General features: G+C 44.6%; 13 protein-coding genes and 1 long non-coding RNA gene across 47 annotated transcripts; 7 read left to right on the forward strand and 7 right to left on the reverse strand.

The window, feature by feature from the left end:
• Positions 1-4,818: 4,818 nt before the first annotated feature.
• Positions 4,819-39,794, reverse strand: LOC101936019 (uncharacterized). The gene is made up of 4 exons (XR_256090.4): positions 39,198-39,794; positions 24,497-24,662; positions 5,710-5,795; positions 4,819-5,220 (listed from the first exon to the last, which is right to left on the reverse strand). It is a non-coding gene; the product is annotated as an uncharacterized LOC101936019 (long non-coding RNA).
• Positions 39,795-364,554: 324,760 nt separating this feature from the next.
• On the forward strand, positions 364,555-371,402 carry C21H1orf174 (chromosome 21 C1orf174 homolog). The gene is made up of 4 exons (XM_065575110.1): positions 364,555-364,837; positions 365,732-365,845; positions 368,115-368,624; positions 369,608-371,402. The coding sequence occupies exons 1-4, from the start codon at positions 364,601-364,603 to the stop codon at positions 369,710-369,712; spliced, it is 966 nt and encodes a 321-aa protein (XP_065431182.1). The 5' UTR covers positions 364,555-364,600; the 3' UTR covers positions 369,713-371,402.
• A 489-nt stretch (positions 371,403-371,891) lies between these two features.
• DFFB (DNA fragmentation factor subunit beta) lies at positions 371,892-378,611 on the reverse strand. Of its 3 annotated transcripts, none has more exons than XM_065575108.1 (7): positions 378,478-378,611; positions 377,854-377,923; positions 376,777-376,965; positions 375,929-376,008; positions 375,558-375,728; positions 374,041-374,141; positions 371,892-373,465 (listed from the first exon to the last, which is right to left on the reverse strand). In XM_065575108.1, exons 1-7 carry the CDS (start codon positions 378,589-378,591, stop codon positions 373,246-373,248), a joined length of 945 nt encoding a protein of 314 aa, XP_065431180.1. In that variant the 5' UTR covers positions 378,592-378,611; the 3' UTR covers positions 371,892-373,245. The 3 variants fall into 3 exon arrangements, with proteins under 3 accessions (XP_065431180.1, XP_005298488.1, XP_065431181.1); XM_005298431.5 differs by having other exon boundaries at positions 377,797-377,923; XM_065575109.1 differs by having other exon boundaries at positions 377,755-377,923.
• A 105-nt stretch (positions 378,612-378,716) lies between these two features.
• CEP104 (centrosomal protein 104) lies at positions 378,717-413,842 on the forward strand. 6 transcript variants are annotated; one of them, XM_005298434.4, is made up of 22 exons: positions 378,717-378,864; positions 384,737-384,863; positions 386,025-386,198; positions 387,395-387,533; positions 388,523-388,585; positions 389,511-389,587; positions 391,955-392,123; positions 392,354-392,512; positions 393,306-393,536; positions 394,832-395,035; positions 395,704-395,871; positions 396,934-397,107; positions 400,802-400,978; positions 401,411-401,617; positions 402,211-402,327; positions 403,460-403,496; positions 404,135-404,216; positions 404,893-405,001; positions 407,131-407,269; positions 407,738-407,805; positions 408,722-408,812; positions 409,646-413,842. In XM_005298434.4, the coding sequence occupies exons 2-22, from the start codon at positions 384,751-384,753 to the stop codon at positions 409,780-409,782; spliced, it is 2,835 nt and encodes a 944-aa protein (XP_005298491.1). In that variant the 5' UTR covers positions 378,717-378,864; positions 384,737-384,750; the 3' UTR covers positions 409,783-413,842. The 6 variants fall into 6 exon arrangements, with proteins under 6 accessions (XP_005298491.1, XP_023960035.1, XP_042709985.1 ...); XM_024104267.3 differs by having other exon boundaries at positions 378,717-378,860; XM_042854051.2 differs by having other exon boundaries at positions 378,728-378,864; positions 384,737-384,868.
• Positions 413,843-422,009: 8,167 nt separating this feature from the next.
• Positions 422,010-438,126, forward strand: LRRC47 (leucine rich repeat containing 47). The gene is made up of 7 exons (XM_024104268.3): positions 422,010-422,724; positions 423,538-423,999; positions 427,195-427,311; positions 431,972-432,087; positions 433,257-433,359; positions 434,832-434,921; positions 437,063-438,126. Exons 1-7 carry the CDS (start codon positions 422,068-422,070, stop codon positions 437,303-437,305), a joined length of 1,788 nt encoding a protein of 595 aa, XP_023960036.2. The 5' UTR covers positions 422,010-422,067; the 3' UTR covers positions 437,306-438,126.
• Positions 438,127-444,801: 6,675 nt separating this feature from the next.
• Positions 444,802-450,971, reverse strand: SMIM1 (small integral membrane protein 1 (Vel blood group)). Of its 3 annotated transcripts, XM_024104270.3 has the most exons (5): positions 450,832-450,971; positions 450,666-450,743; positions 447,758-447,831; positions 447,387-447,522; positions 444,802-446,121 (listed from the first exon to the last, which is right to left on the reverse strand). In XM_024104270.3, the coding sequence occupies exons 4-5, from the start codon at positions 447,488-447,490 to the stop codon at positions 445,995-445,997; spliced, it is 231 nt and encodes a 76-aa protein (XP_023960038.1). In that variant the 5' UTR covers positions 447,491-447,522; positions 447,758-447,831; positions 450,666-450,743; positions 450,832-450,971; the 3' UTR covers positions 444,802-445,994. The 3 variants fall into 3 exon arrangements, with proteins under 3 accessions (XP_023960038.1, XP_005298497.1, XP_005298498.1); XM_005298440.5 differs by lacking the exon at positions 447,758-447,831; XM_005298441.5 differs by lacking the exons at positions 447,758-447,831; positions 450,666-450,743.
• A 2,718-nt stretch (positions 450,972-453,689) lies between these two features.
• On the reverse strand, positions 453,690-483,628 carry CCDC27 (coiled-coil domain containing 27). Of its 10 annotated transcripts, none has more exons than XM_065574936.1 (13): positions 483,347-483,628; positions 464,458-464,627; positions 463,560-463,689; positions 462,130-462,258; positions 461,406-461,548; positions 460,814-460,975; positions 459,954-460,187; positions 456,958-457,174; positions 456,107-456,237; positions 455,854-455,931; positions 455,071-455,283; positions 454,120-454,224; positions 453,690-453,973 (listed from the first exon to the last, which is right to left on the reverse strand). In XM_065574936.1, exons 2-13 carry the CDS (start codon positions 464,596-464,598, stop codon positions 453,836-453,838), a joined length of 1,821 nt encoding a protein of 606 aa, XP_065431008.1. In that variant the 5' UTR covers positions 464,599-464,627; positions 483,347-483,628; the 3' UTR covers positions 453,690-453,835. The 10 variants fall into 10 exon arrangements, with proteins under 10 accessions (XP_065431008.1, XP_065431009.1, XP_008165378.1 ...); XM_065574937.1 differs by having other exon boundaries at positions 461,406-461,545; positions 483,347-483,613; XM_008167156.4 differs by lacking the exon at positions 483,347-483,628 and adding an exon at positions 465,621-465,751 and having other exon boundaries at positions 461,406-461,545.
• On the forward strand, positions 465,881-480,940 carry LOC101938923 (uncharacterized). The gene is made up of 13 exons (XM_065574941.1): positions 465,881-466,784; positions 467,552-467,689; positions 468,346-468,529; positions 470,992-471,239; positions 472,281-472,455; positions 473,510-473,610; positions 474,561-474,647; positions 476,036-476,164; positions 476,563-476,685; positions 476,793-476,957; positions 478,869-479,036; positions 479,682-479,842; positions 480,627-480,940. The coding sequence occupies exons 1-13, from the start codon at positions 466,721-466,723 to the stop codon at positions 480,690-480,692; spliced, it is 1,809 nt and encodes a 602-aa protein (XP_065431013.1). The 5' UTR covers positions 465,881-466,720; the 3' UTR covers positions 480,693-480,940.
• Positions 482,880-500,071, forward strand: LOC101939375 (inositol 2-dehydrogenase-like). 3 transcript variants are annotated; one of them, XM_005298445.4, is made up of 9 exons: positions 482,880-483,522; positions 484,662-485,255; positions 486,492-486,562; positions 488,123-488,231; positions 490,462-490,592; positions 490,921-491,028; positions 491,986-492,104; positions 492,844-493,000; positions 498,685-500,071. In XM_005298445.4, the coding sequence occupies exons 1-9, from the start codon at positions 483,182-483,184 to the stop codon at positions 498,831-498,833; spliced, it is 1,779 nt and encodes a 592-aa protein (XP_005298502.2). In that variant the 5' UTR covers positions 482,880-483,181; the 3' UTR covers positions 498,834-500,071. The 3 variants fall into 3 exon arrangements, with proteins under 3 accessions (XP_005298502.2, XP_065431014.1, XP_008165382.2); XM_065574942.1 differs by lacking the exon at positions 498,685-500,071 and adding an exon at positions 498,105-498,259 and having other exon boundaries at positions 483,050-483,522; XM_008167160.4 differs by lacking the exons at positions 488,123-488,231; positions 490,462-490,592 and having other exon boundaries at positions 483,050-483,522.
• An 819-nt stretch (positions 500,072-500,890) lies between these two features.
• TP73 (tumor protein p73) lies at positions 500,891-590,769 on the reverse strand. Of its 9 annotated transcripts, none has more exons than XM_024104272.3 (14): positions 590,605-590,769; positions 562,050-562,145; positions 560,092-560,215; positions 539,787-540,032; positions 514,383-514,569; positions 512,085-512,200; positions 511,106-511,215; positions 510,081-510,223; positions 508,865-508,953; positions 507,967-508,091; positions 507,331-507,485; positions 506,623-506,755; positions 505,501-505,594; positions 502,071-503,537 (listed from the first exon to the last, which is right to left on the reverse strand). In XM_024104272.3, the coding sequence occupies exons 1-14, from the start codon at positions 590,634-590,636 to the stop codon at positions 503,217-503,219; spliced, it is 1,971 nt and encodes a 656-aa protein (XP_023960040.2). In that variant the 5' UTR covers positions 590,637-590,769; the 3' UTR covers positions 502,071-503,216. The 9 variants fall into 9 exon arrangements, with proteins under 9 accessions (XP_065431007.1, XP_023960040.2, XP_005298507.1 ...); XM_005298450.5 differs by lacking the exon at positions 590,605-590,769 and adding an exon at positions 582,015-582,146; XM_005298448.4 differs by lacking the exon at positions 590,605-590,769 and adding an exon at positions 574,382-574,520.
• Positions 585,913-612,458, forward strand: WRAP73 (WD repeat containing, antisense to TP73). The gene is made up of 12 exons (XM_005298454.5): positions 585,913-586,119; positions 590,038-590,190; positions 590,778-590,894; positions 603,592-603,664; positions 605,148-605,251; positions 606,194-606,280; positions 606,779-606,913; positions 606,998-607,075; positions 608,672-608,777; positions 609,803-609,928; positions 610,878-611,069; positions 611,915-612,458. Exons 1-12 carry the CDS (start codon positions 586,051-586,053, stop codon positions 612,022-612,024), a joined length of 1,350 nt encoding a protein of 449 aa, XP_005298511.1. The 5' UTR covers positions 585,913-586,050; the 3' UTR covers positions 612,025-612,458.
• A 904-nt stretch (positions 612,459-613,362) lies between these two features.
• TPRG1L (tumor protein p63 regulated 1 like) lies at positions 613,363-620,795 on the reverse strand. The gene is made up of 5 exons (XM_005298453.5): positions 620,522-620,795; positions 619,154-619,245; positions 616,908-617,084; positions 616,050-616,203; positions 613,363-614,988 (listed from the first exon to the last, which is right to left on the reverse strand). Exons 1-5 carry the CDS (start codon positions 620,717-620,719, stop codon positions 614,794-614,796), a joined length of 816 nt encoding a protein of 271 aa, XP_005298510.2. The 5' UTR covers positions 620,720-620,795; the 3' UTR covers positions 613,363-614,793.
• Positions 620,796-629,610: 8,815 nt separating this feature from the next.
• On the forward strand, positions 629,611-884,789 carry MEGF6 (multiple EGF like domains 6). 6 transcript variants are annotated; one of them, XM_065574928.1, is made up of 38 exons: positions 629,611-630,456; positions 638,597-638,731; positions 659,373-659,482; positions 685,731-685,835; positions 773,531-773,653; positions 810,639-810,761; positions 828,568-828,693; positions 829,612-829,734; positions 830,555-830,677; positions 833,341-833,475; positions 836,818-836,940; positions 837,462-837,584; positions 839,005-839,172; positions 839,967-840,098; positions 842,464-842,592; positions 845,682-845,810; positions 846,821-846,955; positions 847,345-847,479; positions 852,927-853,052; positions 855,628-855,759; positions 856,813-856,941; positions 857,477-857,608; positions 858,444-858,572; positions 861,026-861,154; positions 863,356-863,484; positions 865,338-865,466; positions 866,365-866,493; positions 870,431-870,559; positions 871,365-871,493; positions 872,148-872,279; positions 873,934-874,062; positions 875,664-875,792; positions 875,963-876,091; positions 876,320-876,448; positions 878,311-878,439; positions 879,258-879,386; positions 880,054-880,185; positions 883,176-884,789. In XM_065574928.1, the coding sequence occupies exons 1-38, from the start codon at positions 630,371-630,373 to the stop codon at positions 883,229-883,231; spliced, it is 4,779 nt and encodes a 1,592-aa protein (XP_065431000.1). In that variant the 5' UTR covers positions 629,611-630,370; the 3' UTR covers positions 883,232-884,789. The 6 variants fall into 6 exon arrangements, with proteins under 6 accessions (XP_065431000.1, XP_065430999.1, XP_065431001.1 ...); XM_065574927.1 differs by lacking the exon at positions 883,176-884,789 and adding an exon at positions 880,721-881,934; XM_065574929.1 differs by lacking the exons at positions 852,927-853,052; positions 883,176-884,789 and adding an exon at positions 880,721-881,934.
• Positions 884,790-893,364: 8,575 nt separating this feature from the next.
• Positions 893,365-931,596, reverse strand: ARHGEF16 (Rho guanine nucleotide exchange factor 16). Its single transcript, XM_065575158.1, has 15 exons — positions 931,362-931,596; positions 919,787-920,361; positions 916,679-916,730; positions 915,231-915,400; positions 913,543-913,599; positions 913,035-913,195; positions 908,166-908,318; positions 907,267-907,396; positions 906,265-906,339; positions 904,005-904,097; positions 903,068-903,225; positions 898,876-899,085; positions 897,699-897,772; positions 894,945-895,046; positions 893,365-894,213 (listed from the first exon to the last, which is right to left on the reverse strand). The coding sequence occupies exons 2-15, from the start codon at positions 920,333-920,335 to the stop codon at positions 894,074-894,076; spliced, it is 2,124 nt and encodes a 707-aa protein (XP_065431230.1). The 5' UTR covers positions 920,336-920,361; positions 931,362-931,596; the 3' UTR covers positions 893,365-894,073.
• Positions 931,597-941,816: the final 10,220 nt, after the last annotated feature.

The following is a 941,816-nucleotide window of genomic DNA, read 5'->3' on the forward strand; positions in this document are numbered from 1 at the left end:
CTGAAGGACAACAGCTGGCATGGAATGAAAGGTGCGAGTCACCAGAGTGTTACAGGAAAGGAGCGCTGAAGGGACTTAGGTGAACTGGCAAGTGGGTGTTGCTAGCGTCCAGGGAGAAAAGACAGAGGTCAGGAGTCTCCTGAATTCGCCTCTCTCCTGAGGCCTTTCAGTACCCTCCGACTGGGTCACGTGCACTTCGCCCGAGCGTCATTATCTGAAGTGTGGAGTAGTTGTCACTGAGACACAGACATCTGGAAGGAAACTGACTCTGGAGTTACTCCTGCTGCCCCAGCCACACTCCAGCTTTTAACTGGCGAGTGCCTCTGATTGGCTACATGACCCAGGGAATCCGCTTGTGTCCACACACTGTCTCTCTGCCACCACCACTGGGGGCGCATGACGAGCCAGCTCAGGGGACAGGGTGCAGGTGTGGTGTCCAGCTGCTGGTATGCTCCTGTGAGCCCACGGGTCTGTTCCAGCAGCCAGGGATGGCCAGCGATTCGGGACACCCAGCCATGTCCCCTCCCTGTGCCTGGGGCTGGGAGACACTACGACAGCTCTACACCAACTGGGGATTCCTTTATGCAAGCCAAGCAGGCTGTAGGGTAGCTTTCCGCCCCCCCCCCCTCCCCAGGGGCTGCACACTGGGACCCTCAGGCCTTTCCATCATGGGAGCAGGGCTTGGTGACCTCTCGAGGTCCCTTCCAGCCTGACATTTCTCTAATTCAATGCACGTTCTAGTCCTATTCCATGCCAGATAGATCGCTATTTGTGGTATGGAGTGGCTCCAAAGGGCTGGGGCTGTCCACAGGCATCGTAATAATCTGCCCCTGCCCCAGTGGACATGACACAGGGTGGGGTGAGAAACAGAAGTGCAGAGAGGAGAAGTGACTGCTGTGGACCGTGGTAGAGCTGGGAAAAGAGCCCAGATCTCTGCCCCCCATTCCTGTGTCTGACCCATGGCATTCTCTTGGGGGCAGCATGCGGTTTAGCTCACAGCAAGGCAGGAATTGAATGCGAATGCCTTTCCCCATTTCCCATGCCACGTGATCCCTGCTGATGCCCAAGATGTTTTGATCAAGCTCTTGTTGTCTCGGCACACAGTACAAAATTCTTTCCCCTGCGCTGAGCGGACAAGATGTTGAAATGCCATTTCCTGTGATAACCGAAAGCGGAGGAAATTCCGCCTGTAATTCTTGTCAAGCAGAGGGATCTCTTTGTAGTTCAGTGAATAATTGTATAGCCGATGTTAATTTAAAAACAAACAAACAAACAGAGATGAATACATTTAACGCTGGAATTATTTCCAGTACATTTCAGCCTCTTTTTTTTCAAAGTGCTGCTTTAACCATCTCAGCTTCAGGAGGACCCGGGTTGGAAAAACCTTCCTGGGCTGGGTTCTAGGCTGCAGCTCTGTCTCTCAGCCCCCTGCCGAGGGCTTTGCTGTATGAGGCTTTATCTACTCGCCAGTTACAGTCCAGGGGCCAGTTCCTTGTGGTCCATTGATTTCAGTAGAGCTCTGCTGATTTATACCAGCTGAGGATCTGACCCAAGTCCCGCCATCACTGCTGATCTGAAGGCCTGGGATGCTCCTGGGGCTGGTAATGGGATCTGCAGCCTTTTGTCCACGTGAACTCGGCTCTAGGCGACAGTAACCGAGGCTCATGGCTGAGGCTGGATCAGGACCCTGAGTGTGAAATGTCCCAGTGCAGGCCCATTGCTGCAGACACCCCCATCCCGGGGCTGATTGGCACCCTCGGGGGCTGTGTCGGGGGCTGCGTTGAACGGCATCCCGAGAAGTGAGCCCTGTAGCAGACTGGGCAGCCCAGGGGAGAGGCTGCCCTGACCTGTGCCGCACCTGGGGCGGGGCTGGAGCGAGAGGCTGGCTCCAGGGCTGTCAGTCTAGCACTTCACAGCTGCGGCCTATTCGATTAAAGAGAATAAGCCAGAGCTACCCTGAGATTTCTGGGCGAATCGTCATCGCTCTCCTTTCTATCCCAGCAGGAGCAATCTTAAACACTGCTACGAGGCCTTTACACATCTCATAAAACAACCGCTGAGCCCTGTCCAGTCCCTGTGGGGCACTGGCGAACCAGAGCGCCGCAGAGAAACAAGAGCGCTCTGTCTCCCTCCCCTCCCCTTACGCAAAGCCCAAGTGTCTGTCAATCCAAGTGCAGGGCTGTCCTCACCGATCTGCACCTGGGCCACATAGAATGGCAGCAAGAGAGGGAAATGCAGGCATTTGGGAGGGGGCCCATGAGGCTTTCAGAACCCAGGATGCTCCCAAATTCCAGAAGCTTTAAGAAAGAATCACAGTCACTGCTCTGTCTCATGCCCCACTGAGTTCTGGCAGCGGGGTGCAGGTGTCCCCTGCACCCCAGAGAAGGGTCCTGGGCTGGCAGCATGTTATTTAAGCTGCAGATTAAGCCTGCTGGCTAGCACGCCCAATGGAACAGCATTTCCAGCCTTACCCCTGGGTTTGGATGGCAGGGTAGAGTTTCCCTTCCCCACTTCTTGGAGATTTCCGAGCGGAGTGGGTTTCCAGGAGGGCTGCACATGAGACAGGGCAAGTGGCCTGGTGAACAGGTGTGTGGTGGGTGCCCCAGGCAGAGGGCAGCACGGGGATTGTGAGGGGGTTGCAGCAGAGTGAAATGGCGTGGGGCAAGGGGAGTGGGCTGTGACAGCAAGGACAAGGAGTCTGAATGAGGTATGATGTGGGGGGGATCTGGCAGTAGCCAAAGACTGAGGCAAGGTGGGGATAGGGGTTTGGGGGATCCCTGGGGAGGGGAGACCCAGATACTGTGGGGTACTGCAGGGGGAAGAACCCTGAGAGAAGGGGCGGTCCGGGAGGGACACCGGGGCCAGCGGCAAGCGAGACACCGGCTACTGAGTGGACAGAGCTAATTCCCAGGACGACCAGCAGGAGGCGCCGTGCCAGTGAGTCACCGCATTGCTACAGACCCCCACAATTCACTACTTGGATTGTGATTAATGAATCAGACAACAGGAATTGGCTGACAACACTAGAATTTTTCCTTGAAGAAAAATGTCTTGGTAATTGCCAATGGTGGTAATGGATACATTGGGGAAAGATGGGTGGTTTAGTTAGTGCAGGGCAAATCTCCAAAGGTTTGATTTTCAGTTGAGATAAAAGTTCAGGTCCCCCTAACGGAATTGCACACATAAGGTAGCATATAGTTATAGGTGCACATCTGTACGTCTGATTTTGTTTGTATGTGCGTTACTGCGACAGTGTGCGCAGTCATGATAAGTGTGCACATAACTGACTAATAAAAGATTTAACCAACCCTCTGCACAGGTACCCGTGATAACTATACATGCAAATTAGTGCATTCAAGTCTGAAAATGCTCACACATTTTTGCATGTGCAGATGCACATGTGTATTTCTGAAAATCTGGGCACAGATATTTATCCAAACATTGAGTCTGCAAAATTGGTCTGGAAAGCTCAAGGAAACCAGTGGTCCCCCCATGAATTTCAGTTCCAGAAATACAACAGCATGACAGCATTTTGGGTTCCAATAATACCTGGAAACCAGAAGTGAAGAAATGAACAATCATGATAAATAATAGGAGGGAAAGTCATTGAAACTTTTTGTGAAATCCCAACAAGATTTCATTTGGGATCTGATCTGAGTTTGAGTGAAGGTTCAGGTCAGTTCTCCTGTTATATGAACCAGCTCACCAATCCCTAGTTTCCACCAGACGTCCTCTGTAAGGTGTGCCTGCGTGTGGCAGGGTCTCCGGGAACGATACAAAGAAGCTCATTTCGGAGCATGTTTGTAAGTGTAAAAGAGCATCAAGGCAGCTCTTCTCTCATGGTTCCCCATGCCCTTTGTGTAGCGCTGATAAGAAAATAGAAAATACACAGCAGATTAAGATATGTGCTTTGCATTCTGATAACCATTATCTGATCTAAATTAGATGCAGTGGTTCCAGCCGTAATGAACTGCCTCCTGCCTCCTCTGTTCTGTTCACTTTTATCTTACAGTGGTTGGCCTACTGTATCTCTAATCCTCCCATCTTTTCATTTTACACTTCCTCTTTCCATTAAAAGCTTTACCTCCTCAAAGCCCTGGATGGCAGGAATTCAGAATTAACTCAGGATGTTTCCTGGTATAAGCCACTGTTGCTTAAACCTGACCCCCACTGCTGACAGGCCTGCAAAGCCTGATAATGCAGTGATAGGAGGTGCAAACGTAGAGACCTGCCTCGGGAACGGGTGGGGGCGGAGGCGCAGGGAGAGCTATTTGTGGGAGGGCAGGAAAATTCTTTGATAACCATATGGCAATGCAAGAGAATGTCACACTGGGGTTAGCCAGAGTGACCGCCTGTTATGGTCCTACATGTACTGAGCCCGACTGTGCTTCATTTCACACCCACGTCCAACCGGCATGAGAGGAGAATCACGACCATTGGAGGTTTCAGGACCTCACCTTCTGAACAGAGGTGCTCCAGTGGGTAATTCTCACCTAAAGATCCTCCTCCAAGCAAAACGGAATGACTGCTTGTGCTGTGGATTGTTGTGCCTCTCCAGACACTTAGAGCAAAGACACACTCCCTGCCTGATTTCAAATTAGGGGCCAGGATTTTCAAGGTACCCAGGTGCCTAAAGATGTGGCTAGGCCCCTGTCCTGCTTGATATTACCTTGGTTTCAATGGCAGATGCTTAACCTGCTTAGGTACTTTTGCAAATCCCACAAAGTGCCTACCCTCATTTTTGGGTGCCTAAATATCTTTGAAAAGCAGGTCCCAAGAACCAGAAAGAATGAAAGCAAAGACTGCATGAGACGGCAGACAGTGTTTATGGCTCCTCTGACAACTTAAAGTCATTTGAACACAAAATGGCTGCCCGTCTCTGCAGACGGCTGAGTCCTTGCAGATTTAAGGGTGCAGAATACAGAAACCAAAGGCATCACAGTTGCACGACTAAATACACCACAGGGGAGAGCTCAGATGGTTAGATATTTAGTTCGCACAAGCATGTGAGAGTTTGGATGTTTCTCCAAGCCTTTTCCCAACTACCTGGGCTTGCAAATTCAGATTGGAAGCCTGATATCCATATGCTTTCTTGTGAGACATCTGGAATGCCCAGCTTCCCGTCAGGTGGGAGGAAATTACCCCGAGTATGGGCTTTCTTATGTTGTCACAGTACCGCCTGCTTCCAGTTCCAGCCATGACGAGGAAGTACAGGGACAGCTGGGGAAAATGACAAAGGACAAAGAAAATGCTAATTAGACTTGTATTGGGTGGAAAAGATTCAGGTTCACATTGGACTTGGCTGTCAGGGAAAGGGTGGGGGAATCTAACTTTGTACCATGAGCCCGGTGGCCAGATGCTAAGATTGCAGCAAGCACTCTCTGTGGAGTACTAAAATGTCCTTGCATCTTTAGGTTCTTCCCCCAACTCCCTTCCTGCCCCTCCGTGACTTGGACATTCCATCAACACCCCTCCCCTATCTCCTCAGCATAAATAAAGGAATATAAGATCTTCTCTCTGTTTCTTCCCACCCCACGAAGTAAACACATGCCAGGACAGCCCCTTTGCCCTCCCAGCGTGATTCCTGAGAAGAAAGCCCAGTGCGTTTTGCCTCTAGGCACAGTGAGGAAATCTACGGTCAAGCCACTGAGCCAGCGGCAGCCCCCACAGCCCCCTATGTATTAGAGTTTCCCCCGCTCTCTCATTTACCAAGGTGGCTGAAATGTGGCTGTGTGCAGAAAGAGTTAAACCTTCCTCTTGAGAAACAGGATCTGCAAACATTAACATTGTTCCACCTGAAAAGCATAAGAATAAATCAGAAAGGAGCGACATGCATGCAAAGAATGAATAGTAATAAAAATGATGTGCAAATGTGCCACAAAAAGGTAATTACTTTTCCCTTCATGGCTTACGCTTTACAATCTCTTCTTGGGAATTTGGGAAATGGAATTAGAATGAGGAATTTGTTTTATCTGGAGTGTAAACTTGAGCTGGGAGGTAACTGCCCTCCGTTTGTATTCGTCTGCGTTGGCTCCTCAGCCGATGAAAGCCATTAACCTTCCTGCTACACCTGCGAAATGAGCATGCAGGAAGCTGTGGGGAAAGTGATATATAGCACACACGTCACCCAGCACATTTGCTGTCACCAGGGCCGTGTGGATGCAATTTGCAGACCTCCCTGCACAGAAGGAAAGGATCAGGACTGCCAGGGGCTGCCTTTGCTGATGGATTATTTTGTCACATCAATCACATTGTTGGTGGAATCACCTGCATGAAAACCAACCAGCTCGCTGCCATCCCATCCCATGTGGGTCTCGCTGAGGCTGAGGGCGAGCAATGCTAATGACATTGCAAAATAATGCTCTTTCTTTTAGAGAGGAGAACTCCTTGGATCCTTGTATCACCTCTCCCCCGACCACCCATCCCTTCAGAGGGCCCTGTATCAGAGCCACTACAGCTATGGTTCAGAGTGTACTTGGAGACAGGATACTACAGTGGTCTGATTCAATATGGCAAGTCTTATGTGTCAACATAAGCACGCAGTAGAAGAGAAGCATTACGTGTTATGTCTTAGTGTTTGCATACATCTGTGAGATATGTTGCATTGAACTAAAACACTAACTTACATTCAGTCCCATCAAGTAGAATTTGTAAGAAGGAAAAATAAACATTATAAAAGAAAACTATCTGAAGCAAATGAGTTTTTAAACTGCTGATGAATCTAACTGAAGTGACTTCAAAATTATTTTTCACTGTGAGAGGAAGCAGATCTTTGTGAAATGACTAGGAAAAGAAAATTTCAACTTAAAACTTTCGGAATGATAGCAAAACAATATATCTATTATGTCCTTACATCTGTATACAAACAAATAGATGCATAGTATTACTGACAACCTCTTGCTGACAAGCTAAATGAATGTTGCTTCAGATGACAAAATCAATTCTGCTCTCTATTTAAAAGCCTTTAAACACAAGAAAGGTGATCTGTCTTCTTTATAGTAGCTGCAGGTTGAAAGGAATGGTGCCATATTAAAAAATCTGCTGGTGGAAATCTAAGGGTCATTTTCATAGCATCAACATAACTTTTTGTGTATGTAGGAAAAGAGTGAGGAGAGGAGCATGGCTTTGACTGACCTTTGAAGTTACATTAATCTTCTGGAAAGTAAAAGGTTTTGATTAACCCTCACAGCGAACTTAAAACAATTGGTTAAGTCGCATCTTTATCCCTGGCAACAAAAGTCCTCTACTCATGCACAGCGGGAGCAGAAATGGTGCAGGATTAGCTCCCACCAGTCTGCTCCCGTCTTGGCTGGGAGCAGACACCTGTAGCAATGAATATTGCAGCTCGGTCTCTGTGGCCCATCTAGTCTTCAGTATCTTTGCTGAGATAGCCAAAGGGGGAAGGAGGGAAGTCTGTGAACTCCTGTGTCATTTTCAAATGCACTTAACAGAGTTGGAATTTTCTGAATCTTTTTTAAATGATGTTTAATATTTCAGCATGGTAATTTTGGCTAATATCTGCTGAGAGTTTTTAGTAGCACTGTATGTGAACACACTGACTCGTTATGACTTGTATGGAATGCTTCTGTGTCCCCCATTGTGGTAAGAATTGTCATTGCAACTAGAGCTGAGCAAATAATGGAAAAAAGTCAGACTGTTCTTTAGAACTGAAAAGTGAATTAGAGATTGGACATATTTGCAACCCTTTTGTGAGCACTTTCCAAGGATATTTAAGTGTTGGAGCTTTATTAGCCAGAATGCTTGCAAAAAACAAATTTTAAGCTTGAATGCCTGAATATTTCTTGACAGTGAATGTTGCTTTGTACATTCAGCTGTAAAATACATGATTTGTGTGGTTACATAAGCCATTCCATCAGGAAACAGAAAGAACAGTGTGTGACTTATGGAACCAACCAACACAGTATGAAGTATAAATATTACAAAGCATTACATCTTTGAAATTCACTTGCTGTTGGTTAGTCACATGGTTGGATGACACATGTAACTACTAACCAGCACAGCCTTTATATACAATGATGTTGGTAGGTAAATAGAAGATCATCCAATAAGGGAACAGAAACATGGAATTACCAAAGAGTACAAATTGTAATGTTCCCTGAAGAAATTAGGAAACAGTTATGAATCCATTTGAGAATTTCACTGTCTGTTCACAGGCCTTTCACAAACAAAGACAACATGAACTGTATAAATGTTTCCCTATAATTATTTGCTCAGGTCTAACCAAAACCATCCAAGTACTGTGTACTAGACACTATCACATCCTAGGCTCTATACCAGCATCTCATAGCTCAAGGAATATTTTTGTCCTTGCTGAACTTTCCAGGTAGAAGACCCAAAGTTAGTTTGGTGTGAACAGCAGGAGAATCAGAATCTGTTGTCTCGTACACGTAGTATAAATCTCCCACTGATATCAGTGGGAAATATGCGGGTAGCTGGAAGGCAGTACAAAGGCTTCTTATTCTGCATAGCTGATCATTTGCTTTGGAGGGCCAGACCTTGCCGTCAAAGTGCCTCAGTCGGCATATCGGTATTTCTGGGTTCTGTAAATTTACCAAGTTTATAGCAATTCATCCTTGAGTTTTCTGCTTCAGCATGTTGCCAAGAGAGACACTGACCGATAAGAGAGAACAATTGCACATAACCTCAATTACCCAAGGATAACAAGGCCCAGTACACCTTTAAGATATTGGTAATATTTGTATCTATTCAGCTTTTTCAGTGCTAAAGGCAACAATTTATATCCATTAGGAGCAGACAGTTGGATGTCAAGTTGAGTCCTGGCATGCACCTCAGCCCCAGCTTCTCCTTGATGGGTGCCATATATCAAGCCATAGATACTCAAGGATTTTGTCTGCTGCTCATATGGACATTTAGTCTCAGAAATGTCATTACACTCTAACGAGCGGCTTTGAAGCACCAGCTCTTCAACCTGCCCAGCTGCTTCTAGGGCCTTTATTACTTCACTGGAAAAACATAAACACGCCGAAATTCCTGAATTGAACTGAAACTCTGGCCTGCAGATGAGGCCGCCTGGTATTCTGTGGATGACTGATTAAACGGGGAAGGTCACTTTAACAATATAACATCTCGCGCTGACAAGCTGATCACTGAGTCATCTCCTTAAATCTCTTCAGTTAATTTCTTTGCAGCACTCTTCAAGATTTGAAAATCAAAACCAAACTGAACCCTGATGGATTTATCCCCTGGAGTGTACAGCATTTTCTGGATTTCCCTCCCACTGTGCTAAGATGTCACACACCATGGCCACCACTTGACAAAGCATCCCTTTTTAGGACAGTAATTAAGTGCTGTCCTGAATAGGAATGGATTTAAGCACATGCTTAAGTGCTTTCCTGGATTGGGGCCCATGCAAGTATTGTAGCAATTAAGCACATGCATGGATGTTCCTGAGTAGGATGCATTGTCGCTCTGTGTCTGAGTGCTTTCCTTGGAGTATGAGGTTAAAGCGACACAGTCAAGGCCCCAGATTGAATACTGAGTACAGATGTGGTCTCCTCATCTCAAAAAAGATATAGCGGCATTAGAAAAGGTTCAGAGAAGGGAAACTAAAATGATTAGGGGGTTGGAACGGGTCCCATATGAGGAGAGATTAAAGAGGCTAGGACTTTTCAGCTTGGAAAAGAGGAGACTAATGGGGGATATGATAGAGGTATATAAAATCATGAGTGGTGTGGAAAAAGTGAATAAGGAAAAGTTATTTACTTGTTCCCATAATATAAGAACTCGGGGCCACTAAATGAAATTAATGGGCAGCAGGTTTAAAACAAATAAAAGGAAGTCCTTCTTCACACAGCGCACAGTCAACCTGTGGAACTCCTTGCCTGAGGAGGTTGTGAAGGCTAGGACTATAACAGGGTATAAAAGCGAACTGGATAAATTCATGGAGTTTAAGTCCATTAATGGCTATTAGCCAGGATGGGTAAGGAATGGTGTCCCTAGCCTCTGTTTTTCAGAGGGTGGTGATAGATGGCAGGAGAGAGATCACTTGATCATTACCTGTTAGGTTCACTCCCTCTGGGGTACCTGGCATTGGCTACTATCGGTAGACTGGATACTGGGCTGGATGGACCTTTAGTCTGACCCAGTACAGCCGTTCTTATGTTCTAAGATTGAGGTTTTGTAAAAAATAAAGTCAAGGGTTTAATGACAGTTAATTTGAAACATAATATTTTCACAACTGCTTTTAACATCTGTGAAAATGGCTTGATATACCGGTAATTTAACCATTGCTGTGCAGTGCCTTTCAAGGGATGGCGGGGACCTAATCTATTTAGGTGTTTTTGTCAATCTCACCAGGTGCCTATTTGCATCTCTTAGACATCAAAATTCCTTTGGGAACCTGACCTTCTGTCACAACACATTTTTGTTTAGTATAGTTCCAGTTTGAATAAAGAAGGCAATAGGTATTGGGTAGCCCACAAGAACCAAGAAATGAAACAGACCAATTTGGTTTCCTCATCTCAGATGAGTGAAATGTAAGAAGTAAGGCATAATTAAGTAGATTACATTTGTCGGATTATCTCATTAATAATTCAGAGATTTACTAACAGAATGGATAAGGTAAATCCTTTGAATTTGTTCATCTTAATTTTGTCTCTTTAATTCATACCTTCTTATAAATTTTCTTCTGGCTCTTGCTAGTTTCCCAAATGCCACTAGATTTCTGATCAGAAGTTGTAACGCTTCCTTTGAGACATTATATATACCTTGTCTTTTGGGTGAATATTTGGCAGGTATATGGGATTATCATCAGTCTCTTATCTATCACACTGCAGATAGATAAAGCATCTGTTGATAGCTTTAATATTATTATTTATTATTCTTATAGCAGTATAAGTGTCTGTCAAAGACAGCTCTCTATCCCAAAGTGTTTTCAGACTAATAATAAATATAATTATTAATAATTAGCTCTTCCATCTCTAGAATTCAAACAACCTTGCTAAGATAAGTAAGTATCATAGTGAATAATAATACCTACATACCTGGTTCTTCATCTGTAGATCTCAAAGCACTTTGCCAAGGTGATCAATATCATTATCCCCACTTACAGATGGGGAAACTGAGGCACGGGGTGGTGACGTGACTTGCTCAAGATCACACAGCAGGTCAATGGCAGAGCCAGGAGTGACGCCTAGGTCTCCTGACTCACAGTTCACTGGCCAATCCACTAGGCCATGCTGCCTTCCCTTGCAGCTGATCCGCTGTGATAATGCTACAGTTTTGCTCTCACGGATTACCTGAATTTGTTCACCTCACACCTGGGCAAGTGTGAGGCTAATCCCTTTTGATGTTGTTCTTAGGGGAGCCAATAGGAGGCAGCATAGAACTGATTTGAAATATGAGACTCTTTTAACATTACCTTTAGTTAGCAAATTATTGTTATTAGAATTAGAGAAGCATCTACAGATTTCAGCACCATAGTGCTAAGGAAAGGTACACACACATAACTCAGTGGCAGTCCCTGCACGGAAGAGCTTACAATCTAAATATCAAATGAGACACAACAAACAGGCAGGAAGAGCACAACACAAGAGGGCAATGACAAAGCATGAGAAGCAGCCGTCAGGGCGCTGTTGTCAAGTGTTGTGTAGGGACCAAGGCAGGGTTAGTTTTAAGGAGGGATTTGAAGGGAGACAATGAGGTGGCCTTGTAGATGTTTCTGTGGAGCTCCTCCTTTGATAAGGAGCAGCAAGGGAGAAAGCACAAACGAGCTTGTTAGGAAATCTTACAAATGAGCAATCAAGACTGGCATCGTCTGTGGCACAGAGACAGGCGTCGACATGGCAATAGCAATGAATGCAGGGCACTTCCTTCAATACTGCACACTGCCTGCAGAGCAAACCTCTTGATGGACAGTCCTAGAAATGCAAATATAATCAGGAGCTGTGCGCATATGTCAGAAAGAGAATAGACCCCATGGATCTCAAATCAGCATGAAACCTAAAAACTCACATGTTTTGCTAAATATGTAAATTATTCTTCACTAAAAGGGATCTTGAAGAATGACTGGAGTGTGTACAGCACTGGATGGCCTTCCACCCTCGGAGTTTAGCCGCCCAGCCTCTGCTGACTCTAAATCCTATGCAGTCGACTGGAAATGTAGCGGTGATTAACTCTCCCACACATGGACGCAGAAGGAATGTTATTTTTTACCGAAGTTCTGTGTCTCTGGAGCCAGGGATTGAGATGAGGCAGCAAAGTAGGCTTTTCAAGAAGGGGTAGAATCCCTGCTCCATTGAAATCTGTGGGAGTTTTGCATTGCCTTCGCTGTGCCTGAGATTTCACCCCTGGCCCAGGTGATGCGATCTCCTGTCCAGTCAGGACATGATGGAAAAACAAACTAAGCCATTCATTAGTTTTATGTAAGTTTTCTGTTGTTCTCAAAGAGCATCTCAGACAAATGTAAATCTATTATGCAACCTTCATTTGAGTGAGTTAATCCCACCACAATAATTAGGGAGTGAGACAGTCTGTGCTATCGGCACATCTGTATCCCTGCTCAGAGAAATCACTAATGCTTTTATATTCTCCACGAGGACAGGGGCCAGATGGCTTTGGGAATGAGGTCTCCGCATATAGCCAGGAATTTTGCCTCCTTCCCCTTTGGAATAAAACAGATTCTTGCCTGAAGCCTCCTCATCCTGGCATCTGATTTTTCATTCTCTGAATGTTGTCAGTCTCAGGTTTGTTCCAGGGCGCATCACACCCACTGCAACGCTGGATGAAACCGTGGCTAAGGCATCGGCCCTCCGTTTAGCTCACCTCATCAGACCTGATTAGACATGCTGGGAGCTCCCAGAGGAAAGACTATCAGCCCTGTATACTGTTGAGATCTCACGCAAGCAGCACATAGCCCACTCATTGTCTCCCTGGGTGCCACAGGCAAGTCTGACCACTTAAAGTGGAATTATTTCTGGGTGGCAAACCATAAAGTTAATTTGGTGCTAAACCCTTTAAACGGAACCAATTATTTAAGAGTTAATGTCTCTTCTGGAGGTCTCTGCCAGACAGTGGCTGACTAGAGCAGTTAAGGGTCTGAAGCCAGAAAAAGGCTATTGTACAGTGGCCGTGGTAGGAGCCTGAAGCGCTATTGTTGAGAAGGGGCTATATTAGGTCTCTAGTATTCCAGGGGTTAGAAAACATTGCCTATTAGGGACTCGTCCCCTGGGTTTCTCACATTCGGCTAGGCCCTCGTTGACCGGCAATGCTCACATAAATGCTCTGAAATGGAAACGGACATTTTCAAAGCAGAGCACCACCAAATGTGCTTGCACTTGAGGAGCCAGGAGAACCGTACATTCGGAGCTGCAAGCAGGCATTAAATCAGCAGTAATAACCCACCGAATAGCACTAACTCAGACAGAACCATCGGGATATTTAAGTAGATGCACTGCCCATGTTGTTAGTGTTCAGTTGCCTTTTGCTTTTGCTCTTTCTGATGCTATTCCTTAGCCTTCCCATGTGTCAAGGGGCATTTCTATTTGCAGTCAATTATTGTCACCACAACTCTCCTCATTAATTTCTTAAAACAAAATTCATAACACAATAAAGCAGTAAAGGAATCAAGTGTTTGTGCAAGCACATGCTCCTCAGAATTCAGTCACGCTCCCAAATGCATTTTGTTTATTTTTTAAATTGTTAGTATACAGTGTTAGGTTTCAATACACAGGTGAGGAAGCCTGGGGTGATGGAACAATTTGTATAGTGGGGGAGCTGACAGCCATTTAACCGGACTGCAAACCCTGTAAATAATGGAAACCACTTCAAGAAGGGGGTGCGGCTCCAGTTCCAGCTCCTCTGGAAGAAGTAGAACAAAGGGCTACCTTTGCCTTCTCAGAAATATCATAGAGCAAAACTATCAGTCCCTCAATGCCAGGAAATGGAGACTTGACCGCTTAAAACAACTCAAGATTTTCACAAGCAACTAATAATTTTGAAGGTCTCCACTTTTGGGGTGTCCTGATTTTCAGACAGTGCTGAGCACCTGCCCTTTTAAAACCAGGCCCTCTGTGCTTACCTCAGGGCACCCAGAATCACTAGTCACTTTGGAAAATCTTGGCCTTCAGGACTGGCCAGGGCCACAAGAGTTACAAATCTAAGTTTTGAAAAATAGATACAAGTAGTGACTGCTGGCAAAGTCATTGGAATGCTGCAAAACCTCTAAAGCTACTGCAAATGCTAGATTAATAAAGTCCACTTATGGTTAAGCTTCACAAATGACCCTATGGAATGTTTGCAGCTAAAGATTTTCCTTCAGGTTAACATTTTTTGCTAGCAGAGTCATATATTATTTAATGAATGGAAAAATTATTATGTTCCCATGAATTACATTTAAAAAGAGAGCTTTAAGTGTCCGTGCTCAGGTGTTTGTTTTGTTTTGTTTTGTTTTGTTTTGCTAAGGCTAGTTCTGTTTCATGTTCCCAGCCATGTTAAAACACTTGTTATGTTTTTTCTCTCTCTTTTTCTCTCTGTTTTACAAAACAGTAAACACTCTTTAAACTGAAATAAATCAATGAAGTGCAGAGGTAGTGGGCTTATGACTTAATTGAAAGCATGTGGGGAGCGCACGGGCTGGGAGTCAGGAGACCTGGGTTCTTTTCACAGCTCTGTCACTGACTTACTGTGTGACATTGAGCAAGTTACTTCAGGGGAGACCTTTGAAGATACAAAGTGCATTGCAATACCTACTTACAAACATAGGGCCGGAAGGGTCCTCCTGGGTCATCGAGTCCAGGGCCCTGTTATTGCAGGCAATGCTGTCATGTAATCCTGTTCTGAAACTTATCAAGCTCTATATTAAAACCATTTAGATTTGTTGCCCCCAACCACACCTGTGGGAAGTCTGTTCTTAAAGCTCACTCCCCAAAGTCAATGGGAGCTGGGTGTCTAATTCCCCTTTGAGCCTTTGAAAATATCCCCTTCTCCTGGCCAGGTTTCCCCATCCATAGAACAGGAATAAGGATACCTGGTCTCCTTTGTAAAGTGATTTGAGATCCATGGATGAAAGGTTCTGTGCAGGAGTGAAAACAATTTTATTATTGTTGTTTTTGTTGTTTATTTTGCCCATCTCTCCCCAATACCCAGACTAGTAGTTAAATTCTTACAAGGTCTCGGTAGGTTTCATAAGTTCACAGAGAAGCCATTGAGAAAGCTCCTATGTTTTACAGAAGATTTGTCCTTCCTTTGCTTGCTCTAACAGTGTTGTTCCTTCATTTTGCTCAGGCTTGGCACTGATTTTGCTAATAAGCAGCAAAAAGAACTTTGCAGACTCCCCGACCTGGAACTGAGGGTCATTTCTGCAAACGCTGCACCTGACTGTCTCACTGAGTAGTTTTCACAAATTCTGGGTGACTCCCCTGGCCCAGGGGAGTTCCGATTGACCCAGAAACGTGACCAGTCGGACGATGGAATGGAATGGAATCAGACAATGAATCCCAGAAAGAGGAGGGGGTGAAGCAAAGCAGCCCCCTTTGGATGCTCTGGCCTGCAGATGCAGTGCTTTTGAGAGGAAGAACCGACTCCAAATTTTCCTGAACTAAGCTGGCAGGAACATTGTAAATTTCATTGGTTTCTTGTTTCCTGAAAGCTCATAGCAGAGTCCTTCATGCCATAATTAATCAAAGGCATTCATCGCATCAAAGACAGTAGCCAGACTACTTTGAACCCTCTGATACAGCTACAGGCAGCCTGGGGGTGGTGCCAATTTTTAGCTGCTTTGCAAGGCACTCCGGTATTTTCAATTAGTCAACAGCACCCAAAAAAACCCCTGTCTGCCAATATCCACAAGGGTCTCTCTCTGCACTTACTGTCAGTGCCCCTCCGCGCATTTACCCAGCACAAGGACCTGTCTAGCCTCAGACACTTGTCGTGTGACATGACATAGGAGAACTAAACCAAAGAATTCTACTGGCAGCCAGTGCCACAGAGATTATGGCTCTGGCTATTGTGTGGAGATAGCACCAGTGCTCGGCACCAGCACAGACAGGGACGGCTGTCCGTGTACAACGGCACGGGTCAATTCACGGGTCAATTGTGTTGTTTCAAATCAATAAGCTCTTTCCTTTGACAGGAACCTATTGGCTTCCTTAACACATGTCCCTGTGTCATTGCTGCTCTGTGATAGACTGCCCCTTCCTGCCATTATGGAACAAGCTACTTTCCTTGCTGATGATGAATGAAGGGCACATGGGTCAGAAAAGTGCCCAGAAGTCTAGCTCTTTATCCAAAGCCACCGTCCAGCTGTCCTGATTCCTGCAAGCTCAGGCTGCAAAGCGCATGAAAACGTTCCTGAGAGCATGGAGCTAACTCAGCCCGGCTCCACATCAGCCGCTCGAGGGATAAACCCAGGCATAGGGCCCCTAGCAACAGCAAGTGCGCCCCGGGGTTGTGCCTGTGGCAGTGTATGCCCCCCACTTCCATTATACCAGTGAGCCCTGGGGACAGCACAGCCCTGAGAAGTGAGAGGTGCTGGCGGAGGAGGGGAGGAGCCAGCACAGACAGTGGATGTATTTGATTTAGGGACCTTAGCAGACTCCGGCAGCAAGTCTCCTATGGAGCCTGTTTGGGATTAAACCTGCTCTCCCCCGGGTGAAAACCTCCCCAGCTGCAGGCTGGCCTCCTGGGTAGAGTCTGCATGACTCTGTGCCAGCCAGGTTGAATCTGGCTCTGTGTCTGTGGTTCTCCTTCAGTTTCTGGCCAGAAACTCGGGGATGCACATGTGCTCAGTAACAATAATGGGATAGCATCTGCCTTGGGCTCTGAGGACCAGATTCTGGAGCCCTGACAAAGCCTGGGTAAAAGCACCATGTGCGGCTATCTCTGCCGAAGTGAGGGGGGACAGAGCCCACCCTCACCAAAGAGATGAGCACCAGCACAGCTACTTCTCTAACCTTCGCACTTCCCTGTGACAGGGGCCCTCTCATCCCCCTGATGCCAGGTTTAGCCTGTGGAGAGGCATAGTTGCAGCTGTAATGAACATGAACCTGTCCTTTACCTGCCCCCATAACGCTCCTCTGCACTGCCAGGGAGAGGGCTGCTGGTGGCCCTGGTCTTCAGCAAGCAGTGGGGCAGAGGAATTCTCACAGCCTCTAACCCCATCCTCTGGACTGCAGCTGCATTGTGTGTAAGGCTCTCTGCACCCCTGGACTAGCAGGATCTGGCCCTAACAGATAGCCCGGGTTGATGAGATAATCGTCTGTGTCAGTAACCCCCCATTTCAGTGTTCCAGATATCAAATGTTAAAAGGAGTTTGATGCAGATGCCAAATATCCAATAAAGAAGGAAATTCTGCTTCCCCCTCCCTCCCGCCCCCTGAATCCGAAGCAAGAGCATCATTAATCCTCTAGTACAGAACTCCATGTCCCCTGCGTGTTCCCAAACACCCATTATTTTTATTTTTTAGAAAAGGTATGGGAGAACAAACGGGTTTAATCAAAACCATCCCCACCTCCCATTGTTAATAATAATAATGTCATTGCAATATTAAGCCAGTTAATTTTCACTCTCACTTTATTTGCTTTTGTTTTTGCACTCTCACGCTGTATTTTCCAATTTAATTAGTTTCAGTATTTTTGATGGCAACAGGTCTCGGTTTATCTTAGCAGCTAATACTCCTAATTGTTTATCCTTCCTTCAGTACTATCTCATTAACTTTATAGGCTACCATTTCCACTGCATCTACAGAATTAATTTCTTCTGTGTTGGTGAAGTTCAGCCTTAAAGTACATTTCTGAAACCTTTCCCCTCTGTCCTTTCTCATCCTCATGTGCCTGAAGGTAGTAAATAGGATCTTAAAATGACCATTCCCCTGATGAACCTTGGCAATTCATCATTTTCATAGCAATCTGTGCCCTTTCCAGGGTCAGATGTAGAATAAAAGCAGAGCTGGCTGCAGATGTGGGGACTGCTCATTAGCTGTGTGTAGATTTATTTATTTTACTCTCTCTGTTAACTGACATAACATGTAAGTCATGGACAGCACACACCCTGCTATGGCAGGATGCCTCAAACCTGCCTGGGAGGGGCCAATTATGGAGAAGTCCACTCCATTCAGTCCTTGGCATGTTTGTTCTGATTGCCAGTGGCAATCAGGAACCCTGCAACCCTGCAATCTCATGCTGTGATAGTCTCCGAAGCTAAGCAGGTTTGGAGCTGACCTGCAATTAAATGGATGATCCACGTACTGGTATCGGTCATTTCCTCAGAGTCAGTCCTAATCCAAAGTTCAGGCACTGTGCTAGTAGCTCTGGGTTGCTGGTGGGGTCTTTCTGGGATGAGACATAAAGTTCTGGTCTGAAGCTATTGCTCTTTTCACAGATATCCTGGCAAGATTCCACCCCAGGCAATCGTATTCAGCCCACTTGAAATCCCCCTGGGTACGGTCCCAGGCCGGAAGTATTCATTTCCCTATGGAATGTGGAGCTCAAAAACAGTCTATAGGAACTAACCACCACAGCCCTGGACCGTGCTCCGAAGTCTCTGCTGAAGTTAGACACGCCAAGTGCGGGCTCTTGCCAGCAGGCCTCTCTCTTGGACCAGACAAACTGATGGCTGACCACCTGCCCATACTACCTAGCACTCCTCCACATTATTTTGGGGCATTGTGACATTATTCAGAGCTCCAGCTTGCCTAGTCATTATTTTCTTGCCAGTTCAGAGAAAGACGGTTCTACCTGAACAGCAGAGAAACTAGGAAGTGAAGCCTTAAGCCCTGCCTGTGGCTTGACAGCTGCACCTGAGTTTAGAGGCATCCAAATTTATGTCTCAGGTTGTTAAGCGCTTCCCTTACTTTTGAATCCCATTCCCTTAACTCCTAACTAGAAAGAAAAGGGTACATGATGAATTAGCAATAGCTCCCCATGCTTTAATAGAGTGATAGCACTTTCCATTTTCGCAGGAGGATTTTCACCATTTAATTTCAGATGACAGATGAAAATGGAAAAGAAGCAGCTTGCTGACAGGAATGGAAAAAGGTGTCCAGATATTGCCAGCTGTGGAAGCCTCTATTAGATAACAGCAGTGAAAATATACGGTAATGTGGCTAAGTAGCGCGACATGCATTCTCATCATGGGCACATCATTCTTCCATTGTTTGCAAATGACACACAGGCGGTGAGGGATGGGATGCAGCCCAGCCTCCAATGGCAAATGAGGTTTCTTACTAATGAACTGGATAGATTCACAGGCAGGTGGCTATACAATGATCAGTGTTTAACAAGGAAATTGAAAGGTCCTGTCAGGCATTTTTTTACACTAATGATAGGTCGTATCAATAAAAGGAGCTTGGTTTTTCAAGGTACACTTTTGATCTATCTAATCAAGGAGGCAATTTAGAGGAGAAAACGCATGAGATCCTTCATGAATACAAATATTCTACCAACTTCTTTCTGGTCGGCAGTCCTTATTTAAAATATAATAATAATAGTAACGATTTCATCGGGTAGGTGTTGCTCTCTGATGGTAAAATTTATTGCAGTTCAGGAGCCCAGCCTCACATCATGCAGCCCTCATGTCACAGACAGAATTCTAGGTCCCAGTTCACCGCCTTTGCCCCACGGATCGTTGCAAGGGCTGTGGAAGGAAAATAATTCTCCTCCCTAGATACAGTTGAGGATCTAAGTCAGTGACCCCTTGTGTGGGTCTCCAAACCCTGCCCTGTTTCCTCACCTCATGCTGCTGTGGAACCTGGGGCCAGATTTGAACTACAACTGGTCATATGAACTAGAACTGGTCAATTGTTCTATAGGAACATAGCAACTGCCGAGACCAGAGATGCATGTAGTCCTATATCTTATCTCTGACAAGCCAGTGACACTTACTCCTGAGGCAGGTACAAGAAACCCCAGAATGAACATTTATAGAATAACCATCTCATAAAAGAAGTGATCCTCTGCCTTCAGATAGTCGATTTCTTTCTTTCTTTCTTTTGTAACCAGTGATGTTCTCATTATTTAGTTATTGACTGCAAACACCTTTTTTTGTATCTTGTCTTGAACTGATCCAGATTTCTGTATATTCATCTTTGAAAGCATTTGATGTAAAATTGGCCCGCACAGTTTTCAGGCTATGTGTGGTTTGTTATCCATTCTCTAAGGCTATTCACCATATGTAATTCATGGCATGCAGTCGTGACCTAATTCACATGATCCTGTGAATTCTGCACAACTCTTTGCACTCTATTTTAGAGCAATTATTTTTAGTTATTGTTAGTGTCACTAATAAACATCGTCAACTTCTCCCTCCAGTAAAAGGACCTATTAGCACCCATTGACTTAAACGAGTGCGGAATCAGATCCCCAAAAGAAAAGACTGGGGGAAAATGGGGCACTAAATTGCTCCAGGGAGAGAGACGTTCTTTCACCTCCAGAAAAAAGAAGAACAGGAGGACTTGTGGCACCTTAGAGACTAACAAATTTATTAGAGCATAAGCTTTCGTGGACTACAGCCCACTTCTTCGGATGCATGTAGAATGGAACATATATTGAGGAGATATATATACACACATACAGAGAGCATAAACAGGTGGGAGTTGTCTTACCAACTCTGAGAGGCCAATTAATTAAGAGAAAAAAAAAACTTTTGAAGTGATAATCAAGATAGCCCAGTACAGACAGTTTGATAAGAAGTGTGAGCATACTTACAAGGGGAGATAGATTCAATGTTTGTAATGGCTCAGCCATTCCCAGTCCTTATTCAAACCGGAGTTGATTGTGTCTAGTTTGCATATCAATTCCAGCTCAGCAGTCTCTCGTTGGAGTCTGTTTTTGAAGTTTTTCTGTTGTAATATGTTCACCTGCACATCTACCAATGTGATATATGCCATCATGTGCCAGGAATGCCCCTCTGCCATGTACATTGGCCAAACCGGACAGTCTCTACGCAAAAGAATGAATGGACACAAATCTGACATCAGGAATCATAATACTCAAAAACCAGTGGGAGAACACTTTAACCTGTCTGGTCATTCAGTGACAGACCTGCGGGTGGCTATCTTACAACAGAAAAACTTCAAAAACAGACTCCAACGAGAGACTGCTGAGCTGGAATTGATATGCAAACTAGACACAATCAACTCCGGTTTGAATAAGGACTGGGAATGGCTGAGCCATTACAAACATTGAATCTATCTCCCCTTGTAAGTATGCTCACACTTCTTATCAAACTGTCTGTACTGGGCTATCTTGATTATCACTTCAAAAGTTTTTTTTTTCTCTTAATTAATTGGCCTCTCAGAGTTGGTAAGACAACTCCCACCTGTTTATGCTCTCTGTATGTGTGTATATATAGTTCCTCAATATATGTTCCATTCTATATGCATCCGAAAAAGTGGGCTGTAGTCCACGAAAGCTTATGCTCTAATAAATTTGTTAGTCTCTAAGGTGCCACAAGTACTCCTGTTCTTCTTTTTGCGGATACAGACTAACACGGCTGCTACTCTGAAACCTTTCACCTCCAGGTTACTTGATTCAGATGCAACTCAGTGGGGTGGGATGGTTAAGTAGTAGAGCGAAGGATTCTGCAACACCCCGGGAGCTCCTTTTAGGGAGTGCTGGAGTGGGTAAGAATATCTGTTTTGTAGAAATGAGAGAAATAGAAATTAAACAAAAGTGAAATTGATTCTTTACTCCTTTAGTTTCTCTTTATACAAAACAGCAAATTTCAAAAAAGCTTCTCATATTCCCACTTCAAATGGGCATCATGTTAGGACTGAAAAGCACCTTCACCATACACGTTTGAAGGCACTCTTGAATGTCCGGGCTGTGGCAGAGTCTGAAGCTGAAACAAGGCTAAGGTTTGGTACCATATATATTGGATGTGTTCAGTAGAGACAAGAATTTAAAGCTAGTTTTAACACCGTCTGACTTCCACATTTCAAACCCTTTTAGTGACACCACTAATGAGTTTGTGCTCACAGATGAGATGTTCTGGCTGGAAAGAAGAATCACAGTTTATACCTTCCATTGATTGTTTCATCCCCTACATACGATTTGCACCAGGAAACGGCTCTGAAATCAATACTCATACAGTAGACTCAGCACATGGAAATATTATTGCAGTTTTAAAGGTTATAGCAACTTCACATTTTTCACCAAGTTCTCATTTCTACATTAATTTTCACTTCCAAGTTTGCTCCTTTTGACTCTCTTTAGCTTCCCAATAAGATTCATAGCAAAAAACAGGAGGAGGTGGCATTTGAAATTAACTTTGCTCAGCCACATGCATTTTCAATGGTTGGTTTCCCCTTTCAGAGTAGAGGATGCCAGGAAAATGGTGGATATTGATTGGAGGTTTTCTTATTTCATATCTTGCAAAAGCACACAGAGGAAGAGATCCCAGCACCCCTCCTGGCACATCCAAAGCTGTTGAGCTCAGCTCTGACACTAGCTCTGCTATCAAATAGCTGTGATCTGGAGAATCATTGTGAAGACTGATATGTAGACTAGCACATCAAGCCATTCCTCTTTGCTTCAGAATTCCAGGATTCGGTACAGCCAGCACAATTACCGTTTTTTTCTTTGCTGTTCTGGATATAGGAGTTCAGAAGCAAAGTGGATGCATTAAAGTCTAAATTAAATTATGCTTAGAAAAAGTAGACACTTCCATTTAAGTCATAGTGTCTAATGATTATTAATTAGTTACATCATTTGCTGATTTTCTCTTGTGCACTGACCTCTAAGGGACAAATTCCACTCACATCTGTAAAGGTGCAACTCCCATTGATTTCATTTGTAGAGCTAAGAGAAGGATATGTCCCTAAAATAGATTTTTTTTTCACCGTAAGGGTACCTGCTCACAATGTAGGTTCTATACAGACAGACAGTATAGAACCTACACAGAAGGCAGAGGAGTGGAAGAACATTGTAATGCATCTTTAATATTTATTTTTGCCTATTCAAATTTTCATGGCCTCCAAATGTTGAGTTCAGAAAGGAAGAGTCAGAAATTCTCCAGTACTTGTCTGAGTGAACCGAGATGCATAAGTGAGCTCTGCTGCAGGCCTTGGTGGGTCTGAGCCAATGTTTACTGAATTATGTTCCGTTCTTAGGCAGCTGTTAAATATTCCAAAGGACAAACAGTTTCATATTTGGGGGCAGGGGAAGGAGAAAGGGTGTGATGTTGTACAAAGCCCATGCAATGCCCCTGTGAAATCAAGACAAATCGATGGGTCTGATCACTGCACAGAATCTCTCTCTATTTCAGCTGAAGTGCCAAGCATCGCCCTCCTAGTAACTGTTGAATTAACTGATCAATTAGGCCAATCACAAACGAGACAGTAACTTCTCCTACCCAACGCACACACTTCGGTGTGCATTTCATTACAGTGAAAAGTGCACGGAGGTCCAGTATTGTTACAAATGTGGAGAAGCTGCCCATCACCGTAGCATCTGAGGTCACTCTAGATGACTTATATTAAAACCAAAATCCATTTACCAAGTATGAGGAGTAATATATCATGTTCCATCACAGCACTGCAACACTAAAAGACTGACATACTTACAGTTAATGCACGGGGCAAGCACTCGGGAGATCAGGCTTCAATTCCCAGCTCTGCCACAGACTCCCTATCTGACCCTGGGCAAAGCCTTTAATCTCTTTGGGACTCTGTTTCCCAGTCACTAAATTGCAGGTAATAACCCTGCCCTATCTGACTCATAATGTTCACGAATGTGTGTGAGGTGTTCAGCTACTGAGGTGAGGGACCCATAGAATTGCCTAGCTAGAGAGACCAGGCCTGTCGGCAGAGTTCTGAGCACTCTAGACCTGGCCATTACCAAGAAGCCTGGACAAAGTGCTCTGACAATGTTTCCTGAACCTGCCCAGACTCATGCTCAGATGCATTTCTCACTGAAGTGAATTCTGGAGGTGGGGACCTCCTGCCGAGAGTGCTCTGCTCTCTCAAGCTTCATTTTGGGGGATAGTTATCTTGGGCATTGCAGACAAATGCAGTTGGCCTGGCAGGTCAGAGAGGCAGAGACACAGTCTCGAAAGAAATCACCTGTCATAAGCCATCACTTTACAGCATCCCCAAGGTTTTCCGTACAATTTTGTTTGACCTTTAGTTAGAGATACACTTCTATTAGGCAACCAATTTTTGTCAGCCCTTTGGAGAAACTTCCTTAAGACACGTTTGAGTCTATAGCATTTAGCTTGAGAGAGGCCTCAAGTTAGCCAGTCAAGCTGAGAAATATCAGGTTGTTTAAAAGCAAACGCAAAGATGTACCGTGTATAACAGGGGAACTCCCTGCGGGGTACTGACTCATGGCCTGCAGTTATCCCAGATCCGTTCTCCTAGATATGTGCTAGATGCCCAGTTTTAAAGTTAGTCTTCTGTTAGTCTTAAAGGTGCCACAGGACCCTCTGTTGCTTTTTACAGTTTTAAAGTGAAGTTTATAATATCAAAACAACTAGGTTCAGTCTCCTTCCTGGGATTTAAATTTATGACCTTTCCACCTACCTTTTTATTGCACTTGCTGTCCTCCTGTGTTTACTTGGAATGATCCATGCTGAGGAAGATCGATGGAGAGCGTGATAGCCCACTGATTCTAAACAGAGACACAGACACTTGTACTGGCTTCACCATCACCTCACAATTTACAGTGGGTTTTCTAAGCACTCTCAGCCTGAAGAACAGAAATGTTTGTTTGTTAGAAGAAAGATATGCCATGAAGACACCTTCCATTGCATTAGATACAGTCTAGAGTCATATTTGTTTCTATTTGGACAACTACATGGATAGGTCAAAATATGGAGTATTGTATGTGCCATATTTTATAAGATAGATAATGATCTTTTTGGTGGTAGCTTTAAAAAGACTCCTTTATTGATAGACATCGGACACTAGCAGGGTCAGGGGAAGTGGGGACAATGCTTCCCTTCTAAGCAAATATGCCACTGCTGGGTCTGAGCTGTCTCCTTATTTTATCTCCTGCTGTCCCTCTGTAATGCAAACAATAAACAGATGAAATTTTAATGCACCCTGACAAGCCATAATGCTTCAGAACTACTTAGGAACTTCAGAGCATGTAAAAGCCGTGTCTGAAAGGAAAGAGTGAAGACTTTGGTTGACGTTTTCAAAGCAGTCTTTGTGATTCAGACACATGACCCATGAGAATTACTGGAATTAATGGAAGACCTGTCTCTAAATCCCCTAGATTGTTTAAAAAAATCTCAACCTCTGAGATAATTCCTGTCCAACATATACTATATGCAAGCTGTGTAGAGACCAATGCATATGTGCATGACGTATAGACACACATGCATAATATGACCTACACACAGGAGCACCGCCAGCTTTTTTGCTGCCCTAGGCGGCGGAAGGTCTCACCCCTGAAATGGCGACGATGACCGGGGCAGCCGAAGATCCGGCCGCCGCCCCCGAAATATTAGCGCCCTAGGCGACTGCCTAGGTCGCCTAATGGGTTGCGCCGGCCCTGCCTACACACATAGGCCTAGATAAAAACTTTTCTACCAAAGTTACTTTAAACCTTTCACCCGTGCTTTGTTTCTTATCAGCAGTAACTGTATGTCCTCCACCAGCTCATTTCTCTTGGTCCTCACTGTATCCTTCAGTTTGCTAGGAACTGAACCCAAGAACATCATGAGTGCCTGGGGTTGAATGAACCAAGCTCATTGTGTGCTCAGTACTCAGGAGTGAGTTCCCCATAGCCCTGCTTGCTCACCATGGCTTTGGTTCGGTTTGTACAGTCTGAAATAATAGTGCCGCAAGTTGGTTGCACCTTCCACGGAATCATACCTTGTCTGGCTACTGATCCCACCAGAGAAAATGGCTCTTTCTGAATTCCATTACCCAAATAGTGGCCACCTGCTCTATTTTGTACCATGCCAGGTCTAAAGTGGCAAACACTGGCACTCTTAACTCCCTAGTTGTCCTCTGCTTTCCCAGTAAATTGGAATAAGTATGAACACAGTGGGGGGTCTAACTAGCTAGGGGGAATACCTTGAACCTTACGCAGCAGGAACTAATAATTATAGGGGAGTCTGCCCTGCTTGGGAGGCATGGAATGGTATCACAATATCAGAGCAAACATGATGACAGGCTCTGCGTCAGGAGGTTCTCTATGTAAATGCTGTGGTGTTTCTCTAACCTCTTATTGACTTTGGCTTCCAGAATCAATTTTCTTTATTAGCTGATGAATCTCTTCAAAAGACTTTCTGTACTGAATCTAGATAAATTATTTAAGCAGTAAATTGTTTCTACTCCAACTGTGTTACAATGTGGTGATTTAATAGGCTATAGCAGTAGGTTGAGGTTTAGGAACAAGGTCACCCTGAATGGAACATCTGAACATTAATAGGAACACTAATAAATGATACCTAAGGCCAAAAACTGGTGTACATCAGAGGCAATTAATAGGAAACGGGTTTGCAGCAGAATACTCAGATCTGGCAGCACGTCTAAGAGGAAGAAGTCATAGGAGACCATGGCATTAATTATTTATGCAAGTGAGTAACTGTGTTTGAAAGAAGAGTGCAACATTTTAATTGGACAAGACGTGGTATTGTGGTGAATGATTGTACTCTGTCTATTTCATACCTGGTGAAAGCTGAGCTGCCATCCATGTCTTTGGAATGTACCTAATGTATCTGTGTGATCTTGTGCTCTTACCCTGAGACTCCCAGAGAAACAGAATCTAAAGCTTTCCAGTGAAGGGAAGAGGAACATTAGAGCATGGTCAGCAATTCAAGCAACAATAACAATGGTCCTCAAAGACATTAACCACTAACAGTGTCACCCTGCTGTATATCCACATACTCAGGAGAACAGCATACAGGTCTGTCGCATCTTAGGCGCATTTAACATGCGCGATTTCAGCTTTACGCGGTTGGCAAAGAAAAAAAAGAGAAAAATAACAATTTAAATACTGTTTCTGTAGTGCGGGCGATTCCACCCACTATTACACTCAATGTAATTTTGTCTCCGTGTAAGATGAGACAGACCTGTAGCTTCAAAATGAAGGGGTAGCTACTGGACACAGACACACACGGGATCTCTCATCAGCAGTGATAGTGATATCCATCTATGGGCCTTGTTCTCATTTCATTTATGCCCCGTGATTTATATCCATTGATTTCAGTAGAATTACTCTTCATTTACACGGGTTCCACTTGTCATGGGCTGAGAAGCTTCAGGGCCAAAATTCTAATGTGAGAGAATTCTGCTTCTGAGAGTAATGTTGGCCCAACAGGTCAAAGCATTTGAATCCACCTTGATAGCTCGCAATGGGAAATAATTGCACTAAATGGCAGCTGAAGTGCATGAAGACATAGAAAGGACTGCTAGCTACAGAAACACAGCTATTCGTACCAAGAACATTGTTTTCAGGATTTTAGCACAGAGGTGTGTAATAAAGGACCACCTTCTTTCTCAATAGCCCATTTCGGAGATCAAAAGGCTAATAGATGTTTTCAGCAAAACAAAATACCATGGGGAATTCGATTTTTCCTAACTTGGCATTTGATTCTTTGTAAACTCAAGTTAAACCTCAGATTTAAAGAGGTGTTTTGACTCTATGGAAGGAACGCAATAATCCCTCCACACGAGGGTAGAAGTCACTTGAATAAGAGAACTTGATGTCTTGCTTGAGCTTGTCCTTTCCCAAACATGCTGGTCTGTATACATGTGAGACAGGAGCTAACTAAGGGCCTGTTGAATGCATTCTCAAGAGCTGTTCCTGCTCTTGGAAGGCCAATATTTTAACACGAGTCAAACTGGACTGATTGTAAATGCGCTGGATCTGATTCCGTAGTGTGTAACAATTGCTCCGAGCTGCTTTGGTAGTGCAAGGCAGGCTGAAATGCTGTGCCCACTGCTTTTCAAGATGACCGTTGTTATTTCAATTTTTCTTTGCGCTCCACCTGGCTGTTTGCTGTACCCATCGGTTTTCTTACATCTTCTACTCACAAGGTAAACTCCTCTGTGTTTTTTTTCTGTGATTGTACGGTGCCTAGCACAACGGGCTCCTGGTCTATGAGTGAGAACCCTAGGCACTCCCACAATACAAATATAGCAAGGGCATTCCCAGGTGCCATGTCGGGGCAAAAGGCCTGATTCTCATTTGCGCTAAGGACCTTTTACACCACTCAGGCAGTTTAAAGGGACCTTAAAGTGGATGTAACTGGACAGGTCTTTTGTACTGCTAGAGACTAAGTGTAAATGAAAATCAGGCCCCAAGTTTTTTGAGCTGACTAGTTAGTGGCACAGTAAATTGTTGTATAGATGGAGCCTAATTATGTAGGGGAAATAGTGAAACCAACTCTATGTGAATTGGTGTCAAAAGGACAAAGAAATCAAACTGCAAAAAACCTATTCCCCTGTTTTTTAGTTAACTTCTTTGAGTTCTAGTAACTGAAACCTCTGGATTAAAGCTGAAGGTAGCAGCAATATGCTCCACATAATACAAATGAAGAATGGCCTTTTGGGCTCTTGGGAAATCATTTTTGCGTCCTTAAGCTGGGAGACGTTTGGGCACCTCAGTTTACACAGCCCCTGGGCTCCCTAAGTCTGGAGAGTCTGTGACTGTCTAATTGAGGGAAATGGCAAGTGTGCTCTATGCTCTTCCTAAATGAGTGCTATGCACTTGGCTGAATTTATGATGGCACTTTTGTTTTGCATTTGGGGATTAATGTAAATATATTGACTTGTATATGCAACAGGCCTGCTTCAGAGAACTCCGCTTGCCCTTGGCAGAGGGGATAAGCTGCAGGCAGCAATGTTGATTCATTAATTCATTTTTGGCACACTTGTTTTCTCTATCTAGTGAATTACTGTGTTTTTCTCAGACTGAATGACTAATACCTTATTGATTAAAGCATTTAAATATTTACACTTACCTTTCCTGGGTGCCTGTGCCCTTCCTTTTCAATTAACCGTTTCAGATCTCAAATGACATTTTTATTCCTTTCTCTACACAATACAATTATAGACAATCATCTACCTTTTTACATGTAGCTATCATGTCACTACTTAAGGCAATAGTGTGGGCTAGTGGTTAAGAGTGGGAAGCTGGAAGTCAGGAAATCTGTTTTTTATTCACCTCTGTCACTGACTTTTTTCCCCCCTTGGACAAGCCACTTAATATTTCTCTGTCTCCATTTATTAAATGGGGACTGTGATACTTAGGTTGCTCTGCACTTATCAGTTGTGCCAATATAACATTTCACGTAGGGGGTGTTAGTTTATTACCGTTGTAGTTATACCTGTAGAAGCAGTTATTACCAGTGTAAAGGTGACCTACAGTGATGTAATTATTCCCCTTCCCATATGGGAATAGCTATAGCTGGGTAAAGTAACTTTATGCCATTATAATTATATCCATACTAAGATACTAGAACTATACTAGATTAGTTAAAGCAGTTCTACATGCTAGTGTAGATAAGTCCTTATCTACCCTTTCTAAAGCACCTTGAGATTCCTAGCTGGAAGGTGGTTTATAAGGCTATTATTATTACCACCAGAGATTATTAATGAATTATTGTGGGTATTATGATACTAGCATAATAATGATTCTGTAATCTGGGGCTGAGAGCTCCTGAGAGTGAATTTGGACCATGTGATGGACTGAAACTAAAAGCCCGGGTGACGTTTTAGTGCTCGTTCTAGATCTGTGTGTTACTTTCTCAAGTAAAGAAGAAAGTTTATGGGCTGGATAATAGAAACCCTGGCAGTTTCACTTCATAACTCTTTATGTAAATTGGATGTAAATGAGCTCAACCTGGTTCCAGTAATCAGCTATGAATAGAAAATTCAAAGAACACAACCAAACAAAACAGAATACAGATCTTTGGGAGGGAGAGAGAGGGGGTGAAGCCAATGTTTTAAGTAACCCCTCAGCTCCTGGGAGCATCTGCACCCATTTATTTTATTGGTCATTCTCTGTAAGTCTTTTAATATTACCCAAGCATCCAGTGTACGTGGAGGGGAGTAGGGGTCCGGTGTGTGTATGTGGGAGGATTATTTTGGGTACTAGTAAGAGGAAGAGGTATGCGTTATGAAGTGTTTGTGTTGGTGGTTTGGAGCAAAGGCACATGTGCTGTGGCAGTGTCTGTGTGGGTAGGCAGAAAAGTGAATGAAAATTTAGCCCTAAGTGCTTTGCTTTGTGTTAGTGGATCTGTGTCTGTGCAGAGTGTGTGTGTGTGTGTGTGTGTGTGTGTGTGTGTGTGTTATGCAGGGTGGCTGCAGTGGGGTGTATGGGATGGGCTGGGGGGGAAGCCATGTGCCACGTAGGGTGGGTGCAATGGATTGTATGATGTGGCCTGTGGATGTGCCATGTGTTATGTAGGGTGGGTGTGTTGTGTGTGTGTGTGCTGGGCAAACCACACTTTCCTTGTAACTTTGCTTGCCGCTGCTAGAGCAATAAAGGGGGCAGGGACAGGGAGGGGCGAAGAGAGAAGGATGAAGGGTCTGGGAGCAAGAGCAGCGTAGCTCATTTCCGAGTGCCTTTCCTATCAGCTGCTGCTAAGGGCAACCAGCTCCTTCTGCTCTTCCTGCCAGAAGGAATGTACCAAGGGGAGAGGAAATCCCCCAGGAATGCGAATGACAGGGCACAACAGCCACATGCTGTTGTATGTGCCTGTCCCAGGGCAGCCGGTCCCTGTGGACAGAGGAAGCCCAGTTAGGGTGACCAGATGTCTCGATTTTATAGGGACAGTCCCGATTTTTGGGTCTTTTTCTTATATAGGCTCCTATTACCCCCCCACCCCCGTCCTGATTTTTCACACTTGCTGTCTGGTCACCCTAAGCCCAGCACCCTGGACCGGAGCAGGGGAGCCCAATCCAGGTGTGCTGGGCTACCCCTGGCCTATAAGGGGCTGCTCGTGGGCAGGTGGAGGAGGGAGACAGGCTGCGCCCTAGGGAGGGAAAGCCACCCCAGAGCAGAGCTAGCGCCTGTGCTGGGTCCCAGAGCAAGGGGCGACTCGGCCCCAGGAGGGGAGCAGAGCTGACTGAAACTAGGAAGCTGCCGGGAGCAGAAGTGCAAAGGCCCCTGGGAGGGGTGGCCCTGATGCCTGAGGCTAAGGATCGAGTTAGTGAGGCAGCACATGCTTTGGAGCTGGGGCAGAAGCCTGGCCTAATGACAGTGCCCTACAGAAACAGCTCCTTCCTCATTGTCTTAAAGCCTCATCAATGTAATACAACAACCTCCTCAGCCCGTCATGCACTTACCCATGGCCTGGCGGAGAGGGGGAGCCCCGCTAGGAGCATTCCTCCATACAGGAGCTCTAGCTTAATGAGACCTTCTGGCTGCAGACTGCAGGGCAGATATGGCATCTCTGGCAGGGGGCACGGTGGGCCTGCTTTACCCCCTTCTCAGGGGTGTGGAAATGCCTGACTCCCTTTTTGCACAGAGAAGGTCCCAGCCTCTGTGTGGACAGCGTTGGGGATGTAACCAAGCTGAACATAAGAACATACAAATGGCCATACGGGGTCACACGCTCCATCTAGCCCAGTGTCCTGTCTCTGACAGAGGCTGCTGCCAGAGGCTTCAGGGGGAATGAACAGAACAGGGCATCTCCCGTGATCCATTCCCTATCGTCCAGCCTCAGCTTCCGGCAGTTGGAGGTTTAGGGATGGCTCATTTGTTACTAGCTTTTGTGCTGTACTCACTGGGGCTCTCTCCATGTGACCTTTGGGGTGCTTTCCCCCCCCTCCTATGTTCTCACTTCCTAGCCAGGTGGACTATCAGGCTCCAATACGGACTCCCAGCATTGTTCCCCAGGCAGCATCACAAGCTGGCACTGCACTTTCCGGCAGGAACGCTTCGTTTGGCAGGCAGCCCATTCCTCGCACCCCGCACGGGCCAGACACTCATCCAGGCTCAGATTCTGCTCATCCCTCGGGTACTGGAGCCTGATACACACAATGACCCCTTGCACGCCTATTACACACACACACACACTCTACTTGGAGCTTGTTATCCCTAAGTAGAAGGCTGGCCCTGGGTTCAAGTCCCTACTTTGCTACAAGTCTCTTATTTTCTCTGGGCCTCAGTTCCCCATCTGTACAATGGGACTAGCGCTTCCCTGCCTCCCCAGGATGTTGTGAGGGTAAAGATGGTGAGGTGCTCAGATGCTGTGGTAGTGGGAGGCATGTAGATGCCCTAGGCTGTCTTGTGGTCCTTACCCCCCAAATGTGACACTTTCTAACCTATTGGTCCTTTCCTCCTGATGAAATGTTTCAGGGTAAATATTCCTAGTCCTGCCCTGAGACCCATAGGGCACCGACACTCCCTCCCTCTGTGGTGACCACCTGTGAACAGTCACAGTACAAAACATCCCTCCAAATGTTACCCATGTTAGAGGGAAGGGGGAACAGTGGACTGTCCTGAGGATAGACAGGGTCTGAGTCACATACATTTTGATCCTCACCCGCTACTTTGAACTGGCTCAGCATACACCTCTGTGAGTCAGTTTTGCCTCCTCACTTTCACATGTCATCCGCCCCCACTGAGGACGTACAACACCTGTAGTTTAAAAATATGGAAAGGTGCTGGCTCAAGAGTTCTTTTAAAGGGCTTGTTTGATACCAGCTGTAAGGACGCTAGGTGCGTGGGCTCTGTTGCTTAGCAGTGCGTGTGGCTTTGTTTGTGCGTGCACACCCAGAAGAGTTAAAAGAGGAAACAGATTGCAAAGATTCCAGAAAAGGTAATATTATGAGAATAAATAGAAACTACATACTGTCAAGATCAGGAGGGGGAAGCTTAAGTGATGGAGACACACAATTAAGAGATGTAACAAGCAGTGAATGACAAACATATCCCACGTAAATAGGACTCCCGCATCTTTATACTTCTCCTCCTCTCTATCCATTCCCTTCCACAGCTTCAGCACCAGCTTGCCTCCTGCACTTCACTTGATTTCACTGCAGGCACTATGTTAAAGACAATCATCTGAGGGTGAAGTCCACCCCAATGACTTAGGTGAATTTTAAACAGTTCTTTCCTGCAGGGCCGGCGCAACCCATTAGGTGGTCGCCTAGGGCACTACAATTTGGGGGGCCGAAATACAGAGGCGGCGGTATTTCGGTGGCGGGACCTTCCGCCGCCTCTGTGGGGGGCGGCATTTCGGGGCAGGACCTTCCGCCGCCTAGAGCGGCAGAAAAGCTGGCGGTGCTCCTGTTTTCCGAGTGGACGACCTAAGCCACAGAGAACTGGGGGTGCCTTCAGAGCCAGTGTAGAAGCTGTAAGCCCCACCCACCCCACATACATTTTTTTTTATTATATCAAGCTCAGGCCTGTAAGGCCTAGAGAGTCTTTCAGGCCTGGGCCTTGTGCAGCTCCTTGGCTTGACTAAAATGTAGTTTTCTGAGCAAAACCCACCTTTCCTTCAGATTCAGCTGTTACGTGCTGTGGATTCATAGTCATGACCAAATAGGATTTGGCACACTATACTCATTTTTCATAAGTATTTAGCAAACAAAACATTTAAAAAACCCAGCCAAGCGAGGCCAACATGATTTCTCTGTAAATCTGATGCACGGCCCTAATTATCACTTTAGGGGAAAGCAGTGCAAGCTACCTGACTCATCAGACAGGCACACACGTAACAACCCCAACATATCGTGGGTTTCAAATCAAACTGGTTCAGAGGTTATCCGTCTGGATAGCTGGCAAGTAAGATTAGCCAATGGAGGGAAGCTGCATATTTGCAGTACTAACGCTTTGGATTTCCATGTTATGGGAAATAACAAAAGTCTATTTTCTATTAGACCTTTTCCTAAAAGCAAGTGCATTCCACATGACCTTCAACTGCTTATTCAATTAACCTTGAAATAGACAATATAGCTGTTGCCAGGTTATTTTGTAGAGATCTTGATCAAGAAAGCAGTGAGGATACAGGCAACTTATAAACAGAAGATATATCCTGATCTCATCAAGGGGTTTGTATGCCTTAATCCCTTATCACAAATAGCAGGGGTATAAATTCATCAGTACGGGCGATACATATAATCTTGCACGTTTCAGCCATTGGTTAATTAACAATAGGCCTCCATGAGCAGTCGGCAGCTGGGTTCCTGCTCTCATTGCTTTAAATTCTTCCTTCCTGATTTTTTGTTTAATGTTTGCACATGCGCTGAAGGAATCTTTCACTGCTTAGTCCCCCAGAGGGTTTCAGATGTATCTATTTTCAACTAGCAGCTTCTCAGAGCTGTTTCACTCACTGCGGTTTAGAGAAACATGCCAAGGCAATACATTATGAAGTGAATAAAGGACACTACCTGCCCAGGAAGCAGCAGAGGTTAGCAATTAACTTGAATTGAAGGACTAAATGTAAAAGTATGTCTAGATATCTAGTTGTATACTTCAAAACCAATTTATCTGATAACAACCGCTCAGACATGCCAGCAGCGGCTTTGTGTGCATCAAAGTTCATCAGCTAGGCTGTTTGGGAGATCACGGTCAGTGATTGCCCTGTCACTGTCACTTCTGGGCCCACTAGGAAACCAGAGTGGCAGAGATTGAATGATCAGAAATAAATGTCAAGCAATGGTGAGTTGCCGTGGGGGTTTTCAACAGAAAGGGCCAGGTGTGCGATAGTTTCCCAGGGGGAAATAATACTCAGCCCTGGACTATTTTTTTTAAGAAGCCAGGTATTTAAAGCTCTTGAATTTGGAAACGCAGTGGAGTAATGAAGTGCTCCCTCAGAGTACATGTCTCTGTGCTCACTGGAGAGACAGTGAAAGCCTTTATCAGTATTGTTATTTATTAGGTATGGCTTTTTAGAGCACCACCCATAAGCAGGGCATTGCTATAAAAACTAAAGGAAACTAAAACAAAGCGGAGGCTCCATAAAAACAAAAGGCTTCTGATTGGAGAGGGTGCAGAAAAGAGCCATAAAATGATCTGAGGGCTGGAGAAAGTGCCTCACAGTGAAAGACTTAAAGAGCTCAATCTGTTTACCTTATCAAAAAGAAGATAAGAGAGGGGCTGTTCCGATATACAAGTACCAATAGGGGGTGAAAATACTGTATAGAAAAGGGCTCCTTAATCTGGTAGAAAAAGGCATAACAAGAAGCAGTGCCTGGAAGTCGTAGCCATGTTCAAATTAGAAATGAGACCCAAAATGTTACCCAGGACGGTGATTGACCATTGGAACCAATTCCCAAAGGAAGTGGTGGATTCCCTACCTCATCACGTGTTCAGATCCAGACTGGTTACCTGTCTAGAAGATAGGATTTAGTCATACACAAGTTACTGGGCTCAATACAGGGGTAACTTTGTAAACCCGTAAACTTTGTACTGCCCTTGTCCCAAAAGTGGGCAGAAAAGTGCATCCACTGGGCAGTCTCTGCCAGCAGGGGCTCCGGATGTAACTCCAAGCTGCCCCACCCTGGCAGGTCCCGCAGGGAGAGGGACAATGCAAAGGCAGGATGACCCACCCCTTTGGGCCCCGCTGCTACTGCTGGAAGTCTGCTAAGGATGGAAAGTGGGCCTGCAAGGAGGCAGATCATGGATATAAAGGGATCAATTCACACAGCACTGAAATGCAGCTACCGCTGGGGTACAGCTGAGTGTTCACACCGTACAGCTATTTCATCTCTCAGCTTAGGGCAAGGAGTGAAGAAACGAACTGTAGCCAATAAGGGTACGTCTGCACAGCCCACAGCAGCGAACCGCCCAGCCATGTCGACAGACTTGGATAGCAAGGCTTGTGCTACCAGTCTAAAAATAACTGTGTAGACATACTCTAAGGGTCCAACTTTCAGAGTTGCTATGTACCTGCAGTCACTATTAATCAGCAGCAGCAGCCTTAGCTCTTATCTAACACAGAGCAGATCTCCAAGCACTTTACAAAGGAGGTCAGGATCATTATCCCCATTTTACAGATGGCAAAACTAAAGTTAGTGATTTACGGCCTGATTGTGTAAAGGGCTGAGCACTGACAATTCCAGCTGAGACTGCAGTGGGATTTTAGAGAGGCAGAATAAAATAACCTGCACTGGGATTTTTCCAGGGCAATGGAGCTAGCACCACAGCTCATGAAAAATGCTGGAGATTATTCAACGCCTATAAACCATCAGATTTTGTGCATTGGCATCTTCATCTCATCCAGAAAGACAGCACCACGCGCAGCACCACTCTGCACCCCAACAGAGACACTGGGCCAGTATCAGTAGCAAGGGTCCAGTGCTATCACTACCACTTTCCTGAAGTGCATCTGATGAAGTGAGCTCTAGCCCACGAAAGCTTATGCCCAAATACATTTGTTTGTCTCTAAGGTGCCACAAGGACTCCTAGTTGTTTTTACTTTCCTGAAGGTCTCTCATCCAAGGACTGATTCAATTCAGCTTGGTGTATATGTTTGGGGTTTTGTGCAATTCCTAAAGCCTGAATTCTCACCTCTGCTCTGCCTGAATTTAAGGAGGATTTTTCATCACCACCGAGACAGTATGAAAAATATTTCAGACTGAAGATGAAAGCAAAGAATGTTGCTCATATGAGGACTTGGATAATAGAAAGTATTTTTCCATTCTGACTGGAATTTGACTGCTATTTCAGCTCTCTGGACTCACAGCACTGGGAAGGCAAACCATTCAAAACAAATTAACTCATTAAAAGAAAGAGAGAGATACACAATAATTAACTGAAATTCTCAAGAATAAAATTATCGCAAAAATAATTTGGGTTTTGCAATCTCAGTTGCATTTTTTGCTGATCCTGTGTTCAAGCACTCCTGTATCATTTACTCACTGTACAAACCTTAATTGTAATGGTTGGATGTGATCCAAAATCCATGATGTAGAAATGATAAGTAACTGGGTGCACAAATTAGAACAATTATATCTAAATCAAATTCAATTCATCATGTAATCACAAAGATCAACATACCAAAGGGCACGTGCAGTAAATTAAAAGCCCGGGAGATAACAATTGAACAAGGTTCCTGAGAAGTGTGACTGGAGATGAAAAAAGTGATTGATTGATTTATTGCAGAGTTTGGCAGAGCTCTGGGAACTCTGAAAAAATGTGAACTTTCATTTTACCTGTAGAAAAGCTTTTCACAGCCTAAAATTCCTTTCCTCACATATGATATGAGTCTACAATCATTCTGTTGAGGCTGCCGTCCCATCATTTTGGCAGCTGGCAGATAGAACCCTACTACAACCTACTCCTACCCCCTACCAGAAAGCTTGTTGAGAAGTGCAATACTTTGGGCTGCCTGTCATCTTTCCTAATGAAGAAGCAGCCTGCTGCATGAAGGGGACTATATCTATATGCATATCCAGAGGTGGGAAATGATCAGCTGCTCCATCGAGATGGCATAACATTGCAATTCCATGCAAGGAAAAGTGACTCAGAAAACGATGAGTGATGAGTATGAACACAAAAGTCGAATGGGTGAGAAACTTCATATACTCAGGCTGAGCTGACGCGCTTCATGTCTGTCAGCTTTGCACTTCATTTGGTAGCTGCATTCAAGTTTCTCGCCATTATCCCCAGAGACTCACCTGCACTCACTTGCTTTTTGGATTTTTTTTCAAATGTTTTTTATCGTATTTTTATTTTAAAAAGGAAAGAAATGGAAATAAGTGGTGTCCAGGCGTCCATGAAGTGAATTCTTTTTGCCTTGGCTTCTGTGATACCTAACAAAACCCCTTTCCCTGCCCCACTGCATTTAAAGAGTTGGTTTTAATTCCAACTCTCAGCCATAGCCCCTAATTCAAAATCTGGTCCCTCCTTTAATTGCAAGAAAAGCAATGATTCAACCAAGTGAACAGCAACATGTGAGGAGGGTTCATGCCACTGGGCACTGTCACATGGGGTGGCAATTCTGGGGTCAAGGGGACACCTCCCCACTCTTCCACAGGCAAACAATGGTCAAACCTGATTTTTATTTTTATTTAAATGTGTTGGTGCTTGTAGAAGTGCAAGGGGCTCATTGTGCTGTCAAGAGCCAGGAACAGTGCGCCAGAGACACTGAGCTTTGGCACCGTGGAAATGAGCTGTTGTCACAACGCTGAAGCTTTGCACATGAGACTACTGATTTCAGATGCCACAATATTTAGAGGCCCAATTTCAGATGTCGGACAGGGAGCTGATTGTCAGAGGGCAAGTGCTCACCACTTTCTGAAAATCAGACCCCTTCCTCAGACTCCTTCATGGGGTTTCAAACTGGGCACTGCAAAATCATTAGAAGCTTTTGAAAATCTTCGCCTACGTGCATGAGGCACCCTGTGTTATTATTTCTCAAACCGCCCTGAGTGAATTCCCAGTGTCTACTGTGTCTCCACCCATTTTGATAGGGAGGGTGTCACCCAAAAGCTAGAGACCTCCACCTGTGCAAACAGGGCTTGGGGGGTTGCCTATGCAAATCAGGGTTCTATTAACCTTCAAAATGTGTGTCCAGTTCCCACTCACATGCCCCACTGACTCAGTGCATTTGACCCAATAGGATTACTCCATACAAATGAATGAAACACAAAGAATTGAGGCCTCTTCCAATATCACATCCAGTTGGCTTCCCTATTTACATGGGATTGGCTGGGTTGTTGACAGGTAATATCACCACTCAGCCATGAGCTGCTCATACTGCAGGGGCTAGGACAGTGGCTCTCAGACTTTTTTACTGGTGACCCCTTTGACATAGCAAGTCTCTGAGTGTGATCCCCTTATAAATTAAAAACACTTTTTATATATTTAACACCACTATAAATGCTGGAGGCAAAGGGAGTTTGGGGTGGAGGTTGACAGCTCGCGACCCCCCATGTAATAACCTCGCGACCCCGTGAGGGGTCCCGACCCCCAGTTTTAGAACCCCTGGGCTAGGGGAAGATGAGACAACACTCACCTTTTGGTTCAGAAATAAAAGATCTTCCTTTATGTTAATACACAGCCAGGATCAAAGTTCCATCACATTGTGAAGAATCAAATTAGAGCATTTCTAGAGACATATCAGAAGGTAAACAAGTAATGTGCTGTAGGGCTTACTCAGTATGCAATAGCTCTTTTATTTCCCCTTAACCACTAACCACATTCTGTTTGATCAATGCGCAAGAAAGCATCTTTGCTGTGGGGCCCAAACAAGTGGCATATAGTAAAGGCGAGGCAGTATTTATCACAGTTAAAGATAAGCAAAACTGTCTTCTGCAGTTTAAGCCGTTAATAAGAGCTACATCCAGTGTTTTGCTATAGGGCACTTACCTGGATGTTGTTGATTTGCTGTTTTGTATGTGCTTTTTTTCTTTTCTTTTCTTTTTCCAATCTCCTTGCTGCCATTAGAAGTGTATTGGATTCTTGTGTTTAAAATTGCAAGCAGGTACTTTGAACTAGTGTTAGTTCTTTAAATATATGCTGTATCTTCATGTGTCATGCAGCCAAGCACATCAGAAGCTGCAAAGTAATAGGCAATTACTGCTCTTAAACAGACAAGGCACTCACTGAAAGAATGTGCTGCATCTTAAATTATCCATAAACTCTCTAATAGTGCTTCTATTAATACCTGATTTCTGGCACGTTCCTAATTATCATGTTCCTTATCAAGCTGCCACCTTCCTCTGACAAGTAAGCGCCTGTGCAGAGGAGAAGAGGACAGGCGAAACTGTTCAACTGAAATCTGTTAAGCAAACGTGCAGCTAGACTGCTTGAAGGCCTGCGTGATTGTTTAGCAATACGCCCAGCATTATGTTACTGTGCCACAATGTGTCGGGGACGACAGTCTTAGCACAGGAACTTTTGTCTCCACAGAACTAGAAAAGCATTTTTACATCAGCAGTGCTGAGCTGAGCCTCGGGGGACCAGACAGCAAATGTGAAAAATCGGGACGGGGTGGGGGGTAATAGGAGCCTATACAAGAAAAAGACCCCAAAATCGGGACTGTCCGTATAAAATCGGGACATCTGGTCACCGTAGGTGAGCCCGTGCTTTCCTCATGGCCACCTCCAGCAATCTCTCATTTGGCCTCCAGTGTCTCACCATTATCACATAGCATGTCATTTCGCATTCCCCTCTAAGTGCTTATTTCAGGGGGGAAATATTTGGAAGCATCACAAAGACAGTAATGGGAATCTACACCGTGCTGTTTTGTCAAATTCTCCATGGCTTTTCCTTGCGCTCTTCGGCAGGAACCAGCCCCTCTCTCTCTTCTGAAAACAATAAGGTGCTACCACTGGCTCCCCCGGAGGTGCCTTCTGTTCTGTGCATTTTACAAACATGAGCCTGGTTTGGAAAATGCAACATGAAAAGGAATAAAGTCACTAAAGTTTGGTTCCATGCAGTCCACGGTGCAGAGCTGCCAGCAGGAGGAACATGCACACACTGTATTTAAGACCTGGTTAGAAATGCCAGGCTCCCTTCCTCTTGAACCATTACACACTCCAGCAGAATGAGAATGTGCAATTCATGTCTCATTAAATTTTTTTTGAAATATTATCCTTTTGCCTTCTCTGCATTTCCTCCCTATTAAACAAAACTAGAGCTTCCTTTGGAGAATACAAGCAATTTGTTACCATAACAACACCTTTTCTCTCCCACTCAGCGAAGTTTAAATACCAGCTTCCCTTTGACTGTATTTTTTTCCCCCTGGAGACTAACTGCCACCGTCTCGCTTGCAGAAGTAGCTGTGGTGATAGGCAAAGAATTCCTCTCCAAATGCTGCTGGTTCAGGTGCCTGCCAGTGTTAATTCAAAGTGACAGAATCTCAGGCTGGATCCATCTGTACATGCAATTATTTTCCATGTTTTCTCAGTTTCACAAACTGGCTCTTAGCTCTCCTTAGCTGCCCAGCCACTTTGATAATTTGCGCATCAGGGAACAGAGCCGTCGAATGGTGTTCTGCCAATGTGTTACTTGGCCACTATCACCACCAGTCTCCATTGTGTGGTTTACATGCTGAATGCTTTCTTCTGCTATTTGACCAGCTTTAGTGACAAGGGTATTAATTAGTCTGCACTTTCCATTTAGCTCATCCACATTACTGTGAGAATCATAGAATCATAGAATGTCAGGGTTGGAAGGGACCTCAGGAGGTCATCTAGTCCAACCCCCTGCTCAAAGCAGGACCAATCCCCAACTAAATCATCCCAGCCAGGGCTTTGTCAAGCCTGACCTTAAAAACCTCTAAGGAAGGAGATCCCACCACCTCCCTAGGTAACCCATTACAGTGCTTCACCACCCTCCTAGTGAAAAAGTTTTTCCTAATATCCAACCTACACCTCCCCCACTGCAACTTGAGACCATTACTCCTTGTTCTGTCATCTGGTACCACTGAGAACAGCCTAGCTCCATCCTCTTTGGAACCCCCTTTCAGGTAGTTGAAGGCTGCTATCAAATCCCCCCTCATTCTTCTCTTCTGCAGACTAAACAATCCCAGTTCAATCAGCCTCTCCGCATAAGTCATGTGCTCCAGACCCCTAATCATTTTTGTTGCTTCCGCTGGACTCTTTCCAATTTTTCCACATCTTTCTTGTAGTGTGGGGCCCAAAACTGGACACAGTACTCCAGATGAGGCCTCACCAATGTCGAATAGAGGGGAATGATCACGTCCCTCGATCTGCTGGCAATGCCCCTACTTATACAGTCCAAAATGCCATTAGCCTTCTTGGCAACAAGGGCACACTGTCGACTCATATCCAGCTTCTCGACCACTGTAACCCCTAGGTCCTTTTCTGCAGAACTGCTGCCTAGCCATTTGGTCCCTAGTCTATAGCAGTGCATGGGATTCTTCCGTCCTAAGTGCAGGACACTGCACTTGTCCTTGTTGAACCTCATCAGATTTCTTTTGGCCCAATCCTCTAATTTGTCTAGGTCCCTCTGTATCCTATCCCTACCCTCCAGCGTATCTACAACTCGTCCCAGTTTAGTGTCATCTGCAAACTTGCTGAGGATGCAGTCCACGCCATCCTCCAGATCATTAATGAAGATATTGAACAAAACTGGCCCCAGGACTGACCCTTGGGGCACTCCACTTGATACCGGCTGCCAACTAGACATGGAGCCATTGATCACTACCCATTGAGCCCGACGATCTAGCCATCTTTCTATCCACTTTACAGTCCATTCATCCAGCCCATACTTCTTTAACTTGCTGGCAAGAATACTGTGGGAGACTGTATCAAAAGCTTTGCTAAAGTCAAGGAATAACAGGGCCTGTCACAGATTGGAAAGCTCACATCTATGCTTTCTGGAACCTCTTCGGGGTGGGAATCAGGATGGAAAACCATTTTTTTAGAAGATTTCAACTATTTCCTGGATTCTGTTTGGTCAGAAATGCTCTGAGAACAACTTCCTATGACATTTCTGATCCCATCTGAAAGCAGGAAGTGCAGAAGAATATGGGATGTTTTAAAAAGGGAAGTGATTTATCAGATATTTTCGAACTTCAGAGGAGTTCAGCATTTAGTCTGAGTTAGGGAGGAGGTTTGCACTATATTTTTACACTACCTGAACAAGGGATAGGTCTGGTTCAAATAGCCCCCAAATAATTATGTATGGTTATCCTCTTTCAGTTGTTATTATTAGTAGTAGTGGTTGGATAGGGCCAGCATTCTGCCAGGGGCTTTTACAAACCCAAGGTTAGTTGTAATAAAGGAATTTAGCAGTAGTTTGATCAAAGGGCCTTCATTTCAGTAACTTACTTGGGAACATATAATTCCTCTGAGAAACTGACTTCCTTGGTAGCCTCTATTTTTCTCTGTGTCAAGCAATCATCTTGTCTCCACTACTTCCTCCTTTCAAATTACCTAGTCAATATATTTATCTAGTGAGGTGCCAGTTTCTTATTTGTAATTTAATCCTGACAATACAGTGGTTCTTAAATGCCAGCAGCTTTGATTTTTTTTTTTTCAAATCAAGTTGAAAGCTCCCCGGACCTCTGAGATAAAATAAAGCTTAAGAACTTTGTTTTTAATGTACTTCACATAAGAATTTTTAATACTGCTGTCTGTTATAATTCTAGATCCTGCCTCTGGACTCTTGCTGTGCAATTATATAACCTTGTTATGTAAACATCAAAATTAAATGCACAGGATGAATCAACTAAACTAGGTTCACTTACAGAGATCAAAAACATCATAACACAGCCAATGGGACCAAGGCCAAAACAGCACAGTGAGAGAATTCAGTTCAGTCTCTAGAAATCAGAATCTGAAAAAAAATGTATATAGATATCATTTTAAATATTAAGAGCCACTGAAGAATGTTCATGAGACGGCTGATTTCACAAGGGACTGGATAGTAGCTCAGAGGGTTGGAAATGGCCAATGGACTCTTTCAACTCTATCTTCCCAGTTCAATCCAGCCTAGGACAGAAGTGACTGACAATTGTTAACTATCTGATAGTTCTTCAGCTGGTAGTCTCCGTGCAGCTCTTGGTGGACTGGTGTCCTGGCACATCACAAATCGTTCTAGCTGACTCTCTTCCTGATAACCTGAGACTGAGGACCAGTTGGCATGGAAGGTAAGCCACCCTTTGCCAAGTCACTCCAGCTCAGAGAGAAGTCTGTGTGTGCACAGGTCATGTACAGCTAGTCTGTGCAAAAGTATCTTGTTAGCCTGCTCTCCGCTCTCCATCATCTACTGCTTGTCTCATCCACCTGTTACACCCGCATCTTTCTGACGGCAAGCTCTTTGGCATATGGGCTATCACTTACTATGTGGCTCTTCCATATCGAACGTGGTGGGGCTCCAATGAAAGTAAGGCTTCTTGGCACTAGAACAGTCTAAGTGAGTGAATGAATGAATGAATGGTGAACTTGTGCAGTTATTGACCATACTATCTATGAAGAGAGAGAGGAGGCTTCCTTCACCCAGGCTGTCACTTTTCACCTCCACAATATTAAATTAATTTTATTTCATGATGGCCCATGCATTAACAGCCATGTAAACTGTAGTATGGTGTTATATTGCATTATAGCACAATTTATTTGGTATAAAATATTACAAAATCCTGAAGTTTGTGGATAGATCACCATTTAGAGTGACATTTTCCCCTCTTCAGAAGGCCGGAAAAAAGACCAATGCCCTAGTTATTTTATCTCCGAATCACCTTAGCTTTGGTGGATTTAAATCAAACTCTGAAAGTTTTCACACTGTACAGAACTTCTAGGACCTTGCTACACTGGCCAGGAATGGGATCCATAATTCCTAACCAGTGGTCACTGTGTTGGAAGCTGTAGTGTAGACAGGATGTAGACTTTAGGACCAGGGTTAGAAGACACTGCGGTAAAACGCTGGTGCCCTATCCACACTCCCAGTCAATGGGAAGCTTACCAGACAATGAGATTTGCACATATGTAATTATGGGAGAATTGGACAAAGGGGTGTGAGACTCACAGAGTCAAAACCACGAGGGTTTATGTGAACCCCTGCAAACTGAAACCTCTGGGTTAAATGCAGCTCTAGTTTGAGATTGTCCAAGCTGTCTAGGGATCTAGACACATAGCTCCCATTATGGGGGTCATGTGTCTAAATCCCCTCATCAGTTTTGACAATCTCAATGCTAGTCTGTATCAGCTACACGTGTGGATTAAGGGCAGTATACAACTCTCATAGCCAAAACATGTAAGATGTCCTGGTCAGAGCCACCCTCTTTTGCGAACAGGGAGTTTCACAAGGGAGTTCTCCAGGTGAAGGAGGAGCAATACAGCATCCTTTTGGGGTAAGTGACTGTCTGTAGTGTGTGTTTGTTTGTGTTTGAGGGTTACTTGCTGTGTGCTGAGCTTGTGTTTGTCAGTCTGTTTGTTTGTTTTGGTTGTTTGAAGGACCGTGTGCTGTAGCTGGCAGTTGGAAGGTTTGAAAGCTAGAAGCCTCTGGTAAGTGGCTGAGCCTTCAGCAGTGGGCGGGGCATTCATACAGGCCAGGGCTTTATAAAGCAGCGCACAAGCGACCAGGGAGCTTTGCGACCAGGGGCTGCTAACAGGGAGTTTCACAAGGGAGTTTGGAAGGGGAGCAGGAAGGGGGCGAGGGTCCCTTGCTGGTTCCATCTGTTTTTCTCTTGATTCCCCTTAATACCTATAAAGCAACTACATTCATAACTTTTTGCTTAAACAACCCTTTCAGCTGACAGGGGGCTGCAGATGGGAGTTTGACAGAGGGAGGCTTACGATGGTTAGGAAGACCCGCAACACCTGTGCCAGCACTGCTACTGTCTCCTCCACCTGTGCCTGTAGCCAGACAGAGTGCCTAAGCATGGATGCCTCTACCCAGATCCTGGTGTGGTTTTGCAAAGACTGTAACTTGCAATTTCCATTTACTGATATCCAGGCTGGGGGGACCATCCAATGTGAGAGGTGCCTGCTGGTGGAATCTCTCAGGCAGCAGGTGGGAGAGCTACAGGAGGAGGTGGCTAGGTTGAGGAGCATCCGTATCCACGAGCAATTCCTCGACAGTGTCCATGTGGAGACAGCTGAGGTAGCTGTCCCAGTACACAGGACTGCTGATACACCACTGGTGGAGGAGGAGATGGCTCAGGGTGGACACTGGCAGCTGGTTACTTCTGGCAGCAGGCAGCGCTCCACCCTTGCTCCGAACCCTCCTGCCGTGGTTATAGGTAACCGTTATGCTCTTCTTGATACAGGAAAGAAGGAATCACTCCCTACAGTAAAGGAGGAGAAGCCTCGTACCCCTAAGGCTGGAAAGTCTGCTGCCACCACTGCGAATAGGAAACGTAGGGTAGTGGTGGTCGGAGACTCTCTGCTGAGGGGGACGGAGGCACCCATCTGTCGCCCTGACATTTCATCTCGGGAGGTATGCTGCCTGCCGGGGGCCCGTATCAGAGACGTTACGGAGGCATTGTCGAGGATTATCCAGCCCTCTGACTACTACCCCATGCTACTCATCCATGTGGGCACAAATGATACTGCGCGGTGTGACACTGAGCGGATCAAGAGTGACTACAGGGCTCTGGGAGTACGGGTGAAGGAGTTTGGAGCGCAGGTGGTATTCTCTTCCATTCTTCCTGTCAAAGGTAGGGGCCCGGGCAGAGACAGATGCATCATGGAGGTGAATGCCTGGCTGCGAAGATGGTGTCGCCAGGAGGGCTTTGGCTTCCTAGACCACGGGATGCTATTTGAGGAAGGACTGCTAGGCAGAGATGGCATTCACCTTTCGAGGAGAGGAAAGACCCTATTCGGCCACAGACTGGCTAACCTAGTGAGGAGGGCTTTAAACTAGGTTTGACGGGGACAGGTGAGCAAAGCCCACAGGTAAGTGGGGAATATGGAGACCGGGGAGATGGGTCGGAAACAAGAGGGAGTGTGGGCTATATTGGCAGAGAGAAAGGAGAGTCAGGACAAAACTGGGAGGAAAGATCAAACCAGTATCTTAGATGCCTATATACAAATGCGAGAAGTATGGGGAATAAGCAGGAAGAACTGGAAGTGCTAATAAATAAATACAACTATGACATTGTTGGCATCACTGAAACTTGGTGGGATAATACACATGATTGGAATGTTGGTGTGGATGGGTACAGCTTGCTCAGGAAGGATAGACAGGGGAAAAAGGGAGGAGGTGTTGCCTTATATATTAAAAATGTACACACTTGGACTGAGGTAGAGATGGACATAGGAGACGGAAGTGTTGAGAGTCTCTGGGTTAGGCTTAAAGGGGCAAAAAACAAGGGAGATGTCATGCTAGGAGTCTACTACAGGCCACCTAACCAGGGGGAAGAGGTGGATGAGGCTTTTTTCAAGCAACTAACAAAATCATCCAAAGCCCAAGATTTGGTGGTGATGGGGGACTTCAACTATCCGGATATATGTTGGGAAAATAACACAGCGGGGCACAGACTATCCAACAAATTCTTGGACTGCATTGGAGACAACTTTTTATTTCAGAAGGTTGAAAAAGCTACTAGGGGGGAAGCTGTTCTAGACTTGATTTTAACAAATAGGGAGGAACTCGTTGAGAATGTGAAAGTAGAAGGCAGCCTGGGTGAAAGTGATCATGAAATCATAGAGTTTGCAATTCTAACGAAGGGTAGAAGGGAGAACAGCAAAATAGAGACAATGGATTTCAGGAAGGCAGATTTTGGGAAGCTCAGAGAGCTGATAGGTAAGGTCCCATGGGAATCAAGACTGAGGGGAAAAACAACTGAGGAGAGTTGGCAGTTTTTCAAAGGGACACTATTAAGGGCCCAAAAGCAAGCTATTCCGCTGGTTAGGAAAGATAGAAAATGTGGCAAAAGACCACCTTGGCTTAACCATGAGATCTTGCACGATCTAAAAAATAAAAAGGAGTCATATAAAAAATGGAAACTAGGACAGATTACAAAGGAGGAATATAGGCAAACAACACAGGAATGCAGGGGCAAGATTAGAAAGGCAAAGGCCCAAAATGAGCTCAAACTAGCTACGGGAATAAAAGGAAACAAGAAGACTTTTTATCAATACATTAGAAGCAAGAGGAAGACCAAAGACAGGGTAGGCCCACTGCTTAGTGAAGAGGGAGAAACAGTAACAGGAAACTTGGAAATGGCAGAGATGCTTAATGACTTCTTTGTTTCGGTCTTCACCGAGAAGTCTGAAGCAATGCCTAACATAGTGAATGCTAATGGGAAGGGGGTAGGTTTAGCGGATAAAATAAAAAAAGAACAAGTTAAAAATCACTTAGAAAAGTTAGATGCCTGCAAGTCACCCGGGCCTGATGAAATGCATCCTAGAATACTCAAGGAGCTAATAGAGGAGGTATCTGAGCCTCTAGCTATTATCTTTGGAAAGTCATGGGAGACGGGAGAGATTCCAGAAGACTGGAAAAGGGCAAATATAGTGCCCATCTATAAAAAGGGAAATAAAAACAACCCAGGTAACTACAGACCAGTTAGTTTAACTTCTGTGCCAGGGAAGATAATGGAGCAAGTAATTAAGGAAATCATCTGCAAACACTTGGAAGGTGGTAAGGTGATAGGGAACAGCCAGCATGGATTTGTGAAGAACAAATCATGTCAAACCAATCTGATAGCTTTCTTTGATAGAATAACGAGCCTTGTGGATAAGGGTGAAGCGGTGGATGTGGTATACCTAGACTTTAGTAAGGCATTTGATACGGTCTCGCATGATATTCTTATCGATAAACTAGGCAAATACAAATTAGATGGGGCTACTATAAGGTGGGTGCATAACTGGCTGGATAACCGTACTCAGAGAGTTATTAATGGTTCCCAATCCTGCTGGAAAGGCGTAACGAGTGGGGTTCCGCAGGGGTCTGTTTTGGGACCGGCTCTGTTCAATATCTTCATCAACGACTTAGATATTGGCATAGAAAGTACGCTTATTAAGTTTGCGGATGATACCAAACTGGGAGGGATTGCAACTACTTTGGAGGACAGGGTCATAATTCAAAATGATCTGGACAAATTGGAGAAATGGTCTGAGTTAAACAGGATGAAGTTTAACAAAGACAAATGCAAAGTGCTCCACTTAGGAAGGAAAAATCAATTTCACACATACAGAATGGGAAAAGACTGTCTAGGAAGGAGTACGGCAGAAAGGGATCTAGGGGTTATAGTGGACCACAAGCTAAATATGAGTCAACAGTGTGATGCTGTTGCAAAAAAAGCAAACATGATTCTGGGATGCATTAACAGGTGTGTTGTGAGCAAGACACGAGAAGTCATTCTTCCGCTCTACTCTGCTCTGGTTAGGCCTCAGCTGGAGTATTGTGTCCAGTTCTGGGCGCCGCATTTTAAAAAAGATGTGGAGAAATTGGAAAGGGTCCAAAGAAGAGCAACAAGAATGATTAAAGGTCTTGAGAACATGACCTATGAAGGAAGGCTGAAAGAACTGGGTTTGTTTAGTTTGGAGAAGAGAAGACTGAGAGGGGACATGATAGCAGTTTACAGGTATCTAAAAGGGTGTCATGAGGAGGAGGGAGAGAACTTGTTCACCTTAGCCTCTAAGGATAGAACCAGAAACAATGGGTTTAAACTGCAGCAAGGGAGGTCTAGGTTGGACATTAGGAAAAAGTTCCTGTCAGGGTGGTTAAACACTGGAATAAATTGCCTAGGGAGGTTGTGGAATCTCCGTCTCTGGAGATATTTAAGAGTAGGTTAGATAAATGTCTATCAGGGATGGTCTAGACAGTATTTGGTCCTGCCATGCGGGCAGGGGACTGGACTCGATGACCTCTCGAGGTCCCTTCCAGTCCTATAATCTATGATTCTATGATTCTATGATACCATTTACCCAAATGAAATCAAAGAGTATTGCAGAGTATGGGCATCAGTGTGTGACTGATTCAAAAAGACATAAAAGGGATTGTCAGGAAGAAATATTCAAAATGTCAAAAGACTTGACATAGAATTTACATGGGCAGGAAAACTGATACAGAATATCAGATGCTTAAGAATCTCTAATGTAAAAGAAAAAACTTTTCTGAAAATACAGGAGGCAGGCAAACTGAGTAGAAAGAAAGAAAGAAAGAAAGAAAGAAAGAAAGAAAGAAAGAAAGAAAGAAAGAAAGAAAGAAAGAAAAGTCTTCCTAAAGCCTGATACTAAAAACCATAAGAAATAAGAAAATGGAATGAGGTGTTTTCAACATCTCTTTTTATAGTATCAGATTATATTGATTTGCTGCAATCAATTATCAGCTTTTCACTTTCAGCAGCCAAAGAGCCTGTGTATAATATACAGAAGTGGGGAAATACTGCCAAACAGCTTCCATGCATATTCATTCAAATTATTAAATATATTAGCTTCAGCTGTGTTCACACCCCTTTTGTGTTTGCTTTCTGAAAATATCCTAGAAATCCATCTTTGCTAGTGTGAAAATACATAAATAGCTCAAATGCTTGAATATTTACTAGAAGCACATTTGGAATTGCAGAATTAACCAACAACTGTGCAAATTTTGAATGTCAAATAGAAAATGTTATGCCTGAAAATACAATTTGAAATTGAAACTTTTGTTGATGTATTCATAAATCATCCACTCAGGGAATGGAGATAACGTTATGTGACTTGTGCAGCGAGGCAGCACCACATAGATTTTGAATATTCTCAGCGAGCTGCTTGCAAAGGATCTGGACACCAAGAACTATTCTCTGAAAATGTTCATGAATAATTTTGAATAATGAATGAATTCAGGAATTTAGCAACATGTCCAAAGACAATTTCCAAACAGAAACCGGTGTGGAATTCTGTGTATAAATTGCTCATTCTCTGTTGGGGGCCCCATTTTCAAGTTATCTAAATTAGGGTAGCCCATTCTTCATTTGGGTACCCAAATGCCCATTTTAGGCACCTAAGCTCCAGTCTTTCAAGTGATTCCATGCAGAAAATCTTACAAGATTGAGGTCTTTCATGCTGATTTGAGCACCCAAATTGGGAATTTTTACCTAGGGCTTCATCCAACTCCCATTGAATCCAATTGGAATGTTGACTCAAAGAAAAGTTGGATCAGGCTCTAGGGGTCAAATTTGAAAAATAGGCTCACAAGGATTTTCAAAATCTTCCAAGTGATTTAGGAGCATAAATCCTCTTGAAAGTCAAAGGGACCTGTGCTCCTAAATTATTAAGGCACCCTTGATAGTCCCTTTGCCATTGTATAAACCATCAGAATTCAAGCCACCATCACCTCATGGAAGAAAGTATTTGTTCAAAAATCAAAATCATTTACGACGTTAGTAGCTTTCCATACCTATGAGACACAACTTCTGACAGAAGTTTCTTTAAGAAAGAAAGAAAGAAAGAAAGAATTTGGTCTTCCCTAAGCCTGATGATAGGTCCATAAATGAAATTAAAATGGAGGTTTTTTTTATGAACTCATAAAAGTTTTTGATGGAAAAACACTTTATTCTTATAACTTTTTTATGACATCTATTCACATTTTTCCTTTCACCATGAATTTTTAATGACTTGTAATTTTTTTTTTTTACTAATTCATTTTTAATCCTCCACAAGAAAAATTCACATTCCAAGGAAACTCCCCTTTCAAAGCCAACTATTGATGGCACCATTAAGAAAGAGGGTCTACAAAGATGTACCTCACCCACACTACCAGATAGTCCATGCCAGTTATCATGGTGGTTTTTGAGATGTGAACATTCATCCATTAGGAATCGGACTGAGACCCTCCAACTCATTTCATGCACCATACTACACCAGAAGACCAGCAGATAGAAACAGTTCTCCATAGTGCTAATCTGGACTGAATTTACACTGGTAATACCTTTGCCCTGTGCAGTCATCTGAGCTGTCCAGTCCTCCATTCCCACATGCCTCTACTTTTTATTAACAGGCCTGTTTAATGTTATGTAGTTTAAGAATTCCTTAATAACTGGCTACATTTAGTATATATCTGTGGATCAGGCTCTAAAAATGCTATATATTACTATTATTGAATTTGCCAAATGCCTTCCATGGGCTTCACCTAGAGCATCATTCCTTAAATGACACTTATTTTGTGCCTGTGCATTGGAAAGATTGGCAGCGCAGTGAGGAAAGCGTCAGGTCCCAGGACTTCAGCACCGCTGCCAACTCACAGCTGAAGTACACACAAGAAGATGAAACCCACCAGCCTGGCACCACAGCAGTGAGGTAAAAATGATTAAGGAGATCGTCCATTTTTTTTATCCCTCACTAAATGTCATGCTTCGGGGGACTATAGCCAAGAAAAGTTCAAAGTAATAATATCAGAAATCTGCTTCTCTTTTCCGTGTGACATTTTATTGTGATATGAAATAGCAGAGGATAAAAGCACTAATGGGGATATTTGGTTCCTTCTTTCAGTGAGCATTTTAAATACAGACTGGCTGTGACTCACATTTATTATGATATATGCAAATCTTTAAGGGCCTCATTCACAAAGCCAAGCCAGGTACACGCATATTCTTTTGTGGAATTTGCTCTGTGTGAGGAAAAGCCTAAAAGATTATTACTGCCATCCAAAGTTTCTGCTTTCCACCGCTCTTTGAATCATTATACCATTAGGCTCACATACAGTGGAAGACCTACTCCCCGGCATGGAACAAAAACCATATTCCCAGCTGAGACTGATAGTATATGGTTTCCAGAAATGTCCATAAAGCTAGAAAGGGAGGATGGTTTTCTGGTTAACATAATGGCCTTCTGTTCTCAGCTCTGCCATAGACACCCTGTGTGACCTTGGGTGACTCATTATATCTCTGAGCCTCAGTTCCCCATCTGTAAAATGGACATAACAATCTTTCCTTTCTCCCATCTTTTGTCTGTCTTGACTATTTAGATTGTAAGCTCTTTAGGGCAGGAACTACCTCTCTCCTACAATGGGACCCTGATTTCAAGGGATCTCTGACTGCTACTGTAACACAAATAATAAAAGACAGTGATACCAGAGGGTCATTAGTTATCAGTGTGTCTGCCCTGAGGTCCTAGAGATACAGATCTGCTTCCACTGTGAATGCTATTTGAAGAACATCCTGCATGCATATATTCCAAAAAGAAGAAACATATTCTAGTCTTATATCCCCAACTATTACAAAAGGGCACCAAGAAAAGGTGCTTTAATTATTGCACGAGTTCTTCTCTATCATCTCAGCCTCTATTAAAATGTTTCCTGGAGAGTGTGAGTCCCTGTAATAATTGGATGCATATTTTCTCTTTAGTGTCTGAAGTGATTAGCTTTTCTGCTCTTATATCTCTGTATCCACGTAGTTAGTGGTTGAGATGGGGATACTTTTTGGATCAACCTTTCCAGTCAGCACTCTTCCCTGGTGACTGAGCAAGGCTGAGCAAGCCCTTAGGGAAGTAATTAGTCCATGTCACAAATCCAAAGCCACGTCAGAAGCATTGGACCAAAACGCTCAGGGAAAAAGCACTCCCCTCCATACTGAGGGCAACAATCCCACACTGGCATGTGGAGAAGATGAAATGCATGTGACTTTAGACTATATAAAGGTCTTTCAATGCCTAATTTCTATAGAATCAAATCCTGTCACCCTCACGCATCCTCACTTAGGCAAAACTCCAACTTGGCCACATATTTCTTTGATTACATGTATGTGCTTATTTTAAATCAAAAAGAGCAAGCGGATACACAATAGAAAGGAGGCAAATAATTGAGCTATAAAATATAACTTTAATGAGATTTGGCTCCCTTTAATGTTTATGGGGTGAGTTGATTTGTGGGGTTTTTTTAACTTTCATTTCAGGTTGATTCCTATCCTAATTAGATGCTATTATTGCACTCCTACAAATAATCTTTCAAACCAAAGTCCATTCCGCAGAGAGTGATCAAAGGATGGTTTAATTAAATTTTCATGTTTAATTCTCTACTTTCATTTCTGCTGTCTCTTTTTGTCTAATAAATGCTATCAGAGGAGGAGGAGGAGAACTAGCTGAATGGTGCAGACCTGTGCTGACTGCAATGTGTTTTAGGGTCTGTTCCAGAGCCCAATGGGAGTCTTTCCCTTGACTTCATTACATTTAGTATCAGGCCCTTGAACCGAAATGCCTTGTGCTGTAAGTTATAATCTTTTCCTTCCAGGGGCTGGGCCAATGATGACCTAAAAGGATTTCCTCCAGTTTTGTCTGTGATTCTGAGCTTCAGTGCTCCCATCCTCTGCCAGCTTAAATGTTATACTTAATTTAGGGCAATAACGTTTAAATTATTAATTGTCTGCTACACCAATAAATTATACATTTTGTAAATGAATATTCAAGTCCTAATTCAAAGCAGCAGATGTGAAAAGAAAATGTTCACACACAAATACAATTCTAAATCATGGCATGTTTTTATTTTTATGGGAAAGGTCTATTTGCGAGGAGGCAAAACAAGATGAAAATAATCACCAAAAAGATGGCATGGGATGGGAGAGGCAGGAGACCACGTTTTAAGGGGCTTCTCAGCTCAGGCTCCAATTTTATGTCAGCAGTTTGATGAACATGAACCCCCCAGATGTTTGTGTGCAAGTGGCACCTGAAGGCATTGTTGGTGCAATTTTGGAGGAAGTCATTAAAAACTTCAGATTTTACTCACCATCTCTCCTCTATTCCCCAGGCCACGTCCCACGCGGGATGAGATGGGTGTTCATACAAAGTATCAGGGTGAGCTGAGGGTTTTATAAAAGGAACCTAGGTTAAGTAATCAAAACGACAGACACTGTGTCTGACTGCTAGGAAGGTCTCGATAACTCTGTGATGATCACTTACATGTGGACATTAACAACATGGGGCCATAATCATCCCTGCCAGATCTCCACTGGCTTTGTGGCAGTTATCCCAGGGGTGCATTTTGACCCATCGCTAGAGGGGTAACCAAACCTTAGACTTCAGTACTTCTGTCTGTCCCCCCAGACAACTAAGAGGAGATTGTGCCTCTCCTGATCAGCGCTGCACAGAGCGGCTGGATTCATTGTGATGGCTTTTATGGGGCTGGGCTGCAGGAGAATGCAGGCAATCTCCCCTCCCCTTGCACAATCCGTGTGAAGGTCTCCCAAAATATCGAGTCCTGTGCAATGGGGCATGTAGTACTGGAGCACAGGGTCTGCTCACTCCTTTGCTCCCTCTTCTTGGTGGTGCAGATCTGCACAGCCCCCTCTCTCAGGTGTTATGAATGTCACAATCTAACCCCAAGGAGCTAGGGACAATGGAAGGTTGAACTTTTGATGCCCCTGTGTTCAGGTCACTGCTGGAGATGGGATGCAGGATTAGATGGACCTACAGTCTGAGCTGTTATGGCAACTAAACTAAGCTTGTGCTTACAATGATGCTATGCAAATATTTCCATCCTTGGAAATTGGATTGGAGAAGTCATGCTGCTGTCCTGCATGGGGCTTTTCATTTGATTCGAGCTGAAATTGTGTGTGATGCATGTACCTTGATAAGGAGGCAAACTGGTTCCAATCTGTACAGTGTCACACGCAACTATTTAGTTTTGTGTCTCCTAAACATCCAAGAAATGTCCCATTCTGTTACATCTGGAAATTATCTGGACTTTATAAGAAGTTAAACCCCGACCCCAGGAGATGGAAGGTTTTGCAGTCTGCATACTATTGTTAATGAAAAATAAATTACAGCCCCGTACTGTGCAGTATGCACGCAAGCTCTTTTATGAGCATCTCTGACTTATGTTGCTTTGTGGTTGGCTTGCTGGGTAATTTTTGTCATTTGCATGTTCTGTATGTTGATCATTTCGGCCTTTCCACATGGATTAGTGACACTGTAGACGCCGGAGAAGGGGAAGAGCTAGTCAAATCAAATTAACTGACTTTGACAAGCTCAAGACAGTGCAATTTACTATCATAATTCACTGAATATATGAGGGCATTCCAATCACTCTAGGAAAAGGCTGGGAAATATTTGTTAGAGTTTGGGGAATACCTTAGAAAAAAAATGTTTGCAAATATTTGCTGTGCTGAGTTAATGTCCCCTTTATGTTTGTTTTTCTGCAGATGCAAGTGATCGTATTTTTCTTCTTCAAAATTAGTTTTTTGCAAGCTTTTTTTTTTTTTTTAAGTTGCACCCACAAGGTCTCCAGGAAACCACATATTATATTTGCACATAAGAAATCAAAGGTTAGAAAGAGTATTGCATGCCTGTCCTGAACAAACACAATTAGCCAGTGCATTGCAGCCCTGCATTGCTCACACAGACCTATTCACTCAAATGACAGTTAAAAAAGCTTAACAAAAAATAAATGAATAATTTAAAAGAAGAAGTCTGACAAAATTATGACCTGTTTGGGGATATTCCAGGAGAGGAATAAGAGGCTACTTTCAGCTCTTAAATGAGTCATTGCAAATTTTTTCACTCAGCTCTACATTTCACCTGTCTTCACACACAAAAATAAGTAAAGACCCACAAAAAGGCTGCTTATTTAAGTCACCTTCCCGTCTGCTTCCTGAATCATGAATGAGATCACAGCAGCAGACCATAGAGTTTCCCCATTGCTTTGACAATTCCATGAGCTACCCAGGTATCCACAAAACCTTGCTATTGGTGGAGGAATAGAATGTGATAACAAAATCAATATGCATTGCTCTCATCAGCTATCTCCAAGGGAAAATGCAGTAATCGAAGCTGAAATATCTTTAAAACCTTCAGTGCAAAAGGCACCTCACATGCCTGGCTGGAATTGTATGATTTGGGGGGACAATAATAAGAGAAATTCCAGGGAGCACAAGAATTACTAGGCTTTCAGATAATCTTTTCTTCAGAGAATAGAACGTAAGGCACATGTGCAGAGAATCTCCTTTCTGAATGCAGCCATTAACTAAAGAAAATCTGTTTTTGACATTCAGAGAATATTGTTTTAAGCCCTATTTCCTGATGTTCTGTAAACCACTGAGGAGCCCCCTTGGAGTGATGCATGTTCGACTGTAATAAGAGATTGATTTTGTGAATAACATGCATGGTTAATTAGAAAATAAATCCTGCTCAGTATTGATTCACTCACTCACTCACCCCACACTTCACAGCCTTTGGGTTCTTTAAACAAAAATAGTTCGTGTTGCTTTCCATCTTGAGTGAGACTAGACTGAACTCAGAGTCATCTTTGCCAGCTAGATTCCTTTGCAATAGACCAAAAAGCACAGATCAAGGAAAAAAACACTTCACTGTCAAGGAATGAATTAAATTTTAACAAATTTTCCATTTGCATTTTTTTTTACAAGAGAAAAAATATATTGCTGATTAGCAGAAAACACATATGCGCATTTCTGAAATTAGGCCTTCTGATTCCAACCTGAGTTATTGTTCCATCTGGCATTTAACTGACAGAAATGTAGAATAAAACAAGAGTATCCTTGCTTTAAAGTCTGATGTTACTAAAGAATTCATCAAAGTGACAAGACTACAAAAGTCATGCATTACCACTTTACTATTCCCTTACCATTCACTAGAGAATAATGCCTGCTTGGAGTTGCATATGATCTGTTTCAAATATTTTTTAATTTACATTGTGGTAAAACTTTGACAGTAAGGGAAAAAAATCATGCAAAATACTTTCTATAGCTCTTGTTATATTAAAAAGCTTCCCTGCTATGAATACTCGGTGTTTTCTGTATCAACTGATTAGTTAACATGCATTAAAAAAAACACATTTGCATATAAGTATCATTTCAGCTTTCAATATGTATTTTCTTTCTCAGTCACCAGTTGAATCTTGCCAGTATCGATATGGAACAGGAGATAAAAACATACAAGTATTAATACATCACTTCTAGGACCATATGTAAATAACCTGGAATCACTCTACTGCAGTGGTTTTCAACCTTTTTATTTTGCGGACCCCTAAAATATTTCAAATGGAGGTGCAGGTCCCTTTGGAAATCTTAGTCATAGACTGCAGACACCCAGGGTCCATGGACCACAGGTTGAATACCACTGCTCTATTATTTGACACCCTTGTTGTGGTTCTTTACTCACATAGCTCCCATCACTCGAAACGGGACGAAAAATAAAGAAAAGAAGATGTCCAATCAGTAGAGGAAAAGGAAGAGCAAGTCATTCTGCCAAGGAGACTTTGGATGAAGTTTTGGAGAAGCAGGGTCTCAGAACTGTCTTGCCACAGAAGGAATAACATATGCAGTGGGAAATTATGCAGGCTTTATATGCTAATCATTTGCTGCTCATCATTAGTTCACAGGAACTATTCACGGGAAGAAACACAGTTACCTCAGCAACTGTGTGTCAGTGCATAGTGCTTGGTCTGTGTGAAATATGCAAAGAGCAACTTCAGGCCTAGACCAGCTCAAATGAAATTCCTACTGGCTCAGCCAGTGGAAAGTTGCCTTTTGCTTTACCTTGTAAAATTGCTGCCAGTGGACTCCCAGGTTCCCAGATTGAATCTCAGTTGAGGTAAAAAGCAGAGGCCTCCCAGGCGGCAGAGCATACTAGGGGGTTAAACCCTCCCCCCACCTGCAGAGTCTGAGCATAGGCTTCCTAATATGACTGGAGCTGGCTGGACATTTTTTGATTAATCTTTGTTGTTGAAAAGTGCTGATTTGTCCAAAGAAAACTGGGCATGAAACAGAGTCATTTCTGACAAACTCCCCGACTCACACCATGTTGAGGAAAAAGGTTTAAAATGTTGCAGCACTTTCCAAATGAAAAATTCCAGGTTTCCAGTTTGAAATTACATTTTGTTTCCAAATTTAAGCTAATTAGACTGAAAAAATGTTTAAAAAGGAAAAAACATTGAAGCTGAATCAAATGATGATGAAACTTTTTGATTGGCTGAAATAAAAACAAATCAGTTTTTGGTGCCTAAATAGTTTTGAGAGTTTGATATTTCATCCTGATTTGAGATGGGGAAAGATGTTGAACTAAAAAAAAATATTCAGGGGATAGGAATGCCATGTCCCGTCCATCTTTAAATATGACGATCTGCAGATAGACAGCTATCTTCCTTGAGAAATCAGATGCTCCTACCTGATGTATACAGCAGCACTTCATCTCTGAGGCTGATAGAAAATGTCCTTTTTTGCAAGGAGTCACGCTGGCAAAGCTCTGAAATGTGCACAGAAAGCGAACGCAAATCCATAATCACTTCCCAATATCAGTGAATGTTCATGGAGTTTGCTTTCCACCACATACTCCCCTCTAGGGTGGTGGCATCATGTCCCATGGCACTTACTCTGCACTGTTGTTCCTTTGTCATCTCTCTCAGTGTTAGTGGGTGTCACAGGATAAAACTGGCCCTTTAAGATGAAAGAAGCTGGTCAGCTGGTCTTCAAAGAAGGTACCTGTGCCCTAGAGGGTAAAGATTGGCAGGTGAGAGCTGCTAGAGGTCCAGAGGCTGCAGAAGGTCCTTGAAGGAAGCTGTAGGTGGTTCCTAGGGAAGGCTAAAGGCAGGAGAGCCGCAGAGGAGTTTGCTGGCTGGGGTCCCGAAGCCAGAGAGCCAGGGCCAGAGGGCTGGAGAAGGCTGAAGATCAGACTGGAGCAGATGGAGTTGCCTACTGACTTCTAAGCCAGAGAGCCGAAAGCGAGCGCTGGAGACAGGGGAATGGCAAAGGGGTTACCCACTGCCATCTCCACGCTGGAGAGCTGGAACCAGAGGGCTGGAGTGGGCAGAGGCCCAGGACAGTGTGGGATGGTCTCCCAGTATAGGGGGTTCCTGCTGGAAAGAGAGGAGTTGCTTTTCAGCTGAAAGTGGAGTGGCTGTCCTGGTAAAAGGAGAGGACCAAAGGTGTGGTGGAAGATGCTGGTTTGTGTTATGCTGATGGATTAAAGAATGTGAGGTTTTAAGGAGTGTGTGTGAGAAATGTAGTATGTGTGGGACTTTTGTGGTGGATTATTTGAATTATGCGTAGTTAATAAACCAGCTCCAGGAGTGTATTGCTGAATCAAGAAAGCTTGCATGGAGTTACTGGGCATTGGAAGGAGGGGAAACGGAGGTAGGCGCCCTTTTCATGCAGTGGCCTGCTGCAGGAGTGCACCCCAGCGAGGGGGCGGGGGGACAGCACTCTGTTACAGTGGGATTGTCCCAGTCTGGTGAGGAGAGGAGAATGCTCCTTGTTAAAGATGGGCACTTTCCAGCCTTTGTGAAGTCAGGTCCAGTCTCCCCGTCCCACACACGCCTGAACCAATTGCTTGGAACAACTTGCATGCATGTCTCAGGAGGAGCTCTGTGGCGTGTAGGGTTCCCTGGAGGACAGGATTATCTGCTCAGAAATACCCCAGAAGACCTCAGCAGAGTCCCTGTACATATTTGCAGGAGGCTACCCCTATACGAAGTTATGGACTTGAGGAAAGAAGGAATGGGGAGGAAGGTGTTAAATCTGTCCCAGTGTTCACTAGGAAATAAAGTATAACAAGAGGCATCCAAGACACTATCTGCTTTAGCAACCATAATGCTTGTGTACTGAGCTGGACACATTTATCCTTCCCAATTGTACAGCATGTTCCATGGCGATCTAAGGCATGCAGCCAAAGCCAGAAGCACGGGGCCTATTCCATAGTATCTGGGAGTTTTGTGTCCTGTATCAAGATTAAGATCCTGTATGCAGGTGCCGAGCTGTGGAATTCCATGAATACTCTCTGGTCACCGCCCATGGAAATGGCACTTCTGCTGAGTTAAGTCCGCATTGATTTTCGCTATTAACCTTTCCCCTGGATTTCCTGTCCCTTGCATCATATTCCTCTGCACTCTGGTTCACTAATATTGATTTTGAACAGATGAATTGTCACATTCCGTTTGAGCTAAAGATAATTCCATCTACTCAGTCATCTTTAAAATTGTTATTTAACTGTCCCTCTCCCCAATTTCATTTTTCTTTAAGCTTGCTATTAAATTAAGCCGCTAGCACACTCATTTTAATTTTTCCGAGTTAAAGCGATATCTCACTAGGCTTTGACATCTCATGAGATGCTGGGCTGTCCCCTAACTTCTTGTTTGTTTGCTTTCCTTCCTTCCTTCCTAACTAACTAACTAAATGTTGGAGAATTTGAAATCTTCTGTTGGCAGTTCTGGTCTGCACACTGGCAAGAGACCGAGAGCCCTGTCAATCAATGTCAGAGCTGTGCAAGGAATGATACATCTACAGGGAGAAATTATCCTTTCCCAGTTGTTTGGTGCTGTGTTTTCCAGGTCAAATTATATTATATTATCATTATGCTAATGCTAATAATACTTTAGATCTATAGCGTTCCTTTCACCCAAGCATCTTAAAGTGATTTAACCTGCACAATGTCCCTGGGATGTACTTACTAGCCCCATTTTGTGGAAATACTAATGTGTTGTGGGGAACATTGATCCCGGTGCAGAGGGCCAGCCTCAGACTGGGGTATCATTCAAATTACATGTAGGGTTTGCCTCGGATTTAATTGATGTATAGGCTTTGTGCTGGCCCTCTATGCAGGGGTGAGTTTTGCTCAGGGCGGTTAAGTGATATGCCCAAGGTCACAAAGCTAGTCAGTGGGAGAGCCGGGGGGAGCAGAACCAGAGAACCTTGGCCTCTAGGCATGCGCTCCAAGCCTCAGACAAGCTGGGCTCAGTCCTCCGCTGTGCTGAATATACAGTTGGCACAGCTGAGAAGAGGCTGGGGGTAAGTGACTCTAAGGGCACCTCTACACTGCATTTTAAAACCCACAGCAGTGAATCTCAGAGCTCAGGCCTACAGACTCGACCTCACAGGGCACTACAAGGACCTGTGTAGACATTTGGGCTTGGCTCTGAAGCCCAGGGTGGGGCTTAGCTCTCCTTGGCCGCTTTTCTATTCCCTTGATCCTGGACTGGCCAGAGGCCAAAATGGCCTCCGTGTAACTTATATCAACCCTTAGGCATCTCCAAATTACCCCACTTGTGGCCAATTGCTGCACCTGCTGGGATCTAGCACACCAGACACCTCTGCTTCTTCCTGCCCCGGAGTGCCCCTCTCCTTACCCAGTGTCTCCCTTAGACCAGGGGCAGTGGGAAATGGGCAGCACAGAACCTACTTTGTTTTGGAAACTCTGGTTCTAAGCACCAAGAGTTGAGTCCACGACTGAGCCTGGTGTTTCATCATTGTCAATGCTATCCTGTCTGAGGTGGCAGAGAGCTGTTAAGAGAACCGTACGTTGCAGAAAAGTTCCAGGATCCTAATTTAACAGAGATCAGGGTGAAATCCTATCTCCATTGAAGTCAATAGTGAGCTCACCATTGACTTCAGTGGGGCCTGGAATTTAGCCTAATGCTCAGTAATTTATCAATTTGCTAATATTCTGCATTTTAAATTTTAAAATGTTTCTCTGACGCTTCAAAGCATTTGCACTTCTACAAAAATCCTTCTCTGGTAAAAGCAACTTTTATTTTTAGTCTTGCTTTTTACTTAAAAATCAAGAATTCCCTTTGGATCAGTCTGTAAGCAATGAATTGCAGAGAAACTTTCTCTCCAACCTCATCTGAATGATGCACATCCCAGGGGGTGGAAAATTACTGAAAACTATAATAGTAAGTAACAAAGAAGTCTTAAATCCAAGCTCTATGGCCATTTATAATCACATCAAGTGTGATTCATTTCACTCGCAAATCCTGCCTCATTCTCTCAGTGCTGCTAAAATGTACAACTTCTACTGCAGCGGTTTTGTCTTGCAATGGTTTTGAAGACAGAAATTCAGATCTCGACCAACGATAACCTTGGTTATGGTTTAATTTTTGCTTTGAGATTGGGATCCATTTTGGGGAGAGGGGAAATTAGGCATATTTGACAGTGTCCTAAAATGGGGCTTGTGGCTCCTCTCTCTCCATGACTGTAGGATCAGGACAAGTCGGATCAACTACAGGCTTTTATTGTCATAGCACTAATAGTAATGGTAATCCTTAGCACTTCCATATAGTTCTTTATGTTCCAAAGTGGTAGGCAGACATTAGCTAATCTCAGTTGTTGGCAAACTCACCCAGCAAGTTGCTTCCATTCATCTCTCAAGCAAAATACAAACAAATGGGTCAGTCATAATATTTGCTGATGTGGGCCCCAAAACCTGCACATGTTTTTGACTATGTTTACACAGATGAGTAGTGTCATTGAGATCAATGGGCCTACTTACATGAGTCACATTAAAGTTAAATGAGTGGATAAGTGTTTGCAGGATCAGAAGTTAGACTGTAATCTCTCTGGGGAGGGAATCTGCCTTTGTATTGCAGCTTGTATAAATAGTTGGGGCTTGTATGCTATACCGTAATGCTAATACTCATCATGTTTGCCTGTATTGGTACTAGCACAACTTATGTAAAACTTTACCCCTGCCCTTTCTCCACTTTCCTACACGTTCCTCCGGCGTTTTTGCACTTTACCACTACGGGCAGCAGGTGCCCCTTTTATAAAGGAATGCTAATTCTAATTCAGGCCTGATACTAACACCTTTGCCACTCTTATTTCAGCTGTGCAGAGTTAATGGAGCCTTTGTTTAAATTTTCTATTTTTAGCAGGTAAGATAATCACGCTGGCCTCATTCTGCTCCATATATCACCGCCAGATAGCAGACGGCAAGGTCAGACCCCGAGGAGTGACTGTGGAAGGCAGCTGTGAACAATGACACATGAAGGCAATAGCTTGGCCAGAAGGCCCCCACAGTGAGCTAATAATGTGAGAGCAAACGAAGGCAGGACTCACTGCAGGATGGAGATGTGGCCTGCATGCCTCAGAGGGCTGTAGCATCATGCTGGAAAAGTAATGTGTCTCACTGGAGACACATCGGTGATATAGTGATCGCTCAGGAGATTCAGCGATGGAGGGCTCTGGTATTTTGCCCTTTTTTAAAGATATAGTAGAATACTCTTGGTTTTGTGTATACCAGGGGGTAGTTAGCACCGATGTTGATGGGCAGCCCCCTGCCTAATAGCCCACCCCATTCAGTATTGGAAATAGGCTGTTTTTCTTTTGCAGTTTGTATGTAATGTAAATATTGGATGAGACCAGCACACTGCCTTGTCGTGGACAAACACACATGCACCAGGGGAATGGGAACAAATGGCTGTAAACAGTGCTGTCAGGAAGGATTTTGCTCAGTGTTATTTTCTGATTACCCATTTTTAAACAGTCATTTAGAAGGTGACACCTTAGAGACTAACAAATTTATTTGAGCATAAGCTTTCGTGGGCTACAGCCCACTTCTTCGGATGCATAGAATGGAACATATATTGAGGAGATATATATACACACATACAGAGAGCATGAACAGGTGGGGGGTTGTCAGACAAAGACAAGCACCTACAAGATCTCTATCAAGCATTCTTAAAACTACACTACCCACCTGCTGAAGTGAAAAAACAGATTGACAGAGCCAGACGAGTACCCAGAAGTCACCTCCTACAAGACAGGCCCAACAAAGAAAATAACAGAATACCACTAGCTGTCACCTTCAGCCCCCAACTAAAACCTCTCCAGCGCATCATCAAAGATCTACAATCTATCCTGAAAGATGATCCCTCACTCTCACAGATCTTGGGAGACAGACCTGTCCTCGCTTACAGACAACCCCAACCTGAAGCAAATACTCACCAGCAACCACACATCACTGAACAAAAACACTGACCCAGGAACCTATCCTTGTAACAAAGCCTGATGCCAACTCTGTCCACATATCTATTCAAGTGACATCATCATAGGATCTAATCACATCAGCCATGCCATCAGGGGCTCATTCACCTGCACATCTACCAATGTGATCTATGCCATCATGTGCCAGCAATGCCCCTCTTCCATGTACATTGGCCAAACTGGACAGTCTCTACGCAAAAGAATTAATGGACACAAATCTGACATCAGGAATCATAATACTCAAAAACCAGTGGGAGAACACTTTAACCTGTCTGGTCATTCAATGACAGACCTGCGAGTGGCTATTTTACAACAGAAAAGCTTCAAAACCAGACTCCAATGAGAAACTGCTGAACTCGAATTGATTTGCAAATTAGACACAATCAATTTAGGTTTGAATGAAGACTGGGAATGGCTGAGCCATTACAAACATTGACTCTATCTCCCCATGTAAGTATTCTCACACTTCTTATCAATCTGTCTGTACTGGGCTATCTTGATTATCACGTCAAACTTTTTTTTTCTCTTACTTACTTGGCCTCTCAGAGTTGGTAAGACAACTCCCACCTGTTCATGCTCTCTGTATGTGTATATATATATCTCCTCAATATATGTTCCATTCTATGCATCTGAAGAAGTGGGCTGTAGCCCACGAAAGCTTATGCTCAAATAAATTTGTTAGTCTCTAAGGTGCCACAAGTACTCCTGTTCTTTTTGTGGATACAGACTAACACGGCTGCTACTCTGAAACCTGTCATTTAGAAGGTTGTATTTTATTCCCTTCTTCCAACCTTCAGTAGAGGAGGAAGATGCCTTTGGAAACGAGCCCCAGTTTGAGCCCCAGATTTAAATAGTCCTGCTAAATCTGGGGGCCTATCGGAACCTTTGGAAGCTGATTCAAACTCTGGACCATTTGAGGCTGGCCCATCAATGGCTAATATGTGTCCAGTACTGATCTTCAGTCAGTCTATAAATTGTAGCAGATTAACTGAAAATGTGCTGAACCATTGAAGTGATGCTGCAATGTTTGACAACTCTTCTGTGGGTGTTTGCAAAGTGCAGACCTGATTCTCCATCGTCCTCCACCTTGCTCATTCATTTACACCAATGCCGTTGGGTGTAAAACTCTGCCATTCTGAGCTGATGTAGCCTTTCACACCCCGTGTGCACTAGTGTAAATAACCACACGCGGTGCAGGACAGGAGAGAATCCATCTCTATTTCTCTTTACCTTTATCCCTTTGACACAATTGGTCATGGGGTCCAAGTTTAGTTCATTCTCTTGGTTTCATTTTGAACTCACAGGAAGGATGGATTGAAAGCTGAATGTGAATGTTCCTTTCTGCACAATACTTTCCCCACATCCTTCCTCTGCTGGTTGTTTAAATAAAAGCAAAGGTTGTTAACAAGGCGGTAGTGATCTAATGAACTTCACATTCTCCAGCGATAAGTGAGCAACTTAATGTGACTCTGGAACCTCAGACTTAAATGGAGCAACCACAGGGTCTGTAATACAAGGATAATTGCCTCTGACTCAGAGTCTCAGTTGTGAGTGATTCAGTGAGTGAGCCAAAAGAAAGTGTTTGCCTGCAAACAGGTGTAAATCTCTGATAAATGTTCGGGATTCTGTGTATCGGGGCCATGCACTACAGCTTAGTCATGCTCCTGAAAAGTTTTTCTCAGTAAATGCATGACTTTCCTTTACAGTCAAGTTAGAAGATGGTTACCTTACATTTCAGATGCACAGTCTCTGTTTAAGGAAAAATCTGTTAGGTTAAACTTGAGAAGAAAATCAGACTGATCATTGACCTAGGTCTTCAAAAAAGACTCAGTCCTGCCCCTATTGAACTTACTGCAAAAAACTCCATTAATTACACTTGGATCAGGATTAGAAAAAATTATTATATTTTCTGTGATTTTTTTTTTGAACCAAACAAATAAGTTTTGTTAAAAAATTCATAAAATGTTCCGAATCCTCAGTGAAACAAAAACTTCTTAAAAGTTCAATCTTTGTTATTTTATCTCCCCCACCCACCCCTACACATTTGTCACCCTTTTCCCCTCTTTCTTTTCCACTGGTAAAGGGGAGAAGGAAAAGGAGAGACATGCAGAGAAGAGGAACGGGGGATAGAAAACTCAATTTTTGTTTTGATGTTCAGATCTTCATTGAAAAACCAGAACATTTCAACTAAAATAAAATGTTTCTGTGAAATGCTTCATTGTTAGTCAGAAAGCCATTTTCACTAAAAAAAATGTTTTGATGAGAAAATGTTCAACTGGCTTTGCAGATCTGCAAATGGTCTCAGAGTAGAGATGTGCTGGCAATGAATTGCAGGGCCCATCTTGCCATTCCCGAGCACATTCTAGGATGCACTGGAGATAACAGCTGGTTTTCCCATCCCTCAAATATTTTTCTAGAGTTCAAAATTTTTCCCCATCCCAAATCAGCACAAAAAGTCAAAATCTTGACAATATTTGCATACCAAAACCCCAACATTTTTTTCAGTTTGGGTGAACTAAAATGTTCTGTTTAGATACATTTGAAATGTTTCATTTCAGTCTGTCTAATTAGTTTACATTTCAAAAAGAAAAGTAATTTTGCCACAGAAAAACATAATGTTTTGTTTAGAAAATGTCAAAGCATTCTGACAATTTCAAAACTTTCATTTCAACTTCTTTGCAAGTTGGGAGATTTGTCAAATCCAAACTCGTTTCACAAACAGTTTCAGTTTTAAAAAATTGGCATTTTTGACACAAGTTTTGTTGATAAATTTCCAACCAACTCTAGTTGGAGAGTCTTCAGCCCAGCAGCTCCTGGAGGGTGCTCAACATCTCATAGGATTGAACCATAGTATCTAAAGGCCCAAACTGTAGCCCACTGAAGTAATTGGAAAGACACTCATTGATTACAGTGAACTGTGAAGCAGACTCTAAAAGCGCAAGGACCAAGCAGTTAGGTGTGCGCTCTTTCTCTCTACCACGTGTTATCCTAATTTCCAGTGAGACCCACTGATATCAGTGGGCTACTGGTAGTGTAAGGTACTATTCAACTTGAGTAAGAATATCTCTCTCTGGCTCAAAGTGCTATCTGCTTTCCTCACAGAGCTATGAAAAAATATATTTGAATATTTTCCGCTTTGAAATATATTTTTAAATGTTTTAAGTGAACACATCCTGAAGAAACAAACAGAGGAATATTTTATTACTGAATGTTGGATATATTGGTTTAATATTTTGTATAAGGTGTTGCACCGAAACAAATATAACGACCAAATCCTGCTTTCAGAAGCACTCATGCAGTGCTCAGTGGAAGATGTACACATGTCCTGAGGGCAGAATCTGGTCTCAGATCAACTGCTTAGTGATCAGTCTAAGGGCTTGTCTACACTTACACCGTTGCAGCAGTGCAGCTGCACCACTGTAGTGCTTAGTGAAGACACTGCCTATGCCGACAGGAGAGCGTCTCCCATTGGTTTAGGTACTCTACCTCCCCCAGAGGCAGTAGCTATGTTGACAGGAGAAGTCCTGTCATCAACATAACACTATCTAGATGGGAAGTGCTGTCGGTATAAATGCATTGCTGCATTCCACACCCCTGAGCGATGTAGTTCTACTAACAATAGTTTGCATTGTAGACCAGGGCTCTGTATAAAATTATCGCTCAGACAACTACTCTTGTTTTGTAGTTGACACAGACACCAGAGCAGTGGGAAAGCTATACAATCCTATCTCTTTAGTCTTGAACTTCTTTTCCTCCTGAACCAATTGGTATTTGGTATGATGTATTTCCTGAATAGCAGGACCCACATGTGTGAATAAGGATGAGATGATGAAGAAAGCAAGTTAACATAATCAGGCACCTGTCTGCAAATGTAATCAGGTGATGTGGTTAATATCTGTATCCTTCTCAGTTCTGCTTGTAGCAAGCTGCTTAAAGGGGTAAGGCAGCATAAAGTATTTATAAATGAATACATGAATGAAAGAGTGATTCAGTTAAATATATTTGGGATGGATATAAGGAAATGTCTATGCATTTCACATGACTTTGGTTAGTTTAGAAATTAACTGCATTCTAAATCCTGTATAGTGGAGCACTGTTTGCTGGTATCTCCTGTGGTATTGCTATTTATATATTTTCATAATATTCAGAAAAAAACATTCTTTATTGAGAAATCCTGCTTTTTTTATGCCACTATAATACTAGGGGTTATTTTACTGCTATATTAGAAGTGAATGTTTTAAAAAATGGAGTGTTTCCTTTTGAAGAACATATTATCGAGCTACTGTTTCCCTTAGAACTTTAATATATTCATCAGTTCCAGGAATGAGTGGAACAATATGAAAAACCAATGAGAAAATCTGTCAAAGGGTAAAATTTAAAGTAGAATTTTAGTGGTGTGTGTGTCTGCTCCAGAGGGCCTGGGTGTGTTCAAAGTAATTAAAGTGGTGTCAAACTTTAGGAGAAAAACATTTCAAATATTATTTTGAAAGCTGAGTTGTAGTGTGAGTTCTCCACCAAGATTTCCCCTCTGGGGAGAGGAGCTGAGATGCTGACTTAGTAGATCTGGACTAGAAATAAGTTTGTTGCTCTCATTCTAGTCCCTGTGGGGCTTTCCCTGCCTCACAAAACTAGTTTGGTATAATTCAATGCAACTCTCATTTGCAGTGTAAGGAAGTTCAACTCTGGGATACTAAGATAGTGAGGAGCTTTGGCAGGTGAATATGAAGGCCCCAGTAATGAAGTAACAAAGGGTGTCACAGGTACCAAAATGCATTAGCAAAGATTGCATGTCTCCTGATGCTCACCAATAATTTCTTGTCCAAAATTTCAGACCTATGCATGCATGTGGGGATCAGAGTGTTGGCACACCTAAGTCAGACGTGTAAAAGTTCATGTGCCCTTTGCATATATTGTTTTGAATATTAACTTTTGCCCTTACACTAGCCTGCTCTTAGGGGCTGGGTTGGGCACTGGTGGTTTGACCATTATTGGAATGTAAAGTAATTATGCTTGTAGTATTTGCACTTTTGAGTTTCTGGAAGCCTTTGTAAAGCAACTGTGTGTTACTTAGTGTGGGTGAGTACTTATGGAAATCCACCAAGGGCTAGATCCTGCAGGGCTCAGTGTTTGGACACAGAGTACAATACTGTTGCAGGAGAGCTAAGCTGAGGAGAAACCATGCAAGAGGATTGTACATGCACACACTCTCATGTGCTGCAGGGCAGAGCTCAGGTGCAGGACAAATTCAGGACCTGAATGCAGATGTGGAAATAAAATTTCATTTGAATTATGCATGCTGGACTGGAGGTGAAGAGTTCATTTCCATGCGCTCTCTGCCTTCCACAGAGGAACATTCTTCTCAGTAGTTTGCTTCTGCGTAAAGATTATTGTTCTCTTGGGGTTTAGAGTCAGGTCACTCTCAGAGAAGGGCTCTCAACTCTACAATTTGCTTCTCCCCTTTAGTTAAGCAGGTACAATGATCTTCCAGGCTTCCGTATTCAAACGAGGTGAAGTTCACCCATGTGCAGGGAACCAGTAGAAGGCCTCGGCACTAAAGTTCTGCTTGAGGCAATCTTCATTTGGCTTTTGTTGCACAGGGTAGACTGCATAGGGAAGTTATTGAGGGTTAAGGGGATCTCTGATTGATTTGATTATTTGATAATTTGATGATTAGTTAGTATTATTATGGTTGTTTTTAAATAATCACTTTATTATTTGTGGACCTAGAGACATTTAATTAGACATGCACTGTATACCCTATTAGAGTAAATTAATAAAGGCATCCAATTTCTGTAATTTGTTTGACTTCAGTGCTGCAAGAGGAAAATATTTTTGCATTTCTTAATAACAGAAGCTACAACAAGCATCTCTAGCCCTGTCCTCACACCAACCCATGTATTGTTTTTGGGCAAATACAACAGAGATAAGTATTTGTCTCTTCTATTGCTAGTTTGGCCCTAGGCATCCAAGCTTGTGATACAAACTAACTCTGTTTGGTTATGTTGCATTTTTTACAATGGTGTTGGCTCCTAATTGGATGCAATTTCCCACAAGGAGATAAAATATTTAAAAACAAGAATATAAAAGAGAAAGTCAGCCTTTATTAAAATGACTCCATCATTTTGAATTGATGCCTTCAAGTACTCTTTTGTAATTCATCCTTATAGGTATAAAATTATCATCTGAAGGAAGATTGTTAATAAAACTGACATTTCCCCATCAGTCAACTTAATTCACAATATAACACTTTCCAAATCCAATTATGTCTGTCTGATGACTGACATTCAGTTCAACATTATTGTTCACATGGAAAAGTGGATAAAAATGCAACTTCAAGTAATTTATTATACAAGAAGTCATTTTTATTGGGACAAATATATAAATGTTTCTGAGAATTGGAAAGGACAAAAATGGAAGCAACTTCTCTTCAAAGTGCAGACATTTCTTAATTTTACAAGACTATGGATATGTAGAAAAGATGCTAGAACTATACTATATACAATGGGAATCTTCTGATTGCTTATGAGATGTAATAATATTAAAATATTATCATGTGAACAGACATCAGGGAGTGTATTTGCTGCTACTTCAGAGCATGATATTGTTACCAAATGTTCCATTTGCTTCCATTGGAATGCACTCTGAATTTCAGCACCATGGACAGGTCCATCTCTCTACAGTCTCTCACTCAGCAAACTATCCCTGTTCAGCAAAGTAGTCAATCACACATTTAACCTTAAATTCCTACTGGATACAATGGGACTTAAGCATATATGTAGGTGCTTTGCCAAATCAGGACCCTTTATTGCTGAGTGACTATTAAGAAAATGTACTTTTTGGAGACTGTATCCAAATTTGACTTGATCATGTACTGTCCCCAGAGAAGTCCCCTAGTTGTTTAAGTGAATGGCAAAGTTGCAATATTGTTATGAATTTTTAAACTAAAAATATTTACCAACTGTCAAAAGAGAAAAGTTCTTGATAACTTTGACATGTAGCTTTGTGGCTGTTCATCCTTTCCAACCTTATTCACTTTTTGCAAACATTAACATGAGGAAAGATTTTTGTGTATGTGCATATAACACAAGAAACAAAGTTGCAACTCAGAGCTAGGATTTATTGAAAAAAAATAATTTTGTGATGCAATTGTGTTTTTTTTATAGAGGATGGTTTACAAATGCTACATTATCCAATCAAGGAAGAGAAACAAGATCATGTGACTTCAGTGAGGAATAACACGGCTTGATTGTCAAATCACTGATATTGAATAGTCACAGAAAACAGCTTGCAAGCAGCTAACAGCCTCAAGTGTGTTTACAAAAAAATATTAATTCAGCAATTGTGAATAGTGAATAATTATGCAATGGAAAAAAACAGGCTGTTTAAGTACAATTTATGTACAGAAAAATGGGTGACATTCAATGAATAAATTGCTAATTGTGAATTGTTCACCCTGTTGTAATCTCTATTTATTATTCTCCATTCTAATCTTGGAGGATGAAATGCACCTTTGGGATTAAATGGAACTTCAGTGGTCCATAGACCGTCTGCATGGGAGTGAATTTCATCCTTAGCATAAACAGTTAAATGCCTGAATCCAGCCTGCTAAGCATGTGTTGAGATTTAAAAAAATAAAAATAAAAGAGGAAGGTTTGCAGAATTAGGATGGCTGCAGACCACATACATTCTGTTCCTACCAGGGTCTCTACCTTTCTTCTGTGGAAGAAACCACAGCACAAATTGATGCACACTTCCCCAGCTGAAAATGAGCTTAGCAGGGTAATATGCAGGAGCCAGTATTAGTCATCCTGTAGTCATTATATTGTAGGGCTTGTCATTTTGTGTATCTCCCTGGGAATGTTAAGACAAATAAATTCTGTTAAGAAAAATACCTATTTGAATGATATCAGGAGAGCATACTACCACGAAGGCTACTGTCTGAGACTCATTGGAAAAGGAACTAAATTCTCCACTGCAGCCATTGGTTTTACTGTGGGTATCACAGCAAGAGAAGTTCATTTAAACCATGCTTGTCCTAAATTACTTATGCCTGCCTGCCTTTTTCTCTCTACCCCCCAATACTGTATAAAAGGGCTCTTCCTGAGATTTCGAGTGACAAACTCAAATTCCACTGAGAAGTACATGTGCTTATTTTATCCTCATCTCCACAGCATCAGACAGCTGATAGTGTCCCTTCAGTGGTCATGAATGCAAGGGATACAATCCAAAGATCTCAGCTGCAGGTGACATCAAGAGCTTCTGCCATCCATTGACATGCATGTCTTTGAACTAGGTCACCAGTCAATTTTCATGTCATCCATCTGAGGGGAAGCAATCAAGCTCAGGATGTTGGATCCCATTTGTGGTGATGTTGAGTTTGCTGGTATTGTGCTAAGTTGAGCCTCTTCAGTCCACGGTACATGTGGGCAGGGTAGAAGAATTGCACAATATGCTAAAACATTTGGCATCTATTACACCTGCTGCAAATATGTTACTGTTTGCATAATAACATCAGTACATTTTGCAAAAGCAAATGCAGTCTGGGATAAACAGGAACTATTCTCATCACATTTCCTCCAGAACTCAACCACACAGAAGACATAAATGAACCAAACATTGCTAGCAACATGTGAACAGTTAGATCCAAGCACCTGTTCTTCCTCCACAACAACAAACTCAAGTAATCTCACTGTTCTGATATTCAAGTCCAAAAAGTTTGCCTGATTCACTAAACTGAGCACATGGAGACATCCACACAGGCTGGGTAATCAATTAAACAATCAATAGGAAGCACATCAGACTGGCTTTGTTACTTAACAGTCCCTTTGTTTTAGTCCCCTCAGTTAAAAGGAGTCTTTGAGGGAGAACAATAAAGGAAATGAGTCTGAGGGAATTCGCAAGCTGAGGCATTCATTTCTAGACCTCACAAAGGCACAAGTGTTACATTAATTTGATAATGCTGTCTGTCTGAAAAGAGTTAAAAGTAGGTCTGGCAAGCAAAGCAGATGGGAGTTATGTTCTGCCTCTACTTATCAAACTGGCATTCATGTTCTACTTTCTTTTAGAAGAGGATCATGTTAAACAACTGCCAGAGAAGGCTACAGACATTAGTTTGTCTGCAAATATCAAACCACATAGAAAATGTTACAGTCGTGGTTCCAAAGCAAACGAATAATACACATTTGGTTTTTTTGAAGATTTACAAGCATCAGCAGTGAATTGTGCTGGAACTGGCTGTACATATTGGGTCTGATTCTCCTTGAGCTTACAGTAATGTACATCAGGAATCAAAGTAGTTATGGCATGGTAAAACTAGTGCAAGTTAGTGCAGGTACATAACTTCTGTCACCAGGCCTCAGTGGGTAACAGCTGAGAATACAGATTCAGGACAAACTTCTGAGAAATAGGGCAAACTCACCCCAAACTGGTGGTCGTTCTATCATTAGATTATATCAGGCCAGAAACAATATTAAACTTGTGTCTCACCACACTGGTTAACAAGGAGTCAGAGATGCAGTCTCCTTAGGCATTCCAGTCCTTGTCTTACTGCCCAGACACTGGACTCCATGATGAGTTGTTACTGAAAACCAATTCAATCAAACATAGGCTTGTAAAGTCTCTCTGGTAACTTCCAGACTGGAAGGTCTGCAGTCCATAGTTCAAAATGCCCCTTTTTGTTGTACGTTGATAATTCAGACAATTGGGACAGGAAAGAGGCAAAATGGAGATCTCTTCGGGTCTTTAATATCTTTTGCCACATGCCTGGAAATTTACTGTCTCAAACAAAGCTCACAGCCCAGTTTGTGGAAAGTTACTGGCACAAGATGGAGTCCAGGGTCACATGAGCATATCACATGTCCTTAAATGTCTTGATGACTCACAAGGGGTAGCCACTGGCCCTTGGAGCCTGAAGTGCCTGCAGGAAGCGATATTTGGACAGAATGAGTTTCTTCTATGGCCCATTGTGAGAGCTAAGTGTCTTTGATGGGCCATCAACACATTGCCATCTGGCCTCAATGTAAATTTTACCTGGGGGGGTGTTACCCAGGAACACAATCACGTGTCTAAGATACAAATCCCTGGCCAATATTCATAACTTCATAGCCAAAAATGATCAATGCATATAAACAGGATAAGCATCCTTAGCAAACCATCACTTTTCTATTTACATCTTCCATAACATACTGTACTTTGTACAAGATTTGTTGCAATTGTATAACAGTGGCAATATCAATGATATAAATGGTCATACAGCAGCACACCTTCTCCTGTAGAAGTCATTGGAAGCAAGTTCAAAAGTATACTGGAACTGGAGTAAAAGGTTTATGGCTGGATCTCAGCTGCTGTAAATTGGCATCATTATACTGGCTTCCGTATTGGTTTCCCTATTAAAAACAGCTAAGGATCTGGCCCTTTAAGGTATAAATGAAAAGATTTCTGTTAATGAATAGGAAGATACTGGAGTGTGGGATGCATGAATAATGCAGAATGGCTGATGGGCCTCTTGCAAGACCTCCAGCATGTTTGATCATCTTCATATTAACAGGCATCTATGGGCAAAGCTGGTAGGAAGTAAACCCAGCACAGTAACTGTATCCTCTAGGTTGGGTCCTGTTTCTTTTTTTCTGTTGAACTCTGAGCTCTGTGCGGAGGCCACTGAAAAATAGGGCAGGCACAACCCAGCCCGCCTGCTCTGGCTTTGACACTTCTGGACCTCTGGGCCAAAGCCACACAGTGGTCTGGTGCACTGGGAGCGCTTCCCTGTTAACTGGATTTCCTCAAAGACTTTTAATTTAAGACATACAACCAATGGGATTGCACAAGCTGTAAACCATTGCAGCACTCAGCCATGATTGGCTAGATTATAGTGCCTGTCTCCTGAAACATCAATGCCTACTCGCTGATAGTGTGATCCCACCTCTTCCGCTATCACATCCTTAGAGCAAACTCTCAGTATCAGCAGATGATGTTTGAAGGGGCTTTGGGTAAATCAGACATGAAATTCTGTGGGGAAACAAAATTATAGCTGTCAGATATTGTCTGAACATTCAGCCTTGCCTGCTGCGATTTGTATTATGTAGAGCAACTTCAAGACGTGTATAGTTAGTGGTAGCTCAGTGTTGTATGTCACTCTCGGACGACAACATTGATGTGCATTGATTTTCTTTTCTTTCTTTATATTATGTTACAAGAAGAGCTGACGGAGCTGACACGTCTCATTTCTGGGAGAGATGGCAGCACGGGCCCCAGGGAGCAACAGCAGGACGCCTGCTATTAGAACCCTCAGCAATGTCGGCATCTAACAGGTGCCTGGAGCAGGTTATTTTTTAAAATAAATTTTCATCCCATAAACACAATAGACAATAGACAAGATGGCAACATCTCATGGTGGGACATGTGCTCTGTCACCATTATGAGCCTTCACTGTATTTCCTGCTCTTTCTTGGATGGTCCTGGCGGGATCCCTTTGGATCAGGCCCTACATGAGCAGTGAGGTAATTGCAGAAGGGGATTGGAGGTCAGGATACCTAATTCTCGTGCCCCTGGGAACTCCCTGGTTGTGCTGGGTGTTGTACAGTCTGAGACAGCCCTTTAAAAGGTTCAGCGTACTTCTCCTGCAGCCAGTTCCACTGTCTAACACATGAGGAGGGGCACGGGTGAACTCCCCTCTCCCTTTCAAGTGAGTTATTCCCAAGAGAGCATCTTGGTAACTGTCTCCGTGCTTTCCCTAGGGCAGGGGCTGCAGTTTTCCTCAGGCCTTATGTAGGCCATACAAAGGGTCGACCTCTCCTAAGATGATCTCTCCTTTGCCCCTGTACAGCTCCACGAAGACCAGCCACAGCCTAGCTCTGAACTCTTTCCCATTTCTGTTCCTCTTTTCAGGCAGAGGTCCTGGACCACACCCTTAGCTGGAGTAAATGTAGCTGAGAGTCATCTGGCTTTTTCTATGTAACCAGAGTGCATCAACATCCCCCTTGGTGTATCTCGCCCCTTCCCTAGGGTTACCATACGTCCGGATTTCCCCGGACATGTCCGGCTTTGTGGTACTCAAATCCCCGTCCGGGGGGAATTGCCAAAAAGCCGGACATGTCCGGGGAAATAGGGAGGCAGCATAAGCCAGGGTCCGCCTGGCCCCAGCACGACCCGCCGGGTCCGCAGGGCAGCCCAGCCGCCTGGCTACATTGTAGCGAGCTCGGGTGGGGGAGGAGGGGGGCACAGCCACAGAAGGCGGCGGAGGGGCCGCCGCTGCCCCCGGAGGCCGGGCGGACAGCGCGCCCCAGCCGAGCCCGCAGGACCACGGGGAGGCCGGGTCCAGCCAGCGGCTCAGGCTTCCCTCACAGGCGGGAACCTTTCCTGCGGCCCCATTACCCCGCGCGGCAGAAAGGAGGCTGCAGCGTGGGGCAGGGAGTGCAGCGTGTGCCGGGGCTGCAGGGACCTGCGCTGCCCCGATCGCCGCTGAGCATCCAAAGCCCCTGCCAGGCAGAGGCTGCCGGGGGAGCAGGGGAGCAGGGCAGGCGGGGGGTGCAGGGGCTGCAGGGCGAGGAGGAGCAGGGGCAGGCAGGGGCATAGAGGCTGCAGGGGCAGGGGGGGCGCAGGGGCAGGGCAGGTGGGGGGCGCAGAGGCTGCAGGGGTGGTGGGGTGCAGGGGCTACAGGGCCAGTGGGGAGCAGGGGGCACAGAGGCTGCAGGAGCGGGGGGGGGTGCAGGGGCTGCAGGGCGAGTGGGGAGCAAGGAAGCACTTAGCAACCCCCAACCAAGATCAGAGCAGGAGGGGGGAGGAGGGGGAATGTGGGGTGCTCAGAGGAGGGGGCAGAGTTGGGGCAGGGACTTTGGGGAAGGGGTTGAAATGGGGGCAGGGAAGGGGCGGAGTTGGGGCAGGGCAGGGGGCGGGGGCAGGGCCCCATGGAGTGTCCTCTTTTTTAAATGTTTGAATATGGTAACCCTACCCTTCCCCATAAGTGGAGGCCACGTTATCACTCCCATCATTACAAACTATTTAATTATCTGACTCCACATTATATTTTTCTCTTGCATCCTGGGCTATGGCCTGAGATTTCCATTGTGTATCCCCAGTCAGCTCCTCTCTTTCCCTGCCCCTCAGCTGTGTGAGTAGGAGCAGCAACTATATTATATTGCTCTGCTGGTAGACGCTTTCGTCTCTGCAGCGTGGGACCTTCCTTTGCTAACTGCTTGCCTGTCCTTAATTGTTTTGAGATTTTGGAGGTGTCTTTATCTCGCCTCCTCTAATTTCCCCTCAGTCCAACTGTCAGAAGCAGAGGGGTCTCTCTGACTGGCTCGGATGTGATGACTGGGAGGTGTTTTGACATGGCTGTAAAATCCATCTGTCTGTAAATGCCCACTGCGTCGCTCTGAGCAGCAGCGCCAGCCCTGCCAAGCTAAGCTCCACGGCTGCTGACGTCGCAGGTGTCTGCCCCAGAGGGCTGCCTGGCGTTCGAGGAGTCCCGGCTGAAGCAGGTCGCAGTAATTGGTGTTGATGATTCCATTCTCGGCAGCAGCCCTGAGGTAAATCCTGTGGCCAGATTGGAGCATCAGTGCACTTCAACGGGGCCTGCCAGCATTTGTAAAAGCTGTAAATAGCTGTTTAGGGAGGAAGAGGGGAAAAAAGAGCCAGACTCACAGTTTATCTCACTTGCAGCCCACTTGCCTAACAGAGCATTTGGGAGGGGCCGCAGGGGAAAGTGGTAACCACAGCGCTGATAAACAATGGCTCAAAGTGCAGTTTGGCTCTGCCCGTGTGCAGCTGGCACCTTCTCACTCAGGAAATCTCCTATTAGTGCCCTAGCTGCATAATTTAGTGAGGACAATAAGCGTTCATTATTTGTCACTCCTGTTAGCCCTGCAGTGCACACAGCTAAGCAGGAAACAGCTGCATTTTATCCCTTCCTTTGCACCATCAGCACAATTATCCACAATGTTCCTATTGGCTACACCTGTGCAAACCCACTGACGACAAGGAGCTGCACAGATGTCACTGAGGGCCTAATCTAGCCTCCAAAAGCTTTATTGCAGGTGAGCATGCACCAGAAGGGAAGGCCTTGGCTGGCTCAGATCCTAGGTTACTCTGCAGTGAGGGAAGCAGCCAAAGCTTCTTTATCTGTGATAAGGAATCATTGAGGGACAATAAATATGATCCTATTTTCACAGGGTTACTTTTCAGAGCAGACCCCGCCCTTTAGCAAGGAAATAGCATTAGTGTACTGTAGCTATAACTATCTGTTCTTGTTCTTATCATTGGCCTGGTTGAGAAATATCTTGTCCTTTGGTTGGTAATAGCAGAATTTTAGGAAGATGAGGCTCTTAAAGAAAACAAGGTAGTCTGTTCCCAGCTCTGCTACTGAGTCCTGGAGCAGAAGGGGCAAGTCATTTAAACTCTATGTCCCCACTCTACCCACCTGTAAAATGGGTTGATAATATTTAGCTGTCTCACAGGAGTGTCTTACTGATTAATATTTATAAAGCAGTTTGAGATCCTTGGTTTCAGTACAAAAGGAAAATGTTTTATTGTTATTGCTAGCCTTCCTGGGAGTACTGCCTCTTGATCTTTGCTTCCTGGTCTCAGAGCCTGTTCGATTGTTACAATGCCAAACTTCTGTGCTTGTTGTTGGTCTGCACTATAATGTAGAGAACTTGGATTAATATTTTGGGAGGTGTGCAAGTGTATGCGTGCATGTTAGAGAGGTAGGACAGCACAGTAGGGAGTGCCTTGTAGAATGCAATTGAACCAAACAGCTATAGGAATCATTGTGTTATTGCAACAAAACCTCCTTCCTATTTACACTTTCCCTGACACACATTTTTGGGGAAGGGCTTCATTATATTACCTCGCTCCTCCCAGAAACTTCTCTTTCCATAAACACCTTCCCCCCCCCCCCCCCCCCCCCCAGCAATAGATAAGGAATACAGGCAGCCTCGCAACATCTAACAGCAAGGTGTTCTGAATGGAGAAATGTATCCGTTTGAAATGCCTTACTTAGAGTGAAATCAAGCAGGGAAATGCTGAACAAGGCAGATAAATGAGTCAGGTAAGAGAGGGGCTCTCAGAGAATGAAGTTTTTCCTCAAGCTTTTTCTTAATGCTGAACAGACTGTGATGCAAAGGGGAATTCTGGACAGTACCTTTTCTTCTTCCTAGTGGTGGAGAAGCTGGCACCCAGAACAGAGCCAACACTGACCCATTTTAACGTCAGAGACAGTATCTGTATTATTTGCTAATAGGGGGTGCCAAAGGAGGGTTAAGCTAAGGAGCAGGGCTTCAAAGGGGGATGAGGAGGGTGTTTGATTCCACTGGGGAATGGCTGACAAGAGGGGAAGGAAGGAGGTGCTCCTGCTGGGGCTACAGGGGTGGGCTAGTTCTCCCAGCTGGCTCTGGAGGTCGTTTGTGATCAGAAGGACACAGCTGAACCTGAATAAAGCTTCACAGTCATGATACTAAGACAAGCTATAAGTCTTGCAGTCACTTATGCATCCAGTTAACTGCACCAGCAGTCTGGCATTAGCAGTGCCTTGCGCTAGGAGGAGTCTGTACCTTTGAGTGCTCTCTCTCCTCCTTTGAGTCGCTGGATGGGTCAAGCTAAGAGTGGAGCCTTTCTCCCTTACCATGAGCTACTGTGCTGGGCTCTGGAGGGTATGGTATACTCACGCAGTGTGGAGAGGAGGAAATATACTGTCAAGATTGTTGATCCCTCTCCATGCCCCTTCTCCCCCCTCAATAAAACACAATTCCTGAGTTAGTGAGAATAGAATTTTATTAATAACTTTTTGTCCTTTTTTTTTTTTTGCCTCCCTCAGTAAAACTGATAGTGTCCCACACCTGCGTGGAGTGTCAAGGATACTCTTCTCCAGTGGGGATATCTGAACAGAAGGAAGAAGATTATGGGGATTTATGAGTCGTTCCTGAGGCTTTGCGCTTTGCATTATTTAGTTGGTAAATGATCAGGGCCACTGTGGCAGAAGTACTTCAAATCACTCAGCAATGACCTGTCCAGAAAGCCCTGGGCATGGTACTTCTCCACCGATTAACCCTAACCCCAGCTCTGAATGAGACCCCACTTTATAGGGAAAAGGGCATTTCCAAAGGGGGGTTCTAACTTTGAGGCGGGGGTTGGGTTTTTTGGTATGTATGATTAGTTGTGCACACAGAGAAAAGTTTTTCATGTACAACTGGTAACTGCAGGGGGCTAATGTGTGGGGAGGGCTGTGCAGAGCCCTCCCCACACACATTAGTGCATGCACCCTGGGGAGCTGTTGGATGCATGCCTACATAGTCTGCATGTGCCTGTGCAGATTTCTGTGTATCCCAGCAGATAAAGACAGGAGAGGTTTCTCCACATTGGCCTTTTTGTTATGCCTCAGATGGTGTTAATATCCGCCCCAAGACCCCCTAGCAAACTCAGCCCCGCTACCGAGTGTTGCAGTTCACAGCACAAGTGGCACAGTTGACTCAATACAGCTCGATACGGAGGCAGCACGGCTGATCCACATGGAGTCTGAATTACTGCTCAGCCTCCCCTGGGAAGCTGGCTGCCCCAGTGCAGAGCAGAGGCCACTGGCAAGGCAGCTACTGGCACATATCCTGGCAGGAATGACCCTCCTCACGGGATTGTGATCTCCAACCTTTGCTGCTATTGATATTCAGTTTCATTCAGTACCTTTGACAGCTTCCATGCTTCCCTTTGATTTATATTAAAGCTACCAGATCAATCAATACCCCGTCTGATCCCAAGGCCCAGCCCCTATTGACAGTCCCACCATGCACACCTTGCATTCACAAAGCCAGCAGGGAGCCCTTCTCCGAGCTCCTGATGACTTGTTGCCTGGTATAGGCTTGTCATTACTGCCAGTGCCTGATTTGCAGAGGTCACCATGCTACGTGGGAGCCAGCTTTGCTTTGAAACAGAGAGGACAAAAATCTTTTCAATTCTCCTTAAAGGCTATCATCAGTGCTACTTCAATTACTGGGGAGACTTAACAGCACCGGGCGCTTGGATGGGGCTGCACTGAAATGAAGTCCAGGCTGGAAGAAGCAAGCAAAATAAAAATGATGTGCAGTGAGCGGGCCCAATCCTTAAAGCAGGAGAACTCCTGTTGTAGTTAATGGGAGTTTGGCCTACATAGGAACTGCTGGATTAGGCCCGTTCTTGGTGATAAGTAGTGTTAAGGCGGAGGTGGAAATGCTTTGCAACACCCAGACCTTTGGCGAGGTGGTGGGCAGGGTTTTCTGGGCCCCACTCATCAGTACAACCTGAGATGAAGGAGGTTGGCTTCTGAAGCAGAACTTGGAGGCCAGAGATATATTCCTGTCAGAGGGGCCATCTGAGCACCTGACTTTTGCTGCCACTGGCCAGTGATATTTTCAATGATTGACTTTTTTCAATTGCAGGTCACTGGTGCTGGACACAGAGCCCTGCGGATACACAGCAGAGCCACACCAGTTGTGCAGTGGGGCTGGGGCCGGGGATTAGCGCCTTTGGCTTCTACGTTCACAGCCTGTTTGGGCTGGGTTAGAGGCAGTGACCTAATGGTGAAAGGCCCCAGTTACCACTTCCAACTCTCCTTGGAGAATGAAGGTTTGAAAGAGCTTTAGCATCAGGAACAGCCACTGTCACTTTCGTGCAGTGTGTTTGTATCCTCTGGGCTTCAGCATTGTCCCTTTGGACTGCTGCCTGCTTTTCGGCAGTATGTGATGACTCCCCTAATGCAGCAAGAGAGGTATGTTTCAAGATGGCGGCTTAGCATTTGACCAGTGTTTTGGCTAACGTCCAGCCCAGCCCAGGAATGCACAGTTTCTGAGTGACTGATCTTCTCTCTGTTTGTACTTAAGAGACTGACCACATCACTCCTCTATACAGGCTGCGCAGCCATTGAGTTTGAAGTCATGTCACAGAACCAGGGGATTGTGTGAGTTTATATCTGTGCTTAAACCTACAGAGCCCTCCTCAATAATACAATGCTGTAATTATTCACCTTGAAGTAGTGTACTGGTGCCATAATTTCAGATAGCAGTAACCACCTTTGCTTTCCCCTACCTTGAATAGTAGAATATTTAGTAAGCTGCAAAGCCGGGTTCCTCTAACATCCAAAAGTATATTGAAAACAGGCACCGAAAATGTCTTTCCAATTCCAGGATCATAAATATTAGAGATGATCCGAAAATAATTTTTGAAGGAATTTTTTTGCTCTTTCTCAACAAGCCCTAATGAATATTCTCCAATGAGTTATTCTACATTAGGGCTAGATCCTTGTCTGTTGTAAATTGGCATAGTTCCATTGATCTGAATTGGACTGGAAGTCAGAGGAACTGTGCCGGTTTCCACCAGATTCTATAGTTCCTTTCTAATATAGCATCAGCCTCTTGTAGTTTAATTTTAAAAAGATTCCCAAATGGTTTCAATGTATCACAAATTCAGTCCTGCTCCCATCAGCTGAATTTTTAAGAATTTATGGACACAGTTTGGATGCCAAGTGTAGGAGGTAGAGTGTAAACTCTCCAATATTTGAAATCAAGGCTTAGAGAACAGCTATTCTAGCAACAAGGAAGGAAAATTTAGGCCAATGGTAAAATGGAAATCGTGTCACTTAACAAAGCTTTTCTGCGCTTTTCTCTCCAAATGAATATCTTAAATGAGTGCCCCAGTAGAGACAAGTGTCTCGCTCTTTGTGGGCCAGATTCTCAGCCTTGACGTCCAATACGCTGATTTGCACCAGCTGGAGGCCTGGCCCATGGGGGGTGTGTGTGTGTGCTCATGCTTCAGAGGAGGGAGGATTTAAAATCTTCCTTGTGACCCAAGCTATTGCTCTGCTCACTGAAACCCTGACACTCGCCTTTCTCACAGGGTATAATATCGCCTCAAACAATACAACTTTAAGTGCAGGTTGTTAGCATCCACTGTGAGGCAAACTAGCCAATTGTAACTTATTTACAGTGTCTATTAGCTGAAATAAAGGGAGCTTGCTTGTTTTCACACAAAGCTTGAACAGAAATTAAAGCTATTTTCTCCCTCCCCAGCAGCTCTAGTGTGGAAACACTTTCAAACCCTGCTCTCTCTAGATGGGGTTACTCTGCACTTACATTGGTGTTACTGAGCATAGAATATAGCCCATTCGCTATAAACAAGCTCCCAGCTCTCCTCAAATACGTGGCTACACAATTTGAATATTCTTCTTTGTTAACTAGAGTTATTTGTTTAAAGACAAAAATCTCATCTGATTATCGCATGGAGCAGTAGCTTAGCACTTTACCGTTCTTTGGGGACACAATTTGCGTGTCATTTCACATTTTATTGCCTTTTATTGGCTGCAGGATTGTTAAAAAGGGAATGAGGTATATTTATCATGTGCACAGGAAGTCTACCAAGATAATTGTGACTAGTTATAGCTAGAAGGGGAAGGTGGCAAGGGAGTGGAGTCCTGCTGGAAATAAGTAATTCTTTTAAAAACGAGAGAAAAACAGAGGAAGATGATGAGAAAATAAAACCCATCAATCGGGGTTAGAATGCCAACAAAGACACTCGGCACTCTCAATTAATCCAACAATTCCATCTGCCTTAGCAAAATACTCATACAAGTAGCATAAATGTTTATTAAAGGTATAAGTTACTGACTTCTCCAGTATGTTACCCCCCAGGCAGATGGATAGTTACTTCATAATTTCTACCTTGTGAGATTCAGGGACCAACTACCAGGGTGCTGTCTGAAACCAGGCCAGTGGAGAGGTAGTGAGTGCAGGAGTTATACAGTGGAGATATCTGGTTTGGTATGTGGTGTCTAGCAGAGAGGGTTGGGATACATATCAAACAATCACAGAAATGAAAGATGGAAAAATCCTTGCACGGGGGATGAAGGATTGTTCGTTTTCTTAGATTTTCTAGTGTTTTGTCCAGTTTTATTGACTCAATCAGTGGGGTTTCCATCATTTCCTTTGGCAGACTATTTCACTGTCTAATGCATTTTGCAGTTAGGAAGTTTTCCCCCCAATACCAGGGCCGGCTCCAGGGGTTTTGCCGCCCTAAGCAGCGCAAAAAAAAAAAAAAGCCACGATGGCGATCTGTGGTGGCAATTTGGCGGGAGGTCCTTCGCTCTGAATGGGAGTGAGGGACTGTCCGCCGAATTGCCGCCAAATAGCTGGACGAGCCGCCCCCCTCCGGAGTTGCCGCCCCAAGCACCTGCTTAGCAAGCTGGTGCCTGGAGCCGGCCCTGCCCAATACATATTTTTAAATTTCATCCTATTACTCTTACTTATCTGGCCTTGACCCACCCTCAGCAATTGCTCTTGGAGCTGAATCCCCTGAAATATTGGTAGACATTTATCAAGTACCCTCACACTTTTTGCACGTGGCCAAGCTAAACCATTTCAGTTCTTATCTGTCTTTCTTTCCCGCCCCTTAAATACGTTTTCTTTTCAGATTCCCTTCACTGAATTCCCTCCAATTTCTCACTATCATCATGGTGACCGTAAGGTACCCAAAACACATCACTACTGTACAGAGTCAAATGCATCCTGTTGACCTTATCACAGCGTTTGAGATTGTTCTTTGTCCTGTAACAGCCGCATGATCTCTTGCTTCTCATAACCCATGCTCTAGTTACTTCTCCAGAGGTAGATTCTGACCCCCTTCCTCACACTGAGTATTATCTTACTCTTTGCTTAGTTGCATTGAAATCCATGGGATTGTGCAAAGAATAAAGTATTATTCAATATGGGCCAGGATGGCAGAATCTTTAGTGTGATGTGTTAAAATTGTGATCTATTACTTTAAATTCTTTAGGGGAAAAGAAGTCTGTTCCTGCTTGCAGGCAGGTGGTTTTGTAAGGAAGTGGGCTTAGCAGCAGTCAGTCTGCAAAGAGCCAACCTCCAGTAAAGCGGGGTGAGTTGTGCCTTGCTGCCTTAGGGAGCAGCCTGCTTTGTCCCCCTCTGTTTTTAGGATTTTGTGTGCTAGGGTTTGTAATTCTAAGAAGTAATGAAGGGTTACATTGCATCCTTCCCACTAGGGTCTTTTCTGTTTTTATCTACTTTGTCCATTTGTATGCTGTGAACTTAATACTTAAAAAGAACATAAGAAATGACTATACTGGGTCAGACCAATGGTCCATCTAGCCCAGTATCCTGTCGTCTCACAAAGGCCAATGCCAGGTGCTTCAGAGGGAATGAACAGAACAGGGAATCTTCAAGTGATCCATCCCCTGTTAACCATTCCCTTCTTCTGGCAAACAGAGGCTAGGGACACCATCCCTGCCCATACTTACCCATACAGTGAAATATTTAAGTGGTTCATATACTTTGTGCTAGTTCTTTGCACAGGGCGCATTTCACCCTCACTGATATTGTCATTTCCCTTTGAATGGATGCCACAGAATACATTACATTCTCTCAGATATTTTCATGTGCCTGGTAAATTTTGGAGAGGACTTTAAGGCTTGATCCTTCATAGAAAATGACAAAACTATGAACAATGAATTCACTGATAAATCAGCTACTTCCCTATGTCCACCAAGATTTGAGTGATCAAGAAACCCATTGAGATTAAACATTATCTTTCTGAATGATATTTTCCCCTTTTTAAGCTGCCTATAAGCTTTCCATTACCGATGTCCCGCCAGTCATTTCTCTTCAATTTCCATTTAAAACCTCACAGTTATAATGGGGCTTAAAAGCAACTCCCAATTTAATCTGACGAATCCTTGCTCACCAGAAAACATTTAATCAGAATCATGTAAGTAACTTTATTCTTAGTAGCTATTCTATTTAATATTTAATGTGAAGCTGAATATGATTTTAAAGCTAGCTGGCTCAGTGGTAGTTGAAGTGGCCTCAGAAATATCTTCCATCTATCTGAGAAAGAGAAGCATTCCCCAAGCAGCCATTTCCCTCCTCAAGAAAGCTCTGGAACTTCTTTGAACAAAAAAGATCTTACCCAGCACAATCAATAACATCCAATACCCTCAGCAGCTGCTCATGATAATATACTGCAGACTTAATTGTAGGAGGAAGCTACCGTACAGAACATAGGGTTGAGAGGGATACAGTTTTGTACTTCTACTGCATATTTTACCCTGTGATCTCATTAACTCATTAAACATTACCTGTTCTTCCCAACACCTATGTGTAGTAGGTAGCTACGGTTCTTATTAAAGTATTTGCATTAGCTCATTAAAGTAAGTGATCCCCATATTACATGCATAAAGCTAAGGAGAAATAGAAATGCAAATGCTTGGTAGCATTGCTGTTCACCAGCACGTAAGAGACGGGTTTTGCTTTCATGGGGCTGCAAAATAGCCCTAGGGTGTGGGCATTCTGCAGACCTTTTTGTCACTCTGTCAGGGGAGATGAATGTGACTGTGGAAATAGCCATTCGTAGTTTTTTTAAAAGAATCCATTCGTGAGGGTGCTGTTCAGACACAATGCTGAAGAAGGGAACAACTGTTTTACATAAGTGAAGAGACAAAGATTTCTATTTAAAATTCCTCAGCAGCATATGAGCACCATGTAGCTATTTAGTTCTATTCTCAATGGTTGCCAATAACAACCCAGTTTTGCAAATTATAAAAGAAGGTTGGTGGGTTGTTTTTTTTAAGGCTTCCCAAGTCCAATTCTCATTCTGCAGTCACATGTAGAACAGCCACCCTCACAGATTTATATTTTTTTAACAAAGTCTGAAGTGAGCAAGCTCAGGAGCTGATGGAGAGCAGAGAAGGAGAAGGGGTGGGACTTTCATTACAGCCAGCAGAGGAATGAAAATGCGTTCAAATATGTCCAAATGAAATCAGAAGGAAAGTCAAACAACAGTGAGCATGGGGCCGAGAAAGGCGTACTTCTTTCTGACATGTCCTGTAATCATTCTTCCCCTGCCCTACCTGTCTAGGTTGATCAGAAATGGTATGCGTATAGTGATGCACGTCGGTCACTTATGGGGGTGTGCTGGGGAAGTAGCCAGAAGTTTGGTGGTGTGGTCCCAGTTGTTAGGAACAGAATGAGCATCACACGTACCAGTTCCCTTTTGTGACCAGCAAGGAGCTTGAGGCCCAAGATTTCTTTGGCGTGTGTGATCTGGTCAAGCCAAGCCACAGGGTTCTGATCAGCAATGGTCAAGGCATGAAGACCTCCAGGAAGCTGAGTCATTTTGCAGTCCTCAACAATGTGTGTTATTGTTTGTGGCTGCCCAGACTGACATAGTGGATTGTCTCATTCACAACGCATCCCCCATGAGCACCCAGCTGCAGCTTCTCTGTGGTCTGGAGAAACAGACAATCCAACTAGCAGTTCACATTCAAGGATTAAGAATCTCGGTCGCTATGCCACTGGCGACACTGTTTGCTTTAGCTCTCCGTTCATTTTTCTCAATTTTGGGGAAGAGGAAAAATTTTGTACTCCTCTCCAAAAATATACACAGCTGATCATTGCTCTCAGTTTAGCTGTCATGTTAAAGCACAGACCTGCAGTTTTATTCACAATTGTCTGTCATCAGATCTCAGCAAATCAGGACAGTCTTAATTGACAACTAGTCACGTTTAATTGGGATCTGTTGCAATGTTTCCACTGCCCTGAAACAAATATCTCTGAGTTCCCATTGGGAATGGAGGGATGGGCTTGTGGCTACTGTGTTCTAGTTGGGTTCTCATACTGCACCCATCACCATGGTGTCTGACTAAAACAGAGGACTTAGTGTCAGGACATTTGGGTTTCTGATAATGATTTTGCTGTTGACTTTCTACATGACATTTGCTAGGTCATTTAACATCATTGACCCAGATCCTCAAAGGTACTTAAGTGCCTAATTCCCATTGATTTCATTGGGAGTTAGGTGCCTAAATACCTTTGGGCATAAAGATCCAGATCCCCAATCTATGAAGTGGGAATAATTATGTCTATCTTCTATATGAAGGCTTTCAGAGTTTCATGATTGTAAAGAGCACTGTGAACGTCAAGTGAAAGGCATGATATATGTGCAAAATATTATTACTGGGCATAATCCTGAAGCCTTATTGAGGACTGACTCAACGCTTAATTCTATACAAACCTCCAGCTCGTACCAGTGACATTTTTGCTTGCATATGAAGAAGGACCTCAGATTCTGGCACATTATTTCAATGAAATGAGGATGAGGTCACAATCATTTTAAAATTAACTAACACAATCTCATGTCTTTGGGATGTGGAAACAAATTGTTGATATGAGCGGTTGTGCCTTCATTCTCCATCAAGTTTCAAAGGCTTTTCTATGTGCTTAGAATAGTCCACCAGCTTGTTGGATGGAAGAACTAGGGATGTGTTTGGAAGTTCCATTAGCTAAACATCTAGAAATTCAGATATTTCTCCAAAGCTCTAGAAACTGAACATGGGAATTTGACCTAGCAATTGGAATGGACAGGGGTGCTGAACAGACCACCTCATGAGATTTCCACTGTCTATAAATAAATGAATGGAGATATCCTATCTCCTACAACTGGAAGGGACCTCAAATAAATGGTCATTGAGTCCAGCCCCATGCCTTCACTAGCAGGACCAAGTTCTGATTTTGCCCCAGATCCCTAAGTGGCCCCCTCAAGGATTGAACTCACAACCCTGGGTTTAGCAGGCCAATGCTCAAACCACTGAGCTATCCCTCCCCTCATTGTTTATGGTCATTTTAATAGCCCGTCCCATAGAATATCGTCTTCTGTCCTGGCCAGAATCAGAAACAGCAGCTGCCAGCAAATGATTACAACTCTTTTTGGAGAAAAAAGTCCAATTAATCCTTTTTAAGCCTCAAGTCAAGTTCCTAGGATTGGTTTGAAACCTGGGTATAAACTTCAGGTTGTTTTCTTATTTTATCCAAACTGGTTCACCCAACCCTATTGTAGACAATGAACATACTAATGTCACAACTGGGTAAAGAAATTGTATAGGTTCCACGACACTCATGACAACAGAAATGTAAATGAAGACATCAGGCCACAGTCAACCATCACAGCTCCTATGGATGGAGAATAGGTGTATTCCCCTCCCTCCCCCTTTGGTGCCAAACACTAACAATTTAAATCTGTGCATCTTTATATTGACTATGAGAGGGGAGTCTATGTACACTTAGCCAGTAGTGCCATTTTTTTGTTCATGGAAACAGCCTTCTTTTCTTTTTCCCAAGTGTCAGAGTGAATGATTTTACGGCAATAGAGACTTCCATAAATCATTACTCTGATCTTAAAATAAAACCAGGTTTTTATTTTATCGGTATATTTTCCATCCCCTGCTCATTCTGCCTGCAATTTATAAATAAAAATATGGAGTTGGCCTGATAGGAGGGATTGATGGGGTATTGCAGCAGGATGCTTCTGCAGTGGATTACAGAAGGTGCCATGTATAATCAGAATAATTGTAAAACATTGTAAAGTTAAGGAAACATTTAAGCTAAAGTTTGTTTGATTAAGGGTGAAAGCAAAATCATAATATGTCACTCACAGTAAAGGAAGCTACCTACTACAAGTGAAGCAAACTCCAGTCATGATGTACACATGCTTTCAAGCAGAAGGAAATTCATAAGTCAGATAGTTTGAAAAAAAAACGCGACGAAACCTGTCCTTCCCAGCCTCTGGATACCACATTGCAATATGCAGATCAAGCACTGTCCCCAAGAGTGATGTCATAGCATCAGTCATTGCTAACTGGCTGATGTCACCACTGTCTGGAGGGGTTATTTCCTCTGGTGACATAATATTGCGGTGGCTTGGTGGGGTTCTATGCATGTGGGGTTATCAGAGGTCACCTGATGTTATTAAAAGACGTGGATCATCTGCCACTGGGACGAATACGATTGACCCAAATACTGACTTTTCCCAGGCTGCACAGGTATTTGGTTTGTTAATCGCCATGTTTTATTAGGGATAATGGTCATGGCTCAGCAAACATACTGTACTATATATACTGATTATAATTGAACTAAGTCAGACTTGGATTTTATATTAACCAGGGGACTGAGTAGCACGTCCGAGGGAAAGATTCTCAAGCAAGATGTGGAAATAAGGATGAAATTTCACCCTTGATTTTATGAGAGGTCTCCATGAGACATCTTCAGTACTCCGAACTGTCCTGCGAGGATATTGCTTACAAAGTGAGGGAGCAGCAGATGGCAACAGAGATGACATCGGCTCTGAAGAATCTAAATTAGGAGAATGGTTAAAGGAGCTGGGCTGGTTCCCCTGGAATATGAGGAGATGTTGAGGTGACCAGCAGAGATGTTTGGAATTCTGATGATAGACAGAGGTCGCTTTCTCTCCTAATACAGATGAGATGTGTTGCTCTCTCTCTAGAGTGAAATTCATTCTCTTTACAATCAGCAGTCTCTAAATTGCCCCAGAATTGTCCTCCTGTTCCCATATGCACTCTCCCAGCTCTATTGCCAGCACCTCCAAGTCAGGAGGGGGGCATAGCAGCAGGGTATTGAGAAGCTTGCATTGCTACCCTGTGCCTTGTATCAGTTCTGTAGACACAGAAAGAGATAATCGCTATAGAAATCATAAATGCATCGAGCTTTGCAAACCTAATAGTGAACACCACGTGGGGGAATCCTATCTGTGTGCAGTTCCCAGTGGGGTTAATGGGAATTACACATGCAATTCTACTGCCACATTGAGAGGAAAATGGACCCCTGAGTCCTCCATTCAAATAAATGTAAGCTAAATAAATAAATGAGGATGTGTCTAAATCAAGCTGAGTGAGTTTTCTTCTCCTGACTTAAGAAACATAGACAGATGCCAGAACATCACCCTTGATCTTCCCTTTTTGTGTGGCTTGAACAAGTTTCAATGGACGATGTAGTATGAACTTAAATGGTGTTCAGAGGCAGCATTTAGAGCCATAAGAAAGATAGACCTTGAAATTACTAGCTGAAGTTGAGGAAGGAAGAGATCAATAGTCTCTCTGCCAAGTGTCAGCAGGAGATGAGCTAATAAGGCAGAAGACTCACCAGACATTTTCTTAGTCACTGAGTTACCAATTTTGCCATCTCAGTTGGAGAAGAGTCTATGGGAAGAAGCACCCATTAAATGACTTTGCAAGAACTAAGAGCTAATTCTGAGTTCAACTTTCTCAACATTTGGGTACAATGTTTCTCGTGAGAATGAGAAATTAACATTTTACTGCCTACTACAGTATATAAAGAGAGTAATATGGTGTCCTAAGATAACCGTTCTTAATAGGCAGCACTTTTATTGCTCAGTCTTTCCATTGCCTCCCACTGGTTGCTGTAGTTATAAAATGTTGAGATATGAAATAGGCATAATCCAATTGCCAAGTTTGGAAAATATTAAAGGAATATAGCACCAGATCCTCAGGTGGTATAAGCCTCCATTGACTTTGAGCTGGGGATCTGGCCCAGGAAGTTTAATCATCATTTTCAGCTTTAAAAAAGCAATGGAATTCTGGTGACATGGACTGTAATTAAACCAGAAGAATATCTAGCAAAGATGTTTTCTCCTGGCAATGGCTGTAATGGAACTGATTGTACCTAATATTCACTCCCCAACACACAAGAAATTATAACCTGAGATTGTGTTCCCCTTGCATCTAGGAGACATTCATCAGCCAGGATATTCCCATTAGAGATAAGGCCAGGAGAATTCTAGACCACAGTGCTGAAGTTTGGAAATTGCACCGTATGCACAGCACAGACCAGGAAAGCTTGCTTGTTTTTTTGTGGAAAAGATTTTTTTATGGCATTGCTCTGTTCTCTCCATCCTCAGCCCAGGCATCCCATCATGGGCTTAATCCCATGATGAATCTGGCATCAATTGAAGGACAATCCATAATAGCTCCTAGAGAACTTTTTCCCACTTCCCTTTTCCATCTTGGGAACTATCTTCTTCCATAAAGACAGTGACTACAACTTTTGCTATATTCTACCCAGAATGGCAAGGATCTTTGGTGCTCAAAATAAGACATAAATGAGACTCCAGTGATATTTATAGGCCTTGCATTGACCCTCTTCGCTGGATCCAATTTCACCTACAGTGCCCAAGGGAATTACTCTTCCAACAAATTTGAGATGTTGGGTGTCATGGTATTCAGCATTTCATTTAACTACAGTCTGCCCTACTGCAGCTCCCCAGTAGCCACTGTAAATTAGAAGCTTTGGGGAGATGTTGGGATGGGGGTGGTGGGGAACTGTATAGCTCAGAGGATGGCTAATGGAATGTGAAGCAATTCGCTTCTAGCTGTAGGTCACTGATGCAAATTCAACCCTGGTGTAAAGTGTTGCCATCTGAAAGATATTTGTTGGTCTTTGTAAAACTAATTAGTGTCCTTGGTTTTTAGAAGACCGTTGTGATGTTGGGTTTTGTGTGACAAAGACACCTAACAACTTGTCTGAAGAGCTCGTAGTGGGGTAATGGCTTGAATGGAAATAGAAAACATACCGTGCTCTCAGTCCTAGATGAGGTCACTCCAGATCAGACTGGAAGCTCATTGGTAGGGCAGCTTATGGAAGTTTACTCTGCTGTTGTATCTCTCCTTCACTCTCTGTGCTTTCGGACCTCCCTCTCCAGCAGTGTAAAAATCCTGAACCTTATAATAGCACAAAATGCATCTAAAACACCTGGTGGTCTCTGAACACATTAACAAAAAATAATTAAAAATGAACATCCAAACTGTGGCTGTACACCAATGTAACTCAGAAGAGAATTTGATCCCTAATTATTACACATAGAAAAACTTGTTTAAATGAATCTAAGCATTGGAGCAAAGAGATATTTTTTTAAGTATTTTTTTTATCTGCATTTTCCCATTACTTCCTTTTTATGTTCCCTTGTGTACAAACTCATTTAGTTTTCTTTTGAAAACATGTTGCTCCAGGTTTTATCGGCTCCTGGCGCTGCCCTATTAAATATATCTTGTACTTGCTTATGGAACCGTTTTGCTTAAACTCCCCATTTGCTTTTAGTATATCAATTTTCAGATTCTGTTGTCCTCTTGTTTTCATGTTTTTCATCACTTTGGGGAGATTATTTTGATCCATTTGACCAATCCTCTTTGTAATTACAAGAAAAAAGCTCAATTATGTCTTCTACAATGTTTTGTACTTCTTACAAGAACCTTCGAACAAATGACTGAGGAAAAGTGGCAAGCTCTGCATTTGATTATAAGCTAGATAGAAAGCATTATAAATATTTGGCTGCAGTTAGTATTGATGGAACCATCAGACACTGGTTCATTTCATTTTTCGTTTGAAATGCATTGTGTGTTTGCACTCCCATGCTGTGATACTGCTGAAAAACTCTCACGAGGTCTCCCAGCTGACTGGAGCTGCGTTGATGTTTGTTTTCAGGTGGCTAGAATTTCCTTTTTAGGTACATCATGAAACTGTGGAATACATTCCACTCAGCAGAGGATTAGAAGTCTGGATTCCTGGGTTCTATCCCTAATGCTGCCACAGAGTTGCTGCAGGTGGAGCAAACCAGCTAATTTCTCTGTACGTCATCCAAGTATAATGAGAATTCTTACAAACACTGACCCTCACATACTCTTTGAGAGGTAGGAATGTACTACTTTACCATATTACAATTTGGTAAATTGAGGCATGAAAGGTTATGGGCTTGATTCTGCCCTTCTTACATACAGTAAGCTATACACAACGCAAGTAAGGGTGGCAAAATCCGCTCCTAAGCGATTTGCCCCAGGTTAATGGGTGAATTGGTGGCAAAACTTGGACTATAACTCTGAAGTCAAACAGCACAATGGAAATTACACTTCAGCTCCTGTATGCCTCAGTTCAACAGGACATTTAAGCACATGCCTAACTGTAAGCACATGAGTACACCAAAAAGTCATGTGGTTATAGTGAGGCACATATTTAAGCGCCTTGCTGCATCAAGGCCATAAGAAGCACTACACTGTAGCTGTTGATGAAATCCCATAGGATTTACTGAGACTGTTTGCATTAGATAGCATTTTGTAATGATGCTTTTCTTGGAATGTTTACCTTTTTTAGTGGAAATTTTTCTACATAGAATCATAGGACTGGAAGCGACCTCGAGAGGTCATCTAATCCAGTCCCCTGCACTCATGGCAGGACTAAGTATTATTCTAGACCATCCCTGACAGGTGTTTGTCCAACCTGCTCTTAAAAATCCCCAATGATGGAGATTCCACCACCTCCCTAGGCAATTTATTCCAGTGCTTACCCACTCTGACAGGTAGGAAGTTTTTCCTAATGTCCAACCTAAACCACCTTTGCTGCAATTTAAGCCCATTGCTGCTTGTCCTGTCCTCAGAATTAAGAAAAAAACAATTTCTCCCTCTTCCTTGTAATAACCTTTTATGTACCTGAAAACTGTTATCTTGTCCCCCTCAGTCTTCTCTTTTCCAGACTAAACAAACCCATTTTTTTCAATCTTCCCTCATAGGTCATGTTTTCTAGACCTTTCATCATTTTTGTTGTTCTTCCCTGAACTTTCTCCAATTTGTCCACATCTTTCCTGAAATGTGGCACCCAGCACTGGGCACAATACACCAGCTGAAGCCTAATCAGAGTGGAAGAATTACTTCTTGTGTCTTGCTTACAACACTCCTGCTAATACATCCCAGAATGATGTTCGCTTTTTTTGCAACAGTGTAGCATTGTTGACTCATATTTAACTTATGGTCCACTATGACCCCCAGATCCCTTTCCACAGTACTCCTTCCTAGGCAGTCATTTCCCATTTTGTATGTGTGCAACTGATTGTTCCTTCCAAAATGGAGTACTTTGCATTTGTCCTTATTAAATTTCATCCTATTTACTTCAGACCATTTCTCCAGTTTGTCCAGATCATTTTGAATTTTAATCCTATCCTCCAAAGCACTTGCAACCCCTCCCAGCTTGGTATCATCTGCAAACTTTATACGTGTACTCTCTATGCCATTATCTAAATAATTGATGAAGATACTGAACAGAACCGGACCCAGAACTGATCCCTGCAGAACCCCACCTGTTATGCCCTTCCAGCATGACTGTGAACCACTGATAACTACTCTTTTGGAATGGTTTTCCAACCAGTTAAGCACCCATCTTATAGTAGTTCCATCTAGATTGCATTTCCCTAGAAGAACGTTGCAAAAAAGATTCTGTATCCAAAACCTCCTTGTTCCTATTTGAGAGCCCAATTTTTCAGGCACACTTTGCTCCTGCAACAGGGGTTGGGTGACCAGATGTCCCGATTTTATAGGGACAGTCCCGATATTTGGGGCTTTTTCTTATATAGGCACCTATTACCTCCCACCCCCATCCCGATTTTTCACACTTGCTATCTGGTCACCCTAAAGAGAGTTTCATCCATACTAGGCTATATATTTCTGTTTATATACCCTGCCCAATGTCATGTTCTATATGTAATATAAGCCAATTTCCATATGAGAATACCACCCCCAATAACATAAAATACGTTTTTTAACTGCTGGGAACCACAGTGTAGACAAGACTACGGTGACTTGAACTGTTTTTATAACGAGTTTAGTTAAACTTCCTTCAGGAGGTTTCACTGGAGTGGTGGTAATACCCAGGGTGCTGGTGTTTGTAGCGATATCGTCTACCTAGCACTCACTCCCCCGAGAATGGACAAGGACGCTTCGGCCTTTTAAGAATCTGGCTGAACATGAATCCAGCCAACAACTCTTCCAGCTGAGTCCACTGAACTTGGACAGACACAATTGATGCCCTTCGGACAGAATGACGAAAGGCCACACATACATCCCATTTCTGATGGGGGACAGCTTGGAGGTGGGCAGGCTTTACTGTTTTGGCAGAGACTCCCTTTTCATAAAACATTAATGAAATAGCAAAAAACCTAAATTTATGTTCATAATGGTTTTATAGTTCTGACCTTTCCAAAATATGTCTCTGTGGGCCCCCCTCCGTAATTTTAATGAAGAAGGTACAGCCTATCAACATTATAAAGCTCTGTGAGCTTCAGTCGTCTCTGCTTCGCCTGAGCTTGACAGCTGCTGTGCTAATCCAGCTAAGCTCTCCTGGAATATAGACTTCAGAGCAGTGATGTATGGATGACATTTTATCCACTATAAATTCGCTGGTCTGGTAGGGCAGAGAAATTACTGTAAAAGAAAGTTCCTGAAAGTTAATTCTTTGATTGTGACAAGAGGAGAAGCTGGCGTGAGAAAACTGTTGTGGGTGAGAAAAAGAAAATACATCTGATCTGATCTGAATACCATTGAAGTCAGTGCAGTTCCCTCTCTTTGGTCAAGCCTGCAAAGACCGACTGAGCCAAGTTCACCCCGGGAGGAACTCAGTATTATAGCAGGGATGTATTTGGCTGACCATGTCATCCCAAGAAGCGCTAACCATAGTTAACCTATTCAAAGAAAAGAGTATCTGGGGAACATTTGGTGAAACCCAATGCACTGGGCTGGCTAAACACACTAATCAAGATCCCCAGCTGGTTTAAACTGGCCCAGCCCCACTGAAATCAGCAGAGTTATACAAGGTGAATTTGGGGGGCCAGATCCCAGCTGATGCAAACCAGCACAGGTCCGGTGAATTCAGCGGGGATATGCCAGTTTGCACCAGCTGAGGATCTGCCCGATAGTGTTTAACTAGCTCTCGCATGGCTAAAATCAGCATTTGATTGGCATTTCTTCACACGTGACTTTTCTACATGGCCCCTCTTTGCAGAAGCCACTTGCAATGTTTGTTAGCTGCCTTCAGAAACAGTCTTTTATCTTGCAATGACAAAAGGAGAAGAACCCACATTATTGTTCGCATTTTTACAAAATAATGGGAATGGGAACTTACCACCCAATTTTGCCAGCCGCGAAAGGGTAACCCCTTTTCAGTGCCTGACATTGGAAACCAGCCATGGATAAAGCCTGCAGCAAGAACATGACAAACAAGAGAAGGCAAGATATCTATCAAAGCCCTTCCTAAACCCCCCACAGTCAAACCAAGTGCCAGATGGAATTATAAACCATTGCCCATGTTTTCTGATCCAGTTGTGAAGCTGCAGCATCAATAATGTCTCTAAGAACACTCAGGTATTTATCCGTGGTGGTGAGGCTTGTTCAGGAAAGCCCAGGAGTTCATGGGCCTGATTCTGATCATGCTTAGGCTGGTGCAAATCAGCATGAGGTGAGCAGCAGCAGGAGAGGCATCCACTGCACTTTGCTCTATACAAACGTGGTGCCTCATCCCTACTCAGGAGGTGCCTTCTCTGGGAGACAGAGAGCACAGTTCAGTCTCCAGGGCAAACCAATATTGGGCCCGTTTGCTGAGGTTTGCCACTTAGGGTTGTAGTTAGTGCTAATTGGCAACCTGAGCGCTGATTAGACTGTTATACCTTGCATGAATAGTGTGTTCACCGCTGTCTTCTGAGCATCTCAGCTCATTTCATATAAACTACCAAGGATTCTCTGAAACATTACTTCTGAATAACTGCTGATTCACTGTTAGACACCCTCTATATTGATTGCATAGGCTCCACCAACACACCTTGTGATTCAGCCCAGACATGTATTAATGAGGTATCTATCAATCTCACTGGGATTCTGTGCAGGCTTGGTGCTCTACAAACGGGCTTTAGAGAATCCGAGAGATGGGAGTTCACTAATCAGTTTAACTATCTGCTGCTAGTCTAGTCCATTTTTCCACATTAATATAATATTTTAGCATCCACAATATAAACCCAGTAATAGCAACCTGGTTTCACAATCCATGTATTTCCATTGGATAGCAGCTATCTGTTGGTTTCTATGGATTATCTATAACAAAATTTCATCTGTTGCAGGAAGTAATCGTTAAGTCCAATGGGGACCAGTTCATCTCTTGAGAACCAGTGAATCACCCCACAGTATTTTTTAAATTAACCTGCGGTAGCTTATTTTGATATAGAAGCTAAATACATGACTCTGTTAGTATCATAAGCTCCCAGCTATATTGTAAGTAGCTAGGACTAATTCAGACTGTAAGCCCGTCTTTGGGCCATCTGTTAACAGGATCACATATGACGCTATGTCACTATAGTCTGAAATTTGAAGAAATGCTTGGAGAGAATTCTATCCAGTGCTATTCAGATGAATGAGGCTGGAACGAATTTTCTCACGTTGCGGGGTGGGGCAGAGTCTGAACGCGCTGGAAATAATGGGAATTAGAACAAACTTGTCCGGGTGGTGATTGCCATTGGCTGTAACACACACAGCCCACACATGCCACTCCCATTTCTTAGTCTTGGTGTGACAGGACACAGACGACCTGGATTATCTTCCTGGCACTGCCTCTGTGTGACTCTGAGCAAGTCACTTCCTCTCTCCTTGCTGGTGTTTCTCTTCCTGCCCTTTGTCTGTCTAGTCTATTTAACTATAAACTCTTTGGGGCAGAGATGGTCTCTTACTATGTGTTTATACAACACCTAGGACACTGGCACCCTAGTGTTGAAGCTGCTGATTGCTAGTGTAATATCCCAATATAATAATGTAGGGGCAGATCGGTTGCTAGGGTATAATTTTTTGGGAAGTGTCATCTTGGTTTCCTTCTGATTTTCCTTCAGATTGCAAAAGGACATTAAAGAGACTTGAGGTACCCACAAGGCAAAGCCATTCGCCTTTGCCCCACTCCTTCTTAGAGCTGGGTGCAAAATGGTTTTCCTGTCCCACACGGATTTTCAGGATTTCAAACATTTTTCCATCTTGAATTGGGACAAAAAGTCAAAACCTAGAAAATTTTCATGACTCAATGATCTGAAAAAATATTCGAATTGGATCAATTGTGAAATGTTTCATTTTGATTTCAACCTTTTTATGTTTTTAAATCTTTTTTTAACCATAACTTAATTAAAATTTCATGATGAAAAGTCATTTTAACCAAAAAACAAAATTTTTGGTTTTGAAAACAGGACGTTACAACAATTTAAAATTTTTTTTTGTTCAATTGTTGTTTTTAAATCAGGAGTTTCATTGAAACTGGCCCTTTCCAGTGAACAGTTTGGGTTTAAACAAATCAGCATTTTCCAACAAAAAGGGTTTTGACAGAAAATTCCCAACCAGCTCTTCTCCTAATCCTACCAAACCTTGGACAAATTCAGGATTTGATGCACAATGTGATTTGCAAAACCAAATTTACCATGAAGAACATAGTGCACAGTGGTTCCAGAATCCAGGCCCTTCATCTTGTTTGGGAAATAACTCTCAGGGGTATGACAACAAAAGCTTAAATAACCATGTAAATAATACATCAGGCTGCAGAAAGCTTGGAGAAAGGAAGTTATGTTTCCTGCAGCCTAGTTCCCCCCTCTCCTCTTTATTGGTCACTGGAAAATAGCTGTCACCTGGAGATAATGGACATTTAAGTCTCACAATAGATGGTGAATCTTCCTCTGATGGAATGGTGCTGAGGGAAAATTCTGACTAGATACGACCCAACATTCATCTGGTGTCATGTTTCCAATTCACTGTACCAACAACCAAAATCGACAGCTCACTTAAAAAGAAGAACAGGAGTACTTGTGGCACCTTAGAGACTAACAAATTTATTAGAGCATAAGCTTTCGTGGACTACAGCCCACTTCTTCGGATGCATAGAAGTGGGCTGTAGTCCACGAAAGCTTATGCTCTAATAAATTTGTTAGTCTCTAAGGTGCCACAAGTACTCCTGTTCTTCTTTTTTGCAGATACAGACTAACATGGCTGCTACTCTGAAGCTCACTTAAAGGCAGGCATTGCTTTTGTCTTGTCCCCCAGCTGAGATCTGTTAAAGAAACTGCTTGATTGCTTTGGAGTTTCACAGAGGGCAGGAGATGGACATAATGCCCTAGAAAAGATCCTGCTCATTAGTTCAGCACGAGAACTGTGCCACATTAAACATGCACAGGGGCTTGGTTTGTACACAACAGCTAATATGACATGGACCCTCTCAGGTGAGTCATCTCCTTGCTGCTTATGTTGTCTCACTAGGCTCCACTTTGGAGTCTTGGTTTCTTATTACAAGCCCCATGCTGAGGAGAGAGGGTCAGTTTCCAACACACGGTAATATTCCCATACTTTCAATTTTTATAAATGCCTGTCACCTTGTTTGACCTCAAAGTGCCTTGCAATGCCTTGGCTCGTTCAGGCCTTGGTATAATTGGGAACATATCCATTGCCAGGGGAAGTGAAAAGCATTTTTACCTGCCAAGAATGGAATTCACTGTTCTATGTTTCCTCTGCAAAGAATAGCTGATGCCACATGCCAGCTAGCACAGGCAGGGAGTACATTCCATACAGTGCTAGAGGTATTGGCGATGCTCAGTTCTTACAGGAGACGCAGGTGGTTTTGCACACTGGGTTTAAGTAAATGAGGAACTGCATTTCCAGGAAAGCTGCCCATCCACTTTTAGACTAAATGATTTTCCATTAAAAAATGTAATTTCGTTCAAACCAAAATTTTCACAAAATGGATTTATTTTCTACCCAGTCCTAATTTCAAGGGCGTGATCCTCCGCACGCTTACACCATCGTAAATTGGAGTAGCTTTACAGAAGTCAATGGTGTGAGTGAAAGAAGAACACTGCCTTCTCCAGATGAAAGTAGTGGTTCATGTAAGGTCAACACAATTATTCCAATCATGATTCGGGATTTGAAATAGGTTAATTTATTTCTTTAAAGAGACCTTCACAGTTTGCCTTCAAATACTTTACAACTTTGTAACAGTTTGAACACTGTGCAAATAATGAAAATGAGCAACAGATACTTAGACTTTGATTAACAGATATGAATATCACACTTTGGAAAAGCTCACAGATCTTGTGTAATCATTGCTAAAACACAATAGTCTTTTAATGATAATTGCAGGCCTTCGTATGATAAGCAACAGCTTTGTTTTTTTGTTTTGTTTTTTTTTCTTTTTGGACCAATAGATACTGTTTAAAGGCTTAAAAGAATGGCACTTCAGCAGATGCTTTGTAGGTAATGTTAGGGTAAATTTTCACCAAGAACAACTGCAAAATAAACCCTAATTTACATTTACTTGTTTTGATTTCCATGGCTAATTCTATTTAAAGCAAACATCCAAAGTACTGAAGCTCAGCAACAATCATCTCCTTCCTTTCTTACCCTGTGTGACAACTTCAGAGACGAAACCAATCAGGGCCATAGATCCAACAAACATATATATGCTTTGGGAGCAGAGGTTTATGAACATATCCCCTCCAAAAAGGCATCTGATATACCTGCATTGTTCTACCTGTCAATGGTACCATCGGAGAGCAAACACAACTGCCCTGCTGACCAGAAAAATGAATGTCCTTCAACTATGTTCAATGCTTCATTATTCTGTGTGTGCTGCTGAACTTCCAACAGGAGCCGTTCCAGTGACTGCTTCCACATTTAAAAAGCAGTCATATTTTCCCCCCTTCTTCATGATGAGTGATAGATGGGATCAGCTTCAGAGATTATGCAGTGTCATGGCCACATTTTTAAAAATGTCATGCCTGGGGGATCTGGTAAAGTGTGGAAGATAATGGTGCTACAATAAAAGCTGTGGGAAATTACAGAATAAGCCCCCAAAAAACTAGTCTCTAGCTTTGGGGTTTGGTACACATCTAAAATGCAGGTGAGGTTAGCTGGAAGGTCTGTGGAGGCTCATGCAACTTTGTGGAGAACCCAGGCCAAGTCATGAACAAGATTGGCCCAGTGCATGGCTGTTGGCGGGTATAAGGCAAAACTCAATGACTCCAGCTGATGTTTCACTGTATTCCATCCATGCAAATTCTGTTAGGTGGTAGGGCTCCAAAACCTGTTCATTCATGTGTTTTCAGCCCTAACTGGAGGCTTGATGAAGACTGCTTTGAAAGTTGGACCCTTCCCCTTTCCCTTCCTCAGTTTAGCCATCTGTTAAATGAGTACATTAATACTTCTTTACCTTACACTAACTGAAGAAGCAACAGGCAAATGGCAACCAGTTACAATGCTTCCAGGACTAATAACATTTGACATAGCAAAAATAAAAAGGAGTCATATAAAAAATGGAAACTAGGACAGATTACAAAGGATGAATATAGGCAAACAACACAGGAATGCAGGGGCAAGATTAGAAAGGCAAAGGCACAAAATGAGCTCAAACTAGCTACGGGAATAAAAGGAAACAAGAAGACTTTTTATCAATACATTAGAAGCAAGAGGAAGACCAAAGACAGGGTAGGCTTAGTGAAGAGGGAGAAACAGTAACAGGAAATTTGGAAATGGCAGAGATGCTTAATGACTTCTTTGTTTCGGTCTTCACCGAGAAGTCTGAAGGAATGCCTAACATAGTGAATGCTAATGGGAAGAGGGTAGGTTTAGCGGATAAAATAAAAAAAGAACAAGTTAAAAATCACTTAGAAAAGTTAGATGCCTGCAAGTCACCCGGGCCTGATGAAATGCATCCTAGAATACTCAAGGAGCTAATAGAGGAGGTATCTGAGCCTCTAGCTATTATCTTTGGAAAGTCATGGGAGACGGGAGAGATTCCAGAAGACTGGAAAAGGGCAAATATAGTGCCCATCTATAAAAAGGGAAATAAAAACAACCCAGGAAACTACAGACCAGTTAGTTTAACTTCTGTGCCAGGGAAGATAATGGAGCAAGTAATTAAGGAAATCATCTGCAAACACTTGGAAGGTGGTAAGGTGATAGGGAACAGCCAGCATGGATTTGTGAAGAACAAATCGTGTCAAACCAATCTGATAGCTTTCTTTGATAGGATAACGAGCCTTGTGGATAAGGGTGAAGCGGTGGATGTGGTATACCTAGACTTTAGTAAGGCATTTGATACGGTCTCACATGATATTCTTATCGATAAACTAGGCAAATACAATTTAGATGGGGCTACTATAAGGTGGGTGCATAACTGGCTGGATAACCGTACTCAGAGAGTTGTTATTAATGGTTCCCAATCCTGCTGGAAAGGCGTAACGAGTGGGGTACCGCAGGGGTCTGTTTTGGGACCAGCTCTGTTCAATATCTTCATCAACGACTTAGATATTGGCATAGAAAGTACGCTTATTAAGTTTGCGGATGATACCAAACTGGGAGGGATTGCAACTACTTTGGAGGACAGGGTCATAATTCAAAATGATCTGGACAAATTGGAGAAATGGTCTGAGTTAAACAGGATGAAGTTTAACAAAGACAAATGCAAAGTGCTCCACTTAGGAAGGAAAAATCAATTTCACACATACAGAATGGGAAAAGACTGTCTAGGTAGGAGTACGGCAGAAAGGGATCTAGGGGTTATAGTGGACCACAAGCTAAATATGAGTCAACAGTGTGATGCTGTTGCAAAAAAAGCAAACATGATTCTGGGATGTATTAACAGGTGTGTTGTGAGCAAGACACGAGAAGTCATTCTTCCGCTCTACTCTGCTCTGGTTAGGCCTCAGCTGGAGTATTGTGTCCAGTTCTGGGCGCCGCATTTTAAAAAAGATGTGGAGAAATTGGAAAGGGTCCAAAGAAGAGCAACAAGAATGATTAAAGGTCTTGAGAACATGACCTATGAAGGAAGGCTGAAAGAATTGGGTTTGTTTAGTTTGGAAAAGAGAAGACTGAGAGGGGACATGATAGCAGTTTACAGGTATCTAAAAGGGTGTCATAAGGAGGAGGGAGAGAACTTGTTCACCGTAGCCTCTAAGGATAGAACCAGAAACAATGGGTTTAAACTGCAGCAAGGGAGGTCTAGGTTGGACATTAGGAAAAAGTTCCTAACTGTCAGGGTGGTTAAACACTGGAACAAATTGCCTAGGGAGGTTGTGGAATCTCCGTCTCTGGAGATATTTAAGAGTAGATTAGATAAATGTCTATCAGGGATGGTCTAGACAGTATTTGGTCCTGCCATGCGGGCAGGGGACTGGACTCGATGACCTCTCGAGGTCCCTTCCAGTCCTATAATCTATGAATCTATGAATCACCCAGCGTTTCAAGAGTGGGTCAGGTTTACAAAATAGCCAGATTACCTCCCAGCAAGCAATCAGGCCTGCTTCAGATCTGCAGCAATCTGAGCTGGCTAGGCTCTCTTCTAATCTACACTGTACAAAAGATCCATGGAGACTATTGACAGGTCATTACCTAGTGAAATCCACTGACAACTCAACTTGGAAAAGAAGAGTAGCTATGAAAAGTTTTTCTGCAAGCTTCAGAATTAGGGGAGATTTTATAACTCTAGGAGATTGATATTAAGGGTACCATTAATAGGAAGGAGTTTAGAATGTGCTCTTTCTCTCCCTGTTTTGTCTATAATTGAATATAGTGTGTAACCGTACACATGGAACTAAAGTATCTTTAATTTGTTCCTAATTAAGGTTCCTGTATATTTACAGTACCAGAGTGTGGTTTTACAGCCACTTGGATTTTACTCTCAGTATTTCACGTTACCTCAACTTTTTCCTCCTGTTTGACAGATAGACACCAAAAGGTTGGAATGCACTGACTTATTTGCTTTCTAGCAATCAATATTAGTTATTAGTCGATTAATGGTGACTCTTCATCCTGGTCTGAAGTCTTGCATATAGTTTTCTGGGGGAATGAAAAGACATAAACCCCCTTAGGGCTAATGAGGTCAATGTAAAATAATATGTATGGCCTGTACGTCATATGCTTTTATACATCGAGAATCTGGAAGATGAAAAAAAATCTAGAAATTCTTTTGCTTTAACCAAAGGTATATTAAAATAGTGAAGGACTAGACATTTCTAAATGACATCCTAAAGAATAGTCACACTACAAGACATTGTACTTTTCCATTCGTAGTCCAAAGGGAAAGGGTCTGTGTGGAATTCATGAATTGATTTCATAACAGCTAAATACTCTGTAAGTTTAAATGTTCACAAGTAACAACAATATTCAGAAGTATCATGGAAGTCCAAGAACACATGCTATTGAGGGAAGGTATCCCAGGGAATGAATACTATAGTTTCCTCTGAATTTTCAACTTTAAAAGTATTTAAGAGCTTTTAGCTATTTAGGAAAATATTCAGTAACCCAGAAATTCTCCCCAAAGAAAGGATCCTGCACATCAGTGCTAGGGGCAGGTGAAGTAGTTTGGATTAGAAGTTTTGGGACTTCTCAAACTATTACTGGGTTTGTAGGATTTGCTAAAATACATCTGACATTGTTTTCTTGACATTAAAACCCATCTTCCAAACCATCATGAATACTTATTGCAATATGGCTTGTCACAAGTGGCTGATTGACCAATCAAGGAGCAGAAACAGTCCTATGTCCTCACCCAGTGTGAATTGCGAATGACAGCCAGTGAACACTCAAAGCAATAACCGTGGTGAATAGTTCAGAAGCAACCCAGGGGCTGAAATTTGTCAAATAATGAACAAATTTGTAAAACTCAACATCTGTTCATGAATCATTTCTGAAAAGGAAAAGGGGATAAATTCACGCAAAACATTTCGCACAGCTCTAATAACTACACAGTAACACCAGTCTCCTGAAAATTGCTTAGGGACCAATACATGGCAAAGCCAAAGATAATCCCTGCTGTGACTTGCACTGGCAGAATTTAGAAGGCTGAAATAACAAGTTTTTGACCCAATAACACTATGATACTGACTCTTTAGGGCAGTGATGAAAGGCCTGACACTGTGAGGTGCTGTGTGACTCCTGCAAGGTGATGGGCACTGACTGGCTCCCATCAGGGAATGAGGGTGCTTCATAAAGCCCTTTGAGATTTTTCTGATGAAAAGCTCTACATAAGAGCTAGATATTACTGTTGTTCTAAAAAGTTGATCCAAAGCCCACTTTAACGAGCACAAAGAATCCCACTGATTTTCAGTGAACTTTGGGTCAGGTCCTAAATAAACAGCAATTAGGTGATGGCAGGATTTGTGGTTTGCAATTTAAAGGTGCTACCAAATGTGCCACTTTTCTGACCTGAGGAATAGAAGGTTTTCTAGCCATTGCCCATGAGTGTTTTATAGGGCCCCTCTACCTAATCCAATCCTTTATTCTAATGCACAAATGAAGGTGGCTTATTGCAAGTACCTCAAAAATACTGTGTGCTAGAAGTATAAATAATAGCCATTCATCTTTTAGGGGTTATTGAAAACTGCCTTGTTGATATTAACGTGGAGTTTAGGAAATAGCCTGATTAAATCGGAAAGGCACGGTAAATTGCAGGAGTAGGAGCTTTCTGGGATGGAAGGGAAGCAATTTTGTAGCCTGTCAGCAGAATGCAAATGAAAGCTGAATGAATTAGTGTGTGATAAACTTTTAAAAATCTAAGTTATAGTTTAAAACACTATTAAGAGGTTTGGAACTGCTTAAAAAAAAATAGCACCACTCCAATGCCATTTCAATTACGGCCTGCAAGACTGTCCATAAATATATTTGATCACACTCTGGGACACATCATCTTTGTTATACAGAGTGTTAAAAGGGTTAGACTTCTGGTGCATTTCAGGTAATTAGCATTAACATTACACTGTAAGGATAAAGTATTATTGTTTGTAATGTAGTCTCAAAAGGACAAATCCTGTAGCCATTGCTTAGTGCTTCCTCAGGCAAAACTCCCAGTAAAGTCGATGTATGTTCAAGGTACTTAAGGCCTTTTATTGAGACATTCAACAGCTAGAAAAACGGGCTGCTGTATGGCTGCTGAGTTTGACCCATAATATTTTCCCTGCAAGTCCACAATGATATTTCTAGGGCCATCTTCTGCACTGCCTTATATCCAGGGAACCTCACTGTCTTGCCTTGCTGCTGCAGTTGCCCAGGGTGTAAGATACTGCAGAATATGGCCCAGAGCATATAGCACTGGAAATATTTTAAAGCACATTATGAGATCTAGGTGTTTGGTTATTAATTATATTATTCTGTATTACAAATACTGGTTACAATTTGAAGGGCTGTTGGAAGGATTCAATAGATATTGGGTCACATCACTGAAGTTGTTGGAGGTACTGCAGGGCTGACGGTGGTATGGATTATTATCCCTATTTTGCAGCTGTGGAAACTGAGACAGGTGATGTGGCACTTGTCCAATGTCACATAATGGTGTGATAGAGCCATGAGATCTGCTTTCTAGCCCCTCCCACCCCCTTAGGATCCTGCCACCCTCTCCCTCTCATCTATTGAATAGCAAACACAGCTACTCTGCCTTGGGCAATATGGAACCTTTTTATGAGTGTTGTGGGCAGCAGTGTAGGTGCTGGCTCCTTCATCCCGTTCCCCACATGGGGGATGATGTGTGCCCCTGGAAATGGGTGAGAAATACCACAAGGGCAGGCTCAGCCCTTCAGCTTCCTTCCTGGCTGGAACCCAGAGAGGCAGTGGAGTACCAGGGGGGAAATGAACCATAGTTTTTCTTGGAACCTTGGAGAAAACTCCCCAGCTTTCTGGACCTATCGTAGTATCCAGGTGGGTTCTCCATGCATATTCATGTCATCCCCAATCCCTTCAGGCTCCCCTGCCTTCTACTGGCCTGTCTTTTTGTGATGTTAACAACATTTCCCCATCTTACACAAATTATTTAAGGTTTAAAGAGAGGGAGAAAAGGAAGCCTACTTCCCAGGTCGCTTCCCTGCTCACTCATGGAGCTCTGCAATGGAAAGAAATGGGGAATGTTTCTTTAAATCTTCAAAACAAAGAACAAAGCAACATAATGTAGAGAAGCCAGAAGCAAACACACCTGTCATGTTAGAGAATTAAAGAAACAGAGGTCCCTTCCCTCTTGGCTCAAAGTGGATTGGATACCAACACAAATCAGGTAATACAAAGCTACCCCAGGGCTGTTTGAGATGCCAGATAATATCTTTATACCCACACACATCTCTAATCCCCATGTAATTCCTCTCTTTTGAATAATTGCTTTTGCTAGAATCAAGCTGTACTGGCATCATCTTCTTAATTCCTTTGTCTTCCATAAACAGCTAATTTATCCTGTTTAATAAACTCCAGAGATTGTTCAATACAATACATGTGAAACTAGTTTGCTTAAGTCAGAAGAATTTTAGAGGTCCATGTGGAATAATAATAATAATAATAAATAATTGTTGTTTGCACCCTTCACTGAGGTGCATACACCTGGTACAACACAATAAAACCAAATTAAAATGTGACAGAACAGAATGAAACTTAACATTCAAACCAGTAATGACACTAATGAATGGATCTAAAGAGAGAGAGAGAGAGAGAGAGAGAGAGAAAAGGTAGGGCCCAAATTTTCAAAAGTGACTAATGATTGGGGGGGCACATTTGACACACTTTCAAAGCCACCTCTGAAAAGCAGGTATCTTAAATAGGACACCCCCACAATTGAGGCTAGTCACTTTTGAAAATTCGGGCCCTACGTTTTTCCCCTTTCCTTTTGTTGTGTTAGAACCACTAGTGTTGTTACGGGTGTGACTACGCTTGTAAGGTATGGAAGTGCTAATCTATCCATTGTACAGATGGGAAACTGAGGCACAGAGTAATTCAGTGGCTCGCTCACATTCACACAAGACGTCTGTGGCAGAGCTGGAAGTGAACCTAGGACCCCGGTTCATTCTCTAACCATTACACCATCCTTCCTCTTAACAGTAAGCTCCTTTCCGTAGATTCCAAGGGGCTGAGATCACCTAGTCTGACCTCCTGGATAGCTCAGGCCAGAGAACATCCCCAACGTAATTCCTGTTTGAACTAAAGCATATCTTTAAAAAAAACAAAACATCCATTCTTGTTTTCCAGTGATTGGAAAAATGAATAACCTAAAATCTGAGGTGTTTATATTTTCTAAGTGTGCGGAGAGACATATTAAGATGGAGTAGAGAAGTAAGTTCAACAGTCTAGGCAGGGTTTAGCCCTGTAAAGGTCTGGTCATGCTGACCTAAAGTACCATTTGGGGATCCTAAAAGGCCAGGCGATTTCAGGGCAGAAATACCCATCAAGATGAGACTCAAGATGAGGAGTCAAATATATCCACATGGACTTTAACCCCCAAGTATCTATTTATAGTCGCCTGTTCTGCATGTGAGTCCAGGCAGGCAGATGCTTATGTCAATGGTGCTCTGCTTGGAGTAGGGCCCCATCCACCCAGATCCAACTCCAGGATGAGGATCACAGGCCGTAAATGCAGCACAAATGACAGCAGCTGATTCTCTGCTGTCTGAACATGCTCTTGGAGACAGCAAGAGCCGCAGCTACCTGAAAGGCAGAAACTTTGGAGAAGAGGTAGTTTGAGCCTGATGTATCTTTCTAAAGGCATGTTTTCCACCCAGACTTCCCAGCGCAGCCGCTGCGTGTTTGACCCAGTTGTGAGACAGCCACTGAACCGCCCCCGTGACTCATCTGACAAAGGGCTGGTACCTGAGCCATACAGAAATTTCATTCTAATTGCTTTGTGCATCTACAGAACATTTTATTGTCACCCTGAGCTTTCCTTGGTGCTGCGCGGCTCCGTGTGTAATGAGATTATGCACAGGCACCTGTCAAGTTTAGAATAATAATTAGTTTGTTTTGTATGGGGAAACCACGATGAGCCGCGGACTGGAATTGTTAACTCCTGTCATTGCCTGGGGGCAGGATTGGTACCTTTACAACCCAGCTCCTCTATTTCTTTCGCCAGGCTGGTGCCCGGCTTCTCGAGTGATGCAGTTTGGGGCCCCACTCTGTACAGCAGAGATGATATGATTGTGCCTGGTTTTTCAAAGGAATCTGCAGGTGTTGGAGTCGGATTGTCCTTCCCATCCAGCATTCACACTAATGAGACTGCTCCAGTGTTCAGTGCAAGAGCAAGGCCTCTGCTGAGACTAATTCAGGGGTTTTAATAAGATGTTCTTCTCAGAACGCTTGCAGCCAATGTGGTAGAATTAGCCTGTTGGTCCCACTGGCGATCCATTCTACCCACTGCGCTGTGGTTGCTTTGCACGTGCACATGCCCCTCCGAGGCTTTCAGCAGCACCCGTTATTTAACTAAAGCAGGTCAAAAGGACAGCATGGAGAAATGCATGCCAGGAACACATGGAGCAAAACTGTAGAGTCAGCAAGCAGGAGCTCCCAGCAGACATGGTCTCCTACCGTTCACAGAAGCTTCAGGGGAAAGTAGGGGCTTGCAAGAGATCCTGGATGCAAAGCGTGCTTTATTTTATTTATTTGTTTTCAGATTCTGTCATCCATTTCCCTGTTTCTGAGACCATCTACAGAAATTAACACAACAGGGGTAAATCTACAACCCAGTGCGCGGCCCAGATGACAGAGCTTGCTGCTGGGGAGAGGAGTGGGAATTTTTTTTTAAATGCTATTTTGATCCCGGTTTCATTTTTGCGTCTTTCCTCTAGAGAAATGCTCCAGTTTTCACTATGTCATTAAAGATGTGTGATTGATAGCATTCATCTGTGGTTCAGATTAGCAAAAACTGCAGCAGAAAAAAGTGTGGGTGGAGTAGATGGGTTTGTTGGCTTGTTTGTTTAGCTAAAGCGTACCAGTGTCGTTCGTGTGTGTGTGTTTGTGTGTGTGTGTGTGTGTGTGTGTGTGTGTGTGTGTGTGTGCGGATACATGCTGGGGCATGCGTATATCTGTGTGGGTGCATGTGCACAGACTGTGTCACGTTTCATTGTATATTTCCAGATCTAAAATAGATATTGCTCAAAAGAGCATCGGGAAAACACAGGCACATTTTAAGCAGCACCACCCACACACAGTGACACCAGCTCACTGCTCTGTGGAGAGAAGGTCTCTGGCTGCCTGGAGGAGTCCAGTAACTGTCATCATTTGCAGAACTCCCCCCTCCCCGGGCACTTTGCCTGCACACTATTCAGCTCAGCAACTTCGCCGCATCCTCCACAAAGTGTGTTCAGCCGATAAGTGAAACAGAAACATGCCAAGCACAGAAGAAACCTTTAACACTAAGAGACAGAATTACTTGCAGCAGGAGATAATAATAACAGTGATGAAACACAGCCGTAATAATTTGATAATCTCTTTCTCTCTCCCTCTCTGTCTCATTCCTTATTTTCTCCTCCCACTCCTGCATTTTGATTTCCAGCTAAAGAAGCAAGGTGCATGATTCCTTCAGGAATTAGTGCTTGGCACATCACCTCATTGGTCTGAGGCTTGGAGAGGCCAGCTACCAGGAAGTGGCACTTCCACTGAGCATCCGAAGGGTGTGAACACCAAGAAGGGAGAGGAATTGTTTAAGGTGGTCCGTGAAGTTAAAAAACAGGAGTGAAGAGACCAAATTAAGACAGGGAAAATGTAGGCTGAACATCAGGAAACCTTTCAGATGGCGAGAAGCATGGAACAGGTGCCAAGACATATGCGGGAGACACCATCACTTGAGACCCTGAAATCTAGACTTGGAAAAGCACGTGCGCATATGGTTTGGGGGCCGATCCTGCCCCAGCAGGGAGATGGACTAGAGGATATAATAAATCTTTTCGTTTCCCAGTTCTAACCTCACACCCTTGCTGCAGCTCAAACTAAACATTGTGACCCGAAGAAATTTAGAATCAACGCCCCGTATCAACTTAGCCAACTCAATGGGAGCAGAGGGTGCTCAGCACCTCCGGGGGTTGTGCAGTTCCTTGCAGGATCAAGCCCTAGATCAGCAAGCGCCGATCTCATTTCACTGCTCCTCTGGTGTCGTTTTGGTCTCAGCTGGTGTTGTTTTGGGGGGTTATTTGTTGGCACCAGATAAATGGGATGTCAGCAGCTGGGTGACTGCATTATGTTTCGTCTCGTCTAAGCAAACATTTGGTACAACAGATTAAAGACTGTGAGCCCAGTTCGCAAATTTGGGTGCCCAGGTAGCTACCCAAATATCCAGTTTAAATGCTGATCTGGGTACCTAACTGCCCATCTGAGTCCCCCTATGCAGAATATGGGCACAGATTTGACAACCTACAATCTGTTATTAAATGGTGATAAGGATTCCTGCCTGTCTGAGACAGTGGGGCTACGCTAGTTTAACCTCGTGAATTTCATTGGGATTACTACTGATTTACACCAGGGTAAATAAAACCAGAACCACCAGTAGTTTGGAGAATATGACAAAAACATGTCACCCGGTTGCTCTGCACCCCGAACGCGATGGTGGGCACACAGACATCTGGTCTGGATGTTACAGTTGCACGTTTGCTAGACCCTGACAACAGACAGGATCTCGCCTTCAATTTCAGCCCATCCCTGATTCTCCTGGAGCTAATACTCCAATAACTCTCGCTCCTGAAACACACACAATGTGCTCAGAGAAGGGATTTTTTCCATAACAGTAACTACAGTACCAATGATCTTTTAAGTCAGTAATTGCAGGATTCATATTTTTAGCTAGTGCTATAAATGTGCCTATGAACATCAGTTCATATCTTCTCGGGGTGATTTACCCTGTTTCTTTTTATCCAGTGAATTAAACACAAAAATATCCAAGGTCCATACAGATTCTATTATCGATCTGTCTAAAATGTACAGCATCAGTCACTTCTCTCCCTTTGCAGCCTGCCTGGCTCTTTGACACACAAGATTATTCTCTGAAGAATAAAGGTGCCTGGCTTAGGAGAAATGTTTGCAGGTCATTCTCTGCTAATAGGATATTCAATTTGTTGGGTGATATTCTATCAGTAGCACATCAGTGAGTCAGATTTTGAGTAATTACTTGAAGAATGAGACATTTTATAGTTGGATACATGTCATATCTTATAGCATGCCTCAAACATTAATGTTCTTCTAACTCATTCCCAACTATAATATTTTGCCATTGATACCGTGCATAATCTTCACATTATATATTCCCCAGTTATCTAACAAGACCCTGTAAAATTACAGTGGCACTAACATTTCCTACCCTTAGTAAACGAAAAGATCAAATTATGGATGAAGTAACATTGATTTTGTTATGAGTCCCAAGGTAACGGAGAATCAATTGACCTCTGCTGAAAGAAAATAAAAAAAAAGGAGAGAGACACTTGTTTTGGCTGACTCTCTCTGGTGCTTAATCCAAATTCTTTTCGGGTTTATTTCATGCTTAACTTTAAAGTGGTTTATTTTTTATTGCTGGTGAAAAGCATTTTACAGGCAAAAACTCACAGGCAATGACAGTGCAAGTTCGCCACATGCTGCCCTGCTTTGACTACACTACCTAATACATTCCCCTCATCACTTGGAAGTCCCACCTCCAGGGAGTGAGAAGATGGCTAAATCTCTATTCTCATTGAGGCTATGGCTTCCCTGCTGGAAACAGGACTGGCTCCAGGGTTTTTGCCGCCCCAAGCGGCGAAAAAAAAAAAAAGCCGCGATCGCGATCGGCAGCAGCTCCACTGCACCGCTTTCTTCTTCGGTGGCAATTTGGCGGCAGGTCCTTCCCTCCGAGAGGGACAGAGACCCTCCTCCGAATTGCCGCCAAAGAGCCCAACGTGCCGCCCCTTCCCCTTGGCTGCCCCAAGCACCTGCTTGCTCAGCTGGTGCCTGGAGCCGGCCCTGGCCGGAAAGGAAGTGTACTTCGTATAGGGAAGACACACCTATTGACTTCAATGGACTCTTCATCTGTTCTACATTGGTTCTTATACTGTACTCATCACCATAACATCTGATACCTTCCAGTCATGCATTAACCAACGGATTACACATCTGTCACATATTGTTTGTTGTTTCATTGTTTTAATTTGTCTTGTTTTAATTTTTTTTAACACGTTGCTCTGTGTTTATGTTGGAGAAGGCAAGGTCAAAGAAACACACCTGGCACTTGGAATGGAATGGGGGAGGTTTGTGCTTGTCCTAATTCCTGGGGCAGTTCATTCCACAGTCTTGGACCAGTCCCCAGGAAAGTTCTGTCTCCCACACAGACAGGCTTTGCACTTACTGTAGAGAATTCCACTGTGCCAGAAGAGCAGAATTGTCAACCATGATCATCTTCCTGGAGCTATAGTTGATCTTTAAGATATTCTAGGTCCAGGACATGGAACGCTTTGAAGATAAGGATGGAGACCTTGAACTTGATTCAATATTCTGTGGGGGGCCAGCAGGGAGCGAAGGATAGATTGGATGTGCTTGCGATAGCCTGGGTTGTTGAGGAGACACGCTGCAGCATTCTGTAGTCGCAGACCTTTTCTAAGTGATGATGAAAGAATCCACCCTTTATTATTTCTAAATCTCATGATTTTAAAGCCAGTCTTCTTCTTTTGGGGCCTGGCTCATGATTTTTGAATGTTTGGGGTTGGTAATACTGAAGCAGCCTTCAGTCTTTGGGATAAGTTCACCCTGCAAAAAGGGGAAAAGGAGAAAGCTCTGGAAAAAGTAACTGTACACTTGAAAATGAACTTAACTTCCTGGGGAGTTAATCTACATGAGAGAAGGAGGCTGCACTTTCTCCTTTTCAAATGTGGATGAAGGCAGCTGGTAGTAATTAGAACCTCAATTAGATGCCCACACACCCACCAAAAATAGGCCTAGTTGAAAACACAAGCAGAGGGAAGAAAAGAACAGAGCAGAAGAAAGTGTCTACATTAGAAGCAGTTATCAGAGTGACTGGACATCTAAAAGCAGCATCTGCTGTAAAATAACAGCAATTCCAGTGGAAAGGGAAAATTGTGCCTTGAGAGCTAGCAATTTGAGGTGGGGAGTCAGTTATTCATCCATCCCTGTCACTTGAAAAACAACAAGAAGATCCATGTGCCAGAATCAGTCATGTCTAAGCTGAACCTCATCCTGAGTGGAGGGAAAAGCATATGAGTCCCTTCTCCCACCACCAGCAGCAGCTTTCCCTCTGGAAAATACAGCAGGGGAAAGTTCTGTTAAAGCTTATACAAGCTGTTGTAGGAACTAGTCCACTCTCTATTGGTAAAAACACACAACATAAGGGACTGCAGTTATGTGAGTACAACAGCTGTGGGAAAGAAACCATTTTCCTCGGTTAAAAGTGACCCTGCACCTGTTATTTAACCAGGGTCAGTGCCCCACTGCACTGCAGTCATCACTCAGTGTAATGAGCTGCCTTGGTCCAAGAAACTCAGAGGAGCCATATTCTCTGCCTTATTTCCTGGGCAGTCAGAGGTCTATTTGCAGCACTCAATGACACCCAGAAAATCGCAGGCTGAGATGAGGCCTGATTCTTCCTTGCTCTGCACCTTGTGCCATCACTTACATCTAGGCAAAGAGGAGGTGGAATGCTGCCAGTTGTGAAGGGTCAGTGTAACCCACTGTGGAGAGTGTGTTGTAGGTCCCCCTGTGAGCCTGATCCATGTAGGACAGAAGTCTGCAACAGCTTCAGCTAGGGAAAATTAACTCAAGTGGTAACAGCTCATGCTCAGAACTGTCAGCAGTTCTACTATCAGTCTCCCAGGTGCTATTTACAAAGGTAAAATCACCTCCCACACCTACGAACTACTCCCTTCTTTATCCATCCTTAGGAGCACGTTGCCACAGCATTGCACTGGGAGCTCATGTTGACTTACCTGTCTACTATAACCCGTAAATCCTTTCCACTGTCACTCCCCATTCTGTAGAGCTCACCTGCATTCCTTGTTCCTAGATGTGTAACTTTCCAATTGGCTGTATTAAAGCACATTTTAGTTGAGTGGTCTCAGCTTAGCAAGCAATCCAGAGCACTCTATCTGACTTCCCTCATCTCATCATTCTTTACCTTTCCACCAATCTTTGTGCCATCCGCAAATTTTATCAGCAGTGATTCTATATTTACTTCCAGATCATTGATAAAACTGTGAATAGCATCAGGCCCAGTACCTGCAGAATCACACTAGAAACACTCCCATTCAATGATTTGTCCCATTGAGGGCTGCTTTTGGAGGCCAGTTCTTAATGCATTTAATGTGTCTGCTGTTGATATTGTATGTCGCTATGATTTTAATTCAAATGCTATGGGTCAAATGCCTTACAAAAGTCTGAGCATCTTATATCAATGCAATTACTTTTATCAACCCACCTTGTAATCTCATCAAAGAATGAAATCAGGTGTGTTTGACAAGACTTATTATCCTGAGCTCTGCTAGCTATGGATTTTTCCCTGATTGCTCTAGCTTCTCTTATCAATTTTATACTTCATAATTTCTGTATTGATTGCTATCTATTTGCCCTTTTTTCCATGTATTATATTTTACTTTTTAATTTCTAATTGCTGCCTTCACTTTGCCACTCAACCAGGATGGGCTTTTATCCAAAGCTGTTCCCTTTCCTAATTCCTCATCATGGCTTTTTGGACTTCTAATAAAGTTTCTTAAAAATTCCCTATTTTCATTAACATTTTTTCTGTGTGTGTATATACAAAAAAAACTGGTTGGGCCAGTCCTCTCTTTGCCCACACTGAATGTAATCAGGTTATGACTACTGGTCTGTAAGGAACCACCAATTTGATTAATTAAACTTTATCCATACGATAATGAGGTCCAAAATAGCATTACCTTGTGCTGTGTGTAATGTCTTTTTTGTGTTGGAAAATTATCATCTATAATTTTTTAGAAACTCAAGTGGTGTTTTACTAGTGGCTGCATGGGACCTCAAGCCTATGTCTCCCAAACTGAAGTCTCCCAAAAAAACATAACTTTTCTTTACACCCATGACAGGCAGGTGCTTAAGAAGTAACTCCTCCTGGTCTCTTGTTTGATTCGATGGTCTGTAACAGACACTCACCATTACCTCCTCCTGGGCTTTGTTAGTTAGCACATTGATCCATGTGCATTCAAGATCCTGCAGTTCTGAGTTATCAATAACTGTAAAACAAGTCATGATGTCTTTTATATATAGCGCCACCCCGACACACACCTTTTTATGCATTCTGTCCTTTCTAAGCAGGATATAACCAGACATTTTAACATTCCAGGCATGTGAATCATCCCACTAGGTTTCTATAATGCCAGTTAGATCAAATTTCTTCTCCTCAATGAGAATATCCAGTTCCTCTAGCTTGTTACCCAGACTCCTAGGACTGGTATATAAGCACTTGAACATTTTCTTCTGTTCACACTCCTCTCATCACAGCATCTCTCCTGTCTCTAGGAAATAACCACATGCCCAAGAAACTAAGAAGATGCACTGGCACAGGAATATCATTCCCAGCCGTTTTTCATTCAGGAGGTTTGACGTTTGAAAGAGATGTAAAACTGTAGAGGACATTGTTTTCATTTCAGCACGATTTCAAAGGTGCAGCACATTGACCAAGAATCATTTCTTTTTCATGAATAAGTTGTGGAAAATAGATGTTTAATGGGAGGCAATACATAGATCAAGCAAGGACAGATACTGATCTCTAAAGAAGAGAGAAAATATTGAAAGTTTACGTGGAAGACATCAACGTGACGGATACATTCAAACGCACGGATATTAACAGGAAATGTGTGGGAAGAGAAAATCCTGCTGAGTGGGGAAAGCAATCCTTTGGTCAGCAGGATGTGGGACAAATGAATCCAAGAACTAATGAATCCATAGCCTGAAGTCTCCTTTTCTCACCATCACACTAGATTTCAAAGCTGTATTAACCTCTAATAGGAAGTCTTCTGATGACAGACTCAGGGAGTGTCTCCACTTTGAGCTGATTCCCAGCTTGACTAGACATACTTGCATTATCTCTGATCAAGCTAGTACAGCACAAATAGTGAACGCATGGCAGCATGGCCGTGGGAGGAGCTAGCACTTTGAGTACTTGCCCTTCTGAGACCCTAGGCAAATACTCCCTGTGGCGAGCCTGTCACATCTGCCATGGGCTGCACTCTGTTTTTAATGTGCTTACTTCATCGGAGCTAGTGTAAGTCTCCCTGAGCTAGGGAATACACCCCAAGCTCAAAGAGTAGACATACCCTGAATGCCATGCAGTTAGACAATCATGTCACATCTCACAAGCAAAGAAGACCCCGGCCTGGCTTGAATCACGAAGGGAAGTCTCACAAGTTTTGGTGATTCATAGAATCCAAGTCCAGGAGAACATAAGAACGGCCATACTGGGTCCATCTAGCCCAGTATCCTGTCTTCTGACAGTGGCCAATGCCAGGTGTCCCAAAGGGAATGAACAGAACAGGTAATCATCCCCTGTCGCCCATTCCCAGGGGGGACCATTGTGGTCATCTAGTCTGACTTCCTGCATAACACAGGCCACAGAACTGCCCCCAAAACAATTCCTAGAGCAGAGCTTTTAGAAAAACAGCCTATCTTGATTTAAAAATGATAGGTAATGGAAAATCCACCACAACCCTTGGTAAATTGTTCCAATAGTTAAGTATTCTCACTGTTAAAAATTTACACCTTATTTCTAGTCTGAATTTGTCTAAATTCTTCTTCCAGCCATTGGATTGTGTTAGACCTTTCTCTGGTAGATTGAAGAGCCCATTATTAAATATTCCCCGTGTAGGTATTTATAGATAGTAATCAAGTCACCCCTTAACATTCTCTTTGTCAAGCTAAATAGATTGCGCTCCTTCACTTTGCCACTATAAGGCAGGTTTTCTAAACCTTTAATCATTCTCATGGCTCTTCTCTGAACCTTCTCCAATTTATCAACATCCTCCTTGAACTGTGGACACTAGACCTGGACTCAGTGTTCCAGGTGCAGTTGCATCAGTGCCAAATACAAAGGTAAAATAACCCCTCTACTCCTACTTGAGATTCCCCTGCATATGCATCCCAGGATCACATTAGGTCTTTTAGTCACAGTGATGCACTGGGAGCTCTTGTTCAGCTGATTATCCACCATGACCCCCAAATATTTTCAGAGTCGCTGCTTCCCAGGGTAGAGTCCCCCATTGTGTAAGTATGGCTGCATTCTTTGTTCCTAGATGCAGGGCCGGCTCCAGGCACCAGCTTACCAAGCAGGTGCTTGGGGCGGCCACTTCGGAGAGGGGCGGCACGTCCAGCTGTTCGGCGGCAATTCGTTGGTTGGTCCCGCACTCATGCTCGGAGCGAAGGACCTCCCGTCGAATTGCCACTGGAGATCGATCACGGCTTTTTGTTTTTGTTTTTGTTTTGTTTGGCTGCTTGGGGTGGCCAAAATCCTGGAGCCGGCCCTGTCTAGATGTACACATTTGAATGTAGCCATATTAAAACACATATTGATTGCTTGCACCAAGTGATCCAGATTGCTCTGTAGCAATGATCTGTCCTCTTCATTATTTACCACTCCCACTACAGGGAAACCCCGCTATAACGTGCCCCGCAATAACGCGAATTCGGATATAACACGATCTTAAAGTGGCTCCAGCCGCCCCAAGCGAAAAAAAAAGCGGCTGGAGTGCCGCGGAAGCGCAAAAAAGAAAAAACTTTGTCAAAAGCGATATATCTCTTTGAAACATTTTTTCAGAAATGTACCATCTAGCTTCAGCAGCCATAATGTAATGTTTTTTTTTCTTTCGAAGGTCCCGATCAATTGTAGTCAGTAAAAGACCCCCAGGGCACTTTCTTGAAAAGCAGTAGTGTTCACCCTAGTCCTCCAGACAGATTCCAGTTTGAGTAATTACAGCCCACCACCTGAAAGATCCCCTTTGATTTCTGTTGGATATAGTATTCTTCACTTTCTGTCCTAATCTGCTGGCCAGATCCCATGGGAATACACTCGTTTGTCAACCAGAGAATAGTAACAGACAAGATTTATATCTTTAATCTTGAGTTAGAACCTTTCACCTTTATTTCTCTTCTCTTCACCCCGTTTTCTTTCTTTCATAGCTCACAATCTAGTCTTCCATTTGTCAGAATTAGACACATATCAGCCAAAATTTCATCTGAGCAGGCCTCTGCTTTTCGATGTTTAAGGCTTATGTTATTTATAAATAAAGACCCTGCTTCTTTTAGGTTTAGACAAGAGAAATCTGTGCTTTAGCTAGGTCCTGGTAGGATATTACATAAGCATTGTTTTTCCCAGTCCATTTATTTTATATGTCCATCCACTCATTGGTCCATCTCTCTCCCTCTCTCTCTGCACTCGGCAGAAAATACATATTATTACTGAAACAGGGCTTTGAAGAGTAAAAACCACATTTCTTCCACACAGATTCTGAGAATGGCACACACCACTTGTCAGAGAGCTTGGGATGCCTTTGATTGAACTCACTCTTGTTCATTCAGCAAAATCACCTTTCCGAATGATTGTTACTGATTTGTGGTTTTGTTATTACGGTGTGTTTGTTTTACAGTACTACCAAAGGGAGCAATGTGCTCAGTGCTGTGCATACACACCACGAGAGGCAGTCCCTGCCCTGAAGAACTTGCAGTATAATAAGGCAGACATGTGGGAGAAAGGAAACGTTATTATCCCTGTTTTACAGAGGGGGCCTTGAAGTGCAGGGAGATTGACTTTCCCAGTGTTACACAGGGAGTTTGTGAAAGAGCTGGGAACTGAACGCCTGACTCCCAAACCAGTGTTTTAATCCCACAACTCTTCTTCCTGTACTTGAACTCACTGTTGAGCGATGCCGACTGCCCACCCCCGAGGACCATCATGTTCTCTGAACTGTCTTGCTCTTGCCATAGGCTGGGGGAAGGGAGTGCACCTTTAAGAATTACAGCGCCATTTATTCCACACCAGTCACAATGTGGTGGAAATGCAGCAGTGGGAACAGCTCATGTGCCGGGAGTGTAATATAGGCAAAAGTTTTTTAAAAGGTGTATGTGAAAGGTTTTCAACACTCCCAAGTCTCCCTTATCCTAGAACTGACCTTCTGGAGGTGAAGACCCCCAGTGTGCATGCAGGTTTTTTCCCCTCTCCCCTGAGAACATCAAATCCTGATCCTGCTGACACTACAACTCAGTATAGAATTGTGAAACACTGGGAACAGCAAGAGTAGGTTAGCAGAAAGGACTGGACAATGCTAGATAGGGAATCCTGGTTAAACAGTCTATTTTCTGATTCAGTGGCTGTTCATAAAGAATCTATAGTGTAATTGATATATCAGAAAGCAAAAATGTGAAATAAAATAAAAACAAGTGTAATAGAATGGACAGGGGATTGCAGTGGGTTCCATCCCTGCTCCTGGCGTGACTGGGGAAAACGTCCTACATATGCAAAGGTAAATATTCAGAAGGGTTTCTGCCTTTTTCAGACAGACACTGCACCCATAAGATCTGTGCCTGTTTTGTGTGTGTTCTGGGTTTTTTTTTGCTTCTAACTGGGGCATTAATGTCTAATTGTGAGTGCAAATGAGTTCATGAGATTTGTAAGTATACAGATCTGTTCCTTGAAAATCAGTTTGAGAGGCTGGCCTGATATTAGCTAGAAATACATAAATCTGAACCATCCTACTAACCTTTGTATTATTTCCAATAAACTCATTTCCCTTTTCTATTAAAATACTGTCTAGTCCAAGGTCTTAAACAAAAATGCTGCTTCTTCGCCCTCTCTTCTGTACACTCTGATTTAGAAACTTGGAAACGTGTTTATTCATTGCTATCCCTTGAAAGCAGAAGTCCCTGCTGTTGTTTATCAGCCTCCTTATGTGGCTTAGAAATTTTTCTATGTGCATCATTGCTCTGTTAAGACAATTCTTCAGAAATTCATAAAAATTGCAGCCAGAGTGGATGACTTAATTATCCATTTTACTCCACTTGACAGACAAGTCCTTATTACAGATTGAAAGCTTCCCCTCTCACCCCCCATGAAAAGCCTGAGGTGCTACAAATTTGATTAAAGATGGAGCAAATGATGGAAGGATTCATGCTTATCAAAAGAGAGAGCCGTCTAATTAAACAATAAGCTACATCTGTGTGTGCATTCCTTGATCATAGTTACTGGCCTTTGGTGCACTGAGGTATGAAAACAAAGGCAAGGAAAATGCATCATTGCTCCAGGAATGTGCCCCCTGGTTGGTACCATAATGAAACTTTGATTCTAAAGCTAAAGGAGGGTCTTGTGGTTAAGGCGTTGGGACTCAGGAGATCTGGGTCCAGTACTTGGTGCTTCCACAGACTCCCTGTATCACCCTGGGCAAATGACTTTAGCTCTGCCTCTGATTTCCACTGTGAAATAATCTCATAATGCGAAATAACCCTTCCTTTCCCCCACCCTTCTTCTGTCTTATCTAGATCGTACGCTCCTCAGGGCCGGGACATTCTCCTAGGACGGGTATATGCAGTGCAATGGAGTCCTGATCTCAGGGGATGCCCCTAAGCACTTCTATAATATAAATAATCCTCACAGCCTGTCACAATGTATGAATACCTCCGCGGCTAGATGCATGTGGTTCCCTGCCACAATCAGACTTGGACTCCGGACTCATTAAATTAATCCAATAGCACCCGCTGGAATCAAGCAGCTGGACGGGTGGAAGTTGTTTTATTTTAACAAAGGTCTGGTTCATGCGGTATCGATTAAATTAGACGACTAAATTAACCAGTGACTGAATGAAATGGCAGGGCTGTGAAATGATTTACCTGCTGTACATTGGCTGGGTAAACACAGGCTCCAGGGCTTGGCTCACTTGCGTGGAGAGTTACACGGAGGTGTTTCCTCACCCAAAGAAGAGGAGAGAAGGGAAAAGGGGAAAGTTAATGTAGCCAACAGGCAGAAGCACCCCTCTTGCACCCTACCGCCTTCTAACAGGAACCTCCCGTTGATAGGCAGCATGTAAACTTCCAAACCCCCAGTAGAAACAGCAAATGGACCCTAACTCCTAAGCCACCCAGGGAAGAGAAACCATGCAGCCATGCTAGCTATTCTGGCTGTAGGAGAGGAAAACAGGCCACTAACTTAACCAGAAATGTGCAAGAATCACAGGGACTTTTATTTTCTTTCCAAACAATCTGCTGAAGGACGGGCAGAGAGAACGGCCCAGTCGACTTTCCCTCTGAACAGGGATTAAAGAGGAAGAAGCCCAATGCCCGGGCAGTCATTGCTGCTGCACCTGCTGTCACCCAGGGCAGACCCGGCCCCCGTGTGCCTGCCATGAGATCCCATTCCCATTGCATGCTGCCTATGTTTATTGTCTGTAAATGGAATGCTGTGTCTAGTATATATTCCTCCTTAGAAACAAGCTTCAGGGCATAAACCTGCCTCTAACTTAGGGGAATAGGAAGAAAATGCACCTATGAGCATAGGCATGGGAACTAGAGGTGTGGAGGGTGCTGAAGCACCCACAGGTTTTGCACAGGGTCCTGGCCTCCGGCCCCAACCCCAGGGGCTCCTCTACTGGCCTGGTCCCAGCTGCTGGCTCGTGCCCAGGGTCCCGGCCGCCGGCCCCACGCTCAGGAGCTCCGGTGCCAGCCCCGGTCCCGGTTGCTGGCCTGGGGTGCCAGCTGCTGACCCTGCACCCAGGGGCTCCGCACCCTCCCCCAGCTGTGGCACCAACCTTGGCTGCCTTATCCCTGTCCATGTCTCCCCCTCCCGGAGCCACGGCCCTGCTCCCGGCCCCAGCTCTAGGGGGTGGTGAGGGGCATGGACAGGGCTAAGGGGCACAGCTCAGCACCCCCACTCTAAAACTGTTCCAGCACCACTGCCTATGAGCAAGTTATCACATAACTGTCCTCTTTGGATGTTTCTTACACCTTCCTCTGAAGAATCTGGTGCTGGCCATTGTCAGAGACAGAATATTGGATTAGATAAAGCATTGGTGTGATCCATGCTCTCAGCCTGTGTTTCCTTTTATTCCACATGGCAAGACAGAAGAGTTCATGCAAGGAGCTGTAGACTTTTACCCTGCACAGGTCTTCAAATATTTGTATCTATTTTCAATAGCTCTTTTAATCCGTTTTGCCCTTATATATACAGGGGAGAAAAATATTTCCCATCCCTCTGGCTCTCTGTTGATTTTCATCTGCACTTACTAAGCATGTGTTATCAATAATGACAGAGGAAATGCTTCTATGTAACATCTCCCAAAGCTATGTATCCCTGATTTCTACCACATGATGATACTCAGACAAGGTGTCAGCTTCCTAAGTATGAAAACCTGCAAATGATATTTATGAAAGTAAAGCAATTTGCTCCTCTCTGCTCACTTAGAAACTGCAGCGTCCCCAGGGAATAGGCAACAGAGGTACTTCATGGTGAGTTCTCGGGAAGCAAGTGTTTCAAGGTAAACGCAGACGCTATGTATGTACTTGTTGGAAATGCAATGGTAAGCACAGAGGGTAGGCAACAGGGGAAACTGAATATGTCATCTGCATATAGAGCCTAAATGATTTGGCCCTGGAGATTCAAGGCAAGATCTGGTGTCAATGGGTGTAGAATGATTGGAACTACATGGATTTACACCCGCTGAGGTTCAGACCCTCCATCGTGAGCCAGCCCATGCAAGCTCATAAACCTCAAATCGCAAGCCCAATTATCCTCCCTGAGACAGGCCTGAAATGTAAAGAGGGTCTCAAACATTCAGCTGATCGTGGGAGCCAGCGATGCTCACAGTGTACACCTTAGGCACGTTGCAGCTCTGTGCCACGGGTGGAGTCTGCCTCCTGCAGAAGGTGTGGTTCAGGACTGAAGAAGCCCCATGCGGAGTACACTGGTGGTCCCTGATGAGACTTGCCAGGTAGGTTTCATCATAAACTGCCGCCAGAATCTTCATCTGGACTAGATCCTCCCAGCACCTCATTCCATCTAACTACACTGCTCATTGGAGTCTGTCAGATTTAGAAGACTGTTTGTTGATCTTTAAAGACCTGCTCAGGCTTGGATTTTTCCTCTGCCACCATCTATCACTGGTTCAACTGTGTGTCTGCCCATGCCTTATATCTTCTACTGCTAGTGTTGAAGCCTTGAAGTTCACAGAATTGTAGAAGGCAACATACATTTGCAGAACGGATGACATACACAGCATGTGCTAATCCATCGCTTTGCATGCAGAGGAGAATTTAGATTCCAAAATGGTCCAGTCCAGGCATGCAACTTAGGTACTTTCTTTTGAAAAGCAGGCTGATATATTTATGGAATCCTTTTTCTATACAGTCTTTTTTTGACTATACATGGGGACTCAAGGTCTGTCCACAAGCTGGGATTCCACTTGTCAGAATGGCCTGACCCAAAGCCTATTGAACTCAATGGAAAGACTCCCCTTAGCTTTTTACCTTCCCCGCTCTTTTTGTAGATAATATTTATCCGTTTTGACCATTTTTATTTAATTTATTGGGACAGATTCTGCTCTGATTTATATTGTAATCCACACTGAAATCAAAGGGAGAACATGCAGCCAAGAACAGAACTGGTTCTTTGTGGAATGTCAGGAGCCGATACTAAACCACACTAATTAGCAGCTGTAGCCATTCTGTCTCGTGCAATGAGATGGCTTCTGGAAGAGCCGCTAACACATTTCCTTCTAGCATCCATGTGCAATCTCTCACTTTGCACTTTCACCAATAAACCACTGTTTTAAAAGAATCAAAGAACCTAGAAGTATTTTCAAAATGTTTTAAAATATGTTTCCTCCATATTGACCTGTCTTCCCTTTATATTTAATTTATACCAACTTTAATTAAATTCTCTCTGCATGCATAAATTCCATCCCCTAAGCAGGTTTTCCTTCAGGCTCTACTTAGCCAGGTATCAAACACTCCTTCCTGTGGACTGACTGAACAAGTGTACTACCTGGACTGAAGGCTTTAAATTGCTTTACCATTAGAATGCATACCGCACAATGCCGCGCCTGCAGCTTTGAAATACACGAATCTGAATGATGTGGGGATTCATCTGAGCTTTTCCTAATGTGTCATTATCATTATTAGCTGTTAGAGTGATTTCTCATGGTGATCCTAAAAAATTGTCACTTGTGTTTTCCTGCCACCTAGAGAGAATTCTGATCCCTCATTTTAGAGAGAAGTGGCACCATTTGGCTATACAGTAAACTCCTCATTCCAGCTAGCTTTTGATACAGTCTCCCACAGTATTCTTACCAGCAAGTTAAAGTATGGACTGGATGAATGGATTATAAGGTGGGTAGAAATCTGGCTAGATCGTCTGGCTCAATACGCAGCGATCAATGGCTCAATGTCTAGTTGGCAGCCAGTATCAAGCAGAATGCCCCAGGGGTAGGTTCTGGGGCTGGTTTTGTTCAACATCTTCATTAATGATCTGGATGATGGGATGGATTGCACCCTCAACCAGTTCTCAGATGACACTAAACTGGGGGGAGACGTAGATATGCTGGAGGGTGGAGATAGGGTCCAGAGTGACCTAGACAAATTGGAGGATTGGGCTAAAAGAAATCTGATGAGGTTCAAGAAGGACAAGTGCAGAGTAGGTCGGACTTAGGACATAAGAATCCCATGCACTGCCAAAGGCTGGGGACCGACTGGCTAAGCGGCAGTTCTGCAGAAAAGGACCTGGGGATTACGTTGGACGAGAAGCTGGATATGAGTCAACAGTGTGCCCTTGTTGCCAAGAAGGCTAACGACATATTGAGCTGCATTAGTGGGAGCATTGCCAGCAGATCGAGGAAAGTGATTATTCCCCTCTATTTGGTACTGGTGAGGCCACATCTGGGGTATTGCGTCCAGTTTTGGGGCCCCCATTACAGAAAGGATGTGGACACATTGGAGAGAGTCAAGCGGAGGGCAAAGAAAATGATTAGGGGGCTGGAGCACATGACTTATGAGGAGAAGCTGAGGGAACTGGGCTTATTTAGTCTGCAGAAGAGAAGAGTGAGGGGGGATTTGATAGCAGCCTTCAACTACCTGAAGGGGAGGTTCCAAAGAGGATGGAGCTCAGCTGTTCTCAGTGGTAGCAGATCACAGTACAAGGAGTAATGGTCTCAAGTTGCAGTGGGGGAGGTCCAGGTTGGATATTAGGAAAAACTTTTTCACTAGGAGGGTGGTGAAGCACTGGAATGGGTTACCTAGGGAGGTGGTGGAATCTCCTTCCTTAGAGGTTTTTAAGTCAGGCTTGACAAAGCCCTGGCTGGGATGATTTAGTTGGGGATTGGCCCTGCTTTGAGCAGGGGATTGGACTAGATGACCTCCTGAGGTCTCGTCCAACCCTAATCGTCTATGATTCTATCAGTTGCTCTTGTTTCTTCCATACTTGGTCACGTGTCAGTTTTTCTTAAATAAAGAAACTACCAGACTAAAGATTAAGAGGCAGCTTCTCAACTGATGTAAATCTTCAAAGCTCAGTTGAGGTCAATGATGTTACTCCAGTTTACACATCTGAGGATAAGATTCAAATCTGTAAAATCAAAGGGGTGGAGGGAACTTCCCAGAATGTATGATTTCAAATAATTCTGCTTATAAGTAACAATATTTGTATATTTTAATGAGATTAATGTTCCAACCTCCATCTTATATAGAAATGTGCAATTAATGAGTCAGTGGAAGAAATATAAGAACTGTTTCTCCCCCCATGTCCAAAGTCCAGTCACACATCATAGATGATGCTTTCCATGGAGAAGCAGGATTTGGAAATTCCTGGGGCCTTTCAGTATAGTTTCTCCTCAGACTCAGGGGCCCAGGGAAAATCAGTGGTGTAAGAAAACATAAACACTTGATATTTGATTAAATTAACAACTTCACTCATGAGAACTTCACTCCAACCTCAAACCCAAATAACTGTATGTAAATGATCCCCATTGAGGCTTGAACTACAGACCTTCACCATTAAAACCAGAAATCATGATCATTCAATCTAACGGACTAAGTCCTCTGGTTAGCACATTTAGCAGATTTATCAGCATTAACCTCTTAGGTAGCCCAGCGTCTATAGTGGGACAAAGACCCATTCTCTAAGTGTAGGCTACACATGGATCCTTTATGGCATTAGAAGCATTTTAGCTCCAACATTTTTCCTTTGTGATGTTGTCTCTGCATTTCCAGACTGCAGCTTGATCAGAAACAGGAAATAGCCAGAATCTGTTAAGAGAGGCTGCATCCTCTTGAAAACTCCAGCTCAGCTTTGGAGATTCTGGCTATAGTTTAGAGAGGCATATACACATTTTGGTCTGTTCGTGTGAACTGAACTAAGCTTCCAAACCTTTGAGGTTTGCCCATCACTATTGTGACAGACCCAGACCAGTGGGGTACAGGAGTCTGGTAGAAGGCAAATATACTGGTCACTGGTTGAGTAGTTTTCTGTTCCCTGAGTGACCAGAGCAGGGGCTGCACTAGAGTAATCAGAAACCTGCTAGAACCAGTTAAGGCAGGCAGGCTAATTAGGACAACTGGAGCCAATTAAGAAGAAGCTGCTAGAATCAATTAAGGCAGGCTAATCAGGGCACCTGGGTTTTAAAAGGAGCTCACTTCAGTTTGTGGTGGGAGTGTGAGGAGCTGGGAGCAAGAGGTGCAAGGAGCTGAGAGTGTGCTCTGCTGGAGGACTGAGGAGCACAAGCATTATCAGACACCAGCAGGAAGGTCCTGTGGTGAGAATAAGGAAGGTGTTTGGAGGAGGCCATGGGGAAGTAGCCCAGGGAGTTGTAGCTGTCATGCAGCTGTTACAGGAGGCACTATAGACAGCTGCAGTCCACAGGGCCCTGGACTGGAACCCGGAGTAGAGGGCGGGCCTGGGTTCCTCCCAAACCTCCCAATTGACCTGGACTGTGGGTTCTTCCAGAGGGGAAGGTCTCTGGGCTGTTCCCCAACCCACATGGTGAATCTCTGAGGCAAGAAAATCCACCAATAAGCGCAGGACCCACCAAGATAGAGAAGGAACTTTGTCACACTATGTACAAGTAGGACTGGGGAAACCTAGGGGAAATTGCGTTCCAGAGACACCCCAAAGTGCCCTAAACTGAAACTCAGCCCCTTGATACAATCCGCTCTGTTCCCTTTGCACACTGAACCCACCCACCCTGACAGGTTCACAGCAAGGTGTGGCTACACACTCATCTGTCCTACACAGTAGGTGAAACATTTACATTTTCCATCAATTATGTGGCACTATTCCTCATGTTCTTCAAACAAGAGACAAGCAACAAAACTAGTGGGTTGACAAACAACAGAGGCTTGATGTTCAGAGGTACAGGGCACTCTCAGCAGTTTTGACAATCTCTCCTCAAACTGATTTCAGGTGCAAAGTTGTACCAAAGAGCACTGTTCTTTGTGGGCCCGTGACGAGATCACTGTAAATCTCTTGGCTTTGAACATATGAGTGTTTTCAGAGTTGATCATCTCCCTAGCCTGGCAATCATGTAAGGTATGCAGCAAGGTGAAAGGTGGTGTTTTGTTCCAAAGGGTATTCATTAGCCTCTCTGTTCCTCCTGTCTGCCAGGTGTTGCATGTTCAACACCAGCTACAGAAAAGGGAATATAAATAAATATAGCCGGTTCAATGACCGGAAAGAAATGCTTGCTTCTAAGAGAGTGGAGGGAAATGACAAACTACACAAGAGCTACAGCTACCCAATATGGGAAAATGCAAGTGGTAAACTCAAAATTCTGTTGTCAGGAGAAAAACAACTGATACCTAGTGATGTGAACCAGAGCACTGGAGCAAATGGAATTCCCTATCAAACAAATTAAAATTAGTAATGGGCTGTATTTGGCCCTAGGCAATGGGCAGGTTATTAGCCTCTAGCCTAACTCCTGACAAGGATGAGCTGATGACAACTGAAACCTCATGCTCATGTTCCATTTAGTAGGTGAGCGATCGGCTGAGCAGCAAAATGTTTCTGTAGCTGCTAGCCCTCAGAATCTCCTCTGCTCCCCTTGGTGCCAAACTCACAGTGTCACGATCCTTCAAGGGGCAGTTGACTAAGGCCCTGTTGCTTTGGTGTATGTAGCACAATACATTACAGATCCCATGCCCCCTGCAAACACTGCTGCCACATGTAGTAGGAGGAATGGGAGGCATTGCTCTAACTTCCCCAGCCAGTGACTCCAGACAGATTTGCCGCTCCTCCACCTACCGATCCTTGCTCTTGTTGACCTCTCATCTTGTTTCCACTGGGCCCCGGAACCCTTTCAAAGGCTATCCTGGCTGGCTGTTGTCTGAAGCTGGAATCAGGCTGAATATGCCGCAGATTTGTTCTCCAGCTGCTGTATAAGTGGGCATGTTTACTATTACAATTTAAAATTGGGCCTTTCAGAATTAAAACCGCAAATCTGCCCTTCCATGCTCAGTCATAAAAGGGTATTACTTTGACCTTGGAGTGGTTGCTCCATCTTACATCATGCTCTCTCTCTCCATTAATGGGGTCGCCCTTGTTCTCTCCTTGTGGGTGGATTTCTTTAAAAAAAACAACTGGCAAGAGAAAAGGAGAGTGATGAGAAACATAGAAGCCAATATCCTCCTTTCAGACCATTGCCTTAGGCTAGTGGGGCACAGGCTGGGGTGAAGCCAACAGTGTAACTGTCTTGTTTTTGGAACTGAACTGTTCCAGGCATTGTAGCATTGTTCTTAAAAAGTATGTGGAATGTCCCTTTGATACGAGGTAACATTAAGACATTATGTTAGAGTCTCATTTCAAATGACTGAACCCCAGGTCCATAATTGGGAAGTAGGGGGAAGAACTGACAAAAGGTAAGAAAGTATTTAAAAGGTACATTGATTTTAATGGGATAACTGATCAGATATACTTAATCACATTTTCATTAAAAGCCACCATTCCAATCACAGTCATGAATTCAGCCATGGAAATTACCAGCTGTTGGCTGTTCTGTTGTCGCCACACTGTGAAATGAACTGCAGGGGTCTCAGTGCATTTCCCAGCAGGCAGCTGGGCCACATGTGCCTCTACAATTGCCATCTTCATTTGTAATGTCAGCGAGAAGCACAAAAAGCATCCTGCAGCGCTGATCCTGAGACCAGAACGTGTGGGCACCGGGAGGTAACTTTGTGCTGCCACTGTTGAACCTGGTTCTGCTGATTACTACAGGGCTTCTGTCAGTCTGTCACCTTTTACCAACATTCACATCGCATTTTAATACAGATGCCAGTTAATAGTCTTGATTATTGGCCTGGAGCCACATACTTTTTTATTATTATATAAAAGGGAATAATGTTCTACACCAACTTCCCATTTTATTTTGAGGGTATTAAGAAATGAAACATTAATGGAATGTGGAAAATGAACTGCATATTCAGCTGCTATTTACCAAATTGTTCCTGTTCATCTCTGGAGTGGGGAGGGGGGGGGGAGAACAGTCTATAACTATGCCCAGAAACATCCCATTTCTACAAATGCATGCATGGCTGACAGCCACTAAGCACAAATGAATAAATATTTTATGTACTTTAATTTTCTCATCTATGAGCTTGATGTTCTGAGTCTCTTTGCTTTATTTTCTGACTTCATAAATGTTAAAAACATTTATCCTCTTATTCTTTCCAACAAAAATAAGACTTTTGCCAGTCTCTGCTCCCATTCAATTTGCTTTCATCTCTTTATTAGCATAGCAAAATAGCATATTGCCTGCAGTTTACTCCCTTCAGTAATTTCTGCATTCAAATTTTACTTCAATTTCTTATCACCTGTGCTCTGATCTTTGTATTATCCAGGAAGCAAGATGTTTTACCTTTTTTTGTGTCACATCAGCTCACTGGACCCTGCAGTCTATTGGAATGCAGCCTGGCTTTTTCCTTGTATTTACTTCATTTTCTTTTTACATTTTTATTATTATCATCTTTTCTCCACTTGCCCCACCTAATTTTTTTTTCTTGTCTCCCTTTGGCCTTTTGTGTCTTCTAAGTACTGTAATGGTTGCCAGTGGCTGGAGGGAGAGGCTGGCATTCCTATTTACTCAGCTTTTTCTCCCCTGCTTTGCATTTGTTCTCCTTTTGTGAACACTCTTTTGCACAGTTTCTAATTGTGAGCCTGAGTCCAGGGCGCACCACTCACAGGGACCTGGAGGTGGCTGAAGACCCTTTCTTTTGCGGGGAATGTTGGACTATATACATTTTGCTGGACTTGGTTACCCCGTAAGGGAACAAACACTATTGGTGACCTGGCCAGAGGGCTGAGTCTGTAGCTACTGGAAGGAGGACTGCCACCGTTTTGGAGTGGTTGCCGGCAAGGGATACCGGAGAGCTGGGGCCCAGTGACCTAACTAGGCAACACCACTGGTACGCCCAGTCCCATCACAGGCACATTGGCAGGACACTTGGGGGGAGCTTGCACTGCCACTGGTCGTGCTGCACCCAATCTGAAGATAGGCAGGATAGGTTGTTCTCCAGCTCTGTATCTGCATGGAAGTGTATTTAACGAAAGGCAAAAGAATGTTTCAATGGGTCGAATCCAAACTCAGTTGCTTTCAGAGGAGGGATTTCCCCCCAAATAAGCTGAACCCTGTGTCTCCCTTTTCCCAGGCAGGGCCACTTCAAATGCCATTCTCCTAGGGCAAAACTTTGCCAAAGAAAGAGAAGTGAGCCTTTTAATAACCTGATAATCAACAAATTTGCCAGAGCTAATGAGCTGATACTCAACTGTCCGTACACTGTGCTGGCATCTCCCTGCTAACTTTTCCTTGCAAAGAGCAATAATTAATTTCCCGGTCTTATGACAATTCCTTAGTAATTTACAAATCTGCTGCTCGCCACTTACTGCAGAGCTCGATGAGCTCATGCCACAATGGAATGGAAGCCGAACTCTTACAGACCCCTCAAAATACGTGCAAGTCGCATCATTCCTTACAACTTCCACCCAATCGGACAGGACGAAAGATTTCCTCCATCAAGGAATGCAGAAAAAGAATCTGAGAAATGCATGTGTTTCTTCTACAACTTCTAAGGTGCTCACATGATGCATGGTGGAGTCCAGTGTAAATATTATGACTGTGAAAGTACCTATGCCCGATGTGCTAGGCACTGTACAAAGACATAGCAAGAGACTGTTCCTGTCATGAAAGACTTACAGTCAATAGAGTGGGAGACCGAAAGTTGTAATAACTCTGTTTTACATATGGCAAACTGAGGCCCAGAAAGATTGTTTTCTCTAAGGTCACAGAGTTTGTAGCAGAACCGCACACTCCATTGAACCCCTCACGCTCCTAGGTCCCAGTCCAGCACGGTAGCCACAAAACAATCCTTGTGCTGTGTACCCAGATAGACCAGTGTTATTCATAGGCAGAGTAGCAGAGAAACCCAGGCACATGGGAATTGCCATGGTAGTAAGTAGCACATGGCCCATGTGGGGGTAGGGTCACCTCTGTGGAGTGGCCATTGCTTTGTAAGTGACTGATTTTTAGTTAAAAGCAACAGAGGGTCCTGTGGCACCTTTAAGACTAACAGAAGTATTGGGAGCATAAGCTTTCGTGGGTAAGAACCTCACTTCTTCAGATGCAAGTAATGGAAATCTCCAGAGGCAGGTATAAATCAGTATTTATGATACTTGATTTTTAGTTAACTCATGTTCACTGCAAAAGTGAAAAGTTTCTGTTTTCTTTATTCTCACTTACTTTTATGAGATATTCCAGCCCATTAGCCAGACACTACTTTAAAAAGAACTATATCTTGAACAAATATTTTCCTGTTATTTTTTCCTCAGTTGCCCATTGCAGATGATCACTTGGAAAATGAAAGATATCTGCTTCCCCGTGAAACCTATGAAATTTCAACCTTACTCAAAGGAGAGGAATACGTTACTTTCAAAAAGTCCTTCTCATTCCTTCCAGGCAATTAATGCTCTCCCCAAGAGGAATGGCAGAGTCCAGAATGTTGCAGTGTTTGTGTTAACCTTATGTACCAGAACTTTGCACACCCTCTTCCCCTGAAACCTGACTAATTCATACACCTGAAAGGATATCTCCATATATTATTGCCAGCAGCATCCTGGCCTTAATCCCTGACCCTAGAGCAGATATCAATTCTCCCTGAGCCCTATTCACAACCATTCATTTGTTTAACATTATTTAAATCTAGCTGACATCCTCCTGCCTGTTGGTTTATCGAGGGGGTCTTTATCACCATCAGCTATTGATTGCTAAAGGGAAACCTCACTTCACAGAATTAGTCCTGCACCAGACTCTGTGTGTGAGAGGGTTTAGGTGGAGAGATATTAAAGTCGATGAGTTTCCTCATGGGGGTAGTGGGTTTCCTACATGGTGTTCATTGCAGAATTGGGGCCTTACCATGTTTTCCCAGAAAAGCTGCAGAACTGACTGTTTTGTCCTATTAATCTAAAAAGCGACGAATAGGGTATTTAGTAGAAAACAGGGTAACCATGATAATATGATGATTTCCAGTCATTCCACACTCCTCATTTCACTAGCCAGGCGCAATGTAAGAGAGACTCATTTAAAGGGTACTGGAACTAGAGGAGCAGTTGATAGGAAGGCGTTTGAGGCACTTTGCAGGATCTAAAGATGTACCAGCTCCTCTCATTGTGAGTCATTTAAGGCACTCGGGAGATAAGCTGTTGTTTCCGATGAGGCAGCTAAGGAGAAATATTTAATTAGATGGCAGAGGACAGCTCCGAGAGAAGGTTTGGTCCTTGCAAAAGGCAGTATTAATCTGAAGAGTTAAATAAAGCCCAGGACAATCTACACTGACCACAGCCTGTCAGATAAAATGACTGTGTCCTGGGCTAGCTATATTCCGGCTTTCAGGGAAAGGGAATCAAGCTGGCAGGTCTCTAGCTTGGTTAACTGAGGGGTCACCACAACCACCTTGTATTTCGAAGTGCCGTGTAGTTGTAGCCACATTAGTCCCAGAATGTTAGAGAGACAAAGTGGGGGAGGTAATATCTTTTATTGGACCCACTTCTTCTGGTGAGAGAGACAAGCTTTTTTGCTACATAGCTCCTCTTCAGGGCTGTGTAGGTGACATTCTGAGAACCTTCCCCAGACCGGAAGAAGAGCTTTGTGGAGCTGGTAAGCTTCCCTGTCTCACCAACAGAAGTGGGTTCAACAAAAAGTATTACCTCGCCCACCTTCTCTCCCTTGTATTTTTAAAGTGAGCTTAGTGCTGAATTTACAGCCCTGGGAACTTTCCATATAACAGTGCAGAGAGCGAGCGAGCTGGAGAGAGACACCCTCCATGTAACCAGCAGTACCAGGTAAGGGCACAGCTCAGCCTGCCACGCCCCTGCAGAGACAGCAATGGGCTCTCCGTGCCTCTCTGGTCACTTCCTGGCCTTCCTGCTGGGCCTGCCAGCCCGGGTACCAATTTGTGCCAAAGGGGAGGGTTTTTTTGTGGTGTGGGAACCCCTCCCTGAGAGCCCAGTGTGGCTGAAGCCTGCTCACTCACTTCACACAGGCCAGGGAACAGCTGCCAAATAGCAACGACATCGATTCCCTGCCAGCTTACTTCAAACCCATGAGCTGGCAATGAAAGGCTCCAAGCCTCCTTATCAATTCCTGAGCCCTGTTCCCCCAGTCGCTACCTTGGAGATTTCTCCGTCAACAAGCTGTGAGACGCGTCTTTAAACTTAGCAAGCACATTAGGGGGAAAAGAAGTGGAGAGTTTTTCAGACCACTTGAGCCCATTTTGATCAATGCATTTTTCTAAAAGTCTGTCAGCGCTGAGACACTTCTTCGCATGTGATACCAGTAAACAGAATCCTAGACACCGAAGGGGCAGCAAAGACATATGCCTGAGGTTTTCAAAGCTGCCTCTAGGCATTTGGACACCTGTCCCCATTAATTTTAATGGGATTTGGAAGTTCAAAGTCTTGGTGACTTTGGAAATTTCAGCCTAAGTCTCTAGCCCTGAAATATGCAGGATTGTCAACATACTGTACGTTCACAAATGTTTAGTAGCCACCCAAGAGATAGATGATGATGATTATCTATCTACACATACAAAGTACACACATAAAAACCAAATCATGGGCCTAGATGTACTGTTTGTGCTTGGTGTGTGTATGTGTGCACATATATACATCTATAAATATATACTGTGAAAGTGTAGGGTGTGGGTGGAAAGTTGTTACATTGTGTATTTGAATGAGATCAACGGTTCCTGGGTGGTTTTGATTACCCTGGACAAGTCCTGACATGCAGAACTATTTTTAATTCAAAGGGTCGTCTCTGTCTATGCAGCCCTCTGTAAACTCGGCTGTCTCCTTTATGCTCTATCAATTTGCAAGGAAACAGTCAAATCTGATTACTTTGGAAAATATGCAGGGAGATTAACATGGTGTGAAGTGACATAATGCAGGTTGGTTTAGGTGCTATCCCGTGGGCGTGACTGTTTTCTGGATGTTACAAATCCCAAAGCTGTTAAGAAAAAACAAAAACCCCAAGGGTTGTTGCCATAAATCCTTGAGCTTGATGGTACATTTGCCTTGAGAGCCATAAACATGGAACTTTCCCATAAATGAATAAGCCTCTTTAAAGCGGGTTTTGTATGCTCAATATCGCATGAAGATGAGATAAAACACAAGGGCTTTATTGAGGATCACACATCAAGTCCCCCCTACACAATAACATCAATAATAATAACAACTCATATGTATACACCAGCACTCCCCTTTTAGGGATCCCAAGCTACTGTTGTGGTTGTTTGTTTCTGTAGTATCTATAGACCTCAGTTGGGGATCTGAGCTCAGTTGTGCTAAATACACACTGTGTACCTGTGACTAACTGGTGTAAAAAGCTGTTCAGAGGAAGCCATTTGCAGGGCACCACAACAAACCAAAACAACTTTTATTGGGCCCATCAGACTTAGGAACTATGGCACATCCTCTTCAGCGCCACCTACTGGCACTTTAACTCTTTACATACCTACAGATACAGAGGCCTCACCTCACATTCCCTGACCCAAAGAACTTACAAGAAAAATAAACCATTTTATAAGCCATCTGTACCGGTAGCACATTGGGGTGTTGGGTACCTAATCACTCCCAGGGCACAGCAGTCCAACCCACCAGTGCCATTTCCTGCAGCCCTCTGGGTTTTCTCTTCAGGTCTCCTGTCCAAGTACTGAACAGGTTCACCACCACTCTGCTAGTGAGGCCTGAGGAGATCACAGCTCAAAACAGCAGGGCTGAAGGCTGTAATAACACAAATCATGGATCAGCTCTTACTCCCCAATGAAGACCATATGAATTTTGCTATTACTTCAATGGGAGCAAGAGCAGGCCTTTGATAAAATGCAAGACATACAGAGCTTCATGAGGGCTAGAGAAGGTTTGATCATTTCATTTTTGTGCAAACACAAGTTTCTCTCGGCAGCCTTGTGTGGTCTCGGTCAGGGAATGGGACAAGGCTGGGGAATGATTTCACATCACCAACATCACAATCTGCTAACGCAGCACATTCGTTTTATGGCCCTTTTCTAGTTTGCTCCTCTAGCCTAAAGCAGCGTCATGGGACCCACTACATAACTGTGGGCGATAGCCTGGAAATATGGTATGAGATCCTTGCCCATGCTCGCTGTGTGAAGGAGACAGGAAGGCCAAGTGGAATGAACAAGAAGTGGATGAGATTCACCCCTCTGCAAACAGCCAGCACCGCTTCAGGCCTTGTGCTCTTCCTAAACTCAAAGGGTGAGATTCACCTATGGGCCTAAGTCTGCTGACTTTACTCCAGGAAAAGGCCCATGAGGTACCTCGCAGTCTTTGGAGGGGTGGCAGCATGAGGCCCTAGGTGAATCGGGACCAGTCACTTGACCTATCCGTATCTTAGTTTCCCCATCTATAAAGCAGGGGTAACAATAGTTGCCTCACAAGAGGATGCCGAGGGTCTGTTAAATAATGCACTGAAAGAGCTTTGAGATTCTCCTTTAAGCCTCCCTGTATGAGTGACACATACTATTCGCACTTGATAACTGCAGAAATGGAGAGTCGGTGGCAATGGGGGCAGGATATTCATTCGGTCCCAGAAATGACCTCTGCGTTTATCCAAACCTCGTCAGGTGGGGTGCACGTGAACAACCTGCCTGAAGTCGAACTCCTCTGCTCCAGTTATTAATTACACCGTTCAAATTCCTCTCCAAATTAACATTTCAAATGTGTACAAACACAGCCCAATGTCCTTGACAAGGATTTTTCTCCTCAGCTCCAGCCTGAGCGCACAGATGTTTATCCTGGTTAAAGCTTTATCACTGAAGCAGAGTGTCTACAGCAAAGCACCTCCTGGGAAGAAGCTGCATTACATTTGGCATTTGATTTAACATCCTTTAGAAAATAACTGTTCCCCCTTCATCCCACACATGCTAGAACTCCAGTGGGCCAGAAGGGAGAGCTCCACCTCCAATCTGCTCCAGTTACCCAAATACAGCTTCTCTGGAGCATAACAACCTGATCTGCAATATTAGCAGATATATCATATCATCTTTCAGATTACTGAACTATTCATAACCTCCAGAGCCAGCGCTGCCATTTATGTTCAAGGGGCTTGTTATACTGCCACAGGTGGGTGAAATTCAGAGGGTGAGAACTAGGTCCAATGCACTGCTCACATTCCACTTAAAACCTTAATATAAGCTTAAGTGGGATTGCAGTGATTGATATCATGCCACCATATCCCTTTCTGGGAAAGGAACAGGAATTTGTCACAGGTCTCATTTCCAAGGGTATGAACATATAATTTATTTGGCTAGGGATTTACCTCCCCAGGTGGTGGGGCTCCTGGTATACAGAGGGGAAAGTGTCTGCTATGGAATGTGTTCTGTGGATTAATGCAGGAGACTGGCAATCAGGACTTGTGAGCTGTATTCCCAGACCTCCCTCTGCACTGAGTCCCTGAGGGCAGTTGTGTATCTATGCCTGCTTCTCCATCGGCAAAAGATGGTTAATAACACTTAGCTCCCTCCACAGGAAGTGGTGAGGATTAATGAACAGCACTTTGAGATTCTCAGGCCAAATTATGTTCTTGGAGTGCAGAATATTGGGGTCAGCACATCTTCCGAATAGTCTTGAGTTCTGAAACAGCAAACGCAATAGGAATGAGGAAAATGTTGCCAGATAAGTTACTCAGGAGATGAGCGATGGGCCAATGCTCCTTCTGCGCCATGGAAATGGTCAGGACTTTGTGTCTCGATTCAGCCAGGATTCTATGGACGTGAGTCGTCCCTATGACATTACACACATGCTTCAAGTTAGGCACATGCTTAAGTAGCTTGCTGAACGGAGGCCTTGTTCTGGGAAAGGAAGTGGGCGCTGATCATTTTCTTATTTCCCAGCTTCGCCCATTGTTTTCACCTAGTCAAATCTGCTCTCTGGCTCCAGTTCTGAACGGAACACGGTTACAAGGCCAAAGAGAAATGCTAAGGGGCAAAAAATGGACATGACAAGAGTCCTGACAGGTGCTGAATCAAAGACTCCAGCTGGGATTGAGTGCCACCCTGACCCGAGGAGGAACTGTGAGATCACAGTGCAGCAGAGGCTGGAAGGAGAGAGATTAATTGTACCATTTGCCAGCCTTGTTAAAATCTTTGTCATTCACATGGCCTGGCTCTGTGACCCTTTCTTATCTCATTCCCACGCTTCTCAGAAGAATAAAGCCAAACTCAACAGAACTCAGAATTCAAATGTCTCCTCCAGGCTCTGAGTCATAGAAGGAGGCTCCGGCTGGCTTGACCTTTCCTGCATTGTGCATTTAGATGATGGGCCCATTGGTCCGCTTGGCCTTCCCCCATACATTACTGGGTGGTACCTTGCCTCACCTCATTACCCTGCTAGAAAGAGAGGGCAGGGCCCACCAATACAAATGCAGGATATTAAAATGTTGGCCATGTAGGGACACACACAGCATTTTACTGGCTGTGTTAAAATTCAGGCAGCTTCTGGAGACCAGCAGAAAATGACAGCACTTTAATGCTTTGAGTAAAAGTGTTGTGAGGAACGGGGTAGGGGTGGAGGGGGTGGGAAGAGACAGAAAAGGGATCCAATCAAGGTGCAATCTGCAGGCTGTAAAATGCCACTGCAAGCCTAGTTGAACAAGGGAGAAGACATGCATTTAAATACAAAGGGCAAATTCTCACCCAGTCACAACCTGGGTAATGCCATCTGAATGCAAAGCAAATGAGAGCAACCCAATAGGAGGAAAGGTCCTAGGGCACTCAAGGAGCAAGGAGACCGGCGGAGTTCTCTCCCTGGCTTTGCTGGTGGCCTAGGACAAGTCAGTGCACCTCTGTTTCCCTCTTCAGGGCAGGAACTGTGTCTTATTACCAGTCTGCAGAGCCCAGTCCAACGGGGCCCTGATCTCAGCTGGCCTCTAGCTGCTACCATCATAGAAATAATAATGAAGAGGATTCAGCACTACTCGGTACCACGCTAACCAGAGCTTAACTCCAGCTCAGTTTACCCCTCCCCACTCCCAGTGGCTCAGGGGAGGCAGGGTGGGCCTAATTGAAACATAAGAACATAAAAAGGGCCATACTGGGTCAGACCAAAGGTCCATCAAGCCCAGTATCCTGTCCCCTGACAGTAGCCAATGGCAGGTGCACCAAAGAGAATGAACAGACAGGTTATCATCGAGTGATCTATCCCCTGTCACCCAATCCCAGCTTCCGGCACACAGAGACTAGGGACACCATCCCTGCCCATCCTGGCTAATAGCCATTGATGGACCTGTCCTCCATGAATCTATCTATCTCGATTTTGAACCCCATTATAGTATTAGCCTTCACAACACCCTCTGGCAAGGAGTTCCAGAAGTTGACAGTACCTTGCGTGAAAAAATACTTTCTTGTGTTTGCTTTAAACCTGCTACCTATTAATTTCATTTGGTGGCCCCTTGTTCTTGTATTATGAGAAGGAGTAAATAACAGTTCCTTATTTACTTTCTCTATACCACTCACGATTTTATAGATCTCTCTATTATCCCCCCTTAACCCACTGAAGCACCCCCATTCCACTCAATGGGGGCGCTCTGGGAGAGACCCCATAAGACTGGCTGGTTCACACAGCAGGGGCAGGTTAGGATCCTCCCCCAGGCTCAGAGGCCTGGGCTGAGCTCCAATCCCAGGGAATTTTCTCTTGACTCTTTCCCTCCCCTCCCCGCCTCCTGTTGGCTTGATGTTGAACGAGTGCTATAAGTGTTGTTCCTGGCCAGCTGCGACCGGCTGTGTTTGTCCTGCTGAGCCGTGCCACCAGCTCTCTCATGTCATAGGTCACTTATGTCGGAGAATAACAGAGTTCTCACTTTTTGTTTGGGTACAGCAAGTCAGATACTTTATTTTCTCTCTGTCAATTGCAATTACAGATTCTTGGGGTTCACTGGTAGAGAAATGGCCTTTGGGATGGTGACATATTGTCTCAGTACAATAGAAACAAAGCTTCAGTTTCTATTGTCCTGAGACATGACATAACATCAAACAATGAGAGCAAGTCAATAGGATCCGGTGACAATAGAGAGTCCAGTGACTCCTTCCTTCAGATGCTCCCTTTTCTGGTGTGTTCTTCAAGGACCCAGCCCTGCAAGGTTCTGAATGCCCCCAGCTCCCATTGGCTGTAGTCATGGCTGAGGGTGTTCAGGGTCAGGCCCAGAAGTACAGTAATGCAGCGCTATGCAGGGACTCTGGCCTCACGCTGCTGCCACTGATGGTAATGAGTGACAGTCCCGCTCTTGAGAGCCCCATCACAACTAATTGCCAAGTACACGTGTCTGTCTGTCTGTCATAGGTAGTTATAGGGCCCCATTACCAGAGTATCTGAGCAGCTCACACCCTTTAATTTATTTTTCTTCACAACCCCCCATGCGACAGGGCTGTGCTGTTATTCCTGTTTAACAGATGGGGACTCTGTGGCACAGAGCAACTAAGCGACTGGCCCACGTTCACACACAATGCCTGTGGCAGAGCAAGAATCAAACCTGGGTTTCCTGTGGTGCCAGCTAGCGCTCTAACCACTAGGCCACGCTTCCTACACGGAGTCCAGGGAGAGTGTTGCAGGTTCTCACATAGCAAGTCTGACTGCAAGACATAATCCCAAAGAGAGATTTTGCCAAACTCTGCATGGACAGCTCCTAATGAGCTCCAGAAAGAGCTGACACTGGGCACTCATTGTTTTTACCTTTGGGGGCACCAAACTGAGAGATTCCAGCTCTCTGCTAGGCCTGACCCATTCCTTTCACAGTGGGAAGGACGGGGTTAACAGAGGCCAATTTGGTAATCACTGACCTGACACGTGAGCCTAGGAAGGGTCTGCCAGGACTGGAGGGGGGTGGGGTGTTAAGTAGTGAAGTGATTCCTCTCTGTACAGAGGGTCAAATCCTGCTGTCAATTGACTTTAATGGGAGCTTTGCTTGACCATGCAACCAATCAATAGGAATGAGGCATCTAAATGCCATCATTTAGCAAGCCCTTTGAGAACCTCCAGGGTAAAGGACATTATATAAATAGATGATAATTGTGGATTCCTAGCGTATTGTTCTGTGCAGCTTGACGGGGCAACAAGCAAAATCTCCTCCATAAACTGGAGTGGAAAATTGGGTCCTTACAGGCTGCATATCTGTCCTGATAACTAGAGGAGGTGGGGAAGACTAAGCTCTTCAGTATAGGAGCCGTGTCTTCCTGTGTGTTGGGCACAGTCTGGCAGGGTGAGTCTGTGGGTGTTACTGTAATAATAATAATAACAGCATAATTTTTCTCCCTCTGAACAACTGGAACCTGCTTTGTGTCCAATTAATTACCTTCCTGATTCTTGTAATCGGCAGCAAATGACCTGCTTATCTGAGATGGCAATGAGTCCCTCCTCTCCTTTCACACACAGCTTGCTACTGTGTTCATTGAGTATGTCAACACATGACAGCTGCCCGCCTTGGAGGTTATTTAGATGTCATTAGTTTGTCACCAGTCTGCAAATACAGACCCTTTAGAAAAGAATTCTGTTTCTAATAAGACAAACCCCTCTTTCCCTGGGGCACTGTGGCCAGCTACTATCACCCCTGACATCATAGAATCATAGAATATCAGGGTTGGAAGGGACCTCAGGAGGTCATCTAGTCCAACCCCCTGCTCAAAGCAGGACCAATCCCCAACCAAATCATCCCAGCCAGGGCTTTGTCAAGCCTGACCTTAAAAACCTCTAAGGAACGAGATTCTACCTCCTCCCTAGGTAACCCATTACAGTGTTTCACCACCATGCTAGTGAAAATGTTTTTCCTAATATCTAACCTAAACCTCCCCCACTGCAACTTGAGACCATTACTCCTTGTTCTGTCATCTGCCACCACTGAGAAAAGTCTAGATCCCTCCTCTTTGGAACCCCCTTTCAGGTAACTGAAAGCAGCTATCAAATCCCCCCTCATTCTTCTCTTCTGCAGACTAAACAATCCCAGTTCCCTCAGCCTCTCCTCATAGGTCAGGTGCTCCAGACCCCTAATCATTTTTGTTGCCCTCCACTGGACTCTTTCTAATTTTTCCACATCCGTCTTGTAGTGTGGGGCCCAAAACTGGACACAGTACTCCAGATGAAGCTTCACCAATGTTGAATAGAGGGGAATGATCATGTCCCTCGATCTGCTGGCAATGCCCTTACTTATACAGCCCAAAATGCCATTAGCCTTCTTGGCAACAAGGGCACACTGTTGACTCATATCCAGCTTCTCGTCCACTGTAACCCCTAGGTCCTTTTCTGCAGAACTGCTGCCTAGCCATTTGGTCCCTAGTCTATAGCAGTGCATGGGATTCTTCCGTCCTAAGTGCAGGACACTGCACTTGTCCTTGTTGAACCTCATCAGATTTCTTTTGGCCCAATCCTCTAATTTGTCTAGGTACCTCTGTATCCTATCCCTACCCTCTGGCGTATCTACCACTCCTCCCAGTTTAGTGTCATCTGCAAACTTGCTGAGGGTGCAGTCCACGCCATCCTCCAGATCATTAATGAAGATATTGAACAAAACCGGCCCCAGGACCGACCCTTGGGACACTCCGCTTGATACCAGCTGCCAACTAGACATGGAGCCATTGATCACTACCCGTTGAGCCCGACGATCTAGCCAGCTTTCTATCCACTTTATAGTCCATTCATCCAGCCCATACTTCTTTAATTTGCCGGCAAGAATATTGTGGCTTTGCTAAAGTCAAGGAATAACACGTCCACTGCTTTCCCCTCATCCACAGAGCCAGTTATCTCATCATAGAAGGCAACTAGGTTAGTCAGGCACTTGCCCTTGGTGAATCCATGCTGACTGTTCCTCTCACTTTCCTCTCATCTAAGTGCTTTAGAATTGATTCCTTGAGGACCTGCTCCATGATTTTTCCAGGGACTGAGGTGACGCTGACTGGCCTGTAGTTCCCCGGATCCTCCTCCTTGCCTTTTTAAAAGATGGGCACTACATTAGCCTTTTTCCAGTCATCCGGGACTGTCACTCATGACAGCGCTCAGGTCTGTCTTCAGGTTCTGAGAATCAGAGCCAGGACATGAAGGGAATGTTTCTGTATCTCCCAATCCAGAGCTCCTATTGATGTCACTGGGAGTTGTGTGGGTAGAATAGCTGCAAGAATGGGGTCTGAATTGGTACGGTAGAAAAATCTGCCCTCTCACTATGTACCTCTAACATACCAGTGAAAACCCAGTGAAATATTAACAATAGAGTCACGGTCTAATAAAACAAAAAGCAATTGTGTAAATACCATAAACTTGATAGACAAATGGCACTTACTACCCACAGTTTCTATTTGGGAGATTCATTTTAAAGTTGAAATCAAATAAATCTTCCAGGCTGAAATATCTCTTAAAAAAAAAAAACCACCAAAAACTTGAGAACAAAGGGTGGAAAAAAATCCATCTCTACAAAGAAGTGAAAAAGTAAAGAAGCTTCCACATCTGAAAAGGAAAGGAAATGCCAGCTAAAGAACTCCATTGTTTAGGCAGGGGACAAGAACAGCTGTCTTGAAAGCCCTTTTCAGCGGCTGTGCATAAGGGTATTTTTCTCCACTGAACCTTTGCTCCACTTTGAAAATTTAAAATCTTTGTAACTCAGAGAGAAAAAAGGCCCTTCTTGGAGAAGGCTTTTATTAACACAACCCATGTGAGGAGCATGTTTTAGTGCCAGTTCCAGAAACCATTTTAACGTCATGGTCAGCTTCTCCACAGTCTTCCTTCTGTTTAGCATCGGATATATTGTTTCATTATGTATAGGTTTTTCATGCATGTACAAAGGCATGTTCTGCATTCAAGCAGTACATTTATTCCAGAGGCTCATTCCAATTTTGTGTTCATTCTCTTTGCATTACTCAGTGGGTGAACAACTAGGTCTCAAAGAAGTAGCATAGTCACTTTCATCTTCAATAGACTTACTCAGGTGAATTTAGAATGGAAGTAAATTTGCAGATTAGATTACACTGCAACTTGGTTTTATGCAGTGCAGACGTTAATGCACAGTGTGAAAGTATGGCAGTGAACATTGGCTATTGGCTGTGTAGGCAAATGGAGCGGCCCTGATAGCATAAGTGCAGTCAAATTTGTTTTTATAAAGAGTGCAAATATTGGGTAGAATATTAGGGTTATCACCTGCTCTTACAAAAAAGTGCTCTGGGGTCATTTTTCCCAGGACAGTATGAACCAAACTAGTACTGTTCATCTGTGCTGGGTGGACTAGATGACATACTAAGTGGTTTCCATCCTTAGTTGTTTTTGTATAATTTTATATACTGATGTATTTTTAAAAAAACTGAGAAAACCTATTGTATGTTAATGAATGCAGGCTGTTTTCTCTCAATTCTTGCCAGACAAACCATTGCTACCTAATTCCCATTGAAAGAGATATGGAAACAATGGACAGTCTACCTTGATTACATGCTGCTTTGTTTGGTATTGCAGTTAAAAGGGAGGTAAATAGATAACACATAGCAGTGAAAGAGTTAAATGAGGAGAGGATTTTGTTCCCCTGGAAAGGTTGAGGACAGGGAGAGACATCTTCAAAGTCTCACCATAAGCCACTGAAGCAGAATTTTAATAGAAAGTAAAACCGAAATATGAAAGTGAATAGAATAAACAAGAATAAATTATCTAAAAGGATGAAAGTGAAAAAGAAAAGTTAACTGAAACAAAGAGAACCAACGCATTTCCCACAGCTGAGGTATAATGATCAAAGAGCACACAAAACCAAAGCAAATTATGGAGAAGGGTATCTTCAAATCCACCTTGGTAATCAACACAAATGCTTTAATACAACCTTGCAAACCAAGTGGGCTGATCCAGGTTAGTCCTTCCCCCAAGTGGCTTACCCTGGAGTACTATGCTATCTGTATAAGACCTTGTGAAAGTTGCAACTTCTTCCAGAAACTGGGATAATGAAGTTGCAAGGCATTTACATCTACGTAACACCTTCCATCCCCAAACGCTTCACCAGCTATCTAGAGGAATCTTTTGATCCACCACTGAAATGGAGCCATAGCTAGGGTGGAACATGGCTGCTTATAACCCATGCACAGCAATGGTATACCACAGTTTGGGACTCCTGCTACTGATAGAGTAGTGGAAAGTTTAATAGAAGTGTTTTTGTTTTTTGTTTCAGAAGCAAATACTCACAACCCACATTGTTTAATTAATGTGATATCAGTTTAACATCTCATCTGCTCGGGGAATACATCCAGACCTTAGTTTAATAGATTTTAAGGCCAGAAGAAACACCTTGATCATGTGGACCAGACAGGACATCAAATTTTAGAGGGCATGCTTCTTCCATCCTATGTGAGTGAAGATGTAGAAGTGGGGAACTTCTGTGATCCAAGCCTTGGTTCCAGCTATTCTAATAAAACTAGAAGGGGTCAGTACATACATCAGGCTGAGAGCTGTCCAGTGCTGATACAGCATCAAGCAGAGCATACTAGGGCTGGTAAAGCAGAACTTAACCTGAGCTCTACCTTGTAATAAATACAAGCCCCCATAAATTCTTCATCCTGCACCCCACACAGCACTCCCTCGGGGCTCCAGCACCGAATGCTTTTGTATGACAAAGGAACCCTGCAACCTCCTTTTACAAAAGAGTCTATGGGCTCAGCATTGAAATGGGGATGCTGTGTCCTCCATTTGAGTGCTCAGGTTAGCTCCTTAATGCTCAGATGCTGGTCATGACTGCCAATGTGTTGTGTGAGCACCCAAAGGCAGAAATAGGTGCCCTAACCCCAGTTTCAATAGTGAGACCCCCATTTCCATTGATTTCACAGTTCCTGGATGGGATAAGTCTCAATTGCTGTCAAGGCTTCTTTTGCTAAGGGATAACAGTAAAATAAATGACCAGGATTTCAATGCCCATGGGCGAATCCACAGCAGTTCCTCACTTACAGTAACCTCTCTTTATGTCTTTTATCTAATCAGTTCCAAGAAGTGTCTAATTTCTGCTACATTAGAGATAAATTCAGAAGAAATGATCAAAGACCTTATGCACTCTGAGAACCCAGGAAAATTCCTGGTCATGGCTCCCGCCACCAGCAGAGACAGTCAGCAGTAATTGTGCTGAACAACGTAAATATATTTTTAAGTTTGATTTTTGGTAAATGACTGCGCAGTGAGTCCCTTTTGAAGCAGTTTTTTTTTAATGGCACTTTCTTCATAAAATAACTGTTATGGGAAGGAGCTGGCGTAGGTGAGTATGAATGAGTTACAGGCCTTTTCATTGGTTGGAATGTAGCCCCTGTTGTTAATAGCTGCAAGCCACTGGCATTTGAGAGGGGAATTGTTGGAGTTGGAATTTTAGTCCTGTTCCCGCACCTCAAAGTCACCACTATAAATGGCCCGTGGAGAAAGGTGAAGGACTAAATGAGCCGTGTTGACTGAGCACACCTCAGAATGGCCCCGTTAGAGCAAAATCAACTAAGGAGTCCTTTGGGGAAAATGTACAATGCCACAGCTTGTGTTGTGTCTGTTAGTTGGATGACTAGAGGACTTCAGTCTGCATCTTTCACCTCTCTATTCCCGCTAAATAAAACAAATAAAGCCACACAGTTCTGGTGGCAACCCAGAAATACATTGCAACACTAACCGATTGAAACAGAAAACATCAAATGACACAGGAGGAGATTTCTCAGTTTGGTTCTTAGTAGAAAAAGAAAGGGCTACAGCACAGAGCTAGAAATAACAAAAAGCCCAGCATAGAAACACTGTGCCAAAAACCATCATGTCAATGTGTACGGCTGTGATATTTGTATCAAGACAAGGGATCAACTCCAAAGAGGCAGCAGAACTGTGTGCACAACATGGTGAATCTTGATGCTAAATTTGTTCATGGAAAACCAGCAAAAACAAAAAAATCAGATATGAATTAACCAAGTACCAAAGGCTTAACTGCCTCTGTGCTTGAAAAAGAATACGTCTTAGTCGCAGTCCTCAGATTAAATACAGACGCAGCCAAATGGCTCAGCAGAAAAAAATAAACATAGGCACGTAAGGAGAATAAAGCTTCCCATTCCCACATAGTGGTAAGAAAATCCACTGCACAAAGTGACTTAGATGGACATCGTCCAACAAACAGTGTTCACTGAGCTCAGTCACAGCCTGGAGGAAAGGCAACAAGGGGTAGAAACAATGATAGGGAATGTCGAAAGAGACATTCACGAGAACCACTGTTGTGCTGCCAGTGTTATGAAAAGGGAGGAAGGCCGGTGCTCTGGTTAAGGGGTCAGAGAGGGGCTCAGAAGTTTGGGTCCAGTTCCCAGCTCTGCCGATCTAAGTAACAGTGGCTGCCTCATGAACCACAGCACTGCCCAGAATCACCATGCTGCTGCCGTGCTTCTCTTGGCATGCCCCCAATGCCAGAGCTCGCAAGGGCATCCTCAGAGGGCAGGATTATTGGCTGTCCTCCGCAGCGACTGCCTGAGGGAATCCTCCTCCTCTGGCTGGATATGGCTTGTTTATGCCCCTGTACTCTGCTCTGGCCCTTTTCCCTGGTGTGGTGGGGCTGGAGTTGGGGTGACCTGGTCTCTGGGCACTCCCAGAGTGTAAAGTCCACCTGCCCTGCAAAGGCCAAGCACTCACCCATGAACCTCTTAAGACCTCAAGGCTTAAGAGGGACTTATGTTGTGCATGTGCCTTACACTGGCCCTCTGCTAGTAGAGCAATGGTTAATCTTCAGCACAGGCATGTGTTTGTCAGTACTACCAGACTAGTTCTTCCGCTGTCTAAAGAGTTGTTCGCCTTGAGGGCACCCAAGGAAGAACCTTTCAATTTTTGTTCATCGAGTGGATGCCACATGCTGTCTTTCTAATGAACAAATCATTTGTATAAATCACACTTGTAGTAGCATGCCTCTCTGAAGGGCTTAAACATCGTCACATACCCCAATCATTTAGCTTCACTGATGATTTCTCTCTATTGGAAAAATGAAAAAATATAACAAGCACAGCCAAACATCTTTTCTTTAAATATTTTACAACCATTAACCTCTCCCTGTGTTCTTTGTCATTTTCCAGGTAATTGAAATAGCTATGCAGAAGCTGAATTTTTCTAAAATCAATTATTTACTCACAGCAGAAAACCATGGCTTCAAGCTTCTTTATGATATGTTGTGGCTACCTTAACCTGCCTCAGTCTTGTTTATTCTTAAAAAGATAAAAGCTAGCTGATTAAAGAGAAAGTTCTTGATTTTTCCAAAGTGTTCGACTGATCTTATTGGCTGCACTTTGAAATTCTTATGCAATACTTTCATTATAAGTTACACTGCAGTGGTTTACATAATATTTGTAAAATGAGCTGTTACAATTATATTGATGAATCACATGTCGCAATTCAGACCCAAAACTGGCAGCTTATTGAGGGAGCACCTGAATATCAGCACAAGTTTGGCAGGCACAGAATTTAGGTGTGGCTGAGAACTATATCACTTCTTAATAATAAGGAAAATTGGATATATGATCATTGTCCCCCGCCTCCCCTCATGGAGTAGTGATTTGCTACCATTTGTAGGAATTGATTCAAAAAGTGAAGTAGACTCATTTTAGCCCTCTGGGGAAATGAGTTAGAACATAAGAAACGGCTATACTGGGTCAGACCAAAGGTTCATCTCGCCCACTATCCTGTCTTCCGACAGTGGCCAATGCCAGGTGCCCCAGAGGGAATGAACAGAACAGGGAAACATCAAGTGATCCATCCCCTGTCGCCCATTCCCAGCTTCTGGCAAACAGAGGCTAGGGACACCATCCCTGCCCATTCTGGCTAATAGCCATTGATGGACCTATCCTCCGTGAACTTATCTAGTTCTTTTTTGAACCCTGTTATAGTCTTGGCCTTCACAACATCCTCTAGCAAAGAGTTCCACAGGTTGACTGTGCATTATGGGAAGAAATACTTCCTTTTATTTGTTTTAAATCTGCTGCCACCTATTAATTTCATTTGGTGACCTCTAGTTTGTGTGTTATGAGGAGTAAATAACACTTCCTTATTTACTTTCTCCACACCAGTCATGATTTTATAGACCTCTATCATAACCCCCATTAGTCCTCTTTTCCAGCTGCAAAGTCCCAGTTTTATTAATCTCTCCTCGTATTGCAGCCGTTCCATACCCCTAATCATTTGTGTTGCCTTTTTCTGAACCTTTTCCAATTCCAATATATCTTGTTTGAGATGGGGCAACCACATCCGCCCACAGTATTCAAGAGGTGGGCGTATCATGGATGTATATAGAGGCAATATGATATTTTCTGTCTTATTATCTATCCCTTTCTTAATGATTCCCAACATTCGGTTTGCTTTTTTGACAGTCACTGCACATTGAGTGGATGTTTTCAGAGAACTATCCACAGTGACTCCAAGATCTTTCTTGAGTGGTAACAGCTAATTTAGACCCCATCATTTTATACGTATAGTTGGAATTATGTTTCCCAATGTGCATTACTTTGCATTTATCAACATTGAATTTCATCTGCCATTTTGTTGCCCAGTCACCCAGTTTTGTGAGCTCCTTTTGTAGCTCTTCGCAGTCTGCCTGGGACTTAACTATCTTGAGTAGTTTTGTATCATCTGCAAATTTTGCCACTTCACTGTTTACCCCTTTTTCCAGATCATTTATGAATATGCTGAATAGGACTGGGCCCAGTACAGACCCCTGGGGGACACCACTATTTACCTCTCTCCATTCTGAAAACTGACCATTTATTCCTACCCTTTGTTTCCTATCTTTTAACCAGTTACCAATCCATGAGAGGACCTTCCCTCTTATCCCATGACTGCTTATCTTTTTTTAAAGCATGTAGAAATGTACAAATACCAGTCCACTGACAGAGTGACAAACTGGGAGATCATACATGAAAAGCAAAACAAGTATTTAATTCAGAGTTACCATGAATTTACATTGGTATGAATGAGATCAGATTCTATTTCTATTTGTCAATAAAATAAAATCATAAATAATAATAATTAATGAATCACAGTATCATAGAAATGTCAGGCTGGAAGGGACTTCAAGAGGTCATCTAGCCATCCTCCTGCACTGAAGCAGGGCCAAGTAAATCTAGACCATCCCTGACAGGTGTTTGTCGAACCTGTTCTTAAAAACCCCAGTGATGGAGATTCCACAACCTGTCTTGGTAACCTACAGGGCCGGCTTTAGGCCAATTCCCCCCATTCCCCGGAATTGGGCCCCATGCCTAAGAGGGCCCCGTGCCTTAGGTGCCCTTTTAATTTTTTTTACTCACCCAGCGGCGGTTCACTCCGGGTCTTCGGCGGCAATTTGGCAGCTGGGGGTCTGCTCCAGGTCTTCGGCGGCATTTTGGCGGCGGCGGGGTCCTTCAGTGCCGCGGAAGACCCAGAGCCGAGTGAAGGACCCCCCCCGCCGCTGAAGTGCCACCGAAGAACCAGACCTCCGCCGGGTATTTGAATCGGGCCCCGCAGGCCCTAAAGCCAGCCCTGGTAACCTCTTCCAGTCCTGAACTATCATTAGATTTGGAAAGCTTTTCATAATATCTAGCTGAAATAATAATAGCAATAATATGACTCTTCCATAGCTCTTACAAAGTTATAGACAGTAAAGGAGGAAAAACAGAAGGCATGTCATTTTGTTTTGTGCCACTTTTTTAAAGTCTCTCAAGTGGGGGAGATGCTAGGCATAAAGGTGCTAAAAAGGGAGTCACATATGTTTAAAGGGGGAGGGTGCCTTTCAGATCTTGCAGGGTTGCCAATGCTCACAATTTTATTATGCGTCTCACAGAGTTTGGTGTGTTGTTTAGCACCTCAGTTCCTGGAGTTATGTGGGATTATGTGAAAAATCTCAGTTTTCTTTTAATAACATGTTTCTACCCCTCATGGTCATGGAGGAAACCTTGAAAACAGGAACCCTAAAGGCTCCAAAAACAACCAACAAATAAAGAGAAGCCTAAATGCATTAATTTTTAAAATCTGCTGATGGCAATACTGTCCTAATTACAGTAGTTATTATTTTTTATTATTACATAATCTTTGAAAGACAGATGGGATCTCTCTTCTGGATTGCACACAAAAACTCCTGGCCATAAAGAGTTTACAGTTTAAGATTTAAACGTGATGCAACGTGTATTGGGAACAAACAACAGGGTGGAGATTGCAACTTTCATCCTCTCCCCCATTCAATGTAAGGTAATGCGGTTCCACAAGGACTGTCTTGTGAACAGCTCCATAGTTCAGTTCAATATGGCCCCGATCCTGCATCAAGCTCTGCAAGCATACAACCCCTGCACATGTGCAAAGTCTCACTGATTCCACACCAGCAAAGGGTCCAGGCTAGCAGATCCCGGTGTGCGTGAGCAAATGTAGGCAACATGCATTTCAATCACTTTACATTTTAAAAACTCATGATTTATTAAGTTGAAAGTAATTTTTGGCGGGATGGGGGGTGATGGAAAACTGAAAGATCCTTTCACCTGGTATCCTCAAGAACTGAAGAACCCAGCCATTTGTTACCAGTTACAGTGAAAAGGCCATGTAACTTTCCAGTGGTCTCCTATATGCAAGTGGTGGGTAATTTCAAACTTGCACATCTCTTATTTTTCAAGAACAAAACATTCCCAAAGTGTACTTCTCTCTCATCACTTGAACAATTAGATCTTGATTTTCATGCTTTGCTGGTACAGCAGAGAAATAAGGGGATCAGATTTTTCAGACTATTTCAAACAATTGCTGCAATTTTGCCTGGCTGGAAACTTGTCCAAACACGTTTTATTTTCTCTTCTGTAAAAAAAACCTCACCTGAATAACTCAACAACCCAAAACCCCGGAGATTTATTTGTCACCTTTAGATAAATTAGAGTCATAAAAAATTCAGGTGTAAGATTAGCAAAATGAGTAGCATTTAAAATTCAGTGGATTTGGGTTACACTTTTCAAGCTGGAGTTATTAAAGTAAGGCACCTAAAGCTGTATCTATACTGTATAGGCACCTGAATAAGTAGATAGATTTCAGGGATGCTAAAAAATGATTGAGCTGAAATGTATAATTTAAGATTGTTTTACAAAGTTGAGCTAGATGTTAAAAGCCTTGCTGAGCCAAAGGGAGTGAAAAGAGCCTTTGTGACCTATATATATTTTCAGCAGGACGGTTGATAGAAACAAGCAGAAAACAGAGTCAAATGCATTGCAAACTGAGTTAGTTTTAGTCTGGAAAATGACAGTGAAATGACCTCTGAAGACTCTCATTAAGTCACAAGTCGATGTAACGTTAGACTAAAAAATCCTTGAAATGGGAAGGAAAGTCTGTGTTTGAAGCATCATAAATGGTCTTGACTAGACAAGTTGACAGCAGGGTATCTTATCTCATCCGATGGGACAAGACCTTGGCCTGTGTATTCCAGGGGAATTATCCAGTACCTCCAGTGAGCATACCAAGCCATGAGAGCATCAGCAACTCCAAATATTTTGCCATTAATTAGCTGTCTAACTGAAATAATGCAAATTTAAGGCACTTCTTGTGAAATCTTGCACCAGTACTAAATTTACTTTAAAAACATTGACATTTTATTTTCAAATCTCAGTTGCTCATTATAAAAATGTTTTTAGACTGCAGTCAAAGCAAAGGAAGGCAGACTCCCCTTTGGCTGTGTACTCTGCCCTGCTGAATTCATTCCCCCTCCCCCCTTCTTTCCCCTACTTTTAAATGTTCTGGATATAAATGCAGAAGCAGTGCACTGGTCCAGAAGCAGCAAGCAAGCACAAATACATCTTACAAAGAATAGACAAGAAAAATATATACCTCACCCTTTAATGAATAATAAAATTATAACACTGTGCTTAAAGGAAACAGGGGGGAAACAAATCTAAATTAAAAAAAATATATAAAGGTAAAACAGTGCTTGACAAAAGCCAGCCTTCTCAAAGGAAACAATAGCTACTTTGCTCAGCAAGTCTACAATACAAAAACCTGCACCCATTTGGCAATACAAACGGCCTTATTCAGAGCTGGGAATTAAGGTAATAACAGTGCTCTAGAAAGGAATAGGAATTTAATTTCAAAGCCCAACTAAACAAAGCTTCCAAGTAGGACATATAACATTTTCATTAAGTACGCCACCTTTTTCCCCTCTCCATGTGAATGTGATTTTTCTATTCTGTTTCATTTTGTTACTCATATTTCGGGTAGTTCAAGGTGGCCAATTTCTTATAAATTGGTAGATATGACTGGGAATTTTAGACTCAAAATAGAGTTTTGAATTATTCTTTTATTATTCCTACACTGATTAGCTCTTTGCTATGTTCAGAAAACATAGAGCAGCCCTGCTTTCTACCAGTGCCACACAACCAGCAGATCCTCATATAGGCCTTTGACCCTGGTGAGCACCCTCTCACCCGAACAGTCCTATTGATTGCCCATGAGAGTAAGTTCTCATGAACCTGAGTTAAGGGCTCCACAGTCTGGTCCATAGCACTCAATAAAGACTGGCCACCTAGCAGGGCCTGCTTTTCAACACGAGCGTTATCAGCAAGTATATCTGTTTGCGCGCATAAAGCCCAAATAGACACGAGTAAATAGATACCAAGGCAGGCAATCTGGATAAATGTGGCTGCACAAAAACAAAATGGGAAATGACTGCTTAGGAAGGAGTACTGCAGAATACGATCTGGGGGTTGTAGTAGAACATAAACTAAATATGAGTCAACCACGTAATAATGTTTCAACAAAAGCGAACATCATTCTGGGATGTATTAGCAGGAGTGTTGTAAGCAAGGGCTGATCTACACTACAGCTGTAAGTCAATCTTAGTTACGCTACGTCAGTTATGTAAGTTACGTAATTGAAGTTTACATAACCTAGATAGACTTATAGCAGTGTCTACACCTCACTGTGTCAAGGGGAGACGCTCTCTCGCTGACTTACCTTATGCTTCTTGGCGAGCTGCTAAATCAACACTGCTGCCTCAGTCACAGCGTTCCCCATCTAGCCATAAGTATAGACCTGGCCCAAGGCACAAGACCTAATTCTTCCACTCTATTCAGCACTGATAAGGCCTCCGCTTGAGTACTGTGTCCAGTTCTGGACACCACGCTTTGGGAAAGACGTGAACAAACTGGAGAAAGTCCAGAGGAGAGCAACAAAAATTATTAAAAGTCTAGAAACGATGACCTATGAGGAAAGATTGAAAACACCGTGTTTGTGTAGTCTGGAGAAGAGAAGACTGAGTGGGGATATGATAGCAGTCTTCGAGTATTCAAGTATGTAAAGGGTTATTATAAAGAGGAGGGCAATAAATTGTTCTCCTTAACCACTGAGGACAGGACAAGAAGTAATAGGTTTAAATTGCAGGTTAGACATTAGGAAAACATTTCTAAGAGTTAAGGATAGTTAAGCACTGTCTATGCAAATTCAGGGCTCTGAAAAGTCTGGCTGCATCCTCTGTGATGGATGATTTCTGTTGCTGAGAAAAGTCTTGGTTTTCTGCTGGGAAGTCACCTTTCAGCTGCTAACTAATGAAAGCCTATTTACCTTCCAAAATGTATCAGTGTCGCTAATGGTTTCTTAGTATTGCCTTTACAAGGATCACAGTTCTCCTCTGCTTTTTAGTATGTTTACTTTTGTAAATGGTGTCTTGTCACTGTCTTTCTTCAGGTCTAATGGGAAGGGATTCTTACCTAGCTAATATTTGTCAACGTCACAGGCTCCTTGAGAAGCTTAGCTAGGATCTTAGTAGTTAAGAATGGAAAAGACCAGCTGATGGGCCCTGATCCTGCACCACTAAACTCAAAGAGACTTCAATGGGCATAGGATCAAGCCATATCTACTGAACTCCCATTGACAGCCACACCCAGACAGCCTGCAAGACTGGGGTCCAGTGTTTCTAACATTAAAGATGTATCCAGAGCAGCTTCAGTGTTCTGAGCAGAAAGGCTCCATCCTGAACAGACACTGAATGATCTCAGAGCCCATCTTTTCCCAGTGAGATGATTAGTCGGGTTAATTCCACTGCATGCTGAGGCACTACTGCCTCAATTCTACCGGTCACCCCCAGAGGGTGACATGAAGAGCACTAACCCTCTACAGAGGAAGGTGCCTCCATCACTCCCTGGAGGGTCGCTCCCCTTGACGTGGGCCCTTTGAAGGTGGGTTTGCGGGAGAAAATAAAATGAAACACAAGGGGATGTAGCTTTGGTCAGCAGTGACTCTTCAGACTGAATCAGTTTTTTCCTCTTCAGTACAAGGAAGAACCACCATTGATCCTGAAGACACTCACAAGAGAAATGAAAGTAGAAACACATGCCCCTCAACAAAACTAGAGCGATATAATCCAGGGATTTTAAACTGGTTCTGTAACTGTTTCTTCTCAAGGACAGGGGAGCTGTCCCATCCCTGCTCAGATGGCAGCCTTTGGTCCTTTCCATGTTTTCTCTTCTGCGCCTTTTATTTTCCTTATTTTACATCTCTTTTTATTTATTTTTCTGGAACTTTCTGAATTTAAAAAAAAAAGCATGTTGGTTCAGTTGGAAAGCCCCATTCCACCTCATCTGCTGGTTCCTGACTAGGACATCTTAGGTACCCTCATTGATTACACTCTGGGTTACACAATACAGACGCCAGTCACCAGTAAAGGGTGCATTTCCAGAGAGCTGATGTGTACCCCTGTGACACAGATACAGCTTCTGGTGCCTGCAGAGTTTCAGGAGGAGCATGGCATCATAACAGAAGGGAAGAAAGAGTCTTGATTGCTTTAGTATTGGGTTTTTTAAAACCACAAATTGTCATATCTTACATGGACATGACAGCAGAAAGTGCCCAGGAGCTGCACTTAATCTGTATCAAGGCACAATACACATATAATTCAGTTTATACAATAGGAATCACCAAAGACATCTGGCTGACAAACAGGAGCTATTTTTCCCTGTGATAGGCTATGATGCTGATAGACGGACTGCGTGGGCTTGATAATAAGGTGCATTGTCACAGCACTGTTCATATAGGAAATCCGCAGCACGTTATAAATCTGTGGTAGACAGGTGGTATGGAGAGATGGCAGGATTGCAGCGCAAAGCCTAATGGTTAGAGGTGCCCAACTTGGGACTCCTGTTGTGTCTTTGCAAAATCATTACAAGCTGTTGCTGTTTCTTAGTGCCATGGGGGAAGGGACATTAACCTGGCTCTGTTTCTCTTTTACCATGTGTACCAGCTTAACATCAACCAAGGTAATCACTGGATCTCATGCTTTCCATCTTAAACTGAACTGTACCAGGAGAAAAGTACAACAATATGAGCACAGTGTACAAACCCCATCGGTTTGCACCATTGCTATATTATTGTGCTCCGGTTTGCAATGGCTTCTATAGCAATACTTCACCTTATACATTAACATTACTTTGATTTGCTGAGGACTTGTGCTTTGATCATTCAATCCCCTCTAAGCTTCTTGCTGGTGTGCACAATTACCCTCTGTCTCAGGATGTACAGTAACAGAACAGAACAGTTTCTTATGAACAGCTAAAGGACACTCAGTATACGAGAGCCTGTCCCTCTTCGGTAATTCATTTCCCCTCGGATGGCATCTAATCATTTCCTGAATGACCCCACTGCGTACGCCAACTATCTTGTTTATGTAGCTACCCTTTATGTACATTTATTATCTTCTTTGGAAAGAACAAAAAAAAATACCTTATGAATCCTGCCCCCAGTTTAATCTTCTTTAGTTTCCTTTCGTGTCCCTTCGCCTTAGCATTTATCCATGTCAGCTTGCTATTCACATACAGAATTCCGATACCATTATTTATGTATTTATTTATTCTGATTTTAAAATTCCACACAGGAGAAGGCTCATCCAGTGCATAGTGTGTCCTTGGCATGAGACACAATATTAAAGCTAAATAACAATGCCTCGCTCTTATATAGCTCCTTTTGCTTGGTAGATTTCAAAATGTTTTACAAAGGAGGTCAGGATCGGGATCCCCATTTTACAGATGGGGAAACAGAGGCATGAAGCAGTGACGTGAACTGCCTTTTAGTGAGAGAAGCAGTCAAAGCAGCAGCAGCACTGATTTCAAACCCCACACCACACCACACCACACACTACTCAGCAGCTCCCAAAAGACCTCTGTGACTTTACGGCACTTCGGTTCGGCGCCGATGATGCCCTGACAGCATCACCACAACCCCTGTCTTGCCGAGGTAACACGTCCGCCATGAATGGCTTCACAGATCGTGTCTCTTGGCACCTGTGGATCTTGGTGTAATCTAACACCCACATGTCTCACCCTTTTTCCCCTATGGAGGGCTATATCATGGTGCTGAGCTGACATGCTTTTTATTCCTGCAGTTCTTCTGCTGTCCCAACATATCTCTGTAACGTTGTCATGTGGTAACAACAACCCTGTAGCTGCAATGCTTCTTGATCCCGGGAAGCTGGCTGTCTCCGTAGGACTGTGGGAAGCTGGCTCTCTTTGGAAACTCTCTAGCTGACTTTATAGCAATATCCAACACTTCTATGACAGTCAGCTCTCTTAATAAGAATCAGATGAGGCAGGATTAAAAAGCTAATGAGCACCACAGTACAAAGAGGACCTGTAACTGTGCTGATGGCCATTGAGTTTTTATGGATGGCTAGACACACAGATCATTTGACATGGAGAAACCCAATCGGCCTACGCTTTCACTCCATGCCATTGCACAAAAGGAAGTGATAGACACCGTAGCGGGTATCTGATGCAGCAATAAGGAGAGCTGACAACTTGTCATGGTGCAACGCACACCTGAGTCACCCCACGACTGCGATAGCTGTGGTATTAACACGAGCTGTCAGCTGATCGGCTCTGTGTATGTAGCGCCATCATCTCTGAAAAATGGTCAGACTGGAGATGATCTTTGCTGGGAGAGGAAGCACTGGAGCCCCAGGTGCTAAGATCTCAATATTTCACGCTGTCTCTTTTCTGCTCGTCACCTAGACAAGTAAAGTGAAAAAATGAGGGGGAAAGCTCAAACGCTTCTGAAAGGGTGGGGATGTGTCTGTCTGATTCATACCACCTGCCAATGCCCCCAGGAAGCCACTGAAACCGTCAGAGGTTACCCGGGCGCAGACACACCATGGATGGGGCAAGCAGCAGAAGGGGTAACCAGCTCTATGCCAACTGAGGATAACCTGAGACTCCCTGCTTCTTCAGGAAACCGGCAGGGGCAAGCTAAGCCAGCATTAGGCCCCTGTACACCAGCAGACAGCAGTCCCGGTGCAGCAGAGGACAGGCAGTACTATGTTCAATATGAAATACTTCACTCGCATTTGTCACTTCCTGTGCATCACCCCCGTGAGCAGCACTGTGGGGACAAGGCATTTGGAACACCCTGGCTGCTTATCCTGCATCTCTTTCCTCTTCCCGCATTTGTATTGTGGCCACAGCATTTAGAGCACTCACAATTATTTGTCCCTCTAAATAATTGACGGAGATTAGAAAGCAGCTCAATTTGGTCTCTGAGGATCCAGCCTGGAAAGCTGCTCAGATCTGACATTGCTTCTTGTTCCTTATTTTTTCGCTGTACTTCGCCCACTCCCCTGCCCCCTCTCTGCCTTTCTGACTGATGCAAAAGCTGCCAAGTGGAAATCTATCAAAAGCTTGGAGGAAATGGGAAGAACGTTCTGTATTATGCCTTTTATCAACCCAGGCATGACCTCCTGCAGAACGGAAAAGTCCACCAGTTAAGTTAGTTTTAAGGGCTTGTTCCTTTTCACATTTTTTTTAATCTCCAAAATATAATGAGAATTAAATTTCCATAGTAAAGCATGGCACAGCATTCATAAACAGGCTATGCATTACAAGGTTATAATACCAAGGAGGTATTTGTCAAAAATGTCCAAGGAAGATGACCACAGATCTTTGTGTTTATAAGCACCTATCACAATGTAACTCCATATTTCTCTCATGGAGGCCTCTTCGTGCTACAAAGAACTGATAATAATGTGCAGTATGTGGCCATGTAACCTACATAACCTACCAACAAACATAAAGTAAAAGACCATCTCTGTCCAAAAAGCTTTTCATCTAATTCAGACAAGACACAACAAGTGGGTGCAAGTGTGGGGGATGGGAGAAAGAGGGACACAGTAAAAAGAACCTGCATTTATATAGGCCAGATAAATATCGTCAGAAGGCTCGCCTAGCCTTCTACATAGCTGTCATACCCAAACAAGTCAAATGGAGCTAATTGGCTCTAATTTGCTAAATGATTTGAGGGTTCACATGAAACAGCTGGCAGCACAGTACATGTTCTCTGCATCATCGAAGGCCACACTAAGAAATCGGAACAAGAAGAATAAAATGTGAGTTTAAGCTTAATGGGACAAATTTTGCTATGACAAACTGGCCCAAAGCAGGAGTACCTACATTATTGTCAATGCTGCATCCGGGCTGAATCTCGCCCCCCTAACAAAGATTAACAAACATAAGGAGAGATAGGAATGGAGGTAGCTAGCTGAGGAGTGATTTCCATTATCCATTCCTTTGACACCCGGAGGCAGTTAGCCTATGGAACTCACTGGCCCAGGATTTTACAAAGGGTTTCATTGTTACCATTAATATTTGTACATGCTAAAACAGTGGCAATCCAAGCTGCAGGGGCCAGCGAGCCATTTTTCTTCTACAGACAGAACCACAGTGTCGGCCAGCTGCATTTTGTGGGCGTGGGCCTCTCTGAAATATCAGGTAATGGTCACTAGATGATCTAGAATGGCAAATCTTATGCGTTAAAGACTTTTGTAGCCAAAGAGAAGGGGTATTTGAATGACACTGCTGACAACAATAGAAAGGCTCAAATCTCTCTACGAAAACTGGTATTTGGTCACTCATTAAGCATCTTTCAGTGCATACCTAAGTGTAGTACACAGTGAAGACTATAAAGAAGATGATCCACTCTGTAGTCCCTGGGGAGCATTAATCTGCTACATAAATGACCAGGAGATTCATCAATGTTAATATTATTATTATTTAACATTTATATCAGGGTAGCATCTCTCATGGTTGGGCCCCAATATGCTAGGTGCTGAAACAAACATGACAGACCCTTTTCAAAGGAACTTGAAGTCAAATTATTCTTCTTCCACATTGCTCCCATTAAACTGAATAAGAAGTGTGCAGGCTGAGAGTTAAGAAAGCAGTGCAGAGATCACACGGTACATGCATGTCCGGAGTCAGCACTGTCTCCCATGTTTAGAGATTTCCATACTGATTTGCTCCATTTCTAGGAGACTTTTTAGAAACCAAGAAAAACTAGCTATGTCTATGCAACCTGCTGGTTGCACATAATAAAAATCTCCTTCCCTTCCAAGCAGCATATAACCCACTAATAACCCTGGAGGAACAGGAGAAGCATTTTCTCTTTCAATGGCTGATTGAACATGGTGCACTTGGGTTTATATTGAAGTATCAACTACCTACAGATAGAGAAATATCAGTCCCCGTTACCTGCCAGCAGGTTCTCAATACAAGTTTAAATGGGGTCATCTGACTGCCTTTCTAATACTTAGTATTCTACCTTATAAAATCCTTTTATCTTGGTTTGATTCATTTCCCATTTTGTAAGCCAATTTAATTCCCGCTACATTAATCTCTTGCTTGTGTAGCTACTAAGTTGTTTGAGTTGGCTATTGCATCTTTGATGAATCTGGGCCTAATTCAGCTGAGGGTGGGCCATGTATTTATGTAATATCATGATATCTCAGTATTCCAATTGCATGCTTTATACAGCCTAACACTTCGTCTGCTTTCTTGGTTATCGCTGAATGTTGGGCAGAGACTTCCACTGAACTATCCACAATGAAGCCCAAGTATTTCTCCTCAGTGGTTACTGTTCACTTAGAACTCACCAGTATATATAGTTCAGTTTATTCCAGCCAATGTGCATTACCTTGAACTTGACAACACAAACTTTCACCTGCCTTTGTGCTGCTCTTTCATTTAGCTTTGCTAGGTTGCTCAGAAGTCCTTCATAGTCTTCTTTGGACTTGACGATCCTAAAAACTCTGAGTCATATGCAAATTTTGCCCCTTCATTGCTCACCACATTTCCCAGATCATTAATAAATACATTAAACTGCATAATTTCTCGTAGAGAACCCTGGCATGCCCCATTTTTAATCTTTAGACATGGTGAATGATGACCATTTTCTCCTACTCTTTGTTTTTGTGTTTTAGCCAAATTCCAGTTACATTCTTCCTGCCCAAATCTCTTGTACAGTTTTCACTGGATTTAGCTACGTTGCTGTTTGGCAGCTGCCACAAGGTTGCTTTGGGATGCAAGATGATGGTACATAATGCTCTGTGTTACTATTGAAAATGTCTGATCTTTTCAGCACATGTTTGAGATGGTGAAAATTAGTTGTGCTCTGTGCCGGGACCCCAGCAAAGACTTTCACCATATTGCATTCTGCATGGTTTCTCAGCTTGAAGAACTACACTGAGAAAAAACATTAAAACAGCTCCTGTTGATAATCCAGGAGTAGAAGAAGCGGAGGTGTGCTGCAGCTTGGCTCCTGTGGGTGGACTAGAGATAAGCTTGGTATGAGATAAACAGAGTTATTTTGTTGCAAAGCTTTTCAGATAGGCTAGATAATTTGGATATTGAGTAGCTAGTGTGACGGGATGTCTTTTCTTCTTACTCAGTGGTACAAGCTCTCTTTGGCAGTAATCAGTTGGGACGGTACTTTGAGGAGACAGAAGTTTGCAGATTCCTCCCACCTGTTTGTGCTCTGAGATTTTCTCTAGCATCATCTACTCATGAAGGCATTAACCAACGCTCACCGGGCTTGAAGCAAGTGAGTGAGAAAGTGGGGGAGTCTTGGGTCTCTCTAAACTAGATCTACAGATAAATTATAGGCAGAGATAAGAGTAATAGACAGAAAAGCTACTGGAGACAGTTGATCACATGAGTAGAAATAACAGAAGCCAAGGGCTCCATCTTTGTTTCACTTAGTCCCCTAGAGCGTCTTGTAACCCCCAAAACACTGCACCTTTGGTAACACGTACACCTGGAGGAAAGGACACAATTAATATTCAGCCTACGGGACTGTGAAGGGGGTGTAACCTACCCCGCACCAGCCCCAAAAGGGCTAACAGCAAATCCCCTTTTTTCCTACCTCAATTCATTGCTGTTCTTCATTACCTTAAAGTGCCTATTAAACTCATTAGGCAAGTATACAAAACTGAGGCAGTCTTGCCTACGAAACGATTTACATTTCCATTATTCCCCAGTCTCTCTAGACTAACTGCCATACAAATGATTTCATTCAGAAACAGGAACCACTAATCCATTTATGAACAAGCCACAGACACTGTGTACATATGTATCTCCCATGTGCAAAACACACCAGCACTTCACCTTCGCTAGGGATCTTGTAGTTCACAGCTGAATGCTTAAGGGAAATACAGCAGCTCTAGAGGAAGCAAACAATTTGCAGCTGAGCTGTTCTGAAATGCTCACTAAAAGCTAGACCACACAGCAGCTTTGCTGGTGACATCCCACAAATGAAGCAAGCTCTGAAGGAGAAAGGCTGAGGAATGGGGTGCTGGAAGTACAACAGAGATTTCCCACTCAGCTTCCAAACAACAAAAGGAAATATCCCACACCTAGCAGCACCCCTGAGTTTAGTCTCTGGGATTGGACTAAAAGAGCTTGCACCAGACAATGCCCAGCGTAGGAGCGTTTGCTGTCCAGATGCTATATGGGGACCTGGTGGCCCCATGGTATGACAGTAATCTGAGGAGCACTTCATTTTTCTCAGTACCACAGAAGCCTCAGGCAAAGGCAGGTAGCAGCTGAAGACACACATCTTGGATGTGATGCTTTTGAACTAGAAGGCACTAGGAAAGGGCAACATATTGCAGGATTGTCTCTCAGTGCAACTTTACAAATATTCCTTGCAATGCAGCCCAGCCCTTTTAATGCCTTGCACTTGCTATATGTGAGATAATAAACCTTAAACTCTTCATTCTCCTAATAAGACAATGCCTTTAGGTATCCACTTGAGGGACTCCCCTTCCCCCCCCCCCCCCCCCCCCCCCCCCCCCGCAAATCAAGGAGATGGGTTGGAGATTGTTAGCAGCCACTAACTAGCAATAGCACTAACCCTGAGCCAGGTTCTATCAGCATCACAGACTCACTCCCCTTTGCTGTGCAGACTGAGCAGGCAGGAATGTTGTCACCAGGAACAATTAAAACTACATTTTGTTTGCAGAGCAGGGTGAGGCCAGGGCCCACATGGAGCTGCAGGGTTCACGTGTTGCTGCTCTCTCAAGCAGCCCCACAATCACACAGGCGGAAATGGTTGAGGGCCATCAAGCCCTTTGTGCCATCGAGATTTCTGACTCTAAAACTGTGCAACTTCCCTTTGTGTTGCCTGTTGTTTTCCGTTGAAGTTGCTCTGCAATAATACAATTCGCTACTGTTCCATTAATGACTGATGCACCAGTGCGACAGTGGAGCACCCGCACAATTCACCCCTGTACAGCACACCGGCATCAGAAGCAAAGCCCTGGCTAAGAATTAACATGATGATAATTGTGATTTGTGCTACAAATAAGCTTTGTGCTTTCCTCTCTTCCCCCACAAATTCCCTTTGAGTTTCCTCTCCTGGCTTTTCTTCCCATATCATCTCCCAGATTCCCCTAGGACAGTGATTTCCAAACTGGGGTTCGTGAAATGTTCCGGGGGTTCTCAGGAAAAAAATCCCTAATAGCGGACAGAGCTGTCTCTAGAGACCCCAGACAGCACAGGGCAATCAGCCCAGAGCCCCAGGACTTCCAAGAGCTGAGCAGATCAAAGCAAGCCTATCTATCACACTGAGGAGATTTCAACTTCAAGACTCCTTATAAGAAATGGAAAGGGAGGTGGATATTTTTTGCTGTTTTTAAAATGAAATAGGCAGCTAGTGTTGTTTTTAAAATTATGATGAAGAACAAGTTTAAGCTTTGTTGTAACGTGAGTTGTTCGCCTGGACTGCTCAAGACCTCAATGCTTGTGTAGGAGGAACTCTTTGAGTTGACTTCTTAAATACCTTCCTGCTGTTTCACATCTGATAGTCCTTGATGAAACATAGAAACCTTGTCTTATAACAGGCTTATTCAAAGTGATACAAGCTACGAAAGTGAGATCTTGGAAGAGTGTTGCCGTTTTCATAATGTAATAAAAATACTGTAATGATAAATAATAATTAATAATAAACAGTGTGTAATAAGTATCAGAGGGGTAGCTGTGTGAGTCTGAATCTGTAAAAAGCAACAGAGGGTCCTGTGGCACCTTTAAGACTAACAGAAGTACTGGGAGCATAAGCTTTTGTGGGTAAGAACCTCAATTCTTCAGATGCATCTTCTTACCCATGAAAGCTTATGCTCCCAGTACTTCTGTTAGTCTTAAAGGTGCCACAGGACCCTCTGTTGCTTTTTAGTGTGTAATAAGCATGTCCTAAAACAAACTGTGTATTTCCAAGATCATTGCTTTTATAATTTATACTCAGGTAAAGGAGAAAATCACTGGAAATATTCATTTTTAGGAGGGGGTTCACGAGACTTGACATTTTCATGAAAGGGGTTCACAGGTTGTTAATGTTTGGGAAGCATTGCCCTAGGAGCAATGGTTCTCTCCTCTCTGCTTGAGCAAATCTTTCTGATAGGCTACATTAGCTCCCTTGTACATGTCTCCTAGGTCACAGGCCTTTTTCATGCTATTTCTGCTGTGCAAAGGTACCAGACTTCAGCTGACGTGGGCAGAACTCTCTATTTAGAGATTTAGGAGTGGACAGCTTGAACGAAACAAAATGAAACATTTCACATCCTGAAAACCCAGGACTTATAAAAGTGTGCCCCCGGGAGAGCAGAGCTCCAGTGGGACACCCTCGGAAACAAGTGTAGGACTATTTCTGTAACAATTGGATGTATCTAGCATAATAATTTAGCAGAGCTCTGAGACCCCATCTTGGACCAACCTGTGACAACCTAAGCACAATGGAAAGATGGATGTTCCTAAGTCTGGGGACTGTCTCTTGCCCAGATTTCCCCCCCCCCCCTCCTGTATTTAGACATGGAAATGATAGAAAGGGGCCTGCTCTGCACAGGATTCTCCACTTATCCCCGATGTTAAAATGGGACTTTTCTGAGTTGTCTGTTATGCACCAAATGCAACAAGGTTTCACTCCTCTAGGTTGTGCCTACAACTGCTAAATCCTACACATAACTGAACTGTTCATCAAAAACAACGAGGAGTCCTTGTGGCACCTTAGAGACTAACAAACTTATTTGTTAGTCTCTAAGGTGCCACAAGGACTCCTCGTTGTTTTTGCTGATACAGACTAACACGGCTGCTACTCTGAAACCTGAATTGTTCATGTGTCAGAGCTGGTCTCATTTGTGGCTTTTGTGTTTAGATCTGCCCCTCATTTGAGAGCACTTCAGATAAATGCATTATTTTAGCTTAGAATCATTTGCATAAACTATTATCAAATTAATACTGTTCTCCTTCTTTTGTCTCTTCTGGAAATCGTGACTTTGAGACTGCACCCATGGCCTGGAGCTGTGAGAACTATTCCCCGAATACCTCTGATCTGTTCCCACATCACATTCGTTGGGCTTGCAGCTGGCATGACTTACAGCCTGGGTTCCCAGTGTGTGGGAGGCTGTGACCCACTCTGCCCTTCCCATATTGCTAAATGTGGGGGTGTACTGGTGAGCAAAAGGGGTCCTGCTATTGATAAGCACTGAGTTCGAGTGGAGCTGTGTTTAGCTAGAAATTCTCAGCCGAGCTCATTTTTCCCTGCTACTTTTGGTTTATCCATCAGAGGCATTCGAGGCAAGATTCAATAAGCAGATGGAAAGTACAGTGAAGCAGGGGGTTAGAATAGATGATCCAGATAGCACCTTGCAAAGCTGTCATCTGGGATTCTGGGATTAAACAGGAGACTAGACTGCAGGATGTGTGATTTTCTGGGGGGCAAGCGCAGCCCTTACTTCTGCTGTCTGTAGTTGTGCATGGCTGTTGAATGGCTAGACTAATTTACCCTGTGATTCAACAGTTATGGGCATTGGTATGGTAATCTCATTGCATGCAGACACTGCTGGAGGGGCCAGGGAACAGAAGCATCCCCACCCCCCTTTTCAGCTTTAGACATGGAAGCAGGAGTGAAAAGGGTGTGTTGGGGGCACTGGGGCTGGAGAGAGCCATGTGGAGGGAGCCCCAGAAAGCCCATGGTTTCCCCTGGCTGCTCAAAGCCAGCCAGGAGAGATAACACACAGCTCTTCTTTCCCGAACTGCTCCTCCCCTCTTCTCCTTCAAACTCCTTCCAGCGCTCAGTCCCTCTTCACAGCCATGTTGCTTTCCACACTCCGTTGCTGCTAGCAGCTCTCAACAACATGGCAACTTGACAGCCTGATTCAGGGTGCCTTCATCTCCGTTCAGGCATCATCATGGGGTCTGAATGCAACTTGTCTCCAAGTGAAAGCTCCTGCGTCAGTAGGAAGGGCTGCCTGTGTCCCCTGGGACTGCAGAGAGAGTGAGAAGGTCGATGTTGGGCCAGTTTCATCCCTGGTGTAACTGACTTCCCTTCATTATTTTTGCTACCCTCCCTTCTCCCTAAGAACCCAGAGGAAGCAGAGAGCCAGCCTGGGAGTCACAAACTAGTGCTTCCAGCGCTCATCAGAGTGACCAAAGTGGTGCACCTCTGTCAACTATGCACCAGGAAAACAGAGGCAGAGATTCTGTCAGCACGAACATAGTCCCTGGTGAGGATGCTGTCAATGAGAGAGTCAAAAATAGTAATCATGAGACTTGCTGGTTTTCTTGCTATTTTCAGCCTGGAGTTGGGATTTATTGATCCTAAGTCAAAAGCAAATGAAGATACCAAAATTGTTGATGGTGTTTCTTTTTCCTTTGGCTTCTCTTCAACACACACTTGCTTGGAGACAGTGTGAGTCTCCTGAATAACATGTATATTTGAGTATCAGAGGGGTAGCCGTGTTAGTCTGAATCTGTAAAAAGCATCTGAAGAAGTGAGGTTCTTACCCACGAAAGCTTATGCTCTCAGTACTTCTGTTAGTGTCAAAGGTGCCACAGGACCCACTGTTGCTTTTTACATGTATATTTGACTACATCTTTCTAAATAAATCAAACCAGAGCATTTTAAGTGTATTTTACAGTCTCGTTCACCAACATAAGACACAGAAAGAGAAGTGTAAGTGGCAGAACTGGGAATGAAACCCAAGAATCCTGGCTCCCAACCCCCAGCTTTAACCACCAGACACACTTCCTCCCTGCACACGCAGGCTTTATGTGCATTGCAAACTTCTTCTGAAGCACCACGGGAAGACCTATTTTGTCTGAAAAGCACCTACCCCATGAGACAGTTTTACTGTAGTGTGCACAAATGGTGCTTTCCTTGGCATAGAGAGCTGGATAGATGCTCTCAGAAGCTGCTTTCCCACAGAAGCTGCTTGTTTCATCTTGGCTATTGGCATGTCATCTCACATGGAAACTAAAACACCTGGTGGGTGGGAGCTAACGCTAGCAAAAAGGAAGAAGAAATCATTTAATTGTCCGCATCTCTTATAAGCAGGGGAAACTGTCCAAGGATGTTCCCATGTTCATTTCCATCTGTCTGATTTGTTTCTGTTTTCAGCTCTTTATTTTAAACACCCTACATTTCTCACTTCCAAGTCCATACTCTTCATTGATTAATTACGTTAAAGAATTCCATTTTAAACCTTCGTGGTTTGACAGTTTGTCCTAGATGAAATCTTCCAGTGGTATACAAATAATTCATATTAAAATATCACTGCCACAGATTCAGGGCTCAGCTGTTAAAAGAGGGCTGGGTGGATGCCAGAAATACTCATTTTCGACTGTATTGTAAGTTAATGATTTGATGAGAATAAACTATTTTGATTTGTATTAAACCACGAATACCTTGTTTGCTTTTCCCATCAGACAATGATTTGTGTAATTGGCATTTCATACAGCATGATTTCAGCTGAGTTTTATGCCTGAAATAAAGCCCAGGGATTCACTCCTGGACCTGCTCTCGTTGTCTCTCTTTCCCCTCCACTCCAGTGTTTGAGAAGACTTATCAACCCAGTCTCCAGACAAAGATTAGTGCTGTAGTTCAGCAAGGCCAGCAGAACCCAGTGTTGAGTGGTTGAGACTAACAAGGCTAATGGCTGGGAGGACAAAGAATCCCATCCAAATTCTGCTAATTTGGCCAGTAAAAGTTAATGACTGCATTCCAGCTCAGACATATGACACACATTTCAGACTTTGATGGGGGATCAGACTGGTTCCTGTGCTGGACAGATTTCCAGTCTCGTTTATAGCTTCATACGCCCTTCATTCTACATCGACAGCATGCACAATAATTCATCTTTTCAAAAGAACATCACTAAAGCTCCTAGGCTCAGCAATATTTGTTGTGTCAGTGGCAGATGATCTGGCCTATTCCTGCAATTCAGATTGGTGGATAATGTTAGAGGGCTTTCCCTTCACCTTCTCCCCTGGTTCTTGTCACGCAGACAGAGAGCAGAAGTGCGAAGTGCAGGCAACGCCATGTTGATTGGGGTTAGTTCCAAGCAAACACATCCATAGCTCTACACGCCGGCAGAGTCTGTTTCCCAATGCTCCGTTCCCAGCTCTGACCCCACAGAGACCCCGCGTCCCCCTTCCCAGCTCTGATGCCACAGAGACTTTACCCTGTGTCCCCCTTCCCTATTCCCATTCTCTATTCCCCATTCCCTATTCCCACCTCCTCCTTCTTAGCAGGTGCAAATATACCTGCAATGCACGCCCACAGTCCTACCCCTTACAACTTAGGATCAAGTTCCATTTTGAGTCTGGGGTCTTCGTCCCACTTCTTTTGTATCCCATGGGAGGAGTGAGGTTGTGCTATGGTCAAGGAGGGGCATTTCTTTGGTCTTTTAGTGTTTTCTACCTCCCCCTCCCCAAGCCCCTTTGCCCCTCCCGACTGGTTGCTTGACTTTGCCTTGAGATAGGGGTTGAGGCAATCTTAAAGTGTGCTCTCGAGTAACACTTTAACTGCTCTTATCTGTTCCCATTGTACTAACAAATCCATCTGACTAGGCAAAAGCAACATCCCCAGTGTCTTTGTATATAAGAGTATCAAAAAGTCAAACCCAAAATTCTGTCCCAGGCTAACAAACAGACCTCCATACTAACCGATAATGGGAGGGGGAGCAGCCAGGGCCGGCTCCAGGCACCAGCGCAGGAAGCAGGTGCTTGTGGTGGCCGATGGAAAGGGGTGGCACGTCCGGGTCTTCGGAGGCAATTCGGCAGCGAGTCCCTCAGTCCCTCTTGGAGCGAAGGACCCGCCGCCGAATTGCTGCCGAAGAAAGAAGCGGCATGGCAGAGCTGCTGCCGAACTACCACCGATCGCGACTTTATCTTTTTTTTTTTTCTTTCGCTTCGCCGCTTGGGGTGGCAAAGAAGCTGGAGCCGGCCCTGAGAGCAGCCCAGAGTTCGAAGGGAGTCAGGAGGGCTAGATTCCTGCATCTGCTGTGAGCAAATCACTTTCCTTCTCGGTGTCAATCTTTTATAAGGCGGCGGTTATGATATTTCCCAGCCCATACATTCAGAGAACGAATCTGGGGGCGAAATCTTGGCCTCACCTAAGTCAATGGCAAAACTCCCATTGGATTCTAATTAGGGAATACTAAGGATCTCCTCACCTCGTCTCCTCTGCTTCCTGTATGTAATTGTTAGAACACTGGATACTCGTTGTGCCCCAAAGTTATGAAGCAGAAGGAAAACTAAGTTCATGCCCTGCACAGGTTTTGAAGACTGGCTGGGAGCACCTGTTATAAAAGGAGCACTGAAAGAACAAACCATTTCCTTTACTGGTATTTATTATTATTAAAGTGTTGGGCCTTATTGCAATAGAAGTAATGATTTATTAATAGTTATTAATGTAGCACCTAGGAAACCTAGTAATGGACAGGACCCCGTCATGTTAGGTGCTGTTCAAAAACAGAAGAACGTGATATGCCAGGCTCTGTACAAACACATACAAAAACACAGTCAAACAGAGGAGTCAAAAATGATTTGCAAGCTATGGGCTTGGTGACAGTGGGAATGAAAGTGTGTTCCCAAGTGACAGTGCAAGTGAGAGTGGAGAAGGTCAGGTAGGGAAGCGCAGGAGTTCAGTTTTGGTGATGTCAAGTTGTGTCAGAGAAATTGGCTGAGATAAGGCTTTGGACGGAGAGAGACAGGTTGGGAAGGGCAGATTTGCTTTTAAAGAAACACATTCTTTCTCCCCTAACCTCAGTTGTTTTCAAGTTTCTAAACAGTATGGCCCAGATTTCTTTAAAACATTTCTTAAACCCAAGCCAAAAAACGTAGCCTGACCATTCTAGGAATCATCAGTCATGCATCCTGTTCCGAAGCAAGGTGTGGAAAGACTAGTTTGAACTAGACTGAGATAAAGATCAGTGGTTTATTCATGAACCACTCAGCTTTGCAATGAGCTAAATTTTGATGAGAAAAATCATCGGTTTTTATTCCCATGGACTTTCAAGAATGATATTACAATTCTGCCAACTCTTGGTAATACTCAAGGAGTGCAGAGTAATATATTACTTCCATGGTAAATTTCTGCAATAATACACTTGAATCTTAATACTTCAGAGGCTCATAGGAAAGTTCTGCAATTACAGGCATGACACAATTGCTTCAATTTCTACAGGGAGAGGTGCTGTCATGCACAAAAGACAATTTCATAAACTCTCTCAGACTTTTACAACACCCCAGGTTTATTTTGAAATCTGCATTTGTTTTCAATGAGAGCTTAGAGAAAAAATACCAGACAAAGTAATCTGGTTTGGAAAACTAATCAGTAACATGCTAGTGCGTCTCCAAAGCCTTTGAGCAAAATCAATGGAGAATTGAGTAATTAGCACAACAAGAAATAACATAATAATAATAATAGAGTCCCAGGGAAGCCCCAAAATTTTTTAATGACAATCAGCATTGACTCAGGGAATGATCCAGAGGTAAGGAATGCCATGTAGGCACTTCCCATTTTGAAATTCCTATCTTCATATCATATGGGTAGATGTGGAGGACATCTGGTCACTTCCTATTTGGTACTGCAGACAAGAGTGGTACAACCATTGCCACCCATGTTTAATTCCCCACCTCTACAGACTACCAGGAAGGAAGTGTTAATTAATAGGTGAAGAAGGACATTGGGAGTCAGAACTCCTGGGTTCTTCTATTCCTGGTTCTGTCCCTGACTTAACTGTGTGATCTTGGGCAGCTCACATAACTTCTCGGTAGCTTGGTTAACCCCTCTGTAATGTAGCTACAAATAATATTTAACTCACTCCGCTGAGTAATGTGGGTGTTGTGCCTAGAAGCTCATCTGGTGTCAATCAGCAAAGCTCCCCTGATTGCCATGCCTGTTACCCGCTGAGGACATGGCTGTGAATAGAAGCAAAGCACTCTGAGATCCAAAGATGGAGGGTGCTTGTTGAGGTGCTAGTGAAGGGAGCCAGTATTAAGTTTCACAATGAAAAGTGACGCTCATGAGCAGCGGAGTGACTGTGACGAGTCTGACAGCAATGGCCAGAACGTTGCCAAACACGCCCGGCCACAGCTCTGCTTTTTGACATCCTGGCTGGGCAGCTACTTTTGTTGTTGCTGTTCAGTTTACTCTGTGTGAGCCCCCAGAGCCAATTATTAATGTCTGACCTCATCATCGATCAGCACAGGTTGTTCTTGTTCTCATATTCTGATCGTTTGCCCTTTTGTGGGGTCAGCGGCTGGTTAGAATTACCACCGTGAACATTGTACACACTGTCCAGAAATGGACATCAGATTTTCAGAAAGTATTCACTGAAGGATTTTGCTTCCCAGCAATTGCAAAGCTAATTACTGAAGCTGAGGGTTCTGTTCTTTTGAGACCTTTCAAGACTAGTTATTAATGGTGTAATTAATTCAAATTACCTCTCATTTCAATTCAACCTTTGGCTCCGTGAAACCTAGATCTAATGTAGCACTTGATCATGTCTGTTCTGAAGAGCTTACTCCAAGCTGTAGTCTTTCAAGTACAGTTGCAGTCACCCCAGCCTGGGCACATACATAACCAGCAATCTACTAAGAAAGAATCTACTAAAATGTTTGCTCGTCCATAATTATTACTCCTGAAATAAAGCAAGTAAACATTTGTTAAAAAAGAAATAAATATGATGGGTATTTGCTGGGGTTAGTTCACTAGCAGGAAAGCTCTGAAAGTTGCATTTAAATTGCATCTTTTTAACTTGGGACACCTCTTTCAGTCTCCAACCTTAAATTGCTGACTTGGAGATTCTTAATGGTACCATGTTAGCTGTTAATGCTGCCATCCCTTGGTGGAAAAGGCACTGCCCTTCCTATTTCTAAAAGATAACAATTAGTGCTTCTGGTGAATGCAGATATCTGTGGAGTTTATTAGCCAAGAAACACAAGCTACTACGATGGACTGGCTAGTCTGTATGTGTACTACTGCCCTCTCCTGAGGGGAATCAGAACTCTGCTCGACCCTGTTGTTGGGTCAAATAATGGAAAAAACAATTCTTGGTGAATGAATTATTCAATGCTTGGTAGAAGTTTGAATAAATTATTTGTGGACTAATATTCAACAATCTATAGAGCTGGCGGGAAAACAGAAAAATGTACTTGCATATCATTTATTTGATGAAAAACTCCAAAATTCCTTGGATAAATGATTTGCAACAAACAATTCAAGCAGCACTCATCTATAACCCTTAAACTGCTAAGGGAAAGATCCCCCTTAAACTCAAGGTGCTTTTGGAAAAGATCTGAGGTTCAGCCCCACAAGTTTGGAATAACCATGCTATGTAACATAACAACAGCAAGACCTGGGAGGCCGCAGAATTGCTCTAGTTCTTTAGTTCATCTCACTCGCTATATCCTTTAGCTATTTCCACTCCAGCTCTAGATGACAATAATGATTTGAGATACCTAACATGTTGCCAAGTGCCAGAGGAACTCCACGCACATATGGGAACTCTAATCTTGCCACAGTTATACACAAGATGCGCACTGACTTATATGCAGGCCAAAGGGAAATTTCACTCATTTTCAGCTGAGTGGCAGGAAGCCAGGCTACTGATGGCTTGACCACCTGGTTTTCTGTGACAATTGCGCCTTTTCTTGCCAGCTCTTTTGCAGTAGCCACACTGGCATCAATTCTTTCAAAAGTGAGTTCCAAACAAGCTTGTAATAGGAAACAATGTATAAACAGCTGCAGCACGTTTATTCTGAAAACCCTCTCTCCTAGGCCTCCCAACGGCAGACCTCAGAAAGCCAGTCTGATCCAGCGTATGATCATACTGCTCTGTGCATATGTTTCTTTTCACCTGCACCTACCAGGAGGGAGAGTGAAGAAAACATGCTGGAAGAGGCAAAAGCAATCTGTGGAAGCAGCTGCCATTTTCTCGGGGACAGAGAACCTATATTCTCCATATATCTGGAGATTTCCTAAAGCTTTTTGCATCTTGATTTTGAAAATCAGACAGCATATATCTAAAAAAAGAACAGGAGTACTTGTGGCACCTTAGAGACTAACACATTTATTAGAGCATTATATGCATAAACTAATAAATTTGTTAGTCTCTAAGGTGCCACAAGTACTCCTGTTCTTTTTGCGGATACAGACTAACACGGCTGCTACTCTGAAACCTGTCATATATCTAAAGTATCATTCAATAAGACAAACTGCCCTCAGATGCAGCCAGGCCAAAGGAGTTTATGTATGTGCATCCAGTGGTGGAATGTTTTTTGCCCAATGGCTTTGTATGCATTGCTACCAAAAGAGGTTTCAGTAATGACTGGCTTTAAGAGAATTTTAATCTGTCCTTCAAGGAAGCCTTGAAAATGTAAAGACTGGAATTCTGACTGCTTAGCGTTGCTTTCTTATGTTCTGTAGCTCAGTGGTTTGAACATTGGCCTGCTAAACTCAGCGTTGTGAGTTCAAACCTTGAGGGGGTCACTTAGAGATCTGGAGCAAAATCAGTACTTGGTCCTGCTAGTGAAGGCAGGGGGCTGGACTTGCTGACCTTTTGGGGTCCCTGCCATTTCTATGAGAAAAATATATGGAGATATACTTATATTTATTTATATTACAACAGTCCCATTCTGCTAAGTGCAGTGTAAACAGGCAAATCAAGACTGTCTCTGGCCTATGTGACAGATCACACAAATCAACAAACAGGAGGAGGGGACTGTTAATCAACCATATTTTAGCACAGTGAGCATTAGTCTCAACTGACCGTCAATCCAGCCCGACTGCACTGCACTGAAGTCTACTGGAGTCAAATTGTATGGTGGGCATCTCCTGAGACCATAACATGCCTCTCAGAATTCTATCCCAGGAGGCAGCGTTCTAAGTGAATAGATACACACCATTCATCAAGCCCTTTGGAACGGATAACCCTCTTAATGGGTGCGACTAATAGAAAAATACCCAGTCGCTATAACAGTGAGAAGATGTAACTTCCTGGCAGATTTAAGGTAATGCTGAACTACAGCTTCCCTAAAGGAGCAAATTCTTATTCCCCTACAGTGGGAGCAGAAGATGTTTTGCACTGAAGGCGGCTCTGAGTGGACCCACTGGTGAGTGTGGATTGGTGGGTGTGGTAGGCTGTGCCTTAAAAGGCTGAGCTTCCCAGAGAGTCTGGGCAGAGCTCTATGGCGCTCAGCCTTTCAAGACACAGACTCTAATACTGCAGTGGGCGCATATGCGGTCATGAGGAGGTGAGCGGAAATGCATGGCCAGATTCTCAACAGGTGTAAATGAGCATATTTCCATTGACTTCAGCGAAGCTACACCGCTTTATAACAAATGAGGGATCTGGGCCAAAGTATATTCTCAAAACAGACGTTCTCCAGCTGTTGTAAGCAGTGTTGACTGTAATATAAAACCATCCTTGGTAACTATGAATTTCTCCCTTGTTCATCCCTTAGAAATCAAGTGCAGTCTATTTGCAAATTTTAGAGCCCTGCAGAATGACAGGAGCCTTAAGTGAACCTTAAACAGTGTTCGTCACCGGCTCCATTTCCAGAATTACGTTCTCATCTCAGGGATTATGCAGAGCAGTTATATTTTCATTGTTGAATTTGCCTATTACACTCAGTTAACCCCAGCAGTCGTTTTAGGAAATTCTCCCTTATACAATTTTTCTGCCAACAAAAGTGATTTGTAATTAGTTCAACGTCGGGTTTATCTCTGCTATGCACACAATATTTTGTACAGGGCTTTTGAAGTAAATATTGAGACAAAATAACCAGAAGCTGGTGTAATAGGTTCATTTACTACATATTTTACCCACTCTGCTGTGGGGGGAAATGCATGAAGTACATTTATATTCCTCCTGATCCTAACCTCCTCTCAGACTGGTTGCTAAGCCCTCAGTGGGCCAGATCCTCAGCCTGTGTCTATCAGCATTGCACCATTCAAGTCACTACAGCTATGCCACTCTACACCAGATGAGATCCAGCCCTCCATATTTAAAGCACATGGGGAAGGAGGCCTGAATTAAACCCAGTCTGGTTCAAAAAATGAAGGAAAGCTGTCCTGTTACAAAATATGCTGACCTTAATGATCTGCACTGGAAATGCTAGAAACCTATAGGAGACTATGACGATAGATTTTGGGGAGTCTAAAGTGATTCTGGAATGATATCCGTTGAAACCAATAAGTGTGTCCTATGAAAAGGCTAAACAGGTTACTTTAGTCTGATGGTAGCAAAACAGATTACAGCCAAGCACTGAAAAGATATCTGGCACATCAGAGCTGGAGGGCGATATAAATATTCCAGTTTAAGAAAAGGTGATTTATGGGCTTGAAAGCAAAATAGAGGAAATTGATGATATATGGAGACTGTTTCTAAATTATATTAGAAAAAAATTTAGATCCCAGATATGAAAGATTATAGATAACTCCAGACATGCAGCATAGGGCATGGAAATCAATGAATGAAGGTAAATGCAACTCTTTTATCTTAGGTGCTTGTAGGTTTTTATTTTATATTGGTTGGTGGAGGAAAGTAAGAAATACATTTGATTGTGTTAATAAAAAGGAGGGAGTTGAACTGTGTGTAAGTCATAAAACACTTCAATAAGAAAGCAATATTAAAAAGTTTGTTAAGCTGCAGCTGTGAACTTTTTGTGCCTAAGTTTTGGAAAGTATCATCTTTTCACTGTCAGTACTTGCAATACTCCTCAGTGAATTTTATGTTAGAAATTGTCCCAAAATACATGTTCTGTTTTGTTTCATTTGCTTTTAGATAAAGGTAACATGGATGTGCAGGAGACATAAAGTAACAGCTAACACAAGTCACTTTCCAGTCCAAGCGCAAGGCATACTTCTTTGACCTGCCTTCACAAATGAAAACTCACTGTGTAGTATAAAATTATAAATCCATGTACATTTTTCCCTCTGTAATTTGCAAAGAAATCACACATGACAGATGTTATTCACAGTGCTTACTGCATTTTGGAAGGAGCGAAGGCCCAGATTCAATAAAATGTTTAAACACATGCTTAATGCTTTGCTGAATCAGGACTTACCCTGATGATTCCAGTATAGGAACCTGACTAGAATAGACTAAAGCAGAAAATGCTTGTAGCTATATCTGCATGGTCCAAACAAATCCATTGTGTTTTGGTGTCTACTCAGGTATAGCCCTGATGGAGAGGTGGAAAAAGGAACATGCAACCAAAATGAAAGAGAAGCAAAGAGAGAAGGATAAATCTCCATACTGTGTTAAAACCAGGTTTGATTGTGCTAGGCACATGCATGCTAGCGGTAAACTCAGTCCACCTTGTGTAGATGCAGGAGCTATTAGAGAAGGTGTGAAGGTGCCTTTGTGCACCTGTGCACCAGCTACCATAACCCTGGGTTTTGTGGTCCCTACGGGCAAGGATAATGGGAGTGTCAGAGCCTTTAGTGGGGTTAGCAGTTCCAGAGGGGATAGCATCATAAATTCATCTGGGAGTACTGCTGACCTCTTGGTATCATCTGAAACATCTCAAAGGAACTGGTAGCATTTCAATGCAACAACAAACTCACTTCTGTGCACAGAGCTGGCACAAATCCCCCGCAGCGCAATGGCTGGGTTCTTCAGAGGCACCTAAAGGAGTTAGGTGCCTGAATCTCATTGATTCAATGGGATTTGGGGGCCTAACACCCTTTGACTCCATTGGAAACCCCAGCAACAAATCCCACTTAATCCCTCAAAAATGGGCTTCATGATGGCTGCTTGCACAGGGGCAGAATTTAACTCTGCTTGTTATATATAGGAAGAACGTTAGGTTGGAGGCATTTTTCATCTTCCTATGAAGCCGCTAATTAGCAGGAATGTTTCACAGGACGTGAAAGAAAGGGGTAGAGAGAAAGTTAATAGTATCACATTGGCTCTACCATGTATGGAATCTATCATGTGCAAGAAAATATATACTGTACATTCCATCCACCAGGTCAAGGTGCTTAGTTAGTTTTGTTGGGATTTTGTGGTTCCCAATGAGTCAGATGCAGGGCAGAATCAAGGGTCTTCGATTCGATTCAATTTGATTCAATTCAACAAGGCTTTATTCAATGTGCACAAAGGGAGAGCCCCGGGTACAAAAATCAGGCAGAATCCCTCCAACAAGGAACCCCTCCCATTGCTATTTTATAGCACATGGCACTTACATAACAAGTTACATAACACAAACCTCTAACCAATCATATTTAACCTTTCCACATATGGATTTGTTCATCACATGCTTATACTTCTCCACTCCACATGTTGAGCTCACCCGCCTCCCCTGGCCTTCTCTAGAATGTTCCTAGGGTGGTGAGCCACGGCATGCTTCTTTATGCATAAATACCTTGTAAATCACATTTTGTTTAAAATGAACACAAGCATCCCCTTCAGTTTTAAAGCGCAGACAGCTTGTTATCATCTATCAACAGTAATTTCCTTGTAATTAAGCCATCTTTCATAAATCCAGAGGTTGCTCTTTGAAACACCAGTGGCATTATATATTTATTATTAGCAAATATATTAAGTTTGAGAACTGGGATAAAACTGCTAAGATGTAACACAGAATTTATAATTTTGGTCCTGAGGATGCTGATGGATTATAAATATACATTCCATTTCAAATGGCGAATGACACATGGCATTTTGGGAAGCCTAACGCAGGGCCTATCATGAATAAAACAATTTTTTGAACGGCATCTTAGAACTGAATGCACTCTGAAGACTCAGAAAAAAACCTTCAGTAGATTATCAAAGCTTGACGGGCTAAAGAAAGTTGTTGGGGTTTTTTTACTGGCTATGATGAATTTGTGACATTTTAAAGCTTAATTAGGAAGAAGGTAAGAGTAGGAACAATTTATCTTGGTTGTCCCTTTAATATGCTGATGGGCTGGTAGGTGCTGAGTTTTAATTACTTATTCATAATTTGCAGAGCCCTCTTCTCAAAACAGCTGATAGTTACAGAGGAGACAGTGATGCGAGAGATGTTGCTGAGGATGTTGGAGATAAACAAGATTTAATCAAATGCAAGAGAAACACTCTCCTTTCATAGTTTTTCTACTTAAAAAAATTACAATAAAATATATTTTTTTGATATCCAGACAAATTGAAAGCCGACTACTGAGCTGTCAGCCGTTAATTAGTCCCATCTAACTTAGTTTGCATCTGGCCTTCAGCTTGTTCAAAGAACAAGCTCGTCTGTCAGTTTTTGCCTCCAGCACTTCTAGGTTTTTCAATTCATAGTATTCGGCTTAATGAGTGTCATTTGAATTCAGTATGCTGGCAGGGAAATAATACAGATATTGTTCATACAGTGTGTGACAATACTTATTTCCAAAGCTTGTTCTGTTGTGGTGTCACATTTTGTCTGTATGCGGTTCACAAACAACAGAGGCTCACGAGTTTCATTTGAAAATTCATATAGTCCTCAGCTACAATCAGAAGTTAAGAGCTAAACTCCTTTCCTATAGTCCAGAGTGAAATCTCCATCTCCGATCATCAGAGGTACAGTGTGTATGGCGGATCATCACATGACGATCACACAACCCAGGAGTGGTGTTCAGTTTGTCACATGCTTTCTCAACCATTATGGTGCTGTGTAACACAAACCAAACCGTGCGTGGTTAGAATGCATTCTAGTTGGCATGTGTCACAGATCAGAGATCTGGCAAACCTAAGCCTTAATGGAAACCCAGGCTTAGTTAAAAAAATAAACTAGAATGCTGACTGGGCAGTGTCCTGGCCTCAGGCTAAACAGTGAGTTGCCCCAAGAATACACCAGGAGAGTCAATTACAGGTGGCAGTAGTCCCAGGGAGGCTTGGCACTGCAAAAAGCTGTCACTTTCCATAGACTCAGGCAGTATCTGTGTGAGATCTATGCCAAGAAAGTCATCATGCTCTCCCCAGAGACAGCCAGCTGGCACTGGGCATTCACAAGAGAGTACACTCGCTTCCTCTCCGCTGTGACTCAAGCCATAACTGCAGCCCAACAGCGGTGGCTCATCCCATCTTTAAGAGATGCTTCAGTCAATTAAGGGCTGGCTTCCGGGCTGAAATCCAGGAGTTACTGTGGCAGATATTGGTGCCAGAGCAAAGTGATGTTCCAGTGTGTTCGGGCCTGAAGGAAATACTGCCACTGACCAGCGGTCCATACTCCCTGCCAATCGCTCGGTGAGAATTTGAGTGTTGAGTTCAGCTGCTGCCACGAGGAGGACTCGAAGTTCTCATTAACATGGGACCCCTGTTGCTGAGCTAGTGAGCTGGGTGAGCCAGTTCTGACAGCAATAAGGACCTTCTGTCCTCACGTCTCCCTTGCACTTCTGGAACCACGTCCAAACCAAACCTTCTAAGGTTCTGAAATATTCAAAGGAGATTCTCTCCCCCTCTGGTTCAGAAACTGGAAACCGAATGCAAAAACACAGCAAGAAAAGCCTGTTCTGAGGTCACCGCCTCTGTGACCACACATGGATATGCCTGAATGCAAGCAAGTAATAAAAGCAGTGCTTTCTTTGCACTGCAATAGCACCTTGCAGACAGGGATCTCAAAGCTCTTCCCAGACATGAATGAACACTCCAACAAGGTAGGTCAGGGACCATTAATCCCCTTTTTGCAAGTGAGGAAACTGAGGCACAGAGGGTTTAAATGGCCTGCCAAGCACACACAAGCAGTCTGGGGCTCAGCTGGGAATACAGCCCAGATATTATGACTCCCAGTCCTGAGTTTTAGCCACAGGACTATCCTTCCTGCCCCGTCCATAGGAGCTCAGACACACAGTGATGAACACCACCCCCAACAGACTCCCCTGAAGACTCCAAAGGGTCTGAAAAGTTACAGAGAAGTTTCTTGGTGCCAGAGGTTGGCCCCTCCCTAATCACTTCTCAATTTTACTAGCTAACCCTAAACAGTGTGAATTAAGGAAGCAGGATCTGAAACATCAGAAGTCTGAGATGGAGGCGTGAAGAGGGCTGATTTCTCAGCTAACCAGCAAGATGGATTAACATTTTCCTCTAACATTTCAATTGCTGGGGCGGGGGGGAAATCAAAGTGATTTTTCTATCATCCAAATTCACATCAAAAAGACTTTTATCAGCAGCATCTGCCTACACCCCATGTTTTTAGTTAATTTATATTCTGCGAGTGAGTATCACGCAGGGTGTATGGTAGAAGAATTATAGCAGTAAGTTGACTCACTTCTGAGTAGTGTAGAATTGATTGTACTTTCAGTTTGTCAGCAAGATAAATTCTTTGATGGGGATGGTTTGCTCCCTCTAGCAAGACCACACTCAATTTCATAGAGGCATCTTTTATTGATCTCCCTTTCTTCTGCTCTTCTCTTCTAGGATAGGACAACTTAAGCTAATATCTCATCCACGGAGATAACAGCATTCCAAGGGCCCCTAAATCTCTATGGCTCTGGTATAAGGCAAGATCTCACTGGACTGAAAGGGGAAAAATGCCTTTCTTATAGTTGTCAATAGCACTGCAGTCCCTCAGTAGGTGATATATTTAAAAGCATTACTTGTTAATCTTCCTCCTCCTCCTGAGAATTAAAGCATCTATTGAATATCTGTGTCCTGTCACACAGTGATGGGGACTAAAGCTGATGAACTTAAAATGGACTCAGAGTGACAAATATTATTTATAGATCAAGGCAATGGGAGCAGTGCATGATTATGAAGAAATACAGTAATCCCACTCCTCGGGTTAGGAATGAGGCTTGACAAAAAGAGCCTCTATATTTGTCTTGTTACTACTGTAAGTCACCCTGTACGTGAGGGAGACGAGGGAGTCTTTTTGCTGAAAAAGGCAAGAATTGGTGTTTGAAAGCCATCATTTGCTGAGCAACATGCCTAGCAAGATGGCTTTTTAGGTCACTCTCCTAAAATCAAGCAGCGTCCTTAGTGATGCTAAAATATATCGATATTAAATAATGGACATTTACGTTACTCAGGGAGCCGTCCCTAGTGTGATGCACTGAAAAGTTGAGAGGAGTCTTTTTCAGATGAAGTGATTTGCTGGCACTGAGCTGTAGTCCCTGCGCGATGTTATCTCACCGAAAGCTGGTTAACTGTGTCATGTAGCAGTGATTTCAAAGTATCACATTTAGCCCAAGCTTAGACCCCCACTGGCTTTGCGAACAGCAGTTCAGGCATCTGACGGAGCTGCCGCCTGGCTGAAGAAGTGCAAAGCCTGTGAGTGTCTAAAATACTCCCAGACTGTCAAACAGCCAGGCCCTGTTTCTATTCAGAGACGTTAAGGTGGCCCCAGAGATCCTGAGAGCCCTGACAATCCTATCCAATGGCACTAACAGATTAGGCAGATAATTCTCGAGACCTGGCAGGCAGAATTTGAGCCAGTGACCTGGAAGTGAACAGCTCTGTGCAATCCCCTGAACTGTCCTGTCAGCCAGTGTAAACAACACAACATTGGAGCCACCCCACTAAGCTTTCTCAGTGTGTATTGAGGTGAGTCATTTGGAAAATTTGCTTGGCCAGATTCATCTTAGTACCCCTGGTACAACCCTGTTGAAACCAGTGACCGACAGGTGAGTTTGGCTCACACACTGCAGCTACTGATCAAACTTTTTTTCTTCTCAAAGAAAAACTAGCAACTTTCTTCCTAACCTCTGCATGATCTACAAAGAGAGATCCCAGCTGAGCAGGGCTCCTAGGAAGCCAGGTGTCAAGGAAGTCTACATTTGATTCTGCATACGCCAAACTATGACCATCCTAGTCTCAGATGTGGTTAAATCTGCCCTCGTCTTTTAAGCTACCAGTTAGCAAACAAAACAAGCCACCCCCATGTAGAATTTTATTCACTAGCAATGGGATCCAATTATTAACAGTTTGATATGTACCTAGAATACAAACGAAGTCAACCCGCTGTGTTTTTTGTAAATGTAATAGCAGTCGACCTTTGTATGATTAAAATGAAAGGCTACAAAATGATCTAGATTACATTCTGTAGCACTTTTGGTTTCTTGGGTAAGGTTCAAAAGAAAAAAGTCCCATTTGGCAGCTAATGCTATACTGCATCTCTGGCACTCTGCCACCTCACCTTGTGAGTTCTTCCAGCAAACACATTCTCCATAGTTCTGGCCAGTGTTAGAGCTCCAACTGCTGCCTCCTTACAAAACAGCCAGGAGGAAAAATGAGCAGAATTACCAGTGGAAAATCTAATTAACTCCTATTTGACATAATCATCCAGATCCTGCAAAGTGCCCTGAAATCAGTGGGAGCTGTGGAGTGCTGAGCATTTTACAGGATTGCAGCTATCATGAAACAAGGTTTCCAACTCAGAAACAAGTCTTTCTGCTTTTCCAGGCAGTTTATTCAAATGATGGAGGCAAAGACTTGTCAGGCTCCCAGTGTGACTAATGGCCTGGTTTATGACCTACAGAAGTCAATGAAACCTTTGCTCCAGAGCGTCGCTGGGAGAAAGACTAGCCCCTAACTAAATTATTCGCTGGCTGACAAGTTTGAAAAAGAAAAGGTCTCACTTTTGAGTAATTAAATCCTGTTGGTTAAATAAGTCAACAGTCATATGGGATATGACGGCTAATGGTCTACAGCAAAGGGAAAGGATTATAATTGTTCAGGAATATTGAAAAAATTACAGAATAAACTCAGGCTCTATTTACAGAAAGTCTAGGGAAATCTTTCTGCAGCTATACGCCACCTTAATTGCAAATCTGCACAGATGTTTCCTTGGAATTTGAAAAGTGATTAACAAATAAATTAAAGTAATGCTTGTTTTGCTTGAAGTATAATAATAAATATTTTTATAATGCCTAGCTACCAAAGTATCTGGGCACTTTATGACTAATCAAATACAGATTAAATGACTAAAATATACAAGATTGAAACAATTAAAGTCAGAACGAAGCCATAAATAATATCAATATGCCAGGCAAACTATTCAGAAAGCAAACACACAGTATTGCCCAATACAATATATCAGTTCAGATATGGCACACGAACTGATGAGCTGGAGTAACTGATTTATTTTGTGCACTAACTGACCTTTAACATTGCCTAAGCCATGGAGCAAAGATGGTGTATTTGCCTATTTTTGGAGTCAATACAGGGAAAAGATGCTATTTAAAAATGATTAATAATGAGAATAAAAGCTTGTAGTGAAATAAGTGCTCAGCTGAATCCTCCGATTTACCCCACTGTAAATGTTTTGACATCACTGGAGTTACACCAGACTTATGCAACTGAGATCAGAATATGGCCCTCTGTCCAGGAGCAGCAGTATTGTCTACACCTACCTTCAGGTCACAGGACTTGTTTTAACTCAGCAGAGCTGTTTGAAAGGAGCCACATCCCTTTGGCTGAGCACCCTGCCAGGCAGGTGCAGGAATGGTAACAAAGATTTAAAGAGTTGCTTTCCTTGTATGTAGGATACATACCTCCCCACCCAGGAACCTGGGGAAACTAAACACCTCCCCTCAGCACCCTTCACAGGGCGAGTCTATGTATAAAACCTCTCGCGAGCATGAGTCTCTGTATAAAACACATTACCAACTCCAGCACATCACGGAGCTAGTGAGATAGGAAAGCTCCTTTTCAAGTGTCAACCCTGTGCCCGGTTAACGTGGAGTAGGGTTACCATACGTCCTCTTTTTCCCGGACATGTCCGGCTTTTCGGCACTCAACCCCCTGTCCGGGGGGAATTGCCAAAAAGCCGAACATGTCCGGGAAAATGGCGGCTCTGCTCCTCCCCTGACTCTTCGGCTCTGTTTAAGAGCCGAGCTGCCCGAGCGCTATGGGCTTCAGGCAGCCTCCTTGCCTCCGGACCCCAGCCGCCGGCCGGGCACTTCCCCTCCCGGGCTCCGGCGGCGCAGGGTCCGGAGGCATGGGGGCTGCCCGAAGCCGGTAGCGCTCGGGCAGCTCGGCTCTTAAACAGAGCCGAAGAGTCAGGGTCAGGGGAGGAGCAGAGCCTCCGGCCGCGGCCGCTCTGCTCCTCCCCGACTCTTCGGCTCTGTTTAAGAGGCGGGCTGCCCGAGCGCTACCGGCTTCGGGCAGCCCCCATGCCTCCGGACCCTGCGCCGCCGGAGCCCGGGAGGGGAAGTGCCCGGCTGGTGGCGCAGGGTCCGGAGGCAAGGGGGCTGCCCGAAGCCCAAGTGCTACCGGCTTCATGGTTTGCCGGGCAGCCGCCAGACCCTGCGCCCCCGGCTGGGTGCTTCCCCTCCCGGGCTCCAGCTGCGCTGGGGAAGCGCCGGCTGGGGGCGCAGGGTCTGGGGGCTGCCCGGCAAACCGTGAAGCCAGTAGCGCTCAGGCAGCCCTTTCCGCGTGGCTGGGAGTGGGAGGGAGGAGGGGGCGGAGTTGGGGCGGGGCTGGGGTGGGGAAATGGGCAGAGTCAGGGCCCGTGGAGGGTCCTCTTTTTTTATTTGTTAGATATGGTAACCCTAACGTGGAGCCATCCACCCTGTAGGTGCAAAAGGCTGCAAGCTGGAAGGAATGGAGCGGCCGTGAAATAGCCTGACATGGCCTTATATAGCATTTTCATTTGTGGAAAATCTGATTCTTTTACGTGCTTCAGTGCAGTTCACAGCTCTAGTCTGGCTATGACTATACATTATTTCATGTTGTTTGGGTTGCTCTGCTAAAAAGCAAGAACTTTCTCCTGCACATCCCCTCACTACAAAGTTCACCAGGCAATTCTCAAGGCCGATTGTAATCTGGTGTCAGTTCTGATTTCCATTTGCAGTATTTTCTTTTGCAGCAATTATGCTGAAAGTCAGGAAGCTTGTCCTGTACTTTAACTCTTGTGGAACAATCCAGCTGGCTAGATTGCCACCATTAAAATAACTGGCAAACATGAAATGTTTATTATGTATCTATTGTAGACTTTTTTAAATTCATGCATAATCCAAGCTACATATATAATTTCCTGAGTAAATACAGACATAACTTTTCTGTTGACTATTCCTTGACCTAGTTACTCTACACATATGCCATGGAATTTAGCAGAGATAAAAAGATGAGACCTTCAGATATTTCAAGGGCTCACAGATAGCTTATGCACATCTTGAAGCAGAAATTTACCAGAAGGCATCTAAAGTAAACTCTATAGTAAGTGTCATCAGCAACTTTCATGTATCTTAAAAGGTTATTGCCTGTGGTATCACATGGGGTTGAAGTGACATAAAATTGCATTTCACTACAAAGGGAAACGGCAAAGTCATTTTGCCAGGGACATACACCACAAAAGACTGGAAAGTTCAGATTTTTTCTTTTTCTTCAAAGATCTGAATCAAGAAGTGAAAAGACTGAAGTTAGATGGGTGTTTCCTAATGAAATGGTGATATTTTAAGTTAGAGATAGGCACAGCCCAAAGTCTCAGCCCCAAACTTTGGAGAAGCTTATATCTGAATTTGGACATGGACCTAAATGTTGTCTCTGCCTTTATGGATTAGGTTAGATTAGATTAGATCCAAAACTCCACTCCAGACCACCAGTAAATGTGGGGAAAAGTTAGATTAGTTGAGGATCTTAATTAAAGATGGTCAAATGATTTTTTGCAAACTATTTTTTTCAGTTAATTCAACACCTTTTCCTGTGTGCTAATTATTTGCCAAAAAAACCCACAGTGTTTACTAATTTGGACCCCCAAACTAATAAAGCATTTAAACACACATTTAATTGAGGCAGAGGAGTCGACTCATGGACGGCCCTTTGATGTTAAGCACAAGCTTAAATGCTTTGCTGGATCAGGGACTTGTGGAGGTGGAAGGGAAATTTCAGACAAAATGAAATTTCAATGAAAAGCTGAAAAGCATATAGAAAATTTGTTTTGATTGTTTTCTGATCATCTGCACTAATTTTTCATTTGAAATTATTTGTCAAACATTTTTTTATGAATATGCTGGAGCCTGTGGATCATTCACAAGGCTTATTCAGCTAATTAATTCATATTGGAAATTCACTATTCAGGCTTTATGACTGGTCCACTGAGATGCATGGAATTACCTCTGGGCTAATCTTTATACAGTACTGCCATTTCTGCTCAAAATTAAGCTTACTATACCACAAAACACATTTTGTTGCTTGAATAAATGACTCTCAGCATCAGACCTGAAATTCTCTTTTCACAAATATCATAGAAACAAAATTTTGATCCTATGAATGATGAACAGAAAATAATATAGCATTGAACAAGCCAAGTTAAACCCTGATGTCTAATTAGGGGAAATGTTTTGATTAAGTGAGTAGGTCTTAAACCCATATATGTAGGTAAGTAGCATTATCCCCATTTAATAGGGGAGTAAACTGAGCCATACAGAAGTGAAGTAACTTGCCTAGAGTAATGCAGCAAATGAAAAATGGGAAAAAGGAATCCAGGTTTGACAACCAGTCTAACACCCCCCTACTCTAACCACTAGACTATGCTCTCCAGTGAAGAGATCATACTAATTATACTTAAAACAAATCCTTTGTAATAAGTACTTAATGCAGCTATGTCTCTGTACTTGAAGACTAGAGGCAGCCATTTATGTTCAGTACTTGCTATTCCCTTTGATGTTTCAGGATGATAGGTTAATATGATCCTGCTCACTTTATCTCTGACTATTGGCAACTCTTTGTACTAAATGATTTTTTGAGCAGTGTTTATTTCACATATAATATCCCAAAAGCCAAAACAAAGAACACAAAATATTCAGTCAAAGAGACTTTGGCTGCTGGTTGATGGAGTGCCAGCAAATGTATCGTGCCTTCAGTAATGCTTTTTGTCTTGCAGTTGCAAAAGGAGGAATAACAAATTCTTAATAACATCCTTTGAGAACATTTCACAATCGGCCTACACAGATAATCTTGGATAAAATAAAAGGGGAAAAACCGAAGTCATTAGCAGATAAGATTAGTATAAATTCTGCAAAGCCTTAAAGAGGTCACTCGTATAACCAAAAAGAAAAGAAACTCAAAGCTATGGGCCACTACAAGGTCCTGACCAATGTTAACCAATGGTAACATAAGAAAAATGGCTGGGGAAACAAATCTGCCCTCAAATGTTATACAGCTATAAAGCAACTGTATTACAGGAATAATCCACTGAGGGAAGCCAGGAGGAAATACTGGCTGAGTGACAGTTATTTTGGATAACGCATGTGTATGGGTGATTGAGAGATGGCCTGGTGTCTAATCCCAGTCTTAGCTTCCCTCACCTTTGCCCTCACACTGCTCATAATATCAGATGGGAGAGCTTTGTGACTATTTCTCAAGTGATTATATAGACAGCTGGCTTCTGTACAACAGGAAAGTCCTAAACAGGATACAGAACCAGCAGTGGGCACATTGGGAAGACGTCATTACACATGATGAGCACCACTGAAAAACAGCCCCTGAGCAACGGAGAGCAGCAGCTAAGCAGCGCATGGCACACCCCATACAACAGTGGCATGGTGGAGAGCAGGAACACCAGGGCAAAGGCCCTTGCTTACAAAGAGCACTTAGGGGTCTTTACTGTCGTTAGAGAACAAACAGAACCTGTCTCATCCAGCAACTCAGAATAAAGCTACACCAGCGTCCTTGAGAACCTGGAGCCCAATCCTGCAGGCGCTGAACGCAGCTCCGTTGCCATTGAACTCTGCAGGTACTTGTGTGTTCTGCAGCGTCTCAGCCTGACGCCCCTGATCAGCTGACGACTTGGGTCACTGCCTGCAATTGGAGTTTACTCACAGATGTACTGAGCACTCCAAGAATTCCTCAAATGCAACTACCAAGGAAGGGGCGGCCTGACCTGATAACAGGAACCACGTACTGACCCGGACAGGTGACAAAGAGATATTAGCCTCTGGCAACTCTGAGCCATGTCCAGTTCTTGCAGCCAGAAGACAAAGCCCAATCTGTGACCAACTCCTGTGTGTCACACTTTTATTTCAACACCCTCCCAGGAACGTGCCCAGCACCAGTGAGTTAAGACTGATGATAATAGAGACAATGGGCATGGGAGTCTGTCTGGGGAATAACCCTGTTACTCCATTCTGATCATTAAAAACAATGCCAAACTCTAGCAAGGGTTCTGAATTGGGAGATTATGATCAAGTTCCATGTGGTTTTCACGCAGGGGTAAATAGTCACCTCCCTGGACATTTTTTATTTTAAATTGATGCATGACTGGCTGCTGGCTGGCATATTCCATCAGACTTCTTGGCACTGCCTTCCAGTCCATTAACCACCCTGCATCCCATGTGCAGCTGCATCTGCCACAACACACTGATTTTCCAAAATGAGGAATCTGAGCTGGGACGTTCATTCATTGACCCAGCAGGGGCTGGACACCCGGGGCTAGACTATATGCAGAGTTGCACTGGTTTAACTGAACTGTGTAGACGCTCTTATTTCAGTTTAAGAGGGGCTTATTTTGATTCAGTTTAAGTCGACTGGGAATCCGTTTAAGCTAAACTGGAAGAAGCCCTTCTTAGACCAAAATAAATGTGTTCCCACAGGGGCTGCACCAGTTTAAGTAAACTGGTGCCAGATGGAGTGTAAACAACGCCTCAGGAGAACATAATGCTTTATCTTGGAAAGAGGGAGCAGGTAGTGTACGTTTCTAATGGCCCCCTCTGGCCACCAGTCACAGATGTGTCAGTGAAGGTCCCCGCATGTTGATCAGACCCTGTTTAGTTTAGCAGTACAGTGTCAATGCGAACTTGAATTCCCAGGTCCAAGCTGGCATTTCCTGACCTTCCTGGGCTTAAATGAGACCATATGTACATAGCACATGCTTGCTTTAATATGCTTTATTTTGTTTTTGTGGCTCCACAGAACTCTATTTTCCCGCGGTTGTGTTAAAATATGTATTTGTGAAAGGCAAACAAATTGCATTTTCTTGATTATGCCTCATGGTTTCCTAGAAGGAGAAACTGTCTAATTGGTTTACATTAAGCAGATGCACTGTTTGAAGAAGGAAATTAAATAGAATCCCACTAGATGTGTTGGTAGACAGACGTGGTTAAACACAAACATTAGCAGGCATTCAGCAATGCTCTGAAACACATTTGGAGAAAGTGCAGCTTGCGTGGTGAGGAGCTGTTTGCACTGGCTCTCTGGTAATGAGGACTGCAACGGAACACCAGTGAGTCAGCTTCCAAATTGCTGCCCATATTTTTCTGTGTCTCTCTGCTCAGGTCTAGGTACCTCGTTAACGGGAAACATGGAACAGGTGGGGAGTGACTGCGACTTCGCCTGCCACACGCTTGTGATCCTGCAGCGCGGTCTCACCGCCCTCATGAGCTTGAGGCCCAGAGGCTGCAAAGCATCCAAATACCCACTGAATTCAATGGCCACTGAGGTGTGCTCAGCACCTTGCAGGATTGGACCCCCAAATCAGCTCTTCCACCCCCCAACCAAGGGGAGCAATGCAGGAAAAAAATGAATTTGCCTCCTCAACAGCTCCAGGGAGAAAAAATGAGCAGTGTAATAAGCCCAACCACCAAAAAAGGCGGGGGAGACCAAAGACAATCTGTACCGAAACAACCCAACAAAAGTCCGTTGCCTAGTGGAGGAGGTTCTTTAACCGCAGGTCAAGCCAAATTGTACTGAAAGCCCGGGGTCCTTGAAAGCAGGTGGTTGCCTGTTAGAGGTAGGAATTCTGATCCCCTTTGGCTTATATATTTTACATCTGTGTCATTCTGTGTGTTTCATTTGGGCTGCTGCTGGTTTAAACACTGGTGCCAGCAAGAGGAAAACAAAGCCCCAGGATCCTTGCTGCAGGTTTCACTGTACTAACATAGGGTGGATTTACCCTGTGGGAGAGCATGTAGGAGCCCTATGTATCACTGGGGTCCTAAGTGGGCTGAGGTGGTGGCTAGGCCTTGTGCTGAGTGCCCCTGTACAGCAGTGAGTTTTTATTTATCAAGAGAAAAATCTACAAGGCAAGCGTTGTCCCTGGGAGCCTGCCACAGGACGCCCAAGAAGAGGTCACACAAAAGGATTGAGAAGGGATAATTCTGGTCCCCTGTGCTCAAGGAAGATGAATTTAAAGTGGAACAGGTGCCGAGAAGAGCGACAAGGATGATCAGGGGAATGGAGGGCCTGTCTTTGGGGAAGACCCCAGAAGAGCTTGTCTTGTTTAATCTAGCATAAATAAATAAATAAATAAAAGACAAAGGCTGAGAGAGGATATGATTGCTCTGTATAAATACATCAAGCAGATAAACACCAGGGAGGGTGAAGAGCTATTTAAGCTAAAGGACAAAGTTGGCACAAGAACAAATGGAAATAAACTGGCCAAAAATGAATCCAGGCTGGAAATTAGAAAAAGTTTCTAAGAGGGGTGAGGTTTTGGAACAGCCTCCCAAAAGGAGTTGTGGGGACAAACAACTTAGTTTTAAGAAAGAGATGGACAAATGTATGAGTGCGACTGTGTGATAGGGTTGCTTCTGATGGTGAGGGGCAGGGCTCAACAGCCTGGGGGCTCACTTCTGGTTTATGTGTTATGTTCCCAAAGCTCATGCTTCAGGGTTTCAGCTGGCCACCGGTCAGGGTCAGGAAGGGATTTTTGCCCCCAATGTATTTTTTATCTCCTTCCTCTGAAGCATCGGGGATGGCCACAGCTAGAGATGGTATATTGGATGGGAAGGGCCAGGGCTCTCTCTCAGGTGCTGGGCTGGCTCAGGGTCTAACTGATAGTCATATGTGGTGTTGGGAAGGAATTCTCCCCAGGTCAGATTGGCAGTGACCTTGGGAGTAGGGGATTCACCTCCCTCTGCACCGTGTGGGTGCAGGTCACTTGCTAGGATTATCTGACTATAACTCACTTAATACTTTCCCTGCCATTGCAGGGGGCTCAAGCATTGGTGCACCTCAGTCCCTCCTATTCTCCACTGGTGACACAGAACACCCAGTGGGCTCTAATTCTTTGGTCACCTTTCCATTGTCAGGTTTAGTTTGTGGGCGCTGGGTGATGTTGGTGGCCTGTGACATACAGGAGGACAGACGAGATGATCTGGTCCCATCTGGCCTGAACTCTAGGACAATTCTGATTAGAGCAGGCTGGAAAAAAAAATCAAGAAAGAAACAAACTAAAAGTGTGTGAAAATGTTTGCAAGCAGTTTCTTGGGCTTTTTGACCCGCTCTAAGTCCGAGTCCAAAAGCCTGACTCTGCAGAAGGAAAAATGCAACAGGGGCCCTGGTAATTTATCTCAGAGACATCAAAGTAACAGGCAGGATTCCATGTGATTCTTGCTCCGTCAGCTTGACGCTCTCTGATAAGCCCCTAGCACGCAGGAGGGAGCAAAACACAAACCATGCTGGTGAAGGGTGAAGCTAATTAGCACACACCCTATAAACTGAGGAGAGGGATTTGAATCCACCCTCAAAAAACAGGTTTACACTTCAGAGTCACATGCACCATACACCTTCCAGTTCCAATGATGCAGGAGGCAATAAGTCAGTGCAATAGAGGGAAGAGGAGGGCAGCTTTTGGATAAAATGCTTTTATGAGCTGCAAAATTATTGGCAAACCTATTTGGGCTTCCATTGAAATAGGAGGTTTTATTTTAATTTATGTTGTAATGGAAGCTTATAACAGTGCAGTACCATAAACACAAACAGCACAATCTTATAAAAATTTCATCTTTATCTATTTTGGGAAAAAATAGCCCTGTCTGCCTAATTGAAGCATCTGTCATTCTGACATTAAATAGTGCATCTATGGCCCTGTTATTATATTTCCTTGCATTTCTCAGACACTGTTAAATTGAAATAACACTGTTGGCTTGGAGATAAAGGGAGATAATAAGTATTTTATAATGAGCAGAAAAAGGATACATCTTCCGTCAGAGCTGAGAATTGCTTTATCTTTTTAGTTGTTGTTTTGTTCCCCTAAAGGGGGGTTTTTCTGCTGCTCAAATTTCTCAGCTCTCCAATAAAAGTAAGATCAAGTGAGGACCATTTATACAAACATTAAGAGACATGACTGTAAGACAGCTACTCATCAGCATGTGAAGTGATAGCCTTTATAAGCTGTTCCAACAAATGATTTTGGACATGCATAAAGAAGTTACACAGTGAAGCTGCATTTAAATTATGTTAAAAAGGGCACTTCAGAGATTATTTTTCATCATTTTAAAAAATCATCTCCCCTCCTCCTCCCCCACCCCCCCCGGATTGTCATTTAGAATTGCTCCTTGGAAGCGTGACACTGAAACTCAATTCCCTCGTTAATTTTCTCCCTTCGGATGTGAGTGTCCAAGCTGGCTGCTTTTCGTAGTGATGCTCGTGTGTTGCGGGGCTGCTGAAGATGCTGACTTAAGAACATAAGAACGGCCAGACTGGGTCACACCAAAGGTCCATCCAGACCAGTATCTTGTCTACCAACAGTGGCCAATGCCAGGTGCCCCAGAGGGAGTGAACCTAACAGGTAATGATCAAGTGATCTCTCTCCTGCCGATCATCACTACCCTCCGACACACAGAGGCCAGGGACACCATTCCTTACCCATCCTGGCTAATAGCCATTAATGGACTTAACCTCCATGAATCTCTCTCATTCTCTTGTTTTCGTACGGTTGCCCATCAGTGGTGAGGCTCTGCACATGCTGGTTTGTTGTGGCCTGGTTGCATACAAGCAGCAGGGGTGTGCAGCTGTTGGCCTATTGCTGTGCGACTGCACAGGTGTGCTGTGGGTTCTTCCCAGGCTGGCTTCTTGTCCCACGGTTGCACACAAGCAGTGGGGACCTGCCCACACTGGCTGGTTTATGGAGAGTAGCCCAGACAATACCATATAGACTTAGCTGAGGCTATCCTTGCCTCGCCCCTAACCAGGCCATCCATGTCAGTTAGCCAAATGGGCAGCGGTTTTAGCCCCAGCCATAAGAACAAACTGACCCCCTGAAAATTACCTCTCCTGCTAAAACAGACTTGTTAAAGGGACTTGGGGGAGTCGTGTGAAATAGGAGGAGAAGGAACTCCACCGAGAGGGTGCTGCCCTGAGGTGGGAATAAGCGGGCCTTGAAAGTCTGGGAAATGAAGGCCTTTAGCATAAGGCTTGCCGGGCACTTGACACTCAGAGGCTTGTCTTCTAGTTCTGATGATGGGATGTTCATGGCCAGGTGTTTGGAAATCTGGCCCATAGTTAGCATATAAAAATATCCATCATTCTTCTGTGTCTGTACAGCTCCTAGCACAATGGGGTCCTGGTCCATGCCTGCAGCTCCTAGGTACTATGATAATACAAATAAATAATAATAGTAATTCCTACAGAGATTGACAAATCCAGTCAACTTGAGTCAGTAAGCACAAAACAAGTGGTAGGAGGGAGAAGCCTGGGATTCCAGAATGCTAAAAGAGACAGTAAACTTGCCATGGGTATGTGGTGTGATGGCAGCAGAAATGGTCAATGCTATGCACAGCTATAGGATCGCATCATACATCAGGACCCCTCTATGGAGCTCTGGTGCACCCGCACAGGGAATAGTGTGTTCAGTTCTGAACATCCTGGCACCAGAAAGATAGTGACAGATCAAAGGCAATTCAGAGAAAAGCTACAACATTAAGAGGAGATGAGGGGGAAGACCCGAATTATGAGGAAAGACTAAAAGAGGGGAATATGCTCATGTTGGCCAGGGTAAGTGGTGAGTCTGCACAAACCCCATGAATGGAAAGTGTTCTTCAGGGCAACCTCGAACGATTCTATTTGGTTGTTCACTCCAAAGGCATAAAAGATCCGCACGTCTGAATAAAATATTGCTAATGTTTTAATTACCAATCATCAGGGCAAAGGGCAGGGAGTAGATATTATGCCTGGGCTGGTAAATGTGCATCACAACTATGTAAGGGTGATTTAGGGGGGCACAAAGGGGTGTATCAAGAAGGGATGAAATTAAATTAAGAAAGGGAAAGTTCTGCTTACATGAAAAGCAAACTCCTCAAAAATATGTGTACTATTCATCTGATCCTGGAGGCTGCTGAAGGCAGGGAGCCCTGTAGAATACCCATCCCATTTATTTATCAGCCAGTTCTTCGGCAGACTGGCTCAAGGGTCATTTAATAGTTCATCAATCAACTGATCTGCAGAATATTTTATTTCTCTAATAACCTGGATGACGAAAAAGAAAAGAGAGAGGTTTTTTTTACCTTTCCTAACCAAACAAAGTAGAAGATAAGAGGTTATTAGGAATAAAGGTGCATTATCAACAGTTTACAAGCTTTCCCCTTATTAAAAGCTGCTTTTTGAATAAAACAAAGTGGGCTCAATTGTGGCATCAACTAGATAGATTGGAATCAGTCTCTCCTCTTGCAGGCCAATATGTCCTTTGGAGACTACAAATCCCAGCAGGCATTGTGCCATCCTGAGCCCAGCAGTCATTGCTCAGAGAAGGATGTAGCAAGCAGCAATGGAGGCTGAGAGCCGTAGTACTATCTGTAGGCCACGGTGCCTTATGAAAGAGCAGGGGAGCAGCAGTCTGCTCCATTTTATAAAGAATAACTCAGCCTCAGTTGATAAGGTGACTTTGGATAGAGCCGAGTTTGAGTATCTCCTGCTGTAAAGTCAAACAAAAACAAGCCATGCAGAAACAAACCCCAGGCTGGTTTGCATTGCAAATACCATTAATATCTGTTAGTCTCCAGTGGGGTCCTCTCTACCCCATGCAGGGCTGGCACCAGGTAGAAATGTCAAGCTTTAAATCAAAAGCAGCTACCCAAATTAACACCCTTGTGGTATGAAACCACAAATGATTTTAGGAGGAACATGGATGGATGGTTATGAATCAGGTTGCATAATACATTTCCTCCGCTGCGTGGTGAGACCCCTGTTGTTTCCAATTGAGAAGCAATGCAGGAGGCACAGAAAGACATTTTGTTACATTAATGGAGAAAAATGCAGCATGAGATTTACTGTTTTCCCTACAGTTCCCTCTAAACACAATAGGGTTCGTGCCCTACCAGCAGCTTCTACTTTCTGAGCAAGTTCATGGTCCAATTAGTGGGCACCAATCAGTCCCAAGTACTGCTGCAGCTTTATTCCTCAGGGAAGCAGTTTCCTAAAATGATTTCACTCCAAGCTAAGCAGAAGTGGAGTCAGATTGTTCCAGTTTATGCCCCTGGAGAAGCCTCTAGTTTTGGAGGGATAGGCTGAAGGTCCAGAACCTCAAGCTAGACGTCAGTTTTACATTTTCAATTCTCTGTGTTCTTCTCAGGGCTGAAATCTCTCCAAAGTGATGGTCGGCGCAGCAGAGAGTCCGGGAGAGGAAAGGTAAAATGTGAAACCTATAAATAATTAAATGGTAACGTTTAGAAAGTGACAGATGTTGGCAAACTGGTTATCTCAGAGGTGCAGGCAACTGGCCCTGGGCATGTGTGAGCCTTCTCTCCAGGCTTTGTGGGGCTGTCTGTATAATGTTCTGTACTGGTTTATTTTTTTAGTTTGACCACATACATTTCACAGCATCAGGGTGTTTTTTTATCTCTTTGAGACTCCTGATAGCTGATATATTTTTCAAGCATGGTTGTAATAAATGTAATTTTTCAGAAGAAATAGATTTACCCTTTAGCTCCGAGAGGTGAAACTCCATCCACTTTAGCGGTAATGAATCCAGATTTGATTCTCCGACTCTGAAGTCCTTAACGAAATGCACGCTCTCACTCCCACCTCGCCCCCCTCCTCTTGACACAGCAAGAAGAAATTATAGCAAATCAGCCACTGCAGATAAATGAAGTGAGAATGTTGCTGTTTGCAGTCAGTAATTCAGAGATACCGTAGAGGGTCTGAGTGCCTTGAAAAGGTCGCCAAGGCAAGACTGTTCTGGTGTTTAAAGCTGAATAAATAGCCTCGTTCGTGGGCTTCCGGTCTCCACCCAGACTCCCCGGACAACTGAGGGTTGCTCTCAGGGCAGGTGTTACCATTTAATCACCCATGCTCTATCTCCATTCCCAGCGGCTGCCTTTTGATACTCCGTTTCAGGCCCCTGTCGTGAGAGGCCAGCTTCATATGTTCTGACCAAGCCAGCCCTGGGGCTTTGCCTACCCACCTGCAGCTGGACTTCCTTGTATACTGCACCTTAGGGATGGAGTCTGCAAGGTCAGCTCTTCAACGCAGCTCCCAGTGAAACGCCTGGAGAACATTATAAACTGGGCGGTTCAGGGCTGGAGAATATCTGGCTGGCCAAACCCATTCCACTGCACGGGCTCTGCTATGCTGCCATTCCCAGGAGCACCATCTTCATGGTGCTATGCATGGCCTGCTTATTTAGGTCACATTAGTGGCTAGATACCCTAGCTAAGATCCGGGCCTTACTGTACTGGGTGCTGTACAAACATGCTGTAAGAGGCAGCCCCTGCCCCCAAAGAGTGTGCAGTCTAAATAGATGAGACAGACAAAAGGTGGGAGGGAAATCAAGGCCCAGAGAGAGGAAAGGACTTACAATAGATCAGAGGCAGAGCCAGGAACAGAACACGGATAGCTGTGGCACTCTCTGTCTAATGCCAGCAGGTGCTGTTTGCAGACACAATAAAAATATAGCAACATTCACACTGGTAAAACAAAGAATATAGCAACATTCCCCCATGGTCATCTAAACATCCATATTCAGAGTCTTCTCCGCCCCATTCCTCACACGTGATATTAAAAGGTGTCATAGCCTGGAAAGATCCATTCCACGCTCCAGAGCATGACAGCAGAACAGCCAATGTAGAGACTGCAGCCAAGGTGTGGCAAGCTGGTAGATTGCTCCTTGGGGTAGGGCTGTCACTTTCTCTGTCTATGGACATGCTGAGTGTATCCAGTAAGCTGATTGTCCTTTCCTTTAGTAGTCAACTCTTCAATGGTCTGTTAATGAAGGGTTCCCAGTAACCTGGGACCCAAATTTACTGGGAGTGATTTCAACGGAGCCATTCCAGTTTACTCTAGCTAAAGAGCTGGTCCAATGAGGTGTTTACTTTCTGACAACAGGAGACCTTTGGCCCAGAATTAGAAAACTTTTGTCTAGAAGGTGAAATTGGCAAAGGAAAAAGGGTGCAGTGCCCTGCATTTCTAAGCTTTTAAATGATGTCATGCATAAGGTAGGACTCGAGTGTATGCCACTCCTGATACTTTAACTGCAATTCTGGCAAATACTGTCTCATTGAAAGTATGATGATGTGAAGGCACTCCAGTGGATGCAGGTAATCTAATTGTCTCGGGTAATTGATGGGGTTGCTTAAAGCTCTCAAACAAACAAACAAAAACATCACAGGAGTTTGGACTTTGCTAGTAAACAAATAGATAGTAAACTTCCCAGGTACGCTGAGTGTAAGTTATTGATATCATTGAGATGGTTATTGAAAGGAAATTCTGCCCGGCAGGGTAAATGAAACTAAACTGCAGCAGCCTCTCCCGAGTGCTATCTCTGTTATAGCTAGTTGTATGCAGTGTTGTTGTGGTCATGTTTGTCATGGAAAAAGTCACCCACACATCAGCTTAGACTAATAGGGCTAGTTTAATTTTCCCCCACATGTTGGTCCCAGGAGATTAGAGAGACAAGGTGGGAGAGGTAATGTCTTCTATTGGGCCAGCTTCTGTTCGTGAGAGAGACAACCGTTCGAGCCACACAGAGCTGAAGAAGCTCCAACGCTTGTCTCTCTCACCAACAGAAGTTGGTCCAATAAAAGACATCACGTCCCCCACCTTGTTAGAAGTTGTCTCAGCAGTAGTGACACGAGGCAACAACAGGGGGGGAAAGAAGCTAGGAACTTATTTTGAGGATCACCGTGACAAGTTTTTCAGAAGCCAGGGGAAGAAAAGGTAAATTACTTCTTGAGTGGTAGCGCAGTAACACAGCTCCTAGGCTGAGCTCTAATGAGGCTGCTTAACTTTGGGAAAGACAACAAAGCCGTGCATTTACAATAGGCAAGAAAGTGACAACACTCTGAAAATGCAGCCATGAGATTTCTGAATGCGTTTGATGGCAAGCAGGCGTGCGCGCGCACACACACACACACACACACACACTGATCAGCAACAATTTTAGTCACCCAAATTATTTTCGCAAGGTAGTAATGGAAAACACACTACAAGTATATTTTGATGAGGACTTCTTTTTAAGAAAATGGTCATTTGATGGCTATCTTAGCAACTCTACATGGCTTCTCCCTCATTCAGTTTCATGTGTAGAAGCAATCCATGGCAAATGCAAGACTAATACAGCCCGACGGCTTTACACCATTCTATTAGTGCAGAGCAGCCATAAACCCAACTTCAACCCGTTAGTTAAGATGGTTTGATGGTTCCTTTGCATCACTGGAACAGTGCAAAACCACCTGAGCATATCAGTGAATCTGGCCCATAATAGGTGCTTTTGTGTTTATACAGATGCCCTCAAATTTCAAAACTGACTGGTGATTTTAGGTGCCAAACTTGAGTCAGCTGAGAAGGACCTGGTTTTCAGAGAGTAGGTGTCTTATGTTGGACACCCAAAGACTGAGTATCCACCATGACTTTGCTAGACACTTTTGAAAATGTAGGCTCGATAGACGGGTTGCAGTAATGAATACCTTCAGCATATGCTATGGACTTCCCCTCCCCATTGCGTAGTGTGTCGATATATAGAAATGTCTGGTAATTCATTAATACTAATGGGGAGGTACAATCTGATACAGAGAGGGTCAGCCACAGAAGATGCCATTTCCTGTTTCTCTAAGAGATTTCTATAAAGCCTCCAGAATGTTCAATATCATCTTCAGAAAAATTATTTACCAAATTTCTTCAACTGTTTTCTAAGCTCAATGCGTAAGAAATCACCCCAGAAGAAATCCCAGGTCCCACCAAACATGCTACAAATCAATCCATCATTCAACATAAAAGCCCTAGGAGATGGCAATGGCATTAATAATGGAAAAGATACCCAGGTGACTTTAGTAATCACACATATAAATCATAGTTGTGGTCTCAGTTAAAAAGCAGAAGCCAGTAATCAAAGACCAGTGTGCGTAGCACAATGACGTCACCTGGGACTATTCAAATCTCACAGCTTTCCCAGGTCTTCAGTCTTCTGCCTTTTCTGCATAGGTTGGGTGGGTTTTTATTCAAATCCAGCCAAAGCTGAAATAAAAAAACCAAATAGCTATGACTGTGACAGTGTTAGGAAAGTGCACAGGAAAGCCAGGAACTGAGCCCCACTCCCATTTTCCTGTTGTTGCAAAAGTTTTTCTGTTTCTGAAAAGACTCAAAAGACGCTCAATTAACAAATCTGCCTTTCACTTCCAGACATGAGGTTCAAATCTGCCAGGCCCATGGAGCCTGGGGATCTACCACCAATTGCAAAAGCCTCCCAATTTGGCATGTTGGGAATTCTCTGCGTAGGTGATGTGCAGTACTCCAAGTGCAGAAGTCATGTAGGTCAAAAGTGAGGAACATGGGCAGAGCTGGTGCGACAAAACCACATGATTCAGACTGGACACAAGACATTAATATAGGTGACATGAATGTCCAGAGGTATCATAGTACTTCCTGGAAAAAAAATAAATAAACAAACTTTTGGAAGGGATAATACTCTCCTGCTTCAGTGTAGAAGCTGTCTCCTCCCCCCCCCCCCCCCAAACCATTCTGCCTATCTCCGGTGATTTCCTATCAGGTGCTATTCCGGCACAGACCCCCACTGCGCCCCCCACAGCAGAGTCTGTGCATAGCGGTATCACTACATCCACCAGCAAAATGCAGCCGCCTCTGGAGCGTGCGGTCCCCACTAATAGAACACACTGAGAACAAGAATAGAATTTGCTATAATAGGACAAAGCACTTAGATATCTAGCCCAGAGTCCTTGTTTCCACAGTGGTCAGTAGTGGGTGCCTGGAAAGTGACAGAAAACCATAGAATACCTGACCAAATGTGTAATGTTATACGGGGGAGGGAAAACATTTCTCCTGACCCCTGAGTTTAGGCCATAAAGCATGAAATTTTATTACCCTGCCAAAAAATTGCCCTGTGTCTTTCAGGTGAGTTTCATTGACTTTAGTGGCATTCCATTGTTTTCACTGCAGTTAACTGACTGAATCCAAATATTTCTTGCTAGCGCATTGTGCTGCCCACTGACTCCAAGTATATATTAGCCAAAATGAGTCAGTGAAAACTTCCAGAAGTAAATGGCATTTAGGGAAAGCAATGAAGAGCTATTGCTGATACTGGAAGCATAAGATATCTAATTGAGATTTCATTGAAACCCTTCGGCAATAATTAAAATTGACTTTTAATACTTTACAAACTAATTAAGAGTAGTGGACTGGATAACTACAATGGAGTATAAGTGGCATTTAATTGGACTACGATGAATCATAATTGGGAATAAGTGTAGCACAGAACAATAAACAACATACTGGAAAAGGCTATGGCCAGTTATCAGAAATGACAACTGAAAAATTTCATGCATCTTTACTGAGCATGAACATGTCAGTTTGCTTTGCCCTTTCTCCTAATGCAGAAACAAAGGGACAACAGTGAAACTGGAAGGCAGCAAATTCATGACTGCTCAAAGTTAATTCTGTTTAACACAGCCCACTGCTAGCCCATGAAACTCACTGCCACAAGATATCCCCGAGGCTGAGATCTCAGCAGCATTTTTAAAAGGATTAGACATTTATATGGATACTGAAGACAGCCATGGCTTCAAAGGAACCCAAACCCTCCTTCTTCGGGGTATAAATTGCCCTCTAACTTTGTTAGGGAGAGACTTCCCCTATAGGCAGGTAATTCCAGAATTGCCCACTTCAGGGCACCTTCCTCTGTAGCATCCGGCACTGGTCATTGTGAGAGACAGGATACTGCCCTAGACGGATGTATGGCCTGACCCAGTATTGCATAGGGTTACCATACGTCCGGATTTTCCCGGACATGTCCGGCTTTTGGGGGCTCAAATCCCCGTCCGGGGGGAAATCCCCAAAAGCCGGGCATGTCCGGAAAATCGGGAGGTCAGCCGGGCCAGGCGGGCCGGCGGGGACCCCGGCGGGCGGGGAGCCGGGTCGGCCGGGCCGGCGGGGAGCCGGGTCGGCCGGGCCCGCGGGGACCCCGGCCGGTGGGGAGCAAAGTCGGCCGGGCCCGCGGGGACCCCGGCCGGCGGGGAGCCGGGTCGGCCGGGCCCGCGGGGACCCCGGCCGGCGGGGAGCAAAGTCGGCCGGGCCCGCGGGGACCCCGGCCGGCGGGGAGCCGGGTCGGCCGGGCCGGCGGGGACCCCGGCCGGCGGGGAGCCGGGTCGGCCGGGCCGGCGGGGACCCCGGCCGGCGGGGAGCCGGGTCGGCCGGGCCCGCGGGGACCCCGGCGGGCGGGGAGCAAAGTCGGCCGGGCCCGCGGGGACCCCGGCCGGCGGGGAGCCGGGTCGGCCGGGCCCGCGGGGACCCCGGCCGGCGGGGAGCCGGGTCGGCCGGGCCCGCGGGGACCCCGGCCGGCGGGGAGCCGGGGGTTTGCCGGGCCGCCGGGGGCCGGCAGTGCTGGGCGGGCCGGGGGTGGTCTGCCGGGGCCGGCACCCCAGGGCCCGAGCTGACCCAGGCTGGAAACGCCGGGGGGCCAGCCTGGGCTGCGCCTCCTCCCCCCACACCCCCCTTACCTGCTTTAGGCTTCCCGCGAATCAAATATTCGCGGGAAGCAGGGGAGGGGGCGGAGACTTTGGGGAGGGGGCGGGGTTGAGCAGGGGTATAGGCGGGGCTGGGGGCGGGGCCGTGGGCCTTGGAGTGTCCTCCATTTGGAGGCACAAAATATGGTAACCCTAGTATTGCAGTCCCTATGTGTGACAGGGATAGCGATTTCCTGCAATATCCTGGACAAACTTTGCCTCTAGTAAAGCAAATGGTGACTTTCTGCTGGCCAGACTTGTGCTCTCTTTGTGCTCCAGTAGCAGGAGACACGTGTCTGATTGCCCCGTAGAGAGGGTGCCCAAGGAGTCAGTGCTATGACTAAGACTGGAGGAAAGCATGAGAGCTGGCAAAGTGGAGTAACAGCTCCTGGAGGCACAAGGATTTCTATCACTTCCCTTCAGCACTATGCTAGCTGGCAGCAGATTTGCTTTCGGAATTGGTTTCCAGCACCAGCGCTTGTTAATTAATAATTCTTGCTGCCTTAAAGTTCCCCCCTCCTTCCCCCCTCCCGCTTTTACATTCTCTGTTGCATTTCCAGGGATTTATTTCCTTTCCACCCCTCCCAGCCTTGGTGAGATTTTCAGGCTCCTTCCTTAGAAGTAAACCAGGTCCCCAGACGGGCTTGCCTAAGTGGCCCCAGTTCTCATTTGACCTCTGCTGAACAAGGTAAATGACATCTCCCTGCGCTGTTAGAGTTGTCTGAGGTGTAACAGGAAAAGATGTTGCATTTCTATTCAATGCTGGGGTCCCACCAAAGCCAGGTCTGTTTGACATTCACTCTTAGGCTGCTGCCAGTACCTCTCTCCGCGAGGAGGGCTTCTGAGACCATCATCCCGCATTGAGCCACTTCTACTGCTCCTCTTCAGATGCACCCCACAAATTCATCATGCAGCTAGTGGTGAGGGAGCAGCCTGTGGCAAGTGATGGAGCACTTTAATGGAAAGCTAAAAATAGGGGTGAGAGCCCCGTTTGCCCCTCTGCAATCCCAGTGAACCACTTGCAACATATGACTAGAATGGTACAAAACCCCTGGTTCCTATCGAGCTTTTCTCTCTCCACTTTTGGCCCATGCAGATCCCCACTCCTCTGAGCCTAGCTTTGAGTCTCAGCTACAAACCAAGGCACAATCTCCAAGGGAAACTCATCCAACATTGTCAAGTTTTCTTCAAAATAAATATGCAAACCCAACATGTTTTGCCTGATTTAAACCCAGAATTACCAGGTGTTCCAGCTTCACTTGAAACTAGATCACTCAGATCCCGAGGAGTTTCACAAACCTTGATTGACTCTGTCCCATGTAGCAGGTTTGTAACAATTTCCACAGAGCTTTCACCATGACTTGAGAACTGCTGGCAAAATGGAAAACTGACATCAGCCCAGGTATTATGTCTGGGGGTCTGTCTGACCTATCATGCAATTACCTTCAAGGAATTTCTCTTTAGTTTCTCTCCAGTCAGATACTTGTCTGATTTCTATGGCACTCTCTCTAATTGATATCTACCTTCTCCATTGCTCAAAAGTCATAATCCTATCATGAAAGGTGCATCTCTACAAAGGATGCCCTTTAGTGCCATGGTTTCTCCAAAATTTATTGATCTGTCATCTGCAGTTCAACTAATCTTGATCATAATAGCTTGAAGCACCAAACCATGAAATATGAAGTTGGGAGTGGGGAAGGGAGAGGTAGAAGCCCACACATCTTGGAGAAAGATCAATTACTAATTCTCAAATGTATTTCAAAATGTAACTTTAAATTGAATGACTCAAAATCATTTTCATCAAGTGAGCAACTAAGCTGAAGTTAAGTGAGATCAGTATTCTTTCAGGTCAGCCGCTATTTGTGTGTGCTGCAAACTGCAGACTGCACTGTCTGTACCCACATTGTTAGCATGCCTGAAAAAAACTCAGCACTGGATGGAAGGGAAAGAGGAAAACATCTTATCAGAGCAACATGAAAATTCTGCTCCTGGAGGCTTTGCTTGCCTATAACTCAAGAGGCTGAACCTGTTAGTCCAAATGCTCCTTGCTGGATGTAATATCCTCTTCCACAGCCCAATCCACTTGGGACAGAGACAGTGAGAATAGATATAATCACCTGTTACCTGGCTCTTCCTAGAAACCCATCAGTAATTCGAGTGCACCCATCATCAGTGAACTGTGGCCCCGCTTGTACTGCCCCAGAAGGCAGTGCACACAGAAAAGCTAACGGAATGCTAGGAACCATTAGCATTAGGAAAGGGATAGATAAGAAGACAGAAAATCTCATAATGCCAGCATATAAATCCATGGTACGCCCACCCCTTGAATGCTGCGTGCAGTTCTGGTTGACACATCTCAAAAAAGATACATTAGAATTGGAAAAGGTACAGAGAAGGGCAACAAAAATTATTAAGGGCCTGAAACAGCTTCCATATGAGGAGAGACTGAGAGCTTTTAGTTTGGAAAAGAGGTGACTAAGTGGGGCTATGATAGAGGTCTATAAAATAGTGAATGGTGTGAAGAAAGTGAATAAGGAAGTGTTATTTACTCCTTCACATAACACAAGAACCAGGGGACACCCAATGAAATGAATAGGCAGCAGGTTTAAAACCAACAATAGGAAGTACTTCTTCACACAATGCACAACCAACCAGTGGAACTTGTTGCCAGGGGATGTTGTGAAGGCCAAAAGTATAACGGGGTTCAGAAAAGAATGAGATAAGTTCATAGAGGACAGGTCCATCAATGGCTATTAGCCAAGATGGTCAGGCATGCAACCCCATGCTCTGACTGCCGGAAGCTAGGACTGGATGTTGGGCTGGTTCACTTGATAATGGCCCTGTTCTATTCATTCCTTCTGAAGCATTTGGCATTGGCTACTGTCAGAAGACAGGATACTGGGCTAGATGGACCATTGGTCTGACCCAGTCTGGCCATTCTTATATTCTTATGTATTATATTGTTACCCAAAAGTCTACATATCCAGAACAGCAAGCAGTATCCCTTCTAGCAACTACTTTCCCATACATAAACAATGTCAACTTAAAAAAGGATTAGCTCATTGCCTTTCCCCCATGTTTGGAATAGTTCAAACCCTAGCAAGGGTGTCCAATGATAGTCCCACAGCCATACTTTCTATACTATCAAGCTCTCTTCTCTTCTGTAAATACAGGGGACAAATTAATCCCTGGTGATATTCTATTGGCTTCACTTGAGTTACCTCAGGGATTAGTTTAGCCCAGTATCTGCAGTTATCCAATGCGGAGACAGACTAACACGGCTACTACTCTGAAACCAATGCTAGAAGACAAATTTTTAAAAATTCACCCAAACTCTCTGACAGGCAAAGTCGTTAGTCAAAATATTCCTGCAAGACAGACGTGAACGTGGAGGTCTCCCTCCATACACAAGCAGCCAACACTGCTATTCCTGTAGGTGTCAAAGCCTTCCCTACTCTGAGCATCTTAGCCCCTGCTGACAAGCTACTGACCATGATTTCTGCAAGGGTGCAGAGCGCCCTTTGTGCTTGCCTACACTTCCACTTAAATCCTCCTCAGTTGCACCTAATGGGGACACCCCTTGTCAGCAACCGGTGCTTTTCCTAGTATAGACAAGGGGCCAGGCAGTGAAAACCTCATCCTGAACACTGACACTGGGCAGACAACAGAGCTGTGACAATACAGGCATGAGGCTGGCTGCTGCGGGATTTCACAGCTTGACTTGGAGGACTGATCTGGTCTGATGATGACACCATCCTATGCTGTCAGTCATGTCAAGGGGACAAGAGTTAGTTAAACAATATGCCTGCCAGGCCAGCCATGACCGCTCCTCCTCCCTCCCGCCCTCCCCCCTGCAAGCACTCTCCTTTCTGTTGTTCCATAATCAATACATAAGACCTTGAAACACACCAGCGTATGGCAGGGTCACCTAACAGACTTCAGCGCGAGGTTACTTAGCCTGTCTACTGCAGATCTATTATACACCCTGTCATCTCTCCTGACTTAACTGTGTTGCTCCTTGTCATGGTTTGACCTGCAAAGCAAATATAACCTAGTTTAGTGGCTAACACCTACAGAAACAGCTTCTGTGCTGGACAATTTTTTTTTTTTTTTTTTTTTTGGTTCAACACTCTTAATTCAGTCACTTACGTCTGTAGGAGACACTAAAGTAAGGTAATAAATCCCAGTCGGCCTGTCTGGATCTATTACTGCCCACCTGGCAGACCTTGAGTAGTATTAGCTCTCAAGAGTCTCTTTCTATGCTCAAGGATTCACCTACATACTAGGAAGGAAAGGCAGTCTGGTAGTTTAATTATAAGACGCTTTCTGCATCAAATAGCTCAGGGAAGTGATTTTAATAACGCTAAAATATCAGAATGATAACGTACAAGGTCGTTCTAAAGGAGGGATCCTAACAAAGCAGATGAAATGCTCAGCGTTCTTGATAAACAGGAAGGACGTAAACATAAACCAAAGCCAGAAGGTCAACTCAAAGCCAGTGCACTAGGAAAGTCTCACTTAAGCTCTAATAAACCCTCTACGTAGAGGTGAATTTCACCCTCTGTTAACATTCTGCAATTTAATTATGTTCCCATCAGGGCAAAGCTCTTCAGGTGGTTAGCTGAAGAGCAGAAAGAGAAGACAATGTCAAAGCCAGGAACTCAGGAGTTCTTAGCTCCCGTTCCTGAGTTCAGACCAAATGCTCATGTCTCTGCCCATCCATTCCTCTTTAAGGGCATACAATTTCACTCTACTCACCTCCCTCTAGAGTAAGATTAGAGCTGACGATGAAATGTACTGTGGGGAGAGGGGCAGTCTGAAACTTATGAACCACTGACAAAAGTGTGTGTAAATGGAGCTTCAATGGTGGATAGGCCTTGAGCAAGCCCAGTGCCCAGGCTCACCCAGAAGGCCTAACACTTGCTCATTGTAACTATCCCCATTGATATAAGCACATATATAATTGTAAACTTCTGATCAGCATTTTCAAGGCCATCTGGACATTAGCACACATTTAAACTCAAGTCAGACTTTGAAATAAATCACCCCGACTCCCTTAATCAATTAACGCCACACTTCCCAAAGTCAGAGGATTTTTTGCTGAATGTTAGGTAACAACACTACCATTCTGTTGGGTTAGTATGTTTTTTTTTTAAACTCTTGTCTTTTCATGGTCCAATTAATTTAATTTTTAGACATAAAATCACAACCAGGTGTTAGAGTCCTGTGCAGCTCAATTCATGAGGGCAAATACACTTCGCAGCTTTTCAGCTCTCCTATGTGCTTCTTTTTTAAAATCAGTGTCTTTGCTAGAGATTTCCAACCTCTCTAGTGTTTAGTCCATATATTCCACTCAACAGAAAAGGCCATGGTAATTCCATCAGTGTCTCGAATGGCTCGGAGAGCACTTATGTTTCATCAGAGCTGCTTTACTCAGCCGGTATTCCCTGGTAAGGGGAAGGTGGCTGTAGTACAGAGATATACGAGCACTGTGTTTAGCAGGACTCTTTTTTCTCCCATTTGGGGCCAGGTTTTCAAAAGTGCCCAGCACCTGCGACTGGGATTAGGTTCCCAAACGTTCAGCATGTTGGGTGCAAATAGGGTGCTGAACTCTTGAAAACCTGGCCAGAGGTGGAATGATGGGAGTGGCTGGGGGCTGGGCACTTTTTGAAATTCTGTCCCCAACTATGCACGCTGAATTCTTGCAAATCTAGCCCTAAGCTCATTTGAAACTGTGACTGCTTGTTCCTAAGGTCACATTGGTTCCACTGTGCAGTCCCCTTTAGGAACCTAGTTTTACAAGCAATTACTTGCAAACAGATTCTATTGACGACATGCTGAGTGGGAGGCCATATAAAATGCTTCTAGCAAATCCATTAGATGTGTGTTGAGAGTTGGCTCAGTGGAGCACGCAGAGGTATGAGCAAGCAGGATAAGTAACTTCTCTTTAATAATTAGCTCTGTAGTCTACCATGAAGAACAACAACAGTGACTCCTGCATGGATTTCAAACTGATGCTGCACTGCCTTGGGTTAGAGAACATTTGATAAAAGTTCACTCACATATGTGCCTGATTAGATCTCACAACTACCATGCCCTAAAAATACATTTAGTCTTTATTCTTCCCAACCACAGTGTCCCTCAATCACATTTATTGTTTCCTGGCGTTTGGGAAAATGTGAAACACCTGCATGATGATACCTTATAAGCCCTAGTCTACAGAGCCTTGTGAAAGGGAGACTGAGATAGAGCAGCATTTGTTTCTTTTGCTTGACCACTGGAGAAGTAGTCGAGAGTGAGCGATAGACACCAGGCCCAGCAGTTTGAGGGTAATTAGCAGAGATGTGATCAAGATATTTAATGTACCAAAATGAATTGGCTACAAAGCCAAGAAGAACCAAAGGGCAGAACCTAAGAGGAGGATGGCATTTAAGTTTATTTCTCAGTGTTTTCCCAACCATTTTTGTTTTCTCATCCTCTTATTAAGAGGAAACAAGAGTTTGTTAGAGTTTTCTCTTTACAGGGGTCATCCCGTCTGAGGAGCAATTACAAAGTTTATTTTTGTGCCAGGAACATCCCATGGGAGAAACTTGTTAAACAGAGATAGCAACAAGGAAGCATTGGGGGGAATCCTTCCCCCACCCCAAAATAAATCTCCTCTCTAACTAGGAACAGGGGAACAAATATTTCAACCCAGTGAGGAGAAAGATCATGGATCCAATCTGTTGCCACAGCAGCTCAAGAAGCTGCCCCAGGATCTTTTAACAAGGTGACCATACAATCCCTTTAGCTATCCTTTCCATCAAGGGAGTACTGAGGGCATCCCCCATCCCGGCATGTTCATTTTCACCAAGGACAAGTATACAAGTGTCTTGGCCTTCTTGTAAAGGAATCCAGGACACCTTAGAGCCATACTGGCCAGTTCTTTGCCACTTCTGGTCCCTTTGTTTTCCCCGCTGCAGAATTGAGCTGCCTGCCAAGCATTACAGCTGTGTTTTTTATCAGCTGAGCCACCAGGGGACTCATCTTCTGTTTAAAGCTCTTCAGTGATCCTCTTCCTTTGCATCTTTCCCCTCCAGTTGCAGCTTAGAGCAAAACCCTGGTGGAGATGTGCCTGGGAAGCCATCTGTGTGCACTCACTTTTTCTTTAAATGGCTTTAATTTTTTAAAAAGTATTTTATTGCTTATAACGGTTCAATAAAGTTTTGATTTCTGGAAATCAAAGATTTGTTTATTTTGACTTGCAAAACCAGCCACACTTTCCAGTCGGGGTCACCGTTCTGCTTTGTTTGGCCAGTGGGAGGTGCTGTTTAAATAAGGTGCAAAGAAATTCATAAGTTGGGCTCAAAAGGCAAAGATAAAAGCAAGCTTGTGTCTTCTGCGCTGACATCAGAGCACTAAATCACAGAGACATTTCTAAACCAGAGACGGACGTGGGGGCAGGTTGGTGCGTGGATGGAGTGATTGACTCAGTTGTGGAAGGGCTTGTGATTACACAGGAATGGTAGCCCCTGGTGCATTAGTGATGTCTATTTTTTTGATGCACACCTGATATTAACACGGGGGAAAGGCTCTTTCGAGCAGAGTAGCTTGAGAAAGAGAGCATCTCACATAACCTCATCTGTAGGGCATGCTGGCACATGTCTGCCTGCGCAGAGATCCCAAGCACACGTACAAGCCCTGGATCATGAAAGCCTCAAAGGGCAAAGGACTTGTTATGAGAATGAGTTCCTGCCTGAATTCCTCTAACACACCTTTGCTTTGGTTTGGGTCTGTTTGTTTCCACTCGGAATGTGCCCAAACCAAAGCTGGGCTGGAAATAATTTGTGGATCAGATCCAGAATGCAATGGCACTTGCCGTGTGTCTGTGCCCATATTTATACCATTTGAGATGTGGTGGGGAAGAAAGCACTGGAGTAAGATGCAGGCTAGGACTTGAAGGTCTTAGGGAGTTTATCAGCCACTCTGCCAGGAAGATTTAGGGATGAATCCCTGGTGCACGGAGCAGCTGTTAACTCTCCTCTTCATCTTGTTGCTCCAGAGGGAACAGCACCATTCACCTTTGCTGGTGCCCTTCACATTTGTGCTGTTTCAACACTATTCCTGCCCAATGCACAACTTCTCTGCAGTGCTCGGGCACATGCACTGGGATTTGTTGGTTGTTCTTTTTTACTCCCAGGTCTCTCCGGTGTATCGGGGAACAGCCTGGCTTCCCCCACCTATGCAGCACTTCAGCAATGCACAGGCAGGCTTGAAAGGAGGTGACACAAGTGCTCCCTGGGGAATTCCACAGGCCGCGGCTGCAATACAAAGAGCCGAAGGGGACTGACGACGCTCAGGCTGCCCATGCAGGGTTTGCTTTCATGGCTCATCGTGCACTAGATATGATGGTCAGGGAGAAAGGGTCCACGTGTTGTTTGGAGGGAGACTGGGGGTGGCGGGAGAAGAAAGGAGGTGCCTCTGAGCTCCCAAAAATGGAGCTTTCCCCAGGTCCATTCATCTTACTTCTCATTCTTTAAAGCCCTGAATGTGCCAAAGCTGGGTTGGAAATAATTTGTGGATCAGACCCAGAATGGAATGTCACCTGCAGGGTGTCTGTGCCCACATGTATACCACTGTGCCCACATTTTGAATTCTGATCTTGTCCTCCAAAGTGCTAGCAACCCCGCCCAGCTTAGATAATGGAGTGGAGAGTATGCTTATAAAGTTTGCAGATGACACTAAGTCATTAATGGAAATATTAAATAGTTCCAGACATTAAACACCTCAACCTTCTTGATGTCGTCCGTTCTTAGCTCTCCTTTCCTGCTAAGTAGAGGACCTAAAATTTTCTTCATTTTTCTCTCGCTCGTAATGCACTTATAGAACCTCTTCTCAATGCTTTTTATGTCCCTTGCTAGGTGTAACTTATTTTGTGCCTTAGCCTTTCCGATTTACATGTTTGTGCTTTTCTCCTGTACTCATCCTTAGCAGTTCATCCACGTTTCCACTTTCTGTAGGATTCCTTGTTGATTTTCAGGTCGTTAAAGAGCCCCTGATAGAGCCATATTGGCCTCTTCTTATCTTTCCTTTGCATTGGGTTAGTTTGCTGTTTTGCCTTTAATATTGTCTCTCTGAGAAACTGTCAGCTCTCCTGAGCTCCTTTTTCCCTTAGATTTTCTTCCTGTAGCCAGGTGGTGGTCCTTCCTCCCACTCTGGGTCGGAGGGAGGCCACACCACCTCACTACGTCATCGGGATCTCGGCCTAGTATTGGGGGAATTAGCAGTTAGGCGTTAGTATCCCGACTGGCTTAATGGGGATGAACTCCCAGATGAGCAATGAGCTCCAGGCCGTAGGCAGAAACAGGAGTCTGTATGCCCTCGCCCAGAGTTTCTAATCTCCTGAATAACAGGGAGCAGCTTGTTGCAGCTCTAAGTGAAGCTTTGCAATTCTTCATGTTTTATGCAATCATAGCTCCTCTGAGGGTTTTGCTCATTACGTGCACGCATGGCAGTGTCTGGATCGCTTGCACCAAATGTCTCTATCACCTCATATCATTTCAGTGAATGAATCATTGTGACATTTCTCTTTGAGATATTAATTGTTTCCTCTGAGCTACTACAAGAATGCCTGTAATGTGATGGCAGCCCAGAGCTAGGCAGATCATCAGTACACACACCAGGATACCAGTAGCCGGCCCACTTAGGGTGACCAGATGTCCCAATTTTATAGGGACAGTCCCAATATTTGGGGCATTGTCTTATATAGACGCCTATTACCTCCCACCCCCGTCCCAGTTTTTCACACTTGCTGTCTGCTCACCCTAAGCCCACCACTTTACCTTCTGATGACAATCATTCTGTTCTAGCACTGACACAAAGATGCTAAAACTAAGGGTGCTGGGGGTGCTGCTGCTCCCCTGGCTTGAAGTGGTTTCCATCATATACAGGGTTTATAGTCTGGTTCAATGGCTCTCAGCACCCCCACTATACACATTGTACCAGCACCCCTGCACTAACAATGGCAGCACAGAAGCCCCCCTAAAAAAGCTAGCAGTCCCACATAGCTAGATGCTGCAATGTCTACAGCCTGGCTACAGACGTTTATCAAGGAGACCGGAAGAGCGAGCATATTAACTTTGGGGGATTTGCTTACCAAAATGACCCTTCCAATTTAGGAAGCTGCATTTCAGGTGTAGTGGATGCTGAAAGACGTGATTCGCTGTTACAGAACTTCACTGAAACTCATCAAAAATCCCTCCTGATAGCTTGCATTTTCGATTCAATACACATAAGTCTCAGAGTCTAAAGTATTTTATAAAATGTTTACACTTTATGGGCCCAATTTTTAAAACCCTGGTATTTTTGCAACTGTAATTTGTGGATGCATTTTAGTCTCTCTAATCTGTCTTCTTATAATGGTGCCCTTCACTGTAATAGCCAACACTAAGTAGCTGTTTTTCACAGTTTCCCATTCTCTGTGTGGGAAAGATGCAAATCAACTGGTTACCCAAACTGTCAGTCCTTTATTCTCTCTCTCATCTACCCTACTATCATTAGCTTTAGGACACCTGCTCTCTTTCCCTTAACTTCTACTAGCTCTGAATATATGTAAAGAATCCTTTTATTGGGCCACGGAAATATTTTCTATAGATCTTTAAATTCTCCACCTTAACAGCTGGTGTTTCTGTTGTCTACAAACTTCTCCTGCTGATTGCTTATATTCATTTTTTTTCTTGTAATAGCTGCTTGACTGTGTTGTCTTTTGTCTCATTTATGTTTCACTGATATGAATTTTAAATACCAGCCTCTTTTCTTGTTTCTTAGTTGTAACATATTTCCATGATCTTTCTAATCTATCTATGATATTTATTTCATCTGGTCAGAATTTTCCAGATTTCAATATTTCAGTGAAATTTTTCATCAAAATGTTAAATTTTCCCTCCCAAAATGGCATACATTTTTCACAAAAATGTCAAGATAAATTAATCTCGTGTTATTTTACCAGCTCTAGTTTTTATAAAGCACCTTTAAACTTTGTATATAAGTGTCATTCCCTATATCGACCCATCCAACAAAGGAGTTGTCAACATAGCACTGGGCATCATACCACTGGCAGTGAGGTTCTTGAGTGTCTAAAGAGGAGGAAATTGAATTAGGTAGTGTAATCATGTCAGGGACGCCTACTTTCTTCAGTGTTAACATGGCTTTTGAGAAAGCAAGGATGATCCATCCATTTGATTGGATTCACCTTGACTGTTAACACATATGGCTCTATGAATGTGCAAGTGCCTTTTAGTTTTGTCGAATGATCTGGAGTGAATGTCAGGATCGTAGATACACTGTTGGCATGGACTGCGTTGAGCCTGCCAGCAAGGACTTCTCCAGTGCCAGGATGCAACAGTTTGAGAATGTAGGACTTAAAGGGTCATGGTGTGGTTATTTTGGAGCATGCTGGGGAAGGCTCAGACAATTAGTCTCCTTAAGGCTGATGAATACAGATGAAGAGATGTGATTTTTTTTTCCTTCTCCTTCTCAGAGTCCAAATCCAAAGAGACCTAAAATGAAAATCTGATTAGCCCCAAACCAAATTTCCCAGAGTACTTTAGATGATGTTACTTTGGGCTGTTTACATGAAAACAATTTCTTTGGAATAAAGCACAAAAATTAATATCCAAAGTAAATGGATTTTTTCTCTTTAATTTATTTCAAAAGCTTCTTTGAGGATTGCTCTGCGTTATTGCTGATTTCCTTGCCAGTCTGTTTGAAGGGAACTTTTGTCTCTCTCTTAATTGGTTTTTTACCATCCACTATTCAGCACTCCCTGTAAAAACTTCTTTTCTCTGTTCTAAACCCAAGGACAACAGAGAAGCCAGTTGTGGAGGAAGGGAAACTTTTTGCATCTCTTATTTCTACATCGGTATTTAGTCAGCAAATCCCCATCTTTTCACTTACAGTTTCAGCTTTCCAGCTGGCGTTCAAGGCTTAAGTTTTTCAGCTGGACACTTGAGCCATTTATCAAACTGCTCTTCAGCTGGAGTGCTCCAAAATAACACCAATCAGCGTAGTAAATTTCCTGTGCACTTATTCCTTCACCATCTCTCACTCCACAGCAGTAGACGTCTCCTCGTCTAATGGGAGAGATCACTCTGGTTCCTCCCTAGCAATGGGGTATTTTTAACTGCTTTAGTTAACCATCCATGCAGCATGAATGTCCAGCATGCTGGGAGGGCTTCAGGGGCAAATCTAAACAGAAATCACTAGCTTGGATAAAAGAAGAAGCAATGTTGGGCCTGATCCCAGGTAATTCTGTGGATCCACAAGGTGTCCTTGTCCATAAGTGCTAAGGGTACTCATGCCATGCAGCACTTGACGAAAAAAATCTATGGAATTTAATAGGGCTGAAATCAAAAGGGTTCCATAGAAATGTAATAGGGTTCTAAATTTCTCCAAACTCCTGGAGAACTTAATAGAAGAGGCGATTCTTCTAAGGCTTTTTAAAAAGCATCCTGCATAATTCTACAGCAGGAATGTAAGTCTCTGTTCCTACTGTAGGATGGCTCAAAAGACCTATAGCAAAGTCATTGTTTTCTGTTAAACTCTGGGGAACTTTGCCATAAGAAGGGAGGCACTCTGCACATTGCAGAACTACATGTCTCTGAACAAACCTCCAGCTCGGGGTTCTCAATCTATTTACTATTGTGGGCCGCACATGCAGCTCTCTATGTGCTATGTGGGCTGCATCCACACGATATATATACTGCCTGGATGGCCCTGTGTAGCTGTGTGCTGACTGGGCCGCAAGCGGGCCACAGGTTGAGAACCACTGCTCTAGCTGATCAAGACACCTGAATCCTCTTTGCAGGCTTGGAGTCGAATGGATAGAATGTGCCTGGGTTTGGTTTTTTATTCTCCCTTGGAGGGAGGGAACCCTTGGAGCTTCCAGCTGGGCCAGAGCCAACTTGCCTGACATTCACACAAGCTGCTTTTCTGTGTGAGATTTGCTGCCCAATTTTGCAGACTCCAGAAGTTTGGAAATGGCTGGGAATGGAGGTGTTTATCCAAATGGAAATGAACTGGCCAAAACCCTTAAGGCTCCCTCACTTCAGTGCAAATAACCCAGAGAGAGCCTTTGATGTCACGAGGTGACATGTCTGTCCCTCAGATATTTCTAATGCACCCAGCGCTACAGTTTGAAGGCCCTAGGTGTGTTGGCTATTTTAGGAAACCAGAGCGCTGTCATGAAAGTAAACGCTGAGTAAAACAGCAGATCTTTCAGTAGGCTATTGTATTCTAACCAAGTTTTCTTCCACATAAACCATACAAGGATATACTATATCATAAAGAACAGCAGATGGGCCTGAGTGTGTAACAGTATTTTACATCTCCTGGTCTGGATAGCTCTTAAACAGCTCAAGCTTTGCTCTCACAGTCTGTCATATCACCCCGTCTCTTCAACTGAACATAATTTAATTGTTAACTACAGACCATCTGTTACCCTCCACTTTTCTAAAAGAGTCCGTGCTCTTTATGGTTTATTAATATTTATTTAGCCTGTTTAAAGCGCAATCATGTTATAAGAGACTTGCAATACATCTATGAAGAGTTTAATTCCCTGTACAGCCCCACACTGCACCCAGTAATTCTTAGTGAGTCAAATGGGATCTTTTAAAAGGCTTTTCTCTTGCAGCTGGTAGATGGCAGATGCGTTAAACTGTGAGGCATGAATAATACATAAAAGGCTTGCTCATACTGAAGACACTATTTCCACATCTGTTTTGACAGTTTGGACATTTTCTCGCACAGTGTGAGGTCAATGTCTTTGATTGTTTAGATTATACTTAAATGAGAAATCTCTGGTTTGGCTACCAGCTTGCATAAATGTGCTGGTTTTACCTTTACATTAACTTTCTTCTGTGCCCACGCCGTTTGCATAGCAGCTTTGAATTACCAAGTCTGCCCTTTCCCTAGATATTTAAGATGAGGAGGGATACATAAGTCACACGATCTCATTTCCTCTCTGGAAATCCTAATGCAACAAATCCACATGTAAAAAGAAATCATTTAATCACAAAATCCGGTTATTGTTTTTGGCTTCATGCATCTTGGGAAAAGTGCCTGAAAAAACGTTTTGCTCAAACAATTGTGCATGGAAAGTGAAAACCCAGTAGGTGTGAACTTAGCTAAAGCGAGATTCGACTCAGGATCTTGATTTGATATCTCCTCTATTAGGTGGCACCTCAGTCAGGAACTCAGCTCTTCACACTTTCCATAGGCATCAGTTCTTTACTGGCTCATAGGGACTGGTGCCACCTACTGAATTACCAACACCCCTTTCTGCTGAGCTCTGGGTTTCCCATCTAAGAACTGACCTGTCTTAATCCTTAGCCCTGAGAGCTATGCTCAGACAGTCATCTGCTGTTTACAAATGTTAATTGTAATTGACAGATGTAAAGCTTTTTGCAAGTGAAAAGTACTGTATAAGTGCTCAGCATAAATGTGTGGCTGGCTGTCTTTTATAGTTTTCAGTCTTTTATAGTACTCAGCAGCTCTCACTAAACTGCTTGGGTAGCTTCCTGCCATTTTCGGGTGATGGAAAGCTGGGGGCACTTAAACAGAACTTGTATGTAATCCAGTCTTCTTCACATCGAATCTGACTGTGCTCCATCTCCAGTTACAAATGAGTGTCCTCATTTTCAAAGGTGCTGCGTATCAGCAGCTCCCAGCGAGTCTGGTATGATTGACACGTCTGAAAATCTGGCCAGAAGAATTCAGCAGCTGAGAGACTGGTATAAACTATTATTTCATCTTATTTTTTTTTAAGAAGACAGATAATATAATCACAATAGTGGCTTTTGTTATTGCCAGCAAAATTGGTCCAAAGTTTACATGGTCCCTTGGGAGCCTTTAAATTGTATTCAGTCTAATTTCAGTCTCAGGGCACTCCTTCTGCTCAGCGCCTCCGTCTGAACTGCGAGTGTGGCGTGGGCAGAATGTATTTTGGTTTTTGTGTATTGATGGGAGGCTGATTTACTAGAAGAGGCTTTCCAGGCCATTGCTGACTCGGTTATGAACAGCAGCCCTTTGTGTTTTGGTTGGTGTCAATGTCCTCCCAAGCACTCAGTGAAAAACAAGTTCAGTGTTTATTTGACTCCACACCAGCTCAACCATGGCAGCCTTCCTACAAATTTGAACGGTTTTATCTGGGACTTGAATCTGCAGAACATAAGAAAAATCCGAGGGTTCGTTGCATTAATGGGCACCGAAAGGAATGTATTAGCACACAGAACACTGAGACTGTACAACAGTTAATGCAATCAAAGTTAGCCAAGCACTGCAAGTGAAACTGAAATCACCAGTCATATCAGACAAAGAGCCTCTCAATTGTACTTAAAGTCTGTTTCAAGCTCCAAATTTCTTATGCCTTGATTTTGAGATGTGCTCAGTGCCTTCATTTGCACTGACCTTAATGGAACTTGAGAGCAATCAGCGCTTCCCAAGGGGTTCTCTGTATCCAACAGGATCGGGCCCAGCTACAGTCCAGTAGTTGCCTGGCTGAAGATGTGCTTCAGCATCTTGATTTTATTTTACTACGTTTCCTTGAAAAAGATTTCTGTGTTTTGCAACTAATTTAAAGAGAACATTTAGAGGGAGACTTAAAGTAAGTTCTTGCCTATGGCATTTTGAAGCTTTGAATGATATTTTACCGGAATTCTACCGTCTGTTTCAAGACATCAAGTGATGACGGCTTCTGTTGTCTGTTTAACTCTCTCCTATGACTCTCTGATTGTCCTACTTCAGGTGTGTAGCTATTTCAAGTCTAGATAGCTATAAACCCAAATGTGGAAGACATCAATGCTGAGCTCAGAGAGACAGCTGCATAAAACACATCATAATTGCCTAATAATTCTGGAGCGGATTCCTGAGGATTCGTTTAGCACTGTATGTACAGTCATTTTGCTGTGATGATGCTGGGGGGGGAAATCACCAAGATATAATTCAATATGATTTCAATAGAAATTTGCTTTTTCACAATCTATTCTCTTCAATGTTTAGGGAATCTCCCCTGCATAAAAGTTGTTGCGATGTATTATTGATTATAATTATTATGTTTTATTAAGAGAGTATACAGCTGATTGTGCAACACTGCCCAATGAATGGGGTAAGGCTGGTTTGTACACTGGGAATGGTGAAGTTTTGTTAATTTGCCACTGCAAAATGAGCATTTTCTAAAACCTACAGTTTAGGGCATTCATCAGTAAAGAAATAATATGTTAATTTTAAAAAAATGAGAGAGAAAATGGACTTTCTGCCGCTTCCACAGCTGTGTTGAAAGGCAAGATTTGTTTTTTTTTTTATTGGATTATGCCCACAGCAAACCAAAATATTCTGGATTTAAATCTCAACACACACAATCTCCCTCCTCCCTGCAATTCAGCTCAGTCTATGATACCTATCTTTGCACCCTCTTAAAGCCAGGAGAAGGCAAGTGCTTCTGTGGCAGCAATGATAAGAAACCCTCACCTAGGCTGTGCTGGGGAGACTGGTTGAGATGATCTCAGCTGGAAGTTGCTCACTGGACAGTTTTTTACACAAACCAGTCTTAGGCAAGCTCTTTTGAGTTATTTAACACTAGGCCGCTGAGCTAGAAAATGGCAGCTCCCTCAGTGACAGAGAGGGAACAGGCTAGATGGCCCAGTAGGGCTTTCCCAGTTCTAATTGTTGTATATTTCCAGGGAAGCCTCTACAGCAGATATTGCTGCTATCCAATGCATCATTCATGGGACTGTCCTCTGCATTCACCGTTGAGTACAGGATCGGGGTGAGGAGAAGTCCATCTGAACTACCAGGGGACCTTAACCGAAAGCCGGTACCCAGCCACCCCTGAACTTTGAACCAGACCCAGATCTGAAGCCAGATCTACCACTGGTCTCTGTATCTACATTGAAACCCCACACCCCTCTCAACACCGCACGCACATGTGCACACGTTTGTGTTATGATGAAGCACCTCCTTCATCATAACACAAACCGTAGCACCAGCTTCCTCCTGAGCTGGCCGTTTCTAGAGTTCTGTCGCTACATAATTTTTCCTTGAAAATTATCCAGTGTTTATCTCCCTGTGTTGCAGCTAATAAGACTCACCTGATATGGCTGTCAAGGTGAGCCAGCAAAATCACTCTACATCTTCCATTCGGACACCCACAACCAGATAGCCAGGCACAGAGTTCATGGCAGTCTGAGACTGTCGTGACTATTTACAGCATTCATGATACAAGTGAAGGATAAGGGCCCAATCCGACGCCCACTGAAGTCAATGCAAAGCTTCTCTTGGGAGCTGTTAGCTAACAAACACAAAGAGACAGTCCCTCCAATCTCTGCATAAAGACTAACAAATTTATTAGAGCATAAGCTTTTGTGGACTACAGCCCACTTCTTCGGATGCACTTCACTCGGATGTAGTCCACGAAAGCTTATGCTCTAATAAATTTGTTAGTCTCTAAGGTGCCACAAGTACTCCTGTTCTTCTTTTTGCGGATACAGACTAACACGGCTGCTACTCTGAAACCTGCATAAAGACTGGCACTTCCACCAAAACCATTTTTTTACGTATTTTACCTGTAAACACATATGAGATCATGTAATTGGGAAGGGTTCAGAGCTAAGTGTATTGTCACTGTTCTGTGTTTAAAAGCTGGGGGAAGGACTAAAGCCTCTTGAAGCAATGAAAGATGGAAAATCTGCTATTGTCCATGGCTAGTTGGGTTCCAGAAATGTACCAACCCACCTTGTGTTTGTCAGCTGGGAATAAGTAATGTGCACTCTGTATTTCTTCCTCTGTGTCCCATGAATTTTTATGTCAGTGAGGGTGGGAAGGTTAAAGCCTTAACATTCCCACAATGAACACAGAGCAGTTCAAACAGTTCTCGCCTCCCAAACAGGGCAGATTACTAATTCCTTACATTGATGTCCCTTGTTCTGTAAAGCTGAAATGCTGGCTGGCCTTGTTCTCTTTCATTCCCACTTCTGACCCTTGCTACTTCCTCAGTCCTTTCCTACGCTGTCAAATGTTCCAGAATCAAATTTTCAATTGCATGTTAGATACATGGAAGCTGATATTTGTATCTGGAAATGTATAAAGGGCCAGATTCTGTCATCCTTGTTCACACTGAGTAGCACCTGACTCTGTGAGTAGTCCCGTTGGTGGAAAACAACCTTCCCATTGCAGGGGTCTATTTCTCAGCATGAGTAAAAGGGAGTAGAATCCAGCCCTGCCTGGTTCATTACCGGGCATAATGTGTGCACTCCCATTAGAACGCTGAAGTGAAAGAACTGACCTCATTCCTACCGGCTCATGTGTGATTATAACACTGAGGTCTGCACCTCCATTTCCTGAAGAAATAATGCTTGTCCTTGGTGTTCAGCTTGTGAGTGCCTCCAGCGAGCTGTGTAATACCTCCAGGCTGTAACTACAAATGGGTTATTTTTCTAATATTTTATTTATCATCAGCTGAGCGTGAGGACTTTGATAAGCTCAGTATGTAAAGCCTACAGTTCTTGCTAAACTGCACAGAGATGGGGCTGTGATAAGCCCAGGTTCACTCTCAAATTGGCCACTCAAAAGGCTTAATAAATAAAGTTTAACATAAATGTTTAACTTTCACTTGTGCATTATTTAGCAAGTGGCTTGAAAAACATTCTGCCTTAGGACACCCCACCCACCCCTGTTGTTTTTAAAAAAAGAAAACTACATATTCTTATACAAACATCTCCGTTGCACTGTGAAGAAGCTGCATCTTTATGACATCAGCAACCGGGAGTCTACTGTCCCACCCTGCTGTGTTACTGAAATAGAGCGATCTTGGCGGTATGCTTCTTAAAAGAAGAAGAGGTAAAGGTTAGAGCCAGAGCCCAGTTTCCCTTGGTCCTAATCAGAGTGAAATATCATTTTGTTCCCTATTCTTTTTTCCCCCCTTAATTCTGGAAGGGTGAAATATCTTGTAATCTTGTCAGGGGATGGGCCAAGTACCAGGTATCTGAAGGTGAGAAAAACATGCAGACAAATCAAAAAGTCTCCTGGTGACTGGTCAACCCTGATGGCTCAGCAGACAAGCTGGGGACCTTGGTTTGCCAGGATCAAGAGCGTAATGGAAGACAAATGAGAGAGAAGCTTAGGCCATGTAGTTAGTCTGACTGATGATATGTATCCCCCAAGGCCAAGGGTGTGCCCAGTGAGGTTTCTTGTTCACACTCAATAGAGACAGGACCCCTAGCTATAACATTTTGTTCTAGATCCAGACATCTTCGCCCACTCAAGTCCAGGTCTTTTTGAATCCAGGGTTCAAGTGCATATCCATCTCTAGTCCTCCTTGCTGGGATCACTGGCTGCTGGATTGCCCCTTCTGTGATCCTGGAAGGGAATAAGCCAGGAGTACAGCAAAAGACAGAAAGCCCAACATGGAGCACAGTTTAGTCTAGGCTAATATCTGTGATCACTGGACTGCTGGAAATGAGCGTTCCCTGGAGTTACAGCTTTGTACTGGATAACAGAGCATGCTATTGCTTAGGTGTTTACTGTCCCCAAGGCCAGGTGCAAGTAGCCAACTCCATGATTACAGCTCTGACCACAGCACATTGCCATGTGGGAGATGTAGTTTGGGTTTTACGGAGCTAATAGGACATCATTTGTTCCACCCTCATGAAGATAGTGTGGGAAGGTGCTGGGATGGGGAAAAACCCATTTGGGATGGACGAAAGAAATAGTGCTCCGCCTCAAATCCCTGGGTGTCAGGGCTTTGTGAACAATAAAGAAATCTATAATAGCTGTAAACAATGGCAGCTAGAATCAAGCATTTCCCAGGCACTCATCTTTACAAACGGAAACTTTTCTCTTGCTATTTCTGCTTCCTTCTACCGTTTATTACAGGCCCTCTGCCCTCCATGGGCTTCCTGTGAAGGACTAACAACCTGTAGAATTTTAGCAAGTTTAAAATATTCCTCCTCTGCCCAAGTCTAGTTGCTCCACAGACTACAGGACATAGGTTTGGCACTCCACCAGGGAGGGATCTCCATACTTCACTAACCCAGCAGGGCCAGTGCCATCTGCCTGAGAAGAATTTAGCCGGTGTGTCATATATTCTGTAGTGCCCCATCTCATGGCTAATCTATAAACCTTTCTGAACTGGTGGGGGCTTCAAGAAGATGGGTCTTCTGGGGAATTACTAACATTGCCACTTCTTGATGAATAGCCAATTGCAGTCGGCTCAAAACGCCAAAGGAAATGATTTTCCTTCCTAACACCTTCTTTTATGCTGCTGTGCCTCTCCTTTATGCTTTAAATCAAATAGCCCCACACCTGCCGTAAAATGAGAGAGCACATTCAAGGGGCTGATAGTTATTCTTGACTCAATGGCCATAAATGTTCTGAAAAATATTATTATTTAAACTTCAAGGCCTCCTAGTACACCCAGCCCATCTTCCCTGCCTAAATCCCACAAGCAACACTAGCCAGGCAACCTAGTAATAGCAGCAGGATACAATTATACAGTAAAATAAACCCCTATTCTTTTTCTGGCTTTCTCTAAATCAGGATTCAAGTGATGCTCCTTTCAGTCAATGGACTGAATTATCTCAGCCGTGTAGGACAAGGTACCTCTGACTTGTCCAGAGACAAGGCCATGGGAAGAGAGCATCAATTTCCCCTGTCATGTAGTGGATAACAATATTTTGACCTATTTTCTGAACTGTAAACTTCAGCAAGCAGCATTTTCTGTGCTCAGCTCAGCCTCACCCCTTGTGCATAATTAATATCATTCTCCAAGTTCCAAGCCAGCACTGGTGAGTACCATTGGGGGGAAGTTCAGTTACAATTCATCCTAAAAATAGACTAGCCCAAATTCTAGGAGAAAATTCTGAAGCACAAAAGCGCTAGACCATCAGTTTTTCATCAGCTGTAGCCAAAACTACTCATCGGTAATACTCTAGCTGCTGGTTGTGAATAATGTGATTATACAGGCTACATTTTCAGACCTGATTGCCTAAAGTGAGGTGTCGAAGTCCATATTTAAGCATGTAAATAGAAAGCAGCCTGACTTCCAGAGGTGCTGAGCTCTGAAGATAATGGAACTGCAGGTGCCCTGCACCTCTGAAAATCAGACCACTTTTTAATGTAGATGCCTAAATAGGGTAGAGGAGCCTGATGTCTACACAGAAAAAAAAAAAAAACAGGGCAGCGAGTCTCAGAGCCTGGGTCCAGTGATTCAGGTGTGCAGGGCTCATGCTGCAAAGCTGAAAACAGGCCAGTGCCCCTTGCCAGGTTTCAGAGCCCAAAATTGTACTGATGGCAGATGGAAATATAACCTGCTTTCCCAGGTAATCTGGCAATACTTTATCTTTTCTTTTGTCTCTGCTCTCCAGATTCCGAGAAGGAAAAGCACAGTTTGCAAATGCCTGAACTCTGAGCATCTGAACAAGTTGACTCTCTGAGCGAGTCCCTCCCCGGGTATCTCAGCACTAGGACCTGTGTGGGAAGAGCAGGCTAATGTCAGGAATAGGATATCCCCAGAGGTTTCACTTTCCTCTCAAGGCTAGTCTACTTCTTCCAGTCTGGCTCTTAGGACTTCTTATCCAGCCCCAGCCCCAACCTTCTGCATAGACATGCAGTCCTAATCATCAGAAAAGAATATTGGAGGCAGAGAGGGGGGGTGAAAGGAGAAACAGGGTTGGATTAGATTTGATGCTTGCTTGCTTCATGGAAGCATCTCTGAGTCTACTAGCCAGACAGCTAGTACTGTGCGAGCAGGCATGGGCGAGCCGGATTCTCTCCTATTTTCCATGCACGTTTATTTCTCTCCCTTAGACAATGGCAGCCAAATACAACACAGCTGTGTGCCTGGATAGCTATTGCGCATAGGTAAGCATCTCATTAAGAGATCATGAGCCTCACACAGCAACCACAGAGTAGCAGTGGGATCTGTGACGGCGCTTTCTGTGCACTGTTCGAACGCATCTTCCATGTTGTTCTCTCCCTCCTCCTCCTTTTTGTGGTACTCCAGCTGCAGTCTCAGGCTCATGGGGGGAATTATGCTGTCTACATTTGCTGCCTTACTGTGCTGTTCATTCTCAGTGCCACCTTACACCATCCACAGCACGTGAGTTTGAGCCCCATGAACAAAAAAGGACCTCAGGCTTTCATTTCTGGGTGCACTGGTTTAGAACCCCATGCTTCGGCAATGAATGGAGAATTGTATCATTTGTGTGTGTGTGTGCATGTGTGTGTGTGTGATTGTATATCTCACACAGAGGGATACTCACGATCACAGAATAGAGTGAATGGAGAACAGTATCACACGCACTCTATCCCCAATGCATGGCTCTGTGTGTCTGTGTGTATATGTAACAGAGCAGATGCCCCTAATTCTCTCAGAGTAAAATCATTAAGTGAGAAAGGCAGCGAATGTAAAGCAAAATTGCCTGCCAAACAACATCTAGACAAGATCACCTTGAAAATAAACTCTTCTACAAGGAAATCTAAGTGTCAATACATTAGCAGCTTTTCTGTAGCAGCTTGCTGAACCCTGCGAGTGACAGCTAACTAGGGACACCTCTCAGACAGAGGGACTGCAGCATATAACTCAACTAGTAGGATTTCTCCTGAGAAACTAGTCCAGGCTCCAGCCCTTCCCAAACGGTAGGAAAATGTCTTGATCCAGCCATAAGGCACAGTGATGGCCCACTTCAGGCCTTCTAGGCTTCCCTACACTTCCTACTAGCAGAGCCTAGATTGGTTCCCTATTCAAAGATATGAAGGCTGACAAGATCTTCTTGGGTCCAGGCTCCCTGCACAATGGCAAGAGAATCAGCACTGGCTTTTACAACATCCCAGAGTTCAATGTCAAAACAGTTCGCAATGAGCCAGGACAATTTATCCCATGTGACTTCAGGAATGAAGGGAATCTATGACGAAAGCCATACTATGATGTCGAAAACATCCCATAATGGAGGAGATTGAAATATATATTCTCCTTACTACTGAAAATCAGCTAGATTGCAAGCTCACTGGGGCAGGGAGGATCACGTATTATGTGTCTGTACAGCCGGCACAACAGGGCCCAATCTGGTTTTGAGACCTTTAGTGCAATATAAATCTTTAAAGTTCCTTATTCGATAATTAATTGAGGGAAGATTCCATTCACAGATCTCAAGGACTTGACAGGCCTGGGTTTATCCTCACCATGCCCCTGTGAAGTAGGCAAGTATTAATATCCCCGTTTAACAAAGCAGGAATAGATGCAAAGTGACTTGCTCACGGTCACACAGGAAGTCAGGAGCAGAACCCTGATCTCCTGAATCCCACTCAGGTGCCTTAGCCATGAGCCTGGGAAGCAGCCTGGAAGAAGAGCACTTGGACCAGGAGGCAAGGAAGGACTTAGAAAGGGTGTTCAGGGTTCAAGGAATATTTCAGATACACCAGATTCCATGGAGTCTCTCTCTAATGTGTCTGCTTTCTCAGATCTGCATAGTGTAATATCTGTGGTGCTGATTTTGGCAGGACGCTCCTGCAATACGATTGTCCCAGGGGGCATGTTTAGAAGGCCCTTGGCTGAACGCTTATGGCCCACTGCCATAAAAACTAGCACACGCCAACTTGCCTGTGAAGTAATGTCTGTGATGCAAGGCTGCCAAGTAACAGGAAGAACTGAAATGATTCTGGTGCTGCAGTGACAGTCCTGGGGCGTTTGACATTCTTTTTCTAAAGACTAAATAAAAGGATGTACTAGTTAGTACAGTGGAAGATAACATAATAGCGAGAACATAATTAAGGTATTCAAGCCACAGTACAAGAACGATGTTATTTACGAATATAAAAAAATAAATGAAGCTTGTAATGCAGATTTTTCCAAGGGAACTATCTGAAGTGTATTGAACTGGCATTTCTAGATGCTTTAGATTTCAGAGGGGAGTCTTCTTGAAGAAACAGTACAAAGTGTTCTCAACTGTCATTTATACAAGATTAAGATATTTGGGGCTGGGGGGGCTAAAAAAGCCTGCGGCAAGATATTTTACCACATTTAATGCGATTGAACAAAGAGGGGGAAAGCAAAAACTAACCTGCACTGATGTTTAAAATAAAAATTAAAAAACCACACTCAATTACACATTTGTATTGGACTTGAAGAATGGGAAAGATGGTTCCCATTCAGTCAAAGCAGCTTCTTCATTGGTCCCCAGGCCTTTAGCAAGCCCTCTGCACATGGATGACTCTCTCCCCAGGCAAAGAACCACTCTCACTGCTTTGCTTAGATTAATCAGTGTAAATACAATAACCGGACCCTGGACATGATAATCCCAAGAATCTTACATTAAGATCTAGCCTAGTGCAGTTCACATTCAGTTTGTAACAGAAATGGCTGTTGAGACGAGTTTCCTCGAATACCTTAATAAACCGCGGACAATGTCAATGCCAATGCACCCAGAAAACCTGGGTTAATGTTCACTAGCAGTGTAACTGCCACCCAGGTGTATGGGCTTACAATCCAAGCCATTAGATTTTCAAGCCAATCTATTCTCGCGAATCTATTCTTTGAGAAGGGCTCGCCTGAGGAGGATGTAAGTGGGCTCTCGGGTAGCCCTGATGTACTAGGAGGGGTGAAGAACAGTTTGCTTCTGATCCCTGGTTTAGGACCAAATTAGGATCTTGTAACTCTCACTGAGCAGCATCTTCCTCCATGAGGATTCCCACGGATGTCACTGAGACCACTGGTGCAGTGAGGGCAGTAAAAAACACATTGGAATCTGGTCCTTTGTAACCTGTGCATGTGGCTTTAATATTGTCTGAGTATCTGGTTTTTGGATTGGTGCTTTGGTTATGGAGAAAATATCCCTATTTACATAAACTTGTAAAGAATAGTTCTGCTCCTCTAGACACTCTCTGAACCCCCAGATATTCTTGTTTTGGGGTGGATTATTCACATGCCGTTCTGTACCCCAGCCTGCTGACAACACATCCTTGTCCCCTCCTCTCCTCTTCCTGCAGCCAGCTGAGAGGAAACCACGCAGGCCTCTCTCCACCTGCCCAACACACACATGCTCTGGGTGGTGCCTCGTCTCCCTGCTGTGCTTGCCTCTGCTTGCTATGGGCTCTAGTCTGGGATAGCAGGCTCTCTTTCGAATTTAGCAGCGGGGAACGTGTAATCGCTGAGCCACGTCTTTTCATCTCCAGCAGGAGGCGGGGACTCAGAGACTCCACCCACACCCTTCGGCTCCAACTGCTCATTAGTGCTGTATAAGTGCAAGCCGATTGTTACCAGCTGAACAAATGGTCTTTTTAACTCTAGAAATAGGGTTCCTTTAGATCCAGGAGGGGCATTGTCATTGCTTGATTTGAAATACGTCCCACTGTATTGTGCTGTTCTCTCTGTTTTCTTTTACATTTCAAACCATCCTGCCTATTTAATACACAGGAGGTAATGCTGTGCTGTGACTAATGTAAAAAACTATTAATGTAAATTGGGACTAATTATACAACCTCATTAATATCCGTCTACCATGCCATTATAATGTAATAAAAAAAAATACTATGAAACAATTTCATAATAACTCATCAGGGTTTTTAAATCATTTTAAAATGTTTTTCTTCTGTGTCTTATGGTTCTCTTTTAAAAGATTGTCAGCTCTTCTTTGTCGTGCTCCATGGTGTCTTATTGTGGTGGACGTGGCAGGGCTGCTCTAAAGGAAAATGTTCTCTTCTGTTTCTCTGTTACTTTCATTTACCCAGATCTCCAGTTCCTAATAAAACCCCACAAATGACTTTGCTGATCTATCCTGTATTATTAGTAGTTTGATCATAGCACCTAGGGGTCCTCGTCATAGACCCACAGCCCCACTGTGCGAGGTCTGTATAGCCACAGAACAAACAGCCCAACGTCTACGTCACTTCCTTAAGAAAATGTAGGTATCTAAAAACTCCATGGTTGATATGGCCAGATTGTCGGCGGATGTAAATCCGTGTTGTTCTATTGAAATCAGTGGGAGTAATGCTGATTTACACCACCTTTGTATCTGACCCATATAGTTAGAATCTTTCCCTCGGCTACAACAGGCTAGATCAGAGAGAATACGCTTCAACCAAAATAAAAAGGCCACTATTAAACTCTTCACGTTCAAGCACCCTGGAAGCTGTAAAGAGTTTTAACAAACAAAACAAAAGAAACAAACAGGGGACTCATTTTAATTGCGTTTTTCAAGCTAAATGTATCCACTTAAACAAGCGGTTCTCATCCTAGTGCAGGAGCGGTGCTATGTGGTTCCCCTAGGCATGGGAAGAAGGCCGAAAGGCAGGAGAAATGGTACCAGGCAGGATCAAGAGTGGGAGGTTCAATGGTTATGATGCCAGCCTGGAGACCAGGTTTTAATTCCTTGCTCCATCACAGACCCTGAGCAAGTCCTTCAGTCTTTCTGGGACCAGGACCCCCAGCCATAAAAAGGGTCTAATACTTCCCTCCCAGTCCCACAGCTGTTGTGAAGATAAATACATTAAAGACTGTGAGAAGCTCAGCTTTTGGGGTGACGGGGGCCGCTGATGCATCGGAGATAGCTAGATTGCAAGTGAGGGAGCTGCAGGGCTTGTCATTCCCAGGATGGATGAGAGAGGAGCGCTGACTGATTCCCCAGCTCTAGGTCCTGGATCATGCTCCCCTCATGGAGGCTTTGAGCAACTGAGCTCCAAGAAGCACAATTCCTCTTGGGGCTCCGTGGTTGTAGAGGAAGAATCATCTGCAGCATGTAGCTCAGTGGTTTGCGCATTAGCCTGCTAAACCCCAGGTTGCGAGTTCAATCCTTGAGGGGGCCACTTAGGGATCTGGGGCAAAAATCAGTACTTGGTCCTGCTAGTGAAGGCAGGGGGCTGGACTCAATGACCTTTCAAGGTCCCTTCCAGTTCTAGGAGATGGGATATCTCCCCTTTCTGAGAAATACAACCCTCCTGCCCCGTTTGCTGGGGTGAGCCAACAGACCTACTCCCTGCCCCTGCTCCCCGAGTAGTTCCCAGGAAAAAGCATGCGGAGGGCTGCAGTCGTGACTAGATCTTAGCTAGCCATGTTTGGGGAAATTCTTAACCCTTCCTACATCTCTGCACAGCTACATAAGAGTTAGTCACAGGCTCAAGTTGGGAAAAGAACCCAAGAGTCTTGACTAGAGCTGATGTGCTCCAAGAACCTTTGCCATAAATGTACGGAACATGCACTTTTTACATTTCCAAGTGTTTCCCGGCTTTAGAAAAGCATGGCTTTTTCCCCAGTCACAATTCTTAGATTGAGTCATATTCCCATGCTTGATAAGAATGAAGCATCAAGCTGTTCATGTTCTCTGCACTACACTTAAATACCTTCTTCAGGAGAAGCTTTATTGGCTCTTTCAGTGGACTTTCCGATTAAAATGATAGGTGTTTCGCTCTGTGCAGTATCAATAAAAACGTAAATACAAACTGCTGGAAAGGCAGCAGAACCAATGGATTGTTTAGCTCTTGCTCAGTGGATTGAACTTGTATATCTCTTATTATATCCTGAATGGAATAATAATCAATCGTCTAAATGAAGCTGCCCAGTTTTTTGATTAAGGCTTATTGCTATTGTTTCATAAAAGACATTTCGGAATCCAGGCCTCCCCTCACTGAACCGTGGTTTGCCCTCATTGTTATTCTGAAGTTGAAAGTTAGGTACTTGGCTTATTATTTCATTACATTATCACTTCCTCTTACACCTATAGCCACGTGCAGGGTTTCAGGATCTGCATTACTCATCATATCCAGGGTAATATATAATAACAATTATCCTCTACAGTCCTCCCATGGGCAAGGAGAATAGAGTTTGGCTTTAAATGTGCACAATACTTGTGTCCATAGAATTGATATAATACTTTCACTTTGGTGGGAAAAAAATCCCATAAAAAATGAGCATGCTGAATCTTTCTCGCTCAGATAAATATCCCCATCAATGACAGTGTTTGGGTGGGAAAATGAAATCTTAGGTAGATTATAATCCATTCCAAAATACACTGCACAACCACCCTAGGCCATAATCTCATTTAGATCAGTGTAAATCAGAATGATCTCCAATGACAGGAGTTACTCCAGCCACTGAGAGCAGGGTGTGTATGCTGAGAGCTGGTTGAACCATTTGCAATGAATAATATTTGTTATCACTGTACCCTCCTCCTTGCTTATCGAACTGTGGACGAACCAAACCTGATTTCCACAGCAAGCGTTCAGCATTCCAAAGCAAGTGCTGGATAATTCTCAGATTAGGGGTTGTCAATCAACTGTTCGGGTTGACTGCTCACTATTGGTCACCTAGGTCAAGAGGCATTGTTCCTGCTTCCTGACTGAATGATGCACCTGGAATGAATAACATAGGGTGAAATTCATCCCTGCTCACAGGAACAGCACAGAACCTAGATACACTTCAGACCCGCTTGATCCTAGTCTGAGGGTTTTAGTGATGCTTTGGCCATGTGCACAATGGTGAATGTCACTCAGGATGACGATGAGCACACTTCCATTCTGAATTTCTGACTGTATAACCACAGCTGCTATAATTCGTGTAACTTTCCGGATCTGCAAACTTTTCGTGAATACTTGGCGGTTGTCCTAATACTCACAGATGGTGACCTCATGAACCACAGTGAAGTGAACTTGGTGCTTTTATTGGTGAAAATAGTCCCCCCCCCTTTTTTTTTTTCATCTCTGGTTACGAGCTACCAAACAAGTCTTGCACATTCAGCACTGGGATGTGATATTTTATTTGGGTTTTTTGGCTCTTATGATTAATTAGAAAGTCACTTTGAAGTTTGTCCTTTCCTAAGGCTAAACATAACTAATGAAATTTACAATCCCTCGCCTGTTCCCTGAAAATAAAAGTTGAAAAAAACATTAGGAAAGCAAAGGACTGGTACTGTGTCTGCATTCCAGATGCAATCTGACTTGAAGCCCACAGTGAAATGAAGGAATTGGACTGGCACTCAGGAGTTCTGGGTTCTGTTCCCAGCTCTAACACAGAATCAATGTGTGCCCTTGGGCAAGTCATTTCATCTCTCTGGGGCTCAGTTCCCCATCTGTACAATGGGGATAGTAATCCTTCCTTTCCCTATCCTTTGTCTGCCTTGTCTAGTTAGATTGCAAGCGCTTTGAGACAATGCTTCTCTCTTACTACATCTGCACAGTTCTTAGCATAATCAGGCCTTGATCTTGGTTGGGACCTGTAGATGCTGCTGCTAATAATAAAAAAATAATAATAATCAGGAAATTTCATTCCCATGCGCTTGAATATGTGAACTAATGGATGCAAAAATAAACTAACTGACGCCGAATACACAGCACCAAAGCTCCTGTCAGTTGTTTTCTCCAAGAACTATGCAACGAGAGAAATTAGAATTTGAAGCCAAAATTGCCAACTTGACTTAGGGCTATCTCTTCCTTCTAAAAATCAGATGAAGAGAGGGGAAAAAACTCTCAAAACCCTTTTACCAATTTAATGTTAAGAAGAAAAATTCTGTGGCTTTAAGGAAAGAGTACAGGATGAAAAACTCAGCATACTTCAGCTCCGGTTTTCAAAAAATGTGTGTGTGCAATTGCACGTGCAACTGCTTTATACACGCAACTTGAGTGTCTAGTTTTTAGTAGCATCAGTAATCAGCACACCTGGAGAGGTATGAAGCTCCGTGGCCCCATCTGAAGTCATTTTGTGCTGCGGGAGCAGGAGGAGCTAGAGTGGGAGGAGCCAAAGGGGCCATAGCTCTGCTGATCCCCACTTGTGAACAGTCGCTGGACTGGGATAGGAACCATTGTAACCTGCACAAATTAGAGCAGCCATGTGGCGCTTCTGCCTTGCACCAGTGACTAATTTGCTCCTTGGCCAACGCAGGGTCTGAGGAGCCATGAAGCTGGCTTTGAGCCACTTTTGCCTTTTCCACACCCCAGCCAGGCGTGCACTGTTAGGTTCAGCTATATTTTTAACCCCTGTGATCTGGAAATTGGGCTGGAAATCTTTAAAAAAAAAAGGGGGGGGGGGTAGGATATTCCTGGACCGTCTGGTATTGATTGAAATCTTGGTGATCTGCCAGGATTCGGGCTGAAACCAGCATGTGCCTGAATGTGAAAATTAAAAACTGAACTGAACTTTTGGAAATCTTGGAAAATAAGGTTCTATTCTGACTTTGGTCTTCAGTGAAAGTTCAGGGCTCTGCTCATTTAATCCAAATTGGTTCAGCCATCCACAACAGCACTCTCTTTAATTATGCACATAATCAACACTAATTATGAAAGTGCAATTCCAGGTTAAGACATCGCAGGAAAGTAATCCTGCTTATTAGTGTACATTTCCCTAACAGGATAAATAAATGCTCAGTAGTGGTGTATCTTAGTCCTAGTGGCAGGAGTTGAAGCAGAAATTGTATGGCAATCCATACCTCACCCCTCCATTTAGATTGATTAATTGACCTTTAAAAATGTACCCAGAAAATAAATTACCTAATAAAATAAATTATCCCATACTCCACCGTGCTTGAAATCCACAGTAACTTGAGAAAGGACTAATGAAGCATTGAAAGCATTGAAGAAATGACTAATGAAGCAAATAAACCTAATAAAGAATAATTGATTAGTCATTTGGAAGAACTACAGAATGTATGAGAGAGACCACTCAAGCTATATCAGTGGAGTAACTCAGAAGAACAAAGACAAAACTCAGCTATGGCAAAGGAGAAATGTACAATGGTAATTCAACAGAGCAAAGGCAGCATGCTGTGACTCACACTCCGAACTCTCCCTGGGCGTGGGCAAAGAAATCCCTCCTGCAGGAATCTGCTCTTTAAAACTCAGGAAAGCAGCAATTCTCACCCATTCCTCGCTGGAGGAAAGGGCCCGGCCAAAACTGTGAGAGGGATTTAGAAAGAGAGGTCAGTTTTATGGTTAATGCATTGAATTGGCATTTGGGAGAGCTGCGTTCAGCTCTGCCACAGACTGCCAGCATTGACCTTGGGCAAGTTACTTAATGTCTTTGAGCCTTAGCGTCCCACTGGAAAAACGGCAATATTGATCAGAGCGAGGTGGAGAAAGGTAATTCTGTGCCACAGAGGATTTTTGATATTTCAACATTTGATTTTGTTCCAATTCAGAATGAAAACTAAAATTTTTGAAATTTTCTGTGACAGGGACTGAAGACCCAGTCCTGGGACAGTCTGCCTGGTAGGCTGCCCTGGAACCTGGAAGCCTGAGGGACTAGCAGATTGTCCTGGAGCTGTCGACGTGGGAATCTGGGCTCCCGAGCAGCAGCCTGCCAGATGGGCTGCTGAGGAACTGGGTGTGCAAGCTGACAAGAAGCCAGGCTTCAAAACCTGCCTGGTTTGCAGAGGAACTTTGTTGAAATCAAAAAGTTCCAAGGTGAGTTTGATTTCAACGAGCCAGCAAATTCCAACAGAAAAATATCTCATTGGAATTTTTTCTGACCAGCTCCAATATTCATATTTTCTTAGCCTTGTCTGTTTAGATTGCAAGTTCGTCGCGGCAGGGACTGTCTCTCTCTATATTTATGTACAGCACCTGGCACAATGGGACCCTGAGCTTGGCTGGGGCCTGGAAACACTACCATAATAAGAACATAAGAATGGCCTTACTGGGTCAGACCAAAGGTCCATCTATCCCAGTATCCTGTCTTCTGACAGTGGCCAATGCCAGGTGCCCCAGAGGGAATGAACAGAACAGGTAATCATCCAGTGATTCATCCTCTGTTGCCCATTCCCAGACTCTGGCAAATAGAGGCTAGGGACACCATCCCTGCCCATCCTGGCTAATAGCCACTGATGAACCGATCCTCCATGAACTTATCTAGTTCTTTTTTGAACCCTGTTATAGTTTTGTAATAGTCGAATATAAATAATACTAATACATGCGATACAGTCAGACCTGAAATCAGTGGAACCACTCATAGCTTAAAGCAAGATGTGGGCTGGAGAGCCTTGCTGGATGGGGTATCCGCAGTCCCTCTTGCTCTACAAGCTCTTCATATTTATTCCAGTTTTTTTGGCTAAGTATCTAAGATCCTTAAATATAACAGGAGAAGTAGCATTGGCAAGCACCTCATAAATTCCTGCAGTCTAGAACCTCAGGTCTTCCTCGTTGCTTGGAGCTGCCGGAGTCATTGTTCTATTGCTGTTCGGGCCACTTGGCCCCTGCTGCCCTTCCTGTCACTGAATGTTAAACGTGCATTAAATGCCTGTGGTCTGCATGCCTTGCTCAAGGGCTCAGATCTTCCTTCTAGAGATGGAAAACATCAGTGCCTTCCATTTTAGCAATCTCTCACAGCGAATATCCCTGGGAGACAAAGCGGAAGCACACCCTTTGAGGGCTCGGCTATTTGGGAATTTGAACCTGACTCTACATGGAAAATAAAAGGCTCGGCGCTTCCCTGAGAACAAGAGTCTTGTGGCACGAACATGGAGTATTTTCAGTCCCGTGTAAGCTGAACCAATCTTTGAGGTTATTACCCAGTATCGAAGTGGGACCTGGATGTCAGTAGGTGTGTGCCCTCCGCTTCCAAAGAGATATTGAAAAGAGGAGTGGAGGGGACTCTTCTCTGTGTCCTTCACCAATCCCCAGAGTGTGTGGACAGGAACACGCACATGCCTCCAATCTTCTACACAGCGCTGCTCTTCTTTATTCCTCCTGCTGTAACTGTGATGCTTTATGGGCACAGCTTGAACCAAAGGAACGTGAGGTCGGAGGCATTTTCTCTTGCATCCTTTCAAAGGCAGTAATGAGAAATCCACGAGTCCTGTACACAGGTCAGATGAGGCAGGTCTTTAAAACAAATGGGGCCAGAGTTTAATCACATGCATGGTAAAAGGAATGGAAGCACAAGCAATTGAAATCATCGAGTCCTCTTGCAGCAAGGTTTCTCTAGAACCTCGCACACTGAGGTAGCTATTGTTTCCACCAGGGTTCACGTCAAGGTGGCAATGAACACTTTGGCTTCAGCAGCTGTATTTATCTTGCCAATTTAATCTTTTATTTGTTTATTTCTGTTTTGTAAGGGACAACAGCTTTTCTTTGGAAGGCAGTCTCTCTCTCGCTCCCATAGCACCGTGCACTCCCTTCCATCACTTAGGACCTGATCCAGAAACCAATGGGAATTTTTCCATTGCCATCATGGGCTTTGACTCAGGCCCCAAAGGAACTAAATGCACATTGATGGGTTGAAAAACAAGGCTTCAGAATGCAATTGTGAGTGACGGTGGGTGACACATAGTCTCCTCTCGGGATGTCTTTGGCCATCTCCAGAATGCTGTCATGTTACACTTCCTACGCAGATTCAAAGCACTTAAATTTTGCTAATGTGAGCACTTGTGAAAAGCAAATTTTAAACCTGAATGATCACAAAAAATCATCTTTCACTTGATATTCAAGTGTAACATTCACAATTCTTGTTATGTAACCAGGGAACAGGAATCATGCCTTGTCCCTTATGTCAGGCAACACAGGGTAAGATCAGATATTTGCACTGACCTTGTTTGTTTGCTATTCTAGTAGGGAGTGATGCTATGAAGAAATTCATGTTAAATCTGCAGTATGCAGCTGGATGAGCCAGCAAAAAAATGCATTTGATATGTGCTAATCCAACTCTAGAACTGCGCGTTTTTTTCCATACCTGAATTTGTTGGCCAAAATTTGGCTTGGCTCTAACTCTGTGAGACCATCTTCTCATGAGCTGCACTGCCCCGTTTTGTATTTCCCTGAGTGTGAATAACATCTGGAGAAGCATTTGGGTTGTGATTTTTTAAAGCTGATGAGGGTATTCAGCCACACAACTCCCACTCCTCTTCTGAGGTTCACCCATTCCTAGGTAAAATGGTGCCACACCCTCTACTCAGTCATGCGGGGGTAAAGTTTCAAAAGCATATGTGGCACTTAGTGAAGATGCACCCAATGACAGTTAGGTGTCTAAGGAAACAAGTGTGTTCTGAACTCGTGTTCGCCAACACGAGGGAACAGCCTAGAGAAGACTACAAGGCCATGTCGTTTTCACAGCAGCACATCGTATTAAAGACTATGGAAGGGCCTAGGATTTACTTTGACCTGTTGACTCATGTAAAAGCTACAAACTCCCTGATTTTCAGTAAGATTTTACCTTGTTTTAATTAATTCAAGGGTGCTAGCTTGACAAGCTGCTTCTTAGACAAGTTTTCCCTAGTAACGGGATCCTCTGCCATCTGGTGAGGCAAGTCATGTGGTTGATAGAAAGAATAATAAGAATTTTGATTATTATTATTATTATATACATAATTATCCAGCAGTGTACATGTTCAAAGCATGTACAACCAGGAGCTAGTTAAAACTAAGTGGACAATGCAGCCTATCTCAGTCAGTGCTGACCTGACTTTCTGCACCTAACCTGATAGTGAATCTCAAGGATTCTCCAAGTTCACATTTTCAGAGGCAGTACACGCCGACCTTCGCTGGATAGCAAACATTCTACATCATCAGGTGCAGTCAGTCATGAACTGGAAACTGAAAAGAGATTGAATTCTCCACAAGCTGATGGCCGTGTGAGAGGCTAACAAGTGGAACAAGTACACTAGGGTCAGAGTTTTTCAGCTCCAGTGACTTCCTGCAAGTTTTGCTGCTGTTGTAATTTATTTACTTAGGGAAGCTCAGCTTCTCGTGCAGCATCCATTTTCTTAGTGACGTTCCTGCTTTTCACCCAATTTTCCACTTGGGGAGACGAAGGCGTGAGTGGGTCTTATCACTTTCTCAGAGTCACCTGCTGAGTCAATGGCTCTTCTGCTAGATTTTTCAAAGAGCATCAGGAAACCAAAATGTGTGAGAGGGACAGCTAGGGCCCGCTTTGCCTGAACAGACACAAAGCAGCAGCACTTTTACTTTTTGTTTGAGTGCCCGAAGTGATATTCTCGTCTTTTTCAAGGCAGCTCCTCTATTCACTATGGCAATGTGAAATGTGCGAACCCGACTACATGATGCTCTTCCTAGTCCTGGATATTTCTCCCGTATGAATTCACCTGAGCCCACACAAGGTGCTTTTGTAAGTGCACATTCAGAGTAATTTTGTTTCAACTGTTTCGGGGGCAAATCCATTCTGACTGATACATTTAACCATCCACTTCAACTCCGTAAGTGCCTCTTAACTCTGCATGCCCTCTCCTCTCCATACACATGTACACTGCTCTTTATCCATCTGTGATAGCTAATGCAATTGTCTTTAAATGAAGAGACTCTGAATCAAAGATTTGAGCTACAAAACAATCAATTTTTAAAGAGCAAAATATCCATGTTTAGGGACTCACCCTGCCAGGTCCTTAAAATACCCAAGAGAAGCTGAGCGCTCTCAAATACCATTGACATCAGTAATGAGTAGTCCCAGAAATCAGTGGGACAACTCAAATGATTACAGGCTCCAGGTTTACATCTGGTAAGGGCAGAGCAGGAGGAATCCTTACACAGAGCACTACAGAATCCAGCAAGCATGTGGATCTCATCGGGATTATAGGGAGTGCGTTTAATTCACATGGAGCCAGGGTACAACTCAGTCAGGTCCACTGGTAAAATACAACTATTAAACATTAAATCATGTTCTTTAAATGCACTTTGGGGCCAGTGCAACGCTGCACTCTAAGTTGCGTGCTGGCAGCTGGAATTGTGGTTTTATCCATCCAATCCGCAATGAATATTGCATTTTTCCTTCCTGGTAATTTCTAGCAATGCTTCTGTTGTGCCTACTGACCTTATTCTTGTTTCTCCTTTTGGTTCAGAGCTCGAGTTCATCTTGGCGTCTGAAGGGAAACGAGTGAGTTTCTCTGGAAGTGCTACCCCAGGTGTAACATTTGCCTCACCAAAACCACCACAAATAATTCAGCTCATTTCACCAAGCTGTCATGCCACGCACAGGCCTAAGGCTAAAAGAGCAAAGAGGTGCCTCTCCCTTGCAGGGAAGCTGGGAGCGGCACAGAAAGCCCAGATCGCCCTACATCAATAGGTACTTTCTAGGCCTTCCATTTTTGGAAATGGAAGCTTTCACACTTGGGTGGTTTGTTGGCGGGCAGCATATAATCAGTGCATAGATTGTGTCCCATTCATTCAATCATCAAGGCTTCCTTTGAATAGCGAAGCTCAGGTAGAAATGGTTTGACTTCAGTTTATAAGAGTACTTTACTCCTTGTGAAAAGTGCCAGCCGAGTATGACTGGGATTGGTGGGCGGAGCCACTAGTGCAACAAAAAGCCCGCCCCTCAGGCATGGGAGGGGCCACAGGCACGCAGTGCAGGGGACAAAAAAACAAGCAGGGACAGGAGCTCAGGTCATAGAGTCCAAACAAAGGGACAGTGAGATTGAGAGCCTTGGAGACCCAGGCCTCTGTTTATTCACTGCACAGGCACAGCATGGGGAGTGACAGAGCAAGCTTCCTCCACACGCTGTCCCAGAGTCCTGCCAACCCTCGCTCTCCCCGGGAAGGGTCAGCCCTAGAGCTGAAGGGTTGACTCCCCCACGCCATATCCTTCCTGTTTGGACTGTGCGCAAAGATGCCAGTCAGTGCTAGTTCTGAGGCAGTCTATTGTACTGTGGAAACCCCTGGCTTAAGAACTGGTCGGGCACAATTCAATAGCTGCCAGATGTCAACCCCCTTCAGTTGTTGTTCTTACTATTCATATTACAGTAGAGCCTTGAGGCTCCATATGAAATCAAAGCCCCACTCTGCTGCGTGCTTTGCCTACAAATAGCACGAGACAATCTCTACCCCTGAGAGCTTACTGTCTAAATGGGCAAGACAGAAGGTGGGAGACAGAAAGTGTTATTATCCCCGTTTTATAGATAGGAAACTGAGGCACAGGGAGATTAAGTGAGTTGCCCAAGGGAGTCTGTAGCAAAGTCAGGAAATGAGTCCAGCTCTCCTGAGTCTTGGCTCTGTGCACCGACAAGGCCACCCTCCCTCTCTGATCACTGCTAGGCTAGTCCAACCGTTAACAAGAAACCACACCGTGAATGGTTTTGTGTCACATTGCCAGCTACCTGCGACCCCCAGCCCCTCTTTCCATCCTTTTGCAAGGAAAATGCTTGGAAGTTTTTAAGCAGCAACCAGGTTGGGCTATTTTAAAATCGTATGGGCCAAAATTTCAACCAGCCTTAACTGGCGCTCCATTTTCACAGCCACAAAAATATGCACAATTTTGCAGCTGCAGTTTAGGTCACCTGGACTACTAGGTCCTTGAATGCATCTTCAGATGAAAGGCTTAAACATCTAAGGGTCTAATCTGCAATGGTTTGTCATGTATCTGAAGCTGTGGGGGCCCAGAATCTCCCAAGATCAGGCCTTTGGTGACCTAAATTGTGCCACTACTAGCCTTGATTGTTATTACTGTTATTTATACAGCGGCCAAAACACACTAGGTGCTTTGGACAATGTCTGAAAATCTAGCCCCGTATCTGCAAGGACTGCATAAAAGTGAACTACTGCAGCATTCTAGAGAGAATTGTATTTTTATAGACATCTCTTTTGCTCAGTGAATTTTATGATTATCGATGCCCACAACATCATGGCATACAATGCATTTCAATGCTGCATTAGACATTAGACAACACAGCTGGTTTCACTATGAAAGTGGCACTTCCTGTTACATGAAATCATATGCTTACACTTAAATGAGAACAGAGCAACTGGAAAAAATGCAGTAGCCAAAATCCATTGCTGAAGATTTGTGTGGGAACTGCATGCCGTTAGCACATAGCTCATGTTCACTAAGCAAATTATTATTCTTTTGGAACAATTAAGGGCTAAATAAAGGTTAAATGAATCCAGCCATTTGGAATTGCTATTGCTACTTTAATTTGTAGTTTACAAGAGTTTCGTAAATTAAAAATGGGAAAAGAAATCCCTTCCCATCCTGCACTCATCTTCTCAGGGGAAGAGTAATTTCGTACGTGAGTTTTAGCATTCATAACGCCCTTATCTCTCTGAAAAATTATTCCTCTATTTTTATGAGTTTCTTGGTAAGACTGGCGGGACTGTATTCTCCTCTCTCCTCTGAGTTCAGTGTGAGCAGATATTGTTCCCTAGGTGGAAAATAAAGGTAGAAGTGTCCACATTTAATTTACTGCTTGCAATAACCAGGGTTTTATCAACATTCCATCAACAAATTATTTTTATTGTCAGCCTCTTATTGCCTAGAGCTGTGACCATGAAAAAGCTGGCTCAAAGAAAATGTTATCATGTCACCTATTGACTGAACCTGATGATGCCCCAATTGTTGGTAAGGCTGCAGGTGTGAGATCTTATTGTGAATGAAGTGTTGGTAATTTAATTGCTGTTGCCAGAGCCTGGCACCAAGTGGGGCACTGTTATTTTTCACTCTACTACAGCTGGACCAGATGTCCCTATGTTTGTTTTTCATATGCAATTCAGCTTCACAACCCAAAACACAAGTCAAGGCTCTCACATCATTTAGAGAAGAGCGTGCGGAGTTGCTCAAGGTTGCAGACTAATGCAGCCAGGTGTATTTACCGTAATTTAAAATTCTGGGAGCCAGCTCCTAGGGACTCCCTGAACTGTGCATAGCATAGGATGTGGGGAGGAGGAGAGCAAGTCTCCTCTAAGCCCCTTTCCACTCCCACAATCCTGGGGATGGCTGGGGGTCCCTGTAGCAGCAGTTCATGAAAATGAAGGAACCAGTTTGCAGCAGGCATTCCATGCTGACAAAGTCAGAAGCAAAATCCCCATTGCAGTAGGATGAGGCGGTCACCAAGGCTTCTCCCCTGTCCCCGCCCTTCACATCCACAATCACCCTGCTGGCGGGAGTGGGAAATGAGCTGCTTTTTGGGAAATGGAGAGTTTTGAATTGGAAGCCATAAGTGCAGCAGGGAAGGAAAGAGTGTTTTTCTCTTCCAAGAATGTTTGTCAGCTGAGCACTTTCAGAGCAGGGCCACGGGTCCCCTTCCTAATTATATCCAGACTTCTCATCTCTGATGCCTCATTTAAAACCTGCCCAAGCACCACCCAGGAGTAGAACTTGCCAAGCGGTCAGGGTGGAGGGCTGTGAGGGCCACGCACGCCACAGTGCAGCCTGGGGACAGCCTTGAATGAGCAGGAGTGGGCATTTGGAATGTGAGGTTCCCTGTGGATAAATAGGTATTTGAAGAAATCATGGTGATTTCCATCTGCCCAGGGTAGCTGAGAGTATGGCACTTCCCAAGGGGTATTAGTCAGCTCTCGGTACTCTCATCTCAGCTCATAGACTCATAGACTATAAGGTCAGAAGGGACCATTATGATCATCTAGTCTGACCTCCTGCATAATGCAGGCCACAGAATCTCACCCATCCACTCCTGTATCAAACCCCTAACCTATGTCTGAGCTATTGAAGTCCTCAACTTGTGGTTTAAAGACTTCAAGGTGCAGAGAATCCACCAGCAAGTGACCTGTGCCCCACACTGCAGAGGAAGGTGAAAAACCCCCAGGGCCTCTGCCAATCTGCCTGGAGGAAAATTCCTTCCCGATCCCAAATATGGCGATCAGCTAAACCCTGAGCATGTGGGCAAGGCTCACCAGCCAGACACCCAGGAAAGAATTCTCTGTAGTAACTCAGATCCCACCCTGTCTAGTGTCTCATCACAGGCCATTGGGCATATTTACCGCTAATAGTCAGCTATTAGCATCCAAGAGTGTTCGCTTGTTGTAGGAGCTGGGGTAGACCAACCATCAGCATTCTCAGCACTGTGCCTTCAGCAGGTTTCCTGGTGCACAGTAGGCCTGATGCTGTGTAGTAGAGACAAGGCCAGTGAGTGTTACAGACATGGCATCACTGCGGAGCTGCCAGCTTGAGGTGGGATATGAGGCAGTGAGTCCTGGAGAGGGGAGAGTGAAAGAGGAGATATGATCCCAGGAGAAGGGGGAACCATGATCCCACAGCCAATGTGGCGGGCTACCCCCTTGCTGAAGGACACTAGTGACTTGTGATCACTCTGTTTAGCCCCAGAACTTTTGTGTGGCAGCTTAGCTGTGGGGCTCTGCAGTCAGCCATTATTATAGACAGCCGTACACCTGGAAACCCTGCAGGGCGCCCAGGTGGGCGAGACGGGGATTACTCAGCAACTTTGGGACAGAGCCCGGCCAGTGTGTAGGGTAGTTAAAAGTGGAGTTGAGCTCAGTCTCACCTGTGACTGATCAGCCATTTCCCAGCTGAGACAGACCAAGGGATTATAAAAGCAAATGGCTCAGCTGGGAGTGGGAAGTGGGAGTGGTTCTGGTGCAAGCTGTGGAGCAGAGGGAAGCGGGGCAAGGGAAAGATCACTAGGCAGCTTGCTTTGCTCAGGGACTAGCTTGTTTTGTCTTTGAAACTGAGCCCTGAGGAAAGGGGCGTGATCCAGAGTTTGGGTGTGGCAGTAGCCCTTCCAGGGCTGTAGAAAGGGGCTATCAGCCTATCAAGGGAATGGAATCACTCAGAGGCTTGGGATGTAAAATTGATCCTCTGAGTAACTTAAACCTTTCCAAGTCCTTGCCTTTGTTTCCCACTTTGATTTGCTGTTGGCTGAGCAGCTGGAGTTTGACGCCAGGAAAAGTAAATAGTATTACTCTGCCCACAGAGCGGTTCTGCAGCTTTCTGTAGGATTTTTATCCTCACAGCACCCCTATGAGATAGGAAAGTGCCAGTATTCCCATTTTACAGGTGAGAAACCGAGACACAGAGAGACAAAGTGACTTTTCCAAGGTTACACGGAAAGTCTGTGTCAGAGCCAAAAATTGAACCTAGATGTCCTAGTTTAGGCCCTTGCCCATCCTTCTCTAAGGCTGAAAGTGGACAGTCAAATAATCAAGAGTGCATAGCAAGACATGGCAGCAGGAAAGACCACAGCAATGTCAGACTCCACATCAGAAGTTTCATGCCATAAGAAAGGGAGACAATCGTCTCTGCCTATGGCTCTTGTGTGACCATCCCTAGAATACTGTATTCCCTGTACAGTGCATTGTTACCAGAAAGACAGTGGCATACTGAAACTAGCTCAGAGAAGAACCCCAGAAAGGATTAGAGTTCTGAGGAGAGGGTCATGGCGCTTGGTTAATTCTCATCATGACTACACAGCTGGGCCAAACAGTGGCACAAGCCCTGATTTTCAAGAAGTGCTGAGCTCTTGCAGCTCTTGTTGAATTTAGCTGGCACGGTGAGTGCTCAGTACCTTTGAAGACCAGGCCCTTTTGCATCTACAAAACTATATGATAAGTCTTTGAGGGGTGCAAACACCAAGAAGGGGAGAAAATTCTTTATGATGGCACAAAAGGATGTACCTAAGAGCCATTTGGAGTAATTTAAAATAGGAGGAAACTGGACTGGATACCAGGAGAAATTTACTTTCTATGGGATCTGCTACGGTGTGGAATAGTCTCTCAGGAGGAAGTGACGGAATCCCCATTGCATTTTAAATTAGCCTGGGCAGTACACTAGTATGGTTTACCTCAGCAAGGGAGGAATAGATTCATAGATTCTAGGACTGGAAGGGACCTCGAGAGGTCATCGAGTCCAGTCCCCTGCCCGCATGGCAGGACCAAATACTGTCTAGACCATCCCTGATAGACATTTATCTAACCTACTCTTAAATATCTCCAGAGATGGAGATTCCACAACCTCCTTAGGCAATTTATTCCAGTGTTTAACCACCCTGACAGTTAGGAACTTTTTCCAACCTAAACCTCCTTTGCTGCAGTTTAAGCCCATTGCTTCTTGTTCTATCCTTAGAGACTAAGGTGAACAAGTTTTCTCCCTCCTCCTTATGACACCCTTTTAGATACCTGAAAACTGCTACCATGTCCCCTCTCAGTCTTCTCTTTTCCAAACTAAACAAACCCAATTCTGTCAGAATTAGACAGCCTAGTGGGTATTTTCCATCTAGAATCTCTGTATGTCTATGAAGCTAACTAAGCCTAGTAAAGCTTGAAAAGTACTTTGCCACTAGAGGGGGAGTGAGCTGCTCCATTACAAGCAGTACAGCTGTATTTTGCATCACATCTTTCATGCAAATAGTGTCCCAAAATAACAGACAAGGGTGGTGAAGCCTGTGAAGACTGAGTGGTGTAGGGAAGAATGAATTCTTAAATCTTAAACAAAAGAGTTTTGGTGATGCCTATACCCTGATAGCCAACAGAAATAAAGACATTCACTGATGAAGCAAGAGCAAAATGTATCTCATGCATTCGGCACGTCCCTGAGAGTTCTATCTGCATTGGAAAGGAGAATTACACCCCTTAATGATCATCTGTATCTTAGCATCACTATCCTTCCACAGAACACCCGGGTATCACAATCAAAAGGCATCAGCCAATTGTTCTGCCACAGGCAGTGCTGTCTTGATCATTCACTAGCAACCACAATCACTCAACAGCTGCAGATCACCTGTAATGCTCTGTGTGTGTGTGTGTGTAGATATAGATATAGATATAGATATAGATATAGATATATATGGGATTTTGTCAGGTCATTGCCAATACTGAAAGTGTAACACATTGATGTTAGAATGGCCCATGGCAGAGATATTGAATTGTATCCAAATAACCAATCTGTTTCTCTTTGCAATCAAGTGGACTGAGCAGCGGGGTAGCTGCCATACACTAATATAATGGATGAATCTCTATTCACATCTTTATTAAATGGTTATTAGTGTCCTGCAAAATAAAGTGGTATCAAAGTATTCATTTATAATCCCGACTAGACTGCTGGATTTCAGAAACTGAAATGCAATTGTGTAAACATTGCAGATATGCTTTGCAATGGAAATAGGATGCACTCATATAATTAGTTCATCCATAATTGTATATTTTAAAAATCATATGAAGTTTGCACTCATTTGTCAAAATCACATCTTCCATTTGTTTATTTGTTTTTTTCAACTTAAAACAATAGAAACTCCACAGCTATTTTAAGCAAATTAAGTTCTGCTCAAAGCTTAATTTCCATTTAAAAATATGTCCCTTCAGAAGCTGCTGTAGATATGGGCATTTTCAGTAAAATCAGTGTATGCTGGTTGAACTATTTTAATGGCATTATTAATGTTCATAACTGCTGTGACATTTATAAGAATATGTAGTGTTTGGCTAATACAACATGATGATGAAAAACTATGTTCATGCACAACTTTTGTCTCTCAAATGTCAAAAAGTACCCTTCATGCTCAATGAATTTGAAATGGATTTGATTTTTTTTCCATGTCAGTTAAGGTCATTGCACAATTTTCCTTTTTATCATGTTAAAGACCATACTAAGCAAACAGCTTCGCTTACCTTCCCCTGATCAGTTCAAACTGGGGGTGGTGTCAGCCAGGCAAAGCAGTGACGGTGCTTGTCATTCACACCTGAACAGAACTGCATGAGATGAACTAAAAGCCAATAAACTGTTGTGCGTTATTGAGTCACCAATGCCTTGAAGAATGCAGGAATAGGATGTTGCTGTAACGCCCCCGTAGGACATTTGACTGCATCATGGCATTGTCGCAAGAGGCTGCCAAAGTCCGATCACATAGTCTTTGTTCTCCTATTTCAAGCTACTCTGATCTTCAAAATACGAGTTGGCTAGCCCATGAGATGTGCGGGATGTGTTTGTGCAATTGTTGGGGGCAATGAGCTCATGGTCGCTCAGAATCTGGAAGCCTGCCTATTGTTGGAGCGCTCTCTTCCCATATACATAAGAGAGCGGCATTCGTGGGATCCAGAGCAGGTAGCCTCTAGTAATGGAACGTGCATGACCCATTGGCAATGAGAAACACGCTTCTGGAGAAATCCGAATTCTTGGCTGAAATCCAACATACAAAATGCACAACAATGCCAGAAACAGTTCCCTACACTAAACAGATGGTGATGCTGAACCATGGAAGAAAAGCCTGTCTATACACAGCAATTACGGTACTTAAAGATTTAGTCCCAGTTCAGCCGTAGTTAGCCTCAGAGTTTCATTTGGCGGAAGAAAACCCCCATCCCTCACTATGAGCGCTGGCTGGAAAACAATAATTCCAAGTCGCAAAAAAAAAAAAAAAAAAAACCCTGAAGGTTTTGAAATTTGTTTTTGTAACGATGCAGAACATAAACGAAACCTTTTGATGAAAACGAGAGAGAGAGACCACAAGAGACTGACCCATCCCACAATAGCCCAGTGGCTACGGCATTCAACTGGGATATGGGCAACCCTGTTTCTAGTCATTGCTCCAGATCAAACACTTGACCTGGTCTCCCACATCATTCTGGGGTCTCTTTCTGGTGAAATGGCATTTTTGACCAGGTCTGCTTAATACCTGTATATTTCTACTGAACAGATCGTTCATCTAAACACAAAATATTCCCAATTCTCAGTGTAGAACAAGTCAGTGCCATAGAAACTGTGATTTCCAGCTAGCTGCTGCGTGGAAAGAGTGATTTTGTCATTAGCAAATTTCCTTTCTCAAATGTAGGAAAGGGAATTTCTAAAATCCCTGAGGGGGGAGAAGTTGTGGCCCTGTGATCGGAGACTGACTGTGCATGTACGTAACTTTCTTATGGTGGAGGAGCACGCTGCTGTCAAGAGAAAGGACGGAGGTATGATGTGGAGGTTCTGCTTCAAAGAAATATTAAGACCTCAAATCGTGCAAATCTGAATGCTGAAAGGTTTTGGATCTATGATCACGTAGCATAATAAACCGAAAATAACTACAAAAGAAAGTAACAATTCTTGCAAGTTGTCTGTAGTTAGGGAATTTCAACAATTTCATAAGGTCGTCTTAGGAAAGAGGGAATAAAAAGCCAAATATCACTATGTATTGTTACTTTCCAGTTCACACTGAACATACGGACCAAGGTGCACCGTGTATTTACAGCCCCTTCATCAGTCAGCTACATTGGGTGTCACTCCTAGGGATGTCACTGCTTGCGTTACACAGTGGGTTGCAGGCACAAAGCTCGCTTTTTTACAGCCCTTACCAGTCCAGCTCTGAGATGAAGTAGCTGAGCAGTTCGCTGAACAATAACTATGTTCTTTTTTTGCAGTGATTTTTGAAGTGTCCACAACAGAGAGAAATGGGTAACATCAGCCAGAGTCTCTGGGCAGGTTAGCAAGTGTTGGTGGACAAGCTTCCACAGCATAGTTTGTAATAAATTGTCAATTGCATATGTGCACATCTGCCCCCCTGCTGGGTGAAATATTCATGCTGCTCAGTATTCAGTGCTTCCCTCTTCTAAAACCAGAGCAACAGCGTCACTGATCTGCTTTAGTCTGGGCCCGTGAGGTGGAACCAGAGGTCCTGCATTTCCTTTTAGCTCTTTTTGTCACCAGTAATGATCTGTTCCTTTGGGCCAGTGTGGATGTGACATGCACCTCCACCGAAACCCCCTTTGGTGCAGCAGCAATTATTGGGCAGTTGAAAAGTGTTACCCTTTTCTTTTGTTCAGTGCCAGTAAGAAATTCCCTGTCAGGTAGCATACACAAGTGGGTGTAGTTTAAACCCCAGATTATCCCTCTGGTGGCAGCTTGTTATAGAAGCAGAGAATCTGTGTCTCCTGGGCAGGAGAATTATGCAGTCTACATGTTCATTCGCCTAGAATGTCTTTAAGAAAAGGCTTCTAATTGTGTGAAACGAGACCCTGAGTTAAGTGAGCTACTCAATCGTCAGCAAACAATCCCAGAGCGAGGGCAAGATAAGAATAGACACACTCTATTTTATACAGGTTTGCCCAGCGTTGTAGTACTTTCCATCTCATGTTTCTGCCTGCCTAACTGTTCCCAATTCCAGCAAGGAAATGTCATTTTTATGATTAATTGGCTATCTTCCTCAGTGAAGGCTGTCAGGAGTGGTTTCCTGGGATGTCATCATTACTTGTACATGACAGTGAATAGTATTCCTGAGAAACTGATGGTCAAATATCTCCTAAGCAACCTGGGGTCTAATCAACGTCACAAGACTTCACCGGAAATTCCATTCCCTCCCTTCAACAGCAGAGTCTGTAAGTTCCTTGAGCTGCAGCTATTCAGTGTGATGCCTCTTGAAAGCAGCTATCCTTGACTGAGGCCTCATTAACTAAGCCATCCTCTACCCATACCCCCATAGATGTCAAGGCCAGAAGGGACCATTGTGATCATCTAGTCTGGTCTCCTGTAAAACATGAGCCAGAGAACTTCCCCAAAACAATTCCTAGAGCAAATCTTCTAGAAAAACATTCCATCTTGATTTTAAAAATGTCAGTGATGGAGAATCCACCATGACCCTCGGGAAATTATTCCAATGGTTATTTACTCTCACCAGTAAAAATGTATATCTTATTTCCAGTCTGAATTTGTCTAGTTTCAACTGCCAGCCAGTGGATTGTGTTAGACCTTTCTCTGCTACACTGAAGAACCCATTATTAAATATTTGTTCCCCAGGGTAGGTACTTATAGATTGTAATCAAGTCACCGTTTAGCCTTCTGTTGGTTAAGCTAAATAGATTGAGCTCTTTGACTCTGTCACTATAAGGCAGGTTTTCCAATCCTTTAATCATTCTTGTGGCTCTTCTCTGAACCTTCTTGAATTGTATATACCAGAACTGGACATAATATTCCAGCAGCGGTGGCACCTGTGCCAAATATAGAAGTAAAATAACTTTTCTACTCCTACTCGAGATTCCCTTGTTTATGTGTCATAGGATCATATTAGCTCTTTTGACCACAGCGTCACATTGGGAGCTCATGTTCAACTCTTTATCCACCCTGACCCCCAAATCCTTTTTAGAGTCACTGCTTCCCAGGATAGAGTCCCCCATCCAGTAAATCTGGCCAGCATTCTTTGGTCCACGGTCCCATTGAACCAGCTGTCCTTGAGCCCGGATGTTCAGGAGAAAATCTCTATGATTAAGTCTCAACCAACTCCACAAAGGTTTGAAGAAAATTGTTGCAATAGGTGTAAAGGTATGATGGGCTGATGTCAGTATTCTTAAGGTCGGACTTCTTAAAATGAGTGAGAGCAAATGCTGCCCAACTTTGGAATTCCTGAATGACTCTTCTTGGATTGATGTTAAGTCTCTCTGAGATCAGCAAAGTGAGACACGTTTGATGTTTCTACTTTAAGTGGTCAGAGCACTGCACTTCTGTTTGGAACATATGAGAAGTGTGTTCTTCCCCTCGCTTCAGGAACACAAAGATGGCTGAGCTAATTCTGCTGAAGCTTTCCATCGCTATTTACCCTTTTGAGCTGAGAAAAAATATGGAAAATTTCAACACAACATTAACGTGTTTGAGAACATCATGAGCGACTGAAAGGGGATTAGAATTGAAGATAGAATTCATTTTGATTGTAGGAAGTGTTCCAAGAGGTTGCTTGTATAGCGTCTTCCTTGGAATCCAGATTAATGGAGCAAAGGAACAAATAAGTGCATCCGCCTAGCCCACCCAGTCCTCCTGAAATGGGATGAATTTGACTTATGTCTGATTCTCTAAATATTCCTGTTTTCTTTCTGAAAACTTAACCTGAGAGCCAATACTTCTATGACATTACTGGACAGGAGTAAACTTTATTTCAGTGAGTCATGGAATACATTTATTCTCAAACTTTACTCTCCATCTCATTCTGTTCCTCCCCCCACCCCACCAAACATTCTAGATTTTTGCATTTGGAGGACAGAATCTTCATAAGGGTTAAACCCAGTATTTTACAGTTTATGATTTTTCACATGGACAGTCACTAACATTCCTTCTCAGTTTCCCTCTTCTGTTGCTCTAATGTTGGTAGAGATGACATGACCTGAATAGGACAAGCTGTTGGCTCTGAAGTGACTACAGATATAAAAATTTTCATTTGAAGAAGTTTCAGGCCTAGTGCTGATGATCTTGTCAATTTAATTTCCCCCACCTCCTAGTCATAATGACTGGAAGATTAGTTAGAGATGAAGAGAATATTAAAACTTTAATAAAGCCATCAAAATCTGACACAAGCCATGCCTGGGCTCTAATCTCTTCCTTACATTACATTTGATGATCATTTTATAGTTTGATCAAAACCTTCTAGATCTGCAGAGCACCAGGAGCTATACAATCCAGATGTGATATCGGCCTCAGCCGCTCCAGAACAGGGACGCCGTGCTGTGAGTGAACGGAACCCTCGCCAAAGGGAAATTTCCATTTAGATGGCAAAGACAGAAGTCAAGTGGACACTGGTTTTAAAGAAATAAAGTTCCAGGGGTGCAATTTTATGCTGCATCTGTAAAAGGCACAACAGAAAACTTGCAGCTCAGGGGAGACTGGGTAAGGTGGGTTAATGGCACTTTTATGTCCTCTCAGTTCAGGGCAGGTTTGGGAGCTCAAGGGCCCCCAGCACAAGTTAGCCAAATTACAGCTGTTTGTCCACAGCTGCCTGTGGATGGCTGCACTGCCCGAATCCCCATGGGGCTGTGTGCTGCAGTCTTGCCCCCTCCCACCATTGAATACCCCTCATACCCCCAAACCTACCCTCAGCATGTCCTTATGCCAGGGACCTGTCACTTAAAGCAACCTCCTGCAGTGCTTGTGCCAGGAGAATTCTTCCCCAGCCAGCTAGGGACCGTTTCTGGTCCATTTAAGCTACGACCATACAGGGCTGGGCCAGTAGGAACAACCCCTCCCTGGTCTGTTCTTTTTCTATTGTTCCTCAATCCAAAAGAAGGAGGGAAAGGGCCCGTCCATTACTGGAGTCTTTTTTAAAACTAGGCTGGACAAAGCACTCAAAGATCGCCTATACAGAGAACCGGAGAAGGTGCCCTAATAGAGCTTTTCCATCTCCATAATCCATATGATCCCAACAAACCCCTTAATGGATTTCCAGACCACTTGGAAGGCTTCACTGCTCATTCCTTTCTTGCAGCCAACTATAATATCAACTCTTTGCAGCTTGGACATGGTCACACACACAGAGTGGGATCTCTCTGCAGAGGATCTTCTTTCAACCTAGAAAGTCATAGAGTTTAAGCCCAGAAGGGATCACCAAATCATCAACTCTGACCTCCTGTCTCGCACAGGCCACACATCACCACACACCAAGCCCAACAACCAGAATTAGACCAAAGTTCTCTCTTGATCCCTGTGATGCAATTAGATGGAGCTTTTGTTCTTTTTAGGGTTGCTCCTGCCAGCGAAAATGTCTCACTGGAAGGTGCCCAAATCAAGAACTTGTCCACAAAACCCTGTCAACTGGATTATCTCTAAAATCAACCCATTGTACTAATCACCAAAGGGAAAAAACAAAAACAAAGAAACGGGGGGGGGGACCGAGAAGAGGGCCCTGCTGAAAGGATCCCCATTCTGTCTAGCTAGGGCTCCTTAAATATTTGGGCTTTTTAAAAAGTTAGTAATAGACACAACTTAAATTTCCTGATTTTTCCCCATAACCTCAGAGTCCTCATTATCGATTTGTTGTTGTTGGTTGCGTTTTTTTTTTGCCATCGTCCCAGTTGCTGTCACATGATATACGTGGTTAATAAAAGCGAAAGGGGAGTTACCATTCATTGTCTGAGGCAGTGCTGTTGTTAACTCACAACATCATTGTCTTCACCCATCAATATTTTCAAGGGCACAGAGAGATTTCAAAGGCCAGATAGCATGTTCTTCTGAGCGTTTTTAAAGGAAACGGTTGACTTAACACTTGTCCACTTGCCGCAGTTTGCAGCTATTCTCCCAGTACCAGCAGCATTTAGCTAGGTCAGGAGTTCATTTAACAAGTCATGTTCCATTTCCCCCACACAGCATTTATTCAAGTGTCTATTTAAAGCAGCAAAGTATAAAAATAAAATTATAAACACTTCATGCTTCAGAGCAATATTTTGATCACCTGGGGGGTCAAAGAGAAATTCCCCTCCACCCACCTGCAGCATTTCAGAACTAGCTAGTTGCATGTAAGTGTAAAGGCTGGTCTTCTGATAGTGGGCAATGTCAGAGGCAGAGTACCAGACTGGAAGGGTCAGTTACCAGCCCGGGGGCAAATCCAGTATTCTCAGCATCCCCCAGCAAGAAGGGAAAAAGCTACGTCAGGAACAGGGAAATGGTATGAAATAACCAAACACACTAGTCCTAAATCAAAAGCCAGGAGGGGCTGTTGGAGCACAAACAAGATTCTTCTGCTTGGCACACTCAACCTGAAATGGAAATGCAACTGTCACTAGCTTTGATATTCCCATGCACACATCCTCCTCTTAAATAAGACAGCTGTGGGCACATGCAGCCACTCATGAGCACATTGCTTTAGACTTATTGTTAACCTCCTGTTTTAGTCCTGCCGGTCCATGTAAAAAAAAAAAAACATTGTCATTAGCACACTTCAGTCAACACGTGGCACAGTGAATGAGCAAAAAGAATGGGCACATCATTTAGTTACAGAGAGTATGAGGTCCCGGCCATGATCAGGGCCCCATAGTGCTAAAAGTTGTACATACCCACAGTCAAAGGCAGTCCCTGCCCTGGAGAGCTCACAGGCCCTGCCCTGGAGAGCTCAAAACAGATAAAGAGTGGAAGAAAGGAAGTACCATCCTCATCTTACAGATGGGAAACTGAGGCATAGAGATTAAGTGAGCTGCCTGAGGTTACACACACAGTCTGTGACAAAGATCAGAATTAAAGTCAGATCTCCTGAGTGCCAGTCCCATGCCTTGCCACGAGATCAGACCATCCTTACTAAATTACATGAAGGTAGTCAAGATAGAGTGGTGGTTCTAGGAGCCATCAGTATGAAGAAGATGACTCATCTCATGGAATTTTCCTGCCTCCTTTCTCCACCCCTGTTTTCCCTATGAGAGGGGCTAATCTGGCCAAAAGTACCTTTTTCTGTACCTTTTGCTATTGATATATATTTACAGATATATGTTTTGCCTAATTTAACCCATGTGATTATCACAGAAGTAAAAGATACCTGACATTTGTGTACACTGCAAAATAGTGCCCCCCAAGACTCATCATAGGCCCAGACAACTTGCTCTTTGTTTTCTCTTAGTTAACAAGTGAATGATTTTTTTCCATCCATCCAAAATCCCCAACTGCTTTTCTGTTTAAGAGCAAGAAGTAGGTAAATCCAGTAGATCACGTTGGACTTTCTCTTAGAAGAAATTAACTAACCAGAGGAGTGATATTTAGGTTATAATATAAAATGATAATATGCAAAGCTGCAGTTCAAACAATGAAGATTAATTTATGGCCACAAGGAGAAATCTGAAGCAAAAAAAAACTTTCAGGTTTGGGTCTAACTGGTAAATATATTAAAATAGCTTTTTTTAAAAAAAATCAGGGCCCCTCCGATTCAATGCTTGAGTTAATTGCTTTGAGAACACAGCTCCATGAAAGCGCCGACAGTTACATTATGGCACTGATTTACTAAGAGTGCTACACAAATAATTCAACAGATCTTTTGTTTTTCCAACAAAGAATGGCAAATTTAGATTTGGAACTGAACATACAAGGGAATTGCAATCAACGCCCTAAGTGACACATGTTATGGTCTTTAGCCAGCATTGTTACAGCAAGGCTCTTGCGCTGACGGCCACATGCAAACCTTGGGAAAACACAACAAAGGGTTTTACCCGTAAATGTTTTCAAATTTTTACATGCAATAGGTTTTGTATGTTACTGTAACATCCATTAATAAAGAGGAAGGAGCTTATGCCACAGTGGAATCTCTGGGTTGTGAGTTACAGGGTATTGTGATATCTTGAAAGCTTTCTGAAAAATTAATGGACTAACATCCTATTTACACTGCAGGGGATCACATCATCCCCTTCCTTCAGTTAGAGAGATGGCACAAATGGGATGGATTATTATTATTTATTGGGGAAAGCCATCTGGAATCTCAGAGTCACCCCCTCTTCCGTAACCTAGAAGGAGAACAAAGGACTTGTCCCCGTGTTACTGGTACTGTGCGCTTCTTCCAGCTGAAGAGGACCAGACTTATTTGCCAGCAGAACCCATCAAAGCAGCTCCAAGCACTGATCAGAGGGGGCAGCTGTCTTCCCGCATGGGAGATATTCTCAAACCTTTGCAGGTCTGGGGGGGCGGAATTCCTAATCCTAACTCAGATCCCCACCAGCCAGGGTCAATGCTGAGTTGAAATTGAAACTAAGCTGTTCTGATTGATGCTGCTATCAAACAACCAAAATGTCCTGGGATGGACAATTAATTCATCAAGAATAAAACGGGTACTTAAAGATCCATATCCGCTTATAGCACTGCAACCAGGACAAAAGAACCAGGTAGTTACCCAATGCGGGGCAAACCTCAGAAAGGTGCACCAGATAAAGCATCCAAAGAACTATCCTCCGACTTTCTCTTTGCCTCTTGAACCTTCAAAATCCAGCTGGAGCTTTCTCAAGAACAGAAATGTCTCTTGCAAAATTCCTCTTGTGAGTAGGCCAGAAATCACAATAGTTTCTCTCCTGGTGTTTAGACACACCTTTCCAATCCTCATTATTAAACCCCCAAAGGACGTCGCTTCTATGCAGACTGAGCGCCATCCAGTTCAATCTTTAGCTAGGTCCTTAAGACATCTGGCTGGATGTTCATTCACTGTCTGTCATTGGCAGTCTTATCATGCTCCCAAAACTTATGGCACTCCCATGATCACTGCCCGTATAAGGGCATAGCTTAGGGAAATGCTCTCCATCATTAGCTGATCGTCCGTCTCGTACCAGGAAAGACACTGAAACCAAACCAGTGCTGATGAAGGCAGTTGGTCAGTTCGTCTATGAATATCCTCATTGCTGATTTTGCCCTCCACTTGATGTGGAGCCGCTGATTAAAAGAATGAGAATCAAAAATGTCAACACATGGCTTTCCTGGCACCTACGATTCACAGCCGTACAACGCAACTGGTTCTGTAGATCTACAGCTAGCTTGATGTCATCCGGTCTCACCAGAGGCCACTGAATGGTCTGGAATATGGTGGCAACCGTTGCTACATGAGCATCTACATCTTTTGCGCAGCCTCTGCACTTTATATCATTATTTATACTAAGTGAACCAGCGTCAGCAGGAGCTTTGCCTGACTTGGAACTGGGACTTGAACCAGGTCTAGCCACAGGCCAGGTGACTGCCCTAATCACCAAACTATAGGCTATTCTGACGGCTCACTTGCTCGCTCTCGGGATTGGGGAGGCGGCTGAGCGTGAGGGGAGGCTGTGTTTGCCGTGTGCTCTGGGAACTAGCTGGGTGTCTGTTAGCCTGTGGCTTTTGTTTTGTTACTTGTGGTTTCTTTGTTTTAGGGGCGCTGTTGGTCACCCCGCTTTCCTTTGGGGGAGGTTGTTCTCCATGGGGTCCACTTCCGTGGGCGTAGCAGTTTGACTGTAAGCATGGGGGTCGGTGCGTGCCTGCTGTCTCCAGCACTGGGGAGGGTGTGTTGTGGAGTGAAAGTAAAATTATTGGCTGTGCTAATGTAAAATCGGCCTCCTGAATGAATAAATCTATCGTGCTTTTCTTGGCCCAGGAGCAGTTTGTGAATCGTTTGGTAGAGAAAGGGCTCTGTGTCGAGGAGTCATTTGTTCAAGTTTTCCGCAGGTTTACTCCTGCTACTAACGTAGTTTTTTTTCCCTGTGTCGCTGCCTCCCTCCCCCGCCCCCCTCTTCAAAATGAGAGACGAGTGTCTGAGCTCTCGCATTATGGGAAGGCGGTGTCTGCTGTTCGTGCGAGGCCGTTGGGCTGCACGAACCCAAATGGGAGGTATGTTACGTGATTCCAGCACCAGGTTCACATGGTTCTAAATAACTCTGAACAGCCCTGGAACCTGGTATTACACACCACGTAGCTGGGGCGGATTATACAGTGTTTGTTACCTCTGAAAACATGCAGTGTTTCCTGTGTGGTGACCCTGGTCATTTGAGGGGTTCCTGCTCACACACTGCTGGCTCCGGGGTCCCTGGTAGGAATGTGGGACCCCAGGATAATGGGAAGCGGCCGTGGGACAGCAAGGGACAAGCAGGAGACAGAATCTGGCAGTGCGGATGCAGGTTCTGTCTGTGTTTTGGGAGCATTGACAGCAGCACAAGCCCCTGTATGAGTCCCTGAGACAGTGGTGGGATATCAGAGAGGTCCAGATCCAACTGTCCCTACTAGCAGTATGCCAGCTGCCACACAGTCCTTGCATCAGGTCATGAATGTCCTGGAATGTGACATCTTGGGCTTTCATGGCAACCTGGGTATGGGAAACCCAGTGCGGATTTACCAAATCTTAACTGAGAAATACCAGCTCCTGTGGTGCTTGCTGGAAGAGAAGATGCAAGGAGTCCTGGGTTGGCCCATTTTACTCATCTGCATCAAATTGACTTTCCCGCAAGGTTCTTTTTCGGGCTGGAGAAAAAGCTTAAGCACCATGGCAGACTGTTTGCCTACAGCTGCTGGATGGTCATCTGACAGCTGACCCTGCTGGGATCCGTACTCTGTACTCGCCTGAAGCCTGGGATGTGCTAGCACTAGAGAAGCTGCCCCAGGGATTACCCTGCCTGACTGGTGAGGAACAGTGGGGCCTGGATTCCCCGCTATCACTGCAGGAGCTCTCGGCTGCACTCCAGCAGCTCTCCAGAGGCAAGGCCCTGGGCATCGATGGGCTGCCATCTGAATTCTATAAGCATTTGTGGCATCTTATCAGCCCTGACTTTTTTCTAGTGGTGCTGGAGTGTCCCCTGGAGAAAGAGCTGCCCTCAGTTGCAGCCGGGCAGAGACCACCCTGCTGCACATGAAAGGGGATCTCTGACTTACAGAACTGGAGACCTAGTTCCCTTCTCTGCTCTGATTATAAACTTTTATCCAGGCCCTTAGCTAGCCAACTGAAGGACTGTCTGGACTCCTTGACACACTCTGATCAAACCTACTGTATTCCTTTCCGCTCTATTTTTCATCATTGGTTTTTAATTCATGATGTTTTTCCATTAGCAAACTTTCTAATCTGGATGTGGGGCTTGTTGCAATGGATCAGGAGAAGGCCTTTGATAGAGATAAGCAGAGTTATCTTTTAAAAGCATTGGAAGCTTTGGGGATTGGGCCAGTGTTCTCCTCATATATTTCTTTATCGTACCATCACGTTTTCAGTGCTCTAAAGATTAATGGGGGGGTCTTAGCTGCTGCTTCCCAGTTTGCAGAGGCATTTGTCTGGGGTGTGCTCTATCTAGGACGTGGTATGCTCATAGTTTGGAGCCAATTCCTCATCTCTTCAGACGCCGTGTGACTGGCCTTTCTGTGCCGGGGGTGCCGGATGCTTTCCCGGTTTGTCTGTCGGCCTATGCTGATGGTATCTCGGATTTTATCACATCTGACAGTGACATGCAGGCACTTTGCACTTGTTTACAAGTGTGTGAACAGGCATCTTCCGTCTATATTACCTGGGTTAGGAGCAATTCAATCTTACTGGGCTCTTGGCAGTGTAATGGACCCCCTTGGTGCCCCCAACAATTGCAGTGGGGCATCTCTGGGGTTAAGGTGTTGGGGGGTCTCTTTCGGATCCGAACAATACGTGTCAAGGCACTGGGAGGTGGCTGAAGAGAAAGTGCAAGGCCCTCTGCAGAAATGAGGCTGGTCCCTTCCTGGCCTCAATGTCGTGGCATCGGCTACTGTGTCTGGACCATCTCCCTCACCCTCCCGGGCCTTTTGGACTGAAGATGAGATCCTTGTGCAGATTCCAGGCAGATTGCTGTCCTGGAAGGGTTTGGTGAATGTTCCTTTTGCAGCCATGACCAAGAAGCAGCTCTGTGGTTTGTGTGTCAAACTGCAGCATTATGCCACCTTCTCTGGTCTCCCTGATACAGCCTCTGTCCCTGGGTGACTCTGTGTCCCTGGCTTGGAGGATGTTGTGCAAACCTCCTTGTGCTAAGTGCTCCGGTGACTTGCAGTGGAGGGTCCTCCACTTAATCGTAGCAACCAATCATTTTGTGCACCATGTTACCGCTGTGGTGTCTGCGCAGCGCCCCTCCTGTTTGGCTTCAGGCCCAGCGCTCCATTTTTTCCTACGCTGCTCCTGACTGATTCCTCTTCTTATTCTTTCACAGCAGCTTTTCAGCAGTTCGGGACGTTTTTTCTCTAAACCCCTGTTTGTTCCTGGAGCGAGATACAGTGTTCACATTCGGCTGGTTTCCCGCCTGGCTAACTTTTTGCTGGGTCAAACATAACTGTTTTGAAACCTCACCCGAACAGAATGGCCAGGTAACGTGGAGTAACGTGCTAGAGCTGTTCCACCCAGATGGTGGCCCGGCTGCAGATTGATTACACTTTTATCAATTGACTTGTAACTGGGACACTTTTCAGTTGACTTGATGAGTTAACAATATTTTGAGTCAACTTGGTGATGATGCTTTAGTGATCCATGTTTAATGTTCATTGGAGACCTATTTTGCTTTATTTTATTCATATCTCTTTGTGTGAGTGTTGAAATGTTATAACACTTTACGTTTTTAATGTGATTTTATGTGAATAAAAGTGTTTTTCATGTCATTTCTCTCTCCCGCCCTCTCTCTGTCCTCACCTCCCTCAGGTCTCAGGTTTATCCCAAAGCAGGGAAAAAATTCCAAAATCTCCAAAAATGTTGTGGGGTTGGAAAACCCTTCCCCACCCAGCTCTACATAGCAGCCCATCATAGCCCTGTGCTACTGAGCCAGGCGGCAGCAGGCAGCAGTGTATGTTGCATATACTTTCCCACCATCTCCTCTCCAGCCATCCTTTTAGCAGAACAATGTGAGAAACCAAACAATTCACTGGCAGGGCAGAGACATGTTCACTGAATTCAAGATGCAACATCTCTAAGTACTTGAAATTCTGAACTGTACCTTCAAATCTCCTTTCCGAATTAATCTCCATATCCCCGGTTCTGCAGCGCTGCGTTGTTCCAGGCCGTTGATTAATCATTGTTGCGAATTTTAAATTGAAACGCGTGCAAATTAAACAATAGTTCAAAACCAACACTGGGGTCATCGACTTGAAGTATTGAAGAAATGTCTGCGCAGCACAATAAATCCTAATTCCAACCCATTACAGCTTTATTAGTGGAGAAGCCTGCTGGTTAAGCCGGCCGCAGCCCCTTCTGTCTGCTGTAAACTGCCCTCAGGACAGCCGGTGGCGTGCAGGGAGGGGGCCGGGATCTGGATTATAGGCGTGGCAGAGGACAGGACTCAACAGAATCAATGATAATACGCTGCAAAGAGAGTCACTGCTCGCCCCTTTTTCTCTTGCAGCCTGGTACGTCACAATGGAGAGAGAACTGCACGTAAGACACTCCTTTCCTCCATCTGAAGAGGAAGGGCACGTGCCAATCTGGGGCCAGTGAATGCCGGTCCTTAAGCCAGAGAGTGGTGCTGGGCTGTGAGATGCTCCCTGCACTGCAGGAGATAAGCATGCTGCCTCTGGAACATTCTCAGGACCAGTGTCACAGAGAGCGCAAGAACCAGCCCCTTATTCCCCACATGGGGCAATGTGCCATAGAGCTGTTAGACAGAGCATCACACTGTCTCCTGCTTTATTTTCACTGCACCGGTTCCTTGTTCTTCAGTGAGACTTGCATCCCCTGCACAATTATCTGCATGGCTCCACTGAAGGATGCTGAATAGGGAGGTGCTTTCTGGGCTGAAATCAGCAAACTCAGAAGGGGGAAGAAATCCAACTCAATAAGCCAGATATCTCTCTGCGTCACAGTGATGTAAAATCAGATCCCATGGAGCTACTCTAGATTTATGGCAGAATTACTGAGACCAGACTTTGGTCCAATATCTCAAAATAATGTCTAATAGTTTCACCTCATCCCAAAGGTCAAGGGAGTGTAGAGTACAGATAGCCCAACCAGGCTTATTTCAGCCCGCTGAGCAGAGATGGGCAGCTCTTCTTTTAGGTCCAACACTGGACAAGTGCCCCCTCAGAACCTCAGTTTACCCATCAGTAAAATGGACAATATGATGCCTCAGAAAGGCTAGGGAGAGACTGAACTGGTATTTGTGAAAGGCTTTGGATGGGAGGCACTATATATGGGCAAAGATTGTTTTTGCTGATAAAAACACACACGATTTTTTTGGCTGAAAGCCTGAGGTTGTAAAGTAATAAATATTAAATGTAAAGGAAGCTAGCTGAGTCTCCTGGCCAATAGGAACAGAGATAATTGCTACTTTGTGTGTCCCTGACACTACAAAATGGTTACCTTAACCTAGAGAGTGTTGGCCAAATTAAAAAGGTGGTTTATACAAACTGAGGAATTATACTGGGGACAAAAGAATCCATATGGCTTCTCTGTTTTCCTTCTTGCACCTGCAAGTTCTCTTCCTTGAGCACTGCAGATCTTCTTGCCCAGAAAATGTCACTTACATGTTATGCACAAACCAACGCAAAACATATCTGAATTTAATTTGTGGTTTGGGAAATCAGTTTTTCTGTATGTGCCTACAAATACCTCCTGTCTGTTCTACCCATGTTCCTGCTAAGCAGACGGCTCTGTTTTTTGTAAGTGCATTCCATCTGAAAGGTTAATTATTTATTAAGCATAATGGAGTTTAATCTAAACAATTACTTAAGATAGTATTAATCTTAAAACCATTTAACTCTGTGTCAGCACAGAAGGAGCTTGTTAATTTAGGCTTTGTTCCAAATCCCCAGAGATCTTGGTTTCTTCATCTCTAAAGATGGATGGAGCACACGGGGAAAAAAAAGGAGAGAAAATATTTCTACAAAAATTAGCAAAATTGCTCAGACTTGTCAATGCTCTTCTAAAAGCAGGGCTAGCTGCAAAGCTGTGACAGTACATACCTGCCCAAGACATCTGTACAGTCCCCATTACCGTTATAGCTGAATGCCTCACAGTCTGTAATGGGTACATCCTTACAATATCCCTGTGAGGTAGGGAAGTATTATCCCCATGGGGCAAATGGGAAACTGAGGCATAGAGAGACTATGTGACTTGCCCAAGGTCACAGAAGGTATCTGTGGCTGAGCAGGGAGCCGAACTCAAGCTAGTACCCACCCCACTGGACCATCCATCCTCTCTCGGGGTAAATTCGACCCCGGAGCTGAAGGCCCCAAAGCCTATGAGCCACTCCAGGTCTCAGAATGGGGCTTGAGTGGTGCCCTGTACTGGCTTCCTGTGCATGGGGTGCATGTCACCCACAAGAAGAGGCTGAGAGTAGGTTCTCGAAATTCACCCTGCCTGGACCTGAAGTCAATCCAGCGGCCTGTGTAAAATGAGCTTGTGGCCTCAGTCCTAATCACCTCCCTCAAGCGCCCCACGCTTTGCATGGTGTCCTCCTGACATCCCACTTCCCAGATATTTCCCTGGATATTTCAGGGGCCCATGGTGTGTAGCTGCTTTGCTCAGGGAGCTTCCATTCCACTGAGGCTGCTTGACTCCTTCTGGTCAACAGAGAGGGCACAGAGGGAGGATGAGTTACCCTGTTAGATTGACAGCCCTTTGTGGCCAGGGCTGGCTTTTTGTTATATGTGTGTACTGCACCGAGCGCAGTGGGCTACTGATCCCTGGTGAGGGTTTCTAGGCATTATCACAAAAGAGATCATGTACCTAACTAGTTAAGCTTTAGTGCCTGGTGTTATCTATATTATCAAGGCATTTATAAGTCCTGGGGGGGTTGCACAATTGACTCTAACAAGAAAAAACACCTCAGTTCAGTGGCTGGGCAGATGCAATAAGGAGGAATGCCCAGGGCATTCTCCCTTGGAGAATTCCAGGTGCATTTTAACAACCAACCATCCTGATCCTCTATTGGAAGTTGCTAGCACAGCCCCCATGATCTATGTCAGGGATCTGTGGTCGGAGATATCAGTGCAGGTATGAAGCTGTTGTCTGGGAGCAGGATTTAAATTAAAGGTCTTAAATAAAGACTTCTATACAGCAACTTATTTTGAAATAAAACCTTTACTAAATAGAACTATATTTCACAATGCTGGGCTGGAGAACATTCTTGTGTCGATGGTAATGAGTGCCTTAAATAGTATGCCATTCTATTAGTTTCAGAAAAGGCCACAATTTCCATAATGCTCTTATTTTTATGTATTTATTAAATTTAAATTCCTAACTCTGCCTTCCTAATTACATCTTCTTTGGGTTACTGCAATGGAATTGATATTTAAAATATGTTACTTTGTATGCTGTGTATCTTTTTTGCATTTCTATCAAGAGGGAAAATAAAAATTAGCCAAGTATCAGAGTGGTAGCCGTGTTAGTCTGTATCCACAAAAACAACTAGGAGTCCGGTGGCACCTTAAAGACTAACAGATTTATTTGGGCATAAGCTTTTGTGGGTAAAAAACCCACTTCTTCAGATGCATGGAGAGAGAATTACAGATACAGGCATAAATATATATTGGCACATGAAAAGAAGTGGAGAACCAATGTTGAAGGCCAGTTTAGTCAGAGTGGATGTAATCCACTCCCAATGATTAAATAATTTAAAAATTAGCCAGTCAATTTCACCCTCTTTGGTGGAGTCAGTTGTATGTTCTAATCTCAGGGTCCGGTTTCTCAATGCTGCAATGTTTATGTTGCAAAAGAATAGGGAAGGGGGGCTGTTTTGTATTTGGCAGGGAAGTTGTCAGAACTGTATTGGAATTTTTTTAATCATAAAAACATTTCTATAGGTTTTCGGTTTTGTAAGAAATTCATTTTTTCCAGTACCTTTAAGTTGGAGCCAAATTTGCCATGACAGCATTTTTGTTAAACCTATAACTGAACATGTCAAATAATCACATAAGATCACTAAGGATGGGCAAAGCATCCAGCCTCCTAGCTCTTCCTCTTAACTGTTTTGATCTAGAAGATGAGCTGGTTAGCTTAGCTTTTCCATAAAATTTCCAGTACTCCCTGACCCCAGGTCAATCAGCACTAGAAACACCATGGTATTCCAGTCCCTCCTTTTCTGAGCAGTTGAACATTAAAAGAAATACAATGCTTTTTTTAAAAAGCAAAAGGGATGTTCCAATCTGGGTTGAGGTTTGGAAGAAGTTTTCCGTTGACTCTTACTTTAACCAAATTGATTCTATACAGTTATTAATCACAGCAGCCTAAATTTTCAAAAGCATCTAGCAACGCTGGGCATTTAGGATTTTTCAGAAGTGCTGAACACCCACAATTCCAGCGGAAGTCAATAGATGCAATAGATGCTTGCTAAGATGCAATCGAGCTCAACTGCTCAGATAATCAGTCCCAAACTGAGTAACCAGCATTTTGGAAAAAATGAGGCAAATGTGGTAATTTCAGGAAATTGTTCCTTGTGGTGATTATTGCAAGAACTAAATGGAGACCACCTGTAAATGTCCTGAGATGTAATCCTGAAATACGAGTTTGACCTTTTCTTTGTTCTCTAATTTGACTCTGCCCATTTCTCATCTCTTTTGTACAGTCTCTGGGCGCTAGAGAGAAAGAGACCAAATGGCCAGCAAGAAAAGTACAGACAGCTTAAAAAGATGACAGTGGCTGTGCATACTAACATGGCTCATGGACTGCACCGCGCATTACAATTCAACCAGCTTGTTCATGCGACTAACACTGCAACGTGGACAGAAAAGCCAAGCACTGGGATTTTTGCTACAAGAATTGCAAGGCAAAGGGGAAATGCTATCGTTGTGTAAGCTTCCTCCCTTTCCAGGCCAGTGAGAGCCAAGGGCCACCTATGCTGGCTAGGGAATAGCCACTCATCTTTCCAAGTTAGAATGTTGTGGTCTTTAAAGAAACAGGTGTGGTGTGGCTGTAATGAGGAAGGATCCATCCGGCCTGATTGACAAGGGGCTGGACAGAAAGGGGGCGTGGCTTCCCCTGACTTCCTGCTGCCAACCAGACTTTCCATGGGAGGAGAGGAATGTCACTCCAGAGCAGGGATTGCGTATTGGCTCCAGGCCAATCAGCTGGTACCAGGGCAGGGCTAAAAGGAGAACACATGCTGAGGCCTGAGCACATGTTGCTGCGGTGGTTGGAAGGATCAGGCCCAGGCAGGGCCCACACCCAGGGCGAGGTGATCAGCCCAGAGAGCAATCTAGACTCAGCAGAGGAGCCTGACCAGCACACTGACCATGAGGAGAGATGCCAGGCAATACAGCAAAGACCAGAGGCTTGGGCCCTGTCCGAGACACACAGTTTGGGATCCATTTAATCAACGCCAGGGTGCTCCACTGCACATGAGGCTAAGATTTTGCCATATCAGATTGAACCAGCGGCCCATCACATCCATTGTTCCATCCTCAGGCGTAAGCGATACTTGATATAAGAGTAAATAATAATAATATGCTGCACAGTGATACTTCCTGAGCCCTGCCGTCTTCATCACCCTTCTGCTGTGTCCCACAAACCTCATATCAGAAGTCAAGGCATTTTTAAAATGTCTCCCTCTGTAGCTGGAATGGGATCATTTGTACATTCCCGAGATCCAGAAGAGTCACACAGTCTGGACTCTTGGGCAGTGTTTAGAAGAACACATTTGAAAAGGTCAGGAGAGCACTTTGCAGTGTGTGAAAGATGCTACGTCCCAATAAATGGTTTTGGTCAGATTAAAAGCCTATAATTTTATTCTCCTAACTTTGTTTTCTATTTCTTGCAGGTTGATACAAAAATCAATCACTCGTCTGTTTGCTCCAGAGTATGAGAAATGCTCTCTGTCCTGCTTTTCTTTTACTGCCAATCCAAAGTTTCTTCTCCTATAAAATGATGATGTTTGCTTAAAAACATAAGGCTGAGAAATAAGATATAAACTGAATGTATCCAATGGCTAGAAAATATTGTTAACTTCTTGACCCTGAAGAAGAATTATGGCCGCTTTGGGAACCATTAAGGAGAGAAGAAATGTTGGGAACTGCAGCTGAGGCAAATGGTAATGAAGATTTATGGAGGATCACTGATGACATGAGTTTATTTAGGATCCTATGAACAGCTCCTGAGAGAGAGAGACAGACACACACAGGTATCAAAGTGCTGCTAGATGGCATGTCAGCACAAACCCTCTGGAAATTTGAATGCCTGAGCAAAGTGATGACCTGAACATTTCCAAAATGGCAGCCTGACGTCCGAACTCCGAACACGAAAAGTCCAATAAAAATCATTGTAACACTTTGTACTTGCACATCCCAAAGCGCTTTACAAGGGAGCATCTGAGCTAACTTGCAATGGGCCTACTTGGGTGAACAGAGAAGTTCAGGCTCTGCCCAGAGTCAGACGTTATCTCCCCAGTCTTGTGCGTCTGCATGACGGTGGCATGGGAGATTTCGCAGATAGCTGCTCTGTGCATTCAGCCTGCTCTGATTTGCTTTGGAAGAAAGGAAGCTGGTTCTGGGAGAAACTTTCTGTTTATTTCATTTAAAAATAAACCACGCTGTTGAAAAACATTATTGCAAAATAATAATAGAGTGAAGGTGAGCGAGAACATGGGGGAAATACAAGTCAACGAGCATCATTCCCTTGCATTTCATTGTGCTAAAGTGATGCAACATGGTCCTGGAGTTTGGAGAGCAGGGCCCAGGTCCTGCAAACTGCTCTGTGTGGGCAGCACCCACACGGCGCCCCAGTGACTGCCAATAAACAGCTGTTGACCTGGTATCTGGGTGAAATTCCAGCTCGGATAATTACATTCAATCCTTTTAAAATGCCATGCTGCTTTCCACTCTCTCTCTCTCAAATCCTCTGCAGCAGCAATACGTTTATATAGTCACCAATTTTAAAGTGGGTATATTAACTACACTAAGTTCTTAGACAATTATCATATTGAAGGTCAGACAGGCATTAGGATTCTTAACAATCATAATGTAAATGACATTAGACTGTCTGATTTAAAATAATCCTTATTGGATTCTGAGACATTAATAAAGGGTAACCAGATAGCAAAACATTACCTGAAAAATATTGTGCCTTTATGTCGCACCTTTCATCCAGAAGGATCCCAAAGCACAATGCCTAATAAAAAGCCCATTGAAGCCAATGGAACAACACTCATTGACTTCAAGGGGCTTTGGATCAGGCCTCTTTGGTCAGATTTTCAAAAGGGTTGAGGGACAAATTTATAAGGGCACAGTAGCCACATAGGAACCAAAACATAGACCAGATTTTTAGAAGCGCTCAGAATGCATCTGCTCTCATTATGACCCTTATGGCTCTTTTGAAAATCTGACCGTAGTTGTTAGATCTCTTTTCCCACCACCACCTCTCAGCGACAGACAGACTACATCCAATTGAAACCAACAGTACATTTTAAGTGAAACACATGTAATGCTCTAAGCGGAATTTGATCAGGATGCCAGGTTAAACACCAGTCTTTACCCATGTAAGGACCCCAGTTTTCTCTCTGATATCCTGTTGTCCCATTTGTAAAGCAGTGCATGAAATATCATGTCCCAATCCCTCCTTGAAAACAATGCTGCCACTCTGAGCCTCAGAACAAAGAGGTGAAGGAAGATGCAACATTTGCATCAGAGTTAGGGGTTTGCTGATGGGGGCCCAAAAGGAAGTTGAGTAGGAGAGGCCCAAGAACTCTGGATAGTCTTGCTCGAGCCGTGCCAGCAGCACAGCGTAGCTTCCCATATCACTTATCTAAGCAGGTCGGGAGCATGATAAGTGGTGGCAAAGGCCCTGGTGTGTTTGGGAAAGGAAGTGGAGAGGAGTTTCTCATTTCACATCAAGCAGCGAATTAGGAAAGCTACTGTAGCATGTGCCTCTCTCCTTCGCAAAGAGAACCAGGTACAGACAACAATTTGGCTTTTTTTGGCAAACCCACAATGACGTGCCCTCCCTCTGCCTGGCTCTAGGGGCAGTCAGGCCGCCAGGAATCTATCAGTGCAGACACTCTGCTCTGTCTCCTGTGTCACTGCAATGCTCAACCAGAGAGGCCTCCGAGCACCTAGCAAAACCAAATCAGACTAACCATTTTCAGGTAGGAAACACAACTTACTAATGCAAAAAAAAACCCCACATGCGAAGAACCCTGTGCTGCGCACACTATGATATGCGCTGAGATGCCACATAGAGGGCCTCCAACTGCAGAAATAAACAGGTTGGCTTTTCCTAGCCTGACATTTCTATTTATCGTTAGCTGCACAAAACCCCTTTCCTATCTGCCAGACATATTTACGGCGGGACCTTTACTGAAGGATTTATAACTTGGGGAGATCTGAGCTGGACACATTCTCCCTGCTGCCTACAGCATCAGAAGCAGCAGGTCTTGCTCAGAGCCCTGCGTCCCTGGGTAATGCCGACCCCGGGCACAGACTCCTCCCGTGGAGAATGGGCTGCTTCTCCCCTGTGAAGCAGAGTGAGTTTCCTCGGGAATGTTGCTGGCCTCTCCGTTTATTGGGATCCCACCTCCCACCCTGAGGAGCTGCCGAGATTAAAAGCTGTGCAGATAAACAATTTCCCGAAGTCAAGTGTCAACCCCCCATTGCTGAGTGTGCTGCCAGGAGAATGTCTGTCGGAAATGTTGGTAAATTGCTCCTGCATTATTAAGGGCTCCTCGCCAGGCCAGCTGGGTTCAGCTGTGGTTTGAACTTCACCTTTCCCCAGCTGTTCATCTGGGGGCGATTTGTGTGTGTTGTTTTAAACCTGCCTGGAATATCAAACCAGGAGAAATCCCAGCACCAGCATTTTTCTGAAGGTTTTGCTCCCATATCCTAACCGCTAATGAGGCTTAAACGGATGAGCGCTGCTCTCCTTAGAGCTGCCTCGGATACATTCGTTTATTCTGCTTGTGCTACACATTTTTTGTTTTCCTGCAGAGGCAGGCACTGGGGAGTTTATTCTTGCAGCACATCATAATGGCAGCGCGGCTGGTCCCCTCTACGGCCAGTTTCCTTTGCGATGTTAAAAATCATTTACATAGTCCTCAGGAGTAGTCGTCTTATTGTTTCCTTCCTTTCCCCCCTTCCACCTCATTTCTCCCAGTTGTCAGTTACACACACTTGTTGTACCTGGTCTCAGATGGACTGTGAGCTCTTCAGAGCAGGGGCTGCCTTTCACTCTGTTTCGACAGCACTTGGCACAGTGAGGAATCATAATGCAAATGATAAATAGTAATGATAATCATCAAGAATACTGCAAGGCTGGCTCAGGCCTGGCCACTGAGGGCCAAATCCCAGGGGCCTTACCCGCATGAGTAGTTCCATGGCTTCAGGAGGTCCTCTCATGTTAGTAAGGCCTATAGGATTGGCCTGACTATACAACCAGCCATAGCATGTTCCTCTCGGATTTCTCTTAAAGAATTGTAGAGAATTAGGGCAAAGTGCCTTCTATGCCAGGCGGACAGCCCCAGAAACAGGCCAGGTACAGTGTGGGCCGTGTCAGCACAGGTTTGTACTGGGGCAATGTGGCGGGGCGAGTGCCCCACCCCCATGTGAGAGGGGGCCTACTCTAGCAGACACCGGGCTGGAGTTTCCTTCTGCTCCCCCGGGCCTGCCCAGCACTGCGCTGTCCCAGGTGCTAGTATCCCACCCTGGAGACAGACCTTCCCCTGTCAAAGGCCTGGGACAGACTTTCCAGAGCAGCCTTCTTATAGGGCTGAGCCTGGCCCTGATTGGCTCCCTCCAATCTGGGCCCTGATTGGCTCTCAGTAAGCCCTTTCCTGATTGGCTGCCAGCCTGCGCAGCCTCTCTGGCCTACTCTAGCCCCCTCTCACATGGGGATGGGACACTCGCCCCGCCACAGGCAACCACTAACATGCCTGCATCCTGACCTGGTCCCTCTGGAGATGAAGGAGTAGTTCACAGTCTTGGCTTACAGCCAGTTATGTGGGTGATTTTTGTTGTGTGGACACGTGGAACTAAGAACTGAAGTGAATCCCACCCACTCATTTCACACAGAGGGTAAAGCTCTCAGCCACCATTGACCCGGGCAGGAGTCGAACCAGTAACCTGCAGGCAGAAGGGCGTGTACTCCATTAGCAAACCCTGGAGCCATCCCACCTCCTTCTTCTCCGACCTTTCTTTTCATTATCCAAATGCTCCCTCTGGCCTTGCACGGTCTGTTAGCCTTGGTCAGTAGGCATGATTCATAACTCCACGGCTTGGAAAGGACATCTTGTGCCCTGCAGTCCAGCGCCCTGCGTGACTGCAGGATGATGCTATTGAGAGATTTCAGCCTGTCCACTAGCCTCGCCTTGCCCTAAGTATTTCCACTGTTGTGCATTCCAGGGCCTCCCTTGACAATTTACTCCATTATCTAACCCACCACTCTGCTTTTAGAAAGTGCTTCCCAAGAGCCCATGTGTTTACATGATTTCTGGCCCTTGAGCCCAGGAATTTGTTTGTCAGACTTGGTTTTGAGACTTGTTCCTTTGCCCTTGCTGGCTCCTGCCCTCTCCCTACCCCCTCGGAGAGAAGGGAGAAGCAAGAGGGCAGGGACCTGGGAGACAAACACAATGATCTCAGACCACAGCCCTGGAGGGACACAGAGGGAGAAAAGGGGAGGAGTATGCAGCATTAGATGCAGTGATGTCTATCAGACCCACCCCCACTCCCAAAACAAAGCTACGTTTCATTGTCTCCTAGTTCTCCCTCAGCTAAGGAGGTGGCCACGTGAAATTGGATTATGTTTTGTAATTGCTTTCCTCCCTACATTTAGGATTTAGGACATTGGAGGATTCATTCTAAAAAGCTGCAGCTCCTTCATTCTCTTGGCATGATTTGCTAAGATTGGGTGCGGGGCGAGGCACTCAATTTCATCGGGTACCTAAATCTATTTATGGGACTTGGAACTGTTGGACTAGCTCCCATCTCTTCCAAGACCTAAAATGGATGTCATTTTAAAATTCCCATGTTATAATAGGATAAAGAGAGAGACGGACAGTTAGCGAGCTGATTCTAAAGAAAATCCTTGACATTTTCTCCTCTGCAGCGCTTATGAAAATGAATAACCACCTTAACAGGAAAGAAAATGAAAAAGGGGGCGAAGAACCTGCAGTGCCATTCATTCTGCATGTTGCACCTTCAAATTTCCAGAGAACTCTGCTGGTGTGCATAGATGGCAGTCAGCTCATTCTCAGAGTCGCGGCAAACTGTTACCAAGGAGACACACACACTGTACTCTCTCCAGGTGACTTTACTTTTAACCTCAATATAAATACATTTTTTTTTAGACAGAAGTATGTCTTTTACTCACTGTGCGTGAATAGAAGCCAGAACTGTTGTGTTTATAAATGGAATCAAAACCTGTAAAGGATCTAAGATGCTTCTATTGCTGAGGTGGAACATCCATCTCAAAATGCAAAAAAATACCTTCACGAATCTCTAAAATGAGGGACACTTGCACCAGGTGGGTGTGGGGCTTCCACTTGGACTTTAAAAGGGACAAGCCAAGTAATTTAAACCCGCAATATCAACTATTGCATCTAACTGTGGTTAACAACTGGTGAAGAGTGCCTTGAAGAGTCTGGAGATAAAAATCCACCACTGCCACAGGGAAGTTCTCATAAGCAGTTGTTTTGCCATTCATACCATGTCCAGGTTTGTTCTCACTGGCTAAGCAGCCAGGCGTGATAGTTCTGTCCTTAGATAGGAGACATCCAAGGAAAACTTAGGGTGCTGCAAAAAGTGCTGTTGCTCGTTCAGCAGGTGGGTCTCTCTGCTGCTAGAAATGTAATCTGTGAGATGAAGCCAATACCCCAGTACACTTGGAAGTCCTAGAGGTCTAGCTGCAAAAAAGGAATGTTAATCCCAGTGTCCTTGCCAAATTCCACTCTGGGTAATTACATTCTGCCATCCTAGGTTTCCCACTGCAGTTTGTACTGGACATAATATTTTACTTCACTTCCAGTCCTAAAAAAAAATGCTGTTCAGTGTTGCTGAGCCACAGCAATGGCTGCATTTCAAAGTGATTCCTGAATGTATTGCTTTTAAAATGCTTTGGGATCCTCCAGTAAAAAAGGTGCCATGGAATATCTAAAAGCCACATCCGGCCAACTTTATGCTGGACTTTTTAATCAGTTCATCAGCTTTGGTGGGTATTTTGCCCGTTAGGACTGTAGGATCTGGCTCTAAACAAGCAGCAGTAATAATACATGAGAGATGTTCTCGGGGTTTAAATCACATTTTAAAAATCTTTGTAGTATTTAGTTTTGTTGCCCCCTGGAAGCTTTGAATGATATTTTCCAGTCCCCATTTAGGCAACATGTTATTTCTTTATGTAGATTTGCAGAAGCAGAGGCAGCTTGCTGACATCCTGAGGTTCTACAGTGCTTCACAGCCCACATGCGAGGGAAAGCTACAATCCTCATGCCTCCGTAGCATTTCCTTCCACCCCTTAAAGGAACAGCAACTGAAATAGCTGAACGGCTGGAACGCTGCCTGCCCAGATGTGACTGTTAAAAAGAAAAAAAGCACAATTATGCAAAAGTTCTGGGACTGATGTAGGAAAACATTCTGCTCTAAATGGTTATGTTTTGGGGGGTGGTAAGGGGATAGATTTTGCATATAAAGAGAGTTTACACTGTATATAAAATTGAATGGCAGGAGCTTAATTTATCATGGATGGGAGCCATTCCATCATTCCAGGCTATTAAAAATTTTAATCAAAGATTTTGGTTATTAAACTGCCTAAGGTTGGCAAAGGTTTGCTGTTATCTTATGTTAAAATCCATCATGGTCCAAACAAAAATGAAATTAATTTCAGATGCCAAAGGAAACTCAAGAGTCAATATAGCATTAATATTTCAAACAGGTTGGTGATGTGCAACTAACAGTGAGCCTGGTGCATTTTGTATCTGCATAGAAGGTATGCCTTGGGGGAGAATAAATGCAGAATTCATCAATACTATTTGCCTTATGCTGTGTATTTCACAACCCACTTGGGAAGCAGCAGCCGGTACAGGAAGTTTGCTTAGGAACAGGCCTGGTTAGAACATGAACTTCAGAGGGAGCTGAGCTGGGGGCAGGCTACATGTGGATAACAATGTTCTGGTTGATTCCTAAGGCCATTAAACAGACTGGGAGGGCTCGAAGCAATGTCAGACTCCTACACAATCTGCAAATGTGCTACCATCATTCCCTGCCCAAAGGGCATTACTTTCCCCTGTGTGTCTGATGGAGCCTTTTAGTTTCTCTCATATTTGCCCCATGTCCACATAGGCCTTTCCTCCCTACCTTAAGGAGTCTTTTTCTTCTTCATATGCACTCATTTGTTTTTATTATTCAGTGTATCTATGGACCTGAGTGTATCCATGTGGCACTTATCACCATGGTATCTGCCCATCTCGCAACATCAATTAATTTAACCTCACGACACCATGGGAGATTGAAAAACATTACTCACCCCATTTTACTGGTGACTGGTGTGGGGCAGAGCTCAGAAATGAACCCCAAGCTGCTGAATCCTACTTCCGGGCCTTCACCATAAAGCCAAGATTCTTCTCTTCATTGATGTTAATGGAAGCACCATGTGCATGTGACGAGCACAGTTAAATCCTACGTTTCTTTGCGAGAAAACACGAAAGCTAAAAATTAATGAAAAGGTTTTTTTAAAGTAAAATTATGGAGCCCAGCAATGGATGGGCAAATGTGACATTTCAGCCCAAATGGTTAAAATCTGGCAAAGTTATAAGCAACTGAAAACAGGGTCTTGTAATGAAAAGTGCCAGGAAATTTTAACTAGAGGTGGAGCTACCAGCTGAAGATCTAGTTCAATCACCTTGACCGATGTGGTGCAGGGCTCTAACCTGCAGCATGTGTGTTATACATCATGATGTTCGGCTGATCCAAACAGACATGTTTTCTTGAAGGCTCAGCCCGGGGGGGGAGGTGAAACGGTGAAATGCTAAACAGTTTCATTCCAAGTTACAGACGCCCCACTGCTACAAAGCAACTTGGACCCAGGCAATCAATCACACAAATTCTGTGTCCAGCCAGAGGTCCTTTGGAAGCAGTCTCATATATCACTGCCGAGGTATCTGCAAACAGAGAAAGCGACAAGCTGTGATGGAAAGAATCAACATAGGAGATGTGGTGAGAGGAAAGTATCTGCAGCGCTGCGGTTCAAAGCTCTTTTTAAGGGTACAGAGAAAATTAGTGATGGATGAGAAATGCAAATATTGTGGAGGCTCATTTTTGATTGAGTGTCCTAAAATACAGGTGCTTATTTCACCTGTGTGGTCTGGCTGAACACTATGCAAGGTTAGGATTTCTCATGAGACTGCCAGCATTTCCTGGACTGGAAAGGAATAGGGTAACATATTCCCCCCACCCCCTTCAAATCAGCTTGTGGAGCGTCTCTTATAGGATAGTAACCAGTACCAGATGTTTCAGGGAAAGGTATCAGTAACAGCAAAGTGGACAATTATGGAGCAGTTTCCACACTGGAGAAGTTTCTTCCTGTTCCCTGCCCTATACCCTGAAGCAGGAGGACTGATATCTCGTCTTTAAAAAAAAAACAAACAAAAAACTATCACTTTGGATTTTCTCCTTAACCATGTAAATGTATAATCCTCTCATGAATCCTGCTAAGGTCTTGCCATCAGTGCTAACTTGTGATGATGAGTTCCACAGGTTACTTATGCCTTGTTTGATATGTTGGGTTTTTTTATCATTTTTAAATGTCTTGCCTTTCATTTGTCACCCTTTTGGCTTCTAAGCCCAGGAAGCACCATTCTCCTTTTGAAGCTCACTGAATTCAAGCAGCATTTCATCAAAGACTCTTTTGCAGGTTTCACACATACAGCACAGCTCTTTGCCTCCCAGACAAGCCCAAATACATTTGCCAGGGTGGAATATTATGAGCCCTTGCTAGTTATCACTGGTTCTATAATGCATTTGTCCTTTCCTTGTCCCCTGCAGTGCTGCTCCCACTGGATCTTTCTGGACATCTGTGCAATGAGTTCTAAGCTTCCCACAAGAACATAAGAAAACATGCATGATAGAGCACCGGTACCTCATGAGCACCAGAATACACTTGCTTTGAGTTCCAAATAAAGGGTGAAGTCACTGCCAGTTCAGCTTGCATCGGACTTCCATCACTTCCACGTTCATTGGAGAACAGGCAGCTTAAGGGTCTCTGACAGAGCCACATCCTAGCCTTGGTTGCAGACATGTAGCTCGGCAGCAGTCAGCTCTATTGGCACTAAAGAACTTCACTCAATTCACATAATTTCTTCTCGAATATTCCAGTCAGGAGTTATAGACTCATAGACTTTAAGGCCAGAAGGGACCATCATATCTGACCTCCTGCACATTGCAGGCCACAGAACTCACTCACCCACTCCTGTAATAACGCCTAACCTCTGGCTGAGTTACTGACGTCCTTAAATCATAAATTCAAGACTTCAAGTTACAGAGAATCCCCCATTTATACTAGTTTAAACCTGCCGGTGACCCATGCCCCATGCTGCAAAAGAAAATGAAAACCTCCCGGAGTCTCTGCCAATCTGACCTGAGGGAAAATTCCTTCCCAACCCCAAATATGGTGATCAGTTAGACCTTGAGCATGTGGGCAAGACCCACCAGCTAGAACTCTCGGAAAGAATTCTCTGTAGTCACTCAGAGCCCTCCCCATCTAATGTCCCATCTCCTGCAGTTGGAAATTTTTGTGGCTAGCAGTCACAAATCAGCTACATCCCATTGTAGACAGTCTCATCATGCCATCCCCTCCATAAACTTATCAAGCTCAGTCTTGAAGCCAGTTAGGTTCTTTGCCCCCACTGCTCCCCTTGAAGGCTATTCTAGAACTTCATTCCTCTGATGGTTAGAAACTTTTGTCTAATTTTGAGCCAAAACTTACTGATGGCCAGTTTATAGCCATTTGTTCTTGTATCCATGTTGGCACTTAACTTAAATAACTCCTCCCCCTCCCTGATATTTATCCCTCTGATGTTCTTATAGAGAGCAATCATATCTCCCTCAGCCTTCTTTTGGTTTGGCTAAACAAGCTGAGCTCTTTGAGTCTCCTCTCATAAGACAGGTTTTCCATTCCTCAGATCATCCTAGTAGCCCTTCTCTGCACCGGTTCCAGTTTGAATTCATCTTTCTTAAATATGAGAGATGAGCCACTCTCTTCCACTTCACTTTAGCTTCTGCCTTTCTCTGTCTGCAGTCCCTGGAATCCAGCTTGCCTCATGCACTTTCAGAAAGAAATATTGTCCCCCGGTCTTGCAGAGTTACATGCAGAAGGATTCATGCCCTGAAGTTTTCTTTGTGCACTCAGTAGCTAATCTTATTAGTCATGATCATGCTAGCAGTAAAGCTCCTCTAGGTGCTGTAACTCTACCAGCAAAGTTCAAATGACCCAATGGCCACTGTACCATCAGCATCCTGGAAGCTATTTATCCTCAATGAGAACATAACACACCACCACGCAGTCACATCAACAGAAAACCTAGCTTGGTTCCCCGGAGATGCCAGTTTACTAGCTAGTCCTTCCAGCTTAGCCTTAGTGGTAATGAAACCAGTACCCCGAAGAGACTTCTGCTGCAAACGTACATCATTAAATCAGGCAAGAGGATGTCAGGCACCCACACTTTAAAGGAGCATTCAGCTCACATATGTTAACAGAACTTTTGAAGACTGTTGTTTACACCCACAGATGTCAGAAAATTCTGATTTAAAGCTAGCTCATTCTCAGAGGAACATAGCAGTAGCCCTGCTAAAATAGAACAACCGTGCCTCTAGTTTCTGGCAGTGACCCCTACCTTATTGACTGTGCTTCAGAAAAGTTAAACCTCTCGCCAGCCCTTGCACCTGAAATTCACAGATATGCCTATGCTAGGGGCACTACAGAAGGGGTTTGTCCATCGATGTAGGTAATCCACCTCCCGGAGCAGCAGTAGCTAGGTTGACCGAAGAATTCTTCTATCGACCCAGCTGTATCTACACCCGGGGTTAACTCAGCTTAACTGTGGCACTCAGGGATGTGTGTGAATTTTTCACACCCCTGAGCAACATGGTTATGTCAATTTACATGTCAAGTGTAGACCAGGGCTTAGTCTCAGTCCTTTTCTGTATGTGGTCTCGATCCATCTTCTCCCTTATTTCTGCCCTTTTGAACACATAATGTGCCCTGACTGGCTAACCCAAAATGGAGCCTCTCATTTGTCAATGCACTATGCCTGCCTGTTCTGCTCATTTACTACAGTTAGTGGAGAAAATATTTCTAACGTTGCACATAGTTATCCCCTAACTGTAAGATAAAGCTATGCTCATGACTAGCCTACGAACGCCTAGGATCATGTGATGATATGAAAAGTCCTGTGTCCAATCATAATTAAAACTCTGTACTCTCCCAATTTACTGACGATCTCATGTTGGACTAAGTGAACTCCTGCAAACAAAAACAGTCCAGGATAGAAGAAGAAAATCAAGGGGTTGTCATTTTTAAGAATCACTGTTCACTTCAGTGGTTGGCTTGCTGGTCTGTCAGCTAGCCCAGGAAAGTAAATGCAACCACATGTCCCAACAAGAAAAAGGGAGCCACTTGTTATGTCTTCGAGGCAACAGCAATAAGAATTAAACACATACAGAAGTAACTGAGAAAGACAGCAGCCTGGGTGTGTTAGGATGACTTGCCCTTTACATTGGGCATACCAATTTCCAATTATTTTTAGTATCATAAAAACTAAAGGCCAAATTCAACATCAGATATTTCTGGCTCCCACTAGTCAAGTGCCAGTTGCCTTGAAAAACTGCCTTTGAATGCCTGGCAGAACTGGGCTGCTACAGCGGCGCGAAATTTGAAAAGTAATCCTCTCACAACAGCCAGGAGTGCACACTGTCCAAAGAAACCCTCATTGTCACCATCACTGTACCCAGCAGTAGCATCTGGCATAAATGGGGTGGGAGAAAATGGTCCAATGCAATAATCTATGAACTGTCAGTTGCTAGCACTGGTTCCAGGTGTCACTGATCAAGTGAGAGAGTGAGGAGATTGTTACACTGACCCTCCTGGAATCTGATTTAACTGAGAGGATCAGAAAGATCCTACATGCACATCCACGGTTTTTTGCATCTCTGTGGGCTCACTGGCCCTTCTGCAACGCTAAGGCCTGAGTCTTTGATGGTTTTATTATATTTCTTCAAGCTTAATTTTGTAAAATGTAATGTTATCAAATTAGAATAATAGCCAAGCAAAGGCATATGTACTTAACTGGGAGAATGGAGCTATGTATATTACAGGAATGAGGAGCAAAGACGAGCCCTCCAGGAAATTGAATTTAGTTTCAATCAGCATAATGACACCTTGTCCAATCATGCAATGAAAGAACAAGACGAAGGAGTTGAGTATTCAGCAAACAGAGACCAGCTTTGAAAGCCTGAATTCCATTACAGGCAGCCTGACGGCTAATGCGCAGGATGTAATATGCAAGGTGGTTATTGGAACCCAGGCTCCCTGAAAGTTAGGGACCTTCCCACTCCCATCCGCTCGCCCCCGAATGTGCACAGACTGTTGCCAATGCCATTTGTTCCTTCTGGGCAGAAGGTCGGGTGGGCTCCCCTTTTAAAGCTTTTCTTTAACTGAAAAATAGCCACACTCCCAGATCTGCACTAGGCTCTGAAGGCACACATGTGTCGTAGCCAGGGGAGCAATTTAAGATTGGATTGGGAGGTGGACAGACAGACCGAAGGAATTAAATTCAGGTGTACTAGCCCCTTGAGTGGATTTGCGGTGTGGCACTCCCTTCCTCTCAGTATCGTGCCTTCTATTCTCCTCCCACCCAACTCCTCAGCCCAGCCGGTCCACCACCTACAAGTTCTCCTCCTGCAATAGGAGGCCGGATGCTTGGCTTCTATAAATCGGCATCTCCACTGACTTCATAACTCTGCAGATAAAGGATCTGGCCCAAGGGTTCTCTGCTCCTGCTCAGTTGTGTGCACTGATGAGGGGAGAGCAGGTGGGCAGGAATCTTGCTGGGAGAGAAGAGTGGGTCAGGACTGGCCTACCATTGTGTGTCCATGATGCTGCCAGAGCTTAGCTGTGGAGCCCAAGACCCCTCCCTACTCAGTCTGTGCCTAAGACTGTCCAGGCAGGATATATGTGTAGATTGACCTTGAGAAATCATAACAAAACACATGTTAGAAAGCCAGTCCCTGCCCTCTTGGATGCTCCAGTGTGGGGCCTGGAAGGAGCTAAATTGGTTAGGCTTCTGGTTTCAAGCTGAGATATTTCCCCACTACCCGAGCTCAAGTGTGTTCTCTCGGAGAACATTAGCCTTGCTTCAGTACTCCCCTGGGTAGGTTTCTGCTCTTGGCTTTATACAGATGAAATCCTGCCAGAATTTGGACAGGAGCAGCGCACAACTGCAGGGGCTGGAAAAACATTTTAAAAAATGAAAACCACACAAAGCATGACAGGGGTTTTGATAAGGTTGGTGCGAGTTTATAAAAAAAAAAAAGTTTAAAAGCTCTTGCCTGTCGTTTATATTTCCATGCAGCGGGTTTAAAAAGAACTTTGAAGGAATCTCTTGAAATATTTCTCTTTCCTTTTTATTGTTTATTTTTCTTTCATTTAATCCTCCTAATAACAGGGACAGTAGCCCAGCCACTATCAATCATCTCCAGGGATAGAACGTGGGACAGCTCTCTACCACTGCTCAGCTAAACTAGACACTCTGCTAGCTAGCGGCAGTAGTACCCAGGAGTCATGCACTATACACGCATCCCATCATGCCGAGGGGCCCTAGCTCCACGTATCCCCAGGCGAAATAGAGACCATAGCTGCAGTAGCACGAGCTGCCAGAGTGCTACAATTTTAAGTTACTCTGTGTGTATCTCTCTCTTTTGCTCATTTTTGTGTCTTGGAGCAGCTGCTGCAGCAAAACTAGAAAATAATCCTAGCTCTGATTATTGTTATATTTTTTCTCCAGGTAGTTAAAACCTTCAAGCTTCAAAATGACTAAAGCCAGGTTAATGTTACGCCTAAAACAAATCTGTATACCTTTCTCTGCCTTAACGCAGTGCTGAGATCTGTAAGTGGGGTTTCATAGACTACAGTGAAGGTTATTATGCATGAAGACTATCTCAATAGCAAGCGATCGCTCATACACAATTGAAAAAAAAATCTTTGGTTTATTTTTCCTCTCAGCATCATAAGACTGTCAGGCAGATCAGGGGCCTCTCCAACTCTTCTGGCTTCTCAGAAACTTCCCAGCCAATTGTGTCTCTGTTTTCATCCTTAGAGCTAGAGCACACACTCTCCACAGAACTCACGAGCTTTCTGCTGTTCAGCAGGGTAAATCCAAGCTGTATCATGAGCCCAAACACTGTTCAGAACCAGAGTTCTGGGGATGCAGAATAGACCTCCTTCATTTTCAGGCTCACGGCGTATGACAGCAAGTTAGAAAGATTTTTATGAAGAGCTAAATTTCACAAAGCTAAATTCAAATGTCAGAGGCAAACTGGAGTGGTGGCATATTCTCCAAACCAGAACAATGCAGATGAGTTTTCATAGAATTCAACCCATGCAGCTCCCACAGCAGAATAACGAATGACACTCAGCCAGTGAAACGCAAGAGAGACACATTATACGATCAGGATACTTTCACTGGCTGATCATTGATTTGAAGGGAAGGCCAGGTACGTTGCAATTTCAGATTGATCGTGGACCCCCTCCGAGTGTCACTCCACAATCTCCTTCCAACGGCCAGCGTACTTCGACAGCGCAGGTAAAGAAACAGAGACAGAGCAGCAACCGCTAGCGCGGCACTGGGGTTGTTCTGTTGTCCCTGCACAGAAAGACTAGAGCTATCATGTAGCAATGGCCGTTCTCCAGGAGTGGCAGTGATGAAAGGCGCTAGAGCTCTGTGACACGGGCTTAGGTGACAGATTCTCCTCTCGATGAGTGTTTCCTATGCAAATGAATGTTTGTCCAAAAGAAAAATTTTAATGTGAACTTTTGAAAATCATTTAATGTGCGTATTTGCCCACAATTAAGCAGCAAGGCTCAAATGCAAATATTCATGCTCAATCCACCGAGTAAAAAACTGCAAAAAGATATATGATTGCAAGATCAAGGGACCATGTTTTATTTGCTACCATGTAGAGCACCGGGCACACCTATGGTGCAATATACACATGTTAATTAATCATATCCATCCCGCTGAGATAATAAACAAATCTGAAGAAGATCATAATCTGTGGATATTCTACAAGCAGAAAAGAGAAGCTAATTTTGTCAGATAAATTATTCATAACAGATCATTTGCTCAGCTCTGCCTAAGGGTTAGCGGTAGTGACTATGACAGGGAAAACACAGACCCCGAAAGGTCAGGACTTGGCATTTCAGACCATTTATTTTTAAGAGAGAACTTCACAAAAGCAGCAAATGAGCTGTGTTTTGGTAAACCAGGAAGTAGTGACTAATTTGTGATCTCGTTAACCAGCCCATCTATTCCCCTGGTGTATGGAGAGAGTTAGGAGAATGAGGATGTTGGTTTTGGTTTCACAAATGTGCGTGGCATCTGTTTCTATGGCAAGAAAAAAGACCGGCCGTGTGCCTTGTGATGGGCCTGCTAGCTGCACAGAGAGTCAGTACGCTTTGTGAACTGTCACAGCATTTGTTTAAATTAGTCACATGCCTGATCGTATGCTTCCGAGTGTGGAGGTCATTGAGAAATGTACAAAACGCTTTGTGTGTCATTAGGATGGACGTCGAGTTTTTCTTTGATTTCACTTATGCAAGGTTAATAAAAGCGCTGCACCAGATCCCGGCTCCCTGCAGTGCTCAGGCAGTGCAAAGCAACTGAAAATTGCCCTAAAAGCTTAGCTGGGGACCCGTTGCATCATGGAATGCCAGAGTGGCAGTATTACCTCTACTCCACGCATTCTCTCTTCCTAGCAGAGGGGTCCTGTCAGGGACCTGCCATAATCCTCACTGTCATAAAGGCCATTAGGATGCCATTACAAGTCAAGCCTTTGGCTGCTCTGTCATCCTTTGGGACTGGTCCAGCCCCCAGCAAACCACAGGGCTGGGCGAGGCAGAAAGCTGATTTAAAAGATCTAGCCTAGCGTCTGAATATTTCTTCACAAGCTTAGAGCCCTTCATCCCTATCTTATGCGTCACAAAAATTCCCCCAGCCTGCATGGATGCAGTGAATTCAGTCATTCCATTTGCCCGAAGAAGAGCCCTTTACATATAAATGATTGAATTATATCAACGGTAGCCATGACTGGTGTGGCTTTGAGCTTTTCACAGTACTCAAAAGAATCAATACTACAGCATCTGGAAGCCTAAGAAGCAACATGCAACCCCACCCCCACAGATTTTCCAGCCCAATTTCGGCCTTCTCTGGCCAATCTCTGTTTCTACAGCAAATAAATCAAAGCAGCGGGCTTAGTGGTGCATTAATGGGCTTATGTTTACCCAGGAATAGTTTGTCTAGACCCTTTAAACCATACTCAGGTGTGAGGAGCGCTAACATCATGCTGTGGAGTTGGCTCGCAACCGTTTGTGTGACTTTTTCCTTCCGTTTAACCTCACTTGCATTCACATCCTCTGACTTGAACTTGGAATTCAAATCAGCCTACAAACTTCAGCTGAAATTGCCGAGGGCTGCCTGGTTTGGGACAGATTAGAAAATATCCCACCTTCACCAAGTATCTTGTGGTTTTCACATGCAACTTTATACAGAACCACCCCAGGTTCCTCCAGAAGCTCAGACCCGGATTCTTACTCTCCTTTATGATGTATTACTTGTAGTAGCATCCACAGTACAGGGCACTTCCTGACGTTCGCAGAAGCCCCAAGAAGCTCACATCCAAGGACAGATAAGTAGACAGAGGGTAGGAGAAAGGAAGCAAGATGCAGGGATTCTTAGATACAAGTCACCTGGGTTCACTGCAGGGCTCATGGGTGAATGAGCCTGGAAGACAGATTTAAACGTGGACGGAGTATGGGCCTTTGGGATGAGTTAAGGGAGCCTGAGTCATAGGAGAGCAAGTGGGAGGGAAAACCTGGCCACCAAGCTGCTCTCAAAAGGTCTGCCGGGAAATCGCCAACCAGGTAGCTAGGTTTTGTGGGGAGGGTTTTTCCGCCTCCCCCACCCCCTCCACTTTCCAAATGGCTCTGCCCTGTGGGATAAAAGCTGGTACCTTCTGGCTCCTGTTGAGCAAAGCTGAGGAACGGGCTTTCCTCCTTGATGTGGGAAGCAGCCTAGGGGGGTTGGGCCACTTTTCCTCCTACCTGAGTGTCCTTTAGAACAGCTCACATTCCTCAGGAGTGGCCAGGGGACAGGTGCGAAGGGGAATGACTGACTAATGAGATTGCTCTCCTGATCCCCCTGGCAGTGTGGGCTGCTTTGGTCCAATCTAGCACAGCATGAGCCCCTCGTGGAGGAGGGGCCGGCATCTTAATGCGTCTCACCTCCCTGCAAGGATAGACAGGCCATTTTCCAGAGACAGATGCTGCCCACCAACTGTTAACCCGCATGAAGTTCAGCCACTGTCCTCATCCAATCCCCAGCAGGCCCCACTGCCTGCTGATCTGACACCGATTGGAAATGTGGCATCTGGACACCTTTGTCTTTTGCTTTTAGGCTGAGGAATTGCATCCATTCCTCTGCAACTGCCCACGGGACACTGGGAAAGCGTGGACTGGGGCCAGCGGTTCAGAAGGTGCAATCAGGACTGGGGAGCACTGTGCTTCAGAAAGCGGTATGGGACTTTCCTCTTCCCTCTTGAATGCAGGAAGCATTCCCAGCCCCATTTCCAGGCCATTCGAAGTTGAAGACCAACAGGGAACTGTCTGAGAAGGTGCTCCATCGTTCCAAGGACTGTGAGGAAATGTACCTTTAAGAGGCTCTCATTATGCAAGGCAGAGGCAGCTGGAACTGAGACACTGAATGAAGCAGGTCTCTGTCCAGGGCCTTGGCTCTGTGATTACTGAACATCACAAAGCCAAACTATGCTGCACCCTGTAGACGAGGACCAATAAGCCATCTTGTAATTCACAGTTCAGGCAAACAGGGCGGTTGTTTAATTCGTGTGTGTAAAGAGAGCAATGTGAGTTCTGTTGATCAGAACTCTTTAGCTGGAAGTAAAATGATATACATGGCTTTAAGGACAGTGGGAGGTTTCTTTTTTTCTTTTAAATAACAACACTTACCTTTTTAATTTAGGTAGCACAATAACGGTAAACCTTGCAAAGCAATTCTTCATTTTAATAATTCATCTCCTCGAGTTTTACTGTGATTGATCAGAGATATTCAATTTAATACAGGAATGTATTAAGGTTATCGGATGTCAAGATGAAGAAGCGGCTGCCTGAGTCTGGTTGGTTTGGTTTGTATAAATCGAGCTAGGGAATTGTGTGTGCTGTACTGTGTATGTGTGTCCCTTAGCCAAGGGCTGCAGGAGAACGTAGAGCAGTGCTCTCGCTGAATGAGACTGGAGCTTGTAAATCAGGAGCCTGGCTTCTATTTCCAGCTTTGCCTCAAACTTCTTGGGTGAACTTGGACAAGTCACTTCCCCTCAGTTGCCTTATCAGTCTCCTGCTAGTTTAGAACTCTGCCAATCCTAGGGCTAGAGCCAACTTTAATTTGATGGCGATCTCCCAGTGCCACTTTCCCTTTTCAAATACACTCACTAATGAAACATCAGCCCCAGAAACTGATGATGATGATGTAGGCCATGAATTCCATTCAATCAGCTTCTACAGACAGGAAAGTAGCGGGCTCGCCCATTTACATTTCCCTGCCTGGGCCCTGCTCTCTGAGGCACAACAGTAATGACCTGGAGGATTCCAAAGTGCCTTGCAAATGATACATACAATACAAGGAGACGACTGCATCCACCCATGAAATTTAGCATCTGTTTAATGGAGCGCAGCAGGAACCATGTGGGACAGGAAGTGAAGAGGCATACTATACCCAATTGAAACTGCAGATCAATCATAAATAAAAAGACAGAGTGAACTGGAATTTGGCCAAGGATAATACCTTTGCAAAAAATGCCATGGGGGCTTTATTGACCATACACAATCAGAGCTTTGCTTTTAGATCTCAGCTGAAAGGCGGCACTTCCAAATGCACAGTGCCTCCTGTGACCCGAGGTACCTAGGGGAGCCCACATTGAAAATGTCAAGGTCAGGGCAGGCTGCAAAAAGAAGAGCAGATTCTCCCCAAGGTGGTGGTTAACACTGCAGTTAGATTGACCAACCAGTCGCAAACTGTGCTCCTGATCCCCCACCCTGGTTATCGAGAAGCTAAAACAAAAAAAAAGAGAGAGATCACAGAGCCCCCTTTATTGCATTCCAGTTCTCTGGCTTCCAATCAGAAAATAGGTCCAGTAAGGTGAGGAGTTATTTAAAATTCTGTTCACTATATAAAATATTCTTCTGATCCCCAAAGGGCCAGCCGCATTACCAGATCAATACTAGTTTGGATCTTACCCAAAACACCACGCTGCCAGCCAATCCTTTAGTATCTAAAACTAAAGGTTTTATTAGAAAAGTAAAGAAAAGAACAAGAAGAGAGTTGTTAAAAGGTCAAAGCAATCAGATACATACCTATGACTTCAGAGTCTATTGGTGAGTTTGCTGGCTTGTAAAGTCCCTCTGGAACAAATCCAAAGCTTGGATGGATCTATTAGTCCTTTGTTCAAAGCTTCAGTTTGTAGAGAAGTTACTCCAGAGGAGCAGCAGGATGGGTCACACCGCCTCATGCCACTTTGGGCAATTGCATTAACAGGCTCAGAGGGAAGAGTGCTACATAGATCAGTGGTTCTCAACCAGGGGTACGTGTACTCCTGGGGGGGGTGCAGAGGTTTTCCAGGGGGTACGTCAGCTCATCTAGATATCTGACTAGTTTTACAACAGGCTACAGAAGAAGCACTAGCAAAGTCAGTACAAACAAAAATTTCATACAGACAGTGACATGTTTATACTGCTCTATAGACTAGACACTGAAATGTGCGTACAATATTTATATTCCAACTGATTTATTTTATAATATGGTAAAAATGAGAATGTAAACAATTTTTCAGTAACAGTGTGCTGTGACACTTCTGTATTTTTATGTCTGATTTTGTAAGCAAGTAGTTTTTAAGTGAGGTGAAACTTGGGGGTACACAAGACAAATCAGACTCCTGAAAAGGGGACAGTCATCTGGAAAGGTTGAGAGCCACTGACATAGACCAGTGCCTGTACTGGCCTGATCGAAAGCTGTTTAGCTGGAGGGATCAAATGCAAAAGGTTCATTGCACCACCGATGAACCTTTTCATCGCCACCGCTCAGCATGGAAAGTGATACCTATAATTCCCTACAGGTCAAACCAGCTGAAAGAAAAGAGAGAGAAAAGGACAATTCCGAGAAAGCTGTGATTTTTCGATCCTGAACGAAGAACTCAAAATACACTGGAGGCGGCTGTCAGAAGTAATGGTAATTAGAATAAATCTCCCAAGCAGTGAGGGCAGGCAGGGAACATTAACGTCCAAAGGGTGTTGTGTGAGAGCACCCAGAGCTGGGAAGGGCAATGTGGTGTGTTACCTGCCATGCAGAGCTCTCTCCCAATGTGTGGTACCCACAGGAACTAAAAATAAGGTAGCAGAGAGCAGCTTTCTCTATTTGGTGCTTCTAAGCACTAACAGTGACCCCAGAAATTCAGCATACATCTCCTAACACTGGCGGTGACTGAAGTTGTTTTGACTTCAGTGATGGAGGTGTCACTCAATTATAAAAGGAAAAGCCCACTACTTAAGAGCTGGTATCAATCTGAATTAAATTGAGCATTTTTAATAATGTGGCTCATTCTAGGAAGATTTCCATGCCAGCTTCATTGTCTTTATCATCTCACTACTTTAAAAAAAAGCCAAGAGAAAAAATAGTAATCAAAGCTCAGGTACTTTCACTTTACAATATGGCAGGATCATAGAATTATAGACTCATAGGATTGGAAGGGACCTCAAGAGGTCATCTGGTCCAGTTCCTTGCACTCAAGGCAGGACTAAGCATTATCTGACCATCTCTGACAGGTATTTGTCTAACCTGCTCTTAAAAATCTCCAATGACGAAGATTCCACAACCTTCCGAGGCAATTTATTCCAGTGCTTAACCACCCTGACTGTTAGGAAGTTCTTCCTAATGGCCACCCTAAACCTCTCTTGCTGCAATTTAAGCCTCTATCCTCAGAGGTTAAGAAGAATAATTCTTCTCCCTCCTCCTTGTAACAACCTTTTATGTATTTGGAAACTGTTATCATGTCCTTCCTCAGTCTTCTCTTTTCCAGACTAAACAAACCCAGGTTTTTCAATCTTCCCTCCTAGGTCATGTTTTCTAGACCTTTCATCATTTTTGTTACTCTTCTCTGGACTTTCTCCAATTTGTCCACATCCTTCCTGAAATGTGGCACCCAGAACTGGACACAATACTCCAGTTGAGGCCTAATCAACGCGGAGTAGAGCGGAAGAATTACTTCTCGTGTCTTGCTTACAACACTCCTGCTAATACAGCCCAGAATGACGTTTGCTTTTTTTGCAATACTGTTACACTATTGACTCATATTTAGCTTGTGATCCACTATGACCCCCATATCCCTTTACGCAGTACTCCTTCCTAGGCAGTCATTTCCGATTTTGTATGTGAATAACTGAATGTTGCTTCCTAAGTGGAGTACTTTGTATTTGTTCTTATTGAATTTCATCCTATTTACTTCACACCATTTCTCCAGTTTGTCTAGATGATTTTGAATTTTAATCCTATCCTCCAAAGCACTTGCAACCCCTCCCAGCTTGGTATCATCCGCAAACTTTATAAGTGTACTCTCTATGCCAGTATTGGGCAACCTGGCGGGCCGCAAGACAGTTTGTTTACATTGACCATCCACAGGCACGGCCGCCTGCAGCTCCCAGTGGCTGCAGTTCGCTGTTCCCGGCCAATGGGAGCTGCGGGAAGCAGTGTGGGCTACGGGGAAACATTTCGTTTTCACAATCATTGTGACAAATATATAATGGGAACAGTTTGACTTTTATATTATATTGTAAATTATACACTATAAAAGGACTATCTAGACCAATGTAAATGTATTAAATAATATAGTATCAAAGTTGGATGTTTTGATAAGGTGAAAACTAAACATTTTCAGAATATTTTGTTTCATGAAAAACTCCAAGATTTCCACTTTTCATCACAATTTGGTAAGAAACCAAATTTCAAAATCTCACAATTTTCCATGGGACAGAAATTCCACTTTTCAAACAGTTCAATTCATTACACTTTTCAAACAGTTCAATTCATTACCTCCCCGTATACTCAGAATAACATTCAGGACTTTATTTTCCAATAACACCACGTACGGTTGCAGAGCCGATCTAACACAGAGGGCAGGGAAAGTGGCCAAGAGCAGCAAACATCTGGGTGCAGGATCCACTCGCAGCATGGTGGTGCCAGAAGGATTTCCCACAATTCCTTGTGCTGTTTCATGGACTCTGGGCAAGGTGTCTCCCCATCGCGCTCCCTGCAGGGAGTTCTATACTTTTTGACTGTCTCTGCTCTAACTAGGAATTATTCCACTCATGAAAATCCCAAATTGCATTTTATATTTCTTGTTAATGTTTAATTTTCTCCTCAGCCCTAGGATAAGCCGCATTTATAAAAGAGGTTGAATATCCATCAAGAATTTGCTCAGACAGGTCAAGTGGAAACTGATGCATTCAAGTAATGAGTGTAAAAAATGTCCATTATCTATAAATTAAAGCCTGTCAGGAACAGATGACTGCAGCACATTAAGCCCTTGCCTTTAATGACAGCAGTTTGAGGTCCTTAATTTGTATGTACACCCTGCAACTCTACCACCTGAAGGGTGCTGAGAGGTGGATTCATTTGCTAATGGTGCCTCTAGAAGAATGCACTTAGAGCAAAATTCTAAACTCGTTCTGATTAGAACGCCAGTGCTTTCCTACGAAACGTTTATTCCCCTTTCTGGGGACTCAGGTCATGACAGAGGAGGGGGATGGGTCACCAGCCTTGGGGCCACTTCAGAGTAAATGGCCTGAAAAAGAGTTTCCTAATTCTAAAGAAGGGTAAATCATGTTGTATCCTTTCCCCATGAGGGTCGTTTGTTGTAACTCTGTTAAATGATGACCGCCTTTAAAATATCGCTAGGTCTCTGGGATCCGTCACTGATTTTTGATTCTGGGACCACTTGCTCCAGTGCCACTCTCCCTGAGCAGCAGTCAGACCCTACAAACGTCTGACTCCTGCACTTTTTTAAAGGTGGAAAGTGAGCGAACATAATTGTCCCCATCTCCTTTAGGGGAAACTGATATCCTACTAACCAGGTCTTTGGCTGTGGCTCGGGAAACCCGTTCATTACATGCTGGATGCTTCAGGAGTAGGCAAGGCAGGCAGAAATCTGCAAGCTCTTTAAATTCACAACTTAGAAGTGTCTGAATCGTGAATCTGAACCGGCTGTAACTCGCACTGTTGACAATTACAGAGCACGGCAGATAGCCCATAAATACACTGACTTTAGCAGCTTAATGGGGACAATCTTTACCTTAGGACAAATCTTCTTGGCTGTGCACTAACAAGATGAAAGAAATTAGGTACCAATAGCAAACAATTGCTATTCCTTTCCCTCCCCCCCCCCCCCCCCCCCCCCCCCCATTTCTCCCATAGACAAGAGATTTCACTGGAGGAGGACATTGCAACAAGGCTGCTGGGACCACTTTAGTTCAAGGCGTCTCTGTGACGCATATGGTCCAGGATGGAAAGCTACCTGCATTCACATCTGCAGAACCCAGCCCCTGCATGGTGACATGGGGTAGCCACCACTTAGCTGGTCACGTCCCGAGGTGCTTTTGCGCCATAGCTAGTCCAGAAGAGCCCTGGCTGCTGGGCGGCCATCCACAAGGTGTGGGCAAAGAGAAATTCTAGTTCAAGTTCACTGGTGGTTGTAGACAGCAATCTGCCTCTTCGGGTTTGTCCCACCTCCGCCTTCCTTTCTACACAGAGCACTGGGGGACTCCCCCATTTCGCTCTGCAGAGGACTTGGCTGATTTCCGTCCTCAGGGATTCACACTTCCTGATTGTTGGTTTGAGTCTCAGGCTAAAACAAGGCCAGAGACTCTTGGTGAAACTCAACCAAAGCCATTGAGCTCGGTTTGGTTTGGATTCAGCCATAGGAAATCTTCAGGTTTCCCTGTGGCCTAAATGGAACCATAAATGCTTAGTGAAGACACCAAATGAAACCACCCCATACAAAAGAAGGAAATTCTCACCAGGTACAACCCAGAGAAAGTGAGTTTGAGGTGTCTGGCTCTTTTTGACTGGCTTCAGGTTCTGTTGCAAAAGCTTTTTCATACTTCTACTCTGCTATTAGTGGTTTCTCACTGCAGAGTGATGAGTTTCCAGGGTAGGCTAAAATCCAAACTCTCTCTCTATTAATGTTGCCCATCACCACAATTTTTAAAAGAATCCTCCCAGCAGTGTTTTGTTCTACAAGTTTGTTTTATTACTTTCTTTCCAGAATAAATATTAGACATTTAATCTGGTGATGGTGCCATAGAAATTGACAAAGGAAAAAAGGAGAAAAGTTTCATAGTACAAAGTTACAAATCCCTCTGTCTGGAAGATTGCATGAAACTGCTGCATTCCCCTCTTTCCCCCATCTCACCTGCATGACTTGAGAACTGCACACTGGGACATCCTCGGCCCTCTGAAGTCCGATCTGCAAGCCATGAGGAGAGTGATATGCAGAAGGAGAAGCATTTGAGTGACAGAACTATTCTCATTTTCTAGTGCAGGAACAGTTATTTCTGCTGTTGAAAATCATGTGTTCATTTAATTCAGTCGCAGAAGCAATCACAGAAAAAATAACCTCATTTATTCTGCAGGGTATCAGTAACTCAATATTACAGTGATGTAAATTAAATATATAGTTTCTGTAAATTCCCATTGATCAACAATCTACATGAAATGTCTTATTACAGTTGATGTGGTACACGGTCATGCAGCTATAAACATAAAATCCCATCAATAGTAAGACAACTTGCAGTGAATATATTGTAAGATGTACACCAAAAAAAAATTGTGTTGGTTTCCTACACGGGTACAGCGTTGTGCACATGGGCTGAATTCAGATGATAAGGAGAGGAGTTTGCACCTCAGGGCATTTAAGGTATCATTTAATAGGTCATCTAGTCCATCCCCCTGCATCATGGCTTGTTTAGTAATTTAAAAGACTAATACTTAATATTCTTTACTGAGCTGTACAGGCGTTAGTTAATTAGCTCACAGGAGACACCAGGCAAGCATTACTATTATGCGCATTTGACAGGTAGGGAGGCTAAGGTACAAAATGTAAGTGACTTTCCTAATGTCACACAAGACAGGCATGGGAACTAAACCCAGGAGTCCTGATTTCCAGTACACTGCTCTAGCCACTAGACAGTGCTGCCTCTCCAATTTTTTTATATTTCCTTGTGCGACATGAAAAAGGAAAAACCTCGCTTGTGCACCTGCAAGAACAAAGAAACCCAGACTGCACATAGTTCTGTTTCCCCCTCCAGACCCATGGTAGGTTACAACCACGATGCATCAGTCCTCCCCAAGAATCTAGGGACATAATAGCCGATTTCAAGCTTCATGGGGTGGAATGTGGGTGAGTGTCCGGAAAAACTGCTACCACCTTTCCCTTAGGACAGCAGTAAACAACAGGCTATTCTGTACCAGGCGTGGTCCTGAAACACACAGTTCACACCTGGATCCAGATCAGAATGTCTCCACTCTTCAGGGTTGTTCTGGCCTCAGTCCTGCAAGCTGCTCTGCACAGTCAGACCTTTGTACCCACATGGATGGCCGCAAAAGTCAATAGGGCTCCGCCTGGGACAGGTGCCCCGCCTGTACAGATCAGCCAGCACTCGTTAACCTCATGGCTAGTGGAATGCTTTCCGTCTTCACGTTCCAGCCCTTGATGTTCTAAGGCCAGTCAGTCTGATTGAGTGAGGGACCTAGGAAGGCAGTGGGAGGAACCATCCACATGAGGGAAGTCCCCACACAATTCAGGGCTGAGATCCTTCCCCTACTGGAGTCAATGGGAGTTTTGCCATTGACTTCAGTGGGATCAGGATTTCATAATAGATGGCCATTGGCTGGCGTCATGGATCTACAGGACTTGTGCTACACCCCAGCTTTTAAACAATCCTTTGGAGGACCCCTGGCAGTGTGTCAAACCCCCAATGCCACCCCACACTTCCTTAAGGGTAGGGCGCACACGGCCTCATGCCTCCAGGACTGAGCCTCTGGGCTCCAGCACTCCCGCTTCACACCAGGAGCCTGTCCCGGCAAGTCCCACTGGGATAGACTCCTGGCCCGAGACTTCCACACTTTCTCTTGTCCAACCCCCGCAGACCCGTGCTGAGTTCTCGTGTTCTGCCTGCCAGGGATTCCCAGAGATGTGTTAATTGTTCAGTCTTTGGGGGTCCCATTATCTTTAATGACCCTGCTTATTCCACCCCCACACAGTTACATGATACAATAGCTCATGTTTCCTGCTCTGTCCCAAGAGCAGCTTTTTAATCCTTCTGCAACCACTGGGTAGCAATGCAAAGTATGGAGGGAAACTGAGGCACACATAGGCATCATAAAAATCTTACAGAAAATTCCCACTTTGTCATAGTTAAGTTTCACCCAGGAGAGAGCAGGCAGATTCTGAGATCCCATTTGCAGAAGCAGTTCCCTGATTGGTGTATTTCCGTTGTCTGCTAGGACCTGCTGGGCTCAGTTCCAGCTCCGGGGAAAAATTTAACATAGCAACAATAGGTCCATTTTGTCAAAATTGAATTTATATCTCCATTGGCTTTTTTCCTTTACTACAAGTGAGGATTTTTTTAATCTGTTGAGTCCCTAGCATTATTAGAAGTCAAGATAATTCTGAAATCCAGGACATTCTCCAAGACAACAGCACCTCAGACTGGAGGGGAAGAGCATCATTAATTTTGAAGACTTCAGTACATTTTGCTAATCAGCATTACAAAAAGCAAAAAAACAAAAAAAAACCTGTCCTCTAAATGCTAAATTTGCCCTTGGATATAGAGGACAAATTGACAATTACTGTTCTAAATTCTTTTCCCTGAAGGTCTTGCTAGATAATTAAACATGTAGGCTTTCTAAAGATTGAATACCTTGATTTATAATTTGTTGCATCCTAAAGTATGCTGTACCATTGCTTACTCACAGCTCTATTCACAATGCCATCAATATTATGAACTTAATAATATATATAGGTACAAGCCTTTTTGTTTCTACTTCAGGGGTATTAATTAGCCCTTTGTAATTAGTTCTCTGTTATAACAGTGATCCAAAAGCAAACAAACCCTTCAGCAGTTAATCTGAAGTATATGGAGACAAATGCATGAATACAAAATCCATCCGCACATTACGATGCTGCCATGTGATTGTATTTAGGAAAGGCAACCGCAATATGCCTCGAACCATGCAAAATTACAGCCCAGCCCTGCAGGCACCTACTCCCTCTAGTAACCCTTATCCATGTGAATGCGGATCGGTCACATGATGAAGGATTTTGCAAAATTGGGCCTTCAATCAGACACAGATAAAACAGGTGAAACAAAGGGTTACATCAGTTAAGGGTCAATGTTCAGGTAGTCCAGTTCCTTTAAAATACGAATCCTACGTGTGACCTGTTCCCATTATCAAGTGAAAGATCCTTTTTGATTTGATTTGATTTGATTTGATTTTCTAACTTACTTAACCAAGTCACACAGGGCCAGATTGTGATTCCTTTACTCTCAGTTACTAGCACCTTACTCCAGGAGAAGCCTCATTGACTTCAGTGGATCTTTTAATGGTGTAAAATGCTACTCCCCACAGGGAAGGCTACTATGATCTGGGCCTGTTCCTATTGCTATTGCTGTCAATGACAAAAATCCCATCGATTACAATGGAACAAGATCAGGCCTCCCATGCCTCCATTTGCTCTGCTGTACAATGGGAGAGTGATACTTACCAGCTTCCCAAAATGAATAATAATAATACATATTAATGCACATTACTATTTGCAGACTATTACTTCCCAAAGTGAACTGACTGTACGCAAACATCTGTCTTTAACACATAAAAAGTTTTAAGCCAAAAAAAAATGCCTCTAACACTATGTAATAACAGGTCAAGAAAGGAGGTGCCATCCTTGAACTAAAACAGCATTTGGCATTAAAACATTCAACCCTTTAAAAAATAATTGCTTCCTGGATGATAACTTGTAAATCAGATTCCAGATCCATCTAAGGTATTGGGTCCTGAGAACAGAGTTTTGAGCTGTAGTGGAAACGAGACCGGAAAACTAGCTCTGTGATAGTGCCGTGGCTTTAATCTCTCATCGCTATTTCATAATATCATTGAGAAATAATAAGTTCTGCTATGATTCTTTCCCTGAAAAGATTGCATTGCATTGCCATCTCCCCAGGGCATAGTGCATGTAATTACTGTTTTATTAACATAATTTCATACCTGCATATTCATAGTTGGCTGGCAACAGTCATGTGATGTGTCAGCAAGTTTCTATTCTTATGCTGACCTTCTCAAAAGTCATTAATACTGAGAACTGGAATAATATTAAATAACGAGCTGGGTTATTCAAATGCTTCATCTCTTAGTGGGACAAACAACCTAACTAGTTTTAAGATGGAGCCTGATAAATTTACAAATGGGATTATAGGATGGGATGGCCTGCATTGGCAAGGGACGGGACTCTAGGCCGGGGGAGATTCCTTCCCGACCTGTGTCCCTATCTGGACTGGCTCCTCAGGTAGGTATCAATTTTCTAAAGTTCTCCCCACTTTTGAGCATTTAACAAAGCCGAGATCCATAACAATAATGGAAATTTTCTCTGTGTTTCTAATGAAAACATTCATAATACATCCTGACATCATCTTTCAATGAACTTCAAGACTTATTTTCCTTCAAGGAAAATCATAAAATCTTAGACTCATAGGATTGGAAGGGACCTCAAGAGGTCATCTAGTCCAGTTCCCCGCACTCATGGCAGGACTAAGTATTATCTAGGCCAGTGGTTCTCAAAGCCGGTCTGCCGCTTGTTCAGGGAAAACCCTTGGCAGGCCGGGCCGGTTTGTTTACCTGCCACGTCCGCAGGTTCAGCCGATCGCGGCTTCCACTGGCTGTGGTTCGCCGCTCCAGGCCAATGGGGGCTGCTGGAAGGGTGGCCAGCACATCCCTCGGCCTGCGCCGCTTCCCGCAGCCCCCATTGGCCTGGGACGGCAAACCACGGCCAGTGGGAGCCACGATCGGCCGAACCTGCGGACGTGGCAGGTAAACAAACCGGCCCAGACCACCAGAGGCTTTCCCTGAACAAGCGGCAGACCGGCTTTGAGAAGCACTGCACTAGACCATCCCTGACAGGTGTTTGTCTAACCTGCTGTTAAAAATCGCCAATGATGGAGATTCCACAACTTCCCTAGGGAATTTATTCCAGTGCTTACCCACCCTGACAGTTAGGAAGTTTTTCCTAATGGCCACCCTAAACCTCCCTTGCTGCAATTTAAGCCCATTGCTTCTTGTCCTATCCTCAGAGATTAAAGAGAACCATTTTTCTCCCTCCTCTTTGTAACAACCTTTTATGTACTTGGAAACTGTTATCACGTCCCCTCTCAGTCTTCTCTTCTCCAGACTAAAAAAACCCAGTTTTTTCAATCTTCCCTCATAGGTCATGTTTTCTAGACCTTTCATCATTTTTGTTGCTCTTCTCTGGATTTTCTCCAATTTGTCCACATCCTTCCTGAAATGTGGCGCCCAGAACTGTACACAATACTCCAGCTGAGGCCTAATCAGCACAGAGTAGAGCAGAAGAATTACTTCTTATATATACCGACCTAAAGGTCAATACATCTCGATGTTAACTTCAGCGGAAGCCAACATCTTCTCAGTATTGTGTGGATGGTTAGACACAATGTTTATTTTATCATTTAATTCTTCACGTTCGCCTTCCAGGATCACATCTCTTCCTGTGCCCACTAGTTACGGTGTTGGTATGGACAAGGAGGCAGCGGTTCACCAGCCACTGAAGCTGTACGTGTGCACAAGTCGCAGGACAGGGACCTACGACTTTAATTTTCCTGGTAAACGTTGTCAGAAAGAAATGGGGAAATGGTTGTTAGAGGAGGGTAGAGAGAGATCATCAGCACGGACAATCCCGCCGCTTGGGAGTTGGGGCCAGATTTGCTAAAGTATTTAGGGTCCTGATGTTGCAGATAGGCACCTAAGGGGATTTACTAAAGCACCGAAGCAGGTTAGACACCTAACTCCCATTGGAAGTCTTTCCAATTATTACCTTATTGTATTACTACTACTATTATTCTTTGGCTGGGCAGCTGGGCAGGAAGGTGCCGGACTAATGGCCCTTTCTCCACAGAGCAGGCGCAGCTCAGACAGCAACACCAGGGCAGACTTCATCCCTCCCCTTTCCTGTCCAAATGCCTTTAGCCTGCTAGACTGGAGCCACCTCTACCACCAGCTCAGTGTTCATCCTCTCCACGGAGACGACGAACACAGGGGCCCAGTCAGTGACAGCTCTGGGGTTGGTTCAGCTGTGTGCATTACAATGCCATCCCCCTTAGATAATTAAGTAACGTCTTCCCTGCATTTGCAGCATTCCTTCTCGCCAGCATTGGCGGGAAGGGTGGTCTTGTGGGTGAGGTGCTGGAGTGAGACTCAGGAGATCTGGGCTCTATTCCCAGCTCTGTCATGGACTCCCGGAGCCAGTCTCCTAGTTTCTCTGGGCCTCCCTATCCTGTCTATAAAAATGCAGAGCATAATTAGAGCAGGCTGCAAAACTTCTGAATACAGAATCTGTGGGTAGGGGCGGGAAATAGCAAAAAATGAATCTCGTTTTCTGCCCAGCTCTAATTATAATAGCCCCTCGTACCTCCAACCTTTGTCCATCTCCTCTGGGTAGATAGTTAGTCCTTCGCAGCAAGGACAGTCTCTCGCCACGTGGCTGTGCAGTGCCCCTCACAAGGGGGCTCTGATCTGAGCTGGAGGCCCAAAGCACCGTCTAAAGACAGGTGCTACCATCACTAATGGGAGGTAGAGGGAACACAACGATAAGTGGGGTAGCGTGATTTATCTAACGCAAACCTGGCTTGGCTCTAAGGGTGCCCCATGCAGGGCTTAGATTTTATTTTTAATTCGGGTCTCTGCTTTCAGTACTGACTGGAATCCTCCTTGTCAGAACGTACGTGTCCCTCATCAGTGCCTTTCACCCTGGGGAGTCAGCCATCTCGGGGGAGCAATGGGTGGCTCGTCTTCCTTCTCAGATGAGACCCTTCCTGGAGCAGAGAATCACAGCTCCCCCAAATTATATGTGCTGGTTTGGGGTGTCTCATCAGCTGTGTGAAGCCAACCAAATGCTTTGACATGTACTGGTCTCAGTCCGACAGGTGAAAGGGGGGTGACCTGTATCCATGAAGCCTGAGTTCAGGGCAGGCCCATAACACCGACCCTTGGCCCTTTTGCACCCGGCCACTCTGTGCAATGTATTTATTGCCTGCTAATTGAAGGTTAACTGCAATATGGAATCCTTGGTGCTTTATTATAAACCCTTGATGGCTTTCTTTATGGAGCAAGGCAGCTTTTAGTGCCTTTTCATTTCTTAGCCTAGCAACCATGAAAGACACAAAAGGAACCTTTAGTAACAGGATGTCTATGGATATGGATTGTTTTACAGCCAGCAGCTCTCAATACATCTTCAGTAGTGAATTATACGCAGTTATGCTGCTGTCTAATAAAATTTACCGAATGCCGATTAAACTGTTTAACAGCAAGACGATGCTGGAGCCATGTCTCTGTCATGGAACACTCAGACCCACTGTTACAGGAAAGGGGAAATATCAGAGGCCAGGTCAGACGGTGTGACAGGGCAGCCGAGTGCCGTTCCACAGGTGCAAAGCTGCACTAGGGGCTGTTTTGCTGGCCGCTGGAGAATTCCCACCTACACCTGAGGCCAGGGCAGGGGGCATGGCCATGGGAAGCGGCATGGGACTGGGACTCCCTGATGCCCAGGGCCGGCTCCAGGCACCAGCGCAGGAAGCAGGTGCTTGGGGCGGCCCAGGGGAAGGGGCGGCACGTCCGGGTCTTCGGCGGTAATTCAGCGGCAGGTCCCTCGGCCCCTCTCAGAGGGAAGGACCGGCCGCCAAAACGCCGCCGAAGTGCTGCCGATCGTGGCTTTATTTATTTATTTTTTTCCTTTTTCTTCGCCGCTTGGGGCGGCAAAAACGCTGGAGCCGGCCCTGCTGATGTCACAGCAATCTCAAGCTCCTGGAGGCTGTGGGAGGAGCAGAGGTTAGAGCAGCCTGCCTCACACCTGGGGAGTGGCACTAAGTGCATGAAGGAATGTGAAGAGGGCTTAAAGCACCAAATCTCTCCACATTGCTGGAAAATATGAATCATACTGACATAGAGAAGGGGGACGCCCTGATGACTAACGTGTGTAAGCCACTTGGAAGACGAAAAGGGACATCTCTTTGTGAGGGCCTGTTTGTATATAACGCTGATCTAAGACTCTATAGCCTCACGCTAGAGCAATTCAAATCCTGCCTTTTCAATAAATAATTGGAAATTTCGATTGTTTTTACTTTATTTTTTATGTAGCTAAAATTGCATTACTTAGTAATAATATCACTTCTTTGCATGACACTTCCCTTAGACACAGTATGCTTCAGCCCAGTGGAAAACATTGCTGAATAGTTATTCCTTTAACTTAGTTTTAAAATTAAACCCAATTCCAATTCCCTACAGTGTGAAGGAAGAAACGCTTCAAAAAACTAGAGCATAAATGCTAAAAACAAAAGCCACAAATGACTCTAAATTATATTCAGGGCAGCCCTTTAAATCTCCAGACTTAGATCTAAAAAACTGATCAGGGATATTAAAGGAAAGTAGATTTGAAAGATATGAGGGTTCCAATATTATTTAAAGCCTCATAAGTCAGTAATAACAGTTTAAAATCAATCCTAAATCTCACCACAAGTCAGGGAAGGTTTGTTTTATACTGGGATAATATGATCTGATGAGCTGCGTCTTAGATGTTGTGAGTGAAATACTTAAAAACAGAAAAAGAACAAAATCTTTTTCCCCACCAAACTTTGGTAGAAGGGAGGTAGGGTTCTGAATAAACCCAAACAGGCCCCCAATCCTACATGTGGAAAGCGCCAGGGTCAATCTGGTGTGACTTCAATTCAACATAGCAGCGATTTGAGATCCATGTTGGGAGGTCAGTTTGCTAAAGCCAGCTTAAAACAATAGTGTTGGAAAGTATGTCAGATCTAAAACCATCTGATATCTGTGGGAGCTACAATCTCCTCTGTGCCCCTGGAATGCATAAAATATCTCTCGTCTGTGGAATGGTGCTGCTGAGATCATTAGACTGGGCCCAAAGGTATGATTCTTCTCTGAAAGATGAGTGCGGGTCAGAAAGAAATGCTGAGAGCTGAAATGGTTTATTGAATGAGAGTGTGTTTTTAATAGGGAACTCAGCCCTGGTTTATTGCATTGCTGCCTGCTCCGGATTTGACAACGTTGTTTGCAGCCCCTCCAGCTTGTGCAGTGAATGCATCAGATGTCATAATCCTACATGGGCTTGGACTGGGATGGCAAAACTCCAATGCTGCGGGAACTACTGCTGGTGATTCACCAGTCTCTCCTCCTTAGCGTTGCAGCGATAGACCTGAGCCCTCAAAAGACCTGAGCTCCTGAGCAGCTCAGACAATTTCAGCTGCTTCTCTGAACTGCTCAGATTCTCAAGTCTGCAAACTCAGGCTGGAGAGTTCACGAGCATGGGCTTTTTATGAAGACTGCTGGCTCCTCCTGAAAACAGCACCACAGTGGATGAAGAGCGGGAGCACTTGGTGTTTCCACTCCTGGTCCTGGTCAGAGCCCAGAGGCTTGAAGGCATCATGAAAATGAAAAATTATGGTGACAAAAACAGAGCGCGTCAGCAACTCCTGGATCAGGGCTGGGAATGGCCCCGCTGTTATCATTTCCAAGCTGGTTCACCCTTTGCTACTTCTGAGCCGGCCTATTAAAGTAAGGCCAAGATTCTGGAATGCCTTTGCCTCCAGCCCTCCCAGGCAGGAGTCAGATGTTTGCAGTCACTAGCACACCCTGGACTGAAGTGTTGGGGCTGGGGATGCCCAGTGACGCCAGCGGTGGAGCCAGGCATCGTCTCCCGTGCTCTCTGAAGCATGCAGCCCAGGTAGAATTAGTGAAGGAGACACTGCCAGGGCACACGCTCTCCACAGCTACTTCTGCCTCTAGCAGAATCCAATCCTCAACATAGAGATTGGATTCCTTGGTCAATGAGGCCTAGTTGTGCCAAGTCAAAGGGCCAACGCCTCTGCTGGTATAAATCAGTGACTCCACCGGCACTAAGCTCCTTTACACCCGCTGAGGATTTAGGCGAAAGCTAAGTCAACCCCTGTCCCTGAAACACCTCCACACTTACAAATGCGCAGAACCTTCTTCTGTCCTACGGGGAGATGAAACACCAGGATTATATCCTGCCGTTCATTTCTATTTTAACGCTTTTCTTCTAGCTAAACCGCTTCAGACAATATGATTCTGGGGTGAGTCAAAGGCCAATACATCAGAAAAATACCCAGGTCTTGCCACTGCATTAATTTCAGCCCATTTGTTGCTACTTACAAGACTATTTCATTATTTGTGCTACAAATCCCAGGAAGGGTTCCAAACGGCAGACCTGGGGAGAGGTGTTATGTTGCTGATAAAAATATCTGGAGGCCTGATTGGCCCATCTAGCCTCATGTTTGCTGTCTCTCGGTGCCGTTCACAGACGGATTTGCACTCTGCTGGTCTGAGCCTCACCTCAGGTCAGACCCAATCTATCTCAGGGTAATCTTCAGCAATAAACTGATTACATACTGTGAGCCTTCCCGGTTTGTATCTGGGAGAAATTGTCTGCACTCCTGTGTTTCCCATTAAACCAACAGCGCTGGAAACCAGCGAGCGATCATAATATGAACCAAATTAGCAGCACCACCATACTCTTTAGGCTCAGCATTAATTATTACTTAGTATCTAGAGAAATAAATGGTCTCAGACATCGTGCCCCCAATGCAACCGCAATCAGCGCTTTCCTGCTTACTGTGCTATTTTCCATATTCATTTTGGGCCTATCCACAGCTGATGCTCACGGGGTCCATTAAAAGTAAATTAGCGGTGGTTTTAATTTCCCCTCCCCACTGCTGCTTGCCTGGCTAACAAATAAGTTGTTTGTGCAGCACTCAGGGAGCCTCAGATGTGCCGCTTCTCCAGGTTTCAGCTAAATGCTGTTCCACAGCAAGGCCACTGGGCTTCACGCCCCTCTCTCTGCGGGCAGCAACTGGTCATCAGTAGCCCTTACTAGCAAAACACAGAAAAGTCATGCTTGCGGGCTTATGCTGTCACGTTCATCTCCATGGCAACATGTTGTGATGTCAGATGATCACATTGAGCAAAAAGGAGTGATTGGTAATTAAAGGGCAAGTATTTGTTGTTAAAATTCACTCCCCCCACAGATGAGACGCCTTTTGATTACAGAAAACCCGTCCACGTGAGCATGGGCTGAGCCGGTGAGGGGGCTGAGTTTGGCACATGATTTTGGCATTGTTTGCCCTGGTGGCCAAAGAAACTTTTAACAAGGCCTTGGTCTCATTTGAAACTCAAATGCTTCAGGGGCCCAGGAAACCCCCCCGAGTCCTTAAACTGCTCTAAAAACACATCCCTTTTGCCAGGGCCATTTACTTCAGCTGTAATAGGATTTTCCAGAGAATTCACCGCAGCCCTGGAGGAGATGGAAGTCATTTATTTATCCACAGAACAGGGCCAGTGACGGCAGCAGCGGGGCAAATTCCCCTCCTGCCCCCATTCAGCCCACACCCTACCAGTGTGCCTGCTCCAGCCCTGACCTGGAAAGAACTCCTCCCAATGAGAAGGGGCGTTTAAGCCCCACGGCTGCCAGCTGCATCTTTGCAGGCCCAGCGCTCCACCCGTTGGCAAGAAATTGCAGGATCAGAGCCCTAGCCCAGTGGCTTAGTTCAGCTTTGTGCATACAAAAAACAACCGCCACCCCCTCCAATAACACCTGGCGGGCAGCCTCAGCCCAGACTAGACAGAGCAAGAGATGAGCTCCACAATAACTACTGCTGACCCTGCAGGGAAAAGCTCTCAACCCAGCAGCACTTGTAAACTGGCTTCCTCTTCTCATCAAACTTTTTACAGGCTCTGAATAATGCAGCAAATGAACATGCAACCAGGCTGATCGGACAGGACTCTGTTTCCCTGCTTAGCGATTCCTTTGTCCTCATACTCTGTGTGTGCTAATAGGCAGGGGATCTTTTTGTCGAGGTTTGAGGAGGCGACACTGATTTTCAGGGAGAGTAATTGGAGGGTGTTCATTACTGCAGGTACGATGGGCAATCTATTGCATTGGATTGGATGGATAACGGGATTGGCGATTGTGAGGCTTTTATTAGTGTGAAAGCATCCAGCACAATGGTCTTAAACATGTAAATAAATCAATGAGACTTACTTCCCCCATCTCACTTATTTGCAATGTATGTTGAAGGGAGCTCCTAACGATGAGAAAAAGCACAGGGAAATGCCTCCTTTCAGGTCAGCATATCTCCCCTTTCCCAAGCAGTCTCTTCAGAGCCTGAAGGATTTGATCTGGAATTGAAATCAGAGTCAGCTCCCCCAATCAGCAGAGAAGATGTGTGTGGTGGGGAGGGAGGGGTATTTTTGTTTTTTTTTTTTTTGGCTTAAAGGAAATGGTTTTGTCTGCCAGTAAAAAGGTTTAGTGCTGTAATTGCACGGATGGCTCATGAGTAGCAGAAACAGCAAATCCCTAGTGATTCTGGGTTTGTGATTTAGTTTGTCTGAAGCGGGGAAACAACAGAGCTATTTAGTGCTTGTCCCCTGAGTTTTGCGCATTGAAATAAATGTAGTGTTCCCGTTATTAACGTCACAGCAAACAAATCAGGGAAGCAATATATTAATATCCTTCTATTGACAAGTTTCGGCTCCCTTAGTAAAAAATACCAGATCTATAAGAGGCAGCTAACGTGCTATTTACATGGACTTTCTGCTGCTTTTTATCTGCAACAGAAGAGCCCCTTCAGCCATGTGATGATGACCATATTGTTACACCTCTGTAATCTTTCGTGGGCATTACAGCTGGGGAAATTGAGTCACTGAGAGTGGCTTGCCCAAGGTCAAAAACCAAGGCAAAAACCGAACCCAGAAATCCCATCTCTCAGTGCATGGGCAAAACTGTCCTCTTAGTAACACCAGAGGAATGCCAAGAATTTACCTGCAGGCAAAGTCATTGGAAGTTACTCTTTTCCACCAGTGTCAATGTCAGCTGAATTTGATCCCATGGGTCTCACCATTAGACTACACTCTGAGTTCTTATGTTCTTAAACAAATATTGCCACAGAAAAAGCAAACTATATATCCACCCACGTTCACCTGAGGTGATGAGTGTTAAGTTTTTATTGATGCCCCTTGCAACTGTTTTCAGGACTGTCTCCACACTTAATGAAACGCTGTACTTGCTAATCACACTTTGAGCAATGCTGCTTGGAGTATGTTCCTCCTCCGGGGTCTGAAGGGTCTGAAGAATCATCAAGAAAATAACCACTCAATTAAAACATATTTCATGTACATAGATAGAGCTGGCTCAAATCATATTTCCCTATACACATGGAATGCAGTGCAAGTGACAGCTGTATCTATGCCCAGTGTTTAAAAAAAAAAACAAGATACAGATCATTTCATTTTGGATTTATTTGTTTTTAAAGGTTCAGTGGAAAATGTGTTAGTCCGCAGATTTTACAATCTGATACCAATCATATAACAAAAACATATATTGTGATAAAATCTTGAGAGTTGGCAAAACTGGAAAGAAATGGAATCACTGAATCAGTTTCAAGAGAAGGCTTCTTCAGATTTGCACAAGTCTCATGACACTTGATTTTTTAAAAAACACCAGCTCCTGGAGTCAGGTGATTAAACAAAATTAAAACTGAGATTCCTGCATAAACAACATGCTTAATGGTTGCAGAGAAAAGCTTGAAAAATTGTCCTGAGTGTACCCTGAGGGTCCAGAAACCAGAGGGGAAATAAAAAGAACCCAACATGTATTACCTTTTTAAATCTCATTATTTGGGAGGAGGGTAATGGCTGATGCATGATTAGTGAATGCCTGGCGTTGACAATCCTGGCTCCCGTTTTCTTTTTAATTCATTCTCCACTCTCTCGTAGGCAGAACCAGGATTCCATCCCAGTTTTATTTTAATAAAACCACTTATTCTAAGCCAACTTTCTAACCAGTGCCCAGAACAGACTGAATGGAGTCCTTGACCTTACCGCAGCAATGCAATTTGTATAGTGGTCTCCTGTTGGTACAGGGAGAAAAGAATTAACCTCAGGCATTAAAAATTGTATGGTAGCCCCTGTAATTGTGTCATTAGCAGTTTCAGGGGGTTCACTGCTGCCCTATTAATCTGTTTAAATTCATGTGTTTTGAACCCAGGAGTTTCACTTTGAATTTCAACACTTCAAAGCAAATCCTGGTTACAAATGTGAATTTCACAGGGCTGCATCACTGAACCATAAATCAACCTTGGGTTTACTGGAAACTGAGCTCCCACTGAATCTGCACAGGGCTTCAGTTTCTAATGGCACACAAGCCCACATAAGCATTTTTAGCAGTTTTCACAGCTGTCATTAGTTCCAGACTAAAGGCCAAATTTTCAAACAGCAGAGCCTAGCACGAACCTGCAGAACATGCACAAGCACTTCCAACAAGGTTATTGGACTGGCAAAACCAGCCCTTTACCTGAGGAAATAAATAACCACTGCCCTTCAGAGGTGTGACTTCCAATGTCATGTCATTTAGGTAGCAGATAGAATTTTCTCTTCCTGTTTGCCTACTTAGGCCATGTCTGCAAATTCAGAGAAGAGTTTCTCTGCTTTTTCTCAGGTGTCCATCAATGACTACAAATGCTTCCTGAGCAATGCTGCGAATCTCTCAAATTACCAACAACTCTGGTAGTCTCGAAAAGATCTACAGCAAATTGTCATCTACGAAGTGAAACCATAGAACTTTGGACTGTAATCTTGTCCAACCTCAGAAACGAAACAAAATGTGGTTAGGATAGATCAGTACTCAGATGAGCTACCTCCAAAGAATGCCCAGGTGTGTCAGGAAGTGATTTGGAGGGTGCAATCGGAGGCATTCTTCCCTCTTAGTATTCACCCAATGCAACAGCATAATGTTGGGGAAACTGCACTGTTTCAAATGAGACATAAAACCAAAGAGTTGGCCTTATATTAGCTTTGAATCCCATGGCACTTTTCACAATAGAAATGTTTAACCCAGATGTCCTGGGCAAATTCCAGGTTATCTAATTACATTCTGCTTCCCTAAAATTCTCACTGCAGTTTCAGATAAATAGTCTTTTTCATCATTTCCTCTCCTAACTACTATATAGAGGTTCTGTGCACTGATTAAACAGCTGCCACATTACAACCCAGAGGTGACTGCATTTCAGTAGTGGATGAACTGACCCATTTGTATATAGTTTGCAAAGTGTACTGAGATCCTTTGGGGTGGAGGGGTGAAAGGTATTTTTAACAGAGGTTAAAAACAAAAAAGGGCTAATATCTGGCTTCTTTGACAATTCATTTCATTCTGGCACTTTATCCTGCATGTGCAGTGGCTAGAAATGTTTGTAGCTTAGACCGAGTGGTGACATGTGAGGAATCAGAACATTAGCTGCAAGTGCCTGTTCATACAGTTCTGCCCTGAGAGGATCTGATTTAGCAAGCAGGGTGAGATGTCTGAGCAAACTTTATGATTTTCAAGATTATTGCAATTATGTTTCAGTGTGGGCTGGAAAAGGGAGGTCTATTTTCTTAGTTAATAAGGTTTATTTTTACTGCAATTGAATAATACATGATTAATGTCAAAATAAATTACAACCCTTCCATTTTGAACCACTTTGCTGTCCTATATCTTCTCTCTCTGGCTTCCTGCTTCTTTTAACCATCTTCCATTTTTTCCCCCTTTATCTCCACTCTCCCTTTAATGTTCCCTTCCCTCTCTTGTCACTGTTATGCCATTCGCTTTCACAGCAGCAAAACTGGAGTGGAGGGGTGGCAGTGGGGAGCCAAAATATCTAGTATTTCAGAGTCCTATAAGTCGCGAGTGTCTCAATAAGTTATGTGATCTGAAAGGCATATCTGGGAAAGAAGAGGTTGAGGGCCCACATGATATTCATTCCCGATCCTTCATATTATCTATTTAACCTTTATTTTAAAAGTTATAATAAAAAAAAATTCCCCTTGACACCAGAGGATTTTTTTATGGAGGCCTTGCAAACTGAACTTCTCAGCTTTTCAAAATCAATGCACTTTTTCCATCACTTTAGACGTGTGCTGGGTTTTTATTTTGTTTTATTTGCAAGTGAGCCATATTATACACCAAAAGTTCAAACTGTTTGAAGCCTGCTAGTATCTATCTCTATTAAAACCTCTCCGGGAGACTGGATTTGATTGTCTGGCAGACTGGGACCCATCCATCTAAATCAAGAAGATCCCAGAAGATGTTAGAGACTCAGCCTGCATCCATTAACTGCAGGCAGTTTTCACCCTAAAACTATTTAAAATACATAAAGCATGGATCACATTCAGCTGAGTTAACATAAGAATGCATCTCAGACGTGAATTCCATTGAGCTGTATGGACTTCTTGATACTGACATGCTCAGAAAGAGGGACAATAAGTTTCTGTCTGCAAAGCAAGGTGTGCAAAGAACCTTGTTTTGCAGCAATGCAGAGCTCAACCCCTCTCCAGCTTGTTACAGGTTGCACAGGCTGGAACTCAGATTTCCAAACTTTTTCACAGTCTGGACCACCTCTTCATAGAAAGATTGTGTCACAGAGCATCTTCCTACCCATTCCCAATGGCTTAGGCCTCCTCCCCACACATTCACATTTGTGTAGAAACTATAGCAGTGACTGGCTTACATGGAAAAGTGACGTTAGAGGGGTACGTAGTTGTCATTTCATGTGACATAGCAACTGAAAACAAGGAGAAGCCAACATCACATGGCTGACAAGCTCTCTATGGACCACCAATAAGCTCTCTAAGGAACACAGCTTGGGAACTGCTGGGCTATAGAATCCGTCCTTGTTAAGCCACTGTGGAGTGTTGCTGATCAGTTATTAAACAGCTGTCGAGTTCCACCCCAGAGATGGTTGCACTTCAAAGGTGAACGAAGCAATTCCTATTTGCAAAGCACTTTGTACATTTCTTTCAGCTTAACAGGCTCATTATGCTGAAAATGCAAGATGTTGGTCAACCTTTCCCTGCCCCCCCCCCCTTCCAGAGAGGGAATGAATCCTCCCTTCCAGGACTCCCTGCAACAAGACTAGAGCTAGTAAATTAGCCTCCATAGTGGCCTTAGAGAAAAACCTGATATGAGAGACAAGCCACCCTAACAGAACTCTCTTGTTTGTAGGCTAATGACAAGAAGAAAACAGGAGGATGGAGACAAATAAAGTAATAGCAAAGGAGCAGTTGGGAAAGGGATGCATTATTAAGCCCAGAGTTAGTAAATATGTTTCTCCTTCCAAAGCTGCTTGCATAATGATATCATCCTCATTTGAAGAGCGCATTACTGGTATTTCCTTACAATACCATGGCATTAAGCAATGAAAATGGTAATTTCTGTCTCCTTGCAGTGCAAAATTTTCTGAAAATAAAGTTAGAGAAAGATCCCATTACAGCGTCTGAGTGAGTACACCAGCCAATAAGGCAAAAAAAATTGCTGCCGTATAACTTGGTTAATTAAGTTTAAACATCCTGCATTCAAAGATCTAGAAAGGCATGTGTGCCTTCACTCATCCAGAAACACACACACACATGCACAGAATTCATCCCTACAGACACATGAACATGCACACTTGCATCTTTCACCCAGAACCATGTATATTCTCTCTCTCACACACACGCAGTTCATCCTTACGCACATAAACATGCATACACACTTGCATCTTTCACCCAGACCCAAATATATTCTCACAGGCACATACAGACACACACACAATATGGGACACACACATGTCCCGGCACACTCTTAGACACACGCACAATCTGCAGAGGAAACACATGGAGTAACTACAACTATTTCCTCCACACCCATTGCAGCAATCTCCACTGGGCAGAAACTTTGACTGCCAAGTGACCCACCCTCAAAACCAGCAATGTGCGTGTAACTTAGCAAGTGGCAGGTTGAATAACATTCACTGAAATGTACAGAGCAAAAAATGCCAGATTTGACAGGTACAATGATGAAGACTAATGCAAATCCAGACTACAGATAAGTAATAATGAGGACCAGGGACATATTCCCAGATGGTACCCTGTGATGTCTACAGTGACTGCTGACCTGTGTTTGACATAGCCAAGCAATGAGCACTATGATTTCTTCATACATAGCTACATCACCAAGAAAACACCTTTCTCTCTAACACAATAATATTCCATTAAAAACACCTCCATTTCCCTTTAGCCATATGTTAGCCACCCTTCCCGCCCCATCTCACCCCTCCAAGCATCCAAGTAGTTATACTGTCCTGCCTTTTAGGGGGGAGGGATAGCTCAGTGGTTTGAGCATTGGCTTGCTAAACCCAGGGTTGTGAGTTCAATCCTTGAGGGGGGCCACTTAGGGATCTAGAGCAAAATCAGTACTTGGTCCTGCTAGTGAAGGCAGGGGGCTGGACTCAATGACCTTTCAAGCACCCTTCCAGTTCTAGGAGATGGGATATCTCTATTTATTTATCCCCTGTGGTGTTATTTTCTCATGTCTGTCTCTGTCTTAATTTATGTCCTGATCCTGCAAACACCGATATGTTTAATTTTGTTCATGGCATGCACATTTTCAGAATCAGAGCCTTAAATTCTGACTTCCTTGTTGCAGAGCACCTATGTTTCACCTAGTGTTTTTAAAACAAGCATCCTGCACATCTACGGTGCTACATCAAAAATAAGTAAGAATAATTCAGTGAAGGGTGCAGGTGATCTGCTACAGAGAGATAGAGCTCAAAGCCTAGAGATCATTGCAGAGTGCACTCTATTGGCCTCCAGGACAGGAACTGGCTTTTTGTTCTGTGTTTTCACAGCATCTAGCACAATGGGGTCCAGGCCCGGAGATCCTAGGTGCTACCGCAGGCCAAGCAGGCATCATAAATAATGTTGGTGATACTAAGTCCGGCTGTTCCTTTTTAACTTTTCATAGCACAGACTAACAGGCCTCTTTGCACTTTCGAAGCCGCTCTGACTGCGTAGTTTGAAGGAGAACCAGCACATGTTTATGAACTGTAGAATTATTGCTGCATAACATATGGGGAAATGGAAGGGTGACAACATCCAGAAGTAAACCTTGGAGTTTCTATAATGAGACCGAAAGCACAGTTAATAGGCAATATGTTCCCATTCATGTTTGCATATTAAGTGACACAATGCCCCGGCCCAGTTGAAGCTGGCGCCATCTGTGTTGTGCCAATACAGGGCTGGATTCCGGGCTTGTTTGGGGTTTGAATTAAATGTTTGACTGTGGGGACATCTGCAGTTTTGATCATTTGTTTGTGTTTGTTTTCCTCTGAGGGAATCTGTATCATTTGAAGAGAAAAGCAGATTCCAGGGCTGGGACACAGGATTTCAGAGTCTGGACTAAGCTAAGAGCAATTGAGCTTCATCTCAACTGCTGGAAAGTGCTCATCTGTCTCTCTTTCTGGTCTTCTTGTTTCCTTGGCTCTGTCATGAAGGCACATCTCCACTAGCTACAAGCTCAGATGGACAACTTCCTTCGCGCCGCAGGGGCCAGCTGTTAAAGTAAGAGCTGTCAGGTGCCCTCATCTTCCCCGACCAGGACCTGATATGCCAACAAAAGAATTCAGACAACTCCATCTCTAAACACCACGCAATAATGCCCTGCCTTGGTTTTCATGTGCAGCCAAAGAGACCGAACTATTCATGGAAGAGCTCTGTCCCCCTTTGCAGTTAAAAATACCGCTTACCGCAAAGAGACACAAAGGTTCTAAGAATACAAGCAGGTTTTCAATAAATTCCCAGTTCATTCAATAGTCAGCGTATCTTAGACACATTATACCTCAATGAAATGGCTGCTACTTCTGCTCCAGGCACTCCTGGGTAACCAAGTTCTTGATAATCTTCCAGTAGTACTGGGGCCGTGGGAACTAGTTTGGCTCAAAATCAGAACTGATCCAAACTTTGGGCCACATCATAAACAGAACCCAACATTGCGTGAGGTTTGAAAAGGATGGGCTTAGTTTCCCGCCCGTGCATCTGTGCTCGGTGGGTTCGGCTGATAAAGGAAACTGAAAGAGTCTGACCCGGCTATTCTCCCAGCATTTCCCATGCAGGCAGAACCAGGAAATCTGAGAGGTTTCACCCAAGAGCCTGGCCTGGTTTTACTGGGATCCCAGCTAATGCTTGACTCCAAAGGGTTTGGATTAACATCCAGATTCACTTTGTGTTTACCAGGGTTGGAAAGTTATGATGCTATGAGTTATCAAACTTGCTATACTAGCAAAAATAATAATAATACAGAGGCAGATTTTCCCATGCAGCACAACTGGTACAATGTGCACCTAATGCCTGGCTCCTACCCCAAATCCCCAAGAGGTTCAATAGTCTCTTCCATGGGGCTCCATGTTCCTTTAAACTCCTGTAAGTCCCGTGGCTGATGCTGAAATGAAAGCCTATACCACAGCATTGAGAATGAAATAACCAGTGAAGATGGGGGTTCAGGGAGCCTGTGGCTTTGTGTGTCTCTCTTCCTTACAGGGCCAGCCAAGCCATACGGGAATGCTATGACTTCCATTTGTTTTTACCTCTGACAGGCAACGCGGGGGGGGGAATTAATTTGAGGTTAAATCTGTGAAGAAAATAATGAAATTGCCTGAGGTGGACTAGAATAAAGAGAAGTAGCTGCATGTCTGGTTAGAACAATGTTATTAGGAGCTCTTTGGGTAGCTTAGCCTGCAGCTTTCTTTAAAAGTCCAGTGAGATGACGCAAAGTGGCGAATTGTTTGGGGTGGGGTGGGAGGTTGGGTCTTCTTATTGTTCCATAATCATAACCTTTAAAACACAACATCCAAGGATAAAACTTCAGGGAAAAAGAAAACTCTTCCTACCTAGTTTGAAAGTTCTTTAATGTTCCCTAGCTCTGAGCCATGATTTATATATGACCTAGGAGATGATGGCAGTTAGAATCTCTTGCAAAAAAAACCCTAAATATGTTAGATTAAGATGAAGAATGCTGGAGCTGGTTCCACAATTCCCAGCCACTGAAAGCCAGAGGATAGAGACCTTGATTAGGCCATGCTTAGTGCTCTAGGCCTATATCTATAAGGACCAGGGGTTTAAGGCCAATTTAGGTCACAAGCAAGAATACATTCATAAGGTCTTATTTTACCCACACCCCCACATGTACAAGGCAGGGGTCTGTGTTCAAGAAGGTCCAGGATCTGAGTAGCATGAAGTGCTGGCAGGTCAGACCTGAGTGGTATGACCCAGAGCTGGGCAAGGCTTGTGTCTACACGGGGATAACACATTGTGATAGGAAATGTGTGAACTCACACAATGTAAGACATGGTTTAACACTCACTGTAGATGAGGACTGCCACATTGACAATTGCGTTAGCTGCTTGGGACTAACCCCACGGTAATAACATCAGCCATGAGCAGCTAACATGAGAGCCTTTGTCCACATGGAGGTTATGTCTACACTGCGAGGAAAAAACCTGCGGCACCAAGTCTCAGAGTCCAGGTCAGCTGACTCGGGCTGCAGGGCTAAAACTAGCAGTGTAGACGTTCGGGCTCAGGCCTGGGCTCTGAGACCCTCCCACCTCACCAGGTCTCAGAGCCAGGGCTTCAGCCTGAGGCCAACCATCTACACTGCAATTTTCAGCCCTGTGATCCCAAGTCAGCTGGCCCAGGCCAGCCGCGGCCAGGCCGCAGGTCTTTCATCGCAGTGTAGACGTGCCTGGAGTTTTTAACATGGTGTTAGCCAACATATGTCACAACAGGATGCATTTTCCCAATGCAGGCAAGCCCTAAGTGACAGCACTAAAGTCCTGATCCTGCAAAGCTCTTAAGCACCTGCTGAGCCTTGGGACTCCAATGGGACAACTCACGTACTTAAAGGTAAGCGTATGCTCAAGTGCTTCGCTGGATCAGGGCCTAAGAGCTGATCCTGCGAGGTGCTCAGCCCTTCCACTCCCATTGAATTCAGTGGGAGCCAGTCGCCTCAGTGTAGCGATTTGCCGGATTGGCTTCCTCTCTGATGAGCATTAAATTCACTTGTGTAGGGAAGTGTCTGTGGCAGCGTTTACGTCCCCAAATCATTCTCTCCTAGTCAGCACAGTTGTTCCTGGATACCAGCGGATCTGGGTATAGAACCATATATAATTAAAAAAATTCATTCGGGGCAATGAATTTATGCTGTGCATTTTAATAGGCTGCCCACCCTGCACATGCATAAATTACTGGCGATGCCTTCATCAACTGCAGTTAAATTGTCTTATTGATAACACTCTGGGGGGAAAACGATAACTCATTATATTAAATTAAATACAATATCATTCAAGCTCTGGAAATCTGGTAATAGGCTGTTTTACATGCAGCTCTAACTGGGAGTTTGTCATTCCAAGGTCTGTGATGATGCCAGCAGTAACACACAATTATCTCCACTCAGCATTGGGTAAGAGAAACACCAAACACCAGTTGTCCTATTGCACCCTGCAATCCCTCCAGGAGGCACGTTGGACAGGGGCTTAGAGCATACTCTGGGGCTATGCAGCATTCAACTGCTTTGGTCACTCGCTCTCTAGTGGGGGCTCTTTGGCTACCCTGGAGCATAAGGGCCGTAACACTGCACTGTTGCTGGGCCTCCCGCTTCCCGATGGCATAAGAGCAAATCGGTTCTGGGCTTGGTCCCTGACCCTGTTCCTCTTACCACCTTAAAGACCCTGCCCTTCCGCCGGCAAAGCTCCCACTGAATTTTGGCCATCAGGACACCAACACTCCACTTTTGCAGGGGACCTTGATGTTTCTGGTGTCTGTCCCTTTTCTCTCTGAGGTCTGTGTTGATAACAGTCCTGGAGCAGAGTACTCCTGCCATTATGCCAGGGCCCGACTCTACTCCCACACATGTCCTGGAGAGCTAGCCGTGCCACTGATTTCAATGGAAGTAGGATGGGAGCCAAGGGGAAGCATATTCCGGGTAAATCCAGTTGGCTGCAGCTGAACCAGCAGCGGGTTAGACTCCTCATCCTGCTCAACAACTAACTTCTTGTTGCCTAGCAACATTAACATGTGTATGTATGGTGCTGTTTTGCTGTATTTCTCTGTTCTGGTGTTGGCAGGGGTGCAAACCCAGCACAGCCACGCACAGACACATACGCATGTCCCAGGTGTGCAAACGCTATTGCCACATGCATGCAAACACACAACTGGCGCATATAGATGTAGGCACAAGCTCAGGTTATCTTCATCCTCCGGAGAAGGCTCAATACATGAAAGAAACAAAGGCAGCAATAATAGGTAAACCCAGACAAGTTCAGCAACCCCACTCTGATCTGCCTTTCAAGGCTAACAGGAAGTTTAAACTCACCGTCAACCTGCTTGTGGGATAAGGCTAAGAACTAAATGAACTATTCCACACAGCTGCACCAGAGTCCTTCCTCAGAGGGCAGCAGAGAGACCACGGCCTATGTCCATTGGGGCTGATTATAGTAATAATGGCCTAGTGCTACAGACCTAGAGCTTCTGTCCAGGCTACGATTCTCTTGGCATCTCTCACTCTTTTTCTGTATTGTTCTTTCAGACGATTGGATGGTGGCACCACTAGAGGCGTGGGAGATCCCAGACTGGCTTCTTTGTCTCTTCTTGTTACGGCTCCTTCTAAAAGAAACCACCCTCTGGTGGTAGATGAGAGGTAATGGAGACACAAAGAGGCTATGTCTCAGGTGTTTTTCCCTTTCTCCCATAACCCCGACAGTTTTTCCAAATATCTTCCTAGATGTGCTGGACAGACTACCCTGCGTAAGGTAATATCGTGTCATTCATTTCCTAAGCGTGAGCGCTAACCCTCCCTGGTACCTGCTCCTAGCTGCACACAAGCAGATAGCCAGTTAACAATAACTAGGGCCACGGACAGAGATCAGTTGTTGGGGATATTTAATTCCAACTGGGGAGGGAAGGGTGGGTGAGGCTGAACTGACAGTCCCTATTCAAACCACCAGAGAGCACTGTAATGCAGCTTAATTCCATCACCTGCCTGAGATGGGGGAAAAACCTACACCTGTGGGGCGATTGAGTGCCCCTTGGCCACAGGGGAGAAGAGCTAGGCGTTGAACTGTGGGTCACTTGGGCCATATAAGCAGACTGAGAGAGCGCAGTAAGGGAGATGAAAGAATTTATCAACTTCTATGGGTTTGTTAGGGCTCGGATAAAGAAAGAGAAAAGGTTTTTACACAGCTTAAGGTAACAAAAGTTACATTCCACTATTTAGTAAAAATGTTGGGGAAATGGAGCAGTATTAGAACGCCGCTGTTAGGGTACCGCAAAGACACAGGGCAGATGACAGAATATAGACCACCAGGTATTTAGGAATTAGAATTGGTGGTGTCTAGAAACAATCCAGTCAAGTCTGCTTTGCCATGGGTGGGAGGGAAGGGGGAAAGGCTACAGAGAAGGCAGTTCTCTCCTGGAGGAAGAGTTCCGCAGGAGCAGCATAGGGACCTGTGGCAGGGGAAGCTCTGAGCCAGGGCCTGCAAGGAGCAGGGAGATCCCTTAAGGAAGCTGTCAGAGTCCCTAGGAAGAGGAGGAAACCTAATCCATCAGAAGCACCAGAGAAGGAACTCTGCAGGAACATGTTAGCATCCTGGAAGCCCCCAGGAAGGGGCAGTAAGAGAACTGAGAGGGGTTTTGAACTCTTACGTGACTTTGCTGGAGGGTCAGGCCCCAGAAGACCCTAGAGGCAAGTGGCACAGACAGGTAGCTTGCAGGGGGTGCCGGAGATGAAACCCCTGCAACATCACACCCTGACACAAGGGGGCACATTTGTTGTGAGTATGCTACATTACAAGCACATACAGAAAACAATGAGAATTAAAATGTCCTCCTGGCTTAGAATAAGGAAGCTATAGGTGGTCCTATTTGCTGCAGATCCTTTAGTTTGCTCTATAGATTGCCTGTGTCTTAGCACTAACCTCCCATAAGCTAAACTGTTTCTCCTACAGTTCTTCTAAACCGACATTGCAGTCACAAGCCCACGTCGTTCCCCTTGTTCTTCTGTGTACCATTAAGCAGGGCATATCTTGTCCTTTCTTGAAAGAGAGAGACTATTATTCCAGGGAACAAAGCATATCTTATCCAGTTTTATTACCCATCTCATAAGGTCACAGAAACACTGTTTCACATTATTGTACATGACCTGCTGCTAACCCCAGTGTTAAATTAGCAGCCCATTTTTCATAATTTACTCAAGTGTAGGCTCAATAAGAGTTTAGGCAACCGCTTCTGCTGACTACCCAGGACATTCTAAATTATAGCCTGCATCTCATGTATTCTCTGAGTTCCCGCCAGTCATTATGGAAAGAGATGCTGGCAGTGTTCTAAGAATCTTAAAGGTCCAACTGACACCTAGCCTCATAGACTTTAAGGCCAGAAGGGACTATCGTGATTGTCTAGTCTGACCTCCTGCACAACACAGGCCACAGAACCTCACCCGCCCACTCCCGTAATAGACCCCTCACCTCTGGCTGAGTTACTGAAGTCCTCAAATCATGATTTCAAGACTTCAAGGTACAGCGAATCCACCATTTACTCTCATTTAAACCTGCAAGTGACCCATGCCCCATGCTGCAGAGGAAGGCACACCCACACACAAAAACCCAGGGTCTCGGTCAATCTGACCTGGGGGGAAATTCCTTCCTGACCCCAAATATGGCAGTCAGATGGACCCTGAGAATGTCAGCTAGACCCATCAGTCAGACACCTGAGAGAGAATTCTTTGTAGTCACTCAGAGCCCTCCCCATCTAGTGGCCAATCTCTGGCTGTCTGGGATATTTGCTAGTCGCAGTGATGGATGGGCCTTATACCATTGTAGGCAGTCTCATCACACCATCCCCTCCATAAACGTATCAAGCTCAGTCTTGAAGCCAGTTAGTTTTTTTTGCCCCCATTGTTCTCCGAGGAAGACTGGTCCAGAACTTGACTCCTCTGATGGTTAGAAATCTTCATCTAATTTCAAACCTAAACATGTTGATGGCCAGTTTATAGCCATTTGTCATTGGCTCGTAACTTAATTAGCTCCTCTCCCTCCCTGGTATTTATCCCACTGATGTATTTATAGAGGGCAATCATCTTGCCCCCGCTCCCCCCCCCCGCCGCCTTTGGCTAGGATAAACAAGCCAAGCTCTTTGAACCTTCTCTCAGAAGGCAGGTTTTCCATTTCTCGGGTCATCCTAGTAGCCCTTCTCTGCACCTGCACCAGTTTGAATTCATAAACCTGGGAGACCAGAATTACACACACTATTCCAGATGAGGTCTCACCAGTGCCTTGTAAAATGGAACTAACACTTCCTTGTCTCTACTGGGAATACCTCACCTGATGCATCCTAGGATTGCATTCGCCTTTTTCACATCCACATCACACTAATGGCTCATAGACAGCCTGTGATCAACTAATACACCCCAATATTTCTCTTCCTCTGTCACTCCCAACTGATAAGTCCCCAGTTTATAGCAAAAATTCTTGTTGTTAACCCCTAAATCCATGACCTTGCACTTTACACATTTCTATGTGCAAAACTCCAGTTTTCAAAGTCATCCAGATCTTCTTCATATTGGCAATACCTTCCAACTCTGTATCATCCACAAATTTTATTAGCACACTCCCACTTTTTGTGTCAAGGCGTAGTGTCTACAAGAGTCTTGGGGGGGAAATAGTACAAGGTCTTTATCAAAGTCATGGCCCTCTTGCTTGGGATTTTTATCAGCACAGCTTGTTTTAAGATGGTGCTTTCAAATGTAGCAAGAAACATAATCTAGTAGTGGCTGAGGCAGGAGAATAGGTAGATGTCTGGGGTAAAATTGCAAAGATGTATAAACTGATCAGTAGCTGGAAGATTTTCTCCATGGTATTGTACAGATATATGAGTTTCTCGGAAGAATCTGGTATTAATGTCTTTCACAATACAAACTGAGCAAGTGCTTAGGTCTGGAATGTCAGGAAGTAGACTACTGGACTAAATGGACCATTGGCCATTGCTGGTCTGGCAATTACATTCCCAACACTCCTAAATAGCGCAACAACAAAAAACTACCAAGTCCTAAAATCAAGAACTCTGGCTCCATTGAAATGCAGGCTGGTCACAGTTGTGTCGCTGCTAGTGCCCTTAAGGGATTGAGAGGTGTGAGATTCCATTAGTGAAGTTAGTGGTGAACTGGAGGCACAGGGGCCAGGTGGCTGCTCATCAGAGAAATGGAAACCGGGAGAAATGGCCAGTCCTCAGACAGATCATTGGTGGTGTAATTTGTCCTGGGGGGAGGGGAATAACTTTGCTAAATGCATCAAACAGGAGGATAATGGCTGCCTATGGTACATTAACGCTCTGGAATATCAGAGACAAGCACAGCAATGCATGGCCTCAGAGTCATTTCTTCAAAGGGCCGTATAATCAGCTTGCGGGAGTTCTTTACCTTTCTCGCCGGTTTTTCTCTTTGGGGATGAACGTGTTGGCTATAGAGTCCAAAGGCAGCTCTAGCATAATGTGAAGTGGAAACAGGCCGACACTAATGGCTTCCCCCATAGCGAAATAGAGGGATTGAATAGACTATTGCAGCATCTATTATAAAAATCCCCATGTAGATCATTTGCTTTTGTGCTGTGGCTTGTGGGAGGAGGGGACTATGGAATTTTTGTACGTGCCGTTCGGCAAAGTAACCTGGTTCTCTTACAACCCAGAACAGTCTCACCCTGTTTTGAACCCAGCACACAGAACTCTCATTTCCCTTTTAATCATACTTCAAAACTCCGGAGCCAGTGCAAGGTAATGACCTAAACGTAAGCAAAGGAAGCAACCTACAAAGAGAGAGGGCCCTGTTTGATCTTTATTTGAAGGGAGATTAGGAACCAATTCAGAATAGAAAAGCCTAAAGTAACAATGCTGGAAGGAAAAGTCAGAAAACAGCAGTGATCAAAGAGGCCATGTCTGATTTCGTGACACCGGAGTGCCTGCCTGTAATCTCCTTTCCGAAAGCCAGTGGATCAGCATGAATTCAGAGCTTTTTCATCCTTCCAAAAACTGCTGAGGTTTCCAAGAGCAATAGGAAAATTGGCAATAGTATGGATCTGAATAGGAAGCACAGCTTTTTCTGTAGAGGTACAAATATATATGAAAAATCACTGTGCTCCAAGAGGCCAGCAGCAAGACCAAAGACTCTTGACTTCCATGCAAGTTCTCTGTGTTACATGAGGCAGATATAGCTCCACTGGCTTTCAGTAAAGGGCTTTCAGATGAATCATGTATTTAAAGTTTGCTTTTCACCTCACAGTCGTTGGGGGTCCCTCCTCTTTTTCCCTTTCCTGGCTACTTAACGTCATTCTTTCTACGTAACGTTGCTCTAAGTGGACTGAAGCCTGGTCTACATTTTTTCATAGCCCCGAGCATTTCACACCCTGAGTGCCATAGTTAGGTTGACCTAGCCCCAGGTAGGTTGATGGAAGAATTGACCTAGCTGCTGCCTCTCAGAGCGGTTGGTTAATTGTAATGATAGTGGGAACTTCAGAGTAGGAACCAAAGTTACCCATAGTGTTGTATGGGGGGAGGGGGAATCATGGTGAAATGACCCTTAGCGGAAGCATGTTGCTATGGCACTTGGGAGCCAGGTAGGGGTGCTGAACAATGTGTATAGTGGGGCTGCTGAGAGCCACTGAACCAAACTCTAAACCCTGTGTATGACGGAAACCACTTCAAGCCAGTGGGCATGGCAGCCCCCCCAGCATCCCTAGTTCCAGCACCTATGGAGCCAGGCAGGAAAGCCAGAAACTCTCAGCAACACGGTCAGCGAAGTCTCCACTATCTTATGTTATAATAACAAGTTGGCAACAGCTATTATACTAATTACGTCAATGGAAAACCCCTTCCATGATGTTGGAAGCATCTACATAGACTATGGCTCTGTGGTTGTACCACTGCAGTGTAGCTAAACCCTCAGTTATTTCCATGAGGCGTTCAGTGTCTTCAAACCAGAGTAATGTCTGCTCTGCAGATAGGACGGTTAAGGATGCAGAACATCCATAAAACAGCCTCACACTTTGGCAGCTGATCTTGGGTACCTCACTCGTGAAGGATGAACATTATGTTTCTTTTATGGCTAGGCGAGACCTATAACTCAAGGGTGCTGAAGGCATGAGAGAAAGCTCTTTTATAGTCTTTTTTCCCCCCACAAGTGAAAGAAATGGTAATCACCCTTCATAGGTGAGATGTTTAGGTCATCGCACAGGGATTCAGATTTTAGTCATTGGAACTTTTTAACTGTAACATCACACGTGAAGTTTGAGAGAACCAGTGAGTGCTAATATCAATTCTCCATCTCTTAGAAAAATTGCAGAGAGACATTTCCCCAGTAACCAATGTGAGCAGCTTGTTAACAAGCTATAGGTGGTGCAGCAGATCAGGGCTTTTTCCGATGTAGGGGTTTTTTAAATGGGTAAAGTGTTCCATTTAAATTCAAGTTGCCAGCAAGGACATCCTTAAACAGTGAGAAAATGGGCCCATTCCCATAAACCTGAGCAGCATAACATGGGCCAGTGAGCTCCGTTGTCCTCTCACTTCAGTTTTACATAGTGCAACTCCATTGATTCAGTGAAGTGACTCCTGATTCAGACCGCGCTTAAGGGGAGAAGCAGGCCCTGTAACAAGATTTGTATCAGCACAAGTTCTGACACTTGTGAATGCAATAACTGAAATCATGAATGCTCAACCAGAGCACAAATTGCTAACTGTGGTCCCTGTCTGTTACCTGAAATTTGGCTCAGTTCTGTGAACCAGAGATCCAGAATAAACTGGAGTCTCCTGTTCCTCCTTAGACTCTAAAGTACATAGATGAGTGGACTCTATATGTTGTGTTGTTAAATAACAGGGGAGTAGAACAGGCTCCCATCCCGTAGTGTAAGGGACACTTGAGAACAGGAAGTGTGAAGTCATAACTAACATTCAAAGAGCAAGTGCTTCTCAACCTGATATTTTATTGCATTTGCAGGCACAAAAGGTATTAGTCTCTCTGTAAGAGGTCATTTGTCAACATGATCTTATGGGCTTGACTAGGAGTGTGAGAGCTGGTTCCATTCCTCCCTCTGCTCTATGATCTTATGCAAGTTACTTCCCCTCTCTAGGGCTTCATTTCCCCATCTGTAGGGGGGTATCAATGGGTATCATGATGGTACCTGCCTTTGGAAAGCAGTTTGAGATCTGTGGGTGAAATATGCTGTTATTCATTATTAACAGCAGGCAGGCAACTGTTTTCCGCATTGGTTTTGTTTAAGAAATGGAAATATTTTCCCATCCCAAAGTGGGATGAAAAGTCAAAATCTCAAAAATGTTTGTGAACTGAAAGTCTGAGTGGAAAGCATTCAGTCTGAGACTATCAGAGTTTTATTTTGATAATTTCAAAATGTTTCATTTTGACTGACCTTTTTATTTAATTTATTTATTTTTATTATAATTAGTTTAAATTTCCAAATAAAAAGTAATTTTGAAGTGGAATTTTGTTTTGAAAATGTCCAACCATTTTGTATCAACAAGTTCAAAACTTTTTTTCCCCAAAGATGTTTCCTGTCAAACTTCCCATTAAAGGTGTTGGTTTCAATGAACTGGCATTTTCTGATTAAAAAAAAAAATTTAAATTTAGTCAACCAATTTTCGATCCGCTCTATTTATCATGATTATTCATCGTTTACCTTCCTGCCTCATATTGGACTGTATAAGTAAAAAAAAAAAAACAACCCAACCATACACACACCAAACTGGCATTGCAATGTGTGTGTGTGTGCATGTGTTGAAATGAATGTCTTAGCTACAACCCAGCTTTCACTTTGAATGGAGGAAGCAGATCCACGCGCAGAGAGGATAGAAAGGCAATATCCATATCACTTTGATTCCAACTGGTGCCTAGTGAGCTGGGCACACAGCTCGTAGTAAAGTGGTATAATTACCCACAGTTAACTTCTCAAGGGGAGCTTCCATCAGGGTATCGCAGGCTTTCCTGTTTTGACTAAGAGCTAGCCTCAAGTGCTGCCTGAGGTAATACTTTTTAGCACAAGGATTCAAAGGGGAAAGCTGAAAGCTGCTATGAAGTACAGAGTCAGGTTTCTCCCTGCAATCACAATAGCATATAGAAGCTGGATTTAACGTGGCCCCCTCCTGCACAAGCGATTACTTGGTTTTGTCAATATGTATCTGAGCAGCATATAAGCACTTACAAACATGTACTAGCATCCAGGGGTGGCTCTATGTTTTTTGCCGCCCCAAGCATGGCAGTCAGGCGGTCCGCTGGTCACGCGGATTCGGCGGTGTTTCAGCGGGTGATCTGCCAGTCCCACGCGGCGTACCCGCCGCCGAATTGCCACCAAAGCCACGGGACCGGTGGACCTCCCGCAGGCATGCCGCTGAAGGCTGCCTGACTGCCGCCCTCACGGCGACCGGCACGCCACCCCCCACGGCTTGCCGCCCCAGGCACGCGCTTGCTGCGCTCGCGCCTGGAGCCACCCCTGCTAGCATCTCTGCTTCAACAGACTGGAACTGAGCATGGTCAGGTTTTTCCCAAGCTGTTGACTCAATTCCATCCCCACAACACATTGCGAAAATTTCCCAAATGGCTTTGTGCTGAATGGCAGTGTGGAGCACACTGGGATACCTACTCACCATACACTGCACTTTGCATTGACACAAGCACTCCTGGTGTGTTCGCGCAGCATCAACGCAAGCAGCCAAGTATGCATGCACTTAAGTGGTATACAAACTTCAGCAGCTGTACAATGATGTAACTTGCCTCCACTAAAGTTGGCGTGCAGACACAGCTTAAGTGTGTGTTTTTTTCCCCCCTCTCTCCATTTGTTGCTGCTTTATTCAACTACATAACAATAAGTTCCCACTCTGAAGTACTGTAAGTGAAATGTTTCTCAAGCACGGAGTGGTCCCTTTACAAAATCACTTTGCAGAACAAATGAACCCAGTCCGTGCTATGGAAACCTTAACGAGATAACAGATGGGGCAAGACAATGGGGCCGGGGGATATGAGAATAGGTTACAGCAATGAGCATGGAGGGTGGTATCACTGGCCTTGCATGTTTATTACTTCATTTATTTATTTCATTCTGTAACTTGGCCATTAGCGTTTAATAGACTGAAGCATTAATGCAGTGGAATTTTTTTTTTTTCAAATTAGAATCTAGAAGGTCAGTGAATAGAAAGACCAATGATCACAAACTAGGTTACTAGTCTTGTAGTAGCAGATTTGTCCTCTGCTCTGAGGCCAAATCAGCTGTGACTTGAACTGTCCACCAGGCTATAAATTATTCAAGTCCTCTAATGACCGTTGTCAAGAAATCATAAACCCTTCTCTGCTGTGCGAGAGCTCGTGGAGGGAGATAATGATCTACTTATATTCATGTGTTCATTGTAGAAATTAATTAAAATGTTTTGGTTTTTTTTAACCATCTGTATTCATTTCGGGGAGGATTTTAGCAATGTAATTGCATTATCTGCAAATAAACTAGAACTAAGGGATTAACATTTTTTTTCCTGATTGGGATATTAAAAAAAATCTCTTGAAAACTGTCTGCTATGGAGGGGGAAATCCATTAATATTCCTATTACACCATATTAGCCAAATGAAATGTTTTGCTTGTAGAGGAATTAAATGGCCTGGCGCAATCGCAGCCGAAGAGCTGGTGAGAGGGAAATAACTGCTTTTTTAAATGTAAACGTTCACTCATTAGTTGGGTCTGTACTGCTGCCGGTAGTGACTCAAGAGCACGAGTACCAACCTCAGGGCAGACTGCTAAGAAGCAGGGCGCAAACCCCAAATTGAATGTGAGTTCTAGACTTAGCTTTGGGGGGAGGGATAGCTCAGTGGTTTGAGCATTGGCCTGCTAAACCCAGGGTTGTGAGTTCAATCCTTGAGGGGGCCACTTGGGGATCTGGGGCAAAATCAGTACTTGGTCCTGCTAGTGAAGGCAGGGGCTGGACTTGATGACCTTTCAAGGTCCCTTCCAGTTCTAGGAGATGGGATATCTCCATTAATTTCTATTTCACCAACCAATTATCAAGTATAAACTCCTTGAGGCACTATAACAGACTAACCATGAGTCACAGACAGTCCCCTTGGGTACGTTGATCTACCTTGCCACCCAGGTGAGCTTACCTTTGTGAGAGATGGTCCCTTACACCAAGAATCACAGCAATATTCAGGTAACTCCCAGTCCCAATGGACCAGTCACTTACCCCAGGTAAATTGCACCTTAGATCTCACACCAAAGACAACCGTTGTAGCCAATTCTATCATAAACTACATGAAGAGTTATTAAAAAGGGAAATGAGAGTTGTTTATAAGGTTAAAGCAGGTAAACAGGTACACAAATGAGTTACAATCATAGGTTGCAAAAGGTAATAGAAGCTTCTATAATAAGCAAGTTCTATATGTCCTTTAGGGCTAACCTAGGCTGAGCAGCTGGGGATTTCTTGCTTATGCCTAGAAACCTTGCCTTGAAGACTCCAAGCAGCGCAGAGATACAGTTCCTTCCTGTTAGTCATTTTTACCCCCCTGTGAATTAGAGAGACTCACAATACAACCGCTCAAATATTACCTTACAGTATGGGATACAGATGTTAAAAGTGAGATTAATGCATCTAGAAACTCATAAGTATTCAGTAAAGCCTAAACACCGTCTTATAATTCTAATACCTATTTTAACACTACTACCACACAGGTGAGCCAGACTGGCTCCAGCCGTGTATCTGTCAGTGTTCCATTGAGACATGGGGACTTTGGCATGAGCTGGCACCTGTTCTGCTAGTGTCACAGGTCCTAGACTATGGGGAGGCTGGACATCACTTCGGTGTCGGGAGGCAGAAAAGCCTCTGGGTGCTGGAGGGAGGAAGGCAGAACCAAGAGGGCCATAATCACTCATGGGCTAGAGCCCTAGACAAAAAAAATGCGAGCTTCCTGCAGGTTTTTGCCTATAGTTTATCTACCTAGTTGCTTTTCTGGCCTAACCAGCCATCTGCCCCTGTGACGGTGGATAGCTCAGTCAGCAGAGAATTAGAGTCTTAATCCGAGGGATCAAGTTCCTGTTCAGGTGGTAGGTTTTTAATCTGCTGTGTACCTGAGCAGCTAAATGAATCACTGCAATAGCCTCATTAACTTAAGGCTTCTCATAAGCCATAGAAATGTCCTAGCAAGGGCCTGTTTCTCCAGATGCCTATTGGCCTGCCCGACTTCCATCGGAGTATGTCGAGAAAACTGACTGGGGAAGTGAATCCTCCTGGCTTGCTAGACATAGATGCTGCAGGGCCACGGGAAAGCCCGTCTATGATCCCTTCCCACCGTTCCCTTCCCCTCCTGACTCATGACTGGGAGGGAGGGAAGCTGGGATTTGAAGTCATGACAGGAGGGGGTGAACGCAGAGGAAGACTTGCTAAATTCTAAATAATGCCACATGAAATCTAGTCAGTCTCTGCAAGCCAGGCTCCCGTGCAGCCAAGGGCGAGGCTCGCTCGGAAGGGAATGTATGTGCTGTCTGAGCTTTACCCAAGGACTCTCCCTTCACACCTGCTTGCGTCACACCACAGACATGCTGAGCACCATATATTTCAATGACCCTCTACCTTTGCCCCTGTGGTGATGTCCCAGCTGCCGTCTCCGTGAGCACAATTCATGCTCGGTGCAAAACCAGAGGCCAGTTTTTAAAATGTGGCTTTAAAGCAACATGTGTACTTGGAATGTGCGCAGACCCTGCAGGCCATGCATGCCTAGCTAAGTGCAGAGCTGGACCCGGGGCCGCCAGCTCCTCCTCCAGATGCACAACCTGAATGCACTGGCCATGCTCAGCGGAGATTTCCTGGAGCTGCCTGGGGCAGAGGGAGAACTCCCCCAGACCACACTCCATGGCCAAGACTGCATCACCGTGGCTGTTTTCGTTCCCTACTTGTGCGCTGAGTGGGGTGGCAAAGCAGTGGTACCGTGTAGCTGCGGATCCCCCAGCTCCTTCTGACTCTCGGTCCGTTCTACCCCACAAACTCCTGTAGGTCAGGACGTAGGGGGCTCTCCCATCGTGTCCCCACACACGCACACCCCACCAGGGGAAGTGGGACTGTGTCGTTTCTGCTGAGAAGGCAGGAGGGAGACCCGACCCAGACAGAACAAAATCCGCCAAACTGATGCAAAGCTCAGATGCTGTAGCAGGATCCACTTGGTTGGTCCCTGGCCCCCAAGCAAAGCCCCGCTGAAGTCTGGGGGGCTGATGGGGGCTTGCACCTGCGGATCCCATTGCAGCAGCAGGGCCCAGGGCTGTCTGTTGAGACAGGAGTGTGGGCTGGTGGTAAACACAGGATTAGGAGCTGCACATTTCTAACCCCAGCACAGATACTGACTCACTTCTCTGTGCCTCACTCCCCTCACCCTCAGCCCTGTGCACGACATGTTTGCGTGGGCTGGTCCTGGACCCCAGATCCACTTGTCTGGGCAGGGGACAGGGATTAAGTTACCTCTTTTATTCCCTCTCCTCTCTCCTGTTAACCAAAATCAGTTTGCTTTCACCAGCTGGATCTCCGTATTTTGTTCACTGATGCCACCAGAGCCACTCCTGACTTATTCTGGGGTAAGCAGCAGCTAACTCATGCCACAGTATGTTCTCTTAAAGTTTGGCCTATTCGAAGAACTACTTACCTGAGTTTTGCAAGAGCTGCTGTGTATGGCCCAAGCAATGCATGAGAGTGCTTTCTAATGCTCGGGAGAGACAGGCAGTAGAGGAACCCTTCGACATATGTGCCAGCATACGCCACAGCTCTTAAATAGAAACTTTGTGTTGAGAAACTGACATCACTGTCTTTCTCAAGGTCCTCAGTCACTTGATCATCTCTCAAACAAAACAAAGACATTCTGAAGACATATTGTGCTGCAGGCTAGTAAATAAAATTCATGCTAAAAAAGTCACAATCTGTAATTACATCATCTCTCATCACAAAAGAGAATGGCAGCATTTGGCTCTTGATGCATAACGTGCTTTTTCTGTCATTGTTTTAAAGTATATTTTATTATAAATATTTATATAGCAGAAAAAATCCTTGCTGAGATGCCAGGCTTCATTTCCAGGGCGGTGGAGTTAGCAGCTTCAGAAAGTTACACATAACAACAGAGCAGGTTTTAATGAGCCTGTGCTGTCATGCTGTCTGGAGTGGCTCACAAGCGTGAGTGCCTACCTCAGGGCAAACTGTCAAAACCAGGGCAGACACCCCAACGTGTGGTGTGTTCCATAAGTAGCTTTCACCAAGCCAGTAACAAATGTGACTTCTTGGATTGCTATCACAGTCTTTCCATGGAGTCACAGACAGTCCCCCTTGGACTCTCCAGTCTATCCCGCCACCCGGACAAACTGGACTTGGTGATAAATGGTCAGTTACACCAAAATTCACACAATATTCAGGTTGCTTCCAGTGCCCAGACACCAGTCATTTACCCCCAGATCAATTGGTACCTAGAGCTTACACCAAAGACAATGCCTGTAGCCAGTCCATAATAAACTATCTAAAGGTGTATTAACTAGGAAAAAGAAATAAGAGAGTTATTTAACGGTTAAAGCAGCAAACATACACACAAATGAGTTATCATCTAAATACTAAGAGTGACAGAGTTGTAGTGATCTGTCAATTCCAAGTGTCTCTCAGGGCAGACTCAGAAGGTAACCTCTGAGGATCTCTGGCTTCCATTTGGTGTCTCTAGCCCTGTGAGAGTTCACACAGTGAAGAGATGGAAAATTTTCCTGTGACTTTGTCTATTTTCATTCAGCTTCCAAGTCCACAGGATGCACTTCCTTGTACATAGCATTTCCAAGGTGCCATAGGGCCATTAATCAATCCTTTGTATTGCAGTTTTCCTTGATGGCCCATCTGAGTTGATTGTCCTTCTGGATAGGCCGCGGAGACGATTCTCATGCCTGGGTTCACAAATTCAGAGCAAACATTTTCAAAGTTATAAAGCAAAACTTACATATTTTCTTACAGCCTGGAATATTCACTGTGCAATTGAGATTAACGCAGGCAGCAACTTACAAGCATTTCATAGAGTCTAAACACTAAATACATTCTTATAAGATTAATATCTATTTTGAGCAAAACTAACATACAGGTTAATTGGTCCGGTCTGCAGCTACGAGTTTGTCCTTTCCAGCTAATGCCTGCAGCCTGGACAAGAGCTGGCATCTGGCCTGGCACCATCATACATGCAACCTTGGGGCTTTTGATGTCTCTATTTCTTGAGTGTTACAGCACTGAGGATTGTGGAGCTGATCTTCCAACTTCACATGCAGACTTTAGGAGGCATGGGAATCATGTTGGTGGCTCTGCCTTCCTCTGCAGAACCAAGCAGCTAAATGTTGGTAGTTCACCTAGTGTAGGGAGCAATCCTGTCTCAAGAGGGGGGATGTGCTGCAAAAGGTATCTGCTGTGCCTATGTGATCTGGCATCAGCAAGCAAACTCATTTGCCTTCACAGTCCAAACACAGGGCCAAAAGAGGAATTAGTTGCCTACCTGCTTCCCCATTCAGTCGCAATAGGACCAAGAAATGCTCCTTCAGTTGTGCCTAGCTCTACTAACCCTAAGGATACAAGGCGTCTCAGACTGCACCATAATTGGGGGAAGGGGAGTTTTCCATGTCACTCCATATCCACTTTGCCATCTTCAGTATCTGTGATTTGTAAACAAAATGTTAGCAAATCTTTTCTCACTGTAACAGTGATTCCAGCTTTAATTTTTAATGCAATTGATTTCTTAAGATCTTGCACATTTGCTTGCCGAAATTTGCTGGGAATGTGTTTAATTGTAAGTCCCTGACAGACAGCTTGCAACGAGTGAGCTAAACAGAAACCCTGGAAGCCTTATCAGTGTGAGATGGAGCCTCCTGAAGCCATGTTTTGTGAAAACAAACTAAGGGATGGGAGATATCTGTAAAAATAAAAAGTGGTTAATCATATGGCACTTGTGATAATTGCTCTGCCTGGAATCCTCATGCACTGATAATTATTACTCTCTGAATTTCATTATTCAGTATGGCGATAGATAGGTAGATATTGTGTGTTCATCTCTTATACAAAGCTCTTATTAACATTCTCTATAGTGAAATTATTTCCCATCCTACCAGTGAAACAAGCTGAACACAGGTTGGAGCGTAAGATCATAACGTTATAATTACCGTTCTCCTGCTGTTATCTTTCACACATTATGTTAACGAAGAGCGGTGTCACCAGGGGCAGTGCATGGGGGCACGGTGCAGCTTTTCAGTGAATGGCAAAAAACTCACACTTTGCTTCCAGGAGTTCTCGGGAGAGGAGTGTGATTCTGTAGGAATAGAAGCAGATGCTTAGAGCCAGATTCTGCTCTCCGAGGTGCTTACATTGCCCTCTGGGAGCGCTATATGCACACTGGAGGGCAGACTTTTGCCCTAAGAGTAAATGCTGTCATAGAAAACTGCTGTTGTTTTAAATCCCTAATTGTTATGTATATTAGAGATGATAGGTCGTATTGCTCAGAACTGGATACAGTTTTATTTCTGTTAAACGTGGATTCCCCGGAGATTCTCACTGCACTAAGCAGAACTTACCGAAATCGCTGTCTGCCGCCTTTTTCTTAGGCATCTAACATGGATGAAGGATCCAGAGGATGTGGTAGGGCTGTCACTCCTGTTTGCAACATCTGTCTGTCTAAGGGCTTGTCTATGTGAGAAGGCTGCACCAATTTAACTTAAGGTGGGATGTTAAACCAGCACAAAAGCCTGTGGGAGGCCTTTAGTTCAGTTTAGCTTTCAAGAGGGAAGAATCAGTTTAAGCTAAATAAACCACTTTTAAACAGAAATAATGGGGTCTGCAGAGGGGATTGCCCCAAGTTAGCTACATTGGTTTATAAACCAATTTAAGTTAAATCGGGGCAACTTTCTCATGTAGACAAGGCCCAAATGCTCTGAAAAGGGGGCTAACTTGGGGCATTCCTCATCCCTGAGGAAAAATACCTTTTGCTGCTATTGTCTCGTGTCAGCAGGATCCGTGTGACAGCAAACTTTCTGAAGTCTTGGTAGCCTGTTGAAATGCTGATGCTCATTGAGATTGTCCTTATTATGCACAGAGGGACCTCCAGGATGGTTTGTGTGCTGCTCAGGACACATTCTCAGTGCTGAAGTTACCACACAGATATAAACTACTGTAAGCAAAGTGAGCAAAAAATAGACTCCCAAAGAAGGCCTAGCAACATAATCACGCCCACAAAGAGACACGCACGCACTGTGCTGAGACTGCTGCCTGCCACGAGAACGCAGAGCTACAAGAAACAAATCAAGGCTTGTCAAAGCAATCTCCACAGACAAATGTACCCCGTGGAGGGGATGGCCTGTGGCTTTCTTGTCCTTTAACACCGAAGTGCCACCCAGGATGGATCATTGCAAGCTGAGTTCTCCATGTGAGCCACACCTCATTAGGAAAGACAAAGGAGAGGTGTTACGCTCCCAGACCACGGATACCTTGTGAGTACTACCAAGGCAACCAGAATCTGCTTGATTTATTGCCAGCTAAGATGACCTGTGGCTTCCAGCAAGTTCCCATTGTGTCCTCAGGGTAAGCCATCCTATCAATCAATTCTGCACTGCCACAAAGGTGTGGCTAAACCTATTGCCAGTGCTACATGTCAGCATTTCCTTCCAGCATAATGCTTCATTGAAATATAACTTCTGGCCATTCCTCCTCCTGATAACCCCCGTACCATAATGGAGAAGGACAGAAAATATTTCATGGGTTCCTTAGCTGGTTCCTTTAATGCAATATGGAAACATCTGAGTGGGATGGAAATTTGCCTAATGTTGAGCCTCATTCTTAACATTTTCTATTCCACCTGCTTGACTTTTGCACTTGTCAGGTACAAATGGCACCCAGTGGGTGTGTGATGTGGATAAGAGCCCCCCAGAGCTTTGGCTGAGACCCAGTAAATGCATTTCTACTTGTGCCCGTCACATACACTGTAAAGAGAAGCGGAGCCTCTGTCCCTGGAGTGAACAGAAGTGATCCCTATTCCCCATCAAAGGGCGCACAGGGAAAGCTACCACAAAGCTTGCTCAGCTGGTTCCACACACAGTATGTGAGCCTCACACTGAACCCGACTGCTCCACTCTGCCTCTGCCGTATCCCACTTCTTTTTATTTAAAGTGACAGTTGCCTTAGGGAAACAACATAGTCCTCAGAAGAACTGGAGTCTAGGTGTAGCGGGATCACTTTAGCAAAGGTAGATAAGTGACTAGCTGACACGTGAGCCTGTTGTGCCACCAAGCCGTGGTCTATGCTTTGTCCTTAGCTGCCCCTGTCAGGAGGCAGCAAACATTGGGACGTCCTTTGTACCAGCCAAGGTAAGCTAAGCTAGAGGCCTGTCGTGTAACAACCAGCCAGGGATCCATTCTGCTCCCAGGAAGCCAAGGATCACAGGGTAACCTCGGGATCACCAGCCCCTGTCACCTCCACACCCAGACCCCACCGTACAGCCATACCCAGAAGGTGTGTTTCTTATTCCTCCTCCTTCTGGTCTCTTCTCCCGTCAGCCCCCCTAGGACCTATCCTCTCCCGTTGCAGTGTCTGTTGTTCCATTCCTGCATGGGTTGTGTCAGGCCTGTGTCTCTAGCACAGCTCCCACCCTGGCCAGCCTCACGCTCCCCTCTCCCAGCACAAGCAGCTCCCCATGCTTCTCTGCTTCAGAGTGTTTGTTTGCTACTGAACTACTGATCTGTGTTTCCTTCCTAATGTGCTGAATGCCCTCCCTCTCCGCCAAAGGGCACTGTCCTTACCTCTCCTCTCTGCTGCCTGGTCTCCTCTGGCACCTTTCCCAATCCCGCCTGACTCTAGCAGAATGGAGTGGCACCTCCTTTCCCTTCTCTGCCTTGATTGGCTTCTTAACACTTTACAATTTCCCTTCTGAATGAGTCTCTCTGATTCCTGCCCCCTGGCCTCCATACCCCTTTCCAGAATCTGTCCTTTCAGAGGTCAATATCCCGGGGCCCTTTACCTCTGCCACGCACTGGAGAGCAGCACCCTCGGTGCCTGTGGCACACACACACTGAGCGACTGCACTCACTCTGTGTCTGTAGTGAGAGTGACGTGTCCAGCTGGGTTGTCCCTCACTGGGTGTAGGTCACAGCATGAGTGCCACCAGGTCAAGACGTGGCAAAGTCCCTGGGCCTTTCCTCGTGTGTTTACCCTCTGTTTGCCTTTCCCCTTCAGTGGGGGAGATGGGGGAACTCGTTCAGGCTAGTTTATGGGAGGGTGACCTGAGGTGGCTGCTGTTGTTTACAGAGAAAGCTTGCTGTTCCTTTTGGTGGGACACAGACATCCTATTACCTGATGACAGAACAAGGAGCAATGGTCTCAAGTTGCAGTGGGGAAGGTTTAGGTTGGATATTAGGAAAAACTTTTTCACTAGGAGGGTATTGAAGCACTGGAATGAGTTACCTCGGGAGGTGGTGGAATCTCCTTCCTTAGAGGTTTTTAAGGTCAGGCTTGACAAAGCCCTGGCTGGGATGATTTAGTTGGGAATGGGTCCTGCTTTGAGCAGGGGGTTGGACTAGGTGACCTCCTGAGGTCCCTTCCAACCCTGATATTCTGTGATTCTATGAAAGTATCATATTCTCTGATACTTTTCCCAGGAGAAGCCAGAAGTAGGGAAGTGAACGGCTCCCAGCTGAACGCAGCCTGGTGGACATAACAAGCGGGGTTAGTTCATTGTTTTACTTTTAAATAATGTTTCAAATGGGCAAAGCCACAGAGTTCTGCCTTGTTCCAACAGCATCTCCAGCCCCAGCTCACTTCGTGCAAAAGCAGGACAAGCTGCAACAGCTTCTCACCTAAACCTCCCCCAGGATAAGTTGCTGCAATTCCATTTCTGCCATTGAGAGCTCAGCTGTTTAAGTCTCAATATGCATGAAGACAGGTGCCCACATCACAAAAACTACCACCCCAGCTGGCACTAACAGGCGTCGCTGTGAGCAGTGCCAGCAGACAGCTGGAGGAACCAGAACGCTCCTCTCAGCTTTTGAGGTTGTCCCTCCAGAGAAAGGCCAAAGCCCCCAGCCAGAGCAGCACATGGATGCTTGTCCTGCCCTCTACCTGTTTAGGGGTACACAGAGGACTGCGATCTATAGGCCCACCTGCCTGGCAGATTTCCAGAGCACTAATCATGCACATGAACCCACATGTTCACATACACTCACGATGCACAGAGCTCACTCATTTCAGGGAATACTTTTGTACTGTCAAAAAGCTGGAAGATTTAGCTCCTGGCACATGCCCGTGGCTACAGATTCCAAATCCTCTGAGTTCTTGCTTGGGGCCCCAGCCCCAGGAGGTTAGCCCTGTCTCCCACAAAGCAGGGGGCTGGCGGTGGGGTAAGGAGGAAGCAGAGAGGTGCAGGAGAAGCCGCTGAACTGCTTTCAACTCACCACTGCTCTCTCCTTCCCAGGTGGCCTGCACACCGCCCTCTGCTCCACAGAACAATATGCCGGTAGTGGCGTTTGATGTGCTTCCAAAAGAAAGGGAAAGTTCCATTTAGCTTTTCTGATGATCCATAAAAGGTTGCCAGAGGCAGAGACAGCTGCTGATATAAAAAAGTTACAGTTATGGGTCTATGGGCTATGTACGACTGCAAGTGCTACACTGTTAACAAGCTGATAAAGTGCAGTTCCTAGCAATTTGTTACTTTCCCATCTGTATTTATGCAGGTGCCACGTGTCCATTTAGGGGTCCGTCTATAGGGCTCGGTCCTCCCTGGGTGTGCAACTCCCTTCTGTCATCATTTCACAGGATCAGATCCCTCTAAGGAATCTCCTGCCCCCAGAAACACTGCAGGAAATGGTGTCAGTCCCCTACCCTCTGAGTCCGTACTGAACCAATGGCCCTGAGAGGTTGCTGGGGGGGGAGGGGTGTGCCACTCGAGATGCTGTCTTTGAGATGAGAAGTAAAGCCAAGGACCGTGGCCTTGTCTATACCAGAACAGGCCCATGACACTCAGACCCTCAGCTCATTTATACCTGTGTACATCCAAGGCAATACAACTGACTTCCGTATAGAGATACTCTGCATTGACCCCACGATAACTAACATCAGAATCTGGCCAAGGAAGGAGTGCTCGGTCCCTTGCCGACGGTTTGGTCATTTATACCAGTGCAAGACTCATGTAAAATGCTTCCACTCTGATCTGGTAGAGTTTTACTCCGGGTTTGTACAGAAATAAACTATGGCCCCAAATGCAAAACAGTGGAGAATCCAGCCACGATTCTTTTTTACTCCCTGTCCTAACCCATATACAGTATCACTGTATAGTTGTTAACAGCTGTAGAAGTGGCTGCATTTCAGATGTAGGTGCAGTTTTACAAGATTGTTTCTTTCCTAAAGCTCTTTAACAAATTAAAGTCATTATTAGATGTTGTTATCACCATACCATCCAGAGCAATGGGGACTTAGTTGCTATGCTAGTTTAACTGAATTTTAGCGTGTTAACATTCTAGCTAGAGGCCCCAGTGTAATGCTACAAATATAAATGCCTGTTGGGAAGTAGGTCAGGCTGCAAACAGGCAAGTCTCACAGCATGCACTGTCCTTAAGGTTTCCCTAAAGAAAGGGAGCTTACTTTATAAACATGGAAGCTAAATAACACAAACAAATCCCACACCTGGATGCTCAGATCAGCATTTTAAAATGCCTCTTTTGCATGCCTAACTGTCCATTTGTGTGTACAAATGCAGGAGCTGTTAACTTCAACTTGTTTTGTTTAAATTTAGGGGTATCTGTGGCACAGTCCTTGTAAACCAGTAAAGAAACAAAAGCCTCCCTGTTTGGGGTCTGATCCACCTGCCTCCATGAGGGCAGCCCAAACTATCCTCAAGAAACATATACTGAAGCTAAACAGGAAGAGTCACAAATGGAAAAAAATAATAATATATGTGGAGAAAACCCACAAAATAACTAATTGCAAGTGCAGCTACGCTGTGGGAGTGTTAGCGTTGTTGCATTCAAAGTGAAAAAAGTAATCTTCTGTTGCAAGCATTCCATTTGTTATCCCAGAACTACGGCAGCATGTTATAACACATCATCAACAAACAACATTGACCAGAGAGGGGAGTAGATAGCAAGGTGGTGAGAATAACATGAGCTCCTGCAAAGACAGGACCCACCGTAGTTACCAGGGCCCCCTGGATTTTGGAAGGGCCCAACTTACATTTCACCCAATCACATCCACCATGGGATTATCACCAACATACAGGCTGGAACTTTCAAAGGAGGCTAAAGCACCCAAATCCCACTGAAAGTCAATAGGCATTGGGCAAGCCATTCCCTGGAAGCTCCAGGCTCTATGGGTTTTAAGTGCTGTTTTCTTCTTTGGTTTTGCCATGTTGTTGTTAATATTTTCGAGCCCTAATGATGCCCCTGGGGAAATGCTATTCACACTTGTGGAACTCAGCCTCCTCACAGCCTCCTGGGCTTCCTGCCAACCTGCCTTTGGTTCTGCACTCCCTGGGCATGATAATGATACTTCTACTTCACCATCAACACTTCTAATCAAAGTCTGATTAACCCTGGGCACCAATGACAAGTAAATGGTAACTGTCCCATGGTCTTTAGTACCATGGCATTTCCCATGTTTCTGGGGCACTGTGTACTGGGTGCTGTGAGGATTAGCTACCATGCCTTGGGGCTGACTCCTGTTGGAAGGGTCCCACGTGGAGGTATCCATGGCTCTCCAGCATGGCAAATGTTTACATGGGTTTTAGCCCACGAAAGCTTATGTCCAAATAAATTTGTTAGTCTCTAAGGTGCCACGAGGACTCCTCATTGCTCACTGTGCCTTTCACCTAGGGGAAGGACAGGCAGCCTTCAATGAGAAGAAAATTAGAAAGGGATTATATTGGAGAGATCGAATGATTAGATTGCTGGGTAATGTTTCTCTAAACAAAAGCTCCCTGTTGTAATGGTGGTGGTTCTGTCTCTGGTATTAACGGCCAGAATTTGGAAACTTGTAAAATTTCCTACGTAAATAAATAATTTTAAAAAAAAACAAACAACCCTGTAGCAGCTGTAATAAATGGAGAAAGGTTTCCTTTATAGGCACTGCACAGAAAGGGGAGGCGGGAATTGTACAATGGGTTTGCCTGTTATAGCAGGAGCCTGGACTTGATGCCCCAGGACGGCCCCTCCACTCCTGTGTTCTTATGGCTTAGGGCCTGATTCTCGTTGGACCTCTTTACACTGCTGTGGGGGCTTAAGAGTGAATGGGAGTGAACACCTGGCCCTCGGGAGCAGAAGGGAACAAGAATCCACTCAGGAGTGTGGAGAGGAAAAGGGCTAAGAGAAGGTATCCGTTGGGGGCATAGTGGAGGGGTGAATAAACCCCACTCTGCCACAGCCACTAAGGGGTTAAGGGACACACTCACTATCTCCCCAACTGCAGCTAATTGGCTGCCCAGCAATGCTTGGGATAAGGGGCTGCAAGAGGAGAGGGGGGCCGCTAGAGAGGCTGAAGAATACCCTGCCTGAGCAGCCAAGTAGCGGGAGGCTGCCTTGGGAGCAGAACCTGAAGTTCCCTGGGGACTGGGGTGAAACAGCTGGGGAAATCCCACCAGCCTAAGTGGGTCTCCCTTCTCCTAGGCCTTGTGACCAAGCCCAGGAGGGATACCGCATAAGGATTTGAAGATAGCAGGCGCTGAGCCAAAGGGCTAAGAGAGCAAGCTCTCAAAGGGCTGGTGGATTCTCAAGAGGCCCAAGGACAGGTCAGGGGATTGAGCCTCCTCACAGAAACAGATCTGAAGCAAGACAGGGGCTCCTGGAGTGAAAAGAGAAAAGCCAGAGCCCAGGGCGCTGCAGCAACACTTACTGGGGAGTTTACGTGACTATTTAACAATGGAGTGTTCAAAAAGGGAGTTGCCATGGCAACTGCCACACTGTGGTCCTTCAGACAACCATAAAGGGAAACACTTCTGCTGCGTGTGTGTAGCCATAACACAGATGGTTACGCTCCTCCTTGAAAGGCAGAATCTTATTTCCAAACAAACTGGCAGTTGTCTCCTTCGGAAGCTCTTTTGCTCCTAGTCATCAGTTCCTTATATAACTGCTTTACTCTCCAGCATCCCTTAATCTCCCAGGATGCATTGCGCTCTTGTGACAATCACCCTCGTGAGGCACTGGAGACAGCAACCAGGACAGCGGAGGACAGCTGGTCAGCAGTGTTTTAAGCAATGTGGTGACTGTCAGAGCAGGTCTCAGTGGCACAGGAATTACGCCAGGAGCTGGTCTACACTAGGACTTCCTCTGCTGCTGCCAGAAATGGTAGTGCTAGAAATGGGGGCAGAAAGCCTGATTGAAGACACAGTCTCTATTACAATTTAAAGGGGGAACCTTGAGAATGGAGGCTTAGAAGCTTGCCAAGGAGTTTTTAAACGGACATGCTGAGATTCAAAACATAATTGATTATTTCTGCAATGCTGCCTCTGCCTCCAAGGAACTTGCAAGCTAGAAGAAATTGTTTAAGAAAGCCAAGAGGCCTTCCTAGAGGATTGGTATCCACCCAGGGCACAGCACAAAGGGCGATGGAAAGCCAGCCTCGGATTAGCAGCTCTGTAGCCATTCTCACAAGGTCTGCACAGGGCATTAACTTTCCTCTGTTCAGTGTGTAGAACACGGGACTTTGTGTGTGACGGAGTCACAGCAACACTGCAATGCTGCCAGCAGGTCTGCCTAACCCCTCCCCCAGGACTGTGCTGGCTTCTTGCATCCGATCAACGTTCATTGCAGCGGAAGGAATTAAGAGAAGATGAGAAGTGCCCACTAGGCCAGTGAAATCACTAAATGGAACTGTTTGCCAGCTGGCACCATCTTCTAGCGAAGCCCAGCCTGTGGACTCTCACCCTGAGCAGGTTTTGGAAGGCAGCAGGCTCGATCCATTATTTATCAGCACTGTTTGTGTGTGTTGTATTACACTCTGAAGTCTTGCCTAGTTGATGTAGGACTGGCTGCTCTGCCTTCAAAGCTGTTCACTAATGTGCTGGCATCTAAGGCAGCTCTCAGGGCAGCTGTGCCCGGCTCCCCGTACCTTTGCTAAAGATACATCCCTTGGCCAGTTCTAACATCCTTCTTGGTGGGGCCTCCGTTTTTGGGATGGAAACCACAGGAGTTTACTCTCCACAAACTCAGCCAAACCTCCTCTGCTACCTCCCAAGCCTTCGTATCATCTAGGCCTTGCATCCCCTGGTTTAGGGAGTGATGTGATTTGAGGTGCTCCCCCAGAAGAGTCATCGTGAGGGCGTCTCCTGTCGACACAGCACGGTCTACACAACGCAGCAAGTCCACCTGAGCTACGTCGACTTCAATTGCATCTGACGAAGTGGGCATTCACCCACGAAAGCTCATGCTCCAATACGGCTGTTAGTCTATAAGGTGCCACGGGACTCTTGGTCGCTTTTTACAGATTCAGACTAACATGGCTACCCCTCTGATACTTGACTTCAATTATCAGAGGGGTAGCCGTGTTAGTCTGAATCTGTAAAAAGCAACAGAGGGTCCTGTGGCACCTTTGAGACTAACAGAAGTACTGGGAGCATAAGGTTTCGTGGGTAAGAACCTCACTTCTTCAGATGGCATCTGAAGAAGTGAGGTTCTTACCCACGAAACCTTATGCTCCCAGTACTTCTGTTAGTCTCAAAGGTGCCACAGGACCCTCTGTTGCTTTTGACTTCAATTATGTTATTCACGTAACTGAAGTAGCATAACTTAGGTCAACTTACCACAGGAGAGTAGACCAACCTAAGTCATGTTTGTTCCCAGAACAGATACAGTAAGATCAACAGCAGGGCAGTGTGCTAGACCCCTGTAGTTCCCTCTATGCAATATATTTACTTGTCCCTTTCCAGACGCCAGAAGGAGAAGCAGAGTAGGTAGATGCCGATATTCTTTGATAAACAGAAACTTTGTGTTTTAGTTGAGAAAAACCTTATCTGTGGATGTCCAGCATATTTGAAGGATAATTGTATGATCAGTGATGCAATGATATAACTGTTCATTTTCCCCTCCTAATTACCTTGCATGCCAATTTAATAGCTTAGTTGCTAACTAAGACTAGATTTTCGTAGTAATAAACAAAACAGTCTCTTGATGGGAGGGATTTTTGGCATTTCATCTGAATTCCATAATGAATAATTTATAGAAAAGCTTTATTGAAGCCCAGAGTTACACAATAAATGTTCCATGAGAACATGCTCAAATATTTCAGTGTTAATATCTCTCCAGTGGATTCCACTGACAGCCTGAACCAGATTGGAGTTGCTACATTGCTTATTTACGTAAAATATCATAATCTCACTTTTATTTGCATTTCCATGGGGTTGTTAGAGTGATGGATTTGGAACATACATGCCCAGTTAGCAGAATGCAGCTGTGGCTGTTGATTTGGGGTGGGAAATGAGTTCAGGATTTCAAAGCAATGGGCAGCCAAGAGGAGGACTGGCTATTGACAATGAATTGCCCTTGCAACACAAAGCAGTGCTTGGGTAAATGTCAATGGAATGGGAATTAGGTATTTGTGTCTAGGGGGGAGTGCACCTATGGGTGTTTGATTGCGTGTGTATGCTGTCATTCCCCTTTAGTTAGGGCCTGATCCTTTCGTCCTTACTCTGTAAGCAGCACCATAAAAACCTAAGGAAAGAAGGAGGGAAATGGACTTAGTGACAAAAGGATACTTGATAAATCTAAATCAATATCTGCCATTTCAAAATTGTCTGCAAAGATTCAAACACCGTCCTTCCACCACAAATTCCATCCACTGTGCATTTATCCCCCATCCACGCCCCATTTAACCTGTCCTGTCAGGAACAGCCAGGGAGAGTGCATAGACCAGGGGTTCTCAAACTGGGGGCCGAGACCCCTCCGGGGGTCATGAGGTTATTAGATGGGGGGGTCACGAGCTGCCAACCTCCATCCCAAACCCCACTTTGCCTCCAGCATTCATAATGGTGTTAAATATATTAAAAAGTGTTTTTATTTTATAAGGGGGTTGCACTCAGAGGCTTGCTATGTGAAAGGGGTTACCAGTACAAAGGTTTGAGAACCACTGGCATAGACCTTGCCGCATGCCTTGAAAATTGATGCATCCAAGCTCTGATAGACTGAGGCAGGGGAGTAAGTTGCAATATCGATGGCCCCTCACTGAACAGATGCCAGCACCAGCGCCTCCTCCCATTTAAACCTGGGAGCTGCTAGCTCATATGTACAAAGAACAGGAGTACTTGTGGCACCTTAGAGACTAACAAATTGATTAGAGTATAAGCTTTTGTGGGCTACTGCCCACTTCTTCGGTGTGTGCCCCTTGCAGGTTGTAATGTTCGGCAGAGCATGCTGCAAAACTGTAGTTCCAGAGGAGAGAAATATGTCTGGCACATTAGTGTCATGGGTGATGGATAGCTCAGTGGTTTGAGCATTGCCCTGTTAAACCCAGGGTTGTGAGTTCAATCCTTGAGGGGGCCATTTAGGGATCTAGGACCAAAAAAAAAACAATCAGGGACAATACTTGGTCCTGCTAGTGAAGGCAGTGGACTAGACTCAATGCCCTTTGAGCTCTATGAGATAGATAGATATTAGCTTACAAGAGCTAGCAGCTCCCAGGTTTGAACGGGAAGAGGGGCCAGTGGCAGCATTTGAAGCATCAGCTGATGCTGACCCTTTTTTTCAGTGGCACTGAGAACCTCCCTCGCCGCTAGGTGTTGCTGGACCATTGCACATCCCTTGCTGTGGTTGTTTCTGAGACACAGAACATTGTGTGGACGTGCAAAAGGCAGAGCTAGATCCAGAGGCCTGTGATGTGCCAGCTCACCAAAGGGGTGAGTGCGATTTCTCTCTTCACGGTGACTGTAGCTCAGGCTGGACAGCACTCACCATATGCACCCTCCCTTGGCTCCCTTCTAAGCCACTTCTCGAGAAGTTGTTTTGCCTGTTAGTGACGGGGAGTTCTACTTCCAAGACCACATAATCTCTTAAACTGATTTGAATGTAAAGGCACAAGGCAGGATGCCAATACAGGGGGAAGGTAATTAATCTCAGGAGGCTAGAATTGGGATTTAAGCAACGAGATCGCATTAGGCGGATGCATTTTGCCTAATTAAGAAGAGAAGAAATCCCTAGAGAGTCTGCTGCTTTTTAAAAAAAATCTATCCTGCACTTGGATGTAGCATTGCTGAAAGGGGCCAGATTATCCCCCCGGAGAATGAGATCCTACATTTATCCACAGACCAGGGACAGCAGTGAAAACACACCCAAGTGGACCCCTGCTTAATGCGTCTCACCACTGCCCTGGGGTTCCCAACAGTGAGAGTGGAGGTTGGTACATTTATTCCTTAACCTCCCTGCTGAGTGGAGAGCTAGCGGTTCCAGGGTGTTTGGGGTGATGTGGGCACCTGATCTCAGGGAACCTGATTGAGACCAGCCACCCATCACATCTGTCACTGTCCAGCATTCAGAGCAGCCCTAGAGACAGCAGGGAGAATAGAAGGACAATTTCACCAGCCATTCTAGGCAAAAAATTGCCCCAAGTTGTCTTTCTCTGCTCCCTGTTGTGTCAAGCTGACCTTCCTTGTGGCTGGGATGGGTGGCTGGATGCATCTCCCAACAGCGTTTGTCAAATGCTGCCCTCAAGTCATTCAGAGAAGAGCCTGCAGAACAGTGCAGTCCTTGGGTCTCAAGGAGCGGAGCTTCGGAAGAGGGGAGGTTTCAGTCTTTCCAGAATCCGCATGTCAGTTAACGTGCGTTTCTGCTTGGAAACGTGACTGCAAAATGGCTTTGCAGGGGTTTCATTGTCTCTCAGGGACTCCTAGTCAAATCCACTCAGTTTATTAATAAAACAATGGCTTTTCTCTCTAACTTTCATCCCTACAAACTCAGCCTGGGATCGGAGAGCCAAGCTGGGCTCTTTCCCTTGCTCATTGCCACCAGTAAAGTCTCCACAGGTCAAATGAGGCCCTTGCTGACACCCATGCAGCCCCATTGTTGCCAGCAAGTTTGCCAGGTGCAAGTGATAGAAATGTAGCAAGCAATTCTGTTAATGACACACAAGTAGGGTAGAATCCAGCACACTCGCTCTCTTAGTGGTGTTAGCCCTGCAGGGCTAATGGATTTGAGAGCTCGTAGATATGGGAATGATGGATGCTGCAGAAGAATCTAAGATAAGTAAAGAACAATACAACTTGTTCTAGACAATGAAGTGAGCTAGCTGGACTAAAGACTCAATAGACCTATAGAGTGACATCATTTTTACATAGTCACTTTTGCAAATAAAACCATACTTTAAAAACAAGACCTTCCTTTAAGTCAGGTGCCATTTTGAGGCTGCACACATTAGCTCTGATCCTTTATCAAGTTTCCCACTTGAAGCTGATGGGAGAAGAGCTGAAACAATGGAAAAAGGGAGTTCATCTGATCCAACAGCAAACTCAGCAGCATTACTATTTCCCCAGGGTATTTTGGGCCCAGCTTCACATCCCTGTCATTCTGCTGCCTGGGCAAAGAACTTGTGACCAATGAGTGCTTGTGATTCCAGACAAACCATAAATTCAAGCCCTCCTGTAATTGCAGTAACACTTCTCAGCACTGTTACCATCACAAAGAAAATGGAGTTGGAGTTATCTCTCCAATCCTTCTGGGATTTGGTGAAGATACCAGCACAAACAGCATAATGAACATTACAGCTGTCTCCTGTGTTTCACATGGACAATCTTTAATATTTAAGGAGCAACATCCCTTTCACAGTTAGAGAAACTCAAAATCCATCCTAAATGAATGAGGCATATTTTCCTCTCTGTTCGGGGAGAAAGGAGATTTGTACAGGAAACATCCCTTAGTATTAACAGTGGGATTTGCAAACATATCAAAGATGATCCCATGCACTGACAGGATATTACAGTCCTCGGTGTCTCTCTTATGAATATGCTCAGATTGAATTTTTCACTTTGAAATCACAAACTCATGACCTGGAATAGACATCCCTGGGCTGGACAATATCAGCTTTCAGACCTGCCAATCAGGACGTCTGATTACTAAGGATAAAACCTATTCCAGACCTGGTTTTTATCCCTAATACACGCACAGTGTACGGCGAGTGCTGCATCTTATACCAGTAATAATGCCTTGCGATTCTATAGTCCTTTTCATCAGAGTATCTCTGTAGTGAGTGAAAAACAGATCCAAGAATAGAAATGTGAACTCCTGATTCCCACTCCAACCACTAGACCACATTTCCCAACCCCACACAGAGCTGGAAACAGAACTCAAGAGCACCAGTTCTCAGTTACTTGCCCTAAACACTCCTCTCTCTGCCAGCAAGAGAACCCAGGAATCCTCAGTCTCTGCCCTCTGCTCCAGTTACTAGGCACAGTATCTAATAGCTCACCACCAGGTTTTACTTTCTTCTCAAAACTATAGATTTTTATTTTCTATAAAGGGTAGGTCCTGCGCAGCACCCTGGGAGGCAGGGTGGCCTACAGGACAGAGCACTGCATGGAGTCTTAGGAGACCTGGGGTTTATTCTTGGCTCTGACACAGGCCTGCTGGGTGACCTTGGGCAAGTCACTCTGTGCCTCAGTTTCCCCATCTGTGAAATGGGGATAATGACACTAACCTCCTTTGTAAAGCATGTTTAGATCTACTGATGAAGATCTAGGTATTGTTATTATTATAATCAGGCTCACAGTTTAATTGCAGCAGAATTAATGAAGCCCATGTATTCCAAACATCTTCCCAAGGGTCCACCAAACAGCAAAACATATCTTCTTGCCTTATTTTAATTTCAGAGGAGAGGAACAAACAACCATTAGAAGTAAACGTCCCTGCTGGCTGTGCAGGCCCCATTCACCCTTTCAGGCCAGGTATCTTTACTCTGAAGATAGTGAGCACAGCAGGAAACTTTGGGATTGTTTTTAAAAAATACCCCACTAGAGGGAAGCAGTCTGCTTCCCTCCAAAGGTGCCTCAGACATATTTAATGCAGCAATCATCATTTTAGTAGTTTAATAAACTCCATCATGAAATATTTAATAAACTCCATCATGGAGCTCCATTTCTTTACATTTTACCGAAGATGCAACACGAATGAGTCTTGGGGGTTTTCTTCCCTTCCCTGATTATATACTGGTGAAACAAAACAGGGGAAAGCACACAACTGCAGCAAGAGCTTGGGACCCAAAGCACAAAGCAAAGTGGAACATGCATTCTAATGTAGGATATATTGCATTTAAACTGCTATAGGTAAGCAGCTGGGGGCCCTATACTCTGTATGCTTGACCACAGCACAATCCTGTGGACAATTCATACGACAGTAAACAACACAATGCACTCCCTGAAGAATAACATAGGTCCCCGCTGACATAGGTGTGAGATGGCAAAGAACCAAATCAACACCCCAATGTAAATCTATGTAGCAACCTTAGTTTAAACACCAGATGAGATACACAGGCCCCTAAAAATTCAGGGCCTAGGGGAAACATAGAGGACTAGAGCCCTTCAGAGGACAGCAATTGTGTTTCATGGTAACTTTCAAAGTTTAAATAATTGTTTTCATTCTGTTGTTGATTCAGCAGGACTAGGGATAACAAACTCTGCTCTGAATCCAGCAAAGTGTAGGGATTTAAACCTGGGTTTTCTATGATCCAGGCCAATGTCCTAGCTACCAAGTTATCAAGTCAGTCTCAGTAGCATTTGCTCTCTCTCTCCCCCATTACTTTTGACCCAAATAGCCTTCCCGATGAAAACTCTGTCAAAACTTAAACGTTTTGACTTTGACAAAACAGCATATTTCATCAAGAATACTCCTCTCATCTCATACACAATCTATGACTCACAAAGGGGAAGGCAGCCCCGCTAAATGTGTGGAAAATCATGGAGATGTGTAGCTGCAATGTACCAACAGCTTATTAACTGCATCTCTGAACAACTTAGATAGAAATTTACCTGTTTCCTCTGTCATTCAGCAGAGCCCCAGAATGATAGACCCCACACCTAGAATGACTGCTGTCTAGACATTCTGTATTTGACCCATTTGTACCTTTATATTGTTAGCTCTGTGTGGCAAATACCGTTATTTGGGCCATCAATATTACTCATTTGTAGCATAATAGAGATGACAACACTGACTTAATTTTACTTTAACCCTACTAATACCTGGGCTTATTTATCATGCAAACTAATCACGGTTAGATCCTTCCTATGTTAACCTGGCTAAAACCATTTTCCATTCTCCACCCAGGCATAGGATTAAAAGATTCATTCAAGTGCTTCCTTCTGATCTCACTGGCCACAGGAGGCCAGTCTGTGCCTTGCAGTCCATTACTTTGTTATCTTATGCTTGCTCCCTTGGGAAATTGTCCTTCATCCCCAAGCTCCAATTCCCCAACTGTTCCAAGAGATGCTTGCTTTGTTTTCTATTTAAAATCACAACAGGAGGACGGGAAGCAGGAAATAGTTTATTCTTTTATGAAGTCTCTCATGTTGGCTGACATCCTGTCACAAAATGTCAAAATGCCACAGCACACAACCGCCGGTCCTTTAAGATGACATTTGAAGGACTGATTCTTTGGTTGAAAAGAAATCACCAACAGGGATTGGCTATGAAAATCTGGTAAGGAAGATCCTGTATGTATGCTAGCAAGTATAACTGTCATTGTTATCTCACAGGTATGTATAGCACCTTTTGTCCTGAAGGATCCCAAGCTCTTTACAAACTCTGGGTCACGTATCAAGCCCGGCTAAGGCCCAGTTTCCCTTTTGGGGGGAACAAGTCCCATCTGCAATGCTAGCATCTGCAAATGAACGGTGTGCATAGCTCTGAGTGCTTGCACCTCTAATGACCTGATCTGCATCCCTGATTTGTGGGCAGAAAAGGAGAGTGCAAATTTTACAGACTCAAATTGCACTCAGAAAAGAGGGAAGGTGTCCTTTCAAAAAAAAAATCACAAAAATCTCTATATCTGGATAATGGAGCCAGTGGAGTTCTCCCAAAAGTGAATTTGGCCAGGGTGGATGATTCCTATGTGGTGTTGTAAGTGCCCTGACTTTATAACCAATTAGGCTTTAGTGCTTTAGCTACTTTAAGACAGCAGTAAGCTCTTGACATCTTTTACAGCCATGAAAGCCATGGCAAAAGAGCAGCATGTTAGTATTTCCAAAGAGCAGAAATCAGTGTGCCCACAGAATAAGTAGAAAACTGCCCCTTTTCAACAGACCCAGGGTTGTATTACACAAACCTCCACCAGAGTCAGTGTGCAAATGGACTGAAAACACAGCTGCCTCGGAACTGTAAAGCCTGTTATTTACCTTGCTGCATCTCAGCCATTCGGACAGACGAAGATGGGAAGTGACAATCTGTGTTTATGTCCTCCAAGCAAAGCCACGCCAGACTCTGCAAACACATGCTTACAGTGCACTCCTTTCAGTGACAGTCCATTACTCAGCACAAATGACCTGGCATGACCAGGGCTGGTGCAAACATTTAGGCGACCTAGGCAGTCGCCAAGGGCGCCAGGATTTGGGGGGCACCATTTTCTTTGGCAACGACCGCGGCAGCCGGATCTTCGGCCGCCCCGGTCGCCGCTGGCATTTAGGCGGAGGGAGCTGGGACAGTGGAGTGCGGGGAGGGCCGCCTGCAGCAAGGGGGGGGCGGCACGCAGGGGAACTCCCCGCCCCAGCTCACCCCTGCCCCGCCTCCTCCCCGAGCACACACCCCCGCGGCAGCTCCCCCCCTCCGCCCTGAGGCGCCCTCCCTGAGGCACCCCCCCCCCGCGGCAGCTCCCCACCCCCCACCCTGAGGCACCCCCCCGCACCCCAGCTCACCACTGCCCCGCCTCCTCCCTGAGCACGCTGTGGCTGCTTCACTTCTCCCGCCTCCCAGGCTTGCGGCGCCAGTGAGCTGGGGCGGGGGGGGTACCTCAGGGTGGGGGGTGGGGAGCTGCCGCAGGGGGGGTGCCTCAGGGCGGAGGGGGGGAGCTGCCACGGAGGGGGGTGCGCCTCAGGGCAGGGGCTCGGGGACGGGGGCGCACAAGGTGGAAGTTTCGCCTAGGGCGCGAAACAGCCTTCCACCGGCCCTGGGCATGACAGTCTCAAGCCCAGACGTGTCACTCAAATCGAAAACTCTCCAAGTATAAAAAGCTGTTTTCATTCCCAGCAGTCCCAGAGGATTGGTTTCAAAGAGATATAGTATGTTGAGGGCAGGCAGGAGACACCAGGTAGATTTCCAGGCAGGAGTGTGCGTTTTGATAGCACTTTTCACCCAAAGGTTTTATTATTTAATTCTGTTTCTGAGTGATTCCGCATCATGCACTGAGCACTCTTAGTGTGCACAGAAGAAACCTGGAAGAGCTTACCACCTGTCATGGAACAACTGATTGCAGAGACTCTATATGGTTACACACAACAAGGGAAGCTGTGGTGTGAATTACATCATACCCAGCTGAAACTGCAGAAGATCCGAATCTGGCCAGGACACCCAAGCAATCATTCCTGCGCTTGCAAAAAGTGCTGTTAATGAATCAGTGATGTAATAGTCCCTTTGGTGGTTGGTAGGAGGACGTGGGGGGGGATATTTGCACACACTAGTAGATGAAAACCCATGCTGTCGCAAGGGTGTAATTCATAAAGCCATATGCGTAAAAAAGCCCAAAATGCCTGAGAACTTAAAACTGACTGTAACAGTCCATGAATCCCTGTGATGATTTCATCTGGTGATGCTCGCAACTGTTTCCATCACTTCACGCTGACTCAACAGACGTTCTAGGCTTCTGAGTGATGTTTGGAGTAATTGTGTGTTCTGAATGTGTTATTCTTGTGAGTGGTTGGGTAGGTTTGTGGGTGAGTTGTGTTGTGCTGGGAAAGTTGTGTGGATTTGTGCAGGTGGTAACTGCGGGGAGGGGGAGTCCTGTGGGGAGGGACTATGCGTAGGAGGTTGTACATGCTGGTTGTGTTGAGATGTAGGTGGTTGTGTTGTTTTGTGTAGGGGCATTGTGCTGGGAGATTTATATTGATTTGTGCAGGTGGTGAATGAGGGATGTATGCTGCAGTGAGGGGCTATATGTGTTTGGGGTTACTCTGTGCGATGGTTGTGTATTTGTGCTGGCAAAGTTGTGTAGTTTTGTGTGAGTGGCCAATGGGGGGTGCAGTGGTGAGGGACTGTGTGTTTGGGGTTAGATAGGCTGGTTGTGTTGTTGTGTGGGTTGTGCTGAGTGATTTGTGCTCATGGCAGTTGGGTGCATGGGTGTGGCCATTTGTCCAAGTAAACAACCAGTCTCCCGTAGACCACCAATGAAATTGTTGAGTGCAAACTAGCCGTAGCGTCAGGGTGGTAATGGTTGAGTCAGCTCTGATATCACTGGGGCCTCTTGGCATGGCATAGACACCTGCCCTGCTGTCGCTGCTCACCATTCAAAACGGCTGAGAACTTAAAAATGGGACAGTAAGAGCACAAAATCCATCAGGATTCCACCTGGTGATATTCTGACCCAAAAGAGCCCTCAGCCATGCTTGTAGCTCCTCCCATCGGGTGTAGGCTTCAAAGTGACACGCAGACAGAGTGACATTCCTGGGATCTGATCCTATCCATGGAATGTCAGGGAGGGGGCGGGAGGCGTCTGTGACAAAGCCCTGGCTCCCTGAATCAGAGCGGATGCAAAGCTGATCATTGACGTGCTGCTGCTGCATTGGAGACCCGTAAAGGACTGAGTCCGATACAGTCTGGGACATTGGAGCAGTTGCCCTAGCATGGACCTTTCCAGCGGAAGAGCTGCTCTGTTAATTTAGCAGCTCTTAAAGAGAATTGGAAGGAAAGTCAGAATATTTTCCTGATTCTCTTTTCCCATTTTACCAATATAAATCTTACCCCCAGGGCCCACCGGTGCAACCACCACTACTTAGACATCTCCTCACACTCTCGGCTAAAGAGATGGGTGCAGCTCTTTAAGGGAAACGCCTGGCCATGCTCTTTTTCTCTAGAGTGTGTTCATTTGTAATTAGCCTTTTATTGTGGGGGAAGCACTAACACAGTGAACCAGAATGATATTTCTGCAGTGGCTGAAAACCCCACCCTGTAAGACACTGGAGAAAGCTACACCTGCCACAGAAAATATTTGTGGGGGGGTTTCCTTGCGATGGTGAGATGCTACTTGGCCTAGCTAACTTCATCTCAGCTCGGTGACCAGCAGAGAGTTTTATTTCTTATGCTTCTCCGTTTTGGCTGACTCAAGTCCACAGGGATATGACTCATCTGCTGAAGACCTGGCATTTCTTAGGAGGCAAGAACTGAACCGCTGGTGTTTCCTAAACTTTATTTTTATTGACTTTTCACAGGATAAGAAATAGAAAAACAACAACTGTGAATTTAGAGTGACAAGGAGGGAGAGAGGCCACTTGGTAATCACTTCACAAGGCAACACAAATATTGATGGTTCCCGTGCGCCAAACAATTGCTCCTCAGCCCATTGCTCACTAGCACAAGTCCCATTAAGTCACAGCAGTAAATCAAGACTGGGCTGTGGTTTTGGAGCCATTTAAGCCTTGATCTTGCAACAACTTACGCATGTGCTTAGCTTTAAATTGCGCTCAATGGGACTACTCAGAAGCTTAAAGTTAAGCATGTGTGTAAGTCTTTGTAGGATCAGGGTTTAAAACATTCCGACTGTCCTTGGAGAGACACTGTCAGGATAAAATTAATATTACTTAAAATGAAAATTGATATGTTTAACAATTGTTGTCCTTCCCTGTGCTATTAATATCACCAGAAGTTGGTGAACCTGAGAAAACTTTAAAATCTCTGTCATAGTTGCTGGGCTCGCTGCACTTCCGTCTCTCTGTGGTCTTTGAGTGCACACCCTCTGGTGTCAGGGGCTGCCTTCACTCCTCTCAGGTGGACTCACACGATTTCCTACCAGGCCCTTGGCTGCAGTACTCTATGCATCAACCCTGCAGTTCCAATGAGGTTTAGGATCCTTGTTCCCCTTCAGGAGCCTGTGACCAATGGTATTCAGAGACCCCATACAGCCCTCTGAAACCAATATATGGTTTATTTTGTAGGAACAAAGCACTGAAAGAAAATGGATTTTAAAAACAGCAAAGGATCTACAAGTATGCCTATCTTACCTAGAGTCCTTCCATCAAAATGGCGACCTAGCAGACTAAGGCTAAAACACCCCTAAAGTCTGTGCTGGGTGTTAACTGTCTCTCCTCCTGCTTGATGAACCGTGTCTCTCTTTAAAATCTCTTGGACCATTTGATCTTCCTTCCCCACACAGGTACTGATTCATTCAGGAGACGGGGCTGGCAAGCCCAGCAGAGCATCTAAGCAAATGGCTCTTGCACTTTGCTTCAAGTTTTTGTGAAAAGTGAATACCAGGATCCACCTCGCCACAGCCCTTACTGAAAATGCTGTTACTGAAATTAACTCAGTACATGTATATAGTAAACATCACATAACCAGGTCAACACGTGATCTTCATAAATTATTACAGGCAGCTCCAAATCCATCACAATCTCATTGATGTTTTCCACATTTTTGCACTCTGCTTACTTCTTTGCATTTCACTCCACTTGAAATAGAGAAGCCAGACTGGTCAGTTTCACTTTCTGATTCTCCTGCACCAGCAAAGGTTGTTGTGTTTGGGTTGCAGACACTGAAGAGGAAGGTCTAGATTTCAATTAAATTAAATCAAAGTGGAAACACTTTATCTTCATGGTAGATTTTGTTAAGGATTTTTTTTCCCAATGAAACAAAATGGTGCGGCCAAACTATCTGACCACAGAAAATCTTGCGGTTCCTCCTCAGTTGGCCCCAATGACAATTAATTGAAAGACCCCTCAACTCGGATCAGCACAGAATCTAGTCATGCAACCTTCTAGTTTCTATCCATCTTGATAAGTTTCCACATGACTACTGCTCACTGCCAGTGACTACCAATAACATTGCTACGATATACTTGTTATCAATACAAATACAAATTAAGGGTCGAATCCTGCAGCTCTTGCTCAGACTAGCCAGTCTACATAAGGTGTTTTAGATGGAATCCAGGTACTATTAAAGTGGCGTTGCCAACTCTCACAATTCTAGAGTCTCGCAACATTTTAGTGGGTTTTTTTGAAAGTCCCAGTTCCTGGATTCATGTTATTATAAAACCATATGTTTCTATCCCTCATGGTTATGAAGAAAAAGTGGAGAACATGAACACCAGCAGACAAATAAAAAGAACACCACATGCATTATTTAAAGTCTCATGATTTTTCAGCCACACTCGTGTTTTTTGGACACTTGGGGTCGGTAATAATGCTGGAGTCTATGAGACGACTCCTCTTAGTAAGGGCTGTAGAACTAGGCCTTTCAGTGTCTGCCCCAGTTCCCTCATCAGTGTTATACAATGGTTTTTCTGAAGAGATTCATGGTGTTACTCAGTCTATTCTGACAAAGGCAGGATAAGTCCTATCTTTATTCGCAGCCAAATAGTGTCATTGATGGGTCAGAATTCGGTGCACCCTGAGGAAAAGGTCTCTTTAAGGGTCTGTTTGGATTTTTATTTTTTAATATATGTAGCTGTAGCTAAATATTCACCTCAGACTCCAGTGATGCCACCTCCATTTTGCCTCCGATCCTTCAGGCTGGTCCTATTCACCTGCTCTTAACCACGGTTCCACTCAGAGAGCTAATGCGCCATGTACCCTGTCAGATGGCCGGACAGACGCCGATTAATTTGAAATCACGTTGACCTTTTAAGCACTGTTCTTACCTGAATAAGCAAAACACAAATACCTCAGTCCCTAGGCACAAGCAGGAGCAACTGGACACCCAAGTTCATTTTAAGGAAACTCATAATAAAGGGGAAAGATGTGGTTTGCGGTAATTTTTAGGAGGTTGGGACCATTATGTCAGTCAGCTTCCAGGCAGAGGAGACTGAAGGTTAGAAGTTAGAGATGAATCAAAGCCAGACCCCTTTTCCTAACTCCCTCTCTGCACTTCGAGGATTAGGAGAAGATGTCACCTGCATCGCAACCACCCTTTACTGCTTTTCCAGAGCTAAAAGGAGTGAAGAACCTACCTCCATCCCCCATTCTGCAGAGCCCAGCAGCTTTGGGAAGCAGCAATTCTCAGCTTAAATAATTGGGGCAGTGGCCTGGAAAACACAAGCCTTTATTACACACGGCCCCAAGGTGTCTGCCTCAGCCCTTTGGAGTGCACTGGACTTTATAGCACTACTGACTCAGGCAAAAGTCCCATTAGCTTCTGAGGGAGCTTTGCCTGAGCAAGGAGTGCGGAATGGAGCCCAAATCACTCGGGGAACTAACACACCGAAAACAACCTCTTTATTATGGCTTAGCAATAAAAAACACCTGGATCTGTGGGAGCGGGGAGATCATCTGGGATTTCCCATTTGACCTAACACTCTGCTCCTCAAAAAGGATCCTCTTTGTGATTGATAAGGTATGGTAAGACTCCCTCCAGGGCCTGTCCGCACCACTTCCTGTATCTGTCACATCACAAGAAGCCTCTTGAGAGATACTCCCTTCCCAATCCCACCTCCCCAGGAGAGGAGGTTGCTGGCTTAGCAGTTTCTCAGGCTCCTTGTCTGACTTCATCTCTACAGTAACCTTCTGTGAATGCCACTTTTTGCCTGCTTAGGAGCTGGACTTCAGGAACATGCATCATTTATGTCAGATGCTTCCTTGTTTTTTTTCTCTTTAATGCAGCATGTCCTGCCCTCAGCTCTGCCTCTCCTCCCTATCAGCTTCTCACTTCAATCCATTTCCTGTGGCCAAATGCACAGCAGTGGGGTGGGAAAGTCCAAGAAGGTGACAATAAAAGATACTATGCAAACAGAGAGTTTAGAAAGAAGAACATCCCTAAACACACACTCCCACAACTCAGCCTTCCACTGCAGCACGACAGAATGTGCCTCCACTTTTCAATGGGATGCCTAGAAATTACCCACTGCTTAAAGACAGGGCTAGAGTGGGTTAGATCTCAGCTGATGTAAATCATCAATGATTTCAATGGGGTTAAGCCAATTTACCCCAGCTGAGGATCTGACCCAGGATATTTTGTGGTCTGATGGCACCAGAAATTATTTGCTATTACCTGCAGATGATAACAGGAAGAATGTAGTTCATTACCAGCCCAAAAGCAATCAGCGGGGAGCTTTGAGATGGGTTTTAAATAATCTCCCTGCCTAGACCACCAAGCCGCTTTTAAAGAGCCCTCCACATGTTTAGCAACAACATATTATTGATGGAAAATTAATAAAACTTCAGCATCAAATATTTATCCCATTACACCGGCTTAAGTAATTTAAGCTGCTGAAATCAACATAACGTTTATATTTTTAATGAGCCTTCTGTAAAGCAGGCTCCTCTGTCATTGTCAGGTGTGTGTGGCAGAGAGCTACATTTACACAAAGCAATTTTAATCTCCCCAAAGAAACAATGCTAAATAATGCAGAACGTTTACTAAAACGTTTCCTGTTACTGAAGGAAAATCTGGATGCAGTTACGGCTGATATTCATTAGCGTGTAGGATGGATGCATCTTGCATTCTCTTGCTATTTCCTCTGAAATATGCTCCATGGGAAGCTTTGACACAGGGTGACCTGAGCAGTTAAAGCCTAGAGCTGCACCTAATGTTTGAATTTGTTCCCAGGCTGAGCTTTACAGAAGTTGGAGACAGCATCTAGTGTATAGAAAATTCTCCTTTGCTTTATCCAGGCGAGTGCTCAAAGCTTCAGGCAATGAGGTGTCCAGCGCTTCCCTTGGAAGAGAGATCCGGAGGCATATGGGGTGTAGCTTCCTACAATACAGGCTTGCAAACTACAGAGACAGGATCTCACTATGCCTTTCAATGTGTTGTCGGAGATCAGGCACGGAGTCTGCTACGAAATACCTGGAGATGGGAGGGAGGTGGGACAAATGAGCACACCAGGTTGTCCAACTTCGCTTCAGACCTCCTACATCCAGTCTCAACAAGAAGCTTTAGAACTGAGTGAGGCAAGGCAGTACCACCTTTCTGTTCCCCAGTTCATACCACAAAGGTCTGCTTGTATGTGTCATGTGTCCCTATGCATCCGAAGAAGTGGGCTGTAGTCCACGAAAGCTTATGCTCTAATAAATTTGTTAGTCTCTAAGGTGCCACAAGTACTCCTGTTCTTTTTCCTGACTTTCAAGGATGTTTAAGAACTAGAGATGGGCTTCAGCCACCAAGTATAAACCTGGAATCAAACCCAAACGGGATTTCCCCAAAGCCTAGGGAGCAAGGGAGTAGCTCACATCCAGCAATCTAGCTGGAGACCCTCTCCACTAAAACCCTCCCCACATAACGGGCAATCTTCTGAGCAACAGAACCTTGAGCCTTCAGTGTTGTGTGGAACTTCGAAACCAGAGTTACTAAATGAGGCGTTTGGTGCTCACAGCTTGGGTCAGAGGGCAGCAGCCCAAACCACAGAGAATTATTAGCCTATATTAGTAGAAACAGAGAATAATTATCGGGAGCTGGTCCCGTGAGCTAATGGCAGAATTGCAGTGCCAGTGACCTCAGGCTCACACTCCTCCAAAGGGACATGCTCTGTCTCTGGAGAGGAAGTGCTTTATGTCACTCTCTAATAAGGACAGACACCCAAGGGTGAGAGCGTGTGATGGGCAGAGAGGAATCAGCAGGGAACGAGGAAGCCACAAGACAGGAAGGAGAAGGGAAGACCTTCCCTAGAAGAAAACCTCTGAAAAACTGATGGACAAATGGAGGCATGACTGAGCACAGCTCATTAGCCAGAGTCAACACTAGCTAGTTCCAGTGGCTGTGAGGAGGATAATGCCTGAAATCTCTCAAAACAAAAAGCCATCCTGCAGCGAATTTTCTCAGGCCGTAGGCCAATATTGTCAGAGTCCTGATGAGCTGGCAAAGCACTCATAGGCTTTTTGAAAGAGGCAGATAATGGGAGCAAGCATTAAGGTGGAACAAAGGGAGATTCCAAACTGTTAGGTGTATCACACAGGATGACAGAGCTGTAAGAATGCTTTGCAGGAATCTGGTCAGTACAGAAAGCCATTATAATTAAGGGGAAATCTAAGAAGGAAGGGGGTAAGGAGCCTTCTCGCCAGGTGGAACCACAGCTGCTTGGCAATCAGATTACTCTGAGGACCAGTGGGTTGAAGGAAGTCCAGCAATGACAGATCAAACGCAGACCAAATCTGGGAGCCAGCAGAGTCAGAGGGGAAATGGCCCAGCACAGACATGAAAGAGAAAGAGACAGCAGGCCTCTCCCAAGGGAGAGTAGCAGAGAGGGACAGGTTAGTCCAAAACTGGGAGGGCCTTAGACACAAATGATGCTTGTTTCTATCTCCCACTGCAGCCCCTTTACACTGTTCTGGAGGCATAAAAGGAGGTGAAATGACCCTCCTGAGAAATCTCTCTCGCATAGTCTAGTGGTTCGACGATGACATTTCCATGCTCTCTCTTATTGTGGATTCTGGAATGACTTTGAAGTCCAAAGCATGACGTGCATGCTTGTGAGCAGATCGGGCAGACAAAGTCAAGGGTGAGCGTCTTGGTAGCTATAGCAGTGGTCTGATGCTTTCCCTTTGCAGCTAACAGTTGATTATTTCTGTCCTCTTGAAAGGCTTGGAAAACTCAGGGTGCTGAGTGTCACCAGGCTGATCTATTTGACACAGCCTTCTTGAGATCATCTGGTTTTACTGCACCTAAGTTTATGCTGTTCTTGATGCTGTCCTTATGGCACTTCCTGGGGTGGCCTGGATTCCAGTGTTCTTGTGCCAATGCTCCATAGAGAATTTTTCTGGGGAGTCAACGTCCAGGCATCTTAATGATATGTCCAACCCAGTGTAGTTGGGCTTTTATCAGCATGGCCTCGATGCTTGTGGCATTTGACTTTTGGAGAACCTCCAGGTTGGTAATTTTGTCCTGCCAGCCAGGGCCGGCTCCAGCAAAGGAAGCAGGTGCTTGGGGCGTCACGTCCAGGTCTTCAGCGGCAGGTCCCTCAGTCCCTCTCGGAGGGAAGGACCCGCCACCGAATTGCCGCCGAAGTGCCGCCAATCACTGCTTTGCCTTTTTTTTTTTTTTTTTTTTGTGGCTTCGCCGCTTGGGGCGGCAAAAAAGCTGAAGCCGGCCCTGCTGCCAGCAGATCCCCATAATGGCGGGCAGAGACTGCATATGGAAGGCCTCTAGCTGTTTGATATGCCATTTGTATGGTGTCCAGGTCTCACAGCCGCAGAGGACAGATGTGAGCACAAAAGCATTGTAAAGGAATCTCATTTTATATACAGGGGTTCCCTCACTAGTATCAAGCTCCTGCACAATCCAGCATAGGGGGTGGTTCAGAGCAAGGCGGGAACGATTCTGAGCCACACATGTAAAGCCCCACCCTGGAATTGCTCTCAGGTGAGAGAGATGTCAGGCAAAGCCAGAATTTGCCCTTCCTCTACCTGGACTTCATTTTGCAACCTCAAGTATCCAAAAAAAAATGATTTTAATCAATTCCATAGCCTGCTTTCTGGAATCCTGGCTAAGAGAGTTCATGGAGGATGGAACCCAGCTTGATGTGCCAAGCACCTGTGTGTGAGGGAGTGGATGTGTGTGAGTTGCCTGATTGGAGCTGCGGGTGGGCGGAAAGTAGTCACTCTATGTGGGAATAAGTCACCTGCTGTGTTGTGTGAAATCTTGCTCATGTGCCCAGAGGTGTTGTACCAGGTGCATTTTACACCCTTTTCTAAATTAATGGAGAGTAAATAAAAATAAATAAACAATAGGAAAAAAATTTCCGCCTTAAACTTTGGACTTTTAAGCATTCCCCAAGTTTAGTCTTGCAGGAGACAGGAAGTAAAGCTATCAAAATCTGGATTGCTCAGCTGAAATTTGGGAGTGGTGGGGACCCCAGGCCCAGACGGCTTACCTGCACCCAGTCAGCAAATGGAAACAGCGAAGGGAGACTGATGGAAACAAGAGTGAAACTGTTTGATGCTAAGTGCCACACTGGCTGGGACTAGCAGATTGTCAGGGCTATTAAATAAAATAACAGCTCTGGCTCTGTGAATCCCCATCGGCTCGGCAGCAAGGGAATCGTGCTTGGAACTGAGCGTTCTGGCCACCCACAAGAGAGCTAAATGGCTTGACACAGTAGGTAAGTTCCTTTCATGATAATCAGCTCTGCGCCAGAGAACAGCTGCTCCTCACCCATTAATACATTTTTAATATTACATGTTCATTCCCTGTTTGTCTCAAGGGTGCTGAGAGGGAGTCTGCAAATGGAGAAATGGAAAATCAACATTTTCCCCAGCCCTGCTGTGGCGTCAGGCTGCACTACCCCTGGACTCTGACAACCCTGGGAGCCAAGAGATGTGCTGCTTGCTCCCTCTAGTTTGTCAATCCCATTCCCTGCCCCATACCTGGAACTTTCCTCCCCTCCCCCACATAAGGATAGCCAGGGTCTAGAACCACTATGACCACATGGCAGCGAGCTGCCCTTGCTGCCTGCTTCCTTGTCTGTGTAGTTAATTTCCTATCTAATACTGACCCCAAGTGTTTGGGAGCTGGGAGGTTTAAACAAAATGAGCTTCCAACCCAGCGCTTACTATATGACCTGTTTAGCCTTTACAACACCCAGGGGAGAGGCACCAAGAAAGACAGACAGACAAACAGCTGACAAGTAATTTGCACCGAAGGACTGAAAACAAGTAGCTAGCTGCTGCTGCCGCAAATTAATCCTGGTTCACCCCCCACCCTTGTGAGGCTTGCACTGGCTGCAGCGTCAAGAGATTTGGCTTCATTTCTCACCTCTTCCACCTGTTTTCTATGTAAACTAGACCAGGTCATTTAATCTGTCTGCGCCTTGGTTCCCCTTTCTCTATACACAAAAGGAGAGTGTGGGGGTTGTGAGAGAGATTCACTAATGATCGTGAGGATACTCGGATACTCAAGTGGGGGGACCATATAAGTAACTAGGAGGGTAGAAGCATTCAGAGCTTGGTGCAATTTCACCCATAAACCCGTAGAACGAAGATTTGGGAATGAAATGGAAAATGGTTAAACAGTGGGTGTTGGAGTAACCCACATACCCCCCGGGTGTGGTGTTCTGTCCCATCTAGTAGCCCTGAGACCACTTAGGGAGAGATTAATGAGTCTGCTCTACAGCCTTAACTCAGAGCCATACGGCTTTTAGCTCATGCAGTAGAGGCTCATCCATTTAGCTCCCGAGGCAGGGCCGGCTCCAGGCACCAGCTTCTCAAGCAGGTACTTGGGGCGGCCTCTCCGGAGAGGGGCGGCAGGTCCAGGTATTCGGCGGCAATTCGGCGGAGGGTCCCTCACTCCGCCTGGGAGTGAAGGACCTCCCGCCGAATTGCCGCTGCAGATCGCGATCGCGGCTTTTTTTTTTTTTTTGGTTTTGGCTGTTTGTGGTGGCCAAAACCCTGGAGCCGGCCCTGTCCTGAGGTCCGATCCCACCCGCCGCTGAGCGCGCTCTGTCGGTGTTACATTGGTGTGGTTAACTCACCCATAGTTAAACCAACTGTTGAATTAACTCGGAACAAACGTTCTGTAAGTCCCGGGGATCTGTGGCTTCCTCAGGACAAGGCTCATTCCTTCATCACTGCTCTAAAGGATCAGCCAGGCTCCTGAAGCAATGGTGGCGATTCTAAGGGTATGTCTACACTGCAATTAGACACCGGCGACCGGTCTGTGCCAGCTGACTCAGAGTACAGGGTTCGGGCTAAGGGGCTGTTCCAGCTTGGGCTAGAGCTTGGGCGCTAGGACCCTGTGAGGGGCAGGATTCCAGAGCTTGGGTTGCAGCCTGAGCCGGAACGCTACCCTGCAATTAAACAGCCCCTTCGCCCGAGTCTTACAAGCCCAAGTCAGCTGGCCTGGGCCAGCCGCGGGTGTCTAATTGCAGTGTAGACATACTCTTCGGTAGGGTGACCAGACAGCAAATGTGAAAAGTTGGGACAGGGGGTGGGAGGTAATAGGAGCCTATATAAGAAAAAGACCCAAAAATCGGGACTGTCCCCATAAAATCGGGACATCTGGTCACCCTACTCTTCAGTGCTCAGTGGGATATTTGTGCGGGGAGAGATTTACTTATATTTGGTTAAATTCTTTGAAAATAAGCATTGTACAAAGCAATGAAGCATTGCAAGGGGTATAGAACTGAGGCAGACTCATTTCAAAGCCATTCACTCATGAGTTAAGGTTTGTAAAGTGCTTTGACAATGAGTAGCACACATCGGGGCTAAGGACAGTTACTATCACTGAGTAATTGTGCTGATTACTGGGACCTGTTAGATGGATTCTACTGCCAACAACAGGGAACACAGGCCAAGGGGCAGTATCTTGTGTAATATCAGAAACATTCAGAGGCCTGCAAGAGATAACTGTATATTCTGGCAAATAACATTCCCATCTGACCATGAGATTTCTGATTCCCTGTTTCCTTCCCTTAAGGTTTTTGGCTAAGGTCAGGCATGTCATAAATCCTCTCTTAGCTGTTCCTTACTGCGGAACTTGCTTAATTCTAACCCTTCTGACCCCACCTCTCACCCTGCCAAGGCTCTAATGTAGGATGCAGTGTGTGAGAAAGATCCAAAGAGCAGGACACAAAAAATCTCTTCATGCAGGAAACCTAAAATGCCGTACGATTACTTCCTTTAATGTAAATAACTTTGTCTATAATCTCTGCTTTGGGAGTCTTTATTTCGAATGTGAATAATTTTCAGCGATATAAAGGCACACTAGATTTGTACGGTGTGACTTTGGGACATTTGAGAGTTAGGTTATGGAGCGGTACTCTCTGCTGTTCATGCTGGACTGGGCACCTTAGAATGTTTCGGGAGCCCACATAAGATCTATTTTATTTGAACTGAGATGAAATGATATGAGGACACACCACACCTGGGAGTAGAGGGTCTAATGTATTAACTGAGCTTGCGTGGCAATCGCCATCTTGGTTGAGACTATGGATTGAACCAGAGAACTCCAGAGCAAAAGCAAGTCTCGACAGCTTGTGCTAAAGATTAACTCATGCAGCTGGGACTGTTACCAATTGACATCTTTTCTCACTCAGACACAGAAAGGGATGTGTAGCCCACTCTGGGCAGAAGCATCATGCTGATTAGTAGACAGTTCCCTAGCCTTCATGCTCTCTCACTCTCAATACCCCCACGTTTTCTTAGCAAAGAGGAATTTGGACACTTTAGCTCAAGATGGTTACTTTCTGATTCAGGAAAGCATCACCAAGTGTCTCTGTTCGATAATTACTTGGCTTGGGGGGTGCGGGGAACCATCCAACAGTTAATAGCCATTACACTTACAGGCAAAATTCATTCCTTTGACCGCTGTCCCTATCATGTCCCTAATGTTCAGCCAAATGAGCCCAGAAGGTTATAAAAAAAAATGGAGACACTGATGAGTGTGGCAGGCAAAGAGAAATGTGCTGCAACAGACTAATTTACACATTCCATTTCACAGCTTGTACCCCGCCGCATGTTTAATAAGATGATAGGCTGGTTCCCCCACCCCAGATCCCCCTTGCTTAAAGGCAAAAGAGCTCTCGATACAGCACTTTTCATCTCTTTTTTTCTCCTGCCTGTCAGCCCAAAGGTTAAAAAAGACACTTTTTAATCTAATTGAAAATACATCCTCTTTTATGCAATCTGATCCCCTTGTAGGGCTCCTTGGTGGTTACTAGTCACATTGCAATTTCTCAAGTCACTTGTCCCCTGAAGAAGTCTGGACTGGTCTCAAAGGAGATCTCCATAACAGCTCCCATTTCATGGTGCACTTTCTGTGTTGCACTATGGATGTTTACTCTGCATGGTATCAGGGCTACACCTCTACCCCAATATAACGCGACCCGATATAACACGAATTCAGATATAACGCGGTAAAGCAGCGCTCCGGGAGGGGGGGGGCTGCGCACTCCGGTGGATCAAAGCAAGTTCGATATAACATGGTTTCACATATAATGTGGTAAGATTTTTTTGGCTCCCGAGGACAGCGTTATATCGAGGTAGAGGTGTACTTCAGGAAAGCTCCCAGATCTTCAACTTCAAGAATTCAGAACTTCCATGAATTCTTTGCATTGGTCTTCACTGCAGACGATGTTGGGGAGATATCCACATTAGAGCTATTCTTTTTGGGCAATAAATCCAAAGTACTGTCCCAAACTGATGTGTCAGTAGAAGAGGTTTTAGAACAAATTGATAAACTAAAAAGTAATAAGTCCACAGGACCAGAAAGTATTCACCAAGAGTTCTGAAGAAGCTCAAATATTAAAATGCAGAACTAACCGCACTATAGAACCGATCTCTTAAATCAGCCTCTGTACCGGATGACTGGAAAGTAGCCAATGTAGTGCCAATTTTTAAAAAGGGCTCCAGAGTTGATCCTAGCAATTACAGGCCGGTATCAAGCAAACTGGTAAAAACTACAGTAAAGAACAGAATTATCATATCGTATTGCCATGGAATGTTGGTCTGAGTCAGCGTGGCAAGTTCTACATTCTTATATAACATCCATGGCCACTGAGTGCAACGTGTTTAGGAAGGAGAGGGAAAGAACCTCATTTAGAAAGGATATCAAGCCACTTGGTTTCTGGTGTACTTTATCTTGTCAGCAGTTACAGGATGGAGTATTTGAAAGGAACAGTATTAGGAGCTGGAAGCAGGACATCTAGGTTATCTTCCCACACCAGCCTCCGACTCACTCTATGACCATAAGCAAGTACCTTTGCCACTGAGCACCTCATTTTCCCCATAATGACAATACCCAACTCCCAACTTTAATGAATTATGTGAGGCATAATTGTTCAGAACCAGAGGTAAAAGTAAGCCGGTACAGTCTGGTATGGCATACCAGCAGGAGCTGGTACTCAGCCGACCGTACCAGCAGGGGGCAGTTTCCCCGGGTGGCAATTTAAAAGGGCCGGAGCCCCAGGCCCTTTAAATCATGATATAAAGGATCCAGGGATTTAAAGTCCCTGCCCCTTCCAGTTGAGGCCCCACCCCTTCCAGTTGAGGCCTCACCCCCTGCTCAGGACCCCAGCCCTGCATACGGGTAAGTCCCTTAAATTACTTTCACCCCTGTTCAGAACATGTTTTTAAGATCTTCAGAGGAGAGAAGCTCAGGCAGTGTAATGTGTTAGATTAGATTATTCTGAAAAGGAAGAGTTGCTAATTTCAAGTATTGGCCAAGACTGGCCAAGCTAAAGCAAAGCTGAATATTGGTCCTGGTGTGTTTACAAAGCAGGGTATACATTTTCACTATATAATAAAAACAATCGTCTGTATTGCTTGGCTGCAAGCGACAATTCTGTAAGGGAATAGAGAACATTAGGATGCTTTTGGAGGAGGATATGAATTACACTTCAGCTACAGAACAAAAGCACAGAAGGACCCTTGAGCAGTGCATGAAATTGCAGAACAACGTAACAGGCATGTCTCTCAACCTCAGTTTAACTGTGAGAACTTTATGCTGCTGAGAAAAATGTCTCATTTGAATTTTCTCATAGGTAAAACATTAAACTGTTGCCATTTGTTTCTAAAACATAAGTTGTTGTTCATTTTTTTAAGGCTGAGAGGTGTGGACAAGAGTTGTTCCCTGAGCAATAGGGACTTGGAGAAGAAAGGTGGGTAACAACATCAAACCACTGATGAATGTTTGTATGGTTTTGAAATCTACAAATGTGTGAAAAGTTCCCTGTGAAGAATTCAGCTCTCAGGCCTTTAATCTGGTCAGTTGTCACTTCAGAGTCACAATTATGGTATTGTACTGCACTGTTACTCTACTGGTGACATAGCAATAAAAGTTTCCATGTAATTCTTGATCCATTAAACCAACAAAAAGCAGATGTGCAATTTAGTGTGACACTCACAGATGTGCATGCACCAAGGCCTGAATCCAGAACCCACTGAAGTCAATAGCTTCCATTGGATAGGGCTCCAACTCTTTCCCAGAACATGTGCTCTGGGTATTGTTACACGATCAGTTACAGACCACAGATACCAATAATTACTTGAAATGATAAAATACTAAATAATCCTTATTAAAAAAATAACTACATATTTAAATGCAGATGTCTCATTCCTTGCTTCACATAAATTCATCTACTGTATTATCATTGGTGTCACTGGAGTCCTTGAAGTTAAACAGAGATTTGAGTTACTAACATACTTTGTTCCCTGTGGGTGGCAAAAATGAACTGAGAGGCAAATCTGAATAAGTCCCTAACTGAACATATTATAAACCAAACTACAGTTACAGAAAGGAGATGCAGTGGGAAGGGAAAGGATCTGTAATGTTTATAACTGAGAGAGAGAGAGAAGGCAAAATTTGGGTTTTTCCAAACCTCAGCCCATTGGGGAGCAACTTGAAGCAAGATTCTTCATTTTTATAAAAAGGGGATTTTAACATAGTCCTGTCTGTGGGCAAAATTCTCTTCTCCCAGCTGCACTGCCAGCCTCCAGTGAATGTTCTACCCATAATTAGCATCAATTGCTATTCCACATTCAAAATGTGCACTAGAGACCCAGCATGCAGAGGAGAATTTTGCCCCTTTACTATTATATCCACTTTAAAACTCTTTTTATGCCCTGAATTATCTCCCAAAATATAACCTTTTAGTTTGTTTGCAAACTTTTGGCAAGGAGAATGGCTCTTCTTTGTTCTCCCTCCTTTCAGAAAGGGGATTCTGTGTGATTCCCACAATGTTTTTTGATGAAAACAACCATTATAGAAAGGAGAGAACAGTGAAGGAAGAAATTCAAGATGCATGTGTTCCTTCCTCCGTCTCCTCCAAACTCTCCATGCCAAGGCCCAAATGTGACACAGACCCAAAATGCGGAACATACCAAAATTATTAATTCAGGCAATTTCAAACGCTGCAGGATTCCATCATGTTGTAATCAGTCTTTTGATAGCACAAGTTTCCAGATTCTTTATTTCTGATGTAAAATAATTGTCCATAATAAAAGTTTCTGTCACAATAAGGGAGAAGGGTATAAGTAACTTTAACACTAAAATGAGTGATGTTCCCTTGTGAGGAGGGACATTTGAGATCAATGGCTCTGCAGGTGTGCCACATTTCTGAGAAAGCAAAGGTCAGAGCAAGACGAAGCTGAAAGGATCTCATAGTAAATGAAGTGACTTTCCCTCACATACGCCCCTGTTGCCCTCATCCCAGAAATGTGAAACATTAGCCATAATATTGCAACATCAGGCATTCAAACAGCATGAGTGCAGCCCCAGAAATCATGAGATTAGTTTAAAATCATGACTTTTTCTAAAACAATAAATGTGGGGTTCTTTTTGCTTTCTGGGCTTTGAGTTTTTTTAAGGGTCCTATTTTCAATCTTTTCTTCACAACCGCAAGGAACTAGAAATTTACTGTATTTTAAATTAAAGCTGAGATTCCCACATACTCCCATGAGTCCAAGAACTAGAGCTTCATGAAAAATACTAGTCATTGCAAGACTCCCACCAGATGGCAACACAAGGCAGCAAAAGCATGGTATCAAATATCATGTCAAACTGCAAAATCATTATCTTTGAAATCTCATGATTTTTAAGCCAACCTTGTGACTATTTTGGAGTAGGCAAGGCTGCCTCGTGATTTCTTAAAGCTTGTGATTGGCAATAGTGACTTAATCTCTCTGTGGCACATGATTGCCCAGCCTAGCCATGGGAACTTCTGTGGAGAAGAATACCCCCATCAAATTGCACGTAATTAGGGTTGGAAAAATAGATTTTTATGGATAAACAATGTTTTCACCATCCACACAGAAACTGGTGAAAAATATTCCCATCAATAATCATGGAAATGTACAGAGAGGCAAAGTAAGAAAAATGCTGCTTGAGAATGTAAGGGAGTTTGATTTAAGGCCATTCCCTTTGCATATTTTGACATGTGTGTTGACAATTTCTGTTTAAGGCTATAAAGCGTCAACTTCTTGAATCTCAGCCTGGACTGTATTGACTATTCTCTGGCCCCTGCCCCCGATTTCCCACAACTGACAAATCTATAGGAATTGGAAAAACCCCAATTTTATGCAACTGTGAAAACTTAAATTGATATAAAAGAAGAAAATGCTTTAAACTGAACAGCAACACGACTCCCCCCCCCCCCTTTACACAAAACATTGCATTCTGCCCAGCCTGCTTATTATACAGAGCTCCCACGCGCTCAGGAGGGCTGTGCCCTTCACAAAGATGGCGGTTGTGTTCGCCCCGCCCCTATTAGTGCCCCTCAGAAAGATGGCGTCTGAACTCTTCCCCCTCCCCGTGCGCTAAGCGCCCCTCACAAAGATGGCGCCTGCTCTTTGTCTTTCTCCCCCGCCCTTCGCCGCCCGCCATTTTTCAGAATGCCCATCACAAAGATGGCGGCCGCTCCGTGCGTGGCGTAGTGTCGTGTGCGCGAGGGTGGGCGACGTCCGAGCTCGTCCCGGAAGCGGCGGGGCGCCGGCCGGTGTGGGGAAGGCGGCTGGAGCTGGGGGCGCCCGGACAGAGCCGTCCCCTCCTGGGCGTCTTATGAGGACCCGAAAGGTGAGGAGCGCCCAAGCCCGGCCCGCACCGCACCTGCTCTGGCCGGGCCAGTCACGCTCCCCTGGGGTGGGGGCTACACGGTCAAAGCCTCCCCCGAGCGCCCCACCATTCCCCACAGTGCGCCCTCCCTCCCACTGCCCCCTAACCAGTGCCCCCCCAGTGCGCTCTTTATCCCCACAGACTGCCCCCAACCAGCGCCTCCCCCCACAGACTGCCCCCCAACCATCGCCCCCCCCCCGGGCACCCTTTATCCCCACAGACTGCCCCAACCAGTGCCACCAGCGCCCCCACAGACTGCCCCCCAACCAGCGCCTCCCCCCACAAACTGCCCCCCAACCAGCGCCCCCCCCCGGCACCCTTTATCCCCACAGACTGCCCCCCAACCAGCGCTCCCCCAGACTGCCCCCCCAACCAGCAACCCCCCACAGAGTACCCCCACAGACTGTCCTCCAACCAGCATCCCCCCACAGTGGCCCCTAGACTGCTCCCCAGAGCATCCCCACATCCTCCCCTGATGGGAGCGGCTGCTGGGGATGCTGGGCAGAGGTTAAAGCTGGTCTGTGGCGCTGCGGTTTTGTGGCCCCCCTGCCTCCCTCACCGCAGAAGCCGCCTTGTTCCTGTCCCGATCTCTCATGCTAATCCTAACCACTTTCGAGTTTGGGTGCGAACTTCTCCCAGGTGCTAAGGAGTCGAACCTCCTGCCTAACGTAATGGAGAGCGGATTCTGCCTAAGCGGTCTGCCCTGCATTCCTGTGGGATCTGTGTCACGATCGTTTGGGTGCACACCGTGATACTTTAGGAGAGTCCTTGTTGCTCGGATGGATGCTTCTACCGCTAAAGATTTAACAAGACCCCCCACATCCTTTCTGCATTGTAAAATTGCATCTGGTTTAGCTTGCAGATGGAGTGCCATCTTCAGCACGCCAGAAGGCTGGAAACAACGCAGCAACCCAGTCTTCATCTCATCAAGAGGTTGATCTTTGCAAATCTACTAAAACAGTGTGTCTGGTAGGAAAAACCTGTGACTTTCACTCTTTCTGAAATGTTTTTAAAATGTTACGTAAATTCATTTTGCAATGAGCTGTTTTGGAATATGATATAGGGGATGTTTTGACTTTTATTAAGGCCATGAAAATAATATGTTGTGCAAAATATGTTTTTAGTTCCTTCACTCCCTTTGTCTCTGTAATAATATCTTTTATTGGACCAACTTCTGTTAGTGAGAGGGACTAGCTTTTGAGCCACACACAGCTCTTCTTCAGGTCTGGGAAAGGTACTCTAGAGCAGGGATCAGCAACCTTTGGCCCACGGCCCGCCAGGGTAAGCCCCTGGCAGGCCGAGCCGGTTTGTTTACCTGCCACATTCGCAGGTTCGGCCGATCGCAGCTCCCACTGACTGCCGTTCACTGTCCCAGGCCAATGGGGGCTGCAGGAAGCGGCATGGGCCAAGGGATGTGCTGGCCGCCCTTCCCGCAGCCTCCATTGGCCTTGGACAGCGAACCGCGGCCAGTGGGAGCTGCGATCAGCAAAAGCTGTGGACATGGCAGGTAAACAAACTGGCCCGGCCTGTCAGTGGTTTTCCCTGGCAGGCCGCGTGCCAAAAGTTGCCGATTCCTGCTCTAGAGTGTCACAGCTAAATGGTAAGGGACCATTTAACAGAAATTGGTCCCATAAAAGATATTACCTTACCCACCTTGTCTCTTCAACATCCTGGGACTGACATGGCTACAGCTAAACTTTAGTTAATGTACATGATTATCCCGAGAGCAAGGGAGATGGAAATAAACATGCATAACGTACATGCCTTTATTAGCTATATAAATAAATATAGTGATGAACATTTAATATATTGACATATGGAACATTCATTTCTGCTTGTTATTGTGGATGTATCAGTAATTTGAGGTACTCCAGATCAGAAATAAGTAATTCTGATTCCTCAGGTTGTTATTTCAGGATATCAGGGTGGCCGTGGTGTATGTTTTTTCTAAACATGCAACCAGCAGTGCATACATGCAAATAAATGCACTGGCATCTTTTTCTTTTCACTCTAAAAACAAGTTTTTTGCATATTATGTCTATACTAAGGTTGAATTGTCCAAGTTTTGTATCATAAAACCTTGGAAATGGTTCTAAGGAACAACAGCATACTATAGTGGAACACACTGGAAGTGAAATTCTGCCTTCCTGTTGGCTACTGTACTGGCATTTAACCTGTTCTGTATATTTAAAAAAAAAAAAAACTATAATAATATGCAGTTTTATCTTGTAGTTTATAAAGTGGTAACTTATTTTTCCTTAAACTTATAGTTTCATGGTTAATAATGGCAATAATGAATAGTTAAGGCATTTTCTGATCGATTAATGACTGGTGAGGTTAATAGCAACAGAGGGTCCTGTGGCACCTTTGAGACTAACAGAAGTATAGGGAGCATAAGCTTGGTGAGGTTAATGACTCCATTCCTTCAGCAAGTCACTAATTACTAGGAAATGTGTCCTCCCCAGCAATCATTATCACTTACTTTCTGTATAGGGTCTGTATAGGGTTTTAATGTTAATATATGTGCAATGTGGCCTACTTATGGCTGCTGTGGGAACCACAATTCTTCTGAGGTTTAAAATCTGTTTAAACACTGCAAGGAAGGGTTTTTTTTTTTTTTGCATCTAATTATAAACAGCTACAAAATGAGCTACCAGTGTGATAGATTTAGCTTGAGAATTTGTTAAAGAATTTTTTTTTTTCAAATTCACTATATTTACATTATTTGATTATATGGCCATGCAAAAAACACAGTCAAGGGAACAAGTTTATATACTGTGGAGTCAGTTTTCCAGATTTGTTGTTCACAGCATAAAGTGCACTGTGGTAAACCATGTGTGTATGTATGTCTTGTGAATTCCTATATAATAGCGATCTCATAATTTAAAGTGTATAAAGTTAATTTTGTTATGGTAACTATCAAGAAGAATATTGTGAAAAATATGATGGGTGATTATCTACATGCTACATTAGTTCTGTGCTTTCCATGGGAAGAGGATTCCAAATGGTAATTGTTTGTTTGTAATTTTGTGAAATGTAATTGAGTCAAATTTTAAACCCACTGTTTATCATAAAATCAACTTTCCTTAGGCATGTAGCTTTGGGTCAAACTGCAGCCCCCTAAAAAACACCCAGTGCTCACTTCATTAAGCCGTTCAGCTTCATATCCAGCCTGTCACCAATGTTGTCTAGTGAAGTTTGTTTGAAGTAGACCTTACATCTTCTTTCTTTGTGATAGGCTTCTTCACACAAAGCAACTGACAGACGCCCTTCAAAGAGGCTAAAATGTGAAAAAACCAGTCTAGTGAAACTGGAGTTACAAGAACTTGTATCTGGAAATGGAAGTGTTCCTCTTCTGAAAGAACCAACGGAAACGTCTGATGAGGATCAACATTTGGGAGATTCAGTTGACCCCAATATGAAGCCTTTACAGAGTAAAAGCAGAAGTGCTCCAAAGATTAATGAAGAGATACAGGGGAATGATGATGATGTTTCCATAAAACCATCTGCACTGAAGGGAAATAGCTGCCCACCAAAGAAAGAGGAAGATGAAACTTTCCTGCAAAACCATATCCCAAATGTGGAAGAGGAGAGCAGCTGTGGAACTGCGTTTTCAGATGAGTCTGGGCTGGAGACTGTGGATCTCCAGAAGAAACCAATACAATTGGATAATAGTGCTTTCTTAGATGAGGACAGTAACCAGCCAATGCCAGTGGACCGATTCTTTGGAAATATGGAGTTCATGCAGGTTAGAAGAATAAAACTTTGAAGTGTGTTTTTGTTGTTGTTTTAATTTTGCTCTTATGAACTCCTTTCTAGCTTTTAGTCTATATGTCCAAAGAATGTTAGAGTGGTGCCAAAACTTGAAGCAAATTTGACCAGTATTGACAATCTATTAGAGAAACATCCTGAGCTATTGGATACATCTGGCTGAAAATCTTTCAACTGAACAGTTTGCTGTTTTAAAAAAAAAAAAAAAAAAAAGCAGTTTCATCTAAATTGAAACATTTCGCAGGAACTTTGATTTTGAAAGGAAAATGTCTAAATGTTTTTTCAGCTTTATCATTTTGTTTTGATAAGGTAAAATGTTTCATTTCAATAATGTCAATTTTTTGACTTATTATATTTTAATAATATAATAAATAAGATCATCTTTCATATTCTAATGTAACAACCAAAACTAAACATTTTTCCCTTGCAAAATAATGTTTCTGAATCAGGATTTTTGAGAATTTTCCCACAGAACAGAAATTTCCCACCAGCTCTACTAATGGATTGAGTATGGGACAGGATTCTGAGATCTTTTCCCAGATCCACCACTGACGCATTGTAATTTTGGACAAGACATAATCTTTTTTTCCCCAGCTGTTTAATGAGGAATAATACTTAACCATCATACGGGGTAATGTGTGGATTTGTTTGTAGAGCACTTAGCCCAATAATTCTCCCCCCCCCCCCAAGTATTAAAAAAGAAAGCAAGCACCACACGCTAAGGCAGATTTTTTTTGCTCTTAGCATGAGCTCACATGAGTAGTTTGAGAAGGCTCACCTCAGACTGCTTCTGCTTATACTTAAGATCTATGTGAACACAGTCAGCTGTAGTAGGGATATGTTAATGTCTAGCATATACCAGTTGTGGAACCTGTATATAGTAATGTGAACTGTCTGTATGGAAGGGCTGTTTGGTTGCTACAGCAGCTGGCTTTTGTTAATAAATTCTCTTTCTTAAAGGACCTCCCAGCAGCTGCAGTCGCGTGCACCACAATGAGCAGGCGGGAACTTAGAAAGCTGCACTTCATTGCAAAGGAAGATGATGACGACGATGATGCACTTTAAGCACAGAATGCAAAAAAGATAACTTTTTTAAGTTGTTAAATTGTCTATTTTTCTATAAGTCTGTTAAAATAATTAGTGATCCTATTATAATTAGCTATCCTACCCATCACATGTCACTGGCATGACATCTTTCTACAAGTGCCTTTCTTAGAGAGAAACTGTCTATTTCTATAGGAATCCTAGACAAAACCCAAAGCTGAGTGTGGAAGAGAGTGAAGTGCCTTTACTAGTGAATGTGGAAGTGTGAAGTCAGCAGGATTTAGAAGCCACAGCTACTGATTTAACAGAATTAAACAATTTAATAGAATTAAAGGACTGGTTGCTTTAATAAACGAAGCAATTTTACTTTATCTCTTTGTCGTGAAGAGGAACAGCTAACGAGCATTATGTAAATTTGAGTGCATACAACACAAGTCACCGTGGGGCTAACAGTTATTTTCTTAAAAAGCAGAAAAATCTTAAAAGCAAAATGTGACTAACACACTTGTGTTATTATTGTATGGTGTTCTTCATAGGTGCCTAGTAAGTAAGCTGCTAGTACCCAATACCTAAGAGGGAGTCCATCATGTATTTCTTATGTTTAGTGTTACACCATTTGTTCACTTCTGAAACTAATCAATTCTACTTACAAACCTTTAAATTGCGGTTCTGTTGGGAAAACTGGCCCTGTACAAATGTCAGTGTGGGTTCTATGTTTTGTCTCTAGATGACCAGATGTGCTTATTTTACGAACAAGTATGGGAGCTTTACTCTCTGCCTGTTCAACAACCTCCACCTGCCATCTGAGATATAAGCTCGGTTTTCTTTCTTTCTCATATATTACCAGCAGTAAAGCTACTGTAGGATAAATATTGCCCTCACTTATACCCATGTAACCTTACTGTTTTCTTCAGTTGGTTTACACTGATGGGAGCTCAGTAAATAATTCTGTTGATGCTCAAGGAGTAAAAACTAATCTCTGAGCTTTCTTCAGCAATTTATTACTAGATGAATGGTGTTGGAAGTATGGAATAAGGTCGGTCTGCCTGATTTTCCCAGGTGGTAGCTTCAAATGACTTTATGAAAATTATTAGTTAATCTAACGTTGGTAACACTTCATTGGAAGTGGTTATTAGGCAATAAGCTTCCAGATCTATATTTTTGAAACTTTAAGTACTTGCTCTCCGAATTTCTAGAAAAGTAGGAAACCTATCGGCAGATGGCTTATATAAATATTCATTTCTACAGCTATTGCCTATTAAGCAGCCACATAAAAGCTGAATGAATTGTATAGGGTATGTTCATTCTCTTATTTTCACTTCATCTGATATGCTATTGCTACCAGCAATGTCTTACTGCTTTTCCTCTTTTCTAATGCAGTAATATAAAGGCATTCAACTTTTTTAAATAGTGTGATTATGATTTTTAACAACTAAATCTTGCTGTAATCCCTATACCTTTATCCTTCAGGCTTTTGGGGATTTATTTGTGAACCAATGTCCCTCATAAGTGTCTATTCGGGTGGAATAACATGTATTTTTAATAGCATCTTGAAGGGTGATGTTAAATTATTTAGGGAACATGCTTTATAGACCACATTACAGTTGTCAGCAGGGCAAGAACAGGATCTTCATTTGTTATGACATCTCCAAAAATGTCATCCTGGAGTGTGTGTAGATTTATTTACAGGTATTAAAACAGTTACAGATTACTGTTCAATTGTTTTGATTGTATAAAGTAGTATATGTTTAAAAATTAACGGGGACAGGTAACTATTCGGACTGCCATAGCCCTGCTTTAAAAATGCACCTGCTCAGTGTATAGCAGCAATGCTGAATGCTTATTTTCTGAGTTTTACTCACTTTTTTTTGTATATAGTAAAACTTCCCCACTTTGAACAATAAGATGGTATTTTTGTACTAATAACCTAATGCTACTTGGAGCAGTGGTTGTGGTGGAAGAGAGAGAGAAGCAAGTACATGGGGAAAAAAGAGACCTCTCCAGAGAGAAGAGGAGATACGCATGTTGTGACCAGTGTTTCACCAAATGTAAAAACACAACTCTGTGCCACAAAGACACTATTCTAGCCTGATCAATTTATACTTCACTCTATCAGAAGTGGGTATTAGTTCATTTGATTTTGCACTAGTTGCTTGTACACACCTTATCTCTCCTTTATACTTATGTACGAGGAAAAGGATGCCTGAAAGATCTTTATTAAACAAATATATAAAAATATATTGAAGTTTTACATTTACATAGTTCCTGAGAATTCAGTTGATTTTAGATGGCCTTTAAAAAAAAAAAATCATTCACATTTTACTACATAATTAAGAGGTAGAGGGGAACATAGGTGAACAGACAATTATCAAAGATATTGAACATACAATACCTTTTCCTATAATATCCTTCATAGGTAGAACTGTACAACACTGCAAGGAAAGTCAAGCAGCCAAGGAAGTTGAAAGATGGTATTTAAAAAAATAAAAGGGGAACATCAATAAAAAAAAAAAGACAGAATCTAGCACCACTGATAACGTTTCTTTAGAAAATATGTACGTAAAATAATAGTAAAGGTTAAAAATGGGAGTCATTAGTAGATTAGAGCAGAGATCCCTGGGACACAGGACTGGGAGTAGCTCTGCCACTGAGTGTGTGGTGGCCTTTGGTAAATCTAAGGCACAGGGATTGTTTGCCCAGCTGTAAGCTCTGTAAAACAACTTAACTACCTTACAGACTTAATGTTGAAAGCAATAGCTAAGTGCATTGTTGTTCCAGAGCGCTTGGAAATTAATGATTTGCAGAAATAGCTCAACGTTGCTGGAGCTTGCTTCTTGGACCTGCATTTCTAATGTAAGAAAGAGATCAAAGTCTGGATTGGTAATGGGATACTAAGCCTTTCATCTCTCAATCAGATCTAGTTCTGAACATGTTAAGTCTTTACCCATCTGGCAGTCTGTGGTCAGTTGAGGGGGAAATTTTCTAAAATGTCTAAATGTTTAAGTACAGACCTCAATGAATTTTAAGGGGATCTCTGCTGCTAACTTCCTTAGGCACCCTTTGAAAATCTCCCTCAAAGTCATTTAGTGGTGTCCACGTTAGTACAACTTTTCCCATTTTTGGCACGCCTACAAAACTGGCCAGGATTAACTCAGTTATAGAGACTGAACTTTATTTCCAGGCAGCACCCTTGTCTGGCTTCATGTGAGACAAAAAAGCCAATATGATTGGGTTTGGGAGAGACTTCAACTGCCTAGGTTGTACCTATGGCTAAAGGGCCAGGACACTTGGTATAAAAGGTCTGTTATATAAACTACATTTCACATTCTATAAACTATGCAGGTTGCTTGGATAATGAGCTGGGGCCTCACAAACCAAGTGAAAGGTGGAATGACAAATGTTTGAACTAGGTTTGATTGCAGACACATCTATATTAGGGAATTTAGCAAGAAGAGATCAATCTATGATCTTTCACTAAGAATTTCAGAAATATTAAAAATGGTGTCCTTTCAAATAGTTTAGAAAACTACTGCAAAGAGCCACCTTCAGGGAAGTCACTTTGAGACCTTCCGCATACGCTTTCTTTTTCTGTATATTTTAGTTTTGTCACAGGTAAGATTATGGCTGGTTTTCTTATGGCAAGCAATATGCACTAGTTTTAAATTTTCCAGAGTAAACAGCAACTGATAGAAGTATTCCCAGGCCACTTCCCTTCCATCTTGTTCTTTGACAGCTTCTGCCAGTGTCGGGACAATAGTACGTTTCTTCTCTATGCTGCAATATAAAATGAAGGAAGCATTTCCCATTATTGACAGTAACAAACTTTCTTTTTTATGAACCATGTATGTATTCCCTAAAGGAGTGATGGGAGTTAACCTTTCAGTCATGTGTAAGATTTTTCTGCATTGATATTAGGACGTGTGTGATGGTGGTTTTTAAATTCTAAAGAAAGGAGCTTAGCATGAATAACGTGGACCCTAGAATCCTATGTAATTTCTAAGTGCATAACACCTGAAACAGCTTTGGGCAGGGGCAGAAATGAAAGAGAACGGTCACCTGAGGAGCCTAGTGCGGGATGTTTGTAATACAAAGAGAAGTTAGGGGTAAGGGAAGAGCAGCTAATGATGAATGTACTAGAATGTAGTATCTATTGTAGAGCTCTATCCTGCCACCCATCGCTGCAATATCTGAGTATCTTCCATCTCAGTGGACTTAGGATAAAATGAGCAGACCAACAGACTAACTATCAGACTTTCCTGTAAGATGAAAACTAGCTGGGTGGTAACTTGTTTGACACTGAAGGTAGACAGTGTGTAACAGGTATGTTTGGTTTAATGTTTTATACGTACATATGATCGAGATTCCATGTACTGAAGAGGATTCTGCTCTCTCTGTTACTGTAGGGATTGATGGAATGTTTACACAGGCAGTAATCCCTGTCAAAAGGACCCTGTAAAAAGATAAAGGCAGTGGGATGGTATCCACACAGCAAAATGTATTCAACTTGTTGCATAGGAAAAGATATGGGAAGAATCAAGGCCATCCACTGACAAAGCCTCCCTTTGGAAATACAGGATCAAATTTTAATAGTTCTTCCCTGCACAGATAAGCAGTCAATATCAGTAAGCTAACTTGTGCTTGTATTTAATTGGGTATCTAAGTAGTTATCTCTTTCCTCAAATTCCATCACTGTAGAGCAGAGGTGGGGAACCTGCAGCCCATCAGGGTAATCTGCAGGGTAAACTGCGAGACAGTGTTTACGTTGACCATCCTTAGGCACGGCCGCCCGCCCGCAGCTCCCAGTAGCTACAGTTTGCCGTTCCCGGCCCATAAGAGCTGTAGGAAGCGGCAGCCAGCATGTCCCTACGGCCCGCGCCACTTCCCACAGCTCCCATTGGCTGGGAACAGTGACCCGCGACCACTGGGAGCTGCAGGCGCCCATGCCTAAGGATGGTCAATGTAAAGGCGGTCTTGCAGCCTGCCAGTAGATTACCCTGATGGGCCACAGGTTGTCCACCACTGCTGTAGAGCATGCCAGCACTTGCTGCAGCCGAGAACTCTGGCTAAGAAATGACTGTGAAATGTGTGCCTATGTAAGAGGTGAATAGGGGGCAGCTCTTAGCATGGTGGAACTTTTAACAATGATTGGAAAGCCAGTGCTGAGGTCCCTGATACCGCTGCTGTTTTACAACAATTTGTAGAGCAGTAGTTCAGGGCAGTAGATGTGAAATCCAATTTTTAGCTTATGAAGGGCAAGAAACAAGTCCTCTTTTAAAGCTGCGTGATTGTTTACACAACAGTTGACACCATGTCCTGCTGAAAGCCTAACTGAAATGTCAGCCTAAATCAGACATTTTACTTAAATAAAATACAGAATCTTGGAAAGCCTTGCCTCCCCTAGTAAGGCTTGAATTTGTTCAGCAGTATGACAATCAGCAAAGGGACACTGTCAACTTAAAAATGTTGTAAATAAGTTAGTTGTTACCCACACCCTTGATTATTAAAAGAGGTAATTTGCCACAATTTATGCTTCTCAAAAGTTGGATGCTCAAAGTAATTAGTCAGTTTCACTCTCAGTGCTACAATGTTTAAAATATCAGACCAAAACCAAAAACACAGTTGTTGGTTTTAAGTCTTGTTTAAATTAGTAAAAACACCGAAGTATTTTATCTGAGAACAAATTATGCTGGCAGCGTCCTTCAGTCACTGTCGGTAGGTAAGTTGTTTCTCTTCAGTTTAATAGTTTGTAGTGCCCAGAGGCTTATTCTTCCTTTAAATGCATAACTCCCATTACAATTTATTTTCATGAGCATAGCACATAAAATATACGTACACACACTTCTTGATCTTAGAAATAGTTTCTTACTTGACAGGAGAACCATCCCTCAGTAGTGCAGAGGCAGACCGCCTCCTCCTCTCTTCTGTCAAAGTAACAGCCATTATATTTAACAGACTTCAGTTTATCCAACATAAAGTCAGTTATTCTTTTATATTCTGCTTGTGCTGCTGGATGAACAGCTGAAGTATAACTGCTAACCTTTAAGAAAATAGAAAGCACTATGTCAGCTCAGACAGTGCCTATTGCACCCTGAATCTATTTAATAAATCCAATAGATTTAAATTTAAAACTTCCATGGCTGTTTATGGGGGGAAAAAATCAGCTGTTCAGGCCTAATGTAAAGATTTATTTTTAATAACAGCTTGAGACCAAGCTACATTCAAAACAGCAATTTTTACCTCTTTCATATAACTTCGTATTCTGCTTTCACAACTGTATCTCATATAACTTGATTTATTCTTAAAGCGAGACTCTATACCTAAAAGAAATAAAAAATATTTTATGACTTGCTGCTTGTACAAAAACTCTCAAGCTGTTATTTTACTTGGCTGGACCTCTGGCTCCTTTTCTTTACGAAATGAAGTGAGTATGGCTGTTTATTTGCTTTGCTTCCCTGTTCGGAGTGTAAGCACTCTGGACACCAAGAATGCCTTACTATTTTGGCTTTACATAGGGCTCAGCATGTTGTTTGCACTTAATAAATCTCATACCAATCATTGCTCTTAATGGTACTCCTTGATGGCCCATACTTGGAATACTGTGTTTAGTTCCAGGCACTCCTGTATCAGAAAGATGACAAACTGAAGGGTGTTCAGAAAGGAACACCACAATGATTAGGGTACCAGATGGATGGGCTTAAAAGGAGATAGTTAAGCTATAGCTATTTGGCTCTTTTAATAAGTGACATCTAAAGGGAATAGATATCTAAACCGAAAGAGGAATATAAATCAAAAATATCTAGACACTAAAGAGTTGCCCAGAGACTGTACGTGTAGAAGAAATGGGAGGAAAGTAAGAGGAATCTCTGACAGATCTACTTAACTGTGCAATAGTGTTCCCAGGAAAATGTCAGGATTCTCTTCACTTGGGTCATTTTAGAATTAAGAGTTGATAAAGCATAGAGGAGTTGAGGACATAGACCATGTGTTGTGATCAGATCACAGAAATTAAAGATGGAAACGATTTTAAACTATCTCATCTATCACACTGCTGAGAGGTTTAACTGTTATACTGATACAGAACTTACCTTCAAACCACTTTCTGTCTTCCTCTCTGCTTTCCGCCAAAATGTTTTCACTTAGGTTTTGAATGAGATCCACTAGAAGCTTCTGTCTCTTGGGAGCCTGCTCATCTGATAGCAGCTTTTGTGCAGCCTCAACAATGTCATCTTTTTGTGTGTAAAATGTATTTAGGAAGTGATCTATGTCACTGACAACTGTAGTTTTAAATGAAGAAAAAAATTAAACTAGTGCTAGGCAAACTTATGTAGTCTGAACTGTGCTTTCAGCTAAGATTTTGATGTGTTCCACAAAAAGTTTGTCTGGGACTGTATAAAGAACATTTTAACAGTATTATGCTATTTTTCAACATTTATATCTTAATGAAAGGTAAATCCCAAATTGCAGTATTGACTTTCTAGTGTTTCATAGGAAATCTGGGAGCAAAGGGTTTCCTTCAGGCCAAATTCCCTGCACCTTATTCATGTTGAATAGCACCTTCCTCTGAGTAGCCCCACTGACTTCAACATGACTACTTGGGGAGTAAGATTCCACTCTGAGTGAGTAAAGGCATCTTTACTTTTATTCTGCATCTGTTCAAAAACCCACCAAACTTTTCTCCACCCAATTCATCAACTCTGAAAAATGAGGGAAATTTCTTCCAATTTACTTTTTACAGTACTACCTTAGTAATATAGTAACATCACTAGTAAGTGGGTGGCCCATTGCACACATTTTTAAAATAAGGGTGTGAACAAAAACCCAGTGATAAGGCATCCACGTGTATTTAAAGATGAAAGCTGTAGATTAGCTTTAGTAGTTCAGACTAGTAAAGGCACAGTAGAATGCTGTAATGAAGTTTTAGTATGGTATCATACTCCTTTTACAGATTGGTAAACTGCGGCACAAGGAGGCCTTTACAAGGTCATATTGAGCCACAGTTGCAAAGATGGAGATAAAATCCCAAATTCTGACTCCTTCCCATGTGGGGTTTTGAAATGTGAAACTGTTTAAGTTGCAAGATAAACTGATACATTTTTCCCACTTACAACCCTGCCAGGTCTCCCCTGGGGCTAGTAGTACAAGGTCCGTATTATCTGGAATACTGTGGAAGTAACCTTCAGTCAGTTCGGTCCCATCCTCATACAAACAGAGCCGGCAGTCAGGAACAGAAAGCTGTTCACAAAAAGAAAAAACACACACAGGCACAATCTGCACTTTAATAAAGTTAGTTTGAAAATGGACACAAAGACAACTTGAAAAGTGAAATCGGTTAAAAGAAATAAAGTAACTGAAAATGGTAAAATACAGATTCTACTAGCGCCTCCAGGTGCCTTTGTGGTTACAGAACTAGAGTCTCTGGACCCCGAGACGGGGGGAAGGCGCATTGGCACCATGATCTTCCGCTCCCCCAAAGCGGAGTGTGTGGGACTCTCCGGGGAGCTCGTCTCAGTGCTGCTGGACAGCCCCTGCTCCGAGCGGCTACGCGCCCCTTGCCCCCCACGCTACTGCCTGTCGGGGGCGCCCACAAACACCCCGAGATACACCAAGCGGCCGCCCCCCCGCCAATGTACTGCGGGGGGGGGAGCTCTCGGGGGGAGGCCCCGCCCCAGGGCGTGTGCCGCAGGGAAGGGGCTGTGCCAGGCCGAGGTCACCCCATCTCCCCCGTCAGGCTCCGGGGGGGGCGGCCTGCAGCCGGGCTCGCCGCTGTCCCCGGGCTCAGGCAGCACCTGCAGCAGCTTGCCCCCCTTGCGCAGCAGCTCCGGCAGGCTCCTCCCCGCGACCCCGTACTTCTGGGGGCCGCGCAGGCTGCGGATCTTGAAGGCCTTAGGCCGCGGGGCCATGGCCCAGCCGAGACCGGGGCCCGAGCCGCTGGCATCAGCAACTTCCGGGCCCTAGCGCAGCTCTTTCAGTTTGCGCATGCTCAAAGACACAGCCGGCTCCAGACGCCATGAGAGTTACCGAGGCGGAAGCAGTCCCCCGCCATAAGCAGCAGGTCTGGCGCATGCGCAGATGTGGCCCGGCCGCGCGGTAGGATGCCGCGCATGCGCAGGGGCGTGTCCTAGGCCGGTTGCCATGAGAGCGGTGGCCCTGGCGATGGAGCCGGAGTGAAGTAGGTGAGGACGAGGGCTGCAGCGGGGGGGATCGTTGCCCCGCTCGGGGTCCTGTCATGCCCGAGGTGAGCGGTAACGTGTGTCCCTGCCCGACCCCGCCCTATGGGGACCCCCAGACCCGGCCGGCCTGGGCAGGGCCATCCCCGTCCCCCCTCCCCCAACTGCGCTGCCCTCCCGTCCCTCCGCCCCCACAGCACCCCCGTGCTCGGGCCTGGGGCCTCTGTCCGAGCCCCGCTACCTCAGCCGGCCCCTGGCAGCGGGCGCCGCCCTGCCGCCCTCGCGTTGCTGGGCGGGGCGGGGGGGCACCGCAGCGGATTGCATTTGTCTGTGACGCCCCCGCCGGAATCTTTGTCAAGTTCTTGGTTTACAAACGCACCCAGCCCCCGCGTTTCGGGCCTGCGCCCCGACCCTTCCCCTTTGACCGTCCTGGAGCGAGAGAGCCTGATTCTCACCGGGGATGAGCCCCGCCGTGGTCAGCCCCTCTGTGCAGGCGACTCAGCAAGCTCTCCTCCCCTGACAAGGGCGCCAGTTGGGGGGGGGGGGCGCCGAGTTTCATACAGCAGGTGCAAGCTCCCAGGTGGCGCCCTTAACTGCAGCCCGGCATTAGGGTGAAGTTGTGCAGAGGAGAGGTGCCCCAGGGCAGGGAGTCTGTATTTTGTTTACAAGCAGAGGCGGGGTGATTAAGATCAGAAAGGGGTGGCGATTAAATTAAGGGTATAGAAGTTTAGCCTGTGAGGGAGGAGGGTTTGATTTAGAGAGAACAGGGGATTCAGAATGAAATACAGCAAAGCACTGAGCCTAGGTTACATTCAGAAAAGGGGAAGATTTGGGAATGTAGGCAAAAAGAAGGGGTCAAACGCAGGGAAGAACTAGCAGTGTATAGAGAAGTGCCCACTCTACCTATGTTATTTATGTGGTTTCATCACCATAGTATCTGAGGCTGCGCCTCACAACGTCTAACCTATTTCTCCTCCCAGCCCCTTGGCAAGGTAGAACAATGCTGTTATCCCCATTGTACAGGTGGAGCACAGAGGCACACACAGACTAAAGGCCAGATTTTTCAAAGGTATTTAGGCACCTCATGAGATTTTCAAATGCACTTAGAAGATTTGGTGCTTTGTAAACCCCACTAGAGATCTAACTGCATCGTTGGGTGCCTAAAAACATTTGAAATTCTGTCCTTAAAGCACAGGCCTGGGGTGGGGTCAGATAGGAAGTCCATGGCGGAGGGGAGTAGAACCCAGGTCTTTCAGGGCTAGTTCCCTATCCAGCAGACCAGCCTCTCTCTCTGCTGAATGCTTCAAAAAAAAGAAGACTCTGATAGATGAGAGCAAAACCAAGGCAGCCAATTCTCTGAGACTCCAGCAAACGGTCCCAGGATGGATGTCCTGGTTGACAGCATGAAAAGCAGCACTGAGGTTAGGAAGGATGGAGAATGAGAGTCAGAGGAGAGGAGATCGCTTAACTCCAAAGAGGTGGCAGGTTCTGCCCCATGCTGGGTCGTAGAGCAATGGCTGCTGTGCAATTTTACATTTTAACTGAAAACCATTTTGTTCAGTTATTTTTTTTGTTCTGAGCTTGAGAAAAGGAAGGAATGAGAAAGTGTCATAAGTTTCAGATGTGTTTATGCCTCAAATTCTTAGGGTTTCAGCTGTATTCAGGCCAATTCCAGAACAAAGAACAGAAACTGCATCCACAGAGTCCATAAAGTCCCTGAGCCAATGCATATAAAATGTGTAAATCTGGATAAGATGGCTCAGATATTTAAGTTTGAAGTGTGTAGTTATTGACCACTCATTATCATATGTTCACTGTGATGTTTATAGCTATGAGTGGAGGCACTGATGGCAATAGAAGTTTTACTTGATTAAGGACTAGAAGATTTGACCCTCCAACTTTCTTTCTAAAGGAAGAGCTGCCCAGAGCTCCTGTGCCTGTTTATTTTTCTTTCCTGCCTGCAGTTGCCGTGATATACTTCGGAAGTCTGTTTTTTTTTTCTCAGCTTTAAAATATAGAATTTTCTTGGTGTTTGGTTTTAAATATTCTCCCGTGAGAAACGCAACTCAGCCGCTGTAGTGTTGTGTTTAAGAGCCTTCTGAAAAGTAACTAGCTTTTAAACAGAAGTAAAAACACTGTTGCCAACTCTCATGATTTTTGTCATGTGTCTCATGATAATTGTTTTCCTTAAAGCCCCAGCTCTTGGAGTCAAGTGGATATGTGATGATTTCAGCTTTCATTCTTAAAGAAAAATTAAGTAGAGAAAGCTTCAAAATGTGACCCCAGTGCACCCTAAAGGCTCAAAAAGCAGAAGGCAAATAAAAAGAACCCCAAATCTGTTATTTTTACATAAGCTCATGATTTTAAAGCCAATCCCATGATTTTTGGTGATTCATAATTTTTGAACATTTGGGATTGGCAATACACCTCTACCCCGATATAACACTGTCCTCGGGAGCCAAAAAACCTTACCGCGTTATAGGTGAAACCGCGTTATATCGACCGTGCTTTGATCTGCCGGAGTGCACAGTCCCACCCCCTGGGAGCGCTACTTTACTGCGTTATATCCGAATTCGTGTTATATCGGGTCGCGTTATAGCGGGGTAGAGGTGTACTGTGAAAGTGACTTGAAAGTGTCAGTTTCACTCCTGTTTAAGGTTAGTTTCTAGTCTATTATTTGAAGTGAGGTAACACCTCTAGGGCCCCAGGAAGGTGTAGTATAAACTCACAGTGGGCGGTTGCCCTAGTAGGATATTTCCCAAGTTAAATGATCTACTCAAAGCTTGATGAACTGCAAAAAGTGATAGAAAATATTCTAGATATTTCTACAATTGTTTCAGTGTTGTATTCAAGAGTTAGTAACAAAGAATATACATTAAAATTTTAAACCTAACCAGCGTTCCTTAAGTGACTTGACACAAGATGTGAGAACATGTTAGTATTAGAGCTGAGTGAGTCTAATGTTTATTAAATCCTCTTTTTATATATATACATATAGGAATTAGATACAGTGCTCCTATCAGCTAATTTCGAAGTTATCTGCAAAACAAACACACACAAAAAATCCCTAGAGTTTTCAGGTGCCTAAATAGCCCTTGGAATCATGGGTAAAGTTGCCCCCCCACTTAACAAAATCTGAAATGGTGCCCCTGTTCACTGAGAGTTGGGACGGGGCGGGGCTGGAGGAGTGCAGGCTCAGAGAATGTGAGAAGTGGGAAAGTGCATGTGCTGTGTTAATGCTGGCCCCTGTTTGCTGTGCATAAAGCATGATGAGGTGGCCTAGAAATTTAGCAAAACTGAATTTCCCCCCAGGAGAACTATCTTATCACGTGAAAGTGGACCACAGTAACAAAGGGCACAGGGCAGCCCACAAGAGAACGTGTTCTGTGTTGTTAAAGTCTGCTCCAGTCACCAGTGCAAGTGGTCAGGTTGAACTCTGTTTAATATTTTTTGTGGTAGGTTCACAGACTCCCAGGATTCTGCATGTATCTCATTTTAATCTAATCATGATACATTTTATTTACTTTGTCAGATGTTACAGACCATTTATGTTAGTTTTCAAAACAGAGTGCAACTCATGACAAACCAGCTTGTGAGAGTTTAAAACAGGTGATGAAGTTTGAGGCAGATGGTGATGAGAACTGAAGGTGTTCTACTTTAGACCTTTTTGTAAGCAACACAAGAGTACTCTAGGAGGGAGCATTTCTTTTACAGAGTTCATGAACTTTACAGGAGAAGGGATCTCGCCATCCCTTCCTGACGCCTACTTTTTGTGTGAAACTACAATGTGCTCAGTTTTCAAAGATAACTTAATACATTACTAATAAGTTATTTTGTTGCCAAGTAACCTGTTTGCAGACCACTCTAAGTGGTGAAATGATGGATATGTTTTACAGACATTATAGGAAAGCACGTGTTACATGTTAGCTTTATATCCTTTTCACTGTGAAATGAGTTCAGTTTTATAAGATCACTGATCAGGAGGCTGTTCTTTGATCAGAGGGATCCATGCACTTTTTTCTGCTTTTGCCTCATGAACAACTGACTACTGAATTACATGGAGTGTCTGTGATATCAGAGGTATTTCGGTAAATCTTTACTTTTCTCACTTACCAGTTCCATTCATTACATAAGAACAGCCGTACTGAGTCAGACCAATGGTTCATCAAGTCCAGTGTCCTGTCTTCCGACAGTAGCCAGTGCCAGATGCTTTAGAGGGAGTGATCAGAATAGGGCAATTTATTGAGTGATTCATCCCTTGTTGTCCAGTCCCAGCTTTTAGCAGTCAGAGTTTAGGGACATCCAAAGCATGGGGTTGCATTCCTAACCATCTTGGCTAATAGCCATTGATAGACCTATCCTCCATGAACTTATCTAATTCTTTTTTTGAGCCCTCTTATACTTTTGGCTTCAGAACATCCCCTGGCAATGAGTTCCTCAGTTGACTGTGCATTGCGTGAAGAAGTACTTCCTTTTGTTTGTTTGAAACGTACTGCCTATTAATTTAATTGGGTGTCCCCTGCCTGGTCACTGATTTGTTTTATGTGAAAGAGTAAATAACATTTCCTTATTCACTTTCTCAACACAATTCATGATTTTATAGATCTCTATCATATGCCCCCCCTTAATTATCTCTTTTCCAAGTGGAACAGTCCCAAGTCTTTTTAATCTCTCTCCATATGGGAGCCGTTCAATACCCCTATTCATTTTTGTTGCACTGCTCTGTACTTTTTCCAATTCTAATATATCTTTTTGAGATGAGGTGACCAGAACTGCACGCAGTATTCAAGGTGTGGGTGTACCATGGATTTATATAGTGGCATTATGATATTTTCAGTTTTATTATTTATCCTTTTCCTTATGGTTGGTAATATTCTTTGTTTACTGTCTGCACACTGAGCAGATGTTTTCAGAGAACTACCCACAATGATTCCAAGATCTCTTCTTGACTGGTGGTAATTAATTTAGACCCCATCATTTTGTGTGTGTAGTTGGAGATTATGTTTGCCAATGTGCATTACTTTGCATTTATCAACATTGAGTTTCATCTGCCACTTTCTTGCCCCGTCACCCAGTTTTGTGAGATCCCTTTGTAACTCTTCACAGTCAGCTTTGGACTTAACTATCTTGACTAATTTTGTATCATCTGCAAACTTTGTCACCTTATTGTTTCCATTTTTCCCAGATCATTTCTGAAGATGCTAAACAGCACTGGTCCCAGTACAGATCCTTGGGGGACCCTGCTGTTTCCTGTTGTTCACTGTGAAAACTGACCATTTATTTCTACCCTTTGTTTTCTATCTTTTAACCAGATACTGATCCATGAGAGAACCTTCCCTCTTATATCATGACTCTTCATGTTACTTTAAGAGCCTTTGGTGAGGGACCTTGCCAAAGGCTTTCTGAATGCCTGGTTCTCATTTCCTTTACATTTAAGCCTGTTGGTTAAAATGCTTTGAATTCTTAAAATCGTGTTTTCACTAAATTGGTCCTGACACTTTTTGGGCTCTCACAGACAGGTGGATATGGAAACTTGGTCACTGAAATCAAGTTGGAACGGCACAGAAAACAGTGTTACTAAAGTGGAAATTCTGAAATTGTGCAAATCGTACAAAGTTCCCTCTGAGTTTGGAAGTTTTTATTGACTTTATTAAACAATGCTTGTAAAGTTAGCTAAAACTAATCCCTTTAATATTAATGAGGTTTGATAGGATTTAGATTAAGAATCTGATGTGCTAGTATTTATTCAAGAAAATTCCCATGAAAGTAAACAGTCATTTTGTCTAAGTAGAGACTGCAGGAGTGGGTTGTACTTATTTAGTTGTAGCTTTTATAAAATGGATTAACTTGATTTTTAAAAAGTCATTGTTTTGATCAGCTCAACTGTGCAGAATGCCACACAAAATTGGATTCGTAGTTATCAGTTCATCAGGACATGAAGATGGCTTCAGTGCAAAAGAACTGATGGTTCATGCACCAACCGTCAATGGATGGAGATCACCAAGGTACTGTAAGTGAAAGAGTTATTTATATTAAGGAAGCATTGAAGTGTCTCTAAAATATGAGATACAAGTAATTCACAGGGAAATAATTCTACCCTGGGTATCTGATTACACCAAAAAATAAGAAATCTAAGAGAGAAAATCAGGATTTTGCATAGTTGCCTCTCATTCAAGATCACAAAGAGTTTGACAAAATCCAGCCCCAGTCCTGTGAACTGCTCCAGGCAGACTCCTGTGTCCACATGAGATCCCATCAAAGTCAGCTGCCTGGTTCTGTCTGCCCAAAGCAGATTGCAGGGTGAGGGACCTCACTGGCTGTGAGAACTATGGACCAAGTTCTGTAGTTGCCTTTCATCCCACGCAGCCCTTGTCTCCCAAAACTCCAGAGCGTTCTTAAAAGGGATCCCATTAACTTGAAACAAGTCAATTTAAAAAAAAAAAGTGATTTTGGGCACTACATCTGCCTCGGAATCCCCCTGCCAATTTTTGTGGTTTTACAATCACTTGCCTTCTCTAGTTTTTGTAATGCTTTTCTCTCCACTTCTATTGTGTGACAGGCCCACGCAGCCAGCAGGGGGACCCGTCTATACACACTGCTGTTAAATATACAAAGTAAATTGAAAAAAGAGCCCCTTTGCCCCCCCCCCCCCCCCAAAGAAAACCAACTTGCTATATAGTGATGTTAGCAGGGCTGCATGTTTTGGGGTGCCCGGGGCAAAATCTGAAACTGAGGGCCCCCACCCTGCTAAAAAAGTTACCACTGAGGGAAGGGGGGGAGGGAATTGGAGAGCGATCCCACACTACACTCCGCCTGCAATAGGAGCTTGGCTCCTGTCTCACAGGGCTGGGGCTGGTTCCCTGGTCTGGGCTTTCCAACCTATAACGTGGAGTTGCAGAGCCATTGAGGTTTCGTCTGGCTGACCCTCTATTGTGAGTGGCACTATGACCCTGCATGCCAGGTGGCAATGTCACTTGGTTTTAGGAACCCTCTCAAACAAGGGACCTGGGCAAGCTGTCCCTCCTCCCCACATCCTTCCCAGCATGGCTCTGAATGTTAGGAGTCACTTGTAGAAATGAGAGAGAAACAATTTTTAGACCAAACGTGATTCAAGTTGGCAATAACTCTTTAAGAAGATGATTATTGAAAATTTTCTTTACTTTCAGACTCTGCCAGTATCCACAAGAAATCGTCCTTCAGATGGTGGAGAGATGTCGAGTTCGAAAGCTGCAATTACTCGCTCATCAGTATATGATTTCAAGCAAAATTGAGTTCTACATTACTGAAAATCTGCCTGAGTACTTTGCACCGTATCAGTCAGAGCGGTTTCGCAGACTGGGGTAAGTCAAAAGGTGCTAAATGATGGTGTCACTTTAATCAGAAAGGTAAGATTTGGGAAGGGAGTGGTATGTTAGTCATGGGTAAAATGCTGATGTGATGTTATGCAAATAGGGAAGGGAAATTCTGTCCCCCAGCTGCGTCTGTGGAATGCCACAGTAATAAAGTTGGAAGTCACTAGAATTGTATGGGTGCAACTGAGGACAGAATTTTTCCCTGGGTTTTCAGAACACATGTGACAGCTGCATTCTTTTCTGTGTTTTTATTAAATATGGATATAGACCTCTTACTAGACTTATTGACCAGTATCTCTCAGTACAGAAGCTGACATGTCATCTTTTTAAATATGCATGTGGAAGAGCACAGTTGTTGAAAGGAGAAAAATCTATCAAAACCCACTATGTATTAAGTGCTGTGTCATTATTATTTATTTGTATTGTAGTAGCACTTAGAAGCCCCAGTTATGAACCTCACCGTGCTAGGTGCCACTAACACATAACAAAAATATGATCCATATCCCAAAGAGCTTATAATCTAAATACATTATTTCAATGTTAATATCTTCAGATAGAAAAGTCCTTTTTATTGCAGTTTTAAAGGGATGGTGGTTGCCATAACTTCAGGTGGTTTTATGCATCTCAGTTCTCTGGTATTCTATTAATAGTTGAGCATATTTAACACATCAACTCTTTTAATACATAGGCCCCAGTGCTGCAATTGTGTCCATATGTGTGGCTGCCAGAGTAGAACCCCAAGGGTTCCCTCTAGGGTGACCAGATGTCCCGATTTTATAGGGACTGTCCTGATATTTGGGGTTTTTTCTTATATAGGCTCCTATTACCCCCCACCCCTGTCCCGATTTTTCACACTTGCTGTCTGGTCACCCTAGTTCCCTCACACGTTTTCTCAATGCGGGCTTAAGGCTATGGGGCTTATTCTACTGAAGTGATATAGGGACTGATCCAAAGCCCTTGGAAGTCAGTGTCAAAACTCCTGTTGATTTCTGTGCACTTTGGATCAAGTCTGTAGAGTGCTTTTTTAAAAAGAGAAATGGCATTCTTTATTTCAGTTCTCAATACCATTTTAAAATTTATCGAGATACTAATTTGAATGGATGTTGTATATTAACAAAATATATCTTTCTTATTTGCGCATGTTTTTACACATTTCATCTGCTTAATCAATTTTCTTTCTACAGTTATGTCTCTCTCTCAGACAATGAGAAGACCGGGTACAAAGCACGGGAGCTGAAGTCAGTCTACGTGGATGCAGTAGGACAGTATCTAAAACTCACTTTCCATAAAAATTACATCAATAGATACAACTTATACAGTCAGGTAAGATGAATTAAAATGGTGACTTGATGCTCTAAACAATATTGCAGTTGTCCAAGACTTCCAAAGCAAAAAGCTGCTTTGATTTATAAAACTAAAATTGCCAGTGGGAAGTTGTTGTGAATGAGTAATTCTCAGAAAAAATGTCAATTAAAAGTCTGGTGTCTCTTTTCTTTAATGTGCAAATTATTAGCTTCAAATTATAGGGGTCTAAAGATTTCTATTCTACACTTAAGACATTTGGATATAATATCAAGAGAGCGTTCGTCTGGCACACTTTCATCCAAGCACTGCATTGTATATTGAGAGTCTAGATAATATCTAAAGGTAAAAGTTCTCTTGCTGGCTGCTCTTATATCAGATTGGCCAGAAGTGGTATTCAGTGTATCCAGAACAGATTAATCAAGTGTGCAGTTCTGTGCCTCTTTTCATGTTGAGCTCTGAGTGCTTAATGTGTAATACAGCCAAGACAAACAGCTTTCTCTGCGATGGAATGCTGCTGATGTCTTGCACACCACAATACAGCGCTTTGGGATCGGATTTTTTTTGTGTAAGTGAATTAAGTAGTTACACTGCACATCTATCCAAAATGAGAGAAGCTGAGAATCAGGCTCTCTAACTTTGCATAGTTATGCTGTGTATGAATCAGACTTATGGCCCTAAAAGGGGAGTAGCAGACCACTACACCATGTTGTTTCTAGCCAAGTTACCTTTAACTCATTTAGTAACAAATTGTTAAACATATGCATCTGACCCTTACAATGAGCTCTTGCCTACCTATGTTTGGGTGCATAGGGCCCATAGAATGTATGAATTTAAGTAATTCGCTACTAGATAATTTTCGGAAAGTGATAAAAATATTTTAGAGGTGCCAGCACAAGCTGTGTAGTGGCTCAGTGCATGTTCTATAATGACGTTGTTCCAGTCTTCATAAATACAAGTAAAGTAATAATGGTCTTGTGTATCCGTATTTCTTTTTAATTCTATCTTAGGTTGCTCTGGTAGCAATAAATATAATTGGGGAACCTGCAGACTACAGCAATGACAGCAATAACGTAAGTATATAAAGATGAAAGTTTCCCTCTCAAACATACTGTCCTTTGGATGTTGCTACAGGTACTTAATAATGATGTGCTTCACCTAATGTAGGGTGCCTTTTGATTTTTGTTGTTGTTACATTAGTGTTGTTTAAACAGAGCTGTCATGCACTTATTTTCTGTTTTTTGTTTGGTTGTTTCTTTTTAATGTAATTTTGAAAAGAAATTCCCTTTGGAAGGAGTAAACCAAAATAGCATCATGGAACTGAGTATGTTTGTATTTTCAGCCTTTTAAAATGCACAGATTATTTTACATGTATGTGTACATGCAGTTCACTATGTAAAATGTCCCCCTTCCTGGCTTTGGAGTTAACAAAGCAACAACAAGGTAGCAAATTTCAGGTCCAGCCTTTTCATCAGGCTGGGTAGTATTCCTCACATTGGACTGTTCAACCCGCACCCTCGTTTCTTTATCCTAAGAGTCACTTCCATCTCCCGATCCACAGAAGTGATGGTCCAGTAGAACCTACTTAACATTAACCCTACTAGATTCTCACCTGATAATGAAGTGTGGTGTTTCAGGCAACTACTGTTGTTCTCTTATAGTACAGTAAATATAAATTATAGAGTTTTATTTTCAAACTTCCTCTGTAATTTGCATATAAGAGAATAGTTCTGCCATGTTTAACTTTTACTGTTGTGCTAAACAAAACTAGTATTTTGTCAGAGATGTAGTAAAAACTCTACTAACATTGTGAGACCTTTTTATATATGTGAGTTTGTTTGAAGATACTGTTAATTCAACTTAGTTATTTAAGTCTAAATATAGAGGCATATAGGAAAAGGTGTGACATGATGTCTCACATTTAATTGTTTGAATCTACAGTTTCTATCCTCTTCACAAAAAAATTGGTGACATTACATTAACCTTTTTCTTCCAAAGCCTTCAAGAGAGAAGCTGATTGACCATTACCTTGGGAACAATCCAGATGACCTAACCTTAGATGGAACATACCTCGGGTAAGATTTCTCTGCTGAGATTTGGATCAGAGGAGTTAATAAAGCTAGTGACATCATGAGCTATAACTAAAAACAATTTAGGTGCCAGAACTTTGTCATTTCCAAGCTGTGAATTGTGCTGATTATTGTTGGACTTCAGCACTTAATTATGTCTTACATGCTTGGTGAATGAACAGTGTGCAGTCACATTCTGTTGGGTCTTATTTCTTCATCAGCCACCCTTGTGTCTTATTTCTCAGAAACATTGTTGTTCCTTAAATGCCAAATTTGAACCCAAGCGGTTGTTACCAAATTGATAGCACTAGCTATTCTTGGCATCTTGTTAACCAGCACAACTTTAACTATCATTCATCCTATTTTCCTCTTTAACATTTACAGTGTGGTTGCCATCACAACATGTATGCCGGCAGTCAGGGATTCAGCCAATGTGGTGGCACTGCAAATTTGGCCAGTGGTGGTAGTTCTATCAGCTAACAGACGAGGAGAGTAGTTTGGCTAACAGACTAGCCTATACTTTCCAGAAGCTAGCTAGATCTCTGAGTTACTCTCCTACTGATATTATTGTCATAGCAAACAGCCATGTAACTGTCAGAGACCACCAACAGCCAACCCTGTATTTCTCAGTTAGGCTTTTTTGGCTGCATAATTATATGGCCCACATTTTCAAACCTCTACAAAAGCCATACACATTGTGCCTACAGAAGCCCTCTTTTGGGCATGCAGATCAAGTAACTGACTCAGTTAGTATGCCAGTAAGTGTGCAGTTACTTGATTTACACACACGTTGGTTTTTGCATGTGTTGTTAGACAATCTGTGTCCATTGCATGGGATTTTGATATTTTGGCCTATAATACTTCCTGCTTGTTCTGATCAAATTGATCCAATTCTAGCATTATTTGATCAGAATAATCAGCAGATGATTGAATTATCTGTGTGACAACTGGAGGAAATATCATAGCATGCCTGGTACACAAAAACACTCTATCAGAATAACACAATCTTTTAGTTTTCAGGAACCTTATTTTTCTGGATCTTTTTTTCTTTGTTCATTTTAAAAATGTTAGCATCTCACTTAGAAGAAGAGACTGTTATTCTCAGTGATACATTCATATATTTTTAAGGTCAGAAGGAACCATTATGATCATCTAGGATTCTAGTCTCAACTGTATAACACAGACCTTATAGAAATTACTGAGTGAAATGCTATCAAACCCCTATCTTGTGGTTGGGTTAGAGAATATATTTTTAGAAAGACATCCAATTGTCATTTAAAGACTTAAATGATGAAGAATCTACCATGTTCCTTGGTAAGCTATTCTAATGGTTAATTTCCCTTGTAAGTAGGAGTTATTTTCTTTTGAATAAAAGACAATTTTCTCTGGACATTGAAAAATTGTTTACTTACTAAAATCACTGCAGTCATAGCAACATTGACTAGTGCTAGAGGCAGTATTTTCCAGTTTATCTGGCCAGGTCTACACTACCCCCCTAATTCGAACTAAGGTATGCAACTTCAGCTACGTGAATAACGTAGCTGAAGTTCGAAGTACCTTAGTTCGAACTTACCTTGGTCCACACTCGGCAGGCAGGCTCCCCCGTCGACTCCGCGGTACTCCTCTCGCCGAGCTGGAGTACCGCAGTCGACGGCGAGCACTTCCGGGTTCGACTTATCGCGTCCAGACTAGACGCGATAAGTCGAACCCAGAAGTTCGATTGCCAGCCGCCGAACTAGCGGGTAAGTGTAGCCAAGGCCTCTCATTTGGAGGAAGAAGCACCTCAAAGTGGATCTGGGAGGAAGAGGATTTGGTGAATGATGGAAATAACAGGAGTATAATAATTAGCTATTACCTAGTACTTTAAATCTTCAAAGCCGTGTATAAACATAATAACATCTGCTCTTCTTCCTTAGAAAAATCTCAATGACCATAGTCTTGAGGAGCTCTTTCATTTACATAGAAATGTGATAATTTAATCATATAGATGTCACTGAAAACAACAGATCACATCAAAGTCTCGGTGGTGGTAGGTCTAGAACATTGAGTTAGGCGATAGCATATCCACTAAACTTCAGTGTAGAGTAAAATGGAAAATATACATTTGTTTAAATATTCTTTTGGTTTCAATAATAACTTTACAAGAGCTAAACTTGTATTTCAAAGTAAAACAGGAAAAATGTGACTTTGATGAGCCATTTAAAATAAGTGAGATCCACAGTATTCTGAAGAATGAGAAAAAATAATTGTCATCTTAATATATATATATATTAATCTTCTCACAGCAAAAAGAGAAGGACTATATTGTAAGTGGTGCTTCAGATTTAACCTCAAAAATATCTTTTTTTTTTTTTTTTTTTTTTCATTTTCCAGAAAACCTGACTCTATTTCACCACTGGATGATTTGGCTTTTGATATGTACCAGGATCCAGAAGTTGCTCAGATAATTCGTAAACTGGATGAGAAAAAGCATGAAGCTGTCCATCATGAATGTTATGACTATGCCAAGAAACTCAAACAAGCTATTGCTGACTTGCAAAAGGTACTGTTTAATGACTGTTATGTCACAAATCCATGAGTTTTTCATTTGTCCATAAGGTGGTCCTCAATCTTTGCAGTAAAATACATTTGTGGTGGCTGCAGGTCACCCTTTTGGTGTGTTTAAAAATAACAAATGAAGAGTCAGACAATTGAGTCTAGCTGGAATTCTATATACATTTAAAAGAATGTGATTTCCAGCAACCTTAATGACATGAAAGCACCATTTTTCAGGTTGGGGAACGACTCGGGCGGTATGAGGTAGAAAAGCGCTGTGCTGTAGAGAAGGAAGATTATGATCTTGCTAAACAGAAGAAACAGCAGATGGAAGAATACCGCCTGAAGGTGTATCAGCAACTGGAGCTGCACAACCTTCTGGATCCAGAGCTGATGGTAGGGATCACTAGTCATAATATAAAAATAAACACATGGTGACTTGACTCATAAGGCTTTATCAAGTTGTATTATAAATAGAGATGTGCCTGAGAAGCTAAAATAAACTCATGGGATAGGACTCATAAGATAATTGTCATAGAGTATTTTTGTTAAATCTTTATATTTTTTTACTTGGATTGTTAGTTGCTCATATAGCATCAGAGGTTGGCTTTCTCTGCCGTTGATCTGTACTCATCTAGTTTTTCCATCTATATACACTTAATGGTCTATAAATAATAATGAAAAGGCACTAACCTATCACAGTTACACTAGATATACTCACGTGTTTTGTCACAGATATTCAAGGATAAAAGAAACCATTAGATCACTTAGTGTGACGTAAACGTAACCAAGACACGAGGCTTTCTCATATTTCTAAGCACCTCTTGTTGTTACTGCCATACATGCATAAAGGGCTTCTGGTGGCATCACTGCAAACCACAGGAGTTCAAAATGAGTGACATACCACAACCCTAAGGTGTATTTATAGCTTAGAAAGCTATTGGAAAGCATTATTTGCCAATTAGGTGAGGCTGCTTATAACCTGTTGTCTTCTCCCTTGTGTTGCTTTGCTGTTATGCCAGACATCTGCATTTAGAGCCATGATTTCCACTCATTTTTATAAGTGGAGTTGTAGTGTTTATTCAAAAGCAGCTGATATAGTAGTGGTGCCTGAGCTTCACTTTTAGAATTTTATTTTGAAGCAGTGTACTGAAACCTTCTTGTACAAAACTGCCCTTTCTTTTCTCAGATCCGAAGACCTCCTGAATTGCCACTTGAGCCTATGGTTTATTCACTTAGCCCTCGGCAAAAGAAACCCATGCAGTCACCCCAGCATGAGAAAACAGAAGCACAGAAGACTGAGCCTTTGCCACAAGAAAAGCCACCCAAGACAACTTCCCCTGAGCCCATTGTTCCTGAACACTCCGCTTCTCCTGTTGCCCAGCCACCAGTCTCTGTAGAGGGTTTTCCAAAGACAAATGTAAGTGATCTTGTTTATCTGAGTCTTCTCTGCTTCTCTGATTTGAGGCCTCCCACATTTGCAAGAGATCATCATATAATCATGTCCAGCCAAAAGTCACCTTTCTTGGCCATTTCTATAGGAATCTACCAAAGAAAAGATTTTTTTTATTACATTCAGCTTCCTATAAAAATCTGATCATCTTTTGGTTATGCTGATGTCTCATATGGCATCAGAGGTTGGCTTTCTCTGCTGTTAATCTGTGTTCATCTAGTAGTAATAAAGTTTAGCATCTCTTGTGAGAGACTCTTGAAAGCCTTTACAAACATTCATGCAGACTGAGTTAAGTAAGATTATACCCAATTTACAAATAGGGAAACTGACGTAAAGAGAGGTTAAGTGACTAGTCCAAGGTCACACTACTGATTGACTTCAGAGCTGGGCTACAAATCAGCCTGTTCCTCTAATGATCTGATAACACTCCTCTTTTATAAATTATCATGTGTGAGTCAAGGCTTAGGGCCAAAACAGCCTCAAAGAATGTGGTGGAATGAGATTGAAGAACATAGTAATGGCTTGGTGGCACATGCACCACGAGGAAAAGTAATCCAGGCAGTAATCGTAATAAGTCTTGGAACCAGAAACACTAAGCGTACGTCTACACTGCAATTAAAATCCCATGGCTGGCCCGTGCCGGCTGCCTCGGGCTCACAAGGCTGGGGCTGCAGGGCTGTTTCATTGCAGTATAGACATCCAGGCTCAGGCTGGAGCCAGGCTCTAGGATCCTGTGCAGTGAACATCTGGAACATCTGCACTGCAGTTAAACAGCCTCTGATCCTGAGCCCAAGTCAGATGCACCCTCCAGCTCTAGGTGTCTAATTGCAGTGTAGACATAACCAATAAGGCCAGCCCAACTTCCGCTGAAGCCAGTGGAGACTCCCATTGACTTCAGTAGGAATTGGATTGGACCCTAAGAGCAGCAATAATCTCTTTACAGCACACTGGAGTAAAATAATGTAACTGTTTACATTGTCTTCATATCTGGAGAGTGGCTATAAATGGAATTCCATAATATTTTTATCTTGTCTGCTTAATGTCATATAAAATATATCCTTTGTACTGACTTCCATTCTGAAAACACTGTTGCCACGGTAACAGGATAAAAAAGGAAAACTTACAAATCAGCATTTAAAATGCAGGAGATACAACTCTGGAGAAAAGTCTGGCTGGATTGTGTTGAAATGAATCAAAGTAGTGATGGAACAACATCAGATCTGAGTCACAATTAGAATTACTTTGCTTGTCTTCTCCATTAGGTTGAATTTTTGCCATATGATGAGAGACCTCTTCCAGCTATTCGTAAGCAGCATGAGGATGGATTTGCCTACCTTGAGCCAGAGATGAATGAAGAAGATATCAGTGATACTCCAAGAAGTGGCATCACTGGGGAACCAGAACCATTAACTGAGAAAGCGCTGAGGGAGGCTAGCCCTGCCATTGAAGTTTTCGGAGAGGCCTTGGTAAAGACCAGAAAAATAAACAACTTCATATTTATAATCCAGATCTTGAGTCATTTTAGAATTCACTTTGTGAACAAAAGCATGATGAGATAATGGCTTCATATATGTGATGATTAAATAGAACTTCAAATCTAAAGTTTGGTATTGCTATAATTAGTATTACAATCAGGTGCCTATTTTCAGCATTTACATGGCTACCTAACTTTCTGTTGCTAATGAGTTGATTACATATTATCAGAGGAATCTATTATATCTAGATAAGTTTATGTAGTTCATCCATTTAGTTCATCCATTTTTGGGAGCGAAATAAGATGTTTACAGATTATCTGCTTTCGAATTTGTCCTCTGATGGAAATTTCACTGCTAGTGCCAGTGATTGGTGCTTTGTCGGTAGATAGGTAATTGCCAAAATCTGGGATAGTTTGTTGAGGTTAAGGTATTAATCCCTTTTCTTTTGGTATAAAGTCTCATTTTTCCTTTAAGCAATCTTATGGAAGAGATTTTCAAGGCTGCAAAAAGAAGTAAAATGCCTCAGTCCCATTGAAAGTAAATGGGATTTGGGCGCTTAATTCCCAGTTTGCCTTTGCAAATCTCTTTCTGTGTCACACTAAATTATGCATTGAGTTGCCAGTATTAGCCATTTTAACAGTAATATTGCTCTGTATCAGGTTGCAGGAGCATATTCCAAGACTTGGTCGTATCGAGAAGATGCATTGCTTGCTACATATAAAAAGCTGATGGAAATGTCTGCCAGCACATCTAAGGATGATTTAAAGAATATGCTTAGAGCTGCTGTCTTTCTTATAAGAAGAGCCATAAAAGACATAGTGTCTTCAGTGAGTAATACTGTTTCATAATAAAAATATCCTCATTGAAGCTCCAGTCCTGCACAGCCTTGTGCAGGGCTATACTCACATGGAACAAGTTGCAGGATCAGGGCCTAGTAAATGAAGGCTTTTAGTTGAGAAAATAATTGTAATTTAATATTAAATATTTGAATAGCCTACACTCTAAAAGGGAATGCTGTTATATTAATTTTGGCTATGAATAATAGGTGCAATTTTACAAAAATGTGAGTTCATGCAGGTTTTTAATTGCTGTAGAATGTAGGGAACTGCATAATATAGAGGTAAATATTTTAATAGTTTATAAAATGTGAGCATCTTGGGTTGTCTGTATATTGCATACCACCAAGAATAGTGACAGTGCTCAATAAATAAGTTTTATGAAACTTTTATACAGAACGTAAATGCTATAGTAGAAAGAGAAACTTAGATTATTTAGCAAATAGTATATTTTATGGGTCAGGCTCCGTGTTTGTCATGGAAGTCACGGATTCTGTGACTCCTGCAGCGGCCAGTGCGCCTGGCCCAGGGGCCTCCTGAGCAGCTCAGGCAGCTCCCGGGCCAGGTGCACCGGACTCTGCTGGAGCAGCAGGAGTTTGGGTGTCGGGGGGGGCTCCAGGCTGGAGGTTGGGGTGTGGGACGGTGCTTACCTGCGGGGGGGCTCCCCGGAAGGGTGACAGGAACTCTCCTCCCTCAGCTCCTAGCTACACAGTGCTGCTTCCGCCCGCAGGCACCGCCCCCGCAGCTCCCATTGGCCGTGGTTTCCAGCCAATGGCAGCTGCAGAACCAGGGCTTGGGACAGAGCAGAGGCAGCATGTGGAGGTAGGGGCTGGGATCGCCGTTTCCCAGGAGCTGGGTAGGAAGCCTGTCCCAGCCCCACCATCCCCCGAGCACCCGCAGTGCCCCAGGGCCACCCTCCCGAGCTGACCCCTCCCCAAGTTTTAGTCAGGGGTATACAGTAAAAGTGTATTTTTGTTTACTGCCCGTGACCTGTATTACATGGAAATAGGAAATTTTAAAATATTTTTTGTTTTAATAATCTTTTTAACTCAGGTTTTCCAAGCTTCCCTGAAACTTTTGAAAATGATCATCACTCAGTATATACCAAAGCATAAACTAGGTAAACTGGAAACAGCTCATTGTGTGGAAAGAACGCTTCCAAATCTGCTTTCTAGAACAGGAGACTCCTCAACCCGTCTTCGTATTGTGGCTGCCAACTTTATTCAGGTAGGAATGTCATCTGGAAATGCATATTAGACTGACTTTTAACACAACATTTAGCTGTTTTACCCACACATACGACAGACTGAAAATGCCACCAAGACACAGACTGCATGACAGCTGTCCAAAATCAAATGTAAAGTTAATATATGAAAATGTAATAAGATATATTGGTGCTATAGTAATCAGTTTACTGCTGCTGGATTAACCTAAATAAACTCCAGCATGGTTGGTTGTTTTGACACTAAAGGTTAATTATCCTTTTTGGTTTGAATGTGATATTTCTGATCAATACTTCATTACAGATTACACTTCTAGCCTCCTGGGCTGGCTCCCTCCAGTGCTGCTCAGCTCCCAGGCAGGCAGCCATAGAAGCCAGCTTGCCCTCAGGTCTGGAAGCCCTCCATCGCCAGCCCCAAGAAGGTCCACCCCAAAAGTTGCAAAACTTGGAAGCTCCAGCTGAACTGCTGACTGAAATGGACATTCTTGTCCATTTCACTGCGGTATCCTGCCAAGAAAGTCAATTTTAGTCAACAGCTGCCCTCTGGAAAGCGTGTTTCTTTTTTGGAAATGTAATGTGTTGGTATATGAGAAGCAAAATATTTTTCAGGATTGTGCTGAATTGGAATTAAACCATATTTCAAAATGTTGAAATATCTCGTGAACTGGAACTCCTGAGATTCATCTTGTACTGCTTGTGAATGCAGGAGATAGACCTCTCAGAGGATTTGGACCTAAATTGTGGAACTCACTCACAGAAGAGATAATGCCCATGAACCTCACAGTAGATGGAACTAACTCCATTTGTTTGACTTAGCTTCCTCACAATTACTTTTTCAGCAGCTTGCTCGAATCTACTGGTTGTGGAGTAATCTGCTAGCTTTCAGTCTACTCCTGCAAGAGTAGAATGGACACAAAGTTTAGTTTGCCATTCTTTTTTTATTATGATTAATTTGAGGGGTACTGCAGTGATGAGAGCTATGAAAGTACCTAGATAGTCCTTGTCTCCTATTTGTAATATGGTAGAATTTTTGATTAAAAGAAAATATATTTACACTCAAACTAATTGTAAAATTATAAGTAAACTTACCTGTGCTGTGACTGAATTTTAGTCATTTTATAGTCTTTTAACCTAATTGCAATAAAAACTAAGGGAAATTTTTAATTAGAAGTAAACAAATGATATAAATATCCGATTTAGCAAAAGGAAAAAAAGATGCCAATTTAAAAATTGACAAACCATTCCTCATGTGGTGGCAGTGAGCATTTGTGAACTGCTGTTGAAGTACAGACTCTGTTTTCCAGTAAAACTTTGACGCAGGAAAAGTAATTCTCTGTGTGTGTATATGTGTTAATATAGTGCCAGGAGGGTACTAGGTGAGTCACTGACTCTGGGTTATTTTATCATTGTATTCATCCAGATGGGGAGAAAAGCTTTTTCTTTCATTGCCGACTTGACTCAGGTTTTAATAGGGATGGTGTGAGCACTGCTCTGGTTTGTCACTCTAAAGCCAAAGGTGGCTTATTTATTTAATGAATACCTCTTGGCTCATGTACAATAGATTTTGTAATTGTATACTTGAAAGGAAATGAGGAAGCCATTAGTGGTGTAGTTTTGTAGCCAGGACATAGAGTACTGTTACTTGGAAAAGGAGGAAGATGTACTTACTATATTATTGCTAGCAGAAAATAAAAAAAATCTTAATAGAACCTAAACAATAAAACTTAAGAAATATTTAGAGTGACAGTGTAATATGACGGTAGGTATTTTGTATGACCTTTCCCTACAGGAGGTATAAAAGATGGTCAAGCAGCCCTTTTCCTATATACACTTAGTACCTTTTCCTGTAGGTTTGCCTCTTACTTGAAAAGTGAATGCAGATCATTCATGTGTCCTTTAAAAAATATGAACTAAGTTTAAATGAAACATTGCTCCATAATCACTTAAAATCAAACCAATTTATGAAAGAAGCTGTTTCTCTAATGCCACTTACTCCTTTGGCACAGGGGTCCCACACAGACCGTGCAAATGAAAGGTTAATAAATTATCCTGTGCAATGGGTGCCGGCAGATCAGTGTTCTTCCTCCATGTGCATCCACTACATATTCTTTTGATCCTGGTGCAAGCTGCTTCACATGTCTCACTTTTCTCCTGTAAGCTGTTACTCTCTCTTTCCTAGCCACTGGCAACCAATATTCAGTCAGTTGTGCTGGCAAGACCAATAGTGGCTTATGGTCTGAGCTAAGTTGCAGTAAACCTGTTAAAACAGACTCTTCTTTCTGCACAACCTACCTGAACTAATGTCTGGCTCCTTCTCTATTGTTCCCTTTTTTGTCAGGTTTGCTTACAAGAGGACAGAGTGCAGTGATTTCAAGGGAATACTACCTGGCTTCATAGCCTCATGATCTGGTGCCTGTGCTTCCATACTTCTATTGTCACAACTGACTTGGGTGTTTCTTTTAATTTACTTGTTGTTGGTAGCTCCTTAGACAAGTGAGGAAACCTTAGCTTAAATATACTTTTCTCCTTTTTCATGTGATGTTAGCAAATTTAAAACTCAACTATTAAACTAAATGTTATGACTTTTTTTTGGTGTTGAAGACAATAATGATGCTTGGCACCACACTGAAAGTAAAAATAAACTAATGAACCAAATTACAAACATTACTTGAAATGTTAAAAAATACAAACCAAAACCTTATCTTTGCGATGTGGCATTGAAAAAATTAAATGGGCACAAAAATTAGTGTAATTTGAACACAAGTGAGACCTCCAATTGCATTAATCATGTTTTAGGATTTAGCACTTATGTAGGAATGGAGAACTGTCCTAGAAATATGCATTTCTTTACCCTTCATAAAAGCATAGAACATATGAAAATGCTAGTCTTCACTGTTCATTAGTGGAAGGAACAATTATTGATTCATGCATATTAATATTTATTCACAGGGAAAAATAACTGGATTTATTTGTTAAATTTACTCAATGGGTCAGATTCTGATCTGTTATGCTACATACTAGATCAGGAGCTAGTGGATTTAATCCAGGTTTCTTATTGAAATCAGAATCTAGCCTAATAAAACTAAAATGTTAAGTGAAAGTTACTTTATTTTTTTCTACAAACATGTTAAAATTATCAGTTTTGTGCACACAGCTACAATAGGTACTGTCTAGCATTGAAATGGCTGAACAGCAAGCATCTTATGTTAACAGAATTCAGCTATGAGGCTGTTTCCTTAGTAGATCAATAAAATGTGAGGTGGTAGATTTCCTCTGCTGAAGCACTTGCCTGAGATCAGTCTTGAGGCATTATCATCAGACTTCTTCTAGGAAATTTTCTCTCTACTTCAGTTATTTAAAAACAAAAAACCTTAGTATCCAATTCTGCAGGTCTTGTTCAGATGAAAGGTCCCAGTGAAATACATATTTCTCAGCAGATGCAATATGTGCATGTTCTTTGTCAATAAAGCTGTTGTCAATAGCAAGACTGACACTTTTTTTTTCCTTCTCTTTATGCTGTGTACAGCAGACTGTGTTGAAATAGTGAATGACCATCTGCCTCTCCTGAAAGGCTTACCTCATTGTAACTAACATGGGACAGTCTTGGTTATGAGGTCCTGAATAACATTGGCTTTGCAAACCATTTCATCCTGTGTTTCAGCATTTTCCTGTGCGAGTTAACTCTGTATTTCCCTACAGGAAATGGCACTATGTAATGAAGTTAAACCTCTTCAAATCATTCCGGTTCATCTGGTCCAGCCATTGAAGCCGAATTCCCCTACTCATCTGGCAATGAGTCAGGTGGACTTGGTGGAACGGCTGTTGAAAGACCTGGGAACAGAAAACTCTGGGTTTACCATTGACAACGTCATGAGGGTAAGAGTCTGAAACTACAGTATTTTAAGTCTCTTTTTCTTGGATGAATGTTAGTTTATTTGTGTTAGAATGCCTGGCGCATGCACCAGTTAATGAGGCCCAGTGAGCTTCTCTAGGTGGCATTAGTCAACATTGTGAAGATCCATAATGCAAAAGAAAAGCTATAAAGGATACTTGGTTGGAGAAACATGTCCGTCGGTCGGTCTGTCTAACTAATAGACAATAACAATGCTCCCATTGCAGTGGGCAATCATTCCAGATTAAGGGACAGATCCTTTGGCCTGACCGAGCTGTGCTCAGCACACAGTGGAAATGGGGCTGGTGACGGTGGTTTAAAGCTACCTTTGTTTTTCCCCCAATGTGGTGAGAATAGTCCAGCCCAGTTTAACTCCGGAAGAAAATTAGAATAACCTTTTTCACCAATATTTTCAGTTTGCGACAGGGGCATTGGAGCACAGAGTATATGAGGTACGCGATACAGCATTACGGATTATCTTCGACATGTACAGGCAGCACCAGGCCATTATACTGGACTATCTTCCTCCAGATGATGCCAACACACGCAAGAATGTTCTCTATAAAACACTCTTCGATGGATTTACAAAAATAGATGGTAAACTTACTGAGGCTGAGCTTAGGGTAAGTAATAAGACTGGAAAGTGTGCAGCGTATTAAGATACTGTATTTTCAGCAGTGTCTTGGTGGAACTGTATATTGAATTTGTAGCTGCACTGATCATATAGAAAAATTGTTATAACACTTATGGCAGAATTTCATAATTGTAAATATCACGGTTGTATAGTAAAAAACAGACTCGCCCTCACTTTACTATATAAATCCATTTATATTCACTGTTATAATAGGGATCAAGCATGGAAAAAAGCACAGATTATATTTCTGAAACAATAACAATATTTTCACATCAGTAAGGTAAAAATCTAGGTTTCAATGGCAGTATGGTCATTCTGTGACTGGGACGAATGGAAGATATGTTAATTTATTCATTATCTATCAATGGGATATTTATAGGATAAACATGTCTAAATCATAATGCATTTATTTAAAATTAGCATAGAAGAGCTTTTTTTGTTTATATTGTGATGGACCAGTTGTTAGTTTTACACATGGTAAGAAAACAATTTTATGTTCTAGATTAAATGGTGTTTTTGCATCCCTCCCTGTATATGAGAGTATTACAAAACCACTGTAACTGAAAGAGTATTTCTTAACAGGCACAGAAAAAGGCGGCCACAGAAGAAGCAGAAAAACAGAAGAAAGAGGAGATTAAGGTCCTGCAAGGGCAGCTAGCAGCACTGAAGGAGATCCAGGCAGAAGTTCAGGCTGGAAAGGTCAATATCATTTTTGATCAGATGTCCTGGGTTGAAATTATTTTGTAATGGTCGAGTAATTACAGGTACTGGTCCTATTGTTTCCTGATGGATGCTGGAAACAGATTAAGCTGCTGTGTTCTGTGAGATGAAAGCTGCTTTGTGATAACTCTGGTACTATATTAAACCACAAGAAGTTTAACTGAAATACATGAAGGGACTGGTCTTTACTCACAGCAGAAAAAGAAGTCAAAATTAAAATTCTATGCTTTGTTTTTGGTACAGTGGTACAAAAATTCCATCCATGTAGAATTGTTTAATCCATCATGTGGTATTCGGAGGCTGCTTCTACAGGCTTTAAAATGTCCAAGTACTTGTTAGAGAAGTGCAAGGATACTATACATCAGGGGTCGGCAACCTTTCAGAAGTGGTGTGCCGAGTCTTCATTTATTCACTCTAATTTAAGGTTTCGTGTGCCAGTAATACATTTTAATGTTTTTTGTTTTGTTTTGTTTTTGTTTGTTTGTTTTTTAGAAGGTCTCTTTCTATAAGTCTATAATATATAACTAAACTATTGTTGTATGTAAAGTAAATAAGGTTTTTTAAAATGTTTAAGAAGCTTCATTTAAAATTAAATTAAAATGCAGAGCCCCCCGGACCGGTGGCCAGGACCCAGGCAGTGTGAGTGCTACTGAAAATCAGCTCGCATGCCGCCTTTGACACGCGTGCCATAGGTTGCCTACCCCTGCTATCCATAATAACTCATGTAGGTCACTTTAGAATGATGCTATACTATATAATTGTCAGCAATTGGATTTGAATATACTTGACTTTAAAAGGTTAATAACTGCACCCTGCCATGGTAGAGGGGCTGTTGCCCACTCTGCTGCAATATACTTGCCTGTACCAAGGCAGGGAAAGGAATATGTCTACCGGAGGAACACTGTTGTGACCCAGCACACAGGAGACATCCTCTTTGGGAAGGTTGCCTGTCTGCACCACAACCTATGCTGCCTTGACCGTGCATCTCGTTTGTTCACTGACTGGACTTTCTCTGGATTTCTTCTTTTTTGAAATACCAAGAAATCATTCTTTCTTGGCTAGTGCCTTAGTCACCAAGGCAGTTACTGACATCAACTTCTCTGTTTGGCAGGAGAAAGAAAATGATTTTCAAAAGCCAAAGACTCAAGGTAGGTAAAGCTTAAAACTATTCAAAGAAACACAGAAACCAAATTAGCCTTGAAATGTTTTGGATGGGGAAGTAGTTAGGACACATGGCAACCAGTAGATGACTGGCTATGACATAATGCACACTGACTCCTCAGAGTTCAGAAACACACCAATCCTAGAGCTTTGGATTGGTTGACTCAATCTGACAGAATCATTCAGTCTTCAGGGGAGAACTGACCATTTAGTGTGCCAACATTGGTTGCCATCAGCTAGATGGGTGGATTCTTGCACCAGATCAGATTGGCTTGATTCTATTAGATTGGCTTGGATTGAAGCCAGTTTGGATTTCTCCTCACACTGAGGTAAAATCATCTGCCGCTTTATTTTCAAAATGTTCACCAACATTTTAAGTGGTGACTGTGTGTGCAAACGGTCCGTTGTTGCTGTTTTGTATATGGCAGTGCACCCAAAAGGCCAGCAATTGTCCTGCTGTATCCAGGAACTGTTTTCTCTTGGCACTGCGTACGCTTTAGTTACTTTTCGATGTTTAGGAGTGTACTACTCCAAATAGTCAGTTACCATTAAGACCTTGAGAAACAATATTTATCCAAAAAGAACTAAGAATCATCTATTGAGTTTAATAGATTCCTTGTTACAGGTGAGCAGGTAAAGAAAGTCACCCTACCTGCGGCAACAGAGATTCCAGATGATCATTCCTCGGTTGCAAATTATTTAGATAAGTAAGTAAAAGCAGCAGCTTCTAACCACTTTAAAAGAGTAATTGCTAAAGAGCAGTTAGTGATCATCCAAATGCAAATATCTATACTGACATTTGTGGACAGTTCATTAAATAAGATTTAAATTAAGTGTTAATAGGGGCCATTTTGAATATTTTAATTTCTTCCTCCATATTCTTTATCTTCCAAAATAAATATAATTAATAATGGACAAATCAGGATTACATATCCTTCACCACTTGTACAGTGTGAGGTTTGTACATGTGTTTGAGAAGTTGTGTCCATGGATTAGAAAACCGTCACAATATAACAGCCTATCACTGCTACAGGAACAGAGGCAAAGCTAAGACTAAGATTGTCACACTTAGGGGCTTGATGAAGATACAGAATGCTTTGTGGGATCAGGTAAACTGTCCAAGTGAGCTCTCCCCAGTATTTATTTGTAATAACGTCTCTCTCTTTGAGTGAACGTTTTTAGTTATAGCTACATTACAACTTTACAAAAGTCTCTGCCTGAGCCCAATCAGAGGCGGGAATTATGTAGGGAAGATGTTTTGTACAAAAAAACTGTAGATATGACAGAATTATTTTAAACTGGAAGGATATTTCCCCTCGACTTGGACTACCCGTTTCTTTTAGTAATCTATAGCATTTGTTATTCTTCCTCTGTCTTCTTCAGCCTATGCATTTTTTGTGGTGAAAGGGACGAATCCTTCACAGAGGAAGGCTTGGATCTCCATTACTGGAAACATTGCCCTATGTTGACAAGATGTGAGCACTGCAAACAGGTCAGGCATTGGACTCAAAAGCCTGTATCACTATACAACCTAACATACACATTCCAGAACTAACACAAGCAGTGAATTATTCTGTTGTCAATTGATAAGCTGCAAAAGATGAAAATTGCTGTTTAACAAAAAGTTCTGTTTACAGCAAAATCATTGTCGTGGACAATAACACGAGGAGAGGAGCAGTATAAGGAACCAGATTAACAACCAAAGTAAATCTGCTCAACATACTTGTCCATTTAAAATGTAACAGCACCATTAGAATGAGGAAACTGGAAATGAAGGGGATCTCTCTTCTGGGTTAGGACAAATATCTTTTAAATAGTGTTGTTTGGAAGGAAAGGCGGTGTCACATCTATAGGGGAATCACTGCTACGCAGTATAAGTTGCAGATGCATGTGTGAAAATCAGAGCTCTTGCTGTATGTCAAATTCTAAATCATTTCAGACCAGATGTCATACTGGGGGAGGAGAAGTTAATGATACTCTTCCAAACTCCACCCACAAAATCAGGTCTGCCCACAGAAGAGACCTAGTCAGAGTTGATTACGCAGATGTTCAAAATATGATCACACATGCTCTCTGGGCTCGGCTTTCCCCCCACTTGGGTCCTAATACACCCCTGGCTCTGCTGGGCTCCTTGCGCTTGGCTTCCCCTCAATCGGATTCTGCTGGGCTCAACTCTTTCTTCATTGAGGGAGGAACGTAGCAGTGTCTCCCAAACACATTTGCTGCAGGTGCCAAAGGGAGCTGTCATTCACAGTAGATTGTGAATGTGCAGATTTTCATAATCTAACCCTCCGTCTCCTTTTTTTACACAGTCTGACAATCAGTTGTATTGTTAACATTTTAGGCATCTCAGTAAGCTCCCATTGAGATGAATCGGGCAGCTGATAACACTCGGTGCCATTGGTTCAGGCTCTGCAAATGTGGGCAGGCATCACTGTATCAGTTTCGCTCCATACATGTTTTTGAGGCTGTCTCGACAATTATCACATCTAGAGACTAGATTTTGTCTTTTAAAAAGCGCTGAGATCCTGGAGAACAAGGCAGCATGCCATATGACTACTAACCAGCTCAGTGTGGGCCCTGTTTCAGATATGTATTTATTTGTGGGGGCACTTTAACATTCCGGTGTTACTTGTCGAGTAACTTGTTCCAATTTGTCATACATTTGTTTTGCACTTTCAATTTAAGATACACCTTGGGTGGGGAGAAGAGGGATGTAGCAGGAGAAGCAATTCAAACAAGCACTAAAAAGTGAGAGAGGCCGGGGGTAGCTTATTTCAATTGCTTTTCCTCTTCCTCCTCCCACCTCTACCTTTCTGTTCGTTAGTGTGTAAGCTCCGTTATTTTGTACACCCACTGATTTTTAGATCAGTCCAAATTTACTTCAATATTTACATCTGCTTTGTGACCAACTTCTACCTGAAGTTCAGCTTACAACACTTGTTGGCCCCGAGACCTCCAAGGGAATTGCATCCATTTATTTCAGGATGAACTTGGCCTAGGAGCCCTTACTGAGGTGTTTAATGTGAATCTTTCATTTCTTTACTCAACCACTGGCAGTCAAGGTGGCTTTGAAGCATCTATCTAGACGCTGCTAGCTATGTTGTGCAAAGATTGTCCCAGAAAGAAGCATGTGTTCCTGTTTTGTCTCAGTGCCTCCCTGTACATACATGCAGTGTTAGCAACTTCTATGTTCATACAGAGTACAGTACATGGAATCATTTCTAACAACTGTATTTAAAGGTAAGAATAGAGTTAAACACAGGAACAAGTTTTAAGTTATCTTTCCTTGTTTTATTTTTAAGACTATAATGTTACAGTTTCACTTTAAATGTGCAGGTTACATGTGTAAGAAACACAAGCAGAGTTTTATCAGATTTAGGCATTTTTGAAATTTTACCCTGAGCCCCATTTTCAAAGGTGAATTAGGAGCCCAAGTTTCATTGATTTTTTTCAATGACATTTAGGCTTGTAAGTGCCTACGTCACTTTTAAAAATGAGATTTGAGCTCTAAAGTCACTTGAGATCTTTGGAAAATATTATTCTTAATTTCATAGCACAATACAAGTCTATTCCTGTATCTCTTGTATTCTCAGCCACCTGTCTGGTTTCCTGTTGCAGGTGGTGGAAATAGCAAGCCTGACCGAGCACTTGCTGACTGAGTGTGATAAAAAAGATGGCTTTGGGAAATGTCAGCGCTGTAGCGAGGCCATTCCAAAAGAGGAACTGCCCAAACATGTGAAGGGAAAGACTTGCAATCGTGAGTAGTTTCAAATGGAATAAGTGACGCCAGGGGGAGCTGCAAGGACTCAATTCCTTTGGAAAATCAGGCCACTTCTATGTAGGTGCTGAACTATGGATTTGGAATCCTAACTTGAGGCTAAGGATTGAATATTTTTGGCCTAAATGTTTTTGCTTTCCAGTGCTCCCTGCACTTAGCTCCTATTAACGCATGTGGGAGTGTCTACGGAGCAAGAACAGAAAACCCCTTAAGATTGCTCCACAGTTTTAGTTTGCTCCTCATCACTGTAGAACAAGCTGAAGGCACTTCCGTGTTAGCTGTTCTCCCTTGATCATGAGATCGGTTTCTTGACTAGGCAGGGGAAGGTAGAATAGCAGCTAGTTCCATCTCTTGCTCACAGAAACAGGCAGAGATCGATCTGTTCCTCTCGCATTTGGCAAAGCACGTGGCAATAGCGTAACTCTTTTTTCTTTCTAATCATTTCAGCTGCAAAACCAGAAAAGGTGGCAAACCATTGTCCATTGTGCCATGAAAACTTCGCCCCAGGAGAGGAGGTAAGAGAAAATGAGTGTGGTGTCAAATTGGTCTTGCCAGTCTTGTTACTAAGACTTCAATAATTTGTCCTTTAACACTGAAATTACCTACATTGCCTGAACATAACCATATCAAAAAGTGCCTGGAGTCTCTGCCTGTGGCTTCAGATTCTAGAACAATGATAGGTATCGGGTATCAGAGGGGTAGCCATGTTAGTCTGGATCTGTAAAAAGCAACAGAGAATCCTGTGGCACCTTTAAGACTAACAGATGTATTGGAGCATAAGCTTTCGTGGGTGATTGCCCACTTCGTCGCATGCGTCCGACAAAGTGGGCATTCACCCATGAAAGCTTATGCTCCAATACATCTGTTATTCTTAAAGGTGCCACAGGACTCTGTTGCTTAGAACAATGATAGTAAATGCAAACTGGTAGCAAACTACTTTCAAAGGCTGTTCTAAAAGATTTTAATGGCCGCCTTGCTTCTTTTGAAATCAGCCTTGGAGCAGAAAGTGGTGCCTCTAATTCTCCCCACACCTTAATTTCCTTTGCTAAGTGATTTGATGGAGTTACATTTAGGCTTGTTCAGGTTACAGCAGGAATTGATTATCCATGTTTGGTTTTCATTCAGAGGTCTTTTCTAAATCTGATCAAGACAGTAGTTAATAGGCAAAAGAATGAGACAGCGTGTCATCTTAAACCCAAGCTGTCTGTGAGATGTTCCTGATTTTGTCCTCCGTGCAGGCCAAAACTATTGAAATCTGCTTGCTTTTCTCAGTAAAATAACACCTAGCATTTCATTTTTCCTTTGATGCTGTAAGAAGTGTGTGTGCGTGCGCATGCCTGCGCATATGTGTAGATACAGAAATAGCGTTCGTATGAAAGACCTGCTATTTCTCTGCTTTTGTAACACCACTTGTTTCTTAATTTATCATAGGCCTGGAAATCTCACCTAATGGGCAAAGATGGCTGTAGAATGAATCTGCGGCGGGCGCATACACTAAATAAAACCCTGCTGATGCAGCCTGGTATGGATTTCCTTGTGATTACTATGCTTTTCACTTTGTTCACTTATTTAAGCAGAAGGCTCTATTCTAGAAAGCAGGTTGATCCTTAGTCAATAACCATTCAATGCATTATTCAAGTATTTGTATATGGTGACTCTGTATTTCTAAATATGTTGGTATAAAATAGCACACACAGAGGGCAAATTACCCTCTGATACTCCAGTCAATCTCAATGACTTCAGCACAGATGCGCTGTTGTAATGGAATGGAGAAGTTTTTAATTTTGTCTTATCGTTTGTCTCATTTTATGGAGCAGCATGCCCCAAAGACTCTTCTTACTGTAGTTGTCCTCTTGTATCCTACGGTATGCTATGAACCGAACAGATCCAGTAGTGCACAGGCAGCCGCTTAAATCCTATACTGTCAATGTGCCTCAGGCTTGAGAGGGGCCAATTAGAGATGCTAATCTAATCCTAACTATGGAATGGAGTGAAGTGAATAGGTAGTCTTTATCTGTCCTGTAGAGAACTAGAAATTAGGACACTGGGGTTGATAAGCATCATACAACTGCCTGAGGCAGGTAAGTAGATGGGAACTGAACTCTGACCATGGACTCGTGTCACATATGGTGGGTCTCTGAACAAACTGATGGTATGTTGATGTCAGATGTTAATGTTTACTCTCTGGCCTGGATTCAAACTTACGATCCATCTCCTATTACCATGCCTGTGAATAATCCTGTCACTTCAAAGTCAATCTTATTTCTGTCAATGTTGTAGCTCAGGCATGTACTTGAAATGCAAGAGATGTGCAGTATTTGTTTGTGATTGATAATCTGTATGTTCTTTTTCCAGGGAAAGCAGCAGGATTAACCGTAACCAAATCGGGTCCTACAGCAACAAAGTTTCGACCCCCCTCTGTAGGAAGCAAGATCCCTACCCCAAAAGGGGGCCTGAATAAAAGCACTGGCAGAACATATGCAAAGCGATGACATGAGAAGTACTTGTTTCCTTTGTCTCCATAACTGAGCAAGTTTTATGTGATGCACAACATTTCCAAGATTTGTTTACAAGTGATAGGAGTCCCACATCATCCATTTCACCTGAACTACACACTGCCGTTTATCAACCACAAATAGTGTTTGACTGCTTCATTTACCCAATAGTTAAAGCTTAGATATTGGTTGTCTCTGTGCAGTGTTGTGTATAATTATCCCAAGAACCTGCATCTCACTTTTAGTGATGTGCAGTCTTTTGGGTACAGCGCCTCTGGCCTGCTGCACTCCTTTTGCACTTCCCCAATAGCATGGAGGGAGCAGAAAGCAGCCGAACCTTCCCTGATGAGGATTCTCTCAGCCTGGGGGAGTCCGTAGTAGTATAGATCCAGCATAGCCAGATCCTGAACTATCCACTGCAGCAGCAACCAATGTAGAGATCCTGGCCAAAATAGAGCATGCTTCGGCTATCCCTGGTCAGTGTATTGTCCCATGGGACTAGGGTGGTAGCTAGTGTAACGAGCATCCTGGATGCTAGGACAAGTAAGGAACTGGCCCCAGGATCAGGAAGCCACAACTGGCTCTTTTGGCCCTTCCGCGGAGCACAGCTGAGACTCTAGCCCTTCTGATTCAAACTAAATCAGGTTTTCAGAACAAAGCTTTGACGTATCTGTTCCTTTGAACCAAAGCTAATGTTCGCTTACAAATACTCCCCAAACATCTAGGGAATGCAATCATTGTATCATGTGACTTTATCAGTTTAATGAAGTCACTATACAATTTGTTGGTAATTGTTCTTTGCCAAAACTTGCTTGGTTGTGTGACACAGTAAAAGTCATAGTGTCATTACCTGATTGAGGGGAAATAAGTACTAGTTGTATAGAAATAGAACTACAATAAGACTATAGTCTCACTTACCTACAGTATAGGTCTACTATGTGTATTTTTGCACCATTCCAGCAAATCAAAACCAATCTACAGAGAAATTATCATATTTAGGCTTTGAAACACATCACTGAATATTAGAAACACAATAGCTGTATTGCAATCACAGTAGCCTTGCTGAAGTTAAGTTTGTGTCATAGAAGTGTCACAACCCAACTGTTCTAATGTATAGCTAACAAAAATTAAAGTAGAAAGTAAGTCTTGAGCAGCTAAAAGTATTCCTTTACTAGACACCTTGAAATTCTCTAGCTGGCCAATGTTACGTAGCCACAGAATGATGTGGTTAAACAATATGCTCTTTCTAGAAAAACTTTAACTGCTCTTACATTCCTTTGGGTTGGCTGTCTTATCTCCAGATCCAAGTCTGATATGATCAGTATAATGAATATTTCAGGTAGCAGCTTTTATATTCTATTATAACTACATATACATAGAAAAATATACCTGTTTATACAGAGTACCTGTTAGACATTTATAGCAAGGGCTTAAGCATAAATTATTCTGTCAGTTAGTCATGTTTAAAAAAGCAGATTGTACTTCCAAAACAATTTATTTTATAAATATGATTAGACAGACTCATGTGAACAGATACACACCTGGAGCAGTGAACTTGTGAAATAGCAATTTCCCTAAATTAAAACTCTACCAGAGCTGTTTAATTCAGAAATAACATTGGAGAGTCACCAGTGCAGGCCAGGAACATATTTTGAATCCTGCAAGATCCAGCCTGTAGTTTCTCTCTACCCATAAGGTGCCCAGTTTATAAGCAGAACAAGAATCTGAAAAGTTTTTGTCAATTGCCTTGTTCTCTGTTATCCACCCTAACATCTTGTAAAGCAAAAAATCATCCCACTCTCTGAAGACTGTAATTATCCATTATGCCACATACTAACATGATTTGATAGTAATTCAGCAACACCCACTGACTGAACCTTAATTATAGAACCATCAATGTGTCTACAGCAATCCCATCTGTTCAGGGGGTTCTAATCATTCTGGGAGGCAGGTTATTGGTTGAGGGGGCAAATTTTGTTTTAGCAAAAGTGGACAAAATTAATGTTGGTCATTTAACTTACAGAACTGTAAAAAGCTAGTCATTTCTCTTGGATGCTTCAGCTCAAAACTGCTATGTTTCTAAACTGAGATTATGCAAATGATTTTTCTGTAACAATAATGTATACTTCATTTAGGACCTAATTCGACTCCCAGTGAAGTTTAATAGAAAGATTCTGATTGACTTCAGTAGGTTTTGGATCAGCCCTTATAACAATACATGTCTGTGAGTAAAAGCTACCAGGAAGTGTAGCTTTGAAAAACAGTTTCTCTAGAGGGAGAGAAGTTACTGTTCAAAGGCTTTTACTACACTTTTCAATGGGTTTTACAACCTGCATTTGCTGTGCACAGTTAGTGCAGTACATATACCAAAATGTGTTTCTCCAATAGACAATAAAAGTTCCCAATAAATTTTAATTTTTTTTAAGTCACCAAAGTGCCAAAAGAGTTGCTGTTTAAATAGCCTCTTTGACAGCCACGTAGTCTCCATCAATGATTTCTCCATCCTATTTGCTCGGACAACGTAACACTTTCTGAACTGCAAATAAGAGACAAACCTATTCATAAAAACGCATTGTGAAATCCTGGCCCTGTTGAATTCAATAGAAGTCTTACTATTGACTTCAGTGGGGCTGGAATTTCACCCGCAGTCTAGCTTATTCTACAGCTATGTGTTCGTGAGCAGCTGTTTGAAGTGTTAACCCAATCTATTTATTATTTAACTTTTAACATAACATGCTGCACTTCTACGTCACTTTCCTCCCAAAGAGCTGAATAAGATTGTTGCTCCACTGCCCAGTAGTCTGTGGGGATGGCAAAAGCTTCCTTTAGATAGAATTGTTTGATATTGTAAGAGTGGGCTAAGAGAAACCTGCTACCAGTAAAGGATATATAGTGGGAGAAGGAAGTGTCTGTTGCAGGAGAAAATACTTCTTGATTAGAAGGGAACAGATTGTATAACCACAGAAATATGAAACTCGTTAAATTGTTACTAACAACAGTAGTGTAAATGCATAGTAAAATGTTTAACTGTATGCCCTTCCTTGTGTGTGTGGACAAGCAGCTTCCTTAGATATTAGCAGGAGCACTGACTGCAAGAGAAGGAAAATATGGTATACCTCATAGGTTGTCTCTCTCTAGGAAATTTGTGGCCCATTGTTTGTCACCAGTGTAGCTCCAATGCTGGTAGCATTAGGGGAGGAGTATAGTCTTGAGACTGATTTCCCCTCTGTAGCTCAGCCCACCAAAGTGATGCTTGGAGACACTAACAAAAGCCGTGTATACTGAGAGGAGAGAGCCGGTACCCTTGGTGAAATTTGACCTTCCCTTCTGTTTACTCATAAGTCTAGCCTTTTCAAGGAGGAGTGCTGCCCAAATCTTCGTTAATGCCAAGACTCAGCTCTAAATAGAATCCCAGAGGTTGGTTGAATATTGCCTTAAAAATGGGAAAGGGTTTTAAGAACTATAATTACTAAAAAATAAAAATCCCTTTTTAAAAAAAAAAAAAATATTTTAAAGCTTTAGCTCTAGTGACCTTCTCCCCTGGCTATTTTCAGGGCCCTAATTTCATAATAACACTTTCTCTCATTAGCTTTTTAGTAAAATAAACATTCATAAATCAACATTCCACTGTGCAGTTTTGCTTTAAACAGAACACTGAGTTCTGAGGTGTAGTGTGTTAAAACACAGTACGTGCACATCCTGGAACAGACCTTAAAACACCTTTTATTCATTGTAAATTTCAAGATATTTCCTTCTGAGATAAAATTAATTGTTCTGCACCATTGTCCACTGCAGGATTCAGAAATACGGGATTATAGTAATCTGAAAGCAATATTTTTTTCTTTTGCCACATTGATACGAATTTGCTGTATTTATTGTATTTTGTATATACTATACTATATTTGTAGTGTACAGTTTTTATAGAGCTTATGTGCTGTGTACATGTCTATGAATTTTATAAGCACCTTGCAGCACTTGCATTTGAAATGCTGTTGTATGTAACCTTTAAACACTCCTTCACATATTTGTTAGAAATTAAATTGTCTCCATTTTAAAACCTGATCTTGGAGTCCCTTATGCAGGCAAAAGTCCTGTTGACTTTGCTCAGAGTTTAGCTTGTGTAGTGACTGTAGGGTCAGTTGATAAGATGCCAGAGTACAGCTTACCTTTGAACGGCCCAAACCTGTCATCTTTTATACACGGAATTCAATGGACCTACTCCTGTCTGAAAAGGTTCTTGTGCATGTAAATATTTGCTGGATTGGGCCCTCCTGGGGTGCACTGCACTGGTAAATGTGACTCTTCTTACAGTGTGGTGTCTTTTGAATCCGGCGATTAATAGTTAAAACAAAGGCATTTAGTTAAATCCTTCGCATAACTGCAGCGGCAAAGATGCTCGCTGTCTCTTATTTTGACTAGGTGGAAGTCCAGAAAAAGGCCAGGGGATAGACTTTTATAACTACATCATTTATAGGTTAAGCCCAGGAATTGGAATAAAGGCCATATTTTCTGTTGTTGTTCATCATTTTGAATAGCTGATAAATTTGGGGATGAACTTGGCATTGTTTTCAGGAATTCAGTATTGCTTCTTTCTGGCATCTCCAATTGTATTATTATTTCACTAGGAGGGTGGTGAAGCACTGGAATGGGTTACCTAGGGAGGTGGTGGAATCTCCTTCCTTGGAGGTTTTTAAGGCCCGGCTTGACAAAGCCCTGGCTGGGATGATTTAGTTGGGAATTGGTCCTGCTTTGAGCAGGGGGTTGGACTAGATACCTCCTGAGGTCCCTTCCAACCCTGATATTCTATGATTCTTCCCTTGGCTAGGACTTGCTCATCTCTAAGGTGTTTGAAAGTTGTGATGCTTAGGTCACCTGTCTAAAATGTGCATCTCCCTATTTCATGTGTCAGCGCTTCACAGCAGGTGTGTGAACTGCTTTCCTACCATCTTGGGCAACCTTCTAGAGTTTAACTAGGCTCCTTGTCTGCAATAACTGCACAGCTTCCTTACATTCTACTAGTCAGTGCTAAATCCTTTTGTGTTTATACTTGCTAATACAAAGACCCAAGGCAAACTTCAGCACTTTTGAACATTATCAGGACTGGGGCCATTGCTTACTGGATTTTGATTCCATAAATAAAATACAAAAAGGTTCAGAGAAAGGCAACAAAGATGATCCAGGGTATGAAACGGCTTTCCCACACAGGGACTTTAGTGCTGTTCAGCTTAGAAAAGAGGTGACTAAGGGGGGGCGGGATATGATAGAGGTCTACAAAATCATGAGTGGTGTGGGAAAAGTGAATAGAGAAGTGTTATTTACACTTTCACACAATACAAAAATCAGGGGTCACCTGGTGAAATGAACAGGCAGCAGGTTTAATACAAATAAAAGGAAGTACTTCTTCACACAACGCACAACTAGCCTGTGACGCTCATTGCCATGGAATATTGTGATGGCCAAAACTAAACTCTGTTAAAAAAAAAAAGGACTAGATAAGTTCATGGAGAATAGATCGACCAATGGCTATTAGCCAAGATAGTCAGGAATGCAACCACATGCTTGGGCAATCCTAAATCTCTGACTGCCAGAAGCCAGGAGGGGAAGACCAGTGGATAACCCCCTGAAGCTCTGGTACTGGCCACTCTCAGAGACAGGATTCTGGGCTAGATGGACCATTAGTCTGACCTAGTAAGGCCGTTCTCACATTATTTTGATAGCTTTTTTTTTTTTTTTTTTTTGAATGTTGCACATATGTTTCACGTTGTGTAAAGGAGAACAGTACTCCTTTTTCTCCAGGCTAGCGCTATGAAATTCTAAAATGCAAGCAGCTCCTCTCTCCATGAATAAACTCAGGATTACATATTGTAAATAACTTTATTTCTCTTCTAACATTCCAGGCTTCTGGGATGAGCAAAATGGTTCCAAATTTCTGTTGTCTGCATCATCTCTGTAACTCACTCCTGGTGCAGCACTAGTTCTGTTCTCTGCAGATCTATGCACCTCAGGGCTTAAAGCACTGGCAGGTTATCACTGTTCCACGCACACCATTGCTAGCACTAGAGGAGCTGCACCTCGCTGATGTCATTCAGCTATTGAGCAAAGTTAGATGAGACAGTAGCAAAAATAGCTGAGCCCTACACTACAGCTTCAACATCTGCTGCCTTCAGCAGTTCCACTGCGGTTGAGTTATGGCTATAAGATTTGCTAGTATAGATCGTCCCCAAAGGAATGCTGTTACACAAAAAACATTTAAAAGCTTTAAAAAGTATTTGTGTGTGTTTTAATTTTCAGTGGAAACTTTGTTTAAATGTAAACTTTCCCCTTCAGGGTTGTGATCCAAACACAACTTTGTGAAAGTGACAAGACAGACCAGTTCTGTTTTCATTGTCCCCAGTGACTGACGTGCAAAAAGTAAACACAATGTAAATGGTGAAAAGGAAATGTAGGTTTAAAATTCTGTTTGTCGAAGTAAATATAGTAGGGTAACACCTAAGGCTTTTAGTAACATAGGAACAGAGTTTTGCTGATGGCCTTTTTTCCACATTGTCTCAACTATTTTACAAAACCATACTATGGATTGGAAAGCATGTATTCACAGGAGGAAATGAGGATGCAGCCTGTTGTCTCACGGCATTTAAAATAACAATAAAAATATGTACCCCAGGGCAACTCCTCTGAAGTCATCTTTTAAGTCCTTAATGCCTTCAGTTAAGTCCAGGGTAGCTTACGTTTTTTGCAACATCTTTTAGGAAGTGCACATTTTAATAAGGATTTTAGAGTGTGATAGTCTATATATAATCTGAGCATGTACTACGAAGTCAAAATTGCAATCCCAAAATAGAGGTTTGATCTTATTCAATTATCTAGAATTAGAAACAATTTAGAGGTGGATAAGTGGAAATTTTCAGAGACCTCAGAACAAATTTATTAATAATCACAATAACACCATTATAGATAATTTTAAAAAATGTATGATTTAACAGGGCTGCTTCCTTTTTAATAAGCAGTCTGTTTTCCATCCTTTGGTAAAATAAACTCTTGAATGAAAAACACAATGAGACATTCCCATGCTATGAAAGAAGAAACATGTTTCCAGTGGCTTTGGTGGGTTCTGGAGTGAAATATTCTGGAGCTAAAACTATTTTGCAAGGTCTTATCTTGCAGGGTAAAGGAATTCCCTCCCCCCAAAAAACAACCTGATTATCATGTGCACGCCTAGCTCAGCAATATTGCAGCATCACTTCTAAAGACAGAACAGACTTTGGCTCCTATGCTGTGGCTTTTCCATTTCAAAGTACTGGGCTCTGTGAGTATCTGCCAATTTTTTCATCGATCTAAATGGCAGAGACTATTCAAGAGCATAGAGCATGCACTCTCTCCAGGAGAGTCTCCCCGGCCTCTGCTTGGAATTCCACTACAACAAATGATTTGATTGTTCAGTACTTGGCAGTTGTGATGATTTTCCTTGGTTGATCAGAATAATCTCTCTCTGGAGAGCAGGCCTGACCCTAGAGGTCTTCAGCTATCAGGTGCAGTGGGCTAACACCTGGATGAAATATATAAATTAAATTTTATTGCTATGTTTTAATAAAATTCCATCTATTTTAGCAAGTACTGATGGTGTCTCTGCTTTTGACAAACATGCTCGGTCCTGTGTGTGCTATTGTCTGCTGAGCTCACTAACCTTCCAGTGGTTTGATTTCTGATTTACTCAATTCCCACATGAAACCTTCGCAGGCACAGCTCACTGCACCTCACCTTTCAGGAACATTAAAAGGGAACCCAGGAAAGGCAGATTTTTAGCTGCTCTTCTCAAACAAGGCACCCAAATCACTGATTTCCCCCCCTGAAAATATGCCCTGAGAAAATCTGGAACAAGAAGTTAGAGGTTAATCAACATGTGTAAACCTGAATAAAAATATGTTATGTACTCTCCAAGGAGAGAACCATGCTTTATCTTGCATCATAGTAAACGTATTCTCTGTTGGTTGTTTCTCCTTCTCTCTCTCTCTCTCTCTCCCTGCCTTAGGGTACACTGATGTCCATGTAACTTGCATGATCTCTGAATTTGTCCTTGTAGCTTGTCACCAGGTTAAAAAAAAACTAGTTAATTGGTGACTCAAGTCTCATTCATTCATAAAAACAAGCCTCTCTCAGCACCTAGTTTAAACTGATCACTGTTGTCTGAGGCAAGAGGGGGCTGTGGTGTTAGGTCACAAATTTGCCATCTAGCCTTTGGTTTTGTTCTTTGGGAAAGCTGCAGCAGCATAAATGTAGAAGTGGGCAGGAAATGTAAATCTGGTGAGGCAATGCCCAGTCACACTGCAAAGCAAAGGATTTCACAGTGCAGAGCAGCTCATCGCAAGGCCCCGGAGCATTAATGCTCCTGGGCCATTCTGGCCAGAGCTTTTTGAGTGAAGTGAAATGAACTGTCCTAGCACAGCTGACTCTCTTGTCATGTACAAGCTCCCCCATCCTTAGTAATGCCTCTGGCATCATCTTGTGCACCAACAGCAAGCCCTTGTAGAAGCAAGAGACCCTGTTCATAACACTGCTTCTGCACCTGACAGTCCCAAAAGTCCTGAAGCCTGGGTGGGTCTCAGGCATATGCCCAGGAACACATGGTCAATGGGGAAGAGCTGGATCGTCTCGGAAGCCAAGAACAATCTTCTGGCCAAGGCGGTGGCTATGAGGAAGCCTCCCCCACTGGCACAGAAGGTAGGGCTCGTCATAGAGCCCCTTGGGGATATAGTACCTAGTATGCCTGTTCCGCCTGGGGAAAGCCCCACGGCTGATGTCCCCAACAAAGGGCCAGGGCAGGTTGGGGTCTCCGCACCGGGATCCAGGAAATCCAGCATGTTACCTGTGTGCACGAAGACGTCGCTGCCTTGGAAGAGGAACTCGACCTGTGGGCAGTGCCGGTGGAACCAGCGCAGGAAGTTGACCTCCTGCAGGGTGCGCACAAGGAAGAGGGTCCGGCCCCGGCCACCTCCAGCTTGCGGCCCTGCATGCCCTGCACGGCCACCTGCCACTCGAAGTGCTCCAGCCCTGACTTGACAGCGAAGAGCAGGGCCGTGCGGTCGCCCTGGCATTTCTCGGGTGGCTGAGTCATGGCAGTGGCGGTACAGTAGGAAGGGGTGGAATCGCCCATCCACCTGCCCAAGCCAGCCCGGGGCACCCGGCACCATACAGCTTAGCGCCTTGCCCCAAGAGGAGCCCTGGCTCAGGGTACTATGGACCAGCTGGAGCCAGCCCTGGGGGGGGGGCCAGTGCCCCCTGGACCCTGGCTCCAGTTGATGCAGCTGGTGCAGGGTGAGCAGCATGGCCAGGAGACAGGAGAGGCTCAGGCCAGTCCTCAGCACCATGTGCAGCCTGCAGCTGCCTTCCATGCTGGGCAGCGGACCCTTGCCAGCAGTTAGGCATCCATGCGCCCTGCCTGGGCCCCTGCACTCGCTGCCTGTCGGGGGCACCGTCAGCAGGTCTGGCTCCAGGTTACCACTTCTCCAGCCTGGAGCTAGCCCACCCCAAGAGATGTGCAGAGTGCTTCTGGTGTCCTGGCCATGGGCTGACTGCAGGGTCACTCCCCAGGGCGAGCCTGCCAGGATAGGACAGGCTCCCTTGGCCACCACTTGAGCCCAGAACTGCTTGGCTTGATGCCTGAGTTGCAGGTACCAGCATGGCCCTCTGTGTGGAGAAGCTGGGGGGAAGGGAGTGCAGTTCTTGGCCTCCCTGACTTAATGCATTGTTCAGCCTTTCTCATGTCGATCATATCCAACAATAACAGGGAGAGGCAGGGGGAGCAGCCTTAGCAGAACTTTGCTGGCGAGTCTGGGGCTGTGAGATCTGGCTGGGTGTTGGAATAAGAGTGCAGAATGAGCACAGATCAAAGCAGGCTTTTGGAGATAGTGCCAGGGTTTTAAAGCACTACAAACTTGCCAAGTAACTCAGATGGCTGGGATGTTAATATGACCCCAGTGACTCCATTTCTTGCTGTGCAGGCATAGTCAGTGCAGCTTGTCCAAAATGACCCCCTGCCCACACACACACATACCCTTGAAGAAGAGCTCGGTGTAAGCTCCAAGCTTGTCTCTCTCACCAACAGGAGCTGGTCCAATGACAGACAGTACCTCACTCACCTTGACAAAGAAGTTGCTGTGTGAGTCTTTTAAGAGAGACAATGAGCACTGAGAGTTAGCCCTGACTGTTAGAAAATCAGAAGTGTGAAAATTGGGAATATATTTTTTCAAATAAACAGATTATTTTACATCTACTATAATCACAACACACACATTATTGCTCAACTCTCAGGGAAGTAGAACAGGAAAACCGAAAAGCTAGTTGGCTGTCAGTAAATGACCAGCAATCAGATCACTAACTTAAATTTAAGCAAGTGCAAAACTATTGGCAAGCCGAGAGTATTAATATTCCTCGCTATAACACCCCTTTATAATATTTTCTTGCTCTAATTGAGCAACACATGGCACTAGTCATCTTGCTTTCTGGTAATATACATACGTGGACAAGATACCCCCTCTGTTGGCAGAGCAATAGATTCACTCCTAGTGTTTTAGCTAGAAGTTAGAGACATACTCTGAAGACACACGTAGCATCTGATTTTGCTGGTATCTGTGTTTCTGTACCATAGTGTATATTTTTTGAAGTTTCTTTCAGAATGACAGGAGAATGTGAACTGATTCTTTAGGATACCAGAATAGAGTATATTTAATTATCCTACTTGGTTTGGCTTTTTGAAGTGTTTGGCTTTTATATTGTGTCTCTTAAGAAGTTTGCATAGCTCTAGGTTATAATTATTACATTTTCACTGTTTGAAAATGTCCCTTCATAGGGGATTCTTGTAAATGAGGTTGATTAATGATTGTCTCTTCTTAATAATAATAAAGGAATTAAATGGTCATATTTTAAATATATCATCAGGCCTCCAAATACACATATTTTTAGGAAGTCCACAAGTCCAAAAAACATTTTCTAAATTATTTGGGATATTAAACAGTTCCTATTTTATTTTTAACACATTTTATTTCACATTTAAAGGTTACATGTTGTATAATTAAGGTCAAATGTGTGTGGTATTAAAGGGACAAATTCCTTTGTAAACAAAAATTGTATGTGCTTATGTGAAGACTGTATCATAATCCATATGCAGAAGGGAGATGAATTAAGGCTGCCTAGGCATTTCTGTCATTTCCTAACATTTGAGTGATTGACTTTGCACCTTAATGGTCTTTTACCATAACTTTTTTTTTTTTTGGCTATAGTTTTGGGAGAATAGAGGTGGGGAAAAGGAGAATGATTCCCCCCTAAATCCCCCTGCCTAGGCTGAGATAGTGAGCCCTCCCCTCTCCTTTCAATGTCCTTTAACCACACTCATTTCATGTACAGTTAGTCCCATTTATGTCAGTGAAAGAAAGTACTTCCCATCCTTTGAGGTGAAAAAATGGGCCCTTATAGGCACTGCCACCTTGTGACAAAATGGTGCAGCCAGGCATCAGCCACAGGCTAAAATCTGCCCTCAGCTTTGCACACACATTTAGGCCAGGTCTACACTTAAAAATTAGATTGACCTAGCTACACTGTGAACAATTCCATGCCCTGCATGACGTAGGTAGATCAACCTAACCCTCAGTTGACCTAGCTGCCGCCTGTATTGCCTCTGGGAGAGGTGGGTTAGCGACTGTGAGTTACCTACATCAATGGAACACCGTGGATGTAGGGTCTGTGCTACGGTGCTACTACATAGGGTTGCCAACCTGCCAGGATTGTCCTGGAGTCTCCAGGAATTAAAGATTAATCTTTAATTAAATGTGATGAAACGTCCAGGAATTCGTCCCATCAGACTTGGCGACCCCAGGGCTACAAGGGCACAGCTGCTGTGGCTGTAGTGTAGACACACCCTCAGTTACAGGCACAGGCACCAGCTGTCCCAGAGCTGGGCGGAGACCCCCCCACCCTACAGGGTGACTCCAGGCAGGTTGGCCATAAGGGGGAGGCTAGTGGGAGGCTAGTGGGACACTCTAGCCTCCCTTTGTGCTGCTCTCCATGGCAGCCACACCCACTCTCCTCCCTCGGAAATGGAACGCGGCCCTCTGGCCTCCCTGGCGGCCCCTCACTCTATGGCAGTGTCGGGCGTGGCGCTGTACAAGCGATGATGGGACACTCTAGCCCGCCTTCCGCGCCGCTCTCTATGGTCAGGCGACCAACCCCAGGCCAGCACCGCCCCCGGAAGCAGTGCCGTGACCCGGAAGTGCGGGGTCGGCAGGCAGCATGGCGGACCCGGCCTCTTGGCCGGAGCTGGAGGCGGCGGAGCGGGAGCGGCGCCGGGAGCTGGTTCTCCCCGGCGCGGCGGTGGAGGCCCGTATCCGGGCGGGGGGCGGCCGCCTGCCCCCGCGGCTCCTGGCCTTGCCGCTGCTGCAGGCGCTGGAGCTGAGCGGCTGCGGGGCGCTGCGGGAGCTGGGCCCGGGGCTGGCGGCGGCGCTGCCGGCTCTGCACACGCTGGTGCTGCGCGGGAACGGGCTGGGCCCGGCGGGGCTGGGCGCTCCGGAGGGCCCGGGGCTCGGAGGCCCCTTGCCGGCCCTGCGGGTGCTGGACCTGTCCGGGAACGGGCTGGAGACGCTGCCCGCGGCGCTGGGGGGAGCCCGGGACCCGGCCGGGCCCTGCGCTCCTGGGGGGGCCCCCGCCTTCCCCCAGCTGCGGAGCTTGAACCTCACCGGGAACCGGCTCCGGGAGCTAGGGCCAGGCTTGGCCCGGGCCGCCCCCCAGCTGCAGACCCTGCTGCTCTCCGGGAACTGCCTGAGTGCCCTGCCCGGCGGCCTCCTGCCCCCGGGCGCCTCCGGCCTCCTCCCACTGCTCAGCCAACTGGAGGCAGCCGACAACGGGCTGCAGGAGCTGGACTCTGCCATCGCCAACCTGCCGGCCCTCAAGGTCAGGGGGAGAGGGTGAGGAGAAGGGGCTGGGCAAAGAGACTGGCTACCCCTGGGGGAGGTGAGGTTGTACCCCTCATATGGTGGGTGGAGAAGGGGTTGAGGGGCTGAGACCCCACAGGAGATTGCAGATGGTTTCCTGTAGGTTGGAATGGGGTGATGCTGGAGCCCAGTGGGAAGGGAGAGAGACCGTTTTGCCAACCCCCGTGTACAAATAGCACAAGTTAGGCACTTAGTTAAAATCAGTTTTTTTTTTAACACCACATATGGGCTTCATTTTATTTGCTTTCTAGTTTCTGAGCCTTTAGATTGCACTTGGTTCAAGTTATCAAGCTTTTCTCCGCAACCAAGAGGGCTAAACACTTTTTTTAATGGAAGATGAGCTTCTCGCTTCATTGATCCTGGATACTGGGGCTTTAAGAAAGTCACAAATGTTGCATGACTTGTGAGAGTTGTCAGCGTGGGTGACAATTAGACCTTTATGAGAAAAGACTGATGCATTGGAGTCTGCTAAATTACAAGTTCTAGAAGTGGTGGATGTTCTATAGAGGAACTGGCAGAATTCATGAACTATGTAATGGTGCATTGACAGAATGACATATCTTGGCTCTAGGGTTAGGTATAACAAATGATCTTTTTTTGTGTGTGTGTGTGGTTGGGGGGGAGATGTCTACATAAAATGTAGACATTTTATGCCATGGCTTACCATGTGGCATCTAGCTGCCTTCTGAGCAAACAGCGTGCCAAGGCAGAGCTAGGCCCAAGTCTTTTAGAAGCAGCCAGTCTAACTTTGTAAATGCTTTTCCTCTCTCAGATCCTGGATGTTTCCAATAACGAGTTATCAGAAATCCCCGTTGAGCTTGCTGACTGCCCTAAATTAAAGGAGGTCAACTTCAGAGGGAACAAACTGAAAGACAAGCGGCTGGAGAAAATGGTCAATAGCTGCCAGACAAAATCCATTCTGGAGTACTTGCGGGTTGGAGGCCGAGGAGGTGGCAAAGGAAAAGGGAAACCAGACAACTTTGATAAAGAAGAGAGTAAGAGAAAAAAGAGGGATAAACGCCAGAAAAAGGATAGCGGAGATGGGGAACAGGACAAGCTGGAAGAGGTGAATAAACTGATGATCAAGATTCTGCACATTGCAGAAAATCCAGCTCCAATGGTAGTTAAAGTTAGTCCAAATATCAAAGAAGTTCGGCCATACATTGTTTGCTGTGTGGTGAAGGGAATGAATTTGAAGCAAGGAAATGCCTTGAAGAGATTTCTTTCTGCACAGGTAATTATGGAAGGATTAGGTTAGAACTTTTGTGAATCCGTTTTCAATGTGATCATTTTACTCCCATTCCAAATGAACAGAATTGCGAACAGTCTATTCCTTGGTATAGACTCCATTAAAGAGAAAATAGTGACTAAAGAAGCTATTGCACACAAGCATAAACCTCGAGGACTGCTTCTCTGTAAGTACATGGGTTTAGTTTTTTAGAGAGGGAGCTTTTCCCAACCAAGGAAGTAACTGATCAGTTGTTATGATGAACATTAATGTTTTTAAATTCTGGGGACTCTTAAATTGACTGCAGTATAACAGTACAAAACAATTTGCATCTATTCCTTTATGTGCAATTTGCTTTAGTTTCAGATTTCTGCCCCAATTTGTAATAAACTGAAATTTGCAGTAGATCACTCAAAGCTTTCTTTATGAAAAAGGTGTTAGGAGCTCAAGATACTATTGTGGAGGATGCCACATAAGCACACCGATTTCTGCTACCAGTTTAAAAGCTCCTTGTAGCTTTGCCATATACATTATGTACTGGGTACGAAGGATAAATGTGAATCCATGTTAAAATCAGAGACCGCAAAGACTGTTTCAATCAGTGATACTCAGACCTCAGTGGTTCAGGAGCCAAATTAGGGATCAACGTTACCCAAAAGAGCCACAGTAGTGTGAATTCATTGTTTCATTCACAATAGTACTATATAGCCATATTTCAACAGTATGGCAGGAAATATTTAGTTTATCTATTGCTGTGAGAATATCTATATAATATATAGATTATATTATTATTTTATCAACTACAGTTGGTTAATAACATAATATAAGCATCTTGATTGGTTAAGAACTTAGACTGGTTAATAATTAAATCTCACAGTGTTTTAATATGTTCTGCAAATAACCGCGGGACACACACTAAAGAGCCACTTACAGCTTACGAGGCTCGGTCTGAGTATCACTGATTTCGATCACAGTGTGTTTTTTCTCTGGTGCTGGACTGGTAGTGCCCTACATCTGTTCTTCAATGCTTTGTCCAGTCTAGTTTTAAACACCATATGTGGCTTTAAAACTATATTAAGCCATCTAATAGCACATGTTTGTACTCTAGTTTTCAGACTTGAAGGAGGTATGTTTGAAAAAATTTCCTACCTAGTACATTAGTCACCTTGTCCACTAGCAACAGAGGGTCCTGTGGCACCTTTAAGACTAACAGATGTATTGGAGCATAAGCTTTCGTGGGTGAATGCCCACTTTGTCGGATGCATCCAAGACTAACAGATGCATTGGAGCATAAGCTTTTGGATTGGATGCATCCGACAAAGTGGGCATTCACCCACGAAAGCTTATGTTCCAATACATCTGTTAGTCTTAAAGGTGCCACAGGACTTCTCTGTTGCTTTTTACAGATCCAGACTAACATGGCTACCCCTCTGATACTTGTCCACTAGATGGCAGATGCTAGTTTTTCTCAAATGTACAGGTCCTTGTGCATCTATAGTTTTTCTACCTTGGTCGACTTGTGCTCTGCTACACATTTCCTAATGGAAAATGATGAATTAGAGGGATAGATCACCCAAAGTGTTTTTTGTTCATTCAAGTAAGTGCCCAACTTTGGTCCCATACAGTAATTGATGCTTACAAATGCACAATCTTTCAAAATATTATGCATAACAATTGCATTTAAAGTTGCAGGCTGCAATGGAGTGTTTTCCCCAAACACCTTGTTGAGATTGGATCAGTTTCTTTTCATGGGTTTGCTAGCTTTGCCATATGTGGTAATAAGCATCTTCAGATACTCAGTTTCCTTATTTGTATAGTTAATAAGTATGGGATTTAGGGCTGGGGAGGAGAGAGTGGAGGATGGGGAAGATTATTTTGAAAGAAAAACAAGTAGAGCCGGGCAAAATTTGACCTATCATAGAGTTGTAAGCTGGAGGGAAGTTTCCTCTTGTTATTGATATATTAAATGTCTAAATAGAAGCATTTTATCTGCTCCCTAATTATTATCTTTTGTCTCCATTTTTATGGAACCAGCAAAACAATCTGAACTCCTCTCTTCTGTCTCTGCATTATAATTAGGCTTGTCAGAAATTGATTTTTTTTCTCTAATTTCAACAGCTTTAGGGTTAAAAAAAAATGGAAAAAACCCCACCCATGACAGCATGTCTGAGTTCACCCAGGCTCGCATATGGGGATAAAAATATTAGTGTAAATGTTCTTCCTCGGGCTGGAGCCCTGTCTCTTAGATATACCCCCCTCGCCAGGTTTCAAAGCCCAGGCTCCAGCCAAACGGGAATGTCTGCTCTGCTATTTATAGTCCTATTGCATGAGCCCAAGTCATTGACATGGGCTTTCAGACTTGCTGCTGTCAGGCTTTTTTGCTGTATAGATATATCCTTAATTTTTACAGTTACTGGAAATTAAGCAGGGGTTAGGTTTGGGGTTACGGCAGCACTGACACTAGGAGAATACAGGGGACTCCCTGCATGGCTGATGGGACCCGGGGTGCAGGGAAGACTGTGGTTCTGGCAGAGCCCCTGGCCCCAGGTTGCTGCTGAACAGTTCCTGCACAGGGATGGCTTCCACATTCCTGGCTGGTGAGTGGGTGGGGCTGTGACAGCAGAGCTGCAGAGGGCTCTCTGGGCTGGTGACATTGGATCCCTGCAGGCCAAAGGGGGGTGAGGAATGCTGTTGTCCTGGTATTGCAGAGCAGGGACCCCCCAGCACTCCCAGTTAGTGAGAGCAGGGGCTGCAGAGGGCTCCCTGCACTGCTACAGGTGCAAGGCAGGGAGGCTGCGCTCCCGCTGACTTTTTACTAATCAGTTTTTTTTTCCCTGTCGATTTCAGTTTGTCAGTTGAAATAGTTTACCAACATCTATCCATTTAAATGGAAGGCTACAGAGCGTAATTATCAGGAAATTAACAAGCATTCTTTCCAGTGCCATGTGGACAATGGTGAATTACTCTGTTTTGTAAACAAGTAAAGAGAACTATTGCTTTCAGCCCCATCCAACAGAGGGGGAAGCAAAGGCTTGTCAAATGGAAAAAGACTAAGTTGATGGAGGGGGTGAAAATGTTTGGCTACTACGGGGCTAGTTTAATAAGACAACTTAGAGTAAGGTTGAAGCTGGTAATGGTACAGGAATGCTGAAGGACATTGGCTGGTAACTTCATATTTCTGTGTCCTGCACATTTTGTTAGATCAAACTTCATGATGACATCTGTGAGAAACGAACAGCAGCAACCATTGCCACACATGACTTGCAGCAGATCAAAGCGCCCCTGCTGTATGATGCGCAGCCGCCTAACGAATTAAAGGTAGGATAAATAACCTTTTTCCTGTTGCTTTATCAAACTTTGGAGTGATACAGAAATGGGAAGATGTAATTTTGCACGCTAAAGAAATGAGAAAATTTAACTGGAACCAGGAGGTAAAATTCAGAAAGTGTGCCAACATTGTACCAATCCCTATCTAAATCAGACTCAGAAAACTCCTCACTGTTCAAATATCCTTCAGAATGTGCACGTTTATCAAATTATCTGATTTACTAGTAGTCACAGAACCCCTAGCACTAGCTGAATACCTTAAACATTCAAACAGGTAAAGCAGTCCAACGTGTTTCTCCATAAAGAGCATTTTGATCTTGCATTTTATGCACCTTTGCTTAGGGTGACAGAGGTCTTGGTGTTTCCCTGTTAACAGTTTCACTGCTGGTCCTCTCATCTGTGTTGAGCTGTTGCCAAGTTAATGTTCAGTGGAAGTCCATAAAATGTTAGGATATACCTGGAGTGTTGTGCAGCATAGCAGGTGTTCATTCACATGAATGTACCAGGAGTGATCGGCAGCAGTCTATAAGGTAATCAGCTGAATCAAATTCAGGCTCTGTTCACCAATTCTTTCTCTCTGGCAGTTTCTATTGCCACACCCCCAGATAATGTAATCATTTACAACTCATTAGTATACCGCGCTCTTAAACTAAACTCGATACAAGACTTAAACCTATGCTACAAAATGTTACTTTAACATGCTGCTCAGGAAACCCCTTTGTGAATTGCCACTGTAAGAGGAAGTCAGTGAACTCATTAACTTCATTGTTGATCTAATTAAACAGGGAAGTCTGAATAGTGTGGATTTTGAGAGCAGCTCAGCATTGTTCATTTCTTCTCTCTGCACAGTCTAATCAGCGGGACCATGTACTTCATTTCCAGGGATTGCCCAAGTATGGCTTCTGCTGGGATACCGTAGTTATCCTCATTCAGTGTGTGATGATAGCAAGATGGTTGTGCCAGTCATTTCAAAGGCAGCTTTTACCACAGAGGGTAGTACTTCATGTTAGAAAGAAATTGAGTTTCAGGACTGAATATGTCTGGCAAAATTGATTTTTCTACAATAACAAGTAGCAGAAAACCCTTCTACGTTCGAGGTCCTACACTTGAAAAGCTGTCTCAGAATTTACATGGGCTAAAAGTAATGTTTCTTCTCCAAGGTGCTCTAGTGTCCAGTTAGTGAATCTGCAGGGTCTCACCAGGGTTTGGATGTAAAACTAAGCTCTGGGTGCTCCTGCAGTAACTCCTCTGTAATGAGCCATTTCAAACAGGAACACTGCCTGCTTAGAGTAGAAGTCAATCTGCTCCACATCCATTTGTGTTCCAACAGAGATGCGCACTCTAGTGGTCAGGTTCATTTGCAGTACTAAAAACTAGATTCTCTCTCTCCAGGTCTTGGTTCCTTCTTACTAATCATGGGTAAGCTAGCCTCCTGACAGGAAACTCGGATAAAATGTAAAATATAACTCAGTATTACACTTGGATATTCTATCAGAAATAGCTGCACTCTGAACACACACAATTCTGTCAGTGTTTGTGCATCTCTTCTTATTGCTAGAAGGTAATGTGTTGTCATGAAGAGACCTGCTCTTCTCTTCAATCATCACATCTGCACAGGGGGAGCCAGAAGAAATTTTCAATGGCAGTAAAGCTCGTTTAATTCTAGAAGCTGTGATTGCAAACCAGGTCGGGGGTGTGTGTGTGTGTGTTAGTTAAGGTTCGGGAGCTATAGAGTCCTGAAATATGGTCCATGACCTCACTTTGGCTGGCTAGAACTCTTAGATGCAGACTGCCTTGTTTCCATCGCTAATAATGCAATCATCAAGGCATTTCTGTTCATTTCCATAGGAGTGCAGGCAAATGTTAGTAGTTAATGCATTTTGTCTAAAGTGTTTAATCATATACAGATGAGGTTCAGGCCTCCAACAGTTGCCCTCTTATGGACTGAGGCCATTTGAAGCTAGAAATTATTTGGAACAAGTCCAGTACTTGTCTCTTGCTACAAAGGAACTGACAGGCTCTAGTAAACTTACCTACCTGTTGCCCAAGGCAAAAACACTTTTAACTGTACTTCCTGATGAAATGTTGCTAATCTTTGGTTCTTTGTTTACTTTTAATAGTCAAGATGGCAAAGCATCTCTGATTTAAACCATGCAGACCACAAAGTAATCCCTGATCAAACAAGGCTTTCTGAGAGCTCACGCCACAGAATATATTTAACTCATAGCAAACAATACCAGCCAGCAGTAGAATCCAGGAACCAGTCTCTCATATATAATTGAAATTAGAAAAAAATGTTTCAAGTGTGGACTTTGTCCAAGAGATCACAAATAAATCCTGAACTTCATTGCCTCTCTTATGGCCTTAATTGCAGGTGCAAATACTAGAATGTGGACATCTAACTGCCTGACTCTGCTTGCCAATTGGGCAAACCTGTTTAATACAAGTTATTTTGTGTGAATAGTCACAGAATACAGCAGGCTAATGAACACTTCTTCCACTTCTGGAGACTTTGGTCCAATTATTTCCTTGGGTCACAAGTGAAAGATTTTGTTGGATCTTCAAATTCAATTGTCCACAACATCATGATTCTAAAGGGACCAGAATCCAAATTGTGGGATGGTTCTTCATAGTATGAGCCAGTGCGATATTTTTTTCTGCCCGTTATCATTAATTGCTGACCAAACCGTGGGAATAGCCTCTGAGATGCACCTAAAAAAGTGTTTTTCTCATTCCATTAATACAACAGGAGAGCAATTGACTAACCTTTTTTTTTTAAGGTGGTGGGAGGAGGCAAAGTGGTGAAGCAGGGGTTATTTGCTTATTAGAAATAAACCATAGTGTGTTTTCCCCAGTTGGACACAGCTCCCCCCCGTACCATCTCCTCTCAGCTGTGCAGGAGTATTTCCAGCATGGAGTGATTAAAATAAAGGCATCTAAATCATTGTCATAATTTAAATTACTTGATCTAAAACAAATAGCTGTTTTAAATCACATTGAGGCTTTGTAAAATGAATTTTAGATTTTGTCCATTGCAACTTTAGATGAAGAAAATCTGTGCTGGATTATAAATGAGGATGGTTCTGTTTTAATTGCACTATTGTTGGGGTATTTTATTTCAGTTTTATGTAACTGCTATAGGCAAAATAAAACATTGAGAACTAAGGTCTAGATCCTGCAAACACTTAAGTGGGTACATAACTTCACTCACTAATAGTCCCATTGATTTCAATGTGCTTAAAATCAAGTGTTTGCAGCATCTGGGGCTAAAATTGTATTGTTAAATATTTTTCTCTGAGTAGAATAATCATCTTTGTCATTTTAAATGGCTTGCTTCGGTGTTAACCACAAGAAGTTTAGATTTTCAATATGATAACAAAATGATTGTGGCCTTTATATGTACAGACTAAAATATAGGAGCCTAAAGTTAGGCTCCAAAGCCCCTGTGTAAGTACCTCTGGGTGGAGTTTTCAAAATCAGCAGAGTGACGTGGGAATGCAAGTCCCATTGACTTCAAACTGAACCGTGATTTAGGAGTATAGCCTGTTTGAAGCATTTCAGCTTTCTTGACTTGTGAAAGTACAATCTATCAGAAGGTGTTGGTTGTAAATATAGCATGGGCTATTTGCGTAGCCATTTTGTGTTTGAGTTTGTGGGTGTTCTCGTAGTAAGGATGATAGGAGGCTCTGGACTCGTTTTTCCACACAGATGAACATTTGAAGTGTGATGGTTCTTGGAAAGAAATCTCTATGTAGAATCTGAAGTTCTACAAGTAATTAATAAACTAAAGAGAAGTACAAAACAAAGTCTAAAGAAGGCAAAGAACTAGCAACATGTAAAGTTAAATAAAAAGTTTGCTTTTTTAAATTATTTTTCTACCCGTTTTCCATCCTGCTGCTCCCTCTGAGTCTTGCTTTGCTCCAGTCTGTTTGCAGCACCAATGAGAAGGCGGATTGCAGAGCGGATCAAATAGTGAGGGACCATAATCACTGCTTGAGCATGTAACAGCAGCCACCCTTGATAAAACCTAGGACAACTAGAAGAGACTTCAGCAGCACTAATCGGTGTGGGGGAGTTTTCTAAACTCTGCAGACTCGATTAAACTCTACAGAGCTTTATAGTAAAGTAAAATCTGAGATATACACATCACAAATTAGGCCTGTAGGGCATAAGAGTTAATACTAAAACTATTCAGTTTTTTCTTCTAAAATAGTCCAAAGCACTGGAAAGTCCTTGGGCAAACCATGGTTCTAAGATATGTATCTCAAGTCAAGCTCTTTATTCTTGGATGTCTCCTATTCACTCAACTCAAAAATAAACATGATGTTCAAAACTCAAGAACATACCATAATTAATAGGAATGTCCCTTTGGTGTGGTAACACAAACAAGAGTCCTGGCAGGGAGTTTAAACATGCCTGAGTATCTAGGATGTTTTTAAAGAATGAAATGTCACACGTGTTTCATAAAATCCCCCCTTGTCTATGTTCCAAGCAGTATATTGAAATAGAAGAATTAGTTATGGGAACTTTCAGTTAAATATTATAATCTCCCCATTTTTTTATCCCTTTAGCTCTTATGAACTAGCTCAGATAGTCCTGACATCAATGAATGGCTCTTAACTTTTAAGTATTTGCTTTTTCTCTGATACAGGTAATGCCACTGGGTCGGAAGGAGATCAAGGCAAAGGATCTTGTCCGTCAGTTGCAGTTAGAGGCTGAGGAACAAAGGAAACAGAAGAAGCGTCAGAATGTTTCTGGACTGCACAAGTCAGTGTATTAATGCACATCTGCTTTCAAATGGATCAGACACATTTTGGCCAATTTAAGATCACGTGAAAAGCAGCAATATTGTAACTGCAAAGAACATCAGATTTGCCCTCTGTGCTTAGTTATGAAAGGCAACATGTAATGGTGCAGATGCACTCAACATGAGCTCCTGAAAATCTAGAGAGGAAAAAAGAGTTGGGGGGGTGGGGGATTTACAAATAACAATACTGAGTAAAATGTGGTTGTTGTGACATGTTGTTGTGCCTCCTATTATACCAAGAGTTAATTTGGAAGTTGTCACCATTACTACAATATAAACTGTGCTTAAAGACGGTGGATGTTTGAGAGGCGGGAAAGTGGAGGGGAGCTACATATAAATGTCACATAAGTAAACTTATTGTGCTTAAATGTCCAAAATTCTGTCAATGGAACAGCTTGTAAGGAGCTGAAACCTTGAAGTGACTAGTATCAGAGGGGTAGCCGTGTTAGTCTGAATCTGTAAAAAGCAACAGAGGGTCCTGTGGCACCTTTAAGACTAACAGAAGTATTGGGAGCATAAGCTTTCGTGGGTAAGAACCTCACTTCTTCAGATGCAAGCCTTCACTTGCATCTGAAGAAGTGAGGTTCTTACCCACGAAAGCTTATGCTCCCAATACTTCTGTTAGTCTCAAAGGTGCCACAGGACCCTCTGTTGCTTTAAGTGACTATACATCTAATTTGAAGGAAAGCGACACATCACCCTTCCCATCCCATTCCTATTGGGATCATCTCACATGTCCATCATCATGCATGTTTGGGGGAAACTGACCAGGTAAACAAAGTGGGGATTGCATATTTCTGTAAGTGGTGGAGAAAGGTAATGAGACTTAAATTTAAGCATATGAACTCATAGCGTCAGTAAAACAAGCTCTAAAATGTTGCTATATTTTGAGCACTGGGCACAATAAAAGCAGTAAGAACATGTTTGCTCACTTTGGCAATCGGAATATTACTTTAAAGTGCTTCATGATATTACTGCATTACTCACCTTCAGTGCAGGCCATGCAGTTATGTTTTTCTGTGTGTTGGATCAGAAACACACAACCTCCATTTTCCCACTCTTCCAACTGTCTTATTTATTGTTGCCTGATTGTTCTTTTTCCATTATCTTCAGCTTTTTTCCTTGACAGGTACCTTCAATTACTGGATGGGAAAGAGAACTATCCTTGTCTAGTAGATGCTGAGGGCGTTGTGATTTCTTTCCCACCAATCACTAACAGTGAGAGAACAAAGGTACAAAAGTTTCAATCCACTTATATCTGAGTCTCAATGATAGTGGAAATGGGCCAGGCTTCAAAACTAAATCACTCCAATCCTCTCCTTGTCAGGAGATACTCAGAGGTGTTGTGGAATAAATACTCCTGATATTACCATATGTTCAAGTCTCCATTGAAATTCATGACCGAGTTTAGAAGAACTTTAAGGTCTAAAGTTTATATACTAAAAGCACTAGATTTTAAAAAATGAATTTAAAGTCAAACTATGCATTTTTAATGCTGAATGTCAAAATTATGTTAAGCTATTTAGCAGTGCTGCTTAACCTTGATGGCCTGTAGCAACCCAGTGAATAGCTTTACTGGAGCGAGAAAAAAATCTGTCTTACTAAGTATTTTTTATCTAGATTACATAATGCATGCTGCTGTAATAATTACTAAAAAAGAACACTGTGCATATCATAGCAGTGGCTCCTGTCCGGTGGGGCTGGCTGGGCTTGGCTCCCCACTCTGGGTGTTATAACCTCTGGGGTCGTAGGGTTACCCACTCACATTTGGCCCGGCCGGCAGCCTGTCGTCATGATGGAGGAGTGGTGCTGTGACCTCACGCAGTAGGCAGTACATACGAGCCCAGCCAGCCCTGTAGGAGTCACTGCTGTGGGATGAGTGTGGGAGCCTGCCCCATCCCAGGGCCTCCCATCTCCCCAAGGGCAGGACCTGACCAGGCCTCCCACTCAACTGTTTGGCTACATCTACACCATGAGCTAGGGATGTGATTTCCCTTGATCGTGTACAGATACTTGTACTACCTGTCATCGAACTAGCGGGAGTATAAATAACCGTGTAGCCATCATAGTACAGGTAATGGCAGCAGAGACACAACTAAGCCATGCTGAGTATGTACTCCCCTGAAACCAGTAGGTCTGTACTCAGCATGGCTGTAGTGGGTGGACTGCTGTTGATACAGCTAGCATGAGTATGTGTTCGCAAACAAGGGCATCATGCCCTAAGCTCATAGTGCAGGCACAGCCTTTGACGAATCCTGGTCACCCGATCTTTGGATGGCAACCCACAGGCTGAGAAACCATGCTCTGTAGTAAGCCGTTCCAAAGGTACGATGTTTTGGCCTGAGACAGCTGGTTATTGAGCTGCCCAGATAGGTGCAAACATACAGTTCTTCCTTCATGAAGTTAGCAAGATTCACGTGTAGCTACTTGTGCACTTGGATGTTTTTCAAATAAAGCTGAAATATTCTTTGAAAAACAAATGCACCAATAAAAAGCAACAGAGGGTCCTGTGGCACCTTTAAGACTAACAGAAGTACTGGGAGCATAAGCTTTCGTGGGTAAGAACCTCACTTCTTCAGATGCAAGTAATGGAAATCTCCCACCAATGCACCAATGTGATTATGGAGCTGTGTGCATTAGTTTCTATTTCATTGTATTACAATTCAGCCTTCTCTTTTCTGAGTCCATCTGGAATACTTTTCAGATTAGAAAAACCACTTGTGAGCTATTTCTGGAAGTGACGAGCGGCACCAGCCTTCAGATATGCAAAGATGTCATGGACACCCTTATTCTAGTAAGTATTCCAGTAAGCTGACTCTCTAGCTTGTTCTTTGTGTGTGCCCCTGAATAAGAGAACCAAGTTGGATTAGGGAGGTACATGGACCTTAATTTCTCCCTTTATTGTTTATAATTTTGTCTTTATTGCATGTTACTATGAACATTTACTATTGGTAACTTTATTGCATGTGACTATGCCACTTCTTAATCAGGAAGTGTCAATGGACTTCAGATGCATTACTGCCTATTGGACATGCACACCTCTATCTAGATTCATAGGCTCCAAGGCTAGAAGGAGCCATTGTGATCATCTAGTCTGACCTCCTCCACGGGCCAGAGAACCTCCTCCAAAATAATCCATACAGCAGGGCTTTTTAGAAAAATATCCAATCTTGATTTTTAAATTGTCAGTGATGGAGAATCTACCACAACCCTTGGCAAGCTGTTCCAGTGGTTAATTACTCACTGTAAAAAATGTACACCTTATTTCCAGTCTGAATGTGTCTAGCTTCAATTTCCCACCATTGGATCATATTACATCTTTTTCTGCTGGGTTGAAGAGCCCATTATTAAATATTTGTTCCCATTTAGGTACTTAGACTGTAATTAGCTCACCCCTTAACTATCTCTTTGTTAAGCTAAATAGATTGAGCTCTGTGAGTCTGTCACTAGAAGGCATGTTTTCTGATCCTTTAATCATTCTTGTGTCCCTTCTTTGAACCCTCACGAGAGCTGGACACAGTATTCCTGCAGTGGTCGCACCACTGCCAGGTAGAGAGGTAAAATCATCTCTTTACTCCTACTCAAGATTCTCTTTGGCCACAGAGTTAGACTGGGAGCTCATGTTCAGTTGATTATCCACAGTGATCCCCAAATCTTTTTCAGAGTCACTGCTTTCCAGAATACAGTTTTGCATTCTACAAGTTTGGCCTACATTGATTTTCTAGATGAATACATTTACAGTTAGCTCTGTCAAAATGCATCATGCTTTCTTGTGCCCCATTTACCAAGCAATCCAGATCACTTTGACTCAGTGACGTGTCCTCTTCATTGTTTACCACTCCCCCAAATTTTGTGTCCTCTGCGAATGTTATCAGTGATGATTTTACAGTTTCTTCCAGGTCATTGATAAAAATGTTAAATAGCTTAAGGCCAAGAACTGAACGCTGCGATACCCTCCTGGAAACAGACCTGCTCGATGACTATTCCCCGTTTACAGTTACATTTTGAGACTTGTTTTTAATCCATTTAATGTGTGCCATGGTAATTTTATATCATTCTAATTTTTTAATTAAAATGTCATGCAGTACCAAGTCAGACGCCTTACAGAAGTCTAATTATATTACATCAACACATTACCTTTAGCAGCCAAACTTGTAAACTCATCCAAAAAAATGTGAAGTTAGGCTGACAAGATCTATCTTCCAATTCACTTCAAAGCCTCCCACCATCCAGGTCTCCAGAATAGTCTGGCAGATTGAGCAGATCTTTCACCAGTCATCACAAATGGTCTCTCGGGCCAGATATAGTCTGCCTCATTTTTCAAGACTGGGGGATTCCACACTTAAACTTCTTTGCAACTCGTCACAACAAAGTATCATCAGTTTTGTTCATGTGAAGGTCCCGCAGTCCAGGGTGTCTGATGGATGCTTTCCTCCTGCACTGGAAAGACAAACTCATGTATGCTTTACCCTCCTGGTTCCACTCCTCCTACACTTCATTAATTAACTATCATTACCATGTTCTGAGGTCCAAGCTCAACGACACATGTGTAGTTGATATAGGGCAGGAATGAGGACAACTTAAAATATGTTGAAAGCAGAGTCCTTAATAATGACACTGGAGCAGGCCCTTTTCATTTAGAATCAAAGGGCTGGGATGCAACGCCTGATTTGTAAACCTGCTTGTGTGGAATGTGGGGACAAGGCTAGAAGGAGGATTTCCCATAGAATTCACTAACCTATATGGAGAGCTGTATTTTTCTTTTTTAAAAAAATGCTTAAATGATTACTGAAGGTTTCCATTTATGGTATCAGTCCCTCAGGAGTATGTAAAGCTCAGGCCTGCTTATTGGAAACTCTTTAAGCAATTCACAGCCCATCCACTGCGTTCACCCTGTACATTGAAATCTTTGATTCCTTTTTGTTTCCTAATCAGAAAATGGCAGAACTCAACAAATTCACTTTAGAGAATGCGGAGGAAGAATCCGTGTCTGATGGTGAATCGGACATGACTTCTGAACCAGTGAATTCAAATCCCAGCCAAAATGCAGAGCAAGAGAATTCTCCATTAACAGTGGAGCAGGTTCGCGTTGTGGACATGGATGGGAACTTAAAAGTACTGTATCCATCTAAAACTGACCTAACTCTGGTCTCGTCTCTTTTAACCATAATTCGTTAACAGCCATCAAGGTTCTTGTAAAATGCTTTGATTTTGATTTCAAATTTTTTTGCGTATTTTACAAATACAGAGTTTGTATATGGTAAAATTAAATTATTTAGACCCCTCTGTCTTTACGAAAACATGTAAAGTGACCTCCTTTTGGATGCATAACTCAGATGATTTGATCCTACTATGGCAAGGAGCACTACATTCTTTCCTGTCTCAGTAATAAAGTCCCAATGTTATAACTGGTTAGAGATGTGAATCAGTTTTAAATGCTAAACTTGGGATCTAAGTATTTCACATATTTTGTGCTCAGGATCATTCTTATCCCATCTAGTTGTAATATATAGATATGGTGACCTTGGAAGTTGAAATAATCTTGACCTGTTCTAAGAAGCTTTGAAGCAAAATACCAGTTTATGAAATTGCCCACTCCCCAGACTTCAGTCTTTTTATAAGCCTGTTTTTTGGTTTGTTTGTGTGAATTAATGTGGAAACCTATTTGTGACTTAATGAGTAAATTAATAAATAACATAAAAACTGACCAACAAGGATATATCCCATCTACTGGTACTAAAGACATTATGCAAAAACTGCATCAGCTGTCTAATATACCATAAAAAGATGAGAAGAGTTAAAGCTAATGCTGATTATCATCATTTGAGTCTTTTTTCTTGATGCAACTTTACTTTGTAATCTGTTTATATGGGACTAAACCTGAATCACTGCAAACCCTGTAAGCTCTTGTGGTTTTTTTAAACTCTTCAGTCTAACTGCAGCCAAATCTTTTTTTTTTTTAATTTCAGCAATAAAACTTTCATGTGATAGTTACTCCAGTATATTGCTATAGATATGATGCTGCTTCTCTTGCTCACCAAAGCACTAGCAAGCCACATCAGGAGGTGTTTATCATGCTGCATTTTGAAGCTATACTCCATTCACATTGAAATATCAGCCACTGTCGAACCTTCCCATAACCATTACATTAGCTGCCTGTTGAGTTTGCTCAGAATTTATCCTACACTCCTGTGTTTGAGGTCTATTGTTTGCAAAAGCATTGATGTTCCCCCCTTGTGCTGTGCACCACTCAAACTCTCCCTTAACCCGGCAGCACAGAGAGAGCTGCTCCTGAAGGGTGACTCACCAGCTGGAATGTCTCATTAGCACACTCGGTATCGATGGAATGCACTGGGTGAAATAACGAAAAGCTTTTTGGAACAGGCAGGTAACGTTAATGGAGAAACTAACAAATTCCTTGCAGTCTGTGTGTGGGATGGTCTTAATTCCAGCTACTAACTCAGTAACTGCCTACATGCTAATGGTTCCAGGCTGTTGGGTGACATGTTAACTGTTTTTCTCATGGAGACAGGCTGTGTCTACGTCGTTGAACCGCTCACTGTTGTATAAAACACATTGAATTTTGCTGAGATCTTCATAATAGATGGAAAAACTAAAGTAGGGAACTAAAGCCTGTAATCAAATGTCAGTGTTGTCTTTAGCATTGTTGTGTTCAAGTCATGTAACCTGCCCGAGGTACAGCTGTGTAGTAAACAGCTGTGTGGAGGAGATGCTTCCAGTAAGCCAGCCTCTAGTTAAATAAGGGTTTCTTTGCGTTTTTTAGAGCAGTTTGAACTTGCCTTCAGTTTACTTAGTTTTTTCTTTACATGTATACGCCCCATGAAAATACAATAGAGGCTTTGCAAAGAATTGGTCTACGTCATCTGAAATAGCTTCGAGTGTTCCTGCTAGAGAATGAAGGAACTCTTACATTGTACTATTAAATACTTCCTAGACTAGGGCGGTACTTTACAAAACTCTGCTTATTCTCAGTAGAGTTTTCTCCATTACTACTTCTTGAACATGTAGTTCAGGGACCTCAGTACTCGCTTTTCACAGTCCAACACACGAACAGCTGCACTACTCAAACCACTTTCTCTCCATTAAGGCTAGTGATATACTGTCTATCTGTATGTGAGGAGCTATTGTCATGTTCAAGCCCTACTATAAACTACCCTGTTCTTAAGGAAACACTTTCTGCAATTCAGAAATGCTCACTTCCACAGCTGCAGGGATTGCTGTGGGGGTGGAGAAGAGATGTGAATACAGGCAAGTTCTGGTGCCTTTTCCTTACTGTAGAAGTACCTCCCCTAGAGCCCTGCAAGTCTGTGGATATCCTCAGACCATTTTGGGGGGTCACAGATGGATGTGGATCCAAATTGTATAGCTAAAGCCCTGCAAATCCGTGGATGTGGATAGCCGTGGATCATTTTTGCAGATTGTGGATTGGATGCAGATATAAATTTTGTATCCATGTAGAGCTCTAACCTCCACCCTCCACAAACTGTTGCTTTGACTGGGCAAGTGCCTAGTTTAATATAGGTTTCAGAGTGGCAGCCGTGTTTGTCTGTATCCGCAAAAAGAACAGGAGTACTTGTGGCACCTTAGAGACTAACAAATTTATTAGAGCATAAGCTTATTAGTTTAATATAGGGAATGTGGTATGTAGTGTTTTTCTATAGAAGATAGTTTGGTGTTCCATCTGCCCCCCTCACAAAATACCATCTTCTAAACCAGTAAATGCAGGGCATGGAAAATTCCATAACTTGCTCATGCACTTTACTGCTGCTGGAAGCCCTTTTCATTCCTGAACCGAAGTAGTAATGACAGAGCGGGTGAAGTTTGACTACCCCCCTTTCCTCTCTCCCTCACTTGCAATCCGAGTCAGGCTGAGCCTGGCAGCCGCGCTCAATGCCTGCGGCGGGGGAGGTTGCAGACCCCGGAGGGCAGTGCTTAACAGGTAATGAAAGAGGTGCCAGGGTTCAAACAGTGTTTTTACTTTCATAACTGATGGCAATATGTATGGCCAAGCCTCAAGGAGTATGGGCACACCCCAGCACAAATTAAGCACTGCTGCAGGGCTCTGTTACTGCTTGGAAAATAAACTTGTGCAGGTCACTTGTAAAGTGAACCAGGATTCCTGATGTTTGCTTTCTGTGCCCTGAGGGCTGACGCTTGTGGCCTCTCACCGCCTAGGCTAACTGCCGCTGGGTGCGTGGTTTCTTTTAAGACCGTGGCAGATATTCCCTCATGCCTGGGGCTGAGTGAAGGAGCAGAGCACATGGGCGCGGGACCTAGGGGCATGGCAGGTGCGGCAGCACCCCAGGTTGCTCTGTAAAAAGTTTGCTGGTGCTGTCAGAATGAACCTAGCAGCATTTTGCAATTGTTCAGAAGCCCAAAGCTGTGGTGTGAGCGGGAATTGCGCTTTTTCACATTGCTTTTGAACCCACGTGGGTTACGGTTTCATTCGCTGGCTTTCAGCACCCCCACTATAAACTCTGGCCCTCACCCCATCCCCTTGCAGCTGGGATCGGCTCCGCCATGGGAGCAGCCGGTAAGTGAAAGCACAACTGTCCTGGCAGGCTGACCCCAGGAGCAGAGGAGGAAGGTCCCTGCTAAGCAACGGGGCCTCCCAGAGCCAGCTGGGCTGGTGCCCCATGGCAGAGCCTCGCCTGCAGGGCTCAGCGGGGAGTGGGGGTGGCTGGCCGGGGGCGGTGCCCCAGGCACATGGGGACCGAGCCAGTGGAACCTGGCCAGAAAGGAGCATGGGCACTGCCTGCACCTGCCGGCCAGGGAAGGGGCCAGGCAGTGGTGAGCAGGGCTGTCGCAGGGGAGCCGGATCTGCCCAGCCCCCAGCTGGACCCTGACAGCATGCGGTACATATGGGACTGACTCCTGCGGGTCAACCAGAGCCGCTTTGCCCTGGGGAGCCCCACATGGGAGCAGGACACCACCATCCCAATCGTGCACTGGTGTGGGAGCTTTGCTGGGAATCAGCTATAGTCTCACTGCAAAAATATTCCAGCCCAGTGCACTGGATGCTTAGATCCTCCCCAGACCCATGCGCTGAACAGAGAAAGTGACCAGCCTGCAGATTTTCCACTGGTGAATTTTCCACTCCAAGATGCTAGTTAAATGAATTATCCAATCAGGGAACAGAATCAACACCATGTGACTACCCCAGCCCAGTGAAAGTTGGCAAACAGCTATTAGCACCTGTTCAATAATGTACAATCCCAAGAGTTTACAAGCAATTTCAAATACCAAAAGTACCACATTTCACCATTTCTTTGCAGACAATTCACAAAGAGAAGCCGAGGCAGACTCAGTTATCAGTTATTTTATTACAAATAATTCCCCTCAGCTCTACCTGGAGGATTTGGGAGGGATAAAAAATGATCTGTGTGGTATAAATCAGCATTGCTTTGTTCAGGTCAGTAACGTTATTCTGATCTGTACCAGATGAGGAGCTGGCTTAGTGTATCCAAGGGGGAGGGATAGCTCAGTGGATTGAGCATTGGCCTGCTAAACCCAGGGTTGTGAGTTCAGTCCTTGAGGGGGCCATTTAAGGATCGGGGGCAAAAATCTGTCTGGGGATTGGTCCTGCTTTGAGCAGGGGGTTGGACTAGATGACCTCCTGAGGTCCCTTCCAACCCTGATATTCTATGATCCACAGTGAAACACATAACATAATATCGTCGTGGGCTCAGGAAATGGGACCAACATACCATAGTGATTGGTGCACTAGAACTATGCATCTAGATGGAAATGTCTTGCTGTATGTGGAAATCAAGGTTGAAGATGATCTTCCTGGAGGACCATGTAGCATTACCAAGAATGGGCCTGTCACACAACAGTAGCCATCATTATTAGCAACACTCGCTTACTGGCGCACAGATGGGATTTTTGCTTATTTTTTCTTTTTGTTTAACATGTAGGAGACATGTTTCCTAAAAGGTTACAGCAAGTTTCTGGACCAGGGAACTAGGTTGACAAACAAGAACTACAAGCCTTAGCCTTCAGAAGCTGGGGGGGAAGTGGGATGAGGGTATCAGAGTCCCGTTTGGCCAAACTGCTCACTCATTATACTTTTAAGCAATAAAGCTTCTGAGCAGTATGTCGTGTTCCTTGGGAACGTGCCACTTTAGTAGTTGGGGAACGGACTAAACATGCAATAGACGGGTTATCAGGCTACAGCTGCAAATGCTGTACCAAGAGGTAGGTGTTAAGGTTGCATCAGAACCTTGGTCTGTGATATTCCTTCCTCTGCAAAACTGCTTCAGCCCCTAGCACCGTGCCAGAAACTGGCACAAGTTACATCAGTGAGACCAGTGTGTGCTAAGTGATAACTGTATTTCACAATTGCTTCCACACATCATTACGGTCAGGCATGAGATACAGCAGGGGTCAGCACATAAATACCGTAGCTACATACTGGAGTGGAATTGCTCTGGGTTTATGTAGATGTCAGATAAGAAACTGGCTCAATTTGCCACACATCAATTCTCCTAACAATGATCTCCAACACCAAAGAGGTGGTGTGCTCTCATACACTGTTTTAAAATGCAATCACTCCTCTACTGATAACTTTTTTCCCCTAGATTGCTCGGTTCAAATCTCAGCCAGGTCAACAGCAACCACAGTTACCACCACATGGTAGCCTGTGTGTGAAATCAATTGGGTGGGTCTGAGCCCAGTTCCAGGAGGGACAGGTGATCCCATCACAAAACTACCATTGCATCCAGCACCAATGAGCATCCTTGTTTGTGGTCTGTTGGAGAGAGCACAGGATTGATGTGGAGGCTGAACTCTGCTCAGACCTAGAAGTACCCCTGACTGATGGGCGTCAGCTGCACAGTGTGGGAAGTTGACACTGCCGCTCCAGCCCCTTCGGGATAGCGCTTTGGACAAGCACCGACTCAGGGCCCCAGTAACTGCGTCAGACTGGGTTTGGAAAGAGACAGCTCCCATCTAGCAGCACCACATTTGAAGACAAACAAGGAAACCAGCATTCATTCAGGTTAGTAAAGGCTATTGCCAGAGGAGAAATGTCAGCTTTTGTATATGCTTTCTGCTGGCTGGCAGGTTTAATTGTGCTTGCTGCTTTCATTCTGCTCAGATGATCTCATGGTGATTAGGTCAGGAATGTATTTTGCTCATGAGATAGCTGGTGAAAAGTTATTTTAACAGCCAAGATGAAAAGTTAAGCAATACCATTGTAAACAGGAGAAGAGGCAACACTGCCAGGTTCGACTCACCCCAGAGGTGTTTACCCTCCCTGAAGTGATTGCCAGACAGCCCAGGTGGGATGACTCGCTCTCCTCTGATAAGCAGTCCCGGGAATGAGCTGCTTGGAGATCCGAGAGCTTAATACGTCTATTAAACAGCCTTTACCCTCCACAACTCCCGGAGAGCCCCACAGTAATCAGGATTCTGAGCCCTACATAAGAGTGGCCTAGGGATGCAGAAGCTATTTCAGGGAAATACATGGAATTGTGGGTAGTAGCAGCAGGGGACGTTGAGAAATGAGTACAATGAATATCAAACCCAAAATCCTCCCTTGCCTCAAAATCCTCCCTTTTGTTACCCTGGAGTCTCCCAAGCTCCTGCCCCCAACGCTGCTGACCAGCTTTCATTCTTTACCAGTGACTTAAAAACAAACCCAGACCCCTTGGTAAATAAAAATCTCTGTGCTGCTTTAGTTTGCAGTTTGTGCTATCAAATGTGGCTTCTCTGACGGTTAGATTTGGGGGCTGGCCTGTCTCTCCCACAGATGCATCCTGGGCCAGTCCATCCAGAGCAATCAATACTGCTGCAAACCTACTGCTGACAGGGTTGCTCAAATGCTTTTCCTCTCCCTTGTGTGACCTTCCCCAGCACAGATCTGGGTTGTCTCAGCATCCTGTCGAAAGGCTCCATTGCCTGGGCTGTGGTCCAGTGAGGAATAAGGGAAGAAGAGAGGGATCGAAGCAGAAGTTAGGAAAGGCAGCATGTACCTGAGGAAACCCTGCCTCCTGGGGAAGAAGAGAGGGATATGCTGATGAAAAATGACATGAAGAGAACAAAGGCCTACTGCCATTTTGTTTGCAAACAGCCCTGAGCAAGGAGGAAGGGGGGCGGGGGCGGGGGCGGGCAGGTGGGAAGAGAACAGAATCTGCATAACTCTGGCTAATGCTCGTGTACTAAATCCCTGAAATAACTGCATCAATCTCTCCCTTTTGCTTGGTTGTGTCAGGACAGGCTGCACGTGTGTGCATGGCAACAGTCCCACATGTGGCTGGGAAAGCATCAATGCACATCTTAGATGAGATCTAAGGGCCTGCCTGCAGGATCGGAACTGGGGTTGTGCTCGGATGGGGTGAATTATTCTTGTCAGGATTGTTTAGAAGAGGTATGAGCTCAAATCTTTCTGCCTTGGGTGGGGTGGAGTTGGAATCTGGCTCCCACCCAGACTTTTTTGGGGGGGAGCCCTTGACCTTCAATTAGTTGATCCCCAAATACATAATGTACAGTCCCAGGCCGCTGCAAGAGTAGATTTCCCTGACACTTCCTATTCAAGCTGCAGTCACAGGAAATGAGTCCAAGAGAGCAAGATACACTTCAGTGGTCTCCCCTGTATATGCCTTTCCATTGAGACGCATATTCCAGCACTGATCAGAGACATGGGCAGCCTGTTGGCTTTAAATCTGCTTTTTATTGCTTAAAATAATTTGACTCTGTTGCAGAAATATACAGAGCTTTACATGCCTGCTGCACAGTTTGAAAATCCTATAAAACAGGTTGTGTGAGAGCCCTGGCCTTGAAGAGAGCTGTCTAAAGGAAACATTAACATGATTACAGGGAGCAACAGGTTCCTTTGCAGGGGGAAGCCAGTGAGGTGCTGATTAAACTAAAGATTCCCATCAAACTGGTTTATAATGAACCCAACTACACTGGGAGCTGGCATGCAGCCTTCCTGAGGAGTTAGTAGAGGAGTTGTGTGCAAAAGCCTTTAATCTTCCTGGCTGACGTGACTGATGGAGCATAAAGAAGTTTCAAAGGTTGGGTCAGCAAGTCCTGTGAATCCAGGCACTGCACTCGCAGCCTCTAGTAAAGTGCGGGGTAGAAAGAAGGGCTTGAAAAGAGAAAGATCCCAAATGTAAGGGAGCAGCACCTTGCCCCTGGAAAAGTCATAGTCAAATAGAAGCGTGTGTGTGTCGACCCAGTGATCAACAAAGGGCTCCAGTGACTGCGAAGGAATTGTGATTAAAATCCCCTGCATGTGCAGTCAGGTGCACAAACAGAGGTTGGGTGCCCAGTGACAGGTTTGCTCACACAACTACCCATTATGTGCTCACAAAACAGGTGTTTTCACATGCATGCAGATGTGCCAGGAGATATGCAGATGCCATTAAGAAGCTCATAGAAAACATGCCCATGCAAAACCGGTACCCAGATCCCCTGCTGATGGGTGTGTCAGAAGGGGTAGGGATGGAAACCGCAGGACCAAGAAGCTGTTCTCATTGCAATACAGGGCATTTTGGCAGCAGTGACAGATTTTGGAAACAGCACATTTTGCTGATTCATGAGGGAGAGCACATCCATTTCTAGTTCCTCCTTTGCCTTTGTTGAGCCGTCAGCTGAGATTGTACAATCCGTTCTCTCGTAGGCAGCAAGAAGTGCTGCATCTAGCACTGGTTCTGTGCACCTCCCTAATCCTGATGGTTCCCTTTGTGTGCTCATACGACACATAGTGAAGATTCCTGCATCTTGCATGCATGCTTGCTGACCTGCCTGATTGGGGGTGGGAACTGGACAGGGAGGGTTGGGATTACCTCACCAGAGAAATCCAGGCCTGGGATCCTGCCGGTGAATTTCACTGTTACTTCTACTTGCACTTGTGCACATAGTAACCTGTCACGTAGCCAATGACAAAAACCGTCCAAAAAAGGATGTTTCCTCCAATCACTTTAACTGCAATGCCGATTTTCCCAGTGCACAGCTTAGTGTAGATTCTGGGGAGATAAACATGGATAAAGAACAGCTGTAGTCAGTGGACATCCTGGCTACATTAACAGGCTAAGCAGAGCTGACTCAGTTTGCTATTTGACTGGGAGACCTGCTGTTGAACTCCAGGTTGGTACCGGAGTGGTGCTGGTGATTCAGTAGGTGGCACCCAGTCACTAGTGATCAGCTGCCCTCAGAAAGGAGGGGCTGTGAGGGCTGTGCCATCTCTTGGATGAAATATAAAACCCAGGGTCTGGCCGCTTGTGGAGATTCTAGATTGAAGATTCTACAGCATCTCTCCTCAGAGTCGAAATCTTAGCCCTAATGCAGGGCATATTCCACCTGGAGTAATTAAACTTTGTCCCCCTCAACCTTCCCTGAAGCTTCAGTTCAACACAACATTCTTCACAACAGTTCAGGGGGTGCAGTGTAGCGTTGCTGTGTCGGCCAGAGGCAGCTGGTTTTAGTGGCAAGTGAAGTGATTCTAGTTTATTGTAAAACACGTTTGGGTGAATGGTGTTAGAGAAATAAATGTTACTATTGTTGTTACAGTGTCTACAGGGGGGGAGAGAGAGAGAGAGACCATATTTCTCTTCCTTTCCATGAGTGAGGGTCAGTGGGGGAAAGAATCACGATGCTCTAAGCCACTCAGTCACTGTTTGCAATTTGCTAGAAAAAAGGAATTCTTTAGAATTGTGTACAGACAGCTTGGCTTTTCAAATAGTAACATGGCAGCCAGTTGTATCTGTAACTTCAGCTAGATTATGAATAGAGCCCAATTTCTCTGCTTTAAAAATTCCAAATTTGGTTCCCATTCCTGAAATCAATACTGAGGCACTATCTCCCCGACATCCGTGGCACTGTACAACTGGAACCTTTGTGTGTTCCTGCGCTGCTCGGTAAACTGAGACAGAGACAATCCTGGAAGATCTGACTCAGTTATCTTCCAGAAGGTGATCTGTGTTGGCCTTGCAGAAATGCTCTTGGTAGATCCTAGGGAACCGTGTGTCTGGTTCTAGGACCATGTATGGTGGATGAAGGGCTACTCTGCTGACTGACCATTGGCAGTCAAACCGTGTGGGTTTCTTTAATTCCAGCACAGAAGGATAAAAGGTTGACAGACTCGCTAAGGAGAAGGGCAGGAGGGCCTGCAGGGAGCCTCCATAGCTCAGGAGGAACACCTTGCGAAGAGGAATAGGTTCTGGACAGCTGTTCCTCTTGTGTGTGTTATTGAGTCTACACCTGTCAGACAGCTGAGCCACAGGGGTCTCACCTTTTACTTCCCGACACCTCGGCAGTGGATGTGTTCACACTGACTTCATCACGACCACTGTCGTTCCACCTGCTGTACTGAACACCTGCGTCTTGAGGCTGCATCCTTCCAAGGAAAAGGTTGAAGGAAAAAGACTCTAGGAAGGAGGCAAAGGCAGATACAAGTTAAGCTGATGCCTTGACAAGAGGAAAAAATGCAGTTTCCTAACTTGTTTGTTCTCCTTTATTCCTTATGAAAGTGACAATTACAGTCAATGATGTGACACCGGGCATGACCATGTGGGGTTACACTCTCTCTTACTGACCCCAGATCAATAGCTGTCAAGAATAATGAGAAGTACAGGCATGAAGTAGTGAGACAGCTCTACGTACCAATTACTATCCGGGTTAAAACGGAATCCCCTTGGAGAGTCTGACAGGACTTTGAACGGGAACTTTGATCAAGCCTAAAAAAAAGGGGATGGGTGACTCTGAAACCACTCCTGAGATTCCATTTATAGATCCAAATATATCAATCAATTGGGCTGATGATAATTTTTGACGTGTAAACACCTGTTCACAGGGAATTAGACTGAGACTATCAAACCAATTCACCCAGGCAAATAAACCTACAATCTGGGGTGAAAGGCTCCATCGAGTCATCCAATCTTTTATATGCATCTGACTCGGGTCCTGTCATAAACATACAGTTTAGGGTAACATAAAATCCCTCCTTTACCTGTAAAGGGTTAAGAAGCTCAAATAACCTCGTTGGTACCTGACCAGAAGGACCAATGGGGAAAGAAGATACTTTCAAATGGGGGGGAAGGCTTTGTTTTGTGCTCTGTGGGTGTTCTCTCAGCAGACAAAGGGAGAAACCAAGCAAGTAATCCAGCTCCTACTGAAATAATACATCTAATATTACAGAAATAGTAAGTAAGAACAAGGAAATGTGTTAGAGTATCTCTTGTTTTAGCTTGTGAATTTTCCCTGTGCTAAGAGGGAGGTTTATCCCTATTTTTGTAACTTTAAAAAGTTTTGCCTAGAGGGGAAATCCTCTGTGTTTTGAATCTGATTACCCTGTAAATTACCTTCCATCCTGATTTTACGGAGGTGCTTCTTTTACTTTTTCTTTATAATAATGTTCTGTTTTTTTAAGAATCTGATTGGGTTTTTAGTGTCCTAAAAACCCAAGGGTCTGGTCTGTGCTCACCTTGGTCACGCTCAAGCCTTCCCAGGAAAGGGGGTGAAGGAGTTTGGGGGGATATTTTGGGGAAACAGGAACTCCAAGTGGTTCTTTTCCTGAATCTTTGTCTAACTCACTTGGTGGTGGTGGCAGCATACTGTCCAAGGACAGGGAAGAATTTGTGCCTTGGGGAAGTTTTTAACCTAAGCTGGTAGAAATAAGCTTAGGGGGTCTTTCATGCGGGTCCCCACATCTATACCCTCAATCAATTGGGCTAATGATAATTTTTGATGTATAAACACCTGTTCACTGGGAATTAGACTGAGACTATCAAACCAATTCTTTCAAGCAAATAAACCTACAATCTGGGGTGAAAGGCTCCATCGAGTCATCCAATCTTTTATATGCATCTGACTCAGGTCCAGATTCCAAACACCCACAAATCTTTGGAAGACTTAAGAGCCCTCTCCCTGTAGAGTAAGGACTGCCTAGCGGCTATCTTCCACACCCCAATGGTCTCTGCACTTCAGTAAGGAGATGTATGTATGTCCCATAGCTTTTGAAGCGTATTCGTGAAAGGTCCCCCTACAGAAATGTAAAATTTTATTTTATGAAGCCTACCTAAAATTCTCGCCAAGGCTGAGTTATCTAAAGTTACTCCTTACTCTAGGTCCTGCAATGCAGCTTGTCTATCTGTTTCTCATGTCATAAGCTCTTCCAGACTGGGAGTACCACATATTTGTGTCTTGTAGAGAACACGCCGTCGGCACTTAACAGATCATGCTTTACAACTGCTAATTTGCAGTAATTTTAAAATTCTCCCCTTGTTGCCACCTCCTTTTTGACCCAGCCCTCCCGCTCCTGAGACACGGCTTGAGGCACCCGGTGCTGTCAGATAGCTGTGCCTGGCAGAGGGGGCGAGAAGAAAGGATGGTCCTATGGGCAGCAGCACAAAGAAAACTAGAAATGCAGCTAGTTGATGTGTGTCTAGTAAAGAAAGGGGACCTGGAACAGAGATGGAGCAGGACTGGGAGGGATTATGCTGCCTGGAGGGTATTTTCAATTTGCCTTTTTAACTGTGATTATTTCCACTTGGATCCTAGCCTATGTTTCGTAAATAGGGGACTTTACGTTCTTGGCTCGCTGACATAGCAATGTTCCTGATTAAGGTCTAAATTCTAAGCCTGCTAGTGCCAGCAATCGCACTGGTGTTTGCTAACGTACCATGTTAGAGATTAGACCCAGCAGCTCCCTTCAGAGTTTTGGCTCTGCAATCTAAATGCCTCTTCGTGCATCTCTCTGTAGCATATCGCAGGTCTTTAGAAACATTTTCTATTATCTGCAACTTGGCATGAGCCTGGCATATTGTGAGGGATCTTTTAAAATATTTTGACATTTTTAAAGCTGCCCCTTTTTGATCAGTGTGGTGCCAGATCAGATTGGGGCAAAGGTGTCTTTAATCCACTTTAGCATTTGTCCAAGCTTGGGGCCGCTGGGAAGTGGGTTAGAGCAGCCTGTAGGCTGATCTAACTTATACCCCTCTCCAGAGGCCACGCAGGCCTATCCCAGACTGTCAGCCAGACACAGCAGTGTCCCGGCCAAGCCTCCTCTTTGCTAGGCTGCACCTCCTGTGCTGGGGAAGGGGGAGTTGTGCAGGGCAGGAGGCACCCTGTACCACAAGAGGATTCCTCCACGTCAGGGGACATTCCACTGCCGGACTTTGCTGGGTTATATGGCTGCTTTGTGCTGGTGGAGCAGCACTCTACAGCTGCAGCCCAGCTGGGAATCTGGCCCCCAGTTTTCCAATGGGACAGTGACAGGGGTGGCACAAGGAGCCTACTCTCCTCTAGAGTCCCAGGGACGGACCTAGCACAACGGGAATCCTTGCACTTCGGGATGTTGAGCAGCTGCTCCTTGCCGGTGCCTCCCTAGCTGCCTTCTGTATGATTTCCCGATCCAAAGGTCTCCTATCCTCTCCAGCAATCAGTGTATTCACATAACATAGTGACCAGTTGGCTAGAGCAGACACATTACTTCTGGCTGAGAGATTTTTAAAATGAAGCCATATTGCCTCTCTTCACTTCCCCCCAAACCAACCAGTAAAAAGTAGTTTACCACTGGAATGGGCTTGGATTTTATACTCCTCCTCTCCTCCTAACGTCTGCGCAGAGCTGGGCTTCAGCAATTCTACCCCTGAAAATAGGGTGGAAAAGTGGGGGGGAAAGTCAGAAAAGAAAAGCGAGTTTGCCAAAGACTGTTTAAAGCTGCAGCGTGGTCTCACCTGAGGATCAAAGTCCTTCTCTGACTCCGCTCCGAGCTGCTTCTTGGTGAAAAATAACCCTTTGCCTTTAGCTCTTTCCTTTCTGGGTTGATTGTGAGCTTTTAACAGCTGTGTGTGCTGTTGTGTTAAACCAAGATTAGAGGCGGAGCGGGGAAGGAGGCGGGGTCCATCAGTTCAGTGCCTTTCAGCACAAAAACACAGGTGCCAGCTATAACTGGCTGACTCCATATGTTCTGACCTAACCAGCGAAAGTGCTGGGGCAAAACTTCCACAGTTCCCACATGCAAATTCTTTAACCTCACTCTGTCTGACGGCAAATGAGATGCATGCAATGGCGAATGCATGCCAAAGACTTGATTTGAAGAAGGAGTATAAGGGTTACCACCAGAAACATTGGCCGTTGGACCTGGCCCGTCCTTTATTTCAGCATTCTGACCTCAGTGCCATGACAGCATTGAGATTCCAGTGAAAGGAGTGCACGGCCCTGGGGGGAGCTGGACAGCAAGCAGGGGAGACTCTTGAATATTCTGAAATCCTGCCCGCAGCCCTGACTCGCACAGCCCTTACTCCTCCTGGGCTAGATCCAGAGCTTCTCATTCTGTCCTCCATTGATGTGATGTAGTTACTCCAGATTTACTCGGTGTTGTGAGATCAGAATAGATACAGTGAACCAGAGATCTAGTCAGCACTATCAGTCTGAAGCAAAATCCTTCACTTCTACTTCTGTCTTTAATGGTGCAGATTAGGGAACTGGACAGCTTGGGGGAAGGCTGCTGATGGGATACAGAGCCTTTCACATGGCCAGATTGCTGGCTGCAGTGCAGCTCTGGTCTGTTGTTTCCAACTGAAGGCTGTCCGGTGCCCTGTCTGAAATGAGGCAGTAGCCCCAGTTCAGAACTGAGTGGGCAGGTGTCAGCATCCCAAAATCACCTTTACAACTGGCAGCTAGATCATCCATCTCAGCAGAGAGGGCACAGCTTCAAGGGGCCTAAGGAATTAACTCCTGTCTTGCTCCCAGAGATGGTCCACTCCAGGCCAGAGTGGAGGCCCAATGTCAGGGTTCTATGGAGCTTGCTTATGTAGGACCCTTAGTCCAGCATCTCTCATCAGTAGTCAGTTCACAGGGAAATGCAAAAAGGAAGTTGATTTTGTGTTTGGTTGCATTAGAAATATTAAAACTGAAGAGAAAAGCAATGGCACATCCCTCACTAATCATCTGCAATGGTAGACATTCAGTTGTGTGAAGACGCCACCTAGAGAAATGCAAAGATCAGACCGAAGAGGGCAATGGCAGATGTTAGTCATGGACATTCAGCCTTGTGCTAAGCTGAAGAGGAAAATGTACTTTAGCCTGGTTGACTTTTGCAATAGACCTCTGGATGCAAGCATTGTAGAACTCCAGGCAAAGGGCTGGGACTGCCACATGGGGATGGATTTCATTTCTAAATAACCATGAGGCAACCATCTGAGTTGCGAACCTATCGTTCTGTTCGGTAGCAGAGAGGTTGCATCCTTAGCCTTCCTAAGGGCTTTGGGTTTGAATCTCTTGTCACCCTGTGCCCTTTTGCAAAGTAGGAGTGAAATGGTACAAGTAAGTGGAGAATCCTGATTTGACAGTATTTCATCACCATTTTACACTGGTGTAGATGAGGTCACAAGGTCCAGGCCCTGGAGAACCAGACCTTTTATTTACTGTGACATAATTCAGCCAGAAATCTCTTACAGATGAAGAGGCTGATTTATGCATTCGGAATAACTTTGTCCAATGGGAAATTCATAAGTGTGGCTCTTGGTTAGGGGTAAAACACGAACATGCAATTTCGATTTGTAACTGGCTTTGGGGCTACCTGCTGACAGCACAGAATTGGCATGTGGGGAAGTCTGCTGGGAAGTAGATATTAGGGTATTTGATCTGTTCTGTTAGAAGGAATAACTGTGTGCATGTCAAGGAGGTGATCATCATTGATTATGGAACTGGTTACAAATTTTGGTCACAAAGGCAGGTTTCTAGCTTGCTGTTATTAATGGCAATAAGGTACAGTTGAAAAGTGACTCTGTAAAAATGACAGAGTGGGGTTCCATGTTTGTTGCTCAGTTATGCTCACTTTGCAATCCAAAAGATTTTTTTTTTCTAATTGCCAGCCCTGCAAACTTGATCTTGGTACCTGAAAATGAAGCTGGTTTTCTATGGCTCGCGCATCACCAACAAAAAAGATTTTGCAGTGGGAACTCAGTGAATAATTCGGATAAGGGTGCATGAGCCAGAATAGAATCCAGGTCCAAACTCTATGGTGGGTTCGAGGGGGCGCAGCTGAATGGGAGGTTGGCAGTGACATTGTATGAGAGCCTGGCCCAGTGGTTTATCATTAAGATTGGGAAGGGGAAGACTGATTACTAAAGCTTAGATTGCCAGCACTAGTGATATCTAGCAGTGGTTGGGTACCGTCAGGTTGTAGGATATGCTCAGAGATGACCTGGATGGGATGGCTAGAATCTGGCAAGTTTGGAAGGCCTGCTCGTTTCAGGTCAGAAAAGCTTGGTGATCCAATGATTATGCCTGCACCCTGCGTTTAAAAGGAGCATGATGAGCAGCAATGGGATAATCTGGCCAAAGCAGGTGGTGTGCAACACAGAGGGAATCATTTTCATTTTCTAGCTCCTCTTATCCAAGAACCCCCAAAGCACTTTGCAAACTCACATTAACTCTCATAACTCCCATGAGAGGCGGAGATTATTCTACAGATGGAAAACCTGAGAGAATAAGAGATTTATGGCAAATTGAGCCCTGATTCCAGTCCCCAATTCCAATTATGAGGCAACAGTGTAGACTAATTAGAGATCAGCTGGCTTAACAGAACGCAGTTGAAGTCAAATTTAATTATTTACTTTGTCAATAAAAAAACAAAACATCAGAACAAACCAAAATACAACCAGGAAAGAGCCTCAGGAAAAAGCGCCTTCCTGACTTTGTGACTCAGCTGTAGGAATCAGCTCTCGGCATACCCTATTTCACAGGACTCTTTTTGGTGGTCTTAGAATTAGGAGAGGACAAATTTGCTGGCTCACTACTGAAGAGAGACGGGACCTTCACACCCTTCTGTTTCAGCATCTGATGATAATCCAGCCGCTCGCTAATTATTCTCTGGAAATCAGACACATTCACAGGAGAATCCAGCATTAGCCACGGAGGTGATAGAATCATAAAGCTTTTCCTTCTCCCCTCACCTCTCCGCTGGGCCCCAGCTCAGGGGTCCAAGCAGAAGCATCATTCCACACTGAATCACATACCTGCATAGCCTCCAGTGCCTCCTCATCGCTAATTTCAGCTTGGGGGGATTTGGCGCCTGCAGCGCTGTATGTGGCCTGAATTATTTTGCTTCGAAATCTTTCAAACTTTGATTTTAAAAAGGAGAAAAAAAATGACCTTAGTTTAATTAACCAGGAATTAACCAGGTTTCCTCCAATTAAAGAGGGACGCTGTCTGACACAAGCAAAGACCTTTTCTCACTAAAGGGAGAATTTAAAGCAACGCTTGCTTTTAAGCTATGCCAACAAGAGGGTTGGAATGACAGCTGGCATTTCTGACCGGTTCTCCTGTCTCTGAATGTCCCCAGGCCAACAGTGAGGTGCAGGACTGAAATTCTGCCCTGGGCTGAGTATGTGCAATTCTAGATGGCTTCACCAGAAGCCCCACACAGACACCTAGTGGCAACATGTGTCTCTGAATTAGTAACCTAAGCAAATCTGACCTGACATTGGATGGAGTCGCACCTGCTTACAGCAGGTCTGAATATGTCCCTTTAAGAATAAATATGGAGAAATATCTTCCCATGATGGCTGTTTAGCCTGTGGCTGTATTTGAGAGAGGGGGGTCCCCAGAAGGGCTGGGAGGCTGTGGGATAAAATTCAGAAAGAAGTTTGGCATTGTAACTATTCTGCTCTGAAACCTCGGGGTCTTTTTTTCTTGGTATCCCATAAGACCCATAACTTAAACAAAGGCCCCTGGCAAGCACAGGAGCCCAAGCCACCAGGGAAAGGTTGGGGAACAAGTGGACTGTTAACTGCCAGCCCTTCCATTCCTGCTGCTGGAGCTGAGGTGCCAAAGGGAGCCCCATGCAGTCCACCCAATGATTGTGTCTAAAGATGGCCCTGACTAAACTGGGGCCTTTGTTCTCGTTAGCTGGGGTCCCTCCCTCAGGGGAGAGGCCCGCAGTGAAGGAGGAAGGAGGCCACCTTTACCCTGGCACTGATGCACTCCAGTGCAACTTTGGCCTGCTGCTCAGCGTGCTTCAAGGCCTCGACTTGGCTCTGCGTCTCACTTTGGTCACACAGCTGCTTCTGCATGTGGTGCTGGGCTACCATAACCTCTGCCTGGAGCTGGTTGATCTTGCTCTGCAAATCATCAATCAGTTTGTTTTTCTCGGCCAGTCTGGATTCTTGTTCCACAATGTCCTGAGGAGAAACACAGTTCAGGAGGAGTGGAGGAGAAAGCTGCCTAATTCAAACATGTCTCGCTAGAGATTTTGCCCTGCTATTCCAAACCCTTCCTAAACTTCTCAGAAGGCAGCGGGAGCAGAATATGTCAGTGCCCAGTAATGTTACTGGTTTGGGACTTTGTCCCTGCCAGGTTTACCTATAGTATTTAATAATAATTCGAATTAAGAGCCATTAAAACAGGTTTGTTCCCTTCTCCATCAATTCAGGCTCGTTAGAAAAATTAAACTGAGCAATAAAGTGTATTGAGAAACAAAATAGGCCAGGGCTATCCCATCTCTGATTTTCATGGGACAGACTCCCCTGCAAAACTAGGGAGAACACGGATGGGTTTAGTGTTGAGAGTAACTAGAGTGAAAGACACCTGACATCAGTGCAGGCTTTGGAGAGAGAGCAGGAAAGAACCTAAAGGAGCACAAGGTGCTCCCCAAATGGGATTGCTTTGTTTAATTTATACGGGGGCCCAGCAGGGAGAATTAGGGTGTTGGCTACTGTAACTGAGCACAGGAGTTTGCACTGATGAGTCACCTGTCGGAGTTTGTAATTCTCTCTCTCTATTATTCCCATCATTTCTTCACGCTTCCGTTCTTCTCGAAGGCTGGAAAACTGAGAGAAAAGGCTCCAGTTAACACCTCAGCCCCATTACTACAGGTCACAGACTCATGAGTTCCTGACTTGTTGAAAAAGAATAAAAACAAGTCTCCCAAAGAATAAATTCCCAGTTCCCCCCACACTACACACTGGTGGCCAATGGTCTGTGTTGTGCTCTGAGTGACTGTACCTTGGCAGACATGGCTTGCAGTTGACTTCCCCGCTCTCGAAGCTCCTTTTGTAGCATTTCCTTTTCAGACTCTGCTCTCCGTAGCTGTGACTCCTGGAAAGCCAGCTGCCTTTGCAAGGAAGTGATGGCACCTGCACAATCAGAGTAGAGTCCTGAACCAACTGAACGCTGTTCAAGTCCTTGGGAAACCCCCCCTAGGTGATGAAAAAGGGGCCAGTCATTTTATTCCATCATCCAAAAATTATCTGGCTGTGGACATAAGTTATCTTAGAACTACAGTCACTACAGAAGTACACTTCAGCTGAATGATACTTTATCGCATCACTGAATTGAAGTGTCCATTTCTTAATACCAGCCAAATTCATTTTGTGCAAGAGTCAAAAGACTTAGAAATGGTTTGATATGCAGAAGCTCCCTCCAGGCTAACGTCAGAAGCTGGACACGTCACAGAGGTGCTCTAGCTATACAGAGCTGATCCTCTGCTCTTGATTAGCACCGCATTGTTTAGCAGTCCAAACCTCACCAAGCACTTTTAAGTAGAATCTGCCCTGGTTGGTAATGGGCATCTTTACCAGGCAAGCTGTAAGGGAAAAGAATTCAAAAGCAGCTGTTGTTGGGAAGCTACCTTTAAAACTGCAGAGGGACTAGAAGCTGCAGCCTCTCAGTGAAGACCTAATGTAGATCCTTCCTAGACAGAGAACTGAGCCTCAATAATGACTTCCTCTTGCTCCCCATAACCAGCATACGAATTGTTCACAGAATAGGAGAAGAGTTTAGGATCTAGCCACTCAAATTTCAGATACTCTCTGGTCTTTAGCCCTTTTGTGTTCCCCGTATGCCAGTCCTGGTACCTGTGGCCATGTCATAGTCCGTCTTTGCTTTCTCCAGTTCTTTACAGAGTTCTTGGTTCATTTGCTGGAATTCTCTGAGCTTGATCAGGGATGCTTTCTCTTCCGCCTCTGCCTCATTCTCCTCCTCCTCTTCAGAAGCCACTTCAATTTCTGTACCACTGAGAAGCTCTTTTTCCATGTCCTCTTGTCTCAAGCCCTTTTGCTGCATTTCTGAATACTGTAAGGACAAAAGGACGGGAAGAATTTTGAAAGTTGAAGCAAAATGCAGCCTGAGGTAGAGACTGGCTTTAGTCATATAAGGCTCCATTTCTGGAGCTGAACGTTTGGAGGGACGGGAGTCTAGTTCTGGAGTTGCATTTAGGGCACCTCTCTAACCCTGAGCCAGAGACCTTGCAAATGGAATAATATAATGTATGGTGAAACATTGACACAGGCTTAAGAAAATGACTCAGTAACTGCTGTAGCTTAATTACTGGTTCCTTTTTAAACTCTTGAGTTCTAGTCCAAATGCAGGAAAACTGTGCTTCCTGTTCTTCTTTATCTATTGTGTCCAGCACTGGAGCATCTGGAGACCTCACAATGTCTAGATCGGGGTGGGCAAACTTTTTCGACCAAGGGCCACATCTGGGTGGGGAAATTTGTATGCGGGGCTGGGGCAGGGGGTTGGGATGCGGGAGGGAGTGTGGGGTGTGGGAGGAGTGCGGTGTGCAGGAACGGGCTCAGGGCAAGGGATTGGGGCAGAGGAGGGGTGCAAGGTGTAAGAGGGGGCTCAGGGAAGGGGGTTGGGGTGCAGGAGGGGGTTCAGGGCAGGGGTGCAGAAGTGGTGCGGGGTGCAGCAGGGGGCTCCGGGCAAGGGGTAGGGGTGCGGGGTGTACGAGGGGGCTCAGGGTAGGGAGTTGGGGTGCAAGAGGGGTGTGAGGTGCAGGCAGGTGGCTTAGGGCAGGGAGTTGGGGGGCAGGGTGCAGGCGGGGTTCAAGCTCTGGCCTGGCGCCGCTTACCTAAAGTGGCTCCGGGTTGGCAGCGGTGCACACCGGGGCCAGGGCAGGCTCCCTGCATGCCTGCCCTGGCCCCACGCCGCGCCGCTCCAGGAAGCGCTGTGGTCCCTGGAGGAGGGGGCGGGGCGGAGGGCTCCACGTGCGCTGCCCCTGCCGCGCCTCCAGGTAACTCCCACGAAGTTCCCATTGGCCGCGGTTCCCCGTTCCCAGCCAATGGAAGCTGCGGGGAGTGGTGCCTGGAGGCAAGGGCAACGCACAAAGCCCTCTGCCCCCCAACCCGGGGGCCGCAGGGAAGTGGTGCCAGCCACTTGAGAGCAGTGCGGGGCCTGCGGCTCCATGGGGGCAATCCCATGGGCTGGATCCAAAGCCCTGAGGGGCCAGATGCGGCCCGCAGGCCATAGTTTGCCCACCCCTGGTCTAGATATTAAAAAAAACATACAATCATGGGTCTCGTGCTCCTGGAGGCACAACCCATAATCCCATGCAGACCTGGAGCAAGATTTCTGGAAGTTCATTATTTGGTCCAAATGTAAACAGACACCAAATGCACTGACCGTGAACTTGACCCAAAGCCAGGTAATATCTCCAAGATACTACAAGGGAAGAAGATTCTGAATATTTGGTACTTTTACCCATGAGCATTTGAAATATGCTATATTGGAGCACCTTTTTGGATCTGTGTGATTTGTTTGTTTATAGGCCCCCTCGATGCAATTAGGAAGATAAATTTATTTTAGGATCTGTTCACACTGATCTCTTTAGCTTCTGTGGCTAGATAATTTCCCTGGTATCTTCACAGCAGTGGACCTGGGAAGGGGGATTAAATTATATGAATCTTGTTGTAGATGTACCTTCATTTACACTGATATAACTGAAAGCAGAATTTGGCCCAGAGATGTTAACCTAAGTTATTCCTTATAATGATGTTTCTAAATGCTTTAGTTTTCTGTTTACAATTTCCTATGTCTGCAAATCAGAGATCCAAAGGGGATGGGCGAGAGAGGGAAATCTAGAGCAGGGTTTCTTGCAACAAATTTCTTGGAGGCCTCAGAGTGTGGCCACCAAGTCTCTTGGTGGTGGCTGCTTTGACAATTTTTCCTAAAATACTTAATTAACTTTAGGAAAAACAAACACATATGCACATATACAAGTCCAATCAGTGTAATTTATTTTTGTAGGGGTGTTTTTGCAGACTCAGTAATAATAATAACATACAGTTGTGTCTATTCTTTACTGGACCTAAACAGAATAAAAACACAAATAAGGTGCTTTGCATGTTCCTGTCTTTGTTGTTGTTTATTTTGCTTTTTTAGTTGCAGGTATGTTTGTTTTTAGGCTTGCTAGCTAGTAAGTCCCCTTCTGTGAAAAGTGATATTTGTATGTTTGTTAATATCACTTTTTCACAACAGAGACTTGTTAGCTAGCTGGGAGGCAGTGAAAAGTGATATTAACAAACATGCACTATCACCTTTCACAGCAGACTTACTCAGCCTTGGCAAGCTGGGGGGACAAATTAAGCCTTGGATGGGGAGGTGAGTATGGAGGCAGTGGGGGCCGGGGGTGATAAGGGTGGGGTGTGAGTCTGAAGCCCAGCTGCCGGAGTCCGCCGCTGTGCAGCGAGAGCCCAATGCCCCACAGTCAGAGCCTGTGGCCAGAGCCTGCCGCCCGCCACACCAGGGCTGAAGCTGGAAGCCTAAGCCCCACCGCCCCCGGGAAGGTGGGGAACTCACACCGGCTGTCTGTTCCTCCGATGTTTGTGGTTCAAGAGGGGGGCAGGACCCAACCCTTCCTTGCTGCCGCCTCCCCCCGAATCACTGCCCAAGAGGTTGTGGCTGCAAGAAAAGCCCCTGGTGGTTGCATTTGAGAAATGCTGATCTAGAGGATGCAGTCACTAAAGGACACCTTTAGCAGCAGTGTGAAAAGCACACAATAGCAGAGACTCCTCTCAGTCTACTGTCAGTTTCTTTTGCCATATCTGAACTAGTGCAGATCCTCTTTCACCTCCTTTTCCAGTTGCCATAGTTCCTCCTGGTCTTTCATCAGGGACTCAGACAGGCTAGCAATCTTAGAGTCCAGAATTTTATCAGAGTAGCTTAGTTTTAATTTTAAGCATGCCACCTCCTCTCTCAAATCTTCTTTAGTGCCACTTTGTCCTAAGCCCTCCTGCACTGAGCTGCTTAGCCCAGGCATCTTTGTCTTGCTGTCGTCAGCTACAGGTTCGGAGGCTGCATCTTTCTGCAAGGGAAAATTTAGTATGAGGAAAACTACCTAGGAAGCTGCTTTCCACACTCCTAGCTTGCAGCACATAAAGGAAAGAGCTTGGTGCAGTAACCGCAAATACACCTCACCTGGTCAGTGAATTCTTAGTGCTAGGCCTCCACAATGGTTTTGGGGAAGCTGATAACGTGTTTAGAACATGATGCACAAATGAGCACTCTCAGCATTCCATTCTGCTTCACATTGCCTCCGACTGGCGCAGTCACATTCAGTAGCTTTATTATATCCCTTATGAGGATCATAAAGTGGGACTGCTGGAGGGGTCTCATTTGCATATAATTACCCAGAATGCTTTTCCCTCTCACTGTGCTACTTGTGAATTCAGGGCACAGGAGGGCCTTAAATTGCTTTTATTTTGAACCTCACTTCCTGAGTTTGGTTGTGTTTTTTGTGTGTGCCCCTGTTTGGGGAAATCCCCTATCTGCTTACATCATAGAATCATAGGTTCAGAAGGGACCACAAGGCTCATCATCATCAGCTTTTCCACTAGCGATGGCCACTGCTGATAGCCATTTTGTCTCTCACTATGAAGTCTATCTTAAATGCGTGCTTCATTTCATGCAGAGAAAACGAGTGCAAGTCACCTCCTCTGTGATGACACTTTCCCTCCTGAGCAGCTCCAGATGCTTCTTCAGATTCTCTATCTCCTCCCTAAGGATAGAGATTACATCATCCTTCCTTGCACATTCCGCTTCACATCTTGAAAGACGATTAATCTTTTCTCCCATCATCAACAAGCATCGTTCCTGGGAACAGAAACAGGCATAGTGTTCACTCAAACAATGCATCTGAGGTTTGATGGGATATTGGTGGGCAGGAAAAATACGGATGAGTGGATGATGTACTGTATTTCAATACCTGCCCATCTGTAGGGAATTTAATGGCATCTAGTCTAAGGGACTAGGACCCAGGACTCCTAGGTTCTCTTTCTTACTTTGACGTGGACTTACTGACATTCTCCTCTCTATGTGCTTTCCCTTCTTTCCTGCACTTCACGTTGTTTTGAAAAAGAACTTTGAGATCCTTTGATTAATCCATTTATCCAAATACAATTCTATTATTAACTTAATTTACATCACACCCTTAGAAAGTTAATTTTCTAGCTGGATCACTTTGCAATTAACTATGTGCATGGTCTATTCTTCTTTTTGAAGTATTATAGCAACATTTTCTTACCTTCTCACGGATTACATCAATGTACCATGGGATTTTACTCTCTATAGGTCCTCTTTGTTGTTCAGCAGGAACGATTCCTTCTGTGAAACTCTTCCATTTAGAGAGACCACTGAAACTTTTACTGAGTAGGAGCTGGCCAGCTGCTGGGGGGGTGAGGGGGATGTGAAATAGTGGAAAGAACATTTATCTAAATATCACCCAGAGACTGGAAAAACATATTTGTTCTGTCAAACTTATTTTTTCTGGCAACAAATCTCTATTACTAGCCTTAACTTTTTGGGTTCCACTTACTGTACCATTTAAAAAACTCCTCAGAAAAGATTATTTACCATATTGAATTAAAAACAGTGACCCAGCCTGCAATGGGTAGGCTTCAAAAGGGAGTTGTGTCTGTTTAAACTGCCTGCCGGCTTCAACAAAATCCTCCAACTTGTGGCTGGACTTGTATGTGCCCTGTGTCCTGCATATAACCTCACCTAGACTGGAACAGGGACCGTGAAGGACTATAGGCAGCACTTCTACCACACGGTGCAGGTTGCTCTATGGAATATATAGCTTGGAGACCATGTCATGCCACCAACGGGTTAAAAAGAGCAACCAAGGCATGCCCAGTGGTTTTTCCTATAGCAACATAATGCGCTGCCTTGCAAAAGCACCGATTTCACAGCGGATTTTCACCCTTCTGGGAAAACACACACGCATACAGTCATCCCCTTACCCTTACCTTTGGTGGCCGATTCTAATGGATATGTGTTCTGAAAGGCAGCATTCCACTCTTCAAAGTTGAGTTGGGAGGACAGACTGATGGTACTCAGATTAAAGGACAAATCAGGGCTGTGTGATAAAGTACTTTCTGTGTTGGAAAAAAAATCCTAGTTACTTCTAAGTGGTTTTTATTTTTTGTTTTTGGCAAGAAAAATATCTATTTGACGTATTCCAGATTCTCAGCACTCTGGCTTATACCTTCTGTCACAATAAAGGGTTAAAACTCTTACCAGTTTCAGAGAAGTGAAGAGAATGTGGGTTTTATGCAAAATAAGATGGACTGATTTAAATATTATACATTTATACTGAATTCCTAGTTCAGGTATGTGAGGAACCTATCACTTTTAATATCCAGGTAGATTTACCTGGTCATGGTAACACAAACTTATGATAGAATGAAAGGGGCTGAGATCTGAGTCACCTCGCCCTTCTGAATAAGGAAAAATCTGTCTTCAGTCACAGAGCAGTCTAAAAGGGACCACCAGAGCATCCAGAAACTAGTTCTGAAACTCCGTTCAGCATGAAACTGTCACAGCCCAGCATAAGCCCAAAGGTTCCTTACCCTGAAAAATGGGGCTGGTGTTCAGGACATAGGGAAAAACTCCTCTCGGTAGGACTACCCTACTCTGCGACTACCCCTTCAAGAGACATGTGGAGTTTACAGCCTAAACAGCCTGGGTGCAATCAAGAAGCACCCTGCCCCGCCTTGGGGCTATATATAAACAGGGAAAGGCAGCTGAGTGAGAGAGAAAGGAACCAGAAGTGGTATTGACCCACTCTTCCCATCGGTCACCAGCCTGACCTAGGCTAAGAGACTTTGTTTTCTGATTATATGCTTGGTTACGCTGACTCAAGCCTCGGAGGTAAGAGCCTTATAAACTTGGTTAAATTGTTCCTTCCCTGACCTGCTGTCTAAGGGAAAGGGAGACAGCTTGCCTGCCTCCTAGAACAATAGGAGAAGCTGGAACTCTGGATGGCTGGAGGTGGTCTGGAGGCCCTCAGAAGGCAGGATTTTTTTTTTGTTTGGGTGGTCTTGGCCTCCTCTTTCTTGGATCATGTACACTTGCCTTTGGGTTTTTCACTTGCTACCAGCTAGGCTTTTCTTTTTTAACTTTGTGGTAGCATTGAGGAAATGCTAAATAAATGATACTGTCGAAAGCCCCTACTAGCAAATACATACTAGTCAAGTGCAAGATCCGTGTTACATGTTAAAGTTGTGCTGAGGGAATCATCAGTACTCTGGCTTCCAGCAATTTGATGAATGGGGAAACAATTTGTAGGACTTAAACGGGAGTTCTGGGGAAATAAGGGCTATCGTGTGGGAGAAATAGCTTAATATATCACAGGAAAGAGTACTGGGGGTTTGCTGATCTCTCATGTGAGCCTTACCAAGATAGGATGTTGAAGTTGCTCTGTTACTAAATCTAGGACATCCAGGGCGCATTAGAAAAGATCTCTGTAATTCCTCCACCTGGGGCTCATACTCTGACGCAGAGACGCCAGCAGGTTTGATATCAGCCTGGCAAAGAGGAGAAAATTAGACCATTAACTGGATGTATCTTATTCAAAAAGTGCTTTTGAACTGTAGGTTGGCAGGAAGGTCGGTGTAAATCCATTCTGTGATGTGACAGCCAGCAATGATAGGTCAGGGCCTGATCTGCAAAGTGCTGAGTAGCCTCAGCGCCATTCTGTAGTTGGAGGGAATAGAGGGGGCTCAGCGTGTCACAGGAGGCACTGAGTTCACTGCAGGATCAGGCCCTCATGAAGAAAGCCTTCATCAAATGCTAAAATTCCTTTCTCCCACTTTCTTTCAGCTAAGATTTTTCAAGGGAGTTAAATGCCCAAATCCCATTGCAACTGTGTGCCTAACCCCTTTTGGAACTGCCAGCATTAATCCTGGGGGTGGGATTATGATTTTGCTGATAAACAAAGCATTGCAATTGCATAGGAGAGATGTAAATCCACTTCTTGCCATTATCTGCATATTACAGTTGGCCTTTGCTGCACTTGCCTTGAGAGGTCCCAGTCTTTTGTGGGTAAGCAAATGGCATATGATCGGCTCCTGTGGTGTGCAGAATCCATTCTACTTAATGGGATTTTCCTTTCTTTGGAGCTCAAACCTGAAAGAAGCTGCTACCCAAAATGCCAACCCGCAAGGTGCTAAGTACTTCTCAGAAGGTGTAAAGTGTTAGCAAGGCAGCCCCTTGTAACCCTTTGCTTCCCAAATCAAATCAAATCCCATTTTATCATGTCTAAAACGTGATTAAAATAGCAGCATATTAAATACTTGGTTCTCATAGTAGCGTCTGACTGCTTGAGCCGATTTACTCAGCGTGGATCTACCGCTGGGAAGTTTCCATACAGGTGTCTGTTGCCTTCGGCTGCTTAGTTCCTGGAGCTCACTGAAACCCTTTGTCATCAAGTTCATCTCTCTAATGGTGTTTCACCAATCTCAGCCTTTCATAAAATGGAGAGGGGGAGAATTAATGGAGCCTGCTGGGTTAAAAAGCCTCTAATTTTACAAATCACATTTCCTTATTTGTGTTCCTGATAAGTCTCAATCAGAGGTTTGCAAACTGTGGGGCCTGCCCCCCGTAGGGGAGGGGGGGCAGAAAGGAACTATCAGGGGGACACCAGCCCCATGTGGTTGAGGATCTGGGCTGTGGGGAGCAGGAGAGAGGAGGGCGGGCTGAGGGATTGGGGGGGAGCAGGGGGCTGGCCGGGGGGCAAGGATTGGGAGGGGCAGGGAGTGGAGGGGGCTGGGGCAGATGGCTAGGGGAACAGGAGGGAGGAGGGCTGGCTCAGGGTTTGGGGGAGCAGGGGGCAGGGATTGGGGGCGGGGCTGTGGGGGGGGTCTGTCTGGGGGCAGGGAGGAGCAGGGGGACTGGGGGGCAGGGAGTGGAGGGGGCTGGGGCAGATGGCTAGGGGAACAGGAGGGAGGAGGGCTGGCTCAGGGTTTGGGGGGAGCAGGGGGCAGGGATTGTGGGGGGGGGTCTGTCTGGGGGCGGGGAGAGCAGGGGGACTGGGGGGCAGGGAGTGGAGGGGGCTGGGGCAGATGGCTAGGGGAACAGGAGGGAGGAGGGCTGGCTCAGGGATTGGGGGAGCAGGGGGCAGGGATTGGGGGGCGGGGCTGGCGGGGGGGTCTGTCTGGGGGCGGGGAGGAGCAGGGGGACTGGGGGGCAGGGAGTGGAGGGGGCTGGGGCAGATGGCTAGGGGAGCAGGAGGGAGGAGGGCTGGCTCAGGGGTTTGGGGGAGCAGGGGGCAGGGATTGTGGGGGGGTCTGTCTGGGGGCGGGGAGGAGCAGGGGTACTGGGGGCAGGGAGTGGAGGGAGCAGGTGGCTAGGATTGGGGGGCGGGGCTTGCGGGGGGGGTCTGTCTAGGGGCGGGGCTTGCGGGGGAGGGCTGGGATTGGAGGCGGCTGGGAGGGGAGGAGCAGGGGGGGCTCCTCACCTGCCGCGGCCCCGGCCCCCCACGGTGGACTCTCCACCAGCCTCAGCCGAGGCGCTCGGCCTGCGGGAGCCTGACAAGCCCCGAGGCGGGACGGACAGGCGAGGTGGCCAATGAGCTGAGGGAACGGCGAGCAGCGGGCGGGGGAGGCGCCCGGCTTGTGGACGGCTGTTGCTAAGCAACCGGCTGAGAGCGTCGGGGGCGAAACCGGCCGCTGAGAGCGCCCGCGGCGGCAGCGCCCCTGGCGGCCAGCGCGGCAATGCAGGCGCCCTGCTCTGGCCCACCCCAGGCAGCCCCTGGGCTGCACCCGCGCGGGCTGGGGAGATGGAGGCGCGCCCCCCCCCCAGACCGGCCCGGAGCCCGGTTCCCCCCCCCCCCCTCGGGCAGAGAGAGGCGGGAACTGACCCTGGGTCTCCCACTGCAAGCGCCCCATCTCCCCCTCTTTCCGCTCAGCGCTGAGCCGCAGGGTTAGCCACCGCCCCGCAGGACACTGTACCCCCCGAGGCTAGGGGCGCCCCAGCCCTAACACCAGCGCAGGCGGAGGCCGGTCCCACGCCCGGGAGCAGCACCCGGGAACGCAGGGTGCCCAGAACCAGCGGCGCCTTCCTGCTCCGGAGCGGGACCCTTTGCTTTTAAAAAGCCAGACGCAAACAGGGGCGGCACGGGGGAGCTCGCCGGGGACAGCGCATGCGGAGGGCAGTAGATCGGTGCGTTTCGGATGCATCTCCTTTGACACCCCCATGCCCTTGCAAGCCACAAGGGCCGAGTCAGCTGGCCGCCCGCTGCAGACGGAGCCGATTCAGCACCCCAGCATGGGGACAGCTCTTTGCAGGGCTCTCCAGTCGGCCCGGCCTGGCTTTGAATGGGCAGCAGGACACAGCTCCTTGCTGCTTCGAATCAGAACCCTCGGGACAGTTTGAACGGAAACAGACCCTCCCTCCGCCAGCGCTCCAGGGCAGCCGCTGGCTCTGGGAGCTGCACTTTTCAGACCCCAGCAAGGGATGCTCTCTCCCACGGACTTAGAGGCTTGCTCCTGGCGATCTTCTAATTCCACCCGAAGCAGCGAGATGTGAGATTTAGACCAAGCAGAGATTTAACTGAAAATGCTGGACAAGTGGATCCTCCTCCTGTCATTATTAACAACCCACATTCGGAGCAAAACCCAGGGTGAGTTATTAATTAGCAGTAGACATTAAACATAAATTCTGAGCTACCACCCTGGATAACGTTCAGGGTCTGTAGTACTCGGAGTTAAATCCTAATCCGGGGTGAATCTAGAAGCCTAGAGTCAAAGGTATACTTGAAACATTCCTTAAAAATCTGTTCTATTTCAGCAATGATTGATGTTCGTGAATGCTAAATTAGATTTGGATGGTGGCATTTTACTACTAAGCTGTGGGAAAACTCCTGCTGAACTGCTAGATTTCCAGAATGCAAAAATCTTTGTCGAAAGACTGTTAAAATGTGTCCTCTGATAACACAGCCTTATATGAAGACTTCACACACACATGGGAAGTGCTGATCCATATGAAACACATGCAATTTGTTTTTCATCGGGAATCTAGATTTTGTTCAGTTTCAAATTACATTAATTTTTGCAAAGAAACAAAAAATATATTTTCTGGATTAACTCTATTTAAAAGAAAATTAAATTACCAATTTGTGCTGGAGATTCTGTTTCCAGACTTGGATCCGTGGGTCTCCCAAGCATTCTTGATTGGCCTCATCCAAAGCCCATGCAAGGCACTTGGAGTTTCTCCATTAATGTCAATGGATCAGGCCTTCTGGGACTTTTTGATTCTATCCGCTTTGCATACTATTGATGAGCAGGGGTGGGTTGGGGGAGGAGAAAGGTGGACTAAATGACCTCTTGAGGTCCCATCCAGCCCTGCATTTCTATGATTCTACGTGTTGTAAACAGTCTTTCTTTCCAGATCCATACAGGCAGGAATGCAATACAAGGGGAATCCAGTGTCACCCAAAGGCAATTTGTCAGCTGGATGAAGTGACAACCTATTTCTATTGCCAATGTCTGCCAGGATATGAGGGTGATGGCACTAATTACTGTCAAGGCAAGTGCCATCTTAAGCTAATTCTGACAGCATGTTTAGGGGACCTCCTTTCAGCAGGAAGAAGTGTGGATCAGGAGTCTGGACTCCGGGATTCTTTTCTCTGCTTTGCCAGTGACTCACCTTGAGCAAGTTACATGACCTCCATGTGCCTCAGTTGACTTCTCTATATACCGGTATAATAATGCCTATTTATCTCACAAGGGTCATATAGCAATTAACTAGAGCTTATTAGATGCATTGAGATCCTTCCATGGAAAGGACTAAAGATGCACTAAGTATTATCGTATTATTGCAGGTAAGCAAAGGGCTGTACTGTAAAACATAGACTAGGACAAGCCTTAGCAGCAAGGACAGACCAGTCCATGCCCAACCAAATATGAACAACTGCCCCCTATGGGCTACTTGTGCCTGGAGGGAGCTGCTTATGCTGCTATTGTAAAAGTGAAATTGGTCAGACCTTTGTGGAGCTTCCTGTGTGTATCATTTTCTGTGTCCAGAGAGCAGCAGCGGAACTACACAGGCAATATGGCTGAAATGGAGATTGACATCTTCTACCAGTACTGATTCACTTAGATAACCGTAATAAACAAGAGCAGGTGAATGCTTCTTGCCATGATTCTAAAGACAGACAAAGATCTTTGTTTATCCTTTTCTAGAGCCTGCTGTGAGCATCACTGTTTTCAATAACTCTGATTGTGATGGCTTTGGAGAGCAGGTTTGTCTTATCAAAGTAATGACTGGAAGAACAGTCACTTTCAGAGTCTCTATCGCTGGGAACCACCAGCCGTCTATGATAAAATGGTACAAATTCTACTCTGCCCAAGGACCCCAGTTCCACAGGTATGTTTAGAATAGTTCAGATTCCACACCATTAATGGATGTTACAAGCCTATAATATGTGTAATAGAATGCATCAGATAGTGCTTATTACAGGAAATTATCTATTTTTACAGGTGATGATGTCATTGTTAGGTATGCTGGGGACCAGTTTGGATAAAATTAAGAAACAATCACAGCAGTGTAGGGCTGGAAGGGACCTTGAGAGATGATTTAATCCAGCCCCTTGTACTGTGGCAGGACCAAGTAAACCTAGACCATCCCTGGCATAGGCGCTGACTCTGTGGGTGCTCTGGGGCTGGATTACCCATGGGGGGGGGGGGGGAAATGGTGGGTGCCAGTCCCCCATTAGCTCCCCCCAAACTCCCAGTGCCTCCTGCCCGCTGGCAAGCCCTGCAGATCAGCCCCTCCCACCTGCTGTGAACAGGTGTTTTGCAGAATGCAGGAGGTGAGGAGGGAGGACGCAGCACGCTTGGGGGAGTGGGCGGGAAGAGGTGGGGTGGAGGTGGACCAGGGGCGGGAAGAGGCAGGGCAGGGGTAGGGTCTTGGGGGAAGGGGTAGAGTGGGGGCGGAGCCTGGGACAGAGCCAGGGGTTGAGCATGCATGCGCGCAAACACACACACACCGGGCGCTTGGTAAAGTCGGCACCTGTGATCCCTGGCCAGGGTTTGTCTAACCTGTTATTAAAAATGATAGGGATTCCACAACCTCCCTTGGCAACCTATTTCAGATCTTAACTTATAGTTAATTCCATGCTCCAGACCATGGCTGAAGTAGCTGAGCAGGACTTCCAAAATCTTGGGTTGCAAATGACCCAAGGAATATAGTTTTCCTCGTTGAGCACTAGATAAAGACTTTTTTTTTTTTTTAAAGTGGGAAGGAAAACTGAATTGGTGAGTCCACTTGCACCTGGTTCATTTCAGAATTAGTGAGCTTCTGCTCTCCAACACCTTGAGTTCTTCTCCTCGTGGTCCACAGGTCAGAACAGAATTAGCAGCTTCCCTAAGAGGAAGGTTTCCACACACAAGCCTGGAAGCATTGCATGTATGTGGCAAATGGCATAATAATTAGGGGAACCCTCTGGAACGTATTTTTTGAGGGGAATGGCCTTATAAAATTTTGTTTCTTCCTCAGTCCCCGTTAGCTCTATCCCTGCTGTCACCCTGTTAGCTGGAGGCTGCAGTACTGCACTGTGGATTGCTTAACAAGCAGATTCAGGACACTAAGTTTAGCAATTTTTGTAACCACTTGCCTGAACCTTGGCAAAGCTTGAACTGGACTGCCTCTTGATAACACGGGGAAATTAACGCCTGCATAGAAGACCACCACAAAATCTACCAGCCCCTTAAATCCCCTATAAATTCTCCAAACGGGGCTTACGTGGGATTTAGATGGTGCCTAGGCCTTGGGTTGGCCCTCTGCATAGGAGAGAATTTCACCTGGAATTCTGATTGATTTTTAATCCCATTGCAATACCACTTTAGACACTAAAGGGCACTTGAGTGTTACTTAAATTGGTGCATGAAGTATTGTAGCCCTGTGGGTCCCAGGATATTAGAGACAGGCTGGATGAGGTAATAATAAAAGGTCCAATAAAAGATATTACCTCACCCACCTTGTCTCACTTAAATTGCTATCAGTCATTGGTGTGAGTAATTTATGTAGTGAGTGAGGCCAAGAACAGCTAGTACATAACAATCCTGTATTTGAAGTTCCTGCGTATAAGTTTAGAGATTTTTAAAGAGTGTTTATCTGCAGTCAATTTTTGAGTCTCAGTTATCATTTAGGGTGGCCAGCCATTTGTTCAGAGCACCATTACTGATCACTGTAGAAATGTGTTTGTGGGAGGACTTATTAACTAGTACACTTTTATATATACATGGCCAAGTCCCCAGCCATGGTGGAATAGGACTTTTTTGCATGTGGTGGTGAGGGAGAAACACACAGATAGCTTCATACCATCTTTACCCTCCAGTGACATTGGGAGAGGGGCAATTGGCCTCCAGCACAAGTTAGATAGTTAAGTTACATCAGTGAAGAACGTCCCCAAGAAGCCACGCTGCTGGCAAGGTTCACCAGAGCATGTTACACTTCTTCATTCCCCCATGTTCCTGATGTGGCCATAGCCTACCCCCCAGTTACACCTGGTCTGCCCTCTGGGTGGGGCAGGAGTAACTGTTGTCACATTGGCAAACAGAGTATTTCTCTACTATATAGTACAGAGGATTTAGCCCACTTGCATTCTATGTGAGTGGCTTCCATTGGTGTCAATGAGATGTGACAAACACTGAGGGTAGTATATGGCTTGGCAAAGATCTGGAAAAGACCAGTCACCATTTCTATTCCCCTCAGCCTGGGTAGAAGATAGTTGCCCTCAAATATAGAGTGTATCCAGTATTACACTGATCCTACAATTGACCTTAGCCAAAAAATCCCATTTGGTTACAAGGACTCTTTCTTTGCAGTTATCGAAGGAGATTGACACCAGCTGCTAACATGTCCCCAAAGATGACTCTGGCCAACAGCAGTCTGGCTCTGAAGCTGTTTTCCATTGATGAGGATGATTTTTACCCAAACATGTTCTGGGCTGAAATCCAAGCAAAAGCCTTACCTGATAAACAGGCGAAGATTGAAGCCTATGATTTCACAGACTTTCAGATGTTAAACCCTTCTCACTTGAGATACTTTTTCGTCCTAGAAAGAATGCCAATAGGTAAGAAATGGAAACTGCTCCCACTATTCACATTTAGACAATGTTGCCATGCTGTAAGGGTCAGTGTGGAAATTTTTGTCAAATAAGACAAAGCTGGTTGTAATCATTTTTGTAAAACCAGAATGGTGCTTTGCAGTAACCATTATATCTGTAAACATCCCCTTAAATGAGAATGGACTGGCCCATGGGCGTTCATCCATATCAGGACCCATTTTATCGGAAACAGCTGACCTGTACTAACACCAGCTGATAAATCATAAAGGGTGGCGGGCTCCTGAGCTAAGCCTTTTGTGTTTGGGATCACCAGCTGTCCTACATTTCATGAGACTTTCTTTTTTTAGTAAATGAACAGACTCTCTTTTCTTCTGTAATCACCTACAGAGGATGTCTGCAGGACTGTTTCTCACCTATAAAGAAATAGTAAACTGTACCTCTTTCTGTGAAGGTAGCACCCGATCTATAGGTATCCCCATTTATTCTGTTATATTCTTCATTCAATTTTGATTTTAGACTTTCATATCCAGCGAGACCTGATATTGGAGGGAGGAGTTGAAGTTTGATTTACATTTACAGCATGTGGCTTTGCTTTTATATTGCATTATATGATGTTAATTTCATGCTGCTTATTAATATGATTATATTCTAATTCTCTTTACAGCCCCCCTGAGTGTTGGTGCAAGGACACATTATAAAAAAAGTCGGCTTCCTCCATAACTCTCTGTTTAGATGCTTGTATGTTACTGATCATTAAAGATCAAAGTACAGCGGGCACACAAGGAATCTGCCAATGAACACTGACATAATACTGTCTCCAGGATCTTTGCATATCTTTATCTCCAACCTCATGGAGACATATATCACACTTTGACTGGAGCATAAATCCAAGACATTTCATTCAATGGACTGTTACTTTCCTTGAGGCATACTTGGCATGATGTATATGTTCGATTGCTTTTAGAACCAATGAAAGTTTGGGGTTTTTTAGGAGCCATCATTAATGTTTATTGATCTTGTTCTCTGGTTTTGTATTTGTCTTTTTAGAGCTTGGACAGTTTTTAGAAGGAGACACTATTACCATCCAGCTGCCCCAGTATCTTCAGGTGTCTCCCTCCAGCTTTGTAAAGTGGACCAAGGAGCCTTCGCTCATGACGCTGTTTGACACCAATGCTGTTGTGCTGGCCAACGGGACTGAGGGGATTGAGATCAAAGGAGTAAAGTATGATTGTAATCTGCTGTATTTTCAGCCTGTAAACTCCTGTTTCCTTCTCAGTGTCCAGGAGTAATGCATCTTCATAAGAATGACCATTCTGGGTCAGACCAATGGTCCATCTAGGCCCAGTATCCTGTTTTCCAACAGTGGCCCAGGCCAGATGCTTCAGAGGGAATGAACAGAACAGGGCAATCGGAGTGATCCATTCCAGTCCCAGCTTCTGGCAATCAGATGTTCAGGCACATCCAGAGCATGGGATTTCATCCCCGATCATCTTGGCGCATAGCCATTGATGGACCTATCCTCCCTGAACTTCTTTAATTCTCTTTTGAACCACCTATATTTTGGCCTTCAAAACATCCCCTGGCAAGGAGTTCCACAGGTTGACTGTGCATTGTGTGAAGAAGTACTTCCTTATGTTTGTTTTAATTTCATTGCATGACCCCTCGTTTGTGTGTTTATATGAAAGGATAAATAACACTACCTTATTCACTTTCTCCACACCATTCCTGATTTTATAACCTCTATCATATTCCCCCTGCCCCATATGCACACCAATAGGGGATTAGCATCCACAAGGAGCAGAGAATAAGGCAAATAGACTGATGGGATTATCATCACATAGTTGTGCTCTTAATACTTTGCTGTAAAAATATTATTTCTTCAGTGATTAGGAATAGAAACAGATCTAGAGAAGGAGAAGAAATAATAAGCAACTGTGAACTGAGTCTATAAGAAAAATAGCCATCAAGGGGTTCTGCAGCTGTCATAAAACAGAGTGGATCTCTGCATTTTAATCCCCTCATCTCCTATCACCTCTACTTCCCCTTTCCTTCTATTTCTTCCCTCTTGAGTACTCTCCCCCTTCTCTTCCTAAGCTACCCTCCAGTTGCCTGTGGGGAGACAAAATCAACAAAATGTCTGAGTTCTAATCTCCTTCCCTGCTCATCTAGAAACCTGTCCCCAGAGTGAAGTCTGAGTACTATAAAGCAACCTTCAGTAGAAAACCTGAGTGGGAAATCGAGGATTCTCATTTCCTTTCTGTTTTACCTTCTCTCAGGAATAGTGAATTTGGTTACATCCGAGCTCTTGTCTATGATTTCACCCCTGATGTTCCTGGAAGGGTTATGGTAGCCCAGAGGCTCTTCTTCATAAAGAAGGGTACTGAGTGTTTTTAAATTTATGGTGCATTATCCTTAGTATGCTTTCATCAGGATTTGACTTCCATGTCATCTCTACCTTTTTACTTTGATATTCAATGCCACCAAATCAGCCAATGCAATATTTAAAAAAATCATTAAAACATTCTATTAATATTAGCTTTGGTAAGACCGCTTTTTTATTTAAATTATTATTTTTATGCAAATATATATAGGCTACTTCTGCTTGACAGTGCCCTTTTAACATATGAGTGAAATTAACTGTTCACCAAAGCTTTTAGTGAATCAGGTTTTCCACATTTTTAAAAGGATGCTGAAACATTGGAGAGGGTGCAGAAAAAGAGTCACAAAAATAATTTAAAGGCTGGAGTAGATTCCTTACAATTAGAGATTTAAAAACATGATTTGTTTAGTTTTTCATCAAGAGGATTGAGAGGTGACTTCACTGCAGTATACCCATACCTTTACAAGAAAGAAATACTAGCTCTTTAACCTAGCAGAGAAAAGCATAAGAAAAGTCAATGGCTGGAAGTTAAGAGCATGATAAATTGACATTAGAAACAAGGGACAAATTTTTAACAGTGAGGGTGATTAACCATTGGCACAAACTACCAACAAAAGTGGTGAACTCTCTTAATGACTTTACCTCAAGACCGGATGCCTTTCTGGGAGATTTGCTTTAGACTTTTGTCAAGCACACGTTATTGGGCTCAATGCAAGTGTAACTGGGTAACATTCTATGGCCTGTGCTATAAAGAAATCAGTCTAGATGATCTAATCATCCCTTCCAGCCTTAAAATCTGAGTCTGTGAATGAACCAACACCCATCGCGTTTACTATAAAGGGCAACTATGTTTTTTTGACTTGAATAAAATGCAATGATTAAATGGATCAATTACTTTATTTTGGCCAGGCACCTGTTTGTATCACATGTGCATTTTTCCCTCCTAGATATTAGCAAAATGTGCAATGGAACTCGGAATGAAAAGAATTGCCACTGTAACCCGGGATTTGAGGGAAATGGCGTACACTGTATTGGTAAATATTCATGCACTTTGCTTCCTGGAGCATTTTCTCATAATGTAAGCATAACATAACATAGAAGATACTGAAGCGTTCGTGATCCTGCTGCAGCCATTCAATGCCTTATGATCAACATATATGCATGAAAAGGATTCCCATGTGAAACCAAAATGCTGCTTGCCTCATTGAAAAGAATAAAAGACGGGGGAGGAGGGCATCCATTTCAGAATGTTATAAAAATAACAGAATTCTTCAGTAATGACACTAAAATTGCACATTTTAATGATTTTGCTAGTGTTTTAAGCTGCTATTGTAAAAATAGTGTAGTCTTTCTAAAGGGATGCCTCAAGGTGAAGATCAGAATAAGATTAATCACTCATTAGATATAACAATGAGTTTTGTTAAAAACATCTTTATGCTGTGCCATGCAGCTTGTGAAGGAAATCCAAAGTTAATTCCAGAAAGGTTGGGTTTAATCAACATTCCCTTTCATGGCTGGCTTGAATTCAGTTTTATTGTGATTTTTAAGTGTCTGATATCCTTTTTTGCACCTGCAATGTTTGCATGACAGTGTAATAGCGAGATGCACTATGAGAAAGCACCTCTCTGTCATGCTGTTAATGGTAGTGGCTGAAGTTTTTAAAAGGACAAGACACATTTTGGTCCAATAATATCATTTTCAATCATATAACCTAAGATAGAAGAGTAATCAGGCCATGCTTCTGGGCATCTTCTGACTATTTGTGGAGGCGAAGCAAGATTTTTCCCTAATGTGCAGGTTTGCACTTTACAATAATGGCAAAAGAAAATGCCCAAGCATTGGTCACAGCATGCTAGACTTGGTAAACCAATGGCAGGGAGATGGGACGCTGGACAAGTAATCTGATGTGATGACTCTTCTGTGTTTGGTTGAGAGCAATTTGCAGGAATTCCATACAAGGACAGTTGGATATCTCTTTAGTGCCCACAAGAGAGCTGGTCACACGAGCAACAGACAGAATGGTCAGGGACCATTATTCAAGTTAATGAATAGTCGACTGCTGAGGCAGCATTAAAACGATGACAATCAAGTGAACACCCCCCCCCCCCCAATGTCTCCTGAACAGACACCAAGCCATGCGCTGCATTCTTTGATTGCTCAACAGACTGTTCCAGTGTCCTGCTGGGCCAGCGAAGACCCACCTTTGTGCACAGGATCAGCATTTGAGTGCACCATTCACATAACAGTGCAGCTGCAAATGTCAATTTGTGCACACAAATGTGGGTTTGTGTGGGCCTAGTGGGTTCACACACACTGTTGCAGGTGTGTATCCATTGTGCCCACAGTCGAAAACCGTGACTCGGTTATAATTAGTTAAATCTGCTGTTAAAACTTAGGCACATTCACTTCTTTCTGCTTGAAGATATAGATGAGTGTGTGGAAGGAATGCCCATGAAGTGCCTGCCCGAGGCTGAATGCATCAATAGATATGGATCGTACTTTTGTCGTTGCCCACACGGATTCGAAGGAGATGGCCTGTACAGCTGTGTAGGTAAAGGAAATGTGAGCTCTGAGACTTGAGGTGTTTTTTTTTTTTAACTGAGTTAGCTTGTCCCTAATACATTCTGAAGTCCATTTTTCAAAGGCTGTGGTTGTGATTTACAGGGACCAAAGCAAGGTGCAGAAATAGCTTCTTGATAGGCCAGAAAAGGACCAGGCAGTGAGCCCTATCAAGATGGCTTGGAATGATGGAGGCCTAGGGAAATCAAGTCCCATTCCTACCAGGGAGCCTTGGTCAAGATAGACTCAAAACAGTATCTGTGGTTGTTTCCCCATGTCGATGGTCCTGAGTAAAGATACTGTTGTGCTGCAGAAACCTGTAATTTACATGAATCCTGTATAACTAAATTTAAATGGAAAAAATAGTGTAGGTTTTTATCTCCATTCTAGATATAGATGAGTGTGCAGGAGGTATCCATAACTGTAATCCGGATGCTACTTGTCTGAATACTCTTGGCTCCTATTTCTGTGTGTGTCAGAGTGGGTTTATTGGTGACGGCATTCACTGTAAAGGTGAGGAAACGAGATTACCTGTTGGTTACTTACACGTGACTGGGAAGAAGTGAGGAGTGGATTTGTTTCTCATTCTGATGTTTTCATCTTTGTCCTCCTTATGGCAGCAAAAAGCATATGGTCCCCATGGTCACCGTGGTCTGTCTGTACTGTCACTTGTGGATACCAAAACCAGATGCGGATCCGTTTGTGCACCCATCCAGAGAGTGGGATGCGTTGTGAGGGACCTTCTGCTGATCTCAAGCTTTGTCCGAATCTAGAACCATGCCCAAGTGAGTCCAAACTCATTAATTTATCTTAGAGTATGTATATATCCACAGCTACATTCGTACAGATGCTGTATGATTTCTATTCCCTATGCAACGCTTGTCAGCTAAACTGTGCCAGTTTGGCGTGGGAAACAGAAATTGGGATGTCCTGCTCCAAAACAGGCTAAATAAGACTCTCATTTGCTCTCAGCAGCTCTGCTTCTTTTTAGCTCTCTATCCCCTAGAGCATGAGTCATCACAAAATGATGATCAGTTGTGTTGGTGTAACAGGATGGCCGATCCCAAGACCTTGTACAGGAATGTAGGACTCCTTGAGTTCCCCTAGGTGCAGCTCATAAAACCCTGTCTTAAGATTCAAGGTAATTACTATTAAGTCATACTGGCAGGTGGGTGTAGTAAACTCCAACCAGTGTATAAAGGGGTTCACGGGGTGTCTCTGGGCATCGGGGACTAGTACAGAGGAAGGAAGCCCGAAGAACATCTAAGCTTGGAAAGTTTAGATTGAGATTGTTATTGCTTTTGAATTTCCACTAAAGCCAAGCCCAGGAAGCAGGTGCTTGGATACTAACTCAGGAACTGCGTGCTATGTTGAGGATGGGGGTAGGGACTCAACCTGTTCAAAGCTGGTTTGCCATTCTCTCCAGCCGTGGAGCCATAAGAAGACAGGTTGTAACAGAAGCTATCTCACTGACAATCCCTTGTATTATATGCTTCTTTAGTTGACCACAAGTTAAAGAAATTCTTAGGGCTTGATCTGCTGATGACCTGCTCTTGTGTAAAGTGGGCATAAAATATTACCAAACGAGAATGGTAGCAGCAGTTTGCATTGGTGAATACAGCTACCTGAGGTTCAGGGAAACTGTGAACTGGGCCCTTAGTTGGCACCTGTAATGGGGTAAACTTATCATTGATGGCGCCCCCTGGTGCCTCAGGTCCAACTGAAATCTATAAACTAGTAACTCTTCCATCCCTCTAGGGCTCTACGGAAGTTCTCTTATAGGCCCTCTCTGGGGGCCTCCCCAACAGGATCCCAACTTGCTCCTGCACAGTTCCTCTTTTGCTGCTGCTTTGTCACAGAATCCCCCCACTGCCTCCTTTCCCCGGGGACGCTGGTAGCTTCCCTTAGGGATCTCTCTGCCCCGTGTGGGCCCTAGCTCAGGGCTTCCCCCACAGGAGCCTACCCTGCTTTGTGTGGGCCTTCCAGCCTGACTTCTTTGCTCCTCTCTCCCAGGCCTTCCCCCATAACCTTTTCACAGCAGGGGTCAGTAATTATCATTATTTATTTTCACATCACCATCAGGTGGGGGGGGGGGGGGCTAGTTGCTAGGTCACAGGCTGAAACTTAAAGGACCAGCCAGCCTGTGACAGCACCTATCAAATAACATTTCATCTCCTGCATTTGAAGGAAGAGCTCATGTTAATGGGGTAGAAGGTGGTCACAGGATAGCATGGGATTGTCACAATTTGTACTGTCACTTGGAGGAGCTTGCCCAAATGAGCTGTGCTGAGCCATGACACGTATCAACATGTGATCATCACGGTGATATTTTGGTATGTTTTAACAGTCTATCTCAGAGCACACCCAGTGGCCCCATTGCTTCTAGAACAATGGTCTCTCTACACCCCATTGCAGTATGTAAAGGTAAAAGCTGAGTTCAGCGCTACACTAAAAATATATCCATAAGGTAAAGCAGAGACATTTCTGCTGAGAGAGAGAGTGCTATTTATTCTGTGACCACATCCTTGTTCTAATGATTATTTTCCATTATCCTCAATGATGTGAAACCCTTTCAATGAATCTTGTCACATTCCATGAGGATACACTTCAACACAAATAGCTGCTAATAGTCTGAATCAATGTGGATCTGCCACCTTGCTCAGAGAGGTGAGAATGCTTCTGTTTCATTTCTCTAGTGAATGGCCAGTGGTCAGAATGGTCACCCTGGTCAATGTGTTCTGACACCTGTTCAGGAATCAAGAAAAGAATCCGGATTTGCAATAGCCCTGCTCCTTCCAGAGGAGGTTTGCCATGTGCTGGGTTAAAGGAGGAAGTCACGGTGTGCAACAACAACAAATGCCCAGGTACAGTAGTTATTTTGAATTCTGTAATATTTCACCAAAATATCAGACGCAGGTGAAACCTGAGGAAGAAATTTTTGTTGCATAAGTAATGTCAAAGGTGCTTCAGTACCAGATTGGAGTGTCCCCACATCTCTGCTCCCATTTCACCCTACCCTTCCTCCCACGCCTAACTGCTCCCTTTGTCTCCTCCTCCCATCAGTAGGTGTACATCTTCCTTATGCCTTGATGCTTAGAACAGCCATCTTTTCCTGCATATCAAATCTCCATTTCCTCCTTCAAGTCCCTCATTAAAACCCCTTCTCTGTGAAGACTTTAGTTCGTGTTCCCCTCACTGTTAAAGTTTCTGTAGCTTCTTGCATGTGAACTGCTGATCCATGTTTTTGTTCAAATTGGACTGTAAGTTCTTCAGGGCATGGTTACTGCGTTTTTCATGTTTTGTAAACTGTGATGTACCCTCCCAGTACTTTATGAATAACAATGATGCTGCCAGATGAAAAAGTGGCCAGTGGTTTGCATGAAAAGACCAGATTTGCAACAGCCCATCTGAAGTTATCTTTCCTGAACATAAATGCCTGAAATGTGTCGAAATTAAAAAGAAATGAAGTACATAAGCACTGGTCATGCTTGGTTTTTCCTTTGTCTTAGTTGATGGGATGTGGTCTCTGTGGGCATCCTGGACTCCCTGCCCCATCTCTTGCGGCCTAGGCGTGGTGAGCCGATCTCGACGATGCAATAATCCTGCCCCGGAGCATGGGGGAAAGAATTGCACTGGACATGGATATGAGGAAGGTTCTTGTGGATTTCCAGTAAGTCATAGATCTGTATGATAATTGATTTTAGAATATTCCTATCTGAAAGAAAATGGGGATCTATTATCACTGATGGTAGAACTTTAAGTAGGTTCAGAGGAGCATCCAGAGTTCAGATGCTTATTAAAATGGACAAAATGGGCTTGAATTGGAAAAATGGGAGAGTACCTCCAATGATCAATAGGAATGACGGGAGAAGTCCCCCCAAAAGGCTAAAGTCGTTCTGACAGTATCCTAGCAGCTCACTATCAACCTGATCCTGAGATACTCTTCTGTTGAAGCCAAAGGGAATTGTTGCTGTTCAGGATCGTTCAGAAAAAGGCCTTTTATAAGGGTGGGGGTTTTTTTTTTTTTTTTTTTTGGAACAGTCAAGTCTTAATATAAGCAAACAAGATAATGAAATTTCTAGAATTCTGCGTTATAACACATTTCAGGAGAACTCTATGCATGTTATATATTTTTTCTGTTTATTTAACCTCACGTTTTTAAAAAATGACTGGTTAACATCTAATTTTTACTTCAGTCACTCATAAAGGGCAGAATTACTCACACTACGGATCTTGGTTGCCTACACTATGCTTGTTTTGCTAGTGGAAATTGCATTGATGTCAATTAAAGTTTCAGATGTAGACATTTCAAGATGACCAACTGCACATATTAAAGGAGAATGTGATCTGATAATGTTTTCCTTCTAAATGTTTCTTTCACAGCATGCTAAGAATACTGCATTAGAAATTCAATCCTCGCCACACAGTCGGTCTTTTATCTGTTTTATTTGCAGGAGGACTTTTGCAAATACCTGAAGCGACCATCGGAATCCATTATACCAGGGAAACTGATCCAGTAATCAGTCTAAGGAAGTTAATGTGCTGAAAAACTGTTGAAATTCACTGGCCTCTAACTCACTTACATGCCTTTGAAAAGCCCAGCTATACTGAAAAGTTCCAAAAGAAACCTGCCTCAATAGAAAACGTATAGTCCTGATACTTACTGGAAAACACACATTATTGGTGTTGGAACCAGTGCAGTGTACTGAATGCTAAGGCCTATGTTGTTCATGACTTTCGTAGAGAAGAATAAAAGCCAGGCACAAAATGAAGACTTAGATCTTTTTTTGCTGCAAGATAGAGGGGGACTTGTACTGTGCCTTTGAGTAAGAAAGTGAGCCTCAGTAAGCAAAAACTGAAGACAAGGATGGGGAAAGGATGCCAGGGTTCAAGACAGACACAGAAACCAAAAGCATCCTTTTGAGGAGTGGGACATAGAGCACTGTACTGTGTGAATTTACAGATATGATAAAACGCCCGTGTCACTAACACTGTGTTTATGGCACTGCTTCATGGGCAGGGATGGTTTCCCTAGCCCCTGTTTGCTAGAAGCTGGGAATGGGCAGCAGGGGATGGATCACGTGATGATCACCCGTTCTGTTCATTCCCTCTAGGGCACCTGGCATTGGCCACTGTCGGAAGACAGGATACTGGGCTAGATGGACTTTTGGTCTGACGTAGTATGGCTGTTCTGATGTTCATTTACTTTTTGTGGGTGATTCATCTGGCACTATCCCTCCCTCGCATCAGCCAGGGCACCAGGTAGCAGTGACACCCTTCTACCCTGGATCCCCTCAGTTTCTCTTGGACCATGTGGCAGGAGCTGTAGCTTAGATCCTTTCATGTTCTTAGCTCAGGTTTTGGGGTTTGTACAATTTCTGTATGGATTTAATGAAAGTGGTGCAGTTAAACGGATACCATCCCCTAGGGTGAATGTAGTCACACTGGTACCAAAGGGGTTTATATTCGTTCATTCAGGCAAATGCATCGCAGTAAGCTCCCTGACAGGCACCTTCATACCAGCAAGAGTGTGGCCACGCTAGGGGGCTGCACCAGTATCAATATAACACCCTCGGCTACCCACCCTCTCTCACGGAGCCATCAGTACAAAAACTGGCTGTAGACCAGCCCTGGTTATAAATCACATGGAGGAGGAGGAGTCGGTGTGTATCCGTCCATCCAGGGAGAGCAGTGCCTGAGGGGTTGTGGGGGGGACAATACCTGAGGGAGGTCAGGAAAGTAGTGTGTGGGGGGGGGGGGGAGTGCAGGAGAGCAGTGCCTAGGAGTGTGTGTGGCTGGGAGATGGGGCAATACCTGAGGGAGGTCAGGGGCATAGTGTCGGGAGCTGTGCGGGGGTGTCTAGGGGACTGGGGAGCAGGGTCGGGGGGGGGCAGCAGCACACGGGAGGGGTGTCGGGGGAGCTGTGCGGGGATGTCTAGGGGACCGGCGGAGCAGTGTCGGGGGAGCAGCAGCACACGGGAGGGGGGTGTCGGGGGAGCTGTGCGGGGGGTGTCTAGGGGACTGGGGGAGCAGTGTCGGGGGGGCAGCAGCACACGGGAGGGGTGTCGGGGGAGCAGCAGTAGCGGGGGGATCGGGGGAGCTGTGCGGGGGGTGTTTAGGGGACTGGGGGAGCAGGGTCGGGGGGGCAGCAGTAGCACACGGGAGGGGTGTCGGGGGAGCTGTGCGGGGGGGTGTCTATGGGACTGGGGGAGCAGTGTCGGGGGGGCAGTAGCACACGGGAGCGGTGTCGGGGGGGCAGCAGTAGCGGGGGGGATCGGGGGAGCTGTGCGGGGGGGTGTCTAGGGGACGGGGGGAGCAGGGTCGGGGGGGGCAGTAGCACACGGGAGGGGGTGTCGGGGGAGCTGTGCGGGGGGGTGTCTATGGGACTGGGGGAGCAGTTTCGGGGGGGGCAGTAGCACACGGGAGGAGTGTCGGGGGGGCAGCAGTAGCGGGGGGTCGGGGAGCTGTGCGGGGGGTGTCTAGGGGACTGGGGGAGCAGGGTCGGGGGGGGCAGCAGTAGCACACGGGAGGGGTGTCGGGGGGGCAGCAGTAGCGGGGGGGATCCCCGGATCTCAATGAGGTGTCTCGTCCCCCCACCGCGGAAGGGGGCCTCGCTCTCTGCCTCGCCCCCACGGCGGAAGGTCTCTCGGGGGCGGGCAGGTCCCTCCCCCCCGCGTGGCCGCCGCGGCCTCCCGCCTCCGAGGGCAGGTCGGGACTTCCGGTTCCGGGGTGGCGGGTCCGAGGGGGCCGGGCGCTGCGGCGGAGGCAGAGCGGGGACGGGGCCCCGGGGAATGGGAAGCGGAGCGGCCCGGAGGCGCCTCCTCCTGCCGCGGCCGGGCGGGCCCCCCGCCAGCCCCGCGCCCCGGGACAGCCCCGCGCGGGGCCGGCCTCGCGCCCGTTAGGGGAGCGACCCCCCCCCCCCTCCCCGGGGCCCGGGCAGCGGCTTCCCGCCGCGGGGCCCGCGAGCCCCGTCGCTGCTGGGGGCCGCCCGGCCGGCCGCCCGCCTGGGATGAGAGGCCGCCCCCTCTGCCGGCCGCGGAAGGGGGAGCGCCCGGCGGCCGCAGGCGCCCGAGGCCGGAGGGCAGCGCGGGCCCCCGGCCCGGCCATGGGGCGCAAGAAGAAGACGCTGCACGACTACGCGGCCGAGTTCAGCGACCTGGGCGTCAAGCGGCACCTGATCGAGCACGGCGGCGCCGGGGAGAGCTCGGTGGTGGAGACCCTCTACTGCAAGTCCTGCGAGCTGCCCATGCGGGTGCGGCGGGACCGCATCCTGGAGCACCTCTCCTCCGGCCGCCACTACCGCAACCGCCGGCTGGTCAAGCAGCACGGCCTCCGCACGCCCATCCTCATGTGAGTCCGCCCGGAGCCCGTCTGCCCGCCCCCGGCCCTGCCGCACGGCGGGATCCATTTCTTCCTTCTCTCCTTCAACCCCCCGAGCGATTACACGGGGCTGGTCACGCGACACTTATTTCAGCTTCGTGTTTTCTTCACCTAACAGCAGGGAGCGGTTATTCTTCATCCTAAAAAGCTGGCATGCTTTTATTTTTTCTTTCTAGTGGTGCTAAAACTTCCTGAGTCCTTCCTGCTAATTACCCAACACTCCTGCAGAGAAACAGATGGCAAACTGTATCCGATTTCTAGGCAGTCAGGGCTAGTGGTATCCTTGTATTTGTCAATTTCAATGTGGCATAATTTGTTTAAAAGAAAAACAAAACAAAAACCCCGGGTTTTATAAAACCTAAGATCTATAGAAATATGTTTACCACTAAGAAGGTAATTGTTTATTAAACATTCCCTTGCAGCCTTTGAAACCCAAATATTTCAGTACTAAGAACTTAGAAGTGAAAATGACTTAATTGCTTTTCATTATCGGAGCAGAATAGTACAAAAATACGCTCAAAAGTAAACTGTTTAAAAAAAACACCACACTGTTGTTAATTCAAAGTAGTGTGGTTAGAGATGAAGACTTTTTCAGAGTTGGTAATGTGCATTTTAAGATGTGTATGTTGCCTGTGTCATTTAAAGTACACTGACTGGGAAACGTATTGCAAATTGCTTGAATTTTATGGATTAAGAGGAAAGTAAAACAAAAGCAAGTGTAAGTCATCAGAATGAACTTCATCCATTTATTTTGATAACTGTTGTTTAAATATAATGATTTAGGTTAGTTCAGAGAATACTAGTACCTGCACTTTGTGTATTTTGTGAAAGTGTAGCTAATAGCTCACCATGAAGAACCTGCTATTAAATCTTTGTTAAGAAGATGGGAGATACTATTTTCTTTGTGTATAGCTAACTAAATTTAATTGCCAGATAACATGTCAGTCAAATGATGGAATAAAACTTTAATAAATTTATGATCACACACCTAGAGACACCTGAAGCGCAGTAAAATTTCCTTAGTTTTCTCTTGTTGGAACAAAATCTTTGTATTTTAATAATCCTGAATTACAGCGGCTTCCTTAAGACTTTTGTCCCCTTTTATCTAGATCTGCAGGTTCAGACCTTGGTACCAGCCTTTCCATGCAACTTGACACTCCTTCCCTGCTTTCTCAGCCTTCATTTATTCTCTCAACCAACCCCTGCATCACCAGCACTGGCACCAGCTATACCATGGTACCATCTCCACCTTCCTACCACAAGTCCTTGATCCCTGTTCACCCCAGCGCCATCACCTCCACAACCAGTGTCATGTCTGCCAGAGAAGACCAAACACCCTCTACCTCTACCAGTCACCCTTCGGCATTCGCTGCTCTCCATATGAGAAATGCGCCTGTTCCCTCAAAACAGAGCACCCAAAGACTTGTTATTTCTGAGGCATCCAACAGCGTGGCTTCTGGAGGGTCAGTGGGACGGTACAGCAGTAGTGGGACTTCAGGAAGCAATATTGGTCTTGCCCTCTTCGGCGTGGGGCTTGGTAACAAAGCATTGTTTCAAAGTTTGATGGAAGAAAATGGCTGCTGTTTGCTTTACATTGTGGAGGATCAGCTGCCAGATGTGGAACGTGCCTTCAATACAGAATTCCTGGCCAACACTAGGGTGCTACGGCAGCAGGATGCCGACATAGTGCTCAATGATCAACGGTACAGTCCGCCAATAACTTCCATGCATGTTTCCTTATTAAGTAATTAAGGCTTTAAAGGATAAGTAGCACAATCAATCAGCGTTCTTACTCTGTCTTTGGAAAATTTTACTGAAGTTAGGACACACTTGGGGAATCCTGCTTGTCTGACCTCAGTACCCTCAATATTACATTATAAGATTGGAACGCGGTATTCCTTTCAACAGCAGGTGGCAGCTATAGGTCTAGTTGAATTACTTTACTAGAAATCCTGAGGATAGCACACATTCTAGGATCTTGCCGGGAAGCTTAGTTTAACTTCCGTATATAGGGCTTCTGGATGTAGCCGTACAAACAAACGATCAGTCTCGTCTCCGCAGATAGTTTTGTAAGGGATGATGCCTTTGGCCAAATTCCCTTCCTCATGCTGTCATGTAGCATGTTGTCTGTCAGTTTCCCTGCTGGCTGCCACCCTTCCACCGCAGAGTGCCTGGCTTATTTCAGTGGAGGTGAATGTGTAAAATTCATAAAGCACTCCAGGATCCTTCAAGATGAAGGGTACAGTGGAAATGTGCAATATTATGTTGTGTTTATATCGCTTTACTGAACATCCTGGAATGCTGATCTAGATTAATACAATAAAAACACGTTGGCTAAATAGAGTTCCTGTCAACTTTCAAATGAAGGCAATATTTCAGATTTCACACAAATCTTAAAAGGGAACAGTGACTCTGAAAGATGTTACTTTACAGTAGAAATTCAAAGGTTAAAAATGCGTTGAATTGTACTCACTGTACATTTTCCTGCAATTTGCTTTGTAAATTTGTTTTTTAAGCCTTTCCCCATATGTTTTGATAACCTAGAGGGTTCAAACAGGTTTTGAAAGAAACCATTTTAAAGGTTTTTCTATTAAGCTGTGAACACATGCTCTTTATAACTACACCGTTTAAAAAAATATCTAGTGAGGCTACGGACCATGAATTAAGTCAGCGTTTCATTTAAAAACTCTACTAAATGTAGTAACCCAATCTGTTCCTGATACTGTTGCCCCAGAGATTATGTCTTGCTGTTCTTAAAGAAATAACTTTCCCAGCTCGTAATATTATTGTCTCCTGGGAGTTGCTGGTTTCTTTCCCCACCATCTTCCTGATGTGAGGCGCTTTTGTAATGAAGACTTTTTCTCCCCTTAATTTTGACCCCCGTTTGTTTCAGCAGAAGTTTTGTCTCCATCTAAGTATTTTTCTCTTAATTTCTGCAGTGTCTCTGGAGCCATTGTCTGTTCACCACCTGAAGCAGCCTCTGAAATTGTGATAGATGCTTTACGAGCAGGTAAGGGGAACTGAAGTAGATCTGCAGCAAATTCTGCTTTCATATATAACCTGTTGTCCCACTGAATTGGGCCCACTATGTTTATAAAGCTACCGTTTGGGTAGAGACACAGTGAACCCAAAAACTGACAGTGTACTAAAAAATGATTGGCTTTTGAAATCTCCTGGATCTCCTTATTGGAGAATTGATCTGAGACATGCTATTAGGGACCAATCTTGTGCTCCTGAAGTCAGTGACAAAACTGCTATTGACTTCATGGAAGCAGGATCAGGCCCAGTTTAAGTACTAAATTGGCTATTTTAAAAATAATTGTAACATTAAAAACATCCCAAACTGCGAATTTTCCGGTTTTTGTATATTTCTCCAGCTAAAGATCAGCCATATATTTGTTCTGAATGCTTGTTCAAATGAAAATTGTTCCAAGAATGAAAGCCTTTTGTGTCTTTTACATATGATGATTAAAGAACGTCTGCCCCAGCAAAACTTTGCACTTATGATCACTTTGTCAGGGAAGTCCGTGTCAGAGCTGGAATTGAGGAGTTTCTGGATCCCCATTCTCAATTTCAGCCCTACCCTCAGTCCACTAGAGCAGGGATCCACAAATTCTTTTATAGTATCAATCCATCTTAGTGGGGTGATTATCTTGTGGACATCTCTGTTCCCAGTTGCTGTCTCATGGCATAGTTGTGGCAAATACAGCATGGGCATACATGGTAAAGTAACATTAGGAAAGTATTAATGCATTTAATCAACTGTAAATGGAGAAGAAAGCCAGCACCATGTAACAGGCCGGCTCTCCATGGACTGCCACCAATTGCTCAGTTGGTCAGTGGTGGTCCATAGTGGCCTAGTGCAGTGGTGCTCAAAACAAGTTGCCTCTCTTATCTTTCTGCTAAAATGTCTCAATACTTTTATCTGTGGAAATCATTTTCCTCTGGTGGCCTAGAAACTGTACATCTCTAGACACAAATTGAGCTTCCTGGTTAGTGATGATGTATCTATATTAATGCCCCATGAACAGGACTGACTTCAGTTTTATTTGTAAATTCCTTGCCTTAATTCAATAAGGTCCTCCCATCAGCATTTATATCAGGGATTATTATTCCTCTCCAGTGATTAAAATCACTTGCAGTCTGCCTCTTTGTACCTTGCAGCTTCCCTTGAGGCATACATGGAGTGTCTAATTGCATAATTAGGGAGAATTTAGTCCACTGAAGACACTGACCCTAATGATTTGTAATGTCAACGGAGCTTGTACTGTGTTGTTGTTCTGACTACAGGTAACTGAAATGTCTGTTCAGAGAAACTCAGCTAGGAATAAAAGAAAAGCCAAGAAGATCAGAGTTTCATTCTCTCTAAAAACAATCACTTCTTGAGATTTGTAAATAGTAAACGGTAGCTGCTGTAGGTATAGAAAATCATTCAGCTAAAACAGGTTTTTCAGTTTTCTGAAACCTTGCCTCTGGAATGCGTTGACATGTATAGAACATTGCAGAATATATAATGTTCAGTGTGGATTATGTCCTGCCTTCAATTTTGTATTCTATGACATTTACATAGGGAAAGGCGTGTTTTGCGAGAAGCTACCCAGTTTAGATAGGCAGACAGCAGAGGCTTGTTTTGATGAAGCTGACAGATGTGGAAGACCATTGGTCTGTGGATTCTACAAGTAAGACCAGCATTTTTTTGTTTTCAACAAGAAGCATAAATGTAAAATAATGTTTATATCTGATGAAACCTTCCTAAATTTTTCTAGCTACTTAATTCTTGTTTTAGAGAAATTTTGCTTAGAAAGTAGCTAAACAGAGAGCTTGGTTGACTTGCTGCTTCAAAATTCATTGTTCACGCTTCATAGAGATAACAATCGAATCTTTTCATAATTGGCATAGGATTAAAATTAATTTATTCATCTACACTGGATTGGGTGCTAACAGAACTTGCATTACAGGTACCTAGGGTAAGATTTTCAAAAGCATCTAAGCATGTTCAGGAGTGACTGAAGGGGGAGCCTAAGTCATTTATGTCACTTGTGCTCTTGAAAATTTTATGCCAGATCTTTTTTGGAGGTGAGGAAAATGTACTGGTAACTAGAATTACTGAGCCATACTATGGATCAGCTTTGTTGGCCTGTGGTTTCAGAAAAAAAACAAAGTGGGAAGATTTTTTGTATGTGTATACAGTCATCTAATTCAGCAGACATGGGTTTTGGTAAAAGTTAGCCTACTTGAGATCTGCATTTGGCTGTTCTCAGTTGCAAAATAACGTTCTTTTTAAAGAATGTATGCAACAAAAAACTCTTTCTGAGCTACTACTGATGTAATTAAGCCACTGTAATTTGGTGAAATTCATCTCTATGCATATAGCCAGTATAGTACATATGTATTATTTAAATGTAACGTAAGCCCTATTTTGAATACCTTAGGCTGACCTTCTGTATACAGGTGAATTTAGCTCGTTATTCCTTATAACACCTTTTGGGAAGAAGTAGTTTTTGTACATTCTAAGGTTGCATAATGGACATCAAAATGAAAGTCCTGCTTGTTTTCAGAATGGTTGGTCCATTTAATAGGAGTACATGTAGTAAATATTAAAAAATGTTCTTTCTCCTTGTGGTTGTATATATAGATCTTAGGGCTTGTCTACACTATAGATTATGTCGGCATAATTTGTCTCTCCGGAGTGTCAGTAAGCCACCCCCCTTGGTGACATAAGTTACACTGACCTAAGTGCTGGTATGGACAGCACTGTGTTGGCGGGAGAGCTTCTCCCGCTGACATAGCTACTGCCTCTCGCAGAGGTGATTTTATTATGCCGACGATAGAGCTGCCTTTCACTGGCACAGAGCGTCTTCACCAGACACACAGTGTTAAAGCGCTGCTGTAGCGCTTCTAGTGTAGACTAGCCCGAAATCATAAATCACTGTAAATATGGGGAAAGACGGTTAATTCTAATGTACTTCTGCTTTGTTACAGTTCTGTAAACTCAGTAACTCCACTGAAGTCAAGGAAAGTGGCTCTGAGTTTACACCCAGAATTTGACCCAATATGTTTAGTAACTGGATTATTACCCTCCCTGCCTTCCCCCCAGCCTTGACAACTTATGTTTTTGTTGTTGATGAAAACTGTTCATTTCATTTTAAGCAAAAATTATCTGTATGCAAATTTTATATATATATATATATATATATATGGAAATATATTCAAACACAATATATACTGTGATATTGCATTTTGGTTTGAGTGCTACAGAGAAAGTTGAGCCCAAGCCACAAGGTTGGATCTGAACTTCTCTAGAGTGGAGGGTTTTTTTTGTTAAGATCTAATTGAATATAAAACCGTAAAGGTGTCTCTTTAGCTATACAGGCAAGTCTCATCTTAGGCGCATTTAACATGCGCGAATTCAGCTTTGCGCGGTCGGCAAAAACGGGGGGAAAAAAGAAAAAACAATATAAAAACTGCATCTGTGGTGCGGGCAATTCTGCCTGCCATTGAACTCAATGAGTGTTTCACTATACGCGGTTTTCACTTTATGCACTAACTGCGGAATGGAACCCCCGTGTAAGATGAGACTTGCCTGTATATAACTTCCTGGACATTGCTCATCACTTTATTCATAGTGGCTTAATATCTTAGTTTATATTGTTAGTAAAGAGCTTTAAGGGCAAATACTCATTCTGCTTATTGCCTATGAGAACTTATTTTGAGTTTTTGAAAGTCTCATAATTTGCTGAGCAATTGATCTCATCAGAAAAATTGGACTTTGACCCTTGTCTAAGTTGGAAGTTGTCTGAAGTCCAGACTCTTTTCTGCTACCCTCAAACATCTGACTGTATGTCAGTGGTGTAGACGACCTGTTCTGTACTCAACACTCACTGTTCCACATTGGCTGTCTCTCTGTAGGCGTTTTGATCCAGCCCTGCAGTTCTTGTATAAAAAAGTCCATGATGGCCAGGCACTGGGGAGGATTCATCGGATTTCGACAGTTAGCAGCATATATCCAGCAGCATCTCTTAGCTTCCTAAAAAAGTCAGGTACTGAGTAGCTTTCTTATAGAAGAGGAAGTTGGTTCTGTGAAGGGATAGCAATTTTTCTTGCCGTGTGTGTGTGTGTGCGCGCGCGCATGTGCGTGTTCGTCCATCCCCCTAAAATGCATTATTCTGTTCCTTACGGCAGGGAATATTCCCTTTGACCCTAATGTTGATTTCTGATGAGTGAGTATATCTGTATGTTCTTGGAAATAATATTTCTGGTGCTCTTGCATTGGTTTCCATGCAGTATAGATATCTAGGTTTGCTCATAGGTTTTACAGGAATTAAATGCTAAATCTTGCAGTGCCCATTTTTTCCTTCTTACTTCCAGGTGGGATTTTCTATAATGCTGCTGTACATGATATTGATATTATCAGTTTGTTGCTGGGAGAAAGTGCACCAGATACAATATTTTCACTGGGACATGCATTCTGTGCAGGTAAAACTACATGGATTGGTGACATTGGATTGGATGTGTTGTTAGTTTCCTAGTCATTGCATATTTCAGTGCTAGACATTTGAAAATATGTGAAAGGGCAACTAATGTAGCTGTTCTCTGATGGATCTGTTTGAAAATTGAAATACAGAACAATTTCTAGAATGTTGGGATAGATTTGCAAACACTTAAAAAACTTCACTGAATTCTGTGAATTTCTCAGTGCTTCAAAACTATTATTGTAGGAATATCAGTAATGCCAATTGCTGTGAACGTTGGGTGATCTGTAAAGGGTTTATAATATTACCATTTCCAGGGGGTTTCAAACAAAGCTTTGTGCTTAAAAATACCATTTTTTCAGTTCTTTGGTTAATCAACTTTATCTAGGTCAGGTTTATTTCCCTTTTAATACTTCAGACCACTTTATGGACCTGGTTTACATCAGCCTGTTAAACTATTAATCAGAGCCTAACTATTTTAAATGTAAGATTGGTTGCTGCCAGCAATGGGCTGCCATTGCTACAAGCTGCAATATAGATCATCTTAATGTATGGTAGGGCATTGAATTGCCAGGAATAAAACCAATAAGTTACCATATAATGGAATCTGAAGGCTGTCTGATGTTGCTGTATTGTAACGACAAAGGCAAGTATGTTTCAAAGGCAAAAGGTTCTCTCTAAGGTAGGCCATGCTGCTTGTCCTGGAGAGTTCAACTTCCAGTAAGTACAGTAGAAGCATCTCCAGAGTTTAGCAGTGCTGAAGAGTGGTGGGGTGGACTGTACTCTGATTAGTGTAGGCGGCCATAAACATGTTCGATATTTACTGTGCTTCTTATTTTACTGTTTAAAGATGTTCTTTTCACCATAACACCTCTTACGAAATCAGAGCAGTTTTGTGTACAAGAGACTTGCTGGTTTGCTTAATTTCCTAGTCTGAGTTAGTGCCTCTCTTGTCGCTCAGATATGGCCTACTTGAAGGATGCAGACACTGTAGCAGTCAGCATGAAATTTCCTAGTGGAGCAATTGTTACTTTGGACGTCAGTCACCACTGTACTAAAAGCTGTGATCAGAGACTAGAGGTGGGTTTTTTCAGATGAGTCTGTCGTGATACTATGGGTGTACGCACACTACACACAACACTACTACTGCAGTAGAAGTAACAATTAACTGATTGTCATGCTCTCAATTTAAAATAAACCTTCTGTTTTGTTAGTCAAATTCTGCCAGTGGATGTGCACATGGTCATTTTTTGGAGTTACTGTGAGCTTCATATGGTCACGCAAGAGCAGAATTTGGCCCTGATACTTTCTCAGCTGTTTCAGGTCCCTTGAGGCTTAAACTTTGTAGACAACCTATCCCTTTTTTTTCCGTAATGTTTTTATTGTGGACACAGCAAGCCAAGAGGTAAATCAAAGTCTCACAGATATAAAAGGTACCAAGGGGGGGGAAAAGGTACAGATCTCTCATTATTGGAGCAAATCTTTTCTGCCTAAATTCATATTGGTTTATATTAGAGTTCTCTAAGCTGGATTTGGCAGGGGGAAATGTTTAAGCCTTAAAATAAAAGCGGCTTGTTTCATAACAAAGGGAGAGTGGATATACTTTGCAACTGTAACCCAGGCTAGTACCAACGTGTGCTTGTGTCCTCTGTAGTGACTGAGCAAGTAATTCTACCTGCTGGAGGAGTTACTCCTTGTGTGGTACAAGCCAATGGTTTATAGATGGTTTTAAGGCCAAAAGCATGTTAATTTAGGGATCTTTAACATGTTCATGTGTATTTTTGTTTTCTCCCCCCCTCCCCCCCCCTCTTTCTCCTAGGTTCATGGTTCTCAAGGAACATTACGGGTAGATAATCAGAATCCCTTGGGAATTACAGAACATGGAACATCTGTGTCCATATATTCACAAACCCAGGCTGATCGGTACAAAGAAGCATACAGAGAACTCTTTAGACACTTTCTCAGAACCCTCAAAGGTTAGAAAAAATTGCAAACATATGCAATGTCCATTTATTTGTAAGAGTAATCTTAATTTCACTTTTGGATTTGCTTTTAAAAAACAAAGTCTTGAAAATTGTTCCAAAAGCAATGTCAATTAGGGGTTCATTTATTCTTGGAATCTCGGTCTCCACAAGGAGAGAAAATGAAGAAACGAGTGTTCCTATGAACTCTAAATACCAGCCAATCTGAACAGTTTGAAAAGTAAAACCCTTAAATAACTCTGAAATCTAGATGGTTGTTTTTAATATTAGAATTGACATTTCTGATGGCAGCCAAATAAAATGCTAATTGATGACACTGGCAGTCTGGGAACCCAATGAATGGGTCTAGTTCTGCCTTTGGCTGTCCCACTGTGTCACATGTATATCTGAATACAGAAGTTTGCCCTAAAGCTGTCAGATGTAGAAGAGGAGAGTAGATTTTCAATCTTTAATGCCTAGTGTTTAACTTGTTTAAGGTTTGCTGGTGGTTTAAAGCAGCATCCCTAAGCTGGAAATTTGCTGACAGTCCAGTTTTCTTAGATTCAGAGGCCAGAAGGGATCATTGTGATCATCTAGTCTGACCTCCTGGATAACATGGGCCAGAGAATTCCCAAAATAATTCCTAGAGCAGAGCTTTTTTAAAAAAAAAAAAAAAAATTATTATTATAATAATAATAATCCTGTCTTGATTTTAAAATTGTCAGCGATGGAGAATCCACCACAACCCTGCGTAAGCAGTTCCAGTGGCTAATTACTCTCACTGTTAAACATTTATGCTTTATTTTCAGTCTGAATTTGTGTAGCTTCAGCTTCCAGCCATTGGATCATGATATACCTTTCTCTGCTAGATTGAAAAGTCCCTTATTAACTATTAGTTCCCATGATAGGTACTCCTACACTGTCATCAAGTCACCCCTGAACTGTCTCTTTGTTATGCTAAACAGATGGAGCTCTTTGAGTCTGTGACTACAAGGCATTTTCCTAACTCTTTAATCATTCTCATGGCTCTTTTCTGAACTCTCTCATTTATCAACATCCTTCTTGAATTGTGGGCAGCAGAATTGGACATAATATTCCAGCAGTGGTCATACCAGTGCCAAGTAGAGAGGAAAAATAACTTCTCTACTTCTACTTGTGATTCACTTGTTTATGCATCCAGAGATCGCATTAGTCTTTTCATTGGGAGCTCATGTTCAGCTGATTATCCACCGCAACCTGCAAATCTTTTTTTCAAATTCACTGCTTCCCAGCATAGAGTTCCCCATTGTGCAAGTATGGCCTACATTCTTTGTTCCTAGATGGGTACAATCACATTTTGCCATGTTAAAATGCATATTATTTGCTTGCATCCTGCTTACCGAGGGGTTTGGAGCACTCTGTATCCGTGACCTGTCCTCTTCGTTATTTGCCACTTCCCCAGCTTTTATGTCATCTGAAAACTTTGTCAGTGATTTTCTTTCAGGTCATTAATAAAAATAGGGCCAAGAACTGATCCTTGTGGCACTCCATTAAAATTATTGGTGATAATTCCCTGGTTACATTACGTTTATGAAACCTATTGGTAGCTTTTATCTATTTAATGCATGCCATATTAACTTTATATCATTCTAGGTTTTTTAATCAAAATGTCATGTGGTACCAAGTCAAACACCTTACACATATCTAAGTATATTACTTCAACAGCCTTACCTTTATCAACCAAACTTGTAGTCGCATCAAAATAAGATATCAAGTTGGTTTGACAGGCTCTATTTTCTGTAAACCCATGTTGAATAGCATTAATTATATTGCCCTCCTTTAATTCTTTATTAATGGAGTCCTGTATCAGCTGCTCCATTATCTTGCCTGGGATCATTGTCAGGCTGACAGGCATATAATTACCTGGGTCATCCTGTTTACCCTTTTGAAAATTTGGCACATTAGCTTTCTTCCAGTCTTCTGGAACTTCCCCAGTTCTCCAAGATTTACTGAAGATCAACATTATGGTCTGGATTAGTGGTTCTCAAGCTTTTGTACTGGTGACCCCTCACATAGCAAGCCTCTGAGTGTGAACCCCTTTATAAATTAAAAACACATTTTTATATATTTAACACCATTATAAATGCTGGAGGAAAAGCGGGGTTTGGGGTGGCGGCTGACAGCTCGTGACCCCCCCCCCATGTAATAACCTCACGACCCCCTGAGGGGTCCCGGCCCCCAGTTTGAGAACCCGTGGTCTAGATAATACTTAGTCCTGCCATGAGTGCAGGGGACTGGGCTAGATGACCTCTGAAGGTTCCTTCCAGTTCTATGATTCTATGATTAACAGTCCAGTGAGCTCCTCAGACAGCTCTTTGAAAACTTTTGGATGCAAGTTTGTTACCTGGCTCCTAGCATTGGTATAGAGGAAACTAAAGAATTTCTTGCCTTCGTGTCCTTCAGTTCCTTGATTAATTTTGTTCTCAAAATCTCCATTTTGAGCTGAGTATGCCTATCTTCCCTCTTTTTATCTTCCCTGTTTGTTATTAGTTTAACGCCCTTGACTACTCTAGCCAACCTGTCCCTGAGAAGATTAGTCCCCCTTCTACTGAAGGCTATCCAAACTATACAGCCCCTTCACCCCACAGAAGCAAAACCCACCACCCTACACCACTTACTTAGCCAGCAGTTCACTTCGAGAATCTTCTATCTTCCTTTGCTTGTGGGGCAAGAAGGAACTCAGAGAAGATAGCTTGGACATTCTATATTTTACAGCATGCTTCGAGTTCCCTGAAGTCATCTACTGTTTGCAGTATGTCCTGCGACACTGTCATTAGTGCCTCTATAGGATCCTTTCCCATCGACTTCAAAAGCCTATCCAACTTTAGAGTGACATCTCAAGTCTTGGCTCAGGGAAGGTAGCACACCAGGGTGTTGTCTGTCTGTCCCTTGTAGAATGTTCTTTCAATTCTTCTGAGTTCTGGATTGTCTGTCTTCCTTGGATGGTTGTAGAACTTTGTGGGCAAGCTTGATTTTCTTACAGGTTGGGCCAACCTGCCATCCACAGGTGTGTCCCATACATCTCTCCGGTCCCTTGGACCCGCTGGATTTTGAGAGGTCTCTTCCACAGTTTCCACTCTGAGGAATTGGTATTGATTGGAAATGTCTAGTGTGGGATTCCTCCAGGTCCTTTTCTCTGTGGTAGCCACAGTCTGCCTGCTCTTGGCTATCACTAGGCACATAGAATGCCAACATAACGTCTTACCTCTTATGGTTACGAACTGCCAAGCCTCCACTCTGACTTCCTCTCTCTCCTACTCTTTGGCGGCTGTCTCCTTTCTTCCTTGAAGCTGGAGTACTGATGTTTCCTGAACCTGGCTGTCTAGGGAACGCCTCAGCTTCTCTTATTCTCAATAATGTGTCTATTTCCCCATCTTGTCCAAGAATTTTCTCCTTCAGCACAGTCACTGGCCTGCACTTCATGCACAGGAAATTGCTTCTAGATTTAGGCAGGAAAGAAAACATGGCACATCTGTTGCAGTTCACCACCATGCTTCTATCACTGGCCATTTTGAAATCACTTGTAGAACTGAATCTGGAAGATTCTCACACTCCCTTCTCTAAACTCCCTCTGAAATTCTCCTGATAGCTGCCTCTGTTCATGGCTCCCATGTACAGAGTTCATGTAATGAGTAGAGTATAAAATGCCACATTTTAAACGAGCTGCTATTCATACCAGGATCCAAAACAATAGCTAAATTGAAGAAATCTTTAAAATATATCTAATATCTCCCCCCCCCCCCCGAGAGAAGTGCTTCTTTCCTTTCAAAATTTTCATACTGTGTTGAGCAAAATGGGTGCAATATCCTCCTACAATGCAAAACTTTAGAGCCTACAAGTTCACTCAGGCCTCGTCCTTGTTCAGCCAATTGCTAAGACAAATACGTTTGTTTACATTTATGGGAGATAATGCTGCCCACTTCTTTACAATGTCACCAGAAAGTGAGAACAGGCGTTTGTATGGGACTTTTGTAGCCGGCATTGCGAGGTATTTACGTGCCAGATATGCTAAACATTCATATGCCCCTTCATGCTACAGCCACCATTCCAGAGGACATGCATCCATGCTGCTGATGCTCCTTAAAAAAATAATGCGTTAATTAAATTTGTGACTGAACTCCTTGGGGGAGAATTGTATGTCTCCGGCTCTGTTTTACCCGCATTCTGCCATATATTTCATGTTCTAGCAGTCTCAGATGATGGCTGCGCATGTTGTTCGTTTTAAGAACATTTTTGCTGCAAATTTGACAAAACACAAAGAAGGTACCAATGTGAGATTTCTAAAGATAGCTAGAGCACTCAACCCAAGGTTTAAGAATCTGAAGTGCCTTCCAAAATCTGAGAGGGACAAGGTGTGGAGCATGCTTTCAGAAGTCTTAAAAAAGCAACACTCCAATGTGGAAACTACAGAACCCGAACACCAAAAAAGAAAATCAACCTTCTGCTGGTGGCATCTGACTCGGGATGAAAATGAACATGCATTGTTCCACCCTACTTTGGATTGTTATCTAGCAGAAACTGGCATCAGCATGGACGCATGTCTTCTGGAATGGTGGTTGAAGAAGAAAGGGACATATGAATTGTTAGCGCATCTGGCATGTAAATACCTTGCGATGCCAGCTACAACAGTGCCATGAGAACACCTGTTGTCACTTTCAGGTGACATGAACAAAAAGTGAGCAGAATTATCTCCTGCAGATGTAAACAAACTTGTTTGTCTGAGCGATTGGCTGAACAATAAATAGGACTGAGTGGACTTGTAGGCTCTAAAATTCTATAGTTTTATTTTTGAATACAGTTATTTTTTGTACATAATTCTACATTTGTAAGTTCAACTTTCATGATAAAGAGATTGCACTACAGTACTTGTATTAGGTGAATTGAAAAATACTATCTTTTGTTTTTCACAGTGCAAATGTTTGTAATCAGAAATAAATATAAAGTGAGCACTGTACATTTTGTATTCTGTGTTGTAATTGAAATCAATATATTTGAAATTATAGAAAACATCCCAAAATATTTAAATAATGGTATTCTTTATTGTTTAACAATGCGATTAATTTTTTTAATTGTGTGACAGCCCTACTTCTAGCATGTAAAGGACCAATCGCTTTGCAGATTGCATAAGGCAAGTTTCAGGGTGTTCTTGCCTACTTTGCTTACTATAAAAGTGCCCACAGTAATTGGTTTAGTTATTTTCTTTCTCCCTTATTTACCATAAACATGTTCAAAATAGTTAGTTGTTTCAGCAATTACTTGTTCAGGCTTGTCTTCTCTTAACTTGGGCCTGCTTATGTGAGCTAAGTTAGCTCTACAAACACTTGGTTATTACCAGATAATGAGATACACTGATGAACCGTATTTTTATACAGATCATTATTATTTGTATTACAGTAGCTCTTTCAGGATTCAAGTGAGATTAGGGCCCCATTGTGCGTAGGCACTGTACATGCAGATAGGAAGAGATAGTCCCTGCCCTGGAGAATTTATAGTCTAAACAGACAAAGGGTGGAAAGGGAAACCTAGGTGAAGTGACTTGCTCATGATCACACATACGTCAGTGGCAGAGCTAAGAATAGACCCCAGGACTCCTGATTCAGAGTCCAAAGCCTTATCCACTATCCTTCATTGCCGGTAGTAACATATTTTTACTTTTACAGGCAAAGAACCCCCTATTATCACCAAAGAGCAGTTTCTCTGGACGATTCAGGTAGCTGCAGCTGCCGAGCAGTCTTGGAGGAATGGATCTGCTGTTGACTTACGCAACGAAGCAATAGACGTGTCTCTAATCAAGACTGAAATCATGTGACACACACTGCTGTTTGAAGTGAAGGCTGTTCCCTGAGCTCTGCTAAAGGGAGTGAAGTCTCTTCATCTAGTGAGGTTTCCACTGTTGTCTTAATACAAAACTAAACAACCTTGTTTATTTTTTTTATTATTTTTTTTTACATTTTCACTGGAAACACCTATAACTCGGATACCTTTTAGAACTACATAAGTGTTCAGTACTGGTGTTACCGATGATTCTTAAGACATCATTCAGGACTCTGAGAAGAAATTATGGGAGGCTTTGTCTACAGTGGCATTTCCTTTTCGAAGGAGTTAGTTTCAGGTTCTGGAATACTGTTTTCCTGATAGTGGATTTCCCAGACACTAATCATGATAAGATAATGACGTACTGAAAACCAGCTGTTGTAGTGAAGACTGTGCAATGAACATCTTTAATGGCAGCTTGAAAATGAGGTGCAATCATGGTGTTCAAAATGAGAGCATCCATTTGGTCCATACTGTACATCTCATTAGTATATGCAGGAATGTGATTTGTCTACTAAATACCCCTCTTCTGAGTCCCCCATCTATAGAACTGTCCATATTGTTCTTCATTCATTGCTGTGGATTTGAAATAACATAGCTGAGAAGTTGTGAGCATCTAACTTTTTGAAAATGAGCAGGCAGGGAGACTTCTTACCAACCTGGCTCTAGAGTGTAATGAAAGAAACTTGGAAGGCATGCTATAAATTGGACTGTTTCACAGAGCAAACCATGCACTTGGGCATTTCTATATGAACACTGCATCACTGTTAAAAAAAAATAAAGGTTTCTTTGTGAACAAAATCGTGAATCTCTATACAGTAGCACTGTACAACATCTGTTACGAAGAAACATGTCACCTGGATGCAACAAAGAGAGTGCGATCTATCGGCAGTTTTGTTTTCTTTGCTTGAATCCAAATTCATGTTTCAGTGTTTCTTCAATAGGGAAATTAAATAATACCTGTTTTCCCTGCGTGAGGGAAAGGAATATGATATACATGCTTTTTACAGTCCGCCAGATTTGGATTACACATCACAGAAAAAGATAGTGCCTTCCATAACAGGCAAGTCTGTTTTAAACCAGGTTATTTGTAACTTTTTATTCTTATGTTGAGCATATTGAAATTTATATATTTGACTTTTTTATTCTTGTTTGTATTTCTCATACCCTGGTTTTCAAGATTTAAAAAAAGGTTTTTTTTAATTGTATTAAAATAACATTCTGTATGTGTCACATTTTCTCTTCCTAAAAAAAAATTAACTCTGTCAATTTCCAATTCTTATATATATATATATATACACAGTATATATTACTAAAACTAGAAATAGCTGTGATATTTATAACTAAACACAGTTCTCTTGTGGAAATGGTTTTTTAACAGTGTCATTTTTTTTGAAACCCAAAGAAAGCTGTGTATTAATGATAAACGTTACTGTCAGATTTGTGGTATATTTTCTGGCCATTTATTGAAAGATAGTTTATATATAACCCTCTCCCCCAAATTCCATTAAACCAAGATAGCCACTTATTAAATGAAAGCGAATGTTTTTCTTTTGTTGGGGTTTTTTCTTTTTGACGTGAATGTTTGATTCAGCCGTAGTTCTTCTAAAACTTATACTTTCCTAAGTGTAACTTCCTTAAGTATGATCTCAGATTGTCTCTGCTTATATGTTGCAGAAAGTAGCACCAGTGTGCTAAAAGCTTTTAGAAATGAGGTAGACTTTTTGTAGGCACTGACCAAGATTCATCCACAGCTGTTCCCGAGTCACAGATGAAGGCCATGTCTTTTTTTGAATGATGGGATCCTGCAAGCAATTTGCTCAGTGCACTCAAAGCCTATCTTAATTTTACTTCAGCTTGGGGAAGTACTTTTGTCCTTTGCTCGTTTTTATCTTCATACTACTCACTGAGCTTCAAATTTCCTGCTCAAACTTCAGGCCAATTCTGAAAGGCAGAAGGTAATTCTCCAAGTTGTAGATCAGGACATTAGTACTATCAGATCACCTCCAGGGCCATCTAGTCAGGAGTTGCTTTTCTATCAGAGCCACTGTCTTTCAGATGTCTGTTTTATTGTGTTACAAAAAAAAAAAAAAACAAAACAAACCACAGCTATAAAAATAACACATTTTCCAAAAGATAACATTACAAAAAATACAGTTAATAGAGTTGGAATATATCCAGTAATACTGCTGGAAAAAGCATTAGTTAACATTGAAAACATGAATGATTATTTAAAAAATCTTAAAGCATTAAAGTGCTTTAATTCACTACTACTTAGAAAGCGCATGTTCACAGCTCAGCAACACCCTGAAGTGCTAATCCCTAAAGAGTACAGTGTGCACAAGTGTACAGCTTTCAGATATGGTGGGCTGGCTGCTTCCGCCCACTTAGGTTGGTGGACTGGGGTAAAAGCCAGTGGAAACTGAGCTGGTAATCACAAGGAGCAGAGCAGTGGTTTCCTGCCTTCCCAAGCTCCTGAGCTGCCAGTGGAGAAGGGCGAATCTGCGTAGAAATGGGGAAGGGACAAGTACACTTGTGCTACTGTGCTGGCACTTGCAGAGGTACAGCTCAGTTTCTCTGTGGCGCTCCCTCTGCTAAGACTGAGGACAGTGACCATCCTGCTTGAGAGGAGAAGGTAGATCTTATGAGGTGAACACTGTACTTGCTCATAGGTGAAATCCTACCTCTGGCCCCTGTATGCCCGGTAAAAGGCCCTGAGCAGCATAAAGGAACTCTAAAAACCTCAGGCCAGGGGAGGAATCCCCCAGTGCAAGCACAGTGGAATGTAACCATAAGGCTCTCTTTCAAGGAACTCCTTGCAAGCCCCAGTGTAGGGAGTATGCCAAAGGCAGGACTGCAGTGTTGTGGAGATTCCAGACAGTGTGAAAGCCCCAAGCTGCCATAATTTAGGTCTCCAGGGCTGTCTAAACTATGGGGCATATAGTAGCCCAGGACTGGGAGGGGACAAAGTTGGCTTAAAGCCACCATAGCCCCTCCTCTGCCTGAGCTGTGAATTCTGTGCTGTGCCTCTTAGAGGGGTCTCACAGAATCTCACCCAGAGAGTTTCCAGCTGACTTGCACAAGACAAGGAGATGAATACATCTGCATGCTTGACTGTTTCCAGCTGAGTTTTTAAGTTCAACCAGCAGACAAACAAAAGGCTTGAGGAAAATTAACAAAACACCTATCCACAGGGACTGTAGGGAAGGAAGAAACCATTTCCACTCACTGATGTGGAAAATATCACTATTTTACCAGATGGGGATGATTATCAGCAGTCTGGGAAATCCAATTTTTTTTTTGTTTTTTTTTTTTTACACATACAGGTTAATGGTTAAGGCAAAATTAATGGTGTGCTACAAAAACTGATTTCTAGCAATATCAGTAACTTTGAGCAAGATTTGGGTGAATAATTGTAATTAATTATACAGAATCCTCTAATTCCTAAGAGTGGGGCCCATGGATTTGTCTCTCCAGAATTGTATTAAAAATCCACATGGGGAAAAATGGATTTTTTACAAGTAAGGCTTGAAACATATCAGGTTTTTGTATGTTTACATGCTAGAGCATGAAGTTAATTTAATTATGACACAGTAGTGTCTTAGGGGAAATTATCAATATTTTTATAGCATACAGGTACATGAAAATAAATCTCTCTATCCTTACAGCACGGTGAATATATTGTACATACAGCATGTGTCTATATACACAAATATCATTTAGATACATGCACACAGTCTGGAATCAGCAAATGCTCTACAAAAAAACAAAAGAAACAAATACTTTTTGGCAGTCCATCAGAAAAGCAAGTCCTTTTGTTCTTGGGTATCAGTCAATGGCAGATATCCCTAAAGAAAGTGGAACAGTTGAGAGTTAAACCACTTTTTCACAAGACACAGGTCTTTATTATTCAGCCATCCCTTAGCAGACAGAGCAAGGATAGGGTGGAACGTGGGGCAGGCTAGAGTTAATCAAAGACAAATGTGTGTGTTTTGCTTTTACATTGCAATAGAGTTTGATGCAAAAATGGTCCAGCAAATTGTAAAGTTGCACTGTACATTGGCAAGTGAATATTCCCCTGCCACACCAGGCTAAAAAAACGCTATATCCCATTGAGAGATTTGTGTCAGCTGCCCTTTTTCCTCCCCTTTACCACTCTCATAAAACCATTGGAATTTTCCTCCTGGGGAATGTCCCAGACCCATGTCCTCACACAGCTCTGAGTTCCCATCTCTTGAGTAAAGCCATGTTAAAAAATATTTCTCCAGACACTCAAAGTTGGAAGTGTTTTGCCATTTTTCATGCTGGGATTCTAGATTTTTCCCTATTCCTTTAAATCTCTGTGTCTGGTCTCTTGCTGCCACACTGCTGGAGACCTTCAGTTGATCTCTCCCTCTGTGAACTCTTCTTTTATGGACTGTTTGCGGGATTTGCAGTCCGGCAGGTCAAAGCCAAAGTCCGCCCACTCATCAGCCCCGCTGCGGTTAGGGATAGTGATGGTGTGACGCACACGGAAATGCACCGCCTCCATGACGCGCTGCCGTTGCAGCTCCCCAGAACTGCCAATGGAAATGGTGGAGGCATTACTGCTGGAGCGGATAAGCTGCTGGGCTCCATAGTCATGGCTCTGTTTGAGTTCCTGAAGGCCTCTCCAGATAATCATCCTGTACTGCTCTGGGATCTTCAGTGCTCCGAGATCCTAGAACAACAACATCACTAAGGTTGGTCTCTTCAATAATAGCCATTTGCTAAATAGCACAGTCAAGACAGGGGCAAACCCCCGGACCATTAAATGTGTCGATCAGTGTGTGGGTATAGCCACATAGTCAAACCATGAGACGATCCCGGCTTTGGGTCGTACACCATATCATTTTGTAAGGAAAAGAGAATTCCTTTGCTTTAAATTAATCTAATTAACAAAACGGACAGTGTGAGGTTGACCCCTCTTCATTGTGCAGGTTGCAGAGCACCATGTGAGGTGTCGGGTCATTTGATTTACTGAAATAAAGAGGAAACCATCATCCCAGTTTGCCTGCAATCATTTCTCTCTCCCCTGATAACCCGGATTAAGCCTTGAACTAAAACGCCAGGTCACAAATGCTGACGGGATGGGCAAAGGTTGCCTTGGGGAGCATGATCGGCTCTGGATGGCTGCTGTTTCTCTGCTCTACCGACAGGAAGTGTCACGGGATTCTTGTGCATTAACCTGTGGCATCATGTGCACTAACTGACGTTATTCATCACAGACATTAAGTGCTATGGTCCTAATGTTAACCAGAAGCATAAAAACTTCAGGATTGTATCATACGTGCCAGAGGCTGCATCAGAAAAAATACAAGTGGTTTGTATTTCAGATGTATTGAATTGCTGCTAGAGGTCCACATTAACTCCAAACACACAGACTCACTCGTGAGCATTAATTCCATAGGAAGTAAGTATGTAATTAGGGGTTAAAAATGTCAACTCAGACACACAACCCAGCAATCGGTTTTGACCATGCCATACATGTGCTTTTTGGCAGATTAAAAAAAAATCACTTACAGGGTTAGTTATTAAAATGTTTCAAAACTAATCTAAGACTATGCAACTGGCCCCAGCTACCAATGAAAAATCATTGTGTCTTCAATAATTATACCATCTGTGTTCTTGATTGGTTCCTAGCTGCCAGACTAGGAGGGCATACAGCAAATATCTTAAGAATGAGATGGGATCAGGATAAGAGTTTTGTCCTGGTCAAAATACTAGGTTTGGGATTTATTTGGGTCTGTCATAGATGAAGTGTTAATTATGTGTATGCTGGTTACATTACTGGGCTCAGGGAGCCCCTTGCCTCATTGATGTCGAGACTGCTGGATGACCTTACAATTTTCATCAGCACCAAAGGCAGGTGAATTTCATGCAAAGTTGGCTCCTCCTCTCCCAAGAGATTGTCCTTCAACCAAGAAATAGCTACAATAAAACTCCCCACACCCAGAGGCAAGGGGTTTAGACACAAGTTAGAGCATTTCCCATGTAATATATCAATTTAAAAAAAAATTACAGCTCTTGACCAGCCCACAATATCAGGTTCTGGGGTTGAAACAAAAAATCACTAAATACAAAAAGCCTGATTCTGACCTTGTTTGTTCTGTTTTTTTGCTAATGTGACTCTATTTGGCCAGTGCAGTTACTCCTGATTTGCAAGGGAAGAAGTTGGGGCCTGCGGATCTGAGCTAAAGCTCATCGAAGTGATATGGGAATCACTCAATGGGCTTAGGGTCAGTTGCTGAGGGATGAGACATATTTAGTGAAAATCAATTCCAAATCTGATTTCTGTATCTTTGGCTTTATTTTAGATGTGCACATGAGGAGAATGATTGAACCTGAATTCTTTTTCATTTTTGTTTTTGTCTGCATTTCTTTCTTAATTCAGATCTCTGCTAGGCCTTGCATTCTACAGCCTGGAAAAATCAACAGTAGAGAATATTAGTTTCTTTTAAGGATTGCACTATTGTTCTAAACCTATAGGACTAGAAAGAATGCATAATTGGGAAACATAAAACATGGGGACTATATGTATGATAGGTAGGTGCACATTTATTTCTTTTATTTGGTTGTCCTTGTTTTAAGAGCAACAACGGGTAGAAACAAGTGATAAGAAGAGATCTTCCCAAAGCATTTACCTCTATGGTTAGATTCTGCAGGTGGTAAATATTCTGTAACCCTTGTGAGGTGAAATAGTCGATGCAGTTTGGACACCCCAAGCCTGTTAAAAAACTGCAGAAAGAATTTGAAAATAAAGTGACATTAACTTGTCAGGTATATATGCTGTGTTCTCAAGTGTCACCACTGTGGCAAAGCACTTTTGAATTCATGTGAGGGTACGGGGACATTTCGTCTGAAGGCTTGGCAACTCTTCTCATGCTACTATGGTATTATGGGATGAAAGAAATTGGAAGCCTAGCAACAACCCATTTCAGGGATCCTCAAAACTCCTGGTCAGAGTTTTCTTGGGGCTGAAAAGCGTGAACTAATTTGGCATTAATGTTGGAGAGGTAAAGCTCATGGGATCAGATTCATCCTAACAATTCCACTGGCTTCAGCAGTCTTCAATGGTCTCAGTTAAATGACTTATATGGAATTACTCCAGGGATTAATTTTTCCCTTTGAGCAATTTGACTGAGGAAGGGTTGTGGAATTTGGCCCTAAGTGATTTGGTCAGCAACAATTAATCTTTGCAATATAACATTTGGTGCTGGAATATTTTATGTAGAGTGCTTGGCTGCAGCTACAAAATGCTAGCACTGATTGTGCTACTCCGTGATTCTGGTAGACCATCTGGGAAAACATCTGATGTATCAATTCTTTGAGAAGGACATCAAATCACGGACTACAGACCTGATAACGTATGGATATAAATCCTCTACTGCAATTTCCAGTCACCATTGGTCCAAAAGGGGGAAGAAGGAAGAGCTGCAAAGTTATATGCCAGTGTTTGACATGCAGGGCAAGGTGCCTTTTTGTATCAGTCTGCTAAAGGGATCAAGTTTTGAATGAACTTAGTGAAAGTGAATAAGCCAAAAATCTTTGCAGGTGATTTGTGTTTCTAACCAGCAATTGGCTGGCGAGGACAATTTCTGAAGTGAAGAGTGGTGAGAACACACTCTGGTTTCATGAGCAGTGATTTCTCAGTTGGAACTAGTGACCAGTTGACCAGTTGCTAAACATATTTTTGAAGGTTAGAGTAAAGGAAAAGAGCATGAAACAACAACTACAACACACCACAGGTCCGGTGCCGTCCCTACCTGACGAGGCTGGGGTCAGGGTTGTAGGGTGGAGGAGGAGTGCAGTGTGAACCTGAGACCATGGCCTGGGAGGAGTGGCCTCCGTTCATGTCTCCGTTGGATTGCATGGGGTGGCTGTTCAACATTCCAGGTCCTAAGCACAAGAAAAAGTAAAAGAGTTTCCATCTCATGGGCTGTGCCCAGAGCATCCAGGGGAGAACCACTGAAAAGTTTTTGATTTAACTTAACTCAAAGAAGCTACAACTGTCCTCTCCCAAGCACAGAGCCCTATTCTCCACTCTGCAGGAATAACCCACCTCAGGGACCAGAGCCCCTGAGTGTTAACTGGCAGGATTCCCTGCGAATTCACCCGTCGGGTGGAGGAGAGGTGAAGAAGCTGGAGGTTCCACCCCCACAATCCACAGATTCAGGGGCAACCTTTGCAGACAGCGGCTACAACGTGGATCCGGGCAGCCTGGCTTGGGCAGGGCTCTCCCAGCTACTGGCATGGTGAGTTGTTCCAAGCAATGTAGCTGCATAAGCGACTAATGACCAAGACCATGGTAACCTACTCTGCTTGGCATGGGAGAGGGGGAGGAGGAGGAATTTGGAGCTCGGCGTAGGGAGCTTTGCACTGCTTTATGTATTGTTTAGCTGAGTGAGGCTGCTGTCTGGCTGGCTTCTTAGCCCTTGGTGATTGCAGAGCCCGTGGCAGTGCGGGTGCCTTACCCATTGGGCCCAGGTTGGGCCCGGAGCTGGAGTTGTGCTGCGGTGGCTGCCCCACCAGCTGGTTGACAGATGGCAGTTTGTTGATCCCTCCTCCGTGTACTTTGTTCATTGGCGAAAGGACGGGCCCGTAGGAGGAAGGGGACTGCAGGTGACTCCTGCTCGGGAAGAGTGGCACAGTCAGTTAGACCCTAGTGGAGACTGAGCAAATCAAACCTCTCTAGGGACTCCCTCCTGGGTGTCGCCAGACTCCCACCTCGGCCGTGTCCGTACTGAGGTTTTAGCCAGCACATAGCTGCACCAGTGCAAAACCCTGCTCCAGACGCGACTGACGCTGGTTTAAGGTTGGGCACATTGCACTAGTGCAGATCGTGCCGCACCCCTATTGGGGAAACCGACTCTGTACCTGTCTGTCTGGAATGTGCATGGGATGCAGAACAGCTGGCTTCACCTTAGTAGCAGGGCCCTTAAGGGCATCCTAATACATAGCATTTACACAGCTTCCATCTCCACCGCCCTGTGCGAACCCTAAGGGTGGTCAGGCCAGCTTCCTGGATCCCTGTTATGTCTTACGGTTAATTTGACGTATCTCTGGAGACCCCTTGTGGGGACAGTGGACAATACGGTCATGGTACTTACTGCCTCTGCAGGAGTTGCTGCTGCTGTTGCCGATAGGAGTCAACTAGCTGCTGCGGGACTAACTCCACCAGCTCCAGACTTTCCTTTATCTTCATGAGGATCTCAAAATTCTCCCGGCCACGAACCTGAATCAGGGACCAAGGCAAGCCTGTACTTCGGTCTGACTTGCCTTGTCAGGTTTGCTGAGGACCCTCTCACAAAGCCAGTCCCACCTTCCCCCTCCTTTACCCAGCCCACTCAAGAGACAATGTGAGGATAGCCTTAAGCACAAGCAAGGCAAGCAGCTGCCTGGGGTTCCATGCTTCTAGGAGAGCCATCCTCAAGAAATTCAGTTGCAACTCATGGTCTCCTCTAGTCCCCTTCCTGCAGGAGCAGCGTGGGGTCTGATAACATGTCCCCTCCCCTAGCAGCAGGAAGATGGGATAGCCAAGTCCCTGGCTGTGGGAGCGGTGCTGAAGGCACACCAGGCCAAATTCCCTCTTGCCACAGTGGGAACAGGAAGGTGACTTGCAGCCTTGTTTTGGAGCAGGCAATTCCAGTGCATGATTCTGGATCTCCGCTCCTGCTGCTTGGTGCTTAGCGTTTGTTGCAGACTTGCTCCCACCCTGTTCTTCACTGTGCCCAGTCTTAGCCCCATCGGTCTTGCTCCTTGCACCCTGCCTGCCCTCTGTAAGGACTCATCAGGCCTGTAAGCGCCAGCCACGCAAAGCAATTCAGTGCTGTGTACTGCTGGGAATTCCAGTCTGGGGAGGGCTCATCCTTTCAGCTAGGTAACATATCACTTCATTGCCCTTTGAATTCTGGGAGCTGCTCCCCCACATCCTATCCAGGGGCCAGCGGCACTGCATTCCCAGAGCAAGGCGCAGACACTACATGCAGCAGAAGATTTGATACTTACTGGGACATAATACATTTCCTCTTCCCCGTGCCGCCTTTTCTTAACGCCAGCCCCTAGTGCTGGAATCCCCGGGGGGCTCTGTTTGAAAGCTGAGGAAGGAGATGGGAAACAGTATTACGGGAAAATCAAGTTAAATGTGATCATCTAAGCGGCCACTCTCTAGTTCTTCCATGACGTTAGAACGGGACCCATGTTAGATAAATGCAATAGCTCCTAGCAGGGCAGGCAGCTGCTAACGGGCCCTGCTGAACGAAAGCCAGAACCCAGGAGCAGGGAAAAACAGGGCTTCCCTGACTACCAAGCCCATTCCTGGGCAATGCAAACCTTACTGCACAAACCTAACTATGACTCAGCTCCCAAGGGAGAAAGAGGGCATCGCTGCATGGCCCTAGGCCCTTTGGAGTAATTTGCTTTGTTAAAGTTGAGGAAGATCAATATAGATCATTAAATTCACCCACTTGACAGGTGACTAAAAGATGAGTTATCACCATTGTGATAGAGGGCGAGTGAGAAGCTCTTGTGCATGAGCAGATAAATCACCAGGATCCTTCTGTAAGGTTTTACTGCAAACCGTTAAATAACTTCCCTGAGAAGGCTTAGCTGAGCATGTGCCCAATTATTGGAGGGGGGGGGGCTAGTGATGAAATATAATATGCTTACACAGAAAATTCTTTTCCTCTGCCTCCCACTTCAGCCCCCTGCCCTACACTCAACAGAGGTTTTGCCTGCTGCTAACCTATCTCTGGGAGGAGCAAGGCTTCAAAGTACAGCAAAAACTCCCCACTGACCAATGCTGGATGGGAAGAGAGGGGGCAAAGAATTCCTTTCTGATGCCTGCAGAAGATAAGCTTATGGACCATGTTAGTTTTTTAACTATCTTAGCACTAACAAACATTTGCCTAATGACGACGACGATGATGATGATGAACAAATAGATCTGGCCAGTGAAGCACCTGCACAATAATGCCACTCTGTTTTTCTGACTGCAAGGCTTATATCTGACGACAGCTGGATTTGAGCAACGAAGTTTGGATCAGAGTATTGCTCTTCATCTAAACTTCACCACCCAAGTTCCGTAGTTCAGAGTGTCTGTTGCTGCTGCCCCCGGGAGCATGGGCCATGCCCTGGACAGCACCAGCTCAGCAGTGCTAGGCAGTGCAGAGCTGGGGGTCTCACTCGGAGTTGAGGGTCCCCCTTTCCCGAGAGGAGGACTCACTGCGCTTGTTGATGTTGCCATTTTTAGCTGCATTTTCGTTCAGGGCTTGCTGCTCTCGGTAATGATCTTCGTCGGCTTTCCGATCTCGGCCGGGACAGGCGCAGATCCGCCCTTCAAACGATCTTCTCCCCAGTACTTGGCCACTGGGGAGCAGAGTAAAAACCCCAAAGTATTTATTTTTTTAGGGAACTAATCAGACTAAACCTCATTCTCTATGGGGCTGGGTTTCTGTCCCTTGATCAATTATTCAAAAAGCTTTTAAACACTCCAGAAAATACTAAAAAGACGACCCCCCCCAAGAGTTCAGGATAAGGAATTCCCCTCCGGTGAGCACCTAACAAGGGCTCTCTGCAGGAATTTGCTGAGCTCAGACGCCCAAGGCTGCTGTATGTAGACACCAGGCCTGACGCAGCACACAAGGTGCTGTGTTCCACGTAAGGTCTCACGGTGATGCACGGGCTCTTGTGCAGGTCCCTTTTGCTGGGGGTGAATTTCCCCCCAGGTGGCCTTTCATCTCTGATTGGCAAAGGGCTAATACAGTTACACCCGGGAGACGGGAGGCAGCAAGAGTTTTTTCAGGCTGTGAAAGGTGTGCAGGGGGAGCAGCCTAGGCCCCTGTGCACACCCACCTTCCCCACACACCCACCCTCTAAGGCTCTTCGTAGTCACTAACTTCCCCGTCAGGGAATGCCACTTCCCCGTCTCTTCGCTGTGCTTTGGACTCTCCATGCCAAAGATGCTTGGCCAGGAGTTTGCCTTGGGCTGCTGCTTCCAGAACTTTATGGGCTGCCTTCTCCTCCAGGGCTCTTGCAAATCAATCGGGGGTTTTGCTAACTCCTCTGTTTCCCTGCTGAGGCTCTCCCCAACCCTAGATGTGAACTGGGTGGGCCTCTCTCCAGCTATTTACCCAGCTAAAGTTCAGCTCGTAACCTGTCCTGGAGGCCCCAGGAGAGCCAGGCTCAGGCGTGCGAAGGGGAGGGGAGATGTCTGTCCTTTGCAGCACAGGTACCATAAGAATGACTCACTCTCTTGTCTCCAGGGTTATAATGATGAGGATGGGTCGCCTGTTCATCCCTCCCACGCAGCTGCTGTTGCACATGAAATTGTACAGAATGGTGGTGAACTCAGTCCCAACCTGCCCAAAAGAGAGGAAATGACATCATGTGGGGGGGGCGGGGTTAGTAGAGGGGGGTGTTAAAAGCCCAGGGGAGATGGTGGCAGACCTCAGTCACTGCAGCAAAGGGCTGCAGCCAGACAGGTGCAAAGAGCATGTCTCAGCTCACAAACCAGTGTGTGTGTGGGGGGGGTGTTGGGGGAATATTCAGGGAGGAAGGCAGGGAAAATTAATTTCTGCCCCTTGCTCTAAAGAAATATCCCCTCAAATGGGGATTACGTAGCCACTGTAACTGCAGAGAGCCTGTGTTACTTTCACATCATGCTGGTTTTGTGGGACCTTATTGCTAGATATTCATTGACCTGGGCGTGTGACATTGCAGCTGGAAATCAACATCACAAATGCACTAATTTAACAGTGCCCTAGGGGGCGTGCTAAGCTTTCCACTCACAATTTTTATTTTATTTCATTATTGGCCTTTTGTGCCCCGAGCAGTTACTAGCTGGCCCGAAGTTTCTGTTAAGCAGCACAGTGCTCTGCGAGCCCAGTGGGTTTGAAGCAAGATTCCCCTTTACGGTGAGATGCTTTGGCAAATCCAGAAAGGGAAGGAGAACAGGCACAATGTATCTTCTATCCGGGCTGTAGCAAGAGGGATATTACTCTCCAGACACTGCAGTGCCATCAGGAGCCTTGGCAGGGATCTCAATTCATCTCCTAAATTCCACAGGGTGGATGCTGCTTTCAGCTCCCCGGTGCCAATGGAGTCACTGCAGGGTCGGAGCTAGTGGGGCAGCTATAACTTTATTTAAGAAAACTACTATCCCTATTTTCACCCTCTCTCCTGGCCCATCCCCGCAGCACCTCTAATCCTCTTCAAGCAAAGAGAATACCTGTGGTGGCTCATATGGCACCATTACACTCTGCCTTCCGGTGACAGGGTCGTCCACGTACTGAGAGAGATTGTTGCCTTCCACCCGGATCAAGTGGCTGGCTGGAGCGGACTGGCCTGCAGAGGCAGAATGGAGAGTTAGAGATAAGACCCTTCCCGGTGGGCTTGCCGACCCAAGAACGTTGCACGGGGTGATTATAAAACCTGTTTAGTTAAACCAGGGCAAAAGGCAGTGTGGACGCTCACATTTTGGTTTACACCACGTGCATTTCAGTTTAGCTTAAGCTGATTAGAAATTGGGTTAAACACAACCAAAATAAGTGAGTTAAACTGGAAAGAGTGTTGTACAGGATGGTTCTGGTAAAATGGTTTTAAAAAAACTATGGAAGTTAAACTGGTTCAACTTCCATGTGTAGACATTGTTCCCTCCAGCTTCCCCTCAGCCCCACCTGCTCTCAAGGGGCCAAAAGGGGCTGTTATGGTCACATAAAACCTGACCTGAAAATTCCACCCAACGTGGCATTCAACCTAAACCTGACACTCTCCTGAGGAGCCAAAGAATTTGTTTAGCTGACTTTTACTTTCATCTGCCTCTGAGTTTACTGGGTGTTCCAGGTGGGCCCGAACCAAATCAGGACTGGTCCCCATCACAGTAGGCAAGTACAAACACCTAGCAAGACGCCCATGCCAGGCCGCTGTCCCTCATCCTCTGAGACTGAGAAACCCTGGGCATCTGCAAGACAGGAGAATCCCGAAGCAGCCCTGTGGGCTCCAAGCCTTCCCAATGGCAACCTCTGCGCAGTTTATTTGCAGAGGTCCTGCTGCAGCTTCGCTTCGGTGGGGCAGTGCCTCCAATGACCTGTGCAAAGGTCGCCTCAGGCGGCACAGGAAGGTTTGCGTTCACAGCCACTGTTTGTTTGGGCGTTTCGATGCTTTCTTCATCTAAGCGTCTCCAAGGCTGATTTTGTGGCCGCATGCATCACTCCCTTCCCTGGGCTGGGCTGCCAGGACGTGGCTCTGTGGAAAGGGGGCCCTAGGCAGGCCCGAGCCAGGGAGACTTGAATGTCTGGTTCTGACCGTGCCGGTGAACTTGGGGACAATTGCCTGGCCTGAAGAATCCTTTGGCTCTGCTTCACACCTGCTCATTCCTGCTGACCGGCGAGCAGGGCCCCACGTAAACAGAGGCACGTCAGGCCAGTCCTGCAGTGAGAGGCGGGGACCCCCTAACTACCTAACCCCTTTCAAAACCCCTAGCCCCATTTTTTCCTGCTGCATTGGACTGGGCTGGGCTGCATTTTCAGCAGGCAAAGGGTTCTGCTGGGAGCAGAACATTATGTGTAACAGCAGGAATCTCACAAGCAACACTTCGGGCTTTGATCCTTTTGTCTTCTCTAGATGGAGTTTAGTGAGGAGCTCAGGGTGCCGGCTGGAGCCAAACTGAGTCCAGGCTCCCTGCCGTTCTTCCTCTGAATGTCTTTAAGGGAGATGAGATCAGTGGATAACATTTTCAAAAGCACTTAAGCAGCTCTGCTCCATTGATGTACAGGGGACTTAGGCTCCCAAGTCACTTAGGTCCAGATGCTCAAAGGCATTTAGGCTCCTTACTTCCAGTGAAATAAATGGATGTTAGGTGCCTAAATGCCTTTGGGGATTTGGAACTTGGGCACTTTTGAAAATTCTATCCGAGAGTCACAAGCAGCAACTTGAGGAACTTGTAGCTTAGCTAGTAGGTGAAAAATATCTAACAGGCAAGCAGATCAGACCTCGAAATAATTTGCCTAGGGCACGTGTCCTGTCTCCACCGGCAGAGGGGCCCAAGAGGACAGGCAGCACAGGGAGAGGTAAGGTAAAGGATGATGCTGTCCTGGCACAGAGTGGATGGAGCACTTAGATCAGGTCTGAGCAGAGGCAGAGTTAACAAGCCCTGGAAGCACTGCCTGAGCCGTCTCACCTGCCATCAGTTCAGTCCTGGGGCTGCCAGGAGCGATGGTTCCCAGCACACATCAGGCAAAACATGGTGGTTTCATCTGAGCTTCACAGGCAGCTTTTTGGTTCTCAGAGTGAAAGGGGAGAGGGGGAAAGACTCCTGTATACAGGAGTGAAAATGGAGGGCCTTGAACCCCACCTGTCAGGGGTCGCGTGGCCCTGTTCATTGTCTAGTGCAAGTCTTGGTCATGGGGAAGCTCTGGGATACAGGTTATCAGCATGAGACAGGTTCAAACAGAATCATTGTCCCCACCTGGGAGGCGGATGACGGAGACACTGACCCGCTATTTGAGGGGAGGAGACCAGCTCTCACCATCATTAAAGTCGCGTCCTAGCTCATGGTTGGGGCAGCGCTTCACCACCTCGGTCACGTGCTCTGCCTTCTTGTAGACGGGCATGGCCCGGATGACGGTGCCTGGCGGGGGCGGCGTGGACAGTTTGATCTGGATGGGGCATGTCTTGGCGATCTGACAGTAGAGCTTCTTCAGCAGCGGTGAGTACTGGAAAAGAGCAGGGAGAGCTGGGCTTAAGGGCACATCCCTTGGCGCGGGCAAAGGGCGGTCGGGGACGGGATGAATTGCGGCATCAGGCGTGTCACAGCAGCTGGAGACACTGAGTTCATGGAGCTTTGCGGTGCAGGCACCATGTCTCCATTCCAGGGTGCCCCACACTGTGGGCGCCAGGCACCGCTGTTCAGACCAGCATGGCTCTTAGAGCGCCAGAAAACCCACACATAGGACTGGCTCCTTTATTTATTTATTTATATTACAGCACCAAAGGGCCCCAATCAGAATGAGGCCCCCCCTTGCGTGAGGTGAGTGAGACGCTCCCTGCCCCAAAGCACTAGCAATGCAATTTATCCAGGCCCGGGGTGTGGGTGTGCATTGGGGCCCTCAGGCTAAGTGCCTCCTTGCCCCACACCAAGGCAGATTGTAACCTGCATGTCCCACTTCTTAGAAATGTCTCTTGGCTGAGGTCATCTGGTCTGCAGCCCTGTTCCTCCACTGCTCCCATCTTCATCTGCCTTTCCGCACCTTGGCTGCGCCAGAGAGCCAGGCCATGCATGTGCCTCTGGCCAGCACGCCTGGTTTTCACGCAGAACACGTGGCGGGTTGCTGGGGAAAATGTTTGGGGGCAACTCAATGAAAATGATAAGCATGTAAAGGAGGAAGGGTAACGCCTCCCCCCCCACCCACACACACACACCCTGGGGAGAGCAATGGCCAAAAGCCACATTCTGCCTTTATAACTTATACGCCTGCAACCGGATAGCCCTGAGGGCTGGGTCCAGCAAGTCACTGGGGCTGCACAGGTATGAGGCGGAGCTGAGACTGCAGAGACAGCTGCCCGCTGGCTGATGTCTCCCTGACCCCTCCATGGAGGGAAAAGCAACAAAATTTCCTTTTCCAATAATCCTCCGCTCCCCCCCTCCCCGCCCCAACCTGACTAAATGCAGCCTGGCTGCACAGGGGTCTGTGCCGGCGTGTGGGACAGGAGCTTTATGTGCCATTCCTAGACGCTAAACCCATGGCTTGCATTCACATTGGGTTCGGGAGTTAGGAGACAAAAACTCATCCCCTTCCCATCCCCCTCCCATCCCTGGCATCTGCTAGACGCCTGTATGACCCTCCCCTACGCACACAGCTCAGCAGGGATACCTGATCAGCTCCCGCCGCCGTACCCACATCAGCCTGGGCTGAGACGCTCCTCAGCGAAGATTTGGGGATTTTTTTTTTGGTGGGGGAGGGGAGGGAGGCTTATTCCAACATGCTGGAACAGGCAGGTTTGCTCAGGGATCCCAAAAATTCACCAGGAGCTAGAGGAGCTGTTCTGCACCAGCTGGCTCCCTGCACAGACGTGCTGCAACAAGTCGGGATGAACTGGATGCAGAGGGTAGGAATGGAGGGAAGAGCCCCCTTTACAGTGTCTGATCAACTCCCCTTCAAATGGGGGGGGACCAATCACCCCCCCACACACACACACAACAAACTTTTAAAAACCCAGATAAAACAAACAGAGGCAAACCCGTAAAGAGATTTTCGCTTCAAGACACAATTCCCTCTTCACTTCCCGGTAGCTCTGAGAAGAGCTGTCACCTGGCAAAGAGACTTACAGCGCTCAGTGAGTTTTAGGCCCCCAATCAGCAGACAAGCTGCACTTCTGCTACCATTGGCGGCGGTGGAAATCAGCTTATTATTGTTCTTGATTTCAGAAGACCAAATCTCTCCCTTTTCAGGATACGAACTCCCAGAGCCTCTGGCCCGAGCTGCTGTAGGGGTGCTAACTTTACAGCAGCTGACGTCTGTGCTTCACTTGGACCGTCTCTACACTTGGAATTAGCCCGATTCCACTCCTGGCTGTAGCTGCCCCAGTACAGACCCTTAGTCTAGCTGGTGAAGCCAGCGGTTGCCCTTCCTGCAGCCAGGCTGAGTATTACTGGTGCAGATCCTAGCTTTCCTTTGCTACATCGGCGCTGCCATCTGGCTGGCTGAAATCGGGGCTAATTCTGCATCTAGCCCTGGCCTCAGAGGCCAAGAGTTCTTACTGGAGGGCGGGAGCCAAAAATCAGCTTCTGAGCTCCTGATGGCCTCAGATAAGTTGAGCTGTTAGTGTAGGCCACACGGAGCACTTCACACATTCCCTTGCCCGCCCTCACTAGCACAGGTATGGGGGTGCGCTCTGAATCCAGCTCCAGAGAGGGAGGCACCTCCACACACAAGTGCTTACTCTGCAGTGTATTTCTGGTAGCTTTTCTGTAACCTGCAGCTGTACCAGCAGGGAAGGGAGAGGTCCAGGGATCACAGGCACAACCCCATGACATGGTTAGGGTTGGCTTTGGAGCAGGGTCTCTTGGATTCTCACTGCATGAGCCTGGGCAAGTCACAGGGGTTAGCAGTGTCTAGGGAGCACGTTAACATCCTTTGGATGGAGGGTGTGAGGGAAGGTGAGTGACTGGCCCCAGCAGGGCCTCCATTCCCCAGGAAAAACCTGCACCCACGTCCTTTTGCTATTCCAATGTGAAAATGACCAAGACTGGAGTATATGAGACTTATTGGCAGCAGTTCTGAAAAACCAGGGTTACTATTCAGTGCTTAAATGGCATCAAGGAGCAGCCGACCGCCCTGTAACAAAAGGGAGCTGGAACTAAACTGACCCAACTCGCGGCAGAATGGATCGGGGTGGCAAGCGCCCCTGCGGGATTTACACAGCCCAATTGTGCCTGCACCTAACACAGAGCGTTCAGCACCAGGCAGCGCGGTACCAGAATGATATTGCCACTTTGGAGAGAGTTCAGAGGAAAGCAACAAAGATGATCAGGGACTGAGGTGTGGGACTGATTAACAGAGCTACATTTGTATCTTGGCTATGGAATTACACTGTGGTGGGGACACACACACACGTCAGAGCCATGGGATTCCACTTACGTTACAGCAGAGCTCAAAGCCTGGCCCCAGATCGGGGCCCCATTGTCCTGGGCGCTGCCCAGATGCAGGAGAGGCAGGCGCTGCCCGGAAGAGGTTACACTCTAAACAAGGAGGATCACCTCTCTTTTGCACACAGGAGGAGAGGCACCACGAGCTAGGAACTGAATCCAGCCCACAAGGCTGTTGTCAAGTAGAAGTTTAGAAGTGCTCAAGCTTAGCACTCCTGCACCCTACCGCGTGTGAAGAAAATGGACGTTTATTTTCCTCTGGCTTTTCTGATCCTCCCACTCTCTGCTGTCTGTGCATTTCAACCCAAGTGCCAACCAGGCCGGAAAGCAGAAAATTGAAATAATTACTTGTTAAAGAGCCAATGATTGCCTTTTGTGTCCTAACCACTTTGAGGTTATTGTGCCAATGTAAAGATTCTTTGTCTGCTGGCAAAGGGCATCACTTGAGAGAAACAGGTATTCCTTTGAAGTTATTTAATAGATCACGTCTTCCTTCCATTGCCTTTCTCACGTCAGGCTATATGACAAGCTGCTGTTGTGTGCACATCGTGGGGTTTCTGTAGTACATCATCAGTGGTGAATGCATTTCCACCAATTGTTCTTTGAAGTAATTCCGCATTGTCCTGCCGCAATCTCTGGCCTGAGTTGGAAGTATCTGTCTAGGACCTAATACATGTGCATTACACAACACTACCAGAGTATCCAGGACCCATGTACGTCACACACACCTGAACACTTGGGGCACTGTGGGCGTGATTTTCCAAACAGCTTAGTGCCCCAGTTCCCCTGTAGTGTCTCATGTAACTAGAGCATCTCCGAACCGTGTAGGGCCTTGTTATGCCACTAGTGTTCAGTTTTATATGGCTTCCTACCAGACTCCAGAGCAGAGACCAGCCAGAAGGGTCCAGTCTGATCAGCCAGTCTAACCTCACTATTACTGTAGCGGATACTGAAGACACTGTACTAAAAAATGTCAATGGCGAGAGAGAGATACTGTAAGAGAGAGAGAGAGACAGTCAGACAAAGAGTGGTGATGTAGCCCCGCAGGCAGTCTGAGACGTGCCCGGAGTGGTTGGTTGTATCTAGAAAACAATTTTATCTTTACCATTGAAATATTCTCCACAAGGCTCTTACAGGATGTGCTTGATCGTGTGAAAGAGAAGCAAATTCCTGCTAGCCAGGGGCTGCCATTAAGAAAGGCAAACCCTGGTGTTTCCAGTGCACAGGTTTCATGGGCGTGCTATTTGCTTCCACTGGAGAATCACTAATTAGTATTGTAATGATACTTTGCATTTAGATGGTGCTTTTCATAGGAGGATTGCAAAGCCATTGACCAGCATAAGCAAGTATTATTAACCACGTTTTCTAGAGGGGAAACTGAGGCACAGAGACTTGCCCCAGACCTCACAACACTATACCTAGTTCCCTTGGACTAACCACACTTTCTCTTGTAAATCCAGTTTCATGGTCAGGTATCTACCAGGCTTAAATCAGAGTGCAGGTTACACAGCTAATCTCCCTGAGCATGTAATCAGGGCCGGCTCCAGGATTTTTGCCGCCCCAAGCAGCAAAAAGAAAAAAAAGTGTGGGGGGGGGAAAAGCCACGATCGCGATCTGCTCTACCGCTGCCGCTTCAGTCTTCGGCGGCAATTGGGCGGCGGGTCCTTCGCTCCCAGAGGGAGTGGGGGACCCGCCACCGAATTGCCGCAGAAGAGCCGGACATGCCGCCCCTCTCTGTTGGCTGCCCCAAGCACCTGCTTGCTGGGCTGGTGCCTGGAGCCGGCCCTGCATGTAATTACCACAGCATGTACGCCACCAAGTCAGACCTGTGCAGTTACCCTGCAAGTACAAGAGCACTTACATGGTAATCGCTGCCCAATAAAGTACCACATCCCTCAATGGATAAAAACCTAAGCATGGAATCTGGCAGGGATGGGGTTAACACCATCCACAGGTGCTTGCTCTCAGTGCAGCAATTCCCAGAGCAGTGTGGGCTCAGCTGGGCTGAATTGCTCCAGGAGCCGAGCTTATAAAAGGCATGATCTGAGGTTAGGGGCTGAGCTGGTGCGGTCATTAGGCCTTGCTGTGGGGAGAGATGCTTTTTGCATAGCTGCACCCCAGATCAGCGGGTGGCTGTTTTCTTTCCTTCCCTGGGGATGCGTGTTGGGTCTGGGGTGCAGCCAGCTATGGGTAGGGACAGCATAGGGCACAGTGCAAAGAGCTGTAAATGAGGCAGCAGGAGGAAGCGGTGAAAAGGACATCAGCCTACTCTGCAAACCCAGGAGGGAGCTTTCCAAGGGCAGGAAGCTCCACAGGCAGGGCCCAGAACTAGGAGCCTTGTTACTCTGGTGCCTGGTGCACTGGAAATGCATCTAGATGGAGGGTTTCCAGAGGCACCTTGGCAGGGTGATCAGCAAAGCCTGTTCTGTATTCCTCACCCCAAGCAACACCCAGACGCTGAGCTGCCAGGGGTTGCTCCAGTGACTAGGGGGTGCCAATGACTGGTCTGCACTAAGGAAAGCTGCAGAGAGGCCTAGTTTCTACAGAATGAGGCTGGGGTTTGGAACAGGTGGGTAACATTAGCAGCTCTGCCACTGACTTGCTACATGACCTTGGGCAAGTCACCTCCCCTCTCTGTGACTCAGTTTCCACACCTTAGCAGTGGGGATAATATTGTTACCCAACTCGCAGGGGTGATAGTTACAAGGCATGGTTCATTAAGATCTGTCAAGTGATTTGGGCTCCTCGTACTGTCACAGTCACGTCCCAGCTTTCTGTAGACTGCTAAACAGTGCGAATGCGTGACATGCCTCTGAGGTCACCTCTGGGCCTGATAGTGTGTGCGGGCCCCCTGCATGGCTCGGCATATGGGGATTTTCCCACTCGGGGTGGAGCACAAAGCATAGGGTCCCAGTGTCGCATGTCCTGCCTCAGTGGGGCATGGAAGCATGCTTGTGAAACAGTCCACTGCTTTGCCACTTGGTAGGAAAAAGCCACATTGAGGTCCCAGAGCTGGTGACGTGTCACAAGTGTTCATACAGCTACAACAAAATACACAACAGAAGAGTGAGTCTATGGGATGTTATGGAACATTTAAAGCCAGGGAAGAGAGAGAAGTGAGGAGGGGGGAGCTTCCCTGCTGCAACTTCCATTTCAATTAAGCGTGTGGCTCCCCTCGCTCTGTCAGGAAATCAACGAGTCCCTTTTCCATTCCACCTCCCCCCCAGGTGCTTTGCAGCTAAGAAAAAGTTTGTTTGTTGAGACCTCCTCTCCTCTCCTACATACATCTACAGTGCAAGCCGATCGCTAGTTCCTGCATGGCAGGGCATGCTCCTGTTCAGAGCACTGGATCTTATCCCCGACAACACGCGCCTTGTGCCAAAAGATACCACCGCACAGGACACCTGCAGGGTTGGTAAAGCTTCAAACCACAGCCATCAAACACACAGAGCAAAAGCCAAATTGTGAGACAGCAGGAGTCCTGCAGCTTCCTGGGCAATGCGTGTACATGAGAGCAGAGGGTTCTGACTGGAGACAAGCTGCCTTGGCTGCAATGAAATGCTTTAGCAGCACTGGTGCTCTTGTTCCATTGCACTGGCCACGTGACTCTGGCACGCCTCCAGCCAGCCTTTACTTTTTCCTTATACTGAGTCCTTAGTCACTTGGTGCACCCAGGAGTTTACTCCCAGGCCAGTTTCATGCTTATAAGAGACAGGGCTGCAGGGTGCACGGGCAGGTGCCGCTACATCCACCGAGGATTGCTGCGAGTACCTTTGGGTTTTTAAGATGGCGATGCTGTTTTTGTGGTTCAGGTCAGCTGAACAACAGGACCCCGTGGCCAGTGCATTTCTAGGTGATTATAGCCCGTCTTTCCAAGGCAGAGGGCCAAAGGGCAACCGGTGCTAACCACCCAGGAAATGCTACGATTGTAGCTAACTTAGCAATCTGTATTAATGTGGATCAGAGATCACTGGCTTTCCTTATTCCATGATCTGAGTTAATCATGTGCACGTGCATGCTTAGCTGAGACAGAGGCTGTCGATATGTTCGTGGTGATACAAAGTACTGTGAAGCATTTGCAGTCACACATATTAAAATATAAAGTCTAGAGACACCATATGTATGAGACCGAGGATAGTTGAGTGGCCTGAGCATCAGGATTGCAATCGCTAGACTCCCTGGAACCATAGGTTTGAATTGTGGCAGGGTTGACTCAGCCCTTCATCCTTGCGGTGCAGATAACGGAGTTCCATGCGTTCACTGTGTATGGGGTGGGGCTTTTGGAGGACAGCTGACATTTTGAGATCCTGGCTGCCCTGAATGGATGTTTATGATCCCAGAGTAAGGATTTGCTCAGTGTTTATAGTGAAAATTGCCCTTTCTCTGATTGTTCTGTGATGTGCCGTGGGCTGCTCTACCAGCCTGGCTGTCACTGGGGTAGCAGAGCTCTACGGCAGTTTTTCATGTGTTAGTGTGAGTTGTGATTGAACACGATCCACCATCACACAGACACATCCAACAAAAACCGGTCTAACCCCTGGAATCTAAAGCGGAGTGCCTGACAGCTGACCTTTCTGGCAAACACACCTGGCTCAAAGTCACCCCCTTTGGTTTGAGTTTTGTACACTAAAAAGGCAGCGTGAATTGGACGTGATTTTTGTTCCTGTCTCAAGGCATGTTATCTTTATCGTGCCTGCACACAGAATGCAGCTGTCTCAAGGTCTCTGCTGCCCTACTGCTCTGCACTTATCAGTTCCTATCAAGATTGTTGGTCAACCCAGATGAGGGGTGGACGGATGGATTTGTATAACATGTGACTTCCAGTAAATATTAGCAGCTACATGCAGAAGCTCCCTTTTAGGTGGGTCTTTGTGTTGGGGGGGCATGTGTGTGGATACATTCTTCTAGGAAATTCTGCTGTGGAACCCAGGCCCGAGGAAATTCCATGAACGTCTATTCCCCACTGACAGACCAGTGCAACTTCACTTTGGTTTCTCTCCTTCAACTGCATCTCAAAGTAAAGCAGCTATCAAGTGAAATATTAACCAAAGGGGAGAGAAGTTAGGAGAGAGAAACGAGGAATGGAAGGGACCTTTTCAGCTGAGAGCCATGAAGCGACACAGAGAGGGCTTAACACTGTCCCAGATGGCAGGAGCTGCAGAGAAGACGGTTCTCTGACCAGCTGGGGTGAGATTGTGCAAAGGGCCAGGGAGTAAGTGAAGGTATCAGGGAAGAGAGCCAGAGGCAGGGAGTTGGAGGGTTTTAAACACAAAGAGGGGCAGTTTGGATCTGGCTCCGGAAATAGAAGAGGTGTTTGAAGAAGGGGTGGGGCGGGGGGGGGGGGTAACAATCTGTATATATGACATGAGGCTGAATTTGGCAGTAAGGATGCTCCTGGCCTGTCTGAGTCGCACAGATGTGCCACTGTCTGATCACACCTAGGACAGGTCAGTTTCCTGTTATAAAGGCAGTAGAGTTCTGTGTGACACTATGAACATGCCTCTTTGTGACATACCCAGATCTCAGGCTAATGAAGGGTGCAGGATCTGACTACATTTTGATGACATACTGAAATCCGTTTCTTAGATGTGATACCATTTAGCATCTAAACCAGGCTTTGCACTTACTTTAGCTTAGATTTAAATAGTCTCTCCTGAAACACGTACAAAGCTGCAATTTGTGAGCACGGAACAGAGAAGCCTGACCCCTTTGCTTTCGCCCATGTAACCTACATACTCTGTGTGATTGTGATCTGATACATTCATTTTCAGCAGGCAGCATGGCAAAACCAGGGTTATTTGGGGGGTTCTTCCTGGCCAGGTGTTAACATACTGACAACTCCTGTCAAAGGATCCTTTCACGTAGACATTCCCGGGCAGTCCCCAACATGCCTGGGAAATAACATTTTTCTGGAAGAGTAGAGGTGCATTATGGTAAGTTCTTCGGTAACACATGCTCTCATTATACCATGTTATGACATGGATAAATCTCTGTTAAATAGCAAAAATGATTGCCCTGCAGGCAAAAGAGCTGCAGCCGAACACAGACATGCCTCCACTGATAACCTTATCGTGTCTTAACAGCTCCAGGATTGTCTTCAAAGATCCTTCAACAATAACAAGCTATTCTTTTAAGGAACTGTGTGCTGATAACTCAGAGAGAGCAGTAGCCTGTTTTATATCCCATTTCAATACTGCATACAATGCACGGCTCTTTTCTTTAGCACAGATGTCCTATCACCTACCAGTCAATGTCCACTCAGTTCATGCATCTCCCATTTGCATGCCCTTTGCCTTCAGTAGGATTCTGGTGGGAGTGACCGGTTCCTTGCCTCTTAGAGTTATTCCTTTGACAAGAGTAGATATTTCTTTCTGAATTAGCCTGTTCACGGCCGCTATGCACCAGAACCCTCTATTTTAAAAAACTAATTATACTTTGCACGTACACTGCCTGATTTTCAAAAGGAAGAAGCCCAAAATATTTTGCACTCACCATAATGCATGTGAAATTTCATATCTAGTTCAGGTGCCAAAGTTAGACATCTAAGTGGTGATTTGCATGAGCTAATTATCTATTGCACTTGCATTTCTGTCCATAGTCCTGGGCTTCTGGACTTTTGAAAAAATGGCCCCATGGTAATTAGCACCAGCACTTGACAAGCATTCGTTAAGATATCTGTGCCCTATTTTACAAAGACTTACACTAGTGAAGTTACTTGCTCTTGCTCAGAGCGAGTCAGTTGCAAAGTTGGAGTTCGAACCCAGGACTCCCAAGTCCCAATGCCTTACACTAGTTACTAGCCCAGAGCCACCACCTTGCCTTTTTCCAGAGCACACTTTTGACAATAGCCATTAAAGACCCTGGCTATTCATTTGTATTTTGAAATACGTGGCCTCTTAATATAGATTTTTTTTTGCATTGTATTATGTGATATGAATTATTGTGTAGCTCACTCACAGGTAAGAGGACAAAAGCAAACCTTCACATAATCCCTAACGTCCCATAGTGCAATGTGACATTTGCTCCGGGCTGCATTGCTTGCACTCCATATATATCAATAATCCTCAGATACATCGTCAGTCCGAGTGATTGTGCTATGTTTTCATAGAGTCCAAAGCCGGAAGGGACCATTGTGATCATCTAGTCTGACCTCCTATTTTCAAGGTTCTTGTCTCAGTTTGGAGAAATTGTGACTCTGCTTTTTCTTGTAAAAATGTGTTGTTCCCATTCGGGTGAGAACTGGAAAGAAAGAAAGACAACAATGGCTTCCTGAAAGGAGCTGTTGAACAAGCATTTTGAAAAAAGTCTTGGACCGCTTCCAAAGGAGCTGTCCCTGGTCTAGGTGGAGCACAGTCAAACTAAATGTAGATGTCTTTACTCAGCGTGCATATCTAGTGGCTTCATCAGGGGACTAGCTCCCAGGACACCTGGGTTCTACTCCCTTTCTAACTTCCCAAGGTGGATTAATCTATCACCAGAGAGACCTCCCTCTTAGGATTCCATTTCTAATAGAGACTAGATCTTAAATGTGTTCCCTGTTCTGTCACCTCCATATTATTCCTACCCTTTATTTTTGGTCCCTACTGTACCCTTTGGGTATTTATAGACCTTTAGCCTCTTCCTTCCCACTCGCTGTATTATTAAAGTCATTTCCCTCACTGAACGAAGGCAGAGACTGTCTTACGCTGCGTTTGTATAGGAATGAGCATAATAGGGCCTCAGCCTAGCTGGGGCTTCTAGGAGCTACTGTGATAATTAATAGCAAATAATGGTAGTAGCACCAATCTGATGTAAACTGAGCTTGTTCTATCTGAAATGTGTTTTAATCCAATTTTTGCCCTATTGATGCAATTTCTAATGCCAGAATTTTTTCATTTGTTGCAATGAAAATCAGACCTAATCAACCTGCTTAGATGTTTCTTCTCTGCTACTGCAACCTCCTTTCTTTAAGTCCAAGTACATTCCAGAGTCGTAGGACTTATTGGAGGAGCCAAAATATTGAAACACTGACAGCCTTTCACTATTCAAGCACATCTCTGAGTTAATCCCATGCATTTTTCCAGGGCCTTTCACACCCAAGAATCCCAGTGTGTCATGGGATAGAGGTCACTTCCCCTATCTTCTGAAATGCAGCCATTTCTGGGGCGGGCCAGAGCAGCCATTGTGCACCAGTGACTGGGGATGTAATCTGCTCTTGTGATAAGACTCTTTAATAACATCCATCCTGAGGCTGATATTTATCATCTAGAGCTTAGGTCCAAGGAAGGGTTTTACAGAGACATGGTCGAAATCCCATTCGAATACTCCCCGCAAACCCAGTGAAGTCTGAGCTTGTCTGCAGTGTCAAACTGCACCGAGTTTTACCATTTACTGCCCTGCATCCTCAGCAGGGGAACAGAATTCCAAACCCCACTAAGGACAAAGCTACTTCATTGCTTATATCTACTGGCGCTGCTTCCTGTGACGGGGACAGGAGAAAAGAGAAGCATTTTCCCATAGCGCTTTGAGAGCCTAAAACCAAAATCTAATCTAAACATTCTGTGTGAAAAGGCCTAATCGAAACATCCCCTCCCCCCCAGTTCTCCCTGTTCTGCAGAACCGCTAGGCGGATGTGTCCCAACAGATTCTGAACTGATAAAAATCTTATTTATCTTCAGCTGTTGACACAGAAGCGTCTAGACTTGTCTACTTCAGGAGGCTTGGATCCGAGTGCTGCTTCTTTCTTCCTTGAAGGAAATGATTTGCCCAACAATTACTTTTTCCCCCACTATCTCCCCCTGCAACCCCCTCCTCCTCCTCCTCCTTACATTCCAGTCTCCTCATTAGTCCTACTCAAGACGTGTCCGGGACTGCAGTCAATGGATCCCAATAAAGCCACTAGACTGGCAAGAGGGAGAGAGAGAAGAAAAGTGCTGCCTCAGGCTGCTAATTTCCTTGTACTCCCTAGCAAGCAGCTGTGGAGCTGCATCCCAGGACAGGTTTGGACAGATCACAGCAGAGAGGTGATAATAATGTGTCTGTCATTTTACTCAGACATGTAGGATCTTGCAAACCGCAAATACCGTTAACTGGCTCGGACGAATCTGTTACAACAGATCCTGGAAGACATGCCGACTGCAGGGCTTTTTTCTTTCTAATTTTTTTAATAACCATTTTTTAATCATTGGTCTTTATAATTTCTCACTGAGCTGGAAATTCCATCACAAGTTACTTTGTTTCCCTTTTAGCGTGAGGAAGGATGTGGATGTGTCCAGGGCATCATGTGCACTGCATCGGGAGATGTACACAAGCATTACACGGACTGTCTATACAACTAGAAAGTCCCAGTCCCATCTGACCCCACTTCCCATCCACTTCGTCCCGCCCTCCAGAAGAAAAGAAGTGGAGTTAGTGGCCGTTAATGATCAAGTTGAAGAGAACAATTTCAGTTCTTTCACACTGAGCTGCTTGGTTCTGGACAGTGGTGATCACAGGATGGCTGCAAGTGAATGTTTAAACGAGCAGGACAGTAAAAGGTTGGGAATATAAAGGGGATGTAACAATACCGAGCTCCTATACAGTGTTTTCCTCCATAGGCTCAGAGCTCTGTACAAAAGGAGGTCAGTAGCATTATCCCCATTTTATGGAATGGGGAAACTGAGGCATGAAGAAGGGCAGTGACTTGCCCCAAGGCCACCCAGCAGAGCCGGGAGTGGAACCCAGGACTCCTGAGGATCATACGTCTTCCCAAAATCTCCCCTGGCTGCAGTTATACAGTGGGTAGAGGTTCCACCCAGCGGTGGGCATTGCTAGCCCCACCTTTAACTCGAATGTAACGTAGCTCTCGCAATAAACAGATTGTCATAAAATTGCCTCTTCACCCGGAAGGCTTCATGGACACAGGGACACAAAGGTGTGCATAGCATCCTAGCTTTGAAAGGCTTGCTGTGGGCTCTTCCCAACGCGGCAGGACCCTTGGTCTCCTCTATGGATACTGCAGTTGTTTGCCTAGCCAAAAGCTCCTTATGCAGAAGAAGGCTCTGCTCCGAACAAACACAAGGTGAGCAGGGAGACTCGCAAGGATCCCCATGCCGAGATCAGCTCACCTCATCCCTTCAGAGGGTGGGCTTTGCTCTGCCCAAGGGCTCACTCCACACCTGGGGGATCTGCAGGAGGACCTGTGACCGCCAAACCCAGCTCTCATTGAGGCTGTTACCAGAGACTCCCCAAGGCTGCACCCACCTGCTGCACCCCAGATCTATTAGCAGGACCACAAATGAATAGATTTCTTGTTCTTCAGCCTGCATTTTTCTGTGCTTACTATCCTGCCATTACTCCTAATTACAGTCCCATGGTTCACCCTAATTGATTTCCCTCCCTCCCTGACATTTACACCTTTAAAATACCTGTCGACTGGGCTCATATCCTCTCTTACTCATTGCTTGGCCGAGCCACACATACTTAGTTCTTTTCAAATCTTTCCAGTACATCTGACTCGCTCTCCGTCTGGCTACTTTGACCACGTGACCAAGTCTGCACAGAGGCCAAGTGCCACTAAGAAACAAGCAGAAAACCCAGCAATGCAGTTGTTTTGGGATGTGTCGGGGAACTCGTGGGGGTAAAGAGTGAAGAAATATGGTTGGGGGAATCTAGCTGAACACGCTGGTGCAAAAACACAGGGCAATAGAATCTGACCTGGAGTCGAATCCTAATTAATCTTTAGCAGCTAGCATTCCCTGAACAGGCCCCACGGTGCATTGTCACAGAGAGCCTTTGCCCAAAGACTTCACAATCTAAATAGAGAGAGGAGGAAGTATTATTATTATTTAATTTATTATTACCCCGTTTTACTGATGGGGAAACTAAGGTGCAGAGAGATTTTCCAAGGTTCCCCAGGGAGTCTGTGGCACAGCCGGGAACTCAGAGCAGCTCTCCTTGGTGCATTCTGACACTATCAGCTCAGCACTGACACCACCTTCCCGTCGTTCGCAAGCTGTGAGGCTCCAGGGTGGTGAAAGAGCCTGAGTGGGCAATCGGGGCTTCAGCGCATTCCCTGCATCGCTGGGAAGTGCCCCCGTCTCTATTGCATGGTGGTTTCCATGAGCACTTAGTATTTTCCAGTTTGGATTCAGAAAGGCACTTGAAAGCCATACAGAGAATTATTGGGATGTCCTTTTAGCTAAGAATGAAACTTCTGGGTTCAAGTAATGGCCCCCATTCTAGAATCATTCACAAGGAGTTTCCTTGTTCCTCATGCACAAGAGAGGTCTACAGGCTGAGTACAGAGCAGCCCTTCTGAAATGAAATTCTGGCTTGCAAAGCATTGAGATTGGAGCTATTTGCTGAGCAAGACCAATTCTCCAGCCCTCCAGTACACCTCTCCCCCAAGATCTGCCTGGTGGTGACACACGAAGTGATATTAATGGCAGGTACATTTAGGACCAATGAAAGGAAACACTTCTTCACACAGCATGTATTCAAACTGTGGAACTTCTTGCTGGAGATGCTGTAGGTTGACTTTGTACAAGGCTGGATTTGCACCTATGCAGGCTTAAAAAAAGGCATCCAAGCTCATGCTTCGGGACACCCGCTGATCACTCCAGGGGTCAGGAAGGAGTATTCCCCTAACGGCATTGCACAAAGGGGCAGGTGCACTATGGTTCATTTTGTTTGCCCCCCAGTATAACCTCAGCTGTGGGTCCCCACTGGAGCTAAGGGATGGACGCTCTGATCCAGGATGGCGCATCCTATGTGCCTAAACATGAGATCAAGTGCTCTTGCATTATCCTATACTGGACACATACATGTTATTACTGAATTCCAGGCTGTGTATTTATCTTTACTTGGTCAGGCTACTCAGGAACCATAAAGGAGTCATGCTACGTCTCAAGCTTTACAGGGCATAGCATGGAGCAAACGTTGGCTAATACCCTTTTTCTACACCAGTGGAGGAGACGACTCTTGTGAGGGCTGTTTTGCTCTGTTCTGTAGCACAGTTGGGATTAGGGAAAGGCTCGTGCATACCAGAGTTGTGCTGCTGACTTGAGAGGTTTTCGAAGTGGCTTTTCCTCAGAGCTGTATTTTGTAAATTTGGTTACTATGTCCAATGTGCTTTTTGTTCCTTTTGTAATTGCACCAAATTCCCAGTTTATAGGTACAGTTTCCCTATCAGCAACAAGAACCCCAAATCCCTAACACCGAGATGAGGATAACTGGAGCATAAATATACCAGCCTCCTTCTCCCTCCGCATATACGACGTCGGCCTCCTCTGTGTCCCTGCTCACCATGGTTGGAGCCAGAGACCTCCCCTCTGCAGCTTCTGACATCCGACGACTTCCTTTTGTATCTTCCCGCCTGACTCTCCAGGTGATTTCAAACCTCAGCAGGAAACAGGTGTCCCTGAACTTCTCTGCTGCTTGATAATGCTGCAGAATTTGGAGTGTGGGAGAGAGGCTGATCAGCTGCAGGCTGTCATGTAAATAGAGAGGTCTCAGTCTGACACCACTGGAAACTGTCTGAAGTTTGTGTTTGAAGTCAGGGTCAGGCCCTAAATGAATTGGCTGATATAGGAGAGAGACAGAGGTGAGCGAATGGCCCAGAAAATTTCTGCATTTCAATCACTGGAACAAGGTGTAAATCCAAGGAGCCTAGTTAATAAACAAGATTTAAGATGATTTTGCTTTGGCAAGTAAAACATTGAGAACAGGCATTCAATCATTTGCATAGCAGATGTCAGCTTCCTGCCACATGCCCCCTAAGTACATGGGGCAACATAGTAAGATACAGTCCCTGCCCCAAAGAGCTTACAATTTAAATAGACAAGACAGACAAATGGCAGGAAAAGAAGTGATTTTTATCCCCATTCTACAGATGGGGAACTGAGACCCAGAAAGACAAGTGGCAAGACCAAGTCTGTGGCAGAGCTGGGAACTGGCTCAGATCTCTAATCCCTTAACCACAAGACCATCCTCTCTCCAAGCCGCTGAGGATGGCAACGCACAGGTACATTGCCCCCGCCCCTGAATCCATCACTAGAATCCACTGGAGGGTATGAGAATGTCACTAATCTGCTCTAATACAGAAGAGGAAAAAACCTAATCCTCCCCACGTAGCAGGAGAAAATACAGCAGGCAAACAGCCTTCCAGATGAGATCAACATGCCCCTCTTTAGAGAACAAACCCTGCTGAACGAGGACTGCTACAATCAGGTGGGCTGTCCGACTTCCCTCCCCCACCCCCAGCAGTGCCTGGTAGCGATTCTGTAAAGGACCCGGCATTCCGTTTTCCTCTTTTCAAGTGAATCGGCCAGTTGTGAGAGGTGCCCGACAGACAGCCTGGGAGAATCAAGGCCTTTCTTTATGCACAGAATAGGTGCGGTGTAGGCTGTATCAGTGCAAGCTCTGCAGCTGGGTACTTCATCCGGGGCAGCCCAGAGGACGGGAGGAGAAGGAAATTCACCCTTCACAGCCCATGCAGTCCAAGGACTCTTTGGAAAGATAGCCAGCCGGGGGGCAGTTAGCACCAACTGTGCTGCAGCTATTGTGATCTGGGTAACAAGGCCAATCAATCTGGGCTGGAATTTTGTCTAATTTCACCGCCACTCAAACACTGGGAGTGTGAAAGTGTGGCTGAGGTTTGGGCATTATTGGGCTCCTGGTCCATGCAGGGGACAGTGTGAAAAGAGGAGCAGACGGGGCTAGAGAGGGAAAAGGCCAGTGAAAAGAGCGATTTGGTGACCATGGCTCACACTGGCGAAAGGCAGCAGATTTGGCCTGGCCACCCCTCCATCATGAGCACGGATAGGGCCAAACCTGCGACCCCCAGGAGCCAGGTTTCAACGCCACTCACTTAAACTTGGCTCAACTGCCCCTCTGTCATAACACGACAGGTGGGTGGGCAAAATCTGAGAGGTGGGGGGCATCATACTCAAGTGTTGCCTTGGGCAGCAGGTTGCCTTGAGTGGCCTCTGACTATACAGGGGGTGGGGGGAGTGCGCGTCTGTCCTCAGTGCAGGGCAGCACCGGCTTCCCGTGGCGAGCACAAAACATGCCTTTATTTATTTGTAATTACAAATGTGTTTAAAATGGCAAGAAAACCCCCCTCAAAATAATGTGTGAGGTTCAGGCCTGGGCACACCTAGGCATCAGAGCCACCCACTCCTCACACAGCTCACTGAACTCAGACTGGGTGCCCGTAGCTACCAGGTCTGGCGTCAAGTCCCTCTTCCCCTAGTCCCCAGGCTCAGGTCTATTTTCCATTGGTTCAGAGACAGAAACATAGGGAGAGATTTTCACAAGCACCAAAATGTGCATGGAAAACATGTACCTGGCTAAGCATGCAAATTGCTCCCGCGTTTCGGTGCATGTACGTGCATACTCAGAGCCATGGAAATCAGGCCTGGAAGAATGCTTTCCGTGACCACTGCTCATGGCTCCTGAAGGAGACTGATTCTCACCACATGGGACTTTCTGTTGTTACCACATAGGTAACAAGGTCCGGTCCCTCCGGTGACGTAACTCAGCTGGGCCTCACTGACTTTAGAGGACCTCAGAGGTGTCACGCAGGGGTGAATGGAGCTTGCAGGGGCCCAGGAATATTTTGATGCAGTGCTGCTAATTTACAGGGGCCCTAACTGTCTAACTGGGCTCTGCTGGCAGCACCAAGGAGGGAGAATTCGCTCTTCATGCTAAAGAGCAAAAGGCCTCACATCAATCAGTGCGTTCCATAAACTTCTGAGATAATGTAACTGATACCACGGTCATGTTGGAACAGCCGACTGCTCCAGCGTCTTCCCAGGGCCTGCCGAAAATAGCTCTCACGAACACTGCCCCGGGCCTTTCTCCGCAATCCCACTGTAGCGGGGACTTAGGAGCGTGAGCCATGCCCAGCTGGAGCCAAGGGAAAGACTCCCAGTGACTTCAGTGGTCTCTGGATCAGACCGCTGCGGATGCTTTCCTATTTCTGCCATTCCACCTCTTTCACCCACTCAGATTTCTTTTCAGCTGCTTGGAGACAAGCACAAGTGTGCAGAGCTCAGAGGCAGAGTGTGATCTGACTTACGGCCACGGCCCTTATTAAGGGACATTCAGCAGACTGTTGAGCGTTCCACATTATTAAGGAGCGGTGCCAAGAGTTAGTTATTTCCTACTGCTGCTGCTAGAGGGAGACAGATTTTTGCCATTGTTCGTTTACAGGGTATTTTAGATGATGACTGTAGCAGGCGCAACCAACTTTTGGGATACATTGTTCAGTCATCCTCTCCCTTCCCTGCTCTCCCCATCCCAGCCCCTGGCCCTAACATTTATGCAGTAAGAAATCAAGCTGTGAAATTGGAGAATCAATCTAATTAGGCTCCTATAACATGCCCATCACTGTAGTATCTAACTGACTTAGCTCTGGGTTGGACCTGGTTTGGATTGGGTCACCTGGTCCAGAACTATTCATATCCCTGACAGGCTGATCTCTAGTCCCAGCCTTCAATCTCTCCAGTCATGGAGATGGTCACAGTCTCCCTTAGCAGCTTGGTTCCATTCTCTGGAGTGTGGTTGAAACAATGTAAGTGAACTGGGCACTAAATCCACCCCAGGCCTATGTCAAGATTTCAGTCCGGCACTGCTCCACTTCATTTTGAGGACTATCCAGTTTCTAGCTTCAGCGTGCGAGCTTGGTCAGCAGCTGAGGTCTGGGGTGAACATTGTCTCCTTCCTCCAAGAACAACATCCTCACCAGGACCATGATGGAGAGTTACACCTTCTGTGGCAGAGCTGGGGTCTGATTCTCTATTGCCGGCACCACGTGCAGTCATATCCACCTGAGCGAAGAGAGTGCAAAGTGCTAGTGTAAACCATTAGCAAGGCCAGGCAATGGAGACTCAGGCCCACAATGCTGGACTGGATGGACCCTTCATCTGTTCTGGGTCATCAGGGAATGCAGGGACAAGTCCTGATCTGAAGGAGGAGGGTAGCTTGATTCCTAGGGCTCTTTTTCAGTGAGGCCGCGGGAGGCCAAAGACCCTATTAACGGTTCTGCTGGCTTTGGTGAGGACGATAATGTTTTTAGAGGGGAGGGAAGCAGCAGTCAGTCTGAAATTGTACTTGAGAAAAATACTAATTATCTATCAGTTACCAGCTGGCTGGCGTGGCAAGGGGGCTGAATGTGAGAAAACAGCCGAGATCGGCTCCCAGCTCTAGCATGTACAGACAGCTCCAGGCAACGGAGAGTCCTGACAGCTTCCAACAAGCAGGTAGGCGCCCTGCATGCCCTGTCTTGTACTACTACAGATCCACTCCCTTCCTCCCACCCCAGGAAACAAGCCACCAGAGGGACCTTCCAAGGCACAGAAAAAATCTCATTTTCAGGGTCTGGCCCACCTCATGGCCTTTTCTAACAAAGAGATTGTTAGAAAAAACAACCTGGCTCCAAGGTTTTGCATAAAATACAACAACGGCTTTATTTCCAAAGGATTGTGCTAAGAGACAGAAACCACTAACGCTTTGCTGAGAGACAGGTTTGGTCTGACGGTCAGTGCACAGGACAGGCACTCCCGAGTCACATGCATCTTCTGCAGGAGATTCCCATGGAGAAGCCCTAAAGAAACATTCTCTGACCCACATAAGCCCTCAATTTGCAACTGAAGCCTCGGTCCCTTTCTCTGTTATTCCCTTTCATAGATTCATAAAGTCACAGATTTTAAGGGCTGAATTACGATTTTGTCTGACCTCCCTCCTAGCACAGGCCAGGGAACCTTGCCAGTAATTCCTGCGCTGAGCCCATAATTGATGCTTGAGCTAGACCTTCTCTTTAGAAAGATATCCAGCCTTAATTGAGATGCTTCAAGTGTTGGAGAAATACAACCTTTGGTAAGTTGTTCTTACGGATAGTTATTCTCACTGTTAAAGATTTGCGCCTTATTTCTAGTCTGAATTTGTCTAGCTTCAGCTTCCAAGCATTGGATCGCATTATACTTTTTAATTCTAGACTAAAGAGCCCCGTACTACCAGAAATCTTTTCCCATGCAAGTACTTGGAATAGCAGTATGTCAAAGCACACTATGCAACTTTCAGTGTGTGGTACCAGGATCCACATAGCCACTTAGTGCGTGGCAAGCTGGTCACTGCAGATTTAAAGCCAGGCTTGCTGTGCACTATTCCTCTGTGTAGAGATGCTCTCAGTCAAATGCCTTACAGAAGTTTAAGTATATTATGTCAACACACTTACCTTTATCAACCAAACTTGTGTCCTCATCGAAACACAACATCAAAGACCTATTGACAAGACCTATTTTCCATAAATCCATATTGACTGGTATTCATTATGCTAGCCCCTTTTAATTCTTTACTGATTGTACCCACCTATCAGCCTACCCATGATTATGCCTTGGATCATTATCAGGCTAACTGGCCAAGCGGGTCTTTGATCATCCACTGGCTTTTTCTTTTTTCTCTCCAATCCAGTGCTCCAAGTTTTATTTAACACTAGTGGTTCAGAGAGCTCTTTGGCCAATTCTTTTAATGCTCATGGGAGCAATTTATATGGTCCTGTTGATTTTAAAATGTTTAATAGTTGTTGTTTACAATCCTTCCTAGTACTGATGGAATAGAAAACATTTCTGTATCTCTATAAGATATGAAAACATCTTTTTTTCTTTCTGAACACAGAACAGAAATACTTGTGGACTACTACTTTCTGCATCATGATTAATAATTTTGCCATCTTTATTTAGTATCAGAATTATAGCAGTACTAGGATTTCATTTGTTCCTGATATATTTAAAGAACTCTTTCATGCTGTCCTCAACCCCACTGGCCATAGAGTTTTCATTGATACCTTTAGCTTCCCTTATCAATTGTCTGTATTTCCTAACCGCTGATTAGTACTTCTTTGGTCGAGACTGTCTGCTGTTTGCATATAGCAAGCGAAATTAGACTGTGATCACTTGATTCAATTGTAATCATTTTCTTTGCACAAATACTCATTCTCCAGTCTTGTATCCAGTGGGGAAATAAAGCATGCAGTCTAGTGGAGAGAAAACAGACCTGGAAAATAATCTCTTTCTTTTAACAGAAAATACAAAATTACAAAGTTCAGACACTTTGTCAATCAGGGATGAGTTTCGCTGCCAATCCAGCATGACCAGTATTTGTTAAAAGAGAAGATATTACAATGGTCACTGCAGAGTCACATGGGAACTTATGCTCCCTCCAGCAACACAGCTGATGTTTGGAACCAAGCATCTGACACAATTTTCACTGTCCAAAATACAGGGAAATGATAGGCCTGATTCTGATCTCGCACAGGTTTTACATGTTGTAACTATACAGACTTTAGTGGAGTTACTCCAAATTGACTTGCAGTGGAGTATATGAGAGCAGAATCCAATTTTTATCTATCTCACACATTCATTCCACATATTCATTCTTTTACTGTGGTATCGAAGTGCCTACAACTACCTGGAGGCTAATTTTCAAAAGTATATTTGAGCCATGTGGGCTTACATGCCTCGTTCAGGTGTTAAAGCTGATCTGGGCACTTGAATGCATGGCTGGGGATGATAATTTGGGGTTCCAAACATGAAAACTAGCCTCTCATGTTAGTCATTTCCTCCCCCCCGCACAGATCAGCTTCATTCCAAGTGTAAGGATACAATAAACCAGGGTTGCAGCTACCACAGTGTGCTATGTTGAAACAATCTGGGACTTTCGTTCTACTTCATTCTAAGCGGAATTCTACTGACTCTGAATGAAATGCAAAGCAGGTTCCACTGTGCTTCCCGTGAGATAAGAATATCCTGATCTCGATCATTTGTCCTGCGTTAGTGCAAGGTCCTGGGAAGATCCCAGCTTCTTGAGCAGGGCTCTGTAATAATTGTAGAACTGAATATCCCGCAAAAGTATCTACCCTCGCTTTTATGTGGAGCCCAGTGCATGACGGCAGAGGATGTTGGTAGTATAATCAGTGCTGTGTGGATGCCCATGCAGTGGAGACATCATCAGTGAAGCTGAGCATGCCCGGATCTCTAGTGACAGAGAACACACTCGCCAGTCCCAAAAACAGAGGTTCCACTAACCTGGGACACCAACAAAGCTGAAAGCGATAGAACAATGGCACTGAAACAGAACGAGGGCTGTGATGCAGTCAGTGGCTGCGTCCCGTACGGGATGAGCCCAACGCACTTGTTTCTGTGCTGCTCTGTCCTTAACTGTTGCTGCTGCTAGTGTGACCAGACAGCAAGTGTGAAAAATCGGGACGGGGGTGGGGGGTAATAGGAGCCTATATAAGAAAAAGACCCCAAAATCAGGACAGTCCCTATAAAATCGGGACATCTGGTCACCCTAGCTGCTGCTATTGTGGGAATGATGTGGCATTGGGTATATACACAGTGTGTGTATTCCAGGCACAAATCCTATGATCAGTGAGCATTTGAGAGCAGGAAAAGGGCATTTTCCTAATGGTTCATTCAACTGTGATCAGTGGGTGCTCCTTCAGCAGGTGCTTTCCCTTGATTCACATGTACTGAACAGCTCCTGTCCACAGCTCTGTGTCTGTGTGTATTAATGTCAGGAGTATTGTAAGAATCCAGGAGGGCATTCTCTGCTATCCGGGATCTGTTCCTGTCCCAGTGAAGCCAGCTGGCTAGCACAGGCTGCACTGTCTCTGGCTTTTCATTGTCTTTCAGGAGTTTGTAGCTGATACACTCCGCTTGCATCACTGGTGGGAAATACCAGACCAAGTAGGCTACTGAATCCCCCTGGGAAATGCTGAGTTTATTTTCTTTGCTGTTTGCCGCCAGGCTGATTATTAGTATCTCACCTGCACTGTCAGGGGATGGGATGTCAAAGTGCAGGCCTCACGATTAAAGCAGCCCTGCCTTTTGTATCTGACCAAACCATGTTCGATGACCACCATGCTACCCCCGATCCATGTGGTGGCTCCCAGCTCACGGGAGTGCCCAAGGAGGGAGGAATCTCAGAGATGAGACCCATCACAGTAGCCTACATTTGTTTTCCATTTGGCATCCCTTCCTTTTGAACAGCCCCATCAAAGAACCAGGGTTTGGGCAGAAAATTCCATCTTTCATCCAAATCTGGCCCTACCGATTTACCTAGGTTCTTACCTGGCTCCTATCACAGGCCTGAGTCCCTCCACTAGCTGGGCAATTCCTACTGACCTTCACATTTCACCGAGGGAACTTTCCCCCCAAGGGAAGACGAACAGGCTAGGGTTGTTTCTTACCCTCAGGGCCTAATGTTAATCCCAGACCTAACCCAGGGAGATACCCCATTGTTAATCTACACATCACAGACCCAGAGAGGGGCAGGGGATACACTGCCATCCAGACACCCTGTCCTCTTAACTAGAATGCTGGCCAGGTACAGATTCCCCATAAAATGTTTGGGCCGGCTCCTCAGCTATTTACACCAGAGCATCTGGTCCTTTACGCCAAGCCATGAAGTAAGCGATGATCCCTTGAAAACCAGATTTATTTTTGGTTTGCTTTAGAATCATAGAATCATAGAATCATAGAATATCAGAGTTGGAAGGGACCTCAAGAGGTCATCTAGTCCAACCCCCTGCTCAAAGCAGGACCAATTCCCAGCTAAATCATCCCAGCCAGGGCTTTGTCAAGCCGGGCCTTAAAAACCTCCAAGGAAGGAGACTCCACCACCTCCCTAGGTAGCTCTGTTGCTGTCTTAGAGCCGCTGCTGAAGACTGAGTGGTCAGTGCTACGCCGTACGGATTGACCTTGCATTTGCTTTATTTTACACCACAATGGCTCCTTATTCTTTGCCGATACCAGGATCCAGTATATTTTGGCGTAGAATTGCCGGGAGATCATACCGACGAGAGCTCGTTGTGTGCTGAGGGCACCGGGATAGGAGTTCCCTACTTCAGCGCTGTGCTGGGAATGCTTAGAATTCAGCAGTCCCGTTCATCTCCCTTGCCTGCTCACCTGGGAGCCCCGCGGAGGTGACCCCTCACTGCTCTCCCTATTCATTGTCACGGGGCAGCTTGGCTGTCTAGAATTACAAAACAAACTGCTGGGAGACAGCTGTTATAAATCACCCTTTTAACCCCTTCCCCGCCACGCTCCCACTAGGCAATATTTCGAGTGCACTTTCCATTCCCACACGCAGCAGCTAGAGGGGTGGCATGTATTGGACTGACAAGAACAGAATAGGAGCTGCAGCTATTTGGGGTGTCAACGCTCTTAGCCCATACATTAAGCAGCCGGAAGACAACTTTTTGTCCATCATTAAAAGGCCTTTCACAGTAATTAAACACATCAGCTTCCAAAAATAAGTCATTGTCACACGTAGGGCTGATACATGTTGCTCATGATCTGTTGTGCTGGTTTGGTAGCACGGTCAAACCATAATCCTACAGGAAACCCCTTTGCTCCCTTTCTGTGTCAGCTGTCTCACCTCAGTCTTTATACCCTGGCAGGCATTCCCCCAGGGAAAGGAATTCTGTCTATAAGATGCATCTATTTTCCCAGGCGTTTCTTGGTGGGTGGGAGCTGAGTGGGTGTTTTAGTTGCACTGGGAGTTTTTTTGTGAATACTTTGTTTCCAGAGAAATGTCTAGGACAGAAATGTTTTAAAAATAAATAAGTGTCAATATTTTTTTTTTCTTTATGGGCCATGCTTATGCAAAAGCCCCTATGACATGAATTTAGGACCTAACCGCTGATGAGAAAAGCAGCACCCTTCTTCTCTCAGTCATTTCCCTGTCCCTTGCTCTGCTGAGATGACGCTTTTCATAGACCTCAAGACATGCTGTGAAAGCCATGGGCTGAGTGGCTGGCTTTTGGTGTACTTGTAGGGACAGGTCTATGCAACTGTGTTATCCACTGGCTGCTCTGTTAATTTTTCTTATTGTGTGATGTTGCTGAATGATATTTTTGTGGCTGCAAGTTTAATTCTCATCAGGGCTCCTAGAGCTTGAGTGATTCATTTGCTATTACAAATCAACAGAAATAAAAACATATGAGAAATCTAGGGATCTACAGTGTCTGGAAATAAATCCTGAAAACAAACCCCGCTATTTCCCAAAGTTTTGCTTGTCAGGCTTGAGTTATATTTGCTACCTCTAAAGGTGGCAACCAAAATACCCTCTGCTGACTATCGAATAACTATACATGTTGCAGCTGACATTGCAATGTCCGCGGTATATAAACATGCACTGTGTCTCCTTCTGCGAAATGATACAGAGACAGTAAAGGGTTTGATACAGATTCATTGCGAACATTTCTACAGACACACATGCATCTCTCTACTGAAGTCAAGACGAACTCATGCAACTTACTGTCCAAGTGGCAGACTTGGCTGTGCTGGATTGCTGGAACGTCACCTCGAAGTGGTGGGGCCCAGGGTAGTCAGCGTTGGAGGGGATGACAGGAGCTGGGGACATGGCATCAAAGGTAGAGCTGGGCTGCGAGTAGGGAGAATGCGTTGGGACATTGGAGGGGTGCTCAGAGTTGTAAGGGCTGGTGGAAGCCGCTCTGCTGCCGATGCTCTGATCCATGCTGCTGTTCAGCAAATTAAACTGGGACTGGAGGAAGGGAAAAGGGGAGGAGGGGAAAAAAAAGAAAACACCAGCCAGTTTAGAGACAATGAAATCTCAGCTACACTTCTCCAGGACTTCAGGTGTCCTGTTACAGCCTCCTTAAAGGGCCAGCGCACTGGAACATTAGCTGAAATACCTCCTCTGGGTTGGTTTGTTTTTAAAACAGGTCACCACTTGTGAAAGGGATAAAACCTGACACATTGACATCACCCCCCTTTTGTCAGCTTCATCCATAATGGAGGCAGCCAGGTGCCAAGATTCCTGGATTGCCAGTGCACTTTACAGTGTAAAACCACCTCTTTCGCTAGCAGGGAAATCACCGCGTCGCTAGGAAGAGATATATATTTGCTGTTTTCTGCTACTCCCCTTATGGGAATGGCCTATTGACTAGAAAATGATAATGATCTTAGAGCTCACCCTACAAAATACACCAATACTACAGAACTCCATAGGATGCCAGAACAAGTGTGATGGAAAGGCTCTCATCCTCTGTTAAGTTCTGGAAATGTTCAGAGGGATTTCTATAGATCCCCGTTGGTTCCATCAGGGACCTTTCTGTAAGGGCTCATTCACTTCCATTTCAAATGGCAGGACTTTCAGTTCATGTGGGACCAAACCAACCCCCACCCCTGAGCCAAACACTCCCAAACTTCACACAGGAACCCAGGCCAGGAGCCAAACTTTGCAAATGGCTCCTGTCTTTCTAAGGGGCTGAACCAAACCCCCAGAGTCCAGCCAACCTAAGTTTTGTGGGGTTTGAACTCTGGATCTCTTTTGTAGGTTGGGCCCACCTTAGCTGTAGAGAAGCCCCATCCCAGATGCTCAGCAGTAGCCAGACTTTACACTATTTCATAGAAGGAAGGAAGGAAGGAAGGAAGGAAGGAAGGAAGGAAGGAAGGAAGGAAGGAAGGAAGATCTATTAGTAAACTGAAAACAAAAGAATCAGTTCTGAAGAGAGACTGATGCTGATGCCTTGAATTTACCTTCCAGCCTTTCTGATTATCTTTCTTCCCAGGGTTTGTTCATTGCTTGAGATGCCTCTGTGTAAACACAGGGGCTTCCACCCCCCAGTCACTACCCATCTACCCTCCCATCAGATCCCACCGTGATGCCTGTGCGTATGTGACTTTATTCTCATAGCAAAGCAGTGAGATGCCACAAGTGCAGGGTTGTGCCTTCACTGCAGACTCCATCGGGAGACAGAGCCAGGCTGGAAGAGAGAGGAGAGTCCTTAAAACACATGCATGCCCAGTACTCAGGAAAAAACCGCTCACGTGTGTGGAGGAAAATGCTCCCTGCTCCCCACTTCGCTCCAGAAGAGTCACCTTGAATGAATTACACTGGTGGCTGGAATGTGAGGGCGGAGCCCACGGCTCCAGTCTCCATGCACACGCTGCACTCCGTTAGCAGTGGTATCACTCGGAGCCAGCACAGGGTTTTAAAAGGATCCACTCCGCTGCAAAGAGCTGCCTTCAAGCTCTGACCCACCAAGTGGATTCATTGTTATCAGCTCTGGGAAGCAAGGCTGTGCTGTGGCAATCTGCCTTCTATGCAGATGCACTGTGGAGACATATCGAAGTGATAACAGAGGGAAGTAGGATGGTCTGGTGACCAGGGTACAGGGCTGGAGTCAGGACTCCGGGGCTTGATTCCTGTCCATAAACTAGCTGTGCTGGGTTATGCTGAACATAGACACATCAGCAAATAAGTGGGGCCTGCCCGTTAGTTACACGTATCTCACCTGTCACATCTGCTTGGTTAGCAATTGCGGATCATGTTTAGTTCATATCATTATCCAAACTACTGGAATACACCTTATTTCTTCTTTCATTCCCTCCTTTCTCTTCCAGCTTTACTCCTCCTTCGTGCACTTTTCCTTCTTCATTTCCCCTCCCAGATCTATTTAACTTTCCTCATTTTTTTCTAGCTGTTCCCAATTCTTCCCATCAGGAAAGTGACACCGATTAGACAAACTCTTCCTCATGTGTCTCTTTCCTCCGCTTGCCATCACATCGCAGGCTGATTGTGCTCCCCCCAGTTAGTCTAACACCACCGACAGCATTTAATGCCAAAAGCCCAGCCGTAGCCCATGCAGACGATACTGAGGGATCGCAGCAGCCCATAAAGAATCGTCAAACTCTGACTCTAGTCCCTTTGGAATAACCTGTGGATGAAACCCACAACCATGATTCCGCTGCCCCCAAAGCAACAAAGACCACTCGGGAGCTGTAAGAAATTTAGGAGAAAATAACTTTGAAAAGTCTCTATCTCCTGGTAATTGCAGCGTGCCCAGAACCAGACAGCGATGTGTGTACATGTACATACATGCTGCAAAACACAGCTTCTGGGCTCAGCCCAGGGAATCCTTGGCAGACAGCCCAATAACAAAGTCAAGGGTAGGCTTGAGCAAAGGTCACCACTGTACCAAAGTGGGACAGAATGCATTTCCCTGGGGGGGAATGCACCGAGTAATGATATATTGCACGGACAGCTCTGGGACTTCTAAGCACCAGGGGGAGGCGGACTTCTAAGCACCAGTTTCCCAGCCACTTGGCCTTTGGGCACCTATTGCCCGACCTTTCAAAGGGCGCACCTTTCCTAGGCATCCTGCACCATGTCCTGTCTGCCCTCCATGACACCGGGGGGGAGGGGGGAGATGCAATTGGCTGCTGCATTCAGTTCCATAAGGCCGACCGAATCAAATATATTGGACAAAACGACTCACATTGGTAGGTGGGACTTTCTGCACAAAGATGCAATTGCTGGCCAATGGCAAGGCCTCATCATAGCAGTGAAACAAAGGTGGGGTTTGCTGGAGGTTCGTTCGCAGCGGGCACCGTCGTGAATCATCTTTGGGGATTGAACTGAGGACCTCCAGCACCATGTCTACCACTTGTTCTAAAGGACTCCTCTAGCTTATAGCTGTAGGTCAGTCATTCCCTCAATGGATCAGCCGCAAGATGAGGTCCCTTTGTTAAACGTGACATTTAATAATCATTTGCTAACAGAAATTACTGTGTGTCTTGCTTAGGGGCACTTCTGAGCTTGTGAAAATGTGGGTCTGATGCTGCTTGTTAACCCAGACGGCACACGCACACACACATTCTCCCTCTTTGGTAATTAACCTCGCTCTTGGCCTGTCATGACCCTATTATGTCAGTGATGCCCACTGCCAGGCCCCAGAGTGACATTTCACATCTCTGTTTTTGGACTAACTCCCATTGAAGGGACACTACAGACACCAGTTTGCCTCCTGATTTAACTTTCACCCTACATATTATTTTCAAAGCGACTACTGATTGTGGATGCCTGAGTTAAAGGGACCTGATTTTCAGAGGGGGATGCTTGCTTGGCACTTTCTGGAAATCAGGCCCTTTAAGATGTCTCAACGTGAGGACTCAAAATCACTGGTCCCTGTTGAAAATCTTGGACTTAACGACAAACTGAAATTCTTTATCTACCCTGCGCTCATACAAAGCTTTCCGGTCATGTAATCAAGTTTAGCAAGAGAGATCATCTCCCACTGATTGTCTGAAAAGCAGCCCCCTCTGCTATCTCCCAGAAACATACACTAAAACCTAAGTGATTCTGAATGGGTTAGAGCTGCAAACTGGAGAAATCTAGGTCTGACTGTCCAAAGAATAAGGACCAGGAAATCAAGGCAGAACACAACTGTTACGTCTGCCAATCCAGACCACCAAATGGGCTTTATGGCTCAGATGTCACCAACCAAACCTCATCATAGCCCCCAGGTGCTCAGAAACTATGAAAATAGGGGTGTTTCAGCAGATATATCAATAGATCCTGCTCCTGAAGTCAGTGGCAAACTCCTGTTGATTTCACAGGGATGAAAAAGGGGAGAGAGTTGCACAATATTTCACACCAGAACAGGACAAAGGATCCTTCTCTTAAATGAGATCTCCTCTTTCTCTGTTAGGAGATGCATGCATGCATCCATGGGACAGGAAACCCTCAGAATCAGGGAGAAGTTGGATGCACTGGCTCTGTTTGTGGGATCACACTGAAAAAGAAAGTAATACTCCTAAATATAAAAATATCAAGGGGGGGGGGGGGGGCTGGAGAAAACACCCCATGCCTGCCCCACCAGCCCACTGGTTAAACTATGGAGCAACCCCCGTCTCACAGCCATTTTTTGTTCCTCTCTCAGATTTTTCATGGACTTAAGGCTGCTTTTCAGTTACAAAGTGCTGTTTGCTTTGGGTGAGTAGGGGCATTTCCTCCAAGGCAAATGTCGTAGAAAGTTATGAGACTGACGCCCTGGGAAGGGTTGGAATTTTATCTGGTAAAAGTTGCAATTTACTGAGGGACACAGCGGCAAAGTTTGTTCGAGATACTCATAAGAGTCATTAGAGTGCCCTCTGTCCATACAAAGTGGTACTGCCAGACTCTGTAAATGAATCCTTGACAAGGCCTCCACTCTGGAGCAAGCAAACATTCCCCTGCATGGGATGTCTTGAATACCACAAACAGCACCTGAATTACTTGGTGGTGAACTTGGTACATACAGCCCACAGAGCACACACACACCCCCGTGTCATTAACATACCTGCCGATAAGATGATCGCATTGTTGCAAATAGGGCCTATTTCTCACTTTACACATGCACACCCATATCCATCCATTCACCCCTTCACACCCACTCATGCACACACCTACGCAGTTTCCCTATTTAGGTTTGTGAGAGTGGATTAACGTTGCAATCACCTTTCAAAGGCAGGCTGTACAATTCATTTTACACAAGTGATGTTGTCTGTTAGCAGTTTGCAATAATGCAGTCCACGGTTTGGGAGACGCTCAAACGCACAGCTTTGATGCAGAGTGAAAATAAGATAATTGGCCAGATTTACCCCGGCTTGTTTTGTATGTACTGGGCCAGGTCCTGCCTTCTTATAAAGCTGGTTTTCGGCCTCTGTTCTGAATTTCCATTGTCAAATATTTCCATTAACAGCTGATGTCTGTGACACTTCTGGGGTTACCAAGGTATCCAGTGTGAATCACTATCACCTGCTCACAGCATGAGAGAGCCTTATCTGTGCCCAAAGGGGAAAATCCTCCCGTGCTCTGCTCCCGGCTCTGCAAGCCCCTCCCCGCTCGTTCCCCCTGCAGGCTAGCAATTAGCACATGCCACCTCGTTACACTCGAGTGCCCAGTCCCTCATCTTCTGGACACCCTCAATGTACACTGATCTGCTGCCTCCATGGAAGCAGTGCAACCCCATCCACCAGCCTCCTCTCACGTCAGCGCTCTCTTCAGTGCAAGGCACTGGGTCGTGTCCACTGTAAAACCAGACAGAAGTTTATTTAGCACAGCTGAAGATAAAGATCCAAAATAGATGCAAGTAAAAGGACTGGAACCACCAGGTTACAGTGTTACATAAAATATAAAATGCAGTCGAGAGCCTGTACTTATTAACCAGTTCCCTTCCAGTCTAATAAAGTATTTCTCACCCAGTGGTCAGTCCTAACAGCACTGGTCCAGTCCAGAGAGGTGGGATCCACTTTTCATGGGATGCGCACACTGGCAGATTGTCACCTCCGTAACGAATAACATCTTGTGCCATTTCTTCTTCTTCTTCTTCTTCTTCTATGCAGCCCCAGACTTTTTGTCTCTTTTCATAATCAGTTCATTTACTTCAGCTCAGCCCTTGAGGGTCCCCTGTTCAGAATCTTTTGTTGGAGTTTTTTTGTTTGTTTGTTTTTGTCTTTGTAGATGCTCAGGCCTGCATCTGGTCCAGACTGTGAACACCAGGCTGGGCTGGGTCCAAAGATGTTGATTATTCTCACTCTTGACTGAGTTACCTGAGACCCTCCCCACCTCAGGTGACGTTTCATCTCCAACAGTTTGGGACCACAGTATTCTACATTTTACGTAACTCTTAAAATATTTGCCATACAAACCTCTCACAACAACCATGGCGATCAGCTAGTTCTTAGTTTTCCCCCACTTTGGTGAAGTATCATGAAGCTGGTCAGACATAGGTGTAATATGCTTGCCTGGGCATGTTAGGGCATGTTTGGGCATGCCCGTGTCACAACGGCACAAGATGGAATTTGTTCTCCTCTATTTGGTAAATCCTATGGCCTTAAATACCATGTAAGTGTGGCAGAACCACTCCGGGAAAAACAATAACTGACTAATTCTACATCCAAAACTCAGACCAAAATCCAGCCTTTTTCTGAGGTTGAAAAAAAACCAATTCCAAAAATGTGAACTTTAAAAAAAAAAAATTTAGCATATTGTTTGGTGTCACCTGGGATCAGAGGAGAAATACCTCAATTCTCCACCTCAAGCATTGCTCCTCTGGTGTTTCCTATTCAGATGCAGTCAGAACACTCTGGAAATCTCACAAATGAAAAAGCCTGTTCTCATGAGATTATCATTTTGATCTGAGAGAAGTTTGATCTATTACATGTAGAACCTAGTCTTTGGAGAAGCTAAGGACTTTCGCATTCTATGGCTGAACATTCTAGCAAAGTGGCTATGAGACACATCCATTGAATTAAAGCACTGAATTCATCTGAGATTTGCTCATGAAGAATCTTTACAGAATTTTCCCACCGTTTCCCCCCTATGATGTTTAATGGAAAGAGTTATACATTTTTTACCCATTATTCTATAGGCTTTTTCACGTGTTCTCTTATGGCAACTTCTCACATATTCTTGTCAACTGTACTAAGACCATGAACAGCCAAGAGAGTATTTGTAATAACTCCTACCAGCCTCGGGGCCTTGTTCAATTTCACAGGGTCTCTTTTAGGTGAATATAATGATCCAAAAAGTGTCTACTGCAAAGCCTGAGCTCATCCATACAACAGGAACAGCACAAGCCGTGCAAGTCTCCTCCAGATAGCGTCCTGCACATGTGTTCCAAGACACCTCTGAGGGAACCATGTCCAGGGAACAGACTCTATTTCAGTCTCCCTACATTCACTCCTTTCACCTTGTCCCAGCCAAGTCTGTCTCCTCGGCCATCCATCCTTCGGTATTTCTGCTCAGGCAGTCTGCTGCTATCTGAACTCAGAGCACAGAGGCCACCAAACTGCCCTCAGACAGGTAATTATTGTCACTCACTCCCAGCCTCAGCTGGACCTCACCCAGCAATCCAGATGTGCAAATCACCATCTGGCTTTACCCTGAACCATCCAGTCTTCCATTGCTGAGGCCATTGCGAGCTGTTCTCAAACCAACCCCTTTGCTCTGGGCGGAAGGACTGTCCCTGCTGTAACACATCATGGCTCAGAGTATATAATCGCACTTGGAAATGTATATGTGTTAAACGACAAGTCATTAAATGTATTGTTTGTAAAAGCATGATTTCTCGTGACAAATGGGCACAGCTCTTCACACTCCTCCTCCCCCCAAACGAAGTCAGTCTGAAATGCTTGCAACTAACCAGATTTCAGACTTAAGAGACATGTTTTAACTTGGGAGCCTAACCTCACCCAAAGGAAAGTTACTGGTTTACAGTATAATCGCTTTAAAAAAAAAAAAAGCTATCAAGCTTTTCCAAGTAAGACCTCCAGTTCTCTACATCTCCCACAAGATCGTCAGGATTCTGTGACTAACTGATGGAATGTCAAACAAGATCTAACTTGCATTTGCAAATACATCTCTCTTCTCCCCTTAAATATGTGTATTAAACCCTCTGACTACGTCTCCTGCTGTATAGTTTGCCTAAGATAAACAAGAACCTCATGAACTATCCATAATTCCAGAAACAATCACAAGAAACTTCATCTAAACTGATATCAAAATATATCTGGAAAACAGTCCACAGAGCCCATGATGGCATGTTCAGCCAGCTAAGCACAGAGCTGCTGTTTTCTTACTACTCTTGGAGTAATAAAATGAACTCCAAGATAACATCCTGCCAAAATCATTCATCGTCAAACAAGAAAATCAAATCTATTTTCTCAGGAACAAACAGAAAGTAACTGGTTTACATTGATGATCCAACATACTGATTTTTTGGGTTCTCATTCTGTACATAAATATTCATCCTTCAAAAATAACAGCAATGTGTGTTCTGATAGTCAGGGATAAAGAATAAAGTGTGTGTTGGTTCAGTAGTTATATCCTGAATAGTGGGAAATAAACATGAAACATTTCCCGTCTCGGCAATTTCTATTTCCACGGAGTCAAGAGCTCTGCAGACTGCAGAAATCCAGAAACCAGAGGTCTGTTGGAAATGTTTGCTGCAAAATTCTACAAAACTAGGAAGAGTTCTTAAACGATGTTGCACGTTTACCCTGGTTAGAGTCAGGACCCCTGGGCTGAGGATATCCAGCCCTACCACCAATTCGCCATGTGACTGTGTGACAGAGCCTTACTGAGCCTCACTTTACCCGTAAGTAAAAGGTCCAGTATGGGAATGGGGGAGCAGCTCCAAGCTACCACAGCCTATAGCTCCCCCAACCCATACGTCCCCCTCGGGGAAAGCCAAGCCCACATTTCACCCACCATGGACACAGCCAGCTGACCTGACCTCTCCTGTGCCGGGGGTGACTTCGGACCAACTTCCTGAGCATCCTGCAGGTGAGGGAGCGAGGGTGGAGGAAGAGAAAAGACAACCCTATACCTCCCCTCTCTACTCTCAGGGCTGCTCCTGTAGGGAGGGGCCTCACATTCTGCTCCCTCTCTCTCAAAGATACTGCCCGTCTTGCTTCTACGAAGGCTGCCACCCCGGCACCAGGTACCCTGCACCCCAGAGGACTTGTGAGCTATTGGAATGAAATGCATAGGAGAGGGAATCCTTTCTAGCCATCCACCCCCATCACAGTAGTATCTGAATAAAGGCTTTCAGCTTTGGGCCATACACCATGCTCTCGGGAATCATTTTTCCATTGGGCAATATTTTATTTGTGTTTATTATTATTTATTCTTTGCCTTTCCATAGTTCTAAGATCAGTCATATGCCTGATTGGTCACAAACACATTGCAAAAAGACAGTCCCTTCACCCTCGAGTTCACAATGTCAGCATAAGTACTCTCTGAGTCAGTCACTACCTGCAAGCACGCTACGCTCCCATCAGTGTGCAAAGCATTGACCTGTAGCACTTAGAGCTAAACACAAGTCCCTTGCACGAATCATTGCCAGGAGAAAGGACCCAGTGTCTACCAGTGTGAATGTTCCCACACAATTTTAGTGTAGTAGGTGTGATCGGTTCTAAATAAGAGCACAATGAAACAGAGGCTTCCTGGTCTAGGATGAGTTTTTCTCGGGCCATGACATTTTGCAAGAGATAGATACGCAACAAAATTCCTGTTGGGGTTTCAAAATACCCCACAACGAGGGGTAAGATATTGAACTTGAAAAGCACCTGCTCTGTATGCTCTATAAGTGCTTTCAGAAGGATGTTTGCTGCCCCTTTAGATTCATTATATGCAACTGTTAACAATAATGTGCAACTATTTACAGTACAACATCCACTCCAGCCAGCTGTCCTAGCGTGTGCAGCGCCTGTGTGCAAGAACAATGTACAACGTGCAGATAAATCAGAAGTGACCCACTGCCACGAGCACGGATTCTCAGAGTGTGAGAGACACTCTTCTTTTCAAAAGACAACACCTCTGATAAAAGTAAACCACTCTATTTGTGAGAACAAGAGCTTCATGTCTAGCAACCTAAGTGATCATTTGTACATTGAACGGGACACACCATCCATTTCAAATTCACATTTCTACCCAAAAATGTGTTCCCTATCATTGTTACAGAAACATCGCAGATTACAGAACGAAGGGCTGGATTCTGCCTCTAATCTGTGAAACTATTTACAATTGTAATTGTTGGGGTTGGGAATTGTTTGAGAGATGGGGATTGTGATAAGCTATTTTAAATTGATGCACTTAGGCTATACACCTCTACCCCGATATAACGCTGTCCTCGGGGGCCAAAAAATCTTACCACGTTATAGGTGAAACCGGATTATATCGAACTTGCTTTGATCCACCAGAGCATGCAGCCCCGCCACCCCGGAGCGCTGCTTTACTGCGTTATATCCAAATTCATGTTATATCGGGTCGCGTTATATCGGGGTAGAGGTGTATTTTTAATTTCTCTTTTTAGCACTCCTATAAGATGACATAAGTAAATTAAATTAATTAAATCAATACAAAGTCAAATTACACGCAGAGTGAGCAAAGGTGCCAAAACATAGTCCATAGAGATTAGTCAAAAGTATTACCCTCACCCCTTTTTTCCCCCACTATGTTTTCTCTGTGCGTTTAAAAGCACTTTGGGTACGGTCAGTTTCCCTGTTTCCCAGTATAGTTGATTTCCCCTGGCGATTGTGTGAACTTGTCACAAAGCAACAGGCAAAAGAAACAAGATTATTTTTAAAAATAGGAAACTGTGGTTGTAAATCCCCAAATGTCAGCAGTGGGCTTCAGGGGCAGCTGTCGTACCCAAAATGACTTCAACTCCTTTTTTGAGAATGATTAGATTGCAAGTTGGTGGTGTCCCTTTAAAAGAAAAATCCATAAGTAAACATTAAATAGAAATATCACTGTAATAATGGCACACAGAGTAACTGAATTACAATGCGAAACCAAGCCACCACATGTGGAAACAGAAACAAGCAATTCAATAATTTCAACCAAGAATTGCAACACTGTTTTACTCTATATGTATAATTATGCATCAATAAATACAAAAAGAAAACTGCCCTCAGAAAAAAATTCTTTGTTATTTAAAAAGGAAATGCATTTGGGGATAGATGTCTTTCCTTCACCTTGTATATTCATTAAGGACGCTCTTGCCTCAAATATCCTGAATACCAGAACAGCAAAAACAAAATCTGTACACTAAAACAGCATCATATTGTTTATAGACCATGCTGAAAATGTATATGTGAGAATCTATGTCCAGTGCTAATTGTCATAATCTCCCAGCACCTTTAATCTGCAGAAGGAAACCTATTTGGGGACACAAACACACACGTGCGCGCACACACACACAGCATTACAGAGATGCAAGTGTTCCCGTGGTTTCTGCAAATGAGCAAGTCCCAAATGAAGGATGCACCAGTGCCTTGGTGCTGCTGAGCAGCTAAGAAGTTTGAAGACCGACTGTTTCTTTAAACTGTAGCTCAGAGCTGTAGTTAGTTAAAGATACGGGAGAAACCACAATGCAGGGTATAGAGGCTTGTACAGATGTATTCATGTGGGACTCAGGAGATTCAAACAGCTACCTCAGCCGGAGATTTAAATCGCATTGAAGACTTTGCAAAGCACAACACACATCTTAGATATACAGAGAGTGCACCAGAGACATGCCAACTAAGTAGACAACATTTTAACCACCCCATCCTGAAGTAGAATCTGGTGAAATTTCCTCTTGCAACACTTTGGAGTTGCCCATAAAGTTGCAACCTGCCTGATGGTCAGAACAGATGAGTGCCTCCTGGTGCTAAAACAACATGATCTGTTGCATGTGCAGAAGAGTACATAAGCAAGCATCCATCCAACTTCCGTTCTACATCAGCCCCTTCTTGCACTGGGCCACCCTGCCTGAATGAGGACTGAATCTCACGCGTGGCATTTCTCATATAGCAACAGGCGCAGAACTCAAGAAAACAGAATGAGAGCGCAATATTCTGCAGAGCCTTTTGCCTTGGGGGAGAGGACATTCCCTTTGGAAGAAAAATAATAAATCAAATGCTGTTCAGAAAAGGTAGCACCTACCGTGGTGTAATGCTGCATTGGGTCGCTAATATACAGCATTTTAGTCTTCTTGGAATTTAAAAACAACTAGGAACTTTCCCGCCACAGGAGTCATGGGGTCAGGGGAGGATGGAAAAAATAAAGAGGGTATTAATCGACATACGATAATGGAACGTAAAGAAAAGGGCAAGTGACTAGGGAGAGGCAGCGCCGGGGATGCTGGGCTGGCTACCTGTCTGCAGTTTGTTGGCTTTCTCGCTTTTTCCATCTCCCTTAGTTCTGTCATCTGCATCTAACAACAAAACTCAGGCCCACCCCTTTCTCTCCCTCATGACTATTCATTAAAACACAGGGCAGGCTGAGGCTTGCCCAATGATGTATTGGATTGTACCAAATGTCCCTACCAAGGGGGAGTCTGAGGGTCCTTCTCCATAATTAAATTCAGCTGGATTTAATTCCAAAAAGCTGCTTGTAGAGGATCAATGGAGCTAAAAGCCATTTGAACTGCACCTTTTATCAGTAGAATAAGGCAAACAGATTTGCACTGATGAGTGCATGAAGTGACTTTGGGATAACTCAAATACTGTGTTTCTGGAGCTGGGCACATGTAGACATTGGCCTTTATTCAATCTATCTATCTATCTATCTATCTATCTATCTATCTATCTATCTATCTATCTATCCCATGATTCTGATATATGGCAGGGGTTGTTTTTAGTTTCCTCCTAAGGTCTGTTATCCATATGACATCAACAGGGTTTCCTTCTTTTGCTCCTGAAGGACTGGAGTTGATAACGAGTACAATGCAGAAAGAGGCACGCTCAGCTCACAGGGTTACTGTTCACCATGTCTAGGAAAACATCTCCGAAGGAATAAAGTGGGATGACATCATTATCTCTTACACATAAAAGAGCAGATTGCCTTTAGTGAATCAGTAGAGAAGTTCCCAGAGTGTAGTCACACAAATGTCCCCATGCTGCAATCCAACTAAATAGCAACTCATGATCCACTAACCAAACAGTAAACTACAAGAAAATATTGAGAGGAAAAATGAACACATGATTCACTAGTTGGGAAGTTCTTGACAGTTCAGAGCCACAGAACAGCTAGTTGATGGGTGGCTGATTTCCTGGGTTTTCTCCCCACCAATAACCAATGTCATTCTTATGTCATTCAATGTTCTTACGTCATTGGATTGCCTCTTTTCAAGACGAGATGATCTACCTATCCTTAACAAGCCTGAAAAACACCAAGACTTCCCTTTACTCAGCTGCATTGCAACACTGTTAATCAATCCTCTTCCAACATGAAATCAGACTATAAGATTCCTTTACATCAAATGCAGCTTGTGAATGATCATGATGACAACAGTCTCACTCACCTACCAACCTCCCAGAAAATACATTTAAAAAATAATCTTAGGCACAAACAACTATTTGGCTGGAGGCAAATTCAGTGACATTCACTATCTGAGCCATGTTTTGGATCTGACAGATCTCTCCCCTACCTTGGGGTTGTGACTCTGGAGTTTCCAATTTCTGAGGACTGATGAAAATCCCTGCTGGTAGAGAGGGGCTTCAAAGGTGCTGTTAGGTCTGGATCAAGAGAATTCAATTGACAGTATGGTCCAGGAACAGCTCATCAGAGCCAGATGCCAATAACATAGAAGCAAATGGTGGGAGTGGGGGAGGGGATTATTAGCTGGAGAGGAGGAGAGTGGAAGTGGACACAGGCAGACGGATAGTGTAACTGTCCACAGCAAGGATGTCAGAGTCTGATTAGTGACCCTAGCAGAGTGCAGAACAATGGTGCTGGTTCCTTGAATAGATTGTGTCTGCTCCATTATCTCTGCAAACATTACATTTGGGAGACAGTGATAAGCTTCTTTAATGTTCCCTGAATGTACCTCCCTTAAAGGAAGGTGAAGGTCCGCTCTCCACTGTGAAAGTCACTTGACAGGTGAATAGGATTTGATGCAGCACATCGGATCACTGGCCCATCAGCTCTGGCATCCTGCCTGCAGCAGTGACCTCTACCTGGTGCTTCAGAAGGAGGTGAAAAACTCACAATATATTTGGCAATTCTGCCCGGGGGACCCAGGTGATCAGCTTACAGCCTGAAGCGTGAGATCCGACGACCTGTCTCTTAGCATGTACAGCCACAGATGTGCATAGGTCATAATATTGTCCAGCTCTTAATCCAGCTATAGCATTTAACTCTATGCCACACCACTCACGTGGCCTAATCCGGCATCTCTTCACACTAAGAAGATTTGTATCTTTTGCCTGGTAGCTCATGGACTTTTTAAACATGAAACTCCGCCTTTAAAAATAAGTGCTCTTGTTAACCAGCAATCCCAGGTGTACTATCAGCCTCACACACACACAGGTATTGGGGCAGAGCAAGAGTCACCCAACAGCTCTGAATAATTGCAGGAAATCGATGCTGTGGCCAAAGAGGCCCCGTGTCTTTTCTGTTTTCATCCAGTAATTCATTCTCTTTTCCTGCTAGCTAACGATTCCTGTGACATCAGCTTTGAGTGATTTTAAACCCACCATAATATTGCTGTGATCACAAAGAAAACCTGCTTTTTCCCACCTGCTGGCGCCTGACTAACGTCTACGCTAGAGATCCAAGTGCACAGCGCTGTGCAGTACAATACCAAGCACTGGCAGAATTCGAGAGAGATGCTGTAGGAATCCTGGATGCTAAAAACTGCTTCTGGGTGGAACATCATCAAAGTCAGGGGAACTGTGCAGGATCCAGGAGTGTCAGTGACAGCCCAGGGTGAGACAAATTGGTCTGGATAAAGTGAGAACTTTACCAGAAACTTCATCCCATACTAGAAACAAACCTGAACCAAATCTGTGTGCAGATTTGCAGAATGGTGGATAATTCCCCTCCCTCAACAACACAACCCTGCCTCAGGTCCTCAGTTCAGTCAGGACTGGAATCAGAAACAGCACATCCGTATGGGAAAGGCCACCCTGGTGGCACTTCTGATCTGGCTGCACCCAGGATGTGAGACATTTCCTGACATGCCTGTTCCCAGGACATTTCTAGGCCACAGAAAAGCAGAGAAATATCCAAATGCTTTGAGGCTTATGCAGAGTCAACTTTCAAGCCTTTAGACTTTTACTGTAGACAAGCCATGCATTGCAGTAGTTGTACCTATCGGGGAAATACAGACCATTTCCAAACTTGTTTAGCATTTCTTAATTTCATATTCAAAAGTCTTTGGTGCTTTATGTAGCTCCGTCTAGCCTTTTGCAAACCCGTGCACAAACCAAAAGTCTAACAATGTCATAAATTGCAAGGAATCTTTGCTGTGCATACAATTAAACACTGGAAAGCTAGTCACTGGCAGGTCTGCCACAAACACCCGCTTACACGATCTTTTTCAGATGTGCAGTAGCTCCAGAATTAGCCTGCTCTCCTCCTGAGAGATGGGAGTGCCTGGCGCTCTGAGCCAGATGCCCAGGAGACACCTTCATGAGATGCACTTTACGCCTGGCTAGACTTCATAATGGAGCTATATCTCAATATCCTTGGAGGCTTCTCAATCCCATCAGGAACACGGGGTAGAAAGAAAGCCACAGCCCACAAGCCCCATATCAGTGGAGTTGTCCCTTGGTTTGAGACAGATTGTTTTGTGCGGTTTTCTGAATGGATGGGAATTTTTAATACATGGTGGATCAGATTTTCAAAAGCTGGCACAACGGGTGCATCTCCAAAACCCTAGTGGGTGTGTATGTGTCTGCACCGATCAGAGAACGGTTCTCCTGTTGTAACTGCCCTTGCATGTGCAATTATCTGATCTCAATATGAAAACTTCTGTTTCCATGCACCATTATGGACAGTTGCAGGAAATAGTGCACAGTACAAGTATTTTGCTGTGCCTTGACCGCAGGCTCAATCGAAAACATGGCCCAATATTTTCTATTTAAAATAAGCCCCTTGGTTTGCATCTGCCAGTTTCTGTGGGCACCAAGGGGGCTTGTGTGTCACCACAGAAGGCAGCATGCAATGTTTCTTCTCATTAAGGTACAAACAAGGTGGCCCTCCGCATTGAAAAGAATATACAATCTACTTGCTAAAACAGCAGGTACAATTACAGACCTGGCAGGTAAGTACCATGTTTGAATGAAAACCCTCAACAGCCAGGCACACACACACTGTCTGGCCTCTTGTCATGGGAGGAGACGGGATCCTTCTTGAACTACTAGGACTCAACCCAATAATGATAATAATAATTTCAACACCAGATACCCCTTAATCTTGTAGACCAATAACCCAGTATTCCCGACAAAACTTCTGTGACACTGTCTCCTTCAGAGAGAGATGAAAAGCTTTAGGTGAGTGATAGGAGAGGTGGCTTAAAGATGTCTTTAGTCAGGATAAAAACTAAAGAAAATGCAGCTCTGGTTGCCTGGCACCTTCCGGACGTGGGAACTGTCATTTGAATTGTAAGGGTAAGAATACAGTGGTGTTGTAGCGGTGTCAGTCCCAGGATATCAGAGGGACAAGATGGGTGAGGTCATATCTTTTATTGGAACAACTTCTGTTGGTAAGAGAGACAAGCTTGCAAGTTTGACTCGAAGAAGAGCTCTGTGGAAGTTCGGCAGCTTGTCTCTCACGCCCACAGAAGCTGGCCTAATAAAAGACATGACCTCCCCCACCTTGTCTCTCTTGCGAGGGCAAGGGCAGGAGCCTGTACAGTGTGGTATTTATCAGATGACCTGACATGTCATCTGGACACTATGCACCGCCCGCTTTATGGATTTGCTCTCTGTGGTTCTCCAACAAACTAGTAGCGGTGGGCTAGAATTCATGTCACATCTCTAATAACAGCGCCTTCCACCGGAGGAATGCTTTACGAAGTCTGGTGAACTGAGCAGCACAACCCCCAGGTCATGAAGTAAAGAAGCACCATTCTCCCTCTTTTGCAGATGCTTAGGCCAGGGCTCAGAGAGTTTAAGTGACCTGCCACGGGTCACAAAGCAAATCAGTGGCAGAGCTGGGCGTAGAACCCTGGAATCCAGTAACCACAAAACTATACTGCTTCCCTTAGAAATCTCTCTAAACCTCATGAGCACTTTGCCTCAGAAAAAAGAACTAACAGCCACCTCCTTTACTCAACACATAGGCCACTTTTATTTCAGGCCAACGGGATCATGTGTCTGTGCCTTTATTTTTATACTTGTGAGCCTGCTACACATTCTAGTGGTGACAGATAGTACCAGCTGGACTCATCGCATCCTGAGCTAAGCAATATAATGTACAGTCCCAAAGCTGGGCCAGTATAAATGTTTACTAACAGCTCATGATATCAAACTAGTGCTAACATGCACTGGCAGTTAGCTACACCCTCTGCACATGCTCCCCTGTTCTAAGCCAGGACGTTAGGAATCCTGCATGCTCATCAGCCCATGGCATGTGTCCTGCAGTATGATGTGGGCAGTAGGATGCCCCCCCTCAGCAGCAATAACCGGTTGCATGGAATTCACACTTGGCCCAGCCCGGCTTATGTTACAGCTGGAATAACGAGAAGGGAGGCCAGGCCAAAAGGCTGGGGCAGCACCACAATTAGCATTTCGCTGTCCACCTGATCCGTCTGCCAGGCAGACAAAGGCTGCGGAGAAGAGGGAAAGAGGCCCACAGAGGAGGGAAAAGTACAGACGGAAGGAGACTCTCAGGACTTTTAGGAGGGAAGCAGGAGGTTTGAGGAGGGAGATTTAATAAATGGGCAGGAGTTCTGAGCACTTGTCTGTGTGCTTGCCGTTAAAGAGGGGACGTTCCCAGGAGACCAAACCTGTTTGACAGGGAAGTTTTGACACACTAATCTCTGCAAACCGCGCATCAGAGCGGCACAGACATATGGAGCGAACAGTTCTAATCTAGACAGGTCAGAGAGATCCTGTGTGTGTTTTCTATGAATAATAATGCTTTGCGCTTCTCAACACTTCTGTGAGGACATGGGGGGCCTGCCATTCGGGCTGACAGATGCAGGGACTCAGGCACAGAGAGGGGAAGTGACTTGGTCAAGAACGTGCACAGGACTCAGATCTCCTCTCCTCCTAAAGCAGGGCTGAGGTGCGAAGAGCATAAGTAAAGTATCCGGAACCATGTGTGTGTCTCACTGTCTGTGCAAAGAGTTAGGGGAATAGTGGGTGGAGGTTCCTGTTCCAGAGGAGGGCAGGAGAGCCTGTGATGTGTCCCAGCGAGGGCCATGACAATAAAGAGGGAAACATTCTGATCCCTCTGGACAGGGCCGGCTCCAGCATTTCTGCCACCCCAAGCAAAAAAAAAAAAAGCCGCGATCGGCGGCGGCAGTTCAGCGGCAGGTCCTTCGCTCCTAGAGGGAGTGAGGGACCTGCTGCCCCCGAATTGCCGCATGTGCCGCCCCTCTCCCTTGGCCGCCCCAAGCACCTGCTTGTTAAGCTGGTGCCTGGAGCCGGCCCTGCCTCTGGAGCGCTCAGCCAGTGGGAAGCAGCTCATGTTCACTTCCCGCAGCAGCGGAACATGTGACCATCTCATTAACACTAGCGGGGAGGGGGGGGGTTGTGAGTGCAGGTTTGCCTGAACCAGCCCTGCTTTCATTCTCTGCAGATCAGTACATGGATTAATGGACAGTGTGGAGGAAAACAGACCTAGTGAGCGATCAATATCAAGGCAGTGGATCCAAATGTTAGAAAGAACACATTGCCCAGACTATACAGGTTTCAACCACTAGATAAACTGGACTGCACAAGCCTCTGTGTCTGCATTAGCCCATGAAGTATGATCTGGGGACAGTCTGAGGCCCAGGGCCGGCATTCCCTGCATATACTAGGACAGCTGGCTCTGGTGCATTTTGTAAAAGAGTAACATAAAAATTGCATATTATGGATCAGTGATGCTGGCAACTTTATGAGAGGAACTTGCTGAGAATACAGAGTTGGTGCTTTTTAAACCTCTACTCAACAAATTAATTTACTTTATTATAGCCATTGTTGTGAAGGTTCCTAATAACAAAATGAAGGGTCTGATCTTACAAAAACCTTACTCACGTGAGTAACTTCACCAGCTACTCGCATGAGTTAGGCTGAGCTCACATGAATAAAGATACGCCGTCTTGGGCCTTAATTTTGGTGAGCATGGAAAAATTCCCTGCAAACTGCCATAGTCTGAAACAGCAAGAAAATCAGAGAGCAAAGCCCACCTCAGTCTAGGGAGCTTCGGTTTTATTTTGCTCTCTCCCCACTTAGAATCAATCACATCCAATAAATGCTTAAAACCCTTTCTCCTTGATGGACGTGGCATCTCTTTTCCTAGCCCTAACCGAGAGACTGTGCAGACAAAAGTACTAAGAACCCAATCTTGCCTCCACTCAGAGCCACAGAATCATAGAAGATTAGGGTTGGAAGAGACCTCAGGAGGTCATCTAGTCCCATCCCCTGCTCAAAGGAGGACCAACGCCAACTAAATCATCCCAGCCATGGCAAAGCTCCTCTTGACTGCAGTGGGAGCAGGAGTGGGCCCTCACTGAGTTATGCCTGTAGAATATCTTACAAATGACTTTTACCACGCAGCGTGTTTATACTTGAGCAATTATAGGTTATTTATGTTGTTAAATGGTACTTGCACAGCTCTCCACCTTCATTATATCCGGGAGCCTGTGTCTTGCGAGTTCAAGCAAGCAGAGGCACGAAGCAAGTGTCTCAGTGCAGCTACTATGACTGAAGTGCTTTAAACTGTTCCAGCTCCAATAGCACCTCCCTCTGTGCTCTGCTACCTGCTTGTCTCAGGGGTTTGATTTTAGCATGTTGCTCCCACGGGGGATACTTTGGGGCATGGGGCAATAACAATAGCTGCTCCTGCTGAGTATATGGATGGGGGGAGGCCGTCATCAAGTGGCCAGAGTTGCTCTGTGTTTTAGCCGGATGTTTCTACAGACCAGAATCAAACAGGGACCACCATGGTCTGTGGAAAGCACCTTTGCCAGGTGACACAAAAGAGAGCCACCCCGTGGTCAAGCCGACAGATGCTGTACTGAGGTGGTCTCTACTCCATGTCTTACCAGGACACTAACCCACGTGCTGTTCTGAAACAGGCACCTCGTTGGACAATCCAGTGAAACTTATTACTAAGGGACTGCTATTTTCCTGGCCATTGTATGAGGTGGCTGCATAATGCGGTACAATTCCATTCACCCATACAATGGCTTTTGGCCAGCACTGACTTTGTTTGGCTTATGAGCCAGTAACACAGAAATAAATGCCTCCATATCCCACTAGTAGCCCCTTGAGCCATCCAGTCCCCCAGGAGGGAAACAACCTCTTATTTAAAGTTACTATATTTCTTGTAACCTGAATGCACTCACCATGACTGATTCATTCATACTCCTCATCTGGAAGACATCCATTGTGACCTCGGTTTGGTTAGACACCTCACTGCTTCCTGAATGACTGGATGGAGGGAGATCAAAATAGGTGCTGTCTGGTTCCCTGAGAAAAGGAGATGACATGTCTTCAGCTCCCCCATGCAGCTTTCATCAGTCCCACCCAATAGCTTGGCTTTCCCTTGAACTTTGACCCCCTTCAGCCTTTTGTTTTCCCAAGACAGGGCTGCCCCCTTGAGCACATTTCACTTAGACAAATTGATGGACAAACAAAGCATAAGACTCAGAGGACTTAGAAGTTGTCACTCAATAGCGATCGATTAGCCAGGCAAGGCATTTCTTCCTTCCGGGAATGGCTTTAAGTTATAGAACCGCTTGGAGGAGAAAATGAAATGGAACCAGTCCTCCTTCCCTATTTGATCAGGATGCTAAGTATAGCAGGTTGCAAAAGCCGTGGTGCCGTTAGAAAATGCTGTGTATTTAACTTTGGAATGCTCGTTTCTTAATCAGGCAGACCCTGAGTGGTGTAAGGCCAGAGAGAGAACCACTACAATAGGAGTGGGTCTTACCTGATCCATCCAGCAGAGGGCACATACCCACGGGCCTGTCCGTCACATCCACCTCTCCCACTAAGCAGGGGCTTGATCCAAAGCCCATTAACGCTAGTGGAAAACCTTCCCATCGGCATTGGAGCCCTGTGCAGTATCGTCCAGGGCACTGTGGCAACACGACTCCATTGGAGCCACATGAACCGGGACGCCTCACGGCAGCAGCTGCACCCAGGGCCCCCAAGTGGGGCTATGAAGGAAAGATAATGCAGCCCAGGACAGGACGCTCTTGTCTGCCTAACCTGTGTGGGACTAGAGGCGGACAATGTGTATCCCTCTTGCCCTGCCAGTCTCCACCCACTTGCCCCAATGTGGAGTCTGGACCACACAGGGAGGACTCCAGGGTCTTGAGTGGAGGGACAATGCTGCAGAGAGAGCTGAGCGGGGAGAGCCATGTGTAGAGAGCACAATCCCTTGTGAAGACGGGCAAACTCTCCAAGCAGCCATGTCAGCTAGAACAACCCAAACTAGCCTAAGCCAGCTTCCCGCGGCAGCACTGTGTGAACCAGCCCTGCTTTAATTCTCTGCAGTCCAGTACGTGGGCCAGTGGAGTGTGTGTGAACCCTACAAAGGGCTGAAACAGGCTGGTAAGACTCGATGAGTAGAGGCAGGCAGGAGAACAAAGCTGGGCACAAGCTTGGCTGCTTCCATCTCAGCAGAACTTAAGTCCCTTTGGCCGTCACATCTTCCTAGTTTCTTTTGACTTTCAATGAGCACTTCCAAATAGTCCCCTCCAAACAGTAACGTTTGCTACAGCAAAAGGAAGTGCCTGGGCGTTGACCTTCAATCAGCAAGGGGGAGACCAAATTCGAGCTTTGCTGCAGTTATTTTTTGCAGCATTTTGAAACGCATCCTTGCATTTGTGGTGCAGATCTAGAGCATTAGCGCTGGTGGGGTGGGGGTAGGTTCAAAAGCAGCCACTAAAACAAGAGGCCAAATTTTGGGTGCCCAGGTTTTTGCATGTGCAAGTTATGGACCAGATCCTGTGAAGTGATGGGTGGTTTCTCGTTCAAGATGTTCCACAATCTCTGCTCTCACTGAGTTGTCTTATATCAGGACCTCCACTGATGCAAGGAGATTGGGCTGGTAAAAGGTAGTCTGAGCAGACAAATCTAAGCTGTTTTGCAAGCAAAAATCTGAACATGAAAAATTCATGCATGAAAATATGGGCATGCAAAACTGGGCTTGCAGCTTAAGAGACTGGGTAGAAGTACCTATAAAAATGTTTCCCTTTTAAGTCCTCCTCAACAATATGAGTCACTAAGCATTAAACAATGATGGACCAATTATTTCCCAGAACAAGTTTTAGCACAACGGTCAAGTAGCACTTACAGTGTGCTCCAGAGATGTTCAAACGTCGTTCCTTCATCAGCTGGAGAAGACTGGGACATCTTCACAGTGGGGGAGTCTGACAGAGGATAAATCACTCTGGGCCCAAAGAAAAACAGCATCATTAGTGTTGCCACAATGCATATAATCATAACAGCCTGTACTTACACAGCACTTTTCAGACAGAGGTTCTCTAAGTGCTTTACAAAGTGTATATACGGGGTGTGCTCTGAGCATGCAGGGGGGTGGAATAGACGATCAAATGGTTCTTTTCCATTTCTTTATTTCCAGGGCCTGCACGGTGAAGCTCATGTATAATAAAATCAAGATACAATAAACTCAGTTTAAGATAAAGTAGATTGAAAGTCCCATATTGAGCCATTACATCACAGCATGTGGATAACAGTGGGCTCTAATTTTAGGGGGTGAAATGGAGGATCCCACTGGATATAACCCATTGCTGAAAATCCCCCACCCTCGGTTTTCTCACTGGCTCCCAATTTGCTCTGCCACAGCCCCTGGTGGAGTACAGCACTCTCAGACGCGTCCGGGGAGCTCACATGTAGCTCCCCAGTGACGTTGCACTTGGAACCAGAGCTCCATAGGACTCATTACATTGAAATGTTGCCACTTCCTCTCCTGCCAGCATTGTAATCTAGTCCCAAATCTGGCAGAGCTCAGGCCTCCAGAGGTCGTCAGCGTGTGAAAGAAAGAATTAGTAGCTGCCTTTCCCATTCGTTTGGCACCGCCAAGTCCTACAAGCCCAGGCCTGTTCAGTATGGGTCACCAAGAGAAGGGGGGAGGAGAGAGAAGCAATCTGTCACTTCATCCAGCCTTTGGGTCCTTATTCAGCAAGATCATGTGAGACTCTCAGGAGGTTTCTGAATGGAGGGTTTCACTACGTACTCCACAGTAGTACCGACCTGAGGCGGCTCTATCACAGGAACGCTGCTTTGTTATGATTTAGTACTTGAGTACAAGGCAGCAGGACTTGGCTACAGCACTGGCCGGAGATAATTAATTGCTTGCAATGGGGGCACCCAAACTTTACCCATCTGAGGGCGGCCATGCTTTAATCCAGAGGCAGTTTGCACAGTAAAGAGGAGATTGCATCCACCTTCATGCTGAATAGTGAAGTATTGAGAGCAAAGACTAGAGGTTCCAGCATGCAGTGTTCTATCTCAACCTGAGAAAGATGGCATCCCCTCTCCTAAATGACTGCTAGTAAAGTCTGAGAGCAAAATCTGGCTCTGTGTCTGTGAATCTTTCATTCATCTAGATGTCATTTCAAAGAGCCAAGACATTCAAACCCCCCCCCCCCCCCAGGAGTGAGGGGTTGGAAATTCTAAAAGACAGGAAATTCTTTCTCTTCTTGGAGCTAGAGCCTCAGCTAGCGTAAATCGACATAGCTTCACTGAAGTCAATGGAGCTAAGCGGATTCATGGAGCTACGCCCTTCAGTGGGGCTTTCTGATAAAGCTAAAATAAATAGCGTTAGGGCATGAAATGTGAAACCAGGCTGATGAGATGCTATTCTCAAACCTCTGCTTGAAACTATCCTTGTGTTTTTAAATTAATGCCGCACATGGTCAGTCATATGGAGGTGCCAGATCTCAAAGGGTTGTACCATAATTGTATATTTTTAGGCAGGCTCTACTCTACTAGGACAACGAGTTGCAATCAGCAATGCCTTGCTTTCTCTCAGTAGAATACCAAAGCCCACAGATACCAGTGATGGGCACAGCATAAGAACCAGAGAAGAACAGAATTGATCATTACCAGCAATAGAAAGGAAAGGATGAGCTGTGCCAATGATTCCATATAAACCAATTTTACTGTCACTTTAAGAAACAAACAAACAACTCTGAAAAGCTCAGCACTAACTGATGAATCAAATGTGTTTTGCTGGGTTGAAAACGATAACAAAACACAGCCAATAATTTACAGACAGGGACTCTCCAAAGCGTTTATATTAGAGATTCCGTGCATGGGGGCCCTATGCCGCAACTAGAAATTAATATAATTAGTTACCATCTGCCGGCCCTTCAGCAGCCTACAATAGGAAATAAACTGAGGCCATAGTAGAGTTCCCAATGAACTCATCATCATTGACACTAATTGGCTCCCTCACTGACAGTCTCAACAGAGAAGCCAAGGATTGGATGAGCCAGGGAGACTGAGGGCCTGATACAAAGTCAACTGAAATCAATGGAAAAACTCCCACTGATTTGAATGGGCTCTGGGTCAGACCCTGACTGCCTTACCCCTGCGTGGTCCAGAGCGGGGTTGAGGCTCTGTGGTGACGATATGATGGGGAGGTTGCTCTACCTCCGCCCATGCCATACCTGATCTCTAGAGAAAGAGATCGCCAGTCTCCCGGGTTGTCAGCTTGTCTCCTTTCATGACCACAAAATCAACTTCCGGTTTTAAAGAGAGAGCGAGAGAGCAGTGAAGCAATGGAAATGTTCCTTCGGCAGCCCTCTGGCTGCTGGGGCTTTCCCAACTGTGCTATATTTCCGGAGATGTCATCACCATTCTGTATGCTTCTAAATATACCGAAAACTTGGAAGGGACTGATGTACAGTGGGTGCTTGGATTCCAACCCATCTCTAATAAATACTGGCTCCATGACTCCCATTTGAGAAGGTTACAATAAACTTTATTAAAGTGTCAACTGTTGCTTCAGGCAGCCCTCTTTAGCCAACGGTGTGCTCTGTAGACAATTATTCCTAGTATTCACCTCAGCCCTAACCGTCTGACTACTCATTTCCATTAAAGACCACTTACAGTTGGGAATATCATTTGCAAACATATTCACTGAATATTTGTTGCATTTTTCTCATAATTATTATTTACCCAACCTGAGTCACAAATGTCATTGCCTTCAAATTTCCCTTTCAAATTCAAACAAATATTAATTAATAATGTTTGCACTGATCAGCAAGTGCAATAAAACACAATGGAATCAGACACAATCTCACATCACAGCTCTTTGAATCTGGGCTCTCTGGTTTGAACACAGGCTCTGACCCCACCGTGACATGTCTGGGTTTGGGGGTAACCACAGGAGTCCAGAGTTTACAAAGCTCTCCTTAAACTAGACAATATTTTGTATATATGACTATGGGAGTTACTACCTGTGAGTCATAGCAAATGTAACATGACAATATTAATATCACTTTGAAAGCCAGCCCCGTCCTCATGCAGCCCTCTACAAAAGTGCACATGTGTTAAGCCAAAAATATTATCAAAAGCAGTTTGATCTCCAAATGCTCCTGCAATTCTAATACTAAGATGCTCATTCAAAGGAACATCTCCAAACTTGTATCAGATTGTTATTAACCTTAACTAGCAGGAGCAGAATGTATTGTTCTTTATTAGACACTGTTCAACAGCAATAAGCTATAATAAAAACATTCTTAGGAAGCACTTTTATCCAAAGCTTTTCTCCATTAATATTAATCCTTCTATAGCACCACTCACTTGGGATTACCAAGTGTTCTGCCAGCATTAATTTAGCCTCATAACTCTCCTGTCAAGAAGGTAAAGTTTATTATACCCAATATACAGATGGGTAAACTGAGGCACAGAGAAGAAAAATAACTCTGCTACCCTCACAATATAAGCGAGCGGTAAAGCCAGAACCCAGATGTCTGGAGTTTTATTTGTCAAGGTATTTCTATGCCTCTTCCACCCAACACCTATGCACCTCACAAATATGAATAAATGTATCACATTATAATCTCCGTGTGAGTATTCTTATCTCTACTTCACCACCCTCAGGCCCAGGCTGAGCGCCTTGCTCCCTCCTCCAGAGAACATTTTCTCGCAGGTAGTTGTTGACAGACCTCATCTTCTAAGCAGCCCATTTGTGGGATGTGTGGGGCAGGTGCATTTATCAATCCTGTGTTTTCCAGCGCTTCCAGCAAGCAGAAGGTGACTGCCAGTGGCCTCATGCTATTCTCTGCGAGGATCATCGAAGTCACTAGTCTTACCATGGGACTAGTGTCCGCTTAGGAAAGGACCATGACCCAGAGTCAGTTTGTGTAAAGCCTAGGGGCTTACATGGAAACTAGTGCCAAGTAGGAGACTCCTAGGCGACATTGCAAGGTCAGGAACGTAATGAAACCAGGAGGCACACTGGTATTTTTCTTCAGCTGCCCTCATGGAAATGATGGACTCAATACGCCCCCAGAGTTTTCCGCCAAAGCCAAGGATTCGAAAGAGGAAAGACAAAGAGTTTATAGGCCTGAAAGGAAGCAGAGGGTAACGGCTCAGGAAGAGAAAGAGAACGTGTCGATACGGCACTTTAGTCCTTATCAGTGTAAATTTTAGTCTGCACTAGCATGTCCCACACTACCTGGCCCACATGTAGTCTACTGGCATGCACTGAAGTCCCTAGTACTTTTAACGTAATAACGTTGGGTCCACGTGGACCAGTTAGTGTGCGACATGCTAGTGCGGACAAAAATGTACACCCCTCTGGTGTGGATTAAAGTACCATGTAAACATGCCCAGAAGTACAACAGACAAAACACAGCAGGGTTTATTGGGTGGAGAAAAAAACTGTCCTAAGACCACTAACAGTTTCATCGTATGGCCAAGAAATGGGGCTGAAATTAAGTGTCAGGATTTATTTTACACTGTGGTTTTCTTTGTAGTTTAACAAAATATGGTGATCAGTCTGAAGTAATTCCCTCACTCCCCATGTCCATAATACTCAGCACCCACCAAAATGCCTGCAGATTAAAAAACTCTAAACCGATCTTGATTAAACACTTAGATAGTTTGTACCAAATTTTCAAACAGGGGGCTCAATCTTCACCTGGAGATTCTGTGCATACATGCAGTGACTGGTAAATGTGCACATAAAAATGCACATTTGTGACTGCAAAATAAATACACACCCGCACAAGTATCAGAGTGTGCAGTACTCATTGTATACATACAGTTATATTTTCCCATGTGCTCTCACAGACCTTACAGTGAAAAATTAGGCCCTGCTTTGCAAATTATAGATCTGTGAGCATATAGGCAAATCTCAACTGTTTCAGACAATGGGATGCTATTAGAAAGTAGGCAATCCACCAAAGAGATCTTCCTTATTAGTTTCAACATTGGACCACTTTCGACAACATGTTGGGGATCAGCTGCCAGAACTCTGGCAATCTGGATTGTCAGCCAGGGTGAGTAGAGAAACTCAGCTCTGGTGGGGCCTGGCATGATTCCAATGGTAGCCTTTGACAGCACCCTTGGATTTGCTGCAAGTCACTACGAGCCGCTATGTGACATAGGCATGCCTAGACCTGCCCAGACATGTCCAGGCAGGCTTATTACACCTATGTCTGACCAGGTTCTCAATACTTCACCAAAGTGGGGGTGGTGTGTGCTCTCTGGCAAAAGCTAAGAATAGCTAATCGTCATGGTTATTGTGAGAGGTTTGTATGGGTAATATATTAAGAGCTGTGTAGAATATTATGTTCCAAAATTGTTGGAGATGACACCTGTCACCTAAGGCCAGGTGGGTCTCAGCTAACTCAATAAGTGAGAACAATCAATATCTTTCAACTCAGCCCAGCCCTGAGTTTACAGTCTGGACCAGATGCAGGCCTGAGCATTGACAAAGACCAAGAAAAGACACTGACTAGGGGCCCTCAGGGCTGAGCTGAAGTTAATGAAAGGCCCTGATTATGAAAAGAGACAAAAAGTCTGGGGCTGCATAGAAGAAGAAGAAGAAGAAGAAGAAGAAGAAGAAAGGGCACAAGATGTTATTCGTTACGGAGGTGACAATCTGCCAGTGTGCGCATCCCATGAAAAGTGGATCCCACCTCTCTGGACTGGACCAGTGCTGTTAGGACTGACCACTGGGTGAGAAATACTTTATTAGACTGGAAGGGAACTGGTTAATAAGTACAGGCTCTCGACTGCATTTTATATTTTATGTAACACTGTAACCTGGTGGTTCCAGTCCTTTTACTTGCATCCATTTTGGATCTTTATCTTAAGCTGTGCTAAATAAACTTCTGTCTGGTTTTACAGTGGACATGACCCAGTGCCTTGCGCTGAAGAGAGCACTGAACTGAGGGGAGGCTGATGGACGGGGGTACACTGCTTCCAAGGGGGCAATGAATCTGTGTGCCTGCCTTGCAGGTGTCCAGAAAATGAAGGCCTGGGCACTCGAGTGTAACAAGGTGGTGTGTGCGAGGAATGAGCGGGGCTCGCAGAGCCTGGAGCACTTGTGCCGCCAGCGGCCGGCAGAGTTGGAAGGATTTCCCGTGGTGGGCACAGATAAGTCTCTCTCATGCTGTGAGCAGGAGGTAGTGATCCAACGTCACACCCTGTAAATCTATATTTTCATGGCCATTTCCAAATCCAGACATAAATGTTCAGGGAGCACAGGCTCGATCACTGTGCCCCATGGATTCATCTCCCTTAAATCCATCAGAAAGACGCCAGCATTTCCTGGAGCCACTAGGCTGCAGCCATCTTGGACTCTGCTGCCTTACACTGCATGGAGCCATGCTGCAGAATCATTCAGTTTCACTTCCTTGCCTTTCCCCTCCAGGGACACTGGACCCCATTTATATCCAGTTAGTGACATATCCCCATCCCAGGAACGTTGGGTAACCTCTTTCAGGCAGAAGGCCAGTATTACCACCTTATAGCACCTTCGTATTATCATCTAGGACTAAGAACCTAAAAACTTCCTGTGTTTCGATCTCAAACTGCAGAATCTGGAAGCAGCAGCTTTCTAACCAAGTGAGCTATTGTTCTTAGTACAGAGGTACCCCTTCTGGCTCAGGGATTCCTCTGGTCGTCCCCTTTCTCTCTGTGCTTGCCCTGAGTCAACTTGAAATTTAAAGGATTAAAAAAATGACTGAAAATATCACATTGTAAGTTAAAAATGAAAGCAGCCCGAGTATTCTCTTTCAGCTGATCCTAGACCCTGGGGTTCTATTACCTTTGTGTCTTGTCTGTGGCATACAATGTCCACACATTATTATCCGGAGGGCTTTTCCAAAGCAACAGTGGACTCTTTTTCTACGAATTTAGCCACAGTAGGATTCTATTTGTTGAAGTCCCATATCCCCCCGCTCCATTTTCATAAGAGAAAGAAACTTTGTGCAAGAAAGGAACATGGGCTGCAGCTTTAAGAGAAAGCGTAGAACCATTCTGAGCTGCAGTAGGGCTTTTCTTAGCAACCTTACCCTGGCTCCATGCTGCCTTTCTCCGTCCCAGGAATGAGCAATCTCAGGACTGAGCTGCACGTTCTCTGTCAGCAGGGAGAGCACAGCAGCAGCACCCACTACAATGTGGTCATAATGGGTGACACGGTTTCTAACCACGTGGTTCGAGTCATTTTCAGATGAAAAAAAAAAATCTGAATATTTTAAGGGCGTTTTTGGAGTTCAGAAGCCTCATCTGTGTTTGCAAAGCCACGCTAGTGTCTCTGTACAGCTCAGAGCTCCCACTAAAACTCCATGGTATAAACTCTATGGTATAAACAGAGGCTTGGGCTATTAATATTGTTACTACACTCGTCGGTGCATTTGCCTATTCATTTGCTGTAAAAGAAGTGGTAGAAACCAGGACAGAGTGTGGCTGAGTAGTAATAATAATACTTTGACAGCCTGGAATGAAAGGCAGAGAACTGCAAAGTGCTGTACAACTATTAGTAACTCCAGAAGTCTTCAGCAATATTAATGGCAGTACAGCATCCTCTAAAACAGGGGGTCTCAAACTCTTTTTGCTGGGACCCCTTTGAAAATATGTGATGATCCCCCCCAAAAAGTGATGACCCCACTCCCCATGCTATGCCACCCTTACTTCTGCACTGCTGCTGGCGGCTGCGCTGCCTTCAGAGCTGGGTGCCCATTCGCTGCTCTCCGGCCTCCCAGCTCTAAAAGCAGTGCAGAAGTAAGGGTGGCAATACCGTGACCCCCCCTACAATAGGCTTGCGACCCCCTTTTGGGTCAGGACTCCCCAGTATGAGAAACGCTGCTCTAAAATGAGATATAATTTTACACCATTATTTCTAATTAATGACAAAATTATTTAGGCTTGGGGGAATGTCTGTAACACAAGATTTAAACATGTCCTTGCAGTGAGATCCATTGGAAGGGGAAAGTGTCCCAATGCAAATTGGTGATGATCACTTAAATTAATTAAAAGTGAACTGGGAAGAGCCCTAGAGAATAATCCTGTATTGCTAAAGAGGAGTGGGCTAGATAATCTAACAGGTCATTTTCCTCCCTTCTTTCTGGAGTGCTATGGTTACAGCACTGTGAGGTGGGGAAGTAAGGAGTAGTATCCCCATTTCCCAGATGAAGCTCTGAGGCAAGAAGTGACTAAATCAAGGCTACACACACAGTCAGTGTCAGAGCAAGGAACAGAACACAATTATCCTGATTCCCAGTCCCGTGCCCATGTCATTAGTTCACACGATACCTGGGATTACATAATGAAGTTGATGTGTTTTTTTCTCCTGATACTGTATGAACACTGCGGCTGTATTATAATGCACTTGATACTCAATGATGGGGAAGGGAGCAGATATCAGCGGCTCCATTAAGGCAGCTAAGTCTGAGGCAGGATAGTAATATAGTGTGGGAGAGTTAGTGTTCATTGACAATAGGCATCTCGCTAGTTACATGTTTTATTTAGGATTTCACTGAAACCAGGTCTCTAGATTCACTGGTTGATCCTCTCTGGAGTTTTCAGTGTCAGATGAAGTCCCAGAGGACTGATTATGGGCTGTAGAGATTTTCATGCCTAACTCACTGGGTTGAGTACACCCAGGTGGGCAGGAATGGCCAAACATTGTTACCACCTGATGGCTGGCTGGTGGGCTACCTTGTCCGTCCCTGCCCAGTTAATGTCCACACCAGGAAACTACCATGCAACTGGCCCTTTGCTGACAATCTCAAAAGACACCAAATAAGCCATGGAGATTAAACTCCTCTCTCATTCTTTAACATGGTCCCTCTTGATTAGGATGAGGTTTCTCGGCAGAAGAACCCTCACATTACCTCTGCCCCTGCTGGGTGTGTGATCTATGACTAAACACCATAGACCAAATCACCAAAGCCATCAGCCCAGCACCTGTTAGCAGCACTGAAGTCACTTTGTCAGCTAAGGATAAAGTCTCTAGGTAGGGCTGGTGTTTGGATGGCCAGTACTGAGAAGCTTTCTGCAAGGGAGAGCGCTCTGGCAAAAAAAACCAAATTGAAGACCCTTGAATTTAGGGGGCATTTAGACCCAGAGCCAAACTGTGCCTTTGAAAGCCCAGTAATGAACGTGTCTTTGCCTGGGGAATGCTGCAGCAGGGGATCCTCTGCCTTCTGCATGTCTGTGCACCATGCAAATTGCAGGGAAAGTGAAGAGTTTTACTAGACATGCAACTGATTTGAACGCCCTTAACTGTCTACCAGCTAAATGTGGCTGATGAACGGACATTGCTGGCTGCAGTTGTCCCCTCTGCACACTGTGGGGGATGGGAGATATTCTGCAGAGCAGGGCACGTGGCAAATTTGTCTCAGGCATTTAAAAGGGCACAGAATTTAACATGCATATTTGGTTTCTTTGGCTGCTTTAATCCAAGGTTACTGGTGCATTTGTGCTTGTGTTTTCATTCAAAATGGAGGCTTCCACACCAGAACCCCCTTCTCAAACTAACCCCACCCCTGCAGCTGCTGCTGCTTTCCTCTGACGCTAGTCAATGCCTTATAGGAAATCCCCTGAGTCGAGAAGATTAGAAATAGCTGGGGCAAAAGCAAATCTTGCTTTAGTTTGTCTCAATTCAACATGGTCCCGTGACTGGTAAATATCCAGGGCTGCCCTTCTCACACGGAGGCACTGGACTTTTGGACTTTAAAGTTTGTGGAAAGACTTTGGTTTGTTCCAATTGGCTTGATTTGTTCTGTGGATTTATCATCCATGTGAATTGCCTGCACAAATGGTTTCTAAAGAAGTCCTTTAGACATGTTTAGAAACACTCAGTCTCCTTGAAGAACCCCCTCTGGTGTAACTTTGGTTGTATTGTACATTCCAAGTAAATCTGATTAATATTTTCCACCGAAATGACCTCTCATGCCAGTGTAGCCCAAAGAAAGTGAATCAACAACATGCCCCAGGAGTCACTGATGTCTTTGGAGGAGAAAGAAGTGGTACTTCAGGAAAATACAATAGCTGAAACTGGAAAGCCACAGCCATGATTAATTCGAATTTAAAAACAGATTTTACTTAGAGGATGACTTCAACCAATGGAAACCATGCAATTCTGAGCTAGGGCTGATACTCGGTGCACACTTCCCTCTGCCTGCATGATGGAGAAGCAGTCTTAATTTTCAGTACCTTATTGTTAGCAGAACCTGTGTGTTGTACCCCACGGCATAATCACTGAGTATCTTTTTGTAGTTGCTATTGTTAAAAATTTTAAATTCCTTTGTTTAACAATGTACAGAACATAAAGGATAATGTTCTCTCCGGTTGGTATGATTTTGGCTGTAAGTCTGGTTCAGATCTAATACCATAGCAATGGAGTTGTTCTGGCATCTATTCGTATTACAACGCTACCCAAGGGCCAGGCCATAGTAGGTGTCTCTCAGAGATATTTGCCGTAGTGTTCTAACTCCTCCATTATCCTTCTGTGCAAAGGAAACCTTCAATTTTACCACCACATATATCCTTGTTCCACACAGACTTACTTTTTATATGTAATGAGAAAACTCCACTGCTATCAGCATTCTAAAACAGCATGGTTCTGAGACCTCACGGAGGCTTGGCTCTCCACTGCCCTGCTCCATCGTTTGTAACAGTGCCAGGTGAGTGCACAATGAATACGAAATGCTACCATTCTGATCCGGTGACATTCTACACCCATTGTGCACTGGTGTAAGCGACTGTGCAAGGTGGAAGGCCACAGGGGGAAGACCACATTCAATTCCCATTACCCAACAGCCTTCAGGCATGCCCTGAGAGGAAAAGGCCCATGCACAAACAGACTGTATGCCCTAGGTATATCAGCACCACTGGGGCAACTAGTAAGAGAGAATTGGGCAGCCACATTTCTGAAAAGGGAGTGCTGTCTGTCTAGTGGTTAGAACAAAGGATTGGGGTCTGGACTCCTGGGTTCTATTTCCAGCTCTCCCACTGACCTGCTGTGTGGCCTTGATGTCATGTGAATCTCTTTGTACCTCCCTCTTCCCATCTGTAAATGGGAACAATGATGCTCACCTGAACCAGCGGTGGTTGAGAGAATGAATTAACATTGGCAAAGTGCTTTGAGATCCTCAGGTGATAATTCATGACTATTATAATTAATCATATGCTATTCAATTCATATCTGGAACATGGAGCTTGTATGAATTGACAAGAGATACTAAGCTTCACTAAAGCACACTTGAGTCTCAAATTCTCTGTTAGTGCCCATGAGGACAGAAGCAATTTGCCTGTCAGTGTGCTTCGCTACCATGAACCGCAGGGCCTTTTTCATGTTTTTTCTAGCTGTCTCCTCAGCCCGAGGTAATGCTGTTCCTTGGCTTGCTGTTCTCAGGTTTTACTCATGCACGGCCACCTCCTAAGACAGGCACAATACGTACTGTACTTTACGGATCCTGTGCTGTGTCCAGTTTATAACAATTGTCAAACAGGTCAGCCATGCAGTATCATAAGGGAGTAGATGATGTTCCTCTTTCAGGCACTGAGCACTGGCTAACCCATGATGCCTCCTACAGAGGAGGAATTATTCCTCTTGTGATGGGAGAACAGAAGAAATTAAAGTAGCCCCAATTATTCAGAAAACAGCCACCACGGTGATGAATCCACAAACGAGATTAGATAGGTGAAATGGGAAGATGGACTGGTACATAGAGAAGCAGAAAGAGAAGGAATCTCCGGGAGTTTTGTGATGGGAGAGCAAACTAAATTAAAGTAACTCCCCCCTTCCTTAGGTCTGGCAGCTAAATTCCACCTCTGAGTATAAATGTGAATCCACTGAAGTCTACTATTGTAGCTCTGGCATGACATAACTTCCCTCTGTCACCATGTAGGTGACATGGCACCGGGCATCTATCTATCCACAGCACAGGATTTTTATCTGAGTCTTTGTTGCTATTTTTCTCCACCAGTGCTATAACTTTGGATCAAAGACGCATTGGATCAAAGTATCCAAGATGTTTAATGTCATATAACTACTCTAGGGAGCAAAGCAGCCACAAATCATCCTCCAGATGCCATACTGAGAAATCCAGAGAGAGACTGTGCTAAATAAATCACACACACACACACACACACACACACACACACACACACACACACACACAAAAGGCCCCCTACCTGCTCTGTAGCCCTGAGAGTTTTGAGTCCCCCCGGAGGTCTCCAGCAGACAGGGGCGGCCTGGTATTGTGAATCTACGTTATTTGCTGCACTACAAGCAAGTAGCGTCCCGGTCGCCTAGGCGATGACATTGGAGCTGTTGAAAGCTATGTGAAAAGTGTGGCAAGGGCTTGCGCTCTCCTTCCTGGAACACAAGGGAGTTACAAGGGGGTGGGGAACGCTCAGCCAACTGTGCCTGGGAATTAAGATGGTCACTTAGGCCAAGCAAGGTTGGCTCATCTAGGGCTCCAGAAATGCCCAGCCATTCAGTACCGTTGAGCAGCAGAGTGCACTGCCCTCATAGTAAATATACCCATGAAAGGAGAGTCTCTGTTTTATTAGTGTTTAATCAAATACTGTGAGAATGAGGCTGTTATCACAAGGCGATAAGCTCACGCTCAGAAGCCGAGGAGTTTTCTCTCTCTCTTCAGACAGTTGTTGAATAGTATAATTAATCACAGGCACGTGGACTCCGGTGACATCTGAATGCTGGTGGGAAAAACTGACCTGCTAAGCTGTGCCTAGAGCAGTCACCAGTAAAGACCACTCCATTTCTGATTGAAAACAACAGGCAATGTCCACCTGGAAAGCACTGCAGAACCTCCAACTAAGACGCTAATTATCTTTGCATTACAAAATTGTTGAATAACTTCTTATGTCTCTTGTCCCTGAGTTATCAGTTTTGCTGATGTTTATGTGCTTAACCCCATTCAAACACTTGAAAAAGGAAGCTGAAGTGTATTCATTATTTTAAAAACATCATTTGAACTTGTTTGCTTATCCCCACTCAGTGTCTACCAATAACCAAAAGTCTGTACTTAGGCATCCCCAAAGCATACTTAATGGGACAGACTTCTTTCTGTTGTTAAAATAGTCAGATCTTTTATTCCCACATATATAGTCAGGTGCGAACTAGATGATCTGATCTATTCATTATAGGTTGACATTTACAAGGGTCTGAACGCATTAGCGTTGACAACATGTTCATATTGCCTGAGATGAACATAAAATCCTTGCGTTTATTGTCACAGGTGAAAAACATGCTTCATTTTCAAAGGCCCCACTCGGCTGCAATAGATTATGAGAGCAATGCCTTTTGATGGAATATATTTGCACATATTCTTAACCTCGTGTGAAATTTGTTTATATTGTGCTTTCTGTGTAGATTGCAAGCTCCTCTGGACAAGGACTGTCTCTTTGGATAGATGTTTGTACAGTGCTTAGCACAATGCGGCCCTGCTCTAAGATTGCGGCCCTTGGCACTACTGTGATTTGCGTTATTTTCAGAGTGCCCATTTGGTGCTGTAGGCAGAGGAATCTCTTTAATACCCCCTGTGCTGGCCACACATGACAGGCAGCAGCTTAATACTCTGCTCTCTCTCAGTGGCTGGCTGTACAGCTTGGCCTACGGAAGCAATGTGATTTCAGTTTCAGAGTCTGAGAGGTTTGTATGAACAGTGCAGAACTGCACTGGGGAAGCTGTTGTCCCTGCCCCAAGGAGCCGACACTCCACAGTCCAGCCCGAGTAGGAGCAGTTCAGACCCACAAGCACACCGGGGGCTGTGCAAGGGCCTCACAGTGGTCTCTGCTGGGTGGAGTGAGCTCTGGGGAGGGATGTGAAGAAGGTGCAGGAAGTCACATGACACATGGGAAGAGAGAGAGACTGTTTCAGGTAGGGGGTGGTGGGGAAGCATAGAAGGCAGTGTCTAGGTGACGGGGAGGAGGATGCAAAGGGGTGGCCAGGAAGTATGCTTGGGCTGCATGAGGGGTGAGCTGGCAAAGATGCAGGGGGGAATGTGGCTGTGCTGGGCCTGGCAAGGGAGGGGAGGAGAGGTCCACCCTGGATGCCGGAGGTGCAGAGAGGGCAGGGCAGGGAGCTGGAGGTTGCACCAGTGCAGCCAGGGCAGGGGCCACTCTAGTGATAGGAGAACCTCCAGCTAATATCAGCCCTTCCTGGAGGGAACTCTCTCTGATTGGCTGCTCTTCAGCAGGAGGTAGGGCAGTGGGCTCTAGATATTGGCTCTAGACTGTGATCGACAGCCAGGCTAGAAGCTGTTGTAACTTCAGTGCAATATAAATACTTCCTCCTAAGAGACTCAGAATGAATGGTACTTTTAACCACACTGGGGCAAAGAAAGAAAGAAGCCAATGGGAATTTGTTTTTATGCAACAGTCAGGTTCAAAAAAGACTTCACATATTACCTCACTAATTCAGAATAACAATCTAACTGAGATCTTGAGTGACCCAGAAAGAAAGATAGAGAGGACACTATCTTGCGCTATTTGAAGTCAGTGGACATAGTATCAGGCCAATAAGGCAGGTACAGTTTCAACCTGAATTATCCATTAAATATTTCTTTGAAAGATAGTGGATCAAATTCATCCCTGGTGTGACCCCAGGGATGTTACAAACAGCATGCAAATTAAACTGTTATAAAACAAGGATGCAATTTAATTAACTGTTAAACTGAAATTAAGCATGACTTACACCTTTAACACTGATTTTAACATAGAGTAGCCAGTCTTCCCTCACTTTATTTAAACTCAAATCCACTTTGCATTTTTCTCAGAATCTTATGAATTTCCCTTTTTATCCAATTTTTGTTTACCAATATATTTCACTTTTAATTTGCAGTCTCACTATAAAAACCAAGGGAAACTTTCACAAGTTGATGTCTCTTCTCTCATTACTGCCAATAATTAGTCAGGAGGAGGCTGCTCATGATCAGAAATTAAGAATCAGGAAGCAAGTTGGAACATGCTTTCTTAAAATATATTGATATATATATGGGACACTTCTAATTATGAGGCAGTTTTGTTGACATTTGTGGACTGTAGTGAATGAGGAATGTGAAAGGAGGAATGAGAAAATTGGTGTCTAATCATGGTGTAGCATATCACATTTTATTAAATAGTGTGCTGATTGCTTATTCTATTTGCATAATAATTATTAGTTTAATCTCTGTTCTTTATCATTTGATTATCAGACTTCACATATAAATTGTTGCTAAAAGCAATATACGTTCAATAGCTGTCTATCTCCCATTTCTTTATTATTCAAATAACTGTATTTTATATACCAGATGGAAGTTTGTTTAGATAATGATATTCTCCTTTGGATGTTGAGGTTAAGTGGAAAGGAAGAATAGTTTTGCGGCTAAAACATTGGACTAGGATTTAAGAGAGCTGGGTTCTCTTCCAAGCTCTGCCCCTGACTTTCTGCTGACCTGGACCAAGTCTCTTCTGGCTGGATCTTTAAAGGTATTTAGATACCTAAAGATGCCTTTCAAAATGTGGCCCTAGGAGCTTTTGAAAATCTCAATAGGTGCCTATCTGCATCTTTCAGTGCCTAAATACCTTTAAAAATCTGGCCCTTAGGGTCCTAAATCAGTGGAACTTAGGCCCTTGAGACATTTAAATTTGACACTAGGAAGTTTTACCTCTAACTGGTATAATTAAAGAGCTACAACCCTCTAGTGTGGATGTCTTTATACTGGTATTGCTATTCTCACACTGGCGTAAGGCACCTTCATATTGGTATAATGGCATCCACACTAGGGATTGTACCACTTTTATTATTTTGGTGAAGAGTCACATGCTAACCCGTGTGTAAACCAGGCCTAAGAAGAGTTTGGTTTTGAGGAAGTTGAGGCAGGGCTAGTCTCTGCTGGGCCAACATCACAGGTGACGGAAACACTGGCTGTAACTCTAAATGTAAGAACGGCTTCCTGATTACATAGAGAGGTTCCCCCAGAGAGTCTCTCCCAGGAGAGCCCACTGCAGCCAGAAACAGCAGGCGGGAAATTAATCACAGCAAAGGTAATAAAGTGAATTGAATCTCCAGATGGCACTTGGCACAAAACATGTTGTTCTCAGATGCTGAGAATACGTTCAGATTGCAAAGGGGGAAAACACCTCAGACAAGGCGGAGAAACTTCTAAGTCATTATACATTCTGTGGATACTGTGCATACATCCTGCTCTGAATTGACTGTAGTCTTCTTAGCAGCAATGAACTTCTAATTTATGCCCAGGTGCAAATAACAATGACATTGGAGTGGTTATTATTCTGGCTCCACCTAACCTAGGGGCAGAATATTCATTTAAGAAAGATATTTTCCCTAGGGACATCAGTTATTAACAATTTTCTTTTCTATAGCACCTTTCATCTAAGGATCTCAAAGCATTTTACAAACATTAAGACTCTCAAGCACTCATTATACCCATTCTACATATGGGTAAATTAACACACAGGTAATTCTGGTGACTGGCCCAATATCAGCATATCAAAATCAAGACTGATAACAGAAACCAGGAGTCTTGCTCTGAGAAATAGGAATTAGGAAAGTATTATACAGTATTAGCCTCTGCTTGGATGGAAAGGTTTATCTGTCAGCTATGGAACATAAGGCCAAGTGACTATTATATTAGGCCTGCCCCATTGGCTTTGTAGAGTTTTCACCTAGTCTTTCCTTCTGGTTTGTCCTTGTTCTTGGTTTAGAACCAATCCCATTCACCAGCTGCTTTGGGGGACAAAGTCTACAGTAGAATGGACTAGCAACATTATCCTGCCCGCTAAGATACACTTCTTTTCCTCCCTCCTTTGAATGAGGAATGAGGACATTGTATATTCAGTCCTTCTAGGGAGATGTGTGATATGTCCTGGATGGAAGCTGGAGGAAGTGGGGTTTTTTGCATCTGAAGAAGTGGGGTTTTTACCCACAAAACCTTATGCCCAAATAAATTTGTTAGTCTTTAAGGTGCCACCGGACTCCTCGTTGTTCTTCCAGGGAGAGAAAATTTATGAAGGTGGATAATCTGTCTCCTCTAGAGCTCTTACTGAAACTCTGAACTTTACTGTTCTGCTCTGTGATCTTTTAAGAAAACAACAAAGTAAAAACAAACAAAGAACTAAACACTCCTATCAAATACATCTTAAAATGCTTCCCTGTCTGCCAAATCTCTCTATTTTTAATAATTTCTGCAAACATATTGTTGAATTGGAATAATGCCATTTCAGTTCATTTTTTGTTTGTTAAAGAAACCCAAAATATAAATAGGTTTGTAAGGATTAGATTTTTATCTGTGAATGTCAGTAAATGTTGATTCCACCATACACATAAACCAAAATATTTCCATTTATAATAATCAAATTTTACAGTTACGCAAAATAAGAAAAATTCTGCTTGAGAACTTATTAGAGTTTGATTTAAGGATATTTATTTTATATTTTGACATGTGAAGTTGACAATTTGTGTTTTAATGCTTATCAATATTTAACTTTTTGAATCGCAATGTCTACTGTAATTAGATAATTGTTTAATCCCTTATTATCTGGACCCCCCTCCAGAATCTCCGGCAACTATGAAAATTTAAATCAATAAACATTGAAAAAATGCTTGCACCCTTAATTTTCCATTACTGTGAAAATTTAAATAAATAAAAAATGTAAATAGCTTCAAAATAAACATTTATATTATCCATCAAAATGATATTAAAAATCAAATTCTGCCAAGCTGAAATATAAACATTATTTGTGATAAGGAAAAGTCATACACCTATCCCGTGAGGAGGAGAAGCAGAAGTTCCCACCTTTGACTGACCAAGGATACACAAATAAAATCAAGTAACATCTCAGAGTTAGGAAAAGGTATGGTGGTGTTTCTAAGTGATGCAACCGCTGATGGAATTCTCCATTGCAAAATAAAATTGAAACCTAGGCAGCACTAGCCTAACCTTTGTCACCTCTCATGTTCTGCTAATTCTCCAGAGAACACTTCTCTATCTTTGTTTTAAAAGTTCTGTTAAATTTTGTAGCTTGGCTTCCTCACCTGTGTAATGTTCCTAGTTGGTTATATTGGCATCCATGGTAACAACCATAGTAACAGAATACAGTTCACTCCTGCAGGGTCATTAACGTGCTCTCTCAGGATTAAAGTGATTGGATCTGGAATACACACTGTGGACTACATTCTTCTCTCAGTTAGAGTGGGGTAAATCTAGTGTGTAACTCCAGTTAAGTCAGTGGGTTAAATTCTGCCCTGAGTTACACCAATATTAATCAGAAGAAACTCCTTGGTAGTCAGTGGGCCAGGCCAAATTTTGCTGTCATTTATACTGGTGTAAATTCTGATTAATTTGATTTTCTTCAGTCTATTGGATTTATTTTGACTTCAGCAGGGTAAAGTACTATGCTCAGATACTGCGGTGATGATGACCATTAAAATACCTAGGTAGATAAGGATACTCCAAATTTATACCACAGTGAATGAGAGCAGAATTTGGGCTAGTACTGTTATAAGTCTGTCCTGCTTTGACCAGAACATCTTTTTGGGCAAGGAGCATTATTTTCCTTATTTCACAAAACAGTCTTTCCCACCCACCCCCTTCAGACAGATCCTTTATATAAAATGTGTCTGCTAGAAATCAGCCACTCTGAAAGCTTGCAACATAATTATAGGTTTACCCCCCAGGAGATTCTGATGTGTAAATCCCCATCCTGCAACAGATTCAAGACATCACCTTGGCTCTGACCTTGGAGACTGCCATTCTGAGACCAGCTGTTGGGGGAAGCCATGAGGAATGGATGCTTCCCCACTCCCCACTCCTCCCTGCACCCCTACAATGAGAGTGAAATCTTCACAGTGACCCCAGGCCAAAAGAACCAGGGATCCCAGACCATTCTCAGACAGGGTTCTCACACCGCATATACAACTAGAAACAGGGCCTGATTCTCCTCTTGCTTTCACCAGTTTGACACTGCCATATATCTCCACTGACTTCAATGAAGTAATTCCAGCGTGAGGGCGAATCAACGTCATAGTTACTGATTTCATAGTCACCAATTTCCAAAACATCATCTTGCAAACAACAGCCCCAGGGAAGTTGGTGCAAACGTCCTACTGTTCAATCTCTTCTTTCACCCTCTCCAGTTTGAGAGACAGTTTGACTGAAACACACAATGCTCAGATCAGTGACCAGAGGCTACTACACATCAGACATCAGCTCTCAATCCCTGGGAGAACAAGGAATCACTCCACACAGGTTTGCAGATTGTCTGCATTTGTCTTACTCATTGGTTTGGAAACCGTTGTGTAGAAATAGATGCAGACCCGGACACTTAGTGCGATTAATGTTCCATTTTTCTTGAGCTCCCCCCCTCCTCCCCCCCCCCCGAGCTGGCCTGGCAAAGGACAGGCGAAATGAAAAGCCGTGGCGGAGATCAGCCTGAACACTGTTCTACTGAGAGTGAAGTTTGAAGAATCATCCAGGCTCTGCCCGGGGGAGGGGAGGGAGAGCTGGTTAACCCAGGACTTTTCACTAGTATCCTGAGTGTTTCCCCCCGAACCCCCCCTCCCTGGTCCCAGGATCCCGGGCTGGAGGGCTCCGGCGCAGCCGGGCAATGCAGAGGGACGGGACGCGAGGGGGAGAGCAGAGCCCAGCCTGCCCCGGCTGAGCGCCGGGAAGCCCCCCTCAGACCAGTGGCCTGACGCTGCCCCGGCCCCTCGGGCAGCCCCCCGGCCCCCGCCGGGCAGGGAGCCCGGGCTGCCCCGGCTGGGCCCCGCAGCCGGGCCCACGTGCGGGGGCCGCCCTACCTGGCTGCTGCGGCGGCGGCGGCGGTCTGTGCGCATCGGTGCCACTGGCAGGGCAGGAGCCGGGCTGCGCGGGACCCCTCGCCGCCCTCTCCCCGGGCTGGGGCTCGTGTCACCGCCTCCTCCGCCGCTGCCGGAGCCCAACCACCCCGCCGGCTCCCCGGGGCCCGTGCACGGGGCCTGCTTAACCCCTTCCTGCCCGCGCGGCAGCCGGGGCCCGGGAGGCGGCTGGCTGGCTGACAGCTGGGGGCGTGTAGCCGCCTTTCCGCGCTGTGCCGGCGGGAAGGGCCCGGGGCAGGGAGGAGGAGGAGGGAAGGGGTGAGCTGTGCGAAGACAGGGGCTGGGGCAGCTTCGGGGCAAGGCAAAAGGAAGGAGGGCAGCAGCCCGGCTAGGTGGTTCCCAGCCGGGTCCAGACAGGAGCCGAAGCTCCTGGGTTCCAGCACACACCCCTACCCCACCTGCGGGCCAGGGAGACAGAGGAGCTGACTGCAGGGGCTCTTTGGCTGACCAGTATGCCGTGTTTGTGTGTGTGAGTGGGTGGGTGTCTATAGATACAGACTAACACTGCTACTCTGAAACCTGTCTATAGAGAGAGATCAGTAAAAGAGAAAGATGCCAGCACAGATATCCTCTCTGCCTAGCCACACACAGTATCAACCCTTCCCTGTGTCCCCTGAAACTGAAGCCCCACCATTGTCTTCCAGGCGGCACATCCCTGATATCATCACTTTTCCTCGAGCTACGAGTTACATATTCACCGCCACTCTGACCCCCAGCTCTCCAGCACTAAAATGTCCTTTTAAAGAGGATCCAGGCGCAACACACACCCCCTCTCCTACCCCAACTCATATAGTTTTAAAAGGACAAGACAAGAGAGGGGATTTGAGACTGATCTTTAAAGGGAGATTTCAGATATGTCTGATCTGTTCCCAGGAAGGATTTTATTTTAAACCTCTCCCTGGGATTTTTAAACACAACCCTGGAATTGAGGTTCCCGAACAACTGAGAATATATAATTAAAGCAGTTAGAAATACTGCAAATCAGTCACGCGCAGACCGAACAACGGGCGCGGGCGCTAGTATTTACACCTCCCGAAATGCAATAACATGGAACGAAACGATCATTCCAAGGAAGCATCACGGTTTTCCTGCAAGAGACGCATTCGTATTTTCTCCTGTTATGTGTATGTGACCGTTAAGTCGTTTTTAAATTTATTTTTTATTTTCTAAACCTATTTCCAGGAAATCAAATGGAGAAAACATATGTCGGTACTGGCACCCAATTCTGGTATCAAATTAATGCCATCCAGGAGTGTCTAGGGCAGACACTGCAAATAAACATATGCATCCGAAGAAGTGGGCTGTAGTCCACGAAAGCTTATGCTCTAATAAATTTGTTAGTCTCTAAGGTGCCACAAGTCCTCCTGTTCTTCTTTTTGCAAATAAATAGAGGCTGGAGAAACAGAGAGAATAAAACCCATTGCTACAGAAATTCAAACAAATAACAAATTAAAAGCAGGAGAGAATTATTAACACATATTTTGTCTCTGGAACAATGGCCCCATTCATCTGCTACGAGAGGAATCCGTTTGCTTTTAATCCGACATTGTTCAACGGATAATTTGCAGATTCTAAATATTCTTACTGCAAAGGTAGGCGATGCTATTCCTTATTTAACACCAGAGATGGTTCCGTAGAGCCACTGGCAATAATGAACTATAATAATTAATATGGGGCCTAGCCTGCAGTCTTTATTTAGGCAAAACTCCCCAGGATGAAGCCCTTGAAACGTCCAGTTGCCTATACAAGTTTTGCTGAAAGGGCTTTTTATAGTACAGTATAAAGCTAGCAGAAATACTTCGTCCTACCCCCTTTCCGTGCGATGTAAACACCTTCGGCAGGGTTTGGTCAGATGGCAGTCGTATAAAGTAAATACACAAACAATTTCCCTCTATTGTTAACTAAATTTCACTGAATGATTTGTCATCACCGAAAGTCTTTTTAAATAACATGTTGTCATAAGAAACATGATTATTTTTATTTTGTACATTCATAAGCAGAAAATCATCGCATTCTTTTAAACAGTGACCGCACTTATTGTTTGGTCCCAGTACGTTATTTAGTTATTGTAAACAGCTTTTGGTTGACAAAAACATTCCGAAAGGTCTAGTGATGGAATCTCCATCTCTGGAGAGATTTAAGAGTAGGTTAGATAAATGTCTATCAGGGATGGTCTAGACAGTATTTGGTCCTGCCACGAGGGCAGGGGACTGGACTCGATGACCTCTGGAGGTCCCTTCCAGTCCTAAATCTATGAATCTATGATGCATTCGTTAAAAAAACGGATGTGATTGTATATAACAATGTATTTACAGGTGGACGCTTCTAATCGGATTGTAAACAAAACAGAAAGCAGAGAAGTGCCAAGAAAAAAAATCAGGTCTGAATTGTAACATTCGCTATTTCATAATTTATTTCTGATAGCTAAAAAGGGTGAGAAGAAAATTATTTAAAATCTGATATTTAAAATATTTCAGGAAAGCAGCTAGAGAAAAGGGTTCGGGATTATGGTATTGCCGGAGGGAGGGAAAATTGAAAGGTAACATTGGAAAAATTCACCGAAAATTAATGGAAACAAATTAAAAGCTTTAGGAGCAGAACCAAAACGTGAGATTTCTGTCCCTTGCTTGTATGTATTGTGTGAGCACATGTGTAAATAACTAATGCCAAAGACAATTCCCAGGCGTAAATTCACAGGGAGGAGTTGGTTTCAACCTGCGAAGGTACAGACAGGTGGGCTGGCAGCAAACAGACGTTATCCCGCATGTACAGGATCCAAGTAGCTGCAGGGGGCACCTGTAAATGGATTAACAGCTGCGTGACCAGATTAACGCTGAGACTCTGCGAGGCATTTTCCCGGCGTTATTCTGCACCAGCAGCGTCCCGCAGTGATGCGACTCGAGGAGGATGCCCAGGAGACACCTCGCTCTGGAGCGCTCCCCAGGCAGCTCCCCATGCACAGTACGGGACCTCCCCTCCGGCCCCTCGCCAGCGCCAGGAGCTCGATACTAATTCAGGTGGGGCCTCCCTACAGACAGATGCACTGACAGTCCAGTCCCTGTGTGTCCGGAAACAGCCCGCAGCAATCTGCCTCCAGCCCGGCCTGCCCTCGCCTTGTCTGTCCCACAGATACCCTGTCTGTCTGTCTGTCCCACAGATACCCGCTCTGTCTCTCTGTCCCTACATACCTGTGTCTCTCTCTATCCCACACATACCCGCCCCCTCTGTCTGTCTGTCCCACACATATCCTGTCTGTCTGTCTGTCCCACAGATACCCTGTCTGTCTCTCTGTCCCTGCATACCTGTGTCTCTATCCCATGCATACCTCCTCTATTTGTCTCTGTCTGTCTGTCCCACACATACCCCCTCTGTCTGTCCCACCCATACCCGTGTCTCTCTCTAGCCCATACATACCCTGTCTGTCTGTCTGTCCCACACATACCCGTGTCTCTCTGTCCCACACGTAACATGTCTGTCTGTCTGGTCTATACAATGCCTCCCCCCGCTGTCTGTCTGGTACCCCTGGGTCTGTCTCTCCGTCTGCCCCACGCACGCCCCTGTCTGTCTGTCCCACAGATGCTCCTGTCTGTCTGTCGCACCCCCACTCAATGCAGTGGTACCTGTTTCCCCCCCACACCCCGGACTACAACTCCCAGGATGCCCCGGGGCGGGCCCGGCCCCGATAAGCCGCCCGGGTTCCCAGCACCCTCCTGCTCGCTTCCGGCCCGGGAAGGCGGTTGGAGCCGGCGGGGAGCGGGCGGGTTTGAATCGGGCTGTGGGTTCACCCCCCTCCACCCCCAGAGTCGCGGCCTGGCTCGGGCCCCCGGCGGCGGTTCTGGGGGAGGCCGCGTTGCCGGGGGAACGGGGCAGGCCGCGCTGGGGCCTGGGGTGACACCGGCTGGCCGCTGCCCCGGGCACTGGAACCGCCTCCCCGGGGGCCCGTGCCGGGAACACCCGGCGGCTGCTGTCGGGGCCCGCCATGAATTTCTCGGAGGTGTTCAAGCTCTCCAGCCTGCTGTGCAAGTTCTCGCCCGACGGGAGGTACCTGGTGAGTGGCCCGGCCCGGCCCGGCTCTGCGACGGGCCCGAGACCCGCAGTCGGGCGGGGGCTGGTGCAGCCCGGGCTCTGCAGGGACTGGTCTGGCTTTTGCGGGGCCTGGCTCCTCCAGAGCGCACCCGAACAAGCACCCAGGGCAGGCTGCCCCCCAGCGCTTCTAGTTCTCGGGCAGCTGGGGGGTGGGTTTCAGGCAGTGCCTTGTGTTCTGGGGGCTGCAGTGCCAGGAAACCGGCACTCTGCGTGTCCCAGCCACCCAAGGAACCTCCCCCGTTATCGGGGTCTCAAACTGGGGGTCGGGAGGTTATTACATAGGGGGCGCGAGCTGTCAGCCTCCACCCCAAACCCCCCTTGCCTCCAGCATTTATAATGGTGTTAAATATATAACAAGTGTTTTCAATTCATAAGGGAGTTGCCCTCGGGGGCTTGCTAGGTGAAAGGGGTCACCAGTACAAAAGTTTGAGAACCACTGCATTAGAGCCTCAGGGAGAACCAGTTGAATTGACAGGAAATGTATAACTGAAGTGAGAGAAGATTTGTAGATGTATGAGGGTAGTAAACCTCTAGCCAAAAGGTATTCACTGCAAATATGTGACTCTTTCTAAACATTAATCTAAAACAAAGTACAAGTGAAACCGAGAATGACTGTAAAAAGCAACAGAGTCCTGTGGCACCTTTTAAGACTAACAGATGTATTGGAGCATAAGCTTTCGTGGGTGAATACCCACTTCGTCAGATGCACCCATGAAAGCTTATGCTCCAATACATCTGTTAGTCTTAAAGGTGCCACAGGACTCTCTGTTGCTTTTTACAGATCCAGACTAACATGGCTACCCCTCTGATACGAGAATGACTGGTGTCTAGAGTGTGTCTCATCTGGGCAGAAAACAGTCAACAGGGGTCTTGCAATGTCAGATGTAATTGTTATATCAAATAGTAAATGTCTTTTAAAATATAACATTTTATTTTAATGAACACACTTTTATTTTGAAGATAATGATCTTGTAGTGATGTTCCTAACCAGTGATACATTTTTGATATAAATTTTTTTGTGTGAAAATTACATATGGAAATAACACATAATTAGTATAATTGTTGAGGCTCATTACATAAATTCAAAAGCAATGTTAATATTGATCACAACATTCAAGATTTTACTAGCAAAAACTCAATTTAATCTTCCTGGGAAATTTTATATTCCTGATAACCACTTATTTATTATAAGGCTTTACCAACTTTTTTAGTTTCCTAATAAAAGTATTTCAATAGTTAGTAAAATTTGCATTTATCATCCGTTCCTATACCCAGTGTATATAACAGAACAACAACAACAGACATGCAACTAACTTTGATAACATTTTAAATATGTAATCAAAGTATTGTATAGAAAATTAGTCATTAAGATTAAACTGTTTTAATGTTCCTCAACTCTAGATATTTCATTACATACAAACAAACCAACAACAACAAAAATGGATGGGGGTGCGGGAGAGTATGATTATAGCCATTTATACTGTGTGGATTTAGTTAATGAAAAATGATCCTTCACATACTTTACAATATTTTTTTCATTGTGAGTAATAGCAGCTGTTTAAAAAAAAAAAAAAAATATATATATATATATATATAAATAACATCTGTAGTTATTGGCCTTGGTGCTTTTTGAAGAAACTGACTTTTGTTTTGAGAGGCAATAATTATTGGGGACGGGATGACATACTCCCTTGTTTTGCTTTGTGTAAGAATTAGCTGTAAGTTTAGCAGTAGGAATCTATAAATGTATTCAAATAAATGTTACATGCCACCATTTTACTGATTTCCCGCCCCCCCCCCCCCCCCCCCAAAGCTACAGGCAAAGGTATCATGATCCTGCAGCTACGGCACTGCACCGAGTCAGGAGGCCTGTGTTCTGTTCCCAGCTCTGCCACTGATTTGCTGGGTGACATTGGGCAAGTCACTTCACCTCTCTGCCTGTGTTTCCTCTCCTGCCCTTTCTGCCTTGTCTAGATAGATTGTAAGCTCTTTGGTATGTAGGGACTGCTGTACATTGCCTAGCATAACAGGATCCCTATCTCAGTTGGGGCCTCTGGGTGCTACCATAATAGTGAACTTGAGGGAGAGACAAATAGCAGATCACTTAGTCTTTTGCAATCAAATCCTCGTACTTTGTGAGCTGTTTTCTATACTGCAGGTGATTAAAAAAAGCATGAGTAATTAAAAAAAAATAGTTTTAGCAAAATAATTTAGTGTGAACAGTCAAGTTACAATATATAACCTCTAAATTTTAACTTCTTTCACTTTAATGACTAAAGATAATGTCATACAGATTTTAAAATTTTATTAAGATGTTAAAAAAAAAAATTGTGAACAGAGTTTGAGCATAGAAGTTTCTGGTTATCAGGGAATAACATACAGATTATCGAGGGTGCAAAGTTTGGCTTAAGATCAGGTGGCATGAGGAATACATAATCTGCAATATCCCCGATTGGGGGTAAAAGATTGGTGTGTCAAAGTACAGACATTGAGATATGAGGGTATGAAGTTCATAGAGTGATTGTGTTTGGGTGTGGAGTATAATGAATGGATATGATGATGAGGATGGATTGACCCTCATTTGGTGAGATTTAATGTTTAGGGAGTTTATGGTTCCAGTTCATATGATCCAACGGAGAAGGTCACTTGGTATTAAGTATTGTAGTGACACCTACTGGTGATCAGTTTCTTCATTACTTGCAGTTACTGTACATTAGTTTCTTCATTGCATAAAACTTCACTTTGAACTGACTGACTGTCAGACAAGATCTCAGCCCAGAAATTGAATTTTCAGGGTCAGGCTTGTTCCCAGTTAGCTATAAATTGCAAATATTTCTAATGCACTGGTTCTAACGCAATGGTTCAGTCAATTTTAAAGTTATGAGTCAAAACACAAAAAATTCTAAAGTTTAGACCCATTGTCTGTATTGTTTGAACAAGACACTTTTTAAAATCTTGAGGCACTGATCCTGCTATGAGTTGTCAGTTGTGCAATTGCTTACATGTGTGTTACTTCACTTGCTTGTTGTTCACTTACTCCAGAATAAGGCCTTAGCCAATTTTTCATTAAAAGGAAAACATGAAATGGAAGAAAAATAGTTTTGAAAAGAAGATGCAATTGAATAGTATATAAAAGCAAATAGATATTTTCGCTTACTTATATAGGCCTTAGTCCCGAAAATACTTAAGCAGCTGCTTAACTTTTATGACTAGTGTCATTATAATAACCCACCCCTTTTTTCTCTTTGTTTACTTTATGCATTTGATGATGCTTTCTGTATAGTCAGTTTCCTTTGTTTTTAAGGGCATAGCAAAAGGAGAGAGAGAGAGAAAAAATAAACATTTTAAAATAATAAAATTGACTCAAAAGCCACAAAAATTGGCTGGGGAAGAGTCAGGGACATGTGCAATATTTGAAGCTACTTTAATTCATTTTTGAAATTGACTAGATTCAAGTTGCTTGTATCAGCTTAAACACAAACTGTTTTTGTGATACAAATGTTTGAAAATGTTTTTGTACTTTAAATGTAAAACAAATTTAGTACCTTTTTAAAATAAAAAATTGGCCTGAAACCCAAACATTTCCATCCTTCAGCCTCGAAGACATAGGTGAGTTTTGTAAACTCTTAAAAAATAGATGGTTTTAATGTAACATTTGCTTTGGATTAATCTCTTTTTGCCTTCTTTTGCAAATGATTGTGTAGTTCATACAAACCTACAAATCCAAAAGTATAAACTCTGGTGCATCCAAAACATATAAACTCTAGATCAGTGTGGTAGAGTGCGAATGATGCAGCACAAGCCCTGGCACTCTTAAGTCTCAGTTAATAACTCTGATATGGGTGCGTCAGTTAAGCAGTTTATTTTTGTTTGCATTCAGGCTTCGTGTGTGCAGTACCGTTTGATAGTTCGAGATGTGAACAACCTCCAGATCCTTCAGCTGTACACTTGTCTGGATCAGATCCAGTACATAGAATGGTCATCGGACTCTCTCTTTATATTATGTGCCATGTATAAACGAGGGATTGTTCAGGTAAGTACAGATACAGCATGGCGTATTGTTTCTGTCTAGAATTTACTAACTGCTAAATTGAGAACTTCTAATGTCAAGCACTAAGTGAGTGTCTTTGCCAAAGTAACTGACACTCTGATCAATAACACATGGTTTGAAGAAAGCGGAGGTTGCTGCTGTTTGTCAAAACCTTGATTAAAGGTTATTTGTTAGTTTGAAGACAAATAACATCAGAATAAAAACACTTGGAGCAAATGTTTAAAAACAAAAGCTGCTACCAAGTATCTCATACATCTATTATTTCAGAAGGAAATGAATACATGCAGACTCTTATTAAAGGGAGCAAAAACTTTAAAAAGGATGGGTATTCAGAAAACATGACAGAAGAAAATATGCTTTATGACTTGTGTTAATGCACAGAGATGTGCGGCTTACTTTTGTAATGGGATCCAGCGCCAGTCCTTCATGGCCAAAGGCTTTCAAAGGTTTCCTGACCCCTTGGTATGTGTTGATGGAATTTTCTTTCTTAGCTGTAGCGCGGCTCTGTGAGGAGAGGAGGTTTTGATGTGCTATTCAGTTTGCTGCACTGACTAGTCTCTCTGACCTAGGTCTGGTCCTTGGAGCAGCCAGACTGGCACTGCAAGATTGATGAGGGGTCAGCAGGATTGGTGGCTTCGTGCTGGAGTCCGGATGGTCGTCATATTCTCAATACAACCGAGTTTTACGTAAGCGTGAAGTCATGATTGTTCTGTAGAGTATCATATTACTGTCTGCACACCGCTTCTAAAATAGCCCAGAGCTCTTAAAGCTGTAGTGTTCTATTAATCAATGTAAATGCACATTTTTTCTCATTTTAGATCAATTCTGATTTAATTACTGCTTGGTTCTTTTAAGTTTGCTTTCTGATTTTTTGATGAAAAGGTGGACTACTGAACACTTGTGTCTTTCAAAATGAAATTATGCATTTAAAAAAAGATGATTCAGAACTGGCAAATGTGACCCAAAATTCAAATTTGGGCAAAAAACAAACATACATGTACAAACTTTTCCAAAATCTATGAATAGAAATGTTTCTAAAACTCTAACAGGAACAGTTATTTTTAAACAGATTTCCTCCCCTAAGGCATTAAGAGTCTGAAAGTGATAGTAATCTAACTGATTTTCATCATCTAAGCTGAGGGATGCAAAAAGTAAGCATAAGCATGAAAAGTAATACATAAGCAGAATTTTTTAAAAATGTAGTTCAAGTAATTTAATGTGATCTGAGTAATATAGGTTTATAGCATACTTTTTAAGTAAGAGTGCCCTTTTAAATAAAAATAAGGCAATGCTGTTTAGATAAATTATTTCGGAGACTTAGAACCTGACCTGCAGAAAGTTCCACATATGCCTAACTTTACTCATGTGATTAATCTTATTGATTTCAGTAGAACTTCTTGCAGGACTGAAATTAAACATGTATTAGTGCTTGCAGAATAAGGGCCTTAGTCTGGAATCCTAGCCAAGATATGACACTAGGAGTTTGGTCAGTATGAGCCTGGTTCAAAGCTCATTGAAAACAGTGGGAGGGGTTTCATACGTGTTTTCAGAACGATCTGATTTGATCAGGGCTCAGAGCAGTAACGGTAATAGTGAAAAGAAGCTAAGAACTAAATACAGTAAATTTTGTCTTGCCACTGTATCTATTCTCTGTGAATATTCATAGGACTTGATACACCAGGGCTGTTACACCAGCAACTTTCACCAGCACTAAATTCACTTTTTAATTCAACAAATTAATAGTATCTGTGTGCTGCGGAATTCTTTAATGCTTATGGAGATTTCACCTGGCTGGATCTGAGCATCGTTTTAGAGGTAAAGGTGAGGAAATGACTTGAGAGGAAAATTCACTTCTTCATTCTACACAGTGGACCTTGATTCCTATAGCCTGCTCTTTTTACATGTGTGAAATTCCTATTATCATCAATGGGAGAAGCCTGTGTCAGCAGGGAGAGCAGAATATCAGAGTTGGTATCTTTGCTGTGAATGAGAGGAAGATTTTGTTCTGTGTGTGGACTGTAGAGAGTTAATGCAAGCCTTGAATGCTAACATTTCTAAGTGAGTGTGAGAGTGAAATTGAATACAACCAGAAAATATTTCATGACCCACACACTGGGATTTTTAACTGAGTTTCACATGGGAAACTCATTTGGTGTGAGGTGTAGGGAGAGAACAGTTTTCTGACTATACATCAGCACTTCCTTTCTTTTTCCAGGGGACTGTGGTGACCATGGTGATGAATCCAGGAAAGAGTTTCCCAGTTTTGATTGTCCTTGGTGGGGATAAAAATGAGTCCAGTTGTTCAAACTAAAGACAGACATATGTCTAACAGGCAGGATTGTTGTATTTTGAGAACCAAAACTGTGGGCGGCTCCTGCTGCTGCATGCTACAAGTAGGCTCATAATGGCACGTGCATGCGGGGGTGGACTAGTGAGTATTTTTTTTACGACCTATCAGAACTCAGTTTGACCCTACAGGATTTCATTTAAGCCTTTGCCAAGTTGGCATCTGTGCTGGGATAGGTTTTCTCTCCAGCTGTAAACAGGTTGCTAAATTAACTTGTGTTAGACAGCTGCTTGGGTTATGCCGGTGTCTGTGTTGTGTTTACTCTCTAGTACAGTATATCCATAGTCTCTACTGGACAGACAGTGTTTGAGACAGGAACTGTCATGATACTTAATATCATCGTATTATGTACATTATCAAGTTCAGGGATCATTTGACGGCTTTAAAGGTTCTGTTTTAACTCATACTGCTCAGATTTGGTAGTTTGACATTTTCATATAGCACCAACTAATTATGACTCAGACTTGTAATTCTTCAGGTCAATATGTAAGCTCCAAAATGGGTTAACTAATATCTTTTTATACTCTCACTACAAAGTGTGTGTGTGTGTGTGTGTTTAAAAAAAAAAAAAAAAAAGTGGTTGATAATTTGTTTCTAGCTACCTGTACTAGTTATAACTTTCTATAACTAAACTGCATATGCATTATTTTCATAGTGGGTGCTTTGTATGGTATATGAATTATAAACAAAGTATAAAGAACAGGAGTACTTGTGGCACCTTAGAGACTAACAACTTATGCTCTAATAAATTTTTCGTGGACTACAGCCCACTTCTTCAGATGCATATATGCTGTCTGACACAAGTTAAATTTGTTAGTCTCCAAGGTGCCACAAGTACTCCTGTTCTTTTTGCGGATACAGACTAACACGGCTGCTACTCTGAAACAAAGTATAGTTCATAACACTGATTTTTTTTTTTTCTGATCTGATTTGCATACAGGAAATCAACATTTAACTTAAAATAAATTGAAAACTTTTCCATGAATACTTCAAAGTCCATTCACCGCTCATGGTGTGCAAACTCAGTAGTGGATACCTTTTGAGAGAGACAGCATTATGTTGTATGTATCTAAGATCAATGCAAATCTGAAAACGTTTCAGTTTAAACTTGTTTTATTGCAAATGACAATCCTATATCTCCAAACATTATGGCATAACATCCAGGAATACAAAATGCTACAGGTAGATGGAATTGTAGGACTGGAAGGGACCTCGAGAGGTCATCTAGTCCAGACCCCTGCACTGAAGGCAGGACTAAGTATTATCTAGACCGTCCCTGACAGGTGTTTGTCTAACCTGCTCTTAAAAATCTCCAGTGATGGAGATTCTAACACTTCACATGAATGATGCAATCGAAACATGCAGAATGGTACATAGTTCAACTCAGTGACACGGTCTTGCTGGAAATAGAGTATAGAAAAGTGCTGTACTTTTCCTTATTTTATTTTTTGCTGAGTACTGCCCAGCATTGTCATTTGTATTGGTAGTTATGGTATATTGAGTTTAAACTAAGCTCAGCACAAATCCTTAACTTACATACACTTAAAAACTATATATTTTCTTTTGTGGGTCTTCTCCTTGTTTTGCTGCCTAATCTTTAATTGTAGTTAGCCCACACTTTATTGATTAAATCTCTTCAAAAATATTAATCAGTCGTCAGCAACTTTTTGAACGTTGAATTTGGTCCATTGAATCCAGCATCAGCCACTATAACTCATTACAGATCGCAAAAATAAAAAAGAGACCCTCTCCATCAAACATCTAAAAGTAGCATTTGATAGCAAATATTTAAATAAAATTATAGGCTCTTGGTTTTAAGCAATAAACTATAAGCACTGTTTTCAGTTTTTGAATGGTGTGAAAAAGTAAGATAATTAGGATTAGAAAACATTGAGTACTATTTTTAATAAATAAGGAATGTGTTAACAAGAGAGATCATTTTATGTACCATTTGTAAAGAACCAGCTATATTAGGGATAACAAATGGTAATATTTAATTTAATGAAAGAGTCCCATACAATTACATCACATAATGGCAGGCAGACAGGTTTTTTTTAAGTGCTTAAATACAAATACTAAATGTCTAAATATGAAGAGGGGTGAACTTGAGTGCCGTGGATTAAATGAGGATATTGATATAACTGACATCAGAGAAACTTGGTGGAATGAGGATAATCAAAAAAGTACAGAATAAGTTGTACTGATGGGGGGAGTGGCACTATATGTGGAAGAAGGCGTAGAATCAAATGAAGTTAAAAATCTTGCCGACCACCTGACCAGGATGCTGATAGTGACAGTGAAATGCTCAGGGAGATTAGAGAGGCAATAAAAATAAACTCAGTAATAATGGGGAATGTCAACTATCCCCATATTTACTGGGTACAGGTCACCTCAGGACAAGATGCAGAGATAAGGTTTTTTGACACCTTAAATTTTATTATGTTATGGTCAATATTACCAAGCAGTTCAACTATATTCACCTCTTGGTCGAGATCCTGTGCTCCACTTAAAACTAAATCATGAATTGCCTCTCCTCTTGTGGACTCCAGGACTAGCTGCTCCAAGAAGCAGTCATTTAACATCCCTAGGAGGAGGGAGGGGGTGGGGACGCCAAAACAGCCCACCACGGTAGCATTTAATTTGAGAAAGGGGAACTACACAAAAATGAGGAGGTTAGTTAAACAGAAATTAAAAGGTACAGTGCCAAACATGAAATCCCTGCAAGTTTTCATGGAAACTTTTTAAAGATATCATAATAGAGGCTCAACTTACATGTATAACCCAAATTAAAAAACATAGTAAGAGAACCAAAAAAGTGCCACCGTGGCTAAACAACAAAGTAAAAGAAGTAGTTAGAGGTAAAAAGGCATCCTTTAGAGAGTGGAAGTTAAATCCTATTGAGGAAAATAGAAAGGAGCATAAACTCTGGCAAATGAAGTGTAAAAATATAATTGGGAAGGCCAAGAAAGAATTTGAAGAACAGCTAGCCAAAGACTCAAAGTAACAGTAAAAAAAATTAAGTACATCAGAAGCAGGAAGCCTGCTAAACAATCAGTGAGGCCCCTGGCGATTGAGATGCTAAAGGAGCACTCTAGGAAGATGAGGCTATAGCGGAGAAACTAAATGAATTCTTTGTGTCGGTCTTCATGACTGAGGATGTGAGGGAGATTCCCCAACCTGAGCCATTCTTTTTGGGTGACAAATCTGAGAAACTGTCCAGATTGACGTGTCATTAGAGGAGGGTTTGAAACAAATTGATAAATTAAAACAGTAATAAGTTACATGGACCAGATAGTATTCACCCAAGAGTTCTGAAGGAACTCAAATATGAAATTGCAGAACTACTAACTGTGGTACGTAACCTATCATTTAAATCAGCTTCTGTACCAGATGACTGGAGGATAGCTACTGTGACACCAATTTTTTTTAAAATGCTCCAGAGGCGATCCCAGCAATTATAGGCCGGTAAGTCTAACTTCAGTACAAGGCAAATTGGTTGAAACTATAGTAAAGAACAGAATTATCAGACACCTAGATGAACACTATTTATTGGGGAAGAGTCAACATGGTTTTTGTAAAGGGAAACCTCACCAATCTACTAGAATTCTTTGAGGGGTTCAATAAGCATGTGGACAACGGGGAGCCAGTGGATATAGTGTACTTAGTTTTTCAGAATGCCTTTGACAAGGTCCCTCACCAAAGGCTCTTAAGCAAAGTAAGCTGTCATGGGATAAGAGGGAAAGTCCTCTCGTGGATCAGTAACAGGTTAAAAGATAGGAAACAAGGGGTAGGAATTAAGGGTTGGTTTTCAGAATGGAGAGAGGTAAATAGTGGTGTCCCCCAGGGGTCTGTACTGGGACCAGTACTGTTCAACATATTCGTAAATGATCTGGAAAAATGGGTAAACAGTGAGGTGCAAAAATTTGCAGAGGATACAAAACTATTCAAGATAGTTAAGTCAAAAGCAGACTGCGAAGAGCTACAAAAGGAGCTCACAAAACTGGGTGACTGGGTAACAAAATGGCAGATGAAATTCAATGTTGATAAATGCAAAGTAATGCCCATTGGGAAATAATTCCAACTACACACATAAAATGATGGAGTCCTAATTAGCTGTCACCACTCAAGAAAGATCTTGAAGTCATTATGGATAGTTCTCTGAAAAATCTGTTCAATGTGAAGTGATCAAGCAGTCAAAAAAGCTAACAATGTTGGGAATCATTAGTTCGTCTGTCTGCATGTTTCACAATGTGGGAGTCTATGTATCTTGAAGAGAACTCCGCTAGAATGTAAGGAGGGGGAAAGGAGACGTTTGTAATTAGCTATATAATGCAGATTGTTCGTGTGTGACTATAGGATATTGTCACATCCCACCCATCCTGCAATTTATGCCAATTTGATAAGTTCATTTCTCCCCTATAAATTATTGTAGATAATTCACTCCCCTGATTGATAGGAGATGGAGGCTTTAGGTTTCCACTTTTTCATTGTGACTCCCATGTTTACCAAAGTACAAAACAACAATCAGTAACATCAATTCATCCAATATTTCATTAGGAATCATATTTTATGAACTGCATATTTCTGCGTTTTTTAGCTCAGTCAGGGAGTTAAAACACCAATGAACCTATTGTAAATTACAGCCACAGTTTTAAAAAGTGTGCTTTCTGTGCATATTAGAGCTAATCCTTAGTAATTGTAAATGGCTGTATTGGTTGAAAAATACTTTCTGTCAAGGAATGTGCCCTGAATAATCCTCTGAAATCCTGTGCTGACAGACACAGCTATGTAAGGAGGCCTTGTGACCCAGTCAAGTCTGGGACAAAAGTTGACAGTCACTTGAGATGCAAGTTTGTTTAAAATTGTGTTTTTTGTCTAGTGAAAATCGCCAGTCTTACACCTGCCTAAAGCTGTCAAAGTTGAGATGAAATCTCTACCCCAGCACTGGAGACTGTTTATCACGTTACCATCTAAATACTTTGTTATTCTCAGCTGTTTTTAGGCTATTTTAAAAATGCTGCTGCTTTTGGTTTGTTTTTCCACTGCAAAACAACAGCTGAAAACTTCCTGGACACCATTACCATTAGGATTTGAGTTTGACATTTCACTTAGTCCAGTCATCTACACTAAAGAGAGGATGTCTTGGGATGGTCAGTAAAGAAATGCTTGCAGCTGATCAAATCAGTTTTTCCCTGCAGCAGAAATTGTCTTTTTTTCACAGAAAACTCTTGTTAAATTTTAGATGGCTGCTTTACCTGTTTTCACATGCCGTGAGCACTATACTCTCTTCCCTCCCTTCTTTGTTTCATTGATAGCAGAGACAATCTTTCTTGTGCTAGTTTGCATAGAGGTTTAGGGCAAGTATGTGGATAAATGTGGCTGTTACCATTGGGGATATGAAGGCTCTCTTGTCAATGGGACTAGTTGCAAGTTGACAATGAAATGTACACAGTACAATTATACTCTGCATTTCATCCATAGATTTCAAAGTACTTCTCAAAGTTTGGGAAACAATCTTCCTAACAGATGGGATAATTGAGTTGCAGAGAGTAAGAGCAATATCTTCAAACTTGGGTACCAGAGTTTAGGCACTTTAAGTGGCCTAATTTTTCAAGTGCCTGATGTTAGGCACCAACGTTTGAAAATGTTGGTCTGTGACTTGTTTAAGGTATCAATGAATCTCAGTTCTCGTGACTCCCAATTATATGCTTATTGTACTAGACCATAGCTGGTCCTCAAGTGACATATCTGAGCTGGACAGGAGAGCCTATGGGTTTTTATGTGTACCTGTACTCCAAAGGTGCATTAAGAGACTGAAGATATGTGCTTTGCCTACTCAAGAAGCCTGTGTGCCCACTATAAGACCTTCATTTAGTCTGGTATTTCTTCTCTAAAAGAAATATCTCTTTGTAACAGTTAGTTACAGACTTGTGACTCGTGTAATGTACTGGGTGTGCAGTCTGAACCTGTCAAACCCTCAATATCATAATGACCATTTTATTTATTCATTATAAATGAAGTAACATACAGTTAAGATGCATGTAGAAATATGTGCAGTAATATTAAAACGTGCTCTGAGTGTCCATGTGAGCACATGCTATTGTAATAAAACACATATTTAATAGAACTTTACAGTGAAATTTGTCATAAATGGCTTCTCCAGGGACTGACAGAATGAGGGGGGATAAAGAATTGTACCTGGTACAGTCGAGGATATTTTGGAGCTGTTTTAAGATTGGAATTGCATAATAAAGATTATGATCTCTTGTCTAGGTTTCTCTGCAATAGTGAACAGTAAATGTCTTTGAGAAAATATTGACTGCAAAAATGGTACCCTTTTTTGGGCTATATATGCTTCATAGGTGTTTTCAGAACGCTCTGATTAAAAATGTAATAGTTTTATTTTAATCACTTTTCCTGTCTGTAACCATACTGTATCTGTATATACCTTTGAGTTTTGTGCTTTCATATACATGTATTTATTTAAGCTTAGAAGCTACCAAACAGCACAAAAGCCAATAAAGTTCTTGGTTAGAATAATATATTGTATACATAATTTGCTTATTTATTCCAAACTGAGTATTCTCATCTGGTGTCTGAGCAAAGTTAGCTAGAGGTGCAGTCCATCCCTTCCTGTGCAGTGGAACTAGTGTGGTCCTGCTGTATGAGAAGACAGGCTGTTGGGCACCGATGTGGGGTTCATTCTGCACTGCTGTAAAGGGCAGAGCAGAGATAGGGCAGGTGGCTCCTCTACCACCTCATTTCCCTCATGGAGTGGAGGCTGAAACAAAGAAGTTAGAGTGCCTCTACAGCCTGTGGGGAGGCTTGCTTGGGTTGACTCAAACAGCAGGGATTTGCCCAATACTGGAGGGCCAAGACTGTTTATGCAGGGGCAGGGCAGGAGGGCATCATGCTGGGGATTTGGACACTGGCACTCTGTTCTGCCTATTCTCTTCCTGTGGCACATACTCCTCCTGAGTCTCCTGTGGGCTGTAATGCTTTGGTCTAATTTCAGTTGTTGGGTTTAGTGTGCAGCTGTGGGTTGGTGTTGGTCACCTGAGACATACAGGAGGTCAGACTAGATCTGGTGGCCCCTTCTGGTCTTAAACTGAATGACACTTCCATAGCCAGTAGGTACTTGGTCAGGAGGCCAAGTCAGTGTTCCAACAATAAAACTTGGATGCTTGACTATAACCCAGAACTTAACATTCAAGGCATGTGTGTGTGTGGATTGGATTAAGGGAGAAACAGGCAAGTACAGTTAACGGTGCAATTAATAGGAGTAAGCAGGATGTCACTGTTGCAGTTGCTGTAGAAGAATGTGAGCAGGCATGGTGTTGGTATTTTTAAAGTAAATCTTGTATCAAGAACAGCCTAATGGTGTATTTTTGTGTGTCCGGAAGTCAACAGTTGCGGTGATATAAAACTTGATTATCAAAGGTCAGCCTAGTGCAGGGATTCTCAAACTTCATTGCACCCGCAACCCCGTTTGGACAATAAAAATTACTGCATGACCCCAGGATGGGGGACCGAAGCCTGAGCCAGCCCAAGACTGGGGCAGTGGGGGCTAAAGCTGAAGCCCAAGGACTTCTGTCCCAGGCAGGGGCCTGTAATTTGAGTCTCGACGCCCAGGGCTAAAGCCCTCGGACTGCAGCTTCGGTCCTGGGCCCCAGCAAGTCTAAGCCAGCCCTGGTGACCTCATTACTATGTGGTTGGGACCCACTTTGGGATCCCGACCCACAGTTTGAGAACCGCTGGTCTAGTGGATTTTTGTTGAATTAATATATTACATACTCTTAAAGCTAACACTATAGGCCCTTGCAGAGCTGTCTAGGGGACGTTCCAGGCCCCGTGCTTTGGGGGAGCCCTGCAGGTCAGTGTGATTACCCGACGCCCATGCGGCGCCGGCCAAACCTGCTGGCTCGGGGAGGCTACTCCCAGCCCCACCCCTTCCACCCGAGGGAGTGCATGCACCCCGGAGTGCTGGGAGGGAGAGTGCACGGCGGCACCGCTGCAGCTGCCCCCAGCCCTGGAGTGCCGGGAGGGAGAGCAACGTGGCTCTAGCCCCCTGGAGCCCAGCAGCGCTGCCAAAGCGAGGCCCGGGGGGGAGAGGGGTGGTGGAGTGTGGGCAGGGCCACACCTGGCTGTTTGGGGAGGCACCGCCTCCCCTACCCACTCCCGACGCGGTTGGTCCCATTAGCAATGTCACTTCCGCCCCAGGCCCCGCACCTCCCTAGGAATGGCCCTGGATCATTGATTCTTAGTTCATAAGACCCTAAATAGGAGTGATAGGAGCAGTTAAACACATGTCCTCTGCTCCCTCCTGCACTTTTTTCTTTCTTTTTGCTTGACATGAAAGAGGCTTGGGGGCCCAATTGGTTTTTTCTTTCCTGCTATCTAGAAACCCTGATTCAACTTCTAAGCAATGTCTTTAAATCTCTTTACAAGCTTCCTTGCTCTTTTTAAATTTATTCTTGTGATGCTCTATGTAGAAGCTGGTGTATTAAAAAAATAAAGTGTTAGTCCTTTTGCCTTGGGCCTCTCCTGATGCTTCTCTGTAGAGGTGACATTTAGCAGGATTCTTTGAAGTGGAATTTAAGTATTTCAGTTAGGACATGGGGGCAGCACTAGACTTTAGTTTGCTCCAGGTATTGGGTGTGAGAGTGCCCACAACCAGGTGATCAAGTGCAGCCAGGATCTTACTTGGTGGCAAGAAAATGCATTCTAGTAAAATGAGAGAAGTCTATAAAAATTGCTGTAGAAACATAAATGCCACAGCTGATCAGACTAGTGGTCCATTCAGCTTGGAATCCCATCTCCAATGGTGTTCAGTACCAGTTGCTTCAGAGGAAGTTGCAAGAATTCCTATCATGGACAACTGTAAAGTAAACTAACCATGGTGGAAGTTCCTCCCCGTCTGGCAGTGGTTGGTTTATACCTCAAAGGGAGAGACTTCCTCTATCTTCAGAATTGTTATAGATCAACCAATGTAACTGTAGATATAGCCGTAAATATTCTAGGTTTTATTTTTTTCCCCTTTGCTCGGTGGAAGGGTTAAAATCAATACATAGAGTTAAACACTGTACTAGGCCTACTTTGCTATTGTTCGTAAGATTTGGTGGTGCTGCAATAGTTTCAGAAAAGATTTCTTGGTGTCCCACTGTACTGTACCTGTCACTTTCTTGTAGTATCCCCTTGTTATAACAAAATATTGAAAAAGCTAGAAAAAAATTATATTGGAAAACATTCCTCTCTCCAAATATAAATGAAAAGGTTCACATGAGACACTGATGACACGTGTCTGGTGTTGCTGCCGTTGCTATGGTAGAGTAAGTATTTGTTTTTAATTGAATAATCTGCAGATGGTAATGCAGAGCTTCTATATAATACAGGCTGTGACCTTGGCCTGTGGTGGAGAGGCCTGTTTTGCAGCTGACTGCTCTTTCTATGGTTCCCAAATTCTTCAGGTGCATGAGTCTCCACAAATACCCCAAACACTATGTAAATGGTTCATATGGATTCTTTTGAAAATCAAGTCCTTCCAATAATTGCATAACATGTCACTTTGCTGTTTGTGTGGTTGAGAAAGGGGAAATTAAAATGAAAATTGGTTAGCGCAGGTCTTGATTTTTTTGAAACTGAAAAATACAGTGAAGAGTCAGTAATTAGTAATCTCATCCCAAGAGATGCAGCATGTCACTTTTAAGTTGACATTGCTGTTTCCTATTCTCATATCATTCACTAAGGACCTAAATACAAGAAGAATTTCTCACCTCTTGCCAGCCTATGTATTTCACATTCTTCCAGATTCCTGAGATGGTTTAGAAATCGCACAAATCTGTACAAAAATGATTTCCTAATACATGCTGGCAGTCATGATGCTAGCTCTTACACTACTATCAGCATTTAATAATTCTTAATGTAAATTTTAATAAAGTATTGTTGGCCCTATTAACTTCCTGCTTCTTTTATACATCTCATCAACACTGTATTGCTATGTGCTTCCATTACTAAATTGGAATAAATATCATTGACTGAAAAGTAGGGATGGGGTTTTGTTTGCGGGAACCTAACATTCCTAGCAATCAAAGCTCACAAACTTCCTTAGTTAAATCCACAGAAATAAGGAAATGAAAGGATAAAGCTAATCTGTAGTTGACTAACTCCTCTCATTGTGCCTAAATGTTACAGCACACATGTATGTTCAGTTTTGTATAGAGGCTTGCACATTAAGGTTAGTTACACTGGTCCGGATCCTCAAAGGGTCGATTTCAGCAGAAGCAAGGATCTTAAAATACATTTGGGAATCTGGGCCATACTTCCAAAGTGTAGTACTGGGGATCTAGCTTGTTGTAGCTCCCAAGTTCACTTGCATTTTTAATAACCTGATCTCTTATTAAGCACTCTACCTTGAAGCTTTTTAGTTTTGTTTTAAAAGGAGACATAGTACCCAACCTGGTCCAGAACTCTGGCAACAGAACCCTGGGCTATCTGTAAAATGGCATATTAGATATATGTCTGGAAGAGGGCTGGGTATGTTGTTTTGTTGGAATCTCCAGCCTTTGGGCAAACAGGAGTGCCAATCTCCATGTGTCCTGGATAATTCTGTATACTACAGTACAACACAACTTGATTATTTTATAATGACTTCTATATAAACTCCACCTGAAAACAATTTACAGAACTAACAGATATACAGCTATCCTGTTTTATTTAAGTTTGAAGCTGTTTTTAACTTGATCAATTATTACAATATCTAATATGTGAAGGGCATTACAGAAGGGTTATACATTTGTTAGGAAAAGGGGTTTTTTAATAAAACCTCAAGTGCAATCTAACATAGAGACACTAAGATTTAAGTGGAACAGTTTTGTTAAGAAAAGTTTCTGGTTCCATGTTCCAGTCTGTTTTAATGTGAGACCCTCCCAGTACAAAAAGTTTAGTGTTGAATTAGATTCTCTGTACACTTTTTTTTTTTTTTTTTTTTATCTGCAAAGATAAACAAATACTTCCCTGTCTCTTTCTCTTTCCAACAGCTGCGGATAACTGTCTGGTCCTTGTGTACAAAATCTGTGTCTTATATCAAGTATCCCAAAGCTTGTCAGCACGGTGAGTATATCAGACCTAATATAGGAAGAGTATTCTTAATATGGCAATAAAGGAAAATGGAATTTACATATGATGATCAAGCATATGTTTATGGTCAGGGTGTATTCAAATACCTTCCCACTGATGCTTGTAGATCAGCCTGGAGGGACACGCACATCTTATTTAAGGTACGTCCGCACATACAGACGCTGCACGCCCAGCTAGCATGGGTATAAATAGCACTGTAGACAGGGAGACCCAGCGTAGGCAAGTAGAGTGAGCTACACACCTGAACCCTAGGGTATATATCTACATGTCTCTCTACGTGCCCAAGCAGTGCCTTCCACATCTACACTGCTGTTTTTTAGCAATTAATGTCCAGCTGCCAGAGCTTTCTCCAACTCATTTGAAAGGCTCTAGTAGGGAGGAGGCAGAGGGGAAAGGCTCCAGCAGCTCCCCGAGAGAGAGGTGTGGACACAGCCTGCCTTACGCTGGGATGTGTAGCTACGTGTACCCTACATGTCCCCACAAATATAGACGAGGTCTTAGTGAGCTCAGTACCAGTGCACTACCATTACTGTTTGTGTGAACCCTGGGAGCTAATCTGCAGTCATCGTAGTCTTACTAGGAATGAGAAGTAAATATTACATTTAGTTTATGCACCTGTCCAACTTCCAAACACCAGTGAAAAAGAAAAGATACTGAACAAAACCATTGCCAAGTCTGCTAGAAATCAGTAATCTAGTATTTTCTGTAGCTAGTGTAGTTAGAGACTGGATTGTGACACAAACCCAGAACAAAAAATAGGGAGTATAAGTATCCCCTCTCAATTGCTCATCTTTTTTGTTACGCAACTGTATTCAGTCCTCATATACATGTATGTAACAGGGTGACCGATTCTAGGATCCTGCACAGAGACTCAAGGCTCCTCAGAGTCATCTTAATGTCAGGTGCTTGAACCACGTAGGAAGATTCAGAGTATTTACTGCTGAGTCAGTAGCAGGTGTATTTTGTTACCTGAAGGCAGGATGGAAGAGAGGCTGAAATATCCCTCTCATAGAAGCAAAGGGAACTAAGGTGGGAACAGAGGAAATTCTTTAGGGAAAATACTGGGTACAACCAAGCTTGGTAAGGGAGATCTGAGACTGAAACTTGTTGTATTACCATGAAGGTCAAAACGGAGGAAGGGGGTAAGAATGGCCTATGTACAGTATATCCTCTTCAGAGAAGGGTGGGAACTCCATCTGTTCGGTTTTTTAGATTATAGACTCTGCGGGACAAGGATTTTGTTTGCTTGAGTCTCAGTGAAGTGCCTAACACGCTTTTTGGGCATCTAATAGGTATTCAAAAATGATTTCCAATCATCATTCACATTTTTCTGAATAAATTCTTTCTTCCAGCTGATCTGGCTCATAATTGTTTTCAGCTTTGGTGCTTTAATAGGGCCAGTTTCACAAGTATATGTATTACTGGTCCGGACTGTATTTTCTAATCTCTCTGGCAGGAATAGCCTTCACGAAGGATGGTCGCTATATGGCGTTAGCAGAGAGGCGTGACTGCAAAGACTTCATTAGCCTCTTTGTATGCAGTGACTGGCAACTGCTGAGGGTAAGATATGTCCTTGCCTTCCACTGCTGTTGCACAGATATAAAGTGTACGCTGCATAGTGTAGAGTATAACTAAATTATTAAACAACTCTAATGCTCCATGTTAGACTTGGCATTTCTTCTGATGTCTCCTTCATTGGCCTGCAGGTGTGTGGGAAGGCAGAAAAATTCTGTTTCAGATGCCACATACAGTAATGATAAGGCACTACATTTTTTTTTTTTTTTATTGTGAGAAGCATTCAAATGTTCTGGCTTAAATCTGAGTAATCATATTGACAGTAAAATACATTGCAGAAGCACCATGATCAGACCTTGCTTTTGCCAAAATGATGATCTGAACAACAAGTTACAACATAAGAGAATGTGGTCTTTTTATTAGAAAGTGCACTTTGTTTCAAAAGATCTTGATTTTGTATAATTTGGTAGGAGAAAATAAGGCCTTGGCTACACTTACCCGCTAGTTCGGCGGCTGGCAATCGAACTTCTGGGTTCGACTTATCGCGTCTAGTCTGGACGCGATAAGTCGAACCCGGAAGTGCTCGCCGTCGACTGCGGTACTCCAGCTCGGCGAGAGGAGTACCGCGGAGTCGACGGGGGAGCCTGCCTGCCGAGTGTGGACCAAGGTAAGTTCGAACTAAGGTACTTCGAACTTCAGCTACGTTATTCACGTAGCTGAAGTTCCGTACCTTAGTTCGAATTAGGGGGTTAGTGTAGACCTGGCCTAAGGAAGCGGTGAATGTAGTGTATTATAATAAAAGGAAAGGAAATGTTTCTATTTTATACAGTCAGACATATAAAAGGATGTTACCTTTAGACATTTAAAAAAAAAAAAAAAGTTAATATACTAATTTAGGATTTTACTTTTAAAGTCAGGTGCACCCATACATTTTAAGTACAGTTTTTAAAACTGATTCGTTGTTTTGTTTTCTCTGCTTTTGGGAAGCATTTTGACACTGAAACTCAAGACCTATCTGGGATTGAATGGGCTCCTAATGGCTGTGTGTTGGCAGTGTGGGATACCTGTCTGGAGGTATGAGAAAATACAGATTATTTCTGAAGATCTTGAACATTTAATTAAGGGCTCCTGAAGATATTAAGTCGACTTTTCTGGCTGCTATATAGAATGCAGTCCCTTTATTTAAAAACAAAAAAAAAAACCAAAAAACCAGGGGCTTTAAGAAACAATTTGTAATATTGTACTTGGGTATTGGTGATGGGTGTCAAAAACTGTTGCTTAAATCTCCATATAAAGTCATTGTTACCAAATTATCCTACTTATATTTTCCCATAATTTAAGTATCTTTTAAAAAAAAATTAATTTACCAACTTGCTTTTAAAAATTGCAGAAGATTCTAGCAACTATGCAAATAACTAACTGCAGAATTAGTTTATAAGATATAGAAAAGGGAAACTCCATTTTGAACATCTGTGCATTTGAGATGGGGATGGTTTGAAAAAGGAGTCACTTAGTCTCTATTAGTTTTTAACAGTGTCACTAGTCTTTAAATCAAATCAATTTGTGTTACAGTATAAAATCTTGCTGTACTCCCTTGATGGCCGTCTGCTGTCCACATATAGTGCATATGAATGGTCACTGGGTATTAAATCAGTTGCCTGGAGCCCCAGCAGTCAGTTCTTGGCGATTGGTAGCTATGATGAAAAGGTAAAAAAGGAATTTAAACCTATTCAGGTCAGTTGCAAAATGTTGTCATAGCAATCCCCTCTTACTACACTTTCCTTGAAATAGGTGCGTATCCTGAACCATGTGACTTGGAAGAAGATTACAGAGTTTGAACACCCTGCGACCATCGCTAACCCAAAGATAGTAAGTATAGAATGGGGACCCATTGGATCATTAGCAGCAGTTTGTTTGATATCTTTGGCAAAAGCTTTTTTACTTTGACTGAAGTCCTGCTTTCCTGCTGATCTGCAAATGCTGCTAAGGAAATTGAATGAAAATGTTGAAGTAAGGAAAATAGATTAATCATTTTTAGTTGACTTTTTCAGTGAATTCTCTTTTCTTTTCCCCTCCATCCCACTTTTCTCTATGTAAGGGAGTCATGGATAATTATTGCTAAGTACTAATATCTTCGGATAGAGGTGGTGGCTGTGTATACAGACTGGGTTTGCATGTGGTGGTGTACCCACGTGCTCAGAAGCTGAACGTGAATGAGAATTTTGTGTATATTGGCACTATACAATTTGCAGTATGTGAATAGTGTTGGATTTGATTTGAAGTGTGTGATTTATGATCACACCTAATCTCATTTGTATAGGCAAATCCAGCTCACTTAATGAGCATTTTCTGTAAATGTTTGTCACAATCTGGTTTTTTATCCTTGCACATGTGAAGTCTGTGGCCACAGTTTTTACAGTTCACAGCAGGGAGATAACTGCATATTCTACTTCAAAATCACAGGCTCTCTGTCCTCACCCTTTTTGAGGTAGAATCTCCATTGGTTGTAATATTACATGCCCAACGGAGGGGACAGAACAAGTCTGACATAATATGTTCTATTAAGGATCAGTGTTTGTGGTGTGCAGACTTAGATTTATTTTTTTTAAATTTATCATTGTTGCTTATCAAGGAGTCTGACAGGCAGAATATGCTTAAGTAAAATGTCTCCTTGCTAGAAAACAGTTCTGGTTCTGTGGTAGCTGTCTTCATTATTGCTCTTTATTTTCTCTTCTGGTCAACGTGACTCAAGCATTCTAGATATAAATCTGGTTGCCAGACTAAGTGTTGCAGCACCCAAATGTATTAGCTATCCTTCAAATTCAGAATTAAGAATAAAAATCTCTACTTGAGAGGTAGAATGAGAAACAAATGAAATAGTTCTTTCCCTTTCCATTGGAAAGACGAGAGCTCCTGCTGATAGTTAGATTGGGAGCTCCAATTTAGTCACATTGTTAGCATTTCATCACTGTTTCCTTTAGTATTATCCCATTAACATTGCTTGTTTGCAGTGGTTTTCAATGGCATGGAATGAAATATTGCATGTGTTATCAGAAAAAAAACTGTCCTGCTGTACTAAAGATAGCAGTTATTCCCAAATTCACTTTCAGTTGGTAAGGGTTAGGAAGGTGCATTCTGTTTGACTCATTTTACATAGACTCTCCAATGACAACAATTGGATTATTTAAAGTTCCATACACTGTCCATTTCTGTAGTACACAATTGCTTTTTCTGATTGTGGGCCCAATTTTCAAATATGGACACCATCAGGTCTCAAAATTCACTATTTCCATGCCCAAATCTGCCTGCTCCCAGTGTACAATAGCAAAGAGCATTGAGAAACACTGTAAATTTAAAATGAATGTGCCTTAATGCTCATTTTCAGCACGGGATGTGGAGGACTCAACACACTAGGTTCAAATCTTGCTAGGCCCTTTTGTGAAACTGTCTTCTCCTTCTGTGCAGATTGTATATAAGGAAATGGAGAAATCCCCAAGAGTTGAAACAGAGAGCCTTGCCTTCCCTCCAGCCAGAGCACAAGCCAGTGCTCTCTTCAGCACACAGAGTAAATGTAAGCAAACTAAAATGAACCACTTTAGAATATCTGTGGTGTAAAATATTTAAGCCTTGTAAAGCAACATTATATCACACTTTGCCTCTGAAGGCAGGGGCAAAACTTAGGTTGCTAAGGGGAAGCCCATTCAATTAAATGCAAGACCTCAAAGGATGTGTTTTCCTCAGCTAGAAAGGATGGTGGTTGCAGAACGGGGCTAAGGGTGAAGATCTTAACTTAAGGGCAATGAAGGGCTCCAGGAGAGGCATGGCAAACTTTGGGGGTGAGTGTGGGTAGACGTGATAGACAACCCCCACCCCTTCCTAATGTTGTTTTATTTGTGCAAAATGTGCCTCAGAACAGGGTGATTTTTGGCTGGTTTAAGTCTCTGCAACAGTGTTATTTCTTGTCTAGAATTGTATTAACTGCTGCAGATAATGCAGAGTAGATAGTCATCTTATTCTAGGAGGCTTCAATCAATGGGAATTGCCACACTTAAAAAAAAAAAAATTCAGAAGATATGGCAACCTAAAGCCTCTCTAGCTGCCTGTATTGAGGATAGAAACCCTGCCTTTTTGTATGGTCAGGTGGAGAAACGGGTGGCTACATAAGGAAGGGTACATTACTTTTCTCTAACAAGTTCTGAACTTAAATTAGAATTATTAAAAAATTCAACACCTTTACTTTTTCAGACAACAGTCCCTGATCTCTTTAATACTACCGATATTTGAATCATTAACTAGTTCAACTTCATTAATCCCTTGCCTTACATGGGTGTTAATATGTGAGATGTTATAAAACATGAGTCAAAGTTAGGAGATCTTGATTGTATTCATAGCTTTGCCTCAGACTCTTGTGTACCTGTTTTTCCTTCTATAGAAAGGAGAAATACTATCTGACAGGTATGTTGAGACAAAGTTTGTAAAGATCTGCAGTATATTACTATTTTCCTATCATTACAGAGATAACTGTTTTAAGTTAGAAATATTACTGCCAAGTCCATATGGACTTGCTTATTAAAGTGCTTTTATTTCAAATTTCAGATGACATTTCCCAGGTACCAGTTTCTTTACAGTATATCAAACCGGTTGCTGATCGGGCAAATCCCAGAATAGGAATTGGAATGCTGGCATTTAGTCCAGATAACTGTTTCCTGGCAACGAAAAATGGTTAGTACCTAGTGGGCTATATTTTAAAGGAGAAACCCTTTTGGTATTATCTAGATTTTGTTGTTTCTGCTAGAAATAAACAAGTAAATTACTTAATTGTGAACTATTTGTATTCTGGCTGCAGCTAGAGGCCCCAGTTGGGATTGAGGCTAGCACTGTACACAGAGGGACTTCAACCTTTAGCATAAACCACTAAGCTGTGGGACCAGCTATTATTTGCTGCATGAACTCATAGCCTTGGCTTTAAATACCATGTGCTAAATTATCTCCCTTCATATTTCCCTTAGCTCACTATCCTGTATACATAATCTTGGCCAAAATCCATCTCTTCTCCCCTCCCTGCACAAAAGTCATTTTCAGAATTTTTCAAAATATTAGTCATTAATTTTACATTAGCAAGAACTGTGGGAGGTCTGGACTTTATGTAACCTTTTCCCTTGTAGATCTGGAGCTCTGTATATCAGGATATAGCATTCTCTGGTGCTAAGGTGTTATCAAAGGAAAAAAAAATCTTATGAAACTGGTGGAAGGGTGGGGTCTTAATCCAGTTCCTAGCTGAGAAATGTTCACATGATAAAACCCACCAATAATGGCATCTCTATGTAGTTTTAGAAAAGCCAGTGAAGGGAAATTCTATAGATTGAATTACTTTTTGTCGTAGTGGCAATTTCCCCAAGGAAGGCGCACTGCCAGAGTACTGCTGTCCTGTACTTAAGACTCCAAGCCCTCTGCACACATTCCGAGTGATGTCACCTTTCACCATTTCTTAAAGGGATAATGAGTTAAGTGTCTTGTAAGGTTATGAATCATCAGTGCTAGTTGCCCAGACTTTTCTGCACCAGTGCTGCAAGCAGTAATTTAGATAAGCTGTTGGTAGTGAAGCTCATTTAATGTGAGAGATTGCAAAGACATTGCATATAGTGTTGTGTTCCTTACACTATTCTAACAGATAACATTCCTAATGCCATCTGGATCTGGGATGTTCAAAAGCTGAAACTGTTTGTAGTCTTGGAGCAGTTGTATGCTGTTCAGTTGTTCCAGTGGGATCCACGTCAACCTCGACTTGCCATATGCACTGGGAATAGCAAAGTGTACCTGTGGTCCCCAGCAGGGTGCGTGTCAGTGCAGGTACCAATGGAAGGTAAGGCCGCCTAAAACTACTGCTGCAAGTCAGAATCAGTAGTTTGTTTAATTAATATAAATAAATTATTGTACTGTTAATGATAAATAGCGATGTTTTGACTGCTTGAAGTGATCAAACATTTTGGGTACTTAGTCACATTCTCATAATCTCTTGAATGTAGGGAAGAATGGCACAAAGCTTACATCTAAGGTAATTCAGTTATTGCCCTAGCATGGTAATTTGACATGTAAATAGAAATATGTTAAGGTTTTGCTTTCATATCAATTAATTTTATATGGACGCTGTAGCTGTCTGATATGCCAAAATAAGAACTGTATAGTGCCTACTATATTTTTGGGTACTTTAAAATTCCAAAAGCACCACAAAAAGTAACATGAAATCTGAATCTTAAATCTACTCCAAAAAGGTAGAGTTAAGGTTCCTGTCTATCCTTTCCTCTATTCCAATATGCAGGTACACAGTAAGATCTTTCAGTGGACTGTAATATTAGCTGGCTAATTGCTTTACAAATATCTTTTCTGCTTGCAAGTTCAGTATTATAGTAAATATAACCTTTTGCATGCTTCTTGGCTTAACATTTTCTTCCATGGAAGAATTACTACCTGCAGTGTCTGGTTGCAGATCTTTGCAACAGTGATAAATTTTGTGATATTTACTTGCATTAAAATAATATGGTTAAGCTCAACTACAATGCTATGTACAGTACAAAATTCTGTTCACTCAAGCCTCTTATCTCTTACTGATGAAACTACTAAGCTACTCCAACTAAGAAAAGATTTCTGGAACAGAATTATTTTAACTCTTGCTTTCTTGCTACTTATTTCTTTAATTTGTATCTGCAGGTGACTTCCAGGTCCTCTCGCTTTGCTGGCACTCTAGTGGGGACTCTATGGCACTTTTGACTAAGGATAATTTTTGCATGTGCTACTTGGAAAGAGAAGAGGTAAAATAAGAGTAGATAAAGGAACCCCTCCCTCTGCCCCTAAGGCTAGAAAAGCCTACTTTGCAAATAGATCTTTGTGGAAAAAGTGCTGCTATATCTATATGGAACAGATAAGAATGGGCAGGGCCTCATTGTTCAATAGGAAGAGATTTTGTACTAATAGCAAATCTTATGTTTGGGGGAGTGTAAGAAGACTCCCTTGGGTGAAGTACTGTGATAGTTACTTGAATGAAGTGTGTTCGACAAAGCAATTTAGAAAGAGCTCTTTGATTTTGCAACTAAAATTATGGAAACTAGCAGTCTGGATTTTATGAAGTTTAAGGGTTCAAAGAGTTAAACCTTATTTTGAACTTCTGTCAAAATATTTTCTAAAATGGTATGTTTGTAAATAGTGTATAGAAGTTATTTAATTTGTATAAATGTCAATAAACATTTTGATAGCTTCTGCTAGTGTGGCTACAATCTATCAACCTGGCACTATCCTAAAGTGTAGAATCCTCTACATTCATATTCTGAGCTGGAACTGAAGTTTGAAATGCACATGTACATATCACTGTTGCTGTTACCCTGATTCAAGTGGACAGTGACTAACTGCATACCATTGTACATCAGTCCTCATACCCCAAGGACACAGGGTTCAAGAAAGCTAGAAAATTGCCTTTTATTCTATTTTCATGGAGTAGTGTACAAATTCATAGATCAGTCTTTGCATTTAGGTCACTCAATACAGTCAGTGACCTATTCTATTAGAATTAAATATGGAATAAAATGCATATAGTTGTTAGACCCTGAATACTTGGAAGGAATCAGTAACTGCAGTTCTGACAAAGCAGTTATTTTATTATCATTTTAGCCATGAATAAGTGTTGAAGTCATCAAATGCAACTGTGTGAGAACCAGTTTTCTTTACCAACTAAAATGTTAAGCTGGTATCATATCAGCGCCTGAACAGTCTTCCTCTAAATTAGAGGATTGTGTAGAATAGCATTTGAAAAAAGGAGAGATGAGATTCTTACCCCATGACCGTCTCCTCCTCACTCACACCTGCTTTAGTTGTGGGAAGAGACCAGCATAGGGGAGAGGATTCACATAAGCTGTTTTAAAGAGACTTAATATGGAGTATCAAATTGGATGGAATGGAAGGTGTATGTGTAATAATTCCATAACGATTGGGGAAGAAGAGGTAATCCATCTTGGTCAACACCAAATGCTTCAAAGGAAGGTACAATAGATGCCCCAATAAATTAATTACTACAGATTTTTTTTCTACTCTTTGAGTTTATGCTTGGTTTATATTCTTTCTTTTACAACATCTAGTGTTCTACCAACTAAAAACCAGAGAACAAAGATGGTTAAACTTATCTTTACTGCAAGATTAACAAATGCTAGACACTGGTGTCTTAGAAAAGAGCCCATATTGACAAGAACATGCACCTGGTTGCATTCCAGAGACATTCAAAAAGAACATACATACAGTTTATTTCAAGTTAAAAGGTAAAAAATATTTTAACATACCACTTCCACTGCTGCACAGCATATCACTAACATGTTGAGGGGCAGAGAAATGCTTCTGCTAAAGTTATATATTAAGATGGGCTGTGTAAAGGATTCATCTACAGTGAAACTTGTCACAGTAATCTCATGCTGTAGTTCTGTTCAGTATCTTTGTATACTGCTGCATTTAAAGTTAGCTGTACTACTGAATTTACTTTCTACAAACTTAAGTGGAAGATTACATAAGACTGAACAATACTATGACTAAAGCTTCCCCTCTCTCCAACAACTACATGGCCACATAGGTTACAAAAACCTTACATTGGTGCTATTCTAATCTGGTCTATGTATTACTAAATGAAAACACAACACAAAATACACTTTTGCTAAGGAAATATAAAGCTACTCAAAGTAGAATTCCCTTTAATTATAAAACTACCATTCCCATGTTGCATTAAAAGTAACTTCATAGGAAGGCAAAGATATCCTTTAATTGTCTGAAATTTTTGGCTATTCTATTTTAAGATATTTCTTTAATAGATGGCTGCAAAGAGAAGCCTTAAATAAGGTAAACCTGCAAATTATACAGATTCAGGTTTGATAGCTATTTAAAAGAGACCAGTAACATTACTCAAACACTTCAACTTACAAAGTAATTGTTCAATTCCACTGGTTAGGAGAAGGCATAACACTCTAGTTTTGACCGAATTAGCTGACTTTGCTAAAGAATGACAGTTCTTTAAAAATTCATAACACTGAATTAAATTCCTGAGATTACCGTAGTCTAGACATTAGTACCTTCTTAGCCAATATAAAATCAGTCTCAACTGCACATGAAATAATTTCATTGCAATTGAATCCTTATGTAAATATAGCTATAAGGCATGAACATGCACCGTATCTACAGTGGATATTGATATAGAATATTTGTCACAGATAAGTCACACTTAGTAAGGAAAGACCTTTAGCTAGAAATGTAAGAGGAAATATCATTGCTCACTAGACTTGCATACAAATAGTGACAGTGTAAGTTAAATCCAGGTACTCTAAGAAAGCAACTACCCTGTGACCACCTGAACTCAATACCTGACTTAGCCATCTATGAGCTTCATAACAGTAATGACTGTTCTGTGGAAGTCATTCATTCTGCAACTAACAAATCCCTTTTATCTGACATTTTATTCATTTTTGTTCTTTTCTGCCATGTACTGAGTTCTCCCAACTCTTTCCCCATGATACTAATCTCAAATCACTTTCCCTTTAAGTGGATTGATTACAATTAATTTAAAATCCAATTTTGCCTCTTGTCATCGAGTAGCCAAGCTTGGCCTCATTGTTGATGAAAGACATCAATCCCACGTAAGTTTCAATAAGAAGAGGACGCTCCAGCACTAGTACTCCATTGGCCCTCCCTGGCAACGGACACTCTTTATGGGCCTTCTTCACAGCTTGGATTAATTGAGTCTTAAAGTTTTCCAACTAAGGGGGGAAAAAAACATTTTAAATAGACCTGCTCTACTTTTGACAATCAACTTAATGTTTTCCCATTATTTGAAAAGCTGTTGCTAGTTTGCTTACAAAGGCAAAATTATACATAAGAGCTACTGCTGCTGAAATAGAAGATTACAGACATGTATATAAAGTTATAATTGTTATACATAAGACTACATACACCTATAATAAATTCCACATGCTAGCATTTACTGATGCAAGTACACCTCTACCCCTATATAACGCTGTCCTCAGGAGCCAAAACCGCATTATATCGAACTTGCTTTGATCCGCCGGAGTGCGCGGCCCCGTCCTCCCGGAGCACTGCTTTACCGCATTATATCCGAATGTGTTATATCAAGTCGCGTTATATCGGGGTAGAGGTGCAGTTTCAAATGAGAACATGCTTTCCTAAATGAGATGTTTGCATAAAGATCAGCTATAACAGTAATTTTTATAATATTAAATGCTTAGCTCTACAATTGTGTCCACAGCCGATTGTCTTAGGGTAAATAAACTTTCACCTGAAGGGCTCTTAAAAAAAAAAAAAAAAAAAAAGCCACTGAAATACGTGTGTGCATAGGAGGGGTATATATTTTGTAACTACACATAATTTATTAGGATTCTTCTAGAATTGCAAAGTACAAATACTCTAGGTAAAGCCTAGACCTCTTCCCAGGAAAGAAGGTTGATAAAACTACCTGTTTAAGGAAATGTTTTCCTCTTTCAGCTTCAGGTTTTTTTGAAATTTGGAAATCATTGCAACCTCTTTCACTATATGAACATGATTTGAAGAGTCAACAAGACTTGCCTGACTTCTAGCAACAGGCAAGCAGCACAACCCTGCTGAAATAGATGGAGAGCATAGAAAAAGCTTGGCCAGTCTCCTTACATTTATTCTCTGCTTCCATCAAAGTCATTTTCAAAAAAAGGTAAAATTCTTAAGAACTGAATCCAGCTTAAATCATCGATGTGATTTATACCTAATACAGTATGGAAATCTATTAGATATAAATCTGTATATCTAACATTATAGAAAACTTCCTTACTTGGCAAAGGGATGCAATCTTCTCATCAGCATTTGCCATTGGATGTTCCGTAAAAGTAGCATAGGGCACATTTGTGGACCATGGATTCCATCGGTTTATGAAGGATGCACGGCTTTGCTTATCCCATTGAATTCGAATACCAATGCCTTCTCGCCTACCAAATTTGAAGACACCACATATTTGATAAGGTAGGCCTTGAAGCTCTTTACAGAGCAGATTAATTTGCTTTTTTGGAAACATTTCTGAACACCTTAATGAAAACTAAAGTCCATTTTAGAATTTTAACGTTTGTTTCTTAGATAGTAATAAGTAGTCTCTCTCAAAAATATCAGCATAGTTTACAATAAACACCTTGAAAATCAGTTATTTATACCAGCTCCCAAATTAAGTAAAGATTGTTTAAATGACAAGTTTGTATGAAAGATTAAGTTTATTAAAATTAAACATAAGAGTCTTCCACATTTATATTCATGCAGCCGAATACATCCTAGTATATGGTCTAGGGTGAGACTAATACTCCACATAATCAGATTTACTTACAAGTTTCTAATATAAATGCTAACACTGAACAAGTAAAATAAAATTACTGGACTGCTTACAAAGACATTCCCCAAAATAAAGTATAGTCCATGTTAGGAAAAAATATTTCAGGAGTAAACTGTTTTCAGTATAAATGGTAACTGTTTTAAAAATTTTGCTTCCCTGCTGATCAACCATTCTTTAATTACAGCAAAATCAAAAACCTTTACTAATACAAATAAATGGAAAGGCTATCAAACTTGATATGGCTAATGATAGACTAATAGCCTTAACATTAGCAGTATCATTAGACACTAAAAAATAAAAATCAAAACTTACTTATTCAGTGATTTAGGTGGGAACTCAAATTCTCCAACAGAAATGGTGTCAATTGCACTGAGTGATATTCTAGTAACCTGCTGGCACTGCAAGCTGATGAAGTCATATTTACAGATCAGAAGGGACCAGTCAGTGATAAGAACCAGACGCTCCTTCTCATTGTTCCAGTGGTCAACTCTGGTAAGACAAACAGTAAACACTGGTAATCTTCTACCCTTCTTGTAGTAGTTTGACTAAAACAGGGGTAGGCAACCTATGGCTCGTGTGCCGAAGGAGGCACATGAGCTGATTTTCAGTGGCACTCACGCTGCCCGGATCTTGGCCACCAGTCCGGGGAGCTCTGCATTTTAATTTAATTTTTAAATGAAGCTTCTTAAACATTTTAAAAACCTTATTTACTTTACATGCAATAGTTTAGTTATATATTATAGACTTGTAGAAAGAGACCTTCTAAAAACACTAAAATGTATTCCTGGCATGCGAAACCTTAAATTAGAGTGAATAAATGAAGACTCAGCACACCACTTCTGAAAGGTTGCCGACCCCTGGACTAAAACATGTAGTAGTTTGACTAATACAGTAGCAACTGAGAATTATTTAAGCAACAGCAGTATTGTTCTGTAGAAAATTAAAATAATGGTGATGCTGTATTTCCCATTCATTCCTATTTTTATATAGGATTGACCATCTGAAAGCATGTTTCAAATACACAGAATATAGGAAACTACCAACAGTTTTAAAGATTATATATTCATCTGAAGCTTTTTCCTTAATCAGTTTGTAATGTTTTAATGCTTACACAAATCAAGAAGTAGCACAAATCTACACCTTTACAAAGAAGGCCAACAAATTCTAATGCAGCTTACTGTTTTGCTGGAAATACCAGTGACCGTAGGCCATGTTTCTATATGCATAGGGGAAACAATTGCCTCCAGTACATCAGTGCCTCTCCATTTCTGGCTCTTTAGTACTTAACTATTGTAGCAGTCTCAAGTAGACTATGGCTAGGTCTATACTACCCGCCTGAATCGGCGGGTAGAAATCGACCAGCGGAGGTGGTAGTAAGCGCCGCCGACAAAAAGCCGCAGAAGTCGATTTTGCCGCCGTCCTCACAACGGGGTAAGTCTGCTGCGATACGTCGAATTCAGCTACGCTATTCACGTAGCTGAATTTGCGTATCTTAAATCGACTCCCCTCTGTAGTGTAGATGTACCCTATGGCTTTCACCCTTAATCGCCACTGAGGGGGCACTGACTCTTTAGAGGATTCAAAACAGTGCATTAAAATGCAGCTTTAATAGATGGTAGAGTTCGTGTTATTTTCAGAGAAAACAAAATTTTGTATGATGCTTTAAAAAGAGGCACTGTTAAAGTAAAGCTGACTAGACCAAAACTGCTCCCCTTTAAAAAAAAATTTAAATAAAAAAATTAAAAGAAACAGACCTAATTCATAGGCTGAGTAGCCAACCAAAGCATGCCTGAACTGCAGCTACTTACATCTTACCTTCTGCCAGTTCAGATCTTACTAGCAGTCACAGGATTGAAATTGACAACTTTCCTTGCTCTGTGAAGTGCCTGGAGCTGAGCACAGAGCTATGTTTTGGTCCCTCCCAACAGAGTTTAGGAGCAATATGGGATATTAAAATATAGGCTGCAATAATTTGTTTAATAGGATATGGGGCTAATTTTGGAGTCTTACCAAGATTGAGAGTCCCTTTCATTCAAACAATTAATGGCTTGGGCTTTTGATAAAGCCAAGTCTATTATATATTCTATTCCAGTACTAAGACACAAGGTGGGTGAGCTAATATCTTTTATTGGGTACAACTATACAGCATTCCAGAACTAAGACATTTACCAGGTTTAAACTGATCAAAAAAAGCAAGCGGATAAATGAAGCAATTGTATTTATAAATAAATCAGATGGTGGACTAACTGAGGAGAGTTCTGGATATACTGGCGAACATGGGATTTTAAGTGATTTGTAAAAGCATTTTACAAACAGTCAATACATCAATATATAAAACATGCAGTAAAAAGAACTTGGTTTTAAGAAAAATGTTGCTGGATCAACTGTATACTAAAGACATGATTTTGTCAGATTTCACAAGAAAGCTTTACTCCAATTACTTGTGAGGTTTCACACAGCTAGCAAGAGCATTTTTAATAAGTGTGCAGATCCAGGAGAAAAATCTTATCCTGAAAAGCTGAGAAAAGTTCCATTTGTCTATTAGTACTGTTACTTACTCAGTTAGCAACCACACACTTTGTACCTCTCCATCTTCAGTGGGCATCACAACAACACGAATCTCATTTACTGCCTGCTCTATAGTTCCAGGCTAAATCAAAGAGAGAATCAGGTTTTATATTTCTCTATTTACATATTAATGTTTGAAACTGCTTGACAGAGTCATTTTACTCTATAGCTCCTATCTACCAGGACCAGCATTACAGATCTGAGAGGCAAAGCCCCAACAGATTATTGTAATCATCTAGTGGGGGTCAGGTGGGTGCTCCCTATTGTCTCCGCCTGGCCTCTCTGTATCTCAAGCAATAGGACCTCCACCACTGCCTTTAAAGGATTATTTGATATTCTAACTGGCCTCTCACTAACCAGTCTGGGATGACCACTTTTTGCCCCTGTCAACAGAACAAATGCTACATTTACCTTTCTTTTTGTGGTCTGGGTTCCCAAACCCTGTTCTCAGAGATTGGGCTAAACTCTGGCAGGGGGCTCTGGGAATTAGGAAGATGAGAAAGTAACTACTTTCTCTAATTCCTTAAGAGCCCAGTGCATGATTTGCACACTCTGGAGAAAGCTATGGCATGAAAGCAGATCACTGCAGTCACTCTTGGGAACAAGGGCTCCGATTGCTGGAGTGGGATGGAGAAGAAATAGACGAGCATAATTTACAGCACGAGGAACCGTGGAGGAGAAAAGGAGCCCAGGTACTGAAACGTTCCGGGCCCTTCCCCCGGCCTCTCCGCAGAGGCGAACAGCAGGGGCCGGGGGCTGGTTGTTCTCAGTGAAACCGAACGGGGTGTTCTAAACAAACATCACTGAGTGCAGTAAACTCCTCCCCGGCTGCGTCTGTCCCCAGAGGCGGCGGCGGCCGGCCCCGGGGGAGGCGCTCAAAGCCCAGAGGCGGCGGCGGGGGCCGGCCCCGGGGGAGACACACAAAGCCCAGAGGCGGCGGCGGGGGCCGGCCCCGGGGGAGACGCACAAAGCCCAGAGGCGGCGGCGGCGGCCGGCCCCGGGGGAGGCGCACAAAGCCCAGAGGCGGCGGCGGCGGCCGGCCCCGGGGGAGGCGCACAAAGCCCAGAGGCGGCGGCGGCGGCCGGCCCCGGGGGAGGCGCACAAAGCCCAGAGGCGGCGGCGGCCGGCCGGCCCCGGGGGAGGCGCTCAAAGCCCAGAGGCGGCGGCCGGCCCCGGGGGAGGCGCTCAAAGCCCAGAGGCGGCGGCCGGCCCCGGGGGAGGCGCTCAAAGCCCAGCGCTGCTGGGCCGACAAGCGAGCGGGCTCCTCGTTTTGCCCCCGCTCCCCCAACCCCTCGAAGGCCTCAGCCGGGGCAGGGCGCCCGGCTCTAGGCCCGGGCCCGGCTGCCCCCGGCCCGCACCCGGAACACGAAGTACTCCTTGAGGCGGCCGCCCCGGGTCGGGTTGCGGACGCTGAGGGGCCGCAGGGTCTGGCGGGGCGGCAGCGAGTCCCCGGGCGGGCTGAAGGGCACGTCGGCTTCGGCCGGCACCAGCAGCGCCGCCGCCCCGGCGGGGCCCCCGTCCGGGTCCCCCTCCTCCGCGTCCCGCAGCTGCAGCATCGCCCGCGGGCTCCGGCTGCCCGAGTGCCACAGCCCGGCGCCGCCTTCCGCCCCGCCGGCAGCCCGCTTCCGCCCCGCCCGCAGGCCGCTTCCGCTTCCGGCGCCGCGCTGGGGAGCGCAGAAAGGGGGGGTTGGGGGCTCAGTACTACCTGCCTCAGTAGTGTAGTCAATGGAGCTGGGTGGAGAATGTCCAGCTCCATGAAATCTCAATTGAAAATGGGAAAGAATTTTCCCAGGCATGTTTCCCTATCTAGCCAACAACAGTGTTCTGCCACCTCCATGTCATGGACCTGTGTTTCTGGTGTCAGTAATTTACAATGGAGACCGTCCCAGAGTGTGGTCTGGGGAGTTCAGTAATTGCCCCGCCTTCTTTAATACACCTGTGTAGCCCAACCGACTCGGCAGTATGAAATGGGCTGGCTCAGATCAGGGTGATTTTGACCGGTTCCATTTAATGTACTTGAATTTGGTCTTTGGGCTCTTAACAAGTTGCCAATGAGTCTCTTGTCTGCACAGAATGTGGGCACCCAAAGTATGGGAATAAAAGGTATCCCAAATGTCTGTGGATGTAAAGGGGTTTGGGTCTCAAATCTAGGATTTGTCCCTTTTCTCTGTCTCCTCATAATGGGGTCTATCAGTCAGTGCTGTGGGTTAGGCTGGGAGAGGAGGTATTGTAACCTGTTTGGAAAACAAACAACTGTTGAGAAAACATTAAGTGTCATAAAAGCAATAAACAAACTCTACATGTAGGGACTGGAAAAGCATATCGGGAAAACTGCTTTTGACTCAGTGCCAGGCACATGATATATTTTTTAAAGCAATAGCTGGGTCAATTTTTACTGGCACATTTCCCAGTGTTCTTATCTATTTTCACATAACGCACAGTCAACCTGTGGAACTCCTTGCCAGAGGATGTTGTGAAGACCAAGACGATAACAGGATTCAAAAAAGAACTAGATAAGTTCATGGAGGATTTGTCCATCAATAGCTATTAGCCAGGATGGGCAGGGATGGTCGCCCAGAATGGGTGACAGGGGATGGATCACTTGATGATTACCTGTTTTGTTTATTCTCTCTGGAGCACCTGGCATTGGCCACTGTCAGAAGACAGGATACTGGGCTAGATGGACCTTTGGTCTGACCCAGTATGGCCGTTCTTATGTTCCTGGTATAATAAAAAGTGTTGTTTAAAACACAAAGCTAAGAAAGATTTAGGCTGACGTGATCAAATTCCTGGGGCATATTTGCAGGGTGTGATTACAGAATATTGCTGACATCTAGAGACCAAGGCCCAGATCCTAGGTATTTTGGCTCCTGACTTCTAAATATTTTTGGGAATCTGGGCCCAGGTCTAAAATTTACAGCCCGTAGCTATGTATGAATCATACTGGCATATACAGTACAATGCAATTTTATATTATGTTGGATCATTTATGTAGATTTTTGGGTAACATTTTCTTAAGTGCTTAAGGCACTCTGACTTAGGCTCCTGAGCATCTGTCTCTTGAAAATGGGACATAGGCTTCCAGATCACATAGGTGCTTTTGAAAAATTTACACTTCATCTCAAAACACATTATTGAGTTGAATAAAATATAATAATAGAGGGAGAAGGAGAAATGAAAAGTCTAAAGGAGGGGAGTAAATAATGTTTTCAGATGAGATTTGAAGCGTTGGAAAGCTGATGAGTCAGATCCATGAAGGTGGTTCCACATGGCAGGAGCTGCAGGGGAGAAAGTCGTGGAGACAGAATTTAGAGGGATCAGGATTGAGACAAACTGACACTAGTATCAGGTTATTATGGGGGAGAAATTGCCCATCTTGTTTTTTTTCCAGCCTGTATAATTTTTAATAATGGCTCTCTGGAGCCCCCTGAAAGCACTAAATTCACTCAGAATTGTTTTTGAAATAAAATAAGAATAGGCTTTTCCTTTAAATTTGTTTTAATAAACATTTATAAAGATACAAAAAATTCTCATCCTGTTTGAACATATGGGACCAGTTTTTCCAAGCTTTGTTAAAGTTGATCACATTTCTATCAGCAGATGGCGGTATAAATCATCACAACCATCCTGGAAATGCTGGATTCCTTGGCCAGGCCAAACCAAACCCTGCTTTTCTGTAAGTAACACTGTGAGATTACACTACTTACTGTGCTCCAGTGCTTATTTATTTTATCAATCTTGTTAATAAGCAATCAGATATGTATCCGTTAATAAGCAGATATAAGTTAAGTCATACAATATATGTTGAGTCAAAACTGGAGGGAAAAGCATAACAAACTGAGCAATTATCAAATGACCATAAGTATAAATATTCCAGGAGACAAGAACATGGGAATAATGCTTACCGTTTATATAGCATGCTTCATCTATACATCTTAAAGAGATTTACAAAGGTGGGTAAGTCTCACTGTTCTCATTTTACCAACGAGTAAACACAGACAGAATAAGTGATTTGCCCAAGGTCACATAATGAGTCACTAGTAGAGTTTAAAGTCTAGCATGCTGTACACTGTACCATATTTCCTCTGTTTGATAGTCAAGATTAAATAGCTGGGTATCAAAGCAAGTAGATTTTTTTTCAGTTCCCTTTTTGCAGATTCTATATATACTGTTTATCACCCCATATTGTAACTCTGTTACCACTTTCCAGAGTTACTATACTTGGTGCCAGAAGAGGCTATTTTTAGCAGACAATTGTGCTAGAAGACAGTAAAAACTGAAAACATATTCAAGAGACTTGACATACAATGTATTGGATTTCAGACATTCATCTTTCACACGTGTTTCCTAGGTTAAGTCCATTCTTGAAATCCTTACTCAACTCTTTATTTATGGAAGTACCCCAACAGTCTTCGCTATGTAGTCATAGGCTACTAACGTAAGGTTTGTAGAATTGGCTTCATGTTCAATAACATTAACTGCCCAAACCTTGGGTGTTTAAACCAGGGCTTTCTCCATCGTAGTGTCACCTTCTCTTCTCAGACAACCCTACAGGGTAGCCACACTGTGTGATAACCTTAACCATCAACCTATGTACACTACCTGGCATCTACGAAAATCAGTCTAGAGGCTATTCAGACTGCACCAGTTACTTGATGTCTGAGTTGGGAAGATAAACTTGCAGCTAGAATAATTTCTCTTTTGGTTCTTCCTCTCCTCTCCTCTGCCCTTGTGTCTGTCCACTGGGGGCCACTGTTCCTTTTTCATGTTTGGTGGAAATAACTGACTCCCTAAAGAAATGACTCCATTCTTATAAGCTGCATGTACCTTCCAAATACACAAGAGGGAGCTACCCACTAAAAAGTATATAGTCCACAAACAGAACTTTGTCTCCATATTTTTATATTGGGTTAGAGGGTAAATTGGTTTTGAGCGTTGCAATTGCTGTCTCTCTTCATTTTTCACAACCCTAGGAGTAAAACATTTCTTGTACCTCATGTTCTCCAAAGCTTTGAATGTCTTTCCTTAGTCAAAAGGACAATGCAATTCTTTCCAGGCTCATGAAGGGATGGGACCCATGGCAAAGCGGAGGGAGTAAAGTTCAGACTTCATTAGGTTGTAGAATATCCAGCCAATGTTTTTTGTTAACCATTGAAGTGTGATTCAACTCCAAAAAAGTGACTTTGTAAAAATGGCGCTTGCACAGAGTGGCTGGCCTCTTTAAGGGCTTATGGGTCCAGCCCCACCTGTAACTGATCAGTTGCCTTCCAGTTGAGGTTGTGGGGTAGGTGTCATGTGATAGCTTGAAGAGTACCATGCTCCGAGTTATAAAGTCAGTGTGATTTATGCTCCTAAGCACCTAAATCCCTTTTGAAAATGAGATTTAGGCTCTTAAATCAGTTAAGCATTGCAGTGCTGAGCACAGCAATGTCTAAATACCTTTAAAAACCAGGGCCCTAGTCTGTATAAAGGCTAGCAAGGGATCAGTTGAGCTAGAGAGCCATAGGTGAAAGAACTCAGCTATTAAGTGACTCGCAGGTAGAAGGCCTGAAGAGTGAGAACTGGAGTCCCTATGACAGGGCAAGGTCCTAGAAGGACTGAAAGGGGTGTGGGAAAAGCCTTTAGGAACTATAGCCCATGTTGGACAGGGGAAACTACTTTATTTTGGTGTTTTTGTTTATGTTTTCTCTTTAACCAATAAATTGTGCCCTGAGGCAAGGGCCTGAAAAGAGACTCTGAAGTGGCATTGATCCTTCCTGAGCTAGTGAGTTAACCAAGTAGTGTGCAGGCACCTTCTGCTCCTCAGATCTGTCTTGTTTGTATTCAGAATCAGAGCTGCTCTCTTCCGTGACTAAAATAAGGCTTCATTGCTTTCAACTCCCTTTAAACCTGCAGAACAGCACAGGTGAGAGTGAGCTGAAGTCTGGTTTTTGTGCATCATCACCAGAATTGTTTACTAAGCACCAGTTGCAGGACTGTGATGCCCTAACCAGGTGCAGTTTCATAATGGTCTAATTTGTGCTCATTCACTCATAGGCCCTGATTCTGCAAACAGTTGGACTACCCATGGTAATAAAATTAAACACCTTTAAATGGGACCTTAGTAAAGACAGTTTGGCAGCAAAGGTTTAACTGAGCACAGGCTATGTCAGCATTGATAGAAAATCAGAAGACAGAAAATATATATATAAATCCATTTTATGTCCACACCTTGAATACTGTGTACAGTTCTGGTCACCCCATTTCAGAAAAGATATATTAGAATTGGAAAAAGTACAGCGAAGGACAATAACAATGATTAGGGGTATGGAACAGCTTCCTTAGGAGGAGAGATTAAAAAGACTGGGAATGTTCAACTTAGAAAAGAGATGACTAAGTGGGGATATGATAGATGACTATAAAATCATGAGTGGTTTGGAGAAAGTGAGTAAGGAAGTGTTATTTACCCTTTCACATAACAAGAACTAGGGATCACCTAATGAAATTAATAGGCAGCAGGTTTAAAACAAACATAAGGGAGTACTTCTTCACACAACGCACAGTCACCCTGAGGAACTCATTGCCAGGGGATGTTGTGAAGGCCAAAAGTATAATTGGGTTAAAAAATAATTAGATAAATTAATGGAGAATAGGCCCATCATTGGCTATTAGCCAAGATGATCAGGGATGCAACCCCATGCTCTGTGTATCCCTAAGCCTCTGACTGCCAGAATCTGGGACTGGATGACAGGGGATGGATCACTTGCTAATTGGCGTGTTCTGTTTATTCCCTTTCAAGCATTTGCCACCAGCAACTGTCAGAAGGCAGGATACTTTTTAAGAGCAGGGTAGACAAACACCGGTCAGGGATGGTCCAGATAATACTTAGTCCTGCCATGAGTGCAGGGGACTGGACTAGATGACCTCTCGAGGTCCCTTCCAGTTCTATGATTCTATACTGGGCCAGATGGACCATTGGCCTGACCCAGTTTGGCCAATCTTATGTTCTTATTGGTGATGCAGAGGTGTAACTCAGGGAAGATTTTTCATGAAGAATCTATTATACTGGTGATGCATGAGCCAGAAGGAACTGATATGAATTTCAGATCCCAGGTTGAGGTTATTGGCTTTGAGATTTGGAACATCTTTCTTCTTGTAAATTGAGCAAATTTGATCTGGAGTCCTTGTAAGACCAATGCAGAATTCCACAGTGCCATTTTAACAAAGTTATTTTTCAGATTTGAACAACACTTCAGAAATTAAATATGAAGATAATTTACAAAAGATAGTAGAATTTACCTGCTGCTTACAAGAAGCAATTTTAGGATCTAAATAGTTTTACAATTTCCCTTTATTTCAAGAAATCAATGTAATTTCACTCAAGGCTTCAGGGTGCTGAGAAGAAAACGAGTGCTTGAATTTCCTTATTGCTCTGACTTACACTCTGAAGTTTTAACAATAGAATTTTTACATAGCCATGACCCTTTTTTAAAACAGAAAATATCAACGTCCCAGCTGCTGGGCCAGACAGCTTCTTAGTTCCTAAGGGAGAATGTTACACACATAGCTGTAAAGGTGGTACATGGGACACTTATGAAAGGGTTCATGTGTAAAGCCAGCCATTTGCAGAAGTTGTTCCTTTTCTATCTTCTTCAACTGGATACATTTAGCTGTTAACAAAAGCAATTGTTATTTTTCTAACTTGCCCCTAGACTATTGATATGTTTCTCCAAATTCAGCAACATGTGCAGTGCCACATGTCATCACCTTGCTCTTCCTGAGGCAGGAGCCCTGCATATTTTTATTTTCTAAGTGCCACTGCAAGCTTTATGCCTAGAAGAGCAGTAATAACAAGACCACGTATACAACAAATGCAAGTTGCATTCCTCAAAGACATAATTAGGGCGAGGAGCATTTCCCATGGGCCCCCATTTTCTTACCATAGCTGTACACTGGAATTCACACACCATGCACTAGAGAGTTTGAGTGTCAGGGTCATTCAGAAGCTTCTGCCCACTTGCTCACAAAAAGATTCTCTCTATCTTTACTGAAAGAGCTGGGTAACCCGTTGTTTCTCTGGAGAAGTATAGGTGGGTGGTGGGCAGTGTCTAGTGAAGCTGGTTTTGGTGTGAGTTCAATCCAGCAAATATAAACTCATCTCACATCACATTTCCATAAACTCTTTGGGGCAGGGACTGTCTCTTACAGTGTGTTCAGCACCTGGCCTAGTGGAGTTCCAGTCTTCCTCTGGGTGCATTAATTCCAAAGTCTGGTTTCTTTCACCTAGTCACGCAGGGCCAGTGCAACCCATTAGGCGGTCGCCTAGGGCGCTAGCATTTGGGAGGGCAGCATTTCGAGTCCTTTGGCGGCGACCGCGGCGGCCGGATCTTCAGCCGCCCTGGTCGTTGTCATCGGCATTTAGGCGGAGGGAGCTGTGGCAGGGGGATGCGGGGAGGGCCGCCTGCAGCAAGTAAGGGGGGGGCGGCATGCAGGGGAACTGCTCCCCGCCCCAGCTCACCTCTGCTCCGCCTCCTTCCCATAGCACGCCGCCCCGCTCTGCTTCTCTCCCTCCCAGGCTTGCGGCGCCAAACAGCTGATTGGCGTCACAAGTCTGGGAGGCAGGAGAAGTGGAGCGGCGACGGCGTGCTCGGGGAGGAGGCGGAGCAGAGGTGAGCTGGGGTGGGGAGCTGCTGCACGGCAGCCTGGGCCGGGGGGAGCTGCCGTGGGGGGGAGCATCTCAGGGCGGGGGGGGGGGAGCTGCCGTGGGGGGGAGGAGGGGCGCCTTAGGGCGGAGAGCTGCCACAGGGCTCGGGGAGGGGTGGGGGGGCGCAAGGTGGAAGTTTCGCCTAGGGCGCGAAACATCCTTGCACCCTCCCTGTAGTCACGCACATTCCTGGATGCACTGCTGAACCAGCTGGGGCTGGAAGTCTCACTGGAACAGACTCTCCCTCTGTCTTCCTGCACTCCTCATTGCTCTCTCTCTCTCTCTCTCTCTCTCTCTCGTGCAGAAGGCCAGTCCTTTGCTGGGGACCAGTCTGTTCACCTCCCTCTCCCTCACTGATTCCCCGCCCCTTTTTGAAAGGCAGCTTTTGTCAGCCAGCTCCTCCCTTGGGTGTTTGTTACTGCAGCGCTTTCACACTTCTTGTCTGCTCTCCCCACCTCCTCTTGTACCAGCCAATGCACCTCAGCCCCATCTGGTGGAACCATCTCTAGGGGCAAGCAGGGAGTTCAGTCTTTTTAGCCCATTTAATCCTCAGCCCATCTCCTGAGACTGACAACAACAGGGCAATTAATGCCACTTGTGATGCTTTTTTTTTTTTGGATGGGGTGGGGAGTAACACTAGTCCAATTAGGAATTGTACTGAGACCTACCAACTTATTTCACACTGGCTAGTTAACAGTCATTGGATGGCAACACAATTTAGTCCCTAGTGAGCTGCGTTTGGTGGGAATCAACGAACTACAAGTCAGTGTTAATACGCCATTTCCTGAGCGAGTCCTACTCTCAAAACCATTCCAGACTAAATAGATAAAATGCGCTTGTGACTTTGAGTTAAACTTCATATTCGGGCCAAACCAAAATGTCTAGTGCAGGTGGGGTATGTTTTCCACTTGCCAAGTATGAACTAAAATAAAAGTTCGAAAGACTGCTTGGCCATAGAGCAATGTTTGAGGAAAATGAGAATGTGAGGTAGTGAGAAGCACGCTGAACAGGGACAGCAGAAGGCCGCTGTGTTTGTTTATTTGGATTTATACAATAATAAAACGGGACCTCTAGGCACCCCAGACACAAGTTACAAGGACAAAAATTAAATTAAATAACAGCCTTACCCCAGCAGAGGTCAGCCCCCAATAAAACACAGCTTCCCTCTCCCACGCAGATCTAACCCCACTGCTCATTTAGTTTTCTTTTGCAGGAGGGCAATTAACTAGGAGAGGGCAAATAACTAATTAGTCTTATCCCTTCTCTCCCCCACTTTGCCCAGTTATTTTGGAATGATTTTTTTCCCTTGGATCCAGGTTTATGTATTATTTTAATTATAGTTTTAATCTTGCCCCACACCCAATATGCACTTCAGTAAACAATGCACTAAATAACAGGATTTGTGAGCAAGGCACTTGCATACCTATTAACCCTCCAGCCATCAAAGTGTTCTTCCTGCCTGTCCCTATCAGCCTTCACACACACACATCAGAATTTCTCTTGGAAGAGTTGTGAACTGCCTTATCTGTCCTAGATGTGCAGGAAAGCTTGGATCTCTGTGAATCTTTTAGGGGGCTGGAGGGATTGCATAGCTTTGGGATTTGGCAGTGGGTCCTGCAAAAGAATTGTCTTTTGATCAGCAAAATGAAATTATTCCTGCTACTCTTCTGCTGAGTTCCCCCCTCCCCTTCCTCTCCTCACAGTTGGGCACGGCTGGTGGGAGGGATTTCTGACTGTCAGCAAGAAAGAAACAAGAGAGCATGTGAATGAAAGGCAGACCTGGGAAAGGCAAGAAGAAAGTTTTGTTGGTCTGTAGTGCAGGGGATAGAAGAGCTGCTGCTTTCGAAGCAAGTGTGTGTAAGAGAGTCCTGCCAGGATAAAGGTGGAGATTGATGGAGGGAGGATGACTTAGAGTGTGCAGTGAGGGTTAATGGAAATCTCTGCTCATTGCTGAAAGGGGCTGGGAATTTTGTGGGTCCTCAGGGAGGTGGACTTCTCTGTGGGAGCTCCCATCCTCAGAGTTGGGTTATATATTGCCTTGTGAAGTGGATCAGGACACCAAACCAATCAAACCTACATGGGACTTCGCTGCTGGACTGCACCCAGATTTTGTAGCCACTGGCACTTTTGATCTCATTAGAAAGCAAATGCCAGAAGGAAAAGCCACCTCAGCATACTTTAATACTAATAAGAGAAACTAAGGAGCCAGGTTTGGGTTTTGGAAAAGCTCTGTGACCACTGGCATTGTAATCACTTCCCTTGGATTGAAGATACAGGGAAACTGCCTGTAGGAGGAAAAGTCCAAGAGTGATAAATCTGCTCTTCCAGCGAACCCCAGCAAGAATCATCGTGTGTTCCCATAGTGTTGTTCTTTGTCAGCAAAGGAGAAACTGGCAAAGTCAGGAAGTAATCATGAGCATTTTTCTTTGAGGAAGAGACGCTTGCCAGCCTCTCACTTGGGAAGGCTGTAAAACTTTCTAGGCACCCATCAGAGCCACCCTGGGAAGGGAAAGGAGCAGCAGCAATGGAGCTACACGTGTTGGTGCTATCATTCATTCTGACCCTGCCAGTGCCTTCGTTCACCTATAGGAACAAACTACAGCCCCTTATGTAAGTACTCAGCAAAGAGAATCACCAGCGTTGGTCAGATCAGGTCAGCAAATATTTAAGGGAGAAGCTGTTATATGCAATTTTTAAAAAAGGTTCTTTTTGTTTTGTTTTGTTTTTTGTTTTCCCTGGTCACAAGTGTGCATAGAACAAAGGCAAACAGGGATTTGAAAAGTATGGATGCTTCCCTTTGCCTGTAGGAGATGCTTGGATTTTTTTCATTGAGATGTAGGTAGTGTGTGAGCATGAAATGTAATTATATAGTTTGAAGACTGTTTTACTATGACTGCTGCTTTTATATTATCCTCTTTTCTATTTCTCTCTTCTCTATCACATTCTTCTTTATAGTCACCTTTTTTCCTCCTGCTCTTAATCTAGAGGCACTTAGCCCTGTATTTTTTAATGAAATGTTATAGCTTTAGTTTGGCATTAACTGTGTGGATCCTTTGGGAAAACTTCCTTACAAGTTTGGTATTCTGCCAGGAGAAGATCTCTCCATGCAGGGGGATCTCTCTGCTTTTCTTTGTAAATGAAACTAGTATTGTGCAATGAAGTAAATCCAAACCATCTTTGTCTTACATCAGTAACTTGGTTACTGGGGATGGAGGCACTCCTGTTCAGTGGATGTGTTTTGGAAAATTATTGCAAAGATATCTTTCTTGCTTATGTAAAGAATTTCATATTATCTCCCAAGCAGTGCCTGTTAGGGATTGTTGGATCAGATACTGGAAATGAGATGTGTGCCAGTGTATTCAAGAAAAGAAAATGCCAGGGAATGGGAAGTGCTGAATTTAATTTAGCAACTTAATTCCCAATAGAGCACTGCTGACAATACTCTTTAGACACAAAACCACTGTTTGGTGCACACAAAAACTCTCCTTCACTGCAATAAATTACTCCAGAAACATTGCTGCTGCCAACCGCATTCTTGTGGTTCTTTTTAGTTCTTCCTTTTTGGATGTGCAGACAGCTAAGGGGTGAGGCATTTGTAAGTAAATAGCAAAGGATATACAGGGCATTCTGTAGATTGCCCTTTGATAGTTATTATATAGATGGATTTGTTGTCTTTTGGAAAAGGAGATACTAGCAAAATAACAACTGCTTCCCCGGCCTCCGTCCATCTGGGACTTGGGTCTGGTGAACTGATGTGTATGAGGCTTGGCTAACTGAATAGCTCTTCAGTGGCCACATGTGAGAACAACAGGCCAGGATTTTAAGGCAAAGCTATGGGGAAACATGTCATTAATCCAAAAGGTATTTTCAGGCTTTCTGTAACAGTATCCTTATTGAATGTCTTGGAGCAGTAAGGTGCCAGCTGGAATTGCTATACTTCTCCATTCTGAATTATTGAGTTAGTCTGTTGCTATAGAAAGGGTTTTTTTTTTTTTTTTTTTTTTTAATGCATAAGCTCTTTTGGGGAACTGTAACCACCAGAAGTGGAAACCCCCCCAACAGATTGCTCCTAAATCTCATTAATTCACAGACTAATGTTTGCTACACCTTCTAAAATTAAAACAACAGATTCATATTCCTTGAAGCCCAGTTAGTCAGAAAAGCAGTTAGGCAAAAATGGCACATACTCAATAGACCTGCTTCCTAACTCAGTCAGAATTGCTCACCTTACTAAAGGAAGCATGTACACCTCTCAGCCCTGTCAGCATCAGTGCATCTAGGAGATAGTGAGCTCTCTTTGCAGCATCAACACAATCCACGTGAAAGTCCAGTGGCAGACTCATTACTTCTGGTGATTGGGTCAGAGGCAGAAGGATCTCAGGTGGGGTTTGTGAGGATGGCCATTAGAAAAATAATCTGTTAACCTGTAAATAAAGCTCATATATTCTGGAATAATTGAGAGTGGATGAACATGGATCCTACCATACATTTTGAAATCCAGACCCACAAGAAAATTGCCTCCTCTTTGACTCTTGCTCTTTCTTAAGGTGCTCTTTCTTAAAAGTCCCTAAAAGAAAAATATACCTGTTGGGGATCAGTGGACAAGTAGTTGTTGGAGCTTTCATAGAGGCTTTCCAGTTCACCTTGCCTAGAGGTTCAGTGCATGTGAAGAGTGTTAATAGCTATGAGGTAAGCTTCTCCTAGGGAGACAGATGTGAATAATTGCTATTCTGAACACGTTTATTTGCTTTATGATTTTAAATTATTTTTCACACTCCAAGCAGAGAGCACAGTCAGACTAGATATTTACTGAAAAGGCTTATAGAGCCTTGTCTGAAAAAAAACAGATGAAAAAATTCAAACTTCCCTTTTTTTCCTAAATGCAGTTCCTGTGAAAAAGACCATTACTATTAGTTCTTTAAGATGTAGAATCATAGAATATCAGGGTTGGGAGGAACCTCAGGAGATCATCTAGTCCAACCCCTTGCTCAAAGCAGGACCTAATCCCAACTAAATCATCCCAGCCAGGGCTTTGTCAAGCCTGACCTTAAAAACCTCTAAGGAAGGAGATTCCACCACCTCTGTAGGTAACCCATTCCAGTGCTTCACCATCCTCCTAGTGAAAAAGTTTTTCCTAATATCCAACCTAAACCTCCCCCACTGCAACTTGAGACCATTACTCCTTGTTCTGTCATCAGGTACCACTGAGAACAGTCTAGATCCATCCTCTTTGGAACCCCCTTTCAGGTAGTTGAAAGCAGCTATCAAATCCCCCCTCATTCTTCTCTTCTGCAGACTAAACAATCCCAATTCCCTCAGCCTCTCCTCATAACTCATGTGCTCCAGCCCCCTAATCATTTTTGTTGCCCTCCACTGGACTCTTTCCAATTTTTCCATATCCTTCTTGTAGTGTGGAGCCCAAAACTGGACACATTACTCCAGATGAGGCCTCACCAATGTCGAATAGAGGGGAACGATCACGTCCCTCGATCTGCTGGCAATGCCCCTACTTATACAGCCCAAAATGCTGTTAGCCTTTTTGGCAATAAGGGCACACTGTTGACTCATATCCAGCTTCTTGTCCACTGTAACCCCTAGGTCCTTTTCTGCAGAACTGCTGCCTCGCCACTTGGTCCCTAGTCTGTAACAGTGAATGGGATTCTTCCGTCCTAAGTGCAGGACTCTGCACTTGTCCTTGTTGAACCTCATCAGATTTATTTTGGCCCAATCCTCTAATTTGTCTAGGTCCCTCTGTATCCTATCCCTACCCTCCAGCGTATCTACCACTCCTCCCAGTTTAGTGTCATCTGCAAACTTGCTGAGAGTGCAGTCCACGCCATCCTCCAGATCATTAATGAAGATATTGAACAAAACCGGCCCCAGGACCGACCCTTGGGGCACTCCGCTTGATACCGGCTGCCAACTAGACATGGAGCTGTTGATCACTACCGTTGAGCCCGACAATCTAGCCAGTTTTCCATCCACCTTATAGTCCATTCATCCAGCCCATACTTCTTTAACTTGCTGGCAAGAATACTGTGGGAGACGGTATCAAAAGCTTTGCTAAAGTCAAGGAATAACACATCCACTGCTTTCCCCTCATTCACAGACCCAGTTATTTCCTCATAGAAGGCAATTAGGTTAGTCAGGCGTGACTTGCCCTTGGTGAATCCATGCTGACTGTTCCTGATCACTTTCCTTTCCTCTAAGTGTAACTTTAATGGGCTTCAGAGAAGAGGCAAACTGACCTGGGTGGCTCTTCTCTTGCAAACCCTGGCACTCTTTTTGGCCAAAATCAGATGTCCAGTCAGTTTATAATAATATGAATGCATCCTCTTTTGGGGAAACTGGAGCCTGCTCTTGTAAAGCGGATAGCCCTAGTGATCTAATGCAGTGGTTTTTTCATTTGCAGACCCCTACAAAATTTCAAATGGAGGTGCTGATCCCTTTTGAAATCTTAGACATAGTCTGCGGACCCCCCTGCAGACCACAGGTTGTAAACCACTGTTGTATGGTAACAACAACCTTTCACGGACCCTTAGTCATAGGGTTGAGGACCACTGAAAAATGCATCTTTCATGTAAGAGTAACTGCGGTTACTCTAATTCAGGAAAAGGGTCAGGGCAATGACTAGCTTTGGCTATGAATAAACCTACTGTTGCTTCAGATCTTGTTAATGACAACGGGGGCATGATAAAGGTCTATCCTCTTTCTTACGATAAGAGAGCAAGGGAACATCAGTTTAAAACCCACAAAAGTAACCCATTTAAAATGGAGGAAAGTGAAAACAGATGCTCTACGTAATGCATAGTTGGCATGTGGAACCTACTGCCACAAGATGTTTCTGAAGCGAAGAGCTTAGCAGGATCTAAAAACAACATAGACGTTTATATGGATAATATGAATATACAGTTACAGAGAGAATAAAAATCATAGCGGATATAAACCATTAATTCCCACTGGAGTCAGAAAGAGATTTCTTCCGTAGGCGTTGCATTGTTGTCCGGTATGGACGTTTTGGACCTTTACCTCTGAAGTATTTGGTGCTGAACCTTGTAAGAGACTGGACTAGGTGTACCAGTGCTCTGATTCCATATCGCCGTTCTTGTATTCCTAATTGTGGAGGAAACCTGATTGAAGCGGGAGTTAAACAAAACAAAACAACCGCTTCAAAACAGAACAACACCCACCACCACCACCCAGAAATATTCAGAATAAAGAGAGTGCGTGTGTACAACTAGACTAGTGTACAATTAAATCTTTTCAATGGTAAGAACCAGTTGGGACCCGTTAAGAGAATTCCTATCAGTCAGAAGTTGGGTGACATTAGTATTTACTTTAAAAGGTGGGAGCTGTACAGGATATAATACGTGACTTTAATTCCCATTGTAGAAAGCAGGGCAGGGAAGGGTGAGAGTGAACCAGAGCAGGACTTCTCAGTTTTTTTTCCTCCTGAGACCCACAAGTCACTCAATGTTTACTCCTGTGACCCCAGATCATACAATTTTTGTACTGATATCCCTGAAGTATTTTCATTGTTTCATTGCTAAAACATAAAAAAATGCTGCAGTGCATAGTAATTTGTGACTTTTTAAATCTATATTCATTGTGCCATATGTGGTCAGAATTAGGTTAGGAACCCACTCTGCTGGCTTCACAGTCATTGTTTTGAAAATTGGTTATAATACAATCCTGTAGCTGGCCAGCAGAGGGTGCTACAAGAGGGGAGAGAGACCTATCTTTGGGCTGGTCTACACTAGGGGAGGGGATCGATCTAAGATACGCAGCTACGCTATTCGTGTAGTCGAAGTATCTTAGTTCGACTTACCTGTCCGTCCTCACGGCGGCAAGTCAACTGCCGCGGCTCCCCCGTCGACTCTGCTTACTTCTCCTGCTGAGGTGGAGTACGGGCGTCGATTTGGGGATCAAGTATCAGAGGGGTAGCCGTGTTAGTCTGAATCTGTAAAAAGCAACAGAGGGTCCTGTGGCACCTTTAAGACTAACAGAAGTATTGGGAGCATAAGCTTTCGTGGGTAAGAACCTCACTTCTTCAGATGCAAGTAATGGAAATTTCCAGAGGTAGGTATAAATCAGTATGGAGATAACGAGGTTAGTTCAATCAGGAAGGGTGAGGTGCTCTGCTAGCAGTTGAGGTGTGAACACCAAGGGAGGAGAAACTGCTTCTGTAGTTGGATAGCCATTCACAGTCTTTGTTTAATCCTGATCTGATGGTGTCAAATTTGCAAATGAACTGGAGCTCAGCAGTTTCTCTTTGGAGTCTGGTCCTGAAGTTTTTTTGCTGTAAGATGGCTACCTTTACATCTGCTATTGTGTGGCCAGGGAGGTTGAAGTGTTCTCCTACAGGTTTTTGTATATTGCCATTCCTGATATCTGACTTGTGTCCATTTATCCTCTTGAGTAGTGACTGTCCAGTTTGGCCAATGTACATAGCAGAGGGGCATTGCTGGCATATGATGGCATATATAACAAGGGGATCGATTACTATCCGCCAATCCGGCGGGTAGTGTAGACGTGGCCTTTGTAAACAGGGTATGAAGTAACTCATTCCTAACATGAACTCAGGTTTAACCAGTCTGGCAAGCAAGAATGCCAAATACAGGATCAACATTTCTAAGAAAATGTTAAGAACACCAACACAAAACAAAAATCCTCTTTCTGAAATGCGGAACTCCCGCTGTAGCAGCCCTGTCGAGGCTATAATACAGTAATGCAGCTGTAGCTTATTTATGGATCAGCAAACACATTCTCAGCTCTTCACTGTCCAAAACTTGTGATTTCAAAATCTCTCTTATACTGGGGTAGGCAACCTATGGCACTCATGCCAAAGGTGGCACACGAGCTGATTTTCAGTGGCACTCACACTGCCCGGGTCCTGGCCATTGGTCCGGGGGGCTCTGCATTTTAATTTAATTTTAAATGAAGCTTCTTAAACATTTAAAAACCCTTATTTACTTTACATACAACAATAGTTTAGTTATATATTATAGACTTATAGAAAGAGACCTTCTAAAAACGTTCAAATGTATTACTGTCACACAAAACCTTAAATTAGAGTGAATAAATGAAGACTTGGCACATCACTTCTGACAGGTTGCCGACCCCTGTCTTATACTATCCATGATCAAGTTCGCAGTGGCAACTAAGACTGACTTCCAAAAGGTTCTCCACTTTATTATGTATTGGGGGAAAATGCCTTTTTTACTACAGGGTAATAATTGCATAACCACCTCAATTTAGCCATTTTGCTAGTCAATGCTATTGTAGCTTCAATGAACAGCAGCATATAAAGTCTCTGTTTGATGAAGCAAAGGTTTGGTCTACTATGGCAAATCCCGTAAGCCTGTTTCTTTCCAGGAATCAACCCCAATCACTTCCGTTCAGTGGGAGGGCATTTTGGAAAATTTAAAATGAATTTAGCAACAAACAAACATTTTATTTTGTGTGGAGAGGCAAAAGCAAATAGAAATCAAATTGATTAGAAATTTTAAACTCTGGGCCTCTGATACTTGGAAAGAGATTACACAGCTTATTATTTATTAGCATTTGGAAAGCCAAAATATTTTAATCTTTTAATAATTTGGTTGCAAAGCACTAAAACAATGAAGTTTGCAGTACGCACGAGTTCTTGATATGTTTGATCTGTTTCATCAGTTTTTGAAGCTGCTGATTAATTTTACGTGTTCCAAATGCTATAAAACAGGGGTGGGTAAACTTTTTGGCCCGAGGGCGACATCTGGGAATAGAAATTGTATGCTCACCAAATTGGGGAGAGGGGTGAGGGCTGTAGTTGGGGGTGTGAGCTCTGGGGTGGGGTATGAAATGAGGAGTTCAGGGTCCGGGAGAGGGCTCCGGGCTGGGGCAGGGTAGTGGGGTGTGTGGCGGGGTGAGGGCTCCAGCTGGGGGTATGGGCTCTGGGGTGGGGTTGGGGATGAGGAGTTTGGGGTGTAGGAGGGTGCTCTGGGATTGAGGGGTTCAGAGGGCGGGAGGGGGATCAGGGCTGGGGTAGCGGGTTGGGGTGGGGAAGGAGTGTAGGTTCCACCTGGGGGTGTGGGCTCTGGGGTGGGGCTGGGGATGAGAGGTTTGGGGTGCAGGAGGGGGCTCTGGGCTGGGGTAGGGGGTTGGGGCATGGGGAGAGGCTCAGGGATGCAGGCTCTGGTGGCACTTATCTCAAGCAGCTCCAGGAAGCACTGAATTCCTCATTTCATACCCCACCCCAGTCCGTCCACCTTTACCATGTTGGAGGCTGATAATTACCTGATGGGGTGTGGTGAGACTTAACTGATCCTTGAAGGCCTTTGGTCCTCCAGTGAGACACTCTTGAAGTGGAGGTGCTGGTGTTATTTTATTATATTATTTGTACTGAAGCTAGTGCCAACAGTGGTGGGCTGCTCGGTAAATAGACTGTCTCACCATAAGCATATTAAACCAGTGCTCCGTGATCTGAACTGTCTCCTTGGGGGCTCCCAGAAGAAGTTTAAGGTGTTGGGTGATGTACAAGGCCCCAAAGGGCTTTGGACCTGCTTAGCTGAGAGGCTATGTCTCTTCCATTTCCTCCCGTGTAAATTAAATGAGTAGATAAATATTGTATAGAATATCTTGTGAGACTCTGTCTCAGAAAAAGCATAGCTTATCCGCACCCTGTTCATTCTCAAGCTGTCAAAGCCCTGTACTAGGTCACTCCAAAGTGTTGATGGTAATATAAATATGCCTGCTTCTCTCCGTTCGACAGGCCAAACGTTTGTGCGGAGCAAGAGCTGGTGATAGTGGGGCACAGGCAGCCGTGTGTCCAAGCGTTCACTCGGATGGTCAAAGTGTGGAAACAGGGCTGTGGAGGACAGCTGTGGTGCACAGGCTATGAACGGAGGTAAGTGCTGCTTTCTGGTGCTTCTTTTCTCCCTTGTCGGATGAAAATAGATGGTTTCTTCTGAGTGGAAATGCTAACCAAATTCGCTTTCCTTAAGCGTGTGTGTGTGTGCGCGTGTGTGTGCATGCACAAGTATGTGCATGTATGACAGCAAGAGAGACACACAAAGATGCATGTTACTAGACTGAAAGTTTGACTTCAAGTTTATTCAGATTCTGGACTGGAGGAGGTGGGGATTGTTGTAAAGGTGAACGGCCAGGCAAACCAGGCTGCCCTTCACCTTTCTACCTTCCTCAATGGACGAGCCACAGAATAGCATTGAAAGCGGTCTTAGAAGAGGCTTGGTGCAGTTATAATGAGTGCTGTGGGGAAGGGGGGGTATAAGTGGTGTATTCTAGTGTACAAAGGGGAGTGGACAATACAGGTGCTCCCCTGCTCCGCCCTTCAGCTCAGAGAGGGAAGGAGTGGGCAATGCAAAGAATATAAAAGGTGCATTATAAAGCAACACGCCTAACAATAACAGCTAACAAAGTCACCATCGACTTGGTATTAGGGCTCGCAGAAGGATCTGGCATTAAATTCAGTCACCAGTTTGGAGAATGCTAGTTACTACTGTGTATGTGCCTTGGCTCTCTGATTTATATTGATTTCAGGTTGCAGTTTTTATTAGGATAACATAAAGAATTCATGTAGTGGCTGACTCAAACCCACGAAGGGAGACATGTGCAGAGAAACATGTGGCTCAAAGCCATAGATTAGCCATCAATAGTGCAGCTATTTAATTATACCAGGGTCTGGCTAGAAATAGGGGAATCCCAGAGGATTTTGTGAACCTTTGAACACAATCACGGGACAGGGACTGTGTGTTCCTATGTGTTTGCACAGCATCCAGTGCAATGGACCATGATTCCAGCTGGTGTCTGTGGGTGCCAGCATAATACAACTACTATAACAAAATATTCTTCTTCGAGTGCTTGCTCATATCCATTCCATTAGGTGTGTGCGCGCCGCGTGCACGATCGTCGGAAGATTTTTACCCTAGCAACACCGGCGGGTCGGCTGTGGAGCCCCCTAGAGTGGCGCCTTCATGGCGCTGAATATATACCCCAGCCGACCCGGCGCCCCCTCAGTTCCTTCTTACCGCCCCTGACGGTCGTTGGAACTGTGGAGCGCTGCTTAGCTGTTCTCCACTCTCCCTAGCTTAGTTCGTTATTCGCAGTTATAGTTATAGTTATAGTCCTAGTGTTTATAGTTAAATAGTTCAATAGTTTTAAAAGTTGTCTAGTTGTTATAATAGTTCAGGGGATTAAGGGGGTCGTCTCCCCCTTTCTCCCCCGGCCGCGGGGCCGGGCTCATGCCCAACGCTCCCGGCTTCAAGCTGTGCGCCTCCTGCGCTAAGCCTATGCCCACGAGCGACCCGCACGACTCCTGTCTGAAGTGCCTGGGAGAGTCCCATCAAACAGATAAGTGCAAGATCTGTAAGGCCTTCAGACCAAGGACCAAGAAGGAGCGGGACTTTCGGCTCCGGCAACTCCTGATGGAGGCGGCACTTAGTCCGGACGCTCCATCTACAAGTCAGGCCCCGGCACCTAGCGCCTCGGTGCGCAATGCCCCGGCGGCACCGGCCATGACGACCACGCGAGTGGCGTCAGATGAGCCTTCCCGGCACCGGACCTCGTCGGCACCGCAAGCACAGCAAGTGCCTCGGCGCCGGTCATTATCCCCAGGGCATAAGAAAGCCCATAAGACGGGGACCTCCGTGCCGAAGACGCTGGCTCCCCCAGTGCCGGGGGTAGAGCCGCGTACGCCGGTGGAGCACCGGAAACAGGTGCCTCCAGCACCGTCGACTCCGGCGCCGAGGCCGTTGAGTCCGGTGCAGACGGCGTCTCCACCGAGGCCGGCGGTGATACAGTGCCTCCCGTCGACGCCAGAGACCTTCGCGGCGGCGAGAGACTTAATAGCTCTCACGGAGCCGGCACCGCCTCAACCACCGGCACCGACGGCACCGTTGCCTCGCCCGGTCCAGTCGAGGGGGAAACCTGCCTTGATGCGCCCTCCATCGCAAGGGCTGGAACCTCGGCACCGATCCAGGTCCCGAAGCAGGTCCCCACGCCGCTCGCAGTCCCGGCACCGAATATCACCTCGGCACCGGTCGTACTCGCGGCCAAGATCTTCTTCGCGGCACCGCTCTACGTCTCGGCACCGCTATGATCGTCGGCACCGATCAACGTCGAGACGTAGTTCTCGGCACCGCTACGGTCGCCGCTCGACGTCGAGAGGCCGCTCCCGGTACCGGGCATACTCCAGGTCCTCGTCGAGGTCCAGATCCGACTCCCGGCACCGACGAGGTCATCGGCACCGGTCGCGGTCCCGGCACCGATCGCCGGCGCCGCGTGGAGATAGATCATCTCCAGACCGGCACCGTGCGGCACCGCAGCCCACGGGAATCGTCTCGACGCTCTCGGCACCGCCATGGCCATCGAGATCGGGGTCTCGCTCCTCGGAGGACCTCTCGAGATCGGCATACCCCCCTCAGGGGCAAGCCGAGGAACAGGACTTGGGCCATTGGCAGAACATAACAGAGGACCATTCTCATGGCCCATCTCACTGGTCGTTTTGGACCCCGTGGGCGTACCATCAGGCGCAAGGGGCTCCAGTTGCTTCGACCTCTCGCTCCGGTCACTCTGTTAGAAGGGCCCCGGAGTCCACCATCTCTCGGCCTCCGCCAGGGGGCATGGAGGCTTCCGTGTCCGCACCACCTGACGCCCTGGACTCAAGCGCAGGTGATGCTCCGGCCCAGGAGCAGGGAGACCAGGACCCTCCCTTGGATCCTGTTCCACCGGAGGCATCTTCCTCTTCCTCTCCGGATGAGGCAGTGGCGGGCACATCGTGCACAGGTCCACCTCCAATAGATCTTCGGGCTCACCAAGATCTTCTGCGTCGGATGGCCCGTAATATGGACCTGCAGGCGGAGGAGATAGTGGAGGTGCACGACCCCATCGTGAATATCCTCGGAGCGGATGCCCCATTGAGGGTGGCGTTACCCCTGATCCGCACGATACAAGCCAATGTATCTACGATATGGCAGACTCCTGCCTCTATCCCACCCACAGCGAGAGGGGTGGAAAGGAAATACTTTGTCCCGTCTAAAGACTACGGGTACTTGTATACCCACCCCCAGCCGTGTTCACTGGTGGTGGCATCAGTGAACGCAAGGGAGCGCCACGGTCAGCAGGCCGCAGCGCCCAAATCGAAGGAGGCTAAGCGCCTCGATTTATTCGGCCGTAAAGTTTACTCAGCCGGAGGGCTGCAACTTAGAGCGGCTAATCAACAGGCGCTCTTGAGCCGCTATAGCTTTAACTCCTGGAACTCTATGGGGAAGTTCAAAGAGTTGGTTCCCCAAGAGTCCAGGGAGGAGTTTGGAGCCCTGGTGGAGGAGGGTAAGAAGGTGGCTCGGTCCTCCTTACAGGCCTCCTTAGACATAGCGGACTCTGCTGCGAGAACCCTGGCCTCAGGTATCGCTATGCGGAGGATCTCCTGGCTCCAGGTTTCGGGTCTGCCTCAGGAACTGCAGCAAACCCTGCAGGATCTGCCCTTTGAAGGACAAGGGTTGTTTTCAGAAAAGACGGACTCTCGCCTGCAGAGCCTCAAGGACTCCAGGACGATCATGCGTTCCTTGGGGATGCATGTTGTGGGCCCTCAGCGCAGGCCATTTAGACCGCAGCCTCAGCGCTTCTACCCCCCCCCCCGCCTCGTCAGAGACAGGACTCGACCCGGAGGCGAGGATGAGGTGGTAGAAGAAGGTGGACCGGCCCTCAACCTGGTCAGAACCAGGGGCCACCTAGACCACCTTCAGGCCCCAGGCAGAACTTTTGAAGGTGCGGTCGAGGACGGCGCCCCAGTCATCCCACAGGATCCAGCCCCATCCTTTCGGGATCGCCTTTCCCATTTCCACCATGCCTGGTCCCTTATAACCTCGGACCGTTGGGTCCTTCGCACGGTGGACAGGGGATATGCTATCCAGTTTTCCTCAATTCCCCCCTCCTCCCCCCATTCCCCGTCCCTCTTCAGGGACCCTTCTCACGAGCAACTTCTTACACAGGAAGTTTCCATGCTCCTTGCTATGGGGGTCATAGAGGAGGTTCCAGTGGAGTTAAGGGGCAGGGGATTCTATTCCCGTTACTTCCTCATTCCCAAGTCCAAAGGAGGTCTGCGACCCATCTTGGACTTGCGCGGACTCAACAAATTCATAGTAAAGTTGAAGTTCCGCATGGTCTCTTTGGGGACCATTATCCCTTCCCTCGATCCTGGAGACTGGTTCGCCGCCCTCGACATGAAAGATGCATACTTTCACATAGCAATTTACCCGCCTCACAGACGCTTCCTGCGGTTCGTGGTAAGCAAGGTGCACTACCAATTTGCAGTCCTTCCCTTCGGCCTATCCTCGGCCCCAAGGGTGTTCACGAAATGTATGGCTGTCGTGGCAGCGTACCTTCGTCGGCAAGGGATACAGGTGTTCCCGTACCTAGACGACTGGCTGGTACGCGGTCGCACCAAAGAACAAGTTCGAGATCACGTCCACATAATAGTGCACACATTCAACAAGTTGGGTATCCCACTCAACAAGGACAAATCCACTCTGGAACCTACCCAGAGAATAGAATTCATCGGCGCGGTTCTAGACTCCAGACGTGCACAAGCCATCCTGCCAGACAATCGCTTTTGCACCATCACGAGCCTCATTCAAGGACTCAAGGCCTTCCCTACTACCACGGTGAGGTCGTGCCTTACCCTGCTGGGTCACATGGCTTCCTGCACGTACGTAACCAGGCATGCCAGACTTCGGCTTCGCCCACTCCAGACCTGGGTGTCATCAATATACCGCCCACATCGGGACAGCCTGAACATGGTGGTCACGGTCCCAAACTCGGTCCTGACCTCCCTCACATGGTGGCTAGACCACAAGGTGGTTTGCGAGGGGATGCCGTTTCACGCCCCACAACCCTCTCTGCACCTGGTCACAGACGCTTCATCCCTGGGTTAGGGCGCCCATCTCAGCGAACACCATACCCAGGGCCTGTGGACTGCACCCCAGATAGCCCTGCACATCAATGTTCGGGAACTGATGGCGGTGCGCCTGGCGTGCCAGGCATTTCTCAACCTCCTACGTGGCCGCTGTGTGTTAGTTCTCATCGACAACACCACGGCCATGTTTTACATCAACAAGCAAGGAGGAGCACGTTCGTCAATTCTATGCCAAGAGGCCATTCGCCTGTGGGGCTTCTGCATCGCCCACTCAATCCATCTCACGGCATCGTTCCTCCCTGGAGTCCAGAACACTCTGGCGGACCGACTCAGCAGGTCCTTTCAAACACACGAGTGGTCTATCCGTCCGGACATCATACATTCCGTTTTCCAGAAGTGGGGGTTTCCCCAGATAGACCTGTTTGCATCTCAAGACAACAGGAAGTGCCACGTGTTCTGCTCCCTGCAAGGTCGAGCTCCGGGCTCCCTCTCGGATGCGTTTCTCCTTCCCTGGAAAGACCACCTGTTTTATGCCTTCCCTCCATTTCCGCTGGTCCACAAGGTACTGCTCAAATTGCGCAGAGACCAGGCACAGGTGATTCTGATCGCCCCAGCGTGGCCGAGACAACATTGGTACACCACGCTGTTGGAGCTCTCGGTTCAGACACCGATCCCGCTTCCATCATGCCCGGATCTCATCTCTCAGGACCACGGCCGCCTGCGTCACCCCGACCTGCAATCACTCCACCTCACGGCGTGGCTGCTCCATGGTTCACCCAGGCAGAGCAGCAGTGCTCGCACTCTGTCCAACAGATTCTGCTGAGCAGTAGGAAGCCCTCAACACGGATCAAGGGCTTAGACCGGATGTACCCACAACAACGTCAGCCCGTTCCAACGTGGGACCTCAACCTGGTTCTCTCCAAGCTCACAGGTCCTCCATTCGAGCCACTGGCCACCTGTTCACTTTTGTACCTATCCTGGAAGACAGCCTTCCTCGTAGCCATCACCTCAGCAAGGCGCGTTTCTGAACTCAGGGCGCTTACATCCGAGCCCCCTTACACAGTTTTCCATAAGGATAAAGTGCAGCTCCGCCCACATCCTGCCTTTCTCCCTAAGGTGGTTTCTCCATTTCATATCAACCAGGATATATTTCTCCCGGTCTTTCATCCTAAACCACATGCTACTCGCCAGGATCAACGTTTGCATTCTCTGGACGTACGCAGGGCCCTGGCCTTCTATATTGACCGCACAAGGCACTTTAGAAAGACGACGCAACTCTTCGTTGCAGTGGCCGACCGAATGAAAGGCTCACCGGTCTCATCACAACGCCTATCCTCCTGGATTACGTCTTGCATCCGGACTTGCTACGACCTGGCAGGTGTCTCAGTACCACACCTCACCGCTCACTCCACGAGGGCCCAAGCTTCCTCGACGGCTTTCCTGGCGCAAGTTCCGATCCAGGACATTTGTAGAGCTGCGGTTTGGTCGTCAGTCCACACGTTTACAGAACACTATGCACTAGTGCAGCAGTCCAGGGACGATGCTGCCTTCGGATCAGCAGTTTTGCACACAGCAATGTCTCACTCCGACCCCACCACCTAAGTTGGGCTTGGGAGTCACCTAATGGAATGGATATGAGCAAGCACTCGAAGAAGAAAAGACGGTTACTCACCGTTGTAACTGTTGTTCTTCGAGATGTGTTGCTCATATCCATTCCAAACCCGCCCCCCGTCCCCACTGTCGGAGTAGCCGGCAAGAAGGAACTGAGGGGGCGCCGGGTCGGCTGGGGTATATATTCAGCGCCATGAAGGCGCCACTCTAGGGGGCTCCACAGCCGACCCGCCGGTGTTGCTAGGGTAAAAATCTTCCGACGATCGTGCACGCGGCGCGCACACACCTAATGGAATGGATATGAGCAACACATCTCGAAGAACAACAGTTACAACGGTGAGTAACCGTCTTTTACTTTAATTACTTACTTTTTTTTACTATAAAACTGGCCCGGCCCGCCAGGGTGCTTACCCTGATGAGCTGCGTGCCGAATGTTGCCGACCCCGATGTAGATTCTTCGTTTGTTTTTGGAGCAGGGAAACCATTGTATTTGTTTCCAGATATCTTAACCCATATTGCATCTGTTTGCCATGATCATACCATGTTAATTACATTAATTAAGTGCATCATCTGTATTATCCCAGCAGCTTTCAGTTGTGTTGGCTTCACAGCAGGAAGGTATAGATAAAGTCACTATAAAGTTTTAAAGGTCAGGGCTTCTCAAACTGATCACTTATTGTGAATTAAGTTTATTGTGTGTTAATAAACTGGTTGGAAAACAGACATACATTTTTGCTGACAAAAAAAATTCTCTGTTAAAAAACCCAGCAGGATTTAATCATGATTAGTTGCTGGATGTGATTTGCCTGGCCTGCTCTGACCAGTTAGCACTGTGTCAGCAACTCAATTCTTCACATCCTGGTACATGTGGTAAAATTTTGCAATGTAGACAAGAACCTAATGGCATTGGTGCAGATTTTCCAGGCAACTTTTCAGTTACCAGGGAGCAAGTTGCATGGGATTCATGGAGAATTAAGTGAGCAGCACTTGTTCTCATTAACACACATTGTTCTCCTATTACATTGGGCTCTGTTTGCCAGTGTAATGTAGCTGAATTAACATTCAACCTGCTTTGCACGTTTTGGTGTTCATGGGGTTGGAGTGTACTGGCCACATTTTCAAATAGTGGTGGCAGAATTGCTCCCATGAAAGCCCTCCTTTTGTATGCACAGTTTTTACAGGTGTATTGTAAGTGCCAGTTGTCTGAAAACTTGGTCCTATGTGTAAGGCTTGTTTTGTATTGCAAGGTCGACCCCTGCCCTAGCTCTGCCAGCGATATCAGCCTTGATAATCTGCTTCCCCAAGAAACACTTTTTCCCACGCTGCCCCTTACAAGTGGAAAAAGCTCCCAGTCAAAATCGGACCTTTCGGTCCTTCAATTCCTTTCTCAGAACTTGCCTGTTACTCGATACATGTAGGAAATTGCAAGCTGATTAAAAGCTAGGCAGGTGATGAGTTGTGGTTACAGTCTCTGATTGGTTAAGAACTGCCTGCATTCTGTTAGCTTTTAGGACCCTGTCTTCTTGAGCCTCCACCCAGTCCACTTGTTTGTCTCACCCACCTGCTAAGGCTTGTTCTTTAGACTGTAAGCTCTTTGGGGCAGGGACTGGATTTTACTACATGTTTGTATGGCACCCATCCCAGTGGGGCCCCATGCTGGTTGCCACTCCGCGATTATAATGTTTAGTAATAGCAAGGCTGTTTTGTGTGGATAGGATCATCTGAGACCCTCTTATATTCTCCCCTCTTTACTCACATCCCACCTTGACACTTCAATTGTGACCATCCTCCCCCCGGCTGAAGGGAGCTGGAGGTTGCTTCTTCCAGAGCCTGTTACCAGCATTTCATATGTAACAAGGGGTGCTCTCCTCACTGGAGTTGCTTGCACTGTGTCCACAGCCTTCCCAACTTCTGCCGACCTAGGGGGTCCCACATTAGTTTACCAGTTCCTCCCATAAGTATTTTAAGTGATGCCAAGTAAACAGTGAAGAGTAAGAACTCCTTGTGATTGTTAGTAGGAACTGACATATGTTAATATATCACAAAGTGTTACTTGGGCAATAGAACATGAATAAACATGTTACTTGGGCAATAGAACAGTGCAGAATACATCCAGACTACCTTATTTTATAGAATATTGTAAACGTCGTTTTTCTTATTTATTGCTCTAGCAGCTATTAAGAAAAAGGTTTAATGCTGTGTAAAAATTCAATGTTTACTTTTCATATCCCATTCTCTGCCACCTGGTACCATGCTCTGCAATGCCAGCACTTTATAAGTCTCCTCTAATGTCTCTTCCACACACGAAAGAATTCCAGTATGAAAGCTAAAAGTGAAGTGTTCATCTGCTAAAAAGCTCCAAATGACGTATACATATTCCAGGAAGGGGGAAGCAGTTATTCAAGTGGATCTTTCGAAAGCTAGGCAAAGAGAAAGGAATGAGGTCCTGTCCCCCAACAGCTGTCCCAAGTTGTTCTCATTAAAATAGAAGTCCCAAACCTGCCCTCTTCCAAACTGCACTGACCAAGGCAGCAGCCTCTTTTAAAGGGATTGAACCAGAAACACTGACATATAAAGACGATCAAGAAGAACTGGATGTCCATATGATGGTGAGTTCTGGAGAGAAACTGGGAGTCTTAAAGACTGAAGGGACATTTTATTTTCTGTAACCATCTGACAATGTGGGGTTATGTTCCTGGAACCGGATTCAGAGTGTTAACAGGGTTGCAGAAATGATTCCCCCCTTCACCGGTTTCAGGTGCTGGCACCACAGACTCATCCTGGGGCCTTACAAGCTAGCTGAGTTCTTTCTGCTTCTCGCCTCACCAGGGATGTGTCAGAATGTATCTTACTGTTTTGTGGATGATGGTGGAGTCTGTCTCACTACCCTGATCTGTATTTGTTCCTATCTTGCTACTAAAGCACGGGAACAAAATCTTTCCTTTTGTAATTAAAATAAGCAGATATTTGCTTGTTTGATTTTTATACTCTCCCTATCCCAAGACTTTACGCCCATGGGAAATCAGCAAAGAGCACATCACACAATAAATCTGATGAAACAACACTAACAAAACATTAAATGCTTCTCACCCCCCTACAAACACAAGCTCTGCCCTCCCTTCCCATTCACCCTCCACTAAACATACATAAATAGAGAGGTCAACAAATTCAGACACTGACAGACCAATGTGAGGAAGCGAGTTCCAGAGTCAAGGACTCTTCACACTGAACCATCCTGCCCCCAGATCCTAACCAATCTAGGAACTGAGAGACTGAGTGTGCCAGCTGATCTCAACTGCCGTGGTTTAACAGGAGAGAGCCCAGTCTCTAAGGAACACATAACCCAAACCATTAAAGGGCTTTATAGATTAAACCAACACACAGAACTGCAGATCAGTGCTTTCTGTGAAGCACAGTTGTAATGTGCTCCATGTGGGAATCTACATTCTTCAATAGCTGAGTTTTCCACTTGATCTTTACTGTAGTTGTATCTAGGGCTGGGTGAAATTTTTCAGCTGAAACTATTTTTGCTGAAAAATGGAGATTTGGGCCTGTCAGACTGTTTTGTTTCAGGTCCAATGAAACCTTTCCTTGACCTGAAATGAACTTTTTTTCTTTTCAGGTTTGGCACTGAACTAAAAATCAATTATCTGCACAGCTTTGGTTGTGTCTGCAATGCAGTAATCCAGTCTGGTGCTGGACTGGGAGCAGATACGTTGTGGGAGAATCGTTTGGGGACCATGGACACATTTTAAACTGACAATACTAGGGATCAGTTTGAGCTGGATAACCCATCTTTTTTTGGGGGGGTTAAGAATATTAATATATTCCCTTTTTCTTTTAATCTCATCAGAGCAAAGACTGCTCAGTAATCAGAAGAATAATAGGATTGCCTGGAGCAGTTACTATATGAAAGTACAGAGAATCAACCCAAGCCATGAAAATTCAATTGAGGGACATGCTCTGATTTTTAACAGTGACAAAACTCTTCTCCTGACTCTAACGGAAAAAAGTTTTAGGCAGAGATTTAAGGACTGGCTCTGTTCCAGGATAGAACAGGTCTTGAAACTAAGACACTGACGCACATCCCTTTTACATTATATCAGATTCCGTGCATGGGCCTTGACCATGTTAGATTCGGATTTTACTTCAAATTATGATTTGTTGGTTCTCCAGAGAGGCTGTTGTTTAAAAAAGATACAGTGCGGTACTCACGCTGCCTCTGAGATATGACTGTACAGTGGTCTGGGCTGAAGTGACTGATTCCCAGACAGTCAGATTGCCAGTGAATATGCTGACTCACATTTAGGTTTGTTTGTCAGCATAGTGGATATATGCACATTCACTGCGCACTGTTTCCTGGCCTAATTAGGGCCTAATATTAGTCTTTCAGAAATCAATGGCAAAAACGTCTCATTGACTTATGTGGAAGTAGGATTCTGGTCCTTAGTCATTGAAATGTTTAACGGAGGCTCATTGGCTTCTCTGGCTGTACAGAGCTAAAAATCTGAAAAGATAAAGGTCTACAGGCTGAAACTGCTTATGCTGCATTTAGCGGTGGAGTTCTTCTAGGCTTGATTAAAGACTCACTAGGTAAAGTTCTCTGGGCCATGTTATACAGGAGGTCAGACTAGATGATCATAATGGTCCCTTCTGGCTTTAGAATCTGTGAATCTTAGAATAACATGCTGCCATCCATGAGCTCCCTTCCAGCCGGCACTGGGCAATATGAATATCAGATTTGCTGGAAAAAGATTAAATTAGTGCAGGATGCTGTCAGCAGCTCAGCTGTGGTCTTCAGCTGCTGTTGGCTCTGTGATGTGGAGTTTGTTAACAGCAGATACGCATCAGTGATCATCTCTGTAACCTTGGAGCACCACTGAATGAGGCAGCATGCTAGGCTGTGGATGAAATCAGTGAGGAGCAATGGGCTGGCACTGCCAGAAGAGCTATAATGTCTGCTCTGAGAGGTGGTGGCTGTTGGCAGGGTCGGCTCCATAGTTTTTGCCGCCCCAAGCAAAAAAGCAAAAAAAAAAAAAAAAAAGCTGCTATCGTGATCGGGAACTCTAACGCCGCCGCTTCATTCTTCGGCGGCAATTCGGTGGCCGGTTCTTCCCTCTGACACAGACTGAGGGACCCGCCGCCGAATTGCCACCGAAGAGCCGGATGTGCTGCCCCCTTCCAGGGGCCGCCCCAAGCACCTGCTTGCTGGGCTGGTGCCTGGAGCCGGCCCTGGCTGTTGGGGAGATTCACTATGATAACTGCTGTCATGAAGCAGATGACTTGATGCTTGCTTTGATGCACTATAGGGCTTCCTTAAAAATGGGTGATAGAGATAAGTAGGACCAAATTTAGCCCTGATATAAGCTGGTACAACTATACTCAAGTCAGGTGAATTACACTTGCCTGTATCAGGGATGAAGTTGGCCTTTAGTAGTTGAAGTGCAGTGATCTGAACTGAAAGTGATTGCAGGTGTTTAGCTTCCTATCAGATAAGTAGCAGGTGAGCCTAATTTGGGAGCATAGAGGCTATTGAAAGCTGGAGAAGTGGGTTGTGAAGGAAGGACACTGCAAATGCTGAATTCTGGATCTTTCCTTCTCTGGCTGCAGCCCTGGCTAAAGTAGGTCAAGGCCAAGCACAGACCTCTTTTGCATTATATTGCTTTCTGCCCCCTTTTCTGTTTCCCCGTCCCCTTGAACAGTTATAATCCTTTTTTATAAAGCCGCATCAGGAAACTAATTCTAAGGCGGTATCTTGGACTGGAGACCGCTTTTAAGTGTTGGGTTTAAGGAATTGCTCTTAACCTATAACTGTCAGTAATTATCTTGGCGATAATATCTATGTAATGGTAATAAAGCAGCAAACAAACCCTCTTATTTTCAGTCACAGAGTCTGTCTCTCTGACTGTGTTTGAGAGAGCACTTTGAAATGATAGGTGCCTTGTCTGCTCCTACTTCAAAGGTTGGCAGTTCTCCAGTCACAAATGTCTGCTTCAGGTCTCTAATGCATGTTCTTTGACATTGTAAATCAAGGAACTAAAAACAACATAATTTTCCATTGGGAACATCTGTCTACTGGTGAACAGAAGTTGCCTTGTACACAGGATGAAGGTAGAGGTTCGAGCTAACCAGGTATTATTATTGCCTTTTTTGGTGGAAAACAATGATTCTGTGTATTTGTTTCAATTTGTTCTTGGTTTGGTTTATGCACTTTTTAGTGAATGTGGTGCTGGTGAAATGTGCTGACTTGGCAGCCCCATAGACCAAAGGTCTCTGTTTGTCCACAACAGACACAATGTAGGCAGCTGCAGCCTGATTCCCCATTCTGTCTGCCGAGGTACATCAGCCCTGAAGTGGACTGACCATTCCTAAGAGAAAGAGAGGGGTGCATTATCCAGGCCCATTCAGACCTTAGCTTCAGGATTAAGACTCCAAACAAGATTTGTGTGGATAGGGTTTTTTTGGAGTGGACCCCTGTCTGCTAGGAACTGAGCAGAGGCCCACCAAGATAACTTCATAGTTTGGTTAGCTAATTTACAGAGTTGCACAGACCCAGCCCTGAGAGCTGTCTTGGAAAGAGACATCACCTTGTCTGAGGGTGGAAATCAGAGCCCTCAGAGGTGGCCAACTAGTGGGCTGGGGCAAATGGTGTTTCACAATTCCAGGGTTGATGACAGCTTGTATGTTCCAATGCTGGGATTTAGTTTCTGCCAAAAACCATGGGGCTGCCCCCATGTAACTGGGAGCAGAATTTACCTGTCGAATTTGAAAAGTAAGTGATATAAAAGGAACTTTAAAAATCCTTTAATCAGGCTATGTCTGCTGTTCTCTTCCCTCTGACCTTCCTGCTGGAAGTTTCCATTCCAGCAGCAATACATCCCATTAGAATGGCGATCTGATGCCAAACTCTCTTGTGCCGTGCAGCTGAAGTGCTCGGTTACGACATCCATGTGAACATTATGCAGCCTCCGTTTCACCCACTGGAGCTGCTCCAGTTGGACCGTGCTCCAACAACACTGGGTTCAGGAAACATATTAACAGGCTCAGGATCTGACACACAGAAGGCTGATCTGAACTTGGCTGCAACTTATCTGAGTTAATGGACGTGACTAGGAAAATACAGCACCTGCTCTCCCTAGTGCTTCTGTGTAGTTTCACCTGCTTAATGACGAGCAGCTGTCTGTAAGGCTGAGTTGAGAATAATTCAGTAAACATTAGTGGTAATTATCGATAACCCCTAATGTCCCTGTGAATGTTCTTGTGGCACTGCAGATACCGGTAAAGTCATATCATTCGGAGCCTAAACCCTTAGCAGGCCTGCTAAAATGGATGAATTTTGTGTGGGTCAGAGTCCACTAACAAATCCATTGTTTCATTTTTTTCCAGGCTTTTTCTGGGGGGGGTGGGGTGAGTAGCTGGGTGGGGCAATGGAGAGCTGAAGTTGCACCACAGTTACAATTACAATTGTCTATATATACAAACACCTACATTCAAAACCATAACCTGTGTGCCTATCTCAGAGTGACTGTCCAGTGCATTACAAGCTTTCATAAAAGATCTTACTCGATGTACTCTTACAATAAAATAACACAGTATGCAATCAGTTGGGTTAATTGCTTATTTTTGAGGGTTTAAACCTTAATATATGGAGATATACCTATTTCATAGAACTGGAAGGGTCCCTGAAAGGTCACTGAGTCCAACCCCCTGCCTTCACTAGCAGGACCAAGTACTGATTTTGCCCCAGATCCTTAACTGGCCCCCTCAAGGATTGAGCTCACAATTGTGGGTTTAGCAGGCTAATGCTCAAACCACTGAGCTATCCCCCCTTCTGTTCTCCCCTTGGGGTGTCTGGACACTGATTGTCCAAGAGTCAGTTGGGATTTTTTGGGGGAGGGGAGGGGGGTATTGCTATAAGTGATAGTGATTGTTTTTATAAAATTTGTACATGGGCCCAGATTATTGGGATTACCACATTTTATAAAACTAAATAATACTTTATGCTAGAAAATCTACTGTAGGGAACAGTCCTTCATTGTCCGGGGCATTAGTGGTGGTGGACTAGATTATCTAATAGGTCTTGTCCAACTACCACTTCTGTGATTCTGTGGTTCTGCTGGTGTATTAATATGTGGGACCTCAAGACATGGTGGTTGCTGATTTAGAGTGTGAAGAATTGTTTTGTATTGGCTAAACTAAACATCCAAGGGGTTGTGTAGCTAGCTGCTCCTGGAAATGTAATATTTTTGGTACTATTTTTGTCTGTTTTAACAACAGAGTTTAGTTTGACACAGCCTTCAGTAATCACACGCTGATGCATGTATGCAGTGTACTCAAGGGTCTGCAAATGGATCTTTCATCAGCAGGACACGACAGTATTTTTCTAAGCTAGAGTTCCATTAGCTCTCGCTGTTCTGAATAACTCTGGGCCAGAAACTCTGAAAGAGAAAACAAAAGCTAAGATAAATAATCTCCTTTAACAGTTCTTTCCACACCTCCCTATTCCACCTTCCACTTTCTTTATAATTTGTGACAGCCATAGAGGCACCAGCAACTGGGACTGTGCAAAATGTTTGCATCACATTTTAAATCTACTTGAACTAAGCCTTGGGTTCAAGATTCAGTAAATGTGTTCACCTCGGGCTTGACTCATAAAGTGAATTGGAGATGGGCCAATGTTCACTCACAGCTCAACTAGACATTTAGAAATCTGTTGAGGGCAGAATGGAACCCAGGCTCTGTGCAGAATCTCCTGCATTATTAGGTTTTATTGATTGTAAAGGAGGGCAAGAAAAGAGACAGATTGACATTGGGTTGCTGCACTAGCTGGTGGCTTTGCTTTGCCATCAGAATGAATGCTTTTCATAGCCGTTATCTCTTGTCTGAGATTAACGGTTTGCTGCCAAGCTGGTATTTTATCCCGTGTTGGGGAATGTTGATTGTTTTGGGTCCCACTAACTGCATTTTTCCATTTCTTTCTGCGCAACATCTCTGGATGCTCTGTTAGGTAGCAAGAGTAGCTCTCCATCCTAACAGGGATAGCTCAGTGGTTTGAGCATTGGCCTACTAAACCCAGGGTTGTGAGTTCAATCCTTGAGGGGACTATTTAGGGATCTGGGGCAAAAATCTGTCAGGGACAGTATGTGGTCCTGCTGTGAAGGCAGGGGACTGGACTCAATGACCTTTCAAGGTCCCTTCCAGTTCTATGAGATAGGTATATCTCCATATAAAAAATACCAACTCATGAAGGAAGTTGGACCAGTGCTCAGTGAAACAAAAAGATCAGAGAATCATTCAAATTAGGGATGCAAAAACACCTAAGTTATTGAGTCACCCCAACAAGAGTGGAGAGTGGTTCCCAGAGCTGTGTTTTCTCCAGTCTAGTTTTCAGTGTCTGGATCAGTTGGAATATTTAGTGCTTCATTTGTTGTAGGATGTTATATTGGATCCCATTTTTCTTGGTAAAGTTTTGCACATGGTAGGACTTTTCCATATCTTCAACTCCTCTCCCGTAGTTCTTAGCCACTGTCATCTCCGTTCCACTGCATCCATAGGTAGCCTGTCATAATATCTTAGAGAGTTTTAGGCTTGAGCACTGCTTCCTCCACTCCCCTTTGACCTAAGTAGGAGCTGCACATGAATGTCCAAGGGCAGAATACAGTCTATCAAGTTTTTCCTACTGTCCTTTGATTTTCCTTGGAGCAGCTTGCCTTCCGTGTATGAGTCTATGCAGCCTAAAAGAAAAACACACTGTCTGTTGTAGTACAATCCAGCAATGTCTCCATGAACCTGCCTGGGAAAAAGATCTTTTCCTGTCACCACAATGCATAGAAATGTTTGCGTTCCCCACTCATTGGTGGGTAATATTATTCATTTCTACACTGAATGCTTTTGGGTTTAGTTACATACCACATCCCTGGCATTAACTTTGCACATTGTAATGCACATTGCATTACATTAAAAGCAATATTTGTTTGGAACATAAGGCGTTGGGTGGTGGGACCAAGAGAACCAGATAGATTTCAGCCTGATTGCTAAATATCTTTAGTGCCTGAAAGATTGTAAATTCCATTCTTAGCTGTATGTGGACCCAGGTTACTTCCTTCACAATTTGCTAGCAGCTTGTCCAGAAAATGGGTAACTGCTTTTATTTTTGTCAGCTGTGAGGTCACATACTCATTGGCAATGAAGTGTAGTTGAAGATTTCCTTCATGGGAATTAATTGGGATTGTGCACCATTATTTAGTTTCTTTGTAGAGTTATGTAGACAAAGTCAAACAACCAGGATTAGTTAGGATAAATATTTTCAGTGGATGCATACAACACTTTCAACTGTACCAAATATTTGTTGTTGTTGTTTGTCCATTGTGCTTTGGGTGAGCAGTTTCATGTTCTGCTGAAGTAGGATTTTTAAAAAAAGCTTCAAAAGTTTTATCTCTGTTTTGATTTTCAGATACACAGAGCACTAAATTTCCGAGGGGAAAAAGTCACATTTATTTATGTTTTAACTCAACTTCTGTTTGCCAGACTGACATCCCACCCTGTAAGTCATGAGCAGAAGTCATTAAAAGATCTTCAGTTTCTGCCTTAGTACAATGTCTGTGGTAACAGAGCCCCATTCCTGCTCAGGGCCATGGGCATTACCAAAAATAAGCATAATGATCCTATTGGGCCCTCAGAAGTACTTGAGCTTCAGCCGCTGCAAGACCTGTGGTGTGACTTAGCGGATAGAGCACAGGACTGGAACTCAGCAGACATAGGTTCTATTACTGACTCTGCTACTAGCCTGCTGGGTGACCTCAGGCTAGTACTTCCCTCTTTGTGTGTCAGTTTTACCACCTGTGAAATGGGGATGATGTTACTGACCTCCTTTTTGAAGGGCTTTGAGATCTATGAGTTAGGTATCATTGTTATTTACCCTGTGCAACAGATTTGTGATGGCAGTTGGTGGGGTTTTTTTTTTCAGGATTTGGTTGGGTGGGATATTGGGGTGGCTGTTAATTGGGAGCTGGGAAGGGTTTTAACAGATGGTGTTATGCGGGGGGCACATTAGATCAGGGCACTTGTCACTGGGGGCTTATCTTTCAGAGTTGAGGGGTCATGGTGGTCCAGAATGGGAGGGAGTTCAATACAGATGCTGAGGAAGAAGTCTCCAAGAAGCCTGGGGTCTGATGGGGCCATGAATGGTGCTCACCCTTCAGGGAGGCCAGAGAGAATGTGAGCTACATTTGGCCTTCTAGTTTGTTATTGAGAAACATCTTGGGCCTGAAAATGTCCCAGATCCGACTCGCTGAGGATTAAATGTTCCATTCGTCCCCAGAACATGTGACCCAGGAATTAGATCTGTGAGGATTGCACGGGCTCTTTCTGCCTTTTGGGTTGCCCTTCCAGAGAACACCCCTGAGTTTGGATTTGAGATAAATCTCTTCAAGTCACCAGGGCCTGATGAAATGCATCCTAGAAAACTCAAGGAGCTGACTGAGGAGATATCTGAGCCATTAGCAATTATCTTTGAAAAGTCATGGAAGACAGGAGAGATTCTAGAAGACTGTCACCATATTTGCCCTTTTTCCAATCTGTAAAAAGCGTTATTTCCCAGAGAATTACACACCAGTCAGCTTAACTTCTATACCCGGAAAGATAATGGAGCAAATAATTAAGCAATCAATTTGCAAACATCTAGAAAATAATAAGGTGATAAGTAACAGTCAGCATGGATTTGTCAAGAACAAATCATGTCAAACCAACCTCATAGCTTTCTTTGACAGGGTAACAAGCTTCGTGGATAGGGGGAAGCGGTAGACGTGGTATATCTTGACTTTAGTAAAGCTTTTGATACTGTCTCGCATGACCTTCTCATAAACAAACTAGGGATATGCAACCTAGATGGAGCTACTATAAGGTGGGTCCATAACTGATTGGAAAACTGTTCCCGGAGAGTAGTTATCAGTGCTTCACAGTCATGCTGGAAGGGCATAACGAGTGGGGTCCTGCAGGGATCAGTTCTGGGTCTGGTTCTGTTCAATATCTTCATCAATGATTTAGATTATAAGTGTATTCTCTATGCCATTAAGTTTGTGGATGATACCAAGCTGGGAGGGGTTGTAAGTGCTTTGGAGGATAGGATTATAATTCAAAATGATCTGGACAAACTGGAGAAATGGGGTGAAGTAAATAGGATGAAATTCAATGAGGACAAATGCAAAGTGCTTTACTTAGGAAGGAACAATCCGTTGCACACATACAATGACTGCCTAAGAAGGAGTACTGCGGAAGGGGATCTGGGGGTCATAGTGGACCACAAACTAAATATGAGTAACTGGTAACACTGTTGCAAAAATAAGCGAACATCATTCTGGGATGCATTAGCAGGAGTGTCGTACGCAAGACACGAGATGTAATTCTCTACTCTGCACTGATTAGGCCTCAACTGGAGTATTGTGTCCAGTTCTGGGTGCCATATTTCAGGAAGGATGTGGACAAATTGGAGAAAGTTCAGAGAAGAGCAACAAAAACGTTTAAAGTTCTAGAAAACATGACCTATGGGGAAGATTGAAAAAACTGGGTTTGTTTAGTCTGGAAAAGAGAAGACTGAGAGCGGACATAACAGTTTTCAAGTACATAAAAGGTTGTTACAAAGAGGAGGGAGAAGAATTGTTCTTCTTAACCTCTGAGAATAGGACAAGAAACAATGGGCTTAAATTGCAGCAATGGAGGTTTAGGTTGGACATTAGGAAAAACGTCCTAACTGTCAGGGTGGTTAAGCACTGGAATAAATTGCCTAGGGAGGTTGTGGAATCTCCATCATTGGAGATTTTTAAGAGCAGGTTAGACAAACACCTGTCAGGGATGGTCTAGATAATACTTAGTCCTGCCATGAGTGCAGGGGACTGGACTAGATGATCTCTCGAGGTCCCTTCCAGTCCTATGATTCTATGATTCCAGTTCAGACAGACCCTGAAATGCACCACACCGCCTAATTTGAATGTAAGATTAATAATCCCTCCTTGGGAGAGGAGCAGGTTCACTAGAAACTTGGCCCAGGATTGCTGTGAAGGTTTGCAGTCCTCAGGGACCCTTTGAAGAACCTGGGCTGGATGGTGGGTACTTTTACACAGAGCCCAGTACTGGGGACATGTGAAAAGCAGTGTTGCGTGTGGCACTCCATGCTCCTGGCACTCCTTTAGTGGCCATAGCTGTCAGTCATGAAGCCAGTTTTATTTTATATAAATAGGACAGTTCTGGAAGGGGCAAGGAGAGGCAGGAGCCCCGAGAAGATCTTGATGCATTTATGAATGGGATTATATGACTGTATTGACTGCTATATCGGGGACTAGACTTGATGAGCCAGGAGGTGCCTTCCAGTCCTATGTGCAGTGGTGTAGGGTTGAGTGTTAGTCATGGTTGGTAAAGGGGAGCAAGAGAATTGAGGAGACTGGAAACTTCCCCACAGCTTTGCCTGTGAGTAGCTTGTTGTTTAATTCACAACTGCATTAGGAGCCGTCTGTGCATGGAATAGCTTGACGTTTCCCAGTTGGATGCTAGCATGATTTTTTTTTTTTTTTATTCCTTCATCATAAGCCAAATAGTTTTTGAGCTCTCACCAGCCCCTTGGTGTGACTCGCTCACCAATACTAGATAAAATACCTGTGGCTTTTAGAAATTGACTTTCCTTTGACAAACAGCGGTTTAAATTAGGGGGGAAGCGATCACACAAAACTGCAAAAGAATTAATGAAATACGCAACTTGGAAAAGAAGAGAAGTGCTAGGCTTGTTCTGGAGCCCACTCCCCCTGGGCTCTCTCTTCCCTGATTAACATGGATTGAAAAGCATTATGTTAAGATCCATGATTGTTATTAGACTACGTGGAAAATATGCAAAGTATTTGAAATTAAATTCTTTTTATTTAGGTTCTACTGTCAGAATTGATTCTTCTGTGCACTCCACTTTCCTACTAAATCCTCCTCCTCCAAGGGTTAATGGTGGTTGTGTTTTGTGTTTTAGAACAGCCTATTACACAGACTACAGGCAGGTGTACAGCATGGAATACCAGACTGTGTACAAGTGCTGCCCAGGATGGTCCCAGCTTGGAGGGGATGCCGGCTGTCTTTACTGTAAGTACCACTGCACACCAGTGAGGTTTTCTTCTCATTCCAATTGTCTTTGCATGCTTATTTCATGGCCTGTGCACTGCAGCAGATGCTATAAACCCCTGTTTTAGAAGAATACTTTCTTTTAATGGGAGGGAAAGTTTCTCTCTGGACTCCTGTGAAGTGGTGTGAGCCACTTTCTGTTTTGTATAGCACTTCCTCATTCTAACACACAAAGATGTTCAGGGTCACATTATTCAGTTACCCAGTTGCCAAACGCTACTAACATTTTAAAACATCTCACAATCTGGTGATAGAAACTGTCCCACTGGCAGAAGCTGCAGAAAGCTGTAATCTGAGTGGAGTTATCATTGAGCACAACATTAATTGCTGGTTATGTAAGTGAACATGCCAGTGATAGCTAATTTGCCCACCAATTCCTCTTGCTCAGCATTCTCTGGAGCTGCTTCTCACCTCTTTGTCCTAGGAGGAGGCCTTGAACAAATGAAGCCCTTGAACCGTTCAGATACCAAAACGTGCTTCACTACTTTGTTTCAGGAGCCCTGTGAGATTCGGCTGGAAATTGATGGACACTCAGCTGTGTGTGCTTCCTGTTTTGTTTGCCCCTCCCTGCACTTACAAATGAGAGAGAGAGAGAGAGAGAGAGGTTCATTCATGAATGAACATATAAGGGGACGTGTCTCTCAGACTATCTTGAAAAGGATCAAATGGGTCAAATGATTTTTGGTTCTATTTTAGGGTTTTTCATGCTTGGAATTCAGCTGGCTGAACTTGGGGCTCTCCCTACCCCTTTCTTTTTGGCTGATCTCCCCTTATAAAGGACGTTGGGACTTCTTAAACTGCTGGCGTTTAGTACTGTCAGGACCTCGACAGAAGGTGTTGGTGTCACATTCTCAGAACAGGAAGTTAACTGCCCAGTATGAATAAGCTGGGGTTGTGATATCTCTAGTGGTTTAGAGTGAGGGACTTGAAGTCAGGACTGCTGGGTTCTAGTCCCAGCTCTTCCACTGCTGTGCTTTAAGACTTATGGCAAATCACTCTTTGCCTCAGTTTAACCATATGTAAAATGGGTATAAAAGTACCTACTTCATAAGTGTTGCAAGGCTCCTTTAATGGTTTTTAAAATGTATTAAAATCTTTTGATGGCTCATGCTATGAAGGTGCAAATTATTAGTAGTATTTGCTGTGCTTTTATTATGGAACATGGTTGATTAAAATGGTATATTTGGATAACTTGAAAAAAGGAAATATTCTCTTGGATCTCACACCGATCTAGCCAAGCACATACATAGAAATAAAAGTCACTAGTGAGGGAGTATCACGTATATTCTTCATGATTATATTATTAATTTCATGCTCAGTAACTGAATAAAATCATCAGCTCCTTTCTTAATTAGCATTGGGAGATGCATTTCCTACCAACGTCATTAAAATTTAGCTTTCATTAGAGGTGACAGGCCGGTGAACTAACAAAAGGGGTGCGTGCTTGGCTGTCTTGGCATCAAAAGAAGGAAAGCCAACAGTTTTCATATCCATTTTAAAAATGATTTTGATTGTAATTGACCTGGGGCGTTGGAAAATGTCTCCTACAGCTAGTCCTCTTTTGTTCTCCAGAGGGGCTTGCAGACCCCTTTTCTTGCACTTGGCTTGCTAGACACATCTTACTCTTTCACCCTCACTTCAAGAAGCAAATTTTTATTTTTCTGATTTAAAGGATGATAATATAGGCGACTAAGCCCATTGTGTCAAAGGAAACTCTGTGGCTACTTAATAACCCAATGGCAGCAGGCAGATAATACTCTCAGCTGAACTCAGAAAAGTGACTACTGTAATGAATTTCCTATAGAGGAAGTGAATAATTCTATCCAGGAAGGGAGTAAGAGGAAAGGAAAGAGAGCTGCCTAGAGAAACCTCTTAACTTGTCATCCCAGCTATATGTACTGAAAGTCAAAGGTGTTGGAATAATCTCTAACTGCACTGTACTGTTTGTAGAAGAATTGATTCAGGGGATGCTAAGCAGAGGGCATGGATGATGCTGGACTCTCATAAAGAATGAAGTATGTCTGGACCTTCTGAGAACAAAGGCATTGGGCTATTTAAATATTCATCATGTGCCTGTTCCTGACATGATAGGAGAACAAATGCCATTTACTTTCTTATTATGCATAAGTCAATAGATCCTGTTGTTCCCTTTCAAGTTTTGTTTGTTTGGGTATTTTTGCTTATGATTCCTGGGAGGAACAAAGCTAGAAGTTTTTGCTTTGTGCCTGCAATGGAGGCTGAAAAGCAGACTTCAAAGTCAATGATTTTCTCTTGCTTCCTGTTCACTAGCCTTGAGATTTCAAGGGGGGGAGGGGGGAAGGTGATTCAGGTAACCAGTTAAATTAATATTTTGGTGGGAAGGGGGGTAAATGTGAAAAAATAGGAGGCTTGTGGCTGCAACGCGCTCTACCATACCATCCTGTTGTCTTGGTTAACTCTGCAAGTCCACTCCTGCATCTCTGCTTTGGCTGTTTAAGTTCTTGACTCCCTATAACTCCAGCAATTCCACTGCTGGCTGCCTCTGTGTTTGGCTAACCCTGAGCACTTAGAGTATCCCTGTCACAGGCAGCTCATTTATTTTATCTCCTTTTTAACAGCTCCCAGGGTCAGCTTGGTTAGTCCTGGGTGTCACTGCAGGTGGAGCCAATATGGGCAGGAACTCAGGTTGAGTCCTGACTAAAGGAAAATGAGGCTGTTGCTACTCCAGAAAAATAAAAAAAGAGGGAGATGCCAAATTGTTACCAGAAATTAAGGTGAGGGATGAACTTTGATTTGTGGATGACAAGAACAAGGACCTGTCTGATGCTTTAGAAAAGGAAGGCTTTTGGGAGGGTCGTTGCTGGCCCAAACCCACTTCAGTAGAAATTCTGGCAGAATTGGAGAATCTAGAATGCAAAAGGGCTGGCTTAATAATGTGGAGCTGTTGTTTAGTTTGTGGCAGAAGGGTTTCAGTTTCCGAAGTCAAATGTTTTTTCACTGATCACATCTGGCATGGGCTCACATGAAAATGTGCACTGGGTTTCCAAGCACCTTTCTGGATCTTACATTCAGCCTTCTTTATTTTTTATCTTCAGTTTCTTTTGAGCTTAAAACTGTGTTTATACCCCTAGCAAAGTGAAAATATAGATGCTCCATCTCCTACGTTCCATATTCAATACGCCCATAGCATATTTCTCGCTTGTGAGGCTTTATAGTGGTATTTAATGATATGGCACGCACTGAGGTCCCAATAGTACTTCAAGGGAGAGCTGTGCTTTAACTGTGTTAGGAGACAGCTGTGTTGTAACCATGACTGCATTAGACAAGGACTATAGACTAGGTTTTTGGCCCCAGTTATAACATGGTTTGGTCCAGTCTGCGCTGTCTGATCAAACTTTGTTAGAACCCGGTGAAGCAACAACAGAGTGCTTAAGCCTGGTGGCTAAAGTTGGCACACCACTGTCAACCACAATAGGAAAGAGCTGCTGTTGTTTATCCTAAATGTTCTATCTACCCACCATTCAACACTGCTCTGTGGGATGGCAAGTGACTTGTATCCAGACTTTCTGCTTCAATCAGCAACATATTGTGATTGATGTATAAGTCTGTTGTTCTTTCATGTATCAAAATATTCTGTCCTGAGGGTGCCCTGTAGCATCTCCAGCTTTTTGGCTTGCATGGGTGTAATTACTTTTTTGCCCAGTCCCCCCGTTCTCTAGTGTGAACTTTTTGTTTTTTTTTTGGTTCTTGTTGAGACTTGTATGGATCCTTTAATCAGAAGGGGAGGGGTCAGGATGGAGAGAGGAAATGAGTTGAATAAACTGTATGAATGAAGAACTACTTTGACAGAGAAGTGTGCCCAGTAACCTGTGAATTCTGCAAGATTTGCTGTGGAAACTACCTCATGTAACACGGAAGGCTCAGGGCCTGGTCCTCAGCTGGTGTCAATTGGTGTAGTTCTGTTGAAGTAATGGAGCTATGCCAAATTATTTTAGTTGAGTGTCTGTTCTCAGAGATGTAATAGATCTTGTTCCTGCTCCATGCAGACATGTGGGCAAGGCCATCAGTGGTAAAAAATATAATTAGAACTATAAGGCAGAATCAAGCCAACAAGAACATCTTTTTCTGTCTTCCGATTTGACTTAACATTTCTTCACCGCAGTATGCTTGTTCCTCCAGGCATTTGAATGCTCCTTTACAAATCTCTTCGCTTGCTTTTGTGAGCTAACCCCTCCGTCTGTCTAAAAGCAGAAGCGCATGATGCTCTATTACCGTAACTTTGTTCTTATACTCCTTGTGTTCTTATACTCGTGCCCATAGCTTAGCCATGCCTGTAGTTTCCCTCTTTCATAGTCATGAGGTAGTATCTGATGTACGATAGGATCTGCTAAATAATATTATGGGAGACCAAGGCCCCGGTATCTGCCTGGTTATTAACCCAACCCTGAAGAGTGTGCTTCCCCCAGGGCTGTATTACCTGCCTGGCAGGAGAGTGCTTTGCCTAGGCAACTGAGACCACACTCTGCCTCTTCCTTGTTTAGCAGGCTTACAGCTGACTTGAAACACTGAGGGCTTATTCCAGCCTCCTAAATGTGCTTGTCCAAGTATTTAGAGGTGTGAGAATGGCCTATGCAGTACCATCAGGCTGGGACCTGCTTAACGACCCACAGAGTTCAGCATCTCTGCTGGGAATGAATAATTAGGAAATGGATGGAAAGTTTCATAGAAACACCCTGTAAAATGTCACTTAAGGAAGAGGTCTAAAGAATTAATGCTCCGCAGAGATTTGAAAATTTCTTGAGGAATATTTGATTTCCGTGCTATTCCCCTCCCCCTGTGCCATTTGCAATTGTCTGCTGGACTTATAACTTTCCCAGGAGTTGTCAGATCTCACCTTATAAATGTGTAGTGCTCAATTCCCTTGTGGATTACCTGCTTTTTCTCCTCCCTTCTGCTCACAGTGGAAAACAAGTGATGATTGATTAAAAAAATCAGATTTTTTAAAATTTGAATTGGATTATTTTACTTTAATCCATTTTTCTTTTTTAAGATAAATCTACTTAAAATTAAAATTTGAAATTATGATAAGGCCTAAACTACTTGTAATTAAACTACATTTAAATAAAATAAAAAGTAAATAAATAAAAATTAAGGTGTACATGTTTGCTGCAGAAGTTCTTTAAAAGTCAAACCTCTGAACTAGTGGCAGTCACTGGCTAAGCACCTGGAACCAGAGAGTGTTGAATTCCTTTTACCAGCTTTTGACACCACTAGCCTTTTTTCATTTCAGTTTATTCTGCTAGTTCAGTTGAATGACTAGTTCAGTCAAAGTTAAGAAACCATCAAGAGTTGAAAGGCAAGCTTGTCCAGTCTATGAGAAAAACTAGGTGTGAGAGAATGAGATCTACTAGTTCTAAAGTCTTGAAGGACATGGTCACCAGAAACAATCAGCTCAATTTACTAATTACAGATACTTCCTTTTGTTTAATAAATCAGTTTTAAATGCAGAATGACTCAATAAACTTGCTTTTTTTCTTGTCTAGCACATTTAAAATGTTTTTTATTTAACTAATATACCAGTTTTACAATGTTGTTTTTATACACTTTTAATTGAATGCCAATTTCTACCCAAATAGAGCTTGATACAAATCACAAGTAAAAATGATCACATAATAAGTGCATTATTCACCATTTTCTAATATAATGAAATATGTAAACAATAATCTGAATAAATGTGTGTTAAGCTATGTAATTGTTTAAATATGTATAGATATACTGTGTTCATATGGTTAGGAAAAAGTACCAAACTTTGTGTAAAGGGCTATGTTTATTTGTAAATGAACATATTTTTAAATAGATTGAGTCTCATTGGTTAGAAACTTTCTTTAGGAAAATAATTAAAAAATACGGTTGCAAAACAAGATGAAAATTGATTATTTAAATCGAAGTTTCCTGCTTGATGATTTAAATCATGATTAAAATGTGATTTAAATCACTTTGACTTAAGTCGAACCATGCTGCTTCGCTGCAGCTCTGTTACCATGTCATTCCTTATTGCATTTTCACCCACCTTTGTCCTGGGCCATTCATCCGCACAGCCCAGTTTAGAGAGGGAAAAGGTCAGAAGTCATGACAGCCTTTTTCACTCATAGTATGGTATCAGATTCCTTTCCTTAATGATAACTGATAAGATTGACTTTTGAGCTAAAACTATTAGTTTCAGATGACATCTGAGATGTCACATAAATTCCACATGGGTTGAATAGTGTAGTTAAGGTCCTTGCTGTGCAATACAAGGCCTGTGTGTCTGGGTAGCCTCACGATGTCTACTGTTAGTTCCAGGATGCTGAAAAGTTGGGTCTCGTCAAGTCTGTACAATTGGTAGCTCTTAACCTGAATGGAATGATTGGAGTTCAGTAACAGACACTGTGTCTGGGCACCCCTGCTAACTCCTTCCATTTCAGAGAATGAAACTGTAGGATGGAGAGGAATTGAGGATGGCGAAAAGGAGGGAAAACGAGGAGGAACAGGAAGAAAGATTTAGTGGGTGATTCAGTACTTTATGACGTTTTGATGGGTACAAGCCAGTCTCAGTGCCAGCATTTCTTGTGCTATTAATGACTCTTGTTTGTCTTCCAGGTTCTGAGGCACAGGCTTGATTGTGGCTAAAGAGGGAGAATAAAATGTTAAGTCTGGTGTGGGGGGGGTTATCAGACTGAGGTGGGTTGAAAGAGCACTTTGAGCATCCCCAAGGGGTGCATAGAAAGCAGCCAAATTCTAATCGCCTTATTAAGAGGGGAGCTTTTATTAGTCACAAATGGCCTATTAAAGACTCCAAAGTGAGTTACCCTGCACTGAACTACATATCACACTGCCAGCTCTGTTTAGCTTTAGCATATCATCTAGTGAGCAGTTAAACAGCGCTCAGCAGGACCTACTCTGGCAGCCACGCTCAGCTGTTGGTTTTTATTCTGCAAATATGTCAGAACTCTGCTTGGTGCATAACCATGGGCTGCACAACCCTCCGAAAAAATCTTGTACCAGGTCTTCACGAGGGAAGGCTTGATTATTTTGTAAGGTGTGTTGGTTTGGTCCACAGCAAATATGTTCATATAACAACTTAATTTCCTTAATAGGTTGACTTTCATGTGTACTTTGTCCCTTGGCTCCTGGAAGCTTATTGTTTTGTCAGTTCAGAGGGCTAAATTGTATTTCTGTTCATAGAATCATAGAAGATTAGGGTTGGAAGAGACCTCAGGAGGTCATCTAGTTCAACCCCCTGTTCAAAGCAGGACCAACCCCAACTAAATCATCCCAGCCAGGGCTTTGTCAAGCCTGACCTTAAAAACCTCTAAGGATGGAGATTCCACCACTTTCCTAAGTAACCCATTCCAGTGCTTCACCACCCTCCTAGTGAAATAGTTTTTCGTAATATCCAACCTAGACCTCCCCCACTGCAACTTGAGACCATTGCTCCTTGTTCTGTCGTCTGCCACTACTGAGAACAGCCTAGCTCCATCCTCTTTGGAACTCCCTTTAGATAGTTGAAGGCTGCTTTCAAAGCCCCCTTCACTTGTCTCTTCTGTAGACTAAATAAGCTCAGTTCCCTCAACCTTTCCTCGTAAGTCATGTGCCCCAGCCCTGTAATCACTTTCATTGCCCTCCACTGGACTCTCTCCAATTTGTCCTCATCCTTTCTGTAATGGGGGACCCAAAACTGGACGCAATACTCCAGATGTGGCCTCACCAGTGCCAAATAGAGGGGAATAATGACTGCCCTTGATCTGCTGGCGGTGCTCCTATGAATGCCATCTTGGCAACAAGGGCACACTGTTGACTCATATCCAGCTTCTCGTCCACTGTAATCCCCAGTTCCTTTTCTGCAGAACTGCTGCTTAGCCAGTTGGTCCCCAGCCTATAGCAGTGCATGGGATTCTTCCGTCCTAAGTGCAGGACTCTGCACTTGTCCTTGTTGAACCTCATCAGATTTCTTTTAGCCCAATCCTCCAATTTGTCTAGGTCACTCTGGACCCTATCCCTACCCTACATCGTATCTACCACTCCCCCCAGCTTAGTGTCATCCACGAACTTTCTGAGGGTGCAACCCATCCCATCATACAGATCATTAATGAAGATGTTGAACAAAACCAGTGCCAGGACCAACTTCTGGCACACTCTGCTTGATACCAGCTGCAAACTAGACATCGAGCTGTTGATCACTACCGGTTGAGTCCGACGATCTAGCCAGCTTTCTGTTCCTCTTATAGTGCATTCAACCAATCCATACTTCTTTAACTTGCTGGCAAGAATACTGTGGGGTGAGCCTTTTGCTTAGGATCAAATATAATTTTGGTTAAAGATCTGATGTATCCTCTTTTGAAAAGCTGTCTTCTGTCCTGGATGATCTCTTCCATATTTAACTCATATGAACATGTATGTTGTGGTACAGTGTATGGAAAATGCTTTTTTCAGTTAACTTTATTCTATTGTATTTGACTTTCCAGGAGACCTATTCTACTATGTTCCTGTAAGCCTCTACCCCTTGTCTTTTGAAACAGTAATAGGTGGGCTTGGCAGGGTTGCATTTAAATAAGTAGTAGTCTGTAAACTTCGATGTCACCTGACACACACACACACACACACACACACACACACACACACACACAAATCAACAACAAAACAATCCATTGATAGTAGCTGGTGAGCGCAGGCTTTGCTGCACTTTGCGCCTGCAGGGATTTGTTATTTTACCCCTGCAGCCTCCAGGCAGCTCTCTGCAGCCCTGTGCCCTTACTCACCAGCTGGAATTGTGAGGGCTGTCTCTGGGCAGGAGCTGCTCAGCAATGGGGTGGCCTCCCCCAGGGCCTGCGGCTCATCGTCTTGCCTAAATATAAATAACATTGCCAAGAAATGAGCCAGAGAATAGTGATTTCCCCCTCCCATCTCACCCCCAGGGTCAGACATAACCCTGATAAAAGCAAGTATTTCTATATGGTAGCTATTGTCCATTTCATAGTGTAATACAATATGAAAGTTGTATACCATCTTTTATGAAAGATTCTAATTAACCTTTGTAGTCTATACACAACAATCATTTCATCCATTAAATAGCAGCCATGCCTGGGATGAAATGTAGGAACTGTTTAACAGTAAAGAGCTGCACTGTGTAACAGTGGAAAACCATATGTTGCATCTTCTGTCTGAGGATCTCTTTACAAGCGTTAGTGAATTAAAACTTTTAGGCCCCTTATGGAATAGGATATTATTATTATTTCCACTTTACAGTTGGGGAAAAGGAGGAACAGAAAGGTGAAGGTACTTGTCCAAGCCTCAGAGGAAGTTTGGAGCCTGGTCAGGAGTAGAACGCATATCTAGTCACGTATTTCCAGTATCCCCTAGAACCATGCGGTGGGCCTTCCTTGTACTGACTTGTAGGGAAGAGCATCACTTACTGCACTGTCAGTACCACTCCATGCAGCATCTAGAGGTTCCTTGTGGAGGCACAGCCAAACACTGAGCCAACCTGACTCTATCTAGCTTATGAGATCTCACAGGATCAGAGAATGAAACCCAAAGAGCCTTAACGTTCCACCGGGCCTGAAGGTTATTTCCTGCGTGCAGAGAGAATTCCATTGAATAATATTGACGTCCTCTTAATAAAAGATGCTCTCTTCCTGTAGGACTAGAGTACTAGTGATATTTTAAGGTTGTGGGGCTTTACTAAAGATGCAGCATGGAATATATCCGTGATAGGAAATCCCAAGGAAAATATCTATAGATACTTGGTCAGTTTGTCTTTATATTTGGGGGGGGGAAAAGACCTGTGCATTTGGAAGGAATATATAAAAATTGACATTTGTAAGGGGAGCCACTAGAACTTGATTTTTATGAGTGGGTTTCTGAGCTTCTCCACAGGTAAAATGTATGGGTTTGTAATGACACCCAAGGCTACATAGTCATAAAAAGTGACTTAAACGTTAGCTAAGAAGATTGATGGATTTCTGAGGCAGCATTTCATCACAGTCTCATTAGTCTGGGTATAGGGGTATTTTAACTTCAATGCTACCTTTTGTATTATTAAGCAGTCTTTTGGGGAGAAAATAAAAAGTGGTCAAATACTTAAACTCTAAAACAAGAACTAGCACCCGGGCTAAGTATTTCAGCTATAATGTCTCTAAGGTCTAAGGTGGGGGTTCAGACATGGGTCAGAATGGGATTTAAATCAAGGTAAAGATACAGCTCAGCTTTGCCAGTCATGATCTACTCCGCTCCATGACAAGGGAATGTTTGCCTCTCAGAGTTAACTGCCTGAGCCCTTTGAACCTGAAGCAGGTACAGAGGCGGGACAAATTGTGACATTTATAGTGCTGTGAAGTGTAACTAAATAATGACACTGTGTCTTTAAGAAAAATTGGAATTCTGCTGGACTCAGTTGACCAGTTGATGGTCATTTTAAAGAGAGTCTCCAGAGACACCAAGATATAGCTGATTTAGCGCCTTTGAAAGAAAGGGGAACTGTAGTAGTTATTACTGATTCCTGTAACATAGAGTTAAAGATGTGACACTCAGAGCACATCTCCAAGAAACAAACCAGCATCACAAAACTAAATTATTCCTCTCCAGGTACTCCTGATCTTCTTTGCTGGGTTGGTTGGGGTTGAATTACCTGGGTGGTCATCTCTCCCTCTCCCTCTTCAACAGATTCAACCTTTAGTCATTGTGATGGAGAGGTCAGTCTGTCCTGATCTTTGTTGTGAGATTTTTGTGCTTTCACTTATTTTGAGATTGCACACCAAGCTCCATTTAAGGATGGACCCAGGTGTATGTCTTTCCTGTATGACAAGAAGGGGTGAACTGGTATCCACCATTTCCTTGTGATACTACTCCAGCAATCTAATAATCTAACTCTCAGGAATTGTTTCTTGATATTCAGCATTTATTGCCTTCTATTCACTTATGTAATAACCCTTTGAGTAGAGAACTGAACCCATAGGGAATTAGTAGGAGAAGAGAAAAAATGCAAGCAGTTAACATAGATGAAGTTATTTCTTTGTGTCAGGGGTAGGTGTGTGTGTGTGTGTGTGTGTGTGTGTGTGTGTGTGTGTGTGTGTGTGTGTGTGTGTGTGTGTAGATGGTGAAACAGGAGGAATTTACGCCGTGGAGGAAAAGCATGATAAAGGACAATGTCAGGACCTAGCATACAGTGGGAATTTAGGAAGCCAATTGTGTTTCAGTAGGAAAATCGGAGTCAATATTTAATGCATGTAGCTATCAGTGGTAAAAAGAGAATAGCAGGAAACTTAGTAATGGGGAAATTAGTTCTCCATTTTGTAGTGGATCATAATTGACTGCAGTCTGATAAAACACCACGATAAGAGAATTATAATCAAACATGACAAAGAATGTAATTTGAAGGATTGGCCGCTAAGATGTGTCCCTATTATAGCCTCACTAAGCCATTACACAGAACTGGAATAATCTCCTCCTGTTTATGGTTGATACCTCTTTCCATATCAATGGAAATTATCTGCTCAGAGCTCCCTTCCCTCTACCTTTCTGCTAAGGGCTCATCCTTAGGTCCTTTGATTTTATACTTGCATTTTCATCTTAATTCCAAGCAACCCTGACATTTCCCAGCTGTATCCATTACACTGTCACTACTCCAAAAAGCTCATCAATTGACTCCCAGCCTTGATGTTGCAAAATGCCTCTATGGCTAAACTGTCCTATGTGGTCTTGGGGAGTGCATCCTAACCTCTCCAAGAGTAATCCTGAGCTAAGGGAGCATTGATGAGTCTGGGCAACTGGATCTACTGCAGTCCGAGATTTAGGGTGACCAGACAGCAAGTGTGCGAAATCGGGACGGGGTGGAGGGTAATAGGAGCCAATATAAGAAAAAAAAACCAAAATCAGGACTGTCCCTATAAAATTGGGACATCTGGTCACCCTACAGAGATTACAGAATAGTTATGGCGCCTCTTACTGTGCTGTTAAATATAAATCTCTTGTATGCTTGCCTGGGGTAATGTTGTTGTGACACATGATAGCTAATTTCTTGTGAGAGGCCCTCAAATCTCGTATTGATTATATACCGATAGTCAGTAGCACTGCAGTTATACAACGTAGGTATAGTTCCAGTGGGAACACAATATATTGACCAGAATATTGAGGGATAATGGGGAGCAGTCTAGGGAATTAAGTGAGAATTACTGTATCGAATGGTTAGAGAAAGTGGGCCTTGGAGTCAGGACTCTTGAGGTCTTGCCTCCAACTTTGCCACTGACTGACCTTGTGCAAGTCATGTAATCTCTTTGCCCCTTTGTTTGCTCATCTGTACACGTGAGGAGGATGATAATATATACTTCATTGGAGCACTCTGAGGCTTAGTTAATTAGTATTTGTAAAGTGCCTGGAGATCCTCCAATAAAAGGTTCCTAGAAGTGCCAAGTGAGAGACTAGAAACATAATTGGGAAATAGGGATTGTGGCTCACCACATAGTTGTCATTGTTTCTTAAAGCATTGCTGCCCTGAGACTGCCAAGGACTGCGTGGTATTCATTGGGACATGGTGAATGGGGGGAGGGCAAGCATGGTCTATTTTTTTTTTATAACTCCCAGTAAGAGGTAGTGATCTCTCACATGCATCGAAGTGTCTGGCGTCGTGTCTTTCTTTCTCTCGCCACTGCTTTATTTTAACTAACTGACTGGTGCTACAACCCCCATAAACTCCCTTTCTAGTTTCTCTTTGGAAACAACCATAATACAGAAACTAAAGTGTGGTAGTTCAGTGCATAACAGGATGCCAGTTCTCGCTCTCCCGCTGATCTGGAGCTAGGATAAGATTTACACTGGGTGGCCAATAAGTCACTACTTTCTCCTGTTTCTGCCTATTAACATTCCAGCCCTGAGCATTACAAGAACCCACAGCACTATTCCAGCCCTGGATGCAGTGAGTGACAATGCAGCTTATTATAGTTATAGTGGATGGGCTGGGATGATGCCGATGGGGTACGTACCCCCTCCTCCACGATACAAATACAGCCTGCTTTCCAATATGGAAAATAGAGGGATGTTTTATGGAGAGCAGAGCTTCAGGAGATTTGGCATGTCTAAGACAGCAGGGAACAAGTCTCCTCTGCGTGATGATGATGCATTTTAGATGCACGCTGCCTTTTTTAGTCAGAAGTGTTGTAAGCAGATCAAATGTGCGGGTAGTCTGTCAAGTTGCCAAGCTCCATTTTCGAGGTGGTTGCATATCAGTGGTGGTGCAGCTATATAATTTGTGTAATGCTTTAGGGTCCTTTGGGAGAATATGGAGATGATGTTCGTGCAGTATCATCGTTGTGCTTGGTACTGTAATTTGGGTAGAGGAAGAAGTGGTGCCTCCTCCTGGGTCTTACAGTTTCAAGACTCAATTATACAAGATGCTTAGGCCCAGCTTTTGAAAGGTATTTAGGCTTTGCTCTGCTCAGCCTTCATAGATTCATAGCTTATAAAGGCAGAAGGGGCCACTGTGATCATGTGGTCTGACCAATGCATAACACAGGCCAGGGATCTTCCTGAATTAATTCCTGTTTGAACTAGAGCATATCTTTCAGAAAAATGTCTAAACTTGACAAGCAGCGAACTTTATGCTCCTAAGTGCCTAAGTCACTTCTGAAAATGGGACTTAACAGATGAAGTCACTTAGGCCTTGCAAAGCTGAACAGAGCAAAACCCAAATGCTCTCAGAAATTGGGGCCTTAAAGATTTTTAAAGGTATTTAGGCACCTAGTGGGATTTTCAGAAGTGCCTAGGCACCAAACACCTATTGAAATCAAGGAGTTGTAGACACCTATGTGCTTCTGAAAACCTCACTAAACACCTAAATACCTTTACAAATCTGGCCCTTAGCGTCTTAAGTTACTATTTACTTTAGTGAGAGTGAAATATACGCTCAGAATCCAGCCCTTAATTATACAGAAAATACAGATAGATCCATCTATTTTAGGGTTTTCTCAGACAAATATAATTCAGACACTTAATACACTGGTTGACCAGCAAAGAGTCGGTCCTAGACTGGTAGCAGATGTATTTTGTTGGTTGATTAGTGTTGAAAAGTATATTTTTAAGAAGGGATGGATGCAGAGCAGCTGGCTGACCCCAGCACTCTTGCTGCTGCTGCTTCCACCGGTGGAGCTGGACTGGTCTTATAGCCATGCTGGGAGGCTTTGTGGAAAAAAGCTCATTGTAGACACAGCCAGTATCCCCTGGGCCTTGGAAATCTCCAGCTGGTTACATTTTACATACCTGAGTGAGTTATAAAGTCTAATCCTGTGGGTCTCTGTGGGAGACAAGGCCAACAAGTCAGAGTGATAATAAGAGTTAACAATCAGGTAACTGTGATTTCAAGAGCTGTTTGCTCCCAAAGTTTCCATGAAGCACAGTTTAGTTAAACACAATTCTGTCTTTTCTGGTATAGTGTCTGTCCCTCCCCCCGCTAAGGACATGTGCATGAAAACAGGCTCTTTGTTCCTTGAGACTTCACCCAATCCTGCTGCTTAATCCCCACCTGAAATCCTCATTTTTTTTCTTTTCTTTCTTTTGAACATCACAGGCAATTGCTGTGGTGAACATTATGATATCACAAAGAATGGATTATGATTTTGGTTGAGTAGTAAGCAGCAGGAACCATTGAACTTTAATGTATGTATGTATTTACAATAAATATTCCTAGTTGTATAATAAAAATACAAATCCTGAAAACCTAGGGCAGAAATGCTTCTGAATTTTCAATGATGTCATCTGCTGTATATCAGTCACCTTGTTAATTAACATTATTTCTCTTCTAGTACATTGCTTCTTAAGGACGTAAATGAAAGTACTGGCTTTGTTCCTTAGATTCCTTGATTTTTTGGGTCAAGCTGCAAAAAAAAAAAAAAAAGTAAAAAGTAAAGTTTTTTTTTCTCCTGCTGATGATAGATCGCTCATCTCAATTGATTGGCCTCTTACAGTTGGTATGGCTACTTCCATCCTTTCATGTTCTCTGTATGTATAAATATCTTCTTGCCGTATGTTCCAGTCTATGCATCCGAAGAAGTGGGCTGTAGTCCACGAAAGCTTATGCTCAAATACATTTGTTAGTCTCTAAGGTGCCACAAGTACTCCTGTTCTTTATTTTTAACATTTGCAGCCTAGATACAGAATTTTAGCATGTAGATTCCATGTACTCCTTTCAGGTGCTTATCTGACACATGGCCTCTCTCTTCCTTCCCCCCTCCCACTCCTTCTCTGTTGCAGAAATATGTCTTCACCACAGGCTGGAGTTTTTGTTCTGTCCTTTTACTCTCTGGTTGTGGGCTCACATAAAAAATGCTTTGATCTCCTTTACACCATTGATTGATTGATTCTCAAAAGCTCCTATGTCAGATCTGCTAGTTACCATCTTGCCAAGAAGTTAAAAGGCCCTGTGAACTGCTCCTTGGAGCCAGGTGACTCTGCAGAGTGCCATTGCACATCCCCGTCCCTTGACCTAGATCTGCTTTGCCAGGACTCAGAGATGTTCCTTTTGTGTTGCTCCAGGTGACATAATTACATTTCTTCCCAGCATCAGGCCCTGTCACAGTCTAGATTTATATCTCTCCAGTCCAACTTCAAGAAGCAGCATATTTCAGCGAATCTGAAGTGAGCTGACAATGAGCTCTGTACAATTTAAGAAACTTTTCAACGTTCTGAATTTTTTAGTGTGGGTGTGTGTGTACGGGGGAGTGATGGCACCAGTTAATGAGACAAAGGCCACATTGTGTTAGATTCCCTGTGTTCATTCCATAGGATGGACACAGGAGTTCGGAGGAGGAATGGGGCAAGGAGGGAAAGGAAGAGGACCCGTAGTGCCCAAGCAAACACCTCTCTCTGGTCACATGTCGTATTGCTACCATACAGGTCACATTCCTATCTGTGCAAGTATTAGCAGTGCTGTGAGCTAGAGAAGAGATATTGTTCCACACCTGGCATGTTGATACCTGTGTGGTTTTGGTTTCCTGTGTCCTAGTGGTGCACAATGCTGTCTTAAAATGAGTGTGTCTTTAAAAGCAAATTTTCAAAGGGTTTCTGAAATTGCATTGACTACAGTATTTTCATCCATTTGTGTGTGCAAAGCCTCTTGCTGGCATGTGCAAAATAAGTATTCATGCTCTTAACTGCACATTTTCCACGTGCAAATACTTTATTTTTTGTATATAAATGATTGTATCTGCAAGAATTATGGGGACATTTTTGGAGCATCCCTGCTAACTATAATATGGCACAAATGGATGTGAATTGGAGAGCCATTAGCCTGCTATTTTAATAGTGACTATTGTTAGTTTGGGTGACGGGGAAAGGGGGAACGCACAGACTGGATATTGCTATGTTGCCAGGAGGGAGTAATGCACACTCAGTGTACTGCTTTGATTTGTCCTAGTAATTTGAATCTTGGGAGTGAATGTGTGAAGAATAGGACCTCCCAGGAACTGCGCATCAGAATCCTTGAAACCAGATAGGAACTAGAGAGGTTCCTGCTGAATTAGAGAAGTGGTGGGTGGGAGGGATGGGGTTAGGAGCTATTCCACCTACACAGTTATTGGGTGATTATTGCTCTTCAGCGGACCCCAGGTGTTAGGATATTTGCCTGTGTTTTAACCACCCACTTTTGTGTGCCTGGTCACTGACAGTGAAGAAGGGCAGTGCACCAATTCCGTCTTAGGGCTTGAATTGGCTTTAGTGCTTGTCTGCTGTGGAGTTCTTCCATGTGCTGGTGCCCATGGCTGAGCCCAGTACATCATGCCAGCAGGTGTCACCATCGTCCCTTCAGAGCCTTACAAACATCGTTAAATAGCTGAAGACGATCAGTTACCAAAGTGTATGAAGCCATGCTGGAGATGTATTTAATTCTCCAGCATTTTCCTTTATGGTAAGTCATAAATACAGAGCCAGCAGTACTGCAAGCTTAGATGAGAAAGAATTGCCTTTCCACAAATGTTTGTATTGCATTGAGGAGCACAGATGATGACAGCAGGTGCTGCTGCTATTGTCTCAGTTAGTATTAATGTAGAATCACAGACACTTTACAAGGGGTGGCCGTAAACACACAAGAAACTTCTGGGTCAGCATGAAATTTCCCAGGGGCAAAGAGATGGAGGAGGACACTCTATATCATAAATAGGTTCACAATCGGTGCGTTCCTCAACCATTTCTTCGTGAAGTAAGGTGCTGCATGTTGGCAAATGAAAAACTTGAAGTTTCTCTTTAACCTGAGTCCAGGACACTAAAGTTAGTACATTTGGAAGAGGGACAAGCTGGTGATCACAAAAGTTTCAAACTGGGAATCCAATGATGATGATGATTGTTTAACAGAGAACAGCATTCGGCAATATCAATAATTCCTAGTGGAGCAGAACCTTCAAAGATGAAATTTTGAAACTGTAATTAAAGCCTCATTACAGTAGGACTTTTTGCACTATTGGTGCTGGTAATGGTAAGTTCAGGTATTTTTCTCATGGTTTTGTGTAGGTAGTCCTGCTGATAGCCATACTAGTGCTAGACAAAACTAAAACAAACCAAAAAATAACCCCGTGCTCTCCACAAGTCTTAGTGTATTTAGATGCACCCTAAGAAAGCATCAGTCCCAAACTGTGAAGCAAAAGGAGTGCTCCCAAGAGAGGGAAAGTGTTATATACTTAAACAAAAGCCAACAATAAAGTCTGTCGGCATCAGATGTTGCTTTCCTCAGTACCACCTCTATGTCACCTGGACTCATTGATGGATTTGAGGAACAACTAAGATTAAATAGAATAACATTAAACCAGGTATCTAAATCATCACTGAGTTAGAATGTCAAACTGTGATATTAGAGAGACCAGGTGGGGGAGGTGATATCTTTTATTGGACCAACTTCTGTTGGTGAAAGAGACGAGTTTGTGACCTACCCAGAGCTCTTCCTCAGGGTAGGTCTGAAGAAGAGCTCTGTGTAGCTCAAAAACTTGTTTCTTTCCCTAACTGAAGTTGGTCCAATAAAAGATATCACCTCCCCCATCTTGTCTCTCTAATATCCTGGGACCAAAAGGGCTACAGCTACACTGCAAACAAACTGTGATATTGTCAGGAATTAGGAGAGGGAGGTGAATGACAGAGGAACAATTATATTTTCAGTCCAAAAGATGAAGGAGAGTTCTAACTTTCCAGCACAGACAGAACCCGATATATGCCTGCTCTGAGCAAGCTTTGAGGATAGTGTCTGGAAAGGTGCTTAGTGTGCTTTGTCCATAGCTACAGTTGTAGTTAAACTGTATTCAGCACTGGCTCAGCTGCAGCCATGAATGACGTGATGACAGCAGCAGGTAACTTTCTTAAAGAGAAGTATAGACAAGGCTTCTCTGTCTCTCTCTCTCAGCCCAGCCCTGCTTCCACTGAAGTCAGTGGCAAGATTCCTGTTTGCTTCCTTGGGACCAGGATTTTGGTCTGATAAAGATTCACGATATGTCTGCGAGGTGACACTTTTTGCTGGCAGTCAAGCTTCACTCAGTGATTATGCAGGACAGCAGCCCATGTTAGTCAAAGGAGTCCAGTACAATCTGAACCAAACCCCAATCTAAGCTGCATTTGGCTTTCATTGAACCGTTAATGTTTGTCAGGGTCACTTGCTTTCTCTGCTAGTTCTAGTAAATTAATGTTTCTGAGCCAATAATTTTTGGATCACCAGCCCTGTCTCTTGTAATTTCAACTACTTGAATAATTATGGTCTCTGGACTCATAAATTGGATCAATGGGACAGGAGGGCCCCTAAAATGGATGATCACGACAGAATTGGCGGTTGCAGTACATTCCTCTCTGGAATGCATAAGCTGTAATACATCATTTCGCACTCTTGCTTTTGCCCCAGTCTTGTCCAGGATGCACTCCTTACTCAAGCAAAAGTCCTATTGGAGTTAAAGACTGAGTGAGAACTGTTGGATCAGGAACTATGTAGAGGTCTGTTTCAGATGCACAAAGCTGCAAACTTTCTCACTCATCTAGACATACAGTACAATGTACAGATACATGTACACTTTCCCCCCCCACCTGCCCTGTGTTAATAATTATCTGGCTTGTGATTGCCCTTGTGAAATGTATTAGTATCCACTTCCGTTATAAAGCGTATTTTTGGACTCTGTTACAGAATTTGTTTAGTCAGTGCAAGAAGTGGTTATGAGGTGACGGAGAGAAGGAGACCGAAGTAGTAGTAAGACAGGAGAGCCGGAAGGGAAACACCCGCCCCAAACCATTGTTATGTCCTGCTCAGAAGAGTTGTGATTCTGGATATGATCTCTTGGGAGGAGACAGTCCACTGCTACAGAGATTGACAGCATTGTAAGACCCCCAGTTAGACAATTTTATAGTCCAAATCTTTGTATGGACTTAAAGAAAGAAAGAGACAAAGGCTGTCTGTTTTCTTATTTTACACAATTCTGTCCAGATTAATTTTATCCTAGTGGGAGGTATTAACTAATTATTTTGTGCTTAGGTAAATCCTAGGAATCAGACATTTAATGGGGAAAGAACCTTCCATATTTAAAAATGTTTCCCCTAACTATGGTGTTAACAATAATTTAGATTATGAAAAAGAAGGGATTTCAAAAACTTGTTTGAATGCTCACCGTCTGTGTATATTTTTGCACTTGACTTGGCTAGAACAATGAAACTTGACTGCTCAGTTTTACTTTTTGTTTATGCTCAGTTTCATTTTCTCACCTGCTAGAATGGTGATGTTGTGACTGTCCAGTAGAAAGTAGTTTCTGCTGATTTAAATAAAAACCAAACCCTCCAAATTCTTGACAATGCCTACTTACGAAATAGTTAAGACCCTTAGTGCTATACTATCCTGTACAGTCATAGTTCTGGCTATTTTGCCTAACTGTGGGGAATAACCTCGGCAGTTTAGTTCATCCCCAGAGGACTAATAGAGACAGGATCAAATCTTCTTTTAATTTTGACTCTGTCCAGTCATATTAACCCACAAGCAAGTAGATGATATCATTGGTGCCATGTTTTCTATCACCCAGCCAGCAAAGCAGTTAGGAGTATCTGCATTTCTCTAAACACTCAGTATTTGCTCAATAAACACTAACACTAGCTCTGCTGTTTATGCATTATTTTGAGCAAAGAATTTGCAATGAGAGTTAAACACACTGGGTTTGTCAGTGGAAAGCAGCAAGTTGAGAACAGGGTTCCATTGGAATTCCAAAAGAAGAAGTTGGAGAAACAGAGAATTAATTGCATATTTAATCTCTGGTTCTCAGGGACAAAATATCTTGAGCCTTGAAAGAGAAGGTTTAATAGTTATTATATAGCAGTCTTCCTGCTGCAAGATGCAGGAGTCCATCCGCTCTGATGTAATTGGTCTTTCACGCATCCCACTCGGGGACGGTTTGATGTTTTGGGGGAGTATAATTTTCTTGATTTGTTAACCAGTTATTTTTCAGCAACGCTTTTCACCCAGAAACTAGCTGGCTGCAGGGGCTGGGAAGGGAAATGCAGCTTTTCAGCTCTCGGTCTCTGGTTCAAATGATTCCCTAGCTGGTAGTGACTGAAAGTTTTTGCCATCTAATGTCTGATCTGTGTGAACTGGTGAAGTCAGTCCAGTTGCCAATCTATAGGTGTTCACATTGCAGTTAACAATTAGGTGATCCCCACCTCTTGTTTGTTGGCACTTTCAACAGAAAGGGCCAGGGAGTGAATGGTCCATGAAGATGAATATATCCAGTTACTCCCTAGAGGCGTTCCCTCAAGGACAGGGCTAGTTCTGAGAGTAAATAACCAAGGTAATTCACTAGTAGAGGAAATAGCTGTTGTTTACGTTAAAACAAATGAACAAAAATAATGATTGCATATGGATTCATTCCACCAGAAATATGGGGGACAGATTCCAGAAGTGGACATACGTTCCCAATAACAATAAAAAGAAATGCAAAAGGAAATTAAGATTTTATTGAAAGATGGAATCAGAAAATGAGACCATATGAAGACTAACCAGAAAAAGCCCCAGTGCAAGACAGGAAACAGGGGAGATACACTCCCTCCTTTCCAGACTCATTGTAACCACTCAATGCATTGTCAAAAGTGTGTAGAGGAAGTGCTGGGAGTCTGCTTGGGAACCATACTGGATACGCTGATCAGACACAGGCTAACGGAGCACCTGGAATGTTAGCATTTCATTATGATGGATTCTCAAAAGGTAGATCACACCTAACAATTCTAATGCATTTTTTTGGAGGGAAAGCAGCAAAGAATTGCCAGGAAAAGCAGCTGTGGATACAAATTTACCTTTGCTTTAGGAAAGAGTTGATGGAGAATTGTACAAAGAACTAATCAAAAAGTCATAAATGAAACATATTGCGTTGCATTTTAAGGTGCATTAGAGAGCTAATGTACTTGTATATAATTATTCCTAATCAGTACTGTGGAGTTAGTCAAATCATCATGAAAACCATACTTATCTTCATTACTTAAATGGGTCCTCCTTTTTACCAGACTCTGCTAACAAAAAAGATGCAGCATCATTGCAGTAAAATATAAAATTGCTATTCATAACAAACAGTTCACCAAATTCAGTAATATTTTCTGTTCATAAGTTATCAGCAAATGGACAGATTTGTATAAGTGTTTATTTAAGATTTCCAGCAAAAAGGATTAAGTGACTATATTTTGCCTATGGATTTCTCATGAACCGTTTGCTGTGACTACTGCTTAGAGTATTCGCTCTTTGTACTGTGTGATTGGTCACCTGCGTAATATGGTAATGTTTCTGCTCTCTGATTGAATGACTCCCCAAATCATGAAGAGCTTTCAGGATGGCCGCACAAACAGTTTTGTAGTATGGATACCTATTGGTGGTGTTATACAGATACGGATGCTGCATATATACATCTGATGGAATAATGAATACCCAAAGCAATAGTCTTGGTGTAAGTAATCTGTAAGGAATGATACTTCTTTGTTGGAAAACTTCAAACCATTACATGAATCTGGCTGTTTGCAGATAATTCATGGAGAGAAAACATTGCTAAAGTTGTTGAACAAATTGTTATGAAGAGTTCATCCAGCCCAAGTAGATTGCAAGACTTTGTGTTCCCACAGCTTTTTAGTGGCTGTGAGGCATTATTAAAACTAGGGCTGACTTTCAAATCTCACCTTTTTTTAGTTATGTAAAAAAAGAATTTTTTTTTTTACATATAATACAGAATTCCAGACCTTGAAAGTTCTAGACAGTGGAGATTAACATTTTACTTATTATAAGCCCCAAATCTCAGAGCATCATCTGTTTAAGTATCCGTTGTAGAGTAGTTTCCAGAGTACCTGTGAAGTTACTCATTGTTTAGTTTTCCCATGGGTTCCAGTTCAACACCTGTTTAATCAATGAAAGGATCTCTCTGAAGATTTGACGGGACACATTTCAAACAGGAACACATGCTGCCTCTCTCTGTGCTGAGCTGCACATGTGTCAGCAGAGCAGTGTGATGGAGCCATGAGATCACTTTGCTCTGAAATTTGGAACTGGACCAGCAATCAGATGATACATCTCTAAAAATGTATGAAATGAGCTCCTAATTGAACCGTAAAGCAAAGAATTTGCTATTGAAGGCACAGAGGGAGCAGGAATGTGGGGGTATTTAGAGAAGTATCATCACTTCCATCAAGGAAGGCTGAATGCACAAGGAATGGCACCAAGGATATCATGTTAGAAAAATTCTGGAGGGGGGCAGGCAAAGTTGTGCAGCATCCTCGCTTCTGTCTCCCTGTTGAGGCTGCAGCTGCTTATTGGGGTTAGCGGGCCAGGCCTATCCCAGGGAGTGGGGTGGTGGGCTGGGGGGTGTCTCACTGATGGCTGTCCCAGGGCAGGGATCAGGGTCCGGTTCACTCCATGATAAGCTTGTCCCAGGCCACGGCTGCTGCTTCTTGTCGGCTGTTGGGGAGCGGGGAGGCTCTGACAATGCTGTGATTAGGAGCCCCGTTCTGCCCTGCAGTGAACACTGCAGCACGGACTGGGGAGGAGCTATGAAAAGTTGGGGGGAGGGGCAAACCAAAGACTGGGCTACCACCTCTTGCAGAGGCGGGTTTACTACAATGAGAAGAGAGTCACTGATGCATAACTGCAGCGCAGCTGCTGCGTAGCATTTTAAGCGTAGCTGGAACCTGTATTATAAAATGTCTGGGTCTCTGAAGCAGCTCTGGAGGACATTGGGGCTGGAATATTCTTTGCAAGCCAAAAAGTGCAATATGTTGCAGTTACCACTGATGGATATTTTCATACGGGAAAGTGTTTTTCCAATGGCACATGGATGAGAACAAACATGCTGCGTCCCCAAGTTCTTCAGCTTGAAAGAAAAGAAAGCGCAGTTATAACTTTTGCCTTAGCAAAGGGGGTGGTTCTTCCCGCAGTATCGCACTGTCTGGTTGGGGGAGAAGTCCAGGCACACAGACACAGATGGTTGCAAGGGTAAAATTTTCAAAAGCACCTAAATCCTATTTTCAGAAGTGAATGAGGCACTTGGAAACCTAAGTGCCTCAGTCATTTTTGATAATGGGACGTAGGGTCCTAAGTCATGTATGGGTTTTTGTAAATGTTAACCCAAGCCTGTTCTGTTGGCAGAGCTGTGGTGGCATCCACTTCTCACACTGTAGCAGCAGCCTCAGGGCTCTCAGGTTACCACTCTGTGGTGGCCCTAAAGCCTGGCCCAAGCCTCACAATGGCAAGTGCCACGTAAACAACTTGCTAATGCACATAATTTGCATAGTATAGAAATGATTATGAACATCATAAATCTAATGTCTCGTCTACTTTAAAGTGTAAGATCCTAGGGGCAAGAACCTAGTTTTATTTCTGTTTAGCGCCACGCACACCAAGGTGCTATCTGAAAAATAAGAACTCTGCATTTCTATTGTTCCTTTCATTTGACAGTCTCAAAGCACTTATTAAGCCACATACCATCACAGTGAAGTAGGTCAGAAATACATGAAGATCACTTCACTCACTGCTGAGACACAGCTAACTCTAGGCTGGAAGGCAGCAGTTAGCACACAGCAACACTCTGGAGGTGTTTAGAAGAGGAAGTGAAGAAGAAAATCATATCCAACTGAAACTGCATGAGGCATTTCAGGGGCAGAGTGTATTTATACCTGAGCTGGGGTTTTGGCCAGGATGCTGAGTTTTTAATAGTGAAGGTGCAGGCAGCGCTGAATAAGGGTCATGCTCTTCTGCTTGGGAGGAGTTGCAGAATAGCAGTACTTTTGGAGGGCTGTACATGTCTCATTCATTTGACCTTAAGCTCCACTGCAGAATGCCCCAAAGCCATTTAGCTGGCTGAAATCTGCCAGCCTGCTGTTATGCACAGAATACAGGAAGTTTACAAAAGATAGAGAGAGCTACTTGCTGTCATCGACTCTGTGTTCAGTGCAATGGTTTCTGGTACTGTGCAGATGGACCTCGTCCAGGGAAACAACTGGCTTTTATAAACCCCGGGCCTTCATAAAAATGCCCCTTTGGATTCTCACTATTTTACTGTAATTACATTGGATGAGCTACAACTTTGAGCAAAACGTGTTTCAGACCAAGCTGATTTTAATGGTCCTTTTAGAAACAAAATGTTGGTTATGTGATTATGCCATATGATATGTTACTTTCCGTAAGCTTGTTCCACAGAATACACTTAATTCATGTGTAGCCAGATCTGGAGAGGTGCTTAGGATCTGCAAGTTGTGGATGCTCAGCCCCTCCCAGAATTTGTCCCTTACAAACTTTATCTAAAGAGTAATACTTTGCACTTTCCTAGTATCTTTCATCCAAGTATCTCAAAGCATTTTACAAGTGACCTAATGAGCGGTGCCTCTCGAAACCTGTGTGAGATGGGTCAGTAGTATTGTCTTCGTTTTCCAGATAGAGAAACTAAAGTTCTGAGAGATGAAGTAACTTGCCCAATGACAGAGCCAGGAGTAGAACTTTTCTCATTCCAAGCCTCATGCTAATCTTCTCTGTATCGTTCCAATTTTAGTATATGTGCTCTACACTGGAGCTTAATCTCCCACAAATGCCGATATGAATCAAATGCACTTGAGAGATGATACTAAGTGCTTGTTTCTCTCTTTGTGGGCAGCCCTCGCTTTGAAGGGAACTGAAAGGCTTTTTAACTGTGACAAGTATAAGGTTTTCTGTTGAAGTCACTAGGGTAAGGAATGCAAGGAATGTAGTTTCTGCCTGCTGCTTTTGGCATTAGTGATGTCAGCCATTGTTGCAGGAGCAACACGGAACAGAACCCTGGACTCTCATTTTTGGCAGATAAATAAATCAGGGAAATATTGTTCAAAGAATGTGTTTGAAAAATGTATAATTTTAAAATGTTCATTTGTGTTCCGTGATTGGGGATCGTGGACAGGTTAAACACTGATTAATTGAAAGAAAAAAAACTGATGCTTGAGATTTTTCTCATTTATAAGATTCCAGCCTCTCTCCATCCCTGGAATTATTGCCGCTTTCTAGAAATCCTTTTCTAAAGTGGAGCTTGCCTAGCAGAGGAAGAATCAGGGCAGTGCCACCTTCTTCATCCTAATGATCCCACTTTTAACTGAACCCAGTTGTTGTAAACTACGGCACATATTCTTTCCTCTGGATCCCCTTGTATTCTACAAGCTAAGTAGGGTTATTCTAGGTCAGCATTGAGATGGGGTACCTCCAAGGAACACCCATCTGTAGGCACTGTAGAAAGTGATGTTGATGATTCAGTAAGTGGCATTGTTTCTTCTGATTCAGTTAGGAATTAATGCCCCAGATTGGATATAAGGAAATCACTGGTGCTGGATAAATCACCTTTCAGATGAGGCATAAAACAGTCATTAAAGACCCCTTGGTGCTTTGTAAGACTGGAGTTTAAAACCTCAGTACCCCCCCCCCCACCCCTCCATGTTTCAGTTTGGGTAAATGCTTTGAATGCAAACATGGTCACAAGGTCAGATATTCTTTCTCTCCTGTCCTGGATTTCTGGGGACTTTTTTTGTGTGCTATTAAACTGCTGCTCTGATTTAATCCACAGGGGGATGCATTTTGCGGTTGGTTGTGTATTGGTTGTATATCTATTTACGTTTATAATGGGCTCTGGGAGCCTTCATGATGAATGGACGTTGAAGTTAATTTAATGTGTGTACAATTATGATCTCATGTTGTTCCTTCTTCCCTCCCCTTCAGCTGTCTGCAATTATGGAGTTTGTTTCAATGGAGGAAACTGCATGGAAGGATCTTCTCAGCTCTGTCGCTGCCCTTCTGGTTTCCAGGGACCCCGCTGTCAGTATGGTAAGTAGCCTTTCCAGACCCTTACCTTAAACCTTCCTCCTACATATTCTGAATTTAAAGCCGAGGGAGCAGGCGATGAAGGATGTTTTCCCTGATGTTTGCTTCCTGACCCCAGCATCCTTTATCTTTGCAAGCTGCAGTTTTATCTGCACAGCTCCATTAATTTGCTCTACACATATTCTGGCTCCTGTTTGTTATGTTTTGAGAATGGGATGTTTGGGAAGGAAGTGCTTGTCATGACTTGCTGTGAATACAGCCCTATCTCTCCATAATATAAAGTACGATGGCCTTTATTCCTGGCCACCACCAGCAGAAGTGGTTTGTTGGAATCAGAGAAGGAAGCTGATTAAAGTTGGGTTGAACAAAGCAACCCTGGGGTCGTTTCCTGTGAACTGAACCTTTAGCCATTGGACAAAAGCCAGAGGGAGCCCAGCAGTAGGAGGGGACAGCAATGGTTAAGCTATTTCTAGCAAGGGTGTCAGTACATGTTTTCACATGTAGATGTTGTTTAAACATTTACAGAGTCTACATCAGAAAGGACTAGCTAGAGCTGTTATGTCTTCTGTCAGGTCTTATTGGTTTTGAACTGTTAAACTTTGTGTAATTAGCTCCTAACACAATACACACATTCTCTCTTGTGAAGGTTATTGAACTTCTTATGTTATGCAATTCAGAATCTTCTTGTTGGCTGATATGCTATTCGGTAGCAAGTTGCAGCTGGAGAGCAGGCCAAAAACTCTGAGCACTACTTTAGACCTAATTTATACAAAACAAACGTGTAAGAACAATGTACATTGTATTATTCCTAAGGGGTCTTGGGAATGTCCATCCATAACGTCCAATCAATCAACACATTTATTTGGTTGGCAGTCTGGAAAATGTGCCATGATATAACGATTAATCACAGTGCATTGCAAATCTTTTACAACAAATTAAAAACCAATAATAAGTGTATTTTTTTCACAATGCATAATTCATTGTGCAATTCATGGCCATTAGATATCACTGTGGCCAAGACCTTAGTAGTAGTCAAAATGGGATTGGACATTTATATGAATAATTAGATAATCCTCAATTACAGCAGATAGGAATAGAAACTTTTGTGTGTCAGTGTATAAGCCAATCATTATTTGAAAGGAAGAAGTTTCCTCTGTGGGCAGGTTATTTGATAATTGCCCACTAATGGGTTTTGTGCACCTTCCTCTGAAGTATTTGGCATAGCTCACTGTCCGAGCGTACTGTAGTAGACAGTTGGGACTCAGGGCATATGTAACCCGCAATCTCAGATTGCGGCGTGTATAGAAATACACAAGCTAGCTTTAATCCATCAGTGGAGTCATGGTAGCACAGGCATCAGTGCAGGTTAGCTCAGAGGTGGGCAAACTACGGCCTGCCGGCCACATCCGGCCTATGGGATCGTCCTGTCCAGCCCTTGAGCTCCCAGCCGGGGAGGCTAGTCCCCGGCCCCTCCCCTGCTATCCCCCCTTCCCCGCAGCCTCAGATTGCCATGCCGCCAGTGCTCTGGGCAGCGGGGCTGCGAGCTCCTGCCGGGCAGTGCTGGCTCTGGCCTGGCGACACGGCCGCCAGTCCTGGCGCTCTGAGCGGTATGGTAAGGGGGTGGGGAGCGGGGGGGTTGGATAAGGGGCAGAGGGTCCCAGGAGGCAGTCAGGGAACAGGGAGCAGTGGGCGATTGGATGGGGCAGAGGTTTGGGGGGGGGGGGGGAGTGGTCTGGACGAGGAGCAGGGGGGGTTGGATAGGGCGTGGGAGTCCCTGGGGGGGGCCTGTCAGGGGGCGGGGATAGGGGGTGGGGCAGTCGGGATAGGAATCAGGGGCGGTTGGATAGGGGGAAGGGGGCCAGGCTGTTTGGGGAGGCACAGCCTTCCCTACCCAGCCCTCTGTACAGTTTTGGAACCCTGCTGTGGCCCTCAGGCCAAAAAGTTTGCCCACCCCTGGGTTAGCTGCTTGCGTAATTACCCAGAGTTCTAGGTGGGCTTGTACAGCCTGCCCTGAAGTCTGTGCTACAATGACTTTGCTGCTGTTCATTCCCTAGTTGTATTAAAACTGTACACGAGCTGCAGTCACGCCCTGGGATTCCAGTGTGGACGTACTCTAAGTGAAGGAGTTCTGCTATATTTTTCTTTCTTTGATGAATTTAAGGAAGGTGGAAAATTCAAGTAAGTATTATTTCCTTCCTGTTTTAGAACCATTGGGCGGGGGGAAGAGTTTGGTCTCTCTACCCCAGATTGTTGATTAGCCATGGTAAAGGGTTGGTCTTAGCCTACTGAGAAGGGCTGATCAGCCATTTAAGAAGGGCTGGACATGAGGGAAGATCTGGGGTTGGGAGGACACAGTTACGCTTCAGCCTTTGTGGCCGGAATGCATAGAAGAGGACTGGGGAAACAGGGCAGTTTGCTACATTCCTAAATTGTTGTACTAGTTCTGTTGCTGCAGAATAAATAAGCAGCTTAATGCTGCACTTTGAAGAGGGCAAGGTGACAAGTTCCCACCATTCTGGTGCGCCAGAAAGCACCTAATTACCTGGTATGGTGGCCAGCGAGGTTTCAGCTGCTGGGTCAGCATGTTAGAGCCGATTTTTCATGCCACATCTATTGTAAGGAACTTTAATTATTGTTACAGGTATCAATTAAGAAGTGCGTAAAAGGCTTTAAGTCTCATTCAGATAATCCTGTTAAAGAAAAAAAACCCTGGTTTGCTCTCATTGAGAAATGCAATTTCAGGTTAATCAAGAAACTCTTTGCTGCTTTAAGGGTTTGTTGTCAACATTAGATTGTGTTTTCAGCTGGCTCTGTATCCATCCTGGGCAGTCAGGAGGAGTGGGAGTGTTTTCCATCAGAGAATCTGAGCCTTCCTTTGGGCTTGACTGGACTGTGGAACAGCCAGTGCATGTTGAGTTGGCATGTGATCCGTTATCTGATGGCCACCCCATTTGCCTGGTGTAAAATACCCACATAGGGGGAGAGCCAAGTTCCTTGGTAATTGAAATAGGAATTTCTTCAAAGGCCCAGGTGTGCCGGCAGCAACCCTTTGCTTCTGCTATTTTGCTGACGGGCATCCCAGCCTGAATTATTTTCTGAAATGGAGACTTCATTTGGGAACAAATGGCCTCTTGACCCTGGAGCCCAGGGCTCTGTTGCTGACGGACTGGCGGCAGAGTCAGTAGCGGGCTTAGGGCGGTGCTGCTGGAATACTGTGCCCAACACAGATACATCCTCCTGTGTTTCATTATGTGCATGGGGATGCTGGAAGCTGACTGAACAGCCTTACCCCCTCGGCAGAGAAAATAAAGCAACAAGATGCTCACTTCCTATGCCCTGGTGGAAGAGAACAGAACTGCTCCAACTTGTTCGTGACGTTTCTGATGAGCTGATTTTTAACAGTAGAGTACAGAAGAATCAAAGGCATTGGCACAATACAAAGTGGGGATACTGTTTGTGGAAATGTACTAACAGAAGTTTAACCAACTAGGAAACGTGTGTGAATCAAGCCTTTTAAAAACAACGGCGTGAAAGGTGCCATATGAACAGCCTGCTGAGCCGGGGTGAAATTCTGGCCCCACTGAAGTCAAGAGCAAAACTCCCATTGACTTCAGTGGAGGCAGAATTTCACTTCCGGGTTCTTCATTGCTCTAGCTTGTAGCCTAGGTTTAGCACAGCCAGCAGTGGTGCAAACCTCTCTCGTGCTGTTCTGCCACTGATCTGACTGTATTTACTGTTGATAAAAATTCAGTCTGTGCTTCATGAAATCTGTAAGGATACTGTTGAGGCTGTGCCCGGAGAGTACCGATTACACTGCTACTCGTGATGCAGACACTCCTCGGTTAGGCGGTAGACTGCGTCCACTAGCTAATTTCACGTAGTCCTTTAAAATGGCAATGACTCTCATTCACTACAGAATAAAGATTCTGTCTCCCATTACCAATTCATCTTAGACATCCAGTCCTTGGTTTTAAGTCTCTTTTTTCCCCCTTATTGATCTTCTTGATGCTGTTGAAGAGTTTGCAGTTTTGGTTACCCAGACCCTTTTAGCCCTGGCTGCATTCACATGACCTAGGGCTGATGGAGAGCCTATGCCAAGCCTCTCTGCACCATACACTGCATGCCCTGAATGAAACTTTGAGATTACATCTCACATGAAGATAAGCACTGGGTAGCGTAAGTTGAAAGGGCAAAGGTATCAAGTTTTTCCCAAAGAGGCCAGAGTTTCTAGTCAGAACATGACATCTTTTCATCTGTTTTGTCAATCCTAGCTGAAAGTTCATTTTAATAATGAGCTGCATGCCAGTTGGAAATGTCACAAAGTATATTTAGACGTACAGTATGACTCTGCACATAGTTCAGTGCAAAAGCTTTAACTGTTGTTGAAGCCAAGTTTGGCTTATTGACTAGCAAGGCAAAAGGGAGCTATGATCCAGAGTCCAGCAGCCTAGCCATGCTTTCTAACCTCACCTAATGGTATGGCTAGGAACCATTCAAAACAAAGGCGAGGCTGAGTTTTGTGTGTGAAGTAACACTCCAGAGCACATGGATTTTGTGAGGTACTAGATTTCAGTTGTGTATGTCTTCTCTACAAGAGACATGCACAGTGCTCTGATCTATAGTGACTGAGATCACACACACATCTGGTCTCCTGCATGGCAGAGCAGGGCATTAACCACTAGCACCATGCTGCACTGATCACACAAGGGCACATTTTGCCACCTATGAGCTTAAATTGGACTACTGGCCTGAAGAGTAGTAGTACTTAGTGGGAGTAAGGGTGGCAGACCTTACTCTTGACCCACACTGAGGCATGAAATCACTACTTTAGAGTGTCCCATACTTTGCACCTTGTTTTTCTGTACAGGGGAAAGGATTTGTTTCCCACACCAGTTCTTACATGTCACCACTGCACTTTCACTGCAAAGCCACAGCAAGACAAATGTTCTAGCGTGGCGCATGACATCACCCCCAGATTCATCGTCCTTCTATCTAACACATTTTCAAAGAAATCATCAGGCAGTAGTGACAGATGAAAGCACACAGGGTGGTCTATCCTGTTGTAGTTTTTCTTTTTCTTAAAGTCCTCCTATCATAGAGAGACACTTCATTTCATGGGCTGTTAGCAACATGATGCTGGTAATTTAACATCTGCTCTTGCGTGCTGTTTTGAATATAATCCTGCAGGGGGCTGTCATATGTTTCATAGCGTGGATAGAGTACAGGACGGTGTGAATTTTCTTGAGCCATGTTTTTTGTTTCATGTTGCATTCGGGCAGATGTGGAAATTTTTTTTATAGCCACTCCAAATTCTGCTGACAAAGCTGGTACAGAACTTGATTGTCACAGCTTCTCCCTTCCTGTATTTGCCTGCAGGAAACTCAGTATTCCAGTTTTAACCTGTTGATCACTTAACATTCTGGGGCAGGGTCAAGATTAAATCCAAATTTTAGTGTAAGAAGAAAAAGGGTTTGGTGTACAAATCATTTACAATCTACGTTGCTGTTTTTGTTTTTGAAGCTAACGCATATTTCCAAAATACCCAACAGTAAATTTTTTTTTATAATGATATAGCCCCAGGGAATAATCTGTGCATGCAGTTATTCTTTAACATCTACCATTCCAATCCACTTGTTAACCTTTCTGTTTATCTCTCATTCTCTACACGAGGAGGTATCAGAAGAGAGCTAATTCACAGGTGATATACTCACGACAGACTGCTTTGGTATGTGTGTGTGAAAGAGAGATTAGTTTCCTTTGGAAGTAAACATTCCTTAAAGAGTCATTTGCAATTTTTTTTTTCATATCTTCCCTCACACAAAATAATAAAAATAAACGCAGGGAGCCTTCCCATATAGAACCTGGGAAATATCAAGCATTGCCACATTTGTAAATGTTTAACAAATGCCTACATTATAATTGATTGCAGCTTTAAAAATAAACAGCATATTTTCTGGTCCCCCAAAATAGTATTGTCTGACGAAAAGGGGGAAATGATTGGTTTATTTTGGAGAGAGAGAAAATACATCTGTAAATTCCACTAACATACCCCCCTTGAAGAAAGGGCCTGAAGTCAATGCTTTAGGCTTTAAAAGGTCAAACTTTGTAGTGCTGGAGATTAGCCTTTATTTTCCTTCTATGTAAAGCTTTTGCAGGAACAGCAGGAGACAGAAAGGGAAAGACAATAGTAGCTTGTGTTAGTGGCACACTCAACACCCTGTGCCTTATTCAGACACTTCTATTGGGGCTGGTCAGGGAAGAAACAATGACCTTTACAAAGGAGGAAAAACAGCACAGAGCAATCGAACCGTAAATCACTTATCATCCCAGTTAAACCAGTTTAGTTTTAGTTTCCCCATGATCGTAACCCATTTGCAGGCAAGCAGAAGCATCTGCTGGAAAGGGGCACGTCTCACCCAAATAACGAGCGGCCATTAGTGAGTGGGAGTGGAAATTATGGTCACCCATTAAACGCTAGTGCTGGGTCAACCTCCAAAGGGCCAGTTCGGACAAAGCACTCTGAATAAAAATGCCTCTCCCAAGTGTCTGAGCTGCTAAGGAGTGCAAAATTGGGTGGGAAATCTTGCAGAAACAGGCCAATTTGACAAGATTTCCTGTCCAGCTCTCTGTCAGGTTGAGTACCCTGGGAGAACAGTCTTTCTGGTGGCAGTTCCAGATTTATTTCTGGACAGAACCAGAAAGCAAAGAAGCAATCACAAAAACAAAAAAAAAAAACGGAAAAATGTTACCCAAGCTTTTCTGTTGAACCTTCCAAATGGTTTGCTTCAGATTGTGCTTTGAATGGCAGTTCAGAGAATTCACTCGTCTGTAATTATGTTGTTAAATTTTAAATAACTCTACAAAATGCAAAATACTAGGTAGTCAGCTCCTGGGCTGGTGTATTATTGCAGCATAGCTTCACTGATGTCCACAGAGGGAGGCTGAGTTATACCTGCTGAGGAAGTGGCCCAGAATGTGCAAAAGGCAAAGTGCTGCATCCCCAAAGCGATCCTTCACTGAAATTAACGAGAGACAAAACCTGTTACTTTGGAATAAGCCAATTAAAGAAAAGTGGAGAGGAGAATGTGGAGTATGGTGGGTAAATCATTCTTCATGGCTCTTACTCTGTCTATAGAACATTCATTTTTAATTTCCTTTGTAAAACAGCAGAACCCAATTGAATTGAGTGGATTGTTTTTTGTTTGCTTCCTCAAATTATTTTAATTCCCAAGTGAAGCGTGTCTCAAAGCGCATGGCAGGAGCAACCTCCTAACATCCCATTCTGCCAAGATAGCTGTGTACTGTTTGTTAGTCCTATGGTTCATAAACTTTCCAAAGGCACAGTCATCCTGCTCCTTACAGGGAATCCATCCTGACACGAATGTCTGCTCACGTCAAGGGTTCGGAGGAAGTGGCAGGACTTTTGAAAGCTCAGACCTAAACAGGAAATGCTGCATTGTTTATGACTTCTATTGTTTCCCTGTTCTTATGTTCAAGTAGCGGAAGATGTAAGGTAACCAGTGCTGAATTTGGATCCTGAGGGAATTCTAAGAAAAGGACTAGAGGGTGAACCTGTGAAATTCCAAGACCCTGGAGGAGTTTGCACGAATAAATGGTAACAACATAGGTCTCAATAGTGCAAGGTGAAAGTGTTTCCTGACAGATACTGAGCTCCCTCCATTTTGTTGGGAAGTTAAGGATCCTCAGTACCTCATTGAATCAGGCCCATAGTGTTATGTTAACATCAAAGGATTCTGAGGTTCAAGCGGGATAAGGACCCAAAAGAAACTATTTGGGGCTGGAAATCTCCTGAGAACCGACTCTCGTGAGCTTTTCAGCAACGGGGTCAAACAAAAAGATAAACTGCTTTTCACAGCATATTTCCATTTCAGAGCCAAAATCAGGAAGCTCAAAAAAAGGCACACACACGTTCTTGTTTTAAGTTACGTAGGTTTATTGCGTGAAGGGAAAAGGCACTATGAGCCTGAAGTAAGATAAACCCAGGACAGGCAGGCACTGTATGAAGCCAGGTTGATCGTCTGTTTTAAAGTTACCTCAATTTTATCAACTATTAAAAAGCGTTAAAGCTTGATTCACATTTTAAGTAAAGTTTCGGCCTTGTTTTTACTTTATCCCAACTGGCTCTTCTGTCTCAAATGGTGCTCAAGTGTTCCACTCTAACAGTAGATAATCTTGCTGCAAGGCTGCCTGAGGCGAAGAGGAAATACACTCATGTGAAAGGTAACTAATGGATAGGAACTAAAGTGCCCGTTTGAAACCCTTAAACACCAGCTCATCATGTGTTGACAGCAAGCTGCATTCCTGAAATGGCAAGGTGTAGATCAGTTCTTGTAATGCCAGGTTTGAGGTGTAAAAGATTTTGTGATTGCTCCTTACTTAAGGGTATGTCTACACTGGCAGAGTTACAGCACCACTCACTGTGGTCAGCACCTCTGTGAAAGGCTCAAGCAATCTTGTGTCGTAGCTACTACGCATGGTGAGATCAACGTCACACTCCTCTTGCCTTTGTAGTTTAAGGAATAACTCCACTGCCACGCGTGACGTGTTAATCCGAGCGAGCAGCATACTGGTCAACAATGTGGGATCCATTCCTGCAGGCCGAAGAGGCAGAGCGCGCAGTACGCAAACTGTTGAAAGATGGCGCCAAATGCAGACAAAAGCACAGGGATTGCTGGGATGCGAAGCAATGCATCAGCGGGGCATTGGGACAGGACCCAGAATGCCCCGCGACCACCTCCGCCTTCCCACAACAATTAGCGGCAGAAGAGGAAGAGATGCTCTGTGGGATAGCTGCCTGGAGTGCACCGCTCCGAATACTGCTGCAAGTGCCGCAAATGTGAACACGCTATTGCACAGGCAGCTGACAGTGTAAACACACAACAGCGGTTTCCCTTCAGCGCTCTCTGAGCGGAGCTGTAACTCTGCCAGTGTAGACATACCCTGTATCCCAAGCTGTGGTCCTGGCTTGTTCTAATTACCTGAATTTTAGAGAGTGGTAATTTTAGGCCATTCCTTGGATTTGGCGGTTCTAATATTTGGATAATATTCAGATCCCAGAGTCTGAGCATCACTTGTTTGGAATCATATTCTCTTGCACCTTCCCCCAGCATTCCTGGATTTCCCCCTGCTTCACATCAGAATTTTCCTCTCCCTTCCCTTGCTCCAAGATACCCTAGAATATCTTAAAGATACTTTGCCTTTCCCCCCTCTTCCTGGGATCTGCAGGATGCTCCCCATTTCCATATTTCTGGGGTCTCAGAGACAGTTTGGCCCACTGCCATTCCTGAAAATGGTACGGTTTGGATCACTCATCTTCAGATGTAGGAATGTAGATGTAGGAATTACTCTCTCTCCTTCTGCCTTTTGGTTCATATAGCTCTCTGCAGAGCTGCCTGCATGAGAAGTTTAACTCCATTTGCTACGTGCAGTTAGAATGGCACCTGCTCTGGGATCGTCATGTTGTGATAAATGGAGCTCATCTGTAGTGAGGGTAATCCCTGTTAAAGAAAAACTGCGGGTGTCCTATTCTGAGTCAGCTGAACTGGATTCAGGCTCTGAATGGAGGGCAGAGCACACAGAGAGGATCTTAGAGTATCTTACTGTGAGAGCACCTGTACTCAATGTGTTTATAAAGGAAACAGTTTACTAAGCCCCAGTCAGGTGCCCGCTTCTTTTGTTTATTTCCCAATGCAGACAGTGGCTGGTGAGTTTTGAATCTTCTGGTTTTATTAGGAGCAGGTGAACTAACTGATTTACTATCATAAAAACAATGGTGGTGAGGCTGGAAAGCAAAAGAAGGGGCAAAACTAGATATTACTTTGCTTCCTCAGAGCACTGAGTATTTTAGGAGTAGAACTGTGTGAATCGCTGAGTTTTTAGTGTGCTGACAATTCCAAAAAATTGAAAGCAAAATCATTTCAGGTTGACCAAAAACAATTTTTTTTAAAATTTTTGATTAATTGAAAATTGGGGGGCAGAAATTGCTTTCGGTGGAATGACATTTTCATTGTACCAAAAATTAAAGGGTACATTTTGATTGCGAGCCTTTTAAAAATTTTTTTTATAAAAAATGAAACTAAAAGTAATTTCAAAACAAAAAGTTGTTTCAAACCGCAAAGTCGAAATGTTTTGTTTTGAAAATGTCAAAAGAAATGTTTAGACTTTTTAGATGTTTAGACGGAGAATATCTTATTGCCCTTATATAAATACATGGTATGCCCACATCTTGGATACTGCATACAGATGTGGTCTCCTCATCTCAAAAAAGATATACTGGCATTAGAAAAGGTTCAGAGAAGGGAAACTAAAATGATTAGGGGTTTGGAACAGGTCCCATGTGTGGAGAGATTAAAGAGGCTAGGGCTTTTCAGCTTGGAAAAGAGAAGACTAAGGGGGGATATGATAGAGGTATATAAAATCATGAGTGGTGTGGAGAAAGTGAATAAGGAAAAGTTATTTACTTGTTCCATAATATAAGAACTAGGGGCCACCAAATGAAATTAATGGGCAGCTGGTTTAAAACAAATAAAAGGAAGTTCTTCTTCACACAGCGCGCAACCTGTGGAACTCCTTGCCTGAGGAGGTTGTGAAGGCTAGGACTATAACAGGGTTTAAAAGAGAACTAGATAAATTCATGGGGGTTAAGTCCATTAATGGCTATTAGCTAGGATGGGTAAGGAATGGTGTCCCTAGCCTCTGTTTGTCAGAGGGTGGAGATGGATGGCAGGAGAGAGATCACTTGATCATTACCTGTTAGGTTCACTCCCTCTGGGACACCCGGCATTGGCCACAGTCGGCAGACAGGATACTGGGCTGGATGGACCTTTGGTCTGACCCAGTATGGCCGTTCTTATGTTCTTGTTCTTTTTTGGAATTTTTTAAAAGTTTTTTGACTGAAATTAATTCACTGAATTCGACACAAACTGGTGAAATGTTTTAGTCAACCTGTATCTGCATTTTTTACTGAGAAAATTTAATGTAGCAAAATTTCACCTAGCTCTAGTTAGGAGGATTGCTGGGGAAGGTGTTTGGGGGGGAAACAGTGAGCATAGGTTTCATGTTCCTGTAATATTTTAGTGGTGATAAAATATTCACTTGGTGGGTGCTAAACATATCTTGGTGAGTTGCTTTTTCTCTCCTTATCTGACAATTGTCTAATTTTTTGTCTGTTAAGTGACTAAATAGTTTGTGCTCACGTAACCCAAAAATCATCAGGCTTTGTTACATATTGATATAGGTTTCCTATTCTGCAAACAGATGACACAAGTGAAGCATTTCGTGTTAGCTACAGATGAGGAAAATGATATATAGACAAAGTAGATTGGAGACTTTGTATTTATTTTGCCAGAGCATTTTCATGCAACTTTCCCCAGTCCCCAAACTTTCCTTTTAAATTCTGTTTCCAGCCAGCCCAGCTTTGAAAAACATGTTGTGCTAGGTACAGCTCTTGATTCCTGAAAGGCACAAAACAAAAAAATAAAATAAATAAACATCAGTGGCAAATATTGCTTTAGTGATTGCTCTCAGCAAATAGATGCTTCTCAGATTGGTGTCTCCAACTTGTGATGCCTTTCCATGACTCCTAATGCTTTCCCAAAGCCAAAATCCTTAATTGGTTCTATTGGCTGCCAGAGAGAACAAGCAGATCAGCGCTGATTAAAAATGCTGGAAGATCCAGTTGCAAAGTTAACCTACCATTCTGCTTCCTTTCTAATCCCTGTGTCCTAAAGTCAAGAGGATTGGATTGGCAGCTGTAAATGCCTTTTCTTGTCACTTGTGAAGTCTTGTCTTGTCTCAGCTCCACATTCTTTCCAGTGGTCTACACACACAGTTGCACTGGATTAACTGAAGGTGTGATGTTAAACTACTTTAACTAAACTGATGCTAAATTGTATGCTAAATTTCAGGGGCAAGCTAAAGCAATGTCTGCCAGGGTTACACCAGTGTATGAGTTTCTGCTCATAACATTGCACTGGTTTAAATGAACCTGTTCAACATTATATCTCTAGTTAAACTGGTGTGGGTTCTCTGGGTAATCTGTCTCTTTTCAACTGCCTTAAAAGGAGTCTCTGTGGAATTAACTAGGCCTAGTCTACACTTAAAACTTACACCGGCCTAGACATAGTGGTAAGGGGTGTGATTTTTTTTTTTTAAATGACCTAGCTATGCCAGTACAAGCTGCCGTGTGGACATGCTAATATCGGCATAAAAGTGCTTTCCCCAGCATAGTTGATGTCTCTTGAAGAACTGGTGTAAACCATGCCCGTTCATACCCAGAGTGCTCCTCTTCCTGAGTGGAATATAAGCCATTGTTTATCGAGTCAAAAGTAACCTACAACTCTGACATATAGATATATTGGGCCAAAAGGATGACCATAATCCATTGACTGGAAGGCTTTGGTTTTTTTAAGTATAATATTTAGCTATTGGCAGATAAAGCAAGGCAGGTGATTCCGGTGGATAGATCACTTTGATTCTAGGGACCTCAGTCCAGTGCCAATCACAACACCCTCTGCATCTGGTCAAAGCTTGTCTTCCAATTTCCCCTCACAACATGGCAGTGCTGCCTACACTTAATGTTTGACATCTAGCCTTTAACGTATACTTGTATCTATGGGAGGAATGGATGATAATACAGCCCTCTGTATTTCCTCAGAATTGCTGAGTGCCTGGTTTAAAGATGCTTCAGCAATACAGTGATTACTTCTTATAGTGACACTCTACAGTGGGTGAAGAAGTACAGCCATCTGGCTATAGTATTCTAGTGGTGGAGGTCTCAGGGCTGGATCATTCATACATGTAGGCTTAGAATTAAATTCCGTTGGCTGGAACATGGATGATCTTTTGGGTAAGGCATGGGACAGGGGAGAGGAGTGGTCAGAAGACTTGCATTCTGTTCCTGGTTCTGCTACAGACTTCCTGTCGCCTTGGGCATGTCTCTTAACCTTGCGGTTCCTCTATTTCCCCATTGATAAAATGGGTTGAATTCTGGTTTGTTTGTAAATAGCTTTGAGACACGTGAATGGAAGGTGTTAGTGATGGGCAAAATTATTTTAGTATCATTGTATTATTTGTGGGATTTCCTCCGTAGAAAATAGCGGTGGTTCCAAATGAGAGAGAAACAGTGTGTCTTTTCAGTCCTGAGAGGCTCCAGGGCATTTCCTGCTGCTCACTCTCTCCTCTCCTGGCAGCAACAGCAGCGCTGTTATACTCCTGGCAGTGGGACTGCTCAGCCGCCTTTTCACCAGTCAGTTTTGCATGTGGCATTGATTCAGAGAGAACCCAGTGGAAGGACAGCTATTTCAAACCTCGGTTTAGCCGTTTCCCATTTGCCTGCCCCTGCTGCGTGGCTGAATGTATCAGGTACACCTGGGGAATACCTACTGAAGATGCTGCTGAATGTAATCGGTTCTCTCTCCCACATCGCTGACGTTCCATTTTCAGTAGATTGTCGTGGCACTGAGAACCACTTGCAATACCTTGATGCATTTCTACAGCATAGCGCCAGTCCCTGTGCATCGTGTTTTTCTGTGAACTTTTGTGATATGGGATGAAAGCAGCAAAGGCTGTTATTTTTGTTTTATGCTGTAAATCAGCTACTTGGCTGGATTTCACAGCAAGTTAATTGCCTTGGCTTCATGTTTGTTTACTAAATATTTCGTTGTACAATGGACAGTTTCAACCACACTGAGTTTCGGAGGGCTTTTATATTCTAACTTCGCAGTGCTTTAGAGATTGACCCTTCTAATTAGGGTGGCTGTGTTTTGAGTGGTCAGCCAGACCAAACCAAGCCTTCTTTAGCCACATAAAGAAGAAGTTGGCCAACTAAGAGAAGAAGGCCCTGTTATTAGTGTCCTCTTTTTCAAAGCCAGCTAAGAGTTTTTTTCCTCTCCTTTAGGACATCACTGTTTCTTTCCTTTGTTTTGCTGTCCTCATTTATACAAATGTTTGACTGGCCCTCAGTGTTGCTTGATTGACTAATAACGCTGTTCCTCTCACTAATCCCTTCAAATTGTTCAGCTGGAAGTGCTCTGGAGTGTTTCTGCATGGACTGCTGAGTGGTGAGGAGTGCAGGGGCTGGAGAGATGGATTTACTGTAGAGTTGTTAGCAGAGGTGATTGTTGGCGAAAAAAGCAACAAAAAACACGAAACTGTAAAATACTTTCAAAGCATTACAGACAAACCTGAAAAGGTTTTGCTTCCCCCCGCCTTTGGAAGCAAAGGAAAATCCCTTGTAGAGCTCTTCTGAGTGGAGCAGCCAGAATCATTGTTCCAGCATCAGAACGAAACTTGGGGCTGTATTGTGTGTGTGTGTGTGTGTGTGTGTGTGTGTGTGTGTAATAATAAGACATTGAATTCAACTCAGGTAGCTGTTCTTGTCCAAATCCACTGAACCCCCACAAAGGTTCACTGGTTTGACAGTAACAGGATATTGTGCTTAATGTTTCATGGTTTTACAGTTCACAAGGCTGGTTTAAAATATGTTTGTGGAACTAAGGCCTTGGCTACACTTACCGGCAAGTTCGACGGCTGGAAATCGAACTTCTGGGTTCGACTTATCGCGTCTAGTCTGGACGCGATAAGTCGAACCCGTAAGTGCTCGCCGTCGACTGCGGTACTCCAGCTCGCCGAGAGGAGTACCGCGGAGTCGACGGGGGAGCCTGCCTGCCGAGTGTGGACCAAGGTAAGTTTCAACTAATTCGAAATAAGGTACTTCGAACTTCAGCTACGTTATTCACGTAGCTGAAGTTGCGTACCTTAGTTCGAATTAGGGGGGGTAGTGTAGACCAAGCCTAAGTAGCAGCAATTGTTGTTGAGCTCTCATCAGAGTACTGGATAGTTTCCACTGTTAATAATACCACTGCTAAATAAAGCAGAACCTTTTTTCCTCCAGCAGCCAAGAAGTTACAATGCTCGTATTGACAAACAACCTACAGAGTGTGGCTTTTTATAATCCTGCTGGAGGCGGGGGGAGCAGAGGAGTGCATAAACCCATAGTGGGTCGCCTGCTGGGTTTGCTCTGTGATTGTGCTTGGCGAGGCTTTTCCTTTCTTGTTCTTTTTGGCTCTGACAGGTAAAGGAACAAGGGCAACTTGTGCGAAGCTCTGCTTCATTCTGCGCTATCTGCTTGTCCATCAGTCAAATATTAAATATTTAGTAGTTGGCAAACAGGTAGCTCTGCACTCTTTGAAGAAGCTAGTAAGAGGAAAATAAGCCAAAGGCACATGTGGGTGTATTTATTTCAAAAGGAGATTTTGGTAAATAAGTTTTAAGGGGAAAAGCAAACATGTCTGAAGCCACATTTTCCTTCTGTCCCTTTCCTGATGTGTGTTTGAGATCAGAACCCGTGAATAACACGTTTCATGTCAAAAACACCATTCAGCATGCCGCTTCAGGTTTCTGATGGGATGTGTCTGGAGATGTGAAGTGTTTTTTAAATAATTTCGATGCAAGTATTGGGGCGTTAGTCTATAAATAATGTAATTATTTACATGCTTTTGAGTTTCTAAAGGTTAACTGAAAAGCCTTTGGACAACTTCTCTGTGTTAATTTATTTACAATGTCCCAGATCAGTAACATCATGGATTCAGAGGCTTAAAATTACCACCAGACCATTTTTGTTTTGAAAACACTTGCAGTAGTGGAAAGCAGTTGACTTTTTAGGGCCTAGCCTATCTCCCCTAGAATTCAGCAGGAATCTTTCCATTCACTTCAAATTTCTCTTGGGTTGAATCAAGCCCTTATTTACCAGACAAGAGTCAAGATTCAAGATTTTGTCTTTCCTCTCGAAAGAGTTGATTACATCAGATAAAAGAAAATGCAGTGTTGCTGTTTTTACTCAGTCCTTGGTAGATAAATGAAGGAAGAACCGATTTGCAAATAATAATATTTAGTTCTTAATAGGTTCAAAATCGTCATACAGACTTCCACTGTTTAATGCCACCTGAATCATGGAAGTGTTGTGCATATTCTCTGCATTTCACAGAGAGGGAAACAGAAGTTAGTCAATCAGCATATATCAAGTTGAATTTTTTGCAAATTTCATGTCCTCACGAGGGTTCTGTTAATTATTTTGGCTCTTGAGCAGATTTTTAAAGCTGTTGTCAAACGTGTCTATAATGTGAAAAGTCAGGATTTTAATAGTCATGCAAACTTCTAGAGCCTGCATAACCAGCCTGGAAATCTCATGGGAGCTGGTTCTCTTATCATGTTTATAGGCAGGCCAGAAATATTGTGCAAACAGCCTGGTATTGCAGTACTAAGGGGTCTGGTCCCAGACAGAAAGCACAGAAGTGTGTGAAAATGTAACAGAATGGAAAAATGTAACCAAACATTTTAGAAACATAAAGTTCTGTTCAGATTCATTTCTGGAGCGGGCAGAGGTCTGGCAGCATGTAGAGGAGAAAGTTCTTATTTTTTCTAACTGGTTTTGCTGTCTTCAGGGTCGGCTCCAGGGTTTTGGCCGCCCCAAGCAGCCAAAAAAAAAAAGAAAAAAAAAAAGCCACGATCGCGATCTGCGGCGGCAATTCGGCGGAAGGTCCTTTGCTCCCAGCGGGAGTGAGGGACCGTCCGCCAAATTGCCGCCGAATACCTGGACGTGCTGCCCCTCTCTGGAGCGGCCGCCCCAAGCACCTGCTTGCCAGGCTGGTGCCTGGAGCCGGCCCTGGCTGTCTTTAAGAACAAGCGGTGTGTGGATTACCCAAGCTTCTGCAGCATAATCCTCACTAATAACTGTCCTTCAGTGTTGGTGTTTTATACCGTTCCTACTATCCCCAGCAAATTCCAGGTGCACATAAAAAGGTGCCTTTCGTTCCCAAGTAGGTATTTAATGTTGTTCTGAATATTTCCAAAGTACTCTGACAACCCACCAGGAATATGGTTAGAAAAGAAACACAAACAAGTTTCTGTCACTGGGTGATAAAGGCTCAAGTTTCCCTTGCAGACAGCAGTTGTATTTGAGTGGTACAGCTGGGAGGAATCCTACATCTCTTAGTCCAGAGAAAAATGACTGAGTTTGAGTTTTGCAGGGAGATGGGGTTAGTAGCCTGTTAGCTTAAGATCTGACACTAATAAAAGAGAGATGTGGGAGAAACTGCCTGGTTATGCCACAGTGTCTAAGCTTTGTTACTAGCCATTCTAACTTTAGGCCCAATCATGTGAAGTGCTGAACGTCCCCTTCATGGTGCCGCATGTCCTCAGCTCCCATTGACTCCAGGGGGAACGGAGGACGCTGAGTGCCTCACATGGTCAGGTCCTTAATCATTACAGCACCAGTACAATAGCTGACTGTCAGTCCCAGCTCTAATCTTCCCCACAAGGATTTAAAGCGGATGATTACACTCAGCTGTGACCAATTGAAAGAGTGTTTTTTTGGTGTGCAAAACCTTAATGACTTTGGAAAATTTAGATTGGGATCCAGAGGGCATTTATAATGGTTTCTCTTTTGTTTGTGGTTTGTGAGCTGTGTGTTCAACCTAAACATTTTGCTCCCATAAACCATCTGTTGAAAGCCAGAATGTACGCACGGAGGTGAGTCGAATGATATTTGTATGGAGAGAGCAGGTCATTTTCCAAGCAATGAAAATATAATAAAGTCTGAAAATGGACCTCCTGGGGTCTCTTAGTGTAATTGGTACTAAGGAGAACTTGATGCATGAATGCCAAATGAAGAGAATTAGTCTTGAGTCCTTGAACCATTACATGGAGAATGCGACGGCTCCCAAAGTCAGGAAGTCAAAGGCCACTAGAAAATCACAAACACTGATACACCAAGCTGGCTTACCTGAACAGCAGGTAATTAACAAAATAATACTATATACATTAAAAAATAAAAGGATTCAGTACAGTTTGGACAGAATAATCAGCTCTGGGGTTGTGTCTGAAACAGTGTCTGTATCAATGGAATCGCATGATTATTGGTGGGGATCAAGCTTTAGATGAATTGTTTCAGAGGAAAAAATAAAACTCATCAAACCTTTGTTTATGTTTGGAAGTAAATCCAAATCAAACCCCAGGAAGGTCTAAAACATTTGGTTAACGTTTATTATTTATTTCATTTCTTTTAGCTCCTAGAGGTTCAGGTAGTTTGGGTGAGTATCCAAACTTCTGGGTGCTTATCAGATTTGAACCCAGACTCTATTGAGATTCACCAATGGCTGGATAGTGATGACAATTAGGGATGGGGAGTGAGGTACCCAGGCTCATAAGGATTCTGATGCTTTGGGAGCTGAGAGTTTGACCTTCATGTTACCTGAAACATTCTGTAATAATCTCCTCGTGATCAGAATGAGCAGCACAGGCAGGCCAGGATGACTTGAGCAGCTGGGTTGTGTCGTCTTTTTTTTTTTTAAAGCTAATAGGAATTTTGGGGCTTGCTTCTGCCTCTCTTTAGAGAGCAGATATTTTCATGAGAACAGTGTGTTTGTTGCAAAACAGAGGACGGAATTTGTCTGTGACAAATCTGAGACTTAAAATTGGGGACAGCAAAAGGTCCACCAGGTGGGATTGCAATACAGGCAAAAAGCTCTGAAGCCCACTGAGGTCAGTGAGAGCCTTTCCACTAATGTATATGGGCTTGAACCAGGCCAGTTAAAGGCTCTAATCTCCAGAGGTGAATCTGCCAGCTGTAGCTTTGTGCAGCCCTTCATGGTTTCATAGATTCATAAATACAAAGATCAGAAGGGACCATTGTGATCATAGAACTTCCCGAAATAATTCCTAGAGCAGATCTTTTAGAAAAACATCTATTGTTGGATGGGGAATCCACCATGATCCTTGGTAAACTTACAATGGCTAATTACCCTCACTGTCAAAAATTTACACCTTATTTCCAGTCTTGAATTTGTCTAGCTTCAACTTCCAGCCACTAGATCATGTTAGACCTTTCTCTGCTAGATCGAAGAGCCCATTGTTAAATATTTGTTCACCATGTAGATACTTACAGACTGTAATCAAGTCACCCCTTATCTTCTCTTTGTTAAGCTAAATAGATTGAGCTCTTTGAGTCTGTCACTACAAGGCATGTTTTCTAATCCTTTAATCATTCTCATGGTTCTTCTCTGAATTCTCTCCAATTTATCAACATCCTTCTTGAATTGTGGACATGAGAATTGGACACAGCACTCCAGCGGTTGTCACACCAGTCCGAAATACTGAGGTAAAGTAACCACCGTACTGCTCCTTGAGATTTCCTTATTTACACATCCCAGGATTTCGTTAGCTTTTTTGACCACAGCATATTATTGGAAGCTCACGTTTAGCCGATTATCCACTGTGATCTCCAAATCTTTTTCAGAGTCACTGCTTCCCAGGATGGAGTCCCCTGCCCTGTAAGTGTGGCCTACATTCTTTGTTCCCAGATTTAAATTTAGCCATATTAAAGCACATATTGTTCACTTGCGCCTGGATTACCAAAAAGATCTAGATCGCTCTGAATCGGTGACTTGTCGTCTTCATTATTTATCCCTCCCCTAATTTAGGTATCATCCTCAAACTTTATAAGTGAAGGTTTTTATGTTTTTTCCAGGTCATTGATGATAATGTTACATAGCATGGGACAAGAACCAATCCCTGTGGGACCCCACTGGAAACACACCCATTTGATGTTTCCCTGTTTACAATTACATTTTGAGTCCTATCAGTTAGCCAATTTTAATCCATTTAACTCGTGCCATATTAATTTTATACCATTCTAGTTTTTTAATCGAAATATCATGCAGTGCCAAGTCAAATGCCTCACAGAAGTCTAATTATATCACATCAACACTATTACCTTTATCAACCAAACTTGTAATCTCCTAAAAAAAAAAAATAGGTTAGTTTGACAGGATCTATTTTCCATAAATTGATTTGCATTAATTACATTACCCTCCTTTAAGTCCTGTATCAGTCGCTCCATTATATTGCCCAGGACTGATGTCAGGCTGACAGGCCTATAATTACCTGTCATCCAGTTTATCCTTTTAAAAAGTTGGGCAACATTATCTTTCTTTCAGTCTTATTGAAAATCAATAGTCCAGTGAGCTCATCAGCCAGCTCTTTGAATACTCTTGGATGCAAGTTATCTGGACCTACTGATTTAAAAATGTCTAACTTTAGTAGTTTCTATCACCCTCCAGAGATATAAGTGAGGTACTGCTAGTACTTGGTACTATTGTCAGGAGTCAGGACACTTAATACATTTCTTGATTTAACCTCACTGGCTAGTAGCAAGTCTGCAAAGTATGTTAGTTGTTAAGGTTTGTGGAAGAGTCTATTTTTATCCTCTTTTGAAATAATACTAACGATAAGTACATTGTGTTTGTTTCTAGCATGCAAGAATTGGAAGGGTTTTGATCTTCAAAATTTCTTGTCTCTCTGGATTATGTAGATAAAATAAAATGCACTTCTTTCATTTAAAAAAAAAACGATTTAATGCTCAGAAATGGTATTGGACTGACAGCCTTGAGACTGAACCCCTCTAGCCCCAGAGCAGATTCAGCATGGGCAATGGCAATGTAAGCTTTCTCCAGAGCATCCCCTACCAATTATGCCAGACCAGCCCTTTCTCCAGAGCATCCCTTCATCTCTGACCTGCAGTGTAGCTTAGACTCCATTCCCACTTTGTCTTTAGCAGATCTTCACAACAAGGAGACCAATTAGTGTCATTTATGGTGGTGACTGTTATTTATCTAATTCATGTACCTGCTGCCAAAACAAATACAAGAGATATGTTCTAAAAAGATTTTCGCTGGGAGCTCTGAAATGAGGCTTTAGCCTTAGAGTCCAGTTCATAGTGGACAGGTGAACATATATTTGTTTTGGCAGCAGATACACAAATTAGATAAATAATGTTACTCAAAATGTTTAACTGATGTCTTTTGTGTCTTCTGAGGTATGCTGGGACCATTGTGCAGGCTGGGGATGAAATAATAAACCAGAGTAGACTTTTCACTTCAGTTTCCTAGAAGAGCTTATCTAGTTGCTTTGGGAATGTCAAGCAAATTCCGCCTTCAGATGTCTGTCCCTAACAGTTCCCCTGCTTTCTGATTGATCCCTGTTGTTGTTGAGTTGTTTTTGTTCTGTACCCCGCTGAGAATTTTCAAGTCTCTCAGCCTTTTTACATTATAGAAAAAAAGTGTCTTGAGAGAGTTTATTTCTCATGACCTTTAATTGGGAGTTATCTTCAAGAGACTTATGACAAGCCCCAGATCATCTCAAACTCATATTAGTATTAACCCTATAGCGGAGCTTGGTCAAAGTTGTGATAATGTTGCATTAGGATTCATAGGTCAGCAAAACATAACGAAATTCAAAACTACTCAAAATTTAAGCGTTTTTTTTTTTTGCCTTTTGATTCAAATTGGAAAATGTGACCCATTCCACTGAAAATAGACCCTTTTCTTAGTGAAATTAGGAAAGAAGATTGAATGAAAAAAGGGTAAATGTTAGCACACGCTTTGTGGAAATGGTCAGAATTGCCATGTTTAAGGATGATTTATGCACTGGTCCAAATGTCACAAAAGAAAGTATTACAGCTAATGTTTTTGCAGAGATGGATAGTCTAATACTGCTTTTTTCCTCAGGAGCGCGTTGCGGTTTTTAAGGCACCCAATTAGAAGGTGATTTTGTGCCAGTTCATATCCCCTTTTAATTCTGTTTCTGAAACAATCAATCAGCTTCATCTCTATTATTTTTCATTGCGTTTAATCCTAACGCATTTTCTTCTCTCCTCCCATGCTCCCAGCATTAAAGGAGCATCAAATGAATAGAATAATTTAACATTTATTTTAAAGCAACTAATATAATAATTCAAGAAACTAATAATTGGGAATATCAAAATATCTTTGAGATGCTGTGTGTTCCGGGAAGAGACATCGAAGATTCCAGTTTCCAGTGGTATAAGTGATGAGGGGCATATGAGAAAATAGAACAATTTCTCCATATCCTTGAATCGAATTCAAGTGCTTGGCAGCTCTGTGCATTCCAGTGGCGCTCTGGAATTCCTTTACTGCAGAGGAGCCTTGCTATTCTGTGCAATATCAAGCCAGACTGAGTTGTTTGATAACAACTCCTTCAGAGAAGGAGCAGAAGCTTTCTCTGGCAACCATCGTAACCAGATCAACAGCTGGCACCAGCCAGAAAGAAAAACAATTTGTTACAATCATTTTTTTATTGCGTAACATCTGTTACCAAATGCCAATGAAAAATGATCTCTCAGGAAACAGGAATCCTGCTTATTCTGGTATCATTACATCAAGTTCAAATGTGAGGTTCAAGCTAGTGTTATGAATTTGCCCTTGTACGTCTCTTTTCTTTGTGGGGGCTTTCCAACAGCTGTTGGTTTCACAACATTAATTAATTAATGTAAAGCCTCACAGGAATAGATGGGTGAATCAGTCTGGGTAAAACCAAAACCAAAAAACCATAGACTCGCCCTTCTAATCCACGCCTTTGCCTTTTCTTTTAAAACCAAACTCAAAAATCAACCTTGACTGAAGTTCTGCAGTGTTCCAGTAGTTTGTATTTTCACTTCCAGTTTCATGCTGAGACAGGAGATGAAAGTGTTATAATATCCCCCAAAAGACTGTTCTTGCAGGATCTCCGGTTGGGTCTGGAAGCTGACCTAACCAGAAGTTGTTGTTCTTCGAGTGATTGCTCATGTGTATTCCATAGTAGGTGTGCGTGCTCACCACGTGCACCGGTGCCGGAAGTTTTTCCCTTAGCAGTACCCGTAGTGGGGTGGAGATGGTTGGTGAGCACCCAATGGCGGTTTCCCTCGGGACCAGGGGCCCAACTTGGGCGGTGCGCCCGGCACCGGAAGGACAAGGATGTCACACACTGCCTGTACTGCCTCTGGCATTGAAGGTATCCTTACCAGAGGAGAGGCATGCGCGGACAGGACCGGACTACTCCGCTCCGCGCGAGTTGGAGGTCTAGGTCCCGATGGGGATTGTGGGCTGCCCAACTTGGGTCCGGCTCACCCCTATCCTTGTCTCGGTGCCGCTGGGTCTTCCCTTGCTTCTTAGCGGGGTAGCGGTGTCGACTGGTCAATGGGCCCTCGCTCCACACCGAGGACGCGATGCCTGGCGCCGGGTCAGGTCGGCACACCGGTGCCGGGGCCAATGCTGACTCCATGAGTAGAGCCCGGAAACGGATATCTCGTTCACGCTTCGTCCGAGGCTTGAACGATTTGCAGATTTTGCAATGCTCACTTTCGTGAGTCTCGCCCAGACAGCGAAGACACGGAGAGTGTGGATCGCTTCTGGGCATGGAATTGCGACAGGAGTCGCATGACTTGAAGCCTGGGGTATGGGGCATGCCCCGAGCCAGGCCGCTAACTAGAGAAACTAACTACAGTCGAAGAATCGTACTACTAAGGCTAGAGAGCTACAGCAAGGCTGGAGCACAAAGTTCCGACTACCTTCACTGGCGGCAAGAAGGAACTGAGGGTGGGGGGAGCGCGCAGCGCCCCTTATAGCGTGATATAGAGGTGCCACTCCAGGGGTCACAGCGGGGCTCCCCCACTATGGGTACTGCTAAGGGAAAAACTTCCGGCACTGGTGCACATGGTGAACACGCACACCTACTGTGGAATACACCTGAGCAACACCTATCGGAGAACGGCAGTTACGGAACAGGTAACTGTCCTTTTCTCTGTGTTCTAGGGAGGGTGTCTGGCTAATTTTGGAGTTGGAGGAGATTCAGATGGTAATTATTGAAATTGAACCTTTTCAGATTTACCCAAAACTACTAGCAGCATCGCTTAAAGGTGGCTATCATTACATCAGTATTACAGATGGCTAAAGTGATACACAGCGAGTGTTATTGATTAGTTGACAGCAGTCCATTCTGAGGAGGGACCTGCCTGTAAGCAGCAGTACCTGTGGAGCATGCACTCATCTTCACCAATTAGCCTGGCTAAAATTCATCAGATAGAACTGCTGACCCCAGGCAAACTTAATTTCCCCAAACTGGAGACCTCAAACCCAACCCAACTGGATCACAGAAAATAGTAAGACATTCTGTACATTATTAGATTGAGAATGTTTTGGTGATTTGATTGAAATGTGGGATTTCGGATTTCTTTTGCGATAGCCAGTGGTCTATAATGAGTAAGTCTACCAAATGTCAGGTTTACCACTGCAAATGAGACTGGAATGTTTGACATTGGATAAGAAAGACTGATGCCTTTTGATGACCTTGGATGGATTGGCCGAAGGTCATATCTAGCCTTAGAGAAAGCGTGTACCACATTTTACCTCAATGGAAATGTGAAAATTAATTGCTGTTCAGCCAGTCTCCCCATTACAAGGGCCTATATAATTTCATATGATTTATCTATCTAGCCCTAGAAGTGCACATGATGACAATAGACAAAGCTGAGGCCCCAAATTGGACAATGAGTTAATGGCAGAACATCAGGCATCTTGATTCCCCGTCCTCTATCCCATGCCGCCTCACAGAATTAGTGCTTTGTGGAGCTAATTTCAGGGTGGGTTTGTTAATTCTTCTTTATAATGCTGGCCATTAGTGCCCATGCCTCAAAGAATAATAGAATCCTTAGGAAACTAGGTCAAATCTCTGCAATAGGCTATATGGTGGGGGTGGCTGGAGTCATGGTTTTTTTTCACCTGGCTGAGGAGTGGAGTCAGAATGCTAGCAAGACAAAAGGAGGTGCGCCCAGCATTTTCGCCAGCAGAAACAGTTAGAGATTGAATAGCGTATCCAATCAGCATTTGCTATTTATGGGGTGAGGTTTTTCAGTCTCAGCTGCATTAATTTCCTCCCAGACATCCAACTGCATGCTTAACTTTATGGGACCACTGTTTCTTGTGGTCTGACGTACACACACGTGCACATGAACTGCATGCAATTATGCAGACTTTTTTCTTTGCGTAGTTTAACATTTGTGGGGCCTCTGAACCCACTTTAGTTATTCCCATTGGCTGCAGTGACACCTGCTAGGCTCTCAGTTGGCAAAAGCCAGCCAAGGAACTGTTTTGAATGCCAACAGGTGTTTCTGATTTATGGGAATGCTCAGAAACTGGCTTTCTTTCCATCTCCGGGGCAAATAAAAACAAAACTGAGATCTGGAAACTCTCCATTTGACACCAGAACAGCAAGCTGCACTGTGCATGAATGCCAAGAAATCAAAATAAGGCCCTCTTCCGACTCTGACAGACCTATGGATTAGATTCCTGTGCTGCTCTCCTTCAGTAATTGCCTTAAAAATACATTTTTGCTTTACATCCCTTTTGTTTTGGAACAAATAGCTCAAGGCTTTTATAGCAGCTGGCTTTGCCTATCAGTTCTCCTGTGTTGCTGTCTGTTGCTCAGGCCTGTAACCTGGATGTCATCTTCAATTCTTTCTAGGTCTTCAAGTCAGTGCTATAAGTCCTTGCAGATTTTTCTGCATAATCTTTTTAAGATGTGGCTTTTCCTATCAATCAACCCACCTAAAACTCATCTTGTCTCTCGATTACTACGATATCCTTTTCTCTGGCCTTGACAAATGCAATGTTGCCCTGCTCAGGTCCATTCAGAATGCTGCTGCAAAAATAATTTCCTGAGCCTGTCATTTTACTGTGGCACCCCTCTCTTTTCATCCCTCTATTGGCTCCCCCTTCTCTATCGCATCGCACACACACTGCTTGTCTCCGCTTTCAAGGCCCTTCATGAACTATCCCGGTCCCACCTGTTTTCTCTGTTGAGAGGTCAGCGCCTACCTCTGATCAGCCCATGATGTCAGCCTCCACCTCCCACTTCTTAAATGTTCAAATATGCCCCTTTACGCATTCTCCCGTGCTGCCCCCCCCCACAGGGGAGGAGCTCTCCATAAACATCTGCAAAGCTACCGCCTTCAAATCCCTCCTTGAAATACTCCTTTGCCGGGATGCCTATAGAACAGGGGTCGACAACCTTTCAGAAGTGGTGTGCCGAGTCTTCATTTATTCACTCTGATTTAAGGTTTCACATGCCAGTAATACATTTTAACGTTTTAGAAGGTCTCTTTCTATAAGTCTGTTATATATAACTAAACTATTGTTGTATGTAAAGTAAATAAGGTTTTTAAAAAGTTTAAGAAGCTTAATTTAAAATTAAATTAAAATGCAGAGCCCCCCCAGACCGGTGGCAAGGACCCGGGCAGTGTGAGGGCCACTGAAAATCAGCTTGTGTGCCGCCTTTGGCACATGTGCCATAAGTTGCCTCCCCATGCTATAAAACTTGACCATGGGTAGGCCACTGGTGCTCTGATACCACTGCCCATCATGCTGACCAATATTGTCTCATTGTTTCCTTGTGCTCCCTCATCAGTCTCTCTGTATCTTTCACTTGTCTCTTGTCTGGTGCTTAGCTTGTAAGCTCTTTGGGGGCAGGGACAGTCGTTTTGTACAGCACCTAGCTGTACAATGGGATCCTGCTCCATGAGGAGGGCTCCTGGCGCTGTGGTAATACAAGAAACAAATAATGTCAGTCCGGATCTCTGGGCAGGCAGGTCCAGTAAATGTTTGCTTGTGTAACCTTAACTGGGTTTCAGCTTTTCCCTGAGTGAAGTGCCCTTTTCATGCTCTCCACCCTACTGTGTGTTTGCATTTTTAAAACCAATAGTAATAAAATTCTGCCTTTCTCTGTTGCCTTCAATCCAAGATTCTCAAAGTGCACTGCTGGATTAAGCCTTACAACATGGATTCGAGATAAGGAAGTAGTAAGTCTCGCATTTTATAGATGGGGAAACTGAGGCCCTGATATTTAAGTGGCTTGCGCAAATTAGCATGACCATTCTGACTCCTACTCTAATCAGCCAGGGCCGGCTACAGGCACCACCCCAGCAAGCAGGTGCTTGGGGCGGCCAAGGGGAAGGGGCGGCACGTCGGGCTGTTTGGTGCAATTCGGCGGGGGGGTCCCTCTTGGAGGGAAGCACCTGCTGCCGAATTCCCACCAAAGAAGAAAGCGGCGCGGTGGAGCTGCCGCCGGAGTGCCGCCAATCGCAATTGCGATCGCGGCTTTTTTTTTTTTTTTCCCCACCGCTTGGCGCGGCGAAAACCCTGGATCCAGTCCTGTAATCAGCAGAGATCCAAGTGCCAACGTACCACAATGCTGTATAATAAGGGTGACGGGCAAGTGCTGTGCTCGGCCCTTTTGCTGTTTGAACAAAACAATGAGCAATGGATAAAGGGAAAGGGAGGATCCTGAGCGGTTAAAGTGCAGCCTCCAGTTACTGCCCTTGCCCTCAGAATGCCATTGTGTTCTGTGAGCTGCATTGGGATTCAGTGCAGCACGTGCTGAGGTAATGGACGCCACGTGGGTATAATTAGAAGATCACTTTTCTACTGACTCGCAATTGTCTGTCACTTTCTAAACTGTATATTTGCTATTGCGGCCATGTCCGTTCCGGTACATTATAAATTGTCTTTTTAGCTGCCTATGATGTCGCTGTATATTTTATGATACAAATCACATTGCGAATGGCCCAGGTGACTCTGAGATATGGTTCCTTTTATGTCATGGGTGACTTAGTAGGGTGAATTAGCCCTGGGTTATTTTGCCTAGAAGTTGTTAGGAGTGACACTTGTTTGGTGGCTTATATGAGCTTTGCTATTAACCTCTATCTGGTCGCCTTGTTGGCAGGCTCAGCAGAGGGGTCAGGGAATAAATTGATCAGGGAAGCTGAATTTCCCTGTCACATCTAGTGGTTGGTCCTGCCAGTGGAAGTGTATTAGGCCTTGTCTGCCTTAGGCTTATCTCTGAAATTCTCCATTGTTGCTAACACCAGTGCATCTCTACTAATGGGGACACTATTGTAGCGACACAGTACTGGAAGCTGCTTGGTATTACAATCACCGTCTTTTGTAGATCTGGTGTGAGTAGGCAACCCCGTGCTTAAAACACTGGAAGCCGCCTGGAGCCCTGTCTAACTTGGTGCTCCTACCATTGCTGCCGTGGCAAAGCTGCAAAGAGGGGAAAACCGTATTCTGTAGATACTCTCTTAGAAGGCCGGTGCTCAGGAAAGCTTGCTTTAGTTTCAAGGGTTGGAAATGTGGCGCCTTTCCTTGTCACTACATGGACTGTAAAACAGCATTGGAAATCTTTTCAGGTGCATTGTGAGAAAAGCCAGTCTTGTCATGCACATAAGGTATGTGCTGGTACCATCACTTCTGCTCTCTCAGATGGTCTCCTAAGAACTGGAAGGACTCCTAGGGTTCCATTCATGCTAATATTCTGTGGAATAGTATATCTAGTTTATGTCATTGCTCCAATTATCTCATGCTGCATTCCACTCTTTATGTTCTTTTCCACCCAAGGTTCAAGTACTGCAGGTCTGTGGAGAACTTTATTTAACATTAAATTTAAAGTCTTGAGTTTCAAGTGTGTTGAAATGCTTTTCCAAAAGGACACATGGAATTGCTGGACAGGAAATGGCCACTTGGCTTATCAGGGTTGTCCCCTTCTTTAGCTTCCATGTGGACTAAATGTAATAACAATATTTGTGTGACCGGCTGACTTCCAGTTAATACACTAAAATGGTAAAAGTCACTAGTGTGTTTAGCTTATGCCACAGAGATGATGAGCTCATAAGAACATTTTGTAACTACAGATCAGCCTCTGGGTCATGTCTCATATATGCAAGTGACAGCACTATCAAGCTTGCTAATCCCTTGTCACTTGTGACACTGTCTTTTCCGCCCAGCCACAGCATTTGTTCTTTCACCACCCTCACTTACACAGTGACAGGGTCCGTGGCAGAGAGCCAAAACAAAATTCCCTTCCAGCACTGAGTGGCCCTCACAGCAGTATTGCAGTCTGTCCCTCTGAACATGTGGTTAGTCTGTGATGCCAGTTTCTTCCTTTCCCCAGAGACTGAGGGTGGGACTGTTGGGCTGCAGATTGCTGTGCTGATGTGTGTAACTGATTTCCTGTCACTCACTGCAGCAATTTCCTTATCCTGGTTTAGGGACCATCCCTGAAACAAATCTGGAATAGTTTCCCAGAGATAAGTCTGCTCAGAAATACACCTTGCAACATCTCTTAGTCACTCACGCTTCGTTGCTTCAGCTTTTGATTATTACAGCTTATGTACAACATAAAAATCTATAGCAAAGCACACAATAAAAACACACAATAAAGCATATAATCCATCACTCCACAGATACTGCAGTTTTGGCAGGTCCTGTAACAGCTGCACTGGAACGAGGTTTCTAACATTTGAATGCATTACTGGTATGCTCCACAAGGCTACATTACAGGTCTGTCTCATCTTACGCTGGGGTTCTGTTCCGCGGTTAGCGCGTAAAGCGAAAACCGCATAGAGTCAAAATTACATTGAGTTCAATGGCGGGCGGAATCGCCTGCACTACAGGTACAGTATTAAAATTGTTAGTTTCCTCTTTTTTTGTTTGTTTTTGTTTTTGCTGACTGCGTAAAGCTGAAATCGTGCATGTTAAATGTGCGTAAGATGTGACAGACCTGTATATTATTCCTATGCATAAATACATGTCTGTTCAAGCTAATATCACATCGGCACCAACTCCTAACCCATTTGCCCCAGGTAGTCAGCTAAGAGGGATCTTTCTCTTCCCAGTATTTTTTTTAGTGTTGTGTGAACCCCTCCCCCCCCCAAGTGGAATTTGAGTTATTTTGGGACAGCTTGTCGGACAAATCCTCAGCTGGTGTAAGTTGGCCTCACTAACTCAGTGGAGCTATGCAGATTTATACTGTCTGAGAATCTAGCCATGTATGCTTGTCCAAACTACCCAAACCTTTTGCGTCTCCAGAATGGATGCTGTAATTCCAGAGGACAGGCTTTCGAGGGACAGGGTGGGTATTGCTTGTATTCTTTCAGGATAAAAACACCTTTTCTCAGAGTATTTTGGCTCTTCAGTTTTTGTTTCTGTATGGGGAGATGCGAAAAATAATTTTTAAGGTATATACATTTTTAAATGCTCCCAAGAAGATCCGGTTCTGGATCAGTTTGAGAGTTGGGAGAAAGTTTGCAGAGCTTCCGATTTTCTCTGGAGTTTGCCCATCCCTAGTTCTAACCTGTGCAAGGCGTGCACTCAGCCAGTGTTCCCTTTAAAAGTTCCTAGAAGGCTGAGAACAAAAGTGAGATGTTTTGCCTGACACCCAGGGCCAGATTTTCAGTTAGGCATCTGGGTTTGTAAAGCTGGTCCCAGTCTGTGATAGCTGAAGTCTCTGTTACCATGGTAAATATATAGCATCTAAGGGGAGAATGGATCTGAGATAGCTTTTAACACTCGTTTTATCTTCCGGCTGCACTATATGGAAACAGTTGGTTCATTCCTTGCTCTCTGGCACCAATGATTGGCTCATAAATAAAAGGAGTGGCAAGCAGCTCTTCAGTGATCGCTGTTTCATGTCTGCTGTGTAGAGCAGTAATTGACAGAGGACCTTACTAGTAAAAGAATCCCAGTTGCAGCTGGTGACATTTAAAGTGGGGAGGCAAAACTGACCTATAACGGCTCCTCAGAGCCAGTGGGTGAAGATAATTTATCTGATTTTACAGCCGGGGGGCACTGTCCACCTTCTCCTCTGTCCCCGTCGTCATGCTTTGGAGAGCCGCCCTTGCACCGCACAGTATAGGAACTGCTCTAGAAAGAAAAGCTATTGTTTCCTTTCATCTTTTCTAGTTGCTTTGATATATAACTTTGTTTTAATATTCAGGGACTTGACACATCAAGTATACACAGCAGTCTGCACATTGAAGCCTATACAATAGATCCTAGTGGCACTCCGTGACTGACTTATCAGAAAGTGATTAGGCCTCGGCTACACTTGCGAGTTACAGCACAATAAAGCAGCCCCAGGTGCCCTAGCTCGCTCCTCGTCCACACTGGCAAGGCACGTAGAGCGCTCTGACTCCGCAGCAACGGCGAGTGGAATAACGTTTGCTGCGCCCCCGCTGGAGCGCCACGGTGCCAGTGTGAACGAGGTGTTGCGTTACTGCGCTGTGATCAGCCTCCGGAAATGTCCCATAATCCCCTTAAGTCAAGTGGCCACTCTTGACATTGTTGTGAAATCGGCTGCAGGAATGCGGAAATGCCCTTTCAAAGCTCCGTTTCGAAGAAGCTGGCTGCTTATCAGCTCTCAGAAAAGTAAACATTTACTGTTTGCTTTGAGTGAGTGAGAGAGAGGCGGGGTGGGGGGGGAAGAGGAGGGTCTGAACTTACAAGACAGCATGCTGACACACTCTCAGCACCCCAAAAACCCACTCTCTCTCCCCCCACATACACACAACACACTCTCTGTCACACTCCACCCCACCCCTACATTTGAAAAGCACATTGCAGTCACTTGCATGCTGGGATAGCTGCCCATAATGCACCACTCCCAATGCCGCTACAAGTGTTGCAAATGTGGCCACGCCAGTGCGCTTGAAGCTGTCAGTGTGGACAGACTGCAGGGCTTTCCCTACTGCGCTCTATGAAGGCTGGTTTAACTCACAGCGCTCTACATCTGCAAGCGTAGCCATGCCCTTAGTTACCTTGCAAGGATGTGTTTTAGTCATCCCTGTGGTATTACAGTCACTTGTAAAGTGCTGTGAGCTGCCTCCATGTAACTAATATATTTGCACTTAATTTCAGCTGTTTAAGTTTTTCACAATTTGAATTGGAAAATCTGAAGTTTAAAGTGCATTCAGCAGGATGGAACTTTGTTCTTTCACTTGTTTTTCTTTTTTTTAAGTAGCAATGACCCTTTCATCAGAGGGAAAAGGAAGGGTGTATAAATGCCTTTTGTAGCTTGGCAATAAATTTGCTGAGGACAACATAAAACGCGCCCATAAAATGTTTTTTAAACAATATTGTTGTTTTTCAGTAGCAATGCAATGTTTCATCCCACTGTTAATTGCCTAATACAAGTTATTGTACAAACAAGTCATTTGCTTTTGCAACTGTTTCCATTTATTTTCACGGGGGGGGGGAAAGTTGTTTAGTTTTTTGTTTTTGTTTGTTTTACTCAGAGTCTCACCGGATATTTCCCCTTTTGGGGTTTCGGTAATGTTGAACTCAATTATATCGTAGACAAAGAGACTGGAAGGAAACCATGATTATCTAGGAACATACCAATCATTCAAATGAACAGTGTGCTCCTTGAGGTGGCATGCAAACCTAAAAAGATGCAGTGTTTGGATTTACTTTGAATAAACACCCCAAAGTTGTGCTGCTTCTCCAAACTTTCTAGACTGTTAGACCTTCTAGTCTTCTTGGGTTGGAAATCTGGCATCCTTGAGCTGTCTGGCCCTTTCCTTGCCACTTGTAAGTTTTAGTTAGTCTTTCTCTCGATATTTCAGCACTTCTTGTTCTGTTCTCAGTCAGAAAATAGAACTATAGGTTTGTTGGGGGTAGGGATGGGGAAACAGCCTATGGCCAAACATTTCAGAACCTTAAAATGGTTTTGGTAAGTTCCTTTCAAAAAATGGGCATTGTTCATGTCGTTTCTTATGTATGAGTTTTGACCCATCCCAGAAAAACTTTTAAACTATCAATCTTATTCTTTCAGTCAGTACAGCCTTAATTTTTTGGGTAAGTATCACAGAAAGATTACTACTAAAAGAATTCAGGTCCCATTTGTGCTTAATTTTTGTTATTGTGATTACTTGCGACTATGTTGTCAGGTCTTTATTACCCAGGGCCATGCACTAGAGCCTCCATTTAAAGCTCAGAGCTGAGAAAATATCATATTCTTACTGGCATGGGAATAGGGTGTTTAACTTCCATAGACCCCCTTTGAAAGTCCCAATCTAGAAAGCTCAAACATGTATACCTGGAGGAGCTTAATATATCTACTTCTTGAGAATACATTGTTTAGTCACTGTAAACTGCTATCAGGGAATCTGTCAGCTCATTGATTCTGGCTTGACAGGGATTGGGCAAGAAGCAGCTGTAAATTATCAAGAAAAGAAGGTTCGGCAAATGGGCTTTTAATGGGTGTTTATGTACAGGATCAAAGAAAAAGAGAAACAAGTGAAGGGCTTCATTATGGCCAATCAGTTCTGCTCTGGTGTTTAACTGGTGTACTCTTCTATTGATCTTGTCTGTCACCCTGAGAAACAAAATGGTTTGCTGGCTCTTACAGGTACGAGATGACAAGTTTGTATTGTACAGGGTTGCAGAAAAATACATCCATTGTTTTAAAAAGGGAGGCCAGGAGTTAGCTTTCTTGTCCAAAACTCCATTGCCCTTCACAAGTTATTTGCAAAGTTTGTTTATGTAGATATAATCCATTAAAAACCCCAACCACAAGATATATTTCTGTATCAAACATTCCCTGGAGGGTTGTGGGTGTGAGTTTGCTTTTGTTTTTAAACAAAAAGCAAAGGGTTTTTGCTGTTCACATTCTTAGAGGTATGTAGAGATTCATAGATAGTTAAACAAAATATGTGTAAGTGCCTTCTCTTGGGGGGAAAGCTAAACCCAATAACTGAGATACCGTTGTAGCGTACGTCTACACAGAAGCTGGGAGGAACGATTAACAGCGAGGGTAGACATCTACTCAAGCCAGTGCGCTGAAAAGAACAGTGTGGCTGCAGCAATGTGGGCAGTGGCTCTGGCTAGCAGTGTAAATATGTACCGATGGGGTCAGCCCCAGCCACCGCCTTTCCTACCATGGCTACACTTCTACGTTTAGCATACTAGCTCGAGCAGAGCTAGCGCATGGCTGTCTACCCGCACTGGGAATCACACCTCCCAGCTACTGGGTGGACATACCCATAGACTCATATTCTTTAATGAAAGGCAAGTGCTGTGTACTAGGACCTTTCTAGGGAGCCTTCATGATAATGATTTGACCTGCCAGTGCCTTCTGTTCTTGACTCTGGCTCTCCAGAGTTAGGTCCCCATACTCTTGTCTGAGGTTTCAGCAGGTGCCTGTCAGAATGTTTGCACGTCGAACTCACTGGAGTCTTTGCACATGACATGTCGTAAGTTCATGCTGCCTGCAGGTGGGAAGACGACAACCATCTTGTACTAAAAGGCGACCCGTGCCTGCCGGTAGTGGGGTAGGGGTGGGGGCGGAGTGAGGGCAGGGGCTTCAGCAGTGTTACTGAGCATGCTCAGGCCATGTGAGCATGGTCAGTACAAGCCAAGCAGCATATCGGGGGTGGGGTGGGGGGCAACCCTGCCACATCCCCTCCCTTGCGCGTCCCCCACCCCACTCCACTCCTGGAGTGCCCAGTCTGGTCTCAGATCTCCAGCCGTCACCTCTCTCTGGGCAGGGAACCTTGTCCCACTCCCTTCTGATCAGGGCTAGAGAGGCTGCACAGTTCCCTGCCTTACAATGGGATATTTTTAAATTCTTTGTTGGTGATTGTTATTTTTTTTCCCTTTAAATAAAAACTGAAGCCAAAAGATTTGTGGCTTTTCATTTTTTCCTTCGTCCCCTCCCCTACTTTGTCTCCTCCCTCCAGAGTGACAAAAGAAGGTGAAAAAAAAAACCAGCCACTAAACTTTTAGTAAAAACATATTCCTTTTCAAAACGTGTAGAATGAAAAGTATTTGGTCACTTAAAAAAAAAAAAGTTGAATCTTCAGTATTTTTTGATCAGTGTATTTCAGCAACTTGCATGGGAAACGGCAATTTTAAAAAAAATCTGTCCTCTTCTCTCTGGGGTGTGTGTGTGTGTATGTGTGTATATTGGTAAACATGTATGTATTCTTTTTCTTCTGAATATTTTGCAACTGGTTCCACTCTCACGCTTAGCACTAATTACTGTGGAGTCAATAAAGTTACCTGCGTGAAAGTGAGAGGAGAATCAGGCACTTTGGTTCTTTTATCTTGGGTTGACTTCAGTTTGTTTAACTGAAATTATCTTGACAAAACTAGAATTGGTGCCTAATATTCTGTAACAGTGATTTTCACAGATCAGTAATAATAATGCTTTGCATTTGTATAGCAACATTCAATCTGAAGATCTCAAAACAGTTTACAAATGCTAATGAATTGAGCCTCACAACCAGAAGGCCTTTAAGCTGTGAAGCAGGCAAGTCTTTTGATATCATTTTGCAAATGGAGAAATTGAAGCAGAGAGGTTAAATGATTTGCCCAAATAACACAACAAATCTATGGTGAATCCGGAATCCAGATCTTTTGCATCACAGTCTTGGGTTTTAGCCATTTGATGCTGTTACTGTGATATTGGAAATGAGTGAATTGGTTCAGATGAAATAACTCAGCTGAAACTTTTGCAAAGTAGTATTTGAACCCTGAAGACTGGCATCCTATGACAGTGTTTTTAATATTTCTCCATGAACCTGCCATCTAGATTCATTTGGGTTCTCATCCTACTCTCCCTGACATCAATGGCAAAACTCCCATTGCCTTCATTGGCGCAGGATCAGGGCTGCCCTGCCAGAATTGGCACAATTCTCTGTTTTGCTTTTGTCAGTGCAGACTATAAAAATAATGAGAATGCTGACCCTCACTTAACTGGTTTGTCTTCTTTCCAAACAGGGGGCCCAACTGGGTCCCATTGCCAAATAGTTTATTTTTGAGCTGTCGGAACATTTTCAACAAAATGTCATCTTTGCGGAGATTTCGATGGGAAGGTTTCTGAGGTCCAGAGAGAGATCTTAAAAATGGACATTTCAACACACATCTATTTTGTGAACACATTCCAAGGCTCAGAGTTTATTCCAGTGAGAAACAAAAACAAATTGTGAAAGCTGTCACAAAACAGAGTACCGGTAGTTGTCCTCTGACCAGCTCTATTTATTGTATTACATTTTGATGGCGAAATGCGGCTGAAGAATCTTCATAAAAAATGGGCAGATAAATGCAAAGAGCTCTGAGCCTGGCACCAGAATTTCCTGGTTTGGCTGCTCTGTCCAGCTGCAACTTTGATTCAGCTTTAAAAGTATCACTTGAGTTAAAATGGGTAAGTCAGCTTGGACCAGAGAGAGTTAGCTCCTCTTTTATCTTCTTGGACGTTCTTTTTACTACTTTTCTCTTTGTTATTAACAATGTAGTTTGGTCAGTCAATAGCACATCTAGCTTCAGAACAAGGAGAAGAAAGATGTAGCAATGATTCTGAAAACTTGGTGGAGGATTTAATGTCACAGGAGCCTCTTCTGCAGAAGCATGTTTAACTCAAAATTAGACCTAGTTAAGAAGGAAATTTTTTTGGCAGGATATTGGGAAAACCTTCCCGTGACTGTGCGCTGTTAAGACCTGGGATAATCCATGAAGAGAAGCAGAGGAAGCACCGTACTTCAACAATTTTAAAACTAAACTGGATAAGCCCCTAGACAGGGAACAAACTTGCACTGGAAGTCAATGAGTTAGTTCTTTCTGAAACTTCTTGGGGTTTTGTTATGACAAGTGAATCTCAAAATTGAGAGGTCCTCTTCAATTTGGATAAGAACTTGTAGGTTTAGATGCTTCTCCCAAAGCCTCGGGATTGCAAAATTGCACTGGAAATCTCCCAAGAACTTGTTCTCTCAAAGATTTCCAGCATTGACTACTTTTAGTTGTGCCAGAAATGCCACAGGAACACACTTCCTCCCAGGGTGTTTTGGCACTTCTGGTCCCAAACTGCTTGAATTGCAAAGCAAAGAAGGCTGAAGGATGGTTTTATTTGAAACAATAGTCCCACCCCTTACCTGACCAAAATGTACTAATTCTCTGCTGTTTAATTCAGTGCCTCATTATCTTTTTCCTGCTCCCCGGACACCTAGGGCAAAATTTTCAATATGGGCATGAAGCAACTGCCTAGACCTGAGCAGCCCGTTTTGCTGCCTCTCTTTCCTTCTCTGATGAGCCTTTCTCTTTGCTGAAGACAGCAGAATAGCCTTTTGAAGTGAGGGCTAATTGAATGGTCAGATCTTATTAGAGGGAAGAGGATGAACAAGACTTAGGCAGGCCTGGGGGGGAGGGGAGGCCCTATAACATTTTTGTTACTGACAGACACTGCCAAAGAAGCCCCATCTCTGTAGTCTGTGGAAAAAACACAGTCTGTCCGGAGGTAATGTTGAGGCTGTCACTTGTGTTCCACTAGATTTTAGGGCAGGTATTGTGATTCTTTCTCTAATCACATAGTTCAGAGCTTGCTACATGTGCACTGCAGACTTCTTTACAAGGGCTCGGGGTGAGTGAAAGGGAGCGGGGTGAGTGAACCAGTTTTTCAAAATGTAAAAGAAATGTCCCTCTGTTTGTTTGGGTTCATGAAGCTTAAATGGGGGTGGGGAGGGAGTTGCCTGCTATATATACCTTCTACAGCAATGTTTAGTGTCACCAGGTTTGTGGCATTGTTGCTGTTTTAGAAAGGCTCTTCTTCCCAGTTTGAATAGATTTGCAGAAGCAGGTTTTTTATATTCCTTCCTGGTTTTAGTTAAAATTACCTGTGAAACTTCCCTATGATTCCTTGTGAAAACCAGAGTGATTTGCTTTTTTGAGGTGGTCGAACACCAAACTTCTGGGCCTGAAGGTTGTGTAACCCTTCTGCCAGGTGGAGCCGGCAGCAGCCAGGGACGGGTTCCTTTCCATTGATACAACACAGAACTGTCTCAAGCCCCCACCCAGTAACCTGGGAAAATTACACACCACCTCTGGGTGCCTTGGAGAGGCAATACTTCCCCACGTGCAAGCACAGAGTCTGAGTATAGAAAAGAAACTTTTTAATAAAAGGAGGGAAGTAACTTGTCGTTAATTTGGGAAAACACCACAAACAGGGTTCATAAACATAAACCATGAGCAAAAGACCCACCCCTATGTAAGTTGGGCAGTGTCCTTTTCCCCTCAGGTTCTTAAGTCCAGCAACCCCAAAGTCCCTTTCACATCCACAACCCGTCTCTGCACCCCACTCACAGTTGCTGTCCTTTGTCAGTGCAGACCCAGGGTTCAGAAGTGCATCTGCAGCGTTCACCTCTCACCCTGGATGGAGGGGGAAGGGCAAAGAGGCACCGTACTCTCTCCACTGCTCAGGCATTCGCTCGCCGCCCCCTCTGCCAGCCACCCTGCCAGCGGATGGCCACGTCTTTCAGCCAGCTGATCCCACCGGTCACCCTGCTGGCCACTCCCGCCGCGCCTCTCCACCAGCTGCCCTGCCTCTCCACCTCACTAGCCACTCGTTCGCCAGCTGACTGTCAGTCACCTTCTGCTGCCACCTGCCTCTCTGCTCTGACCGCAGCACATCAGTCTCTTAATCATTTTCAGTGCTTTGCAGGCTGAGCAAAAACACTGTCCCATTTCAAGCGATTTCAGCTCTCAGTGATTTTTTTTTAGGTCTTAACAGGCAGGACAGAAACATAGTCCTACCACAACTGGTTTCTGCTCTGATTGAGCATTTAAAATAATGAAGAGGCTCCTAAAGAAGCCTATTTAGCTCATTCTTTGAACAGCGTGTGTGCGGAAGACAGGTTAAACCAGTCCAGGGAGGACCCGTCAGGGAGGGTCCACAACTCCCGGCTGGGATACCTGTTCCCACCCCTCTTACTTTCACAGGGCTCTGGCATTCGAGCCTCTGGCTTAACGAGGTTCTTTCAACTGAGGGTGACCCCCTCGTTTGGGACAGGTTAAGCACAGTCCTGCTTCCCTGTTTTCCTACAATAATTACAACATCGGTAACAGCATTTCACTACCCCTGCATTCAGTATTAGTGATTTGTAACCCAACACCAGCCAAAGTTGAGTACTGTGAGCAAAGCACGCTCTATCTGCTGGATATCTAAGCCGAGCAGGAGCAAACTGTAGTTACATCAACAAACCCAGTCTCTCCCCCACCCAGCTAGCTGTCAGGGAAGAATTCAGTCAGCCCCTGCTTACAGTTGAATGGGGGCAAGCTTTCCACAGTTGTATCTTGAAAAGCATATATGGTGTGAAAACCACGGTAAGGAATGAGGGTGTAAGGGCATAACTGCTCATGAAGGATAGATCTAACTGACTCTGATGGTCTGTAGTACTGTTAATGAGATCTTACATCTTTCAAAGTGCTTCTTATCGCCCCATATCCCCAAGTACATTGGAAATTTTACATATCAAGTTTTCACTTCATTCACCATTGATGCAACAGGCTGTACTCAGAGATGGAATTTAGGTTGGAAATTGGTCGGTTCACTGCGATTATCACCCCTCTGCTTTCATGTGCCCCGTGGTCTATAATGACCAGGAATAGTCAGGGTCTCAGATTTATGTCTCATCCACAGGGCAGATTAGTTGTATTTTTTTGAGGTGTTATAAATAGCATAGTGGGATGTTTTGACTGCACTGAAGAAATGTGATATTTCCACAGCATCCCACTGTGGAACGTTTGCCAGCGTTGTTTGTGATAGGCCAGGAAGGGAGAGCTGAGAAGCAGCCAGTTAATATCTAGGTAGGAATTGCCTAGACCTGTTACACTTCCAAATTTAAGGATGAACCTAGAAGGATTTTTATTTAAGGGTGGCTTGTTTACAGCTACTCAAAGGAAGAAGCATGGTTCACCAGGTGAGACTGAGTCTTGAGGTGTTACGTGTATTCCTGTGTGTGAAGTCTGATTCCGCTTTCCCTAGAACTGGAAAGTATTGAGCAAAACCTGGAGAAGGATAAATGGGAAGATCTGGGCCTGAAGGATCTAGTGCTGACGGTGCTTGCCTCTGAACATGTGGTACAAGCAGTATGCTACTAATGATCTAGGGCACTGGTGTACAGCAGCACTCCTCGGTCTCCCTCCTGTGGGGTCATTTATAAACCATTCATTCTCTCGACAGCTGTGGCAATGTATGAAACCACTCTGAGCAAAGCAGCCCTGTCTAGTGCATCGAAAAATCCTTCCCTTTTCTTGGCAGAGTACTGCACTCTACTCATCCAAGAGGCTTGTTAATGCATCTGAGTGCACATGTAGGACTATGTTCCGTTTGCTGCCATTGCCTATTAGATTATGAATTGGAATTGTTAAGTGAGCAGCCAACCTCCAGGTCATGGCTTTATGTTAGACAAGCAAAGAATGGGAAAGTTGCTTTTTGGTCACTTGAACAAATTGGAGGTTTGAGAGACAATTTGGGCACCATTTGCAGATGGGTGTCTGGACTAAATACTTTAAATGTCTCTAGGGGGGAGGGATAGCTCAGTGGTTTGAGCATTGGCCTGCTAAACCCAGCGTTGTGAGTTTAATCCTTGAGGGGGCTACCTAAGGATCTGGGGCAAAATCAGTACTTGGTCCTGCTAGTGAAGGCAGGGGGCTGGACTTGATGACCTTTCGAGGTCCCTTCCAGTTTTATGAGATACATATATCTCCATATATTCCTTTGTGTAAAGAACAAATTTTGTACTTGTAACCAAGGTTCTTTTTCAGGTATGTTTCTGTGTGAATCCCGGACTGGGTGAGCATGCCCCTCTTGCATGCCAGATCAGAATCTTTGGAGGTGGGAGGGTGCCATGACTGGGGGAGGGAAGCAGGTTTGTGGGACAAGGAGAGAAATATGAGAGACAGAGAAACTGGAGCAAGTCCATGGAAATCAGGAAGCCAGTTTTCAGATTTAACTTGTAGAAGGATAGTTCACCTGTCATAGTGATGGGGGCATGAATAGGAGGTCGGTGACAGAATATAGGTAGGAATGGGTAGGAAAACTGTGATAGAAATAATAGAAAGTCAGTAGTGATTATGTAGGGTAGGGAAGGGATGAATGGGAAGTCGTGGATGGTGCTGGTGACTGATGGGAAACTAAGCCACTGGAGGGTGACATGACATCAATAAATTGCAGATGTTATGAATACATTTGTCCTGCATAGAGCAAGAACATTTCATGAGCATCTTTGTCAACCCCATTCTCTCATCCCTTAATAGAAGATCTTCAGCAGCTTGGAGTTATTTGTATGGAAGCATTTTCAAGCTCTGTGTAACTACTTTCTCTCTGACAGATGTGTCTTCTCCCAGAGCCTTCGCACAATCTAAACCAAATAACTCGTGCTAGTCTGGACAGGTACTTACATACATCCCAGTGGTGAAGGAGGGATTCCAAACAGCCTTTAGCTTCTTCCTTTGCCTTTCTCTTTCGTAGGGACTAGTAAAACTGCTGCTCCCTGTCACTGGGAGATGGGTTTCTTGGTCACTAATTGTTGCTGAGGTTGATTAGGAGGACATTTTTTTGTTCCTCTGTTAATTATTTCCTCCCTTGAGCAGATGTTTCTGGAAGCAGTGAAGGGTTCTTCATGCTCCGAGGCTGCAGGAAAGAGCCAGATGAGATGAACCTGCTTTTAGGATTTAAGAAGAGGTCACAGACATTATTTTGAATCTCTACTAAGCCAGGAAGCCTCTGCAAAGCACCTGGCCATAGCCTCATTGAAACCATAATTGTATTGTCATAGAAGAAACAGTCCAGCTGGGGAACTTGAGGACCAAAATGATCCTTGAGTCACCCGCATGAATGGTGAAAATAGATAGACAATATCTAATGTGAAATGTTGCAGTACTAAAGAGGTCTGTTGAAACGTTCAAGTAGTAGGCTTCCCAGGCAGAGGGTAAACAATTAATAGGCTCTTGAGAATAGTGCTGGAAAGGGCCTACTTTTGGAATGTGCTCAGATTCTGGTATTTGTATTTGCATTTCCACTCTTTGTGCTATTTGTCTGTGTGTTCTGAGCTTTTCAAATGCACAGGGAGCCATTTGTGGTTCCAAAACAACAGGGGATCTGATCTGATGATATTTTTTCTCTTTGGTAGAGAATATGGAATTTCTAGATTTCATATTATTTCAGACACATAAATGGCTCCTTTGGGAGGGCAGTGGAAGACACACACACACACACACACACACACACACACACACCCCCCCAACCACCCAAGGATACTGGAGTTTATTTGGGTCACCTGAATATCTATCTCCTTTAAAACCAAAAAAAGACTCAGACTTCACACTCTCCCTGAGAGCATTTAGAAGAGAATGTTTGGCCTCTTTAAAATTTCTGTCTTCACAGCATAGTGTACAACCTCCAGGAGCAGAGTTAAGGAGGCATGGGAAGCTTATGGCTAGTATGGGGCAAATCACTTCTTTGAGACTGGAGTCATACAAATTGAAGGTTAATTTGAGAGCTGATACCACCGTATATACTTTTCCTGAAAAACTCTGCAATGTGTTAAACCTACAATTTTCCTGAATCAGTCTAGTAAATTCAGAAACAGTAATCCCTATAAACTTGTTCTGTGATACTGCTTAAGTATAATTTGGCTGTATTGAATATTTACATTTGTAGGGAAATTTAACAGAAGCCAAAAATGGTAATTCATTCTTTTCAGAAAAGCGCTCTCTCTCTCTCTCTCTCGATATATATATATATATATATATATATATATATATATATATATAAATAAATAAATAAAATCTCCAGGATATATATCCAGTATGTGTGGAGATTATATCCATGTGATAAACTGAATTTATTACTCAACTTTGACCACCATACCTGAACTCTGCACACTAATCCAGCTCCACTGGGACTTTTTCTAACATTCCAGAACTCTGAGCAGATTCAAACAGATGCCGTACTTTTTTTTTTTTAATCAGCCTGCCAGAAAAATGCTTCTTTTTCCCTCCCAAATATAGAATTTCCCTTCCCCCTGAAACACTACTCTGGTCTGACTCTTAGGGTGAACAGCATTCAGTCCTGCACCAGTTAAACATTTAAGAACAAAGTTTTTTCCCTGCAGGCTAAAAATGGGATTTTTTTTTAACCATTAGAAAGTCAGGAATCTTCCTTTCCAATGAGATACAAAATACTTACTTAATCAGGAAAGTTTCTGAGATATGGAACCATAAAATCCCAACATTATTGAATTAGCATAAGCATAAGATAAATTTCTACAGTGATCTAATTATAATTTTTTTCTCTCTGATCATGATATTTGGACACACACACAGCTAACAGAGGAAGTAGGATGATTATACAAGGCGTCAGGTGATCTGGATTCTGTTCCATCTCTGCTGTACACTGAGCCCAAAATTTTCAAAAGTGGCCACTGACTTTGCATGTCTCATTTTCAGAGCAGGGAGGGGGGGAAGGGGAGGCTGAATTTGGGCTTGATTTTTCAGAAGTACTGAGCACCCGTAACTTCAGCTGACGACAATGGGAGCTCTAGGTAATCAGCATCTCTGAAAATCAGCCTCAGGGTGCCTTAAGCTGGACACCCAAAGTCAGTGGTCACTTCTGAAAATTTTGGTCTTATTTTATGACCAAAATCATTTGGGGATTGATATTCAGAGGTGCTGAGCACCCACAGCTCTGACTCAGACTCCAGTTGTAGCTGTGTGTGTTCAGCACCCCTGAAATTCAGGCCACTAACTTTTCATCCCCACTTTTCAGGAGGGGCTTGGTGTTTAGGGTTAGTTCACCAACTATTCTAAACTGTTATGAGATTTAGAAATGCATATAAAGTGAGTGTCTATAAATTGATTATATGAATCAATAGGGCCCATAGCAATTGCAATTTGAGTAGAGTTGATCCCTTGGCCGCTATTTCTTCAAGCACGGGGACAGTGGAGTTGAGATGTTGTCAGTCAGATTTCAGGTAAACTGATGAGGTCACACTGCATCTGCCCTCCCCCCTCTGTTTATGCCCACTCAATTTTTCCCCATCTTTAAAAGATGTTATTTATTCATCTTTGATTCCTAGTCTGACAGTCTCTTGGAATCTGATTCAAAATTCCAACAGCAAGCAGGGAATTGAAAAACAAACTTACTGCACAGTAGTTTGGATGCTAAACTACTGCTGTCCCTAATGCTTATTCAGTCTTTATTGGGACAAATACTGAAATCCTTACTGAGGCAAAATTCCTTAGCCCACTCAGTAGATTCAATGGAAGATTGCCTGAGTAACAACTTTAGGGTTTGTCCTGTTACTTATAGTTACAGCTTATTCGTATTTGTATTTTAGAAGCACATAGAGGACCCGCCTGGAGATCAAGGCCCCTTTGTGCTAGGCGCTGTACACACACATAATGAATTGATGCTCCCAGCTTCAGCAAGGTTATAAGAGACAACAGGTGGATACAAGAAACAGACGGGGAGCACAAAGTGACAGCAAAAGGGTTACAATTAGTGTAATTAGTAACAGTCACAGCTTCTACAGTCAGGGGGAAAGATCTGCATGGAATTTTTGAGCACAGAGTTTGGCGCTGGGAATGTCTGCTGGCATTCGAGTTGTGAAGCTAGTTTATCCTGCTGCTTTTTAATGAGCATAGCCTGGCGTACTGCCTGGTACAGCCTGTGTGTTCATTCTGTGTCTCTTCCTCTCTTTGCAGACGTCACCAGTATATCTTAAATCTGCAGTGTTGTTTATATACTTAATTAGTTAAGCTTGGATGAACTGATCATTAGGGAATAACATCAGGCACAAACACAATGATGCTGGGTGTTTTACTTTGTACTCCTGAATGTTGGGCTAAAAAGGAGAGGGGGGGAAAAACATGTCTATTTTGATAACTGTCTTTATTAATCATGATCTCCGTTTTCTGCTCCTCTCCTCCCAAAACCTTCACATCATCCGTGATTGCTGCTTTACAGGAGCAACTGGTAATTTATCATTCCTGTCTCTGGCAACCGCATGACAGCATATTCGCTTGTTATGCCCCAAAAGGGTGGCGTTTAATCTGTCTTTCCACATTCTCTGACTATTTGAAATCTCTTTTAAAAATAATTGTCTGCTAAACTTATTTACTATCCACTGCTGATATCAGATGCTCCAAAGTCCTCACTAGGAACAAGGCAGCAAACTCAGTCCATGCACTCTGGAAACAGTCTTCTTTCCATCCAAGATAGGAGGATCTAAAATGCTGAATGCTTTGGCCCTGTTTGGTTTCCATCCAAAACTTCAGATGTTTATCTGAAGATCTTTGGCTTAGAAATATTGCACCAGTACTTCCCATGTTCAGACACATTGGAAATGCCAAGAGGATAAACTTCTTCATAGCATTTGTATCCTTGGTCCTAGTCTGAATCGTGAAATTTGGAAGTTAACCTAACTTTTCCAGCATCGGGAAAGGTTTAAACATCAATCAGGGTTTTGGGCAGAAGTTCAGGTCTGTTAGTTTTTTTCCAATTCCAAGACAGTTTGTGTATCTCTAATTTCTGTCATGATTTTCCTTCCAGTCTGACATCAAACTTTACCTTTCCAGGTCACATTTGAGTAGCTTTTCAAACACCTCTGAGATATTTGGACTTTTCTCATTTCTCCTTCATCATAATCCCTTTGATCCATTTTTGGTAAATAGCAGCTGGCTATCATAAGCCCAATGATGTGTCTGCTAGAAAACCCCCAAATGAAGGATTAGATGTGGGGATTAGGGTGAGAGGATCTGCAGCGTCTCTAAGAACATGGGGATGGTATTTTGTAAACAATGGACTTCTAATGTGTTCCCAGGGTGAATTTCATTCCCTTTTGTGACGCTGACTCTTGGAGCAGGAGTTATTGCTGTTGAGGTCTTTGGAGATATTTTCAGTGTAATTTAGGTCTGTCAGCCTGTCTGTCACATTTCTAGTGTGACAATCACTGTTGTGTCCAAGTACCAACAATACTTTGCTTTCTACCCAAGAATCCTCAGGTGGTTAAAATTAATATAATAATAATAAAACCTGGCAGCAGCTGTGAAGTAGATAAGTGCTATCACCCCCATTTAGTAGTGGGGGAAACTGAGGTGACATGACACAGCAAAGTCACATCACATGTATAGCAGAGGCAAGACTAGAATTCACATCTGCTGGTTCTCCTATTCTTTTGCCTTAACCACAAGACCATTCTTCCCCTGTTTTGTCTATTCCTTTTGTGCACATCCTCTTAGCAAAATTGACCATTTCCATAACTTTTAAGCAAGGAAATCCAGGCCATGCTGCATGTTGTTCAAAACCCTTGAATATGTCAGTACCCTGCTCTATTACAAGAGCAGACAGGGTTGGTGGAAAGGCACTGTTGTGTACACCAGAACAATACACAAGTGTCACTTGGCATAGAAGCCAAGCGGGAGCCCCCTTTAAAGTAGTTTTCTTTAACGGTGGTTCCTGTTAAGGTTAAGAGACGCGTTTGTATTGAGTCTCTGCCGGTGAATATGCTGTTTAAGGTCAATCACAGCAGGGGCTGAAGTGGATGTTCAAAACATTTTCAGAGTTTGTCTATGATGTTTGGCTGTTACTTTTGTCTGGTCATTTCTCTGGCTCATCTGTTTAGACTGTAGGCTTCTGAGGGCATGGACTGCCTTTATTCTGTGTCTGTACAGTTCCTAGCATAATGACCCCAATCCAGGCCTCTAGGTGCTACTACTGTGTTATATCAGTAATAAGGGGTCACTGCCCACAGAGAAGTAAGAAAAGTAGTTTTGGCATGGAAATGTTTAGTCTTTCACTGCAGCAGCTGTGGGACCATTTTATCTATAAAATATCTTGATTTCCTTTGGCAAAGAGAACCTGAAGAAGCAAGATGCTCTCCAAAGACTTCTCTGTGGGCTAGTTCAGTCTTTCTGTCTGCCATAGAAATATGATGGCATAAAAACAGGAGGAGCCAAGGACAACAGAACAGAGAGGGATTTTATGAAATAAGGTCAACATGAGATGCAATATCTTGCCATATCAGCACATGCATTGGATACACTCTATCTGACCATTCCAGGAAGCTACAGCATTTTCAATGGCATTCTGTACCACACAGACCATGATCGAGCTCATCTAAGTATATTCTCGTCAAGGCCCATGATTTTTCTTAGAAACTTCTGGGAGGTGCTGCATGGGATGGATGTTTTGTTGAGTCTCTGTTGTTTGCAGGTTAGAGGGAGGCAGGCTGGGTTTGTCTGTGTACTTGGTGTAGTCCCTGGAAAGGCAGCGAGTTATAAATGTTTAGCCTGATAAGAGCATTTGAAAGGGGGGAAATGGTAAGCTTGAAAGGGTAAAAATAAAATCACATTTATCATGTAAACATATCTGGTCATATCCTGATGAAGTTATCCAGACAGAGCTTAACTGCGCAATAGTTTTGTCTGCCGCATTCATACTACAATGGATTCTTTTTATAATACGCTTTGGCCTAAAAACAGTTTCCTTAACAATTGTCTCATCCCATCTCCATTTATTTAAAAAAAGACCATCCAGTACTGTGAAAAGGAAATACCAAACTTCCAGATAGATCCTTGTGTATCTGTTATATTTACACTTGTTATCCAAAATCCCTAAACTGGGGGTGGGAATAGCAATACATACATTATTTTCAGGGTGTTTACTTTGTACATTTCTATATGGACATTTAGCAAGGGAGAGTCCATTTTAAACATCTGTAAAGATGTAGACTAAACCTTTACCATTTTTAAAAATAGGAATATAAAAATGAATACATTTCCGGACATGCCATTTCAAGGGCTCTTGATTACAAACTGGAATATTTTGAAATTATGCACTTTTAAAAAGTCAGGTTGCCGGCGTCCTTTTAAAGCTGGTTTATGAGAGCCCAAAGAAGGAACCGCGTGAGGGTAAAACTCCGCCGACCTCAGAGAGTGAGACTGTTGCTGTGCCTCTAAATGGGGCAGCACCAAACTCAGCCCAGGAAGACGGGAGCTAAGCATTCTCTTGGCTGTCCCCAGCTGTCTGTGGGCAGTAGCACCACCCAGCATCCCTTCAGTGTTATGTATGGGCCATGTCCCTGCCCTCCTTACCTTTTGATACACTCCTCCCAGCAGGACACCCCCTGTGATGGGGCTTGTACCCGGGGCCTCAGAGGACAGCATACACTACCTTACACAAAGCTTGCACCAGGGGGAATTCTGTCCTGGCTAGATCCAAGGCCCTAGTGGACGTGTTATTTTGCAATAGCGTAAAAGGGCCATAATGATGGAGGAGAGAATCCTATGGCTTCACACCCCAAAGTTTTCAAACCCACTCTGATTTATCTCCTTTAAATCTAGGTAAAACCACAATCATTGCCTGGTGTCTAGGGCAGCCAGTCAATTGTCCCTGGGATCACTCGGGATACATTTTTTGAATATTAGGAATACCTATCAATCAAATCAGCCTAAGATTCAAATGGGTAAAGAAACCCTTAATGGAGACATTTGTGTAGTTTCTAGTTGGGTGGCAAACTTTTCATACAGGTCTAGAGAAGAATCAGCAGAACTATAGTACTATGGAGCAGCACGCCCTTGGCTGATCAGTTTTTCAAAGTTTTCAAGGACTCGAAAATATCTTCTCTCTTCCCTTCTCGGAGTGCATGCACCAAATCCAACCCTGTGTAAATGCCTCCAGCACCAATGCAATTACATTAGGGCAAAAGTTAACCCCAGGCACTTTGGCATAAAAGGCATCAGCTTTTACTTTTTTTTTTTTTTTTTTTAAGATTATCACAACTGCTTTTCATTGGAATCATATTATAAAAAAATGAACAAAGTGCCCATATAGACTAGATATACAGTAAAGGATAGTAGCTCTAATTCTCAAGACACTGCAGCTTCTCTCCAGTGCATCTGTTTTCATAGAGATATGCTGTAGTAATTTGAGTTTTAGAAAATAATTATGCAATATTTCATCTTAGAATTAAATTAATTCAGTTCATTAGCACTAAAACAGCATAATTACTTTGATAAATTCATTATTATTTAAAGGCAGAGGGAAATCACTCTCTGTTCTGCTTGAGAAACTAGACCTTGAGGGTTGATTCCCATTTTGAATCACATACCGCACCTAACAGAGGGGTAGCCGTGTTAGTCTGAATCTGTAAAAAGCAACAGAGGGTCCTGTGGCACCTTTAAGACTAACAGAAGTATTAGAGCATAAGCTTTCGTGGGTGAATGCCCACTTCATCAGATGCAAGACTTCTGAGGTGCGGGGATTGTGTTGTGAGACTCCCTACCCCGTTCACATGAACATAGATCATGAACCAGCATTTGGTCACGTTAATCCTGTTACATCATAAATCTCCAAAAAACAGCACTCCTTGAAACTGTCATTCAGCGAGATATGATCTCTTCCTACAGTTTGCCAGAACACAGAGGTATCATTCAGCAATGTTATTAATTACACAGCAGTTGAGCATTAAAAAGTTAATTGGGGTTGGACTACTATGTTTCAGACATTCTTGCATGTTTATAGTTACTACATTGATTAAATTGACTTGAGTATGTTAAATAATCATGGGTTTTTTTTTTATTAGCAGTGTAATACATTTAGTAGAGCACTAGAACTAAGTTTTCTGTATTTCTAGCCTGTAAATAGAAGTGTTACCTAATTTGCATAACTACTTTTTCCTTATCCTTTGTGAGCCGTGTGTCCAGTCCTAGCAGGTTTGAATATTACCACTAGCAGCAAATGATTCCTACAGGGAAATTAAAAGGTCAGATCTTTACAGTGGGTATAGAAAGTAGTTTGTATGCAGCAAATAATTAATCTGCTGCAGGTGGTAATGAAAGATCTTAGGGTGGCAGTTCACTTACAGGGCTGTCGCATCTTACACGCATTTAACATGCGCGATTTCAACTTTACGCAGTCGACAAAAACAAAAAAAACAAAACAAAAAAAAGAGAAAAACAGTTTTAATACTATACCTGTAGTGCGGGCGATTTCGCCCACATTGAACTCAATGGGGTTTTGTCTATACGCGGTTTTCGCTTTACACGCTAACCGCGGAATGGAACCCCCGCGTAAGAAGAGACAGACCTTTACTATGAATTTAAAAGATGGAACTGTGACTGAATGATGGCCTTTTCCATTGTGGCCAGGCTCATGCTCCTAAGAACCTTCTGTCTGTAGGATTAATCTGGCACATGGCTGCTCCCACGTCACACGAGCTAGTTGACCTCTGTGCCTGGTAGCACTTTTAGCACGTCTCAGTGATGTGCTATGATTCAGTTGGGTTTAGTATTTAGTTGATTTGTTTAACTGACATGATTTCATGGGTGAAGCATGGGGAAAGGATACTGTCTTGCTGTTTCTTGTCTGCAGCAGGAAGCAGCAGGCAGGTCAGTGCAGGTGTTTCTGCTTCTGCAGGTGGATCGTGGCTCTCTGCCATTTCCTCGTCTGACCTGGTCTCAGGCCGGCATCTCATTAAATGCAAAGAGATATTGCAGGATTATGTTCTCAGCAGAAACTGTCTGGGTTATCTAGAAACGACGGTCTGTCTTAGTTGAATGTGTTTTCTCTGTCTCCCTTTATCATATTGTCATGTAATGCAAACACTTATAAACAAGTAAAGGGACTATTTCATAGGAATACAGCACATTGATTATCATTGCATCCTCTGTTTAGGGCATGCCATGGGATGCTGCATAAATCAGTAGGATTTGGCAGGAGCGTTGTCTCTGGTACTAGTACACACGTAGGGTCCAGTTCTCCTTGCTTATAACAGTATAAATCAAAAGCAACACAATTGGAGTGAGTGGAGTTACACCTGTGTAACACTGAGGATGAGTGAGTTGGGATGAAGAAGTGGAAGGATAGAGGCACTGTACGGGAATGAGGGTAAGGTCTCAGTTCCTCATCTATGAAATGGAGATATTTAATACTTCCTTTCTCCCATTCTTTGACTGTCTTGTCTGTTTAAATGGTAAGCTCTTTGGGGGCAGGGACTGCCTTTTGCTCTGGTATGTACAGTCCCTAGCACAACCAAGCCCTGATCTCAGTTGGGATCTCTAGGCACTACTGTAATAAAAATAATAATAATTTGAACCAGGCCTGCAGTCCACAAAAAAGGAGGGAAAAGAGCATCTCCATTAACACAGTCTGAAACTTAGGGCTTGTCTATACTTACGCGCTGGTTCGGCGGCAGGCAATCGAACTTCTGGGTTCGATTTATCGCGTCTTGTCTGGACGCGATAAATCGAACTCAGAAGTGCTCCCCGTCGACTCCGGTAATCCTGCTCGCTGCGAGGAGTACGCGGAGTCGACGGGGGAGCCTGCCTGCCGCGTCTGGACTGCGGTAAGTTCGAACTAAGGTACGTCGACTTCAGCTACGTTATTCACGTAGCTGAAGTTGCGTACCTTAGTTCGATTTGGGGGTTTAGTGTAGACCAAGCCTTAGACTCCTGCCCCAGAAACATCCAGAGATCAGTTTTGTACATGAATACGTAGAGGACGCCACAAGAGTTAATAGCATACAATTCTTTAATGTTAAGTGTTCACACACCTCTGCACTTCCTGGTTCTGGCTGGAACAAACAGTGAAGAATTACAGTCCTATGAGAGAGCCAGCTCTGGCAAGTTCCCAGAGAGACTTGGGAAAAAACACCAAAACTGGACCCTGGGACCGTTCATTTTGTAGTTATTTTATGTGAATATTATGGAAACACTATGAAGTAGAATAACTGGGACAATAAAATAAACTTGATAATTTGAGTTCATAGATTCTAAGGCCAGAAGGGACCATTGTTATCATCTGGTCTGACCTCCTGTATAACACAGGCCAGAGAACTTCCCAAAATAATTCCTAGAACAGAGCTTTTAGAAAAACAACCAACCTTCATTTAAAAGTTATCAGTGACGGAGATTCCACCATGACCCTTGATAAATTGTTCCAATGGTTAATTACCCTCATCAAAAATGTATGCCTTATTTCCTGTCTGACTTCCAAGAGGTTTGTGTGAAACTTGCTTCAGTTTTGTTTTCTGTGATTTCGAATCTCCAACTTGTAGCTTTGCTGACAATAACCTAACAAAAGCCGTACTAGCTATTACTTAACGTGTGTGTGTTAAAATGCTGCATTTTTAATAGCCCGTAATTTTCTTTGTCTGCTTTTTCAACGTCTTTTTCTAATGTAACAAAGCAACTACTTTTTACTAAAGATTACTTATATGAAATAAAATGCCATTTTAAAGCCTTTTTGGGAAACATAGAAATAACATGTATGTTGGTGTATGCAGTGTAAAGGTTCATTAACCAGTCATCTCTTTTGCAGGCTGTGCCTTTTTTAGGCAGGTTTCCTGGCTTTTCCCAGCATGCTGCCCCTGCTCTGTTTGAGTCAGTCTGCTCCCTACTTTGCCCATGAGTTACAGGTAGGAGTCAAGCATTGATTTGAAAGTTAGTGGTTGAAGTTACTCACTGAATCTCTCCAGGGATACGGGTCACAGAAATACATGGAGAATAATTCATTCCAAATCTCATACCTAGTTATGGAGGTGATCCTATCTCTGGACTCTTGTTTCCTAAAGCAGAAAAATGTTTTGTGCTGGACCCAGGTCTGTCCTATGGAGCTAGACAGCTGCAGCTGAAGATTTATCACCTTTGCAGATGAGCCCGTATTTATAGACATCTTCACATATTCAAGCTGAGTGTGTGTGAGGTGCAGCTTGTGTGTGCGTGTGCGTGCGCGCACATGTGGGGATAATCCTGACTCCATTGAAGTCTATAGAAAACTCCCATTAACTTAATGGGGCCAAGATTTCACCCTTGTTGAGCAGGAAGCTGATCTATTTCCTTTTATTAGATTGATCTTTTGCAGCTTATTGCACTCTTGTTTATTATTAAAAACAGAGATTACATTACCGTTCATTCCATTCTCTGTTGTGTTCAGCTGCTTATACCACTCCCATCTCGATGGAAGCTGGGCACCTACCTCTTATATAGGTACTTTTCATCCACAGACCTCAGCATGCTTCTCAAGGGAAGGTAACTCTTGATGTTACAGCGTGTTCTTGCGTAAATAAATCTTTCACCCTATGTGAAGGTTATTGGGGGATGTAGGACTGTGGGTCCTTGTTACCCTCTGCCTCCAGCAAGAAGGAGCCTTTCTTGTGGTATCTGGGTGTCCGCTTCATAACACCGCCAGCCTTTCAGCCACTTGGGCGCTCTCCTCTGGGCTATGGCAACCCTAACTTCACCTTGCAGGTTAGCAGTACGTGCACCCCAACCCATGAGTCCCTTTGAATTGTTCCCCTGTAATATCCAGCCCCTGACACTGGGCACTCACAGAAATTCCAGATCCTCTGCCCCCAAAGGTGCAGTGTAATCCCAATTTACCAGTTTTACATTAAGCCACCACTCCTGTAAACCACACAGCAGCTGTGAGCACTTATAATAAATCAAAAGTAGGTTCATTTAAGAAAGACTAAGGATTTAACAGAAATGAGAGTAATAGGCCTCATGGAGACTGGGCAGGGAGGGGAGCTTCATCCAGAAACAAAATAGATCCTAAAGAAGGTGGATGTTCTTCCCAAATCCAATGACTGGGCTGTCTGTTTTTGCCACCAAGTTTAAACCTGCACTATTGAATCAAAACAGGAGCTAGAGACAACAACTGAGGCACTCTAGCTGTTCATGTTATCTGCCAAGCTCCTTCTCCTTATCAGCTTCTCTTCAGGATCAGAAACCAAACTCCAAGTCTCAACTTCCCCCTTACTAGCATGTTTGGCAAACACTTTGTCTCTCCCAGTCAGAACACGTCCATCAGAACACGTTCAGGGATGCTACTGTGGGGTCTATCCCTGTCCCACCAGATGCAGAGCCACCTTCTTCTTGTAAAGAGGGAGAGGGAGTTTAGTCATCAGAGGCCGTTTGTGGCAAGCAGACAGACTATGTCAGAGGCCATGCAGGAAGGGTGTGAATTAGCTAAGCTTGCCCAAGCTATGAGGCAAATGCTCAGCTTTAGGTAAGGCCTTTTGATGTGTTAACCCTATTTTGTGATTGCTCTATACCTTTGGGTGAATACACCATGTGTTTGTTTTGAAGAAGCTGTTCCGAGTCACCTTGATCAGCAGACGGTCACAGGCTTCCAAAGTGAAGTTTCTGGCAGCAGCTAAATACAGTTGGGCCTCTCATGTTAACCTGGTTGGGAAACGGGGGGCTGCAACCCAGAGATCCAGTCTGAGAATGGTTGAAGTAGAGACAGGCAAAGGAAGCAAAGACTGTCACCAGAGGGGGGCACTGAAGGGGGCCTGAAAAGGGGCCTGAGGCATAGCTCGTCCTGTAACCATGACAATTAATCCCCCTTTATAAAAATCTAGATACAGTGTTTGTGACCAAGAATCCTCAGGCTGACTCTGTCGTGTGAAGTAATATTTATATTTCCTTTGATTCTAAATGTTACCAGCCATTACTTTGATCAGAATGACCATCTTGTTCTCGTGTTTACGGGACAAGGATAGAAAGTGCCATCTCTTCTAAAACAAAAGTCACTTACAACAAGCGCGAGACCTGGGCCACAGGGAAGTTTTGCGGACAGGACAGAGGTGGCCAGCAGATGTGGTAGTTTGTCCAATGTCTTGCCAGATTATTTGCTTTGCCAATATTGGTACATTGTCTTCGGGAAGCTGCTGGGACTGAGTGAGCTGCTGATGGGCACTTTATGTGCTATGTTTAAGTATCCAGTTTTCCCAGGAAAGATTGTTTTTCGTTCTTCTTGCTGAATGGCATTCAGCGGACTCAGTCAGCAACTGCAGCACATCTCAGAAATCTACTCTTGTGTTATGATAAAGGATGCGTTTAAATCTATATTTATATAGCTAGACACAGAGAGAGACCTGGACCAGAGCCGCCAGCAATTAGCGGTCCGCGTACACAGCGGCGTTATGGTTAGTGGGTTGGATGCTGTGACGTACAGCAGGGGTGGTGCAGTTAGCAGTGACAGGAGAAAAGAGTCAGTGAAATAGTCGTGTGTGGGTTATGGAGGAAAAGGAATCTCAGCAGCGAGAGGGATCTCCATACATTTTGGCAGCATTGCTGAAAAATGCAATTTGCCTTCTCATAGATCAATGGAGACAATGGGTCCAAATGATCAGATGTCACCATGCTTTTTCTCACTACAGCTAAAAAGAATCCGAATTGATTAGCACAGTCAAACAGTAAGAATGGTAGTGTGTTCTAGTGGTTAGAGCAGGAGACTGGCAGTCAGGACTTCTGGGTTCTATTCCCAGCTCTTGCACTGACTTGCTTTTGATGTTGTTGCTGTTATTTCTTTGTGTAATCATAGTGCCTCGGAGCCCTGGTTATTGACTAGGACTCCATTGTGCCAAGCACTATACAAACACAGAACAAAAGACAGTCCCTGTGTGATATTGGGCGAGCCACTTTATCTTTGTTTCCTTACTCTCGCTTTCTGTAAAATGGACATAATGCTTACGTACCTCAGGGTATGGTGGCGGTGGAGAGGGAACTGTAGGACTTGTCTAATGTTTGTTTTTAAGCACTTTGGTTTTCTTGGCTAAATGAGGCTCTGTAAGGGCAAAGCTTTATCTGTTGAGCATAGTTTAGCCTTCATTAATGACCTTTTGCATTAGAGTTGGGAAGGGTGGGAAAGAATTCTATTGCATGAAGAGGCAATCAAGTGCCATATGTAAGCATGGCAAGGGAGAACCTCAGTGATTCAGTTCTGATGAGAGTGCAGAAGTTCAGTTTCTTCTCTGACTGTCTTGGCCCTCCAGGACTGGCTATCTGAGGACCTGAGGCTCTCTCAGGAGAGTCTCGGTGCAGTCCCACCCTGGTCTGGGAATGCTAGGAGCAGCAATTCAATCTCTCCCCCCACCCGCCCCATCCAGAGCAAACCTGAAGCTTCTTTTCATATTTGTGCTAGGTAGGGCAAGTTAAGCTCCCTCGCGTAACAGTTTGCAGGCACTGTCTGCAGATGTCTTTAAACCCAATGATTATTCACACACATCAAAAGTTCACTGATTAAAATGTTAATTACTTCTTCCTTCTGGCTTTGGGTCTGACGTGCAACCTGATGTAGGATTACGCCATGAAAGCTGGTGTGTGACATGCCAGCTATTGTAGGTATTTGGTGCATCTCTGGAATTAATGACTTGGAGACCCATGTCCTAACACTCAAGTAAGAGTAACAGAACCCAGGGAGTCCAATGAATGTAAATGGGAAATACCTTTTGCTGCTAGGGTGATGTCTGGTTTACTTAGTTATGTAAGAAATTTGACTCGACCTGTCACTAGTGATCCAGGGTTCTTGGTTCAGTGTCTTACCAAAATGCAGAGTCCGATCTCCTCAGTATTCTGTTGTTTTCTCTATTGTGTTGTTAGACCTGAAAAGAGAACAATGGAATGATGCTGAATCACTGACTGTGGCCATCTCCATCTGACAGCAGGTGGCAATTTACCTCCTTCCTCCCCTGGCCTCCCATTCCTCCCTCATATTAAGAACACAGCCTTTCATACTTTCCCATCCCTCCCCCATATAACATATGCTCTCCTATTCTGCTGGCTTTTTGGGCAATGGCCTGTGGTTCATTTGGAAGGGTTAACTTAGCAGCATTCCATCCAACAGTATTATATAAATCCTACAAATTAAAGTAGACTTCAACCTTATAAGTAATGGGGAGGAGGGATAGCTCAGTGGTTTGAGCATCGGCCTGCTAAACCCAGGGTTGTGAGTTCAATCCTTGAGGAGGCCACTTAGGAATCTAGGGCAAAAATCAGTACTTGGTCCTGCTAGTGAAGGCAGGGGGCTGGACTCAAGGTCCCTTCCAGTTCTATGAGATAGGTATATTTGCAATTAGGGAGCAGTGAATCAGTTCAGGAAATTCTGAACTGACTGGAATTTTCACCTATTCTCTAGGACCACACTTTTAATGGACCTGTTACATCTTCTCAGGTTGGATCAGAAGTGCAAGAAATCTCCAGAGGAAAAACTATTCTTGTGAAATTTCCTATCCAGTTTTGCAGGCTCAAGAGGTTTGCGTAGTTTGGAGAAGCCGCACCTTTGGAGGAGTATATACACTGAACCCAAGCTATTCTCAGTAATTGTTCCCTAGCACAAAGCATTTCTTCTTTGGTTAGTTCAATTATACTGCCATTTGTCTTTCTCTCTCCTGATTTTCATCTAATCTGCTTCAGGGTTTTGACAGCCATGCACTTGAATGGCTTGTATTTGCAATGTTTCTGACTGCGCATGAAAGATGCAATTCTTTGGGGGTCAGCGACAGTTCTGAAACCAAACTCCCTCTGTTTTCTAGTGATGAGCATGGTATTATAAACCTAGACAGACAGACACTCAGTATGAACTGGAAATATACCAATCCTCTTTGCCTTGGTGAATGCTGTTAGTGGCTGAACAGCACTAGGAAAAATTCAACACCAGCATCAAAATTTCACTGGATCTGATATCTTGATATTGACCTCCTTGGAGTTTTGATACAAGCTACTACGCTAACTGTTCTTACACTATTCTTGTAAATATTTAATGTAAAACTTTATACTGTGGTATTTAAAAAAACAACAACAGCAGTTTAAGTGTTTAGTCCTGAGCCACTTGATGTTCACTGTGCACCCAGATAAAAAGAATTCAACTTTTCTGCTGTTCCCGAAGAGGGAATGGGAGCAATTGGTTCCCCCTGGTGGCTTGCATTAAAATTGCAGTAACTTTAAAAGCATGCCTTTGTTAGTGAATGGATACTTGGCTTGTACACATCAAGTGAAGCTGTGCGAGAGAAAGAAAAAAGAAAGAGACAGATACAAAAAATCAGAGAGAGAGGGAGAACGCTCAAAACTTTGGGCTTTGTGGAATCATTGTCTCTTGCTTTCTGTTTGTGGATGAAAGGCAGTCCAGGAGTCATTCTTTTTACTGAAGACAGCCTAGGGAAATTGCAACATGTTTCACATTCCAGAAAATAAAAACTTCCTTCCAAGGTGCAGCAGGCGTTGGCAACTTGTTACCCAGTAAATAATTGGATGTCACCCGTCTGTGCCCATGTGGGCTGTAGTCTGGTCTGACTCTTTGCCTGTAGAAGCGTAAAACTCTTTTGCTTTATTGGAAGGAGACCTGAGCCACCCTAACCCTTCAGGAATTCTCAATAGGATCTTTCATAACCAGGCTCAGCAAAGGGCCAAAACATTTCAGCATAGCTTCTCCTGTATTACAGGTGAGTTGAAATTTCTCCTGAGACAGGCCTAGCTGAGCCCAAAGGCTCTCTGCTCAGTACAGCTGCTGTCTCTGGACTATGAGACTCACCGCTGGAGTCTTGCCTGCAGTAATGTGCAGCATGTGCCAGCAGCAAAGAAGCCCAGTGCCTTGGAGCTGGGAGTTCAGATTGTGGCCTGGTAAAACAAACAAAACGATCGGCGAAGGTTGGAATTCACAGTTCTCCATGTTATGCCTTTGATGTCGCTGAGGTTTCATGTCAGCGCTTGGCTCACAGATGTCTTAGCCACAACCCTTTAGCCAAAGTTGAATTAATATATTTGTTGCAGGTCATGATGTGCTCTGAGATGAATGGAGGAGGGCTGATGGATATTCTGTCTGTACAGCGTAACTGGCCAGACTATAAAGCAGTAGGTCTGCAAACATGCCTGTGCTGTCTGAATTGGAACAGAATTGCAGAGAAGTGATGTTGTGTCAGTGTCCCTTTAATAATAATAATTTTCAGTGCCAGCTCATCTTTTTATGGTGGTCCTGGTCAGTGGTGCTGATGCTTGTTTCACAGATCTGTCCCACGAACTGGGAAGCAGCTTTTGGGGCTGGCTGGCATTGTGATTTATTTAGCACTTCTGCTTCAGCTGGCTGGGGAAAAGCAGCCCATAAAAACATCCAGATGATATTCACAAGCTTTCGTGATGAAATCACGGATGTGTCTGTCTTGGCTGCTGACCGTGTGAATGACAGTGACCTGTACCAATGTCCGTCCAGGTTGGGTTTTTTCCCAGTGTGCAAAGGAAATGTTGCTCCTAACAGAATTTGACAAGCAAGCTTCTTACTTTGCTTCGTGCTTGGTGAATGGAGACCTTGGGGGAAAGGCCTGTGATGGGACTCTAACTCAAAGAAGAATCCAAGTGGTTTCAGTCAGCGTTAGGGAACCTGCTAGAGACAGGTGATTCAGATAATGCAGAGTAGCTGCATATAGATATCCAGACTCTCAGTATCTCAGCCAAACTGCTCAGCCTTTGGAATTCACCCAGAGCTGATTACTGTGAGACTCAGAAGAATCAGGACAGGGCTTTGACAAGGCAGAAGGGAGCAGTCCAGTAGGGGATTGAAAACTTTAGGAACAGTTTTCTGTCAATTTAAAGAAGGCATCTGGTGTCCAATTCACCTTACATCTTTCACTCCATAAGTGAAATCAAAACTGTGGCAGTAAATCCAACACTGGTCACCTTCTGTAGGAGCTCTGTTGCCTAATGTCTCATAGACTAATAGCTTTAAGGCCCAAAGGGATCATCTTGATCATCTAGTCTGACCTCCTGCACATTGCAGGCCACAGAGCCTCACCCACCCACTCCTGTAATAGGCCTATAACCTCTGGCTGAGTTACTTAAGTCCTCAAGTCTTGATTTAAAGACTTCAAGTCACAGAGAATCCACCATTTACTCTAGTTCAAACCAGCAAGTGACCCATGCCCCATGCTGCAGAGGAAGGTGACATATCCCAGGATCTCTGCTAATCTCACCTGGGGGGGAAATTCCTTCCTGACCCCAAAGATCAGTGTATGTGGGAAAGACCCACCAGATAGACACCTGGGAAAGAATTCTCTGTCTAGTGTCCCATCTCCAGCCATTGGAGATATTTGCTAGTAGCAGTCATGGATATGCCATTGTAGGCAATCTCATCATACCATCCCCTCCATAAATTTATCAAGCTCAGTCTTAAGACAAGTTACTTTTTTTTTTTTTTGTCCCCACTGCTCCTCTTGGAAGGTTGTTCAAGAACTCCACTCCTCTGATGGTTAGAAACTTCATCTAATTTCAAACCTAAACTTGTTGATGGCCAGTTTATATCCATTAGCTCATGTGCCAACAATGGCCCTTATCTTAAATGGCTCCTCTCCCTCTGTGCTGTTTATCCCTCTGGTCTCCTTATTGCAGGTGGGCTCCAGGTTGGATTAGGCTCATATATGAATCTGGAGTGACTTACTGCTTAATTGGAACAAGATTGGTACAATACCAAGCAAGGAGTATGAATGACTGCTGTCATGGGCTAATAGCAGATTCTATACAGTAATGAGGATGGGGAAATATCCTCTTGAATCTTGAGTAGGAGTAGGTCGGTTATATTACCTTGGTATTTGGTACTGGTGTGACTGCTATTGGAATACTGTGTCCGGTTTGATGTCCACAATTCAAGAAGGATTTTGATAAATTGGAGTGAGTTCAGAGGATGCAGGAGTCTGCTTTCCGCAAAAGAGGGTGAGCTGCACTCCCTCCCCAGGCCCTTTCTTTTCACCTTTGGCTCTAATCAAAGGGACTAGAACATGCTGCCCCCACTCCCAACCGATTTGGAAACTAAGACTTTTCAAAATCCAGTATGGCCCACACAAGGCAACGATGTGGCAAGAGACAGTAAGTACTTTCCAACCTCTGGGCCGCCTCAAAATGGTTCCTGTTCAGTCAGGAGTGTAACAATTAGGCAGTCATCCAAATACAGCTATCCGCTATCTAGTCAGCCAGGCTGTCTAGCAGAATAGCTGCTAATGAGAGCAGTGCACAGTGACTGGATAGCAAATGTCCATGCAAGTTCGTTTGCTGATTAGTTAGTGCTTTGTGAAGTTACTTTATATTGAAAAGATATAAAAACTTTGGCTTACTTAATGGAGTCAAATTTCAAGGTCCCCTAACGTAGCGCATGGTGCTGGAGATCACGTCTGAAAGCATGGCAGGTGGTTGTTAGCTGTTCAGTGGCCAAAAGTACTTGTTAGTTAGTGCTTTGGCTGGGCTATAGCAAAGACTGTTAATGTGAGAATGCCTCTTAGTTCAGGAGAGATGCCATGATATCCAAGCCAACTGGAGGATGATGTGTTATGAGATATTGTTCTTTTAGGTTTTAGTACATTGGTGCCACACGGACAGGGCATATGTTCCGTACTGGGGCAACTCTCTTCTTTGTCCTGCCACCTCATCACACTTCTGTGGAAATCAAGAGTCTGGGAGATTCTCCCTTTAAAGGTTGTGGTTCTGGGAATGCACAGATATGTGTCACTCCAATTGCTAGTACGTGCATAGAAGGGGAGCAGCAGGCAAGCAACCTTTGTGCATCAATGGAACGTGAACTTGGGCAACGCTGTGGGGAGGGCCCAGATATGTGAGGCAGCCCTGCATGTGTGTTTTGCCACAGATTCCAGGTATGTTGTATAACACTGAAACTTCATGATGAAACTGGTTCACGATAGATGTTGTCCTCTTGTCAGCGCTTAGCTCTTGGCTAAGTGCAGCTGATGTGTGTGGGAGGATGTTGTAAATGCTTTTTTTGCTACAATTTTGTTGCTAATTTGAATCAATGCCAAAGTGGGAAATGTTGAACTATATTAAATACTGAAGGGTGAGACTGTCTGTGGGTTCAAAGAAGCATCTAAGGCTAGGTCTACACTATAGGGCGGGGTCGACCTAAGATATGCAACTTCAGCTACGTGAATAGCGTAATTGAAGTGGCGTATTTTAGGTCGACTTACCTGGCTGTGAGGATGACGGCGAGTCGACCGCTGCCGCGCCGCCGTCGACTCCGCTTCCTCCTTTTGCCGCGGTGGATTTCCAGAATCAACAGAAGAGCCATCGGGGATCAATTTATCGCGTCTTCGCTAGACGCGATAAGTCGATCCCCAATAGATCGATTGCTACCCGCTGATTCGGCGGGTAGTGAAGACGTGCCCTGAAACTGTGGAGTAGGAACTGGAGTAGTGACCGGGACTGGCTCCTGGGATTGCCAGTGTTTGCTGGTTTGGGCTGGGCAAGAACCGTCTCTCTTGGAGTTTGGTGTTTCCTCTTTCCTTTGCAGCTAGACCAGGGAGCATGAGAAAGCAAACCACCACCAACAAAGTTACTCATTTTCAGGCCTCATACAAGGGCTTTGTTTGAGTTTTGCTCCAGGAATCTGGTTGCCTTTCATTTGATTTGAAACAGCCCATCCATCCCTACTGTTAATCTGAGCCTGGGCAGACATATGAACACTTTTCAGATGGAAACAAGAGGCCAGGCCTTTTGTGATGGAGAAAGGGATAGTCCCCAAAACCCAATTTGAGTTTTTCACACGTATCTGAAATGTTTTCCATAACCTTTACCCTGTGATGTAAGCCGTACGTATTTATTTGCTCATTGGGGACATCAACCAAATGCAGTTGAAAAAGCTCTGCTGTTTTTTAAAAACATTTTTCAGTGCAGTCCTTCATCTTAAGAATATCACATATTATGATGTGAACACATTAAACATAAATCTTTTCAGAAAGCTATTAATTCCAATGGGATTAGCAGGTCTATGAGGTTCTCCTAATATCTGGATACAAATATAAAGCCTCTTCTATCCATGATTTTGATGCACAGTTTAAAATGTGATTGTTTTTCCAATTTTTAGGGAGATTTCTGGTGGTGGGAAGCAGAATCCCATTAACGAGACATACTTGAGTCCTATCTCTAACCAGCACTGGCAGTCCCTCACTTGCTTCTAAATAAAGTACCTCCAAGGGTTGAGCGCCTTTGGGCCCATTCAATTCTTAGTCTCTCTACCGAGGGACAGATTGGGTGGCACTTTTGATGTGAATCCCAGTCCACTGGCAACTAGACTGCGGGCAGTTATCCATTTCATATATGTCACAAGCAGCTACCCAGATAGTAAGGACTTTCAAGGGCTGCCAGCCTGAGCCAATTTGCAAATATGGAGATATACCTATCTCATAGAACTGGAAGGGACCTCAACAGGTCATTGAGTCCAGCCCCCTGCCTTCACTAGCAGGACCAAGTACTAATTTTTGCCCCAGATCCCTAAGGGGCCCCCTCAAGGATTGAACTCACAACCCTGGGTTTTGCAGGCTGATGCTCAAATCACTGAGCTATCCCTCCCCCGCCTGGAATTTGGAACCAGCAACGTAGGTGTGAAAATTTCTGTAACCCATCCACTGAACCATCCAACCTCCATCAGTGCTGATGCCCGTTTGGGCTTCACAGACACAAGTTTCACTCAATTAATGCAAGGAAGGCCGTGTGACAGAGGAAAACCGTCCTGACCGACGCAGGGGCTTGGAGTTGGTGCACAATGCCATGCACCCTGAAACACCTCACTGCAGCGCTCCAGCAGCTTTGCAAGCTGTGACGGCGAGCCTGCTCATCTGCGACTAAATTCAAGTCCATACACGTTCTTTCTTTAGTAAGGCATTTGAAGAATAGATCATCTCCTTCAGCAACATCCTTCCTTCGCCTTCATGAGGGGACCCTGTCAACTAACTTGCGGGCTAAGGGAATACAGCTTCCGTTAACAAACTTCAGCCAAGAGCAGAGGCAGCTTTTCTAATGTTGTTGTTCAAGTATTGCAAACCAAGATTTGCTCCCTCCTCCCCCTTTCTAGTGGAGTCATGTTTTGGGACACTCACAAATAACCCAGCTGGTGCCCTGACATGTGTGGTCTACATTGCATTTGCTTTTTATTGGCCTGTAAGAATAATGTACAAAGACATTCCTGTCTTCCTTGACGGTCGAGTTCGTTGATCTCTACCACCTCAGTGCCTAGGGTCACCCAGAATTTGCTTGATGTGTGTGTTTTAGAATGGGGAAACTGTACATTGATAAGGGGCAGCCATTGTTCAGGACCCAGACAGATGCTATGGACTTGGGACCCTTCATTCTTAATGCTTCCTTCAGGCCTTTTCACAAGACCCTATAAAGTCACTTATAGACAAGAGGTGGTGAATGTTAATGGGCTCTTAGCCCAGAGGCAGAGGGAAAGTAAGGGTATTTTTTGTTATCAGTTTAACTTGGTGGGTTCCTTTCATCTGGGAACGTTGACTCTCTCCATAAATAAAGTACCAGATGTGCTTGAATTATTTTGTTTTTTTAATAGTTCGGAGATTTTCATTAAGTATAGCAATCTTTCTTGTTGCTAGCTATTTCCTTTCAGTGAGTTTGCTGGTGAAAAGGTGTCAGACTGATGGTTCTGGAGTAGGTCCGCCATGTGGTTACAGCCTGAGCAAGGGGGCAAGCTTTGCCATACTGCCCTGCTGCTGTGTCCCGACCTCAAGAGTATCCTTCCAAGGGATTAGTGGGCAGTTCAGTATCCATGGTCCATTCCCTCTATGGCCTCTCTGCTGGGACTGCCAACAAAGTGCTAATTCTGGAGGTGTTTTGTGGGATCTGGACACTTGTCTGCTAGAAACTGAACTGAGACAACCAATTGGTTTCACAGAGAATCCAAACAGCTATCTACTGTTAATGACATTTGGTCTGGCCATTACTGACCACTTCGTTTGGACTAGTGACCGAGAGGTGAAAGCTCTCAATATCCCAATATTCATCCTCCACCTTTCTGGATCCCTTTGTATTCTCTGCCCCCAATTCTCTTTCTTTTGGGCGACAGGAATTCTTATTGATGGAGCTGGTATCGTCTCAAGCAACTTTCTGACAATCAGAGATTAATGAGGCAAATCTTAAAGAAATTTTAAAAATAAGCCTCCATCAAACTTGTCCTGAAGAATGTTACGGCTATTCAGATGTTTTTCATATTAAGATTTTGAGAGAGCGTATTATTCATCTGAAGCCAGAAGCCTGGTTGTGCAGCTGTAATGAAATGATGGCACTGAATCAAATACTGTCTCCAAATTATTTTGCAACACTTCCCTCAACACTGAAAATAAAATGTGTTGAGGTGGTGACAGTGTGTCATTTGTACCAAGGTGAAATTTCATCACTTTATAAACAGAGCAATTTAAACAGATATATATTAAAAGTCACTAGGCCCAGTGAAAGGGGGAGTCTTTCTCAGTCTTATAAGAGCAAGTAGTTAGGGAACCAATCAGCCTATTATTATTGATGGGCTGACCTGTTCAGATAAAACAAAACCAGCCCCAGATTTCATCCCACAACTAAAAGGGTACCTCTACATTTGAGCTAGGAGATGTGATTCCCAGCTCGTGGAAATGTATCCACTCTAGCTGTGCCAAGCTAGCACCTAAAAATAGCAATATGCCTATGGCGGCATGGGGGGGGGGGGGGGGGGCTTAACAATAGGTGGAGCAGAGCTAGTGCAGGTATGTCTATGTGAGCTGGGAATCTCACCTCCTAGCTCAAATGTAGACATAACCAAAATCTGACTCTCGAAAGCATTTAGAGTTTCACAAAACTTCACTTGACATTTTGTTTTTGAATTCCTTATCCATTTCCACTTCCTGCTTTTGATTAGGTAAAGGAATGGAAATATTACTGTAACCCACACACCACCTGGGTGTGTTGTTCTATCCCATCTAGTGGCACTGTGACAACTTAGAAAAGAGAGAAAATGAGTTTGCTCTACAGCCTTAGCTAAGAGCCAGTTGGCTTTTAGCTCATGCAGTAGAGGCTTATGCACTAATTTCCAGAGGTCCAGGGTTCAATCCCGCCTGCTGATGACTGGGGTCTGTCGGCGTTACAAGTGGAGCTCATCCAGGATTTCAACTGGGAAGTCTATGAAGCTCGGGACACGCTTCCTCAGCTAGGGGAAGTGTATAACCCACACACCACCTGGGTGTGGTGTTCTGTCCCATCTAGTAGCACTGAGAGAGAGAAAAAATGAGTCTGTTCTACAGCCTTAGCGAAGAGCCAGTTGGCTTTTAGCTCATGCGGTAGAGTCTCATGCACTAAGCTCTAGAGGTCCCCGGTTTGATTCTGCCTGCCGACGACTGGGGTCTGTCGGCGTTACATTACCATATTAGGAAAGCTGTTCTCTGACTTCCAAGCCTATAAAAAGGGAATGTAATGCGACTGTCACAGCGTTGAAGTGAGGCTGTGCTGAGTATGTCATTAGGAGGCGAGAGAACTTGTTCAGCATTGCAGCTTGATGTCCGCGGCTGAAATAATTTGGGGACGTTTGAAGAAGATGCGCAGCTTTTGGATGCTACTTTGAATTAGGCTTCTGAACCCGTCACTGACGGCTGGACAGTGCTGAAAGCATCACGCTCAATGGGCTGTTTCATCTCTCCATTGTGGCCACTTCTATATCTTATCTATAATGGGGCTCTATAGAAGATACATGCAGGGTGGATAAATGTAAATGGACATTTTTGAGTAGCCACAGGAACAAGTCTCAAGTCTCAAGGAACAAGTCTCAGAAACATCAGAAAAGAAATAAATATGCAGTTGAGCTAAGTGGTGTTTATAGCACACTTCTAGGACATGGTAATGAAATGCAGTAAGAGAGGCCTATAGCAGAGGCTAGGAGGGTAAGCTGCTGCCAGTTCTAAGGAGGCAGAGAAATTTATGTGGATTCAACTGCATATGGAGAATGAATTTGAAGTGAATCCTGCACAGGTGCAGGGATAAAAGGGAAGTGGAAAAGAATTCTGAAGCTCTCCCAAAGCAGATTAATTCAGTTTTACATAAAACATGGTTTTCAACAGGATATGTTTGAACTTCAGAGTCTTATTCAGTGTGTGTCCCTGAAGCTGCTTAAAAGTGTACAGATTGTTTTGGAAAGTTAACCATAGTAATATATTCCTTGGCAAATCCCATTCCAGTCATTTCACAGGTTTGTTTGAACCTCAGAGACCTGGGCTACATTTTATCGTCCAACAGATTCATTGTAGTTTTGTGGTATGAACGTTGCAACAATGTTAGACTAGCTTGGGAAACGTCAAAGGAATATAGAAAGTTGCTTGGAAAATGAAATAAAAAAGTACAACAGTTAAATGCTTCAAAATCTTAATTGGCCTGTGCTCAGAGTAGACTCTGGACTAGAACAGCAGGAGGTGCTTGAGATCAAGGTTGAAGTATATTGGCACAGTTGGGTGGGAGGGTGGGTTTGGCTAGAATGGGAGGAGTGTTGCTGGCCAGGGTTGAGGGAAGAGCTGGATGAGGGAATCTAGACTAGCATCTGCTCAAGTTGTGTAAATACTACTAATTTATTTTCTGTATGAACACCAACACCAAAAAAGCAATCCAAATTCATTGGCATTACCTAATTTAGAGTCAGATTCTATTACCTTTACTTGTTTTGAAAGTAGCTTACTCTACAAGTAGCCCCATTGGACTCAGTGGGATTACTTGTGGAGTAAAGTGCTACTAATTGGCAGTTATGGGTATAAGAATCTAACTTTAAGAATTTTTAAGAGATTCTTTACATTTAATTAGGAACAGTACTGAGGTACATTTAAGACTTACTAAGGAAAGTACAGTAATTGTTGTACTGGATTTGTCTAGATTTACATCAGACCATTTACATTACTTTAATAACTGTGTGTGTGTGTGTCTGTGTGTCTCTGTGTGTGTGTGGTTGACTCTATGTGGGTTCGATGTATGCTGATTTATCCAAGAACACTCGGAAGCTTCTTTCAAGGGACAGGTTTGCTGGAATTCCTGGGTACTTTCCTGTATATGACCTTGGAAATCAAGAATGGGTGGAGCCTGTTGAATTAATTCTAGGCGACCCATACTTGGTTTCAAGGGTCAGCAGGGAATCTACAGAAGAAACACAGGAAGTATTTTATTTGCTATTAAATACTGTTAGAATTGTCCTTGATTATTGAAATGTAAAAGGGGAGGAGTGAACTTGGTTAATAAACAATAATTAAAAAATGCAGGGTTTTCTTAGAGTATCCTTCCATCCCAAAATCATTATAATTCTTTTATAAATCACTGTTTTTTCCTTTTGAAAAGCCTTTGTATTTTTCTGATTCATAGTGAAAAACTTCATTCTCTGAATGAACTGAGTAATTTACAGCCAAAACCAATTTGGATAATTGAATCCAACATCAGGCAACACTCACCTTACAAACCCCAAAGTTAGACTAGATTCAGCAAATCAACCCTGAGTTACGGCTGAGTTAATTTTTGAGTTGCTGGGTTCATTCAAACCCAAAAGTTAAAATGAAACTCAGGAGCTATGAACCCTATGTTCAGGTTTGCATGAATCTGCCAACTGTTGCCTGCCTTTAGTGATCCTTAAGAGGTCTACGGTAGAGAACCACATAGAGGTCTGAATCTCATTGGATTTGCTGGAATCTGCTAAACTCTTCTGGAAGTCTCACAAATATATGTTTTCTCCATGACATTTCTGCTTATGGTACCAGCCAGTACCTGGAAATTAATTCATGGGTGAGTGAGCATGAGAAAAGTACATTTCTGAATCCCAAAAGAGAGTATTGTTGGAGTTCTGCAGTGCAGGTTCAAAAGAGTTTCATTTTACCAAACCAGCTTTCCCATCTCTACTTGTTCCCCTTGGGCCAGATAACCCACAATAGTACTTCAAGTTGGGCTTTGGTTTCTCAGGAGATGGATGGACCACTGGGACTGAACTCTCCTCTCATGCTTGGAGATTATTCTTCCAGGGAGTGTTTGAAGTACATTGTTGGGTAACTCGCACTGCCACTTCCTGTACTGTTTTTGTTTGTGTCTAGAGGGTTTCATTATCCGGGGCTGTCAACCCAACTCTTTTAATCAACACTAAATTAATCCAATACATTCATATATGTAATAATATGGTAGAGTAGTGTAGATATATCTTCCGATATATGAACTCATGAACAACCATAAATTGGAAATAACCATGTTCCATGTGAATGATTTTTCACAGCAAATGACTGTTTGCAGAGTGAATTTGTGGCCATTTGGAACAACTCACTTTTGGCGCTTGGAAGAATCCAGATTCCTTTAAAAAAATGTAAGAAACACTGTACTCAGAATAGGCATCAAATTACCAGCTTTTACTGACTCTGGCATTTGCCCCTTAGAGACAGAATCGTTCCTTGAAAATGCCGTTATCCAGAAATTGAACCTGATTTATAAACTGAGGTTTTAGCTGGAGCAGAGCCAGTGAAAGGAAATCCTGGTGTGGTCAGGGGGGAATCATTTTGCAAGGATTTAGGTGATAGAAAGATAGTAAAGGTTATATCTACACTACAAGCTAGGGGTATGAGTCCCCTGCTCAGATATGCATACTTGCCACTATCCATGCTTCTGTGGCTACACTGTTATTTATGCTCGTACTAGCTCAGTGGGAATCATCCTAGCTCATAGTGTAGAGACATCCTCAGACAAACAAATCTTCTCTGATCTATAGACCTGAGCATATCCTGAGTGATTTGGTTTGCAGGGTGTTAATATGAACCCTTTTAATTTGTTTCAGTTCTCCCCACCTCCAGCCCCAGGCCTGACTTTGTTACTTTTATTATTGTTAACATTTATTAGTTATTTCTGGTAGGGTCCATAATCTTGCCACAGTAATATGGTGCTGTGCTAAAACACTTTTTGGAAGGATAGATAGACTTTTCTCTGTTGTCCCCCAGATTTGCCATGATCAGTCAGTTAATTTCTCGTAGGCACTAGGATAGGGATGAGACTTCAGAAGACTCATGGAAGTGGAGAAGATAGTTCCCATGCAGGCAGGTTAGTGAAGGATGGTCCATGCATAGGGAATGGTGCAGACGAGGACAGGGACACTGTTGTGGGAGAAGCAAAGAAACTGTATCAAGGTTAATGTCACTGGTCATGTGGAATGATGGGGTTGGGGATTGAAACTCCAAAATCAAAGCTTATCTCAGCAGAAATGGTCATGTTTTGGGTAGAAACAATGGAAAATTCTGAATGTCAAATGTTTTCCACCTAAAGCCACAAATGGGTCAGAGCCATGCAAACCTTGGCCCAGGTTCCCCACAATGTCTGGGAGCCTCAGAGAAATCTATTTATGCAGCTGACCCAAGTTTCAAGTTTGTGGCAAAATAGGAAAGCAGATGTCTTTACCATTGTGCAATACAGCACAGCTTTGCTATTGGACATGGTCCTCTTTTCTCTAGCATATGGATCTCAGTTCCTAGCTGTGGGTCTTCTAGAGATTTGGTCCTGTGCTTCATGCTGGGGAAATGCTGTCAGTCAGGATTGGGAAAAAGATAGGAATTGAACATTGTTTTCAAACTCTTCCCCTCACCCCCTCAAATTCTTAAATTATGTAAGGTTCTGTAATTCGTTTCCAGGCTTCAGGTTTTTCCGAATTTGATTTCTTAGACCTGCACTATGTTCTGAATTGTTGGGTTTGTGTGTATTGGGATAGATCTACTGCTGCAGTAAGTGGGCGCAGTGGGTTGCACCTCATGGTTTATAGCATCAGCCAATTTGCCTCACAGTCATGGTGCAGAGCTTTTCGACTTTTTGTGAGGGATTGAATCTCTGCCCTAAATACAGCTAATCACCTGGTAACATATAGCACTATCAATGGCTAGGCCCCCCATGTATCCAGCAATCTAAATAAATATATGGACTGTATCCAGCTTCTTGACCTCACATACATGATTACTACCATGGCAGTTAGATACTGAGATTGGATGAAAAACCTGTAAAACTCCCCAAAAACCTCAAGAAATGTTGCCTGCAGGAAATTAAAATTGTGTGCAGTGGTATGAATGGCATATGCCTGCCAGTGCCCATGGCCCCACTTACTAAGTTCTGTTGTAGGAGATTTTTGTAGCTGCCAAATATTCAACATCATAAATCAGTTTGTTGAATGGTGATTTACTAATCCCCCAAACCTTTAAGCAGACTTCATTATTTAACTAACTCAGAAGCCGTCACAAGATAACGAATTGCCTCTCGGTTAACAAACTTTTTTCCCTATCACTTTAGCCTTTTGAAATATTTAACTTGCTATGTGTATTCTTGCTGAATTGCATGAGAATCAGAAAGTAGATATTTTATTACTGTTGTCACTCGTGGATGACTGGATCCTAGTTGTATTTCTGTTCCAAGCAAACACTACTGACCTTGCTTACAGAATTTGATGTTTAGCTGTTGAGCCGTCTCTCAGGGGTTTCTTGCAAAATTTTTCTCCTGTTCAGACTCAAATGGAATTCACCCCTCTGCGTTTTGAGGTTTGTTCTGGAGTTTGAACAAGACCAAACATTCAGTGTGAAATGTAGTTAAAACCACACACTTTCACTGGTTTTCATATGAGAACTATGAAGAATCTGCAAGTTTTCTATGAAATGAATAACTTGGCCCTTGTTTGCTCAAATTTAGGCCTAGTTTACTTGAAAGGATTTCAGAGCTTTCAGTGAACCTGAACTGAATTTGAATTTGTTCGGAAATACGAATACAAGAGACTTTTGAATAGAATTGGGTTTTATAACCCAAAAAAAAAAAATTTCCTGCAGCTCTGATATTTCACAAATGTACAGTTCCAGGGTCAGATTCTGCTCTCAGTTACGTTGGTGAAAACATGGTTTAACTTAAATGAAGTGGGAAGTTGCACTGGATTTACATCAGCGTAGAATAACTGATTAGCTATTTGGAATGTCAGCTCAAAGTATTTACTGAAAACTCCTCAAAACCCAAAAGGATTTCTATAACTAAGTTCTTGACACCTAATTCACTGATGTTTTTGGGTGGTGCCTGCTTTTAATTTTTGGTGGTACATGGTTTACATAAAATCTTTAATTTAGACCAACCATATTTAACAAGGGAATGCCAGCAACAATCTTATTTTTGTAAAACATAATGAATTGTTTCAAAGGTGCATGATAACCTCCTGGGAATGATACACAATCTCCTTTACCAAGCACTCAAAGTATCTATTAGGACTGACTCCAGCTCAGCTGCTTCTAGTTAGTTCAACTTCAGTAGATTCTGGTTTGATTTAGTGACCAACCTTTACCACTGTTTGTTCATGACACCTGGCTGCTGGTGACAGCTGATTCATGGCCATTCAACAGAGGCAAAATCAATCTCATAGTGCCATACTTCGGGAGTTGATTAGAATTCTGTAGCCTTCTTTACCTAGAAGTCCTATAACGCTGTAGGCCCATGAGGATGACCAGAGGATCCCAAGTTCGTGATGGTAAAATATCAGAAGGTAGCTGATGCATCTGAAGAAGTGAGGTTTATTTTACCCACAAAAGTTTATGCCCAAATAAAACTGTTAGTCTTTAAGGTGCCACCAGACTCCTTGATGGTAAAATGTTTCATTCTTTCAGTCCCTTCTTTTTTTTACTAAGTATGGATCATTGGTATCCCTTTGAGAGTCATTTCCTACTCTTATTGGTACTGCGCAGTCACAACAATGGTATTTTTATTCAGTGAGTTTTGGAACAGCATTGGGAAGGTAGTTACAGGCTTTGGCATTGGGGTAATTCCTATGTATTTGTGGTAAAAAACCAAATTAAGGCTCACAGAGATGCCAAAGGGCTGTTGGGTCCCGTTGTCAATACCTTTGCTACTATAGGATTGTTCTCTGCAGTATTCCTTAGGGCATTGCTCAATTTTAAATGAACCAAACAATGGGGCTTCCATTACTTCATTTGGGAGGCTAAATATAACGTTACCTCAGTTATAAATTCAGGGTAAAACAATGGAAAGAACAGGACAGAATCAAAATGGAGCTAGAACAAAAGCCAGTTCGCCTACCAAGGACTACGGGGAAGGGAGGGAGCATGATATTAGAAAAATATACACAAGGCAGCTGTACTTTTGAGGAATGTTGTAAGTATTGTGATGTATCATCCAGTGACATCTTGTGACTGAGCAATCTTGACTCTCTAGATGGATAGTATGTTTCAGTGATGGAGTAAAGAGCTTTTATAGCCTGTGGTCGTATTCTTTGAGAGCTACACGCTTCAGGAATCTGTGTTAATCTCTTTATATCACACTCATCGCTGTAGAATCTGAATGCTTTATGGATTTTACCAAACATGCATGCAAAAAAAATGCTTCTCTCCCTCTCCCTCCTTGTGGGAATTTGTTTAATTAATTGTGTGGGAGTTACTTAGATTATCTATCCATGATTTAAAGAGAGAGTTCCCTATTGAAGAAAATTATGGGAGTTTCAAATATACTAGACTGTACAAATCCTGCACAACAAACCCTCAAACCTTATGAAATTCATGTGGTTTCAGGCTTACTGACAAATTTGTACCTCCACCCAGATCCATCAGAATTTACTAAGATTCACTATGAACCTTTCTAGCAATCCTGGGACTGATTTGTGGTTTTGGAGCACAATTATGTGAAATTCACTTCTGATGTGGTGAAAGATGGCAATTTTGACTGAATCTCCCTTTGGGATTGTAGGTTCATTTGACTCTGAAACCCAAGACCACGCTCAGGAGCTCTGAGATAAAACATACAAATAACTAAAACACAAAGAGTTTAATCCAGGGGCAGGCAAACTTTTTGGCCTGAGGGCCACATCGGGTTTCCGAAATTGTATGGAGGGCCAGTTAGGGGAGGCTGTGCCTCCCCAAACAGCCAGGCGTGGCCCGGCCTCTGCCCCCTATCTGACCCCCACTGCTTCTCACCCCCTGATGGGGGCCCCCCCCCAGGGACTCCTACCCCATCCACCCCTCCCTGGACCCTGACCACCCCTGGGCCCCCCCATCCCCGATTGCCCCCTGCTGCCCCATCCAACACCTCCTCTTCTTCCTGACTGTCCCCCCAGGACCTCTGCCCCATCCAACCACCCCTTCTCCCTGTCCCCTGACTGCCCCCGGAATCCCTGCCCCTGACTGCCCCCCGCCGCCCCATCCAACCCCCCCTCTCCTTCCTGACTGCCCCCCCGGGGACTCCTGCCACGCCACCGCGCAGCACAGCTGCAGCTGCGCTGCCCGGCAAGAGCTCGCAGCCCCACCTCCCAGAGCATTGCGCCGGCAGTGCAGTGAGCTGAGGCTGCAGGGAAGGGGGAACAGCAGGGAAGGGCCGGGGGCTAGCCTCCCGGGCCAGGAGCTCAGGGGCTAGGCAGGAGGGTCTTGCAGGCTGGATGTGGCCCACGGGCCATAGTTTGCCCACCTCTGGTTGAATCGATCTCCTGCAAAGTGAACCTGCCAGATTCTATATGACTTTGTTCAGTGTGAGCCCATTACTTTTGTTATTTTGGGGGTTAAATGAGGATTTTTCCCCTTTAGAGCTGCTATTTGATCCTGCAGATTTGTGGCCTTGCAATCTCTTCCACAACAGACTGATATAATAAGCATAGGATTAGGATTTTAGGCAGAAGAGGCGAAGCAAAAGGCGAAAACTTCTAATTAAACCATCAAACATTTTAAGGATGAGCAAAATGAAGACAGAAAAACCCTGGCTTCATAAACTCTTTTCTTTATTAATAATCTTATTCAGGCTACCCCCAGCATGAAAAATCCTCCTTTAATCTGAACTCATTTTGACTACTCTCTTCATATCTAACTCAGCCTGACAGATACTTCATTGCCTTGAGATGCCCTTTTAACTTCTAAAACATCAGTTGGGTTTTCAAATTCTTAAGGCCTTTCAAAGCGTATCAAAATCCCAAAGGGTTATATTTCTTAACTCCCTTCCTGTTGCATAGTGAAACTCAACATCCCTCACAGAGACCTTCATCCTCCAGGTGGCATATATCTGACCAATCCACAGTCAATGCTGTTTGGACTGACTAACAAATGTATCTTTATGGCTATGTTAATAGTGGACAAGGCTGGGAAAATAATTCTTCCTTGTGCTTGTGAGCAAGTGCTGTTCGCAGCATTTTAGAACCATTTTCTGATCATATGTAAAACATGATATGCCATGTGTCTGGCTATTGTATCCACCAGGGCTGGCATTTGCCTCAAAAGAGATTTGTAGCTGCCCAGTGATCGGTATATACTGTATTGGACCTTTAATGAAAATGCAAGGAAGGCGAGTATTTACTCCCCAGAGCCAGGTTAAATACATCCCTGGAAAAATTTCTAGAATAACATGTCTTTCCGTACACCGGTACTGTGTTTAGGAGATTAAATTGTAAAAGGTTTAACTAAAACGTGTGGGTTGTTTTTCTTGTTTAATCTTGTAGAATGGAAATCCATTTGTAGGGATAACTCTGAGCGATAGTTATGCACCGCTCCTTGTAACCCCATAGTAGCCTTTCTCTGTTCCATGATCTGTTTGGAATGAACTGTCCTTCTGGGGGTCTCCCAACCCTGGCAGGTTGCTGGATTGAGAGGATTAAATGAATGTAAACCCTGAAGGATTTTGTTAAGCTTCAAGAGGCCTTAGGATTTTGAAAAAGTAAAACAAGACTTGTGCAGCCTCACACTTCAGAAGTAGAAAAGGCACCTCTAGCCCAGACAGATTTGTCAGCCCAGTGGCTAAAGAGGATGGAAGTTATTAATTACAGGCTAATCATCTGGTTCTTCAGGGAATAAGCGAGATTGAAAAATCACTCATCCCTTTGTGTGAAACATATCTGAAGCACAGGTCAAAGCCACCTTTATTCAACAGCTTTCTCATTCACCATCTCCGCTCTTCGTACACACAGTAGGCCAGATTCTTAAATCCCCTCTAGCTATAACTAGCCATTTGAGAATTACTCTGGGGAGCTTATGGGCGTAGTTTGGGCAAGTCTCTTGCAGGCATGGAATCCCCCCCCCCCACGCGTGGCCCCATTGGTCTGACAGGAGCTGCCCCCCTAAATATAGAAGTCAAACTACCCCTAAGGATACATGTAAAGCCAGCAGAGCCTGATCCTGTGCCAGTTGTTCTCATTGCTCCAGGGCCACCCGGAGGGGGGGGGGCAATTTGCCCCAGGCCCCCGGCCCCAGAGGGGCCCCCACGAGAATATAGTATTCTATAGTATTGCAACTTTTTTTTTATGGAAGGAGACCCCAAAATTGCTTTGCCCCAGGCCCCCTGAATCCTCTGGGCGGCCCTGCATTGCTACCACTGAGCATGGATGCAGGAGAAAGTCAAGCCAGGGTAATTACTTCAGAATTTCCAACAGAATATCATCTCTGTGAATGGAATCCTAACCTGGTCGGTACTCTGTTTGTCCGTTAAGAAAACAGAGAAGTCAACTGATTTCCCTTGCATATGCATCTTCAGAGATACCCCTACACATCACTCACACGTACATATTCAGACATCTCCAAAGATGTCTAAGGAGAGTGCTCCTTGGAGACCTCTGGAATTCTGTGACTTCTCCCAACTAGGGGGGTGGCTTGATTTCCCCACCAGGGTTGGCATGGCATTTCCTCTCTGGAAAGCACTGCCATTTTAGGATGCTGTTGCCTGCTTCACTGAATTTTTCTTGAGAACAGTGGGATCTTCTTCTTAGTCCATTCCAACAAAATTCTTTGCCAGCGTTGTTTGTTTCTTTTGGCAATTTGGATGTAATGAATGCACATTATATTTTTCTAACTATACAAAGGCCAGTTGTGCTGCTCTGATGGTGCCTGGTTTTCCTAAACACACATTCATCACCAATATTGTTCCTGTAATTATTTCTAGTGGAACTAATGGAAACTAAACATTGTGGGACCAACGAGATTAAGCTCCCTGCTTGATATAAACAAATGGCCAAAATAAGAGGAGGAGGCTTCTCAGTGCTGCCTCATCTCCAAACTACAGACCGTTTACACCCCTCCTCGTTAGCTACACGGCATACATATAGTAACTTTATGTCACTGGTAGTTCTGAAAGAGTTTATATTCATGTATATGAAAGTAATGTGGAAGGAAATACCCAGCCGCTGCTTCAGTGGCCAGCAGCACAACAGTACTGGTCAACACAAGCAGGTCCAAACTGCACTTCAAAGCTCCCCTAGAGGCTCAGGGCCTACAAGAAGTTATGCCAGAATTGATACTTTGGCCATTCATCCCCACAACCGAGGACTGGTTCCACCTGCTATGACTAAGTTTTTCAAGGCATTGTGTGAGCAAATGTTCTCCCTACCCACTGTCAGAGGAGGGATGGTCTTGTGGGTAAGGCACTGGACTGGAACTCAGGAGATTCAGGTCTTATTTCCAGCTCTCCTACAGACTCTCCATGTGCCTTTGGGTGAGCCACTTAATCTGGGATAATTTTCAAATTCTGTTGACTTTTAATGGGACTTAGGCTCATAAATCATGTAGGCAGTTCTAAAAACTTTACCCTTAATTTTTATTCTTAATTAATTTTACTCTTAATCTCTGTGTGTCTCAATTCCTTATCTGTAAACTAGGGAGAACAATCCTTCTTCCCATCCTTAGTCAGTCTGTCCATTTTGTCAGGTTAGGTTGTAACCTCTAATCTCTTATTATGTGTATGTACAGTGCCATGCGCACTGGGGCCTCTGGGCATTGCTGAATACAAATCATAACAACAATCTGACCAACTAGAGCAAATGAGAGGCTGCTCTGGGATGGAGAGCCCTGAGAGAGTCATAGATAACCACAAAGAAAATGTCCAGTGTTTCAGTTCATACATTTTCTGGGCAGATGGATTTTCTGTCTTGGCTAGTGAAACATGACGTACAATCAAGTTCACTGACTCTTGTTGATCTATTGTGGGTGCAGAGTGAAAGTGCTTAGTGAATTTAGTGTGGTTGAAAGGCTGATGGTCCTGGAGATAGAGGGCTTCTAACCAGAGGTTAGATACATGCTTCTCCACTCTGCCTCACCCCTGATCTGGAGGGACAGCTCCAAGGAGAAGAGGGTTGTTCAGTCTCCATAGCCCGTTCACTTTGGTTTCTTTGCTGGAATTTGGGAGGTGAGAGACGGGGAAAGAAGGGCTCTAGTCGGTTGAAATACTGCGAGGCATGTATCTCTTGAGTTTGAAAGGGATTGGTTAATGACTGAAAGTAGACATGAAATGAAAACAAATGTAGAGAGTGCTCCCTAAATGCTGGTTCTCAGTTTGGACTGCCGTTGTGCTGTTCTTTTAAAAGTAATACGTCTCCATGTATTGCCAGCCTCTGGAGACGATGTGATGCTCCGGGCCCTAGCCCCCCAGGGCAGCAATCGCTTTTCTTCCCGAACATCTTGCACCTGCAGTGAGGTCTTTGAGAGGTGATGTTTATAACACAGGTTGTTACAGTGGAAAATGAGCTCCACAAAGCACAGGGGTGTCTTTCTCTCGTGGAGAGCAAATCATTTTACCCTTCCAGGCTCACTACAGGCTGCAGTCTGATTTGATTTGCTGTTGATTCTGTCAGATGCAGGCTAGACAGTGGGGTGGATTTAACTGTTTAATAGAGCCCCCCATCCAGGATCCTTCTGTGCCGCTCCAGCCCCTAGCTGTTGGCAAAGCTCAGCCCCTCATTCCGTGTGCACCAGGGGAGGCGAAAGGGAATCTCCCCTTGGCCAAGCCAGAGGAGCTGTGACAACCTGGTCTCCACTGGAAATCGCTACCACCTGGTCAAGCCACAGGAGCCATGCTGACCTGGTCTTATCTGGACCATATGTTGCCTACCCCATGCTAAGCTAGGAGGAGCTGAGTTGCTTTCAGGTAGTTGTCACCTGCTGGCTATGCTGGAAGCAGCAGTTCAGTTCTTATCAGGAAGCTCTTTGCAGGCATTGCAATGTGCCATCTTATCAAATGCTGGTGATGAATAATAAAGGCCCATTTTGGCTTCAGCGTTCCTTTTGGCAAGAGTCTGCGTTGCAATGACGACTTTAGAATGTGAGGAGCCGTAAAAGAGGAGAAGCAGCTTTGGTGTCTTAGCATTCTACGTGGTTGCTAAACTGTGTGGCACAAGTACCAGCTACATGCACCAGTGAACCCCACCATGTTTTCAGCAGCAGCACACCCTAATTAACTCCTGAAGATATTGTCTTTGTGTGTGTGGTTTAGTGTGGGAAGAGAAGACTGGACGTCAGGAAACTTGGGTTCTAGTCTTGCCTCTGCAACCGACTCATTGTGTGAGCCGGAATAAGTCACTGACCGCCTCTTGTGCCTAAATTTACTTGTTGTAAAATGGGGATCATACTTGTCTGCCCAGCACGGGTTACCTATCTCACAGGGTCAGCATCTGCAATGCTCTTTGTGCTCTTCACATGAAAGGGACTGTAGAAGTGCAAAATATCATTAATGCTGACACCGTTTGGCATAATGGGAGTTCCAGCTGCTTTCTATAAGTAGTTACAGGTATTGGATACACTCACAAAATAAAGTAGTCACACAAGTGCCTAGAAGTCTGGAAGAGAATGTAAAAGTTACTTCCAGATGGCTGAACTGACATCTGGGGATGTGGGGGTAATCCAGTTAAGTTCCTTCAACTCAGGAAGAATGTCCTGCTAACAGCTACGTTCTTTGACCTGATACTGTAAAGCCACATCAATCCCCAGTACCTGTATTTTGTTATGTTGCTGAGATGTGGATTTCCTTCTGAGAGGCAAGTGATGGGTTTGGTGGGTCTTTGTGTATCCATCCTCATCTATGAGTTTCTGTTACTTTGTGTCCCCCCTTCTCCCTACCCCTCAAAATGACAAGGAATATGATGTTTGTTACCACAGCTGCTCTCATTTATTTTGCACTCATTGGTCACAGGTCACATTCCATGCATTCAGAATAAAACATATGCCTCTACAGATCACATTAGGCACAATAATAATCATTCGCTTACCAACCATCCCAAACCACCAGATGGGGAACAGAACAAAACAGCCCCCCTGCCTCCACTAGCCAATCCAACCTGCCCAAGTTTGGGATCCTCAGTGCCTTTTAGTGATGATGCTCTGAGTTTGGGAATTTGGTTGAATTCCCAAAGCAGGAAAAATATTTGCTTGGGAAGGGGTTTCATTACAAACTTTTGTGCACCCCAAGTATTAGCCTCCCGCTGAAAGGAATGCACCATTTACTTGCTATGATGTGCACAATAGCATATTTGAAAAGTTTCAATATGTAAACAAAGGTGAAACCATTGTCTCCACTTTTTCTGGCCTGTTTTGATAAACGCTATAATCATTTTGCTGGAAGAACAGTGGTTCATGCTGCCCCAACATGTAAATGCAGGATCTGGGCAAATAGAGTTGCATTCAGAAAGCCTACTCTGGAATCTGGCAGCTGTGTAGAGTAAAATGTAGCATGCACTAGAGTTGGGAGGTAATGAATCACAAAACTGCAGGTTCTGCGATTTTTCTCTCTCTTTTTCAGACAATGATCTTTGGTAATCTCCTGAGGTCTGAATTAGAAGGGTCTGAGGGAGGTAAAAGGAAGGCCTCTTTGATCGCATGAACTTTGCTTATTTTACTTTATTTGGTCTCCTTTTCCAACACTGCCATATTTCAACACAGCTTCAGCCAAAAGACAAATGTCAAGTTGTCCCACTCCAAGTGATTTGTAAGTCTCACAGTTTGTAAATTGTCAAAGGTTCAGAATGCATAGGGAATGTTTGAGATGAGAATAACAATTCCATATAAGCTGCAGACATCATTTATTAAATATAATTGGACAGCATCATAATAAAAAACAGAAATTACTCAGAGCAGCTCACCCCCTGAAATCTTCCTGTACAACTTGGAGCTTTTCTCGTTTATTCTTACTTATATTTTCCAACTCCCCAAACCTAATTTATTATAGGCTTTCACAGCCCTCATGTTTAATGTACTTAATTCTCCATTGGTTTTAAGAGGTAAACATGACAGGTCAGGTCACTACAGACATCTGAATTTTTTCTCTTGCTATTATAAAAACAATCCACTGCCAATGTTATACTGACTAAAGAACGCCACCCAAAGGAACGTCTTTGTGAATAGCTTTTCATGGACAGTCCAGAAATACTATGTCAGGCCCCAGGTTAATTCTCTTTGCAGGAATGTATGTGTTTGTTTCCACGCTGACATTTATGCATGCGTTTTCACCTTTTCACATTCATTTCCTTCCATTTACTTTAGCTTTTTTTCTATTCTTTGGCCTGCCTGCTGCAAAGTCCTTCCAGAGCTTGTGTGATTGCCTTCATCGTAACATCTTATACAGTTGACATGGAATGTCTGGCTCCGCAGCAGAAGGGTGTTCTTTTCCAGCATAACCCTGGCTCCTCGGTAGTCATCATTTTGAGAACGCAGTGCTTTCATTTCCTGAAAGTGCTCATTGTCTCACTTCCTGGGGGATTGTTTCTACATCTTTCTCTCTGTCACCTGTCTCATCTGTTTTATCTGTACAGCTCAGATCACCACAGTATCTGAGCATCTTGTCTAGCTCTTACTTTGTCATCTAGGGATAAGCAGCGTTTTTGGAGGAGCAGTTGTTTTGTTTTAACAGTGTTTCAGCTGTTGGACTGCTCTGATGTAGTAAATTCATGTGGAAGGAGCCATGACATTTCTTCTAGTGATGGGGGATCTCAAACTTGAGGAGGATTGTGGTGAGTTTGGCTAAGCTCTCGGAGCTGCAGACGCTCCAGTTGAAGATTATTCAGTCTGCATATTTGGGTCTGCATATTTGGGCTGGAAATCTCACAAGAATAGGATACTTCCCAAGATGCCAGGTATTGCCTGTCATTATAAAAATACTGCAACGGCAGCCTTTGTCACAGATCTAGGAATGCAGAGCTAGTGCAGGAATGAAACATGCCGGGAGGACAGAGCTATAAGAACATTGCATTTGGTTTGATTCTAGAAAATGGGATAAGTGTTCAGGCCGGGAGACTGATCATATTCTTCCTGACATGCTTTGCCCGGAGCCTTCCTTTCTTCCTGCAGTCAGAGCATTTCTTTGGGAATGTATCTTTTTACAGAGCTCTTGCAGTATAATTCATGGATAAAAGGGCGGAGTTTACCCACCAGCTGAAAATATCCAGACTAGCCTCTGGTTGTTAAACTGGAGAAGGGCCAAGAAGGCCTAGTGCAAGTTTTGGTTCTGCACAACCTCATCACTCAAACTTTGTTTTTGCAGAATCAAGAAGCAGAGGTTGGTTTGGAATCTCGGTTTCAGTTCATCAAACTACCCAAATTTGGGGACAGGGGAGTGGAAAGTGGTGGGTTTGTCCCCTCTATAGAAGTATACGACACAAGCCTGGTTTTGAAAATTTGCAGGCTACATTAAAGACAGTAATAAATTAAAATAGTGCATAAGAATTTCATCTTTATGCTGAAGTTTGTACATAACAAACAGCAAGAAATTTCCCCAAAGCATCAGAGATTCCACACATTGCAGTAATAACTAGCAGTTTAAAATAATAAGCGCTGAACAGAACTTGTGCACTGTTTTAAAGCTGCCACCAGGAGGCATCCATTTTACAAGAACAAAAAGCAACATGGATGAGATACAGGAGAGAGATTGGAGCTTCTGACTTTGCAGAGGTGCTAAAGATTATGTGCGTGGAAGCTTCTCTCTGAATGCTTTTTACTGAGACACTGTGATTCGTGGTTTTGTCTGAATGGGACCAACTGGAGCTCAGTGCTCTTGGTTTGCCAGTTCATTAATTTTCCTAAAAATGCTGTCCTCAATAGTTTGCTAACCAGAGAAGAACTGCAGCCTACAACCCAAAGAATTGTAGGTTGCGATGCCTCACAGGTTAGCCAACTATAATGACAGTAGCATGAATCTTCTTAAGCAGAGGTGTAACGTTAAAATATAATAATAATTGAAGGTGCTATGGGTAAGTGCCTTTACTTTGCAGGATGATCTGTGTGCTTGATGTGGTTACTGAGGAGTTGGTTTGAGTATTACCCCAAAATTTATACTCGTCTTTCTTTGGCATTTTGTCGTGGCTCTCATTTGGTGACATTCTGATTTGCTCCTGACATACAGCAGATGGCTAATGTAATCCGTCTGATAAGGCATTGATGAGGCCTTATCTGGAGTACTGTGTCCAGTTTTGGGCCCCACACTACAAGAAGGATGAGGAAAAATTGGAAGGAGTCCAGCGGAGGGCACCAAAATTGATTAGGGGGCTGGAGCACATGACTTATGTGGAGAGGCTGAGGGAACTGGGATTATTTAGTCTGCAGAAGAGAAGAATGAGGGGGTATTTGATAGCTGCTTTCAACTACCTGAAAGGGGGTTCCAAAGAGGAAGGATCTTGACTGTTCTCAGTGGTACCAGATCACAGTACAAGGAGTAATGGTCTCAAGTTGCAGTGGGGGAGGTTTAGGTTGGATATTAGGAAAAACTTTTTCACTAGGAGGGCGGTGAAGCACTGGAATGGGTTCCCTAGGGAGGTGGTGGAATCTCCTCCTTCGAGGTTTTTAAGTCAGGCTTGACAAAGCCCTGCCTGGGATGATTTAGCTGGGGATTGGTCTTGCTTTGAGCAGGGGGTTGGACTAGATGACCTCCTGAGCTCCCTTCCAACCCTGAGATTCTATGATTCTAAGTGCAAGCCCTCAGCTTCCCAATATTTTGGCCTTGGAATCTTCGTTGGCAACTCTTTTGCATCTGGTACCTCTCTTGACGAGGAATCAGTTTTTGGACACCTGCATCATCCTGGATGTCAGCACGATGAATATCATCACATCTCATGCACTCCCACTCTTATTGCAGGAATTTTATTCTAGTTACCAGAATTTGCAACTGTTCTTTATATTACACCTTACACCTTGCTCTGAATCCTGTTGTGGCAGTTAAGATCAGCTGAGAGGCTCTAATCTTGAAGACTTTATGGCCAGAGGCAGGCTTCTTCAGTCAAAGAGTCCAATTACTGGACTCTTCATCTCTTGGGTAACCCACTGGACCCCAAGTCTGTGACCATCAAGGCAAATGACCTGAAGCACCTGCCTGTCACAGTGACCCTTGCTTAAAAAAAAAAGTGAAACAAACAAGTTCAGAGGTGAAGTGAAAACCTAATTGTTTTACCAAGAATGTTTTTCATTACTCACTGTTACCTCTGTAAAGATACTATATGCATCTCAGTTTGTGTCTTATATACTAGTACCATGATGTCTGCCTAGAAAAACAAAACTGTGGCCTTTTATGAAGATTCTAAGATCTGCAAAGAACAGCTTTTAGAAGAGACAGAGTCAGCAAAGTCCTACCAGCTTGTCCAAAAGGAAGGCTCGCTTTTGGCTGCTGCAGGTTCTGTCTACAGACTTGCAGGATGCAAGTTAAAAGACTCAGTTGTAGAAATGTGAGCAGTGCCAAGTTGGGTCTTGCCACTAGATGAGAGAAGTAGCTGATTGATTAAGTCCTTAAATTGACAAATACACCTGTCATCTCCATTCCTCAGACTGGAAGGTTGCAGAGAAGTCTTGGTTCTGAGTTCAGTTAATCTTCTTTTCTTTTCCCTGTGGCACATGCTGACTTTAGCGAGATTTCAGGTGGAACTATTTTGGAGCAAGTGACTTGTCTAAAATAATATATAATCATTAGCTCAGCTTAGATTTCATTAGCGTTTATTGTCTGAATGGTATATGCTGACAATGGACATCCAGCTGTCTGTGCATTACTCTTAAATGAACATTACAAAGCAAGAACAGAGTGACTTCCTTCCAAGGTACAGTGTTTGATCTACCAGCAATAATGGTCCTGGCCTTAACTTGTATCCAGTAACTTGTCAAAGAACTATGCCTTACTTTGGCTTTTGATACAGATGAGCTTGGAGTCAGATTAATCAAAGTGAACTGCAGTGTGTTTAGAAATGGGATTCCCACTTCTGCAGGCAGGTGAGCATGCGCTCTCAGCTCTGGGTGTGCGAAGGAAAATGAGTTAGCTACAGTAGCCGAAGGAAATGTACAGAGTGCAGTATACAGTTTGCAGCTCATGATTCTGACTTCCAGACCAAATGCCTTAAAAACCATACTGGTCTCCTTTTTCTCTGACAGGTTTAAGTAACACATTCTCTTTACAAAGCAAAGAACTAGCTGCTTGAACCCAAATACATTTTTTGAATGTCTTGTTAAGTGCCAAATGTCAAGAATTTCATAGTGAATCAATAAATCTCTTTAAAACCTCCCCACACATTTCAGATGTCTGATCGGAACATAACATCTCCAAATTTGGGTTTGGTTTGGATTCTGTAGCTGAAAATATGAAATGTCCCAGTATTGCCATGGTAGAATATTTGTTTTCTTTTAGACACGATGTGGAGTCTCCTAAAAATCTCCCCTGCAGCCTATTTGCACAAGCCACTTTAGAGGTTGCTGCAGAATTTGGTGCCTCTGAACTGGTATGGGGTATTACTCCTGGGTGCACCCATAGTATGGGAAGGTCAGGATATATGCAGTGACACCTGTACAAGGGAACACATTGCTGTTTGGTAACCCTCTATCTAAGCAACCATGTTAAATTATCTTCAAGGTTTCCATTATGGTTTGTTTGATTTTCACTTAAATTCTCACTTCTGCTAGGCAGTTGATTTTTGCTGGTCCCTTAGTTGTTGGCTGCAGGTTGCAGAGAGATTTAAGTATGAAATGGCTTTTAATATGAGGTTCTCTAGCAGTCTTATATGTTGTACATTAGGAACATTGGCAGCTCATGAAGATAGTCTGTTGGTTTGAAGTAATTAAAGTAACTTTCACATATTTCAGTGAGCCATGAAAATGTTACACTACAGAAAGCAACTCCGGCACTTACTTAAGAGGATGGGATGTGCAGCCAGATAATGGCTTCCAGAGGGATTATGGGGAGGATGGTGCCTCAAAGTTCAGGGAAAGGGATGTGTAAACTTTAGCTGATTTGGGGCTCTGATTCTTAAATCTGATTCTGACAGCTGGGCATTACTTTATGTCCACAGAGTTTCTTCTGTGCCATTGGCCTATACCACACAGTTCAGTTAAAGAATAGTGTCATCTTGTCTTTAGATAACAGAAGAACCAAAAAGAAGAATGCTGCTTTCCCCTTCTCTCAGTTGGTAATCATTCAGGAATTGTGGGTGCAAATTTATCATAATGGTTCTGCCTTTTCTTCAACAGAGGATTAAAGAGTTTGCTTTTAAAAGCTGACACACAAGTTAAATTATGTTGGGTAAGTAATGACATTTGGTGTCAGAAAGACACTCGCCCTTGTCTGTGGGAGTATTTGCTGAAATGACCAGCAGCTGCCAGCTATTCAGTGAAAATTATTCCCTATAGGTTGCCAGCAAGAAATAATTGAGCAGAATGCAATGTAAGAGATACCACACACTGCTGAAGCTTATTAAACAAGCTACACATGAAACTTGATGGCATCCAGAACTGATCTGGAATTAAAGGTCTGAAAATTGGTATCGAGTATAAAAGCAGAAATGGTAGATTCTGAGAGGCTGAGATGGGCTTTTTGCTTGTTTTCTTTGACAATGCGAGCAAAACGTGCAAAATTATCTTGGAAACCAGCCGTTTGATTTGGGATGATTAGTCTTTTACTTTTTTTATTTTTTTAAACTCTGGACTCCTAGTAGTTGGTGAGAGATGGATTCATTTTATCCTTTGGGCTTCCCATGTCAGTAAAGATTTCTGCTATTTTTTACTCTTTGTCATGTGTGTTTTTGAAAGTTCCTGCTATGCGTCATTTGACGATGGATTTCTCCTGCTTCCTTCACGTCTCCTCATTAATAATTATCCGTGATGTGTTGTGCATGAGCATTTGAATGGGCTCATTAGACTATTCAAAGACTCCAGTGGGGTCAGCCATGTGACTACCTGCTGTGATCTCCTCTTCCATGTGGAAGACTCAGCTTTCATGCTACCCTGTGCCTTTCACTCTGCTGGGCCTTTCATAGATTCATAGCTCATAAGGCCAGAAGGGACCACTGTGATCATCTGGTTTGCTATGCCCCACCCCAGCCCACCCATATAATACAGGCCATAGGATGTCCCAGAGTTAATTCCTATTTGAACTAGAACTTTAGGAGCTGGGAGTGCCTGTTGGAGGCCTAGAGAGCTGCTGGTCACAAGGAGTGCATCACTGGTGAAGTGCTGGTGAAATATACACATGAAGAAGTTGGCATCCGATCAGAGGCAGTGTTAGCCCACTGGGGCCCCAAGCAGGAATATTTGGCCTCCCCCAGCACATAAAAAGTGAATAGCGGGCCCCCTTGAGCTGCTCAGGGCCCTAAGCAATGGCTTAGTCTGCTTATGCCTAGCACCGATTCTGCATCAGATCATCAAACGGTGGTGCATAAAAAAATTGAGACCTTCCAAGAGTCATTGTTGCCCTATTGGACACTGGTATGCAAAAAGGGTCATTGTTACTTAGGGATTTATCTGTGATGCCATAGTCATCTGCATGATGATGTCACAAGAAGAAAACTGCAACCTCAGATGAATAATAAGAAACAAAGGTGGGGTGGAAAGGGGGTTGAAATAGAAATACAGAAAATACAAAATATTGTTCAGTTTTCTCCATAAGAGGATAGTGGGTGTTTAACAAGTTCGGCTGAGAAGTAGCCAACTCCTGCTAACCAGTTACTTTGCTACATCTCATCCTTCCTTAGTTCTACATAAATGCTTCCTTTCTTTATGCGTATCAGCAAATTAGTCATTTTGGGCAGGTCTGGAAACCGAAACCTCTTTGAACAGGGGATTTTGGTATTAAGGAATTATTGCAATTCTTATAGTTTTGATATTTTCTGTTATTAACAGTGCTCTCTGGCTTGAACTCACGATTGTTTAGGTTATGTCATAGCTGCAAGTATAAATTACAACATCACAATAGCACTTTATCCTCTCTTAATATGGCAATAAACAGGAGAACTGTTTCATAGGACAAGACTGATGGTCCATAAGGTCTGGTGTTTGTGGCTATTTCTGAATGTTGCAATGAAAGCCTTAAACCTTCTACATTGCAGCTAACTGTGAAATCTGATTACATGATGGGAAGTTTCTTGCTCTTTCAACTGGTGACCAACTGAAATACGAGGATTGCGAATCCTTGTGGTTTTTATCCTGCATCTCTTCTTACCCATGCAAATATCTGATCCTTTTTAAAAATAACGTACGAGGCTATTTTCAAACCTTAAGTCATAAATTGCTTTTGCAAAATACAAAGGTGCACCCATTATCCCAGTCTTTAATTTTTCATGCACAAATGGGTATTGCTGGGGGAAACAGGATATATGTGAGTGTAAATATCTCTGTGCATGCAAACACGTGTAGTGCATGTTCGGTGGGGAAAGTACCTATTTCATAGCAACATTTTAAGCTTTAAAATGTATCCCTTAGCATGCACTCAGGAGTTTACCCTTTATTTTTTTTACTATTGGCACTAGATATCTAATTAAAAAATAAAAGAGAGAGATGTGTTTGGAACAGATACACACTTTTATCTTACATTAATCATCCTTCTGGTTTGACTCCCCACTAAAATCTCTCACATTTCCCCCCAATTTCTCATCACTTTCAGATGTCAATGAATGCGAAGCCAGCAATGGTGGTTGTGAGTCCCAGTGCTGCAATACGATTGGGAGCTTCTACTGCAAGTGCCCCGATGGGCTGAGGCTGAAGGGAGACGGGAAGGCGTGTGAAGGTAGGAATGGGATGACAGCCTGCTGGCATGGGCCAGCCATTGGGGGCTTTGATGAATTCCCTTGGCTCCTACAGCTGCATGTATGTTACAAAGAATTGCATTGTAGCCTTAGAACTTCTGAAGTTATAAAGCTAGGCCTGCTAAATTTTATAACAGAGTTATGCTTAGAGGTTTTTACAGAACAGATCGGATCTCCATGTGATTTGTAGAGTAAGAATCAGCTGTTGTAGTGGGTGCTTTTAAGTGTCTGTCTGTGGTGTTTGCCCTTCTTCTGCTGTTCAGAACCCTTACCCCTCTTCTTCTGTACAATCCAGCTGTATTTAAAATACGGTCTTCCACACAGATTGTATCTCAGGATGACTTGCAAGATAAATAATAGTGTAGATGGTGTGTGGTGGGGGGTAGGAATAATAGGGTTTAGGGAGGTTGGATGGGGGTTTGTGAGGGAGGTGTGTATGGTCTGGAGTAGTACTGTGTGGAGTGTGTAGGAGAGACTGGGCATATTTTGGGGGTGGGGTATGTGATTGCACATGGAACAGTATAGTTGTTCCCAGTTGATCCCAGACCCCTGGGATCATCCCGTACTCTGGTAGAATTCTTCCTCTTTTTGTAATTTCAGGATGCAAAATAAGATTTCAATTATATTGACATCCAACACCTTCCCCTCATGAGAAGGAAATCAGGTTTAGCTTTAGTATATTGGATGGGACCAAGTGTGGGACTTTTGTTTTCCTTTATGACAACAATTGTAACTAGGAGAGCAAATACAAAACAGACACCAACTACATGCTCCATAGATGATTGATTGCAGCTTAACTGCTTGGTTTCACTTGTACACTCAATTACAGTATGTCTTTTATTCCTTCACCTAGGGTACCTTCCATTTGAACGCCTCTTCTGGCTACTGGGAGGCAGCAATGGTATCTTAAATTTCAGCCAGATTTCCAAGGGAATGAAAGGCCATTAGCCGGGAGAGGCCATCTAGTATATCTCTCTGTCGGACAACATGTTATTATCTCACTCCTAATAGAACTTGCTTTTGTGAAGTGAAATCGCTGCAAGCTCTCTCTTCAGGAATGTAACGGTTCTGTTTGTGCCCATTCCCAGCTGTGTCCCGTCTGTGAGAGGAGAAGGGCTGTTTGTGGTTTCAAAGCATTTTAGGCTTCTTGACAATGTTTTGGAAAACTTTTGTGCTGAGCTGGTTTTAAGTGGACAGATTTGTTCTGATTATTCAAGGAAAGGGGAAGTATGCTCGGAAAACAGGTTGTTTATATTTGTAGTTTAAAGAAGCCTGCTCTTATTAAATAACAATACTCTGCAGTATTCTGCACTAATGCTCCCAAGTTGGAAAGCTAGCACTGGTAATGTAATTTATCAATTATATTGCAGTACTGACAAACCACCAGTTGGGACAATTGCTGAAAGAACATTTTCTTTTATTGCAATAAGGCAGACAGACTTGCTAATTATTTTAGCTTGTTAAATTTCCTTGAGTCTCTTCAGCTAGGTGAGAGAGAGAGCAATGCAAAATATGTGAATTTGGAAAGATTTCAAGTGAACTTCGGTGGGGTTTCTAATTTTGGGGAGAAATTTATGGTTTTGAGTGGAAATCTGGCAGAATTAGATACCTCATTCTGGGGTGGTTGGATGGTGATCAGTGAGCGAGAAGCCTCTGTTGAAATATTTCTCCATTTCTTTCCATTTCCTACTAATTTACAGCATGGTGGCTGAAACCTAAAACACACATCCTGGAAAGGCAGAATTGCCTTGAGTTTTCCAACATCAAATCCAGACTTGAATAAAACAATCTTAAATCAGCCAGCACCTTTGAGATTTTAGAGTAAGTTAACAGGCCTCAGAACGGAGTCTGTGATGCCAAAGAAAAGTCTTCTCTGTGCCAGGACTGAAATATCCATTCCTTTTACCCGCTTCCACATAAAATGCTCCTCTTACAAGTGCTCGCCTATTCCTTCCCCCCGTGACTGACACGCCACTTGGCTCCATCTAAACAGTGGTAAACTTGCACTGGCCTTTGAACACTGAAACTCTCCTTGACAATGGGCATGGGAATGACAAATGACGGGGCATCCAAAATATGGAAGGTTGTGGATTCATGTGTAAAAGCTGCTCCTAGATGGAAATATCCAGCTAAGTTGGCCTTTCTAATGTCCAGGTGTCAAGTTTATCTTCCTTTGAACTGGTGAAGCTGTACTGGTGCTAGTGCAGCTGTGGGAAATTAGAAAGAAAATGTGAGCATAGACCCGGCCATGGTATCTAAATGCTTGAATAGAAAATCCAATTTCATCTTACTCTCCGCTTGCTTACTACAGTCAAAGTCCCGGTCCCATCCCCTTCTGCCTGTTTTCTACATATATTTGCTCTTGTTTTTATGTTGCTATTAAAAAATGCCCTTCAGCAAGGGTCCAAGCCATTAAAAACTACTATCTGACACCCCTTTTGCCATCCCCTGCTGGGAATGCCTTGTCTCATGTCATTTCCTAATAACCATTTCAGACTGGCTGGACACAGAATGTCATTTTAATGCTCCTCAGAGAGTGGCAGGGTCTGTCCAAAGTCATGTAGCCTTCTGTTCAGCATCAGTACTGTCATCTCTTCTAAAATTGTGTCTGAGGGGAATGTTACATTTTTGTGTTTAAATTATCTTGGGAATAGTAGTTTTAATCACGTGATTGAGGGTACTACAGAATGTGACTATAATGGACAGCTCCATAGCCAGTAGGAAGAATTAATAGATAATTCTACAGAGACCTGGTGGTAATGCTCAACTTCCAAGAGGATTAGTTTTCTCATTTTCTACCGTGTTAGTACCAGTCCACACCATGGTTTAGGCATGAATCATTATGTTTATAAGGAGGGTTTGATAGGTCCATGACTTTACCCACAGAGTAGCCCAGCCAGAAGTTAGAGTCCTAACAACTAGATTTTAAAGGACAAGCTCTCTTTCCTCTACCCACACACTCCTGATGTCATTCAGTCATCCAGCATAAGTGCTCAGTTTCTGGGCACAATCAGTAGCATGGACATCTAAAATGATACCAGTTGCACGCACAGAGGTGGGAAAAGGCTGTCTGGTTTGAGGCTAGGATGAAAAATCAGGCTTTATAGGTGAATCCTGGCCCTATTGAAGTCAACGGGAGTTTTGCCATTGTCTTAACAGGGCTGGGATTTCACCAAAAGCGTCTATCTTACATTGTTCCCCATCTTCCACTTTGAAGTTGCTATTTCCACAAAATAGGCAAAGAGATACACATTTGTATGTTCTGTAAAGTGAAAATTAGGTGACTGTGAAATGTAATAGTCTAGGCCCCAAAGTAAGCCTCAGTCATATGGACATTTCCCCCGTAGAGCTTGAATTCATTATCATTATACAGCAGGGGTGGGCAAACTTCTTGGCCTGAGGGCCACATTGGGGTTGCAAAATTGCATGGTGGGCTGGGTAGGGAAGGCTGTGCCTCCCCAAACAGCTTGGCCCCCGCCCCCATCCGACCCCTCCCACTTCCTGCCCCCTGACTGCCCCCCTCAGAATTCCCCGACCCATCCAGCCCCCCCTGCTCCTTGTCCCCTAACCGCCCCCTTCCAGGATCCCCGCCCCTAACCGCCCCCGGGACCCCACCCCCATCCAACCTCCCTGCTCCCAGTCTCCTGACTTCTCTGACCCCTGTCCACACCCCCCGCCCCTTGACAGCCCCCTGGGACCCCATGCCTATCCCACCCCCACTGTTCCCTGTCCCCTGACCCGTATCCACACCTCTGTCCCCTGACAGGCCCCCCCGAGACTCCCATGCTTATCCAACTCCCCGTCTCCTGACCGCCCCCCAGAACCTCTGCCCCATCCAACTGCTCCCTGTCCCCTGACTGCCACCCAGGACCCCCTGCCCCTTTCCAACCCCCCCGGCCCCCTTACCATGCTGCTCAGAGCAGCATGTCTGGCAGCCACACCGCCTGGCCAGACCCAGACACGCCGCCACACTGTGTGGCAGGAGTGCGCAACTGCCCGCACGGCAGCGTGGCTGCAGGGAAGGGGCCGGGGCCTAGCCTCCCCAGCTGGGAGCTCAAGGGCTGGGCAGGATGGTCCCGCGAGCCAGATGTGGCCCGCAGGCCATAGTTTGCCCACGTCTGTTATATAGCCTGTAGTTTTCTACTAGAGCTAAACTCCCCCCCTCCCCCCACCCCTCGGAAATTATCTGCTATACTAGTTCTGCATGTTTGGAATGGCTGGACCTCAGTGTCAGACTATTGCAAGAGATTATTTGCTAACCAGAGCCAAGAATTAGCTGTATTTTTTTCTGAATATATGCCAATCCCAGCACTAGCTGAAATTGTATGAAATGGACACCTTTACCAAGTTTTTACAGCATTAAAAATATAAAGAAAACATATTTTCTTTAGTAAGAGTTAAAGCAACCAACTCAGCATGTGATATTGATATATTAGTATTGTCACATGTTTTGTGGTAGAATTATCAGTTTACTGCACTTATTTGCTTAGTGGGAGAAAGCAGAAACTATTCAAAGTAATTAATAAACATTATTGACATACTGGGAGAGAGCCAACTTAGTGAACATTGATTTGGACATTGAGGAATTTTTGAGAAAAAATGTTGCACCCTTGCCAGTTTGGTATATTTGTCATGTTTTGTTTAAAATAGCTGAAAAGTATTTCCTGGCTTGTTACACACACTATCAAGATGTGTGAAGTAAACAGCTTTGTCCTTATCTGAGCCAAGTTAAGGCATTTTGAGTTTCCCCAGTATTCCCTGGACAAGGTTTAGTTTCTCAGATGATTAAGGGGTTCATGATACTGGTGGGAGTGAACCACAATTACACTCTCTAGTACAGACCACGTGGTGCTGTTATACAATAGAGATGGGCAAAATGGTTTGGCTAAAATTAAAATTGACATGAACCTTTGCCCCAAACATAGACTCAACTAAACTTTTTGTTTTGTTTTTAAATAGCGGGGACCATAAAGGGCAGACATTTCATGAGCGAGTCTATTCCTATGGCATTTCCAGTCCTGTCTAAACTGACAGGTGCTGGAAATGTCACAAGTCTCTTATGATATTACCAATCCAATTTCCATTCTAACGTGGTTTCAATAATCTCCTCATCCAAAGTTTTTGGGACTGACTCGCCAAAATTTTGACCCTTGTGTGGTCACTTATATCTGTTCAAAGTGGGTTCTGATTTGAATGGTGTTTTACACAAAATTTGCAGTCACTTTGCTCAGGTGTAATATTGATGCTTCCTCTGGGTTCCCAAGACTGAGAGTCACCTCATTGCCTCTTTTTTGTATTTCTGCATGTCAGCTCCTGGACACCGCCAGCCTCTCTGCCACTCAAGCACTAGCCTCAGAGTTCTGCCAGCGCTTACTTTGCCTTGCAGGTATCAAAAGGTGCACCCCAGCCCCCGAACCCGTCTAAGTGCATTCCCTGCAGTGTTCAGCTCCCGTTGCTGGACACTCACAATAATTAGCAGGTTTGCTTGTTTGATTCAACTGAGGAGTCACACGTGGCTTAATAACACAGCACCGAGATGTATTTATAATAAAAACAAGAACAAGTTTAATAACATAGAACAGAGAATCAAAGACTCAAATGAGTAGTGGGTAAGAATATTAGAAACAGCATGGTTACATACGAAACAAAAGGATAACACTCTTTTGGAGTCTAAACGTAACTTTAACACACTAAAATCCTTGTCTGAATTAAGTTCTCATCTCAAGCAACTTCCCAGCATCACCAACCGGCCTGGTTGGGATCCACCATTCATGGATGCACAAAGTGTTCTCTTTCTTGTTTCCTCAGTGATAGATAACCGGGTGCTGTCCCTGTCCGCACAGAAATAGTCCAGAAAACTTTTGAAGTGTGTCCTTTTGAAGTGTACCACCAGATAAGTCTTCCCCCTCTTTGCTTTTTTCCCCTCTGTACTCTTTGACTTCACAGGGTTCTGTTGACTTGGAATGTAAATGTAGCTCCCATTGTATCTGGCATATGGTGCTTAATTTATGACACAGAAAGGGATAGGTGAATAGACACGCTTTGTCTGACAGAAAACCCAATTCTGAACTCTGCTTTGTTTCATTTTCATTGTATGTATATAGAACTCCTTATACAGTGTCCATACATATCATTTGCAATGATATTTATAACCAGTGTGTCACTGGCTTTCATTTGACATCTTACAAGACACTATTTATGGATAAATAGCATGAAAGCGGTGTGTTAGGTGTAGTGAGTTTGTCAGGCCTGATACAAGTCATTTTTACAAAACAGTGAACCCTTTGCCACTTGGCATTGAGGGGCTCAGAGGGTCACAATAAATAATTATATGAAGGACAAAATAGTGATGAATAATGGTGCTTGTGTTGAGCTCATCAGCAAAAATTCTTACTCCTGTGGCAGGGTGGTGTACTCTGCTTTATCTGAAGCAGTTTAAATTTACTCTTATTTGTACATCAGAACTAGAAATCACCTTCAAATACCCTGTTTGTTAAGGGATCTGTAAAGAAGAGTTAATAGGCCTAGATCCATTATTGTAGGGGGTTTTTAAGTAAAGGCTCAAGAGACACAAAGAGACACAAACATTTAAAGTTTGAAACTTGCTTTTCTTACTGGAAATCCTGTTGGACTTTGAATAAAACAATCTGGGCTCCAAAGTGTGAGGGGCTCAGCATCCTGTCCTCCTCCTTGGTTCCACGTTGGACACAGAGGTTCCCAAAGATGAGATGGAATTCGCATCTTTGTTGAGAATATCCCGAGAGCATGAGCCACGGGGGCAAAGGCCGCTGTTTTACTGTCTGCATCATGAGACTTGATTAATGGCCCTTGCGATATTTTGGTGACACCAAATCGCAGGCCCCTTTGGAGTCTTCCCCTTTGATGTATCTGTTAGACAAACAACCACACAATAACATCAGTGGGGTTTGGGGTAGAGGTGAAAACTCCAGGACTTGATGTTTGTGTTCAGGGTAGGAAACTTTACAAAAAACACTTGAATCCAACAACCTGCTCTGAGGACTTGGCAGCCCCTGTTACAGATGTAATTTAATTCTTGGGGAAACACGTGCCTCACGCTAACTAGTATTGGAGGGATTTGTTATGTTGAGTCACTCATGGTAAAAGATGTAGAAAATGAAAAATGCAGTTAAAAGAAAAAAAAAAAAGAGGAGAAAAAAGTCACTCCTTTCGTCCCATGCTGGAGATTGATTGGTTAATGGGTGGGATCTCAGAAACAAGGATGCAGGCTTTCCTCTGACCCAGAAGGAATGGTAAGAATTTCTGGGAAGTGATTGGCTGTCCCAGAGTTTGACTGACTTATTGACGAGTTGAGAAGATCTCATGCAACATCTTCCATGGATCCGTGATCTTTCAATTAACTCCTGCCATCTGGCATGTGATTCAGTCCCATCAGAGGACTGAATTAGAAAGAGCATTTCTTTTTCACAGTTAAGAAATAGTCTCTGTTTAAAATGAGTTCACCACTGGTGTTTGGGTCTGGTTTGGCAGCCCTGAGGACTGAAGTCCCCGTATCCACGGAACAGGCAGTAGCGGTGCATATGTGCCCATACTGTTTTCATCTGTGGTCTGGAGGGAGCATGTCTAGACAGAAGAGCTGCCATAACTTATGCAGTCCTGGGTACCTCTGCTGAGACTAGCAACAACAGAGCCATATAGTGCGGTGGGTACCCAACTATGAACTAGACAGAGGTTGCCAAACTTACTTCATTATTCATGTTGAATAACAACCACTCATGGTACCAACTTTCACCTCTATGGACATGAATTGAATTTGAACTGGTGACCGAATGCTGAGAGTAACTATATGTCATAACAATCCCATAGTGATCTCACCCCACCAAAAATATCTAACCTATTTAGGTGCGTATTGTAAACATGATATGGAGTGTCCTTAATATGTTGCGTGTAGTGGCAGAAACCGAGACGTGGCTGATCATGCCTTGTGGTTGAAGCAGTGGAAGTTGGGCCGAGTTGTCTGTGTGGTGGCAGTCAGGCTGAAAACTGGAGCCAGAATCAGGAGTGAAGAGTGGGACTGGAACAAGGCAGGTGTAGAGCTGGACAAGGCTAAGGTCTATGGAATCCATCACCACTGTCAGGCAGGGGAGAATTCTGAGCTGTGAAGTGACGTTGGGTGGATGGAGCTGCTGTCTCTCCTGGGATGCTTATATACCTGCCCTGAGAGTCAGCAGACCAGCTCCTGGCTTGTGGATTGGCTGAGACTAGAACAGGAAAGACTCATTACTGCATGTGGCTTAATCAGACTCTAGTTCAGGGCAACTCATCACCTCACTTATAGGGTGACGATAATTCTATCATGCCTTCAAATATTTCTATAAATATTATTCTATTTCCTTTTTGAATGTACTATGAATGGTGGGTTACTCTTTGGAGCATTTAATATCTCCATCTGTATGTTGCTTTAACACAGATTTTTGCATTGTTTGGGGGGAAAAAAAACAAGTCCTTGCCTCTTTACAGCAATTCTTTAGAGATGTGGCAGACTCTAGTGAGTACAAGTTCCCCTTGGAGGGATCAATATCAACAGGTACTGTTGCCACTACATAATGTTGTGTAATAGCAGATAAAGTGGCTGTTTCATTTTCTAATTCTCTTTCTGATCAATTGCCATTTTCAGTTCAAATAGCAGCCAAATGCCCTAACATGCTCCCAAACTGGGTAAGTAAAAAATCTTCATGAAGCCATGTTAGAGGAGGCTTCTCTTTGTAGTCAGGTGAAAACAATGCTGATAACAAGCAGGTAGCAGGGTGCTAGCTTGGTTTCTCATCCAACCTTGGGTTTAATTTTCTAAGAGCTGTTCTACTCAGGCTGTGCAACTGACTATGTGGGATAAAATCCTGGCCCCACTGAAGTCCATGGGACTAAGTTTTGCCATTGACCTCAATGGGGCCAGAATTTCACCTCTGGTCTTTAGCTAGAAGGGTTGTTGGAAAAACTAAGTTCTTGTGAGGATTGCTAACAGAATGTCTGCTACACACAACCATATTTAAAAGTCCCCATGCTAGCAATAGACCATGTTATTGGTAGCAGAGCTGAGTGAATAATTTATTTTTCGGTTTGGTGGCAGAACTGAAAAAAACAGAAAAAAAATTTAGTTTCAAACTGAAACTGATTTTTTTCCCAGATTTTCCTCACACAAATGAAAAAACAAAAAACGTTTTGTTTGAGTTGAACAAATCATTTTGAACCTAATTTCTAAGTGACATTTTTTACCTGAATTTGCAAGTGATTTCAGTTGCCACGAAACTGCATTTGTCAGTGAACTTACTATTTGCCCAAAATATTCACCCAGCTCTAGTTAATAGTGCAGTTGCAGATATAATGTGGACAGGGCTGCCAGAAAACAACTTACAATTTAAACAAGCAAAGTCCAGCACAATTTTACTCTAGTTCCATTTTTCCCACCTTTTAAAAAAACAAAACAAAAAACATTTTGTATCATTTGACAAATGTTACTACTGTCAAGTACACTGGTCTTGGGGTTTTAAAACCAGTGTCTCTCCTTTGCTTGCACCATTGTTTTCTTTAGCAAAGTGTAAAAAATAGTTTGGAGTGAATTCACGCCCCTGCAATCAAAAGTTTTGAAACTTTCAGCAAAAATCAGAATTTGCAATCGTGGAATGTGTCTGAACACATCAGCCACTAGAACAATAGGTTCATTGTCATACTTTTAATGTACCCTGTTCTTCTGTTTTATGACATTGTGGTATGTAAGTCATCTGCCTGGCATCTTTCCCATGACTGCCCAACAAGTGCAGACAGAGGTAAGGCAGAGAGACACACAGCTTTAGCCAGGGCTGGGTGGGCGGTGTGGAAAAATGTTTCCACTCAGCTTTCTCTTTTTTGAGTTATTTGGGAAACTTATTAGTTCTTTATTCCGCATTCTCCTATGAACTGAAAGGCTGCCTATTGACTGACTTCAAGCATAGTGTCAGTTTAATCCTATAGCTGCGCTGAGGGGGTTGTGTTTGAATCTCAAACAGATTCAGGCGGGAGTTCAAGGTTCAGGGATGGGACTATTGAGGAACAGAGTTTGGAGATGATGGAGCCTTTCACATAGAGGCGTAGAGACAGTGGGCACATATGCTTATAAATAAGAGGCTTTAAAGTCTCCTCAAAGGCAAAAATAGGATGCAGCCTTAATTATGGAATTGCTATTGCACCTCAATAACAAATAAATCCATCTATCAAGCTGATTGCAGCTAGTACACTACGAGACCAAAGTGCTGACCCAGTTGATACTGGCAGCGTTATCAATAAGGAGACTGCACAGGGTTTGCAAGTGTGACTGCAGAATCTAACTAGCACTGGCTTCCTAGATCCATTCTCAAGTGAGAAGCTCCATCTCAGCAGAAAAACTGGAGAGTCTAAAGTCTCAAACACAACTAGGGCTAGCATTGTCAAAGCATATCACGATATAACCTGCAACATTTTGACCAAGAGTCATAAAACAAGGTACCCAGGGCTCAGGGCTTCAGTCCCGTGTGGCTCCCAGCTTTGGGGTGGGGTGGGGTGGCGCTGGGGCTCCTGGCTTCAGGCTGGGGGGGGTGGGGCACGTTGGCTTCAGCCCCACGCTGCTCCCGGCTTTAGACGGGGGGGCTGGGCCACGCTGCCTTCAGCCCTGTGCCCACTCCTGGCTTCAGCCCTGCAGGGTTTGAGCCGCGGGGCCCCGTTGCTCTGTGTCATGCCTGTATGCAACATGCCTGCTACACTCACGAATGCAGGAGCAGCTCTACTCCACTCCTTTAAACGTGACACCCAGTATTCTTTGAGTGAACATAGCCAAGGAGCATCTCTGACTTCCACAGTGGATTACTCCATTGCTAGATGGACCTTACTCCATATATCAGGCGTCAATTTCCCTTGTCTGCCCCTTCGTTCTCTTCCTTTTAGTTAGTACCTCTTGGGTATTTCTGGATTGTTTGCATGTTCCCTGCTTGGCTGCCTCTTCTCCCTTGCACACTCCCATCAGACTCTCCTTACAGGTCGTATCCTCTAGTCTTGTAATTATTTTTATACCTTTTCTTTGGATACTCCAGTTTGTCAAGGTCTTTTTCTGTTTTGTGGCTCCCAGAACTGTACCCACAACTCTATCCATGGTCATCCTGAGGCTGAGGAATACAGAAACCTCCCTGGACTTACAAAATACACAGTATTCCAATGTTACGTCCCAGAATAATGTTTGCTTATATTACAAGAACATTCTGCAGGGATTGCATGTGAAATTTGCTAACTAATCTCACCCCTGGTCTTTTTCTGCTGCTCTCAGACCAGCCTGCTCTGATTTAGCATTTCTGGTTAGATTGTTTTATCTATTGCCTGCATTTATCTACCTTTCATCTCCTGCTATTGCATGCTGCTCAGGCTTTGAAACTCACCAGTTCGATCTAAAGTTTCACTGTGTTTACAAGCCGCCTTAATTTGGTATCATTGGTCTGGTTGATTAATGAGCCTTTTATTTTACCTCATCCTTAACTTGTCCAGGGAAAAGGGTCAGGTGCAATGGATTCAAACGGGAAAGGGAAAGGAAAGAAAAGAAAAGCCATTTTCACTTTCCACTGGGAAGTGTGACTAAACAGATTAAAAAGAAATTCTTGCAGTGATATGTCTATTAGACTAACTATCCCAGTGCCAAGAACAGATGTTCTGTTAACAGTCCTAGCTTCCCTGCCTTTCACATTTACTTAGTAGAGATTTACTATCGAGGTTCTTGGGTCTTCAAGGGTTTTGTTAATTCATTTAGCTGGTAAAATATTTATTGCATCACTTATAAGTACTGTGCATGTCTGTCTTGTCTATCCCTCTGAATGGTCTGAACACAGGACTGGGAGTCAAGACCTCCTCACTTGTAATCCTGGCTCTGATTCTGATCCCTTCGAACGAAAGCTTACTAACCTCTATGTGCCTCATTTTCCTTGTCTATAAAATGGGGCATTAAAGTCCCTCAGATGGGTGTTGTGAGGTTTAATTCATCAATGTTTTAAATCACGTTGCAGGTGAAAAGCATTATATAAATGCTAAGTATTCCAATTAAGGTTGTAGGTGTTTGTTTATTTGTACATTGCATAAGGTGATAAAGATGTAGGCCCAAATCCACAAATGCATTTGGGCTCCTAACTTCCATTGATTGCATACATGTAAGCTTCTTCCAATTGTGTTGGACAGTTAGGACTTTAATAGACATTCTAGATGTGTACATGGAGATCAGAGGTGCGCTGTAACAACTTAGCATGCTACATCACATCAGCAATTTTAGCTGACTTTGTTCAGACTGTTCGTAAAAACTAATGTATTTCCCTGAAAGATCATTCTTCTTCGAAAGAGTAACTGTCCAAGTTCCTGGGTTAGAATGTTTCTTTTAAACTCAGAATATGAATGACAAGTGTGCACTGTTTTACAGTGAATGAATATTCTCAGGAGCTGAATGGTTCATGGAAGGTTAGGCAGCTGCTGACATTTGGAACAGTCAACTCAAGTGACTAGAGTCCACCTTCCTTTGGAAAGTACGCTGTGATCACATTAGGCTGTTATTTTCCTCCTGGATTGCACTCTGTTGCATATTCATCATGGAGTGATATTCATTACAGTCTAAACCACAAATTTTAATTTGGAATTTTGCTATGGCCAAATACTACCACTAAAAGGAGCTGCTATTCTCCTCCACTCGTATGAACACCATGTTATGAAACATTCCAGAAAGCTAATTGTGTTTTATGAGTTGACCTCTGGAAAATCCAATAAGCTAAGCTTACCCCTCTATTTTTTAAAAAAATTTAGATTCTATCCTCCATAGCACAGGAATTGATAACATTATTACTTTCTTAGGGTAATTGGTGTGGCTTGAACGCAGTGCCTTAATTTAGAAATATTTCATCAGATTAATAAAAAGAAAGACCCAGTAAAGTTTCTTTACCTTAGTGGTTGCTAGAGAAACACCATTCTTAGCCACACTCTCTGCTCTCTTGTTTTCAGTTTGGGTCACAGGAGGACCTAAAGCTTTGGAGACACCAAATATAGGGTGTTCTCCCATAGCTTTTGCTCTCTAGGACAGTCCGTGTAGGGCAAAGAACCAATATATGGAACTCTCATTTTTAATATAGGGAGAATGTCTCCCCAACCTTTTCATACCGTGTTTTCAGTCACAGGGTTTGAGAGCTGTTGGTCAAGTGTCACTTGCAGAATGGGAGAGCCATCAGTTGGTTAGCCCATAGAGGAGGAAGAGGATGTTGATTTTATGTCATTCCTGGGGGGATAAGGCAATGATTCTGGTGTCAGATGGCAGGAGGCTTCACCACTCGTTGGTGACTGGGTGGGAGGGATCCTGGTTGGGGGTCGGATGGGAAAGGGAGGATTCTTCATTTGATGTCAGTCACGGGCTGGGAGGCTTTGTACTTCATCACTAAAGATTGCAGTCCACATTCGGTTGGAGCTCTGATTTCTGGGATCTGTTCCCTTGTCATGTGTAGTGGTGGTAAGTTCTGCTGGGCTACAGGTGAGTGATATGTCAGTATCCTTTGGCTTGTGTTCTTTACTTGCTGTTTAATCTTTGGGATTATGTAGTCTTAAAGCATGAGTTAAACCCCCCCAGTGTCATGCTGGCCTTTTAAGGCCACTCTGAGAGGATTCGTGGCAGTACCAGTTAGGGTGCAGCAGACACCTTGGCCGGGGTCAGGATTCTCAGCCACCCGTTCTAATCCACTTTAGATAAAATGTGGTTTGAGAACTATCTGCTGGCCATGCAAGTCCAACCTACACCCCAAAACAAATGAATCACTGTTGCATTAACTGGCACCCTCAATGTCGGTGTGAGCAGAGAGGCCAAGAAAGAAGCACGGTTTTGTGGTTCACTATCTGGCCTGGTACTCAGGAGATGGGGGCTTAGTTTCTGGTTTCCCGTTTAACCTTGTGTTGGTCACTTCACCATTTCAGTCCCTGAGTTCCCCACTAGTAAAACGTGAATAGTAATAATGCCCTACCCCGGTGTGAGGGTAAATCATGTTTGCCAGGTGCTGAGGTGCCATGGCGGGGAGTGCCATGGAAAAGCCTGTAAATAAATGAAAAGATTTAATGGGTCACGGAGACTGAACGCTTCTCTCACCAACTGTTCCCCCCAGGCATGTGCTGAGGCATATTTTGGGGGTAGGGGTGGTAGGGCTTGGAAGCTTGCTTTGTGGCTGACTGTGTTGTACCTATTCTGCAGTTAAATAGTGGTACCTTTCACCAGCACAAGATAGACTTAAAAACTATAACAGCATAGTAGTAACAGATCAATTCAGCCATCTCTTGGAAAAGAGAATCCTGTCTGTCAGCATGTGCCGGGTTTGTTACGGCGATCACATAAGGACGAACATTCAGACATACAGCTTCCACTGGCATCAGAGGGATACCAGAGGACAGTGTAAAGCTCTAAGGAATTACCTTAATGTCAAAATCTTGCTGTATTCCTTTTCATGAACAAAAAGAAGAATACAGTCAAAAGGGTTTTGCTTGGGTTGTAAGTGTTGGCTCAGGAGCCTGTGGGTGTAGTTTGTGGGCTTCTTTTAGCATTGTGCATGAACAACAGACCGATGACATACATAATGAAATAATGCAAGCTCATTTTCTTTTTAATATTAATAGCATGTTTGTATGAGCCTTTGATCGTCTTTTTTCTTCGTGATCTTTATTCAGAAGCAATCAGTACAAACATTTGGGAAAAATGGTTTTGTTTGCTGTAAAATAAAAAATCTGTGAAGAGATTAGCACAGATTCCTAGGCTTCCAGAAATGAATTGCAAGTATTATTAATGCTTTTTAAGCATTCCAGGAGCAATTATATTTGTATTATTTCATTAGTAAGACTGTACTATGTGGGATCAGCTTGCAAGTTTTTCATTCTTCAGCTGCCATCTAGATTCAAAAGACAGGTTTGTGCAGAACTAACCTTTGTTTGTTTGTTTTTAACAGAACCTCGTGTTCTCTCTCTCTCTCTCTCACACACACACACACACACACACACACACACACACACACACACACACACACACACACACACACACACACACACACACACACATCCACACAAGGTACATGCAACTCATAATGCACACAGCCACACATGCACAACACATGCTGATCATAGCACACACACATGCCCTCTCACAAAGCACATGCACGCAGGCTCCCACCACACACATGCCCATGTGAGCATGTGTGTACACATACACGTGTATCAGTCCAAGGCAATCAATGTCTGCATACAGCCCTTTTCAGTAATGCCCAGGGATGCCTTTCGCACCTGGAGTAGCTTAGAATGACAAATGGCTCATGGTGTGGTACTCTGTATACAGGGTGGTGCACAATATGTTGGCATTTGTTCAAACAAGCATCTTTGTGCTTTCTCCCATGCTGCCCATCATGCCTGGGAGGAGCTACCTGTAAATACCTTCAAAGCTACCTGATGATCCTCCTTCAAATCGCTCCTTAAAACACTCCTTTGCAGTGATGCCGATACAAACCTTAAGAATGGTTAGGTGGCCAATCATGTTGACCAGTCTTGTCTCGTTCTTTCCTTGTACTCCCCGTCAGGCTGTCTCTATCCACCTGTTATCTCTTGTCTTGTAGTTAGATTGTAAGCTCTTGGGGCGGGGCACCTGTTTGTGCTGTGTTTGTACAGCGCTCTAGCACTATGAGATTCTGATCCATGACTAGGGTTCCTAGGTGTAGAGTAAAATAAATAATCCATTTGTGAGAGTCATTCTGAATGCTTATTGAAAACCTAACTTTGTGATCTCCAGCCCCTAATATGACTGGTCTATATAATGTACTGTTCACAGGAGTGACGCAACGTAAGCTAGCAAAGCCAAAACTAATGTTTGCCAGTCATATGACAGACTTGGGACAGTGTGTGTAACCCTTGGGTACAGCCCAGGTAGTGGCAATTTTAGCTTCCCAACTCCCCCAGCCATGTGCTTCATCCCATAACTGGAGGAACAGCCTCTAGAGATCAGAGTAAAGTCTATTACCTATTGTGACCGTGCTGTCTGTGGGAGCCAGCTGAAGTCACTCAATTAGGATGAACTGCAAACAAAATGGGGCAGACAAATCCCCAAAGCTGGTGGATATTCCAATACTTAGATTTACCAAGCCAGCACAATACAGCTTCTGTAGTACCTCACTGGTTACTCAGAAGTCCAAATCATGCAGTTCCCTTAAAGTACCCAGCCTTTCTGGTCCCGTCACCTTCCACTGAAATATTATATTACACTCATAACGTCACACCTATTTAACTCCTGACCTCTCTGCTCAGACAAGAGCACCAAATAGTGTCTGTCATGACCTAGAGGTGCTTAGGAGTTGATCTGAGACCACCAGTTCATTTCATACTGGTCATGGAACAGTTGTAAGATAGTAATTTTTGCTTGCTAGTGACCTATATTCGTGCCAATGACCTAGAAGGGAAAGGCTATGTCTGACAAATTTGGAGTATTGCAGACACAATTGTCCATTTGTGTGCCCAAGCTGTGTGCAAATATGGTATCGGGATTACAAATGCCATTACAGTAGTTGTACACAGAGATGATCATTTGAATTAACTGACCATTGCATGAGAATTTACCATATTTGCATGCATAGTTATATATTTGCCTGCAAAAGTGATGTCCACCAAAACATAAGCAATTGGTTTTGCAAAACTCTCAGTCTGGCCCAGAATCTTAATTCTCTGAGCCATTAAAATACTTTTCAATGTTAATTTTATGTAAAGTTTCATTTGTAATGTTATCCAGTACTGAACAGTATATAATTGTGTTTCTTGCTCACAGAGGCAGCACTCTGTGGTTCTTTATTTTTCATTTGAAAAACAGGAAATATATTCCTGTATATCAGTCAGGAACAGAGCGGGCCAAATAACTTGTAAGGAATTGTTTATTTAATTCACTGCTTTTTACCTCTCTGGGAATTGTCTGCAAGCAGATTGTAATTTTTTCAAATATATTCATTATTCCAAATTATTTGCTGAATGCTTGCATCAAATAATGAGGTTTATAGCTTGTTTGCAAGCATCTGTTTGACTAACAAGTTAACCCAAAATGTTTTGATTTGACACTTAATATGTTTCTGTTTCCTAACTGGATGTGTTATATTTCTTAGCATCAGTTTTCTGGTGGAATATTCATGAATACAAATTCAGCATTCACTTCCTGAAAATATTCTGCAATTTGCATTTTCTTTCCGTGAATGTTCCCGCTGGGAAACAGCAAACATAACGAAGCAAAGACAATCAAAGTGAATTCATTAACATTTTTGAACCACTGATGGCAGAATCTTTTTTCGCACTATTCACACAGTTCTAGTCATGAACCTATTGTCTATGAAGAAAAGCCCTAACAATATATGCAGATGATCATAATAATCTGTACATCTAAATTCTGACACTGAATTTTGCATGTGGTGCCCAAATACCTGCTTTAGGTGTATAGATGCGTGATGTCAGCTGAAGTGCTGCTAACACCAGTCTCTAGACCTGGATAATAGAGAACTGGAGACAAGACGTTCCGGGTGAAGAGTCCCCATCTCTGGAATTCAGTCCCTCCCACTTTCTGCCAAGACCAGAGTTCAGTGCTATGTGCAGGACTCCTCTTTTTGGCCAGCATTTGCTTGAATTTGGGCTAAGACTATGGAGGTTGGGCTGCTTGATAGGGGCAGCTGTTGCCTAGTCTGGTTGATGTTTCATTTTAACATACATAAAGCCACAGCAACAGGGACATAATTATATATTAATTGATGGCCTATTTTAGGCATCCAAATGAACTCATGTTGTTTTGTTTTGTCAGGGTTTTTGCTCCTAGAAGAGAAACCGCTCTTCTTGTTCCACAGTGTGGAGTGTCTCGGGATATTTTGCTCTACCGTCACTAGTAGTGTCGAGGCAGGACTTTCCAAAATGTGGTGTTGATTTAAAGCCCATCCCCCCCCCACACACATGCATTTCGCCCCAAGTCTTCTATTTTCTTTTTTTGCTAATGTAGCCAATTATAGAATCCCGGCTTGGACCAAACCCAGCTTCCCAATAATGCTCCAGAGCTGCCAGCCAGGAATTTTTTGGTTTCTTTCAGTTTGTGTGGTTTTGGGAGGAATGTGATGTCACGCACAAATTCTGGCTCAGCACAGAAGAAGAAAAAGCAGAGCAGGGGAGGGAGGAGAGAGCGAATGAATGTAAGGGTGGAGACACTTCTGCTGGGTTTGGCCTTTACCTGCAAGGGGCGGGTTGAAAGTTGAGAACATAAAAGGGAAGGGGTGTGGGAGGGCTCCTAAGAAAGCTTGGTCCCAAACGATCTCTGTTGTTAGGAAGCAGGAGCTGTTATTCCCATGGCACACAGCTTGGCTCTGTGTGCAGCTTGCCCTGTAGGTGACAGACACGTTCTGGGGTGGTTTTATTTGAATTTAAGGATTTTCCTCCCATTTTGTAGCTTGACATTATTTTCTCTTTAATTTGCTCTGGAATCCTGTTTTCTGGCTTTTTATTCTTGTTGGCTTTTCACCATGGCAGAGGACCAGAGGATTTTTTGGATGGTACTCTGGTGCAGTGGCCTTTTTGGTGGCATCCTAGGTGCTGCTGGCGTTCACTACCGCTATCTCTGGAGAAGCTGTTACCCCTGTTATATGGGGCATGCTGGTTATGAAGTTGAGATGAGGCGAGGTATGTATCCCTGGTATATTCACAGTTACAGGGATGCTCTTGACAGGCACACTTTTGAACAATGAACCTATATGAGGTAAAAATGTTTTTTTCTTTATTGAGAGCTTGGAGGCGGGTGACTGCAGTATAAAGAGCGACTGTCATCCTGACAACTACTGAAATCACACATCAGTGACCTGATTGCCCCTCTGATTGTGTTTTGGTGTCAATTTTCAGCATTATAGACCTATTCCTGCTTGAATGGATTTATTATTCTGAAAAGTCATTCTTGGCAGAGAGGCTTACTTTATGGAATTTCTTTTACTTCAATTGCTATAAAGTTATGTAGCTGCTGTGCAACAAGCATGTTAAAATAAATTAGTATTTTGTCATGGGTTGTGCTGATCTGAGTTTTGCAAACTCCAAAGGGGTATCACTCAGGGCAGCAAATGAAATGGTAAAATGCTGGCTTTCTGACTGATAGATTGATCAAGCATGTCTGTGTTGTCTGACTAGTGCACGATGAGACCATATACAGTTATGCGGCTCTGTGTTATTCAGTGTCATTACATGTAATGGGAAATGCTCTTAGAGTTTTCATTTTTCTAGCAGTAATTAGAGAAAAGAGGTAAGGAGCATAGCTGCTCTTTTCACACACGTGAGTGCTGAGAGGACAGCCAGAGACTGGAAAGCACAGCAGATTACATCTCTGAATTTAAGGGTCCAGACTTATTAGTGTCTTTGTTAAAAACAAATTCCTAACCTCTTTGTCTCGAGCCTGCTGCTGTGTGGATATTTCCTGGCAAAGCCAAGCGGTTGCAATTGAGAGTCACACCACATCTTATGTGGTTATAAACATTAAGAACATTCTGCTGCTGTAATGTAACATTTTGTCGTCTGTTCTGCTGATCTGAGTAATGCAAGTGCTAAAATAGTATTGACAGCTGGTGTTGGGCACAGATCCAGATGTGCACAAAAGCGAATTATTAGCTCCCCCCTGTTTCCATCCCCTGGACTAACAAGGAATGGAGGACCCAATTCTGCCCTGACATCAGTGCCAGTGAGAGGTACACATTCTGGCACCAGAGCTGAATTTGACTAGTCACTTGGCTGAGATAATTAGGAAATGATTGTGTTCTTCAAAAATTCTCCACTGGACACTAATCAGAAATGGCCCCATGCCTGTTGGTGTGTGTGTACTGGTTCTAATTGTGAAATGATCGGAGAGCAGCGAGAGAACTCTTGCTTCCCATGCCGGGGTGACTGGATTGATGTGGGGATTTGTGTGTGCACTCCTGCACATGTCTCCCTGACTGTATGTTCAGCTGACTTACTGGGTGATAAAGGTTGAGACTGTCTGAAAATTCAGGAAATGACAGAGAATATGTGGAGTCCACAGTCCACCAAAAGCTTGTAACCATTGACATTTGTGAGTCATATAAATAGGAAAGAATGCAATATCTCAGCACAAGCTAAAACCGATGAATAATGGCCACAAGCTGCTGTTTGTGGAGGTGATACTTGCGTGTTTGCTAGATGCCACACACCTTTAGAAATTGGGTGTGTTACTCTTTCTATTTATAGACCAGCTGTTTGTTTTCAAACTCACATCATGTGGAATGTCTCCATTCCACTCCATCAGTTTATCAGCTTCCACAAGTTCAGACTCTCCCTTCAAAAGATAAAGGTTGTGTCTGCAGCACCTGAGGTCAAGTTTCACACCCAAATCCAAGGCTCCAGCATAAGGAGGATTCACAGGATGCTTAAAATCCAATTAAAAATTGGCTTACCTGCTCCTTTCTTTATTATATCACTTAGAATCACAGAAGATTAGGGTTGGAAGAGACCTCAGGAGGTCATCTAGTCCAACCCCCTGCTCCAAGCAGGACCAACCCCAACTAAATCATCCCAGCCAGGGCTTTGTCAAGCTGGGCCTTACCTGATTCTGATCCCACTTACCCCAGTTTCACAAACATGTTGCCCTCTGGATGTGGAGCTACCCTGATTTACATTGGTGTGAGATCTGAATCTGGCCCAGTGTCTCTGATGGTCCTCCACAATTGAGCTGCTGCTCCTGAGGTTCCGGAAGGTAGTTCAAAGCTGCCAGTCAAGATACCAAGCAGTCCTGTCCTTTTGGCTACTGTTCCCCAGGTGAAGACTTCCACAGTTGCAGAAGAAGCCTCGTTCATATAACAATATAAGAAACCAATTGAAAAATGGTCATCGGTATAACCTTAAATCCCTCTTGCGCGGCTCTTTTTGTTGTTGTTGTTGTCTTCCGGGCAAAGGGTGGGTTAGAGAGCCAGACATATTCTCTTTTAGGACAGAATATAGCAGGGAAGCCAAAGATTTCTTTCTTTGAACAGATTATGTCTGGCACCCTTTTGTAGTAGGGAAATATCCAAGAGAGAAGATTTCCAAGAAGAAGAGCAGAGAAGTAGTGAATAGAAAATAAAAATCTCTCCCTGGGCTCCTTCTAAAGGGAAGTGAATTATTGACCTACTCCAGCATGAAGTATTCGAATGGTATTCTGACAAAGTTGTGAGTTTAATACTGGTGGAGGTGTGAAGACAAGATCACTCAGGGATACTGCAGATTTTTGTTGGCATGAATTAGGCTTTTTCTGCCCAAGAGATGACCCTGGATCTGGAATAGGAGCTAGATTTCTGAACTGTAATCCTCCAAGATGCATTGGTTAAACCATCCAGTGCTGCTGCTTTCTTCCTACATCAGCACAAGTTTTGAATGTGTTTGGACTAATTTATGGAAACCCTGTGAAATCAGATCATTTTGGCTCAATTTGTTTTTGAGTTTGGGGACCTAAAATGGAAATAAAATCTCAAAAGGTGTGAACTGAACCAGATGATTTAAAGGAAGGTTCACACGAAGTACAACCACCAAATGTCTCACCCATCTACTGTGTACCCACCTATCCAATGGACATCCTAATCTGTGTGATACTGACCCCACTGGAAGATGCAAGGCTGGCTTCATACATGCAAAGGACCTTGAGATTGTTGGATGAAAGGCTCGATAGCAGTGCAAAGGGTTGCTGTTAGGGAGTTACTGCAGCTCCAGGAGAGCACTGACTGAATTAGAAGCACAATCAAATCCAGTCCTCCCACATGGTAGGGCAGAGCATGTGGTCAGTAGTCCATTGATAATGGTATGTTTGATACAGTACAATGCTAGTTTTTTTTGGTGATCCTGCTTCACTGACTGCACTTCTTCCCTTTGGTCCATAGACCATAGCATGGGTCCTGGGTCTGTCTTTTGTCTCTTTGATCTCTTTATTTTTGCAGCCACATGCATTGGTTAAACTTGGGCTGCACTGACCTTTTTGCCTGCTTCAGTGCTAGGATTCCATGCAATGCACCTCTCCATAAATATATCGAACTGTCGTCATGCAGCTACTGAAGGGCAGCAAGCAGCCATTTCAATATAGTACATGCCTATGCTGGCACCTTAATATATTGAGTAGCTTCTGGCAAACGTATTCTGTAATGCTTCTGTAATGTATTCGGTGACACAGGCCCTGTGCTAAGTTACTTCTATGTCAAGTGTTAATGTAGGGTTATGCCTTCCAGTACCAAAGGTTCCCTCTGAGATCCTTTCATTACTAGATCAAACAGATTAGCTGTAGTATCTATTCTTATGCTAATATCCAATGTGTTGTCTTTTGGGGACCTATGTTGTGACCTTGCAGAGGGATAGATCTGACATAAATGCATATAACAGACATAAATGCAATACAATACATAACACAGTTGTTTGTTTTTGTTTATACCGATTGATCTCAATGAGACTGCAAGTTCCTTGGGGCAACGTCCTGCTTTTCCACCAGTTTGTAATGCTGTGTGTATTCCCGTCATTTATACGGTGCCAGGAGTGTACATGGCCCCTTACAGGCCAGTTCCATGCACTGACGTGCTGTACAGTCAAAATGGTACAGAGCACAGTGAAGGACATCTATAAAGTAACGATGGGGAGAGGGGTCTGAGAGGAGGAGGGGTTACAACGGGAGGAGAGCCTGATGTCTGCCTGTTGTTATGAGCACCGGTGTTCCATTCTGAGTAATGCATGAAAATCATCAGTCCCTTGATTAGACTGAAATGTGAGCCAGGGAAGAGCTGGGCTGACTCTCCCAACTGCGTTGCTTTGAGGCAAAACAAAGGTGAGTTAAGGACACAGAAAGTGACTTGACTCTGAATTTGGGAGCCGCTTTTGGTTAAATAACTCCATTTTGCATTTGTATTTAAACAGATTAAATATTGTGAAACCGCAAAGGCGAGTGTTGCTGTTTTCTTGCAGGATGGGGATAGAGATTGAAGAGCCGTTTTGACCTCTTTGTCACATGAATAGTTTGGGCTCCAGAGTGACCCCAGCTCTGTGGTGGCTTTAGTGTTTCCACTGAAAAGCAAAATTCTCTCTCATCATTTCTCCGAGGGCTGGAGACGGCTGGCTTGCTTGCTTGCTCACCTCGATGGATCTGCCAGTTTCGTTGGTGTTTCTCCCTGGGCCTGGAGCTAAATGGAAGGAAGAGGGTTACGAAGAGAAAAAATAAGATCCTGTTCCAAAAGCAAGCCTGTCTGGGCTGTATTGTGACTATTGGGTGGGATGCTGGTGGCTGGGAGTCTCCTGTTGTTATTGTGGTTTATTATTTGTATTACCTTAATAGTGCCTAGAAGCCCAAGTCATGGACCAAGAGCCTATTGTGCTGGGTGTTGTACAAACACAGAACAAAAAGACGGTCTCTACCCCAAAGAGCTGACAGTCACGTTTAAGACAAGGGTCCAGGCAATGTCAGACAGAGGAGCACGAGGAAACAATGAGATAATGATCAGTATGGTGGAAAGGTGGTCTTTTGCTTCACATTTCTGGAAAGCACATTCTACAGCCCTTACTCCTGTGCATAATCTCATCGGCTACGACTGGTCTACTCATATGAGTAAAGACCAGGCCCGGGCAGGATGGGATTAGCTCCTTGCAACAGCTTGAGAGCAATGGTCCTTACAACACGGTTGTAATGCCACTGATTTCTCCTCTGTAGCCAGCATGCTACTGAACGCCTCTTTGCAGTCACTGCATCCCTTTGTACCCGAGGACAGCAGTACCTGTGTGAGGCTTGATTCAGTCGTCGCGTAAGGGCTTCGAGAACCTCGGGTGAAAGGTGCCGCAGAAGTGGAAAGCATTGTTTCGTTTTCATACACTCCTCAAGAGCACCAGCTATCGGACAGGCGTGGTGAAGGAGACCACCCAGCAGAGTCAGGATAGAGATCTGGGCTGGCGCGAGGCTCTAAAGCAGGGGTGTCCCACCGGTGCTCTTCAAAGGCCGCCGTATTAAGAAGAAAATGTGTATTTGATCACGAATTGGAAGTATTGCCCCTGAGCAGCACCCTGCAGAGGGTAAACTGAAGTGCCTGCATCAGTCCCATTGCTGCCTCCCCTGCCGCTTCAGGAACTGCTCTGCCCAATCACAGCTGTTCAGCAGCTCCCGCACTGGCCGCTTCTTGCATTGCAGGGCAGGGAGAAGAGAGTAACTCCGGCTGCTCCCCTTCTTGCTTCCCTGCTGGACTTTGGGAGCCTCCCAGGACAGGAGCTCAGCTGGCCCTGCCTGAACCTGGGGCAGTGCCTAGCAAAGGACGAGTCCCCTCTGCCACCCAGGGCAGCCTAGGGGAAATGGAAGGGAGAAACTGACAACTAAAAGCTGGTTACAACTCCCTGATACTCTCCCCCAGACTCAGCCCAAGTGCGGCCACTTCTCCTTTATGCCGTGTGCCCTAGGGCCGGGGGGACTCCACACCCTCTGGGAGAATCCTGGGCAGGGGCCTTTCAGGTGGTTACCCCTCCATTTGCCCCATCTCAGGCAAGTGGGACAGATGACCTGCCCCAAAGTATTAATTGGGGTCCCTTGATCTTTCTGAATCAACATCTTCAGGTCCTCAGGCTGTAATGGTTGGACACTGCGGCTTGACACTGAAAGCCTAAGCCTGTCCAGGCACATGGCAACAGCAGCTTCTCCTTTCCCCTCATTGCCTGTGTGTCGTCTTGGTGACCAAAGCACCGGAGAGAGCATCAGCAGCAAAGTATGGTTTGGTCTTAAACAGGAAGAAAATGGAAAACCTGAGGTTGATGGGAGCCAAATGGGGAGGGGGATGAGCAGAGGGGAGCTCCTGCAGAGAGGAGACAAAAAAAAAAAAGATGAAAAACCTGCTGCCCCCTGGGTGATTCTCTCACTGTTGGAACTGCTGTATTTTTCCTGGACTTTATCACAATGGATGTGTGGCATAACAGAGCCCTAACAACTCCAGATTGCCCAGTGGGTGGGAGGGGAACAGAATGAGGAAAAAGTGACCACAGACCAATTATTTTTTCTTCCAATGTCTCCAGGTCCCATTCTGTGCCACTGATTTCCAAGGGGAATCTGCACAGTGGGACAATCGATCTGCTTCGAACTATTAGCAGTCTGTCTGATTCTGCAACTTGTTGCTTTGCTGATTCCACCACCTTTCAGCCTCAGTATTTCCTATAATCGCTGTAATCAACTTTAACAAACTGGTACTGAAAAGATAAAGTAGCCCAATCCCACATTCACTCCTTTTTAGAGATTTTAATTAACCTTTCCTCCTGCATCTCTGCTTTGTATTCCAGGCTAATCACCACAGAGATTAAAACTTGGCACTGGATGTTTAGTCAAATACAGCAAATCCCAAAAGCATATCTACTGCCTGGGCTTACAGCTGGGATCTGTCTTTTCCTCTCACTCCTCCTCCTCCGCCTCCTCAGCCTTTCATAGGAGAGAAACTGCCTCTGTGCAAACCGTTCAGTAATTTGCAATCTGCTGCTGCCCTCTCTCCAGAAAACTCTCTGAAAGGGAATTCTTGTTAGAGAAATATTTTGGTTTAAGTCAAACAGGGAATCACTCTCAGTCAGGGTAATGCGATTATTCACCACCATCTTCTCACGTCCTCCATTACTTCAGCTATTGTCTTGCCTGTGTTAGATTATAACCTCTTTGGTTACAAACCGTATTTGAAGATACATTTTGGAAAGTGTAATATATATGTACAAACAGCTGTCTATACCAATAAAGGATTAACAGGTAATCAGAGAATTTTACCTATTTTGGGGAGAGTGCTCAGTGAATCAGGTACGCAGACCATCACTGCTTGAACTAAAGGATCATTCCTTTTAGCTGTCACTAGCATGATGCTTATTCCTAGACCATCCTATGGATGGCACGACATTCCCAAATACTTGTAGATCTGAGTCTGTCTGTTACATGGCAGCAAGGTACGTGTGCATTCACACACACACTGTGTACCTAATGCCAGTGGGTCTCAAACTTTTTCATATTGTTGACTTCATCTTAAAATGGAGATCTGCCCTACACAGCTCCTCTCCTAGGCTCCAATCTCAATTGTCTGGAAAAAAGTGATGATAGGGCAGTGCGGAGAAGATAAGAGAAAAGCCACCTGCAGGAGTTGAAGAACCACTGGATTATATCATGCTCCAATATATGGTTTAAAAGCTGCACTGCATCCTCCAGGCTCCACTGCCACCATTTCTGAAGAAAGATCTCCAGTCAAATGCAGTGCAGTGCACCACAAAGGTGACGCCTACCTGTTAAATTTAAGTTATTGTCACGGTGGTCACAATGTTGAACCTTTTTCAGCAAAATATTCAAGGCAAGAATGGAAAATGTCCTGCCGTTTCACAGATCTGTGAGAAAACGATCTCTGCTGTCCACGTCTGCGTGAGGATGTTCATGTGGCTGTAGAAGCGACAATGCAGGACTCCAGAATAGCACAGCTAAGATCAGCCCTACCATCTTGCAGAGTGTAGTATACTGTTAGCCCCAGCAGCAGCTCTGGAGTGTGCATGAAGGTGCCACTTCTCTCTCCTTTTCCATATTAGCAAACTGTTTGATTTGCAGAGCTACACCATGACATCCCTTCTAAAGTCATAAAACCGAAGATTCCTTTGGAGATAAAATTGTTGTCTTCACATCTGAGGTATGAGGGATTAGAAGTTTTATTTGTTCATTGGGCCATACAGTATATATCGAAAAACAACTCTGCTGATACAGAGGGAGATAAGATACTCCAGAGGCAGAAAAAGAAGAGGATTGGTTAGGTGAGAAGTGTGTGGTGGTAAATGTGCTGCATACTCCTGCTGCTGGAGCTGCGAGGGGCTTGTGTTGAAGCATTGGCCTCCCTCCAAAGCAAAGGTGGGAAGGGGTACGATAGCATATGCTTACAAAGGTTTGAAATGTGTAATTATGAAGGGGAAGAGGAGCTATTCGGGTGAAGCTATCTTAGGGACAATGGAGTGAAATTAAGAATAAATGTAGGTGGAACATCAGGAACATTTCTTAACGGTGAGATCTCTTGGGTGTGGAATAGTCTCCAGGGGAAATGGTTGAAGCATCATCAGTTGACATATTTAAATCTAGACTGGATAATGTATTAACAAATGTACCGGAGGGAACAATGTAGATGACTCACTAGTTCCCTCAGTCATTTCTGAGATTCTGTGATTTCAAATACATTGCGCAACGCATTATCTTATGACAGGTCCAGCTGCACTTGGCTTTCCCTGAGGTACATATAGTCTAAATGGGTCCCGTGTTTGACTCCATGCAAGATTTTCCGCCGGCCGTTGTTAATATTCACTGCTTTTCTCATTCCTTCCTTGTTTTCTTAGTTTGGCCCTTCCCCATTCACTCCTATTCACCATTGCTTGGACAAAGACACTGTACTTGGAAACCCCACTGAAACACACACACGGCTTTATTACTAACACCATAAACTCTGTGCTTTATTTCTCCACACTGTATTGTGTCCTTGTGGGCAGGCTCATTAGACAGCCCAGACGGGATGGGCCGTAATTACTCTTTGACCCCAGAAGGCCATTGGTTGAGTGGAGTTACCACCCATGTTGTACCTGTTTTGTGCCAAACGACTACACTCACTAGGGCTGTTCATCAAGCACATATTCACTTTAAAAAAAAAAAAAAAGAACATGGGATTTTCAAAAGTGCTCCGTGTTGGCCTAACTCTACTCCCATTGAAAACAATGATCAAATTCCCATTGACTCCCATGGGGGCAGAGTTAGGCACTCTTGAAAATCACACTCAGCATGTGAATTATTCACATAACTGTATGAATCATCTGAAGGTTGGGATCTTTACTCCAGCTGTTACAATGTGTAGGGGCTTGGCTTTCCAGTTCTCCTTGCACAGCTGTTGGATTGGCCTTTGCAACGTCAATCCAAAACTAAAAGCAGAGAAATCCCATCTTCCTTCCCACACTGAGACCTTCACCTAAGGGAACCAAACATGAACAGGCAGATCTCAGACACATTGACTCATTGGAGAACTGCAGCTCCCAAAGCCTGTGTACATATTGACAAAGAAATGTAGGCTCTGGGACGTGCTAAACAAATGGGCAGTAGTTTTATGCAAACCATATTGACCCAAATCCCTTTAGTAATACAGTGAGCTGCCTTGACAGCGCTTAGAGCCTGCTAACATTCCTTAAAGGACAGGTTACAGGAATGTATGTAGTGCTGTTGTAGCTGTGTCAGTCCCAGAATATTAGAGGGACAGGTTGGGTGAGGTAATATCTTTTATTGGACCAACATCTGTTGGTGAGCGAGACAAGTGTTCGAGCCGCACAGAGCTCTTCTTCAACTTCTCTCCTACAGCAGAAGTTGATCCAATAAAAGATATGACCTCACCCACCTCGCCTGTCTCTCTATAGGAGTATCAAGGCTCATTGGGTAAAATTGTTGCAATAAGGGAAGTAGAACACCAAGGGCCTGTTCCTTCATTCCAGCCGAACTCAGCACAGGGAGGAAGAGCAAGGTAGATTTAAGACACCTTTATGCTGATGAGGATAAGGGTTGGAAGGGGGGTGGTTTGCTACTAGCCCTGAGAGTATTGGAGCTTGCACCCGGATTCTGACCATGCCCCCTATGCTCGGGGGTGGGAGTGACATGGTGTAAGGCCTCTCGGTGAGCTCTGTAGCACCCAGGGATTTCCTATGCACCCGTTAACTCCTCGGGGGCTGGTTCTTCGGGGTTCATGGCTCTGGTGGAGCAGCACCAATAGCCTGTCGCAGAACAAAGAGTCTGGCCCCATGGCTTCTTTCCCTTCAATCCCTGTTGCCACTGGAGCGTATCGTCGAAGTTCCATGTGTGTGTGAGAGAGGGAGAGGATGTGAATTCAGTGCTGGTGGCAGGTGCTGGATGGACAGCCTGGGGACTGAGATCTGCTGCTTGTCCACAGAATCGGAATGACATGGGCAGCTTCCAGACAAGATGCCCCAACGTGGCATCACCCTGCACCTGGCAGGATCATCTTGGGTATGTAGATTAGATCAGTATCCAAATCCACTCAGTCTTTGGTTCCTCTCTTCAGAGGGCTAGGGGGGGTGCCAGTTTAGTACCCATTGTAACAGTGGTTTTTATTTTGAAGACACTTGTCCACTGGCAGCTGGACTGAGAGCCACCAAATTTGACTCTTGGTGTGTTAATTGTTTTTCCTCCTTCTCCAGCGTATGCCCTGTCTGTTGATGTGTTACTTCACTGCAGTAATCTCACTCCTTGTGAGACATCTCAGTCCCCAAAACGCAGTGTCACAGGCAGAAGCTGAGCTCGAAAGGAAGGGAAACTCCCATAAATAGCTCATAATTAACAGTGATAGTAAAGGTGCATACAGAAAACCACAAGTAAATGAACCTGCTTTCAACCAGATCCTCTCTTTTCTCAGCCTTGTCTTCATCAGTGAGAGCTTATTCCACCTTAATGGTTTTCTGGGACTCTACAGCTGCCTCGAACCAGGGAAAGTGTTCAGGTGTCCTCGAGCTTTTCACTGGAGGTGGATAAGATGCTTCAAGTTTCTGAACCGTGCCAGCTGGGACTGTTCCGAAGCTGGTGACTGTAGTATGTTTCTTTACTTTGCTAGTTTCCTCTCTGCGAGTGGGACAATGGCCTTCAAGCTAAGCACTAAAATAATGGGTCAGATGGAGGAAATTTTCTGACTGTTTAATAATTCCAGCCTGTGCTCATATTGCCCCTGGACCACATGAGCAGGAATGTGTTTGCTAGGCCCCTCTCCTTCCAGCCATCGTGGCCAGTGGAAACAAGCACAAATAACAGGTTGGCAACTGTTGAATTCTCTGTAGGTTTTTCTATGTCATTTATATTTAATTCATTTTGGGGAGCAGGGAGTTTCTCCCTTTCCCCCACATTCTCCATGCAAAGGACTTGATCTTCTGGCCAAAGAGTTTGGGCTCTTCCTTCTGTGGAGCTCATCAGCACAGCTTCTACATCAGAGGGTCACCTGACATCAAGGTGAGGTAACCCATCCCTCCCCAAAGGACTCCTTGTGTTATCTCTGCAATGCCTTCAGCCACTATGGACAATGGGAGTAAGGTGTCATTCTCAGATCCCACGCTGCAAGCATGGTGCTGGTTTGTTGCTAGGCCTTCCAGATAACAAACTGGTTTATCCAACCTGCATATAGAGTAAATACATCACAGGCTTTAGGACCTTGTAGAAGCTAAGTCTTGCAAAGACTTAGGAAGGACGGTGTTTTAGCTGGAGCTAGGTTGGCTTGGCAGGCACTTTAGGCTTTCACCACAGCCTTTCCTCTGAAATACTGGTATGTGAGAAAATGTGTGGAGGGTACCAATTGGAGCTAAGATTTTGCATCAGAATTTTTAAATTGCTTTTACTTTAAAAGGTATCACTCTATTTATTTATTTATTTTTTAAAAATGCCTTCTTCCCCCGAAAGATGGCACCGCTCAGTCAACAGTGTCTGTTGAAATGGACATTTCTCCTGGGAGTTAATGAGAATAACTAGCTGTTAATACAGACTTCAGAAGTCTGAAGGAATGCCTAACATAGTGAATGCTAATGGGAAGGGGATAGGTTTAGCAGATACAATAAAAAAAGAACAATAAAATAAAAAATCACTTAGAAAAGTTAGATGCCTGCAAGTCACCAGGGCCTGATGAAATGCATCCTAGAATACTCAAGGAGCTAATAGAGGAGGTATCTGAGCCTCTAGCTATTATCTTTGGAAAATCATGGGAGACGGGAGAGATTCCAGAAGACTGGAAAAGGGCAAATATAGTGCCCATCTATAAAAAGGGAAATAAAAACAACCTAGGAAACTACAGACCAGTTAGTTTAACTTCTGTGCCAGGGAAGATAATGGAGCAAGTAATTAAGGAAATCATCTGCAAACACTTGGAAGGTGGTAAGGTGATAGGGAATAGCCAGCATGGATTTGTAAAGAACAAATCTTGTCAAACGAATCTGATAGCTTTCTTTGATAGGATAAAGAGTCTTGTGGATAAGGGCGAAGCTGTGGATGTGGTATGCCTAGACTTTAGTAAGGCATTTGATAAGGTCTCGCATGATATTCTTATCGATAAACTAGGCAAATACAATTTAGATGGGGCTACTATAAGGTGGGTGCATAACTGGCTGGATAACCGTACTCAGAGAGTTATTATTAATGGTTCCCAATCCTGCTGGAAAGGCATAACAAGTGGGATTCCGCAGGGGTCTGTTTTGGGACCGGCTCTGTTCAATATCTTCATTAACGACTTAGATATTGGCATAGAAAGTACGCTTATTAAGTTTGCGGATGATAGCAAACTGGGAGGGATTGCAACTGCTTTGGAGGACAGAGTGATAATTCAAAATGATCTGGACAAATTGGAGAAATGGTCTGAGGTAAACAGGATGAAGCTTAACAAAGACAAATGCAAAGTGCTCCACTTAGGAAGGAACAATCAGTTTCACACATACAGAATGGGAAGAGACTGTCTAGGAAGGAGTACGGCAGAAAGGGATCTAGGGGTTATAGTGGACCACAAGCTAAATATGAGTCAACAGTGTGATGCTGTTGCAAAAAAAGCAAACCTGATTCTGGGATGTATTAACAGGTGTGTTGTGAGCAAAACACGAGAAGTCATTCTTCCGCTCTACTCCGCGCTGGTTAGGCCTCAGTTCTGGGCACCACATTTCAAGAAGGATGTGGAGAAATTGGAGAGGGTCCAGAGAAGAGCAACAAAAATGATTAAAGGTCTTGAGAACATGACCTATGAAGGAAGGCTGAAAGAATTGGGTTTGTTTAGTTTGGAAAAGAGAAGAATGAGAGGGGACATGATAGCAGTTTTCAGGCATCTAAAAGGGTATCATAAGGAGGAGGGAGAAAACTTGTTCACCTTAGCCTCTAAGGATAGAACAAGAAGCAGTGGGCTTAAACTGCAGCAAGGGAGGTCTAGGTTGGACATCAGGAAAAAGTTCCTAACTGTCAGGGTGGTTAAACACTGGAATAAATTGCCTAGGGAGGTTGTGGAATCTCCATCTCTGGAGATATTTAAGAGTAGGTTAGATAAATGTCTATCAGGGATAGTCTAGACAGTATTTGGTCCTGCCATGCGGGCAGGAGACTGGACTCGACCTCTCGAGGTCCCTTCCAGTCCTAGAATCTATGAATAGAGAAAGTGATTTTTTTAATCTACAGCCTGCAACATGGTATGTCTTGTTCATATAAAGATATTAATAGAAAATCCGTATGTGGTGGGAGCCTTGAGGAAAGTGTTATCCGGCCATTTGAGCTGGAGACTAGAAGTCAGGACTCCTGGGTTCTTTTCCTGACTCTGGGAGGGGAGTGTGATTTAGAGGTTGGAGCAGGGCTAGGCAGTGAGAGCTCTTGGTGTTTACCCGTGGCATTGTCACTGACTGCTCTGTGACTTTAGCCAAGTCACTCAACCTCTCTGGGCCTTCGTCCCACCACTGACTAATGACCGGGACCTTCGCCACATGTCTGGTGCTACATAGTTTATTAACATTTTTCAGGTGCTTTGAAGCCCCCAGGTGAAAGGTGCTGGAAGGAAGCGACAGCGTTTCTATTATACTCTGTAGCTGAGCCATAGGAGCCCAAACCAGGTTCTTTTTGTGGTTTTAGGAAGCACTCTGTCCTTCCAGGGTTATTTCGTCATGCTTTTCAAAGAAAGGATGAAGACGGATTAGATCTCTTGCACAGTCACAGCTGTTGACTCAATCAGCAGAGGGCAAGAAAGGAATGAAAACAGTTAGGACTGGCAGGTCCTAATGCTGGCAGGTAGAGGGGATTCCAAATATGATTCAAGTTTGTGCTGGGACAAGCTCCTGCAAATGGCTTACATGCAAAGGCACAAGCAGTTACAGGAAACACCCTAGAATGATTAACTGAGGAATTGTTTCTCAGTGTTGTTCGTATTCAGTGCTGACGTGTATTTGTTCATCACGCAGCCAGGCCATATCACTCTGTTGCTGGCTTGACCTATGTGCTGGGTCGGTGATGTCTTCCCCACTGTACTTTTATGTATCCAAAATGAATCGCTCCCTCTGCCGCTGCTCGCTGTGTAGGGTGAGGTAAGATACGGTAGCTGTCGCTGAATAAATTCATCAGGGGATCGCCATGGCAGTGTATTGGCCAGTACAGCAGGATTCTCAGGAATGCTCTCCCCTTGTGTACTGTAAATCCTGTACACTGGAAACCTCCCAAGTCCATAAGCCCGGTGCACAGAAATTCAATTCCTGCCTTAACTGCTTTATTTATTTCATCACATATTCCTTTTAAAAGCTCCTGGGAGACTGACTAAGAACGGGGAGGCTCAGGCTGAGAGAGGAGGGTGGGTTTGACAGGCTTAGTAGAGGGAGGGTTGGGTGTCATAGGCCAGGAAGAAGAGAGGCTTTGAAGAGCCCGTACTCTGTGCCTTGTCTGTGCAGTAGGGAAAGCGAGTTGGCTCTGATAGAAGCAAATCCATGTTCAAATTAAATTGAACTACAAAGCTCGAAGTATGATGTTTCCCCACAGAGGGACTGTAATTGTGGTTTAACGACACACGCAAGCAGCCGCTACTGTTTATCTCCCTAAATGAACCCAAAGCCACCTACATAAACTAGAACAACACATGCCTGTGTTCCTAATAGCCAGCATGACTCTCCTTGGACCTAGTGCTTATGAGCCAGGGTCCTGGCTTTGGTCAGTTGTCACCATCTGACCTTTTCTTTTTAGTTTATTTATTTTAGACTCTCTATGGTAGAAGTGTTATTTGTCCTCCTCCTCCCACTCAGCTCTGAAGAACAGGACGTGCAGCCTCATGTTTGGTAATTGCCGTGCTCTTTCTTCCAAGTTACCTCTGTTATTCACTGTGTTGCTGGCATGAGGGTAATGAAGGTGCTTGCAGGGGAAAGTTATCCTTAGTTGTACTCTGTGAAACTCATGCCTGGGGATGCACAATGCTGAAGTAACTCATCTTCCTTGTTGTTCAGTTCAGTGGTGCCAGCTACACTGTAGTTGCTGCTTCTCTGTACATTTCCAAATGGCTTTTCCCCGTGTTCTGTCACCTGATACTGTCTTAACCACTCTTCTATTGAAAATCTTGCTCCCGCCTGCATCCTGAGTTCTTGGCTATTGTAATTCTCTTCTTTATGGGCTCCCATATAGCATGCAATAGTGTTACTCCAGAAAGGCCAGTCTACCTAAAGGAAGAATTTGTTTTGGTTTGAGAACCTATTATTATAAATTAGAATAACAAGTGATTTAACAAAAGGTCTCACATTTTCAACAGTCTCCTAGGCTTATTGTTGTTTCCTGTTACAGACAGGAGAGAAGGGCATTTAATTATCCTAGCCTTTCTTTTCCATTGTAGTTTTCAAATTTCAGTTGCAATCTGAGAGAAATATTTCTGGGCTCATTTCTTAGGGCCTCGATACAGTCATGAAAAGAGTGTTGGTGCAATGGAAAAGAAACTGAATGATAACAATGTATATTGGTTTATTCTCTCATCCAAGAAGCCAACTGTCTCTAACACAGAAGAGAATGGTGTTCCTGCTATACTATTCCAATTACATTGGACTAATTTGACTTTCAGCCTCTTAGTAGGAAGGGAGGAGAGGAATCAAAAACAGAAGAAAAATGAAATCCAGACTTGTAATTTCTCTGTATGGATCTATAGCAGGGATCGGCAACCTTTGGCACGTGGCTCGCCAGGGTAAGCACTCTTGTCCCTTGCCGCTTCCTGCAGCCCCCATTGGCCTGGAGTGGCGAACTGCGGCCAGCGGGAGCTGCGATCGGCCAAACCTGCGGATGCGGCAGGTGAACGAACCAGCCCGGCCCACCCTGGCGTGCCGCGTGCCAAAGGTTGCCGATCCCTGATCTATAGCTTAGTATGTGTATAAATGTATGTGTGTGAAGGTTTTATATATATGTGCCAATTAACTGATATTCTCAAACACAAACTGCTCTTCACCTAAGGAATCTTGTGTCTCTGAATCCTGCAATTGCCTTCAGTGTGTGTCTAGCTGAGATAGCACTGGATAGCATGAAGCTCCTGGGGTGGTTGCCTTCTTTGTTTCTACAGTATTTAATCACAACTATGTATGACATAGTCATCGTGGAACAGGAATGAATTTCTTGTTTTTAAACACAAACGGTCTACTTTTTTTATAGTCTTAAATATGAGGTGGGATAGGATGTGTGCCCAAGAAATAATGGATTGGTTAACATTTGAACCCTTGAAAGAATGCTCATTGTTTGGAGGAAAAAATCAAGATTGTTCTGGCAATGAGAATGGCTTTTATTCAAGCCCAGATAGTTTCAATTATGGAAATGGAAACAGAGAGGTATGCTGGCCAAATGGGTTTCTCTTTGTAGAAATCTTTGCCTCAATTTGTCCAAGTTTGTTTTGGTGTGAAAGCCAGGATACCATGGATATATGTGCAGTAGAAGGAACTAGAAAGAGCAGACAAGAAAATTGCAACACACATTTCAGAGTTTCATATGTGGGGTCAAGTTGACCTTAAACAAATGGCATTATATTGTGCAAAAATTCTCCTACATGTCCATTATACACAATTTCAGTGGGATAGGATAGTTTTCTTTGCTTTCTGGCCTCTAATGACATGTAGAATTACTGAGCACAGATTAAATATCTGTCACCTTCCACCCCAGGATTAGCTGTATGGCAACAAAGTGAGACCTGTAGTTTGTGAAATTTAAGTGCTTTGGGAAAATTTGGGATGGAAGAGCTCAATTCAAGGTGTTCTTCAGCCAGCCCCATCTTTATTACAAAGTAAATTGCATGGAACCTGGGCTATCTGGCTCAAAAAGATGAAGGGCTGAGTCAACCCTGCTAGGATCCCAACCTGTAATTCCAGGGAATCTAGGGATTTAAAACGTGCTGCTTTAAGGTATTCTTTTTGGCTACAGTCTGTAAATGTTAGATGTTTACTCTTGTCATTATTATAAATAATTGAATCTGTATATAGCAAATGGGATCACCCAGCCTGTTTAGAGTGAGAACAAGGAGGATTTAGAGTATGTACAGATCTTCTTTAGGCTTCAGAGATAGGATTTCCCTTGGAGTATTCCAGTAGTGTAATTCAGTCCATCTCTACTCTTTATCCTGAGAGTACATTCAGATGTCTGAAAGGTGCACAGCATAGCTGATCCCCTAGTGGGGATGGCACTGTTGGAGAGTCAAGTCTGAAGGATGGTTTATTTTGAATGACTTGTGATGTACATTGGTGTTCTTTGCATGTCCGTCCTTGTGATTTTTCACAATGGCCTGAATGGTTAAACCTGATGATAGGGCACTCTGCCCTCCTGTCCTTCATCCATTCCTCAGTTCTGGAGTCAGCGAACAGCCAGGAGAAATGCTAAGGTTTCTATAAAACCAACAAGGAGTCTGGTGGCACCTTAAAGACTAACCGATTTATTCGGGCATAAGCTTTTGTGGGTAAAAACCTCACTTCTTCAGAACAGAGTCCTCCCTTCTCTGTATGGACACTAAAGCTCAACTTTGCCAAAGCCTTCATGCAACATCTGATGCGCACACACACAAGTTGTAGATTTGCCAATGCCAGCCTGACTTGCTTGTGTGCATGGGGTGTCATGCAGATAAGTCAAGTGTGCACAAGATGTGCATAAAATTTTGAAAATTTAGGCCATCATAAAAGAAGGGATTTGTCCATGTGATGTTGGCCAACATTCCCTCTCCCTCCGTGAGTTATCTGCATGGCTGCAGCTCACAGCCCAAGAGGTGTTGTATGTATATATTGTGGGAAACACTTTCATCCTGAAGCATAGCAAAGAATGCATATGAATATTAAATATTATTATTATTGAGCTCTTCCATCCCAGATTTTTCCAAAGCACTACTTACTTGCTAAGGTTTCTGTTCCTCTTCCCATCTGCAGATGTTGACGAGTGCCAAGTTCACAATGGGGGCTGCCAGCACAGATGTGTGAACACCCTGGGATCCTATTACTGTGAGTGCAAGCCAGGCTTTCGCCTGCACACTGATGGCAGGACCTGCCTTGGTAAGTTGAGGCTTTCATTCTTTTCAGAGCATCTAATTCTCCTTTTTATTCCCCCCCGTGCAGCATTGCATGGAACACAAACATGGTTTCCTTCTGCCCACCCCTCTTGCTTCCATTGTCCATGCAAGGCAGTGACATGTTGAGAGGACAGAAATCAATTGCTGATTTCTTACAGTGTTTGTTTCTGCTTCTGGTCCAGTGGTTACGAGGCATAACATTTTCAAAACCAACCAACCCAAAAAATTTACCATTTTGAATCTCAAACCACCCCGCTCCCCAAACATCAAGGTTTCTTGTTAAGTTAATTTGGGTAAAAGGTTCAGGTTAGTCCTTATTTTATTTGAAATGATTTGCCCATTGCTTCATGGAATGCACTGTTGTTGCCTAGATGTATCGAACAAGGCTAATAAGCACGATGGTGTGGTTTTCGTTAATGCTGTCATTGTGGCCCTGCTAACCTCAGAACCAACAAGATTAGCTCCATGTGTGCCCTGCTTGGGTTTGAGGCTGACCTCAGTCATTACGTACAGTAATCTGTTCTGAAGGATGTCTAAGCGAAAACCAAATATTAGTGAACACTCTAAACATGTGGGGGCCAAGTCAGGTGCAGTGAGAAGGCGTTTGTGAGTTGCAGGCCCATTCGTGCTTGGGATGCTGATGAATCCAGCTGGCAGCAGAGAAAGCATTTTAGAGAAAGGAAAAAGAAGCCTGTTGTACTCAGGCAGAGCCATGATCTGTGAAGCAGTATTTCATAAGAGGTTCAGTGCGATGATGGTCTCTTACATTGACTACATATTGCACCTTTTGCTCGCTAGAAATGAACATAGAATCATAGAATATCAGGGTTGGGTTGGTTAATATCAGGGACCTCAGGAGGTCATCTAGTCTAACCCCCTGCTCAAAGCAGCACCAATCCCCAGACAGATTTTTGCCCCAGATCCCTAAATGGCCCCCTCAAGGATTGAACTCACAACCCTGGGTTTAGCAGGCCAATGCTCAAACCACTGAGCTATCCCCTCTCCTTATATCTGTCTACTAACAGTATTCTAAGCCTTTCCACGAGGCTCTCAAAGCCTCACATCTTTCCCACTTATTAGCCAGACATTGCTGATGTCAAGGGACCACTTGCTGGGACAAGAAAGGGTTTGATCCCCACGGCTCATTCAGTCTTTGGCCTCTGTGCTGAGTGCCTGTAGGGTGCCAGTTGATGCAGACAGTTATCTGCTAGGAATTAGACCCACAGATCAGACATTAGATGGCATCGACTTTGGTCACTTCCAACAAGGGCCCTGAACTGATGACAGGGAGGGGACTGTCTCATTGCTGTACCACGTATAGACAAGCTGACCTTCCTGCATTCTGCATGTGTTATGAATGTTTTGAAGGTGGAGTTCATAGCACGCATCAGTGTATTTAGTAGCTAACGGGAGGTAGCCTATGACCAAAAAGCCTTCTAAAGTAGGAGTTTTGAAAAGTGAAAAAGGGACTAGTTATATTTTGAAAAAAGCAAATCTCCTTTGAGTGGGTGAATACATTTTTTAAACCAGTAACAAATTAATTATACAGCAGCACATCAAAGAAGAGCCATCCTTGATTTAGGGTCTTAATTTTCTCTCTTGATGTTATCAAGTGAGCATATGTGGAAAATGTTGGCGCTTTTGTGCTCCCTGTTGTGGCAAGTTTTCCTGAGCCAAGAATTAATGAGTTCTTGGCAAGGAGGAGTAAGTTCCTGGACACAAGGGGAGAGTGTTGTGCCAAGGAAACAATCTGAGGTGCCTTTCTCCATTCACGGGTGAGGCTTTTGGGCTGCATTTGATTTATATCCCATCTTTGGGGGAAATTATAGGATGAAATCCTGCAGTTCTGATGGTCACAGACAAAGCTCCCACTGAAGTCAATGAGAGCTTTCCCTGCTTAAGGATGAAGTCTGGTTTGCAGGATTTGGCTCAGATTATCTACACACATAGGACCAATTAAACAATACTTTTTATCAGAGAGATGAGAGTTAGTGGAAAGGGTGAAAGTTTAACTGAATATGTTTAATATACAGCTACTGAGGTTCTTATTTTTTTCATATCCGATGTGATCTAAAAAAGCGATGGGAGAACCTCAGAGTTTGGAGGTTCTACTCTTTGCTGAATATCTCAGGAGTACACAACTGGGTTGGCGATGTCACCAGAATAGTCTTTCTAGTGAGACTTCAGATACTTCCTTCAGTTTGGAAATTTTGCAAAAACAACCTGCCGTGTGGTAATCTGGCTCTTCCGTTTCCAGACACAGCCCAGACCCAGAAAGTGTGGAGGTTCAACATTCAGGAGGGCTGTCAAACGAACAAGCACAACATTCACTTTGTTTTGATTCTCTTTGGGAATGGGAAAATTAGTTGCTTTTGGATCCTTTTCCCTTGCTAGTTCCTGACGTGTGGCAGTGAGGCCAGCCAGCATATTTCTTAGCAGCAGCAGCAGGTCTCTCGAGTTCTGGTGCCTGCTGTTGTTTGGAAGAGAAAAGAAAACTTCTTCATAAAATTACAATTGATCTAAAAGCAGAAACATCTGTTGGAATTTTGTGTTGCTCTTCAAGAAAAATAAGACTTTTTATTGCATCCTACAATCAGCCTTTATTAGCCAGCTACAGTAAATAGGGAAAGAAGTTGTTAGTACAAGAAGTGTTTCTAACATATTCTATCCTCCATCCCTAGTTTATTCTGAATTGATTTATACTTTTTAAAATTGAGTACCCATTTTTGGGTCAGATAGAACTAGTTGGGTCTTTTCTTTCTTTCCTCCCTATCTTTTCCTTTTCTTAGTTTGTCTCTAGGATTTAATCAAAGAAAGACAAGCCTCTGGTTAAGACCCCAAAGAACAGGGTGCATTTTCAGTTGCATATAACATGCATGTACTCGTGGAATACATCAAAAGTTGCTATCCCATATTCTGAAATTAATTGTGTGTTTTGTTAGAAGACTGGAGTTATGGCATTAAATTTACAGTAGAATGAAAGGCGCCAGAGAAATAGGGAGTTTCATAGTTCTCGCTAAATCTTTTCCAAAATGTTCTAGACATTTTGTGAAACATTTGTAGAGATTTTTAAAGAGTTCTTCAAAAGTTAAAGAAACTTTTCTCCTTCCCTAATGCTCTGAAATCTTTAAAAGGTGTCATGTATTTGGCTTCATTAATCCAATCCAATTCCTAGTTCAATATGATTTTCAAACCTAGATCCCAACTGTTCGTGTTGGGTTTTCTTTCATCCCTGGTTTTTGCATTTCAGAGCACACTCTGCAGTAAACAGGATATATTACTCCCAACTGTGCATAAACTACACGCAGGACTTCTCTTCTATGGACTGTTAACATGAGCAGAATGGTGTCCAGTCAGGGACTAAGAGTTGAGTCCACATTCTCAGTGAATTTAAAAAAATCTGGGATGATCTGTTAGAAATGCAAATGGCCCCAAGACTGCACCCCATGTAATTCTGCCGTTCTTTTATTTTATAGGAGACTTTATCCATGTAGCTGTAATTTAAATGCAGAGAGCTTGAGTTTCCCTGCATGTGCACAGCACTCAGGGGTTTCCCCTGCTAGACATAAAGCTCTCCCCCTGTCGTGTATCGCCAGTAAAGAGGCAGAGGGGGAGAGAATCAACATCCTGGAAACACAAAAGGCCACATTTTTAAGGGCAGTAAAGGGGTTGGGCTTTTCTGGTGGACCCCAGTTTTTATTGATGCCTGGGTTTTTTAAGTACTTCCCCCTGCCAGAGATCAACTTTCATTTCCTGGGATAGGGGAAGGAGGGTCAGCACTGAAGGTCAGCCTGCTGCTAGCTCAGGAATGCACTAGGAATGAGGAGACAGGGTTTTAAATAGAAGATGTAAAGGTTTGTATTGAGGAGTTTTCTGAGATAATTAATCTTATTATAAAATAGTTTTTCCCTGAAGAAGGGAAGCGTGCAGCGCCTTTGCTCCGGAGGGGTAATGGAGTCGGCAAATCACGTGAAGAATGGCTCCTTATTCAGCGCTTGAATCTGAGAAACCCACTGCAGTTGTATTCAGACACACTCTTGTCCCAGCAGCTACAAAGAACCATGTTTAGAACAATGGCAACATGCTGGATCTGCAGCACTAGGAATCTAGCAGTGGAACTGTGCTGTGAAATAAATTCCCCATCTACCTTTTCCTCTGAGAGTCCAGTCATGCAGCCACTTGGCGGCTGCAGATCCAGGCATCACCTTCTGAGCATATGTAGTATTTCAGACCTGATAGCTGGCGTTTGGTTGGTTTCCAGGCCAGTTTCTTCTAACAGTTCTCCCCTTGGCTCCCCCTGCTGGCTGTTGAGCTCAGCCTTGAGGTTGGTGTCCGCCTTCTTGCTCTTGCCGCTGCTGTTTTGAATTCACTTTTTCTGCTGGATGCTGTTTATTTGCCATTTTTGCAAATTCTTTGAGTGAATATTCGCATAAGTGGAACAAATTCCTGGGTGTAGGGGATTCTGAGACTTGTCAGGCCGAAGACTGCTAAAAAAATTAATGTCAGAGAGAGAGAGAGAGAGAGAGAGAGAGAGAGAGAGAGTGTGTGTGTGTCTGTGCCAGTCATGACTGATGTGGCCAACCCCAAATCAAACCATAAATCTTTTATGCTACGCTGCACCATTATACATATCCCACGTACAACATTTATTAACTTACTCTTCCTCCCAGGCTACCCATCGTATCCACAACTGTGCACCCCAAAACCCCACCCCCAAATGTACTGACCACATCATGATATTTCTAACATTGTCAGGGAGGAATCCATTTAAATTGGCAGTTCATGGAGTGTCATGTTGCAAGGGACAAACCTGATGGCAGACAGAGACAAGAAGCCAGTGTCTGCCAGTCCATTGCTGTAACCACTTGAACCAATAACCATCCATTTGTATGTATATGCTGTGGTTACATGTGTAAATGTACAATTTGTTACCTGAGGGATTTAATTCCCTTACTGTGACCTAAAGTGTTGCTGTTTCTTCTAACTCATTGAACAAAGAATACTATAGAGTGAAAAGCGAACCCTCCCATTTGGAAGCATTAACCTCTTAGTCACAAAGACCCCCAAAATCAAAAGAAAAGATATGAGGGATGATCATCATTAACTGAAACATTCAGTTAACTAAAACGGATTTTCCATGAACCTTCTTGCTTTTCTTCTATAAGGAAACTTTACTACTTGTATGGAACATCTATGAAAAAAAATTCCAGTGGGAATCCAATCAGGCCTATGCAGGCTGCAAAACTGCTCTGCATTAAACTTCCCAGGAGGGATTAGCAATAAGATGCATGGTACTGGAGCTCATCTACCAGAATTAAGGTGTCCCCATCCATTAAACCTGACCTCCCATTATGGGAGGCATTGGGGTAGCTTTTAAGATCTCTGGAGCTCAGGGCTGGTAGGACCTGACATTATTCAAGCATGCCTGCACCTCTGTGACAAAGTACATCTAGAATATGACCTATAATATGAATAGAGAGCTTGTAGAAACTCCACACTATATAATTAATAAATTAATGTTTCTAAAAAATACCACCACCAGAGCAGCTATAAAGATACAGCATTCCCATTTTAGGATTGATGATTTTTATTCTTGCACATTTTCATGATAGAAGAAAGTACAATACACTCATTATAACTTTGTAATAGGATCAAAGTTGACAATATGGGAGTTTTTCAAAGTTCAGAATGGAATAGAGGAGTTGGGTTTATTTCCATGCGCAGTAAATGGGGTTGTGTTTGACTCTGCCTTCCCTTCACTCCTAGGCATCCGTTTGGCTCCTGCCATGAATGCTCATGCTAAATGAGTGTGTCTATTCCTATGCTTGTTGCTTGGTGGATGGTTTCTACCCCATCAACTTTGTGTTGTGGTTCTCTTGGTACCAGTAGCTGTATCCTATCAAGTTGCTGATGGCACTTTAATAGACACGAACAGCCGCTGAGCTGCAGTGTTGAGAGGTGTTTTGAGTTTGCAGAAGTCACTTAAACATACAGTAGTTCATGCCTTCAATTAAAAAAACCAACCCACATTAAGTACCCCGCATTGTGAACATGAGATGGTCATGGGGCACTCTTTCTCCCAAGATTTATTCATCAGGCAAAGTATGTTCCAGGGAACTGTGCAGAGGTTTCCTGTTCCTTCTCCGCATTCCGATACCTAGACTGATAACACAGTGAAGTCTGGAAAATGCAAGCAATCAAGCCAGTATTCACTCAGTGGGTCACTTTGCAATAATCCCTGATCCTTGAATGTGTGCCTGCTTTCTGTGGTGTTTTCACAAGTACATGAAAGTGGTTCACTCTGCCAGTGCTCAGTCTAGATAAATATTTACCCTGCAAAGTCAGAGGCTTTGCTATGACTTGATCTTTGCAATCACATGGTTTTTATTAAAACAACATTCTTGACAAGTATTACAGGGCTGGCTCTTTGAGGGATGTAGGAAAGTGTGTAGTCTACAGCAGAACAGACCTGAGGCCTCACTTAACAAGAACCTTAATTTATTCTTTAGTTTTCTTCTTTAACAAACTCTTCCCCAGTTCTAGCGCCATATGGGAAGAGAAAATTTCTCCTGCATAAATGAAAGTCTACAAGGCCAGGTGTACCTGAAGGTAGAGGAACTATGTGACTGAGTGAAAGAGATGAGCATAAAGACCAAATTAAGTGATAACCCAGCAGATACACTTTTGCAGGGGCGGCTCCAGGCACCAGCGCAGCAAGCGCGTGCCTGGGGCAGCAAGCCGCAGGGGACAGCCTGCTGGTCGCTGTGAGGGCAGCAGTCAGGCAGCCTTCAGCGGCATGCCTGCGGGAGGTCCATCGGTCCCACGGCTTCGGCGGCGGGTATGCCGAAGGTGCAGGACTGGCGGACCACCCGCAGGCATGCCGCTGAAGGCTGCCTGACTGCCGTGCTTGGGGGGGCAAAATACATAGAGCCGCCCCTATACTTTTGGTCACATATGCTGGATCCTTTCCAGTGGCAGGCAAACGTCATGATTTGGAATCTGTTTCAGAGCTGCACCCCAAGATGTGGACACACATTTAAAGAAGGGTACAGCAAGTTACATTTGTAGATGCAATTAGGAAGTTGAGCATCTAACTGGTGAGGGAATGTTTTCTAGTTGTTGTATTAGTTGCTGCCTGCCAAGACATTCAGTGTCCTGTATAACAATAACCACAGTTAAAACCTTTTGTAATGAACTGCTTACTATATGTGGGTATGTTGTCTGTACTGCTGCACTCTACTGGATGGAATCAGAACTTTTCAGCTGTGTGCCATAGACCTTGTATTGCCTAGCTGCTGAAGGAAGTTCTCCCATATTTCAGATATGTAAGAGCTTGTGCTTTTGGTGCAGGAAGATCTGGGTTGCATTGCAGTGATGTTCTGAATGACCTGGGCCCAGTAGTGTTGTACTAATCCAGGCAAAACTCCCCTTGAGTTCATGGGATTTTTATCTGTTGTTTCAAAGTTCCTCCTCTATCTTGGTGGGTCCTGCACTTATTGGCAGATTTTCTTGCCTCAGAGATTCACCATGTGGGTTGGGGAACAGCCCAGAGACCTTCCCCTCTGGAAGAACCCACAGTCCAGGTCAATTGGGAGGTTTGGGGGGAACCCAGGCCCGCCCTCTACTCCAGGTTCCAGCCCAGGGCCCTGTGGACTGCAGCTGTCTATAGTGCCTCCTGTAACAGCTGCATGACAGCTACAACTCCCTGGGCTACTTCCCCATGGCCTCCTCCAAACACCTTCCGTATTCTCACCACAGGACCTTCCTCCTGGTGTCTGATAACACCTGTGCTCCTCAGTCCTCCAGCAGCTCACCCTCTCACTCTCAGCTCCTTGCACCTCTTGCTCCCAGCTCCTCACACTCCCACCACAAACTGAAGTCAGCTCCTTTTAAAACCCAGGTGCCCTGATTAGCCTGCCTTAATTGATTCTAGCAGCTTCTTCTTAATTGGCTCCAGGTGTCCTAATTAGCCTGCCTGCCTTAACTGGTTCTAGTAGGTTCCTGATTACTCTAGTGCAGCCCCTTCTCTGGTCACTCAGGGAACAGAAAACTACTCATCCAGTGACCAGTATATTTGCCCTCTACCAGACTCCTGTACCCCACTGGTCTGGGTCTGTCACACTGTGCAGAGTAAGCAGGATCAGGTCACTTCTTGGTGTGCATGGGCTGCTTTTCAGTGTGGGATATCTTTCAGTTGCAGCACAGAAAAGTCTCAGTGCAACTAACGCACAAAATTCCTGCAGTTATAGAAAATGGATCGTAATGAAACAAAGAATGAATAATAAATGCAATGGACTCCCTCATATTCCATTCTGCTGAGGGAAACCTGGAACATATATTGGTTACTAATGGAGCTCTGAGCTGAGGTACCCAGGAGTCTTGCGGTCCAGAACCCCTGTCAAGCATGGATATTAACTTTAGGAAGCTGTTGGCAATACTGTGAGCAGAAATGCAGTGCCAGAAAGTATTTTGGAGACAGAAAGAGTATCTTGCTATGAAGTTTCTAGTTAAAATATGTCAACCCATGAATCCAATTCTCTGAATGTTTTCCTATCACCACAAAACCCACAAAGCTGTTGATTCATCAACGGTACTGACTAAAGCACATCCTGTCTTCAAACCCCCCTAGATAAGGCTGGTTTGCTGTTAACTCTGAAGGTTCAAAAGCTCTTGCAGAGCTCACACCACAAATAGGGTGGCACAGGGAGAGGATGAATACTTCCAGCTCATTGTTTGGGTTACTATTACATGTTTGTGATGGATATTCCTATCCTCTCTCGTGATATGCAGGAACTAGAAACCAGGTGAAACATTTAGCTGCTTTCTTTCCCATGCCTTGTGCCTCCTGTAGCTGTTACACACTGATGGGTAAATTGCCCAGAGGGAGGGTAAATGAATTAATTTGTGTCACAGTGAGACTGTAGCAGAGTCAATAGCACCCAGGCCTCACGGCTCTCCCTCCCCTGCTCCACCAGGCATACTCCCTCCCCTAGAAAAATGCTGCTAACTCCCACTCTCTCCATATCCACTGGACAAAGGGGCCCTAAAGGCTCCAGATACGGCCTGGGGACAATTCCCCTGGTGCGGGAAGCAGGGAAGAGAAAGCCAAAGGGTGTCTTCCGAAGGCCCCTTTACAAGCCCTGGCTCAGGTGCTGTGCTAAAGTGAGGGTGAGAGGGCAGTGCTGTGGAGAGTCTGTGCCACACTGCTGCCCATAAGCAGACACAGTCACCCCTGGACGGCTGCCTAACTTCTGCCAGGGTCGCTCGAGGCCATGGAACACCCTAGAATTGGGAGGGTGTAAAAGTTGTTAAACCCATCTCCTTTCCCCCCCCCCCCACTTTCCTGGGGCTGTGATGTGCGTGTGCTGCTTAGAACAGCACATGAAAGCGCAGAGTCTCACCCTGGCCTACAACTCATTGCTTGATCTGTACCAAGGCTGCAAGAAATTCTTGAACGTTGTACACATTTTCTGCTGCTGAAATATGACAGCCCAGCGTGACACGGCTTCGGTACAGAAGGAAGGGAGAACAAACGGGGAGATTTCTACTCAAGGAAAGAACATCGCCACACTATCCTGAAATTACCTCCTGTCCCGGGCTCAGAAATGGATGGGAAGAGGGGGATGGCAAACATCTTTCAGTCCTTTTATACTGTTTCAGAGCGTTTCTCTTTTTTTTTTTTTTTTTTGGACTCCATTGCAAAACAAGGGATTTACTTCGAGCCAATTGCTTTCTTTGGCCTGGGAAGCAGAGATGGTCCTTATTAGCACACAGCGTGTTTCTGGAGATTGTTGGAACTTAGATTACACAATATATCCCTATTTATATCATTAAGAGTATGTTAGATGAAGAAATATCAAGTATACCAGGGATTTTTTGATTGGATGGAAGAACTGTGTTTTGATGTTTCGTGTGTTGCTGAAGTTGCACACACAGTGCATGCGCTGCCATTGCCTAGAGCTTTGTTTTCAGTCCCGTGTGTTGTGTGGCCAACTTAGACAGATGTGCTTGAAAATTTAACCCTGACTCTGCACAGTGGTGTTTAGCACTTAAGGATTTCTTGGAGTTGAAGGTTTTGTATTCAGCGTTAGGGGGTGAACCCCCATACTGACAACTTTGATTGGCTGCATTTGTGTTTTAAGAATTTTCCTGTTACTTTTGATGGCAAGTCAGCTGGACTTGAAAGCAAAATAGTGCCTAAGAGAGAGAGAAGTGAGAGCAGGGGAAATTGAGTCAAGGCCGCAGATTCTGTTTCTGCCTCGGCCACCAACTTGCTAAGGTATGTGACATTAGGCGTCGATTCAGCAAAGAACTTCATGGCACTCCCTTGTGGCCTCAGTAACTCCCCACAAAGTTTCCAAGTACAAGTAGCCTGTTGCAGGGTTAATTAATTGCAGAAGTCCCACAATCATAGTCTGGAATTCCCCAAGACAATCCCAACAGTACATGGAAGCTTTCAAGTCTCAGTAAACCATCAGCACACCAGGTACTGCCATGGCATCTCTTACCATGCTCAGGTGCTCTGGTGCAGCTCTCGTGTCTTGCTTTAGATTTTGGCATCTCTTTAGACTGTCAGGTATGGGCCTGTCATCTCTCAGCATGCCTCACTCCAGCCCTTCTAGGAGGGGTGCTTCTCCTCCCGTTTTCAGTCTCGGGTCAGGTTCTCGCTCTTGCCCAGAGACATCATTGGGCTCACCCCTCTATCATTCCCCAGCCTCCAGCTCTGTCTGGTCCTCCTGTCTGGCTCAGAGGGCCAGCAAACATCTCCCTCTGCTGCTCTCAGCCCTCTCTGGCCATGGCTGTCCAGCCTGGGGAAGTTTGTACACTGTCTTTCTGCCTTCTGCTTTCACCAGCTTGATCTCTGGTTCCACAGCCCAAGTAGGGAACTCTCACCGCTCCCTCCTTCAGTGGCCTCCTCTCCCTGCAGCGATCAGCCCAGCTTTGCTCTTTTCCTGAGCTCTCTGCTTCTCTAGAGCCCTTGGCTTTTCTGTCTCCCTCTCGGGACTCTGAATTGTCACATGCCTTTGGGCTGTTCCTCATTTATAACTCCCTAGAGGTAGACCTGCCCTGCTTATTGCACCAAACTAGGTTGCACCTGGATTGGAACAGGAGAGCTGAGCCTGATTGCATTTAAGGGGCCGGCTACCCTGTTACAGTGTGCTTAACTTTAGGCATATAAATTAAGCACTTGCTTAAGTGCTTTGTTGACTCGAAGCTGAATCAGGGTTGGTAAATGGGGTACAGAGCAGTTTAAGCAGGTAATCTAGAGAGTGGATGAATGGGAGTGGATGTTTCACTTCCCCCTCTATGTTCTGAAATTGGTCCCTGGGAGATAGGGAAGAGTGACCTTCAAGGGAGACGTTTCAGAGTAGCAGCCGTGTTAGTCTGTATCAGCAAAAAGAACAGGAGTACTTGTGGCACCTTAGAGATGTACGACTGACAGCTTCTATTGGCATCTGCGCTTCCAAGACTGCAGGAGAACAGCTGCCTGTAACCACAAGGGCTTGGGTTGACTTTCAGCTGCAGGAAGGAGTCAGATGCATGCATTTGCCAAGCCTGAGCCTGAAGTGTGCTGCTTTGCCAGTTGGTTCAGTCCATTCTATTATCAGACTAGACATGGCTTTCCGTGTGCGGCAAACACTGGCACTGTCCGTGCTGTATCTGTTTCGGGATCAGCCGAGGACCTCGGACTCTAGGGCTGTCAGCCCAGAACCTTTCCCAACCACAAAACTCACTTTCGAAGCAGAGAGGATGGAAGTAGTTCGGTCTCTTTTAAAGCTGTGAAATATCATCTGTGGAAAATCTGTCGAGTTTTTCTCACACAAATCCACATGATACACAATATGACACTGGGTTTGGCAGCGTTGTCACGGAAAGGGTCAGCTAGGGAAAGCATCTGGGAATGGAAATTTGTTTTAGTGTGGCTTTGTAAAGAAAGGGATTACTAATTCAAATAAGACCAATAATGAGTCTTAACCTTCACTCACTGCTCTGTGAGACAGCATCCCAAGGAGGCCCAGGACTAAATGGCCCTTCCTTTAAGAAGAAGAAAAAAGAGGAAGCTATTTACTCGTTAGTTCTTGCCATTCCCTGTGCTTAAATTAAACCAGTCTGCTTCTTTTCCTAGTGCTGGCATCTGAGAGCACTGCTGCTGTTCAGTGTAATGTGGGTGGTATATATTAAAAGCAATATAATGTTATTGCTTTGATCCTTTCCACCACAAACTACTTCGTGCTGAATAGCCAGTGATGCCAACCACCACTGTCTTGTCCATATGCCTCTTGCCAGAGAATGACGCTTGGCTCCTATTACTTGTCCTGGGCTGGAAAGTACCCGGCATGGTTAACGCAAATAGAACACTAGGGTTCCTTAGTCAGCATGTCCACTGTCAGAATGTATGAGGTTCAGATGGGATTATTAGTCTTTAACAATACATTTGCTAACACAGTGTACTGCACTTTGGGGAGGTGGAGAGGAGAATGAGAGGAAATAAAATACCTGTAAGATCCCAACATTCCTGCTGCTTCACCTTTTGGCTTCTGTTTATTAGTTCTCCTCAAACATTTTGAGTTGGCTTTTGCAGTAAGGCGTCAAGGCACTTCACAGCCCATCGTCTCGCCATATTTGGTTCCAGTGTTGCTGGAAAGTCATGGCAAAGACATGGTAGCAGCGTTCCAAGGGCTTAGGGTGACCAGACAGCAAGTGAGAAAAATCGGGACAGGGGTGGGGGGGTAATAGGAACCTATATAAGAAAAAACCCCAAATATCAGGACAGTCCCTATAAAATCGGGACATCTGGTCACCCTACAAGGGCTTTCTTCTAAAAGACCTTTGTCAAGGAGGACTTGCTGGTCAGTCCCTTGGTAATGGGATGTATATCTTTTCACTAGTTGCTTGTGTCCAACCCAGCTTTATCGTGATGGATAGTCATTGCCATCTGACAGTGCTTGGATGGTGTACATGTGATATGCTAGAAGTTTCACTCTGCCTCATTACGGAGGATTGTCCCCATCACAAAAATCCACGATCACAATTGCTAGCACGTGGCATCTGGTTGGTATGTCTCCGTGGAAAGGCGAGGGACTAAATGGACGTGGGAGATTAAACCTGGTTTTGTTAGTTGTAGAAGTGATCCTTTCAAATCTGTTTTGGGAAGCCTGCCCATGCTGTTGCTGCTGTGTGGCTGTCTTCGAGGACTTCCCTCTCCTGGGCTGGCAGTACAGCATGATGTCTTTTTTGATTTGAAAGCCAACGAGAACTTTGACTATAGGTTTTAAATCTTTAAAAATCTGGTGTATAGCATTGATGGGTCACGAAGGCAACTTAGACCCCAGACTCTAATGAATAGTTTCATACTGTGAGCTTATTTTGGACTTAAGATGTGTTGGATTTTAAACTTTGGCCTTGTGTTTCTCCCATATGGAGAAATGTACTGGCTGAGTTTAGCATTATTTTAATGATTTTTTTTAAAAAAACAGAACTATAACTGCATTATTTATAGAGATTTTGAATATGATTTTATTAAACATTTTAATATACCAGAACATTTAAAATGGCTACCACCCAGCTCTGTTATAACTCAAGTAATATAACTATAATTTTTCAGTAATGCCAACTACTTTTATTGTCTCTGTCAAAGTAGAACAAATAAAAAAAAATCAGGAAAATTAACCCAGGCTTATAGTTCTTGCTCCAGTGTCGTGCAGCATTCTGCAACATTTTTGACCCAATTAAGTTAGTTTTATTCCCAAAAATGTTGTTTAGTTAATCAGAGACTCATGTTTGCCTTGATGCAAATGGAAGTTCAAAGTGTTCTGTATCAGAGAGGTCCTGAGCTCTGGTTTGAACAGATTCGGTTTGGAGAATTGTTTGTAGAAAAATCAGAACATTTTTGTGGTTTTTCCATGTGTATCCTGGATTAAATGTCTGCACAGTGAATAATATTGGGGTTTCGCTTACATTCTGGTAAAAATATACTGGTTTAATCAAATAGCTTTCAGTATTTCATCAGTCTACTTTGCTACAGTAGAAACTGTTTGTTAAAAAGGTGCAGGTTAAATGGATTTAATTAGGAGGGAAAATGAAAGGCATTGAACAAGCCTGAGAGGTCTGTTTCCTTACTGTAAACATCCAACCATAGAGGTCATTTTTCATAGCTGAGCTAAAGAGCTGTACTGTATTTGACTTACAAGTTATAAACGCCAAGAGCTGTCATTTGATATAACTTCTTAGCCTTTTTTTTGTGGCCATAGTCCTCTAACCTTCTTTCCAGCTGTTCATAACCCTTTCTATAGGAGAAGGTCTTTGTGTTTCAAAGTGAACTATAAATAACAAATGAAAAATCAATTTACAACTGCAATATGCGCTGAATTCCCCCACTGCCGAGGCCAAGGGAGGCATTATTACACTCCTACCCCAGTCCGATGAGGGAGGCGTCCTGCAACACCCCAGCTCAGGCTAAGAGGGGCACTTGGCATACCTTCTAAGGAGGTATAGAGCAGGGGTTCTCAACCTTTTTCTTTCTAAGCAGTCCCCCCCCCCCCCCAACAGGCTATAAAAAGTCCACGGCCCACCTGTGTCACAACAACTGTTTTTCTGCATATAAAAGCCAGGGCTGGCATTAGGGGTAGTAAGCAGGGCAGTTGCCTGAGGCCACTTGCTACAGGGCCCCCCCGTGAAGCTGCATTTCTTAGGGTTCAGCTTCAGTCCCGAGTGGTGGGGTTCAGAGCCCTGGGTTTCAACCCCATGCGAGGGGCTTTGGCTTTCTGCCCTGGGCCGCAGCGAGTCTAATGCTGGCCCTGCTTGGTGGACCCCCAGATACCTGCTTGTGGCCCCCCAGGGGCCCCGGGGCCCTGGTTGAGAACCACTGGTGTAGAGCACCCAAAGGCAAAGTAAATGAGGTATTCAGTATCCCCAGCCTAATAAGGGCAAGACAAACTTTCTGAACCTCCCAAAGGTTCAGTTCACTTGGAGTCCTGGCCAGAATTTGAGTCCTACTCCATTCATGGGTTAGTCGTGTTTGTTTTTCTGTGCACCACCAAGGGGATAGAGAGGCTTCGGTAATTCATGTTTATAAAGCCCTTTGAGATCCCGGGATAAATAGAGCTGGGGATTCTAAGTGTTATTGTTGCTGCATGTTGTCCTATTGCAATTATATTGTAAAATAATAATATTTAAAAATGAGTGAGCTGGAACTTTGCAGTGCCTGCCAGAGAAGCATATGTTTTTACAGAAGAGAACTTTATAGGAACATAGAGATCCCATGAAAAACAGGCAGAGTTTTATTGGCTTTAGCTTTCCAGGGTTGACTGATTAGCGATACTTCGGAGGTTGCTCAAGTTGTGATTATCTGAGCAGTGCTGGTTTGTGAAGACGTGTTTTTAGTTAGGGACTGTGGTTGTCCCCTCATAAGATTCTTCCCTATTGGTACAGCAATTTCTTCTGCAAACTGATTGGTGGGAGCTCTTTCTGTGTTTCCATTATAGGTTGTATTTTTAGGACCAGCCACACACACACACACACACACACACACACAACTCTAAAGTGTGATGTGTAATGCCCACACACACACACTCTTTTAATCTCTCCTGGGTGTGTAGTGACCAAAAGTCAGTGCGGTTGGATAGTTTTTTGGTGGCCTGTATGAAATGAGCAGTTATTACAGATTCAGTTATTACAGATAAAATGTTCACATATCCGGTCAAACATTTGTTAGTATCCTTGTTCATCTCAGTGGAGAGGCTAAGGATTGAGTGGTAGGGGAGTGCCACTATATGTGAAAGAAAGCCTAGCGTCAAATATAGTAAAAATATTAAATCTCTATGGATAGAAATTCCATGCTTGAATAATAAGAGTATAGCAGTAGGAATATACTGCCAACTACCTGACCAGGATGTTGACTGTGATTGTGAAATACTCAGGGAGATTTGAGAGGCAACAACAGAAAACCCAATAATAATGGGGGATTTCAACTCTCCCCATATTGACTGGGTACATCACCTCAAGCTGAGATGCAGAGATAAAATTTCTAGACACTATTAATGACCGCTTCTTGTGGCAGCTAGTACTGGAACCCAAGAGGGTAGAAGCAATTCTTGATTTTGTCCTAAGTGGAGCACAGGGTCTGGTTCAAAAGGTAAATATAGCTGAACTCAATAATAGTGATCATAATGGAATTAAATTTAAAGTCCTTGGGGGGGAGGAAGTGCCAAAGAAACCCACTATAGTAGCATTTAGCTTCAAAAAGGGGAACTACATAAAAATGTGGAAGCTAGTTAAAGAGAAATTAAAAAGAACAGTTACAAGAGTGAAATGCCTGCAAGCTGCATGAAAACTTTTTAAAAACACCATAATCGAGGCTAAAGTAAATGTATACCCCCAAATAAAAATAAACAATAAGAGAACCAAAAAATTGCCACTGTGGCTAAACAATAGAGTAAAAGAGACTGAGACAAAAAAAAACGTCCTTTAAAAATTGCATGTAAAATCCTACTGAGTAAAATAGAAACTCTGACCAGTCAAGTGCAAAAGTATAATTCGGCAGGCCAAAAAAGAATTTGAAGAACAACTAGCAAAAGACAAAAACTAACCACAATTTTTTTTTAAGTACATCAGGAGCAGGAAGCCTTCCAAACAGTGGATGGGGCCACTGGATGATTGAGGTACTGAAGGAGCACTAAGGAAGTCCAGGCCATTGTGCAGAAACTAAATGAATTCTTTGCATTAATCTTCACTGCAAAGGATGTGAGGAAGATTCCCACACCTGAGTCAGTCTTTTTAGGTGACAAATCTGAGGAACTGTCCCTGATTGAGGTGTCAGTAGAGGAGGATTTGGAACAAATCAATAAATTAAACAGTAATAAGTCACCAGGCCAGATTGTATTCACCCATGAGTTCTGAAGGAACTCAGATATGAAATTGCAGAACTGCTATGTAACCTATCACTTAAATTAGCCTCTGTACCAGAGGACTGGAAGATAACTAACATAATGCCAATTTTTAGAAAAGGCTCCAGAAGTGATCCTGGCAATTACAGTTAATTTTCTGTATCATTTTGTCATGAGGAAGCATTTGAATATGCCATCGATGGCCATTCACTGTAAACAGAAATTATTGACTTGAACTAGCTGGGCTATTGAACCTGTAGTCAGTGTCATTGAGCACAATTGCAAGAGTTTCAGTTATAAATAAGCAGTCCCCAGTCCCTGTCCTCTGACACTGCCACCTGCTAGGGAGGGATTAGCGTTTATAAAGCAAACATGCTTGTTGTTAACTCCCCTCCCATGTAGCTTTCTGAATTTAGTTTTAGATTATGTAATCCAAGCCAGAAAAGTTCTGGCCTGTGTACCTTTCCCTGAGGAGCAGCTGGGAGCTGTACTGGGAAATCTTTATTTCTAGTAAACAGTGTTTTAAAGCTGCTGACTCACGCTGCTGAATAGAGTTGCTCTTATCATTGAAGAACAGTGCCCTGGGTCTGGGTGTACTGCCCAGGATATCTTCATAGCACAATATTGTAGCATGTATCTTGTGTATTGAATACAGAATAGATGCTTATGACAACCACAATCAGTGTTTATATAGCACAGTTTAAAGATTCACCAGGAACTGCCCCCACTTATGCCAGGACTGAATATGCTCCAGAGTTTGGAATTCTTATTAGCCAGTCTGGTTCCTGCTGTAGTCGTAAATCTGCATATTGGTGCCTGTATTCTGCCCTGGCTCTTGCAAAGCAGACGCTTGCATACTGTTTGTCAGCCTGCTCTAATCATTTTCACCCTTTGCTCTCCTAGCTGTGAACACCTGTGCCGTCAGCAATGGTGGATGCGAACACGATTGCGTGCAGCTGACCCTAACACAGCATCAGTGCCGGTGCCGGCACAATTACCACCTGAAGGAGGATGGCAAGCACTGTGTCCGTGAGTCTGCTCTGAGCACGTGGAATGAATTGTGAATTCAGAGGCACTCCTTCTCATTTGTCTTTGCTTTCCCAGGTTGTAATCACAAGCTAGATTTATTTAAAAGGAAGTCCAGTGCTGTAGGAATTCCACGTTGTTATTCCCATGTTCCCACTCACATTCCTAGAGAGGAACCAGGTGTGAAACGGTTAATAATGATTTAGAGACTAGCTAACTGGACACAAACCAGGGGGATGCCACAACTGCATGCTCAGATGTGGAGCAGATCAGATTGGGATGTTGCACTGTAGTAGAAGCTGGTGCCAATTCTGCTTATTATATTGCCTTGGACATCTTCTGGGAATTATTTTGGAAGCTGAGAAAGAGCAGAAAGGAGCCTGGCCAACCCAAATGAAATTGTATTGGGACATGCTCTCCTGAGGAAGTGAAGGAGCAGCAATATGTCAGTGGAACAGAAACCCCTGCACTTTTCTCCTGCCCTACGACAGATTTAAGGCTGTCCTGCCTCCCCTGCTGGGCTTTATCGGGAAAGTGACTTTGATGTAGGTAGAGTTTACAAACTTTGTAAAGTACTTTGGGATCTTGTGGGGCAGCTGATGCTGTGACAGTTTGACAGATCCGACAGTTTGCACACACAGCCTGTGGGATAGGCATGCGCTGCTAGGGACTGCTTGGTAAATGCATCTCTGGTGAGTCCTCTGAGTTTTGGGCCAAGTCCAGGGCAGTCCTTACAACAAATGAGGAGCTTTTCTCCCAGGAATGGAGCTTCTCTCTTGTATTGATGGATTGTTTTAAATGAACTACAGTCTGTCCTGGATATCCAGGAACACGGCGCTTTATTCTTCCACGAGGCTAATGGCAGCAAGAGAGAGGATCTGTTTGAAATGATGTTTACTTGCCCCTGCTCTGTCTGTGTAGTGAGGAACCCGTGTGCCAATAGGAACGGAGGCTGCATGCACCAGTGCCAAAATCGCCATGGAACAGTGCACTGTGAGTGCCACCCTGGCTACAGACTGGCAGCTGACAGCAAGACCTGCGAAGGTACAGTACCCACAATGCAGCTTGCACGGAGAGAGAGACAACCCTTGTCTTGCTCTGTGAGGTATTGTTAATGTCAGTGTCTAACACAGTGACAAATGAGCCTTACACTTTTCCAAAGGTTCAGCTCAGGAAAGCATCCAAGATTAGTTGATTAGTTGAAATCTGGCCAGCAGCCTTACTTCACTGATCTAGCAACGGGGCTGGAAGCCTCCTGTGAACAGATGAATAGTTCCTGATTCCAGCTCTTCTGTTTGCTGGTGTCTCTGCTTATGGTCCTGACCCCAGTGCGTGGGGAGGTGCAGTGGAATGTAAGAAATCATCCCCCCCCCCCCCCCCCCCAAAAAGTCAGAAACACCAAAAATGAAATGCTTGATCTCTGGTTTGAGTCTGTGGCAGAGGTTTTGGCAAAGAAGAGGGTACAACCCACTATTCCCCGCAACGTAGGCTTTTGAACCAGTGATCTCTGCTTCCAGAAATGCAGTAGTGCAATACAAAGACAATCATACGCCTTTCCTAGCTGTGCACAAGACATGTGGCAACCGATTCAACAATGGATGTTTGCCATATCTCCCCCCCACACACACACACACCTCTCCACTCTACTGAAGTTCCAGTTAACTCCATCATGCAACTGTTTCCAGCTTTTATCTCTCAGGAGGGACAAGAGACCAGTCTGCTGTGTGCAGTTCAGAAAGGAGCCCCACAAACCGTCCCTCTCTTGAAGACACTGAAAGGCAGGGAGCTGTGCTCCTTCTGGAGGGCATTCCGCTGCCAGAGCTGCTCTGCTTGGTTTTGGTAATTGCCTGTCTTTCTCTTGCAGACGTAGATGAATGTGCGATTGGGCTGGCCGTGTGTGCACACAGCTGTCTCAACACCCGCGGCTCCTTTAAATGCACTTGCAATCCTGGGTATGAGCTGGGGGAAGATGGCAAGCAGTGCTACAGTAAGTATTGACCGCCTTGCCTAGGCTCGCTAACCCACTGACAATGAGGGGAGAGAGCTTAGTTTTGACAGGGGGGAAAAAAAGGAAAGTAAACAGTGAGGTAATCCTTGACAAACCTTTGTCCGTTGTTGTTCTATGTGCGCTGATACAACGAGAGTCCTAGGCGTTTTCAGTGGCATCTTTCAAGGGAAGTTTATGGGACTGCTTATTCTCCCACCAGGACAAGAGCTGTGCCGGGTCTTTAAAGGTGTCATGAAACTGCCTGCAATGGTTTTGATAGTGTATTAATAGCTGTTTAAAAACAATGGACCAAACTCCGCTGCTCTCTGTCCTCCCCAACTCGAAGTTGGTGAAATTGCAGAATTGTAACTGAGGCAAAACTTGATCTAATGTGTCCCCATCAATTCCCTCCCAGGGAGAAAAGAGACATTCAGGGTTATGAAATGATGAAGCACATAAATTCTTTATCAGGCTAATGAAGACCAGCAGTGGTAGCTAATTGTCCAAAGAGAAGTCACTGGCACGTAAAGCTCTATTGTCCATTACTGACGTGATAAAGAACCACCATGGATGTCCTTGTTGTTATTAATCCCCTAGCAAATGCATTAATGTTGGGTTTTGTCACTACCAGTGTTCTTATTTACCCTAGCTGTTCTCTGCCATATCCTGCTAGTCAGCTATGCAATACACTGGACTGGGGGGTAGTAGTGTTCCCTCAGGCTTATCGGTTCTTATAAGAAGCAACACAATATGAGATCCATCCTTCACCTGGTCATTTCTGCTGCTACTGCACTTATCTGTGATCTAGATATTGACATTAAAATGTCTTTACAAGAGTAGGAATCTGACTGATGGGGTCTGAGAGTGACGTGCAGAGCTGGACTGATGCTGTACCCCATTTATCTATTAAAATAACACTGGTTTTCCCCCACTAGTATAGTTCCTTGCAGCTCACAGGCAGATCATATAAAGATATTTCCCTTAGCACAGTAGTTTTGTATTACATTAGCAATGTTCCTTCCCTTTCTTGGATGGGGATAAGAAATTAAAGCAGGTAGGTTTATGGAGTATCAGATGAGAAAGGTAAATGCGAGTCTGGGAGTAGTGGATCTGCCCAGTTAATTTCTCTTAGCATTGTGAGTGTCCCCAGCCAAGAATCTAGTCTTCCCATGGCTTCTGCTGCTAATTGGCACACAGGTGACTGGACAGATCTGGACCGCTTTCAACACCTAGCTGCTTTCTTATTCACATTGGTGCTAGTTTGTAAATATTACTGGTACAAGATGCCAGACTGCCCGCTCTGGAGACTGAAGCAGTACATCTGTTGGCAGTGGCAGTGCAAGCTTCACCCACCCACACTGCCTCCTGCTGGCATGCTTCAGCCCCATTCTGAAATGACCACTGCTAGAAGTGAGAGATTCATTCAGTCTCTGCAGCAATTTGAGGCTTTGGCTTCTCTACTAAGGCTGCCAGCAATGGGCCCAATTTAGTGCTGTTTGTGGTGTTAATTTCCTTCAAGTGTCCTTAGTGGGTGCATGGTTAACATTTTTTATCTCTAAGCAGAGCTGCCTTTCATAACCCCCTCACTGCTCTGACAATGGCAACAAAGGGAAAAGAATAAAATGATCTTCGTTTCGTTCTAAGATCTGAGTAAAAGACACACTCTCCCTCTACCCGCGGGCATGGCTCCCTGCCCGATGTCAGGAGAGATGCAGGGGCAGCATTCATGGCTTTCATGCTCCCATCCCAGGATTTGACAAGTGCTGAAGAAAAACATCACATCATTTTGTGATGAAAGTATCAAAATTGTTCTTTTGAAGCGATATATGGAACTGAGCCAAAATCCTCTCTGGGGACACGTTCCTTTGTGTTTGCAAAGCTTTTAATTAGCTAGCCTGATTTTAAAATATTTAATTAATAAATTTCATATTGGCCATAAATCAGCTCAATTAAAAACCTTTTTTATATAATTTGGCAAAAACTCATGTATCTGTTTGCTACTCATGTTTCTTCCAGCATTACAAGGAGTGGCTCCAACTCTCCCAGCTCTCAGAATCTGAATATTTCTGTAATTAGCTCTGTGCCGCCGCTGCTGCTCCAGTTTCTAGCTGTCATTAAATCTCTGTGCACTGCAGAACCTCCAGCAAGGTGATGCGCCAGATTCTGTCTGGCAGCATGCTCTGGAGCATGTCCGAAGTCAGCAGCAGGAGTAAGCAGTGGGCTTTGTCTGCCCCTTTTCAAGGCCGTTTGAAAGGTTGTAGGGAGGCTGCCCCACAATTTGTCCAGGACAGGATTTTTGCAGGGATATTATGGGGCATAGCCTGGGATCAGGAGCTGTGAACGGCATGTGATCTGTTTGTGCATCATTTCCTCCCCTAGCAGTGGCCTCTACGTACTACAGCTACCCACAACCCCTCTCTCCTGCACACTGTTCCTACTCTTCTTATTCCTGAGGGCAGTGCATAGACAGCTGTAATATGTGCATGCAATAAAGCCTGCTTGTTCTGGGAGTCTGTTATCCCAAATGCTGGGTGACTGCCAGAACGTGGCTCTGTAAATCCAGGTACGGCAGAGATGGCTCGGTCATGATCCCCTGGAAAAATCCTGTAAATGTTACAAGATGTTCGATAAATAGCCATACGGTATGTTTGTTTGCTTTCCAGGGATAGAGATGGAGATTGTGAATAGCTGTGAGGCCAATGGTGGCTGTTCCCATGTATGCCATCACACCAGCTCTGGCCCTGTCTGCTCCTGTAATTTTGGCTACCAGCTTGATGAGGACCAGAAAACCTGCATTGGTAAGGGAAGCAGTCTGTCCTGCGGAGACGGCTCCGTTGTGTGCCGAGTGATACATTGTTCCATTAGAACTCAGGGGACTTCATTGTGCGCCACAGGGGCTGGCGTGTCCATATAGTCCTGCTGTGTTTTAGACAACTCTGAATTGGGGAGCATCTGTGCTGGCTGAGCTATGAATAAGATTCCAATCTATGCAAAGAGGGATGGTGCCTTCCTCAGGACACCATATGCATTTATATTAAAGCACTGAAATATCGATAGTTAAAAAAAAACCTTAGGTCAGTGAAGAGCACTCTAGTAAAATACGGAATGCTTTCTCTTCCCCAGTGTAACCACCCATTCCTGTTCATCTCGGATACTGCCTGAATCTGAGGTCTGTGCCCTGCTCTTGCAGGACAATGGACTTGATAATCTAGTAGGGGTTTTTTAATTCTTTTTATTATTTATTTGCAAGGAGGGATTATAAAATGTAGACTCTTCAACCAGTTCAAATCTGAATGGCCAGTCCTCCTTACGTACTATACAGAGTGCAGTGCCTCTAGTGGAAGTGGACGGTAGCGGTTTTCTCAGCAGTTGAGACTCTTGCTGATGCACGGATCTCACATTGTGGTCCACGGAGCTGCTTCTGTTCCAACGGGGAAGCACCTCCAACTTCAAACCGTAGCTGTAATGTGTTGCTATTGTTATCTCCTGAGGCTTTTCCGGCCAAACAAATCCAAGCACTTTGTCCTGTGCATAGTTCCTGTGTATCTGTCTTTGCTGGGCATCTCTGTAAATTCAGTTGCAATCCAATTTGTGGATGAGAGGAGACAGCAGACACCATGGAGGGCAGAACTAAGGAGCAAAGTAACCTGAGGAGATCTGAGCAGTGAGGGCTGCAGGCGGCAGAGGGAGATCTAATATTAATCTGTTCTCCACCAAGGGAGGGGACATAAACAGCACCAATACAATGTAGGGCTGTACTCAAGCAACTGCACCCATCACATTAATGGGAATCTATTTTCATATCAATCCCTTTACATTTTCTGAATGCTGCCATTCTCTCTAGCCTAGCACTATAGCTGTTGTTGCAGGAAAGGTGAAGGATCAGGATTGCGGGAGGGGAAGTGCTCACAAAAGGATCTTGATTTTTAAGGAGTGCTCCGCCAGATGAAAATGCTTTAGACCCACTGGGCTATGTGGCTGAGAGCAGCACCTATGGGTGGCTGAGTCCCTGCTTAGTCTAAACTAGTACGCCTTGGAAAGCGTTTCCTGCTGAAGGACACAGAAGATTCGTTCCTTTTTTGGGAGCAACGAAGAAGTTAGCCTGTGGCTGGGGATGCACTTTCCTCCTTGGCGTCCCCTTGTGATTTATTTTGGGTACCCCTAAACCTGGCCCTGGAGGGGATGGACTAGGAAATGTAGCCTCTGCTTCAGTGGCAACACTACTGAAACAACTGACTGTATCACTGGGTGAGACGGACCGGCCACCAGCCACCAATCTATCACTCAGCTCCATCTGGGTACGATGGATGTATTCACACACTGGGTAAGAAGGAAATGCAGCTGGAGCTCTCTGTACATAAATGCCATAATCTTGATGTGTGCATTTCACTTCAGACTATGTAGTTCCGTGTGCCACTTGACAATTAACCTAGTAGAAACGTATTGTAACGCTCAGTAGCCAGGCATTTCCTGTGTCAATAAATTTAAACAGGTATTTCCTGTGGGGCTGGTCCAGTGTTTAAACTTAGATAACCTTGGATGTATCTCAGCTGGGTATGATGAGTATGAACTTGGCTGGGTCAATGCCTAGATCCTTCAGGTGATTTCAGAGAGAGGGTAAGAAACCCTATATGTATTCTGTCAAATCAATCATACTTATGGTACTGTGTGTCCTGAATGATGCAAGAATGTATGGGATAATGGAAGAAGGTTATCTACAATCTGCAAAAATGGAAGACAACAGGGTGATGACAGATGATAGGGAAATAACTTATGACTGATTCCATATAAAACTTATTTGTGTGGAACTGGAAAGTCCCAGTTATCATATGACTCAGGAGACAAATCTGGTTCAAATCTGGTTCTGGTGCTTCTTCTTTTCATTTGGGCTCAGGGATCACTTTCCCTTTCACAACACCATCTGCAATGAACAGATTCACTCTTTTTCTGAAATAAGGCACAACGGACAAGCCATCACTGATTTAGTTGAAAGGAGAACCAGCTCTGCCTCTCGCATAGCTGAGCAAGAGGAAGCTCTCATAAGAGCAGCTGGAGAAGTAACCCTTTCTTTAGAGGTTTCTGGAGACAATAGTAACACCTCTCTCACTACAGTGCAAGATAAAAGAGAGGTAAAGTGGCAGTTAAACTTTGCACAGCAGGCTCATAAATGCCTCACCCAAGTTGTTTGATATAGGCCTGAATAGAGTTGGTTCTTCCTTGGCAAGTTTTCATAACAAAATAATAATCATCTGCACTCCCAGCTTTCATCTGGAGATAGCAAAGCCCTTTACCAGGGAACCCCCTGGGAAATATGTAGGTATTCAGCCCACTTCACAGATTGGTAAACTGAGTTCCGTAGAGATTAAGGACCTGACATTTTACTTTAGACAGAGCTGCAAGTGCTCATCGCTTCTGAAAATCATGCTCTAACAAACTTGCTGAAGGTCACAGTGAGTGACAGCTGGGAATAGAACTGAGCAATTTTCACTCCCTGTCCCTTGTACTTGACCACTAGACCCCACTCCTTCCCCAGTTTACTTACAATGATGGATATTGAGTCACTTTCCAAGTACAGTCTGATTCACATCCTGTCTTGGAAAGTAAACATCAATGATGCTTTTAAAAAAAAAAATCCTACACTGTTTAGGGACCTATATGAGTAACATGAAGTTCATGGAGATTTCCAACAAATAATCCAGATGGATAGTTACATCTCTAGAAGAAATGTTGACTCTATCTTTCTCATCCTTATCTGCTGGATCCAGGGTTCAGGTTTCCCTATGTGGCCCACAGCAGCTCACGCTGTTGCACCTAAGACAGCAGTGCCTGCTTTATTTTAGGTTGGTATGAAGTTGTCAGCTGTTGCAAAAGGAAGGGGAAATGATGTGCAGATACTATGTTTTAAAACATGTTTATTGCTGATTTCTAAAATGGCATATTGTCTTTACTACTGTTTTTGGGATGCAGACCTTTTTCTGTAACCTCTGCACTTTACCTTTAAACAAAATCACAGGCCAGAGAAGGAAGCTCATCAGACAAATTAGACGTGGAAAGGCCTGGACGGATGCACGTGTCAACTTTCGGCAAAGCAGAAACTCTCAGATTTGTGCTAGCTGATGCGCTTTGTTTTCCATCTTTAGATATCGATGACTGTGACGCTCGTTCTCATTGCTGTCAGCAGGACTGTTACAATTATCCTGGCGGCTACGAATGTGTTTGCTATGCTGGATACAGGCTCAACACCGACGGTTGTGGGTGTGATGGTAAGCAGCAATGCCGAGCTGGACTGGGGTGGGTGAAAGAGGAAAGACACTGGCTCAGCTCCTCTGCGTTACAGTATTGTGTTATGACAGCTACAGGCGTGGCTGTCTTGGTCCTTCCACAGAAAATAAGAAAAGAAAATATGGAGATAGGTATTCTCTCCTAGAGCTGGAAGGGACCCTGAAAAGTCATTGAGTCCAGCCCCCTGGCCTTCACTAGCAGGACCAAGTACTGATTTTGCCACAGTGGTCCCCTCAAGGATTGAACTCACAACCCTAGGTTTAGTAGGCCAATGCTCAAACCACTGAGCTATCCGTCCCCCCAGTTCTGCAGCCTGAAGACTCTATCAGCCCTGCAACATCCCTCAGCACAAAATTGATTTAATTGAATTTTAGAAAGTTGGGCAGAAACAGTAATGCTTGCTGTCAGTCTCTGAATTCTATGTATGCCTTGGCATCTCTGACCTATACTGGACACTTCCCTTATCTGCATATGTAGATATAGTCCCATGTATATTTTTTAGATGTGGATGAGTGCTCCTCAAATAACGGTGAGTGTGAGCACACGTGCCAGAACCTGGTGGGGTCCTTCCAGTGCAGCTGCCAGATTGGATACAAACTAGATGACGACCGGAGGAGCTGTATTCGTAAGAAACATCGTGTGTGTGTGTGTGTGTGTGTGTGTGTGTGTGTGTGTGTGTGTGTGTGATTTCCTGTTGAAGATATTTATATATTAAATCTTCAACAGGAAACAATACCAAGTGAAAACAAGGGTTTCATATACCCTTTTCCTTCCCTTACACGGTTTTCACTTGGTGTCGTTTCCTTGTGCAACTTTGTGTATAATCCAATCATTTTCACTGCAGAGAGGCCAGATCTGAAAGTTCCAAAGCAATCTAGGGGGGGTTCGATGTACATAAAATAAAAAAATAATAATATATGGAGCTACACCTATCTCATGGAGCTGGAAGGGACTGATTTTTGCCCAGATGGCCCCCTCAAGGATTGAGCTCATAACCCTGGGTTTAGCAGGCCAATGCTCAAACCACTGAGCTATCCCTCCCCCACCTTTTTTTAAGGAATGGAAGGCTTGAGTCTAAATCCTCCAGGCTGCTTTGAAAGTATGCCGAGTGACAGAGCTACGATTTATTAAACCCTTTCTGAACCTTTGCTGGCTTCTTCACAGCTCCATTATTGACACGAACTGCTACTATGAACTGTATTATCATAACTGAAATGGAATACCTCTACAGCCTACAACAACACAGACAGAACTATTCCACTGCTTTCATAGGGACTTTCCTCCTGGCAGGGTTGAGATCTTCCAAACAGCCTAGGGGAATTAGGCATACGTCTTCCATTAAGATTGTTATAGGCTGCAGGGGGTTTTCTGATGAATTATGGTGATGCAGTTCGTGGGAGCAGCTGAAGAGCTGTGGAGAAGCCAGGAAAGGTCGGGAAACGGGTGAACAAACCCTAGCATGTGCTCTCTTTTTAAATTTTAACCAATTTTCACTTCAGCTTCTGAAAGAAATATTTATACTGGAAATGTCAAGATAGCTCTGTCGTATTTAGGTTATAAAAACTAAAATAACAAACAAGATAAGAGTCCCTTTGCGGCAGCTTGAGATGGCGGCCTTGAGGACCTAGCTGGTGTGACAGAACAATCTCCTGGAAAATCTGATCTCTCTGTAAATATAAAACATAAGCCTTTCACATCGATTTTTTTGGAGGCACTCAGATACTCACATGATGGGAATGGTATAAAATTCTAGACTGAAAGAAATAAAAGAATGTGGGGGAAGGAAAGAGACAGGGAATGAATCACAGTCCTCAAAGTGGCCAGGGACAGTTGTGTGGGTCACTGGAGTAGACTCTATAAAACACTAAATCAGTACAGAACCAATGACTGTCAGATCTTGTTCTCTTTTCCTTCTTTTTATTTCATATTTTTGTGCTCTTTACTAATCTCTTTTTCCTCTCTTATTTCACTCCTCTTTAAATCTCTCCTCTTTGGATTGGTGATTTGGATAGAAATGTTTGCTTTTCCCCCATGGATTTTCCTAGCTCTGGATGACCCCATGGAGGCCCTTGACGGACAACGCCCCATCATACACCCTATTCCTCACGTTGCCATCCTGCGTGATGAGTTCACCCAGCTCTTTGATGAGGAGTATGAGGAGGAGGAGGAAGAGGTGGAAGCAAGAGGAGAGCACACACTTTCGGAAAAATTTGGTGGGCATTTTGTAGCAAGGGCCTGCGGAAAATTCTCTGGTGTTTTTAGTAGTAGCAACACACTTGAAGCGAACTTACATGTCCAAATTTGCACATGCAACTCAATGCATCCACAGAGTTTGTCATGTACAAAGCCTGCATTACTGCACAGATTGGGTGAGCTGTCATCCATTGAGCACATGCAGGTTGGGTAGCTGAGCACCCAGCTACAGTTTCCGCGTGCTAGTAGAGACTTGCAGATGGAAAAGTGGTGCCCCTCCGTTTTACAGACACCATCAGTTGTATTACACAAACTTGAGCATTCACAGTTGTAAACTAAGGCTCTCAATTTGTCTCTTAAGGTCTTAACCTATTTAAAACCAATATCTTGTCTTGGAGTACTAGTTTGCTGCCAAACAGAAGAAAATACCCTCACACGCCCCTTCTTCACTTGTGAGTTTGGATTCATATTTTACCTCTCATTGAACACCAAGTGTGAAATCCTGGCTCCATTTAAGTCAACGGGAGTCTTGTCATTGATTTCAACAGAGCCAAGACGTCACCCCAACCATTCCAGGGTCTTGCTGCTTGTGACATGAACCGTCACAAAGGGCAGACCATTTCCAGACTCCGTTATGCATTCCCCACACGTCCCAGACACTCCACTCCACTACCACTGCTCTACATGTTACTGGCGTATTTGCTGGAGATTCAGTGTTCCTAAGTGGTGTGGGTTTGGCTGCCCAGCTGAACCCTTCAGCTCAATGAAGGAGCTTTTGGAAAGCCCACTCATCCGCAGCTTCTTTATCTTCCAGTCTGCTTGGAGGACACCTTTGGTCATGACTGCAGCCTGACATGTGATGATTGCAGAAATGGTGGAACGTGCAATGAGGACCAGACTGGCTGTGACTGTCCGGACGGCTGGAGTGGAGTCCTATGCAATCAGAGTGAGTTACGTTGGAGAAGGGCAGGGGGAGAGGGGTAAGCAAAGGGTAGGGTGGTTTTATAGTTTTTGTGTTCCTTCCAAAGGCCAGTCAAAAAGAAGAGTGAGGTGAGCACAACTCCCCAGCCGGTCTAAATAGCACTAACAACCCCAGCTTTTCTTTACCCATTGCCTGCATTTGCCATGTTTGTGTTGGCACAGCATGGTTGTAGTCACCAGACAAAATCCCTAATAAAGTTCTCTAACTCTCGTTACCATATAGATCCCAGAGGGTCTGAATCTATAGTTCAAACCTGCAAATGTATGTATTTGGTGTTGGATCTGAGCTTAGCTCTCAGACTGTGCACATAAACCTATCGGCAGTGAATTAGACATATTACATTCTTTAAGACTAAGAAACTATTTAAGACGCTAATGGGAGTCCTCCTAATTCCTCCTTCCAACTGAACTTCTGGCTTCAGAGCTGTTGGCAGTTTAAATGAAGGAATATTTTCCCCTTGGGCCTCTTTCAGTTTAAACGTTATTGGCAGTTGATGCCCATTTTAGAGAACGGGCTGTTGTTAGCTGATATTTGCAATTTCAATTTGAATTTGAACCCCCAAATCTGGTTTGTCCAACCAGTACTTTCTGGAGTCCTTATTTTGCTTTTAAATATTTGGAACTGTATTTGCAATGAGTTGAAAGGGAAAGGATAGCTTCCCTACCTCCTGGCTGGGTTCATGCTTGTAAATATTAATAGAACTCCGTGATCCCGAGGCAAATCTATTTTTTAATTAAGTAATTTTAGGAAAAATTAACCATGTTTATTTCAGAAGAGAGTACATACAAATGAATACATACATTGTCTAAATGGTAATGAAATTGGCATCTGGATTTCTGAATTTATTTTCTAAAAAAATATTTTGGCATGTACCTTTCAGCAAATAAATGCAAAGCTGAAAAAGGTGTTTTCCATAGTGTAGGATGCGATGACAGGTGGGGTTGCTGTAGGAAAGAGGAGAAGAAAACTTCAGAGGCTTGACTAAGTATCCAAACTGAACCATATCTCCGAATTCTGTTCAGCTTTCTCTAAATTTCTGTACGCTGTGAGTTTTTATCTGTTGACATTTTGGTTCATTCTTACTGCTACCATCATTAATGATGTATACAGAGCTATAGAAGGCAAGATCCCAGTCCTGAAGAGTTTACAGTCTAATCCAGACAAATACAATGCATGGGATAACAGGCCAAATGCAAGAAGGAAAAATGAACATAGTCTGCATGGAGGCCTTAGTCAAGAGGTTGAACATTAGCTGGCACCATAGACCAGAAGCACCAGTTAGAGCGCACCTTATCTGGTCATCCTCTGACTTTCCTATGGCCCTCCACCAGCACTGGGATGCATTGGAGTAGAGAGGTGCAGAACAGGCATGAGAATAGTCCCACTGCACTGTATTGGTTTCATACATCCCCATGTCCCTTTCTCGGCTTCACTGTCTCCCATTTGAATTACTGCGATGTCAGGAGGTGCTTGCTGCAAGTCACGCAGGGAGTTTGCTGGAAACCCTTTGGGCTGAGTGTCAGATGTTATTGTGATTAATCTGTCAGTCTAGGGCAGTGGTTCTCAAACTGTGGTCCATGGACCACCAGGGGTCTGCGAGCTCCATTCAGGTGGTCCGCAGATACTTCCCTCTAAGGTGCGCACCTGGGCGGCCGCATATGAGAGAATGAAGGGCCACCCACCTAATTAGTGGAGCCAAGCAGGCGTGACTCCACTAATTAGGTGCCTGGACCCTGGAGAAGACACACATGTAAGGTGAGGTGGTAGCCTTGGGGGGAATAGGGGGTAGGTGGGAGGGAGCAGTGGGGTGAGAAGAGGGAGTGGGGGGAATTTGGGACCAGCAGGGCTGCGGTGGCCAGAAAAAGAGACTACTTTCCCCAGCTCCAGGGATATGGCTGCCGGGGGAAGAGGGCCCTCCATCCCATGCCCACCTTGGGGGCTGCTGTGGTGGGGGAGAGGGAGAGACCCCCCTCCTTCCCAGCCCCAGCTCGGGGGCGGCGGGTGAGAGAGGGCACATCCATTGCATTAGAAAGGTAAGACTACTGATATTAAAATATGAGTTGTGTGCTTTTATTTGTAGAACAAAAAATGTTTATTATTAAGGGTTTTTTTATATAGCGCTTTTATCCAAAGCTCTTTACAATCGTTAGCTAATGGTACAAACAACATTTGGAAAGATCATTAAGTGGTCCGCTGAGACCCTCGGCAATTTTCAAGTGGTCCGCAGAAAAAAAAGTTTGAGAACCACTGATCTAGGGCAATAGAAATGAACAAATAGCCGTGACAGTACAATCGCCTTTCTGACCTCTGTCTCTCTGTCCCCTCACAGCCTGTCCCGAAGGCACCTTTGGGAGGAACTGCAGCTTCACCTGCCACTGTAAGAATGGAGGCACGTGTGATCCAGTGACTGGGAAGTGCCGCTGCCCGCCTGGGGTCAGTGGAGAACTGTGTGAGGATGGTATGGTCAAGCTTCCCAATCTCCTGCTTCATGCAGTAATGAGACTCCCCACTTTCCTCCCCCTAGCCCAGTGACATGATGGTGGGGGAGGCTGCTTCTGTGCAGAAAGTCTTGTTTCATTCTAAGAAGTTAGACAGCAGGCTGATAGAAATGCGGGGCCACCCTGTGCTCCTGAGGGCACAGTCTGGCCGCATTCCCTGTGCCACGCACATCATTGTGAGTAATGTTTCATGCACAGATTAAGCAGGGTGGGAGCTGGGGTGGGGAGAGCAGAAAGTGTCAGCACAGGACTGGGGACCAGGAACTCCCGAGCTTCAATCTCAGCTCTGACCCTGATACTTTCAGTGACCTTAGGCACGTCATTTAACCTCTGCACCTCAGCTTCCCCATTTGTAAAATGGGCACAGTAGGGTGACCAGACGTCCCAATTTTATCGGGACTGTCCCGATATTTGCTTGTTTGTCCCATGTCCCAACCTACCTTCGGTCGGGACGCAAATTGTCCCAATATTTTGCCTCCTCTCACAGGAGGAGCGGAGCCCAGAGGGGGCTCGCGCCCCACCCCCACCCCAACTCCGCTCCCTTCTTCCCCCATTGGATCCCTCCCCAAATCCCCACCCTGGCCCCGCCTCTTCCCCAAGCATGCCACATTCCTCCTCCTCCTCCTCCTCCCCCATCCCTCCCAGGCTTGCGCCGATCAGCTTTTTTTTTTGCTCCGCCCCCGCCCCCCCCCCACATCCTGATTTTTCACCTGTGTGATCGAGTCACCCTAGGGCACAGTGATACTCTGATTGCCCTCACCAATGGGTTGTGATGATTCATTAGTGTTTATAAAGTATTGGAAAAAGGAAAGAATTATATCAGTGCAATACATGTGGAGGAAGGACAGAGAGATATGCGCATAGAATAGGCGCAGTCTCTCTGCTATTCTGGGCCCTGAATTCTTGCACAAGGTGCTGGGGGTTGTACCTTCCTAATTGTCTTGCTCTCCTCTTTTTACTGTAGAATGTGTTTTAATGAAATTGGGGACAGAGCAAGAGGAAAACAATATTTCTTAACTGCTTACAAGCTCCGTTCCCAGAGCTAACAGGGTAGTTCATTTGCTATTTGAATTGATACTTTATAGTGGAGTGTTTGCTCTAGTGATAAATGGAGATCATAGCCAGGTATGATGCTGGGCGTTCACAGTCCATTTGTGCTTCTGTTAAAACTTAGAAGCACTTTACACAGGATGTGCTCTATTGTTCAGTTTATATTCCTTAATCTGTTGCCTGACACCTGTATTTTAAGGGCACCTGGCATCTTTTAACCCTTTGCTTGGAACATCACTTTGTGTGAGACTCTGACACATCCCTAGATTCCATCTCACTTGCTGGATCACGTAGTCTTGCGTTTAAAAAGACTTTTTTTTCCATATGAAAAGGATGATTGAAGAATCCACTTGACATGAATCCATTTTCTAGGTCATTCCCTAATTCCTGCACCAAGCTCCTGGCAGCCCTAGTTTAGCAGATCAGTGACGTCCTTCTTGAGACATAGGGAGCAGTGATGGGCACTGACTCCTAGGCAGATGATTGTCTGGGGGAAAGTTCAGTGGAAGGCAGCAAAAAAAAAAAATGGTATCATGTCATAAGAAATAGAAGTGTTGTGGAAAGGTGTCATGGTTGTCACTGAGATGGAAGTAGACACTGAAGACATTTGAGAATAATCGCTTCCCATCTTCTTGCACAAAAGGGATCAGTTAAGCTGTGTAGATATTGATTTATTTCTCACCCCGAAGGGTTAAAATCATGGAGATATAATCTAAAAACATGAAAACAGGGAGTCAGTAAGAAATTCCATCAAAATGACTTCATGAAAGTGGTTAGGAGCAGAGGGAATCCATTGCTGGAGAAGACAATTGAAGCAGAGTATATGTGAGTTCGAGAGACACCCAGACTTTTTTTTCCTTAGGAAGGAGGCAGTTGAGGGGTACAGTGAAAAAGCAGGAAGGTGGGGTTCAGATAAACAATACAGAGCTGGTGAATTGGGCCGGATAGCCTTCCTTCTTCCTAAACTGTCTGATGTTATCATCAGATGGGAGAAGGCTTTTGCTTACCTGTACCTCTGTTGGCTGGCACGTTCTGCTGAGGCCATCTATTTGGCTTCTAATATTAAATTCTTCAGCATTACAAAAAACATGGCAACTGTTTTATTCCTTTAACAGTTCAAATATGATTGTAATTTTTCCCAGGGGCTGGCTTAGTGGTCTAAGTGTCAGGTCTGAAAAAGCTAGACTTCCTGGAACTGCATGTTTGGCTGCCAGCAGGTTTGACTCAGCCCTTCGTCCTTCCAATGTGGAAACAGTGGTGCTAGGTGCCCTGGGGAGTATCTTGGATGCATAGAGGGAGGAAGTACCATGTGATTTGCTGGGTGAGGTCCTGTCTGATCTAGGGGGTCATCAGAAATCACAGGGTCTTTGTTTCCCACTGGCCTTTATTCCTAACCTGGTGCTTCCCATCTGGTGCCCTGGATGTGGCTGCATTTCAGGACTTCTGTGCGTTTCTGGTTGCAAAGCACTTTGGGAGCCTTTGCACTGAAAGGTGGCCTGGAGCTGTCAATGGCAATTTGGTGTTTTCTAGTTGTCTGTAGAGGTCTGTCCGTAGTGTGGGTTTATCATCATCCTGTCACACTAGATCAAGTCACTCTCCATCAAGTCCAGTATCCAGTCTGTGGTATTTGCTGATTCCTTGAGAGCACCCCAGCAGTCCATAATGCACCTAACCTAATAAACAGCCCTGTACATGAGGTGAGAGATGCAAACCCTTTCTGATCCCCGCAGCCATTGGATAATGCCCAGAAGAATATGATTTGACTACCCCCTTATTGAGATCTGACCTTGCAGGGAGGCAGACATTATTCTTGGTGACAAAATGATCCGTTCCTTCTTTCACATCCAGGTGCCCTGTAGGACTGTGATAATTTCTTATCCTATACAGGCAGTGTTTTTGCAATGGAGTGTTCTTGCCAAGTTCTGTTGTAAGCCCCCACTGACTGATGTGACACTCCTGTGCTGGGTGTTCTTACCAGAGTACATTTTCCCCTTTCTAGGCTGCCCTAAGGGATTCTTTGGGAAACAATGCAGGAAGAAATGCAACTGTGCCAACAGAGGTCGGTGCCATCGAATTTACGGGGCCTGTTTGTGTGACCCTGGACTTTACGGACGATACTGCCATTTAGGTGAGTCTGGCCAGCCGTAAAAGGGTTGGCTGACTGCTGGTGTGCCCCCTGGTGGCTGGGCGTGGCGTAGGTAGCTTTCCTCTTCCAGTACCCACTGCCGATGGTCGTGCTGTGGTGTGCTTCTTCTCATGACTTGGCCCTCCAGCCAGGTCACATTTTAGTCCCACCCATTCCATGTTCTTACCCCCTCTCTGGGTCCCAGGGTCCTCATGTCCTTCTCTCAGGGCTTTCAGTTATCCTTATCCTCTTATCAGGGGCCTCATGCAGACTCCTTGCAGCTGCCTGCCTGGACTTCTTCCTCTCTCTTTTTCAGGCCATCTCCCCACAACCTCTCTAGCTTCACCTTTTCTCGGGGCTGGGACTAGCAGGGCTCTCCTCTGGAATCCCTCAACACAATCCATAACTAAAAGTACAACAAACAAACCCAACTTCTGCCCTCCTTGGACTTGACCTTTCATCCCTCTCTGTTCCTCAGTTGAATGCCTCCCAGAGCTCTCTCCTCAGAAGTCCAGATCCTGCTCTTTTATCAGGGCTCACCGCTGCAGCTTGCTCCACCCCGATAGCTGCTCCTTGTCTCTCTCGGTATCTGACCGGGCGTCTATACTCCGTGGAGAATCCCCCAGGCCAGCTATCCCCCTGGGCCTCCTCCTTGACCCTGCCAGTCTCTACAACCAACAACGGACTGAAACATTCTCTCCTTCTCTACCTGCAGCCCCCTTCTAATCTGGTCTTCCTTTCTTTATAGTCATCACCCAGCTAGGCTTCATGTTTATTTAGGCCTGGTTCCCACCCTCCAGGTGCAGCCAGGTGAGTGAGTTAGCCTCTCAGGCCCACATTAACCTTTTCAGAGCCAGGATGAACCCCTTCTAACACTGTTACATTACCATCAGACCGATCTTTCTAAGAGTTCCCTTTGGGCAGGGTCTTTAGAGGGTGATAACAATGCTATTGGTTATCCTCTGCTGTTTGGTTTCCCAAAGCACTTAATGATGCTTTCCCACCACATCTAGCCTGCCCGAAGTGGGCCTATGGGCCCGGGTGCTCCGAAGAATGCCTGTGTGTGCAGCAGAATACCCAGGAGTGTGACAAGAAGGACGGTTCCTGCAGATGCAAACCTGGTTATCATGGCAAAAGGTGTCAGACAAGTGAGTGGTTAGGTGACACGGGCTGTTTAGGGGAGTATTTCCCTAGGCTTTCCTTTCCCCCCCTCCACTCATCAATTTTATTGGGAAAACAAAGAACCACTAAGACCCTCCCCCAGGACATCCTGTTAATTAGAACAGAAGCAAGCCCAATTTTCAACCTTGGTCAGCTAAGTTAGGGTGTCTAGTTCCACACACGTTGGATGCCAGTGGAAACTCCCTGAACTTGTGTCCGCAGTCCAGCTAGGTGTGATATGTTAGATCAGTGAGGGGTCTGTTAAAGCTCCACTGCGATACCTCGAATCCCTGATACTCAGTTTGGGCTGCGTGTTCTTCCCAGGTCTGTCTGCTAATGCCGAATGCTCTTTCTTTTCAATGACTGTCATTAACAGAGTGTGACTCTGGCTATTACGGTGGTGGCTGCAAGAACAAATGTAGTTGCCCCCTGGGAGTTTCCTGTGACCACGTGAGCGGAGAGTGTCAGAAAGAGTGTCCCGAAGGTTACCATGGGGAGAACTGCGACCAAGGTAAAAACGGCATGTGGAACTGGGCTGCAGAAGGGCACGTGTTGCGCCAGCACAGATTGTGCATGTGTCATATTCCACTTTTCAGAAGCTCAGTGAGCTTCACTGGCAGGTTCCTCTGATGGTGGCTGAACGCTGCCATTCAGCTTGTTATAGTGTTTCAAAACCACAGGGGGCTAAGGAGGAAATTTCCCAGGTACTGCAGCAACCAACGTGCTCTAAAAACTGAGAGAAAGAATAACTGGGCAGGCGGAGTCCAGATATTTTACGCTTTGCAAGGCTGATTCCTCTTGCTATAGCATGACTGCAGTGCTAGGGGTCAATATATGTACATCTCTAGTCTATTGTTCTAAAGGTTACAGAGGCGTTAATGACACACATAATAATTTCTAAGCATGCTGTAGATACAGGGTAGATTTTTCGAAAGTGCCTAAGTGACTTGGAAGCCTAAGTCTCATTGGAAGTACAATATAACTGGCTTCCAAATAAGTGCCAAATTATTTAAAACACCAGTTTTAATACATTGATACATTTACAGAGGCATTTACAGCACTTTACATTGAGGGTGGCATATTCCATTGTAAAATGCTTATTAGACAAATAAAGGACACGGACTCCGTACAAGGGTTGGTGTGAATGGTTTATTTCTAGGCAGGCACTTCGTTGAAATGAAGCTGTTCCTGTGTGGCTTCTGGCCTAAATTCTCAAAAGCCCCTACTGGTGTCATTGGGTACCTCTGGTTTTGGATTCCCAATGTGGGACACTGTAAAGGGACCTGATTTGGCGTCTTTCAAATATTTCAAGTTGGGCATCCGCAATCACTAGTCCCTTTGAAAATGTTGCCCTCCGTATGACTGTTCAGTGACTGGGCGCGGTGCCGTGGCTACAGTTTGTCTGTTAGTTCTCCAAGGATGAGCCCTGATTTATCTCCTCTCAAGTCCACTGAAGGGCTTGTGAAGTTCAGAAATGAATTGGGACAAAATTCTTCTGTGTCCCAACTTCCAGTACACACATACCACCTTCTTGCACACTTCTCTTTGTTAGGCCAAATATCTTTCCCGGGTGCCTGCAGTGCCCTGTGCCAGCTGCTGCCTATGCTGAGTCTGAACATCTGTAGTGGTCAATTTAAGCTTTCTCTCCCTATAGTCGCGAAGCCAGAAGAAGGGACAGCAAGAACTACTGTTACAACCCTCCAGCCTTCCCACCCCACTACAGCAGATCAAATGAGCTGAAACTGAAATGGCTTTAGATGATAAGAACAGCCAGGGGCTGTATCCAAGCACGGCAGTTTTTTAAAGTGTGCAGGGAGACGTTTTTTAATAATGATTCTTAATCAGAGCAGGAGGAAAAGGCCTCACTTTATCCTGCCGTTTGGGCGCCTCGTCTTTTGTAGATGAAGATGATATTTAGCGGCGTTTTCTTCTTATTCCTTTGACATCTGTTCATTTTCAGGCATTCCATCCCTGGCAGAATGGAGTCAGAGTCTCCTTTCTGCATTTTATTCCACATTAAAGCTTTTTTTTGATCTGCAAGAGGGAAAGAAAATCTTATATTTCAGTGGTCTTAAAATTTAACCTACTGCCCCCATATGATCCTGTTATCAGCTTTCTGCTCTTCAGAGAAGAGGGCCAGCCTGGCAACTGGGATACATGGCTGAACCTCCCAGGTCACTGCGGTGCAGTGCTCAGACTGTAAGAGCTCCCTGGCTTTGTTAGTTCACGGCAGATGTGCATGTTCGATTTTCTTGCAGTGAAACTCGCATAGGTTAATGTGAAAAGGCAGTAAAAGGACTGTTGGGGTGAGGTTTGAGGGGATGATTAACCAGGAAACATGACTGCAACAGAACTTGGAAAATAGCACTTTGGTCCAGCCTCCAATTTGGCCCATGGATCAAAAAGCATCATCTCCTTTTGTGTGGCTGTTTTGTTCTGTGGCGCATTAATTATTGTTATTATGTGTTTCTGACATTGGGGCCTATGGGCCAGCCCAGGGAAGGGCCCCAGTGTGCTGTTCAGACCCAGAGTGGCAGACAGTCCCTGCCCTGAAGAGCTTCAGTAAGAGCAGACAAGACAGACCCGGGGTGGGGGAAGGGCTATAACACACCAACACAGTGACCTGTGTGATAGCAGCATGTGACATGTTCATTCCTCAGTTCTTGGTCCATGGGGATGCTGAGGGGAGGAGTGGCCCCATCTGGGCCCCATTTTGTCTCCTCTAACCTTAGTGCCAACTGCTTGGATCCGGTAGGAAATAGCCAAGTGCTGTCATCTTCAGACAGAGAAAGGAAAAAACCCACAGCATAAAAACACTTGCTGCTGCTCAGCGTCCAAATTCTAACTGTAACCACCGATGGGTTTTAGGTTTGGCTTGGATCTCATGCCCAGGCACTTCATCCACACCCCATTCAGCAGATACAAATGTTAGTGTCATTTAGTAGCATGTGCTTATGCTGAATAACAGCACAGAAAAAGTAGCCCATTCATCTGATCAGTGAAGGCGAAAGCTATAGATTTTCACCAAAATATTCCAGTAGAGCAAGTCAAAGGGTTTGCTTTTATATCTATTCTACATCCCTGGGGCAAATGACAGCAAATAATCTATATCGATCAGCTTTGGCTCTGTGCCTGCAACCCATGCTCTCTGCTGACATGAAAACGCTCTTAGCAACAAAATCTGTGGCTTAATTTTGTGTTTGAATAATACAGTGCTGCAAAAAAGAGACAGGGGAAATAAGAAATACCCCGAACCCCCACACTCTTTTGCCTGATTTTTTTTTTTTTCCAAAAATTTTTTCATTGTCATGTGCTTCCTGGTACTATCCAGGTGTATAATTGGCTGTGCCAAAATACAGTGAGAAAGTTGTTTGTGTGGGGTTAATTTAGCTCTGACTGTAGGCAGGAGGTGCTCAAAATCTTAAGCCCATTCTTGTCAGATTTCTAGACCAGAAACTTGGGATAAACCCTGGAGATGAGCACACCTCAAATCGCATCCAAACTTTGCAGCTGGCACCCTTTTGTGGTAAAAGTCTGATCTTTGGGTTTCACATCTGTGCTGAACTGCTGAGGCCTATGAGGATTGTCCAACACTGTCTGAAAGTTAGATTCATGTTTGTGTTTCCCATCATGGCCAATGTTATGCGCATAGGACTGACCAAATGGTAATGCAACTGATTTTTCTTAGAGATTCTTCCCATGCCAATCAGGGATTATTCTCCTGCAGTTCTTTCCCTTTCTCCGATATGCTGCCCTCCTTGCCAAATCTACGAGAGTTTCAGGAATGTGCCAGAAGACATGCAGGAAACCTTTGCAAAGTTTGTGCTTCACTACAGAGTTCCTAGCTTCCAATCACCTGGGAAGCAGGGGTCCTTCCTAAGGGCACTAGTAGTCTCAGATCTTCCATATGGCAGAGAACTGTGCTGCCTCTGGAGCCATTGAGCTAGTTCAGAGGTTGGAAATTTCAATCAGGAGATGCTTTTTTAAAGAATAAGAACGGACTTAAGGTCCTCAGGGAAGAGTCACAGGAAATAACACAAATATTTTTATAGAAATAATAGGCTCTTGACTCTTGTTTGGATCTGGAAACTATTAAAGAGCGAAGACAAGCATCTGCCACCAATTAGCAAAGAAGAGAAACATCAGAAAACTCCGCAGTGTTGCTTTAAATCTCTGAACTGGTGTGGGTTTTTTCCCCCACCATCTTTTGTGAATGTCAGTGTGTTTCACTACCTGAATCGAATGAAACGCTGGGGCATATGAACCAAAACATTCCAAGCATGGAGCTCTCCTCAGAGATTAAAATAGGATTTAAGGATCTTTAACTTTGAGGCACTCGGTCTATGTGGGACTTAATTACTAAACCAGATCGTTCTGCAAAAAAAACAAAATCTGGCTTTCACAAATCATCCTCGCACAGTGAGCTAAGGAAATGAAAATGTGCGTTCCTCTTGTGCATGATAATTCTTTCTCTCACTTTGCATTAAATTATCCATTGTCGACAGTGCTGATTCATAAAAATTGGACTCCGTAATGTCTGAGAACTTTGGTCTCAGCCTTTGATGTGTTTTTTTGGACATCAGGTTATGCAATGATTTGGAAGAGTAGAGGTTTGACTCATTTGAAAATAGTGTTCTGGCATGTAAGTGTGTGCACATCTGCCCTCTAGTGGATGGGAGGTCAGATGTGCTGAGGTGTTGAAAGCCATTCCTGTAACTCAGGTGGGTGAGGCATGCAGTTACGAAGGTTCTTAGGGCTATTCCTCATGGCACTTGCATGGGGTTAACCGATGTCAGTGGTGTCTGTGTGCCAATATGTGTCCATTTTATGGGTGACTCAGTCTAAGCATGGGAGCTTCTTGCACGGCCTTTGCCCTCCTATTGTATCCTGCAGCAATATCATAATGTTGAATGGAGGCCGTCGCAATCATTTTGATGGCAAGAGACTGACATGACAAATGAATGGTTGCGACTTCTCTACACATTGTACAGTTAAGGCATGAAATCCCTGACCCAAACAGAAATATCCTCCTTAATTGTTAAGGGAACACAGGAAAAATTAGCCATGTGAACATCCCTTCCCACCCTCCCTTAGTTTACAGTGTTTTTGTTTTGTTTTTTGTTTAGCTTCACTGAACATTAAGATTTAGCCATAGATAAATTTGACAGGCATTTGATTGGTCGGATTACAGAAACAAGATCCCAGAAAATGGGTCAGTTGCGTTTCAGTACAAGGGAACCGCTGACATGAGGTCCTTAGTTGTTCCATGCCAGGAAGGAATGCGGGCTGGTTTACAGACAATGCCCAGTCTTGGTGGAAATATACTAAAAAAGGTGCGAAAATCTGGCAGCTTCTGCCTGTGGATGAATGCAGTTTCACAATGGAGCATATTCGTGCTCTGGGTGTGCCTATGATAAGGACACTTTGCAGGCAACAAACCATAGGCAGCAGGGGAGGGCGGTTTGGCCTCAAATGCTAGTTACTGAACACGTGAGCTATCCAGTGAAAGGGCAGGCACTCATTTCAAATAGAAAAACAGTGTGGTGCTGTGAAATTTCTCAGCTGCCTCCTTGTCAGGGACCTCTCCCTGGGGACATGGTGGGTAGGGTGAGGTCTGGAGCGGGGAGGAGGGCATGATGGCTTGGGTCAATAGCAGCCACATGCACACCCCACTAAGACATACTCCCTCTATAGCATGGAGCGGCAGTGTCTGGTCCTGTGTTCACGCCATCCTCCCCAGCTCCTCAGCAATATACAGTGCAGTTATGTTCCTTTCCACTGGAGGGGGGCCATTTTCCCTCTCCCCTTCTGACACATGCACGGGGAAGTAGCCATAATGTGACCCACAGAGTCAGGGAAGAGGTATCTTCTTCGTGGTGACTGTGATTGGCTGAAAGTCTTCTCTTGGAAAATGTGTCATAGTGAAGTGTGATTTCTCTTCCATTATTTTAACCGTAGAGTGCCCAGAAGGGACATTTGGAGTTAACTGTTTACAATCCTGTTCCTGTGGCAGCTCCCCCTGCGACCGGCTCACTGGGAAGTGCATCTGTTTGCCGGGTAGAACAGGACTTGACTGTGGCCGAGGTGAGAAGGCAAGAGATGGTGGTGGGGGGACTTAAACTGTCCATTTGGGTTTTTCTTTTTCTTTTGTTAAATTAAAGAGGTTTTACAAACCTCCTGCAAATAGATTGTGTGGAAGTAAAAAAAAAAAATGGCAGCATTATTTTTGTGTACAAGACTGACAATAAAATCAGCTAGTTGGGGTCCATTGTCCAGCTGAATGAAGTGTAAGCAAGTGATAAATGGCGTGAGGAATGAGAAATGAATTGGAATTGCCAATTGTTGCGGTCTAAGGAATTTTTCTTTACAGATGTATAAATTTTTTTATCATCCTCACCATGTCCGTTTAATGACTGGAAGACCAGAGATCCCTGAATAAAAAAGCTAGCTACAACAGCTGGAAGATATTAGTCATATTGAAATGTCTTCGTTCTAATAGCTTGACTGAGCAATATAAGACACACATGTACGGCACTTAATAGTTCCCCCCAGCCATTGGAGGGGCTTGGTATCACTTTAACAAGGAGACTTGACTCAGCTTTAGCACTTCTCAGCTTCCTGGCTCCTTTTTGGAACTAAATGCAAATCTTAGGAATGCGGAGCAAGATCTCTGTCTAGCAATGTGAAACCATCTTGCCTGAATGCAGACCACCTGCTTGAGCAGGTCAGAACTCACTAATTTTAAGATCAAGCAGCAAGAAACACATTGGAAAGCGCTTGGGCTAGCACAGGTTGAAGAATTACGTGCTTGCATAAAGCAGGCAAGAAAGCAAACCTATCTCAATGCACAGCAAAAGCAAGTGGTTCGTTCGCTCTTACAATTTTAGGATGCCATTGTGGGGAGCGCTGAGCACCATCTGTTCCCATTGAATCCAATGAGAACGGATGGAAAGCAGCGTCATGCAGGATCAGTCCCTTTTGTAGTGTCCGTAAGCGGCTGGCCTGCTTTGCTGTATGTCCATCGCACATTTGATGCGGTGCTTCAGCTGCACCAGCGGCCTGCATGCACAGTCAGTGCATTGTGAGTGTTCAGCTCCTTACTCAGCAGATGCTTTGGGATACCTAGAGACTCCAAGGTGCTAGAGAAAACGTAGTTCAGCCTATTCGACCTTAGTATCGCTGGCTGGAATTTTGCATCACTATAGGCACTGGATGAATTGTTCTTTCTGAAGCAGCCCTCTTTGAAACTCCCAGCAATGTGGCTTTGGTGAAAAGCTTGTGGCTTGTGCACACAAAATGTCGTTTTTCATCTAGAATATCAGAAGAAAAACAAGCAAAACAGGTAAAGAAAACAGACAGAACTGGCTAATGCATGTAACAAGCAAAGTGGATTCAGAAAACCGGCTCAGGAATGAATAGCCATTTGCTGTGGAGGAGGCAGCATTGCTGAGTTTGTAGAGACAATGTACCTCATTTCACTCCCGGTATGAAACGGGGCGACAGAGAGAACTTTTTGGCTGGTAAGGGAACAGCATTGCAGACAGACCGGAGTGGTGCAGAATGATGGCATTCGTAGAGACTCTGTTGTGTTGTCATAAAGATAACTGGCCCCAGCAGCTGGGATGCGTGCAGTCTGTCCTGCAGCTCCACAGAGAGAGAGAGTATCAGAGGGGTAGCCGTGTTAGTCTGAATCTGTAAAAAGCAACAGAGGGTCCTGTGGCACCTTTGAGACTAACAGAAGTATTGGGAGCATAAGCTTTCGTGGGTAAGAACCTCACTTCTTCAGAGAGAGAGAGGAAATTCAGATCACGAGAGCACAAGCCTCACTTAAGTCATAAAGAAACCATAAAATAAACCTGTCTCTTTAGTTCCTTTTAAATGGCTTTGTGGCGAGGTGCCCAGGGCTTGCAGGCACCCCAGGGCTGTAATATTTGAAAGAATGCTCTTGAATCGAAGAAACAGATTTCCCAGCTCGTTCAGCGTTACATTCACGTTGTTCAAACTCCTGGAAAGATTGCCTGGTGGGGGAAGAAAAGGCTTGTTAAGTTTAACTATGTGACTTCAGTGCTGCCTTTCTAATGTCATTAGCTTCCCTCTCTTCCCTGGAGTAGGGCCCGGGGACCCAGAAAGTAAGGGAAAAAGCTTAATTCAAAGTAAATAACAATAAAACTCCCTGGAGAAAGTAAATAGGGCGAATACTCTCTCTGAAAGCATTTGCACGAGGGTGGGGGGGTGGAAGGGGGAGAAAACAGATTTGAAAACTCGTTAGTGCTTTTTGCGGCATCTTTTGTTCGTGGTATTTGCTTTTCCTGTCCCCAGGCCCTGATGTGGGAGCAGCAGTAACAGAAGGGGGAGGAAGGTGTAGAGTGGGCAGCATGGTGGTCTTCAGCCACTTTCTAGTGGACCGGTGTCCGCATTACCATTGATACTAATTGCCACCTTATTAGTATTCTCAGCAGAATGGGGCCCACCAAGGGGTGGCCTCTCCAAGGTGGGGTTGTGTCCACTGGCTGCACAGAAGCTTGCCCTCTCCCTGCCCTTAGCACACCGGCTCTGTGGATAAAGGGAGCCGTGGAGCTGGCACCTTTCCCCAGCACTAACTGCCCTTTGGAATAATGAGTGGAAATTCCTCTGGCATCCGTCTCTGTCTGTGCTTCAGCTTGCCCCGCTGGCCGCTGGGGAGTGGGCTGCCAGGAGATCTGCCTGGAGTGTGAGAACGACGCCAGCTGTGACCCGGCCACGGGTGCCTGCCTGTGTCCACCTGGATATGTTGGCGGCCGCTGCCAGGATGGTAAGTGGGGCCATTGAAGGCTGGGTTCGTTCTGTCTCGGTGAATGCGCGTGGGTAGTGATAACTAGGATTCCTACAGGCGAGGCCTGGAGTATCCTACTTAGTGATCTGAGCCTGTGGTTATCTGTCACCACTGGGCTAAACAAGAAACGGCGCTTAGCATTGTACACCCTGGAGTGCCGTGCATTAGCTGGTATCCTCGCAACTCCTAGGAGCTACCACGGGTCCCTTTTATAGGGAATATGTCTACGCTAGGGGGACTATACCAGCGTCGCTGTGGTGCTGTAACCCCATAGTGGAGGTACAGCCTACAGCACCAGAAGGGTTTTTTCTGTTGGTGTAGGAACACCGCCTCCCCAGGTGACGGTAGCTTCCATCGACAGAGCTGGGGGTGAGGTCAGCATAGCTACGCCGGCCAGGGCTGTGCATTTCTCACACCCCTAACTGCAGGGGCGCTGGGACCATTTTTACAGGCGGGGGCTGAGAGCCATTGAACCAAAGTGGAAACCCCGTATATGATGGAAATCACTTCAAGCCAGGGGGTGCAGCAGTGCCCTCCCCAACCGCACCTTTAGTTCCAGCACCTGTGCCTGACCGCCGTCACTCTGTTGACCTACATTTTAAACGTAGCCTAGGCCTGGGAAAGCAAGGCACCAAGAGGTGGTGCAGCTGGCCCAGAGTCACACAGCGAGTCAGTTCCTGGGTCCCAGTGCTCTGCTCAGACAGTCCCTCTGGGATCTGGCAGTGGTATGGAGCTAAAGTCTAGCTGCTCGCAGGTATGTGGCTTAATCCTCCTCCTTGTCTGACGTACGGAAGGAAGCAGTAATGCCAGAAGGAATGCAGCCCCTCAGTGTAGGTTCCTGGACCTGGCCAGCCCAGGCGGGAGCATCTGAGCTCAGGCAAGCAGGGTTTTAAATGCATGTGGCTGATGGCCCTGCTCTAGAGCCATGCTGGAAATCGGGGTGTGTAACACCACACGCTGCCTATCAAAAATGTAACTACCGCACCGTTGCTATAGCAGCAGTTTGCTCTTAATATCTCTCTTCCCTTGCAGTGTGTCCAGCTGGCTGGTTTGGGCCAGGCTGCCAGATGAGATGTAGCTGTGGGAATGACGGGCACTGTCACCCGGTGACAGGGAAATGTAGCTGTGCTCCTGGCTGGACTGGGGATAACTGCAGGAGAGGTACGGTACCCTTTGTGTGGCATGGACATGGTGTAGAGGGCACCTCTCCTCGGTGTATGTTCGCTTTCATCTGTCTCCCCGTTCTGTCTCTTACAGTCTCTGCCTACCTGCCTTCCCCCACCCCTTCCGTGTTCTTTGTGGGGATTCAGTCTGTACAAAATGCAGTGGTACCCTGTGTTACCTTATCACCTACTATCAGAGGGGTAGCTGTGTTAGTCTGTAGCCACAAAAACAACGAGGAGTTGCATCTGAAGAAGTGGGGTTTTTTACCCACGAAAGCTGATGGCCAAATAAACCTGTTAGTCTTTAAGGTGGTACCGGACTCCTTGTTGTTCTTATCACCTAGTTTCTTTCCATTGACCTGGCCTGAGGAGTGCTGGCTGCGTTCCTCTTTCTCTCTGTCCACATGAGCCGTGCCCATTGATAGAAGCCACGCACATGCAGCGGAGAGAAGAAAAGCCCCCTCTCCCCTGTGTCTTTGCCCAGCTGAGCGAAGGGCACTGCCACTCAGGGCGAGGTCTCTCCTCTGTTTCAGCCTGTGACGCTGGCCACTGGGGCCCCGATTGTGCTAACACTTGCAACTGCAGCAACAGTGACGGCAGCTGCAATATGAGGACAGGACAGTGCATTTGTGAAGCTGGCTCCACGGGACTCCATTGTGATCAGAGTGAGTGTTGTCAGCAGGCTGGTCTCACCTTTGGTCTAGCCAAGCTGAACTCTGTTAGCTTTTATGGTAGGAAAAGGTGCTGGCCTGGCAGCCCTGCTGAGTGAAGACCCCTGCTTACCCACAATGGTTAAAGCACAGGTAGCAGCCGGGCCAGCTACCCCCATAATGGCACATCTGTTGGGGGTGGGGTTGGTTCTTTTCCCATGCCCGGTCTCTTTGCTGATACAGTAGAACACCAGAGTTACGAACTGACCAATTAACCACATCCCTCACTTGGAACCAGAAGTACATGATCAGGCAGCACAGACAAAAAGAAAAAAGCAAGTACTGTACAGTCCTCTCTTAAATGTAAACTGCTAAAAAAAAAAAGAGGGAGAAAGTTTAAAAAAAAAAGATTTGACAAGATAAGGAAACTGCGTCTGTGCTTGTTCCATTTAAATTAAGATGGTTAAAAGCAGCATTTTTCTTCTGCGTAGTAAAGTTTCAAAGCTGTATTAAGTCAATGTTCAGTTGTGAACTTTTGAAAGAACCACCATAACATTTTATTCATAGTTATGAACAACCTCCATTCCCAAGGTGTTCGTAACACTGAGGTTCTACTGTATTACCAATGAGTGCCAGTTGTGATTGGTATTTTGGTGACATGGATCTGTTCCCTAAGTCCTGGAGCAGAGACCACCAGTCCACTCCAAACAACCAGCCGTCAGATAGCGCTACTTTCATTCACTGCTGCCCTCACTTGGCAGGGTGTGAACCAGCGGCCCCACGTAGCCCCTTAAAGTGACCCTGATTGGAAGGATGCTCTGGTCAACGTTGGTTGCCTTGTATTTGCCAGAGTGTCCAGAAGGATGGTTTGGGCTAAGCTGCCGACACCGGTGTCAGTGCGACAATGGAGCCGTCTGTGACCATGTCAGTGGGGCGTGCACTTGCAGCCCTGGCTGGAGCGGGACGTTCTGTGAGCGTGGTGAGTACCCTGGTTTTGCTCCTTTAGGAGAGCTAAGGAACCAGTCGTGTCTAATGGAGTCTCCATGTCACTGGGAATTGTACAGGACCTCCTACTGGCAAGAAGCATCCAGCAGGACTGTGGGGAATATTGCACTGTCCCAAGCTGGCCCCGAAGTTTAATTCTGGAGATAGCAGGTTCATACAAACAAGTGAATGACAGTGCATGTAAACAAGGAGCCTCCCTGTTGGCACATGCATGTGGGTATGTTCTGGCAGCATGAAGGCTATCTGATTTTGCATGGTGCGTGCATTTGAAAAGGGTAGCTCTGCACTTCCTGGTTCCCACTGAGATTGAAAGAACCAACAAAAGGCTGCTCTCACCTTATCTCCAACCTGGTCAGATGCAAGAAACACCAGCAATCTCACAGCAAGGTATCCCACTCCATGCGGGTTGGGTACTTTTGGCAAAGCTCCAAGCTTTCGGGTATTTATCCAAATCGAGCTGATGAACGTTTGGAGAGTCCCATCTTCAGCTGTAAGTTCCTTGAGGCAGGGACGATCTTTGTCATTATGTGCTTGTACAATGAGATCCCCATCCTTGATAAGGGCCTTTAAGCTACCTCAATACTAATAGCCCATTACTGGTCCAAAGCTTCTAATTATGGAGGCTAAACCCCACAGCCTTAATGTCCATCGATGTATTTGTAAAGCAATTCACTAACCAAAAGCATCTGCAGTTTTGAACAGTCCTCTGAGATTTGCCAAAGATTCAGACTGACACCAGCATGTTTGTCTGTTCCCAAGGGCCTGAGCCTTAATCAGGAAGATCACTGAGGGTGCAGATAATCCCCACGCACCACTTTACCTCTTAGTCAGAAACCTGGGCCAGTGTTGCTTTTCCAGAATGCCCCTGGTTTCACTCCTTGCCAACAGCCATCTGCAACAAGCACAATAACGTGTGTTTTATACGATGAAAACCAAATAAGTAAAAAAACTCCCTCCCGAGCTGAGTGAGACCTTGAAAAGGCCGTTTCAGTTCAGAGCAGGCTTTTGCTGTACAGCTTTAAGCCCCATGCTTTTACAGTGGATACTGCAACAGACCCCCCCCTTAGCGATGGCTAGAGGACAGCCCACTCGCACTATGAAGGGGAACACCAAGAGCTGGCAGCCGCTTTGACGACAGATTTAGGCCAGGGGTGCGGGACGGGAAGGAGGTGAGTGCTTTTTTGGGGACTGAGTCTGCCAGCAGCCACACCGCCTTGGAAGGCACAAGGGGAGCCCATTTCAAAGCCAAAGGGAAGAGACCATTAGGCCCTGAGACGAGCGCTTGGCTATGTTCTCACACGATTAGAGCCATGAATGCACAGGAGAAAGGTTGAAGGAGGATATGTACAGTTTTTATGGGACAGGAAATGTATCTCACCAATGAACCGTGAAGTGAGTTCTCGCTACACAGGTGGGATAAACCACAGCACTGAATATGCAGGAACAAATATTCCGCCAGTCTTCCAGCCCAGTTTGTAATATGTCAATATAGAGTTTTACAGTATTGTTAACAGCTGCCAACTAAAGATCTCCAATCAGGTTATAAACATGAATGAATGAAGCAAGTATTAGGGCTTGTCTACACAAACACTTAGTTTGCAACACATGCAGTGTGAATCTGCCCTGGGCTAGCCTGCCATACATTATTCCCATGTGCACCCTGCTGATGCACACTAACAGTTCCTTCCTGCGCTTTGATCTACACCATTGCAAAGTGGGGTAGATAAAGTACACTAGGGAACTGTTCTTGCCCATCAGCAGAGTCCACACAGATCACTAGTGCACAGCAGGCGAGGGCGTGGTAGATTCACATCCCCGCTTGCTGTGGACTAAGTGTTTGTGTAGACAAGCCCACGGTATTCGTCGTATGTCAATGGGGAAATGGAGGCACAGGGAGGATAAATGACTTCTCCAAGATCTGAGGGTGAAATTCACCCCTGTGCAAAGAGCTAGCACAAGATCCTCGCAACAAGACAAGTGGTAATAGTCTTTGCATGGCTCACCCGCAGTTAGTGAGCTAGAGTGGGGAACAAAACCCGGAAATCTGGACTCCTGGTCCTCTGCTTTAACCTGCCAATACCGCTTCATTCTCAGATACTGTATTGGTTAGTATAGTTCTATTACTATAGAAAAATCAACTTGTTTGATAGGACAATCTGGGGCATTAACACAGGTGTGTCGAATAACCAGCCCTCGCCTTCCAGGGGTTGTGGCTCTCCTATTGCGGTACCCTGCAGTTCCAAGTTTGAATCCTGTCATGGTGCAAGGGTGTAACAAATTTTTTTTGCGAAGTTCCTACAAATCCACTAGCAAAGCACTTTATGAGAAGAATGAGCTATTGTGTAGTGTCCCTCTCTCCTTGGGAGATTTCCAGCCCTCTGCGCACACGTTGAGACAAACATTTCTGGGCTTTTTCTGTTTTCCCAGCCTGTCCCGATGGATTTTATGGCCTGGAGTGTCAGAAAACCTGCACATGTCTGAATGGAGCCCGCTGTGATCATGTGACAGGGCGCTGCATCTGTCCCGCCGGCTGGATTGGCCTTCACTGTAACCAGAGTAGGTTCTGAGGTTCTATCATTAAAATCTATCCCAATAGAGGATTCCCATTTGCAAGCTACTGGTGCCTTTGAAGGTGAATTTGGTCAGAGACGGCTTGCAGTCGATCATACAGTATCCTGGTTTCTCCGTCTTGGCACGTGATCCAAAGAGATTGGTGTTTGCCTCTCTCTTGCTGCTTATTCCCACCTCTGCTGCTTTCATGACACGGAAAGGAGTGTGACGTCAGGTAGGGAGTAAGCAGCAGGAGATGCTGATTGAGGTGTTAAACCCTGGGTGGCACTCCTGTCGGATGATACTACGAGAACGGGAGCCCTTGAAAAGGGACGTACCGGGTACATGGATCAGCTTTGAAGGTGGGTTTTACCCTTCCATCCCGAAGAACACCGAGTAATGTACAGCCCTTGGGCCAGATCTCAGGTGGTGTAAATCAGCATAACTTCACTGAAGTCAGTGACCCTGCTCTGATTTGCACCCGCTGAGGATCTGGCTCTACTTATAGGAATCCCATATCCAGTTGAAACTGCTGTGGCAGCGTAGATTGGCTAAAGGTAATTACTCCACCTGGATTTTGTCCAGGATGAAATTGTCCCTCTAGTGAATAGTTTTCAAAGCTTTTCATGAGGTGCCAGCCGCTCTTTAAGAGCTTGTGCTAGTGAAACAAACATTAGGGAGGGGGGAGGAAAGGCTTCTTTCCTGTGTGACACACACAGCTTTGCTGTTGCCTTCACATTGGTCTGAAGAGTCAATGCAATTGCTTGTGCCAAAATAATCAAAGAACCTGCTAAAGTCTTGCAATAATGAAATCCTTCATTCTCAGAGCACTGCTGCCTCTGTAGTAGTAGTAGAAAGGTGGGGGTTTCAGATGTAGTTTGAAGGCAGGTTTCAGACACCAATGTCTCCTGCGCCATTGATGGCTTTCACCTTCAACAGATGCGTGCTGTTTCCACAGGTCTTTTCCACTTTTGATCTCCTCTCTCCATTTCAGTCGTGCTCTTTATTGGATGCTGAGAACAGCTGTGCCAGCCAGGGAGGGAGAATTGACTTTGGAAAAATAAGCCCCCCTCTCCCTGGCCCCCCAGACCTTAACCCTTTTCTATAACCCATGCCCATGGGAAGGTTCGGAAATGCTGAGTTAGCTTTTCTTATTTTTACATCTGCCTATTACTGCCAGATTTCAGCTAGGGCCAGATGTGGAAGTGCCAGAGTGGGCAGTTCTTGTGCTGCATCTAGCATGACTATGATCAGGAAATCCCCAAAGTCTCAGAGAAAGCCTGTTCTTGCAAGATTTCTAGCCCCGTTTTATAGACTAACGAAGTTCAGAGACACTTTTGACCCGGACCTGAATTGTGCAGCATTTATCGGAAACAGACTCCCAATCTCAGGGAAATTAGGGGGGCAAATTTTGTCTGTTTTGCAGTTTACCTCCAAAAGTTTTGAATGGCTCAGCCTCTGCGCCCATAACTGCAGATAGTAGTGAGGTTTGGGGCGTCTGTGAGAACGGCTTCCTAATGGATTACTTTCAAAATATCATGAAAAAATAACATCCATATTTGTGAACTGCAGCCATATATACAATCTGACTGTTATTTTCTCATGATAGTGTAAACACATTTTTTACACACACACACACACACACACACACACACACACACACACACACACACACACACACACTCTCTCTCTCTCTCTCTCTCTCTCTCTCTCTCTCTCTCCCTCCCTCCCTCTTACTTTTCTTGAGCAGACATAGCTGGCAGTTAACCTGACTTTCTTGTAACATTTTCATTGGTGAGGTTGCTGGTTCATCCCCTTTGTCTTCTCCCAAACAGTGGCATTTCTGAATCAGCAGTAAAAGTCTATGTAACTAATACCTGTTACTGAGGCTACATCTACACTACGGGGGGGGGTGTCGATTTAAGATACGCAAATTCAGCTATGCGAATAGCGTAGCTGAATTCGACGTATCGCAGCCGACTTACCCCGCTGTAGGGACGGCGGCAAAATCGACCTCTGCGGCTTCCCGTCGACGGCGCTTACTCCCACCTCCGCTGGTGGAGTAAGAGCGTCGATTCGGGGATTGATTGTCGCATCACGACGGGACGCGATAAATCGATCCCCGAGAGGTCGATTTCTACCCGCCGATTCAGGTGGGTAGTGTAGACCCAGCCTTAGTTGTTGTGCCTACTTCTGTTTCCCTGCAGCTTGTGAGGCTCACTGGTATGGAGAGAATTGCAGTCAGGCATGCAGCTGCTTTAATGATGCCACCTGTGACCATGTTAGTGGACAGTGTCTCTGTGCGGCTGGATGGACAGGCGCCACATGCCAGCAAGGTAATACGACGTGTGGTCACGTCCTATTCCAAACTGTCTTCTTCCTTGACGTGCGGAAAGAATCAGCCAGTGGAAAAAAAAATTCCAAGTCTCTGTGAGTTGTAGTTTGAATTGGCCTCGCAGCTGTGCTCTGGTGGCGTGGTGATGAGCCTGGATCATGGTTCAAATCATCTCCACTTGTGCTGCACATGCAAACTCTCAGTGAGGGCTCTGTCTTGCAAACCGCTGAGCATTCTGGCCCTAATCCAGCAAAGCACTTACTCCCAAGTCAATGGGACTAGACATGTGCTTACAGTTAAGCATGTGATTACGTGCTTTTTCGGGGGTCCTACGGCAGCTTAACATAACACAAGAACATAAGTACAGCCATACGGGTCAGCCCAATGGTCCATCTAGCCCAGTATCCTGTCTTCCGACAGGGGCCAGTGCCAGGTGCCCCAGGGGAAATGAACAGAACAGGGCAATTTTGAGTGCTCCATCCTCTGTCATTCAGTCCCTGCTTCTGGCAGCTGGAGGTTTAGCATGCAGATAAAGGAACTTTAGCTAATGCAGATATAACCTGTTTTACTTGACTACTACAGTAAACGACAGAGAAGTTGTTTTTCCACCAAGGACTGCGTCCATCCTATGGTTCTTTGATAGAGAAGTTTTGTAGCATTGCCCAGACATGGAAGAGCAGGGTGTTTTGCAAGCCAAGACAGAAGTCACTGGCTGCCAACCTGTGGCACTAAATTCATACAACTCCCTTTAAAAATAATTCAGTGTATTCCGGACTAAACACTCTCCAAAGGCATCTGGTGGACAATTGAGTTACTTAAATTTCATGTCATCAAGTTACTGATCCCACCAGCCTCCTTATGCCAGGCACAGACATCCCAAGAAACAGGAGCACGTTCCACTGGATCCTGCAGCGATGTTGTGAGGCTCTATTTGTGACGCCCTAGCTTGTTTCTATGGCAGCAGCGGGTGAAGTGGCAAGCACGGGGTTATGGACCTCCCTGCAGGGGCAGGAAGGAGCAGAGAAATATCTTCACTAGCAACAAAGCTTTTGCAGGAAAACACAGGCCAAGCATAGTTCAGCATCAAGGCTCTTTTCTTCCAAGTTTACTGTGTTATGAAAGGCACTCCCCGCCCCCCATCTGGCCTTTGGAAAAGCCAAGCGTATAGCAGCCTTGTGCCAAGCGTATAGCAGCCTTGTGCCAAGCTGTGTTTAGCTGGTGAGCCAAAACCACCTTCCTTGTTCCAATGGGCTATAAACCTCCAGTCTTCCAACTCGCTGTGCCACGTTTTGTTGCGACCTTCCCCAGTGGGACCCAGGAGTCTAATACATTCCCCCACACTCACCAATCTGGGCTCCATGTGCCATTTCCCAGAGGGGGGGATCAATAACTAGAGCTGAGGTTCCCAAACCTTGTTTTGCTGCCCACCTGCTCAGGAGGTCAAGGCACCACCAAATGGCTAAAGGGGGAGCTGTGGGGAAGCTCGCAGAGGGTGGGGAAAGCATGGAAGAGAAGGGAGAGGTTACGGTACCGAGGTTTTCCATGCACGTGACTCCCTCACCTCTCTGCTGTTTCTCTCCCTTCCCCACCCCAGCCCAGTCCCCTGTGGCGTGACACCCCTTATGTGCAAGTAAAAATGCAGAACCTTCCTGTGGGGCCAGCTAGGCAGCCCCCAGGCATTACTGCATTGTGTTCTTGTTACTTATTTCTAGTGGTAGCAGCTCCATTTCATTTCTGTCTACTCCTAACCCCCCTCCTCATCCCCTACATTACAACAGGCCTGATCTCTGCATTTTAAACCCAGTGTCGAGAGCTGGTTTCTGACTTTGGTCTTTGTCCTAATTTTCCCCCAAGCGTGTCCATATGGTTTCTATGGCATGAACTGTCACCAGCACTGCCTCTGTCGGAATGGCGGAACGTGTGACCCCGTCACGGGGCACTGCACGTGCCTAGGAGGATGGACTGGATTGGCTTGTGAGCTGGGTAAGCACCAGGAGTGGAGCAGCTGGCCATGTTAACCGCGGGCCGTTGGAACCTGCAGAACGTTTGTTGCACGTTTGACCCACTCCCGAGAAGTTTTCCCTAATGTCACTTCAGTCATTTCATGCCCCAAGATTGCAAGAAAATAGTAATTTGGCTGCAGAAGGATAGCGAGGAGCATTGTGGAGTCTCAGGGAACATTGTTTGGGCCATGTTTGTATTGAAATGTAATAAAAACGGGGCTACCAAATTTCCAACAAAAAACAGCAATGCAACTTCAGAACATTTTGAGTTTGGCATCAAAACCATTTGGAACCAGAGTGTGTCTGAGCTGGCGCAGCACGTGCCCAGGAGGGGAGTACAATGTGCTTTCTAATCTCATCTACAATCAGTCAAGTCTGCACCCAAGGGGAGGAACACCAGTGGTCAGTGGAGCCTTAACTCCAGTAGCCAGTCTTAGAACAATCTGGTGATAACAGCAGGGTCATTAGCCTTCTCCCTCTAGAGTACGTCTACACTGCAGCTGGGAATGTGGCTCCCAGCATGGGCAGACAGACAGGCACTAGCTCTGCTTGAGCGAGAGTGCTAAAAAGAGCAGTGTGGACATTGCAGACCCCATGAAGGTGAGGGCCAGCCACGCAAGCTCAGACACAGGGATCTGGGCAGGCTCGAACTCAGGCAGTTAGCCCACGTCTCCACCGGCGCTTCAGTGTCCACACTGCTATTTTTAGCGTGCTTGCTTGAGCAAAGCTAGCGCAAGTCTCTCTACTCAGGCTGGGGGGGCTGCTCCCAGCTGCCCTGTAGACACATCCTTACTTTCTGTCCTCAAGAAGGAGTTGTGGGTTTGTATTTCTGGTGCTATTTCTAAAACCACTTCAGTCAACTCTCTGGCTTCCCCTAGAATGTGCACAAGGACGGTATGGTGTGGATTGCAAGCAAGCCTGCGACTGCCAGAACAGGGGGCTGTGTGACCATCAGACAGGCCACTGCATCTGCCGGGCTGGCTGGACTGGGCAGCAGTGCCAAAGCGGTAAGTGAAAGCCACAGGAGCCCACCAATAGTTGTAGCTCCTGCTTACCTGCCAGGACAAGGGAACGGGGTTGGCTGGCCTGAGCCCTCCCTCAGATGGAACCATCCTGAGGTTCAGGGAAGTCGAGTTACCTTGTTTTTTTAAAAGGCTGCTTTTGATACAACGAGAAAAGCACAAGTCCTCTCTGCTGGAGGTAGCAGATACTTTGCTTGGTGCATCTGTTCTAGGTGCCAGGGAATTATTGAGTAAATAAAGGGCCCAACGTTTGGCTTGCACAGCTCAAGAGAAACATGCCATGGTTTTAGCTTTGCAAACTTGTTCTGCCTGTCGCTGTGCTCCCCTCAAGGTCTGAACAAAAGCAATGTTATCCTGCGTGAACGCAGCGCTGTACAGTCCCGAAAAGGCCATGTCCTTTCCCAGAAATCCTAACGTGTCATCCTGCTCCCCCGAAGTCAATGGCAAACCTCCAGGAGCAGACCCTGAATGAGACAGATACACAGCCTGCCCCTGAGCAGCAGATGGCAATGGAAGACAGAGTGAAGCTGAAATGTCATAGGAAGACCTCCTCCTGACCCAAGACTTTAATAGCTTTATGCTGCTCCAGATCTCCTTCCCTTCTTCCCCCTTTCCAGCTTCTGAGCTTACTCACTGCTGGCACCATTGTGCAGACCTGAAATACCTGGCTTCTGTCCTAAGCACCAGCAAGCTCTTAGGCCTGCCTTCTGTCGGCCCTCGTATTCATCTTATCTACAGACTTCACTAAGTACCCTGGCGAGCCCTTTGCTATTAGCTAGTGTTGAAAGGGAGGCTGGCTTGAGAAAGGGGAGCCTCAGGGACTGGATCAAGTCCCAGAAGATCAGCAAAGGGGAGCCCCTCCCCTCCCAGAAGTTCCAGCAGCCACAGCAAGCGTAGGCCACTGTGAAGGGGGTTATTAGTCTGAGGCTGGTGATCAGCTGAAGCCAGGGGCGTGAGTGAGTTGTCTGCCGCAGCCATTCCCACCCTCAGCAGCATGGCTAGGAAAAGCCCTGACATTTACAAGGTGTTTACGGTGTCACTGTTTTGGTTCTGGGCTCTTGTAGGTATTGTGGGTGTGTGGCTGCTTTGTTCCCTGGATCATTAGCAGGAAGCAGGCTGTGGCCTGTAATATGAGGTTGCTGGAACATTTCTTAATGTGGGACGAAGGTCAGGCAAGTTTCAAGAGCTGTTGGAGGCTTTGCAAAGCTGAGAAATCCTAATCTTCTCCTTCCCGAGTATCCCTTTCATGAGTATCCCTTTCACTGATGCACTCTCTGGCGGAGCTGTGTGCACGTTACGTTATGTGTAGCCTTGTTCCGCTCCCTCTCAGCCTCTCTTCACACAGGTCGTTCCAGGGTTCTAGTAGTTTTTGTCCTCTCTCTCTCTCTGAACCCCTTCTATTTCTGCTTGATTTTTCACCCCCGACCATGGGCATTCCATTGAGGTGTATAAGGCAGCTCTGGGGGATTTCAGACTCAGATGAAAGCAGGATGTGCTCTTGTGAGATATCCGACCTCATGGTTAGAAGAAAAGTATCTGAATTTTTGGATTCTGCTCTGAACGGAACCTTCAGAAGCTTCTGAGCCTTCTCCAAGCAGAATATCGAGTGTTCTGCTACGTGGCATTGAGCTCTTCTTGGGCCAGTGTGCATGAGGGGCCACGGCAGAGGTCTGATGGTGCCGGTGAAATTTATTTTAGTGTTTTCCAGACCTGGATGTGGTGTCATGATGCAAATTGCAACCAGCCATGCCAGGATACGGTTCTGTTTCTCCTTCCAATTAGAAAGTACAGGAGAGAATTACCCACAGAAGCAAACGCTCAGTGGAAGATTCCAAATATCTGCTCTGTTCCATAGCCTCCCTGCTTGTTACCCTCACTTATTTGCATTGGACCTTAGCCATCTGGTTCTTCTGTCTGAGGAGAAAAGCAGATAATGAGATCCATGCCATAAAGAGGTTTGACTAGACTTGGCACACCCTCAGTACAGCCTCAAGTACTGTAACGTAAAACACACATCTCACTTAACCATCCACCATCTTTGGGGACTGGCAGGCACCATCATCTTGGCTGGGTGTTCAAGTCAGCCTCAAGGCACTTTACCAAATCACAGGTCCATGTCGCTGTGTTATATGGAACTCTTTGCACATGACCCTCCTCTAGTCAAGTCGTTGCTTTTCACAGGGCAGCTTGAAGCAATGGATCGTCATAACCAGAACGATGCTTTGCAGTGAAACTATTCGGGACTTTTTCTGTCTCACTGTAGGCAGAATTTCACTACATTGAGACCACTGTCTATATTGACATTAAGATTTAAAAAGCCCAGCAATGCCTATCCCTTGCTAGCTTACCCCATCCCCACCAAAAGTCAGACTCCTTTATTTGACTTCTTTTTAGGGCTTGTTTTTTTAGAAAAGTTAGGTGTGCAAACGTGCGCACACAGTATATGCACAACTATGTCCCTAATCTATGCTTGCAGTTACCCCAATTGCATGTGCAAATTGGGTGAGTGCATGGGCAAATGCACCTATTTTGTCATTTGTACATGCAGTTACTGAATTTGTGCACTCAGTCCTGTTGACTAGTTGCCAATTAGTTGTGTAGTTTGTGCAACTAACTTCTCTAAAATTCAGACAACGACTGTCTTTTCTGGTTTCCATCTGCTTTAAGAACCAGCCTCTCACTTCCTCACAGATGACAGGAGGAGAATGGCCCTGATGGTGATGCTATCCTGGCCACCAGCTCTCACTAAATGGTGCCAGGAATAATGCTTCCAAAAACATTTGGCACTGTTAGAGAGAGAGAGACTTTCACACCAAATTAAGAAGAAGAGAATGTTTATGCAAAGAGCAGTTTGTCGGCTCACAACTTTCTTTCTTCCCCTCTTTCTGCCTGGCTCAGCTCTTCTCCTCGCCTCAGCACCCACTTTCTCCCGGCCCTGAATTCTGCCAAAGTTTCTGACCTCATGGTCTGTTGTCTCAAAGGTAATGGTGATGTCACAAATCCAACAGGAAGTGCCAAGTTCAGCCCTGACGTAGATGTGTGCAACTCCGCTGACTTCCGTGGGAGTTGGAACTGTTTAGGCCAAGGCTGAATTTGGCCCAACTGACCTTATGACTTCGCTTTATGAACAGAAGAATCAGAAAATCCCACTTTTAGAAACAAGCAAAGATTGTTACGGAGAGTGCAAAGAAATGCTGAGTCAATGGATTGCCCAGCGGACTGGCGATTTCAGACGATGGGTAATGGGAGATGGAGCCTTTTCCCCGGCGCTCACGGATTCGCTGTTGCCCATAGCAGTGGTGATTAACACGTTATTGTCTGGTGACTGGACAGTGGCCAGTGTCACGAGTTTATTCCCAGTCAACAAGTTTCCCCTTTGACAGGTAAAGCAGCAGCACAGTTGGCACTAACTGGCTCCCTTGTTGATGGTCTCAGTCGAGAGGCCAAGGACTGACTGGGCTACAGAGATTAAACTCTTCTCCTGCTCCTAAAGCAGCCGCGGTACAGGGACCCTTTCAGTGCTCCAGCCAAGCAGTGTTGGGAAGCTTGCCCAGCTGCTGCCCATGGTGTACCTCGTCTGGGGATGAATGAAGGACCCCATTCTCCAGAGCTGTCAGTCTGGTACCTAGCGCCACCACCAAAGAAAAGAAACAAGTCTGATCTATTTGATCCTGTTCCCAGTCTCGTTAGGCCCAGCCCTGCAGACTGACAGATCCCATCTGACTTGTCAAACATGAAGTGAAACATAAAACTTCACCCCCTGACATGAGAAAACGAAAGGGACATAAAATAAACGTCTGAAGTTCTTTGTGCCTGGCGAGCATAGTTTGAATTGCCCTGTGTAATGAAACCAGACCATGCCCGTATTCATTCTGTAGCACCCCTGTAACCCCCACCTCTCTGTACGTTTGAATCTCTGCAGCTTGCCCGGAGGGTACGTTCGGAGAGCACTGTGCAGAGCAGTGCGCCTGTGGGGATGGAGTCTCGTGTCATCACATCACTGGCGCCTGCGACTGCCCCACGGGCTGGAGGGGCCAGCGTTGTGAGAAAGGTGAGAGAATCACACCCCTCCTCACGTCGTCTCTGCTGCTCAGGCTGTTCTTGTTACGTTTCAGCCTCAGATGAAGCCACGGAGCCTGGATGTTTTGGGAACGAGCCTCTAGAGTAACAGACAAAGTGAGAGTAGATGGCTCAGGGGATGGGCGCAATGGGCTATAGAAAGAGGCGTTTACCTCAGTTGCTGTAACAAATGCTGCCGGCTGGCTGATGTCAGAGTTCAAGCCCAGTACAGTCCCCAGTAGACAGATAGCCACAGCATTATTGGCACTGATAGGCACCAAGACATCTCAGCAGAGGCCCAGGACTAAATGGGTCACAGAAACTGAACTCCCACTCACCTCTCTCACAGACCCTCCAGGCCAAGGTAGCTTCGGGGAAGCTTGTATGGCTGGTGCCCTGCTGTACCTATTCGGCTAAGAGGACTGTTTTCTTAGCCTGTCAGTCTGGCATCTCTCAATGCACTAGAAAGAGAAGTGTGTCGAGGAAAGGGGGCATTGGGATGAGTGGGGGAAGCAGCCAGACTTTGAGATTTGCTCAAAGGAAGGAAGGAGACATCGGCTTCTTAGCAACTCCTTGGACAGACGATGCCCGGTTGGGACACGACACGTCTTCAGCGCACAGTGGTATTCTGTGGGGCATTTCTTTCACGTTTCCAGAAAGGCTACAGCAATATCGCATTAACCCTTTAATTACACTTGATTTTGGGGGCATCAAATTCCTGCTGGTGCTGGGCACTAGGAAGAATTTGCAAGCCTTTTGTCTTGATTTCTTTTCCCCGCCTTGTTTCCTTCCCACAGCCTGCCTGCCTGGTTCATTTGGGAAGGACTGTGCCAGCCGCTGCGACTGCCCCCCAGGAACGCCTTGTAACCATGTCACTGGCCAGTGTGGCTGCCCGCCAGGATTTATGGGCCATGGATGTGAACAATGTACGGAGGAGGGAACAGCCCTTCTACAGTTACTAGCAGAGTCCAGGGAACTAGACGGGTCAATCCATTACTACTAAAAAAACCCCCAATGCGTTTCCAAATAGCAGCTCACTCTTTGGCAGGTGGTGCATGCCCACAGAATCATAACAGAGCAAAGGGAGCCAAGTGGGAAACCAGAGCAGCATATTCCATCCAAAGGATTAGCAATAAATCAGAGTAAGAGCGAGCTCCTGTGGATATGAGCAAGTCTGGGAAAGACAGAGGCATGCGAGCACATTCTGCAGTGCTGTAAGTGTATGTATTTCAGAGCTCTCCGTGCATGTGTGGATGCATGATTGCAGAGGGCATCTAGTATCTGAAAATACTTCCGATCCTCTTCAATCCCACACTCCTTTGTGCATCCTAGCAACTACCCCCATGGTCCTCACAACAGGATACACCAGCGAGACTGGTTCCCATTTCCCCTGGCTTTGAGTGGCGGATGAACACCATGTGCACTAAATGCCATTCTGGGTTTTGATACCAATAAGTCCTGCTCTATAGTGGAGTTCTAAATCTGACCTACATTAGGGAGTGGGGTTTGGGGGGGAGACCAAGAGCCCCTACAATAAGGTTGTGGTGTCTTCATCTTCCTTCCTTCCTTCCTTCCTACAGCCTGTCTACCAGGGACCTTTGGGCTGAACTGTGCTCAGGCTTGCCAGTGTCCAGAAGTGAACCAAGACTGTCACCCTGTCACTGGGGCGTGTATCTGTGCACCTGGTTACCATGGAAGAAATTGCCAGCTAAGTGAGTTTGCGCTAAACTTTGTCTTCCGCGTTGTCAAGGTTCATGTGACTTCACCTACAGCGTCTCTGCTGGATGCTAGCCAATCAGGGACTGTGTTCTTCATGCTGAGTGTTCCAAGGTGAGGCCATGGTCATGTATCAGGGCATAAGCTGATGGGGTCAGGAAGGAAGTGTCTGGTAGCATTCACAATTAACTAATCAGAGGAGAGGGGACTCCACCTTCCTCTGCAGCACTGGATATTAGTCATGGCCAGGAACTGAACTCCAGGAGCCTTGGGACAGCGCCAATATGGCACCTCCTGCATTCGGATTGGCTGTCATCCCAGCTTCGCACTGTGCTTCCCTTTCCCCTCACTCGTGCAGTTTGAGATTTTTTAAAACATTTCCCAGGTTATGTCTTTGTGAACCTTGCCTGTAATGGGGGAAATGATTCTGCCCAAGCAGGCGTTTTCTGTTCCCTTTGGTCCTCCGTCCTATGTCCCTCTCACATCCATCCATCAATCCACGCCCACACACGCACGCTCCCTCTCACCCATACACACATTCTCTTACTAATCAGTGAGTTACATTTTGTGCCATCAAAAACAATTTAATATACACACGTGCCACATGCTGCCATTTCCCATCTAACCCATGGACAAGGTGGCTACGTAGTATGATCAACAGAGAACTTTTTCCTGCTCTTTTCCTCTAAGAGTAAAACTCCTTGGATCAGTTTCCCTCTGCCAAGAGCAAGGAGGGCTATTGAGAGACACTTTCACCTTCCTCCTTTTGACGGTGCAGCTGGAGGAAGGGCGGGGATTGATGGGCACCTTATTGCAACCCTCTTGAAATAATCCCCCCCAATTTCATTTTTGTTCAAAGTTTTCTATGCGGTGGTTTTAAAAAATGTATTTTCACGGCACTAATAGCTTTTCCATTAGGAGCCTACTTGAAAAACAGGGATGTCGCTGATTATTTTGTATAGTTCTCTAAGATTTGGTTAATGCAAGATAAAATGAGCAGCCAGTGCCTAGGAGCTGTGAGCACTTCCCCATTCTTTATGCTGTGCTTTATGTCCGCAGGTGCTAGGAGGATGAAGGAACCCAGGATGGCCTTGCGCTTTGATTATTTCTGTCACAATATGTGGGTTGTATCTAATCAAAACAGTCCATTCCATCACGCAGTCCATTAGGCAAAACCAGACCTGGCTTCCTGAATCTTCATCCTGCTGGTGTGCATGTCGTGTCAGCTGGGCCGCTTTCTCTGGCTCACCAGGAGATCTTTGTTCGGATTAGTCAGGAAATCAGCAGCTTCTCACTCAAAACAGACAGGAAATGACCTTCTCCCACCTCCTCTCACTGAGTGAAGTGAATTGGATGGTGTCATTCGCTGGCATATATTCATACCAACAACATTTACTCACCAATATCAATTGTTGTTTTACAAGCAAGTAAAGCAGGGTTAACAATGTCTTTACAAACGTTTGTTGATGAGTACATCGGCGGACCCCTTAGCGCGCAGCATGTTGGTAATCTATTTCTAATCATCTTGCCTTGTCATCAGCGATTGGTGGGGGAGACACTTGCATTGTGAATGTCAATGCACATGCCACATGATCAGTGTCTGGGCTTTGCCGTTCTTCTAAGCATTGGGTTTTTTTAATTCCCCCCCAGGATGTTCAGCTGGTTCGTATGGCCCCAATTGTGAGCAGCAGTGTAAGTGCAGGAATGGAGGACGCTGTGAGACCACCACAGGGACATGTCAGTGTCCCGCTGGGTACGTCGGCGCTGACTGCAGTATCGGTGAGTGTGCAGGGTATTGCCCGGGGAAGTCTGAGACTGAGTAGCAGGCTGCTTTAAATCTCAATGGGGTGAATCCTGGTATTAGCTGCCCACGTGCAGCTTCCTTTACCGCCATGCACATGAATGAGATGCTGCCCTTCAAGAGAGAGCAGGAGTTGTGATGCGGGCCACAGTCTAAGAACATTGCAGGCAGACTTCAAGCAGCACATTTGCCTTCCAAGTCCAGCTTTGCAAAACATTACACCGAGTATCTTCCACTGCCTACTAGCAGAGGAAGTGCTGGGAGTGAATTCTCAATTACTGCTGAAATGCATGGACCATTCCTCCTTCCTCTGACTCCTGTTTTCGATGATTCACTGTCCAGAATTACAGTAAAAGCAAAAATCCATAAGTTTGGGGTGTTTCTTACACTGGAAAGGTTTTAGACAGTAGCAGCGGAAGGGAGTCACATAGTAAATGTGCCACAAAAGAGAATAATAACCCCCCCCTCTACAAAATACTAATAAACTCCTTAATGCGGAAAAGTCTTGACAGCTTTGGTTCATCTTCTAAGAACAGAGTCATGAAGCTTTTGCCTCTTGGGTTCCAGCAAAATGTTTTCTGTCAAAACTCCTGCAGGACCGATAGTGACCCTGCCAAAAATACCTTTGTCGAAGGGAATTTTCTTATTACTCATTGGGGATGGGTGTTTTTTCTCCAAGCGTTGTTATGGTTCTAATGATGCATCAGCTAAACAAAGGGAAAGTGAATTGCTGCAAAAATTCAAGCTGTTGCCAAAACGGATTTTACCAGAGGGAGCTACAGAAACAGGTAGGCATTTAAGATGGTCATGATGTGCAGACAGAGAGATGATTTCATGCTTCCTAACAGTCAGGGTGGCTAAGCACTGAAATAAACTCCCTAAGGAGGTTGTGGAATCTCCATCATTGGAGATATTTAAGAGCAGGTTGGACAAACACCTGTCAGGGATGGTCTAGTTAATACTCAGTTCTGCCCTGAGTGCAGGGGACTGGGATTAGATGACCTCTTGAGGTCCCTTACAGTCCTATGATTCATGGCATGAGTGGCTCATCTGCAGGGTCAGGAAATAAGCCTTTTTCACAGGTACAACACTACACCATTGGCTGTGGGCACTACATTTTCTTCCTCTGAATCACACAGGAGAGACTGGTGGACAAAGAGCCTGTCCACTATTACAGCTCCTAAGTAACTGATTTAATTTCTTGCTTTTATTGAAATGGAATTGCTTTCTTCCTGGGGGTTTTTCCTGCACCATAATGTCTGCCACATGTGGAAGTGCTGCATTAATCTGGCAGTTCACGCTTGCACCATTCCATTGCTTGGCTCTGGAGCCTCTGTTAAAATGCTTTGCTCCTTCAGCACAAGTGATCTAGACGGCTCATTTCTTCTCTACCAAATCAAGCCTAAGCTCACATCGTTAGTGGCAGAGCCTTGAAAAGAACCCGAGTCCTGACTCCTTGTCTCAGAGCGCTAACCACCAGACACATTCCCCTCCAAGCCAAACCAAAACCCTTCCTTTTCAGCCCATAGCCTGCTTCTAAGAATGCTAATGTCACCATCTCTCCTCTCCCCTCTCCTAGGCTGCCCTATTGGTCGCTATGGCAAGGACTGCATGCACCTGTGTTCCTGTGGAGAAGGAGCCACCTGTCACCATGTGACAGGCATCTGCATTTGTCCAGCAGGAAGAACTGGTGCCAGCTGTGAACACGGTAAACATTCACCATGGTGCCATTTAACCAAGCTTGGGTATTTCACCACTGTGGTTTGGAAAGGGCTGTAGGGTTGGGTACAGGCAAGCTACCCCAGCCCCATTGGTGTAGTATCTGTTTGATCATATCGGGATTTGAGTTCCCACTCTCTCCTCCTTTGTCTTTTTCAGTCTGCCAGAAAAACCGGTATGGGGCAGGCTGCAAGCAGACGTGTTCCTGCCAGAATGGAGGAATCTGTCATGCGGCCGACGGCTCCTGTTCGTGTGGGCTTGGGCGGACCGGGAAATTCTGCGAACTGGGTAAACCCCCTGGAGGTGTTCTGTCCTGGCACCGGCCTGGCAACTGTTAAACTAACTGAGTTTGTGTTTAGAATTGATGCCCTCTTTGCCACGGCCACATGCGTACCTGTGCCCTCCCTCGCAGGGCACCCTGTGCGGCCTGGCCTGGCCACAGGTCACCTGCTGCACAGGACGTGCTCGCGTATGAGCCGTGCGCCAGTTCCTCTCTCTGAAACATGTTCCCCGCAGAATGCCCACCCGGGAAGTACGGCGCCAACTGCCAGCTGAACTGTGCATGCCGGAATAATGGGACTTGTGACCCAGTGACGGGAGCCTGCCACTGCCGCAGAGGGCACTATGGGCACTTGTGTGAGCACAGTAAGTTCAAGCAGCGGACCGGCTGCTCCTTCTGCCCTCCGCGGCTGCGTGTTGTAAAGCTGTTTAATGTGGGCACCAGGGGACATAAGGCAGAGGGGCGGATCTGACTCGCATGGGGGCAGTTTGAACATCACAGCAAGTGAGAGGCCCAATGGCACCATCACTTCCATACACACACATGCAGCTGGGGAGGGATGCCAGGAGGTCCATCAAGTCTAGTATCCTGCCTCTGGCAGAGGCCAAAACCAGAGGCATCCACACACTGTAAGACCTCTTGGTAATGCACCTGGCCAGCTCCCCACTGCTCTGTCCTGGGGAGGGGTAAAAAGGAGGCATGTGGACAAAGCAGCCTGGTGAGCTCCTTCAGCCCTGACACGTGACACTTGTCAACCTAGTGTTGGTCATAACATTGCACAGCCCAGTTGAAATTGCACTGGTGTGTGTGTCTGGCAGCCCTGTACTCCACAGGCAGGTTATCAGTCAAGTTAAAGATGCTGTTGGTTTGAATGTCCTGTCCTTTGTGTGTGCTTGGCGTGTGCACACATAACCTGACCCACATTAGCAACTGCTTAAAAACAAGCCAGAGTACAAAAAAACAGCAACATGGTCCCTACTGTAATGTAGGGTGACCAGACAGCAAATGTGAAAAATCGGGATGGGGGTGGGGGGTAAATAGGAGCCTATATAAGAAAAAGACCCAAAAAACGGGACTGTCCCTATAAAATTGGGACATCTGGTCACCCTACTGTAATGTCAGCAATATTTTGTTTCGTTCATGTGCTCTGGTCAGACAAATACAAACCCAGATTCCTTAGCAGTATTGTGAGAAAGGCAGTGCTACCACACACCTGCATCAAAGGGAAAGACTGGCACACTTTGGGTAGTTTCACACACTCGTAGACTGAACAGAGACACTGGATTTATGGCTTACATCTACGATCTGTAACCCTCCAACACACCCTTTTTGTCCTATGAGTGCAGAGGTGTTAATGGGCCACTCTACCTTGAATTGTCCCTTAGAACGTGTGCTTACTACTTATGCTAAACAACCTGTTCCATCTTGCATTTAGCTGTGATACTCAGAGCACCTTGCCCTAATCTGAGGAAGAGCTCTGTGTGGCTCAAAAGCTTCTCTCTCTCACCAACAGACGTTAGTGCAATAAAAGATATCACCTCACCCACCTTGTCTCCCACACGACGTTTTGCATTTTTCACCTTAAATCTTCCCCTGTTGTTCACTAAAATGGAAGAGAACTTCCATGGGCAAAGCCTACCATGGCCAGCCCAGGATGTCCGTGAAATAGTTCAGATGGGTGAAGAGGGAGTTGTTGTGTTCTGAGCTTAGATCTTTTTTGCTATTGAGATCCGTGGAAAGAGTAAGACATTACACTCAACAATCTTCCTGAATTTCAGGAGCTGACTGTGGGTAGTTTGCAAGCTCTTTGCTCGATGTTTGTACAGTGCCTGGCACAACGGGGGCCTGCTCCGTGACCAGGGCTCCTAGGCACTCCAGTAATAAACAGGGCTTTGGAGCTGTGCTCCGCTGCAGCTCCACTGCGCCGGGCTCCAGCTCTGGACTCCGCTCCAAAGCCTTGGTAATAAATGATGATTATTTGTGGATCCAGTGTGCAGCAGGGAGCTAAAAGAGAGACTGAGAGCAGTGGGCCACTGGTTAATCCCTCTCCTCCCCCCCCCCCGCCCCAACACAGAGCAGGATTGTCCCTCTGCATCTTGAAACTTCCCAGTGTAACCTTCCTCCCACGGGTTAGCGGGAGGATGAGCTGCTGGGACCCCCAGCAAATAAGGCCCCATTGAAGCGATCTGTGTTTACTAATGAACTTTCCACCTGGCTTCCTTCCCAGCCTGCCCTCCAGGTTTCCATGGACTGCGTTGTCAGGAGTTGTGTGATTGTCAGAATGGAGCAACTTGTGACCCAGTGACCGGTCAGTGTCTGTGTCCTGCTGGCTTCCACAAAGACCGCTGTCAGACAGGTATAGATCACTTCAGCGTATTGCCCCTCAAAAGGTGATGTGTTGTCACTGCTGATCTCTCTTATACTAGTGTGCGAATCTATAGTGCCCCCACTGCCATCAGTGAATGTACTTCCAGCTGGCCTCAGCGGCACTCAGCGGGGCATTGTGGGGAAGGTACTGCTGGCAAACAGGACATGTGTCAAGATCATCTTAAAAGGGCTCTGGCCCTGTAACTATGAGGTAGCATTCACTAACCAGAGTGCTTGCCACCCACTCGTCAAACATCAAACCCACTGAGGTAGGAAGTAGTGCCAGCCAGCCCCACTGTGGTGTTCACACAGGTAGGGAAGGTGGAGACCGCAATGGACCCCTGGTGCGCTGCTCTGATCCTAGACAACATTTCTTAGACTCCAGTTTTCTGCTATCTCGAGCCAGTTGGAATGCCTCCAATTTAGACAAGCAAAGGCACAAAAATACATAAATAATCAATCAATTCGTTATCTCTCCCCCAAAATTTTCTGTTTTGCACAACATCCCCCTGGAGATAATTACTAAACTGAGTGCACAGGGCCAATCGCCACACCAGAATCAGCTTCTGTCACAAAAGCCAGTGACAAAGGCCTCCTACTAACAGGGCATTGCCCTCAGAGGGAAGAAACATGCAGAGTTTCCCGGTGCCTTGGGATCATTTCCAGGTAAAGACGACTGTCTCTTGTCTTGGGCGGGGAGTCCCACAGGATTGGCTCAGAATTGGGAAGACTGGCTGTGTGAAAAAGCACAGACCGAAGGGCCGGAGATCCTTGTGCTGCCCTTCACCCTTTCTCTTGTGCTAACAGGCTGCGAGGAGGGGCGGTACGGAGAGCGTTGCCAGCAGTTGTGTGACTGTGAAGGAAACGCACCATGTGATCCAGTCACTGGGCGCTGCCTGTGTCCGCCCGGAAAAACTGGCACCAAGTGTGACCTGGGTGAGTGTGGATTATTTGCAACAGCCATAACAGGTGTGCAAGTGATGATCTTAAGACTGACACACTATCATCACTCTCCTGTCTGGGGCTGGGACTACTAAAGGGAGGGGCATTTTTGCAGCCTAGCCAGAAGGCAGCCGACCTGGTTCTTCTTGCACCAGCCTTACCCTAATGCGAGAGGAGAATTGTGTTTTTATGAATGTGACCTAGAGAGCCAATGGGCACAAGTACTGAAGTTATATGGAATGATTGATGTGGAGGACTGGATGGCTCCAGGTGCTCCTGTGGGATGTGGGGCCGTTCACCTCTAGGTCGCCCAGCAGTGACTCAATGCCATGGTCCATCTCACCCTTAGGGGGTGGGTGGCCCATCACAACACACTCTTCTGCCCTGATTGTTAGCTGGAGTCAAGAAGCCAACAACTGAATGGAACCTGAACTGCGCTCTGGGTCCTTGGGGTGGTCTAACAAATCCAGGGGTAAGGTACAGTTTGGGAGGAGCCTGTCCCATCCCGCTCCTGGGGCAAACTGCCCCCTTACCTTGCACCAGGCCTGTGCTTAGTTCTGTCACCTCAGTATCAGGCCATGCGTGGACAGAACTGCAAGCGAACGCGCTGAAATAATTCCAGCTCCTCCCAACAATCTCTCTGCCTTTCTTACCCCTCCAGGCTGCCGCATGGATCAATTTGGCCCAGATTGCAGCCTGACCTGTGACTGTGCCTCTGTCAACTCTTTCTGCAATGCTCAGAATGGCCAGTGCACTTGCATTAATGGGTACATAGGACCTACCTGTCAAGAAGGTAACCGCAGGCAGCAATGCTGGTATTTCCATAGTTCCCCGTCACCCTGCACCAGTCACTGATTGCAAAGGTGGGGCAAGATGAAAATGGTTGTGGTTTAGTGCTTTTAATGTGGGGGCACCCCCCTAGCACTGTCATGCCCTCTGGGTTTTGAAATTTTGCAGGATTAATACAACCTAGTGTAGACACGATCATCAGCTAAAGGAGCCCTACGGCCTGGACCTGACAAGCTCTCACCAAAGGGGTTTCCATTGGGCAGATGGAGGGGTTTCGCTTTCAGACACGTAGGGTGTGGGTACCAACAGCAGTGTGGTGCTAGCTAGGGCCTGCTTTACTCAGGCAACTAGCTCCATTAAAGCTAGCTTGGGTAGCTCTACCCTGCCTACCCCTGGCGAAAACCAATAGCATTTGAGTAGGTATGAATCAGTCCAACGGAGGGCAATGGTGGCATCCCACAGCAGAGGTGGAGAGGGCAGTTTGACCTATGCTCCTGAGCCTTCTATAAGATCTCACATTGTTCCCTCTTCTCTTGTAGCTGTGGCAGCTAGAATATCCTACCTGTTCTCCCCCAGGAGAGTTTTCCAGCCTGTGAAACATTAGGTCATACAGCCACCCTGTTGGAGGAAAACAAGAGTCAGCTTGTAAACAAGCCCCTGGTCCTTCTGCAGAATCTGTCTTAGCTCACACTAACCACACAGGAATTCTTTTGGTGACTGAATACTGGGCCTAAGAGGTTTGAGGCTATTGTACACAGCTCACCCCTGCAAGCAGACTGTGAACCAGTGTGTAAAAAGCCACACACCTGGAAGAAATGCTGTTGGAATTCCATGCTCAATAGAGGATCACAAACTTTGGGAAGCATTTCATTTTTACTCTATAATAGAGATGCAGTCGTTCAAATGTGGTTTTTCACCAGGGGGCAATTATTGGACTCCTGTGGCTCATCCTCTAATTTTTTTTTATTGTGGGCCTGGAATTTTAATCAAAATACATATTTATGTAAAGATGTACAAATGTGTTTTCATGCTTGGTAGCCAAAGATCCCTTGGTACCACTGTGTGGACGTGCTGCATCACTTGATTTTTGAACTTGTGAGCAGTCTTTCATTGTAGTTTACCATTGGCCACGGTGCTGTAATAAAATAAACATTCGATAAGTTAAAAGCACTCACATTTAAGTTCCAAAATGTACTGTAAGTCCTGGTTCCATAGAGGAGCATTTGATACTCGTGGGTGACAAGGACTCTGGGCATTGTGCAAACTTTGTTAAACTAATGAGACTTGACTTACACGTGAGTGCTTCTTCCAGCATCACATGAAACGCAATCTGGTTTGTAGTAGTATGTATATCAAATAATGGTTGGTTGTAGCATAGTAGATCAGACTCAGTATTTGTAACCTCATCTTTCATCAAATGAGCAATGCGTCTTTGCAAATAAACTTGGTCAGGACCCAAAGAGCTGAGATACTAACCAGTTTATCCTTGAGATGTTTAAAGGCAAGTTTGTTTAAGGTGTTTTGCACTCTGTTCCACTGCACAAACTTAATATGTTACACCCTCCCTCGCCACAGCTGGGTACAAGAAACTTTGTTGCTTTAAAAGATTAATTTAGCTGCTCATTTGATGAAAAGTTATTTATTTATATATGTTCTACTTTGTACTCCTTTTGAACTGATGATTGCTAGAACACAGTATTATGTCAAAAACAAAGTGGTACCTGGTTTGGATTATAATAAAAGCTAAAGGGAATATGGTTTCATTGCTTAATATCTCCAAAATACACTTATAGCCAGGACCAAGCTGTGTACCCACGCTGAATGCATAGAGAAAAGCAATACTAAACGTTTTGCTCTGTAGCATGCATCCGACGAAGTGGGCATTCACCCACAAAAGCTTATGCTCCAATACATCTGTTAGTCTTAAAGGTGCCACAGGACTCTGTTGCTTTGCTCTGTAGTGCAATTTATACCACATCGATCCAGCTACAGTTCAATTTGTTCTTGATGGTGTCAGCACACAGTTCCAATGTCACCTTCTTCCTGGGAATCTTGGACAGAAACAGTGTAAGTGCATGCAAATTAACTTAAAAAATGAGACTGTTCAACTACTCAATGCACCAAGAACCTCATGTTGACAAGTTAGAGGATGAGGGTTCCACCTTTCTCTTCTAACACTACATTCTGTGACCAACTGAGCTAAGAACCGTTTGACTGAATAACCAATTTAGTTTAGGTTCAAAGAGGATGTGCATTACTGGCAAAGGTGTCTAAAATAGGTCAGTAGTAACAGGGCACAAGATAGCACATCACTGCTAAGAGCACATAGGTAGAGAGCTTAAGTATAGCTTTGACTTTTACATTTACCAATTATCTGATACTTAAAGCAAAACAAAAAAGGGTGATTGAATAATGCATGTAAACTGTATCCGATTTTATTTTAATTATTTACAAGTTATTTACAAGTTACCACTAAACAGCATTGAGCACTTTCATGTAACTATGAATCACATCTCCCTAGTTTGAGAGGCAATATAAACATTGTCTTACTATAGACCTAGATCGGTCTCTACACATTAACTTGATCATCTGACAAGCCGTAATCACCAGTGTTATAGGAATCGTGTGAGCAGCTGAGCCAGACCCCTAATAGCCCAAGTGTGCTGTGGGTTCGTGACAGCTCCCAAACGTAGTGAAATGTTTATATGAATGGTGGTTTTGATAATAATAAGGGCAGAATTTTCAACAGTACTGATCATTAGAGATTTGGGGGGAGGGGGAGAAATAATTTTCCACTCCCAAATCAGGCCCAAAAAGTTAATCTAAAAACAAAATTGTAAACAAAAAAGATTCAGATTAGGTCAACCGAAATGCTTCAATTTTGATCATTTCAAAAATCTTTGTTTAGATTTTTCCTTAACTTTATTTTAAAAACTTTCAAAATGTCCAAATAGGAGATTCTAAATTGTTGCAAACTTTTTTTTTCCTGAACAGAAAACTTCACTGAAACTGATCCATTCCTGCAAAAAGTTTTGGTTTTGATGAACTAGCATTTTCTAACAAATGGCTTAACTCTGCTCCCATTGATATTTCGTGCTTTTGAAACCCCTGCCCCAGATGTCTCTTCACAAGCTGTGCTATGACAGGACTTCTCCAGGAAAAGTTCATGGAGTCTTAGCACTGCCTTTGATTGAACAGCTGTGATTAATTGACAATACTGCGGGAGTTTGTGCATTTCCTTCTGCACACTCAATTTCCTAGCATTCCATAGCCTAGAATTGAGCACAAGGGCCTGATGCAACTTTCATGGAGTGAAAATGCCCACACCGCCATCTACTTCTGATCTGGGTTTTTAACCTCACCCTGTGGGTGGTGTTTATACTACAGAAACTGACATCAGGGACGGAGTCCGGCACCACTAAAATCAATGGGAGCTTTGCCATTGACTTCACTAGGCACCTGTGAGCAAAACATAGCACTGCCCCAGTGCTGCTGCCCCTACTTAGCATAGACACAAGGATGTTCGAGATGGCAGGTTCGCAGGGTAAACAGAACCTTAGCCGTGATATTAATGCTGTAGTCAGCACAACTGGTGTAAAGTACTGTATTCCAATAACTAGTGAAACTGCCATTCATCTGAAGCAGTGGGTTTTTTACCCACGAAAACTTATGCCCAAATAAATGTTAGGTAACAGCGGTTGCCTTGCTGTTTTTGCGCAGTTCTAGTTTTTCTTAGGAATCCACCCTGACTGTGAAACTCAAACAGGAATGTGAAGAGAGCCTGGCAGCTTGATATCAGATGTGGCCATTGAATGACTTCACAAAGTAGTGATATTTCAACTTAAAATACACTGCTGCTAGGACAAATGTCCTCATCCTCACATGAAAAGACTGTCTAGTGTAGCTCTGTTATTGCCAGATCTTAACAACACGGTAGGTGAGGTAATATCTATTTTTTTGGGACCAATGTCTGTTGGTGAGAGAGAAGCTTGCGAGCTTATCCTTTGTGTGCGCGCATCCTTAGGCCCACCCATTGCAGAGAAAAATACAGTTTCATTTGACGGAGTTAATTGATAAGATCCCATCTGCCAATGATCCACTGTGCCAAAACCAGTCCTGAATGTGGTGCTCAGATGATAATGGGCCTGTCTGAGGGAGTGAGAGGCTGCTACAGGCTTAGAACACCAAGGACTAAGAATAACGATTTAACCTGGGGAAAAAGCTGCTGGTGGAATTACTCTGCCATTTTTGTTTTTTGTGAAAGAGGAGGCTAAGTCTTTGAGAACCCAACACTGAACGGGTAGTTTGGGACCAGGATATGAAGTCTGAATATTGGGCAATAAGGGGCTATCTGCTTGTTTAATCATTGGGTGTGGTGCATAAGAGACAATGCAGACACTGAAAACAAGCTAGATGTGTTGAAAGAACAATCAGTGACCTAACAAAACTGATGGAAGATTGCTAGAAAGACCTGCTTTATTGTAATGTTACTGGTAACAATGCAGTTGCATAAAGATCACTGGGTATCTAGTGATTGTCCTGTAGATAAAAAAATGTTTCATGGTATACTAGATATTGAATATTAAACTACATACTGTGTAGCAAAAGCATATCAAGGATCGGTCTATCCATGGCTACTTAGTCACCCATGGTCTAGGGGTCCTGAAACCTCTGAGTGCTAGCAGCTGGGACTGCTGGCATCGGCCCCTCTGGGAAGACTGGAAACTGGACAAGATGGACCGTTGGTCTGACCCACGGAGGCCATTCTTATGTTGCGCTATTTCAAAAGGGGTTTTGAAATATTTGAAAAGCAGGCAGCAATTCCTGGAATGTTTGGGGCTAGTCGCTAACTGACACAGTGTAAATAAAAGTTGAGAGCCCTGGCCTAAGCAGCAGAGGATTGACATGCACCTGAACGTTGTTTCCAAGCAAAGCTCTGGGAAAGCAGAGTCAGGCCCACACTAAGAGAAAATGGTATCACTGCTAAGACAAGGACACTCTTCACTGGCTCCAGTACTTCATACCAGACTGAGCTAATCCACTCCCAGAGGCATTTTACTGTTAAAAACCAAAGTCAATCCTCTGAGTCAAGCCACAACTAATGGACAACTGTATTAGACTGGAAATGAGGAACTTAATATCCCATTTCTTAATCAGATTTGCAGCTTTCCATTCTCTTGGGAGACTAAGCTGGAGCCTTTCACCGTCCTGAGAAAGATAAATCTGTTGTCCTATGTCAAAACTAGCAAGAAGCAAAACATTTGTTTCCTGACTTCCATTCAGCACAGTGTGCGGAGTTAGTATCGCTGTTGTGTGGACCTGGAGGGCAGATAACACTTAGCTATTTTGTTTGGTTCCTGAGACTATCATCATACATCGTGTGCCAGAACAACAGTCCGGGCATGCTGAGTTTTGAATTTCATGTGAAATCCACAAAATACTATTATTTTAACATCTTGTATTCATTACCTGCCAGAAGCCAAAGCACTCCGTGAGTGCACAATGCCAATTCGAGCACAGAGTTGCTGTGATTTAGTTTTAACGGGCGATCTGACCCTTTATAACGGGCACACAACTTGCACACACTGAACACTTCAGCTGTGGAGCACCCAGCACTTGACGAAGATGGGTCACTATTACCCTGATTCTAGAGCTACGGGGACACAGGTTGTGTGACGGAACGAGAATTTTCTCAGTTCAGCATAGGACTGAGAATCAGTGGCTGTTTATGACACATCCATCTCCACTGCTTCTCTTACCCACCTCTCATTGCTTAGCTAAGGCAAAGCTGCCTTCCAGCTAGCACCACAGACTAGACACATCTCTCGGGCTCAGCAGCATTGCAAGGGGTGCATTTAGAGTTACAGGGGAGCTGGAATTACGATAAGGTAGGTGCCCAGGAGATTGTAAGACTCCGCTCAGAGTAGTTATCAAAGGTTTGCTGTCAAGCTGGGGCATCCCGCACTAGTGGATTTTCATTAAGGACTTGGAGTGGAGAGGATGCTTATAAAATTGGCAAGCCACACCAAGCTGGAAGAGATTACTAGCACTTTGGAGGATGGGGTTAGAATTCAAAATGACCTTGACAAACTGGAGAATTGATCTGAAATCAACAAAATGAAATTCAATAAAGACAAGTGCAAAGTACTTCACTTAAAAAGTGGGGGGGAAAAATCAAATGCAAACGACACGCTGGGGAATGCTTGGCGAGGTGGTAGTGCTGCTCAAAAGGAGCTGGGGTTAGAGTGGGTCAACATGGTGATGCAGTAGTGACAAAAGCTAATCTTCGGGGGATGTATTAACAGGAGTGTCACATGGGAGGCAATTGTCCTGTTCTACATGTAGCACTGGTGAGGCAGCACTATGTCCAATTCTGGGCCCCACACATTAGGAAAGATGGGGACGAATTGGAGAAAGTCCAGAGGAGAGCAACAAAAGTGATCTCTGAAAACCTGACCTCTGAGGAAAGGTTAAAAAACGGGGCAGAGTTAGTCTTGAGAAAAGAAAACAGAAGTGGGGGAGGGGACGACTGATAACAGTCTTCCAATACTGTAAGGGCCTTTATAAAGAGGACAGTGATCAACTGTTCGCCATGGCCACTGAAGGTAAGACCAGAAGTAACAGGCTTAACCTGCAGCAAGGGAGATTGAGGTTAGATATTGGGGAAAACTTCCAAGGGAGGTTGTGGAATCCCCAACAGCCCTGGAGATTTTTAAGAACAGGTTGGATAAACACCTGCCAGGGACGGTCGAGGTTTACTTGGTCTTGCCTCTGTGCAGGGGGCTGGACTCGAGGACCTCTCAAGGTCCCGTCCAGCCCCACGTTTCTATGGTGCTATAGAATTCTAACCATCAAAGCGCAGTCACGGACCCAGTTGGGATGGGACATCAAAAAGAATAAGGCAGAATTCAGACAGTTTGAGAGGCCAGCAGCAGCACAGATCCCATGCATTCAAATAGCAGCCCTCCCCTTTGTGGCTCCACACTGTCCATTCCCCATGCCCAGGGTGCGTGTCTTGGATCACTAACGAAGCTTAATTCAGACACTTGGTTTGTCACTCCTATGGCTGAGATTCCTGATTCAAGGGCTCGGCTGTTGTTAAATATAAAATCACCTTTGGACAGCACCCAGCACAATGGGGTCCTGCTCCATGACCAGGTCCTACGGTAATACAGTGAGCTGTGCCTTATTCAAACAACTCCCATCGCAATCCAGCACTAAGCGCTTGCGTTTCTGAAGCTTAGGCTGCCACCTAGTGACCATGTTAATTAAGGCTGTCCAATGATTAAAAAAATAATTGCAATTAATCACAAGATTTAAAAATAGTTGAGCTTAATCGCAGTTTTAATCTTACTTGATTATAAATATTTTTGGATTTTTTCTACATTTTCAAATATATTGATTTCCATTACAACACAGACTACAGTGCTCACTTTATATTATTGGTTTTGATTACAAAAATTTGCACTGTAAAAACAAAAAAATAGTATTTTTCAATTCCCCTCATACAAGTACTGTCGTGCAATCTCTCTAGCGTGAAAGTGACATTTACAAATATAGAAATTTTTTTAACATAACTACACTCAAAAACAAAACAACGTAAAACTTTAGCACCTACAAGTCAAAGCGCGAAGGGGCATAGGAACGGTTAGCATACCTGGCACGTCAATATCTTGCAACGTCGGCTACACCAGTGCCATGCAAAGGGTTGTTCTCACTTTCAGGTGACGTTGTAAATAAGTAGGCAGCATCATCTCCCGTAAATGTAAACAAACTTGTTTGGCTTAGTGATTGCCTGAATAAGGAGGACTGAGTGGACTTAGTATTTTTCAATTCACCTCCCACATTTCTTTTGTTTTATCTTTTTTATGGTGCAAATATTTTTAAAAATCAATTATTTGTTTTGCATTAACCACATGCATTAACTGTGATTAATTGACAGCCCTAATATTAATTGGAGGAGAGTTTAGCATGAAGGACAGTTCTATAGCGCTATCTATCTCAGGGTCTCAAAGCACTTCACAACTCCCTATGAGGTAAGGATCATCCCCACTTTGCAAACGGACAACCAGAGGCTCAGAAAATTGAGGAGACTTACCCCAGGTCATGCAGGAATCCGCAGCAGAGCCGCAAATCAAATCCAGATCTCCTAGATCCCACTCGAACCACAAACACAGTCTCCCCAACACTCTCATTGTCTGTCTCTAATTTGTCCCTGCAAGAAAAACAGAGAACAGGTCAGGTGTATTCCTGAGTTGGTCTGTTCCACAGACTTAGGACTGACCCACATCACCCACCCTTAGCACTGCAAACAAATCGGACTCAATACTGCAGTGGTGGGAAGGAGCCATTTTGGCCCCGCCTGAGCAGAACGCTCCTAAAGCAGTCAGGCTTTTTCACTTTGGGATCCGACTTCACCTTAAAAGAAACCAAAACAAAAACCAATAGCAGCGTTCGTTAGGGAACGGGTTTAAAACTCACCCTCCAGCCAGGCAACGCGACAGAGCCTGCCTGTAGCTGAGAACAGTTATCCACCAAGTCACTGACGCCCATGGACAGGTGCTGACGGGGCCACGAGACGCGCTGCAGGGTAAAGCAAGGTGAGTGACAAAGAATGAAACCTGGCAGGCTCAGCCACACCAACTCCTCCGAGGATGCCGGTGTACTCCTGAGAGCAGCAGGAGGGAGGACCCGCAGAACAGGGAGTGAAGAGGCAGCGGCAGTGCCGGTGCCCGGCTAACACGCCTCACCTTGGACGTGGAGGAGCCAAGCGGTGCCAGGCTAAACTTACTTCCGTCCCCGGGCTGCCATGGAAGGGAGGCACCAGTGCTGAGCATGGTGTTTGGGATGTGGACACCTGGCAGCCCGCTCCCCACAGAGCCACCATAAATGACAGTCACTCTCTGCCTGCACCTGAACAAAGAGCTGACGTGACCCTGACCCCCAAGACACAGCAGGTTTAGCCCCACAAATGACAAGCAAGTCTTACCTTACAGCTTTGCCATGGGAAGTCAGCTGCTCCTGCCAGCATCAAGCCAGGCCTCCTCCACAGCAATGCAATGACTGCCCCACCTGGAAAGCAAAAGCCTCCTTCGCTGCATGGAAACCCCCCAAAAGGGGACAAGTAACCACTTTGCACAGGTTTTCTAACTCCCATTTCTATTGCTCTCTGGAAGAACTACCCACGCCTGGAGTTTTCCCCCCTTTGACATTTCTGAAGGATGCATGCAGGCTGCCAGTCTAGCTTGCCTGAATGGCTACATATTCCTTTGACTGTGTGATGTTCTACACAATCCCTCCAGATAACTTATCTTATTGTATCAGCCAGACTTCCCGCTGAGTAGCTCCAGTGACACAGAACCAGCAACCGCCTCCCCCCCCACGACCACCGCTCATAACAAATCAGGAAGTTTATTGGCTTAAATATTTGCTGCATACAATATACAGCAGTGTTCACGTCATCTGGGTAAGAAACAATTACAGGCTCAAGGTGGTGGAATTCCAGATTGGAGCCTCCAGCTGCATCGCACATTTCATGGACAAAGCAGACGACAGACACAATCTCTCCCCCCCCTACCCCCCGCCCCACACACACGGCAGCAGTCTTAGAGCTTGGCATTCAGGTCATTTATGTCCAGCCAGCAAATCCAAGCAGCAGGCCGTACTTATAATGGCGTGGAATATTAGAACAGGCTCACAGCCATGCTGGGCGTGAAACACTGTCCTGTCTGCAGTGCGTGTCTGTTCCCCCCAGCATGGAGGCCAGAGTAATTTCAAACACATTTTCCTACTAAAGCAAGCAAGAAAAAAAAAAACATTTGGGGAGACCAGAGAACTGGAAGGAAGAGAGGGGGAGCCAAAGCTTTAATTCTTTCCGTAAGTAAAACTGATGCATGGGGGATGATCGGGGGAGGAGGGGGGGGGGGGGGAAGATTCCTTCATGTAAAAAGCTTCACTCAACAAAAGTGCTGGAAATGGCAGAGCAGGGTGAGCTGCCCAATGGGATGCTCACTGCTCTCTGCAGAGTTAGGGACGATCTGTTACACGAACTGGTTACAAAGGCTTTCGTTCCTAAGAATTCCAACTCCCAAAGCCGTTCCTGGGGCGGGAGGTCATGGACAAGTTTCTTCCTGGTCAACCCATGCCCCTCATCCAGACCTATAAAGAAAGGTCACTGGCTCAGACACTCCTGCATCTCAGCCCTTTCCTCCCCTTCGCTGTGTTTGTAAAAAGAAGCCATATTAGAAAACAAAGCAAGATATGTTTCAGAGTAGCAGCCGTGTTAGTCTGTATCCGCAAAAAGATATGCATCCGAAGAAGGGGGCTGTAGTCCACGAAAGCTTATGCTCTAATAAATTTGTTAGTCTCTAAGGTGCCACAAGTACTCCTGTTCTTTTTGCGGATACAGACTAACACGGCTGCTACTCTGATACTTGCAAGTTGTTTCCCATTGGCGAGTTGTGAGGGGACGGACAGAGAGGAGAGGAACCTTGGAGAGGACATAGTGCCAAGCGTATAAATGATGCATCCTAATCATTGGTGGCAATAGTGATTCCAGGTGCTTTAGGTGACAGACTCCAAGCCTGAAGGACTCCAGTTCTGGGGCTGTGGAGGTGAAAACCTTTTAACCCTGCAATGTCCCCCCAGGTGCCAGCGCCCCTCACAATAGTCAAGGTTTCCTTAATGTATCGGCTTCAGTTCCCAACGCCCTCGTGGACTCTGTTCTGCCAATAGCCTCGCTGTGCTTCCTGGAGAAATACCGTATGGCCAGCGGTTCTGAGCACAGCGAATCTCGGCTGTTTTCTCACACATTAAAGCCGTCTGCCGGGCGCACTCGGGGGGGGGGGGGGGGGGGGGAGGCACAGAGCAGCATTCAAAGGGGAATTCAGGCATCCTTCGCACCTCTCTAAGCCTGCCCTGGGTTTTCCTGGAATCCAGGCTCCCAGACAGAACACAGTAACCAGCGCCGTAAATACTGCGCACTCGGCCTTATTAAAGCCAGGTGCTAAAATACAAAGATTACATGGCACAATCCTCCAGCGACCCCAAACTATTCACATCCTCCAGGCAGTCTGGATCAGCCACAGTGCTGGCTGAGACGACATTTCCATGAAACACTTTGGGGGGGGGGGGGGGGGGGTGGAAATAGAGGGAGAAATAAATTTGAGTGAGCCTGACTCAGTAATGAACCCATTCCCAGCCACAGACAGAGGCCGCAGGTGGGTTTGAAAAGCTGCCTCTGTTCCCAGCTCTCGAGAGCTCTTTGGTGGGCTTGGCTCACAGCATGCTCAGTATGAGAAACGCTGGTGGCCGCACAGCCAAGTTGGTACCTCTGAAGGGAAGCGGAGCAGCTACAGGTTACGACAGATTTGCTGGGGCAGCAGCACTTGCCAGAGGGAATTCCCATTACAGCTGTTTGCCCTGTCCCCAGGCCGCTGGCTAGTTCCAGTTTTTCCCTCACTCGTTAATTCTTTCCTTCCCCGTCACCCTCTCCTTAGCATTTACTCAGGGAGTTGATGGGGTTGGGATGAAAGGGAGGGAACCAGAAAGATTGCAAGGGATAAAATTAATCCACCCCAAAGGCCCCTACATCTTCGAGCCTGACCTGCAGTCACAGGATCACAAAGAAGAACAGGAGTACTTGTGGCACCTTAGAGACTAACAAATTTATTAGAGCATAAGCTTTCGTGGACTACAGCCCACTTCTTTGGATGCATATAGAATGCTTACAGACAACCCCCCAACCTAAACCAAATACTCACCAGCAACCACACATCACTGAACAAAACCACTAACCCAGGAACCTATCCTTGTAACAAACCCCGATGCCAACTCTGTCCACATATCTATTCAAGTGACATCATCATAGGACCTAATCACATCAGCCACACCATCAGGGGCTCGTTCACCTGCACATCTACCAATGTGATATATGCCATCATGTGCCAGCAATGCCCCTCTGCCATGTACATTGGCCAAACCGGACAGTCTCTACGCAAAAGAATTAATGGACACAAATATGACATCAGGAATCAAAATACTCAAAAACCAGTGGGAGAACACTTTAACCTGTCTGGTCATTCAGTGACAGACCTGCGGGTGGCTATATTACAACAGAAAAACTTCAAAAACAGACTCCAAAGAGAGACTGCTGAGCTAGAATTGATATGCAAACTAGACACAATCAACTCCGGTTTGAATAAGGACTGGGAATGGCTGAGCCATTACAAACATTGAATCTATCTCCCCTTGTAAGTATTCTCACACTTCTTAACTGTCTGTACTGGGCTATCTTGATTATCACTTCAAAAGGTTTTTCTCTCTTAATTAATTGGCCTCTCAGAGTTGGTAAGACAACTCCCACCTGTTTATGCTCTCTGTATGTGTGTATATATATCTCCTCAATATATGTTCCATTCTATATGCATCCGAAGAAGTGGGCTGTAAGTCCACGAAAGCTTATGCTCTAATAAATTTGTTAGTCTCTAAGGTGCCACAAGTACTCCTGTTCTTCTTTTTGCGGATACAGACTAACACGGCTGCTACTCTGAAAAAAGGATCACAAAGCTGGCTTCCGGGCACTCTTCGTTCTAACCTTGCTGCAGCCTGACTGAAATGGCCTTGAAGCCTCCTGGACTCTCGGAAAATGCATCCTCCTCCCGGAACATCCAGCCCACGACTGATGCTGGCTGAAAATCCACCTGACAACAGGTCGCTTCCGTGGGGAAGAATCTGGCATGCAGGGTTCGTACCTGGCATTGGCATAGCCTCAGCCTCCTCCGAGACCCCAGGAACGTGAAGCCTGGAGACTCAATGCTGTCTTGGTGACCACGCCGCACTGTCTGAGACTCAGCCGGCCTTTTCAAACTTAGAAACACCCTGCAGGACAAATCCCAAACCTCTTGTGCAGGGTGCACACAGAGCACTGGGTAGTTTCTCCTACGCTTATAGTTAGTGTTAAGAACGCTGGAGAGCACTCGCTGCCCACCCCCCTTCGTCCCCAAGCCCCCAGCTGTGAAGGAGTCACCCTCTGCATGGGCGCAGAATCACATAAGCAGCCGTCCCTGGTTCGTATGAAGCTCAGACTTCCAGTGGCTCAGGTCACTTCATCAACAGAGCCCTCCCCCACACGCCAGCCGACGCAGAGCCAAAGGCTGCTGAAAACGAGGACAGACTATTCAAATCAGTAACAAGGAAAAATATCCATTTTATAGATACACATTTATCAAAACCACACCTGGACATGCTCCCCGCAATACGGCGGCTGCAAAGAAGCCCTGTAACTGAACTGCTGCGTGTTCAGCTAGGATCCCCGACAAGTGCTCGCCCCAGGACTAATAGCAATAGGTGATGGCAGAGAGAGAATAAAGGTGAATTGGAGACAGCAGCACACAAACTGAAATCTCTAACTAAAGTCCCAGCTCCACATGTGAATATTTCAGGGAAGTCTCTGGGTTGGATCTCAAAGCAAGAAGCCGTGGCTTTAAATTCCTTGCAGCAAATTCCAGTTGATATTAGAAAACCATCCAGCTGTGTATGAGGGGCCGGGGCAGATCAGACGATGTGAAGTAGCTCCTAGGATTGCTGAAGTCTTTGGCAAGAAGATGACACATCCTGAGTGCATGCAAAGAGGTTACACAGTGCCTCTCTCTGCACAAAGCGCTCAGGTCTGAGTCAAGTTTGTTCCTCTAGAAAGCGTTTTCTCAAAAGGAAGGGAAATGGAGTTTGCTCCGAAGATCAGCTGCATGGGAGACACACTGAGGGCATTGGCGGGTCCGGACCACAGACTTTACTCTCCTCAATGGTCTATGGGTCCAGCCAGCTTGCAGGGCTGCAGCTCGTGGCCTTAACTGGCTCACTCCAGAGAAAGAACGTCCCCCGGGGCCTGGGACTCACACGTCCGTCTCTATCCGCAGCCGCTCCATGCGGCGGACGTTGCTCTCCACAGCATTGCGGTTGGTGATGGGCTGAGCGCACGACTGGGGAAACCAGCCTCTCTCGCCGTCTCGCAGCCTCTCGCCCAAGTACCAGCCTAAGAGAGGGAGTGAAGCTTTCGGTCAGACGGGAAAAGAGAACACCTAGACAGTGAACACACACAGTCTGCTCCAACCCCACTGCTCCAGGACACCAGCCAGTCATGAACTGCCCAGGGCCTGGATGCACGCTTCCAGGCTCCCAGCTCCCATAGCAGGGACCCTGGAGTTCCCCACACGTGGAGATGCCCTGGAGTTCTGGAGCCTGGACTTCCCAGCAGTCTGCCCAGCTGTCCAACAGAGCCCTGCCTGGGCGTCCACCACAGAGCATCCAACCCAAAATGAAACGGTTTCATCAGAAAGTTTCTGACCAGCTCTAGTCATGACTCCAAATGACAGCGTGCTATGGATTCACGTGGACGTCAGGCTGCTGCTCCAGACAGCTCCTATATAGTCCTGGCACATTCACTGGGTAACTCGGCAGCATCTGCCATCCCTGGCCCTCAAAGCACTTCCCACAACACCTCCACGGGGGAGCCATTCTCCCCGTGCGACCGACGTGGTGAAGGGAAGGTCAAATGGTGTTACGGCAGCATCAGGACCTGAGCCCAGGGAAACCTGCTCCAAAAAGTAGGAGGCACCTTTTCAGAGCACAGGTTAGGCTCCCATCTCCCCCTAGATCACACTCCCTTCCCAGCACTCAGGAGTCCTGGCTCCAAGTCCCCTGCTCTAACTTCCAGACCACTCTTCCCCCTTCTGCTCGTTACCTCAGTCTCGCCAAATCACTTACCATCCTCCTCACCAAGGACCAAGACGACATCCGCCTGCTGCAGGGAAATCTCATCCGTCTGTTTAGCCAAGTAGGCCCTGATTATCTCCACCTGTCTCAGCTCTAGTCGGGGGAGAGAGAGAGAAAGGGGAGACTGAATGAAATGCAAAGCGCAGCGTGACTGGACAAAATGCCAGATGAACCCGACAGCCAAACACTCAGAGCGACAGTCACAGGCAGAAGGGAGAGGGCAGGTCACAGACCGGACAGGCCCTGCTGCATCACTGCAGGCTTCTAAGTGATGGGAGGCCCAAGACAGATGGCCTTTGCTCATGCAAGGAGAGCTGTAAAACGATGCAGAGATGCAGGTGCCACCCGAGCGACTGGGATTATGGCCCATGGCAGATGTGCAAGTCCAGAGCAGATTTAGGTTCCAGGGATGGCCCCACAACCACTCAAGCTAAGCACTCAGGTGCCAACTTCAAGATGCTGCTCACCACACCCACATCTCTGCTCTTGTTCCTCCCACACACCCTTCCCTGTGGGCTCCCCAACCCGGTCTCCACTTCACAACCTCCCTTGCACTGTTCCCCAGCCCTTGGGGCAGCCTAACGCTCTGCTCCAATCCCTGAGTACACCCACGCCTGCTAGAAGTGCCTCCTACTCCGCTCTGCACCTGCGCCCTGCCCACTTCTCCGTCCAGAGCTGTGCCGTCTGGGCTCGGCTGCAAGCTCTCGGGGCAAGGTCCACGTCTCACTGCGAGCCAGGGGGTGATTCCCCTGCCCACCTACAGGCGCTAGCTCTCAGCGAGCTAGGGGAGGAGAAGTCAGCACTGCAGCCCCGGTGGCAGGAGAGGCACAGCTGAGCTGCACCGAGTACAAACCCAGAGGTTTCAGGAGAGTAAATACTCAGCATGGCTTAGCTAGCTCTGCCTTGACCGGTGGGACTCACACGAGCACGGGGAGAGCGGTGTGCATGCTGGTACGCAAGCAGGGGAAATCGCACCACCAGCTCCAAGCATGGATGTCGCCTAGAAGGTGCCACTGCACTATAGCTAAACAATTACAGAGAAAGGCCTAGTAATATCTGTGACGCTTACAGCGGATGTAGGCAGAACACTGGGGAGGAGCCCTGTGGAACCTGATGGTTTTGACCCCAAACCAGGCAAAAACGTGGCAAGTTTGGGTTTTAGGGTCATTTGATCACAAATCTCAAAGCAAAGCAACAGAGTGGGCAGGAGGTGGCACAAACCAAATCAGCTGAACAAAATTGTATCCATTTCCAGTGGCTCTAGTCCTACCCTTTGCTCTTACTGGCAAAGCTTTGGACACGACTTCTCTTCGATTTGAGCTGGTGGAGAGTTTGTTACCCAGGCTGTTCAGAGCTATGGGTCTTTGGGAAGGTGATTCGCAATGCTGCCAACTCTCACAATTTTATCACAAGTGTCGCAATACCTGGAGGGTGGGAGATGGAAGGGGGATCTGAAAGCCCCAGCTCCTGGAGTCATGTGATTAGCAGAGACTCTCAGTTTTCATTTAAAAAGTTATTAGCCCTTGTGGTTGTGGAGAAAAGCCTAAAAACAGGATCCGAGTTAACACTAAAAATTCAGAAACCAAGAAGTGGCGAAACCCCCCGCCCTCAGCATTTATTTATTTTTTTTAAATCCCATGATCTTTACGACAGTCTCATGATTTGCTTGGGGCCCTGACATAACTTTTCAACACTTGGGGCTGGCAATGCTAGATTCATAACAATCAAATACATTAAATTGCCACCATCTGGATGACGAGCTCCACAGACAGTGCACAGAGTCGTTGGGGCTAAACGGAAGTTGGAGAAAGCTTTATTTCTATTTGATCAGCTTTGAGCTGTTCATTTGGCAGCTATCCCCCCTTCTTCCACTTCTGCAGAGCTTGGAATTAACATGACATTTTTGTTCACTTCCTGGTGTCTTCCCAGACATGAACTGATTTTGGAGTCACGGGACCATGCGAGTTAGCAGCTGCCAAGGCTGAGCCAGCAGAGGGAGCAAAAGTCTCTAAGGCTTGGTCTACACTACCCCCCCTAATTCGAACTAAGGTACGCAACTTCAGCTATGTGAATAACGTAGCTGAAGTTCGAAGTACCTTATTTCGAATTAGTTGAAACTTACCTTGGTCCACACTCGGCAGGCAGGCTCCCCCGTCGACTCCGCGGTACTCCTCTCGGCGAGCTGGAGTACCGCAGTCGACGGCGAGCACTTCCGGGTTCGACTTATCGCGTCCAGACTAGACGCGATAAGTCGAACCCGGAAGTTCGATTTCCAGCCGTCGAACTTGCCGGTAAGTGTAGCCAAGGCCTTATTCTATTGGGAAGAGCATTCCTCCTCCAACTAGAACCATTTCCTCTCCCTTATTTAGCATCCAGCCCCACCTTTATAAGGAGCTCACAAGCCAATGACAGAATCGTAAAGGGACAGATTTAGAGTTAACTGCGGCTACTGAGTAAAAGGTCTGATATCTTCATGGGAGGCAAATGCTGGTAGCAGAACATGCGAAACGATTAGAATGGGTCTCCCAACAGGAGAATTAATTAGATCCTTTCATATTTAATACATGCACGTCCACAGCACAAGGGAATCCCTGGAGTCAAACTTGCCAACCAGACACTTTGACCTTTGGAAGGAGATCTTTACAGTCCTTAACTGCGTAGAGTCGTACAATAATTAACAGACATCAGTGTGCAAGCTACAGACATGTTAAAAATAAACCTTAATGACTATCAATAAAGCTTTACCTCCTTTTCTAGCCATGTCATCTGTTTTGTTTTCTCTATGCATCAGAGCAGTGATCCAGCGAGCCCGGTCACTCCTGTCAAGAGTTAAAGACCTCATTATGTGCAGTTAACAAGTGTGGAAATACCTTACATTATAACCAAAGGGTTCTGCCAGGCTGTAGATAAGATAAAAATACTGGTCTCCTGCACATGGTAAATTCCAGCAACCCTCTGCCAAAAGAACCAAACATCTGAAAGACGCAACTTTAAACAAAATAATTTCATCTCTATGAAATGGGTCTGGACTTTCTTCTCTGCAGGCTGAAAACCAGAGGGAACGGAGAGATGCAGCTTTGAAGCAGAAGCAGTATAAAAGTTTGCTGAGTATCTATATAGGGTGACCAGACAGCAAGTGTGAAAAATTGGGACAGAGGGTGGGGGGTAATAGGCTTCTATATAAGAAAAAGCCTCAAATATCGGGACTGTCCCCCTATAAAATCAGGACATCTGGTCACCCTATATCTATAGGACTTTGTCACACATTATTGAAAAAAAATCAGGCGAGACAATAAAATGGTGGAGATGGCTGAAATATATACCCAGGATCAGAGGCAAAAGTTTGGGGATCCCCAAAAGAACTGTCACTTCTTGTGAAACAGGATCAAGTAGAACGGATGAAGGCTGATCTGGTCAAGCTAATGGGGCTTCCCAGAGAAAGCCATTTTGACCTAAGAACAGCAGGAAGTGAAAGAGAAAGACAAGCCTCCATAAGACAGAACAGGATTTAACAGCAGCAAATGGAAAGTACTTATGGCCAGAGGGTAAAGGGAAAGGTAGGTAGATAAGGATAAAAGAGAAAGCAAAAAGGAGGAGGCAGCTGATGGTCTATAGATTCCAAAGGGCTGGGGTGGGGTGGGGCGGGGGCAAGCAATGCTGAAGACCTTGGGAAAGGAGTGAGCGACTGCGTTCTCTGCAGAGCTCAGCAATTTGCAGAAGACAAATAGGGAAGAGTTAAGGCAAAACTGATTTCTGTGCTATGGGGGAGGAGTGGTTTTGGTGGCCTTTCTAATGTATTTATTCATGTGCTATAAAATCAGGCACTGGCGTAACACATACTAAAACACCCACCCATAATGCCGGAAAAAAAATTCACAGCCCCTCTGTATTTTTAGGAAGAAGCCCACAGAGCGACACTCACGGAGAGTCCGCCGACAGCACAACCGTCTCCTCCTTCCCCTCGCTGTTCCTCTTCATGATCACTCGAAACGAGTGGCTGCTACACGGGCTCCGGGTTCCGCCACTTGACCCTGGCTTCCCGGGGGGAGACGAGGGAGCCTCGGGGCTTTCAATTTTCTCCACCATTATCTGATCCAGCTTGGCATAGTCTGTAACCGTGTAGCTCTCCTCACTAGAGGCAACAAAGCGCAGTGGGGTTAGAACCTCCCAGTGCTGGGCGTGCTGCTCGCTTCCAGAGCCACGCTCACCAGGGACGGGAACGTGGTCTTGAAAGCGGCTTCCCCGAAGGTTTACCAGGGCCCAGCAAACGCCAGGATACACACAAAGCTTACTTGTTCCATCAGACCTTTTCTTAGCTCATTAACTCACCTGCCATCAAGGCCAAGTGGTTTGTGCAGCCGTTGGGCTCCCCTACAGACATCTGCTGGCACAGCAGGGGCTGATGAAGTGCGATACGTGACCAATGTAGCTGTGCGGGCAGAAGCCTCAAGGGCAGAGGCCATTATGCCAGCAAAGCTGCACGGATACCAGTCCCCTATCCAACCTTGGCTACTGGCTGGGGTTGGACCTCAAAACATAAGAACGGCCACACTTGCTCAGACCAAAGTTCCATCGAGCCCAGTATCCTGTCTACCGACAGTGACCAGAGCCTGGTGCTTCAGAGAGAATGGACAGAACAGGGAAATCCGTGAATGATCCAACCCCTGTTGTCCGTTTCCAGTGTCTGGCAGGTGTTGCATTCCTGACCATCTTAGCTAATAGCCATTGATGGAACTGTCCTCCATGAACCTCTCTCATTCTTTTTTGAACCCTGTTATACTTTTGGCCTTCACAACATCCCCTGGCAATGCCTTCCACAGGTTGACTGCGCGTTGTGTGAAGAAATACTTCCTTTTGTTTGTTTTAAACCTGCTGCCTGTTCATTTCATTGGGTGATCCCTGGTTCTTGTGTTATGTGAAGGGGTAAATAACAACACTTCCTTATCCACCTTATCCACACCATTCATGATATCACAGACCTCTATCTTATCCCCCTTAGTCATCTCTTTTCCAAGCTGAACAGTTCCCCCCCCCCTTTTTTTTTAAACCTCTCCTCACATGGAAGCTGTTCCATACCCCCAATCATTTTTGTTGCCCTTTTCTGTACCTTTTCCAGTTCTAATACATCTGTTTTGAGACAGGGTGATGAGAACTGCATGCAGTATTCAAGGTGTGGGTGTACAATGGATTTATACAGTGGCAATATGATATATTTGATCTCTCTCTCCCTTTCCTAAAGCTTCCTAACATTGTTTTGGCTTTTTTTGACTGGCGCTGCATACTGAGCGGATGTTTCCAGAGAACTAGCCCTACGTGTTGAGAGGCAGCATAATCCAGGGCACAGGGCACTAACCTGCTGGATGACCTGGGCCAACTTATTTCTCACTCTGCCTTGTTTAGGCTGTAATCTCTTTGGTGCAGTGGCTGTCTGTTACTAGGTCTGTACAGTTCCAGTCTGGATCAGGCCCTTGACACGTTACAGTAACACAGACTATCACAATCCACCATGTCCTAGAGCCAATAGCAGAGTGCTTGAGACAGGGGCTGGTTTGATTTTAGCTATTGGCAACCCAGAGTTCAGTAGCCAACTGAACATTTAATCATGATCTCTTTCTGGGATGGTGAATTTCTCAAGCCACCATGGGAACTGCTGTAGCATTTGAGTGCATATGGTCCATAATGAGCTGAAAGAGCCATGGAGATGGGCAGAATTGCAGAGAGATCCCCACCCAGAGAGAGTTCGCATTTCATCTCCTCAGCATGTGCACGTTAGTAATTACTTGGGAGCAACAGTTCACTTTAACTCCTCTAGCGACAGACTGTGGTGTGTTATTTCCATATAAATCCAATCCTCACCTTTCCACAGCAGACAGCAGCAACAGGATTCCAAATGGAAACAGACAATTCCCAAAAGGGACCCCAAAACACTTTAAAGGCCAGCAAACAGGAGAGACAGAAACATCCAGGGGAACTGTTCAGCTTGGAAAAGAGATAGCTCAGTGGGTTGAGCATTGTCCTGCTAAACCCAGGGTTGTGAGTTCAACCCTTGAGGGGGCCATTTAGGGATCTGGGGCAAAAATCTGTCTGGGGATTAGTCCTGCTTTGAGCAGGGGGTTGGACTAGAAGATAACCTCCTGAGGTCCCTTCCAACCCTGATATTCTATGATGCAGAGAATTTAATCAGATCTCTGTGCCAACTGGGGGAGTGAGAGGAAACCAAGGAGTCAAATCATAGAAAATTGTTTAAGAAGCAACGTTGCAGGGCTGGTATTCCTCTTTATGTGGTGCCAGCCTGGCACAAATGGCACCTGAACCAACCAGAGAAAAGGTGCTTACGTTTGGTGAATTGAGCTTTGTGAAGTGACATAGATAGCTAGATAAACATACAGCCTTGCAGAGGGCTCTCTTGGAAGTGCCATTTTTTGGTCAGGCAAACCAAATATTCAATTCCCTCCCCCCCCCCCCCATCTTCTTTTAGACTGTAACGTCTTTGGGGAAAGGACTATCTTGTTCTTGTGCCTGTAAAGTGCCTAGCAGAATGGGGTCCTGATCCACGACCAGGGCTTCTAGGTACTGCGGTATTATAAATATCACATGAGACCAAGTCAATGGTGTGCCCAGGCGGGTAAGTTTTCATACTAGCTTTGCCGGGCTGTGATTTGGTGGTTTCTACTTTAAATTCCGAAGGCTGGCTATTGTCTTCCTCCTCCTTTCTCACTCTTGACATTGTATGCACTGCTCAAATCTTGGGGGAGAAGGGTTTTTTTTAAGTAAGATCAACACAGCCCCTCCTCAACCTGGCCCCTGAGAAAAAGCAGTGGATGCCAGCTCCATCAGGCTGGTTTCACTGCCCATTGTTAGTGCTCCCGAATAGCTGGAGGCAATAGTTTCCAGAAAAAGGTCCATCACAATGGGGTTCATTTGTGTACCTAAACTGCTCCTCTTTGATGACTTGTAAGCAAAGGATTTGGTCAAAGATCAAAAGTTTTAAACATTCTGTTAACGGGAGAGCTTCATAGCTGCAGGCTAAGGAGTGTCTTGGACAAAGGCTATGTGCCGCCTCCTCCTCCTCTTTGGTTAACTCACTAATAAAAAGGACAGAGATGACTTCTTTCCTGTACTGTGTGCGTTTCTTGCCCTTTTTTGCCTCTAACACTGATCAGAGAGGCTCAAATGACAGCATTGGAGGGTAGAGCCACTTCTTACCCAGCTGGACAGGAACAAGTTTCTACCCACCTCACCCCCAACCAGTAACCTACTGAGAGAATCACTTTTTTTGGTTCAAAAAAAAGAACAGGAGGACGCTACTCTGAAACTTTTTTTGGTTCAGGGGCTGAACTGAAAAATCCAGAAAAAAAATATTCAGTTGCATTAGGCCCGAAATGATTTTTTTTTTTGTTTATTTGCTTTGTCTCAGGTCAAACTAAACATTTTGTTTAACCTGAAATGATTTTTCCCCCTCCCCAGTTTTTTGTTTTGGGTCGTCTTCAGGTGCTTTTCCACTTGTGTTTTTTAAATTAGCTGAATTTCAAAACACAACGCTGTTTTGAAGTGAAACATTAAAGTATTTCGAGCTGGCTGAAATGAAACATTTAGACTTGCCTAAAAAAATCTGCCCAGCTCTATTCGCAATGGGCCCCAACCCCGGAGGAAACATCTCAGCATGAGGGGGAAGTGACCTGTTCAGTCCCTGGCTTAACAGCAGCAGCACCTAGGAAGTGCCAACTGGGAGGGGTTTGTTTTGTTTCAGTTTTTTGAAATAAGGACACCCGTTGTGTAGGAGCTGGAGCAAGGGCACCAACTTGCTTAACTACACAGGCATCAAATCACAGTCAGACGGCCAACTGCACTCACTATGGAATGGATTCAAACTGCTGACAGGTGCGAATGCTCCACATCTCACTGCCATTCTTCTGAACCACCTAGTCCACTAGGGTTCTAGCTTTGTAAATACACAGAGCCATTCATTAGACAGTAACTTACCTCTAGGTAATGCACCCTCAGTGCTACTGACTGCTTCAGGTGAGGCAATTGCAAAGGTCAATGTCAAACCATCTGAAAAAGTCTCTTCCTATGAATTCATCAAGAAACAGACCATAAATATCCTCCCTTACCTTTTCTTCTTGGTTACGATCAGGACGTCATTAAACAGAAAAAGGTAGCAATTAGTCCGGCCAAAGCCTTTGCGGAAGATACTAGCGTCTTCTGAATGGGACAGGGAGAGCTCTCCTCTTTTCAGCAGCCAGCGGGAAGCCGAAATCAGTGGGAAAGGCTGCAACAGAACAAGAAATTTAGTTGATTTTGGGACCTAATAGCAACAGTAAAAGAAGAGTGACGTGATCACCAAAGGTCCCCTATTGCATTGTCAATGGAGAACTACACAGCCATTCTAAGGCCAGATGTTGAGCGCCACGATTTGGGGGAGGTGCAGAGAGCTGGGCTCTTTGGAAAAACTGGACTTAACTTGGGCACTGAGCAATTTTGAAAATCTGGCCCCTAGTTAGCTAGTATTGAAGGAGTTTCCTGGTAGAACAAGAGACCATGTAGAGTGACAACAGTAACTCTTCCTTTCTCTTCTCCTCCCACCAGGGGGATTGGCCTCAAAAGAAATGCTTTTAAATACACAGCAATTCTTAAAGGAATTAGTCCCACCCTTCTGTTCTGATCTCCTGACTGGCAGTGTGTACGGAGTGCCACTAGGTTGACAGTGCTCTTGGCAAAAAGCACAGAAATCCAATATTGGGCGTTAACACTTTGCATCTTCCATTTTAAACGGTGGTACAAAAGACAGTTGGATAAACAGCTTTTGAGGGAGACTGTTCACTCAAATCAACCAAAGTTCTTGTTTTAAACGACAGCAACAATTTAACTCTTAAGAGACAGACGAATTTTCAATATGAGTTAGGTGCCCAACTCACTCAGGTATTTTAGTAAATCTCGCTAGGTGCCTAAATGACTTTGCCAATCTGGCAAGTATTGAAACAGCTGCCATCACTACAAAGCATAAGAAGAGAAGTCCAGGGCACATTTCCAAGTCAGAGGACTCCTCACCTTGATCTTTCCAAACTCCAGCTGTTTCTGAAGCGTGTACATCTGCTCGGTCCTCTCCATCGTGTGGGCTCCCTCATTGCATTTCTTAACCAGCTGGAAGCAGAAAGACAGAGAACACGAGCTGAGCATCAGGATAATTCTTTCTACACAGTGGATGCAATTGTTCCTGGGAAGCCTCCGACTTCGTGGGCATCCTGGAGTTCTTCACTGCCACTAAACTCAAGCATGAAGTGAGGAGGGAGGGTTGGAGATAGGCACCAGAGATTTAAAAGTTTGGAAGAGGAATTCATTTGCCCCTTTTTAAGGCACCTTCTTTTCCACTGGAGCCATGACAGGCTTGCAGTGCTGGGCCATTTTTGCCTACTCTCACCAAGATTTTCCAGCCTTTTCTTCCTCTTTGTCTGGAAAGCAAAATAAATACAATTCCCTCCCCCTGCCCTCAACACGCAGCTCCTGGCAACACTACCTAGGACTCAACTAATTTAAGGGTGACAACAGGCATTGGCCACCCTTCCTGCCCCTCCCTTCACGGTGCAAACATGCCTGATCAACAGGGATCCTAGAAATCCATTTGCCATGGAAAAATGTGGATTTTACAATTTTAAAGAGAATTTTTAGTTTTTGCATTTTGTGAAAAAATAATAACATTAACTAAAGTGTACTGAGAGGATCAATGTCACTTATTCAATGCACGTAACCGCCCCCTCTTGTGATTGATTTCCGAAGGCGCTTTAAATTTACATAGCTAAACATACTCCAATAAACTGCTTCCGACCTATAGAGGTTCCTCAATGGTGAATAGGGGTTCGTGTTTTAATGCACCTCCAATTTCATTTCAGCCTCCAGACGTGAGTATTTAAAGTTATGAAAAGATGCCCAAAACTTTAAAAATCACCCCTGACGACTGTGTCACTGAGTTTGGTAAGGACAAATTTCACGTTGATGGTAATGTGCCGTTCTGTACTGCATGCAGCCAGGCCGTAGATTACATTCAAAGGCGGACAATTGTAGAACACATGGAAAGTGCTAAACTTAAACTGAATGAAAAACAAAAACCAAAGGCTGAAACAGCAGGGCCATCGACAACTGTAAAGAAACGCTGCCCTGGGACTGGATCATTCTATTCGTTTTAGTATAATGGCTAATGGCACTGGTAGGCTTAGAATTTGCTTAAAAATTGTAAATATATCAAATAAAACATTGTGCTCCACTAATACCTATAGATATTGTGGCTAGGGAAACTAAAGTTCAGGGTTTCATTTTAACTGCGGGAAAACAGATTTTTATTTTTTTAATTGGAGAATTTTGGTCATATCACGGCACACTAGGATCCCCGCTAATCAGCTGGCCTCTCATCTCTGTCCTGGACAGCTAGCAGCTACAGGTGCTTGACTGATCACTCCTCTGCTCCCAAGCCTACAGCCCATGTGATTCAGCAACACTAGGATGCTTTCAATGGAGTCAAACTCTCCACTGCATGCGCTTTCCCCCTCCACTCACTATTCCCTCCTCTCCTCGGCCCCACTGCCATCGGACTTCAGGATATCTTAGAGCATCCTTGTAAGTCCCTCCACAGCCACCAGATCCTTCTTAATCCGAGACCATCAGCTGTTCAGGAGCAAGGCAGTCTGCTGTGCCCCCTTCTCGTCTCAGAGCACTTCAGCGCTGTGTCCATCTCCCTTCAAAGCCATCCCGGGACGCAGTGTGTGGAAGGTCCCGCTTCAGTAGCTCTCGGAGGGCGACTGCTTTATAGACCATAGGGAATGTGATACGAGTTGTTAATTACAGCAGAGAGCATGCCCTCTCGACAGTATGTAACGTCAGACTATAGTGCTAGGGGCATCTCTTCCACTGGCAGCTACCCTTCAGTGTGTTTAAATCATGCACGTGCGTCCCCCCATCCCAATCACTGGCTCAGAGAGGCCAGAATACAGTGGGCAGAAGAGGCTACTGTAATACTAATGCCAGGAATGATCACAATTCTGTGTTGGGGCAGGAGGAGAGGGGGAGAGAGGTGGCTAATTCTTTGATTTATAGTGTTGAAGTACAGCCAGAGGGGATCAGATGCCTCCTGATGTGTAGAACAACAAAAGGGTAAAGACTCATGTGGCTGACTTGTGAAGCCCTCGCAGCCCCAAGAATCAGGTCTCCTGTGTATCACGTAAGCGCTACGGGTCGTCTTGCAGCGAGACAAAGCACCTGCCGTTTACTATTGGACAATACATACAGCTTCTTCCTTCCAAAGCAGGGGATGCCTCACCTTGCTGATGGCTTTCAGGGCTTGAGTGGCAGCTTCATAGACTGTGCTGTAAACGTTGGTTTTCTGACAAACCGTCTAGAAGTCGAAGAGAACATTAGAGGATCCTTCCAAAACAAAGGTCAATTTAAACTGCTTTGCTCTCTCCCCCGCGCAGGTTCTAGGATGTGGCACACCCCGGGTCCTCTCCCAGCTGGGAGCTCATAACTAGCACATGTAAGTGAGGGAGGGCAGGATGCATGCAACACTGAGGGAATTATAAACAAAGCCAGGAGAAGCGACCATTGTGCTACTTGGAGGCATCTTCTCCACTTGGCCTCTATTGGTGTTTCTTGTAGCTGCTACATGGGGGCCATAAAGAAAACAAGGATATTAACTGGTTCTCGTCCCTTTGCAGAAACCAACTGTTTTGAGCAAAGTAAAACTGGCTCTTCCCCACCTCCCCCACGCACCCCGTTTGAGGGTTGCTAGATTCAGGGATTGCACAGATGGGGTCAATCTTCCAAAGACTGCTCTCTCCAGAACTTCACTGCTAGCCCAAACCGGGGAGCTCCTGCCTTTCCCCACTGCATGGCCTAGATGCCACACCCCCTGTGCTTTGGGGGGCATTAAACAGTCTCAGTTTTGCAGACCATTTCCTGCCCAAGGCCTTTGCACCTCCTCCCTCGGGGGCAGGGCAACAGCATTAGACTGTGAAAAAAGTAATGCAGGCACCAGGGCAGAGCTACAGGGATGAGAGACATCAAAAGCCACACAGGGTCCTTCCATAGCAGACGGTGCATTGAAGGAAGTAGGGAATAGGACCAATCAGCATTCTGGGCTGGAGTTCAAGCTCTGGAGAAAGATTCAGGTCAGTTTCCGAACTGAACCTCCCTTGCACAGATGCAACGCCAGCCAAAGACCGCCAGGAGGCGGGTCTCAAGTACTCTGCAGGGCGCGCTGGGTTCAACGCACTCGGCCCCTTTGAAAGGTGCCAGGGAATTCCACTTGCTGGCTCTTACTTACGTCCATAAGCAGGGGGAGGCGTGTTACTCTTTGCATGGGGAGGATGAGGAAGGAGCACATGGGCAGGCCACCACACTCTGGCTTCCTCTCAATGTGTTTCAAGGCCTCTTTAAACATAGCATTCGTGTTTCTAAAATGGGACACAAGGATCCTCCATTAGGCTTGGGCTTTCCAGACCCTTCATGCGCTAGAGAAGCTACCGGCCCAGGCATGACGTGGGCTCTCCAGGGTTTCTAACAGTTGGTTACAGCACCCAGGGAAACATTAGCAACTGGGACACATGCTTGGTTCAGAGAATGCCTGGATTAATCCCCTTGGAGCTTAAGGCAAGGCACCAGAGACACCCAGTCCTCCCCACAGGTGATTACATCAGTACTGACATCGCAACGGATGACGTGACCTTGGCACGAGCCGGAGAAAGCATGACTGTTTGGAAAACACAGACTGCCCAGCGAGAGGTCCTCGCTTCCAGGCTGGGGTCAGAGCCTCTCCACATCCGCGAGTCTCCAGATCCACCCCGAGAGCACTTCCCTCAGGATGTCGATAATTTGTGAGCAGCGAGGACATTCTCAGACTCCCTCTCTTCCCCCCTCGTTACACCACCTCTGCCCACACAAAACAATCATGCTATTGCTAACCGAAGGTAGGTCCCACAGTCGCTGTCCCAACTAGCAGAGCATCGTCCCCACAGCTAGCATTGAACAGCGAGCACACTGCAGGCTGGGGAGAGAGATGGCTCCCTTGACAAAGGAGACATCTGAGCTACAGGAGAATTAGCTTGTGAGACTCACAGGCGGGTGTGCAAAAACCCCGGTAAGTCGCCATGCGTAGCTCAGCCAGGGCTGGATTACTACTGGCTAGTTACAGACCCCAAAGCCCTGCCTTGCCGCAACACTCACAGCAGCTTCTGTAGCGTCCTTTGCTGGTAGACTTCGTTGGAGCAGTAGACGACGTAAGGGTTGAAGCGGTTCGACACGTGATTCTCCAGAATGTCGCTGATGTCGGGGATCAGTATATTTTCCTGGTGCCGCTTCTCCAAGTCCTCAAAAAAACTGACAAGAACAAACACACCAACAGGTGATCGGTGGGGTCACAGGAAGCAGACTAAGTGTGTTTGTGTACAGGGATGCTCTTATAGAATATCAGGGTCCGAAGGGACCTCAGGAGGTCATCTAGTCCACCCCCCTGCTCAAAGCAGTACCAATCCCCAGACAGATTTTTGCCCCAGGTCCCTAAATGGCCCCCTCAAGGATTGAACTCACAACCCTGAGTTTAGCAGGCCAATGCTCAAACCACTGAGCTATCCCTCCCCCACCAAGAGAGACAGAATGAGCCAAGATCCCTAGTGCCCTTCTGCTGGCTTGCCACTTCTTTTGTCTCATAGGACTTCTTACTCATCCCTGGATTGATCTCTCCTCTCCCCATACCAATGGCTTTCTAGTAAATGGACCTCACTCCCTTATTCAATGTCCTGTGGTCTAGAGACTTTTCCTATCAGTGTTATCAGCTCTTCCCCTAGTGCACCTCCTCCTCAAAGCTCAGCTCAGGAAGAAAAAAAACTAACTAGGCTACAGTATCTGGTCCAAAAGCCAAGGCCACTTCTGATTAAGTGGGCGATTCACAAACACCTGGTAGAACAGGAGGAGCTGGGCCCACATGGCTGTGACTACCCTGCATGAGGCTGCAGAGACTAGCAAGGGCTTGTCTACATGAAGAACCTGCCCAAAATAGCTATTGTAGAATAGCTCTCCGTGTGGACGCTTTGCTCCAGAACAGAAGTCACTTTTTTTTTTTTTTAACTAGAGTTAGTGTGCTTCCAAAGCAGAGTAACTACCCTGGAATAAAGTGACTTCTATTCTGGAACAGAGGGTCCACACAGGGAGCTATTCCAGCATCGCTATTCTGGAATCATTTATCCCATCACAGCTATTCCGGTCAGTTACCCTGTGCAGACAAGCCCAAATTCTACCAAGGCAGAGCCAAGTCTGCTCCCCCCAAACACCTATGTTCCCACCTACTGACTAGCAAACTCAGCCAACAGGCAACTCGTGGTAGTGGGTGTCGCTGGGAGAGTCTCCAGGCTGTTAGATTCTCAGCAAGCTGCCAAAGTGTCCTGGGGAGAGGGGGGCTGGCAAGTTTGGGCAGACCAAGCTATAAACATCCAGAGAGGGCTATGACTCTTCTCTCATTCCATCAGACACACACCTGGTCTCAAGCATCACGCCCCAGCCAGCCTACTGTACCAGAACTGATTTCTTCATCTATGTGTGTCAAATTTTAAGGCAGATCCGCTACCATGACAGCCTGAAAGCTCCGCTTAAGACATGGGAGGAAATCTACTAGGGAACCAAGATTGACTCTTTCCTTAGAAGGGACTTTAAAAAACTAAAACCACCCACTCCCAGCAGAGCTGTTAGAAGCTGCCTGCAGGGAGCCATGCGGGTGGTGAGGCCAGCAGGACAGTGTAACTCTAAAGCGCCGTTCTATGTTTCAGCCCCAGGGAGGCGCAGCTCCTGGGCGTCAAGCCCACAAAGTCTCCGCGCAGAATGAGGACGTGTCACACGGGGATGTGCGTGCAGTCACAGGGGATTTTATACGGGCTTAAAGGAAACAGCAGAATGCTGGGGAGGAGCGTGAAGCATGCTAAGCCGCAATTCTCCTTTTCCCTGCTGAACTACTGTCCCTGGAGTCTGCCTCTCCTGCACACACCTCACCTGCCACAGGGCGCAGAGAAGGGAAGCTTCCCCAAGTGGGAATCCAGAACTCCTGGCCCAGGAGAGAAGGGAAATCTCAGAGGCCCCGAAGCACAGAGCCAGCTCAGCACAGCCACGTGGCCTGCCAGGCACCATCAGACATCACAGCCAGTAGCATGTGAACAGGGAGAGGTGATGAGAGGCTTAAGCTTCAGCATCTGAACTTTCCTCCCAGGAATAGTTCATGGTCCTAAATATCAGACCTCACCTCACAAGAGACATTCCCTAGACACGCTCAGAGAGAGAGACAGACAGACAGTACAGGAACACATACCTGCGGTTCAACACAGAGACAGGCTCGCAGCCCCAGTGTCTGGAATTGAATCTGAAGCTCCCCCAGGTTCAGGCCTGGGGTCTGGGTTCGAGCCTCAGATGAGTTACACACTTAGAAAGGAATGAGCCATCACCCCCGATGCTAATGGAACATAACTGGGATTCAATGCCTCACGAGGGCCATTCTTGCTCACATGATCACCAGGTTCGGGTCTGACACTTGGCCACCCAGGACGGGAAGGTCCTGGCAGGTCTCAGTCTATCCTGCTGTGCATGCACGCATGTGTTAATTCAGATCTCCAGAGACCCAGGAGCTCCTTATAATGAGCTCTCACTCCAGGGCTCATAGCAGAGAGGGGAGCTTTGCAACAGGTCAGAAAAGAAAGAGCCCCAAGCCAAGAGCACCTGGGCCATGCATCACATTAGTCAGTCAGTCAGCACTGACCTCGGGGGAGGAGAGAGCGCCAGCAAAAAGCTTCCATACGCACACAGAGGGCTCTTGGAAAAAAGCTGGGTTCTAACTGACAGAATGATGGATTTCCCTCTGCCCTGGGCGACCCAGCTCGGAGCAGTATGGTCTGCTCTGAGCTTTGCAAATGCCTAGAATTGCTGTGTAGCTGGAGGCAGATTCACTACTCCAGGAGAATGAGGGCTCTATTCTCTCAGCACTGCAAGCTAGGAGCCAGGCGAGATAGTGCAGTATACGAGAGACGAGAAATCCCTCCTACACCATATGTATTAAGGGAAGGGACCTCCCTGAAAGCGAGGTCTGGGAGGGCGGCATAGATTAGCCCATCTACCCACCGGAGAATTCTGTTTAGCTTTTATTACTTTGTTTTAACTGGTTATTGCTCAGGAAGGTGAAGCAACAATTTTTTAATCAATCATAGCAATATTGTTTATGATACACGTCCTCTCCCCTCCCAAGGGCCAAACGAATCAGCCCAATGCTACACCCCCCACCCCTCCTTTCACTGAAGGGGACCCCAAGGCACACAGGGGTTAAGTGAGCAAACCAGTGGCAAAGTTGGGATTAGTACTCCGGAATACCTGGTTCTCAGTCCTGGGCTTATCCTTCCCCCAACAGATTCTTCATGTCAGCTGTTTTAAGAGTAATTTTATTGCTCCCTCCCTGCCAAAACTCTCTCCACCCTCTGCAGGCCAGTCCGGCCCTGCTCTCACACAGAGCAAGCAGTAAGTCAGACATCCATGGAGCACCCATCTGCTACAGGCCGCGAGCCCCTGGAACGCCCCCAACACAAGCTCCCAGGCCTTGACGAGTCTTTGGCCTGTGCTTTCCTTTGTTCATTTTTCACACAGCCCAGCTCACCGACAGCCAACAAGCTTTCGGTTCAGCGCAAGGCCAGCAAGGTTCATCCCCTCCTCGAGAGCAGAGGCCACGCCTGCATTGGTGCGTTAGAGATGTAGCCGTTTTGCTTTCAGCAGCCCCTTTACAAGCTGAGGCAGAACAAGCAGTGGCTGGTTGGGAAGGCTCCCAGGCAGCCTCTGCTCTACCAGCTAATGTCATGTCTGAACTCGACCAGGGCTTTGCCAGGAGATTCCCCTGCGCCTGCGTCACTGGGCCAGAGCGACGAAGGGAGAAGACACCCCACACAACAAGGCTCTTCGAGGGCACAAGGATGAGAATTTGAAGCCAGTCGAGGGAGCCCAGTGGAGTCTACGCTGCTTCGAGTGCGGCTTTATCAGCAGGACTTTCTTACCCAAGCACACAAACTTCGCCAGACAACCCAGCCCTGCAGAGCAGCAGCACCAGGAGGCCTTAGACTGCCTAGTTTGAGGAAGGGACTTTGCGCTCCTCCCTGTCTGCACAGAGAATACAACACTGTAGACACTAGCCACATGAATATACCCACGGTGCTAGCGCCCAGGTATGCCAGTCAGGTGGGCTCAGCACCATGGCACAGGGGCTTAGCAGAGGGGAAGGGGAGGCAGGAGGGTAAATGGTACGTTTGCTAACAACATATTACATGCAACCCGATGGGTTGCCCAGCAGCGCCCCCCAGTTGTTCCTTCAACAAAATGAATCATATTTAAATAGGGAGGGCAGCCAACCATGGGACAGCGGGAATTCCCGATCACTCGGGGTCTTTAACTCAAGACTCGATGCTTTTCTAAAACATAAGCGGCAGCTAAGCAGAAGTTATGGGCTGGATGCAGGAATCACAGGGTGAGGGTCTCTGGCCTGGGCTATGCAGGTCAGACGGGATGAACATAATGGCCCCCTCTGGTCTTAACATCTGTGACAAGTCCTGGTGCCAATTCAGCTATTTCTTGGAGGATGGGGCAAATTCTGGTCCCTGCACTCCCCACCAGCAGGGACTCCAGGTCTCCCGTGGCCAGGGAGCCTCCCCTCTCTCTGACCCATACGGTGCATGAGCTGCTGCCGCCAGGAGTTGAGTTCTTAGACTCCCTAGTGCTCCACTGTATAGGAACAGACAGGTACAGGTGAGCCAGGTTGCACCACCATTCGGCCCAGCCGCCCTCCAGCTGTAGAGGGCAGCCAGGCCAAGGTTCAGTGGTGTTGGGACCACACAGTCAGAGCAACACTCCAGACCACTCCAGCTGCAGCTGTACTGATTTAGCACAGGACCACTGCTTAAAAGTGATTGTGGTCAGCTGCAAAAACTGTGCGTGCGCATGCTCCCCCCTTCTCCTCCCCAGCACCCCGATAGGCACCACTACTGGGTAGATTTTCCCCATGCGCTCCCGTCCAAGATTTACCTTTTGCTGATGCTCAGGATCTCGCCAATGTTGGAGAAGAGGTGATGGTGCTCAGTTTGGGTCATTGTCTCCTTCAGCTCTTCGGATTTCATGAAGTGACACACCAGGATACCCAGGCTGTGCAGGTAGGAGTACTCAGAGGTGATGATCTCAAAGATCGCCTAATCAAGGGAGCACAGGGGGGAAAACACAACAATATACCCATGAGGAGTGGAACATCTGAGCAGCAATCATTCCCATAGACAACGTGAACGAGCAAAGCAGCATGACAGCCTGCTCTGTGCAACAACTACACACACATTGGACTGAAGAGGCTAGAGACGCTTACACTGCCACAGTGTCGTTCCATGGCGACCTCAGTCACAGGTGTTTGAAACGTAGCAATGCTCACCACCAGCAGTAGGTTCACTAGTGCACCCGAGAAGTCTCCCCTAGGACAAGGCTCCCATTAACCTAACCCCAGCTGACTGTGACAGAGCCCTCGTGTATTCGTAACAGTTTCTCTCACCTCTTGCCTTTTGCGTTCCTCTGGGGTTATTCTGTCTAGGATGCCTGCTTCCTGCACCTGAACGACAGAGAAAGATCACGCGCGGTGTGAAGGACAGTACTGCTCCCACCACCAAAGATCGCGTCCCACGTGCAGCCTGGGAAAGGTATCAGAGGATGCACCATTGCCCAAGGCATCCGGCAGGAGCTCTCCCCAGCCTCCTGCACTCTGTGCTCTAAGGACATAAGAGCCGACATAGCAGGTCAGACACCTACCCTGGCACTTTGCCTCCAGCAGCAAACAGATGCTTCAAAGGAGGATTAAAATCATTCCCAATGCATGTGGTCAATGGTGAAAAACTGTATCACGAGACATTCTTCCTGACTCTTGCAAATAATCTGATTGCACCTGGAGCATGAGATACAGCTACCCCAACCTTGCAGGGTGCTAGGGTAGAGTAGTTTGAGAGTTATCAGGTCACTATCTCCACAATACCTTCAGCCAAAGCAAACACTGAAGCAGGTACTAGCAGTTGCTAAACTGGCCTGCCGGACAGCTGTCCGGTGTTAAACTTCATTACTGGGTCTTACACGTGACTTTCTTGGAGGCACCTCTTGAGAAGTTTAATAATTGTAATAGGATGGGAACAGGCGGTGAATAACCGAACCATGAAAACAGACCTGCAGCCTTGGAGGCAATGACCCTTGGAGGTCATATTCTGGTCCAGGCTAAGCAATGAATCATGATTTTCATAAAGATTTATACTCTCCTATGGCAGCCTTTACTATTATTGGAAAGTGTAAAAGGCGTTTGTTTTTCTCCTGATGGGACTCCTCTACCAAACAAATATAAAATAAATGAGTTTAGGGAGCTTTTGGGACGGACGGACAGACACACACACATTGGATTCTGATGTCTATCTGGAATGACAGCTCAGGGACCTGGGCTGATAGCCAATCAGACGCAAATATGGATCTCACCTGCTTTGGCAAGGAAAGAGTGAAAGAGATTTTCCTTTACTAAACCCTTTGACCCTCAATCAGCTCCGCCTCTGTGAAGGTTTTATGAACATTAATCTTTCCTCCTGCCAGCCGCACCCTAAGGCGACCGCCCCATCCTACAGCTGGGTGCACTAGGGCACTCTCCATGGTGACAGAGCAAGCCAGTGACAGTCACGAACACTGACTCTTAAGCCCCCAGTCTTGTGGCGTTAAAACCCCATTTAGTTTGGTTGGGAAAAAAAGCAGCCACTACCCCCCTATCCATTTCCTGGCTTAGCAAGATTTCCAGACTCAAACCCAGCTCTGAGCCAAATTTAAAAAAGGCTCATAAAACCTCCCCAGCCCCTAGGGAGACTCGCATGCAGTGAGCACCAAAGTTGGCTCAAAGAGAGAAAACAGCGACCTTCAACCCAGATACATCTACTCCTCTGCAACAACGGATCGGACTCCTCACTACACATTAGTACGAGCCCACACCATCTACGCAGCCCTGCTCCACACAGCCCCAGTCCCAGCCCCGCCTGCAGCAGGGGCACACGCAGAGGGAGATTGAAAGAGAAGGAAAACCAGAGTCCAGGAATAGAGATCCTTCTGGTAGTTTGCCTGGAGTTAGCGGGAGTGGGAGCAGCAGCAGCGGGCTCTCTCTGGCAGGCCAGAGGGAGGATTCGAGGACAGGACAGAGCGTGAGACGGGGCTCCTGCTCCCTACCTCGGGTAGCTGGCTCCAGGTCACCTGGGCAGGGCGATAGCTTTTCACCACAATGGTGTTGGGAGTGGGATGCTCCTCCGGAACGGAGTCCTCCTCGAGCAAGTCATCGTCTGACTCATGGTTGATAGAGTTCAGCCCTCTCTCACGGATCTCCTGATACAGCCGGGGATCTGGAGAGAGGACGCAAGCCAGGAAATTACACACGGACTCTGAGAAATCGTTTCCCTTCCACCCAGAGCCCATCTCCCACACAGCCCTTTCCACAAGGGAGGGGCGGGGAGAGACCAGGGCCTCCTGTGAGGCCCACAGGGACCCCACATTCGACAGCCTCCGGAAGGCCCCCAGGAGCAGACTCTCCTCAGCTGGGGCAGGATCAATGGCCAGGCTGGGATGTGGCACAGGGGCAAGGGAGGGATGACGCACGAGTGCTGAACGTAACATGGCCAGGTCAGAGGGCCTCTCTGGCAAATCGGGAGCCTCAAGGCACTTAGCGAAAACATACAAGGGGAGAGTTTTTACAGAGGAGACATTTACAGGCCCTGCAATTGCTCTGTGCAGAGCTGGAGCTGCAGGGAAATCCAGGCAGGGACACACCGCAAGAGACTGGTCCTGCTCCCAGGAAACAGGGTCAGGAGCACAAGCAGCAGCTGGGCTCTCAGTTCTTCATAAACATACTAGAGAGAGTGCCATGGAGGGAGTTAATCCTCGCATCACACTCAGCAGAAAGGGCCATGTTGTGGAGTCCATTTTACAGGTGGGGAAATCAAGGCAGAGAGGGACGGTAGCTTGTCCTGGGCCAGAGGCGGTTCATGTCAAACATGGCAATAGCGCTCAGGAGTGCCTGGCTGCATGGTGTGGGCTCAGGGCATGCCTCTCTCAGAAAAGCTCACACAAGCTCAATGCAGTCTCAGACGAGATTCTGCATCAAGTAATTCAATTATTTCCAGTGCGATTCCTAGCGGTCCACTGAATAAATAAAGGCAGGTTCCCTGCCCAGACCAGCTTACAGTCTAGGTCAATGGTTAAAGGCAAAAGCAGAGGAAGGGGATGAGTTGGACAAGCATGACGACAGTCAGGTGATGCAGTCACACCGGGGCTGGTGCACACATCTTGGTGGTTACATTCCCTCCACCCCTCAAGCGTGAACCTTCATGGATTGGGTCAATCCTTCGTGCTTCGAACCCAGGAGCAGCGAGCCCCATCCGCTGGGTGGGCTTGTTTGCATGGCTCATTCCCACCGGGAATGCTCAGACCAGGACCCTGGCTGTTCTCTCAGGCTGATCCAGGAGGGCACCTGCCCATGGCTGTGAGGATAGGGGTCACCTCTCAGCTGGGAGAGACTCACTAACCCTCCCTGACACCCAGCTGCGGGAGCTGGGATGAGGGTGGAGGGTGAAGCCAGCAACACCAAGGAGTTTGGGAACAGCGGGAGCGAAAAAACAACTCACCATCCTTAAAGGAGCCCCCATGTCTCTGCATCCGCTTCCTCCCGAGTGTTCTCTGAAAGAGTGGCAGGAAAGACAGAGTCAATACAAGACGTGGGTGGACAGAATCGAACCTCATCCTGACAGCTCTGGAATAACAAGCCATTGCTGAGTCTGATTTCTTTAGGTCCATTTTACAGGGAGCGGGAGATGCTGTATTGACAGCCCTGGGTCTGCCCTTTATCCACAGACTAAGCCAAGTGTCTGTGCAACCTCGGCAATACACATGCTATTTCCCTGGCCCCTCAATGTCCCCAGCCTGGATCTGGAGAGGGACACCCTGGGGAGTTCAGTCTTCAGACATTCACACAAGCTGCCAACCCTGGAGTAGATTAAGTGTCCAACAGGGAGTAATCCTGCACTGACAGGGGATGCGCTAGTTGAACAAGCAAGTCGGTTCCACCCTCCACTCCTTTCCCGACAGGTCAGGAAACCGCTCTTAAGTGGTATCAACTTTTGGCCATTAGCAGCATTGGCTAAAAGTGAACAGGCAGCCTGTTAGCAGCCTCTGATGGCTTACTGACAGCGCAGCTCTCTTTCCCACCCCCTTTGTCTTCAACTGGGAAACTATAAACATGCAAGAGGAAAATCCCAGTTGGTGTCTGGATGAAACGCAAACAAACACCGAGCTCTGTAGCAAGGTTAGCTAATTAGGTTGTGTGTGCAGAGAGAAAGGGTGTTTTCTTTAAGCATCTATGTTTCTCATGGCAGAACCCTTTACTTACATAAAGTCCCATCAGGTCACAAGTGGACAGCCACAGAGGGGCATCAACGACAAGGAGAGTCAGAACAATTTTTACTATGGGAAGACACCCAGAATAGGCCTCAATTTACCTACATCACAGGCTAGAAAGAAAAACTCTGCTCTGTATCAAAAATAAGGGGCTTGATTCTCCTCTCATGCCAGGGTCTCTCCTTTGCCTTTGGCAGAGTTCCCCCCAATTCTGATCTCTGGAAATCCAGTCCAGTGAGCCTAAGCTGACTTACCCAGAATGGGAGCATTAAAAAAAAAAGGTCAGAGGCCAGCTTTGACAAATACTGGGCTAAGTGACTTACTCAGGGCCACACAGCAAATCAGTGGCAGGGCTGGGGACAGAACCCAGGGGTTCTCTCAATCTTGTGGAGTTTTGTTTTGTTTTTAAATTTAGTTCCTTAAAAAAGGAAGTTACCTAACCAGCTCGTTACCTAGTCAATACCATCCTTGTCCCTCAGGAAAAACGTGAATTCCATTGGTCTTGCTTGCAGTTTTGTTTGCTTTTAATAAAAAAACCACGTGAGTGACTCAGCTTTCACCGTACGTTACCGAGTTTTGGGTCAGAACAGCCTTAAAGTGATCCCAGTATTTCTTTCAGCCGGACGCAGCCGCTCTACTTCTTGTCATAGCACGCATACAAAAGATATCTGCGGTTAACCAGTGGTAGGGCCTGTTTTGTTTGTTTCTGGGATTACGCCACTCTTCTACAAACACAAGCCCCCAGCACGGTGCAAATCTGAGAACTGATCCTGTTAACACGCATGGGGTTAAGTTGGCTCACGTGAGCAGCTTCACCCATTTCTGTGAGTGGAGTCTGTCTGCACTGCCAACAGGCGTCAGACTGCAACTCACCTGTGCTGTACCACATGCTGAAATACATTTTTGTGCTTAACCACCAATGCTATACAGCAATCTAAACTCAGTCCACTCCCCACCAGCTGTTCCTTGCACATTTGTGAAAAGCACTTCAAAATAAGCAGCCCCCGCCAGCCACGAGCCTTAGATGCAATTATGAGTGAATGAAGGCGCCAGGCAGAACATGAGCGGATGTTAAACAGCTGGATCGCATCCTTCCCAGAGGATTACATCAGCTCGACACAGCCTGTTCTTGCCCCCTGACCCCCACAACCTTTCCAAGGGAGTTTAGTTGCTAAAACTTAACCTGGACTGATCTCAAATCCTCCCCCGCCCCCAACCTCACAAACCCTAATTCTGAAAGGCACAGCAGTTCTGAAGGTGTATTTCATTTAATCTCAAGCAAGTACATGTAATGACCTGGCTGCTGTGGATAGCCATAGACAGCCCATAAGACCCACCGGAAGCCTGGGAGTTAGTTTATTTATTGGGCTTTGGCCTCTCAACCCCTCCTGGCCATACCTCGGGGTCAAGCTGCAGTAATTAATGCCATCTGCAGGGAGTGGAGTTACAGAAGTTGGATCTGCTAATGGGAGAGAGGGGTGGGGCCGGAAGCATGTGGATTTGCTATGATAATTTCACATGAGAGAAAGCAAGGGGATAGAAATCAGACCCTGACTCTCTCAGCTGTGTTGGACCCGGGGTTGGACTGTGAAAGAGCACAATGTCTGGACACTGAGTTAAGGCAGCAAGAAGGGCCCTGCAGTCCTTCCAGCACACATGCTCACTGCGTACAGCTGCTCTTCAAAAGCGTGTCCAAGTCGTCAAACACACCAGCAGGGTGATCGCTAGCAACCTGCACCCAAGGAAAGCAGAAGGCCACCCAGGCAGCGAGGATCAGCCGCTTTTTCCCCAGCCAGTATTACACTGGTGACTAACCGCCAGATATGGGTGCACTAGAACCAGTCTAGGGAACAGCAGAGCTTCAAAACCTGGATTAACTGGTTTCACAACACAATTCCACACGCATTTGGAAACCAGCCATTACGGGAGGTGATTATATATGGCTTAACTAAGAGGCAGACCGAACCCACTGGCTGAGTGACCAGAGACACCACAGTGCTCAGCTGAATTGTACAGATGAGAACAAAACTCTGGTCTAAGCTTTGGCCCCAGGAATACCCAGGCAGCTGCTGCTTCAACTGATGGAGTCTGGCCAGGAATGGTGGTAGAAGAGGTAGAGTTTGTTATCTCGAGTGTAAGCTCCTTGGCGGGAGGGACCATCTTTTTGTTCTGTGTTTGTACAGCACCTAGCACCATGAGCTCCTGCTCCATGACTAGTGCTCTTAGGAGCGAAGGTATTACAACTACTACTAACCTTTTGTTCAGGTCAGGGCAGATCTGGCGTGCCCCAGGTGACACTCCAGCAGCAGGAGGGACTGGAAGCACACAACCGGGCCTACCTTGTTTCTCCCTGGGCTGCGTGCTGCTTGTGCGTTGATGTCCTGCGACACAGGCTTTAGGGTGGCGACGCCCTTAGAAGGCTCAGGCTCCTCGACATTTCCGAGTCCCTTCATGGCTGCCCGGTACGACGTGTTCCTCAGATTGCGCTTGAGGCTCCCGCTAGAATCCATCTCGATGTCCAGGTCATCCAGGGAAATGCTGGGGGCGGACATCCGCTTGAGGTCGCAGCGAGCTGCCTCTTTACTCGGCATGGGCACGGCGAAGCTCTGGTGGCGGGCAGGGGTCTTGGATTTGGTAGACACGGCCAAGCTTTTGGGGATCAGCTGCTGGGTGCCCACCTTGAGCGCGGCCGGGCTCTCTGTGCTGAGGATGACACGGTGGGGCTCGGTGGGGGACGGGGAGCGCTGGGCGTTGTCTAGTGCTGCCATGGAGCTGCGTTTCCCAGAGGGAAAGGGCACATCGGCATCTATCCGCAGCTCTGAATGGAACTTGCGCTCTAGGAGAAGGGCCTTGTCACCCATGGAGCCGTCAGAGTGCCGGTGAGACATGCTGGCGCTGTGGGGAGCCAGGGACCCTGCAGAGAAAACAGAAAGGGCACAAGGCTTAAGGAGCTTGCCCCTCTTCCAGGAACAGGGGTCAATGAAAGAGATCCAGGACCAGCACAGAGGGGTTTAGGACTGGATGGGGTTTGGTTGGTTGGTTTGTTTTTTTAAAGAGTCAAACATTTTCTCTCCCTTTCCCCCCCAGCATTTGCAGCATTTCGTGTTTGCGCAGGAGAGTCTGGAAAATGAAATCTACTCTGCATTGACAGCAAACAAGAGCATGAGCTAGTCTAGGACTTTTGTGATGGGAGAAATAAAGAAAACAAAACACCCAGCAAATAAATCAATACACAGAACAGCTGACTTGGAAAAAAAAAAAACCAAAGAAGTCACATGATCTCATTTATTATATTTCAATAACACCTCGAAGCGCCGACTGAGATTGTGACCCTGTTGTGCCTTGCACACACATGCAGTGAGAGACTGTCCCTGCCCCAGACTACGAAAGAAATAAGACAAAAAGTGGGAGGGGAAAACAGACCCAGACAGGTGACATGACTTGACCTGCAAGTGGCTGGGAACAGAACCCGGTCTCCCACGCCAGAGCTGTATGTTGTGAACATCAAGGGAATCTGGAAGCAACAGCTAAGCTAGAGAAGTTTAACAAAGGAAAAAAAAGAAACCGAAGTGAAAGTACCACGGCCTTGCCCAGCACGTAAGCAATCAGCCCACCAAGAATAAATGACTCAAAAATGAACACCGAGAGCTGTCTACTTTACCCGAGTGCCATCAGACAGGCCCACGCTAACTGACTGAGGCTGAGTTCTACGAGAAGAAACAGAGCCTCTTGCAAACAGCCAGCTGGCAGCCCAAGTGAAACCCAGGCTTATGGAGCTGAGGGGCCTGCAGGACTCACGCAGGTAAGAATGTGAATCCCCACCATGGACCCAAGAAGCCCACAGCCGCTCTGGGGAGTCTTTCAAAAACAAAGACCATAAAGGAGCTGTTTGTTCTCCCATCAAAACATTCTCTGTGAAAAACCAGAGACAAGAATCTCCAGCCCCTCCTTCCCCCCATGTTAGATCCCATCCATTATCCCCAGTGAGCTTCCGAATACATACGGGCAGTTATTGTCCAGCCCATCGTTACTTCTCCTGCATCTCCTCTCCTTAAACACTCAACAGGAGGCAAGTTCCTGGCCCCAAACAGCCCCAGGAGATGGCACAAGGAGGGACTGCTCTGCACACCATCCTTTACGCCTAGGTTCTATCCAGCAGTCCCCCACCTTTTAATACTGCATCGTTCAAAGGAAAGGAAAGTCTCGGAGGAAGGGACCCTGGTTCCCACCCAGATGGGACAGCAACCAGAAATTCCAGGGCTTGAATTTTGTACTAGGTCTCCACTTATATGATGTAGCCACAGATAAAAAGTATCAGGTATATTTAAGACACAGAGGTGAAATATAAGTATTAATTAATGTTGTAACACAGGGCCCCAGGCCCATAAAATAGCATATGCTAATTTCTCCTAAGGCCTAATTTGGCTAAGTAAATTAGTAATAAACCTACTGAACTTGTATCTGTTTGTGATATGCTGATGTTCTGCAAATAACTGCTGACCTTGGATAATAACGTCTACGAGAGAGCAGCAGCCACCACAAGATGCCCATTGGTAACTGGGGTGAAATGTTATGGTGACAAGGTGACGTAAACTTTAACGAGTACAAGGGAAACGAGCTGGCCTATGAAAACAGGGCACCCCAACAGTAGTGGCGTGCGGAAGTTCAAATAAGGAGGGGTTAAAACCTTCATAAATATGTCTGAACCCCAGCGGCATCAGTGTAACACATTATAAAAGCCGTATCCTGGCCTGCGTGTGTTAGTCGGGGGGAGGGCAGAGAGGGGGGAGACACCAGGATGACAACCACTAGTGAGGAGGAGGATGAAGACTGGCTCTTAGGGTTTTTCCACAAGGCCTGGTGTGAGTAACGCCAATATTCTGTATTGGTCTCCCCCTTAGCAGGTTGCAGTGTATGTACTGTTTGGTTGGCTAATGAAAGCAATTATTATCGAACGAGCACTATGTGGTCTCTGCTGTGCACCGTGGGATCCCCCTTCTATTGATAACCTCCCTATGGTGGGGGGGTCTTGGGGGCTGAACTCTCACAGATTAAAGTAGGTGCAAACCCTCACCTCGGGGTGGGTAACTACAGATAAAGCTACACGTGGGCACAAGGTAACAGCACCTGCAATTCTTTCATGACCCCCGCCCACCCTCAATCCAATCAGCTAATTCATAGAGGGTGCAAAACTGCAGACACATTCACAAGAAGCGATTGGGTTTGAAAGACAACACAAACGAAGGTGCCACTGATCAGCTGGTAGGTCCACAGATAAAGTCAGTCTACTGCCCACGGGGAGGGCAGATAAGAAATATACCGTATACTGTTCCTTTAAAAAATTATCTTTCTATGTGTTTATACAACGCCTAGCGTGACCCTCCAGGGCACTACTGCAATACAAACACACCACAAATCCGGCCAGCACTGGGGAGTTCCTCCCATCCTTAGGAGGAGTTAAGGAGAGAAATGCACACACAGACCACACCCTGGCTAGAGGGAAAAGAAAGATTTGGCAACCGTGCCTGGGTTTCAAAGCTCTGCCACTTCCTTTGCTTGGCTCTAGGGCTGATGTCACCAGAGCAAGTTCCAGTTCTTTGCTCCAAGCTGGGAGCAGGAAGAAGATTAGGGTGCAAACACCACCCGCTGCACTTGTCCTTTACTTACTGCTCTCTGTTCTACTTCCTGCACACTTGTAGGGTGACCAGACAGCAAGTGTGAAAAATCAGGATGGGGGGGGGAGGGGGAGGGGAGGGGAGTAAATAGGAGCCTATATAAGAAAAAGCCCCAAATATCAGGACTGTCCCTATAAAATCGGGACATCTGGTCACCCTACACACTTGCCCTCTGCTGCCACCCTGGGCTCTCTCTAGAAGATTCCACACCTTGATACAACAGCTGCACTACAGAGGATGCACCTCAGCTCCCCCAAAGGTTCCAAATGTCTCTAGAGCCGTTTGGAAAGCCAGGCATGTGCCCAGTGCACAGCAGAGAGCATACTTGAGGGTGCAAAGTCCTTACTGACAAGTTTGGGGTGACCCCATTTGCAAGCGGCGGCCACCTCAAAGACCCCACTCTGCATATTGCTTTTCTGGGAGATAAATGCTAACATGACGTGCCACACAATTAATGCACTTACACTCATGCTCCTTTTCTCCCCATTACATGATTTCACAAAAAGCATGCTCCAAGTTGCCCATACTGAGGTCCCATTGTACCGAGCTCTCGCTGAACCATTCCCCATCAACAACCATCGAACAGGAAACACAGACCAAGACTTGAAACATGTTCTTCTTTACAATAACTGGCAGAAAGACAAGTCAGCCTGGTCTACAAAGGCCTGTTTGATTGAGATGCTGCTCATTTTCATCTGGTTGGACAAGGGATACATGCCCCGTGCCGGCCAGTGTCCTGCCAAGCATCCTGTCGGAGGGAGGAGGGTAAAACCGCCATGCTCCATCCATTGACACAGGCGGTGCTGTAGAGAAGGGCCCTGTTTAGCAGCAGTGGAAATAAGGCAGCTAACAGAGAAAGCAAAATAGGAACTCTAGCTACTTGCCAAGCTACAGCCATTGCAGCTCTCTCGAGGTGCTCTGGGAAAGAGAGGTGGGTTCTGCTGTTCTGAGCACAGACCTCGGAACCAAGAGCTCCTGAACTGTAATCCCAAATCTGACACTGAGTCACTGTGTGGCCTCTGGCAAGTCATTTCATCTCTCAGGGGAAACAGGGACATTTGCAAACAGCAGCACTAAATAGTAAGAAATACTAAGTCCACGCCATGAGGCCACCTTGTTTGAGGGATGGGGGAGAGGAAGTTGGCTCTGACCCAATACCGGGACAAGAGTCAGCTGCAATATTCAGATTCAAAGCGGCTTCTGAACCTCTGCAAGTCTGGAGGCGTTGGGACCCAGCATCTTGGTTTAGCTTTTGTGGGTGACAGATTACCCCACATCTGCTTACAGCAGGGTTCTTACATCTTCCTCTGAAACATCTGGTCAGGCCACTGCCGGAGACAGGCTACTGGGCTACCTGATCTCCTCTGGCCATCCCCATGTTCATCACCTCCAGTATTACCAGTTATCCCCACAATTTATTCTCATGACTCAGAAGCAAGTTCCACAATCTGCTCCTACTGAGGAAGACAAAGCCCAGCAGACCATAGTGAGCCTTCCCTGAGCGGAGCGAGCATGGATTTGGAAGGGATCTAGAGGGGGTTCACTCCCCACAGTGCACCGTACAACTTCACACCAGCTTCCAACACCAGCTCCTAGACCGGGTGCTTCGGCGTGTGCTTTATAGAACAGTCCCGTAACCCCTCTCTCCCCTGCTTTGAAATCTACAAGGAAGTGACAGGGCCCTGTTCGGTATGTTCTCAGCCTGCAGACGCTTACGTACGTGCCTTATTCACGTGAGCTGTCCCTTTGAAGTCAGCGGGACACCTCGTGTGCGTGAAGTTAAGCACGTGCCTACGTGTTTGCAGGATCACTGCACAGGGATGCATTCAGGAGCACCTTAGCTCGAGTCAGATTACACGGACCCACCAGCTACTTACCAGCTACCACGTACCAGACCCATTAGGTAGGCCCTTTTCTTACCCAGTCACTAGCACTGAAGAAGTGAGCCAGGCTCTCCAGCCTCATTCAGGGCAAAGAGAAGAAGTCTTCCCACTGGGACCCAAGTAGAAGGCTCTTCCCAACCTTGCAGTGCTGAGCTACAGGCTTCCCCTCTCCCCCCTGAAAACTGCTGTGCGCGCTGTGCACAGATATTACACGGGCTCAGGGAGGCTGGACAGTCAGGATGGAGGGAGAAACTAGATCTAGCTTCTTCTGAGACCAGCTGAGCTGGTCAGGAAAGAACAGGAAACGTGGCTCCAGGGCGGTGGATCTTAATGCCATTTCTACCTGACATTCCCTTCTGTGGAAAAGGCAATAAAGAGGGAAAGACTCCAACATGCCGACACCGGTTGGATCAGGTGTTTTCAGTCTGGGCAGCGGCTAGTTCTGAAGTCGCTCAGCTCTGCCCTCTGTCAGAGGGGACCAGGGGTGAGTCTGTCTCAAAGATGCTAATCCCAACATACCACATTCAGCTTCTCACTCAGTTACCTCCACTACATGTGACGCCCCCAGAACTACTCACCCAGCACCTCTAACTGGATTTGGACACATATGAAAGGCCAATTTCATGGGTTAGTCTCATTTTATGTTTGCATATGCACAGGGTGGGGGCAGAAGGTGACTCAGAAACAACCCCCCCGCTCCACACCCTACCAAAACACAAGGTACAGAACTAGGATCAAGCTCCCGGGGAAAGCTGGTCTTGTTTTGTTTTTTAAACTTGACTGTCACGGAAAAGCAATAACCGCTCTGCAGCAACTATACGCCACAAAGAGAAGGATCAGACATTGACAGGGGAAGGAATGTTTGCTGCTGGCAGCTATACTATGCTGTTCTTTATGCTTTGGGGCATAAGCTGGTTGCTAGCAGGGATCAGGAAGGAATTTCTTTTTCATCCGCCCCCAAATCTCCCCTGTATAGCATTAGGTGCTTTTCTTTCTCTTCTGCAGGGTCTCGCAGTTGGAAGTGATGGGACACCAGACTAGATGAGCTAGTCTGTATCCGTGTGGCAATTCCTGGGTTCCAGACAGATGAAATTCACTAACAACTCTTGGCACAAACAACGAGGAGTCCTTGTGGCACCTTAGAGACTAAAATTTATTTGGGCATAAGCTTTCATGGGCTAAAACCCACTTCATCAGATGCATGGAGTGGAAAAATCCAGTTTCTGGCCTTGCCAATAACCTCCTAGCAGATACAGAGATGCTACTCTGCTAATTATCAACCCCTATGGTCAGTTTAACAACAGAGCCAGGAGTTAACCCTGCCACATCCCTCCCATCAGTCAGATTGGCTACGGTCCTTCACAGCTGAGGAAATTGTTTTATCTGCAATTAGCCCAGACCATGCCACGTCACACTAGGAGTGGAGTGAACACCTGCTGCGAGTTCACAGGTCAATAATATCTGTCCAGGAGACTGCCTCTCCCTGAACAGTTTGTTCAGTGGGAGGCAAAAAGGGAGAGGCAGGTTCCTTTGCTTGCTTTGCAGTACCAGAGTTAAGATAGCAGTAAACAGAGGAGTGCTTTGCTCCTACATAGCCACTACCATTCTGAGTCCCCACAGCACCCCATCAACATGAATTAGAGCCTCATACCACACTGCTCTCAACTATTCTTATCAATAAGAAGTCACATTTGACTAATATCTGTTGCTTCAAGTACTTCACAAACTTAAATGTGCTTTATTCAATCTATATACCTGTGGCTGAAATGCCGACACCTCTTAATTGAAAAGCAGCAGCGACATAACAGAGAACAGAAACTGCAGGGGCCCTTTCGGCTGGCAGCTCATAATCACTCCAATTACACACTGGAAAGGATACTGGGGTTGCCCTCTGTGCTCTTTCACAAAATTCCATGCGATTCTTAATGACCACAGGTCACATACAAGACCTACAGTTTTAGATCTCATCCAGAAGACTGTGTCCAGCATCACCTGAGTAAGCGCACATTACTCTAAGTACAGGCTCAATACTGGCTCTCAAGCAGTAGCCCCACCTGATGAATCAACAGCACCAGCTTTAAACTTACCTCTTGCACAAGTCTCACTGTTGCTATTGCGAGTCTAACTTACAGGGGTTTTTGTGGAGCCTAATTCATTACTATTTGCAAGCACACCAAGATCCTCAAATGGAAGGTACAAAAGGATTCTTACTTATTGGTGGTTTATTCCAACCAAGGGCTTGGAGCTGTACAGGAGAACAAAGCAGAGACAATCTCTGCCCAAAGAGCTTACAGGCTAAGAGAGACCAAGATGAAGATTTGCAAGAGAGACTAGTGATTTTGGGTGCCCAGCCTGAGACACCTGAAAGGGACCTAGTCTTCAGAGTGCTCCAGGCTTTATGAAATCCAGAACCCTTTATGGGGTCTTAGCTGGGACTGGGAAATTAAGAGGGAATAGCTTAGTGTCTTCTTTATGCCATTATTTCTCAGTCCAGGAAAAAAGTCACATAACTATTCGGATTAGTGCTACCTGGGTCACAAAGCTCCTCGTACTTTCTTGCCTTGCTATTAATTGTATATACAAGCCCTTATGTATTTCTTCATTTATTTTGCTTCAATGCTCAAAGCGAGACTCTTTTGAACGTGCCCCAACTGGCCACAGAAATTAAATACAGGTATTGTCCAAGAACAATTACACAGTCTAATAAATGCAGTTGAGGCGGGGGAAACTATGTCAATTCCTCTCCCTGGAACCTGCCCCCAGTCAGACAGTCTGTTTGTTTATTTTGTCGTTCCAAGAAAGTCCCTGACATACTTGGTTTCAGCAGCCGTGCTGGCTGCTGGGATTTATTTCCCAAAGGCTGGGCAGCAATTTATTCAGTGTGTATTTTTAGATTTGATTTTGGATGCAAACCCAACAGTTAGTTTTCGGTTTCACAGTGCAAGGGGGAACCTGTTAGGCAAGAGAGCATTAGCCAGGCACGGGCTCTACGGAAAAGCTGCGCTCCGGTTAGGAGCAGTTTGCTGACTCTTAAGGAGATGGTGAATCTCGTGGTTCCAGCGGCACGCTGGACGCCAGGACTCCTAAATTCTACTTGTGAGTGACCTCGGGCCTGTTGTTCAAGCGCTCTGTGCCTCTGTTTGCCCACCTGCAAAGTGGGTGTTCTACCCACCACACCTACACTGAGGGGTGTTGTGAGGCTACACAGCTCAATGCCTCTGTAGTGCTCCTGGGATCCTTTGCTGGAAAGACATTAACAAAAGAGCTGGGTTTATTACATCATCACAACAAAGCATGGGCTAGGCCCTGCCAGGGCAGCCTCACAGCGGGGACACTCTGCACTCTCCCCACTGGCAAGGCAGGGTGGAGGCCGCGAAAGGGGAACGTTACAAAACCCATCTCAGCCGGGAGAGCAGGGCCAGACGTTCAGAGGAAGTGTCCCCCACCTACAGGACAGCCAGCGGAACCAGGACTGTCCCATTCTCCAGGGCCTGGTTTGCAGTGCCAGTCTCCACCCCTGGACGGGAGCTGGGAAGCGAGAAGGGCAGTTCTTTAAAGAAACCAATCACAGCCACCAACTCTGGGTTAGCAACTGACCTGGCTCTCACATCCACTCTGCTTTCAGCTCCCAGTGGTGATAGAAGTAACGTCTTGGCCTCTGGGAGACTCCCAGCTCCGCATTATGCACCTGTTTAATGGCTTCTGTAGACAGAACTGGGCTCTTAACACCAGAAGGAATTAGTCTCCAATAGCAGTTTCTACTCACCACTTAGAGCTCCTCGAGGCCCCAACAGTGTTTTACTGGCCACACAACATCCCTGATGGGTGGGGGAGCCTTGCAGTAGCACACTTAGAGATGGGGCAGTGAGGCACCAAGATGTTGGATGATTTGCCCAAGTGCAGACGCAGTGTCAGTGATACACCCAACCACCTACAAGTTGCAACATTTGTATTTACAACAACAACAACAAAAGCACAGACACACACTTGGGGCTTGTCTACACACAAGCTGGACTGTTTCAACTTTACCAGGAGAGTCGGAAGAGCATGGACACACAATTACAGCTATTCCCAAACAGGAAGGGGAGCATAACACCAACAGAACTGCATCCGTAACAGAGGTTGGACCAGTGTAACTACTCTAGAAAAATAAATCTCACATCCCTAACCAAAATAGTTCTATTGGTATAAAAATCCATGTATAGACCAGGCTTTCCAGTCCATATACGCTGCTGAAATGTCTAGACACCGAACCATCACTGCATCCTGAACAATTAACTGAAGCTCTCTCAAATTAGTCATCACCAGTAGATGTCGCAGGAAGGGAGTCAAGAGATCAGACTATCACCTTAATATAGAGTCACATTGCATCTCTCCATGCTGCTGCTCCCAGAGGTCAAGAAACATGCCACTCTGAGAATGGGAGACTGTTAAAGCCATTACTGAGCAGAGTTCTGCAAAAATCTGAGCTGCTGCGTGCTACAAAAAACACAACCATAAAAACACCCGAAGAGCTTTGCTAAAGATTTTAGCATGTGGTTCTCCAGCCATTCCCCCACCCGCTCCCAGTTCTGTGGCTACAAATAAGGAAGGACGGGCTTTCAAGTTTGATGCAGAGACTTCACGTACAACTCAAGAGCGGGGACGCAGTGGTAATACAAGTACTACTGCTGCCGACCACAATTAGTCTCAAATCAAAACATGACAGCATGGGAGAACTGCTGGTGACCATTAGTCATCAGCTACCCCAAACAGGTACACCTTCAGGTTGTCACTAAAGCTCGCTATCCCTGTTCTCAGCACCCATGAGTGACTCAGACTCGGCGCAAATACTGTGTATGAACCATAAGGTGAAGTGATAAGATAGTAATAATAATCCCTCTTATAGAGCACTTTTTATCCATATCGGTCTTTAACGTCAGTATTGTTATCCCCATTTTAGAGATGGGGAAACTGAAGCAGATGGGGACTTGCCTAAGGTCACCCAGCAAACCAGTGGCAGAACCGGGAATAGAATCCAGGTCTCCCGAGTCCCAGTGCAATGCACTAGCCCAGGGGTCGGCAACCTTTCAGGAGTTGTGTGCCGAGTCTTCATTTATTCACTCTAATTGAAGGTTTCGCATGCCAGTAATACATTTTAACGTTTTTAGAAGGTCTCTTTCTATAAGTCTATAATCTATAACTAAACTATTGTCGTATGTAAAGTAAATAAGGTTTCAAAATGTTTAAGAAGCATCATTTAAAATTAAATTAAAATGCAGAGTCCCCCGGACCAGTGGCTAGGACCCGGGCAGTATGAGTGCCACTGAAAATCAGCTCGTGTGCCGCCTTCGGCACGCGTGCCATAGGTTACCTACCCCTGCACTAGCCACTGGCAGGGGCACCCGGCATGTATTTCCCACGCTACGCACAACAGAACCACTCTCACTTCAGGGGGTCACAGCATCACTCAGGTTGGGCCTGGGGGGCTGCTGGGTTAAATGTCAGGGAATGGGGCTGCGCCACTGCATGCCAGGTCACAATGCCTCTTGGCTTGGGGGCCCACTCAAACCGGGGTGCCCAGGCAAACTGCCCCTTCCCCTGGCCCTGCCAACAAGCCGCACCTGACTGCGGGCACCACATCCCCCACCTGCCACATAGCCACGGCTCCGTGCCACCAGCCAAGAAGGAGAGCTGGAAGGGGGGGCTCCTCTCTTCAATGCATCGCTGGGGCCGGCCTCAGCCCCAGGGGAGCCAGAACAAGTAGCGCCAGGAGGCCGAAGGTCCCAGCCCCGCAGAGCCCACCCCGCGGCGGGTCTTGGCCCAAACGTCCAACAGGAGGAAGCCAAGGTGCCATCCCCGCCCCGGGCTGCCGCCTCCCCCAGAGCCCGGGCCAGCGGCCAGAGTGGGAAGCAGGGGGGAGCCCGGGCAGCGGGGGGGGAAGGAGACAAGGCGCAGTGCAGCGGGGGGAGCCGGTGGGGGCAGGCTCTGCGCAGAGGCGCCGGGACAACAGGGAGGGAGGGTCCCGTGTTCGCGGCTCGGTACCTGCAGCCGGGGGGGGGGAAGGGGTCCCGTGTTCGCGGCTCGGTACCTACAGCCGGGGGGGGGCGGGGGGAAGGGGTCCCGTGTTCGCGGCTCGGTACTTGCGGCCGGGCGGGGGAGGGGTCCCGTGTTCGCAGCTCGGTACCTGCAGCCGGGCCCGGGGGGAGGTCCCGTGTTCGCGGCTCGGTACCTGCAGCCGGGCCCGGGGGGGGAGGGGTCCCGTGTTCGCGGCTCGGTACCTGCAGCCGGGCGGGGGGGGGCGCACAGGGAGCCCCGCGAGGGAAGCGGCGGAGGAAGCGGGACCCCGCGGGGAGGCGGCCGCGGGCAGCGCCTACCTGTGCAGCGAGCGAGCCCGGAGCCGCGGCCGGGAGCCTCCAGCGCCGCCCCGCCGCCGGGCAGGTGCGTGTTCCGGGCCGAGCTCCGCCGGCTGCAGGCGGAGGCAGCGAGACGCGCCCGCCCCGCCGAGCCCCACCCCCGCACGGCCCGCCTGTCCCGGGGGTGGGGCCGGCCACCTGGGCCCGTCCCCGCCGCTGGGGCAGCCCCGGCCCGGCCGCTCGTGAGCGCGCAGCGGGGAATTGCCCTGGCCAGGGGTCACGCGGCAGGTGGGTCCGTCCTGTGTCCGGCGCTGCGCGTCCTTGGCTTTCCTCCCTTGGGCGCTCAGCGCCCGTGAATCGCTCTAGACCAGGGGTGGGCGAACTTTTTGGCCCGAGGGCCACATCTGGGTCTGGAAACTATGGCAGGCCATGAATGTTCATGAAATTGGGGGTCGGGGTGCGGGAGGCAGTGAGGGCTCCAGTTGGGGGTAAAGGCTCTGGAATGGGGCCAGAAATGAGTTCCGGGTGTGGGAGGGGGCAGTGGGGGTGAGGGCTATGGGGTGAACCTGGGGATGAGGGGTTGGGTGCAGGAGGGTGCTCTGGGCTGGGTTCAGAGGGCAGGAGGGGGATTGGGGTTGGGGCAGGTGGTTGGGGTGCAGGCAGAGATCAGGGGTGCAGGCTCTGAGGAGTGCTTATCTCAAGCAGCTCCCAGAAGCAGCAGCAGCGTGTCCCCCCTCTGGCTTCTATGCGGCAGCATGGCCAGGCAGCTTGGCACACCGTCCTGTCTGCAGGCAGTGCCCCTACAGTCAGGGCCGGCGCAACCCATTAGGCGACCTAGGCGGTCGACTAGGGCACTACCATTTGGGGGGCGACAACCGTGGCGGTATTTCGGCAGCGGGACCTTCTGCCGCCTCTGGGGGGGGGGGGGGGGGCATTTCAGGGCGGACCTTCCACCGCCAAGGGCGGCAGAAAAGCTGGCAGCGCTCCTGCCTGCAGTTCCCATTTGTCACGGTTCCCGGCCAATGGGAACTGCGGGGGCGGCACTTCAGGTGTAGGCAGCGTGTGGAGCCCCTTGGCTGCCCCTATGTATAGAAGCCGGAGGGGGGACATGCCGCTGCTTCTGGGAGCCACACGGATCGGGACAAGCCCCCAACCCCGCTCCCTGGCTGGAGCTCAAGGGCCGGATTAAAACATCTGGTGGGCTGGATGTGGCCCCCAGGCCGTAGCTTGCACACCCCTGCCCTAGAATCATAGAAGATTAGGGTTGGAAGAGACCTCAGGAGGTCATCTAGTCCAAACCCCTGCTCAAAGCAGGATCAATCCCCAACTAAATCATCCCAGCCAGGGCTTTGTCAAGCCTGACCTTAAAAACCTCTAAGGATGGAGATTCCACCATCTCCCTAGGTAACCCATTCCAGTGCTTCACCACCCTCCTCATGAAATAGTGTTTCCTAATATCCAACCTAAACCTTCCCCACTGCAACTTGAGTCCATTGCTCCTTGTTCTGTCATCTGCCACCACTGAGAACAGCCGAGCTCCATCCTCTTTGGAACTCCCTTTCAGGGAAGGCTACTACTATCAAATCCCCCCCCCCCACTCTTCTGCAGACTAAATAAGCCCAGTTCTCCCAGCCTCGCCTCATAAGTCATGTGCTCCAGCCCAGTAATCATTGCCCTCCGCTGCACTCTCTCCAATTTGTCCACACATCCCTTCTGTAGTATTGTGTCCAAAACTTGACACAATACTCCAGATGTGGCCTCACCAGTGCTGAATAGAGGGGAATAATCACTTCCCTCAATCTGCTGGCAATGCCCCTACTAATACAGCCCAGTATGCCGTTAGCCTTCTTGGCCACAAGGGCTAGGGTGAGCAGACTTCCCGATAAAATCGGAACCGTCCCCATTTTTAGCTGTTTGTCCGGATATTTTGTTCGGGTGGCAGCACTCGTTTTTGTTTTTGTTTTTTGCCCCCTGGTGTCCCAATATTTTCTTCATCTCATCTGGTCACCCTAACAAGGGCACACTTTTAACTCATATCCAGCTTCTCGTCCACTGTAATCCCCAGGTCCTTTTCTGCAGAACTGCTGCTTAGCCAGTCGGTTCCCAGCCTCTAGCGGTGCATGGGATTCTTCTGTCCTAAGTGCAAGTCTCTCCACTTATCCTTGTTGAACCTCATCTGATTTCTTTTGTCCTCATCCTCCAATTTGTCTAGGTCACTCCGGACCCTATCCCTATCCTCCCATGTATCTACCTCTCCCCCCAGCTTAGTGTCATCTGTGAACTTGCTGAGGGTGAAATCCATCCCATCATCCAGATCATTAAGATATTGAACAAAACCGACCCCAGGATCGACCCCTGGGGCACTCCGCTTGATACTGGCTGCCAACTAGACATCGAGCCTTTGGTCACTACCAGTTGAGCCTGACAATCTAGCCAGCTTTCTATCCACCTTATAGTCCATTCATCCAATTCATACTTCTTTAACTTGCTGGCAAGAATACTGGAGCCCCGGGGTGCTACCGAAAGGGAGATGAGCTGGGGATGGAGGCCGAGGGGTTGGTAGAGCTGGTGGCTGGTGAACATAGCCGGCGCTGCTGGACACCAGAGAATCTCAGCTTTAGGTTTGTTTGGGTTTTTTTTTTCTTTCCCCAAAATAACTCTCTCGCTCTCACAGTGGCTGAAAAAAGCCAGAAAAGGTGAAGCAAGGGGCCCTGAAAGCTCAGAAACCAGACGGCAAAGACAAATGTATTTTTAAAAATCTCATGATTTTAAGCCAATCTTGTGATTTTTGAGTGGCTGGGGTTGACTCTACAGTTTACCCCTGGCAGCATCCAGGGAACAAGCCTCTTACGCCAGCACTGGCCTTCTCTGTCTTCGCTTCCCTTCCCAACAGGGCTGCAGCTTACTGAAGTGACCCAAGAACACGCTGAAGAGCAAAGCGCTCACTCACTAAAGAAGTTCTGCAATTTGTTTCTAAAGTATGATTTTGGAAGAAGAGAAGAAGAAATTCCAGCAAAATCAAGTAAGCCACTTGTGAGCGTGGGGGGAGAACACGACCTTGCCCCTTGTGGACATAAAGGCAGCATAAATTTGCGTTGGGTTGGGCAATTTAAAAAATGGGTCAGTGTTCAGGCTTCAGATGTCAATAGCAAAAGGGATTGAATGGTGTGTGATATTAAATCAAGGTTTGCTCTCATCGCTAGCAGCTGTGGTGTAGGGTACTATATGAGCCCGATTCCCAGTGCCCTGATCTGCACGTGTGCTGGTGCGTGTAAATCATTAGCACTGCTAGGAGGGAATGGAGAATTCCCATCTGGGTGCAGGGAGGCCCTGCTTTGCACAGAGCTGAAGGACAAAGCTAGGAGCAGGGCAGGGGAGTATCAGATTCCAGGGGTTTTGTCTCAAGGCAGAGCTGGTTAAAGTACCTGTAGGCAGCGGGCAGCAGCTGTGTAAGACTGCCCTCTGCCGTTCCAAGGGTTGTATTGCAGAGACCGCAGGTGCTGCGTATTTAGGCCATCGGCCCAGTTTTATTACAGCGTCCTGACACTTGGTTTCTCCAGGGCGTGAGGTAAAGTTCTTGGTGAACCTACCTGGGGGCCTTGATCCTTACGGACGAATTAACCTGAAGCATGGGAGTAGGCCCGTGGACTCCCTGTGTTTGCCGGCTCAGGGTCTTAGTCTGGAGTAAAATAGAACTAAATGGAGCTAGTACTTCAAAGGTGTCATTGCACGGGCTTGTTACAGTCACATGTCTGTGCATATGCATATGCGCACGGGCACATGTCGTATACTATGCTCCTACCCATGCTTGAGGCATGTAATTATTTCCAACACTTCATTACGGTGAAATAGCAGCTAGTTGAATGCACTGGGTTGCCTCCCAGCTAAGGTAATGGAGTAGCTGCTTTGCTGGCTAGAACCCTTTGCTGAGAAGAGCTGTGCTTGTATATTTCAAGGTAGCCAATATCCTAGTATCAGCCACTAAAAACATGTTAATGTGGGTAAATAAATAGTCAGAAAAGGTTTCTTTGTGGGCCGGGTGGACCCCAGTGATTTCAGTGGGACTCAACGCACATGCAGGGATCTGCACTCGTAAATCCTCATGCAGGATTTGGGTTTATCTGGTACCAGGTAACTGGGGTTCAGGTAGCCAGGACATTCATGTAAGGGGGGTGAGTGGTTAGGAACAGATTCCATGAAACACATTTAACTGAAGTTAACATTTCCTGCTTGGGATCCTTTGATAGCCTTGAAGCTAATTTTTAATAATTTCTCACGGCAGTGTCCCACGTGAACTCTTTCCAGAAGGCTGTGCCCACTATGTGCTTTAATGTTAGCATGAGCTAGTCAAGGGGCCCACTGTGTGAGCTAGCAAAACACACACACACTCTCTCTCTCCCTCCCTCCTGTTGGATGACTGTGCTCAGTTAGGACACAGGCACACAGAAGTAGAATGCCTTCCTCCCCACCAGAGATGCTGCAGGACTAGTGCTCCTGCATGCCCGTATGCTCAGCTCTCCCTTCCCCTGCTAGGGCAGGAATAATCTGTAAGGGAGTTTGGATACCGTAAAGTGAATTAACACGCAGGCCATGCCCAGGAACTTGTCCGGGCAGCGTGCACATTAATCCCACTTGGGACTCCTGACAAGGATCTTCCCTACAGATTTTTGTGGTGATGTTAAGGGAAAGGCCAGAGCTGGAGAAAGAGGGGGCTTTCCATCCCTCTGCATCAGCCCCTCATTGGCCAGGTAGAGCCAGGTTGTTACAGAGGACCTGAAGAGTGTGTGTGTGCGGGGGGAGGCATGGTGAAAAATGAAGGTGGGGGGAGCTGGCAGGGCTCAGTGAGCCTGTCTGGGGAAGGGAGTTGTCAGTATTATCAGGTTTTCTGCTACTGTTGGATCCCTCAGTCTCTGTGGTGTGTGCTGAATGACTGTGCTCTCCCACCCCCGTAGGTTGCTGTATTTTATATTTCTGGCTCCTGGTGGATGGCCCAAAATATTTATAAACTGTCCTGATGGATCCTGCCTGGGCTACCCTCCAGCAGTAGGCTGTACCATGACAGGGGCTCCTGCCTCAGTTTCCCCTTTCTTCCACCCAGAAAGGAAGAGTTTCTCAGTGTCTGATAAAAGCCCATCTCTGGGCATAATTTATTCCTTCCCACCAGTGCAGCAATTCCTCAAAAGCCTTGTAGTAAAACCATTCTCCAATTCTCACAGCAAACATCCCAAGACACAGCGGGTCCCCATTCCCCTCTCCAGGGACATCAGCACCAAATCCCAGGTTTGCCCCCTTCTCCCCTCTGTCCCTCCGCCCTTCATTCCGGTCTCTGCCCAGAAGGTTCCCTGCAGTGCTTCTCTCCTCCAGGCCTCCCTGCCTGTGAGTCCTGCCCCTGCTCAGTGGGATCCACTCTCCCAAGCAGCCCTCTCCCTTCCAGGCTCAGCTTCCCCTAACCAATGTGGATCCTCCACTTTTTCCCAGAGGCCATTGCCCAAGGCGTCTGGTCAGCCGGGGTCCCCAGCTTTGAACAGTTCTCACCAACAGGCCTGTTTCAGCTCCCATTCAAACTCAGCTCTCTATTGGGACTCCTGCCACCCTCCCCCAAGCAGCTCCTGTCAGCTCTTCCTGGTTGCTTCTGGTCTCTGCCTGAGTCTCAGGCAGCTCACCCACACCTGGGTGTCTGATTCCCTCCGTCTCCCTCCCTCTCACACCAGCTGCCCTCTCTGCGGCCTCCTTTGGGAGTTAACTGACCAGTCACAGCTGCACGGCCTCTTCCTTCTTAAAAGGTCACTGTTGCCCTGGGACCCTGCCTCTGATCAGGGTCATCTTATAATCACCACGAGGGGAAAAGAGACTTTAATTCTGAGCTTCCCCGGAGTAAAACCCTGTCACACGAATGAAGAATTCGGAATGCCTTCTCCCCGAGCAGAGGGAGAGGCTGAAATGTAATGATAAACTGCTCCCTAGTGGCACACAGTGATATAGCTGTGGGCCGGCTGTCTGGGACGAATTCCCCTCTCAGAAGCAAGGCAGGCACATGGAGGCACATTTTGCACAGCAGTACCCTGGCTTTTATGCCCCCAGCAGAGGCCTTGCCCGGGCTGGGAAATCGTGGGCTCTTTTTCCAACACTAGCACAGCGACACTAGTGCTGGCCAGGGGTTTTCTCACCATGTCGTGATACTCCAGTGCTAGGGCTGTTGCTAGCACTAGTAAGAAACAGTGCTACTGGATAATGGGCACAAGAGTGTCTAGTGTGAGCGCACGCTTTAAACAAGCATCGATCTAACTACAGTTTCTGAGTCTGGTAGAGAACCTTACAGTCCAGCAGGACCAATTCCTGCTTATCCAGGGACATGTGTCATTAGCTTCAAGGGCCATCCTAACCGCATCGCTCCTGTCTATATAACGGTTGTATCACGAGTGTGTCTCTAAACCACACTGACACTGAGGAAGAGCTCTGTGAAGCTCGGAAGCTTGTCATTCTCCCCAACAGAAGTTGGTCCAATAAAAGATACGATCCCACCTTGTCTCTCTAATATCCTGGGATGGACACTACAGCAACACCGCAAATGCTAAAACCCAGTTACACTTTCCAAGTGCAGTCGTCTGTCGCTGGTTTCTCAGCATTCTCTGCGCCTTTCTTCTGCATCTGAGCTGGTTGGTCTGGATTATACAAGAACTGAGCTGCACTTTCACCCCAAACTTGTTCCCAACCCTAATCAGGAGCTATTTTTTATTCAAAAAACTTAAAGCTTTTTTTTTAAAAACCCCAAATCTCCATGCTTCTCATTTTGCCCAGAAGGAAATCCTGAGATCTGAGGATACACTCCAGTTCCTACACTGACAAGATGTGGGACATTTGCATTAGCATCTCCAGCATGGGTCACCTCAGCATGCAGGTTTCAGGATCTTTAGAAGTTCCCCCCATCACTTGTTGCTGACATCAATAATCTGAGGGTCTTGACTCTGCTGTCTGTGGGCTCAAGCTGATGTAATAAGGGGCATTTTCTTTGCCTTTGAGGATGGCACTGCAATGGAATTTGATGTGGGCGTTATTGTAGCCACAACAATTGAGCTTTTCATTGCAGATCTTTTTCTTCATTATTTTCCTGACCTATTACGTAGCGCCAGTGTTCATATGGGCATCTTCCCTCGCTGGGCTCTCTCCAGGAAATCTTTTTTGCAGTGACCTTAACATGATACAGTGAGCTATTAGCAAGGCTGTTGGCAGAAACTTTGTCTTCACTCTGTTTGGTGATGGTGATTGGGGGCAGGGAGATGGCTGAACAGGGCACATCTGTTCACATTTCTAAGGCTGGTTCTCCAGCCCATCTCTCTACCAGTAGAAGAACTATGATGCTGGCATCCAGAACCATTGTTGTCAAGGGTCAAAGCAAGGAGGAGGTTCGATCAAGCTACTCATGGGATAAGGGGGATCAAGCTATTGATTAGAACTTGTGTTGCTTAAAAAAATACTTTTAGAAATGAGCCCAGTCCAGATCCCTTGCACTGAATAGCCTTAAGTGCGGAAATATTCTGATCCAGAACCAAATTTTGCAGCTGGCTCCCTTCTTTACACTAGACCAAACTAAAAGCACAGCTCCCACCATCCCAAACTTCAGAAGGGTTTGGCTCACCCTTCAGGCAGTGTGGCTCAGCCCAGGCCTAATTGTTCATATATCTAATTTCTGCACTTGAACTAACACAAGAGAAGTTGTGTCCATAGTATTTCCAGTCCAGCCACAAGCAAGAAGGGACCAGAAATCTCACAAGACAGAGTGCACCTTGGATGGAGTTTAGATAGTTTGGAGAAGGTCTGACACCTTTAGAGAGTCTCCCATCACACTAACAGGTGGCAAACGAAAGGATTGATTTTCAAATTGTCCCCTGGGCTAGGTCAGCGATGGAAAGTAGGCCAGTGCTTCTCAAACTAGGGCCGCCGCTTGTTCAGGGAAAGCCCCTGGCGGCTGGGACGGTTTGTTTACCTGCTGCGTCCGCAGGTTCGGCCGATCGCAGCTCCCACTGGCCACGGTTCACCGCTCCAGGCCAATGGGGGCGGCGGGAAGTGGCATGGGCCGAGGGATGTGCTGGTCGCCCTTCCTGCAGCCCATTGGCCTGGAGTGGTGAACCGCGGCCAGTGGGAGCCGCGATCGGCGGAACCTGCAGACGCGGCAGGTAAACAAACCGGCCCGGCCCACCAGGGGCTTTCCCTGAACAAGCGGCGGCCCTAGTTTGAGAATAGGGTGACCAGATGTCCCGGTTTTATAGGGACAGTCCCGATTTTTGGGTCTTTTTCTTATATAGACTTCTATTACCTCCCACCCCCGTCCCGATTTTTCACATTTGCTGTCTGGTCACCCTAGTTTGAGAACCACTGAAGTAGGTGACAGCTAGCACTGTAGTGAGCAGTGGGACTGTAGATTTAGTGACGATTCCAGCTCACACCGTTATATTAGTATCTTGCGTTCCAAGAGTGAAAAGCAGCCTGTGTAGAGGCCAGCATGCAGCCCACTTGAGCCACTTACGCCCTGTTCTGAGAGACTAAGTGGTACCTGGGCTTTGTGCTGGCTCCCTGCAGGAGGGAAGCCTAAAGAACCCAGATCCCCATTGTTTTCTGTCAGCAATGGTACAGGACACCAACTGGCCCAGTTGCAGCAGACATGCCAAGGATCAAATGAGTCTAACCTCCCTCTAACGTGCTGGTTGTCTCCACAGGAGAGTGTAGGCACCCGGGAGCAGGCAGGTATGAGAAACGCTTGCACTTTCACTACTGTGACTAAGTAGAGGACTTTCACCAACACTTGATTCACTCAGAAAGGGTAAAAAGAAAATATTATCCTCGTTTTACAGAGGGAAACTGAAGCATGGGGAGATTAAGGCCCCAACTGAGCAAAGCACTTGGGACCCCCGTGATGCTACTCGTGTTTACAGCAAGGGCACATGTCCCACTGAATTGCAAGTCTAAGAGCCGGGCCCAGAGTCATGCAGGAATTTAACCCAGAGCTCTGAATCACAAGACCGCCCTTCCTCTAATCTTCTTGACTCTTGCCCTTGCTTTTGGAAGTCACCCCTCATTTGTAGGCAAATATACCTATAACTGAATACCTGTCTACCAGGCTTCCTCCCACCTTTTATCTGTCTTGTCTGTTTCGATCATAAGTTCTCTGGGCAGGGGCAGCCTCTTACTCTATGTCCATTCAGTGTCTAGCACAGTGGGGCACTGATCTATGCTGGGCCTTTAGATACTGCGATAAAAATAATAATAATAGTAAAATCCTCCTATACACTCAAAATATTGATCTCAAATCCCTTGATTGCATCATTTAATTTATTATTAGGATATGTTTTGTATGTTAAAGAAAATAAGGTTATCAACACAGGACAGGTGGCACAGCAAGTCAGCCAAACCTGACCCTGCTTGGCAATACTGTATGTATCCACCCCACAATTGATAACACATTTTGCTGGGAACAGATCTTTCCTTGACCTTCATTTTTTCCTCCCCTGTTGATTTTTTCCCCCTCCCTAAAAATGGAGCCTTTTTCTTGCTAGTTTATGGTGAGAATCAAGTGCTTTCTGGACGACAAAGTCCACTTGTCAGCAATATTCTCTTAAATGTCTCTGTTCTCTCTCTAAAGCCTGCCTGACAATCGCTCTATTATCGGAGCTTTCTTAGCCAATAGATTTTTTTTTTTTTTTACTCCCCTCCAGGGCTAATAAGGAGAGAGGTTGCCAGCCGCCACAGAGATGCAGAGGATTTCAACTCAGTTCGTCTGAGACTGAAACCCTTATATGGCAAACTCCAGGAAAGTGCTATTATGTTGTATGCTGGATACTGTCATTTGAGCACCATGAATGACTTTTTGAAGCACGGACCATTCATCAGTTTTGTAATGCACATTGTTAGTTCAAAGACCCTGCTTTCAAGTCATTTTTGTTCCCAGCGCCCCCGCTGAAACATCTGACCGCCATCTCTAGATATTTTACTAACTCTTTGCTCATCGTGTTGAAGGGAAAATATTTGCCACGTATTTTAATTCCTCCCTCTTATAATGTAAGAGACTCACCTGCCACTAAGAATTTTCTGCTAAGAAAGAAGCACCCCATTAGTCTGACGTTCGGGTACCCAGTAGCATTGGCTGTCTCTTCTTGACCTGGGAAGAACTACTCAGGAAATAGGGCATCAGGAACCCACTTTACCTTAGTTGTCTTCTCCAAAAGCTCCAGAAGTTATGCTTAAAAGATCTCTTGCTGAATTTCAGATGTGGCCGTGTAAAGGTTACGCTCATTAAGGTCATTCTACAGTATTTATTTACAATGCAAACATTCTGCCAACTCGGGGTACACCCCGTTCAAATGGTCACCACAGGTACTTTACTATTGAAAAGTGAGTTCATGCCATCTATGCTCTGTCACACAGAGTTGCTTAGACTCGTCCTCATCCTCAGAGCAGTACTCGGCCTTGTCTGAAGAAATA

This window comes from Chrysemys picta, chromosome 21 (genome assembly GCF_011386835.1).
Source record: "Chrysemys picta bellii isolate R12L10 chromosome 21, ASM1138683v2, whole genome shotgun sequence".
NCBI classification, from domain to species: domain Eukaryota; kingdom Metazoa; phylum Chordata; order Testudines; family Emydidae; genus Chrysemys; species Chrysemys picta.

Coding starts and splice junctions, on each gene's coding strand:
- WRAP73 (XM_005298454.5), top strand. CDS start 586,051: ATGAATTTCTCGGAGGTGTTCAAGCTCTCCAGCCTGCTGTGCAAGTTC. Junction 586,120..590,037: donor CGCCCGACGGGAGGTACCTG/GTGAGTGGCCCG, acceptor GTTTGCATTCAG/GCTTCGTGTGTGCAGTACCG. Junction 590,191..590,777: donor ATAAACGAGGGATTGTTCAG/GTAAGTACAGAT, acceptor TCTCTGACCTAG/GTCTGGTCCTTGGAGCAGCC.
- LRRC47 (XM_024104268.3), top strand. CDS start 422,068: ATGGCGGACCCGGCCTCTTGGCCGGAGCTGGAGGCGGCGGAGCGGGAG. Junction 422,725..423,537: donor CCAACCTGCCGGCCCTCAAG/GTCAGGGGGAGA, acceptor TTCCTCTCTCAG/ATCCTGGATGTTTCCAATAA. Junction 434,922..437,062: donor TCATGGACACCCTTATTCTA/GTAAGTATTCCA, acceptor TTTCCTAATCAG/AAAATGGCAGAACTCAACAA.
- TPRG1L (XM_005298453.5), bottom strand. CDS start 620,719: ATGCTGCAGCTGCGGGACGCGGAGGAGGGGGACCCGGACGGGGGCCCC. Junction 619,246..620,521: donor AGGAGTACTTCGTGTTCCGG/GTGCGGGCCGGG, acceptor TCTTTGATTTAG/CCTGGAACTATAGAGCAGGC. Junction 616,204..616,907: donor CCACCTAAATCACTGAATAA/GTAAGTTTTGAT, acceptor CAAATTTGGTAG/GCGAGAAGGCATTGGTATTC.
- LOC101938923 (XM_065574941.1), top strand. CDS start 466,721: ATGCTGGACAAGTGGATCCTCCTCCTGTCATTATTAACAACCCACATT. Junction 466,785..467,551: donor CATTCGGAGCAAAACCCAGG/GTGAGTTATTAA, acceptor CTTTCTTTCCAG/ATCCATACAGGCAGGAATGC. Junction 476,686..476,792: donor TGACGGCATTCACTGTAAAG/GTGAGGAAACGA, acceptor TCCTTATGGCAG/CAAAAAGCATATGGTCCCCA.
- ARHGEF16 (XM_065575158.1), bottom strand. CDS start 920,335: ATGTCTCACCGGCACTCTGACGGCTCCATGGGTGACAAGGCCCTTCTC. Junction 907,397..908,165: donor AGGACGCTACAGAAGCTGCT/GTGAGTGTTGCG, acceptor GTCCCATTTTAG/AAACACGAATGCTATGTTTA. Junction 904,098..906,264: donor CCCTGAAAGCCATCAGCAAG/GTGAGGCATCCC, acceptor TTCTGCTTCCAG/CTGGTTAAGAAATGCAATGA.
- CCDC27 (XM_065574936.1), bottom strand. CDS start 464,598: ATGAACTTGATGACAAAGGGTTTCAGTGAGCTCCAGGAACTAAGCAGC. Junction 461,549..462,129: donor ATTAGAATCGGCCACCAAAG/GTAAGGGTAAGG, acceptor TCACCCCCCCAG/CAGCTGGCCAGCTCCTACTC. Junction 453,974..454,119: donor AGGCACTGGAGGCTATGCAG/GTATGTGATTCA, acceptor TCTGATTTCCAG/AGAATAATTAGCGAGCGGCT.
- TP73 (XM_024104272.3), bottom strand. CDS start 590,636: ATGAAGGACTGGCGCTGGATCCCATTACAAAA. Junction 514,570..539,786: donor CCAAGTCTGCCACTTGGACA/GTAAGTTGCATG, acceptor GCTCTTTTCCAG/TACTCACCGCTGCTGAAGAA. Junction 503,538..505,500: donor TGCAGAATCTAACCATAGAG/GTAAATGCTTTG, acceptor TTGTTGTTCTAG/GATCTCGGAGCACTGAAGAT.
- SMIM1 (XM_005298441.5), bottom strand. CDS start 447,490: ATGCAGCCTCAAGACGCAGGTGTTCAGTACAGCAGGTGGAACGACAGT. Junction 446,122..447,386: donor GAGGTGTCGGGAAGTAAAAG/GTGAGACCCCTG, acceptor TTATCTCCCCAG/AATCTACACTAAGCTGTGCA.
- LOC101939375 (XM_005298445.4), top strand. CDS start 483,182: ATGAGAGGCCGCCCCCTCTGCCGGCCGCGGAAGGGGGAGCGCCCGGCG. Junction 485,256..486,491: donor ATAGTGCTCAATGATCAACG/GTACAGTCCGCC, acceptor TAATTTCTGCAG/TGTCTCTGGAGCCATTGTCT. Junction 486,563..488,122: donor GATAGATGCTTTACGAGCAG/GTAAGGGGAACT, acceptor ACATTTACATAG/GGAAAGGCGTGTTTTGCGAG.
- DFFB (XM_065575109.1), bottom strand. CDS start 378,591: ATGGCCCCGCGGCCTAAGGCCTTCAAGATCCGCAGCCTGCGCGGCCCC. Junction 377,924..378,477: donor AGGGGGGCAAGCTGCTGCAG/GTGCTGCCTGAG, acceptor TTTTGTGAACAG/CTTTCTGTTCCTGACTGCCG. Junction 376,966..377,754: donor TTTATCTTGCAACTTAAACA/GTTTCACATTTC, acceptor TTAAAACTACAG/TTGTCAGTGACATAGATCAC.
- CEP104 (XM_005298434.4), top strand. CDS start 384,751: ATGCCACACAAAATTGGATTCGTAGTTATCAGTTCATCAGGACATGAA. Junction 387,534..388,522: donor GATACAACTTATACAGTCAG/GTAAGATGAATT, acceptor ATTCTATCTTAG/GTTGCTCTGGTAGCAATAAA. Junction 388,586..389,510: donor ACAGCAATGACAGCAATAAC/GTAAGTATATAA, acceptor TTTCTTCCAAAG/CCTTCAAGAGAGAAGCTGAT.
- C21H1orf174 (XM_065575110.1), top strand. CDS start 364,601: ATGGCGCCTGCTCTTTGTCTTTCTCCCCCGCCCTTCGCCGCCCGCCAT. Junction 364,838..365,731: donor GTCTTATGAGGACCCGAAAG/GTGAGGAGCGCC, acceptor CATCTGGTTTAG/CTTGCAGATGGAGTGCCATC. Junction 368,625..369,607: donor GAAATATGGAGTTCATGCAG/GTTAGAAGAATA, acceptor TCTTTCTTAAAG/GACCTCCCAGCAGCTGCAGT.
- MEGF6 (XM_065574927.1), top strand. CDS start 630,371: ATGGAGCTACACGTGTTGGTGCTATCATTCATTCTGACCCTGCCAGTG. Junction 836,941..837,461: donor CGACGGTTGTGGGTGTGATG/GTAAGCAGCAAT, acceptor TATATTTTTTAG/ATGTGGATGAGTGCTCCTCA. Junction 853,053..855,627: donor AGGACTTGACTGTGGCCGAG/GTGAGAAGGCAA, acceptor TCTGTGCTTCAG/CTTGCCCCGCTGGCCGCTGG.